General features: G+C 47.5%; 2 protein-coding genes across 3 annotated transcripts; both read right to left on the bottom strand.

Annotated features, from left to right (window-relative positions):
* Positions 1-90,480: 90,480 nt before the first annotated feature.
* Positions 90,481-91,915, bottom strand: CCDC166 (coiled-coil domain containing 166). Its single transcript, XM_069622352.1, has one exon. It carries the CDS (start codon positions 91,869-91,871, stop codon positions 90,759-90,761), a length of 1,113 nt encoding a protein of 370 aa, XP_069478453.1. The 5' UTR covers positions 91,872-91,915; the 3' UTR covers positions 90,481-90,758.
* A 208,765-nt stretch (positions 91,916-300,680) lies between these two features.
* Positions 300,681-1,044,132, bottom strand: LOC138498021 (latent-transforming growth factor beta-binding protein 4-like). Of its 2 annotated transcripts, XM_069621814.1 has the most exons (22): positions 1,044,046-1,044,132; positions 1,003,658-1,003,719; positions 663,289-663,352; positions 614,827-614,985; positions 603,548-603,670; positions 588,312-588,452; positions 559,577-559,702; positions 538,644-538,766; positions 447,925-448,047; positions 433,371-433,493; positions 432,346-432,468; positions 430,692-430,814; positions 425,560-425,685; positions 416,641-416,769; positions 382,674-382,766; positions 368,166-368,261; positions 329,372-329,467; positions 327,767-327,862; positions 324,708-324,809; positions 317,385-317,490; positions 310,121-310,237; positions 300,681-302,658 (listed from the first exon to the last, which is right to left on the bottom strand). In XM_069621814.1, exons 2-22 carry the CDS (start codon positions 1,003,709-1,003,711, stop codon positions 302,577-302,579), a joined length of 2,325 nt encoding a protein of 774 aa, XP_069477915.1. In that variant the 5' UTR covers positions 1,003,712-1,003,719; positions 1,044,046-1,044,132; the 3' UTR covers positions 300,681-302,576. The 2 variants fall into 2 exon arrangements, with proteins under 2 accessions (XP_069477915.1, XP_069477914.1); XM_069621813.1 differs by lacking the exons at positions 1,003,658-1,003,719; positions 1,044,046-1,044,132 and adding an exon at positions 682,185-683,038.
* Positions 1,044,133-1,077,456: the final 33,324 nt, after the last annotated feature.

Raw genomic sequence — 1,077,456 nt, 5'->3', positions numbered from 1 at the left:
AAGTAACCCTCCACCTTATACTTCAGGGAGGAGCTCAAGACCCGGCCCTTCCAAGAACATCTTGCGGGTCATTCCTCTCAAGTCTGTCTCTCCTCTTCTGTAGTCCCCTCCCCCTCTTCTTGTTCCCTTTATGTGTTCCAGCTCTTCTGCTACCCCTGCACCCTACCTGTAACCCCCCCCTGCTGTGTCCCATTTGTACAACGCCCCTTCCCTTCCCAGCTAAGTTCTTGCTTTATAAATCACATGCATGTATACATACACCTGTGAAAGAGATTGCAAATGTCCGCAATATGTCAGACAGCGTTTACATGTATCCCTATGGATTCCTTCTGGTTTTTGCAGGTACATGAAAATTCAGTGTGTGCAGCGATGCATGCAGATTTTATGCCCTCAGAGGCTGGGTGATGTGGATGTGGTTTGCTTCTAGGCATACAATCCACAAGCAGGGCACAGATCGCAATTTTCTGTTGGAGACCATCATGGGCCTCATTCCGAGATGGGCGGTAAGGGGTTAACGGCTCCTGTTAGGGTGCCGGCGCCGTTAACCCCTTACCGTCCTATTACGAGTCTGCTCGCGGGACCCGCAAAGGGCACCTGGTAGCAGACCAGGGAGCCGTTGTTAGCTCCCTCCCCATTCCCATTGAGCCCTGTGGGTTCCGATGGGCTCCCTGGGTTCCCTGAATGGGGAAATAGCGGGACCTTCAAGGTTGGAATGGCCCGGTATTTCCCCATTCAGGAAAAAAACCCGGACCCTGTATGCGGTATGGAGGTAGCCATGGTGCAAATGGCGCCATGGCTCCCTCCATACTCGTAATGACCCATGTGTCCGCCAGTAATTTACAATATGCGCTTCCTCCCTTTGGCATCAAAACAAGACTTTGTATACACATTTAAATATACTACTCGTATGTACTATCCTTTTCAGTCATTTGCATAGAGCATACAAAAAACATTAGGTGGTAGAATAGCTGTGGCACATATGCATTTGAAAAAAGACGCAGGTCAGGTGATGCTATGTTGCTGAGTGACATTGCCTTGTGTGGTGATTTGGAGCAACACCCCATCCTTTTGTTTGAGGGGCAGGTGATTCCCTTGTGTCTCCCTACTCCTTGTGCAGATATTAATCCCACATTTTTCCAAATACCAGTGAAGAAACCAAGGCAGAGTCTTCAACAAGGACTACAGTTCCCAGAAGGCAGTGGGGCGGCAGCCTTCACAATGCTGAGCCAATCTCCAAATAATACGCATTTAGCCGATGTGATCATGTATATAGATGGAGGGAACACCAGAGAATGAGCCGCCGCTTACCTTACCTCGCTCTGAGTTGACAAAGATGCAGCACTTAGCCCACAATCTTTGGAACATGGCAGAACAACAATGCAGTGTTGTGCAAATTCCAAGATGGCGCTTGCACCGCTGATTGCTGATACAGGCTTGTGTATATCTAATGGGTTCACATAAGCCCACAAGTAGCCTAATCTGATGATTAGCCAATCAAAGCCGACTTGTAAATATTGTATTGTAAGTGGAATTGGGGACCCTATCCAACCTGACCAATCAAGACACTTGACACAAGTTCCTTTAAGAAATTGCCAATCATAAGTAAAGTTAAAACAAACCCCAGGGCTCGCTGGCTACAGAAGGTGCTGGGGAAAGTCAGTGGCGCATGTCCCTCTGAACTCCCTGGAGAAGGAAGGAGACCACTGTCTGGAAGAGATTTGGAAGAGGGTGGAGAGGCACTTTGTGTCAATCAGAGTAAAACAAAGGTTTGCCCGAGGTCCAAGGAGTGAGTGGGTTGAAGGTGAACTGGGATAAATCCATTCTGTTCCCCCTACAGGGTATGGAGAGCGATTCCCCTCTGAGCTGTCCATATCTGGCGTCAACGGAAGGCTCCAAACACCTAGGAATCCGGGTGGGATTGGATTTGGCTGATTATACGAGACGCAATTTACACCCCATTACAGATCGATTTATACGGGATGTCACTTCATTGGAAACTCTCCCATTGACAATGCTTGGGAAGATGTTAACTCTTCTGAGATACCGGTGTGTCTTGCAGAGGGCGCTGATGCATTTACCTAAAGCTGAATTTGATAAAGTGGATGGGGCTCTTCGAAATCTACTCTGGGGACGTGGACAAGCCTGCATTGCTCCGGCCACGTTACAGCGGCCCGTGTGGGAGAGGGGTATTGGGCTCCCTAGCTTACAGGGCTATCATCGGGCCGGCCAACTGCTGGTGGTAAATGACTGTCCCCATGGGGACGCGTCCCTGCGGCACATTATGGCCGATAGGAGATGAATGGCTTGCCTCCCGCCCAGATCCTTTATAGCTGTCATCAGAGGCGGCAGTTGCCTCCCATGATGCATCATGTTAGGCAGGTGTGGAAAGCCTCTCACTGGTATGTTGGGTTTGGGGGGTAGATCCACCTTGGTTCAACCGCTATGAAATGACGCTTTATTCCCAGAGGTGGGGAAGATCAGTAGATTAGAGATGTAAGGTATCCACATTGGGGAAGGTAATGGGCGGATGGGTGTTGGTCCCCTTCTCTGAGTTATCTGAGAAATTCGGGCTACTGTAAACTGAGAGATATCATTACCTGCAGGTGGTTCACACCTTGTTGACACACTTCCAGGCTTCTCGGGGGTGCTGCCCTGCCATGCCCTCAGAGCTCATTGCCTCGAAAGCCATCTCTACCCTGTATCAGGTCCTCACGTCATTTGCTACAAAAGATTTGGTAACACCAAGGGAGTGCTGGGGGAGGCATCTCGCTCCAATGGAGTCAGAAGGCTGGGTGGAGGCTCTGATGTTTCCAAGGGAAATCGGAATCTCGGGCCATATAAGGCTTGGGAGGATAGCTCAGGGGCAACGTGCTCGCCTTGGAAGCAAGACGACACAGAGCAACACAGGTTCGATCCCCGGGTCCGCGCGTAGAAACCTCTGGTTATTAAGCGCGTTATAAATAATCATATCAAGGCTGATACAGCTCAAAATGTTGCACAGGATCTACTCTGCATGCTCCACCTTGTTTAGATGGAGGCCTGCAGAGAGTCAAGAATGCCTCAAGTGCCCGAGGGTGCGTCAATTTTGGCAAACGTGCCTGGCCAGTGTCCATGCGGTTTTGGGACTGCAGCTACCTGAAGAGCCACAATCACTGCTCTTGGGGGGTGGCGGGGAGGGAGAGACTGGTTTGACCGAATATGAGAAACTGTTTGCAGTTGGTTTGATGAAACAAACCGTGGCGACAAAATGGGGTGTCAGCCTGCCTGAAACTGTTGACATGGGTTACAGAAATGTATAGTTAGAGGATGCCCTGGCAAATTGGAGAGGATATGGAGAAAGTGTGCCAGGGGCGGATAACGGGAGCAGTATATGCCCGCAGTTGACACTGGGCGATGCCTTGAAATAATCATTCTCTGAACTGGACAGTAATCCTACTGGCATGTGAAATGTGTGATTACAAAGGTGTTTTCCAATCGTGTTTCATAAGATACCCTGTTCTGCTCTTGATGTTGAGCTGTTCATTGACGTTCTTAATGCAAAACAATAAAAAGTGTTTAAAGAAAAAAAAACCTTGCCTGCTTGTAAGCAAGCAAATCTAGATTTGTTCAAGATAATTGGAGCGCCTGAGGTCCATGCTTTTCACCAGCTATCCCTGAGAACAAAGCAGATGAGACTGGCTGAGGGATGATACTGACTTTCCAGAGTGGCCTGGCGAGACCGAAGCGAGGACTTTCCATCAGTAACCCTCAAAGCAGGGAAACTGATAACATTCCTGATGTCACAAGCACTTTTAGGTGAAGGGGCGGTGGAAAATACCCCCTTGTCTACAGAATTGTGGAGACTCAACCCAATCCAACCACAAACTCGAGAACCAGAAGCTGGGGCTTTCCACCAGCAACGCTAAGGCGAAGGGAAAACCAAGCAAGGTCCCTGGCAGGAGGGGCATATTGACTGTGTGGGTGAGTGGGAAGAATACTCCCCTAGCCTCAGCCCCTGTAGTTGAACGTGGAGATAGCCCAATTATAAATGATGCAAAAGGGGTCGGGTGGCAATCTTGTATGTTTTGAAGGCTGTGATCCTCCTAAATGGAGTACCTGGATGTTTGAGGAACCACATTTTGGATTTGTGTTCTAGGTTAGGGCTGGACATTAGAGTCTAGGTTTGGACATTTTGTGTTGCCCATGGATTATAGACTGTGTTGGTTTAAAATAAGGTTAACAAGGATGCTAAACGATGTTCTGAACCCACATTTCCACTTCTGTGTTGGATTAGAATAGGGCATGCCATGAGGGACAGAGACTTGTTAAGGATAGAATAGGACATGCCATGAGGGACAGAGACTTGTTAAGGATAGAATAGGGCGTCCCATGAGGGACAGAGACTTGTTAAGGATAGAATAGGACATGCCATGAGGGACAGAGACGTGTTAAGGATAGAATAGGGCATGCCATGAGGGACAGAGACTTGTTAAGGATAGAATAGGGCATGCCAAGAGGGACAGAGACTTGTTAAGGATAGAATAGGGCGTCCGATGAGGGACAGAGACTTGTTAAGGCTAGAATAGGACATGCCATGAGGGACAGAGACTTGTTAAGGATAGAATAGGGCGTCCGATGAGGGACAGAGACTTGTTAAGGATAGAATAGGGTGTCCCATGAGGGACAGAGACTTGTTAAGGCTAGAATAGGACATGCCATGAGGGACAGAGACTTGTTAAGGATAGAATAGGGCGTCCCATGAGGGACAGAGACTTGTTAAGGCTAGAATAGGACATGCCATGAGGGACAGGGACTTGTTAAGGATAGAATAGGGCGTCCCATGAGGGACAGAGACTTGTTAAGGCTTGAATAGGACATGCCATGAGGGACAGAGACTTGTTAAGGATAGAATAGGGCGTCCGATGAGGGACAGAGACTTGTTAAGGATAGAATAGGGTGTCCCATGAGGGACAGAGACTTGTTAAGGCTAGAATAGGACATGCCATGAGGGACAGAGACTTGTTAAGGATAGAATAGGGCGTCCCATGAGGGACAGAGACTTGTTAAGGATAGAATAGGGCATGCCATGAGGGACAGAGACTTGTTAAGGATAGAATAGGGCGTCCCATGAGGGACAGAGACGTGTTAAGGATAGAATAGGGCGTCCCATGAGGGACAGAGACTTGTTAAGGATAGAATAGGGCATGCAATGAGGGACAGAGACGTGTTAAGGATAGAATAGGGCATGCAATGAGGGACAGAGACGTGTTAAGGATAGAATAGGGCATGCCATGAGGGACAGAGACTTGTTAAGGATAGAATAGGGCATGCAATGAGGGACAGAGACTTGTTAAGGATAGAATAGGGCGTCCCATGAGGGACAGAGACTTGTTAAGGATAGAATAGGGCGTCCCATGAGGGACAGAGACTTGTTAAGGATAGCCTAGGGCTTCCCACGAGGGACAGAGACTTGTTAATGCATAGGTTTTGATTGTGTTTAAACCAAGTGCCTCTGTGTGTGGGCAGCAGCAGCCACCAAACCCCACTTTTAGGTTATACTGCAGCATGCCTTCCACCCCTGCATTACTGGCTACCTACACATGTGGCATGCAAGACATACACTCTCACTGACATTATTCAGCCTAAGAACATAGGTACCCCTTATGAATGAAAAACATAATCCAACTCTAGAGTCACGATAGCAGTGGGGGACAGTGTGTTTGCTTCTTTTCAGCTGCAGAAAAATGGACAGACGGGCAGAGTATCGCTGTCCCAGAAAATGGCAAACCTGCATGCAGAGTAATCAACTTATCTGGTTTTAGACCATGAACCCCTTTTAGAATCTCTTGATACATTTAGTTAGTTACATATTAAACATACATGCACTTTCTGGTGGAGCCTCCTCCCTTTTTGCGCACCTCCACCTATTCCAATCATATGACACTTTCACTTGCTTTAGGTCAGATGCATGTCTCTACATGAAATGCTCTCTTCTCCCTGGTATTATAAGCCATGTTAAATCCCTGCCATGCTCTGCGTGAGCCCACGCCTCATTCTAAACAGGTTCTCATTTCGCAACCGCAAATCCTTCTTCTCTTTATTGCTTGCGTGTCCCAACCAATCACAGGCTTTGTCGGCTCGGTCACTTTATGTTACATTTACCCCTCCATGGGAAACATGAGATGGGACACATGCAGGTGATATCCAGTGGGTTATGTGGTCTCTGGTAGTACAGCTTAGAAATCTAGGTTAACAGCCTCCAAGGTCTGATGTCCATGACATTCCATACACTGCCATACGCCACTCATAGAATCATCTACCCCTTCTAGACTCCCTCTATGCAAAACACTCCAGCATAGATCCCAATAAAGCATCACCCTTGAAGGTCAATGAGGAGGAGCAAAGCCAAGCACAGGTGAGTGAGACACACACACATACCATCCGTCGAACCTCTAGACTCTTTGCTATGCCTTCATGGCTATCCTTCCTTGTTCCAGGTCCTACCATCCTCCATGGCCACTGCATCAGATTGCATAAGCACAACTTTCGGAGGCCCCAGAACCCTCTTGTTTCTTGGGGTTGTAGAGGACGAGTCAAGTATCCCCACTCCACCTGCCCCGCCTACATTACCTGAAGCGTATGAACCAAAATATGTGACGTATACTGAACAGTTAAACCAGCAAAGAGAAGAGCAATAGTCAGAGTATATGCTGATGTTCGTTGTACTCCCTGTTTTAAAGACTTGCATTAAAACAGACAAACCTTTGCCAAACTATGTGTCGTCTTGATTATTGATGTATGAGTCAAATCTGCATATATGTGACGCTTTCCCGAAATGAGCTGATGCATATTTGCAAAAAGAAAAGAAAATAATTATTTCTGTGCATTTTTGTAACATTTGCAGATATACATTCAATGCAACTTGTTCTAAAGCCACTGAATGCAGTCCTTCTTTTTGCATTTAGTGCATTTCTCACAAAAATGTGGAACATTTTTGTACTTTGCTTCATCTGTGAGCTCACTATTACCATGCCATTGCAGCCGTCTAATTTAAATTCAGCAAACACTAAATGCATTTTTGAGACGGCAAGTGGCACAACCTCAAAACTTTACCCGACACAGAGTTCCATGGCACCGGACCGGAAAAAGCCCTTTGACAACAAAAGTAGATTTTTTTTTTTCTTGTGCACATTTTAAACATTTGTAGATATACATTCAAGGCAGCTTGTTCTAATTCCAGCGAATACAGTCTTTTTTTGCATTTCTCAAACATTTGGAACATTTTCACACTTTGCATCACTGCTGACACAGAAATACAAATGTGTTTTTCTTGGTGAAGGAAACAGAGAGCTGAAAATTCATCTGCGAGCTCTCTATTACCATGCCATTACAGCCATCTAATTTAAATTCAGCAAACATGAAATGCATTTTTGAGACTCCAAGGGGGACAAACTCAAAAGTTTACCTGACACAGAGTTCCATGGCATTGGACCGAAAAAGTCCCTTCACACAGAAAGTTGATTTTTTTTTCCTGTGCACTTTAACATTTGTAGATATACATTCAGCTTGTTCTAATTCCCCTGTGAATAAAGTCTTTTAAAAAAAAAAAATTAAGGTGTACTGGCGTCAAAAGATGTCGGTTTCAGAATCCGTCCTCAACAGTGATCCGAGCAATAAGGCCTCCGACTGGAATTTTCAAGTTTTCAACAAAAAAAGTTGTATGCATAGGTTAGATACATACGCGGGACACTTCATCAACACCACTCGTGGGTTCTGAGTTGTACTAATGTCATCAGAAACACAAAAATGTTACCATACCAGAAACCACACCTTGCCCTTCATCCCAAAGAGGCAGGAGAGGCAAGAAAAAAGCAGGGATCACGAGAGCAAAGCACCTCAGGGTGCGGGTGCCGTCAGCACCAGCCGGCCGGGGGCTGACAACACAACCCCCCACACAGGCACAGCAAAGACCCAGGGCCAGCCCCTAGGTCCAATATAAGCAGCTGCTGTTGCAGCAGAAAGGCAGAAACCAGTTTGGGACTCTGCACGGGGACTCAAGCAAAAGAGTACTTTGCGCACGCAGAGTCGCTGCATTCTTTTTCACAGAACCCTCCCACCCTAGAAAAAGAGAGAGAAGAAAGAGAAAGAAGACAGGACACCGTACAGTGGCCGCAGTATTGGGGGACAAGAAAGGCAGCATGGGCCAGAGGGGGCAACCTCAGGACCCAGTGGCCAAAAGTACAGCATATTATGGTTACTGTAATTATGATTGTTTGTTATGACCATAATTTGTGCAATAAAATTCCACAGCCTTTTATTGCCAGCACTCACCCAATGTTCTTGTGTACTACCTGGGGGGGAAGGATATGTGGTTACACCCAGGTTTGTGTTTTTCTTCTGTCTGCATCTGGGTCCACTGGTTACATGGCATCGGAGCGAAAAAGCCATTTGACACAAGTTTTTTTTTTATTTCTGTGCTCATTTTTAACATTTCTAGATATACATTCAATGCAGCTTGTTCTAATTCCCCTGAATAGTCTGTTTGCATTTCTCATAAAAATGTTGCAAATTTTCACACTTAGTGTCACAGCTGACACCGTGATAAAAATCTGTGAATGCTGAAAAAGCATCTGTGAGCTCAATATTACCATGCCATTACAGACATCTAATTTAAACTCAGTAAACATGAAATATATTTTTGAGGCTCCGCACACATAAACAACTAGACAAAACGCCACATAGAAAGTTCTTGAAACAGTGCAGGAGAGAAGCCAGAAAAAGGATTCGGATATCAAAGATCAAGATGATTGAAAAATTCTTGAAAGAAGCATTAGTCCTAGCCAAATGATATATTTTATTTACATAGCGGCCATACACAAGTGATTCAGAGCGTGATGAGGCAGAGGAGGGGGACAAGGGAGGACAAGAACAATGATCTTAATAGGCCCAGTGACATTGAGAACGTCAAAGTGCAGAGGGAAGGGACAGGGAAAGTGCAATGGGGTGGAAAGTGCTGAACTTGTGATCAAAACAGCAAATAGTGCTGCCAGCAGGTGTTAAGTGTGAGAATAAGGTGCAGACAACGGGTGCCAAATAAGTTCAAGAAGGGGAGTGTAGGGTTACAGATACAGATCCAAGTGCAAGGCTGCCAGGAGGCAGTGCAAGTGTGCGGCAGGGCAGGCAGGGATCTGGGCCTGAAATCAGAGGGTAGCCGGGTACCCAATGCCGAAGCAGAGCGAGATCAGCAGGGGAGAGGAAGATCGGAAGACAGAGGCAAAGAGGAAGCTCTTGAGGTGCTTCCGGAACCGAAGAGGGTTCTCCAAGATTCAGAGAGGCGGGGAGGCTGTTCTAGAGGAAAGCCCCAGCCGATGAAAGAGATCTACCTCCAATTCGTTGCTTGGAGAAGTGGTTAACCCTGAGGGAGTTGGAGGTGGAGAGGCAAAGAGCTTGAGTAGGAAAGTATTTCCCAAGGGAGAGTTGAAGGTATTGCGGACCCAGGCCACAGAAGGCCTTGTGGACAATGCAAAGGGTCTTGAAATTAATCCATGTAGCCACTGGGAGCCAATGAAGAGATTACAGGGCTGGAGATATACGATCCCTGGGCTTGAGGCCAAGGACAAGTCTTGCAGTCTTGGTATGGATGAGTTGCAAAGGGCAGAGAGTAGATGCAGGCAGATTTAGATAGAGGCTTTTGCAATAGTCAAGCCTAGAAAGAACCAGAGGTCTAGAGACAGTGACCTTCTGTGGGAAGGAGAGGAAAAGAAGAATACCTCTGAGGAGGTGCAGTTCATTGTTTGACTTCATAGAGACCTCAGAGATGTGTGGAGAAAAGGAAAGGATGGAGTCTAAGACCCCAAGGTTCTTAGCTTCACAGGTGGGAGTAGAGAGAGGGCCAAGAGAGGCCAGCCAGAGAGTGATAGAAAGGAAGGAGTGGGTGTGCCGATGAGGAGGATCTCAGTCTTACTGGCATTTAGGCAGAGGTCTTTGGCAGCACACCACTCTTTGATAGCAGAGAGACAGTCAGAGATGAGAGATGGAGAAGAGTTGGCAGAGGGGAGCCTGAAAACGTGTCATCCACATAGCAATGGAAATTGCCACAGAGAGCAGCAATGCGGGTGGGCAAGAGGGGCCAGGTATTGGTTGAACAGCCATGGAGAGAGATTAGACCTCTGGGGAACACCATAGGTAGAGAATGAGATAGAGGAAAGGAATGCTATTTACTTCATGTCTAAGTGCGGCTACGTCGTGGGCCTCCGTCCGTCGGGTTCACTTGGCCTTTATCAACAGTTTGCAATATTCAAGTGGGTGTATTACTCTTTGCCCCAATTTGCAGGAATCCCTCAGCCGGGTTCACATTTGCCATATACACAGTTCACTTTGCTTTCTCCTAATGTGGGATTCACTTCCCTTTACTCTCTTTCTTGTCACCGTGTCAGAGACCTTCGATTGTACAAGGGGTTTGCACACTCTGCTGCTGGTCCTTCACTGGACTTATTTTCAAGCTTTCACACACAAGTTCTTTTTTCACAAGTTCATACAATGTTGCTGTTTGCTACCTTGGACTCAACACAGTCCTGTTTGCTATCCGCTTTCTCTGACTCACCGGGTGTGCTGAACTCGTTGGCCTATCTTGCTTCTGGCGTCAAGGATGGTACCACAGTAGCAAGCGTGCCTCCCCACCTGGGTTATCAATGCAGAGGCCCCAATGCACCGCTGGCATCTGTTACTCCAAACACCAGCTGTAAATCCCAGTCTTATGTTTCCTCTTGAGGAGGCTTCACAGTTCTGAGTTGAAAAGAGAAAGGGCACTTCCCTCCATGTCGTCCTTTCGGGTCTCTCTGCCTTTCTTCTCCGTTTGAACTGCCGGTCCAGAATAGCTGCTTCCTCGTGCTGTTGGTCTTGCTTGTAGTCTGTTCTCGTGCTCCGCCTTTTATCTCTGTGGGGAAGATAAAGGGCCGTCAAGTGTGTGTGGTTACTGTCAATTGCCTGACTCTGCCTGACCCTTGTGTTGGGACATGGCAGGTAAATGTTTTATGTGTTAGTCCATTGCCTTTCACTGTGTAAGAAAGTGTTTGTGTCAGAAAAGGGAGATAGAGCTTCTAAATACCCTACAGGGTAGGATGGGGAAATGGCGTTACAGAGATGGGGTACCGCGTCTCGCCCGTTGGTGTCCCACTTCCACTCCCCGAAGACCCCCCCCCAATCCCGTTGATCCTCTCCCACAGGTCCACCCCCAGGAACTAGATCCAATAGCGATGGTCGCGTCCTAGCCACCTGGATGACAGATCTCCGGGGATTAGCGGGTGAGACACCTTCAGGTTTCTCACAAAGCATAATAAGGGAGTCAAATGAACATTATGTACACATTTTTATTTAGCATGTTTAACAAAGCGAGGTGCTTCAGACTACCAAGGAGACAGGTTGGCTTTTAAAAACAATCCTTACAAATAAAATTCTGAAATATCTGAATATTCGTTTTACCCTTTTGTTTTTTTAAACACTCTTTCGGTGCCTAGATATGCTTAACCTTATTACTGTGGTGCAGGCCTGGGAAATCAGCTCACTCATTTCATCTCAACCTGCCATTAGCTCTTAAATGTATATATTCATGCCTTGCCTTGACTTGCATCACTATGTCCTTCGCTCTGCAGATTTTCAAATAAAACCCGCAGGCCTTTGTACTGATGGCGGCCCTGGGCCTTATTTGCAGTGGACGGTCTAATGTGGGTGTGCTTCAGAATGCAGCGCAGCTCAGCAAGGTCTTTGCAGCGCTCAAACTCTTTGGAGATTGGCTGCTCTTGAAGCTCATTGGGTAGTTGTTGGTGCTGCCGGCGTGCCTGTGCAAGGTCCCTGGTGTGATGGACCTCCTCAAGAAGTTTCTTGTTCTGTGCCAGCAGCCGGTGCTGCTGTGTCTTCAGGATATTCAGACGGCGTATGAGGTACAACAGTTCGTGGCGGAGCTTCTGGCTCTCCTCCATCCCCTGCCGGGTGAGCTCAATCAGAGAGCACCTGGCATCTTTCATTGCCTTCTTGGACACTATCTGGACTGTCTCCTGAGCGCTTTTCTCGTATGCCTCCTTGTCCTGCAGGAAAGCGTGCTTCACCTTCTGGATGCTGTCTGCATACAGTACCCTCATGCTTAGAACCTGCCGCTCCAGGTTCTTTATACGTGCCAATTGCTCAGCCTGCAACTTCTTCATGGGCTGCATTTCTTCCATCTCTTTGAGCACGAAAGCGAACGCTCTCTCTTTCTGGAGAAGCTCATCCTTCAGCGCCTTCTCCTTTTCTCTGTATTGTGTGAACAGTGGCTTTGCTTCCATATGGACTTCCTCCAGATCTTTCTTGTTCTGGTCGCTCAATGTGATAATCAGGCCTTGTTTCCTCCGAGCGTGCTTCGACAGGTATGAGACGTACTCCTTGTTCTCCTCTTGGAGCCTCTTGGCCTCCTGGTCCAGGAAGTCATTGTCCAGGTATAAGTCCCTCACTCTGCTCACCAACATCTCCAAGTTCTCTGTGAGCTCCTTGTACTCGCTCCTCATGAACATCTCTTTATCAATTCCAAGCTGATCCATGCCAGCATCTGCAGCCGCTTGCTCCTTGCTATGGGTAGAGTTGAGCTTCTGTTTCACATCCCTCGAGGGACTGCTCTTTTTTTCCTCCTCCTTTCTCTTGGATGCCATCTCTTCTTCGGGCGCCATCTCTCCCTCGGATGCCATCTCTTCCTTGGACGCCATATTGGATTTTCACCTTCTCAGAACGTCTGGTGACGCCATGAAGAGCTAAAAGAACAAACGAAAAGCTTGAAAAACTTACTGCAAATGCTTGCGGCAGAACATTAATAACAATGGCCGTAAATAATAAGATTCATACTTGACTTAATTCTTCTAATATTTGATCAGACTTTTAAATAGTGAACCATATGTCCACATTTAATTTAGCTGAGAAATGTGTTTAAATTAATTCCCCCTCACAGCAATTTAAGGCAAAGGAAGTGTGTCTTTCATTCACAAAACCCTATTTTTTATCCTTTATATTTAAATTAGCAGAACTTTCTGGTGCCATCTGTAAATAAAAGGGGTAGGATCCAAGGGGCAAGTCGGGGACAAAGAACCTAAGGGAAAAGGAGTCTGTAAAAACCAGGACAGAAAACAGGTTATAGAGGCGTATTTTAAAGCAGCGACAGTATACCAAAGGGGATAGGACTCAAGACGCTTTGCTGTGGATCCCGGAAACAGCAACAGTGAACAGGCTGGGGCTGGACTCTGGTGGTATGGGAATGATGGATACCAGCAGTGGGCACAACTTGGGGGTTTGGCATAGAGGAAAGTAAAAGCAAAAAACCTTGAAACTGGTACAATGAGCAAGAGTTAGGTCTTGGGTTTCAGACACTTGGGAAGTAGGGTGGTAATACGGCCCCCCCTTTGCAGTGGAGGCTTTTGGGGTGGTCAGGAATGGTCCTCATGATCAAGAGGGGTTCATGTTGCACATGCCATATTTGGGTCTGGGGGTGCGGCGAACTAAGAGTGTGTGTATTCAATGTCATTATGAATGAGATCTGTTACTTTTGTGTTACTTTTTGGTTAAAGTTGATACATGTTAGATTCCACACGCGTAGAAAGGTAAGATGCTGAAACCATCAAATGAAATATAATTATGATTCAGACATAATGTGCTATGGATTACCAAGAAGCAGGCAATGAGGAGTTTTCATAATGTGCAAGTGAGAAAGGGGGGGGGCATGTCCTGAAGAACCCACAGTAAAGGAAAGATCGTATTTATTAAACATGCAAGCACACTGAGAAAACATATAAAGGGGATTTATGAATCTACGTGTAGTGGGCTTTTTTATAAACTGATTAGCAGAGTTTCAGAGGCCAGTGGATGGGTAAATAAGTAAGTACAACCTTAACGATGGTCAGCTCAGCTAAAGGAGCCGGCCATGGTTTTTATGGCCTGATAGTATCGCAGAAAGCAGAACGTAATCTTTAAAATGCATGGGAACTTGACAGCTGTGTACAGGTCTATACCCCGCCCCCTTATGGTAGACAGATAAATATGGTAATTATGGCTAATATTTCACTCTTTTGTTCAACATTGTAGAAATCAGGATTATTGTCTGTTTAGGTAAGTTAAGCAGCCCTTATTCAAGGCAAAAGTACATTGGAAATAGGGAACCCTGCACACACTTATTTAGGGCAGCATAGGATATAAAAAGTTTGCTTACATTTCGTACAAACTTACATAACATAAGACATTAGGCCACACTGTGTTTAAATATGAAGAAGGTTATTCACATTGTCGACCTTCATCATTTTAAAATGGACTCGCAAATAAATACAGGCTTTAATTCTGATGGGATTTTAAGCATTTAGCAACCATAGGGAAAGTGATGTGTGCAGAAATTCAAGGTTGACTGAGATCAGCTGAAAATCAGGTGCAGGCAATACAGTATTTAAACAGCAAGAATATGTGCTTTTCAGTGGTCTGGTTTCATGAAATAGAATTGGCTTATATTCAGAAAAGATAAGATAGAGAGCCAGACAGTCTATGTTCTGAACATCGTGTACTAAAGAAATTTGAAACAAACGTGTTAGTGTAAGAATTGCAACATATTGCCTTGTCAAGTGAAATTTGGGAAACTACTTAAGTTTGCTAATTTGCATAAGGAGTCATGTGTTTCAGAACTCCCATTTTTTAGTTTTTAAAATAGCAAGTCATCCTAAACAGGAAGTGTTTTTTGTCCAATGGAAAGTCAATGATAGTTTGACCTTTAAGTAAGCTGACCAATTAAAATGTGTTAAAATTCAAGGTGCAGATTTGCATAAAACTGTTGTGTAATGTTAAGAAATCTATAAATGCAGGATAAATGCAAAAATGTATTGAGAACATGTGTGCTTTCATTGTTAAAGACACATTTGACTTCCAGCTGGCGGCCTCGTCTCTTTGTCCCGCACAAAGATGTGAGTGTCCATGGATCTGGCTGGATGGCGGTATGGCTGGGAAAAGGACCCCGTCTATTCATTTGGTGCCCTCTGTGAGGCCTGAATTTTTCATAGGTTCCAAGGGCAAGTGCTCACGCACAATCTCTTAAAGCGCTGAAGGGCACATGGGCGTAGCAGAAGGGTGATGGAAGGAAAGGAGAGAAAAACGAAAAACTGCAGTTTACCCCATTCTTCAAGGGCATATTCCAAGTGACCTGCAGCGCGAACAAGATGAACGCCAGCATTCGTGGATTTGTGTGAGGGACAGAGATAAGGAAAAGGGAAGTGCACATTTATTTTGAAGTTTGGAATGTTTGCTGTGTTATATGCTCTATTGTATGTTCATAGAAGTTAATGTATATTATTTGAGGGCTAGACATGATGTGTTATTATTTATGGGGAAAAGAAAACATTTTTTATGACACTTTTTTTGCAAAATAGTTCCGTTTTTTAATTAGAATTTTCTTAAGAAACAGAGCCCTATTTTTCCCCCATGCTAGGCTAACTGGCCTGCGTTTTGGTCTCAGAAAAGACACAATGGTTTGTTATGCAAACCCTTTAGCTAAAGTGTGCACAGTTTTGTGTTAAAGGCTAAACAATAGATAGCACTCCTTAGGCTTGTTCGTGAGCTACATTTGAGGAAATAACTGTGCCACTTGAATACGTATCCCAAATTGAAAGAGAAAGCAGAGCACTCTTTTTTTTTTAGCTCTAAACAAAAGAAAAGTTAATTTGTAGAAACTGTATTTTATCTAGGCTTAAACATGTACAATGTTTATAAAAAATGTTATGTTTAAACAAGAAACGTAAGATTTTCGAAGATGTACATAGCGGCCCCGGTTCGTGGAAATGTGTGCAGAAATCCCTCAGGGGCCGCGCACTGAGAAGGACACTGCACAAGCCTGTGAGCAGATTAAAAAATGCACTCCTGTGTATTCATGGAGTTTACTGCGCAATGTAACCGTGTTCTCAAGTCACGTCTGGAATGCCCCAAATATGCCCCGACACAAAGCAAAAACAGCCAGAACAGCTACCTTTGCATGCTGCCCTTAGCACGAATACACGCACCCTTCAAACAGTGCATGGGGTCCCCTGCAAGCAGACCTGCATCTCAGGGACCCTGCACATGTAACTGTATTCCGCACCCTGACAGCATGTGTATGAAAAATTGCAACTTGGTTGAAATCTCCCAAAATCTGCATGCAAACTCCCGTAAACTGTTCCTGCACCCCGCAACACTGCTTACATGCACCCCTAAATTGGATTGTTACCACGGTTGCAAACACACATCCCAAGATCCGACATGCAAACCTACCTACACGCTGCAATTTCTATGCGCAAGTGTACTTACGCCTGTCTTCGGTTTACGCAAAGTTTGAAGGAATTGCGTGGCCATTTCCCAGCTGTGAGGGCGTGTGTTCGAATTCAAGAATATGTCTTGTGCCGTGCTATTGCGAGCGTGCATTTTTTGGTGTACCGCCCTTTCCATTCTGCACAAGCTATTCCCACACTCTGCGTGGAGTCTTGCGACAGTCCCTTGATGGCTCGCAAAGATGTGCCGAGTATGTGCAAACTCGACGGAAGTCCAGGAATAGTATGGTGCATTCGATTCCATGAATCGACAAACGCGGATTTGTGCACAGTTTGGCACATTAGTACCTTATTTTCCAGGCAAATAATTCCATGAATCAGGCCCACATTGTTTTTGCTAGGGGCAGCATGACATTTCCTGGCATCATTCCAAGACTTCAGATAGGCAGCGCAGCACAGCAGACAGTTACTGTTGTCAGTATTTGATCTGATGATATGTTATTTATAATGCGCTTAATACCCTGAGGTTTCTAAGCGCGGAACTGGGGATCGAAACTGTGTTGCTCTGTGTCGTCTTGCTTCCGAGGTGAGAACGTTGCTGCTGAGCTGTCTTCCTGAGACTTTTAGCTTAAGCCACAATGAAAGCCTTTAAGAAACAAGAGTGCGTTGCCATATATGGATTTAGTTGTAGGATTGATAGCAGCCTGCTAGAAAAACAGGCAGCCATACATACAAAATAAAAAAAATGTGCCACGCAGACTTCAAACAAATCGGCTCTCACAGATAACAGTGAACAAGTCGTCGGCAGAAGGCAAGAAAGAGGGGGGCTCAGAGAAAAGTGCACAGGCTCAAGTTAGCTCAGTTGTATGAGCAATAGTCACTTAGCTGCACATAAGCGATGAAGTAGCATATGCTGAAATACAATGTGCGGAAACATGTGGTTTACTGTATAGTAGCAGTTATGAGTTGATTATATGGACAGAAATTTGAAATGATGGCTGGGAATGACACAGGGCATGTAACAGTTATATAGGTGTATTTAGGTAGGTGATGTTTTGTTTGAATGTATGAAGGAAAGGGGGCTGACAAAAATGGACTAATTTGAAAACAAAGAACAAACAAACCTCTTTTTTTAAATGTGTGCTTTTCTGTGGCACATAAGAATGGGCAAATATAAAATAGATTGGGCGAGCATGATATTGTGAATTGAGATGTAAAGGAATGAAATGGGGAAGGGCATATATATATATATATATATGTTTGTTTTTGGGGATTTAATACATTTTTTAAATAATATTTTGCATGATAAGTAAAGTGAATTTGGATCAACATTATTAATAGAGAGAGATTAGACTGATTTTGTAAGTATGTTTTGAACACTCTTATGGAAAAAGTAGTCTAGAACCAGAACTCACTGAACTGATTTTTATTTTTAAGGGTTCTTTTGAGCCATATCAGAAATAAGGATGCTTCTTTAGTAGAAGAGCTCAGTTTTAGGTCCATCCAACAAACACCAGTTGAAGAAATTCTAAATTGAGTAGATTTTGAGGAGAAAATATTTTTTTATATTTGTTGCATGTTATGTTGAAGTAATTTGCTGGGGGAGCACTTCCTTGGAATGTAAGGGGGTTGTGGGGTGGGTAAGCCCCTGGTTTGTTTTGATTTGGTAGGGATCTCTATATTGTGGGGGAATATGTTTTTTGGGGGGGGGGGAAGCCAGGATATTTTGAGTACATTTTTTTACACTAGAATTTGACCACTTTAAAAAAATTACACAAGCTACTTCCCATCTTAAGGTTTTATTAGTTATTTTAGATTTATGGCAAATACTTTCTTTTTAAGGGCTTTATCATAAGACATTATATTAGCACACACCAGAGCAACCCTTCTTATTTTAATCTCATTTTAAGCAGTATAGGCATTTTTATTAGTAATAGATGGGGCATATTTAAAATGCATATACTATAAGCATGCATAGGGCATAGATGAAATGAGGCAATGGAAAGAAACAATTTTTAAAGTTTAGGCATATTATTGAAAAGTAATTTGGAAAAAGGAAAGGTGTTGTCACACCCCTGGAGTATCACACAACTCCTTCCTGGCCACAGAAGCCAAATGAAGTAGACCCCTCCCACCTTGGTTGGCACAGGGTCCTAATCTTGATAAGTACAAGTACCTTGAGGCAGTCGAAGGGGGGGAAGAGGGTTAGGGAGGGGTTGTTGATAGGTAGGGGGCGTTAGGGTCACCGGATAGAGAGTTAGGAAACTTGGATAGGATGGGGAAGGGGAGTAAGGGAAAAACATACATACACCTAGATTTGCACAACCTGAATCTGAATCCTTCTTAGTTAGGACTCAACCTGCATCCGGTATTCCTAATTACCCCTGCAATAGCCACAAACATAAGCACATGGAACGTTATTGATGGCCATGGATAACGTGTAGCAACAACATAGAAAACATGCAACATGTGCCTAAACATGGCACCATACTTGAGCTCAGTGAGCGAAATGAATAACCAGCATTTTCCTTCTGCTGTGTCATCCAGCAGAAAGTGCTTTTACACTGCATAGAACTGACTTGTTCAACAAACCTTTCCAACAAAGCAAGCAGCCGCAAACAAATGCAGTAAGCCCCCATTTCTCAGTGCCGGAATTCTACCATCGTGTCCTGTTATCGACAGAGGTCGAAGTGGGTGGGAGCGGTCGGGGCCGGTGCTCCCATACTTTTTATTTTTAAGTTTTACCGTTCCTATACTTTTATTTTAAAAAGAAACTGTTCTGGAATGGTTTAGTTTTAAAATAAAAGTGTAGGAAGAAGTTGAAGCTTGCACTTAAGTGCACTGCAATCCACATTCTCATAAATAGCAGGTGTGTTTGTTTGGGGGGTTTGGATTGTGTGTGTGGGAGGGGGCGCAGGGATGGGGTTTGTGGGGAGCAGGGCAGACCAGCAGGGAACATAGCTCCACTACTTTTTTTCGTACACTTCGACCACTGGTTATCGATCGCTCTAAACGACAGGTCGATACCTGCCCCACAAGGTCATTAATAAGGGTGCTGCTCATGTGCGTGCTTCCCTGTGCAGCCTTAATAGTCCCTCGCACAAAGCGTGACTCGGTTTATGCAAAACTTAAGAATAGCAATGGTGCGTCTTCACCCGACAACGACTGAGGTCATGGACATGAAGATAACTTATTTCCACTTAATTGAGGCCTGGGGGGGGGGGGGGGGGGCTTGCCAGCTCCTGTCCAGGCAATGCATACTCCAGTGTTGGGGGCCTCACCGCCGTGTGTGCCTCTGTGCCTCCTGAGGCCATGCGGGAAAGAACGTCTTTCCGTGCTCGGGACTGGCCGCGGTAGAGAAGGCGTGCCGATAACGTTCCCTAATGAGGGATAAGCTGCATGCTGTCACCGCCGGGCCCGCTGTTCAAAACGTCTTCCATCAGGAAAGTCAGGTATGCCTCCTCCGACCTGTGCCTGCATACACAATCACCAACAAGCAGCACGGGTGGGGAAGCGGCTTAAGTGCCCAATAACTGCATACACCCGTACCAACTGGAAAGAGGTTCGTGGGAAGCATAGTTTTTGCATCACTTTCCTGCTTGCAGCTCCTCTTAGCTGCCGATTTACTAGAACTGGAACCTTTTTCTTTACAGGTGTCTTGCTCAATGGTTTTCCAAAATATAGTGAATGAGCACAGGGAGGTGGTTTGCATCCTGGTGTTAAGTAGCATAGAAGTGATTGCAACAATTGGAAGGGCTGTAAGAGGTGTCAGTGCACTGCCAAAAGGAAGCGTAGATGCACACCGTTTATTTCCTTTATAGGATTCGTAACAAGTAGAAGGCAAGGAACTATGTCAGCAGAAGAAAATTGGAAAGTGATTGGAGGAGGAGAAATAATTATGAGAAAGGGACTAGGCATGGGAGAGCAAAAGTAAGACAGAGATTGCAATGAAGGCACCGGAAAGTGCAACAAATAGCCAGAACAGTGAGAATATGAGTAACTAAGGACAGAAAGAGGAGGGATGGGATTTCCACTATAATACAATACAGAGCCATAAGTATATTGTGCCCAGGATCACACGCAATCTCAAGCATATGCACCAAAACCACAGCAAATTGGCAATCTCCAAGAGGGGGGGGACAGCATCTCCCCCACAGCACAGAAACAAAACAACATTTTTTTATCTAATATCACACATTGTGTTAGGCATATATATATAACAAAGAAGGTTAATGTAATAACAGGCAACATTAGATTAGGTATGGCAAATATTTATGGGGGAACAGCAGGAATTATGAAGATTATAAGCACTTTTGCAGTAGCACCATTAAATGTGCATGTGTTGGCCCAAACATTTGTATTAAGAAGGGGGAAGTAAGACTGACGATATAAACATTATTGCGTAGGGGACCATGATCTTTTATAAACATTATCACATTTTTGTAACATATTAATAGATATATTGAGGAGAGATTTCAGTAAGTAGCTTCGGGATAACATACACTATTTTTAGGGATTCATTATACAAATACACAGGAATCACAGTAGTATTTCAAGTCCTGGAAATATAAAGGAGTGTGCCATTGGGCCCAAAAAGTATTTTCTTTTTTTATGGAGCACACCGCCTGATTAGTATGGTTTACAAGAATAAAGAGTAGATTATTAAGATCACTTATAGGGTTTATTTAGATAAAGCATATTCATGGATGGGGGAAAAAGGGCAAATGAGTGCAAACAGGCTAGGAACTGCACTAATGAGGGAATACAAATGAAGAACAGCAATGGTTATTGGTGAAAATCACAGATAGATTAATTTAATACACAAAGGCTTGTTTATGGAAGTTTATTTAGCAGTTATGGATTGCAAATAGAAACAAGGAGGATTTGGCACAGGTTTTGAGCATGTTATGGATCACTAAATATTCATGGTGGTTGGCCTATTAGAGTAAGTGAAGAGAGGTGAGATTTGGACATATGGAAAGAGAAGGCATTATGCAGGAGGTTTGGGAAGACATAGGGATAATTGTGGGCCTACAACACATCAAGCCACACGCAAGGGGTAGCGACAGACAATTGAAAATACGACAAGCAGAAGCACGCATGATATGTAGGCTACGATGTGTCCAGCTTGGTCTAAACCAAGAACACGAATGGAATGTATTTTTATGATTAAACTGTATAATGTATAGCTAAACAAATCATCCATTTATGAGGCTTAGTGACGTTACCACATCACAATAGACAAAGCAGTCCACAAAGGGGATTTGATCTAATCTGACCCAGTAATGTGGCCAGTGACCCAGTGTAACTCACATTACCCAGTCCATTACAGCAAAATTAGCCCTCCCGGTTTGATAGTGACCATTTGCAGTGAATTACTTACTATTGACAACCACATAGACCTCCTTTACTGATATTCTTATCCTTCATCTGAATTTTATTACCGTGAGCAGTTATTACTAGCTTATTAATTTGAGGTTACTTCTAAAATGAGAGCACTTGCCCAGGCCTCTTTGCATATAAATGATGTTGCATATATTAGAGACACTAGAAATAGTATTTGAGATTTCTCTACCCTGGTACGGGTTATAGTATTTGAGATTTCTCTACCCTGGTACGGGTTATAGTATTTGAGATTTCTCTACCCTGGTACGGGTTATAGTATTTGAGATTTCTCTACCCCGGTACGGGTTATAGTATATATAGTATTTGAGATTTCTCTACCCTGGTACGGGTTATAGTATTTGAGATTTCTCTACCCTGGTACGGGTTATAGTATTTGAGATTTCTCTACCCTGGTACGGGTTATAGTATTTGAGATTTCTCTACCCTGGTACGGGTTATAGTGTTTGAGATTTCTCTACCTTGGTACGGGTTATAGTGTTTGAGATTTCTCTACCCTGGTACGGGTTATAGTGTTTGAGATTTCTCTACCCTGGTACGGGTTATAGTGTTTGAGATTTCTCTACCCTGGTACGGGTTATAGTGTTTGAGATTTCTCTACCCTGGTACGGGTTATAGTGTTTGAGATTTCTCTACCCTGGTACGGGTTATAGTATTTGAGATTTCTCTACCCTGGTACGGGTTATAGTATTTGAGATTTCTCTACCCTGGTACGGGTTATAGTATTTGAGATTTCTCTACCCTGGTACGGGTTATAGTATTTGAGATTTCTCTACCCGGTTACGGGTTATTTGTTTTTGGATGATTCCACATTTTGTTAACAACAGCAGCCCGACTGCATAAAGACCACTTCATTGGAACCCACTGCTAACATTAAAGCATGTACCACACACGGACATGGCTTACATTACAGTGTTACGCTACGTCTTTAACAACATGCAGTGACAGGACCCGAGTGCGGGTCAATAGCGGACCATTAATTCCCATTACTGGTTACGCTAATGACATTTTCAGCGGTATCTTAACCATGCTCAGAGGTTAACTAAATCTGAAGCATGCGCTATATCGCACAATTACCTTCATGAAGTTAAACCAATATATCAGGAATAATGTCAAAAATAGCTTGATTGCACACATGTCGCTAGGTAGACTCCCTCAGAGTCTTAGATATCTATAATTATTTGAATTGGGGCAATCAAACCTTATTCTTGATTCAGCAAACAGACAAATACGATTCTGAAAGGGCGTTTAGTGTAAGAATGACACGGGGTTGCTAGGCAACCAGTACTCTAATAGGCCACATGACCAATGTCTATATTACTTGCTGAGCTGCTATAGGGCTGCTCAGACAACACCCACATTCCTACGAAGCTGCGACCGGCAAGCCGGCAGGAATCACTAGTTATGAACGCATTCAAGCAGCTCATGGGTAAGCTTCCTAAGCGCCGTCGTAAATCACAGATCTACATGGAGTCTTTTGCCGGAGGTTTAAGATACATGGGCTGATAAAATCTATTCTTTATTTCGTTTTTTTTTCCTTGTCTTAATTTATGATTAGTACACGAGATGGCAACAAGACAACATGATACACCTAAAGTCTAAAACAGCACCCAAGCTGCATTGCAATGACTTTTCAGTAATCCTGTTACACGCTGCTAAGCTGCAGTTAGCTATTCATCACTATTTTTGCAATGGAAATCGGTACGCCTGATTCCTTATTTCAATAGTGGGCTGTGTCTGCTCTTACAGATACGATTTACCGCATGGAAGTCATCTAGAGATTATATGACCAAACCACTTATCTGCACTAAATACTTGGCAGACTGCACCACGTGCCCTATATATCAGGTATCCCTCTTGCATGGACTGTTTTTCTCTTTGTGATGTGGATATATACACTCACCATTGTTTAACAGCACCATTACGTTACTTATAAAATATTGCTCAGAATGAGTACTTTTTTGTGCTGACCATGTCTTTTGTTTTTGTCTTCTCTTCCCCTTCCCCTACCTTGTTTTTATGTTCATGTCTCTATACCAATTTATTGTAATCATATAATCGCTGCAACCATTATCAATAATTATGTGGATGCTTTATGCGTTTTTACATGTATTAATTGTCATTTTTGTTGGTAGAAATATTTTTTTACGCCCTGAGGGCAGCCCAGTTAGGGTTGAAACACGTGTTGGCGCGGCGTTTTTCTGTTGATTATATTTATGGAACTTTAAGCACAATTTGTCGGAATCTTTTAAAATTGTTCAAGTATATTTCGATTAGCCTCATTTGGAACCACCTTACAATTCAGTGTTACTGTATTTTTATCAATCTGGGAATACTCAAGTTGTAAAAAAGCTTACACTAATATTTACAGGTACCATATCCTTACCTTGGCACACCTTATTTATACAGACAAAGGTTGGAAGCTCAGATAAAGAGGCACTCCACACCTCTTGTCTCTACCATAGGGATAATTAGGTTAGTGTGTTGCCATGATATGGTTATGAAGAGGCGGAACGATATACACATGCATGCACACACTGAACATGCATATACACCCCCCACAATAGTAGATGGTATCATCCCTATATTAAAAATGTAACTTAATAAGATCGGCTATTGAATGGCATCAGGGCCTTCTTTCAGATTGTTTGATGCTACATAAGAATGAGTAGTGGTGACATGTTAGGTGAAACAGTATTCCACCAAGAGAATGTGTTACAGACCAAGAGAGGTCGCCTACAGACAACTGGACACTGACCTTGCAGGAAATTAATAGATCAAGCACTTAGTTCTGTGAACGTGCACACTAACACACCCCAAGCACAGTGCACCATGCTAACACACCAACACACTGATAAACAATCAACATATAACCCTCTCAATCCCTGATCACGTAAAAAGGGTCTATTAACAGCTCACGGAACCCACAAACCTGCACTCAATCTACTAATCATTCACTCAAACCCCTTCGAATACACCAACAGACAATCAACTGTTCACACAATAAATATCACACAAAAACACGCACTCATCCCTGGACAGGCATACATGCAAGATCAACACATTACAACCTCAGCTCAAACACACCTGCATAGTCCCATGAACACACACATACAAATATTTATTATTTATTTTATTTTTTACATTTGTATAGCGCACAGGCAGCCCAGGGGCATTGTAGCGCTGTTACTTGCAGCAGGCTTAGTTACATTTTGCATAAGTTCCAGCATTGGGTACATAGATGTAACACATGTTATGCATAGAAGCGTACACAGTTCAAATATTCATGTAGGGGATTAACGTAAAGAACGGGGTAGAAGATCAGGCAAATATGTATGTGTATCCTCCTCTCGGGAGGATAGCTGAGGGGCACCGTGCTCGCCTTGGAAGCAAGACAACATGGAGAAACATGGGTTTGATCCACAGGTCCGCGCTTAGAAACCTCTGAGTATTGAGCGTGTTATAAATAACCTATCATATCATATCACATACAGGCTGCCCTCTCTTTACGTTAGGTACACTAGTTAGAAACCTTATGTCCAGCTAAAATGCAACGTAAGAGAATATTGTTGTAATATATTTTTTGTTGCAATATATTTGGAGTATTTCCAAGAAAAAGAGAAGGGATTGTGTTGTAAATATATGTATGTATATATATATATATATATATATATATATATATATTTAAGTAACTGGATTTTTTGAGGGTTATATAAAAGGAAGAAAGATAAGGATACCTCAAATTAATTTTCTCAACAGACAGAAAGGGCACAAGCTATAGCTCCATATTGGGGTATTGAAGGATTCCTAAAGGCAGAGCCAATTAGAAGACTGATTGGTTTGAGAACCTTTTTTCTTGGACATCATCCTGGATGGCAGCTATCCTGAAGATGCTGGTTTCTCTGATCGTGTTTGTGTTAGTGATCTTCTGCACCTGCCAGCTGGGGCTTTGATGCTGTGGAAAAGCAGTGCCTAGTAGCACAATGGTGATGGTCTCAATTGGGGTACAGGAGGAAACTCGTGGTACAAAAAACAAAGCAGTTCAAACTAATGACCCAGACAAGCCACGCATGGTTGCAATAGAGCAACGCCTTCATCCCCCAGGCACCACCACAGTTCCCCCACAAGACCCTGAAAATTTCATAGAACACTGCATAGATTTAGCAGTGGATGGAGGGTGTATATATGACATGTACCCCTGGGCAATACACACAAGCAGGGGAAAGTGTACGGTTTGTATGCAGACCATGGGTACCAAAGGAAGAGTCACCGCCATGCTTGGAAGCTGAAAGATTGTTAAGGCAGAGAATGATAAAGGAGGATGAGACGCTTATCAGGGAGTTTGTTAATGTAGCATTAACAAAAGTAGTATTAACGAAAGGGGGGAATGTTGGGAAAGGGAGATGATCATCCCACACTCCCAAGTGCTTTCGGGTGCCGCAGTGGCTTGAGAGTGTGCAGTAGGGGCTCGGGGAGATCTCAGGAGGAAGGGGGGCATGTATAGGGGCTGTAGCACTGAGAGGGTAGGGAATGTTTTGGCTTGAAAGTGCACTACAAATCAAACACCTTTTTAGATAGTAGTAGCCATATTGAAATCGAGGCCTAGGCTTGCTGCCACCAGGCCCATGGCAAAATAAGTCCATGCATGCGGGAATTGGTTGTAGCATGGGCACTGGTGAGAAAGACCAAAGCTGCAGAGATTCATGTCAAACTCCCAGAAGGGGTAGTAAAAAGAGAGGAGGATACATTCACTGGAGAATAGTGAAGGAAGACACACATAAGGAGACACATTGAAAGTACACATATGTACAGGGTTGTAATATGTTAGTATAAACGTTTGTGTCATGCCTAGACTAATAAATACAAAACAGGGAGCTTATTAGAGGTTCCTAACCAACAAATTGATGTTAATTAGAGGGTAAAATCAAAAAGAAAATAAAGAAAGAAAAGAATCTCAAAATATAAATATTAAAGCAATGATATATACAAAGTGATAGAAAGTGTAAATGAAGGAACAAAAATAACATCATTGTGTAAGATTTATGTAAAAGGTGTATATAAAATATTCTGATTTTTGGATAAATAAGCAGCAATTGATGATTCCTGCTCAAATTGATCAGTGTGGTATATTTGATAATATATAGATAAGAATAAAAGGCCAGACAAGTATTGACAGTCGAGATGGACTCGTCATCGTGAGAGAACTTCCACCAGTGCAAAAAAGAACATATGAGAGTAAGTAACAAAAACATTATTTTATGTATATATGTGTTTATGAGAAAATGTTGATTACATGTTATAGGTGAAAAAGGTGTCATTTTTGGAAGCACAGGAGGAATATCTATATGGCCTTATTGGAGTATTTTGGTACAATTGGAAGACCTATTATGAGAAAAGGCCACCAGGTACGATGTGTGCACGGTCCCTAAGACCCCACGCAGCACACAGCTGCATGCTCAGACGTATAAACTATGGATGGCCCAAAACAAACATGACGTCTATTACTATTGACACATCCTCGTTTACCTTTGTCTTTCAATTATCCAAATCGGGATCACCCACATTATGGAATCTTCGTACCGCTATTGTCTTCTGCACGTCTGAAAAAACAGCAATATGCATTCCGCATTCATGACATATCAAAGGTATGCACCATTATGTTAGTCCAGATGAAATATTACAAATACAAGACTGTGCATTCTGCTACGGTGGCAAAGTAGAAAAAATTATAATGACTAATCTTTTGGTCATTTCTACTTTTGAAACTTTCTAGCTAACACAACTAATAATACGAGCCCACCAAATCAGACCTTCTTAATATAAGGTATTTAGTCTCATTTTACCCATATGTTACTTACCAGTGCATTTAAATTTGGTCTACATCTCTGTCTAACAACACTATAGCAACGAGTTTCTAATGGCACAATTTGCTGCCTTTTCTTTCTCTTTTTTGTTTTCTTCTGCTCTTTTCTTGCCATTGTGAATCAATATCTTGCTACTATGGCTCCGTTGCAATTGGGAAACACCAAATAGATGGTATTTATATAATTTCTTTTCAACAAATGTTTGTGGTTCTCCATCCCCTCTATTGTGTTGTGCATTATTTTCTGTCTTTCTTCATGTGCATGACATATTTGAAACTCACACATTTATTTGGATTTCTGGGAAACCAATCAATGTTTACCTGTGTTAACTCATGGGTGTAAAATGTGTTATGGTGTTTGGTTTCCACCCTCATGATACCCCCTTGTTTTGTTTCCCCGTTATCATGTTACTTGTTTTAATTATATCCAATTCATTTCTACACAGTGCAATTAATTTTGATCTATGATGAATGACATGTCTTACTTAATCCATATTAGCCTCAGATGAAGAGCAAGCACTGCTCGAAACACGTGTCAGGCCGTTTCCTGTTTTCATTAAATATACCCTGTAACTAAAGCAGTCTCCACAATTTTTTTCTTGGTGGCGCAGTGAGACTGCAACATATGTTCATCTGTGAAGGGGGATCCTTCTCTTCCTGCTGCTTCAGCAGCACTCACTGGGAGTCATGCTCCTGACAGGCTGGGCCCAGTGGTAACCCAAGTCTTAACTCCTGAGGGAGAAGAGCTAGAAGACCCTGCTGAGGCAGAGGTGCTCAACCCAGAGGATCACCCATGCCTTCAGGGTCTGCTGGCTGAAGGGGGGGGGCCTCTAGGGGAGACTTCTGTAAGGGTCAGAGGGAGTGCCACTTTCTCGAGGGTCTGAGGAAACAGGTCCTGGCTCAGGCACAAGGTGAAGTGCCTAGGTCGTTCAAGATCTATTGGGAGGGTGAGCTCCTTTGTAGTGAGCCCACTAAGCCTGAACCTGGTGCCCTCAAGAGGTTGGTGGTACCCCAGGTTTACAGGCCTTTCCTACTGCAGTTGGCGCATGAGGTGCCCTTAGCTGGTCATCTTGGGTCCAAGAATACGAAGCCGAGGCTCTCTGCACATTTCTACTGGCCCTGGATAGGAGTGGAAGTGGAGTCTCACTGCAGGACCTGCCCCACTTGTCAATTGTCTGGGTTGGCACACCATTTGAGAGGGAGGGCATCAACATTGTTGGTCCCCTTGACCCTCCCACTTCAGGTGGACATTGGTTCATCCTGGCCTTGGTAGATCATGCCACCAGGTACCCTGAGGCTATACCCCTCTTACTGCCAAGGTGGTTGCCAGAGCTCTCCTGGGCATTTACACCAGAGTTGGATTCCCTAAAGAGGTGGTCTCTGACAGAGGATCTAACTTCATGTCGAGTTACATGAAAGTGATGTGGAAAGAGTGCGGAGTAACCTACACATTCTCCACCTCTTACCATCCCCAGACCAATGGTCTGGTTGAGAGATTTAATAAAACTCTAGAGGGCATGCTGGGTGCTTTGGAAGAGCCCCTAAGGAGGAAATGGTATCTCCTCCTGCCATGCCTGCTTTTCGCTTACAGAGAAGTACCTCAAGAGGGTGTTGGTTTCAGCCCCTTTGAGTTGCTCTTTGGACATCCCGTGAGGGGGCCCTTGCCTTAATCAGAGAAGGTTTGGATGCCACCCCTCCAGGTCTTGCCAAGCAAGTGGGGGACTATGTGTTAGGCCTCAGACGTAGGATGACACAGATGATGGGCCTGGTGACGGCGAACGTTAAGGCAAGCTAGGAATTGAACAAATACTGGCATGACCTTTAAGCATTACAAGTAGATTGGACTCCAGGCTAGGAAATCTTTCTGATGGAGCCTACCAAGCCTGGAGCTTTGGAAGGTAAATGGACTGGATCCTTTAGGATAATCTCCAAGATGGGCCAAGTCAATTATCTGGTTGACATGGGAGTCCCTGGGGTAGCCCCTCAGGTATTCCACGTCAACAGGCTCAAGCCTTTCCATAGGCGAGCAGAAGTCTCATGTCCCTTGCTAGCTTCAGAGCAAGAAGAGGATGAGAGTGAGCCCCTTTCTGATTTGTTGCATAGCAGCCCTCCGATTGCTCAGTGGATGGAGTGCATCTCTCTCCAGATAGATCTGACACCAGAGCAGCAGAGGGCCTGCAGAGCTTTGCTCCGGCAGTATGCCCTTCTGTTCTCACTGACACCAGGCCTCACCCCATGGTGCAGGCACAAAATTGACACTGGTGACAATGTACCTGTCAAAAGCAGGTGCTATCAAATGTCAGACATGGTTAAGAACCACATCCAGACTGAGGTTGCCTAGATGTTGGATCTGGTTGTTATGGAACCCTCAATCAGTCCTTGGTCCAGTCCAGTGGTCCTTGTCCCCAAGGCAAGTTCCCAGGCAGGTACCAAGGATTGGCGGTTCTGTGTGGACTACAGAGGGGTCAATGTCATCGCCAAAACTGACGTGCACCCATTGCCCAGGGCTGATGAGCTCGTGGACACCATAGGTGCTTCCAAATTTGTGAGCACCTTTGACCTTACCTCAGACTATTGTCAAATAGCTCTGACGGACCATGCCAAGGAAAAGACTGCGTTCTCAACACCTGAGGGGCTTTACCAGTTTAGAGTCATGCCTTTTGTGTTGAAAAACACATCTGCCACCTTCCAAAGATTAGTCAATCATGCGCTCAGTGGGCCGGAGGCCTTTTGTGTGGCCTACTTAGACGACATTGCTCTCTACAGTTCCACCTGGGAAGAGCATTTGACTCTTTTGGATAAGGTATTGCAGGTCTTGAAAAGGGCTAACCTCACTATCAAGGCCACCAAGGGCCAGATAGCTCAGGGGAAAGTCACTTATCTTGGTCATGAGGTAGGAGGTTGTCAAATCCAACCTCTCCCCAGTAAGGTACAGGATGTACATGACTGGGAGACTCCCTCTACTCAAACCCAGGTGAGAGCCTGTTTGGGCCTCACTGGGTATTATCACAACTTCATGGCAGACTATGCTATCATAGCTGCCCCTCTAACAGCTCTCACTTTGCCCAAACAACCGATGAAGGTTAATTGGACAGAAGACTCTCAGAGCAGAGGGCTTGAAGGAAAGTCTGTGTAGGGCCCCTGTGTTGTGTGCGCCTGATTGCAGCAAACCCTTTATCGTTCAGACTGATGCCTGGAACACCGGAATTGGAGCTGTCTTGTCCCAGTTAGATGACAAAGGGAGGGAACATCCTATCATATTCATCAGTAGACAACTCAAGGGTAGAGAAACTAGGTGGGCTACTGTTGAAAAGGAATGTTTTAGCATAGTTTGGATCCTTAGGCGTTCTAGGCCCTATCTTACAGGGTCTAGCTTCAGGGTCCAAACAGACCATAAGCCCTTAAAATAGCTTATGCAGGTGAAGGGTGAAAACCCTGAAACTGCTCAGGTGGTCCATTAGCCTGCAAGGGCTAGACTTCACCAGTGAGCATAGGCCAGGGAAAAGTCATGATAATACGGATGGCCTTTCCAGAAGGTATGTTGACCATCTGGGTGAGGGTGTCAATCTCGATGGAGATTAGACCACCCTAACCTCAGTCTGGGCGGGGGGTGACTGTGATGCTGGAAATGCCCCAGAGGGACAGGGATTCCATGTCCTTGTCCTGTAGTCCTTTTATCATGTGTGCTCTGTGTTATTCTCTGCACAGGAGTCCATATCGGACTCCTGGCAGTGCAGCTCTTCCTCTTTTTGGTTTGGTGAACAGACCCCTGGGATACCCTTATGGCACCCATGGGTGGGGGTACAACCCTGTACCACCAGTGTATGTTTTTGGGCACCTGTGTGTGGCCCACCGAGCAGGGTATGGGCTTGTGGCAGCTCCATGCAGAATTTAACAGTTGCTCTGAGTATCCTCCATTTTGGGATACCCAGGTCCTACCATTCGAATCAGTTGATTCCTGATAGGAGACAAGATGGCCACTGTGGCCTCTTGCTTTCTTTTGACTGTTACCTTGTTTTCCTAAAGTCCTGGGAAGCCCTAACTCTGTCCCTTCCCCTGACTGGATGTTGGGTGGAAGTTCCATATATGGTATTGTGGGGGAAGTCCAGGCCAGACTGGCTGGAGCCTTCCCAGTGACTGTATGTTGTGGGTACACCCTTGGGGTGGGGCCTGGGTGAATGAAGTGTGTGACCAATATATGTGTCATGTTATGGGTGTCTGGTTTCAAGTGTGTGACACAATGAATGAGACAGCCCTGCCCGAAACTGGTATGAATGCAGTGTGGTGTGCTGAATGGCTGGATGCTTGTCTCAATCCACATTCCTTGTTGTGAGTGTCTGGATGGAGACAAATGGCCTGAATGCACTGTGAGCCTGATAGGCTGCCTGCCTGAATGCCCTTCTGTATGATTGGCTGCCTGAGTGTGACCCAGCAGAGTGAATGTGAGACTGAACAGTATATCTGGGGACCTCTCATCGATGTAAATCGTTCAGAAGCTGAAGTTGAAACTTGATGCTTATTAAAAGCTGTGACGGAAGAAGAAGAATTGTTGCTGCTTTCCTTCAACGCAACCTGAAAGCTGTCGTGCCTTCGAGGCCTGATCCAAGAGAGGAACTGGCTAGTAGACCTGTTCCCGAGCTACGAGGGAACATTGTGCACCAGCTAACTTTCACCAAGGCTCCCTGGAAGTGAGTCATCGAAAGGCTGCCGACCGGAGACAGGGACCGCCGAGGAATCTGAAGCAGAGCACCCGGACATTGAAGTCCATCACCGTCGTCGACCACCATCGTCAACCAGAGCCGTAATGCTCCATTACCTAAGACATTTGAATCAAAGACTCCCTTGCTCATCCTTGTCGACCGCTTTGTCCCGCCGGAGAAAGTCAAGGTCGCCGCCGAACTGAGGAGAATCCGCCAGTGGGTTTACTGCCACCCAAAGTCCTCAAAGACGCTGACGAAGATCCAAAAGCCAGCCATGGTCGAGTCCTGATCGCCGACGCCAAACGCTGACGACCCGACACCCTTGCTGGGCCTACTTTCTTCATTGACTCTTTGCAGCAACAAACTATCGCTGTTGAGGTGCAAAGCATGCCTCATCTTTGCAGGATGTCCACGACTGATCGTTGACGAGCACTGCAATGACCGAAGTTGCAACCTCAACAACATTGTTCACCCCTTTGTTCAAGGAATCTCAATGATCAAAGGGAGTTCACTCAGGAAGGATCCGTCGACAACCCATTGTCAAACTCTGCTAAACCAGGTACATTGGGGTAGTAGAACCTTTTAAGAAGGAACCAAGACTATATTAAACAATATATGGACTGGCCTTCTCCATATACTTTATTTACAGGTTGCCCAGGTGGGGGGATCCTCACACAGAACTGTGTCTGGGTAACGGGACAGAGTATTCTGCCTATTGTTTAACCAACTTGTTTTCCTCCCAAGTCTATGGTTGATACCATTTGCTATTGATTTGTATGCCATTGGAAACTGTCAGCAGTTGGTGCATTTTAATGGAGTCAAAGAGTAATTGTGGAACCACATAGAAATTGTACATGTGTCATTATAGTATTGCCTGAGTACAAAGTGTGTTATTGTGTGTGTATATAACTTGAAACTTATTTATATAAAGAACTGTGTTATCACTAACATAGTGTGTGGACTTTCCTTTGTGGGGGCTTGGGGACTACACTGTACTTAGGAACCAGCCTGCATCACCTCTTGAGAGCTTAAACCTTGATTGCTCGCCCATAGCTACTGAATAGAGAGCCTTGGCTTGGGTGCTCTGTGCTTCTACTCTGCCATAAAGAGGGCAGGAGTACAGATATCCCACCTTCAGTCTTTACAGAGTGATCCAAAGCAACCAAACCTACAAGCAGGCAGAAAATCCCTCATTGTTACAAAAAGGGGGTTTAAGAGGACCCAGCCAGCTGTCCATTTGCTATTTTATTTAAAAGAAAAAAGAAACAATTATCTGTATGAACTCCCCCATCCTTGTGTCCCCCAGAACATCAAATGTCCCTTTGACTGACTATTTTATTCAAATCTGAAGATTGAGGGTTGGAGTCCTCCGTGGTCGCAAAACAGTGCGTCCTAAAGCGTGGCCTATGAACTAAGGGTCCTTGAAATTGCTGCACAGCAGACAAATGAAAAATATAAATAATCAATAAATGGAATGCTAAAGAAAACAAAGAATAGGGTGGAAGATGTGCAGATAAAAGACAACTAAGATTACGGCCAGGGAATAAAATCTGAGAAGTTGACAAATGGGGAATAAGGCAGGGACAAAGGAAGTGTTGTGGGGTGGGAGAAAAGAGAAAATTAAAGCGCATGAAAATGTGTGTACATGATAGCATGAAAAATTAGCTGCTGGGTCCCACTCAAGTAATACAAATGTCGTTTAACGATATCTCACGGTTCTCGTAGTGGCAGAAATCACTCACTGTGCATGTAAATTAATATTTAATTTGGTAAAAGGAGGGAACAAGATGGGAGTAAACAATGTTACTGACTTGGGATACATACATACACACAAATAATAAAAGAGGGCTATTGGTTCTTTAGAAGTGTCTCTCATGATACCTCCCATGTTGAGATAGAGCATTGCATAGAGGGGGGTGACTGAGATAGGGATGTATATGTATACTGCATGTGGGGGATGGTAAACATTCGGCATACGGTTAAGTAGTGTTCGACTATATTGACCAGAGTGGGGAATGTAGAGGAGGTCTATACTCCCCTTTTATGGTAGAGAGATAAATATGGCAAGTATGGCTAATATTTCACTCTTTTGTTCAACATTGTAGAAATCAGGATTGTCTGTTTATGTAAGTTAAGCAGCCCTTATTCAAGGTAAAACTACATTAGAAATAGGGAACACTTCACAAATTTATTTAGGGTAGCATAGGATAAAAAAAGTATGATATGGCATTTATAACACGCCTATACACAAATGTTATAAGGCGCGATGAGGCAAGGGAGGGGGAACAGAGGGAAGACAGAGACAACTATCTTACTAGGCCTGGTGTCGTTGAGATTGCACAAGTGCAGGGGAAGGGGGAAGGGGAAAAGTGCAGACATCAGGTGTCAAATGCTGGTAGGGGACTGTAGGGATACATAAAAAAGTCCTCAAGTGCGGGGGTTGCCAGGGGGGCAGTGCAGGTGTGCAACTGGCGGGGAAGGGGACCCGGGCCTGAGATCAGAGGATGGCCAGGTGACCAGTGCAGTTTCAGTTTCAGCCAGAAGTTCAGCAGGGGAGAGGAGGAGAGAAAGCAGAAGCAAAGAGGAAGGGTTTGAGGTCCTTCCGGAGATGGTTCTCCTCAAGTTTCAGGGAGGCAAGGAGGCTGTTCCAGAGGGAGGCCCCAGATGAAGGAAAAGATCTACCACCAACTTGTTGCTTGGAGAAGCGACTGACTCACAGGTAGTTGGAGGCGGATGAGCAAAGAGCTCGAGAAGGAAGATATTTAGGAAGAGAGAGTTGACGGTATTGAGGTCCCAGGCCCCAGAAGGCCTTATGGACAATGCAGAGGGTTTTGAACTTAATCCTCGCAGCCACTGGGAGCCAGTGCAGAGATTTCAGTCCTGGAGAGATACGATTGCTGGGCTCAAGGCCAAGGACAAGTCTCGTGTCCTGTTCTGGGTGAGTTGCAGAGGGTACAGAGCAGAAGCAGGCAGATTTAGAAAGAGGCTGTTGCAGTAGCCTGGCGTAGAGAGAACGAGAGCTCTGGATACAGTGAGCTTCTGAGGAAAGGAGAGAAAAGGAAGAATACCTCTGAGGAGGTGCAGCTGGTAGTGGGACTTCTTAGAGAAGTCAGAGATGTGAGGAGAGAAGAAGAGTGCAGAGTCGAAGATAACCCTGAGGTTTTTAACCTTGCAGATGGGAGCAGGAAGAGGGCCAAGAGAGGCCGGCCAGAGAGTGACAGGAAAGGAGGGAGTAGGTGTGCCAATGAGGAGAATCTCAGTCTTACTGTCATTAAGGCAGAGATCATTGGCAGCACACCACTCTTGGATAGCAGACAGACAGTCAGAGATGAGAGAAGGAGAAGAGGTGGTTGAAGGTAGCCTGAAAATGTGCTGAGTGTCATCTACATAGCACTGAAACAACTGGAGCTGCCTGAAGGACTGCTCTGGAACAGGTCAGGGAGAAGTTCTGACTACTCCTCCTCAACATCTGAAGCCAGCAGCAGTGCAGCGATTTCAACTCTTGGGATGAAAGCCTTCAGCCTATTTACATGGAACACTTTTGGAGCCTGACCAGCCCTTCCAAAGTCCACTAAATAGTTGACCTCACCCAGTGACTCCACCACTGTGTAAGGGCCTGACCATTTGTCCTGTAAGGCTTGAGGCCTTATAGGATTCATGATCAGGACTTGCTGACCAGGTGTAAAATTGATGAGGGAAGCTTTCTGGTCATACCGATGTTTCACCAGTGCTTGCCCTGCTTTCACTTTCTCACTACCCAGACCCATCAGGAGTACCATCCTTTTTCTGAGCCTTAGCACATAGTCTACTACATTGGTAGTAATGGGGTGAGTGGGCATCTCCCATCCCTCCTTGACTATGGCCAAGGGTCCCCTCACAGGGTGACCAAACAGAAGCACAAAGGGGCTGAAGCCAACACCCTCCTGTGGTACCTCTCTGTAGGCAAACAGTAAGCATGGTAACAGAAGATCCCATGTTCTTCTTTGGGGTTCTTCCAGAGCCCCAATCATGTTTTTTAAGGTTCTGTTAAACTTTTCAACTAGGCCATTGGTTTGTGGGTGATATAAGGATGAAAACTTATAGGTGACACCACATTCCTTCCACATGGGGTGAGTGGGCATCTCCCATCCCTCCTTGACTATGGCCAAGGGTCCCCTCACAGGGTGACCAAACAGAAGCACAAAGGGGCTGAAGCCAACACCCTCCTGTGGTACCTCTCTGTAGGCAAACAGTAAGCATGGTAACAGAAGATCCCATGTTCTTCTTTGGGGTTCTTCCAGAGCCCCAATCATGTTTTTTAAGGTTCTGTTAAACTTTTCAACTAGGCCATTGGTTTGTGGGTGATATAAGGATGAAAACTTATAGGTGACACCACATTCCTTCCACATGGTCTGCATATACTTTGACATAAAGTTGCTGGCCCTATCAGACACAACTTCTTTAGAGAAGCCAACCCTAGTAAATATGCCAAGTAAAGCTTTTGCAACTGACTTGGCAGTCACAGTCTTCAATGGGATGGCCTCAGGATATCTGGTGGCATGGTCGACCAGCACCAGGATAAACCTATTGCCTGATGATGTTTTGGGGTAAAGGGGACCAACAATGTCAATCCATATCCTCTCAAATGGTACCCCCACAACTGGGAGTGGTACCAGTGGAGCGTGAATTGTTGAACCACTCTTACCAGATAACTGGCAGGTGGCACCACTCCTGCATTGACCTTCTACTTGCACCCCCATCTTAGGCCAGTAGAAATGCATGGATACACTTTGCTTGGTTCTCTTGATACCAAGGTGACCAGCAAGGGGCACTTCATGCGCCAGCTGCAGGAGGAAGGGTCTTACAGCAAGGGGAACCACCAACCTCCTATAGTCTCCTTCTGTAGACTCTAGGCTCACTGTAGAGGAGCCCCCCTTTCCAATAAATCCTATGCTTCCCAGCCCAGGAGGTTCACTCTCAAGCTGGGAGCAGGCCTGTCTCTTTAGGCCTTCCAGAGATGGGCACTCACGTTGGCCCTTACTGAATTCATACCTGTCAAGACCACCTTCTACTAACACGTCTTTTAGTTCAGGGTGGTCATTTGGATCAAATACTTCAGGTACCACCTCTACCTCGCCAGGTCTTGGTGTTTGACCAACTACCTCCACCTCAGTGGTAGGTGAGTTGGGGGAATTTTCTCTTTCCTTCTTTTGTCTTTTTTGACTCCTTTAGCCTTGGGTTTCCCCTTTGGCTTGGGCACTGCAGTGGTCTTGGCCTGTGCTGACCTTTTTTGAGACCTTGTACAGGGTCTTTCTGCTGTATCTCCCACAAGCCCCAAGGCTCTAAGATCATTTCCCAGCAAGACCTTTCCTGGGACATCTCTCTGAATGCTTACTGGAATCCTGACTACTGTACCATTTAAAGTAAGATTTACAGATATAACTGGGAACTGGAGGAGTGGGCCATGAGCCAATTTAGTGGGCATCAGAGGAGCTCTGGCAACCTCCTCTGGGTCTACCAAGGTAGAATCCACTACAGTTCAACTGCACCCACTATCCCTAAGAGCAAGAGTATCTACTCCATTGATCAGCACACTGTCTTTAAAGTAGTGCATGGTATTGTCCAGAATCCTAGCATAAGCCTCTGAGACTTTAGGCTCCAAGGAGCCCAGGGAAACTAAAACTACCACATAATCTATCCCACTGGGGAAAGAATCTGAGGAGAAGGATGCCCCTGTAATTTCTTCTTCCTCATAGGAGGAGAAGGCCATATTAGCAGAGTGGACCCCCAAGGTTTTGACCTTACATCTGGGGCCCCCCTTCACATGGTCACTCGCTCCATAGGCCACACAAGAACCACCGGGTCTGTAGACATAGGGAGGCTTTCTGTAACCAGAGTTCTGTTTTGGAGGATAACCTCCATTACCCTGTGTGTTCTCTTGTGACTTACCGTTCCTTTTCTTTTTGTGGCCCTTCTGGGGGAAGTTTTATCAGACCTCCCACCCTCCTTATCTTTGGGCTTTTTCCCCTCCTCCTGCTTACCAGGATGAGTCTTGTCCTTATGGGACACTCTATGTGACACCCACAAATCTGCTGCAATGGCCAGCTTCTTAGGATCTTACGTCTTTGAATCTGCCAAATGCTGCTTAAGCTCAGGAGAACAAGATGCAAAAATATGTTCAAGCATGACAGGACATATCATACCCTCAGAGGTGGAGACCTTATTGCCTTCATCCCAGCCAGTCAAGTTTTCTAAAGAATCAGTCACATATGACATCCAGGTACATCCTTCTTTCTTTTTATACTCTCTGACCCTTTTAAGGTATTGGGCAGGAGTCTGCCCAAACTTCAAAATTAGAGTTTTCTTTAACATTGTAAAATCAACTCTTTCCGCTTTTGACATCTCCATAATAGCATTGCAGCCAGAATGGGGTAGTCTGCTGAGCAACCATGCAGTCCTATCAGCATTTACAACCCCCTGAACTTCACATGCATAAACAAATGCATTCAACCAGTCCATAATGTCATTCTTCTCATCATACACACTGAGGAGATCTTTAGGAAATCTTGAATGAGAGGAGGACCTAGACCCATGTCCAGATCCATTGGATCCATTTGAAGCTTGAAGCTTGGCCAATTCCAACTGGTGATCCCTGTCTTTCTGTCTTTCTGCCCGCTCTACCTCCAGCTTAGCCATGTGAAATTCAAGATTCTCTGCCTAAACAGCAGCTCTTGCTTCTTGAATTCCAGCATGGCCTCAGCATCAGAGCGTGCAGATGAAACATTAGACACTACATTATCCATATCCTCATGGGCACCATGAACAAAGGCAGCGACAGAACTGTCAGTTCTGCCAGTGGAAGCACCCCCACCTCCTTCTCCTTCATCAGAATCTATGGCAACTCTTGCCATTCCATGATTCTTTGGATAATTTCCAATTTTGTACCTTGAGCAGCTAAACCCCTCTCAGTACACATGTTTCTGAATGTCTCTGATCTAGAAGCATTCAAGGTTATAAAGGTACTTGTTTCCATTATATTACATAGGTCTATAGCCTTTACAGTTATCACTACAAAGTCACTAGGTATCCTGGATAGGAATAACCTGAAATGCCTTCACTAGTGTGCAATATTGGCTACCTTCAGTCCTATCCCACCGCTGTGCACCAATTTGTTAAAATGGATTTCTGAACTCTCACCTGGTTCAGAAGGTCAGCCTAGTTTCTTGAAACAGGGTAACCTTCTGGACAAGCCAGACCAATCAAGGTAGCTTGGCAGCAGTCAAGACTAGGTCTCAGGAGGGGTGAGGGTGACTGAAAGACCTTAATGAGCACACAGAGTAAAGGACACTTACAAATCAGTCCCAGTCAGGTGTAGATATATTAAAAATATATATACATTTATTTCAAGGCCTTTGCGTTTCAAACACACAAATCAAATCACAGTAATACTTATTAAACCAACACAATCCTATCTAAATACATATAAACAAGAGCAATGGGGTCTAAAGGGTTAATGCACGAAATGGGTCCACAACCTAAAAGCGGAAGGAAACAGGCAGTGCAAATAGTCTTTGGTCCCTTCTGCATCCACCACACTCCTAACTAGGAGGCAGTCCAATCCCTAAGAAGAGTGGAGCCTAATGCTGAAATGTACATGCAATGCAAGCGCATGCGGTAGTTAAAATGGGCAAAACGGGGTTTCTTCAAGGGTCTGTAGCAACTCAGGAAGGTGGGTGAGGCGATGAAGAATAGGTTCCCACTATTCGAGGAGGGTCTCCACTTGAGGGCAGAGTCGATTCCAAGTGATGGGAATAGTTTGCTAGTTCGCACTAGCAGTGGAAAGGAGAGGGGCCTTCGGGGGCCACTTGTGCATAAAAATGGATGGAGAAGCTAGGGGCCACCAGCTAGGGTTGTGATTACTCACCGACCCCTGGCGCACTCTGGACCAAACTTTGGCAGTCGAGTCGACTTCGGTTGCAGGTTCAAGTGCAGCAATTTGGCAGCCCTGCGGCATTCCGCGACGAAGATACAGCAATGATTCCCAAACGGGACAGTGGCGATTTCTCTGCTCCTGGTGGATGGATCAGGCCAGTTTCGCTGCAGCAGGCTTCAGGGGCAAGAGGGGCACAAATGCAGTGCACCTGCAATTTGTGCCCCTCTTGCCACCACAGCTGGGCGACACGGTAACCGCGTATGCACTGGTTCAGGTGCACTTGTCTCACTTCAGACCTGGGAATACCAAGTACACGAAATTCGGTGTGAGAGTGCCGTGAACACAGAGCTAGCGATATACCAGGTTTCGAGGGCCTCCTCAAAATGGCGGCGGAGACAGAGCAAAGGTCCTGCATAAGCTGGTCAGCCCAGGGACACTTCCGAGAAGGCTTACTTGGAGGGTTTCATGAAGGTGCTGAGAATAGTTGGTTCCACTATTCCAATGGGTCAAAGCGTCTTAGCAGACCTTCTAGGACGAGCAGATGCAGAGGGGTCCCACGGGACGAAAGCGGGCTCACGGTGCCAAACCTTCCAGCGGGTCACCAGCGGTTCCTCGACTTCAGGATACTTGGTTCCTTCGTTCAGTGAGCACTCCAGAGATCGACATGGTATGGGTGTTTAGGGCCTTCTCTTATCCAGAATCTCCTTCACGCCAAAAATGAAGATGACCCAATGGGAGATTTGCTCACATACAGGCATACCATACGTGGACCAATCACGGACCACGGTGGTCCCAGGAATTCACAGCACTCCAGACTCTCTGGCACCCAGGATGTGTATTGGAACCAGATGTTCCAGACCACATCCTGGAGGCACACACACAAGGCATGCAGAAGCCTGTTAAAGCTTGGCGTTTCGCAGGAGAACACATGCCCAAATAAGTACTGACCCGGGTAGGCTCAACCTGGGGAAGGTGAAGGGGCAAGATGGGCAAAGGACAGGACAAAGAACCTCGTGGCATGGCCCTTTTGGAGCCAGGCCACCTATTTGTGCCAAACGTGGTAATCGCGGTTTACCTGGCAGGAAAGGGTTAAACATACATGAAAAGATAAACTGCCACCAACCCTCTCCGTGACACATCTGCACATCTCCGAAAAATCCTTCGAGAGTATCTAGGGCCTTTGGAAATGACTAAGAGACCCAAGTGTGCTGTACTGGAAGGTACATTGTACACTTGTTAAATGTTGCAGAAAAGTTGCAACATTGAAATGGACCAAGGGAAACAAAGTCTCCCAGTACTGACTGTCTTAAGGGCATGTCAGTTTCCCCATAAAAAGTGAGCGAAACCCCAGAGGAGTGCAGCAAAAGGCTGGGCTCCCCAGGTAAAGTCAGACTATGGTCTTAAACAGCAGCAAAAAAGTTCGGGTGTACACAACTGGAGGGAAAATTACACATAAATGGAAATCTTTCCTAACAAGGAGTGGTTGCAGAAGTCGGCCAGAGCAGGAGCCAGGGAGTCAATGTGGTCCTTGATGGTTTTGGAGGAAAAGGGATGTACCTGTTTTGACAAGACTTTCATAGATCGGACTTGTCTAGAAACCTCATCAGGGGAGAACAGGGGAAAGGCAGAGAAGGAGCGAGGAGAGGTGGCCAAAGAAGAGCCAGAGGAGAGCAGGAAGTAGAGGGAGGAGGGGGAGAGGAAGAGAGAAAGGACATGATGTCATGGGTTTTAGAGACTAAATGAGAAGCCAGAGCCATGCAGATTTGTTAGATGCCGCAGAGATGCAGGTTTGGATGTGAGCTCTCTTCTTGGTGCGGACAGAGAGCCGGTATTGCCATTGGAGCAGGCCAGTTTGTCAATGGATGTACCAGAAGCACGCCATTTCCTCTCAGCCACTCTGCACTTGCATATGAGGGTGACAAGGTCTGCTTACATTTCATACAAACATACATAACATAAGACATTAGGCCACACTATGTTTAAATATGAACAAGGTTATTCACATTCAGTAGACATTCATCATTTTAAAATGGACTCTGCAGTCAGGGGCGTAGGAGACACATAAAATCTGGGGGGACAGGAGACATCTTGGGGACTTTGCTTTATTTATTTATTTATTTATTTATTTATTGTGTTTTAGTCAAAGAACTCGACTTTTCACAAAATTAGAATTAAAATAGCAGTACGTATTAAATTACAAATATCACTGTATACAACAAGAGAAAAGAAAACAGAAGAACATTAAAGGATGCAGCAGCAAAGAACATGTCTTTGTATGTTGCATTTCTGGATTTTTCATCTGACTATGAGCTCATGGTAAGAGAGAGGAAATAACAATTACTTACAGTGGGCCACAGCTAGGACGCCAGCTCGTTAAGAGGCAGATCACCTGTAAGTGGACTCCTGCCAAATAAAGGAGTTGCAGCCTTTTCTACCAACTGCAAGTTGCTACCTTTTTTGTGTGGGGCAAGGAGACGTGTGCGTATCTCTTGGAATGGAAGGGTGGGGTTTCAAAGAAAGAGGAAATCTTGTTTGTACCTCTGAGTAAGCCCTGTTATGGGAGTAGAGGGACTAGGTGTGTGATGTTGCTGCTTTGACTATCCTCCGGGTGGGTGGGGGGGTGTGTACAGCAAACAAGGAGGATGAGCGATCACAAGCCCACCTCCTTATAAGCACTCCCCAGGTCCGCGGCCGGATGTGTCGGACCGGGGGGATGCTTAGTAGGTGGGGTGTATGTGGACCCAGGGGGGTGGCCAGAGGGGCAGTCCGCTATGTGGGGACAGCCTCTCGCGATGAGTCTGTCCCTCTTATTCCATCTCATGATAGGTTTAGAGCCTAGCCTTTCATTGCCTTTGTTATTCTGAATGCAGCGCTGGACTCTGTTCCTTTCTCGTTTAACATTTTCTGCAAAGTCTGATCTATTTGATTCTCTCATACGTTACTAGGACGGCAGAGCATGGGTCCTCTGCCCTGTTACATTATTCAAAGAGCCCCTCTGGCCTTTCTTTGCCTCTCCCTTGTCTCACTTCTTGCTTGCTTAATACATACCTCCTTGCTTGAACACTCAACATATTCTCCCTAACACAGCAATGGCAGCTGCAGTCTGTCTTAACTTCTATTTGTTTTGTGTCTTGAATTGGCCTCTTATTTCCGCTTTTCTGCCTGCAGGGGAAAGGCATTTGCCAGTCACTGCCATGATGGTTCTACCTGGCCATAAGAGGGCAACAGCTAGCCAATATTGGAAGAACATGGGCATATTATGCCAGAGGCTGTCAACTGCCTTCCTAATGCCTACACAAGAGACACAACTCTTGCCTTTGTTTCTAACAGTAATTCAGTGGATGAAGAAACGCGAGAACACACATATTGCTTATAAATGAAGGGGATGATGTCACACTTGGTTAAGACATTTTGATCATGCCAGAAGCTAATTTCCAGCTGCAATTAAGTGATTACCTTTTAGACTTCTGGCTTTAAATAACGTTAGTATCATCTGGAAAGCACAGAGGTTGCTCAACAGGGTTCCTGGAGTACGAGGGGTACCCTACTCGTGGGCACGAATGATTGGAGGGCATTCTTGCCCTGGTTTGGAGCCTGGCCCCTACAGCCATGATGGGGGGAGGGGCCTATTACCTTTGGTTGTACGTACCCTTTGAGGGTGGGCAGACATTGCCTCCTGCTTTAGCCCACTAACAGCTCTGCTTTGCAACCTCATTACACATACCTGTCAGGTGGCATGTAACTCAATGCTACTAATGTTATCAGCCTCAGAAGTCTGGAATCCTTTGCTACATAAACTAGAGTACAGGCTTGCCACCTCAGACTTACCCGTGTCTGAGTCCGCATCTGTCGCCCTGTGGGGAAGACACACACAGAAAGAGCAGGGCATAGTGCCCTTGTGGGTTTTTCACACTTCTTCCTCAGGGTGGGCACAATTCACTCCGCAGAGAAAGTGGCACATGCTGGGAAACATTCTCCCACTTTGACAATGTCACCCAAAGAGCGAAATTAGCCATTTGAAATACCTCTGTCGACATATTATTGCGCAATCCACACTGATGGGTTTAAGCACCTGCTTAACGCGTGATCGCAATTAAGGGCATTTGCCAACGCACTCAAGAAGCACAGGACACCCTCTTACCAGCGACATGCCATGCTCACTCATTCTGATCATGAATTCCCATTTATCTGGGGTCATGTTAAATGTATTTATTTATTTATTACATGTGTAGCATCACGCAAAACCCCCAAGAATCAAGGCGCAAAGTAAACTGCATGGAGTGGACCACTGCCATTGGCGCAAGTTTTTACTTTTCCGCCACAAAATGGAAGATTTTAGTGTAAAAGGCAGGTGAAATCACATTGCTTTTCCACTTTGGAAGAGTGTAAATACCTTGCACAATTAGCGATTGCTGACGGAATTGACAATGGCTTCCTCTGGACTCTGCCCGCTTTTACCAGGTTTCATTTCCAAGCAGATCCCAGAGGAATCCCTTTCCTTATTTCCAGCATGAGAATCCATGCTGGCAGTAAGGCCGCATTTGTCTGGTGGAGCGGGAAATATAGGTGGTCCTGGTGTGTCCACTAGGCTCCCGAACTCCACCCAGAAAATGCACGAAAATCTGGCCAATTAGAAAAAGCGACAGTAATAGTGTTTTCCACCACTTTTTCTGAACCAATTGACCTGGAAAATGCTGTTTTGCAGCGGAAGCCGAATGCATTCACTCTTTCAATTATCCCACCGGAAGATTAAACCAGCTGCTGAACACAGGTGTTACATATTCCAATGCACAATCTGCATTTGGAGCATTAACCTACTGAGCTACCTTACAAATGATATCTCCTATGGGGCTTTACCGTCTTAACCCCTTAACTGCCATGGGTATTTCCCCCCAGTGCCAAGGCCTTTTTTGGTGATTTCGGTATGTTGCCATTCAATCCCTTGTAACTTCTTTGTTACATGAGATATCTCGGCCAAAGTTGGCCCCTTTTTTTCCCACATGTAGGCGGTCGTAACGCCACTCAGGAATCCTAGTTTGTTGTAGGGGGTGTGGGGGAGGTGAGAGACAATGACCAAAAAGGAGAGCATTTGTTTTTTTTCTGAAAATGCCAATAAAATGTTGTACAAAGAAGCCTGTGGTGTTTTCCTTGTAAGAGCTAGGAACAAATGGGTTGCTGTGCTGGATTCACCATGTTCAGGCTTTCAAGAACAGATTGAGTGGAAACCAAAATTACATATTTTGATATGCTAATCAGCCGTTTTGTGAGAGGTAGGCGATTTTGGCGTTTTTTGGCCAATAGGACATGCGTGGACGGAATGCAAGAAAAGGGTAGGAAAGCTGAATGGGAAGCCAGAAAGGCATACATTTCTGAAAAGTAGACAATATTCCAAGTTTAGGAAGGGGTGATTTGCACAGGTCAGGCAACAACTATGTAGGCAAAGATTCCATAGTTTGGGGGAAAATTAGGAAAATGACAGAAAAACCCCCACAATTTCCACACATTTCACTCGGGTCACCAACCGAAACACACAGCGAACAACACATGGCCTACCTTCCTGCGTTCCCACATATTTCCCAATGAAAACGGTACCTCACATGTGTGGGTGCACCTACCTGGGTGCAAAGGGAAGAGCCTAAAACACTGGTAACCCCAAGTCTTTTCGCACAGCAGATTTTCAGGAATTTTGTTCATGTGGGCAACTTACAGATTTGAGCCTAGGGGGTCAAAGCCACGAAGGAAAACAGGTAACCCCATGCATTTCCGAAAAGAAAACATGCGTGGGAATCCACAGAGGTCTGACTTGCATGAATCGTCCCATAATGTATGACCCACAATCCCTGACAAAGTCTGAAATTTGGTGGAAAAAACACAATTTTCCCTTTGTCTGGGATTGTGGGTAATAAATTCTGGGGCGATTCGCGCAAGTTAGACCTCTGTTGATTCCCACGGATGTCCTCTTTTTGGAAATGTATGGGGTTCCCTGTTCTCCTTGCTGGCTTTGACACCCTAAACCCAAATCTGTATGTTGTCCACATGAGCAAAATCTGCTCTGCCGAAAGGCTTGGGGTTACCAGTGGGTTAGCCTTTTCCCTTTGCACCCAGGTAGGTGCACCCATGTGAGGTGCCATTTTCATCGGGACACCTGTGGGAACACAGGATGGTAGGACATGTGTTGTTGGCGGCGTGTTTCAGGTGGTGGCCAGAGTGAAATGTATGAACATTTCAGAGACATTTCCTTCTGCACACCCACCGAAACACGCCGCCAACAACAGATGTCCTACCTTCCCGCGTTTCCACAGGTGTCCCGACAAAAACGGTACCTCACATGTGTGGGTGCACCTACCTCGGCGCAAAGGGAAAAGGCCTACCCACTGCTAACCACAAGCCTTTCGGCAGAGCAGATTTTGCTCATGTGGATAAACTACAGATTTGGGCCTAGGGTGTCAAAGCCACCAAGGAAAACAGGGAACCCCATGCATTTCCCAAAAGATGCCTGTGGGAAGCCCCCTTTCCACTAAAAACATCCATGGTGTTTAGTGACCCCCACACCCACCCAAAACAAGTTATAAAAAATGTTATTTTTGTGTTTGTTTTGCCTCTTTCCTAGGGGCAGATTGTGCTAGCAATCTGCCCCAGGGAGGGCTACATGAGATGTCCCCCATCCATTTGGGGTGGGGGGAGAGGGCCACCCCCCTTTCCAATAAAAACATCCATGGTGGTTTAGTGGCCCCCCCACACCCACCCAAAACAAGTTATAATTTGTTTTATGTTTGTTTTGCCCCTTTCCTAGGGGCAGATGGGCACATGTGTGTGGCCATCTGCCCCTGGGGGGGGCTAAACGTACTGCCCCAGGCTTGAGGGGTGGCTCTGCCAATATTTGCAGTGCCCCCCACCCCAAATGGATGGGAGCATCTCATGTAACCCTTCCTAGGGGCAGACATCTGCCCCCCAGGGAAGGCTACACAAGGTGCCCCCATCCACTTAGGGTGGGGGAAGAGGGCCACCCCCCTTTCAAACACAAAAAATCCTGGTGGTCTAGTGGGACCCCACCCCCACCCAAAACAAGTTATAATATACATATATATATTTGTTTTGCCCTTCCCTAGGGGAAGATGGGCACATGTGTGTGACCATCCTCCCCCAGGGGGGTGGCTAAACGTACTGCCCCAGGCTTGGGGGCAGAGTGGCTCTGCCAATATTTGCAGTGGCCTCTCCTCTCACCCCAAATGGATGGGGGCATCTCATGTACCTCTTCCGAGGGGCAGAAATCTGCTGCCGGGAGGGCTACATAAGGTACCCCCATCCACTTAGGGTGGGGGGAGGGCCACCCCCCTTTCAAACACAAACAATCCTGGTGGTCTAGTGGGCCGATCCCACCCTCACCCAAAACAAGTTATAATATATATATATATATTTATTTTGCCCTTGCGTAGGGGCAGATGGGCACATGTTTGTGGCCATCTGCCCCCGGGGGGGGAGCAAAACGTACTGCCCCAGGCTTGGGGGTTGGCTCTGCCAATATTTGCAGTGGCCTCCCCCCCACCCCAAATGGATGGGAGCATCTCATGTAACCCTTCCTAGGGGCAAAAATCTGCCCCCAGGGAAGGCTACATAAGGTGCCCCCATCCACTTAGGGTGGGGGGAGAGGGCCACCCCCTTGCAAAAATCCCTGGTGGCTAGAGGTCCCACCCGCACCCACCCCACCCAAAACTAGGTTTACAAATAAAACTATTTTTTTGTTTGCCCCTACCCTGGGGGCAGATGATCACCCATCTGTCCCCAGGGTATTGCCCCCGTGCTTTTGGTGGCCAGGGGGGAGAGGGCAGTTTACATAGTAAGCAGCGCCTCCCCCCACTTAAAAAACAGATCCCTGCACAACACACCAAACACATATTCTGGGGGGGATAAATGACATTACATCCCCCCCACTTAAAATTGTGGGGGGGATTTGTCCCCCCTGTCCCCTCCATGTCCTACGCCCATGTCTGCAGTTGCCACACAAATAAATATAGGCTTTTTAGTCTGATGGGAGTTTACAAGTATTTAGCAACCACAGGGAAAGTGATGTGTGCAGAAATTCAAGGTTGACTGAGAACAGCTGAAAAACAGGTGCATGCAATTCAGTATTTATACAGCAAGAATATGTGCTTTTCAGTGGTGTGGTTGCATGAAACAGAATTGGCTTATATTCCGAACAGATAAGATAGAGAGCCAGACAGTCTATGTTCTGAACATCGTGTACTAAATAAATCTGGAACAAGCGTGTTAGTGTAAGAATTGCAACATATTGCATGGTCAAGTGAAATTTGGGAAACTACCTAGGTTTGCTAGTTTCCATAATGAGTCATGTGTTGTAGAACTGCCATTTTCTAGTTTTTAAAATAGCAAGTCATCCTAAACAGGAAGTATTTTTTGTCCAATGGAGAGTCAATGATAGTTTGATCTTTTAGTAAGCTGACCAATTAAAATGTATTAAAATGTAAGGTTTAGATTTGCATAAAACTGTTGCGTAATGTTGAGAAATCTATAAATTCCAGATGAATACAAGCATTTATTGAGAAAATGTCTGCTTTGATCATTAAACACACCTTTCACTTCCAGCTGGCTTCCTTGTCTCTTTGTCCCACACAAAGATGTGAATGCCCATGAATCTGTGCACCCAGATGCCTAAGGGCTTGGCGCGCAATACAAATAAAATACAACTACAAAATACAAAATCTGGCTGGACAGGGGTATGGCTGAGAGAAGGACCAAGTCTATTCAGAGGGTTTCTGTTATTTGTTTTTGACCAACAATACACATGGGGTAAAGCAATGCTCAAAGCTAAAGTAATCGAAACCCAGGAGTTTCTATTGTATTTTCAGATGTGCCGTGCTTGCGGAAATGGTAGTCATTTGGATTAGAGTGTTTCAATAGAGACAGTAAACAGGGACGGATGAGATGGCTATCGCTAGTTCAAAGAGAACCTTTTTATTCACCTTTCATCATATCGCTTGAAGTATATATGCAAACCAGGTGCAATTAGGGTTAATGTCTCAGGCCAGTAGTTACTAGTAATGAATTTTGTTTGCACACAAATGTTTAACTGTTTCATGATGTCATAACGTACCATGGACAAATCCTAAAATGGGTGCATTTTACACATGTGTCAGTACTCACCACGGCTTGAGTGGAAGGTAGGTGAAGTAGGTACTGCTGTGTAGCGTAACTCGGACCGAGATGGTCCAAGTCTCCTCACTGAGGGTGATCTTTCCAATGATACATCCCTCTATTCGTTGTGAATACACAAGAACAGAGGAGTAAATCAAATGAAAGTACGATAAAGAACAAACACCACCAGACATGCGCCAGGCTGCAAGAAAAAGGGCAGGTCTTAGAAATGGCTCACAGAATCGAATATGCAGAATTCATAGCAAAAGGGGAACTAACATTGCTAGTCTAGGCACCGGGACTTCATCTATCTTCTGATGATGTGTGTCAATTTCCGAGCTTCGGTTGCCTCTATTAAACACAAGAATTAGGACAATTGGTAAATTACCCACGACACCTAATGGACTTAAGGAAGTCTTTAAGTGAACACTGGGCTCTTACCTATAGAGTCATATGAGGATAGCAATCAGTGAAGATGAGGCTGAGAAGGGAATCCAATAATCCAATGAACAAACGAAAACAAAGAGGGAAAGAGAGAAGGTTAGCAGGGACCTACAAACCCGGGTGGCACAAGAACGCACTAGCGACGGGATGGTGCACAAGGGGAAAACAGCAAGGTGTCCATAGTTCTCTGCACTCTAGAATGTTCCAGTAGAAGGTTTCAAGTTTGAGGGATGAAAGTACCAAGGCAGTAATGACAGAGGAAATCCAAGGGCAATTCCAGAAGGAGGCAATAGGACTATAAGCGGGCAAACAAGCAAGAGGATAAACCAAAGGCAATCCGTTGGACAGGCAGTTCTGATTAAAATCTGTGCGGTCAGCAGGCAGAACAAAATCACAAGGCAGAGGTAGTCCAGAATGATGAAATACAGGATCGGAAATTCGGAACAAAGTAGAATCTTCAAAGGCACTAACTTCAATCAGAAGCGTTTTTGCCGGTGACTGAATGTGCTTTATGGGAGCAGAGTGGGCGGGTCTTGCATGGCGGAGCGGCGCGGCTGGTCATGTGACCATTCCGAACCACAACCCGTGCTATGGTGGAACACACTGTGGCAGAGTGACGTATACGTGCTTTGCGGGCGGCGAATCGCCATAGCAACCTCCAATGCCGAAGGAAGGGGGAGGCCACCGAATAGAACAAATGGGCTGAACATCTCTGCTGGGGAGAAACTGTGGCAGTGGAATGATCACGTCGAGGTGGAACCATGACAACATAAGCTGAAGATGGTAGTTAAGATAACGGCTAGCAATGAGAATGTAGGAATTGGAGAAATATGGGAATCTTTTGAAGAGGTTTTGTTTAATCGCATGTGGGGGGTGGTCTGTAATAAAATATATGGGAGTGTTTGAACTGTTGTACAATTGTATATAATGTGTTACCCTATGTGGTTCATCGAGTCTTGGATCAGTTTGGGTCAATAGAGTCATCTAGCTGCTCCCTGGACGATTGTACAATAAACATACTTTACGTACAAAACGTGCACTCGTTCCTCAGGTAGTGGGTCCTCTTTGGGTTAAGGTGATTAGGGGCCCACTCCTACAAAATTAGCGACCATGAAGGGACTCCAGACTTTCTGAGATATTGGAGGTCTCCTGTACACACAACTCGGCTGCGGCACCTCACTGTGGGGACCAGTCTTCCGAGGACGGTGAAAAAGAGAATTTTGTGGGCAGAGGCAGAAGTTGCCCAGAGTCATGGTACTGTGGCCCAGCTGTGCAGGACGACTAGGCAGAGCACTGCATTGGAGTGCTTTAGGTTCATGTGAGTGCACTTTTGGGAGGTAATGCAGGAGGGGAAATAGGGTAAAAGAGAGTTGCTCCTTTGATTTAAAGGGTTATGGTAAGCGTAAAATCAGAGTGTGTGTGCAGAAGGTTACGAGGGTCGAAACAGTGAATGTTCTGGAGGAGTGAGTGAACCGTTTTGTGTTGTAAGTCCTTTGTAAATATTTGTTCCTAGTTTGTTATTTTATAGGTTTGAGGTGGTATCCTACGCAGCACGTGTGAGGTTTGTCTTGACACCCTGTAGTTTGGTTGGCTGGAGCCCTCACCTATTTTATTTTATTTTATTTTAACATTTGTGTAACGCCCAGACTCAAGGGTATCATGGTGTTGGTACATAATAGAGAAAGCGCTAGAGGTGCGGTGGGCATTTTATGGTAAGTCCAACAGTAGGTACCTTCCTGAAGTATACCCTTACCATTCTTCATTCTGTATTGCTGTGCGGCAGAGCCCTCACCTCGATTTTATTGGTTGGTCGAAGTAGTGAAGGGGAAACTTCCTGTAGTCAGGAAAAGATGGTTTTGTAGTTGAGAAGGCTGTACTAGTAATGAAGAGAGCAAGTGCAGCGATGTTGTCGTGAAACGCATTGCGCTCCTTTTGGCTCAGTGAAAGAGATATCTCAGAGATATTTGCTGGCAAGTACGGTAAGTGATTGTGGGTAACGACTGAGAAACTGGGAAGGGAAAGAAGGGGGTTCTTTGGGTGGAAAATGTGTTGTGCCGCAGATTCGGCTTCAGTGTTATTTTTTGTGAAATTTGTTTGGGTAAATTGGGTTGGAGTACAGAGGTACGTTTAATCATTTGTGTCAGGCACTTTCTCACTATAAGGCAAACCTTCTAAAGTACCATAGGGAATGGATGTGGAAAACTAAGAGTAATATACTCAATTCTTGGCCTATCGAGGGAACCAATGATACTGGGATATTGAAGAACCGGCATACTTTTTTAGCTACGAGACACAAGGGTTAAAAATTAGAGAAGCTGTTGAGCATCTTAGAGCTCTGGAGGATATATGAAAAAGGCAGGAGGGCCCATAGTGTTAAAGTCTCAGTGTAGAGGCTTAAAAAGGAGGGTAGCCGAATTTGTTCTGAATCGCCCCCATTTCGGGTGCTATCCTTTATCGCCCGCAGAGGGGTACACAGACCCTGAGTTCGAACCTTAATTTTTGGCAGCGGCTACTCCAGTGGTTGTGAGACGGACACAGGTGAGGCCTCCATCAGCTGCAATGCCTATGAAGTGGGATAGCGAGGAAAGTGGAAGGGTAACTCCTTTCATTCGTTAGGTCTACAGAAAGACTGAGACTGGAGAGTGGAAAGACAATAGCTTCCCCAACTGTTAAGTTAGCAGGTAGATTAAGGGTTGAAGAAAGAGAAAGGGTGAGGCCGGCAGCTAGAAGAACGGAAGAAAAGATTGAGAACGAGGGAGAAGGAGGAGATTAGGCCTTTTCCTGATAGGAAAGAAGATAAGTTGCAAAGAGTGATAGAGACACCAGAGCGGGAGAATAAGAAAGAAGCTCTGAGGCTAGCAGAGGAAGAAGTAATGCTGCTACAGCAGCAAAGAGATGAGTGGGAAGAAGGGAGAAGACAGGTAAGGATTTTGAAGAAGGAAGGTGGAGGCATGGGCAGGTTCTTGTTTGATTGGATAAATTGGTAATCAAAACAGTCGAAGTGGATATGGAGAACAAGGATATTGCCACAGGTACAGTATTTGAGCAGGGAGATTGGGAGTTGGCACCCTACAGTAGGGCTGTGTATGCTTCCATGCCTGTAGAAGTGTCAGGGTAAGTGATAACAGGAGTAGGGGATGAAGAGGAATGGGAATCGGTTGTCGAGCAGGGAGAGCAAGGTGTAGCAGCCCTGCTTCCCGCTCAGGTAGCAGCGATAGAGAGGACATCATGGGGTCTTAGGACGTGCCGTGGTAATTAGCGGGAAGAGATGGGTTAAGCCCCAGTAAAAGCGGGTGTGACTCGAAACGAGAATGACAAGGACGTTCCAACTCCAACTGGGCCAACTGAAAGAGGAGCTGAAGGTGGCCTTACAGGACATTAGGAAAGAAGTGAATGAACTAGGGGAGAGAGTCGACACGGTGGAAAATGGTCTCTCCTGCGTGGCAGACGACTCTAAGCAGAATAACATCATGTTAGAACACGTAGCCAGAGCGACAACTAACCTGGAAATACAGGCCGAAGATTTAGAAAATAGATCCCTTAGATCAAATATTAGGATCAAGGGCCTAGCAGAGACAGTATTGGACGTAGACCTGCGGTCCACGATGCAACAATGCTTTAGCAGTCTCATTAAAGATACCCTAACAGAAGAGATCTGCTTCGACAGAATACATCCAATTGGCCCCAAAAGAAATGAACTGGGGACTAGACCCAAGGATGTACTAGTCGCCTGCACCTCCTTTGCCCATTAGGAAGGCATTCTGAATGGGGTCATATTGCATAAGGAGCTAACAATCAACGGAAGCGTGTTCAACTCTATCAGGACCTGGCCCTCTCGACTCTACATAAGAGGAGATTGATTAGACCAGTGACAAAAGAACTGATGGCCAAACAGATAAGATACCAATGGGCCTACCCCTTCGGCTTAATATTTGCATGAGACGGCAAGACTCACCAGATCAGCACATGCGAGGAGGGAATGTCAATACTGCACATTGGAGAAGACTCAAGACAGATGAATACTACTCCGCGCCGATTCCCCACGAAAAGCACAAGCAATCAATGGGAGTGGATGACGGAGAGGTCCGGGAAAAAGGATTGAGGGGTGGCCCTGACGGGTCCCCGCATGAAGGCGGACTGAATTGGATAAATGAGCAGATATGAGTGATACTGGACTCATATCTCCCCTAGCCTATCGACGACAAGAGGAAACTAGGCTGCAAAAAGCAAATTTGCAAACAAGGACGGAGACCGAAGGAGAGACATCTTGGATCTGTATTCTGTAGGCAGAGGAGAATGTTTGGAGGGGAAAGGGCCCAAACCCTGTTTGTAAATCAGGGAGCGTCCGGATGGACCCTGGCCATGTAAGGGAGAGGGAGAAAGGGAAAGGGGGGAGGGCAGGGGAGGTGGGGGGGCACGGGGGAGAGCAGGAAGAAGGGGTAACTGTAGATTGGGGAAAAGTACATTAAGGTTCTGAGTTTGAGGTTGGAATATGGGAAGCAGGAAACACATAATAGGGACTAGGGGTAACAGACAGGGACAACAGACCCCACAGGCCATGCGCAATGGATGAGGCTGTATTAGTACCACTGAATGTGCAGGGATTAAATTCTCCAGTGAAACGCTGCGCACAACTGGGGAGGCTAGTGGAGCTCAAGGTGTAGGTGGGGATCCTACAAGAGACACATCTCCTCCGGAGGATGAAAAGCGAATTCCCCACAGAATGTTCCCACAGCAATATTTTACCTCAGGAGGGAAGAAATCGAAGGGGGTGGCAATCCTACTGAACAGAGAGCTGGGGTTCCGGAAAGATCAAATGCTTAGTGACACGGAGGGGAGGTACATAGGCCTCAAGGGCTGGATCAGAGGGCAGAAATATACTATTATTGCACTATATGTCCCAAACGACAACCAAGACACATATATCTGGGGGGTTTTGGATACATTGGGTGGGTGGTGCGAAGGGCAAATTAATGATAGGAGGAGATTTTAATTGCGTCATGGACCCTTCATTAGATAAAACACTACCAGCAACGATGGCAGATGGGAGGAATAGGCCGGCACTAGGCAAACATTTCCCAGACCTGGGGGTGATCGAGACCTAGAGGTTCTTCCACGAAAGAGACAGGGAGTACACACACTTCTCAGCAGTCCGCCGGGGGTATTCTAGGATCGATATGATCCTGGTGTCTGCCACACTGATCCCACAAGTAATGAAGGTGAATATAGGGGTCCAATATATGACGGACCACGCGCCAGTTATAATACACATGGTCATGGGGGAGGCTAAAATGAATGGAACAAAGCGATGGACTCTTAATGAGCTCATTCTGAAGGACATAGTGTTCAGAGCGAGTATAGAAGAGACAATCCTTAACTACTTTAAGGAAAGTGATAAGGAGGAGGTGGATTTTAAAACTGTTTGGGATGGAGGAAAGGCAGGCCTCCGGGCGGAATTCATCTCGCAGGCAGCACTGTACAAGAGGGAGCGGGCATTAGTAACACAAAAACTGGAAAAGGAATTGAAAGAAGCGGAAACCCAGCATAAGCTTAGACAGACACAAAAGTCACTTAGAGCGCTTAAGAAAATTAGAGCGCAATTGGAAGCCCGCACAGCCGATGGGGTAGCACAATCCCTCCTACGTACCAAGCAGTCCTAGTATGTACATGGGGGGAAAAGCGAACAAATTTCTAGTGGCCAAGCTACAGAAACAGAAATCCTGCAACTATATGACACAATTGAGGAATAGTCAGGGGGAATTGTGCTCCAGGGAAAAAGATAAAATGGAAATAATTATAAATTACCAAACAAATCTATTAAAGCACGAGAAATTAAATCCCCTAGCCCAAAAAAGGTATTTGTCGGACCCAACTAACAGAGGAGGAAAATGATGCACTGGGGGGCGAGATAACGGCACAGGAGTTCAGCGATGCAATAACCGGCTTACCGACAAATAAAACCCCTGGACCTGATGGCCTTGGTGGTGGATTCTATAAAACCTTCCGTACACAGCTACTGGTGCCATTAGTAAAACTCTTTAATGTTATCAGAGAAGAGGGCACAGTCACCCCAGATATGGGGAGATCCCTGACCCTACTAATACCGAAACCCGGGCGGGGCCCTTTAGATTGTGCTAATTACCAGCCCAAAGCATTGTTGAACTCAAATGCTAAGCTCTACGCTAAAATTAGGGCAAATAGACTGGGGAAGGTCTCTCGTGAATCATACATGCCGACCAAACTGGGTTTATTACAGGTAGAAATACCCAGGATAATGTGAGATGGGCCTTAAACATCATTGAGCTAGGCAACCGAACGGGTCAGCGCTTCTCATTGGCGGAGTTAGACGCCAGGAGAGCATTTGACAGCCTGGACTGGGGGTACCTGAAGTTGGTGCTAGAGAAGTTTGGATGTGGGCCGCATTTTAGCAATATTGTATTGGCAAACTTCCGGATCCCATTGACAAACATTTTGGTCAACGGGCTAAGCTTGGGTCAGATCAATATACATAGAGGCACTAGACAGGGCGGCCCCCTATCCCCTTTAATATTCGCTATGGCAATGGAGCCATTTGTGGCACAAATCAGACAAGATAGAAATATCGAGGGGGTGAAATGCGGGGGAACCAGACATAAAATTGCACTATATGCAGATGATCTCATGCTTTTCATGTCAAATACCTGGGACACACTGCCCAGGGTAATCCAGAAACTGCGAGAGTTCTCTGGGGTCTCAGGGCTCCACATAAACTATGAAAAATCAAAGGCACCGAATATAACAGAGGAACAAGGGGGAGATCTCTGAGCTCGAATTGTCACTCCCACTATCCTGGGAAAAGGAATCGCTAGAATACCTGGGTGTCCGCCTAACTGGGAAAATTAGTGATTTATACGAGGTAAATATTAAACCTCTATGGAAACAACTGCAGGAAGACCTGCGTAGATGGAATAGCCAGGAGCTGTCTTCGATTGCCCGAATAGCAGCAGTTAAAATGACCCTACTACCCCGGATGCTCTACGTCGTTAGCTCCCTTCCAGTAAGGATCCCGCCCCGGGTCTCTAAAACCTTGCAGTTAGCTATTTCTGCCTTTGTGTGGAAGGGTAAAAGGCCCATAATTCAGAAGAAAATGATGATGCAACCCCCCCTCCTTGGAGGCCTAGGATTACCAGACATAGAGAGATACTTCCGGGCGGCACATATAGCACCTATGCTACACTGGGCGGCACAAGACACCAACCTGGGTTGATTTCAAATAGAACAGGAGGTCACTACGCTCCCTCTAAAAACACTAGGCACCCTTTCACGGCACAAACGTCAGGTAAAGGTAAAACTGCTTAAAGCTACTAGGGTGGCGCTCAATAGTTGGGACGATGAGTTAAGAAAGAGTAACATTCACTGTGGGCTGAACCCACACTCCCCAATAGCGTACAACCCTGCATTTACACCGGGACTTCAGGTAAAATTCTAGGAAGGTTGGGTAGCTGCCGAAACCCTGACCCTGGCTGACATGTTCCAGGATGGGGAACCACTGTCCTTTGTGGAATACAAACAAGAATTTCTTATTGGGAAAAATGAAAGATACAGATATACCGAGTTAAGCCATTGGATTACACACCCGACTGTCAAATGAGCTGCTAATAGACCCCTGATAGATCTTGAACTGACACTACAGGAGGGCTCAACTAGGAGAGGAATCTCAAGGCTCTACAAATTATTGGACAATGCCCTGCCAGAAGATGTCCTACAGTACAAAACGAGCTGGGAAAAGGACCTAGGGGAAACTATAACGGTGGAGTAATCGAGGCAGATATGGGCGAGAGCACATAAAAGCTCTAGATGCACAGCAATTAAAGAATCGGCCTACAAGGTTTGTTACTGATGGTACATGCCCCCCAGCAGACTGCATAAGATAAACTCTAAATATTTCCCACTCTGCTGGAGGGAATGCAGGAAAAGAGGGAACTTTTACCACATGTGGTGGACTTGCCCTAAGGCAGAGATATTCTGGAAAGAGGTCCTTGGACACATAAAAGCAATGACAGGAATCGCTATGCCATATCACCCGAAAGTCGCCTTGCTGAGAGCGGCAGCTGAAAATACATATGCGGCAAAGGGGCACAATGCCACGCTAATCACGCACCTACTCTCGGCTGCAAGATTGACTCTGGCCCAGGGATGGAAAACGGTACAGGGCCCAATAATTGCGTGGTGGTGGATAAAAATATGGGGAATTTTGGCAATGGAGAAGATCTGCACGCTGCAATCTGGTAGATATCTCAAATTTCTGGCAATTTGGGAACCCTTTCGAGAAATGGTAAAAGATAAAGATCCTCACTACTACAGACCCAGGATGCTCAGAAATGCTGACACCCACTAAAATATTAAATAAGCTTGAACTACATGGTCTAAGAAACCCAGAAAACCTCAGCAATAAACAAACTCGGAACTGTACAAGTTGGGGAAAGTGGGGGGAGGGGAGAGGAGGTTGGGTTGGGGGTTTTGAAAAGTTAAAACCCGCGTAGCCGGCAGAGACACTTCATGGGACTCCAAAGGGGTTGTGAGTTAAGGTTGAAATATAACTGTTCATGAATAATTCTAAATGCTTGTTCTCTGTATGAATCTGCAGAATTAATAAACTATGTTAAAAAAAAAGCAGGTGTGACTCAGTTTTTATTACTCCAGAATGGTCTGGGAAAGGCATATTATGTCCTGTGGTCCCACACATGATCCGGAATAACACGATGAAGACACTCCCTTTGCTCACTTTCGGGGGTCAGGAAGTAGATTTATGCATTAGAGAAACATAGTGCCAGTGTCATGTTGGCCATAGAAGACATGAAGGGTTTATTCATGGCCCTAATGGGGGAGCGGTCAGATGAGCTTTGGAGGAGATTGCGGTATCCGGGAATTCAGTTGGGTACAAATGCCCACTATGGAGCAGCTTTTAACGATTGCAGGGCCCTGGTATGGGGAGGAGGGGCTTGCAGATTATATATCCTGATAAGCCTAATATAAATTCAATTCTAGTCAAAACAATGAAATTGGATGACGATCCTGCCACACACATCCAGTTAATTCAGGAGATCTGGAGGGCAGAGACGGGAGAAACGTGGGACAAGATTGTGGCGATGATTTCGTAGAGTTTACTTAGGTTGGTGTAGCTCTTCCTACTTGGGAGTAAGGATCAGAAGTGACTGGTCTGGATGAATGATTGAGGTTAAGAAAAAACAGAACTTGCTACTGCGAAAAATAATCTTGCTTAACTTTGAACCTTTGTTTTGTTAATGCGATATATATACCAAATGTATACTGTTGATATGGAATAACCAAAGTGATGTATGAATTGTTATTTTGTGAACCTACAATTAAACATTTTGAATAACTGTATCAAGATTAAGAGATATCTATCTGTGTTTGGAATATGTTTTGTGATGATTATTTATGAAATGAAAATTGTTTTGAGTTCATTGTTTTATTAGCTATGATTTACTGCATCGGTTGGTTTGTTTGTTTCCTGCTCAATGACTCCTTCCTCCATGAAAAGCTTAGCTTGTATATTTTCTGTCATGCGCTAAGAGTAGTGACCACAAAGCGGTAGTACGGACGGTATAGTAACCTCAACATGTTGCAACATTCAAGTTTAGAAATGTTACTTTCTGTAAAGTACTGTGGGATGAGTGACTTTATGTTAATTCTGTACCTAAAACTGCAAGAATGTAAAAGCCCCCAAAATGCTACAATCATAATTAGGACTCCTAGTTTTCCATTTATATTGTTAAACCTATCTTTCTTTTTTTTAATTTAAACCGTTTGATGAAACAACTCCAACCCAAGGTTAACTTTGCGCTGTACAGTTGAAAACCTGCAAAGAAAGATACAGTTCGATCAAACACCACGAAAAAGCAAACCACTGTAAAAAAGCATATGAAGTTACTCATATTAAAAAACTCTAAAAAAGAAGAAAAAAGAAAAATAAAGCTTAGACTAATAAATCATTTTGGAAGGGAAGAACAGAACTGATGAACGGTATCCAGTGATTCCCTCGAATACAAAGCATCGAATGCAAAAGCCTCGAAATAAAATGCATCGAAAAATGCATTTTTTTGTAGGTAAAGTTTTTTTTTATTAAAATGGGTTTTAAGGGGTAAAAAAACAGGGGTTGGGGGTACCCCCCATTAAAAAAATGGAAAAAATTAATTTTTTCGTTGCATGTTTTTCCGAGGCTTTTGCATTCGACTCTTTGGATATCGAGGCTATCACTAAGTGTAGTTTAGTTACTCATGATAGACAGATGGTATAGGCCTCTGCAATTAAGGGCACTTAAGTAGTGACGCATATTAGGGTTCTAGGCATGGTCTACATTGCTCTTCTTATAGGATAGTTAGGCTTTGAACCTCATATTGGGATCAGTATATACATGACATGCCTTCACAGTTGGGCAAAAGATGCTTGATGGGAGTTTATGGTGTGCTGTTGGTCTAGTGCCACTTTACGCCTTACTTTGGTGGGGCCATCTGCCCCCCCCACTTGGTCTGAAGCTGCACACAAGCTGCTACGATCAATGACAAAATATTGCCCACCGGGGGAAGAGTGTTTCCATCCACATCTAACCTCCACATGTCACCTATGGAGGAATTTGCCATCTGTGGGGTGCTTTCCAGTCAGGGCCCATGATGGACCCTTTGGCTCAAAAAACTGGAAATGTACTTCTCGGCGTGAAGGAGAAGAGTGATACCGCCAAGAGGTTGACTCTGCTGTACTTGGTGGGTAAAGCAATCCTTAAGGTATTCAAGACCTTACATCCCAAAGATGGTTCTTATAAAGCCAGGAGAAAGGAATTGTACTCATACTTCAGCCCATTAGTCATTGATTAATACGAGTGTTTCATTTTCAGGTATAACAAGCAGTCAGACCATGAGTCCCTGGATGTCTTTGAAGCTCGTCTAAGGGAATTGGCATATACCTGCACCCTCCTCAATGAAGAGGTTGAAGAGTCGGAGCACACCTGATTCATGGTCGGGATGCAGTGAAACTGAGAAGACACGTTTTAAGAGTCCGGTATATCACTCCAACATATTCTCTAACTGGAGCCCTCCCATGAACTGTGCTAGCATGAAACCGAGGACAAGGCAACCTAGAGGGGCACCACAATTGAGGCCCCTGATCCAACAATCCGACTTGTGTGGCTTCTGTGGAGAGTCAGTGGCACACACAGGCCTGTGCCCTACAAGAGGATAGACCTGTGGACGCTATGGTAAATTGAATCAAGAGTGTGCAGGTTGCATACACCCCAATCACGCTCCACGGGTTGACAGGAACCACCCCAAGGTCCTTCAAATTGAGATGCACCAAGATCATGCTGCAAGTAAAGATTTTCATATCTACGGTCACAGGTGCCAGAAGAAGCAGATGTTGTAAGCCGAAGTGCTTGGTTAATGTAAAGGAGATCAACATGCCAGCGATGATAGACACAGGAGCATCGATACATGTGATGGTAAACTCCCACATCGAAGCAATACGTCCTCCAGTGAAGTGGTCACTGAGTAATGTGCACATTTTCAAGTTGGGGGCTACAAAGCAATACTGCTTGAAGTGGTCTTTGAAATGGATGTCAGCTATGGACATATAACTCTTAGGTCTTACTTCCTTGTCACCAGGATCAGCAAAGCGATGTTACTGTGGTGCGAAGCATTGTAGGTTGTCAATGTTGCCAACAGGGTCTACCTGGAAGACACGGCCGGCCTCCTCAAGAGGTATAACGCGGCCTTCCAAGGAGTTGGATGTCGAAATATCAAAATGTCTGACCCTTCAGAGTACACATTGGTGACACTATTCAGAAGAGTTACAATAGATCTCTGGCAAAAAGGTAGACACAGACTGGACAGGTTGGAGACCGATAACATCATCCAAAGGTTATCAGGACTCATACCAGGGGTGTCCTCAATAGGCATTGAAACTAACCTGAAACAGCTTGGCTGTGTATATTTCTGATTGACATGCCCCTCGCAAAGCAGGCAACGAAAGGAGAGCGCCATCCAACCCTAGCTATTGATGAGATAGTGGTTGATTTGAAGAGTGGCCGGTTCCTCTCCAACCTAGACCTCAACACATGGCACCATCAGGTAATGCTTTGTTTCGGGTTATCCTCCACAGCAGAGATGTTTCAGCACATGAAAAGGGTTGCGCTCGAAGGGTTATCGGGAGTGAAGGCATTCTTGCGCACATGTCCAGGGAAGCGGAACCTTTTGAACGTCTTGAACGTCTGCTGGCCAGACTGCAAGAACAAGGATTGACCATTTTATCATTGCAAAATGTGAATTTCTGTACACCTGCATAGAGGATAATTAGCAGACCCTGCCAAAATGGAGGATGTTCATGCAGCTCCACCCCCAGTGAACCATTTAGACGCTCATAGCTTTCTGGGGATGGTAAACTCTTGCAGATGTATCAGGCCCGCTGTCAGAACCTCTACACCACTTAACGAGAAAGGACTCTGTTGGTTGAGGACAGTGCTGGAAGAGAAAGCTTTTTGTGATACCAAGGAAGAGCTGACTGCAGAGGCCACCATGGCCTACTTTGATGTCTCCCTCCTTTCGTAGAGCGCTCGGACTGGGTGCAATTCAGTCTCAATGTGATACGTTGGGGGGGCAGGCAGCCTGTCAGTTTCCTATACAAACAGGGCACTCACTGAGAGTGAGCAGTGATCAGCTCAAATAGAGAGGGACACTGGTGGTTTTGTCGGACTGTCACCACTATCTCGTCTATGTCTATGGCCAGTCAGTGTTAATAGTGTTGGACCAGAAGGTTCGGATCTCGATCATGTTTGGCTTGACTATGCATTTGGCTACCGGAATTGAGAAGTGGCTCCTTCAAATTAAAGTATACAACGTCACCCTTATATAGCGACCTGGATCTGATAAGAATGCAGACTACTCATCACGCCACTCCAGGATAAGCAGGGAGTTCAAAACATTGAGGCTCTGACAGCGTACAATCATGTTCACCTTATGACCCAGGCAGCTGTGCCGATGTTCATGTCATCATAGAAATCTTCTTCTGCATCTGCTGCGCATGAATGCTTCCAGTTGGCATTCAAGGCTGTTGTGTCTGGTCATCAGAAAGACCTGGTCCAGCTCCAAGAACACAGAGCGTCTGAAGGCAAGACCACCCTACAAATCAACTATTGTGCTCTGAGGAAGATCTCTTACTTAGAGTCTACCAGATCATAATGCTAGCCAGCTTGCCCAACAAAGTGCTGGATATGGCCCACACTGGATACCAGGGATCGGGGACAAAAAAAGCAAGGTAAGAGAAAAGGTGTGGTTCCCAGGTCTGGAAGCCAACATGAATGCCATAATTGAAAGTTGTAGATTGTGCCAAGCAACTGACAACCTTACCACCCCCTCCATTCAGCGACCTTTGAGAAGAGAACTAACTGCCTTGGTCTACTGTGAGCTTGGAACTCGGCCTGATCATGACCAACAGACACTTTGCTGTGATCATTGGTGAATGGTCACATGTCCGGAGGTGTCATTTATACAGTTGACTCAGTGGCAGACCTTCCTCCTGTGCGGGAAAGAGTTTTTGCAACACAGGCTTTGCCAGAGGTAATCAAAACGCATAATGGTCCTATATTTCATGGGCACAGGTTTCTCGAATTTCTACAAGCAAGGGGCATATCGCATAGGTGGATAACCCTTGTGGGGCTGAGGGTCAATGGAGAAGCAGAACACTTCATGCAAACTCTGAATAAAACACTTCGTAAAGCTGAGGGCCAAAGTAAGTGCGTGGTATCAGTTCCTGGGAGAGACCAGAATAAGGCCCCATGCATCTACAGGAGAAGTGCCAGTGGAAGCCCTGCCGGGGCGGCTCATAACGAGTTTCATCCCCACAAATCATTCACGACCTGCCCCCCGCATTGGTGAAGGCATTGTGAGGAGCAAGCAAGTGGCCATCAGAGCTTGAGCGAGTGTCTGATGAAACACCATGTTCTCCTCCATACAAATGGGGGACTGAGTACTGGCAAGGAATCGCCATCTGATAACCTGAGTTTACCACTTGAACCTGACCCGTTGGTGGTAAAAAACAAACATCAAGCATTCAATGATCACAGATTGAAGCGATCTGGAAGAAGTCACCCAGAATTGCAGTGTGTTGAAAACCTAAACCCTGTCAGTAACTCTAGCGATGGGCCACCGCAGAGTCCGGGACCTGTTGATCCACATACAGAACATGGTGAGGTAGCGACTATGCAACCACCTCTGACAGCAAGGCAGGTACCTGAAAGTGAGGGGATTTTACAACCCCACATCCATTGTAGCACTGTAGAGGGTGGGCTATCTTTGTCACACTGAAAGAGTGAGATAACCTTGCAATATCCAAAGCAAGCTGCCTGACATCAGCCAGACCATTTGAAAGACTACGATTCTCATTATGCGTTCCCCAGTATCCCGTTGGTAATTACAGGGGAACTACTGTACTGTCTCTGTCGCCTGATATCCTGATATTACCGGGATATTATGGGTGGTGGAGACGCCGGTAACTCCCAATTTCATAGAGTTCCATAGGACTCCATGGAATGGGGTTGCCCGAATCACCTGCACGGTTAGTAACAGTGCTGGTGATTCAAGCATTTATCTGCCAGTAGGGGCCTCATCTACCGCAGGCCAGGTCTGTAGGTAGATCAGAGCCTCTACCGGCAGACTTGGAGTTGGCCGGTCCGGAAAGTTGTCGTTAAACATCGTTACTGGCACCTTATTTCTGGACCGGCCAACTCATAATGAGGCTCTATGTCCTGCATCTGTAAAGAGCGAGCATGTGTTAGCGTTTAGCCTACAGTTGCCTTGCAGTGTTTATCGACATTCAGCATTTTTGTATTCCAGTTGTTTGGGAAAGGATGTTACACCCTAGTATTTAGATATTTTGAACACAACGATGTGTAAAACTTCATTTGCACCTGGGGATGGGAGTTTAGCCAATCAGGTGGCTGGAAAAGCAGGCCGACCCACTTTATTGAGAGGGTGGACTCAGTCCCCCCAAGCTAAAAGAGAAGCATTGGATGTTCTCTTCGAATTTATGAATGAACGCCAACAGGGATCAAACCACAGTCGTCAGGTTTGCAGGTCGGACACTTCACCACTGCACTATATAACCCGATGAAAAACAGCAAACAACTAAAGGTGAAATGTCCCATTTCGGTACTGCAAGTCGCAGGGAAAACATGTGTATTGGTTCTTGGAGTTTAAAACATGCACACCCTTTAAGGTTTAGCAGTCTCATTAAAGATACCCTAACAGAAGAGATCTGCTTCGACAGAATACATCAAATTGGCCCCAAAAGAAACGAACTGGGGACTAGACACAAGGATGTACTAGTCGCCTGCACCTCCTTTGCCCATTAGGAAGACATTCTGAAAGGGGTCATATCGCATACGGAGCTAACAATCAACAGAAGCGTGTTCAACTCTATCAGGACCTGGCCCTCTCGACTCTACATAAGAGAAGATTGATGAGACCAGTGACAAAAGAACTGACGGCCAAACAGATAAGATACCAATGGGCCTAACCCTTCGGCTTAATATTTGCATGAGACGGCAAGACTCACCAGATCAGCACATGCGAGGAGGGAATGTCAATACTGCACATTGGAGAAGACTCAAGACAGATGAATACTACTCCGCTCCGATTCCCCACGAAAAGCACAAGCAATCAATGGGAGTGGATGACGGAGAGGTCCGGGAAATAGGATTGACGGGTCCCCGCATGAAGGCGGACTGAATTGGATAAATGAGCAGATATGAGTGATACTGGACTCATATCTCCCCTAGCCTATCGACGCCAAGAGGAAACTAGGCTGCAAAAAGCAAATTTGCAAACAAGGACGGAGACCGAAGGAGAGACATCTTGGATCTGTATTCTGTAGGCAGAGGAGAATATTTGGAGGGGAAAGGGCCCAAAGCCCTGTTTGTGAATCAGGGAGAGTCCGGATGGACCCTGGCCATGTAAGGGAGAGGGAGAAAGGGAAAGGGGGGAGGGCAGGGGAGGTGGGGAGGGCACGGGGGAGAGCAGGAAGAAGGGGTAACTGTAGATTGGGGAAAAGTACATTAAGGTTCTGAGTTTGAGGTTGGAATATGGGAAGCAGGAAACACATAATAGGGACTAGGGGTAACAGACAGGGACAACAGACACCACAGGCCATGCGCAATGGATGAGGCTGTATTAGTACCCCTGAATGTGCAGGTGGGGATCCTACAAGAGACACATCTCCTCCCGGAGGATGAAAAGCGAATGCCCCACAGAATGTTCCCACAGCAATATTTTACCTCAGGAGGGAAGAAATCGAAGGGGGTGGCAATCCTACTGAACAGAGAGCTGGGGTTCCGGAAAGATCAAATGCTTAGTGACACGGAGGGGAGGTACATAGGCCTCAAGGGCTGGATCAGAGGGCAGAAATATACTATTATTGCACTATATGTCCCAAACGACAACCAAGACACATATATCTGGGGGGTTTTGGATAAATTGGGTGGGTGGTGCGAAGGGCAAATTAATGATAGGAGGAGATTTTAATTGCGTCATGGACCCTTCATTAGATAAAACACTACCAGCAACGATGGCAGATGGGAGGAATAGGCCGGCACTAGGCAAACATTTCCCAGACCTGGGGGTGATCGAGACCTAGAGGTTCTTCCACGAAAGAGACAGGGAGTACACACACTTCTCAGCAGTCCGCCGGGGGTATTCTAGGATCGATATGATCCTGGTGTCTGCCACACTGATCCCACAAGTAATGAAGGTGAATATAGGGGTCCAATATATGACGGACCACGCGCCAGTTATAATACACATGGTCATGGGGGAGGCTAAAATGAATGGAACAAAGTGATGAACTCTTAATGAGCTCATTCTGAAGGACATAGCGTTCAGAGCGAGTATAGAAGAGACAATCCTTAACTACTTTAACGAAAGTGATAAGGAGGAGGTGGATTTTAAAACTGTTTGGGATGGAGGAAAGGCAGTCATACGGGCGGAATTCATCTCGCAGGCAGCACTGTACAAGAGGGAGCGGGCATTAGTAACACAAAAACTGGAAAAGGAATTGAAAGAAGCGGAAACCCAGCATAAGCTTAGACAGACACAAAAGTCACTTAGAGCGCTTAAGAAAATTAGAGCGCAATTGGAAGCCCACACAGCCGATGGGGTAGCACAATCCCTCCTACGTACCAAGCAGTCCTAGTATGTACATGGGGGGAAAAGCGAACAAATATCTAGTGGCCAAGCTACAGAAACAGAAATCCTGCAACTATATGACACAATTGAGGAATAGTCAGGGGGAATTGTGCTCCAGGGAAAAAGATAAAATGGAAATAATTATAAATTACCATACAAATCTATTAAAGCAAGAGGAATTAAATCCCCTAGCCCAAAAAAGGTATTTGTTGGACCCAACTAACAGAGGAGGAAAATGATGCACTGGGGGGCGAGATAACGGCACAGGAGGTCAGCGATGCAATAACCGGCCTACCGACAAATAAAACCCCTGGACCTGATGGCCTTGGTGGTGGATTCTATAAAACCTTCCGTACACAGCTACTGGTGCCATTAGTAAAACCCTTTAATGTTATCAGAGAAGAGGGCACAGTCACCCCAGATATGGGGAGATCCCTGACCCTACTAATACCGAAACCGGGGCGGGGCCCTTTAGATTGTGCTAATTACCAGCCCATAGCATTGTTGAACTCAAATGCTAAGCTCTACGCTAAAATTATGGCAAATAGACTGGGGAAGGTCTCCCGTGAATCATACATGCCGACCAAACTGGGTTTATTACAGGTAGAAATACCCAGGATAATGTGAGATGGGCCTTAAACATCATTGAGCTAGGCAACCGAACGGGTCAGCGCTTCTCGTTGGCGGAGTTAGACGCCAGGAGAGCATTTGACAGCCTGGACTGGGGGTACCTGAAGTTGGTGCTAGAGAAGTTTGGATGTGGGCCGCATTTTAGCAATATGGTATTGGCAAACTTCCGGATCCCATTGACAAACATTTTGGTCAACGGGCTAAGCTTGGGTCAGATCAATATACATAGAGGCACTAGACAGGGCGGCCCCCTATCCCTTTTAATATTCGCTATGGCAATGGAGCCATTTGTGGCACAAATCAGACAAGATAGAAATATCGAGGGGGTGAAATGCAAGGGAACCAGACATAAAATTGCACTATATGCAGATGATCTCATGCTTTTCATGTCAAATACCCGGGACACACTGCCCAGGGTAATCCAGAAACTGCGAGAGTTCTCTGGGGTCTCAGGGCTCCACATAAACTATGAAAAATCAAAGGCACTGAATATAACAGAGGAACAAGGGGGAGATCTCTGAGCTCGAATTGTCACTCCCACTATCCTGGGAAAAGGAATCGCTAGAATACCTGGGTGTCCGCCTAACTGGGAAAATTAGTGATTTATACGAGGTAAATATTAAACCTCTATGGAAACAACTGCAGGAAGACCTGCGTAGATGGAATAGCCAGGAGCTGTCTTGGATTGCCCGAATAGCAGCAGTTAAAATGACCCTACTACCCCGTATGCTCTATGTCGTTAGCTCCCTTCCAGTAAGGATCCCGCCCGGGTCTCTAAAACCTTGCAGTTAGCTATTTCTGCCTTTGTGTGGAAGGGTAAAAGGCCCATAATTCAGAAGAAAATGATGATGCAACCCCCCCTCCTTGGAGGCCTAGGATTACCAGACATAGAGAGATACTTCCGGGCGGCACATATAGCACCTATGCTACACTGGGCGGCACAAGACACCAACCTGGGTTGATTTCAAATAGAACAGGAGGTCACTACGCTCCTTCTAAAAACACTAGGCACCCTTTCACCGCACAAACGTCAGGTAAAGGGAAAACTGCTTGAAGCTACTAGGGTGGCGCTCAATAGTTGGGACGATGAGTTAAGAAAGAGGAACATTCACTGTGGGCTGAACCCACACTCCCCAATAGCGTACAACCCTGCATTTACACCGGGACTTCAGGTAAAATTCTGGGAAGGTTGGGTAGCTGCCGAAACCCTGACCCTGGCTGACATGTTCCAGGATGGGGAACCACTGTCCTTTGTGGAATACAAACAAGAATTTCTTATTGGGAAAAATGAAAGATACAGATATACCGAGTTAAGCCATTGGATTACACACCCGACTGTCAAAAGAGCTGCTAATAGACCCCTGATAGATCTTGAACTGACACTACAGGAGGGCTCAACTAGAAGAGGAATCTCAAGGCTCTACAAATGATTGGACAATGCCCTGCCAGAAGATGTCCTACAGTACAAAACGAGCTGGGAAAAGGACCTAGGGGAAACTATAACGGTGGAGGAATCGAGGCGGATATGGGCGAGAGCACATAAAATCTCTAGATGCACAGCAATTAAAGAATCGGCCTACAAGGTTTGTTACTGATGGTACATGCCCCCCAGCAGACTGCATAAGATAAACTCTAAATATTTCCCACTCTGCTGGAGGGAATGCGGGAAAAGAGGGAACTTTTACCACATGTGGTGGACTTGCCCTAAGGCAGAGATATTCTGGAAAGAGGTCCTTGGACACATAAAAGCAATGACAGGAATCGCTATGCCATATCACCCGAAAGTCACCTTGCTGAGAGCGGCAGCTGAAAATACATATGCAGCAAAGGGGCACAATGCCATGCTAATCACGCACCTACTCTCGGCTGCAAGAATGTAAAAGCCCCCAAAATGCTACAATCATAATTAGGACTCCTAGTTTTCCATTTATATTGTTAAACCTATCTTTCTTTTTTTTAATTTAAACCGTTTGATGAAACAACTCCAACCCAAGGTTAACTTTGCGCTGTACAGTTGAAAACCTGCGAAGAAAGATACAGTTAGATCAAACACCACGAAAAAGCAAACCACTGTAAAAAAGCATATGAAGTTACTCATATTAAAAAACTCTAAAAAAGAAGAAAAAAGAAAAATAAAGCTTAGACTAATAAATCATTTTGGAAGGGAAGAACAGAACTGATGAACGGTATCCAGTGATTCCCTCGAATACAAAGCATCGAATGCAAAAGCCTCGAAATAAAAGGCATCGAAAAATGCATTTTTTTGTAGGTAAAGTTTTTTTTTATTAAAATGGGTTTTAAGGGGTAAAAAAACAGGGGTTGGGGGCACCCTCCATTAAAAAAATGGAAAAAATTAATTTTTTCGTTGCATGTTTTTCCGAGGCTTTTGCATTCGACTCTTTGGATATCAAGGCTATCACTAAGTGTAGTTTAGTTACTCATGATAGACAGATGGTATAGGCCTCTGCAATTAAGGGCACTTAAGTAGTGACGCATATTAGGGTTCTAGGCATGGTCTACATTGCTCTTCTTATAGGATAGTTAGGCTTTGAACCTCATATTGGGATCAGTATATACATGACATGCCTTCACAGTTGGGCAAAAGATGCTTGATGGGAGTTTATGGTGTGCTGTTGGTCTAGTGCCACTTTACGCCTTACTTTGGTGGGGCCATCTGCCCCCCCACTTGGTCTGAAGCTGCACATAAGCCGCTACGATCAATGACAAAATATTGCCCACCGGGGGAAGAGTGTTTCCATCCACATCTTACCTCCACATGTCACCTATGGAGGAATTTGCCATCTGTGGGGTGCTTTCCAGTCAGGGCCCATGATGGACCCTTTGGCTCAAAAAACTGGAAATGTACTTCTCGGCGTGAAGGAGAAGAGTGATACCGCCATGAGGTTGACTCTGCTGTACTTGGTGGGTAAAGCAATCCTTAAGGTATTCAAGACCTTATATCCCAAAGATGGTTCTTATAAAGCCAGGAGAAAGGAATTGTACTCATACTTCAGCCCATTAGTCATTGATTAATACGAGTGTTTCATTCTCAGGTATAACAAGCAGTCAGACCATGAGTCCCTGGATGTCTTTGAAGCGCGTCTAAGGGAATTGGCATATACCTGCACCCTCCTCAATGAAGAGGTTGAAGAGTCGGAGCACACCTGATTCATGGTCGGGATGCAGTGAAACTGAGAAGACACGTTTTAAGAGTCCGGTATATCACTCCAACGTATTCTCTAACTGGAGCCCTCCCATGAACTGTGCTAGCATGAAACCGAGGACAAGGCAACCTAGAGGGGCACCACAATTGAGGCCCCTGATCCAACAATCCGACTTGTGTGGCTTCTGTGGAGAGTCAGTGGCACACACAGGCCTGTGCCCTACAAGAGGATAGACCTGTGGACGTTAAGGTAAATTGAATCAAGAGTGTGCAGGTTGCATACACCCCAATCACGCTCCACGGGTTGACAGGAACCACCCCAAGGTCCTTCAAATTGAGATGCACCAAGATCATGCTGCAAGTAAAGATTTTCATATCTACGGTCACAGGTGCCAGAAGAAGCAGATGTTGTAAGCCGAAGTGCTTGGTTAATGTAAAGGAGATCAACATGCCAGCGATGATAGACACAGGAGCATCGATACATGTGATGGTAAACTCCCACATCGAAGCAATACGTCCTCCAGTGAAGTGGTCACTGAGTAATGTGCACATTTTCAAGTTGGGGGCTACAAAGCGATACTGCTCGAAGTGGTCTTTGAAATGGATGTCAGCTATGGACATATAACTCTGAGGTCTTACTTCCTTGTCACCAGGATCAGCAAAGCGATGTTACTGTGGTGCGAAGCATTGTAGGTTGTCAATGTTGCCAACAGGGTCTACCTGGAAGACACGGCCGGCCTCCTCAAGAGGTATAACGCGGTCTTCCAAGGAGTTGGATGTCGAAATATCAAAACGTCTGACCCTTCAGACTACACATTGGTGACACTATTCAGAAGAGTTACAATAGATCTCTGGCAAAAAGGTAGACACAGACTGGACAGGTTGGAGACCGATAACATCATCCACAGGTTATCAGGACTCATACCAGGGGTGTCCTCAATAGGCATTGAAACTAACCTGAAACAGCTTGGCTGTGTATATTTCTGATTGACATGCCCCTCGCAAAGCAGGCAACGAAAGGAGAGCGCCATCCAACCCTAGCTATTGATGAGATAGTGGTTGATTTGAAAAGTGGCCGGTTCCTCTCCAACCTAGACCTCAACACATGGCACCGTCTGGTAATACTTTGTTTCGGGTTATCCTCCACAGCAGAGATGTTTCAGCACATGAAAAGGGTTGCGCTGGAAGGGTTATCGGGAGTGAAGGCATTCTTGCGCACATGTCCAGGGAAGCGGAACCTTTTGAACGTCTTGAACGTCTGCTGACCAGACTGCAAGAACAAGGATTGACCATTTTATCATTGGAAAATGTGAATTTCTGTACACCTGCATAGAGGATAATTAGCAGACCCTGCCAAAATGGAGGATGTTCATGCAGCTCCACCCCCAGTGAACCATTTAGACGCTCATAGCTTTCTGGGGATGGTAAACTCTTGCAGATGTATCAGGCCCGCTGTCAGAACCTCTACACCACTTAACGAGAAAGGACTCTGTTGGTTGAGGACAGTGCTGGAAGAGAAAGCTTTTTGTGATACCAAGGAAGAGCTGACTGCAGAGGCCACCATGGCCTACTTTGATGTCTCCCTCCTTTCGTAGAGTGCTCGGACTGGGTGCAATTCAGTCTCAATGTGATACGTTGGGGGGGCAGGCAGCCTGTCAGTTTCGTATACAAACAGGGCACTCACTGAGAGTGAGCAGTGATCAGCTCAAATAGAGAGGGACACTGGTGGTTTTGTCGGACTGTCACCACTATCTCGTCTATGTCTATGGCCAGTCAGTGTTAATAGTGTTGGACCAGAAGGTTCGGATCTCGATCATGTTTGGCTTGACTATGCATTCGGCTACCGGAATTGAGAAGTGGCTCCTTCAAATTAAAGTATACAACGTCACCCTTGTATAGCGACCTGGATCTGATAAGAATGCAGACTACTCATCACGCCACTCCAGGATAAGCAGGGAGTTCAAAACATTGAGGCTCTGACAGCGTACAATCATGTTCACCTTATGACCCAGGCACCTGTGCCGATGTTCATGTCATCATAGAAATCTTCTTCTGCATCTGCTGCGCATGAATGCTTCCAGTTGGCATTCAAGGCTGTTGTGTCTGGTCATCAGAAAGACCTGGTCCAGCTCCAAGAACACAGAGCGTCTGAAGGCAAGACCACCCTACAAATCAACTATTGTGCTCTGAGGAAGATCTCTTACTTAGAGTCTACCAGATCATAATGCTAGCCAGCTCGCCCAACAAAGTGCTGGATATGGCCCACACTGGATACCAGGGATCGGGGACAAAAAAAGCAAGGTAAGAGAAAAGGTGTGGTTCCCAGGTCTGGAAGCCAACATGGATGCCATAATTGAAAGTTGTAGATTGTGCCAAGCAACTGACAACCTTACCACCCCCTCCATTCAGCGACCTTTGAGAAGAGAACTAACTGCCTTGGTCTACTGTGAGCTTGGAACTCGGCCTGATCATGACCAACAGACACTTTGCTGTGATCATTGGTGAATGGTCACATGTCCGGAGGTCTCATTTATACAGTTCACAGCAGTGGCAGACCTTCCTCCTGTGCGGGAAAGAGTTTTTGCAACACAGGCTTTGCCAGAGGTAATCAAAACGCATAATGGTCCTATATTTCATGGGCACAAGTTTCTCGAATTTCTACAAGCAAGGGGCATATCGCATAGGTGGATAACCCTTGTGGGGCTGAGGGTCAATGGAGAAGCAGAACACTTCATGCAAACTCTGAATAAAACACTTCGTAAAGCTGAGGGCCAAAGTAAGTGCGTGGTATCAGTTCCTGGGAGAGACCAGAATAAGGCCCCATGCATCTACAGGAGAAGTGCCAGTGGAAGCCCTGCCGGGGCGGCTCATAACGAGTTTCATCCCCACAAATCATTCACGACCTGCCCCCCGCATTGGTGAAGGCATTGTGAGGAGCAAGCAAGTGGCCATCAGAGCTTGAGCGAGTGTCTGATGAAACACCATGTTCTCCTCCATACAAATGGGGGACTGAGTACTGGCAAGGAATCGCCATCTGATAACCCGAGTTTACCACTTGAACCTGACCCGTTGGTGGTAAAAAACAAACATCAAGCATTCAATGATCACAGATTGAAGTGATCTGGAAGAAGTCACCCAGAATTGCAGTGTGTTGAAAACCTAAACCCTGTCAGTAACTCTAGCGATGGGCCACCGCAGAGTCCGGGACCTGTTGATCCACATACAGAACATGGTGAGGTAGCGACTATGCAACCACCTCTGACAGCAAGGCAGGTACCTGAAAGTGAGGGGATTTTACAACCCCACATCCATTATAGCACTGTAGAGGGTGGGCTATCTTTGTCACACTGAAAGTGTGAGATAACCTTGCAATATCTAAAGCAAGCTGCCTGACATCAGCCAGACCCTTTGAAAGACTACGATTCTCATTATGCGTTCCCCAGTATCCCGTTGGTAATTACAGGGGAACTACTGTACTGTCTCTGTCGCCTGATATCCTGATATTACCGGGATATTATGGGTGGTGGAGACGCCGGTAACTCCCAATTTCATAGAGTTCCATAGGACTCCATGGAATGGGGTTGCCCGAATCACCTGCACGGTTAGTAACGGTGCTGGTGATTCAAGCATTTATCTGCCAGTAGGGGCCTCATCTACCGGCAGGCCAGGTCTGTAGGTAGATCAGAGCCTCTACCGGCAGACTTGGAGTTGGCCGGTCCGGAAAGTTGTCGGTAAACATCGTTACTGGCACCTTATTTCTGGACCGGCCAACTCATAATGAGGCTCTATGTCCTGCATCTGTAAAGAGCGAGCATGTGTTAGCGTTTAGCCTACAGTTGCCTTGCAGTGTTTATCGACATTCAGCATTTTTGTATTCCAGTTGTTTGGGAAAGGATGTTACACCCTAGTATTTAGATATTTTGAACATAACGATGTGTAAAACTTCATTTGCACCTGGGGATGGGAGTTTAGCCAATCAGGTGGCTGGAAAAGCAGGCCAACCCACTTTATTGAGAGGGTGGACTCAGTCCCCCCCAGCTGAAAGAGAAGCATTGGATGTTCTCTTCGAATTTATGAATGAACGCCAACAGGGATCAAACCACAGTCGTCAGGTTTGCAGGCCGGACACTTCACCACTGCACTATATAACCTGATGAAAAATAACAAACAACTAAAGGTGAAATGTCCCATTTCGGTACTGCAAGTCGCAGGGAAAACATGTGTATTGGTTCTTGGAGTTTAAAACATGCACACCCTTTAAGGTTTTCAAAAACACTATTCGAAGAACATAGCCTCTCTTGGTTTTGTGTGTGCGTTGATTTTCTGAAAGGCAAATGCCAATCTTCCTGTGCAATTTGGGTGGTTATACAAAGTCAATTTTATGTAATGTGTATATTTCACCTTTATATGCTATTTTCTGGCGAAGTCACATCCCATTGTGTTTGTGTTTGTTGATGAGTCCCCCCACTTACATTTTTAGGACGACCCCTGGCGAGAATACACTGTGTGCTGCCCACATTTTTCCAGCCACCCAAGGGCCTTCACCAGGTGGCGCCATCTTGGTCGTGGGGAGGCAACAGGGAGCCGCTCCGTGTTGCAGGGTCGCCAACGTCCCATTTTTTGCGTGACTGCCCCGAAATGACAAGTTGGGTCGCGCGTCCTGTAGCCCCCTCTCCAGGACGGTTAAAGCCCCACTTTTGACTCAGGCAGCATAACCCGTGCATCCGTCCATTTTGGACCCCTTACATAGCAATAGCTCATTCCTCCTTTTCCCCCCCAGAAAAGCGTGACATGAGCCTTGCTTAGTTTTTTGGCATAAAAGGCCGCAGATTTATTTTCCACAAAATCATAAAACATACTGCACACATTAGTGGAAATACTTTGGAAGATGCGGCGACCGCTCCATGTCCAAAACCTGCTTCCCCCTTGCTTTCCAAAAGTCCATCATAGGCCCAACTCTCCCAACCCTTTGCGCCTGAGCCTCGCCTGCCCCTGCAGGTATCCGTGGGCGGGGAGAGTGCCGTTTCCTTGGGGGAAGCTGAGCCCTTGTTGTTCCCCCCAGACACCCCTGCCGTTTTAGGCTCCCAAGGGGCGCTGGTCTGGAAAGGGCGAAGACCCTTCCCGCTTTCTCCTGGCTCATCCGGAGTCTGTCTCTTGTGTTTGGATGCCCAAACACCGCCACATCGCCTGCCGTCCTGCGACGTCGACGGTCAGGCCTCCTGCTTGTCCTTATTTGTAGGGGGGGTGGGTGGAAAAACGAAGTCCTCGGTGGCAGGCGGGCGTCCCACGCCAAGGCTGGATGATGCCTGCAGTGGGAACCCGCCTGCTTTAAAGGGGGGTAACTCCGCCCCTTTCCATTGTCCCCCTTCCGCGGGCTTTTTCTCCCCCTTTGCCGCGCTCTTCTCATTTCCGCGGGCTTTCCCTGCTTTTGCCGCGCTCTGCCTTTCCTCCCCTCCTTTGAGGAGGGGGAGGGAGATTTAGGAGGAGGACACCGCCCGGGTTATCGGGGTGCCTCCTCCATTTACGGATTTCTTCGTCGACACCTGGCATAACCCGTGCATCCGTCCATTTTGGACCCCTTACATAGCAATAGCTCATTCCTCCTTTTCCCCCCCAGAAAAGCGTGACATGAGCCTTGCTTAGTTTTTTGGCATAAAAGGCCGCAGATTTATTTTCCACAAAATCATAAAACATACTGCACACATTAGTGGAAATACTTTGGAAGATGCGGCGACCGCTCCATGTCCAAAACCTGCTTCCCCCTTGCTTTCCAAAAGTCCATCATAGGCCCAACTCTCCCAACCCTTTGCGCCTGAGCCTCGCCTGCCCCTGCAGGTATCCGTGGGCGGGGAGAGTGCCGTTTCCTTGGGGGAAGCTGAGCCCTTCTTGTTCCCCCCAGACGCCCCTGCCGTTTTAGGCTCCCAAGGGGCGCTGGTCTGGAAAGGGCGAAGACCCTTCCCGCTTTCTCCTGGCTCATCCGGAGTCTGTCTCTTGTGTTTGGATGCCCAAACACCGCCACGCCACAGGTGGGTTACCGCCCACCGTGGCTCCCCCCTGCTTCCTTCCTCACATTTCTTGGATTTCTGTGCAAAGTGTCCAGAAGAATATCTCCAACCCCATTGGTGACAAATGTACCCCAACTTCCATAATATACTCAAGGGAATTAAAATTAATCAAGCCGTGACTGCTCTGGCAAAAACCCTCAGAGGCCCCCTTTCCCAGGCTTGTCGGGTCAGCACCACCCAGACATAAGGCCAATATGTTCGTCTTTTGCTGTTTCCCAGGCTATCTGCGCACCTGCTGCTGCAGCTGCGCCCCTATCAACCCCGGCACCCCACCCATCCCAACCTCATTTCCTCCCGGCTGTTGCTGGCGGGGAAAGAAGGTGGCATGTCGATTTTAAGTTCCTTTCGGCCTGATGTACCTTCTCACACCCAGACCTCCTTCCCCCCATGCCACCCGATGAGCACCAACTTTTCGAGCTTATTCAGTGGAGCCTAAGATGCTAAGGCCATGTCTGCTGTACTTCTGCCCCTGCCACCTTTCCCTCTTGCTCCGCCTTACCAGGGCGAGCCTGCTCTGAGACCCTTTTTCCTTCGTTCCAGCTCCATCCTGCTCCGCCTTAACCAGGGTGTGCCTGCTCTGGGACACTTTTTCCATCTGTCCCCTTTCCATCCTGCTCCGCCTTAACCAGGGCGGGCTTGCTCTGGGACACTTTTTCCATCTGTCCCCTTTCCATCCTGCTCCGCCTTAACCAGGGCGGGCTTGCTCTGGGACACTTTTTCCATCTGTCCCCTTTCCGACCTGCTCCGCCTTAACCAGGGCGGGCTTGCTCCGGGACACTTTTAAAGTTAGAATTTCAGGCACCACATTTGCCTTACTTCCCCTTTCCCAGTCCTCTCGCCCCACAAGAATCCGTGGTCTTGTGCCGTCTTTCCTTATTGTTACATTTCCCAGAGTTTTGAGCTGGCTTCTACTATGGGGCTCTGTCCCTACTGCTGACAAATGTCTGCCATCCACTGGGTTATCCTACGGGGAACTTGGGTTGAACCGCCCATGCCTGCCCTGTGCAATACCTTTCCAAGAGCTTTGTGCACCTTGTGCCCCATTGCCATCCACTGGGTTATCCTACGGGGAACTTGGGTTGCACCGCCCATGCCTGCCCTGTGCAATACCTTTCCAGGAGCTTTGTGCACCTTGTGCCCAATTTCCAGTGACATTTCCTCGGCCCCGTGCTGGGCCGGGCACTCACTCTCTTGTATATTCAACCAGGTACTCCATTTTCCACCCTTAGCAATTCATCTACCCCTTTACTGGACTAATGCTCCCCCCCCTTAATCTTGCTCCGCCTGCTGTGAGCTACCAACCGGGTGATTGCCTGTGCTGGACGGGAGGAGCTGCCTTTGTAGTCCCTTGTTAGACCTGTACCTCTGCATTCATTTCCCGCTTGTCTCAGCCCAGGTACCATTTTTTCCTGTCCTGTGTGTACCGCCTCCCATCTTTCACTAGAGGGCTCCCCCCTTCCATTTTTCTTAACATGTAAGGCAACTGCCATAACCAGAAAGACTGCCTCTCCTCAGGCGTACCTAGTGGTGCTATCCCACAACTCACTCTATATCGTTACCTGCCGTGCACACCTTTACCACTGGTACTTGATCATTCTCATTGGTCAGGTGCAAGGCTGCGCTGACCCTGCTACCTGCGCCTTTAAACACGTTCCTGCTTTTCTCGGTGTACCACCTTTCGTTTTTAAATTTCAAGTACTTGAGCCCAAGCCAAACTGTTCCCCCCTCGCATCACTTTGCAGCTTTGTTAAGTGTGTACGCCTGACAACTGGCCCCTTGTCTGAATTCATAATTGGGAATTTGAATTGCATTCATAATTGGGAAATGAAACCCATAATTGGGAATGCTCCCAGCGCCCTTTTCCATACTAGCCTTGTGGCGCTCCCACGCCCAACTGGCAAGAGGCATGCAATAATGCTCTTAGCGACATTTAGAAGTACGCGCCCCGTGGCGCTCCCCTTGCGCTGCCTCCTTCATACAATTTTCATGCGCCATGGCGAGTGCTGTACCTCTGGGTACTGTAAGGGGGTCAGGCCATTATGCTCATAGTGCCGTTAAATCATACCCTCCTCCTGGCACTCCCCTTTATCGTGAACGCGTAATGCAATTGCGCTTATAGCGCCATACCTCTATCCCCAACTACAGCGTGAAGGAACATGCAACCCGCTTATAGCGCACTTTTGTACAACGGGCCTCCTCGCGCTGTCCCATATAATGGACGGGTCCTGCCATACTGCCTGCAGCGCTATTCTGTAAGGATAACCTTGCGGCGCTCCTACCCCACTGGACAGAGTCATGCCATACTAAGTTACCAGGGTGAACCCCCAATTGCCCTTAGGGATCCCCGTTTCTACAACCCATCCCGTCCAGGAGAGGCAACAGAAGCCACAACTCCTTCCCCAGCTGCGCTGCACAACCCAAACATTAGCATCGCTCAATATATTCCCATACCCAATACCCTAAACAACGCCAAGGGCGAAACTATGGAAGCATGTACAAACAATTAAACCAAGAGTGAATGGATGATGCAGAAATACGGTATACCACTAAAGTGACGAGCTGACCTGCCCTCTTTAATGTTCTTGCGCCCGAACAAAGTGGCCCTTTAAATTTCCTAGTAACCCACCTGGTGTGCGTTTTCGCGGGTACCCGTGTTTAACCAATTAATGGACCGACGCTGCGCCCTACCCTGCGTGATCTCTATCGGCAGCCTCACTTCCCTTTCTGCTGCAAGCCTGGTTGGTATGTGTCGCCCAGCCAATTTCATTCTGATCTTTGTAATCCCCAACCGCGGGGATGGCCGAAGCCAGGCTCTTTTATTCTGTAGTTGTTCTATTGTTACAACCCCCAACGGCGGCTTCTACCCGCCATTCAAACTGCATAGCGTATAAACGACGCTCTGCGACGAACTCCCCTGCATCCAATATGACCGGCGACCTGTTACACAGGGAGCCCTGCATGCCCTTATCCTAACTCATCGTCCGTTCATTAATGAACCTTGCCGCCCGGTCCCAGCCCCCATGGACGTCTCCCGGTCAGTAACACTGTGCACCGTAAATTGCCTGGCGATATGTGCCGAGGCCCTGAACACCTACTCCTAATATTCCTGCATCTGCGGGCCAAACCCTTAAAACACCTTGAGCATAAACCTGCACCCTGTATGCCCGCCCTAAACCAGTCAGCTGCCTCGTCCTAAAAGCGCACCCTGTACCTTGTTTATAGGCGTATAACTGCCATCTTTGTTTCTAACGTGCGGCGCGAACCTTCAGAAAACGGCTTACTCACTTGGCGACCGCAAGCATAACCTGGCCCTGGATGCCCCGCACTAATCAGTAAGTTAAGTCGTCCTAACAAAGTGCGCCCAGAAACACTTGTGTATAGGCGTGTTATAAATGCCATAACGGTTTCTTAACGTGCGGGGCGAAAATTAAATAACCATTAAATAACTGCCGTGCATGAAACCAACAAGTTGACCACCAATACAACACAGCACAACCGCTTTGTACGGATACCTGGCCGCATTTCTAGACCCCCCAATATTTGTGTATGACATATGATAGTTTGTTTACAATGCGCTTAATACCCCAGGGTTTCTGAGCGCGGACCGAACCTGGAGTGCTTGGTACCGTCGCCCTTCCAAGGCGAGCACTTTGTCCCCAAAGCTATCCTCCAGCTCTTTATAACGCATGACTGCAGCTTTAAAACCCTCATCGGCCAACCTTCTCACTGCTATGCCAACAACAATCACCTCCCTGTTCCTGGTGTGGACACCCCGATCGCAACTGCAACATTTCCCCCACTGTGTGCCCAGATTGGGTATACGATCAGTACCCCTAGCCCGACAATCAAAGGTGCAATATGCAACTTACACCGCAAGTTCTGCTGCCGCTACTATTAATGTGCGAAATGTGACATTGAGCAACGGCCTACTCACTTGGCGACCTTAAGCATATACCTGCACAATGGTTGCACCGGCCTACACCAGCAAGCTAAATCATCCTAAAAGCGTGCGCCATGAAACACTTGTGTATAGGCGTTTTACAAATGCCCTATGGGTTTCTTAATGTGCGGTGCGAAAATTCGGGAACCACCTAATCCCTTATCGACCTTAATCATAACCAGCACAAAGGCTGCACCGCTCTAAGCCTTTAGGCTAAATCACCATAAAAAAGTGCACCAGGAACACCTGTTTATCGGCGCGTTCTGTTAGTTTGCCTATACAGGGATTGAACCTGTGACCTTGGCGTTATTAACATCACGCTCTAACCAACTGAGCTAACCGTCCAGCTAAATGTTAGTTGTTTTCGCCCCACGTGAGGCTCGATCCCATGACCCTGAGATTAAGAGTCTCATGCCCTACCGACTGAGCTAGCCAGGCTCCCGTTGCATGCGCCTTGCACCCCGTGCATGGGAAACACCCCCCAGCAACTGCATCCTATTTGCAAGCCTCGCGCCCTGATGTATACAAGCATGCTGGCAACTGCACATGGACAACTATCTTCCTATTGCCCTTTTCTCACCCTTGTGGCCCACATCCCCTTTGTGGCTGCCTACCCGCGGGGCAACGCAGCCCCTAGCCAGCACATCCTTAAGTTACTGCGACTAGGCCTGCATCCAGACCGACGCACGTAACCCAACCGGCCATAACCGCATACCTTCGCATCACCCAGCATGCTGAATTCACATTCCTTGACTTTACTTAGACATTCTTCAATGCAAACATTTGAAATAATTAACCGCGAGGCGTGCATCTTAACCTCCCCCAACAGTAACCTTAACTGCATTGCTTCCCCGGACGCTCGCTAAATGCCTCCGCATAACGTCTATGCTTACAGCTAACATATCTACTTTTAAAATCACTCTATGTTACTGCGTGGCTTGCGCCTTTTCTCCGTGCCGCTTCCTAATCTTCCTGGACCCGCATGTGGGGAGAGGAAGCCACAGATTCAAACCTGCTTTCGCCTTTAAAGAACACCGTGTCTCGCTTCCGACATCCTCCCCACCCCAGTTCCCTGGGGAGTTTCGCAGTAACCGATTGCTGATACCGTCCTGCCTGCACGTCTCCTTAATTAACCCAAATCCGCCCTGCGTGGGATTAAGCTGCACGAACCGCAACCATCCAGTGCCCAGCCATTTACCTCTTTCTTTACTCAAGCTGCGCCATCTCCATCTCCCGCTCCCGTGAACTGGGCAACACCTTCTCTGGAACCTCTGGAACTTTCCATACCGGACCTCTTCCTTCACTGGGGTAACACGAACCTCCTCGTCTGGTCACAGCCCCTCGAAAAACGAAGTCCTCGTTGGCAGGCGGGCGTCCCACGCCAAGGCTGGATGATGCCTGCAGTGGGAACCCGCCTGCTTTAAAGGGGGGTAACTCCACCCCTTTCCATTGTCCCCCTTCCGCGGGCTTTTTCTCCCCCTTTGCCGCGCTCTTCTCATTTCCGCGGGCTTTCCCTGCTTTTGCCGCGCTCTGCCTTTCCTCCCCTCCTTTGAGGAGGGGGAGGGAGATTTAGGAGGAGGACACCGCCCGGGTTATCGGGGTGCCTCCTCCATTTACGGATTTCTTCGTCGACACCTGGCATGAAAGGGATTCAGGACTCAACCTGTCCTTTCCAGCACTCAAAGTAGGCGCTCCGCCAGCAGAGCGGCTCTTCTCATTGCTCTGAGTAAACAGAGCATTACAATGGGAGCAATTAGACAGTGATGGGAGGCAGGGGAGCTATAAACAGGGACTTTATGCGAGATTATGCTTAAGTTAATTTGCCTGGTGCCACTGTGACCTTCCATGCAGGATGGCGCAAATAAAACTAAAGCCATACTATTATTGGTGAATATATTTTTATGACAATTTAGATAGTGTACGGTTAGTTTTTTATGTAATGTGGGTTCTTTTCAAGGCATTGCTATAAAGAAAGTATTATTTAGACACATGAAACCCAAAGCAAAACTGTAATAAATATTTATATCAACCAAACGTGGTAATATATGCGTTAAATTGATTACATTTTTCACATCTCGGCTTCTACATTTAATCAAAGTGTGTGATCCTGGGCAAATCATTCCATCTCACTATGTCCTATGTGGAGCCTCTCTGAGTTATGCAGTTCATAGCTTATGTTAACATATCATGCTATTATTAAGAAAAGCCTAGTGACCATAGAGTTGCTTTCATATAATAATTGTGCCATTCCTATTTTTCATACCATAAAGTTATTCACCGTTCGGCTTACTTAGGGCAGCATCTTGTAATGTCACTTCCCATGGTGCCTCTGAGTATCAGAGACTAATGATACTTCTTGCAGTTCCCTTTTCTGAGAAGTCACTTCTGTTGGTGTCAATGCAGATGCAAATTAGGAGTCTTGTATGTATTTTGCCCATTAGGACCTGGCCAAAGCTCTAATAGGTGTCTTTCCTGCATGTATAATGGTCTTACAGTATTGTTATTTTTTGTTCGGAGTATGTGCTAAAAAGCCATCTGCCACTAATGTCACAAAAAGTTGATGGGGTTGCGCAAATTATATCTTATGCAATCACATGCGCTGCAGGCTGCTTCTGATGTGCTACCATGTCCAAATTGTCATGCGAACCATTTTGTAAAGTTGCCCACCCTAACCTGTTGCCGCCCACGTCCCCACCCAAACCCCAAAGACATCCTGAACCCTTTCTATGCCCTCTCCCTCCCCATTTACCTGTTCGACTGGATCTTTGTGCTCTGGTCCTGTTGCGCCACCCGCCCCTGGCGGCTGTGGAAATAGAAAAGGGACTAAGTCCATTTTCCTTTGGCAGAGGCCATCTTTTTTATTTTACGGGAGATTGGGCTTGCACAATATGCGCATAGCCCATCTCCTGTACAAAAGTTAAATTCAACTATTTTCACAATAGTTATCACTCCCTTGTTGGGGGTGCATATATGCCTGGCAACACACCACAGCCCTCGCCAGCCTGCCTACCTAGAATCCAGCTGGTGCGCTGTTACCAACGATATATGCCCCCTGACGTGGGGGTGATTGCTACATTATATCACGGTGTGAATAAATACCGCCTGGACACATGCCAGCATGCTCAGACGTGTCGAGCACAGCTTCGCGTTCAAAGAGAGCGCAGCGCATCTGAAGGTTTATAACGACGGTCCTTCTGACACCTACTATGCAGCCTCTTAACTCTTTCTGTTCATCTTCACGCCCTCCTGCACCTCTCACCTTGCTTCTGCCACAGCCAGTGGTAGACTGCCCTAAAGGAGCTCTGGAGATTTCCCAGTGGGCTTCTACACTATGGGCCCCTTTTGTGTGGGCTCCTCTTTAACCTCTCTCCCATGCACCCTGTTAACAGGATTCATCACTTGTTATGGGAAAAGGACGACAAGACACGTCGGATGCCTCTAACATTTATTTTCTAACTAACTCCCCTCGTCCCTCTTCAGGCTCCTCCTTTAACTCCTACCGTCTCACATTTTCCTTAACCCTTTATGAGGACCCTCATAACATCTCCCCCTCACATATCTCCTTACGTCCACGTTACACTTCTTCAATGAGTCTGCATGGTCTCTTGATGATTCGCCGAGGGCAGCCCTCGGCTGGGTCTCCACCCCCAACTCCCGCTGGGGTGGGGGGATTGTCCTATGTCTGTTCTGCTTCTCCTCCAGACGTCCTCGTCTCTTGTCCGGTGTCTTCTCTGGTTTGAAATGTTTGGAGAATGACACATTCCTTGTGATGGCCCTCTGTGCACTGGCAGCCATTATCACGGTTCCTTTTATTTCTGTCACCCTGAGGGGGTTGCTGTCATAACGGGCCTCTGTGTTTCTCTGTATGCGTTGCTTCACCAACAACTCTTCTCCTTCTTTGAATGTCTTCTCCTTCACTCCCAAGGTATGGACTGTCCTTTCCTTGGCTGCTTCCTTTGCTGCTGCATCCCGTTCTCTCACCTCGTCTTCCAATGCTGCATGGTCTTCGGACACCAGCCTGGCCATGGTGGCCCCTTGGGGTAGGCACGTCTTGGCCTGGTATGTCCTCATTAGGTCCCCGGGTTGTAATCCGGTCACAGAGTGTGGTGTGTTTCGGTAGTGGGGGAGCATGCGGCATAGGGCCTGCTGAATTGGCATCTCCTCAATGGCTGCTTTTTGGATGGCTCTTTTGATTGATGGCATGAACCGCTCCGCCATCCCATTGGCCTGTGGCCACAGCGGTCTTATCCACTGATGATTAAATCCTAGATGTCCCACGAATCTCTGGAATTCGAGACCATTGAACAGTGGTCCATTGTCGGTCTTTACCGTGGTGGGGATGCCCCACTTGCTGAATACTTCATCTAGGCTGCCGACGACTTGGGTGAAGGCTGTGGACAGTGTATGCTTGACAATGGGGAATCTGGGGAATTCATCAATGATTAATATGGGATAACCCCTGGTTTCAAGTGGGGCATAGAAGTCCATTGTGACCCCCTTCGACACCTCTTCAGGGATGCATGTCGGTTGTAGAGGGAGTGGTAGGTCGCTCCTGGCGGTGCATTGCCATAGGAGGCAGCATCTCACCGTCTCTTCCACCGTGTCGTCCATCTGCGGGAACCATGCCGATTGTCTTAGTGGGTTCTTGGTCGCCTCTATCCCCCGGTGTCCTTCGTGCGCCAATTGTACCAGTCCTCTGTGGAGCGATGACGGGATGACTATCCGGCATCCTCTCAGCAGTATTCCTTGTTCCGACACTGCCAGTTCCATACTGACCTATGACATGCGTTCTAGTTCTTGTTTGTTCACACCCTCACACTGGCATGACAGCCTTCTGTAGTCCCTCCATTTGTTCGCAATCGTGAGTTCCCTGGCCCACCTAGTTAACGGATCGGCCTGTGTCGCAGTGGCTATGTCCTTGATTGTGAGTGCGGGTGGTAGGGCCTGCTCCGTGGAATAGCATAGTTATTCTGCATCGCCCCCTGTGGTGACAGGCTGGATCTTGCCGGGTGTCAGTGGACAAAAGTATAATAAAATTCTTGGCGGTGGATGCCCCACCTTTAGATACTGGGAGGCATTCTTGTTCTTGGCTTGCCAAATAACGATCGAAGGGCCTGGTGGTCTGTCACGAGTGTGAACATTTTACCCACTACAACGTGGTGTAAGTACTCGCATTCCCAAATGGCTGCTAGTTTTTTTTTCTGCCCTTGAGTAGGCTCTTTTCGTGGGGGATAAGGATCTGCTTGCGTACGCCACAACGCAGCTCGCTGGGGCGTCTGGCTTCTCGCCTTGCACCAGGATGGCTTCTAGGCCGATTGGGCTGGCATCTACGACTCGCTCTGTGTGCCAGCTTGGGTTGAAGGATGCCAGGTGTGTCGCGCTTGTCAGCTCCCTTTTGATTGCATTGAACGCCCTCGGGCACTTTCCTGACCACATGAATGGCTTGTTCTTTCTCAGAAGTCGTCGTAAAGGCTCAGTGATAATGACGTATCTCTGCAGGTAGCGGGCGCAGTGTCCTGCCATTCCTAGGAAGGATCTCCCACATGGGTATGTTCTTTGAGTTCGTTGACTGCACATACTTTTTCGGGGTCGGGTGGCATTCTTTCTCCAGAGAAAATATGTCCATAGAACCTTAACCTATCTCTGCTGATGTTGCACTTGTCATAGTTCAAAGTAAGCCCTGCTGTCTTCAGGATTTCGCACACCTCTATGAGTGCCTTGTCATGTTCCTCCTGTGTGGTTCTGTATACCAGGATACCGTCCGAGTAGTTGAATGCCCTTCGGACCGGGAGGAGTAGGTGCCTGATGGTGTCCTGAAAAGTTTCCACGGTGGAGGAGATCCCAAAATGTAGCTGCTTATATCGAAAGAGGCCATCGTGCAGCTAGAACTGATGGTACCCCTGGTTGAGGTCAAGTTTTGAGAATTTTGTGGCACAGTGTAGGCTGATGATCATGTCCTCTATTCTGGGCCTTGGCTGTCTCTCCCTCTCTATGGCAGTGTTGGCCACTCTCATGTCGACACAGAGGCGTAGCCTGTTGCCTTCCTTTGGTACCACTACCAGTGGTGAGATCATTGGCGGTGTGCCCTGTCGCCCGTTCAATAATGTCATTGTCCAGGAACTGTTGTAGCTCTTGTGATACGGCATCCTGTAGGTGGAAGCCCACTCTGCGTGGGTGTTGTGGGACGGGATTGATTTGATCGTTGATGTGGAGGCTGATTACTGTCCCTTTTAGTCTACCGAGCCCTCAAAAAAGTTCAGGGAACATGCCTTTGATCGATTCCTTGGTGAGCGGAGACCCCACTAGGTGGCAGATCAATCCAGGGCCGTGTTGGCTGCCAGTGCACAGGCCGTGTTGGCTGCCAGTGCACATCACCATGTCCCCTTAGTTGAAATGGATGTCAATCAAGCCGAGTGCTTCCGCAGTGCGATAGGAGACATTTTCCTTGGAAGGGTCTTTGTAGGACGTGAATGGTGGCGTCGATCCTTTTTCCTTTGTAAGAGAATGATTTCTCAAATTGTCCTATTGACTGTAGTGGTACACTGGCTCCCCACTGAAAAATCTTGCTTTGGATGGCGACAGTTCTTGGGTATTTCCTGTGAGTCTGAATTCTTGTTCCCCCATGATGTTGAGGGTCACCCCAGTATCGATGAGGAATGTGTGCATGACCGTGTCCATCATTACTCATACTTTGGGGTCCTCACTGCCTTCATGCACCCCCTGGATGAGGTTCACAAACTCATCTGGGAACTCTAGGTCTAGCCTGTACGAGATCTCATCCCAGTTGGCGTATTGGTCCACCAGGTAGCCATATGTGTCTCTGTAGTATTTAGGTCAAAATAGTGCTTCATTCATGGGGCTTCACTGTATTTCCCGTCCTGTTCCATTGATCTTATCATCCTCCTCAGTGGTTGTGATTAAGACTGGCCCTGTCTCCACTGTGGGAGCAGTTGAGTTGGCCTATATGGCATAATCCAGCTGGATTGTGTTGCCTGCAGCTGGTACGTCGGCGGGAATGGTCTACCTTCCCAGCACACTGTCTGGAAGTGTCCTTCTCTCCCACATCTGGAGCACCTGTGTGTCATCGCCGGGCATGGTCCAGTGTGGGGGAATGGTTGACCACAGCAGTAGCACAGCCTCTGGGATCGGGGCCCTGGTCTCGGCTGAGCGTATCCATCCCTCTGTGGTCCTCTTGGCGAGGTCTGGTGGCCTGTGGTATTTCTCCCTTCTCTGCCACTGGTGAATGCTGTTACTGTCTCCTCTCTGTTCGTTTTCTTTTTCAGCGTCTCGATGGCAGAGGCCTGTATCTCCACCCTCTCGTGTACTCTCGCCATCTCTATCACGTCATCTTCCGATAGGGGTTTCTTCAGGAGTTGTTCCCGGAGTACAGATGAAGACACCCTTCGATTAATGCAGTGCCGGATTGCCTCATCATCTGGAAAGGCTGAGAATTGGCTGTGGACGGGTTTCTGGCAGAGTCGCGTAATAAATTCTTCCACCGTTTCGTGGGAGGCCTGGTGGCATTCGTTGAAGACATATCGTTCATAGTCCCGGTTTGGTTGTATTACAAGCTTCCTGTCCAAAGTGGTCACAAATGCTTCATAGGTGTTTCTGTCCTCAGGCCGGATGGTTTTGTTGATGCCATTTATCTCTGTCCCAGCCAGATTTGTGAAGATGTCGTTTAACACTGGAGACGTTTCTTCTCCCGCTGCGTTGATGAAGCCGGCGAAATCTTCGACTCAAACCGTCCATCTGGGTCCCCTGTCTGCCTGCGGTTGGAGGCTGAATGGGGCAGGTTTTCTTAGGACGCTAAGATGATTGCAGTGCGAAGGGGTGCAACTTGTCCAGCCGTGTGGTCCACCCTGCTCTCTGAGGTTCAGGCGCGAAGGATGGGTGCCTTCTGACTGTGCTCTCCTGTATGTCGGGTCATGTTTAGATATGCTTGGCCCCTGGTCTGGGCTTTCCGTCAGGGCTTGGGTGTACACACACGCTTTCGTGCCTGTAGGGTCAGTGGCGGCTGGCCTTTATGTTGCCCTTCGTCCTGGTACCCCTTTCTTGCTTGGGGTGTGCGGGGTATGGGTTACTAAGTTCCCCAGCAGTACATTTTTGGGCAGCTGCGCGGTAATGAGGTGTTGTCCCTCACCTCGTGATGCAGAGCTGGTGTTTTGTTGTCTCCAGCCGCTCGTTTTGAAGTCGGCATAATGCTGACGGTGCCGGTGTTCCACCTGCAGTGGTTTCCTGCCTGCGCTCGGGTCTGTGGTGGGCAGGGCTTTCCGTCGCAATGCTAGCAGTGCTGGCATTTCGACTGTGGGGCGCAGGCCGCTGCTTGTCCCTAACCATGTTCGTTGCTGCAAGAGTGCCGGCACAGGCACTGTAAAGGAGGCTGGCTGGGTTGCCACAAGGACGGCCCTGCAGGCCAAAGGACGCCGGATGGCAGTGAAGGACGTGTGGCTTGCACGGAAAGGACGGCGTTGTGCCAAGTGAAAGAAGGCGTAATTGTATCCATGTTATCCCCGTCGCCAGTTAACAGGATTCATCACTCATTATGTGCAAAGGATGACAGGACACATCGGATGCTTCCAACATTTATTTTCAAACTGACTTCCCTCATCCCTCTGCGGGCTCCTCCTCTTCCTCCTCCGGCCTCACATTTTTCTTAACCCTTAATGTCCCTTTCCTCCTCCCTCATAACATTCCCCACCTCCTTCCTACCATCTCTCCTCCTCAACCAAAACCCACATAGTGGAGCTGGGCTTGTTCAATTAGTCCCAGGCAGTGGTCGAAGTGTACGAAAAGAAGTAGCGGAACTATGTTCCCTGCTGGCCTGCACCCACTCCCCACAAACCCCATTATCACATCCCCTCCCACACACCACCAAACACTTGCACCTGCTGTTTTGCACTTGCCTAGCATGCGCAGAGATCCTTGGTCCCCGGCCACAATGGAGGACCGGGGACCTGCAGATGCAGCAATATGGTGGAGTGTTTTGTTGTTTAAGCCAGCAGTTGGAATGTACTCTTCCCTGCTGCCAAGCCACATGGAATCCAGAACCCATTGCTGCTTTCGGGTCTGAAACACCTCCCTGTACACATTCCCTGCAGCCTCCACTACTTCTCCAAACCATTTCCTTCTAGTTGAGTCTCCCAACAGTATAGATGAAGTTCTGCCTGCGTATTGTTTCTATTCCCCGCCCTTCACATCTAGGAGGCAATACTTGAACCTTTTTGGTTCATTGGTAGAGCTTTAGCTGTTGCGCTCTTTCAAGGCAGAATGGGGGACACTCAGCAGAGATGCTGCTTCACTCTTCTCTGTGGTGCCTTAGGCCATGACACTGTGTTGCATACTAGGGGAGAGCCTCTGGCCATTCCCTTCCTGGTCAGTCATGGAGCCCTTTCTATGCCACTGCTTCCTGTCTAGGCAGGAAGTGCTGTTGAGAGTCTTTCTAGAGCCTAATCTACAGAACTGATTTAGCTCATGAATCTCAGAGTGGCTCCACATGGAGATAACAATAATACAGGGGCCTTGAATCAACCCCTTAGCGCGAGACTGTAATAAAAAGGGCATGCTGTCGGCACTTGCATCGAACAGACTTGCTGGTCAGCTCTCAAAGATGGCTGTCTCCACTACCGTATCTCCGGGTAGAGCAGAGGCAGGCTATCACTCCTGCACAGGAATTTCACAAGAAAAGCATAATAAGGGAGTCAAATGAACATTAGGCACACACTTTTATTAAGCGGGTTTAACAAAGCGAGGTGCTTCAGAAGACCAAGGAGACAGGTTGGCTTTTAAAAACAATCCTTACAAATAAAATTCTGAAATTTCAGAATATTCGTTTTCCCTTTTTGTTTTTAAATTGACACCCCTATGCTACACGCTCTGTCGGTGCCTAGATATGCTTACCCTTATTACGGTGGTGCAGGCCTGGGAATCCAGCTCACTCATTTCATCTGAACCTGCCATTAGCTCTGAAATGTCTATATTTTTGCCTAGCCTTGACTTCCATCACTAGGTTCTTCGCTCTGCGGATTTTCAAATAAGTGCTGCAGGCCTTTGTACTGATGGTGATCCTGGGACCTGGACGGTCTAGTGTGGGTGTGTTTCAGAATGTAGCGCAGCTCTGCAAGGCTTTTGCACCGCTCAAACTCTTTGGGGATTGGCTGCTCTTGAAGCTCGTTGGGTAGTCGCTGGTGCTGTCGGCGCGCCTGTGCAAGGTCCCTGGTGTGATGGACCGATTCAAGGATCTTCTTTTTCTGTGCCAACAACCGGTGCCGGACTGCCTTCAGGATATTCAGATGGCGGATGAGGTACAACACCTTGTGGCGGAGCTTCTGGCTGCCCTCCATGGCCTGCCTGGTGAGCTCAATCAGAGAGCACCTGGCGTCTTTCACTGCCTTCTTGGACACTATCTGGACCGCCTGCTGAGCGCGTTTCTCGTATGCCTCCTTGTCTTGCAGGAAAGTGCGCTTCACCTTCTGGACGCTGTCTGCGTACAGAACCCTCATCCTCAACACCTGCCGCTCCAGGTCCTTTATATGCGCCAATTGCTCAGCCTGCAACTTCTTCATGGGCCGCAGTGCTTCCATCTCTTTGAACACAAGAGCGAACGCGCTCTCCTTCTGGAGAAGCTCATCCTGCAGCTCCTTCTCCTTTTCACTGTATTGCGCGAACAGCGGTTTTGTTTCCATATTGACTTCCTCCAGATCTTTCTTGTTCTGGTCGCTCAGCGTGATGATCAGGCCTTGTTTCCTCCGAGCGCGCTTCGCCAGATAAGAGACGTACTCCTTGTTCTCCTCTTGGAGCCTCTTGGCCTCCTGGTCTAGGAAGTCATTGTCCAGGTATAAGTCCCTCACTCTGCTCACCAACATCTCCAAGTCCTCTGTGAGCTCCTTGTACTCGCTCCTCATGAACATCTCTTTATCAGTTCCAAGCTGATCTGTGCCAGCGTCTGCAGCCCCTTGCTCCTTGCTATGGGTAGTGTTGAGCTTCTGTTTCACATCGTTGGGGGCACTGCTCTTTTTTTCCACCTCCTTCCCCTTGGATGTCATCTCTCCTTCAGGCGCCATCTTTCCCTCGGGTGCCATCTCTTCCTCGGACGCCATATTGGATTATCACCTTCTCACTTCAGGCAGAACTTCCGGGGACGTAATGAAGAGCTAAAAGAACAAACGAAAAACTTGAAAAACATACCGCAAGCACCTGCGGCAGAACATTATAAACAAAGGGTGTAAATAATAGGACTAATATTTGACTTAATTATTCTAATATTTGATTATATTTTTAAATAGTGAACCATATATCCACATTTCATTTAGGTGAGAAATGTGTTTAAATGCATTTCCCCCCACAGCAATTTAAGAGAAAGGAAGTGCGTCTTTCATTCACAACACCCTATTTTGATCCTTTATACCTTCAGCTAAATTGGCAAGACTTTCTGGTGCCATCGGTAGAGAAAAGGGGTAGGATCCAAGGGGCAATTTGGGGACAACATACTTGAGAGAAAAGGAGTCTGTAAAAACCAGGACAGAAAACAAGTGATAGAGGCAGACTCTAAAGCAGGGACAGTACACCAAAGGGGATAGGACTCAAGACTCCTGTGGATCCCGGGAACAGTGACAGTAAACAGGCTAGGGCTGGACTCAGGATACTGGTGGTATGGGAATGATGGATACCAGCAGGGGGGCAACACTTGGGGGTTTGGCATAGAGGAAAGGGAAAACAAAAAAACCCTGAAACTGGTACAAAGAGCAAGAGTTAGGGTTTGGGTTTCAGGGGTTAGGGAGGTCAGGTGACAAGACAGCCCCCCTTGCACTGGAGGGAGCAGGTGGCAGTGGAACTGTCCCATCTGTTCCAGCAAAAATGTAGGAAACACCCTGGAGTAAATACATTTTTTAATGGTGTGAACGAAATGGTTAATTGCAGGCCAGTTTTGGGAAAAGACTGAACCACCAAAACTCCTTGCTAACACTTAGTCCAGCCTGAAGCAGAATGAATATGTATATTTATTTATTTCCTTATGCATCAAGCGCCGAAAGACCGTGGGCATCAGGGCGCCACAAAAACACACAGGACAGTGGGAAACGCGGGACATCACAGAGACCTGGGGGAGGAGACTAAGTGAAGAGAGGGGTTTTAAGAGGTTTTTGAAACGTAATCCAAGGAGAATGGGGTCCCAAAGTTGGGGGGCCCTGACCGGGAAAGACCTTCACAATCCCCTGCTTTTTTTCACTCTGGGTACCACTAACAGTTCCTTGGTGCTGGAACGGAGGGGCCTCGATGAGGTGTGTGGCGTCAATTGCTCTTTCAAGTATTACGGGGCATAACCAGATATAAATGTAGGAATCATGGTCAAGGCTTTGATATGTATCCTTGCCGAAGCGGAAAGCCAGTGCAACTCCCTACAGCGTTGGATGAATGTTCTCTTTTTGATGGATCGTACACAAAGTGAATGGTATAATTCTGTACAATCTGCACCTGATCAATGCAATGAGACGAGGCCCCCAACAGCAGTGAGTTGCAATAGTCCAGTCATGGTAGTACAATTCCCCTAGCCATCGTGGCTCGGTTACTTTGGGATAGGCATGACTTGGCACTTTTAGGTGGTATTGTGTGCCGTGAGTGCTACCATCTACATGAGCTGTGGAGTCTACGTTGGCATTCATAAAGACACAGAGAGTTTTCACTTTTATTCGGATGGGGTTAGAGTGTTTATCGATGAGCATGCAATCATAGTCCTCTGAGAGTTTACCTCTGGCGTGCACCGAGCCGAAAACCAGTAGTTCAGTTTTAGATGGATTGAGACACAGAGTTGAGATCCATCCAGTTGTTGATGGTACGAAGGATGTGCTCTACCTGTTCCAAATCCTGGTTGTAGTTGCCACTGAACTCTAGAATGAATAGATTGAACGGTGCTGGTGACAAGCATGCAACTTGGTGGACCCCCTCGTTAATGGGTTCAGGTCCCGAAGAGGCCCTTCCCCAGCACACGTGCAAATTCCTATTACCAAGACATTAGGAGATCCATTTGATGGCTTTCACAGAGCATTGGCCTGGAATGGTCAGCCAGTTCAAGAGACGGGAGTGGTCTAGCAAGTCGAAAGCAGCCGAAAGATCTAAAAGTATCAGCATGCCTGCCTTCCCCTGTTCAATTATGCTCAACATTTTGGTCTCAAGGTCCGCTGACGCTGTCTCTGTCCCATTAACAGGCGGAAAGCCTGATTGATATGGGTGGAGGATGTTCTAGAGTTCCAAGGGACTTTGGAATTGGCTGGCGGCGATGTTATCAATCACTTTGAGCAGGAAGTGCGTGTTAGTTATAGGCCGTAGATTGCTCGGGTTACTTAAATCTAGGCCAAGTTTCTTCGGCAATGGTGAAACGGCCACATGCTTAAGGCTGTCCGGTATGGTGCCATCTCTGAATGAAGAGTTGACTAAGCGAGCAAGAAAAGGGGCCAAGATGTCAGGGTTTTTTGTCACAAATTTAGAGGGCAGGATATGATATGATATGGCATTTATAACACGCCTATACACAAGTGTTTCAAGGCGCGAGGAGGTCGGCGTGTGGTTGTGAAGATTTTGAGAATGTCTATTGTAGTTACGGGCGAGAAAGCGAATTTTCCATTGTGCTGTACCTCCTTATTAAAGGTTGGAGTTGTGAGCGATGTATGGGATTTCATAGATGCAGCATTCTTTCTGCAAGCCTGTGATATTTTGTCAGCAAATGCTTGCTGGACTTTACAGCAGTCTTCATTAGAGGGAATGAATTGATCAGGTTGCACCATGCGTTTTTCTAGGCTGCGGTAGATTTCAAACAGCTTCTTGGGTTGGTTTTTAGCCATCTCAACTGTATATAAAGCGCACACATGAGGGTCAGTAGTTAGGCAAACACCAGCTCACCAAAATAAGTCTCTACAGCTAGTTACCCCTAGAAGGGATGATGCCTTCCAATGAAGCCAATCCAGGCTATCATGAGATTCAATAAACATCCCTAGCTGGACAATTCTTTTAGTGGCATCACATGGGGACAAGGCCTTGAGCATGCCCAAACAGTGTCCCTGGAATCCATATAAGTGGCTGTGAGCCTTCATTACGAGCCGGCATGGCGCTGCACCACTTCATAATGGGCCTCAACTGAGATCCAGGGACAGATAGCTGTGTAAATTGGAACCTCCAATAGGACACCATGGCTGGACATCTCACATGGGGCAGAGACCTTATCATGAAAACTTAACTCGTCACCTAGATGGCTCTGTCCCTGCAGGCCCGACTATGTCCATGGACCGGACAGTCAGACATCATACAATGCACTAAATCCTGTCCATGAAGCTGTAGCAAGACTCAATGGGCTCCACAGAGAGACATGATCTGCTAACCTATGAGCTGAATACGACGACCCGACTATAGCATTCCCCAATAGGAAACCATAACTAGAGTAGACAACAAAGGATGATGTCTACTGTACAATGAGCTAAAACCTTTCCGTGATGATCTGACTAGGCAAGGCTGTAATGGGCTCAACAGTCAGAGATCGATGAGATAAAAAATGTCCCAGAAGTACTGAAGCTAGCAAGACTCCACGTTCCCACAGCTTCACGAATTCTGATGTGCCAAGACCTGTCCATAAATGGGATAAGACCTTTTCATGATGATCCGATTATGCCAAGCTTGAATGGGCTCAACAGTTGGACCTCAACAAGCTAACATCTGTCCATAAAGCATTGATTCTATCAATATTTAGTGGCTCTAGAGTATCAACTTTCTTATGCACCAAGACCTATCCAGAAGTACTGACTATAGCATTGCATGTTTTGGGTTCCACAGCTGGACATCATATGATGAGCTAAGACATATCTGTTCTAGTTTGAAATGGCTTGATTCCAAATTCCAGGCATTGAGATTTATAACCAATCAGACGTTGGAGAAAGGAATGAAGAGTGAGAGGGTGAGAGAAGTCGTGTCTGTATTTACTAGGATCTACTGAAAATAAAGTTGATCTACACTTAGGGCCAGATTCATGGAAATGTGCGCAGAAATCCTGCAAGGACTGTGCGCGAGAAAGACAGCGCGAGCCTGCGCACAGAATAAAAAATGCATGCCCTGCGTATTCATGGAATTGTCAGCGCAAAGTAACCATATTCGCAAGTTGTGGCCGGAACGTTACCGCTACGCCCACACACAAAGCAAAAACGGCCAGATCAGCTACCTTTGAGCGTTTTCCCCGGGTGTGAATATGCACACCCTTCAAACAATTTGTGGGGTCCACCGCTAGCAGACCTGCATCTTGGGGACCCTGCTCAGGGTCCCCCATAACTGTTCCTGACAACCTGCGTATGAAAAATCGTAACTCGGTAAACCATTCCTGCACTCCGCTACACTGCTTACGCGCACCCCTAAGTTACATTGGAACCCTGGTTGAGTACACGCACCACGGAATCTGACATGCAACCCGACCACCGTGCTGCAAATCCTACACCGAAGTGTACTTATGCCTACCTTGGGGTGCTGGATTGTCTGGAGGACTTGCGCGGCCATTACCCAGCCGAGAGGTTGCGCAATCGAATCCATGAGTATGTCTTGTGCTGTGCAATTGAGGGACAGCATGCAGGCCGTCGCTCAGAATGCCCATTCTTCTGCATGTTCGTCCCCATTTTTGGTGTTCTGCCTCCTATCCAGCCGTCTGTGTAAGCCATGGCTAAGCTCTGTGCTCAGTCTGATGCAAGGCCCTCGATGGCTCGCACCACGTGATGAGTCAGAGCAAACTCAATGGCAGTCCAGGAAAAGTAAAGCGCATTCGATTTCATGAATCGATGAAGGCGGATTTTGTTTTCACATTTTAGAGCACAAGTACTCTATTTTACACGCACATATTTCCATGAATTGGACCTTTACCATTCATCTTAATCTTCAATGGAATATAATATAATTTGGTGACAAGCTCGACAGCCACGACTGGAACCGATGTGAAATAGTAGTGTTAAGATCCAGGATCCTTGAGGACCGATGCAAAAGCACAGAGCCAGACACCAGCAAACCGATGTTGGGAGGAAAACCGTCAGAGCAGAGGTGAGCGCAAGCATGGAATCACCCATAGTGCAAAGATTAGGGAAGTGACACCACTGGAAAAGAGTGTGAGGACAAACACGGGCACGAGGAAGGGAGCGCGCTCCAACACATATTAGACGAATGGACTAAGAACATCAATAACATCCTGTCAAGTGACGAGAAAGTGGAAGGAAATGGATTCACGTGAGCCACGGCGGCGCACAACAGCAGGAAGCGCTGCAAAGCTGCCAAAGTAAATACATTATAATATATATCTAATATATTATAATTAAGAAAACAAAGATATATGAGAACATTTAAGAAGCAGATGGGACAGGAGTCTTAAAATATAATAATAATAAATAATTTAAAAGAAATTACAGGGAATTACAGTTCACCCTCCGGAGAATTGTTTACCTACACGTGGACAATCGTCTATCCCTGGGTGGAATGGAAAGAGTATTGGCGTAATTACATAAAGACAGTGGAACCAGATGGATTAACCACAGGAACAAAAAAGGTAATTGTTAAGTGCACGCCTTAGTCCCGGAACCCCAACACAAATATAGGGAAGATCCACAATTGACTGTGAATGAAGCAGGGGTTTTGGATGAGCATGTTATAGCAATAAGACAGCTGGATCTATATTATGCCCTTGAAACGAGCATAGCAATAAACAGATTACATTTCTATTCAAGAGTCCAAAAACAAGGAGAAATAATTGAGGAATATGTTGTAGCACTAAAGATGTTATCTTTGTTGTGCCGGGATCACGGCGGAAAAATGAATAAGAGATCAAATAATTATACATACCAATGATCCAGTGATACAGGAGAGATTATGGACGTGTGGGGATCCAACCTTGGCTGAAACTTCTGTGACTGAAAATAAAATTGAGCATACCCAGGGGTCCTCAATAGACTTTAAGATGAAAAAGAAGGATTCCGTACAGCAGAAAGCAGAACAAGCGAATGGTGTGGAAGAGCCAGGACAGGTAAATATAGTGAAAAAGAAAACGGAACACGCACTGACAAAGGAAAAGGAAGATAACATTTTGAAGAATCGAGACAGTGCGAGGAACCACAAAGAATGTAGAGAATGAGAAGCAACACTAAAGGCGATTTAGACACGGGTCAGTGTTTCAGATGGGGAAGAATTGGGCACTTTGCTATCTCCAGGCATTGTGCGGCTTTAGGGCGGAAGTGCTCGATATGTAATATGAATGGACATTTTGCAGTGGAGTCCAAGAACAAAAGGAGAATAAAGGAGGTACTAGAAGATGAGGCAAGTGTGGCAGACGAGAAAGTGATGAATATACAGAATAAGGGTGAGTTAAAGTGCCAGAGATATGAAGATTTAATTGAAAATTGGAGGATGAAGATGATGGTGGAAAGCTGATCATAACGGAAAGAAAATGGTGAGAACTCCACGGAATGGGATTGCAACTAAACTGCCCTCATCTGACATAAAGAATCCCGGCGGATTCAAAGGAACAAGGATTAAAATGTTAGGGGAGTTCAACTCCATTGTACAAGTGAAGAATAGAATGGCAGTATACAAATCTATGTGGCAAAGAAGGGAGTGGAAGTTTTAGGATGGCGTGACCAAGCAGCACTGAAAATAAGACTTGACCCTTGCATGAAGAACCCAGCATTGAGTATATGATCAGAAGAAAAATCAGAACAGGAGCTGTTTCCGACAATGTTCTCTCTGGGATTCGGACGTTTGAAAGGATATGCCCACATAATCATATTAAAGTCTAAAGAGCAACCAACAGTGCACAAGTTAAGGCCAGTTCTTTTTGTGTTAAGAGAAAAGATAGAACAAGAACTGTATAGGTTAGAGAAAGAAGAGGTTACAGAGAAAATTGATTCAGCAGAATGAATTAGCCCGATTGTGGTGGCCACAAAAAAGAATGGGAAGCTCTGAATATTCATAGATTTAAGAGAGTTGTGGAGGATCAGGTGGACGCCTCTGCTCTGATCCTCGCCCCCTCACCTCCATCCTATTGGAGTAGCAGACGAAGAGCTACAATTGGGAACCTGTGCATGAATCCATGTAACATTCCTATACCACGGAGAGTATGTGAAAGACGATATGCACTGAGGCAGCCATTCATAATACACCCACTTTTGATGCAGAGGAAGGATGCTACCAGTAACGATGTCCACTGCCAAGATGCCAGAATATTACCCATATGGACAAACTCTGACTGATGACAACAGAATTATGTCTTAAAGAAGATGTATGAAACTATGCCGAAACGATATGAAACTACGTAAGACTAACAAAATAAATGAAGCACTAAGAGAAACAAAGTAATCGTGAATATAAAAAGATGAGGTTACGTGCCGACCAATAACTATAAATGCACTGTAATGCGAGGTAGAAAAGGCATATAGAATCTTGCTAAAAATAGTTATATACATAACTTTTAGTATGGCCATAGGAAGAAAATGGATGACGGCCGGTGTTAAGAATCAACCCTGTTACCACAAATGACGAACCTAGGATTGCAAATTGAAGAACTGATGAAGAAGCTGTTTTCGTGGGCAGAATAAGGGAGTACCTTCGTCTGGGGTCAACAAGGCTGTTTTGAGAGATCGATGGAAGGCGCAAAGGGAGTCGAATAAACAGACCATGTGCTAAGACATATTTCTGCTAAGATTAGGAGAGACAAGGACATTTGCAGGTGCCAAGTATTGAACAACCATGAAGACAAAAGCCTATGTGAGGTAGAGTGAGCAAGTCTCTAAAGGCCAGAGAGGGTAATGGAACCCTGTTTAATAAAATCAAATAGTCATAAATAAGAGGCTGAAATGGACAAAATCGTGGTCTCCTAACAAGTGATTCAGAAGTCAAAACAAGGGCTATTCATTAAAAGCCCAGATGGAGATAGTGGTGTGCTCATACTCCCTTGAATGTTCCAGAACAGTGAGCAGACTACGAGGTCAACTACAAACAAGAAGGCGTTGGCTAAGGATCAGGTTGATGACATACGATGGACTAATTGGGTAAACAAGGAATGAATGAACCCATCTTGAGCACTTAGGTTTCGTTTGATCACTCATGTGCTGCTAAACAAGCTGAAAGGCCAATGTTTGATAGGGTTGCCAACCAATTATAGAACCTGCCATGCACTTTTACGTTGTTGCATTTACCAATCCGCTGCCATATTCTCTGCTATAATCAGTATATTACGTATGTAGAAGTAGCTCAGGGCATGTCCTACAGACAAGGGGCAAACAATGAGATATTAACACTTATATGATTCCATAAGTAGACCCAATTCCTCCCATTAGCAGGTTTTGCAAATGCCACATAGGATGACGTCATAAATGATGTATCTAAAGGTATATAAGCTCTGTACAAGCAAGATAAGCTGTGAATATGTATGCATCTATTTTGATAGCTGTCATATCTCCCTGCTTTCTTTCATCGAGATTAAAGCTGTATTTTACCATCTTCCCTGGGTCTGTCCGGTTATTTGGTCTAAGATATTTACTGGTCATTCCATCTAGCGCATAGAAGACGCTTCAAAGTGCCAGAGCACAATGTACATAAAAACATTTTAATATACAGGTATCCTTTAATAATACAGAAAAAATACCAAAAATGTTTATTAAATATATATATATATATATATATATGGTAGTGGGGTAAGGGGTTAAAATGGGTGTCAATGAGGTTGGGGTGGGGTTACAAGGATAGAAAAACAGGGGCTTGGGGGAACCTCCAAATTAAAAAAGAAAAACAATTAAGTATTGTTTCTGTATTTTGACCACACTGAAATGCACCACTCCGATGTTACCTTTGGGAAAATCCCATATAACCGTTATGTGCAGTATTGGGAAGATTGCATACGAGAGAGGATTGAAATTGGAAGCAAGCAAGTGCACATTTAGAGAAAGTAAAGGGGAGAATTTGGGACATGTAATAAGTGAAGTCTATAAACTGAAACAAGATGCCATAGACGCGATAAAAAGAGCACCAGTGCCTAAGAACAAGATGAAGTGAGTTTGGGTTAGCGTAATATTATAATAAGTTCATTAGGAGTTACTCAGCCCCTAAGGATGCTGTTAATAAAAGAAATAAAGTTTGTGTGGAGTGAGGAGTGTGAGAGGGCGATGTGTGAAATCAAAGATGGTATATGTTCAGGTATATGTTCAGCTCCTAATTTGGGGAGGTTTGTGGTAGGAAATCCAGATAAATTGATGGTTGATTCCAGTGGGAAAGGTCTGGGGGCAGTACTCTCACAACAAGTGGAGAGAGAGGAGAGAGTCATATGGCATGCCTTCAGGGTGATAACGGAAACCGAAGATAAATATTCTGGGATTGAGGAGTGAACCATTTCGGAAGTACGTTTTGGGAGCACCATTTGTACTGACCACAAACCTTTAGTGCAATTGATGACAGTGGACGCCATGAAGATGGCATCCCTGCGTTTGGCAAGATTGAGTTTTAGGTTACATGAATATGATTGAAAAATGTAATATGTTCCCGGGATAAGAAACAAGGTGGTGGATTTCCTGTCGAGATTGCCAGTTGTAAATAGTGAACAAGAGGGTTGTGATGAAGACGAAGACGTGGTATCGTTGTTGCAAGGTGCAGTGGATCAAGAAGAATGGGTGGAAGAATTCAGAGATGACGACAACATGTTACAAATTATGCAATTCATAAGAGAAGGGTGGCTATTTAAGACAGAGGTTGGCCAGAAGTTGTTACCATATTGGGAGGTTATATGATGATAGGTTATTTATATCGCCCTTAATACCCAGAGGTGTCTAAGTGCGGACTGGGGGTTTGAACCTGTGGTGCTCCATGTCATCTTGCTTCCAAGGCGAGCACGTTGCGCCTGAGCCATCCTCCCGAGACAAGTTAAGGTTAAGGATGAAATGCCATTGGAAGGAGTTGTGGTGATTGGAGAGCAGAGTTTGATCCTTCCAGACAATTGATGGAATTGGTTATAATCCTGGCTCATGAAGGACATCCTGGCATTTGTGGAACAAAGCAAAAGGTGGAGAGAAATATGTGTGCAGTAGCATCTGGAGCGTTCCAAGTGCCAGATGGGATTACCACAATAACTGATCTCAGGCCCAAATAACTGGACAGACTCAAAGAATATGGCAAAACACGACTTTATTATCAGCTCAATAAACTAGAGAAACCTGGCAAACAAACAAATTGTAGCTCACACACTCTCAACGCATTTCAGTTGCACAAAAGGCTCTATATGATATGATATGATGTGGCATTTATAACGTGCCTGTACACAAGTGTTTCTAGGTGCGACAAGACAAGGAGGGGGAAACAAGGGAGGACAAAATAATGATCTTACTAGGCCTTGTGTCATTCAGAACGTGCAAGTGCGGGGAAGAGGGAAAGTTAGAAGTGCCGGGGGGGGAGTGAAAGGGGGAAGTGCCGTTAACTCAAAAGTGCAGCCACCGGGTACCTCATAAGTGCAGAGAGAAGGGACTGTAGGGTTGCAGATACAGACCCTTATGTGCTGGGGACCCGGGAGGCAGTGCAAGGACAACTGAACATGCATGAGCCTGGGCCCGAGTTCAGAGGGTGACCAGGTGACCAGTGCACGGAGCAGTCAGTTGCATCAGCAGGGGAGAGGAAGAGAGAAAGCGGAAGCTAAAAGGAAGGTCTTGATTTGCTTCCAGAACCAGACGTGGTTCTGCTCAAACTTGAGAGAGGCAGGGAGGCTGTTCCAGTGGGAGGCCCCAGCCGAGGAGATAGATCTTCCCCCAACTCTCTGCTTGGAGAAGCATCTGACCCTCAGAGAGTTGGAGGTGGATGAGCGGAGAGCTCGAGAAGGAAGATGTTTATGAAGATAACGTTGGAGGTAAAGCATTCCCAGGCCACAGAAAGCCTTGTGGACAATGCAGAGGGTCTTGAAGTTGATCCTTGCAGACACGGCGAGCCAGTGAAGAGATTTCAGAGTTGGAGAGATACGATCACTGGACTTGAGGCCAAGGACAAGTCTCGCAGTCCTGCTCTGGATATGTTGTAAAGGTTGAAGAGTAGAGGCAGGAAGATTTAGAAAGAAGCTGTTGCAATAGTCCAGCCTAGAGAGGACCAGGGATCTGGAGACAGTGAGCTTCTGGGGGAAAGTTAGAAAAGGAAGAATACCTCTGAAGAGGTGCAGCTGGTAGTGTGACTTCTTAGAGACGTTGGAGATACGAGGAGAGAAGGAGTGGGTGGAGTCGAAGATGACCTCAATATACATCAGCTATGATGTCATCCTACATGGCAAAGAGTAAAAGTATAGTCGATTTAGGTGTTAGTAACATCATTGGCGGCCCCTTATCTGGTAGCCACGCCTTGAACTACCTCTAACTACGTATAATACAGATAATAGCAGAATATCAGCAGCAGATTGGCTTCTGCAACAATGTAAAGTCCATCATTAAATAGGCCCTCATGATTGGTTGGCACACTCTTCCAACCTTGGATATTCGGTTCATTAGCAGCACATACGCAAAACAAAACTAAGGTGAGGGGAACAAAGTCAGACAACTGCCCACTTGGCCAATTAGCCTACCATCTCTCATCAGTTAGGCCTTAAGACAAGGCTTCTTCTTTGTAGTTGACCTTGCTGACTGTTCTCTTCCTCAGAACTTTAAAGGGAGTGAAAGTACATTGCTATATTCGTCTGGAGCTTTATGAATAGGCCTTGTTTTCTGGTCTTACACCACGTGTGAGGAGACCATGATTTTATCCATCCTGCCCTTCTATCTAGTGCTATTTAATTTAATTATACTGGGTGCTATTACTCTCCTCGGCCTCTGGAGACTTGGTTGCTCCATCTTGCATGTGCGATCCATGTCTTTAGTTGTGCAATACATGGCAGTTGCACATTTTCACTCCTTTGTTTAATCTAAGAGAAATATGTTGTGCGTATGTAGTTTATCTTCTTCGACTTCTTTCAAGCTTTGCAGTTGCCTTTTTCTGCTGCATCCTTGATCCCAAGACAAACAAATATTCTTTGTTCCTGCATGAATCTGTATTCCAGTGCCTGTCAGCTCTGCAGCCTTGGTCTTTCTTTTTCAGGCTTCTCGCTTACTATTAAACAAAGCTGACTTCCATTTTGTCATCATGGCTGATTTACCTGTGTTATATTTTCTTTGTTTAAGCAAGCTTCTGCGTATATACATCTACTGCATCTCTTTTCACTCGTCTTCTCAGTCTATATGATTTCTTCATATTCGCATGTTCACTTTGTCACTTCAGTCACATATTCATTCTTTAAGCATTCGTATATCGTTTCAGTGCGACATCACTTTACACTTGTCAACCTTCACTTATAGCTCTTCTATGTTCAGTGGTGTCTGCAGACATCCTTCTACCATGTATGTTTGAGGGTAAATTTGATACGGGTGTCTGAGTGCATATCATCTCTCATATCTTCTATGCGTATTGGGATGATACCAGGTGTCATGCACAGTGTCTTCTTGCTGTTCCAATATGATGGAGGTGAGGGGCCGGGCTCTATAGACGATGAGCACATCTGCCTCTCTGCATTCCCCCTTAGGTCGAGTCCTCGACCACCTCCTCAATTTTCTTCACCTTGTAGAGGAGCAGACATACACATCCACAGGAGTTCCTACCCCCTTACCTCCCCAGTATTGGAGACATGAGACGGTGCCCTGTCTAACACCAGCTGTTGTGCCAATATCGGCATGAGTATTTGGAAGACGGTATGCATTAAGACAACCATATCGAATGTACCCTCGAGTTGATGACGGCCTGCAGGAGGAGCATGCTGAAGGAATATAAGAAAGAGCTAAGAAAATGGAGTGATGACATCAAAAGAAAATGTGCACAAAGTCCTGAAATACTGAATGAAGACAATGTATGAATCCTAGAGAAGAAATGACAAAGTAATGAATCAAGTGAACATTAAACGTCTAAGGGCAGAACATTACACTGTGAAAAGTGTTGCAGAAATCAGAAGTATAAAGAATTTACTTATGCTGAAATGCAAGATAGATCAAGTCATTGTATATGCTAGCTACAGGTACTGAATAGAATGAAGGCGGAGCCGTCATTGTACAGAAACTAGACATTGGTGTCATGAAATAAGTAAGCCAAAGAATTATGAAGAGAAAATCAAAATCTGTGTCGCAGTAGAATAGCAAGTTGTTGGCGGTGCGTTGGGAGGCTGCCTGGCCTGAAGTCAAGAACTGAGAATTGGAGGTCAGCTATCTACTCTGAAGAGGAACGTGTGTGTGGAGGAAGAATCCTCTCACGTTAATGTGCAAGAAAGAACACAGACAATGCCTTGTCCCGTGAGTCAAGGCTGAAAATAGGGCTTGAACTTGGAGTGCCCTCACTCCCGTTGCATTCCTAGGGCAGAGTACTCTGCAAGGCCAAGTACAAAGAGTATTTCATGGCAGAAGGCATGGGTGATGATAGATGTTGGGCTAATTGGGTGGTAGGGCAGCTTCAAGTCCTATTTGCTTGCACCTGGGTCTTGACCTACATGCTGCTAATTGAACCGAATGTTCCCGACATGGCACAAGCGTGCCAAACCAATTGTATTAGTCCATATAACGAAGGACCTTATAGCTTGAGAAACCAATGAAACCCTGTGTAACTGATTTTTCTTAAATGACACGTATGAAGAGGTAGGCATATGTTATCCACCTGATATCGGAAAGCCAATAACAAGTTAAGCTCCTATATGATTGTATATCTAGATGCGTCCCTTAACCAATCCCAACCCTTGATAGGTTTTTCACTATTGCCATGTAGCATGACGTCATTCTGACGCATAAATGGGAATATGATTGTATTTCATGTGGAAATGGCAGAGAATGAGCGTACGCCCGTTGATGTTCGTTGTGACCTCCCCGTTTTAGATAATTGTTAATAAAACAGCAACTTGCCATCTTCTTCAGTTTGTCCAGTTATTTGGGCTCAGAACTCTTCTGGTGTAATCCCATCCAGTAACAGATGCACGTTTCCAAGGCCATATGCTCATGTGTAGCGGTGCAGATGGTTTCCATCTAAAATAGTTTGACTTCAGAGTTTTGGACGTTTGGGCATCCTCTGCCATTAGCTGGAAGATCGTGGAGTTTCCTGTGGAGAGAGGCCGAAAGAAATAAACTTGCAAGAAAAACTGAGACGGTGGGCAGGTCCCTCTTTGAAGAAATCCCTGCTTGGTTTCCACGGGCGCTCTGCAGATGGAAGGCGAAGTGGTCGGATTGTAGGAGTCGATACAGAAAGCCTTGAGTCGATTACACGGATGTAAGTAGACTAAGGGAAATGGCAATATAAAGGGGCGTGATTGTAATATTTTATGAAAATAAGTAGGGTAACAGGAATTTTGTGTGGATAAAGGAAATGCCTAGGTAATCCTATTTCAAGGTAGATAGAAGAAGATGTCTCAAATTCCATTTGGAATATTAAGGGAGAGGATACACACGGTCGAGACCGTGGAAGGTGACGTCTTAAACTCCGTATGGGGTAATATAATTAGAGGCATAGAGAGAATACCTCTTACTATAAATATTATAGGAAAAAGGGAAGGTGATCACAGGGTTTGTTTTTAATGTGCACTGTGTTATTATTGTGATTATTATTTGATGTATGAAGTTCTAAAAAGTGATACAATTGTGAAATTTGGAATTGAAATTGTTTTGTTTTAAGTGTAGTAAACGATTGGCGCCAGTCAGATGAAAGATAGGTTGTTCAAACAAAAGAGGATTGGGCGGCGATTGATGGTGCTTGCTCATATTTATTGTTTTTGAGATTAAAAGAGTTGAGCAATAAGCTTTGAGATAAGTAGAGATTTATTAAATATAAGACGGTAACAATCTGATGAGTATTGACAGTTAATTGTGACTCGTCATTATGGAGGACACTCCTCTTATGTACCTTTGTAATACATTGCCTCGACATGCGCCCAAGCTCAAACAGTACAGTGCAGAATGGGTAAAGGGCACTGCTGATAAAATGTTCATGCCATGCCCACAAGGGGGATCATTGTCAAAGGCGGTATGCAACACATGACCACATATGTGCACGCTGTGTACACGGGAAAGAAATTAGAGAAAAGACTGGCAGTTTTAGAACTCTGGAAATGTATCAAGAGGAGAAAGGGGACCAACTTCAGGAAGAGTGGATGTTTAATCAGCATACAGGGGAGGGCATCAAGCCCTCAGATCCTCTTACTCTGTCTGAAACTAAGAATGTAGATGCAGAAGAGACAGGGTATTATCCTTTAAAAGAATTAAAAGCAGGAGCGGGATATATTAACCCAGTATATGCACTGAAGAGGGAGTCGGGATCCTGCCACTACCCCCCTCCTACTAAATTCATGACAAGAAAGAAGGCCAGGAAACACTGCAACCATCCATTCTATTTCGGACGAATCCCTAACGGACCAAAGATTGACAAATACGCCGAAAGGTATCCTCTCAGCCAGCCATACATACCAGTTGCGGTACAGATCTATCCCTGTGTGGATGAAGAGCCACAGGCCATGGTCCGAGAGACCTATATGGACAACCTGGACTAGAGCACCAAGAAGCCATGTTGCTGACATCGTTAGGGACACCATGACATAGCAGCACTAGACATAAAGCACACGTGCCACCCACACCAGGGGAAATAAACACACACTCGAATACATGAAGAACACAAGTGTACAGTTCTATAGTTAGAGGACATATACATACTGTCATTGCTTTTATTATTTTTGCCATTAGCCAAGTGCAGCAATGCAGAAACTGCAAGGCACAAGAGATCCTGAGCAAAGCTTGCGGATGCTTACATGCAAATAACCCTATGGAACTGCAAGAGTACCTATGGGACCTGACAGAGCCAAGTGTGACTAACCTATGGAAATGTAGTATAGCATGGACACTGTAGAAACCGCATTGTACGGTTTAGGAAAATTACAGCAGGCCTCAGGCTTCTGAGCAAGAGATGAGCTGCGCTGATTCAGGCTGGACAGAGAGCAAGACGTGTAAGACAGGACTCGCAACAAAGGTCAAGAGATAAAGGTGATATTCCAAATACCCAGACGACAAAGGGACCAGCTGCAGAAAATATGAATAAATCCTCATAATTCAGAGCTACAGAGCTCAAATTTGTGGTCTCTGAACACGTGACACAGTCGAAGCAGACAATGGACAGTGATCAACGGTGGGAAAGAAGAGCTGGTCTCAGGCATTCAGACACAGACTGCAACAGTATGCAGCAAGTGCTGTGCCAGACAGCAGCGCATTCTCATACGGCAAAGGTGGTACACACAAGTTACACCAGAGCTACATAATTGTTCTCATTCACTTGAAGAGGAATACATTGAGCTGAGAATCTTTGCGGATCCTAGGCCTGGGGACGTTAGCTCTAGCCAGTCACAGTTTAGTACCCTAGAGGTGGGTAGCAACAGGCAATAACTAATGGTAAGTCCTCAACACCTGAAGAATGTTATAGTTAATAAACTGGGGATGGAACAGGCCAGGCACCTGGCATTCGAAGGCCAATAGAATAACATCTGTAGTGCCTGTATCGGTCATAGAGGGCTCAGTACTCAATCACCTGACCCGATAGGTTTTCTGGAGAGGGGCCCAGGTTATGACAAAGTGCTGACTCCATGTAAGGGTAAAACCGGCCTGCAAGCCGAGAAAGAGTGAGATGTACATGAATATTCTCTGTTCATGTGCTGATACCTGTTGGTTTTGTCTGTAATAAACCGCAGTTTGAACTTGCCGTTTACTGAGTCCTCCATGTATCCTGGGGGAGTGTGCTGGGTCCTCCAAGTCTGCACACTTCCAGAATCCCTCTGGCATACCTGGGAGTGGTATACATGCATTTCACTGCGGTATTTTTAATCGCGTGTTTTTTCATCGGCGTTTTTATTTTGAAAAAAAACTCATCGTTTTTTTTTTGGGGGGTTAAAAAATTAAATATATGGCTGTGGGTGTAAGGGAATAAAAAATAAAAAGGGGGAGTTTGGGGGGTAACCCCCCCAAAAAACCCAACAAAAAACGATGAGTTTTTCGGAGAAAAAAAACGGCGATGAAAAAACCTGTGATGAAAAATACAACGGCAAAATAACGTAGAACCCTGGGAGTTTCCCCACCAGCACCCCCTGCTTATAGTACTGATGACAGTCTAGAAGAGAGCAAGAAGAAGGATAGGGAATGAGGGAAGCGGTTTAGGGAGGATGAGCAAGGAAGGAAAAGCTGGGAATGACAGGAAAAGATATATAGAGAAGAACAAGAGAAAGACGAAAAGTGGACAAGGGAACAAAGGAAGTATGAAAGTCGGACGAAAGAAATAGAAGAAAGGGATAGGAGAGAAAGAGAGAGGAAGAAGAGGCACAACAAGTGAAGGAAAAAAGATTAGAAAGAAGAAAAGAAGAAGAACGAAGAGAAGTAAGAAGGCAAGTACGAAAGCAAAAAGATGAGAGGGTAAGTAGGGATGTGAGAGAGCAACGGGAAGTAGAAGAAGGAATGAAACAGAATAGAAGGCAGTGAGATCTTGATGGCAGTCTCGTTCTTAAAGAATGAATAAGAATGAGCAACAAAATACAGGAAGGATGAGAAACAATAAACAAAAGTTTCCCAATGAGAGAAGGGGCTCAAGAAATACCTAAAGTTTCCCAAGAAGAGGAAAGATATGAGGCAGAAAGTATTGGAGAGAGGATCAATCAAATATATCAGCAAATAAGACAGAACAGTGAATATGGGACTCAGGGGAGCAGCAGACGTTCCCCGATAACAAAACACGGGATGAGGAGGAAAACATGTTCAGTGATGAACGCAGAGCATTGTCTTTGAATAGATTACATTTAGATAGGGAACAGGAGGATGATAGTCACACCAGTTGGAGTATAGCAATGTCAAATGAAGAAAGGGAGTCAGGTCATGAAATAGAAGGTGAGGGTGCATGCGCCCCCTTGGGAATTCAAAGTCTGCACAAAGAGATAAGATGGTCAGATCTAGAACACCCTAAGGAAAGACCAAAAGATCCTACACCATATCCCAAACTTTCCCAAAGGCGATTAAGTAGTATGAGAGGAGAATCTCCACCCTATGTGCCTATGTGAGTAGGTTACGGTTGTTACCAGCACAAAGACAATCAGGGATGATTACCCCTGCATTGAATAATCGAATAATGGGTTTGAGTTATGGGATGGGGTACACACAATTCCCATTGTTAGAGAAGGGGAGAGCAAGACCGCAATACATCCAAGGCCTCAGATGGATAAGGATAACTTAAAATGCAAGTTACCTAGTTTGACTTCGGGGCTGGGAAATGGATATACGAATTAGAGAAAATGACAGGGGGAAATTCTTTGGGCATATGGGACATAAACGGTCTATTGGCAGCTATTCTTGGAGAGAGAGCTGACAGCATTTGCAAACAAGCGAAATATGCAAGTGTGACAGCACAAAACATCGCGCATGATGCAGCGCCATTTAATAGCAGATGTTTGGAGGGCTCCCATGGTACAGTATCCCAATACGTCAGATAGGGGTGCAATTATGACACGTAAAATGAAAGATGAAGACCCCATTGCTTATATTCAGGATATTCAAGAGAGATGGCAGCTTGAGACGTGTGAGCCTTGGGAAAAAACAGTGGCATTATTCTATCATATTTTGTGTCAAGGATTGCCAGATAAAGTACAGAGACAAATGAAAAAACAAGTAGGAATGGAAGCGAAGACATGGGCTGAGATACAGTTGACTATTGTGCATCATTGCCGATTGTTATAAAAGAAGAATAGAAAGAAAGATGAGAACAGAAAAGTTGAGGAAGCTGAGTTAGTTCAGAAGAAATTGTCAAAATTTGCTATAGAAGGGGCAGTATTGACAAGTGGAGAAGGAGGAGGGATGCAAGAAACAACATGTGCATCACAGGTGAATAATGTACACCCAGTGGATCAAAGTGGGTCTGGCCTTTGGCCACGAGGAAGAGGTGGAGTATTTAGAGGAAGATGAGGTGTATTTCAGAACACCCAAGGTGGATTTCAAAATGCCTAAGGTGGAAGTCAGAATTCGCAGGGAGGATGTAATGGTGGGCTTGCCAGAGGGCCACCCCAGTGTGTTGGAATTGTGGGATAATAGGGCATATTGCGCATGTATGTAGAAGTCGAGGAAACATGCAACAGAATGGACAAAACTCAAGAGGGGGGACTGGTCATTCACCGCCATGCAGCACACAAACACAGGAGGGCTATGGCAAGGATCATACATACTATCAGACACAGGCACCGCAAGCACAGCAGACACAACGGAATGCGAACACACGGCAAACACTAGTACCTAGGATAGGGGGTGTCATTGTGGTAGGAGGGAACCCTTTTATGGGGACTGGGATGAATTTGTCCCCTGGATACGATAGCTCACAGGGTAACCTGATGTGTTCAGTACAATCACTAACACCAGACCCCCAAGAGTAACCAAGGGTTGATGTGATGATAGGAGGCAAATCTTTTTCTTTTCTTGTAGACACTGGGGCAACTCACTCTTGTATAAGTGAGGGAAAATACCCAATGTCAGGTATTGCCATGAATGCTCATGGGCTCTCTGAAGCTACAAATGTAGTTCCTTTTATGATAAATTACCTGTTTCTATAGGGGAATGGGACATATCTGTCCCCTTGTTGTATTCACGACAAACGCCAGTTAACATTTTGGGTAGAGATTTGATGACGAAACTTAACATGATGATTTCATTCACTGATCAAGGTATAGTGAGCTCCACTCCAGGAATACACAATTTAAATGTAGGAGAGTTTATACTGGCATTTACAGGACAAGTGGCTCTACGAGGGGGTCTGGTAGATCCGGAAGTCTTCATGTATGGGGTGAGCATTTTATCAACATGGCTACCTGGATTACAAGGAGAAATTGTGAGGATACCTGATGAATTTCTATGTAGACCAAAAGTACCTATGGATAAGGAAGAAGGGCAGATCATTCCCATAGAGTTGGAAGCAGCTGTAGTACGAGGGGAAATAGCAATGCTTAAAGGAGTAGATGCCGAAGGCAGAGCGTGGAGAGCAGTGATAGCTCTTGAGGAGGGATACAGATTGACTGACATAACAGATGAAAATATGTTCAGAGATTAACATATAGATGATGGGGTAGTGTTTTATATAAGCATTACATATTGGATAAATATTGAGAAAAGGGAAATCCTACAGTGAATGGCACTGATGCAGCAAAGGCCAGCGTTCTTTCAGGAAGACCTAGAAAAGGTGCCAAGTGTCCTTTGGAATACGGGACCATATGACATTGGCCTATTGACGGGAATAGGGGTTGTTAAATAAAACTCAAGCCAGAAGCAATTTTACCCCGAGCAAAACAGTACACCATGTCTCGAGAAGTTGATGAGGGCATATTTGAGACAATTTCAGCATCGGACTGCTCATGCAATACTGCGGTCTATACGATTAAAAAATCAAAAGGGGTGTCATGGAGATTTATCCAGGACTGCACCCTCTTAATCAGATTGTAGAAGCAGAGTTTTGTTAGTTCCGAATCCTGCGACAATATTGTGTAGCATCCCAGTTGAAGCTAGCTATTTCAAGGTGATTGATTTGAAAAATGTGTTTTTCTCAATCCAGTTGCACAAAGACTCACAAGATCTTACTTCTTTTACGCTCAGATGAAAAAGACTAAACATACTAATTTGTCTCAGGGGTACAATGACAACTGTTGATTTTTAATAGGGTCCTACAGATGGATTTAGCCAATATTGAACTCAAAAGTGTGGTAATTCAGTACATAGATGACATATGAATCTGTAGTGAAACAGAGGATGAATGTAGGCAGGACTCTGTTCAGTTAATTACTGTATTGGGTGACAAGGGATACAAAGTAGATAAGGAGGTATTACAGTATTGCCAGGAAGAGGTGTTGAACATAGGCCAGTTAATTTCACATGAAGGAAAGATAGTGACACCTGAGAGAGCTGAGGTTATTATGAAAACATCAACACCAAATATAGTAAGGCAAAGGCAGCAATTTCTGGGCTTATGCAATTATTGCAGAGCCTGGGTGTTCGATTACAGCACATACACAAGGCCACTTTTGCAAGCACCTAAGAAAGCACAAGTTGGTAAGACAAAGATAGATGGACTGAAGAAATGGAGGAAGGATTTGAGGAATTAAAAAGAGCAATGTGTACAGCTCCAGTTTTGGGAATCCCCAATTACAGTGAAGAACGTTATATGTTTTCACACACCAATGGATCAGTAATGACAGTAGTACTCACACAAAGAGCAGCACTAAGGTATAAACGTTTGGCGTCCTACAGTGGGATTTTATATCCAGTTATGAGAGGACATTTTCCATGCAAACAATCTCTGGCTGCTGCCGCATTTGAAATTGAGAAGTCTACAAGTATTACCATGGGCTGCGCAATGACGCTATATGCGGAGCATGCCTTATTTATCATTTTAGAGAAACCCAAAGGTACATTGACGACACAAAGAGCTTCTGTGTATGAAGTAATGATTTCTAATCCAGCAATTAAAACTGTAATACAGCCATGTTTGTAGCAGTGGTCGAAGTGTAAGAAAAGAAGTAGTGGAACTATGTTCCCTGCTGGCTTGCCCCGCTCCTCACAAACCCCATCACCCTGCCAGCTCCCACACACAATACAAACCCCCAAACACATTTGCCTGCAGTTTAAGGGAATTTTCAGTGCAGTGCACTGAAAGTGCAAGTTTCAACCTCTTCCCACACTGTTATTTTAAAACGAAACCGTTTCGGAACGGTTTCTTTTTAAAATAAAAGTATAGGAGCTGTAAAACTTAATTAAAAAAAGTATAGGAGCACCGCTCCCGTCCGCTCCCGCTCACTTCGACCACTGGTTTGTAGCTGATCCTATAGAAGAAGGTGATCATGTACATGATTGCGCTAATTATGTTGAATTTTATGATGATATACCCCGTGTGAAAGAAAATGCTTTAGCGGAAGGGGAGATTCTTTTTATTGATGGTTCATCAAAAAATCAATCAAACTAGTGGGGAGAGGCATTCAGGGACTGCAGTTGTAAGATACAGATTAAATGGTGAATTTGAGGTAGTGGTGAGTGCAAGACTACCATCCCATTTTTCAGCACAGGCAGCAGAATTGGTGGTGCTTATTGTTGGGCTCGAGAAAAACAAAGATCAGGAAGTGACAGTGTACAGTGACTCCGCCTATGTGACTTCAACCATGCACGCAAGGCTGTCACATTGGAAAAGGAGGTTATCTCAGTGCAGACAGCTCTCCAGTGCAACATGCGCCTCTATTGGACAGGTTCATTAAGGCACTACAACTCCCAGCGGCAATAGCAGTCGTAAAATGCGCAGCGCATACTCAACGTACAGACTTTATTTCTCGCAGAAACGAAGCCACAGATTTGGAAGCCAAAATGGTTGTGTATTCTTCAGAAATGTCCAGTCCCTAAAATGAAAATGTCAAAGAAGTATTAACTAGAAGCATGCTAGTACGAGGGAGGTTTAATATACTGTCAATTACACAATTAATAGAAATACATGGAAGAGCCCCACAAGAAGAGCAGGAGCTATGGAGGTGTAGGGAGTGTTCATTATCCCCCACAGAAGCACTATGGAGACAGGAAAGCACTGGAAAGCCAGTTATGCCAGCAGCATTACTAAAAGTCACACTTGAGCATCTGCATTACCCGTGAAAATAGCCAGGGAAAGTCTTGCTGCCACTATTGCAGAGGACTGGTTTGTTCCCAATTTATTAGCACACATCGCACAGTTCATTGTGAATTGCATCATGTGTCAGAGATTTTCAGCTGGGCATACACTAAACACAATCAGAGGAGTAATACCCTGTCCAAATGGTCAGTTTCAGCATTTGCATATTGATTACGTTGTATGCTGCAGACTTGTAATTAATATAGGTCTCTATTGGTCGTGGTGTGTCCCTTTTCTCGATGGATCGAAGTTGGTCCTTGTACACATCCTGATGCCACCTGTGCAGCGAAGTTCTTAGTGCGTGAGGTGTTCCCGAGATGGGGTGTGTGTGAAGTAGTAAGGTGCGATAATGGGCCACACTTTGTCAATGAGCTATTTGAACAAATAGGGCTTTTATTGAACATAAAGCATATGTTTTCTTGTGCACATCACCCACAAGCAAACGGGATATGTGAGAGGCTCAAAGCCCTTCTAAAGGAAAGAATAGCAAAAATTAGATTAACTTTGAAAAAGCGATGGCTACATTGCTTACCCCTGACCTTGTATGCCCTTTGAAATCAGCCAGGTTCAGACCATCACCTTACACCGCATGAATTACTAACAGGGCGTCACATGAGGATGCCCCTCACGCCCCATCTAGAGTTAGAAGTGATGCCCAGAGTGTAGCACAGACTCTAGGTGATGAGATGCACGATTATTTGACATGTATGACTACCAGTGTTTCTTTCATTTCAGATCAAGTCAAGCGTAAGAGGGAGGGGTTGAGGAACATGGAAGAGGACGGCCCAGTAACTGATCCAAGCGAATTATTGCCGCCACCAAAGTTGTATGTTAGAGATCAAGTGCTTATTAAAAATTTCACACGTAGGTGGCATGAGCCAAGATTTAATGGACCGCATCAAATAGAGGAAGTTTCCCCAACTGCAGTTAGGGTGTCTGGAAGAAGAGTTAGGTTACATTTGGGTGACATAAAGATTTACAAAGGTGAGACCCTCCCTCTAGTACCCGCTGACTGGGAAGCAAGACAAGAAGAAGAATTGCTGCGTGTGCACTCGATCGATGACCAAGGAAAAGGACGATAAAGCAAGTGTGTAATTAAAAAACAGGCTTCTGTCTGAGTGTTTCGGCTGAGTGCTGTTCGACTGGGGAACTCTGTTCGCCTTAGATCCTGCTGTGATACATTGCTACTGGAAGAAGACTTGTCTGAGCATTCACTATAACAAAAGTGGTACGTTCACTTCCAAATCCCCTTATTACTATCTGAATAACCTGGAACTGTTTCCTAAACCTTAAACACTGCATTTTGTAATTGCAGAGCATGGCTCCCTCTACTTTCACAGCCACTCCATAAGAACATGGGCACACGTGCTTCTGTCTGAGTGCTTCTGCTGAGTGCTGTTTGCTGTGTTCTTTGTAAATTCCAAAAGTAAAGGTGCTATTATGTGATGACAGCCTACACGCTCAAATCCAACATGCCATTAAATACACACGAGAATCAACCGACAACTCTCGTTTCACCGAATCCTCAAAATAGTAAAAGATCTTTTTTTAAAACCAATCGGAAAATGTCTTGTTCCACTTCTTTGATGACTGACGTCAGACAACTATGGTTCCGGATACATCCAAGGCAATGCAATAATGAGCATTCAGCTAACAAAACTGAAAACCGTCCCTTGACGCAACTCAAAAAAGTTTCTGCAACTATGGAAATGGTGCTGACGCCACTTGACTTAGAATGCAACACACAAGCAGATACCACATTACCCATGGAAAAAACAAACATAAATGTGCAAATGGAAATTACTGCCCCCCTCATGAATATTTGCAAATTTGGTTCAATACACAATGGCAAGTCATTTCAAGTAATTCCACTATAGTCAGATATCATAAAAAGCAACTTACCGGACATGAAGTTGCAAGAGGCTAACATACTAAAAAACGCTTGCGCGGGCTCCTCAACATCTCCTAATTGTGGTCTGGAAAATCGCTTGAACAACACTGATTTAATTAATCTTGGACCGGTGGATAATGGAAATGAGTCTGCTAGCCTTACCCTGTTGCCTGTTCAATTTGATACCTCCATATGTGAAGTTAATTCGACTCAATTTGTCCGGGAGACTCCAACTGGCGCGCCCATTACCCAAAACTCGAATTTGTCACACTCCCCCATTTTATATGCAAATAGAGACGCGTCTTTTGCGAACAGCTCATGTAATTCGGAAACCTCTTTTGCAAAACCTGCACCCAGACCATCGTTTGGATTAAGACAGCCTTTAAATCCGTCACATGAAATAACGTTAACTGCAATGAACACCGCCCTATTCAGTTTATCCAAGCTGTTTGAAAATTTAGATAAGAAAATGCCAGAACAACAAATTATAACTCAAATATTGTGCTCCAAGATAGAACCTAAATACCGTCTTCATTTCAACTGTGCGAAAATAGAAAAAATGCTTAATGAACCTGAATAATGTCTGTAATGAGCTGACAATCCAATGCGATCGATTACTGGAAAATAAGTAGAAGCCCTCCGTCTCAAATTTACCCAAGACATCTGTATTTGTAACAAATCTGAACGACGTGTGTACTGAAATTCCCTCGGTTGCATTTGATAAATCCATAATATGCTGCGACATCTCTGTTGGAGGTGACCTTAACCACAAGAAAAGCGTGAATACCCTTGAATTAGGAGTCCCCATAGAAAACAATGAAAAATTTGCAGAATCACTTTATGAGGTATTTTCCTGCCCCAAAGGGAAAAAAAGGAAGAACTGCGGAAAACCAAACATCATATAGTTTTTAAAAAAATTAAGACCTCGAGCACAAAAAATGTGTAACCAATCTAACGATTTGAGCCAACACTGAACAACCAATTGTAATCAGTAATGGCAATAATGGTAAATGGCAATGGCAAAAACCTGCATAGGCGAAAATCGCCCGAAACAAAGCTGTTCTAACCAAAAAAAGTTGCTTTTAGAGGATGAGCTGATGAATTTATCAACATATTCAATAAATACTATATATGAAACAACTAAAACGGAAAATCACATCTTTGATGATGGCGACGAAAGTGAAGGCACATATCAGATCAAGGAAACTGACCTCAATGGTCCTCTGTTAAAATTTCCACATGTGAAAACAGACAGATTCCTAACCCTGGAACAAAGAAGATCCAGCACACATGCTAATCATCACCATCAAAAACCGAATGCACCCACTGGCACTTTCAAATCATCAAAGGAGAGCAACCATCCTAAAAATTATGACGATGAAACAAACAGAGAATCAGCCCCAAACGAGATACCAGCCGTACAAGCAAACTGAACCTTATAGCAGAATCTGAAGCCAAGACAAACAATCTTGGAAAGCTCAGTAGATCTTAATACCCTGACTATAACTATGGTGGTTAAATCAAAGAATTATCTCTTTCCCAATCGAACAACAAAATTGACTGGCCTCTGGGCAACAGACGAATTGAAAAGAATTGCCTCCAATGATATTGAAACAATTTTCATTAAGAACAATAAAAAGATTGATACAGCAACATTGAGGGGGTAATTCATAGAATTCAGCGCACAAGTGGCGCACGCGGCTGGCGCACAGTGTGCGCGTGCGAATCCCTGCGCCAGCTGCGTGCGCTAAAATCCCTTTCCGCGCACAGCGTATTCATGGATTCCAGCCACCAAAACCAGCCGTTGCGCACAGTGGCGCAGCGACCATGCAGCAGCGCCAGTTACGCCCCCAAGAACGCCTCTCGCGCAGGCAAAAGCCATCAATATACCCAATCCAGCGCAAAGGGCTGCGCTAACCCTGTACCAGCACGGCAAGCGGGCTACGTGTATCACTGGGGTGCGCGGGAAGTACCTCACGCGATTGGCCCCGTGCGAGCAGGGTACGCGTATTTCAGGGGTGCGCAGGAAGTTCCACACGCGATTTCCGTAGGGTAAGCGTATCTCAGGGGTGCGCGGGGATTTCCACACGTGATTGGGCCCATGCGAGCAGGGTACGCGTATCTCAGGGGTGCGCAGGAAGTGCCACACGCGATTTCAGCAGGGTACGTGTATTTCAGGGGTGCGCGGGAATTTCCACACGCGATTGGGGGTATGCGTATCTCAGGGGTGCGTGGGAAGTGCCACACACGATTTCCGCAGGGTACGCGTATCTCAGGGGTGTGCGGGAATTTCCTCACGCGATTGGGCCCATGCGAGCAGGGTACGCGTATCTCAGGGGTGCGCAGGAAGTGCCACACGCGATTTCAGCAGGGTACGTGTATTCCAGGGGTGCGCGGGAAGTTCCACACGCGATTCCATCAGGGCACGTGTATTACAGCTGTGCGCGGGGAGCACTACACGTGAATTGCACGTGTGGGTCCTCCCAGGTGTTCCCTCTACACCCTCCACGGCCCCTGCAGGTGGCTCACACCACGGGGGCCTACCCTGCACATGTCCTGCAGGCACACCATCCACCATGGCCATGACCCCCAGCCAACTCACATGTCAACTTGCACTACTGCCCACCAACGCATGTCCCCCTGCACCCCCAGTCACCAGGGGCAACCTCCACCAGGCCCCACCCATGTCTCCCAGCACCCCCACCCCCCAGCAGTGCAGGGGCACCCACCACCAGGCCCCCACCCATGTCTCCCACCACCCCCAACCCCCAGCCACCAGGGGCACCCAACACCAGGCCCCCACCCATGTCTCCCACCACCCCCACCCCCCAGCAGTGCAGGGGCAGCCTCCACCAGGCCCCCACTCATGTCCAACTCATGTCTCCCACCACCCCCACCCCCCAGCACTGTGGGGCACCTGCCAGCAGGCCCCCACCCATGTCCAACTCATGTTCCCCACCACCCTCACCCCCCAGCACTGTGGGGCACCTGCCAGCAGGCCCCCACCCATGTCCAACGCATGTTCCCCACCACCCCCACCCCCCAGCAGTGCAGGGGCAGCCACCACCAGGCCCCCACCCATGTCTCCCAGCACCCCCACCCCCAGCCACCAGGGGCAGCCTCCACCAGGCCCCCACCCATGTCTCCCACCACCCCCACCCCTCCAGTCACCAGGGGCAGCCTCCACCAGGCCCACGCCAGTTCATGTCTCCCACCACCCCCACACCCCCAGTCACCAGGGGCAGCCTCCACCAGGCCCCCACCCATATCTCCCACCACCCCCACCCCCCCAGCAGTGCAGGGGCAGCCTCCACCAGGCCCCCACCCATGTCTCCCACCACCCCCACCCCCCACCAGGCCCCCACCCATGTCTCACACCACCCCCACCCCCCAGCCACCAGGGGCAGCCTCCACCAGGCCCCCACCCATGTCTCCCACCACCCCTACCCCCCCCAGTCACCAGGGGCAGCCTCCACCAGGCCCCCACCCATGTCTCCCACCACTCCTACCCCCCAGCAGTGCAGGGGCACCCACCACCAGGCCCCCACCCATGTCTCCCACCACCCCCACCCCCCAGCAGTGCAGGGGCAGCCTCCACCAGGCCCCCACCCATGTCTCCCACCACCCCCACCCCCCAGCATTGTGGGGCACCTGCCAGCAGGCCCCCACCCATGTCCAAATCATGTTCCCCACCACCCCCACCTCCCAGCACTGTGGGGCACCTGCCAGCAGGCCCCCACCCATGACTCCCACCACCCCCACCCCCCAGCAGTGCAGGGACACCCATCACCAGGCCCCCACCCATGTCTCCCACCACCCCCACCTCCCAGCACTGTGGGGCACCTGCCAGCAGGCCCCACCCATGTCCAACGCATGTTCCCCACCACCCCCACCCCCCAGCAGTGCAGGGGCACCCACTACCAGGCCCCCACCCATGTCTCCCACCACCCCCACCCCCCAGCAGTGCAGGGGCACCCACCACCAGGCCCCCACCCATGTCTCCCACCACCCCCACCTCCCAGCACTGTGGGGCACCTGCCAGCAGGCCCCACCCATGTCCAACGCATGTTCCCCACCACCCCCACCCCCCAGCAGTGCAGGGGCACCCACCACCAGGCCCCCACCCATGTCTCCCACCACCCCCACCCCCCAGCACTGTGGGGCACCTGCCAGCAGGCCCCACCCATGTCCAACGCATGTTCCCCACCACCCCCACCCCCCAGCAGTGCAGGGGCAGCCACCACCAGGCCCCCACCCATGTCTCCCAGCACCCCCACCACCCCAGTCACCAGGGGCAGCCTCCACCAGGCCCCCACCCATGTCTCCCACCACCCCCACCCCCCAGCACTGTGGGGCACCTGCCAGCAGGCCCCACCCATGTCCAACGCATGTTCCCCACCACCCCCACCCCCCAGCAGTGCAGGGGCACCCACCACCAGGCCCCCACCCATGTCTCCCACCACCCCCACCCCCCAGCACTGTGGGGCACCTGCCAGCAGGCCCCACCCATGTCCAACGCATGTTCCCCACCACCCCCACCCCCCAGCAGTGCAGGGGCAGCCACCACCAGGCCCCCACCCATGTCTCCCAGCACCCCCACCCCCCCAGCCACCAGGGGCAGCCTCCACCAGGCCCCCACCCATGTCTCCCACCACCCCCACCCCCCAGCAGTGCAGGGGCAGCCTCCACCAGGCCCCCACCCATGTCTCCCACCACCCCCACCCCCCAGCAGTGCAGGGGCAGCCTCCACCATGCCCCCACCCATGTCTCACACCACCCCCACCCCCCAGCACTGTGGGGCACCTGCCAGCAGGCCCCCACCCATGTCCAACTCATGTCTCCCACCACCCCCACCCCCCAGCACTGTGGGGCACCTGCCAGCAGGCCCCACCCATGTCCAACACATGTTCCCCACGACCCCCACCCCCCAGCAGTGCAGGGGCAGCCACCACCAGGCCCCACCCATGTCTCCCAGCACCCCCACCCCCCCAGTCACCAGGGGCAGCCTCCACCAGGCCCCCACCCATGTCTCCCACCACCCCCACCCCCCAGCAGTGCAGGGGCAGCCTCCACCAGGCCTCCACCCATGTCTCCCACCACCCCCACCCCCCAGCAGTGCAGGGCCAGCCTCCACCAGGCCCCCACCCATGTCTCACACCACCCCCACCCCCCAGCACTGTGGGGCACCTGCCAGCAGGCCCCCCCCATGTCCAACTCATGTCTCCCACCACCCCCACCCCCAGCACTGTGGGGCACCTGCCAGCAGGCCCCCACCCATGTCTCCCACCACCCCCACCCCCCAGCAGTGCAGGGGCAGCCTCCACCAGGCCTCCACCCATGTATCCCACCACCCCCACCCCCCAGCAGTGCAGGGCCAGCCTCCACCAGGCCCCCACCCATGTCTCACACCACCCCCACCCCCCAGCACTGTGTGGCACCTGCCAGCAGGCCCCCACCCATGTCCAACTCATGTTCCCCACCACCCCCACCCCCAGCACTGTGGGGCACCTGCCAGCAGGCCCCCACCCATGTCTCCCACCACCCCCACCCCCCAGCAGTGCAGGGGCACCCACCACCAGGCCCCCACCCATGTCTCCCACCACCCCTACCCCCCAGCACTGTGGGGCACCATCCAGCAGGCCCCACCCATGTTCAACGCATGTTCCCCACCACCCCCACCCCCCAGCAGTGCAGGGGCAGCCACCACCAGGCCCCCACCCATGTCTCCCAGTACCCCCACCCCCCCAGTCACCAGTGGCAGCCTCCACCAGGCCCCCACCCATGTCTCCCACCACCCCCACCCCCAGCAGTGCAGGGGCAGCCTCCACCAGGCCCCCACCCATGTCTCCCACCACCCCCACCGCCCAGCAGTGCAGGGGCAGCCTCCACCAGGCCCCCACCCATGTCTCACACCACCCCCACCCCCCAGCACTGTGGGGCACCTGCCAGCAGGCCCCCACCCATGTCCAACTCATGTCTCCCACCACCCCCACCCCCCAGCACTGTGGGGCACCTGCCAGCAGGCCCCCACCCATGTCCAACGCATGTTCCCCACCACCCCTACCCCCCAGCAGTGCAGGGGCAGCCACCACCAGGCCCCCACCCATGTCTCCCAGCCACCAGGGGCAGCCTCCACCAGGTCCCCACCCATGTCTCCCAGCACCCCCACCCCCCAGTCACCAGGGGCAGCCTCCACCAGGCCCCCACCCATGTCTCCCACCACCCCCACCCCCCAGCAGTGCAGGGGCAGCCTCCACCAGGCCCCCACCCATGTCTCCCACCACCCCCACCCCCCAGCAGTGCAGGGGCAGCCTCCACCAGGCCCCCACCCATGTCTCACACCACCCCCACCCCCCAGCACTGTGGAGCACCTGCCAGCAGGCGCCCACCCATGTCCAACTCATGTTCCCCACCACCCCCACCCCTTAGCACTGTTGGGCACCTGCCAGCAGGCCCCCACCCATGTCCAACTCATGTTCCCCACCACCCCCACCCCCCAGCACTGTGGGGCACCTGCCAGCAGGCCCCCACCCATGTGCAACTCATGTTCCCCAGCCAACATGTCATCACAATCTAGATCCCTGGTCCCTATGGTCAGCCTCCAAATGCAAAACACCCACCCGAGTATTGCATCCACCCACTCATAATTTGCAATTACATCACAGAACACCAATTGCAAGTTCCGAAACAAACACATTTCCCTCACATACACCCAATGGGTGTCAGTGAATCTCAAAACACATATCATGAAATGCATGAAACCAATGAGATACCACACATTGAAGTTCACCAAAAAAAATATGTATTAAAGGAAACATAAATAGAATAAAAAATGAAGAAACAGAAATGTGAATGTACAAAAATGAAAAGAAGCATGTCCGTTAAAAAAAGCAAAACCAAAAATAAAATTCCAAAGTAATGTTGTCCAAAGTCAATGTCCACTAAACAAAATCCAATGGGAAATAAAAAAGAAAGCCATTGCTCCATGGTTAAAAAGTGAAAAAAAAATACAATCCAACTGTGAACTATGTACATGGGAACAAGCCAGGGTCCATTATCCCAACAAAATAAAGGAAACCTATCTAACTACACTAACTAATAAAATAAACTATATACAAAAATGTGGCCAAAAGGTCAAATAAAATAAAAACAAAAATGAAACCTAACACTACCTACATAACTATGTACAAGGGCAGCGGGCTAGTTTCACGGCTCACTTGTGGATGTCCTGGGCCAGGGCATCATCGAACTCCTCCTCAATGTCCCGGAGGCGGTCCTCCTCCATGGCCCCGAGGGTCCGCAGGGCCATCGACGTCTCCACCTCCAAACCCCTGCGGATTGCCTCGAGGCACTCGGCCCGCCTCAGGGCCCTCCGCATGGAGTTCTCCGCCCTGACCATTGTGAGCCGTGCCTCTTCCGCCCGCTGCCGCTCCGCATCTATGGCGTGGCCCAACCACTGCCACACGGAAGACACTCTCTGTCCTGGGTCCTCCTGCCCTCCGGCCGATGCTTGCCCCTCCGATGTTGAAGGCCCCGAGCCTTCATGGCTCCCACCACGTTGCTGCTGCTGCTGTGCCTCTGCTCGTGCACTGCCTCCTGCTGTCTGCACATCCTCCGCCGGCTAGGGTGCAGTCGTAGATGTGGCCACCCCTGCTGGACGTCCGACTCCTGACTGTGGCAGGGATGCCTCCTCCACCAGCCTGGCCGCACCGTCAGAGGCAGCTCCACAGGGCACCCAGGTGACTGATGGGTGGGAAGATGGCACAGAGGACGACTGGCGCATAGGGGGTCCAGTTGAGGAGGGGGTCGTAGGAAGCCCCATCAGACGGAGGAATCCGGCCTGGGTGACCTGTCCCAGCAGGCTGACGTGGTCAACGAGCCATTCGAGATGACGTGCAGTCTCTTCATGAAAAGACTGCAGGTCCCCTCGCATGGCCCGTTGACGCAACGCCACACCAGCCAGGACAGGCTCAACCCGGACCTGGATAGCCACGTCCGCAGGCAGAGGAAGGCCAGTTGACGTGAGCTCATCCCCTGCCTGAAAACGGGTCTGGACGTAGGCATCCCTGCTGGTGCAAGATGATGCAGGGACAGGATCAGGGACAGGATTGCACACAGGCACCTCCGCGGCGGCCTGTGCTGCCTCCTGTCCCTGGTCCTGCACTGCACCACTAGCACCAGTAGGATCCCCACCTCCAGACCCCGTCTCTGGTGCTTGCACAGCCTCCTCCTCCACCAAACCCCCCACCAACCTGGATGACTCCGTGCCATCTTCCCCTGTTGGGCCCTGTGGGGTCCCAGCTGCCCCTTCTGCTGCCGAGGAGTCCAACTCCAACCTCCGCCTCTTTGACCTCCCCCCGGCAGCTGCGGCCTTGGACGCGGCACCGGACTCCTCACTCCCCGACGAGATGATAACATGGGAGGAGAGCCGGGCCTTGCGTCTCCGGCTGGCGGTGGGATCCCCGTCGCTGTGCTCCACAGCACCTTCTCCGCCCTCTTCATCAGTTGACGCTGCAGACAGGGAGAAACAAAACACAGGCATCAGGACACTGTACAATGGACACATACACACATGACAGTTGTACATGAGTGGCATTGGCAAACCTCAGACATGTCATCACAATCCCCAACACACATGTCATTACAACTCGCACACATGAGCCATATCACAGCCATATCGCAACTGCCACCACCATCCATACACATACAACAGCATGAGCAGCCAAAGGTGAGCCAGACATCACATGCAACACAGGAAGTGCACCACACATGTACACACACCACCACACTTGCATGCATGTGTACACCTCTGCCAAGTGTTGCAGTGTTCAGACGGGCATCCATGTCACATCTGCCAATCAGGCTTCCACATACCGCTGTCACATGCATCCATGTTGCATCACTGTTGCACTCTTGTCAAATACACACACATGCACATGTATGTGCTGATACATGCAGCCAAAAACAACATACATGCGTGACATCACGGACATGTCTACTTACATACACATTCATCCAAACATGTGTGCCCACACAACTGCATTTGGCATGCAAGCCTACACACACAAGCACCATCCATGTCTCACACACATGTCTCACACATTACAGCCCTCGCATGTGTCAGCCCCACGGCCCTGTAACCTGCACACTACTGAATAATCACCACACGCACTGCTCACAATCAGGATGCATGTACACTCACCGCTCGACTCCAGACGAGTCTGCTTCTCAAGGACCTGGACGTGGAGCGCTGGGGATATGCGTTCCAGGACCCTCATCTGTTCTTCCGACAAGTGGCCCCGGCGCCCCTTGGCATCCGCTGCCTTCAAGAGGCGCCGGGCCTTGTTCAGGGTCCTGGAGCTGAAGTCCTCCCAGCGCTTCTTGACATGTTGTAAGTCGCGGACTGCCACCCCCTCCGCGTTGATGGCAGTCACGATGTCAGTCCAGATCCGAGTCCGTCCTTCCTTGTCGGCGCGGGACCTTCCGAAGAGGGCATCATACTGCCCCAGGACTTGCTCCACCAGGACACCAACTTCGGTGGCACTGAAGCTGGTGCCCCTCTGCTTCTCTGGCCGGGGGTTGTCAGTGGTCCCAGATGGTGTTTGCCCTGACATGACAACCCCAGAGGCAGGAGTGGGTGGGCAACTGGGTCCTGGGGCTGGGCTGTGGAGCGATGGAATCCCAGTCGGGAGTCTTCGGTTCCAGCAGGGGTGGTCACAGCAACAGCACCCCTGGCTGATGTGCAGGCAGCAAACGGCAGGGCACGTGGGCAGCAGGCAGTCAGGCAGCAGCAGATGGCAGGTGGGAGCGTGCTCAGGGCTCTGGGGGGCAGTAGTTCGGCCTTCTGGGCAGGAGCGTGGTCTTCCGTGTGCTTACGCGTGGCCAGCTTGATACGGAGTGATTTGGCACGTGAAAAATCTGCACGTCAGCGTGTAATTCGAGGAAAGGCCCTTAGCACGTAAGCGCGTTTGCACGCATACGCATTTTCATTGGACAGAAGGCCCCTCAAGCGCAAGCGTCCCTGTGACGTGACGCGTACAGACGTGCATGGGCATTTCAGCGCACGTGAAAAACTGCACGTCCGCGTGTAATACGAGGAAAGGGCCCATGCGCGTAAGCGCGCGTGGAAAACTGCACGTCCGCGTGTAATACGGGGAAAGGGCCCATGCACGTAAGCGCGCGCGGAAATCTGCACGTCCGCGTGTAATACGAGGAAAGGGCCCATGCGCGTAAGCGCGCGTGAAAAACTGCACGTCCGCATGTAATACGAGGAAAGGGCCCATGCGCGTAAGCGCGCGTGAAAAACTGCACGTCCGCATGTAATACGAGGAAAGGGCCCATGCGCGTAAGTGGTGTGACGCGCGTGTGCGTTTCCCTCAGCACGGGTTAAAGGTGAGCGGGCCCAGCAGTTCGCTGTACGTGCCTTTCGTGGAGACCGACGTGTGTTGCTGCTTCCTGTTGTTTCGCGCGCCATCACAACTTCACAGCTATCAAGGACGTATCTCTTCTTTTGGCGGGGGTATTGGCTACGCATGTTTTTCTGCATCGCGCTAGTCAGACGGTGAGTCGCACACGCTCTTTTTCCCACTGCGGGTGCCCCTGTGTATCGCACCCATTTTCGATGTCATAGTAGCCTGCGTGTCCCACGCGTATGCGTTATTCGTGTTACTGGGTGCCACCGTGTACTGCGGGAGCTTGAATCCACGCACGTAGGCTGCAGGGTTGCGTGCACAGTTTTACTGCAGTTTTGGGGTGCCTGAGCGTTGCGTGACCCGTCACCACATCACCGGGGTCACATACAGCCTTGCAGGTGCAGGGGGGCTGTTAACATCTTGCTTCCCACCCCCTTCACCCCAATTGCCCAGGTCAATTGTGGTGTACACCTCCCATTGGCACCACTCCATCTGTGCCAGCACTACTACATCTGTGCCATGGTTGGGAGGCCACCAAAGGTGAGGGGCGCCTCAGCTGGGCGTACTCCTCGTGGCGGGCGTGGTCGGGGACGTGGCCGTGGTGACCAGGGAGTAGGGGGACTCCAGGGTGTCCAGGGCAGCCACAGAGGGGGAAGAGGCAGGGGTGCGCCACTTGAGCACAATGTTGTGCCATGTGTCGGTGCAGCCATGCCACCACCCCCTGTGGTTCCAGGGGATGCAGCTCCTGCATCTGGCACTGGCACCCATATGACCCAGCAGTCCGTTCCATCGACTGCCACGGGCCCAAGGGTAGTGGTAGCTGCAGGTGCAGCTGTGGACACCGCCACCCAGGCTCAGGGTCTGCCAGTGCAGGCTGCGTTGGCACTTGAAGAGCCCTTGGCAGATCTCCAACAGGCCAGGGGAGAAACCATAGGGGCAGGCCGGGCTGCTCAGACCAAGACACGTGTCCCTGGGGCAGTCATGTCATCTGCTGCCCCGAACAGCCGGGTGTTGGCAAGTGCAGGGGCAGATGCACCCAACAGCACCCCGGTTGTGAGTATGCCAACCAGGACCGTTGCGGTCAATGACCCTGCCACAGCTGATGTTGCTGCGCAGGGTCCATTAGTGGGCACCCAGCTGCCACTGACACAAGTCAGGCCTTTGGTCATCCCTCCACCTGCCACTCCCTTGGCTCAATCCACCGAACCCACTGGCCATACTGGTCAGGGCGGCATTAGCCAGCCAGGGTCTGCGCCACAGTCCAAGAGGATGAAGGTTGCACCTGCAGCACAGGCTGGGACCCCACACACAGCCACGACCTCCTGCACATCGAGGAAGAAGCCTTTCTGTAAGCAGGAACTGGACTTCCTCGTGGACTACGTGCGGGGCCACAGCTGTGACATGCTAGTGGGTGCCAATAGTCAGACTACGGCTGCCCAACGTGACACCCACTGGAAGCATGTTGCGGAACATGTCAGTTCATTCGGCCATGAGGTGCGCACGGCGCAGGAGTGCAAAAAGCGTTGGAATGACATCAAGTGCAGCACTGAGGCCAAGCGTGCCTCAAATTACAACTTGACTCTGGTGACTGGCGGTGGGCCTGCACCAGAGGAGGAAGAACTCACTCCGCATGAGGCTCTCGTTGCGGAGTTCATACCACCTGAATTGGTTGAAGGAGTGGGAGAGATGCTGGACTTTGATGCCCAGTCCAGTGAGTGTTGATGCGTGTTTGTTGAGGACGTGTGTGTTTCACTTGTGGGATGTGTTGTGCATGATTGCTGCTACATGTGACGTGTACATGGTTCTGATGTGTAAGTAATGCAATGCTACCGTCATGCATGTCTCCTCTGCCTGCATGCGGGGCTCCATGTAGGCATGCTCCCTTGCCCCTCCTCCGCCACTCTGCACCCCAGTTCCACCTTTGCACTGGTCTGCTTCAATCTTGCCAATGTGTACTTTCTTGTTCATGTGTCCTGTGTAGATGCTAACGTCCAGCGTAGAATCTGCCAGACATATGCCGTGTGGTACAGCCTTAGTACTCGATGCAGGGTATCTCACTTGTACTGTGTATGGGTCAGATGTCCCGCAGGGACATGAGTGCCCAATCATGCTCCATGTGCATTGCACGCATGCCCCTATGTGTCCTTGACTGGATGATCACTGTAATATAAGTCCTTGGTTACATACATTGCCTGCCATCTCATCAGCCTTCCCATGTCAACTGTGGCTCAGTCCTGCGTTGCACACATGTTTGGGCTCTGACAATCTGTGTGGCTCACAGGCCTCAGCCTGTTCAATGGCCAATTACTCTGTCCAACTCTTGTTGTGTCTTCTTCACACGTGGGCGGCCTCTGGAGTTTCCATCATCTGTCCTGCCCACTGTCCCAGCATCATTTGCAGTGTTGTAATTTGAATCACATTAAGCTGTTGATGCCAGTCAACACTGCCTGTCAATACACAGGTGTATGGTCAGCCTTTTGATACCATGCTAGGCATCCCTGCTTTGGTACTGGGGTGGAGGGGTGCTTGGCTTCTAGACATGGTACACATTGAATGCACAATGCACGTGATGTCTGAATTTGACATTGCACTGCTTTCACATTTCCTGGCACACACCATGTAGTGCTTGTACATGTAGGTAGTGAGTGGCGTACACATTTTCTGCACTGCATAGGCCCACTTCCATGGAAACTGCCACCTTTCAACAGGTCTGATCACAGAAGCTATTCAAAGTAGACCCAGCATGCATGCCAGGTCATATGTTGTGTGTCACATGTCTGCCGGATGCCTTTGCTGTCGGTGTGTGTGTGTGTCGTGTGCTTCTGACATGTGTATTGACCTTTTTCTCTCTATTTTTCAGGTGATGACGCAATGGAGGCGGAGGATGGTGTAGTCATGCCAGACACAGGGTTGGTAACACCACATCAACCCGGCACTAGTGGGGGTCGTGGGGTGGTAGGCCACGAAAACCCCCAAGTGCTGCAGTCCATCTTGTCTCTGGCTGCCTATGAGTCCAGCCTTGATGACGACTCTGACGTCCATGTTGAGTTGGATGAGCATCAAGTCCATGTGTCAGGGGTGAGCGATTCTGATGTGGACACTCCTCTGTCTGTGACACCTGCACTGAGGGATCAGACAGTCTTGGTTCCTCCGCCCGTGGTGGATCGGGACGCAGGGTCACCCTCCACACCAGTCACTGATGTGCCTGGGACATCACGTCGACGGGGGCATGTAGTCGTGCAGCCGCAGGCGGTGCCAACACAGCGAGGACCCCCGGTCCTTGGGTCCCGCAGGGGTCAAGCCCGGCAACGCGGTCGCCGCGCGCAACCGCTGTATACTGAGTGGGTGCAAGACATGACTGCCAATTCCGAATGGCAGGGGACAGCAATGGAGAACATCGCTGAGAGCATGGAGCGTGTGGCCCGATCTGTGCTCCCCACTGCTAGGCATGTGCTTCTCCAGCAGCAGGCGGCACGGTCCACGGCCCGCTCGCTCAGGCTGGGCATGGCGGCCTCAGACAGGGCACGCCAGGCTGAAATGTCGTCTCTGCGTCAAGCAATTGCTGCTCACGCAGAGGCGCACATGGATGCCCTGAGGGAGTAGTATGCTTCCCTCAGATCCACTCTGGGTGTCCTTATGATTTCCCAGAGGCAGCAGGCAGAGGAGAGGTTTGCACAGCTTGAGCGTACCATCTCGGCTGAGCTACAGGCTTGCCGGGAGGTGCAGCGGTTGTCCAGCCAGGCCTTGCAGGAGGAACTCCGTGTTACACATGCTACCTTGCAAGAGGAAGCACGTGTATCACGTGAGGTTCTGCATGCAGACCTACGTCACATCGCCACACAGAACCAGGCCCACCCGTCCGGCAGACTTGCTGCCGACTAGGGGCAAGCTGCGGCTAGGCGTGGCCAGGCTACTGTGCCACGTCCTCCTTTCCAGGATGAGCCAGACTCGGACGACCATCTATCTCCCACATAGGTCGTGCTGTGAAGGCGTTGAGCCCATGGAGGATTGTTTTTTTTGGCTCAGCATCATCGCATGTTGATGTTGAGCAGCACCCTGTACCTCCCCCCTCCTGGGTGCCTCCCCTCCCCCTGGGTCGTATGTGGCCATTTTTGATTTTTCTTTTAGTTTAGTTACTTAAGTTTCTGTTTGATAGTTAGTTTAAATAGGTAATGTAGGTTTTCCATAGTTAGTGTAATTAGTTAATAGTTGAGTTAGTTTAAAATTGCTAGTCTATTGTGCTTTCATATGACGGTGCGGTGCTCTGTGGCTTTTGAAGGCATCCACTGTCTGTTCCAGCTGGGCCCTTCATGGTTGTCTTGTGTATGTGTTTGCTGCTTGGGGTCCTTGACTCACATATGCCACTCCTGCCTCCCTTATCCATGGGCTCACAAGGATGGTTTGGTGTTACAGCATTTTACACAAGGGCTTTGGACTGTCATATCTGTGGCATGTCTGGTGCTGTGTGACTTGTGTTGACACCCCTAGTGGGGATGATTTAGGAGTCATTGTCCACTGTTCAGCTTTTGCTAGATGGGGTGTGTCATGATTAATGTGGACATTGATTGCTATGCATTGTGTAGTATGTTTCATATCTTTCCTGTACATGTGCTTGTTGCAATTCATGCTGTAGATAGTGTTCCACACTTTGGAGGTGAAAGACGGACTGATGGTGTGATTTGTGATGTGACTCTCTGACATGGTCAAGTAATGAGATGCCTGATGAGACACACACAGATGACTTTGAAGCATTAATCATGTGTTTCATGCCCTTTCTGCAGGGGGATGAGCCTCCAGAGCACCTTTGCCAGGAGACATGGCCCATTGGACGGCGGAATTCTGGACCGGTTTGTTGGTGCCCACATGCACATGTGTGCACAAGCAGAGGCACCGTGATTGCAGACCCACATCCTAGAACTGCTGACATGTTCCAAGGAACTCCAGGCAAGGTGAGCATCACAGGGGGGCCACGACACAGCAAAGCTTGCACCAGGCGAGTTGCACATGCAGGCTTAGTCACAGCACTGAGGGTGAGCTTAGACGAATATTGGTGTTGAAGCACACAATGCAGCTCAGATGTGTTTGTGGACTGATGGCTGTTGATAGTAGGGTTGTCTGGGACACATGCAGGGGCAGTGGCACATACCCTCCGGTACACCAAGGTCAATTGAGGCACTTGTATCAACCATGTAGCCTTCCGAGATATGGAAAGGGGCAGCTCACAGGGACATACAGCAAGGGACATACTCGGGTGCAGTGCATGTCTTTTCCACGTACTTCATGATAAATGCACTGCCAACTTTGTTTCGGTCATGGTGGTACGCAACTCGCTCTGTAGTCATGGCTTGCTATATGGGTCTGTCTGCTTACCCAGGGAACATTGCATGTTGTGTGAATTGTGACACATTGGTGTTCCATTTGCCACGCACCCACCAGCGGCTGACTTACTGCAATGACTGTGTATGACCCGTCACAGGGGTGATGTTATATATGGGTACGAAGCATCAACCACAGATTGTCTGTTTGTAGAGTAGTTTGTTGCTATGGGGCATGTTTGGTGTTGTGTTTTTGTGTAATTGGCACGTACAGGTTGTTGACTGTGGCTCTCTTTGCAGCATTGCAGTGCTCCTGTAACCGGACCTGAGAGTGCGCAGGCAGGAGGCCAGCACTCAAAACCAGAGCTAAGTGTCTTGTTGTTTTTCTTACGAACTGCTCTGCATAGGCTTGCTGGGGAGTGTACTAATGCATGGATGTATGTGTGGTTCAATTTGGTATGTTTTTTTCTCCCTAATCACCCGTGATCCTATGCAATTTTGAAACCTGTACCCTCTACCCGGTGTTCCTGCTTCCCGTGCCTATCCAAGCAATGTTCCCTGACCCTCTTTGCCCACTGGGGTTGCGGATGCCTGTGTAAGCCCCGAACTTGCAGGCGCCAAAACCCTAGAGGGGGTGGTTGGTTCGTACCACTCCTGAGCCTGGACTACAGAAGGCCATGCCAATGATGTCCAGGTTTCTTTGGATTGTGTATGTGTTCATGCAGGTTGTACATTTTCGTGCATTCCCTAGTTTCATGTGTCATTCCTCCTCCCCTCTCCTGCCACTCATTCCAGTCATCCAGTGTATCAACACCTGTCCCGACTGCATATCCCTGAACCTCATTCCCCACCAGCGTCTCAGGGGCTTGTGTGAGTTTGACCTTGCAGGCACCCGGGACATGGTGGGGGTGGTTGTTTCGTGACACTCCCGCGCCTGTACAGGGGACCTGTGACAGTACACATCCATTCATGGTGCATCATCCTATGTCATGTACCACACATGTCTCACATCCTGTCGTGACATTGTTTTGCTGTGCTACCTTGGTTGTTGCATCATTGTGGTAGTACTTGGCCTTTGTGAGGTACTGCTACGTCAAGTCATCTACTGGAGGGTGTTCGGGTTCGTTTTTATGCCTTGGATTTTGTGATTTTGGAAATGAGTGTGGATTCTGAGGGTTCAGGCATCTTTTTACACACAAGGTGGGAGATGGTGACGAAGGGTAAAGGTGATCCTGTGGCCAGGTGGAATTGAGGTTTGGAGGCTCCATGACCCAGGTGCAGTTGTTCAGTGGGTCATGGTCATTTGTGAGGGAGGGGGGGGGGTTGTTGTTGATAGTTGCCTTGCCCTGCAGTGTGATGGGAACTCTGACATAGTAATGGTGGTATCCTATGTACATGTTGTGTTCTGCTGATCAATGCCTGTTCATGTGTTGTGTTTTCCTTTCAGGTGCGAGGGGATAGTTGAGGTTTGACATGCTGGGGTGTACACATGGTGGATGTTCACATGTGATGTGTAGGGAACACCGATGGTCACTTGAGTGCACATGCATATGTGGAGTGCATGTCCTTGCAAAACCACACACTTGCACTCTGATGCACTACATGTACTCCCACCCTTGCATATCCACGTGTACACTGTTTGCCTTCTGGTGCCCACTGTGTCCCGGCAGCACATGTTCTGTGACCGATCATGGATCCAGTACATGCCTAATTTGATGTTTGACGTGGTCTGTCACTTAGATGTGATGCTCAGGGTGTGCATCACACACAATGGCTGTTCACTGTGCTGTGCGCTGAGCAGTGTGATGCAGGAGTGGGACACTGCACACATGAGCTGCAGTGTTGATTTTGCAATGCATAATGTGCATGTGGACAGGCATTCATTGTGATGTTACGTCTACGACTGTTGTAATGCATTTGGAAATGACTTATTTTGGGTGGGAGATTTTGTTAGTCTGTCATTTCATCTGATTCCGGGTCAGGCAGCAGTGTCCGATGCCACTGTACATTTAGGACATGGCAATGTGTACCTTATCGTTAGTGCATTGGTGTATGGGTATTGCTTGCCATGTCATGTTGACGTTTGGGAGGGTTTGAGTGACATGACAGTGATGGCCATGGCCTGTTTTGCGGGTGTGTGTGATGCACACCTTGCATGTCCGGGTCATCCGCTTCTCAGAGCAACTAGCTGGGGGTAGATTTCTCTCCGCAGCAGGGCCCTCCCCCTGGAACAGACTTCCGGCCTGACTTGAACTTGAGGGGAACCATCTCCAGTTCTGGAAGCACCTCAAGACCTTCCTCTTTGCTTCTGCTTACTGTCTGCCTCTCCCTTGCAGAATTCTCCACTGGAACTGCACAGGAGCTGCAACTGGGCCACTCTCACCGACCTCGGTCCCTGGCCCAGCCACTCTCCACTTGCACTGCCTCCCTGGCAACCCCTGCACTGCAGTACTGTCTCTCTATCCCTACAGCCCTCCCTTCCCAGCACTTGTCTGCGCTTACCTTTGTAGTTGCCACCAGGCGACCTATGTATTATTTTTTTGGGCTACTTCCCCTGTACTTGACTCCCCCCCACCCTTCCCCTTGCACTTTTCCCATTCCCCCTACCCCTGCACTTGCACGATCTCAATGACACCTGGCCTAGTAGTACCGTTCTCTGTGTTCCCTTGTTCCCCCCTCCCTGCCTCATTGCGCCTTGGAATACTTGTGTATGGCCCATATCATGTCATATGTCATAAGTGTGCCTTTTGGTCACACAGGATAGCTTGTGTTTAAGTAGCTAGGGATGCAGATGATGTGGCTCTTCCATGGCAACTATCTCAGGGTGGTAGGGTTGTGACAGTTGACTGTCTCTTTGTCATCATCGATTGTCACCTGGTATGTGCCAGGCCTTGTGCACTCCGCAGGGGTGGGAGTTTAGATGAAAAATGTGGCCACAAGCTGGGTCCGGGCTTCCTCGCCATGTGCCCTGTCCCCTCCCATGGGCAGCGCCTGTGCCTGTGGTTGGGGATGTGTGGGCACCACCATGTCCACCGGGACGCCCTGCCGTGTTGCAACATTGTGCAGGACACATGCTGCCACAATGATCCTGCACACTACTGGTGGTGCATAGAGTAGTTGCCCACCAGAGCGGTCAAGGGAGCGGAAACGTGACTTGAGCACTCCGAATGTGCGCTCCACTATGCCCCTGGTTGCAATATGGGCGGCGTTGTATCTTACCTGGGGTGGTGTGGTGGGGTTCCGGATTGGCGTCATCATGTGGTTGCTCAGAGGGTAGGCACTGTCCCCTGGGGAGGTGATAATAGTTGAGATTATTAGGGTTTGGATATTTGTCTGTGTGTGACTTGCGTGCATGTGCAAGGGCATTTGTACTGACCTAGGAGCCATGTGTCGCCATGCTGCCCAGCTTCCAGGGCCCGGCACAGGGCGGACATTCTGTATATGAAACTGTCATGGGTGGAGCCAGGGTAGTTTGCATAGACAGAGGTGATGATTCCCTTTGCATCGCATACCACCTGTACATTGATGGAATGCCAGTGCTTGCGGTGCAATCTATGGCACCGAGCACTTTGGGGAAGTGTGCCACCCTGAAAAAATCCAGGACAACGACCTGCCTTTCTGCGGGTGTTCTGGGCATGTATATGTGCCTGCGGACTGAGGGGCGCGCTGTCATGATTGCCAGTACCTGGTGTAGGCAGCGTGACTGCGTGGCCTGTGAGACCCCCCCACTATGGCAGTGGTCCGCTGAAATGACCCAGTGGCCTAAAAATGCAGGACATTGAGCAGCTTCTCAAAGGGGCTCAATGCTTGGGAGCAAAGGGTGGGGGATGTGAGGTCATCTTCCCACTCCCTGACCAGGTCTAGGATGATATGGGGTGGAAACCTATACCTGCCATAAACCTGGTCGTCGGGCATCCCAAAAAGGCTTGTCCGTGGTGCGAAAATGCGTGCCCTGGCTATTCTCCTCCTCCTGCGGTGTCCCACGATCACTGCAGCGACAAATGGGGCATTCATCGTAGCTGTATATACGCGTTTGTTGTTTGCGCGCACTTTTATGCTGTGCGCGGGGACAGCTCCGCCTGCCTTCGTGTGGGCGGACGCGTTGACGCCTGTGCACGTCTTTTGCCGTGCGCGGGTTTCCCGTATTCGGATACAGTCCGAGTGTCATCGCGTGTGATCGGAGGGGAGTGAGCGTACACGCAACTGGCCTGGGTACGTGTGTTCCGGGGTGCCGGGAACTTTCACACGCGATTGGTGGACATCCACGTGTGTTCTGTCATCACGTGCAATGAGGGAAACACCTGCGTGTGTGACGCGCTCACGCGCTAAGGGCCTTTGGTCCAATGAAATTGCATATGCGTGCTGCCGTGCATACGCGCTAAGGGCCTTTCCTTGTATTACACGCTTACGCGCATGGGCACTTTCCTCGTATTACACGCGGACGTGCAGTTTTTCACGCGCGCTGAAATGCCCATGCACGTCTGTACGCGTCACGTCACAGGGGCGCTTGCGCTTGAGGGGCCTTCTGTCCAATGAAAATGCATATGCGTGCAGACGCGCTTACGCGCTAAGGGCCTTTCCTCGAATTACATGCTGACGTGCAGATTTTTCACATGCCAAATCACTCCGTATCAAGCTGGCCACGCGTAAGCACACGGAAGACCACGCTCCTGCCCAGAAAGCCGAACTACTGTTCCCCCAGAGCCCCAAGCACGCTCCCACCTGCCATCTGCTGCTGCCTGACTGCCTGCTGCCCACGTGCCCTGCCATTTGCTGCCTGCACATCAGCCAGGGGTGCTGTTGCTGTGACCACCCCTGCTGGAACCGAAGACTCCCGACTGGGATTCCATCGCTCCACAGCCCAGCCCCAGGACCCAGTTGCCCACCCACTCCTGCCTCTGGGGTTGTCATGTCGGGGCAAACACCATCTGGGACCACTGACAACCCCCGGCCAGAGAGGCAGAGGGGCACCAGCTTCAGTGCCACCGAAGTTGGTGTCCTGGTGGAGCAAGTCCTGGGGCAGTATGATGCCCTCTTCGGAAGTTCCCGCGCCGACAAGGAAGGACGGACTCGGATCTGGACTGACATCGTGACTGCCATCAACGCGGAGGGGGTGGCAGTCCGCGACTTACAACATCTCAAGAAGCGCTGGGAGCACTTCAGGTCCAGCACCCTGAACAAGGCCCGGCGCCTCTTGAAGGCAGCGGGTGCCAAGGGGCGCCGGGGCCACTTGTCGGAAGAACAGATGAGGGTCCTGGAACGCATATCCCCAGCGCTCCACGTCCAGGTCCTTGAGAAGCAGACCCGTCTGGAGTCGAGCAGTGAGTGTACATGCATCCTGATTGTGAGCAGTGCGTGTGGTGATTATTCAGTAGTGTGCAGGTTGCACATCTGTTTGTATGGGGTCGAGTATGGGTGGGGGTGTACAGGGCCGTGGGGCTGACACATGCGAGGGCTGTAATGTGTGAGACATGGATGGTGCTTGTGTGTGTAGGCTTGCATGCCAAATGCAGTTGTGTGGGCACACATGTTTGGATGAATGTGTATGTAAGTAGACATGTCCGTGATGTCACGCATGTATGTTGTTTTTGGCTGCATGTATCAGCACTGTGTACATGTGCATGTGTGTGTATTTGACAAGAGTGCAACAGTGATGCAACATGGATGCATGTGACAGCGGTATGTGGAAGCCTGATTGGCAGATGTGACATCGATGCCCGTCTGAACACTGCAACACTTGGCAGAGGTGTACACATGCATGCAAGTGTGGTGGTGTGTGTACATGTGTGGTGCACTTCCTGTGTTGCATGTGATGTCTGGCTCACCTTTGGCTGCTCATGCTGTTGTATGTGTATGGATGGTGGTGGCAGTTGCGATATGGCTGTGGTATGGCTCATGTGTGCGAGTTGTAATGACATGTGTGTTGGGGATTGTGATGACATGTCTGAGGTTTGCCAATGCCACTCATGTACAACTGTCATGTGTGTATGTGTCCATTGTACAGTGCCCTGATGCCTGTGTTTTGTTTCTCCCTGTCTGCAGCGTCAACTGATGAAGAGGGCGGAGAAGGTGCTGTGGAGCACAGCGGCGGGGATCCTACCGCCAGCCGGAGACGCAAGGCCCGGCTCCCCTCCCATGTTGTCATCTCGTCGGGGAGTGAGGAGTCCGGTGCCGCGTCCCAGGCCGCAGCTGCCGGGGGGAGGTCCAAGAGGCGGAGGTTGGAGTTGGACTCCTCGGCAGCAGAAGGGGCAGCTGGGACCCCACAGGGCCCAACAGGGGAAGATGGCACGGAGTCATCCAGGTTGGTGGGGGGTTTGGTGGAGGAGGAGGCCGTGCAAGCACCAGAGACGGGGTCTGGAGGTGGGGATCCCACTGGTGCTAGTGGTGAGTGCAGGACCAGGGACAGGAGGCAGCACAGGCCGCCGCGGATGTGCCTGTGTGCAATCCTGTCCCTGATCCTGTCCCTGCATCATCTTGCACCAGCAGGGATGCCTACGTCCAGACCCGTTTTCAGGCAGGGGATGAGCTCATGTCAACTGGCCTTCCTCTGCCTGCGGACCTGGCTATCCAGGTCCGGGTTGAGCCTGTCCTGGCTGGTGTGGCGTTGCGTCAACGGGCCATGCGAGGTGACCTGCAGTCTTTTCATGAAGAGACTGCACGTCATCTCAAATGGCTCGTTGACCACGTCAGCCTGCTGGGACAGGTCACCCAGGCCGGATTCCTCCGTCTGATGGAGCTTGCTACGACCCCCTCCTCAACTGGACCCCCTACGCGCCAGTCGTCCTCTGTGCCATCTTCCCACCCATCAGTCACCTGGGTGCCCTGTGGAGCTGCCTCTGACGGTGCGGCCAGGCTGGTGGAGGAGGCATCCCTGCCACAGTCGGGAGTCGGATGTCCAGCAGGGGTGGCCACATCTACGACTGCACCCCAGCCGGCGGAGGATGTGCAGGCAGCAGGAGGCAGTGCACGGGCAGAGGCACAGCAGCAGCAGCAACGTGGTGGGAGCCATGAAGGCTCGGGGCCTTCAACATCGGAGGGGCAGGCATCGGCCGGAGGGCAGGAGGACCCAGGACAGAGAGTGTCTTCCGGGAGGCAGCGGTTGGGCTACGCCATAGATGCGGAGCAGCAGCGGGCGGAAGAGGCACGGCTCACAATGGTCAGGGTGGAGAACTCCATGCAGAGGGCCCTGAGGCGGGCCGAGTGCCTCGAGGCAATCCGCAGGGGTTTGGAGGTGGAGACGTCGACGGCCCTGCGGACCCTCAGGGCCATGGAGGAGGACCGCCTCCGGGACATTGAGGAGGAGTTCGATGATGCCCTGGCCCGGGACATCCACAAGTGAGCCGTGAAACTAGCCCGCTGCCCTTGTACATAGTTATGTAGGTAGTGTTAGGTTTCATTTTTGTTTTTATTTTATTTGGACCTTTCGGACATTGGCCACATTTTTGTATATAGTTTATTTTATTAGTTAGTGTAGTTAGATAGGTTTCCTTTATTTTGTTGGGATAATGGACCCTGGCTTGTTCCCATGTACATAGTTCACAGTTGGATTGTATTTTATTTTCACTTTTTAACCATGGAGCAATGACTTTCTTTTTTATTTCCCATTGGATTTTGTTTTGTGGACATTGACTTTGGACAACATTACTTTGGAATTTTATTTTTGGTTTTGCTTTTTTTAACGGACATGCTTCTTTTCATTTTTGTACATTCACATTTCTGTTTCTTCATTTTTTATTCTATTTATGTTTCCTTTAATACATATTTTTTTTGGTGAACTTCAATGTGTGGTATCTCATTGGTTTCATGCATTTCATGATATGTGTTTTGCGATTCACTGACACCCATTGGGTGTATGTGAGGGAAATGTGTTTGTTTCGGAACTTGCAATTGGTGTTCTGTGATGTAATTGCAAATTATGAGTGGGTGGATGCAATACTCGGGTGGGTGTTTTGCATTTGGAGGCTGACCATAGGGACCAGGGATCTAGATTGTGATGACATGTTGGCTGGGGAACATGAGTTGCACATGGGTGGGGGCCTGCTGGCAGGTGCCCCACAGTGCTGGGGGGTGGGGGTGGTGGGGAACATGAGTTGGACATGGGTGGGGGCCTGCTGGCAGGTGCCCCACAGTGCTGGGGGGTGGGGGTGGTGGGGAACATGAGTTGGACATGGGTGGGGGCCTGCTGGCAGGTGCCCCACAGTGCTGGGGGGTGGGGGTGGTGGGAGACATGGGTGGGGGCCTGGTGGAGGCTGCCCCTGCACTGCTGGGGGGTGGGGGTGGTGGGAGACATGGGTGGGGGCCTGGTGGAGGCTGCCCTTGGTGGCTGGGGGTGGGGGTGCTGTGAGACATAGGTGGGGGCCTGGTGGAGGCTGCCCCTGCACTGCTGGGGGGTGGGGCGGGGGTGGGAGACATGGGTGGGGGCCTGGTGGAGGCTGCCCCTGGGGAGTGGGGGGTGGGGGTGCTGGGAGACATGGGTGGGGGCCTGGTGGAGGCTGCCCCTGGTGACTGGTGGGGTGGGGGTGGTGGGAGACATGGGTGGGGGCCTGTTGGAGTCTGCCCCTGCACTGCTGGGGGGTGGGGGTGGTGGTCGACATGGGTGGGGGCCTGGTGGATGCTGCCCCTGGTGGCTGGGGCGTGGGGGTGCTGGGAGACATGGGTGGGGGCCTGGTGGTGGGTGCCCCTGCACTGCTGGGGGGTGGGGGTGGTGGGGAACATGAGTTGGACATGGGTGGGGGCCTGCTGGCAGGTGCCCCACAGTGCTGGGGGGTGGGGGTGGTGGGGAACATGAGTTGGACATGGGTGGGGGCCTGCTGGCAGGTGCCCCACAGTGCTGGGGGGTGGGGGTGGTGGGAGACATGGGTGGGGGCCTGGTGGAGGCTGCCCCTGCACTGCTGGGGGGTGGGGGTGGTGGGAGACATGGGTGGGGGCCTGGTGGTGGGTGCCCCTGCACTGCTGGGGGATGGGGGTGGTGGGGAACATGAGTTGGACATGGGTGGGGGCCTGCTGGCAGGTGCCCTACAGTGCTGGGGGGTGGGGGTGGTGGGGAACATGAGTTGGACATGGGTGGGGGCCTGCTGCAGGTGCCCCACAGTGCTGGGGGGTGGGGGTGGTGGGGAACATGAGCTGGACATGGATGGGGGCCTGCTGGCAGGTGCCCCACAGTGCTGGGGGGTGGGGTGGTGGGAGACATGGGTGGGGGCCTGGTGGAGGCTGCCCCTGCACTGCTGGGGTGTGTGGGTGGTGGGAGACATGGGTGGGGGCCTGGTGGAGGCTGCCCCTGCACTGCTGGGGGGTGGGGGTGGTGGGAGACATGGGTGGGGGCCTGGTGGAGGCTGCCGCTGGTGGCTGGGGGGTGGGGGTGCTGGGAGACATGTGTGGGGGCCTGGTGGAGGCTGCCCCTGCACTGCTGGGGGGTGGGGGTGGTGGGAGACATGGGTGGGGGCCTGGTGGAGGCTGCCCCTGGTGGCTGGGGGGTGGGGGTGCTGGGAGACATGGGTGGGGGCCTGGTGGTGGGTGCCCCTGCACTGCTGGGGGGTGGGGGTGGTGGGGAACATGAGTTGGACATGGGTGGGGGCCTGGTGGTGGGTGCCCCTGGTGGCTGGGGGTGCAGGGGGACATGCGTTGGTGGGCAGTAGTGCAAGTTGAAATGTGGGTTGGCTGGTGGGCATGGCCATGGTGGATTGGGTGTCTGCAGGACATGTGCTGGGTAGGCCCCTGTGGTGTGAGCCACCTGCAGGAGCCGTGGAGGGTGTAGAGGGAACACCTGGGAGGACCCACACATGCAATTCACGTGTGCTGCTCCCGGCGCACCCCTGTAATACACGTACCCTGATGAGATTGCGTGTGGAACTTCCCGCGCACCCCTGGAACACACGTACCCCGCTCAATCGCGTGTGCAACTTCCAGCGCACCCCCGAAATACACGTACCCCGCTCAATCGCGTGTGTAACTTCCCGTGCGCCCCCGAAGTACACGTACCCCGCTCAATCGCGTGTGTGACTTCCCGCGCACCCCCGAAATACACGTACCCCGCTCAATCGCGTGTGTAACTTCCCGCGCGCCCCCGAAATACACGTACCCCGCTCAAGCGCGTGTGTAACTTCCCGCGCGACCCCGAAATACACGTACCCCGCTCAATCGCATGTGTAACTTCCCGCGCACCCCCGAAATACACGTACCCCGCTCAATTGCGTGTGTAACTTCCTGCGCGCCCCCGAAATACACGTACCCCGCTCGCACAGGCCCAATTGCTGTATGTTGCCACTTTTGTGATGCGCTGGGACTCTACCGCCTGCCTTCTTGTGGCGGACGTGTTTCAGCTTGTCGCTTCTCTTTGGCTGGGCGTGGCTTTGCCCTATTCGATTCCATGAATACGTGTGGTTCGAGTGCGTGTGGGTGTTCCGGCTGCTTCCCTGCAGTACATCCCCAGTTACGCCCTTATTTCCGCGCGTTGTTCCCCATTCCGCGCGTTACGCCCCATGTCCCGCCCACTTTCTGGTGTATGCGCCGAGGTTGTGCGCTTTCACTGTGCGCGTTGCGCACGCCTTTCGGGATGTTGCAGTGACTTGTGCGCCATGCACGGGTTTGGCGCACATCCCGAGGTGTACACGCGCAGGGACTTCCATGAATCGCACGCGTGCGCCTGTTTTTTTCCGCTTGCGCCTGCTTGCGCCTGCTTGCGCGAAGATTTTCGGTGCACGTTTGTTCCATGAATCGGCCCCTGAATATCCTGTCGCACATTGTAAAAGAGAGAATATGGAGATGCAAAGATTCCCTGCTTGCTTTAGGATTTGAAATAAACACCAAAAGATCTTATACAACCATTCGGAATAGAGATGAGAAATTGTCACACCATGAAAAGAAAGATTCTAGTGATAATGCTAGAGGATATCAATTAGAGATCCACTGTGAAGGTCCTAAAGGGAACCCGCAAAGGGGAAGTCTACACTGAACCCAATAGAAATATGACAAGTGTGACCAAGTGGTCTTGGCTTCAACAAGCAATTGATAAGACGAATCATGAAAGCAACCATTAGAGCCAACCAAAATATAACCATTTTAAAATTGTTATATGAATACGAGAGGTTTTACCCACCTTCTGAAAGAAAACCCAGAACAACCACTTGATACCTTTAACCTAATATTGCTGCAAGAAACATGGATCACTTCACAACCTCTAATCCCTAATTATGAAACTTGTTGAAATCTGCAATAAAGCAAACAAAAGGAAGACCGATGGCAGGTCTCTTAGCAGCCTTACGACTAGACTCTGATGGTAAATTAACCTCTTGGCTTGTACCCCACCCTTGGATACAATCACTAAAAATAGAATTTTAGAACAGAAATCATCCACTAAATACACACGTAGCCATAATAAATATATACTGGAATTTAGCACTAATTCCGGATTCTGATTTCTTATATCATATAACTAATTTACTTCAAATTATTGAAAACGAATCTGGACATTACACAACAATAATTGCTGGGGACTTTAATACTGACTGTATAGCTATGAATGATAAAGTACTACCATCAAAAAGCAAGAAATGGTTGATGCTTATGAAAGAGAGGAATTTCTCCATCCTGAATGGAACCATATCTGGAGCGCTGAGCCTAAATCCCACATGGAAAAGAAACAAATCGCAATCCATAATAGACTATGTGTTCAATTCGTCACAGGATCTGAAAGATATACACACCTTTAAAATTATTGATTCCTCCTTTAGCGATCACATCATGTTGGAAATAACTTGGAAAAATCCGTATGCATCTGTACACTCCATTTATCCGGGGAAACTAGTTCTAAACAACGGACGGAATAGGATCAAATGGACACCGGCAACGACAGATTTACTTCTGTCAAACATAAAAAAGGAAAACATGCATACAACTAATGAGCTCAAAAAAATTAAAATACAAGACTATAATCATTTCCTAGTGCCCTTCCACAAACAATATTGAATTAATCATCATCCTGAAGTCATTCATAAGCATACCTTCGAACCGAAAATTAGATTACTAAAAACTAAAATGAACCGCAAACTAAGAAATTTACTAAAACTATCAAAAGATCTGCGAAGGGACGAAACAAAAAAAAACAAAATATAAAAATCATGCTAAACAAATTCTAGCCAAAGTGATACAAGAAAATAATGAGAACACGGTAGAGGCAATATGCACAAAATCAAGCGCTCAAATCATTGTGGGTCATTACAAGTTTGCCAGTCCGGGAACTACGGTACTGTAGTTCCCGAACTGGCAAACTACGAGTTCTGCTCGGGGGGTGCCATTACTGCCACCAGGTCTGTCCTGGCAGCCGTACCGCCACCTATCGGGCTCAATGGGAATGTAGAGTAATGCATTCCGGCACCTGCGGATGGGCAATTACCGGGTCCGGCTGGGCCATAATGACCCGGTAATTGCCCGTTCGCAGGTGCCAGAAAAATCGCAAGTTTGGCGGCAGCCTGCCGGTTTTACCGGCAAGGCTACAGCCAAACTTGTAATGAGTCCCATTGTTACTAAATGCAATAAGTGAGAAAAAGTTGTCAGATCACTACAGCAAACTATTTCCTAATATTGATCCGAAACCTCATCATGTACAAAGATCTACCGATTTGCATAAATTGAAAATTGACCGATTGGATATACTACTGGAAATAAAACAACTGAGCACATCACATGCTCTCGGCCCTGATGGGATTTCCAATGCTACCATAAAAAAACATCCAGAACAATGGGCTGAATTATTAGATAACATCTTCCAATCAGTGAGTCATACAGGGATAATTGTCAATGGCCCTCATTACAACATTTCAAGGTTGGCGGGGTGGTAATTCCCCATTGAACCATGGCCCTTCCCCATAGGGCTCTATGGGAATGGGGAAGGCGCTAAGTACGGTACCGCAAATTGCGGTACCGTACTTAGCACCAAGGTCCCTTTGCGGGTCCCTACTTTAACGGCTGGTGTAGACCAGCCGTTAAGGTCGGGTCCCGCAAAGGGACCTCGTAGTAAGGCGCTAAGTGTTTAACGGCGCCGCAGCCTTTTACGGCGCCGTTAAACACTTAGCGCCAGGGTCGTGATGAGGGCCAATGTCCTCCCCCGAATCACCACTCTCCTCACCTGAGTATTCAGAGTCTGTTTCCTTGATTCCTTGTCGGTGGGCCAGATAGTCTTTCTTCTGTCTTGGAGTCTGGGACCTGTCACAAGAAGTAGCCGTGGTTGATCCCAAACTGGACCACTCCACGACTCCAGCACCGGAAGCAGGTAGTAGGGGGAAAAAGCCCTTAGGCAGAAAAAACCCCCATGGTAATCCCACGTTGCTGGCCAACTGGTGAAGTAGCGGTTAACAGACTGTGATGAAATGACAGCTGAAACTCAACCGGAGCGGAGCTGGGGGCAGCAGCGGATAAGAGGTAAGAGTGTAAGCAAATAAGCAGAATTGGTAAGTATAAACAGGAACTGAACCGATACAGACAGAAATCCAGACTGGAGCGAGCAAGGAGACGGCGCCAGTTAGGTACAGAGGGAGGCAACCAACAATGCAAGTAAACATAAGTGGAAAGTAAGAGCGGAGAATCGCTAGGCAAGCAAAACGCAAAGAAAGAAAGTGAAAGCGCCAGAGAAGTAAGGAGCCAGGATACAGAGAAAGGCAGGCTTCCGTGTGAAGCGAAAGGAGAAATACTAGCGTATGACGGTAAACGAAGCAAAAGCCAAGACGGTTGCAATGGACAGACCGCAGGGATGGCTGGGAAGAAATACTCCTGGCCGCGGCAAGCAAGGTAAGACAACTAGAACATTACATTGAAAACGTGAGTGGCGTGATGGAACAGATCAATGGCGGCGAAGTCGTATCCGCGGCAACCACCGCCATCCGAATGGTTTCATAACAATAATACCATCAACTTAGAAAGAATCTATTCTGATCTGTATATTTAAAAAAGGTGAGAGAAACAACTCAGCAAATTACAGACCATTTGCCCTTTTAGATTCTGCTAGAAAAATCTACGCAAGATTCCTCCTTCGAGATATGAAACAATGGCTAGAAAGAGCGAAATTGAACAACCCTTACCAATCTGGTTTTATAACAGGCATAGGAACTGCAGGAAATCTAATAATAATTTCTGCCAAAAAGGAACAAGCAAAAAAGTCACGGACCCCCTTATATATTGCATTTGTGGATTTTAAACAGGCCTTTGCTTCTGTGTCTCGAACAAAACTATGGGATACATTATACAAGGCTGCTTGCCCGAACTATATAGTAAGCATGATAAAACAGTTTTACACAGATACTAGGATAGTAGTACTGCTGTTAAACCCATGCTAACGTCACAAGGCTTAAAGCAAGGATGTATATTTGCTGCCACTCTTTTCAATTTCTATATAAATTATAAACTAGGCAAGCATACGATATCGTACGTTCTCTATGCTGATGACCTAATACCTATTGAACAAACTCCTATTGGTTTTCAGCGCCAACTATCAACATTACAGAATTAAACAAATCTCAAAAAGGTATAAATAAACACTGGAAAAAACAATATAATGAGATTAGAAAGCAAAAAAGTAACTCCCAAATGTGCTGGCTTCATCTGGTATCTAAGCAAAGTACCCCTCATCACTGTGACAGAATACAAATATCTAGGAGTCAACATCAATAACAACAAATACAACAAGCTGTACAAACTAGAGATGCAAACCAAAATAAAATCGCTATCATCGCACAGTAAGATGATACAGACCAAATATGGAAAATGTTCAATCATCCCATCACTGATATATTATAAGCAAAAAGTAATTCCAACTATAACATATGGAGCCGAATCTAAACTACTACAATATACACCAATGTGGGATTATATAGAAGGTCAATATTGGAAAGCTCTACTACCAGTCCCAAGTAGTTTGCCTATCACGATAATAAGATATGAACTTGGTCTGACGTCATTCAAAGGTAGAGTTTGGTGGAACATTCTCCCTTTGTACAGAAAATGCTTAATGCCAAGCATATATTATACGTCTTTAATTCCCATAATAACGGACCATTTGACGATGGAAAAAGGGAAACACTTAACAATCTGGAAAGAAAGTTGTGAAATTCTGATGGAAATTACAAACATAACTAGAGAAGTACTTGTAGCAAATTTAGAGAGCGCTAAAAGAAAATTATGGGACTATGATTGGTCTGTCACTTTTTCCCAATGTAGAGCATATAACATCTGCAAACTTTCCAACTTTCCGTTAAAAAGAGGTGAAACATTTACAACAATTTCCTGATCCTAGATATCGTAGCCTAATAATGAGATTAAGATTTGATCTATGAGCTACCAAAACAGTGCTTGCTCATCAGCAAAGAAATCTGAACCCTTCGACAAACTGTAGATTGTGTGATGACATGGAGAACACAGAAACTCTGGAACATTTATTGTCGCAGTGCAAAGGCTTGGTCGGAATGCGTAAAGTGCATTATTTTATTTTTTAATAAGTACAAAAACTTTGGTCAATCAGAAATGTGGAATATGATAGTTAACGCTGAGCTGATTTCACTGAATATAACTACAATCAAATTCTTAGACGACCTAAAGCTGTATGAGTAAATTTCTTTTTGAGGAACTGTCAAATTGTTCACAAAATTGTATAAATACCATATTATCAATGTTTAAAAAATACTATAGCTGATATAAGTAACGTTTTTGATATGTAGATGACAGATGAAAATGCTGAATACTGTGTGAAAGGCTTTATTTAAGCCAAAACACTGAAATGTAATAATTTTAAAAACATTTCTTTTGGACTGGAATTAATTGAACACTCCTTAAATTATTAGGAGGAAGTGCATGGACTTGCAGAGAATTACATAGCTTAAAAACATTGAAACTGAGATTCTTTGAAAAAGTAAAATAATATTGGCACGATGCCCAAGCGCCAATTCCTTATCAAAAACTGGAAAAGAAATCAATACCCAGATTCATTCTGAAGAGAAATATTGTAAAAGTAACATATGCCACCAGTCGATAGTGACACACATAGGTTTGTGGTCACTGTTTTTGTGTTTATACTTCAGCCTTACCCTACTCCCGTTAGGACAGATGTTAATATTCTCACCTTTCTCCACGATCTAAAGAACGGCCCAGTTATAAGAAGGCTTTTGATTGCAATAATCGAGCTGATTGTGCAACTATGAATGTGATTTGAGTATGTGTATTAAAAATGATTCAGGAAGAAGAAAATGCAGTTGCAAGAAGCCAAGCAATTCAACAAGAAATGGCGTGGCACACAAAATGTTTTTCTAGACTCTTAAACCTGATATACATATGCATGTGTTTTCTTTTCTTCTTTTTGTATCTTACATTGCGAATTCTTTATCATTCTTATGGTTCAATCGAAAACACGACAGATGTGATTTTTCCCAGTATAAGTACAAATTATGATAATTTCTTTGACCTATTTGGGCACGTCAGACGACATAAGAGGGGTGCAGAAGAACATAACCAGGGGATAAAACCTACATTTATAATTCGGCTCTGGGAATAATATGTGGTACCAACATATGAAAAAGATGGGGAGTAGAGCATCTGAGTACAGTAAGAACATTCATTTCAAAAGAGATGCCGGCACATGGTGCAAAGTGCCTCAGCCATCTAGCAGAGTGTACTACCAGAGGACAGTTCCAAGGGAGCTGGGCAACCCTGCGATGGCGATCAAGACAGACATTTCCATACCGTGATGATTATATCAAGACAAGGCAAATGGAAAAAGAGCCTGGATGGACAGACAAGATGCTTGGGTGTCCTTCCGTGAGACAAGACAAAGTTATAATTGAAGAAATGAAGAGGATTAATTGCTCTGACAAAACTGAAAAGACTGGAATGCCTGGATGCTGGGAACATTCACATCTATTAATCTATGGACTAGTGATTACAACCAAAGGATGGAAAGATGGGATGATGTCTTGTGCAGCTCATCTACTAAGGAAGAAACCAGTAAATGAGGTGCAGAAAGTGAATGATGAGTGCCTAAAGTCATGGGCCAAGAACTCTAAACTGCTGACATGGGTAGATGATAAATCAGGACCAGTGGCTGTTGTCCCATTGATTAATGTAACACTGTGCTTTCAAAGCAAAGGTAAAGTCCGAGTTGGAGAGAATAAAGGGTGCAAGAACATAATTGATATCCCAGGAATGAGGAGAGGGACTGCTGTCTTAATGGATCGGTATTGGGCCTGTGGTTCCAGAGCATATGTGAAATTGCCCAGGAACTGGGGAGGAGTGTGTTCCATTGTACTCATCCATGTTCCAGCCTTGGTGATTCCTCAGAGCGACTTGAATATCGTGGGATTTGCAAAAGTGTATGAGCACTTGAGAAAAGGAAGGTCACTTGCAGGCTCGCAGATTCAAAATAGAGAATTATTTCTCCTCGAATTCAATAAATGTCAAGGAGTTCCCCCCTTCTCACCTGAGTTCGATCTTTGCCGGATTTCTTGATCGATGCCTTCTTGTGGACGGATCGAGTCTTGAGTAAGGCTGCATGAGTCTCTTCCGACTCCAGCGTGCGTTCAAAGTTCGGGGATGCAAGGATCCAGGAATCCGGGAAATTTACAGAGTGCGCTACTAGCACACGAGTCCAGAAATCAAGAAAGGAAGGAAAGGGACTAGGAATGGGGTTGGCTGGAAAGAAGCAAGGAAAGCAATACCGCGAGCTATGGAGCACACGTCTGGTCGCTACTTCGCAATAGCATTGAGATGCGCGGAGACGCGGGAGGCGTGGTCTATTAATAGAACATGCTGCGTCCAAGGTGTAGAGCGAGGAAGGTGTTCACAGTGGACGGCCATGTTGGGAGTACAAGGGAGTATAAGCCCCGTTGAGACAAGGACCAGGAAGTCCAAAAGGAGCGTATTCTGTAGTTCATGACAGCATGCCTCCTCCGAAGACCCGTTCCTCCGGGTTTGCCCGGGTGTATAAGGTGAAATCTTCTGAGCAGTCAAGGGGCCTTGAGATTAGAAAGTGGTTCCCAGGTTCTTTCACTAGGAGGATATCCTTTCCATTCAACCAGGTATTGAAGCTGACCCCGTTTATACCTGGAGTCACATATTGGGGATACTTCATATTCCAATTGGTTGTCAACCAGCAGAGGAGGAGGTCGGCAGGATTTCCGGGAGGATTGGGTGTAGGGTTTTAATAAGGATCTCTGAAATACTGGGTGAATTTTCTTCCAGGAGTCTGGTAGTCTGATCCGGTATGAAACTGGATTGATAATTTCCTTGATTGGAAATGGACCATAGTACCGAGGGGCCAACTTGTTTGGCCGTAGATGTCGGGGTAGTAATTTTGAGGACAACCAGACTTGATCACCAATTGCATAAGAAGGACCTGGTCTTCTTTTGGAATCCGCATACCTCTTAGTCTGTGTTCTGGCCCTCTATAGGTTTTCTTTGGCTTCCTGGTGTACGTTGATGAGGGTTTCTATCCAGGAGTGTTCCAGGAAGATTCCAGCAAGCTCGGACGAGGATGGTAGATTACACAGGGGTGTAAAATGAGCCATATGAGTGAACAAGTCTATGGTAACCATGATGGTCGTGTATCCTCGGGAAGGTGGTAATTCAACAATGAAGTGTGTAGCAATGAATTCCCATGGCCTTGTTGGCAGTGTAGGTTGGAGTAGAAGACCCGCCGGTCTCTTGTTATCATGTTTATTTTGACTGCAGATAGTACAAGCTTTGATGTACTGCTGTACGTTGGTCTTCATTCCAGGCCACCAAAACTGTCTTTGTATGAGACGGAGGGTGTTGGTTATGTCACGATGTCCGGAGTGAAGGGTATCATGACAGAGGTTTATTATTCTTTGTTGTAATTTCTGTGTAGGAATGACCAGTGCATTGTCCTTGAATAAATTTCCTTCCTTAACTCTTAGGTTCCATGGATTCTTCCTTGAAATATCCTTCCAGAGGTCAGAGGACTGGGTTTGCACTTGAATTTCTTCCAGGAGGTTGACTGCTTGAGCTACAAAGATCGTGTGGGGAAACATCTTAGGCCCTGTCTTCAGTAGCTACATAGTCAGGACGTCGAGATAAGGCATCAGCAATCAGGTTTTCTGATCCGGGAACATGAGGGATTTGAACTGGTACTGGGCAAAAGAAGTAGGCCCAACGCGCCTGACGACTGTTCCTGCACTCCAACGACTGTAGAATTTGAAGATTCCGATGGTCTGTGTGGACATGAACTGGATATCTAGCATCCAGAAGTAGATGGCGCCATTCAGTGAAGGCTTGGCGAATGGATAACAGTTCCTTTTCCAGGATGGAGTAATGTGTCTCACTGGGAGTCAGGGTTCGTGAGAGGTAAGCAATGGGGTGTTCCAGTTAATCCTCAAGTTCCTGCTTCAAGACCGCTCCTATGGCATAGTTAGAGGCATCCGTTTCCACTAGGAATGGCCGATTTATGTTGGGTTGGGCCAAGATGGGGGCTTGCGTGAACTCTGTCTTTAAACGTTGGAATGCCTTATCTTGCGGTGTAGACCAGATAAAGGGGGTGTCTTTCTTCAAGAGGGCAACGATCGGCTGAACGATCTCGGAAAAGGTAGAAATGAACTTCCGGTAGAAGTTGGCAAGCCCCAGGAAGGATTGAACTTGTTTCACAGACGTGGAAGTGGGCCATGCCAGTATGGCCTTTACCTTTGAAGGGTCCATACCAATTCCTTCTGGGCTAAGGATGAATCCTAGGTAGTGAACAGAAGTAACGTGAAACAAGCATTTTTTGGGTTTGGCTAAACGTTTGTGTTCACAGAGTCGATGTAATACTGCCTTTACATGTTCTTCATGCTTTAGAGGATCCTTGGAAAAGATCAATATGTCATTCAGATAGACAATGACGAAGAGGAATAACACGTAAGAAAACACCCTATCCATAAAATGTTGAAAAACTGCGGGGGCATTAGCTAGTCCAAAGGGCATGACTAGATATTCATAGTGACCAAAGGGTGTTTTAAAGGCTGTTTTCCATTCGTCTCCTTCCCGGACACGGATCAAATGATAGGCACCCCGGAGATCCAACTTCGTGAATATTACGGCGCCTCTCACAGCAGTGGGAATGAAGATCATGATCGATGTGAAGGATGCAAAGAGGACAACGCACAGACTGAAAGTGCCTTTAGAGACCACATAAAAGCAAGTATTGTGGCACCTGAAGGCATGAAATTCCAGTACCCAAGAGATAACAAGAATTATGTTGGGTCTTCTGTACCCCAAGGGGAGAATGCAATTGCATGACCTGTAGTGTGGACGAACACATCAAAAATGCGGGCACCCTGAGGGGAGTGATGAAGATGTGAATACCGAAGAAACCCTTCTTCAAGAGAAGATTGAAAGAAGCAGGAAAACTTGAGGAGGTGGTTGAGGACTTGACCAGAGGGGGGAATGTAGAGGAGTAGAAGTACACATCCGCAGGAGATCCTACCCCTAACCTCCTATTGGAGACATGAGACTGTGCCCTGTCTAACACCAGCTGTTGTACCAATATCGCTGTGAGTATTTGGAAGATAGTATTGAATGTACCTTCGAGTTAATGACGGCCTGCAGGAGGAGCTTCCTGAAGGAATATAAGAAAGAGCTAAGAAAATTGACTGATTACGCCATAAGAAAATGTGCACAAAGTCCTGAAATACTGAATGGAGACAATGTATGAATCCTAGAGAAGAAATGATTAAGTAAAGAATTAAGTGAATCTTAAACATGTAAGAGAACATTACACAGTGAAAAATGTTGCAGAAATCAGAAGTATAAAGAATGTACATATGCTGAAACACAAAATAGATCAAGTCATAGTATAGGCTAGATACAAGTAGTGAATAGAATGAAGGTGGAGCCGCCATTGTACAGAAACTGGACATTGGTATCATGAAAGAAGTAAGCCAAAGAATCATGAAGAGAAAATGAAAAGCTGTGTCCCAGTAGGATAGCAGGTTGTTGGAGTTGTGTTAGGAGGCTGTCTGGCCTGAAGTCAAGAACTGAGGAGTTGAGATCAGCTATATACGCTGAAGAGGAGCATGTGTGCAGAGGATGAATACTCTCGTGTTACGGTGCAAAAAATAACACAGAAGATGCCAAGACTTAATTCATTAATACATTTAAAAGCTTGCAGAAGGAACAGAATCATTGTCCCTGTGAGTCAAGGCTGAAAATAGGGCTTGAACTTGATGTTCCAGACATGCTAGCGAGTGCCCTCACTCCCGTTGGATTCCTAGTACAAGAATACTCTGCAAGGCCAAGTACAAAGAGAATTTCATGGCAGAAGGCATGGGTGATGAGAGATGTTGGGCTAATTGGTTGGTGGGGCAGCTTTGTGTCCTATCTACTTGCACCTGGGTCTTGCCTTACATGCTGCTAATTTAACTGAGTCTTAGAGCTTGAGAAACCAATGAAACACTGTGTAACTGAATTTTCTTAAATGACACGTAAGAAGAGGTAGGCATAAGTTGTGCACCTGATATCGGACAGCCAATAACAAACCTAGCTCCTATATGGATATATATCTAGCTATGTCCCTCAACCAATCCCAACCCTTGATAGGTTTTCACTATTGCCACGTAGCACAACGTCATTCTGACAAAAAAAGGGGTATAGATTTGTATTTCATGAGGAAATCGCAGAGAATGAGCATACATCCATTGATGTTTGTTGTAACCTCTCTGTTTTAGATAATTGCTAATTAAACAGCAACTTGCCATCTTCTTGAGTTTGTCCAGTTATTTGGACTGAGAATTATTCTGGCGTAATCCCATCCAGTAACAGATGCCCGTTCCAAGGGCCCTAAGCTCAACCTTTTCTTCACACTGTAGTTTCTTCGGATTCCATATCTTCGTCGCCTCCCTCCGGTCACCTGCATTCTTTATATGCCCATCCACACTCAAAGTCATATGGCATCACTCCCCAGTCAGTTGACAGAACACCCAATGTCCCACATAGCTCTTGTGGACCTGTGGATAATAAAACTTCATTCCTGGGCGTGCCAGAGTACATCCTTTCAGGTGCTCATGGGTGGTGCTTTCAGTCTGTGTATGCTCATCAGTCACAGCATTTACATCAATCATTATCTTCATCCCAATAGCTTCCTTTGATGTCTTCTTGCATTGTCCTATGATTATTCTTATAAAACAGAATCCCAGCAACACTAACACTAGAAGTTTGAAGGTATTCGCCAGCCAGGTTGGAACCCACGAGAATAGAGATGAAAATCAATCTTCATCTCCGGTCTCATCGACCTCATCCACCATTTTCATATGCAAGGTCAACAGCATAGTTATTGCTTCTGTCAGGCTTCCACTTTTGCCATCATGGGCAGGTGTGTATGTACAGCAAGAAGGCCTGACTGTGGTGTAAGCACCTCCTTCCATTTCTGTAATTTAGTCCAGGGCATACCTGTTCTGTACGGTCATGAGTCTGATGGTACTCAATTCTTCTTTAACCGCCTTAAATCCTTTTATTGTCTTGTTCATTGTTTTTAGCAGCTCCCACCTGGTGATTTATAACCACTTGGTGTTCACTTCAGTTTGAACTCCTGGCATGAATATGGCTGTAAATATTACTGCCGTCCTACTGAATAATTTGTTATCATCTGGGATGTCATTATAAGCTTCTATTTATTTTGCCGAGAAATTGTTCTATCTCTTCTGTCGGATGAGATTGAGCGCCCTCTTCTTCCTTTGGTGTGCATCCATTTTCAGAAAACTGTCTATGTGGAGATCACTTTGGGAAATCACCAATGCAGGAATATGTATGTTCACTATAGAACATATTCCTCCACAATGTTTAGGTAGGTTCCTATAAGCTTTGGATCGACAGGCACAATGGTGGTCCATTAGCAAGGCAGTTCCTCCATTAATTTCTGTTACATCAATTATTTGCTTGCATCCTTTATTTTCTTCAACTTTGGTCCGACCGACTGTTTCTGAAACACAGTGTTGCATTCTTCATCGGTAATAAGGACAATGGTCCTGCTTCATTTTCAACCCATGTTAATAATTTCGAATACTTGGCCCAATCCTTTACACATTCATCATTCACTACTTGCACTATCTGTACCAGTGGCGGCTGCTATCGTAGGGCGGCCGGGCGCCGCCCCCCCAGAAAAGAAGGAGAAAAGAAAGGAAGCTAAAAGAGATTCAATCTGAGAACTTCTCTGATTGAATCTCTTTTAGCTTGCATTTCCTTTGCCAACAGCGCGGGGGCTCTGTGGCAAGGCAACAATAACAAATGGACGGGCCCGGCTGCTTTCATAGCGGGGCGCGTCCAGTTTTACGTCTTCCTCTTTCAATAGTAGAGTGCATGGAGCTCGTAGCCCCACGCACTCTACATAAGCCCCTTTAATTAGAAGGCTGGCGGGGCGCATCAGGTGTGGCCCCGCCAGTCTAAAATGTGCGTAAACAGTGCACTAGGGTCCGTGTCATCACTGACATTCCCTCCCCTCCCCTGCATGGACACAGTAATGTCATTGGCTGTTTGCCAGCCAATGACAACCCTTACATTGGCTGGCAAACACCCAATGACATACTGTATCTATGCAAATCTCTGGTGCTGGGTGTGTGGGTGCGCCTGCGCCACCTTCACACTCTCTCCGTGGCCTTGATTCTTGGGACGGCGGCAGGAGTCAGGAGTCGATGCGAGCTCAGCTGCCCGGCCCTGAAGACCACCACCAGCCCAGCAGAGACGGCCTGGACCCTGGTCCACGACACGAGTTGCCAGCGGGTAAGTAGTAGGTCCCAGCATGTTGTTTGTGTTTCCCAGGGCCCGGGGACGTGGTCCACAGCCGGCCCAGTCAGCAACACTGAAAGACGTGTAGGCCAGGGCCTACGTCTTTCAGTGTTGCTGACTGCCGTCAACTCATTGGGGCATGGGGCCTTGTGTCTCACTCGAGTGAGTCTCCGGCGGGCCTTGGTGGTAGCGGGCCAGGGGCCACCTGGCCTGGGCCTTTACCCCCGGTCCATCTGTGGGCCAAGGCCCAAGGACCTTGGCCCACCCGGACAGCAGGGCCCAGGCAGGCGTGCTGCTGCCCAGTGCGGACTGCCGCCGCGTAGAATCCCGACTCCATCCAAAATGTGCCATTTTATATTTTCAGGATTTTTCAATAAAAAATGCAGAAAATATAAAACGGCACAGGTAAGTCACCAGGGAGAGCCCTGGCAGCGTGAGGGAGAGGCCTGGCCACCTGGCACAGTGGCACTACCACCACGGCTGGTGCGGTGCCTGGTGGCCAGGCCTAGCACAGATGTTCAAATGATACTCTTGGAAGCGGGGGTGGTAGTGGTGCACATGTTCACTTGGCAGATGAGGGTGGGGGTTGATGTGAACAGATTAATGGCTCTCAGACTCATTCACTTTTTAAGCAGTGGAGTTTCTTTCGGAAATTTAAAAATAAAAATGAATTGATGTCTGGCAAGGCCTACTCATTGGGTTGGAGAGGGGTGCCACTTTCAGACAAATCCCTTATTCGCCAACTCGCTCTTTACGGCCACTTCCCCTGTTCATTCGGCCCTCTCATCTCTCTTTCACCCCCCTCTTTCCTCCACCTCCCTGTCACCCCATGAAGTCTCTCCATTCATCGTCCTCCTGTTTCCATTACCCCTGCCTTCTCTCTCTCCCTCTGCCCTCCCCCTTGCCTCCATCCCTGGGTTCCTGTAACAGCAGAGAGAAGGCCTCAGCAGGCGCTGCAAGGGGTCGCCCAGGTGGATAATATCGGAAAAGACAGCCTTTTTGCTGCTAAGCCCATGTCTCCTCCAGATCCGCGTGCATTAGCCCGGGGAGCTTTTAAGGGATTTGAAAGCACTCTCATTTGAGCGGGATTTTCTCTCGCAGCCTGGCACTGCCACAGGGCTGCCAGCACCGGGGAGTGCAGTGAGGGTGGGAGCAGGAAGGCTGACCCTCCCACCACCCTAGTGCGGGCGGGCGGGCGGGAAGAGAGAAAGGGGGTCGCAGCCCTCCGCAGGAGACAGCCTTTTCCATCAAAAACCTGGGCAGGAGAGAGAGAAGGGAGGAAAGGGAAAGGAAGGAAAGGAGCGGCAGAAAGGAGAGAGGGAGAGCGAGGAGAAGAAAAACGAGCGAGAAGAGAGAAGTAAGGTGAGAGAGAGGAAGGCACGAGAGGGAAAGGGAGTTCTTGATAAAATGGGAGAGTGAGAAAGGAAGAGGCAGAGAAAAGGAAGGAGGGAGAACAAAAGAAAAGAGAAAAAGAGGATTGGAAAAGTAGAGGGGAGAGTGCGTTCACAGACAGAGACAAAAAAAGGAGAGACAGGGATGCAGAACTAGAGAGGGGGTGGCAAGTAAGGAACAAGGGAGAAGGGAAAGGGTGCACAGGAGAGATAGAGGAGAAGACAAAAGGGGAAGTGGAAAGAGCGAGGACCATAAAGAGAGAGACAGTGTAAACAGGAGGTGTCTAAAGAGAAGGGAGCCAGAAAGGCAGGAGGTAGGAGAGGAGACACAGGTAAAAAATACACAATACAGCCGAGGGCTGGAATGAATTGACTAGAAGTACTGGGACTAAGAGTAGCAGAGGGGGGGCATTAGAAATAGAGAATTACACAGGAGAATAAGAGGGAATGCAATGAAGAGAGAAGGGACAGTGTAGAAACGTGAGATAGAAAATGTGAGAGGCGAGTCGAGAGATACCCCGGGGCAAAATCTGAGCGAGGGAGTTCGGCAGTCACAGGGGATTGGGGAATAATATATCATGCATAGAGAGCAATACAGAACCATTGAGAGGGGTCTGATGAGCGGGAAAGAATAACGAGGGGAAGTGGGTAAGGGGTGGGGGGAGATACAGAGGGAAGAAGATACGGATATGGCTTACAGTGGTAAGAGAGACATAGTTTATAATGGATGACACGTGAGTGCGGGTCAACAGAAAAGCGAGCAGTCCGCAGGGTGAAGGGAGCAACAAGCGGGAGAGCGGGAGCGGGGCGAGTGGGGAAGGGAGAGCGCGAGAGGTAGCAGAGAGATAGAGAAAGAGAGAGAAAGAGAGAACACAAGGGGGATATCGTCAGAGCAGAGGAGCACCAGTCAACATAGAGAAGCGAAAGGGGCAGAGGAGAGAGAGCGCGAGCAGGGGAGAGGGGCAGCAGAGGAGAGAGGGGCAGAGGAGAGAGAGCGCGAGCAGGGGAGAGGGGCAGCAGAGGAGTGAGTGGCCAGGCCTAGCACTGCATGATGCGGGACTCGGAGGGTTCGCGGGCCATGGCTGGGACAAGGCCACCTTACTTTACCCCCACAGTTTACCATTTACGTGAAAATGAATTATTTCCATCGTTAGATCCATGGTCAAGAGACTTCTCAAAGGAACAGGAGGGAACCGCTGCCCTCTTTGTACACTTTACTGTACCTCGTTTCGCAGCTGTGTGCCAGTGTTTGACATGGTATTTATTTATTTGTAATGCGCATAGACCGGGCAGAACAAACTGCATCTGGACGCAGGTTTTACGTGGATTGCATTAAAGCTTTATTAAAATATGCATGGTGGTATTAAGAAAATAAATTAGAGAAATGTATCAAGGCAACGCAGACTGATGGGGCCCTGGGGCCAAGACTGAAAAAGTCCTGTCTCCTCGGCGCACAAAAACGTGACGCTGGCCCAGCCAATATATATTAGTGAGCAGAATGGAGGTCCCGCTTAGGTTTATCCACCGGGATTCTCTCCCACAAAGAGCCATTAGCCATACATTCGATTCTTTGCCTGACGGGCAGGCAGTGCAATCATTTCCACAGCAGGGAGATCAAGGCTGATTTTAGAAGATGAAAAATAAGTAACTGCAGCATTTTGTGCTGCCTAGAGATGCGAGACCAGTCGCCGGGGTATTATTGAGGGTTCATTTCGTTTGCCATCCAACTATCGCCATTTTAATCATTCCTACGGATATCTGTGTAATAATTGATTGCATTGCACTGATTCGGCCCCTTGTGCCCCTGGCTTTGTCATCAGCTTGCCAACCAGCAGCAGGGGCAGTGCTTGCATTATTTTCCTTGGACTAGACCTCGGCTGAGGGCAGCTGCTGCAAAGCATAGAAGCCTGAGGACACTTTTCAGCATCATCCTAGAGGATCAAGCCAAAAACAGCTTAACACTTGAAAGATTGGACAAATTGCTTTCCGATGCTCCGAGCCTCAGAAACCCATGACTCGCGAGAGTCGCAACCGAAACAACAGCCGGGGCAACCAGTAACAGCATGACAAACATATGTTTCCATCATTACTGACTATATAATGCATTTCTTTATGCATACACCATAGTACCAGCTATTCTCAATACAAGCTGCTGTAAAATACACCATCACACTTGCACACATAAGAATAGTGTACCACCATTAATGTTTAAAACCAAATGCTTTTTTCATATTTCGGTGGGTTTTTTGGACAGTAAATTGCACATTTTGTAGGCCATTTTTCCAAAAATGTCCCAGGGGGAGAACCTCCCTGCACCCCCTTTGGGGGGTGGGCTTGCGCTGTGCACGCTCGCTACTAAATTCGCCCTGGGAAATTTACGCCCCACCAGCTTTCAAACGCACCAGCCGCCACTGATCTGTACTGGTGCTCTCATCAATAAGTGTGCACTGCATGTTAACATTCCTTCTTCCCATCCTGTATAGGTGGCTACTCATCCATATACCAATAGCTGAGGTCTCTCCCAGCATCCTGGCAATCCTGGTGTTTCCCATGGGTCTGCACAACCCATTCTCCTTTGTTTACCAATCCTTATCTGTTCTCCAATCAGACCACTGGATGAGTATAGGAGAATTCTGCTTTTACAACCTTGGTCATTTTCCATTTTCTGCATTTTTATGTAAGCATCTTCATATGCGAACATTATTTATGACATCCATCGTAAGGTTGCCCATCTTCCTTCAAATTGTCTTCTTGCCATGTATGCTGCTAGATGACTGAGACACTTCGCATCATCTGTAGGTATTTCTTTTGCTATAAATGTTCTGGTTGTGCTCATGGCATAAACGATAGAGAACACACATAGCAGCTCTCATCTGACGGTCCTCTTCCCACTTCCTTCATGTGCTGATACCACATGTTATTGGTATACAGTCTTTATAACAACATTTTTATGTAGACATGCACTTATAACTAAACTTTTATAACAAACCACATAACAAAAATGTATGTGGGGGTAGGGTAAATGGCTAAATCTAGTGGGGAAATGGTTGGGGTGGGTTTTCTAGGGGTGGGAAACGAGGGTTTGTGGGGCGGACACCGACCCAAAAAGAAGAAAATAAATATTTGTTATGTTTTTTCATTGTAAACTTTTCAGTATATGTGCATAAAATGTGTCGTTATAAAGACAAGTAATCCATGTTATTCTTTAAATGGGCTGAATTATCAAGATATGCATTTATATCCTCATTATCTTCTCCAGCATCCCTCTTAAGTTGGATAATTTGCTTGGAAATATCAGGGAAAATATCACTTGTGCTTTTGATAAGGCTAGAGATATATGGCTAATTGCAAAACACTCCATCTGTATTATAGAACATTATTTGATGAAATGCTATGATAATAAGGACATAAAGACTGCAAATTACAGAACGGTATGCTGATTTGTTCGAAGGGATAGGCAAACTGCACCAGGAACCCATCCAGTTACACATTTATGAGTCAGTGAGACCTACTGCATTGAAACACCGCCGGATCCCATTTCACCTACGGGCGTAGGTAGAAAAGGAACTACAACATCTTGTGGATTTGGACATCATAGAGAGAGTAGAAGGCCCCACCCCGTGGGTGTCTCCAATAGTGGTAGCGTCCAAACCCAAGCAACCTGGGCAGTGCGCATATGCGTGGACATGCACCTGCCCAGCATAGCCATCAAACGGGAGCATCACCTGACACCAACTCTTGACGCCGTGATAGGAGAACTCCAGGGAGCCAAGGTATTTTTGAAACTGGACCTTCGGTCGGGGTACCACCAGCTTGAGCTGCACCCCAACTTCAGGTACATAACTTAACTACCTTCAGCACCCACGATGGTCTTTACCAATACAAAAGACTGAGTTTTGGAATATCTTTGGCTGCAGAGATCTTTCAAAACATGATCAGAGGTGCCCTCGTAGGTCTAAAAGGAGTACTAACTTTGAGTGACGACATTCTGGTGTATGCTTCCTCCGAGCAGGAACACATGAAGAGACTCGAGAAGACACTGGAGAGAATCCGAGACTTGGGGTTATCCCTCCATCGAGAGAAATCCGAGTTCTGCAAAGATAAAATTGTATTCTTCGGTTTTGTGTTTCACTCAGGAGGCATATCTCCAGACCCAGAGAAAGTAAAGGACATTCGGGAAGCTGCCTCCCCCGATTTACTATCAGACGTGCAAAGCTTTTTGGGGAAGGTAAATTACTGCAGGTAATTTATCAGAGACCTGGCTTCCCTAGCAGAACGGCTTAGGGCTCTCACGAGGAACAAGGCCACCTGGGAGTGGTCCACCCGGGAACAGAAAGCATTTGACACCATTAAGGCAGCACTAACCGGGGAAGAGACCATGTTGTTTTTTTTACCCCAAAAAGGAGTCAGAACTGGTTGTGGATGCCAGCCCGGTAGGCCTGGGAGCGGTGCTGTTGCAACCGGACACACAGTAAAGCCCTGACCGACACAGAGAGAAGGTATTCACAGATCGAGAGGGAGGCTCTGGAGATCCTGTGGGGCTGCAAATACTTCCGGATATACATCTTGGGAAAACCTGTGTCGGTCATCACAGAGCACAAACCCCTGATTCCCATCATGACGGGGGCCTGCTCCAAGCCCCCCCGCACTGATTGAAAGGTGGATGTTATCCCTGATGGAGTACGGAGTGAAGCTACAGTACTGACCTGGTACGAACAACCCGGTAGACTACCTGTCCCAACACCCTGGGGCCGGATGCTCAAAAGATGAACCAGCCGGGGAAGATTGTGCCGAAGTGGTCAAGCATGTAGTAGAGGCCTCCATGCAAAGAGTGTTAACCATGGCGGAGTTTTCAGACGCTTCCAAACATGTCACGAAAGGCGAAAGGTGCACAACAGGATCTGCAAGTTCTGTGGCGTTCCCTGTCATGAGCTGTCTGTGTCAAATGAAGGGTTTCTGCTAAGAGGACGGCAGATTGTAGTACCGCGACTGTTGGTGGAGAGGGTGCTCAAATTAGCACACAGTGGACACCAGGGCACGGCCAAAACTAAGTCGCGTCTGAGGACCAAAGTCTGGTTCTCAGACCTGGAACGCTGTGTAGAGGAAATATGTGCAACACTGCATATGGTGCCAAGCCGCCAGCCCGGCAGCTTGGGAACCCTGCATTGAGTCCATGGGAAGAAGTGACAGGCCATGGGGCACGTTACATGCCGATTTCGGTTCCACAGGGAGAGGAACATACTTTCCAGCAGTAATCGACCAATGGTCTCGATACCTGGAAATTGAGTTGGTCGAATCTACCACCAGTGACCACACCATTCAAGTGCTGGAGCGAATATTCGCCACACATGGTTTCCCCCTTGAGCTATGCTCAGACAATGGACCCCCATTCCAAGGTCATCAATTCGCTCAGTACATGGAGGAGTGCGGAATAATTCACCGGAAGGTGACACCACTGTGGCCCAGAGCCAACTGAGAAGTGGAGCGGTTAATGCACATCCTAAACAAAATATTCAGAATCACTCAAGGCCAAGCGGGAGAGCTACGAAGGAACCTATATCAATTCCTTCGCGAATACCGGTCCACACCCCATTAGTCAACAGGAGTGGCGCCAGCGGAAGCATTATTCAATCGGTGCCCCCGAGGACTGATACCAAAGGTGGAAGGGCGTGACCCGGGGACCATTGACAATCAGAGGGTGTTAGGAAAGCAGCAGGTGCGCAATGAGCGCAAGAATGTCAGGAGGCACCTCCACCAGCCCAACATCGCAGTGGGGGACACCGTCCTGGTGCGCAACAGGCACCCGGAAGGAAAACTAACTCTGACATACGAGCCCAGCCCCATGGGCATGACTCAGTTCAACGGGTCAATGGTGACTGCAGCAGACCACAGAGAGACTGTCATGAGAAACTCCTGTTATTTCAAGAGAGTGGACACCAGGTCCACCGAGGACGACCCTGTCGCAGGTGAACCCATGACTCAGCCTGCCGACCCGACGCCAGGTAACATCAGGGATCGAAGGACTCTGGCACCAACCGAGTCTCCCCACCAGTCCAGTAAGGAGGGCAGAAGGTATCCGTGTCGGCAAGGTCGAAGGTGTCTGGTCAGGTTCTGTGATTTCATAATGGACTCAGACCCCTGCTGCCCAGGGACAACGGTAATAGCCCACGTTGGGCCGGTAAATTGATTACCTGTTTTGCACTCACGTATGCTTCCCAGTTGGGCAGTTAATTATTGGTTGTTTTATCACTCTGTTTGTTCTTTATGAAAAAGGAGGAAGGTTACAAAACACAGGCATAAGAAAGATTTCAGAAGAATTCATACGTGTTACTGCATTTTGTGTATTAATAGACTTGCTGCTAGCAATATGTCTTTCACAAACTGGAAAATTCCCATTCTCTTTTATCAACGTGTAATTCCTGTTACTCTTTATAACAACCACACTCTTTTATAACAGAAATTGTAAAATTATTTTATTGATGATCCTGCAAATGATAGGACTGGTTTTAGGATTTCCCAAAAAAGTGACGATATCAGCATCACCAGAGCTGGATAAGATCGAAGTATGCATACAAAACCAGCATGCAGAAATGTGTGCAACATTATAGGCAACATAAAGTGTTGTGTGCGATCTTCGTGTTCTATCTTGAAAGCATTGTCTCTTTAGCCTAACTGGAATAGTTTAGTTGACACTTGCAAAGTTTGTTAGTTTCCCTTTAAATTTGGCAATAATCAAGAATTCAAATTGTGTTTACTTTATCTTTTCTTTGTTTTGGCTCTTGGTAGCCGATCTCGTCTGCATTTGCATAACTTCTCTTGCTTCACTTTCAGCGGTTGCAGGAGGTGCACAGGCCTCTCCTTTGTAAAGCTTTACATCATTTGGGTGCAGCCAAGCTCTTCTTCCTTCGATCTTCACTGCGGTGTGAGTGACCCCCTCTATTAGGTATGGTCCTTCAAAACAGGGCTTATTCCAAGTGTGTACAAAATTCTTTACAAGCACCTGGTCACCAGGGTACAAAGTAGGTTGCTACAGCAAGTCTATGGGATCAACTGGTTGGTTGTCTTCTTCAATCTTCTTCAACCCTTCCTTCTGATTTTTTATCTGTTGGCAAATAAAATAAATCCTAGCGATCATATTTGTCAAATAATCATGCATCTCATCCCCTAATGTTTTTTCTACGCTATGGGCATCAGTTTCCATGAGTGGGAGGAGCAAGAGGTACTCTCACATGGCGTCCAAGTCACCAACTCATGAGGAGTCAGGGGTGTTCTGAGCCAGGCTGGTTTCTTAGTGCAAATAAAGCAAGGGGTAGGCAATGTAGCCATTCCTTTTTTCAAGTCATCTCAATCTCAGCTATCCTTTCTTTAAGGAGTCCGTTTAAATGATAACAGATACCATTCACCTGTAGGTGATAAGCAGACGAAAACCTGTGCTTTATGCCTAATAGAAGAACTATCTGTTCAAATAATTAATTTAAATCCAATCAATATATAAATAACTTGTGCTTTATGCCTCATAGAAGAACTATCTGTTCAAATAATTCATAGAAATCAAATAAATAAATAAAATAAAAATGTACAAAATGCTTCTCATTATGAGATCGCAGGACTTCGTACACACCGATCTAGGGAACACCTCACATACGAGTAACTTGGCAGCACAAGTAGCATCAGGGTGCATGCATGGACCTGTCTCAAGCCATCTGGAAAAAGGACATACTACTGCTAACATGTATCTGTAGCCATTGAATGTTTGCAACATATCCACATAATCTATATGTAGAAGCTGAAAACGACCATTAGGTCTGGGGATTACTCCTCTAACTGTTCGCGAGGCGTGCCCTGCTGTGAACGTCTGGCAGACAATGTAGTTCACAATAAACTGTGCAGTATGTTCTAACAAATTTGGTGCAAACCAGTCTTCTGCGATCCTGGCAGCAAGACTCTGTCTAGTTATAATCAGAGGATAGTGTACCTGCTCCAGCACCACTTTCAATAATGTTAGAGGCATGACTGGCTTTCCAGTACTATCTTGTCTGCATATAACCTCTGTAGGAGATAAAGAACACCCTTCCCATAAATTCTGCTCTTCCTGTGGAGCTGACCTTGCTGCTCAATTAACTGTACAATGGATAACATATTAAAACCTTCCTTCGCCATCATACATCGGCCTGAAATTTTTTTAACACTTTCCACTTCAAAATCAGAAATATTTGGAAAATATGCTGCCCTTTTAGCTTCAAAATCTGCAGCTTCGTGAACACAAGAATCACGTCGGCCCTTTTGGTATGGGCTGCGCATTTCACCACAGTGATAGCCAATTAGAGCTTTAGTACCTTAATGAGTTTGTCAAATAGAGACGCATCTTGGACTGGTGTGCCGCCTGCGTGGAGGAAACCCCTCCTTTTCCAATGTGACAGTCCTGTGTGTACGGTTGAGGTCACATAGGCGGAATTCTGCAGTCTGTGTTGAACAATGTGAAGACAATCTTGCACTTGTCACTACTTTCTAATTCACCATTTTTTTTTGACTTTACTACTGCTGATCCTGTATTTCTTTCTCATGTCATTTGATCAATTTTCAAAGAGGAATAGGATTTCCCCCCTCTGAGAGTATTTTCCCTAACATGGGGTATATTTTCATAAAACTCAGTATTCGCTGTGCAGTCATGTACATAGTCCTTCATCCCTATTGTTTCTGCTATGAATGTCGCTGGATTCACTACTCTACATCTAACAATTTTGTTTGCTGGGTTTGAAGTAATCACTTTGTATTCTGACGCTCTTTGTGTAGTCAATGCGCTTTTAAATAGGGAATGTTCAATGAGTAATGTCATTGAGCACCCCATTGTGAATCCCACTATAGTAGCATAATGGTTTATGTCCATGTCCTAATGTTGTCTTCTGCGTGAGAAGTGCTGTCATCACTTCTCCATTTGAATGTGAGAATAAGTAAAACTCCTTGTTATAATCTGGAATCCCTAACACAGGGGCTGTACAAATCACCCTTTTTAATTCTTCGTAGCCTTCAGTCATCTAATCTGTCCATATTATCCCACTTTTTCCTATATGTGCTTCCTTGAGTCCTTTTAAACGTGGTTGAATATATGTACTGTGATCAAAACCCCAGGCTATGCAGTAGTTACATAGGCCTTACAATTGTTGCATTTCCCTCACTGTCTCAGGTTTTGGAGTTTTCATGACTGCTTCTGCTCTCTCTGGTGTTACTTTTCTCCCTTTTTGGGCGATTAGCTGTCCAAATAGAGGACCTTTTGGCCAATACTGTCATTAACTGGACTGAATATTCTCTGTAGTTTTCTTCTGCCTCACTGCACACTAATAACTCATCTACGCACTGAATTATTGTGCTCTTGAGTTGTATGTTATCTAGATCCATCTGAAGAACCCTATAAAGATTGATGGGACTCACAGTATATCCCAGAAGTAATCTTGTATGTTTCCGGTGCTGATTTCTATACCAAAATGAAGTCACATCTTGTGAGTTTTCATGAAGGGGAATTGAAAAGAAGGCATTTTTTAGGTCTATGAGGGTCATTACGACTCTGGCGGTCAGCCGTGCCTGTACTAGAGGCACAGCTGCCGGCAGAGTCGTTTTTTTCCCGCGCCCTGGAATTGGCAATTACCGGGGTATTGCAACCCCGGCGGACCCGGTAATTGCCCATTCCATGGCGATGGAAAAAAGATGCTCCCCATTCCCATTCGGCCCGACAGGGCTGAATTGGGAGGTCGGATTTGCCGGCACCGTTTATAACAATCTTGTCAGCATGTACAACCTCTTGTACTTCGCATGCATACTCAAATGCAATTAACCAGTCCATGATATAATTCCTTTCATCATACATACTGGGCAGATCCTTATGAAACTGTGGATGAGAGGAGGACCCAGACCCATGTCCAGTTCCCTTGGAGGAGCCAGTTGTAGCCTGAATCTTGGCCAGTTCAACTGGTGATCCCTGTCCTTCTGTTTTTCTGCTTGCTCTACTCTCAGCTTTGCCATGTTGAACTCAAGCTCCTTCTGCTTAAACAGCAGTTCTTGCTTCTTGAATTCAAGCATGGCTTCTGCATCAGAGCCAACAGACAAAACGCGGGACTCTACATCATCCCTGTCTTCATGGACCCCATGTATGAGGGCAGCGACAGCTCTTCTAGAGCTGTCAGTGAGAGCAGCCGCACCACCTTCTGAGGTAATGGCATCGAGCTGAGCCTCTTGCCAATCCATGATCCTTTGGATCATTTCACCTTTGGTACCTTGAACAGATAAGCCTCTCTCGGTAAACAACATTCTCTGTGTCTCTGATTTGGAAGCATTCACAGTTATGTTAGTTATTGCTTCAATGTTTTAAGATAGGTTGTTAGCCTTTATAGGTAAGTTTCTACTAAGGTCGCTTTGTGTCCTGGGTAAGTGTAATCTGGGTACCGTTATCAGTTCGCAACACTGGGTACCTTCAATCCTATCCCACTGCTATACACCAATTTGTTAAGATGGATTTCTGAACTCTGACCTGGTGGGCAGAGGTTCAGAAGGCCAGATTAGTTTCTCGGATCAGGGTAACCTTCTGGACAAGCCAGACCAATCAAGGTAGCATTTGTGGGAGTCAAGACTAGGTCTCATGGGGGGTGGGGGTGATCGAAAGCACACAATGAGCACACACAGTAAACAACACCACAAATTACTCTCAGTCAGGTGTATATATCAAAAATACATATACATTAATTAAAGGCCTTTTAACTCAAACACAAAGTAAAGCAATATTAACAAAACAAACACAACACTAACTAGGAAACATATATACAGTAACTATTGGCCTAAAGGAATATTGCACAAGTGGTGATCCACAACCTGCAAAGAAAGGGATCACCCAGTGTGAATATACTTTAGGCAGTCCTTCAACAAATCAAACCCTAACTAATAGGCAGTCCAGTTCCAAGGAAGTGTGGAGCCTTGCGCTCAAAAGTACATTCAGTGCCGGAGCACTCGATCCTGCGGTTAAGTTCAAAATGGGCTTTCCTCAGGGGGCTGTACTGGCTCAGGACAGTGGGTGAGGTGATGAAGAATAAGGTCCCACTATTCAAGGAGGGTCTCCACAAGAGGGCAGACAGAATTCCATGAATCGGGAATAGCTTGGTAGCACAGGCTACCTTGACAAAGGAGAATGGTCCTCAGGGGACACTTGTGGGTAAAAGTCTATGGAGGTTCGAATCCTGCAGTTGTGCATCTGTGCTGCTTTCAGGGGATGCATTCAAGGACCTCAGTCCATGGCGGGACAGTGGCAATTTCTCTGCTTCTGATGAAGGGATCGGGCCAGTTCCACTGCAGCTCATCGTAGGGCACAGGGGGGCACAGCAGCAAGGTACCCACAAAGTTTGTCACCACAGCAGGACGACACGATGACCGTGTACAGGCATAGACACAGGTTCAGGCGGACTTTCCTAATTCCAGACATAGGAATGCTAGGTGTACGAAACGCGGTGAGAGAGTGCCTTCTATCTAGAGTTTACTGGCTTCAAAAGCACAAGTCGAAATTCGAGACAGCGGCGGTTCCAGAGCAAAGGTCCCGTATGAGCTGGTTAGTTCACTGGGCGGTCCAGGAACACTTCCGAACAGGCTCGTTTGCACGTTAAGCAGGAGGTGCCAGGAGTAGTTGTTCCCACTACTCCAACGGGTCGAAGCACCCTTGCAGGCCTTCTGTAATCGATGTGAAACAGGGCCTCAGATGGAAAAACAGTATGTCAGGGTGCCAACCCTTCCAGCGGGTTACCAGCAGTTCCACGGATCTGCTTCAGTGGTTCGGGATACTTGGCTCATTTACTGAGTTCAGTGTGAACTCAGAAGATCGACCTGGAATGGGTGGAAGGGGACTTCTCTTATCCAAAATCCCCTTCGTGCCAAAACCAAGAGAAACCAATAAAAGATCTGCTCATGTTAATCCATCCCAGATGTGGACCAATTACGGACCACGGGGGTCCCAGTTATCCCAGCACACCAGACATCTTGGCCCCCCGGATGTTTATTGGAACTAGACAGCTCCAGCCCACATCCTGTAGAAGCCTGCAAAAGTTTCGGTTTGTGCAGGGGTCTGTAAACCAAATAAGAAATTTCCCGGGTCTGTTCAACCTGGTGAGGGCAAAGGGACAAAATGGCCAAAGGATGGAACAAAGGACCTCATGGCATGGCCATGTTAGGCACTGACCACTGTCCTGGGCCAAACGCTGCGCTTAATGCAGTTTGGACAATAGAAAAGTATCAAAAATGCGTTCGAAATAGCTGCTGCCACCAGCTCTCTCCTCGAAACACTTGTTTATTCACCAAAAATCCTTCAAGGGTGTCTAGGGCCTGAAAAATGAAAAAGAGATCCCAGCACACTGTACTGTAAGGTACATTGTGCACTGTTAAAAAGTTACTAAGAAATAGCGACAAAGTGAAAGACTAAGGGAAACAAAGTCTCCCAGTACTGACAGTCCGAAGGGCATGTCAGTTTCCCCATGGTGCAGCAGAAGGCTGGTCTCTACTTGCAAAAGTCAGGCTAGGATGGTCAGACAACAGCAAAAAGTTGGGGTGTTCACAAATGGAGGGGAAAATGACCCATGAATGGAAATCTTTCCTAACAACTCAATAGACCCACGTCATATGGACTGCTGGTCCATAAAATGCTTTGTACTTTTTCTAAATCTTCCTGGAAAATGGTGGTTTCTTTTTTACCAATGCCCTACTATGTGGTATTTCTCTATTCTCAACTTTAATCCAATAGGTGAGACTGATCAAAAATACTAATTCATCGTCTGCATTCTCATCTCTGAACAGCCCCTCATCTGTCAAGTCTGTTAGTCTGTATCCTCTGTCAAGGGCTATTGCTGTTCTCCATGCACTTCCCTCATCATCTGTCCCATGGATAATCACCCTTTCCTCTCTCACTATCACTTCCTCCAGTCCCTCTTTGTCATCCAAAGGTATTTCTGGCCTAAAATATGTACTCCATACATATTTACTTGTCAGTGGAAGATATGGTCATATTAAATTTTGTCGTTAAGTTACGTCTCAAAATGTTAATTGGTGTCTGTCGAGAATACAATAGTCGCATAGACACGGCATGTTCTCCTACAGAAATTGTTAATTCATCAGTAAAAGGAACCAAACTCATAGACCCAGAGAGGCCCTGCGCATTCATGGTGATCCCAGGCATTGGGTACTTTCCCTCTCGAACACAGGAACAGGTTGTTCCTGCATCTACAAGGAACAAAAATGTCTTGCCTCCCATCGTTATCCTGACCCTCAGTTCCTCTTGTGGGTCTGGTCTCACAGATAGTACTGCACACATCAAGTTGCTCTGTAGGCTTTCATATTGTGGGTATAAATTCATCCCTGTGTCTGTAAAAGGATTCCCTCCCACTAGTGTCACACTCCCTATCCTGGGTGTGGATGCTTGTGGGGCTCTGTAGTCACCGTCCACTGTGACACTGTAGCTTGTTGCATCAGAGTGTACTGTGGTTGTTGTATCTGTAGTTGTGTTTGCATAAGCACGTCCTATGGTTGCCCTTGTGGGCAATTGTGTTTGCAGCGGGAACTGCTGCATTTGCTGTATTTGTGGTGCACGTGCCTGATACTGTGTGTGATCTTGGGCTTAATACTCCTGCGGTTCTGTATTATGCTGTGGAGAATAGCTTGTCCCCCTCTTGGAGATTGCCAGTTCTGCTGCATACCCCCTTGAAACGTTCGGGTCATATGTCCTGTCCTCCCACAATTCCAACATTGTTGCAGTTGTCCTCAATTAAATCCTCCTCCCCTTGAGGGTTTTTTAAATCCGCCTCCTCGGCCTCTAGGTCCATTTCCTCTACCTTGTGGCCAAATATTATACCCACTTTGATCTGTACCCTACATTGCTTGGCTGTCCTGGCTGCAACTCCTGTGTGACCACACCTTCACCACACGTCAATACTGCTCCTTCTATGGCAAATTTCGAAAACTTTTTCTGAACTAACTTTGCTTCCTCCTGCTTTCTATTCTCAGCTTTTTTCTTATTCTTCTCTTGTGATAATCGACAATGATGTACTGTAGTCAACTGCATTTTGGCTCGGGCAGTGCCTGACATAAAATATGAGAAAATAATGTTACTGTTTTATCCCACGGTTCCCTCATCTCAAGATGCCAATGTTCTTGAATCGTTTGAATAAAAGCAACAAGATCTTCGCCCTCTCCCATTGTCCTTGTCATAATCGCACCCATGTCTGATGTATCAGGATATTGTACTCTAAGCACCCACCATGTGTCTGCTCTACAATTGTTAAATGGCGCTCCATCATGTGCTGTGTTTTGTGTTGTCACACTCGCATATCCTGCTCATCTCCAAATGTTGTCAGCTTTCTCCCCTAGAATAGCTGCTAGTAGGACTTTTATGTCACCCACTGCTAGCGTCATTCCCGTTGTCATTCTTTCTAATTCATTAATCCATTTTCCCACACCTGCTGTCAAACTAGGTAATTTACATTTCAAATAATGCTTATCCATTTGGTGCCACAGTATATATTATGGTCGTCCTCCCCCTTCTCTAATAATGTGAATTGTGTAAATCCTGGTCTACAATCATACCCACCCATGCTTCTTGTCTTCCAAGTGGAGCTAGTTCGGACCCGTTCGTCTTCGTCCTGGCAGTGACCTTAACCTGCTCACATAAGCTGGGCATACATCCCTTGTACTATGAGACCGTGCTTGTGGTAATTTAGAATATGGTGTAGGTTTTGGTGATTTTTCTTTTGGGTCTTCTAAATCTGACCACTTCACCCCTCATCCTATATTTGAATCTATTGAAAAACCACATGCTCCTTCTTTTCGCGCTCTCTCATTTTCTCCCCTTTCTTTGTCTGACATCATTATACCCCAACAGGTTTTGCTGTTATCCCTTTCCTCATCATCAATATCTAGTCTGCATAAGGAAAGTGTTCTATGTTTGTCCATCATTATGTCATCCGATATACCTCCTGTTTCATTCGATGGAGATCCTTCATTCGGTGGAGATCCTTTGATGTTCCCTTTGATCTTGTAACCATCTTTCTCCCTCATTTGCCTACATAGATCCTGTTAGGGAGAATTCTTATTCTATGGCTAATTTCCCTCACCTAGTGAGTCCCCCAGCAGCTTTGCTGGATTTCTGGAGTTTACTTTTTCCACTTGGTAAGAGTGTGAGCCTTTTTCCCACTCTTACATGTGTTTTGCCATGTGTATTTCTACTGTTTGTGTGATCGTGGGCTCTGGAGGACACCACTCCATGAACTCCACTTTTAAGTGTGTTACACAGCACCTTCAGTGCAGTGACACATGGTTGTCTTTGAGACTTCCCACTGACTCAATTTTTCTGGGGCTGACTACTATCCCCCAGAAAACAGGTAAAGTTGCCATTTACTTTACATAGTCATTTAAAACTACAGACCCAGTACACCCCATCTTACGTGGAATACTAGAAAGGGTTAACTCCTATCCCTTTTTGTCTGTGCCTCTCTGAGCTTTGTTTTGCTCTTTTAACATTTAGACTTGGCTTGTGGCAGTGGTATCTACCCTAACTTTTGTACAGCGATTATACTATATAAACGTGGTACTGTTCCAGGCTATTATATTAGCCTCGAACACAAACCCGCTTGACCAAAATACTCTTTCTTTTGGCTCCAGTCGGGTTTATTCGTCATTTCTTTTTGTTAACATCCTTCTTGTGTTTTACTTTGTGCGGCAAACCAGGTTTGCCTTCTTTGTTCACCGGCTTTTGGCAGGCTTCTCTCAAGAAGCCCTCCTTTTGGTGCCTGGGTGTCTAGGTGGGCTGAATGTGAGGGAGGAGTGTAGGTACCCTCTGCACAGGGTATCCTTGGAAACCCAAGTCACACTTTGTCATGATTGGCTGAGGTGGTTGTCCGGGCCGGACAACCCCCTGCTGTGTGATTGACAGCCAGGCTATGTGAATGGGGGATTTTCGCATATAAGGCAGGACTCTTGGGCTGGAAGTCAGAGTCGCCACTGGAACTGCAAGGAACTGAAGAAAAACAATGAAGAAGACGGCTGCTGCAACTACCGAGCACCAGTGGCGCCCTGCTGCAGTCCTGAGCTATCTACCCTTCAACAACAAGAGAAGATCCAGTCCGGAGTCTTCTTCCCTTGAGCCTGGTAGGATCAACCAGCTCATCTTCCACAGGCGGAGGATCCTCTTCTTGGTCGAAATCGCTGCACACAGCTGTAGTGGTCCGGATAGCCACCAGAAGAGCCTCTGCTGTTTTAAAGGAGCGCACCTTTTATTCACTGTTGCTTTTGCTGCTGCAGGCTTCATCCCTGGGTAGGGCAGATCGCTCCAGACGTCCGCCTTCTTGTCTCCACGACTGAAGTCACAGGAACCGTGAGTCTGCAAGAACTACCAGGAACAACTGCCGTAGCATCAGCTCTTCTTCACTTTGAATAATGTACTGTGTCCGACTTCGAGGAACTGGGGTGAACCCCTTTCTCCTCACTAAAGGCTTGTCCTTATCTTCCTTCCCTCTTATAACTTTTGCTTCCTCTTTTGACAATATCTAAGTACTCCTGGCAATCTCGAATCGTGAACTGTACTAACCGTGTGATCCTCGACAACAGGAACCCTGTTCCACTTGACACTGGCGCGGGCCTATTGACTTTTATTCACTTGTAGGAAAGTGTCCTCTGATTCTATCTGCCTTGACAAAAGTATTGCCTATGATTTTTATCCCCAACTCTCTTGTGTTGATTCATGTGCTAAGTGTGGTTTAACTCCGGTAACATTTCTTCCCCGCGGGAACGCATATTTTTAGTAAGACCGAACTGTCATTACTGTCAACAAGTGTTTGCATCTGTACCCCCGGTAACGTCTCTGTTTCACAACACTGGTCTGTCGAATCCAAAGGTACTTACCTTGAATTGTGCTGCACAAAGTGAATTGGTTGTGTGTAGTGTATTTTGCGTGTGATTTTAAATTAATAGAAGTGAAGTGTTTTACGAACAGATGGTCTAGAAAAAAAATACACTTTTACTTTTTAAACCAAAAACATTGAGTCAGTGTTTGTTTGAGTCACAGTAATTGTAGTCCTTTGGGTAATCTCTACTACTGCTAATTTGCTCTTGAGATAAGTCTGGCTGCTCCGCTACTGCTACCACTTTAACAGTGTAGTACAGGCGTGTACCAAAGGTGAACTTGTATTGTCACTTGTAGTCTTAATTGTGTGTAGTGGTCCCTAAGGGCACTGCACAGGATTCTGCCTAACACATCCCCACCCTTTGCCTAAGCCTTCTGCCTGCCTCATGTTCATTACCCGTATCTGCATTCTCGGTATCCCGGCAGCTCCCAACGGGTCTGTTGTGACCCTCTCTCTTTTTCCCATCGTTCTCGTGCTTCAATTGGTATTATACATCTATTAACGATGTGATCTATTTCATCATCCCTTTGTCCCCTACTGCTCATTTCTTTTTCCCTGGTTCCCATCTCCATTTTCTCTTCTTCCTCTCGCCTTCTTTGCAACCTATGTTCTTTTAATCTCTGTGTTTCGATTTCTTCACGTTTCTTCTCTTTTGTCTCTTTTTTCTGTTCTTCATACCTTCTTCATTCCTCCTTTCGCATCCTCTCTTTTTCCTTTTCCTCTGTGTATGCCCTTTCTCGTCCCTTTTCCTTCTTTTTCCGTTTCTCTCTTTCTTCTCTTTCTCTATCATCGTCAATACCCTTTCCATCTAATTTGAGTAGTATCTGTCTTCCCATCCACTCGTTCTGTAGTATTGTCACTTTATTGATTCTGTCCTTTTCTCCTTTTTGTCTCTTTGCTTCTTCTTCTATTTCTATCTGTCTGTACCTCCTTTCATCACGCTCTTTATATTCAGCACGTGCGATCATGTATTTACATTCTTTAATCTTGCTTACTTGTATATTGTCCTCACTACTACTGGGGAGCACATATCTCAGATTAACATACCCCACTGCTGCTTTTAACTCCTTTAGAGTTTATCATTGGTTGTGTTATAATTTTTCGAATGAGAAAGAGGAGGCAAGGGCATTACATCCTCCCCTTTATGCTGATTAAGCATCCACTCCTTCTTGGGTGGGTCTTCTCTCTAACTCTGATACATTTTCCATAGCTCTAAAATAGCTAACCTTTTCTGTAACTTCTCCCCTGTGTATGCAGCATGTACATTTGTTGTCATGTGTTGTAACTACAACTGAAAAAGTGATGAGTGGAAGGTTTTGAATAATTCTGAACCACTGGCAATGCTCTGGACAACCTTCCACACCACTGTTTTATTACCCGTCTGCACCATTGCTAAAGGAGTCCAGCCATATGCAAATCCTTCAGGTACTGCCACCAATGGTAGCAATCCAGCCCGAACTGCTAGGCCAGGTCCAAGCAACCCCAGACATGTTTCAGCGTTGTTGGACCTCCTCAGTGAGGTGCAGCTTGGTTCCCTATGGCGCAGCTAGCAAGGGACCCATGTCTGGGCATATCCTCTCTCACAAGCCTGATATGGTTTTTCCCCTTTTGTAACGGCTTGGCAGGCGAAGAACGATGGTCTGGAGGGTTGCCCAAAGCAATGCCAGAAGTTAAGATTTATTCTAAACCTTCCAGCCATCACCCTTTTGTTTTGCTATAGTCACCCCGAGTGGGATGGGTATGCCCACACATGGGTCCCGTGCCTGCTGAGCCTAGAGACCCAAGCTACTCCTCACTGATGAGGCCCTAAGAGGCTGAAACATGTTTGGGGATGCTTGTGGTCTCGTGCAGAAGAGATGATGGTCTAGAGGGTTGCCCAGAGCAATGCCAGAGGTTAAGATGTATACTAAACCTTTCAGCCATCACCCTTTTGTTTTGCTATAGTAACCCCGAGTGGGACGGGTATGCCCAGACATGGGTCCCGTGCCTGCTGAACTTAGAGACCCAAGCTACTCCTCACTGATGAGGCCCAAAGAGGCCGAAACATGTTTGGGGATGCTTGTAGTATCATGCAGAATGGATGTGACAAAGCAATTCAGACTGGATGTGGGACCTTTGGAGGTGAGATTCCACCTTTCGGAGTGGGACCAAGCCTGATTTACATATGGTTTTTCCCCTTTTGTAATGGCTTGGCAGGCAAAGAACTATGATCTGGAGGGTTGCCCAGAGCAATGCTAGAGGTTATTCTAAACCTTCCAGCCATCACCCTTTTGTTTTGCTATAGTCAGGTGCTGTAACACTGTTCTCAATAGCAAACCTTCTTGTTTCCACGGCATGAACATTTTGTCATCCATGCCTTTAGCCCATTCGGCATCCCCCATAATACAAGTCGTTTTTAACTATCAATACTTACTGGTTCTTTAATTCTGTTATTACTTTAATTAATTGAATTAATTAACTATAGTTCTATCAATTCTTACTATCCTGCTTTTATTATTGACAATCTAAGAATCTTATTTTATTTTTATTTTTTTCAAGTGCTACCCTCTTATGATTGGCGCCAATCGCTTGTTTTCACGGTCTGATAACCAGTCAAATTATTTACTATTGTGCTGTAGTTTTAGGCTACAACCTATATTATGACAATCTAATACAAAACACGTCAACTGTTTACACTAATATTTTTCACAACCCCAAACAAATGTGTACAACTATTTCTACAATCGTCTTCTTTACTGTCTCTAGTAAAAGTATTTCATCTGTATTTTACTCCATTCTGGAGTGTGACACGCATCCTTCCTTGGCCTTGCTGCAGCAATACCTTATAAAAATGCTCTGTTCCGGAGTTTGATGCAGTCCCTTCTATCTCTTTGAGAATAGGAAAGGAGATATCTCTCCTTAATCAAATCCGGTTTCGTTCCCCTTTTCTACATGCATGCAATACAATCGCTCCCATTTTATTTTCCACTTTCGATGTTTCTACTTACGTCCGCTGTCCAGTTCGAGCCCTTCGGTACCGACTCTTCCCCAATGGACCACTTTGCCTTCGGTCCGCATGGTGACCTTGGGGACCGGACAGGAATTTCTTCAAAGAGGCACCTGCCGACCATCTCGTCTTACACGTTTTCTCCCTCTCTCCAGAGGAAACTCAGCGGTCTTCCGGCTGATGGTGGAAGATGTCAAGAATCTGAGGGTCTGGATTGAACCATCCGCACTGCTACCAAAATGTGCAGTAGCACCTGGATCATTCTAAGGGCCAGATGGGATTACCACACTAACTGATCTCAGGCACAAATAACTGGACAGACTCAAAGAAGATGGCAAAACACTAATTTATTATCATCTCAATAATGTAGTGAAACCTGGCGAACAAACAAATTGAAGCTCACTCACTCTAAATGCATTTCAATTACACAAAAGGCTTTATATCTCAATATACGTTCGCTATGACAACATCCTACATGGCAAACAGTAAATAAAAACCTATCGGGTGGAGGGATTGGTTAAAGGCATGGTCTAGTAAAAAATTTTATTGTCCCAACGGGTCGGCCATGTTTTTTTAAGCCTAGGTGGCTCGATTTTAGAAAACTTTCCTATGGACCTTACCCGAGTTTTCGTCCATTAAACGCATGCGAAAACAAGCACCAGGGAGCCGCCATTTTCTGATAATCCTATCTTTTCCCCGATCGCCCTGGCGGACCTGCTTTTGCGGCACTAAATCAATTCCCCCGCCCCTGAGCCTGACATTATCAAAACATTCATATTCCCCGCCTCTCCCCGTGACGTTACTGTGCTGCGTAGGCAAACGCGCCCAGTTGTCTTCTGCGCGACTCCACACAGAACCCGGAAACCAACACAGATCAACTCACAACACAGCGCGCCGCAATTTGGAATATGAAACTGTACTTTACAATGAAACAGCAACACGGTACATTTGGTAAAGTACATTTATTTGACATTAAATGTTTAGAGAATATTCAGCAATTGCCATATGAACTCCGGAAGCCATTTATTTTCTTTTATCTGTATCCGCAATAACTGTTCCGTTTCATCTTGAGTCACGCGGTGTTCCTTTATGGTACACAGGGTGTTCATTTTCGTAAAAAGAATCACTTTGGAAGCGCGGTGAACCGCAAGGCTGTTCCATCAACTAGGCACTAGTCCAGCCTAAAGGTTGTTATGTTGCTTCTAGCCACTAGTACAGCGTAAGGGCATGTGGGCCCTTGGTGATCGTCCCATAATATGGTGATCGTGCTCCAGTTGTTGACACGAAGCTGCAGGTGTCTGCTGAAGAATCCATCCGCCGGTGTCTCAAAAAGATGGCAGTGGCAGTAAGGGATCAAATACCTGTTATGAAAACAAAAAAATGATAATTAGTCTCGCTAGCCGAACTTCATTAATATTACTCATTTTATTTATTACGGCCGATCAGAAACTATTTGCTTGCAAGGGTAGTTCAATGGAGTATGTTCGTCTCTAAAATCAATGCGAAAAGTAACGAGATAAATCGAGGCCAACACACAATGATAAACGACAGTCTACATGCGTGAGGAATGATATGATATATGATATGGCATTTTGTAACGCGCCTATACTCAAGTGTTACTAGGCGTGACGAGGCAGGTGGGGAACAAGGGCAGACAGACAACGATCCTACTAGGCCAGGTGTCTTTCTGATCGCGCATGGGGATGGGCTGTACAAGGTTAGTTGAATACAAATTAAATAATAGGGCCAGCTGGTGGCAAGTGCAAGGTAAATGCCGGGAGAAGGGGCTGAAGGATACAGAGAGAGTCCCGTAGTGCAGGGAAAAGTGGCTGGGCCATGGAGCGAGGTCGGTGAGACCAGTGGACCTGCATGCCCATGTGCCCACTACGAACAGTTTTACTTGCTTTTCCTAGCTCGTCATTCATTCATTTATTCATGCATCCTTCATTAAATCATCATTCCGGTATAAAAGCGTGTAAAGATTTACTTACATTATATTTGAAATTTCCATTGTGTCTCTTCGTAATGCAGTCTGTAAAACGGACCGTGCTCTTAACAATGATTTTTCGTATACTGACCTTAAACTGAAACTCGGTCTAGTTTCTGAATTTTCTGCCTTATCGTCTCTTACGTTATTGCGCACTCCCTTCAAATGTAGTTCTTTCGGCATGGTCCCTGTCTCAAGGTCAAAAAACAATAGACCCTTATACTTCCAGTGCGACTTGTGGGCCTCATCTGGGCGCTGTCCTTCGCATTCTTTATTTGCAACATCACGTAGTATAGGCATCTATGAGAACTTGAAGTTTAGAATCCGTCTATGTAGTGCGCCTCAATGTGCAAATGGGAACTGGCTTCTCTCCCAAATGCCACGGCCCGCTTGGCTGGCGCGTTCTAAGTGCCCCAATTTTGTCACCGTTGTCTGCGAGCTTTGCAGCCCAAATTGAGACATTTAATTTTTGGCGGAAGGTCAGGGAAAGTATAAAGTACCACAGGAGTTGAGTTAAAAGTGAGATTTATTGTTTGTTTGTTTGTTTTATTATTTGGAATACGCAAGCCTCCCCTCCGTTAACAGTGCGCAGCATTTACATTTACATGAGATGAGACATGAGAAAAATATGTACATACACATATGTGAGGTGAATAGAGAGAATTCAAAGATGACACCCAGCTTGTTCGCCACCCATGATGGTGAAGTTAGGGGTTAGGTTTACAGGTACACTGTACAATAACATTTATTTACAAAAAGACAATCGTATTGCAATTATTTAAACCGGGATTTGTACTTCACAATCAGCTGTGCATCGGGTGGGCATGGCACAGTCGCAATGTTCGGTGGCAATGGATCACTGCTCTGTACAGAAACGTCCAAAATTCCATATCTGTACTTCTCTAACACAGCAACAATAAGGCCTTTCACAAAGTCGAACTGCATTTCATCATAGACTGGTTTGATCACCCATTGCTTCCTTCGTTTTGAAAACACCTTAGTGTAGCGAGGCATCCTTACTTTACCCCTAGTCCTAGATTGTTCACGTCCGACATTGCTGTTATGGGCCAAGACCGCTTGTAGAGTGCGATGTTTCATGCCCCGAAAGCTAAAATGCAAGTGCTTTGGCCTGTACTTTAGGCACATATTGTGGAACACCTCCAAATCTCCTGTGTGACAGAATTCTGTCAGTCCTCTCAAATCTCTTGATAGAGTTTTGTCGAAAACAATCTTCTCAATGGCTTTGTGTGTCGGTGAAGATGGAATCAACCACTTCTTCTTCCGTGCCTCCTCTGGGGACAAAGGGCCATGTTCACATTGGTGGAAATGTTCATTTGCTGTCCAGCGGTGAACGTTGGTACAGTGGTGCATCAGTGACCGCCATTTTTCAAGTAGTATTTCCACTGACCCCTCACAAGTTTTTGAGCTCCACCAAAGATGGTTGGTGATAGAATGTGACCACTGCAAAATACTTTCAAAACCTTTTTTTTTCCCTGCAGCCGAGATTTTCTTATTGATTGATTTAGCAAGATGCCATACGTCAAATTGATGTTTAATATTTGGGAACTGCTCTCTCATTGTCTTGGCAATTGAAACGTGTCTGTCCGTGGCTATGAGGTCGATGTGCATTCCCCTCGATTGTAGATATTCCACTGATTTTATAAATCCTAGTTTCTCCATGGCCACTGAGGATGTACATTGTGTTACCTGCACGACCACCGAACTCACAATTTTCTTACTATCCATGTCCTGAAAGTGGTAGGTGCAGTACTTGGCAGAAAATCCAGGGCTATCGCACTGTCCATCGCCGGCTAGCCTGAATCGTTTGCCTTCGAATGTACTTGCTAGAGACAATTGTTCAATTTTCCAAGCATCACTAATGGCCGGAAACAGATAATCACGTTGGTATGTGTAGTACAGAGCTTTAGAAATGAAATGGAGTCCCACAAACTGAAAGAAAGCCTCTAACTTTCTAAAACTGGAGCCACTAAAAAGTGATGCAGCTGCACACAGTAGATTGCCTGCTGGCATTTTCCCCAGCATTGTTTGTGCAGACCATGAGAACCTATGATTTAATCTACAGGCGGCATTTATTTTGACGTTACTGCCTTTTATTTGACGAGTCACATTAATCAATGGCTTCCCACATACATTCCCTCTAATGCATGGGTGCACAACATACGGCCCGCGGGCCAGTTGCGGCCCGCCATGCTCTTTTGTCCGGCCCGCGAGGCACAAAGACTTTCCTAATGGAGGACGGCCCGCGGCCGCCCTCCATTAGGAAAGTCTTTGTTGTCTTCCGGGCCGGACAAAACACTGGCCGTCATTGGCTCAGCACACATGCACCACGTTGCTCCTACGAGCCACGTAGTGTGTGTGTGCTGACCCAATGGAGGGCCAGCACTACGGCTGGCGTGGTCCATAAGGCTTGATGCCGGAAGGCATTTCAGCCTTGGACCACGCCAGCCGTAGTACGATTCCAGCGTTCCTGCTTACCTGCTGCTTACCTGCCTGCCTTCCAGCACGTCTCCGGTAAGTGGTCTGTTTGCGTTTGTGTGTCGGGTCTGTTTTACTTTATGTTTGTGTGTGTATGTTGCGATGGAGGGACGGGGGGTGTCGGATGTGTATGAATGTTGGAATTTGAATGTATTTTGTGTGTGTGTTGAGATGCAGGGATGGGTGTCGGATGTGTATGAATGTTGGAATTTGAATGCATTTTATGTGTATGTTGAGATGCGGGGGTGGGGGGTGTCGGATGTGTATGAATGTTTTGATTTGAATGCATTTTATGTGTATGTTGAGATGCGGGGGTGGGGTGTTGTCGGATGTGTATGAATGTTGGAATTTTAATGCATTTTATGTGTATGTTGAGATGCGGGGGTGGGGGGGTGTCGGATGTGTATGAATGTTTTGATTTGAATGTATTTTGTGTGTATGTTGAGATGCGGGGGTGGGGGGGTGTCGGATGTGTATGAATGTTTTGATTTGAATGTATTTTGTGTGTATGTTGAGATGCGGGGGTGGGGGGGTGTCGGATGTGTATGAATGTTTTGATTTGAATGTATTTTGTGTGTATGTTGAGATGCGGGGGTGGGGGGTGTCGGATGTGTATGAATGTTTTGATTTGAATGTATTTTGTGTGTGTGTTGAGATGCGGGGGTGGGTGTCGGATGTGTATGAATGTTGGAATTTGAATGTATTTTGTGTGTATGTTGAGATGCGGGGATGGGTGTCGGATGTGTATGAATGTTTTGATTTGAATGTATTTTGTGTGTGTTGAGATGCGGGGGTGGGGGGGTGTCGGATGTGTATGAATGTTTTGATTTGAATGTATTTTGTGTGTGTGTTGAGATGCAGGGGTGGGTGTCGGATGTGTATGAATGTTGGAATTTGAATGCATTTTATGTGTATGTTGAGATGCGGGGGTGGGGGTGGGTGTCGGATGTGTATGAATGTTTTGATTTGAATGTTTTTTGTGTGCTGAGTTGGGGGGGGTGGGGGTTCGGGTCTGTATGGGTGCATGTTTGTGTGTGTGCTGAGTTGGGGTTGGGGGGGTTCGGGTCTGTGTGTGTGCTGATTTGGGGGGTGGGGGTTCAGGTCTGTATGGGTGCATGTGTGTGTGCTGAGTTGGGGTTGGGGGGGTTCGGGTCTGTGTGTGTGCTGAGTTGGGGGGTGGGGGTTCAGGTCTGTATGGGTGCATGTGTGTGTGCTGAGTTGGGGGGTGGGGGGTTCGGGTCTGTATGGGTGCATGTGTGTGTGCTGAGTTGGGGGGTGGGGGTTCGGGTCTGTAAGGGTGCATGTGTGTGTGCTGAGATGCAGGGATGGGGGGGTGTCGGATGTGTATGAATGTTTTGATTTGAATGTATTTTTTGTGTGTGTTGAGATGCAGGGGTGGGTGTCGGATGTGTATGAATGTTGGAATTTGAATGTATTTTGTGTGTGTGTTGAGATGCGGGGATGGGTGTCGGATGTGTATGAATGTTGGAATTTGAATGCATTTTATGTGTATGTTGAGATGCGGGGGTGGGGGTGGGTGTCGGATGTGTATGAATGTTTTGATTTGAATGTTTTTTGTGTGCTGAGTTGGGGGGGTGGGGGTTCGGGTCTGTATGGGTGCATGTTTGTGTGTGTGCTGAGTTGGGGTTGGGGGGGTTCGGGTCTGTGTGTGTGCTGATTTGGGGGGTGGGGGTTCAGGTCTGTATGGGTGCATGTGTGTGTGCTGAGTTGGGGGGTGGGGGGTTCGGGTCTGTATGGGTGCATGTGTGTGTGCTGAGTTGGGGGGTGGGGGTTCGGGTCTGTAAGGGTGCATGTGTGTGTGCTGAGTTGGGGGGTGGGGGGTTCGGGTCTGTAAGGGTGCATGTGTGTGTGCTGAGTTGGGGGGTGGGGGGTTCGGGTCTGTATGGGTGCATGTGTGTGTGCTGAGTTGGGGGGTGGGGGGTTCGGGTCTGTATGGGTGCATGTGTGTGTGCTGAGTTGGGGGGTGGGGGGTTCGGGTCTGTATGGGTGCATGTGTGTGTGCTGAGTTGGGGGGTGGGGGTTTGGGTCTGTAAGGGTGCATGTGTGTGTGCTGAGTTGGGGGGTGGGGGTTCGGGTCTGTATGGGTGCATGTGTGTGTGCTGAGTTGGGGGGTGGGGGGTTCGGGTCTGTATGGGTGCATGTGTGTGTGCTGAGTTGGGGGGTGGGGGGTTCGGGAATGTATGGGTGCATGTGTGTGTGCTGAGTTGGGGGGTGGGGGGTTCGGGTCTGTATGGGTGCATGTGTGTGTGCTGAGTTGGGGGGTGGGGGTTTGGGTCTGTAAGGGTGCATGTGTGTGTGCTGAGTTGGGGGGTGGGGGGTTCGGGTCTGTAAGGGTGCATGTGTGTGTGCTGAGTTGGGGGGTGGGGGGTTCGGGTCTGTATGGGTGCATGCTTGAGAATGTGTGTGCTGCGTTGGGGGCGGGGGTTCGGGTCTGTATGGGTGCATGCTTGAGAGTGTGTTTGGGGTATAGTGTTTGGTTGGGGGTGAGGGGGCCATGGGGCATAGTGTTTGGTTTGGGTGAGGGGGCAATGGGGCATAGTGTTTGGTTGGGGGTGAGGGATAGGGGGCATAGTGTTTGGTTGGGGGGTGAGGGACAGGGGGCATAGTGTTTGGTTGGGGGTGAGGGACAGGGGGCATAGTGTTTGCTTGGTGGGTGAAGGACAGGGGGCATAGTGTTTGCTTGGTGGGTGAGGGACAGGGGGCATAGTGTTTGGTTGGGGGTGAGGGGGCCATGGGGCATAGTGTTTGGTTGGGGGTGAGGGGGCCATGGGGCATAGTGTTTGGTTGGGGGTGAGGGACAGGGGGCATAGTGTTTGGTTGGGGATTAGGGGTGTGAGGGGGCCATGGGGCATAGTGTTTGGTTGGGGGTGAGGGACAGGGGGCATAGTGTTTGCTTGGGGGGTGAGGGACAGGGGGCATAGTGTTTGCTTGGGGGTGAGGGACAGGGGGCATAGTGTTTGGTTGGGGGTGAGGGGCCCATGGGGCATAGTGTTTGGTTGGGGGTTAGGGGGGTGAGGGGGCCATGGGGCATAGTGTTTGGTTGGGGGTGAGGGACAGGGGGCATAGTGTTTGGTTGGGATGGGGGCCATGGGGCATAGTGTTTGGTTGGGGGTGAGGGGCCCATGGGGCATAGTGTTTGGTTGGGGGTGAGGGACAGGGGGCATAGTGTTTGGTTGGGGTGGGGGCCATGGGGCATAGTGTTTGGTTGGGGGTGAGGGGCCCATGGGGCATAGTGTTTGGTTGGGGGTTAGGGGGGTGAGGGGGCCATGGGGCATAGTGTTTGGTTGAGTGTGAGGGACAGGGGGCATAGTGTTTGCTTGGGGGGTGAGGGACAGGGGGCATAGTGTTTGGTTGGGGTTGGGAGCCATGAGGCATAGTGTTTGGTTGGGGGTTAGGGGGGTGAGGGGGCCATGGGGCATAGTGTTTGGTTGGGGGTGAGGGACAGGGGGCATAGTGTTTGCTTGGGGGGTGAGGGACAGGGGGCATAGTGTTTGGTTGGGGGTGGGGGCCATGGGGCATAGTGTTTGGTTGGGGTGGGGGTCATGGGGCATAGTGTTTGGTTGGGGGTGAGGGGCCCATGGGGCATAGTGTTTGGTTGGGGGTTAGGGGGGTGAGGGGGCCATGGGGCATAGTGTTTGGTTGGGGGTGGGGGCCATGGGGCATAGTGTTTGGTTGGGGGTGAGGGGGCCCATGGGGCATAGTGTTTGGTTGGGGGTGAGGGGCCCATGGGGCATAGTGTTTGGTTGGGGGTTAGGGGGGTGAGGGACAGGGGGCATAGTGTTTCTTGGGGGGTGAGGGACAGGGGGCATAGTGTTTGGTTGGCGGTGGGGGCCATGGGGCATAGTGTTTGGTTGGGGTGGGGGCCATAGGGCATAGTGTTTGGTTGGGGGTGAGGGGCCCATGGGGCATAGTGTTTGGTTGGGGGTGAGGGGGCCCATGGAGCATAGTGTTTGGTTGGGGGTGAGGGGGCCCATGGGGCATAGTGTTTGGTTGGGGGTGAGGGGGCCATGGGGCATAGTGTTTGGTTGGGGATGGGAGCCATGGGGCATAGTGTTTGGTTGGGGGTGAGGGGACCATGGGGCATAGTGTTTGGTTGGGGATGGGAGCCATGGGGCATAGTGTTGCACTCCAAGAGTGAACTCAATAATAAAGCTAAAACAGGCACAGTTAGGAGATGTACATCCTTTGCTTTTTTGAGGAAACCTGACTCAACGAAGGCCATACTCCTCTTGGGTAACCCAAACAGCAAACTATAGCAGTCCAAAATAACGGAATGTCCAATCAAGGGTCAATAAAATATATATAATTTAATTAAACAGACGATATACAATAACTAAATCGAAATAAATGATAGCAATGGAAAATGTGTAGTACAAATTGTAAGTTTGAAATGCAATAAAAATCGTTACCCCTCAAAAACATCTTTTTCCATGTGTTTAATACAAATTGGGGGTTGAAAAAGCCTCCTGACATGTCCCGCCTACCGCCCCGCACACTTTTACTTTTCGGCCCACTATAGCCCTCATGTAAGGTACTTTCGGCCCTCTGTCAAAATCAGTTGTGCACCCCTGCTCTAATGGAACGCACACATTTCAGCATACTTATAATTTCCATCAAACAACTGTCGAATACAATGTATTTGCTCTCTTTCATTAGACTGTCATCCTGCGTCAACGTTGTTTCGGCCTTTGAAGTTGTGGAGATTTCAACAAATTGGAAAGTAATATCGCTGATATCAAGTTGTGATGCATCTATGGATGCTGCGGCTGGTTCATTCACTGTCATTTCAACATCTATTACTTCAACATTGATGGGAGAACACAACAATGTCGACAGGTTTTTTTGGTGGCAAATTTTTGGCGGGTGTAGATTATGTAAATTGATCTGCAACTACTTCAGAGCTATCTTCAATACATTCAATAACATCTTCTTGTGGTGGTCAGGTCGCACTGTAGCTATGGTCCACTGCAACTTTGCTGTAGTCTCCAAACACAGTTAATTCATGTTCTGGCCATTGGACATGAGCATCTCGAGCCTGAACACGCCTCGCCTCAATTAATAGTTCCTCCATAGTGTACACGGTCTGGCAAGCTACATCTCTCATTCGCTTCACTGTCTGTGTGTGTATAGTTCTGACACCCACGGGTAACTGGAGGAGATATTGGAAAAGGGATGTTCAGTTTAAACACAAGATGGAGTGTAGTAGAATTGACTGGAAAAAAACATAAAATAGTCCCCACCGCAAAAAAATGTTTAAAGTTATGAACTGTTTGTAACTAACCTTTTTTTGTTTTTTTTTCTTTGCAACTTTTTTGACTCGACCTTCAACATCTGCACGCTGTAGCTCCGATTAGTTTCCGCATGTCCTCCCTTCCTCTTCGCTGCAAGGACTATATTTTCTGTATCCGCATAGAAAGCACGGAATGAGGCTCCATCGTCTCCCTGAAACATAGTACTTTCATTACTATGTATCAAAATATTGTTAGCATAAAACACATGTGAGGACGAACACACAGGTACATCTCAATAGCCAAATAAGATTTAAACATTTTGTGCAACAATCAAAGGACAAGTATTCGACCAGTGATGATCTATTTCGATGGAACTGTCAGTATCCATACCTCTGGCTCTGCATGGACTGCCATGAATGGTTGTATTGGAGAGGAGGCATCCGCATCTCCCTGAAACACAGTACTTGCATTAGTATGCTTTTCAATATTGGAAACACAACACACACTTGGGGTCGACGGCACAGGTACATTTAAAGAGATAACCGCAAATGATGCATTGTCCAAAAGAATCAAGGAAAATCCAAATATGATAACATTTCATCGACTTATTTCACCGATTCCTTTACATCTGCATCATCTAAATGAGATGTTGTAATTGTGGTGGAAGCTCCGTCGTCTCCCTGAAACACAGCACTTGGATTAGTATGGTTTTCAATATTGGAAACATAACACATACTTGGGGTCGAACGCACAGGTACATATAAAGAGATAACCGCGAAAGATGCATTGTCCAAAAGAATCAAGGAAAATCCAAATATGATCACATTTCATCGACTTATTTCAACGATTCCTTTACATCTGCATCATCTAACCGAGATGTTGTGATTGTGGTGGAAGCTCCGTCGTCTCCCTGAAACACAGCACTTGCGTTAATAGGGAAGAAAGTATAGCAAATGGAATCACGTTATATGATCACGCATGATGGAGCTGTCATTATCCATACCTTGTGCTGCTGAAGAATATCTATGGATGTTGCAAATGTAGTGCGCACTTCCGAAAGCTGTTGTGCCGATTCGTATACTTGAATGTCAGGCTCTGCATCAAGTGCAGGGGTTGACGCTCCATCAACTGCCTGAAACATAGTACTTGCATTAGTGAGGATTACAATTGCGAAAACATAAAATACACCTGGGGTCGACAGCACAGGAACATATCAATGGCTAACCACGAATGAAACATTGTGTAGAACAATCAAACGACAAGAATTCCAGCTCTGATGATGACGCTCGATGGAGCTGTCAGTATCCATACCTCCTGCTGGTGAGGAACATCTAGAAACGTTGTAGATGTGGCGAACGCTTCAGCATCTCCCTGAAAGACAGTACTTGCATTAGTATGGATAACACTAATTATAACTGAAAACAAACACCAGTGGACGATAATTAAGGTGTATATTAATTGGAAAGCAGTAACCAAACATTCTGTAAAATAATTACACGATAGAATAAAACTATTACTTGACATGCATAAAACAAGTCTGTAGCGGATTAGCCTAGTAAGATTACCTGATACGCGCTAGAAGTGGTTGATAACTGCGCCCACGTCAAGGATGTAGAATGTTCTTGCTTCAGATTCAAGGGATAGTCAAGAAGTTGTAAAGGTCAATTAATGATTGATAATGAAATGCCAATATTAAAAATAGCCATGTAAGCCGACAGAATACTTGAAAAATGCTCAATACAGCACAGTTCCCTGTCCCCATATATATATACATTGCGTTTGTGGGTTATGAAATCGAAAAAGAATATATTGATAAATGTCATTATTCAAAAAAGTATACACTCATATCAATATCAAAATTATTACAAGGGATAGAAAACCTACAATATCTATTAATCCATTCGGCTACACACTACCGCAAGGCCTAAAGCTAAATCCGGACACTTGACTCATCGGTGGCGGAATGTGGACGAATAGAGTGGGAATAGCGTTTTCGCGCAATTTCCGTGTCGTTCACCGTTTATTCTTCTTTGTTACCCAAGAAGTTGTGTACATGTCCAAGGAAAAGTGCCGGCTGCAGATGCGGTATCGATCACCCCTCTTGTCCTCTAAGACTTGTTGGACTCTACTTTCCAGCTCATACAGTGGATATCCGCAATGTCTGACCCATTCTCTTATTCGATCAACAGTTTTCGGGAATACATGCATTGTAGTTCCTTCAGATTTCGCATGGGTCTTCGAAGGGCAACCGCTAATCGAACAGGCAGGCATTGTTGATGAATCTGAAAAGTAAATATCGACATTATTATACAATCTTCAAGAGTAAAGATTTGATACAAAAGTAAATGAATCATACAATGATCAATGCAAGGTTTGTTTTGGTCGCAGGAACTATACCACTTCATTATGTGCTGCTTAGTATTTGCATAAGTTGCAGAAATGTATAATTGATGTGACTGAAATCTGAACATGTGACTCGTCCCTTGGATGTTCTGTCTTGCACGAGAAGGAAACATGCTAACATTATTGACTGGACCCCCGAAGGATGCAATTCAATCACAATAGTCACAGATGAAAATAAATAGATCTATTGATAGCATAGCAATGGAAACTCAAGTCAATACCAATGAGACCAATGAACATAGCACTATTTTGTACTCTACTGGAAAATAGATAGAAATTTAAAAATCTGCGAAATATAACCAGGATACATGGCCTTACCTTGACCAACAAACAGTTGGGTTCAGCAAGCAGAGCAGTATGTTGCGGGAGAATAGGTGGATGGCCACAGGTAGCGCACTGATGGGTATGCTCGAAGCGGTCGGTCACAGAGTTCACGGATAGCACGACGACAATCAGATTAGCATAGATCTCAGTGGTTCCCAGGTAACACGTTCAAGAGTTGACTTGCAAAGCACAAAGATGTTCTCATGAGACATATCGAGTGGTTTTTAAAGTATTAGAAACTGGGGTGTGTTTGTGAATGAATGACGTATGTACGTCGTGGTATTAGGGGGGCGGCCTGCCTCAGGGGAGGCCTGCCTGGAGACACGGGTCTGAGGAGGCCATGTGACCGATGGCCCCTTGGCGTGGGACATCTTTTGAAGTGTACATGTAGTTTGGCACCTTGGCCTTTCGCGCCCCGGACAGACCCCCATGCCAGCGCTCATCCCCGGGTGTGAACCGCCTTTGATAGAGGGGGGTGGGATGGATGGCCCTGGGGCGTGCAGATAAGGCACAGGAAGACTGCTGAATGGAGACACACTTATGTGCATTGCAGGGGGGTGGCCTGCCTCAGGGGAGGCCTGCCTGGAGACACGGGGTCTGAGGAGGCCATGTGACCGATGGCCCCTTGGCGTGGGACACCTTTTGAAGTGTACATGTAGTTTGGCACCTTGGCCATTTGCGCCCGTCACAGCCCCCCATGCCAGCGCGCATCCACCGGCGCGAACCGCCTTTATATTAATATACAGTATATCGCCTTTATATCAATGATAGTATATCGTTGCTTATCAATAACAAATGCCACATACCGGAGATTCTTGTGAGCACAGACCCACACTTCAACCAGTGTATTATAGTGGCCAAGACCCTAGGGCCTGTATAATCCAATGATAATTGTTAGTATAGATATATGTGTGACTTTTATAGAGACATAACCTACTGAAAGACTTTGAACAAGTGTTATTTAGTGCATGCATTATCGAGAATATGTTATGTTAGCTTAGATAGATAGTGACCACCCTGCACAGGTGTCTGACGTCCATCCTTGAATGGAGACACACTTGATTCATTTAAAAAATCGAGACAAACGTTGTTAAAATATATGTGGTGTTTTATTTTGTATCTTATTTTCATGACACAAAAATACAAGACTTTAAAGATTATACAGGTCAGGTGCAGCACAGCGAGAGAAAATCCCCTGTACTGACCGCTGTCACTCGGGAACGTTTCTCTAATGGCACGAACGGCACAGGCGGGTATCACTCTTCGAACGCGGTGTCCAAGCCTCCCGTGAAGCCACCATGTAAAGGAAGGATAGGCCACCAGCCTGTACCACCTGTGAAAAGGAATGAAACAAACTGTTTTTAAATGACCCAGATAAGTTTAATAAACGTTTGTTGTCAATGACAATTCTTGTAACTAATGGCATTTTACACGGACAAATGCTATCTATACAATGCACACTATTGAATGACTTACATGCGTTACAATGATATGTAGATGTAATTTTGGATATAGTAGAAGAACATGAAATAGGAGTGGCATGACAAGCAGAGTATACTTACTCGTTACTCGGATTACGAGGACGAACAGTTGCTCGAAGTTCGTGCATAAGCACCATCATTATTCTCAACACGGCCCGTGTGAGGCAGGCTGCCCTGAAGTCTGGCAGCTCGGTGATGCATTGCGGTCGTGGCTCGCCTTCCGAAATGTAGGCCAGGCATCCCGAGTTTTCTCGGCAGCAGCAGTTCTCGTCCTCAGTTGGCATTGGCTCGCACCGATTGCATGTGCACCAGGTGGAGACGCCGTCCATTCGACTAGGCCCAGGCTCTTCATCTGTTGATTCGTCCTGCCAACTGCCGTCCGAATCCCCATCGTTTTCGCGTGCTTCCCTTTCTAGTAGTTCCTCCTCGGTATACTCAGGCTCGTACATGTAGGGCATTATTGTAGCCATTGTGTGTTAAACAAACTAAAATAATTAATAGCGGTGGTACTGATATCTGTTCACACGGGCTACAAGCGGCAAAGGTAGCTGACCAGAGCACTGAAACGAGTCACAGAATACTCAAAGTAACACAGAGAGAGGAATGGAATCGAAAATCTGCTGCTGTGTGTTGTGAAACGGTCTGTTTATACTTATTGAGGAGAGAGGCGTCCTACCATTTCCATGGCGACACGTCATTAGCTGAAGCGCAGCGAATGTTGACACAAGACATGCTTTGGCGTTGGGAAATGGGCGGTACGAGTCTGCTGATGACAGGCTCAGGGGCGGGGGAATTGATTTAGTGCCGCAAAAGCAGGTCCGCCAGGGCGATTGGGGAAAAGATAGGATTATCAGAAAATGGCGGCTCCTTGGTGCTTGTTTTCGCGTGCGTTTAATGGACGAAATCTCGGGTAAGGTCCATAGGAAAGTTTTCTAAAATCGAGCCACCTAGGCTTAAAAAAACATGGCCGACCCGTTGGGACAATAAAAATTTTTTCTAGACCATGCCTTTAAGGGAACATATATACCTATAGTTCATTTAGGTGTTACTAACATCATTGGGTTCCACTTATCTGGTAGGCACGCCTTGAACTACCTCGAACTATGTATAATACAGAAAATAGCAGAATAACAGCAGTGAATTGGATTCTGCAACAATGTATAGTCCATCATTAAATAGGCCCTCATGATTGGTTGGCACTCTCTTCCCACCTTGGACATTCGGCTTGTTGGCAGCACTTAAGCAAAACAAAACCCAGGTGCGGGGAACAACGTCAGACAACTGCTTCATCAGTTAGCCCCTAAACCAAGGCTTCTTCTTTGTAGTTGATCTTGCTGACTGTTCTCTTCATCGTAACTTTAAAGGGAATTAAAGTACACTGCTATCTTCGTCTGGAGCTTTATGAATAGGTCTTGTTTACTGGTCTTGCACCACGTGTGAGGAAACCATGATTTTGTCCATCCTGTGCTTCTATTTAGTGCTATTTGATGCAATTATACTGGGTGCTATTACTCTCCTCGGCCTCTGGAAGCTTGGATGTTCCATCTTGCATCTGTGTTCCACGTCTTTAATTGTGCAATGATTGGCACTTGCAAATGTTCACTCCTTGCTTAATCTAAGAGAAATATGTACTGCACACATGGCTTATTCTCTTCGACTCCTTTCAAGCCTTGCAGTTGCCTCTTTCTGTGGCATCCTTGAACCCAAGCCAAACAAATATTCTTTGTTCTTGCATGAATCTGTATTCCAGTGCCTGTCAGCTCTGCAGCCTTGGTCCTTCTCCTTCAGGCTTCTTGCTTACTATTACATGAAGCTGACGTCCATTTTCTCATCATGGCTGCTTCATCCGTGCTCTATTTTCTTTGTTTAAGCAAGCATCTATATGTTTCATCTGCCTAGAATTTCTGCATATATACATATACTGTATTTCTTCTCACTTATCTTCTCAGTGTATATGATTTCTTCGTATTCGCATACATGTTCACTTTGTCACTTCAATCACATCTTCATTCTTTAAGTATTCGTATATCGTTTCAGTGCATCCTCGTCTCTTCTCTTCATGACATCCCTTTACACTTGTCAGTCTTCACTTATAGCTCTTCTGTTTTCCGTGGTATCTGCAGACCTTCTTCTACCACGTCAGTTTGAGGATGCATTTGATACGGTTGTTTTGAGTGTATAACGTTTCTCATATCTTCAATGCAGTATTGGGATGACACCAGGTGTCATGCACAGTGTCTTCTTGCTGTTGTTCTAATATGATGGAGGTGAGGTGGCGGCTCTATAGATGACGTGTACATCTGTCTCTCTACATATTGGTAGCCTGGAGTTGGTTTAGCAGTTCAAAAATGTCTCTGAAATTGTCGGCCCTGCATTAACTCTGACAACATTTGCAACGTAGTGAACCAAAATATTATACCAGTATATGTTCTGACAGGTGCATGGAAAAGGGTAGCAGTAGATATTATGGGGCCACAGACAAGCAAAGGGTCAGGATCAAGATCTATTTGGGTGATAGTAGACTATAACTAAGTAGGATAGAGTAAAAATGACACATGGCACAAGTACCCAGGAAGTGGTGAAGTTTTTAGATCAGGTGTTTCCGCAAGGAAGGATAGCCAGAAGAGGTGATCAGGAATAGTGGGGTTCAGTTCAAGGGGAAGGCACTGTTGGAGTGTGCTGGTAAAATGAATATCAAGTGGAAGTATTTGGTGATTTATCATCTCGAGACAAATGGATTATTTGAAAGGTTCAATAGGGTGTGGGTGAAGACTAATGAACAGGCAACGAGGAACGCAGCTAATGTGTTCAATGCAGTGGAAGAAAGATTGTGGAGTGTCAGGATGTTTCTGAATAAGTTGACAGGACCGTCGACGTTTAGCCTATTGAGGGGTAGGGATCCCAATACCAAACTCAAACCTGCATGAGTGAATGAGCTAACCCGGAAGGGTGAAATAGATCATGCCAACGTGACTGAACAAAATGAGCATGGCCAGAGCAAATATACATAAAGGGTTGAAGGCAGAAAGGGAACTAAGATTATGTAGTGGGAGATTGGGTGAGTATAATAAAGGGACGACTGGTGTGCAGGGGGAGTTGAAGTTTTCTGACCCAATGCAGGTGGAGGAGGTATTCTCAAATACCATAAGAGTTAAGGATGGTCCTATATGGAATTTCAATAGGCTGGTAAGATGGAACAGGGAGGAACCGAAGGAGGTGTGGGTGAAGAAATTGAGTGGGCGAAAGAGAAGTATGTTGTGGGATGATGAAATGATCAGTGTGGAGAATAAGGCACGCAACGTGCATGTGGACAGAGCCAGTAGTGAAATGCGCAACTGCACGGGTGGCAGTGATGGCTGCAGGAGGGTGTGCAGACCTCCTTTGTGATCCAGAGACTATGTTATACAGCAGTAGTGGTATGTTTAGTGCATCTTATGCTGAAATGTATGTATTATGCCTCTACGTTGCCTATCGTTGCTATGTTTCCACTGGGAGAAGGTGGGGTTAATTAGTGTACAGCTCTTGTTGTACACCCATTGGTCCTATGTGTTTTTGTACTCATTTAAGTTTTTTGTTATTAACAATAATATCAGGTTCCAGTTAGATTTTACACATGTTCCAGTTTGAAATGGCTTGATTCTACATTCCAGGCTTTGGAATTTAGAATCAAGCAGACATTGGAGAACAGGAGAAGGAGTGAGATGGTGAAAGTAGAAGCAGCGGCTGTATGTATTGAAATCTACTTACAATAATAAAATGGATCTACACTTACCTTGCATTTTTAATGCATGATGAATTACGTTCCTGATACCAGTCTGTTGGAAGTGGCCCTCATAGGGTGCGGGACAGTCTGGCTTGATGGTTGGGATGCATGTGGGTCCCTTTCTCTAATCCCACACTTGAGCTGCTGTGCTGTGTGGAGAAGAGACCCATGTTCGGGGGGAATTGTGGAGGTGGCGTTGCCTGGTGTCAGCGTGTGTTAATTGAAGAGGTAGCATGTGGCGGTGCTGTATGGTTGCTGCCATAGGGAGAGCTCCAGGGAGAGGACAAATCTCTGAGGTCAGCATTTGATGGATGTGCGGGGCATGAAGTTGCATTGTGTTGTTGAGCGTCCTGCCATTTCTGCATCTCCTGGTCTCTTTTTGTCTATTTTAGTGCAGGAGGTCTTGGGGACAGTGCTGTGGCGGCTAGTGCTCAGAGGATGTTTTTTCTTTGGTGTTAAAACAGTCGGGACACTCTATATAGGAAATGTCTGGAATTAAGAAGGGTAACGTAGAAGAGACTCCAACACCCAACATGAATGAGCTAACTGAGGTTCTGACCGTTAGTGCTTGCAGAAGAAGGCGACTCCGGGAGATAAGAACATGTTCCTTTATTGATGACAGCGTGGAAGTAATGATAGAGGGTCAAGATAAACAAGGAGGCCATAGTTACACATGGGATGGGGACACTGGCAATCAGACTGAAAGATTTGTACACCTGGCCCCGTTGCTGCCCATGCCCCTACAGTCAGGTGGGGAAAAAGAAGAGGAAACCCTCCTGAAATCCCCTTCACTGTCATCTATGGAATCAGTAGTGAGCAATTTGATGCTATAGAACACATTTTGCACTTACTTAAATATAGAATAATTACAGACTTTCACAAATGCAGAAACCTTTATGATTTTGGTATATGGCCTGATTTACGACATATCTACACAATATGTACTCCCTGTCAAGATAGATAACGCATGTCAAAATGACCTGTATCTGAATGCGGAAATGGTTAATAAGAGCTGCCAAGCCTCTCAGCTGGAGTGTGGTGAACTGGCATGTATATTTAACAACAAATCCCAGACACTGTACCCAATTAAGCATTTTTCAGGTGCTCAGGATAAAACCTGTCAGACCGAGCTGGATCCCTTGAATATGGCTAAACCTCTAAAGGTTGAAAATGCTAAGCAGCAGCACCTCCACGCCATGGCTCCAGCTACGATGGCTGTAGTTGAAGGGCAAGTTCAATCATTTACAGCTGGGCTCCCCATAACAGCCGGGGACCCAAGATTTACATTGTTACTGGATGTAAAATGTGATGATAGTAAAACTAAATCTAGGCCCATTACGAGTGTATGAATTCCGCTACGTCTTTCAGAGAAAATGTTTAAGGCAACAGAAATTGTATTATTTCTAATGTCATGACTCCAGTAGGGTTTGAGCCCAAGGAATCCGTCAAGAACAAGGCTACGGCTTGGCTTCGACAAAGGATTGGACCAGAGGTTATAAGAACTTTGGATTTTAAGATCCTACATAGGATTAAGATTGATTAATGGTGCACAAACACAAATAGGGACTGCATACTGGTTGGCTGTGGTCGTAGTAACCTTCCACTGTTTTTAGCTAACTATAATAACCTCATTAATGTGCCATCTGAACTGAAACTGATTGTAAACGCCATTATATGATGCCCCATATTAAGAAGATCTATCCACAGAGAGTAGCCTCTTGTAGTCCTAACTGTCTTCGTTTCCAGTTTATCCTATGTTGCTTATGGATGACTGCATTTGTATCTGTTTGTTTCTTGGGCAGACACTGATATTTAGTGATGGTATGGTTCACTGGCACTCGATCCAATGTATGTCTATGTATCACTGTCATTTTCTTTCTGAGTTATTGTTATTTGTTGTATTTGTTTGTTATTCTTGTTAACACCCTTATGCCAACTGGCTAATACGGTGCTAAATAAATGAATAAACCTAAACATAAACATGTATCTTCAGTGAAATACAACAATATCCATGAAGACCTGACTTTAAGAAGCCCCGAAAGTAAACAAAATCTAGTGAAAGCAAGATGAGCCCACACCTGTCCATGATGAATTGATCAAAGTAAGTTCCAGTGGGTTCCACTGCTGGACATTGTACCATGAGCTAAGAACCTGTTTGTGTAGTGTTGACTTTAGGAAGCCTCAACGGAGTCCACAGCTGACATAGTATAATGAGCATGAGCTAACACCTTTCCATGATGAGATGACTATGCAAAGCTTCAATGACCTTAACAGCCAGACATCAACAAGCAAAAATATGTCCATGAAGTATTGATGCTAAAAAGACTCAATGGTTCCACACTTTCACATGTTCTGATGAGCCAAGTATTGACTATAGCAATCTTGATTGGGGTGTGCTTCACAGATGGTTATCATACGCTGAGCTAAGACATATCCATGCCGACGAAGACCTGACTTTAGTAAGCCTCGATGAGAAATGACAGCTAGAGAAAGCAAGACCAGCACACACCTGTCCATGATGCATTGGCCATCTTCAATGTCTACACAGCTGGACATCATATGATGTGCTGAAGCCTATTAATGAAGGCCAGACAATAGCAAGACTGAACGAGAAAGCACATCTGAGCATCCCATGATGAGCTGTGGGGTGCAATCAAAGGCCCCAAACTGAAGGTCCTTTTCACATTAAAAGCAGGATTTTTCAGCACTAACACAAAAACGGCTTTGCATGTGTGGCTGTAAGTGAAAACTGAAGGGCCATGTAAAAAAGGACTACCTGTCATTAAACAAGGAAAATCAGAATTTTAATTCACAAAGGAAGGGGAATTCAAAGGTCCCTTTCACATGAAAAATATTTGTAAACAGTGACACAAAAAGGGCTCTGCATGTGTGTTTGCAATTTAAATGTGAAAAATATACCGCTGCCAATATAAAAATATCAGGGAAAAAGACATGTTGCGTGTTGCCAAAAAGTAATGTATATTAATGTATATTATAGTAATTTATAGTAATGCATATCACATGCAAAATACCAGCAGACATTTCAAAAGAAAAGCCACTTTGTTTTCATGAAAACTTTTCTGTAGGCCACAGGAAAACCCTTTTGCTGGATGTGGGGCACATGTCACAATGAAGTCCCCTACTGGAAGGCTGGTTTTTACATCCCCCAGCTATTTTACAACTGCAATAAAATGTGGCCTCTGGAAGGTGTGGAACCAATTGTCTTTTAGACTTGCTGTCTCTACAGGACAATTTTCCTTTGGCTGGAGCATGACCAGAATGTAGACAGGAGGTATGAAGATGGGGGCACTGTGAAGACAATACAATCAAGGGAGGCTGAAACTCCAACTTCAAAGAGCAAACAACCAACTTCAAAAAGACTCATAAAAACTCTGGTCACATGTTGGCCCAGAGAGACAAATGGCTTGATGAACCGGAATTGCCATTTGCTGAACATACAGATTTACAATTAATTTAAAAGGACTATTATAAATTAGACCTTTTTCCCAGTAGCCATAAGTCAGATTTGTTTTATTTACGTGTCATTTTTTATGTAATTTTCATGCGATTGTGGAGAAATAAATTCATCCACGTGCGACTCAGGGAACTGTAATGGCCATCTAAAATGTGTTTCTGGCTGATCTGAAAATGTTCCAAAAGTGAGAGTTGGTGAATGGGTGGTGGGGGGGGGGGGCAAAAATTAGGAATATGTGTAATAAATGAAATTTTCCTAGCTATTATGTGTTGGGTAAAAACGGCAGTAAATTTCCACACGGCCCTGCAACATGGTGCAGACCTGGCGGTCGTCTTATTTAATTCCCCATGATTAACTGAATCAGAATATATATATATATATTATGGCAGTTGCGAGTAAAATTATAAGTTTTGCCACGTAACTAGATTTTTGCCAAAGTTTGACATGAGAACAGATGGCGATTGTAAATGAAGCTGCCATACGTCTGCTCCAAACCCCTTAACCAAACCTTACAGGGAGGCTGGATTTGGGAGGAGAGAGAAGGGTAACTGTCCAATTCTAGTTGGGAGAACTCTTGCAGGGTACTCCCCCAAGATTGTAAACTTGATGGTGTCATTGCTGCTATATAAGGGGGAATGCACTAGAAGGAAGGGATATGCTGTTGAAATTTACCGTCAAAGAGAGTTGATGAATTTTACCATCTGACAGCTGCAAGGAAATACCAGAGGAGATTGCTGGTTGGAGCTGTCTATTTCTAGGAAGGCCTAGAAAAGGTGACTGGATACAATTGTGGAGAGCAAGAGTCCATCCTTGAGAGTGGAGTGACTATACACCTGCTTTATGTTTCCAGAGTGTCCTAGCATGCAGCTGGCTTTCCTGAACTTTAAACAAAGGCTTTCTATGTAAGTACAACTGAGCCCTGGGAAACCGAAAGGTGGGGGAGTCTGCTTGCCTTAGATCCTTTCCCTTTATAGTGGGTGGGGGCAAAACTGTGTAGATCCTTAGCCTACTTAACTAAAAATGTTAATTTAATTAATTCTCCATTTGGTGAAACATTACAGGTGATTTTTGTTAAATTCAAAATTAACAAAGCTCACTTCCCAGTGTGCGTTGAAAAACTATAGCCTATAATTTAATTGGCTAATCCTTTTTTTGACCTGTTGACCCTGAATTCTTTAAGGAAGAGGGGTGTCTTTGTTCTTAAATCATTCCAATGGTTTTGTCCAACTTTCCCCTAACACTGGCCTTTAAGTGGGGCAGGGGGGCTGAAAATCCAACATTCTTAAATCATCCCAATTTTTACTCTCCAGCTTCCCCAACCCAGACCATAGTGTCACGGTACTTGCCCCCAGACAGGGGAAGCAGACCAACCTGCCCCAGGTACTAGCACCTATGGGGACCTTTAAGGCCCCACAGGACTACCCAAGGGCTTCCTGGACTCAGTCCTGGCACTGTTGGTGCCAGGCTCATACTGCTCTCTCAAGCAAAACAGTCTGCAGGAGAAGAGGGACCATGTGCAGCTAGTCTGAGGCATAATGGAGGGACTACTTTACCTGGAACTACTTTGCAAGGGTGTGGTTGGAGGGACTACTTTTTAGGCTATTTAAACTACACCGTTAGAACAAAACACGCTTCGCGTTATTCTGCACTCCTGCAGTGTAACGCTCACGTGTCTGCAAGCTCCAGTCCTGTCTTCAGCCACGCCCGTCCTGGTCATCGCGATCCGTACTTGCAAAGGAAGAGAGACCCTTACCTGATTCTCCATCTCGATTGTCCGGGAGTCTCCGCATCTGCAGAAAAGGAACACCAGGTTAATTCCGCAGAGTAAAGAACCACTTTAAAGACATTGAGCATTGCAGAGCGTGATACTCACCTGAATGCTGTTCGTTCTTGCGATCCAACGTGGCACACGCACGCGATCGCTGCTCCGAAGCTGCCGCACCTGCTAAATAAGAAAAGAAAACATCAGGTGAGCTACGCCTCTCTAAAGACATCCAATCTCACGCAGCATGAATACTCACCTGAAGCTGCATTCGCTTGCGGCTCCACGAGTCACCTTCATACGATCTTCGCTCCGGAGGCACTGCACCTGCAGAATAGAAAAGGGACAGCAGCTTAGTTGCACAGAAGAACAATATTGCATGTTTAGACATTATCGCATCGTGCAAGTATAGAAACTTACCTTGGCATTCTACTCACCATTTACAGAGAGGAGTCACTTTTCATCCAGTGCATCCCAAAGGGGAGTCTGCAAAGAAAAGGCACAGGAGTGAACTTTTGACAACTTGAACTCTAAAGCAATCCATACTATTTAGTATTGGCATAAAGACTTACCTCAGAGTCATCGTTGTCTGGAACTCTGCAATAAATCTACAGGATCAGTGAAGTTAACTGGATCCCTGAATCTCGACGCACCCCTGCATACAGTCACAGGATGGAGAGCCCGCCATTCATAACATTAAGGTGAGACATAGTAGAACGGTGCACAAGGAGGTGACAGGAGGTGGAAGTCGGTCCTCCTCCTTACGGCTAGTTAACATATCATTTCAACATTTTAGGCAAATCTTCCTTCGTGCCAAAAAGACAAAACTGAGTGGGCAGGTGCAGTCATTCATCACATCGCTACGAGTCACGCTGGTGGAGACCGCTGCAGTCCAGCTTCGTTCGCCGCCCCTGTGGAGACCAGGTGAGCCTAACAGAATGCAAAGACTCTACACAAACATCTACCCGGGCGACATGGAAAGCTCAGAGACTGACCAATTACCCAGCTTCTGGGGGAACTCAGAGCTGAGGTGCATTCAGCTCGACAAGAAACCAATGCTCTAAGAAGAGAACTGATTGTGTCAAAAAAGCGTACGGACGACCTCGCCAGACAACTACTCCATTCCCAAACTGGCCACATGCCGTTACCTGGATTGGGAGCACCAGCCCCAACTCAGTCAAGCAACCCAGTGCAGGTGGTTCTACCAGGAGCTATACCTTTGGCTCCACCAGAACGCTTTGCAGGAGACCCTAAACGGTTTGCGGTTTTTATGAACCAGTGTCGCCTACACTTCCTATGTAGGCCTGGAGCCTTTCCGAATGATCAATCAAAAGTGGCCTTTGTACTGTCATACCTCAGTGGCAGTGCTGCAGATTGGTCTATACCACTAGTTAATCAAGATGACCCCCTTCTCCGAGACTTCCAGGGATTTCAGCAGAACATGGAAAAGTTGTTCGCCTGAAATTCCCAAGGCCAAGCTTTAGATAACGAACTTCTGTCCCTACGCCAAGGGAATCAGGATCTGTTAACTTATTTTGCAACCTTCAATAGATTGGTGGTGGAAACTAGCTTGCTCGAAGACAAAAGAACTACATTATTTCATCGTGGGTTGAGAGGCGAGTTAAAAGACTTTTTGGTTCAAGTGGTCAACCCACCTCAAGACTGTGCTGAGTACATTGACCTAGTGGTTCAGCTGGACTACAGACTACAGAACTGGAAGGCTGACCGAGCTAGATTTGTGAATCGGTGTTGGTGCGACCAAGAGACAACACCTCCAAAAGCACAGATACGTCCAAGCCCATGCAAATTGGAGGAGTTCGGGGGCCGTTATCCAAAACAGAAAGAGACAAGAGAAGGCAGCAGCAATTATGCTTATATTGCAGAACAGCTGGCCATTTTTTACGAGACTGTCCTGTGAAACCACCCAAGAATGCAGTCAGGGTCGCAGACAGGATCAGCGCTGAATCAGAGCCGGAAAGCTACCCCGCCCGACAAGCGTAGAGGTCCGCTTGTCAAGCGAGAAGAAGGACTCCCAGACCTCACACCTAGCTTTACCAATGATCCTTATTAGTCACCAGCAACCGTCTCGTATGCATGCGGTCCGATCTTACATCGACAGCGGAGCCATAGGTAACTATATGGATCGGGAATTGGCTACCAGGATGAATCTTTCTCTTTGCGAAAAGACCAAAACTGATTTAGTCACCACCGTCGATGGAACAGAGATCGCTTCTGGTCCTGTAACTCACTCAACAACGGAGATGACACTGTTGGGCCAAGATGGGCATCGAGAAACCATTGTGTTCGACTTAATCAAGGATCCACAATTCCAAATAATTCTGGGAATGCCGTGGTTAGAAACGCACAATCCTTGCATAGACTGGCGTGATAAGAGAGTGACCTTCTCAGAATATGCTCATACTTGTTATCCGGAAGAATCCCTGATCAAGAAAATTGCAACAGTCATGAGTTCGAAAAAATCTACTACCTCAGGAATACCAGGATTTTCAGGATGTTTTCCAGAAAGACCAAGCCAACACTATACCACCTCTTAGACCATATGATTGCCAGATCGATCTTATGCCTGGCGCTCAAATACCATGCAGTAGGATCTATGCCCTTACTGAACCCGAGAATCTTCATCTAAGGCAATACTTAGATCAGTACCTGGCTAACGTCTTAATTCGATCGTCCAAATCCCCAGCGGCCTCACCCTTATTCTTCGTCCCTAAAAAGGAAGGAGATCTAAGAACTTGTATCAACTACCGAGCATTAAACCAAGTAACAGTAAAAAACCGGTACCCCCTGCCTCTAATCCCGGAACTGCTGGACCAAGTAAAGGATGCTTGTATTTACACTAAGTTGGATCTCAGAGGGGCGTACCATCTCGTACAAGTCAAAAAGGGGGACGAATGGAAGACCACCTTCCGTACCAAGTACGGGCTATTTGAATATCAGGTGATGCCCTTTGGGCTTTGTAATGTCCCGGCAGCGTTTCAATATTTTATGAACGATGTCCTTCGTGAGCTAATTGATGTCTGTGTCGTCGTGTACATTGACGATATCCTGGTGTACTCATCTTCTGAACAAGACCATGTGAAGCATGTTCGTGCTGTAATTGAAAAACTTCGGCAACATAAATTGTATGCCAAATTGGAAAACTGTTTCTTTCACACTACCGAGGTTGAGTTTCTTGGGTTTGTCCTGACCCCATGTGGTGTTCGGATGGATTCGCGGAAAGTAGATGCCATCCTCAAGTGGCCCTCCCTAACTTCAATCAAAGGAGTTCAGAGCATGCTTGGATTTGTGAACTTCTACCGCAGATTCATTCCAGAATTTTCACATTTGGTACATCCCATCACATCTTTATTGCGGAAGAACAAATGTTTTCAGTGGTCGGATGAAGCGGAAAGGGCCTTCCAAGACCTAAAACGAAAATACCCCTAAGCCCCAGTTTTAAAACATCCACGTCCAGATCTCCCGTACGTGGTAGAAACTGATGCTTCCAGTTTGCCAATGGGGGCGGTCCTTTCTCAAAAAGACCCTGAGACAGGTCAACTCCACCCAGTGGCCTTTTGGTCACAAAAGTTCTCAGCACCTGAATTAAATTATGCCGTCACCGATAAGGAGCTTCTAGCCATCAAGTCAGCATTCAAGGCTTGGTGACACTATCTCCTCGGAGCCAGACACACCATTACGGTAATTACGGATCATAGGAACTTAAAATACCTAAAGACGGCCAACGCCCAGTAATCTCGTCAACTCAGAGGCCGTTATTTTTTGCGGAATACGATTTCGTAATTACCTACCGACCTGGTTGTTGAAACAGCAAGGCAGATGCTCTATCCCGCATAGGGAGGAAGAAGCATACTCGAATCCGGACCCAGTGCCCATAATCCCAGGAGGGAGAATTCTGGGGATAACTACCTCGCTGACCCTGGACGACATCCACAAGGAAATTTTTCATCTCCTTTATTCCACAGCCTTACAAGATTGGTCGAATAAAAGCAAATATCATTCAATCAATAATCATTTACCTTACTTCCAAGGATGCCTTTACTTACCTAGTAAGGAACTGCAGAAACAGGTTATCTCCAATTACCATGAATCCTTAGTAGAAGGCCATCCTGGAACTGCAAAAACCGAAGCCAAGATCAAGAGACATTTTTGGTAGCCCACATGGCATAAAGACATAAAAAAATGTGTGCTATCTTGTGGCATTTGTGCACAGAATAAAGCCCAGAAAAAGAAACCATCTGGTCTACTACAACCCCTGGACATTCCACCTACACTCTAGCATACATTATCCCTCGATTTTATCACTGATCTTCCCCCCTGTAATGGATTCAACACCATTTTAGTGGTAGTGGATTTATTTTCCAAAATGGCCCACTTCATTCCGGTAAAAGGTTTGCCCTCAGCTTCATTTTTCTGGCGAAAAACTTCCTAGAACAGATTGTCCGAATACAAGTATTCCCCTCTGTCCTAGTTTCACTTCGGGGCAGTCAGTTTATCTCACAGTTTTGGAGAAAATGTTGCCAGTTGGCCCAAATTGACGTAAGACTTTCGACCAGCCACATCCTCAAACCGATGGTCAAACCGAGAGAACCAACCAAACGTTAGAGCAATACCTACGGTGCATGTTACACCAAACGGAAGGCAACTGGAAGAACATTTTATGGATAACCAAGTATGCCTACAACAACTCTTTGCACTCCAGCACTGGGCAAAGTCTATTCTACACAATATACGGAATGCATCCACGGACCTCTGAACTCGACCCACCTCAACACTTGGAGATGCCAGCCGTAAGCAGTTTACACACTACCATTACACAAGCCGACATTACCATTAAAGGCAACAGAACATTTAAAGCAAGCGAAGGAAAGATACAAGAAAACCGCAGGTCAACACAGGAGTGAAGCCCCAAAATACCAGATCGGAGACAAGGTTTGGCTAGCCTCAAGACACATACCACTTAAAGGAACCCACACCTTTAATCCCAGGTATTTGGGACCATACACTATTAAGACCATCATTAATCCATTGGTAGTAAAATTGTTACCTCCGAACATGCGTGTCCATCCCGTATTCCACGTTCCTCTTCTGAAACCAGTACAACCTGGAAGTCGGATAACTAAACCACCAAGACCAATTCTGGAAGATGGTGAACCAGAATTCGAAGTTAAAGAAATCCTGGACTCGAAGTTTGTCAAATCAAAACTATTCTATCTAGTTGATTGGAAAGGCTATGGACCATAAGAAAGGGAACCAAGTGACTACGTTCATGCGCCACGTTTAGTAAACCGGTTCTATTGAACCCACCCGACCAAGCCTGGACCAGGGAATCAAACCTTAGGAGGGGCCTTGGGGGGGGGAGTGCTGTCACGGTACTTGCCCCCAGACAGGGGAAGCAGACCACCCTAACCCAGATACTAGCACCTATGGGGACCTTTAAGGCCCCACAGGAGCACCCGAGGGCTTCCGTTGGCGCCAGGCTCATACTGCCCTCTGAAGCAAAACAGTCTGCAGGAGAAGAGGGACCATGTGCAGCCTAGTCTGAGGCATCCGGGAGGGACTACTTTACCTGGAACTACTTTGCAAGGGTGTGGTTGGAGGGACTACTTTTTAGGCTATTTAAACCACACCCTTGGAACAGAACACACTTTGCGTTATTCTGCACTCCTGCAGCCTAACGCTCACCGTGTCTGCAAGCTCCAGTCCTGTCTTCAGCCACGCCCGTCCTGGTCATCGCGATCTGTGCCTGCAAAGGAAGAGAGAGTAGTAGAACAAGAACCTTTCCTGATTCTACATCTCGATTGTCCGGGAGTCTCCGCATCTGCAGAAAAGGAACACCAGGTTAACCGCGCAGAGTAAAGAACCACTTTAAAGACATTGAGCATTGCACAGCATGATACTCACCGGAATGCTGTTCGTTCTTGCGATCCAACGAGGCAAACACACGTGATCGCTGCTCTGGAGCTGCCGCACCTGCTGAATAAGAAAAGAAAACATCAGGTGAGCTACGCCTCTGTAAAGCCATCCAATCTCACGCAGCATAAATACTCACCAGAAGCTGCATTCGCTTGTGGTTACACAAGTCACCGTCACACGATCTTCGCTCCGGAGGCACCGGACCTGCAGAATAGAAAAGGGACAGTAGCTTAGTTGCACAGAAGAACAATATCGCATGTTTACACATTATCGCATCGTGCAAGTATAGAAACTTACCTTGGCATTCTACTCACCATTTCCGGAGAGGAGTCACTTTTCATCCACTGCATCCCAAAGGGGAATCTGCAAAGAAAAGGCACAGGCGTGAACTTTTGGCAACTTGAACTCTAAAGCAATCCATACTATCGAGTATTGGCATAAAGACTTACCTCAGAGTCATCGTTGTCTGGCTGTTGTTTCATTCCACCAGAAATGGTTATTTCATGCACCGGGCATAAGCCTAATGTCGGTACAGCCATCATACAGCAATAAAGCAGGGTAAGGGATAAGGTGCACAGAAATGTAGCATGTAAGAGCTGGCATGCCCTTTTAGCATGCCCATGCCTGGCCTGGCCCAAACATCCGAGCAGGTCTACAGCTTTTGTTTTTCCTTTCAAATAGGCCATGTCTCTGAATGTTTCTGTAGGGTGGCAGAATGGGCGCAGGTTTTACTCCCTAAGAATGGGCGCAGGTTTTACTCCCTAATAATGGGCCGAGGGTTTACTCCCTAAGAATGGGTGCAGGTTTGACTCCCTAAGAATGGGCGCAGGTCTTACTCAGTAAGAATGGGCGCAGGGTTTACTCCCTAAGAATTAGTGCATGCTTTACTCCCTAAGAATGGGTGCAGGTTTGACTCCCTAAGAATGGGCGCAGGTCTTACTCAGTAAGAATGTGCGCAGGGTTTACTCCCTAAGAATGGGTGCAGGCTTTACTCCCTAAGAATGGGTGCAGGTTTTACTCTCTAAGAATGGGCGCAGGTTTTACTCCCTAAGAATGGGCCCAGGGTTTACTCCTTAAGAATGGGTGCAGGTTTTACTCCCTAAGAATGGGCGCTGGCTTTGCTCCCTAAGAATGGGCACAGGGTTTACTCCCTAAGAATGGGTGCAGGTTTTACTCCCTAAGAATGGGCACAGGGTTTACTCCCTAAGAATGGGCACAGGGTTTACTCCCTAAGAATGGGTTCAGGTTTTACTCCATAAGAATGGACGTGGGTTTTACTCCCTAAGAATCTACAGGTTCAGTGAAGTTAACTGGATCCCTGAATCTCGACGCACCCCTGCATACAGTCGCAGGATGGAGAGCCCGCCATTCATAACATTAAGGTGATACATAGTAGAAGAGTGCACAAGGAGGTCACGGGAGGTGGAAGACGGTCCTCCTCCTTATGGCTAATCGACATATAATTTCAACATTTTAGGCAAATCTTCCTTCATGCCAAAAAGACGAAACTGAGTGGGCAGGTGCAGCCATTCATCACTTCGCTACGAGTCACGCTGGTGGAGATCGCTGCAGTCCAGCTTCGTTCGGCGACCCTGTGGAGGCCAGGTGAGCGTAACACATAGTAGGGATGGGGGTCTGAAAACCAAACCGCTCAATCACTATGTGCTTATTTTAAAGCAAAAATGTGGGTGAAATAATAATTGCCATATGCATTTGCACAAATTTGTAAAAAAAATAAACTGCTAGCCTTTTAAGCATGCAGGAAAATTGAAATTGCACAGCACTACATCTATTAATGTGTTGACTGACCAGCGCTAATTATTTCTTGAAGTGAAATTTGTAGAACGTAAAGAATATTGATTTGTGTGTTTTTCAACTCACTTTTTTATGTATTTATGTTTAGAGACGTTTATTGTGTTGTGCCATGGGTAAAGTGGTGTTTGACATTTCAGTGCATGTGCATTTCTCGCACCTAAAAACTGGAACTCCTTACCTACCTCACTAAGGAACGAAAAATCATACCATACCCTCCGTAAAAACCTCAAAACCCTCCTATTCCGCTAAAGTCTACCACATGCACTCTCATGCTTGCATTGTAACCACAGCATAGCATAACCTTTAAGCTCAATGTTTATTACCAATGTGAAATGTACTCTGTAACTCGGTTTACATCTGTAAACACATTCCTATGCTTGTGTTCATGACTAAGTCTGCTGTAACAGCGCCACGATGCCCCAGGGCAGTTCTGTGCGCTTTATAAATGCAAATAAATAAAATAAATAAAAATAAATGTTTCGTAACGTCTAATCCAAATGAACCTAAATATATTTCCTGTACACCGGCTGGTTCTTGGCTTATTGGTGGCTCAGGGGGAGGGATCCAAGGGGTATTAGATGAATTGGAAATAGTGCTGAATAAAAGAATCCATCAAACAGTTTGACCTTAAGTGAGCGGGGAAGGAACTCCCTGTGTTGAGGGTGGCCTCTCAGTAAACCATTAGAAATTGGGAGCTCGTCCAGGATTGGCTATTTCCGACTCATGACAAGTACATTGGGATAGACTATTCATTTTGATGCAATTGCATTAAGGTGGAGGGAAAGTCATATTTGTTTTGGTAAAGTACTGCAAGGACTTGACCTCTGAGTTCCAGGGAAGAAACATTAAGATTGTGTAAGAATTTGTGGGAGGAAATCAGGCAGCAACAGGATGATTTTTCCCCTGCATAAAGTAAGTTTTACCAAAGTGCAAAACGCCATTGTGAAAATGAGTACTGTACAAATTGGTGAAGCCAGGGAGCATCTCCTAGCTAAATTATTTCCTAAAGGGGAATGGGTGGAGGGTGATGCTGCAAATTGACAAACCAGAATTGTGCGGGAGGTTACCTCAGTAAGCATGGGTATTTGGCTTGAAGGTGGAATGTTACACCAGGTGCTTTGACGCATTTTATATGACCACAACTGCTCATGATAAACAGATACAAATGGCTCAGCTAACTGCTCAGTTATATTTTCAGTTGCTGTTAGTGGAAGAGCGTTGGTAAAATAGTGAGGCTTGTAGGATTAATCAGGCTGGAGACCTGTCGCAGGCCTAGGATCTTGCTCAACAACTCAAAAATGAGCTGAAAACACAGCTGCAAGATAGGGAAGAGCGTGAAGCGCAGCTTGCTGCACTGCAGGATACACACAGAGAAGGGGTAGATACTGAAAGCCGCCTTCAAGGCCAATTAAATAACCGTCATAATAGATGGTTGCCCTGTGACATTGTGGCCCTCAAGCAACAAATCAAGACTGTATAAAGGGAAAATAGTCAGTTTATCATTAAAGAAATTGACTCACAAAAGGAGTTTGAAGAAATGCATCAAGGTATAAGTACTCTGAAACAACAGAGGACGCAGATGATTCAGGAAAAAGACCTCTTGAATCAGGATAACAGCTTCCTATTACAGAGGATAAATCAGTTGGAAATGAAGGTAGAAAAGGAACAGTCAGGTTCTCAGGAACTGATCACAATTAGAGAAGAAAAGAATGACATAGAAAGGCGTGTGAGACAAAGAGAAGCTGGATTATCAGCAGCAACAAATTGTAGGGATGAGCAAGAGAAAGAGATTAGTGTCCTGAAGAAAACGTGCCTTGAATATGCATGCAGCATACAAGGCTTGCAGAATCACTTCAGCGTGAGTGCTTAATGCTAAACAGGCCTTTGTGTCAGAATTAAAAAGCTAGCTCTCTTCCTACCCACAGGAAATAAGGAAAGAGAAATGCAGGTGTTAAAGCCTCACCAAGGAAATTGAAAATTATAAACAGGACCTGAGACACCCTGACCAACCAGGATATGGGACAAGGCCCACTGATCAAGGTGAGGCGCCCCTCCCAGTAGGGGCCTCATGCCAGTCATTTACAACCTACTTGATCCAAATGGGAACTGACCTCATGCATGCCACTGATAGAGAACAGGGTGACATGAGGCAGTTAGACTTAGAAGGGAAAGTGGCCGGACCAGTGTGTCCTGGAAGGAAAGGAATAATACTGCAAGTACTTCAGACCATGAAAACTCTTATGATGAGAAAGTCAGGGAGTTAGATTGGCTGAAGATGAGACTACAGAGAGACCCCCTAGCTTGTTTCACTGGAGAATAACAAACATTTCAGCCTTGGAGGGGTATTCTAAAAACCTCTGCACATTCAGGGGAAGGCAGGGAATTTCCCAGATTGCCTGAATGGAGGGATGCAGAAACGGGGTTCTATCCTGGGCCTAAATGTAACATCAGGGAGAGTCCACTTTTGCCCAGGTGAGAGGAGTCCAGACCATGTGGTTCTGGGAGATATCCCAGTCTCACAGAGATAACGGTACTGATGCTACCATCATGTTCTGCTGGCGGGTGACGGTATGGCCACCAGGTCAGATCTGGCGGTTGCAAAGGCACTCACGACCAGAACTCGTAGTTTGCCGGTATGGTAACAACAGTACTGGTAACCTTACCGGTACCATTGTTACTGTACCGGCAAACTCGTAATGAGGCCCAATGACTCAATTGGTGCGTGACTTCCATGAGTGCAGGACAATGGATTGGGTCATGGAGCAAGCCACAATGATTTATGAGATCCAGAAACCCACTGAGAATAAGAGTAACCCCAAACTACTAAACCATCTACCACACCAGACACTGCGAAGGTGGCAGAGGTGAAAACTACCCCTCCATTGGACATGGAGGTGGGGGGCCCTAAGAATACCCCTCCTGCCAGCAAGCAGAATGAAACGCAGAGGGGACCCTCCACCCCAGTCCAATCAAATGGTAGTCAGGCTGGACTTCAGAATAATGACCCCTCTGACCCTGCCACCTATGTAAGTCCCCCATACAAGGGTACTAGACCAATCCCAGGGTATGTGTACACTCCTACGGCCAAGGGGGAGGGAACAAATCAGGTAATTACTGCCCTGGGAAACTTCCCTCAGGAGAGAAGTATCACTCCACCTCGCAAACTGACCTTTTTCCCCAGATATCCCTGAACCAGAACTTCCAAAATAATCCTCCTCTCTCTCCCCGGTTCCAGGACAATAGATTCCTGAACCAGGGTGAAGGGAGATTCAGGATGGAAAATGATGGAGGAATTTCCAGTACCCGAGCAACTCCGGGAGAAGGGACAGTTACCCTTTTCGAGAGTAGCAGAGGTATGACTCGAGACCTCCCTACCACCCAGGAAAGGTCATGCAGCTGGAGCGACAGGTCCAGCAACTGACTGACGACCTGGGACGCATGCTGAGGGATCAGTCCAACCCTAAACCTAACCTTACTTCCCAGAATTCTCCAACACTCAGGGCTGGTGCCTCAGGGGGGGTTGGGGGGCTGAATGATTGGAGAAAACCTCGGATAAACCACAGGTTTCTGACGCCCAGGTGGAGGGGCAAATCTAAGCCCTAGAGGAAGCTTCAATTCTCACCCAAACAGAACCCTTAAAAACCTCTCAGCCTGAAAGTGTCTCTTCTAGCCCTGAAATGTTAGAACCCAAAGAGCAAAGTAAGTAGGAGAGGACAAAGAAGAACCCACTTTGTAGAGGAGCTCTGGAGAAGCTCTGGATCATCCCTTTTGAAAGAGAGGAATTCCTGGAATATTCGTTAAGGAAACCTTCTCTTTCAAAAATGGGGGGATCCCTCCCAAAGTAAAATGGGTCTCAAAAGACCCTGAGTGGAACAGGGTAAATATGGAGACTGACCGAGAACATAAAACACTTCAACCCTGAAAGTAGCGCCAGACAGAATTGAAACAGAGGGGGTGTCCTTTCTCCAAGCAGGTTTGGAGAACTGTTGCCAGGTAAAGGTGGACAGCCAAGGAGCCGTGGAAAAGGAGGATTCCCTGGCCACTCCCATTGCGAGTTGCAACGTTTATTTTGCAGATTCCCAAACTGTGACACAGAAAAGCACCCAAGATCACACAGTGTCATAGTTCAATATTAAGAAAATGACCATCAGGCTGTCAAATAACTCACACTTTCTTTGCACCTTGGAGGAGAAAGAAGGCCAATTTTATGCACCGGTCAAGTTGCAGGGTCAGTGTGAATTATCAGTTCTAGTGGATACTGGATCCCAAAGCACTCTCCTGTCCAAAAAGGCCTTTGACCAGCTAAACTCAGGACTGGGGAGGGCCACCAAATTCCCCTCACACCACTTCCCAGATAATTTCAAAATTTCAACGGGAAAGATATTTCCGTCAAAGGGACTGCAGATCTGGAAACAAAAATGAGACGGCATCGGCTGAAACATCCAGTGATAGTCGTGACTCCAGATGGCACACCTTGTTTACTGGGGAACGATCTTCTCAGGAGGTTGTCACCTCTTATCGACTGTGTAAACAAGGTCCTGTGGACTCAGACTAACTGCCCCATAAAATTAAAAATGATTACCAATTGTATGAGCAGGTATGGTACCTGTCCTTAAATCGATCAACGTTCTAAGAATGTAGAATTCCATTTCCAGAATATCCAGGTCCCAGACATGACTGTCATCTCTGTAGGAGAACAAACTGGTGATGGGAACCCTTCCCCATTCCTGAAAATCAACCTTCCTCACAGTTTTAAGTGACAATCCGCACTGGAAGGGAACTCCCTAAAATGTTGCACCAGTCCAAAATAAGAAGAAACATTGAGTCACGTGAAACCAGATAAGGAAGAACCCGCTCAACGTCTGATGGACATTCAGAAAAAGGGCCAGCAGTTGTTTTTGCCCATTCAGTTAAATTAAGGGGAGGAGACAATGCTAGCCAGAGTATGGCTGAATAATGGAAAGAGCTTCATCAGCGAAGAATTATTCAGGAAACTCCCAAAAGGTCAAACCTTTCCCACATTTAAATTGAATGACAAATGGGAAGTAGGTCTTTAAACCCCAAATTCCAAACATCTCCTGCCTAACAGGTGTATGCCACAAATTTCCATCGGCGACAAAAGCATAGAGCATAATTGTTGGGTTGTGAGAGTTGTCCCTTCCGCCTCTTATTTGGGCAGGGACATTATTAATTAGTTGCAATCAGTTTTCACCTAATTAATAATACAGCCTGATCCCGACTGGGGGGTAACCCCATGGGCTTTGACAACACTGAAAAAGCATTGCGGTCAGCTCAATTGCTGCCTTATGCTGTTGAAGTTCAAGCGCGAGAAGAGTTTACCATCCCAGAACAGGTGCGACAATTTACTCTTACCCTCAAAATTAAGCGAGCACAGAATCTCAAACTTAAGGGTGCATGTATAAATCTAAATTCCCATCTCCAACAACAAGATTTGTATTTAAATACGCACCTGTAGTAGATCTAGAACATGACACCATTCGAATATTGGTGGATAACAGCGACCCTTGAAGTATCACTTTGGGCGCAGACACTCTTATTGGAATGGTGGTTGATGTCCAACATTATTCTATTGATCTAGGTAAGGAAACCCTGAGCCCAACCCCAAACCCCTGTTTCAACCTCAGCCACGGTATTTCTCCAGAAAAGATTTTTACTAGACATGGGGGAATTTCATGGTGTACTCTTCCTGCCCCTACGGGGTGGAAGATGTGATCTGCGACATTAGGAGGGAGGAGGTAGTGTTCAGAGTCAAGGACCACTATCTCTAATCCCCTGTCCAGGCCAACACTATCAAAAGAGATCTCACCACCTAACTGGAGGGTACCACTGAAATTGCCAAGCCTGAGATCTTTCCAGGTTTCAAGCAGATGGTCGATGAAAGGATCAGTCTTGCTGATGCCTGTAAGACTGAGGGGCAAAGACAAAAGCTAAAAAAGGTCTTCCTGGAATTCCAAGATATCTTTTCAGTGGACTCATACGACTGTGGAAGCACATCCATTCATTCAACCATGATTTCCACGGACCCCATGAAGGCTCCAGTATTTGTGAAACAATACCGGTTACATCTTGCATCCATGGAATCACTCACAGAGATTATTAAGAATTTAGAATCCCATGGGATAATTCGTCCAATCCACAGTACCTTTAATAACCCGGTACTGGGGATACTCAAACCAAACAGACAATGGAGACTATATGCAGACCTGAGGGAGTTGAACAAATGGGTCCACATGTCAAGATGGCCCCTTGCCTACATCGATCAGGCACTGGCCCAGATCCAAGGGTCAAAGGTGTACACCGCTATTGTCCTGACCTACGGTTACTGGACAGTACCCGTGAGTTATGAAGACCAGTACAATCATGCCTTTACCTTCGGGGGGATCAGTACATGTGGTCCCGAACCACCTTTGAATACATAAACTCCAGCAATGAGTTCAACATCTTCCTACATAAGGCCATGCCTGATTTGGGCAAAAGTGGAAACCTGGCCTGTGGATGATGTGTTGATCAAGAGCTGTGGAGGAACATATAGCAGAAATCCACTATGTTCTAACCCAGTTGCAGAAAGCTGGAGAAAATAAAACTGTTCTTTCAGAAGGTACAGTGGTGTAAGACCAGAGTGAACTTCTTAGGGCATGAGATCACCCCTTAAGGTCTTAATCCTCAGGTGAAGAAGGTGGAAGCCTTATTGAAATTAAAAGACCCTACTACTCTGCGAGAATTAAGAAGCCTTCTTGGACTCACTAATTATAGTTGGAAGTTCATTGAAGACTACGCAGAGGTCACTTCACCCTTGGTCCATATATTAAAGGCTGGATTCAAGTGGGAGTGGGGTCTGGATTAAGCAGAGGCAGCTAAAAAATTGAAAAGAAGCTTTCCCAGGCTCCTTGTTTGGCATACCAAAAAAACAGGAGTTCTTCCTAGAGACGGGGTACTCGGATACTTGCCTAACAGCAGTATTGTATCAAAAGCATGACAAGGTCAACAAAGTCATCTTGTACGCGAGCAAGACTTTGTCCTCTGTGGAGGAAGAATGTAATGACTGCGAGAAGTCATTCCTGGCAACGGTATGGGTGTTGAAAGATTACTGTTCATTCATCCAGGGGGAGCAAATAATTGTCAAGACTCCTCACCAACCCTTGCAATATCTCCAAAGTGACTGAATCCGGATGGGGAACGTTAGTAATTCCAGAATTACTTCCTGGATTCCGTCCATGCAAGGCTTTCCTGTGGAGGTCAGATATGGCCAGAACAAGAAGAGTCCCATAGCGCAAGGGTTGGTGGACTTGCATGATTGTGCTCAAGAAAACTGTCTTGAGGACGGAAGTCTAATGACCAACTACAACATGGATGCATACTTAACTTCCCCACACATAGTCTATGAAGAAGAAACGTGTCAGGGGATACCCACAGTCTATGTGGATGGGTGCTCCTACCATGTTGAGACAAAATGGTAGGAGGAAAAATAACTGGGGAAAAATAGCTGGTCTCTGGCATTGGGAATGCCTGGGTGAATGATGCCCCGGAACCCTCTGCTGGTTATAAAATAGAACCCAAAGTAGTCAGGTTGCAGAGTTGCTTGCCGCTCATCAAACCATCCTCACTGCAGTGCACCACTAACTCAATGAACTGGTCATAATCATTGACTCAGGAATGGGCTCATGGAGCACCTGATTAACTGGAAAAAGAAATTGGGCATGCTTTGTGCCAACAACAAACCCCTAAAGCATGCCAAACGGATCCAGTCAATTGACCATCTGGTGACCTCCAATGAGATGACCATCTATTCTAAGAAAATAAGGGGTCATTCCAAAAGACTCGGATTGACCTGTTTGACCAGCTTGGTAAAACTGGAGCTCTGAAGGGGGATTTCATAGAAGGTTAATCCCTGCTGGGTGATATCCAAGTTGCCACTGTCACCAGGTCAGTCACAAACTCGTGCTAACAGTAAACTCTTGACAGCCCAGTGTAGTAAAGATACCCCAGATGCAGATTTGATCACTGCACAGAAAGAGGATCCAATCATTAGGAAATTTTATTGACACATTGAAGACCCCGTGAGCTTTCCTCTAACAGAGTCGGATTATACCAGTAAAGAGGATCTCTGGGAGTTTATGACATTTTCCGAGATGTTACGGATCTAAGACCATGGGCCTCATTACGAGGTTGGAAGTAGCCATGGTGCTATTAGCGCCATCGCTGCCTCCAAAATCCTTCTGACTCTGGTCTGGTGGATGGAGCAATTACCGGTCCATTCCGGGTCAGCGGGACCGGTAATTCCCCATTCACCAGAGCCATTCCCCATTCCCATTTAAGCCCCCATAGGGCTGAATGGGAAGGGGGAAGGCGGTAATAACGGTACCGCAAATTGCGGTACCGTTATTGACCCCGGTATCCCTTTGCGGGTCCCGTCCTTACCGCCTGGAAAAACCAGGCGTTAAGGGAGGACCCGCAAAGGGAACTCGTAGTAGGGCGGTAAGGGATTACCGGCACCGGTGCCCTTACCAGTGCCGGTAATCCCTTACCGCCCACCTCGTAATGAGGCCCCATATGTTGGTAAGGAGAGTCCTATCTCCTATCTGGCTGTGACCAGTGGGCGGGACCTACCTCATTCCGAAGCCTGATGTTGAACCACGCCAGTGACGCAGCTACTGCCGGTCATAGGGGGTTTCACACAACATTAGAAATCTTGGGCAAGGCTGCCTACTGGCCAGGACCTTGGCACTTACCTAAAGTGATGCCTTGTGTGTGCGCAATTTCAACCCAGTTCCCTCACTCACAGAGCTCCCCTACAAAAATGGGGAATGATACTGCCATGGTCATATTTGCAAGTCGATTTCATCTGGCCAGTGATTCGCTCCTCTAGAGGAAACAAGTACATGTTGACTGTGACATGCTTGTTCACGAATTGGGTATAATGTCTTCCAGCCCTGAATTGTAAGGCGGAGACAGCTGCAGCACTAATGATCAACCACATCTTCTCTTGCTTTGGCCTTCCGCAAAGGATTGAGTCAGACCGAGGAAGCCATTTTCCCAGTAAGGTGATGGTGAAGATGTTGGAGATTCTAAATGTAAAAAGAAAACTCCACATTGCCTACTGCCTGGCTTCAAGCGCGGGGGTAGATAGATGCAACAAAACAATTGTGTGTATATTAAAGAAGTTTGTGGCAGACTCTGGACGCAGTTGGGACATCCGATTACCGTTTGTCCTGATGGCTATTAGGTCTACACCATCTTCTGCAAAAAAGATTTCACCATGTGAGCTTATGACCGGACGAAAAATGGTGTTACCTCAGCATCTGCTCTACCAAACTCGAGAGCAGACACTGATAAATGCGTACACTACTCATGAGTACATTGAAATAAGGAAGCACCTTCTACGCTTTTGTGTATGCTTAGCACAATTTAGAAAAGTTGGTTGAAGGAATGAAGACCTATTATGATCTAAAGACCACCAAGAAAGAGTATGAAGTAGGGGACAAGGTTTACTTGTACAATTTTCAAAGGAAGCAGGCCAAGGAGCGGAAATTCCTTCCATCGTGGCATGGGAGTTTTGAAATTGTAGAGAAAATATCATCTGTTGCTGGGATACGCAGAAGACAAATGGGTCCATATCAATCAGTTGAAAATCTGTCATCCCAGACATGCTTTCCGACTGATTGAAGAGCCAAATGAAAGTCGAGCAGAGGCACCATCTGAAGAATGAAAAGGAAGGATGAAAAATCAGATGGGAACTAAGAAGAATATATATATATATATATAACCGGGAGTAAATTACTTGGTGCTCATTGTAAAAAGGAAGAAAATAAATAAAACATATTTTGTGAACATGTCTTTTTGTACTTGGATGCTTTTGTTGTTGTTGTCAATTCTATGTAAATCTTCTAGGGAAATATGAGTGTAAAAAGTATTTAACCTCTTTTTGTTTCTATTATTAGAGAATTCACCTCCTTAACTTCCAGACTGGAAGCGAAAGGGGAGTCAGGTGAGAAACCCAGACATCCCGGCAGAGGCGTTGCTAGGGGGGGAATGAGGGGGCTGTAGTCCCGGGTCTTTTGGTTGTATCCCCGGATAGAAGCTCAGGGGTTACATCCAAAAAGGCTAGCTAGCCCCGAGTCCTGACAGTCCCAATATTAGCATAGCCCTGGAACTTTTCATCCCAGAAAGATGGAAGGAAAGGCAGAGCTGTGCCATACCCTCCAACCCAAAGATGGAAGGCGAGGCTGGAGTTCTCCCCCTAATGAAGGAAGAAAGGGGGTGCTGTGCTACACTCCCCAACCCACAGACTAAAGTGGAGACTGAAGTGCCCTCTCCCTAATGAAGGAAATTGAGCCGGTCGGGCTCCAACAGAAATGGGAATATGAAAAAATGACAAAAAAAGGGTGCCTAATGAAACCCCACTCTGCCCTGCTCTTCCCCACCAAAGTGTCATTGAAGAACAGGGGGGGAGGCATGTGATGTGAAATCAAAGACCCCAAACTGAAGGTCCTTTTCACATGAACAGCAGGATTTTTCAACACTTACACAAAAACGGCTTTGCAGATGTGACTGCAAGTGAAAACATGAATTCACAAAGGAAGGGGAATTCAAAAGTCCCTTTCACATGAAAAACAGGATTTGTAAACAGTGACACAAAAACGGCTTTGCATGTGTGTTTGCAATTTAAATGTGAAAAATGTATACCAGCCAACATAAAAATGTCAGGGAAAAAGACATGGGGCCTCATTACACGGAATGCGGTAAGGGTTTACCGGTACCGGTAATGGCACCGGTACCGGTAAACCCTTACCGCCTTACTACGAGGTCCCTTTGTGGGACCCGACCTCAACGGCTGGTTTTACCAGCCGTTAAGGAACGGGCCCGCAAAGGGACCTTGATGCTAATTACGGTACCGCAATTTGCGGTACCGTAATTAGCTCCTTCCCCATTCCCATTGAGCCCTATGGGGACAAAAATGGGAATGGGGAAGTGCCTTGGTGAATGGGGAATTACCGCCCCCGCTCACCTTGGAGTAGGGTGGTAATTCCACCATCCACCAAGGCGGACACGGTAAAATACCGGAGGCAACCATGGCGCTAATAGCGCCATGGTTACTGCATACCGTGTAATGAGGCCCATGGTGCGTGTTGACAAAAAGTAATGTCTATTATGTTTCGCGTGCAAAATACCAGCAGACATTTGAAAAGAAAAGCCACGTTGTTTTCATGAAAACGTTTCTGTAGGCCAGAGGTAAACCCTTTTGCTGGCTGTGGGACACATGTCACAACGAACTCCCCCACTGGTAGGCTGGTTTTTACATCCCCCAGCTATTTTACAACTGCAGTGAAATGTGGCCTCTGGAAGGTGTGGAAACCAATTGTCTTTTAGACTTGCTGTCTCTGCAGAACAATTTTCCCTAAGCTGGAGCATGACCAGAATGCAGACAGGAGGTGTGAAATGGGGGGAGCTGTGAAGACAATTATGTTGTAATGAGCTTGGGTGGAGTGTGGTGATGTCATAACTCATGTGGAATGTGGTGGCCATGGGGTTCTGAGTGTGATAATTGGAGTAGGAGTGAGAGTGGCTGTTGATGGGTGTGGTGAAGCCCAGTGTTCCTCATCTGGTGTTGTGTCTTTGTTTTCCATACCAACCCATTGTATACCCTGAAGGCATGCAGACCAGGGATATTAAAGGAATATTCAAACTTACCTTGGAGGAGACATTTTTTCCTACACTGGCGACGAGGATGTGATGGTAGGAGGATCCTGGTGATTAGCATCCAGTGCTGCTGGGCGGGGGGGTGCGGCAGGTTCAGGACACTGCCCCCGGCCGACTTTCCCCATACCCAGGTGGGCTCAACGACTCGGTGGGGCCGCGAACAGGATGAGCCCAGTGACTGGTGTGCGGATCTGGGCAAGCACACCACGCCAAGAAGGAGTAGAGGATTCCCCCAGCACCCGTTTCCAGCTGTCCCCTGTGGGGCCGGTGTCCGCAGTGGTGCGCAGCCTGCCAGTGAGGGTGTCCTGGCCTGTGCAGTATGCGGACATGGAGGAGTTCAACAGGTGGGGGAGGGGCATCCCCTCTCTGAGCAGCAGAGTCGCTGAGCATGGTGGTTTCGAGGTATGGCAGTCGCTGCTTATGGGTGCTTCGTTCCCTCCCTGGGTGCTGGGCAGCCTAGAGGGAAGCCGTCGGAAGTCGGGCGGAGCATCCCGCAGAGGGAACAGCTGGCAGGTTGTTGTCAGACTATGGCCTGGCTACGCGGATAGGAGAAGTTCCAGTATAGGTGCTCCCCGAACAAATGGTGATGTCACCGGCGAATAAGGAGTTGTGGACTGGTCACGTGGATGGCCATTGGTGCGCTTACGGGTCATGCCCTGCTCACGGCATCCTAGCGATGATGCCTTATAAGAGGGGTTTGAAAAGAGGTGAAACAGTAGTTTCCTACATGAGGAGTGACTTGGAGGCATGCAACGTGCGAGTGTGTGATCTCTGCAAATTTGCTAGAGAGGGAGACGCGCATCCGGAGACCCTGGCAATGGGAATAGTGTACTGTGGGCACAGCGTTGAGTACCCTGAGAGCGAGGGGCAGCCCCCAGAGGGGCAAGGTATTCTGAATATTTTTGGACGATGTGCTGCGGAACCTCCGGGATCCAGTGGAATGTGATCTTGGTTAGGGTCACGTTAGCGGTAGGTGTGTCAGGGACTGTTTTATTATTATTGGTATGTTTATGTTGTGGCCCATGTTAGGGGTGTAGGTTGCTTTTTGCAGGGAGGTGTAGAGGTATATTGTGCCAAGGCCATTGTTTGTATCCTGTGGTGTGTTTTGTTGTGGCCTTCGTTCCCCTTGTTGTAGGTTTCCCTGGTTAGTATAATACGGGGATTGTAATGTTTAGGCATGGTGGCAACATTAGTTTACCTGTGAGGAGTGTTATTGCGTAAAGGGAAATGCTGTTTCTGTTTCCATTCCATTCGGACTTGTGGGTGGAGGTTTGGACTGCCTATCAAGGGAGTTGTTGCTTTGTACTTGGAGTGAGATTTATTTTTCTTCCATTCTGTCGACATGAGGTTGGAAGGGCCGGTACTGGGACCGGAACGACATGTGTTCATCCATTTCGGACGTGTGGGTGGAGGGCCCGTGTAGGGGCACCGTTGTTTGTGTTCGGAGTTCCTGGGCATTTTGGGTCGGGGTTGGGTGTTAAGGGTTTTGTGGTTACATTTATCGTGGTGCACCTGGTTTTGGAGGTGTGGGGCGCATGTTTCCACCTTACAATAGGGGGGATTGTACGGACTGAGGAGAAATGTTCTGGTGCGGTGTTGGATGCATTTTTGGCACAATGTGCAGCATGTTAGGCATGGCATGCATTGCTGGGTTTTGCATAGTACTGTTACATACAGACTGAGGTGAAGTGTTTTGTTGCAGTGTTGGGTGTGTGATGTGAGTGTTTTGCGAATGACGGGAGCGTGTTGTTGGATGCATTTTTGGCACAATGTGTAGCATGTTAGGGATGGCATGCATTGCAGTGGGTTTTGCATAGTACTGTTACGTGGTTAGGTGTTCTGTTAAGAACATTAAAGTTATCATGTTTAGGTGAGTGATACTCTGTGGTCATAGGGGTAGGTATCATGGCGTGTGAGTAAGGCATTGGTTTACCTTGTTCTGAGTTGCGTGAGCAAGGGATAGGGTTCATTTCTTTCCCGGTTGGGGGAATTCTGCGCTGTGCGTGAAGGGGTTAGGGCATTTAGGTGGTTGAGCAGGGTATTGTGTTGTTTTGTTCTGGGATGAATTGAGCGTGGTATGGTGTGTCATCCGTTCCAGTGTTAGGAGAGTTATACCCCGTAGGGGTAGATGTTGAGGAGCTGAGTAGATACAGTTACCTATGTTGTCCATTGGGAGTGGGTCCTGATTGTGTTAGGATAATTCTTGTTGTGGTGCCCTGGCGAAGTGTTGTCCTCTGGTTATTCTGTGTTTTGTGCCCTGGCGGTTGTTTTCCCATTTGCCTACATTCAAAGGAACATAAGGTGGGTGATGTGGTTGGGAGTGTTGTTTTTATCTGTGGGTGTGGGTGTGGGATGCCAGTGAAAATTAGCTTATGATGTCATGGTGTTTGGATGATGATGTGTTGTTAGGGTATTGTTATTGATCCTTCGATGGTGTGGGTTGTGCTGTGTAGGTTGCTCACAGTTGAGCTGTTTGTGCTCAGATGTGGCAGGTCTGAGACTCTGGGGGGCAGCCCCGGGTGGAAGGAGTTGGTGCATTGTGGGTTTGGCTGATTAGATTGGTGTTGTTATCTGAACACTGGTACGCTTGGGTGTGGCAGGCCTGAGGTTCTGGGAGGCAGCTCGGGACAGGTGGTGGTGTGGTTTTTTTCTTTTTAGTTCTCGATGGTTTCCTGTTGAAGGGTTAGTTCACAAGATGGATTGCCCTTTTTCCACATCGGTGGGTGTTGCCTCTGTTGGTGAGTGTGTTGTGCAGTTGGTGTAGAGTGGAAGCTAGTGCAAGGGTTCCTGGCATTTTGTTGGTCTGGTTGGCCTGGAGAAGCTTCTTCCTTTTGTGTTTTTCCTGTGCCAGGTTCTTTCGTGCATTGTTGGCCGCTTTGTACAGTAGGTCTGGTGCGTGTCTGTGTGTGTGACGGAGTGTCAATTGTGCTGGTCACTTTTTTCACTTCATTGCTGTGGTGTCATTCTAAGGGATGGAGAAGTGTTGTAGCTCATGTGGAATGTGGTGGCCCTGGGCTTGTGACAGTGACCGTTGGGGTTAGAGTGAGAGTGGCTGTTGATGGGTGTAGGAAAGCCCAGTGTTCCTCATCTAATGTTGTGTCTTCGTTCCTCTACCATCCCATCGTATTTTGTACCCTGAAGACGTGTGTGACGGAGTGTCAATTGTGCTGGTCACTTTTCCCACTTTGTTGTTGTTGTGGTGTCATTCCGAGGGAGGGAGAAGTTGTGTAATTAGCTTGGGTCGAGCGTGGTGATGTCATAGCTTGTGTGGAATATGGTGGCCCTGGGGTACTGAGAGTGACCGTTGGGGGTTAGAGTGAGAGTGGCTGTTGATGGGTGTGGGGAAGCCCAGTGTTCCTCATCTGGTGTTGTGTTTTAGTTTCCCCTACCATCCCCTTGTATTGTGTACCCTGAAGGCGTGCAGACCAGGGACATTAAAGGAACATTCAAACTTACCTTGGAGGAGACGTTCTTTCCTACACAATACAAATAAGAGAGGCTGAAACTCCAACTTCAAAGAGCAAACAACCAACTTCAAATAAACTCATAAAAACTCTGATCACAGGTTGGCCCAGAGAGGCAAATGGCTGGATGAAGCAGAATTGCCATTTGCTGAACATACAGATTTACAATTAACAATTAAATTAACTTAAAAGAGCTATTATAACTTAGGCCTTTTTCCCAGCAACTGTAAGTCAGATTTATTTATATTTAGGTGTCATTTTTAGTGTAATTTTCAGGCGATATAAAATTCATCCATCTGGCTGATCTGAACATGTTCCAAATGTGAGAGTTGGTGAATGGGTGGAGGGTAAAATTAGGAATATGGGTAATAAATTACATGTTCCTAACTATTTTTTATTTTTTTTATTTTTCACTAATCATTCCCATACACAAAAAGGTGGACAGGGGGAACCTGAATAACTTTAGACTGATAGCTTTGTTGGACTGTTGCCGTAAGTTCTTGGGATCCCTTCTACTAAGAGAGATTAAGGGACATGTAACATCCAAGGGCTTATATTCCCAGTCCCATATTGGGTTCTGCACTGGCATGGGAACCTCTTTGAATGCTTTTACTATTTCCCATCTTTAAGCAGCAGCCAAAAACAGCAAGATAGGGACACCTATATGGCATTGATAGATCTCTCTAGTGCATTCGACACAGTTTGTAGAGCAAGAGTCTGGAAAAAACTGTTGGATATGAATCTTTCATTAACGTTGGTGCAGCTGTTGGCCCTGCTGCACACTGACATGATGGCCAGAGTGAGGTTGATGGGGTGGGGCCAAGCCTGATTTGCATATGGTCTTTCCCTTTTGTAATGGCTTGGCAGGCGAAGAACGGTGGTCTGGAGGGTTGCCCAGAGCATTGCCAGTGGTTAAGATTAAGTCTAAACCTTCCAGCCATCACCTCTTTGTTTTTGCTATGATGGGGGAGGGAGCCATGATAGACCCCATTGCTACGCATATTGGTTTATGGCAGGGGTTCATGGTGGCCCCCACCCTCTTCAACCTCTATCCTGCTGATTTATACAGTGTCTGGGAGGGAGGGGGGGCACCAATCCTGTGATTCTGGGCTCTGTATCGTTAGAATTAATTATTTTTGCTGATGATGTAGTCTTGTTCGACCTGGCACCAATTGGGCTCCAAAGGAAACTCACACTGTTCTTTGAGTATGCGGTAGAGAACAATCTTAGAGTAAATGGCGAGAAATAGAAGGTAATTCTCTTTACGAACAAGAGATCCCCAAACACCAATGACATGGACTCTGTGGGGAAATCCCCTAGACAAAGTGGAAACCATTAAGTACCTTTGGTATCACGTTACCAACACTTACTCTAAGGAGAGTTGGACTCTCCTGGTCAGAGGTAATACTATGGCATTGTTGGCAAAAATGAAGAGGGTTTATAGGCAATTGTGTCATTTTTCCTTGAACCCTCTATTACAATACTACCTTTCCACTGTGGAGCCTACTTTACTCTACTGTTTGGATCTTTGTCTCTTTGAACTGGGGGATTTCCTCAATACTATACAGGCAATATTGTTTGAGAAAACCCTATACCTGTCTATGGCCATTCCTAATGCTGTTATAAGGCAAGAGTTCGGATTGATCTCATTGGGGACAAGAGCCAAATGGAGAAAAATGCAAAACTATTAAACCCACCTGCTACGTCTCTCTTTATCAGAGCTGGGGGCAGAGCAAACTAGAGCATCTGAGGCAACTATCACAAAATTCAAGAAAGAAATGGTTGAACTTCTCGCCTTGATTGGGCCATCCAATGGAGACCTTAGCTATAACCTGGGCTCACTTAAGAACAAACTGCACAAACATGACTGGGCGAGCTCTTCAGAACAGGTGGGGAACTACAGTGTGTATGCTGAATACAGCAAATGTCTCGCTAAAAGAGAAGTGCGCCCGATTTACGTTTAGATCTTTCCTTGTCCTATATGTAGGACAACCTACCTACACTTTAGGTTAAACCAAATTCCGACTTTGGAAAGGACGTGCAAATGGGGTCTGGGCACGACTAACCAGAGCTGTAGATTTTGTAAGAACTCGACTACTATAGAAGCCATCAAGCATCTGGTGGCCGATTGCCTGGCTCTGCAAACAGAAAGAGATAAACATTTGGGGAGGAAAATAGTTAGTGAATTTGTGTTGTCCAGTCTGATGATAGGCCAGGGTCAGCCTCTGATACTGTCCCTAACTGGTTTTCTTGATCAGATTAAAAAAAAAAGTTATGATGAAATACACCGACCAATCACCCTGTTAATATTTGTTTTGTATGAGAACATCCATTTGACCTTGTTTTTTTCATGTTTTTGTATCAACTGAAAGGTTTATACTTCTGTCTGAACCATAACACTTAATAAAAAATAAAAAAACTATTATGCTTTTGGTAAAAACACCAGAAAATTGCCACACGGCCGTGCAACAGAGTGCAGACCTGGCTGTTGTCTTATTTAACTCTGTGTGATTAGCTGAATCAGAAAATATATATATATTATGGCAGTTGCAAGTAAAATTATGAAGTTTTGCCACATAACTATATTTTTGCCAAAATGTGACGTGAGAACAGATGGCAATTGTACATGAAGCTGCCATATGTTTGCTCCAAACCCCTAAACCAACCCTTACAGGGAGGCTGGATTACAGAAGAGAGAGAAGTATAACGGTCTAATCCTAGTTGCGTGAACTCTTGCAGGGTACTCCCCCAAGATTGTAAACTTGATGGTGTCATTGCTGCTATATAAGGGGGAATGCACTGGGAGGAGGGGATAGAGCCTTCGAAGAGAGTTGATGAAACCTACCATCTGAAAGTTGCAAGGAAACACCAGAGGAGATTGCTGAGAGTGCATCTGGGTGGAGCTGTCTATTTCTAGGAAGGCCTAAAAAAGCTTACTGGATCCCATGGTGGAGAGCGGGAGGCCATCCTTGCGAGTGTAGTGACCAGACGCCTACTCTATCTTTCCATAGTGTCCTGACACGCAGCTGGCTTTCCTGAACTTTAAACAGAGGCTTTCTATGTAAGTAGAACTGAGCTCTGGGAAACCAAAAGGTGGGGGAGTCTGCTTGCCTTAAATAATTTCCCTTTATAGTGAGTGGGGGCAAAACTGTGTAGATCCTTAGCCTACTTGACTAAAAATATTATTTTAATTAATTCCCCATTTGGCGGAACACTACGGGGTGATTTTTATTAAAATTCGAAAATTAACAAAGCTAACTTCCCAGTGTTTGCTTAAAAACTATAGCCTATAATTTAATTGGCCAATCCTTTTTGTCCTGTTTACCCTGACTTCTTTAAGGAATAGGGGTATCTTTGTTCTTAAATCATTCCAATATTTTTGTCCAACTTTTCCCTAACACTGACCATTAAGTGGGGGTAGGGGGCTGGAAAACCTAAATTCTCAAATCATCCCAATTTTTACCGTCCATCTTCCCCAACACAGGCCTTTCAATGGAGGGGGGTCCAAAATGTAAAATTCTCAAATCATTAAATTTTTCTGTCAGTCATCCCAACCCAGACCATAGTGGGGAGGGGGGTGGTCTTAAAAATAAGCCGCTCAATCACCCTGTGTTTATTTTAAAGTGAAAGTGTGTGTGAAATAATAATTGCCATATGCATTTGCACACATTTGGAAAAAGATAAACTGCTAAGCGCATGGGAAAATCGAAATTGCACAGCACCTCATCTATAAATGTGTTCACTGACTAATTAGTTCTTGAAGTGAAATTTGAAGGAAGTAAAGAATTGTGATTTGTGTTCTTTTCAACTCACTTTTGTGATTTATGTTGATAGAAGTTTATTGTGTTGTGCCACGGATAAAGTGGTGTTTGACATTTCAGTGCGTGTTTCGTAATGTCTAAACCAAATGAACCTAAATATATTTCCTGTAAACCGGCCTGCTTCTCGACTCATTGGTAGTTCAGGGGGAGGGATCCAAGGGGTATTAGATGAATTGGAGATAGGGCTGAATAAAATAATCAATCATTTTGTTGCATGACACCTTGAGTAGGAAGGGAAGGAACTCCCTGTGTTGAGTGTGGCCTCTCAATAAACCGTTACACAGCCAACCCATGACCACAACAGGTTGACTATAGAAACTCTATATGGGAAAGCAGAGATAAACATCCCAGGATGGGCTAACATCTTCATAATATACCTGACTGGCACGTCTTAAGGGTTGTTCACAGTTGGATAGCCCAATTGGATAGCCCAATTTGCTGGGTGCGGCTGGCAGAGTTAGTGAAAGTTGGCCATCTTCGTGGCTGCTGCAAAACTAGCACTGCCTTGAGCAGGAGTCCTGGGCTGCTGCTGAAGGTGTATCTTGGAGTGAAAGACTTCCAAAGCCCCATCCACAATAGCTCCTTGTTGATGTCACAGTAGGTAAATAGGAACAGAAGTTCCACTCTTCCATTCCACATTCCGCCTACCAGCCTGTGGGGCACTGCAGGATAGCAGGTGGGATGGAGGAACCACTTGGATTTTGGTAAAGCGATGGGTGGGGTGGTGGGAAGGGCCAGGACCAACCTCTCATCTACCACAGATATATAGAGCATGACTTCCTGCCAGATCACATGAGAACATCATCAGCGTCATGAGGGCGTGTAAATGGCAGAGGTGTGCTTTGCGACTCCCATGAAGCACAGCATAGCAAAGGGTCAGCGCATCGACAAATGGTGTGGTGGTCCTCTTCCATTCATGAGCCGTCTCTGATGGAGTAAAACCTCTTGATCTATGAACCATTTGATAAATGTACATTCTAACCCCTGATGATAGCTACCCCTTCACAGTAACATTATTACCATATATGCTATTGACATATTGCCTTAATATATCAAAAAGGAAGTGCACCATATTTATTTTGTGGTCAGATGATTCATACTTTACATTAAATGCATTACTGACTGGCAGGCAGGGCAGTTTCTAGCCAACTTGGTGCCCAGGGCGAAACACTAGAATGCGCCCCCACCCCGACTGGCACATGTCACTCCCAAACTACACCTCTGTGTCGTCGCCAAAACCCCTCAATTACAATAGATAATTGCTATATAAAGGAAGCCGGTTTCATTAAATTGTGAGAACACAACTGTTGCTGCTCAAGTACATGGTTTTTCTGTCTTTTCTTCTTAGGGAAGGCCTTGCTTGAATCCAGTAACAAACTGTTCGTACTGGCACACTGTAGTGTGACCAGCCTGCCGGGGTGTAAGTTACCACTGACCACTGGCCCTGTGTTGCAGGTGTTCTGTTCATACCACCTCACTGGTATTTCGCAAGGGGCAATACTAGAATAAACATATGAATAATTTTTTGATAGAAGGTTATCATTCCAAGATGGACAGTCTGCTACACTCATATTGCACTCTTTCAAAATACCTCTATGAGAGTGGGAAAGGGGACAAATAGCACCAATGAGGGTTCTTGTATGCTTTGCATTAAATCGCATACCTTTTAGGAATGTAAGAGTGATCAGTGATCTCTATATTTGATAAACAAAACTGTGATAAAAGGAATTGTATGTGTGAATATCTAAATTCATAACAGACACATGGCTTGGTGCTCACGTCACGGTTCACCATACTCACCCTAACATTATAAATACACAACAAAAAAAAACAATTATCCAACTAAAAAACAAACAATTCCTGTAACAGCGCCTCGGTGCTCGCGGGCTGTGTGAGCACTTTAAAAATGTAAATAAATAAATAAAAAATAATAATAAATAAAATAAATAATAAATACAAACTAACATGTTTGTAACCATGAACCATACATATGTATTCGAACAGCTTAAGTTTTTGGATGTGAGTATAACATTGCAGGAACATCAGCCACTCAAATGGGGTACAAAGGCTCTTTTGCTTCTTGGATCTGGAGATTTTTAGATGAAGAAGGGCTGGGTCTCAGTGTGGGCATGCTCAACCCCAATACAGAAACACCTTTAGGGAATTATATTTATAGACAGGAAAGGATACCCTACAAGAGAGACCCAATAAGAAATGCACAGAAAGGCTACACAGAAAGAATTGTACCTCTTACAAACTAGCCTGACCAGTAATAAGCTTATGAAGCGTTTTAAACAGAACCGGCTATTAATGCATGGTAAAGGGTCCACAGTTCCCCAGCCACTACCTCCTCACCATTACACAGGCCTCAGTGGGTTTTTTATGTAAAAAAGAGCAGGCCTATGCTTTATCTAACAGAGCTGGCATTACATCTCTTATTAGTGCTCGCCTGCAGCTAGTGAAAATCATGGTGTGGCAGTGTAGAACGTGCATTTGGACTAGTGAATGTACAATTTGAGGCAGCTTGTTTGATTGCTTTATTATGTGTGGGCACAGTATGGCATACTCGTCAGAGCCACATACACAAAATCTTCCAGGCATATGTGCTTTTACATACTGGAGCGCCACATAGATGCCGTTAACCCACAGGGTGGTGTCTTGTGCAGCGCACACATCACTGGATTGATTTGCCATGGACAACTGTCTGCATGGTGACAAAAAATGAACCCTGCTTTCCTAATCAAGTATCCAAGTCACATTGAGGCGCCATCTGACTTGCGTGCTTAGCTGATGTTGAGCGATGCATTAAGTGCATGTCCCAAAGCATCCACTAGAATACTTCAGCAAGAAAATGACAGTTACCCTTCCCAGGGATGTGCCATATGTAACTAAAAAGTAGTATACAAAAAGAAAAGTGTTGGTGTGTAAAATAAAGAAAATAGTTTAAAACCTTTTGGGTGTGGCACTTTAATTCTCTTTGCAGAATGCATAGGTTTGGTCAGCTAACTTACTTGTTCTGGCATTCTGAATAAAAATGCCCCTTGTTCAGTTCTTAACACTGAAATGTTAAGCACATACTGTGTAAAAACAATGGCTTGTTAAATGAGCATTCACTTATAAATTGTCCCACTTCAAAGGCTGTTAACACAAAGACTGAGATGCACAGAGTGTGTGACTTCAGAGCACCTCACACGCTGCGTTTGACATATGCATTCCTTTGCATTCCTTTGTTCGCATATTTCGAAATGCATTGCAGTCATCTACAAGTCAACAGAGAGCAGCCAGCTGGGTGGCCCCCTTCCAGTGCCCTCCTCCTGAGCCATTTACCTCTGTGCCCCGAGCCATCGCCCGCCCCACCCAGACCAAGAAACTGTGTGGTGTGAGGAGCAGGACCTAATTTCTCCTTGGGAGCAGTCTTTTTCCACTCTCTACCACCAGGAAGAACTCAGCTGCAGGTCCATAAAATTACCACATTAACGTGGAGCGCAGCATGGTGTGAGGAGCAGTGTGTTTTGAGTGGCATTACTGGAAGGACCTAATTTCTCCTTGGGAGCAGTCCTTTTCCACTCTCTACCACCAGGAAGAACTCAGCTGCAGTTCCATAAAATCACCACATTAGCTCAGACTAGTGCAGCGCGGTCTGAGGAGCAGTGTGTTTTGTGTTTGGTGCAGGATGCAAGGGGCCCAGACAAAACACCTTCCTGAACTTACTTCTATGAACCTTTCCTACTGCGTGAAAAATGATGCATTCTATACCAATAATGGTTTACCATGGACATTCATTGCTAGCAATATTGAACTAATTTACTGTATGTCCATATTCACTGCGCCTGAAACTGTGGATAACAGTGCTTTCTGATCCCCTACGACGTGGCTATGAACCCAAAAGAGATTAATATTCATTGTGTAAAGCGGAGTTAACTTATTCAGCTAGCCATATACCATAGGAGGGACGGTGGGTTAAAGAACATTTGATCTCCTGTGACGCGGCTCGTAACTCCTAAAGCTTTACTTCTATTGCTTTATACTGAGTGGATTCAGAGTGTGTTGGACTCACGGTGTAGGAGAGTGAAGTGGGAGAATGGAAGAACAGGCTCCCGCCCTTCCCCTCTCGCGCTTGGCCTAGAGGATCACGGCCCAGACACCCGCCACGAGAGGAGTTTGCCTATCTACCGGACGACCAAATACCCTGGTACAGGAACATACGGATGTGCCCATCTACCTGCCCAGCAGCCCGCCCTCTCCATGCCAACACCTGCGGCACGGACCAACTCGACTAAACCTACACGTCGTTAGAGATGCCATGACGACCTAGCCAACGGTCAGCACACCTGTGCAAATATACACACCGGACACTCCCGCACCAATCTACACGAAGAATATACTCAGTGCTATGACGTAGGCGACAGACATACTCACGGACGTACATCTTTATTATTTTCCACATAGGCTCTCAAAATGCAGAAACGCAAGACGCATCATGAACTTATATAAAAAAGGCTTGCTCACGCTTCTTCTAAGAGCCATGTACTATAATGAAGAATATAACGGGGACACGATACTGAGGATAAAGCAATATGATACCGTAACCTAAAGCGCCCTGCATCAAACGGTTCCACCTATGCACCAGGCCCAAGTAGGCCGCAGGCAAAAGCTTCCATGAACATTGAGTGAGCAAGAACTGGGTTGCTGACCCTGCAGAATGAGCCCGGCGAAAGCACACCGCCAAGGGCACGATGTTGCAATCTCGCACGCTGCAAGCCAACGCCAAGGTCGCACCTGCAAGATAAACCAGGCACACAGTAGGAAAAACAATATTAATTGTGTTGAATTTTGCCTCAAACACGGTCCCACCTCACGTGACAAAGTCAAACCTGACAAGATGCCAAGCCCAGGAGGAAGGAGACGCCTGAATCCCACGTTTCGAGACACAGGCAGATACAATTAAAAGACTCATTTGGACATCTGCAGCAGTGGGAGTATTCGACCTCCCAACATATGAATAAATCCTCACATTGTTTACACCTACCCATATTAAAACATTGTTGCAAATGACAGGTGCACCGCGAGCTGGGAACAGCGATAGTCCCAGACTGGGAGGCTCGCGAGCGGACCAATTAGAACATGGGGTTCTTATCACTGACGCCATTCACATTGACCAATCCTCAGAGGTCTTCATGTAACAATTTTCATGTATCAAATTGAAGGGACAGCCCAGGTATACCACCTGACTAACCCTCAGCCACTAACACTGTTCTCTATATGTACGCTATACTAACCCTACCACTCGAGTAACCAATCCAGAGTGGAGATAGGTTTTTGCTAAACTTTCCAAGTGACGCAAGTAGCGCGTCATACTAAGGTAAAAAGGGCCTGCGAGCCCCACGATTGTGTGTGTGTCAGGACGGACGCGTACGCTCCTTGACCCATCCCTGTCGTTTTGTCTAATAAACAGCAGAGTCACCTTGCTTCTTGTGTGTGTCTCATACTCTATCTCTTTTGGGATATACGGGAGGAGTTGGGGCCTCCCTGCCCGGAGGTCTGCGGACGGTCCAGCCGACCCCGGCAGAATTTCCCCCCGACAAGTTAGAGGCACTGCTGAGATCTGTTTAAGATCTGCTTTTTTATTTTTACTTTTTCCAGGTAATCGCGTTGCGGGGAGGCCCGGCGGCGCGGCCCCCTCTGCCGTTGCCCCCTTCTGAGGACTACAGGACCATCGCGGAGCTGCGAGAAGCCTGGACAGCGCAATCCGGATATTGGCCCTCGGGAGCCGGTTGAGAAGTATCCCGCCCGCGGTTGGCGAGTGTCCAGACGTGGTCCAGACGAGGGGAGGTGGCGAGCCGCTTGGAGGGGTTCACGCCGTCGAGCGGCCCCGCATCAAGAGAAGCATGCCACGCACAACAAGCAATGTGAAATTGTGAGGGAGGGGGAGGAATTAAATACGGGAGGTGGGAGGTGTTGCACAGGTGCGCGGCGAAGGTTTGACAATTTAGTGTTGGCAATGGAATGAATGGTAGCCGAACGAGTGTGAGAGCAGTCGGCTACGTTACGCGAGGGGGGGGCGGAGCACGAAAACATCACGTGCGGCCGCTCGTAGACACTGATTGGCCTAGGTCGCGACTACGTGTAAGGGTGTGTGTGTGTGTGTGGTTTCCTACGATTTGGCATTTATTGATCAATGAGTAGATGAGGATCCCTATTGTTCGAGCAAGAAACTCGATAGGTAGATGACGTTTCCCTGTAGGCGGTAGCTAGTTAGTTGCCCAACTAGATAATTGGCTGGTTAAGCCCTCCTGTCGAGGGGCGTATCACATGCGAGGCGACGCAGCGTGCCCAGTCCGATTATATTATTGATTACCTTGTTCCAGGAGTGACAGGAAGACAGCTGTGAGGTTAACGGGGGTAGATTGCAAGTGTATTTTGAACTTAAAGAATATATGAAGAACTTACCAGTAGCTCGAAGAGATCGGTGACGTCACCAGTAGGGCTTTCATAGGATATCCCGAGCACAAGGCATCTTTCTTTCTGAGAGTGGTGGGGAAGAGAACTGTGGTAAGGGAGTGGAAACGGAGACAAACGGTAATGAGTTGATCGGGGAAAGGTGAAACGGGGGACGTGGCTGCGCACGGAGAGCGCCGGCCACGGCAAGTGTAGAAGAAGGAGGAGGAGCAAGTGAAAATAGGACGACTGTATAAGAACGTCATAAGGGGCACGCAGCCGCAGGGGGCTACGTGCGCCTCGGCCGCAGGGGGCCGTAAGGGTGTCGTGTAAAGGAAGAAAGACAGAAGAAAATATACAAATGTAAATACTATATTTTTATAATTTTCCTAAGCGGACTATCGCAAGTCCCCAAACTTACGGGGCCAGGTAATGATATAAGGCTGTATATTGTAAACTGCTAGTGAGATAACCGCTACCAAATAGGGGAAGGGTAACAAGTGGAGTGCTACTATGTCATACGGGACAGGATCGGGAGGGTGGGGGAACACCCTCACTACCCCACTACAGCACATATGTACAACACTGTCACCCCATAGGGAGAAACTGATTAAGTATAGCATAGAATGGACCCAGGGGACGGACAACAAAATGATAACACCGTGGCCGCCTAATGGTAGCTTCGATCCATATGCCCAACATTCACTACTAAACCATCTGCATAATACATACAAAGGGAAGAAGTTGGCAAACCACGTGGAGGTGTTTAACTTATGGAGGATGTTCCAAGGGTCCCGACCAGAACCAAATGGAATGTTCACTGTGGAGGAAATACCGGAAGAAAAAGAGATTAAGGAGGAAGGAGAGGATGGGAAAAAGGGGAGTGAAGACCCAAAGAACACGGGGAACAGACAAGAGGGAGGAGAAAAGAATAATACATCAAATGAAATAAAAAAGGAACCGAGCAACGATATACCCCTAGCAAAGGGAGTGAAAACGGAGGGAGGGGTGTTGTACCCTTTAAGGGAGTTAGGAGACATAGAAAGAGGTCAATTAAGGGCGGTTGAGGGATACTCGAACCCGGCATACAGCCCTCCACCATATGTGGCTCATAGGAAGATACCAGCAGGAGAGGGGAGGACTGGAGAAGAACAAACTGTGGAAATAGGAAATGATGAGTGGGTAGCTGCACAGATACTATTAAAATTACGAGGTTCATTAACAGGGGAAGAGAAGGAGGTAGTAAGGAAAACAGACGAGGATAATACCAGGGAGAGCGGAATGAGAGGGGAAGAGCTGTTACGGCAAAAGGAAGAGATTTTGGAGGAACGACTAGCAGAATTAAGGGATGAGCAGAATGAATTGATCAAACAGCTCGAGAGGGAGGAAAGAGAGAGAGCGAGGAGAAGGAAAGAAGGTAAGAACGAATTGGAAAAAATAAGGGAACGAACTGAGGAGCAAAGGAGAGAAGCTGAAAGGGTAAAAGCAGCAGCAGAAAGGGTATCAAGTGCAGTGCTGCGAGAAAAGAAAAGGGAAGAAGAAGAGAAAGAAAAAGAAATGGCAATGTGGAAGAGGAGATTACTATCAGAAACGACTAAGAAATACGAAGAAGGGAGGGTGATAGAGAGCATATTAGAAAGGGAAAGGGTGAAATGGGAAAGGAAGAAAGAGGATGAAAGAATACTGGAACAGATGAGTAGTGAAGTAATGGAGGAATTAAAAAGGAAAAGGGAGGAAAATGGTAGGGAGATGGAGGAGAGAAATGAAGGAGAAAGAGAAGATAGGAGAAGGGAGAGTGAAGTATGGGGGGGATGTATATAGAGACACAGAAGTAGCAACAACATCAGCGCAAAGGGGAGCGGTTGATAAAGGAGAAAAAGGAGAACTGGACATAATAGACTTAAAAACAGTAACAATAAAGGGGAAAAAGACCGAGTGGGGGGTGCCGTTTATGACTGACTTTTGTAGTGAGGAAGAAGAAGGAGTGGAGAAGGAAGGAAGAAACAGTGGAAGGGAAAGCCTAGATAAACTAAACATCACCCGGACCAACACAGACTTGCCATGGATCTGTAGGAGAAAGGATGAGCTGGAGAGAAGTGAGGAGGATGAGCAAGGAATAGCGGAAAGACAGACACATGAGGCCGCACCGTCCCCATCACGCCCTCTCCCATCGCACCCTACATGCTCAACCACCTCACGCTCGTTACGCACAATAAAACTTGCGCCCTTCACAGACGAACTGACACCCTATGCATGTCGGCTTAGGGACCTCCCTAGACGCAGGCAGGAAAGGCGAATACACATGCCCACATTAAATACAGGAAATGATGGAAGAAGGGGAAAAGATGGAGAAGAAAGAGTTACGAGCAGGGGAAATACGGATGAAATTGACGATGTAGAAGAAAGGGAAGAAGAGGAAGGGTGTGAGGACTCGATTTTATGGAACACAAAGGGTAAAACGAGACATAACTTAATGCCACTTCTGGAGAGGGGAGGGGTTAGGCCATAGTATGTCCCTTGGAAGCATACAGACAAAGAAAATAGAAAATGCAGGCTCCCATCATTAAGTGGAGGTGCGGGTAAGTGGATATATGAAATGGAAAAACACACCGCAGGACACAAACTGGCAGTAGGAGATGTGAAGGGCCTTCTAATATCGATATTAGGGGATGCAGCGGATGACATTTGGAAGAGAGCGGGATTCCCTGGGGTAACAATAACAAATACATCGCATGATGGGGCACCATTCGCAAACTGCAGACATGCACTATGGCAGACACTGAGGGTACAGTACCCAGACACATCAGACATAGGAGCAATTACCTCCCGCAAGATGCGTGAGAACGAAGATCCTGTTGATTATATCCAGGAAATCCAAGAGAAGTGGCGCATTGAAACTAGAGAACAATGGACAAAACACCCGCAATATTTTATCATATACTAGTACAAGGGCTCCCGGAAGGAGTTCAGAAACAACTGAAGAAAGTAGTGGGAATGGAAGCAAAAGCATGGCCAGAAATACAACTGACTATAGTGCATCATTGCAGGACATGGCAAGGAAAAATGAAACAAAAGGAAGAGGACAGGAAAACGGAAGAGGCTAAACTAGTACAGAAAAAGCTTACTAAATACACAATGGAAGGTGCACTAATAACTACGCCTACAACAATGACCCAAAGCCCCACACAAGTAGTGGCTGCACAAGATCCCTCCCAAATACCACCTTCACAGACTATAACACAACAGGTGCCGCCACTCCAACCATACACGACCAACATGGGAGGAGGATACCCAATGCAAGGAGCTGGGTATTATAATTACAACAGGGGGAGAGGAGGAATTATGAGAGGGAGAGGATACGGATATAATACCCAACAGCAGGTGGGAGGACTTAGAAATTCCTATCCCACAGGGCAACCAGTATACCAGGACAACACAGGGAGCTTTCCATGGCAGAGTAGGGAACCACCGGTGTGTTAGAGTTGTGGATTATTAGGGCACATGTCACGCACGTGCAGAGTAAGACCAGGAACACCATCATGGATTGAACAGGGACAACCAAGGCCCACACAGGAACAGCAGGGCATACAGCAACAGCAGACGTTGCAACAGGGAAATGAACAGCAACAACTAATAACACAACAACAGCCACAGACACATTCACTGCCACAACAACAGGTAGCGATAACACAACAACCCCAAGTACAACAAACACAACTGGGTAGGGTGACGGTCCTGGGACACAACCCTTACACAGGAAATGGTCAATCGTTGTACCCTCAATAGGACAGCCCACAGACGGCCTTGGTGTGTCCCATCCTGTCAGTAACACCTAATAGTGCGGAGGAACCACGCATAGAGGTAACGATAGGTGACAAAAAGTTATCATTCCTTGTTGACACCAGTGCGACCCGGTCTTGCATAAGGGAAGGTAAATTTAAGATGTCAGGCGAAGCCATGAACACCCAAGGATTCTCTGGGGCTAAAGGGTTGGTTCCTTTTACTGATAACATTCCCTTATCTATAGGAGATTATGACCTGTCAGTCCCACTTCTATATTATAGTGCCTCACCAGTAAATATACTGGGGAGAGACATAATGAACAGGTTGAATATGACGATCTCATTTACTGAGGACGGCATAATTTGCTCCACTCCAGGGATTAACATGCTCACAGCACGACAGATTATGCAAGCATACTGCGGACAAACAGCGATTAGGGCGGAGCCAGTAGATGGCGAGCTCTTCCAGTACGGGACAGACATGGCATTTGCATGGATGCCAGGGATAGAGGGAAAAATGTGGAGGAGGCCAGCAGCCTATCTGTTCAGACCAGAAACACCAGTCAATGAGCCAGAAGGAAAAGTGGTTCCAGTGGACATTGAGAGCATTATAGCAACAGTTGATTACATTACTGTACATGCCCAAGACAGAGAAGGAAGGGCATGGAGGGCAGTGATAGCACTAGTGGAAGGATGTAGACTCACCCAGGTGTCAGATGAGGAGCTGTTCTCAGAAGAAAAGGAGGAAGGTGAAATGGTGTTTGTGATGAGTGTGGAAATATGGCTAAGAGTGGCGTACAAACAAGTAGCACAGAAAATTGCAATGGCACTTGAGGCACCCGCATGCACCCCAGTCCCCTTCTTTAAGGAGGATATGACAAAGGTACCCACATCACTGTGGACTACTAGCCCCTATGACGTGGGGTGCATAAAAAGTATAGGGGGAGTAAGGATAAAATTAAAAAAAAAGGTGCAATACTCCCCAGAGTGAAACAGTACCCACTATCAAAAGAGGCAGAAGAGGGCATATATGAAACCATAACGGCCCTTATAAATAATGGCATATTGGTTCCCTCAGAATCACCATGTAACACGGCTGTATACCCAGTGCGCAAGGCTAAAGGGGGTTCTTGGCGCTTCATACAGGATCTCAGGCCCTTGAACAACATAGTAGAAGCAGAATACCCCATAGCAGCAAACCCGGCCACAATACTGTGTGGCATTCCAGCAGAGGCATCACGGTTTACAGTGATCGACCTTAAAAATGCTTTTTTCTCAATACCATTGCACCCAGAATCACAAGATTTTACAAGCTTCACATACAGAAACACAAAGTGGAAACACACCAGATTGCCACAAGGGTATTGTGAATCACCCTCAATTTTCAACAGAGTAATACAGATGGATTTGGGTAACATTGAAGTGGAAAGCACAGTGTTGCAGTATGTCGATGACATAATAATTTGCAGTACAAATGAAAGGACATGCAGAGAGGACTCATTAAAGATGTTGACAATATTGGCTGAGAAAGGTTACAAGGTAGACATGGAAAAGTTACAGTACTGTCAAGAACAGGTACTTTACATTGGTCAGCTCATATCCCAACATGGAAGAAAGATTGCACCACAAAGAGCACAGGCCATTTCAAACACACCAGTGCCACAAACAGTGAGGGAACTGCAGCAGTTCCTTGGTCTATGCAACTACTGTAGAGCATGGGTATTTGATTACAGTTCATACATAGGGCCCCTGCTTGAGGCGTTAAAGGAAGCTAATAAAGGGGAGAAAAAGCTGAGGTGGACAATGGAAATGAAAGAGGCTTTTGATGAGTTGAAAGATGCGATATCAACTGCTCCGGTACTGGCATCCCAAGACTATGAGCGACAATTTTTTATATTTTCACATTGCGACTCAGCAGTAATGAAAGCAGTGTTGGCCCAAAAAACAAGCATGGGCTACAAACCAGTAGAATTTTACAGCGGCCACTTAGATCCTGTGATGCTAGGTCATTTCCCTTGCGAACAAGGTCTCGCCGCAGCTGCTTTTGCGGTAGAGAAAGCATCAGCAATAACCATGGGGTGCCCAACTACACTGTTTGTGGAACATGCACTATTTGCCATATTGAATAAACCTAAGTCCACCCTAACCACGCAAAGGGCATCAGGTTATGAGATCATCTTATCCAGAGCTGAACTATCAATTGTTAGATGTAGCACGGTCAACCCTGCAAGGTTCCTAGCAGAAGTAATTGAGGAGGGAGATTATGCCACGACTGTACGCAAATAACTGACATGTACTCATGTACTAGAAAGGTTGAAGAAAATGCGCTAGAGGGAGGTGAGCTCTTGTTCATTGATGGGTCATCAACTATCGACCAAAGGGATGGTGTAAGGAGGACTGGGGCAGCAGTGGTAAAAATGATGGAGGTACCGGTGTGTGTGGCCATGAAATGTGTACAATTACAACAGCATTACTCCGCTCAAGCAGCGGAATTAGTTGCACTGATCTTGGCGTTGAAGGAAAGCTTTGACAAACGAGTGACAAAATACTCCGACAGCGCGTATGTTACATCCACTGTCCACTCAGGGCTGTCGAAATGGAGAAGAAGAGGGTTTAGGAGAGCTGATGGCACTCCAGTGCAACATGCCCTCCTATTGGCTGAACTAATTGAAGCAATAAATGACCCCCAAGAATTAGCTTTAGTGAAATGCACCGCACACACCAATGGTGAAGATCACATCTCAAAAGGGAATGCAGCAGCAGACGCACATGCGAAGTATGCTGCATACTTTGGTGAGATATGGAACCCCCCAGAGTCACAGAGAGGGAGAGGGAGGGGAATGGCTAAGGAGATGTTGATAAGAGAAGGGTACACCCATCTCCCAGCCACACAGATTATGGAGCTACAAGCGGCTGCACCAATGGCCGAAAAAGAAATATGGGTAAAAAGAGGATGCACAATGTCACCAACCGACGCACTATGGCGCCAGGGTGACACTGGAAAGGTTGTAATACCATTGGCACTTTTGAACACCGCCCTGAGCCAACTACATTACCCAGCCCACACAGGCAAGGAAGTAATTGCAGCACGAATTAGGGAAGACTGGTTCTGCCCCGAGTTAAATTCTCATGTGTCAAATTTTATCAGCAACTGTCTCACATGCCAACAGTTTACGGCCGGCCACACTCTGAAGGCGATAAGAGGTACTATACCCCGGCCAGAGGGACCGTTCCGACATCTCCATATTGACTATGTTGATATGATCAACGTATGTCAAGGAAATGGGTATATGATTGTAGTAGTATGCCCATTTTCGAGGTGGATTGAAGCAGGGCCCTGTTCACACCCAGATGCATTTAGAGCAGCTAAATTCCTAGTGAGGGAGGTCTTCCCTAAGTGGGGAGTGTGTGAGGTATTAAGGTCAGACAATGGCCCACATTTCGCAAATGAAATGTTCCAGCACATTACATCGTTGCTGAACATCAAACATACATTTGCATGTGCATACCACCCACAGGCCAACGGTATATGTGAACGCCTGAACGGCCTATTAAAGGAGGCAATTGCAAAGATACAGCAAACAACAAAGAAGAGTTGGTTATATTGCCTTCCATTAGCCCTATTTGAGCTAAGGAATAGACCAGGGTCCGACCACCACCTCACCCCTCACGAGGTGGTTACCGGACATCAAAAGCGCCTTCCCCTAACGCCAACATCAAGAGCATTTACTGACCACGAGAGTACTGCGAGTGTTCTTGGTGATGAAATGTACCAATATGTGTCTTCTTTGATTACTAGTGTAGTGTTTGTGTCTCAACAGCTCGAGCGCACGTGGGGCGGGTCTAACAGCGACCAACAAGAAGACGTGAATAAAGAATTGGAAAAGGAAAGACTGTGCAAAGTTGCTAAAGGTGACCACGTACTACTTCGCAATTTCAACAGAAAGTGGAACAGTCCACGATTCACTGGCCCCCATCTGGTAGAAGAGGTATCAATGAAAGCAGTAAAGTTACAGGACAAATGTGCTTGGAACCACCTACACGACGTAAAGATCTACAAACTCCAGACCCGCCCCAGCGCCACCGACAGGGCCACAGGAAGAGCAACAACAGCGTCACCAACGGAAGAAGAGACTTCTCCCACAACTAACAGCCTAAGTGTCCCCATACCCTGCCACCCCCCAGATTCCCCAGAGACAACTATTAGAAAAGAAAGGGGTGATCCCCATACCGCCCACCCCATGGTTACACGATCAAAGGGTAAAGAGACTCCCGCCAGCCTGAGCCCCAAACCCTCTGCCCATTGACCCCCTACCCACTGTAGTAATAACTGAACTGAGGGACATTGTTTTGCACATATACACATGTAAACACCTGAATGTTCTCTTTCTTTTCTCTCGCACATGCAGGTAAAGCGTATTATTGTACTGATAAGAAAGTAGATAACTAACTAATTCACTGCCCAGGAGTAGATGGTAACCTCAGACGATAATTACCTGGAAGAATTGTCACACCAATTTGTATATGAAATAAAACGGCCAACGTACCTGAAAGGAAGGAGGGTACGTGTCTACTACACAGCATTCCTCTTGGCCATAGAACATTCAATGCCCCACCTCCAACCATACTTGCCTGCCCTAAGAGATAGATCGCTTAGATTGGCGTGGGAACAGCTCTTCGCCTGGGCACTGAATGACTACTTGATAGGGAGAGCTTAATAACAATAACTAACTTTAATAACGAGCATATTAAGAATTTTCAGGCGGGCAACTGTAACGTCGCAAGAATAAGCTGCCGGACTGCAGCAAGGTAAGAGCAAAATGCCGGTGAAATTAGCATTTGTAATAAAATTGATAGGGATTTTAATGATCACCGGGTTCTTGGCTGCCTCTGTATGGCAGTACAGCTATGCTATTGATATTATTGCTGTACCCAAACCTAATATACCCCCACCCCCAGCCGCAACAGGTGTTATGTCAGGTGGTACTAGTAAAATCCCACACCAGGAAAATAGAGTTAAACGCAGCACATACTCAGATAATAAAGGCATTGACAACTATGTACAAGATTCAGCACACGTCTCTAACAACATGTGGTACCAACCCATGACCAAAATAGGCAAGCAGACAACAGGAGAGAGCTGCTACGTTTGCTCATTGATCCCATACGCCATGAGCGCGTCTCGAACATTTGTTGCTACGGAGATAGATGGAAAAATAGCACGATGTATAATATACCTGGCACTGTTCCAGACGAAAGGAAGATTTCAAGGGACAGTGGTGCAACTGGTGTGGAAAACACGAGATACATATCCATATGAAAATAACTTCCTCAAGACTTATTTGAGTTACCACAAGAGCAGTTTACATGCTGAAGGATTCAGATACATAACAAGTGGTCCTGAAAAAGGAGAAACAAAGAAAGTAACACTGCAGTACCTACCATGTGATTGGTACGCCACTGAAGTCCCTGGTAAAAACGGATTTTGGGAAAGACCACTGATTACAATAACAGGGAAGGTGTACATGAACAACAAATGGGACATAGGGGTGGTTGGCAGCAACATGGTAACAAGAGAAAATATTTCAACTATTGATGGACATAACCATAGATGTTGGATGACTTGGATCAAGTACGTACCCATGCTCACGTGGATGGAGAAGGATGAAGACCCAATAACAATACTGCCTTTAACTGCGCCTAAGGTATGCTACCAACATAAAGGAGAGGTGGATGTAGGATACAATACCAACTGTGAAAGCGTGATGGAGTTACCTGAGGGGGGAGCAGGAACAGCAGTAGTAATGGACCATTACTGGGCCTGTGGAGACAAGGCGTATCACACACTGCCCCCTTTGTGGAATGGTGTATGCACTATAGTACACGTTAATGTACCATCACTAGTGGTACCCCAGAAGCATGTGAATATGGCGAATTTCCCCAAGATGGATGAAGGAAACAAAAGGAAGAAGAGATCTGCACAGCCTCGGAAAGGATCAGAGAACAGACGCAACAGCAACGACACTGTCCTCAACAGAAGGAAAAGACAAGGAGAACCTCTGACAGGAAATTACCTGTGGAGAAGGTCGGAAACAGCACTGACCTCAATACCGCCGGAACACAGACTATTCAGCAGAGCAGCTATGTTCTTCTCCTCAATAATACATCCTGGACTGCAGGCTTACGCAAACGCAAAATGGCTCCAGATAACTAGGTGGGAACTAATGATGACAATCAACTCTACAGTAAATGGATTCAATGCAATAAAATAGGAATTGCGAGCAGTAAGAATGGTTGCACTACAGAACAGATATGTACTGGACCTTCTCACAGCAATGGAAGGAGGAGTTTGCGCAAAGATAGGACAATCATGCTGCACATTCATTCCTGCTAACGATGCTGACAATGGTACACTCACGGAAGCTGTATCACAATTGGCCCAGATGCACTCAAAAATGATGGATGAAAGTAAAGGTGTGAAAAAGGATGAGAGCTGGTTTTCAATATTATGGTCATGGATGCCATCGTGGCTGTCAGATGGACTGAAGATTATAGTTGAATGTACTATTCTGGCTGGAGCTACACTGATCATAATAAGATTTTGGAAAGCCCGAAAGGCACGCACCACAGACGAGATGATCGAAATGGTTGGTATACACCTCTTGATGCCAACAGATGACGGCCAACACAGAGGTACAATAATAAAAGAGAGAGAGAAGTTGCGCAACCAGATCATCACTAACCACCTGGACCCACCATCTGTGAAGCTCGAAAACCCAAGAAACCCAAGGAGCTACATAGGGAAATGGGTATACTGCACTCCTGGAGGAACATGTGAATATATGTATTGGTCATTTGAAGACCATGTTAACCACTATGGACATTTGGGAGGAATAACTAAAATATGGAGAGTAAGAGGAGATAAAGAAAAGGATATGTTTGTGGTCGACAAGTCGACCAGAGGGGGGACTGAAGTGGGAGAATGGAAGAACAGGCTCCCGCCCTTCCCCTCTCGCGCTTGGCCTAGAGGATCACAGCCCAGACACCCGCCACGAGAGGAGTTTGCCTATCTACCGGACGACCAAATACCCTGGTACAGGAACATACGGATGTGCCCATCTACCTGCCCAGCAGCCTGCCCTGTCCATGCCGACACCTGCGGCACGGACCAACTCGACTAAACCTACACGTCGTTAGAGATGCCATGACGACCTAGCCAACGGTCAGCACACCTGTGCAAATATACACACCGGACACTCCCCCACCAATCTACACGAAGAATATACTCAGTGCTATGACGTAGGCGACAGACATACTCACGGACGTACATCTTTATTATTTTCCACATAGGCTCTCAAAATGCAGAAACGCAAGACGCATCATTAACTTATATAAAAAAGGCTTGCTCACGCTTCTTCTAAGAGCCATGTACCATAATGAAGAATATAACGGGGACACAATACTGAGGATAAAGCAATATGATACCGTAACCTAAAGCGCCCTGCATCAAACGGTTCCACCTATGCACCAGGCCCAAGTAGGCCGCAGGCAAAAGCTTCCATGAACATTGAGTGAGCAAGAACTGGGTTGCTGACCCTGCAAAATGAGCCCGGCGAAAGCACACCACCAAGGGCACGATGTTGCAATCTCGCACGCTGCAAGCCAACGCCAAGGTCGCACCTGCAAGATAAACCAGGCACACAGTAGGAAAAACAATATTAATTGTGTAGAATTTTGCCTCAAACACGGTCCCACCTCACGTGACAAAGTCAAACCTGACAAGATGCCAAGCCCAGGAGGAAGGAGACGCCTGAATCCCACGTTTCGAGACACAGGCAGATACAATTAAAAGACTCATTTGGACATCTGCAGCAGTGGGAGTATTCGACCTCCCAACATATGAATAAATCCTCACATTGTTTACACCTACCCATATTAAAACATTGTTGCAAATGACAGGTGCACAGCGAGCTGGGAACAGCGATAGTCCCAGACTGGGAGGCTCGCGAGCGGACTAATTAGAACATGGGGTTCTTATCACTGACGCCATTCACATTGACCAATCCTCAGAGGTCTTCATGTAACAATTTTCATGTATCAAATTGAAGGGACAGCCCAGGTATACCACCTGACTAACCCTCAGCCACTAACACCGTTCTCTATATGTGCGCTATACTAACCCTACCACTCGAGTAACCAATCCAGAGTGGAGATAGGTTTTTGCTAAACTTTCCAAGTGACGCAAGTAGCGCGTCATACTAAGGTAAAAAGGGCCTGCGAGCCCCACGATTGTGTGTGTGTCCTCCTTGACCCATCCCTGCCGTTTTGTCTAATAAACAGCAGAGTCACCTTGCTTCTTGCGTGTGTCTCATACTCTATCTCTTTTGGGATATACGGGAGGAGTTGGGGCCTCCCTGCCCGGAGGTCTGCGGATGGTCCGGCCGACCCTAGCAGAATTTCCCCCGACAAGAGACTGCAGGCAAATGAGCCTTTGATCTCCTGCGACGCGGCTTTTAGTCCTATAAGCCTTCGTTGCATTGCTCAATATTGAGGAAATGGAGAGACTGTGAGCAAAGAAAGCCTAATTGTACTTTCCTGTGAACAAGGCAAGTCATCGAGGCTCAGTAAAGCATAGAAACATAGTGGGAAATTTGCCAGAGCATGTCCGTGGGTTAATTAAAATCTGAAAAAGGTGTTGTGAAGATGGTTTCGATTGGGCTGTTTCTTGCAATTTCTGTCAACAATGCTGCCGCAAATCTTAAACCCCTACACAAGAATATGCACTGGTGCAAAATCTCTTTCCTTATTCATGTCCTTAAGAGGATTAATGTAATCATTCTTATGTTGTATTTTTCAAATATCTAAATACTATTTTTCTTATGTGCTCTATTTTGTTTAAAGAAAAGGTCTTTCAGAATTTTATAAAGTCTTAGAAAAATAAAAATAAACCCCTTACCTCGTGGTGGTTGGCCTGAGAAGTGGTAAGAGCCTAAAGAAAAGAATACGCCTGCAAAAGCAGGTCTTTGTTTGACTGAAGTTCAAATAACACTGGACAACTTGCATATTGAAGGAAACTCTAATGATGCGAGTGTTACAACTAATACTGGGCCAAATAATAGTGAAATCTCACATGCCACCATCAGATTTCAGAAGGCCAAGGTTGCAACTGCTCAGAAAGAATCTGTTGATGTCTCTATGGGGCCTTCAGGCCATAATCAAAATGATAAACAAATATCGAAACAACAAACTGCTAAAACCGAAATATCGACACAATTTGGGGACTCCTCGTGTTCCCTCACACATGTGGATCCGGAGGACCTCCTAAAAGGTGCTGATAATGATTTTATATCAGATGAGTTAATTCTAGCACCAATAGTATCAAGTGAGCTGGGGAAGCGTGTTCGGTTGTCCCTATGCCCATTGACTCCACGTCCGTATCTTCCTTCTATGGTAGATGAAGTGTGTCTGTTCAATCATGCAAATGTATTACCCAACCATTTGGAGGGGATCTACAATTAGTAAATCATTGAATTATTCTCCGAGTTTTGCTCCTCCTGCTGCTCAGCTTTACCAACGATAATTCTCCTACACACGATGAACTGAATGAATCATTGAGATCACCTCTGCTTGACAGAGCGGACCCTGATCCGGATCATGGGGATCTGATATCTACACGTTTAGGGGAAAACATTCAAATACAGGATCCCTCACCAATTGATACCTGTAACTCTCCTGTACTCACTAAAATCCTTAATCTACTGGATGGGGGTCATGACACGGCACAACTTGAGATACGGGAAGTTAGTTACGCACTAATTGAGATGATGGCCAAAATTAATATACTGGAGGAATTTATCTTGGCCTGTGGCTCAAACATTCTTACTAAAAAGGATATGTTTGTTGAAAAAAAAGCTTGCAGAGTATTGATTGCTACGCAAACAAAAAGGATCAATGATAATTTCTCAATAACTCCCACAAATGTTACAATTGTTTTTCAGACATCTGCAATATCAGTGGCAAAAAGCCAATATCTTGATTCAGAGGTAGTGGAGATCCAGCAATGTGTAAATCAATTTGCAAAATTACCTGTTGAACTATCACAGGATAGACCTGGGACATTGTCAACTCTAATGCATCCAAATTGGCAATAATGGAAAGGGGCATCCAAAATCTGATAGGGTCTCGCTGAGTCAAGGTGACTTAGACTATTCTCCACCAAATAGTCCATCGCCCTTGGTGGATCTTATATCTTAGAGACAAATGAATACAGAACAAGAAATGACAAATAATTCCATCATACAGTCAGAATCTTCCAAGTTTCTCCCACTCGCGTTGAATCAGATGTAAAAAAAAACAAAGCTAGGAGAAAGGCAACTAGGAACTCCAATAACTGTAAAGGAAATAAAAAATAAAAAAATATGCAGGCCATTAAAATCCATGGCCATAACTCCACAATAAAAAAATTACGAAATCTACCTTTAAAAAATGAGACGATTGACTTAAAGCCGTCAAGTGGCACTGCGAGAAGAGCACTCGCTTTGACAAACGTGCAGAGCCGGCTGACGCAAGTTCGAATCCCGGCAGGGCCAAACTCAGCCTTTCATCCTTCCGAGGTCGATAAATGAGCACCACACACGTGGGTAAAAATAAGCAGTGCTCAAATGTTAAATTTTTATTATTACCTTGGATAATAAAGCAAAAGAAGGGGATGCTGTCAGAAATTCCTCTAAGGCACCTAACCCATCCATTTATGGCCTGTCTGAGACTGTGAATGAGGACCCTAGCAATACCCAAATAGATCAACCAAAGGAGAATGTAGATGGACGTTCCTTCACATTGGGGAAGACAACATTGCTGACTAATCAGGAGGCCGCGAAAGGTAACTGAATGTCTTTATGTGCACACCTTACTAACGGAGGAGATGGTATAAAACAAAACAAATTGTCCCTGTTCTTTCCCACCTTTGGGAAGAAAGCTAAGAGTGAATCCATAGAACCAGTAGTTTGTAATACCACATTGGGGGAGGCTGCTCCAAATCCAATACTCACTATTGAACAAACACAGGAGATCTACAATGAAGCTTTGGTACCAATATCTGTACCCATTCCGTCTCCTGTAGCTAACACTTGTACTAACCAACAAAGTGGACTGAAAACAGAAATCTATTCCTCAAAGATCATGGGATGGGTGAGTGATTTAGAAATGAATGCCAGTGGTAGAATAAACAGATCGTGCCTGTTACATCTGTTCAAACAAATACCAGCACTAAGATCTCTAGATTCAGACGGCATTGAATGGGTGACACTCCCTCAGACCAATAATAACCGGATGTTCTGTGGGTACCAATCCGTTATCATCTCTAGATTGGTATGGGAAAAGCGTCAGAATCTGGAGGTCTTGGCTTATAAATTGTTCGATATGATACCTTGGATGATGCCAAAGAGTTCATATCCTTTCAAGCTGTCTTACCCGATGCAGAGAACAAAGGAGCTCAAATGAGCGAGACACACATAGTCACAACTGAGTCTGTGGAAACTGTATTATCAGATGTGAGCAAAATAGGTAAGGACTGTTCATGGGTTGAACCAGCGATAAAAACATTTATGGTGCTTCAACGAGGGCTCTCTCAACTTTAGCAGTGTTTTTATTAAAATATCCTCATGGAATGCTTGTGGCTCAAATAATTTGAATTCCTGGTTAATCCTGGTAAGTCCTCTATAACCCGAATCATCAGAATGAAGCCACGGTCCTGATGAATCAAGAAACCATGACGTGTTCACATTTCCTGCTGAATGGATACGAAACATACACATGCGCTGCCACTCGAGCTTTGACTGGTCGACCAAGTAGCAGACTAGCGACAGCAATAAATAGAAACCATAAAAGTAAGAACAAACTGGTTCACTCTCCTGATGGACTCTTGGCTATCAAAGTAGATCCACTGGAGGAAACTAAATTACCATAACTACTAGTTAATGTCTACTGGAATCTGTTGAAATATAAACTAGAAGAATTTCTCTAAAGAATGTCTAATATTTTGGAGCAATGGGTCATATCACATCCTAACTGTGCAATCATAATGGGCAGCGATTTCAACTGTGACTATTATGAGGGCATACAAATTAACAATGACTCCATAATCAAAGCAATGGCCTCGAAAAGTGGACAAAAGGGAAAGAAATGGGACACATATCTTACAAAATGGGAGCTGTCACAGTTATAAATAAACTAGGCAGATCACCTCCCCTATCACACTTAGCATCGAGGTGGCTTCTATTCTAGGATAGACTATTTTTATGTATCTTCAAATATTAAACCTAGCTGCGGGGACATGACTATTAAGGATCCTGGAGTGGGTGATCATATGTTGCTTGAATTTGATTACTTAACTAAAATTCAAATGTTCTATATAAACCCTTCATTAGTGTTTCTTGAATTCGATCGTCCAGACATCTCCCTAAAATGGAACAATAAACTAAGCACAGCATTCTCAAACCTACTGAACATGGAAGCTCTTTCCTATGGGGTTTTAATTAAGAAAAATATGCATCAGATAGACAGGGACAAAATACTATCTAAGATTGTGCTTCACTGTCTGGAGACAACCATTAGTTCAAATAGATCCATGCATGTAAACATTAAAAAGCATGCCTATAATAAAGGGGTTGCTCAGTCTAAAAGCGATAAAAACAGAAAAATCAGAGAACTTCAAAAGATGAACCTTCCTATAAAACAATACAAAGAGGAGAAGCGAAGTATATGCCAAACTCATAAGAATTTAATCTTATCACTAAGGATCGGCATGTATACAAGAGACAATCAGGCCATGATTAAAAATGTGTGTAACCATAATTCTAGAGCATTCTGGTCGACTATGAATCAGACTATTGGTAAATGCTGTGATAATTTGGAATCCCATATTTCAGAAGAAGTGTGGGTAACATTTTTCCGGGATAAATACAAACTACCACAATCGCTTGCTAATTTGAGTAAATGCTGTGAATACTTGAGCATTTATGGCTTATGCCCATGGTAAGAAGAAAACATTCTGTGGGCTATAAACAAACTCAATCCATCAAGAGCGGCTGGCCCAGCCGGTATTCCATCATTTTCTTATTAAAAAAGATCTGAATTTTTGGGCATTGTGTGTGTTGGTCCATATGTCTATGGTACGCGAGACCCTCCTCCGCTGATAACCAAGCCGGGGAAGAAAAACTGGTACCAACCTTGACTGCAAGGATAAAGAAAGGCAAGCAGTTCATAACAGCTGGTGAATCAAGGGGAGAATCAATAAGAAACCGAACTGTGTTGAACGAAAAATACCCAACCGCTAATTTGAACTTTGAGACGCTAAAGAGGGGGAACCAGTGACAGAGGCGACTGGCACTTCCTCGACTTTGATTTGGACCATTGGGCTGCTGAGGTCTCGGAGGCACTCTATCTGGCAAGTGTATATCTGCTTCAGGAATCTTTAGGGTTTCCACAGCCGCATGAAGAGATGTAAACTGATGCTGGGTCCCGTCCATCTGGAACATGATTTGGAATGGGTAACCCCACTTATAATGGATCCCCTTCTCCGAGAGCCAATTGGTCATTGGCCACATTAGTCTATGTCACTGGATCATGTCTTGGGAAAGATCCTGGAACAGCTGCAGGATTGATCCCTGGAACAGTAGGTACCCCGTCTCTCTGGCCTTCTTAAAGATGAGGTCTTTAGTTTTGAAGAAATGAACATGCACCAGGACATCTGGGAGAATGTTTTGCCTCATCTGGAAATTGAGAACACCCTATGCGTGTGGTCTAATGTGAGATCCATCGCCTCGTCCCTAAGTATCTCCCGGAAAAAAAGCTTGAACATACTTCTCTGGGTCTTGGTCCTGAACATCTCTTGGGACCCCTTTGATAGGCACATTGTTCCTGCGAGAGCAATTTTCGACAATCTCCTGTTTTTCTTCTTCTATATGCCAGTAGGATTCAAGTACCGCCACTCTTTGTTCGAGCTGGTCATGCAAGTGTGTTTGTTCACAGAAGACAGATTCCAAGTCATCAAGTTTATACTCATTCCGCTGCACAGTATGAGTTAGTTCTTGAAAGCAGCTCTTCAAATCTTTTGCTATTATCACCATCTCCTTTTGTAGGGGCTGAAATAGGCGCATGATGTCACCTTTAGTGGTGGGCTGGGTTTTCTCCTCTAATGCTGGTGAACTGGGAGGGTCACCCCAGCCCTTTAAGACGAGGTAGCAATACTATGAGATGAATGGGGATGCAGAAGTTACTCAAACATCAATAATCGAAACGACTTTGGCAAAAAGGTTAAATGTTTTAATATCAATTATCTAAAGCAGGGAGTACAAAGGACATCAACAGACGTCTCACCGCATGATCACTCAATTTGCTTCAGAAAAAACATGAGTTATATAGTAAAAACTTGTCATGGATGACGTGAACCTACGTATTTACTAACGTCATCCTTCGTGGCAAACTACTAAAACCTATTGAAGAGAGTGATCTAGGTATACGTTCCATACTAGTCTAAGAAAGTGATAGGCTCCTTGACATCAGGTGGGGCAACTAAGCCCTCCACTCAAACGATTCATTATGAACGTCACTAAATATACAACGTCCCATTGGTTACCAAAACTATAGGGCCCTTCATTATGCATCCCCTTATAATTGGTTGGCTCTCTTACATTCATCAGTACTTTTCCACCTACGTTAGCAGCATCCAGGGTAGACTTCCAGGTGCTGGTGAGCTGGTCATAACCATAGCTTCCCACCAATTAGCATATCATCTATCATCACCTCAGTTTTCTGCTGTCAATTAAGGCTTTGAACTGGTCCTTGGAAATGTTCTTTGCTCTGGAGAATTCAGGGGAGTGAAGGAACGCTCTGCCTTCATGCGTAGATGTGGTCCATCATGTTTGTCCAACTTCATTCTTACACATGGCTAAAGACCACAAATTCGAGCTCTGGTGCATTTAAAATACTATTTTTGTAATAGACCTCTGACGTCTTCCTTGTTTTCGTCCATGCCTTCTGAACAGGAGTTTTGTTCTTTCACAGGATTTGTAGCTATTATCTGTTCATCCTAGTCTGGTAAGACCTTGGATTCTTGGGGCTCATCCAACCTCACCTTTCTGAGCTCTGCTTCTGTAACTCAATTACTTTTTCGACTGTGACACACTGGAAAAGAGGCCTTCCTTCTCTGGTCTAGCTCTGCTATAACACATAGTGGAGTCATCCATTCCTTACATGTTCCTATGTATGTATACATTGGCGCATGCCGCAATCTATTCACTACATAGCTAGCCTCAAGAATACGTTGTCTGCTTGCATTTCTTTGCATATGTAGACGTGTAAAATGACTTAATATCTTCATCTTTTTTGTAGCATAAGTTTCTTCATCTTGAGCCCAAGATGTCACTAATCTTTGATACTTTCTTGATGCCTTATAGAATATCTTCATTCTCTTGTCTCTGCACCTCTTCTATGTACGTTGGTTCAGCTTTGTGTGTGACACCACCAATCCATTCTTCCATTCTTTGGTCCCGCCTTTTCTGGGATTTCATTCAAACAGCCATCATACTATTGTGTATCCAGGTATGGCTTTCTCAATGGAACCTTGCCTCCAAGATTCTCCTCGGTATTGGCATTTTTACTGGTACTGTACGTGTCTCACACTCTGGTTCCCGACATATAGGCAATATGGGTGAGATGGTTGAGGTGGGGGCGCTTGGCTCCTTCTCGACACTCCCCCCTCTGGGCGATTCATCAACCACTCTCCCATCATCCTTCACATACAAACATCCTTGTCTGAAGAAATGCTTTTTCAGGACCCATATTTACTACTCCTTTCAGGCATCCAGCTGATTTCACATGCTCATCCTTATGCCATCTCATGAGCATGCACTGTCCACTGGCACTGCAATAGATCAATTTTCCCATGTACTTCTTGTGTTTCTTCAGATACAGGAACTTCATTCCCTCAGGTGCATGGATACTGGCCTTCCCAAAGGCTCTGATTTCTTCATCTGTCAGGTCTCTGGCCATCCATCCCGATTCAACATCAATCATGATCTTCATCCCTATGGCTGTCTTTGCTGTCTTCTTGCATTGTGAGATTATTATCCTAATCACACAGAATCCAAGCAATGCCATCACAATCAGGGCTCAAAGGAACTTGAATATGTCTGCCATCCATTGTGGAAAACAAGAAAAGATCGCTCCAAACTAGCTATCATCGGCAATGTCTTCCACTTTGTCCACCATTTGGACATGCAACTTCGTCAGCATCTCTATGGCTTCTGTCAAGGTGCCATTTTCGTCGTCGTGAGAAGGTATGAACGTGCAACATGATTCTCCGATTTTTGCACAAACACCTCCATACATAGCTGCAATCATGTGCAGGGCGTATCTATTCTGAAGCGTCATCAGTCGTATGGCTCTCAGCTCTTCTCTGATAGCATTGAATCCCTTTATGGTAGTGTTGATTGTCTGCAGTAACTCCCATCTGATAATCTGCAGCCAGTTAGTATTTGCTCCAACCTCGATACTCGGCATAAAGATCAACATGAATACAGATGAAGTCTGGCTGAACAGTCTGTGCTCATATGGGATAGAGTCAAAAGCTTCTATCGACTTGGCTGAGAAATAGTTCTCTCTCTTCATTCAATTTATCAGCTCCACAGATCTCTTCTTCCTCAGGTGAGCATCTGCTTTAGGAAAGCTGCCAAGGCTTAAGTCACTTTTCAAAATCACCAACGCCGAAACATGAACATAAACTAATGAACATCATCCTTCCCAATCCTTGGGCAGCTTCATATAAACTCTGGATCCAAATTGCCAGTAACGATCCATAATCACTGCTGTTCCAATTTTCATTCCTGGTACATCAAAGATTCGACCACAGTTCAGGTTTTCTCCAACTTTTCTTGTGCCATTATTTCTGAAGCACAGCTTTGCACTTTCCAGAGGCACTATCTGCAAAGGTCCTCCTCTATCTTCAACCCATGTCAGTAGTTTAGTAGGTCTTGGCAATAGAGGCTTGCATTCATTCAGCACTATGTCAATGGCTGGCTGATAACAACCCAGGCTCTGCAGATCACCACTCCTTCTTCCCATCCATCTGGTGATAACACTGATCCCCAAATCTGCATCTGGCCTCTGTTCTTCCATCTCCGAATTTCTTCTGCAGATTTTTCTGGACTCTCAAGTCTTCTGTTTACTTCGCATCTGATTTCAGCTCCTTTTACTGCAGGCTTTTCGTATCTGATCATGTGATTCTTGGTATGCACCCTGTTTCTTGTCTTATTGTCTTGGATATAATAATCTTCATCTGGATTTGTACATTCAGTGGCCCATTTGAGATAGGCATCTCGACCCATGAACTGGCCTCTTGTATGGCAAAGTGCTATGCATGATAGACAATGTGCTGTATGGACGTCTATATTAATAGCTATGAAGATCTTAGACTTCCCCATGCTATAAGGCATTGCTCCTTCGAGCTCCTCCTTCCCACTTCTTTCATATGCTGATACCATATTGTGACAGACCACTCGGACTAGGCAGATAACTTGAACAAAGGTCAATCTTTACTGACTTTTTAAGAAATAAAAAAATATTAAATCAAGTATCAGTTCTCTTTCCAGCCAAGATGCCTCTGATGGGTTTTCTGCAAGTGTAAGGAAGAAATCTTGGTTTAATCTTCGTAAGCCCACTGGTATGGACTTGTGGTCTCCTCGCTTCCAAACCAATTCTGAAAGAAGAAAGAAAACTCCCCATCAGTCCTTCGTCTCTCTTTGCTTTATATAGGGGCTGGCCACTCTTGACCCAATCAGGTCTCTCCTTCTGTCCGAGGATATAAAAACCCTCCCACGCCACGCCCCCTTCCTTCTGTGCTCCCAGTCGCCATAAAGTCTCCCCGCCATGTGCCACGAGGTGAAGATTGGGGTTTATACAGTCAGAAGTCCCCAGCTTTTGTAAGGATAAAGTCCTTCTAATATCCTTCTTTCTGGTCTCGTTTCTCTGTTTTACAAGTGTGAGGTTACATGGTTCTTTCGCTTCTCTTTGCTACATTCCCCGTTTGTGGCGTCTTGGCCCAACAACCTTCCCCCGTTGGTCGTTCGTGCTGCGGTACACGTGGCCCACGCCGGCAGACCCTTGCTCCGTCTGGTCGCCTGTGTCGTGGTTTCCGCGTTCCTCGCCCGTGGGACCAACACCACTTCTCAACCCCGCTACTGGCCATGCGTTAGGGTTTCTACTATCTGCATTCAGGCAACACAATTCGCGGATGGCACCCAGGTCTGCCCCCAACCACAAATGACTGCTTCCTTCAGTGTCCTCCTCCTCCTTTCGGCCCGTACGTTCAGGTTCGAGATCTGCTTCTCCAGTGTCCACCTCATTGCTTCCCGCGGGCCCCTCCATTGTTTCTGGGTATTTGGTGTTCGCATGGCGTCCCATGGCCTCTGATGCAGTCTGGCTGTTACACACAGCACCCCAAGAATCGAGCCGCTCTGGCCGATCCATGCTCCGGGACAGATAGTCAGGAACCACCTGAAATGATGCCGGTTTATGTACTGTTTTGAAGGAGAATGCCTGCAGCATGAGAAACCACCTAAGAACTCTTTGATTGGAATCCTTGTTCGTGGCCAACCATTGTAGGGGAGCATGGTCTGTGAAAACTGTAAAAGTTCTTCCAAACAGGTAATATCGTAAGGTCTCAATGGTCCATTTAATGGCCAGACACTCTTTTTCTAATGTGGAGTATGTTCTCTCATGAGGTAGGAGTTTCCTGCTGATAAAGGAGACTGGTGTTAAGTCCTCTTCCATTCCCTGTGACAACACAGCCCCTAATCCTGTTCCAGCAGCATCAGTATGCACAAAAAACGGTTTTCCGAAGTCTGGACATTTCAAGACTGGCATAGTAGAAAGGATAGTTTTAAGAGACTGAAACACAGCTTTGGCTGCGTCGTCTTGTAACACATTTCCCTTGTAGGTGGATTTAAGGGCATCCGTCAAGGGACCGGCAATGGTTGAGAACATGGGTATGAACCTTCTATAATAGCCTACGAATCCCAGGAACGCTCTTATTTGTTTCCGGTTACTAGGCATAGTCAGCTTTGTAATAGCCTTAACTTTGTCCACTTGGGGTTTAATAACCCCTCCTCCCACCAGGTAACCTAAATACTTTGTTTCTCTGGCACCGAGGATGTTTCTTTTAGGATTGATGTGTAGTCCTGCCCTTCCTAGGGAGCTTATTACATTCACCAAATGTTCGAGGTGGTCCTTCCATGTTTTGCTAAACACGATAATATCATCAAGATATGCTGAACTGTATGCTGTGTGTGGGGCCAAGACTTTATTCATTAAGGCCTGAAAAGTCGCTGGGGCACCGTGTAAACCAAAGGGTAATACGGTGAACTGATATAGCCCGGATGGAGTAGAGAATGTCGCCTTCAACTTGTCTTCTTCTCGTAGGGGAATCTGCCAATATCCTTTGGTTAGGTCAATCATGCTGATATAATTGGCTGTACTCAGTTGCTCAATTAACTCCTCGATTCTGGGAATGGGGTATGCTTGAACGGTGGATATGGTGTTTAGTTTCCTGTAATCCATACAGAACCTGATGGATCCATCGGGTTTGAGAACTAACACGAATGGAGAGGACCAGTGGCTGGTGGATGGTTCTATTACTCCCAGGCGTAATATTTCTTCTACCTCAGCTTGTACTGTTGCTCTTTTTGATTCAGGCAGTCTGTAAGGGCGGATTCTTACTGTTTGGGAGGGGTCAGTGTGAATCTCATGCTCTACAAGGGACGTCTTCCCAGGATAGAAAGAGAACATTTGTTCCAATGATTGTAAATGCCTTTCCAGTTCCTTCTTTTTCTCGTGCTCCAGCTGTGCCCCCCATTTCACCGCCTGGAAAGCCTTTTCCGTATTCATCACCTCTAGTTGGTTTACCCTTAGAGGTTCTCTTCCTGGTTCCCTCCAACTTTTTAGGAGATTGATGTGATAGTTCTGGTGTTTTTCCCTCCTGTCCGATTGTTCAAACAGGTAATTCACAGGGACTAAGACGGCTGTAATCTTATATGGTCCTCTCCACTGGGCCAGCATTTTATATGAGGAGTTTGGTAACAATACCAAGACCTTATCCCCTACTTGAAATGTCCTCCTCCTGGCGTTCCGGTTGTAATAGGTAGCTTGTGACACCTGAGCTCTTCCCAGGTTTTCTTTGGCCAACTCTCTAAGTTAAGTCAGGTGTTCCTTCATTTCTGTGGCATAGGGCCTCATTCCGAGGTATGCGGTAAGTATGGGTTTTTACCGGCATGGCGGAAAGACCGAGTCCGGTCTGGTAGAACGCCGCAATTTACAGGCCATTCCGACTTCGCGGGCACGAGCTTTCCGGCATGCCGGTAAATCCCCTCGTGGCATACCGCTAAAGGGCCCGTAAAACCCCTTAGCGGCATGAAGCGAGACGGTCGTTACAACACCGCCACCGAAGCTCTGCTGTCCGTTATTAGCGGTGACCGTAATTTACGGACACCGTAAATTACGGTCACCGCTAATTAACGGATACGGAAATTACATCATCGCACAGGAACGGGAAGGAGCGCGGCGGCCATCTTTAAAAACACAATCCATTGCCATCCCCTTGATACAGGACCCGGAGGAAGATTCTGAACCTGAGACATTCCAGCATTCACCTACATCATGCCGAAAGCACTCAAAAAAGGAGCCGCACGCCTCCGCAAGGAGCGCTTTACACAGGATGAGCTACAGGTCCTGGTAGACACCCTGCATGCAAATGCAGAAGTGGTGTTCAGCTCTGATATGCGCAAGGCCACCATAGCAAGAAAAAAACAAATATGGGACCTGGTTGCCCAGAGGGCGAGCGCTGTCGGCAACACCCCCCGCACAACAAGGGACTGCCGCAAAAGATGGCACGACCTCCGTCTCAGGGTGCGGGCCATCCTATCGGCCAACAGGACCCAGGCCCTGGAGACAGGAGGAGGCCCAGCATCTCCAATCAAGATGATGCCCTGGGAGCAGACTTGTGCCGACATGATGGGCCCTGAATCCATCGAGGGGGTCGGCGAGATGGAGTGCGGTGCCCTGTCATCCGCAGATGGAGGTGAGTGTCATGAGTGAAGACAGTAAATGCATTCCCAATTTAAGCCACCGCCAAGGGATGGGCAAGCAGTCATGTCACATATGCCCCCCCCCCAATCATGCCGTAACAAGTGAGACCCAGGCTGATGCCACTTGCAAGGCTACAACCCATACTGCCCATAGCACACAAAGAGGCAGTCACTGTGAGTCAGCACAGTACTCTGCCAGCTTGATTGACCCAGACACCTGCATGCATTTACCATCCTAGCCCAGATCTATGTCCCACTCACCACCCAAATGTCACCCAAACGCTGCAACACCATTCTCATACCATAGCCTTGAAGCAATGCTGACCCCCAAATCATAGCTAATGCCATCTCTCTCTTCCACCCCACAGGCAGCGGACATGAAACTGAGGGCCATGAAGCCACCCAGCCCTCCACCTCCAGGGCCACAGGCAGGGGACAGCGGAAGCCTGTAGGAAGGAGGAGGCCACAGGCAACACCATCTGCACCAGCAACCCCCATGGAGGCTGCACAACCCCCACCCACACTCCTACCCATGCCTGCACTGGGAACGGACACATACCCCACAGTCCACTCGGAGGAATCCAGTGTGGCAGGGGAGCACGCTGCCATGTGCCTCATCGACGGGCCGGAGAGCCCTACATCGGTTCACCTATCTGACGTGGGGGAGACATGTGACACAGCGTACAGCCCGGAAACACCATCTCACACACAAGACGCACTCAGCGACTCTGGGGAGAGTGACACCCCAATCCTTACAGGCCAAGGAGCACCACCTGCCTGTCCTGTATCCTCCTCCCCTGCCGAAAGCCCACAGAGCCCTGCACGGTCAACACCACGGCTGGCTACCACATCTGCCACACCATCCACGGATGGAGTGCACGGGCAGCGCATCACAGCCCTGCTGGAGGACTTCCTACGGGACAACCGTCAATCGCAATCACAATGCCACAATGACCTGCAGGCCCTGGGTGAGGTAATCACTTCAAACACCAACCGCCTCTGTGAGGTGCTGGGCCGGATTGCTGATGCCCTGGAGGCAGCACACCCAAGACCACAGCCCCAGTGGGAGTACCCACCATCACAAAGTTCATCCACACAGACCAGCCCTGTCCGCCGGTCAATGCGAACACTCCGCCGCCAGAACATGAATCCCCCTGGCTCCGGAAGTGGCCAATGAACATCCTGGCACACACATTTGGGAGGGGGAGGGGGGTGAGGGTGTGTTATTGGGAGTTGGGGGGAGGGGGAGTGGGGTGAGGGTGTGTTATTGGGAGTTGGGGGGAGGGGGAGGGGGGTGAGGGTGTGTTATTGGGAGTTGGGGGGAGGTGGAGGGGGGTGAGGGTGGTGGTTTTGTTGTACACTTTCAGAAATAAATTTATAATACACTGGTTGTTCATTCACTAAAACAGAGTGGACATTGATCATTTTGCTTGTGTATTTTAATGTCGCACAGTACATGGTGTACATGTATCCCCACACCCCGTGGCCAATGTCCTCTCATCCTGAAACCCTCAGCTGACTTGTGAGTCAGAAATATTGTCCAATCAATGCTTGACGCACAGAACGTCCCTCCTGTGTATCGGGACCCGGCTGCTGTCCTGCCATTCCTACCTCCTCCCCCTCATCGTCATCTGGTGGTGGCACTTCCACGTCAGGGGGCAGTGGCACGTTCCGACGGATGCACATGTTGTGTAGCATTACACATGCCATGGTGATCTTGGACACCTTCTCGTGGCTGTACATGAGTGCCCCACCTGAACGGCTGAGGCTACGAAATCGTGCCTTCAAGAGCCCGAAGGTCTGCTCTATCACCACGCGTGTACGGGTATGGGATCTGTTGTAGTCCTCCTCGTGCCTGTTCTGTGGGTTGCGGACGGGGGTCATGAGCCACGGCTTCAGAGGGTAGCCAGCATCACCTGCATGGAAGTGGAAAAGAGGTAATCGTGTGTGCCCTAATTTTTGAAAATTGTACTGGTCATGCATGGCCGCAGATGATTACTGGGATGAGCATGCATCCCACCCTTCCCAGGCAGGTAGAGTATGAAACCCCCCCCCCTTCCCAGAACTACTCACAGCCCCAAAGCAACGCCATGGCCCATTCAGATGACTCACCAAGCAGCCAGGCACGACGTCCGGCATGTCGCTCCATGTAGCGTGGTAGTGTTGAGTTCCGCAGAACCAAGGAGTCATGAGTTGATCCGGGGTATCGGGCATTGCAATGTGTGATGGATTTACTGGCATTACACACCATCTGGACATTGATGGAGTGGTATTGCTTGCGGTTGCGATACGGCACCTCCATGGCATGCGGGACCACCAATTCAACGTGGGTGCAGTCGAGGGCACCTATGCAATTTGGCATGCCTGCCAGAGCATAGAAGGCAGCTTTGGTGTCGTAGATCTCCTGGGGAGTCTGGGGTAGGGATATGTATTCCCTTGTGTGGGTGAGGAGGGCATCCAACACTTCTTTGAGTATCCGTGAAAATATGGGCTGAGAAATGCCATGCATTTGCCCCACTGTATGCTGGTAGATGCCTGTGGCAAGGAAGTGGAGAACAGACACTACCTTCAGTTGAGGGGGGATGGCAGTGCGTATTTCTATGCGGCTCACGATATCATCATGTATCATGTCCACTATGCTGGTAATGGTGTCCCAGTCAAGCCGGTACAGGGTGTGGATCTGCTCTGGTGTGAGGTTGAAGGGGGTGGCTCTGATGCGGGGGATTGGGGGCTGCCGGCGTGGTAATGGTGGCTGCACCGGTAGGGCATGCTGGCCCTGTCTCACCCTCCTTCTCCTCCTGTGTATCCTCTGTGGTGGTGGCTGTGGTTGTTGTTGTTGCTGTTGTAGTTGTTCTTGCCTTGCAAGCAGGGCCGCCAGCTCCAGAAATGCTGCTACAATCGGTATCATTTTGGTGTGGGAGGGGGTGTGGTGTGTGGGTGTGCTCCTTTTGTGCTGTGCCAGACTCCATTGCCTCCACCTGTGCTGATTGAGTGCACCTGTTCCTCTTGGAAACACTGCTCAGGGTCCTTTACACCTTCTCAGCGATGCCGGTATTTACTCCATGGCGGTAAGGTACTTTGCGGTCTTGTGGAGGCCGTTTTTTCCATGTCCGCTTTACTTGGGATCAGCTCCGGTTTACGCCATGCCGCTAATTACGGCATGGCGTGTCGTGCGCGTGCCACTAAACCGCTATTTACGGCATCGTACTTTACGACGCCGTAAATAACGGTGTGGTGGGTCAGAATGGCCCGTAAAGGGAAACGATGCCGGTATTCCTTTACCGTCATCATTTTTCCCTTACCACCCAACTCGGAATGAGGCCCATAGTCCATAAGAGGTTTTTCTTCCTCTTGTTCTTCCCAATCTTTCTTGGCTATGTCAAGGATTGTTTTTGGCTTATGTCCGAACAATAGCTCGAATGGTGAGAACCCCGTAGATGACTGTGGAGTGTCTCTAAGAATCATCAAGACCCAAGGCAACACTCTGTCCCAATCTTTTCCCGACGGTGCTGTTACTCTTTTGAGCATGGTCTTAATAGTTCTGTTGTACCTCTCAACTAGTCCATCCATTTGAGGGTGATATACGGAAGTATGTAGCTGCTTGAAACCTAGTTGCTTGCACACTTTTTCCATAACTCCTGACACAAAGTTGCGTCCTTGATCAGTTACTATTTCGTTAGGCAGTCCAACTCACGAAAAGAATGGAACCAACTGTTGGCATACTTGTTGAGCACTAATACCCCTCATTGGGAAGGTTTCTGGGTATCTGGCGGCATAGTCCACTATGACTAATATGAACTTGTGTCCATGGCTGTTGGGCTCCAAGGGACCAATCAGGTCCATTCCTATTCTTATAAACGGTTCTTTTATAAGAGGCATTGGCTGTAGAGGGGCTTTGTGTGGTTTATGAGGACTGGTCTTCTGACAAATCGGGCCCTCTTCGCAGTATTTAGTCACTTCTCTGTACACCCCAGGCCAAAAGAACCTTTTTAACGATTTCTTTTAAGTTTTTTCCCTTCCCAGATGTCCACCTACCACGTCATCGTGTCCTAAACTTAGCACAATTGACCTAAAACATTTAGGCACCAGTAATTGTTCCAATTCCCCTCTAGTTGAATTGTTAGTTATGCGATATATCAAGCCTTTCTTTGTTTTGAACCAGGGATATCCTGTCCCAATATCCTGGACAGGTACGGCCTGTTCTCTCGCATTCTTCAGAGTAGGATCCGTTAACAGTTCACTTCGAAATGACTTTACGCTGTCCTCTGGCAACCAGTCTATCATTCCAATGTATTTGTTCCCTTCTTCCCATTGTCGTTTAGCTTCTCTAACCTCTTTCCGGGTTTTCTTTCTATGTTTGGGAAGGCCTGGTTCAATCTTGCTATGTGCATATGGTGCTGACTTTAACCATTCGGCTTCATTTACACACTCTCCAAAGGTCGGTAAGTCAGTACCCAATAACACCTAGGCTGGCAAGTGAGGCATTATGGCGACTCTCATTCTGGAATTTACCCCATTAACTTCTAGGTCTACTTCCTTAGAAGGGTACTCTTTAGTGTCCCCATGTACGCATCTTATTTGAATTGGTTGTCTTCCCGCCCCTTTAACCCCACTTACTTCCGGCCTTATGGCTGTTTGTTCACTTCCGGAATCAAGAAGACCTTGTCTTGGAGTGCCATCCACTCGGACTTCCACTAGATAAGGCTCCCTTCTTCTCTGGAATTCTCTGGACTGGGCACATCCAGTCTCCATCGGCTCGGGCTTAGGTCTTCTCGAGCAGAACCGGGCTATATGTCCCCATTCACTGCAGTCAAAGCACTGAGGTTGCTTGTTAGGGGGGGAGGGTAGGCTTCTGTGCAGGTTTCCGGGCGACTGTTCTTGACTTCCGGGACTGGAGTTCCTCGAGGTGCTGGTTTATGTACATCCAACGGAGCCAACCTGGTGGGGCCGGCCTTTTGGAAAGCCATAGCAATGTCAATGGCTTCTGACAAAGTGGGCCGTGGTGTTGACGTACCCACCATTGCATAGCCGTGGGTAGAGCATCCACAAATTTTTGAACAGTGCTAGCAGTTGGTTTTAACCATTTATCACTTAAGTCATGTATTCTATAATACAATTGCCTGGGGGTCTCTCTGTTGCGTAGACGTGTCTCTCTTAGCCTAGCCCTGTAGGCTTCCTCGTCCACCCTCATCCTTTCCAGTATGGTTTGCTTAATGTCCGCATATGTGGCATCGCCTGTAGGATTAGCAGCCTTGTATGCTCCTTGCATGGATCCAGTCAAGAGGGGAGCAATGAAGTGGCCCCACTTTTCCACTGGCCACTGGGAATTTCTTGCTACTCTTTCAAAATTGGTAAAGAAATACCCTGGGTCTTCTCCTGGCTGGAATTTCTGTAGCACGTTGGTAGGGGCTATGGAAGCTCCTCTGGTAGCTGTCATTGTCTCGGCGATCTGTTTAATGACATCTTGATTAGCCGCTTGTAGTTGTAGTGCTTGCTGTAGAGCCTGTCTGCCTGAGCCTGTTTGGTCTGCACCTGTAACGATTGCTGGAGTTGTTGCTGTCCGTCTATGAAAGCTTTGATGAGGGCCTCCATGGCGTTTACGATCCCACCGCTGCCACCAAATTTTGTGACAGACCACTCGGACTAGGCAGATAACTTGAACAAAGGTCAGTCTTTATTGACTTTTTAAGAAATAAAAAAATATTAAATGAAGTATCAGTTCTCTTTCCAGCCGAGATGACTCTGATGGGTTTTCTGCAAGTGTAAGGCAGAAATCTTGGTTTAATCTTCATAAGCCCACTGGCATGGACTTGTGGTCTCCTCGCTTCCAAACCGATTCTGAAAGAAGAAAGAGAACTCCCCATCAGTCCTTCGTCTCTCTTTGCTTTATATAGGGGCTGGCCACTCTTGACCCAATCAGGTCTCTCCTTCTGTCCAAGGATATAAAAACCCTCCCAAGCCCCGCCCCCTTCCTTCTGTGCTCCCAGTCACCATGATGTCTCCCGCCATGTGCCACGAGGTGAAGATTGGGGTTTATACAGTCAGGGGTGGACTGGCCTATAGGGTACTCTGGAGATTTCCCGGTGGGCCTCTGCACCCTGGGTCTCATTTGTCTGATATTTCCAAATTTTCTCATAGGAAAAGCATTGGGCTTTCTAAAAATGTGTCATATGGGGCCACTTTGAACATTATTTCCAGGGCCTGTGTTGGTGCCCTGTAATTATTTCCAGGGCCTCTTTTAGTTCCCAGTCCACCCCTGTATACAGTCAGAGGTCCCCAGCTTTGGTAAGGATAAAGTCCTTCTAATATCCTTCTTTTTGGTCTCGTTTCTCTGTTTTACGAGTGTGAGGTTATACGGTTCTTTTGCTTCTCTTTGCTCCATTCCCCCGTTTGTGGCGTCTTGGCCCAACCACCTTCCCCCGTTGGTCGTTCGTGCTGTGGTACACGCCGCTCACGCCGGCAGACCCTTGCTCCGTCTGGTCGCCTGTGTCGTGGTTTCTGCGTTCCTCGCCCGTGGGATCGACGCCACTTCTCAACCCCGCTACTGGCCGTGCGTTAGGGTTTCCACTATCCGCATTCAGGCAATACAATTCGCGGATGGCACCCAGGTCTGCCCCCGACCACAAATGACTGCTTCCTTCAGTGTCCTCCTCCTCCTCCTTTCGGCCCATACGTTCAGGTTCGAGATCTGCTTCTCCAGTGTCCACCTCATTGCTTCCCGCGGGCCCCTCCGTTGTTTCCGGGTATTTGGTGTTCGCATGGCATCCCATGGCCTCTGATGCAGTCTGGCTGTTACTCATATGTTATTCCCCAAGTGTGCTGTACTATCCAGGTAATAATTTAGCTCATGATTCTCCTCCTTACCACTTAATTTAGGCCTCATTCTTTTCTTTTGAGCTTCTACAATCATCTGATGAAGTATGTCAGCATAATTCCTTCTTACTGGACTAACCATAGAGACATCTGTCAGTGGACTTGGTGTTTTTACATGTGCTACCTGTGTAGGAGAAAGATCCATCAGCCTCTTCCTATCCTGCTGCCTTCTCTTAGCAGCAGAAAGTGGCAGCCATAGAGCCTGCTATAATCTCCATACGTGACCTTCCCCCAAAGTCCTGCTTCATTTATTTCAGGGCTAGGTGCCTTTGAATGTACTTTTAAAGTAGGGACAATTACATAAGGTCTCGGCTGCCTTGTAGTTGCCACATCTGTACCCTTCTTCTGCATAGGAGGATACACAGGATTTTTTGCTCTATTTGGATCAAAATAGTAAGTAGTGCGCACTGTAAGTGAAAAAAGTATCACTATAAACAAAATGCATGTATAAATGATGTACAGGTAAGCCAATTTCTTCCAACAATAGTTTCTTGCACATTGTGGACGACTCTCGTTTTCTGTCATCACGTTGTTGCTATTGAAGCTGCCCATTCTTTTTTTTAAGGAAGGAAAACAATGTTTTTAATCAGGCAACATCATGCAATACTCCGGTGATATCTTAATCTTTCTCAGTACGTTCTTCAAACAGCTGGCTGATCTCAGGACGATTAAAAAAGTTCCCAATAAAGAAAAGAGTCGTCCTTTCACCAGATGAAATGCGGATGCCTCTCCGGTAAGAAGTAATAGACGACAGCAAGTAGGCTCTGGATCTCCTGCTTCAAAGTGTCATTCAGGATTTCCTCAGTGTTCTCCCAGAATACAGGTAGACTTGTTCAATGATATTTTGTAACAATTCTTTAAGTGCCAGGTTATTCCTCTGGTCTCTCAAGAACGTGCAGACATCTGTTTGTCTTCCAACAAGTTGCAGGCATTCCTCAATCAGGTAATAGAAGACTATGCACACCAGTCTATAAACATTGTCAGCCAAGAGGGACATTTGTGTTTTCACCCCTACACTCAGGAAGCTGAAGAACCTGCTCTATTATAGCTGCGAGAAATCTCCTCATGATTGGACCAGACTTAGGATCTTGCAGGAAACGATGAACATCAAATGTTTTCCCCACCAACGTAGTGCGAGGGCACCTATGCAATTTGGCATGCCTGCCAGAGCATAGAAGGCAGCTTTGGTGTCGTAGATCTCCTGGGGAGTCTGGGGTAGGGATATGTATTCCCTTGTGTGGGTGAGGAGGGCATCCAACACTTCTTTGAGTATCCGTGAAAATATGGGCTGAGAAATGCCATGCATTTGCCCCACTGTATGCTGGTAGGTGCCTGTGGCAAGGAAGTGGAGAACAGACACTACCTTCAGTTGAGGGGGGATGGCAGTGCGTATTTCTATGCGGCTCACGATATCATCATGTATCATGTCCACTATGCTGGTAATGGTGTCCCAGTCAAGCCGGTACAGGGTGTGGATCTGCTCTGGTGTGAGGTTGAAGGGGGTGGCTCTGATGCGGGGGATTGGGGGCTGCCGGCGTGGTAATGGTGGCTGCACCGGTAGGGCATGCTGGCCCTGTCTCACCCTCCTTCTCCTCCTGTGTATCCTCTGTGGTGGTGGCTGTGGTTGTTGTTGTTGCTGTTGTAGTTGTTCTTGCCTTGCAAGCAGGGCCGCCAGCTCCAGAAATGCTGCTACAATCGGTATCATTTTGGTGTGGGAGGGGGTGTGGTGTGTGGGTGTGCTCCTTTTGTGCTGTGCCAGACTCCATTGCCTCCACCTGTGCTGATTGAGTGCACCTGTTCCTCTTGGAAACACTGCTCAGGGTCCTTTACACCTTCTCAGCGATGCCGGTATTTACTCCATGGCGGTAAGGTACTTTGCGGTCTTGTGGAGGCCGTTTTTTCCATGTCCGCTTTACTTGGGATCAGCTCCGGTTTACGCCATGCCGCTAATTACGGCATGGCGTGTCGTGCGCGTGCCACTAAACCGCTATTTACGGCATCGTACTTTACGACGCCGTAAATAACGGTGTGGTGGGTCAGAATGGCCCGTAAAGGGAAACGATGCCGGTATTCCTTTACCGTCATCATTTTTCCCTTACCACCCAACTCGGAATGAGGCCCATAGTCCATAAGAGGTTTTTCTTCCTCTTGTTCTTCCCAATCTTTCTTGGCTATGTCAAGGATTGTTTTTGGCTTATGTCCGAACAATAGCTCGAATGGTGAGAACCCCGTAGATGACTGTGGAGTGTCTCTAAGAATCATCAAGACCCAAGGCAACACTCTGTCCCAATCTTTTCCCGACGGTGCTGTTACTCTTTTGAGCATGGTCTTAATAGTTCTGTTGTACCTCTCAACTAGTCCATCCATTTGAGGGTGATATACGGAAGTATGTAGCTGCTTGAAACCTAGTTGCTTGCACACTTTTTCCATAACTCCTGACACAAAGTTGCGTCCTTGATCAGTTACTATTTCGTTAGGCAGTCCAACTCACGAACAGAATGGAACCAACTGTTGGCATACTTGTTGAGCACTAATACCCCTCATTGGGAAGGTTTCTGGGTATCTGGCGGCATAGTCCACTATGACTAATATGAACTTGTGTCCATGGCTGTTGGGCTCCAAGGGACCAATCAGGTCCATTCCTATTCTTATAAACGGTTCTTTTATAAGAGGCATTGGCTGTAGAGGGGCTTTGTGTGGTTTATGAGGACTGGTCTTCTGACAAATCGGGCCCTCTTCGCAGTATTTAGTCACTTCTCTGTACACCCCAGGCCAAAAGAACCTTTTTAACGATTTCTTTTAAGTTTTTTCCCTTCCCAGATGTCCACCTACCACGTCATTGTGTCCTAAACTTAGCACAATTGACCTAAAACATTTAGGCACCAGTAATTGTTCCAATTCCCCTCTAGTTGAATTGTTAGTTATGCGATATATCAAGCCTTTCTTTGTTTTGAACCAGGGATATCCTGTCCCAATATCCTGGACAGGTACGGCCTGTTCTCTCGCATTCTTCAGAGTAGGATCCGTTAACAGTTCACTTCGAAATGACTTTACGCTGTCCTCTGGCAACCAGTCTATCATTCCAATGTATTTGTTCCCTTCTTCCCATTGTCGTTTAGCTTCTCTAACCTCTTTCCGGGTTTTCTTTCTATGTTTGGGAAGGCCTGGTTCAATCTTGCTATGTGCATATGCTGCTGACTTTAACCATTCGGCTTCATTTACACACTCTCCAAAGGTCGGTAAGTCAGTACCCAATAACACCTAGGCTGGCAAGTGAGGCATTATGGCGACTCTCATTCTGGAATTTACCCCATTAACTTCTAGGTCTACTTCCTTAGAAGGGTACTCTTTAGTGTCCCCATGTACGCATCTTATTTGAATTGGTTGTCTTCCCGCCCCTTTAATCCCACTTACTTCCGGCCTTATGGCTGTTTGTTCACTTCCGAAATCAAGAAGACCTTGTCTTGGAGTGCCATCCACTCGGACTTCCACTAGATAAGGCTCCCTTCTTCTCTGGAATTCTCTGGACTGGGCACATCCAGTCTCCATCGGCTCGGGCTTAGGTCTTCTCGGGCAGAACCGGGCTATATGTCCCCATTCACTGCAGTCAAAGCACTGAGGTTGCTTGTTAGGGGGGGGAGGGTAGGCTTCTGTGCAGGTTTCCGGGCGACTGTTCTTGACTTCCGGGACTGGAGTTCCTCGAGGTGCTGGTTTATGTACATCCAACGGAGCCAACCTGGTGGGGCCGGCCTTTTGGAAAGCCGTAGCAATGTCAATGGCTTCTGACAAAGTGGGCCGTGGTGTTGACGTACCCACCATTGCATAGCCGTGGGTAGAGCATCCACAAATTTTTGAACAGTGCTAGCAGTTGGTTTTAACCATTTATCACTTAAGTCATGTATTCTATAATACAATTGCCTGGGGGTCTCTCTGTTGCGTAGACGTGTCTCTCTTAGCCTAGCCCTGTAGGCTTCCTCGTCCACCCTCATCCTTTCCAGTATGGTTTGCTTAATGTCCGCATATGTGGCATCGCCTGTAGGATTAGCAGCCTTGTATGCTCCTTGCATGGATCCAGTCAAGAGGGGAGCAATGAAGTGGCCCCACTTTTCCACTGGCCACTGGGAATTTCTTGCTACTCTTTCAAAATTGGTAAAGAAATACCCTGGGTCTTCTCCTGGCTGGAATTTCTGTAGCACGTTGGTAGGGGCTATGGAAACTCCTCTGGTAGCTGTCATTGTCTCGGCGATCTGTTTAATGACATCTTGATTAGCCGCTTGTAGTTGTAGTGCTTGCTGTAGAGCCTGTCTGCCTGAGCCTGGTTGGTCTGCACCTGTAACGATTGCTGGAGTTGTTGCTGTCCGTCTATGAAAGCTTTGATGAGGGCCTCCATGGCGTTTACGATCCCACCGCTGCCACCAAATTTTGTGACAGACCACTCGGACTAGGCAGATAACTTGAACAAAGGTCAGTCTTTATTGACTTTTTAAGAAATAAAAAAATATTAAATGAAGTATCAGTTCTCTTTCCAGCCGAGATGACTCTGATGGGTTTTCTGCAAGTGTAAGGCAGAAATCTTGGTTTAATCTTCATAAGCCCACTGGCATGGACTTGTGGTCTCCTCGCTTCCAAACCGATTCTGAAAGAAGAAAGAGAACTCCCCATCAGTCCTTCGTCTCTCTTTGCTTTATATAGGGGCTGGCCACTCTTGACCCAATCAGGTCTCTCCTTCTGTCCAAGGATATAAAAACCCTCCCAAGCCCCGCCCCCTTCCTTCTGTGCTCCCAGTCACCATGATGTCTCCCGCCATGTGCCACGAGGTGAAGATTGGGGTTTATACAGTCAGGGGTGGACTGGCCTATAGGGTACTCTGGAGATTTCCCGGTGGGCCTCTGCACCCTGGGTCTCATTTGTCTGATATTTCCAAATTTTCTCATAGGAAAAGCATTGGGCTTTCTAAAAATGTGTCATATGGGGCCACTTTGAACATTATTTCCAGGGCCTGTGTTGGTGCCCTGTAATTATTTCCAGGGCCTCTTTTAGTTCCCAGTCCACCCCTGTATACAGTCAGAGGTCCCCAGCTTTGGTAAGGATAAAGTCCTTCTAATATCCTTCTTTTTGGTCTCGTTTCTCTGTTTTACGAGTGTGAGGTTATACGGTTCTTTTGCTTCTCTTTGCTCCATTCCCCCGTTTGTGGCGTCTTGGCCCAACCACCTTCCCCCGTTGGTTGTTCGTGCTGTGGTACACGCCGCTCACGCCGGCAGACCCTTGCTCCGTCTGGTCGCCTGTGTCGTGGTTTCTGCGTTCCTCGCCCGTGGGATCGACGCCACTTCTCAACCCCGCTACTGGCCGTGCGTTAGGGTTTCCACTATCCGCATTCAGGCAACACAATTCGCGGATGGCACCCAGGTCTGCCCCCGACCACAAATGACTGCTTCCTTCAGTGTCCTCCTCCTCCTCCTTTTGGCCCATACGTTCAGGTTCGAGATCTGCTTCTCCAGTGTCCACCTCATTGCTTCCCGCGGGCCCCTCCGTTGTTTCCGGGTATTTGGTGTTCGCATGGCATCCCATGGCCTCTGATGCAGTCTGGCTGTTACTCATATGTTATTCCCCAAGTGTGCTGTACTATCCAGGTAATAATTTAGCTCATGATTCTCCTCCTTACCACTTAATTTAGGCCTCATTCTTTTCTTTTGAGCTTCTACAATCATCTGATGAAGTATGTCAGCATAATTCCTTCTTACTGGACCAACCATAGAGACATCTGTCAGTGGACTTGGTGTTTTTACATGTGCTACCTGTGTAGGAGAAAGATCCATCAGCCTCTTCCTATCCTGCTGCCTTCTCTTAGCAGCAGAAAGTGGCAGCCATAGAGCCTGCTATAATCTCCATACGTGACCTTCCCCCAAAGTCCTGCTTCATTTATTTCAGGGCTAGGTGCCTTTGAATGTACTTTTAAAGTAGGGACAATTACATAAGGTCTCGGCTGCCTTGTAGTTGCCACATCTGTACCCTTCTTCTGCATAGGAGGATACACAGGATTTTTTGCTCTATTTGGATCAAAATAGTAAGTAGTGCGCACTGTAAGTGAAAAAAGTATCACTATAAACAAAATGCATGTATAAATGATGTACAGGTAAGCCAATTTCTTCCAACAATAGTTTCTTGCACATTGTGGACGACTCTCGTTTTCTGTCATCACCTTGTTGCTATTGAAGCTGCCCATTCTTTTTTTTAAGGAAGGAAAACAATGTTTTTAATCAGGCAACATCATGCAATACTCCGGTGATATCTTAATCTTTCTCAGTACGTTCTTCAAACAGCTGGCTGATCTCAGGACGATTAAAAAAGTTCCCAATAAAGAAAAGAGTCGTCCTTTCACCAGATGAAATGCGGATGCCTCTCCGGTAAGAAGTAATAGACGACAGCAAGTAGGCTCTGGATCTCCTGCTTCAAAGTCTCATTCAGGATTTCCTCAGTGTTCTCCCAGAATACAGGTAGACTTGTTCAATGATATCTTGTAACAATTCTTTAAGTGCCAGGTTATTCCTCTGGTCTCTCAAGAACGTGCAGACATCTGTTTGTCTTCCAACAAGTTGCAGGCATTCCTCAATCAGGTAATAGAAGACTATGCACACCAGTCTATAAACATTGTCAGCCAAGAGGGACATTTGTGTTTTCACCCCTACACTCAGGAAGCTGAAGAACCTGCTCTATTATAGCTGCGAGAAATCTCCTCATGATTGGACCAGACTTAGGATCTTGCAGGAAACGATGAACATCAAATGTTTTCTCCACCAACGTAGGGCATGAACGAAGAATGTAGCTAAAAACAGCAAGGATGATCCGATAAAGGTTGTCATTGGGCACCACCATAAGCACTGCCAAAATGAAACTCAGTGAGAAAGGAATCAGGAAACTGTTCCCTCTTCCAGTCGTCGAAAAAGAAATACAAATCTGCTTGCTTTCCTTCTCGGCAAGACATAAACATGTCTCAGTCCAATGTCACCAAACTCCTATGGCTCAAGAACGAATAGCTTCCCTTAACTCCTTTTTTAGTAGCTTAAAAAGAGTGTCCCGAAACAAACCACAGTTCAATATACTCTTTATTTGTCTACTTCAGCTTCTGCGTCCTTCTTCCTCGTCATGGACCTAGTCTGCACTTGCTGAGGTTCTACCACAATGCTTGCTTCAGACAGGGGTGCAGGTGAAGGGGGTTCTCCAGCGTAGATCTTCACGTCTCCTAGAAATATCCATGCATGTCTGCCTTGCACTTTCGCTGCGGACGGCGTGTCAATTTCCACAATGAACGGGTCACTAAAGCGTGGCTCATGCCATTTCCTCATGAAATTCCTGATCAGGATTTGATCATCAGGAAAAAGTTTTGGAAGATGTAATTCTTCAACTACGGTTGTTGTAGCATCTCCTTCTGTTCTGTGCCCCACACCCCTTTCATTTGAGCTGATCTGAAATGACAGAGATCCTTGAAGTCATGCATGTTAAGTAATCGCATAACGCCTTTCCTAACAATTCTGCTGTTGACTGAGCATCACTTCTAGTTCTAGATGGAGGTGTGAGGGGTGTCCTCATCCGCCTCCCTGTCACAATTTCATGGGGGGTAAGATGGTGGTCGGAACTTGGCTGATTTCTCAATGCATATAATGCCAGTGGTAGGCAATGCAACCATCCTTTCTTCAAGGTAAGCTTCAACTTGGCTATACTTTCTTCAAGCAGGCTGTTGTTATCTCACAGATCCTGTTCACTTTCAGGTGATAATGATATGATATGATAAGGCATTTGTAACGTGCCTATACACAAGTGTTTCAAGGCGCGACGAGGCAGGGGGGGGAACAAGGGGAGACAGACAACGATCTTACTAGGCCAGGTGTCATTCAGATCGTGCAAGTGCAAGGGTAGAGGGGAAGGGAAAAGTGCATGGGGGAAAGGGAGAGGGGAAAGTGCAGTACAGGGTTATTAGCATACAGCATACAGGATAAATAACAAGGGCCAGCTGGTGGCAAGTGCGAGGTAAGTGCAGATAAGTGCTGGGAAGGGGGGCTGTATGGATACAGACACAGTGCCGTAGTGCAGGGGTTGCCGTGGAGGCAGTGCAGGGGAGAGTGGCTGGGCCGAGAACGGTGAATGGCCCAGTTGCAGATTCAGTGCAGTTTCAGTAGTATTAGCAGGGGAGAGGGGGAGAGAAAGCAGGGGCAAAGAGGAAGGTTTTGAGGTGCTTCCGGAACCGGAGGTGGTTCTCCTCAAGTTTCAGGGAGGTAGGAAGGCTGTTCCAGAGGGAGGCCCCTGCAGTGGAAAGAGATCTGCCCCCAACTCGTTGTTTGGAGAAGCGGCAGACCCTGAGGGAGTTGGAGGCGGATGAGCGAAGAGCTCGAGAAGGAAGATATTTAGGAAGAGAGAGTTGAAGGTGTTTTGGCCCAAGGCCCCAGACGGCCTTGTGGACAATGCAGAGGGTTTTGAACTTGATCCTCACAGTCACTGGGAGCCAGTGTAGTGATTTCAGTCCTGGAGAGATACGGTCCCTGGGCTTGAGGCCAAGGACAAGTCTTGCAGTCCTGTTCTGGATGAGTTGCAAAGGGCGGAGAGTAGAGGCGGGTAGATTAAGATAGAGGCTGTTACAGTAGTCCAGCTTAGAGAGAACCAGGGCTCTAGAGACAGTGAGCTTCTGGGGGAAGGAGAGGAAAGGAAGGATACCTCTGAGGAGGTGTAGCTGGTAGTGTGACTTCTTAGATACGTCGGATATGTGTGAGGAGAGAAGGAGAGTGTGGAGTCGAAGATGACCCCAAGGTTTTTTGCCTTGCAGGTAGGAGCAGGAAGAGGGCCCAGAGAGGCCGGCCAGAGAGCAGCAGGGAAGGAGGGAGTGGGAGTGCCAATGAGTAGAATCTCAGTCTTACTGGCATTAAGGCAGAGGTCGTTGGCGGCACACCATTCCTGGATAGCAGAAAGACAGTGAGAGATGAGGGAAGGAGAAGAGGAGGCCGAGGGTAGCCTGAAAATGAGTTGGGTATCATCCGCATAGCACTGAAAGTAGGGGCAGAGAGCGGCGATGTGGTGGGCAAGAAGTGCCAGATACTGGTTGAAAAACCAGGGAGAGAGGTTAGATCCCTGGGGGACACCACAGGTAGAGAAGAAGATGTCAGAGAGGAAAGACCCCAGTTGGACCTGGGAGGGTCGATAAGCCGATGAAAACTTGTGCTTTAGACTAAGCAACAAGCTTCATTAACAAAATGAGGGCCAATATCTGATCTCAATACTTCACATATTCTCCATCTAGGAAACACTTCTCATACAAGAAATTTCACTGTGCAGGTGGAATCTGGATGTGTACATGGACCAGCCTCAATCCACCTTGAAAACGGACATACCACTACAATCATATATCTATCCATTACAGACTTGCAGCATGTCAACATAGTCGATATGTAAATGCTGAAAAGGACCATTAGGTCTCGCGATAACTCCTCTAACTATACACAGTGTATGCACAGCAGTAAACATTTGACATACAATACAATTTAATACATAAAATGCAACGTGTTCTAATAAATTTGGATAAAAAACATTCCTCAGCAATTGTTGCAGCGAGGCTCTCTGTAGTGGCATGCACAGGGTAGAGCAGCTGTTCTAATGCCACCCTTAATAAGGCTACAGGCATCACCGGTTTACCAGTGCTGTCTTGTCACCACAATGCTTCGGAAGTGCTTAAAGAACATCGCCATTGTGTCCACCGGTCTTTCTCATCCTGAGGCGCTTCTCCTTGAATTTCTACTAGCTGAGTCGTGGACAGATTATTATAACAACCAGGCACACTCATCATCACCACCATACTTTCATTCACATCAGGCGTATCAAATTTCACAATGTTCTCTGAATATGCAACACGTTTCACTTCCTCGTCTGCTGCTTGATTCCTACATGAGATAAAACCTGCCTTTTTAGGATGAGCAACGCATTTAACGACTGCAATGGCTACTGGAAGTTGTAGTGCTTTCATAAGTCTGTCCAATAAGGTGGCATGCTGCACTGCAGTGCCGTCTGCTCGGAGACGGCACTGCAATGCAGCATGCACCCTCCTTTTCCAACGTGTTAGCCCTGCATGTACCGTCGGCGTCACATAGGCAGAGTCACTGTACACCATTGCTTGCTGGTCTGCATGGTTTTCGAGCACGACTATCAGCGCCACTAGCTCTACAGCTTGTGCTGAAAAGTTAGACGGTAGTCGTGCACATATTAACAATTCAAATTACCCATTGGCCCTGTGCTTTACCACAGCGGCACCTCTATATTGTTGTCCAACATTTTGATCGATTCTAGACGAACCGTCAATAAAAATAATCTCCCCAGCTGCCAACACATTTTCCTTTAGCCTCAGCAATTCATCATAGAACACCACATAGTTCGAGCAATCATGTGCATGTTCGCCTTCTGCCAGTGGTTCTGCTACAAACATGACAGGATTCACTATTCTGCATCAAACTATTTTGAGAATTCAACGTGCCTTTAGGTTTTTCCAAAATGGCAAATAAGGCATGTTCAACAAATAATGTCATGGAACACCCCATTACTATACTGGCAGCCTTCTCAATGGCGAACGTGGCGGCTGCTAAAGATTGGTTGCAAGGAAAGTGAACCCTCATTACCGGGTCTAAAAGCTGACTGTAATATGCAAGGGGCTTGTGACCCCAACATGGTCCTCTGTGTGAGTACTGCTGTCATAACAGTGCCATTTGTGTGCGAAAACAAAAAGAATTCCTCAGCATAATTGTGAATCCCTAAAACTGGAGCTGTGCATATTGCGTTTTTCAACTCATCAAACCCTTCTTCCATTTCCTCAGTCCAAACAATTTTTTCCTGCGTTGCCTGTGATTTCTTCAGAGCTTGCAACAAGGGTAGGGCATTATGTATGTACTGTAGTGAAAGACCCATGATCTCACATAATTACACAGTCCCATAAATCTTTGCATATGCTTTATCATGTGTGGCTTTACTTTTTTCAAAATAGCCTCAGCTCTCTCTGGAGTAACCTTTTTCTCTTCATGTGAAATTAACTGACCTATGTATAATACTTCTTCTTGACAATACTGCAATTTCTCCTTTTCTACTTTATACCCTTTCTCTGCAAGAATAATCATCAGTTGAACTGAATCGCGTCTGCACTCTTCTTCCGAGGTGCTACAGACCAATATGTCATATACGTATTGCAACACAACACTTTCCAAATCAATATTGCTTAAGTCCATTTGCAAGAATCTATTGAAAATCGATGGAGACTCACAGCCCCCCTGAGGTAATCTCGTGCTTTTTAACGTAGTCTTACGGAACGTAAATGACGTTAGATCTTGAGAATCCTTATGTAACGGGATTGAGAAAAACGCATTTTTCAAGTCAATCAGTGTGAAATGTCGTGCCTCAACAGGGATACTACATAAGATTGTTGCAGGATTAGGAACTAGAGGGAACTCAGCCTCTACAATCTGGTTAATCGGGCAAAGGTCTTGCACTAGATGCCACAACCCCACTGACGTATTACACAGTGACTCTGACATCACTAAGATACCCTGCTCCATCATGGCAGAAATTGGGCCTCATTACAAGTTTGGAGGCAGCCATGGCACTAATAGCAACATGGCTGCCTACAAACTCGTGTCCGGGTTCCTTGAATGGGGATTTACCGGGTCATTCCAACCTTGGAGGACCCAGTAAGTCCCCATTCAAAATACCCATCCCCATTCGAGCCCCTATAGGGCTCAATGGGAATGGGGAGGGAGCTAATAACGGGCCTGTTATTAGCTCCTGGGTTCCTTACCGGCTCCCGCTAAGGGTGGCTGGTAAAACGACCCGTCCTTAGCGGGCACCCGCTAAGGGACCTCGTAATGCAGCAGTAAGGGGTTAACGGCACCGGCATCCTTACCGGCACCGTTAACCCATTACCGTCGCACTCGTAATGACCCCCATTGTCTTAAAAATACCTTCATCTGCCTCTCGAGACATGGGATACTGTCGTGCTCAAGGTAAAATCGCTCCTGGTTTCAATGTACTCTTTACTTCTCCAGCTCCCTTCAATAGGCCTACGTCCTAGGGGCCTATTGTCCACAATGACAAGCAAAGTAATTTCTCTTGGTAGCATGTCCGCTTGCAATTCTAAAGGAAAGACTCGTCCTTCCTCTTCATCCATAGGTATCTTTGGCCTGAACAAAAATTAATCAGGTATTCTCTTAGTTCTTCCCACTAAGCCTGGTAACCATGTTAACAGAATGCGTATGCCATAGTGAAAAACCTCTGGTACTAATTGTACTCCTCGCATGGTCACTTGTCCTGCAAATGCCATAATAAATTCACTCAGGTTTAAATAATGCATCCCTGGTGTTGAAGACACTATGCCTTCATCAGTGAATGAAATCTTCATGTTCAATTTTGTCATTAAATCTCGACCTAATATATTGAATATAATAATGGCACATACATGTCACATTCTCCTACAGAGACTGGCAAACTTTCAGTAAAAGGAACTCTACTTGTAGCTCCTGTTGAGGTTTCATGGCACTTCCTGGCATTGTAAATTTCCCCTGTCATATACATGAGCGTGTTGCACCTGTGTCTACTAAAAAAGAAAAAAGGATTTGCCGCCTATATTAACGCCAATCCTTGGTTCCTCTTAAGGATTAGGCATTACAGTTAGTATTGAACACATCAAGTCTCCCAGTGAGCTGTCCTATTGTGGATACATTCTCATTCCTGTACCTGTAAAAGTATTTCCTCCTTCGACAGTGACACCATGAGTCATCAATTGTCCCGTGCTTGTGCCCGGCTGTATCTGCATGGGTGAATGCTATGACTGCCCTTGCGCCAGATTCATTGCCATCTGCTGCGTTTGTAAATCTTGCTGTACTCTCGGCTCTTGTGTTTGCTGCACTGTCCGATTTTGAGAAAACCTATTTTCATTCTGTTAAGTGTATGCAAGCGGGTGTGCGGTTCCCCCTCTTGAGAATTGCCCATTTTGCACAAACCCTTGACTTCTACACATACGTGCAATGTGTCCCGACATACCACATGTCCAACATACAGGAGGTCTCCTAATTTGTCCTTCTGCATGCCTTGACTATCGATCTACGTGTTTTGAAACCCACCTTGGTTATTCTAGACATTTCCCTGATTATTCTGAAAGCCTCTACCTCGGAAGTCTCCCCTACCTCGAGGTACAACTCCACTATTTCCTTGATCATACTGTATTTGGTTATTCACCTATGGCATGCCTGCTGCTTGCTATGAACTTGTCCCGTCTCCGCTAGTCAACATCGCCCCTTCAATGGCGTACTTTAACAATTTTTTCACACTAATTTCACCTCTTCACCTTTCCTAGTATCGTCTTTCTTTTGGTTCTTCTCTTGCAACAGTCTGCAATAATGTGCAATGGTCCGCTGAATTTCTGACCATGGCTTTGCATCTATGCCCACCAATTTCTTGAGCTGCTTCTGCACTGGCTCTGGCAGTCCTTGGTATAGTATATGATAAAATACAGGTATAGATTTCCCCCAAGGCTCGCGAGTTTCCAAGCTTCATTGTTTCTGAAAATTCTGAATGTAAACAAGAAGATCCTCCTCTCCATGCATCTTTTTTGTCATTATAGCTCCCATATCTGACGTGTCCGGATACAGTACTCTAAGCGCTTTCCAGACTGCTGCCCTACCATTATTAAACAGTACTCCATCATGAGTGGTGCTCAACGCGGTAACTCTCGAATATCCTGCTCTTGACCAAATGTCATCAGCTCTCTCCCCAAAGATAGCAACTAGGAGACCTTTAATGTCCACTACAGCTAGCATATTTCCTCCTGTCATTTTTTCTAACTCATGTATCCATTTCACAGCACCAAAGGTTAAACTCTGGAGTTTACACCTTAAATAATCCTTATCCATCTGTGGGCAAGGTATATACTGTGGTCTGGCCCCTCCTTTTTCTAACAAGGGAAACTGCGAAATCCAAAATTCACATTTGTCCCCCATTGTCTGTCTGTCCATAGCAGGGACAATGGTTCCACACCGCCTTCTTCCTGGCAGCAACCTTAACCTGCTCACATAAGGTGGTGCGTCCCCCCTCTCACCATGGGATCGTCCTTTAGATTGATCTAGTTGCGTCAAAGATTCTGACGCCCGCAATTTGGGTTGATCTAGATCAGACCATCTTACTTCTCTATCCATTGGAGAACATCCCTCGGGACCACATGTGTTACCTCCCTCCTCCCCACAGAAGGTTTCTCTGTCCCCGTCTGACATATCCTGTCCCAAACTTGTGTGACTTCTCTCCTCTTCTACTCTATTCAGAGTTAGTCTATCTAAAGACAGATCTTTAGGCTCAAAACTACACAAGCCTCCCTCTCTGTCGTACAGCTGCGTACTCTCAAGACGATCGCTCCTGCCCTTTCCTGTCAGTTATTTCTCAGTCCTCATATCATGATAGACTTTATTGATTGCATCCCCAATGCTTCTAGAGTCAACCTCATCCTCTAGATTCGCTCTAGATGGACCTGCTATTGGCTCCTGTGCTGGGAAGAATTTTTCTATGTCATCCCTACTCCTACTGGATTAGGATCCATTAATTATTTTTCTACATGCTCAAGATCACATGCTCTCTGCCTTCTCTTTCGTTCTATTTCATCATCAAACTCTCTCTGTTTCCTTGCTTCTTCTCTCACCCTGTCTTCTTTCTTTCTTTTCATATCTCTTCTTTCATTTACCCTTCGTATCTCCTCATCTCTTTGTCTTTGTATTCTTTTATCCCTTCAATTCTGTTCCTCCTCCTCTCTTTTTCTTTCTAATCTTTCTCGTTCTTGGATTGCTCTATGTCTGTTGTCATTCTTTCTTTGCTCCTCTGCTCTTTCCGTTTTTTTTTCAGTTGTTCGTCTTGATACAACTGTTCCCGTCATTGCCTATCTTTCCTTTTTGTCCCATCTTCTTTCAATCGTTCCTCTCTTTCTCTGTCCTTTTTGTCTCTTTCGTCTCAATCTTTCCTTTGCCTTACGTCCTCGAGGCTTTTACCATGGAGTTTAAGCAAAATCTAACCACCCATCCATTCGTTCTGTATGAGCGCTACCTCATCAGCCTTATCCTTTTCTCCCTTCCATCTCTTTATTTCTTGTCCTATATCTAAGGATGTACTTGGTTTATCACTTCTCTCCTTGTCGCGTCTCTCCTTGTCCCTCTGGACTTTAGAGATCATATCTCTCTCAGGAATTTTCTCTACACCTTCATCGCTGCTTTGCGCAGGCGACTCATATGCCGGATTGATGTACCCTGTTGCTGCCTTAAGCTCTCTTAATGGGTACAAACCATCCTCTTTCTTACTATTGCCGTCTACTTCAGGCGCGGCGGGGGGAGAAGGATCCTCACCCCCTCTTTGCATATGTTAAGTATCCAGTCTTCAGGAGGCGGCTCTTTCCTTTCCGACTGGTACATTTTCCAGAGCTCTAAATTCGCTAATCTTTTGTCCAACTTTTTTCCTGTGTACGTTGCATGCAAATATGTCATCATATGCTGCAAAACTCCCTTTGATAGTGATCCCCCTTATGGCCATGGCATGAACATATTTTCTGCCGTGCCTTTAACCCATTCCACACTATACTTTTTAAGGTTGGGTGCGTGTTTCGGCAACTGTTTGCAGAGATGTGTAAGCAGAGTAATATCCTCCATTTTGACTCGTCACACTTGACTGTCAATACTCACCTTTACACTTTGCACGTTTCAAAATTACGCTTCAAGAAAACAATACAATATGAGCGTGCATTAACCATCGCAGCTCCAAACCCTCTATATCACGTTTTACTCCAAACAACTTTATTCGTTTTGACACCATTAATTCAATTTCAACAAATAAATAATTCATTCTTAAATCTTGCGTTTTCTTTTTCTAGTCTCTTAATTCCTCAATTATTTCTTCACCACATATAAATCTATAAACTCACATAAAACTAACAGACAAACAGACATACTCGACCGGCCACATACATCTCAGTCTACGATCCTCGAGACTTTATCCTCGCCCCAAATAAATACCCTGATTGAGATGTTAACTGTTCTCTTTGGACTGTCTTTAAACATGTCTGTAGCCTACATCACCCACAAATGGGGCTCTAGATACGGTTCCTTCTGTTACGTACTTTATGGCGCAGGACACTGGGCTTACTCTACTGTGAGGCTCCTCATCTCACAGTTTCTCAATTGCTTGGCTCCTCTCCTCAAGTCAATGACTTAATAACTCGATGCTCATTGTCTCGAGTTGCTTTTACCCCAACCTCCCTCCGTTGCTTGTTTTCCCTTATCACTCTCCCCACTTTCTGCCCATTCACAATTTTGCCACCATTCGCTTTTTTGACTTCTGGCTCAGAGGATCGCTGCCTCTTTATCAGTCGCTCCAACCTTCTGTTCGTTCAGCTTCCTGTAGAAGTCGGGAGGGGGTTTTGCTTGAAAACAAGGGACCCGTCTAACCTGTGCTTGCAAGGCTTATTCTTAAAAACTGGTTCCGCTATCTACAGGGATCTTCACGTCCTTTCAGTTAAATGGCAGAGGACGCTCAATATTGACGGGACCCTAAAGCTTACTATCTTGATGGGTCTTTAACCATCCTCTGCTACCATGTGAACTGGCAGAGTTGCACCAGCCCTTTAAGACGAGGTAGTGTCAGGTACATACAAACATGGGGTCAGGTTAGGCACATAAATTGACTGGGAGGGTTTTGGTGAATTATGATTTGTTATTTATTGAGATGCAAAAGTTTGGCCTTAACCCTAATTGCAGCCTTTGGAAAGTTCCTCAAGCCAAGATGGAGGTGTCCAACTTAAGTTCTGATAGGCTGGCGTTTGTTTATTGGAAGGACAGTGAACGTTCTAAACTACCTTTCATCGTTGAAGCCCAGCTGAGAGGATGTTTGTAAAAGCTGCTCCTGCTTAACTTGATCAGGGGCTTCAAGTTTCAAGCGGTCGAGCGGCTTTATCTGAGATTTAAACAGGAATTGAGTTTGGAGTTCATTTGGATTCAGGACAGGAGTAAGAAAATTTAATTGGCATTAAGAAGAACCTTTTCAAGACTCTTTCAGGAGATAAGTGACTTCTTTACTTCTCAATGTTGGAGTAAATATTAATTCAGAACTTTATATATGCTACTTAATTTATTTAAAGAAGTTTTCTGAGAAAATAATGTATTTAAATGGTTCAAGAGCTTGAGTGCGTACACCTTAATGACGTATAAACTGTAGCACGTGCATGTGTTTCTTTGAGCTATCTGATTCAACAAAGCTAGCGTGTGTTGGCGCCGTTAAGTAAAACATAGCGCGTGTGAACGTGAGCGAGAACATTAAGTTATGGGTATCTATGGCGCGAGTGTATTGCTTCGTAAGAATCTCTGCGCGTGTGCGCGTATGTATTGCTACATGGAATAATAGCCTGTGAGCGGGAACTTTGGTTACGAGAAATTCAACAGCGCATGTGCGTGTATTTTGCTACGTTGATCAACAGCGCGTGTGCGTGTATTTTGCTACATGGATAAACAGCTGTGTGCGTGTATTTTGCTACTTGGATCAACAGCGCGTGTGCGAGAACTTTGGCTACGAGAATTCAATCTGGATCCAGCTCGCAAGGTTAAAGATGGTTTGCCTTATCTTGATAACAGACTTTATTTACCATCTTTTGAATTGAGAGAAAACATTTTGAAGGAGTGTCACAAATCAGTTTTGGCAGGACATCCTGGGTATCGGAAGACTTTGGAGTTGGTTAGAAGAAATTTTTTTTTGGTGGGATACAATTTGACAAGACACACTTAATTTTGTTAAGACCTGTGAAGTATGTGCTAGGTCAAAGAGCATCGTCGGAAAACCGCCTGGGTTATTGGAGCCATTACCAGTTCCACTGTGGCCTTGGTACTCAGTGTCCTTCGATTTCATCACAGATCTTCCGCAAGATAAAATTTGTACATCGGTGTTGGTTGTGGTAGATTTGCTCACTAAAGAAGCACATTTCATACCGATGTAGGGAGAGGTTACCGCCGATTGTTTAGCTCGCAGTTTGTGCAAGAAGTTGTTAGGCTACATGGAATTCCCAGTCAGGTCATCTCGGACAGGGGGCCTCAATTTATTTCTAAATTTTGAAGGGCCTTTTGTAAGAGGTTGGGAGTTGAGGTATGTCTATCATCAGGTTACCATCCCGAAACTAATGGTCAGGTGGAGAGGATAAATCAGGAGTTGGAAAAGTATTTGAGGTGGTATCTGCAGGCAGGTGAAGAGTGGGTAGATGTGTTGTGGGTTGCAGAATTTGCATATAACAATTGTAGTAAAGATGCCACGTCTATGTCCCCTTTTTATTTAGGTCGAGGTTTTCATCCTCGTTTTTTAAGTTTTGAGGTAAATAGTGATTCAGGAAGTCCAGAGGTGGAAGAAAGATTAGAAGTTATGAGAAGAAATTTGGAGAAGGCTAAAGGTGTGTTGCTGGAAAGTAAACAAAAATACAAAAGGTTTGCTGATCTTAAAAGAAAGGCAGATCCCAGTATGGTAACAGAGATTTGGTGTGGTTATCAACCAAGTTTTTGAAAATAAAAGGAAGAAATAAGTTTAGTCCTCGTTTCGTAGGACTGTTTATGGTTGATAAAGTGATCAATTCTGTGGCAGTTTGTCTTAAGTTCCCACGACATATGAAAACTCATCCAACCTTTCATGTTAGTTTGTTAAAACCAGTGGTTAAGGGAACTAGATTAACACCTTCTCCTTTGGCAGTGGTGGTAGAGGGAGAGTCTTCAAAAGAATTTTCGGTTAAGAGAATCTTAGATTCTAGAAGAGTGAGAGGGAAGTTGCAATATCTCATTGATTGAGAAGGTTTTGGACCGGAGGAGCGCACTTGGAAAAAAGCCAGAGATGTGCATGCTCCTCGTTTGGTAGAAACATTTCATAGGAAATTTCCTTTTAAAAGTGGCCCAGGGACTGGGCTTTAGAAGGGGGGTACTGTCAGGTACATACAAACATGGGGTCAGGTTAGGCACATACATTGACTGGGAGGTTTTTGGTGAATTATGATTTGTTTTTTATTTAGATGCAAAGGTATGGCCTTAACCCTAATTGCAGCCTTTGGAAAGATCCCCAAGCCAAGATGGAGGTGTCCAACTTAAGTTCTGATAGGCTGGCGTTTGTTTATTGGAAGGACAGTGAACGCTCTAAACTGCCTTTCATCATCGAAGCCCAGATGAGAGGACGTTTGTAAAAGCTGCTCCTGCTTAACTTGATCAGGGGCTTCAAGTTTCAAGTGGTCGAGCGGCTTTATATGAGATTTAAACAGGAATTGAGTTTGTTCATTTGGATTCAGGACAGGAGTAAGAAAATTCAATTGGCAGTAAGAAAAACCTTTTCAAGACTCTTTTAGGAGATAAATGACTTCTTTACTACTCATTGTTGGTGTAAATATTAATTCAGAACTTTATATATTCTACTTAATTTATTTAAAGAAGTTTTCTGAACAAAGAATGTATTTAAATTGAAAAGGTTCAAGAGCTCGGGCGCGTACATCTTAACCACGTATAAACTGTAGCGCGTGCACGTGTTTCTTTGAGCTACGTGATTCAACAAAGCTAGTGCGTGTTGGTGCCATTAAGTAAAGCATAGCCCGTGTGAATGTGAGCGCGAAGGTTAAGCTATGTGTATCTATGGCGCGAGTCTATTGCTTCGTAAGAATCTCTGCGCGTTTGTATTGCTACGTGGAATAAAAGCGCGTGAGCGGGAACTTCGGTTACGAGAAATTCAACAGCGCGTGTATTTTGCTACGTGGATCAACAGCGTGTGTGTGTGTATTTTGCTACATGGATCAACAGCGCGTGTGCGAGAACTTTGGCTACGAGAATTCAATCGCGCGTGTGCGTGTTTTTGTTATGTGAAATTCCAACGCGTGTACAAGTTTTTAGGATATGTGAATTTTAAGCGTGTGTGTGTCTTTCTTTGCTACATGGATTGTTAGCACGTGTTCGCGATCTTCAGTCTACGTGAAGTTTCAGCGCGTGTTTCAATCTTTCCATTTCAATGAGACTATTCATTACATGAAAAGACCTTTCCTATTGAATTTCTTTGGAACTTTCTTGCTTCAAGATAAACTTCAGAAGTTTGTAAAAAGTTTTCATTTGGAACTGAATCTTATTTGAAGATTAAGGAGTCACAGAAAAAGATTGCTAATGCATTCTAGGACCTAAATTTGAAGGCAGAATGATTATTAAAATTCCAAACATCTTGTAAGAAAAACCTATCTACATATACACTTCTCAGGGCAATTTCAAGAGGAGTATCAGGTATGGTCTTTTAAACTATTTAGTTAAGGATATAGTTTTTAAGGTCAGTGACTCAGTGAGTAATCAAGGTGTTGTATATGCTTATGTTTCATCTACAGGTGATGAGCCAGCTAGTCAATAGCTTCCAGCCTGGTGTTTGTTATTTTATCCATTTCCCCCTTTCCCTTTAAGGTTTGGTAAACTGAGCTGTTAAACTATTCAGAGCTCTGAGTGCTACATTTTAGGGGGATTGTCGGGGGTTCAGAGCTCTGAGTGCTACATTTTAGGGGGATTGTCGGGGGTTCAGCAGCTTCCGCAGAAGCAAGACCAGAATCTCAGCCTGACAGGTAGCAATACTATGAGATGAATGGGGATGCAGAAGTTACTCAAACATCAATAATTGAAACGACACAGGTAGTTGGCAAAAAGGTTAACTGTTTTAATATCAATTATCTAAAACCGGGAGTACAACGGACATCAACAGAGGTCTCATCGCATGATCTCTCAATTTGCTTCAGAAGAAACATGAGTTATATTGTAAAAACTCACAATGGATGACGTGAACCTGTGTACTTACTAACGTCATCCTACGTGGCAAACTACTAAAACGTATTGAAAAGAGAGATTGGTTCTAAGGGAACATCTAGGTATACATTCCATATAAGTCTAAGAAAATGATAGGCTCCTTAACATCAGGTGGGGCAACTAAGCCATCCCCTCAAATGATTAATTATGAACGTCACTAAATACACAACATCCCATTGGTTACTCAAACTATAGGGCCCTTAATTATGCATCCCTCTACAATTGGTTGGCATTCTTACATTCATCAGTACTTTTCCACCTACGTTAGCAGCACGCAGGGTAGACTTCCAGGTGCTGGTGAGCTGGACATAACCATAGCTTTCCACCAATTAGCATATCATCTATCTTCACCTCAGTGGTCAGCTGTCAATTATGGCTTTGAACTTGTCCTTGGAAATGTTCTTTGCTCTGGAGAATTCAGGGGAGTGAAGGCACGCTCTGCCGTCATGCGTAGGTGTGGTCTGTCATGTTTGCCCAACTTCATTCTTCCACGTGACTGAACACAACAAATTCGAGCTCTGGTGCATTTAAACACTATTTTTTAATAGACCTCTGACGTCTTCCTTCTTTTCGTCCATGCCTTCGGAACAGGAGTTTTGTTCTTTTACACGATTTGTAATTAATGTCTGTCCATCCCAGTCTGATGAGACCTTGGATTCTTGTGCTCATTCAACCTCTCCTTTCTGAGCTCTACTTCTGTAACTCAATTGCTTTTTCAACTGCGACACACTGGTAAAGAGGCCTCCCACTTTGCTAACGGTCTGTTCATGGAACACGAGAGGCCACCGCCGTCTCTTCGGGCATAATAGACCAGAAATCCTAACAGCCGATGTCATAAGCCTCCAGGAAACATGGCTCCACCAAAAGCCGGTGTGTGATGGATTCAATCTATTTATGAATCCAGCGATTTTAAAGCCAAAAGGACAGCCCTCTGCAGGACGTTTGACGCTAATTAGGATGGACTCTGAGTTGCAAGAAGTTAAACATGAAATTGTTAACCCTTGGATCCAGATTACGATTCTGCTCCAGGAACCTGATTCCCTTCTCTCAGACCCTCCTAAGCACCAATCTAAAGACCATTAATATCTCGGCGTGCTAAATGCATATTGGAATCCCCAAAGTATTACTGATGGACTTTTTATAGACATCTTTTTCTCCACATTGGATGAAGCTACACTCACTTACCCTGGTATTAACTTTATAATTTGTGGGGATCAGAACATACATTTGTTCTCCAAAGCGGGCCAAGAGCTTGACGATTATAATCTAGAAGATCGTGCACAAAGATGGTCAAAAGAGATGCTCCAACGTAATATGATGCGTCTTGATGCGATTGATACAACAACCAACCTACCCACCATTACATGGTCACGAGATCAGAGCAGTGGAATTATTGACTATATATATATCGATCAAGTACCATCCGATCACCTATTCAACGTGCAGAAAATGTTCATGTCGAAGATAGTGACCACTACATCCTAATAAGTGCTTGTCCAATCACAAGCCATAATACAACATATTTAGAACTTCAAGAGCTTGGAATAAATAACACAAATACTCGATTGAAATTAACGAAAATGCAAACTAACCAATTCCCAGAAATCTTTCGCACCACTAAAATGAAAGATAATAAGAAACTAAATTATGTATGGTTACTTCATAATTTACAACAGGAAAATAACAACAAGAAAATGACGCTGACATATGACCACAAGCACGCCAATTATCCAATAATAGCTGCAAGGAAAAAATTGTTAAGGCAATTGATAAAACAACTAAAAAAAAGGCCCTGCTATTATTCAGAATACTCAAATCAAAAAAGCTAAACAAAAGTTTAAAAATTGGTTAAAAAACACCAAGATGATATTAGACCAACATGATGCAGAGACCATGCTGTGAGCCCTGGGACCAGGTAATACCCGTGACTTATGGAAGCTTTTAAATCATCAACAATCAAAAGGCGATAATCAGATTTCTGAAGTTTCCGAAGCAACTGGAAACTACACTCCCAACACCTATACCGACAGCGCCCTACCAGAAACGGAGAAGACCTAGTCCCGTATGATGTTAAATGGATTCTTACCTGGTCTCTTGTTGACATTATTGAAGTGATCAGCAAGCTCAACTTCTCAAGAACCCCAGGGCCGGATGGCCTAACTAATTCTATCATCAAAAATGACCCTGACATATGGGCCACACTATTTCTACAAATTCTTGAATTAATCAATAAAACAAACACTATACTGTGCACATGGCAAAGAGCTGTTCTGATACCAATTTACAAACAAGGTCCGTCTGAAGAGCCTTCAAACTACCGACCTATTGCCCTCTTAGATCCACTGGGCAAACTCTTTGCAAACCTACTGCTACAGCAGCTTAACAAATGGGCAGTGGGAGCGAAAAAGACATGCGACAAGGCAGACAGGCTTCACGAAACACCTGGGTACGACAACTAACCTGTTTATCTTGAATTTAATTAAACAAGAATCATACAGAAACAAAACACAGACGTATGTTGCTTTCATTGACCTCCATTTAGCCTTCGATAAAATCAACAGAAACATGCTTTGGTCTAAACTAACTAAATGGGGCTGTCCATATACCATCATAGAACCAATAAAGCTTCTGTATTCAAATACCGAAATTCGGATCAGGTTATCCAAAGCCGGCCTTGTATCTAAACCCATCAAAGTGTGGCATGGGTTGAAGCAAGGCTGTCCTTTAGCAGCCACGCTCTACAACCTCTTTACCTCAGATTTTGAAGACTCATTAACTTCTCCTTTAATAAATCCTCCGAAATTGAACTCTACACGGATCCCAACGATATTATATGCAGATGACATGGTGCTATTTTCAAAGACTCCGAGAGGATTGCAACTCGCATTAAATAACACTCATAATTATATGACTAACAATGAGCTAGAAATAAACATCAAAAAAACCAAAGTGATGGCTCTCGCTTCGGAACTTGGCTACTCACTCAAAACTACCTCTTTCTTTCTCAATAGCGAAAAAATCGCCCAAGCCAACCTTCAAGTACCTGGGGATGTGGATTAACCAGTGCAAAATTGAGCAACCGTGGGTAGTCCAGCTAATAGCCAAAACAAGAATGTTAACACGTCAGGCTTAATTATCTACAAAAAATTTGGAAAGTATTTATTTAAACCGATCATCCTCTTCTATAAGCAGAAGGCAGCCTCAATCCTTACATATGGTGGCGAGACCATGATCAACCTACAAGATGATATATGGGATAAATTAGAACGTATCTTTTGCTCGAAAGTACTCTCACTACCAAATGCTGTCCCTGCTGCCCGCATTAGATTTGAACTGGGCCTGCAATCCCTGAGTTCCTTAATAAAATGAAAACAACTGGATTTGCTAAGAAAACCTTTGAACGATGATTGCATCCCTGCATGGGATATACTACGATCCAATTCAACGAACATCAATGCTGTAGCTCTGACCAAATGGAAAGATTTTGTTCAAGCACAGATGATCGATAATGACATCATGATGGATACTTTGCTTCACAGGCCGCAAAAAGCGAAATTTCAACTAATAAGACTCTACTGGATCAGAACTCAAATCATTAAAAACCAATACAAACTAACGCTGAATTGCACAAATGACATTGGAGCGACAAATGATCTCCCACCTTGCCTCAACCTATTTCCAGATCGTCCAATTAGAGACTTATTCCTTCGTCTAAGATTGAATAACCTACCTACACAACAAATTAATGGGATCCGTAATCGTTCTACGAACCAAAACCAGTCTTGCAGATTCTGTATGCAAGAGGCCATGATTGAGACAATATACCATCTTTTGTTGGAATGTACTGCACTTTCAGAAAAAAGTACTGCAATTGCGCAACTATATCTAACCTCTCCAAGACCCTTGGATCCAGATGAACGATGGTCACTTATATTAATTCGCTTTTGGACTGATATTATATCCCAATTCTAGTTTAACATTGTTCTTTTGCTTTGGAATCTGTAATTTAACTTATTTATTTTATTTGTTTTGCTCTTGCTTCTCTTTTTATTGATGTACCCAGTTCTTCTTTTTGATAAATCATAAATGTAAGGTTTCATTTTATAAACCAATGAAATTTTGATTCAAAAAAATAAAAAAAAGAGGCCTTCCCTCTGGTCTATCTCTGCTATAACATGTAGTGGAATCATCCATTCCTTACATCTTCCTATATATGTATACATTGGCGTATGCTGCAATCTATTCACTACATAGAGAGCCTCAAGAATATTTTGTCTGCTTGCGTTTCGTTGCATATGTACACGTGTAAAATTACTTAATAGCATCATCGTTTCTGTAGGAGAAGTTTCTTCATCTTGAGCCCAAGATGTCACTTATCTTTGATACTTTGTTGATGCCTTATAGAATATCTTCATTCTCTTGTCTCTGCATCAGTTCAGCTTCATGTATGATGTCACCAATCCGTTCTTCCATTCATTGGTCCTGCTTCTTCTGGTATTTCATTCAAATGGCCATCATACGGTCGTGTATGCAGGTATGGCTTTCTCAATGGGATCCTTACCTCCAAGATTCTCCTCGGTATTGGCATTTTTACTGGTACTGCACGTGTCTCAGACTCTGGTTCCCAACATATAGGCAATATGGGTGAGATGGTTGAGGTGAGGGTACTTGGCTCCTTCTCTACACTGGCGATAGATCGGATGCTGTCTTCGGATGTTTCAGAATGTCTCTGATGGAAGCCCCTGATTTTATCAATTTTCCTGACTTCATCCCCTTATCTTTTCCTGACTTCATCCTGCCCATAGATGAGCTCATCCAGAGAGCACTACCTAGGTGGGATTGGGTGGAAGTGCTTCCCAATTGCTTGAGTTCTGGTTATGCAGGTCCCTAACCACTCCTGCAGCGGGGATTGCACCGGGTAACTCCGAGGGTTGCACACGCTGTGCTCTAGACTCCCACTAGACAACTTACAACGGGGTTTATTCTTGTCAGATGGGCAGTAATGCAACCAACTCTACAGGGGTCCGAACACCAGGTTAAGCTTCTGCTGGTAGCCTCACTTTGTTAGCCGTATCTCGCCATTATAACTGGACCGTCAGGCACACTGCCCCCTGGGATATATTTGGATAGATGGATGGCCAACACTGTCACTGCCACTGTTCAGAGTGGGGTGGCCTCATTCAATCCCCTACAAATGCCAGACCAGTCAGGGACACTCACAGTCAGCAATCCTGCTATTCGGGCCACTGGTGTACTGAGCCTTAGTAGCTGTCGCGCTCACATCATCAAAAGGCTGGTTGTAGGATTTGCCTGCTTATTAGTATTCCATGCTGCCACGTTGTATACTCTGCCTGCCTCCCAGGCTAATGATGTGGCCCGACTTCACGCCGCAGCATCTGGTCAATACCGGCATCCAGGAAGAGGGACGGGAAAAGGAGGCACCTTGTTATAGCCTCGTTCCACTGTGTTTTGTGGGTGCAATAGATCTAGAGTGCCTGCTGTGCTGCTACGGATCACGTCGGCACATCGATCCACGCCTGAACACTCACCTCCATGACCCTCTTGGGGGCTGGAACCTCTTCAGTAGCCAGGCACTCCTTCCTTACTGTGGCGTCCCTTTGGGCTGACAGCTACTCTCTTTACAAAGACGCCTACGGCCATCCGTGCACATCACTGTTCTAAATGGGAGTCACCATTTTGTTTTGCTGCGGCGGTCTCGCTGCAGATTGAGTCGGGATGGAAAGTTATAACAAATTCTGCAGGTCTATTGGGGCCTTATGCGCATGGACGGCATTTTCCGACACAGTATTCTATCTGTTGTGGCTACCGGCTGTGGTTTAGAAAGCTGCAGCAAGCTGTTAATGTGTCGCACGGCTGCGGAGCTACAGGGTTAGACCACCATTTGCTACCAGCCATGCCTTCAAACCTATTTCTAATGCAGATACTTCTCTCTTATTGGCTAAAGCCCATCCTACTGCTTCCCCTACTGACTAAATTCCTTCGGTACTCATTTCTAAAGTGTATACTTCTATGGTGTCTTATCTCACTTCTTTCTTCAATATCTGTCTCTTGACGTCAACTTTCCTTTCATCGTTCAAGCATGCTTCTATTATCCCAATTCTACAGAAACCTACTGCTGACCCTTTGCTTGTTTCTAATTTCCGTCCTGTTTCTTTACTGCCCTATCTTTCTAAACTACTTGAACGGTTGGTCTATTGTCAAGTTTGTACTTCCGTCTCCAATTCTTCAATTGTCATTCCCCTGAAACTGTGCTCCTTTGCGATGCTAAACATTCATCCCTTCTTATTCTCTTGAACCTGTCTGCTGCATTGGACAGTGCTGATAACTCCCTCCTATTGACTTCTCTTTTGGTTTTCAGGTTCTGTTCTTTCTTGGTTTCAATCATGTCTGTCCCAAAGGTCTACATCTGACACTCTTTTGCTTGCTCCTGGGGTTCCACAAGGGTCTGTCTTGGGTCCCTTTGTGTTCTCTCTGTACCCATCCCCTCTTGCTGCAGTTATTTCTTCATTTGATCTCTCACATCATTTCTATGCTGATGACTGCCTTCTTTTTCTTCTGTCTGTTTGGCAGTTATCAAATCCTGGATGTCCACTCATTATCTCACACTCAATGCTGGTAAAACTGAGGTTCTCCTCTTCCCTGCCCCTATTCCTCCATCCTTTGTTTCGTTCTCCCATCTCAGCTTCCAATTTCTTCCACGGCTCGTAACCTGGGGCTTCACCTTGATTCTGCTCTCTCCTTTACCCACCATATCTCGTTGTCCTCGCACACCTGCCGCTACCATTTATATAATATCCGCAAAGCTCGCCCGTATTTGACCTTTCAAGCCTTCAAACTATTGATATCTTCCTTGATTTTCCCCCACCTCTTTTGCCATAAAACAACAGCCTTTCCTGGCTGTGCGATTTTTGAATAAAATACTTCCTGCAACTTTTTATAAAGGCCATGATCATTAATTGAAAACATAACAGGTTCCCTAGATAAGTAGATAAGAAATCTGTGAAAGAAATAAGAAACAGAAACAAGGAATCATGAAGACAAAAGATTATTAATGAATAGCTCATGTGGTGAGCAATGTAAGAGCATCAGACATTACTAGGTGGTCCCGCCTATAGACAAAAAGGAAAAAGCCCCAGTTTGAAGAATACACATTCAAGTGAGACAGCAGCGGTTCATACCACTGCGGTTCCACTTAAACGCAAATGCATGGCCGGGCCAGGAAGGGCATCCCCGTACTCCCTTTCCACACAGGTGCAGGGGAATGCGTTCGTTTTCTGTGCCTTTTGAAATGAACCCTGCTTGTGAATTCGTGTTGCACTTCAAAATGTTCAGAAACGTTCCAATTGAGCAAAGGGAGTGACAATGGCCTTCTGAATGTCCACATTGTACACATTCAGGTGCCCTCTGTGAATTTGGCACAACATTTTCGGTGCAAATGAGGGGGGCGTGCTTCCACGTTTTTTGAGGAAGAATCGGTCCCAATGTCTCTGTTTGCGCCCAGCAGGTTTCCATGTTCTAGATGCAAATTCTACTGTCCCTTGCCCAGAGCTCACTGTGTGTGTAAATACAGACCCAGGTACAGGTGCACCCGCCTAATACCCTTCATCCTGGGTAAGAAAGAAGGCCTGCGTGTAAGTACAGACCCAGGTACAGGTGCACTGGCCTCTCCAGTAACGATACCCTTCATCCTGGGTAAGAAAGAAGGCCTGCGTGTAAGTACAGACCCGGGTACAGGTGCACTGGCCTCTCCAGTAACGATACCCTTCATCCTGGGTAAGAAAGAAGGCCTGCGTGTAAGTACAGACCCGGGTACAGGTGCACTGGCCTCTCCAGTAACGATACCCTTCATCCTGGGTAAGAAAGAGGGCCTGCGTGTAAGTACAGACCCGGGTACAGGTGCACTGGCCTCTCCAGTAACGATATCCTTCATCCTGGGTAAGAAAGAAGGCCTGCGTGAAAGTACAGAGGGTACACGTGCACTGGCCTCTCCAGTAACGATACCCTTCATTCTGGGTAAGAAAGAAGGCCTGCGTGTAAGTACAGACCCGGGTACAGGTGCACTGGCCTCTCCAGTAACGATATCCTTCATCCTGGGTAAGAAAGAAGGCCTGCGTGTAAGTGCAGCCCCAGGTACAGGTGCACTGGCCTCTCCAGTAACGATACCCTTCATCCTGGGTAAGAAAGAAGGCCTGCGTGTAAGTAAAGCCCCAGGCACAGGTGCACTGGCCTCTCCATACCCTTCATCCTGTGTAAAAAGAAGGCATGTGTGTAAGTACAGCCCCAGGTACAGGTGCACTGGCCTCTTCAGTAATGATACCCTTCATCCTGTGTAAGAAAGAAGGCCTGTGTGTAAGTACAGCCCCAGGTACGGGTGCACTGGCCTCTTCAGTAATGATACCCTTCATCCTGTGTAAGAAAGAAGGCCTGTGTGTAAGTACAGACCCAGGTACGGGTGCACTGACCTCTTCAGTAATGATACCCTTCATCCTGGGTAAGAAAGAAGGCCTGTGTGTAAATACAGACCCAGGTACGGGTGCACTGACCTCTCCAGTAATAATACCCTTCATCCTGGGTAAGAAAGAAGGCCTGTGTGTAAATACAGACCATGGTACGGGTGCACTGGCCTCTCCAGTAATGATACCCTTCATCCTGTGTAGGAAAGAAGGCCTGTGTGTAAATACAGACCATGGTACGGGTGCACTGGCCTCTCCAGTAATGATACCCTTCATCCTGGGTAAGAAAGAAGGCCTGTGTGTAAATACAGACCCAGGTACGGGTGCACTGGCCTCTCCAGTAATGATACCCTTCATCCTGTGTAAGAAAGAAGGCCTGTGTGTAAATACAGACCCAGGTACGGGTGCACTGGCGTCTCCAGTAATGATACCTTTCATCCTGTGTAAGAAAGAAGGCCTGTGTGTAAGTACAGCCCCAGGTACAGGTGCACTGGCCTCTCCAGTAATGATACCCTTCATCCTGTGTAAGAAAGAAGGCCTGTGTGTAAATACAGACCCAGGTACAGGTGCACTGGCCTTTCCAGTAATAATACCCTTCATCCTGGGTAAGAAAGAAGGCCTGCGTGTAAGTACAGCCCAAGGTACAGGTGCACTGGCCTAATACCCTTCATCCTGGGTAAGAAAGAAGGCCCGTGTGTAAATACAGACCCGGGTACAGGTGCACTGGCCTCTCCAGTAACGATACCCTTCATCCTGGGTAAGAAAGAAGGCCCTTGTGTAAATACAGACCCGGGTACAGGTGCACTGGCCTCTCCAGTAACGATACCCTTCATCCTGGGTAAGAAAGAAGGCCCGTGTGTAAATACAGACCCGGGTACAGGTGCACTGGCCTCTCCAGTAACGATACCCTTCATCCTGGGTAAGAAAGAAGGCCCGTGTGTAAATACAGCCCTGGGTACAGGTGCACTGGCCTCTCCAGTAACGATACCCTTCATCCTGGGTAAGAAAGAAGGCCCGTGTGTAAGTACAGCCCCAGGGACAGGTGCACTGGCCTCTCCAGTAACGATATCCTTCATCCTGTGTAAGAAAGAAGGCCCGTGTGTAAATACAGACCCAGGTACAGGTGCACTGGCCTTTCCAGTAATAATACCCTTCATCCTGGGTAAGAAAGAAGGCCTGCGTGTAAGTACAGCCCAAGGTACAGGTGCACTGGCCTAATACCCTTCATCCTGGGTAAGAAAGAAGGCCCGTGTGTAAATACAGACCCGGGTACAGGTGCACTGGCCTCTCCAGTAACGATACCCTTCATCCTGGGTAAGAAAGAAGGCCCTTGTGTAAATACAGACCCGGGTACAGGTGCACTGGCCTCTCCAGTAACGATACCCTTCATCCTGGGTAAGAAAGAAGGCCCGTGTGTAAATACAGACCCGGTTACAGGTGCACTGGCCTCTCCAGTAACGATACCCTTCATCCTGTGTAAGAAAGAAGGCCCGTGTGTAAATACAGACCCAGGTACAGGTGCACTGGCCTCTCCAGTAACGATACCCTTCATCCTGGGTAAGAAAGAAGGCCCGTGTGTAAGTACAGCCCCAGGGACAGGTGCACTGGCCTCTCCAGTAACGATATCCTTCATCCTGTGTAAGAAAGAAGGCCCGTGTGTAAATACAGACCCAGGTACAGGTGCACTGGCCTCTCCAGTAACGATAACCTTCATCCTGGGTAAGAAAGAAGGCCCGTGTGTAAGTACAGCCCCAGGTACAGGTGCACTGGCCTCTCCAGTAACGATACCCTTCATCCTGGGTAAGAGAGAAGGCCTGTGTGTAAGTACAGCCCCAGGTACAGGTGCACTGGCCTACCCAGTAACGATACCCTTCATCCTGGGTAAGAAAGAAGGCCTGTGTGTAAGTACAGTGCCAGGTACAGGTGCACTGGCCTCTCCAGTAACGATACCCTTCATCCTGGGTAAGAAAGAAGGCCTGCGTGTAAGTACAGCCCCAGGTACAGGTCCACTGGCCTAATACCCTTCATCCTGGGTAAGAAAGAAGACCTGCATGTAAGTACAGCCCCAGGTACAGGTGCACTGGCCTCTCCAGTAACAATACCCTTCATCCTGGGTAAGAAAGAAGGCCCTTGTGTACAGGTGCACTGGCCTCTCCAGTAACAATACCCTTCATCCTGGGTAAGAAAGAAGGCCCATGTGTAAATACAGACCTGGGTACAGGTGCACTGGCCTCTCCAGTAACGATATCCTTCATCCTGGGTAAGAAGGAAGGCCCGTGTGTAAATACAGACCCGGGTACAGGTTGACTGGCCTCTTCAGTAACAATACCCTTCCTCCTGGGTAAGAAAGAAGCCCCGTGTGTAAATACAGACCCGGGTACAGGTGCACTGACCTCTCCAGTAACGATACCCTTCATCCTGGGTAAGAAAGAAGGCCCGTGTGTAATGACAGACCCGGGCACAGGTGCACTGGCCTCTCAGTAACGATACCCTTCGTCCTGGGTAAGAAAGAAGGCCCGTGTGTAAATACAGACCCGGGTACAGGTGCACTGGCCTCTCCAGTAACGATACCCTTCGTCCTGGGTAAGAAAGAAGGCCCGTGTGTAAATACAGACCCGGGTGCAGGTGCACTGGCCTCTCCAGTAACGATACCCTTCGTCCTGGGTAAGAAAGAAGGCCCGTGTGTAAATACAGACCCTGGTACAGGTGCACCTGCCTCTCCAGTAACAATACCCTTCGTCCTGGGTAAGAAAGAAGGCCCGTGTGCAAATACAGACCCTGGTACAGGTGCACCTGCCTCTCCAGTAACAATACCCTTCTTCCTGGGTAAAAAAGAAGGCCCGTGTGCAAATACAGACCCGGGTACAGGTGCATCGGCCTCTCCAGTAACGATACCCTTCGTCCTGGGTAAGAAAGAAGGCCCGTGTGCAAATACAGACCCGGTACAGGTGCGCCGGCCTCTCCAGTAACGATACCCTTCATCCTGGGTAGGAAAGAAGGCCTGTGTGTAAATACAGACCCGGGAACAGGTGCACCGGCCTCTCCAGTAACAATACCCTTCGTCATGGGTAGGAAAGAAGGCCCGTGTGTAAATACAGACCCGGGTACAGGTGCACCGGCCTCTCCAGTAACGATACCCTTCGTCATGGGTAGGAAAGAAGGCCCGTGTGTAAATACAGACCCGGGTACAGGTGCACTGGCCTCTCCAGTAACGATACCCTTCATCCTGGGAAAGAAAGAAGGCCCGTGTGTAAGTACAGCCCCAGGTACAGGTGCACTGGCCTCTCCAGTAACAATACCCTTCTTCCTGGGTAAGAAAGATGGAATGTGTGTAAATACAGCCCCAGGTACAGGTGCACTGGCCTCTCCAGTAATAATACCCTTCATCCTGGATAAGAAGGAAGGCCTTGGCGCTGGCAAACATTGTGGTCGATTAGATCCCCTTGTAAATACCACATTCTTTGTTAGCAACTTACCTTCCACCTGCAGGGGCCCTTTCACCCATTGGCTATCCATTCACTGCAGAGCCTCTGTTACAGGACCAACACACATTGCTGTTTTGGGCCTGTTACCTGACTTTTGGTGATCTGTAGCCCCATTCTAGCCCAACTCAGAACTTACAGCTGCCTCTCCTCAGCCAACCATCCACTCATTCCCTTTCCACTGACCCGCCTGCCCTCTCTCTCTCTTGAGCTGCTCCCATTCCTCATTCTCGTCACTTGCCTATTTCTTCTACCCTCCATCATGCATCTTTATTTTGTTCCATTCCTCCTCCTTCTCACTCTTCTCCTTCCCTTCTCTCATTGCCCAGAGCATCAACTTGGTGTAACTTCTGCACCCCTCTCTGGCCTCTGCATCTTCCTCCTTCCCTCCTGTGCTCCCAGGATCTCCAACCTCATCTATGCCCCTCGCCCACTGCACAGCACCCGCTCCTGTTCCCCACCTCCTATCACTCTTTCACTTGGCTTCTGGAATGCACAATCCCTCTGCAACCAGTCTTCCTAAGTCACTGATCACTTCGACTTTCATCACCCTCAGCTTTCACTTCTTGCTATCACAGAAACCTGGATCAGCCCTCATGACTCTGCTACAAAGCCAGCTCTCCACACTGACTCTTCTTCCTTCTTCCACTCTCCCTGACCTGTTGTGAGAGGCGGTGGTGTGGGGTCCCTCATCAATAAGGCCCTACATGCCAGCCATCTAGCCACGTCTGACATACACCTCTTTTGAATATGCCGCTATTGAACTCCTCCCCCCTACTCCAGTCACTATTCTTCTGGTTGTCTATAAACCCCCTGGTCCTTTCAACGCCTTCTTTCCTGATCGGGCCTTTCTCCTTGAGTCACTTTACAGACATCCCCATTGTCATGCTGGGTATTTTTTGGCTTTCCCAATCCCTCTGCAGCCACCTGCCTTGAACTTACCTCTCTCATATCTGACCACTCCCTCCACGACCAGCCTGCCCTCTCTGGCTGGAACTCTCTTGACAATGTAATTCACACTCCATTGACTCCTCTCCATCTGCTCACTCCATTGACTCCTCTCCATCTGATCACTCCATTGACTCCTCTCCATCTGCTCACTCCATTGACTCCTCTCCATCTGCTCACTCCACTGACTCCTCTCCATCTGATCACTCTGTTGACTCCTCTCCATCGGCTCACTCCATTGACTCCTCTCCATCTGACCACTCCGTTGACTCCTCTCCATCTGTTCACTCCATTGACTCCTCTCCATCTGATCACTCCGTTGACTCCTCTCCATTGACTCCTCTCCATCTGATCACTCCAATGACTCCTCTCCATCTGATCACTCCATTGACTCCTCTCCATCTTCTCACTCCATTGACTCCTCTCCATCTGATCACTCCGTTGACTCCTCTCCATCTGATCACTCCATTGTTCACTGTAACTTCTCGGCACCTCCACCTTCTATCTCCCATCTCCCCTCTCAATATCTAAGAGGAAATTCAGACAGAACTCTTTTGCTCCTTAACTTGATGATGTGAGAACCTCTCTCCTGTCTCTTCCACCTCTTCATGCCTCTTCCATTGACATCCCCTATGCACTTATGACTCCATTTGACCATCGCTAATCTGCTCGCACATTCACAACTTCTTGTACCCGTCCTCAGCCTTGGATCACCTCTGAAGTTCAGACCTCAAAATAAATATGCGCCATGTTTCCCTTGCTGTCTTAATCTCTGTATTCCACTCTGCCAAATTCTCCTCCTTCACAAACCTAATCTCCCCCCTTTATAATCACCCCATAAACTTTCATCTAACCTCCAATCTTTGCTGACACCTACCAAGCCAATATCGATCTCCTCCTCCATTGCTGCTAATGATTTTTCTCACTCTATTCCTTCCAAAATCTCTAGAATTTCTGATTATCTCACAGCCCTCCTCAACCATCCGTCTGTCCGCCAAATCTCCTCCTATGTCTTCTACACTCAACTTCTTCTCCCATACCATCCCCATTGAATCAGCACCCATCCTTCGCAGTGCCAACCCATCTTGAACTCTTATCAACTATTTCCCCCCCAAACGCTCAAATACTTTATTTTATCTCAATTCAGACAATGAAGCTTTGTCCCACCCCTAAAGGGGCAGACCAGCCCAAACTGCTTGGTCACATCCCTTCTACACGAGACCACAAGCATCCTCAAACATGTTTAAGCCTTGTTGGGCCTCATCAGTGAGGAATAGCTTGGGTCTCTAGGCCCAGCAGGCACGAGACCCATGTCTGGGCATAATTGTGACCATCACAAAACAAAAGAGGTGATGGCTGGAAGGTTTGGAATTAATCCTAACCTCTGGCATTGCTCTGGGCAACCCTCCAGACCATTGTTCTTCGTCTGCCAAGCCATTACAGAAGGGGAAAGACCATATGCAAATCAGGCTTGGTCCCACCCAAGCTACTTCTCACTGATGAGGCCCAATAAGGCTGAAACATGTCTGGGGATGCTTGTGGTCTTGTGCAGAAAGGATGTGACCTAGCAGTTCGGGCTGGACTGCCCCTTTTGGGCTGGGACCAAGCCTGATTTGCATATGGTTTTTCCCCATTTGTAATGGCTTGGCAGGTGCAGAACGATGGTCTGGGGGGTTACCCAGAGAGTTTGATTCTAAACCTTCCAGCTGTCAACTCCTGTGTTTTGCTAGAGTAAAGAAACCAGAAACTATAGGATAGAGTTTTTGGAGCATGCAATTGAGACAATATTGGAGGGCAAGCTTCACACAGTTGGTGTTTGCACATTTATTTTATAAGACACATATTTACAAATTGAACACTGGGAGATAAGGTGATGTGCCCAGAATCCGCCCAAGCAACTGCAAGAGAAGGCCATTGGCTTCCAAATTCACGTATCCACTAAGTAACATCTTCATCCTATCTGCTAAACCTAGGGCACAAAATACACATCGGAAAAGAGGCACAGTGTTTATAAGACCCTCTACCAAGTCTCGTGAACGGAGCAGGCTGTAGTCCCGAGTGACCGACATGGGCGTAATTTTAGGGGGGACAGGGGTGTTTGTCCCCCCCAACTTTCACGACATACCATTTTGTCCCCATTCATTTGACTGGGGCACCTTTTCTTCAGATGTCATGTCCCCCCCAACATTTTCAGCAAAGTTACTCCACTGGTGACCGACGGCAGATGTCCGGACCAAGGGGCGAGGCACCACTGCGTGCAGCAGCGTCAGACCGCTCTCAGCTGAGAAACCAGCGGACAACCACCTACGCAGCCGATTCCGAGGTGAAGACCTGAACGCTGACTGCTTGGCCGACTTGTGGAGCAGTACTCACGCATGAAACCGGGAACCGCGACAGCATGTGGTGGTGAAAGCATGTGAGAAATACACAAAAGGTGCATGGCATGTTTGAAAGCACTGTCTGGGAAAAAACCCGTTAGCAGAACTGCTGACTGTGGGTGGAGGGTGTTTAAGACAACAAACTGACTTAATTCTGCCATTTGCTAGGCGAGAAACAGAAATTGCCAAGGAGGCGCCTTCCCAGAAAGATACATGATTAGAGAGGGTTTTGGAGGGTTCCCTGTGCCTGCAAAGTCACACGCTGGACACATGGTCTAGAGGAACCCAAGAACCTAAGCATTTCAAGCATGAGGAATGGAGTCTCTGCAAGAGAAAAGTCTTGATTGCAGAAATTGTCGTTTTTCTGAAGGCAGATGGGAATGGAATTAAGGAAACTGGTTAAAAATGAGAAGTCCAGCGAAGGTGGGCCAGGACCTTCTCCTAGAGGAAGCGGTGGTACAAGGTCGCTCTGCGGCTGTAACGAAAAGGACTCATCAGACAGGAGCGGGAATAAGCAGACTTAATAAGTCGGTGGAGCGGCAACACTGACTTTTGAGCACAGGCGTCAAAACTCTTTTAAAGGATTAGGACAGAAGTGCAGCTAATGTCCACATGCAGCGCTCATACGTAGGACTGAAAAGGATGGGTTTATGACTGAACTAGCTACCCTCTAATGTTTAAACGCCTTCTGCAATCAGCTTGCAGTTTAACACAGATGCATAAGACTTTCAGAGCATAAATCTTCGCATCCACAGATATATAGGGGGCAGAAGGATAAGTACTGGATGAAAGTGACAAACCTTTAACTATATAGTCTGTAGTAAGTGACATCATAACACAGTGGGACTCAATGTTGCTCAACATTACTGCCCACTGTAGGCCATATGATACAGCTCTTTGGTGCTGTGGGTTTAAAAGTTATTTTTTATAAATGCCAATTAGCTACAACTAAATACATATTCACAGCTGTGCCATACAAGATAATATGTTTGTGGTGTGGTGGCAGTGAGGGCGCAGTTGACCCATTGCCATTTCTGTCAATTTACGATGTGGATCAGTTGAGAAGGCTCCAGGGGTTTGGAGTTGGCCCCTTCTTCCATCGAAGTCATCGGTTCCTTGGTCGATGGTGGCATGAAACTGGTTGCGTGGTAATAAGCTGAGTAACTGCTGAGTCTGGGAGATTCTTTGCGTCTCTCTCTGGGGTGTGGCTCAGCCCCCAACTCACAGTCCTCTTGCGCCGTGCCAAGGTTCTCCGTTCTGTGGTAAGCATGGACGATCAGGCGTCAGGTGCAGCTGAAGGCCCTCAAAGGACGCACGGCAGCAACGGTTACTTTCCTCCGGTCTTCGCGGGGCACTGAATCTTGTAGCCCACCATGTACGCCTGGACGTACACGCGCACCTGGTTAATTCTGTAGGGAAAGAGAAAAGGGGGAGTTGGGTAACATAGCAAAAGGGATGAAGAATTTCGCAGGCACGTTCATGGTGGTTGAAGCCCCTCAGATGTTCATAGGTGTGGAAGGTTGCTATATAACCCAGACCCAAAGCCACCTTTGAATGACTGATTCCAAATATCCTGTCACTTTGGATGGTGTTCAACGGAGCGTCAAGCTCGTCCACATACGGGCATTCATGTGCTGGGGAGGAAGCAGGGAAGCCCAATTCTGTTTGTAGATGCCAGAGTTGGTGTGGCGCAGACTGGCTCACCCCACACTTTTCATATATGTTTATTATATGGCCTATATTGCTCGCCTCTCCCACTATCTGGGCCAACATTGCAGACATGTTGGATGGGTGCACTTGACATTTTGTATTACCACTGACTAAGGGAACAATTGCCCTTATAATAGCAAATTATTTTGTTTTCGTTCTAAGCATTTGTGCACCTGGGCAATCTTGGACCTGAGGGGGGGGGGGGGGGTTATGCTAAGTATTTATCTATTGCCTGAGGCTTGGGTCCAATGCAACAGGATAACTTAATGGCTTGCACATGTGTGCCAGTCAGAAACTCACCTTGGAACCATCAGTGCTGTGATTTCCAAAATGTATTTAAGATCCACAAGCTTGGTTTTTTATTAAGTAACATTTATGCAAGTGGCACAAAAATACATAAGTCCTGAAAAAGTGCTCCCTTTTGCCACAAAGGTATACATACACACACATTACAAATGAGGCTTTATTAAGTAACATTTATTCCAGTGGCATATATAAATGTCATAAAAAAGTGGGCATTTTGCTTATAAGGCATGCACATACATTCTAAATTAGGTACAGGGGTCGCGTAAGACTGGTGCGCGCCACCCTCCCCCAGCCTCCATCACCAGCGCCTCCTGCAAGTCCTACGCAACCTACGCAACCTGCGCAACCGGGTATAATTAACATGTCTTAAGCAGATTTGAGAATGTAACCATCAGGCCCTATGCTTCTGGACCTGGGAACAAACTGTATAGGTCTTTTCAACCCTGGCCTCTGATTAGTCTGTGCATTTCCTCTTTAGTATTGTCACTGTATAGTCTTCTGAAGTTAGGATGTCTCTGGGGAGGTATAGGTTTGTAGTCTAATTAAGGCAATGCAGAGCTCCCCAAAAGTGCCCCTGTGCACTAGATTGTGCAGCCCAACCCCTGGGTGACCTTAGGACGTATATATGTTGATACACAAGAAAATAAGTGGATACCTTAATTAGGCTCACAACATCGTTTATCTGCATGATTTTATGATGTTATGATCGCGTCTTCAGGCCTTGGAAATCATTATAACTTTTAACAGTCGCCTTCTCTCCCCTGCTCGGACTCAGCTTAGTGTGCCATTCAAGCCTCGGAGGCTGAAACACGTGAGGTAAACCTCTGACGTGCCTGCCTCCCTGTGAACCAATCACAAATCAGGAACACAAGGATGAGGCACTCCAGAACGGACTGCTTAAGTTGCAATTCAGAATTGGAAACTGCTGGGATGTGGGAGCCATGTATATCCTGCTTGGCATAGAGGTCCCTGCTAGCTTGACAACAGCAGAGTTTTCATTTTGCAAATCTTCCCCCAATACTGTTGATGGACACTCAGGATTTTCCTTGAACTTTAAAAGTGAGTTTCTCAACCTCCCTCCCTTGCTGTATGCCTTTTTGTTCTGAGACGTTGTCAACGTTGTGTGGAGTTACCAGTACTGAGAGACCTCTGCCAGTACATTAGCTTCCATGTGTATTACATTAATTGCATTCATTTTAGTTCGTTTTTATTTTTATTTAATTTTTTATTTAATGAAATATTGTGTTCTTTGCATTCCCGGCTGAGGGCGCCTGGCCTAATTGAAGAATAGCAGGGCCTTTTTGATGCAACAAAGGAGTTTGGGCTCAAGCAGCATTCTGCAGAACCCACCCATTCTTTGGGTAACATACTCGATCTTATCTTCTCCGAAATATGTCTAACTACGACTTTTGCTCTTTTTCCTAATACTTGGTCTGAGCACTTAGTTGTTCCTTTTTTAATCCACGCCCCATGTGCTTGCCGGGCCCCTATAGCCAACCCTGGTTTCAAACGCTGCTGGCTCTCGGTATCCACGAATGCTATCATTGCCTCCTTGTGTGGCAAGCGCAAGCGCAACCTCAGTGGCCGATCATCTGGCCCCACTGAAATCCTGCAAAGTCTGCACCCGGTCTTCTGAACCCTGGTTTAGTTAGCATCTTCGATCCCTTCAGCTCAAGCAAAGGCAAGCAGCGCGTGAGTGCCGCTCCGCCTACACCGATGAAGGCTAAAGGAACATTCTGCTTGCCTCTACGCAATATCACCTCGCTGTTAAAGAGGCTACATGTCTTCTCTTTGCTAATAAGGTAACCCTGGCCCTAAATCAACCCATGGAATTATTTTCTGTAGTGCAGTCACTATAGACAAAGTCAACTCTGCGGTCAGAATATATGAAGTGTGACTCTGAATTTTTGATTAATAAGATCAATGCAATTAGGAAGAACATCCTGCTTTAGGGTTCAAGCACCTCCATCTTCTGGACAGTCCCCCAATTGCTGCCCCCTCCTGCTTCTGGTTTTCCTTCCCGATATTCAATTCCGATCATATCATCTAAGCCACTGGCCGCCTAAAGTCTGCCTCGCCGCTGAACTCTCTGCCTTTATCGGTCCTCAAGGAATGTATGCCATCCATCTCCCATCTGGTAGCCCAAGCTGTTAACCTTTCCTGCTCTACAGGTGCTATCCCCACAGTGCTTAAGCAAGAACTTGTCATCCCTCTCTTGAAAAAAACTTCTCTTGAGCCTGCTGTCCATGCTAATTTCCATCCTATTTTTCTTCTCCCTTTGCTCTGGAAGCTGCTTGAGTCTCTGATATTTCCTATTCTAAGTTACTTTCTGGAGAGTTCGGAATGTTTTCACCCTTTCAGTTCGGTTCCATCCAAGCCGGGGCATGGAGAGTTTTCTGGTGTTGGTGGTGGATGACCTCAATTGATTAGTTGATCAGGGAGGAGTTGGAGCTCTGATTCTTTTAGCCCTATTTGTTGTTTTTGACATAGTCGACGACTCCCTCCTGCTCAGCTGTCTACCCTCTGCTGGACTCTCCAGCACTGTCCTGGTTCACCTCCTTCCTGGATGATAGGGGTCAGGTCCTCTCGCTCTCTTTCTACTCCTCCTCTCGGACCCTCTCCTGTGGGGTCCCCCTGGGCTCATCCTTGTGCCCCATGTTATTCATTGTGTACATACAGACCCTCATGCTGCTCGTCCATTCCTTCGGCTTCCGCTACTACTCCTATTTTGATGATACGCAAATGATTTTCTGGCTTCATTCATCTTCACCGGACACAGCGTCTCCGCTTAGTGGTGGCTCGGCGGTGGTCGGCGGCTGGATGAGCAGCAACTGTCTTAAATTGAATCGGGATAAGACTGAGGTATTGTTGGTTGGCTCCCTCCTCACTGCTTCTTCTGTCTCCCCTTCCTCCGCCCTTTGGACTTCTTCTTTCTGGCCCCCTAAACTTGGCCCTCTTCCCACTCCTGTGTCATTGGTGACAAACCTTGGATTTTAAATCTCTGCCTCACTGTCCACCACAGCGCAAGTTAGTTCCAGCTACCAGGCGGGTCACTACCAGCTTAAAGTCCTTCGGAAGGTTCTTTGTTTCCTTACTCCCCATCTTCATGCTCCAGTGGTCGCTGCCCTTGTCCTTAGTCGCATCGACTATTGTAACTCTCTGTTTCTTGCCCAACCACTGTACCTTATTCGCCGTCTACAGCTGCTTCAAATCCTGGCAGTGCGTGCCTTACCCCAGGTGCTTCTTATGGTTTGCAAATTTCCCCCACAGTTCGTTCCCTACATTCGCTCACTGTATATCATGTACATCCCTGTGTATAGTGGACCAGGCGTTCTATGGTGGTCGGTCATTTTTTCGAAAAAAAAATAATGTCGAATGACAATTTTTTAAAAATAAATGTCGAAAAAAAAATGTCGAATTCCGTTTTTTTAATTATATATTTATTTTGGGGTTCGGGATAAAAAAAATGGGTAAAACAAAAAAAAAATCAAAAAAGGGGGGTTGGGTGGGAAACCCCCCATTTCGAAAAAAAATGCATTAAAAAAAAATTCGAGATTTTTTTTTTCGAGATTTTTTTTTTTCGAAAAAATGACTCCACATTATTGGTTTCGAAATTATTACTATAAACCGCGTTCTATGGTCTGGGTGCAGAATTTCTGCAGGTTACATTTCCTCCGTATCTTCTGGCGCGATCACTCTGCTCGTGGGGGGATGCTTGATTTCAGTCCCTCGGTTCCGCCTTGCTAGGCGTGGTGGCTGCTCTTTTTCAATAGCAGCAGCCAAACTCTGGAACGCCCGCCCCCTCACCTCCAGCTCAGGGCTATCGAAGACCATTATTAGTTCCATAGTTTGCCCAAGACCTATCTTGCGTAGCTCTCTGATTCTTTTCCCTTCCAGCCTCTCCGTTCAAATCCTTAGGACCAAGATGCCTTCCGTGTATGCACGCTCTACATATTCTCCTAACATAACAAACATAACATGCTTGCCTTATGGTAGCACCCTTAACCTTAAGTGAAGTGCTGCCAGGACCCAACTCAGGGGCTGCTTCTTGTATCGTTTTGGGTACACTTTGTAACCCACGTGCCTACTAGTGCAACCCACGTGCCTACTAGTGCAAGGGAGGCTATCCCTTCTTCATACTGTGTATTTTTTCTGTGCAGCATGACACATCTTCTGCAGAGTACTGTGGGGACACTTTGCGTCCCCCTTTCCTTGTACACAACCATCTTTCCATGCTTTTACTGAACAGGCCGGTGGCAGGTGTTTCATTTTTTTAAATAGTTTTTGTACATGCAACATTGTGTGCAGCCTATTTTAGCCACGATAATGTATTTAGGAGGACCATATACTTAAAATAGCTCCTCTGCATGTCTTAAGTACTGTTCGAGATGGCATGGCCTTTGTTGGGCTACCAAGGGCCTGCTGATTCAGTCCGGGGTTAATGCAAGGTGGGCATTGATTCATTAATCCATGAGAGTATCTTCTACATTGGGGGGGACTGTCCCAGTATGCTCCCACTTCCGTCAGAGGCAACCAAAGGATCCTGAAGACAACTACCACTGAACACCCTGAAATCCATGAACCGCTGACCCTACACGACTACCCTAATGATGATGCAAGTCTTCCCAGTGATTCTTGATTGGCTGGGGATGTTCCTAACTTTGTGGGACTTCCAGAGGCCGATATCAATTATATCTCTTGAACTGCCTCTATCCATATTGGGTTTGCTTGGGGCGCAAATTCCTGCCTAACGTTAGGGCTATCTGTGGCTGGGCCAGGTGTGTGCTGGCCGGGCCAGTATTTCTGGGACCCATGGGTGCAAGAGGACTTGGACCTCTTTATGGGTCTGCTCTCCCAAGCACCTACAACTTGGCTTAAATCTGTTAAGTCACCTTCTGACTACTACTTTGGTAATGTACTTGCTGCTTCCTTGCCCTGAACTCCTATTTTGAGTGCCTTCTCTGAGTGCTACTCACCTTCGATTATAACAGAACTTTCTGGAACTCCAGATAGGGACTGGTCTTCTGAGGACTGGCATTCATGCTGTTCTGATCGACCGTGCTAACAACGTTTTCCTCCTAGTGATTACAATAGGTAGGTCTCGTCATGAGTTGGCCTGTAGCCCTTAAATGCGGCAGTAACGATATTACCGCCGCATTTGAGGGCTGGATCGATCACGAGTTGGCTGCTAAATGGGCTGTATTACCTCCAGCTTTTTAATGGAGGTGAAAATCCCATTCAGCACCTGTGCTTGGCGCAATTAGCTCCGGCGCTAATTGCGCCACCCCAGTCCCATTGGTTCCAAAGGACCCAATGGGGAATGGGGATTTCTCGCCTTACTGCTACTCGTGATCTGGCCCTAATAGTGCCGGACCGAGTAGCAGTAACTGTATTTGCAATGGGTGGTATCCCAGCGGTATTACTGCTGGGATACCGCCTAACTCGTGAACAGGCTAAGTGTGTTTTATCTGTGTGCATCTTTACAGTAGTGAGCAACCCATAGTGGGTGGCCAACAAATGAGTTATAGCTATGTACAGTGTTGCTGTTACCTACCTTTTACTGCTTAAAGAGCGATATTGATCACTAAACTAGAGGAGTTTTGCACTTACCTGTCTGTTGCCTTTTAGTACCACTCCCCTCTTTAGTTCAGCCTGACTGCTTAACCTTGCTTCCTTAACAGAGTGGTTAAGTGTAACTATGGTTGACACAACCTTGTTGCCCCATACTGGCTTCTCAAAGTCCTACCCCAGGTAAAGACTTTGAATAAGCCTCCTAACACATACCTGTGTGGCCTTGGCACTGTATGTTTGGGAATGTGTATGCAAAAGCATTCAAACACATATAGGTGACATTTGAGGAGTAATGCATCTTATATACTAGACAAGACGTCATAGTTGCATCAGCTGTGGAAGTGAGATGGGCCTCACGCTTTTAATAGTTGCAGGTTCCGCAGAGGTAACTCCTGCTTAACAGGTGATATCTTGATAACCAGGAGGTGCCTTTAGCTATTGATCATCAAATCTATATGTCGATCCCTGTAATGATTTTCGAATCCTTGATTCCATCTTTGCCTAAAGAAGTGATCATGAGATCATGAACTCTTGCAAATAAATTACTTTGTTAGCCTACTTAAGGTATCACCTTCTTGTTTACTTTTGAGTAACACTTTGTAAATTGCCCTTGTCTAGCTATCACAGTCCAAGCAAACTAAGCTCATATATATTGGTGGGGACCACTTCATGCTGTGTTTCTCTAGCCTACGATGACCTCTCAGCAAACTTTTAAACATGTAACTGATAGTCTGGTCCAAAGACTCAACGGGGTCAAGTTTATTCTCTATAAGCAGCCGAAAGAAATTCTTTAGAAGTGTTCGAGCATAGGTCAATTTAATGACAACGCCACTGATCGTTCCGCTCCGTTTCTTAAATAACTCATGTTGGACTTTTTTCAAACAAACGTAGGTGACGACTATCGCCCTATTCAACCTTGGCACCTGCAACTTTCTGAGAATTGGGGGCCACACGTGATGATGATAGAAAAGATTGGATACATTGAAATTGCTGTGTTTGGGACTAGGACACCAATGGAGTATAAGCTGTGCAGCTCCCATCAAAAGGCACACTAGACCTGAACATGTGGGCCAGGGCAAAGGTCACACTCTATCAATGTGGGAGGGAGCATAGATAGCTTGACATTCTGCTTGCCCATCAGCATAAGCTCCATATGTCTTTACCAATTCCAACAGAGAGCGCTTCTAAACCAGCCCTCTGATTTCAAGCCTTTTTATCCACCTGCATCCTTCTCTGTGTCCCTAATTTAGCTGTTCCTACTTTGCTCCTGTCTGTGCTTCTCACCTGTACTTGGTGCAGAGCTGGATCCCCAAGGGCCCGCAGCGGTCTACGTAGCTTTCCTTCACGCCCTTACGGGTGGCACGTGCGGTGCTGACCTGGGTGGTCACAATCGGGCAGGTCCTAAAGAAGGAAGGGTGGACATGGTTATGTTATGATCTTCGACTCCCCTGCTGTCATTGTTCACATATGCTTAGAAAAAGGTGCACAGTATTTCTAGGAGCGGATACCCTCGCTGCAAGATTTAAAAGTTTGAAATCCTTGGAGGAATATGTTCAGGGTATTACCACATTGCACAGTCAATACGCATCCTATCACAGGCAAAATGGTTCATAACAAGGCCTGCCCAACCGTGTCTGCTTATAACCCAATCTTCTGTAGACATTATCTAGTGTCCACAATATCCCAAGAACTGGATGAGCATTCCTAAAACTGTTCAGAGTTATCGGTCTATTCCAGATCTAAAAGGCCAGCCCATCAGACAATACGGTGAGAATGGAACAGCCCATGTCCAAGCTAGGAGCTCATTTACAGTCCTTTCTAGAATTATCATCTCGCCTAGAACTCGGACAGAACCACCTAACCAATCATAGACTTCATACAGAATCTTGCAGCCCATCCCAGAATCAGAAGAAAATGCACAACACATTCGAGAAGTACACTAGAATGTTACTGACCATTACAAAAAAAGAGTGCTACTCACCAACCCAGAACCTGGACAACATGGTGTAGCCTATCCTTGAAGCTGGAGAGGATGTTACAGCCCATTACAGGACCTGCGCATAATGTTACAGCGTGTGCTCTAGCACCTTGAAGCGTCTCATGTGCTCGATGGAATTACCAATAATGGCCTCAGACCCAAATAACCGGACAGACCCAAACAATATAGCAAAATGCTACTTTATTATCAGCTCAAATAAAGTAGGGCAATCTGGTAAACAACAAACTGTATTCCATGCACCCACACTTACGTTTCGATTATACGGAGGCTTTATGCCTTGATATGCGTCATCTATGATGTCATCCTACGTGGCAAACTTAAAAACCTATTGAAGGGAGGGATTGGTTAAGGAAACATATGTAACTATACATCATATAAGTATATTTATGTACTGGGGTAGCTGTGCCCCAGGTGCGCTTGGGCAGTTAATATTCAGCTTTAGATTTCAACACACCATGCAAGTACTGTTGGCTGTGTTCTCAGTGACACAGACCCGCACACCCCGACCCTAATCATTATGAACAGTTTTTTATTAAGTCACTGTAAAACTGCGCCTGAAAAATATATTCACAAGAAAAACATTTGTACGCTCATTGCGTTATTACGATCCAATTAGAGTCATTATTGTCTGGTTCTAGAGGCCAATACAGTTCTGACCTTGAACCCCAACATAATATGACATTAAATTCTAACATACAAATCAGACATTAAATGTAATGAGTTGCCATATTTCATCATCATTCAGCAATCGAATGTATTAACAACAAGATAGCCAACACGTGCTTCAACCTTGGGTCATCTTCAAGGCTGATATATATTCACAATAACAATTGATATAGTTCTGACCTTGAACCCCATCATAATATGACATTAAATTCTAACATGCATATCAGACATTAAATGTAAGGAATATATTTCAGACTTGAGGACGAACCATGGTCGAAACATGTGTTGGCTACCTTTTTGTTAATAAATTCGATTTCTGAGGCTATCTTGGCAATAAATGTGATTGCTGAATGATGATGAAATATGGCAACTCATTACATTTAATGTCTGATGTGCATGTTAGAATGTAATGTCATATTATGATGGTGTTCAAGGTCAGAACTATATTGGCCTCTAGAACCAGACAATGTTGATGCTAATTGGATCCTAATAACTTAATTAATGAGCGTACAAATGTTTTTCTTGTGAATATACTGGTCAAGCGCAGTTTTACAGTGACTTAATAAAAATCGATATATCATATAAGTATTAGTAATATCACTGGATGCCCCTTATCTGGTAGGTACACCTTGAACCACCTCTAGATACATATAATACAGATTGTAGCAGAATAACAGCAGCGGGTGGCCTGTGCAACATTGTTTAGCATGTTGCTACATAGACCCTTTGATTGGTTGTCATTCTCTCCCAACCTTTGACTTTCAGCTCGTTAGCAGCACATAAGCAAAACGAAACTCAGGTGCAGAGAAAAACGTCAGACTACTACCCACTTGCCCAATTAGTCCATGGTCTCTCATCGGTCAGGCCCTAAGCCAAGTCTTCCCCTATGTAGTTGTCCTTGCAGCCTGTTCTCTGTTCTGGGACTTTCAATCAAGGGAGTGTAGTACACCATTATCTTTGTCTAGAGCTAAATGAATAGCCCTTGTTTTTTTACTTCTGAATCACATGTCAGGAGACCATGATTTTGTCCATTTCAACCTCTTATTTACTGCTATTTGATTTAATTGTGCTGGGTATTATTACTGCTATTGGCCTTTGGAGACTTGATCACTTCACATAGCATATGCTTTTCGCATCCTTCATTGTCCAGTACTTGGCACTTGCAGATGTTTTCTTCTTTGCTTAATTAAGAGAAATATGTCTTACATACATTGCTCATTCTCTTGACTCCCTTTGTGCCTTGCAATTATTCCTTGATGTGACATCCTTGATCCCAGGCCAAAAGACTGTCTCTGAGGTAGCGTGATTGGTTTCAACACGAGTCCGGCGTCCATCTTTTCATCATGGCCACCCTAGTCACGTTATGTTTTCTTCTGCAGCAAGCCTCAATGCTGGTCAGATAGCACAGCAAGTAGAGCGCATGCTTTGGCATCCGTGCAGAGCCTGCCGCCGTAGGTCTGAATCCCGGCATGGCCAAACTCAGCCTTTCATCCTTCCGAGGTCGATAAATGAGCACCGCACACCGTGGGTAATAAGCAGCGCTCAGATGCCTGAGGGATCGTAGCGCTATATAAATGCAAAATGATTATTATTATATGCCTCATCTACCTTGCGTTTCTACGTATGTACACTCACTTCGTCTCTACTCACTAATTTCTTTGGTGCACATGATTTCCTCATATTTGATTACATGTGTCTCTTATTATTCCAGTTACATCTTCATTCTTTAATTATTTGCATATTGTTTCAGTGCGTCTTTGTGTCTTTGCTTCATGACGTCACTCTGCCCTCGTCCGATTTCACTTATAGCTCTCCGATCTCCAGTGGTGTTTGCAGATATCCGTCCACCCTTTCAGTGCGACAGCACATTCGATATGGTTGTCTAAGTGCATAGCTTCTCTCATACACTCGATGCAATATTGGGACAATACCTCGTGTCACACATAGGGCTCTTCTGTTGCTCCAATATGATGGAGGAGAGGGGGCAGAAGCTAGCGATGACGTGTCCATCTGCTCCTCTAGAATCTGATGCTCAAAGCAGTGCACACGTTTGTTTGTGCATCCTAGCTCTGTGGAACAGACACCACTCTCCAGAGCCGTGAATAAATGTTACAGCTAGAACCCTCAAGAACCAAAACAGTATGTTGCAACCCACCCAGAACCAGGAAGGCACGTTACAGCTCATGCCAGAACCAGCAAAGAATATTACTGCCACCACCTTCCAGAACCAGGATTCAATCTCACAGTCCATCACAAAACCAGGATAGATGGTCAGAGTCCATTCATGCACTAGGGTAGAATGTTGCTGCCCACCCCAGTCTATTTCATTCCAGACCCTGGATATAATGCCACATCCCATCCCAGCACCAGGATAGCACCAGTCCATCCCATCACAAACCTTTGATATAATGGCACTGCCCATCCTGATAATCAGAACATTATTCCACAGCAAAGCCCAGTATCCGGACCAGACAGTCATTCCAATGCCAGCATAACATCTTACAGTGTCACAATCCATCCCAGAAACTGGGCAGAATGCCATAAGCATGCCCAGTGCCTGGACAGAATACCACAGCCCATCCTATAACTTGAACAGAATGCCACATCCCATCCCAGAAACAGGACAGAGTGTCACGACCTAGCCCAGAAACAGGACAGTGTCACAACCTAGCCCAGAAACAGGCCAGAATGTTAAACCTATCCAAGATCAGGACATAGTGTCACAACCTACCCAGGCACGGACAGAATGTGACAACTTGCACAGAACCAGGAGAGGATGTTTCTGCTTGGCCATCCAAAAACCAATTGTTACATCCTAACCCTATGTCCCCTGGGCCCAGGTACCTGCTCACCCTGCCACCCTCCTGCACTGCCTCCTGGTCACCCCTTGCACTGGGGACTGTATCTGTACCCATACAGCCCCACCCCCCTCACTTTCTTCTTTTTCTGCACTTATCGGACTTACCCAGTCTGCTGCCTTAAACACAGCACTTGCCGTTTGCTGGCTGCACTACCACTGTTTATTGCCTCCATTTTCTTTTTATTTTATTTATTATTATGTATCTGCTCTCCTCTGCTGCGCACTTTCCACCTTTTCCCTTTCCCATGCTCTTGCGCATTCTCAATGTCACTGGGCCTAGTAAGATCGTTGTTGTGTTGCGTTGTTCTCCCACGTTCCCCTCCCTTGCCTAGTCACGCTCTGAAACACCTGTGTACGAGCGCGATACAAATAAAATATATCATATCATATCATAACGCGATCTAGGCCGGAGTGCTAAAGTGTGTCCCAGGCACAAGACAGAAAGTTAAAGCCTGTCCCAGGTACGGGACGGAATGTTGAAGCCTGTCCCAGGCACAGGATGGAATGTTAAAGCCTGTCACAGGCACCGGACAGAATGTTACATCCACTGCCCTCCAGATCAGGACAGAATGCTTCAGAGGCGGTGTAGCATACCCTGAGTTTGTAGTTTAAGTAACAAAAACATGTGGTCTTATAAAGGCCCTTAACCATTCTAATTCCATGAAGGCCTTTGGATTCAGGAGGTCTGCACACTCACTTTTGGAACTTGTTTTGTGTTCCTGGCTGTTAAGTTTCCATACTGACATACTCCTACAGACATGTCCCTGATTTCTAGTGTTATGGCCTTTTACTGGCAGTTTCTCCCACAGACATGTCTAGATTCCAGGGTCACATATTCAGACAGGAGCATATCTCTGGATCCAAGTGTAAAGTCCAGGAGTTCACATGCACATCTATGATATGATATGATAAGTCATTTATAACGCACCTGTACACAAGTGTTTCTATGGGCGACAAGACAAGGAAGGGTAGACAGAGGGGGGACAAAACAAACGATTTTACTAGGCCTTGTGTCATTCAGATCGTGCAAGTGCGATGGGGAGGGAAGAGGAGAAGTGCCAAGGGGCAAGGGGAGAGGAGTGCAGTGGCAAAAACACTGTAAGTGCTGCCAGTGTGGTGGCTCCAGTAAGTTCAGGGAGGCACCGGACTATAGGGTTGCAGATGCAGCCCCTAAGTGGGTTGGAGGTCTGGAGGGAGTGCAAGGGGCTACTGATCGTGCAGGAGCCTCTTGCCCGTGAGGTTGAATGGGTGGCCAGGTAACCAGTTAGCGAAGCAGACAGGAGCATCAGCAAGGAGAGAGAAAGCGGAAGCGAAAAGGAAGGTTTTGAGTTGCTTCCGGAAACTTAGGTGGTTCTGCTCAAGTTTGAGAGAGGCAGGGAGGCTGTTCCAGAGGGAGGCCCCAGCCGAAGAGAGTTGGAGGTGGATGAGCGGAGGGCTCGAGCAGAAGGATGCTTAGCAAGAGAGAGTTAGATGTAGCATGGTCCCTGGCCCCAGAAGACTTGTGGACGATGCAGAGGCTCTTGAACTTGATCCTTGCAGCCACCGGGAGCCAGTGGAGAGATTTCAGGGATGGAAAGATACGGTCCCTGGGCTTGAGGCCAAGGACAAGTCTTGCAGTCCTGATCTGGATTAGTTGCAAAGGGCTAAGAGTGGAGGCAGGCAGATTTAGAAAGAGGCTGGTGCAGTAGTCCAACCTAGAAAGAACCAGGGCTCTGGAGACAGTGAGCTTCTGGGAATAGTGAGAAAAGGATGAATACCTCTGGGGAGATGCAGCTGGTAGTGTGATTTCTTAGAGATGAAAGGAGAGAAGGAGCGGGTGGAGTCGAAGATGATACCAAGGTTCATCGCCTCACAGGAAGGTGCGGCTGGAGGGCCCAGGGTGGGCGGCCAGAGTGAAAGAGGGCAAGTGGGAGCAGGGGTCCCAATGAGAAGGATGTCAGTCTTACTGGCATAAGGCAGAGATAACTGGGGGCACACCAATCATGAATCGCAGATAGACAGTCAGGTATGAGCAAGAGAGCATAGGAGGCGGAGGGGAGCCTGAAGGAGAGCTGAGTGTCATCCGCATAACACTGAAAGTTAGAACAGAAAGTAGAGATTAGATGGGCCAGAGTACCAAGTAGACGTTGAGGAGCCAGGGTGAGAGGTCACAGCTGTGGGCATCACCACATGTGGAGAGAGAGGTGGTGGAGAGAAAAAAAACCAGTTGGACATGGGAGAGTTGATTGGAGAGAAAGGAGGTCAACCAGGCTAGGGTCTGACCCATGATGCCCAGGTTGTCACAGAGACGATTGATCAGGGTGGCATGGTTGACCGTATTGAAAGCAGAGGATAGATCAACTAAAAAGAGGATAGAAGGGAGGTTAGAGTCGAGATTAGAGAACAACTCTTCAAGGGTGTTCAGGAGAGCAGTTTCAGTGCTTCTGGCTGCAATAAAGCTAGACTGCTAGTCATAGAGACAACCAACAGTGTCAGTATGTAGATTAAGCTGGGAGATGGCCAGCTTTTCCAGGAGTATTCCCAGGAAAGGAGTGATGGAGATTGGGCAGTAGTTTGCTGGAGAGGAAGGATTGGCAGAGGGCTTCTTGGGGGGGGTGCACAAGGGAGTGCTTTAGGGGGAAGGGACGGTTCCAAAAGAGTGATTTCAGAAATTGGCCAAGGCTGGGCCGAGCATGTCAATGTGGTCCATGATGGTTCTGGAGGAGTAGAGCGAGAGGAAGAGGAGAGAGTGGACAGGATGTCCTGAGTTTTAGCGGTGATATACAAGGTTCTGGTGTTAAGTGCGCGCACTCATTTCTTTTCACATGGAAAACTGTTTGGTCTTATGGCGTTGGGTGCTTGCACTCAGATCTTTTATGATGACGGATTTGCTTTCTGATCAAGTGCATGCACTGGCATGTGTTTTAACAGACATGTCTGTGGATTCTGGATGTTACGCCTCTTTACTCATATATTCTAACATGGGCGCATCGCAGAGCATTGTGTTTACGTGTCTCACATGGACATTCTCAGTGCTAACTCACATCTTTTCACAGCGGTGGCCGGCGGTTCCTTCGGAGCATTCACACTTATTGAACTGTTTGCAGACGGCACCGTGCTGACAGGGCGGGATGCAGGGTTCAATCACAGCTGCAGGGAGAGAAAGATCAGAACCTGTGTCAGCAGAAGATGCCATGCCAAGGAGTGGGGCAGCAGAGCTAGTCCTCTCGGGAAAGTGAGAGGCAATGCAACCTCAGCTGTCAGGATCCTGGGATCCACGGTTGGATGTGCTCTGCAGGAAACTGTTTGGTGACACATACTGGTGCGGTGAAAGGCAGAGCCTACGCTTGTAGCTAAATCCACGGGACCCCCGAGCACACTTAAAACAATCCCTCTGTTGCTCAAGTTCTCCATCATTGAACGACTTAGAGGGTTTACACGCCCTTTCAACCTTCCCACCCTCCCAAAACTAGTGACTTAATTAGCCTCTCACAAAGAGCGCTCCCACGCGGCACACAGCATCTGCCTGGGGGCTAGAGATGCAGGTCCTTGGTATCACTGCTGCTATCTCTGTTATATAAAATGTTGAATGCACTCTTATTGTGAAAGCTACACCGGACTATGGTCAACACGAAGCACTCTGCACTTCCAGACAGCTCAGGGCCCTACGAGTCCCGCGTTTCTGCCGGTTCCATTGCTTCCATTGTCTGGGTAAGAGGGCAGAACACTGCAGGCTTCACAGAGGATCCGTGAATGTAAAGGCCCAGTTTCTAGGGTCCAACAGTGAAGCTGTTGAGCCTATGTTGTCATCCGCAATCTTTTGTTCCTGTGGATGTGGAAAATCTCCAACCACGTGATTCAATCAGTGAATTGCCTGCTCCCATTGAACCAAAGTGCGGAGGGATCCCATTTGTGAAATGTCTGTGTATGGGCTGGGGAGACGGATGCAGGACCCGCTGTGAGCACCGGGTTGTTGGGGGTCTCTGGGCGCCCCCGCTGCGTGCCCGCGAGCCCCAGCATGCACAGATGGGACACCAACACGTCTGCACGCTTCGGGCTCCCCGGTCGCTCTCCCGCGGCCGGGAACGCCCCGTTTATTTAAGGCGCACGCGGCGACGTGCAACGTCACGCCGCCGCGTGCGTATCCCCTCACGGGGCAACGCCACACTCCTCCTTTTTCGGGGAGGAACAATAACAACAAAACACATCAAACATATTACTACCCACACTGGCATGTATAACTCACAAGCCCCCAGGCCCCCATTTATTAACAGCCTCCCGGATCCCCTTCACTCCGGAGCCCAGTCAATCGGCCCCAGCACATAGTCTCCGAGGTAGGCAGGTCTCCCTCGCCCAGCCCTCTGGGGGTACCTCCCACCTACCTCAGTCGCCGGACTCCCGGCCGCCCCGGTGTCTCGTGCTGGTGACCCCACGAATTCCCCCCGGGGGGTGTCTTCATCCGGGAGGACCGTCTCATCCGGGTCAGGCGGGAGTTCAGTCCGAGAGTCCCCCAGTTTCTTGAAGAAGCTCACGTTCCGGGTGACGGCCGACTTCCCATCCGAGGCCGTCACCATCGACCCCTTCACCGCCACTACGTCCAGCGGCTCGGGCTCATATGGAAGCGAGAGTTTCCCATGGGGATGCCGGTTCCTAATCAACACTTCGTCGCCCGGTTCCAGCCGCTGCGGACGAAGGCCCCTCCGTAGATTTTCCTGACTGGTCCTTGCCAGCCGCTCCGCTTCCACCCGTTGGTCGTCTATTACCCCGGGTACCTTCTCCTGCACCTCCGGGAGGAGACCTCGGGGGCACCTGCGGAACAGAGCCTCAGCCGGGGCCACCCCAGTTGAAGCATGTGGGGTAGTGCGGTACACTCTTAGGAACTGGTATAGCGCCCGCTGGAGAGGCTGACCTTGTCCCTGAGCTATCCGGAACGTCTTGTTTAATGTCCTCATCAGCCTCTCTGCGTCCCCGTTCGCGCGGGGCCACAACGGGGACACCTTCCGGTGGGCCACTCCGCAGCTCTCGAGGAATTCCGAGAACCTCGCGCTCTGGAATGGGGACCCATTGTCCGAGCACAGGGTCACAGGGAACCCATGGGTGGCAAAGATCTTTTCCACAGCGCCCACCACGTGCTCGAATGCCACCGACTCAACGAATTCCACCTCCGGGTATCGCGAGTACTCATCGACGATGGCTAGGAAATGAGTACCCACGGCCGTGGATCCGAAGTCCGCATGCACAACTTCCCATGGGCGGGTCCCCCGTGGCATTACCTCGATCTCAGGCTCCCGTTGTACTGGGGAAGCCGCCTGGCACCATACACAGGCCGCTACGAAGTTGTCCACCTTCTTCTCCAGCTCGGGGAACCACACCTTCAGCCTCAACCTCGCCTTCGTTTTGGCGGCCCCTTGGTGTCCCTGGTGCGCCAGGTTGATGACTTCGTGGACCTTGGAGCCCGGCACCACCAGGCGATCACCCCGCAGCAACAGACCCGACTCCGTGAAGGACAGTTCATCCCTCACCTTCCAGAGTTGCTCGAGGGTCACCTTGGCCTCCTGCGTGCGCCCGGCCACCAACTCCAGCACGGTCTTCCAGGACCCCGATTGCATCGAGCTTCGCAGGATGCGGAAGCATTCGTCATTGGCTGCTGCGGTCTCCAGTTCGGGGAGCGGCATCGCATTGGGGGTAGCACTCTCGACCACCATGCTCACGTGATCATCGGCCTCCTCAGCACACGACTCTTGGGCGGGCCCGTCCCTGCCCACCGGATGCCTGGACAGGTAGTCCGCCGCATTGTTGGCCCCTGGCCTGTAGATAAGGTTAACGCCATATTCTAGGAGGGCCAGCATCCATCGCTCGATCCTGGCTGGTGGTTTGGAGGAGGATCCGGCCATGATTGGGATCAGTGGTTTATGGTCTGTTACCACTGTCACAGGTCTCCCCAGCACATATAGCCGAAAATGCCGGCAGCCCCACAGAACCGCCAGGGCCTCTCGCTCAATCTGAGAGTACCTCTGCTCGGTTTCGGAGAGGGCCTTGCTCGCATAGGCCACGGGCTTCATTCCTCCGTCTCTGCCCACCTGGGTGAGGACCGCCCCAAGGCCAAACGGGCTGGCGTCCACAACAATCTCCGACTCCAAGGCAGGGTCAAAGAAAGCCACGGTGTCCTCCGCTGTTAGTGCACCTTTGATATCCTCGAATGCCGCCTGTTCTAGCGGGCCCCACTGCCAGATAGTGTCCTTTTTCGTCAGAGCCCTCAGAGGTTCCGACCTCGAGGCGAGATTCTTGATGAATCGCCCGCAGTACGTCACCATTCCGAGGAAGCTCCGCACCTCTGATGCGGACTCAGGGGGTCGTGCTGCCTTGATGTCTTGAACCTTCTTGGGGTCAGGAGACACCCCGCCCTCCTTGAAGATGAAACCAAAAAACTCAATGGTCGGGCGGAGGAACTCACACTTGTCCTTGTGGAGGGTGAGCCCCAGCGATTGCAGCCTCTCGAGAGTCCTGGCTAGGCGTTTCAGGTGGTCTGATTCAGTCCTCGCAAAAACCAGAATGTCGTCGCTAATGTTCAGGACGCCCTCCAGGTCTGCGAGAGCGCCTCGGATTAAGTTCTGAAACACCTCAGCTGCAGACGACACTCCAAAGCTCAGACGCTTGTACCTGTAGAGTCCCCTGTGGGTGGTGAAAGTCGTTATATAACGGGACTCTGGGTGGAGAACAACCTGGTGATACCCAGCCCGTAAGTCTAACTTCGAGAAGAAACGGGCCCCTTGCACTTCCGCAATGATGTCATCAATCGTCGGGGTCAGGTGTCGTTCTCTCCTGATAGCCTTGTTGGGCAACCGCATGTCCACACAGATTCGGACAGAGTCCGGTTGTTTAGGTTTCCTCGCCACGACAATGGGGGATACCCAGGGTGTGGGGCCCTCCACCTTTTCAATTACGTCCAGGTTCACCAGGTTATCGAGTTCCTTGTCCACCTGGTCCCTTAGATGGAATGGGATCCGCCTGTGCTTCAGGGCTATGGGCTGTACCGACTCGTCGATGTGGAGCCTCACGGGGTCGCCGTTCATCCTCCCGATCCCTTTGAAGATGTCAGCATACTTGTCGAGCAGGTCGTTGATGTCCTCCAAGTATACTGAATAGGCGAAGCTGACTATACCAAGGGCCTCCGCTGCCGCACAGCTGAGCAGGGTGTTGCTGCTCACCGGAGTCACATAGAAGCGGGCCCTGATCTTCGACCCGTCGTGTTCCACCTTGGCAACGAACACCCCATCGAGTGGCAAGGGCTCTCGCCCACCAAATGCGAAGATACGGGCCCTTGGTGTCGCCAGTCTCGGGGCTGGGTCGAGCGCAGCATAATGTCCTCTCGCCATGACATTTACAGAGGCTCCCGTGTCGACTAGCACAGGGACTGGCGAGCAGTTAACCTCCACGACACACCTCGGCTGTCTTCTGCTCCTTCCCTTGAGGACCTCCATGCTGGAGACGAAGAAGATGTTCTCCTCATCCTCCTCCTCCTCCACTTCTTCTTCCGCCGGGGCCTCCTCTGGTTCCACCTGTTCCACCTGAGCTACCCTCGGCGGGCGGTACTGCCGCGGGGCCCATAGACGGGGCTGCCCTCTCGGGATAAGTACAGGCAGAGTCGCCCTGCACACCCTCGAGAAGTGGTCAGGCACCCCACAGCGTCCACAAACTTTTCCTTTGGCCATGCACTCCGATGAGTGGGGAAGATCATATCCGCATTTCTGGCACGATTCTACCGGCTTCCCCGCTCTGTCTCTGGGAGGTATACCGGGTTTTCGCACCCCTCTGCCACCCCGCCAGATGGCGCACACCTCCTCCGGTTTCGCCGGGCGGGAACCGGCCTCCATTTTGTTGGCTCGAGCCTCCGCCACCTCATGGCACCTCCCGAGCTCCAGAATCCTGGCCAGAGTGAGTCCGGGCTCTCTTAGGACTTGTCGCCTCAGCTTGCCTGACGAGCACGCCTGGATCAGCATGGTCCTTATCATGTCCTCCGCATCCCCCCACGCACACCCTTGTGACAGGCGGCGCAGGCGGCCATAGAAAGTGTCAAGCGTCTCCTCTTCCTTCTGTTTGGCCGACAGCATGACGAACCTTTCAAAGTCCACGTTGGCAAGGGGGATGAAATGCGCCAGGAGGGCTGCTTTGGCCTGATCATATGTGTTACCCGCTGGAGTCAGAGATTCAAAGATCTCCTGCACAGTCACCCCTGCGGAGTATAGCATTGTGGCCACCATGCTGTCGTCGTCCGTGACTTGGGCGGCCCGAAAGTACATGTCTAGCCTTGCGATCCATCTCCTCCATCGTGGCCCTAGACTGGATGGAGGGCCCGTAGCATCAAACTCCGGAATTGGCTGCAAGGCCGCTTGCGCCCTGGCTTGGGCCATGGCCAGGGGTGGTGGTTGGACTGGAGGGGGGGCTGCACCCACCGGTTGTACAGGCAGTCCAGACGTCGTCGAGCGTGGGATGTGCTGTGGGGGGTTCTGCTGGAACAGGTCTGTTAGATCTTCATCCTGCGACTCCTCCGAAGCCGTGGCAGTCGCACCCTCCAGGGCACCAGGATCACTCATAGGCGCAAGCGCACAGGCACCCTTGTTCCAATTCTAAGGGCCGCAACTTGCACCACTCCCCACACTGCCACCACCCACGTGATGATGAAAGGGTTGAAGGAGAGTACCTCAAGGCGCCTGGTGTCCACGTGGGCCGCAGAAGCTGGAGCGTCATCCCCCACGTGATGATGATGAAGGGGTTGAAGAGGGTCCTGAAGAGGATCCGTGAACAAAAGTCTCCAAAAATTGAGCTATAAAAGGAATGGGCTGAGAAGGCCCAGCCACCTCAGTCCATCTTCCAGCTACAACACGACGTCACCGCCTGAAAATTCACCAAAATGACGAAATCATGGCATGGGCCTGCAGGTTGTACTGCCTGCAGTCAGTTGATCCAAAAATTAGGTTTGGATGGTCTTCCTGCTCCAAACCGGAGCCGTTAGAAGACTCTCCACCTCGTGGGCAAGATGGCCGCCAGCCGCGTGTGGTCCGCGGCCTCGGCGTGATGCGAAACATCCACGGATGTTTCACTCGAAATGAAAAATTACTCCGGGATTGCGCTCACCGCCGGGCCCGGGCATCCGACACTCGTCGCCACTGTTGGGGGTCTCTGGGCGCCCCCGCTGCGTGCCCGCGAGCCCCAGCATGCACAGATGGGACACCAACACGTCTGCACGCTTCGGGCTCCCCGGTCGCTCTCCCGCGGCCGGGAACGCCCCGTTTATTTAAGGCGCACGCGGCGACGTGCAACGTCACGCCGCCGCGTGCGTATCCCCTCACGGGGCAACGCCACACGGGTGTGCATGTATAGGATAGGAAGGTGCATAGGGGGCGAGAGAGGGAGTTTCAGCACCTATGTTAGTTTTTGCACACACTATTACATTCAGGGCTCGATTCATGGCATTTCATTTTTTGCAGGGTTCAAAGTGACTTTGCACTGCCGACACAAACCCTGTTTCATGGAACTGTGCAAAGTGTATTTTTGCAATGCAAAATCAGTGTAAAGTAATTTTTGCAAATACACTTTGCACAGTTCCATGAATCAGGGTTTGTGTCAGCAGTGCAAAGTCACTTTTCAGCAGTGCAAAGTCACTGTGAATCATGCAAAAAATTCCGTGAAACGGCCCCTAGGCATGCAGACTGAGCACTCTTCTGTTTATCGCAGTGAACAGAAGTCTCATTATTAAGTCTATGCTTAATCTAAAGAGAACAGTGTGCACACCCCTAACTTGCACACGTTTTTCAGTGTTGACGCGTATTTAGTAGGTATATGGGAATCATTTAAGTAGTCTCTGTAAAATAACAACACATCTCAGAACGTGATCTTATTTGATCAACAATGTTTAAATAAACCCACGTACCTCGTAAATAAAGTTTAACATTGAAAAAACGTGTGCAGGTTAGGTTTTTTCCACAGGATTGCATTGGGCATAGTAGAAACACTTCTGTTTGCTACGGTGAATAGAAGTATTTCTACTATGTCTATAGTTCGTTTCATTTGCATATTCGTACTTGGGTAAAGACTGGGGCGTTGGGGCCAGGCAATCAGATGTGTGTCTTTACGTGTGCAAATAGTGGTATTCGGGGCAATGCCTTCACACGTGTATCATCAGGCACACACACTGGCACGTTGGCGTAAAGCAATTATGTGCCACTTATAAGAGCCATTGCTGCTTTGGTTATATAATGTTTAATGAAGCCGCAGTGTTCAGAAAGGTGTTGCCTATGACCCATCTGACATCGAGGCTCGGGGCATTCAGAGAACATCATAGCACATAGAAACGAGCGGTCTCTTACCGGTCTCACACTGGTCTCCCGCAAAGCCTGCCAGACACCTGCACTTGTTGAACCCTTTGCACCAGCCGCCATTCTTGCATTTCTTTTCACAGAGAATTGGCTCTGGCGGAACAACAGCAAAGGTGTTAATTAGACCAGTTAGGACGAATTTGTCTGTGGTAGTCTTTGAGCTAATCATATGGTGTGAGGCGGGATGGGATGCACTGCATGGAACAGGTTGGGCCCTGTGTGGAGTGGGCACCACCGACAGGAAGCGCTGCCTCTGCGAATGGATGGATAGAGCCACCTCTGAGTGGGATTGGTAGAACAGTCTCTGTGTGGAACGGTAGGGTAGGGACACATAGATCGACTCTGTGTGAGATCAGTGCAGCAGCATCTGTGCGGCTTAGCTGGCACCACCTGCATGTGTGTCAGGGAGCACTGCCTGTGTGTGGAATGGGAAGGTCTGCTCTTTGTGGGGCAGGCATGGCCACCTCTGAGCGGGACACATAGAGTGACTCTGTGTGAGATCAGTGCAGCCGCCTTTATGTGGCTTAGCTGGCACCACCTGCATGAGTGTCAGGGAGCACTGCCGCTGCGTGGAATGGGAAGGTCTGCTCTTTGTGGGACAGCCATGGCAACTTCTCAGCGGGACACATAGGGTGACTCTGTGTGAGATCTGTGCAGCATCCTCTGTGTGGCTTAGCTGGCACCACCTGCATGTGTGTCAGGGAGCACTGCCTCTGTGTGGGACAGCCATGGCCACCTCTGAGCGGGACACATAGAACGACTCTGTGAAAGATCAGTGCAGCATCCTCTGTGTGGCTTAGTTGGCACCACCTGCATGTGTGTCAGGGAGCACTGCCTCTGTGTGGAATAGGAAGGTCTGCTCTTTGTGGGACAGGCATGGCAACTTCTCAGCGGGACACATAGGGTGACTCTGTGTGAGATCTGTGCAGCATCCTCTGTGTGGCTTAGCTTGCACCACCTGCATGTGTGTCAGGGAGCACTGCCTCTGTGCGGGACTGGTATGGCCACCTCTCAGCAGGACACATAGAACTACTCTGTGTGAGATCAGTACAGCAGCATCTATGTGGCTTTGCTGGCACCACCTGCATATGTGTCAGGGAGCACTGCCTCTGTGTGGAATAGGAAGGTCTGCTCTTTGTGGGACAGGCATGGCAACTTCTCAGCGGGACACATAGGGTGACTCTGTGTGAGATCTGTGCAGCATCCTCTGTGTGGCTTAGCTGGCACCACCTGCATGTGTGTCAGGGAGCACTGCCTCTGTGCGGGACTGGTATGGCCACCTCTCAGCAGGACACATAGAACTACTCTGTGTGAGATCAGTACAGCAGCATCTATGTGGCTTTGCTGGCACCACCTGCATGTGTGTCAGGGAGCACTGCCTCTGTGTGGAATAGGAAGGTCTGCTCTTTGTGGGACAGCCATGGCCACCTCTGAGCGGGACACATAGAACGACTCTGTGAAAGATCAGTGCAGCATCCTCTGTGTGGCTTAGCGGGCACCACCTGCATGTGTGTCAGGGAGCACTTCCTCTGTGTGGAATAGGAAGGTCTGCTCTTTGTGGGACAGGCATGGCAACTTCTCAGTGGGACACATAGGGTGACTCTGTGTGAGATCTGTGCAGCATCCTCTGTGTGGCTTAGCTGGCACCACCTGCATGTGTGTCAGGGAGCACTGCCTCTGTGTGGGACTGGTATGGCCACCTCTCAGCAGGACACATAGAACGACTCTGTGTGAGATCAGTACAGCAGCATCTGTGCGGCTTAGCTGGCACCACCTGCATGTGTGTCAGGGAGCACTGCCTGTGGGTGGAATGGGAAGGTCTGCTCTTTGTGTGACAGGCATGGCAACTTCTCAGCGGGACACATAGAGTGACTCTGTGTGAGATCAGTACAGCAGCATCTGTGCGGCTTAGCTGGCACCACCTGCATGTGTGTCAGGGAGCACTGCCTCTGTGTGGAATGAGAAGGTCTGCTCTTTGTGTGACAGGCATGGTAACTTATCAGCGGGACACATAGAGTGACTCTGTGTGATTTCCGTGCAGCATCCTCTGTGTGGCTTAGCTGGCACCACCTGCATGTGTGTGAGGGAGCACTGCCTCTGTGTGGAATGGGAAGGTCTGCTCTTTGTGGGATAGGCATGGCCACTTCTCAGCGGGAGCGGGACACATAGACTGATTCTGTGTGAGATTAGTTCAGCCGCTTCTATGTGGCTTAGCTGGCACCACCTGCATGTGTGTCAGGGAGCACTGCCTGTGGGTGGAATAGGAAGGTCTGCTCTTTGTGTAACAGGCATGGTAACTTCTCAGCGGGACACATAGAGTGACTCTGTGTGAGATCCGTGCAGCATCCTCTGTGTGGCTTAGCTGGCACCACCTGCATGTGTGTGAGGGAGCACTGCCTCTGTGCGGGACTGGTATGGCCACCTCTCAGCAGGACACATAGAACTACTCTGTGTGAGATCAGTACAGCATCCTCTGTGTGGCTTAGCTGGCACCACCTGCATGTGTGTGAGGGAGCACTGCCTCTGTGTGGAATGGGAAGGTCTGCTCTTTGTGGGATAGGCATGGCCACTTCTCAGCGGGAGCGGGACACATAGACTGATTCTGTGTGAGATTAGTTCAGCCGCTTCTATGTGGCTTAGCTGGCACCACCTGCATGTGTGTCAGGGAGCACTGCCTGTGTGTGGAATAGGAAGATCTGCTCTTTGTGGGACAGGCATGGCCACCTCTGAGCGGGACACATAGAGTGACTCTGTGTGAGATCAGTGCAGCATCCTCTGTGTGGCTTAGCTGGCACCACCTGCATGTGTGTCAGGGAGCACTGCCGCTGTGTGGGACTGGTTCGGCTACCTCTTTGTAGGGTGGGTGGGGCATCTCTGTAGGGGAGGGAGGGCAGATTCTCGTGATGAGTGGAAAACATATGAGCGGAATGGTGGGTTGGCCTCATAGGTAGGTGAGTGGGGAAGCCGCTGTGTGTTCATTAGTATTCCGTGTGGGTGAAATATGAGAGGCCCCCCTGGGCGTGAGATGCCCCGTGTTGCTTCCCTTTTACCTTTCTGGCAGCGGGCACCCTGCCAGCCCGCTGGGCACACACACTTGTTCACATCGATACACTTCCCTGCGTTCTGGCACGGCGGTGTACAGACAGCTGTAGAAGAAATCGGGGTTCAGAAATGTATAATTTGATGATGCCCCCAAACAATCAACAGAAAAAGGAAGGACACTGCAGTATTGGGTGAGAATACTTCAGGAATGTTGCATTCATGCGGATTCAGCTACTCTAGGCTTTGCTCTACCGGGATCTACGTTATGGAACCGAATCCCAAAAAATCGAATGACAAATTAAGAAGCCACTTGTTTTCATTTTGTAATTCGAGTTTTGTGGATTTCGTTTTTTACCACCCGCTGGCCATGCAATGTATGTAGAGGACACCTCCGGAACCCCAGGAGTCCATAATGCTGAACTGGGGGAGCGGGGACACCCGTGCAACCCCCTCTCCCCTTGTTCAGTATTATGGCCTTTGATTTTTTATACCAGGTGGAATGCACATTACACGGTCATTTGACCCGCTCTACCTCATTCCTAAGTTGTTTGGAAATTCCCCTGTAGCAGGCCTGAGGAAAGCCAGAGTCAGGGATCTAACAGGCTAGGAAAGAGGGAGAACTTGGAGGGGAGAAGGCTGGAAAGAGAACAGTCTGTATAATTCTCCCACTCCTACCTTTCCAGGCTTGTGGGTAACTTGCTCCTGCAGCAGCCGTGTCCAGTCTGCTTCAGTAGCAGTCCCCCTGGGCCGGCCTCTGTATCAGTTCCCACCATCTTGGAAACCTGGGAGAGAATGGCTGGTATAATACAAGATGTTTTGTTTACAAGGCAGTCTTTTCAATATTTGCAACACTGTGGTGCCCTGTGCTCTGGCAGCACCCTTTTAACTTAGCCTTATACCTGCTGAATGTGCTACTTGCACCGGGGGCCAAACCTTTATTTTACAATTCTACTATCGATATCAGTAAGGGTAGCTAAGGCACTCTTTGATACTGTTATCTTTGATATCTTTGATGTGAGTCTAGACTGTATGATCTTATTTGGAATTTTGATTTTTTTTTGTATTCTATCCATGTCTAACTGGTATTATTTAATATTGGTAACTTTGATATTTGTGTTGATCGAACATTAATTTAAAAAAAGAAAGGAAATATGTAACTTGTAAATTTCTTAGCCATGAAAACCATCCAAAATGTGTTAATTTGAACACTCATATGTTACTTGTACATTTTGTACATTTTGTTATCATTGGTCATTTTTTTTAAAGAATCTTAAACTTTTGTAATGTAATATTGAAAAGTTGATTTAATCAGCTAAATCAATAAAAAAATAAATAGAAATATCACATAATTAACTGCCTCGAGCGAGGACAGCAGCACTAAGCGAAAGACTTTGACATCAAGAGTGCACCATAGAATATATGGGTGTTCTTACAAGAACCTAAACTGGAGGAATGCCCTATAAGGGAGGGGGCTTATTTCTTGTCAGGAATCTGATTGGGCTACTGGAAAGGCAGGCGTCCCAAGCATCCTCTCTCCTTCTCACTGCACCATATGTTCTTGATACTCCAATATTACAATGGCAAGATCTCCAGAGAGGGTATGGAAGACTTACGTGTGAGGCACTGGACTCCTTTGTAGTCGGATGAGCACTGGCAGGTCTCGGGCGCGACGCAGCGGCCTCCGTTTGCGCAAGGAAGCTCACACACAGCTAGGGGTACATAGCAAAGAGGTTATTAATCAGCATGCCACCCCCCATATACACTCCTATTTCACAATGCCCCCCACACGGGCAGAGTTCCTACTATGGCAGTGCCATGGGAGGTGGCCATGAGTACACAGAGGATCAGGAGCCACGGGTTTGCCAATGTCCAGATTTATTTGGTGCTTGTTAGCAGTTTTTAGCCAGCCTTTAAACCAGCCTAATTTAACAGAGATGGGAACTGTTGTATAAGGAGAACGACAAGTGCTGAAAGATCCCCAAATCATACAAAAAACACACTGTGGTTACAAACGTGGCCTAGCTTCACCCCAAGATCTTCAAAGCCGACAAGGATTCCAGAGAGAGCCTTCAAACCATCAACAATTGGCAATTAACCAAAGCAACTGCCCACACGCTTCCCCGAGCAACCAATCCAGCACATTCTCTCTAAGCAAAGTGGCCAAATCCATACGTACTGAAGTCAATACCACCTCCAGACTACATGGTCCAATTCCCTAGATATCCGGATGTTAGATAGAATCCTGTGCAGTTCCCCTAGGGAGCACTACAGAAGATTAGGACTACAGGTATGGGCAATAAATCCCCTTTGGTATCAGTCTATACCACAAAGATTCAGTTGGTGGCTGTGGCTAAGCAGTCAGACTTATCTCTAGAGGGAGATGAGCAGTATTCCGGGTTTACAGAATAGGACTACCACCCAATGGTACAAGGAAACACTGACCAAAGCTTTGTATTAAAAATAATATATATATTTTTTTAACACACTTCTAATTCAACACATAAATCTCAGTTATTAAAGCAAGTTAAAATCAGTCAAGAAAAGTATACACAGCTCCCTGGTTAAATTGTAGAGAAGTTTGAGCAAGAGTGGAAACTGAGCAAAATGGCACAGTGAAAACCAAACACAAATGGCACTCTAGCAACACTTCCCCATAAGATTGTGAACAAAGTCAGGCAGTACTTCAGCATGTATAATACTTAGGTGAAAACCGAGCAAAATGGCACTTCACAAGTTTTAAAAGTGGGAAGGAAAAGGTGGTTATAAGAGTTAGGTGCACCAACACAGTTCTAGTTGAGAAGCAATCTAGAGAAGGCATTTGTAACAGATTTAGCCAGAGTCAATAGGCCTGTCAGTGGTACAGGGCAAAGTACCCAGGAGCAAAATGTTCTTGTAGCTGCAGTCAAGACTTTGTTAAACGATTCAAAAAAGTGGATGCAGAATGTGAAAGACAATGTTAGAGGATAGGGGAGGCCAACCCAGCAGGTAGGTAAAGGATTTAAAACACCTTTAGCACTACCAAACGAAAAGGGAGGCCTGGCAGAACAAAGTATCTTACAATGTAGAAGAGGCTCCTGCATTGGCGGTTGTTCCTGGCAGTTCCTACAGTTCGGAAGATCCAGCAGAGGAAGAGAGACTCTCGTCATGGAGGAAGGTTCGAGTTACTGCACTGCCCTGGGATGAAACCAGCCGCGGTGCTGCCAAACGAAAATAAAAGGTACGCTCCTTTAAATCGCGGTTCGAGTGGACGGGTGCCTGGCTATTCGGTCTCCGAGTGCAGGACACTGGCGATTTGACCAAGGCAGGTCCAGGAAGGTGATTGGCAAACTGGTTGGCCCCACCAGCTCAAGGGAAGAAGGCTCTTGCAGATGAAGATCTTCTCTCGTCGTGTGGAGAAAAGTGGTGAGTAGCTGCAGCAGGGCTTCATCGGTGGTTCAGTTGGTGCAGATGTCTTTGGCTTCTCTCCTCTTCGGCTTCTTAGTTCCAGTGGCGACGTTTTGCTCTTCCAGTCCTCAGGACCCTGCTTTTATACAAAAAGAACCCCATTCATACAGCCTAGCTGTCACTCACACAGTGCAGTGGTCATCCTGGCAGGAGACCCTCCAGCCTATCAGGGCAGAGGTATCCCTGTCCAGGGTGCCTACTCCCCCTCCCACACAATGGATCCACCCCAGACTCAGTGGTGCTGAAAGGAGGGCTTCTAGGCAGAAGCCGCCAAAAGGACGAACAAAGGATCCCCAACCTGGGTTAGGATCTTAGAGAAAGACACAAGAAAGAATTTATATAAAAGTTCTGGCAAATAAAACCTACCGGAGTAAAGTTAATATAAAAATAAACCCGCGGTAGGTTAGCCGCTGTCAGTAAATGTGGTAGCCTCGAACAAGGGGAAAATCCCATAGGGAAATATTAGCGGTCGAATATTTTTGGTAGGAACCACTGCCACCAGCCAGAAACGTTTGAGAAAGGGACTGTAAGGTACCCTCTCGAAAATGAACATAAGAGAAAAACTATTAACCCTTGCCAGTACCTCCATAGTAAGATGGGTTGTACTGGTTTAGTTCATAGGATTTGACTAGTAAAGTCAATGGGGACTTTACATGCTCTGGGAGACAGTAGTCAGTCCCAGGGTATGGAGTCTATGTTTGGGGGTCGCTACGACACCCCTGTGTCACACATGTGAATAAAGATGGTTCCTATGGGGTTGAGAGAATCCCATAGACATTAAACACAAAGAATAGCCTAGAAGACACATAGCAAATATGCCTAAGAGTGGGAAAAAGAGTCTCACTCTTAGCAGGAGAAAAAAACAAACCCTTCAAATCCAGCAAAGCTGCTGGGGGACTCTATAAGCAAGGAAAATTAGCCATAGAATGAAAATTCAACACTGGACACGCAAACGAACCGCTCCGCTAGCCAGGACTCGGTATGGATGGTGGAGCACTACTCCATGGCCTCTCAGACCCGCGCAGTTCAACACCCATAGATCCTCCCGTGTCCAATTGTTAGCCACTTTTTTGAAGGTATGTTAGATATGGGTCTTAATCAAATTGTAGAAGAAGCTACTCATTGATTGGGCAACATATTAGACCGACTGTTTGCAGAACTAGACGATCTGAGGATTCTATCCATTGAGCCCGTTCTATGGTTTCAGTTTCAACTCCCTCAGCCACCTCCTAAGATTCCCTTACCTAAGGCTTTACGACAGAAGAGGCGTAATGCAGACCTGGAGACACTGGTTGACCTGGTTAATACTAGCTGTAGCTGCACGCCAGTAGTTGACTTTTCGGTGCTTACCAGCTCCCTGCAAAGAGCAGCCGATATAGTTGCTCCTCTGAAGAGTGTCCAGACTCGCAAGCGTCTATCAGAACCATGGTTCTCTGCTGAGCGTAAGGCTGCTCGCCTTGTCCTGAGGCAAGCAGAGTGAAAATGGCGTGCTGCCTATGGAGAGGCAGAACAGATACCACTAGTGCGTAATAGGGACCAGTTGGAAATGTGTGCCACCTAAATGAATAACCCCCCTAATATTAGCAACAAAATACACAAATATTCCTTTAGGTTATGTATTGTAGACCCACCAAGTAGATGGATGAGTTGCTAGCTTCAGACTTTTACTGCATCTGAAACAGTGTATCTGCTTTATCATTAAACCTTCATACACGTTCTTTAGAATATACATTTTAATGTATCATTGTTCAATACAAAATCATTAAAATCTTATAATAGTCTTTGTCTTACATGTATTGTGGAAAGACAACAATAGTGTTCAACAAATGGTAGCTAAACCTTCTAAGGCTCTGCCATTACGCAGAGGTTAATGAACTAGTCATCAATCACAATAAGACTGAGCTAATCTTATTTACATCTGGCAAGGTGCAACGTCCCTGTATGCATTTTCGGTATAGTGGAAATTAAATACACCCACTCCTATAAATATCTGGGAGTTGAATTTGACAGCAAAGGTAACTACGTCTCATGCATACAGGCACGTAAAGTAAAAGCGGCACAATTAACTGCCATGATATATAAGTTTACGCGTGACCAGAGTGGTTATTCTATCTGGGGTGCGCGGCAACTCTATATCCAATGTTTTGTGCCTATCGTTACCTACGGCCTGGAATCCCTGATTAACATGAACCTAGGATGGTTACAGATTCTAGAGGGAAAATTCTGGAGGTGAATTATGGGACTCCCTCAATGTATACCTGTTGCCGTCTTGAGGCTAGAATTAGGGATTATTTTGCTTAAAACTATTGTGCTGCGTAAAAGAGTGGAATTATATATCAAAATCCAGAATAATCCCTTGAATACCCTGTTGAGATGTGTAAAGGAAGACATGAGAGCCGGCAAGCAGTCTAAACTTGAGAGAGACACGGAAATCCTAACAATCGGTTGGACTCCATGGTGGGGACAAGACAATGAACCTATACTTTACCATCTTCATAGGAGCCTTACTCTGTGGGATTGGCAGAACAACTATGTACATTTAGCGAGTTTAAAAAACTATAAATTCGTGACATATGTCCTTTACACATTTAAAAAACCATTTGTATTTAAATCTGTGCCCCGCCTCAGCCTTGAGGCGATTTATTCTGCTAATGCGTATTAACCACTTGCCTACACTGAAGATTACGGGGTTAGAACGAGCAATCCCGGGATTGACAAGCCATTGTAGAATATGTGGGGATCCAACTGAGCCAGAAACGGCAAGACATATACTAACCTTATGCCCGAAGATGAGTACAAGCTATACCAAATATCTCGGGGAATTTGTGCACCACCTCGAATATGTGGAGGCAAGTGAGTTCTGGTACCAGTGTATTACTTCACTTAATCCTAGGCTGCACTTAGCACTCTTTAGAATATGGTCTGATGCAGAAAAACGAATGACCACTAAGGGTTAGCGAGTGTATCCTCCCTTCACTGGGGGAGTGAGTTAAAGGCATGGTCTAGTAAATTTTTTTATTGTCCCTACGGGTCGGCCATGTTTTTTTAAGCCTAAGTGGCTCGATTTTAGAAAACTTTCCTATGGACCTTACCCGAGTTTTCGTCCATTAAACGCACGCGAAAACAAGCACCAGGGAGCCGCCATTTTCTGATAATCCTATCTTTTCCCTGATCGCCCTGGCTGACCTGCTTTTGCGGCACTAAATCAATTCCCCCGCCCCTGAGCCTGTCATCAGCAGACTCCTACCGCCCATTTCCCAACGCCAAAGCACATCTCGTGTCAACATTCGCTGCGCTTCAGCTAATGACGTGTCGCCATGGAAATGGCAGGACGCCTCTCTCCTCAATAAGTATAAACAGACCGTTTCACAACACACAGCAGCCGATTTTCAATTCCATTCCTCTCTCTGTGTTACTTTGAGTATTCTGTGACTCGTTTCAGTGCTCTGGTCAGCTACCTTCGCCGCTTGTAGCCCGTGCGAACAGATACCAGTACCACCGCTATAAATTATTTTAGTTTGTTTAACACACAATGGCTACAATTATGCCCTACATGTACGAGCCCGAGTATACTGAGGAGGAACTACTGGAAAGGGAAGCACGCGAAAACAATGGGGATTCGGACGGCAGTTGGCAGGACGAATCAACAGATGAAGAGCCTGGGCCTAGGCGAATGGACGGCGTCTCCACCTGGTGCACATGCAATCGGTGCGAGCTAATGCCAACTGAGGACGAGAACTGCTGCTGCCGAGAAAACTCGGGATGCCTGGCCTACATTTCGGAAGGCGAGCCACGACCGCAATGCATCACCGAGCTGCCAGACTTCAGGGCAGCCTGCCTCACACGGGCCGTGTTGAGAATAATGATGGTGCTTATGCACGAACTTCGAGCAACTGTTCGTCCTCGTAATCCGAGTAACGAGTAAGTATACTCTGCTTGTCATGCCACTCCTATTTCATGTTCTTCTACTATATCCAAAATTACATCTACATATCATTGTAACGCATGTAAGTCGTTCAATAGTGTGCATTGTCTAGATAGCATTTGTCCGTGTAAAATGCCATTAGTTACAAGAATTGTCATTGACAACAAACGTTTATTAAACTTATCTTGGTCACTTAAAAACAGTTTGTTTCATTCCTTTTCACAGGTGGTACAGGCTGGTGGCCTATCGTTCCTTTACATGGTGGCTTCACGGGAGGCTTGGACACCGTGTTCGAAGAGTGATACCCGCCTGTGCCGTTCGTGCCATTAGAGAAACGTTCCCGAGTGACAGCGGTCAGTACAGGGGATTTTCTCTTGCTGTGCTACAACCTGACCTGAATAATCTTTAAAGTCTTGTATTTTTGTGTCATGAAAATAAGATACAAAATAAAACACCACATATATTTTAACAACGGTTGTCTCGATTTTGTAAATGAATCAAGTGTGTCTCCATTCAAGGATGGACGTCAGACATCTGTGCTCCGAATGGGTGAAGGTCTGGTTTCTGTGAAGCAGGGTGGCCACTATCTATCTAAGCTAACATAACATATTCTCGATAATGCATGCACTAAAACACACTTGTTCAAAGTCTTTCAGTAGGTTATGTCTCTATAAAAGTCACACATATATCTATACTAACATTTACCATTGGATTATACAGTCTTGACCACTATAATACACCGGTTGAAGTGTGGGTCTGTGCTCACAAGAATCTCTGGTATGTGGCATTTGTTATTGATAAGCAACGATATACTATCATTGATATAAAGGCGATATACTGTATTTTGATATAAAGGCGGTTCGCGCCGGTGGAGGCGCGCTGGCATGGGGGGCTGTGACGGGCGCAAACGGCCAAGGTGCCAAACTACATGTACACTTCAAAAGGTGTCCCACGCCAAGGGGCCATTGTTCACATGGTCTCCTCAGAACCCGTGTCTCCAGGCAGGCCTCCCCTGAGGCAGGCCGCCCCCCTGCAATCCACATAAGTGTGTCTCCATTCAGCGGTCTTCCTGTGCCTTATCTGCACGCCACAGGGCCATCCATCCCACCCCCCTGTATCAAAGGCGGTTCGCGCCGGTGGATGCGCGCTGACATGGGGGGCTGTCAGGGGCGCGAAAGGCCAAGGTGCCAAACTACATGTACACTTCAAAAGGTGTCCCACGCCAAGGGGCCATTGGTCACATGGCCTCCTCAGACCCCGTGTCTCCATGCAGGCCTCCCCTTCAAGCAGGCCGCCCCCCTAATACCACGACATACATACGTCATTCATTCACAAACACACCCCAGTTTCTAATACTTTAAAAACCACTCGATATGTCTCATGAGAACATCTTTGTGCTTTGCAAGTCAACTCCTGAACGTGCTACCTGGGAACCACTGAGATCTATGCTAATCTGCTCGTCGTCGTGCTATCCGTGAACTTCTGTGACCGCTTCGAGCATACCCATCAGTGCGCTATCTATGGCCATCCACCTATTCTCCCGCAACATACTGCTCTGCTTGCTGAATCCAACTGTTTGTTGGTCAAGGTAAGGCCATGTATCCTGGTCATATTTCGCAGATTTTTAAATTTCTATTTATTTGCGAGTAGAGTACCCAATAGTGCTATGTTCATTGGTCTCATTGCTATTGACTTGAATTTCCATTGCTATGCTATCAATAGTTCAAGTTCTCACAGATGCCTATACTACATGATGTTGCAAATAAAGAATGCGAAGGACAGCGCCCAGATGAGGCCCACAAGTCGCACTGGAAGTATAAGGGTCTATTGTTTTTTGACCTTGAGACAGGGACCATGCCGAAAGAACTACATTTGAAGGGAGTGCGCAATAACGTAAGAGACGATAAGGCAGAAAATTCAGAAACTAGACCGAGTTTCAGTTTTAGGTCAGTATACGAAAAATCGTTGTCAAGAGCACGGTCCGTTTTACAGTCTGCATTACGAAGAGACACAATGGAAATTTCAAATATAATGTAAGTAAATCTTTACACGCTTTTATACCGGAATGAAGATTTAATGAATGGATGCATGAATAAATGAATGAATGAAGAGCTAGGGAAAGCAAGTAAAACTGTTCGTAGTGGGCACATGGGCATGCAGGTGCACTGGTCTCACCGATCTCGGTCCTTGGCCCAGCCACTTTTCCTTGCACTGCCTACCTGCACTACGGGACTGTCTCTGTATCCTTCAGCTCCTTCTCCCGGCATTTACCTTGCACTTGCCACCAGCTGGCCCTATTATTTAATTTGTATTCAACTAACCATGTACAGCCCTTCCCCATGCGCAATCAGAAAGACACCTGGCCTAGTAGGATCGTTGTCTGTCTGCCCTTGTTCCCCACCTGCCTCGTCACGCCTAGAAACACTTGAGTATAGGGGCGTTACAAATGCCATATCATATATCATATCATTCCTCACGCATGTAGACTGTCGTTTATCATTGTGGGTTGGCCTCGATTTATCTTGTTACATTTCGCATTGATTTTAGAGACGAACATACTCCATTGAACTATCCTTGCAAGCAAATAGTTTCTGATCGGCCGTAATAAATAAAATGAGTAATATTAATGAAGTTCGGCTAGCGAGACTAATTATCCTTTTTTTGTTTTCATAACAGGTATTAGATCCCTTTCTGCCACTGCCATCTGTTTGAGACACCGGCGGATGGATTCTTCAGCAGACACCTGCAGCTTCGTGTCAACAACTGGAGCACGATCACCATATTATGGGACGATCGCCAAGGGCCCACATGCCCTTACGCTGTACTAGTGGCTAGAAGCAACATATCAACCTTTAGGCTGGACTAGTGCCTAGTTGATGGAACAGCCTTGCGGTTCACCGTGCTTCCAAAGTGATTCTTTTTACGAAAATGAACACCCTGTGTACCATAAAGGAACAGCGCGTGACTCAAGATGAAACGGAACAGTTATTGCGGATACAGATAAAAGAAAATAAATGGCTTCTGGAGTTCATATGTCAATTGCTGAATATTCTCTAAACATTTAATGTCAAATAAATGTACTTTACCAAATGTACCGTGTTGCTGTTTCATTTTAAAGTACAGTTTCATATTCCGAATTGTGGTGCGCTGTGTTGTGAGTTGATCTGTGTTGGTTTCCGGGTTCTGTGTGGAGTCGCGCAGAAGACGACTGGGCGCGTTTGCCTACGCAGCACAGGAACGTCACGGAGAGAGGCGGGGAATATGAATGTTTTGATAAAGTCAGGCTCAGGGGCGGGGGAATTGATTTAGTGCCGCAAAAGCAGGTCAGCCAGGGCGATCGGGGAAAAGATAGGATTATCAGAAAATGGCGGCTCCCTGGTGCTTGTTTTTGCGTGCGTTTAATGGACGAAAACTCGGGTAAGGTCCATAGGAAAGTTTTCTAAAATCGAGCCACTTAGGCTTAAAAAAACATGGCCGACCCGTAGGGACAATACAATGTTTTACTAGACCATGCCTTTAACTCTGGAGCAATGCAATGAAATATAAACAATGACATCAGGAATCTGTATTTAAGCTGTAATATACAGTGGAATTGACTCTGATTTAGATCGTAAATGATTTGTTCTGTAGGGCGAGGCTGATCCCTTCTCTGCTATACCATACTATAGAATCTGGTAGTCTGGCTAGTTTGGTTGTGAATTCACTAATTTGCTAATTTTGTAATATATGTTTATGTGTGCATGAATTAATAGTATGCTTCTCTATTTATTGTATGATCTGATTTATTATATCTGTATCGTGTATTATTTGAGTACTGTAATCATGATTTGATTTGTTTGATTGAATGTGTAAAGTTTTATTTGTATAAAACTGTTTCACATTATATAAATAAATAAATAAACGTTCTACTACCATTGCTTTTATTCATTTATAAAAATTGTTAACTCACATACTAATTGAAATGTCCACAGTCACTCCGTTTCTACAATGAAAGTAGAAACGGAGTGACTGTGAACATTTGAAGTTGTATGTATATGTAAAACAAGGACTATTTTTAAAATTGTAATTATTTTGTATTGAACAATAATGAATTCAAAATGTGTATATTCTAAAGAAAGTGTACAAAGGTTTAATGATAAAGCAGATACACTGTTTCAGATGCAGTAAATGTCTGAACCTAGCGGTATCATACAAAAATGTCACCCTCATTTGTGCGCCCCCACAGTCACTGCAACTTTGGAGGCGCACAAAATGAGGGTGATATTTACTGCACCAAGCAGAGCGGGGGTTGTGGGGGTTTCCCCCGCTCTTCCTGGGCGCAGTGATGGGGGTTGCAGTGGTGTCCCCCGCTTATCATTTCGGAAAGCGGGGGACACGTAAAAAAAAAGAAAAAAAAAATGCACCCTGCGGGGTCAGCTCCAACCCACGTTAGTGGGAAGAGCTGACACCGCAGGGATCACAGAGTGCGGGCGGCACACGCAGAAGTGTGCCGCCCTAAAGGTAAGTGGGGTGGGGGGTTGGGAGGGGGAATGCAGGCCAGGGGAAGTGGGCAACGTGATCATATGATGACTGCACCACGCGTAACTGCCATCGGCATTTTCGGCGTCGCAGTGATTGCATAGATCCAAGCTAGCAACTCATCCATCTACTTGGTGGGGCTACAATACACAATCTAAAGGAATATTTGTGTATTTTGAGGCAGAAAAAATAGCCTTTAAACAGTGTACTGGGGACTATCATGCATTAATTAGGGAAACCAAAAAAGCTTTTCTGACTCACAAGATTGGCAAGACACTTAGCCAACCCAGAGAGCTTTTCGCAGTGGTAAAATCACTCTCTTGGGTATCAGACTCGGCCAACCCAGTGATTCCAAATCAGGAATTCTGCGATGTTCTGTCTAAATTCTTTACCAGCAAAATTGAAAATATTCAGTCTAATATTCAGGCTAGTCCTGTAGACAGGGATCTCCTGACCAAACCCCAGGAGATAAGTCTAGAGCCACGTTCTGTTTGGATGCAGTTTCCCTTTTTCTCTGAAGAGGTTATCAGCAAGGCCATTGAGCGCCTGAAGTCAGCATCCTCCTTTGATCCTGTTCCCCTAATCATCCTGAAAGATATTTCCTCTGCCATTTTACCTTGGATCTGCAAAGCAGTTAATTTCTCCTGTTATACGGGCTATATTCCTACCGGGCTAAAACAAGCGACGGTTATCTCATTGCTTAAAAAGCCGTCCCTTGACCCTTCACTCCCTCTAGCTTCCGGCCTATCCCTCTTCTACATTTCTTCATGAAGTTATTGGATGAACTGGGGCCTCCCCTTCTGTCCTCTTTTCTTGAGTCTTCTGGATTCTTTGACCTCTTTCAGTCAGGTTTCTTGCATGGCCCGGGGCACGGAGAGTTTCCTGGTCTCAGTGATGGACGACGTGATCAGACTGGTTGATAAAGGCGGTGTCGGGGCCCTGATATTATTAGATCTGTCGATGACCTTCAACACTGTCGATCACCCTACCCTGCAGTTACGGCTATCTTCTGCTGACCTGGATCGTATTTTCCGGGCCTGGTTTATGCCCTTCCTGGCTGAAAGGGGCCGCACAATCTCTTTGCCTCCATTCCTCCCCTCACCCTCTTCACTTTCCTGTGGTGTGCCGCAGGGTTCCACCTTGTCCCCAATACGTTTTAACGTCTATATTCTGCCTCTGCTAGGTCTCATCAACTCCTACGTCCTCCGGCGCTATTCATATGCCAACGACACACAGATCCTGGTCCGTTTAGATCTTGACCATGCAGAGATGTCGTGCCTGTGTCAGTGCTTGGGGCCTTGGGGTCTGGATGAACCAGGACTGGCTGAAGCTCAATGGGGACAAGACGAAAGTGTTGGTTGTGGGTGCACAGGTGGGGTTGTCACTCTGGGTTTCTGCTTTTTGGCCATCAGCACTGGCCAACCTCCCTACTCCAGCTTCTGTAGTGAAAAATCTGGAGGTGACATTTTCTGCCACCCTGTCTATGCCTCAGCAGGGGGCAGCAGTTTGTAAATCTGGGCATTTCCAATTTAGGATTTTGCGTAAGGTACTCCCTTTTGTTCCTCCCCATCTTCGTCCACCAGTGGTAGCTGCCCTTTTCCTTAGTCAATTAGACTATTGTAACTCGCTCTATCTAGCCCATCCAAAAGGTGTGATACAGCGACTACAGCGGTTGCAAAACCTGGCAGCACTGGTGCCACTGGCTCCTTCTTGGAGCCCATGTCACCCCCACCCTTCGACCCTTGCATTGGCTTCCAGTGTCCAAGCGCATTGACTTTCAATCACTGTGTCTAGTTCACCAGGCCCTGCTGGGTCTTGGGGCCGGCTATTTGCAGGAAAAATGTGTTCGCTACTGCTCGACGCGCGATCTGCACTTAGGGACAGCTGGCCTTCTGGTCATCCCTGCCTATAGGCGTGCTAGGATGGGAGGCTGAGCATTCTCAGTGGCAGCAGCCATATTGTGGAATGCCCTGCCGCATGCATTAAAACAGATTGCGGATCATCTGGAATTTAGACGGTCCCTGAACACTTTTCTATTCTAGAGCAGAAGGAGGTGGACCATACTGTGGTTTCCTAACACACCAAGATGCCTTGTGGCGGTAGTGTGCTCTATAAATCCTTATATTATAATCGTCAAGTGGCTTCCTGTAGCATCCAAATGCGACCTCATTGATGACTGATATTTCACCGAAATCTCTCTATATATAAAGCAGATCATTTGTTCCTTATACAGTTCCACACCGTTCCACAAATTTGCACCAAATTGTACATAGTTACCTGTTAGGACCCTCTGGACATTACTGGCTACATGACATTTGGATACCCCACCCCTTTCCCTGGATTTCAGCCCCTTTACTCATTAGACCATTGCTTGAAATTGGTAAAACATCAATGTGGTCATAGAAGGACCAGACAAATGTCATTTTAAGCGTTTCGCCACAAGGAACACAATTCAAAACGTTAGGGACCTTGAAAATCATGTTACAAGGCCCTAGGTAGCAGCGTTTCTGACATATTTGCACTGCAACACACTGCAATGCACCAGGGTGACAGGTGGGAAGAGTGCACAGAAGGTCCCAGTATGCTGCAGCATGCAACATCTTGCCTGCCCTCCATGTCTGCTCTGGGGTATGTTAGCCAGCCACATTCGCCCATTCTCAGTGCAGTTTACTCCAGAGTGCAAAGCACATCAAGCAATAAGCGACTCGGAACAGCCACCTACAGGATCATTGATTTTCAACAATTGATGAGAGTGTTATCATGTCTGTCTACAGAACCCATGCAGAGTACAGGTACTTTTTGCTAGTAACCTATAAAAAATATATGCCCACCACAACCCTTCCCTTGGTCTATACGTTCCTAAAAAAAAACAGATAACCAGGGATGGGTCATTCTTTGGGCCGAAGGCGCCATTATATGCCTTGTAGGTTTAGTCCCCTTTCTGTTTGCTCTCTGATGCCTGTGGGCTTTCGGCGCCTTACAAATAAATAAATAAATAAAAATAGACACTGGAGAAAATGCAATTTCACTAAAAACACTCTCACCTCAACGCTTCACACTATCTGAAGTGATCAGAAAGCACCATTTATTTATCAAAACACTCCATCAATACAGCACATATAAATGCACACATTTAAAAATCTATTGCCAGAGATTAGCATGTACGACAGCAAAACTACCATTCCATGTTATCAGATATTGTAGAAAGACACACAGGGCCCGATTAATGGAATATTTTGCATGGTTCAATGTGACTTTGCACTGCTGAAAAGTGACTTTGCACTGCTGACACAAACCCTGATTCATGGAACTGTGCAATGTGTATGTTTGCAGTGCGAAATCAGTGCAAAGTTCATTCCATGAATAGGGCTCTATATGAGTAGCTTATCCGCACCCTTCGGACATGAGCCAAAGGACATGTTTTTGAGAACAGCACATGATATTGTGGATATGCTACTTGCATTAATCGGATTGAAAATGGTGAGCTACTCCTGATGAAGAGCATGTTTGAGAACCGGAGGAAACAGAAATGGCCAAAACACAGAGGGCCTCATCATAAGTTTGGCGGTATCCTGCCGGTAAATCCAGCTGCATACCACCAAAAGGTAATACCGTTCCCGCCAATTGGTCTGCTGGAATTACCGGCAGATTACAAGTGGCGGAAAGGCTAGTTAATCCCCATTCTAGGGAGTCCTATAGGACTCAATGGGACTCAATGTGGGGATTGCCGGTATTACGACTATGTTCTGCCAGTGGGATGCCTGACTACCTCCAGCCCTTGGCCGGCAAACATTATTACTGGCATGTTATTTCTGCAGAGGCAAACCTGTGATGTTGGCGTCTGGTCTTTTTTACAGAACACAAGTTCAATCAGGTTTGCCCTAACAAGCGTATTAGCAGACAAGCCTAAAGAGACCAGAGATAAACTAGTGTTTAAACTAAACTGGAAAATGGTGTCACTAACAATACCTGCATGTAATACTGTGTAAAAGGCCCATTGTGTTGTTTCACTTTAATATATAATAACTTCACACAATGGATTTTTAGGTGCATGCCTTTATAGGTGCTGTGTTGTGTCACAAAGCCAAACATTAGCAATCTGAGGTGGGCAAGTTCAGGGTCAAAAAGGTAGTTATTGGGATTGTTACACAAAATTGAAGAGAAGAACAACAACAGGGCCTTGTCTTCTTGGAACCCAAACCAACAAAGTGTCTGTGGTCAGCAATGTCCCTGCCATCAATAAAAGGCTCTCAGTTTCATAATGTTTAATTCAGGGATCTACTCTCAGCCACTCACAGTTTTTGGGGGTTTGAGTGTGCCCACAGTTCGTACTTGGTCCTCGGGTCCATAGATGCAGGTCGTCTACTTCTCATTCTGGGGGACTCCTTTCAATTTGATCTTTGGGCTCTGCATGTGCCCGCTCAATGAGTTGCAAAGGTCTCATGCCTAAGTGGACCTCTCTTCTCCTGCCCTCTACCTTTGACTGTACTCCTCCTTCACCTCGTCATGTACTTCCTTGATGCTCCGCTACGTACTTGCACCTTAACTCCTCCCTCCTCTCAAGCTTGTATCATGCCTACTCCTCCTAGTTCTTCTCTGCTATTCCTCTCCTGTCCTCTCCTCATAGTACTCCTACTTTCCACTTTGATGTTGCCTACATCCCCCTACATATTTCACCTGCAACCCCTTCTTTTATTTCTTCAATCACCCCCACCCCATAGTAGTCTACATAACAACCTCTCTGTTCTTAGTCCTAGACCCCGCTATCTCCTTCTGGCCAACCTCTCTCTCCAACCTCCTCTCTCTACTTCCACCACCAACTCTTGCCCAAAAATCTGTCTCCTTCCAAAACTGCTGACACTATTCCCACAACACTCCCGGCTTATATAGTGGCGTGGCTCCCCCTCCTTGGACTGCCCATTACTAACCTTTCTGAGGTGTGTATCTTAATAATGTCTTAAATCTGATTGGAGAAACTGGGTGAAACAATGGCCTCTATGCGGCTCAGCTAGCCTAGCCTCTGAATCCAATATTAACCTAGGCTGGTACTATCTTGGTTTCCCATTTATCACCTTACGAAAGTGGACTGATTGGCTTAAAGCTCCCTGGTTTGGGGCTGTGCTCAGCGGTGCTCTGCGGTAACTGAGGCCACGAGAATGAGGATTTCCTAGTGTGGTAATGTCCCCATAGTCGTGATTACTGCTGGAGGTATTTGCTGGCACGTACAAGGAGCTTGCTAGCTTCCAGCATTCTCCTAACAGTAGCCGGCCTACCGCGCATATTGAGCAGTGGCACCCAGCCCCATAGTCACCCCACACATTATGCCATCTTATATATATGCATATATATATATATATATATATATATATATATATATTACAGGGGGGCCTGCAGTATATGGCCCCATCTGATCTATCCTGCAAAGATTGGTGAGGTTTCGTCAAGGGGCGACAAAGTTATAGGGGGGGTCCCAAAATATGTGGGTTTTCCCATTGACGCAATGGAAAAATTAGTTTGCTCATGTCTACAGCCCAAACTGCTGGACGGATTATCACCAAATTTGTGGCAGGAGCAGCGGCTTGGTTCCGAAAGTGTGCTTTGGTAATTTTGGTATAAATCCATCCAGTCTTTTATTTGAAACATCCAAAAAGTTGCCCCAAAAAAAGTGTGATATCTGGATCCGGTCTGTGAACTCACTTCCCTCTTCGGTCCGCGGACGGCTCTCCGATTGGCTTGGAGGGCGACGTGAGATCTGCTGACATCAGATGCGCCCGATGATTGGTCAATATAAAACGTGAGGTGCGTTCGATTTTTGGAAACACCCGCCATGTTGGATCCGCGGACAGCGCGGTGGGACAAAAGTCTGGAAAACACATATTGGGTTATTTGGTGGTGGAAAGAGTGACTGGGAAGGGTGGGGGAGTGGAAAAAAGATATGGGTCTTTTTTTGTAGGTTGAAAAAGGCTGGGTAGGTGCCATAGTTTCCCGCAGGCAGAATTCTATATGGACAGCTTGGGAAAGACATTTGGGGTTATTTGATGGCTGAAAGAGGGAGTAGAAATGGTAGGGAAGTGGAATGCAGGTAATGTAGAGCTGTTTTTATAGGTGAAAAAGGGTTTGGAAATGACGCCGGGTCCGCAGTCAATTTCGATTGCAGGGGGGGTGGAGGTGAGTTTTATTAGTTGACCGTGTATGATACATACTTGTTATACAGTTAATTGTGTTGTTGTCAGTGGCTAGATTCTAGAATATGTGCACTGGCCACAATGACTACAGTAGTAATATGCGTATTGTAATTATAGATAATGTTGCTGCAGTATCGCCACAATCACCATAGTAGCAATATGTGTAAAGTAATTGTACGTAATGTAGTGGGAGTATAAAGTGTTTGTAAAATGGAAGTATTATGTAATTGAATTGTATACGGAACTTCTGATTGCAGTACAATTGAGGATAGTGCTCACAGATTATGTAGTTGATTAAGATTGCTGTACAGTTTTGAATATAAATTTTCTTTTTCAGACCCTCATAAACAGTATATTTTAAGTACTATGTTTCGTAGAGGATTAATGTCTGACACACTGCTGCTGTTTAGCCATTATAATGACTGGGTGATTGGGAAAAAAAACCTGAGTACAGTTACGTGAGTATAAAGGTGATAGTATGTTTGTTTGCAGTATGTTGTAATTAAAGGAATGCTTGAAATACTTAGATACCTGTTGGCGTATTCTAACTACATTGGAGGTTAGAAGATGCTGCTGCACTAACTGGTTATCACCAGTAGCTCCATGCACTGTCTCTGGACCTACCACGCACTATGGGCTGTATCTGCAAGCGCATGGTGCCATGGCTATTTGCACTTACTTACAACTGGCCACCCTGGCGTCACTTACTGGAGGTTCCTTATTACACTCTCCCCTCCCATCCCCCAGGCACTTCTCCTCCTGTTTCCTGTTGCACTAGCGTGATATGAATGACACAAGGCCTACTAAGAGTGTAGAGGAGGTACAAAGCACGATTTGCACTCCTACCTCCCATTTTGAAGTACCAGGAACATTCACGCCAAAATATGTGACGTATGATGAGCAAATAAACCAGCAGAGAGCCGAAGGAGGCTCTGTCCACTACCTATCAGAAGAACAGCACCTGTTGAAGTACCGACACCTAAGAAAACCTGGACAGTAAGGTACCCATTGAGAAAACCATATCGACAAATGAGACAGAATGAAGATACTAAAAGCAGACAAATGGTGGCGTCACAAGAACCCGGACTGACTCACATATGGAAGATATGACGACCTGTGAATGATGAAAAGAGACAAAACACCATGGATAAGTGACATCATGAACCTAAAGTGAAATAATCGATGTCAAAGATATCAGAAATTATGCCACATGCGCAATGAAGATATTCAGTTAGTTTAAACGTGTACATATGAAAGGAAACGCAAGAAGCAAAAAATCGTGAGGCTTGCTTATGCTTAGTAGTAAAATAGATGGCGGCAAGCGTCACCTATACATATCTACCTCATAAGGAGCACTTTATATAAGAATACTTCCACTATGCACAAGAGCAGAATCGACTAAAGGTTACTAAAGGTCTCAAGAGGAGAGCTTTGCAGCAAACAAATCGAGAATTAAAGACGGAGAGAAACTCAGACGGAGGTAAATCGTGCCAAGAAGCCAAGGTTGTATTGGCTGAAATAGACCAACAGTGGATACAATTAATGAGAAAAAGAACAGAGTACCCTGTTCAGAAAGGTCAAGATAAGCCACAGATGGCAGACGATGGGCAGAATTAAATCAAATACACGAAATTGCATAAAGAAAAAGACAATTTCACGGTGTTGGAATCACGTGACCGAGTAAGCCGAAGGGATGAGACTTTCACACCTACGCATGGACTCTTGCCATCCCCAGATATCTTAAAATTTTCCAGAACAAGAAGCAGACTCGAGGCCAACCACAAAGAAACAATTGACACATGACCATTGAGGTGATGATTGATTGTAGCAATAATCGGAGGGAAGCTGGGGATAGCAGACAAACTCCCTGCACCTGGCCGGCTATTCTGCACGCTGCTAAGCAAGTGGAAAAGTATGAGTGGGGTTGATGCCAACCCAATCATAGTGGACCAAGTAATCTAGGGTCCTATAGTTAGTAGAACCAATGAGACGTTGTACTTTTAATGACGTCTACAGTAGCCATTTTGAAGGAAGGGCTTAGATGCCCCACCAGACAGTGTTTATCCAATCCACACTCCCCGTTACCATATACAGATATAGTGCCTATATTAAAGTTACCTTCCTAGAACCAATAGAATTGCATGAAGATCGAGCGATTGCTGATATTCATGAACTCCACGTTTTTTGTACTTGTCATTAAACGGACTCCCTTTGCCAAACTATCGAGTTGTCATTATTGATTTGATGCGAGAGTATTAATCTGCATCTCCATCCATCTCAGGGGTGCTGCTGCTCATCTTAAAGTGCTGTTTGGGAAACCCCCAGTCCTATGGGCCGGCTGGGGTCCCTACTGCACAAGATCATTTATTCTGTTTCCTTTTGTTCCATTTTCTTTCAAGTTACGCCTAGAAACAAATGTGTACAGGTGCGTTACAAATGATTTATTATATTAAATCATTGTTGTTTTGTACCCTGGCCCCACCTCTTGTAGGCTAAGCAACCATAACTTGTGCCACCACCATGCACTGCTAACACTAACAATCAGGACATCAAAGATGACATCACAAATGTCATTGATAACATTACATATGAAATTAATTTTTATGAAAAGTCCCTACAAGGGGTTATGTTTATAATGTTGGTAGCAAGATGTCAGGGGTGATCGGGATACCTATCATGAACTACTTAATCTATTAAACAATACACTCATCTATAGAAAACATTATATTGGAGTGTTGTTGTTAATACAGGAACCTTATCATACATAAACATAGGCAATGATATGATATGATAAGGCATTTGTAACGCGCCTATACACAAGTGTTTGTATAGCAGCATGTACCATAGAAGTACAATGTTTATAATCTTGCAATTTTGGATAGTAAAATAATGAATGCTACCGTATCAGAGTTTTGAGTAATGTTAAACATGTAATAGCTAGCTAACAATTCAAGACTTACTACACACTTTTGCTAGTACAAACAATATATATGAAGACAATGCACAAATGCATACAAATCAGAGGCACATACAAGGAAACTAAAGTAAGGAAGAAAGAAACAGTATCACCAGAAAATGTTAATAACATTAAAGTTTATCTTCATGTATACAAATGAATTGTGTGTTTGAGGCCTGCTTATTGCCCCATGTATGTGCACCATGAGCTGACACCAAACCCTATGGAAAGTACTTTAAAAACAATAATGTCTAGATATATAGCACATTCTGAATTTTAATATTCTGACTGTCATTGAACAAAAACCACCTGGCCTAGATATGTCAGTGAACAAAAACATGTGGGCCAGATATGTGATGTCATCAGTGATGTCATCAGCGACATTTGTGATGTCATCTTTGATGTCCTGGGTGTTAGTCTTAGCAGTGCACAGTGGTATGATATGATATGATAGTTTATTTATATAGCGCCTATACACAATGTGTTTCAAAGTGCTTCAAGGCAAGGGAGGGAACAAGGGAAAATACAATGACATTCTTACAGGCCATGAACAGTAAGGATGTGAAATTAACTATCGTACTCGGCCTGTCGACATTTCAGATAGTGCAAGAGCTAAGACAGATAGGAAGGAAATGGGAAACAGACAGGCGACTACCGTACTAGGCCTGATGACATTTCTGGTAGAGCCGGAGAACAACAAAAGGTGAGGGAGAGGGGTGCAGTAAGGGAGGGGAGGAACAAAACAAGCGACTATCATACTAGGCCTGACAACATTTCAGATAGTGCTGGGGGGGGGAGGAAAAATGGCACGAGTTATGGTTGCTTAGCTTACCATAACTGGCGATTTGAGAGGTTTTTCGGTTTTACTTGTAACCATAACGTCCCTTTAACAAAGTGTTTTCAGTGAATATATATATATAATTATATATATAATTATATAGATATATACACACACACACACTATTTTGGTGCGGTTCCACCGTTTTTTGAGCAGCATTCCCGTAACTGAACCAGTGATATAAAGCTAAATTCAAAAAAGTTTCACAATATTTTAGACTTTATTAAAAAAAAACACAATTTGTTTTAAAATGTGTTATCCCATTTTGTCTGTGGAGCAGAAGATGGCAGTTGACGCGTTTCGCCACAAACCCGTGGCTTGATCACAATATCCACCCCCATGTGAACGTCATACATATAGATTAGTGGGATAATAGAAAGAGAGAAAAGGTTAATATGATACGCAAACTTGTCAGCCATTTTGCCTTGGCTTGTTAAAAGAAAGCAAAAAAGGAAAGAAATGCAATTAAAACGTTAGCCAGCAATCTAGCTCAATTAATACTTTTTCTGCAGCCATTGTTTGGTACACACACTGTCAACATGTGTTTTGTAAAGTGCCAAGTGCCTTTGACAATTAAATTATTAATATTTGCCTCGTTGTCCAGAGAGCTTATACCCCTCAATCGATCATACATATTGTTCTACAATTATAAATTGAAATATAAACAATTGTATCTATTCTGATTTTATCAGTATACCATGGAGTAGAGCTGTAAATACCTTCTACAGTGTTGCCTGTTAGATCGGCATTTAAGCATCATTGCAAGGCAAAGTTTACACACCTTGGCAAAAAATATAAAGTGTCCAGTGCTTAATATGCAAAATTGACTAATGATTTACAAAGTCAAGCAATACAATTTAAAAATAGTGATAGTATCCAATCAGGCTGCAGCAAGTATACAGTGGGGATAAAGTGCCTAGTGCAATCTTTTGGGAGTAACTGGAGTAACTGTTGCCTGGTCTGGTTTTATGAATTAGTATTATATCTGTCGTTAAGATGATCAGGTTTATTAATGGCGACCAATGACAGCAGTAGGTAGAAATCTACTTGTTATCCACTTGAGAACCAAGTCTGGCAATAGGGTAAATGTTGGTAACTAGGGTATCTGTTACTAATCTAAGGCTCTTTAATACATGTGCTTTATAATAAACATGTATTTTACAGATGCACTAAGACCTCGCTATGATAGCCAGAGCCCTGTTTTATATTATTTACAGTCCAATATTTGTAGTCCAAGGTAGGTTGTCTATTTATACCCAACATTGGAGAAAGTTTCTGGTACAAGTCATTTATCTCAAAAAGTCAAGTATTCAACTCTCCACTGATTTTGACGTTTAAGGCACATGATATCTAATAGGCTGGCAAGTGATTCTGACAATACAACGTATAACATAACATTAACCACCCAAGTTAAGTGGGGTGTAGGAACAGGAGAACTAACTAAGATGAAAACATATAATTGATATCCATCCCAAGTGGGGAAACATCTATCTCATGGTTAGATCATTCCAATATGCACAACATTGTACATTTAAAAAATGTAAAAAACAGACAAAGCTAAAAACAGAAAAATGTAAGAAAAGTAACCGGTCCCTGGAACATCAAAGGGAACTTTTTGCTATTAAAAGGGTGGTATTATTATTATACCTAGTATTGGACTATCCAAACTGCAATGTTATCTGTAACTAATGTACAATTTGGTGTTATTATGTACCGTGTAAGGTATAAAGTTCCTCTTCAAAATTATGTCCTCCATGGATTTTGCTCTCAAAATCTATGATGACCGTGTTTCTTCCTGTCGGTGTGAACGCTATTTGTCCCCTCCTCTTAGTCCTGTACCGATCATGTGTATCCCGAAAAAGATGAGTTCTGCCGGATTTCCTCCATGTAATTCAAAAAAGTTTTTAGCCATGCGGTAGGCAGCATCATTGTTCTTAATCGCTCTTACATGTTGCAAATGCAGATCTTGAGTTTACATTTTGTGCTTCCCACATACCATTTTTTACAAGGGCATTGAAGAACATAGACAACAAATTCGTATTTGCATGTAATCTTTCCTTTGATGTTAATCGGATGTCCCAATACAGGATGATTGTAACAGTCACAGTTCAATGCATATTTGCCGATTTTGTAGTGTGCACCCTTGAAAAAGCCTTCTCCACAAGTGTTTAACCAATTCCTGGCTTTATTAGTGTCATCTGTTTTTGTAAAACTGCCAACCAAAGTGTCTTTAAGGGAGCTACTTTTGTGGAAAGTGAATTCTGGACCTACTTTTAATATCCCGAATAGATCTTTGTCTGCTCTCAATATGTTCCAGTATTTTTTGAGGATATACCAGATGGGTTGCGCATGGGTGGCAAACGTTAGGATGAGTTGTGTCACATCTTTGTTTGTATTGTTAACAACATTGGATGATTTTCCTGTTAGCAAGGCCTGCCTATTTGGTGATCATGCTTTTATATAGGCCTGTTCGACTATCTTCTTGGGATGCTCTTGTTTTAAAAAGGCCCATGCAGTTGTTTTGCAGGCTGTGTCAAAGTCTTGAATATTGGTGCAGTTACTTCGTAGTCTGATGAACCACACCATAGGGTATACGCCATATAAGATTTTTTGGATGGCCACTGGTTGCGTGGAGTGGGGCATTAGAGCCCGCTGGCTTTCTGTATAGTTCACAGACGGCTTGTTGATACACTATTTTTACTCTAACATCAATAAACACTATGGAGCTTGAACTGTGAGTTTCTGTGAATTTGAAATTAAAATCATTACTGTTCAATTCTTTTACAAAGTTGACCCATCCTCTTTCGCTCCCATTCCAAATGATAAATAGGTCATCAATGTAGCGCAACCATAACACAATATTCTCTGTGTAGGCCACGTTTATTTCCGACCAAACTACACATTTCCAGTATCTTATTGTTAGGTTAGCATAGGCAGGGGCAAATGTCATGCCCATAGCTGTGCCTTGTACTTGCTTGAAGAATTCATTATTGACAAGAAATGTGTTGTTGTTGAGACAGAGATCGATCATGCCAATAATCATATTGGTATGCTTTAAATAGTAAATTGACCTGGTATTGAGAAAATGCTCACATGCTTTCATTCCATACTTGTGGTGTATAGAAGTGTAAAGGGATACCACGTCCATAGTTGCCAAGATGTAATTTGGTTCCCATGGAAGTTCATCTATTCTAGACAGAAATTCAGTTGTGTCTCCTAAGTATGATGGTAAGGAGGATAGAAATGGAAAGAGAAATTCAACCACAAACCTGGATGTGTTTTGTAATATGGACCCAATGAGTGTTACAATGGGCTGACCCCGTGGTCTGATGAGAGTTTTATTCTGTTTGCACTCACACACTTTTAAATTGGCTCACCACTTGTTCTCATCTTTGTGCTATTGTACTTCTGGGGAATTCCTCTGCCATTTGTACACATGTTCTTGTATGACTTTTCTGATCGAAATTGGCCTCCCTGTTCTTCAAATAAATACAAAAAAATATAAACTCCTAGATAGGGGACATCATCACAGTTGAAAGGTATTTTGGTTAAATAAAAGGGTGGCAAAGAACACATCAACTAGTGTGCAATAGCGGGATTATATGGTGTCATTATGAGTTTGACAGAGTGATGAATATTTGTCAGTAATTCCAGTAAAACTACTTTTGTGGCAGTTACAGAATAACTGCCAGGTTTAACGCACTGTGAATTCCGGCTTTGACCGCGAAGTAAGAATTTACCTCCAACACGTTGCTGGCAGTAAACCCTCCACTTCAATGCCAATAGAATAGGTACATTTACCACGGGCATAATGACCTTCTACAGTAAATCTGTCAAGTCCCTATTGGAGTTCTATGGGCACCACATATGTGGATTTAGACCTCCCCTACTACCGCTTGTAATCTTCCAGTAATTCTGCAGACCGAGTGGTGGCAATGGTAACTGATTTTAGTGGCATTTCTACAGAAACATTGCAGGGATACCGCAAAACAACCTGCAATGAGGTCCATAGTGTGTAGAATTGTACCAAGAGGGTGTTGAGAATTGCACAAGGAAAAGGGTGACCTAACCAGCAAGGAATATAATGCAGTTCTCAGTCTGAGAATTAACCAACCCTGTTTTTCTGTTTGCTTATGGACAGACTATCCATTGCATAGGGTTCTGTAAGGTGTGGCCTTGTAGATCTTTGGGTTTTCAAACCTCCATCGCGATTCGGCTGCATGCGCAACAACGAGCTGCCAGTCTCCTGGGCCTCAATGAAACTGGTTTCTAACTCTTCCACAGCAACACAACAGTCCCACTGGCCCTATCCATAGAAGCAGCTGAGACTGGAGCATCTCCAATAGCCCCGGCCCACAAAGTATCCTGAAATCCATAATGACTTCAAACATGATTCCAGTGATGGCTTTCATCCTTCTTCCACAGATCCCTCTCACACAGTGGGATCCGCACTGCTGTCTGTAAGCCCCTATGTTCCCCCTTTGGCACCTTTCACTGGTTCGTTCCATCACCCATTTCCTGCAAGCTGTATACAAAACTCTTGCAGAACTCATCACCAAGCGTGGCATCAGCATGCACAGACACGCTGAGGCGGTGTTAGGGAGAATTCTCATGTGTGGCTAATTCCCCTCACCTAGTGAGTCCCCCAGCAGCTTTGCTGGACTTCTGGAGTTTATTTTTTTCCACTTGGTAAGAGTGTGAGCTTTTCCCCCACTCTTACCTATGTTTTGCCATGTGTATTTCCCTGTTTTTTGTGATTGTGGACTCTGAGGTACACCACTTCAGTAGCCCCCTTCTTTTTGTGTATCACACAGCACCTTCAGTGCCGTGGCACAGGGTTGTGTTTGAGACTTCCCCCGACTCCATTTCTGAGGCTGACTACAGTCCCCCAGAAAAGGGTACAGTTACCATTAACTTTACTTAGTCAATCTACCACAGATGCAGTACACCCCATCTTCCATGGAGTACTGGAAAGGGTTAAATCGTATCCCTTTTTATCTGTACCTCCTAGAGCATTGTTTCGCTCTTTTAACATTTAGACTTGGCTGGTGGCAGTGGTATCTACCCTAACTTTTCTACCGCGATTATATTAGATAAACGTGGTATTGTTCTTGGCTATTATATTAGCCTCGAACATAAACCCGCTTGACCAAATCGTCTTTCTTTTGGCTCCGGTTGGGTTTATTCGCCATTTCTTTTTGTTAAAGTCCTTCTTGTGTTTTACTTTGCACGGCAAACTAGTTTCGCCTTCTTTGTTCACCGTCTTTTGGCAGGCTTCTGCTCAGAAGCCCTCCACCAGGCGTCTGGGTGTCTAGGTGGGCTGAATGTGAGGGAGGGGTGTAGTCACCCTCTGCACAGGGTATCCTAGGAAACCCAAGTCGCACTTCGCCATTATTGGCTGAGATGGTTGTCCGGCTGGACAACCCCCCTGCTGGGTGATTGACAGCCAAGCTGTGTGAATGTGGGTTTTGCGCATAAAAGGCAGGTCTCTTGGGCTAGAAGTCAGAGAGTCGCCAATGGAACTACAAGGAACCGAAGAGAAGTGGAGAGAATGACGGCTGCTGCAACTATCCCATCCCGGTGAAGCCCTGCTGCAGTCCTGAGCTATCTACCCTTCAACGACTAAGAGAAGATCCAGTCCGGAGTCTTCTTCCCTTGAGCCTGATGGGGATAGCCAGCTCATCTTTCACAGCCAGAGGATCCTCTTCCTTGGTCAAAATTGCTGCACACAGCTGTAGTGGTCCGGATAGCCATTTGAAGAGCCTCTCCTGTTTTCAAGGAGCGCACCTTTTATTCGTTGTCGCTGCTGCCGGCTTCATCCCTGTGTGGTGCAGACCCCCTTCAGACGTCCTCCTTCACAACGAAGCTCCAGGAATCATGGGTCTGCGGGAAACCAACAGGAACAACTGCCAGGGCACCAGCTGCACCATTGGAATAACGTACTGTGTTCTGCTTGAGGAAACTGGGTGAATCCCTTTTCTTCATTTCCAAGGCTTGCCCTTGTCTTCTTATAACTTTTGCTTCCGAACATTGACAATATTCAAGTACTTTTGGCTACGTTGAATTGTGAACTGTCTGACTGTGTGATCTTCGGCAAAAGGCCCGTGGTGTCACTTGACCCAGGCTCCGGCCCTTTGACTTTTGAACTCTTGTCTCTGAGTGCTTCTCGATTCTGTCTGCCCAACCAAAATATTGCCTGTGATTTTTGCCTCCAACTCCCTCTGGGTATCTCAGGTGCTAAGTGTGTTTTTGCCCCAGTAGCATTTCATGTCACGGATATGCGTTTATTTAGTAGACCGAACTGTCAAAAAGTGATCGCAATCGTGCTCGTTTTGTGCCTAACACCAGTTCATTCAAACACAGGGTACTTACCCTGAGACTTACTGTACAAAGTGAATTGGTTAGTTGTAGTATATTTAACGTGTGGTTTTGTTTAAAGTTTAATAGAGGTGTTGTGTTTATAAATGATGGTTTAAAAATAAATGTACTTATATTTTTTACCTGAAACCTTGAGTCAGTGTTTGCTTGAGTCAAAGTAATTGTGGTCCCTTTGTTTAATCTCTGCTACTGCTCATATACTCTTGAGATAAGCCTGGCTGCTCCGCCACTGCTACCACTATGACATAGTAGTACAGGCTTGTACCAAAGGTAAACTTGTATTGCCACCTGTAGTCTTAATTGTGTGTAGTGCTCCCTAAGGGCACTGCACAGGATTCTGCCTAACAGGCGGCAACACCACATTGCTGTCATGTCAACACATGCCACGGTTCGATTTAAAGCCTATCTCAAAGGAAAGGACCCCTTTGATCATAGACAGTTGAACCCGGCCACCAATTGGCCTCAATGTAGGACATCCTGTCTACACCAAGCAGAGAAGACACATTCCTGGCATGGGCACTAGCCTGCTGCATGCATCCAAGCTAACAACTACATCCACCATTTCCACTTACCACTACAGAGTGAAATAGCGATTGCCCAACACATGCACTACGTAAATTGCACAACTGAAAACACCCTATTATCAGCTCTTTAAAATCATCCAGGCACTAGTAAAAGTGCAAGGAAGTGGGCCATTGTAAGGGAGCTATACCGGCTTCCGACGGGTACCAGAGCGGACTGCAGACTTTCTCATATATTGCACCCAAATACCTTCACCCTGATGCCTTGCCTATCTCTCTCACACACACACACACACACACACACAAGCTCAGCGATTGGAGACCTTCATGCCTACATGCAACAGCTACTCACTCCTGATCCAAGCACCGGATCCCCGGAAAGCGACAGTCCGCAAGCTTCTTCTTGCACACAGGAAAGCTCAGTCTAGGAAATGTCTGCTTCCAGGGGTCCGAGGATTGAATCCCGACTCAGCACTTCAACCTTCCGACGCCGATACGGAGTACCGTACCATTGACATGGGTAATAATAACAGCATGTAGAAGACAACCCTCTACGGAGAATGATATACAAATCTGATACTAATATCATAATTCATCATAATCAGTAGTCACCTGTGAATGGGAGACTGTATCCAACATTGACACCATGCCAACCGGTGTTCCATTCTGAACAATATTTCGTTATGATCCTCTGAAAGTGGATCCGGCCTCTTGAACTCTAACTTCACAGTTTTACTTTGCCTTGCTCTCTTGTTATGTTCTTGTAAAAGTGTTGGGATCTGTTTCAACTTGTTCTCTGCTTTTCTCTCCCTTTGTAAAACGAACTATTAGAGTGCCATCTACGTTAAGCGCTCACCGCTGTCTGAAAATAAGTGGGGCTTTACTTAAGACTTGTCTAATATTCTTTTAAGGGAGTGTATATCTTTTAGTGACTGTGTCTTTGAATTGCTTACTATTAGTGCCTGTGTGTTTTTCTAGATGTGGTTTTTAAATAAATAATTATATCTCTTTTATACCAAGCCCTGGTCAGTGTTTACTTGTTCTATTGTGCCTAAACCCCCTCCCACACCCCCTGTGGTACCCAGATAGAGTGGCACCACTTTTGGGGGCTTCTGTTGAGAAGCCTGCCAAAAAGTGGAACAAAGGGCTCGACTTGGGTTGGAGTCACAGAAGAGAACACAGACGCCATTTTAGAATCGAGTCATGGCAAAAAATACCAACCGGCGAATTAATATTAAATAAATAAACCGGCGGTATGTTGGAGGCTATGAGAATTAAATAATTAAAGTTGGTATCCTCGAACAATGGGAAAATCCCATAGGAAAATATTTGCGGGCGAATATAAAAGTAGTTTCCACTGCCACCAGCCAAAACTCGATCAGGGGGGACGGAGACGTGCCCCCTCGACTAACAGACCCCAGGGCAATCAAATTTCCCCGACCAGTACGTCCACAATATGATGGTTTGTACTGGTTTCTGTTAATAATTTGGGACTAGTAAAGCCAATGGTGACTTTACATGCCCTGGGAGACAGTAGTCAGTCCCAGTCCCTATGGTGGGGGGTCACTATGACACCCCTGTGTTACTGCACGGAGGGTGCTGTGTAACACACTTAATAAAAACACATGAGATCCTATGGCGTAAAGGACCCAATAGCCCATAAAACACATTAATATTCAAAGGAACACCATAAATCATGTCCAAGAGTGGGAGAAAAAGAGTCTCACTCTTGGCAGGAGAAAAAAAAAACTCCAGAAATCCAGCAAAGCTGCTGGGGGACTCACTAGGTTAGGAAATTCAGCCTAAAGAGAGAATTCTCCCTAACACTTGCCCCACCCAGACTAAGGGACAGGAGGATTTAATCCACTCCTGGATGAATCTCATACCTCTAGTCGATGACATACATCCTAGAGAGACCATCAGCATTTTGGTGGTGACACCCTGACCTGTGCTCAATGGTGAAATCAAACCCTTGCAGGCAGATTGACCATCTCAATAATTTTGGGTTTTCCCCTTTCATTTGCATTAACCATCTCAAGGGTTGGTGGTCAGTCTGAAGGACAAAAGTAGAACCATACAAGTATGGCCTAAACTTCTTCAGAGCCCACACAATAGCAAAACACTCTCGTTCAATGGTTGCCCACCTTGTTTCAGGATACTTCAGTTTTCTACTGATAAAGCAAATGGGGTGCTCCCTACCTTTCCCATCCAGTTGACTGAGGACTGCACCTATTCCTACATCTGAAGCATCTGTTTGCACAATGAAAGTTTGGTGATAGTCAGGAGCTCTGAGTACTGGGGCTTGGCAAAGAGCCTTTTTCTGGGTTTCAAAGGCCTGATTGCATTCCTCATTCCACCTAACCTTTTTAGGGAATTTAGGAGAGGAGATGACATTCAGTGGAGAAGCTATGGACCCATAGTTCTCAATGAAATTCCTGTAATACCCAGTGCAACCTAAGAAGGCTCTCACCTGGGTCTGAGTAGTAGGTGGTGTCCAATTTTGCACAGCTTCAATCTTACTGGGCAAAGGCCTTATTTCTCCACCTCCTACCTCATGTCCAAGGTAGACCACTTTACTCTGTCCAATCTCGCATTTACTTGCCTTTATGGTCAGATTGGCCTTTCCAAGAGCCTGCAAAACATATCTCAGGTGGTCCACATATTCCTCCCAGGAATTGCTGAACACTGCTATGTCATCCAAGTATGCCATGCAGAAGTCCTCCATCCCATTCAGAACCTGGTTTACCATCCTTTGAAACGTAGCAGGTGCATTTTTCAATCCAAAAGGCATACCCTTAAACTGGTATAAGCCAACTGTGGTAGAAAATGCAGTTTTCTCCTTGGCATGGTCTGTCAGGGCTATTTGCCAATATCCTGACATCAAGTCAAATGTGCTGAGGAACTTGGCTGCACCAAGTCTATCCACCAATTCATCTGTCCTTGGCAAAGGGTGGGCATCAGTCTTAGTGACTGCATTAAGAGCTCTGTAATCCACACAGAATCTGAGTTCTTTAGATCCTGCCTTTGGTACTAACACAACTGGGCTAGACCATGGACTAGTAGAGGGCTCTATTACCCCGAGATCAAGCATCTTGTTGACCTCACCTTTGATGTGGGTTCTTACATTCTCTGACATTCGATATCCTCTGCTTTTGACTGGCAGACAGTCACCAGTGAGTATGTCATGCTGTCCCCAAGGGGTCAAGCCTGGTGAAAGTGAGAACAGAGAGGCAAACTGATTTAACATAGATTTGCACTCTTCCTGTTGCTCAGGTGTCAGATTTGAAGAGAGATGTACTCCTTCAATCTTCTCGTCTAAAGGTAAGCCTCTGAGGAGATCAGGAAGAGCTTCACTCTCTTCTTCTTCCTCTGATGATGCTAGAAGCAAAGCTCCTACATCAGGTCTGGAGACATACGCTTTTAGTCTGTTGGTGTGGAAGACTGTTGGAGCCTCCTTGGGGTTGCCCAAGTCCACCAGATAGTTGACCTCTCCAAGTTTACCCACAACTTTGAAGGGTCCCATCCATTTGTCTTGCAAGGCCCTCTGCCTTGTTGGAATCATAACGAGAACTAGCTGGTCCTGAGTAAACTCGACCATGTTAGCCTTTTGGTCATGCCAGTGCTTGACCAATGCTTGTCCAGCTTTCAAGTTATCACTTGCTTCTGCCATCATTTGTGACATTCTCCTTCGGAGACCTATCACGTAGTCAGTCACTCTGACTGGCTTGGGGGAAGGAGCACTCTCCAACCCCTCCTTGATCAGGGCCAATGGACCTCTGACTGGATGACCATAGAGAAGTTCAAAGGGAGAATAACCTACCCCCTCCTGAGGGACTTCTCTATAAGCAAAGAAAAGGCATGGCAGTAGAAGGTCCCACTTTCTTTTAACCACCTATCATGCTCTTCATGGTTCTTTTGAACCTTTCAACCATCCCATTTGTCTGAGGGTGGTATGCGGTTGTGAACTTGTAAGTAACTCCGCAGGTTTTCCACATGGCTTTCATGTAGTGGGACATAAAATGTGACCCCCTGTCAGAGATTACTTCCTTAGGAAACCCAACCCTGGTAAAAATACCAAGGTGGGCCTTAGCCACAGCCGGACCTGTAACAGTCCTCATAGGAATTGCCTCAGGGTATCTAGTAGCATGGTCTACTACAACAAGTATAAACATGTTGCCTGAGGAAGTTGGAGGATCAAGGGGACCAACAATGTCAATCCCTACTCTCTCAAATGGGACTCCCACTACAGGGAGAGGCACAAAGGTGCCACATTCTTGGAGCCAACCTTACCAGAGGTCTGGCAGGTGTGGCAGCTCCTGCAGTATTTATCTACCTCAGCCCCCATTTTTGGCCAATAAAAGTAGAGTGAGAGCCTTTCCTTAGTCTTCTTGAAACTCAAGTGACCAGTCAAAGGAATCTCATGGGCTAACTGCAAGAACTGTGGTCTGTTCTCTTGGGGTACTACAAGTCGTTTGTTGTCCCCCAGGTGCAGACTCGGTCGGTTCACTGTAGAAGAGGCCATCTTCCCAGTGTAACCTATATTTCCCAGGCTCTTGACCTTCAGCCTGAGTATCTGCCTGGTGGCGAAGACCTTCCAGAGTTGGACATTCTCTCTGTCCCTTACTGAAGTCTGCCCTGTTGGGTCCACCTTCTGCCAGTAAAGACTGCAGCTCAGGATGGTCAACAAGATCCAGATCTCCAATGAGTTCCTGGCCTTCCACTAGCTCTTCTTCAGAGTCTAGTTCAACCACACATGGTTGTACCTCCCTCTCAGCCTTAGCTGGAGGGGGAGTTACTGGTGTAACTTTGGACAACCTAGGGGAAATCCTTGTTGGCTGCACTGGAGTGCTGGCTGTGAGGTTCTTTTTAGATGTTTTAGGTTTCCCTTTTTCTTCTAGTTTTTTAGAGACAGCAGCTGACATCTCCAGTGGAGCAGGAGTGATCTCTTTCTTCATCATCTCCTTGGGAGTACCTCTCATGGTTCTCTCCCTTGCAGGTCTGGTGAGCTCCTGTAACCTTTTACTAGGAGGTCTGGGGGTGTGTGACACTACTCCAAGAGTTTTCAAGTCATTACCCAGCAGAACCCTTCCTGGCACCTCACTTTGTATGCTGACAGGTATCTTCACAGTCATGTCATTACACTGGATGAGAACTGGTAATTGGGGAAGCATCTGCACAGGCCCTCCAGCTAACTTGGTGAGGCGTTTGGGTGCCTTAGCAACATACTCAGCCTGAAAAAACGATTTGTCCACCACAGTTATGCTGCCCCAGTGTCCCTAATGGCAGGAGTCTCCTGACCATTCACCTGGACACTGTCCTTATAATACTCTTTAGTATTATCTGGGATAGAATTATAGACATCTAAGTTCTGTTGTTCCCACAGACCCAGAGACACTAAAGAAACACTAGCTGAGACTCCAATGGGTTCATCAGCAAGTAATAGAAAGTTTCCACTTGCAATTTGGACTTCCTCCTCTGGAGCGAAGGCTAAGGAGACAAGCTGGACCCCTGAAGGTTTACCCTTACATCTGGGATCTCCTTTCACATGGTCAGTAGAGCCACAAACAAAGCATTTACCAAATGCTTTCTGGAATGGGGGCTTGTTCTGACCTCCTTCTGGTTTGGCACCAGGAGGTACACTAGCCTGATTTGGTTTCCCTGGTGGCTTACCCGTTTGGTTCTGTTTGGGGCCCTCTTTGGAATTGGAATTATTAGAATTCTCTTTGGAGTCCTTTTTCGGCTGTTTTCCCTCATCCTTTTTCTGAGTAGCCCCAGAATCCTTGTGAGTGGCCCTGTTGGCAACCCACAAGTCAGCAGCCTTAGCTAACTTCCTGGAATCTAATTCCTTTGAATCAGCCAAGTGCTGTCTGAGCTCAGGAGATCAGGCATCATAAATTGACTCCAACATCACAAGATTCTTCATTCCTTCATAAGTGTTAACTCTGTAACCCTTAATCCATCCCTCTAAGTTTTTCAAACTTTCACTCACCCAGGTAGCCCAAGGGGTACCATCATGCTTTTTGAGGGTCCTAAACCTCTTAAGATACTGGGAAGGGGTCTTCCCAAACCTAGCTATTAAAGCTAGCTTCACACACTCATAATCCTTCTTATCCACCTCCCCCAACTCCATTACCACATCAGTTGCAACAGGGGGAAGCCTAGAGAACAACCTGGGAAGTAGCTCATTCCCTGTGATGTCCTGGAGCCCATGATTATACTCAAACATTTTCAACCGATCCAACACATCCAATCTAGGTTCATACATACCCACTAATTCCTTAGGCATCCGGGGTCTTTTGGGACTGGAACTCGCTTCATTTTCTCAAGTTCAAAATAAGCAGGGTTACATGTGGGACCTGGTATAGGCCCAGTTGGTACAGTAGGTAAGGCAGACAGAGGCTCAGAGTGGCTAACTTCATTAGGTTCACTTTCCTCTTCTGACTCATTATCAAGACTTTGATTTAGATCAATACCATCACTGTTTTCTACATTTGCTGGGGGGAAGAAGGGGGGGTAGATTCCTCTGTACCACCCAGACTTTGGTTTTCTAACAATCTTTCTATAAGTTCCATTTCCTTGCCCGTCTCAGAGAGATTCTTATGTCTACACAATACTTTTAAGCAATCAGCAGTTTTTGCAGACAATGATTCTAGGGTATAACTCTCCATAGCAGACATAGTTAGAAAATCAGCTTTTTAGTGCTAAGCTCTGTGGTTAGTTGTCCTAAAGTGTTCAACAAGCACTCTAAAGTGTATACTCAATACAAATCCCACCGCTGTACACCAGTGTTAGGCAGAAACCTGTGCAGTTCCCTCTGGGACCACTGCAAATGATTTAAGACTACAGGTGTTTGGCAGTAAACCCACTTGGTAGCAGTCTGTACCACACAGATTCACTTGGTAGCTGTGGCTGAGCAGTCAGACTTCCCTCAAGAAGAGTTAGGCAGTATACAGAGTATTCACAATAGGTCAAGAGAACACAATAGAACAAGTAAACACTGACCAGGGCTTGGTATAAAAGAGATATTTAAAAACCACATCTAGAAAAACACACAGGCACTAATAGTAAGCAATTCAAAAACACGGTCACTAAAAGATATACACTCCCTTAAAAGAATATTAGACAAGTCTTAAGTAAAGCCCCACTTATTTTCAGACAGCGGTGAGCGCTTAACGTAGATGGCACTTTAATAGTTTGTTTTACAAAGGGAGAGAAAAGCAGAGAACAAGTTGAAACAGATCCCAACACTTTTACAAGAACATAACAAGAGAGGAAGGCAAAGTAAAACCGTGAAGTTAGAGTTCAAGAGGCCGGATCCACTTTCAGAGGATCAAAATTAAATGTGTCCAAGGTCACACGGTTGCAGTGCACAAAAGTCTTGTAAAGGTTCAAAAAGGAGTTGGACCTAAGAAAGGGACTGTTAGAGGGTCAAGGCGGCCAGCCCAGTCCAGAAGGTTAAGGGATTATTATTACCTTGTAGCAATCTTTAGAAAGGGAGGCCTGGCGGACACAGTACCTTAAAGTGGTGAGAAGACTCCAGCGGGGGCAGTTGTTCCTGGCAGCAGATGCAAGTCGGTGCTTTGTCCGGGGGAAGAGAGGATCTCGTTGTGGAGGAAGACAGGAGTCCGTTGCACTGCCAGGGAAGAAACCAGCTGCAGAGTTTCTCAGGTACAAGGAGCGGTCCGTTGATTCGCGGTTCAGTGGTGAGTGGCTATCCGGCCGCCGGGGTGCTTGGCACGGGTAGTTCAACCACAAACCGGTCTAAGGTGCGAAGAAAGAAGGTAAAACTGGTTGTGCCCACCAGTCAGGGGAAGAAGCCTCTCCAGCGGGGAGATCTTCTCTGTCGTCGGGAAGTGGTGAGTCGGTTCCGCAGGGCTCCACCCTTGGTGTTGTCGTGGTAGGTCGGCTCAGCTTCTCCCTCCTCAGATTCTCAGGTCCTGTGGTGACTTCTGAAGTTACAGCCCACAAAGCCCTGCTTTTATGCAGCATACCCACATTCACTCAGCCAAATGGTCAATCAAACATGCTAAGTGGTGAGCCGGCCTGCTCACCACTTGGGCCAATCACACAAGAGTGCGACTTGAGTTACCAAGGTAACTCAGTCCAGGGTACCTAAACCCCCTCCCACACCCCCTGTGGACCCAGACAGAGTGGCACCACTTTTGGGGGCTTCTGTGGAGAAGCCTGCCAAAAAGTGAAACCAAGGGCTCGACTTGGGTTGGAGTCACAGAAGAGAACACAGACGCCATTTTAGAATCGAGTCCTGGCAAAAAATACCAACCGGCGAATTAATATTAAATAAATAAACCGGCGGTATGTTCGAGGCTATGAGAATTAAATAATTAAAGTTGGTAGCCTCGAACAATGGGAAAATCCCATAGGAAAATATTCGCGGTCGAATATAAAAAGTAGTTTCCACTGCCACCAGCCAAAACTCGATCAGGGGGGACGGAGACGTGCCCCCTCGACTAACAGACCCCGGGGCAATCGAATTGCCCCGACAGTACGTCCACAATATGATGGTTTGTACTGGTTTCTGTTAATAATTTGGGACTAGTAAAGCCAATGGTGACTTTACATGCCCTGGGAGACAGTGGTCAGTCCCAGGGTATGGAGTCTATGGTGGGGGGTCACTATGACACCCCTGTGTTACTGCACGGAGGGTGCTGTGTAACACACATAGGAAAAACACATGAGACCCTATGGAGTAAAGGACCCCATAGCCCATACAACACATTAACATTCAACGGAACACCATAAATCATGTCCAAGAGTGGGAGAAAAAGAGTCTCACTCTTGGCAGGAGAAAAAAAACAAACTCCAGAAATCCAGCAAAGCTGCTGGGGGACTCACTAGGTTAGGAAATTCAGCCTAAAGAGAGAATTCTCCCTAACAAGCCCCACTACTGAGAACAAACATGGGTCAAATACCCTGTTCTGTGAAATTTCTTCCACTCTGGAGGGTCTACAACCACGTTTTAGCTCAATGCACCCTTCACAGAGGTGAAATATCCATTTGCATATCAGTCTTTGTCCCGCCCATTTGAGCAGTCCAGCATTTAAATGCCAGGCAAATCTCCTCTGAACAAGAGTGCCAACAGCAACCCCAGACAGGTGCTCCAGCCTAGTCGGGCCTCATCAGGGAGGTGAAGCTGAGCCTAAGACACAGTGAGCAAAGGGTCCACGTCTGGATTACCCTGGGTTACTTAGGGTGAAACCCCAAGTTTTACAAAGTTACAAAGGCGTGTGGGATTCCCTCAATTACAGATGGCACTTGAATATTTGGGAACTGAAGATGTTTTGTGATTTTATAAAGGAAATAAAACACTTGCCTTTCGTATAACAGCTGGCTGTTAGGACCTTATAATGCATAGAAGCGTGCAAGGTCTCTGTAAAAGTATGTACATAATTATCTTATTACGGTATATTAGTGACAGTTGAGGACTGTTCTGCCGGAATAGAGCCTCCTCGACTTTTCCTTAGAGCGAGCCCGCAAGCCATGATTCTTACTGTTGCCCCGGAGCATCCAGCAGAACTCTCTACATGCCCTCTCCTCCGAGATCGCATCAGCTCTGGATCCCAGAAGGTGGGAATTAGACTAAAGCTTGATTGTAGGTCCAAGAGGAGGGCAGGGAAATGGGGGTGGGGGGAGGCAAATAGATGTAGAGGAAGAGGCAGAAAGAGAGATGTTCTGTAGAGCACGCCAGAGCGCGTGTGGTGCGAGGGAGGACCGCCTAAGCCAGTGGTGCTTTCGAGCTCAGGGATCTTGATCACATCCAGGGTGACAGCGAGGGACCCGCTGATCAGAAATATCCCTATATATCAATTTCACAATAGCCACGTAAAGTGCACGCTACTGGCTCACAGGTTGCCCTCACCGGACCAGAGCGTCCCATGGCTACACACACCGTGAACAAAGGACAGAGGAAATTAACACAACGGGGTAACTTACTAACAAATGCAAATCCCGTGCAGTGGACCAAGAGCATCAGCACTTAGGTACTGCTGGGTCCCTGAATGCAAAGTGCAATGCAAAATCGGAAAGTGAAATGTCCTGGCAGGATAGCTCAGCTGCAACTTGTTCGCCTTGGAATGGAAGACCGCATGAAGCAACACTGGTTCGATCCCCGGGTCCACACTTAGAAACCTCTGGGTATTTAAGCGTGTTATAAATACGCAACTATGACAAAATACGATTACGCAACTAAAAAACAAACAATTCCTGTAACAGCACCTCGATGGCCGTGGGCTGTGTGAGCGCTTTCAAAATGCAAAATAAATAAATAAAATACGGTACAATCGTATTTACTCTTCAGTTTTCCACTTGGTTTTGAAAGAAGGAAATGCCTCCCACAAATTACTATTTGCCGACGGCGCTTACCAATCGGATTCCATAGGAATACATTCATTTTTCACCTGCATGGAAATCGGATTCCATAGGAGTGCATGAAAGTCTGTCGTAAGTGGAAAGCACGGCAGAGAGGTTAACTCCACACCATGCGCAGTCTCCGCCTTGTGCCAGCGCACAGCTGGGCTGGAGGCAAAAGCAAAGGCGTAAAAAGCAAGAGAGCCTGCTTGTGTAGCCCCCTTACCCTCCACCGCCCAGCTGAGAAGGACCTCAACCAGCAGGACAACTAAAGACACTGAACACCCACCCAAGGCCAGGCTCTAGTATTGTCATGTTTCGCGCACAGGTGCATGATACAAAACAAAATGGACATTGACTAACATATGACAACATACCGTGGAGAAAAAATGGTCACACATGCATTCTTTTTTTAACACAAATCATACTCAATCTAGAAAGATAAATCCATCTTATAAAAAAGCTTAGAATGTTAAACTATTTTATAAAGTGATTTCATCAATTCCGCTCGGTCTTCTAAATTTGCTTGGATTGTTCAGTCCATTTCGTAAAAGGGAGCCAGTGATTCATACCATGTTTATAAAGTTGCTTGGAATGTTCAGCACATTTTATGAAATGGTGTGATGTAGTCAGCACATTTGAGAAAATACGTTAGAAGGGTCAGACTTTTTCATAAAAATCTATTGATCTGTTCATCCCATTTCATAAAATTGCTTTCAATGTCCTGTCCATTTTACAAAATGCTGTTTTTATAAAAATGTCTTTTTTTGACCTATTTTATAAAGCGATTTGAGGCGTTCTGCCAATTTTAAACTATTCCTGAAACGTTCAGCCCATTTTATTTAATTCCTGTGCAGTTTAAACACAGAGGAAAACTGGCCCTGGTTGCCACACCTGTACCAATACCACCTCTAATACAAGTATAACCATGTTTATAACTAAGATGCAAGTGCTTAGCATGGTACTGATAAAACAATGGCACCGCTGTGCCAGGAGATCTTCTCAAGGTGACCAAACCAAGTGCAAGCTCAAGTCAGAGTCCAGTAGTAAGGACTATATTGTTTTATGTGCCAATCATAATAGCATCTAGGGTCTTTGGAGCCGTCTGTAATCATGTTTTTGAACCTGCCCCTTCAATTCGCAGCCCCCACCCCGCTGTGCCAACTATTCCCAGGTGGCCACTATGGAATTGGTGGGCTCAACCAGTCCCTAATGCCCAAAGCTTCTGGGCACCTGCCCTCCTCTCTTATCAGCCAATACAAATGAAAGTGCCTTACCTGTCTGGCATCCAGGACCGGTCCAGCCAATGGGGCAGAGGCAGGTGTTCGAGCGCATGCAGGTTCCGCCATGGGCACATGGGGGCGAACACATGGCTAGTGAAAAAATGAGAGAGAAGAGAGTTTGTAGAATGCCACCGTAGCCTGGATTTCTGCTTGTGCCCCGGCATCTCTTACCATGTCCCCAACATTGGGCACAATTCACAGGTCCCCAACATTGGGCACAGTTCGCAGGTCCCCAATAGTAATATTTAACTGTGTCACATACAGACCCTTCTCATAAACACTTAAATACCATTTGAATGATATTAATAATGAGGTTTATTTGTAGAGCACCTTAATCCAAAGCACTTTACAGAGCTCATATTTACATACAATATTACTCAACCGAAATTGGTAATCATTTATCAACCTCGGAAAGATGAAAGGCTGAGTTGGCGTTGCGGGGATTCGAACCTGCGACCTGCAGATCATGCTCACATCACAGTAGCGAGTGCTCAACTGGCTGAGCTATCTTACCAGCTTAATGGTGATTGCAACTCGCAGGAGTGGAGAGTGAACATTTTGTAGGATTCAAACCCAACTTTTTTCAGCCCGGCCTCAGCAATGCAAAAGTCTGGCTTTTGTTTCAAATAAGCTACTCAGATAAAAGGCAGACTTAATTGGGTCGCAGCAGTCTTTCTTTTATGTTTACTATGGATACATTAGTGGGGGATTGGCTCGTTCAAAATGTTCTGGAACCATGAGGATCTGGCATTCTGAGTGACGAGATGGAAGAGAGAAGAGCATGGCTTCACTTCCAAGTGGTGCAGGAGCAGATACCAAGATAGGGGGTGGGAGGGACGTCTGCTGAACCAATGGGGCTTCTCCTTTCACAGAGAGATCCGTTGTCCCTCTAGCGTTATTCATAGCCAAGTAAATCATCTCTCCCTGAAACGCCATGTCCCCCAATAGCCCCGCCAGTAGAAATGCTCTGGAGGGCTGAAATAAAGCCCTCATTGGACCTCAAGTCACCCGAAGCGATCGACCAGCAGACGTGAAAGGCAGGAGGGATTTTGGGTGGATTTTGGGATTCCACCCCACATAAAGTTGGCAGATAAAAGCCCAGAATTAGGGGTCATTCGCATCATCATGCAAGAGGAAAGTAAATGACTTGGGCATTCATTGGTGCTTCTCTGATCAGGTGATGCGCAGAACTCCAAAACCCGGCGCCTGGTAGCACTTATGTTCAAACGCTATGACTGGGCTTGGTCTTGTCTTCCACCACGTATGCACTACGCTCTCTGATCAGGTGATTCTCACCTTTATTTGTCTGGAAATTAACACCCAGAACTCCAGTAGCCGGGTCCCAATATCCCTTATGTTCTGAAGCTATGACTGGGCCTGCTCTTTGTTTTCTATCGGGTACGCTCTCCGATCGGGGGAGTTCTCTAGCATAGTCATATCTTGCAAGGGTCAATGATGCGGTTTAATTCACAACTCAAAATATAAACTAGGACGGGAATGCCCAACCACTCGCTGTAAACAAATACCCGGGACCCAGAGAAAGGGGCACATTAGCATATAGGCTCTAGCATTAAAAATGGACTGGTTTGGTTTCACCATCAAGGTACTACGCTCTTACATCAGGTGAGGAATATGGCAAGGTAAGTTCCTGCAAGTGACAATGATGTGCTGTTGCCTGTTATCAATTCTCAAACCATATGCTAGACCAGGAACACTCAAACCTCTGCTGCACGTAATAATGTCAGACAGGCACAGCATGTGAGGAATTCGACCATCCGCACGGTGGGTGTGTGCCCACCTGGGCCTTTTTGAAATTTGATATGAAAATGAATGATGGTAGATCAACTTCTGGAAAATGTGTGGGGCTAATATGCACACATTTTTCCTATGCTCACCGCACGACATACACATAGACTTGTGTACTCTGGGCAGACACAGGCGCAGTCTTCCCTGTCATATTTAGTTGGGATCTGACAGGTGGAGTACACGATACATTGCCGAAGGGGGAGGGCCAAAACCTTCCTCCTGCCTTGGCCAGCCTAACTAAATATCAAAGGCTCCATGGATCCGCCCTGTCCGTTGGTTTACCATCTGCAGATGGTGGAAGCAATTAACATAATTTACATACTAATAGAGTATTCTCCAAACAGGCCCACATGTGGCCTGGCTGCAGAGGCTAAAACAAAGGAGACAGGAAAACCACAACCACCTTTGATATGCACCACTGTGTCAACCTGAAGCCAGCTCCCGCCTCTCAGTATCAAGGACAGTGACCTGTCATGTCTGTGACTATGTATTTACAATAGTCATCTCCGCAGGGGGACCTCATTCAGAAGGTACGAGTATGTAGTTTGGGGGATACCAAAAGTCTGGTCTCGCCACAGCTTCAAGGGAGACTTGCTGCTTTAATAAGGAACCACAGAGAGCTCAATTAACCAGAGAGACCCTTTGGTCCACAATACACAGGAAGCTGGGTGGGACTTAGCATTACATGTTTTCACCCCTTTACCTTTTCTGTTGCAAAGCACTATAGTGATGATCTCATGCATACAGGAGATTGTTGGTGGGGACCCAGGATTGGTTCATTAAGGTAGGCTTAGCCTACACCAATCACTGTGGCCCATTTGGCTTTAAAGGAGTGTTGAGCCCCTCTTTTTGGCAAATCATCTGAAGACTTTGCAAGGAGTAACAAGAGGAACTCATTTAGACTCTGGCTGAAGTTACAGTCTGCCTTACAGCTTCCGCCAGTAAAGGAAGGCTAGGATTTCCAAAGAGGTAAGCAAGATCCCTTCCCTAAACATCTCCCAGGGAACAGAGGGAGATACTGCATCTGGAGGACCCTCCTGCAGCTCCAGAACTGGTACCCAGCCAGCACACAGCGTGCCCTGCTAGGTTCTGCCAGCAAGCTTCCTAGGTGGGAAGTGCCAGAGAGAGTCTCTGAACCAAACCAAGGACAAGGCTGGTGCCTGCAACACTCCCCTCAGCTTTGGGCTGTCCGCCTTAAAGTACGACACAAGCCCAGGGGAGATGCTAGGAGGCGTGCATCGACAAGCATTATCCAGCGTCCGCCTTAAAGGACATTTCTAAGCCAGTTGATCCCCTCGAGCTGCAACTGACTTCACTGCTGACTGTTGTCACGCTGCAGTCGCTAACGTTGTCCGAAACACGTCGACCAGTGCTTCAGACCCGCCAACCAGACAACGATTCCTGACTCTGAGCCGCTGTGTAGGCCAGCCTGCAGCTGTCTGTACAGCCTCCCTTGCCGAACTGCCTGCCACCTAACACCTGCAGCTGTCTCCCGTCTTGAACTCTGTCGCAAGAGCTGCAACGCGCCCTGAAACTGACTCGACCCTGTCGAGCACAAAGAACCTCTACAATCACAAGGTACATTGTGGTTATGGCCTCCTGGTCCTTCTGTGAAAGCCCCTTGTGACATTTTACAACCCATTACCCCTTTGTGCTGAAACTAAATATCCTTGGACTATTGCGATTAATTACTTTCCCCGACTACCCGCCTGTTAGTATCCAGAGTGCATCCCTTTTCCTTCTTGAAACTGCCTGTCCTCTGCATTCATTTAGCGGGTGGGCTGTATTTTGTAGTGTGCTCGAAATGTCTGTTGAATAATAATAGAGTAGATAAGTGTATATATTTTTTTATAACATACCTAATTCCATACCTGAGTTTGGTTTCTAAATGCAGATCCGGGATTTGAACCTCTGCTGCTCTGCGTGGTCTTGCATCCAAGACCAGCGCTTTGCTCCTGTGCTATCCTCCATTCATCCCATTCACAACCATGACTGGACAGTCCCTTTTATCATTGGGTAATAATTGTATTTTCACTGTATTGCAACTAATTCATGATCTACAACCTTACAGAGATAAGCCTGCCGTTCCGTCCACGTTACCAAAATTGGACAAGGAGGTTTATAATTTGCTTGTGCTTCCAATCTTTTCGGATACCCTTCTGGTGTACTAGAGGTGTGGGGCTGATAGATGGTTTAGAAACATATCCACAGCCTGGTTTTATGCTGGACCTTCAGGATCACTGAGTGCCAGTCCTCGTATGTAGGATGTACTTGTAATTCCGATAGAACAGAAATGGATGTAACTGCCCACCGAGACGGTGTTAACTGATAAGCAATTGCAGACTCGATTAGACACAAGGATGACAATACACCTGCAATCACTTGGCCCAGTAAAGGTTTGGAACCGGCCAACTCAACACTGATGATACTGTTAAGCTGGGAAATATACGGCCAAGCTTGGTAAACAGAAGTAACTCCACACTGGACCGGGAATGTTTCCAGGAGAACTAAAGCGCTGAATCTCTAAAATATGGAGAAATAGTCACCTCAGCAGGCACTGGAAAGTAATCAGGAACAGGGGACCGCCTTCAATTGCACCGATACTCACACACGTACCAATGTGCTGACTCTCTCCTCTGCACCAGCAAACAATCGAATGCAGCAATACCCTTCGATTAATTTGGACTAGCTGCACGCATAATTATACACCTCCATGAACACCTCAACAATCTTTCCAACGCAGCTATCCCCCACGAGAAATCGGCCTAGCTACACACATAATCTCATATAGAAGCACAATCTTCGCCAGAATGCAGCTACCCCCAAGTCAAATCGGCCATGCAGTACATATTCTACTGATCTCACACAACGGCCACAGCATGCCTAGCATTAGAATGCAGCTACCCACCACGATAATTCGGCATGGCTGCACACTTTCAGTGCACCCAAGCACTATTTACTACCCTACTCTCTTCACTGACCTGGACTGTGGGTGTTCAACCCACAGCGCTTTGAGATCAAACCAAGGGTAAAAAAGGCGCTATACAAATGCCCAATAACAATATAACATAACAAGTCGGAAACTGAGGCCAGGCTGTCTGCACAAAACACGTCCTGCTCCGTGAAAATGGCACAGTGCCTACAACATTTTAAAAGGGATTCAAAATTACGGTTTTTATTGGCCCAATCTCTCCCAGCCCCAACAACCTGGAAAGTGGCCTGCGCTGTATGCTTTTAAACTATATATGGCAATTCTTAGATGTTATGGAAGTCTGGGCCATCACTTAAAGAAATGACACCTAAGCAGACCATCAGTGTGGTGTTGCCCCTTTAAGGGTTTCAGCACGCGCCGGAGTGAAGTTGTACTCCGCCGCGTGCCTTTAAATAAGGGGCGTTTCCCGGCCGCGCAGAGCGATCTGGGAGCCCGAACTATGCAGACGTGTCCGGAGTGAGTCTGTGGAGGGAGGGTGCTCACGGAACATCGCAGGGCCGCACAGCAGGCTGAAACTGAAATTAGCTCATATCCCAACCTTGTCCTGCTTCTCCCGCTCTTGCTCCCTCCCTCTGCCTGCAATACCCCCCACCCCCGCTCCTTGCCGTTCCAGGAGACATATGCTCCTGGTCAGCCTTCCTGTGCATGGGAGACTCTGGCTATGCTCTGCTACGCCTGCCTTGGAAATGGAGGAGGGACTTTGCCCAGTAGCCCATGTTCCATCTCCTTGGCAGCCAAGGAGTGTACCTGGGCCACGCCGCAACTTCAGCCCATTTCATTTGTATATTTGAATTGCTCTTATCACCGTGATAGTTAACCCCGTGTTCACTAATATAAAGAAGCCCTCATTCCACAAATTGGATGAGGTAGTGACGGCCCAGGGACCCTCGCCATAGACCTCACAACATATTCCTTGAAGCACTGAGATGTTGACTTACTGGGGCTTTGAATGTGACCCCGAATGTCTCAGTTCCATACAGACATTTGTTTGGAATACAACTCGATGATGGGCGTAGACAATATAAGGAGGCGTGGCCTAGGGGGCGCAACACATTAGAGGTGTGCCATTTATACCTACTTATACAGTCAGTGTCAGGCCAGTGTTGAAGGTAACAGGTGCTAGAAAGCCACATGCCCGGAGGACTAGAGAACTAGAGGTAGCTTGAGGGTTTAGCCAGGCGGAGGTCTGGTTATGATTTCACCCGAGTCAGGGGACATATTAAAAAAACGGCCTGACTGATAATAACACAATTGCTATTTAGAGACATTGCGGCATCGGGTCAGGGCTGGAAGTACCTGGGAGACAAGAGATGCCGACTCACAAAGGCACTTGCACACCAGGTGCAGGGCCTCCAAAACCAGGGGCATGAAACAGACATCGCATGTAACTTCCAGGTGCAGGAACCAGAACCAGAGGCATGAAACAGACATCACATGTAACCTCCAGGTGCAGGGCCTCCAAAACTGGAGGCATGAGAGACATCACATGTAATCTCCAGGTGCTGGGCCGCCTAAACCAGGGGCACAAAGCAGACATCACGTGTTACCTCCAGGTGCAGGGCCTACAAAACCGGAAGCATGAAACAGACATCACATGTAACCACCAGGTGCAGGGCCTCCAGAACCAGAGGCATGAAGCAGACATCACATGTAACCTCCAGGTGCAGCGCCTCCAAAACCAGGGGCACGAAGCAGACATCACATGTAATCTCCAGGTGCAGGTCCTCCAAAACCAAGGACATCTCTATTATCAAAAGCTACAGGGCATGCGACGCAGGTGTGCCCATCTCTACTATTGAAAGCTTCAGGGCATGGGGTGCAGGTGTGCCCATCTCTACTATTGAAAGCTTCAGGGCATGGGGTGCGGGTGTGCCCATCTCTACTATTGAAAGCTTCAGGGCATGGGGTGCGGGTGTGCCCATCTCTACTATCGAAAGCTTCAGGGCATGGGGTGCGGGTGTGCCCATCTCTACTATCGAAAGCTTCAGGGCATGGGGCGCAGGTGTGCTCATCTCTACTATCGAAAGCTTCAGGGCATGGGGCGCAGGTGTGCTCATCTCTACTATCGAAAGCTTCAGGGCATGGGGCGCAGGTGTGCTCATCTCTACTATCGAAAGCTTCAGGGCATGGGGCGCAGGTGTGCTCTACTATCGAAAGCTTCAGGGCACGGGGCGCAGGTGTGCTCATCTCTACTATCGAAAGCTTCACGGCACTGGGCGCCGGTGTGCCCATCTCTACTATCGAAAGCTTCAGGGCACGGGGCGCAGGTGTGCCCATCTCTACTATCGAAAGCTTCAGGACACGGGGCGCAGGTGTGCTCATCTCTACTATCGAAAGCTTCAGGGTATGGGGCGCAGGTGTGCTCATCTCTACTATCGAAAGCTTCACGGCACGGGGCGCCGGTGTGCTCATCTCTACTATTGAAAGCTTCAGGGAATGGGGTGCAGGTGTGCTCATCTCTACTATCGAGAGCTTCACGGCACGGGGCACCGGTGTGCCCATCTCTACTATCGAAAGCTTCAGGGCACGGGGCGCAGGTGTGCCCATCTCTACTATCGAAAGCTTCAGGACACGGGGCGCAGGTGTGCTCATCTCTACTATCGAAAGCTTCAGGGTATGGGGCGCAGGTGTGCTCATCTCTACTATCGAAAGCTTCACGGCACGGGGCGCCGGTGTGCTCATCTCTACTATTGAAAGCTTCAGGGAATGGGGTGCAGGTGTGCTCATCTCTACTATCGAAAGCTTCACGGCACGGGGCACCGGTGTGCTCATCTCTACTATTGAAAGCTTCAGGGCATGCAGCACTGGTGTGCCCATCTCTAATATCAAAAGCTTCAGGTTATGTGGCACTGGTGTGCCCATCTCTACTATCGAAAGCTTCAGGGCATGTGGCGCAGGTGTGCCCATCTCTACTATTCTCTACTATCGAAAGTTTCAGGGCATGTGGCGCAGGTGTGCCCATCTCTACTATTCTCTACTATCGAAAGCTTCAGGGCATGGGGCGCAGGTGTGCTCATCTCTACTATCGAAAGCTTCAGGGCATGGGGCGCAGGTGTGCTCTACTATCGAAAGCTTCAGGGCACGGGGCGCAGGTGTGCTCATCTCTACTATCGAAAGCTTCACGGCACTGGGCGCCGGTGTGCCCATCTCTACTATCGAAAGCTTCAGGGCACGGGAGGCAGGTGTGCCCATCTCTACTATCGAAAGCTTCAGGACACGGGGCGCAGGTGTGCTCATCTCTACTATCGAAAGCTTCAGGGTATGGGGTGCAGGTGTGCTCATCTCTACTATCGAAAGCTTCACGGCACGGGGCGCCGGTGTGCTCATCTCTACTATTGAAAGCTTCAGGGAATGTGGTGCAGGTGTGCTCATCTCTACTATCGAAAGCTTCACGGCACGGGGCACCGGTGTGCTCATCTCTACTATTGAAAGCTTCAGGGCATGGGGCGCAGGTGTGCTCATCTCTACTATCGAAAACTTCACGGCACGGGGCGCCGGTGTGCTCATCTCTACTATCAAAAGCTTCACGGCACGGGGCACCGGTGTGCTCATCTCTACTATTGAAAGCTTCAGGGCACGGGGCGCCGGTGTGCTCATCTCTACTATCGAAAACTTCACGGCACGGGGCGCCGGTGTGCTCATCTCTACTATCAAAAGCTTCAGGGCATGGGGCGCAGGGGCACCCATCTCTACTATTGAAAGCTTCAGAGAATGGGGTGCGGGTGTGCCCATCTGTACTATTGAAAGCTTCAGGGCATGGGGCACAGGTGTGCTCATCTCTACTATCGAAAGCTTCACGGCACGGGGCGCCAGTGTGCTCATCTCTACTATCGAAAGCTTCAGGGCATGGGGAGCAGGGGCACCCATCTCTACTATTGAAAGCTTCAGGGAATGGGGTGCAGGTGTGCCCATCTCTACTATCGAAAGCTTCAGGGCATGGGGCGCAGGTGTGCTCATCTCTAGTATCGAAAGCTTCAGGGCATGGGGCGCAGGGGCGCCCATCTCTACTATTGAAAGCTTCAGGGCATGGGATGCAGGTGGGCCCACCTCTACTATCAAAAGCTTTATGGCATGTGGCACAGTTCTGCCCATCTCTACTATCGAAAGTTCAGGGCATGCAGCACTGGTGTGCCCATCTCTAATATCAAAAGCTTCAGGTTATGTGGCACTGGTGTGCCCATCTCTACTATCGAAAGCTTCAGGGCATGTGGCGCAGGTGTGCCCATCTCTACTATTCTCTACTATCGAAAGTTTCAGGGCATGTGGCGCAGGTGTGCCCATCTCTACTATTCTCTACTATCGAAAGCTTCAGGGCATGTGGCAGAGGTGTGCCCATCTCTACTATCGAACGCTTCAGGGCATGCAGCACAGGTAGACTCTTTGGACTTCACTAAAGTGTCATGGCTGGGATTCATCATTTTCCAGCAAAAAAATCACGTTTGGTCCAAAACACTTCTGTGAACTATTAGATGTTCAGTGTTGGAGCAACAAGGGCAAATTAGACAGTAGCTCTCACTCGCCAAAAACGAAAGCCCTTGCAGGACAAGGCTGCGCAGGAGACGCTGTCTGACCATTTGTAGCATGCAATGCTACGTTCACGCTTCCGAGCCTTTAAGAACCGAGTATCGCACACTCTGCGGCAAAGCCCTCACAGGACAATCCCGCGGTGTTAAGCGATGCAGGTGCGCAGGAGACACTGCCGATGATACGTAGCACACAACGCTATGTCCACACTTCCAAGTCTTTAAGAAGTGAGGATCGAACACTGCGGCAAATCGCTCACAGGACAAGGCTGCGGTGTTGAGCGACACAGGTGTTTGGTAATGAAGGGGTCGGAACTGGACTCGGATGCGAATAGGGCGAATATGCAGCACAGTCATTAACCAGCAGCAACCGAAAGGGTAGTAAAGGTGCGGGCGGAGGGCATAGCCCTTATTGCATCCTACTAAACTACCCTACCTTGCGCGTACGTTCCTTTCCAATGCATTTTCTTACCTTGCATTGTTTCACACGCATACACTAGGCTGCCCTCTTCATTACCACTACTGTTTTTCTTGCACTTCTCTCGCAACGCCTGCTTTTTCCTTATAGGTGAACGCTTGTGGACCCCTGCAACTACTTTCCCACACAGATTGTATTGGACCACGATTCTGTTCTCATGATATGCATTTTCCAATAGGCCTTTCTCCTCTTCTTTAAGCTCCCCCACTCTGGCTTCCAGCACTCCCCCCCCTCGGGTGCTCTGAGCCGACTCCCACTGTTTCTACCCATTGCCTGTGGCTGTTCTGTGTTCTTTGTACTCTGTTGTAGACGTTGTAACCCTACTGTAACCTTCTGTTCTTACCCTGTTCCTTGTACTTGTGTATCCCCAAGTTCTCTCTATCTCCCTCCCCCTCCCATCATACCCCTCCCTTGCACCTGAGTTGCTCAGCTTTGCATAGTGCCTCCTCTCCGCCCTCCCACACCCACGATGGTGCTCTCTATTTTCCCCATCTTCTCTAATTGTTTCTCTATCTCTTATCCTTCTCCTCTCACTAAGTCTGGTAGGAGGAAGCAAGAAGGACACACTGGTCTCCAACCCAGGCCTTCCCATCGCTGACATCTTGTCCTTCCCTCACCCGACCTATGGACCCTTCATATGGTCGCTCTTCTCTCTCCTTACTCTTCCTCGCCCATTAATGGTGGCACACATTGGGAGGTCCCCTTAGCCTCGTTCCTTTCCTCCAGAGTCATCATTAATGTCTATCTCAAGCATCTTGGTACAAGGTCATCATCCCAACCTTCTACTCTTCGATAGGTGCCTCCCTCGTATTATCAACTTTCTTCCTTCCACCCCCCTGCTACTGCTGCGCAGGCCCCTCGGTCGCCTTCTCACCACCCTGGATCCATTGCCATCCTCATCCATGGCTCCCTTGCCACTCCCTCCCACCGCTACTCTGCCTTCCTTGCAACCTACCTCCATGGCACCCTTGCCTCCCCCTACCTCTGCTACTCTGGCTCCCTTGCCACCTACCTCCATGGCTCCCGTGCCTCCCCCTACCTCTACTATTCTGGCTCCCTTGCCACCTATCTCCATGGCTCCCTTGCCACCCCCTCCCTCCGCTCTGGCTCACTTACCAGCTTTGACTCTTCTGGCTCCCCTGCCTCCCTCGTCCTCTAACTCTCTTCTTCCATTGCCAGATGCCTCCCTCCTTGTTACCTCGTCTCCCTTGGCCGCCACCTCTCTGGCACCTCTGCCATCCACGTTTTCCTTGGCTCCTCTGCCTCCTTCTCTCTCTACCTCCCAGGCTCCTCTGCCACTTCAGGTGGGGACCCCTGTCCCCTGTACCTGTACCCGGTAGTCTTTCAAAAGTGGCAACCTGCTCCACAGTCTTACCCTAAACTGTTGCTTTGCTGTCAAACACTCCTCTGACATCTGCCACCTCCTTGAACTGGTGGATCTAGATGTTCTCGCTCTTACCGAGACATGGTTTAAGGCCAGCTCTGTCACACGTTTTGACACACTTCTCCCTGTTGGCTACAAGATCCTCTCCGAGCCCAGGCCCAACAGGCCCAGAGGCAGAGTGACCCTGATCTTTCCTGAGTGGATTCCTGTCTCCATCATTCCCACTCAAGCCTGCTCCTCCTTTGAATGCCTGGTCTGCAGGCTCTCTGTTTCTGCTGGTTCATCTCTGACCCTGGTCACCTTCTACAGGCCACCTGGTCAGGCCACCCTCTTCCTCTCGGAATGGGCTGGCCTCACTTCTCCCTCTTTCCTCTCCTCTCCCTCCCAGCTTCTCCTCCTTGGGGGTCTCAACATCCACCTGGACTCTCCTAACTCCTCAGGGCTTTTCAACATCCTTTGCAACTCTCTCTCTCTTTCCATTCTACCCTCTGGTCCGACTCACTCCTCCAGACACACCTTGGATGCTCTCATCTCCTCTGACATCCCTCTCTCTAACACTCTCACTACTCCTCTCTTCTGGACTGATCAGTTTCTTCTCTCTTCTCACTTGAAGCTTCCTGTTCCTCTGGCAATGGCCCGCCCCGCACTGCCACCATCCTTCACGGTCATCCGACCCATGAAGAGAGTGTCAGTGGCCGTTTTGCCTCCACTTACTCTCCTCCACCTGCTCACATCCTGACATAGCCCTTTCCAACTTTCACCTTTCCATCTCTAACACTCTTGACATCCTTGCCCCTGTCCTGAGGATCTGCCTGAAGCCTGCCAAAAAGTGCAATTCTTGGTACGACTTTGACTTGGCCGCCATGAAACACAAGTGAAGAGTAGCTGAATGGAAATGGGGAGCTTCAGGTTCACCCTCTGACAAACTGGCCTGCTGCCTACTCCAAAGGCAATATAGACTCTCCATCCTCTCTAAAATAAGAGTCTACATTCAAGCCTGCATCTCTGCAACATCTAACAATATGACCAAACTTTTTAAAATCTGCAAGGAGCTGGCCAATCCTACTGCAGTATTTTCCTTTTCCACACCCACCCAGGCCCTCCGCTCGGTCCTGGCCTCTCATTTCACCACTAAAACTCAGGACATCCTGTCCTCACTCTCATCTGCCCCACTTCCTCCCTCTACCTCTATCAGGCCATCCTTGGCTGCCATGTCTGCGCTCCTCCTCTCCTCCCTCTCTCCTGTCACACCTAATGAGGTGTCCAGACAAGTCTGGTCTATGAAAGTCTCATCCAAACAGTTGTCTCTGTGCCCCTCCAGAACCATTAAGGACAACATCGACTCTCTCGCTCCAGCCTTGACGGATCTCTGCAACCACTCCTTTGCCACTGGAGTTTTCCCCTATCCTCTCAAGAACTCCCTTGCGCACCCCCTGCTCAAAAAAGTCTTCTGTTGACCCCTCCATCATACAAAACTATTGTCTGATTTCTATCACCCCTTTCCTGGGCAAACTTCTGGAGAAATTGGCCATCTCCCAGTTAATCCTGGAACTGGTGGTTATCTCCATGACCATCAGTCTGGCTTCAGAGCAGCCAGAGGCACTGAACCTGCACTCCTAAACACCCGTGAAGATTTGTCCTCTAACCTTGACTCTAACTCTCCCTCTGTCCTCCTCCTCTACCTTTCTTCTGCCTTTGACACAGTAAACCACAACATCCTGATCACCCGTCTCCGAGATACCCTGGGCATCACAGATCAGGCTCTGGCATGGCTTTCCTCTTTCCTCTTGGACCGACCTTCCCAGGTTGAACTTGGGTCCTTCCTCTCCTCCATCACACTCTCAACATGTGGTGTTCCCCAGGGATCTATCATCATGCCCTGTTTTTTCAATGTCTATCTGGCCCCCTTGGCAGACCTGGTCGCTACCTTTTCCTCTAATTTTCAGTGTTATGTGGATGACACGCAGCCCTCTTTCAGGCTACCCTTGGCCTCCACCTCCTCGCTCATCCCTAACTGTCTCTCCGCTATTCAGGCACGGTGCACTTCTAATGATCTCTGCCCAAATGCCATTAAGAAGGAGATCTTTCTCATTGGGACTCCAGCTTCCGCTTTTCTCCTTTCACTCTAGCCGGCCTCCCTTGGCCCTGTGCCCTCACCCTCTTGTGAGGCAAAAAACCTCTGGGTCATCTTTGACTCCACTCTCCCCTTCTCTCCACACATCACTGACATCTCCAAAAAGTCCCATTTCCAACTGCACCTCCTCATAGGTATTCTGCCTTTTCTCACCTTCCCCCAGAAGCTCAGTCTCCAGAGCCGTGGTTCTCTCTAGGCTTGACTATTGCAACCGCCTCTTTCTCAATCTACCTAACTCTACCCTACGCCCTCTGCAACTCATCCAAAACAGAACCGCAAGACTTATCCTTGGCCTCAAGCCCAGGGGCCGCATCTCTCTGGCTCTGAAACCCCCCCAATGGCCCCCAGTGGCTGCAAGGATAAAGTTCAAGACCCTCTGCATCGTCCACAAGGCTTTCTGGGCCCTGGCCCCATACTATCTCCAACGCACTCTTCCTAAGTATCTGCCTTACAGAGCCCTCCACTCGTCTACTTCCAACTCTCTGTGGGTGAGTCGCTTCTCCAAGCAGATACTGGGTGGTAGATCTCTTTCCTCTGCAGGTGCCTCCCTCTGGAATGGCCTCCCTGCAGCTCTCCGCCTTGTGCCAGACTTCCTTAAGTTCTGGAAGCTCCTCAAGTCCTTACTTTTCTCCTATTCCTTCTCTCTGACTCTCCCCATGTAACCTTTCCCCTCCTCCTTTTCTCTCTGCTTTCCTTCTGCTATCCTTCCCTTCCTCCTGCTCAGTTACGTTGACTGGCCGCCTGGTGCTCCTCTGAGTCATATAGGACACCTGCCCCCCCCGTCCAGTCCCTAGAACTTGCCTTCGGGCCTTCCTGCACTGGCCTTCCTTGCACTTCTGAAGCTAGTTCCCCTTGAAGGCCCTGCCTTCCTTGCACTTAACCCAGGGCACTGTTGCACTTGGTGCACTTATCCCCCTTCCCCTCCACTTCTTGTCTGCACACTTGCACGATCTAAATGATACTAGGCCTAGTAAGATCCTTTGTCTTGTTCTTCCCTGTTTCCCCACCCTCTGCCTGGTTGCGCCTTGAAACACTTGTGTATAGGCGCATTATAAATAACCTATCAATGAATCAATCAAAACAGGTTCCAAGGGCTGTCGCACCATCCCTCATTCTTTAATCCTTTTCCCATGCACCTGGCGCTTCATTGAACAACACAGCAAATGCCTCCATTATCTGTCTCACCTGAGCAGCCTGGTCCGGGATAGCCAGCGGGGCAGTCACATGTATCCGGCGCCACACAGACCCCATAGTTCTGGCAGGAAGGGTTGCACACCGCTAGAAGAAAGATAGAAGCTGCATTGAGAGTAGGCACATGTGGAAGTTCATGGGTGCTGTAATAGCCAAATTGAGGCTGGCGGGACAGTTGGAGGTGACATGTTACAGCACAGCAAGGACTCTCAGATTAAGTTCTTAGCAGATCAGCTGATAAGGAGTGAGCTTGGCTTCATAGTAACATACCCAGTGAAGACACAATAACACACTGAGACGACAGCTGGAGTATTTAGAATGAGCATCTCAGCTGATAGAGAACATGGGTTTGCCCTTACAGTAAAATATGAGGGTGATTGGGACAGTGTACATCAAATGAGCAGATCAGATGTTGCTGGTAGGGAGGTGCGCCTGTGTGTGCCATCATAATAGTATACCAGGAACACTTAGACATTGTACAAAGAATGAGTAGCTCCCGCGACTATGGAATGGAGGCATGCCTGAGCATCATCTCGTAGTATGAATGCATATGATTTATAAACAGCAGACATTGCTGGGAAACAAATCAAAGCTTTGCACAGGGGAAGCACCCAGACCATTACAAGGATGGGTTCAGTGGTAGCAGAGGACCTGGAATGGGTAGGGGGAACAGGGGAAGACAGTGGATGTAGTAAGTATCTACAGTCAATTGAGACTTGTCATTATGGAGGACACTCCTCTCATGCACCTATGCAAGACACTGCCGAAACACGTGCCCAAGCTCTAACAGTACAGTGCAGATTGGCTAAAGGGCACATCAGATAAAATGTTCATGCCATGGCCACAAGGGGGATCATTGTCAAGAGCGGTATTACAACACATGACCGCATACTTGCACGTTGCATACAGAGGGAAGAAATTACGAGGAGTGGATGCTTAATCGGCACAAGGAGGAAGGCGTTGAGCCCTAAGCTACCCCTACCCTGTCTGAAGCAAAGAGGGTTGCTATGGAAGAGGCAGGAGTGTATCCTTTAAAGGAATTAAGAGCAGCTATGGGGTATAGTAATCCGATATCTGAACCCCCTGCTTACAGTAGTGACGATAGTCCTGAAGAGAATTTTAAAAAAGAGGGTATTCCTAAGTTTATACAAGACAAGAAAGAAAGAAGTGAACAGTAACATTTTTCGACAGGCATATACAGAGAAGTCAAGAGATGGAAAGGAGAAAAGGACAAAGTGGACGAGGTAGCACTCATACAAAACAAATGGATGGGAGGACAGATATTACTCAAGATAGACGGGAAAAGGATTGAGGAAGTTAGGCAAAGAGAAGACAAAGAGGAACAAGAGAGGAGGGATAAAGAATGAGAGAAAAGATTAAAGGAGAATGAGCAAGGAAAGAAGTAGGGAGTCAAGAGAATAGATCTATAGGGAGGAGCAAGAGAAAGACAAAATAACAGGCAGAAGAACAAAGGTACTACGACAATAGACAGAGCTATAGAAGAGAAGGACAAAAAAGGAAAGAAAGAGAGATGAAGAAGAAGCACAAAGGTCAAGGGATAAAAGATTACAGAGACGAAAAGGGAAGGAGCAAGGAGGTAAGAATGAAGACAGGAGGAAGAAAGGGTTAGAAGAGAGGCGAGAAAGTGAAGGGAAGTAGATGAAGCAGAAGACAGCGAGATTTGGATGCTAGTCTCATTCGAAAAAGAATAAATGAGGCCGAGCCCAGAAACACAATAGGAGAGAGAGATATTCTCCCAATAAAGTAGAAGACGCTTAAAACACCTATAGCAATGCTAGATGAAGAAAGGTATGATAGGGAAGATATTGGGCATCGAAAAGGCCTAGCCACAATTAAAATGAGACGAACTTGGAGCTCGAGGGAACTATGATTGATCCCTGGTACCTCAATCACCAAGTGAGGAGGGAAACCTGTTTAGTGATGAACGTCGAGCATTGTCTTTGAGCAGACCGAACCTAGGTAACGGTGAATGGGATGATAGTCATAGTAGTTTGGGCCTAGACATGTCAGACAAAGAAAGAGAGTTTGGTCTGGGGGCAGAAGGAGGGAGTGCGTGTGCCCCTGTAGGAAGCCAGCAAATGGATAAGGAAGTAAGGTGGTCAGATCAGAGATGTTCCAAAGATAGAACGCCAGATCCCGTAGCATGTCCTGAGCGTTCGCAAAGATGATTGTATAGTGAGAAGGGAGAGTCTCCACCATATGTAAGCAGGTTAAGGTCGTTGAGACGATTATCCCTGCCATGGATAGACTAATAGTGGGATCCGACTATGGGATGGGGTACATGCAGTTACCCTTGTTAGAGAAGGGGGGGAGCAAGACCGCAATACATTCCATGGCCACAGATGGATAAGGATAATTGAAAGGGTAAGCTCCCTAGTTTGACTTCGGGGGCTGGGAAAATGGCTATACGAATTAGAGAAAATGGCAGGAGGAAATACGCTGTCCATAGAGGACATACAGGGTCGCCTGGTGGCCATTCTCGGAGAGAGGGCTGATGACATATGGAGGAGAGCAGGATATTCAAGTGTGACTGCGCAAACCACAGCGGATGATGGAGTGCCATTTAATAATTGTAGGACATATGTTTGGAGGGCTCTCAGGGTACAATATCCTGTCACATTGGATATGGGTGCAATTATGACATGTAGAATGAAGGAAGATGAAGACCCTACTACTTATATTCAAGATATTCAGGAGAAATGGCGAGGTAAAAGACAGTGGCATTATTTTACCACATTTTATGTCAGGGGTTGCCAGCGCCAGTACAGAGACAGATGAAGAAATAAGTGGGAATGGAAGCGAAGCCATGTGCTGAGATACAGTTGACAATAGTACACCATTGTCGGTTATTGCAAGAGAAGAACAAAAAGAAGGATGAGAATAGAAAGACAGAGGAAGCCAAGTTAGTTCATAAAAAGTTGTCGAAGTTCACCATAGATGGGGCGGTATTGACAAGAGGAGAAGGAATGGGAATGCAGGAAGCACTTAGTACATCACAGGCAGATAATCCACGCCAGATGGACCAAAGTGGGTATGGGTTTACACCACGAGGCAGAGGTATGGGTTACAGGGGAAGAGGAGGTGTATTTCAGAACATCCGGGGTGGGTTTCACAACACAGAGAATGAGAACCAGAGTGCTCAAGGAGGATATAACCAAGGAGGGTTTACCAAAAGGGCACCCCCAGTATGTTGGAATTGTGGGATGACAGGGCATATTGCACTCATATGCGGAAGCCGAGGGACTGTACAGAACTGACAGTTTAGTTTTCAAGAGAGGGGACAGTTTATCCCCCACCAGACAGCACACAGACCAGAGAGGGCTTTGTCCAGGATCACATATCTTATCAGGCCGAAGCAGCACAAGTACACCAGGTGCCACAGAAGAGACACACGCAAATGCATCTACCGCAGGGGAAGTCGCAACAAGCCCCCATGCAGTTGCTGCAGTATGAGAATACAGGATAAATACTAACATCTAGAATCGGAGGTGTGGTAGGAGAAAATCCTTTCACTGGGAGGGAGATGAGCTTGTACCCGCAATAGGACAGCTCAAAGGGTGACTTGATGTGATCAGTACTATCAGTAACACCAGACCCCCAAGAGGAACCAAGGGTCGATGTGATGATAGGAGGCAAATCTTTTTCTTTTCTTGTAGACACAGGGGCAACTTGTTCATGTAAACGGGAGGGAAAATACCATTAATCAGGTATTGCCATGAATGCTCAAGGGTTCTCTGGAGCTACAAGCTGAATTTCTTTTACTGACAAATTACCAGTCTCCTTAGGAGAATGTGACATATCCGTCCCTTTGTTATATTCACTAGAGACTCCGGTTAACATTTTAGGGAGAGATTTAATGAAGACACTTAATATGACGATTTCATTTACTGATCAAGAAATAGTGTGCTCCACTCCAGGAATACACTATTTAAACATGGGAGAGTTCATACTGGGGTTCACAGGGCAAGTGGCTCTGTGAGGCATTCCAGTACATTTAGACATTTTTCTATATGGAGTAAGCATTTTGCTGACATATCTGCCTGGTCTGGGTAGGAAAGATTGTAAGGAAACCTAATTAGTTTTTATTTAGCCCACAAATACCTATGGATGAGGAAGGTGGACAGACAATTCCTATAGAGTTGGAAGCAGCCATAGTATGACGAGAGATGGCAATGCTCGAAGGGATAGACGATGAGAGTAGACCATGGAGAACAGTGATAGCTCTTAAGGAGGGGTACGGATTGACTGACATAACCAATGACGACATGTTCAGAGAGGACCGAACAGATGATGAAGTGGTGTTCTTCATGAGCATTACATACTGGATAAGGATAGAAAAAAGGGATGTCTCAAAGGGAATGGCGATAATGCGGCAACTGCCAGCATTTTTCAGGAGGATCTTGAAAAGTTGCCAAGTGCACTATGGACCACAGGCCCCCATGATGTAGGGTCATTGAAAGGGATAGGGGAGGTCAAAATAAAGCTTAGGCCAGGAGCAATTTTACCCAGAGCAAAACAGAACCCCATGTTTCGAGAAGCTGATGAAAGTATATTTCAGACTATTTCAGCACTGATGAATCAGGGGATTCTGGTGCCATCAGAATCATAATGCAATACCGCAGTGTATCTAATTAAAAAATCTAAAAGGGGGTGGTGGAGATTTATTCAGGATATGAGAATTCTTAAACAGATTGTAGATGCTGAGTTTCCTTTGGTTCCTAATCCAGCAACAATATTGTGCAGTATTCCAGTAGAAGCACTATTATTTGTACGGTGATAGACTCATAAAAAATGCATTTTTCTCGATCCCGTTGCACAAGGACTCACAAGAAATGACTTAATTTACATTTCGCCAAAAGAGACTAAAAAGTACTTGGCTCCCGCAGGGGTACTGTGAGTCCTCATCACTCTTTAACAGAGTCCTACAGATGGACCTAGGCAATATCGATCTTAAAAGCGCAGTGATACAGTACGTAGATGACATATTGATTTGCAGCACCATAGAGGATGAGTGTAGACAGGACTCTGTCCAACTGATGACATTTTAGCAGACAAGTGATATAAGGTGGACAAGGAGAAATTACAGTATTGTCAAGAGGAGGTGTTGTACATAGGTCAGTTAATTTCTCATGAAGGGAAGAAGGTGATACCTGAGACAGCTGAGGCAATTATGAAAACACCAAAACAGAACACAGTGAAGCAGATGCAGCAGTTTCTGGGTTTATGCAATTATTGCAGAGTCTGTGTGTTTGACTATAGCACATATACCAAGCCACTTTTACAGGCACTAATGAAAGCACAAGCTGGTAACACAAAAATAGAATGGACCGAAGGAATGGAGGAGGGATTTGAGGAGTTGAAACAAGCAATTTGTACAGCTCCAGTTTTAGGGATTCCCAATTAGGGCGAGGAATTTTATTCGTTTTCACAGACGAATGGTACAGTCATGACAGCAGTACTTACACAAAGAACCACATTGAGGTATAAACCTCTGGCATATTACAGTGGGATTCTAGACCCAATTATGAGAGGACACTTTCCTTGAGAACAATCTTTGCCAGCTGCCATGTTCTCAATAGAGAATGCCACAAGTATTGTCATGGGCTGCTCTACGACTCTTTATGTGGAGAATGCTTTGTTTGCCATTTTAGAGAAACCCAAGGGCACATTGACGTCCCAAAGAGCTTCCGCTTATGAGGTAATGATTTCTAACCCATCGATTAAAATTGTAAAATGTGAAATAGTGAACCTTAGCTTGTTCGTAGCTGAACCCGTAGAAGAGGGTGATCATGTACATGACTGTGCCTATTATGTTGAATTTTATGATATTATACCTTGTGTGAAAGAGAATGCATTGGCGGGAGGGGAAATTCTTTTTATTGACGGTTCTTAGAAAATTGATCAGACTAGTGGGGAAAGGCATTGAGGCGCTGCAGTAGTAAGATACAGATTAAATGGAGAATTTGAGGTAGAGGCGAGTGCAAGGTTAGCGTCTCATTTTTCAGCGCAAGCATCAGATTTAGTAGCGCTTATTGTCACGCTCGAGAAACATGAAGGGCAGGAAGTGACAGTGTACAATAACTCTGCCTATGTGACGTCAACCGTACACGCAGGGTTGTCACGTTGGAAAAGGAGTGGCTATCTCACGCAGATGGCTCTCCAGTGCAGCATGCATCCTTATTGAATAGAGCCACTACAAGGCAATACAACTCCCAGTGGCCATAGCAGTCGTAAAATGTGCAGCGCATACTAAACGAACATCCTTTATCTCTTGCGGAAAACAAGCCACAGATGTAGAGTTTTGATACTGAGGATATTAAAGAAAAATTGAACGGAACAATGTTAATGCAGGGGGAGTTCAACAAACTGTCGATAACCCATTTAATAGAGATTCAGGGAGGAGCACGACAGGAAGAGCAAGAACTTTGGAAGCAGAGGAGGTGTTCTTTATCCCCCACAGAAGATTTATGGCAACAAGACAGTACTGAAGCCAGTGATGACAGTAACCTTGTTAAAAGTTGCGCTTGAACAGCTGCATTACCCCACGCATGTGACTACAGAAAGTCTTGCTGCCACTATTGCAGAGGACTGGTTTATTACTAATTTATTAGAACAAGTTGCACTGTTTATAGTGAATTGCATCGTGTGTCAAAAGTTTACTGCCGGGCATACACTGAGAACGATTAGAGGAGTAATACCGAGACCAAATGGCCCATTTTCAGCATTTACATATCGACTATGTCGATATGCTGCAGACATGTAGTGGTAGTGTGCCCCTTCTCTAGGTGGATCAAAGCTGGTCTGTGTGCACACCCAGATGCCACTTGCACACTGAAGTTTTTGTAGTATGCAACATTTTCCTGAGGTTTGGTGTATGTGAGGTACTAAGATACGATAATGGACCGCATTATGTCAATGAGCTATTTGAACAGATATGGCTGCTATTAAGCATAAAACAAAAGTTTTCTTCTGCTTATCACCCACAAGTGAATGAAGTATGTGAGAGACTCAACGGCCTCCTCAAGGAAAGGATTGCCAAGATTAAATTGACTTTGAAAAAGGGGCGGGTGTATTGCCTTCCCCTGGCCTTATGTGCCCTTTGGAATCAGCCAGGGTCGGACCACCACCTCACCCTGCATGAGGTAGTGACAGGGCATAGAATGAGAACACCCCTTACACCTCCATCTAGGATTAGGAGTGATGCCCAGGGTGTAGCTAAAGCTTTAGGTGATGGGATGCACGATTATTTAACATGTATGACTACCAGTATTTCTATCATCTCAGAAAAAGTCAAGCATCGGAGGGGAAGGTTTAAGGACACAGAAGAAGTTAATTTGGCAAACAATCCAAGTGAACTATTACCACCACCTAAGTTATATGTTGGGGACCGTATTCTCATTAAAATGTTTACCCAGAGGTGGCACAAACCTCGTTTTAATGGCCCATTCTGTATTGAGGAAGTGTTTCCTTCTGCTGTTAAAATATCAGGAAGACGAGCTTGGTAACATCTGAACGACGTAAAGATTTATAAATTCGAGACCCTCCCACCATTGCCAATCCAGAAGCAAGACAAGAAGAAGAATGTCCGCGTGTGCAGACCCAATCAATGACTAAGAAGGACGATAAAGCTAAAGCAACAAGTTACTAACACGTACTTTATTTGGACTGGAATTCAATAGACACTCCTTACATATATTTTTAGCAGAGAGTGCAAGGACTTGCTGAGGAATTCCAGAATTTGAAATGAACTTTTAGAAATATATTGAAGCAGTGACTAATGCATCAGAATTATGCCTAAACGTCAGTTCTTGATCAGAGACCAATATCCAGATTAATTGCATGGCATGGAGAACATCTGTTTTAAGTAATAGAAACACATGATACTTGTCAATAGTGACGTTCATCGGCTTGTGGTTGCTATCTTTGTCTTCATACTTTAATCTTACCCTGCTCTTGTTAGAGAGATGTTAATATTCACACCTTTTTACAAGATACTAAAAATAGTGCAGTGATAAGAAGACTCCTCATTGCTATAATTGAGCACATTGTACAATTACAAACATGAAAAAGGAACTTGATGATTGTATTAAAAAAGATCAGTGAAGAAGATGGTTTGAATATAGAAAGAGAACAAGTTCAGCAGGTAGCGGGATGGCACAAAAAATGGTTGTCCAGATTTCTATGCATAGTATATATTTGCATGGTTGTTCTCTGTATCTTTTTGTTCCTTATTTTTCACAGTCTATTATCTGAATGGTTCTACCAAAGAAAGAGCTCCCATAACTCTCCCCACTATGAGTACGAATTGTGACAATTTCCTATAGGTATGTTAGGAGATATACAAGAGACGCAGAAGAAGATGAGGGCATAAATACCTATCTAGATAATTCAGCTCACCTGGGGAATAAATACCATGGGCCTCATTACGACCCTGGCGGTAAGGGGTTTACGCCAGCGTTAGCTGCGCCGACCCCTTACCGCCAATTACGAGGTCCCTTAGCGCCATGGAGGTTTTAACACCCGTTTTTAGCGGGTGTTAAAATCCATGGCGCTAAGGGACCATGGAGTTAATTACGCCACCGTAATTTACGGTGGCGTAATTAACGCCTTCCCCACTCCCATTATGCCCTATGGGGCAAAAATGGGAATGGGGAAGGGTAAATGGGGATTGGGGACTTACCGCCCCGCCAAGGTCGGAATGGGGCGGTAAGTCCGCCAACCACCATGGCGTAAACGTAGTTTACGCCATGGTGGTAAAGTCACGGCCCAGGCGGTAACTTACCGCCTGGGTCGTAATGAGGCCCCATGTTTTACCAACACATGAAAAAGATGGGGGAAAGGGCATCTGATGAGAGTTGCTATGTCTGTTCTCTCATCCCCCATGCCATGAATACAGTAAGGACTTTCATTTCAAAGGAGGTTTCAGCATACACTGCGATATACCTCAGTCATCTTGTAGCGTGTACTACTCATGGACAGTTCCAATGAAGCTGGGCAACCTTACGATGGAGGTCAAAATGGTAGTTTCCATACCAGGATGACTATATCAAGACAAAACGAATAGAGAAGGAGCCTGGATGGAAAGACCAAATGCTTGTGTACCCTGTTGCAGGACAGGATGAAGTGATCATTGAGGAAGTGAAGAGAATGAACTGTCCGGATATAAGGGAAGAAACAGGATCACCTGGATGTTGGGAACTATCCCAACTGTTGATCTATGGACGAGTGCATACCAAGAAGGGATGGGAAGATGGAATGATGTCCTGTACAGCTCATCTGTTGAAAACGGAATACGTACAAGAAGTGCAGACTAAAGGATGAGTGCTTAAAGTCATGGGCCAAGCACTCCAAGTTACTGACATGGGTAGAAGACGAATCAGGCCCAGTAGTTGTAATCCCATTGGTAAATGTAACAATATGCTTCTGAAGACATTGGAAGAACCATTTGGAAAACAACAAAGAATGCAAAACCACAATTGACGTTCCCAGGATGGGAGAAGGAACAGTCGTCCTTATGGATCGATATTGGGCTTGTGGATCAAGAGCCTATATTAAGCTGCCCAAGCATTGGGGCGGAATGTGTTCTCTGGTGTTCATCCATGTTCCAGCATTAGTAATTCCTCAGAGCGATCTAAACATTGGTGAATTTCCAAAAGTGGATGACCATCTGTGAAAAGGATCACTTGAACTCCTGCGGAAGAAAAGAGCGAATTACTTCTCAGCCAAATCAATAACAGAGTATGAAACTATTCCGGAGGAGTACAAGCTCTTCAGCAAGACTGCTATGATAATGACAACTAGATTTATGCCTGAAATTCAAACATTGGCGAATGCCAAATGGTTGCAGATCACCAGATGGGAGCTCCTGCAGACAATCAATGCTCCATAAAGGGATTCAATGCCATTAAAGAAGAGCTGAGGACCATACGATTGATGAACCCCCAGAATGGGGATGTCCTTGATATGATCACAGCAATGGAAGAAGGCGTTTGCGCCAAAATCGGGCCATCATTTTGCACATTCATACCTTCTCACGATGGCCGCAATGGGACCTTGGCAGAGGCCATATCGATGTTGACAGACCTGCATACCAAGATGGAAGAAGAGACAGATGACATTGAAGATGACGGTTGGTTTACTTCCTTGTTTTCATGGATTCCTCATTGGTTGGCAAATCTATTCAAGATTCTTGGAGTAATAATGGTGCTAGTAATGTTTGGATTCTGTGTAGTCAGAATAATGATTGTCCAATCCAAGAAAATGGCAAAGGAAGCGGCAGGAATGAAGATCATGATTGATGTCGAAGATGAACCATACACCAAGGAGCTGACAACAGTGTCAGAGAATACAGGGAATGAAGTGCCTGTATCTAAAGAATCATAAGAAGTACGTAGAACGATGGGTATATTGTACCCCGAATGGACAATGTAATTACATGAACTGGAGTGTAGAGGAAGGAACAAGTTACTTACCTGTAACTGTTTTTCTCCAGCATGGGTCTGGCATGGATTGACATGCTCATGAATATTCCCCATCGTCAGGCTGGGAATCCTTGATAAAGAAAAAAATCAGTATCAGTTTTGTTTCTGATCTGTCTTTCTTAGCAGTAACCAATCACTGATCTTTGGGTCATACTGCCCCCAGCCAATGACGGCCCTCTCCCTAAGCCCCGCCTCTGGCAGCCATCCTCAGATTTGGTAGCACGCCAAGTGGCAGTATGACCAAGTGAAGAGCCACAGAAGGGTAGGTGGGAGGGTTCGCATGTGAATCCATGCCAGACCCATGCTGGAGAACAACAGTTACAGGTAAGTAACTTGTTCCTTCTCCAGCATGGGGTCTGGCATGGATTCACATGCTCATGAATAAAAGAATACATAGCAGTATACACATGCACAACCATGGGAGGTGGCAACATGCTCAACATTAAGCAATACAACAACTCAACATTAAGCATCTCTTACCTCCTCACCAGGCTCACCTTAAGCGAACAGGTTGCGCAGCACTGCTTGGCCGACCCTGTACTCCTCCCTGGAGTCCCGATCGACGCAGTAGAATCTTGTGAAGGTGTGCGTCGACCTCCTTGTAGCAGCCCTGCAGATGTCCAGCAGGGGCACACCAGACAGGAACACCGTGGTAGCAGCGATCGCTCTGGTCGAATGGGCTCTCGGACGGCCGGGCAGCGGTCGGTTTGCCAACCGGTGACAGTGCATGGTGCAGCCGGAGAGCCATCTGGAAATGTAAGTCTTCGAGAGAGCCTTCCCTTGATTCACAGACCCAAAGTTCACAAACAGTTGTGACGTCTTCCGAAAACTCTTTGTGCGGTCCACGTAGAACTTCAGCGCTCTAGCTATATCCAGCGAGTGCAAAGTCCTCTCGGCCGGCGTCAAAGGCGACGGGAAGAAAACTGGTAACACCAAGGGCTCGTTGAGGTGGAAGTCTGACGGCACCTTGGGCATGAAGGAGGGGTGCGTCCTCAGCACCACTCTCGTGTCATGAAAAGTCAAGTATGTAGGCTTGCAAGATAGGGCCTGGATCTCTTCCACTCGTCATGCAGAGGTGATGGCCATGAGGAACGCTGTCTTCCATGACAGGAACTTCAAAGGCGCCGAATGCATTGGCTCGAATGGGACCCCCATGAGCCTGGCCAGCACCACATTAAGCTCCCACGCTGGGGCAGGAGCCTTCACCGGCAGGAATGATCGGAATAGTCCCTTCATAAATTCCTTCACCAGGCGATAAGACCACAAGGACGCCCGTCCCGTAGTCCTGGTATATCGGGAGATGGCAGCCAGATGTATTTTTATGGAGGTGTGAGCAAATCCAGCTTTGGCCAGCGACAGTAGGTACGGCAGTGCTTGAGGGGCCGTAATCCGCAGAGGGTTAATCTTCTGTGCACGGCACCAGACAGAGAACCTCTTCCATTTATGACCGTAACACTTGAGAGTTGAGGACGCCCTGGCCTTTGCAAGAACCTCTCTGCAATCAGCCGGTATATCGTACCCTCCAAACTCTAGTGCTGCAGGAGCCAGGCCTGCAAGTTCAGCGACTGTGGGTCGTGATGGAGAATGGCGCCTCCTTCTCTGGAGAGAAGATCCGCGTCCGCCGGCAGCTTGACTTGTGGGGACGTTGACAACTCCAGAAGGTCCAGGAACCAGATCTGCTTCGTCCACGCCGGTGCGACGAGGATCATCCTGCACCTGGACTTCTTGAGCTGGTTGATGAGGCGGAGCAGAAACGGCAACGGAGGGAACGCGTATAGAAACAGGCCGTCCCAGGGGAACGAGAAAGCATCGCCCATGCTCCTCGGCTGTGGGAACCTGCTGGTGAACCTCTGGCACTTGGAGTTCGTCGCCGTCGCAAACAGGTCGATCTGGGGTTTGCCCCATCGTTGGAAGAGTCGATCCACTTGATCCTGGCGCAGTTCCCACTCGTGGCACGAGCGCAGCTCCCTGCTGAGTGAGTCGGCAATGGTGTTTTTTATTCCTGCCAAGTGGAAGGGAACCAGAAACATCCCATGTTTCCCATGTGCCACAGATCCTGGGCCTCCTTGGATAGGGCTGGGGATCTGGTGCCCCCTTGCTTCCGTATGTAGAACAACGTGGTGGTGTTGTCGGTGAAGATCCTCACCACCTTGTCCTTGAGGGACGGAAGGAACGACTTGAGAGCCCAGAGCAACGCTCGGAGCTCCAGAATGTTGATGTGGAGAGACCTCTCCTCCGGGAGCCAAAGGCCTCTTGGGTGGAGATCTCCGGTGTGGGCCCCCCAACCCTCCAGAGAGGCATCTGTCGTCACCGTCTCCAGAAACGCTGGGGTTTGAAAGTCTGTGCCTGTAGTGAGGTGAGCACGGGTGCCCCACCATAGGATCGCCTGACGGAACTCCTCATCGAGAAGGATCCTGTCCTCGAAACAGCCCGTCGCCTGAAACCAGCGGGCGTCGAGGAACTCCTGTAGCGGACGCATCCGAAGTCTGCAAAGGGGTACAAGATAGATGCATGAGGACATCATCCCAAGCAGCCTGGCTGCCTGGCAGCCGAAAAGCCTGACCTTTCGGCGCTCCCGGTGCCTGTGGACTCGCAGTGCTTGGCCTTCTGTTGGGCCCCCGTCGCCGGGGCGCCCTCCCAGGACTTAGAAGCCCGCTCAGACTTTTTCTTCGCCTTCTCACCTGCTGTGCCCTTCTCCAGCCAGGCGGCAAGGCGGGAATGACGATCTTGTTTGGTCCGTTCCGAAAGATTCTTGCAGAACGCACAGTCCTTCTCCACTTGCGTCTTGTCCTCATGAAGGCAGTAGAGACATCGCGAGTGCTCGTCCTCCTTGAAAATGTTTTGCAATCCGCATCCAGGGCAGCACCTGAACAGCTTGGATCCGGGCGTCGAGCTTCCCTTGTCCTGGGCCATGTCCGTTGAGGTAGGCCGCAGATCTTCCGGAATCCTCCAAGAAGTGTGAACTCGACGAAAACTTCACCCTTGAGGAGCGTAGAAGAATTCCGAAACAGATCCCCGTTGTCGGAAGTAGAAACGGTGGAGTTTGAGGCTCGACTAAACTGAAAAAATTAGAAAATCTCCTCAAAAAACGCAGCAAAAAACTTGAGAGCTAAAGCACGAGCACTCCCAACACTTGAGCGTGCGGTAAAAAATCTGAGGATGGCTGCCAGAGGCGGGGCTTAGTGAGAGGGCAGTCATTGGCTGGGGGCAGTATGACCCAGAGATCAGTGATTGGTTACTACTAAGAAAGACTGATCAGAAACGAAACTGATACTGATTTTTTCTTTACCGAGGATTCCCAGCCTGATGACGAGGAATATTCATGAGCATGTGAATCCATGCCAGACCCCATGCTGGAGAACATATGAAATCAGCTGGCACCCTGAGGGGGGAGATGAAACTATGGACCCCTAAGAAGCACTTCTTCAAGAGAAAATGCCAGGATGAGGAAACGCTTCAGGGGGTGGGGAATGTAGTGGAGCAGCTGTACACCTCTGCAGGGGTCCCTTCCTCCCATATGTTGGAAGCATGAGACTGTGCCTTGTTTGCCACCAGCTGTTGTGCCAATATCACAGTGTGTGTTCAAAAGAAGATACCAATTGAGACAACCCTATTGAATGTATCCCCGAAGTGATGACAACCTAAGGGAGGAACTCCCTGAAGGAATATGAGAAAGAGCAAAGAAAAGAAGCTAGTGACATCACTAAGAAAGTGCACAACGTCCCGTGATACTGGCTGAAGAGGATGTATGGATCCTAAGGAACCTAATGACGAAGTAAAGAATCAAGTAAAACTTTTAAATGCAAAAGAAGAAGATTACACGTGCACGAAGTGCCGCAGAAAATCAACTGTTCAATGAATGTACAGATGCTGAAATGCTAGGTAGACCAAGTCATCATAGAAGCTGGTTATATGTAGTGAATAGAACGCAGGTGAAGCCGCCATTATATAGAAACTGGACATCGGTATAATGAGTAAACCAGGACCCATGAAGCAGGAAGGGAAAAGTGTGTCAGAGCAAGAGTAAGCCAGATCATGAAGCTGCATGGCGAGGCTGTCTGGAGAACGTGCGGAGGTTGAGCCTTCCCTTGTTAAGGTGCAAAGGAAGAACACCAAGAGTGCCAAGTTTAATTCATTTAGAGAATTTCAAACCTGCAAAATGGACCAAATCGTGGTCTCCTGTCACGTGTGCTAAGGATGAAAATAGAGTTCGAACTTGGAGTCTCAGACACGATAGCGAGTGCTCTCACTCCCGTGCATTGTCGAAGGCAAGGATACTTGTGCAGTACAAAGACAATCTTCAAGGCAGATGGCATGGGTATGTGGGATGTATTTACCCATGCATCCGAGCCCTACCTCAAAACTGTGCAGTACTGACATGAAAACATCATGATGGCCAGAGCTTCCCAGAAAATGCCCAGGGAAGTGCATGAAGAATAGGCGGCCACCCATTTTTGCCGATGTTATGGGCACAGAAGGACACTGCCTAAAACCACCATTGGACTACCCACACAGTAGTCTGAAACCATTGGGAATGGTAATGCTGATTGCCAAAAGCAAACCCATAACTGTTGGGAATTCATTTTCTTAAATCCCAAAAAGGGGTGCAGTACCAGTACTCACCACTATCAGAAAGCCGGCGTTTTAAAACCACCAGATTTTACTTTTTTGTAGAAAACTGAATAAATTAACCCAAAACAGGCCAAGGAAAGACTTACTGAGAGGTGGATCCAATGTAAAGTTACATTCTGAAGTGACTTGAAGGTGTATAACAAGACTGGCTGAGCTGTGGATTTCAGCAGTTTAAGTAAATTTGGACTGAAAGACATTAAAAATCTCAATGTTTAAGAGAAATGAGTGACCTACTTTTGAGTGTCACATAGGTTGCAATTGTTTAAATGTCATAGTTTTAAACTTAGAATCAGCATTCTAGCTGCATATGTGAAATTGTTAGTTTATTTGAATGCAGAAACTGGGGAACAGAAATGACATGTAGCTAAAAACTGGCTTAAAGAGATTCCAATTTGCCTGGCAACTACCCCCATCAGGAGTGAAACTTGAGTCACAGCTGTGTTCCCAGGCCTAGCTGCCCTTTTGCTGCTCACACCAAAAGGGATATGACACTTCCCTGATTGAATTACCTGGGCTCTGCAGGAAATTGAACAAAGCCCTGTCTTGACTCAGGCAAATGTTTTATGGCGGGAGTCGTAAATGGAGATTTCTCCTCGAAGCACAGGGGAGGGGCACTGCCTGTGAGAGCAAGCTGGCTTGGCAGAACTGGAAAAAACAGAAATTCAACCTTGTGCTGGAGGAAAACCACACCCCTTTGGGGCCAGAACATAACTCTAAAAAGATGAATAACTCATAGAGCGGACATGTGAAAATTGTATAAATGATACCATAATTCTTGTGATTTTTCTGCCCACATTTTAAGAGGTTTTTAGAACCGGTGGTATGTTCAGGGGAGTTTTAGCGGAAAAGAGGATATTACTCAAAATGTGTGCATGTGAAAAATCTGACACTTCATCAACTAATGTCCATACTCCTTGCGCACATGTGTGTAAATTTGGGGTAATGTCCGGTATTGCAAACCAGTTAAAAAGTGCAAAATATTGCCATTTCTGAATGCAAGCCCCCAGGAAGAGCAGAGTTTGAACAGGGTATACCTCCTGTAATGCATGATGGGTGCATATGATTTTAAAACAATATGTACCTCTGCAAATATGTATTTGGTTCAAATCTAGATTTGTGTGCAAGTTGACAGGAGGAGTGGACTTTCTGCAGGCTGTAAAATGACATCACTCTGACACAATTTAGCTCCCCCAATCAGGGGAGAAATGAAAGCTTGGCCAATGACAAGTGGAGAGGGGCTGGCTAGTGATGCTGCTCACACACACCCATTTTGAAAACACATAAAAGCAGACAGACAGGACAGATAGGGACCTTCAAATCCATTTGCAGCTGGAAGCTCTGCCGGGAAAATCCATACCTTGCCTCCATCAAACCTCCAGAGAGCCAAACTAGAGACTTCAATCTATCCAGAACCAGAGACCCAGACCAGACCAGCAGAGTAGAGCTGACCTGTTAGCAGAACCAGAGAGAGCTGACCCAGATCACTGTGAAGTGCAGAGACCAGAGGCGAGTCCAAAACCTGACCAGATCCGTGGCGAGGCCCATTTAACTCAAGAATATAGTGTGAGTACCTAGAAAACTGTGCAGAACCAATCTCCTAGTTAAAATAATATAATTCAATCTATTTTAATCTAAGTAGAACTGTCTCCTAACTGTCAACTGTCATTTGTAAAGCTGTCACTTGTCATTTTCTAGTTGCAAGCTGCACTTGTCTTTTTGAACTTTAAAATTTCAAATCTGAAAAACGACCTTTATTTAATCGCTCATATCTCCGTGACCGTTTGTGCTAGAGACTTGCAGTAACTTTCATCTGGAAGCTGAGATCCTAGGCTTTCCTAGGACCCCAAAACGATAGTGATAGTCCTTGTAGTTCCTCTGTAACCGCGCTTGGCGCATTTGCAAATTTAGCCGCGATTTGACATTTTACCGCTATTTGCAAATTTCTCCACGTGTAAAAATCTGCTGCTGCTTGCCTTTCAGTCGCCAAAAATTCGTTTAACCTGCTAATCATCCCTGAATCATTGCTAGTGTGAGCCCGGACTAATATTAACTAGATACCACTCACCCTGAACCGCTAGAGGGAATTAAAAGCATTTTAGCATATATTTTTCTTCATTTCCAGCACATTTAAAAGCATTTGGGCCTGTGTTTTCAACTTCTGTAGTCTAAGTTGCTGGGGTGAACTGAATCACATTTAATTGCATTTCTGAGAACTGTGTGCCTTCCTTCCATTTCCTTGCATTGCATAAAAGGGGGGGGTGAATTGTCCAAGAAAGTGATTACATTGTCTTTTGCTGAAATCCTATCAAGTTATTTTCTTTACTGCATTTCATTCCACATTGCATCCATTGGAAACCATAAAAGTATTGTTGCTACCTTATCCATTTCATGTCAACTCCTTAGTGATTATCAAGAAGTGTGCTAGTGCCAGATTCTCCGTTGTTAATCTTTATCATACCAGATTAAGTGTGATATCCAATTATTAATTTATTATAAAGCGTGATATAATATATATTGTTTAAGTTATCAAATAAACCTTTAAACTTGCAAAACAGAACTACTTCTTGGCTCAGTGGGGTCAGGGGGATTCCAAGGGAGGGGTGTTATATAGGGGTAGTCATCCAGAACGCATGAACTGGACATAAAGATATATCAATAAGGGTTTTCATTCAGTATTCTAGACTAGGCGTTGACTTGGCTGTAGTGCTGAATTGAATCCTCTTACAAATTGGGGGCTCGTGCCGGACGTTTGGGTTAGATCTACCATTTGTGCAGATTAATACAGCGTGCCAGCTGACCAGATACACATATCCGGTCGGATCACCACGCTGCGTTACGCTGTAAAGCACTCCTCAAAGGAACGCTCTTAGGAAAAGGTCTGTTTTGCAAAAATAAAATACTAACTTCTGTAAGTCAGGACAGAGACCAATCTCTAGAATGACGACCTTGGTAGATATGAAAATAGCCAGAGAGCACTTCTTACATAAACTATTTGTGAGAGGTGAATGGGCTGAGCAGGGCCAGGATGCCTGGTTGCAGGCCATCACGCGACAGGCCACTGAAACAGGGTCAGACTTATGGAGAGATCAGGGTCCATTACATGTGGCCCTGAGTGAACTATATATGGCTCCTAAGGCCAAAGATGAACACGACAAGATTGTTAGGATAGCGGCATATTTATATTTATATATGGGAGCCATACAGAATAAATGTGCTGAAGGCCATGATCTGGCAAAAAGGCAACAGATGGCGTTAGAAAAGGCCCAATCTGATCTGGACTCTTCTGAGCAAAGGCTGCACAGAAGCCAGGAGTCAGAAAATGAGACCAGACAGTACATCATTAAAATAAAGGAGGATATGGATGTGCTGCAAAAAGACTCAGTTTGAGGAGGAGGTACAGGTCTTCCAATTTGAGGGAGAGGGATCCTCAGAGGATCGTGGGAAAAGGATCTTCTCCTTCAGAGAGGGGGGAACTCCTCCCAAAGAAAAATGGGTCCCTAGGGATGCAAATCCAGACTGGGGAGATGTGGAGACTGAGCTACCGCCGCCCACCATCTCATCCCAGAACCAACAGCAAGAAAATCCCCTGGTTCAAACCCATCCTGGTGACTGCCTCCAAAAAGGGGGGGGTGGCCCGGAACCGGAGCCAGGGGAACCCACAATGGCTCTGATCTCCAGTTGCCAACTTTTTCTTTCAGATTCCCAAGGCTCTCCACAGAATTCTGCCCAAATCTCTTCGCTTCCAAAACCAGAAAGTTAGCCCACCAGTTGTCCAAAAATGTGCATTATCTGTGCCCCCTTGAGGAGAAGGAGGGAAGATACTATGCCCCGGTACAAGTACAGGGGCAGGGTACAATTTCAGCGCTGGTGGACACGGGATCTCAAGCTACCCTTCTGTCCAGAAGGGCCTTTGATGAACTGAATGCAGGAAGGGGAGAGAATTACCAAATTCCTCTCACCTCTCTTCCTGGACAACTGCAGAACTTTGACGGGAAGGAAATTCCCGTCGAGGGGACGGCAGACTTGGACATTAAAATTGGGCGACACAAGTTGAAACACCCCGTCATAGTTGTGACTCCAGAGGGCACCCCTTGTTTACTGGGGAATGACCTCCTGAGAAGGTTGTCACCCCTAATAGATTGTGTAAACAAGGTCCTCTGGACCCAGACTAGCCGACCAATAAAATTAAAACAGAGTGTCAACCATGTTAGTTTAAACGGCACCTGCCACATGGTTGAACAAAAACCTGACCAAGTAGAATTTCACTTCCAGAATAGCCAAATTCCAGACGTGACAGTAATAGCGGTAGGACAACAGACTGGTGATAGGGGGTCCTCTCTATTTCTGAAAATCAACCTTCCTTCCAGTCTAAAGTGGTACTCCACGCTGGAAGGAAACACTCTGAGATTCTTTACTAATCCACAATCTGAAACTCCCACTCCTATAGTCCAGAAAGATGTGAAATCAGCTCAGAGCCTGGCTGATATTCAGCAAATTGGAGAGCAGTTGTTCATCCCTGTTCAGTTAAATGATGGGAAGGACTCTGTTCTCGCTCGAGTGTGCGTGAACAATGGTAAGAGCTTCATCAGCGAAGCCATGTTTCGCCAACTCCCAAAAGATCCAGCCATTCCCACATTCAAACTGATAGACAAATGGGAAATGGACCTGGAAGCACCTAATTCCAAACAGCTCCTGCCAAGCAGGTGTATGCGCAAAATCTCCATTGGCAACAAGAGCATAGTCCATAATTGTTGGGTCGTGCGAGACGTCACTGCCGCCTTTTACTTAGGCAGTGACATTCTCAATCGCTTTGCCATTAGTTTGGACCTAATAAACTTCAAAGCTTGGTCCCGATTAGCGGATAATCCCATGGGCTTTGATGATCCAGAAAAAGCATTTAGGTCAGCTCAATTGCTACCTTATGCAGTTGAAATTCAGATTAAAGAGGAAGTCACCATCCCAGAAAGGACCCGACAATTCTCCCTGGAAGTGAAAGCTAAAAGAGGACAATATTTGCAAAACCCTGATGCTTACATACATCTAAACGCTTCTCTCCAACAGCAAGGGTTGGGGGTAAACCCAACTCCATTAGTCAACATAGAACATGACACCATTCTAATAGAGGTGGATAACAGCGACTTAAAGAGTATTACTCTAGCCACAGGCACCATTATTGGAATGGCGGTTGATGACCGACATTTTTCCATCGACTTAGTAAATGAACTGTTAGGACCAATCCCCAAGGACTGTTTTGACAGTGACAGTGAGGACAAAACAACACCAGACAGGATTTTTACCCGGCATGGGGGGAACTTCCTGGTGTACACTTCCTGCCCCTATGGTAAGGAAGATGTGACTTGTGACTTCAGGAGGGATGAGGTGATTTTCCAGGTCCATGAGGGCTGGCTTTCCCACCTGAAGCCTCCAGTCCAAATCAGCACTCTGACCAGGGACTTCTCCACCCAGCTGGAGGAGGCCGCTGAGATAGCCAAACCAGAAGTCTTTCCAGGCTTCAGGCAGATGGTGGAAGAGAGAGTCAACCTAGCTGATGCCTGTGTGACTCTGGAACAAAAGCAAAAGTTGAAACAAGTTTTCTTGGATTTCCAAGATCTCTTTGCGGTAGGCTCATATGACTGTGGTCGCACTGACATCCACACAACAACAATCCCCACGGACCCTGGCATGACTCCAGTGTTTGTGAAGCAATATCGCTTGCCTCTCGCATCAATGGAGTCCCTTACTGAAATAATTAAGAACCTTGAGTCCCGGGGAATAATCCGTCCAGTCCACAGCACCTTCAATAATCCGGTGCTGGGAATATTGAAGCCAAACGGCCAGTGGAGACTCTGTGCTGACCTCAGGGAGCTCAACAAACGGGTCCATACTTCCCGATGGCCTCTGCCCTACATTGACCAAGGGCTGGCCCAGATCCAGGGGTCACAGGTATTCACTGCAATAGATTTGACCAATGGATACTGGACTGTGCCTGTCAGTAGGGAGGACCAATACAAGCTGGCTTTTACCTTTGGGGGCCAGCAATACACATGGACCCGGACTCCCTTCGGATACCTCAACTCCGGCAATGAATTCAACATTTTCCTACATAAGGCCATGCCCGACCTGGGTGCGAGGGGTAACCTGGCTTATGTAGATGATGTCCTCATCAAAAGTTCATCTGTGGAGGAACACATAGCGGAGATCCGTTATGTTCTGACCCAGTTGAGGGCCGCCGGAGCAAAACTTTCCTTTCAGAAAGCACAGTGGTGTAGAACCCGTGTTAATTTCTTGGGGCATGAGATTACTCCTCAGGGTCTCTGTCCCCAGGAAAAGAAAGTGGAAGCACTTCAGAAACTGAAAGACCCCACAACTCTGCGGGAACTAAGGAGCCTCCTTGGACTGACTAATTCCAGCAGAAAGTTCATTGAGGGCTACGCAGAGATCACCAGACCCCTGATTCATCTCCTGAAGGGGGGGGTCAAGTGGGAATGGGGTCCAGAACAAGCCGAGGCAGTAAAACAACTCAAAAGAAGCCTCTCACAAGCGCCTTGCCTAGCTTACCCTGTCAGAAACAAGGAGTTCTTCCTGGAGACGGGGTTCTCTAATACGTGCTTGACGGCAGTATTATACCAAAAGCATGACAAGGTCAATAAAGTAATCTCCTATGCGAGCAAAACTTTATCCTCTGTGGAGGAAAAATTCAACGATTGTGAGAAGGCACTCCTGGCAACGGTGTGGGCATTGAAGAATTACCGCCCGTTTATCCAGGGGGAACACATCATAGTGGAGACTCCACACCAGCCTCTGCAATATCTCCAAAGTGATAGAATCCGGACCGGAAATGTGAGTAATTCCCGAATTACTTCCTGGATTCTGTCAATGCAAGGCTTTCCTGTGGAGGTCCGATATGGCCAAAACAAGAAGAGTCCCCTCGCGCAAGGTCTGGCTGACTTGCATGATTGTGCCAGAGAAAACTGTCTCGAGGACGAAAGTCTAAAAATCAAGGACAACACGGAGGCATACCTTAATTCCCCACACAAAGTCTTTGAAGAGGACAAGTGTGAGGGAATGCCCACTGTCTATGTGGATGGATGCTCTTACCATGTTGACAACGACGGGGAGAAAGAACTGGTGGCTGGTGTAGGGAATGCATGGGTGAATGAGACCCCAGAACCCTCCGCTGGATACAAAATTGGTCCCCGAAGTAGTCAGGTGGCAGAATTGATGGCTGTGCATCAGGCCATCCTCACTGCTGTCCAGCATCAACTCCACAAACTGGTCATAATCACAGATTCGGATTATGTACGGAACGGGTTCGTGGAGCACCTGGTTAATTGGAAAACCAGAGGCATGTTATGTGCTAACAACAAACCCTTGAAACATGGGAAGTTGATCCAAAACATTGATGATCTGGTCACCTCGAAAGGAATGACCATCTATTGGAAGAAGATCAAGGGTCATTCCAAAGTAGAGGGACCAGACAAAACTGGAAATGACTTAGCTGATCAGCTGGCCAAAACCGGGGCCATCCAAGGGGATCTAATTGAGATTGAGTCCCTGTTGGGGGAAATCCAGGTCACTGCTATCACTAGGTCCCAGACAAATGCTCACAACGACCTATCAATTGCACAATGGAGTAAGGAGACCCCTGATGCTGATTTGATTATCGCTCAGAAGGGGGATCCAATAATTGGTAAATTTTACCAACACCTTGAGGACCCTGAGAACTTTCCCCTGACGGATACCGATTACATTGGGAAAGAGGACCTAAGAGTGTTGATGAAGTGTCCAAAAATGTTCCGGATCCAAGACGGTTTGTTGGTAAGGAAATCCAAAGCTGGCCACGATCAGTGGGTGGTTCCTACCTCATTCCGAAGCCTGATGTTAAGTCACGCCCATGATGCGGCTACTGCCGGTCATAGGGGGTTTCACACAACATTGGAAATCTTAAGAGAGGTTGCATACTGGCCAAACATGGGGCAGGACCTCGACCAATACTTGAAGGGGTGTCTTGTGTGTGCACAATTTCAGCCATCATCCCTCACGCATCGTGCACCTCTCCAAAAGAGGGGGATGACACTGCCATGGTCAGATTTACAAATCGACTTTGTAGGCCCCGTGATTCGCTCCGCGAGGGGGAATAAGTACATGTTGACCGTCACATGCTTGTTTACCAAGTGGGTGGAATGTCTCCCAGCCCCAAATTGCAAGGCAGAAACCGCAGCTGCCCTGATGATTAACCACATCTTTTCCCGTTTCGGCCTACCTCAAAGGATTGAGTCAGACAGAGGTAGCCACTTCACCAGTGAAGTAATGACAAAGATGTGGGAGATACTGGGGGTCAAAAGGAAGTTACATATTGCTTACAAGCCAGCTTCTTCTGGAGCAGTGGAACGCTACAACCGGACAATTGTGAGCATCTTAAAAAAGTTTGTGGCAGATTCTGGGCCAAGTTGGGATATCCGATTACCTCTGGTCCTAATGGCCATCAGATCTACCCCTTCATCTGCAACCAAAATGTCACCATTTGAGTTGATGACTGGACGCAAGATGGTGCTTCCGCAGCATTTGCTCTATAGGACCCAAGAGCAGACACTGATAAATGCCTCCACAACTCATGAGTATGTGGAGAATTTAAGGAAACACCTTCAACATGCTTTTGCTTATGCTCAGCGGAATCTAGAAAGATCGGCTGATAGCATGAAGACCCACTATGACCTGAAAACTTCCAGGAAGGAATATCAGGTGGGGGACCGGGTCTATCTATACAACTTCCAAAGAAACCAGGCAAAACAGCGGAAATTCTTGCCTACATGGAAGGGACCCTTTGAGATCATCGACAAGATCTCCCCTGTGGCCTACAAAATCCACATCCCCAAAGGTCCTTTGGCAGCGGGGGAAGACAAGTGGGTCCACATAAACCAGCTGAAATGTTGCCATCCCAGGCATACTCTGCAACAACTGGAGGAATCCTCTGGAATCCTAGCGGGTACTGTCTCAGACTAATTCAGTTCCAACCATAAAACATACCACATCTAGTCTCTAAAATACTGTGATTTGCATGAAACTGTCTCTTAGTTATACTGTTTTTTTTTTTCAAAATAAGAATGTAATGTTTTGTTATGATGAAATGCATATGCTGCCCCACTATCTCAACAGTGGTGGAAACACGTCTATGAGTAGGTATTGCCGCTCTTCCTTTGTCGTCCTAGGAGAAAGAAAACCTGGAGACGGGCCAAGGAGGATGATCCGGAGACGGGAACGAAGATCCAATGGGCCCGGGGTACCGTCCAATATTCCCATCAGGACCGGCGAGGAGAACTGATCGACCAGTACCGGATGGAGAAAAAGATGCTGAACTGTGCCATCTATTGGAAGAAGATGAGGAAACATCCCAGATCTTGCGAGTCCCATCAGTGAAACCGAATGGCCATCGCAAGAGGGGGGCTTGTGGGATGTATTTACCCATGCATCCGAGCCCTACCTCAAAACTGTGCAGTACTGACATGAAAACATCATGATGGCCAGAGCTTCCCAGAAAATGCCCAGGGAAGTGCATGAAGAATAGGCGGCCACCCATTTTTGCCGATGTTATGGGCACAGAAGGACACTGCCTAAAACCACCATTGGACTACCCACACAGTAGTCTGAAACCATTGGGAATGGTAATGCTGATTGCCAAAAGCAAACCCATAACTGTTGGGAATTCATTTTCTTAAATCCCAAAAAGGGGTGCAGTACCAGTACTCACCACTATCAGAAAGCCGGCGTTTTAAAACCACCAGATTTTACTTTTTTGTAGAAAACTGAATAAATGAACCCAAAACAGGCCAAGGAAAGACTTACTGAGAGGTGGATCCAATGTAAAGTTACATTCTGAAGTGACTTGAAGGTGTATAACAAGACTGGCTGAGCTGTGGATTTCAGCAGTTTAAGTAAATTTGGACTGAAAGACATTAAAAATCTCAATGTTTAAGAGAAATGAGTGACCTACTTTTGAGTGTCACATAGGTTGCAATTGTTTAAATGTCATAGTTTTAAACTTAGAATCAGCATTCTAGCTGCATATGTGAAATTGTTAGTTTATTTGAATGCAGAAACTGGGGAACAGAAATTACATGTAGCTAAAAACTGGCTTAAAGAGATTCCAATTTGCCTGGCAACTACCCCCATCAGGAGTGAAACTTGAGTCACAGCTGTGTTCCCAGGCCTAGCTGCCCTTTTGCTGCTCACACCAAAAGGGATATGACACTTCCCTGATTGAATTACCTGGGCTCTGCAGGAAATTGAACAAAGCCCTGTCTTGACTCAGGCAAATGTTTTATGGCGGGAGTCGTAAATGGAGATTTCTCCTGGAAGCACAGGGGAGGGGCACTGCCTGTGAGAGCAAGCTGGCTTGGCAGAACTGGAAAAACCAGAAATTCAACCTTGTGCTGGAGGAAAACCACACCCCTTTGGGGCCAGAACATAACTCTAAAAAGATTAATAACTCATAGAGCGGACATGTGAAAATTGTATAAATGATACCATAATTCTTGTGATTTTTCTGCCCACATTTTAAGAGGTTTTTAGAACCGGTGGTATGTTCAGGGGAGTTTTAGCGGAAAAGAGGATATTACTCAAAATGTGTGCATGTGAAAAATCTGACACTTCATCAACTAATGTCCATACTCCTTGCGCACATGTGTGTAAATTTGGGGTAATGTCCGGTATTGCAAACCAGTTAAAAAGTGCAAAATATTGCCATTTCTGAATACAAGCCCCCAGGAAGAGCAGAGTTTGAACAGGGTATACCTCCTGTAATGCATGATGGGTGCATATGATTTTAAAACAATATGTACCTCTGCAAATATGTATTTGGTTCAAATCTAGATTTGTGTGCAAGTTGACAGGAGGAGTGGACTTTCTGCAGGCTGTAAAATGACATCACTCTGACACAACTTAGCTCCCCCAATCAGGGGAGAAATGAAAGCTTGGCCAATGACAAGTGGAGAGGGGCTGGCTAGTGATGCTGCTCACACACACCCATTTTGAAAACACATAAAAGCAGACAGACAGGACAGATAGGGACCTTCAAATCCATTTGCAGCTGGAAGCTCTGCCGGGAAAATCCATACCTTGCCTCCATCAAACCTCCAGAGAGCCAAACTAGAGACTTCAATCTATCCAGAACCAGAGACCCAGACCAGACCAGCAGAGTAGAGCTGACCTGTTAGCAGAACCAGAGAGAGCTGACCCAGATCACTGTGAAGTGCAGAGACCAGAGGCGAGTCCAAAACCTGACCAGATCCGTGGCGAGGCCCATTTAACTCAGGAATATAGTGTGAGTACCTAGAAAACTGTGCAGAACCAATCTCCTAGTTAAAATAATATAATTCAATCTATTTTAATCTAAGTAGAACTGTCTCCTAACTGTCAACTGTCATTTGTAAAGCTGTCACTTGTCATTTTCTAGTTGCAAGCTGCACTTGTCTTTTTGAACTTTAAAATTTAAAATCTGAAAAATGACCTTTATTTAATCGCTCATATCTCCGTGACCGTTTGTGCTAGAGACTTGCAGTAACTTTCATCTGGAAGCTGAGATCCTAGGCTTTCCTCGGACCCCAAAACGATAGTGATAGTCCTTGTCGTTCCTCTGTAATCGCGCTCGGCGCATTCGCAAATTTAGCCGCGATTTGACATTTTACCGCGATTTGCAAATTTCTCCACGTGTAAAAATCTGCTGCTGCTTGCCTTTCAGTCGCCAAAAATTCGTTTAACCTGCTAATCATCCCTGAATCATTGCTAGTGTGAGCCCGGACTAATATTAACTAGATACCACTCGCCCTGAACCGCTAGAGGGAATTAAAAGCATTTTAGCATATATTTTTCTTCATTTCCAGCACATTTAAAAGCATTTGGGCCTGTGTTTTCAACTTCTGTAGTCTAAGTTGCTGGGGTGAACTGAATCACATTTAATTGCATTTCTGAGAACTGTGTGCCTTCCTTCCATTTCCTTGCATTGCATAAAAGGGGGGGTGAATTGTCCAAGAAAGTGATTACATTGTCTTTTGCTGAAATCCTATCAAGTTATTTTCTTTACTGCATTTCATTCCACATTGCATCCATTGGAAACCATAAAAGTATTGTTGCTATCTTATCCATTTCATGTCAACTCCTTAGTGATTATCAAGAAGTGTGCTAGTGCCAGATTCTCCGTTGTTAATCTTTATCATACCAGATTAAGTGTGATATCCAATTATTAATTTATTATAAAGCGTGATATAATATATATTGTTTAAGTTATCAAATAAACCTTTAAACTTGCAAAACAGAACTACTTCTTGGCTCAGTGGGGTCAGGGGGATTCCAAGGGAGGGGTGTTATATAGGGGTAGTCATCCAGAACGCATGAACTGGACATAAAGATATATCAATAAGGGTTTTCATTCAGTATTCTAGACTAGGCGTTGACTTGGCTGTAGTGCTGAATTGAATCCTCTTACAGGTAATGAGAAATGCTGGGCTAATTGGGTGGTGGGATAGTGTCATGTCCCCTCTCCTTGCACCTGGGCCTGGGCTTACGTGCTGCTAAGTAAACCGAATTCTCCAAACATGGCACAAGCATGCCAACCAATGATATTAGTCCATATAATGAAGGACCTTATAGTTTGAAGACCAATGAGAAACTGTGTATCTAATGTTTCTGAAGATGTCATATTTTAGAGGTAGGCATATGTTGTCCACCTTATAGTGATTAGCCAATCACAATTCTATCTCCTATAGAAGGTATACTTAGATGTTTCCCCTTAGCCAATCCCGACCCTTGATAGGTTTTTGACTATTGCCACATAGTGTGACGTCACCTCAGACATATTTTTGATATAAAAGCTATGATTTATGTAAAGATCGATGAGAGTACCTGAGCGTCCGTCCGTTGATGTTTGTTGTAAACGCCCTGTTTTAGATAATTGTTAATAAAACAGTACTTTGCCATCTTCCTGAGTTGGTTCGGTTATTTGGACTCAGAGTTATTCTGTGTGATCCCATCCATTACATGCACGTTCCAAAAGGGTCCTAAGCCGAAACTCCCCGTACAATCGAAAGACTTTGATCTACAAACTGTGTGAAAGAAAGGGAAATTAATCCCACAGTGAAAAAAGGGAAGCAAATCCCACCAACATTAAACTGTGTAAAAGAGACGGGAAGAGTGAACCCGACTGAGGGATGCCAGTGAGAAGGGCCAGAGTCTAAAGTCTCAGGAAACAGTGTGTTGACAGACTTGAACCCGGCCGAGGGATGTCCACTATGAACTGTTTGAAAAGACATTGAGAAACGAAGGGAAGTGAAATCCCGCTAAGAAGAGAAAGCCATAGTGAACCTGGAGGAGGGAGGCTGCGAATAAGAGAGGGAGATCCGGGGGTGAAGCCATCACCCAAGTACTGGCAGTCAAGAGCGGTCCAAGCCTGACCGAGGGAGTTCTGGGAGTGAAGCTATCATCCAAAGCTCCTTGAGAAAAGAACTGATATGTAAATTGAGGAATAGGATAAGTGAGGTGTCAGCGCCCAAAAGAGGGGGACCAAGGGATGAAGGAATCACTCTACATGAACTGTGGTTAACAATTAAGAAGTTTGAGCGCCCAGAAGAGGGGGACCGTGGCGTGAACCATTATCACCTTAAAGAACATTCATTTGATTGAAGGAACTTTTGTTTTATTAATTTGCAGTCATCAGCTCTTCGAAGGCAAGAGACTTTCAAGTTAAACGAGACTTGGACATCGACAGCCCTGATAGCTGAAAACAGAACTGTCATCTCGTGCTGGGAAAGCTCGAGTGTGTGCTGTGCTCCAAAATCCCACCTTACCCCGTGCTCAAAACGTGGGGAAGGGAGACCTAAGCTACCGCATCCTGAAATATTATTTGAGAATGCTTCTTTCTTTTCTTGAGAACTATCCGACACCCCTTTTTGTATTAGTTGTAAGGTTTGGCAATAGGTCCCTTTTATTTGACACAATGCCACTAGGACGGCCTTATTTTTCATTTGATGGTTGACGCTTGCTCCCATCTAAGATTTAGGTTTAGATTAGGCGTTTTTTCCAATCTGCAAACAGTACAGGATTAATTGTTCAATAAACACCCTTGAACTGTGATCACTTGTGTCTGTCTTACTTGTTGCCACTATGAGTACCTCACAGCGTGCTGGCTTTGCAGGATCACTGCGCACTTGTCCATGAATCATGCCCATAATCAGGCCCTTGTGTGAGCAATTATCTGCCAGGTTTTTTTGTGTGAATTGTTCATGGTCTGAGTGCAGTGCCTAATAGTGGGAATTTAGGGTTATAGACAGCATTTTAGGTGATTGAGGCTTTTGTCTTGTTGTAGGGACTAAGGCAGCACCTTCTGTTCCCAGGGGATATGCAGGTTCCTGAGTGATTGTTATATAAGGCCCTGTTGTCAGCAGCTTCCTTGGGCTTTTGGGAGAGTGTCACATGGTAATGCCTCATGGTTATGAGGATGGCCGTGTAGATGTCTGTAGTTTGATTGGAGAATGCGTGAGTCTGCCTCCGAGGTAACTCAGCATGTGATTGGAGGAGGTGATTGTGTTAGGTGAGAGTCAGGATGCTGATGTTCACCTGCAGGAGATGTGTGGTTCCACTACAAAAACACGACCGAGGAACACAGAATTTTGGAAACAAGGATTAGGCATTCCGGGACAAATCCCAACAAAGACCAAAAATATGACTGTTATGTAATCAGCACAACACTTGAATATTTTTAGCGATACTTGTGCCCCAAAATACATCATATTTGTCAGAATTCCAAAAATGTATACGGAAAAGGAGAGCGGTCTCATATAAAGAAGAAAAAAGAGAAAAGCTCAACTAACAATACAGGTTATTAATCCAACATATTAACAAAACAATAAATGAAGAGATTCATACAAAACCTGAAAAAATGTAACATTAACGTACACTAAGAATGAAAAGCATAGTGGTAACAAAACACAAATGAAAAATAGAAATAATAAAGGCATATACAAATTAGCATATATTATTCACAGTCTGTGCTTGTGAAAACTGTTCTCATAACATTACATGTTTCGGTCCACTCGACAGTGCAGGGCCTTCTTCAGGCATAACACAAGAGGGTCAATGTGAGAGACCTTAATGTTTGCTAATAAAACCATAGCAATCAGCCAGTAGCAAATGACCCTTATGGCTTTCGAAGGTAGGGAATAATTTCTTAAACATGTAAAACCATCTTTCTGCTTTAGCGTAGACAATAATACATTGCATAAATTGTAACACGTGGGCCCATTGTCTGAAATGCGGCAGACGAGTAAGGAGGAAGTGTTCTGGGCTTACTCCACATAGCCTTACAACCGAAGGGCCAAAAACATAAAATCTCACGGGTTCTCATAACGAACCACAAGCATTTCCATGAGAACATTGAAAGTTTCATTAACTGCTCAAGGGAGCAAGGTTACTCAGAGTCTTCCAACGAAACTTTGTGTTCCATGGACTTCTTAGTGGGGAGTTGAACCTGTTTAGTGAAATACTCTGTTCCTGAGAGATCTCTTGGGAGCACTTGAGCCTGCGTCACGGGGGGACCCAACATGCCACCAGCCCTAATACGGCCGAACATAAGGCCCTAAAAGATTTCCCATGGAGATACTGTCACCCTCTCTACGAGATGCTGGTGGGTTGGGACGTTGCCCTGCCAATGGGTACAAGGCAGGAGCCACGATAGGGTGGATATCTGCGATATATAGCATACAACCTTCTTGGTTGAGGGCAACTGCGTTTAAGCCTGGGACATTTGGGGGTACACCTCTTCTTGGAAGCAAGGTGGGCCTAACTTCTCATGTCCTTTTTCTAGGCAATAAGCCATCAGGCTAATTAGAGTCCCAATCAAAAGGGTGTCCCAGCCCTTTACAGAATCTACAAGCAAAACCCCAATTCATGCGCTCTTGGACTTTAAGTCACATATGAGTTGACACTGGTTACATGTAAGTGTTTATGTGTTATAATCCAAATGAATTCTCAGAATCAATTTAAGAGCAAACATAAAGTAAAGTCAGACGACTCAATGCGCTTTGTGTGTTAGTATAGTGACAAGGAAAATGTAATCATCGCATAATTGTATGTTAGCATGATTGTCAACCTCGAAGAGTCAATAGTAATGACAAGGACATATAGAAAAAATGCCATTGGTCATTGACCCTGTATCAACAAAGTAAACTGACTATTGTGCCAAACAAGCACTTAAGAAACGCTGACTGTGTGGCCATCAGTTTCGCCCTATGCAGGCTTTGTCAAGGCTAAAATCCAGTCCTTGTAATTTGAGGATTTTAAACTCCTCCGCGGAAACGATATCGAGTTATGCCTAACGAATCAAAATTCACAACTATATCATAATGCGTGTCCAAAAATGTAAGGTTCAACATGCCAAACCAATCTACGCATATTGTTGACTAATCTGCTGTTATTCTCAATTCTGTATGGGGTGAATCCCTTCACCCCCCGCTAGGGCCTATAGTGACTGTGTGGCCATTAGTTTCGCCCTATGCAGGCTTTGTCAAGGCTAAAATCCAGTCCTTGTAATTTGAGGATTTTAAACTCCTCCACGGAAACGCTATCGAGTTATGCCTAACGAATCAAAATTCACAACTATATCACAATGCGTGTCCGGAAATGTACGGTTCAACTTGCCAAACCAATCTACGCATATTGCTGACTAATCTGCTATTATTCTCAATTCTGAATGGGGTAAATCCTTCACCACCCGTTAGGGCGTATAGTGTCGTTCCGCATGTTTATATCCCATTCTCACTGGGGTGCTGTTCAGATGCCCCTGACCCTGGGTAAAGGTGCAGGGACGAGGAACAGTAAGTAGATATCGCTGGTCGCCATGGTATGGCAGACGCAATGCCTTGTGTAGCGGGAAGCTTGAGACTGTTTTGAAAAATATTCCAAAGTGTGATTGGGATGGACAAGGGTAATTTCTTTGTTTAATACAATATTTCATTGCGAGAAATTATGTACTATACATTTCCAATCAAATTTACTTACAAAAGTGACCCTATAAAGAAGCAAGACATGTTTAAGCATCAGTGGTGGTCAGGGCATACTCCCCTTGTTTGGCTAAAATAGTCATTGACAGGCACAGGGGTTCGCCACCTTTGGCTCTCCAGAGGTTTTGGACTACATCTACCATCAGCCCTAGCCAGCATAGTCATGGCGAGGCATTGTGGGAGTCACAGTGCAAAACATATGGAGAGCCACAGGTTGCAGACATGTGGACAGGCATGAAATGCAATCTGCCCCAATGATCAGTGAGCAGTACCTCATAAGTAGGCTTTCCTGTTTCCAGTAGAATCTGATAAACACCAGAAAAACACCACAGAGAAAAAAGTTGTCTTCTAGGTTTAAACTGAAAAACACTGTTGCGCCCCCCCTATCAGTGGTGCCTTATTGTGAGCAAAGATGGGAGGAAGTTTCAGGGATGAAGAGGTGGCTGCAGAGGGGGCTTGGCATAAAATAGGAAAAGGGCCCTCCCCACCAGGTATGCCTGTATGTTTCTCCCATTGCTTCCTCTCCTGACCTTATTCAAAAACGCTGCACGTTTTCTTTGGTAAAATAAAATATTTGTATTTGTCGGTGGTCAGGGGCTATCTCGAGGAATTGTAGACACAGTTGAGCCATTTTTGTGACTGCTGATTCATGTCTCAAAATTGGCCAGAATTCCTCAAAATAGCCCTCGACAACTGACACATATTTGTATTTACAGAAAATAGTTTAACATGGAATTTCCAGGGCCTCTGTGCCCACAGACCCTCTTTTTCCCCTCCCTTGAGTATATGGTTTGAACAAGACCTGCACAGACATGAAAAAATGTCTATTACATCTTTTTTGTTGTCAGTGGACAGGTTTATCTTTGAGCATTTGTAGCCAATTTTAAGCCTTTTTATTTGACCATGAATTCACACCTTCCCAACAATAAATACATCTCAAAATGTGCCCAAATTCCTAAAAACAGCCTTGACTACTGACAAATACTTTTTTTTAACTAAAGAATGTAACATAGATTTTCAAGAACACTTATTTGTGCCACAAGGCTGTCTTTGTGGGTATTCAAATATATGCAGTGTTAGAATGAGACATCTGCCTGTAACATTTTTCAGTGATTTCACACTGATGTCAGTACAAATGCAAATTAGGGCCCCTGCACGGCCTTTATCAAACAAGCTCTTACATAAAATAGAGCCTGCCCTGGATGTTGATAAAGGGCATCATTCTGTACACAACATTGCCTACATCCTTTCCAGGGGCAGTGTCTCACTGACATCTGTTTCCGGCTTTCTCAGCAGCAGAGTGTTGGCTGCCCCTTTTGAGAGACTGTTCCCTCAATAGCCTGTCCATTGAGAACATTGTATATCCCATGATATTCCCACTTTGAAAAGTATGTATGTTAATAAACTGATGTTTTCATATACACAGGAAAACACTGTTGCACCCCATTATTCACAGCACAAAAAGGTCTCAACACAGATATACACAGATTTTTCAATTTTGTGAAAACACTGGAAAAACATCACTGAAATTGGAAAAAAATAAACACTGAAACCCAGAAACCCTACTCATAAGGGACTGGTCGTGGTGCAGGGGTGCATTTGACGAAACTGATCATGCGTGTGGAACCTAAAACGTATGTGCACCCACCCACGAACGCAAAGCATAAGCTGCAGAATATGCAGAATCCCAGGAGCAATGGAGAGGTCCACGTCCACCCTATAGTGCCCATCTGCAGTACATGCACGTGCCAGCACCCACAATAGATACTCCCCCCTTACGTTCGCACTTGGTTGCATCGTCAGTGCGCACGACGTAGCCCTGGGAGCAGCTGCAGTTGAAGGCGCCGGGGTGGTTTTCGCAGACCTGCTGGCAGCCACCGCGAGTGAAGTCTCCACATTCATCGACATCTGCGCAGAAGAACAGTGGGGAGAGAGGGTGAGATTGTCTGCCACCTTGCACAGCACCAGAATCCTCTGCATGCCAGACCTACCCAGACTGTCTCACATTTTGGGAAGCGATCTGCAAGATAAGGGTGAAGAAAATCTGCCCTTGCACCCGCTGCATGGCATAATCTATTTTAACCGTGTGTTCCTGAGTTTTAGAATTGTGTGCGACCCACATAAAAAACAACATAGGTTATTATGTTATTGCAATTATTGCAATTATTATTATATTTATTGAACGTGGACCTAGCTTCAATAAGCAACAGAGCGCTTTACAGAGGTAACAGCACAACAGATATACAGCGGGAGGTGGGATACAGAGGGACCCAAGGGAGGGGTACGTCCAGCTGTAAGTAGTTCCAACCACATTTTCCCACTCTTTTCTTACCTTGCACAATGCTTGCAAAATTCTGAGAGCAATACTTAGATGGTTTTCTGTTGTGGAGTAATTGCAACAATTGTAATCTTGGATGCTCAAATGGAGAAGCAAACATTGAGCCATTTTACACACTATAGGAAGACATTTATAAACCGAACCCACTGCAAGCATTGCAATATATCATTCCCTGTTTAATGTATATAAGGGGTTTTGTGCTTTCTGGGATCTTTACACATTGGGCCTCAATACACGGATGGCGGTGGACCAAGGTGCTATCAGCACCTTGGTCCATGGCGGTAAAATACCGGCACCGCCTTGGTGGAAAGGGGAATTACCGCCCTATTCCAAGGTTGGCGGGGCGGTAATTCCCCTTTACCCCATTGCCCTTCCCCATTCCCATTTTTGCCCCATAGGGCATAATGGGAATGGGGAAGGTGCTAATTACGGTGCCGCAAATTGCGGTGCCGTAATTAGCTCCCTGGTCCCTTTGCGGGTTGGTTTTTAACGCCTGCAAAAAGCAGGCGTTAAATTCACCAACCCGCAAAGGTACCTCGTAGTAAGGCGGTAAGGGTTTACCAGTACCGGTAAAATACCGGTACCGGTAAACCCTTACCGCCTACCGTGTAATGATGCCCATTATCTTTGTAAATACGCTGAATTACGGCAGCTGCATTGTGAATAATTGGAATCAGTAAAACGTGCTTCTTTGTTTAAGTGAAATCAAAGCGGTGACATTGGGCAAACTAGTCTTCCATTGTGGGTAGCTTAGGGGCAACACGTTTATCTTGGAAGCAAGACCATGCACAGCAACACAGGTTTGAATCCCGGTCCCGCATTTAAGCGCATTATAAAAGAACAATAATAATAATAATAAATGCACTGGGTGTGATGTAGTCACGTGACTGTGCGACGGCAGCGTGAAGCTGGTTCATGCAAGATGAATAAAAGGGGCGTGCCCGCGCAACAAGTGAGTGTGCACCTAGCGCCCGACGGCATTAGTCCTGTGTCCAAGTGGTTCTTGTGCCCGGGACAGAAAAGGCCTAAATACCAGGGCTCCTCATGTGGCTTAACAACCTTAACACTGGCGGCGAGGACGGCTGCTGGGCAGGGGAAAGGATTTCAAGTGCGAGCCATGTCAGTGGACAGCGGCAGTGATTCCTCTCAACGCCTGTCAGTTGCAACTCATGGTTAGAGGACAATCGCCATTTTTCTTACAATCCCAGTGGCAGCGGCTCCCACAGGAGTGCTTGTGCGCCCATGGGGTTATTTTTTGACCCACAACACCATGCCCTAGAGGCAATATATCTCTAGCTCACCCACAGGGGGCTCTAGAAAAAAAGAAATATACTAAAAAACTGTTTTTGCAAAGAAGAGAAAGCATAAAAGCAACGTTTTGACATACTGTGGGTGGAAGCTTGCATCCTACATCACACTACAACTGAAAGTGGGTGGAGCTGCAGCCTGGACACACACACACAGAGGTACTTGTGTGCTCTGGTACGTGTGAGTTGTGGACTCCTCGATCGGAGGAGGTGCCTGCACACTCAGACACGTGAAGGGTTAGAAAGACACAAACCATGAGTGAGGAAGAAGATGATGAAGAAGGGATTTTCTTCATCTCCAGCATTGACGCACTGCAAACCAAGAAAAGGAGACAGCCCACGTGCATGGTGACCATAGAGGGGACAAGGACACCAGTCCTAGTGGACACAGGGGTGTTGGTGTGTGTAATGGCGACCCAGCCCTCTGAAGCTCTACCGGAGCCACCACCCCTATCCAAGGCAAAAGCAAGAATTTTCACGTTTGGAGGCACACAGCCCATTCCTCTCAAGGGTGTGTTCGCTACCAGGGTGGCCCATGAAGGACGAGAGATCACAGCAAACATTTTCAGAACACACATTAGCACACACTTTGGGGATTGTACACTTCGCATACGGAGTGTTTGTCGAGGACATCAATGGAGTCCTGTAGAGGTTCAAAGAAGTATTCGTTGGAGTTGGGAAACTGCAGGGTGAGCCAATCAAACTTCATATTGACGAGTCCGTCCGCCTGACCGCCCTTAATTATCGCCGGATACCCTTCCACCTCAGAGGACGGGTGGAACAAGATCTTGACAACCTAGTAAAGTTGGATATTATTGAGAGGGTGGAGGGACGAACTCCATGGGTCTCCCCCATAGTCGTAGCGCAGAAGCAGAATCAACCGGGATCGGTGCGCAGATGTGTAGATATGGGGCTCCCCAACCAAGCCATCAAGAGGGAGAGTCATTTAACCCTGATGCTGGATGATGTGGTGGGAGAGCTGCAAGGAGCCTGTGTTTTCTCAAACTTGTATCTGAGGTCCGGTTACCACCAGCTGGAGCTCCTCCGGATTCCTGCTACATTACAACATTTACGACCCACCAGTGCCTCTATCAGTACAAGCGCCTCAGCTTCGGAATATCCTCAGCGGCTGAAGTGTTTCAAAACGTGATTCGAGGGCCTCTGGCGGGGCTGGATGGTGTCATCATTCTAAGTGACGACATACTTGTATTTGCGGCATCGGAAGCAGAACACATGAATAGACTAGAAAAGACTATGGAAAGGAGTCAACAACTGGGCCTCACCCTACAAAGGGAGAAATGTGAGTTTTTAAAATGGTGCATACCATTTTCTGGGTTTGTCTTTCATGAGGGGGCATATCGCCCAATCCTCACAAGGTTCAGGACATTCAAGATGCGAGTCCACCAGGAAGCATGTCAGATATCAGAAGCTTTCTGGGAATGGTTACGTACTGTGGGTGTTTCTTCCCGAATCTGGCGACCATATCTGAACCCCTCCGGCTGCTCACGAGGAAAGACAAGGCGTGGGAATGGGCCGAGAGAGAGCAAGAGGCTTTTGAAACTATTAAGCAGGCACTCACAGTAAACAAAGCCATGGCCTTTTTCGACCCACAGAATGAATCCGAAATGGTGGTAGACGCTAGTCCAGTGGGATTGGGGGAGGTCCTGTCACAGCTAGACACGCAAGGGCAAGTGAGACCAGTAGCATATGCAAGTGAGGCGCTGTCCTAGAACAGAACAGCGGTATTCCCAAATTGAAAGAAAAGTGCTGGCAGTCTCGCTGGCGGTCTTGTGGGGGTGCTGTCACTTCTGTATCTACATCTTGGTCAAACCAGTGACAGAAGTAACAGACCACAAGCCACTATTGTCAATCATGGCAGGCTCGTCACCGAAGTCACCCCCAATACTTGAACTGTGGCTGCTTACACTGATGGATTACAGTTGTTGTACAGGCCTGGGCCTCACAATCCCGAAGATTACCTCACACGACACCCCAGGGAGAGTGAGGCTGGGGAAAGCACAGAACAACTTGTAGCAGAAGACCACATCCAGGTAGTGGTTGAGGCGGCAAACCAGTTGCGCTGTCGATCCAAGATGTGACAGAGGCGTCATATTGTGATGAGTGTTTTGACCTGGTCAAGGCTGCCATGGCCAATGGTGACTGGAAAACTGTATTAACAAACCTACACTGGAAGGTCCAGGAAGCCCCGCGGGAACTGGAACAGCTATGGAAAGTATGACATGAACTATTGTCAACCGAGGAAGGACTCCTGTTATGAGGAAGCAAGCTTTTAATCCCGCTGGCTTTAGTAGAAAGGGTGATCGGATTGGCGCATAATGGGCATCATGGGGCGGCAAAGGTAAAGTCAAGGCTACGCCTGAAGGTGGGGTTTCCCGACCTGGAAGCAAGTGTCGACAAGTTAATTAGCAAGTGTGTGTGGTTCCAGGCAGCAGCACCTGCCAACAGGGAACTGCAAATTGAGTCTATGCCTCGCAGTGCTCAACCATGGGATGTGGTACATGTGGACTTTGGCTCCACTGGTCGTGGAACACGCTTCCTTGTAATTATTGATCAGTGGTCCAGGTATCCAGAAGTGGAACTGGTGGAGTCCACAGCGTTTGAACAGGTGGCACAGGTAATGAAAATGGGATCACACATCGGTAGATAACACCAGTCTGGCTGTGTGCCAATTGGAGGCTGAATGCTTCATCCGCACCCTAAATAAAGTGTACCCGCATTGCCCACGGTCAAGGAAACACTCTCAAGAGGACATTGTACCAGTTCCTGCAAGAATACCGATCCACGCTGCACAGTACCACCGGTGTAGCACCAGCTGAAGCTCTATTTCAACGATGCCATTGAGGTCTTATCTGGAGGTGGAAGGACGGACCACTGGCATCGTCAACGATGAAAGAGTAGTCGAAGACCAAAGAAGACACAACGAAAGACAGGACATACAGAAACATCTGAGATCACCCGACCTAGCGGCAGGAGACACAGTATTGGTCAAAAATAGACATGCCGAGGGGAAACCTTCCCTCACATATGAACCCTGCCCCATGGATTTCATCCAAGTCAAGGGATTCATGGTGACGGCAGCTGTTGCAAAAGGGTTGGTGACAGGCAATTCCCATTTCTTCAAAAGGGTGGGAGAAAATGAGGAAAACCAGAAGGGGTAGTAAGGGAGAGGCCACTGACCCCGAGTCCTGAAAGAAATGAGGAACCCGAGGACACCTGGGCGTGTGAGAGCACAGCCTAGGTAAGTGACAGGGTAAGGGAGAGGACAGAGGAGGCCGATATCCCCGCCGGGAAAATTAGAGGCGCCTGACGCGTTTCGAATACTATTTAATGTATGAGTAGGGGGCTCAGATCACCCGGACACTAAGCCGGACACTCAAGGGAACATTGTATTCACAGCTGATTACAGAGCCTTCCATAAAAAGACTTCTGATGGAGCTCTTTGCAAATGTGTTCTGGATGTGGGATGCCCTGAGCTGAAGTGGAAGATACACTATGTGTTTGCTGTTAGGCAGAACACCGTGCAGCGCCCTTAGGGACCACTACACACGATTAAGACCACAGGTGGCAATACAAGTTTCACCTTTGGTACAAGCCTGTACTACTAAGTTATAGTGGTAGCAGTAGCAGAGCAGCCAGGCTTATCTCAAGAGTATATGAGCAGTAGCAGAGATTACACAAAGGGACCACAATTACTGTGACTCAAGCAAACACTGACTCAAGGTTTCAGGTAGAAAAATATAAGTACATTTATTTTTAAACCATTCGTTATAAACACAACACCTCTATTAAACTTCAATAAAAACCACACGTTAAATATCCTACAACTAACCAGTTCACTTTGTACAGTAAGTCTCAAGGTAAGTACCCTTTGTTGAATGCACCAGTGTTACGAACAAAACACGTTACCGCAAATACAATTGCGATCACTTTTTGACAGGTCGGTCTACTAACTAAACGCGTATCCGTGACATGAAATGCTACCGGGGTAAAAACACACTTAGCAATTGAGATACCCAGAGGGAGTTGGAGGCAAAAATCACAGGCAATATTTTGGTTAGGCAGACAGTATCGAGAAACACTTGGAAACAGGAGTTCAAAAGTCAAAGGGCCGGAGCCAGGGTTGAGAGACACCGGGGCCTGTTGCCGAGGATCACACAGTCAGATAGTTCGAGATTCAACGTAGCCAAAAGTACTTCGATATTGTCAATGTTCGGAAGCAAAAGTTATAAGAAGGAGAGAAGACAAGGGCCAGCCTTGGAAATGAAGAAAAGGGATTCACCCAGTTTCCTCAACAGAACACAGTACCTTGTTCCAATGGTGCAGCTGGTGCCCTGGCAATTGTTCCTGTTGGTTTCCCGCAGACCCACGATTCCTGGAGCTTCGTCGAGAAGGAGGACGTCTGAAGGGGGTCTGCACCACACAGGGATGAGGCCGGCAGCAGCGACACGGAATAAAAGGTGCACTCCTTAAAAACAGGAGAGGCTCTTCAGATGGCTATCCGGACCACTACAGCTGTGTGCAGCGATTTCGACCAGGGAAGAGGATCCTCTCGCTGTGGAAGATGAGCTGGTTGTTCCCACCAAGCTCAAGGGAAGAAGACTCCGGGCTGGATCTTCTCTGAGTCGTTTGAAGGGAAGATAGCTCAGGACTGCAGCAGGGCTTCACCGGGAAGGTAGTTGCAGCAGCCGTCGTTCTCTCCACTTCTCGTGGGTTCCTTGCAGTTCCAGTAGCGACTCTCTCCGACTTCTAGCCCAAGAGACCTGCGTTTTATGCGCAAAACCCCTATTCACACAGCCTGGCTGTCAATCACGCAGCAGGGGGGTTTCCAGCCCGGACAACCACCTTGACCAATCGTAACAAAGTGCGACTTGGGTTTCCTAGGATACCCTGTGAAGCGGGTGACTACACCCCTCCCTCGGATCCAGCCCCCCTAGACACCCAAGTGCCTTGAGGAGGGCTTTTAGGTAGAAGCCTGCCAAGAGACAGTGAACAAAGAAGGCAAACCTGGTTTGCCGCGCAAAGTAAAACACAAGAAGGAGTTTAACTAAAAGAAATGGCAAATAATCCGCACCGGAGCCAAAAGAAAAAGGATTTGGTCAAGCGGGTTTAAATTCTAGGCTAACACAATAGCCTACAATATTACCACGGTTATATAAGATAACTGCGGTAGAAAGTTAGGGTAGCTATCACTGTCACCAGCCATGTCTAAATGTTAAAAAAGCGAAACAATGCTCTAGGAGGTACAGATAAAAAGGGATAAGAGTTAACCCTTCCAGTACTCCATGTAAAATGGGGTGTACCGGATCTGTGGTAGATTGACTAAGTAAAGTTAATGGTAACTTTACCCTTTTCTGGGGGACAGTAGTCGCCTCAGAAATGGAGTCGGTGGGAGTCTGAACGACAACCCAGTGCCACTGCACAAAAGGTGCTGTGTGACACACACAAAGAAGGGGGTTACTGAAGTGGTGTACTCCAGAGCCCACATCACAAAAACAGGTGGAAACACATAGCAAAACACAGGTAAGAGTGGGGGAAAAGCTCTCACTCTTAGCCAGTGGAAAAAAATACACTCCAGAAGTCCAGCAAAGCTGCTGGGGGACTCACTAGGTGAGGGGAATCAGCCATAGATGAGAATTCTCCCTAACACTCGCTCAGATGAATGAGGATTACACCGCACCCAGAGCCGGGATTTCAGCTTATCTGAAAACAGCCAAACTGTAAGGAGTTGAAGTTAAACCTCGCCAGTAAAACAAAGAGCATGCATTTTATTTGTGGTGCCTGCATTTATCATTTTTTCTATTACAGATTGACTACAAGCATGTACCCTTATCACACACTCTTTTGTTGTGTCTCATTAGAAAAACACTGATGTATTTTGGGGCATGGTCACTTTGCTTTCTGAGTCAATGGAAGGGGGTTGATTTGTGTCTTTTGGCCATTTAATGAAAGTATCTACCAGCCTATCTATAATAGTTCCTAGATTGTCCTGATGCACATGCGCAGCTGAAGGAAAGGCCTCATGGAAACACATACATGATCTGCAGTTGCAGGGACCTCTGCTCTAGGCCCGCATGCAGACTGTGCAGGCTCGCCTGTCCCACGCCACGGAGCCCTGCCACCCTCCGGCTCTCTGGGGCTTCCAGGGTAGAACCCAGGAGCGTGTCTGCTTACAAACCACGACATTTCAGAAACCAAGGACAGCGTCACTGCTCTTTGCAGGGTTATGGCGTTAGGGTCTATTGACTGTAGAAATTAGGCTGAACTTTGAAAGCAATTTTAAAACTGTGTACAATGTTTTCGTAGGAGTGGCCTGTGTTAACACCTTAAGAACTGCTGGGATGGTCAGATGACTTTGGGATAGTATTTTTTCAATTTCTGGACTTTTGTTTAGCAAAACTAATGTATCCTGGGAGCTGTAGTCTTGCTTTGCTTCACTCGAATATACCGGAGCCAAGCAACTGGCTCGGATGATTTGCAAAGGGAAAGCCCAGTGTCCAGGCGTGGATTCTGGGCACTCTATGAACTTCTCACGGGTTCTGCTTATTTTCTGGCATTTTTTATTTGGAAGTTATAGGCGGTTAGTTTATATTGTATCTGTACGTGATATTTTTATCTGATGTGATGCATGTCAAGGCCCTGTCTGCGCTATGTAAGCATAATTAAATAAATGCATCATTAAATGGGCAAAGAAGTTTCTTGAGGAAATGTTAACGTGTTCGTTTTCCAGTGTAGATATGTGCCTGATGCTGCAATACCCCCACCGGCCTATAGAGGCGCCAGAGAGCTACCCATACACGCGGACTAGTTGGCTCCTGGCACCAGCGGCGTTGTGAGGGGGGAAGGGGCTGAGGGGGCTATAGCGCCGGGTCTTTTGGTTGTACCCCCGGATAGAAGCTCAGGCGTTACAACCAAAAAGGCTAGCTAGCCCCCAGACCCGACAGTCCCAAACTTAGCGTAGCCCCAGATCTTTTCCAGACCTAGCAACACACCTGCCTGGCACGCATGCGCAGCTCATTCTGCAGGCCCCCTTACCATCACAGGTCTTCCGGTTGGCGTTGAGGGTCCAGCCTTTGCGGCAGCTGCACTCGTACCCGCCCTCCATCTTCTCGGTGCACACCTGCTCACACCGGCCATTCTGCAGCTCACAGGAGGTGATGTCTGAGGAGAAGCAAAAGGCATCATTTCGTTATTGCCTGCATCCTTGCAGTGCATGCAACGCTGCGTCCCGTGGGGAGATGGCAGCTGAACCTGAGATAGCCCAATGCAGTGCAATTTCCACACAGAAGGTTGTACTATCCCGCTTGGCTGAGCTATGCTTGTGGGCAGGGCAGTTTTTAGTCCATTTGGTGCCCAGGGCGAGACACTAGGAATGCACCCCACCCCACATCCCATCTCGTGCACCACACCCACCGCACCCCGCGTGCCACTCCCACCGCACCTCGCGTGCCACTCCCACCGCACCCCGCGCGCCACTCCCAAACTACACCGTTAAGGGACTCCTACCCAAAGTCAAACAGTCCGTCACACAAGGAATGAATTGCCATTTGCAATGTTGGGCCACTTTTTCATTGGTGCCCAAGACAATTGTATGCCCCAGTCCCACTTAGGCTGCAGATAATAAGGACTGGGCACACCAAGAGACCATGAATATTGCACAGGATGCAATATATACAATCAATTAAGAACACAAGATGCTTAAGGGGTTTTGGAGGCAACCTAAGACAAAAGGACAATGACAAGGAGACACCTGAACCCAATAAACAGTCACTTTAAAATTCTTTGAATGGGAATCAAGTGTATGCTTTGATACAGTAAAGTCTGACTGTTGACTTGTTATAAGGATACATGGACCCAGATTATTTATTTATTCATGCAATGTTTGTCGGGTTACCTGTATATTTAGTTATTTATGCAGGTATCCGACAAACATTGCATAAATAAATAAGTGATCCGTGTCCATGTAGTCCATAATACACGTAGGCCCTCATTACAGTCGTGGTGGGTTTTGTTGGAGGAATACCGCCAGCGGTAATCACCAGTAGCACTGGTGATACACCTAAAAATCTGGCCAATTACAGCTTTACCACTGCACCAGTTAAACCGGCAGTGGTATTGCTGAATACCACCAGAGATATTCCAGGAATATCACTTTCTGTCTAGTCTTCCTTCCTGGCCATTCCCACCCTCATTTTAAAGGTGGAATCACTAGCGAACAGTACTGGTTCAGACCATTACTCATATTTTGTAACGCACAGAAGCCTAAATTCTCACCCTCTTATGATATGATAGTTTATTTATATAGCGCCTATACACAATGTGTTTCAAAGCGCTTCAAGGCAAGGGAGGGAACAAGGGAAAATACAATGACATTCTTACACGCCATGAACAGTAAGGATGTCAAATGAACTATCGTACTCGGCCTGACGACATTTCAGATAGTGCAAGAGCTAAGATATAGATAAGGAAGGGAGGGGGAGAGTGGGAAGGAAATGGAAACAGACAGGCGACTACCGTACTAGGCCTGACGACATTTCTGGTAGAGCCGGAGAACAACAAAAGGTGAGGGAGAGGGGTGCAGTAAGGGAGGGGAGGAACAAAACAAGCGACTATCATACTAGGCCTGACAACATTTCAGATAGTGCTGGGGGGGAGGAAAAAAACAGTAATGGGAGGGTGGAGGAAACAGACGAGATTGCTATCATATTAGGTCCAGGGACAATTATGATAGGTTAAGTGCATAGAAAAAAGTAAGGGGAGGAGATAGGAAAAGGGAGAAGAGAAAGGAGGAGAGAACAGAGAGTAAGCAGTCAAAAAGAGTGGAGAAGCAAGAGTGGAGAGCGAATACAATTGCAGAGGTCAGTAGTACCACATAATGTTGCAAGCCAGGATACAAGATGAAGATGGGAACAGCATGATTCAGGGCCACCATGAGTACAAGATGCAAAGGAAGTCCAGCATGAGAGTTGAGAAAGAGTGATGCACCGTGAATGAATGAAGTCCATAAATGTCACATCCAGCATTGGCCACAAGACGGTGATGGTGACTCCAGAATGTATCAGGACAGACTCCTGCAGAAGTAGGCTAGAGGGGGGTGTAGGGGGAACAGGGTAGAAGAATCAAGCAAAACAGGCTACACCTGTGTGCGAGAAGGGGGGGCACAAGGGAACATCATGGGGGGACACAGGGGGTGGCGATTGCATGTGGGGACACAGGGAGTAAACACATGTTGGTGCGTGCTTACTTGCTGTCTGAGCAGAGGGTCGGGCCTGGCTACTCCTGGTCCGAACAGGTCCAAACAGGAATTGCCCTTTTCTTCTTCTGTCCTTCGCTTCAGACGCCCGGGCGAGAGACACCCTTGATCTAAGAGTTAAGAGCAGGAAGGAAGAAGCCGGGCTAAGAAGGTGGGTGGTGCTTAGGCCAGGTGACCTAGATCCACTTGCACCTGCTGCCCATCTGCAAAGGAAAAGAGGCTGGAGGGCTCCTTAAGTAGGGAAACAGAGCAGCAAGTAGGAAGGCACCAGGTGGGCGGGGCTGGCTAAGTGGTGAAAAAGAGTGGCAAGCAGGAAGGCACTGACAGGTGGCAAGAGGGTGAGAGTTGCCCCCTTTTCACCCCTTCACCATTCCCCATTAAAACTTGTTTCCCTTGTATTGAAAGGAAGTGCTTATGTTTCACAGAAAAAAAAACACTTATAGCTTTCAAAAACGTACACTGTTTGCCGCCACCTCTCTAGGATTTTTAGGGTGGAAACCCCAACTTGTAATAGATGGTATTTCCTGCTGGCAGTATTCCCTTAGAACACCAACAGAGGTATATAGCGCCTAATCTGTAATGTGCAGAAGGTAAAAGAGACACATTTTGCAAATACCACCCATTTTACCGCTATATCCAAGCTTTCAGTGAGGCCTCCATGATTTTATTCACGCGCTATATTTCACTTGTATAAGCAAATCTCAAACAGTTCAAATTTGCAAGCAGGCGGGTTTGCATGCATACTTACAGTGAAACACAAACCTTCCCATAAGAGGGCAACTAACACTTTGTAACAGTAAATAGTACAAATAGTTTTCTAAATAATAACTTTAATTACATTTCGTGCCTTAACATAAATTAAGCACATTTTATTGGTTCTACAGTCGAGAGCGGGTCCCCGTCCATGGGAAAAGCGCTTAGACATTGGTCAACTGGTCAAGTCCCTGAGAAACCACAACCTGCACTTCATTTGTAACATGCCACAATCATAGAACCAAGATAGAGATCATGTTTTGTCGTAAGATTTGGCGGTATAGAAAGTCTTTCTTTCATTTCCATGAATGGATAAACAACCCTTTGCTACAAATATCATCACTCCTGGTCATTTAAACCAAATTAGACAACCAAGGTCTGCCATCATACAGGACAGCCACTGGCGAGAATACCTTGCCAGGCATAGAGAAAACAATTTACCATAGAACAACTCCTAAGGAACCAGATCAAATGTGCCACTCTGGAAGACTAGACACTGATGACACTAAACGCCTCAACACCAGAGGCTATCCACCAATGGGGGTCCTCAGTGTAACGTAAACAGCCTGCTATGCACAGAGAAATCGGTGCTCGATCTAAGCAGCCAAAACTGAAGACAATGGTTTAATGTATGTGAGCTCCTAAGGGCCTCAAAACGCTCAGATCTCTTAAAACACAACCTCGTCCTAGCTCAAAAAACCTCTCTGAGTGGAACGAAAATAAATACTGGAAACCTTCGATGATTTCATAAGTCAACCTATTATCCACTGGACCACCCAAAAGTAATAGAGCTCTTTGGGTGTGGGAGCTTTGCACCCACCAATTTACTGACACTTTTAAAGAATCCAACTATAGCTAAATGAATTGGCGTGAGAAGACACACTCACTGTCAAACTGCAGAGGTATTGTACACCAGAAGGTGCCCTACAGCTTACTACACGTAGGTAAGGCTCAGAGGCATGAACATGTCTAACAGAACACCTGATATCCAAAACGTGGCCTATCAACACAAATCACAATGCTTGTTCTTCAAAAAATCCAGCATAATGGAAGTATTCATAATAGAAACAGAAGACAGACTTACAAGAGTAGCGTGAAAACAACATACAAGACGGATCCAGCCGGGAGCTGAGATTTATTTGAAAATAAAAACAGACTAGTTTCTAGAAAGATGCTGCAGGGTCGCATCTCATGGAAATTCATTTAATACATTGGTAAACGCTTGTCAGAGAGATGGGCCAATCCATCCATTGGCTCCCCATTGGTGGAGTAATAACCCTGGCCACTTTGGCAGCCCTTGTGCTGTGACCCCCTGCAGGAATGCCTCTAAATCCTGTTGTTGCTGTTTATTGCTAATGCTCTGCTTTAAAATGCTTCATTTGGCAGTATTTGCCTAAGCACGTGATGGGGGAGGACATGACAGACACCCTCTAGGAAAGTCTTGGATTGCTCGGGGTGTATTTGCACTTGCTGACTTTTGGGGTGAAAGAAAAGTGGCGTTTGCGATTTTACAACGAGCTCTTGATGACCTAAAAGTAATACACATGTCATAGAGGTCATCCTTCTAACACATGGATGGCAACATACATCAAAAATAACATACATAAAGAATTAGCTGAATAGAGTAAAAGCAGCCCCAAAGCAGCCCCCCCCCAAATGAAAAAAAAAAGAAATTGGTTATTTGTCAGTATTTTGGTCGCAATTCTGAATTTTCCATCTTTAAGATCACATATAACCAAAGACTCGCCATGCCAATCTGGAACATACGACAATTGCGCTACATTCCCCACAGTATCGTTGCGCTTGACCCCATTGTAGGGAAAGGGGGCATCACCCCCAGCTATTGCCCCCCACACCCACGCTCCTTGATGCAGGTCTGAATGTTTGTTTCAGGCCTAACCTTCCCTGCTCCACACCTGCTGCCCATCCCAAGGCTTGATGATACTTTAATAATTGCCCTTGGCCAGGGGGCACCTTTCCCCGCCTCTCTTTTGCCCTCATTCCCACACATTGATAGAGGTCCAGTTATCTTGGTTCAGGGTCTGGAGGTACTCTTTCTCGCCCCATCTCTTGATGCCCCTCCCAATGCTTGATGATGCTGTTACATTTGCCCTTGACTAGACCCAGGAGCCACGCTTGCCCACTCCCCTGCCATACTCACTGATGCAGGTCTGATTGTCCTTGTCCAGTGCCAGGTGGATTGGGCACAGGCAGGTGTGCCCTCCCAAGGTGTTGTTGCATGTATGAGAACAGCCCCCATTCTGGATCTTGCATTCGTCGATATCTAGACAAAAGAGACATAAGACAAACGCTGTGACTAGTGCAACACAAGAGAACCCGGGAGCCCACACTCCACATCTGATCGACCCCCACAAGTTACCCACAGCCCGAGTAACCTCTGCTTTATTTGGATCTTCTCACTGGAAAATGTAGGCGACACACCCATCAATTGGGAAATGGTTACCCAATAAACGCCTAGATGAGGAGGAAGGAAGCTGATTTATAAGAGATCAGAGCAGCTACTTAGTCAATTAACTCAGAGATGATGAGGAAGGAAGCTGATTTATAAGAGATCAGAGCAGCTACTTAGCCAATTAACTCAGAGAGGATGAGGAAGGAAGCTGATTTATAAGAGATCAGACCAGCTACTTAGCCAATTAACTCAGAGACGATGAGAAAGCAAGCTGATTTATAAGAGATCAGAGCAGCTACTTAGCCAATTAACTCAGAGATGATGAGGAAGGAAGCTGATTTATAAGAGATCAGAGCAGCTAGTTAGCCAATTGACTTAGAGATGATGAGGAATGAAGCTGATTTCTAAGAGATGGACCAGCTACTTAGCCAATTAACTCAGAGATGAGGAGGAAGGAAGTTGATTGATCAGAGCAGCTAGTTAGCCAATAAACTCCTAGATGAGGAGGAAGGAAGCCGATTTATAAGAGATCAGAGCAGCTAGTTAGCAAATTAACTCGGAGATGATGAGGAAGGCAGTTGTTGCCCAAGAGATCAGAGCTGCTAGTTAGCCAATTAAATCAAGACACTAGGAAGAAAACAGATAGCCGGTCAAGTGGCACAGCGAGTAGAGCGCTCGCTTTGACATCAGTGCAGAGCCTGCGTTCGAATCCCGGCAGCGCCAAACTCAGCGTTTCATCCTTCCGAGGTCGATAAATGAGCACCACACACCGTGGGTAATAATAAGCAGCGCTCAGATACTTGAGAGTTCGTAGCGCTATATAAATGCCAAATTATTATTATTAGATGTGCAAGACATTACAGATGATCGTTAGCCAATGCACGCACAGGTGAAGAGATGCTACTAGCAGAGCCAGGATAGTTAGAAGCAATGGGCAGGGCTAGCCAAGGCACACCAAGTCCAAAGGCAGTCAGCATTCATTATTATGCACACAACAATGGGGGAGTTCAATGGTGCATGCAAACATTGCGGGGAGTTGGCAATCTAATGGACACAACAATGGCGGGGATTGCATAGCTGGTAACGTTAGTATGGCCGATACAACGAGCAGTGATTAGTGAACCAATGTCCTTTGAGACGGAGTAGAGCTACTTGGCCAATATGCATAGATATGGAGAATGTTGACTAATGCACGGATTAAGCTGGGCAATGTATACAGAGGTGTCAGAGTTAGCCAATGCATGGGGCATAGTGTGTGGCTGTCAGTATAGTGTGCATAGTAAGGAATGACTCAATCACTGCACAGAGGGCTGCAAGGGATGAATCGCTGTGCCAATCACAGAGAGTGCAACGACACCCGGGAGGATTGGCAGCCTGGGCCGCACTGGTGCTGGTGTCTTACCCGTGCACTGCTTCTGGTCCACATGAAGCTGGAAGCCCTTCCGGCAGGAACACTCGTACGAACCATCCGTGTTCCGGCAAACCTGTCCGCAACCACCGTGGTCTACATGGCATTCATCAGCATCTGCAAGAGAAGGGACCAAGATGGAGGGAACTAGAATTGCTGGCTTACTGCTGGAGCCGACTGGCTGCAAGGAGACGGGCGTGGACTACCCGGGTCTGGGAACCTGGGATTTACACAGGGTTGCCCCACCAATCCCCTAAGAGCTGCCATAACTGAGACCACCTGCTGCACAGATGCATACTCCATCTTGGGACAGGCACATAGTTGCATTTCAATGGTAGCATATAAGAGACCCAGGCCGCTTCACGGGAGGGCAGTTGGAGCGTTGAATGGGACCCCATGTTCAACAGGCCTCTCATTGCAATCTGAACCACAGACAGCCCTCTGGGGCTGTGGTCTTCAAGCCTTTTCATACCCAGCCCCACTACCCTCTTAAGTAAAAATATTGTTTATGGGCCCTCCACCCAGGGGTTGATCCACCCCAGGGGGCCAAAAGGATGGCCAGCGGGGGGCCAGCCTCTTTAAAATATAAGCATATTTTCTACTGCTTATGTTTTCTATTAAAATCAGGCAGGGGCACAATACAAGCATTGCCACTGTTAGACCACTACAGTAGTGATTGGGAAACCATCAATAATCCTGTTGGCATAACATGTGATGTGGGTACCCGGGCATATCAATGCAATATATGGTAAGTGATGGCAACACTTGCCGGTAAATTGGCAACATATGGCAAATGGTGCAAGTGCTTGTGCACATGATGGCAGTGACTGGCCGATACCTATCCAATGTTCATACAAAAGCCAAACCAGTTGCCTTTGGCAATGCATGGCTTTCTGGTGGTAACATGCTTACGGTGCCAATCTACCCACCGGTGTGCACCTGCCCCTCCTGTGCTACCATCCTCCTCGCCCGCATTCTTGTGTCTACTGCAAATATGTATCTATTGGCTGCGCACTTACCTGTGCAGTTTCTTCCATCCCCCTGCAGGAGGTAGCCCTGGTTACACTGGCACCGGAAGCTGCCCAGTTCGTTCAGGCACTGGTGCTGGCATTCACCATTGCCAAACGCGCACTCGTCAATATCTGAAAGAGAAAGTTAGGACATGTCACCCAAACAGCAGCAAGCGGTCTGGAGAGCAGGGCCACTGTGCAGGGTGTGCGCCTAGACCACCTGGGCTGACTGGAAGCTCATAGGCTCGGAGCAGACGCACAGCCAAGAAGAACTGGCTCCAGAGAATATTACATCATATAACAGAGAACAGCCCCCAGAAAGCCAACTCAATCCACACAGGTATGATTCAGCCACGAGAGAGTCTACTCGTCCCTTACTCAAAGCCACTCGTCCCTCACCCAGACAGCTGCCAAGGGCCTTTATTCAACAGCACAACATGCCAAGGGGAGGAGTGGAACAGGCGTACACCTGGCGGGTAACTCAAATGACAGACTGCAGGACTGCAGTCCACAGGCTATCCCTTATTCCCTTAGTGGCGAACAGATCCGTAGGTCACAGACTTTGGGGTGTCAGTGTCCAAAGGCTTCTTTCTGGGCTCTTGTGGGTGATCTTTTGCCTTTTGTCGCACTTGTCACGATGTCGCTCTCCTCTGGCTCTGAAACCACGCGAGTCACCTGCATGTGGCCAAGAGCCAGACTCCTCTGGATCTTTTCCAAGCAGTGATAGGCCCTGGATTCTGGTGCTGGTCGCAGATGTTACTACAGTCTGTCCGGGAATGTAGGTCTCGATCACTCTGATTGGCTCCTGTCATTTCACGTGGGCACTTCCTGTTCCTTCTATCCTCCCTTGCCTCCTTTCCCCCCTCCCCTTCTTCAGGCGGATCTCCTTCCTCTCCTCCTGGATGACTCACTATGCACTGTCCCCCCCCTCCCAGACCCCTCAGCTGGTCTTTACCTTAACCCCCTTGCCAGGCCAACTGGTGTTCCTCCTCTGCTTCCTTTTTGGGTTCTGGTCACTACCCTTCTGCTGCTTTTGCTTCTGCACTGCACCGGTCTAGTTGTTGTCTCCAGGTCCTCTCTTAATGACCATCCTCCAACTCCTTCGCCTTGGTTGGCCATTGGTTCATGCAGCTTCTCCTTCTCTCCGCCCCACTATACTCCTCCTTTATTCCAACACTTTCTTGTCCTCCTCCTTTGCAGTCCTGACTGCATCCTTCCCCTTCTCTCCCACCTCCTCTGCACCCCTTATGCAGCCCCGCAGACCATCGGGTGGGCAGGAGCCCAGCCTGCAGCTTCCATGCTGCCAGTGACATCTGGAACACACGTCAGCAGCCAAGCGCTCATTCGGGGTAAGTGTGCTCTTTACTGTAGCGCATTGGCCACTGGACCCCCAGCGCCCTGCACGCATTTCCAGGGTCCTTTTGCCCTAAAAGACACGAGGACCAGGAAGAGCTGTCCGAAACTGGCGGCCACAACATTTGTTTCCCCCATCGCCTAGCAACAGCATCCTTGCTGTGCATTGGCCCATCCGCTGTATTTCGTGTGGTAGGCTGCACCGGAAGGCGTTCAGCCGGCCTGCCCACAAAGGCACCCCACTACATCTGGACTATAAGTCAACGAACTAGTGATTCCCTAACCTACTGCCAAAGTTGCTCATTGTCGATTTCACGATATTTATAATTATATTAGCCAAAGTGAGCTATCTTCCAACACATGGGCCCTCATTACGACCCTGGCGGAAAGTGACTGACCGGAGCGCCACAGCGTAAATAGCGTTTCCGCCATTGCACGAAAAAGCAAAGTGCGGCCCATTCCGACCCATCGGGCACGAGCACCACGCCACGGCGGAAGTGCAAAGTCCGCGATGGCGGAAATGACCCCCAAACGGCCCACACCGCCGCCGTACGGCGCCCTAGGTGCAATACCGCCACCCCTCTTAGCGGTCACCGCAGTGTGCGCCTACCGGAAAGTACGGTGACCGGAAATATACGGAAACGGAAGTAAAAACATGGGCCCGGAACGGGAAACATCCCGGCGTACACCTATAAAACCACTAAAACCACACAACCACTAAAATCACTACCCTGAAACACACCCCAACCCGTCACCCACCCTAGCGAAACCAAGACAAATGGGAAAAGTAGCGAAGAAAGCGTGCGACCGCAAGCGGCAGGTCCACTTCTCCCGTGAGGAACTCACGGTGCTAACAGAGACCCTCCAGGAGAATGCTGCCGTCGTCTTCTCCACGCAAATGACCAGAACGGCACTTGCAAACAAGAAGACCATATGGGCTCTGGTGGCACAGCGGGTAAGTGCGGTGGGGACCGCACCCCGCACCCCACAGCAATGCCGCAAGCGATGGGACGACCTGCGGATACGCGTCCGCAGCATACTCTCTGCCAACCGCAACATTGCCACAGCCACCGGGGGAGGTCCTGAATCACCCATCAAGTTGACCCCCTGGGAAGAAATCTGTGCCTCCACCATCGGAATGGAGAGCATAGAGGGAGTCGGAGGGATGGAGAAAGGAGTGCAGACATCCGAAGATTCAGGTAGGTGGGCCAGATAAAACAATGCCAAATCCACACAGTCCATCCATGTGAAGTACCATGCGTCCACATAGTGCAACAGAAACACATGTCCAGGAGAACGTCCACACACATCGTCCTGATAGCGCACGTTAAAACCCACAATAAATACATAAATAATTAAAAACCCCTAATACACGCACTACACGTGCAGCAGGCACACCCAAACTGCAGGCTGCCAAACAACTGCACCCTCACTCCACACACAAATCAAAGCACCTCCAAGGACCCGACCCAAATCACCCTCAGGTACCACCCCAATGCATGTGATACAATGCCATTCCAATTCCCACAGACCCATCAATAACCCTCGCCCTCCTTTACTCCACCACAGGGTCCGATCCAAACGACGAGCTACAGGACACCCCTACCAGCACACCTGCAAAGAGGGCCAAGACCAACGGCCAGAGACCCTCCACCTCAGCTGCACGCATCAAGACACGGCAGCAGCACAAATCAGGTGGCAGCACAGAGGAGGGAACATCAACAGGCACCCCAGCAGCCAGCATGCCCACAACACCACCACCACAGGTCCCCCCAATGGATGCCACAGAAGGCACTGCCTCTGGTGGCAGCAGCACCATAGGTGACACCCCATTGATGGCAGCATGCTCGGACACAGAAAACGGGGATGCCGAAGTCAGATCCATCCATGACCTGTCCCAATCCCCCTGTCTGTCCCATCCCGTACAACATGAGGATACCACGCAGGGGCACCCACAAGACGACGACTGGCCATCCCCCACAAGCCCTGTGGCAAGGCAACATGAGGACAACAGCCCCTCTGTGACACCCCCGCAAATGGCCATGGCCCAGCAGAGGCAACAGTCCCTCGACCAGTTAATCGTACAACAGCAGCAACTGGCCACACTCCTCAAGGACCATGCCGATGAATGTGGGGGCACTAAGGCAGACATAGAAACATCAACTGAGACACTTAGGGCAGAAATGGAGAGAGGTACAGAGACGCTAAGGGCACAAATGGAGAGTAGCACCGAGAGCCTGAGAGTCCAAATGGAGAGTAGCACCGAGAGCCTGAGAGTCCAAATGGAGAGAAGCACCGAGAGCCTGAGGGGGGAACTGCATGCGACGTCCAAAGACGTATGTGCCGAACTTGCCGCAGTGCGCCGTGTGCTCACTGAGCTCTCGCAAACCCTTAGGGACATGCATGGACGTGAGCAGGCAGACACATCATCCGTTGCAAGTTCCGTCCAGGGCAGCCCCCAACGTAGATCTGGAAGGAACCTGCGCTCCACAGGCAGGGGTGCCCCTGATACCCGCAGAGGGGGCTTGCAATAGCGACAGCCCACTGACAATGAGCATCTTTGGACACTGGTGTTCGGGGGGGAGGTAGGAGGGTGGAGGGGGTGTGTTGGGCTCACTTGGGTGGCGGGTCGATAGGGTGTTCAACATGACATCACATATGCCATAAAAAGTGCACGATCAACCAATGAGATGTGTGGACATTGATCTTAGTGTACTAGGCCATCATAGGCGTACAGTCCATATTGTGCATGTCCCAGACACACACAGTGCCACGAGTCCCGTGTCCATGTATCAGCCACCAGGCGTGAGTGCTAGAAGCATACATCAATGAGATGCTGACGAATGTCACGGGCCTCTGGTGCCTCGCAGACTCCATGAGGTGCTGCCACATCCCCACCCTCATCATGACCATCATCAGGTGCTTGCAGTTCTGCGTCAGGGGGCATGGGCACATTTCTACGTACGCACATGTTGTGGAGCATGACACATGCCATGACCATCTTTGCAACCTTCTCATGGCGGTACAGGAGTGCCCCGCCAGACCTGCTGAGGCAGCGGAAACGAGTCTTCAGTAGGCCGAATGCCTGTTCAATGACTACACGGGTATGTGAGTGGGCATGGTTGTAGTCCTCCTCATGCTGGTCCCGTGGGTTCCGGACTGGTGTGAGGAGCCATCTCTTCAGTGGATATCCAGCATCACCTGTATGTGGACGAGAAACGTATGATGTGGAATGCCATTGCTACGTACGCACACCCCCGCCCCTTCCTGCCAGGTCATTGCCAAATCACATACCCCACATAATCATGCATGTAATGAGACTCACCGAGTAGCCAGGATCTGTTCCCTGCGTGTCGCTCCATGTAGCGTGGTATTGTAGAGTTCCTCAAGACCATAGAATCATGGGTTGATCCAGGGAATCGGGCACAACAATGTGTAATGATCCTGTTGGAGTCACACACCATTTGTACATTCAGGGAATGAAATTGTTTTCGGTTGCGGTACTGGGCCTCCATGGCATGTGGGACGACCAATTCCACATGGGTGCAGTCGATGGCACCAATGCAACCCGGTATGCCGGCAAGTGCATGGAATCCCACTTTTGTGTTGGTAATTTCCTGCTCCGAGCGTGGTAGAGAGATGTAGTCGTCTGCGTGCTGCAGGAGGGCATCGAGCACTTGAAATAGTGTCCGTGAGAACAGTGGCTGAGAAATGCCATGCAACTGTCCGACTGTGTGCTGGTAGGTGCCTGTGGCCAGGAAGTGGAGTACAGACACCACCTTCAGTAGGGGTGGGATGGCGGTTGGGCTATCTATCATGCTGACAAGGTCAGCCTGTGTCATGTCCACAATGGCGGCTATGGTGTCCCGGTCCAAACGGTAGAGGGTGTGGATCTGCTCAGCAGTGAGGTCGAACGGATGTGCTCGGAGGCGTGGGATTGCGGGCTGCCTGCGTGGTGGTAGTGGCTGTGCTGGCGGCCCTTGCTGGCCCTGCCTTGGCCTCCTCCTCCTCCTGCGTCTCCTTCGTGCGGCCTGTTGCAGTTGGTGTTCGTCTTCTTCTTGGAGTTGGAGTAGTTGCAGTGCTATCAGGTCCCCCAGGGCCAACATCGCGAGTCCTGCCGGTAGCATTTCGGTGTGGTTGTGGGAGGAGACTGGCTGTGCAATTTATGTGTTTTCAGGCTGTATGGCCTCCACCTGTGGTGATTAATTCCACCTGTGCAAACTGCTCTCCCCTTTGGCCGAGCACGTCCCGCGCACAACGCTGCAAATCGGGGAATGGCATCTTGCTATTGCAATCATGTATTTGTACCCGATGGCCGTGTAACATTGGTTGACATGTTCATTCTGCTGTGGTCCCATTGTTGCACATACTATCTGTGCAGTCGCGAACAGACTTGTGAAGGGTCAGTGGAACGTAGTACTCGAGTAACGGTGGGCCCTCATGCATCACTGTACCGAGTTGCAACGACGGGCGGGGCGTCCCATTTGTGGGTGAAGGCAGTTGCCATTTTCACACACAGCCGCACTCGATGGAATAATTAGTGATTTCAAACGGCCACAGATGCCTTTTCGGCGTGATGTTGCAAATGAGGAATTCGAAGGGCGGCGCTTTCGGTTTCCAGCTAGCGGCGAGGAGATGCCCACAGGTCTGACTGCAAATATAACGTTCTATTGTTCAATGTCCTTGAGACAGGGCCCATGGCGAGGAAGCAATGATTGATATGAATAGTTTGGGATGCGCAATTGCTACGTGGGCGATGAGGCCGGACGTTCCCAAATACATGTTACTTCACTACACTGGAATTACGGGCTGGGGCACTGTGGATTTTGCAGGCTGCATAACGCACAGACTCAATGGATGTTTCTAATGTTATGTGAGTAATTATTCAGGCGTTTTGATTCCGGGATGAGGGAATGATGAATGGATGCATGGGCAGGTGATTTGATACAGAGTTTGCCATGTACAGGGCTTCTTGGGATCTATCCGCCTCCCCTACGCTATGTGATGCAGGGCTGCCATAGTGGGACCATTGTCTATCTGGCCTTGTTGAGCCCTCCCTGTCTCGACGCGCCCTCAGACACTTGTGTCCATGCACGTTAACATTCCCATCTGATGGATTCTGTTTTGACAGACGCATGCACAGGTACACTCGTTTGTGATGGTGTTTGCACCTCGATATAGATGGTTATGAGTCGCAAGTGGTTTTGGGGTGGTGATGATCCTTTGGAGTGGGCTAGCATGCATATGGCTGTGGATTTCGTGTGATCATTGAAGTGAGTTGTTGGAATGTGGTTCTGATGGCCATTCTGTTCTTTTTCTTTTCTTTTGGTTGACAGGTATCTCCTCCCCTTTTGCCACTGCCATCTGTATGCCACTCCTGCAGATGGGTTTTACTCCCGACACCTGCTGCTTCGTGTTAATCAGTGGAGCAGCATTACGATCTTATGGGACGATCGCCAATGGCCCACATGCCCATACGCAGTACTGGTGGCTCGGAGCAACATTTCGGCCTTTCAGCTGGACTAGTGCCTCCCCATTGGGACGGCCCTGCGGTTCTGTGCGCTTCCATGTTGCCTTTTCGTACGTGAATGTGGCTCTGTATACCATGAGGGAACAGGGCGACACACAAGTAGTGGCTGGTCATTTCTTGCGGATGCAGCCCACAATGGTGATTAGTGTTTTGGAGTTCATGGCCTGATGGCTGTATGGGCTTGGTGACTTTGATGTGCATTAAATTTCTATTCTGATTTGGCCCGTGTAGCGTTTTTCATTGCATGTGATGTGGCATATGCCTATTTGGGGGGCGATGTATTGTGAGGAGATCTGCATTGGGTTCCAGCTTCGGAGTTTAGTTGCGTGGTACTGTACTGGGCGCGTTTGCCTACTAAGCCCGTGAGGTCAGGGATGGGGGCTGCCAATATGACAGTTTGAATGTTGTCATGCTCAGGGGCGGGGGATTGGGTTTTGTGTAACAGATGCCGGTCAGCCAGGTGGACTGGTGGAATGATGTGATTCTCGGAATATTGCTGGTCACAGGTGCCTGTGTTTGCGTGCGTTTCTTGGTGGGGGACTGTGGTCATGTCCATTGGGATGGCTTCTGTATTCGTGCCATCTGTGCCCTGCAGCTCCCATTGGCCCCTCTTGTGTTTCTTTTGTTCGTTGCCATGCATGGGTGACTTGTACATTTCAATGGTTGCATTGTGACTTCATTGCACCTACGGGGAGTTGTACTTTGTGGGCAGGGAGCGGTGTACAGGCACTCAGTGGGGCCGTTTACGGTTGATTCGCGATGCCGTACTTCTCACCATGGCGGAATGGTACATTACGCCATGCCTGATGGCGTTAGGTACATGTCCGCTAGGGTCGGAATTGGCGTACCCTTGCGCCATGGTGGTGTTTGCGGTTTCGCATGGCGCGCGCGCGCGTGCTTGGTGCAGTTAGCGTTGGCGTTCACTACGGTGTCGCTAATGGCTTCGTACTTTGCGGTGACGGGTCATAGTCGCACCGAGCGCTATTCGATGGCGGTATTGCATTTCCGCCATCGTTTTCCGATTTCCGCAAGGGTCGTAATGAGGGCCCATGGTGTTACTCCAAAACAACTAAATGCGTAGGCACATCCCTCATCTGTACTCATGCTCCATTCACGTGCTCTGTTTAGCTGTGGCGTGCTCACACGCTTGCCTTAAGCAACTTGTATTTGATTACAGGGCCAGACACCGTTCTGACCTACTAAAAGGGCACTCTGCTTGTGTTCTAAACTATCCACTGTACTTGCCAGTGTGCGCTAAACTGCCCATCCATTGAACTTATCTGAACTTGCCAGTGTGCACTAAACTGGCCATCCATTGAACTTGTCTGAACTTGCCAGTGTGCACTAAACTGGCCATCCATTGAACTTGTCTGAACTTGCCAGTGTGCGCTAGACTGGCCATCCGTTGAACTTGTCTGAACTTGCCAGTGTGCTTTAAACTGGACATCCATTGAACCTGTCTGTACCTGCTAGTGTGCTTTAAAGTCGCTATCGTCCTTACTTGTTATGGTACGGTGTTAGTGCGTAAAAACATCCCAACTACCATACTTGTTTGATACCCACCACATCTGACCTCATTTACGCCTGTGTGCAACTATAATCACCACTGTCTCAGCTCTGGATAGCATCAGCCCAAGTAACCATTACAGGTCTCATACAAAACTATAATTCTAGACTCTTCAGCAAAAACTAGATCAAACATCACTGCACCAGGGTACTGCACCAGACACCCGCAACATGTCGCCTATACCGCCCTGCTGTCAGCTGATCCCACCAACACCCTTCCTCCCTGCTCTCATTATAGGCGCACCGACCCCAACCACCATGAGGGCCACTTTAGCCCCGATCTCTGCACCAATCCCAACCACCTCCTCACCCAAGCCAACACCAGGAGCACAGGCCCCCACCCTCCCCTACCCCTACATTTGAGAAACCAACGACCAGGACCCCGTTCTGTCCACATCTCATCCACTCTCACCAAGCACTTAGGAAGGCAACCCCATTATTCGCCTTCACCTGCTACCACCTCTAGGCCTAGAACCACACACCCAATGACCAAGCATTTCAGTGTCCCAACCAAAACAAAATAAGTAACAACACTACCAGTCAAATCCAATGTGCACTCATCAATGCACGGTCCATGCAAGCCCACGCCACAGAGATTCATGACCTTATCACGGACCTGGATCTTGGCGCCTTAGCCATCACAGAAACCTGGTTACACAAAGCTTCTGGACTAGCCATGTGTCAGTCCTTACCACCAGGCTACACAATCTTCCATCAGGATAGACCTTCCAACAAGGGAGGTGGGGTCGCCGTCATTGTCAAAGAAGCCCTCAAGTCCAGACAAATAAAGTCAGCTATTGCAGATAACTTTGACGCCCTCTCAGTAAAATTGTCCTTCTCTCCTAACGACACCATAACACTACATGTAGTCTACCGCCCTCCAGGCCCCCTCCTTGACTTCCAGGCTAATCTCTTACACCTCCTAGGTGATAACCTGAAAACCAATACCAGAGCCATTCTCTTAGGAGATTTTAATCTGGGATTCAAAGACCCTAAAGATAAGAAAGACAAAGTCTTTCACAAGGCTCTCTTAGACCTGGACTTTATTCAAAAAGTGGACAACCCGACCCACATCAAACGTCGCATTCTGGATTGGATAGCTGATCACAGTTGTGCTGCGGACATCAGCTCCAACACCCCACGCCCTTGGACCGATCACCATCTTCTGCACTTCCATATACCCTCTAGAATCGCAGCTTCCTGTGCCTGCCGCTATAGCTAGATCAAAACAACTGCTCACTAAAGACAGAATTCTGCCCCCCCCCTAGAAGCTTCAGCTCTAGCACAGCCACTCACTAACAACCCCACAGAACTGGTTGAGCTCTACAACACCATTCTTAAAGAAGCTTTAGACGCCACTGCCCCACTAGAGAAAAAAAGAGCTACGCGTATCAAACATGCCAAATCTTTGTACACCCAGGAATTACTCGACTTACGAGCCCTTAAACGGCAAACACTGACCAAATGGCAATCTTGTCCCTCTGTCTCCACATGAGACACATACCTCTCAGTTTCTAAGCAATATAAAAAGGTTATCTCCACAGCCAAAGCTTCTACATACAACCTCAGAATTGACAAAGCAAAATCCCAATCCAAGGAGTTGTTTGCCATCTTTAACGAACTGGTTGTCCCTCACACTTCTACACAACAGACCATGAAAGATGAGAATTGGTGTAATAACATTCAACACGCTATGCTAGACAAAATAAACGTACTCCAGGAGAAAATTAAGTCTCACTTTAACAACCTGCCTAAAATCGCAACCCCCACTCAACACTCACTGGTACTGGCCCTGTTCCGGGTGACTCACCTGAGCACCAAAACCCTTTGCCTTCAAGGAGGTAACCATAGCAGAAGTCCGACTGATTATGAAGCATATGAAACCTTTTCTGTGTAAGGGTGACATTTGCACAGCAAGCTTAATCCAAGACTGTGCGGTATCACTAGCCCCTTTCATCACAGGCTTTATTAATGCCTCTTTCTCCTCAGGGATCGTCCCATCCTCCCTTAAGGAAGCCTGAGTAAGGCCCCTACTAAAAAAAAACCACACTTGACTCAGACTCTCCCAACAACTACAGACCTGTTACCACCGTGCCATTCTTGTTGAAAATTCTAGACAAGGCTACATATCTGCAGATCCAGGCCTATTTGGAACTGCACAACATCTTGGGGAAGAGGCAGTCAGGCCTTCGTCCTCTGCACGGCACAGAGTCAGCTTTGCTTGACCTGAAAAATCAGCTACTACAAAACATGGACAAGGGAAAGTCTGCGCTTCTTCTTCTCTTCGATCTGTCGGCCGCCTTCGACTTGGTTGACCCCAAGTTCTTATGCAAACACCATACAGACGCTGCTCACTTTTCCCACGAAGCCACCACCAGGATAACATCTTTCCTGGAGGGCCGAGCCATGAGGGTCTTTTCAGACCAGGCATCAGCCACTCCATCCCCCATCGGCTGTGGAGTTCCACAAGGGTCATGCACATCCCCTACCCTCTATAATCTCTTCACCTTACCCTTATTTAATGACTTAGAAGAATTCGGCATAGCATTCACCAACTATGCCGATGATACACAAATTCTTCTCCCGCTATCTGGTACTATGAACAGGAGCTCAAAACTCTACAGAAGTGCCAGCCACTATCAGCCTAAATGGCAGACTGGTAGGATTTGTATGGCTCTTCAGGAGAACATAAAAAACGGGAGTTATAGGGTGTTTGTTGATCGAGTATTCACCAGTTCTTGGTGTGATCCATTCCATCTCTATCACTTTGGAAATGGTATCCGTGATTATGGTCGTACCAAGTGTTACGCTTTAAGGCAGGTTTCTGGTGGATCCTCATGACTGGGGCAAGAATGTCAAGAGTGTTGGTGATGGAAAGATGGAGGTTGCTGAGGGCAGAGTCAGAGGTAGAGTCAGAGGGGGGGTGAGGTGGTTGAAGGTGGAGGTGAAGGCAGCTGCAGTCACTCGTTTCATGGGGCGGGTGTTAGTGAACGAGGTTGGAGCGGCTTTTGGGGGGGTAGCCAGGGGGACAATGAGACCTAGAAGGGATGAGAGGAGAGAGTGGTCTGTACAGGAGAGACGGGGTGACCGATGGAGGGGAGAGAGAAAGGTCAGAGTGAATGAGGGCATCCAGTGTGTGTCCAGCTGAGTGGGTTGGCCTAGAAGGGAGAATGGAGAGGGAAAGTGAGGAGCTGAGGTCAGTGAATAAAGTGGATGCAGAGCCAGGGGAGTCCAGTTGAATGTTGATGTCACCCAGGAGGAGAAGGTTAAAGGTGGCAGAGAGTAAAGAAGAGCAGAAGTCAGCCCATTCAGAGAGGAGTGGGGAGGAGGTGCCTGGAGGCCGGTACATGGTAGCGATGGTCAGGGTGGAGGTGGGAGAGGTGACAAATTTGCAAAACCAGGCTTTCAAAAGAGGAATAGGTCTGGGTAGGTAAGATGGAAGCAGGAACCCACTCAGGAAGATTACGGCAACCCCCACTCCAGAGCGGTGAGATTGAGTCTTGGAGATGATCTTGGAGATGATTTTTCGCGCTTTGAAACATTTGTGTATAGGCGCGTTATAAATGCCATATCATATCATATCTTGAAGCCAACAGGGAGGAGGGAGTCAAAGGCAGTGACTTAGCTGGCATGGAACCAAGTCTCGGTAAGAGCGAGAATGTCGAGGTCAGTGTCTTCAAGAAGGAGACAGATGTCAGAGGAGTGTTTGTTGGCTGAGCAGGCATTGAGAGTCGCCAGGTGGAGGTGGTCTGTGCTTTCGAAGGATTTCTGAGGTGGGGTACATGGGCGTGGTACACCATTCAGAGGACAGAGGGAGAAGGTAGAAGGGGGAGATGCAGGCGAAGGAAGGAAGTTAATTAGAGAAGGCAGGATGCGGTCAAAGAGAAGGAGGTTGGGTTGAGGGACCTGAACCAGAATGGTGCCAGAGTGATATACATTAATAAAGCAATGATTGAATGTGAAGCCAGCCAAGAGGACTTCCCACTTGGTGCCACTGTTAATGGAAGAGTGTGATGAAGGAGAGAGAGTGGCGATGAGATGGGGAGGTCCATAGTTCAGGAAAGGGGACAGAGAAAAGGATATCAGTGAAGACCTCTCCAGAGGAAACACTGACATAGGTGTCTCCAATTGGAAGTCAAGGGTTTGCACTCAGGATATCTTTTTTGTGCTTTTTCCTGACAGACTTTGAGAGAGGGGGATAGGTAATTGTGTAGCAGTTAAAGAATATGGGAGAGATGGAGAGAGCCATAGGAGAACAGAAATTTGGTCAGGGAGTGAGGGAGGAGTGGCAGCACTGCACTGCGTAGTTCTGGTGAAACTTACAGGGAGACCTAGTAGGTTGAGTCGGATAGAATAAGTGAAAACTCAGAAGGAATTGAATTGCAGTGGATAGGTGATACAGAGATGTATAAACTATACACACATAAAATGGCAGCAAAACATTAAGGTGCACAGGTAATGCTAAAGCACCAAAAAGTCGATTTTAAAGCACACCCAGATTCGATTTTAAAAATGGAGGCCGCAAACAACACAAAGCAGGTGGTGCACACGTGATGCTAAACCACAATAAAGTAACAATGCAGTGAAAGGGGGGAAGATTGCTAGGCGAGGATGCAGGAGGAGAGAGATATTGAAGACACCTCAGAAAAGTTTGTTGTGGAGGATAGTCAAATTCACATGCATGCCTGCAGAGTTCGAAGATGTTTTAGAAACCGACATTCATCCCTGAACCACTGGTGTCCTGGAAGTTGAGTCATCACACCACCAAAGAGAACTTAGACCTACCATAAAAGACAACTCACTCGTCCACACCACAGCAAACATAGACCTCATTACCACAGCCAATGCAAGCACCAGCACCACAGCAAACCTAGACCTCATCACCATAGCCAATGCAAGCCTCAGTATCACAGCAAAACTAGACCTCATCACCACAGCTAATGCAATCCCCAGCACCACAGCAAACCTAGAACTCATCACCACAGCCAAAGCAATCCCCAGCACCACAGCAAACCTAGACCTCATCACCACAGCCAATGCAAGCCCAAGTACCACAGCAAACCTAAACCTCATCACCACAGCCAATGCAAGCCTCAGTATCACAGCAAAACTAGACCTCATCACCACAGCTAATGCAATCCCCAGCACCACAGCAAACCTAGACCTCATCACCACAGCCAAAGCAATCCCCAGCACCACAGAAAACCTAGACCTCATCACCACAGCCAATGCAAGCCCACATACCACAGCAAACCTAGACCTCATCACCACAGCCAATGCAAGCCCCAGCACCACAGCAAACCTAGACCTCATCACCACAGCCAATGCAAGCCCCAGCACCACAGCAAACCTAGACCTCATCACCACAGCCAATGCAAGCCCCAGCACCACAGCAAACATAGACCTCATCACCACAGCCAATGCAAGCCCCAGCACCACAGCAAACCTAGACCTCATCACCACAGCCAATGCAAGCCCCAGCACCACAGCAAACCTAAACCTCATCACCATAGCCAATGCAAGCCCCAGCACCACAGCAAACCTAAACCTCATCACCACAGCCAATGCAATCCCCAGCACCACAGCAAACCTAGACCTCATCACCACAGCCAATGCAAGCCTCAGCATCACAGCAAACCTAGACCTCATCACCACAGCCAATGCAAGCCCCAGCACCACAGCAAACATAGACCTCATCACCACAGCCAATGCAAGCCCCAGCACCACAGCAAACCTAGACCTCATCACCACAGCCAATGCAAACCCCAGCACCACAGCAAACATAGACCTCATCACCACAGCCAATGCAAGCCCCAGCACCACAGCAAACCTAAACCTCATCGCCACAGCCAATGCAATCCCCAGCACCTCAGACAACTCAGGCCTCACCACTGCAGATAATTCAAGCCATGCCATCACAGCCAAATCAGGCCTTCCCCTGCAGACATACCAAGCATTATCACACAAGCCAACTCAGGGAACACCACAACAGCCAACACAGGGTTACTAACCGAGTCACATTGGCAGTTGCCGAGGTAGACACTACCTTATTCCGTCTGTAATCTCATGCCAACTCTTCACTCGGCCAAAGTGTGAGTTCAGGAAGCTACTCACCAAAGCAGGTGAAGCCGTCCCCGTTGAAGCCCTGGTAACACTGGCAGAAGTAGGAGCCGATGATGTTGCCACAGCGGGCATTGGTGTCGCAGCCATGCTTTCCCAGGGCACACTCGTTCTCATCTGTGGAAACACAAGTGCCTTGTAACTGGCACATATTCAGTCTGAGGTTCACGCTGCACGGCTATGCAAGAGCCGGGGTGGTCCAATGCTGCCACACAATGCTGCCGAGCCATAGGTGGGTGCATAGCACCCCAGCCCCACCCACTCTGCCTTCTGCCACACAGTTACAAGTAATGAGAGCTGGGATTGCCGGCCAACAAACTGTACAGTGCATTTAAGTATGCAGGCCAGCCCGCCACAATGGCTATGCATAGGAACACATTTACGCATAAAATGGCGGTGTGAACGCTGGAGGGGCCCGGGAAGAAACTTTATATTTGAACACAGATTGACATGATTTATCTATAATGCATTTCAAACGAGATTACTCGTCAAAAGGGCAGGTCATGGATCCAACACTAGGGAGAGGAACAGCGGAGCTGTGCTGTGTCCTGAGGTCCGCAGCTCGCCCGGGAATCTCTTAGGCCTTGATTTATGGACTTGGGTATTTATTTATTTATGTGTGTGGGTTTAGACCACGGGTCAGCAATCTGGGGCTTTGCCCATGTTTCAGACTACAACTCCCATGATCACTCAGCATTGATAATGCAGGTTAGGATGGATGGGTGCTGCAGTCCAAATCATCTGGAGAGCCAAAGGTTGCAGACCCCTGGTTTAGACAAACCTTCACAAAAGAATTCAATGGAACATCAACTTACAAAACAGATATAAAAATTAAGACAATTCATCATAATCAAATAAGAAAGTTAAAAACTAGCAATTACTCAACATTCACATAAGATCCTTTCGCTGAAACATCCTAAAACAATCTAGTAAAAAAAAGTTTACATACATTAGTTAAAAATGTAAGAACTTGTAACTTAAATTTTTTTTTAAAAAACGATTATCCACGCCACACGGTCCATACAAGTTCCAAGTGGCTCCATTCTGGACAATTTACAAATGTACTGAAATGTTCCATGCGCTGAGGCCTCAGAGCGAGCGACACAAGGCAATAGTCAATGAGGCAATTTTCTTTTTCTGAAATACAGTGTCAAAAACGACAAAAGCACTTGCACTCCGCTTGCCTTCCCTAATGCACACAATTTCATTTGTGAGAAGCACATTCATTTTAAAACGCATAAATGATTAACTATTTTTTTAATTAGGGAAAGAGCAAAGGTATGAGTCACCATTCCTCAATTCTTTCTGGGATGAGATCATCTGCCAGCATAGGCCAGAGTTCACCAAGGCATCAATAGTGTTGGCCCAATCATTGCGTTCAATAACTTTCTTTGCTCTATTTTGATTCTACCGAGATACCCCAAATATCCAATTTAGACGTACAATCCCGAAGGAGCTCCTAGATGTATCCTTTTTTCCTGTTACCTTCACAAACCTCTGTACTCATTAAGGAACACAGATTTCCATCCGGGTTTGTATAACATTTCCTTAAGAGGGACAACCTACGCCATCCAACTAGGCTCTGAAGAGATTGCAGTCCCAATTCATATCTAGGTGCACTCATAGGAACACATTTCGTAAGGAAATAGAAAACCGAACGCCATAATAAAGCTTCCAGAGTACATCATCCATACAAAATCCATTCAGGGAAAAGTTCCAAACCATAGCTTAGACGTACCTTTTAACATAGGTTAAAATGACTGACTTCGCGGGATTTATACAAAGCTTATCCATCTGCATAAATTGCTCAAAGGCCACTAATAAGCTCTTCAGACCTATAGGAGTCTGGTCAATTAGAAGAAAATCACCAGCATAAGCTGCCCGTACTATTTTAATGGTATCTGATCATTGCATCGAATGCAATAGCATCGAATGCCATACCAGAGAAAAAAAAGCATTGAAAAGAAAGCATTGAATGCTTTTTTTTAAAAGGTAAAGGGTTTAGTTTAATTAAAATGGTTTTAAAGGTTAAGAAAAGGGATTGGGGGACCCCCCCATAAAAAAAGAATGAAAAAAAATACAGTCAATGCTTTTTTTCCGATGCTTTCTTTTCTCTGGTATGGCATTTGATGCTATTGCATTCGATGCAATGACTATAAACCCATTTTAACCCCTCCCACCCTGGGTGGAACAAAAGAAGCTACGGAGAAAGGTACCCCCATATCGGCTTCATAGATGTTAAAAAGGCAGGTAGCCAGTATACATCCCGGTCTGGGTCCATTTGCCCTGGGGATATGATATGATATGGCATTTATAACGCGCCTGTACACAAGCGGAACGGGGAAAAACAAGCCTTCACTGTTAATCCTTACTTGGCTACACGACCCCTCATGTATGTGAGAGACCATCAGGTGAACCAAATTGAGCAAGTTTCTTCCATAATGTCGGACGATCGGCTTTATCGTAATCCATGGTAAGATCCATGACAGCGATGTAAATCGTGGGGAGGAGTCCCATTCCCGGCTAAATGTTGAAGGCGTCTAAGCAGAACCCCACCACAGACAGTTCCCATAGATTTTCTGAAACCAATCTAGTATGGACTCAAAATATTGTTGGTTCTGCACCACTCCTCTATATGCTGCAAGACCAAAGCGGCAACATTTTCTGAATCTGCATCCATTATAGCAGTGGGGCGATAATTACTAGCGATGCGTTTGTCACCCTTCTTGTAAATTGGATTTACGTAAGAAGTCCTCCATGAAGAGGGTGTTGTTCTACTATCAATAATGCGGTCGATTCATGGAAATGTGCACATAAATCCCGCAAGGTCTGCGTGGAGAGAAGGATACTGCACGAGAATGCGCGCAGAATAAAAAATCCATGCTCTGCGTATTCATGGATCCAAACACACATTTCTAGCAGGCACGTGAAGGGAATCGAGCTGCGCGAGGAACACCCCCAATACACCACACGCAAATCAAAAACAAGCCATATCCCAACCTAAGCGCAAACCTCAGCGTCCAGCCCTGATCCACCATCCTTTACCCCTGCCAAAACGAGAGTGCTCACTTGTAAGTTTTGGCTGCACCCCTGCGAAAGCGCACAGCCTGCCTCGCAAGTCAATGCAGAACCCCTGCGAAAATGCAAGAGCTCCCTCATAAATCAAGGCTATCCCCTGCGAAAGCGCACGTCCTCCCTCGTGAATCGTGGCTGCACCCCTATGGAAACTCGTGCCCTTCCACGTAAGAGGAGGCAGCACCCCTGCGAATACACGCGGCCTTCCACGTAGGTCAATGCAGAACCCCCTGTGAAAATGCAAGAGCTTCCCCCTGCGAGACTATGAGTCCATCCCCCGACACCCTAGGCACCCAATCTGCTGGCATACACCCGACTGCACATCATCAATCCCCTCAAGCCCAGACAACACCCATCAGCCCCCCTCACCTTTGACTCTACCCCAGTCCGCCCCCTGACACTCGACTCCCCTCCCCACACTGCCCTCACCTCTGACCCCCCCACCCCAGGCTGTCCACTCAAGTCCAGACACCACCTACCAGCCCCCCACACCTCCGACACTCCCCCAGCCAGCCGCCTCAAGCCCAGACACCACCCGCCAGTACTACTCACCTCCGACACTACCCCAGGCAGACACCTCAAGTCCAGACACCACTCACCAGTCCCCCTCACCTACAACACTACCCCAGCCAGCCCCCTGATGTAAACCCCCCTCCCCAAACTGCCCTCACGTCTGACACACCCCAGGCAGTCCCCTCAAGTCCAGACACCACCTACCAGCCCCCCTCACCTCCAACACTCCCCCAGCCAGCCCCCTCAAGTCCAGACACCACCTAACAGCCCCCTCACCTCTGACACTACCCTCACCTCCGACACTCCCCCAGCCAGTCCACTCAAGTCCAGACATCACCTACAAGCCCCCCTCACCTCTGACACTCCCCCAGACAGCCCCCTCAAATCCAGACACCACCTACCAGCCCCCCTCACCTCTGACACTATCCCAGCCAGCCCTATGACAGTACACTCCCCTCCCCAAACTGCCATCACCTCTGACACCCCCTCAGGCAGCCCCTTCAAGTCCAGACACCACCCACAAGGCAGCCCCCTCAAGTCCAGCGACCACCCCCAGCCCCCCTCACCTCCGACACTAACCCAACCAGCCCCCTGATATTACACTCCCCTCCCCACACTGCCCTCACCTCTGATAACCCCCAGGTAGCCCCCTGAAGTCCAGACACTACCTACCAGCCCTCCTGACCCCGACAGGACCCCAGCCACCCCCCTCAAATCCAGACACCACCCACTAGCCCCACTCACCTCCAGCACTGCCCCAGCCAGCTCCCTGACAGTACTCTCCCCTCCCCACAATGCCCTCAACTCTGACCCTTTCCCCCAACCTCCAGGCAGTCCACTCAAGTCCAGGCACCACCTACCAACCCCCCAGACATCCGACACTTCCCCAGCCAGCCCCCACAAGCCCAGACAACACCCACCAGTCCGACTTACATCCGACACTACCCCAGGCAGCCCCCTCAAGTCCAGACACCACCCACCAGTCCCCAGCACCTACAACACTCCCCCAGCCAGCCCTATGACAGTACACTCCCCTCCCCAAACTGCCCTCACCTCTGACACCCCCTCAGGCAACCCCTTCAAGTCCAGACACCACCCACCAGGCAGACCCAACAAGTCCAGCCACCACCCCTAGCCCCCCTCGCCTCTGACACTAACCCAACCAGCCCCCTGACAGTACACTCCCCTCACCTCTGATACCCCCGAGGTAGCCTCCTCAAGTCAAGACACCACCTACCAGCCTCCTTCACCCCGACAGGACCCCAGCCAGCTCCTTCAAATCCAGACACCACCAGCCAGCCCCACTCACCTCTGAAACTACCCCAGGAAGCTCCCTGACAGTACTCTCCCCTCCCCAAACTGCCCTCTACTCTGAACCGCCCCCAGGCAGTCCCCTCAAGTCCAAACACCACCCACCAGCACCCCTCACCTCCAGCATAGTCCCAGCCAGCCCCTTCAAGCCCTGACACCACCCGCCAGTCCCACTCACCTCCGACACTACCCCAGGCAGCCCCCTCAAGTCCAGACACCACCCACCAGCTCCCCTCACCTCTGACACTACCCCAGGCAAACTCCTGACAACAAACTCCCCTCCCCACCCTGGCCTCACCTCTGACACCCCCCCCGGCATCCCCCTCAAGCCCAGACACCATCCGCCAGTCTGACTCACCTCTGACACTACCCCAGGCAGTCCGCTCAAGTCCAGACACCACCCACCAGTCCCTCCCACCTACAACACTACCCCAGCCACCCCCCTCAAGTCCAGACACCACCTACCCACCCCCTCACCCTGCCACGAGCCCAGCCAGCCCCCTCAAATCCAGACACCACACACCAGCCCCCCTCACCTCTGACACTACCCCAACCAGCCCTATGACAGTACACACCCCTCGCCAAACTGCCCTCACCTCTGACACCCCCTTAAGCAGCCCCTTTAAGTCCAGACATCACCCACCAGGCAGCCCCCTCAAGTCCAGCCACCACTCCTGACCCCATTACCTCCGACATTAACCCAACCAGCCCCCTGAAAGTACACTCCCCTCCCCACACTGCCCTCACCTCTGATAACCCCTGAGGTAGCCCCCTCTGATGGAATAGTAGCAGATCCCTTGGTGATCCATTCCAAATCAACAGGACGTTGTCTATATACCGCTTCCATGTAGCGATCTGTAGTTGGAATGGGTTCTCTTCCGAGAATATGTTGTCAGTTTCATATTGGGCATAAAGAGGTTCACCACATCAGGGGCGAAAGTAGACCCCATGCTGACCCCTTTCATCTGTTTGCACATCTGAGTTCTGAACAGTAAGACATTTTCGGCCATGGCTAGCCTTGTGCATTCTAAGATGAATTCTGTGGGTGTGGAGTGGGTGTCCCTTCTCCAGTCCAGGACTCATCTGATCGCTTCAAAACATACTTTTTGGGGGATGGAGGTATAAAGTGCCTCTACATCCAGGGTGGCAAGTAAACTGTCCTCTTTCATCTCTATTTCGCTGAGTATCAGGATAGTGCTGGTTGTGTCTTTTAAATAGGATGGCATTTGGTTCACGAACGGTTTCAGAAAGAAATCTGTGTAGACCGACAGGGGTTCTAAAAGTGAATCACACGCTGAGACAATTGGTCTCCCTGGTGGCTTAGTCGTGTTTTAATGCATTTTAGGTAGGATATAAAATGCCGGGGTACGAGGATGTGGTTTGTTTAAGAATATATGTTCTTCTTCGCAGATCCTTCCTTCATTCATAGCATGTTGTGTGATGCTTTTGATCTCTTCTTGTAGATCCTTGGTGGAGTTGTGATTTAAGGTCTTGTAGGCCCCCTGGTCGCTGTGCAAATGCAGGTACTCTTCGTTGTAATCAGTAGTGTTCATTATGACGATGCCCCCTCCCTTGTCTGCCGGTTTTATTGTAATTCATTGGTTGTCTGGTAATGATTTGGTTGTATACGAATTGACCGAGTTACAATTGTCCGAATGACAATTGACCTTTTGCACAATTGACCGGATTTTAAAGGTCAATTAGTACATATATGTGGGAGAAACCCCCCGCAACCCCCTCCCAATCCAAAACCCCTGCAACCCCCCACCCAAACCCCTTGTATTATTTATAATACGAAACCAACCCACTATATATATAAAAAAATAAAAGGTCAATTGTGCAAAAAGTCAATTAGGACCATTACAATTCGACCAATTAGGTCATTCGGTCAATTGTATTCGGTCAATTTGGGTAATACCAATGATTTTAGGGCATTTCTTTCTTCGGTATCCAAGTTGTCTTGGTAATCATTTTCTCTCGTGAAACCAGCCATTACAGTTCTGGTGACCACCTTTTCAAATGTTTCTTTCTCGCATGGTATGGTGCATGGCGGAGGTTAGAAGGAAGATCTGTTTCTGACTCCCAAACACTAAAATTGGATTCACCCTTTTACAGATTGGCTCTGTGATTTGTCCAGCCAGTGAAGCAAGGACACCATTTTGAATCAAATGGCCTTGTTCCAGCTCCTAGCAGACACAGTAAGCGCCATCAGAGTTATGTAGACAGTAGACAGGCGCTCATAATCAGCACATACAATATGCCCTCCTTAAAATACCTCAGACACTATGCCACCTACCTTAAAGCACCATCCGTGACTGTGCTTCATTTCTTCCAACAGCACACCCAGAACACTCAGACGTTACAGTCTCCCTGTCCTGATGAAGGCCCCCCAAGAAAGGCTAATACATCTCCTGAAGGGCCGAAACACTGTGGTGTAGACCTCGACTTGTTGAGTCATAGTGATAAACACTCACTATTTTTGTTTATAATTGTACTCACATGTATTTGTTTGTTCACATTTGCTCACCTGTTATGACTCCTGTCTTGACGACTCTTCACAGAAGGATGTGTATGCTGTAAACTCCATGTATTCCACTCCAAGTTATGGTTCTTGGAGATACAGTTATTGTCATTTATTTTGCTGTATCAAATATAATACTGTTGTTCTGTGTGGTGACTCGCAGTAGATATATTGATAGAATTGTTTTCATAAATACAATGACATTTTTTTGGAAACAATGAAGGGGTCTGATCATTTCATTTGACCAGGTAAAATGTGTCTGTCCCATGTGCCTAAAAGTGTCAGGTGGTCTAGTGTTCTCCTTCACCGACCCATTCAACTGTGTCTTATGACAATTTAGCCCTCCTGGGCAGAATGGGGTCCGACCATGATAAACAAGGTATCCATTGAGAAAACCCTATATGATGTACCCGCAGAGAAATAACACTCTCTTAAAGAGGTATCCGGAAGAAGTGTGAAGATGAATGAAAGGGAAGACTGGTGACGTCACATGATGCACAAATGACGCACTCAGAAGAGATGCCAACAAAGAAAGTATATAAAATGTATAGATCCTGATGACAAAGTAAAGAGTCGAGTAGCATTTTGTGAGCAAAATGAAGATTGCACGTGCGGAGAACACTGAAGAAAATGCAAGCCGTTTTAGAATTGTACAGATGCTGAAACGCAAATAGACTAAGTAATCATGAGGCTGGCTATACGTAGTGAATGGACTGCAGGCGGTGGCACCAACATATATATATGTGTGTATAGAATCTAGATGTTCCACAACACATTTTAGCAAACTAGGACTCCATGAATAGAAGGGCTGAAAGTATGGCACAATTGAAGAAAACTTCTGGCATTGAAGGAAGATTAGAGACGGCTTGTCTGGCCCAGTGTCAAGAGTTGGGGAAACCAAGAACCTAGTTATCTATTCGAGAAGATACAATGAACATGAGAAGTGAGACAAGCTCCTGTTGGGGTGTAATGGAAAAACACTAGAAGTGACAGGTTTTATTCATTTAATAGTGTTAAATGCGAAGAAGGAGCTCAAAACACGGTCTCCTGTCACATGGTTAGATGAAAATAGAATTTGGGCGACCTGCACCGAGACCAGAAGATAAGGCAATGCTCATACTCCCTTTTATTCTCAGACACAGTGATCCTTTGCATGGCCGAGTTCAAAAGACTAATTGAATGGCAGACAGCAGGAGCGATGATGGATGTTGGGCTAATTGGGTGGGGAGGCATGGTCAAGTCCAACCCTTCAGCACCTGGGGTACCAGCTTGCGTGCTGCTAGCGAGTGGAATATTCCAGTAGGGCACAAGCGTTCAAACCAATTATAGAGGGCCACGAACCTAAGAGCCCTATAGTTTGAAAGCCAATGAAACGTTGTGTATTTTATGACACGGAAGATGACTTTCACTAGGGGTGGGCAAAGCTGTCCACCTGACCTTAGAGATCCAATCACAGTCCAGTCCCTACAGAAAGTATACTTAGATGTTCCCTTTAAGCCTATCATAAACCCCTGTAGGTTTTCACTTATTTTGCCACTTAGTATGACATCATGTATGACGAGTTTTGGTTATAAAAGAAATGTTTTTTACGAAATGTATTGAAATACTTATGCGGTGGGTGGTCCATTGACATCCATTGTACTCCCTGTTTTAGACAATTGCAATTAAAAACAGTTATGTTTTGCCAACTTCCTGAGTCGGTCTGATTATTGGCGCGAGAATAAGATCTGCATCCCCATCGATCCCAGATAGCGCTACCTCACTTAAAGGGCCAACTGGTTCAGTATTGCTGCCTGCCATTAACAGTGCTGGTTCCTGACTCCATCTAGTAGTGACCTGTGGTACTGCAACTGATACTTTCAGAGCTGGTGCCTGACTTCATCTCACTGACTGGCATGTTTTGCATAGTATTGCTTTGTGTTCTGCTGCACTCTTCCTTCTTCTAGGTTTACATGTGTCGATTACTTTGTCCTTTTGCATAATGTTCTGTGTTCTGCTGTGCTCCACCCTCCTCCAGGTTCTCTTTTAGATACTGCTCTGTTCTTGATGCCCTGGTAATCCAATTTCCTTACCGGACTGCCTTGTTTTCTGCCTGCTCTTCCAGTGAGCTCTTGTCTACTTAGTTGAATTGTCTACTATTGTATGGTACCTTTCTGTCTCGTCTGCTTGAACCTCCACCCCTAGTGCCTCCCCCCTTCCTTTCCCCTGCACCCCTCTTAATTTCTCCTCTTCCGCCACCTACTCTATGGTGCTCTCTGTTTCGCCTATCTTTTCAAGCTGCTTCTCTTTTGACTATCCTGCTCTCCTCACTAAGTCTGGTAAGAAGAAGTTCAAAAAAGATATCCTGGTCTCCAACCCAGGCCTCCCTATCGCTGACACCTATACCAGTGCCTCCTCCAGACAAATCCTCAATGACATACTCTTTGTCGTTCCCTCGCCAGACCTATGGCTTCTTCGTGTGGTCTCTGTGCTCTCTCCTTTCTCTTCTTCTCCCATTAATGGTGGCACCCGGTGGGAGGCCCTCCTGGCCCCCGTCCACTCCTATAAGGTCATCATTAATGTTTACTTGAATGGCACCGTCTTGGTCCAAAGCCAACCTTCTCCTCTTTGATATACCCTTCCAGTGCCTCATTAACTTCCTTTCTTCTCCTGCTGTCCCATCTCTCCCTTCCTCGGCTTCCTTGCCTCCCCCCTCTGCCTCCTCCTTGGATACCTTGCCCTCTCCTTCTTCTTCATCTGCCCCGGGGCGTAACTCTAATTTGTACCCCTCCCAGAAGTCTTTCAAGGGTTGGCAACATTCTCCATATTGCCACTCTCAACTCTCGCTCAGCTGTCAAACACTCCTCTGACATCTGCCGCCTCCTGGAAGATCCTGACCTGGATGTCCTCGGTCTCACCGAGACATGGTTCACAGCCAGCTCATGACACTCTCCTCCCTGATGGCTACAAGATCCTCTCCGTGCCCAGATCCAACCGTTCCAGAGGGGGTGTAGCCTTGATCTTCCCGGAGTGGATTCCTGCAACTGTCATTTCTATGCAGGCATATTCCTCTTTCGAATGCCTTGTCTGCAGGCTTTCTCTCTCTCTTGGCCACTCTCTTACCGTGGCTAGTATCTATCGGCCACCTGGTCAGATCACCTCCTTCCTCTCTGAGTGGGTGGATCTCTCCTATTCCCTTCTGGCCTGGACCACTCAACTCCTCCTTCTTGGATACTTCAACATCCACCAGGATGCTTCCTGTCCCTTCTCTGGACTCTTTCAGGACATCTGCGACTCTCTCTATCTTTCTATTCTCCCCTCTGGCCCGACTCACTCTGCAGGGCTCACTCTGGATGTTCTGATCTCCTCAGACGTCCCCCTCTCTATCCCTCTGACCACTGTTTAAAGATGTGAAGGCAGGCGCTCTGTTACCAGTCTTTAGCTTCTCCTCCTAACGCACGTTTTCATGACTTCATAAATCTTCAGGGAGGCTGAGGTTCTTTGTTTTTTCAGGCGGGTCTGCATTTCTGTTTCAGGTGTGACAAGTTAATTAGCTCTGAGGATTCTGGTACTTGTATTTTTCGCACTTGCTGGCAGGTGACTGGAAACAACTCCCTCCATAGCACAAATCTTCCCCTTGATGGGGGGAAGGGGAAAGCCATGGTTGTGGCTCTCCAATGTAAGGCATGATGGCCCTGCTGCACTACCTTGTGAGCCCGGGACTCCTGGAACAATGTTTAAAGATGTTAACGGCAAGCGCTCTGTTACCATTCTTTAGCTTCTCCTCCTAACGCACATTTTCATGACTTCATAAATCTTCAGGGAGGCTGAGTTTCTTTGTTTTTTCAGGCGGGTCTGCATTTCTGTTTCAGGTGTGACAAGTTAATTAGCTCTGAGGATTCTGGTACTTGTATTTTTCACACTTGATTTTGCTGGCAGGTGACTGGAAACAACTCCCTCCATTGCACAAATCTTCCCCTTGATGGGGGGATGGGGAAAGCCATGGTTGTGGCTCTCCAATGTAAGGCATGATGGCCCTGCTGCACTGCCTTGTGAGCCCGGGACTCCTGGAACAATGTTTAAAGATGTGAAGGCAGGCACTCTATTACCAGTCTTTAGCTTCTCCTCCTAACGCACGTTTTCATGACTTCATAAATCTTCAGGGAGGCTGAGTTTCTTTGTTTTTTCAGGCGGGTCTACATTTCTGTTTCAGGTGTGACAAGTTAATTAGCTCTGAGGATTCTGGTACTTGTATTTTTCACACTTGATTTTGCTGGCAGGTGACTGGAAACAACTCCCTCCATAGCACAAATCTTCCCCTTGATGGGGAGAGGGGGAAAGCCATGGTTGTGGCTCTGCAATGTAAGGCATGATGGCCCTGCTGCACTGCCTTGTGAGCCCGGGACTCCTGGAACAATGTTTAAAGATGTGAAGGCAGGCACTCTATTACCAGTCTTTAGCTTCTCCTCCTAACGCACGTTTTCATGACTTCATAAATCTTCAGGGAGGCTGAGTTTCTTTGTTTTTTCAGGCGGGTCTGCATTTCTGTTTCAGGTGTGACAAGTTAATTAGCTCTGAGGATTCTGGTACTTGTATTTTTCGCACTTGATTTTGCTGGCAGGTGACTGGAAACAACTCCCTCCATAGCACAAATCTTCCCCTTGATGGGGGGAGGGGGAAAGCCATGGTTGTGGCTCTGCAATGTAAGGCATGATATCCCTCTGACCACTCCTCTTTCCTGGAGAGATCACTTTCTCCTTTCCTCCCATCTCTCACTCTCTACCCCTCAGGCCAAGCCAACTCCAGCACTGCCACCTACCTTCACGGTCATGCGACCCATGAAGCGTGTTTCAGTTGAGGCTTTCATTGCCACTTTCTCTCCCCTTCCTCCTCTGGCTGACTCACATCCTGACACAGTCCTTTTCATGCTCCACTCTTCTATCTCTGATACTCTCGATGTTCTTACCCCTGTCATGAGGATCAGCTTGAAGCCCAAAGTCAAGTGCAACTCCTGGTATGACCCTGATAGGTGTGCTTCTGGAACATCGTCTGACAAACTGGCCTGTCGCCTGCTCCAAAGGCAATAGCGGCTCTCTCTCCACACTAAGAAGAAAGCCCACATCCAAGCCCTCGTCTCTGCAGCATCTAACAACTCTGTTAGGCATAATCATATGCAGTACCCTTTGGGAACACTACAAACAAATAAGACTACAAGTGTAAGTATAATTTCACCTTTAGTAAAAGCCTGTACTACACAGTAATGTGGTAGCAGTGGCTGAGCAGCCAGACTTATCTCAAGAGTAAAGTGAGCAGTACAATAGGTTACACAAAGGACTAGCAATCACAGTGATTCAAACAAACACTTACTCAAGGTTTCTTGGTCAAAGAATATACATTTATTTACACAGTCATTTGGAAAACATTCCACTAGCAAGAGCATCTCAATATCATATACTAATACACTACAAATACACAACCAATACGTTATTGAACAAGTTCAGCTCCCCTGAAGTGGGAGCAAAATGGCACTTCAATCACTTTAAAAAGGGGCAAAAAGACACGGTTAAGAGAATTCAAGGCAGAAATACTTTCATAGGCAGGGCAAAGGGTTTCAGTTCACTACAACCAGCAATTCAGTTCAATAGGCCTGGGCCAAAGTCAATGGTTCAGAGTCTTGTATAGGATAGCACAGTTCTGGTAGTAAACGGTTAAGTCTTTGCCACGGTTCTTAGAAGAATTTGGTCAGACGAAAAGCTAGATGTTGGTTTAGGGAAGGACAAGCCTTCCAAGTCGGGAAAGTTTCACAAACTTTCACCGTGGCCGAACGGAGTTCTCCACTGCACTTGCACAGTACCTTGTAAGTGAAGAAAAGCTGTAGCTGAGGTAGTTGTTCCTGGCAGTTCCTGCAGATCTCGCTGTTCCTGAGCTTCAGTCGTGGGGACAAGAAGGAGGATGTCAGGAGGTTCCTGCACTGCCCAGGGAAGAGGCCACAAGCTTGGTAAAACATCGGTTTAAGGTGTGAGTGCCTTAAAGACCACGAACTGGTATCCTTCCCAGTGGCTACCTGGTTTTCCACAGCACTCTGCAGAAAATTCGACCAATATGGGGACGGTGTCCAGGCGGTTTACGAGTTGGTTGTTCCCACCAAACTCAAGGGAAGAAGTTAACCTTTAATTGCTTCTCTGTCAATGGATTTTCAGCAGGGCTTCACCAGTGGACCAGGAGTTGCAGCAGTCTTCTTCCTTCAGCTCGTCTTCGGTTCTTTCGTTCCAGTGTTCGACTCTGCTTTCCAAGTCCCAGAGACCTGCTTTTAAACAGTTTTCTCCCATTCATTCCAGCCTGGCTGTCACTCACACAGCAGGGTGGCTGTCCTTACTGGACGGCCAGCCAGCCAATCACGCCAGAGTGCATTCAGGTCTCCTAGGAGTCTAGAGTTTCGGGCACCTCCCTCACATCCTGTCCACCCCAGACACGCAGGCGCCAGAGGAGGGCTTCAGCACTGAAGCCCGCCAAAGGCCAACGAACAAAGGGACCAAACCTGGTTAGGCACGCAGAGACAAACACAAGAAGGACCTTTCCAAAAACAAATGGCGGAAAAAGTTGACCGGAGTCTGTTTTTACAGATAGGTCTTGGGCGCCATATTGGAAAACATGGCTGACCTGATTTTTAGCTACCAGTGTTCGTGGTCGGGAAAAATCATGGTAGTTTGTTTAAAACCACTGCCACCAGCCATTTCAAGTGGGAAAAGGTAACATTTGACTGTTACATGAGTATTTAGACTCAGGGGAAGCTAGGCAACCCCTCCAGCACTCTATTGGAAGATAGTGTGTGCTGGGTCTATAAAATTAAAAAGACTAGTAAAGTCAATTTAACTTTACATGCTCTGGGAGACAGTAGTCAGTCCCAGAGAAGGTATTTAAACCTTGGGGAGTCTGAAAGACACCCCTTTGCCACTGCACTGAAGGTGCTGTGTGACACACAGAAAAAGATGATGCATATGGAGCTGTTTTAAAACTCCATATCCAAAGGACACAAAAGTAAAACACACATCAAAATACATGAAAGAGTGGGGAAAAAGGCTCACACTCTTTCCAGGTAGAAATTAAAATCCTAGAAATCCAGCAAAGTTGCTGGGGGTCTCAAAAGGTAAGGGAAATTAGCACATTCTTGAGAATTCCCCCTAACAAACTCGGCCGAACTCTTCAAAATCTCCAAGGATCTGGCCAATCCTGCTGCCATTTCTACCTCTCCTGTCCCCTCCCAGACCCTCTGCACGGCCCTGGCTTCTCATTTCATCTCTAAAACCCAGGACATCCTGTCCACCCTCTCTTCCTCTCCTCCTCCTCCCTCTATTCTCTCCTCTACCTCTGGCCCCCTGCGGCTACCTCTCCTCCCTCTTTCTCTGTCTTTCCTCTGTTCTCCCCTGACAGATTCTAGACAAGTCTGATCTATGAAAGTCTAGTTAAAACAGGTTCTTCCCTGATCCTCCAAAACCATGAATGACCACATTGACACACTCAATCCTGTCCTGGCCAACTTCTGCAACCACTCCTTTGCCACTGGAGCATTCCCTTCCCCCCTGAAGCACTCACTTGTGCACTCTCTTCTCAAGAAACCCTCAGTTGACCCCTCCTGCCCAGGTGACTATCGCCCAATCTCCATCACTCCTTTCCTGGGAAAACTCCTGAAAAAGCTGGCCATCGCTCAGCTTAATCTTCACACTGAATCTGTTGGTTTTCTCCATGACCATCTGTCTGGCATCAGAGCAGCCAGAAGCACGGAAACTGCTCTCCTGAACATCTGTGAAGACCTGCTCTCTAACCTTGATTCTAATCTCCCCTCTGTATTCATCTTACTCAACCTCTCTTCTCCCTTTGACATGGTCAAACATGCCATCCTACTAAATCGTCTCTGTGATTACATGGGTATCACCGATCAGGCCCTGGCCTGGATGACTTCTTTCCTCTCTGATCGACCCTCTCAGGTCCTTCCTTTCCTCTATCTCACTCTCTACCTGTGGTGTTCCCCAGGGGTCTAACCTCTCTCCCAAGCTGTTCAACCAATACCTGGCACCTCTCGCTCCCGGCATTGCCGCTCTCTGCTCCAACTTTCAGTGCTATGTGGATGACACTCAGCTCGTTTTCAGGCTCCCCTCTGCCACCTCTTCTTCTCTCATCTCTGACTGTCTGCTATCCAGTAGTGGTGTGCCGCCAACGATCTCTGCCGTAATGCCAGTAAGACAGAGATTCTCCTCATCGACACACCTGCACACTCCTTTCCTGTCACTCTCTGGCCAGCCTCCCTTGGCCCTCTTCCTGCTCCCACCTGTGAGGCTAACACCCTCAGGGTTATCTTCGACTACACACTCTCCTTTTCTCCTCACATCTCTGATGTCTCTAAGAAGTCAAACTACCAAGTGCACTTCCTCAGAGGTATTCTTCCTTTTCTCTCCGTCCCCCAGAAGCTCACTGTCTCCAGAGCTCTGGTTCTCTCTAGGCTGGACGACTGCAACAGCCTCTTTATAAATCTGCCTCCTTCTACTCTCCACCCTCTGCAACTCATCCAGAACAGGACTGCCAGACTTGTCCTTGGCCTCAATCCTAGGGATCATATCTCTCCATCACTGAAATCTCTGCATTGGCTGCCAGTTGCTGCGAGGATTAAGTTCAAGACCCTCTGCATTGTCCACAAGGTCTTCTGCGGCCTGGGTCCTCAATACCTCCAACTCTCTCTTTATAAATACCTTCCTACTCAAGCTCTTCGCTCCTCCACCTCCAACTCCCTCAGGGTCAGTCGCTTCTCCAAGCAACAAGATGGTGGTAGATCTCTTTCTTCGGCTTGGGTCTCCCTCTGGAACAGCCTCCCTGCCTCTCTGAAACTTAAGGAGAACATCACTGGTTCCAGAAGCACCTCAAGACCTTCTTCTTTGCTTCTCACTTATCTCTTCCTCGTCCCTGCTGATTTCTTGTCTGATAATGCACTGGTCACCTGACTACCCTCTGATTTCAGGCCCAGGTCCCTGCCCGCCCAGTTGGTTGCACACCTTTACTGCCTTCTGGCAACCCTTTCACTTGGGTCTTTTTCTGTAACCCTACAGTCCCCCTACCTGCACTTTGGACATCTGCTGTCTGCATTTACCCTTTCACCTGCCGGCCGCACTTTTTGTTATTGTTTTGATCCCATGTACAGCACTGACCCCTCCACTTTCCACTGGCACTTTTCCCCTTCCCCCTCCCCTGCACTTGCGTGATCTCAATGTCACTTGGCCTAGTAAGATAGTTGTCTCTGTCCTCCCTCTGCTCCCCCTCCATTGCCTCGTTGTGTCTAAAACACTTGTGTATAGGCACATTATAAATATCATATCATCTCATCTAGTAGCGACCTGTGGTACTGCAACTGATACTTTCAGAGCTGGTCCTGACTCCATCTATTAGCGCCCTCCGTACTGCACCATGATACTAACAGAGCTGGTGAATTGGATGGACCCCAGCCGGCCCATAAGACTGGGGGGTCTCCAAACAGCCCTTTAAGATGAGCAGCAGCACCCTGGAGATAGATGGGGATGCAGATTTGTACTCTCGCATCAAATAATAATGACAACTCAATAGTTTGGCAAAGGGAGTCCGTTTACTGACAAGTACAAAAAACGGGGTGTTCAATGAACATCAGCAGCCGCTCGATCTTCCTTCTCGCTTAAACTCCGATTAATTTCAGAAAACTCACAACCTTTATACCAAAAAGTCGTCATCATTGACGTGTAATCTTAAAAACCTAACATGCAACTTAATTGGTTATAGGAGGGTAACTTTAACATAGGTACTATATCTGTATATGGTAACAGGGAGAGGGGATTGGGTAATAATGTCATGTGGAGCAACTAAGCCCTTCCTTTGAACTGGCCAGTGTAAACGTCACTAAAGGTACGACGTCCCATTGGCTCTACTCTCTATAGGACCCTAGATTATATGGTCCACTATGATTGGGTTGGCATGGATCCCACACATTCTTTTCCACCTGCGCTTAGCACATGCAGAATAATTGGCCAGGTGCAGGGAGTAAGCCTGCACCCCAGCTTTCCTTCAATTTATGGTACAACCATACATCACCTCAGTGGCCGCGTGCCAATTACTGCTTTGTAGTTTGGCCTTGAGTCTGCCTCTTGGTCTGAGAAAGTTTAAAGAGGATGGGTATGACGAGGCTCCATGCGTAGGTGTGAACGTCTCATCCCTTCTGCTGCCTTGCCACGTTACTAGGACACTGTGAAATCGGCCTCGTCTTCATGCAGTTCTGTGTATTTGATTTAATTCTGTCAGTCGTATTCCATCTGCGCTTATCTCGACCTTGCTGATCAGGAGACTCTTGCTATTCTTACCTCTAGTTGTAGGCATCGCCAGCCTATTCCAGCCTGATACGACCTGGGCCTCTTTGCAGAGTTACCTTCAGCAGGGTTTCTCTCTGTCTTTACTTCTTGATTTGTTGCTGCAGCCATTCCCTCTTAAAACTTTTTGTAACCTTTGTTCACTTCTGCTCATGTGCGTAGTGGATTTTTCTCTCATATATGAAGTGCTTTTGCAGTAGATATATGTATAGTTGGCGCCTGCCGCAATCTACTTTCTACTAATCATAGCAAGCTCCATGATCTCTTTGCTTCTTGCGGTTTCTTGCGTATGTACACGGTTAAACTGGCTTAATGTCTTCATCGTGCATCTGGCATAAGTTTGATTGGAAATCAACTGTTTCACCTTAGGCCCACAATGTAACTTATCCATGGCATTTCGTCCTTTTGTCAACATTCTTAGGTCCTTATATGCTCTATATGTGCATCTGTCCGATTTCTCATGACATCATCAGTCGTCTTCTTTTAGTATCTTCTTTGTTTCCTCGGGTATTCCATTCTGACAACCACACCTTTGTCGTGTCTGCGGAAATGGATTTCTCAGTGGGTACCTTACTGTCCAGGTTTGCTTAAGTGTCGGTACTTCAAAAGGTGCCGTTCTTCTGAGAGGCACTGGGCAGTGCCCCACTCCACTACGGCTCTCTGCTGGTTTACCTGTTCTTCATACGTCACATATTTTGGTGTGAACGTTCCCGGCACTTCGAAGGGGGTGGCTGGAGTGTGGACGATGTCTGGCACTTCTTCTTCACTGGTGCCTGACTGCATCTAGTAGAGACCCCTGGTACTGCACACTGATCCAAATAGTGCTTTGCCTCACTCCATCTAGAAGAGACATGTGGTACTTCACCTGATACAAACAGAGCTGGGGCATGACTCACTGCCTCTAGTAGTTACCAGTGGCACTGCAACTGATTCAAATATATGGTTCCTGACTACATTTAGTGCCTGATTCATAAAAAAGTATGCAGAGATCCAGCAAAGGTGGCGTGCCGGGAACACCTTTGCGCAAGGCTGTGCGCAGATGTTTTTCTGTGCGCTGCGCATATTCATGGAATTGTTTGCGCAAAGTGAATGTATATGCAATTTGCAGCTGGAACGCCCCCAACACGCCCCCTAGCAAAGCAAAATGAGAAAGATACAGCTAGCTTTGCATGCTCCTCAGGTACGAACACATGTATCTTCCAAACAGTGCATGGAGTCCCGTGCAACCAGGTCTGCAACTCGTTGACACTGCACAGGGTCCCCCATAACTATTACCGGCACCACGACAACATGCATACAAATTTCCGTAACTCAGGTAAAACTCCCAAAAATCTGCATGCAAACCCCCTTGAAACGTTCATGCACCCTGCTATACTGTGTATGCACACCCCTAAGTCAGTTCCTAACCCCATCTGCGTGCACGCACCCCTTAATCCAACATACAAACTCCCCGCGCAGATGTGGTTTCTATGTGCAAGTGTCTGTACACCTGCCTTTGGGTGGCGGATAGACTGAGAGCTTCGCGTGGACCTTTCCCTGACGAGAGCTTGCAGGGTCTGATCCATGAATACGCTTCTTTCTGCATATTTGTGGGCGTGCGGTAGATTGCTTGCAGCCCATCCCTCGTACCGCCCACATTTTCCCTGTTCCACCCACTACTCTGGCCTCTGCGCAGGCCACGCCCATGCTCTGCAAGGTGTCTCGCGCAGAGCAATCAACTGCACGCAGCGATGTGTCGAGCCCATGTAAAGTCCCGGAAAAAGTCCCACACAGTTGATTCCATGAATCGACGAACAGGATTTTGCACACGGTTTGGCGAGCAAAGTCCCTATTTATCGTGCAGAGCATTCCAAGAATCAGGCCGTTAGTAGCAACCTCTGGTATTGCAACCTAACACTAACAGAGCTGGTGCCTGCTTTCGTCTAGTAGCAACCTGTGGCACTGTACACTGATCCAAACAATGCTCTTGATTGTTTCCATCTAGGAGCGACCTATAGTATTGCACCAGGACACTAACAGAACAGAGCTGGTAACTGACTGCATCTAGTGGCCACTGATGGTACTGAACATGGTTACAACCAGGGCTGGTGCCTGACTTCATCTCGTAGCGACTGGTGGTACTGCACACTAATCCAAATAGTGTTGGTGTCTGACTCCTTCTAGAAGAGCCCTATCACAAACGAAGGAGTTGGCGTGCCCTTTGGGGAGTTTAAGACAGCAGCTGGGCACTTCAAATACTAACTAACATAAAAAACATTGCTGCAAAAAGAAAAATGCACTCAACACCTCGCCTAATGTGCTAAGTAGGTGGAGTGCTCAACATTAACTGGGGTTTACTTGTACCCAATCTAACCCCTCGTTGGGACCATATTCATGCATGGTTCATATGTAAAATAACCACATCTACCACAACAATTTCAGTGTGTGAATTAAAACATTTGTATATATATTCCTTTTTAGTGCTCTGAATAATAAAACAACAATCAACAAAAATGACAAGATTGTAACTCAAAAATTTGATTACATCATGAACATATATGGAGAAAGATACAACATTTTCTTTTGCTTTCATCATTTTTCAATCACATATTTTCACATAAATAGTGTGAAGAGGACAGAAGAAAACAAGAGAAATGTAAAAGGAGAAAACGTGGAAAACCATAACCCAGTGCTTAAAAAGGGGGGAAGAGCAGTAGAGGATAACCTCTAATAGGAAGAGAAAAAATAGAAATAAAATATAACCATAATATGGTCACAGTTCCATATATTCAAATTATGGAGAAAATCAGCAGTCCTAGAAGCAGGTAGCAAGAGCTAGGGCTTTTTTATGGGAAACCCCCACTGGGTTTGCCTACGCATGTAGGGGGAGCATGAGACATGGACATTTTCGTGATACCTTCCAGGTTAGTTAATATATACCAAACGAGTGGACAAAGTTCAAATGTTTTTTTGAAAAGATAGAGACTGGAAGCTGGGCCCCCTTATCCGTTTGCGTTTCGGTGGTTATATGTTCCCACCTTCTTCAGGGCAGTTTCATGGTACCCTATAGGGGTTGGGTCGAAACAATCACCAGAAGTTAACGACTGGAAACTGTAGTGCTGATCTGTGCCGACTCAGTGGCCCCGTAGCTTAGCTGCCGGGACACATCAACATCAGGCGAGTCTGGATCCACTAGGTATGGGTATCCAGATGCTGTGGTATAATGTTGAAACTGGAAGTCTGGAATGTTTTTAGACGAAGAAGTAGCTTAATCTGTAAAGGATGGATTCAGACATCTGGCGTGGGTGATTGAATCCAAAATGAGTCCCACCGTGACGTGGGTCCAGTGTTACCACGAAAAAGAAGCCTTTGTGTGAATCATCGAAGAGTATACTGCAAAGCAAGCGGTTCGGGTAGGCGAGGAGGAGCGCCTATGTCCTTCTAGAAGAGACCTGTGGTACTGAACCTGGTAAACAGAGCATGGGTGTAAAGGAGGAGCCAAGTACCCCCACTGCAACCATCTCGCCCACATTGCCTATATGTTGCATACCAGAATGTGAGACACGTGCAGTTCCAGTGAAGATACCAATACCGAGGAGAATCTTGGAGGCAAGGTTCCCACTGAGGAAACCATACCTTCATACAAGTCAGTATGATGGCCATTTGAATGAAATCACAGAAGAAGCAGAGAAAATGAGTGAAAGAGCAGACTGGTAATGACACAAATGAAACTGAACCAACAAATATGGAAAAGATTCAGGGGCCGATTCATGGAACAAACGTGCGCCGAAAATCCCAGCGCAAGCAGGCGTAAGGAGGCGCAAGCGTGAGAAAGCAAGTGCACACGCACGCGTGCGATTCAAGGAAGGCGCTGTGCTACTTTCCCACTGGTTGTGCGCCAAATCCATGCATGGCGCACGCAGGCGCACACGTCTCCAAACAGCGTGCGCTAAGCGCACAGCGAAAGCGCACATAGCGCAGCACACACAACAAAAGTAGGCGGAACAGGGGGCGTAACACGCGGAATGGCGAAAAAAAAGGCATAACGGGGGAAGTACTGCTGGGAAGTACACGGAATGCCCACACGCAAACCCACGCACGGGCAAAGAGACGCACAGGCCTAATCACGTCCGCCACACGAAGGCAGGCGGTAGCGTCCCTGCCCATTACAAAAGTGTGCAAAAATAAAAAGCACGCAAATACTGAGTGGGGTACGTGTATTTCAGGGGTGTGCGGGAAGTTTTACATGCGATTGGCCTGGGTATGTGTATTTCAGGGGTGTGCGGGAAGTTTTACATGCGATTGGCCTGGGTATGTGTATTTCAGGGGTGCGCGTGAAGTTTCACACGCGATTGGCTTGGGTACGTGTATTTCAGGGGTGTGCGGGAAGTTTCACACGTGATTGGCCTGGGTTCGTGTATTTCAGGGGTGTGCGTGAAGTTTCACACGCGATTGGCCTGGGTACGTGTATTTCAGGTGTGCGCGTGAAGTTTCACACGCGATTGGCCTGGGTACGTGTATTTCAGGGGGGCGCGTGAAGTTTCACACGCAATTGGCCTGGGTACGTGTATTTCAGGGGTGCGCATGACGTTTCACATGCGATTTCAGCAGGGTACGTGTATTTCAGGGGTGCGTGGGAAGTTTCACACGCGATTGGCCTGGGTACGTGTATTTCAGGGGTGCGCGTGAAGTTTCACACGCGATTTCAGCAGGGTACGTGTATTTCAGGGGTGCACGGGAAGTTTCACACGCGATTGGCCTGGGTACGTGTATTCCTGGGGTTCGCGGGAAGTTTTACACGCGAAAGGGCAACGCCCGTGCGCGATACGTCACAGACGCGCTTACGCGCTAAGGGCCTTTGGTCCAATGAAATCGCGTACGTGTACTGACGCGCTTACATGCTAAGGGCCTTTCCTCGAATTACACGCTGACGTGCAATATTTTCACGTGCCAAATCACTCCGTATCAAGCTGGCCACGCGAAAACACACGGAAGACCACGCTCCTACCCTGAAGGCCAAATTACTGCCCCCAGAGCCCCAAGCACGCTCCCACCTGCCATCTGCTGCTGCCTGATTGCCATGCCCACGTGCCCTGCCATTTGCTGGCTGCACGTCAGCCAGGGGTGCTGTTGCTGTGACCACCCCTGCTGGAACCGAAGACTCCCGACTGGGATTCCATCGCTCCACAGCCCAGCCCCAGCACCCAGTTGCCCACCCACTCCTGCCTCTGTGGTTGCCAGGTCCAGCACTACACCATCTGGCGGCACTGGCAACCCCCTGCCAGAGAGGCAGAGGGCCACCAGCTTCACTGCCACCGAAGTTGGTGTCCTGGTGGAGCAAGTCCTGGGGCAGTATGATGCCCTCTTCGGAAGGTCGCGCGCCAACAAGGAAGGACAGACCAGGATCTGGACGGACATCGTGACTGCCATCAACGCGGAGGGGGTGGCAGTCCGCGAATTCCATCATGTCAAGAAGCACTGGGAGGACTTCAGGTCCAGGACCCTCAAGAAGGCCCGGCGCCTCTTGAAGGCAGCGGATGCTAAAGGGCGCCGGGGCCACCTGTCGGAAGACCAAATGAGGGTCCTGGAACGCCTATGCCCAGCGCTCCACGTCCAGGTCCTTGAGAGGCACACCCGTCTGGAGTCGAGCGGTAAGTGTACATGCATACTGATTGGAAGCTGTGCGTGTGGTGGTGTGCCAGTAGTGTGCAGGTTGCACATGTGGTTTTGTAGGGCCATGTATGGATGTGTATGTACAGGGCCGTGAGGCTGACACATGCGGGTCCTTTCATGTGTGAGACACATGGATGGTGTATTTGTGGGTAAGCATGCAGGCCAAATGCAGATGTGTGAGCACACATGTTTGAATGACTGTGTATGTCAGTTGTCAAGGTTGTGGTGTCACACATGGATGTTGGTTCCAGCTGTATGTATCTGCACTGTGTACATGTGCATGTATGTGTATCTGACAAGTGTGCAAATGTCATGCAACATGGATGCATGTGAGACTGATATGTAGAAGACTGATTGCCAGATGTGACATGGATGCCGATCTCATCACTGCGACACTTGGTGGAGGTGTACACATGCATGTAAGTGTGGTGGCGTGTGTGCATGTCTATTGCACTCCCTGTGTCTCATGTGATGTCTGGCTCACCTTTGCCTGCTCATGCTGTTGTATGTGTATGGATGGTGCTGGCTGTTGCGATATGGCTGTGGAATAGCTCATGTGTGTGATTTGAAATGACATGTGTGTTGGGGATTGTGATGCCATGTCTGAAGTTTGACAATGACACTCGTGTGCAACTGTCATGTGTGTATGAGTCCATTGTACAGTGCCCTGATGCCTATGTCCTTTCTCTCCCTGTCTGCAGCGTCGACTGATGAAGAGGGCGGAGAGGGTGCTGTGGATCACAGCGTCAGGGATCGCACCGCCAGCTGGAGACGCAAGGCCCGGCTCCCCTCCCAGGTTGTCATCTCGTCAGGGAGGGAGGAGTCCGGTGCCGCATCCCAGGTTGCAGCTGCCGAGGGGAGGTCCAAGAGGCGGAGGTCGGAGTTGGACTCCTCGGCAGCAGAAGGGGCAGCTGAGACCCCACAGGGCCCGACGGAGGAAGATGGCACGGAGTCATCCAGGTTGGTGGGGGGTTTGGTGGAGGAGGAGGCCGTGCAAGGGACAGAGACGGGGTCTGGAGGTGGGGATTCCACTGGTGCTAGTGGTGCAGGGCAGGGGCAGGGACAGGAGGCAGCACAGGCCACCGCGGAGGTGCCTGTGTGTAATCCTGTCCCCGATCCTGTGACTGCATCATCTTGCACCAGCAGGGATACCTACGTCCAGACCCTTTTTCAGGCAGGGGATGAGCTTACGACAACTGGCCTTCCTCTGCCTGCGGACGTGGCTATCTGGGACCGGGTTGAGCCTGTCCTGGGTGGTGTGGTGTTGCGTCAACGGGCCATGCGAGGCGAAATGCAGTCTTTTCATGGGGAGACTGCATGTCGTCTCGAATGGCTCGTTGACCACGTCGACCTACTGGGACAGGTCACCAGGGCCGGATTCCTCCGTTTGCTGGGCCTTGTTCCGACCCCCTCCTCAACTGAACCCCCTATGCGCCAGTCGTACTCTGTGCCATCTTCCCACCCATGTGTCACCTGGGTGCCCTGTGAAGCTGCCTCTGACCCTGCGGCCAGGCTGGTGGAGGACACATCCCTGCCACAGTCGGGAGTCGGACGTCCAGCTGGGGTGGCCACCTCAACAACTGCACCCCAGCCGGAGGAGGATGTGCAGGTAGCAAGAGCCAGGGCCTGGGCAGAGGCACAGCAGCAGCAGCAATAAGGTGGGAGCCATGATGGCTCGGGGCCTTCGTCATCGGAGGGGCAGGCATCGGCCAGAGGGCAGGAGGACCCAGGACGGGAAGTGTCTTCTGTGTGGCAGCGGTTAGGCCATGCCATAGATGCGGAGCGGCTGCGGGCAGAAGAGGCATGGCTCACGATGGTCAGGGCGGAGAACTCCATGCGGTGGGCCCTGAGGCGCGCCGAGTGCCTCGAGGCAATTCGCAAGGAGTTGGAGGAGAACATGTCGTCGTCCCTGCGAACCATCGGGGCCATGGAAGAGGACCGCCTCCGGGACATTGAGCAGGAGTTCGATGATGCCGTGGCCCGGGACATCCAAAAGTGAGCTGTCGGACTAGCCCGCTGCCCTTGTAAATATTTAGATAGTGTTAGGTTTCCTTTGGTTTTTTCTTCATTTTGGTTGCGCTTGGACAATGCACCACATTTCTGTATATAGTTTTTCATTAGGTAGTATTTTTGATAGGTTTAATTTCTTCAGTTGGGATCATGGACCCTGGATTGTTCATCTGTATATAGTTCACTATTGGATTCATCTCTTTTTTTGGATTTCCCCATGGAGCAATAGTTTTGTTTTTCCCTTGTATTTGCTTTGTTGGACTGTGACTTTGGACACCTTTCCTTTGGATTATGATTTCTTGTTTTTCATTATCTTACGGACATGCAGCTTTTTTTTTTTTATTCCCATTGTTGTTTGTTTGATTTTAATGCCATTCATGTTGCTTTTAATACATTTTCTTCTTCAGACTTCCATGTGTGGTATTATCTCATTGGTTTCATGCATGTCATGATATGGGTTTTCACATTCACTTGCAACCATTGTGTGTGTGTGACGGACATGTGTTCATTTACATACTTGCCATTGGGGTTGTATCATGTAATTGCCTTTTCTATGTGGACGGATGCAATACTTGGTAGGGTCTTTGGGCTGGGGAGGCTGGCCATAAGGGCCATGATTGGGGATCGTATTGACCTGGGGGCAGGGGGACATGAGTGGGGGCCTGCTGGCAGGTGCCCCACACTGCTGGGGGTTGGGGGTGCAAGGGGACGTGAGTGGGGGCCTGCTGGCAGGTGCCCCACACTGCTGGGGGGTGGGGGTGCAAGGGGACATGAGTGGGACATGAGTGGGGGCCTGCTGGCAAGTGCCCCACACTGCTGGGGGGTGGGGGTGCAAGGGGACATGAGTGGGGGCCTGCTGGCAGGTGCCCTGCACTGCTGGGGGGAGGGGGTGCAGGGGGACATGAGTGGGACATGAGTGGGGGCCTGCTGGTAGGTACCCCACACTGCTGGGGGGTGGGGGTGCAAGGGGACATGAGTGGGGGCCTGATGGCAGGTGCCCCACACTGCTGGGGGGTGGGGGTGCAAGGGGACATGAGTGGGGGCCTGCTGGCAGGTGCCCTGCACTGCTGGGGGGTGGGGGTACAGGGGGACATGAGTGGGACATGAGTGGGTGCCTGCTGGCTGGTGCCCTGCACTGCTGGGGGGTGGGGGTGCAAGGGGACATGAGTGGGGACCTGGTAGCAGGTGCCCTGCACTGCTGGGGGGTGGGGGTGCAAGGGGACATGAGTTGGTGGTCAGTAGTGCAAGGAGACATGTGGCTTTGCTGGGGGGCATGCCCATGTTGGGTGGGCTGCCTGCGGGACATGACATGGGGTGCAGGGTAGTCCCCTGTGGTGTGGGCTGCCTGCAGGGGCCATGGAGGGTGTACAGGGAACACCTGGGAGGACCCACACTGCCAAATCACGTGTAGGACTCCCCGGCACCCCCGAAATACACGTACCCTGCTGAAATCGCGTGTGAAACTTCCCGCGAACACCGTAATACACGTACCATGCTCCAATCGCGTGTGAAACTTCCCGCGAACCCCAGTTATACACGTACCCCACTCGCACAGGGCCTATCGCGTGTGAAACTTCCCGCACGTACCCTGCTGAAATCGCATGTAACACTTCCCACGCACCCCTGAAATACACGTACCCTGCTGAAATCGCATGTGAAACTTCCCGCGCACCCCTGAAATACACGTACCCTGCTGAAATCGCGTGTGAAACTTCCCGTGCACCCCTGAAATACAAGTACCCTGCTGAAATCGTCTGTGAAACTTCCCGCGCACCCCTGAAATACACGTACCCTGCTGAAATCGCGTGTGAAACTTCCCGCGCACCCCTGTAATACACATACCCTGCTGAAATCGCGTGTGAAACTTCCTGCGCACTCCTGAAATACACGTACGCCGCTCGCACAGGGCCAATCGCGTGTGAAACTTCCCGCGAACCCCAGTAATACACGTACCCCGCTTGCCGTGCTGGTACATGGTTAGCGCAGCCCTTTGCGCTGGATTGGGGATTTTGATGGCTTTTCCGTGCGCGAGGGGCGTTCTTGGGGGCATAACTGGCGCTGCTGCAGGGTCGCTGTGCCACTGTGCGCCACGGCTGGTTTTGGTAGCTGAAATCCATGAGTACGCTGTGCGCGGAAATGGATTTTAGCGCACGCGGCTGGCGCAGAGATTCGCACGCACACACTGTGCGCCAGCCTCGTGCGCCACTTGTGCGCTAAATTCTATGAATTACCCCCTCAAAGACAAGAGAATGAAAACATTCTATAAGTGTTAGGGAGAATTCTCATTATATGGCTAATTTCCCTTACCCATAGAGTCCCCCAGCAGCTTTGCTGGATTTGAAGGGTTTGTTTCTTTTTACCCGCTAAGAGTGAGACTCTTTTTCCCACTCTTAGGCATTTTTGCTATGTGTGTTCTAGGCTATTTTTGTGTTTAATGCCTATGGATCTTCTCAATCCCATAGGAACCATCTTTATTCACATGTGTTACACAGCGCCCTCAGTACAGTCACACAGGGGTGCCGTAGCAACCCCAAATATAGACTTCATACCCTGGGACTGACTACTGTCTACCAGGTCATGTAAAGTCCCCATTGACGTTACTAGTCCAATTTTATGAACTAAACCAGTACAAACCATCTTACTATGGAGGTACTGGAAAGGGTTCATAGTTTTTCCCTTATGTTCATTTTCGAGAGCGTACTGTACAGTCCCTCTCTCAAAAGTTTCTGGCTGGTGGCAGTGGTTACTACCGTAAATATTCGACTGCAAATATTTCCCTATGGTATTTTCCCATTGTTCGAGGCTACCCCTTTTTCTGACAGCCTCTGGGTCACTTGGTCTACAATTTAACTTGGGAGTGTGTATATTTTTTCCTTTGACTTAATTTAACTTGCTTGATGACTGTGATATATGTGTTTTATTAGAAGTGTGTAAAATAAATATATAACTACTTTTTAAATACAAAGCTTTGGTCAGTGTTTCCTTGTTGATGACTGTGATATATGTGTTTTATTAGAAGTGTGTAAAATAAATATATAACTACTTTTTAAATACAAAGCTTTGGTCAGTGTTTGCTTGTTCCATAGTCTAGTGGGCCTATTGTGTAAACCCTGAATATTGCTCATCTCCCTCTTGAGATAAGTCTGACTGCTCAGCCACAGCTACCAACTAATTCTTTGTGGTACAGACTGATACCAAAGCGGATTTATTGCTCACACCTGTAGTCCTAATCTTGTGTAGTGCTCCCTAAGGGAACTGCACAGGATGCTGCCTAACTATAAGGCATCAAGAAAGTATCAAAGATAAGTGACATCTTGGGCTCAAGATGCAGAAACTTATGCTACAGAAACAATGACGATATGAAGTCATTTTAAATGTCTAAATACACAAATGAATTATAAGCAGATGAAGTATTCTTAAGGCTGGCTATTTAGTGTATAGATTGTGGCAAGCGCCAACGTATACATATAGGAATCAAGTGAAGTATGGATGTTTTCCACAACGTGTTATAGCAGAGCTAGACTTAAAAGAGCAAAGGCCTCTTTTTCGAGTGTGTCGCAGCTGAAAAAGCAATTGAATTTCAGAAGCAGATCTGGATGAAGACCAAGAAGCCGAGGTCTTATCAGGCGTGGGTGAGCAGAAAGTAGTTACAAATTGTGTGAAAAAACGAAACTCCTGTTCAGAGGGCACTGACAAAACACGGAAGACATCAGAGGTCTATCAAAAAAAAGTATTTTAAATACACTCGAGCTCGATTTTGTGGTCTTCAGTTACGTGAATGGATGAAGCTGGACGAACATGATGGACCACATCTACGCATAAGGTCAGAGCGTGCCTCCACTCCCCTGTATTCCCCAGAGCAAAGAACATTTCCAAGGCCAAGTTCAAAGTCTTAATTGACAGTAGACCACTGAGGTGATGATGGATGATATTCTAATTTGGTGGGAAGCTATGGTTATAACCAGCTCACCAGCACCTGGAAGTCTGGCCTGCATGCTTCTAAACGTGGGTGGAAAAGTACTGATGAATGCAAGTGTGCCTACCAATGGTAGGGGGCCGTATGATTGAGAGCCCTATAGTTGTAGATCCAATGGGACGTTGTGTATTCAGTGACGTTCACAGTGACTAGTTTTCGGGTGAGGCTTAGTTGCCCACCTGACCTTAGAAACCAATCCCATCTCTGTAGCCCATAGAAATTATATGTAGATGTTCCCTTTTAGCCTATCACACCTGCCATTAGGTTTAAGAAGTTTGCCACGTAGGATGACGTTAGTAAATACGTAGGCTCACGTCATTCGTGACAAGGTTTTGCTATATAATGTATGTTTTTTCTGAAGTAAATTGAGAGATTGCTGTCCGACAGCCGATGATGTCCTCTGTAACTCCCTGTTTTAGATAACTGATATTAAAGCAGTTAACTTTTTGCCAACTACCTGAGTCATTTCGATCATTGATGTTTGAGTAGATTCTGCATCCCCATTCATCTCACTGTAAGATACCTTGTCTTAAAGGGCTGAAGCGAATCCTTCAGTTCATGGGCCTGACTCCATCAAGTAGCAACCTGCGGTACTGAACCTAATAAAGAGAGCCAGGGCCTGACTCCATCTAGTAGCCACCTGTGGTATTTCACCCTCACACTAACAGAGCTGGTGATGATGATGATGATTGGTCATTTATAACGCGCCCCCATAACTGCGTGGCTGGTATACAAAAAGGACTAGCATACCAGTCCTTGGCACTTAATACCCAGAGGTTTCTAAGCGCGGACCCGGGGATCGCACCTGTGTTGCTCTGTGTCGTCTTGCTTCCAAGGCGAGCACCTTGCCTCTGAGCTATCCTCCCGAGACTTGGCTTCATCTTGTAGCAAACAGTGGTACTGCACCTGATTCAAACATCTGGTGCCTGACAACATTTAATTGCAACCTGTGGTACTGCACCCTAACCCTTACAGAGCCGGGGCCTGACTCCATCTAGTAGCCACCTGTGGTACTGCACACTGGCACTAACAGAGCTGGTGCCTGACTGGATCTACTAGACACAGGTGGTACTGCACACAGATAGAACCAGGGCTGCCGCCTGACTGCATCTCATTGTGAACTGTAGTACTGCACACTGACCCAAATAGTGCTGGTGCGGGACTCCATCTAGAAGACACCTGTGGTTCTTCACCTGATACAAACAAAGGTGGTGCCTGACTCCACCTAGGACGACCTGTGATACTGCACCCTGACACAAATAGAATTGACTGACTGCATCTTGTAGCGACCTTTCTTACTGTACAGTGCTTTGGCTCCATCTAGTAAAGACCTGTGGTACTGCACCCTGGAACTAAAAGAGGTGGGGCCTCATTCCGAGTATGGCGGTAAGGGATAGCGGCCACCGGTAACGAGACCGGTGGCGGTAATCCCTTACCGCCATACTCCGAGTTCCCTCTGCGCCCTCGCCTTTAACGCCTGCTTTGAGCAGGTGTTAAAGTCGAGGGCGCAAAGGGGCCTCCAAGCCAATAACGGTGACCGTAATGAACGGTCACCGTTATTTGCATCTTCCCCATTCCCATTGAGCCCTATGGGGGCTCATTTGGGAATGGGGAAGAGCCTTGGTGAATGGGGAATTACCGCCCCGCCAACCTTGGAATGGGGCGGTGATTCCGCCATCCACCAAGGCGCTGCCGGTCCGGGTACGGCGTCAACCAAGGCGTTAATAGCGCCATTGGTTAGCGCCGTACTCGGAATGAGGCCCGTGATGTCTGACTCCATGTAGTAACGACCTGTGGTACTGCAGTGTGGCATTAGCAGAGCTTTTGCCCGACTACGGGCCTCATTACAAGTACGGCGGTAGGGGGTTAATGGCACAGGTAAGGAGGCTGGTGCCGTTAACCCCTACCGCCGCTTTCCAAGGTCCCTTAGCGTGTCTCACTAAGGCCGGCTGGTTCTACCAGCCGCCCTTAGCGGGAGCCGCTAAGGGACCAGGGAGCTAATAACAGGCCCGCTATCTGTGGGCCCGTTATTAGCTCCTTCCCCATTCCCATGAGCCCTATGGGGGCTTGAATGGGAATGGGGAATGGTTTTCAGAATGGGGACTTACCGGGTCCTCCAAGGATGGAATAATCCAGTGAGTCCCCATTCCGACTACCCGGACACGGGTTTGGAGGCAGCCTTGGCGCTAATAGCACCATGGCTACCTCCAAACTCGTAATGAGGACCCAGATCTACTAGAGAACTGTGGTACTGCACTATGGGCCTCATTACGACCCAGGCGGTAAGTTACCGCCTGGGTCGTACCTTTACCGCCATGGCGTAAACTACGTTTACGCCATGGTGGTTGGCGGATTTACCGCCCCATTCCAAGGTGAGTGGGGCGGTAAATCCCCATTTCCCATTTACCCTTCCCCATTCCCATTTTTGCCCCATAGGGCATAATGGGAGTGGGGAAGGAGATAATTACGCCACCGTAAATTACGGTTCCGTAATTATCTCCAAGGTCCCTTAGCGCCATGGATTTTAACACCTGCAAAAAGCAGGCGTTAAAATCACCATGGCGCTAAGGGACCTTGCAATCAGGCGTTAAGGGTCGGCGCCGTTTACGGCGCTGTTAACCCCTTAACGCCTGACTTGTAATGAGGCCCTATGACACTGAGAGGGTGCCAGACTATGTTAGGGAGAATTCTCATTCAATGGCTAATTTCCCTTATATAGTGAGTCCCCATCAGCTTTGCTGGATTTCTGGAGTTTATTTTTTCCACTTGGTAAGAGTGTGAGCTTTTCCCCCACTCTTACCCATGTTTTGCCATGTTTATTTCATCTGTTTTTATTATTGTGGACTCTGGATTCCATTTCTGGGGCTGGCTACTGTCCCCCAGAAAAGGGTAAAGAGTCCATTAACTTTACATAGTCATTTAACCACAGATCCAGTACACCCCATCTTACATGGAGTATTGGAAATGGTTACTTCTTAGCCCTTTTTATCTGTACCTCCTAGAGCATTGTTTTGCTCTTTTAACATTTAGGGCCTCATTACACGGTAGGCGGTAAGGGTTTACCAGTACCGGTATTTTACCGGTACCTGTAAACCCTTACCACCCGACTACGAGGTCCCTTTGTGGGTTGGGGAATTTAACGCCTGCTTTTTGCAGGCGTTAAAAACCAACCCGCAAAGGGACCAGGGAGCTAATTACGGTACCGCAATTTGCGGTGCCGTAATTAGCGCTTTCCCCATTCCCATAGAGCCCTATTGGGCAAAAATGGGAATGGGGAAGGGCAATGGGGGAAGGGGGAATTACCGCCCCACCAACCTTGGAATAGGGCGGTAATTCCCCTTTCTACCAAGGCTGTGCCGGTATTTTACCGGCATGGACCAAGGTGCTAATAGCACCTTGGTCCACCGCCATCCGCGTAATGAGGCCCTTAGACTTGGCTGGTGGCAGTGGTATCTACACTATCTTTTCTACCGCATTTATACTATATAAACGTGGTACTGTTTTAGGCTATTATATTAGCCTCGAACATAAACCCGTTTGACGAAATACTCTTTCTTTTGGCTCCAGTCGGGTTTATTCGCCATTTCTTTTTGTTAAAGTCCTTCTTGTGTTTTACTTTGCGTGGAAAACCAGGTTTGCCTTCTTTGTTCGCTGTCTTTTGGCGGGCTTCTGCCAAGAAGCCCTCCTCTAGGCGCCTGGGTGTCTAGGTGGGCTGAATGTGAGGGAGGGGTGTAGTCACTCACTTCACAGGGTATCCTAGGAAACCCAAGTTGCACTTTTCCATGATTGGCTGAGGTGGTTGTCCGGGCTGTACGACCCCCCTGCTGCGTGATTGACAGCAAAGCTGTGTGAATGGGGGATTTTCGCATAAAAGGCCAGACTCTTGGGCTGGAAGTCAGTGTCGCCACAGGAACAACAAGGAACCGAAGAGAAGCGGAGAAGAAGACGGCTGCTGTAACTATCCCGTCCCGGTGTAGACTTGCTGCAGTCCTGAGCTATCTACCCTTCGACGACCAGAGAAGATCCAGTCCCGAGTCTTCTTCCCTTGAGCCTGGTGGGGTCAACCAGCTCATCTTCCACAGCCAGAGGATCCTCTTTGTGGTTGAAATCGCTGCACACTGCTGTAGTGGTCCGGATAGCCATCTGAAGAGCCTCTCCTGTTTTTAAGGAGCATACCTTTTATACACTGTCGCTGCTGCTGTCTTCATCCCTGCGTAGTGCAGACCCTTCCAGACATCCTCCTTCTCGTCACTATGACTGAAGCACCAGGAACCGTGGGTCTGCAGGAAACTACCAGGAACAACTGCTGTGGCACCAGCTTCTTCCTTGAATAAGGTACCGTGTTCTGCTTCGAGGAGCTAGGGTGAATCCCTTTGCTCTTCATCCAAGGCTTGCCCTGGTCTTCCCTCCTTCTTATAACTTTTGCTTCCTCTGTTGACAATATCTAAGTACTCCTGGCAACGTTGAATCTTGAACTGTCCGACTGTGTGATCCTCGACAACAGGAACCCGGTTCCACCTGACATTGGCTCCGGCCTATTGACTCTTGTATTTCCGTCAATGAGTGTTCTCTGATTCTGTCTGCCTTGACAAAAGTATTGGCTATGATTTTTGCCCCCAACTCTCTCTGGTTAACTCAGGTGCTAAGTGTGTTTTTGCCCCAGTAACATTTCTGGCCGCGGATACGCATATCTTTAGTAACAGCGAACTGTCATTACTGTCAAAAAGTGACCGCATATGTATTCCCGGTAACGTCTTTTGTTTCACAACACCGGTCCGTTAAAACATAGGGTACTTACCTTGAGTTATACTGCACCAAGTGAATTGGTTGTGTGTAGTGTATTTTACGTGTGGTTTTGAACTTATAGAAGTGTTGTGTTTTATAACAGATGGTTTAAAAATAAATGCACTTATATTTTTTACCTGAAACCTTGAGTCAGTGTTTGCTTGAGTCACAGTAATTGTGGTCCTTTGTGTAATCTCTGCTACTGCTCATATACTGTTGAGATAAGCCTGGCTGCTCCGCTACTGCTACCACTTTTCCATAGTAGTACAGGCTTTTACTAAAGGTGAACTTGTATTACCACTTGTAGTCTTAATTGTGTGGAGTGGTCCCTAAGGGCACTGCACAGGATTCTGCCTAACAGACTCCATCTGGTAGCGACCTGAGGTACTCCCCATGATTCAAATATCTGGTGCCTGACTACATTCAGGGGCCGATTCATGGAAAACGGTGCATTGTTCCTGCAATTGCGACGGGCCGAGAACAACACTTCAGGACCTACGCGCAGAATGCGCAGGCTGCGTGAGGAATGCCCACGACACAACCACACGCATAGCCATATCAGCCATGGAAACAGACCTTTGCACATTCCTCGCATGCGATTGAATACACCCCTGAAAGCCAGCCTGCAAACCTCTACAAGCAGGCCAGCACCCTGCCGGGGTGCGTGGGGTCCCCTAGATCTATTCCCAGCACCCCCTCAACATGCATACCACATATCGTAAAAGTCAACATTAGCCGGTAAATATGCACACAAACTCTCTCAAACCGCTCCTACACCACGACACGATGCACATGAGCACCCCTATGTCCAATCGGAACCCTGACTGCGTGCACTCACCCCATAATCTGAATCGCAATCTTACCGTCACGCAGCGATTCCATGCACAAGTGCCTGTACGCCTGCCTTTGGGTTGCGGGATGTATGAAGAACTTTCACAGCCAATTCCCTGCCGAGATATTGCGCGCTCGAATCCATGAATGTCTGGCACCGTGCAATTGTGGATGTGCTGTGGACAACCTGCGTGCCGTCCCTCGTAACGCGACTTTTTCACATGTTCTTCCCGATTTTCTGTGCTCTGCCCCTGACTCCGCCCTCTGCGCAGGTTTCTCCCACGCTCTGTGTGGTGTCTCGCCTAAGGCACTGGACGGCTCGCAGAGATGTACCGAGCCTGCGCAAACTCCACGCAAGTCCTGGAAAAGTACTGAGCATTCGATTCCATGAATCGACGAATGCGGATTTACACGCAGTTTGGCGTGCAAGTACACTATTTCCCCCGCAAATAATTCCATGAATCAAGCCCACAATAGCAACCTGTGGTTGCAACCTAATTCTAACAGAGCTGCTGCCTGAGTCCATCTAGTAGCGACCTGTGGTACTGCACACTGATCAAAAATAACCTGTTGATTGTTTCCATCTAGGGGCCTCATTACGACTCAGGCGGTAAGGGGTTTACGGCGGCATAAACAGCGCCGACCCTTACCGCCTGAGTACGAGGTCCCTTAGCGCCATGGAGGTTTTAACACCTGCTTTTAGCAGGTGTTAAAATCCATGGCGCTAAGGGACCATGGAGTTAATTATGCCACCGTAATTTACGGTGGCGTAATTAACGCCTTCCCCACTCCCATTATGCCCTATGGGGCAAAATGGGAATGGGGAAGGGTAAATGGGAAAATGGGGATTTACCGCCCCGCCAAGGTTGGAATGGGGCGGTAAATCCGCCAACCACCATGGCGTAAACGCAGTTTACGCCATGGTGGTAAAGTCACGGCCCAGGCGGTAACTTACCGCCTGGGTCGTAATGAGGCCCTAGGAGCGATCGATGGTACTGCACCCTGACACTAACAGAGCGGGTGCCTGACTGCATCTAGAAGACACCGGTGGTAGTGCACATGGATACAACCAGGGCTGGCGCCGGACTGCATCTGGAAACAAGCTGTAGTACTGCTCACTGATCCAAACAGAGCTGGTGCCTGACGCCATCAAGGAGCGACCCATGGTCCAGCACACTGACACTTAATAGAGATGGTGCCTGTCTCCACCTAGAAGCGACCTCTTGCACTGTTCACCGATACATACAAAGCTGGTCCCTGACTCTATCTAGAACGACCTGTGGTACTGCACCTAATAACAAACAGTGCTGATAATTGAGTCCATACAGCAGCAACCAATGATTTTGCACACTGACCCTAAAATAGCTGCTGTCTGTCTCCCTCTAGTAGCTTCCTGTGGTACTGCACCTTACACAAACAGGACTGGTGCCTGACTGCATGTAGTAGCAGCGTGTGGTACTGCACCTTGACACTATCTGAGCTGGTTCCTGACTCCATCTAGTAGCAGTCTTTGGTACTACTGCACACTGATCTAAACGGCATGCAGGAATGAAGTCCACAGAGCCTGCCATGAGGGGGAAAGAGGTTTATTGGTGCAACCTCGCAGCCGGCCAGCCACCATCCGACTACCAACCGAATGCCCCGATGTCACCACATCAATGTTCTAGATGGAGCCCTGATGATCTCAGAAACGAGTGTGTAGGTTCCATCTGACAACAAATACAACACAGCGCTGGTGACTGACTACGTCTAGGAGCAGCCAATAGCACTGCACATGGTTACAAACAGAGCTTGTGCCTTACTCCATCTAGTAGTGTCCTGCGGTACTGCAACCTGTACACACAGTACTGGGACCTTACTCCATCTAGTAGTGTCCTGCGGCACTGCAACCTGTTCACACAGTAATGTGACCTTACTCCATCTAGTAGTGTCCTGCTGTACTGCAACCTGTGCACACAGTACTGGGACCTTACTCCATCTAGTAGTGTCCTGCTGTACTGCAACCTGTGCACACAGTACTGGGACCTTACTCCATCTAGTAGTGTCCTGCTGTACTGCAACCTGTGCACACAGTACTGGGACCTTACTCCATCTAGTAGTGTCCTGCTGTACTGCAACCTGTGCACACAGTACTGGGACCTTACTCCATCTAGTAGTGTCCTGCTGTACTGCAACCTGTGCACACAATACTGGGACCTTACTCCATCTAGTAGTGTCCTGCGGCACTGCAACCTGTGCAAACAGTACTGGGACCTTACTTCATCTAGTATTGACCTGCTGTACTGCAACCTGTGCAAACAGTACTGGGACCTTACTCTATCTAGTAGTGACCTGCTGTACTGCAATCTGTGCACACAGTACTGGGACCTTACTCCATCTAGTAGTGTCCTGCGGCACTGCAACCTGTGCACACATTAATGTAACCTTACCCCATCTAGTAGTGTCCTGCTGTACTGCAACCTGTGCACAAAGTACTGGGACCTTACTCCATCTAGTAGTGTCCTGCTGTACTGCAACCTGTGCACACAGTACTGGGACCTTACTCCATCTTGTAGTGGCCTGTGGTACTGCACCCTGCCACTTACAGAGCCGGGGCCTGACGCCATATAGAAGAGACTTGGGCCCTGATTCATGGAATTATTTGCGTGTAAAACAGGGATTTTCGGGCAGAATGGCACGCAAATCCGTGTTTTACACCCAAATAATTCCATGAATCAGCGCCTCGCGGTACTTCACCTGATACAAACAGAACTGGTGCTTGAGCGACCTCTGGTACTGCACCCTGACACTAACAGAGCTGGTGTCTGACTCCATCTAGTAGCGACCTGTGGTACTGCACCCTGACACTAACAGAGCTGGTGTCTGACTCCATCTAGTAGCGACCTGTGGTACTGCACCTGATACGCACATTTGGGGGCCTGACTGCATTGAGGGCCCTATTCATGGAATGTTTTGCACGGTTCAAGTGACTTTGCACTGAGTGCCGACACAAACTCTGATACATGGGACTGTGCAAAGTCTATTTTTGCAGTGCAGAGTCAGTTCGAAGTAATGTTTGCAGTAGAAAATGACTTTGCTCTGCAAAAATACACTTTGCACAGTTCCCTGTATCATAGTTTGTGTTGGTAGTGCAAAGTCACTTTTCAGCAGTGCAAAGTCACTTTGAACCCTGCAAATAATTCCATGAATCGGGCCCTTAATAGCAACCTGTGGTTTAGCAACCTAACACGAACAGAGCTGGCGCCTGACTCCATCCAGGAGCGACCCGTGGTCCTGCACTTGATGCAAACGAAGGTGGTCCTTGACTGTATGTAGAGGGACCTGTGGCACTGTAAACTGACACAACGATACCGGCGCTAAACCATGGCGCTATTAGCACCATGGTTGGTACCGGTATCGTAACGTGTCCGCCATGGTGAAATGGGGAAATACCGCCCCATTCCAAGGTTGGCGGGCGGTATTTCCCCATTTCCCAATGGCCCGTCCCCATTCCCATTTTTGCCCCATAGGGCAAAATGGGAATGGCGAAAGCGCTAAGTACGGTACCGCAAATTGCGGTACCATACTTACCGCGAAGGTTCCTTTGTGGGTCCCTACTTTAACGGCTGGTCTAGACCAGCTGTTAAGGTCGGGTCCCGCAAAGGGACCTCGTAATTAGGCGCTAATGGGTTAACGCGCCGCAGCCTTTTACGGCGCCGTTAACGCATTAGCGCCAGGGTCGTAATGAGGCCCAATTGACTGACTTCATTTAGGCGCGACCTTTGGTACTGGACCTGATACAAACAGAGCTGGTGTCTGACTCCATCTAGTAGCGACCTGTGGTACTGCACCTTGACACTAACTGAGCTGGTTCCTGACTCCATCTAGTAGCGACCTGTGGTACTGTACCTTGACACTAACTGAGCTGGTGCCTGACTCCATCTAGTAGCCACCTGTGGTACTGCACCCTGACACTAACTGAGCTGGTGCCTGACTCCATCTAGTAGCGACCTGTGGTACTGCACCTTGACACTAACTGAGCTGGTGCCTGACTCCATCTAGTAGCGACCTGTGGTACTGCACCTTGACACTACCTGAGCTGGTGCCTGACTCCATCTAGCAGCGACCTGTGGTATTACACCCTGACATTAGCCGAGGCGGTGCCTGACTCCATCTAGTAGCCACCTGTGGTACTGCACCTTGACACTAACTGAGCTGGTGCCTGACTCCATCTAGTAGCCACCTGCGGTACTGCACCTTGACACTACCTGAGCTGGTGCCTGACTCCATCTAGTAGCGACATGTGGTACTGCACGTTGACACTAACTGAGCTGGTGCCTGACTCCATCTAGTAGCGACCTGTGGTATTACACCCTGATATTAACAGAGGCGGTGCCTGACTCCATCTAGTAGTCACCTGTGGTACTGCACCTTGACACTACCTGAGCTGGTGCCTGACTCCATCTAGTAGCAACCTGTGGTACTGCACCCTGACATTACCAGCGCTGGTTCCTGACTCCATCTAGTAGCCACCTGTGGTACTACTGCACACTGATCCAAACAGCATGCGGGAATGAAGTCCACGGAGTCTCGCATGGGGGGAAAGAGGTTTGAAGGTGACGAACGGGGAACGCAGTGAATGGAGGAGGCACCCCGATAACCGGGGCAGGGGCCTCTCTCCTTCCGCCCTCTCGCCCCTCCCCCCCTCCTCACAGGGGCTGGGGAGAGGGTGGCAAGGGAAACAAAGGAAAGGGCGCCAAGAGCCCTGGAAAGCCCGCGAAGGGCAACAAAAGAAGGAGGAGGGGCTTGGGGGATATAAACGGCAGCCGGGCGCCCGCCTAAATTGGAGGATTTCGTTTGCAGAGGACTTCGTTTCCCGTGGACTTCGAGGCCGTGGGGACATTGCAGGAACTTTGCCTGGAGACCTAGCAGCAAGGAGTATTTCGTTGTGGTCGTGTTACTGGTTCGTGAGGCAGTTCGGGTTCCGGTTTCAGCAGAAGAGGGTTTCAGTGCTGGAATGACTGTTTCATCAAAGGCGGAATGTCGTGCAGCAGCAAGGCGGCGTCGGGTAAGGGACGAACGGGAACGAAGGCGTGCGTCTGAGCGTGGTAGGTGCATATAACACTGTGTAGCTAGTTCTACTGCAAGAAGGGGGCCATTGAGACGAACTGATTTAATGAGGTTCATTAAGGGCGCCGGAGAGCAAATGATAGCTGGCCCAGTTTAATGTTTAATGAGGTGGGCAAGGGGGTGTTTGGAAAGAGCTAGGCTCTGATGGAGCAGGTGGCGTGCCGCTCACGGCGTGAAGCCGTTCAGTAATGGGCTGTACTTGCTGCGCATCGGGTCCCCGAGGGCGCATGGTGGAAGCGGTCGGGTGTGCACTTGCAGTGATACAACCTTTATTGCCAATATACGGTTTCCTGATGCCGGGCTCATGCAAACCCTTGGCCGTCCGAATGCCTGACCAAAAGAATTCAGGCAGACACAAAGCTACTTGCAGCACTTCTTCTTTTGGTCGATACCTCGGCTCGGTGGCCTGACGAGGGGATTGGCGCGTTAGCCACGTTAAAGTAATACCACGGTCGGATTACATGACCGTTGCGGTTAAGAGTTAGCGAATGCAGATGGGGCGCACTATCAATTTGGTATCTGCCGGTCAAGTGGCACAGCGAGTAGAGCGCTCGCTTTGATATCCGTGCAGAGGCTGCTAACGCAGGTTCGAATCCCGGCGGGGCCAAACTCAGTCTTTCATCCTTCCGAGGTCGATAAATGAACACCACACACTGTGGGTAATAATAAGCAGCGCTCAGATACCTGAGGGTTCGTAGCGCTATATAAATGCCAAAAATTATTATGCATGAGGGTTAACAAGAGGCGAGATTATCGGGTATGCACGCAAAACGTGATTAAAAGGAGCGGCTGCAGCCTTAAAGCCATTGGAGACTGGCTGACAGTTAGCTTCGAGGGCACATCGGTGTGTAGCCGTGCTCTTCCCTGGCACATAGTACATAAGCAGGCTGTCCTCATTATTTTGTTGGTACCAGGAATAGTTATCTCCCTTCGCGTGGTTGAAGCAGCATGTTGGGGTTTCAGCTGGGAGTTCATGCCGAAATCACATTCATGTGAAGCTGCATTAGTGCAACCGTGGGGGAGGCAAGTAGGAGCATTCTTACTAAGGAAAAATTGTGGGAAAAGGTTGTCCAATTTCGCACAGAACTTGCGGTGTTACATATTGCACCTTGTTGGCCGGGCTTGGGGTACTGATCGTATGCACAACCAGGCACGCATGGTGGGAATGTTGCAGTAGGGAGCGGGATGTCCGCAGCATGCGAACAGACAGGTGTTCTCGGTTAGCTTAGCACTGCGAGAGTTGTCAGACACAGGTTTTAAAACTGCATTCAAACTTTATGAACAGGGGGAGGATAGCTCAAGGGATAACGTGCTTCCTTTAGAAGCACGATGATTCAAAGCACCCCTAGTTCGGTCCGCGCTCAGAAACCATGGGGTATTGAGCGCATTATAAATAACATCATATGTCAGACACAAATACTAAGGTGTTCATTAGAGGCGGGCGTGTACGCTTCCATTGCGGTCGCGCTGGCGGCAGTAGTAGTGGTAAACCTGGTCATTGCATGCACGGTTATGGCTGTCAAGAATGGGTCACTGCAATTGAGCACCTATGGGGTGTTACTTCACTGTGCATCTAGTAGTTTGGACCAGTTTTACTGTGCAGTAGTCTTTAAATTGCACAATTTACAACACATGTACCGTCAAACTCCACCCGGGGAATTATTTGAGTAGTTGGTACGAAAGGGAGATAATTGATTTGCAACGACGGGACAAGTTTTGAAGTGATTGACCAAATGTAATGCGCCAGGCTGACCCAGCTTCGGGCAACCGCCGCGTCTTCTGCAGGCGGGAGCAGCACGGGAGCATCCGCTCTCTAGTCTGCAGCGCCCGTCCCATAATGGGTTCCACCATTCCCACTATGGTATTTCCCACCCAATATGCTTGACTTGAGCTGCCCCCCCCTTTTTCAATTGAAAAACACGCGGGGCGATATGGGACAAAATAACCTTGCTTGCACGCTGCCGCGCGCGCCTAAGGCCGCTCTCCATTTTGTGTCAGTATATTGTTTGCGGCATGTGCATTATGCGAGGGTTAGGACAATGGGCTGGGGGCCTTTCTACTATAGGCACCTGATGCAGCGCGTGTGGGTGCTGATCTATTTACACAAAACACTAGGACAGTGATGGCATCATTCACGGCATAGTGGAAGCTGCGGGGGGTCTTTGTACTCCAGGTCGTCTTATTGGTGATTGGGGAAAGAGCTAGTAGATGGGTTGGAAAATAGGGCCACCCGGGATTGGCACAGGGGAAGGCTCCCTGGACCAGTAAGTAATGCACGCAGTGGGGTGCAAATTCAACCGAGAGGCCATGGAAAGGAATGGGTAGCGAGGGAGGCCAGAAGGGGACAAGCAGTTAGCGGGGCTGGCATATCGTCCACCAAATTTTAGTCATTGCCCCCCGGCCCCAACCACTGGAGGTTTATTACAGGGTGGTTTGGAAACGAGAGGGATGGAATTGAAGGGCTCCACCCGTGTTAAGATGGCCAGGGCACCTGAGTTAAGAGCTGCACCTAGGGCGCGGAGAACGGGTTATGGTACGTCTTCCCGGTTGTACGGGGAATTACTGGCCGTCACGGGGATTGGGAAGTGGAGATAACCATAGTGGTAGGTGCATGCGGCTGGGTTGCGTAGCAGGGGTGAGAAGGATGATGCGGGTGAATCAAGGCATTCAGTATGGGATGACACGCACATAACAGGGGCATCTTGAATATGAAAGGGAAGGTTTCGAAGGTCGGAGAAGTAATTTGGCAGCGGGCCAGTGCCCTTGAAGAACGATTGTACGCTGGATATTTGTATGGCACGGTAGTGTTCAGCTGTTACAGGGGTGCGCGTAGGTTTTGCGGAGGGGGTTTCCTGAAGTTATGGTGCAAGTGGCTCGGGGTTTGCTGGTAAATGAGGGCAGGGCTTGCGATGCCAAGAAGGGCAGGGCGTTGGGGCTACTCAGAGAGCTCACAAGGTGCTTGCTGCAGCTGAACGCAGAAGTCAGGGTACGACATATACTCGGGGTTCAGAATGTGGCCGCTGACTCTCTCTTTCTCGTTTACAGTGGGGAAAGTTTTGGGAAAATCATCCAGAGGCAAGCACAAGGATGACACCCTTCCAGACACAATGGTGGGTATTGGTTGGGGAGATCTGAACTCGCTGGGCGACACGGCACGCGCACTAGGCACAATGCAGAGATATAGAGGGCGCGGGGAGCAATTCATGGCCTTTCAAAGCAACATCTTGCCCGAGAGTGAGAAGGAAAGGCCAGTGCGGGCCTTTGCGGGATGGTGTTGGCACCAAGGAAGGTCCAGGTCTTGGGTGGCTTACCACCTAGCAGCAGTGGCGCATTTCCATAAATTGGGGGGCAGGCCCGATCCCATCAAAGAACATTAAATTGTTATGGCAATGAGGGGCTGGGCCAAACAGGCGACAGTTAAACCCGACGAGAGGCGGCCCATAGATGTGGGGAAGTGGCACGAATTGATCAGGAGTTTGGTGGTGGTGTGAAGGGATGATTATGAAATAGCATTGTGCGCAGCAGCCTTCTCACTGGCATTTTTGGGGCCTTAAGGGTGAGCGAGCTGGTGCCTGCCAACAAGAAGGGTAAAAGTGTAAGTTTCCTTAGGAGCTGTGATATGGGGGTACAAGGAGAGCGGTATACATAATTTTGAGGAGATCCAAGACCGATCAGAGGGGGAAAGGTTGAAGCATTGTGTTTGGGGGTACCCGGGACAGTACGGTTTGTCCAGTAGGATGCGTAAGCAAGTATTTGAGTTTGGAAGATTGACACGGGGGAGGAGCCCCCTTCTCTAGTACATAACGAGGGGTCAGCGCTAAGTCTGTTTCAGTTTAAAAAGGTGTTGGACATGGCGCTGGTGGAGGCAGGGTTCTCGAAAGGAGTTTATGGGACACATTCCTTCAGGATAGGGGCAGCCACATTGGCGGCAGGGATGGGCCTTGGAGCAGAGGCAATCAAGCAGATTGGGGGCTGGAGGTCCGGTTGTTGTAAGCGGTATGTCAGGCCTGGAAGAGAAAAATAGCACCAAAGAAGGGAAGGCGACGGTCCACCTGGGTGGTGGGCCATTCCTTTGTGTCAAGGGCCAGGGCAAGCTGGACAGCCTAGCAGGTGTTAACCCCCTGGGAATACAGGGTGCAGTGGCACGGAGTGCCGGGTATGAAATGAGCACAGCTACAGGGGCACGTGCACAGACTCCCGAGGGAACATCGGGGCCCCGAGGTGTTGGTGGTGCACCTCAGGGGCAATGGCTTGGCTGGTCTAGGAAGGGGATCTTGCGCAAGGAAATGAGGTCTTCCGTACAGGAGCTATCGGTGGTAATGGGAGAAACTGAAATTGTGTGGTCGGAAATCATCCCGAGGCACGAATGGAGGGGTGCGGAAAGTCAGGCGGCCGTGGAGAAGTCAAGGATGAAACTGAATTGGGCTATGGCTAAGTTTTGCAGAGGGAGAGGCTTTCAGCATAGCAGACTTGTTTTTCTGGAATCGCTGCACAAAATTTCTGGAGTTATAAGCAAGGAAAGGGGGGAGCCACGGTGGGCGGTAACCCACCTTTGGCGTGGCGGGTTGTGGCAACCTATGATAAGACAAAGACTCCGAATGAGCCATTGCTAAACCGGAAGGGGCTTCGCCCATTCTAGACAGCGCCTCCTGGGAGCCTAAACGGCGGGGGTGTCTGGCGGTAGCAATTGGGGCTCAACTTCCCCCCAACAAACGGCACTCCCCCAGTCCGCAAAGACCTGGAGGGGCAGGCGGTTCTCAGACTCGAAGGCCTTGGGGGAGTTGTGCCTGCAATCGACATGGAGGTAAAGGGGGAAGCAGGACGAGGAGCAGTCGCCACACTTTTGGAACACTTTTGGAACTATTTTATTACCTGTTTGCAGTGGTTATGTATATGTAAAAATAAATCTGCGGCCTTGTTATGCCAAACCAAAGGAAATTTCTCATGCAGCACCTTACTGGAGGGTAAGGAAAGGGGCTTACAGGATGAGAAATGTTGGATGAAAATGGCATAGCTAAATGGACGAATGCCCAGGTTATAGTGTTGCAACCTCGCAGCTGGCCAACCACCAACCGACCACCAACCAAATGCCCAGGTGTCACCACATCAATGTTCTAGATGGAGCCCTGATGATCTCAGAAACGAGTGAGTAGGTTCCATCTGACAACAAATACAACACAGCGCTGGTGACTGACTACGTCTAGGAGCAGCCAGTGGCACTGCACATGGTTACAAACAGAGCTTGTGCCGTACTCCATCTAGTAGTGTCCTGCGGTACTGCAACCTGTGCACACAGTACTGGGACCTTACTTCATCTAGTGATGTCCTGCGGCACAGCAACCTATGCAAACAGTACTGGGACCTTACTCTATCTAGTAGTGACCTGCTGTACTGCAACCTGTGCACACAGTACTGGGACCCTACTCCATCTAGTGGTGTCCTGCGGCACAGCAACCTATGCAAACAGTACTGGGACCTTACTCCATCTAGTGGTGTCCTGCGGCACAGCAACCTATGCAAACAGTACTGGGACCTTACTCCATTTAGTAGTGTCCTGCGGCACTGCAACCTGTGCACACATTACTGGGACCTTACTCCATTTAGTAGTGTCCTGCTGTACTGCAACCTGTGCACGCAATACTGGGACCTTACTCCATCTAGTAGTGTCCTGCGGCACTGCAACCTGTGCACACATTACTGGGACCTTACTCCATCTAGTAGTGTCCTGTTGTACTGCAACCTGTGCACACAGTACTGGGACCTTACTCCATCTAGTAGTGTCCTGCGGCACTGCAACTTGTGCACACATTACTGGGACCCTACTCCATTTAGTAGTGTCCTGCTGTACTGCAACCTGTGCACGCAATACTGGGACCTTACTCCATCTAGTAGTGTCCTGCGGCACTGCAACCTGTGCACACATTACTGGGACCTTACTCCATCTAGTAGTGTCCTGTTGTACTGCAACCTGTGCACACAGTACTGGGACCTTACTCCATCTAGTAGTGTCCTGCTGTACTGCAACCTGTGCACACAGTACTGGGACCTTACTCCATCTAGTAGTGGCCTGTGGTACTGCACCCTGCCACTTACAGAGCCGGGGCCTGACGCCATATAGAAGATACTTGGGCCCTGATTCATGGAATTATTTGCGTGTAAAACAGGGATTTGCGGGCAGAATGGCACGCAAATCCATGTTTTACACGCAAATAATTTCATGAATCAGCGCCTCGCGGTACTTCACCTGATACAAACAGAACTGGTGCTTGAGCGACCTCTGGTACTGCACCCTGACACTAACAGAGCTGGTGTCTGACTCCATCTAGTAGCGACCTGTGGTACTGCACCCTGACACTAACAGAGCTGGTGTCTGACTCCATCTAGTAGCCACCTTTGGTACTGCACCCTGACACTAACAGAGCTGGTGTCTGACTCCATCTAGTAGCCACCTGTGGTACTGCACCCTGACACTAACAGAGCTGGTGCCTGACTCCATCTAGTAGCGACCTCTGGTACTGCACCCTGACACTAACAGAGCTGGTGTCTGACTCCATCTAGTAGCGACCTGTGGTACTGCACCCTGACACTAACAGAGCTGGTGTCTGACTCCATCTAGTAGCGACCTGTGGTACTGCACCTGATACGCACATTTGGGGGCCTGACTGCATTGAGGGCCCTATTCATGGAATGTTTTGCACGGTTCAAGTGACTTTGCACTGAGTGCCGACACAAACTCTGATACATGGAACTGTGCAACGTGTATTTTTGCAGTGCAGAGTCAGCTCGAAGTAATGTTTGCAGTACAAAATGACTTTGCTCTGCAAAAATACACTTTGCAGGTATTTCCCCATTTCCCAATGGCCCTTCCCCATTCCCATTTTTGCCCCATAGGGCAAAATGGGAATGGCGAAAGCGCTAAGTACGGTACCGCAAATTGCGGTACCATACTTACCGCGAAGGTTCCTTTGTGGGTCCCTACTTTAACGGCTGGTCTAGACCAGCCGTTAAGGTCGGGTCCCGCAAAGGGACCTCTTAATTATGCGCTAATGGGTTAACGGCACCACAGCCTTTTACGGCGCCGTTAACGCATTAGCGCCAGGGTCGTAATGAGGCCCAATTGACTGACTTCATTTAGGCGCGACCTTTGGTACTGGACCTGATACAAACAGAGCTGGTGTCTGACTCCATCTAGTAGCGACCTGTGGTACTGCACCTGGACACTAACTGAGCTGGTGCCTGACTCCATCTAGTAGCGACCTGTGGTACTGCACCTTGACACTAACTGAGCTGGTGCCTGACTCCATCTAGTAGCGACCTGTGGTACTGCACCTGGAAACTAACTGAGCTGGTGCCTGACTCCATCTAGTAGCGACCTGTGGTACTGCACCTTGACACTAACTGAGCTGGTGCCTGACTCCATCTAGTAGCGACCTGTGGTACTGCACCTTGACACTAACTGAGCTGGTGTCTGACTCCATCTAGTAGCGACCTGTGGTACTGCACCTTGACACTAACTGAGCTGGTGCCTGACTCCATCTAGTAGCGACCTGTGGTACTGCACCTTGACACTAACTGAGCTGGTGCCTGACTCCATCTAGCAGCGACCTGTGGTATTACACCCTGACATTAACAGAGGCGATGCCTGACTCCATCTAGTAGCGACCTGTGGTACTGCACCCTGACACTAACTGAGCTGGTGCCTGACTCCATCTAGTAGCCACCTGTGGTACTGCACCTTGACACTACCTGAGCTGGTGCCTGATTCCATCTAGTAGCGACCTGTGGTACTGCACCTTGACACTAACTTAGCTGGTGCCTGACTCCATCTAGTAGCGACCTGTGGTACTGCACCTTGACACTAACTGAGCTGGTGCCTGACTCCATCTAGCAGCGACCTGTGGTATTACACCCTGACATTAACAGAGGCGATGCCTGACTCCATCTAGTAGCGACCTGTGGTACTGCACCTTGACACTAACTGAGCTGGTGCCTGACTCCATCTAGTAGCGACCTGTGGTATTACACCCTGACATTAACAGAGGCGATGCCTGACTCCATCTAGTAGCCACCTGTGGTACTGCACCTTGACACTACCTGAGCTGGTGCCTGACTCCATCTAGTAGCAACCTGTGGTACTACTGCACACTGATCCAAACAGCATGCGGGAATGAAGTCCACGGAGTCTCGCATGAGGGGAAAGAGGTTTAGTGTTGCAACCTCGCAGCTGGCCAACCACCAACCGACCACCAACCGAATGCCCAGGTGTCACCACATCAATGTTCTAGATGGAGCCCTGATGATCTCAGAAACGAGTGAGTAGGTTTCATCTGACAACAAATACAACACAGCGCTGGTGACTGACTACGTCTAGGAGCAGCCAGTGGCACAGCACATGGTTACAAACAGAGCTTGTGCCTTACTCCATCTAGTAGTGTCCTGCGGTACTGCAACCTGTGCACACAGTACTGGGACCTTACTCCATCTAGTGGTGTCCTGCGGCACAGCAACCCATGCAAACAGTACTGGGACCTTACTCCATCTAGTAGTGTCCTGCAGCACTGCAACCTGTGCAAACAGTACTGGGGCCTTACTCCATCTAGTAGCAGCCTGTGGTACTGCACCTGATACAAACTCTGCTGGGGCCTTACTCCATCCAGTAACAGCCTGTGGTACTGCACCCTGACACTAACAGAGCTAGTGCCTGACTCCATCTAGTAGCATCCTGTGGTACTGCACCCTGACACTAACAGAGCTAGTGCCTGCCTCCATCTAGCAGTGACTGGTGGTACTGCACTGGTGCCTGACTACATTTTATAGCGACATGTGGTACTTCACAGAGATTCAAATAGTGCTGGTGCCTGACTCCATGTAGAAGAGACTTGTTGTACTTCACCTGATACAAACAGAACTGGTGCTGGACTCCTAGGAGCGATCTGTGGTACTGCTGCCTGCCATCAACAGAGCGGGTGTCTGCCTCCATCTAGTAGTGACCTCTGGTACTGCACTCTGACACTAACAGAGCTGGCGCCTGACTGTATCTAGTAGCGACCCCTGGTACTGCACATGGATACAACCAGGGCTGGCGCCTTACAGCATCTTGCCACGACCTCTGGTACTGCACGCTGATCCAAATAGTGCTTTGCCTCACTCCATCTAGTAGCGACCCTTGGTACTGCACCTTATACAAACATCTGGTTCCTGGCTACATTTAGGCCCAGATTCATGTAAAAGTGCGCAGAGATCCCGCAAAGGCGGTGTGCCGAGAACACCTCTGTGCATGGCGTATTCAAGGAACAGTTTGCGCAAAGTTAACATATAACAAATTCGCGGACGGAACGTCACCAACACGCAGTCCTAGCAAAGCAAAAAGAGCCAGATACAGCTAGCTTTCCGTGCTCCTCAGGAATAAACACATGCACCCTTGAACCAGTGCGTAGTGTCCCGCGCAACCAGGTCTGCACCTCAGTGACACTGCGCAGGGTCCCCCATAACTATTACCGGCACCCCAACAACATGCATACAAATTTCAATAACTGAGATAAAACGGCGTAAAATCTGCATGCGAACCCCCTTAAACCATTCATGCCGCTACACTGTGTATGCGCACCCCTAAGTTAGATCCTAACCCCATCTGCGTGCACGCACCCTTAAATCCAACATGCAATCTCCCTGGGCAGAAGTGGTTCCTATGTGCAAGTGTCTGTACACCTGTCTGTGGGTGGCGGATAGATTGAGGGCTTTGCGCGGACCTTTCCGTGATGAAAGCTTGAAGGGTCCGATCCATGAATACGCTTCTTTCTGTGTATTTTTGGGCGTGCTGTGGATTGCCTGCGGCCTATCCCTCGTATCGCCCACATTTTCCCATGTTCTTCCCCATTTTGCATGTTCTGGCCCCTACTCTGGGCTCTGTGCAAGCCACCCCCATGCTCTGTGAGGTGTCTCGCGCACAGTGATCAACTGCACGCAGAGATGTGTCGAGTCCATGCGAAGTCCCCCAAAAAAGTCCCTCACAGTGAATCGACAAACATGATTTTGTATGTGGTTTTGCGAGCAAAGTCCCTATTATCGTGCAGAAAATTCCAACAATTAGGCCGTTAGTAGCAACCTCTGGTACTGCAACCAAACACTAACAGAGCTGGTGCCTGATTCCATCTAGTGGCCACTGTTCGCACTGCACATGGCTACAACCAGGGCTGGTGCATGACTGCATCTCGAAGAGACCGGTGGTATTTCACCCTCACTCTCAATCCCATCTCTGTAGCCCATAGAAAATATATGTAAATGTTCCCTTTTAGCCTATCACACCTGCCATTAGGTTTTAGAAGTTTGCCATGTAGGATGACGTTAGTAAATACGTAGGCTCACGTCATTCGTGGCGAGGTTTTGCTAAATAATGTATGTTTTTTCTGAAGTAAATTGAGAGAGTGCTGTGCATGGTCAGATGATGTCCTGTGTAACTCCCTGTTTTAGATAATTAATATTAAAGCAGTTAACTTTTTGCCAACTACCTAAGTCATTTCGATCATTGATGTTTGAGTAGATTCTGCATCCCCATTCATCTCACTGTAAGCTACCTTGGCCCTCATTACAACCCAGGCGTTAAGGGGTTAACAGGCGCCGTAAAAGGTGGCGGCGCCGTTAAACCCTTAACGCCTGATTATGAGGTCCCTTTGCGGTTTGGAGAAATTAACGCCTGCTTTTTGCAGGCGATAAAAACCAACCCCCAAAGGGACCTTGGTGCTAAGTACGGTGCCGCAATTTGCCGTGTAAAGTACTTAAAGTACTGTTTACTGGCTTGCCGTGCTGGTCTGCTGCCGTGCTGCCCCTGCTTCCGTTTCCATTTAAAAACGAAACTTTTTTTTTTTTTTTTTTTTTTTTCCTTGGAGCTGCTGGAAGGAGCGTGGCTGCACAAGTAACGCCTGGAGGACGTCTTAATCTGTAACCCCAAGGTTGCCTGGCTTCCTGCTAAATCAAGGTGACTGTAATGCTCTAATGAGCTGGACTGCCTACTGTGTCTAGCGTCTGGCGTCTAGCGTTGAGTGTGTAGCGTCTAGTGGGATTACTGAAAGTCGCCTCTTGCTTTTCTTTTTCTCTCTTTATCTCACTTAGGTCTCCTCCCTGGGTCCCTCCCTCGAGTGTGACTCACGCCCGCCTCACTTCCTACTTAAAGCCTTGTGCCCGCGCACTTGCGCGCGCACCGTGTAAAGTACTTAAAGTACTGTTTACTGTTCACTGCTCGCGGGTGGCGGGCGGGCAGGATTGGTTTACCATTATTAGACGCAGTGACAATGGTGAATGGGCTGCGTAGTGGGAGGAAGATACGTGGTGAGAAGAGCAAGGATCTAAACCAATCATTGGGTAACCACTCGAATATGTCTGGGACCCCCATTGTAGATGATGAGGAATTATACTGCTCAAATGAGGTAGGAACATCTAAATGTGAAGAAGTGTTGGGATATGCGGGTGAGCATGTACCCCAGGATGTCGGGGAAAAAACAATGCTTTCAATGAAGGAGGGGGTCATTTTGCCTTTAATTCCCTCGCCGAATGCCCCCCTTCTATCAGATACTTATAAGCTAACTGAAATGAATCATGATGATGAGAATGAGGGCTGAGTGAGGGCCTGGGGCTTCCGCCCAAAAAGATCTTGTTAGCCACAATGGGGATAAAACCAACTAAACCAAGATTCACTGACGTGTCTATCATTGCCCCGGCTATTGAGGCACTTTTGGATAAGCGAATGCGCTTCTCAAGAGGCCCATCAACCCCGGTCAAAGCCCACAATTACTGCATGGAAGATGTACATGTTCACGCGGATCCAGGCTATGTACCTGGGACGCAAGCCTTGGTACATGCCTGCTTCGACAATTTCTCAGCAAATTTAGAAAATGATAAGGAGGTCCTTAATCAAGACAGTAGTTCTCCTGGTAGACATTCAATCACCAATGTATTAGTTGGAGACATAGCAGGGTCGTTACTTCATGACGACCCTAAAACGAGCTTATCTCAACTAGAAGTGGAAGCGGAACGCAACCTAATGGAGATATCAGATATTGGGGTTGAGTTCCCAGTTCTATCCAGAATACTCAATTTGCTTGATAAAGGACATGAATATACTCATGCGCAATTGATGCATACGCATGATGTTATTATTGACTTATCGGCCAAAATCAATAGTATTGAGGGGCTCTTGTTTACCTGTGAGGCGGTGGCGGCCCTGACTAAGGGCAAACAATGGGATGTCCCTAAAATGAGTTCAAAAGCGTCACAAACCATAGGCGAGTTAAATAGTGCACTAAAAGTGGGTAATGCGCTGACGGTATGTACTAAAGCCTCACAAACGTCGCCTGATATAAGAATAGGGCTCCAACCATTTCCCACTTTTGCTGAAGCTATGGCCTCTGATGTAAGAAAGAGTAATGAGGCTGTTAATCCTGCCATGAATCAGCTGTTAGAGCTGGGAACGGCTAATGCCGGGGCCATCAAACAGATTCTGACTACGATCCAAAAGATAAATTCTACTCAGCAACCAGTAAATGGTCAACATGGTCCGACGGTAATGATGGATGACTCCATAGGACCGCGGTCTAACTCCATAAGAGTAGAGTCTTTGGATAGTCCGTCAGCTTTCACCAACTTAATTGATCTCGAAGACGATGAACAGAATGCCCATCATGTCTTAGATGGAGAGAAGGCTGAAGACTTATGCCATGAACCGGTACTGTCAAGAAAGCAGAAGAGATTGCTATTGAGAGCTTCAAAACGTAAAATTAAACAAGCAAAAAACCTAAAGAAGTCTACCAATCACCTTGCGACAAACTCTATTCTTGACTCGTTTAAGATTAAGATAAAAGAAACATCTATGGACGAGGAAAAGATAGATCGATTGCAACTTGATTCTGAGTCTAGGGCGCTATTGAATATTGAAAACAACCAGAGTATGGTTGAGAAGTGTAATGGGAAGGAGAAACGAATAATGCCTAATGACCTAGATCCCCCCGATCGGATAGAGGAGGTGTCTTTATCTAACCATAAGCAAACTGAGCTCCTTAGCTTCTTCCCTGCGCTTTACATGAAAAAGGCATCGAAGAAAATTAAGGAAGCAGTCTCTAAGAAACCCCTGAAAAAATCAGGGGAGATGATTAAAATACCAACTAAACCCACTGAGTTACTGCTAAGTGGAGAAAAAAAGCAGAAGGGTAAATTATCTAAAAATGATCAACATCAGGAGTTGCTAGCAAACGCACAGGTAAAAGAAGCTGTGCTGAAAGCAATTACTGGAAATGATGAGAATGGCAGTTGTGATTCTTCATCAGGTAACAGCAATAAATGTAGGGCTAGAGACAGACTGCCCTCAGAAAGAGAGTTGATAGAGAATACAACCTTACCCGATGTATATGAACAGGCACTGTCTGATAAGATACTCTCCCTAACCGTAGATATGCCACCCATTATGGGTTGGGAAACTAAGCAACCACCCTCTGCCAGAATAAGTTTGAATAGATCAGCTATGCTGAAGGCTTTTCAAGCGATCCCAGCTCTACGCACTACCAGAAGCAACGATATTGAATGGGTTCGATTGTCCCATAATAACCCCACGAGGATGATTTGTGGTTATCACTCTCACATCATTGCACGATTAATTTGGGCACAAAGGGAGGACCTAGAATTACTTAGGCTATTTCCATGTCTATTTAATTCTGAGGAATCTGCAGAAATTTACATTGCAACTATCCCTGAGCAACCAAAGACCATGAGTGTGGAAGGATCGATACCGCAGATCAGTGAAGAGGTATTGAAGCAATTTATGAATCTTGCCACCTCAATATCGGGGATGATGGGGAAGGGGTCATCAACTTCTCCTAAACCGTCAATAGCGATGGGTAAAAAATAGAAGGATGAGCGTGGTTTGTCCCTGTTGTCATGGAACTCGTGTGGGAGCTCTAATCTAAGGGTGTGGAATGGTGCACTTGATTGTGATTCTCGTCCAGGGATCTGCTTGGTCCAAGAAACTATGATTATGGGTGAGGTAGTTCTGGAAGGGTTTGACTCCTATTATCAGCCGGCATCAAGGGGGCAACTAGGACGTCCAGCTGGGGGTCTGGCGATCCTGATTGATAAAAAGCTGAAAGTGATCTCCCACCTGCTGTGGGCTGATGAGGCTTTACTGGTTGTGGAAATGTCAAGCACGGAATCCCGATTTCAAGATTTTATTGTTATTAATTTGTATTGGAATCAGGTGGTGACTTCCTTTGAAACCCTAACAGATCGCATAAATTCCCTTTTTGAAGAGATCATTAGGACCAAAGCAAATTTGAACGTGATTATAGGGGGTGACTTTAATGCCACTTGTATAGATGATTTTGTGGCAGATACTCATTGTAAATCTGACTCTAGAAAGAAATCATATGCGAATGGTGTAAGGTGGGTGGAGTTTCTTATGCTTTGGGACATTCAGTTGATTCCGTTCAAGGCAGGACCTTATCATCATACATGGGCACGAGGTCTCTATACTTCAACGATTGACTATTTCTTTGTCTCCACAGGATGGTTACATCTAGTTGATCCAATTTTGATTGTTAATCTTTTTAAAGGGGATCATTTAGCACTGAAAACTAAATTGAAGTTGGAAACATTATGTCTTGATGTGGAGCCCAATTTAAGGGCCATTGCCCATGATCGGGCTGGGTTATCAATCAAGTGGACCTCTAGAAGATGTCAATCATTTAGTGCTGCAATTCTAGAGGACCCGTTGATTAAAGTGAGTGTTGAGAGTAAAGGTGTTATGTGTGTGTGGCAAGAGGTCCAGAATTCCATTAGAATAGCGGTGCATATGTCAAACTTGAAGGCAGCGTCTGAGTGCAGGCATCCACCTAAACACCAACACCAATATAGTCAAAAAATTGTCGATCTAAAGAAAGAAAAACGGTATCGAATCAGAAAATTAGGTTTCTGCAAACAGATTGACAGTGATTACGCGGAGACTAAGGCGGAGATTAATAAATGCTATAAATCCCAAATAAAACGGCTGAAATATGAGCTGTTCAATATTAAGAATCAGAATCTCATGGCTGTTTTAATTTCTAAAAACGCTAGGAATTTATGGGTGACTATGCGCACCCTATTTGGCACAGCCGAGCAGATTGAGGAATCAGCTATCTCCGCTGTTTCCTGGGTAAATCATATCAGAGTAAAATTTGCTATGCCTAGTCAATTTATATTAGAGGAGAGATCGTCATTTCGTCCCATTTTCCAGGGTTGTCCTTGGTCTAATGAGGAAATAAACCTGGCCATCACAAAATCTAAGGGGTCGCAAGCACCAGGACCAGATGGCATTCCGCCATGTTTTATCAAGCTTAATCCGGAAATGTGGGCGGCATTATTTAAAATCAAATTTGACGCTATTTATTATCTTGGGCACATCCCCGCCTCCTGGTGCTCTGCGATAATTATCCCAATTTATAAAAAGGGGCCAATGACTGACCCTGGGAACTTCAGGCCGATTGCTCTTATGGATGCCTCGGCTAAGATCTTTACAAATCTCCTACTACAAGCCATTAACCAATATATTAATCAGTCTAACCTACTATCCAAATTCCAAACTGGCTTTCGACGATTCATGGGCTGCCAGCTCAACGCAACTATTATTGCCCATTTGTACCAGCAAACCAAAATAGACAAGGCGGGTTGTGTTTACATGGCGGCCTTGGACCTTACTGCTGCGTTTGATTCAGTAATCAGAGAGCTACTTTGGAATAAATTGATTAAATTTGGTTTCTCATTCCAGTTAGTTTCAATCATAGCGGCTCTGCACCACCATACAACATATTGCATCCGACTTACCAAGGCTGGTGTACTCACCGAACCCATTCGGACTGAGATCGGACTGAAACAGGGCTGCAATCTTGCTGCAGTCCTGTTCAACCTCTACTTATTGGATTTAGACGATCAATGGCAAGAGGCAGTGATTTTTCCTGCAAAATTGGGTATTATTGCATTGAACTGGCTAAGTTTTGCAGATGATTTACTGTTTTTCGATAGGACCCCCTATGGATTACAGATTAAATTGAACCTTTTCCATACCTTTACATGTAAACATAATTTAACGATTAATACGGAGAAATCCTTTATTATTACATTCAATGAAGGACGTCAATAAATTAAAAATTTTACATGGTCGATTGATTCCTGTGCGATTCCGAGGGCCCCATCCATGCGTTATTTGGGTTATCATCTGGCATGCAGTAATTCCTGTGAGAACTGGAAGTTAGTTTTAACCAAAAAAGCCCAATCGTTGACTGCACAGCTTAAATTGGTGTACAATCGCCTTGGAAAATTTTCAATGATACCAATGCTTACTTTTTACCTACAAAAGATCAAACCAATCTTGTTATATGCATTGGATCTTTGTTTATACAAGATGGATGATATTGTGGATACTATCCAGGGGAAAATGTTAAAAAAGGTTCTGGGTCTTGCAATGTCCATAACAAATGCTATTGTTTGCCATGAGTTGGGAATCCTACCACTATCAGTTAAATGGCATTGGCGAATGCTAACCAACTATGGGAAAATGCTGGCTCCTCCTAAGAATTCATTGTATGAAGAGCTTGCAATAATGACTGAGAAGGGGCATCCTCGGTCGATTTTGATAATTAAGAATAGGATGGAACAATTCCTTTCAGATGCTATGATTTCACATGAGGAGTTGGTATTGGGGTTACCATCATGTAAGACTAAATACTGCAGATACCACTGGTGTCTGTTGACTGAAAAGATTCAGGGGTATCATACTTACACTGAATACGCAAAATTTATAGGACAATGGGGATTTCACCCAAGGTATCAGATCGTGTTTCCATGCAATATTGTAAGAAGGATCTACCTAAGATTTCGTCTGAATCAGATGCTTACTAATGAAAAGATTATGTCTTGGCAAAAGTATAAAAATAATGCATTGAGAGGATTATGTAGATTCTGCCAATTACCGGATATAGTTGAATCCTTGAAGCACCTTACTGTATATTGCAGGTATTTCGAAGTGGAGCGAAAACGATGCTTTACCACCCACCTCTATACTGAGGCGAGTATGAGTAGGGAATCGCTTTGGCAACGATGTATGTGGGGAAGAAGTATAACACTTATCATCTGTTTAACAAACTTCCTTGTTATCATTGAACAGGAATTAGCCGGGAAAAACGATCAGTTGGTGTAATGTATGTATTGGGCCTCATTACGACCCAGGCGGTAAGTTACCGCCTGGGCCGTGACTTTACCACCATGGCGTAAACTACGTTTACGCCATGGTGGTTGGCGGACTTACCGCCCCATTCCGAGGTCGGCGGGGCGGTAAGTCCCCAATCCCCATTTACCCTTCCCCATTCCCATTTTTGCCCCATAGGGCATAATGGGAGTGGGGAAGGCGTTAATTACGCCACCGTAAATTACGGTGGCGTAATTAACTCCATGGTCCCTTAGCGCCATGGATTTTAACACCTGCTAAAAGCAGGTGTTAAAAGCGCCATGGCGCTAAGGGACCTCGTAGTTGGCGGTAAGGGGTCGGCGCAGCTAACGCTGGCGTTAACCCCTTACCGCCAGGGTCGTAATGAGGCCCATTGTCTGGTACTGTCACTACTTTGGATTTATGATACTGTGGTAATATGCGGGTGCTCAATATTCCTGCTGAAATGTTAAATGTATGAAATTTTCGATTTTAGGTTAATGATTTAACGGGATTGCAAAGGATTTGTAGATATTTTAAATTGCAACTCATATTAGAATGTGATTTTTGTAAAGGTTAAATAAACCATAAACAAATTAAAAAAAAAAAAAAAAACCTGCACGGTGATACAACCGGGCTGGTGCCGGACTGCATCTAGTAGCGAGTTGTGGTACAGCGCCCTGTCTCTAACTGAGCTGGTGTCTGACTCCATCTCGTAGCGACCTGTGGTATTTCACCCTTACACTAACAGAGCTGGTGATGATGATGATTGGTCATTTATAACGCGCCCCCATAACTGCCAGGCTGGTATGCAAGTCTATGCAAAAAGACTTGGCAATTAATACCCAGAGGTTTCTAAGCAACGATCCGGGGATCTGTGTTGCTCCGTGTCGTCTTGCTTCCAAGACGAGCGCATTGCCCCTGAGCTAACCTCCTGAGACCTGGCTTCATCTAGTAGTGAACTGTGGTACTGCACCTGATTCAAGCACATGGTGTCTGACAACATTTAATAGCAGCCTGTGGTATTGCAACCTGACACCAACCGAGTGGCTGCCTGAATCCATCTAGTTGCGACCCGGGTGCTGCACCCTGACATTACCAGAGCTGGTGCCTGGCTCCATCTAGTAGCGACCTGTGGTACTGCACCCTGACAAAACCAGAGCCAGCGCCTGACTCCATCTAGTAGCCATCTGTGGTACTGCACCCTGACACTAACAGAGCTGGTGCCTGACTCCATCTAGTGGCCACCTGTGGTACTGCACCCTGACACTAACAGAGCCAGCGCCTGACATCATCTAGTAGCCACCTGTGGTACTGCACCCTGACACTAACAGAGCAGGTTCCTGACTCCATCTAGTAGCCACCTGTGGTACTGCACCCTGACACTAACAGAGCTGGTGCCTGGCTCCATGTAGTAGCCACCTGTGGTACTGCACACTGGCACTAACAGAGCTTGGCGCCTGACTGGATCTACTAGAGACAGGTGGTACTGCACACAGGTAGAACCAGAGCTGCCGCCTGACTGCATCTCATTGTGAACTGTAGTACTGCACACTGACCCAAATAGTGCTGGTGCGGGACTCCATCTAGAAGACACCTGTGGTTCTTCACCTGATACAAACAGTGTTGGTGCCTGACTCCACCTAGTAGTAGGCGATGGTGGTACTACACATGGATGCAACCAGGGCTGGCGCCTGACTACCATAGTAGCCACCTGACACTAACAGAGCTGGTGCCTGACTAGTAGCGACCTGTCGTACTGCGCCCTGACACTAAGGATCTACTAGACGCCGGTGGTTATGCACGCGGATACAACCAGGGCTGCCGCCTGACTGCATCTCATTGCGAGCTGTAGTACTGCACACTGACCCAAATAGTGCTAATGCCTGACTGCATCTCGAAGACACCTGTGGTTCTTCACCTGATACAAACAAAGGTGGTGCCTGACTCCACCTAGGACGACCTGCAGTACTGCAAACTGACACAAATAGAGCTATTGGCTGACTTCATCTAGACGTAATCCAATGCAAACCGGGCTGGTGCCTGACTGCATCTAGTAGCAACCTTTCTTACTGCACAATGATCCAAACAGTGCTTTGACCCCATCTAGTAAAGACCTGTGGTACTGCACCCTGGCACTAAAAGAGCTGGTGTCTGAATCCATCTAGTAACGACCTGTGGTACTGCACCCTGGCACTAGCCGAGCATTTGCCCGAGTACATATAGAAGAGAACTGTGGTACTGCATGCACTCTGACACTAACTGGGAGGTTGCCCGACTCCATCCGGTAGCGACCTGAGGTACTCCCCATGATTCAACTATCTGGTCCCTGACTATATTCTGGGCCCGATTCATGGGAAACTGTGCATTGTTGCCGCAATTGCCATGGGCCGAGAACGACACTGCAGGGCATACACGCAGAATAAAAAATGCACGCCCATACATTCTTGGAATTACCCTGCTCAGAACCACCACATGCGCAGGCTGCGTGAGGAATGCCCATGACACGCCCACACGCAAGCCAAATCAGCCATGGAAACAGACCTTTGCACATTACTCACACGCGATTCACCAGCCTGAAAACCCCCACAAGCAGGCCAGCATCCTGCCGCGGTGCGTGGGGTCCCACGGAATTATTCCCAGCACTGCCTCAACAAGCATACCATGCATCGTAAAAGTGAACATTAGCTGGTAAATATGCATACAAACTCTTGCAAACCGCTCTTGCACCCCGACACGATGCATTTGAACACCCCTAAGTCCAATTGGAACCCTGACTGCATGCACGCACCACATAATTTGACTTGCCATTTTACGATCACGCACCGATTCCATGCACGCCTGCCTTCGGGTCACTGGTAGTATGAAGGACTTTCATGGCCAATTCCCTGCTGAGACATTGCGCGCTCGAATCCATGAATACGTCTTGCTCCGTCCAATTGTGGGCGTGCAGTGGACTGCCTGGGTGCCATCCCTCGTAACACTGACTTTTTCGCATGTTCTTCCACATTTTCTGTGTTCTGCCCCCTACTCCGTCCTCTGCACAGGTCTCGCTCACGCTCTGCGTGGTGTCTCACGCAAGGCGCTGGACTGCTCGCAGAGATGCACCGAGCCTGCATGAACTCCACGCAAGTCCTGGAAAAGTACTGCGCATTCGATAACATGAATCGATGAATGCGGATTTGACCGCAGTTTGGCACGTACCCAATTTCCCCAGCAAATCATTCCATGAATCAGGCCCACAATAGCAACCTGTGGGTGCAACCTAATTCTAACAGAGCTGGTGCCTGACTGCATCTAGTAGACACCGGTGGTACTGCACATGGATACAACCAGGGCTGCTGCTGGACTGAATCTAGTAGCGATGTGTGGTACTGCACCCTGACACTAGCAGAGCTGGGGCCTGACGCCATAAAGAAGAAACTTGGGCGATGATTCATGGAATTATTTGCGTGCAAAACAGGGATTTGCGGGGAGGATGGCACGCAAATCTTTGTTTTACACGCAAATAATTTCATGAATCAGCGCCTCGCGGAACTTCACCTGATACAAACAGAACTGGTGCCTGAGCTATCTGTGGTACCGCACCCTGACACTAACAGAGCTGGTTCCTGACTCCATCTAGTAGCCACCTGTGGTACTGCACCCTGACACTAACAGAGCTGGTTCCTGACTCCATCTAGTAGCCACCTGTGGTACTGCACCCTGAAACTAACAGAGCTGGTTCCTGACTCCATCTAGTAGCCACCTGTGGTACTGCACCCTGACACTAAGAGAGCTGGTTCCTGACTCCATCTAGTAGCCACCTGTGGTACTGCACCCTGACACTAACAGAGCTGGTTCCTGACTCCATCTAGTAGCGACCTGTGGTACTGCACCCTCACATCAACAGAGCTGGTTCCTGACTCCATCTAGTAGCCACCTGTGGTACTGCACCCTGACACTAACAGAGCGGGTTCCTGACTCCATCTAGTAGCGACCTGTGGTACTGCACCCTCACATCAACAGAGCTGGTTCCTGACTCCATCTAGTAGCCACCTGTGTTACTGCACCCTGACACTAACAGAGCGGGTTCCTGACTCCATCTAGTAGCGACCTGTGGTACTGCACCCTGACACTAACAGAGCTGGTTCCTGACTCCATCTAGTAGCCACCTGTGGTACGCGGGTGCCTGACTCCATCTAGTAGCGACCTGTGGTACTGCACCCTGAAACTAACAGAACGGGTTCCTGACTCCATCTAGTAGCGACCTGCGATACTGCACCCTGACACTAACAGAGCGGGTTCCTGACTCCATCTAGTAGCCACCTGTGGTACTGCACCCTGACACTAACAGAGCTGGTTCCTGACTCCATCTAGTAGCGATCTGTGGTACTGCACCCTCACATTAACAGAGCGGGTTCCTGTCTCCATCTAGTAACCACCTGCGGTACTGCTCCCTGACACTAACAGAGCGGGTTCCTGACTCCATCTAGTAGCGACCTGTGGTACTGCACCCTCACATTAACATAGCGGGTTCCTGACTCCATCAAGTAGTGACCTGTGGTACTGCACCCTGACACTAACAGAGCGGGTTCCTGACTCCATCTAGTAGCGACCTGCGGTACTTCTCCCTGACACTAACAGAGCGGGTTCCTGACTCCATCTAGTAGCGACCTGCGGTACTGCACCCTCACATTAACAGAGCGGGTTCCTGACTCCATCTAGTAGCGACCTGTGCTACTGCACCCTGACACTAACAGAGCGGGTTCCTGACTCCATCTAGTAGCCACCTGTGGTACTGCACCCTGACACTAACAGAGCTGGTTCCTGGCTTTATCTAGTAGCGACCTGTGGTACTGCACCCTCACATTAACAGAGCGGGTTCCTGTCTCCATATAGTAGCCACCTGTGGTACTGCACCCTGACACTAACAGAACTGGTGCCTGGCTCCATCTAGTAGCGACCGGTGGTACTGCACATGGATACAACCAGGGCTGCTGCTGGACTGCATCTAGTAGCGATGTGTGGTACTGCACCCTGACACTAGCAGAGCTGGGGCCTGACGCCATAAAGAAGAGACTTGGGCGATGATTCATGGAATTATTTGCGTGCAAAACAGGGATTTGCGGGGAGGATGGCACGCAAATCTTTGTTTTACACGCAAATAATTTCATGAATCAGCGCCTCGCGGTACTTCACCTGATACAAACAGAACTGGTGCCTGAGCTATCTGTGGTACCGCACCCTGACACTAACAGAGCGGGTTCCTGACTCCATCTAGTAGCGACCTGTGGTACTGCACCCTCACATCAACAGAGCTGGTTCCTGACTCCATCTAGTAGCCACCTGTGGTACTGCACCCTGACACTAACAGAGCGGGTTCCTGACTCCATCTAGTACCCACCTGTGGTACCGCACCCTGACACTAACAGAGCGGGTTCCTGACTCCATCTAGTAGCGACCTGTGGTACTGCACCCTGACACTAACAGAGCGGGTTCCTGACTCCATCTAGTAGCGACCTGTGGTACTGCACCCTGACACTAACAGAGCTGGTTCCTGACTCCATCTAGTAGCGACCTGTGGTACTGCACCCTCACATCAACAGAGCGGGTGCCTGACTCCATCTAGTAGCCACCTGCGGTACTGCACCCTGACACTAACAGAGCGGGTTCCTGACTCCATCTAGTAGCCACCTGTGGTACTGCACCCTGACACTAACAGAACTGGTGCCTGGCTCCATCTAGTAGCGACCTGTGGTACTGCACCCTGACATTACCAGAGCGGGTTCCTGACTCCATCTAGTAGCCACCTGCGGTACTGCACCCTCACATTAACAGAGCGGGTTCCTGACTCCATCCAGTAGCCACCTGCGGTACTGCACCCTCACATTAACAGAGCGGGTTCCTGACTCCATCTAGTAGCGACCTGCGCTACTGCACCCTGACACTAACAGAGCGGGTTCCTGACTCCATCTAGTATCCACCTGTGGTACTGCACCCTGACACTAACAGAGCTGGTTCCTGGCTCTATCTAGTAGCCACCTGCGGTACTGCACCCTGACACTAACAGAACTGGTGCCTGGCTCCATCTAGTAGCGACCTGCGGTACTGCACCCTGACATTACCAGAGCGGGTTCCTGACTCCATCTAGTAGCGACCTGCGGTACTGCAGCCTCACATTAACAGAGCGGGTTCCTGACTCCATCTAGTAGCGACCTGCGGTACTGCACCCTCACATTAACAGAGCGGGTTCCTGACTCCATCTAGTAGCCACCTGTGCTACTGCACCCTGACACTAACAGAGCGGGTTCCTGACTCCATACAGTAGCCACCTGTGGTACTGCACCCTGACACTAACAGAGCTGGTTCCTGACTCCATCTAGTAGCCACCTGTGGTACTGCACCCTGACACTAACAGAGCTGGTTCCTGACTCCATCTAGTAGCGACCTGTGGTACTGCACCTGATACAGACATTTGGTGCCTGAGTGCATTTAGGGCCTGATTCATGGAATTTTCTGCACAGCTCAAAGTGACTTTGCACTGCTGAAAAGTGACTTTGCTCTGCTGACACAAACCCTGATACATGGAACTGTGCAAAGTCTATTTTTGCAGTGCAAAGTCAGTTCAAAGTCATTTTTGCAGTACAAAATGACTTTGCTCTGCAAAAATACACTTCGCACAGTTCCCCGAATCATGGTTTGTGTTGGTAGTGCAAAGTCACTTTTCAGCAGTGTAAAGTCACTTTGAACCTTGCAAATAATTCCATGAATCGTGCCCTTAATAGCAACCTGTGGTTTAGCAACCTAACACGAACAGAGCTGGCGCCTGACTCCATCCAGGAGCGACCCGTGGTCCTGTACTTGATGCAAACGAAGGTGGTCCCTGACTGTATGTAGACCGACCTGTGGCACTGTAAACTGACACAAATAGAGCTATTGACTGACTTCATTTAGGTGCGACCTTTATTACTTGACCTGATACAAACAGAGCTGGTGTCTGACTCCATCTAGTAACGACCTGTGGTACTGCACCTTGACACTAACTGAGCTGGTGCCTGACTCCATCTAGTAATGACCTGTGGTACTGCACCTTGACACTAACTGAGCTGGTGCTTGACTCCATCTAGTAGCGACCTGTGGTACTGCACCTTGACATTAACTGAGCTGGTGCCTGACTCCATCTAGTAGCGACCTGTGGTACTGCACCTTGACACTAACTGAGCTGGTGCCTGACTCCATCTAGTAATAACCTGTGGTACTGCACCTTGACACTAACTGAGCTGGTGCCTGACTCCATCTAGTAACGACCTGTGGTACTGCACCTTGACACTAACTGAGCTGGTGCTTGACTCCATCTAGTAATGACCTGTGGTACTGCACCCTGGCACTAAAAGAACATTAGGGCCTCATTACGAGTTTGGAGGTAGCCATGGTGCTATTAGCTCCATGGCTGCCTCCAAACCGGGCTCCAATACCGGGTTCCTGCAATGAGGAATAACCGGGTCATTCCGACATAGGAGGACCCGGTAAGTCCTCCTTGCAGGAACCATTCCCCATTCCCATTTGAGCCCGCATAGGGCTCAATGGGAATGGGGAGGGAAGTAACAACGGGCACATTACAAGTGTCCCGTTGTTACTTTCCTCTTCCCCTCGCGGGACCCGGAAAAGATGTCTGGTTTTACCAGAAGTCTGATCCGGGTCCCGCAAAGGGAAACTCGTAATTGGCGCTCCCGGAATGAAGGGGGCCGGTCCCGTACAAGCCCCCTTTCTTCTGGGAGAGCCAGGGTCGTAATGAGGCATAAGTGTTGCAACCTCACAGCTGGCCAGCCACCAACCGACTACCAACCGAATGCCCAGGTGTCACCACATCAATGTTCTTGATGGAGCCCTGATGACCTCAGAAACAAGTAAGTAGGTTCCATCTGACACCAAAATCAACACAGCGCTGGTGACTGACTACGTCTAGGAGCAGCCAGTGGCACTGCACATGGTTACAAACAGAGCTTGTGCCTTACTCCATCTAGTAGTGTCCTGCGGTACTGCAACCTGTGCAAACAGTACATTGATCTTCCTCCATCTAGTAGCGACCGGTGGTACTGCAACCTGTGCAAACAGTACTGGGACCTTACTCCAACTAGTAGTGACCTGCGGCACTGCAACCTGTGCAAACAGTACTGGGACCTTACTCCAACTAGTAGCAACCTGTGCTGTTGCACACTGATACAACCAGGGTTGGTGCCTGACTCCATCTAGTAGCCAGAGGTGGTACTGAACACTGACACTAACAGAGCTAGTGCCGGACCCCATCTAGTAGTGACTGGTGATATTGCACCTGATACACACCGCGCTGGTGACTGTCTGCATCTAGTAGCTACCAGTGGCACTGCACATGGATACAAGCAGCACTAGTGATTGACTGCATTTACAGGGTAATTCATGGAATCAAGCGCAGAAGTGGCGCAAGCGGCTGGGGCACGGGGGTAGCGTGCGCCAGCTTGCGCCAGCCGTGTGTGCCAAAACCCATTTCCACGCACCGCGCATTCATGGATTTCCCCATCCATATCCAGCTGTGGCACAGCGTGGTGCAGAGACCATCCAGCAGCGCCAGTTATGCACCCAACCGTGCCCCTTGCGCCAAAAACAGCTGCACAAATCCCCTACATGTCGCAAAGGCCAGTGGAGCAGCATACAGCCCCAACAACGAAATCGCACCAAAAACTGCACTCACCCCTCACGCGACAACCCAATCGTGTGCAAAACTCCTTGAGCACCCCTCGGAATACACATACACCGCTCGTGCCAGCCCAATCGCGTGTAAAACTCCTTGCGCACCCCTCGGAATATGCAAACCCTGCTCGCGCCAGCCCAATCGCGTGTAAAACTCCTCACACACCCCTCGGAATACGCATACCCCACTCGTGCCAGCCCAATCGCATGTAAAACTCCTCCTGCACACTCCCGGAATACGCATACCCTGGAATACGTGTACCCGCTTGTGGCAGCCCAATCGTGTGAAAAAGGACGCGCGTGCTTGGAACACCTGCAAACTCATCTCACAAGCAGCCCACACCACAACCGACTTCCCCATCATCCGTGCACATGCCAGCAGGCAGCCCATGCCACAACGGAGCCCCCCAACAACAGCAACCTGCCAGCAGGCCCCCGACTCATGTCCCCCACCCCACATGGACTCCAAATCATAACCAAAACCAAAATGAAACCTAACCCTAAATAACTATATACAAAGGTGGCAGGCTAGTCCGACGACTCACTTCTCGATGTCCTAGAGGCAGGCCTGTTCCGTGGCCTAGAGGGCTCGCAGGGATGTTGCCATGGACTCCTCCAACTCCCTGCGAGTTGCCACAGGGCTCTCAGCCCGCCTCAATGCCCGGTGCATGGAGTTCTCTGTTCTGACCATCGTGAGCTGTGCCCTCTCCGCCTGCCGCCGCTCTGCTTCGATTTGCTGGCCCAACCACTGCCACACGGAAGACACTCCCAGTCCTGGGCCCTCCTGCCCGTTAGCTGATGCCTGCCCCTGAGATGTTGTTGGCCCCGAGTGATGACGCCTCCCACGCCGATCCTGCTGCTGCCTCAATGCCAAAATCCTCTGCCACCACGACGGCTTCCGGGATGATGGTATCCCCCGGCGCCGTTGTGCACGTGCCCTGCTCGATGATGGCAGCAGATCCTCCATTTGCTGGGATCCAGTTGGTGGTGTGACCACCCCTGCTGGACCCGACTTCCGACTGTGGCAGGGATGTGTTTTCCACCAGCCTGGCTGTGGTGGATGGGGCAGGTCCACAGGGTGCCCAGGTGAGACACGGGCGGGAAGACGGCATGGAGGACGACTGGCGCATAGGGTGTGCAGATGAGGAGGGGGTCGTAAGAGTGTCCAGCACACGGAGGAAGAGGAACCCAGTGGCAACGACCTCTCCTAGCAAGTCGACGCGGCCACACAGATGTTCGAAATGATGTGCGTATGTCCTGCCTGGAACCATGCACATCATCCCAAATCACCCATGTGCGCAACGCAACACCGACTAGGACAGGCTCAACCCTGTCAAGGATTTCCTCATCCGCAGGTAGAGGAAGGTCAGTTGACGTAGACACATCCCCTACCTACGAACAGGCCTGGACAGAGGCATACCTGCTGGTGCAGGATGATGCAGTCACAGGATCAGGGACAGGATTACACACAGGCACCTCCACGGCGACCTGTGCTGCCTCCTGCTCCGGCCCCTGGACTGCACCACTTGCACCAGTGGAACCACCCTCTCCAGGCCCCATCCATGTGTCTGATGCGGCCCCCTCCTCATCCACACACCCCACCAACCTGAATGACTCTGTGCCGTCTTCTGTAGTACGCACATGTGGGCGTTCACCTGCCCCTTCATCTGCCGAGGAGTCCACATCCAACCTTGGCCTCTTGGACCTCCCCTCGGCAGCTGCGGCCTTTGACGCGGCACCAGTCCCCTCACTCCCGGAAGATATTATTACCTGGGAGGGGGGCAGGGCCTTGTGTCTCCCGCTGGCGGTGGCATCCCTGTTGCTGGACGCCATCAGTCGACGCTGCAGACAGGGACAGACAGAACACAGGCATCAGGACACCGTACAATGGTCTGCTAGACATATGACTGTAGCACATGAGTGGCAGTGTCAAACATCACAGACGGCATCACACCACCCATCACTCAGGTCAATGGAACCCACACACATGCACAAACAAGCAGGGAACGTGCAACAGGAATCTGCATCCATTCACATGGAACTGTATGAACATCCTAAGGGTGGCATGACGCCACAAGCATCATGGAGCATGCCATTCACATGCACACACGCCACCAGACAGACATACATCTGGTCATCTCTACCTCCTGTCACAGTGCAATCATCGTCCACTATGTCACATCTGCCAATCAGGTACCTACATGTCTGTGTCACATGCATCAATGGCGTCTCACAGTCACCCCCCCACAACAGACACACACACATGTGCACCGTGCACGTACATGAAGGCGTGATGAGCATCCATGTGTCACACCCCAAGCATGGCCGAGTACATACACAGGCATGCAAACTTGTGTGCATCTTCACATGCAGTTGTGCATCATGCTTTGGAACACATACACCATTGATGTGCATCACACATGACTGGACTCACATGCAGCATGGCCATGTTCCTGCACATACACATCATACATGGGCCATGTTAGACATATGTCCAAGCTGCACACTCCTGGCACACCTCAACATGCACAGCGTCCAATGAGTACGCATGGACACTTACCGCTCGACTCCAGACGGGTCTGCCTCTCGAGGACCTGGAGGTGAAGCGCTGGGCAAATGCGTTCCAGGACCCTCATCTGGTCGGTGGTAAGCAGGACCCGAAGTCCTCCCAGCGCTTATGGATGTGTTTCATGTCGCGGGTTGCCACCCCCTCCACGTTGATGGCACCCACGATGTCCAACCAGATCCTCTCCCGTCCATCCTTGTCGGCACTTGCTCGTCCGAAGAGGGCATCATAATGCACCAGGACTTGCTCCACCAGGATGCCAACTTCTCCTGCAGTGAAGCTGGCAGCCCATTGCATCTCTGCTGGGGGTTGCCACTGGTCCCAGATGGAGTTTGGCCCGACATGGCAACATCCGAGGCAGGTGTGGGTGGGCAACTGGGTCCTGGGGCTGGGATGTGGAGAGATGGAACACCAGTCAGGAGTCTTCTGTTCCAGCAGGGGTGGTCACAACAACTGGACCCCTGGCGATGGCTAATGTGCAGGCAACAAATAGCAGGGCACGTTGGCAGCAGATGGCTCATAAGAGGCTGCCTGAGGGTCTGTGGGGCCGGTAAATGGCCTTCTGGGCAGGAGCGTGGTCTTCCGTGTTTTGTCGCGTGGCCAGCATGATACAAAGTGAAACCGCACATGCAAAAATGGCACGTCCGCATGAGATTGCTTGTAATTCGAGGAAAGGGCCTAAGCGTGTAAATGATGTGACGCGTGTGGGAGTTTCCCTCGGCACGGGTTAAAGGTGAGCGTGGGCCAGCAGTTCGCTGTACATGCTTTTCGTGGAGACCGATGCGTGTGTTTTGCTGCTTCTTGTTGTTTCACATGCCAATCACTTCACAGCCATCGAGGACGTACCTCTTCTTTTGGCCAGGGTGTTGCCTACACGTGTTTTTCTTTCCCACGCTAGTCAGACGGTGAGTCGCGCACGCTATTATTCCCACTGTGGGTCCCCCTGTGAATCGCGTACCCGTTTTCGAGGTCATAGTAGCCTGTGTGTCCGACGTGTACGCATTTTTTGAGTCCATGCGTGCCACTGGATACTGCGGGAGGTTAATTCCACACACGTGGGCTACCGGGGGTTGCGTGCACGGTTCTATTGTATATTTGGGGTGCCTGAGCATTGCATGACCTGTCATTTTCCACCAGGGGTCACATACAACCTTGCAGAAGCACAGGGGTGCTGTTTACAGCAGGTACCCCAACCCCTTCACCCGAATTGCCCAGGACAATTGTTGTGTGCACCTCCCATTGGCACTAGTACATCCGTGCCATGGTTGGGAGGCCACAAAAGGTGAGGGGCGCCTCAGTTGGCCATCCTCCACGTGTTGGGCATGGTCAGGGACGTGGCTGGGGTGACCAGGGAGTAGGGGGAGCCCAGGGTGGCTGCACAGGGGGAAGAGGCAGGGGTGCAGCACTTGGGAAGGATGTTCTGCCACATGTTGGTGCAGTCATGCCACCACACCCCTGCAGCTCCAGGAGATGCAGCTGTTGCATCCGACACTGGCACCCATGAGACCCGGCAGTCAGTTTCATCTACTGTCATGAGCCCAACGGTAGTGGCAGCTGTAGGTGCAGCTGTGGCAACCACCACCCAGGCTCTGGGTCAGCCAGCACATGATGCCTTGGCACCTGAGGACTCCCAGGCTGAGTTCCAGTTGGTCAGGAGGCACAAGCAATGTGCGCGCAGGGATGCTCTGACTGAGGCACATGTCCCTGTAGCAGTGTTGTCATCTGCTGCCCCAAGCAGCCGGGTGTTGGCAACTGCATGGGCAGATGTGGCCAACACCACCCCGGCTGTGAGTCTGCCAGCCAGGACTGTGTCGGTCACAGACCTTGGCACTGCAGGAGTTGCTGCGCAGGGTCCTGGCAAGAGCACCCAGCAGCTACTGACGCAAGTCAGGGCTTCTGTCCTGGTTCCACTTGCTACTCCCTTGATCCAGTCCACCAGTGCCACTGCCCCTACTGATCAGGGCGGCATTTGCCAGTCAGGGTCCATAACACTACCCAAGAGGAGGAAGGTTGCTCCTGCGCAAGAGTCTGGGACCCCAGACACGGCTCCGGCCTCCGGAACATCGAGGAAGAAGCCTTTCAACAAGCAGGAACTGGACTTCCTTGTGTGCTACGTGTCGGAACACGACCGTGATATGCTAGTGGGCCCAAATTGCCATACTACCTCTGCCCAGTGTTGGACCCACTGGTAGCATATTGCGGATGGTGTTAATGCATTAGGATATCAAGTGTGCACAGCTCAGGACTGCAAAAAGTGTTGGGATGACCTCTGATGCTGTGCAAAGCAAAAGCGTGCCTCCAATTATGCCATGTCTGTGGTGACTGGCAGTGGGGCACCACCTGAGGAGGAAGAACTCAATCCGCACAAGGAGATTGCTGCGGAGTTCATCCAGGCAGGATTGATCCAAGTAGTGGGAGAGATGCTGGATTATGATGCAAAATCCGGTGAGTGTTGTTGCGTGTTCCTCCAACCCATGTGTTGTTTGCTTGTGTGATGTGTTGGACTTGACTGCCACTACATGGTATGTGTGCACGGTTGTCATGTGTGAGTCATGCAGTGCTTCACTGAGGTGTGCCTGTTGTGATGCATGCTGGACATGTGAAGCAGACGGGGACTGTCCTCATCACCACGCATGCACCCTACTCACATGCTAGTCACCCGGCGGCCCCTCCGGTCCATGTTCCAGCTCACTGACCTGTCTGCATGTAGCCTGTGGTGTCTTTCCACTCATCACTCAGACTATGTCATCGCATGACTGATGTGCATGTGTGTTCAGCCTGCATGCGGGTACTCCATGCGGGCATGCCTCCTTGCCCTCCAACCCATGCGCCTCAATTTCACCATGGCACTTGTGGGTAACATGTTGGACTACTGCAATAGCCTGTTCCATGCTCCTGTGTACATGCACGTTTCCCACTGCAAACCCGCCATTCACATACTGTGGGGTAAATCCTTTGTCCTTGATGCAGCGTGTCTCACTCGGACTGTGCAGATGGCAGTTGCTCCCCGGGGACATGAGTGCCCATTCATGCTCCATGTGCATTCCATGCACGCCCCTATGTGTCCTTGGCAGGATGATCATTGTAGTACATGTCTGGGATTACATACGTATCATGGCATTTGGTCATCCATTCCATGCTCACTCTGGCTCAGTCCTGCATCATTTAGGGTGTCCACAGGCCTCCCCCTGTTGCAGGCCCCCTGACTCTGTTCAACTGGTGTAGTGGCTTCTGCATGAATGGGTGTACTACTGAGGGTTCATCATGTGTCCTGCTTACTGTCCCATTCTCATCTGCTGTGGTGTCAGTTGACTGAGATGATGCAATTGACGCTAGCCAACACTGTCTGCCAATACACATTTCTCTGGTCAACCTTTCATTGCCATGCAATGCCTCCCTGCATTTTCACTAAGGGGGTTGGGGGTTAACTGTAGCCATGCAACCCAGTGCATGCACATTGCACATGATGGCTGTACTTGCCCTTACACTGCCGTCATGTTAAGTGATTGACATCAAAATGGACTCTTGTTGATGTAGATTGTTGGTAACTTACACGTCTACTGCACTGCACCCACCCACTTCTGAGCAATGTTACACCATTCTACATGTCTACTCACTGCTGCAATGTCAAAGTGACCTGGCATGTATGTTCAGATGTTCATCCCTTCACTGTTATGAAACGCACTAGCACAGGTGCATCCTGTGACACATGTACTCTGTACTTTTTTCTCCTCATTAGGTTTTCAATGAACATATCATTCTCATTTTTCTTTACATAACTAGCCTTGAGTTATTAGCTTTTATATGCTTTAATCAGAATATTTACATCAAATCAGATCATGTGTATATCTTAGTAGCACCACCAGACTCTGTCTTAAGATGGCACCCATGTTCCTTAGTCATTCTGTATTTCCCCGTATGTCCATTTAACATAATGAGCAGTCCTTTCTCTATGTTTTTGTAGTGAGAGTAATCAGTGCTTTAGTTACCTAGACGCCGCTCGAGCGTCTTGAAAGATTCCCTAGGAAACAGTGTATCCCACCGCTACCTTCGTGAGGGACGCTTTGCCTGCATCTGGACGCTCGCGGCCGCAGCCTCCCGCTGTTGATATTCTTGTAACTCGGAACGTTGGCACATGCCGTGTCTGCTGCTTACGTTCTTTTCTAAATTAAGAATCACGGATTGTTGATCCCGTGCGTTACCCATACATCAGGACTAGGTAAGATGTATATCTTAGTAGTTCACACCATTTTTCTATCTGAGAGTGTTCGTTCATGGCTTAACGAGGATACACAATATGACTGTGAACCTTATTACTGTTTTAGGTTCCAGCCTTTAAAGCACTGCAAGCAATGTCTGCACCTTTTTGATATATCTACTGGTGAACATTATCTACAGCTCGCACGACATTGAAAAGCACACTGTGATTTTGGACCGCGTTGCACACCCAGTGAGAGGTACACTTGGTGAATTGACTTTTATAATTACACTTGCTTCCAAGTTTACATATAGATGCTTTTTGAAGATTTATACTTAACCATCATTACATGGTATACTAATAGTGTGCAGGGGACGGGAGGGCTCCTACCTTTAGAGCCTCTTTTCTCTCGCTACGGATAGGTATTTGTGGTCCTGTGCCAGGGTCACGTTTCCTCCCCCGCACCTTAAGAAAATACTTTCTTTACCCTCAGATGTTTTCAACACCTTAACAGACAAGGGCCCTCATTAGGACCCTGGCGGAGTGGGTTTCCGCCAGCGCTAATCGCGGCGGATCCGTCCGCCGTACTACGAGTTCCCTTAGCGCCATGGAGGTTTTCTCCGCCTGGTTTTACCGGGCGGAGAAAACCATGGCGCTAAGGGACCTCGTTGTTAATTACGCCGCCGTACTTTACGGCGGCGTAATTAACTCCTTCCCCACTCCCATTATACCCTATGGGGCAAGAATGGGAATGGGGAAGGGTAAAATGGGGATTGGGGATTTACCGCTCCGCCAAGGTCGGCATGGGGTGGTAAATCCGCCAACCCCCATGGCGCTATCGGCGGCTTTCCGCCATGCTCCGCGGTGCATTTAGCACCGCGGATTCCGCCAGGGTCGTAATGAGGGCCAAGGTGTGTGCATCTACATCTCCCTCTACAGCATGCCATGTATGCCAGTTCACAGCAACAGGGGTCAGCTATTGAGATGATTACTCAAGGCATGGAAAATGTGGCCCAATCCATGCTACCCCCTGATAGGCAGGTGGAGCTCCAGCAGCAGGCAACACAGTCCATGTGCCGCTCACTCAGGCTGGGCATGGTGGCCTCAAACAGGGCACGCCGCGTTGAAATGGTGTCTCTGTGTGAAGCACTTGCTGCTCAGGCAGAGGCACACAGGGAGGCCCTGAGGGAAGAACACCAATCCCTCAGATCTACTCTGGGTGTGCTCAACATGTCCCTGAGGCAGCGGTCAGAAGTGAGGATGGAGCAGCTTGAAAACACCATCTCGGCTGAGCTACGTACAAGCCGGGAGGTGCTCCGAATGTCATGTGAAGCCATGCAGGCAGAACTCCGTTTTACATGTGCTACCTTGCAAGAGGAAACACGCGTATCACGTGAGGGACTGCATGCTGACCTACATGCCATTGCCACACAGGACCGGGCTTACCAGACCCGCATACTTGCTGCTGTGCAGGGGCAAGCTGCGGATAGACGTGGTCAGGCAACTGTGCCACGTCCACCTTCTGATTTACATCCATAGGGTGAGTAGGATGATGACTTATCTTCCACACAGGTCGGGCCGTGCAAGCTTTGAGCCCATGAAGGTATTTTTTTGTTGATCTTAACATCATCGCATGTGGGTGTTGAGGTGCACCCTATACCTCCTCCCCTCCTGGGTGAAGCCCCCGCACCCCCGGGGTCGTATGTGAGCATTTCTATTTTTTTTAATACTATTGTTTGTCTATTGTGCATTCATGTGACTGTGTGGTGCTTTGTGGCATTTGAAAGCATCATCTGTGTTCCAGCTGGGCCCATACAAGCTTGTCTCGTGTATGTGTTTGTGGCTTGGGGTTCTGACACATATGCCACTCCTGCTTCCCCTTTCCATGGGCTTGCAAGGATGGATTGGTGTGCCAGCAAATTACACAGGGGCATTGGACTTTCGTCTTATCTGTGGCCAGTCTGCAGTCCCACTTGTGTATACACCCCTAGTGGGGATTAAGGATGTTTTTTCCACGGCATGTCTGCAATCAATTATGGTGAGTATATTTTTGAACTGTGCTTTTTTTACGTTGATTGTGATGATTTTTCATTACTTGCAGGTATACGTGATTGATGCTTTTCATGCTGTAGATGGTAGCCTGCACCCTTTAGCTGTCAAAGCCACACTGATCATGGGAGGGGGCCGTGTAGTGACAATGTCAAGTTTGTACAGTTGGGCTACAGTGATTGGTCACTGTCTGACATTGTCAAAGTTGGGTACTATGTACATGATGTGTTTTGCTGGTCAAGGGATTTTCCTGTGTTGGGTTTACTTTTCAGGTGTCAGGGGATTGGTGTGGTCTATCACATTGAGGGGTCCACAAGGACAATGTTCACATGCGATGTGTACAGGACACTAAGGTTCACTTCATTTCACATGCATGTATTGAACACACCACCACACATAAAACCACCCATCCATGCCCACAAGTGCACAGAGATTGCCTTCTCTGCCATGCTGAGTCCCTGCAGTGCATGATCACTTACAATTTTCGGATCGTGTACATGCCTCACAGGGTAATTTGTGTTGCTTGTCCTTTTTTATATGATGCTCACGGTGTATCCCCAAAGCATTGGCCACTCACGGTGCTGAGGGGTGTGTTGTAGGGGACCCACCCACACCACACGGTTTTGGTATTTGCGGATTTGGATTGCCCAATGTGCATGCCAACAGGCATTCGGTCTTTTGTTGATGGTACCGCTGGTGGCATGCATTTATGTATGACTTTCTATGTGTGGGAGGCTGTTGGTCAGTCATTTCATCTGATTCCATGTCAGGCGTAATTGTCTCCGGCCTGTTTCCATTTGTCACGTGGCACTTCATGATGATTTTGTCATGTGTTGTGCATTTGGTTTGCTCTTTTGCTGTTGCATGTCATGTCATGGTGTGGCCGACGAGGGTCGTGGGGGTTGGGAGGGTTTGGGTGACATACCAGTGATTTTGATGGCCTGTTTTGCAGGGGGTGTGGGATATGCACCTTGCATGCGTTCCTTTTGGTCACACGGGATTGGTTATGTTTAAGTAGCTGGGGATGCACACAATGTAGCACTTCCGTGGAAACATTTTCAGGGTGGCAAGGTTGTGACAGTTGACTGTCCCTTTGTCATCATCGATTGTCACCTGGTATGTGCCAGGCCTGCGTGCACTTTGCAGGGGTGGGAGTTTAGGTGAAAAATTTGGCCACAAGATGGGTCCGGGCTGCCTCGCCACGTGCCATTTCCCCTCCCATGTGCAGCGCCTGTGCGTGTGGTTGGGGATGTGGGGGCACCAGCATTTCCACCGGTACGCCCCGTCGTGTTGCAGCACTGTGCAGGACCCATGCTGCCACAATGATCCTGCACACTACTGGGGGTGCATACAGTAGCGGCCTGCCAGAGCGGTCAAGGGGGCAGAAGCATGACTTGAACACTCCGAATGTACGCTCCACTATGGCCCTGGTTGCAATATGGGCTGCGTTGTATCTTACCTGGGGTGGTATGGTGGGGTTCCGTATTGGCGTCATCATGTGGGTGCTCAGAGGGTAGGCACTGTCCCCTGGGGAGGTGATGATGGTTGTCATCAGTTGGGTTTGTGTATTTGTCTGTGTGTGACATGCATGCATGCGCACAGACATTTCTACTCACCAATGAGCCATGTGTTGCCATGCTTCCCAACTTCCAGGGCCTGGTTCAGGGTGGACATTCTGTATATGAAACTGTCATGGGTAGACCCAAGATAGTTTGCATAGACAGAGGTGATGATTCCCTGGGCATCGCATGCAACCTGTACGTTGATGGAATGCAAGTGCTTGCGGTTGCAGTAGATGTTCTCAGGGGCGCTAGGCGGACATAGGGCCACATGTGTGCAATCTATGGCACCGAGCACATTGGGGAAGTGTGCCACCCTGTATAAGTCCTGGACCACGGCCTGCCTTTCTGCGGGTGTTCTGGGCATGTATATGTGCCTGCAGACTGAGGGGCGTGCAGTCATGATTGCCAACACCTGGTGTAGGCAGTGTGACTGCGTGGCCTGTGTGAGGCCCCCAACTATGGCAGTTGTCCACTGAAATGACCCAGTGGCCAAAAAATGCAGGACATTAAGCACCTTTCCCAAGGGGCTCAGTGCTTGGGAGCACAAGGTGGGTGATGTGAGGTCATCCTCCCACTCAGTGACCAGGTCTAGGATGAGATGAGGTGGAAACCTGTACCTGCCATAGACCTGGTCATCAGGCATCCCAAAAAGACTGGTCCTGGGCATAAAAATGCAGGGGCTGGCTATTCTCTCCTCCTGCGGTGTCCCACGGTCACTGCTGTGAGAAATAGGACATTCATTGTAGCTGTAGATGCGTGTTTGTTGTTTGTGCACACTTTTATACTGCTGTGTTTATGCCTGCATGTCTCTTTTGGTGTACGCGTGCTTTCCCTATTCGATTCCATGAATACGTGTTGTTTTCAAGCATGTGGGCGTTTCGTGTATTTCCCAGCAGTAGTTCCCCAGTTATGCCCTCATTTTCACATGTTGTTCCCCATTTCGCGGATTCCGCTCCTTTTTTGGTGTGTGCGCTACACGTTGTGCGCTTTCACTGTGCGCATCACGCACAGCGTTTGGGATGTCACAGTGACGTGTAAGGTAGACGCGGATTAGGCGCAGCTCCCAGGAACAACAAGCGCACAGACTTCCATGAATCGCTTGCTTGCGATTCGCCTGCGTGCGCTGGATTGTTCACGCTTACGCCACTGATTTCGGCGCACAATTATTCCATGAATCGGCCCCTTAATAGCGACCTGTGGTACTGCACTGTTCCAAATAGGGCTCGTGCCTGACTCCATATAGAAGAGACTTCTTGTACTTCACCTGATACAAACAGAACTGGTGCCAGATTCCTTCTAGGATCAATCTGTGGTACCGCTGACTGCCATTAACAGAGCTGGTCCCTGACTCCATCTTGTAGCCACCAGTGGCACTGCAACTGATACTTTCAGAGCTGATGTCTGACTCCGTCTAGTACTGACCTCTGGTACTGCACCCTGACACTAACAGAGCTGGTGCCTGACTGCATCTAGTAGCGACCCCTAGGTGCTGCACATGGATATAACCAGGGCGCCTGAAGACATCTAGTAGTGACCTGTGGTACTGCACAGTGATCCAAATAGTGCTTTGCCTCATTCCAACTAGAAGGGACCTGTGTTACTGCAACTGATACAAACATCTGGTGCCTGACTACATTTAGGGCCAGATACATGGAAAAGTACGCAGAGATCCCGCAAAGGTGGCGTGCAGAAAACACCTCTGTGCGAGGTTGCATGCAGAAGTTTTTCTGCGTGCTTCACGTATTCATGGAGTTGTTTGCGCAAAGCAAAGTGAACGTATATGCAATTTGCGGCCCGAACGCCCCCAACACGCCCCCTAGCAAAGCAAAAAGAGCCAGATACAGCTATCTTTCCATGCTCCTCGGGCACGAACAAATGCATCCTCTAAACAGTGCGTGGGGTAGTGCACAACCAGGTCTGCACCTCAGTGAAATTGTGCAGAGTCCCCCATACCCATTGCAAGCACCCCAACAACATGCGTCTAAATTTCTATAACTCTGGCGAAAAATCTGCATGCGAAACCCCATAAACCGTTCATGCACCCTGTTACACTACGTACGTGGACCCCTAAGTTAGTTCCTAACCCCGTCTGTGTGCACTCACCCTTAAATCCAACATGCGATCTCATTGCACAGAGGTGATTCCTATGTGCAAGTGTCAGTAGGCCTGCCTTTGGGTGCCGGATAGATTGAGGGCTTTGCATGGACCTTTCCCCGGCGAGAGCTTTAGCGATCCGATCAATGAATATGCTTTGTTCCGTGCATTTGTGGACAGCCCGTCCCTCTTAACGCCATTTTGTTCCCCATTTTGCATGTTCTGCCCCCTACTCTGGCTTCTGCGCAGACCATGCCCGCGCTCTCCGATTCACTGCACGCAGAGACTTGTAGAGCCTGCGCGAAGTCCCCGCAAAGTAAGAACAAGTTCCATGCAATTGATTCCATTAATCGACAAACAGGATTTTGCACGCCGTTTGGCACGCAATGTCCCTATTTACTGTGCAGACAATTCCATGAATCAGGCCCGTTGTAGCAACCTCTGGTATTGCAACCTAATACTAAAAGAGCTGGTGCCTGATTCCATCTAGAAGCGACCTGTGGTACTGAACACTGATCCAAATAATGCTGTTAATTGTTTCTATCTAGGAGCGACCTATGGTATTGCCCCCGGACACTAACAGATCTGGTGCCTGACCCCATCTAGTAGCAACCTTTGGTACTGCACCCTGACATTAAGAGAGCTGGTTCCTGACTGCATCTAGTGGCCACTGGTGGGACTGCACATGGCTACACCAGGGCTGGTGCCTGACTCCATCTACTAGAGGCCTGTGGTACTGTGCACTGATACAACTAGCCACACACAAGAAAAAACCCTCTTAGCGTTTTACATAGATTTCATTGGAAATAACTTTATCAACAATGATCTAGTTGCAAAATGATTTTATGTATTGTTTATTTATAAAATCACTTGTGAATTTTAATTCATCTCCTCAACAGACAATTCCCAAATATTTTTGAAATAACAACCCAATGCTAAAAGTCAAATTAAAACAAATGTATCAAGAGTATTGAAAGGAAAGAGAGCCCCGGGCGGGCGCCATGCCCCTCATCTCCAGAGTTGGGATAGAAGTGTCAAGTGTGAAGAGTACATCACTAGTGATCTTCTGCATCTTAGTTGTGTCAAAGAGGCTGAAAGAGAATACTATCTGGGAAGTACTCTCCCTCAACACTCTATCATCAAAAGAGATATTGGGTCTCATTACAAGTTTGCCGGTCTGGGAACTACGGTACCGGTAAGCTTGCCGGTACCGTAGTTCCCGGACCGGCAAACTACAAGCTGTGCTCGCGGGTGCTTTTCTGCCTGCCAGGTCGGACCTGGCTGGCAGAGTGGCACCTGTGAGTACAGCATGTCGGATGCACCGGCAACATTCTGAATGCTACCGCTGAACTTGTAATGAGGCCCATTCAGTCTAGAGTGTGCCACAAGAATAATCTCCTTTATAAGAGTATTAGAAGAGAGCAAGGACACTATGGGACCAGTTCCCCTTGTTTTCACTGACAAGAGGAGGGGAAAGAAAGTAGAGGAATATCTGTGTGTTGGATACAAAGGAGTGTTTGACTTTCAAACCAGCCCCATAAGAAGCCTGGAAAGAAGTGCAAAGATTGACAGAAACTGTTGTAGGAAATGATGCAAAGTTAACTAGCGGTTGAACCAACTGGACCAGGAGAAGGAGTCATTCTCCAAGTTACTTTATCTGAATTGTTGATCCAGAAACTAAGGCAAAGGGTTATTAAAGAGCAGCTTGGAGGCTGACGAAGTCGATCAGGAGAAGATACCAGTTGTTTAACTGTGGAACCAGGAGAAGGTAGTTATTCCCCCAGGTATTCTCTACAAGTGCAGAACTTGAACTATTATTGGAGACTAATAGAAATATGCCATAGGACTGATCTCATTGCATCAGGAGAAGGGAGTTATTCTCCTGGAGCCATTTATGTTACTGCCTTTTGTTACTGGTAGGGCTACAGTAGGTTAGTTTGCACAGAGGACGAACATTTTGAGATGGACAACCACCCGGATGACGAGCACCCACGTTCCTCTTTACTTAGGTAAGTAAAACACTTTAAAGATGGAGGAAGATAGGACCTTTTTCATTCCCCTCTGCACTTGCACGTGCTGAGCACTCACAAGGCATAGTAGGTCCGTCTCCACTTCCCTTTTCCCAATTTTTTTGGCACTTTAATTTAATTATTTATCCTTGCTGTAATTCATTGTCTACCTCCCCTGTCCCCAACCTGTTTGCCCCAAGGGCGCTTTGAAAGAGTTTTGCTAATTGTATAAGCGCCCAACAAGTGTCCAATAAATAAATAAATAAATATTGTGTAAACATGCCACCCCTTTGTCTGACTCCTTACTCCAGCACACCACACTAGGTCCTTAACTGCAGCCCATAATTATCAGGTGAAACGGTGAGTGCTGTGACAAAATGTCAAGTTAGACAGGGGAGTCAAAAGAGTTATATTATGTGAACCGTTGGGCCAAATTTTGCATAGGAATCAGCTTTATTCTATTGGAGGTGGGGATGTGTGTTTTGGGTCGTAGTGGTCAAGCAGTGTTTGTTGCAGATGTGTATGGGAGGCCAAGTGCAGGCATGGCACTGCAAAACAGTAGCAATATTCAAAAGGGAAACCCACACCTTGGACCCCGTGAGAAGAAAATGCAGGAAATCCATGCGCTGGACACTATTGGAAAAACAATCGAAGTGTGACAGTGGCAAACAGTAGCAAAGTTCAAGTAGGAACCTCACACCCCGAACCCTATGGGAAGAGAATGCAAGTGCGGCAGTGCAGAACAGTAGCGACATTCAAGTCGGAAGCCTACACAATGGACCCTATGGGAAGAGAATGCAAGTGCGGCAGTGCAGAACAGTAGCGACATTCAAGTCGGAAGCCTACACAATGGACCCTATGGGAAGAGAATGCAAGTGCGGCAGTGCAGAACAGTAGCGACATTCAAGTCGGAAGCCTACACAATGGACCCTATGGGAAGAGAATGCAAGTGCGGCAGTGCAGAACAGTAGCGACATTCAAGTCGGAAGCCTACACAATGGACCCTATGGGAAGAGAATGCAAGTGCGGCAGTGCAGAACAGTAGCGACATTCAAGTCGGAAGCCTACACAATGGACCCTATGGGAAGAGAATGCAAGTGCGGCAGTGCAGAACAGTAGCGACATTCAAGTCGGAAGCCTACACAATGGACCCTATGGGAAGAGAATGCAAGTGCAGCAGTGCAGAACAGTAGCGACATTCAAGTCGGAAGCCTACACAATGGACCCTATGGGAAGAGAATGCAAGTGGGACAGTGCAGAACAGTAGCGACATTCAAGTCGGAAGCCTACACAATGGACCCTATGGGAAGAGAATGCAAGTGGGACACAGGAAATCAGTAGAAAAATTCAAGTGGGAAACCCACAGCCTGGACCCCATGTAAAGAAAAATGCAACACTGGCCAGAACAGAAGAATAGGTGGATGATAGTAACAGACTTACAATCCTGCATTCAGGGGGAGGTGCATGGGTGCCCAAATATAAACAGCTTGAGTTCATGAAACCTACACCTGGAACACTCTGAGAAGCATAACACTAGTGTGGCAACAACCCCAGTCACAAGAATCGGTGAAGACATCCCTTACCTGGTGTTAGGCAGAATCCTGTGCAGTGCCCTTAGGGAGCACTGCACACAATTAAGACTACAAGTGGTGATACAAGTTTTACCTTTGGTACAAGCCTGTACTACTAAGTTATAGTGGTAACAGTAGCAGAGCAGCCAGACTTATCTCAAGAGTATATGAGCAGTAGCAGAGATTACACAAAGGGACCACAATTACTGTGACTCAAGCAAACACTGACTCAAGGTTTCAGGTAGCAAAATATAAGTACATTTATTTTTAAACCATTTGTTATCGACACTTCTATTAATTCAAAAACCATACATAAAATATACTACAACTAACCAATTCACTTTGTACAGTAAGTCTCAAGGTAAGTACCCTGTGTTGGAATGAACCAGTGTTAGGCACATAAACACGTTACCGCGGATATGAATGCGATCAATTTTTGACAGTTCGGTCTACTAAACAAGCGCGTTTCCGTGACATGAAATGCTACCGGGGCAAAAACACACTTAGCACCTGAGATACCCACAGGGAATTGGAGGCAAAAATCACAGGCAATATTTTGGTTAGGCAGGCAGAATCAAGAAACACTCAGAGACAGGAGTTCAAAAGTCAAAGGACCGGAACCAGGGTCGAAAGACACCGGGGCCAGTTGCCGAAGATCACACGGTCTAAGAGTTCACAATTCAACAGAGCCAAAAGTACTACGATATTGTCAATGTTCGGAAGCAAAAGTTACAAGAAGGAGGGAAGACAAGGTCAAGCCTTGGAAATGAAGAAAAAGGGATTCACCCAGTTTCCTCAACAGAACATAGTACCTTGTTCCAATGGTGCAGCTGGTGCCCTGGCAGTTGTTCCTGTTGGATTCCCACAGACCCACGATTCCTGGAGCTTCATCAAGAAGGGAGGACGTCTGAAGGGGGTCTGCACCACACACGGATGAGGCCGGCAGCAGCGACACAGAATAAAAGGTGCGCTCCTTAAAAACAGAAGAGGCTCTTCAGGTGGCTATCCGGACCACTACAGCAGTGTGCATCGATTTCGACCACGGAAGAGGATCCTCTGGCTGTAGAAGATAAGCTGGTTATCCCCACCAAGCTCAAGGGAAGAAGACTCCAGACTGGATCTTCTCTGAGTCGTTGAAGGGCAGATAGCTCAGGACTGCAGCAGGGCTTCATCGGGACGGGGTAGTTGCAGCAGCCGTCGTTCTCTCCACTTCCCTTCGGTTCCTTGTAGTTCCAGTGGTGACTCTCTGACTTCTAGCCCAAGGGACCTGCCTTTTAATGCGAAAAAACCCCATTCACGCAGACTGGCTGTCAATCACCCAGCGGGTGGTTGTCCAGCCCGGACAACTGCCCTGGCCAATCATGACAAAGGGCGACTTGGGTTTCCTAGGATACCCTGTGCAGGGGTGACTACATCCCTCCCTCACATTCAGCCCACCTAGACACCTAGGCGCCTGTTGGAGGGCTTCTGAGCAGAAGCCCACCAAAAGACAGTGAACAAAGAAGACAAACCTAGTTTGCCGCGCAAAGTAAAACACAAGAAGGACTTTAACAAAAAGAAATGGCGAATAAACCCAACTGCAGCCAAAAGAAAGACGATTTGGTCAAGTGGGTTTATGTTCGGGGCTAATATAATAGCCAAGAATAGTACCACGTTTATCTAGTATAATAGCGGTAGACAAATTAAGGTAGATACCACTGCCACCAGCCAAGTCTAAATGTTAAAAGAGCGAAACAATGCTCTAGGAGGTACAGATAAATAGGGATACGAGTTAACCCTTTCCAGTACTCCATGGAAGATGGGGTGTACTGGATCTGTGGTAGATTGACTAAGTAAAGTTAATGGTAACATTAGCCTTTTCTGGGGGACAGTAGTCGCCTCAGAAATGGAGTCGAGGGAAGTCTCAAAGACAACCCTGTGCACCGGCACTGAAGGTGCTGTGTGACACACACAAAGAAGGTGGCTACTGAAGTGGTGTACTTCAGAGTCCACAATCACAAAAACAGATGGAGACACATAGCAAAACACAGGTAAGAGTGGGGGAAAAGCTCTCACTCTTACCAGGTGGAAAAAAATAAACTCCAGAAGTCCAGCAAAGCTGCTGGGGGACTAACTAGGTGAGGGAAATTAGCCATAAATGAGAATTCTCCCTAACACTCGCCCCCCCCAGACTAAGGGACAGGAGGATTTAATCCACTCCTGGATGGACCTCATACCTCTAGTCGGTTACAAACATCCTAGAGAGACCATCAGCATTTTGGTGGTGACTTCCTGCTCTGTGCTCAATGGAAAAATCAAATCCTTGTAGGCAGATTGACCATCTGAGTAACTTTGGGTTTTCCCCTTTCATTTACATCAGCCATCTCAAGGGTTGGTGGTCAGTCTGAAAAGTGAGGGTAGATCCATACAAGTATGGTCTAAACCTCTTCAGTGCCCACACAATAGCAAAACATTCTCTTTCTATTGTTGCCCACCTTGTCTCAGGATCCTTTAACTTCCTGCTGATGAAACAAATGGGGTGTTCCCTACCTTTCTCATCCAGTTGACTAAGGACTGCACCTATACCCACATTAGAAGCATCAGTTTGTACAATTAAGGTTTGGTGATAGTCAGGAGCACTTAGGACTGGAGCTTGACAAAGGGCTTTCTTTAGGCCTTCAAAGGCTTTATTGCACTCCTCATTCCACCTGACATTTTTAGGAAATTTGGGAGAGGAGAGGACATTCAAGGGAGAAGCTATGGTCCCATAGTTATCTATGAAGTTCCTATAATACACAGTGGGACCTAGGAAGGCTCTCACTTGGGTTTGAGTAGTAGGAGTGGCCCAGTTTTGTACAGATTGTACTTTGCTAGGCAGTGGCCCTATTTCACCGCCTCCTACCTCATGTCCAAGGTAGACCAGTGAACTCTGACCAATTTGACATTTGCTTGCCTTTATGGTCAGATGGGCATGTTCAAGAGCCTGCAATACATAACCTAGGTGTTCAACATGTTCTTTCCATGTAGGGCTGAACACTGCAATGCCATCCAAGTATGCCATGCAGAAGTCCTCCGTCCCATTCAGAACTTGATTGACCATCCTCTGAAATGTAGCAGGTGCATTCTTTAATCCAAAAGGCATTACCTTGAATTGGTAGAGGCCAGTTGGGTGGAGAATGCAGTTTTCTCCTTGGCATGGTCTGTGAGGGTTATTTGCCAATAGCCTGACATTAGGTGAAATGTGCTGAGGTACTTGGCTGCACCAAGTTTGTCCACCAGCTCATCTGTCCTAAGCAAAGGATGGGCATCAGTCGTGGTGACTGCATTTAGAGCTCTATAGTCCACGCAGAATCTCAACTCCTTGGATCCTGCCTTTGGTACAAGCACAACTGGGCTAGACCATGGGCTAGTAGAGGGTTCTATTACCCCGAGTTCAAGCATCTTGTTGAACTCATTCTTTATGTGGGATCTGACATTGTCTGACATTCTGTACCCCCTGCTTCTGACAGGTATACAGTCACCAGTGTGTATGTCATGCTGTCCCCAAGGGGCAAGCCTGGTGAAAGTGAGAACATAGAGGCAAACTGATTTAACAGTAACTTGCATCATCCTGCTGGTCAGATGTGAGACTCGAAGAGAGATTAAATCCTTCCACTTGCTCATCTAAAGGTAAGCCTCTGAGGAGGTCAGGTAGAGGTTCACTCTCCTCCTCCTCCTGAGCTGAAGCTAGAAGCAAAAATCCTATGTCAGGTCTCGAGACATAAGCCTTTAAACCTTTTGGTGTGAAAGACTCTGGGAGCCTCCTTAGGATTGCCTAAGTCCACCAGATAGTTCACCTCTCCAAGTTTATCCACAACCTTGAAGGGTCCTATCCATTTGTACTGCAAGGCCCTCTGCCTTGTGGGGACCATAACAAGAACAAGCTGGTCTTGAGTAAACTCAACCATGTTAGCTTTCTGGTCCAGCCAATGTTTCACCAGAGCTTGACCAGCCTTCAAGTTATCACTTGCCTCTGCCATCATGTGTGACATTCTCCTCCGGAGACCTATTACATAGTCAGTCACTCTGACTGGCTTGGGGGAAGGAGCACTCATCAACCCCTCCTTAATCAGGGCCAATGGACCTCTGACTGGGTGGCCATAAAGAAGTTCGATGGGACTAAATCCTACTCCCTCCTGAGGGGCTTCTCCATATGCAAAGAGAAGGCATGGCAGTAGAAGGTCCCACTTTCTTCTAAGGGGTTCTTCTAAAGCACCTATCACGCTCTTCATAGTTCTGTTAAACCACTCTACCATCCCATTGGTTTGGGGTGGTAGGCAGTTGAGAACTTGTAGGTAACTCCACAGGTTTTCCAAATGGTTTGCATGTAGTGGGACATAAAAGTTGATCCCCTGTCAGCTATCACCTCCTTAGGGAAACCTACTTTGGTAAAAATACCAAGTAGGGCCTTAGCTACAGCCGGAGCCGTAACAGTCCTCATAGGCATAGCTTCAGGAAACCTAGCGGCATGGTCCACTACAACCAGGATAAACCTGTTGCCTGAAGTTGTGGGAGGGTTAAGAGGACCAACAATGTCAATCCCAACCCTCTCAAAAGGAATCCCCACCACTGGGAGAGGCACTAAGGGTGCCACATTCTTGGATCCACTCTTGCCAGAGGTATGACAAGTGTGCAGCTTCTGCAGAACTTGTCTACTTCTGTACTCATCTTAGGCCAGTAGAAGTGCAGAGATAGCCTTTCTTTGGTCTTCTTAAAACTTAAGTGACCAGCCAAAGGTACCTCATGGGCTAACTGCAGAAACTGGAGTCGGTTCACTAGAGGTACTACAAGTCTTCTGTAGTCTCCAGAGGTCGACTCAGTTGCTTCACTGTAGAAGAGGCCATCTTCCCAGTGCAACCTATACTTCCCAGGCTCAGTCCCATTGAGCTGAGAAGCTGCCTGTTGGCGAAGACCTTCCAAGGTGGGACACTCTCTTTGTCCCTTACTGAAATCTTTTCTGTTGGGTCCACCTTCTGCCAGTAAAGACTGCAGCTCAGGATGGTCAACAGGGTCAAGATCTCCTACCAAGGTAAAATCCTCTTCTAGATCTGATTCCTCAGTATCTAGTTTGACCATACAGGGTTGAACCTCACACTCAGCCTCAGCTGGTGTGGGAGTCACAGGTGTGACTTTGGACAGTCTCGGAGATGTCCTTCTGGGTACAGGAGTGCTTGCTGATTTCTTGCTGGCAGGCTTAGGTTTCCCCTTCGTCTTTTCTTGTCCTGCAATGGCAGTAAGTAAGTCCTGTGGAGTTGGGGTGATAGCTTCCTCTATCATGTCCCCAGGAGAGCCTCTTGAGGTTCTCTCCCTTGCAGACCTTGTGAGCTCCTGCTTCCTTCTGCTGGGGGTGCTAGACACAACTCCAAGAGTTTTAAGGTCATTACCCAACAGGACCCTCCCAGGTACGTTATTTTGCACACTTACAGGTATTCTGACAGTCATGTCATTACACTGGATGAGAGCTGGTAACTTGGAAACCATTTGCAGAGGGCCTCCAGCTAACTTGGTTAAGTGTTTGGGTGCCTTAGCAATATCCACCACTTTGAAAAACCATTCATCAACCACAGTTATGCTGGCTCCATTGTCTCCGATGGCAGGGGACTCCTGACCATTAACAAGAACACTATCTTTATAATACTCTTTAGTATTATCTGGGATTGAGTTATAGACATCTAAGTTCTGTTGTTCCCAAAGACCCAAGGACAATAAAGAAACACTAGCTGAGACTCCAATGGGCTTATCAGCTAGTAGCTGAAAGTTTACACTTGTGATAGGTACTTCGTCCAGCTGGGAGAAGGCTAAGGAGACAGTGTTGATCCCTGAAGGTTTACCCTTACACTTGGGATCTCCTTTCACATGGCCAGGCAACCCACAAACAAAGCATTTTCAAAATGCTCTCTGCAATGGGGGTTTGCCCTGGCCTCCAACTGGTGTGGAACCAGGTGGTACACTAGCCTGATTCGGTTTACCTTGTGGCTTACCCTGGTTATGTTTGGGGCCCTCTTTTGGATTGGAATTATTGGAATTCTCTGTGTTGTCTTTCCTTGGCTGCTTCCCCTCATCCTTCTTCTGAGTAGCCCCAGAATCCATGTGAGTAGCCCTGTTGGCAACCCACAAGTCAGCAGCCTTAGTTTCTTAGCATCTATCTCCTTTGAATCACCCAAGTGCTGTCTAAGCTCAGGAGAGCAGACATCAAAAATAGACTCCAACATTACAAGATTCCTCAAACCTTCATAAGTGTTCACTTTGTAACCCTTAACCCAACCATCTAAGTTTTTCAAACATTCACACACCCAGGTAGCCCAAGGGGTACCATCATGCTTTTTGATGGTTCTAAACCTCTTAAGATACTGGGAAGGGGTCTTCCCAAACCTAGCTATTAATGCTAGTTTCACAAACTCATAATCCTGCTTATCCCCCTCCCCCAACTCCATTACAGCATCACTTGCAACGGGGGAAGCCTAGAGAAAAGCCAAGGAATCAACTGATTCCCTGAGATACCTTGAATCCCATGATTGTACTCAAACATTGCTAACCAATCCACATGATCAAGTTTAGTCTCATACATACCAATCATTTCCTTTGGCATACAGGGTCTCTTACGGCTTGAAGACCTAGAGGACTCTGGGAGAGAAGCATTTTCTAGAGACAGTTTCTTCATTTCTAGTTCATGGTTCAGCTCCATTTCTCTGAGCCCTACCTCTTGATGTTTCATGGCAGTTTGTGCATCAATACGTTTCACTTCTAATTCAAGTCTCATTTTCTCAAGTGCAATAAACTCAGGAGTAAGTGTAGGACCTGTGGGGGTCCCTGTGGACACAGCTTGTGCATTCTGGTCAGGCAAGGGAGTTGCAGGGTTTCCTAGCAAGGACCCATCTACTTCTTCACAATGAACACTCTCAGAATCAGAAATATCAAAATCCACATTTGCTGGAATGGTAGGCCCTTCTGACCCACTCTCCAGACTTTTTCCCATTAACTTTGCAACCAGTTCAGATTTCTTTCCTTTACCAGAGATATTCTTATCCCTACACATGGTTCTCAGAACCTCAGCAGTATAGAGTAACAGACTCTCTTCGGTGTAGTTTTCCATATTTGAAGGACTTTAACAAAAAGAAATGGTGAATAAACCCAACCGGAGCCAAAAGAAAGATGATTTGGTCAAGCGGGTTTACGTTTGAGGCTAATATAATAGCCAACAACAGTACCACGTTTATCTAATCTAATCGCGGTAGAAAAGGTAGGGTAGATACCACTGCCACCAGCCAAGTCTAAATGTTAAAAGAGCGAAAGAATGCTCTTGGAGGTACAGATAAAAAGGGATACGAGTTAACCCTTTCCAGTGCTCCATGGAAGATGGGGTGTACTGGATATGTGGTAGATTGACTAAGTAAAGTTAATGGTAACTTTACCCTTTTCTGGGGGACAGTACTCGCCTCAGAAATGGAGTCGAGGGAAGTCTCAAAGACAACACTTGCCACGGCACTGAAGGTGCTGCGTGACACACACAAAGAAGGGGGCTACTGAAGTGGTGTACTTCAGAGTCCACAATCACAAAAACAGATGGAGACACATAGCAAAACACAGGTAAGAGTGGGGGAAAAGCTCTCACTCTTACAAGGTGGAAAAAAATAAACTCAAGAAGTCCAGCAAGGCTGCTGGGGGACTCACTAGGTGAGGGAAATTAGCCATAAATGAGAATTCTCCCTAACACCTGGAAGTTGCTGCAGAAGGCATGTCATCTGATGCGGCTGGATGCAAAGAGTGAACAGGCAAACAGGGATGGTAAGCACAAAAAAGAAGGCACCCTTTGCCTGATCCCTTAGCGGGCTGCCCGGGCAAGGCTGTCCCGGGGAGGGCTTCAACTATGGCCGAGGAGCAGTTACCGTCGCTGAGTCCTTTTGGTGTTCCGGGACTCGTGACGTGAGGACGGGCAGTGGGAGGGGGAGGCGGAGATGTGTATTGTGGCTGGGGAATGCTAGGAGGTGCTAATGCAGTTTAAAAATGCCCTCCCCCCAAAATGTAAGTACCAGGCAAGGCCTGCTCACGCCCTGGATGTCTTGTTCTCCGTGCTGGTGAGCAAGAAAAGGGTGAGATACAGTTACCATCACTGAGTCCTTTTGGTGTTCCGTGTTTCGTGACCTGCAAGACCAGTCGATGAGGCAAGGGTGGGCAGAGGGAGGGGTAAGAGGAAGCTGGGTCTAGTGGCTAGAGAGGACTGGCAAGAGCAGAGGCTTAGATGTCAGTACGTCACATTCTTTCTTTGACAGAATATGGTGCTTTTAGGAAAAAGTCTTGTTCCTCCACAGTACAATACTTTTCTAAATGTACACGGACTGTTGAGTCAGACCCAGAGTCTAGTATTCATAGGTACGAAATGGCTTGCTCTGTGGGTACACTGTGCTTAAGAATTCCCAGCACTCCCTCGTCTCACACATTTTCCTTTCTGAAGATGAAGGTTCATGTGGGTATTCCACTGTGAATTATAGTTATGTTAAATAATGCAAACACTATATGTGCCAATGACCCACATGGATGATAAAAAAAATAAATGTGTTACTGGTATCATACAGACCTTCACAGTGGGTCCCGTTGCCCCTAAATCCAGCCGGACAGCCGCACTTGTAGCTGCCCAGGACATTCTCACATACGCTCTGGCCAGGGCAGATGCCAGGTTGCTCAGCGCACTCATTCACATCTGGGAGAGAGAGAGAGAAGACATGCAGAGTGAGCCATGGAGCCTGACCCTTCACACAGAAAGTAGAGGTACACTGCAGTGTGGTGTCTGTCATTAGACTAATTGCTCTCCTTTGACAGTGAACAAAGGAGCCAGCTTTGTGTGGACTGGAGGTTTCTGACTCCCACTGGACAGTCCTTTGGGCTGGGCCCCTATCTGGTTTCCTCAGGGCATTCACAAGGATAACAGTGGTGGAACTCCCAGCATCCTATGGTATTAGACACATGATTGATCAGGAAATATTTGTATCACACAACCTACAGGCTGCTGGAAAGTTGCTCTTGCTGTTCCAACTTCCAAATCATCAGACAATATAATAAAAAGCCAGATGCATGTTTGGCTGATGCAGTAGTGCGCAGTAAACACTGCCCGCTTTGCCTGTTGACACCACTAGAGGGAGCTGTTGCCTCAGGAATAACATGAACACACTGAAAATGACTCCCCTCACGCACTTTGGCCCGTCAACATAGGCTTTCACACTAGTAAATAAATAAATAACAAAATAAAACCTTCCTGAACTTTACAGCTAACACATTTTTGGAAATGGTAGTAGCACACTTGTACAAAGCACCTCACAAATATCTACCACTGCCACCAAATATCCAACTGCTGGGCGACCAAGTACCATTAGATCCATAGGATTTGAGGGTAATCCTGACTTTTTGGTGTACACCAGGAGAAAGCCCAGGCCCATTGCCCTGTTGCAATAGCTAGAACCAGGCAATATGTTGGCAGGATTTGTCCATATGGCGATTTGATTAAGAGGCCTTTGGAGGAAATGCAAGCAACGAGGACACACAATAATGGGGCGTGAACCTGCAACCCACAGTATGCACATAAAGCCACATGGCGCCGTAAACAACATAGAACTATGGAAGATAACCAAATCACATCTTCTGGTTTAGAAAATGAACATTTCCAACATATGTACACCCGCTTCTGATACAGGAGTGGGCAGAAATAGATCCACTGTCTATTGATTTGGAACAATGTCCCCCACTGCACCCTACAGGACACCGAGCTGGGAACATGCGGCCAGGCCCAAGAGGTCAAATGCAGGTGCTGACTGCCCTGCAAGGGGTATTCACTACTCAGTAGCCAATGAGCTCCACACAGAGGCGCGGCCGCGAACTGCCGGAGGCAATCCATCAAGTGGATCGAAAAGTGCTGCAAACGGTGTGACCCTGAGTAGGTTCCGAAGTTGTTGGTGTGGTGTCTGTCGCCCCCTGCCGCCCCCTGCCGGGACAGGCTCGACAGGAGCAAGGTTTGAGATGGTTGATATGGGGCTCCTCGCTCTCTTCAATGCACCGGATGGATTTGGCGTAGCTCTGCCCAGCGCACTCAGCTTCTCTTCTCTCCACGGCTCAAACAGCGGGCAATTATTATTATTATTTGTTAGGGTATTTATTGAGCGCAGACCAAGCTTCGGGAAGCAATAGAGCACTTTACATGTCATAGGGGACAGGGTAGAGTTAGGGAAGCAGAGATACATGGGAGTAGGGTTCTTTTCTTGCTTTCAAATATACACTAATGTCCTTGAATGGCAATACGAAACAAATGTCAAAAACTGCCCCTCCCTCGCAAGTCCCCAATAATAAGAAAGCTCAAAAATATTGAAGCCTCCAAGCCTAAAATTAGCCTCTTTTTAGCAAGCGTAAATTAGTGGAGGACTCTGGAGAATTTACGCTGCAAACGCCAATCTTGGATTTAACTGACTCTGCAATGGTGAGGGGCCTTAGAGAGGAGGAGGCAGTGCCAGATAAAAATCAAATCAAATCAATTCAAATTCTAAATTGTCAGGTTACATTCTGATTCAGTCAAGGCTGAATTAATTTGCGTTTGAAGAAACACTGCATTCTATGAGTGAGGTGTTTAATGCATGCCTCAAGACCTCAGCGGCTACAAATCAGGCTCTGTATGCCGTGCACGTCTTAAACACTGTAATACCCTGAAACCACTACTACACCACTAGTAAAACTGTGAATGATCAATGTGACGCTCTTTCTGCCTCACCAAAGCTCTACCCCAGCTCTTCCTCTAACTCAGAAGAATCATTCTCAGATTATTCAGACCAACCATCATGATCATTTCAAAGACCTTCTCGAATAAAAGTTAAGAAGTCAAAACATCAAAACCCCTCCCTAATCAACATAATTGTGGATCAGGAAAGTTCTTGAGATCTTTGATTACCCCTGCTCGGATATGTCAGAAACCTCGCAATAAATTGAATCTAAGAAATTCCAAAAGAGTGACCGAGGTTTTGGAAGAAATGCCAACTTGATGTCTCTAATCTAGAGGATATAGAGATCCTGGGGACTTTGTTGGAGCTTACTCAGTACTCAGTCTTGGAAGATACTGAAGCCCAGTCAGGTGTGGAAACTGAACCTGAGATAGAGTCGAAAGTCTGCGATCAAATTGTGAATGGGAAGGATCGAAGGAATGGCGTTGTAGTTACCATGGGATATCCATTAATCCATTCTGACCCAGTTTTTCAGACATTGGAACAAAAAAGATTGGGTCTACATATTCCTCCACAAACTATAACGAAGTATAAACAGGTTAGTGTCAAGACCCCACGACAAGTAATCTCGGAAGGAAAGACTGTAGTATTGGAAAGATTACCATCTACGAGAGGTCGGCCTATATTGAAACATAAAAAAGTTATTTTGTATCTATACTTCCCTTAAGAAATAGTTGTTCAACAGATATTGATCAGGTGGAGTTCTGTCAGGATGGAAAACTGGATGCAGTTTTAATTACAAAATAAACACTTTTGGCAAACACACGGCACAACTTAAGAAAATTGTCAATAAATATTGGCATATCGCACGCCTGAACCTACCAGACGAGCACCCCCCCAGGTTCACTTACAAACGTGCCAAAAACATAAAAGAACACCTGGTACACTCCCTTTATCAACCAGATACAATGTACAGTAGTTCTCGCACACTCCGCCCATTACAAGGTCACCATCCATGCGGCAGTTGTGTCTCCTGTAAATTCACCAGGAAGATGAAAGTCAAAACGTCATTTACTGTATCTAGTGCCCCTGTTGCCTCAGGTACATAGGCCAAACCACGCGGACAGTTAGCACACGCATCTCGGAACACTGCTCAAAAATTAGATGCAAAACCCTGACAGCCCCCTTAGTGGAGCATTACCTGACCATGAACGACACCCCAACGACATCTTGTGGTGGGTGGTGGAGAGAATCAAAGGTGGGCCTGATATTCATTACAGACTTTTGAAAAAAGAATCTAGGTGGATTCACCGCCTAGACACATAGCACCATGGTCTAAATGAGATCTTTCAGCCTCTTCTTTAGATTATTCACTTCATGAGGTGACAGCAGCCCGGACCATTTTAAATGCCTCCGTGGCCATGTGTATTGTGGGACATACGTTCCACACACAAGTGCAGCGGCACATTGCACCCTGTCATCAATGGCCCCCCCGCCCTAGCCTGCCTTGCCCCACCTACCCCGCCTAAACCCTCCCAACCCCCCGCTGGTTTTTTCACACAGAACTCCATGTGTATATTGAACTCCAGATACACACTACCATATGTAGGGGTCCTTTCTTCGTAATCACAACTAACCTGCCATGACGGACGAACATTTGGTTTCCCCTGATGCAGCGTTCTACAAGCCACAGACCTGTGCCCCGCACGGGTCGCCATGGTGATCCACAAGACAACAAGCCTCCGTGATCGCGCGGCCGCACCCGCACCGGACTACACTTCCTGGTCCCTCATGATTGGCCCGCGTCAAGGAACCTCTCGCTCCACGCACGCGCGGTCACTAGGGACGCTGCCATTTAGACACCAGCTCCCAGCGCTCGCGCACGCTCTGAGAACCTTCAGCAGCTGTCCACGCAAGCCGTCCAGCGCGCTTTTCCCTGTTCTGATGTTGCATCTGGGCAGAGCCTCCAGTACAGGTACCGTACCCCTTTCCCGTGTCTAATCTCCTGCGGGATCCTAACACGAGTCGGGTGTCGTCCTTGAAGATATTAGATACATTTTCCTCCAATGGATAAAATGCCCAGACCCGCAAGGCTAGTGTCTAGGGTTTGGCGCACTATTCTTGCTTTATGGCACACCACTATTGCTACTAACGCTAGATGCACAAGTCCGCATTAACACTTCACAGCGCTCTCCACGCGGGATTCTACATTTTCACCTCGCGTGGAGATTTCTCCATGAAGACACAGTCTGCAATTATTTATAATTTTTGCTTTTGAATTTCTGTATTTTTTTTAACACAGTGAGCGTTTTGTACATTTTCTTGACTCCTCGTTTGGATCTGCCACTTAGCAGACCAACCTTCTCTACCAAACTTGTGGACCAGCCTAAATACCTGAACCGGTCCAATTAAACAATTGCCTTTGAGCATTGTTCTATTGCAAGGGTACATCTATTTGTTTTCATGCTATACTTCCCGGCTCAGTACCCTTGCTGCATTGAGCCCAACCCTACTACCCCACGGGGTTTTTCTTGTTACTAACTTAGGCAACCTGGTTGCTTTAGGGTCCCCTTTAAATCACATTAGGACTTAGGTCTGTATGACCACTAACTGTAGTCCTTTGCCCTTTTTTCTTCTTTGATACTGATTTTTCTCTCCCAAGCCTAACCCCCCTTTCTCGGTTCTCGACCACTTTTGAGGCTTCTGAGTACCTGGACCACTCCGCAGAGCGTGACATCATTTACTTATTTACTCTTTTCCTTATCTTGGCATGGTAGAAAGTCAGTCCCTGAGTTTCACAGACCAACATATCCATGGTACTATCTCTGGTCCTTCTTTCTTTGACCCTACTGCCACAAACCCCCCAGTAAGAACATCCAACACAGCGGAGAGCATTTTACGCCTCAAAAAGAAATGCTTCCGTACAGAACTTCATGCACATTTTCTGAGGGAGTATTTGAAAGCCAATATCATCCCAAGTGGATTGATTGTTAGAAATACCCCATGCCTTTTCCTGGACGATAAGGAATATGTGACAAACTTTAGGTACGTCGCAACTAAGTGCAGTCGGGACCTGATGGTTTTAACCATTACCACAGCCCAACGCATTAGTAGCAGAATTCAGAAAGATCTAGATCTGGAGGAAACTACCTTTATTACTAACGCTGCTGTTACCAAGGCTAAAAATCAACGTGCAGATCTTAATAAACAGTTTGAAGATTCTAAATCTACAACATTAACTAGAAAGACAAAGAAGTTACAGAAGGATATCAAAGAATTCCAACTGGAAGTAATTTACCCATACATTACTGATAATTATATTTCTGATCTTAATCAAGGGACAGCACCAAGCAACCCGAACGCTAGACCACAGAGAAACCGCCATAGAGGCGTTACTTTCTCAGGCTCAAGCAGCAGGTCGTCCTCTGACGATCAGTCTAGGCGACAACAAGGACGCCAGCAGGCAAGTTTTGCATATTCCCCGCAACCTCCACCTCCTTTATTTCGTTTTTTAGGTGGAGGTTTTGGCAACCCCCAATGGGTGCAACCACAATGGGGATTCCTCGCACGCGGAGGCAGGGCAAACCTACGCCGGCGCCGACAGAGGTATTGAACCCCTCAGCCAATGCTCAAACTACTCCTGTCTTTAATCTAGCTCAAAGTGACCTCTCTGAATCCGAATTATCTATACTATCTAAAGGCTTATCTTTCGTACCAAGATCCTCTACAGACTGGTACGATTCGGAAATGGAGATACGTACTTTTCTCTGTAAAGTGAGATTGAGAACCTTTTTTCAAGAACATGACTTGGGTGCAGAAGATGACAGAGATGACACTGGCCTTCATTTGCCCTCAACTTTCACCCCATCAGACAGTCAAGTCCCCCATGACCTTCTCACCTTCGAAAGATGCATCCTAACGGACCTTGATCGCTTAAAAACCAGAACCATGCGAACTAGACACAATCTCACCGCAGCAGAGAGAAGAGCATTGACATCACTACAGAACAATAAAAAAATTGTCATTAAGCCCTCAGACAAGGGAGGGGGTGTAGTGATAATGAGCAGTAAACAATATAAGGACATGGTACTTCTGCTACTTAATGACAGGGACAGCTACAGCATTCTTCGCAAAGACCCAACAAAGGATCTTTGCCAGGAAATTAGTGACGCCGTTGTCTATGCAGAAGAAAGAGACTGGATTTCAGAAAAGGAGGCAGCCTTCCTGAGCAGACAATCAGGGAGAACCCCTTGTTTTTATGCCCTAACAAAAATACATAAAGACCCATTGAATCCGCCTGGCCGCCCGATTGTATCCGGCTCCGGATCCATTCTGGAGCCTCTTTGCAAGTTTGTAGATCATTTTCTACAACCCATCAGCATACAAACACGCACATACCTAAAGGACACAACACACACCATCTCAATCTTTGAAGGCCTTACTTTTGACCCCACAGATCAGCTTTTGGTAACGATGGACATAAAGTCTTTATACACACACAAATATTCCCCAAGCTGAAGCTATTGAGTGTGCTCGGGAGTGGATGTCTGCTGACCCGAATCCCCACAAGACTCTGATTAATTTTGTACTCGAACTTATGGAGATTGCATTATGCAAAAACTTCTTCACCTTCGATAATGTAATATACTTGCAGACCAAAGGAACTGCTATGGGTGCGGCATTTGCCCCCAGCCTAGCAATACTGTATATGGCCAAATTCATGAACGACTACATCTTCTCAGACCTTAACCGATGGCAGGCGCAGATTAACAATTGGTACCGATATATTGACGATGTAATCATCATATGGACGGGCACTGACATTGAGCTCAAGACATTCTGGACATGGCTCAATACTTGCAATCGGGATATTCAATTCACCATTGACCATAGCGATGCCGAGATTAACTTCTTGGATTTAATAATCAGACACAAAGAGGGTTCCCTACAATGTGACATCTACCGGAAACCTACAGACAGGAATACTCTCCTTCATTACACCAGCAATCACCCAGCCCACACAAAGGATAATTTGCCTTACGGACAATTCCTCCGTATTCGGGGGAACTGTACCTCGGTCGTGGACTACAAAGATCACGCAGAAGCCCTGTCTACTCGCTTACAAGCCAGAGGCTATCCGAAAAGACAACTCGCACAGGCCAGGAAACGGGCACGCAAATCCAATCGTCCAATCGGGATAACCTCATCCATCTGGAGCCGGAAGATTCCCCTCCCACTGAGAATCGCATTACATGTGTGGTCACTTTTGGCAAACAAACGGCACAATTTAAGAAAATTGTCAACAAATATTGGCATATCGCACGCCTGAACCTACCAGACGAGCAGCTCCCCAGGTTCGCTTACAAACGTGCCAAAAACACAAAAGAACACCTAGTACACTCCCTTTATCAACCAGATACAGTGTACAGTAGTTATCGCACACTCCGCCCATTACAAGGTCACCATCCATGCGGCAGTTGTGTCTCCTGTAAATTCACAAGGAAGATGAAAACTTTTTCTATCGGTGAACGACAATGGACCCTTAGAGATCTCTCTAACTGTAAAAGTCAAAACGTCATTTACTGTATCTAGTGCCCCTGTGGCCTCAGGTACATAGGCCAAACCACGCGGACAGTTAGCACACGCATCTCGGAACACCGCTCAAAAATTAGATGCAAAATCCTGACAGCCCCCTTAGTGGAGCATTACCTGACCATGAACCACACCCCCAACGACATCTTGTGGTGGGTGGTAGAGAAAATAAAAGGTGGGCCTGATATTCATTACAGTCTTTTGAAAAAAGAATCTAGGTGTGTTCACCGCCTAGACACATACCACTATGGTCTAAATGAGATCTTTCAGCCTCTTCTTTAGATTATTCACTTCATGAGGTAACAGCAGCCCGGACCGTTTTAAATGCCTCCGTGGCCTTGTGTATTGTGAGACATGCGTTCCACACACAAGTGCAGCGGCATATTGCACCCTATCATCAATGCCCCCCCGACCCTAGCCTGCCTTGCCCCACCTACCCTGCCACCACCCACCCAACCCCCCGCTGGTTTTTTCACACAGAACTACGTGTGCATCTTGAACTCCAGATACACAATACCATATACAGGGGTCCTTTCTTCGTAATCACAACTAACCTGCCATGATGGATGAACATTTGGTTTCCCCTGATGCAGCGTTCTACATACCACAGACCTGTGCCCCGCACGGGTCGCCATGGTGATCCACAAGACAACAAGCCGCCGTGATCGCGCGGCCGCACCCGCACCGGACCACACTTCCTGGTCCCTCATGATTGACCCGCGTCAAGGAACCTCTCGCTCCACGCACGCGTGGTCGCTAGGGATGCTGCCATTTAGACACCGGCTCCCAGCGCTCACGCACGCTCTGAGAACCTTCAGCAGCTGTCCACGCAAGCCGTCCAGCGCGCTTTTCCTTGTTCTGGTGTTGCATCTGGGCAGAGCCTCCAGTACAGGTACCGTACCCCTTTCCCGTGTCTAATCTCCTGCAGGATCCTAACACGAGTCGGGTGTCGTCCTCGAAGATATTAGATTCATTTTCCTCCAATGGATAAAATGCCCACACCCGCAAGGCTAGTGTCTAGCGTTTGGTGCACTATTCTTGCTTTATGGCACCCCACTATTGCTACTAACGCTAGATGCACAAGTCCGCATTAACACTTCACAGCGCTCTCCACGCGGGATTCTACATTTTCACCTCGCGTGGAGATTTCTCCATGAAGACACAGTCTGCAATTATTTATAACAATGTCCTTCAGTTTGTATTCTGAAGGCTATCACTGATTGCTCAGTTTCACCTGTGCCTTCTTCTCTCCTCTTTCCCACTCCTTTGCCTTTTTCTCATTCCCCAGTTATCCTGACTTACCCAGGAACCAATTTAAGCTCCTAGTTGGTTGATCGGAAGAATTATCACCGCACGCTTCACCAACTATTTCATGCTACGAATCATTCATTGCCCGATCAACAGGTACTCTTTTGAACTTTCTTCAAAACCTCGGTTATCCACCACTGTGCAATCTTCTTATGACGGAGCATTGTTGCAACATGGTCCTGTTTCTGTTTTCCTCATACACTATTGCGTTTCTTTTTACCCGCTACACAGCACCATGATGTAGAGTTCACCCTCCTTAGTAAGGGTCTGCAGCTCCCAGCAGGACCAAGCCAGAGGAGGTCCCCTGCTCAGCCCCTGGCCTCCTAGTGAATCAGAACCGAGAACTTGGGATTTAAAGCACCTGCAGGTAAGCTGCCAGCACGGTGTTTCGAGTACTTGTGTAGTTTTTCCTTATGCTCCATAATTATACTCACTGGAGTTCTTTATAAACATTACAGGGTCGCCCCCACGGAGCCCGGATGAAGGCGGACACAATTTTATGCATTTCTGCCGAAACGTGATACGAGCTGGGAAGACCTGTGTTGTAAGGTTCCCAGTTGTACCAGATTCTGTACCTTCAGTCTCTGCCACGTTGGCCTAAAAGATATCTTGTTTTCCCTATGACCCTGGAACATCTATTTGTCACAATTAGAAGGAATACAAAATATAAACAGGAAATCTCCTATGAATGAGGACATTCTTTTGAAATTTGTGTAGCTCTTTAGCCCCTCCTGTTTCTATTTAATTTTTCAATTTGGATTTATTCACAAAAAACACCTACTGATCTACATTAACATGTATACTGTCATATAAGAATGAAACTATTGAAATCCATCTGTATACTAATCATACAGGATTTTATGCTCATCTTGTTGTATATATTACACTTTTCTTTTGTTATTTGATGTCGTTATGAATTATTATTGTTTTTGCACATGTATGGTGTATCTCACAGCATTTATAATCCATGCACTATATGTTAGCCTGTAAGAGCAAATACATTTTTGCTTTTGAATTTCTGTATTTTTTTTAACACAGTGAGCGTTTTGTACATTTTCTTGACTCCTCATTTGGATCTGCCACTTAGCAGACCAACCTTCTCTACCAAACTTGTGGACCAGCCTAAATACCTGAACTGTTCCAATTAAACAATTGCCTTTGAGCATTGTTCTATACAAGGGTACATCTATTTGTTTTCATTTATTACAAATTAAATCAGAAATGGTTAATCATGTTCTTCTCCATCAAGCTGTTGCAATCTCTGGCACATGAATGGAGAGAGGTTTCTAGATCACAACCTCTAGAAATTGCATTACAATTTCAAAAAGCCCCAAAAGCTTATACAAGAATGGAGTAACCATTATTGGAACCTTTTGTCCCCCTGCAGATTACAAGATCCTGTCATGCAAAGTGGGAGAGAATGGTGACCAAGAAAGGAGTTAACTCCTTGGGTGAAGATGACCAAGAGGACTGGTCATGACTTCCATGTCTGCTGGCAAGCAACTGCCCAAAAATAAAAATAACAAACAGATTCCAAGATAGCAGATTATTGGGTTCCATGTGTTAATACCCCGGCAAAAATATCACCATACAAAAATATTGCCATATTTATATGGCAATATTAAGGCATGGAACCTGCAGGGGTCACCCCTGCAACCTCCGTATTATTTTAAAAGGAGTGGGGGCCACGCCCTCTCCCAAAAAACCCTAATACCATCCCCACTAAAAATATTGCCTATGGCCGTTCCCGATGACCATATATAAGGCAATATTTTTGGTGGGGATAATATTACCTGACACCCATTATTGTCTCATGGAAAAGACTCTAATTTTGTACTAGGGGTTTTACTCATTTGTTCCAAGTTGGAAGCAAAGTGCTTAAATTAGCTGATGTGGCAATGTTTCAAGAGACCTAGCTAATATCTAATCTAATATCTATAGATGGCTTTACAACCCTGTTATCTCCAGCGTATAAGGGGCTGACGGGAACTCAATCAATTAATACACTGAAGTTGTAATTTACAAATTGGTTGAGAGGGTGTAGACATGCAACTCTGCAGAGCGATGCAGAGAACGTGCTAGCAGCCCTCTCTATGAAAAGAATACATGAGATCTGTAGTCTGCTAAAACACGGAGAGTCCACCCAAATGGCTTTTCAATCTAACCCAATATCTAATGATATTTGGGTGCGCCATTTTATAAACATCTTTACGGATGAGAGTTATATGGGTTACTGTAAAAAGCATCCAGTTGTATCTGATTGGGATCTGAATTTTGATAGAGACAATATACTCTACCTGATAAACAAGAGTAGCTCATCAAGAGCCCCGGGTCCCGATAGGAATTCAAACGCTATGTTGAAACTATTTCCTGAGTGGTGGGCTGATATTTTGACATTAATATTTAGACACATTCTGGCCTTCAAGCAAAGTTCCCAGTCTTGGAAGACTGTGTTTATTATTCCAATTTTTATAAAAGGTGACTGTACAGCTCCTGGCAATTATCGCCCTATTGCTTTACTGTAAACTCCTAGTAAAATACTGCTTGTTTATTACTTCCGAAACATCTAGACTGGGCAACTCAGGCAGGCATTTTAGATCTAAATCAGTCAAAGTTTGTTAAGGTGGTTCGAACATCACTGAATGGTTTTATTCTCTCTTTTTTTAAAGCTTGAGTATCTTTTTCATATTTGTCTTTTATAAATGTTCAGTTTGCGTTCAACAGCATCAATAGGGGACTGCTATGGACACAATTAATGAAATGGGGTTGTCACACTTACTGTGTTGAGATTCTAATGAGATGGTGCAGCAAGACATCTATTAGAGTTCGCTTAAATGTGGATGGAGAATTGTCTTCATCAATTCCAACCCAGAGAGGCCTACAACAAGGATGCCCTTTGGCACCATTATTATTTAACTTGTTTTTTTCGGACCTTCATATATATTTAGAAAAAGCAGCTGCATTTCCACCTAGAATTGGGTCTTTCCCAGTCCAGTGGTTATTATATGTCGACAATCTTGTTTTATTAGACCAAACTAAGATTGGTCTGCAAAGACAATTAACAGCTTTAGAGTTATATTCAAAAGAAAATGGCTTAAAATGAATATTCTGAAGTCTTATGTAATGAGGCGTCTGCCTAATCTGGGAACGAACAAAGTGAACTTTAGATGGTGCCTCTCTAACCAACCTCTTATATTTGTTAAACTATAATCGTTATTTAGGATCCCTATTTAATAATAAGAAACAAAATCTCCCCATCATTTTGAATTTAACACTGAGAGTAAAAGCCTTGGCAACTCAAGGCCTAGCAGTTCATAAAAATGTTGGCCATTTTTCAGTATGCCCTGCAATCATATTCTATAAGCAACATTTTTGTGCAATATTGTCTTATGGAGCAAATGCCTTATTTTCTCAATCAGAAATTGATTGGCAATACATAGGGGGTGCCGCTTGGAAGAAAATCTTGGTCCTCCCAAAATGTTTTCTATGTCGATCATTCAGTTTGAGTTAGGTTTGATCTCATTACTAGCTATAACTCAATGGAAAAAAGATATCATTATATAGAAAAATATTGTTAGCTGTTCCAAATCCACCATTTTCTAAATGGAAACATGCATTAGATTTAAATCAAAATTGTATATGGGAATTATGGCGAGCTGATTGTAAGCTAATTATGGAACAGGCTGTTATTGGTTTGGATCTTTTTAAACTAATCCCATGAAAGCAAAAGAGAAATTGTGGAATTATGATTGGATTCGAACACAGAATTTATGTAAGAAATATAACGGTTTTGCTAATTTTGTGGGATTATCCAACTCTTATAACATTCTACCAAAAGATCTGGGTAAATTCCCAAATATTGTTTATAGATCAACCTTTATGTGTATACGCTTTAATCTTCTCCCAACTAGGGAAGTGATGGGATCTAGAGATAAAACTCTTACCTATAACTTTTGTCAATTTTGTGGGGCATAAATGGAAACTATTCCGCATCTATTGATTGCCTGTTTTAATCTAGCAGAACTGAGAGCTACTTACTTCGATAAGTTTATAGGAGAATTTAGTATTTTTACGTTGGAAAGTGGTGGTTAAATCTCTTTAGTGGGGCTTATACCGCTTAGACGATAGCTACAGTAGCTTAAGTAACTCGTTTAATGTATAGGCTGAGGAGAGGTTTATTTTAGTAATGACTGATTGTTAGTTGCTAAACTTTTCTGGGCCTTTTAACTTGAAGCTTTTTAGGGTTTTTGTCATTTTTTAATTCTGGAATTTTACAACTTGCAATTTTGTAACTTTGCAATTTTGTTGAAAATTGTATTTGAATTGTAAGAAGATTTAAACTGTCTAAGATATAAATCCATAGTCTTCAAAACAGGTCCATCACTTATGTTAGCCATCCCAGATGGCTACACGATATCTAAGCAAGACAGAGATGGAACTCGAGGCGGAGGTATCACCATAATATCCAGAGTAAGCCTCTCACTGAGACTAGCCCCCCTCATAAACCTTGCAATCTTGTGAAATCCTCACGGCCAAACTCCCCCTACCCAACTCACAGTCACTTACTATCCATTTAATCTATAGACCACCCAGTCCTCTTGGGACTTTCGAAGAGGATATGTACAGCATACTAGCCAACAACCTTAAAACAACCTCACAATTATTACTATTAGGTGATTTTAACCTAGGCTTTAATGACCCAGCAGACAAGCATGCCCTTGAAATAGCCAACATTATTACGGCATTAGGTCTGTCACAAAAAATGAACAAGCCTACCCATATCAAAGGGAGAACCCTAGATTGGGTAGCCAACTATAATTGCACCGCCACCATCACTTCCATTTCGCCATTAGTGTTGACAGATCACTCCCTTGTGTCCTTCATATTATCAACAACCAGATCACCTCCCATGGCCGCCCAAACTGTCCCACCTTGCCCAACCAGAAATAAAAAGAATATCACTGTGGACGAAGTGATCCCTGCCATTCTCCCCACACTAAACCCACTGCCTGACGACCTAGACCCTGGCACCATGGTCCATGAATGTAATAAAATTATGCTCACCACATTGAATAAGATCGCACCACTCAAACTGAGACCAAGTAAACCCAAAGCCCACTTAAACAAGTGGTTTAAACCACAATTAAAGGACCTACGCCTCCTAAAAAGAAAATGTGATTCTTCCTGGAGATTATGCCCCCCCAATGAGAACAAAGTCAGTTTAGCTACAATCTCCATGCAAGGAGGTAAAAACCTTAGGCTTTTACCTCGACTCGACTATGTCCTTTGACAAACAAGTGAAATCTCTGGCCTCCACTACTGCTTACACTTGTAAGCTTATCAGGGCAGGTAAACCATTCCTGTCAAATAACAGCTGCATGATCTTGGCAAGAGCACTAGTACTATCCAGGTTAGACTATTGTAACGCCCTATACAGTGATGCTAACAAAGCTATCATCCAGAGGTTACAAACCCTTCAAAATAATGCCTTAAGATCGGCACTAGGTATAAACAAAAGAGAACATATCTCTGCTATTAGTAGGCAATACGAATGGCTCACCACCCACAATACAATCTTGCTAAAAACTGTCTCCTTGACCCACAAAGCGCTAAATAATGCTGCCCCAAGCTACCTCTCAGACAGATTAAAGAGAAGAATGACCATCAGGCCGACAAGAACTGGTAATGCCAATTGCCTTGTGGTGGCGATATACAGACTTACCAAGATTGGCGGTAATAGCTTCCCTGTGAAGGCTACTAAATTCTGGACTTCCGTGCCTCACGAGCCTATAGTAGACCTACCTTACTTACACTTCAGAAAAACTATATCAACCTGCTCATCTCCACTGACCAATAGCTCGCTCTCCTCTCACTCTACTTAGTTCCAGCTCTCCTATATTTATACTGTTTTTTCTAAGACCTGTTTGTATATACTTACACCTGTCATTTTTTCACTTGTATTCATACCTGTAACTATATTGTATACCTTGTTTGATTGTAATAACTTGACCTACTTGTAACCTTGTAAGCTTACTGCTGCGCCCTGTCACCTTCGGGTTTGGCGCGCATTAGAAATAAATAAACAAACAAACAAACAAACAAACAAACAAACAACTATACCCTAACACATTACTGAAGCCAAAAGTATTTTATTTCTCAATGACATCTGGATGTACCTGACCACAGGCAGATCAGAATGGCAACTATAGATGAGGAGGTGATGCAGTGAAGGATTGTGCTGGTTGCATACACCGGAGAGCCAATAAGACTTCACAGCTGCAATGTTAAGTCTCTGTCTGAGCTGTGGGTACACCAAGTGATGTGTTTGACATCAACAATGAAGGTGGGGTGTTTTCTTCCAGAGAAGCAGACCAGTGATCATGTGGGTTGCAGACACCAGATCACCTTTTGTTACGTGTAATGTTAAGATCTGCTAGAGGTGCAGGAAAGAGTCATGTGCATAAGCAGAGGGGAATTTTACAGATCTCACAAGGTACTGTAAAACTGTGCTCCCCAAGGATGAAGGAGGTTCTGTTAGGAAGGTCTTAATAATGACTTAATGTATCTTACTGACTCTCCTGTATGAACCTCATTGTGTAAAACCCTAAAAAGACCCAGAGGTTTGGGAGCCCGGGACCCTAATTCTGGGCTATTGATACTCTGCCAGTTTTCCTATTTCTGCATAGCTGAATGGAAGTAAAGCCTGACTCTGCCTTTGTTGCCTAGGTTGCTTATTGGATTAATGGTTGACCGGGTTGCCACAACTGTTTAACAGGCCTATCACACCTTCTTCATGTGTGACCCGAGGGGGTCTATCATATTGCAAATACATTTCAGGGAAGTAGAGTTTCTGATTTGTTCTCATGATCAGTACCTTCCTCAGATGTTTCAATGTCCTGTTAAATCTTTCCAATAGTCTGTTGTATGGAGGATTAACATGCACAGGGTCTTGATTAGCCACAGTCTTTTCTTTTCCTCCATGGGTTTTTAAATAAATGGGAATTCGTGTACCATTATCCTTTCCCTTGGGAATCCAGGCTGTGGGTGCTCTTAAGGGGAATGACCCTGGATTTTGAGTAGGAAATCCTTAAGCAAAATCCTTCTAACTCAAAAACATGAGGGTGGGCAATTTTCGTCTTTGAAAAAGGAGCCTCTGCAGGAACCTAATCCCGAGTGATACAAGAATAAAATATAATAAAGTGCCTGTGGGGAACCACTTGGTGCTTCCCATTACCCTACTCCACTACCTATCCCATCTGAAACACAATCCATATGTGCCTATTCAGTGCTATGTTGGAACAACCTACCTCTAATATAAAATGCTACAGGGGCCAGGGGACTGAGATAGCGGCATAGGAAGATGAGATTAGGTGTGTAGCCCTGTAAAACAGCTTTATGTTCCACAAGGAGTTTTTGCTGTTGGGATGAAGATGGCAGCAGAGTGGAGATGTGGCAATCTGTTGTAGTGATAATAACTCCAAATTCATCAGCTATCTTCTCCTAACACCCGCTCAACATGCATAAAAGCAGCTGCCAGTCAGAGTGGGGCACCCTGACAGCGGACGGAGTAGTGGGACTAGCACCCAGGGAATGATGAATGATGATTGAGCCCACTCCCCAGAACTGCTCCTGAGGACTCAGGTTATACTGCAGACCATGATAATCAAAGCAGATGATCTAGTCAGGTGGTCTGCAACCAGCGGCTGTTCAGATGTTTTGGAATACAACTCCCATGATTCCTCACCATTGACTGGGCAGGCTAGGACTGGTGGGATTTGTAGTCCAAAACATCTGGCGAGCCAAGCATAGATCCCTGACCTATCCCCTTACCTTGTGCCTGCCCATCAGTGTACCAATGCCAATTCAAGCTTGCAGAAACATTGCCTGATAAATCTGAGAGACCTGGCTCCCCTACCTGCTTGTCTAAGGAGCACCTGCCTCAACGGGCTTGTCGGTGGTTCCTCCGGGATCTCCCTCCACATGGCATCCAGTCGTCTGCTCACTGTGCAATATGTTAGGAAGTGACCCTTCGGCACCCTATAGCGGGTACTCCATTCTTCAAACGACATCAGCCTCCCACCCTCAAACAGGTCCCTCCATTGTCTTGCACCCCTATTTCTCAAGCCAGATATCCCTATTCTCCTTAGCGCCAAGCGAAGATCCTGGTTTACAGCCCATGGCAGGTCCTCAATATAAAGACTGGACAATTGTAGTTTCCTCAAGAGCTTACTCCAGAGCATTCTCACCACCTGAAATATATTGGTGGCCCCTTTTCCTCCCACCGTACCCCACAGCAGCTCTACCACCTGCCGGTGAGCTGGAAGAGCTCCCAGCAACCCTGCCCGCAGTTCCCCTCTTGCGTCTGTCCACGCCAATATCGCTTGCAGTTGTGCTGCCATGAAATAGAGCTCATAATCTGGCGAGTTGAGACCCCCCTCCACCGCGGATGTCTCAAAGTCGCCAGTGAGACCCTCCTCATCCCTGTATCCCATAGCAGCGCCCCAACCTTTTGGACCAGCATTAAAGAAAATATGTTCTTAAAGCTATAGGGTATATAAGTGAAATAGTAGAGAAGTCTTGGGAGTATAACCATTTTGCAGAGTGCCACCTTTCCCATCAATGATATTGGCAACTTCTTCCCGAATCCCCTATCCCTGACAGTGCTCTGCCGCCGTTATTATATACGAATGTCTCTTCCATATCGTGAAAATATTTTATTCCCAAGTATCTAAATGCTTCCCCCTCTCATATTATCCCCCAATTCGGGAGGGTGGTCAAATCGGGCACTCGCATTGTCCCCAACGGGAAGAGTTAAGATTTATCTTTATTGATACGAAATCCCGACAACACGTGAAAGTTGTCCAAAATCTCTAGCAGCATTGGCATTTATTTATTTATTTGTAATGCATCGGTAGCCCGCAGGCATCAGAGCGCAGAGGGACATGGAAGCACCGGCATTGTTGTTAACGGTGCCGGTGCTTCTGTGAAGACAATGCCGGTAGCGGCTAGAATTCCAAGCAGGTCAGACCTTGTCATAGTCCAGAAAGGGTGCCGTTACGCTGCTACCGGCGCCCTTACTTCTGGACCACCAGGCTTGCAATGAGGCCCAATATGCCTTACCCCCCCTGCCAGTATTCCCACCTCTCCCATCTCCTTTCTGATTAACCGTGCCAGAGGTTTCAGTGCCATTGAGAACAAGATTGGTGAGACGGGCCAGCCCTGCCTCGTCCCTCTGCCCAGATCCTATCTGCGATGAGCTGGTGAGTTTTGTGTGTGCAGAAAACCAGGTTGGCATCTGCGGTATAAATGAGTGTAAAAAGAATTCCCTAATTTTCAACATTGTGCTGAAAGGAAAGGGGACCATCTAGCAAGTCTCCAGCATTAGAAGGCTGGGTCTCTTAACTGACATGGCGTCTGAAGACATCTGACTTTCAATGGAGGACGTAATGAATAGCTAGAATTCAGAGGGCCCAATAACACACGGCAACTGAGGTGAAATGTGCTTTTGCACTCTACAAGATCTACAGGCGGCTCTGCAAATAATGAAGAGGGACGGCCATCTTTGTCCTGCTCAACCCTAAGGGCCCGATTCATAGAAATAGAGCATAGATCTGCAAAGCCTGTATGCCGAGAAGGGACTCTGCGTGGCCCGTCACGCATATAAAAATCTGCACGCTACGTGTATTCATGGATTTGCTCACGCAAAGTAATTCTATGCGTCAAGTCGCAGCTGGAACGCCGACGAAACCCACACACGCAGAGCCATTCCAGCCATGGAAACAGACCTTTGTGCACTCCACGTGCGCGATGCAATGCACCCTGGAAAAACTGCCTGCAAACCCCCATGAGCATGCATGATGTCCCCCGTAACTATTCACAGCAACCCCTCAACATGCATACCACGTATCGTAGAAGTCATCATTTCCTCCATTTCTGGGCGCGCGATGGACTGCTAGCGGCCTGTCCATCGTAACGCCCACATTTCCCCTTGTTCTTCCACATTTTGCGTGTTCCGTCCTCTACTCTGGTCTATGCAAAGGCCACGCCCATACTCTGAGAGGTGTCTCGAGCAAGGCACTCAGTCGCTCGCAGAGACGCAAAGTCCAGCGCAGTTGTTTCCATGAATCGATAAACTTAGTTTTGCACGCAGTTTGGCACGCCATGTCCCTATTTACCACACAAATAATTCCATGAATCCAGGGCCTTAATGGAGAGTTGGTAGTTATGGCACCACAGAAACGAAAGAGAGAGGAGATATCCCTGGAGAGTACTGTGATTCTGAAGTTTCCTGACCTCAGCTTTGAAAAGCAAAGAACCACAAGACATCCACAAAGAGCTGATCTGGCAAGCAATCCAAGGAAGGCTATAATGCATGGAGTGGCCTATGAGGGGAAACTATTCAGGTTTTGCTAAGGGGATACTGCCCATGATTTCTGGAGATAGTATAGAAAGGGGACTCTGAAAGTAGGATGGCTGCGTGGTTTTGTAAGGGCGGGGTTGTGTGTATGCCAAGAGTAATGCGATGTGCACTGTAAGCAGAGCTTTAAGTGGGCCGGGGACAGCCGGGGCCAAGCCCCGGAAGTCTCCATAAAAGGCTCCTGATCCAGGTCCCAACCTGACTAGTCCTAGCCATGCCGACATCTCGGGCAGCCGTGTAACAGTTACACGGACTGCCTGCAGGTGTCAGCACTTCGGAAGCACTGATTTCTGCAGGCTGCCAGTGTCACCGTGGCTTAGCTACACGGCTGCCAGATGACTCAGAACTCCAAAACAGGAGAAGGGCTCGCATAGCTCTCAACCATTTGTAGTTCAAAGGAGGGTGAAATCACCCGATTTTGTTTTTGGCGGGTGAGACGCCCATTGGAATGAATGGGCGGGCAGGAGGCTTGGCGGGTGAGTCAGCCCTTCACAAGGCGGGTGACACCCACCAAAAGCGTGTGAGTTGAGAGCTATGGGCTCGAGGACCCAGTCTCTCCATTTTTTTCCGAGTAAAGCGTCATCATGCAGCACAAAGCCTTTTAAACGAGGCTTCATGATGACGCTTTACTCAGAAACAAAAGAGGGACTGGGCCCTCCAGCCTCCTCCTGTTTCGGAGTACAACGTCATCATGTAGCAGGTAGCCATTCTGTTTAAGGAGCCTGTAATTTTTAACCACACAGCACCTTAAATAAAAGGGTTACCTGCTGGCTGAGTGAGCTGGGGCACCTTGCCAGTGCGTCCACGCTCCCCTGCTTTCACTAGCCCTCCTTCCCCCACTGGCTAGGGCTCTCACTGGGGTGCCTGGCCTAAGTATGCAAACACTTAGGCCACGCCCCCTACTGAGGGCCCCCACCCCTCGATTTAGCATTCCACTAATCCACTGACTAGCTTTTAATGGAGGAATATTAAAGGGACAGCGGTTTTCAATCCAGCCATTTCTATAAAGTTGCAGCTGCTTTATGAGAGATGAGGGAAAGGGTCTTGAGTTGTCTCTGAAGGACACACCAATAAACATATCTGAAAATAAAATGCACACGAGGATTGTGCCCAGCAGTTAATGCACTCCTTAGCAGTGGTCGAAGTGTGCGAAAGGAAGTAGTGGAACTATGTTCCCAGCTGGCCTGCACCCACTCCCCACAAACCCCATCCCTGTGCCCCCTCCCTCACACAATCCAAACCCCCAAACAAACGCACCTGCTGTTTATGGGAATGTGCAGTGCACTGAAGAGCGAGCTTCAACTTCTTCCTACACTTTTATTTTAAAACTAATCCATTCCAGAACGGTTTCTTTTAAAAATGAAAGTACAGGAACAGTCCAACTTAATTTAAAAAACGTAGAGGAGCCCCTCTCCCAACCGCTCCCGCCCACTTCGACCGCTGCCCTTAGGACCGGACCCTGCTGCCCTCACATGCAGTTCCAGCGCCACTTACCCGCGCAGGAGAGGTCCACGGCCTTGAAGCCAGGCTGGCAGCTGCATTCGTAGCTGCCCAGAGTGTTCAGGCAGGCGTTCCCCAGCTCCCGGCGGCACCTCTCCTCGTAGGAGCACTCGTCCACATCTAAGAGGGATCAGTGGAGAAAGGAGCTATTACAGGGGTGCAATCTGCGTGGTCACGTTTGTTCAATGTACCCCCAATATTACACATACTTCTCAAAGGAATAGGGTGGTTTCATCGCAGGCGATTTGGTCGAATCCAAACCCATCGAATTGCTTTGTCCGCATTTGGCCGTAAATATATCTGTGGGGTGGGTAAGGGTAATAATTAAGGTGGGGGGGATAGGGGACTGCGGGGGAGGTCTCCACCGCATATATTTGCAGCCAAATTGCTAAAAAGAAACATTATTTGATGGATTTGGATTCGACCAAATCTCGTCGATGAAATGGCATCGAGCCCCTCTCAAGCACACACTGGCACAGCAGCATTTGGAAGGCTATGTGGTAGTGCAGCCAGAATGAGGAAACAGGACTGTCGAGCTGTGCACAGGGACCGTCTCACAGTCAGTATGGGATGGCACACACCTAGCTGGTCCTAGGGGGAAGGAACAGCTTACCACACTAAGCGATCATTCACTGCCAGTGTACACACCACATGGCACGCCACCGCCCCAGTCTGGCCATGATAGAGCCAAAGACTCACAGCAAAGTTTACCAAAGTAACACGAATATGCAATGAAACCACAATATTGTCATGGACAATCTGGGGCTGGCCCCTGCACAGGCATGCCAGCACTTTGCACCTGCATGCAATAACACACAGCCATGGACACAGATTCTTAGGTTCACAAAGAGAGAAGCACTTGCGCAAAAGAGATACCAGACAGATACACAGACCAACTCCTAGGAATGGCAGCATACTTCGTTGTACACACACACAGACATACACACAGGCTTGATTTATTTTATTATTTTTATTTTATTTATTATAATACATTCTACTAGGCTTTTTATCAAATATATTTTTCTTAAATTCTTTTTATTATTTTCATAATTGTGGGTCATACAAACAGCATACCCCAACTTCTCCAAAACCCATTACCCCCAACTCCAACATACATGGCAATACAATACAGTATTGTTAAAGAGAAAGCTTGCCAGCACCCAGGGGGGTTCCCAGGTCTGGAAAAGATCTGGGGCTATGCTGATGTCGGAACTGTTGGGACTGGGGGCTAGCTAGCCTTTTGGCTGTAGCTCCTGAGATTCTATCCGGGGCTACAACCAAAAGACCCAGGGCTACGCTAATGTCGGAACTGTTGAGACTGGGGGCTAGCTAGACCTTTGGCTGTAGCTCCTGAGATTCTATCCGGGGCTACAACCAAAAGACCCAGGGCTACGCTAATGTCGGAACTGTTGGGACTGGGGGCTAGCTAGACTTTTGGCTGGAGCTCCTGAGATTCTATCCGGGGCTACAACCAAAAGACCCGGGGCTATGCTGATGTCGGAACTGTTGGGACTGGGGGCTAGCTAGACGTTTGGCTGGAGCTCCTGAGATTCTATCCGGGGCTACAACCAAAAGATCAGGGGCTATAGCCGCCTTGCCCCCCCCCCTAGCAACGCCCCTGCAGCACCACATCAACTTATCCGACATGATCAGTATTCCAACTTCCCTGTGGCAGACATCTTGTGACAGACCAATCTGTGTATTAATAACAGTAGACCTATAACCTTGAGAGGGAGGCCAGTAGTCCAATGGTCTGCTACGTGCTAGTAACGTGGTGGCGTATTGTGTTTCCGAGTGTTCACACATATTCATATAGGCCAACCATTCTCGCAATGTTGGAGCTTTGGATTTCCCCCAAGATTTGGCTACTAAAGTCCTGGAGGCGACCTATGCCATACCAGCAAGTCTTTGTTTGGTTCTAGAACCTGCGTCCATCGCGGCCAGCATCCAGGACTACGGAGAATACTACCGGGAATCGCATAGAATGGCAGACATAGCCACTTTAACCGCTGTCCAGAATGGTTGCAGCAAGGGACAGGACCATGGAACTTGTAAGAAGTCAGCTATGTCAGGAGCGCATCTGGTACATTTAGACAACCTATTCGGATAACATTTGTGTAACCTCGCGGGGGAGTAGTGCACCTGGTGCAGGAATTTGTAATGGGTTAAAGGTAAACGAGAATTCAAGGACAGGGATTTCGTTTGTTGGCAAACCTGCTTCCACTGGGTGTCTGTCAGTGCCCTACCTAGTGCAGACTCCCATGTGAGAGGGGGTGTGTTGGTCTGAGGAAGCCCCTGTGCTCGAATACCCCTATATATAGCAGAAACCGATGATTTTGCAGATGTAGGTGTGGTAATATAGTGCAGCACTGGATAAGTCATTGGAGCTCGTGGGTATTCTGGCCAAACCGCCCTGATTACTTCCTGCAACGGGAATCTAAAAACATTGTTACCATGCCCCATTCACCTCTAGTTTTCAGCACTTCCCAGGTGATCTGGTGCCCATCCACTACGAGATCCCCCAAAGAATCGATCCCCAGCTGAAAAATCTTTTCATGGGTGAGTGGTATACCCCTGACCTTGTATATTGAAAATGGAGAGGTTTAGGGGGTGTCCACCCCGATAATGCTCGCCACTTGAAGTCGTTGGATTTCTGCCTGGCCACTTGTGCGAGGCGGCCGCCACAGCAGACCCCTTACATTGCCCAGGGACACAATCACCCTTTCCAGGGAGACATGTGGATGGTCAGGGGAGGGGACCACCACCAAATAGAGTACTGCAGTCGGGATACACCAACCCCCCCAGTTCATAGGGCAAGTTCAGGACGTCATATGATACCCTAGCCTGTTTACCTGCCCAAATTAAACGTGTCATTAACTTACGTATCCTGGACCAGAAGCTAGAGGGAGGTCAGATTGGGGAATTGTTGAATATGTATAAACATTTCAGCAGAATAACCACCTTAGCTAAGGACATCCTGGCCGCCTGCGAAATGAAATGGGTAGCAGGCTCCATGTTTCAACTCTATGTTCCAGGAGTGCTAAGTCTTTCAGGTAATTATTCTTAAACAAATCCGTCGGAGAGCTGGTAATGTGTATACCCAGATATCGCATGCCCCAAGGGCACCATCTAAAATCTTTACCAATATCATCCTGACGGACTGCAGCAGACAGGGGTAACACCTCGGATTTAGACCAATTGAGCTACAGTCCGGAGATGTCACTGTACTGTTGGGTAGCTTGTATAACAGGTTGTAAGTTTTCCCTAGGCTGTTTTAAATACAGCAACATATCGTCTGCATAGAGTGATACAATAGATGTCTGAGAATTAACCTTAACACTTAGATATACATGGTACTCCCTAAGGTAGCATGCAAGGGGTTTGATGGCGAGGGCAAAAAGGATAGGCTTGTTTGTGTATACCGCAGCTCTGGGGCCATATATAACAGATGGGCCCAGTGGAGATAAGCAAGACCCAAGCCAGAGCGTCTCAGGACTTCAAATAGAAAGGGCCACTCCACTGAGTCAAGGGCCTTTTCTGCATCAAGAGCAGCACCTACAATGGCAATTTCAGGGTTAACGTTGTGCATGAGTGTAAATAGTCCCTGTAAGTGGTTCTGCGTGGACCTGCCAGGGATGAGGGCCACCTGGTCTGAAAGGTGCAGGGCAGGCATATGCGGGAGGAGACGACCCGCTAACATTTTTGCTAAGATTTTATTATCTGTATTAATTAGGGATATCGGTCTGTACGACGAGCACCTTAAGGGGTCCTTATTTGGTTTCAGCAATATCGTCACAATAGCCGTTTTGGTGGATTCAAATAGAATAGCTGAGGTGAAGGCTTCTCCATACATGCAGCTTATATGTGGGACAATTAGGTCGATATATTCCTTATAGAGCTCCACAGCGAGCCTGTCTATACCCAGTGCTTTACCATTAGGGAGGGAGAGAATGGTAGTGCAAATTTCTTCCTCCACCGGAGGTTCCTTCAATTGTTCCTCCAGTGCCGGGTCGAGCCATCCCAGGACCATATGGTCCCGATATTGTGATATGGAATCATGCCCAACAAGTAGCTGTGACGTGTACAATTGTTCATAATATTTTTTGATGGAGGCCCCATCCGGACATTCGATCTCAACAATATCCGTGGGTTGATGCTCTTGTTTAATCGCCCGCACCAGTGTGTGGCTAGGACGATTCCCCCTCCCCATATGCCGCTGCCCTGACCCCCAGAAATCTCTCCTCCTGTTTCAAGAGGAGATGGAATTCCTCCTGCTTTGCCCTAAAGGACTCCCGAATCGAGGGGGCGTTGTGTATGCCTTGTTGTACTTCCAGATCTTTAATTTTCCGATCACTACCAGAGATCGACCTACGGATAGTCTTCAACACTCTACCCTCTATAGACATGCAACATCCCCTGATATACACTTTGAAGGATTCCCACAATAGTCTATTATCGGGGACAGAACCTACATTATTTAAAAAAAAGGTTTGTATGTCCTGCCTGATGTTCTCGCAGAAAAGGACCTCTTCTAATGCACAAGCCCTAAACCGCCACCTCAGGCACTTGGAGGCTGTGGGGGACAAGAGAAGAGGACCTTCACTGGGGAATGGTTTGAAAGTGAGCATGAAAGGATCTTTGCATCTGCGATAGCATGGAGCCAGTTTGAGGTGACCATGCCGTAGTCTATCCTGGAAGAGATACCATGGGCCCCAGAGTAAAAGGAGTATTCCCCAGTGGTGGGATGCTGTAACCTCCGAGCGTCATATAGTCAGTGATATTCTGTGATGTTCAGCCATTTAACCACAGCCCTGGGCAAAATGGTCTGTTGTGTAATGGATCTATCACGGGTCTTCGACAAGGCCACATTAAAGTCTCCTGCCCATATGATGTCGTAGCCTGAGAACCTATGAAAAAACTCAGTTGAATCGATATTCGGCCATAAATGTTTATAATGAGAACTCAGAGACGCCAAACCTCCCCGGCTAGGAGAAGGAAACGGCATTCCACATCACAGATCTGTTCATGGAGTTTAAATGCTAGCGATCTGTGTATATACATAGTGACTCCCCGCGAATGTGTGGTAAATGAGGAGCTGTATCTATGCACACCCAGGCATATTAGGAAGTCTACTATCTGGAGCTAAATGCGTCTCCTGTAAGCACAAGACACCATGATTCTTGGCATAGTTCACGATTAGTCAGGTTTTTTGTGGTTTGTGAAACCCTGTATGTTCCAAGATAGCAGTGAAATACTATCCCCCAACTGCACCTCTTGTGTACACATTATTGCATAGCAACCAAACTACATGTCCATACATTCATACATTGTTCTGCCAGGGAGCCGCGCACTCCTTGAGGGCTCAGCATAATCACACAGTTTCAGAAGTGTGGTAAAGCGGATCTGTGTACTGATATTGCCAACCCAACCCAAACCCCTTCAACATCCCATAACACCAGAAACCAAAACATACTTGCATCACCCCCCATAACAACTCAACTAAAAAAACAACTGAAACACACAACACCCGCCGTGCCTGCGGGAATGGAGAGCTCCGAGCAGCCAACAGGCTCCAGAGGCAATGGGCTCTCCCTGTTAGGCAGATTCCTGTGCAGTTCCCTTAGGGAGCACTACACAAGATTAGGACTACAGGTGAGAGCAATACATCCCTTTTGGTATCAGTCTATACCACAAAGAATTAGTTGGTAGCTGTGGCTGAGCAGTCAGACTTATCTCAAGAGGGAGATGAGCAGTATTCAGGGTTTACACAATAGGGCTTCAGTACTATGGCACAAGGAAACACTGACCAAAGCTTTGTATTAAAACGTAGTTATATATTTATTTTATGCACTTCTAATAAAACACATGTATCACAGTCATCAAGCAAGTTAAATTAAGTCAATGAAAAATATACACACTCCCAAGTTAAATTGTAGACCAAGTGAACCAGAGTGAAAACTGAGCAAAACGGCACAGTGACAACTACACACAAGGGATCCTCTATCAATTCCTCACAAGGGAGGGAAAGCACAAGTTATATAGAAATAGGTTCTTACACACCCTAGCAACACTTCCCATAAGTTTGTGGACCAGTTTAAGCAAGACAGTGTATCAGTATAGCAATACTTAAATGAAAACTGAGCAAAATGGCATATCACAAGGTTTAAACATGGGAAGGAAAGGGTAGTTAAAAGAAATAAGTGCACCACACAGTTCTAGATGAGAATCAATCTAAAGAAGGCAGATCTAACAAATGTAGCCAGAGTCAGTAGGCCTGTGCCAGAGTCAGTGGTACAGGGCAAGGGCCCAGGAGCAAAATGTTCTTGTAGCTGCAGTCAAGTCTTTGGTTAACGAAGTTGAAAAGGTGGATGCAGAAGTTGAAAAGACAATGTTAAGAGAGAGGGGTGGCCAACCCAACAGGTAGGTAAAGGATTTAAAACACCTTTAGTGCTACCGCGAAGAAAGGGCAGCCTGGCAGGACAATGTACCTTTAAATGAAGAAGTGGCTCCTGCGGTGGCGGTTGTTCCTGGTAGATCCTGCAGTTCGGGTGATCCAGCAGAGGAAGAGAGACTCTCGTCGTGGAGGAAGGTTCGAGTTACTGCACTACCCAGGGATGAAACCAGCCGCAGTGCTGCCCGACGAATAAAAGGTATGCTCCTTTAAATCGCGGTCCGGGTGGACTGGTAGCTGGCTATCCGGCCTCCGAGCACAGGGTATGGGAGATTCGACCAAGGCAGGTCTGGGAAGGCGATTGGCAAACTGTTTGGCCCCACCAGCTCAAGGGAAGAAGGCTCTTGCAGGTGAAGATCTTCTCTCGTCGTGTGGAAAAAAGTGGTGAGACGCTGCAGCAGGGCTTCACCGGTGGTTCAGTTGTTGCAGATGTCTTTGGCTTCTCTCCTCTTCGGCTTCTTAGTTCCAGTGGTGATGTCTTGCTCTTCCAGTCCTCAGGACCCTGCTTTTATGCAAAAAGATCCCCATTCATACAGCCTAGCTGTCACTCACACAGTGGAGTGGTCATCTTGGCGGGAGACCCTCCAGCCTATCAGGATACAGTGCGACATGGGTTGCTGAGGCAATCCTGTCCAGGGGTCCTACTCCCCCTCCCACACAATGGACCCACCCCAGACACAGTGGCGCTGAAAGGAGGGCTTCTCGGCAGAAGCCCGCCAAAAGGACGAACAAAGGATCCCCGACCTGGGTTAGGAGTTTAGGAAAGACACGAGAAAGAAGTTATATTAAAGTTCTGGCAAATAAAACCTACTGGAGTAAAGTTAATATAAAAATAAACCGGCGGTATGTTAGAGGCTGTCAGAAAAAGTGGAAGCCTCGAACAATGGGAAAATCCCATAGGGGAATATTCGCGGTCGAATATTTTTGGTAGTAACCACTGCCACCAGCCAGAAACTTTTGAGAGAGGGACTGTACGGTACCCTCTCAAAAATGAACATAGGGGAAAAACTATTAACCCCTTCCAGTACCTCCATAGTAAGATGGGTTGTACTGGTTTAGTTCATAGGATTTGACTAGTAAAGTTAATGGGGACTTCACATGCCCTGGGAGACAGTAGTCAGTCCCAGGGTAGGGAGTCTATGTTTGGGGGTCGCTACGACACCCCTGTGTCACTGCACCGAGGGTGCTGTGTAACAAATGTGAATAAATATGGTTCCTATGGGGTTGAGAAAGATCCCATAGGCATTAAACACAAAAATAGTCTAGAACACACATAGCAAAAAATGCCTAAGAGTGGGGAAAATGAGTCTCACTCTTAGCAGGTAAAAAGAAACAAACCCATCAAATCCAGCAAAGCTGCTGGGGGACTCTATAGGTAAGGGAAATTAGCCATAGAATGAGAATTCTCCCTAACACTCCCCACAGCATATTCAGCTTCCCAGAGGGTATACACGAGCCGGGATGGGGTGTGTGAAGCCCAGCCCGGGGACAAAGGACTGCAGGAGTAGTTACACAAGCCACCAAATGAATCTAGCGAGTGGCCAATTCGATATTAGGGTGACTGAACCAGGGAGCTGCGAGAGGCAGGCAGTTCCAGTGCAAAGCGTTCTGCTGCTTCAGGTGTGGTGAGGAAAATTGCTTTCCCTTTATGTGTGACTGAACAACATTGCATAACAAATGCCCGTCCATCACAGAGTGTTTTTGCAGATTGAAAGGTCTTTCTTTGTTCTTGCACTTGAGGACTAAAGTCCGGAACAGATGGATTATTGCCATGCCCCAGCGAAGTTCGACCTTCTCCCTGGCCACCCTAAGGAGCACATCTCTGGCACGATAATTGAAAATGACGTGCAATTATGGGTCGCTCTGGTGCCCCAGGAAGGGATTTAGCTGGCAGGGAGTGATGTGCATGATCCACAACATTGTAGTGTTTGCTCATCTCCCCACCATCCCCAGAGGAATGTCCTCAGGTGACTGCTATGGACTGAAACATGTTGTGGCAAATGTGGTCTCAGATGAATCATTGGATCACATTAGTATGCATGGAACCCACCTTTTTTTATCATTGGATGCTTAAGGTCCATTTATCTTTTTCCATTAGATACTAGTGTTGTAAATGAGAGAAGTGTGAATCAATACGTGCTGTAACAGATTGTGTTGGTGGTGGTGATTCATGGGATAGATAAAATCATTATACATAACCTATCAGGAAAACATAAGGTAACAATTGAACATTGTGCAACACATGTTAAACATACACATTGTAAATATCGCCCAATCAAAGGTTCCCTGCTTGGGGTCCTCAGTAGTAATTGTAATTGGTTATTTATAGCACCCAGAGGTTTCCAAGCAGGACCCGGGGATCGAACCTGTGAATAGACGAGCATGTTGCCCCTGAGCTATCCTCCCGGGACTAGCAACAGTGAATGACGCACAGACAGCACATGTGTTAGTTGCATTGTGTGCTGTACACCAGGAGATCTCCTGCAGCCTACCCTGGGGCTCTGGCCCTTGTTTCCTGTCTCCTCTCAGTGTGTGGTGCATCCTTGTTGTCCCATGTCAGATCCAGGCTACTGATTACACTTTTCTTTCTCTGCCCTGTATTGCATGTTGCCATGGTTACCCATCACACTTAAAGCATCGGTTCTGACAGTGCCCAAGATTGACATTAGCAAATGTCTATTTTGGGGGTCGCTCAAATATTTACTTATCCTTTTCCACGTGTTCAACGCGCAGCTCCATGACTCCCACCAAGACTGCATGTTGCTGGAGTCTACCTGTCTCAAAAAGGATATGTTTAAAAACGTCCCACTTGTTTGCCAAGCCCTTCAATCTGCATCGACACCTTATTTTGATTGACACATTCGCCGACTATGCTTCTGGCCACCAACAGTGCTTCCCCAAAGGAAAGCTGGCTTATGACCCGCACTGCCAGAGGAAATGGAGAAGTGAGAGGGCATTATGATTGCAAGGTACCACGTGGTGGAATACTCACACCTCGGCGCACACAGCCTGACGGGTACAGGCAGTGAGGATGTCCCTGTGTTGGTTCTGCTGGCCCTTTAACAACTGAAGTGACTCTGGAGTTAGAATCTCCCCACCCAGCCAGGCCACATACTGGCCTTGTGATCTTGGCCTTCCTTACTAAGAGGATTGTTCCTGGAGCAGCGCTGCCACCACGGGAACCCCACAGAGCTCCTGCACTCCCCCACATGCACCCCCACTGAAAGAAATCCAATGACATGAACTGGCTTTTTGGAGCTCTGGTTCAGAGCAGGTCATGCGAAGCCCACGATTCTCTATCCAAGACACCGGAAGTACGACGCCTGCCAATTCTGACCTGGGCGAACAAACCACACACAGCTGCAAACCCACCCAAGCACGCCGAGGCCAAGTGGGGGGGAGAAGAAGGCCCTATATCAGTGAACCCCAACAGCACAGGGCGGGGGAGTTTTGAGAAGAAGATGATGTGAGTTTGGAGAAGGTTTGAGAGAGAAGAGACTGGGGGCACAAAGGGGTTTGGGGATGGAATGAAGGAAACGAAGCAGATGTTGGTGAAAGGAGGCATTGAGGAGCTGGTGTGGGTCAGCACGGCAGGTAGAGTGGAGGGCGAGGCAAGACTCAAAGGGAAGCGGGTGGCTGTCAACGAGGGTAAAAGGGATCAGACATCACATCAAGACCAAATCTCTCAGTAGTGAACATTAAGTGGGTTAAATAAAGGATGGGGTATAATGACAACATGGGTACAAAACATATATAATGAATCTGAGACTTTAGACTTCCCCCTTGCTCTAACTGTCCCATCATTCACGTTCAAGGATTAATTATTGGGCCTTAGGGTTTCCTGCACCCTTCTTCTTTCTCTGAGTCTTTTGGGATTGATGGCCTTTGTGCACCCTCTCTCCCCACTGCCAGCCTCAGGCTTATGGCGTTTCCAGCACCCTCTCGCCTCTCTGCCATCCTCAGGCTTAAGAGGATTCCCCACAGTCACTCTTCTCTCTGTCAGTCTCTTTACTCAATTCCCGGCTCTCGTAATTCAGTTACCCTCCCTCGTAGGCGATGGGAACCTGCCTACAAACTCAGTGAAATCATTTCATTTCGTAAACAATGCCAGTGTTAGGCAGTTTTTGCACTGGCCTCTTTTGAGGATGCTACAACCACTAACCATAGGGGAAGGCTAACACCTGACAAGAAAGGGAAACCAAACCTCTCTTTAGATTGGTAGCGCGGGCTGAAAGTCAAGGCTTATCTCTCAGGTAGGGCAATTAGTCCACATACTTATCTTTAGAAAATACACCACGCTGATATACTGAACAAATAGACAAACATAATATATGGTATTAAAAATAAATACATAGTTTACTATAAAACCGCAGTTGTTGAAAGGCACTATGCTCACTCCGCTGCCTGTATGTAGGCCCACTATTTCAGACAGGCAAACAACATATTTAGCAGAGTCGGGGGGATAAGAAGGGACCCACACAACCTAGCGAGCAGGCAACGCCCCTCATGGGTCTGCATAATTTAGTAGAGTGTCGTAAATATCCTGTTACATATCGTGGTCCCTAGACCAGCCGTCCAACCTAGCTCATATAGGCAAGAGATGGGAGTAAAATGGAACCAGACAAGTTACCCAGCAGGAAAAAAGGCCTAACATCGCTCGTGCTAACTGTGGCATGCCACATAAATGTAGGCCCTCTAGGGAAGAATGTACATGCGAACATTGTAATTAAACACAGTGATGGGGGGGGAAATATTTCAAAACCACAGCCAAAGGCCACCAAGAATTGTAGAGCAGTTACATTTGCAATGAATTTCACAGAAAAACATTTACACAGTCATTAAAATGAGCTAGAGTGCAATAATGCAGTCGCCATGAGAGAAGAAGAAATGACCTCCTGCTAATGCGCTTCCTGATGAATGTTTCTCTCACGGATTCATCTTCTATGATATTCTGCTCCAGTGCAGCCGTCTTCCGAAATGTTTTAGCCACAAGGGGGCTCAGCATGGCTCTTCGTTGGCTCCGCTCAGATTCTCTGCATGCCTTGTGCCAAACATGACCTCGGGGCCAGTATATGCAGGGCCGCCGTGCCCCCTGAGCTCAGTTCTGTTTGTTTCCCCCGCACTCATTCACTGAGGGACCTCAGAACAGAACAATTGTTCTAGATATCCGCTAACGAGGCCGATTGGGAACGCAATGAGGAACCCATGCCAAGAACATCCATCAGAAAGAACATTACAGAGAGGTAAATAATTAGTTCTTCTAAAGGACTCCTTCCTCCCATGGATTCCCCATCTATGATAGACTCCCAAAGCAGTCCATGGATCTGGCTTAGGAAGGGAGAGCGATAGGACACCAGCTAGAAAAGAAAACTCTGGATGACTACTTGGTCAAAGCGAGCATCCTGCCATGACTCGGAATCCAAGCAGTACTATTTTGCAGACGTATGCAGAAAGGCCTGTGTAGTTGCTTGGCAAATATCCAAGGCAGGGACCCCACTTCTGCATAGCACAGGTGGCAGCCAGTCCTTCGATTGAAGGAGCCCTGGGACCCTCAGGAACAACCTTCCCAGCCAGAACATTGCATTTCGAGATGTAAAGGAAGATCCACCTTCGATAAGGTCTGTTTGGTCACAGTGCTGCCATCCCGGACACCAGCATAGCACACAAAGGGTGTCCAGTCATAATTTCGAAAACATAATTTCGAAAGTCAAAAAAGTCGAATCAAAAATGTCGAAAAAAAAAATGTCGAATTGTTTTTTTTTTTGATATTTTTTTTTGGGCTCTAGTTTCTGTGAAAAAATAGGTAAAAATAAAAAAAAGGGGGGTTGGGGGGGAACCCCCCCATTTCGAAAAAAAAACGTCATTAAAAAAAAATTCGACATTTTTTTTTCGACGTTTTTTTTTTCGACTTTTTGACTTTTTAATATTTTGTATTCGAAATTATGTCTATGAACCCACACAAAGAGCTGTCACTTATGGAGAGTTTCAGGAGAGGTAGAAAGTTCCAAAGGAAGAAAAATGGATGGGCCATCCACTTTAAACTTTAATGGAGATAAGTCTGTTATAAACAACAGGTGCGGATTCCATGGGAAATAACCCCAGGGGAAAGCAGAGGAGACCCCAATGAAAAGATCCAGAGATTGGGGGATGAATAAGAAGCCCGGTAGGAAGATGCAGCAACACCAGAGAGCCTGTGATGTAAGTCCATGTGAAATGAAGTAGAAACTCACCTCCAAAAAATCTTACCTCGGACCAGAGTACTCCTAATGGTGATTATCTTGAATAATCACCCACGCCATGACCAAGAGGTAAGTACTCACGTCGGTAGTTCAGTTAAAAATTGCTCAAGCACGCCGAAACAACCCGGGTAAGTATGGTGCCCGGGGGCTGAGCCAATGATGACCCACATGACCCAGAAAAGGAACAAAGGACCTTCACACAGCATCGACCTTCCAGCACGAAGAGAAGATTTCAGCAACGCAGACTCAGGGAGGGCAAGGAAGCCTGTGAAGATGGCTCCCGGCAGCTCGGGGGACAAAGAAGGCGAGCCACTCAGCAGAAGGCGAGCCGAGGACAATGATTATAGCTGGAGACCCCTTTGGATGTCCCATGCGTCCCAACGCCCGTCTTGGCAACAACCATGACCCACAGCCAAGGAGAAGATCCTGGCAGAACCGACAGGATGCAGCGGTAAATAGTGCGAAAGTATCCACCCAGCAGATGTGGCGAGGCAGCAGGAGCATTCAGGAAGCCCGGACTGGACATCCAGAGGCCGAAAGATGCAAAACTGGAATCTGCCCAAAACAATGTGCACAGCCAGTATGGCCAGGCAAGGATTGAACAGGGCGGAAAAAAGGCAGGAATCGCCAGGGAAAACTCTTAATGTAGGCCGAAAGAGCTGTTTATTCCAAGTAGAAAAACCAACCAGCAAGAGAGAGAAGTAGGGGCAAGGCATGGCATGAGTTCAGCTCCAAAAAAGTCAAAGGCCAGCCTACCAATCACTAGAGGTGGCTGGGAGCAAAGAGTCAGGTGACCAACCATAATGGTTGGTCAGTAGGACTGCACTCAGCTCACACCACTCCCACAGGAATTGAGAGGGGGAGCTCAAAGACCTACACTGATCAAACCCAATTTGGATGCTGCCATGAATGCTCGCAAGGAACCCAAGGGGTCGGAATGGCCACATTAAGTCCACTTTGTGGTTACCCTGAAAAAGAGATGCCCTACAATTCAAAATAGCTGAGAGCAGGATTTAAAAATACACTGGTGCCCCAAGGGCTGCCAAAAAGGTGCATTGAGCTACTAATAAGGGAAAAATGGATTGCACAAATGCTCAAGCCAATTCTAAAGTGTAGCTGCCACCAGTCTACTCCCTAAAGCGGATGTGTTGTTCTAGAGGGTGTCTGGGCACCTTAATGGAGGAACCCAATACCATACACCTCATGTAAGGTAAAACAGGTTGCAAGGGCAGGGGAAATTCAGCAGAACCCCCCCGCCCCCGGTCACCAAAATAAGTCGATGATCCCAAAAAATAAATGGAAAAAAGCAAAACGTTGTGAGCCCCTAAAAAGTGGACCAGATATTCCCCAAAATAGGAATTCTGTCTTAACACACTCCACAGTGGAGACACTGATATCCACAGATGTGACTCTTGCCTGCTGCCAGATTCTTTGGGACTATGCCCCATACCAATAAGGGAGGTTAGACATCGGTGCTTCATCATACAGTCCCAATGTTCCATGTTCTGTCCAGTATGTTCCATCATGAGTAGCTGCTTATAGGGATCTGCAACCAGCTGTTCTCCCGATGTGCTGAACTATGACACCCATGAGCCCTCACCATTGATTATGTTGGCAAGTCCTCACTTCTTCTCATTTGCGCAGTGAATCTGCCTGTGGTTTCGCACGGCTAGACTACTACAATGCAACAAACGTAGGAGTGTAAAAGGTCAATTTTTGGCTTGGAATGCATCAGCAAGTCTGCTTTTTACTAATTCACTGTCTCCCAGGAGAATGTTCTCTTCCGGGGATACAATATCACACTTTCTGTGCAGGTTAACACTCTCTGTACATTCAGTGTGTTTGGAAATATTTCCTCCTGCTTACAGTTAACATGCTAAAGGAATAGAAGAGGAGGGACATTCGCAGGCAACACCAAAGTGAGGCTCGGAGAATGAACTGTAATCCAAGATGGCGGGCAGGCCAGATGTGTCAGGGTTGAGGGCCTGCCTCGGATCACCGGGCAGGCCTTTGCGTGTGTCAGAAGCACCCGACACAGACCCTCAGTGCGGTGCTCACGCCGCAGACAAAGAAGTGGGGGTCACCCCTCCCGCTCCGGATCACCAGAGCGACCCACGTGGCTGGGAGCACCCAGCACACTGCGGCCCCGGCTCTGGGGGCACCCAGGCCGGGGTTGCACCAGCAGCCATGTTCACGTGGCCACAGTATCCCCAAGGGACGGTGTTGCACAGCAGGGGCACCGTCCTCGTGCTGGGCCCCATCCTTGGGCCCACAGAACGCGGTGTTGGACCAGCATGGTGCCTGACAAAGACAACACCTTTCACCCAGGGGCTGCTGACAGGGAGACACAGGTGACAGGGTGTCTAGGCCAGTCGCGATACCTGACTTGGTTCAGAGTCAGGGTTGGTTCGACTGACGAGCCGGAAGCAGCTCGTTCATTCATTTTATTAACTTGGTCACATGGTTACTACCATGTGACCATTCACAGATCCTTGGGACGTACCATGTGCCCCAGGAGGGGTGACATGCAACACTCCTCCTTTTTCATAACAACAAAACAAAATGCAACCTCACAGCACACAATAATACTGGGATCATAACTCCCACTAGTTGTCCCGCTCTTGGGGGCCCAGGTTTTCCATGGGGTGGCGGTCTGGGCTAGTGAGTTACTGGTGACCTGTTCACATTCCACATCTGGACACACCCTTTATTAACCTGGGTAAGGGGATATTGCACCCCTGACACAACACCATTACTCATAGCTGGCACCCCGCACCCCAAACGTAATAGTACAACATCACACAATATTTTGGCTGGGCCAGTCAAGGTCCGTGGGCCACCCATCCGACTTCCATCGAGAACTCTTCAGGACCGTTCGGGGTTCATGGACAGGTAAGGCCGCACCTGGGGGTTCCAGGGATCACCTTGGCCCAGTCTCTAGACATCAGAACATATTCGTGGCCGGATGCCGATGACCGGATGAGAGTACAGGGCCGGCAAAACCACACCTGGGGCCACATCGGCCTGGTCCGTAGCTGGTGGGCAAACCTGGTGGCAGGATGCTGGGTGTAGCCAGATGACTGCAATGTTCAGGGGCCGGCAAAGCCGCGCCTGGGAACCCCAGGGGCCACATCAGCCTTGTTCATGAATGGTGTGGGCTTACCGTTGCAGGGTACTGGTGTCAGGATGACACACCACTTCTTTCACTTCCCCTTTCACCCAGGGGCTGCTGACAGGGAGACAAAGGTGACAGGGTGTCTAGGCCAGTCGCGATACCTGACTTGGTTCAGAGTTAAGTAACACCGAGGGCGCACGAGCACTGCTTACGGAGCCGCTACCCTTCCTGGCTCCTCCATGGTGAAAACTGGGCCCCTCTGCGAGGAATGGATTGATGGACCCGTGGGTCATCCTCTTGTGTCCCGGAACTGATGCGCCTTGTAGGCTGGTGGGCAGTGTTCTTAACAAGGCCCCCTCCCTTGTTGTTTTGGGGGCCACAGAGCACTATGGCTTCCCTCACCCAGCTGACACCGCGGGTGTCCTGCAGGCCATGGCTCTCCTGAATGGCCACTGCTTTGCTTCGCGGCCAGCCTGGCCATCCTTATGCCTCCCCCCATTTGATGATGATGTCGCCCCCTCATGGTGGCAGATGGAGGAGCGTCCCCAATGGCAGCGCCCCCTCATTGTGGCAGATGGAGGATGCCCTGCAGGGATCAATGTTCATGTCGCCCCCACTTTGTTGATGGGATGGATGCCTGCAGTTCTTCCAGGAAGCTGGGGAACCATGACTCCCATCTGGGACAGCGTGACGCTGCTAGCCCTCTTTTCCATCATGTCCCCTTTTTGTCTTTGTTTTTTTTTTTGCACCGCCGTGGGCCGACGATCATCTGCTCCGCCCCCATCCTTTGTTGTATAGGGGGGGCCGCATACCACTGTTGTCCTTTGCTTTTTTTTTCTTTTTCAGCGCTGTGGGCCCGGATTCCTTAGGCCACGGCTACCTCCTTTGTTGTTTTCAGGCCACAGGGGCTTCCTGTTGCATTTTTTTTTGTTTTCCCGCTCCGGTTTCCGCAGCACATTTCTGCCCTTGCGGACCCAGGTCTTGTGGGGCCCGCCTCGTGGTGGGGGCGGGGCTCCGTCTCCCCACATCTGCGGCCAACGCCGCCTTTGCAGTTCTCCTCCAAACGGGGGGAGAGAGGCAGCAGCTACTGCAGCCGGCGCCGCTCCCTTTACCGTTGTGGCCGACGCCGCAGGGCAATCTCGCTCCCCGCAGGTGAGAGGGGGCAGCTGCTCCTCCTCCCGCAGCAGCTGCCGCGGCATCTCTTCCTCCCCACAGGATATTCTTGCGGCAGACAGCCGCGGGGCACTGTTCCTCCTCACAGGGTGGGGTGGGCCATAGCTCTCAACCATTTGTGTTGCAAAGGCGGGTGAAATCACCCGATTTTGTTTTTGGCGGGTGAGATGCCCATTGGAGTGAATGTGCGTGCAGGAGGCTTGGCGGGTGAGTCAGCTCTTTACAAGGCGGGTGACACCTGCCAAAAGCATGTGAGTTGAGAGCTATGGGTGGGCTCAGTACCGCCCCCCCTCGGGGTTGCGGCCAAAGCCGCCTCCATGGTGGGGGAGGAGGGGCAGCCGCTCCTCCTCACGCGGCGAATGCCGCTTCCATTTTCGTACGGCCGACACTGCACTTTACACACTGGGAGCACCAGGCGGCCCGTGTTAATGTACACAGAGCCCTGGGCCACCCCCACTGCTTCCACACATACCGCGGCCGATGCCGCCATGGGCTCCAGCCCTCGTCCCTGCCTCGGATCACTGGGCAGTCCCCTGCGTGTGTTGGGAGCACCCAACACAGACCCTCAGTGCAGCGCTCACGCCGCAGACAAAGAAGTGGGGGGTCACACCACTCGCTCCAGATCACCGGAGCGACCCACATGGCTGGGAGCACCCAGCACACTGCGGCCCCAGCTCTGGGGGCACCCAGGCCAGGGTTGCACTGGCAGCCATGTTCATGTGGCCACAGTATCCCCAAGGGACGGTGTTGCCCAGCAGGGGCACCGTCCTTGTGCTGGGCCCCGTCCTTGGGCCCACAGCACGCGGTGTTGCACCAGCATGGTGCCTGACAAAGACGACACCGGAGTCAGGGTTGGATCGACTGACGAGCCGGAAGCGGGTCGTTCATTTTATTAACTTGGTCACATGGTTACTGCCATGTGACCATACACAGATCAGTGGGACGTACCATGTGCTCCAGGAGGGGTGACATGCAACAGTCAGTATTCGACGGCTTGTTCGGCGGCGTTGGATAGGGAAGCACTGCAATTCCCATGATGTATTCCGACCGCTACGGGTGTGGTCAATGCTGCTGTACCGGTATGTGGCATAATGCAGAGGACGGTGCTGTGAAGAGAGCTGCAAGGAGGGCATAAAACAGCATTGGACGCGCAAATCGGCACTAGAAAAGTTTGAGTACCAGTGGTCTGTGCTCATTGCGTTCATATTAGTTTTTGGGGAATTTTCCTGCCTACCTGCCTGCTGTCATTTGAGCTCCTAAGGGTTGCCCAGACTTGTGCCGCTGGTTATGATTTATTCAAAACCTTCCAGCCAGCAACATGTGTTTCTGAATTGCTGGACATTTTCATCACACTTGCACCAATTGTATGTGCTTTTTCTTCTGCACGCCGAGCACACAGTGCCATTGAAGGATTGAGCACACTGGGGCTTCCGTCCATTCTTCACAAGATAAACACTTGTACGGGGCTCCCAGGCCCAAAGTGGGGCCAGGCAATCCTCACCCTGTGCCACTTACAAAACAAATATTCAACCACCACTTAAAAACTCACCCAGCACAGGCAGAGCAGTACACAAGCCCAGGACGGGCTATAGGAGCAGGGGGCTGGATTGTGGCGGTGGGAGAAGATTGGAATGAGTGAAGGCTAGGAAGATGGAGGAGGGATATGGGGTGCGGGCCGGGTAGACCAGGAGGAGATGGGAGTAAGACCAGGGATACAAGAGGAGGTGGCAACATCAGGTGGAGAAGAAGGAGTTGCAGAGGAGGGGTAGCATTAGAGGGCAACAGTGGCCCAGGGAGGTAGAGGTGGGGGCAACAGTGGCATGGTGGAGGCGGTGGTAACCTGGACTGAAGAGGAAGTTTATACAGGAAAGCAGAAGACATGAGTAGGCAAAACTGGCACCATCAGGTGGCAATAGTGTGAAAGAGAAATGTTGCAAGTGGCGAAGTTGATACAGAGTATGTGGAGGTGGCAACATCAAGCGTCAAAAGTGCTATAGGGTGCTATAGGGTCCTGAACGTACATGAGCCATGGACACACTGAACCAGAGACATATTCAGAGATGACACTGCGAAACTCACCTATGACACAGAAAGAGGTTTGATTGGTTGCCACTTGTGCAAGGGCCATAAGGCAGTGCACGTGTTACATCGGACCCGGTCATGGGAGCAGGTACGCCCAGTTACTGGATCAGCAGCACCAATGAAAGGGTGTCTACTGCTTGAGAACCGGAATAAATAATCACGTTGGCATTACATGTGGGGGGAAGGGTCACGTGGGTTGGATGCACAGAATCTCACAGGTCCTGAATGGTGCTGTAAAACCATACCCTCCAAGGGAGCAGGACGCCCCTTTAGGAAGTTCATTGTTAATGCAATCAACTAATTGATTAGAACCTTCCTACCACAAATTCCGATAGTCTGTCAAATCCTGTCCCGGCACTAATGAAGACTAACTTCCCTGTGCCCTCTGCTGGTTAGGTACTTCCTTTTATGTCTTTTTCCTGTAAATTCATATCTATGCAACCGCTGTTATCATGTAAATGTATATATGCAACTGTAAATACTTTTTGTAAATTACCTAACTATGTGAAAATGTTCCTGTGTAACCTGTAATATGCAAATGTAAGAAATGTGCCCATATGCCTCAGGGTTAGGAGCACTATATAAATAAAATACAATACAATACAATAAATAGATGATGTTAAGATTCTGTATGGGGCTCATTGTGTATAACCCTATAAAAACCCATACATTTCTCTGCTAAGGACATATATTTGGGAGGGGCGTACCATGCTGGTTTCTTGTCCCATATCTGCACGGGTGTATGGACATGAGCTTGCTTGTCAGGGTTCCGTTCAGTTCTTCCTCATCATGTCTTGAACCAGGAACACACAAGAGGAAACACTTCCCTGCCTCCCCTGCCTCTAGCAAATCTGCATGTATTCCTAAGAATTTGGGACTCAAACTAAGCCCTCAGAAAACTAGTTCATCCAGAAGCATGCGTTCCTTCAGAGAACGCTATGGGCTACCATGGAAACGTTGGCTTCCATTGCATATACGTATGCCCTCAAGATTACGGAGGCGTGTTGTGCGTGCAGTTAGCTGATCGTAATATAAACCCCGCCCACTCTGCACGGCACTGCTTCTGAATTTGTTCTGAAAGCTCTACATCTTGCTATTACCTTGTTTTCCTGGTTTTCGATCCTCTGCTCCATATTTCGACTTCCTTGCTTCGTCCCCTGATTTTGCTTTGACTTGTTTGCCTGTTGCCAACTCAGAACGCTTAATGGACTGCACCCGCTTAAGCCCGCTACACCTAGCCTGCCTGTTGCCGACTCAGAATGCTACCGGACTGCACCCGCTTAAGCCCGCTACACGTAGCCTGCCTGTTGCCGACTCAGAACGCTACCGGACTGCATCTGCTTAAGCCCGCCACACCAAGACTACCTGTTGCCAACTCGGAAAGTTTACTAGACTGCATTCGCTTAAGCCCGCTATGCTTATCCTGCCTGTTTTCAACTCGGAACGCTTACCGGACTGCAGACGCTTAAAGCCCTCTACAACACGCCTACCGGCTGCCAACTCGGAACGCTTATTGGACTGCATACGTTTACTGGATCATCACTATTCTGCAACATTCAACGGTTCTTCACATCTTTGCTTCTTCTCCTGTCTGAAGACTTTAAAGAACTCAGGGGACATTAGCGCAATGGCGCAAGGATCAAAATACTGTGTTTAGGCGTCCTTGTGCCGGCGGGAATAGTCAACAAGACATTTGTGCTCCCGGGATTACACCTCTATTGCTGCAATCCTCTCTTCAGAAACACTCCAAGACACCTAAAATCCTTCTCTTGGTAAACTAACTACTGTCTGAGTCTTTTTGTTCTTCCCTACCTTGTTTACCCCCAGTAATTGCTACCTCTATTTTTCCCAGGGTACTCATCCCCCTAGCTCGGAAAACCTCAGTCATATCTCTCATTCTTCCTTTGTGAGTAACGGCTATTAATCTCGCCTAGATCCGCCACTGCCTTGAACTGTGCATTAATCCTTGTTTTTTTTCTTTTGCAGCCAGCTGTGTGGGTACCAGGGTGTACCAAATATTTTCGGGCAATACTCACCTCAATCTTTCCTTTTGTACTCTTGAGGGGTATATTGTCAGAAAGACTCAATTGCTTCACGACGTGTCAAGCCAACACTTCTGAGTTTAACCCTTGGGCCTAACATATTCAGAAGCCTTATAAAATGGAAGAAGCCGCTGATCATTTGGCAGCTTAATCCCAAGTGGTGGCTGACCTCAGGGCCGACATGACAGCAGCACGTGATGCTACTCAACGTCGCATTAATGAGTTACATGCTGGCTTGCAGTCAGGGGCTGGGACATCAAACCCAGGTCCGGATACTGCTGCAGGAAGGACTCAATCTAGAAGTGAGTCAAGACCTGTCTACATGGCAGCACAATTTCCGCTGGCCCCTTCAGAAAGGTTCTTAGGGGATCCTAAGACCTTTCAAATTTTCATCAATGAGTGCCACTTACATTTCTTGTGTAGGCCCACATCTTTGCCATAAAGGCAGCTTTTGTTTTGTCCAACCTAGGTGGCACTGCTGCAGTATGGGCCAATCCTCTACTTGAACAAAGCAGTCCACTCCTTTATGACAGTGAAGCACTGATTACGGCCTTGACACGTGTCTTTGATACAAGATATAAATCACAGGCTACGGATCTGGAACTGCTTTCCTTGCAACAAAGTGAGTCTTCACTCCTGGATTATCTGGCAAGGTTCAATCAGCTAGTCGCAGAAACTGACTGGCCGGATTAAAAGAAAGCGGCCTTGTTCTATAAAGGCCTTTCGGAAAACATGAAAGACGTCCTAGCAACGGTACCGGTTGTGCCTACTGGCTTCCCAGAACTGGTTGACCTCGTATTGCAAATAGACACTCGTAAGGCAGAACGAAAAGGTGAAAAGAGAACATCCCTAGCGGTTCCTCCTGTGTTAACCCCTGTCTCGACATCTGAACCAATGCAAATCGGTGCTATTAGAGGCCCGCTTACCCCCACAGAAAGAGAGCTTCGAAGGACCAATCATTTATGCTTCTACTGTGGGTCATCAGAACACTTTCTGAAACATTGTCCCAAGTAACCTAAGAAGGCGGGAAATGCCAAAGCTCAACAATAGACGGGGTACCTTTGTCGAGTCAGGTCATCATGGACCCCAGATCCTTGGTTCCTTTTTCTGTTTTGGCTACCCTGTCCTATCCATCAGAGGAACCCTGGACTGTTGAACTCATTCTTGATTCAGGTGCCACAGGTAACTATGTGGATGCCCAATCCGTTCTTGATCATTCCATTCCACGGCTTTCAAAGAAAACGCCAGAATTAGTTAACGCAGTGAACGGTACTTCTCAGATCTCTGGCCTGGCGACTGAACAAACCAATGATCTTGTATTATCATTTGGTGCCACGTATTCTGAGGCCATCAGTTTTGATGTTATTTATGCTCCACAATTTAAGCTCATACTGGGTCTTTCTTGGTTAATGAAACACAACCCGATTATTGATTGGGTATCACGGTCAGTGGAATTTACCTCAGTTTATTGTCATGAGTCTTGTCATACATCTAAGGCTGCACAAAGGAATCCCAGTTCCATGATCCTATATGCAGCCTCGACTATTGGGGCGATCACTACAATGAGCCTTCCTAAGTAATATGATACTTCTAGGGATATTTTTGATGAAACAAGTGGCAGAAAAACTACCCCCGCATCGTCCCTACGATTTCCGAATTGAGTTACTGGCAGGGGCCAATATTCCTTCTTGCAGGATCTATTCGCTTACACAAAAGGAGTATATAATTCTCAAAGAGTATCTGGATCAGGCACTAAGTACGGGATTCATTCGTCCCTTCAGGTCTCCAGCAGTGTCACCTCTTTTCTTTGTTCCCAAAAAAGAGGGAGACCTATGTCCCTGTATTGATTACAGAGAACTGAATGCTATCACAGTCCGGAATCAGTATCCCATACCTTTGATTTCAGTCCTGCTGGATCAACTGGGTTCTTCAAAGTTTTTCACCAAGCTGGACTTAAGGGGTGCCTATAATTTGGTGAGAATCAGAGAAGGTGACGAATGGAAGACAGCCTTCAAGACTAAATACAGTCTTTTTGAATATTTGGTCATGCCATTTGGCTTAGGTAACGCCCCAGATGTTCATTAATGATGTTTTCAAGGACTTACTGGACCAGTTCATGGTTGTTTATCTTTACGATATTCTCATTTATTCCCCTACCTACAAAGAACATGTTCAGCACGTCTCCACTGTTTTGCAGAGATTGCATGAAAACAATCTCTATGCTAAATTGGAAAAGTGTGTGTTTCACGCTGATCAAGTGGAGTTCTTGGGTTGTGACATCACCAGTGAGGGTGTCAAAATGAGCAATACTATGGTGAGAGCGATTTTGGACTGGCCTGTCCCAACATCTGTGAAATCCCTTCCATCCTTTTTAGGGTTCGCAAACTTCTACAGGCGGTATTCCTTTTCTGCTATTGCAGCTCCTTTGACCACTCTGACTAGCTCCAAAAATTGTTTTATATGGACTGATCAAGCTAAAGAAGCATTTGACATGCTTAAATCCACTTTTACATCAGCCCCGGTACTCCAGCACCCTGACCAAACATGTCCATTTGTTGTAGAAGCCGATGCTTCAGATCAAGCTATCGGGCTATTCTTTCCCAGTTTTGTGAAGACACGGGGCTTCTTCATCCGGTGGCCTATCATTCAAGAAAGCTCACCAAGTATGAGATGAACTATACTATCACTGAACGTGAGCTGCTAGCAGTACGTGATGCTTTCTTGGTGTGGAGGCATCATCTGTTGGGTACTGCTGTTCCGGTACAGGTTTATACTGACCACCGTAATCTCCTTGCTCTCAAATCTGTACGCTGTACTACTGCCCGCTGTGCAAATTGGCATGAATTCTTCTCAATGTACAACTTCCAAATTACCTACCGTCCCGGAAGTTTGCATTCCAAGGTGGATGCTTTGTCTAGATTGAAGGGAGAAGGCCAGACTCCTACCTGGGAAGGGAAGGTATTACAACCATCTCATGTCATTTGTTCTTGTGCTCTTGATTCATCCTTGAAAGGCCTAATTCAAATTTGGGTGGCTACAAATCCTCCTGAACTCCATGACTATGATATGGAAGTCCTCCATTCTTCACCATATGTACAAGGGTGACTCTTTACCTCCTTACACCTGAGAGCCGCCTATTGGCCCTCCAGTGGAGTCATGATGCCTTAATGGCAGCACATCCTGGCAGGCGCAAGACTCTCGAAGAACTAAAACGAAGGCCATTTTGGCCTACAATGACTAAGGATGTGTCGGATTACATCAAGAACTGTGCGATTTGTGCCCAGTGCAAAGGAACTACGTCCAAGCCTACGGGATTGATGTAACCCATGCCTATACCAAAGAAGCCTGGTAACTTTGTGGTTGAATTGCCTCTTGTCAGAGGCTGTGATACCATTTGGGTTGTCATAGACTACTTTTCTAAAATGACTTTGTTTATACCTTGTCAAGGTCTACACTCTGTTCCTGTCCTAGTGGACTTGTTCTTGCATCACGCGTTTCGTCGTTTTGGCCTACCAGAAATTATCATCTCTGATCGAGGTTCACAGTTCACCTCCCGTTTCTGGCGCCACCTCGTCATTTCCTTGGCTATTGATGGATGTTATTCCATGGCTTTTCACCCTGAAACTGATGGGCAGACAGAGAGGGTGAATGCCACTATGGAACAATACTTACGCTGTCTAATTGCCCAACATCAGGAATCTTGGTTGGAAGTCTTGGGAGCAGCAGAATTTGCATATAACAATTCTGTCCATTCTTCCACTAACACCACTCCTTCCTTTGCCCTTTATGGCCTACACCCTAGGTCTCTTCTATTGGATGTAATACCTACAGTAGACAACCCTGCAGTTCAGGAATGCATCCGTGAATTCATTACCTTAAGGGAGAAAGTCTCTAACCATCTTGAGGCTGCTCAACGGCAGGCCAAAATCTATGCTGACAAACACCGGGCTCCTGCCCCTGAATATCGACCCGGCATGTTGCTGTGGTTGGCTTCCAAGAATCTCCATATACCTGGTCGTAGGTGTTTGTTGCCTCATTTTGTGGGCCCATTTCCTATTAAAGAAGTGCTCAACCCTTTGGTGGTCCGTTTAGAGTTACCTTCCCAGTGAAAAATACATCCTGTCTTTCATATTTCTCTTCTGAAACCATGCCCTGCGGGGACCCGCTTTTTTACTCATCCGGCACCGGTTATGGTCCAGAGTGTTGAGGAGTATGAGGTTAAGGCTATTCTGGACACTAATATGGTATGTGGGGTTCGTTATTTCCTCATTGACTGGAAGGGTTACAGCCCTGAGGAGCGTACTTGGGAACCTGAGTCCAATGTGCATGCTCCTGTTCTCATATCCAAGTTTCTTGCTTCCCACTCCGGGGATCTCTCTTTGGGGGAGGAAACTGTCAGGGTTCCGTTCAGTTCTTCCTCATCATGTCTTGCACCAGGTATACATAAGAGGAAACACTTCCCTGCCTCCCCTGCCTCCAGCAAATCTGCCTGTATTCCTAAGAATTTGGGACTCAAACTAACCCCTCAGAAAACTAGGTCACCCAGAAGCATGCGTTCCTTCAGAGAACGCTATGGGCTACCATGGATACGTTGGCTTCTATTGCATAAGCGTATGCCTTCAAGATTACGGCAGCGCGTTGTGCGTGCAGTCAGCTGATCATAATATAAACCCCGCCCACTCTGCAAGGCACTGCTTCTGAATTTGTTCTGAACGCTATACGTCTTGCTATTACCTTGTTTTCCTGGTTTTCGATCCTCTGGTCCGTATTTCGACTTCCTTGCTTCGTCTCCTGATTTTGCTTTGACTTGTTTTCCTGTTGCCAACTCGGAACGCTTACCGGACTGCACGCGCTTAAGCCCACTACATGTAGCCTGCATGTTGCCGACTCGGAACGTTACTGGACTACATCTGCTTAAGCCCGCTACACTTAGCCTGTCTGTTGCCGACTCGGAACGCTTACTGGACTGCCCTCGCTTAAGCCCGCCACACTTAGCCTACCTGTTGCAGACTCGGAAAGTTTACTGGACTGCATTCACTTAAGCCTGCTACGCTTATCCTGCCTGTTGTCAACTAGGAACGCTTACCAGACTGCAGACGCTTAAAGCCCTCTACAACTCACCTACCGGCTGCCAACTCGGAACTCTTATTGGACTGCATACGTTTACTGGATCCTCACTATTCTGGAACATTGAACAGTTCTTCACATCTTTGCTTCTTCTCCTGTCTGAAGACTTTAAAGAACTCAGGGGACATTAGCGCAACGGCGCAAGGATCAATATACTGGCCCTCATTACGACCCTGGCGGATTTTTTCCGCCATCGACGGACTTTCCGGCCATGGCGCAAAGTCCCTTTACGCCATGGCGGATGGCGGACTTACCGCCCCATTCCGAGGTCGGCGGGGCGGTAAGTCCCCATTGACCCATTTACCCTTCCCCATTCCCATTTCGGCCCCATAGGGCTCAATGGGAGTGGGGAAGGAGTTAATTACGCCACCGTAAAATACGGTGGCGTAATTAACACCAAGGTCCCAGAGCGCCATGGATTTTTCCGCCCGCAAAAAGCGGGCGGAAAAATGACCATGGCGCTCCAGGAACTCGTAGTTGGCGGTAAGGGGTCCGCGCAGCTAACGCTGGCGCAGACCCCTTAGCGCCAGGGTCGTAATGAGGCCCACTGTGTTTAGGTGTCCTTGTGCCGGCGTGATAAGTCAACAAGACTTTTGTGCACCCGGGATTACACCTGTTTCTGCAATCCTCTCTTCAGAAACATTCAAGACACCTAGCATCCTTCTATCGGTAAGCTAACTACTATCTGAGTCTTTTTGCTCTTCCCTACCTTGTTTACCCCCAGTATGATATGATATGATATGATAGGTTATTTATAATGCGCTCAATACCCAGAGGTTTCTAAGCACAGACCCGGGGATCGAACGCGTGTTGCTCTGTGTCGTCTTGCTTCAAGGAGAAGCACGTTGCCACTGAGCTATCCTCCCGAGACCAGTAATGATTACCTCTATTTTTCCCAGGGTACTCATCCCCCTAGCTTGGAAAACCTTAGTCATATCTCTCATTCTTCTCTTGTGAGTAACGGCTATTAATCTCGCCTAGTTCCACCACTGCCTTGAACTGTGCATTAATCCTTGGTTTTTTTCTTTTGCAGCCAGCTGTGTGGGTACCAGGGTGTACCAAATATTTTCGGGCAATACTCACCTCAATCTTTCCTTTTGTACTCTTGAGGGGTATATTGTCAGAAAGACTCAATTGCTTCACGACGTGTCAAGCCACCACTTCTGAGTTTAGCCCTTGGGCCTAACATTGCCTCTGTCTTTGCTTCCTGGCTTCCTGTTTGGATTATTTGGTGACCAGTTGTAGGATTCAACACAAGGCAGTGCAGAAGCGGGAGTAACATCAAATAAGAGGATGGTCGAGATATCGTCAGGAGATGTAGAGGTTGCAGGTGAGGAGGAGGTACTAACATCAAATAAGAGGATGGTTGAGATATCCTCAGGAGAGGTAGAGGTTGCAGGAGAGGAGGAGGTAGGAACATCAAATAAGAGGATGGTTGAGATATCCTCAGGAGAGGTAGAGGTTGCAGGAGAGGAGGAGGTAGGAACATCAAATAAGAGTACGGTCGAGATATCCTCAGGAGGTTTAGAGGTTGTAGGAGACGAGGAGGTAGAAACAGCAAATAAGAGGATGGTTGAGATATCCTCAGGAGGTGTAGAGGTTGCAGGAGAGGAAGAGGTAGGAACATCAGGATCTGAAGGTGGAACTGAGAAGCAAGAAGAGAGGAGTCCTATAGTCACACGGGAGAGGAAGGATCTGGGGGGCCAGGTCAGCCTTAGACAGGTTCAAAAGATGGGAGGAGCAACAGGAGTGAGACATGGAGACTACAGGAAGTTCAGAGAGGTGGGAAGGGAAGTCAAGCATGGCACAGCTCAAAGCAGCTCTCCTTTGGATGTTCTTCTGCCGCCCTGCCTGATGGCAAGACCAAGAAACCAAACTGGTCCTGGAGCTTGGGACCACCTAAAGACCACGACTAATCCCAATGAAGATGGGCTCAGGGAAATGTAAAGGTCAGAATGACAAGGAACTGCGGGGGGTTTCAGATCCCTGCCTACTTTTGAACTGTGAGGATAAGGAGGGAGATTTGCGAGACAGGAGAGACCAGAAAGCAGGAATGGACTTTGTGGACCTACCTGGAAAAGGGAAGTCCATTCACACTATGTAGGAGCCACCCTGGCACACTTTGTGTTTGGGAAAATCCTATTTGGCCCCTTTTCTTTGGTAACTATTTCCCAAACCAAGGCGTGTAACTTGATATATGGTCTTGGAGTATTTCTTGGCCCCAGACGTCGAGTGAAAGTATATACCAGCATTCTATAAAAGAAAAGCTACAACACACCATAACCAAGTATGTGCGAAAGATACACCAATGTTTAACAATGGAAATGTGGGAATTGAGTGGGGAAGTGTAGGGCGCATGCCTTGAGAAGCCACAGTGGCAGGTGTGTTTAGGCCCCTGACATGAGAACAGACTGTTGGGTTAAGGTAGTTGCACGTGCAATGCTTTGTAAGAACCCTTTGATTAAAAGGGCAATGGAGTTGCCATGCTACTGTCACTCACCCACGCAGGTCTTTCCATCCAGTGCCAACACAAATCCGCCGTCGCAGGAGCAGGTGAAGGACCCCGGTGTGTTCTTGCAGGTGGCATGCTCCAGGCAAGCCTGCAGCCCTGTGATCTGTGACAGCTGACATTCATCCACATCTGAGCACAAGGCAGAAAAGCACACAGTCATTCCTGACTCTGGTTGCAGCACCAAGTCACAGCCTGGCTATTACCAGAACAGCCTACACAGTCTGCAAACACTGATGCACCCACTGGCTTATAATTCAAGCTTCCTCGACAGAAAATCAATTAGCTAGAGACAGCACAGCTTTCGAAACATTCTGAAAAGTATTTATTGTTAAGCGCAAACACGCTTTTATAGACAAGCAGCCAAAGGCATAGTACAGCATATGAGTAAAATGACATGGCATATAGCCTGGCTGCTTGAACCATTCTGATTTCTCACATGCAAAGGGCTGTGTAATAGCCGGAACCCGGTCACTCATGAAATCTATAAGGTTACTTGAAACTAAGCGTAATGTCTTAGCCTGTATCCAACTGTTGCCTCTCCACTGGAAGACCACTTGATCACTGTCCTGATTGCCACTAGCCCCAGTGGCTAAATGGCCAAATCGAGACATGAAACTGGGGGTTAGGCTACTTCCAGGTGACTTCAGAAGTGACTTTCTCTTGGGATTTTGCACTTCCTGAGCCCTTAAACATGACACCATTTCGCTACAGGACCTAAGTACTACTGTGATCATTGCACCCCCAAAGCTATGCTACATTTCCCGAGCTTACTTTCAAGCAAGTGGCTGCAACCTGTGGCTCTCAAGATGTTTTGGACTACACCTCCCATGATCCCTTACCACTGACTGCTCTGGCTAGAGCCAATGGGATTTGTATTCTAAAACATACAGAGAGCCAAAGTTTGCAGACCCCTGCTTTAACATGTCTACCACCTTCTCTAAGTGTGCGGTAAACATTTACAAGTTACCAGAACATTACCTCGAGGCCATATGTTCGCTGCAACACTGTTGATTCAACTTCTTCCCAGCTCTGTCTTTGCTGTCACATGGCTATGACTCCCATGTGACCTTTCCAGTGATAATATTGCGCAGCAGTCACAGAACTCTTTGCATCGGTGCATCTGGCCTAAAGGGCGTCATCACTACCACTTCGGTGGGCCAGGTTCCCTCTGCCAGATCCCCAGGTTCACTGGCTGCAGCGGCGACAGGAGCAGGGATGCGGGTTCCCGTGCCTGGCATCGGTCCATGAGATGATCTCTGAGGTGCGTTCATCTGTGCATGGCGGGGATCACTGCAATGGATGCGCGTGACCTGAGCCTGCTTTGGAAAGTGTCCATGAGAATCTGGCAGAGAAGAGTATTCTGATCCATGCAGAAAGCTTCAGATTCCCTGCAGAGAGCGGACACTCGGCATGGCCAATGCTCCCAAAGAGTACGACTATGGAGTAATAGGAGCCCCTTTCTGTCACTTTAAGCGACTCGTGTAAGAGCAGCAGCCCATTCCCAAACATGGCAGTTTTCTATGTTATTGCTTGATGTAAATCTGCCCCAGCGACGAACATTAAGGTATGCATTTACAGGAATTACAAGTCACATGACAACAAAAAAGACATCGCTTTAAAATATTTGGCGTCTTTTTTTATTAAGTGCATTCGTTTATGACAAACCTACACTGATATTAGATATAGAAGAAGCACCATGTCAAGTTGAACATACATTTTACAAAACGGAGTCAATAAAACAAATCCATTATTACAAATAAGTCAATCAAGTGCATTAAAAAAACAACTATGTTACATATCAAAATATTGTTATCATACATATCATTAAGATATAATTTAAGTTTCCCCCGTTAAAGCAGAAAAGTGTCATTAATTTCCTTTCTGTAAAAATATGCAAATCAGCTTCCAAAATCCATAAACCACTTTTAAGAGGATCATAGAGTTATCGAATGAATGAATAGTCGACTAGAACTGGTAAGTAGCTATCCTTTGGGATAAATTTACGTATTTCCCATAAAAAAGATTACACCTTTCACTTAAAAAAACACATTGGGAGGAGATCCAAGATGGCCACCGTGGTGGAGACACAGTAATTCAGTGTACTCTGAGCCCCCGCCAATTCTAGGAGGTGAATTCCAGCTAAAATTCCCCGCCCCAGGCAAGGTTTAGTGTGGAAAGAGAATAGGCACATGAGCAGAGCGGTGAACGGGGCTATCACACGGGAAAGGGGCGATCCCCGCCACAGCGGCTGGCGGAGTTCAGGAGGGCTGACAAGCAGCAGAGAGGGCCCGGCGTCGGAGCCCCCGAAGATCCGGAAGAAAGGCATAGCTCTCAACTCACCCGCTTTTGTCGGGTGTCACCCACCTTGCAAAGGGCTGACTCACCCGCCAAGCCTCCTGCACGCCCATTCACTCCAATGGGCGTCTCACCCGCCAAAAACAAAATCGGGTGATTTCACCCGCCTTTGTGAGACAAATGGTTGAGAGGTATGGAAAGGACTCCCGCGAAGGCAGGCTGCAGCAGGGAGCAGAAGGAAGGCGGCAAGGATCGAGAGCCCAGTCGGTGAGGGGGAGACGGATCTGGCACCTGGGGTGAAGGGAGAGCAGAGTAACCATCGCCACGCAGGAGAGGAGAGTGGAGGGGAGTAAAGGAGGAACGAACCGGACTGGAATGTTGAAGCGGGGACGGAGCAGCGAGAAGCCAGAGGCAGTCGTGGAGATTCCAGCCTTATCAATCACAAGCTAGGAGAAGTTTCCACTTCCCGCAACGGCCTTAGAGCTAGCACTGCATCTGCATACCCTCTTTAAACGAGCAGCGGGGCAAAGCCAGGGGGGGGCAGTACCCCGTGAAAATAACGCAGACCCCCAAAAGAGGTTAAAAGTGCGGGGGTTCGAGCAGAGCAGCACTAAGGAGCACCTCAGAGGTGGCCAGCAAAGGGACACAAGATCCCCATATCACGTAGGGGCAAGACTGGGGCATTACCGGCATCCCACTTGATCACACCCCAATTACTTGGGCACAGGGGCAGTAGAAAAGCCCCAGTCGGGAGCGAGCATTCCCGCAAAGGGTTAAGCACCGGACTCAGAGCAATTGGGGGCGAGTGGAGTCATAACTGCCCCAAGACTTACGGATACGGTGAATAACAAGGGAGACCAGTGAAAGCAGCTGGCAAGAGGGCAAAGATGAAAAGGGCCAGTGACCCGAGAAACAAACACTGAGCCCCAAAAGAAGATAAAAAGCAGCATGCGGGGGGTGTGAAGCACTATGAAGCACACCAGAGGTAGCCAATAAAGGGACATAAGAAACCCAAAAAGACTGGGGCAATACCAGAATTCGACCAGATCAGGTGCCAGGCAATAGGGCGCAGGGGCAGAAGAAAAGCCCCAGGAAGTGGTGAGTGCTCTCGCAAAGAGTAACACACCAGATCTACATCAATAGGGGGCCTGAGGAGACACAACCAGCCCCAGGAATTACTGGTTAGGAGGATAGGAAAGGAGGTCAGGGATAGCAATTGGCAAGTGGACATAGCTGGCAAAGAAGAAGAGAGCTTGAAGGGGAAGATATCCCCAGGCCCGGACAGCTAGCCACACCGCATTAGGGGAACCCCGCAGCAGGCAAGGGGCACCCCAAAGACACCCCCAAGCAACCCCAGGTCGCCAAAGGTGGCAGCAAGCAGAGAAGTAGCATGAGGGAGGTGGACTGGATCACCTTTGAGTGAGGTGGTAAAGATCGAGAGCCCAGAGGCGGGGCGGCACCAGAGACTGACCTGGATGTCAAAAAGCAGGGGGGAAAGACCCCAGGTTCCTAGTGAAAGGAAACAGAATGGGCTGCGAGGGAGCGATCCAGAAAATGTGGAGGAAAGAGGGAGGAACCATGCAGGACAGTGACATTGAGGACAACAGGAGGGAGGAAGAAACCTCCCAAGAGGGGATCCAGAATGTAAAAGGGGTAACCCAAGAATTTATGGAACAATGCTTCCAGAACTTTGGAGACAGACTGGCAAACATGATGCAAGCACAACTGACAAAATGAAAGAAGACCCGATAGGAACAATAAAAAAGGTCAGAAGTGAACTACATGGTCTGGGAGCAAGAGTAGATACTAACAAAAAAGCCCTGCAGGAGTTGGCAGAGGAAACCCACAAAAAAGACGATATGATGGAGAACCTAGCAAGGATAACGCTTAATCTTGAAATACAGACAGGGGACCTCGAAAACAGGTCAAGGAGGGCTAACATCAGGGTAAAAACGGTACCTGAGGCGGGGGGAGAAACAGAATTACAACAGAAAATTAAACTAATATTTGCAACCTTGATCGACCTACCAGACCCAGAAGGAATCGGTCGACAGAGTCCATAGGGTGGGCCCAAAGAGAAATGAGCCAGGTGCCAGGCCTAGGGACGTCCTGGTGGCAATGCATGAATATAGCAGAAAGAGCCCATACTAGCTTCAGCCAGAAAGTCTGACGAGATTAAATACAATGGTACACCGGTACAACTCTACCATGACTTGTCCCAAATTACACTGAATAAAAGGAGACAGATGCGCCCAATAATACAAGAGCTGGTCAAAAGAAATATAAGATACAAATGGACATTCCCATTAGGAATCCTCTTTGAAGCAGATAAAAGACAGAGAAGAATCACAACGCTCGAAGAAGGAGCAGGCATACTGGGCATTGAGGTGGACTCGGCATATGGGGAGAGTCAGGCCCCTGAGAAGGAGTACCCGAAAAGGAAGGCGTGGGAGTGGACAACCCAAGAATCGAAGAGTAAGGCTAAGAAAAAGCGGGGACTGCTAGGCCCGAAGATCCCGGAGAGAGAAGCACCACAAACAACGAGCCCATCAGAAAGGGGTCCCCAACAGAACCGATAACCGCAACATCAAGGGGGAAAAGTAAGAACTCCTTGGGAGGGGAAACGTAAACAACATAGAAGCGGGCGGGGGGGGAGAAGAGGGGGGAAGTCTTGGAAATCACATGGGTTCGGGAAGACCTGCAAGGGGATCCACTGGGGGTGGAAATGGGCTCAACACCGAATAGGAGAGTCGGGAGGGGCTAGAGGCCAGTTGAGTCACCCAGGTGGGCAGGGGGAGGGGAGGGGAAGAGGAGGGTGAGGAAGGGGCTCTAGGGGGAGGCTGGACCGGTATTAGGTTTGAGGGGGAGGGGAAATTCAGACAGGGAGGGGAAAGCGCAGCACATAAATACACAGTAAAAGAATGGCTAAAGGTAAAGAGATGAAAATCATGTCGCTGAATGTAAAGGGGCTCAACTCACCAGTAAAGAGGAAAAAATTGTAACACTAATTAGCGAGGGAGAGCCCAGACCTTATTGCACTGCAGGAAACTCATATACAAGAAAAGGATGCACATAATATTATTATTATATGATAGAATACAACAGTCAAACAACCACAAAAAGACAGGGGGCACTCTAATAGCACTGAAAAATAGTGTAGAACTCAAAATAATGGGGTTAGTAAAGATACAAATGGCAGGTACGTAGCAATGGTGCTTCAGGGGGAAACCTGGTTTGTTGGCAATGTAGAAGTCTTTTGCATGGTGCAAAATATTTTCCCACAGACATCTAGCAGGGCTAGCAAATGATAGCTGGTTGGTAGATCTTGGATTTCCTCCAACAGGACGGAATTGTGTCTTTTTATATACCACCATATACACTATATATTTAATATATTAAATATATTAAAATAAATGTGTACATGTGCAAAAATACTTTTCTACTCCCTACGATGGTCCTGGGAGACTTTTAATTTCTGGATGGGTAACAGCAGTGATTATATGGCTAATATGTTAGAAGATTCTTTGGGCAATTTGGGCTTTGAGCAACTTGTGAAGACACCAACACATGTGAAGGGGAATACCCTAGACTGAGTTGCCACACATAACACCAAAACAACGGAACTGCTGGTTCTGCCCAGTACATGGTCAAATCATTCTTTTATACATTTCGCAGCAGTTATCAAAAAACCTATAAAGCCCAAGGCTGTGAAAATAATAAGTATAGCCGCTAGGAATTTTAAAAAACGTACTCGGGATGTCTTGCGACCGTGGCTGGTTCCCAGGGTAAAAGAGGTCAGAGAACTTGAGGCGGCTGATGATATTGTTAGTGCATATCTGCAGTCCATTCAGGAAGCTACGAACACTCTGGCTCCCATTAGAACCAAGCTTGTTACTGAGAAGACAGGCAACGATTGGTTCTCCCCTGACCTACAAAAACTCAAAGCTAACAAAATCAAATGCTTTTAGGCATGGAGATCTTCGCAAGGTACCCATGAGAAGGAGGTATATATGGCGGCAGTTAAGGAGTTTAAATTAGCATTTAGAGCTAAGAAAAGTAAGTTTGAAGACAGGATTGCTAGGGCACAATCTGAGTCTAAGGAACCTTTTAAAATTTGGAGGGAGCTGGAAGATCCATGCAAGAATAAACCTGATACTCCTGTGAAAGATGCCGCCTGGTGTACATCAATCCAAGAAGCCATGTTAGGTGAGCTGGACACGATAAAAAAGAATATCGAGGTTAACAAGAAGACCAATCACTGTGCATTGTCCACTGTGCCTTCTATAAACAAGGTGCTGAATACCTCCAGGAAAAGTTCTCCCAATATGTACCATCACGTGCCCTCCGATCTCAGTCTGCTCTTTTGCTATCGGTGCCCCGTATCAGGCTGGCTAGGATGGGGGGACGTGCTTTCTCTGTGATGGTTGCCAGGTCCTGGAACGGACTCCCGTTTACACTACGTGCCACTACTGACCATCTCTCCTTTCGACGATCACTTAAAACATTGCTCTTTTAGTCCTTTATGTGCCTCCTCCTCTCTCAGCGCCATGGTGCCCTCGGGTGTACGTGTGCTTTATAAATCTATATAACATAACATAACATAACATAACCCTGGGTGTGGTATTAAACACTCTAGTGGCAGGGAAGCATGTGCAAAAAACTCTAGCTCATCAGTTTAATTTAAATCTCCATCGGAAGCTGAATTGGCCATTGCTATTGCTAATCTTAAACCGACGAGCTGTAAGGGTGATCCTTGCCCTGCTATGATAATTAAGGCCTGTACTCCCATTTCGTGGGGTGCGCTTTGTACATTTGTCAATGCTTTGTTCTCTGAAAATCATGTTCCAGCCGGATTTAAGAATGCCTGGATTACACCACTATTAAAAAAGACAGGTCTATGTCTGATATCCCTGCATATTATCGGCCCATCGCTAATACGTCGTTTTGTTTAAAAATCTTGTATCGTGACGCATCTATGCAAATTTCAGCACATGGGAATGAACACAGGATTTTAAATAAGTGGCAGTCAGGTTTCATGCAAGGGAATGGCACGGAGACCGCGCAGTTCGACCTGAAGTAAACATTATTCCAGATTATGGGTAAGGGGCAAACTGCCTTGCTTATGTTGTTGGACTTGTCTGCTGCTTTTCACCTGGTTGACGACACATTGTTGGTCACCAGGTTAAAAGAAGTAGCCTCTTTCTCAGACAATGCCGCCCTCTGGATCACCTCTTTTTTGAGTAATTGATGGTGTTGTAGAGTGTGTAGAAAAGAAGCAGGAGATCAACCAGCGCGCCTGGTTTATGGCATGCCACAAGAGGCATGTTTATCTCCATCTTAATATAAAATTTTCACGGTTCCCTTTTCTAATCTTCTGGAAGAGAATGATGTAGGCTTCACTAACTACACAGACGACACACAATGTTTCATCCCGCTATCTGAGAGTCATGTAGCTGAGGAAAGAACCATCAACAAAGTGTATGAACTTATTCAGACATGGAAGGTGGGGAATGCCGCTTAATAAAGAAAAAGCAGAGTTGATGGTGCTAGGCACTGAGAATAAAATAAGAAGTTTGGGTACAGATAATAACCATTTTCTGGTGGCAGGGTGTGATATTGAGACCAAAAAGAAAGTGATGACCCTTGGGATCTTCTTGGATCAAAATCTGAACATGAGGGCTCAAGTAAGTAGTTTGGTGTTCTCTACTGCCTATGATATTACTCTGTTAGCGCAACTCTGTCCTCATATTTCTCAAGCAAACTGCGAGACAGTGACCAGGGCTATAGTGGGGTCGAAAATCGAATACTGCAGCAGCCTATTGTTGGGTATAGCCGAAACTGACTACAGTCGGTTGCAAACCATACAAAGTAGTGCGGTTGGGGTCATTTTTGATCTAAAAAAGAGAGATCACGTCTCAGATGCTAGACGTAACCTACATTGGCTTCCCATCAAAGCAAGGATTCATTTTCGTCGTCCGCTGATTACTCATAAGTGTTTGATGGGCTCTAGCCCTCGATAGCTGAGTGAGGCTTGGATTAACAAAACTAGGATGAGAATACTTAGAGATCCAATAACACTATTGAGCAAAAACTACCTGCTTGTAATTTTGACCTGGGTTATGAAATGTGCATTTATTATGGCTGTGCATAAGGCCTGGAATGCCGTTCCTCCGGGCCTAAGAGAATTAAAATTGACTGCAATATTCAGAAAGAAGCTGAAGACTCTGTTGTTCAGATAAAGATCTTTGTGCTTTTTGCTTGCTATCTGATGGTTTATCTGCTCTTACTCCCCTTATGTGTTTTTTATCTGGGATTTGTCTGTTTATTCTTTGTGACTTGTTTCATGTTGCGCCCTTATGCCTCCGGGTCATCTGGTGCGCACCAGAAATATATTAAAGTAAAGTAAACTACAAAATCCTTTTATTTCCAAATTTCCAAAATAAGGAGTCAAAGACCAAGACCAAAGACCAAGACCAAATTCATTTTTTTTGCGGAATTTCTTACCACAAAATATGGGAGGAGACCCCCTGCACCACCCTCGTCTACCCCCTTTCTATATAGCGAACCCAAACCCACCATCTAACTATTTTTGTTTAAAAAAAAGAATTTGGTAAATAATTCTGTAAAAAAAAGTGACAAATTGTCTTTCAATCAAAGTGGCGAGTACTGTTTCAAATTCTCTTCCTTCAAACTCTTATCTGTATCTCTGCCCACGGGGACCTCTGGTTCCAGGTTTCATTGATGGCTTCGCGCTTCATGCAAGGAATTTTTGCAGAATGGAGCAAATGCAGCGAAGGTCACAGAAGCAGCGGGTTCTGTGTTTTTCTGCCATGTCCGCCCTGATGGGATTTATGGGCTAAGCAGAATGCAGAAAAATACTGATCTGCCGGTACATACCATTGTTTTTGGGTCTCCCTGAAGCTGGTCAGTGTCAAACATTGATAGGCAGTTTCCTGGAAGTCTCAGGGACATTCGACAGTCCAGAAAACTGGCAAAATCACTTTTCTGGGTACAAACCACACATCTAGCAAGCTTGTCCTCTGCTCCCAAAGACAATTGGGCCTCATTTCGAGTTTGAAGGGGGACTTACCGGGTCATTCCAACCTTGGAGGACCCGGTAAGTCCCCATTCTGAAAACCATTCCCCATTCCCGTTCGAGCCCCCATAGGGCTCAATGGGAATGGGGAAGGAGCTAATAACGGTCCCGCAAATAGTGGGCCCGTTATTAGCTCCCTGGTCCCTTAGCGGCTCCCGCTAAGGACGGCTGGTAAAACCAGCCGGCCTTAGCGGGATCCGCTAAGGGACTTCGTAATGCGGCGGTAGGGGGTTAACAGCACCGTCATCCTTACCGGTGCCTTTAACCCCCTACCGCCGTACTCGTAATGAGGCCCAATGTGCTAGCATTTGATGCAGCTTTCGTATTCGACAGTTATAGTTGTTCACTGTATACCTCCCTATTATATTTGAGGTCACCCATATGGGCTGTGAAATGTTCAGCTGCATAGCACCCTAGCTTGAGTGCTGTTAAAGCAAAACAGTCATCGTGATTGGATTAAGCAATATCTGTAGTCAAGGGAAGACTTTTTGATCTATTTGAATGCAGTGCCCTTGTGGTGCGAGAGGTGGACTGTAGCACATAGAAGACCTGGCTCATACGTGCTGGTGGAGGTTACACTTTTGTTAAATGTTCGGTTGCTGGCCTGCCATGTGTGGCCAATGCAATGAACCAAGAATGATGGCAGGATGTCTCAGTAATTTCTGATCAACTGCCGGTCTGTGAGCTGGTTGAACAGGTGTCCAGTGTTGTGTTGGCGTTTGGACATCTATTTCCTAGATAAACAGATAACGTGTGTGTGGGGAACAATCTAGCCGTCAATAACTCGTTTCAGGTGGGATCAACTCAGGAAATTGGTATCAAGAGAGAAAGGAAAGGTGTGCTGAGCGTATCAGACATGACGACTCTCGGTGTCAGAGTATTGACTCGAAGGAAGTTGCCTGTTGAAATACAACCGCAAGGAAGAATTCAGAGGCCCCATTGAGGAGTGTGTGAGTCTGGGGAGCAGAACCTTTCAGTGGACCCTGAAACATGGGAATGGGCTACAGTAGCTTTAGTTCAATGAGTCTGAGAGGTCATTGAAGGAAGATCCTGGTCTACTGGTAGATCACTCGATTGAAGCCACAATGGAGAATCGGCAAGATCACACCCATTATTCACAAATAAGGAAAGCACCAGTAACAGTGCCCTCCTACTTGGCAATAATTATGACTCAAAACACGAGTTGAGTTTGAGCAAGTACTTTATTGGCAATTTGAAATACATTCCAAAAACTGGGATGCAGTCTATCTAGGATACACACAACACATGTTTCTTGCCTATGCAGGGCTTCCTCAGGACTCTACGGCTGTTTATAACATAGAATGTAACAAACGCATGTACCCTGTTTCGCCAGCGAGGTGGGTACCCTGTTTCGCCAGCGAGGTGGGGTTGTGAAGGAGCCTGTTCTTCTGTGTCTCTTGGCCTGCCAATGAAATAATAATTTAAACAGCAATCCTGTTTTGAACCATCATTATTGGTCTCAGAGGATCAGTAATGCAACCTTTCCCATCTTCATCCTTCCTTGCCCATGTAGACCTGGCATCTGTCTCCCGCCCTGAGTCTCAAACAAACCAATAATGCTGAGAGGTTGGTCAGAAGCACGTTATATACTCTACTAACTGGTGATAGAATGGTAGCCTGGGCCATTCACTCAGCATATGTGCAAATGAATGAGTAGATCCATGATTCTATGTGGCTCAATCGGTGAGCAGGCCTAGGGTAAAATATTGACAGTATCAGGGAATGCTGAGCCCAGGGTATGGTTCTGGCCGTTGGTAGGTTGTAGAGATTAGATTTCCTGTTCCATGAGTGCAGCTGAGTTGGACATACAGCAATATTATGATGAACCTAAGAGCCACCAGGGAACAACTGCTCTGCCCAATTTGGACAGTTGCAAACCCTTGAAAAGTAGACTCAAGTTGCGAGAAGTTGGAAAACATGATTTGTTCCAAGGAACCGGACCTTGAATTGGGTTCTCTACTCTATGCATCATCCAGGATAGACCCCTCAAAGTGCAGCTTGGATCCTGGCCTGACAGCACTTCATCACCTTGAAGACATTGTGTCTCTCTACTTGAACCCCGCAAAAGGGTTTTACACAATCACGGCTGCAGAAGGACTCTCTCTCTACCAACACTGTTTGTCACACATGCATATCTGTCTTTCTCGCAATCTGATGAGCTCAACCTGCAGAGGGAGTTCAGGGTATATTTTCCCGCTATAGATTGGTACTTCCCAATATACTTTGATAGCCGCCGTCCAATTAAAGCTATATAAGTATCTCACCATGGACACAAATAAAGTCAAGTCCAGCACTTACTGATATGGAACAATCTCTCAATAATAACCTTTTTGACATCAACGTGACATTACCTTTAATGTTTACTGTATTAGTTTGACCACTCTATTCCTTTTCATGTTTACTGTATTAGTTTGACCACTCCATTCCCTTTCATGTCTACTGTATTAGTTTGACCACTCCATTCCCTTTCATGTTTACTGTATTAGTTTGACCACTCCATTCCCTTTCATGTTTACTGTATTAGTTTGACCACTCCATTCCCTTTCATGTTTACTGTATTAGTTTGACCAGTCTATTACGTTTCATGTTTACTGTATTAGTTTGACCACTCCATTCCTTTTCATGTTTACTGTATTAGTTTGACCACTCCATTCCCTTTCATGTTTACTGTATTAGTTTGACCACTCCATTCCCTTTCATGTTTACTGTATTAGTTTGTCCACTCCATTCCTTTTCATGTTTACTGTATTAGTTTGTCCACTCCATTCCTTTTCATGTTTACTGTATTAGTTTGACCACTCCATTCCTTTTCATGTTTACTGTATTAGTTTGACCACTCCATTCCTTTTCATGTTTACTGTATTAGTTTGACCACTCCATTCCCTTTCATGTTTACTGTATTAGTTTGACCACTCCATTCCCTTTCATGTTTACTGTATTAGTTAGTCCACTCCATTCCTTTTCATGTTTACTGTATTAGTTTGTCCACTCCATTCCTTTTCATGTTTACTGTATTAGTTTGACCACTCCATTCCTTTTCATGTTTACTGTATTAGTTTGACCACTCCATTCCGTTTCATGTTTACTGTTTTAGTATGACCACTCCATTCCTTTTCATGTTTACTGTATTAGTTTGACCACTCCATTCCCTTTCATGTTTACTGTATTAGTTTGACCACTCCATTCCTTTTCATGTTTACTGTATTAGTTTGACCACTCCATTCCCTTTCATGTTTACTGTATTAGTTTGACCACTCCATTCCCTTTCATGTTTACTGTATTAGTTTGACCACTCCATTCCCTTTCATGTTTACTGTATTAGTTTGTCCACTCCATTCCTTTTCATGTTTACTGTATTAGTTTGTCCACTCCATTCCTTTTCATGTTTACTGTATTAGTTTGACCACTCCATTCCTTTTCATGTTTACTGTATTAGTTTGACCACTCTATTCCGTTTCATGTTTACTGTTTTAGTATGACCACTCCATTCCTTTTCATGTTTACTGTATTAGTTTGTCCACTCCATTCCTTTTCATGTTTACTGTATTAGTTTGACCACTCTATTCCGTTTCATGTTTACTGTTTTAGTATGACCACTCCATTCCTTTTCATGTTTACTGTATTAGTTTGTCCACTCCATTCCTTTTCATGTTTACTGTATTAGTTTGACCACTCCATTCCTTTTCATGTTTACTGTATTAGTTTGTCCACTCCATTCCTTTTCATGTTTACTGTATTAGTTTGACCACTCCATTCCTTTTCATGTTTACTGTATTAGTTTGACCACTCCATTCCTTTTCATGTTTACTGTATTAGTTTGACCACTCCATTCCCTTTCATGTTTACTGTATTAGTTTGACCACTCCATTCCCTTTCATGTTTACTGTATTAGTTTGTCCACTCCATTCCTTTTCATGTTTACTGTATTAGTTTGTCCACTCCATTCCTTTTCATGTTTACTGTATTAGTTTGACCACTCCATTCCTTTTCATGTTTACTGTATTAGTTTGACCACTCTATTCCGTTTCATGTTTACTGTTTTAGTATGACCACTCCATTCCTTTTCATGTTTACTGTATTAGTTTGACCACTCCATTCCCTTTCATGTCTACTGTATTAGTTTGACCACTCTATTCTGTTTCATGTTTACTGTATTAGTTTGACCACTCCATTCCTTTCATGTTTACTGTATTAGTTTGACCACTCCATTCCTTTCATGTTTACTGTATTAGTTTGACCACTCTATTCTGTTTCATGTTTACTGTATTAGTTTGACCACTCCATTCCTTTCATGTTTACTGTATTAGTTTGACCACTCTATTCTGTTTCATGTTTACTGTATTAGTTTGACCACTCCATTCCTTTCATGTTTACTGTATTAGTTTGACCACTCCATTCCTTTCATGTTTACTGTATTAGTTTGACCACTCCATTCCCTTTCATGTCTACTGTATTAGTTTGACCACTCTATTCTGTTTCATGTTTACTGTATTAGTTTGACCACTCCATTCCTTTCATGTTTACTGTATTAGTTTGACCACTCCATTCCTTTCATGTTTACTGTATTAGTTTGACCACTCTATTCTGTTTCATGTTTACTGTATTAGTTTGACCACTCCATTCCTTTCATGTTTACTGTATTAGTTTGACCACTCCATTCCCTTTCATGTCTACTGTATTGGTTTGGCCACTCTAGTCCCTTACTTTCTGTTACCAATGAGGTGCTCGTTTATACAGTCTATTCTTGACGAGGCAACACCTGGCACATGCTTGGCAGTCCTAGAACATTCTGGAGTTTGACCTGGGATACCACACACAGAGATGCCCGGGCAAATATGTCACCAAACCTCTAGGATTTCCTGTTCACGTTCCGAAGCCCCTCTGCGTTGTAGACACAATACAATTATCACAACACTTAAGGACGCCTCCACCTCCGTTATGCAGAAGTATGGTCTACCTAACAGGATGGACATGTACCGCTGCTCTCACTAAACAGTTCCCCCGCTGCATCCCTTCCTCCCTCCCTTTGTAGCATCTATTTTCCCCTTCCTCATCCTCTTATCTTCTCCTGGCAAATGTTCTTTCTCCCAGCAGACTAAGCTCTGGATGCCCCAGACAGGTGCACTGCACAGCACTCCATGGAAAAGCCTAAGCACTCTGAAACTACCACGGTGATGAGCTGTTGCAGTATAAATGCCTATTAACATAACATAACATAACGTAACAATGAAGTGTGGTTCCTGTGTGCTGTGAGAGTGCTGCTACATGCAATACCCGCTGCCTGTTTTGATGGGTAGCCAAGCCACAGTTTAACTAAATAGGAAAGGAAAAGGTTGAAGTTGGGGTGCAGGTTGGCCACTCACTCTGGCTACTGAGCAGTGCAGCCAACAGACTGAGTTAACACCAACAGGGAGTTGGTCTTCTGATTGAATACAAGTGCTATCTCTGCTGGAGGGATAGACTTGTGTTCCTGGTATTGGACACTGCCAGTCCCATAGGTGTGTTTGGAAGTTAGGGCTGGCATTGCACTGAGATAGGTGACCTCAGTAGTAGATGTGGGGTACAGCAAAGCCATGTCGATTAAGTTTATACTGCATCGTGGATTTGCAGCGGGCTCAGTGCAATCATAGATGGGCAGCTACACAATTAAAGTACTTTAGCCGAAATGTAAAGAGAATATTGTCTATTTATGCACACAATCCTTTTTTTGAAAATATCTATGTGAAATAATATGACGGCATTTAAGATTGATTTTGAGCAGAATATCATTTAGACAGCAGAGAGTTGACTCCTTGAAGAGTGATGCTCTTACCCTCACAGCCGTTCTGCCTCCGAAGGAAGCCGCGCGGGCACTGGCAAAGGTAGGAGCCCTGGGTGTTGGTGCAGTTAGAGTGCGGCCCACAGGTCCCTAGGGCCTCACTGCATTCATCAACATCTAAAATAAATGAACATCAGTAGTAAGTTAAAGGCAATAACATAGTGAGCCGTGAAGAGATGAGGAGTAGTGACACAATGAGTCACCAAAGATAAAGAGACTAAGAGCAGTCACACACTGATTCTACAAGAGACCAGGAGCCGTCACACACTGAGTCAATAACTAAGAGAAAAGGATAAGAGCAGTCACACACTGATTCTACAAGAGACCAGGAGCAGTCACACACTGAGTCAACAACTAAGAGAAAGAGGATACCAGTCACTTACTGAGCCTCCAAGAGACCAGGAGCAGGCACACACTGAGTCAACAACTAAGAGAAAGAAAATAAGAGCAGCCCCACACTGAGCCAGCAACTAAGAGAAAGAAGATAAGAGCAGTCACACACTGATTCTCCAAGAGACCAGGAGCAGTCACACACTGAGTCAACAACTAAGAGAAAGAGGATACCAGTCACTTACTGAGCCTCCAAGAGACCAGGAGCAGGCACACACTGAGTCAACAACTAAGAGAAAGATGATACCAGTCACTTACTGAGCCTCCAAGAGACCAGGAGCAGGCACACACTGAGCCAACAACTAAGAGAAAGAAGATAAGAGCAGTCACACACTGATTCTCCAAGAGACCAGGAGCAGTCACACACTGAGTCAACAACTAAGAGAAAGAGGATACCAGTCATTTACTGAGCCTCCAAGAGACCAGGAGCAGGCACACACTGAGTCAACAACTAAGAGAAAGAGGATTCCAGTCACTTATTGAGCCTCCAAGAGACCAGGAGCAGTCACACACTGAGTCAACAACTAAGAGAAAGAGGATACCAGTCACTTACTGAGCCTCCAAGAGACCAGGAGCAAGCACACACTGAGTCAACAACTAAGAGAAAGAGGATACCAGTCACTTATTGAGCCTCCAAGAGACCAGGAGCAGGCACACACTGAGTCAACAACTAAGAAAGAAGATAAGAGCAGTCACACACTGATTCTCCAAGAGACCAGGAGCAGTCACACACTGAGTCAACAACTAAGAGAAAGAGGATAAGAGCAGCCACACACCGAGTCTACATGAGACCAGGAGCAGTCACACACTGAGTCAACAACTAAGAGAAAGAGGATACCAGTCACTTACTGAGCCTCCAAGAGACCAGGAGCAGGCACACACTGAGTCAACAACGAACAGAAAGAGGATAAGAGCAGTCACTTACTGAGCCTCCATGAGACCAAGAGCAGGCACACACTGAGTCAACAATGAAGAGAAAGAGGATAAGAGCAGTCACTTACTGAGCCTCCATGAGACCAGGAGCAGGCACACACTGAGTCAACAACGAAGAGAAAGAGGATAAGAGCAGTCACTTACTGAGCCTCCAAGAGACCAGGAGCAGGCACACACTGAGTCAACAACAAAGAGAAAGAGAATAAGATCAGTCACTTACTGAGCCTCCATGAGACCAGGAGCAGGCACACACTGAGTCAACAACGAAGAGAAAGAGGACACCAGTCACTTACTGAGCCTCCAAGAGACCAGGAGCAGGCACACACTGAGTCAACAACTAAGAGAAAGAGGATAAGAGCAGTCAGTTACTGAGCCTCCATGAGACCAGGAGCAGGCACACACTGAGTCAACAACTAAGAGAAAGAGGATAAGAGCAGTCACTTACTGAGCCTCCATGAGACCAGGAGCAGGCACACACTGAGTCAACAACGAAGAGAAAGAGGATAAGAGAAGTCACACACTGATTCTCCAAAAGACCAGCAGCAGGCACATACTGAGTCAACAACTAAGAGAAACAAACTGGGAGCAGTCAAAGACTTAATCAACAAAGGGAAAGAGAAGTCTCAGTGACAAACACATCAAGAGCTGGAGACCAGGAGTAATCACACTCATAGTAATCACACACATAGCCAAGAAACAAGGGGAAAGAGCTCAAGAACAGTCATAAAAAACAGTACTGGATGAACAGTCAGCAAACAAAGGGCAATAAACAAACAGCATTCATTTAATGATCTTTTAAGAGGTGGAAAGCAGACACATAATGCCACACAGTGTTTAAAAGCAGGCATCCAACCAACCTTCAGAAGGAAAGAGGCCACAAAAGTTATGCACTGACCAGCAAGCCACAGGAAAGAGACTGCCAGCAATCACACAGTACGCCAGTGCACACAGGAAGGAGACAAGCAATAGACACACACTAAACTAACAAATAAAAGGCAAGAACCCAGTAGAAGCCACACACTGAACCAACAAACCACCAGAAAAAGATCCGGAAGAGTCCAATACTGATCCAAAAACAAAGGAAAGAGACAAGCATCATTCACACCCTGAGATTAAATAAACGGAACGAGACCCAGACGAGTCACACACTGAACCAAAAATAAAAATACAGGAAAGAGATCAGCAGAAATACTGAGACACAAAACAAAGAGCATAGAAATAGTCACACACTGACCCAATAATCAAAGGACATTAGACCAGAAGTAGCCAACAAACCACAGGAGAGAGGTAAGGAGCTGAGCTAGCAAAAAAGCCATCGAGACCAAGAATAGTCATACACTCAACCAACAAACTGCATGGGACCAAGACCAGTCACATAATGAGCTAGGAAACCACAGGGAAGAGGCCAGGAGTACTTTAATCACACACTGACCCAGCAAAGAAAAAATATGAACACCAGAACGGTCAGACTGTCATGATTTTCAACATGTTCTCCATGCTAGAGCCTAACCTCCATCCCAAAAACTGTCTAAATACCCACCTTGGGCAGTGACAGGTTTTGTGTCAGAGTATAGCTGTGTACTTGAGACAAGGCTCTAGAGAGAATTGGTTCTCTCTCTGTGTTTAGTGTAAGATAACTCACTACCCTTGAACACTTTATAGGCTTACTATTGGATAGGAATATTGTCATGGGTCCACCCCTTGGAGCATCTAGGAACCCTTTTATATTACCCTTGTGTGCATGATAAACAAATTGTTATCAATATCTTCCCTACACAGCTTTATCACTAAAACAACAAGTATTCCCACATGGGTTATATTGTCTTTTTACTCATAAATAGAAACACATCAAGAGTGTTCTTACTCTTTTTGTTCCTCATTTATGTAATTTTATACACTTGGAGACATAATATATGGCCATTAAAGATAGCATAGTCAAGCAATATGCAGTTCCCAATAGTATCAGTAATGCAGTTGAAGATGGCCCTTCTTCTGTTGACCTTGAGAATGTTAAAACAACCTACAGCCAATTAACATTGTGTGTAGCCATCTAAAAATGTGGCACAGTAAAACCTTACATTATACTCACAGTAGTACTGTCGGGGAGGTTGAGCCAGTAGAAGTCTTAGTTACTTACCTGTAACTGTATTTCTCCAGCATTGGTATCTTTCATAGATTCAGATGCTTGAATATTCCCCGTCGTCAGACTGGGAATCCTCGGTGATAAATTAAATAATAATAATAATATATATATTTTTTTTAAATATATATATATATATATATATATAAATATACACACTGCCACCTAGCAGTGCATGTACATAGCCCATTATAGCCTATGAGCCACTTCATTGTGTAGTCCCTCCACCTCACTTTGGTCCTTTATGACCCCAGCCAATGAGGTGGCAGGGCTTAAGCTCCGCCCCCGGCAGCCATCTTCAGATTTTGAACCGTAGAGATTACAGTATGATGGATGCCGAGCATAGGAGCAGCCTCTCAGGGGAGGCGGGCGGGCGCATGTGAATCTATGAAAGATACCAATGCTGGAGAAATACAGTTACAGGTAAGTAACTAAGACTTCTCCAGCATTGGATCTTTCATAGATTCAGATGCTTGAATAGAATACCAAGCAGTTAAAACATGCCACCATAATAAACAGATATGCATAATTACAGAAAAAACATATTTCTGATCAAACCTTTACCATGCAGCAACACAACGGTTACATACTTCGGGAAAGGTGGGAAAGGAGGCTGGTTACACAAAGAGATGGCGGAGCACTGCCTGTCCAACTGCAGTTTCTTTGTTGGTATCTTCAGTCAGGCAGTAGTGTTTCGCGAAAGTATGGAGAGTGCTCCACGTGGCAGCTCTGCATATGTCTTTCAAGGCCACCCCTGCGTGGAATGCTGTTGACGCCGCCCTTCCTCTGGTGGAGTGAGCAGACGGCGGTCTAGTTAAAGGGTCGCCTTTCAACTGATGGCAGCGGGTGATGCAGGACGATACCCAGCGTGCCAGACTTTGTTTGGATATATGTTGGCCCTTGGAACGGCCAGAGAAGGAAATGAATAGCCGGTTTGAGGAGCAGAACTCCTTGGTTCTTTGCAAGTAAAACTTCAACACCCTAGAAACGTCTAGAGTGTGTAACGTCCTTTCCGCTTCCGAAGCGTGATTCTGGAAGAAGGTTGGTAACACAATGCGCTCAGTGAAGGACATCTCCGAAAGTACCTTGGGGAGGAACTTCGGGTGAGGCCTTAAGATGACGCGGTCCTTCTGGAACAAGGTAAATGGAGGTTCCGAAGACAAAGCTTGCAACTCACTGATCCTTCTGGCCGATGTGATGGCTACCAGGAAGGATGCCTTCCAGGACAAGAATTTCATATCGCATCTATGTATGGGCTCGAAGGGAGGTTGCATGAGGGCCGTTAAGACGGTGTTGAGGCTCCAGTCCGGAACTGGTGTAGGTGTAGGCGGATAAGTACGCATCAGTCCTTTCAGGAAGACCTTGACCGCTGGTAAGGAAAGTAAGGCTTGCGTCTCCGCGGTTACTGTGTAGGCCGCTATGGCTGACAGATGGACCTTGATAGAGGACAGTGAGAGCCCTGATTTAGCCAGGTGTAACAAGTAAGGCAGAATTTGATCAACCGAGGCCGTGAGGGGATCGATCGCAGAGGTCTCGCACCATTTGGAAAACCTGGTCCATTTTCTGGTGTAGGTGAGTTGCGTGGACGGGGCTCTAGCGGCCCTGATGATATCCCAGCATTCTGATGGTAACTTTAGGTGCATTAGTTACGCTGCTCAGGAACCATGCCTTGAGGGACAGGCTCCTCGGGTCGTGGTGGAGGACCTTGCGGTTCTGTTGTGTCAGTAGATATTGATGAGATCTGAGACGAATCAGGGTTTTGCAGGATAGATGTCTCAGCGTCGGGTACCAGACTTGCCGTGCCCAATCAGGTGCAATAAGGATCAAGGAACAATCCTGTTCCTTCACCCTGCGAAGTACCCTCGACATGAGGGGAATGGGTGGAAAGGCGTAGAGGAGCTTCCCCGACCAATCCACTGAGAACGCGTCTCCCAGCGATTGGTGCTCGGGGTATCTTGACGCAAATCTCTTGCATTTTTTGTTGTTCCTGGTGGCGAAATGGTCGATCTGCGGATGGCCCCATAATGCAAAGATCCGTTGGGTTTCTTTTTCGTCCAGCTCCCACTCGTGTGACGCTGTGTATTCTCTGCTTAATCTGTCCGCTAGGACATTGTCCACTCCTGGAAGGTGCTCTGCCCTGATCTGTATCCCGTAGCGCAAGGCCCATGCACATAGCTGTTGGGCCTCCTGCGACAGAATCTGAGACCTCGTGCCTCCCTGCTTGTTTGTATAGTGCATGGAGGTCGTGTTGTCCGTCTGGACTGTAAGAACTTGACCAGCTATAACCGGTAGGAAGGCTTTCAGCGCCAACCTTACGGCCCTGAGTTCCAACACGTTGATGTGGAGTTGGGACTCTTGTGCCGACCAAGATCCCTTGGTTTGGAGGTCCGCAAGATGAGCGCCCCAGCCTGATAAGGAAGCGTCCGTCCGCAGCAGGAGGGTCGATGTCGGTGCTTGAAACGGCATTCCCTGTAGAAGATTCCTCGGAGTGTTCCACCATCGAAGGGCCTTGTGCAACGTCGATGGAATCTGGACAATGTCTTCCCAGCATCCGAAAGCTTGTTTCCATTGGTGGTCCAGAGCTTCCTGAACCGGCCTCATGCGAAGCCTGCAGTTCGGTATGAGGAATATGCATGATGACATCATGCCCAATAGGGATTTGTAAGAGCGCACAGATGTTGACTCTTTCTGTAGGAAGTTCGAAGTTGAGCGTAGAATCGCTGCTATTCTCTCTGTGGATGGTCTCACTCTGGGAATGCTGGAGTCGAGCTCGGCTCCCAGGAAGAGAGCTACCTTGCTGGGGACGAGGCAGGACTTCGTCTGGTTGATGGAGAAACCTAACTCTTTTAGGAGGTTGACCGTCCTTGACACTGCCGAACGAGCCTTTGCAGCTGAACTTGCCTTTATCAGCCAATCGTCCAGGTATGGAGAAACGTCCGTTCCTGCTCTCCTGAGACTTGCCGCTACCGGTGCCAGGCATTTCGTGAAAACTCTTGGCGCCGATTTTAGGCCGAACGGAAGCACTTGAAACTGAAAGTGGAGCCCTTCCACTGTGAACCTGAGGAACTGCCTGTGTGCTGGATGGATCGGGATGTGGAAATAAGCATCCTCCAAGTCTAAAGTGGCCAAGAAGTCGTGCTTGTTTAACCAAGGTAGCACCCCTTGTAGAGCCACCATCTTGAAAGTTATGCGCTTGATGAACTTGTTGAGCGCCCTCAGGTCCAAGATGGGTCTCCATTGACCGTTTTTCTTTCTGACGAGGAAGAATCGGGAGTAAAAACCTTTTCCCCTCTGAGAATAAGGAACTGGTTCTACTGCTGCCTTCTGGAGCAGTTTTTGCACTTCGGACATGACCTGTTTTAGCATATGCACTCTGCGAGATGTTGGAGGCAGGGAAGGAGGTTGGTCCAGAAATTCTAAGGTGTGACCCTTTCGGATCACCTGTAACACCCATTTGTCCGATGTAATTGACCGCCAGCGCTGGAAAAACTGGCTCACCCTTCCCCCCACCGGGGCGTGGCGAAGGGGGGGGGAGATTGGTCGTCAGTTCTGTTTGCCTTGCGACTTCCCTTGGGCGGAGCCACGTCTGCCTCAATGGGCGTATCTGTTGGATGACTGGTATTTATTGCCTTGGTACGTGCCGCCTTGTGCTTTCTGACCATAGGAGGAGGAACGACTGTATCCCCTGAATTTGGAAGATGAACCTCTAAAGGGACGAAAACACCGATGGTCCTTACTTTTGTCCTTTAAAGAACTGATGGCTCTGGCTGTGTCAGTGTCTGTCTTGATTGCTTTCAAATGGTCGTCTATCTTTTTGCCAAAAAGATCTTGACCATCAAATGGCATGTCCAGAATCTGCGCCTGAACTTCAGGTCTAAAGTTAGTAGCCTTCATCCAGGCCTGCCTTCTGAGCACTGTACCGTGCGCCATCTGCCTGAAGCCTGATTCGGCCACATCAACTGCCGCGTCGATCATGTGATCCGATGTTGCTTCACCATCCGCGATTATGGATTTTGCCTCCTCCTGGAGCTCCGGTGGTAATTGTTTCGCCAAGTTAGACATGCGGAGCCAAAGCTCGCGATCGAATCTTGCGGTCATGGCCAGTGCATTACCCGCTCTGATTGTAAGTGATGCAGAAGATGATACTTTCCTGCCCATGGCTTCCAATTTACGTCTGTCCTTATCCGGTGGGGCCGACAACGGTGAGGAGGGGTTGGCAAGTTTCTTTCTGCCCGCCACTGTAATAACTGAGTCCGGTTTCGTATGACCCCTTAAACAAAGCGGTGCCGAATCCGGAGCCTTATATTTCTTTTCTGGCCTGGACACCAACGCCGGAGTCGATAAGGGCGTAGATAGGATCTTGGATCCGGAATCCCAGATGGTATCGAGGAGGGGAATTGTGGTCACTGTCCTCCTTCGTTTGTCCCTGTGCTCGTAGAGCACTGATTGCCTTTCCTCTGAGGAAACCTGAATTTTAAACAGTTCTGTGGCTTTACCTATTATGGTGTGGAAAGAGACGAGATCGTCCGGTGGCGAGGCCTTGCCAGGCGAGTCTCTCCTCCTGGGCTTCTCGACGACGTAGTCATCCCAATCGTCTGGCTCCTGAGTAATTTCTCCTTCTTCTGGTTCCGAAAATTCACCAAAAGGATCCTCCTGCCAGTCTGATACCGAGATGGTGGACGGTACCATGGTGGGATCTACGTCCGGAGATCGCTGTCTGTGCGATGACTGTGGTGACGGGACTCTTGTAGGTGAAGCACTGTGGGTGCTGCTCCTCGGTCTTCGAGCAGGTGATCTCATTCGTTTTTGCGGTCTACTCCTGTAAGGAGAGCAACCCGATGTGCCTGGAATCGGAGATGACTCTCTAGGAATGGGATTAATCGGAATTTGCTTCTCCCTTTGCCGTTTGTAAAATTCTTCTACAATCCTCTGCACGGATAACATAAGCACCGGGTCATGAGGATATTCGGATTCTCCCGTGGACGGGTGCCAAGGAGGGCTGTATTGCTTCGGTAAGGGACCGATGGACTCTTCCACCACTTCCGCATCGGAGAATTCTTCCTGAAGAATTATATCCGGAAGTTCTGCCATGTGCCCCAAAGGTGAAAATTGCTGTACCAGAGGTTCAGTTACAGTATTTTTCTCAATGATATTGCTTGTAATGATAGGAGCTTCAAGAGTGAGAGGCAGTAATTCCTCTGTAACTGCCGAAATTTGCGGTGCCTCTGAAGGCGTTATGGATGGTGTTATTCTCGTCGACGACTGAGATTTTCCCGTCGACGAGGGTTTCGCCGACGACTGAGATTTTCCCGTCGACGACTGAGATTTTCCCGTCGACGAGGGCTTCGCTGTCGACTGAGATTTTCCCGTCGACGACTGAGATTTTCCAGTCGACGAGGGATTCGTCGTCGACGACTGACATTTTCCAGTCGACGAGGGATACGTTGACGAATGTGGAATGTGCTCCGTGGACGACTGCGTCATGGATGAATGCTTCGTGGATGAGTGGTGTTTCTTGCTCGTCGACGATTGCTTCGTGGTCGACAAGTCCGATGACGATGATCTAACTGTCGACGATGTCTTAAGCGTCGTCGTCGTCGAAGCTGGTTTCGTCGACGGTATGGCCGATGATGGGCCTTTACCTTTCCCTTCATTCGTGGGCGGTTTACCCGCCGACGACTGCCCCCCCCCGTTTTTTGCAAACTCCTCCTTACCTCTGGAGGCAGATTTTGCTGACTTTTTCTGGCTTGAAAGGTCAACTGGAGGCAGAAAGGGTATCAATTCCAGCTTCCTCTTTTTGGATTTGGGAGAGGAACTCCTTTCCACTGAAGAGGCCCTTCTCTTTGAAGTTTGCCTCTCAGATGGAATGCTGGATTGGACAGGAGCTGTTCTGACAGACTCTTCGTCCGAAGATTGATCCCTGGATTCCAGGTATGAAAGGAGTCTTCTATGCCTGTCATGAAGGGTCTTGGTGGAAAAAGTTTTACAAATCTCGCATTTTTTAATGTCATGTGGGTACAGACAATAAATGCAATGCTCGTGGGGGTCCTTGTAGTAAACCAATTTCTTCTTGCACCTCGTGCAGTCCCTGAACAGGGAAGGCTTCCTGACAGCCTGAGGTGTCTCCATTTCTGAAGAGAAGTTCAGTCGACGATTTTGAGAGGAAAACAGCAAGTTTTGCCGCCAAGGTTGATTGGAAAGAAAGCCCCTAGGAAGGGGAACAAGATGGAATATATTTTACAAATATATTCCACACAAAAGTAGAAATAATTTGGAAAAGCTCAGAGAGCTTGAGGATTCCCTGTGTCTTGATAGACTGCGGTGAAAAATCTGAAGATGGCTGCCGGGGGCGGAGCTTAAGCCCTGCCACCTCATTGGCTGGGGCCATAAAAGACCAAAGTGAGGTGGAGGGACTACACAATGAAGTGGCTCATAGGCTATAATGGGCTATGTACATGCACTGCTAGGTGGCAGTGTGTATATTTATATATATATATATATATATATATATATTTAAAAAAAAAATATTATTATTATTATTATTTAATTTATCACCGAGGATTCCCAGTCTGACGACGGGGAATATTCAAGCATCTGAATCTATGAAAGATCCAATGCTGGAGAAAGTGTGGTTATGTCAACCACTAACCTGCTAATGGAAAGGGCTCACAAAACTTTCAAAAGTCCATAGCTTCTACAGGCAGTTACTTAAAAACAACCTAAAAGCAACCTAAAGCTATGGAGTAAAACATTTTTTAAATACAGGTAACATTTTTCAACCCCCTTACTATCCTGTGTGCATTCATTGTTTGACTTATCCTGGCCAAATAAATATGAGGGGCAGCATAGGCCTCTATGCGCTTTACCAAAACTCTGTATCACCAGAAGATAAGTGTTTCACCAGCCCAGGGATAAGGCTACCTGCCAAAGATACATCAATGTGTCTCTTAATGGTGTAACCATGAAAATGAAAATACATTGCAAAAATGTGAAAGAATGGATTAAATTTGGAAAAAGTGTCAAAGTGCTAATTTTTAGGCTTATAGAAAGATGTACTCTGTCATGGTGAGGGTATTTGAAATTGATTGCATCTTCTCATTAGAACGGTTCTGTCTTGTGTTTCAGGCTGGCCCCCAAACATTGTAGCAAGCAAAAAAATGTAAATTCATCAAAATTATCAGGGCAATGTAAGGAGCCAGATTTAGGCCTATAGGTAGGTCTGCTATGCTATGGTAAAGCATTACATTTTCTGCTTGATTCCTCTTACCCATGCATTACAGTTTTGTGATTCAGCTTGGCCTCCCAGCTCTGCACCTTCAGGCTTCTTGTCAGGAGAGTAGCCTCTGCCTACCTGTGTGTTCTTCTGTGGTCTGTGTCTGCCGCTCTTCTGTGCAGTCAAGTGTACAGTGTAAGAATGGCCATCATACCCATCAGAACCACCTCTATTTTCTTGCTAGCCATTTCTGACTTGTGGGCATTTTTGTTTTAGCCTTGCCAGTCGATGTCGGTGTTCTATTCTTAATCTCCAATTTTGATCAGGAGACGTCAGCACAGTTGACAGTCGCAAAGAGTGCCGTTAGAAACCGGAAGTCAGCCACAGTGCCTCCAAGACATCTGGAGCAGTCACACAGTGTGACGTCAGAAACCCGGAAGGCTGGAGCAAGCGCATGCATAAGAGCAGTCACTCACTGAGCCTCGACGGCCAAACCACAGAAAAGCCAACAACATAATCGGCTTGTGATGAGCTCAGCTTTGAGAGGATAAAGTGAAGACCGTTGCCTGCAAAGTAATGCACACCCAGACTGCTCACCTGTGCACTGGTTGGCTCCTGGAAGAAGCTGAAAGCCGGTTGGACAATGGCACCCTTTACCGTCGAGCACAAGACCGTCGGGACAACCACAGCTATGTCCACTTCCTTGTGGGATCTGGTTCCCAGGGCAGAATGTGGGACTCGGTTCCGGCAACTTCTCTGCATGGGGTGGGGGGTAAAAAGAGAAGATTTAGTGATTGCAAGCTGCCCAAAACATACCTAAAGCTAGGCAGATCCTGCATTAATCTCTTTATTAATCCATTAATTCACTGCCTAACACAAAAGAACACAATTACACAGCTGTCTCCCTTGACATGTATTCAGGGTATGATTAGAGTCATCTTGGCTCCCTTTGCACTGAGTTCTAAAGACTCTTTTTTATAATTCTGCCTTTTCATTTCATGGTGTTCATCTATGGGTTACTTTGGTTGTTGTACAGTTTTTTGTTTACCTTTTGTACATTGTTTGCCCTTTCCATTCGCCTTGCACTTCTGAACATCTGGACTGCTATGTGGCATTGCTACTGTGCCAATGGAATGGATTTAAATCGGTGCATGCTGTCTGGGAGTTCAGGCCTACATGGTTCTGGGGTTCCGGTAGACCATGGCCCGAAACCATATGTGCATTTAATCTATCAGAGATTGAGGTGTGTTTGGCTGCAATCACATGGAGACAGCAATGGGAGACAAAAGTGATGTCCTGTTGGTAGCTTCAGTTCGGTTTTCACTGTACGCTGAGCTTGGGTGTGAATATCGGATCGATGTGAGTCCTTGCGGGCTGTTGGTGTGAGTTATGTGTTGTTTGTTTGCTGCAGTGTGTTGAAGTGCGTGCGGTTTGTCATGCGAGAGGGTGGTTGTGGGGATTTTTGTGGGAGTTAGGTATGCAGAAATTTGAGCTTTTGGGTTAGTGGGTTATATGACTCTTAGTTCTTATAATTCTTGTTCTATGTATCCGGTTGTCCTATGGAGTAGGCATTTTCTTTTCTTTTTCTTTTTCTTTCCTGTCTGTCTAATTGTTAGGAGTGATGGTGTGGCAAGTTCCTAGCTGTGTTATTTACGACCTTTGTGTACCAGGTTGAGGTGTGTATTGTAGTGAGGGACAACTTGACCAAGCCTATGCGTGTTTCATTTATTTAGCATTGATATGGTATTGCATTAAAGGTGTATTTATTTTTCAATCAGCATAGAAGGGTATCCCTTATAATTACAGCACTTAGGTAAATGACAGGTGTTTCGGACACCGCCTTTCACCCTTCTGAACGTGATAAAATGATTCTCCTTGATAAAAGGATTGCTAGAGTAAGGAGATTGCAGAACAGCTCAGTACCCCAGAAAGAAAAGATGGGCTGTGGAGTGCCAGTCTTAACAAGTCCTCATTCTGAGGGCCATAGAACAAATATCACTGAGGGGCATAAGATAAAATGTGTAGACATTATAAAGGCAGGTATGATATAATATGGCATTCATAATGCGCCTATACACAAGTGTATCAAGGCGCGACGAGGCAAGGGAGGGGAAACAGAGGGAAGACAGAGACAACGATCCTACTAGGCCAGGTGATATCGAGATCGTACAAGTGCTGGGGAAGGGGGGAAGGGAAAAGTGCAGGGGGTAAGGGGAGGGGGCAGTGCAGTACATAGGATAACAGTAAAATAAGTAACGACAATAAATAAAAGTGCGGTCAGCTGGTGGCAAGTGCTAGTAGGGGCTGTAGGGATACAGAAACAGTCCCAGAGTGCAAGGGTTGCCAGGGGGGCAGTGCAGGTATGCAACTGGTGGGGAGGGGACCGAGATCAGAGGGCAGCCGGGTAACCAGTGTAGTTTCAGAATCAGCCAGGAGATCGGGAGGGGAGGGGAGGAGAGAAAGCAGAAGCAAAGAGGAAGGTCTTGAGGTGCTTCCGGAGCCGAAGATGGTTCTCCACAAGTTTCAGAGAGGCAGGGAGGGTGTTCCAGAGGGAGGCCCCAGCAGAGTAGAGGAAAGAGATCTACCGCCAACTCGCTGCTTGGAGAAGCGACTGACCCTGAGGGAGTTGGAGGTGGATGAGCGAAGAGCTCGAGAAGGAAGATATTTAGGAAGAGAGAGTTGAAGGTATTGAGGTCCCAGGCCCCAGAAGGCCTTGTGGACAATGCAGAGGGTTTTGAACTTAATCCTCGCCGCCACTGGGGCTTCCTCCACTGAATCCCATGGGAAGGTCTCACTTAACCTTTCATCATTTTAAGAGTGATAAACTAATTCATAATACATGGGCAATATATTAAAGAGTTGAACCCTCCTGCAATGTCTTCAGAAAGCATATCAAAACATTGCTATTCAATTAACCTGCCATCCCCACGCCCCTGCTTTACTACTTCTGCACTATTACTCTTTCTCTGTAACTAGCGCCTAGATGCCCATGGGCTTTGGGCGCTGATATAAATGCACAAATAAATAAATAAAGTGCCTTTGAAAGGCTAGCATGGCTAGGACAGTAAATCATATGTCATGGGCGCCATCTAAGCATGATACGATTAACACATTGGCAGGGCCAACTAAATGCAGTTTTGGGGTGCATTGCACAGATACCTTTGGGACCCCCGCCACTGAACCAAAGAAATTAGCGATCTATACCATTTGGTCACGGCCCGCTCGTTGCGATCATTGTCCCTAGCTTGTTATGCTGCCTCACACCAATCAAAATAGGCACAGTTACACCCTTATAGTACCCTTCCCCTCTTCATTCTTGCTGTAATCAGAATGATAAACAAGTAGCATTTCAAGGCCAACATTAGCAGTCAACGATGAGGGTACTTGTGTTCTAGCATAGGTACAGGCCACCTTTCATCAGTGGCAGCCACGAGGAAGGTATACATGCCATAGTATAAATGCAGGGCACAGATCATGCGAAAAAAGGTGCACATAACACACAATGGACATAGGACTCAGATCAGCTGCCACACAGAAAACAAAAGCGCTCAAGCATGGATACAGGCAACCACTTGGAATCAATGAGAAAGTTATACATACCGTAGCAAAGATAGAGGGTGAAGATTATAAACTACCAGGCGGGTGACCCTATTCAGATAGACTGAGATTAGAGGAGGGACATGGTTTTCAAGTAGTGTTGCCATTAGAGAGCAAAGAAACAAGGGGTTGTGGTGTGCAATATAGCAATGCTCACTATTATTATATAGGAAGCAACACCGCAGTGAAACCGTGAGTGAGGCTTTTTTGAAGATTATACCCTGAGCACGAAATCACTATGAAGGGTGACAATTTTGAAAGGTTTAGGGACTGGACATTTTGACAGGTTAGACAATACGAAACTAAATTAGATGCCAAGGATCACATATTTGTAAAGAGGTGAAGCTGGGATTTGCCCACTCTGCAATTTCTGCGCTTTAACACTTGCTTTTCCAGTTATGACCATGAACTGAAATAATACCATTTTGTAGAGCTGATTTGAAAAATACAAAAATCACATAATCAAACATGATCATTTTTAAAAACAAAATGTTACAGAAGTGTGTTATGTATCATGGAAATGATTCTAGCTTCTTTGACTCCATCATTAAGGGAAGTATAAGTACTAGCATACTAATTGAAGTAATTTAAAAGATTAGATGTGGGTTTCTCTTTTGTATGTTAAAGCTTTAAATACATCCAAAACACAAGCTTGTGAAATGTGAAAAAGTAAACAGTTATTTTAGTCAAATGAGCAGACTTTGAAATATGCTTGCCAGGGGTCTGCGATATCTGGTATGCATTCGTCTGTCTAGAACCCCTTCCCCTCAAATGGCCAACATAAAAATAAAGTTCAGGTAAACTTCAGGTAATGGGCTAAACAATGCCACCAGCTTGTGAGAAGGCAAACCTTTTCTCAGAAGACAGCAGAGTAATGTAAGTTGTATGATTTGTCCAGGATCACTGTGTCATCTGCTGGTAAAGCGAGGATACGAGCATGAAGGTTTTGGGCTTTGGTTTCGCAGTCTTGACTTATGGTACCGAATCATCTCTCTGGACTAACACTTTATGCTCATCATTAGGGTGGCTGCCTAGGTTTTAGAATGCCCCATCTGAAGGAAGCAATTTCTAGACCTTTACATTTTTTGTAGTAAACTCTAACTGGTGCAGGTATATTGCTGATAATAGCACCCGTTGAGCTACAAAGCAAAGTGCATATACATGTAGGTTTATCAACTTTAGACGTACGAAAGGCTGAGTCAGGCTTGCGGGAATTTGCTTTTGTAATCGTGCATATGAACACCGATCTCTGCAATGAGTGCTTAACACACTGTGCAAACTTCTGAACTATCGTGACACTTAAAATGTATCAATATGCATTTCGACCGTGGCTATTTCACATGATCAATATAACTCCCACAAAAAGATGAGAACGTTACAGTCATTGTGCCGTAGTGAACAAACAAACTATGTACACCACAGTGAACACAGGAAGCATACAAGTTGAATTGATCAACAACAGACAGGCAATGGGTTTAGATATGATAGGTTATTTACAACGTAATATCCAGAGGTTTCCAAGCGCGACCCGAGGATCGAAACTGTGTTGCTCCGTGTCGTCTTGCTTTCAAGGCGAGCAAGTTGCCCCTGAGCTATCCTCTAGGCCATAAAATATCCTGACCTGTGCTGTTTCAGTTTGCCGAACAATGGGAAGTGAATTCTTTAGATCAGGCACCCTTGTGGGGTCCCCCTCCAAGGTGGGGGCCCGGGGCATGTGCCCCTTTTGCCCTCCCATGAAGACATCTCTGCACAGTGGGGAGGCTGGTATTAAACGGGGAGATTTCATGAGAGCCTGGCACACCTGAAAGGATGGAAGAGCCTGAGAATAGTTAATTCTGCGCCCCATGGTGGTCCTTTGGGTATTTATTTAAAGGAATAAAACTCTCAAACATCTGTCTTGTGCACGTCTGTGGAAGAATCTCCAAATTAAACATGTATGTAAAAAAAAACAGGTATCTCAGTGGATGAAGCATGGCATGGCTTGCATGAGTCGACTGCTGATTGTTTCTGAAATCCTCAGTCCGAGACAACTACAAAACTGGCTTGCCCTACCAACCTGGAAGCAGGCGCACTATTAAAGGTGTTGAAGTCCAGCTCTCAAGATCCCCAACCACACCAGTTCTTCAGTCTATACACTGAAGACGCACAGGCATCAACTGCACCACAACTTGACGCCATACCCGTGCAAACATTGTTGCCAGGGGAAATGGTCTATGTCAGAAGCATTGTGCGAAAATGGAACAATCCCAGGTTCCATGGGCCCTACGAGGTTGTGTATTCCACTCGCTTGTGGTAAAGGTGAAGGGGCTAAGGTACTGGATGCACCTCTCAGACATTCGCATGGCACCAACTGACAAGACACCAAACGGCTACCTCAATAGCATAGCTCCATATTAGTGCACCGAAGATGGAGATGACACCACTAAGATAATCCTCGAATAGTGATAGAAATAGGGATTTTTCAAATAGAAATAGCATCAGTACTACTAGGATGTACAGCTATAATTGTGGTCTTCATTTTACGGCCATTTTGTTTACTGTAATGATGTTTGCCTTGGGAATTTATTGGGGAACGTCTTTTATCTGGGCTGGCCATCTAAAAGAAGGGAGGGCGTTACGGGAATATGGAATATGAGTACACCCCACAATGTCCCTGAATCACTTTCAAATGGTACTGAAGTATATTTTAACATCACTATGGTTCCTTCCAATGTAACTGAAGTACCTTCCACCACTGCCACGCTCGCCCCTATAAGCTCCTTGATAGTTAAATCCATCCCAACCTCCACGTGCTCCCCTGCCACAGTGCTAAAGTTCAGCACAAGCATTAACAAGAATGAAAGCGTATCATTAAGTATTTCAAAACCAACCACTGTAATGAAAAACGGATCAATGCATAATGTGAGCATCGCAAACAGTAGCAGCTCAGGAACCACTATATGTAATAGTAAAATGTTCCAAATACTAATGCCAAATGTAAAAAACTCCTTGCTTAATGGAAGCAGTAATGTAAATATGACCAGTAGCAGAGGTACAATAGTGAAAAGGCACGCGATACGTAGTAGCAGAAAGACAAGGCAAGCGCGCCAACGCAAATCATGGTTTAGGCCTAGACGCAGTGGAAGACATTCATCATCCTCAAATCGCTAACCGTTGGTACTCTGCCATGAGTGCAATGGGAAGGAGAATGACTAATGGGAGTTTTGCTACATCTGTTCCTTAATACCACACGCATCTGGGGCACCCAAGGTCTTAGTTCCGCAAGGAGTACCCATGCTAGAGACCCAATGCCTAATTCATCTTGCGCTATGTAGGATCAAAGGCACTTTCATTTAGAACTCATCGATCCTGACCCTCGAAAATGCAAAACGAGTTCCAATAACCCCAACTGCCTGAAGGAACCACATCTAGTAATCGAAGAGGCGAGATATGTCAACGAGTGGCAAGAAACAACACATGCAGGCAGGGCCAAGGACTTTTAGGATTATCTGAGAAAATTGCTACACTCGTGAGCAAACATGCGCACAAACCTGGGCACAACACATCACCAAACTAACATGGATTGCGGCCCTTGAGAGACCAGTAAAAGTGCACCAACAGAAATCATATGAACTGTTTTTTCAGTGAAGGGACAGTTTCTGTTGGGTCAAAAGAACAATGTAACCAAACTGTCATAGTCCCTGACCTCAAGAAAGGTACTGCCGCACTGATGGAGTCTTACTGGATCTGCGGCCAGCAAGCATACCTGCACCTCACGCCTTCTTGGAGGGGCTACTGTTCGCTAGCAATGCAGCACTCTGCGCTGTTAGTAGTACCAGAAGAACACCTAAAGTGGGGACTCCTACTTAAAGAGCCCACAGTGCCCCCGACAATCGAAGCACAAAACACAACGCCACCACCAAACTTTCGCATCCTTCCTGAGAAAGTGCCCTATGACCAGCTGCGAAGAAGAAAGAGAGCCTCAAAATACATATCACAAGACTCGCCTGCACTGCTTGCGCAAATACCTGATGAATATAAACTCTACAATTCTGCAGACACAATTTTTGCATTCCTAGTACCCAGCATCCAGACAGGGGCCAATGCAAAATGGCTCTAAATAGTGTGTTAGGAGCTGATCCAGTTGGATAACAATATGGAACAAGGGTTCAATGTCATAAAGGTGGAACTGAAAGCCCTAAGACTAACGACTATGCAGAACCGCTATAAACTGGATGTCCTGACAGCCATGGAAGGAGGTTTGTGCAAAAAGATCGGGAGTTCATGTTGCACGTTCGTACCTTCTGAAGATACTGAAAATGGGACATTGGCCCACGTCATTGTAGCAATACATGAACTTGGAGCAAAAATGAAAAAAGAAGCTTGGGTCGAAGAAGAAGACTGGTTTAACAGGGCCTAATTGGGTCCCGTCATGGGTTGGAACATTGGTGAACATTTTAGTGCCCATCATCGTGGATGTCCTGGTGATCTTCTGAACGTGCCAATTGGGTCTCCGGTGTTGTACCAAAGCTGTGCCTGATAGCGCAATGATGATAATTGGAAATACTAAGGTATCTCATGATCCAAAAGAAGTAGAGATACAGACTGATCATAATGACTGCCCCGTTCCCCACATGGTCCCAATTCTTATTGGAGTTATAGTTGATAACTTATAACACACAACCATTGTTCCTCTCCCTGACCCAGAAAACTATAACGAAGTATGGGTGGATCTGGCAGGCGGTGGAGTGTGTATCTATATGACCTGTATACCTGAACAGTATGCACAACAAGGGGAACGTTTATGACATGTGTGGAGAGCCTGGATGCCAATTAAGGGAACACCAGCATGGGACGAAGCAGAAAGGCATCCAAAGGAGCGTAAATATGGGGGAGGAGAATTAATTACTGTAGAAGTAATGAAAGGGGGGAATGTTGGGATGGAAATGAGTATGTCACACCTCCCTAGGCGCTTTCAGGTTAGGCGAACCCCATATGAGCTGATGTAGTGTACAAGGGGGAAGAAAACCACACCATAAAACACAATATAGAAGAAATGTAGCACCAATAGTAGGTGTGCGGCACTAGAAAACACATAGAACGAAACTCCATTTCGTAGTAGACCAAAGAGCACAGGCTTGTATAATCGCTCTGTGGATCGAACCTCGGAAAGAAGGGAAATTAATGCAAATGGTACACGTCTGGTAAACATCTCGAACTAACAGAAAGTATTAAATATTTGGGAATTATTTGGAACAAGTACAAGAATGGCAGTGGACAGAAGACCTGAACTCAAAAAAGACAAATTTAAAGCTGCAAAACGCAAAATTGCACAGAGAATTCGGCAAATTCACACTTACCACCAAAAGGTTGTAACAGCAATAACCTTTGGCAGTGAGTATGGCTTCAACATCAACAATGATACATGGGACAGACTAGAAGGGCAATTTTGGTGCAAGGCGCTTCGTCTACCAAAAAACATATTGATCGCTGCAATTCGATACAAACTTGGTATGCAGTCCCTAGTTTCTCCAGTTCTCTGGAAATCCATCTCAATGATGGGAAAATGACACTAAAAGAAGCAGCAAATCCATATCAAATATTAAATGAGTCTGTGGAAACACTTTACCGAGGGCTGTTGAAGGAGTGGTCAAGACGGATTTCCATACAGTTGGCCCATGTTGGTGCAAATCGTGAGTTACTTCATGACAATCCATGAGGTTAAAAAGAAGGTGCTAAACTGCGATTGTATAAACACCTTAAAGAAGAGATCGAAACTGATGTCTAGTCTGGCTATAGATGGAGAAGCTGGTAGAATAAATCAATTTCCGATGTGTTCGCTAAAATTTCCATCAAGATACCATTGTGACCAGTTTATGAGACTTTCGGTTGAATTTGCTTCCGACCAAAGAGATATTAGATCTAAAACATAATTGGAATACGTTAAACAATCTCTGTCGATTTTGTAACCTGGCACTAAAACATTTGGTCATTGAGGGGGTAATTCATAGAATTCAGCGCACAAGTGGCGCACGTGGCTGGCGCACAGTGTGCGCGTGCGACAGTCTGCACAGCGTATTCATGGATTTTAACATCCATTACCAGCCGTGGCGCAAAGTGGCGCAGCGACCGTGCAGCAGCGCCAGTTACGCCCCCAACCCTTCCCTGTGCATCATATACAGCGCACAAATCCCGTCCTTCCTTGTTGGCGCGTGATGTTCCGAAGAGGGTATCATAATGCCCCAGGACATGCTCCACCAGGACACCAACTTCCTTCTCACTGAAGCTGGTGGCCCTCTGCCTCTCTGACTGGGGGTCACCAGTGGTCTCAGATGGTGTTTGCCCCGACATGGTGACCCCCAAGGCAGGCGTGGGTGGGCAACTGGGTCCTGGGGCTGGGCTGTGGAGCGATGGTATCCCAGTCGGGAGTCTTCTGTTCCAGCAGGGGTGGACACAGCAACTGGACCCCTGCAGATGGCTGACGTGCAGGCACCAAATAGCAGGGCATGTGGGCAGCAGGCAGGCAGCAGCAGATGGCTGGTGGGAGCGTGCTCGGGGTTCTTGGGGGCAGGAAAGTGGCCTTTTGGGCAGGAGCGTGTGAATGCGTGTAATCCGAGGAAAGGGCCTACTCGCGTAAGTGACGAGACGCGCGCGGGTGTTTCCCTCAGCACGGGTTAAAGGTGAGCGGGGCCAGCAGTTCGTTGTACGTGCCTTTCGTGGAGACCGACATGTGTTGCTACTTCGTGTTGTTTCACGCGCCATCACAACTTCACAGCGGTTCAAGGATGTATCTCTTCTTTTGGTGGGGGTATTGGCTATGCATGCTTTTCATTATCACGCTAGCCTGACGGTGAGTCGCGCACGCTATTTTTCCCACTGCGGGTGCCCCTGTGTATCGCACCCATTTTCGAGGTCATAGCAGCCTGCGTGTCCCACGCGTATGCGTTTTTCGTGTTACTGGGTGCCACTGCGTACTACGGGAGGTTGATTCCACGCACGTAGGCTGCAGGTTTGCGTGCACGGTTTTACTGCAGTTTTGGGGTGCCTGAGCGCTGCGTGACCCATCACTACATCACCGGGGTCACATACAGCCTTGCAGGTGGAGGGGGGCCGTTAACATCTTGCATCCCACCCCCTTCATCCCAATTGCCCAGGACAATTGTGGTGTACACCTCCCATTGGCACTCCTCAATCTGTGCTGGCACTACTCCATTTGTGCCATGGTTGGAAGGCCACCAAAGGTAAGGGGCGCCTCAGCTGGGCATCCTCCTCGTGGCGGGCATGGTCTGGGACGTGGCCGGGGTGACCAGGGAGTAGGGGGACTCCAGGGTGCCAGGGTGGCTGCAAAGGGGGAAGAGGCAGGGGTGCGCCACTTGAGCACGATGTTGTGCCATGTGTCGGTGCAGTCATGCCACCACCCCCTGTGGTTCCGGTAGATGCAGCTTCTGCACCTGGCACTGGCGCCTGTGTGACCTGGCAGTCTGTTTCATCGACTGCCACGGGCTCAGGGGTAGTGGTAGCTGCAGGTGTAGCTGTGGACACCACCACCCAGGCTCAGGTTTTGCCAGCGCAGGCTGCGTTGGCACTTGAAGAGCCCTTGGAAGATTTCCAACCGGCCAGGAGGGAAACCGTAGGTGCACGCAGGGCTGCCCTGACCAAGACACGTGTCCCTGGGGCAGTAATGTCATCTGCTGCCCCGAACAGCTAGGTGTTGGCAAGTGCAGGGGCAGATGCAGCCAATAACATCCCGGTTGTGAGTCTGCCAACCAGGACAGTCGCAGTCAATGACCCTGCCACAGCGGATGTTGCTGCGCAGGGTCCATTAGAGGGCACCCAGCTGCCACTGACGCAAGTCAGACCTTTGGTCGTCCCTCCACCTGCCACTCCCTTGGCTCAATCCACCGGTGCTACTGGCCATAGTGATCAGGGCGGCATTTGCCAGCCAGGGTCTGCGCCAAAATCCAAGAGGAGGAAGGTTGCACCTGCAGCATAGGCTGGGACCCCACACACAGCCACGACCTCCAGCACGTCGAGGAAGAAGCCTTTCTGCAACCAGGAACTGGACTACCTCGTGGACTATGTGCTGGTCCGTGACATGCTAGTGGGTCCTAATTGTCAGACTATGGCTGCCCACCGTGATACCCACTGGAAGCAAGTTGCGGAACATGTGAGTGCATTCGGCCATGAGGTGCGCACGGCGCAAGAGTGCAAAAAGCATTGGAATGACCTCAAACGCAGCGCTAAGGCTAAGCGTGCCTCAAATTACAACTTGACTCTGGTGACTGGCGGTGGGCCTGCACCTGAGGAGGAAGACCTCACTCTGCATGAGTCACTCGTTGCAGAGTTCATACCATCTGAATCCGTCGAAGGAGTGGGAGAGATGCTGGACTTTGATGCCCAGTCCAGTGAGTGTTGCTGCGTGTTTGTTGTGGACATGTGTGTTTTACTTGTGTGATATATTGTGCATGACTGCCACTACATGTCACGTGTACATGGTTCTGATGTGCAAGTAATGCAATGCTTCCCTGATGCATGGCTGCTCTGCTGGATGGTGGACATGTGGAGCGGACGGGGACTGTCCGCATCACCACTATTGCACCCTACTCACATGCTGGTCACCAGGATGCCCCTCAAGTCCATGTTCCAGCTCACTGGCCCTTCTGCATGTAGCGTGGGGTGACATTCCTCTCAGCCCAGGGACTATGTCATTGCATGACTGACGTGCATGTGTCCTCTGCCTGCATGCGTCTACTCCATGTAGACATGCTCCCTTGCCCCTCCACCCCCCCTCTGCACCCCTATTCCACCTTAGCACTGGTATGCTTCAATTTTGCCGTTGAGTATTTCCCTGTTCATGTGTCCTGTGTACATGCTAACTTCCAGCAGCCAATCTGCCAGACATATGCTGTGTGGTACATCCTTTGTACTTGATGAAGGGTGTCTCACTTGGACTGTGCAGAGGTCAGATGCCCTGCAGGGACATGAGTGCCCATTCATGCTCCATGTGTATTCCACTCATGCCCCGATGTGTCCTTGACTGGATGATCATTGTAGTAGGAGTCCAGGGGGACCTACATTGCATGGCATTTCATCAGCCTTCCCATGTCCACTGTGGCTCAGTCCTGCGTTGCACACATGTTTAGGGTGTGACAGTCTGTGTGGGTCACAGGCCTCAGCCTGTTTAATGGCCAATGACTCTGTCCAACTCTGCCTTCTTCACATGTGGGTTTACTCCGGAGGTTTCATCATGTGTCCTGCTTACTGTCCAATCATCATTTGCTGTGTTGTCACTTGACTCACATGATGCAGTTGATGCTAGTCTACACTGTCTGTCAATACACAGGTCTATGGTCAGCCTTTTGATACCATGCTAGGCATCCCTGCATTTGCACCTGGGGAAGGGGGGGTTTGCTTGTAGCCATGCTAGCCATTGAATGCACATTGCACGTCATGGCTGAAGTTGACCTTGCACTGCCTTCACATATTCAGATACACATCATGAAGTACTTGTACATGTAGACAGTGAGTAATGTACAAAATTGCTGCACTGCATCGACCCACTTGTGTGCAAAATGACACCATTCTACATGCCTAATCACATAAGCAGTGTCAAGTTGACCCAGCATGCATGGCAGGTTCTCTTTTGTGTGTGACATGTCTGCTTGATGTGTTTGGTGTCTGTGTGATGTCTGTGTGTGTGTGTGTGTGTGTGTTGTGTGCTTCTAACATGTGTAGTGACCTTTTTTCTCTCTACTTTTCAATGGAGCCAGAGGATGGTGTTGTCATGCCAGGCACAGGGTTGTTATCACTAGAGCAACCCAGCACAAGTGGGGGTGGTGGGGTGTAAGGCCACGAAAACCCACATGTGCTACAGTCCATCTTGTCTCTGGCTGGCAATGAGTCCAGCCCTGATGACCACTCTGACGTCCATGTCGAGTTGGATGAGCATCAGGTCCATATGTCAGGGGTGAGTGATTCTGATGTGGGCACTCCTCTGTCCGCGACACCTGCACTGAGGGGTCAGACAGTCTTGGAACCTCTGCCTGTGGTGGATCGAGATGCAGGGTCACCCTCCACACCAGTCACTGATGTGCCTGGGCCATCACGTCGACGGGGGCATGTAGTCGTGCAAGCCGCAGGCGGTGCTAACCCAACGAGGACACCCAGCCCTTGGGTCCCACAGGGGTCAAGCCCAGCAACGGGGTTGCCGCGCGTAACCGCTGTATACTGAGTGGGAGCAAGACATGACTGCCAATTCTGAACGGCAGGGGGCAGCAATGGAGAACATCGCTGAGAGCATGTAGCGTGTGGCCCAATCCGTGCTCCCCCCTGCTAGGCAGGTGCTTCTCCAGCAGCAGGTGGCACGGTGCAGACAGGACACGCCAGGCTGGGATGGTGTCTTTGCGTCGAGCAATTGCTGCTCACGCAGAGGCACACATGGAGGCCCTGAGGGAGGACCATGCTTCCCTCAGATCCACTCTGGGTGTCCTTATGATGTCCCAGAGGGAGCGGGCAGAGGAGAGGTTTGTGCAGCTTGAGCGTAGCATCTCGAGTGAACTACATGCTTGCCGGGAGGGGCAACAGCTGTCCAGCCAGGCCTTGCAGGAGGAACTCTGTGTTACACGTGTTACCTTGCAAGAGGAAGCACGCATATCACGTGAGGTCCTGCATGCAGACCTACGTGTGATCGCCACACAGAACAAGGCTCCTCCATCCGGCAGACTTGCAGCGGCTAGGTGTGGTCAGGCTCCTGTGCCACGTCTTCCTTTCCAGGAAGAGCCAGACTCGGACGACAATCTATCTCCCACATAGGTCGGGTTGTGCAGGCATTGAGCCCATGGAGGTTTTTTCTTTCCTCAACATCATTGCATGTGGGTGTTGAGCAGCACCCTGTACCTCCCCCTCCTGGGTGCCCCTCCCCCCCAGGTCGTATGTGGCCATTTTTGATTTTTCTTTTAGTTTAGTTAGTTAAGTTTCTATTTGATAGTTAGTTTAATTAGGTAATGTAGGTTTTTCATAGTTAGTGTAATTAGTTAATATAGTTTAAAATTGCTTGTCTATTGTGCTTTCATGTGACGGTGTGGTGCTTTGTGGCTTTTGAAAGCATCCACTGTCTGTTTCAGCTGGGCCCTTCAAGCTTGTCTTGTGTATGTGTTTGCAGCTTGGAGTCCTTGACTCACATATGCCACTCCTGCTTCCCTTATCCATGGGCTCACAAGAATGGTTCGGTGTAACAGCCTATTACACAAGGGCTTTGGACTGTCATATCTGTGGCATGTCTGCTGCTGTCGAACTTGTGTTAACACCCCTATTGGGGATGATAGGGGTGTTATTGACCACTGTTTTTCTTTTGCTAGATGGGGGTTTCATGATTGATGTGTACATTAATTGCTATGCATTGGGTAGTATGTTTCTTATCTTTACTGTACATGTGCTTGTTGCAATTCATGCCGTAGATAGTGTGTTCCACACTTTGCCTGTGAAAGACGAACTGATGGTGTGATTTCTGATGTATGTCTCTGACATGGTCCAGTTATAAAATGCCTAAAGAGACACACACAGATGAATTTAAAGCATTAATCATGTGTTTCATGCCCTTTCTTCAGGGGGATGAGCCTCCAGACCACCTTCGCCAGCATACATGGGGCATTGGACGTCTGCAAACTGGACACGTTTGGTGGTGCTGACATGCGCATGTGTGCGCAAGCAGAGGCACAGGGATTGCTCTCATACATCCGAAAACAGCTGACGTGTTTCAAGGGACTCCAGGCAAGGTGAGCAGCACAGTGGGGCCACAACACAGCAAGCCTTCTACCAGGCCAGTTGCACATGCATGCTTAGTAGCAGCACTGAGGGTGAGCTTGGACAAATATTGGTGTTGAAGCGCACAATACAGCTGAGATGTGTGGGTGGGCTAATGGCTAGTTGATGGGAAAGTTGTCTGGGGCACCTGCAGGGGAAGTGGCACATACCTTACGGTCCACCATGGTCCATCATTGAGGCACTTGTATTAGCCATGTAGCGTTGCGAGACATGGAAAGAAGCAGCTCACAGGGACAGACTCGTGTGTAGTGCATTTCATTTCCATGTAGAATTTGACACATGTACTACCTACTTTATTTCGGTCATGGTGGAACACGACTTGTTCTGAAGTCATACCTTGCTATATGCGTCTGGCTGCTTACCCAGGGAACATTGCATGTTGTGTAAATCGTGACACATTGGTCTTCCATTTGCCACACACCCACCTGCGCCTGACTTACTGCATTGACTTTGTATGACCCATCACAGGGGTAATGTTACGTATGGGTACGAAGCATCCATACCAGAATGTTTGTTTGTAGAGTTGTTTATTAGTTTGGGGCATATATGGTGGTGTGTTTGTGTGTTATGGGCACGCACAGATTAGTAACTATGGCTCTCTTTGCAGCATTGAACTGCTCCTGTTACCGGACCTGAGAGTGCGCAGGCAGGAGGCCATCACTCACCCCAGAGATAAGTTTCTCTTTGTCTTCCATTTGAGTAATTTGTTACTATGTGCATGATGATCAAGTTTGGCGTACTTGTGTATGTGTTAATGTGAGTAGTACAGTTTTGTGCATTTCCTACTTTCCCGTGTCAATCCTACTCCCCTCTCCTGCCCCGCATTCTGGTTATCCAGTATAGCAATGCCTGTCCCGACTGCATATCCCTGACCCTCCTTCCCCACCAGGGTCTCAGAGGCCTGTGTGAGTTTGACCTTGCAGGCACCCAGACCATGGTGGGGATGGTTGGTTCATGCCACTCCTGCGCCTGTACACGGGAGCTGTGACAGTACACATCAGTTCGTGGTGCATCATTCTGTGTTATGTACCACACATGGTACACATCCTGTTGTGACATTGTTTTACTGTGCTACCTTGGTTGTTACATCATTGTGGTAGTACTTGGGCTTTGTGACGTACTGCTACTTCAAGTCATCTACTGGAGGCTCTTCTGGTTTGTTTTGCTGCCTGCAGGCTTTTTGCTTGGCTTCTTTGTTGGCCTGCTTTCATTTCTCTTTGATGTGGTGTTTTCACAAGTCAAGGTGGCCTATGAGGATGCTGGACGGTTTTTGCACACAAGGTGGGAGATGGTGACAAAGAGGAAGGGTGAAAATCAAGGATGAAGGCTACATAATCCAGGTGCAGTTGTTCAGTGGGTCATGGTGATTTGTGAGGGAGGGGGGTGTTTTGTTGTTGACAGTTGCCTTGCCCTACAGTGTGATGCGCACCATGCCATTGTAATTGTGGTATCCTATGTACATGATGTATTCTGCTGATCAATGCCTGTTCATGTGTTGTGTTTACCTTTCAGGTGTGAGGGAATAGTTGTGGCTTGACATGCTGGGGTGTACACATGGTGAATGTTCACATCTGATGTGTAGAGGAAACTGATGGTCACTTGATTGCACATGCATATATTGAGTGCATGTCCTTACTGACCCACACACTCGCACTATGATCCACTACATGTACAACCCCCCTTACATGTCCACATGTACACTTTGTTTGTCTTCTGGTGCCCACTGTGTCCCTGCAGCACATGATCTATGAACAATTGTGGATCCTGTACTTGCGTAATTTGCTTTTTGATGTAGTTTGTCACTTAGATGTGATGCTCAGGGTGTGCGTCACACACAATGGCTGTTCACTATGCTGTGCGCTGAGCTGTGTGTTGCAGGAGGTGGGCACGGCACACAGAAGCTCCAGTGTTGATTTTGCAATGCACAATGTGCATGTAGACAGACATTCATTGTTATGTTACAACTACAACTGTTGGAATGCATTTGGGAATGTCTTCTTTGGGTGGGAGGTTGTTGGTCAGTCATTTCATCTGATTCCATGTCAGGCATCATTGTCTGATGCCACTTTACATTTTTCACATGTTGGTACTGTGTTAGTGTATAGCTATTGCTTGCCATGTCATGTTGTGGTTTGGGAGGGTTTGGGTGACATACCAGTGATAGTCATGGCCTGTTTTGCAGGTCTGTGTGATTCACACCTTGCATGTGTGCCTTTGGGTCACACACGATTGCTTATGTTTAAGTAGCTAGGGATGCACACAATGTGGCACTTCCATGGCAACATTCTCAGGGTGGTAAGGTTGTGACAGTTGACTGTCTCTTTGTTATCATCGATTGTCACCTGGTATGTGCCAGGCCTGTGTGCACTCCGCAGGGGTGGGAGTTTGGGTGAAAAATGTGGCCAAAAGCTGGGTCTGGGCTTCCTCGCCACGTACCCTGTCCCCTCCCATGGGCAGCACCTGTGCCTGTGGTTGGGGATGTGGGGGCACCACCATGTCCACCGGTACGCCCTGCCGTGTTGCAACATTGTGCAGGACACATGCTGCCACAATGATCCTGCAGACTGCTGGGGGTGCATAGAGTAGCTGCCCGCCAGAGCGGTCAAGGGAGCGGAAGCGTGACTTGAGCACTCCGAATGTGCACTCCACTATGGCCCTGGTTTCAATATGGGCAGCGTTGTATCTCACCTGGGGTGGTGTGGTGGGGTTCCGGATTGGCGTCATCATGTGGTTGCTCAGAGGGTAGGCACTGTCCCCTGGAGAGGTGATGATGGTTGTGATTATTGGGGTTTGTGTATTTGTGTGTGTGTGTGACATGCATGCAAGTGCACAGGCATTTGTACTCACCTAGGAGCCATGTGTCGCCATGCTGCCCACCTTCCAGGGCCCGGCTCAGGGCGGACATTCTGTATATGAAACTGTCATGGGTGGAGCCTGGGTAGTTTGCATAGACAGCGGTGATGATTCCCTTTGCATCGCATACCACCTGCACGTTGATGGAATGCCAGTGCTTGCGGTTTCGGTAGATATGCTCAGTGGCCCTAGGTGGACGTAGGGCCACATGTGTGCAATCTATGGCACCAAGCACTTTGGGGAAGTGTGCCACCCTGTAAAAGTCCTGGACAACGGCCTGCCTTTCTGCGGGTGTTCTGGGCATGCATATGTGCCTGCGGACTGAGGGGTGCGCTGCCATGATTGCCAAGACCTGGTGTAGGCAGCGTGACTGCGTGGCCTGTGAGACCCCCCCCACTATGGCAGTTGTCCGCTGAAGTGACCCAGTGGCCAAAAAATGCAGGACATTGAGCACCTTCTCCAAGGGGCTCAATGCTTGGGAGCAGAGGGTGGGGGATGTAAGGTCATCTTCCCACTCCCTGACCAGGTCTAGGATGATATGAGGTGGAAACCTATACCGGCCGTAGACCTGGTCGTCAGGCATCCCAAAAAGGCTTGTCCGGGGTGAAAAAATGCGTGCCCTGGCTATTCTCCTCCTCCTGCTGTGTCCCACGATCAGTGCTGCGACAAATGGGGCATTCATCGTAGCTGTATATACGTGTTTGTTGTTTGCGCGCACTTTTATACTGTGCGCGGGGACGCTTCCGCCTGCCTTCCTGTGGCAGACGCGTTGACGCCTATGCGCGTCTTTTGCCGTGCGCAGGTTTCCCATATTCGAATCCATGAATACGGGTTGTTTGCATGCGTGTGGGCGTTCCGTTTAGTTCCCTGCAGTACTTCCCCAGTTACGCCTTCTTTTTCACGCATTATTCCCCATTCCGCGTGTTCCGCCCACTGCTCTGCCCCCTTTTGTTGTGTGCGCCGTGCTATGTGCGCTTTAGCTGTGCGTGTAGCGCACGTCGTTTGATGACGTGTGCGCCCATGTGAGCCACGCACGGATTTGGCGCACAACCAGTGGTATACACGCGTATCGCTTTCCTTGGATCGCACGCGTGTGCCTGCACTTGCTTTCTCACGCTTGCGTCACCTTGCGCCTGCTTGTGCTGGGATTTTCGGCACATGTTTGTTCCATGAATCGGCCCCTGAATGTTTAGACACAAAGATCGAAAGAACTAATACACTAGGAAAATGTGTCCCATTAAATGGGAACTTGGAAGACTGGTGGTCACATCTTCTATCTGGAAAAAATTGCATGCTGACTTGCTCAGTCATTGACTATCTCGATAAACCATTGAAAAACTAATGAGGAGATAAGACTATAGAAGGGGGATAAGAAAGCTGATGCTTCCTCTCTTTCTCTTCTTCTCTTCTTTTTCTTTTTCTTTAACAAAGACGAAAAGACAAAGACACAGACAATAATAATGTAAAGTGATTGAGGATTAAGTGGCAAATTGGAGGTTTTGTAAAAATGTTTTGTATTAAACTGATAGATCATGGGGAAAAAGGCGGTGTCGCTGTGCCGGTGGTTTAAAACAGAGATGGGGGTCGTTTGGTTCCTGAAACTCCACTGGTTAACCCAATGTTAAAGCAATACATGCTACAGTATATTGTTTTTAAATCGAATCCTCTTGACAGGACATGTTAGATACCAAAAGAAGGCAAGTATCACAAAAAATGTGTTTTTGATATATGTAAAACAATCAACAAGAGATGAACCAGCAAAGAATAAAACAAAGAAAAACAACAAAAACATATAAGTCTCAAATCACATAAAACAAATTGGTGTAGTGTGGCACACACCTGAACTTGACCTGTTATTTCATCACAGAAAAAGATGCATTTAAGTCAAAGCGGTGGTGTCCAGAAAATGACAGAGATGCAGAAAAGAAAAAGGTAAAGGGTGATAGGCTGAAAATATATAACCGGGAAAAGTGCAGTCAGCGTTAGCAGCAAGACTGTAGGATCTGGGTGCATCTGCCTGTCCTACCACAATTTCAGGAATAAATCAAAGACGATCAACATTTTGTTGTGCTGCTATAGTCGGGAAGTGTGTCCTCAATGTTCCCAGTATAAAAGTCTGGAGAGGTGAATGCAAACAGAAGGAATCCTGATGTTGCTGCTGAGGTATTTTGTCTGTTTCCAAAGTTTGCCAAGTTTGCCAACGCAGTGGGGGAACCTGTTACAGTGGATTTATAAGGATGCGTGGGTAGGTGAAATGACCCCCACATTCCCCTCACGTTCTAGCGTTTCGGCGGAGGCCGGTCCCTTGTGATCTAAGGACCAGTTTTAATATTCCGCCTTCATCAGGGCTGGTTAGTTCTGCAAAGAAATTAAGAGAAAAGGAATTTATGTGAGAAAAAGAGACTGTATAAATGTGGGGTGTGCAGTCCCTACGATTAGTATCCTACTAGATGAGTCAGGGTTAGAATAGAGTATTGTGGAGAAAGGATGTGCTTGAGGCAGAAAGATAACAGGGGGACTTCTCCACTGTGGAAAACAAATATTATTGAAATAGGTGAGCCATGCAAAACTTACTTCTGTGTCTGCCTAGTGAGCAGGGAAGTGGTGGAAAAGAGGTGAACTAGTTCTGATCCAACATGCTCCCCAAGAGTGGTGCCCGGCAGTCCAAGTGCTCCCCGCATCCTACCGAGATGAGACGGTCTAGAATAGGTACCTGGGTGTCTGCTGTAAGAGCAGATCCATGAACAGGGAGGTAACGGAGACCTCTCACTGTGGAAGGATTCCAACGACGACCCAGCTCTGTTGAGTTGTAGGATTCGTTGGAGTCTAGATAGCGTGCCGCAGCAAATGGATGGTAAGTGTCCAAACAAACCCTGTGTGGTGGGGTTGCAATCATGCAAGACTATGTTGCACGGTTCCTTTAACCGGCTGCAGTACGGGTGACTGTCAGCTTGGGTGGGCCTAGAGAAAAGAAGAAGGGGTCTGTAAAGGAACAAAAAGTTGGAGGAGGAGACGGGGGGCCGGGTATGGATAGTGGGGGCCCGGAATGGTGAGAGAGAAGGCTCACCTGAGTTATCCTCGCTTGGGTGCCGTGGGCAGAGTAATCCGTTGACTCTGTGCCATGCAGGACGAAGCCTGTCTGTGGAGGTAGATGCCGGACTGGGACTGTAAGCACTGTGGTGGGCGGGAGTGGAGAACGTGTCAGTCAACCATTGGCTCCTGGTGCCACACCCACGCCGTCAGCAGAATCCGGCAAGCGAGTGATCGCAGTGCCTCGTCATGCTACCAAGGAGCGTGGCTCGGTTGCCGGGATACCCCTTGTATGTGTTTGCACGGCTGTGGGGTGTGGCCTAAAGCTACTGCGAGAATCACAGTGAATTGACTTGCAGAGCGGTGTGCGAGTGAAGTCAGGGTGTGCCCAGTTCCCAAGAACTGCGGTGAGTGTGGGCAGTGGGTTCCAACCAACATTGTGTGTTTCTGTTGGATGAGAAGTGTGGGGTCGTGGCTCTGGGGGGGCAGACCAGCCAGGAGGTTAGTACCCTGGTGTGTGTATGCTCGGAAAAGAAGTGTGGCTTCGAGCTGCTGTGAAAATCACAGCAGATAAAATCGCAGTACGGTGTGCGAGTGAAGTGGGGATGTGCCCAGTTCCAAAATTGCCGAGGTAGTGGGCAGTGAGCCCCACATGTCTCAGTGGATGAGACATGTGGGGTTGCGGCTCAGAGCTGGAGTTTGACATACAGGGAGTCAAGGTGACTCCAACCTATGCTCCCCATCACAGTGGGTGTGAAAGGGGATACGGGGGACGTCATCAGAGTATCGTGTGTAACTAGAACTGGGGGTTGTGTAGTTCATTCAGACCATGTTCAAGGATGTCCAATCTGTGGATCCATCTGTCTTCTAGGGTCAGAAGCCTGGTTTGGATATTTGGGCCTGATTCAACTTTTTCTAACACCCACCATAAGAGGTCATCTGGTGTGTGTCGGTTCTCTAGGTAGTGTGTTACCATAGGTGATATTATAAGTTTACAGCGGTAATTAAACTGAAACAAATAAAAATAAAAATATATTTTTTTTAAAACGCACTGTACCCATCAAACTCCATGAACCCAGCTCATTCATAATCCACGCAGCCATTTCTCAAGGAAGTTCACTTCCGCCTTGTTCCTTCATTGTTGCAAACATTTAGTAACTTTCAGAGGAATGCACCCTGCAAGAGCGTGAGACAACCCCAGGTGCTGCAGCATGTCCATCCATCACCACTAAACTACCAATAGGCCTCTAACCACCACCCAGCAAGCCCAAAGTTATGCCCACACCACTGACTCGTCCCCCACAACTCTGCATTCCCTGATGAGTTAGCGACCCTTCTGTCTTAACACAAATCAAACATCCATAAAAGATCCAAGCATGCGCAACTATATTTCTTACAACACAAAATACAGTCTTTGTAACACGAGGTACAGGGAAGGATAAATGAAAAATCAAACCCAGGGTGGAGCTCGTGAGTGTGGGATGTGCGGTATCAATAAAGTCCTGAATGTGTGGGTCAGCCAGACTGTATTTTATCCTGTCTTCTCCCTGGCACCATATTCCATGCCCCCAGGCACATGCCACAGTGATGAAATGGGGAGTTTAGCGTGTTAGTTTAGATGTAACTTTGTATTATACGAGTAGCCTGACCTTCACCCAAGACTGAGATGAGCCCAGCTGACCCACATGGAGACTGATCGACAGCAACAGAACTAACCAAGGTCCCGCGGGCAGCCCATCCACCCTGGGCATGCCCCCCAGCCAGCCCACATGTCACCATGCACTAGTGAGCACTGACACATGTCCCCCTGCACCCCCACCCACCCAGCTTTGACGGGCACCTGGTAGCAGGCCCCGACTCATGTTCCCCTGCAGTCCCACCCACCCAGCATTGACGGGCAGGCCCCGACTCATGTCCCCCTGCACCCCCACCCATCCAGCATTGACGGGCAACTGCCAGCAGGCCCCGACTCATGTCCCCCTGCACACCCACCCACCCAGCATTGACGGGCACCTGCCAGCAGGCCCGACTCATGTCCCCCTGCACCCCTACCCACCCAGCATTGACGGGCACCTGACAGCAGGCCCTGACTCATGTCCCCCTGCACCCCCACCCACCCAGCATTGACGGGCAGCCCCCGACTCATATCCCCCTGCACCCCCACCCACCCAGCATTGACGGGCAGGCCCCGACTCATGTCCCCCTGCACCCCCACCCACCCAGCATTGATGGGCACCTGCCAGCAGGCCCCAACTCATGTCCCCCTGCACACCCACCCACCCAGCTTTGACGGGCACCTGGTAGCAGGCCCCGACTCATGTTCCCCTGCAGCCCCACCCACCCAGCATTGACGGGCAGGCCCCGACTCATGTCCCCCTGCACCCGCACCCATCCAGCATTGACGGGCAACTGCCAGCAGGCCCCGACTCATGTCCCCCTGCACACCCACCCACCCAGCATTGACGGGCACCTGCCAGCAGGCCCGACTCATGTCCCCCTGCACCCCTACCCACCCAGCATTGACGGGCACCTGACAGCAGGCCCTGACTCATGTCCCCCTGCGCCCCCACCCACCCAGCATTGACGGGCAGCCCCCGACTCATATCCCCCTGCACCCCCACCCACCCAGCATTGACGGGCAGGCCCCGACTCATGTCCCCCTGGACCCCCACCCACCCAGCATTGATGGGCACCTGCCAGCAGGCCCCGACTCATGTCCCCCTGCACACCCACCCACCCAGCATTGACAGGCACCTGCCAGCAGGCCCCGACTCATGTCTCCCTGCACCCCCACCCACCCATCATTGACGGGCAGGCCCGACTCATGTTCCCCTGCACCCCCACCCACCCAGCATTGACGGGCACCTGCCAGCAGGCCCCGACTCATGTCCCCCTGCACACCCACCCACCCAGCATAGACGGGCACCTGCCAGCAGGCCCCGACTCATGCCCCCCTGCACACCCACCCACCCAGCTTTGACAGGCACCTGGTAGCAGGCCCCGACTCATGTCCCCCTGCAGCCCCACCCACCCAGCATTGACAGGCAGCCCCTACTCATGTCCCCCTGCACCCCCACCCACCCAGCATTGACGGGCAACTGCCAGCAGGCCCGACTCATGTCCCCCTGCACACCCACCCACCCAGCATTGACGGGCACCTGCCAGCAGGCCCGACTCATGTCCCCCTGCACCCCTACCCACCCAGCATTGACGGGCACCAGACAGCAGGCCCTGACTCATGTCCCCCTGCACCCCCACCCAACCAGCATTGCCGGGAAGGCCCCGACTCATATCCCCTGCACCCCCACCCACCCAGCATTGACGGGCAGGCCCCGACTCATGTCCCCCTGCACCCCCACCCACCCAGCATTGATGGGCACCTGCCAGCAGGCACCGACTCATGTCCCCCTGAACACCCACCCAGCATTGGCGGGCACCTGCCAGCAGGCCCCGGCTCATGTCCCTCTGCACACCCACCCACCCAGCATTGACGGGCACCTGCCAGCAGGCCCCGACTCATGTCCCCCTGCATCCCCACCCACCCAGCATTGACGGGCAGGCCCGACTCATTTCCCCCTGCACCCCCACCCACCCAGCATTGACGGGCACCTGCCAGCAGGCCCCGACTCATGTCTCCCCCAACACGTCATCAAGATCCACAATCATGGGCCTCATGTCCACCAAAATTCCACTGCACGCCACCCCACTCTAAAGACCCAATCAAGTATTCCATCCACCCCACATAGAAATGCCAATTACATGACACAACCCAAATGTCAAGTATGTACATCAACACATGTCCGTCACACACACACACACAATGGGTGCCAGTGATAGCCAAAACCCACATTGTGACATGCATGAAACCAATGAGAGAATACCACACATCGAAGTAAAAAAGCAAAATATATTATACATAAAATGAAGGTAATGAAATGAAAACATAAAACATTTCAAACAATAAATTAAATGCAGCATGTCCCAAACAGAAAAAAATGAGCCAAGTCTCAATCCAAAATAATCCAAATGAAATTTTGTCCAAAGTCTCCAGCCATCAAAGCAAATCCAAAGGAAACGAAAATAGTAAAATCCATTGCTCCATGGTGAGAAAAAAATAAACATTAAGATAAATCCACTGTCCAACTATGTACAACGAAGAAATCCAGGGCCCACGAGTCCAACGAATGAAATGAAACCTATAAAAAAATAATAATACCTAATAAATAATTATATACAAAAAGGTGGGGCATAGTCCAAGCACCCCAAATCAATGCAAAACAAAAATGAAACGTAAAACTACAAACTATATACAATGGCGTCGGGCAAGTCCTCCGGCTCACTTTTCGATTTCCCGGGCCAGGGCATCATCGAACTCCTGGTCTATGTCCTGGAGGCGGGCCTGTTCCATGGCCCCGAGGTTTCGCAGGGACGATGCCATGTTCACTTCAAACTCCCTGCGAATTGCCTCGAGGCACTTGGCCCGCCTCAGTGCTCTGCGCATGGGGTTCTCCGCCCTGACCATTGTGAGCCGTGCCTCTTTCGCCCGCCGCCGCTGCACATCTATCTGCTGGCCCAACCGCTGCCACACGGAAGACACCCCCAATCCAGGGTCCTCCTGCCCTCCGGCCGATGCCTGCCCCTCTGATGTTGTTGGCCCCGAGCCATCATCGCTCCCACCTTGAGCCTGCTGCTGCCGTGCATGTGCCCTGCCTGTTGTTGCCTGCACGTCATCCTCCAGCTGGGGTCCAGTTGTTGGGGTGGCCACCCCTGCTGGACCTCCGACTCCTGACTGTGGCAGGGATGTGTCCTCCACCAGCCTGGCCGCTGGGTCAGGGGCAGCTCCACAGGGCGCTCAGGTGACACTTGGGCAGGAAGATGGCACAGAGGATGACTGGCGCATAGGGGGTTCAGTTGGGGAGGGGGTCGGTAGAAGCTTCAGCACACAGAGAAACCCACTGGTGACTCCGCCTAGTAGGTTGACACGGTCTTTGAGACATTCAAAATGACGTGCACTGTCCTCACGAGAGCCCTGCACGTCATCCCGAATGTCACGAACACGCAACGCCACTCCACCCAGGACAGGCTCAAGCCGGTCCAGGATTGCCACGTCCGCAGGGAGAGGAAGGCCAGTTATTGTGGGGCTATCCCCTCCCTGAAAATGGGTCTGGACGAAGGCATCCCTGCTGGTGTGGGATGATGCTGTCACAAGATCGGGGACAGGATTACACACAGGCACCTCCGCGGTGGCCTGTGCTGCCTCCTGTCCCTGGCCCTGGACTGCACCACTGGCACCAGTGGAATCCCCCTCTCCAGGCCCCGTGTGTGTGACTTCCACGGCCTCCTCCTCAACCAAACCCCCCACCAACCTGGATGACTCTGTGCCATCTTTCTCCATAGGCCCCTCTGGGGTCTCAGCTGCCCCTTCTGCTGCCGAGGAGTCCACCTCCGACCTCCGCCTCTTGGACCTACCCCCGGCAGCTGCGGCCACGGAGGCGGCACCAGACTCCTCACTCCCCGACGACATGACATCCTGGAAGGGGAGCTGGGCCTTGCCTCTCCGGCTGGCGGTGGGATCCCTGCCGCTGTGTTCCACAGCACCGTCTCCGCCCTCTTCATCAGTTGACGCTGCAGACAGGGAGAGACAGAACACAGGCATCAGGGCTCTGTACAATGGTATGATACACACATGACAGTTACACGTGAGTGGCAGTTCCAAAATGCACACATGCCATCAGACTCCCCAACCCACATATCATTTGAACACACACACAGGCACAATTTAACAGGAATCGTGCAGCAGGCAGCAGCATCCATACACATACAGCAGCATGTACATCTGCAGGTCAGCCTCACGTCACATGCAACATGGGGACTGCCAAACACATGCACACACGTCACCAGACATAAATGCATCTGTACAACTGCACCACCTGTCACAGTGAAATCATCGCCATTCATGTCACATCTGCAAATTACTCCCCTACATGTGGGTGTCACATGCATCCATGGTGTATCACAGTTGCACATTGCACAAATACACACACATGCGCATGTGCATGGTGCAGATACATGCAGGTGGAACCAGCATCCTTGTGTGACACCACAACGATGGCACAGTACATATACCGAAAATCAAACATGTGTACACCCACCCATGCATTTGGCCAGCATGCATTTCAACACATACACCATTGATGTGTCTCACACATGACATGACTGACATGCGGCAGGCTCATTTCCCTGTACATACACATTCACACATGGCCCTACAAACACATTTGTCCAACATGCACACTCCTGGCACACCTCGACATGCACAGTGTCCAATCAGTACGCATGTACACTTACCGCTCGACTCCGGGTTGGGACTGCCTCTCATGGACCTGGATGTGGAGCGCTGGGCGTATACGTTCGAGGACCCTCATCTGGATGTCAGTTAGGCGGACCCAGCACCCCTCAGCATCCGCTGCCTTCAAGAGGCGCCGGGCTTTTCTTTGGCGTGTGAACTTCCAAAGAGGGCATCATACTGCCCCAGGACTTGCTCCACCAGGATACCAACCTCTTTTTTAAATTTTTTTATTTATTTTAATTTTCAATAAAACCAAACAAAATAACACACATTACAACTGTTTAGGACGTACATAATCAGCATCAAACCATCACATTATACAGTATAATTCTCCATCCTCCCCCCACCCACCCCACAAACTAGAGCCGGCACACTCACGTCATCTATGGGAGCATTATCAGGTATCGCAGTGCTTGTGCACTCATCAGAGTCCTCTGATTCGTTATTGTCTTGGTGAGGGTTTGCCACAGAGGTCACCAATTGCCGCCAGGCCAACAAGGGCCCTACTTCCTCCTCTCCCCCCCTAGTAACCGCTTCAACCCAAACTACGGATTCCGCCTCAGCCCATCTGAGGAGGTCCGTCCACCATAGCTCCACCTTGGGTCTGTGGGCCGCCTTCCAACCCATTGCGATCCTGCGCTTGGCCAGGATGTAGGCTAAGTCTTTCATTTTGCTTATGTGCTGTAAATCCCGTGGCCTGGGAAAAATCCTGAGCATGCATGGCCAAGCTGATCCCACGTCCAGCTCCACTCCCCCACCAGCCAATTTAGTTTTAATCTCATCCCAAAATCTGTGCACCTCCGGGCAAGTCCAAAACATGTGTAGCAGCCCCGTTTCCACCTCCCCACACCTGGGATATTTCTGCGTAGCCGAGCCTCCAAACCTTGCAATTTTCCCGGGAGTCAAATAAGCCCTGTGAGTGACATACAATTGGAGTTGTTGGAGTCTCGCATTCCGGGATACCTTTTTATGGTACCTTTGGGCTCTCTCCCATTGCCCATCTGTCATGGGTCCTCCTACTTCCCCCTCCCAGTCCTGCCTCAATTGAAGCAGCTCCTTCCCTACCTTTGCTCTTAGAAGCTCGTATATTCTAGATATCTCGTGCCCGCCCTCCGAAACATCATACATCGTTTCCAGGGAGGCATCAGGGTCATCCACTAGCACTGTCTGCGGCCATCTCTCCCTTACCCGTTTCATGAGCCTAGCGTAGGTTATATACTGGCCTCTATGCACCCCTGTCCTCTTGCAACCTCTGAAATTCCAATGCCTCCCCTTCCTGCCATATGTCCCCAAGGGTGGCCAGGCCTACCGGTTCCCAATATCTACGGACCGCTTCGAACAGTTGTGAGTCGTTCCCGCATAGTGCCACTTGCGGGGCCTGCTGAGAGAACGGCTCTATGTCACCCATCATTCTCCACATTCTGCGGCAAACCTCCCAGCCCAGCCTCAACAGCCGCCCTCTTCCCACCAGTTTGTTCTTTTGTAACCACACCACTTCATTCAAAAAGTATGGGGCCGAGTCTTGCCGCAGAAGCCTGGCTTCCGCCGAGTCTTCAGTCGATAGCCACCTGGCCACATACAGCAGCTGCCCCGCCAGATAATAAAGCTCAAAATTTGGCAGGCCTATGCCCCCCTTGTCACATGGGTTCTGGAGTTTCCACAGGGCCACTCTGTTCCTGGAGTTACCCCATATGAAGCCCCTGCACACGCTATGAAGTCTCACAAATAGGCTCCTGGGAATCAAAAACGGGACATTCACAAAGAAGTGCAGGAGTCTGGGCAGGACCACCATCTTAAGCAAGGCCACTCTCCCCATCATGGTCAGGGGCAATCTGGACCAAAACACCATGCTGTTCTTGACCCCCTCTATTGCTTTCTCTGTATTATGTTGGTGCTCCGCCTCGATCCTGTGGTAAATATTTACTCCCAAATACCTAAATGTCTCAGTCTGCCATGGTATCGGCAGGGTAGGCAGCCTCTGTAACGGGACATTCTTGTATCTACCCAAGGGGAACAGACTAGACTTCCTAGGGTTCACCGATATGCCCGAGAGGGTGGCATATCGGTCCATCACCTCTAGCACATACTGCAAGTTCTCCTCCAGATAGCGCAGATAAAGGAGCATGTCATCTGCGTACAGCGATACCAGGTGTCTACCACTTACTGTACTAATCCCCACCTCCCCGTATTGTTGCCTCAGGCATATTGCCAGCGGCTCTAAAGCCAGAATGTATAGCATGGGCGACCAGGGGCATCCCTGTCTGGTCCCCCTGTTGAGTTGCCAGGTATCTGAGATTATGGATCCTGTTTTAACTCTCGCCACCGGGGTGCTGTATAACAACTGGACCCACCTGATATACCCAGGTCCCATTCCGTATCCCCTCAGGGCTACTTTCAACCAAGGCCATCGCACCGAGTCAAAGGCTTTGACCGCGTCTAGCGACACAATTGCCAGCTCACCCGTATCTTCCTCTGTGTGGTCAATGATGTGGTGTAGCCTCCTATGGTTATCTGTGATGTTCCTGCCGGGGACATATCCCGTCTGGTCTGGGTGTATCAGCTTACCGATCACCCTCTTCAGCCTATTGGCCAGCACTGCCGTAAGTATTTTGCTGTCCTGATTCAGCATGGACAAGGGTCTGTAAGACCCACACTCCGCGGCCGGCTTGCCTGGTTTTAGGAGTGGGATGATCATCGCCTCGTGAAGGGACAATGGCAGTTCCCCCTGCTCATAGGCCTCATTGAACATAGCAAGCAGTGGCTGAAGCAGCTCCTGTTTGTATGTCTTGTAAAACTCGCTAGGCAACCCGTCCGTCCCGGGTGCCTTACACGTGGGCAAATGTTGGATCACCACCTCCAGCTCTTCCGAGGTGATAGGGGCGTCCAGTTCTGTGCGTTCTAGGTCACCCAGGGTGGGCAGCTCTATGTCCTCTAACGTGTCCAGTATGTCTTGGCTCCTATCCTCCCCTGCGTCCTCATATAAGTGTCTGTAAAACTTGAGGAACTCCTCGTTCACCCCCTCGTGGGTATTACAGATGCGACCTTCCTCATCCCTTATCCCACTGATCACTGTGTGGGGGGTCTCACTCTTATACAGCCAGGCCAGCAATCTGCCCGGCTTATCGCCCCCTGCGTGTAGCCTCGCCGTATATTTCTTGTAATTTAGTCTACATAACCTATCCCAGAGTCCACTGCAGGTTAACTGTAGGTCTTTTATCTTATCGCTATTCTTCCGGGCGGTATCCTCATGTCTCGTGAGGCCCTCCAGCTCCCTTTCCGTTTCCTGAAGTTCCCTTTCAATGCCCCCCTGGAGCCCTTTAGATTTGGAAATGGCTACTCCACGCACCACCACCTTGAACGCCTCCCATACTGTTCCAACCGAGCGCACACTGCCCATGTTTATATCAAAATATTCCTCGATGGCCTCCCTCAAGTCCTCCCGGAACCCCTCGTCTTGTAATGCCTCAGTCCTAAGTCTCCATGTCGGGATCCGCGCTCTGGGGGGTTGGTGTCGCCACTCTACCACCAAAGGCGAGTGGTCAGATAGTACCCGGGCCTTGTATTCTGCTCCCACCATTTCTCCCGCTTTCTCAGTCGCTACGAACACATAATCTAGCCTCGTGTGCAGGTCATGTGGTGCTGCATAGTGCGAGTATTGCCTATCCATTGGATGCAACCTTCTCCACACGTCTTCTAGGTCTAGATCTTTTAACAATGTCCCCAGTGCTTTGGCTGCCGGCGCCGGCTTCACCGCTTTGTCGACTGACCTATCCATTTTGGGATTCAGGGTGCAATTAAAGTCCCCTCCCCACACCACCGCACCCCAAACCAGGGGGCTAATTTTACTGTAAAGGGACCTAAAATAAGCCGCTGTATCATGGTTGGGGGCGTACAGATTTATGATATGCACTTCCCTGTTCTCCAGGAGTCCTGTCACCGCCACCATTCTGCCCTCTGGGTCTACCGTTGAGCTAAGCACCTGGAGTGGCACGTGCGGCGCCACCCAAGTGATAACCCCTCTAGCGTACGCAGAATACGTAGCCCCCACAACATGTCCCCTCCATTTTCGCCTGACAACCTCCAACTTCTCCCTTGTGAGGTGAGTCTCCTGCAACAGTGCCACATCAATGTGCATCCTTTTTAGATACAGCATCACTTTGTTACGTTTCAGATAACTGTTAAGGTCCCGTACATTCCAGGTCACAATTCTGAGGTTACCCGATGCCATCTACTCGGTTTGTTCCCAACCCACCTCTCCCTTCAATGCTTCCCTTGATGGTTTGTTTTCCGGCTCTCCCCCCTACCCCCCTCAACAGTCCCCCCCTCCCTGTTCCCCAACTCCCACCCACTGCACACAACCCAGCCCCTCCCCCCACCCTGCCCTACCCCAACAAATGCCCAGCTCCATCCCTGGATCTCAGGCCCACCCGCGTCTGGTCCTGTCCCGTCGCCGAGGACTAGGACCCCGCGGGGCGTCACCAATCTAACAGTGACCTAACTAAGTATATTACTATTGGGCACAAGGGATGCCTCCCAGGAGCTCCCAGTCATCTATTTTAGGATTGGTGCGTCCACCGGGTCCAGCCAGTTGATACTACAACACACTCCCCACCAGCTTAATACAACTCTATAATGAAGTGCCAATGTCTTGGCCATGTCACCCTAGGTGCCACAGCCGTCTGCTAATTATCTCCTGCAGCTCCCATCTGGACATCCGGTTCTTGAGGTCGGCCCTTTATGTCCAGCCAGTCCATTGCCTTGGTCGGCGTCTCGAAAAAAAGGGATCTGTTCTTATAAAACACTTTCAGCTTGGCTGGGTAGAGCAACATGTAGCGATGGCCTGCTTCCTTCAGCCTCCTTTTCACCGATCCAAAGTTCATCCTACTACGTTGTACAAGCAGCATATAGTCCGGGTAGGCTGTGATTATTGAGGAACCCTTTTCGATCGTTCCTCCCCTCTGGAAAAATTTGAGGATCTTCTCCCGATCCCGATAGTTCAGGATCTTTGCGATCAGCGGCCGCGGGTGGGCTCCAGGGGGCGGTCTCCTTGTCAAGGCCCTGCGCGCCCTTTCAACCGCGAACCCCTGGGTCATCACCCCGCCTGTTATCTCCTGTAAAAGCATGGATACCACGTATTCTGTGGGGTTTGACCCTTCCGTACCTTCCAGTAGGCCCACTATACGGATGTTATTGTGTCTGGCGCGCCCTTCTGCTTGCTCAGCTCTGTCCTCCAGATTGCCCACCCGTTGCACAAGGGCATGGAGCTCCTTTCCATGTGCGGCGCACGCCTCCGTGTTCGGGGCCATCTCCTTCTCCAAGGCCCCAGTGCGCTCTGCAATCGTTTGCACGTCCTGTCTCAGCAGGTTCACCTCCTCCTGGACCGCTCCGATCTTGAGGTCCAGGCCCTCTTGCAGCTCTTTCATTGCCTGGCCCAACTTAGTCTCCCAGGCCACCTTTAAGTCTGCGATCGCTGCCAGCACCTCCTGGATCGTGCCCGGTGTTTCCGCCGTTGCCGTGGGGGTCTCCTTGCTCTTGCCCCCCTCCGCTTCTGGGGGCGACCTGGCGTAGGTCTCCATCGTGGACTGTCGGATCCTGGGTCTAACCACTTTAGAGGACATCCTGCTATGTTAACTGGGCGAGGGCCTGCCGTGCCCCCCTCCGCACAAAGGTCCGCGTGGTCACGGACCACTCTCAGCAGGCCAAGCATGTACTTATATGTACTTGTCTCTTCTCTCGCACCCAGAGTGGGGCGTCTCCTCCCATGTGCTCATACCCTCTTGGTGTCGTGGCCCGGTCTCTGTCGTGTTCCTTCTGTGGCCAGTGCTCAAGTGCGCTCACCTATTCACCGCACTCCCTTTGTTCCCCCTCTTCCGCGATCACAAGGCCATCCGGCCCACAATGCCCAGGCCCGGAGGGGCCGCTTTAAGTGCCGGGGATCAGCAATTGTCTCCTGTCGGCCTCAACCACTGGCCTGTGCCGATGTTTCGCTGTGGAAAACTGCAGCCACCACCGCCCGCTCGTTCGCGTCGGCCCCAGGATCCGTGGCCACCTAATTGGTACGCTGCCACAATGAATCCTCCTGGGTTCCGCCGGCGTTCGATCCGATTACGCCGCGGGCCCAGCGTCGGTCACCAATGTGAAGCAACAGCGCATTTCGGTCAAGTGCCGCGATCTGCTTCTAATCGCTGGTCTTGGAGTTCGATGCAGGGGCTTTACAGGACCTACACCTCGTGACACCTGTTGTCCTCTTTGTCTCTGCCGCCATCTTGTTCCACTCGCCGATCCGGGGCCCGCGGCTCGCAGACAAGTATAACTCAGTGTCCTCACCCTCCACTCGCATCAAAGTTTCAGCGAGTGTAGCCATCATCTTCACACACATGGGCATTATTTTTCAGTGCTGGCCGGTTCCCGTGCATGCACTTCTCCTCCAGGATCATTGTAGGATCAGCGGAGCTCCACGAGAGCACGGCCCTTTACATGGCCGTCCACGCCACGCCCCCCAGGATACCAACCTCTTAGGCCCTGAAGCTGGTAGCCCTCTGCCTCTCTGGCTGGGGGTTGCCAGTGGTGTCCGATGGTGTTTGCCCCGACATGGAAACCCCCGAGGCAGGTGTGGGTGGGCAACTGGGTCCTGGGGCTGGGCTGTGGAGTGATGGTACTCCAGTCGGGAGTCTTCAGTTCCAGCAGGGTGGTCACAGCAACTGGACCCCTGCAGATGGCTAAGGTGAAGGCACCAAATAGTAGGGCACGTGGTCAGCAGGCAGTCAGGCAGCAGCAGATGGCAGGTGGGAGCGTGCTCAGGGCTCTTGGGGGGCAGGAAAATGGCATTGTGGGCAGGAGCGTGGTCTTCCATGTGTTGTCGCGTGGCCAGCTTGATACAGAGTTATTTGGCACTCTAAAAAAAACAGGACTGCCATTGGATAATCCTTTAAATCCTTTAAAGTGGCTTACAGTCAACTTGCAGAACACTTAGACCTGCATTACATCCTCCATCCCAATCAGTCAGGTTTTAGGAAGAAATATGGGACGGAAACTTCACTATTGGAATTGAAATCAAAATTAATGAGGGAAATGGATAAAAGCGGACTATCTCTGATAATCTCATTAGATCAGTCTGTGGCCTTTGATTTGGTTGAGCACTCTATCTTAATTCCAAGGCTACAGGAGGAGGCTAATCTCTCAGAGTCAGCAGCCCTGTGGATCGCCTCTTTTTTGGAGAACAGAACAAGCAGAGTCTGCTCGGCTACTGCTGAAGCTGACCCACTTTCTGTTCTTTATGGGGTCCCACAAGGGGCAAGCTTGTCCCCTTGCCTGTACAATTTGTTCATGGCCCCTTTCTTCTTTATGTTACGGGAGGAGGGGGTCGTGTTCACTAATTATGCAGACGATACTCAATGTGTTATTAAGTTGTCGGGACACCACAAAAAGGATGAGGCGGAGGTGAATAGAGTTTTTGCACTTATTGAAAAATGGATGCTGAATAATTTTCTAGCTCTTAATCGCAGTAAGACCAAGCTGCTGATAGTCGGCAGTTCCAAGGCGATTGGCAAGTTAAGTCAAGATTACAGCTCCTTCAAATTGGGGGAGGACATTATTACTCCTTTATCTAAGACAAACATTTTAGGAGTGATCTTGGACTCGACATTAAGCATGAAAGCCCATGTTTCATCAGTGGTGGCAGGGGTAGTCTATTATATCAGACTTTTGGCTCATCTGAGGCCCATGATTTCGCAGGAAAGTGCGGAGACCATAGCCAGGGCAATTATAGTTGCCAAATTGGACTATTGTTGCAGCCTCCTGCTGGGCATTAATCAAAGAGAGCTGCATAGACTGCAGGTAGCACAGAATTGGGCGGTTAGAGTGGTTCTTAGACTTCCAAGGCATAGTCAGGTAATGGTGGCCAGACGCTCTCTACACTGGCTACCTATTGAAGCCAGGATTCATTTTAGAGTACTGGGTATTGTTTTCAAATGCCGGCTTCAAGTAATGCCTGAGTATTTACAGTAGTATATAATTTCTAAGAGTAATGTAAGTTCTCTGAGATCTAATTTCTCTAATCAAATTATACAGCCAAGATGTAAAACAATGAAGGCGGAAAAGGGAGCATTTGAGGTGAGGGCCCCCTCGCTCTGGAACAACCTTCCTTCAAGTTTGAGGAGTCACTCCTCTCTTGTATCGTTCAAGAAGGAACTGAAGACATATTTATTTGTCTGATCTTGGGAACATAAGGATGTTTCCAAATAGGGGATAGTGGAATAACCTGCTGAGGAGTCTTATGATCTTTCATCTCTAAGCCTGTCCTCTTTTGTGCTATATGTCTTTTTGTTTGTCAGCGCCTTTATGCCTAAGGGTCAATAGTGCGCTTAACAAATGTAATGTAATGTAATGTAATGTCAGCGTGTAATTCAAGGAAAGGCCCTTAGCGCGTAAGCGCATCAGTGACGTTACGCGTGCAAGCGTTTCCCTCTTGACGGGTGCATATTGATTCAGCAGGTGAAAAACAGCACGTCTGCGTTTTAATGCGTGTAATCCGAGGAAAGGGCCTAAGCACGTAAGTGACATGACGCGTGTGGGCGTTTCCCTCAGCATGGGTTAAAGGTGAGCGGGGCCAGCAGTTCGCTGTATGTGCCTTTCGTGGAGACCGACGTGTGTGTTGCTACTTCGTGTTGTTTAGCACACCATCACAACTTCACAGCGGATCAAGGACGTATCTCTTCTTTTGGCGGGGGTATTGGCTACGCGTGTTTTTCATTATCACGCTAGTCTGACGGTGAGTCGCGCATGCTATTTTTACCACTGCGGGTGCCCCTGTGTATCACGTACCCGTTTTTGAGGTCATAGTAGCCTGCGTGTCCCACGCATATGTGTTTTTCGGGTCCCTGGGTGCCACCACGTACTGCAGGAGGTTAATTCCACACAGGTGGGTTACCGGGGTTGTGTGCACCGTTTTACTGCAGTTTTGGGGTGCCTGAGCGTTGCGTGACCCGTCACTTCATCACCGGGGTCACATACAGCCTTGCAGGTGCAGGGGTGCTTTTAACATCTTGTATCCCACCCCCTTCACCCCAATTGCCCAGAACAATTGTGGTGTACACCTCCCATTGGCACTTCTCCATCTGTGCCGGCACTACTCCATCTGTGCCATGGTTGGGAGGCCACCAAAGATGAGGGGCGCCTCAGCTGGGCGTACTCCTCGTGGCAGGCGTGGTCAGGGACGTGACCGGGGTGACCATGGAGTAGGGGGACTCCAGGGTGTCCAGGGTGGCCGCAGAGGGGAAAGAGGCAGGGGTGCGCCACTTTGGCACAATGTTGTGCCATGTGTTGGTGCAGTCATGCCACCACGCCCTGTGGTTCCGGGAGATGCAGCTTCTGCATCTGGCACTGGCGCCCATGTGACCCGGCAGTCTGTTTCATCGACTGCCACGGGCCCAAGAGTAGTGGTAGCTGCAGGTGCAGCTGTGGACACCACCACCCAGGCTCAGGGTCTGCCAGCGCAGGCTGCGTTGGCACTTGAAGAGGCCATGGAAGATTTCCAACAGGTCAGGAGGAACACCGCAGGTGCACGCAGGGCTGCCCTGACTGAGACACGTGTCCCTGGGGCAGTAATGTCATCTGCTGTCCCGACCAGCCGGGTGTTGGCAAGTGCAGGGGCAGATGCAGCCAACAACACCCCGGTTGTGAGTCTACCAACAAGGACAGTGCCGGTCAATGACCCTGCCACAGCGGATGTTGCTGCGCAGGGTCCATTCCAGGGCACCCAGCAGCCACTGACGCAAGTCAGGCCTTCGGTCGTCCTTCCACCTGCCACTCCCTTGGCTCAATCCACCGTTGCCACTGGCCATACTGATCAGGGCGGCATTTGCCAGCCAGTGTCCGCGCCACTATCCAAGAGGAGGAAGGTTGCACCTGCAGCACAGGCTGGGACCCCACACACAGCCACGACCTCCTGCACGTCGAGGAAGAAGCCTTTCTGTGCGCAGGAACTGGACTTCCTCGTGGACTACGTGCGGGACCACAACCGTGACATGCTAGTGGGGCCTAATTGTCAAACTACGGCTGCCCATCGTGATACCACTGGAAGCAAGTTGCGGAACATGTGAGTGGATTCGGCCATGAGGTGCGCATGGCGCAAGAGTGCAAAAAGCATTGGAATGACCTCAAACACAGCGCTGAGGAAAAGCGTGCCTCAAATTACAACTTGACTCTGGTGACTGGCAGTGGGCCGGCACCTGAGGAGGAAGACCTCACTCTGCATGAGTCACTCGTTGCGGAGTTCATACCACCTGAATTGGTCGAAGGAGTGGGAGAGATGCAGGACTTTGATGCCCAGTCCAGTGAGTGTTGCTGCGTGTTTGTCGAGGCCATGTGTGTTTTCCTTGTGTGATGTGCTGTGCATGACTGCCACTACATGTCATGTGTACATGGTTCAGATGTGCAAGTAATGCAATGCTTCACTGATGCATGGCTGCTCTGCAGGATGGTGGACATGTGGAGCAGACGGGAACTGTCCATCACCACACTTGCACCCTACTCACATGCTGGTCACCTCGATGCCCCTCCGGTCCATGTACCAGCTCACTGGTCCTTCTGCATGTAGCCTGGGGTGTCCTTCCTCTCTGCACTGGGACTATATCATGGAATGACTGAGGTGCATGTGTCCTCTGCCTGCATGCGGGTACTCCACGTAGGCATGCTCCCTTGACCCTCCAGCCCCCGCACCCAAATTTGACCTTTGCACTGGTGTGCATAATTTTGCCGTAATGCAATGGCCTGTTCATGCCTCCTGTGTACATGCTAACTTTCACCAGCCAACCTGCCAGACACATGCAGTGGGGTACATCCTTTGTCCTTGATGCAGGGTGTCTCACTTGGACTGTGCAGATGGCATATGCTCCACAGGGACATAAGTGCCCATTCATGCTCCATGTGCATTCCATGCATGCCCCTATGTGTCCTTGAGTGGATGATCATTGTACTACGTGTCCAGGGTGACCTACATTTCATGCCATGTCATCAGTCTTCCCATGCCCACTGTGGCTCAGATCTGCGTCCCACACATGTTTAGGGTGTGGCAGTCTGTGTGGCTCACAGGCCTCACCCTGTTTATGGCCCACTGACTCTGTCCAACTGGTGTAGTGTCTTCTGCACACATGGGTGTACTACTGAGGGTTCATCATGTGCCCTGCTTACTGTCCCATCATCATCTGCTGTGTTGTCAGTTGACTCAGATGATGCAATTGACGCTAGTCAACACTGTCTGCCAATACACAGGTCTCTGGCCATCCTTTTGATACCATGCAAGGCATCCCTGCATTTCCAGTTAGGGGGAGGGGTGGTTTGCTTGTAGCCATGCAACCCATTGCATGCACATTGCACATGATGCCTGAACTTGACCTTGCACTGCCTTCACGTTTTCTGATACACATCATAAAGTACTTGTACATGTAGATAGTGAGTAATGTACACATGTTCTGCACTGCATCAACCCACTTCTGAGCTGTATTACACCCTTCTACATGCTAATCACTGAAGCAATGTCAAGTTGACCCGGCATGCATGGCAGGTTCTCTTTTGTGTGTGACATGTCTGCTTCTTGTGTTGGCTGTCTCTGTGATGTCTATGTGTGTGTGTGTTGTGTGCTTCTAACATGTGTAGTGATCTTTTTTTCTCTCTGCTTTTCAGATGATGATGCAATGGAGCCAGAGGATGGTGTTGTCATGCCAGGCACAGGGTTGTTATCACTACAGCAACCCGGCACAAGTGGGGGTCGTGGGGTGGTAGACCACGAGAACACACATGTGCTACAGACCATCTTGTCTTTGGCTGGTAATGAGTCCAGCCCAGATGACCACTCTGACGTCCATGTCGAGTTGGATGTGCATCAGGTCCATACGTCAGGGGTGAGTGATTCTGATGTGGACACTCCTCTGTCCGCGACACCTGCACTGAGGGGTCAGACAGTGGTGGGACCACCGCCTGTGGTGGATCGGGACACAGGGTCACCCTCCACAGCAGTCGCTGAGGGGCCTGGGCCATCAAGTCAACGGGGGCATGTAGTCGTGCAGCTGCGGGTGGTGCCAACCCAACGAGGAGGGCCGGTCCTTGGGTCCCACAGGTGTCAAGCCCAGCAACGCGGTGGCCGCGCGCCAGCGAGGCATACTGAGTGGGAGCAAGACATGACTGCCAATTCAGAACGCCACGGGGCAGCAATGGAAAACATTGCTGTGAGCATGGACCATGTGGCCCAATCTGTGTTCGACCCCTGCTAGGCAGGTTCTTCTCCAGCAGCGGGCGGCACAGTCCACGGCCCGCTCACTCAGGCTGGGCATGGCGGCCTCAGACAGGGCACGCCAGGCTGAAATGTTGCCTTTGGGTTAAGCAATTGCTGCTCACGCAGAGGCACACATTGAGGCCCTGAGGGCTGAGTATGAGTCCCTCAGATCCACTCTGGGTGTCCTCTAGATTTCCCAGAGGGCACGGTCAGAGGAGAGGTTTGAGCAGCTTGAGAGTACCATCTCGGCTGAGCTACGTGCTTGCCGGGAAGTGCATCAGTTGTCCAGCCAGGCCTTTCAGGAAGAACTCTGTGTTACACGTGTTACTTTGCAAGAGGAAGCACGCGTATCACAGGAGGTTCTGCATGCAGACCTACGTGTCATCGCTGCACAGAACCAGGCTCACCCGTCCGGCAGACTTGCTGCCGACGAGGGGCAAGCTGCGGCTAGGCGTGGTCAGGCTCCTGTGCCACGTCCTCCTTTTCAGGATGAGCCAGACTCGGACGACGGGGTATCTCCCACACAGATCGGGCTGTGCAGGCGTTAAGCCCATGGAGGTTTTTTTTTCCTCAACATCATCGCATGTGGGTGTTGAGCTGCACCCAGTAACTTCCCCCTCCCCCAGGGTCGTATGTAGCCTTTTTAGTTTAGTTAGTTAACATTCGATTTGATAGTTAGTTTAATTAGGTAATGTAGTTTTTTTTATAGTTAGTGTAATTAGTCAATTTGTGCTTTCATGTGACGGTGTGGTGCTTTGTGGCTTTTGAAAGCATCCACTGTCTGTTCCAGCTGGGCCCTTCAAGCTTGTCTCGTGTATGTGTTTGCAGCTTGGGGTCCTGACTCACATAGGCCACTCCTGCTTCCCTTATCCATGGGCTCGCAAGGATGGTTCGGTGTTACAGTCTATTTCACAAGGGCTTTGGAATGTCATATCTGTGGCCTGTCTGCTGCTGTACTACTTGTGTTAACACCCCTAGTGGGGATTGAGGGGGTCTTATCGACACCATTTCAGCATTAGAAATGGGTGGTTTCATGAATCAGGTGTCCATTAATTGCTATACATTGTGTTGTATGTTTATTTTCTTTACTGTACATGTGCTTGATGCACTTCATGCTGTAGAGAGTGTCCGCCACTCTTTGCCTGTCAAAGTCACACTGATGGTGGGATGGAATCTGATGTACGTCCCTGACATGGTCCAGTCGCAACCAGCATGAAGGCACACACACAGGGGACTTTCCTGCATTAATTCTGTGTTTTCTGCCCTTGCTGCAGGAGAATGAGCCTCCAGACCACCTTTGCCGGCAGACATGGGCCAGTGTACGTCTGGCAGCTGGCCACGTTTGGTGGTGCAGACATGCGCATGTGTGCGCTAGCAGTGCCACAGGGCTTGTGCTCATACATACAACAGAAGCAGACGTGTTTCCAGGAACTCCAAGCAAGGTGAGCAGCACAAGGGACAAACACCACAGCCAACCTTCCACCAGGCCTGTTGCACATGCATGCTAAGTAGCGCCACTGATGGTGAGCTTGGACAGTTATTGGTGTTGAAGCGCACAGTACAGCTAAAATGAGTTGGTGGACACATGGCAAGTTGCTTTCCAAGTGGTCAGGGGCACATGCAGGGGCTGTCGCACATATCCTCCAGTCTACCATGCTCCATTGAAGCAAATGTATAAGCCCAGTAGCGTTCAAAGCCTGAAAAAAATAGAGATGCGCACAGGGACACCCAGCGAGGGACAGACTTGTGTGCAGTGCATATCATTTGCATGTTAAAATTGGCGCATGCAATACCTCTTTTATTTGGGTGATGCCAGAACACTACTTGTACTGAAGTCATGCCTCGCTATATGCGTGTAGCTGCTTACCCAGGGACCATTGCACGATGTGTGAATCTTGACACATTGGTCTTCCTTTGCCACGCGCCCACGTGCGCCGGACTTACTGCATTGACAGTGTATGAACCATCACGGGGGGAATCTTACGTATGGGTACCAAGCAGCAGACAAGAGTGTTTGTTTGTGGAGGAGTTACTTGCTTTGGGGCATGTATGGTGTTGTGCCTGCGTGTTATAGACACACACAGATTAGTAACTCTTACTATCTTTGCAGCATTGAACTGCTCCTGTTACCGGACCTGAGAGTGCGCAGGCAGGAGGCCAGCACTCACCCTAGAGATAAGTCTCTCTTTGACTTCCATTTGAGTCATTTGGTACAATGTGCATGATGTACATAGTTTATCTGATTGAGTATGTGTTATTGTGAATAGTGGATTTTTGTCTTTTCCCTACTTTCCCTTGACAATCCAACTCCCCTCTCCTGCCCCTCTTTCCGGTAATCAAAAATACCAATGCCTGTCCAGACAACATATCCCTGACCCTCCTTCCCCACCGTGGTCTCAGAGGCCTGTGTGAGTTTGATGTTGCAGGCGCCCAGACCACAGATGGGGTGGTTGGTTCGTGCCACTCCTGCGCCTGGACACCGGAGCAGTGACACTACCCATCAGTTGGTGCTGCATCATTGTATATTATGTACCAAACCTGGTACACATCATGTTGTAGCATTGTTTAAGTGTGCTAACTTGGTTGTTCCATCATTGTGCTTGTACATGTGCTTTGAAATGTACTGCTACTTCAAGTCATCTACTGGAGACGCTTCAAGTGTTTTTTGCTGCCTACAGGCTTTTTGCCTGGCTTGTCTGTTTGGCTCCTTGGAGTTCTCTTTGATTTGCTATTTATGCCAGTCAAGGTGGCCTCTGAGGGTGCTGGACACTATTTACACGCAAGGTGGAAGATGGAGACAAAGGGGTAGGGTGATCCTGTGGCCAGGTATACTTCAAGGAAGAAGGCTACAGACCCCAGACACAGTTGTTCAGTAAGTCATGGTGATATGTGAATGAGGGAGAGTGTTTGGTTGTTGGACAGTTGTCTTGGTCTGCAGTGTGATGGGCACCCTGGTATTGTAATTGTGGGGTTATATGTACATGATGTGTTCTGCTGGTTAATGCCTGCTCCTGTGTTGTGTTTACCTTTCAGATGTGAGGGGATTGGTGTGGTTTGACATGCTGGGGTGTGCACATGGGCAATGTTCACATGTGATGTGTAGAGGACACTGATGGTCACTTGATTGCACATGCATGTATTGAGTGCATGTCCCTACTACACACACAGTCGCACTATGATCCACCACATGTACACCCACCCTTCAATGTCCAAATGTGCACACAGTTTGTCTTCTGGGGACCACTGTGTCCCTGCAGCACATGATCTATGACCATTTGTGGATCCTGTACATGCGTCAATTGTTTATTTATTTGTTTATTTTGTCCTTTTCATGTGATGCTCAAGGTGTGTCTCTGACACAATGGCTGGTCACTATGCTGTGCGCCGAGCAGTGTGTTGCAGGAGACGCACACAGCACACGTATTCAGGAGTAGGGATTTTGCCTTGCCCAATGTGCATGTGAACAGGCATTGATTGTTATGTTCATGCTACAACTGTTGGAATGCATTTGGGTATGACTTGTTTTGTGTGGGAGGTTGTTGGTCAGCCATTTCATCAGATTCCATGACAGGCGTCATTGTGTGAAGCCACTTTCCATTTATCACATGTCACTTCATATATTACTGGTAATGTGTTGGGCTTTTGCTATTGCTTGCCATGTCAGTGGCCTGTGAGACCCCCCCCACTTGTCCCGGGAGGATAGCTCAGCAGCAGCGTGCGCATCTTGGAAGCAAAACGACACGAAGCAACACAGGTTCGATCCCCGGGTCCGCGCTTAGAAACCTCTGGGTGTTTAAGCGCGTTATAAATACGTAACTAAGACAAAAATAAAACATAATTAGCAACTAAGAAAAACAAACAATTCTTGTAACAGCGCCTCGATGCCTGCGGGCTGTGTGAGCGCTTTATAAATGTAAAAAAAAAAAAAAAAAATGGTGTGGCAGACAAGGGTGATGTGGTTTGGCAGGGTTTGGGTGACATACCAGGGATCATGATGGCCTGTTTTGCAGGGGTGTGTGATACACACCTTGCATGGGTTCATTTTGGTCACACGTGATTGTTTATGTTTTAGTAGCGAGGGATGCACACAATGTAGCACTTCCATGGCAACATTCTCAGGGTGGTAAGGTTGTGACAATTGACTGTCTCTTTGTCATCATCGATTGTCACCTGGAATGTGCCAGGCCTGTGTGCACTCCACAGGGGTGGGAGTTTAGGTGAAAAATGTAGCCACAAGCTGGGTCCGGGCTGACTCGCTACGTGGCCTATCCCTTCCCATGGGCAGCGCCTGTGCCTGTGGTTGGGGATGTGGGGGCACCACCATGTCCACCAGTACACCCTGCCGTGTAGCAACATTGTGCAGGACACATGCTGCCACAATTATCCTGCACACTACTGGGGGTGCATAGAGTAGCTGCCCACCAGAGCTGTCAAGGGAGCGGAAGCGTGACTTTAGCACTCCAAATGTGCGCTCCACTATGCCACTGGTTGCAATATGGGCAGCATCTTACCTGTGGTGGTGTGGTTGGGTTCCGGATTGGCGTCATCATGTGGTTGCTCTAGGAACTGTCCCCTGGAGAGGTGATAATGGTTGTGATTATTGTGGTTTGTGTATTTGTCTGTGTGTGACATGCATGTATGTGCACAGGCATTTTTACTCACCTAGGAGCCATGTGTCGCCATGCTGCCCAGCTTCCAGGGCCCGGCTCAGGGCAGACATTCTGTATATGGGTGCAATCTATGGCACCGAGCACTTTTGGGAAGTGTGCCACCTTGTAGAAGTCCTGGACAACAGCCTGCCTTTCTGCGGGTGTTCTGGGCATGTATATGTGCCTGCGGACTGAGGGGCACGCAGTCATGATTGCCAACACCTGGTGTAGGCAGCATGACTGCGTGGCCTGTGAGACCCCCCCACTATGGCAGTAGTCCGCTAAAATGACCCAGTGGCCAAAAAATGCAGGACATTGAGCACCTTCTCCAAGGTGCTCAATGCTTGGGAGCAGAGGGTGGGGGATGTAAGGTCATCTTCCCACTCCCTGACCAGGTCTAGGATGATACGAGGTGGAAACCTATACCTGCCGAGGACCTGGTCGTCAGGCATCCCAAAAAGCCTAGTCCTGTGGGAAAAAATGCGGGCCCTGGCTATTCTCCTCCTACTGCGGTATCCCATGATCAGTGCTGCGACAAATGGGGCATTCATTGTAGCTGGATATACGTGTTTGTTGTTTGCGTGCACTTTTATACTGTGCGCGGGATCGCTTACGCCTGCCTTCCTGCGGCAGACGTGTTGACGCCTGTGCACGTCTTTTTGCGTGCGCGTGTTTCCCGTATTCGATTCCATGAATACGAGTTGTTTGTGTGCGTGTGGGCGTTCCGTGTATTTCCCTGCAGTACTTCGCCAGTTACGCCTTCTTTTTCACGCGTTGTTCCCCATTCCGCGTGTTACACCCCGTGTCCCGCCCCCTTTTTGGTGTGTACGCCGACGTTGTGCACTTTCCCTTTGCGCGTCGCACACGCCGTTCGGGTTGTTGCAATGACGCATGTGCCCGTGTGCACCACGCACGGATTTGGCGCACAACCAGTGGAAATAAGGCGCAGGCTCTTCCTTGACTCACACGCTTGCTTTTTCACGCTTGCGCCAGCTTGCGCTAAGATTTTCGGCGCACATTTGTTCCATGAATCGGCCTGTTTAATTGATGGAATTAGCAAGGCAATTTTAATCTTAAATCCAACAAAGTTGGTCATATATAATACTACTGCACATGCAGAAGTACTAATGCTAATATTAATTCCGATGCCATATCGCACAATGTAGTAACTTTTCTCTTTCTTTTCTTAACCGTTTGCCTTGTATTGCAAAATGTATACTCAACAGACTTCGAATACGCGTGCTACAGATAGTATTAGTTCTTAGCGCAAAATGCATATAGGTCATTTATAGGAATTGCTCACAATTGTATTTTAAGTTAATTGATGGTGACGTGCCATCATTGTATTCTAAGTGAATTCATTTTTATGGAGAAAAAAATACAAGAATATCGTTTTTTAAACACAAATCACAAAAGAAAAATGGAATGTTATTTTCTTCAAACAGATTAAGATTGTCAGAAAAAGATTGAGGAATGTTGACGGATTAACACGACAGAATCTTATAACTATTGTTAAATGTTTGCAACAAGATTAGCTTAGCTCTATCTTTCTTCCCATGATGTGCACCTTTTTTATTGTATATTTGTATACTAGTCGCGACAGCAATAGTGAGGTAAGAAACTGATTCGTCTAGCAAGGCCACGGTAGGCACTAGGTCTTTATGGAGATATTAAATGTCATCTAGAAAGAGCTAAATCTCCCATGTTGACTGACCTAGAGAGAAGAGTCAGAGTGTTGTTAGAGAAGGTGGACTTAGAAGTTGACATTCTTTTAACAAACCCACTCAAAGTCCAGCAAAAGCTTGAAATCTGTGACTGGATAGAAGCAGTTGCAAAGGTAAGGGAGTCCTCTAGTATAAACCCGTTTCTTTTGGCAGAAAAAACCAGTGGTTGTCTTTCTCGTTACGTATTGAAGTTTCCCGATAGGGTAGTAAGGAATAACTTCTTAAGGATTAGGTTAAATCTGGTACATACTGGAGAAGTGTTGGTAAGGCATCAACAGGGAGACATAGCTATAGAATTGTGCAATGTTTGTGACACTCCATCAAACCAAACATTAAGGCACTTATTGATGGAGTGTGAGGGAACATGGGCAGCTTGAACGATGCTGTTTAGGAGAATTGTGCTTCGTGAGGAAGGGCCTATTGCTGATTATTTTTGGGACAATTTGGTTTCTGGATATAATGTTGCTTTAACAGCTTCAGAGGTTCGTGTTTTAAAACTTCACAAAATAATGGAATAATGTTTTTATATTGGCCTACGTTTTAGTGTTCTTTTTCTTTTAGATCAATGTTTGGTTGTAATGTGCCAATTGTGTTCTTTTTTCTTTTCTGAAATGTAATTTTTTGCTTGGCGCAAGTTGGATGTATTTCTTTGGTATTGTTATATTGTTATAATTTCTTTCTCAATTTTTTGTAATGGTTCTTGGCTGAACCGTATACAAATAAAAAATAACAAAAAAATAAAAAAATAAAAGGTAGGCACTAGGTCTGGGTGCTAATGTGGTAGTGTCAGCAGCCAGTCAGGATGGCGTCCCTGGAGGTACATATTACACCCGAGAAAGATGGTGTTGTGAAGATTTTTTATCGTGGGAGCTGGTCTGGTGACGGCAGAACTAGAAGAAGGAGCTCAGAGCTGGGACATGGTAGGAGATTGTCTAGAATGGCTTAATATTGTGGCTCTGGTCTATGCTCACTTGTGATTACTCTTTCATTTCACTCTTGATCCTGTAAATTCGATTCTGTAGGATTTGATTTCCGCATCCCTGATCTATAATCACTATAAGTGCCATTCAAACTAGGATACTGATAACACCTGTCATTATCACATTTAGAAGCTGGAGGAGTCTAGCATAAAGTGCTAAACCAGAATACAATCTTTATGCTCTGCCTACGAGCCTTTACAATCCAACAACTTTTTTCTCATTCCTTTGTCTAATTCTAATATAGTTTATTCAAGTGAAAGTCACTGTTCTGGTATTGCGTAAAAACAAAGTGAATACAAAAACAACAAGGCCGAAAATAGCTACTTTTAAAAATCACATTTTTGCAGGAGTTTTGCACTTTTCCCCCCGAAAAAATAGATGGAAGGTTGGGTTCAATATAAATGAAAGTGGGGGGATATGAGGAGGGCTGTGAGGGAGGGTCTGCCACATTAAAAAAAGAGGTAAGTGCAAAAAAAGGAAAAACTTTTCGAAATGTGATTAAAATAAATTAGTTTTGGGCCTCGTTTTATTCTGGTATTTTAATGTAGATCCCACTGTTCTATATTCCTGATCTTAAATCATAATTGCTCAGTCTTCTGAACTATTACCTCGGCTCGTCCTCATAGCGAGACCCTCATACATGGTCAATAGCCTTGTTCTGCATTAGTGAGTTCTCTATGTCAGTGGAACTCTTCTCTGACTCCTCAGACAGGAGCCTATCTCCTGTGTCCCACCAAGCCGTTGATTTTTTAAATCTTTTTAGTCTTTCTTCTGATCGGGTGTAGGGTACAGACCTCCAGTCTTGACTCCTTTGCTAAATAGTTGTTCCTGATAATAGAACAGTATATAACAGAACTCTGCAACCTGCGACTCTCCAGAGGTTTTGGACTGTGACTCCATGATCCCCCACCATTGACTATGCTGTATGAGGATGATGGGAGTTGTAGTCCAAAACATTTTGAGAGTCAACAATTGCAGGCCCCCAGTAACCACAATGCGGGGGTCTGAAATCATTGACAGTATGGCAGAGTCTTTCCTCACTGTTTATCATACACAGAGTCCATGGAAGCAACCAGTGATGGGGGCGTGGCTAACCGAGATGACACAACAGGTGTGAATACAGTGGCAGATCTTTCGGGTTATAGCCATACAGGGATGCAGGTCTGTTTAAATGCTCAAGCAGATAAACAAATACAATGTCTGTCTTTGTTTGAAGAAGGAAGTAGATTTCCTAAGTGGAACACGAAGACATATTAAAAGGCCCACCAATCAGCAAGCTCGGCAGTACTTACATTTGCCATGAAAAGGCCAAGGGCAGTACAATTCATTTAATACCCTCCTCTCCACCTTTGGAGATGGATTTCTTGCCCACAGATCCCTAACCCAACCGGTAATGAGACAGAGTGTCGTTAAGATGGACTTCTAGAAGTTGAGCAACTTGCCAATGTTTGGTCCTATTACAGCCCATTACTGGCGGGGTTTATCGTTTCTCGCTTTAGTAGTATTTGCTAGGAAAACATTTGGTCAAATTCACTTTAAACTTTGTAGGATTTTCATTATTGCCCCAATCGGATTAGCTAGACATTTCATTTTCACAAGTCAATCTAAAGCAAACTTTTGACTAATAGATGACCGATAAGATGCCACTGTACAATTCACTATATAACTTTGGCTAGAAGAGTTTGCCCATTTGTGCAAGGCAAGTGGCACGGGTGGTACCATGTCAAGCTTTGTCTGGTGGTTTGGCATTTCACTGGTCTTCAGTGATCTTTAAGAATCCTCTGTGATGGGTTTGCGTGCTCACCTGCTGTCTTCGTGGGTGATTCGGTGATGGTCGTGCTATCATTTCCCAGAAGGTCGCCGGGCGTCTGCAATGGTAGAAGGAATGAGTGACATTAGTAGGGTACAAAAGCCTGCATCCTCTGAAAAGAAGGATCTAATGCATACATTTTACAACACACAAAGAGAAACTCTTCTCTGCTATATAGTGCGAAGAACTGGGATTCTTCTTAAATGCCCCAAAACGGATGCCGGACGGAAGCCAAAGGCAGTCAAGCTGCGCTTCACTGATGAACCCCAACAAGGCTGAAACATGTCTGGGGTTGTCTGGGGTTGCTTGTGTGTGCAGAGGGCAGTTGCTCTGGCAGTTCGCCCTGGATGGCGCCCACTGGTCGCAATACCAGACTGATTTGCATATGGCTTGTCTTTCTGCAATGGTGCTGTCGACGTGAAATAAATAGCGGCGGGGAAGGTTATCCAGAGCATTGCCAGTGGATAAGATTAATTCAAAATCTTTCACCCGTCACATTTTTTAGATACTCGTAATACATCCCACTTATTTGCTGTCTTGGTGTGAGAAGATATCCCCCCCGGAGTTTGGGTTGGATGAACTGTGTACCAAAGGCCAATACAGCATTTCACCAGCTTGTCTTTCTTCAGCCCAACATCAGTGAATATTATTTTGTGTGAGAAGGACTGAACACCACCGAATGATGGATCTCTGCTTGTTCCGTGGAATTCCCGGGCCACTCCAGCCCCCCACAGCACTCAGGCACCCTGCAGAACTTCGTACACACGGGACCGCTTAGATGCATGGTTACTCATGTCCACAGTGCAGAGTCACTTTCCAGCAGTGCAAAATCACTTTGAACCGTGCAAAAATTCCATGAGTCAGGCCCTATGTGTCCTTCTAGATGACCAGCCCTACAGATAAGAGGTGTCTCGGACACTTTTACTCCCTACAAATAGGCAAATATTCCTAAAACATAGAAATAGGGAGTTAAAATACTACCAACAAAAATAGGGAACAGACACCAAGGAGCCCTCCCCCCTGCCTTCATGCACACAGCTGCACGGATGTGTATGGGCCAGAGGAACGTGTAATGCCACAGGAAAAACTCTATTATTGTTACCCCTGGGTCTCAAGATATACAAATTCACATTGTAATCTGCACGAATAACTTGTTGCAAAGAAATATGTATTACAAAGAAATTCTATTTTACAGTTAAAACATATTTTTTGTTGCTTACTTGAATATTGGGAATGGGACTTATTTTGTTTATTCCCTCACAAATCATTTTACACCTATCTTTAAAAAATGGGGTCTAAAATACTCCCATTTTGAAAGGTATCTGGAGCAATGACTGCAAATACCATGATTCCTCACCGCTGACTATGCTGGCTAAGGATCATGGGAGTTGAAGTTTTGCACATCGGGAAGGCCACATAATGAGTAACCATGAAAGCAATAAAAACCGCCATCCAAGCCGCGGAAGGGCCCGGTGGTCCAGTACAAAAGCTACAAGAATCTCCCAAGACCACTGTGCCATGATATGCGGCATATTTCTTTTTTCTTTTTTAAACGTTGATTTATTAATCAGTTTCACAGGCATTCAAATTTCGGTTTGGCTACATGTATCCAACCAACATATAGAATAAAACAATTAAAGCGTCAGGAGCTATTTCTCTCCCACTTCACAAGTTTGACATCAGTATAAGTACAAATCATGTAACCTACATCTCCAAAGTAACAGGATACAATCAAGAGCCAGGGTATTACTACCCAAACAGGGGGGTTTCATTAAGGAGATACCTCTTATATAGGTATGTTCTGCCTTACATCTTCTGCCAGTTTAAGAAGGCCAGGAGTTCCAAGAGGGAATCAGGATCCCTCCCTTAAATGTCTCCCAGTCGATCTCCTTGAGCTGCAACCGACTGCACCAATGACTGTTGTTACGCCGCAGTCGCTAAAGCCATCCGAGACGCACGGACCAGTGTTTCAGAACTGCCGACAACAATTCCTGACCCTGAGCCACCGTGTAGGCCAGCCTGCAGCCATCTGTCCAGCTTCCCTCGCCGAACTGCCTGTCACCTGATACCCGCAGCTGGCTCCAAGAATTGAACTTTGTTGCAGAAGCTGACCCTGTCGAGCACCAATAACTCTGATAGTACAAGGTACATTGTGGTTCTGTCCCCCTGGTCCTTCTCCAAAGGCCCCTAGTGACATTTTACGGCCCATTGCTGCCTTTGTGTTGAAACCAAGTATCCTTGAACTATTGCGATTAATTGCTAAACTGACTACCCTCCTGTCAGTATCCAGAGTGCATCCCTTTTCCTTCTTTGAAACTGTCTGTCTTCTGTATTCCTTTACAGGGTGGGTTGTATTTTGTAGTGTGCTAGAACTGTCTCTTGTGATAATAATAAAGTAGACATGTTTATACAACCATGACTGGACAGTCCCTTTTATCATTGGGTAATAACTGTATTTTCACCTTTGTTACAACTAACCAACGATCCACGATCTTTCGGAGATAAGCCTGCCGTTCCGTCCACGTTACCAAAAGTGCACAAGGAGGTTTATAATTTGCTTGTGTTTCCTATCTGTTCCGATCCCTTCTGGTGTACTAGAGGTGTGGGGCTGATTGATGGGACAGAAACCGACATTCATCCCATGCAATGGTCTTTGACATGCACTTCCAACCACAATTCATTTGCAGTGTTAGGTGAAATGGTAATCGTGGCTCTGTACGCGATACCTTAGCCATTAAGAGAGAAAGGCTTTCCCTTAAAGGGGGAGACTTCCTGTACCTCCTGGGTCCACTCTAGTAGAGTGCAACACCTTATATCCTTACCTAATATGAAAGCAAGCAGAAATTCCTAGATCTTACTAGTCCACGTTCACAGCTTGCTGCTTGCAAATTAGAGAGGTGCGCATTGATTCAAACTTTTATTTTTTATTATATCACTTATAACTATAATTTGAAAAGTGTCAATGTTGTTTCATCTAATCTGCTTTATCTTCCTACACATTTCTTCAACTCTGCGTCCCACATTTTTCCCCCTTATCCACCCCTCCTTCACCCTTCCCTTGTCCCTTCATTTATTTTTGTGTCCTTATCAAATTCAAAATTGGGGTATACGTTGTTCATCGAAGTATCAGATACGATGTGAAACCAATGCTTTAATCAATAAACAAGACACATATCTCCCTTTCAAGGAGATCCTCCAGTAATTAACAAATGCTCCCATTAACAAACAAGGTAAATATATGATGCCAAATTCTTCCGTAAACAAACCAGCTGAATATCTCGTGCCCATATGTGCGCATGTTTCGCCCTTCTGCACTTCTTCAGTGGATATAGGTATAAGCATGCTAAGTTCACATTCATGCAATAAAATGAGTTTACAACCTTGACCCTAAAGCAGCTTTAGAAATGTCTTGAAATCCAAAGGAGATCTAACTAAATAACCTCGGGAAACAGTTAAATCAAGCCAAAGGTTTCAGTAAATTGTTTTTAATTTTTGGTTTTCACACTTATAAAGATGCTTCCGGTGCAAGGTTGTAAAACATATTTGATTGCATAAAAAATAGTCATAGTCGCCACTCTGCGAGAACAAACACAGATAAATTACCTGTTCTTTGGGAAGGTATCCACTCGAGAGTCTGCGCCCACACTTTAGCTCACTGTACCTTTCACAGAGGAGAAATATCCATTTGCATATCAGTCTTTGGCCCGCAATATGTGCAGTCCAGACGTGGACCCCTTGCTAACTGTGCTCAGAGAAGCACAGCTCCACTTCACTGATGAGGCCCGACTAGGCCGAAACACGTGTCTGGGGTTGTTGTTGGTATTTTTGTTCAAAGGAGGATTCACATAGCATTTCAGTGCTGGACTGCACAAGTGGATGGACAAACACTGATTTGCAAATGGATATTCCTCCTTTGTGAAAGGTACAGTGAGCTAAAACATGTCACTGTGGACTCTGAGCGGGCTCATTCCCACAGAACAGGTTATCATGGCACATTGCAGAGGGGCGCCCTGACCTCTTTTTACATTTTATTGTATGCATGTCTGATAAACATATTCCCTGAAGAGGTGCAGTAGAGTAAAAGGTTGTTTGTTGAAAGAGAATCAGTTCTTTCTTGCAGAGGGGTGCCCTATCCTCTTTGTGTATGTAAAAGGAACATGGGGTTCCTAAATTTCCTAGGGTTATCCAGACGTGGACCACTTGCTCACTGTTTTCAGAGAGGCACAGCTCCACCTCACGGATAAGGCCCGACTGGGCCAAAACATGTGTCTATGGTTGCTGTTGATACTCTTGTTCAAATGAGGATTGCCATAACATTTCAGTGCTGGACTGCTCAAGTGGGCGGGACAAAGACTGATATGCAAATGGATATTCCTCCTTTGTGAAAGGTATAGTGAGATAAAACATGTGGCTGTGGACTCTGAGTGGGCTCATTCCCACAGAACAGGTTATCATGGCACGTTCTTTATTGCAGAGGGGCGCCCTGACCTCTTTATATATTTTATTGTATGGATGTCTGATAAACATATTCCCTGAAGACGTGCAGCAGAGTAAAGAGTTCTTTGTTGAAAGAGAACAATAGGTTTCAAAAGTAATACCGTGAACTAAAATCACAGGTTTGACTTACAGGCCTTTCATTTGAAAGCAGAAAGCTGTGAGTACGGGTCGGTACAATCTAAGAATTTCTGTTTGATTTCATACATGTTGCAGAGATTTGTGTTCATGTGCCAGATCACAGTAGCAAGTCCAGGCAAGCCCATCTCAGCATTTCCCCTCTCAGCATGTGACAACATGTGCTTGTTATTAACAGATATCTTGTTGTTTGTGCATTTAAGTCTGTAAAATAAAGTGGTAAAACCCAGATGGGATTTTTAGACTCACATCAGTTAGTATTCTGGCGCTTCTAGGCTTCCATTTATGATGGAGAAAATAAAGGTACAATAATGCCCCTTTGGCATAACTTGTTTCTACAAGGATTTTAAAAATATATTGGCTTGCTCCTTTATCATGTGATTTGAGTCAAGTCTATGAAACAGGGTATTATTTCAGTTCAAGGAGGTCAAACATTCACACATAATTGCACATTGTTTTACAAGAACTGGTAAACAATGTAGTCAGCTGCCTGAATTGCAGCCTGGGCTCAAATCCTAGCTTCACCATGGTGTGTGCTCCTGGCCAACTCATTTAATATCTCAGCGCCTAATCTGCAGAAAAATGCCCAGTTCTAATCCTTTTCAAAATTTCCAATACTTAAGAGTGATTTAGTTTCCACTTCACAAATTCACAAAATCCAAAACCTTACAACCACCACCACAAATCGTGATTCAATAATTCACTCTTCTTCATCAAACAGGAAGCTAGATGCCATGAAAGAGATTGTCAAAATAACCCATGTCCCTCCACTAGAATGCCCCTCAAACACGCTGCTCAAAATACAAGGTGATTATACTTGCGTTGTGGGATTTGATTCGAGAAGTTTGGTTGAGCGCCAGAAACTGAATGTGGTCAACAGAAAATGTGTTCTTATTGTTGCCCACTGTCACACTGGGTGTGGTCACAGAGTGCTCCCAGAGCCTTTTTATACAAAATGTAAACTATACCACAACACAATTTACGCCAGTGTGGGACTGAAGATCTTTATTGGGTTGTGAAGCTTAACCCTCAAAATGCATGGTGTCTGTAAATGCCGACATGTATTTCGGAGGCCGTTGGCCTTCTTTATGGCCGGACAAAAATAACAATTGTTGGTATAGCACCGCTTGTCACCATATCTTTATCCTGAATATGCCTGATGGGTATAATCCCCGAGCCTTGTCCATGGAGTTATGATCTCCTGGGACTGGAGTGAACAGGAGATCGTAACTCTGTGGACAAGGCTCTGGGATTATACCCATCAGGCACATTCCGGGCATTTTTAGGGGTAGGAAAAAATATATGTGGCCAGTCGAGTATGTCAATTTTTCTATTTGTTTTATGTGACTGAATATGGTGAAAAATAATAGAGGAATTGATAGATGTGAAAAGAAAACACGAGATTTAAGAATGAATTACTTATTAAGTGGAAATTGATTTGTTGGTGTTTAGAAAAAAAAGTAGATTAAAGAAAAAACATGATATAGAAGGTTTGGAGCCTGCGACGATTTGGTGCATGCTCATATTGTATTGTTTTTCTGAAACATATTTTAGAAATCTGCAAAGAGTAAGGGTGAGTATTGACAGTCAATTGTGATGAGTCAGAATGGAGGATATTACTCCACTTATACACCTCTGCAAACAGTTGTCGAAACACGCACCCAAACTTAAGCAGTACAGTGCGCAATGGATTAAAGGAACGGCAGATAAAATGTTCATGCCATGGCCACAAGGGGGATCACTATCGAAGGCAGCTTTTCAGCATATGATGACATATTTGCATGCAACATATACGGGAAAAAAGTTAGATAAACGATTAGCGAGCTTAGAGCTCTGGAAAATGTACCAGGGGAAACAGAAGAGCTACCTCCTGAAGACTGGATATTGAATATATGCAAAGAGGGGGCTGAGGAGCCTTCTGCTCCCCCGCCGCGCCTGAAGCAGGCGGCGATAGTACGAAAGATGATGGGTTATACCCATTAAGAGAGCTTAAAGCAGTGACAGGGTACAGCAACCTGGCATAGGAGTTGCCTGCGCAAAGCAGCGACGAGGCCCAGAGAACATTTCTGAGAAAGTTGTAATCTCTAGGGTCCTGAGGGACAAGGAGAGACGCAATAAGGAGAGAAGTGATCGACCAAGTACCTCCTTAGATATAGGACAGGTAATAAAGAGATGGAAAGGAGAAAGAGATAAGACTGATGAGTTAGCACTTATACAGAACGAATGGATGGGTGGTCAGATTTTGCTCAAAGTCGATGGTAAAAGCATCCAGGAAGTAAGGCAAAGGGAAGATCGAGACGAACAGGACAAAAAGGACAGAGAGCGAGACGAACGATTGAAAGGAGATGGGTTGAAAAGGAAGGATAGACAAAGACGGGAACAGTTGTATCAAGAGGAGCAACTGAAAAAGCAGGAAAGAGCATACGAGCAAAGAAAGTATGACAACAGAGGGCAATCGAAGAACAAGAAAGAAGAGAAAGAATGAGAGAGGAAGAGGAGGAACAAAAATCAAGGGCTAAAAGGATACAAAGACGAAGAGATACGAAGGGCAAATGAGAGGAGAGATATGAAAAGAAAAGAGGAAACGAGAGTAAGAGAAGAAGCAAGGAAATTAATTAGTTTGTTGATGAACTAGAAGGAAAGTGGCGAGCGAGAGAGAGCAGGCGATATTTAACGTGTGGAAGAGGTATTAATAGATCCTAATACAGTAGTGGCATGGGAAGACATAGAAGAGTTCTTCCCAGCACATGAGACAATAATAGGTCCGTCTAGAGCAAATCTAGAGTATGAGTTTGACTCTAGAAGCATTGCGGATGTTATCGATAAAGTCTATCATGATATGAGGACTAAGAAAGTGCCTCAGGGAAAAGGTAAAAAGGATTGACTCAAGAGTATGCAGTTGTATGACATGGGGCCTCATCACGAGTTGGGCGGTAGCCCCGGTGCTATTACCACTGGGGCTATTAGCGCTACCGCCAAACCCCGGTGCTGTTAGTGCCGGATCACGGGTTTGGCGGAACTGTTGGTTCCCATTCCCCCTTGGGCCCATTCAGGAATTCCTCATTCCCCATTGAGCTCAATGGGGAATTTTTGCGCTATTCCTTCAGCGGATTTCCCGCCAGCGGTAATAGCGCTGAAAATCTGCAAATTTGCCATAGATTTGCCCCAGCTCAGAGCTGGGGGCAAGTCCACCAAACCCATGATCTGGCAAACCCTTAAATGGGGTGGTAATAGGGCTACACTGCATTTAAGTGTTACCGCCAGACTCATGATGAGGCCCAAAGAAGGAGCCTCTTGCAGTTTTGAGCCAAAGGAGCTGCCTCTAGATAGACTGACTCTGAATAGAGATGAAGAGGAGAGGAGTCACACGAGTTGGGGACACGATATGTCAGACGAGGACAGGAAAACCTTCCATGGGGAGGAGGAAGGCAATGCATTTGGCCCTGAGGGGTGTTTTTCAATGGATAAGGAAGTAAGATGGTCGGATCTAGACCTACCCAAATCTCGGGTGTCAGAATCATTGACGCGGCTAGACCCACCTAGAGGGCGGTCACATGGTGAGGGGGGACTCGCCACCTTATGTGAGCAGGTTAAGGTCGCTGCCAGGTAGTAGGCAGAGTGGAACCATTGTTCCTGCAATGGACAGACAGATGATGGGAGATGAGTGTGAGTTTGGGGTTTCACAGTTTCCTTTGTTAGAAAAGGGAGGAGTTAGGCCACAGTACATACCTTGGCCACAGATGGATAATGATAATTTAAGGTGTAAACTCCTGAGTTTAACTTCTGGCACTGGGAAATGGATACATGAGTTAGAGAAAATGACAGGAGGAAACACGTTGGCTATAGGGGACATTAAAGGTCTCCTGATCGCCATCCTTGGGGAAAGGGTTGATGACTTTTGGTCAAGAGAAGGGTATTCTAGTGTAACCACAGTAAACACTGCTCATGATGGAGCACCGTTCAATAATTGTAGGGTGGCGGTCTGGAAAGTGCTTAGAGTACTGTATCCGGAAACCTTTGACAAGGGAGCTATAATGGCAAAGCAGATGCAGGAAGGGGAGGATCCTCTTGTTTATATTCAGAACTTCCAAGAGCAGTGGGCTTTGGAGACAAGCGAGGTTTGGGGGAAATCCATACCTGTATTTTATCATATATTGTGCCATGGGCTACGAGAAGTAGTACAAAAGCAGCTCAAGAAATTAGTGGGCATGGAAGCACAAAACCATGGTCAGAGATTCAGCTGACCATCGCGCATTATTGCAGGCTGTTGCAAGAGAAGAATCAAAAGAAAGACGATGCTAGGAAAGGTGAAGAGGCAATGTTAGTGCAGAAAAAACTATCAAAGTATGACATTGAAGGGGCAATGTTGACTAGCGGAGACGGGACAAGTTCACAGCAAGCAGCAGGCATGCCACAGGTGAATAACCAGAGGCAGTTCGATCAAGGTAATAATGGATTTGCACCACAGGGAAGGGGAGGCTTTCGAGGTAGAGGCTTCCAGAATAATCAGGGAAACTTCTAGAACAATCAAAGTGGGTTTCAAAACACGCAGAAGGGTGGTCAAGGCATGTAGGAGGGTCAATAGAATAGGGGCTGTTACTGTTTTTTGTATTTGCATCTGGACACATTTCTTACGGTTTCCTTTTTATTTTAATTTTTTTATTGCATCTGGTTTTATCAAACCTTTACAATATTAGTCAAAAATAAATAAGTCTATTACATCCATAAAACCAGATTAAAAAGGAATTCTTACAATTCAGAGAAAAGAAGAAAAGATTTTGGCAGTAAAAATTTCAGACAATAAACATTAATCATTATATATACAGCCAAGAAAAATAAAAAAAACAGAACATTATTCCTTATAGTCAACCAAGGAGGCAATAAAGAAAAGAGGAAAGGAGAATAAAAGATTAATAAAATGAACCCTATACATCGAACCAAGAGATCATCAGCTTGTTAAAATTCCTTACAATTCATTTATAGTGCAAATTCCTCACTCATCAATTCTTTACAGTTAGAGTAAGTTAAGCTTCAAATAATGTTTTAGACATTGGGAAATAAACCAGTTAGGTCACCAATATATTCAATAGTTATTTTCATAGCCTACCCCAGCTTAATATTCTTCAGAAAACCTGAGAGGGCCAACCCTTCCCGTACATTTTGTATAGAGAGGCAGCGTTTCCATATTGTATCAGTGGGGTAGAAGCATAACAATTCTTTAAAGAACCTAGGAAAGCAGTCCTTAGATCTTCTAATGCATCGCATTCAAGAATGAGATGCTTCACAGTTTCATTTTTTACATCACAAAACCTGCAATTGTTTTCTTCCAATGATATTTGCTTCCTTCTCGCCAATATCTGCTTTGTTGATAGAATATTCCATCTCAGCCTCAATAGAATCCCACGGTAGTACCGATTTGGGAATAAAAGTCGAATTTTAGAGAGGGATCCTCTTTTCTTATGTTCATCAGCCAAGTGGCTCATTGATCTATATGCATGGAATTGCCCTGTCGTCTGAATCCAATCATGCTCCAATAATCGTTTCTTGGTTAAGTTCGGATTATCAACTAATGTAACCAAATTCGAGTCGATATTTTGGAGGATGGTTTCACAATTGTTTTTAAGTGATTGGAGGAATGTATTACACTATGTTATTACCTATGAGATCATATACAGAATTTGGCAGAGGAGCGGCAATCTTTGCATAGAGGGTTGGCATCCTCCATTGCACTCGTGCCCAAAGTGAAGCATGGCCCAGTTCAAATCTAATGGCTGCTAATGGAACAGCCTTAGGAACGCCAAGGATCCCTCTCCAAATCCTACCCTCTCTTTTATTCAGTGAATTTCCTATTGTACTAGGACACAATTCTAAACCATATATTAATTTAGGTATGATTTTTCCCTCATAGAACATCAATGCTGGTTTAGTGAAAACCTACTGAATTTTCAGTCTATTTTTTGGATCTGAGATTCCAGGGCCTTTGCTTTGTATAATAGGTTAGCCAGGAGAGTTTTAATTCCCCTATTAGCACCAACATGAAACCCCAGGTATGTAAGACTGGCGGAGGTACTCACAGGAGCTCTTTCAATATATCACCGGGGGTGTCGACTCTTGCGTGCTTCTTTAGTAAATGAGACAATTTTCATTTTATTTGGGTTAATAATCAACGCATTTTCTTTGGCGTATTTAGCAAAGATGTCTAGATGTCGCTCCAGGCCTACTCTCGATTACATATTTACAAAGTTACATAGACAATATTTATGCACATTTTGAACATTTGCATGATAGAATTTACCGTTTCATAGGTATGTATTTACAGGAAAAAACAAGTATAGGTATATATACAACACGGAGAAACTAAGACAGTAGGGGAAGTTAAGCTTCATTCGTGATGTGCCAGGCTTTGACAAACTTTCGGAATTCCTAGTACCGGGAAGCTTCTGCCACCTGTCTTTTGGAGCTTGAACCTAGGTATGAGGAGGCAGTTAGAGTGTGATGATCTAGTCAGTCGGTCCATTGTGTAATGTTTGAATTTGTCGCATAGGTACATATGTGCTTGATTATGCAAACATTTGCATGTAAGTGAGAGGGTGTTAAGTTTAATTCTTTGGTTGATTGAGAGCCATCGAGCACTGTGTCTCAGCTCTGAGATGTGGAGTTTTCTCGGGAAGTTGGTTGCTGCTCTAAACGCGTTATTTTGATATATTTGCAGTTTTCTTAGGTTATGTTTTTTGATATCCAAGTATAAGGCATTGTAGTAGTCTAGTTTTGTTAGTACAAGGGTCCTGGCTAAGGTAATACAGTTTTCAGAAGTCAGAAACGGTCTGCAGGCATTGATGAACTTGCAGGTGTATGCAGTGGTGGACGCAGTAGCGTTAATTTGTCTTTCTAAAGAGAGGGTCGAGTCGGTGTACATGCCTAAGGATTTGACGTCATTCGAGACCTTAATGTTGTTGCCGTCAATGTTAAAGGTGTTAAACTGATTGTCGAGTCTGTTAAGTCTGGCTTGAGTTCCTACAAGGAGTAACTCAGTATTCTCATCATTTGGACAGAGTCCGTGTTGCACCATCCAAGCTTGGATGAAGAGGTACACGTTGAAAAGTTGTTTGGAGTCTATTATGTCGTTGCCTGTGATGGAGATAAGAATTTGGGTGTCGTCGGCGTAGTTTACGTAAGAGATACCCATATTGTTTAAGTTGTTGAATAGAGGCTTTGTAAATATATTATAAAGTGTAGGGGAGACACAAGAGCCCTGTGGGACCCCACAGGTGACATCAGCGGGTAAGGCAGATGCCGTCAGGGCAAATAATCTAGTGGTTCTGTTGTTGAGAAATGACTGGATCCAGCTGGTGGCGTCATTGGAGAAGTGGGCTGCCGAGGAGAGATGGCTACAGAGAGTTTTGTGGTCCACAAGGTCAAAGGCAGCTGATAGATCTAGTAAGAGAAGGAGGGCAAGGTTGCCTTCATCTTTTACCATTTCTATTTGGGTTACTAGATCTATCAGAGCTGTTTCAGTGCCATGCCTGGGACGGAAACCCGATTGACGTAACCCCAGTACGTTTTTACTTTCCAAGTGATGCTGGATCTGCAGGTAGGCTGCTCTGTCGATAATCTTAAAAAGGAAGGGCACTGTGGTGATCGGTCTGTAGTTGGTCGGGGTATTTGGGTCGAGGGACGGTTTCTAAAGGAGCGGCACGACCCAGGCGTCCTTAAGGTTAGATGGTACAGTATTCGTAGTAAATGAGGCATTTATTAAGGAGGTAATGAAGGGTGCCAGCTCCTTCACTATTTCTTTTATGATAGATGCTGGGCAGATAGCACCCATGCATCTGGAGGGCTTTAGGCTTAAGATTATCTTCTCAACATCCTTGATGCTAAGGGAGAAGAATTTGAGCAGGTCAGTTTGATCTGGTAGTGGAGTTTGGGTTGTAGGTTGGGGAAGGTTGTTGACTAGGCTAGTCTTTTTAGTCTCAATTTTCTTTTATAGGAGCTCAATCTTATCAGAGAGCGCTTTTTGAATGTTATGACACCAGGAGGTATCCTTAGAACATGAGGTAGGTAGGGCCGTGGGTGATTCTAGCTCTCTGGGTATGTTAAATAATTATTTAGTGTTAGATTTAGCCTTTTAGATCCATTCATTGTAAGAGTCACATTTTGCTAGGAAGAAGTTCTCTTTGTTGGACGTTGAGGGGACGTTTTTCCATATGGTTTCAGTGGATCTTTTGATTTTCTGCAGGGTTCTGAGGTGCGGGGTGAACCATGTGTTCATGTGTTCACAGGCTTTACCTTTGCGCAGTTTTTGAGGTGCGATCTTGTTGATGGCGCCAAGTATAGTTGAATTACAGAGGTCAACAAGATGAATTGGCGGTGGAGGGGTTCATGAGGGGCTGAAGAAGTGGGAGTAACCTATGAGCTGTTATATTCCTCATATTTCTAGCTAGTCAAGGAGGAGCCAATAATTTGTCAGGGTTAAGGTTGGGGTTCTTTTCTAGAGTGTAGAAGGCAGCATGATGATCTGCCCAGGCGCAGGGCTGGTTAGATCGGATGTTAATATTGCAGTTAGAATCTGCAATCCAGTCTAGATGTCTGCCTTTGTTGAGAGTAGGTTGTGAGAACCGTTAGGTAAAGCCTAGTTCGGCAATACCTTTGATGATAGCTAGTGCATTGACATCTTTGGTGTCATGTAGTCCTAAGTTAAAGTCTCCTAGGAGCAGGATTTGTGAGCAGTAACAATATGTCTTCCTCAAAGGAGGATAGAGGGCCAGGAGGTCTGTAAACCAGGTGAACTACTATAGTTTGTGTTGGTGACAAGGGTAATTTGATTGAGAGGAGTTCTCCGGAAGGGAACATTTGGATAGGGACCTGCCTAAGGCCTAAGGACGTTTTCACGAGGATGGCAATGCCACAGCCTTGGCTGAGGTTCTATCTTGCCTGATAATAGTATACTGGTCGGGATGGCTAGTGAGAGCAGTGGGCCAGATGTGGGTTGGAGCCACGTCTCCGTAATAGCTAGGAAGTCGAGGTTGTTGGTCAGTATGAGGTCATTAATATCAAGCGCATGGGCTGTTAACCTAGCATTGATGAGACCTCCTTTGGTGGTACTGGTATTGTTCTCCGAAGGTAGTTTGGTATCTTTGCTGTTTTTGCCAAGAGAGCTCGTTTTCAGGGGTGATTTGTTGGTGGTGTTGGGCTTTTTCTTGACAATTCCAGGTTTAGGCGTAGTTCGGTGATGGCTGAAGGTGGCTAGGTGGCCTACTTTAGGGAGTCTGTGACCAAGTCTCAGATTTCTAATTGTCGTTGGGCAAGGTAGGTTAGGTATAGGTTTGAGGGCATATAGTTTTATCCATTGGTCAGGCGTTGGTACTTGGTCTTTAATCGGTCTATGTGCAGTCAAAGTCATGGATTTAGTCATGGATTTAGTGACGTCTTAGGAAGGTAGTGGGATTGATGCTTTCACAGTCACAGGGATGAGAATGTATCCACAGTAGGACAGCTCACTGGGAGACTTGATGTGTTCGATACTACCAGTGACGCCCCATCCTCAAGAGGAACCGAGGGTTGACGTCAATATAGAAGGCAAATCTTTTTCTTTTTTAGTAGACACAGGAGGAACACGCTCATGTATACGAGAGGGAAAATATTCGATGTCTGGAAATGCCATGACTCAAGGTTTCACAGGAGCTACAAGTAGAGCTTCTTTTACTGAAGAATTGCCAGTCTCTATGGGAGAGTGTGACATGCCTGTACCATTGTTATATTCAAGGCAGACACCTGTCAATATATTAGGCTGAGATTTAATGACCAAATTGAACATGACGATTTCACTGATAAAAGCATAGCATCTTCAACACCAGGAACACATTATTTGAACGTGAGTGAACTTATTATGGCATTTGAAGGACAACTGGCCATGCGAGGAGTACCATTAGAACCAAACGTTTTTCACTATAGGGTATGTATTCTTTTAACATGGCTGCCAGGTTTGGTTTGGCAGAACTATGAGAATATCTGATGATTTTTTTATTTAGGCCAAAGATACCTATGGGTGAAGAGGAAGGGTGAGTCTTCCCTTTAGAGTTACAAGCAGCCATAGTGTGAGGAGTATTGGCTTTGCTTGATGGAAATGATTATGAAGGAAGACGATGGTGCACAGTGATTGCCATTGGGGAAGGTCACAGATTGACTGACATCACGGACGATGATATGTTTGGAGATCATCCATCAGATCACACGCAGGTAAGTCATTTACCTCCCTTTATTTATGTATATGTCTTCTAATGACTCCATGGACACCACTCTGTCTTCTCCCTTCAACAGTGCAACTGCTTCTCTCTCTCCAACCATCTCTGTGGGAGCTCTGACCCCTCCATCATTCCACATTCTATAATTCTAATTCTGTTATAACAACACGACAATATGGTGTTTTTAACCCGTTCCAGGGGCCATAACGGGGGTAACGGCCCGGCAATCTGATTTAACGGCACAAGTGAACAGGTTAAGAACGCCATTAGCACCCTGGGTTACCAAAGCGGTAAACTGGGGTGTTAAAAAAAGTGTTTTCATTCATTGAACTGGAGGTTGTGCGTGTCCCTTTCAATTAATGAAAACGCTTTGCCAAGATGGCCACCATGGTAGTATAAGGTGGGGCTCTGTACGGAGACCCTCATCTATTACCATGGAGGCTGGAAAAAAAGAAGAGGCAGGGGAGCCAAAATCACATAAGTGGGGTTGGAAGGGGGGTTGGGATCCTTAAATATAACAATAAACAAGGGAACGGAGGGTGGGAGGAGGATGGTGGCTGCGGAGCAAGCCATCAGGCGGCTTGGAACGTGGGCTGGATCAGGAGTATGAGCCCTCGTTTCCAGCCACCTGATTGGCCGGCTACCAGCCACAGGGTAATAAGAACCATGCTGGATCCAGCCTAGGTACATTCTCTTTCATCCCCATGAGGTGAGTGGACACCTTACCCCTAGGAAAAGGAACCCTCTTCAGGAGGTCCTCTGGGAACTGGTGCTTCAAAGACAGTTCTGTCATGACAATGGCCGTCACACAAGGGAGCAGATTATTGGAGTCATTTTGAAGTAGACAGAGAAAGAGGGAGAGCTAGAGTAGCGCAGAGGCGAGGTTCAGTCCACAGATAGAGCTCTCCATCTTGGCTTTGCAAATGCTCCGAAACATCCTGCTTCCCTCCCCTCACCCCCACCCCCTGCGCCCTCACTTCTTGCCCACAAGGCATTCTGTGTATAACATCAGCAGTCAAAGGGCTCTTGTTAAAGCAGCCTGGACTGGACCCTTGGCAAAAGGCTTACCCTGGGCCAATGTGCTATATGGGAGCCAGGGGGGGCTCCCTTCAGTTGACTCATCTTTGTACACTCAGAAGAAGGATTTGCATGACCTCTTTGGGGGTACCATTCACTCCAAAGTGCCCTGCCAGAGAGTTGGAGCCCAGGGACTCCAAGAAGGGGGCAAGTTCCTTTCTTCAACCACCTCCGAGGACCAACTAAGGAGAAGCCTGTGTGGACAGGTCTCTGGAACCAGGCCGGCTCCCTAGAGGGGACAGATCCATGCTTGTGCTCTCTGGGCACTGTCCTGGACTGGAAGGGCAGAACATGGGACGCCTCCTGTGACTCGAGACCCTGGGCAGTGCCAGCCAGCCACCTAAAAGTAAGGGAATAGTCCTGGGCTATGGTTCCCACCTTGACCCGCTAGCTACCAACAACGACCTATAAACATCGCTTGGCTGCCCCAAGCTTCATGCCCTGTGCCGCTGCTTCTTGGACCGCACCATGTGTGGCCCCCAGTTCACCAGCTCCCCAACCCAGCGCCAAATCACTGCCTGAGGAAGCTCTTAGAAGCCTGGCTCAATGCTGTTGAGCCCCTTTAACCGAACTAAAGGTATTTCAATTGGTACTGTAGCCCTTTGCTACCTTAATGGGGCTACAGTGGCACATGAGTGCCCTCTCCTCAGTGCTGGCTATTGGGTCTGGATTTCCCCAGATCCAGGATCTAGCAAAACATCTCTCCCCAGATCTCTGATATCGATTTGCACCCTTCATTTAGTTCTTGCACCTTCGCCCCGCTAAGGAGCCAGAATTGGGACAAGAGGCAAGACGCTTATCCCTGTGAGCACTTCAGCAGCTGATCAGGAGCACTGGGAACTCTCTTGTTAAAAGAAAATATGGAACTAATTCAGTACAGTTTTTTGCTTTAAAAGGTGGACACCTTTCATACTTTGCTTGCAACTTTATTGGAAAATCTCCTACTTTCTGAGACAACTGTGTATGTGGGGTAGGAGATTGGGGTGAGAAACTTTCACCCGCCCCCTTTCCCCATCCTCCATGTCACTGGTGGGATCCCACAGTAAAAAAGTGTCCAATCCAGCACCGCCCGTCCTTACCGTTTGTAAAGAAAATCTCACTGAACTTTGCAACTTAAATTCTTGCCTATGTGCGACCTGTCTCCAAACCCAGAGTACTCCTTTGATCCAAAGTCTGCAGTGTCTGTATTTTTCTATTCTGGTGAAGGTTGCATTTTTTTATCAGTTGTGTGCATTTGATCGCTTAATTCAGGTTTTGTATTTTTGTAGGACCTTGAATGGACAGTGCTTTTATTTTGGTACCACAGTCCTATTACTGATGTGGATCGTTCTGTGCCAGCTCACATCCCTACTGGAGAGTACAGCCTGCTCTCGGCCTGCGCTACCAAAAGAAACCAAGGAGGGGTGCATGTCTGATTGGGATCACTGCTGGTTTAATAGTAGTGTGGAGCTGAGTAGACGTGTCAGGGCCCGGTTTATGGAAAAGTGCACAGACATCCCGCAAAGGCCACGCGCCGAAAACCACTCTGCATGCAGAAGTTTTTCTGCATGCTCTGGGTATTCATGGAATTGTTTGCGCAAAGTAACTACATATGCAAGTCGCGGCCACAAGGCCCCCAACACGCTCAAACTCAAAGCAAAAACAGCCAGAACAGCTACCTTTGCATGCTCCCCCGGTGCCAATACATGCACCCTTCAAACAGTGCGTGGATTCCCCCGTAAGCAGTCCTGCATCTTGGGGACACGGCGCGGGGTCGCCGTGACTGTTACCAGCACCCCAAAAAAATGCTTACGATTTATCATAACTCGAGTTAAACTAAGAAAATGTGCATGCAAGTCCCCATAAACTGTTCCTGCACCCCGCTACACTGCGTATGCGCACCCATACGTTAGATCGGAACCTCGGCTGCGTACATGCACCCCTAAATCCGACACCCAATCTTATCTCTGCACAGTGACTCCTATGCGCAAGTGTCTGTACGCCTGCCTTCGGGTGGCGGATACTATGAGGGCTTTGCGTTGCCATTTGCCTGCAGACAGGTTGCTCCCTCGGATCCATGAATACTTATCATTCCACGCAATAGTGGGCGTGCAATGTGCCTGCGGGTCGTCCCTCCTAACGCCCACATTTTCCCTTATTCTTCCTAATTTTCTGATTTCCACCCCCCTACCCTGCCCTCTGCACAAGCCACGCCCACGCTCTGCGTGGTGTCTCGCACAAGGCACTCAGCCTCTCGGAGTGACATGCCGAGCCTGCGCAGAGTCCACGCAAAAGTATGAAAAAGTGCAGCGCAGTCGATTCCATGAATCGACAAACAGGATTTTGCGCGCAAAGTCCCTATATCGCGCGCAGATACTTCCACAAATCAGGCCCTCAGTCACTACTCATCCCTGTACTACTGCAGATCTGGAGACATTTCGTCGCAGGTCCAGCGAAACCTACATTCACAGATAGCACCCTAGAAATCAACAATAAAATGGGCATCTTATAATAACAGTCCCAGCGCCTCCCAACCCCACCCACATACACGTCTGTTCTTCAACCACCCTTTATATGGAGACGATCTGTTCTTCCCAGGCTCTTGGAGCAGAAGATCTGGGTCTCGGCTTCCCCACTTGCTCGGATTGTGTAATCCTGGGCATTTTAATGTATTTTCCCTGTGCCTCGCCTTATCTGCCCAACATATGAGCGCTTAGAAACAAGATATCCGTGTGATTGGACATACACAATCAAACAAATACACTTATGGGGTGCCCAGTAGCACGACAACCAAACCACCCGAGGAAGCCACCACGACAATGCGTGTGTCGCTGTGAACCTTCCAACACACATCACTTTTAAGACTGAAATGCTCCTACATTCAAAGTGCACTCATCCACCAACGCATGACGCGTAAAGGTGCTTAGTGAGCTGTCAGATTAGTCAGTACACGGCACTCACCGGACGCCCGACGTCTCCCCCGGGGCTCACAGCTGGGGTGGGCTCGGGGCACTTCACCCCCCAAGCCAGGAACAGCAGCAGGGGCAGCGTGGGGCTCCAGGTGGGCGGCATCTCCTGGCAGCTTCACAGACTGGGCAGCCCCCGGGGATAGGTACAGGGGGTACCACGAGAGTCTCTGCCGCTCCCTGAGTGGTTAAGCGCCCAGCAGGGGCACCGGGGAGAGGGTGGGGGTGGGACTAGGAGAGGGGGCGATGGTGCAGGAAGAGTGCGAGAGAGTGCCAGTACAGAAGCTGTGGGAAAGGTACTGGCTCGGCAGTGTGCACGAGCCCGGGCTACTGGAGCTGTACAGAAGGGCAAAGATGCTGTAGAGGGGTATAGAAACCTTACAAGGGCATAGGCGATGTGGTGGCTACTGGATCAGAGGAGGGCAGGGCTGGAGAAGCACTGGTTATGGCCAGAGGGGCCGTATAGAGAGGTAAGGTACGGAGCCCGTGCAGAGGTGCAGGGCCCTGGAAGCGCGCACGGCCTGCGCAGGAGATTGCAGAGTGCTGCGGTGGGGGGAGGCCCAGGGAAGTTCGGGAGTTGCAGAAGAGCCGTGGAGGGGTTTGGGACAGCCTTTGGGGTGCAGCAGAGCCGTGGGGGGTTCAGGGGCGGTCTTTGGGGTGCAGCAGAGCCGTGGAGGGGTTCAGGAGCGATATTTGGGGTGCAGCAGGCCCGTGACGCTCACCCTCACAGCTGCTCCACAGGAAGTGAAGCCTCACCCCCCTTCTCCTCGTTTTGGCTTCGGTGCCAGGGCTCATTAAACTCCAAAGACCCTCCAGGCGGAGCAGCGGGTAGCAATTAAAGGGGGGAGGGGGGTGGAGAGGGGGGGCGCCGATCTGATCGGCCGGAGTTGCACGAAGCCTGAGAAAGGATGAAGCGTCCAGAGGAAGGGCGGGGGCTGAAAGGGGGAGCGGGGTAAAGGCAGGGATGTGCGAGTGGCAGGCGACAGCCGTAGCGGGGACAGCACACAGCTTCGCCCCCCATAGTTGTAGGCATCCAGCACCTAGCTCGTCATACTCTTCAGCCACTCATCAACCCCAAAACACCTGCTCCACCACCCAAGGAGGAGAATAGACACCCAACCCCACATTACTTACTCCATCAGAATTAGAACACCCACAGAGCACTTTAGAATAGAACGATGGGAGTAATTTTAGGGGGGTGTTAGGGAGAATTCTCATTCTATGGCTAATTGCCCTCACCTAGTGAGTCCCTCAGCAGCTTTGCTGGATTTCTGGGGTTTATTTTTTCCACTGGGTAAGAGTGTGAGCTTTTCCCCCACTCTTACCCATGTTTTGCCATGTGTATTTCATCTGTTTTTGCGATTGTGGACTCTGGAATACACCACTTCAGTAGCCCCCTTCTTTTGTGTGTTACACAGCACCTTCAGTGCAGTGACACAGGGTTGTCTTTTAGCCTTCACACCGACTCCATTTCTGGGGCTGACTACCGTCCCCCAGAAAAGGGTAAAGTTGCCATTAACTTTACTTAGTCATTTAACCACAGATCCAGTACACCCCATCTTACATGGAGTACTGGAAAGGGTTAATCCTTAGCCCTTTTATCTGTACCTCCTAGAGCATTGTTTCGCTCCCTTAACATTAAGACTTGGCTGGTGGCAGTGGTATCTACCCTAACTTTTCTACCGCATTTATACTATATAAAGGTGGTACTGTTTTAGGCTATTATATTAGCCTCGAACATGAACTCGCTTGACCAAATACTCTTTCTTTTGGATCCGGTCGGGTTTACTCGCCATTTCTTTTTGTTAAAGTCCTTTTTGTGTTTTACTTTGCGCAGCAAACCAGGTTTGCCTTCTTTGTTCACTGTCTTTTGGTGGGCTTCTGCCAAGAAGCCCTCCTCGAGGCACCTGGGTGTCTAGGTGGGCTGAATGTGAGGGAGGGGTGTAGTCACCCCCTGCACAGGGTATCCTAGGAAACCCAAGTTGCACTTTGCCATGATTGGCTGAGGTGGTTGTCCGGGCAGGACAACCCCCCTGTTGCGTGATTGACAGCCAGGCTGTGTGAATGGGGGATTTTCGCATAAAAGACAGGACTCTTGGGCTAGAAGTCAAAGTCACCACTGGAACTACAAGGAACCGAAGAGAAGCAGAGAAGAAGACGGCTGCTGCAACTACCCCGTCCCGGTGAAGCCCTGTTGCAGTCCTGAGCTATCTACCCTTCGACGACCAGAGAAGACCAGTCCGGAGTCTTCTTCCCTTGAGCCTGGTGGGGTCAACCAGCTCATCTTCCACAGCCAGAGGATCCTCTTCTTAGTCAAAATCGCTGCACCATGTTATAGTGGTCCGGAAAGCCACCTGAAGAGCCTCTCCTGTTTTTAAGGAGCGCACCTTTTATTCACCGTCGCTGCTGCTGGCTTCCTCCCTGTGTGGTGCAGACCCCTCCCGATGTCCTACTTCTTGCCGAAGCTCCAGGAACGTGGGTCTGCAGGAAACTACCAGGAACAACTGCTGTGGCACTAGCTTCTTCCTTAAATAAGGTACTGTGTTCTGCTTTGAGGAGATAGGGTGAATCCCTTTTCTCCTGCTCCAAGGCTTGCCCTTGTCTTGCCTCCTTCTTATAACTTTTGCTTCCTCTGTTGACAATATCTAAGTACTCCTGGCAACGTTGAATCTTGAACTGTCCGACTGTGTGATCCTCCACAATAAGAACCCGGTTCAACTTGACACTGGCTCTGGCCTATTGACTCTTGTATTTCTGTCAATGAGTGTTCTCTGGTTCTGTCTGCCCTGACAAAAGTATTGCCTATGATTTTTGCCCCCAACTCTCTCGGGTTAACTCAGGTGCTAAGTGTGTTTTTGCCCCAGTAACATTTCTGGCCGCGGATACGCATATCTTTAGTAACAGCGAACTGTCATTACTGTCAAAAAGTGACCGCATATGTATTCCCGGTAACGTCTTTTGTTTCACAACACCGGTCCGTTGAAACATAGGGTACTTACCTCGAGTTATACTGGACCAAGTGAATTGGTTGGTTGTAGTGTATTTTACGTGTGGTTTTGAATTAATAGAAGTGTTGTGTTTTATAACAGATGGTTTAAAAATAAATGTACTTATATTTTTTACCTGAAACCACGAGTCAGTGTTTGCTTGAGTCACAGTAATTGTGGTCCCTTCGTGTAATCTCTGCTACTGCTCATATACTCTAGAGATAAGCCTGGCTGCTCCGCCACTGCTACCACTTTAACATAGTAGTACAGGCTTGTACCAAAGGTAAAACTTGTATTGCCACCTGTAGTCTTAATCGTGTGTAGTGGTCCCTAAGGGCACTGCACAGGATTCTGTCTAACAGGGGGGACAGGGGTGTTTGTCCCCCCCAACTTTCATTGCACACCATTTTGTCCCCATTCATTTGGCTGGGGCACCTTTTCTTCAGGTGTCATGTCCCCCCCAACATTTTCAGCAAAGTTACTCCACTGAATAGAACAGCTAGTGTGTCGCACGATCCTAAACCCCAACCCCACAATACTTACGGTATCAGAATTAGAACACTTACAGAGCAGGGGGCGTGTTGCACCAAAACCTAAACCCCTACCAGGCGTAGCCCTTTCACTCATCTTGATGGGATTGTGAAGGGTAGCCAGCGCCACACTTGGACAGAATTTGAATGTTAGCATGTTAAACATCATATAACCCACTAACCATAAAATAAACTCAGCATTTCAGCAGACTTATCTCACTCAAAAATCCCACACAACCATCTCTCGCACAGCAACCCGCACGCACTTCACAACACTGCAACAAGACATAAGTCATACCAACAGCACACGAGGACTGACATCGATCCGATTGTTAGGGAGAATTCTCATTCTATGGCTTATTTCCCTTACCTATAGAGTCCCCCAGCAGCTTTGCTGGATTTGAAGGGTTTGTTTCTTTCTCCTGATAAGAGTGAGACTCATTTTCCCACTCTTAGGCCTTTTTGCTATGTGTGTTCTAGGCTATTTTTTGTGTTTGATGTCTATGGGATTCTCTCAACCCCATAGGAACCATCTTTATTCACATGTGTGACACAGGGGTGTCGTAGCGACCCCCAAACATAGACTCCATACCCTGGGACTGACTACTGTCTCCCAGAGCATGTAAAGTCCCCATTGACTTTACTAGTCAAATCCTATTAACTAAACCAGTACAACCCATCTTACTATGGAGGTACTGGAAAGGGTTAATAATTTTTCCCTTATGTTCATTTTCGAGAGGGTACCGTACAGTCCCTCTCTCAAAAGTTTCTGGCTGGTGGCAGTGGTTACTACCATAAATATTCGACCGCAAATATTTTCCTATGGGATTTTCCCATTTTTCGAGGCTACCACTTTTTCTGACAGCCTCTAACATACCGCAGGTGAATTTTAATATTAACTTTACTCCGGTACGTTTTATTTGCCAGAACTTTAACATAACTTCTTTCTCGTGTCTTTCTCTAAACTCCTAACCCAGGTCGGGGATCCTTTGTTCGTCCTTTTGGCGGGCTTCTGCCAAGAAGCCCTCCTTTCGGCGCCACTGAGTCTGTGGTGGGTCCATTGTGTGGGAGGGGGAGTGGGACCCCTGGACAGGGTTGCCTCAGAAACCCATGTCGCACTCTATCCTGATAGGCTGGAGGGTCTCCCGCCAAGATGACCATTCCACTGTGTGAGTGACAGCTAAGCTGTATGAATGGGGATCTTTTTGCATAAAAGCAGGGTCCTGAGGACTGGAAGAGCAAGACGTCGCCACTGGAACTAAGAAGCCGAAGAGGAGAGAAACCAAAGACATCTGCAATGACTGAACCACCGGTGAATCCCTGCTGCAGCGTCTCAACACTTTTCTCCACACGACAAGAGAAGATCTTCATCGGGAAGAGCCTTCTTCCCTTGAGCTGGTGGGGCCAACCAGTTTGCCAATCGCCTTCCCAGACCTGCCTTGGTCGAATCTCCCGTACCCTGTACTCGGAGGCCAGATAGCCAGGCACCAGTCCACCCGGACCGCGATTTAAAGGAGCGTACCTTTTATTCGTCGGGCAGCACCGCAGCTAGTTTCATCCCTGGGAAGTGCAGTAACTCGAACCTTCCTCCACGATGAGAGCCTCTCTTCCTCTGCTGGATCACCCGAACTGCAGGAACTACCAGGAACAACGGCCACCACAGGAGCCACTTCTTCATTTAAAGGTACATTGCTCCGCCAGGCCGCCCTTTCTTCGCGGTAGCACTAAAGGTGTTTTAAATCCTATACCTACCTGTTGGGTTGGCCGCCCCTCTCTCTTAACCTTGTCTTTTCAACTTCTGCATCCACCTTTTCAAAATCGTTAACCAAAGACTTGACTGCAGCTACAAGAACATTTTGCTCATGGGCCCTTGCCCTGTACCACTAACTCTGGCACAGGCCTATTGACTCTGGCTACATTTGTTAGATCTGCCTTCTTTAGATTGATTCTCAACTAGAACTGTGTTGGTGCACCTACCTCCTATAACTACCCTTTACTACTCCTTTCTAAACCTTGTGAAATGCCATTTTGCTCAGTTTTCATTTAAGTATTGCCTATACTGATGCACTGTCTTGCTTAAACTGGTTGACAAACTTATGGGACGTGTTGCTAGGGTGTGTAAGAAACTATTTCTATATAACTTGTGCTTTCCCTCCCTTGTTAGAAATTCATAGAGGATCCCTTGTGGGTGGTTTTCACTGTGCCATTTTGCTCAGTTTTCACTCTGGTTCACTTGGTCTACAATTTAACTTGGGAGTGTGTATATTTTTCCTTTGACTTCATTTAACTTGCTTGATGACTGTGATATATGTGTTTTATTGGAAGTGTATAAAATAAATATATATCTACTTTTTAATAAAAAGATTTGGTCAGTGTTTCGTTGTGCCATAGTACTGTAGGCCAATTGTTTAAACCCTGAATACTGCTCATCTCCCTCTTGAGATAAGTCTGACTGTTTAGCCACAGCTACCAACTAAATCTGTGTGGTACAGACTGATACCAAAGGGGATTTATTGCTCTCACCTGTAGTCTTAATCTTCGGTAGTGCTCCCCAAGGGAACTGCACAGGATTCTGCCTAACACCGATAGCGGCACCAAAGCTCATCACCCTGTGTAAACCGAGTTGAAGCTGCCAACAGAACACCACTCCTCTCGCTATCCTACTCCCTCTTCACCTTACTAACCCATCCCACCTTCTTGTTCGCAGTTCCGCCAGAGCGCCTGCGGACCAACTCTGTTGGTGACGGTGCGCGGTACAAATACCTTTAACATTTAACATCATACTCATCACGCCTTTTATTTTCAAGAGCTGTTTGTCGGCCAGGGCAGTGATGGAGTTGTGCGCAGGTTATAGTGCAGTGCTTGAGGGAGCAGTGTGTGGGTCAGGGAATGCAGTGCTAGCGAGAGCTCTGTGAAGATCAGTGTAGTGCTTGAGAGAGACGTTTTTGGATCAGTGCAGTGCAGGCAAACGTTGTGCTTGACCTATATGCAATGCTGGTGCTGTTTGGACGGGCTGCGTGAGTGTCAGTGCAGTGCCGGTGCTGTTTGGACAGGCTGCGTTGGGGGTTCAGTGCTGGTGCTTTTTGGGCAGGCTGCGCACGTGACGTGTCAGTGCAGTGCCGGTGCTGTTTGGACAGGCTGCGTGCATGTCAGTGCAGTGCCAGTGCTGTTTGGATGGGCTGCGTTGGTGGGTCAGTGCTGGTGCTGTTTGGGCGGGCTGCGCACGTGTACATGTCAGTGCAGTGCCGGTGCTGTTTGGATAGACTGTGTGCGTGTCAGTGCAGTGCCGGTGCTGTTTGGACGGGCTGCGTGCATGTCAGTGCAGTGCCAGGGCTGTTTGGATGGGCTGCGCGTGTGTAAGTGCAGTGCTGGTGCTGTTTGGACGTGCTGCGTGTGTGTCAGTGCAGTGCTGGTGCTGTTTGGACAGGCGGCGCACGTGTCAGTGCAGTGCCAGTGCTGTTTGGACAGGCGTGCGTATGAGTGAGTGCCAGTGATGTTTGGACAGCCTGCGTGCGTGTCATTGAGTGTCGGTGCTGTTTGGACCGGCTGCGTGCTTGTCGGTGCAGTGCCGGTGCTGTTTGGACCGGCTGCGTGCTTGTCGGTGCAGTGCCGGTGCTGTTTGGACGGGCTGAGTGCGTTTCATTGAGTGCCGGTGCTGTTTGGATGGGCTGCGTGCGTGTCAGTGCAGTGCCAGTGCTGTTTGGACGGGCTGCGTGCATGTCAGTGCACTGCCAATGCTGTTTGAATGGGCTGCGCTCAAGTCAGTGCAGTGCCAGTGCTGTTTGGACGGGCTGCGTTGGGGGGGTCAGTGCTGGTGCTTTTTGGGCGGGCTGCGCACGTGTACGTGTCAGTGCAGTGCCGGTGCTGTTTGGACGGGCTGTGTGCGTGTCAGTTCAGTGCTGGTGCTGTTTGGATGGGCTGCGCATGTGTAAGTGAAGTGCTGGTGCTGTTTGGACAGGCGGCGCACGTGTCAGTGCAGTGCCAGTGCTGTTTGGACAGGCGTGCGTGTCAGTGAGTGCCGGTGATGTTTGGACGGGCTGCGTGCGTGTCATTGAGTGTCGGTGCTGTTTGGACCGGCTGCATGCTTGTCGGTGCAGTGCCGGTGCTGTTTGGACGGGCTGCGTGCGTTTCATTGAGTGCCGGTGCTGTTTGGACGGGCTGCGTGCGTGTCAGTGCAGTGCCAGTGCTGTTTGGACGGGCTGCGTGCATGTCAGTGCACTGCCAATGCTGTTTGAATGGGCTGCGCGCAAGTCAGTGCAGTGCCAGTGCTGTTTGGACAGGCGTGGGTGTCAGTGAGTGCCGATGATGCTTGGACGAGCTGCGTGCGTGCCAGTGCAGTGCCGGTGCTGTTTGGACGGGCTGTGTGCGAGTCAGTGCAGTGCCGGTGCTGTTTGGACGGGCTGCGTGCATGTCAGTGCAGTGACAGGGCTGTTTGGATGGGCTGCGTGTGTGTAAGTGCAGTGCTGGTGCTGTTTGGACGTGCTGCGTGTGTGTCAGTGCAGTGCTGGTGCTGTTTGGACAGGCGGCACACGTGTCAGTGCAGTGCCAGTGCTGTTTGGACAGGCGTGCGTGTCAGTGAGTGCCGATGATGTTTGGACGGGCTGCGTGCGTGTCATTGAGTGTCGGTGCTGTTTGGATGGTCTGCGTGCCTGTCAGTGCCAGTGCTGTTTGGACGGGCTGAGTGCATGTCAGTGCACTGCCAATGCTGTTTGAACGGGCTGCGCGCACATCAGTGCAGGGCCAGTGCTGTTTGGACAGGCGTGGATGTCAGTGAATGCTGGTGATGTTTGGACGGGCTGCGTGCATGTAAGTGCTGTTTGGACAGGCTGCGTGCGTGTCAGTGCAGTGCCGGTGCTGTTTGGACGGGCTGCGTGCGTGTCAGTGCACTGCCAGTCCTGTTTGAACGGGCTGCGCGCGAGTCAGTGCAGTGCCAGTGCTGTTGGGACAGGCGTGGGTGTCAGTGAGTGCCAGTGATGTTTGGACGGGCTGCGTGCGTGTCAGTGCAGTGCCGGTGCTGTTTGGATGGGCTGCGTTGGTGGGTCAGTGCCGGTGCTGTTTGGGCGGGCTGCGCACCTGTACATGTCAGTGCAGTGCCGATGCTGTTTGGACGGGCTGTGTGCGTGTCAGTGCAGTGCCGGTGCTGTTTGGACGGGCTGCGTGCATGTCAGTGCAGTGCCAGGGCTGTTTGGATGGGCTGCGTTGGTGGGTCAGTGTCGGTGCTGTTTGGGCGGGCTGCGCACGTGTACATGTCAGTGCAGTGCCGGTGCTGTTTGGACGGGCTGTGTGCGTGTCAGTGCAGTGCCAGGGCTGTTTGGATGGGCTGCGCATGTGTAAGTGCAGTGCTGGTGCTGTTTGGACGTGCTGCGTGTGTGTCAGTGCAGTGCCTGTGCTGTTTGGACCGGCGTGCGTGTCAGTGAGTGCCGGTGATGTTTGGACGGGCTGCGTGTGTGTCATTGAGTGTCGGTGCTGTTTGGACCGGCTGCGTGCTTGTCAGTGCAGTGCCGGTGCTGTTTGGACGGGCTGCGTGCGTTTCATTGAGTGCCGGTGCGGTTTGGGCAGGCTGCGTGCGTGTCAGTGCAGTGCCAGTGCTGTTTGGACGGGCTGCGTGCATGTCAGTGCACTGCCAATGCTGTTTGAACGGGCTGCGTGCGAGTCAGTGCAGTGCCAGTGCTGTTTGGACAGGCGTGGGTGTCAGTGAGTGCTGGTGATGTTTGGACGGGCTGTGTGCATGTCAGTGCTGTTTGGACAGGCTGCGTGCGTGTCAGTGCAGTGCTGGTGCTGTTTGGACGGGCTGCGTGCGTGTCAGTGCACTGCCACTGCTGTTTGAACGGGCTGCACGCGAGTCAGTGCAATGCCAGTGCTGTTGGGACAGGCGTGGGTGTCAGTGAGTGCAGGTGATGTTTGGACGCGCTGCGTGCGTGTCAGTGCAGTGCCGGTGCTGTTTGAACGGGCTGCGCGTGAGTCAGTGCAGTGCCAGTGCTGTTGGGACAGGCGTGGGTGTCAGTGAGTGCCTGTGATGTTTGGACGGGCTCCGTGCGTGTCAGTGCAGTGCCGGTGCTGTTTGGATGGGCTGCGTTGGTGGGTCAGTGCCGGTGCTGTTTGGGCGGGCTGTGTGCGTGTCAGTGCAGTGCCGGTTCTGTTTGGACGGGCGTGGGTGTCAGTGAGTGCAGGTGATGTTTGGACGCGCTGCGTGCGTGTCAGTGCAGTGCCGGTTCTGTTTGGACGGGCTGAGTGCGTGTCAGTGCAGTGCTGGTGCTGTTTGGACCTGCTGCGTGCGTGTCATTGAGTGCCGGTGCTGTTTGGACGGGCTGCGTGCATGTCAGTGCTGTTTGGACAGGCTGCGTGCGTGTCAGTGCAGTGTCGGTGCTGTTTGGACGGGCTGCGTGCGTGTCAGTGCAGTGCCGGTGCTGTTTGGACGGGCTGCGTGAGTGCCGGTGCTGTTTGGACGGGCTGCGTACAGTGAGCGGCAGTGCTGTTTGGCCGGGCTGCGTGCGTGTCAGTGAAGTGCTGATGCTGTTTGGACCTGCTGCGTGCGTGTCATTGAGTGCCGGTGCTGTTTGGACGGGCTGCGTGCATGTCAGTGCTGTTTGGACAGGCTGCGTGCGTGTCAGTGAAGTGCTGATGCTGTTTGGACGGGCTGCGCGCGTCAGTGCAGTGCCTGTGCTGTTTGGCCGGGCTACGCGCGTGTCAGTGCAGTGCCTGTGCTGTTTGGCCGGGCTACGCGCGTGTCAGTGCAGTGCCTGTGCTGTTTGGACGGGCTGCGTGCGTGTCAGTGCAGTGCTGGGCACACGGCTTAGCCCTTGATCATCTTCTTGTCAATGTCTGACACACACGGATAACAGCAGTGCGTGACCTGCCTGAAACCCACATCCTGGCCCTGTCCACTATCCCAGGCCCCCACCGCTCCCCCGGTCTCCCTCATAAACTGCCAGCTGGGAGATCCTGCAAACACCGCCCTCCGGGAACAAAAAGGCTTTTCCCACAACAGAAAGGAATGTCTTCCGTGCTTCCCCCCAGGGCGAGATATCCAGAGATGGAGAGAGAATCAAGGAGTTGCAGACCGGATTTCAATGCACATTGTTTGTCTTCCTTGTGTTCATTCTGCCTGTGCCCCTTGCATATCCGCTGACTCAGCATCTGCCGAGCTGTGCATTCAGTAATTCATCCTTCTATCCACGTCCTCGCGCCCTGTTACTGTTTGTCGCAGGGCGGGGGAGGTTGTGGTATTTTTTGAAATGACGCAGATCAATAAACATACACATAGCTGCAACAGCCCAAACGAGGCCCCTCGATCCTGAAGGACAGTCTTGACGAAATAGCCTTTGGAAAACGTCTTAGGGGTATTAATAACGAGTATAGAAACTGGGTATGTTCTCACAGACACTTAGGGGGTATTCATGGAAAAAATGTGCACCGAATTTTGCGGCGCAAGCTGGCACAAGCGTGAAAAAGCTAGCGCACGCGTGCGATTCATGGAAGGCCCTGCACGTGTTTTTCCCGGGATGTGCGCCAATTCCACGCTTACCTTACACGTCACTGCGACTTTCAATACGCGTGCACGACAGAAACAGGGAAAGCACACAACTACTCGGACACACGTAAAAAGGGGGCGGAACACGGGGAATGGGGAACAACGTGTGAAAATGTAGGCGTAACGTGGGAAGTACCACTGGGAAACACACGCAACGCCCACACGCAAGTGAACAACTCTATTCATGGAATCGAATAGGGAAAACCCGCGCACGTCAAAACACACGCACACGCACAAATACGTCTGCCACACGAAAGCAGGCGGAAGCGCCCCCGCGCAGCATATAAGTGCACGCAAACTACAAACAAGCATATACAGCTACGATGAATGTTCCATTCATCGCAGAAGTGATAGCGGGACACCGCAGGAGGAGGAGAATAGCCAGGCCCTGCATTTATTTGCCCAGGACCAGCCTTTTTGGGATGCCTGATGACGAGGTCTATGGCAGGTATAGGTTTCCACCTCATATCATTCTAGAGCTTGTCCCTGAGTGGAAGGATGAACTCACAACACCCACCCTGTGCTCCCAAGCATTGAGCCCCTTGGAGAAGGTGCTCAATGTACTGCATTTATTGGCCACTGGGTCATTTCAGTGGACAACTGCCATAGTGGGGGGTGTCTCACAGCCCACGCAGTCACGTTGACTACACCAGGTGTTGGCAATCATCACTGCGCGCCCCTTAATCCGCAGGCACATATACATGCCCAGAACACCCGCAGAAAGGCAGGCCGTGCGTGGTCCAGCACTTCTACAGGGTGTCACACTTCCCCAAAGTGCTCGGTGCCATAGATTGCACCCATGTGGCCCAACGTCCACCTAGGGCCACTGAAAACATCTACCGCAACCACAAGCACTGGCATTCCATCAACATGCAGGTTGTATGCAATGCCAAGGGAATCATCACCTCTGTCTATGCAAACTGTCCAGGGTCCACTCATGACAGTTTCATATACAGAATGTCCGCTCTGAGCCGGGCCCTGGAAGCTGGGAAGCATGGCGACATATGGATCATTGGTGAGCAGAAATGTCTGTGCACATGCATGCATGTCACCCACAGACAAATACACAAGCCCAACTAATGACAACCATCATCACCTCCCCAGGGGACAGTGCCTACCCTCTGAGCACCCACATGATGATGCCAATACAGAACCCCACCACGCCACCCCAGGTAAAATACAACACAGCCCATATTGCAACCAGGGCCATAGTGGAGCGCACATTCGGAGTGCTCAAGTCACGCTTCCTCTCCCTTGACCACTCTGGCGGGCAGCTACTATATGCACCCCCAGTAGTGTGCAGGATCATTGTGGCAGCATGTGTCCTGCACAATGTTGCAACACGGCAGGGCATACTGATGGACATGGTGGTGCCCCCACATGCCCAACCACATGCACAGGCACTGCGCATGGGAGGAGAAAGGGCATGTGGCGAGGCAGCCCGGACCCAGCTTGTGGCCACATTTTTTAGCTAAACTCCCACCCCTGCGGAGTGCACACAGGCCTGGCACATACCAGGTGACAATCGATGATGACAAAGAGACAGTCAACTGTCACAACCTTACCACCCTGAGAATGTTTCCACGGAAGTGCTACATTGTGTGCATCCACAGCTACTTAAACATAACTAATGCGGTGTGACCAAAAGGAACACATGCAAGGTGCATATCCCACCACCCCCTGCAAAACAGGGCATGAAAATCACTGGTATGTCACCCAAATCCTCCCAACTCCCATGACTCTCATCGGCCACACCATCACATGGCATGCAACAACAAAAGTGCAAACCAAATGCACAACAAATGACAAAATCGTCACAAAGTGCCACGTGATACATGGAAACAGGCCTGAGACAATTACACCTGACATGGAATCAGATGAAATGAGTGACCAACAACCTCCCAGACAAAAGTCATACACAAATGCATGCCACCAGCGGTACCATCAACAAAAGACAGAATGCCTGTTGGCATGCACATTGGCCAATCCAAATCCGCAAATACCAAAACCGTGTGGTGTGTGTGGGTCCCCTACAACACACTGCTCAGCACACAGTACAGTGCGCGTCCAATGAGTTGGGAATACACCTTGAGCATCATATAAAAAAGGACAAGCAACAACAATTACCCTGTGAGGCATGTACACGATCCGAAAATTGTAAGTTATCATGTGCTGCAGGGACACAGCATGGCAGAGAAGGCAATCTGTGTACACGTGTGGGCATGGATGTGTGGTTGTATGTGTGGTGGTGCGTTGTGTAAGTGTGTGTGTCAGTAGGGACATGCACTCAATACATGCATGTGAAATGAAGTGACCCTCAGTGTCCTGTACACATCAAATGTGAACATTGCCCTTGTGGACCGCCCAGTGTGATAGACCACACCAATCCCCTGACACCTGAAAAGTAAACCCAACACAGGAAAATCCATTGACCAGCAAAACACATCATATACATAGTACCCAACATTGACTAGGTCAGACAGTGACCAATCACCGTAGCCCAAGTGTACCAACTTGACATTGTCACCACATGGCCCCCTCCCATGATCAGTGTGGCTTTGACAGCTAAAGGGTGCAGGCTACCGTCTACAGCATGAAGTGCATCAAGCACATATACAGGCAAGTAATGAAAAATCATCACAATCAACTTTAAAAAAAGTACAGTTCAAAAATATACTCACCAAAATTGATTGCAGATATGCCGTGGAGAAAACATCCTTAATCCCCACTAGGGGTGTATACACAAGTAGGACTGCAGACTGGCCACAGATATGACGAAAGTCTAATGCCCCTGTGTAATTTGCTGTCACACCCAACCATCCTTGCAAGCCCATGGAAAAGGGAAGCAGGAGTGGCATATGTGTCAGGACCCCAAGCCACAAACACATACACGAGCCAAGCTTGTATGGGCCCAGCTGGAACACACAGTGGATGCTTTCAAAAGCCACAAAGCACCACACCGTCACATGAATGCACAATAGACAAACAATATAATAAAAAAAAATGGCCACATACGACCCAGGGTTTGGGGAGGCACCCAGGAGGGGGGAGGTACAGGGTGCACCTCAACACCAACATGCGATGATGTTGAGATTAAAAAAAAAGCAACTCCATGGGCTCAAAGCCTGCACGGCCCGACCTGTGTAGAGGATAAGTCGTCGTCCTACTCACCCTCTGGTTGTAAATCAGAAGGTGGACGTGGCACAGTTGCCTGGCCACGCCTATCCGCAGCTTGCCCCTCCACAGCAGCAAGCATGCAGGTCTGGTAAGCCTGGACCTGTGTGGCAATGGCACGTAGGTCAGCATGCAGCACCTCACGTGATACGCGTGCTTCCTCCTGCAGGGTAGCATGTGTAACATGAAGATCTGCCTGCATGGCTTCACATGACATCTGGAGTACCTCCCGGCCTGCACGTAGCTCAGCCGAGATGGTGTTCTCAAGCTGCTCCATCCTAACCTCTGACCGCTGCCTCTGGGACATGTTGAGCACACCCAGAGTAAATCTGAGGGATTGGTGTTCTTCCCTCAGGGCCTCCCTGTGTGCCTCTGCCTGAGCAGCAAATGCTTCACACAGAGACACCATTTCAGCCCGGCATGCCCTGCTTGAGGCTGCCATGCCCAGCCTGAGTGAACGGCACGTGGACTGCGTTGCCTGCAGCTGGAGCTCCACCTGCCTATCAGGGGGGAACATGGATTGGGCTGCACTTTCCATGCCTTGAGCAATCTTCTCAATAGCTGCCCCCTGTTCCGCTGAACTGGCATATATGGCATGCTCCCACTCAGTATTCCCCGGTGTTAGGGAGAATTCTCTCTTTAGGCTGAATTTCCTAACCTAGTGAGTCCCCCAGCAGCTTTGCTGGATTTCTGGAGTTTGTTTTTTTCTCCTGCCAAGAGTGAGACTCTTTTTCTCCCAACTGATAATGTGTTTTATGGGCTATGGGGTCCTTTACTCCATAGGGTCTCATGTGTTTTTTACTGTGTGTGTTACACAGCACCCTCCGTGCAGTAACGCAGGGGTGTCATAGTGACACCCCACCATAGACTCCATACCCTAGGACTGACTACTGTCTCCCAGGGCATGTAAAGTCACCATTGGCTTTACTAGTCCCAAATTATTAACAGAAACCAGTACAAACCATCATATTGTGGACGTACTGGTCGGGGCAATTCGATTGCCCCGGGGTCTGTTAGTCGAGGGGGCACGTCTCCGTCCCCCCTGATCAAGTTTTGGCTGGTGGCAGTGGAAACTACTTTTTATATTCGACCGCAAATATTTTCCTATGGGATTTTCCCATTGTTTGAGGCTACCAACTTTAATTATTTAATTCTCATAGCCTCGAACATACCGCCGGTTTATTTAATTAATATTAATTCTCCGGTTGGTATTTTTTGCCAAGACTCGATTCAAAAATGGCATTTGTGTTCTCTTCTGTGACTCCAACCCAAGTCGAGCCCTTTGTCCCACATTTTGGCGGGCTTCTCCACAGAAGCCTCCAAAAGTGTTGCCACGCTGTCTGGGTACCACAGGGGGCGTGGGAGGGGGTTTAGGCACCCTGGACTGAGTTACCTTGGTAACTCAAGTCGCACTCTTGTGTGATTGGCCCAAGTGGTGAGCCGGCCGGCTCACCACTTAGAATGTTTGATTGACAGCTAGGCTGAGTGAATGGGGGTATGCTGCATAAAAGCAGGGCTTTGGGGACTGGAACTTCAGAAGTCGCCACAGGACCTAAGAAGCCGACGAGGGAGAAGCTGAGCCGACCTGCTACGACGACACCACCGGTGGAGCCCTGCTGAACCGTCTCACCACTTTTCCCAACGACAGAGGAGATCTCCAACCCGGAGTCATCTTCCTTCGACTGGTGGGGATAACCAGTCTGCTTCCTTTTTTCGCTTCCTGGAGCATCTCATGGCCGCCTTGCCTGTGCCAAGCACCCCGGCAACCGGGATACCACGTTTTACCACTACTGCGAATCAAAGAATAGTACCTTTAACCGGAAAACTCTGCGGCTGGTTTCTTCCCTGGCAGTGCAACGACCTTCATCTTTCCTCCACGTCGAGACCTTCTCTTCTCCTGGACGACGCTGCAACTTGCACCTGCTGCCAGGAACAACTGCCCCCGCTGGTGGATCCTTCCCACATAAGGTACCATGTCCCGCCTGGCTTCCCTTGCAACCTTGCGAACTGTACGGGGTAGATTTAGCCCCCGGCTTTCGAACGTGGGTTAGCCTGGGACACCCTGGCTAAACTTTTCTGAGCCTAACTAAAACCTTTCTGAGCTCCCTGCAAGACTTTTTAAGCCTGTTGTCATTGTGTGATCTTGGGTGCATTTGTGCCCTGCTCTCTCCAAGAGTGGGCCCGGCCTATGGACTTTGGCTCACAAGTAACTTTTGACTTTCCTGCCTTGCTTAAGAGTTCCGAAGTATTAGTGTGGTGTATTTTCCTACATTCTGCCTTTTCCCTCCCTTTTTCGTTAACTTATTGGAGTGCCATCTATAGTTAAGCGCTCACCTCTGTCTGGAAATATGTGGTGTTAACTAAGACTTGTCTGATAAGGAATAAGGGATGTATATATAATAATAGTAATTGTGTTTAGAGTGAGTTACAATAATAGCGCTGGAGTGTTTCAATCAGTGTGTTTTTAAATAAATAATTATATACCTTGATACCCAAGCTCTGGTCAGTGTTTGCTTGTGCTATTGTATCTGAGTGCCTATTGTGTATACTTTGCATACTGCCTAACTCTTCTTGAGGGAAGTCTGACTGCTCAGCCACAGCTACCAGGTAAATCTGGGTGGTGCAGACTGCTAGCAAGTGGGTTTACTGCTAACACCTGTAGTCCTAAATCTTTTGCAGTGTTCCCAAAGGGAACTGCACAGGTTTCTGCCTAACACCCGGTGGCGCACGGCCACCGCGTTGCCGGACATTACACCTGCGGGACCCAAGGAGCCGTGGTCCTTGCTAGATTGGCACCGCCCGCAGTTGCAGGACTGCATCCCTCCATCAACATGATGCCCCAGGCACATCAGCAACTGGTGTGGAGTGTGACCGTGCGTCCAGAACCACCACAGGCGGACGTTCCAACACTGCCTGGCCCCTCATTGCAGGTGTCGCGGACAGAAGATCATCCACATCAGGATCACTCACCGGCGACGAATCGTCATGATGCACATCCAACTCAACATTGTGCTCATAGTGTTCATCAGAGCTTGACTGATTGCTTACCCTGGACACGACGATCTGGAGCACAAATGGGTTTTCGTGGTCTACCACCCCACGACACCCACTTGTGCTGGGTTGTTGATGTAAAAGCAACCCCGTGTCTGGAATGGTATCACCAACCTCTGGCTCCATCGCGTCATCACCTGTAACGTGAACAAAACAAACATGAATACACATGTCAGCAGCACATAACGCACACACACATAGGGGGTCATTCCGAGGTTGGCGGTAAGTATTGGTTTTTACCGGCATGGCGGAAAGAGCGAATCCGATCTGGTACCACGCTGCTATTTACAGGCTATTCCGACCTCGCGGGCACGAGCTTTCCGCCTTGCCGGTAAATCCCCTAGCGGCATACCGCTAAAGGGCCCGTTAAACCCCTTAGCGGCATGAAGCGAGACGTTCTTTACAACACCGCCATCGAAGCTTTGTCGTCCGTAATTAGCGGTGACCGTAATTAACGGATACGGAAATTACGTTATCGCACAGGAACGGGAAGAAGCGCGGCGGCCATCTTTAAAAACACAATCCATTGCCATCCTCTCCAGGCAGCACCCTTGGGACGAACCTGAACCTTGGAAAGGCCTACACAACTGCCAGCTATGCCCAAAGCCCCGAAAAAGTCAGCGGACTGCCTCCGCAAGCAGCGCTTCAGCCCCGAGGAGCTGCAGGCTATGGTGGGCCACCTGGAGGAGCACGCAGACGTAGTGTTCAGCAGCGACATGCGCAGAGAGGCAGTGGTCCGGAAGAAAAACATATGGGCAGAACTTGCTGAAAGGGTGAGCGCAGTAGGCACCACCCCCTGCTCCCCTAGGGACTGCCGCAAGCGGTGGGATGACTTGCGGTTGAGGGTGCGGAGCATCCTCGCAGCCAACCGCAGCCAGGCACTGCTGACTGGAGGTGGACCAAGTTCATCAATGAAACTAGCGCCATGGGAGAAGACCTGCGCTGCATTGATTGGCACAGAATCAATCGAGGGCGTCGGTGAAATGGAGTGTGGGGCTCCGTCGTCTGCTGATGGAGGTGAGTGTCCAAAATCAACACCGCCAATGACAAATACATGTTGAATACACTTCCAAGCCCCGTCCAATGTACCTTGTCATACTGCCCTCCACCCATTCTGATAATGGCAAGACAACTGCCACCAAGGGACAAGTGCTACCATATAATGCCCACCAACCACAGTGCAGTAACTAGCACATCCCAATAAGCACACTGTGCAGCAGGCTTGGCAGTGTGCGAGTCAGACTGCACATGACCAGGCCAGGATTAGTGACTCCCACACCTGCGTACATATCCGACACATCCGTAGAAACCAGTGATGTAGTAACGGCCAAAATGCCACCAATCCAAAATGACTGAAATGTGAATGCTGCCATTAATGACATTAGCGTCTCACACAACCACTCATGTTGTACCTTTGTTTTACACCCACAGGCAGTGAGCATGAGGGCGATGAGCCTGAGAGAAGCCGTCCCACCACATCCAGTGCCAAAGGCAGGGACCACCGCGTACCGGCCAGGAAGGACAAAACCACCACAGCTCCTCCAAGGCCTATTGAGGTTGCACCACCCCCATCCCTCACTGCATCAGCGCCTGCAACAATCACCACACCAAGGTCAGAGGAGTCCAGCATCTCTGGGGAGGTGGCAGCCACGGCCCCTCTGCAAATCCTGGACAGCCCCTCGTCCATCTGTGGGGCGTCAGAGGAGGACTCCTACCCCACTCTATACACCCCCGAGCCATGCAATGTCCCCCAGGTGTCGTGCATGGACTCTGGGGAGGGTGACACACCAGTCCGAAGTGCACGTGGTGATGCACCGGGAGACGCAGATCCCGTGCCCAGTACCCCATTCGAGGCCCTGTCAGGGCATGTCGACCCAATCCCCAGCCGGGATGATACACCATCCCAGGAAGCACTACGTGCAGGACAACTCACTGCCCTCATCACTGACTTCAATGAGGAAAACCGCCAGGGCAGGTTGGAGTTACTTGAGGAGCTCAGACAAATGCGTCAGGTGTTCAGGGAAAGCACCAACCGGGTGTGTGAGGCACTTGGACGCATTGCAGACGCCCTTGTGGTAGCACGTCCCATTCCTGCGACTCAGCAGGAGGACACCCCCACAACCAGTCCCCCCACCCCGGCAAGCCCAGCGCGCCGCTTGCTGCGTTCTCAGCGGCGCAGGAACATGCCCCCCCGTGCACCGGGAGCATGGATCAATAGACAATGCTGCCACATGTGGCCTCAATGTGCCACACGGGACTACTGTTGCGGAGTTGGGGGGAAGGGGGGTGAGGGTGTATATGGGAGTTGGGGGGAGGGGGGTGAGGGTGTGTATGGGAGTTGGGGGGAGGGGGGTGAGGGTGTGTATGGGAGTTGGGGGGAGGGGGGCGAGGATGTGTATGGGAGTTGGGGGGAGTGGGGTGAGGGTGGAGGTTTTGTTGTACACGTGTAACCTACTAATCCAATACACCGGTTGTGCATAAATAATATCAGAGTGGACATTGATCAATGTGCATGTGTCTTTTAATGACTGACAGTGCATGGTGTACATGTATCCCCACAACCAGTGCCCGATGCCCTGTCATCCTGACACCCTCAGCTGACTTGAGTGTCAGAAATATTGTCCAACCAATGATTGCCACACGGCACATCCCTCCTGTGCATCTGCACTGTGATGCTGTCCTGCCAATTCTTCATCCACCCCCTCATCATCATCTGGTGGTAGCAGTCCCAGGTCAGGGGGCAGTGGCACGTTCCGACGGATGCACATATTGTGCAACCTTACACATGCCATGGTGATCCTGGCCACCTTCTCGTGGCTGTTGATGAGTGCTCCACCCGAGCGGCTGTGGCAACAAAATGGTGCCTTCAACAGGCCAAATGTCTGCTCTATGGCCACCCGTGTATGGGTATGGGCTCGATTGTAGTCCTCCTCATGCCTGTTCTGTGGGTTGCGGATAGGGGCCATGAGCCACGGCTTCAAAGGGTAGCCACCATCACCTGCATGGAAGGGGAATGAAGGTAAGTGTTTGTACATTGATGGTGGCGAACTGTAGCAGTCTTGCATGGCACCTGGTGATTCCTGGCCATACACACATGTCCCTGGTTGCATCAACCCCATTACTGGCCCAGCTATGTGTCCTGTGCCATGGAACGATGGAGGGGTAGCTTCTTCAAGATGGCTTATGGTGTGCACTCCCATCTTGTTGCACGTGCACCGTATATGCGTGCAGCAGTGTTGGCCTGAATTCATTTATGTGTTGGGTTCTGTGAGATTTGGTGGCAGGGGGTGTTGACTGTAGTCAGTAGCATACTTGTTTTACTGCACTGATCAGTACCATGTTGACTTGCACCACTACTATGGGTGTGCGGAACCAGTGACACGCTTATCCCTGTTGGGCTCACTTCTATGCACTCCCAGGGACGTCTGTCTTGTGTGGTGGGATGCAGGAGGCTGTGAGATAGTGCATATGCAGTGCGTGGTGCAGGATGCCCTTACGGTGTGTGAGGTCCGCTGATGAGTGGTGCTTGTGTTGTGGTATTGGGCCAGGTTAACTGTCGGACGAGTAGTATTGTATTTTCTACATTCTAGCATCGCTGTGAGGTTAGGCAGTCATGTGCCATATCGATTGCCTTGGGGCACTGTGTTCTGTGGGGTGCACATCGTGCACCGGCGTCAACATTCCCACACAGGTGTAGTATGCACCCCCCCTTTCCCACCAAGTTGGGGTATGCATCCACCCTACTCATGGCCCCAATGCGCTACCATGGCCCAATCAGGTGACTCACCAAGCAGCCAGGCACGTTGTCCAGCATTTTGCTCCATATAGGGTGGTAGCATGGAGTTCCGCAGGACTAGGGGGTCATGTGTTGATCTGGGGTATCGGGCACAGCAATGTGTGATGGCTTTACTGGCATTTCATACCATCTGGACGTCAATGGAGTGGTATTGCTTGCGGTTGCGATACGCCACCTCCATTGCATGTGGAAAGACCAATTCCACGTGGGTGCAGTCAAGGGCACCTATGCAATTTGGCATGCCTGCCAGTGCATGGTAGGCAACATATGTATCCAATATCTCCTGGGGTGTCCGGGGTAGGGATATGTAGTCCCTTGTGTGTTTGATGAGGGCATCCAGCACTTGTTTAAGTATATGTGAAAATATCGCCTGTGGTATGCCATGCATGTGCCCCACTGTATGCTGCTACGTGCCTGTGGCAAGGAAGTGGAGAACAGACAATACCCTGAGTAGAGGGGGGATTGCAGTGTGGATTTCTATGAGGCTCACTATGTCGTCATGTGTCAGGTCCACTATGGTGGTGATGGTGTCCCGGTCAAGGCGGTACAGGGTGTGGATCTGCTCTGGTGTGAGGTTGAAGGGGGAGGCTCTGATGCGAGGGATTGGGGGCTGCCGGCGTGGTAATGGTGGCTGCACCGGTAGGGCATGCTGGACCTGTCTCACCCTCCTTCTCCTCCTGTGTATCCTCTGTGGTGGGGGCTGTGGTTGTTGTTGTTGATGTTGTTGTCGTTGCTGCCTTGCAAGCAGGGCCTCCAGCTCCAGTAATCCTGCTACAATTGGTATCATCTTGGTGTGGGGGGGGGGGTGTGGTGAGTGGGTGTGATCCTTTTGTGCTGTGCCAGACTCCATTGCCTCCACCTGTGCTGGTTGAGTGCACCTGTGCCTCTTGGAAACACTGCTCAGGGTTCTTAACACCTTCTCGGCGATGCCGGTATTTACTCCATGCCGGTAAGGTACTTAGCTGCCTTGTAGAGGCCGTTTTTTGCATGTCCGCATGACTTGGGATCAGCTCCGGTTTACGCCATGCCGCTAATTTCGGCATGGGGTGTCGTGCGCGCGCCACGAGACCGCTATTTACGGCCTCGTACTTTACGGCGCCGTAAATAACGGTCTAGAGGGTCAGAATGGCCCGTAAAGGTAAACGATGCCGGTAATCCTTTACCGGCATCGTTTTTCCCTTACCGCCCAACTCGGAATGACCCCCATAGACATCACTACATCAACAGCCAACACATGAAGCAGACATGTCACACACAACTCAAACTACGGCATGCATCTAGTGGCATTGATATGCAAGGGCATCCCAAAAGATGCCCTTGCATATCACTGCAGAAATGGATGCGTGTAAATTGCAAAGCCTACACATGTACAGAATGTAGCATATTTGTACAGCCAAATGGCCACAGCTGCAAGTGAATCAAAACACACCATGACACACGTAATATGCATGTAGACATGCATCATCAAAACTTCATCACCAATATAGCTCCATCGATGTGCCGCTCGGCCAGTACTGGGCGTCATGGGCCCTGAAGACATAGTTAATGTCCCGAGCTAAGCAAGGGCCTTCAACGAGGTATGAGGGACCATAATGCCCAGTACGGTCCGAGCTGCCGGTCCATGAAGCTTCTAGAACACCCTTCAGGGCCTGAATCAGCACTTTGTGCAGTGAATATGCCAAAAAACATGATTCAGTGTGTCAAATCACCACGCCCAGGCTCCACCAGTATTGCTGAGTGGGCCTGGCTGTACTCGTAGTGCATGACAGTGCACCTGCAGGATTGTGCCGGTTTAACATAATGGGCGCAATGCTGAAATCTCAGCAGTATTTCCGTAAAATAACGACATATTTGTCATTCTACAAAAATGCTGCTGAGAACACATGTCTAAATAAACACTTTCACACACACCAAAGTAAGTAGCTGCAATGTTGCACCACACAACGTTGAAGCTACTTGCATATGTGTATGTGAAAGTGTACATATACACCTGTGTACATATACACCCGTATGGCGTATATCATCACCTTCCTATACAGCAAAGCAAGCAGCTTCAACGCTACTTGCTTTGATGTATGTGAAAGTGTACACATACACATGTGCAGGCAGCTCCACAGTAATTACAGTCCAATTTGCGGCCTGTAACCAATCTGCGGGTTATACCAGTTAGTATAGTCTGCAGATTGACCAATCAACTTTGCTAAACCCCTGCTAGTGTGTTCTAATATAGAGTACATGTGTCACAGGATGCACCTGTGCTAGTGCGTTTCATAACAGTGAAGGGATGAACATCTGAAGATACATGCCAGGTCACTTTGACATTGCAGCAGTGAGTAGGCATGTAGAATGGTGTAACATGGCTCAGAAGTGGGTGGGTGCAGTGCAGGCCATGTGTACATTACCAACAATCTACATCAACAAGTACGTTTTGATGTCAATCACTTAACTTGACGGCAGTGTAAGGGCAAGTTCAGCCATCATGTGCAATGTGCATGCACTGGGTTGCATGGCTACAGTTAACCCCCAACCCCCTTAGTGAAAATGCAGGGAGGCATTGCATGGCAATGAAAGGTTGAACAGAGAACTGTGTATTGGCAGACAGTGTTGGCTAGCGTCAATTGCATCATCTCAGTCAACTGACACCACAGCTGATGAGAATGGGACAGTAAGCAGGACACATGATGAACCCTCAGCAGTACACCCATTCATGCAGAAGGCACTACACCAGTTGAACAGAGTCAGGGGGCCTGCAACAGGGAGAGGCCTGTGCCCCACACAGACAATGACCCCCTAAACATGTGCGTGATGCAGGACTGAGCCAGAGTGAGCATGGAATGGATGACCAAATGCCATGATACGTATGTAATCGCGGACACGTACTACAATGATCATCCTGCCAAGGACACATAGGGGCGTGTATGGAATGCACATAGAGCATGAAGGTGCACTCATGTCCCCGGGGAGCATCTGCCATCTTCACAGTCCGGGTGAGACACCCTGCATCAAGGTCAAAGGATGTACCCCACAGTATGTGTTTCGCAGGTTCGCAGGGGGAAGTGTGCATGTACACAGGAGCGTGGAACAGGCCATTGCAGTAGTCCAACATGTTACCCACCAGTGCCAGGGTGAAATTGAGGTGCAGGGAGTAGAGTGGCAAGGAAGCATGCCCGCGTGGAGTACCCGCATGCAGGCTGACCAGACATGCACATCAGTCATGCGATGACATAGTCCGAGTGCTGAGTGAAACGACACCACAGGCTACATGCAGACAGGACAGTGAGCTGGGACATGGACCAGAGGGGCAGCCGAGTGACTACCATGTGCGTAGGGTGCATGTGTGATGATCAGGACAGTCCCCACCTGCTTCACATGCCCAGCATCAGTGAAGCATTGCATGACTCGCACATGAGAACCATGTACACATAGCATGCAGTGGCAGTCAAGCACACCATATCACATAAGCAAACAACACATGGCCTGGAGAAACACATAACAACACTCACCGGATGAAGCATCATAATCCTGCATCTCTCCCACTCCTTGGATCAATTGTGCCGGTATGAACTCCGCAGCGATCTCCTCATGCGGAGTGAGTTCTTCCTCCTCAGGTGGTGGCCCACTGCCGGTCACCTGAGTCATGGCATAATTGGAGGCACGCTTTTCCTTTGCACAGCGTCCGAGGTCATCCCAATGCTTTTTGCAGTCCTGAGCTGTGTGCACCTGATATCCAAATGCATTAACACCATCCGCTACATGCTACCAGTGTGCCCAACGCTGGGCAGGCGTAGTATGGCAATTTGGGCCCACTAGTATAATGCATTCGTGTTCCGACACGTAGCCCACAAAGAAGTCCAGTTCATGCTTGTTGAAAGGCTTCTTCCTCAATGTGCCGGTGGCCGGAGCCGTGTCTGGGGTCCCACCCTTTTGCGCAGGAGCAACCTTCCTCCTCTTGGACAGTGGTACGGACCCTGAGTGGCAAATGCCGCCCTAATCAGAAGGGGCAGTGGCGCTGGTGGACCGGACCAAGGGAGTGGCTGGTGAAACCAGGACGGAAGTCCTGACTTGCGTCAGTGGCTGCTGGGTGCTGTTGCCAGGACCCAGCACATCAACTGCTGCAGTGGCAAGGTCAGTGACCGAGACTGTCCTGGCTGGCAGACTCAAAGCCGGGGTGGTGTTGGCTGCATCTGCCCATGCAGTTGCCACCACCCGGCTGCTTGGGGCAGCAGATGACAACACTGCCCCAGGGACATGTGCCTCGATCTGAGCATTCCTGCGCGCAAATTGCTTGTGCCTCCTGACCACCTTGAATTCAGCCTGGGAGTCCTGAAGTGCCAATGCATCATGCGCTCTCCGACTCAGAGCCTCGGTGGTGGTCGCCACAGCTGCACCTGCAGCTACCACTACTGTTGGCGCTGTGACAGCAGATTTAACTGACTGCCGGGTCACATGGGTGCCAGTGTTGGATGCAACAGCTGCATCTCCCGGAGCCGCAGGGGGTGGTGGCATGACTGCACCAACACGTGGCAGGTCATCCTGGCCAAGTGGTGCACCCCTGCCACTCCCCCCTATGCAGCCACCCTGGCCACCCTGGGCTCCCCCTACTCCTGGTCACCCTGGCCACATCCCTGACCATGCCCAACACATGGAGGACGCCCAACTTAGGCGCCCCTCACATTTCGTGGCCTCCCAACCATGGCACGGATGTACTAGTGCCAATGGGAGGTGTACACGACAATTGTCCTGGGCAATTGCGGTGAAGGGGGCGGGATACGTGATGTAAACAGCACCCCTGTGCTCCTGCAAGGCTGTATCTGACCCCTGGGAGAAAATGACAGGTCACGCAACGCTCAGGCACCCCAAATATACAATAAAACCATGCACGCAACCCCCAGTAGCCCACGTGTGTGGAATTAACCTCCCGCAGTACGCGGTGGCACCCAGGGATACAAAAAATAGCATACGCGTGGGACACACAGGCTACTATGACCTCGAAAATGGGTACGCGATACACAGGGGGACCCGCAATGGGAAAAATAGCAAGTGCGTCTCACCGTCTGACTAGCGTGGGCAAGAAAAACACACGTAGGCAAAACCCCTGCCAAAAGAGGTATGTCCTCGACCCGCTCTAAAGTGATGGCGTGTGAAACAACAAGAAGCAGCAAAACACACGCATCGTCTCCACGGTCTCCACATACACGTACAGCGAACTGCTGGCCCGCGCTCACCTTTAACCCGTGCCAAGGGAAATGCCTACGCGCATCACGTCACTTACACGCTTACGCGCTAAGGCCCTTTCCTCGAATTACATGCTGACGTGCTGTTTTTTCACATGCTAAATCACTCTGCATTGAGCTGGCCATGCGACAACACACGGAAGACCATTTATCTGCCCCCCAGAGCCCTGAGCATCCTCACTTGAGCCATCTGCTGCTGCCTGCCTGCTGCCATCGTGCCCTGCTATTTGGTGCCTACACATCAGCCATTGCCAGGGGTCCAGTTGCTGTGACCACCCCTGCTGGAACAGAAGACTCCAGAATGGTGTTCCATCGCTCCACAGCCCAGCCCCAGGACCCAGTTGCCCACCCTCACCTGCCTCGGGGGTTGCCATGTCGGGGCAAACACCATCTGAGACCACTGGCTAGAGAGGCAGAGGGCTGTCAGCTTCTCAGCCACAGAAGTTGGCATCCTGGTGGAGCAAGTCCTGGGGCATTATGATGCCCTCTTCAGACGACCGTGCGCGGACCAGGAAATAAGGAAGAGGACCTGGTCGGACACCGTGGTTGCCATCAATGCGGAGTGGGTGGGAACCCGCGACTTGAAACACATCCAGAAGCACTGGGAGGACTACAGGTCCAGGACCCTCATGAAGGCCCGGTGCATCTTGCGTGCAGCAGATGCAGGGGGGCGCCATGTCCAATTTACCATAGACCAGATGAGGGTCCTGGAATGCATCAACCCAGTGCTTCACCACCAGGTCCTAGAGAGGCAGGCCCGCCTGGAATCGAAAGGTGAGTGTCTGGCCTGTCCCATTTCACACAGTGCATGTTGAGGTGTGGCAGGAGTGTGCAGCTTGGACATATGTCTGACATGGCCCATGTATGGATGTGTGTGTGCAGGGACATGCCCGTGCTGCATGTGAGTCCAGTCACGTGTGATGCACATCAATGGTGTATGTGTTCCAATGCATGATGCCCAACTGCATGTGCAGATGTACACATGTTTGCATTTCTGTGTATGTACTAAGTCATTGTTGGGGTATGACACATGGATGCTGGTCCCACCTTCATGTACGTGCACGGTGTACATGTGCATGTGTCTGTTTGGCATGTGTGTGTCAGTGAGACACCATGGATGCATGTGACCCAGACATCTGGGTACCTGATTGGCAGATGTGACATAGTTGCCGATGATTGCACAGTGACAGGTGGTGGAGATGTACAGATGCATGTCTGTCTGGTGGTGTGTGTGCATGTGATCAGCACTCTCCATGTTGCTTGTGACGTCATGCCAACCTTTGGATGTTCATGCAGTTACGTGTGTATGGATGCTGTTGCCTGCTGCATGATCCCAGTTTATTTGTGCATGTGTGTGGGTTCAAATGATATGAGTGTTGGGGAGTGTGATGCCATCTCTGATGTCTGACACTCATGTGCAACTGTCATGTGTGTAGCAGACCATTGTATGGTGACCTGCTGCCTGTATTCTGTCTCTCCCTGTCTGCAGCGTCGACTGATGAAGAGGGCGGAGACGGTGCTGTGGAGCCCAGCGGCAGGGATGCCGCAGTCAGCCGCAGAGGCAATGCCCAGCTCCCCTCCCAGGTTCTAATATCTTCCGGGAGTAAGGAGTCTGGTGCCGCGTCTATGGTTGCAGCTGCCGAGGGGAGGTCCAAGAGGCCAAGGTTGGAGGTGGACTCCTTGGCAGCAGAAGGGGCAGCTGAGCCCCCACAGGGGCGTACTGAGGAAGACGGCACCGAGTCATCCAGGTTGGTGGGGGGTGTGGTTGAGGGGGAGGCCGTATCAGCTCCATGCATGGTGCCTGGAGGGGTGGTTCCCCGGTGCGAGTGGTGTAGTCCAGGGGCAGGAGGCAGCACAGGTTGCCGCGGAGGTGCCTGTGTGTGAGCCTGTCCCTGAACCTGTGACTGCATCATCCCGGACCAGCAGAGATGCTTCTGTCCAGGCCGTACGCAGGTAGGGGATGCGTCTACAACAACTGGCCGTCCTCTCCCTGCGGATGTGGCAATCCATGACCATGTGCAGCCTGTCTTAGTCGGTATGGCGTTGCGCACGTGTGGTATTCGGGATGACGTGCATGGTTCTAAGCAGGACAGTGCACGTCATTTCGAATACCTGCTTGGCCGCCTCGACTTGCTAGGACAGGTCACTGGCACAGGGTTCCTCTGTGTGCTGAACGCTCTTGCGACCCCCTCCTCAACTGCACCCCCTATGCGCCAGTCATCCTCCGGGCCGTCTTCCTGCCCATGTATTACCTGGGCCCCCTGTGGAGCTGCCCCTGAGCCCATAGCCAGGCTGGTGGAGAGCACATCCCTAAAAACAGTCAGGAGTCGGGGGTCCAGCAGGGGTGGTCATGCCACCAAATGGACCCCAGCAAATGGAGGATGTGCAGGCATCATCAAGTAGGGCACATGCACGACAGTGTCTGGGGATTCCATCAGCCCGGAGGCCGTCGTGGTGGCAGAGGAATTTGGCATTGAGGCAGCAGAAGGCTCAGCGTGGGAGGCGTCACCACTCGGGGCCAACAACATCCCAGGGGCAGGCATTGGCCGACGGGCAGGAGAACCCAGGACTGGAAGTGTCTTCCATGTGCCAGCGGTTGGGCCAGCAAATCGATGTAGAGCGGCGGTGGGCGCAGAGGGCACGGCTCACAATGGTCAGGGCGGAGAACTCCATGACCGGGCGTTGAGGCGGGCTGAGAGCCTTGTGGCAACTCGCAGCGACTTGGAGGAGTCCATGGCAACATACCTGCGAGCCCTGGAGGCCAGGGAACAGGCCCGCCTCCGGGACATCGACGTGGAGTTCGATGATGCCCTGGCCTGGAACATCAAGAAGTGAGGCGTCGGACTAGCCCCCCGCCTTTGTACATAGTTATTTAGGCATAGGTTTCCTTTTGTTTAATTTATGATTTGGAGTTCACAGACTTTGCTCCTCCTTTTTGTATATAGTTCTGTTTTTGATTAGATTTTTGATAGGTTTCCTTTATTTTTGGGATCATGGACTCTTGTGACTTACATTGTGAATAGTTCCGGATATGTACATACATTCTTTTTTTTTCATCCCATGGAGTAATGGTTTTTTGTGGTTTTCAACTTTTGTTTTTATTTCTGTGGACTTTGGCAATGGACCACTTTTCAGTTTTCATGTCTTGGATTTTTATTTTTCCTTGGATTTACTTTCCTTTTTGGTATTGCTTTGATAATTTGTTCATTTGCATGTGTGGGTTTGAATTTGTCATTTTGTTTTCTTTTTAATACATTTCACAAATCTTAATTATTGGTGTGGTCTACTCTCCTTAGTATGTGTCACTGTCCACTGTCCATTGCCTCTGTCATGTGTCACCACTGTGTGGCTCTGTTGGACATGTCTTTGTGTGCATGCTTTTTTGAATGTCAAGGCGTGGTGCTTTTAGTGGGGAGTGGGTACAATAAATGGTTGTGTGTTTGGACTTGGGTGCTGCGGTGTGGGGTTTGGGTTGGCATTTCTGACATGGGCCTCTATTCTGACAGCACGTTGGGTGGGGGGACATGTGTCGGGCCCTGCTGGCAGGTGCCCGTCACTGGTGGAGAAGACATGAGTCGGGGCCTGCTGGCAGGTGCCCGTCACTGGTGGGGGGGACATGTGTCGGGCCTGCTGGCAGGTGCCCGTCACTGGTGAGGGGGACATGTGTTGGGGCTCACAAGTGCATGGTGCCATGTGGGCTGCCTGTGGGGCATGGTCAGAGGTTGTAGGGGTGTCCCCTATGTTGTGGGCTGCCTGCGGGGCATGGTCAGGGTGGATGGGCTGCCTGCGGGCCATGGCCAGGGATTGTAGGGGTGTCCCCTGTGGTGTGGGCTGCCTGCGGGGCATGGGGAGGGCACACCCGGGATGGCCCATACTGCCAAATCGCGTGTAATGCTCACTCGCATACCCCGGAATACACGTACCCCACTCGCGCAAACAAAATCACGTGTAATGCTCACTCGCATACCCGGGAATACACGTAACCTGCTCGCGCTAGCAAAATCGTGTGTAATGCTCACTTGCATACCCCAGAATACACGTACCCCGCTTGCGCCAGCGAAATCGTGTGTAATGCTCACTCGAGTATCCCGGAATACACGTACCCCGCTCGGGCCAGAAAATCACGTGTAATGCTCACTTGCATACCCCAGAATACACATACCCAACTCGCGCAAGCGGAATTGCGTGTAAAGCTCACTCGCGTAACCCCAGATTCACGCACCAGTGTGGTGAGGAGCCACATGCACCCCCTGCAGGCAGCCCACACCACAGGAGACACCCCTACAACCACTGGCCTTGCCCCACAGGCAGCCCATCCACCCTGACCATGCCCCGCAGGCAGCCCATCCACCCTCCCCATGCCCCGCAGGCAGCCCAAATCACAGGGGACACCCCTATGACCCCTGGCCATGCCGAGCAGGCAGCCCATCCACCCTGACCATGCCCCGCAGGCAGCCCATCCACCCTGACCATGCCCCGCAGGCAGCCCACACCACAGGCAACACCCCTACAACTCCTGGCCATGCCCTGCAGCCAGCCCACACCACAGGGGGGACTTTTTCCATGAAACTTGCCTGGCGCGAGCGGGGTACAAGTATTCCGATGAGTGCATGAGGAGTTTTACATACAATTGGGCTGGCACGAGCAGAGTACGGATATTCTGAGGGGTGCGTGGGGAGTATTACATGCAGCGGGCTGATGTGCGGGGAGTTTTACATGCAATTGGGCTGGCACAAGCAGGGTACATGTATTCGTAGGGGTGCGCAAGGAGTTTTACACGCGATTGGGCTGGCAAAGCGGGGTACGCATTTTCGTAGGGGTGCACAAGGAGTTTTACATGCGATTGGGCTGGCGCGAGCGGGCTACGCATATTCGTAGGGGTACATGAGGAGTTTTACATGTGATTGGGTTGTCATGTTAGGGGCCAGTGGCATTTTTAGAGCAATTTAGTTGTTGGGGGGCTGTATGCTGGTCCACTCTCCTTTGCGCCATGTAGGGGATTTGTGAGGATGTTTTTGGCGCAAGGGTCAGGGTTGAGGGCGTAACTGGTGCTGCTGCAGGGTTGCTGTGTCACTCTGCACCACGGCTGGTTATGGATGTTTAAATCCTTGAATACGCAGTGCGTCAAAATGGGTTTTGGCGCACACGGCTAGCGCAAGCTGGCGCACACTCCCTCTGTGCGCCAGCCGTGTGCGCCACTTCTGCACTTGATTCCATGAATTACCCCCTTAGTGTTAAATCATGTTTGTGGGTACCGGTTCACTTTCGCGCCCCTGATGATCTCATCCCAGTTTTGGTCACCCCCCACTAAGTCACATTGCTCCCCCTCAGAATAATATCAAGCGGACAAATTGTGGGTGGTACAGGCCGCAGCTGCTTTATTAGGCAGGAGGTAACTTACAGGTGTTCCGCTTTCGGCAGCGCAGCATCAGGGTTCTGCTCTGAGCTGGCGCCCTTACACATTTATAACCTTCCCAGATGATCTCCTCCTGCGACCAGCAGGTTGCTAAAACTCTTACACATTTACACATTGCCCAAGTGCTTTGAGCTCTTACTCCTATCCCCAGGTGCCTGATCTCTTACTCATTTCACAGGTCTCTTGACCTCTTACACCATTACCCGTTGCACAAGTGCTTTGACCTCTTACAACTCTTATTCCTATCCCCAGGTACCTTGACCTTTCACTAATTTCCCCGGTCTCTTGACCTCTTGCACCATTACCCGTTGCCCAAGTGCTTTGACCTCTTACACCTCTTATTCCTATCCCCAGGTGCCTTGACCGTTTACTCATTTCCCAGGTCTCCTGACCTCTTGCACAATTCCCTGGTGCCTTGGTGTCTTGAGCTCTTACGTATTACTCCTATCCCCAGGTGTTTTTCCTACACAGTCATTTCCCCGGTCTGTGGACCTCTTACACCATTACCTGTTGCCCAGGTATCTTGCACTCTTACACCACTTGCTCTTTTCCCCAGATGCCTTGACCTCATAATCATTTCCCAGGTCGCCTGACCTCTTGCACAATTCCCTGTTGCACAGGTGTCTTGAGCTCTTACTTATTACTCCTATTCGCAGGTACTTTTACCTAGGCTATGTACAGGACAGGTCCATATAAGATAATGATTTAAATCCTGTAATGAGGATATTGATTAGGGGCAAAGATGATGAGTGCTGAGTGTGATCACTGCGGATTAATGTAAAGAGTAGACTATTTATCTAGGGGAATTGTTGGTACCAACTCAGAGGTAGATTGGGTTCATTGAGATATAGAGGTTTTGATCGGCGATTGTTGGAGCGCACTCTTATTTGTTTTTTTTTAAAGGTATTTTATAAAGTCTGGTAAGTATTGGCAGTCAATTGAGACTCTTCACAATGGGAGATATTACTCCTCTGATGCATTTATGTAAGACATTACCAAAGCACATGCCCAAGCTCAAACAATATAGTGCGGAATGGGTGAAAGGCACGGCAGATAAGATGTTCAAGCCATGGCCACAAGGGGGATTGCTGTCAAAAGCGGTACTGCAACACATGACCACATACTTGCACGCTGCGTACACGGGAAGACATTGAAGAAAAGGTTAGCTATTTTAGAGCTCTGGAAGATGTACTAGATAGAGAGAGAGGATCCGCCACCTGAGGAGTGGATGCTTAATCAGTGTAAGGAGGAAGGTGTTGAGCCTTCCGCTCCCCTTACCTCGTCTGAAGTGAAAGGCGTTAGCACAGAAGATGAAGGGTTGTATTCCTTAAGGGAACTGAAAGCGGTGCCGGGGTATAGTAATCCGATATACGAACTGCCTGCTTATAGCAGAGACGATAGTCCAGAGGAGAGTAGGAAGAGAGAAGAGATATTTAAGATCACACAAGACAAAGAAAAGAAGAGTGGCGATCGAATGTATCGACAGAAATAGAATGAGAAATCAAGAGATGGAAGGGAGAGAAGGATAAAGCTGATGAGGGAACGCTCATACAGAACCAATGGATGGGAGGACAGGTATTACTCAAGCTAAATGGGAAAAGCATTGAGGAAGTAATGCAAAAATAAGACAAGGACGAACAAGATATAAAGGACAGGAAACGAAATAAAAGATTGAAGGAAGATGAATGCAAAAGAAAGAGCAGACAGTGGCGAGGGCAGATGTATCAGGAAGAGCAACAAAAGAAAGAAGAAAGGGCGGATGAGCAAAGAAGCTATGATAACAGACAGAGAGCGATTGGAGAATGGGATAGGCAAGAAAGGAAAAGAGAAGAGGAAGAAACACAGAAATTAAGGGACAAAAGAATACAGAGATGAAAAGAAGAGGAAGAAAGGAGAGCAGGGGTAAGAAGAGAAAAGGGTTAGATGGGAGGCAAGGAAGCAAGGGGAATTAGATGAAGAATTACAGCGCCAAAGGAGACTGCAGGAACAGTAGATTGATCTCATTCAAAAGGTGCTAATGGAACTGAGTCCAGCAATACAATGGGGCAGTATACAGGGAGCAACATCAGGATCATCTAGAGTAACCTTAGAAGAGAACTTTGATATAGGAAGCATTAGAGGTAGGATTGATAAGGCCTATCTAGAGTTAAAGGAACAAAGCAAATCAGAAACCTGAGGGAAAGGAGATCAATCCCTGGTTTTTCAATCATGAATTTAAGAGGCAAACCCATTCAGTCTCGAAAATAGAGCCTTATCCTTAAGCAGATTAACCTTAGACAGCGGTGAAGGGGACGAGAGTCACACTAGTTGAGGACTAGGTATGTCAGACGAAGAGAGAGAATCCCTCCCTGGGGGAGAGGGAGAAGGTGCATGCGCCTTAGAGGGAAGCCTGCAAGCGGACAAGGAAGTAAGATTGTCCGATCTAGAACAACCTAAAGATAGGACCCAGACCCTATAGCATATCCAGAGTGTCCCAAAGGACGAACGTAGAGCGACAAGGGAGAATCACCGTCATATGTGAGCAGGTTAAGATCATTACCAGGGAGAAGACGATCAGGGACTATTGTCCCCACTATGGATAGGCAGATGATGGGAGTCGATTGCAGGTCAGGATTTACGCAGTTTCCCTTATTGGAAAAAGGAGGAGCGAGACCACAGTATATTCCATGGCCGCAAATGGATAAGGATAATTTAAGTGCAAACTCCCCAGTTTAATGACAGGTGCAGGAAAATGGATTTATGAATTATAAAAAATGACAGGAGGAAATACCTTGGCAATAGGGGACATTAAGTATCTCCTAGCAGCCATTCTTGGGGAAAGAGCTGATGACATTTGGAAGAGAGCAGGCTATTCGAGTGCCACGGCACAGAACACAGCGCATGATGGAGCACTGTTTAATAATTGTAGAGCAGATGTCTTGAGGGCTCTCAGGGTACAGCATCCCGGCACGTCAGATATGGGTGCAATTATGACACGTAAAATGAAAGAAGACGAAGATCCTCTTGCTTACATTCAGGACATTCAAGAGCGCTGGACGCTTGAAACCCCGTGGAGCAGTGGGGAAAAACAGTGGCAGTATTTTACCACATTTTATGTCAAGGATGGCCCGAGCAGGTACAAAGGCAAATCAAGAAGTTAGTGGGAATCGACATGAAGCCATGGGCAGAAATACAGTTGACAATAGTACATCACTGTTGGCTGTTGCAGGAGAAAAATAAGAAGGAATAGGATGCTAGAAAACTTGAGGAAGCCAAGTTAGTTCAGAAGAAAGTGTCAAAATATGCCATAGAAGGGGCAATATTGACAAGCGGAGAAGGATGGAGGATACAGCAAACAGTGGGCGCATCGCAGACCTATAACCAGTGCCCGATGGACCAAGGAGGTTATGGGTTTGTGCCACGAGATAGAAGTATAGGTTACAGAGGAAGGGATGGATTTCAAAACAATCAAGGTGAGTTTCAGAATACAGAGAATGAGAATCAGAATGCACAAGGAGGGTTCAACCAAAGGGGACTAGTCAGACGGGCTCCCCCTATATGTTGGACTTGTGGAATGCCAAGGCACTTTGCCCACACATGCGGGAGCCAAGGGTATGTACAGAATGACCAATTCTCAAGAGGGAGCACAGATTTTCCTCCAGTATAATCAAGGTTTCTCTGAAGCTATGAGTAGAGTTCCTTTTACGGATGAATTACCAGTCTCTATAGGAGAATGTGACATGTCTGTTTCATTGTTGTATTCACGGCAGACACCAGTTAACATTTTGGGAAGAGACTTAATGACAAAGCTTAACATGATGATTTCTTTCACTGACAAAGGCATAGTGTGTTCCACTCCTGGGATGTATTACATGAATGTGGATGAATTTATATTGGCATTCATGGGACAAGTGGCTCTGCGAGGTGTACCGATGGAGCGAGAAGTTTTCCTTGATGGGGTCAGCATTCTGTTAACATGGCTACCTGGCTTAGTGGGAAGAACTATGAGGATAACTGACAAATTCTTGTTTAGACCACAGATACCTATGGACGAAGAGGGGGGAGAGATAATCCCTCTAGAATTAGATACAAGGGGACATTTATTTATTTATTAACATTTAACATTTATATAAATAAATGGCAATGCTTGAAGGAGCAGACAACGAGGCTAGACCATGGAGAACAGTGATTGCCACTGGAGAAGGGTGTAGATTGACTGACGTCATTGACAATGACATGTTTACAATGAACAACATTCAAATGGCGAGTGAGGGTCTAGGCTATACGCTTGTGCCCACACAAGATTATTGAACACGGACCCAGTTGCAATGCACAATTCACAAAATTGGTGTACCCGCTGCCACCAGATAATTAGAACAACTGTTTGTGATTGTGATGTGCAATGCGCTCTCCCCTGTAACTTGTCTCTTAACAAAAAAGATAAATAATCAAATTGTGATTCTTTATTGTGTTGCAACGTCAGCCGACGCGTGTTTCGACTATGGCGTCATTCTCAAGGCTATCTTCTTATTTTATTCGAGTATCTGATGCTCGAGCCCCTAGAATAGATCCACTCAAATAGCAAGCCTAACGGCATAACGGCTACATTTTAAGTCGCCGCATTGCAGATAGAGTCTCAACATCTAAAAACATTTCTTTGGCCATCTGACATTAGCAGTGTCATACTTCAAGTAGAATTAGATACTCAAATAAAATAAGAAGATAGCCTTGAGAATGACGCCATAGTCGAAACATGTGTTGGCTGACGTTGCAACACAATAAAGAATCACAATTTGATTATTTATCTTTTTTGTTAAGAGACAAGTTACAGAGGAGAGCGCATTGCACATCACAACTACAAACAGATGTTTACAGATGATCTAACCAATGATGAAGTGATGTTCTTCATGAGCATTACATATTGGATCAGAATAGAGAAAAGGGAGATCCCACAGTGAATGGCGATAATTCAACAGCATCCAGTATTTTCTGATGAAGACTTGGAGAAAGTGCGAAGCGCTTTATGGACTACAGGCCCTTATGATGTAGGCCTATTGAAGGGAATAGGGGAAGCCAAGATAAAGTTGAAATCAGGAGCAATTTTGCCTTGACCAAAACAGTGCCCAATGTCTTGAGAGGCGGGTGAGAGTATTTTTAAGTCTATTTCATCATTGATGGAACAAGGTATTCTGGTAACGTCAGAATCATTGTGTAATACTGCGGTGTACCCTGTGAATAAATCGAAGGGAGGGTTGTGGGGATTTATACAAGACATGAGACTGATTAACCAGATTGTAGATGCAGAGTCTCATTTAGTTCCTAATCCAGCAACGATAATATTCAGTATCCCAGTAGAGGCGTGATATTTCACAGTGATTGATTTAAAAAAGGCGTTTTTCTCAATCCCGTTGCACAAAGACTCACAAGACTTGACTTCATTTACGTTTTGCCAGATTCACCTGAAACATATGTGGCTGCCCCAAGGGTACTGTGAGTCCCCATCGATCTTTAACAGAGTCATATAGATTGACTTAGGCAATATTGATTTAAAAAGAACTGTGATACAGTACGTAGATGACATTTTGATTTGTAGCACGACAGAAGACTCGATTCAGTTAACGACTATCCTAGCAGACAAGGGATAAAAGGTAGACAAAGAGAAGTTACAGTATTGTCAGGAAGAAGTGTTATATATAGGTGTGATGCCGGATATGCATTCCAGGGACATGGCGCCCATGTCCTTGTCCAGTAGTCCTTTTATCATGTGTGTTCTGTGTTATTTTCTGCACAGGAGTCCATGTGGGACATCTGGCAGTGCAGCTCTTCCTGTTTTTGGTTTGGTGAACAGACATAACATTATGGCACCCATGGGTGGGGGTACAACCCTGTACCCCTAGTGTATGTTTTTGGGCACCTGTATGTGGCCCACAGAGCAGGGTATGGGCTGGTGGCAGCTCCATTTTGAATTTGACAGGTGCTCTGAGTATCCTCCATTTTGGGATACACAGGCCCTGCCATTGGAATCAGTTGATTCCTGAAGGGAGACAAGATGGCCCCGGTGGCCTCTTGCTTTCCATTGCCTGTTACCTTGTTTTCCCAAAGTCCTGGAAAGCCCTGGCTCTATCCCTTCCCCTGACTAGCTGTTGGGTGGAAGTTCCATATATGGTATTGTGGGGAAGTCCCGGCCAGACTAGCTGGAGCCTTTCCAGTGACTGTATGTTGTGGGTACACCCTTGGGGTGGGACCTAGGTGAATGGAATGTGTGACCAACATACATTTCATGTTATGGGTGTCTGGTTTCTGGTGTGTGACACAATGAATGAGACAGCCTTGCCCAAAATGGGTATGAATGCATTGCGGAGTGCTGAATGGCTAGGTGCTTGTCCCAGTCCACATTCCTTGTTGTGAGTGTCTGGATGTGAGTGTCTGGATGGAGAAGAATGGCCTTAATGCACTGTAAGCCTGATTGGCTGCCTGCCTGCTGTATGGCCTTCTGAATGATTGGCTGCCTGGGCCTGGCTCAGCAGTGTGAATGAGAGACAGAACAGTATATCTGGGGACCTCTCACTTACTGGAATTGTTCAGAAGCTGAAGTCGAAACTTAATGCTTAACCTCAAAGCCGAGCCGGAAGAAGAAGAATTGCTGCTGCTTTCCTCAGACGCTATCTGAAAGCTGCCGTGCCTTCAAAGACTGATCCTAGAGAGGACCTGGCTAGGAGACCTCTTCCTGAGCTATGAGGGAACATCGTGCACCTGCTAATCTTCACCAAGGCTCCCTGGAAGCCAGTCCTGAAACGACTGTCGACCGGAGACGAGGACCGCTGAGGAATCAGAAGTGAAGCGCCAGGACGTTGTAGAGGAGGTCCTAGACATGGCCTGCACTCCTTCCCCTCATTTCGAGGTATCAGGAGCATACTTGCCAAGGTATGTGACTGTTAGGCAGAATCCTGTGCAGTGCCCTTAGGGACCACTACACACAATTAAGACTACAGGTGGTGATACAAGTTTTACCTTTGGTACAAGCCTGTAGTGGTAGCAGTGGCAGAGCAGCCAGGCTTATCTCAAGAGTATATGAGCAGTAGCAGAGATTACACAAAGGGACCACAATTACTGTGACTCAAGCAAACACTGACTCAAGGTTTCAGGTAGAAAAATATAAGTACATTTATTTTTAAACCATTTGTTATAAACACAACACTCCTATTAAACTTCAAATAAACCACACATTAAATATACTACAACTAACCAATTCACTTTGTACAGTAAGTCTCAAGGTAAGTACCCTGTGTTGGAATTAACCGGTATTAAGCACAAAAATACGTTAACGCGAATACGAATGCAATCACTTTTTGACAGTTCGGTCTACTAAACAAACGCATATCCGTGACATGAAAAGCTACCGGGGCAAAAACACACTTAGCACCTGAGATACCCAGAGTGAGTTGGAGGCAAAAATCACAGGCAATATTTTGGTTAGGCAGGCAGAATCAAGAAACGCTCAGAGACAGGAGTTCAAAAGTGAAAGGGCCGGAGCCAAGGTCGAAGACACCGGGGCCAGTTGCTGAAGATCACACGGTCTAAGATTTCATGATTCAACGGAGCCAAAAGTACTTCGATATTGTCAATTTTCGGAAGCAAAAGTTATAAAAAGGAGGGAAGACAAGGTCAAGCCTTGGAAATGAAGAAAAAGGGATTCACCCAGTTTCCTCAACAGAACACAGTACCTTGTTCCAATGGTGCAGCTGGTGCCCTGGCAGTTGTTCCTGTTGGTTTCCCGCAGACCCACGATTCCTGGAGCTTTGTCGAGAAGGAGGACACCTGAAGGGGGTCTGCACCACACAGGGATGAGGCCGGCAGCAGCTGCACGGAACAAAAGGTGCGTTCCTTAAAAACTGGAAAGGCTCTTCAGGTGGCTATCCGGACCACTACAGCAGTGTGCAGCGATTTCGACCACGGAAGAGGATCCTCTGGCTGTAGAAGATGAGCTGGTTATCCCCACCAAGCTCAAGGGAAGAAGACTCTGGACTGGATCTTCTCTGAGTCGTTGAAGGGCAAATGGCTCAGGACTGCAGCAGGGCTTCACCGGGACGGGGTTGTTGCAGCAGCCGTCGTTCTCTCCGCTTCTCTTCGGTTCTTTGTAGTTCCAGTGGTGACTCTCTGACTTCTAGCCCAAGAGACCTGCCTTTTATGTGAAAAAACCCCATTCACACAGCCTGGCTGTCAATCACCCAGCAGGGGCGGCTGTCCAGCCAGGACAAATACCCTGGCCAATCATGACAAAGTGCGACTTGGGTTTCCTAGGATACCCTGTGCAGGGGGTGACTACACCCCTCCCTCACATTCAGCCCACGTAGACACCCAGGTGCCTTGAGGAGGGCTTCTGGGCAGAAGCCTCCCAAAAGACAGTGAACAAAGAAGGCGAACCTAGTTTTCCGCGCAAAGTAAAACACAAGAAGGACTTTAACAAAAAGAAATGGCGAATAAACCCAACTGGAGCCAAAAGAAAGACGATTTGGTCAAGCGTGTTTATGTTCGAGGCTAATATAATAGCCAAGAACAGTACCACGTTTATCTAATATAATCGCGGTAGAAAAGTTAGGTTAGATACCACTGCCACCAGCCAAGTCTAAATGTTAAAAGAGCGAATCAATGCTCTAGGAGGTACAAATAAAAAAAGGGATACGAGTTAACCCTTTCCAGTACTCCATGGAAGATGGGGTGTACTGGATCTGTGGTAGATTGACTAAGTAAAGTTAATGGTAACTTTAACCTTTTCTGGGGGACAGTAGTCGCCTCAGAAATGGAGTCAAGGGAAGTCTCAAAGTCAATCCTGTGCCACGGCACTGAAGGTGCTGTGTGACACACACAAAGAAGGGGGCTACTGAAGTGGTGTACTTCAGAGTCCACAATCACAAAAACAGATGGAAACACATAGCAAAACACAGGTATGAGTGGGGGAAAAGCTCTCACTCTTACCAGGTGGAAAAAAACAAAAACTCCAGAAGTCCAGCAAAGCTACTGGGGGACTCACTATGTGAGAGAAATTAGCCATAAATGAGAATTCTCCCTAACAGTGACGTATGAAGAGCAAATGAACCTACAAAGAGCTGGAATGGGACTCTGCCCAGTATACATCAGAAGATCCATACCTGTTGAAGCACCCATAACCAGACAACCCTGGGCAGCAAGGTACCCTATCAGACGGCCATACCAGCCGCTGATACGAAATGAGGAGTACCTACATACGGTCCACGAAGAGACCCCAAAAGCCTTAATGGAAGGCCAGTGGAAATGACACAAGGGCCTGAACAGACTCGTGAATGAACAAAAGCGGCTATCGAAGACAAGCATGCCAGTGCGAGTAACTACGAAAATAAATGTAATGGACACAGAGAAGAGACAATGTTAAAACATAAGGAAACTGTGCTACGAGACAAGATGGAAGCAACCGACCTGTTAAAGGTGTGTAAATAGGCTTGAAACGCAAGATGCTAAGAAATCGATACTGCTTGCAATGCTTAGTAGAAGATAGAGCGGCAAGCGCCAACCATATATCTACCTCAATAAGGCACATTATACAAGTGTGACTCCATTTTGTAAAAGCAGAAATGTACCCAGGGGAACAGAGACCTGACAGGCCAAGTTTCGTAACCCAGCCAAAGGCAAGAGAAGGAGCGGAATCGAAACTCAACAAAGAGCGGCTCATGCCTAGGAAATCGAGGTCAACCAGAGAAAGGGAGGAGAGCGTCAGCTAACAAGACTCAAACTTCAGAGCATACTAGCCTGCCTCATGAAGGTCAAGATAAGGTGGTCCCATGCAGGTGGCGAGGCTGAAACAGAATTAAATGCACTAAAAGCTGGAAACTGAAGCAGATTCATGGTGAACTAACACGTGACCAGCCAGGCACGAAGAAGCACCACTGCCATATCCAGGACCCGAGGATGTCATAACTTTTCCCGATAAGAGACTACAGTTTTGAGGCCATCCTTAGCCAACTAATTGACACATCGCCCTAAAACACTGATTGATGAAAGGGAGGCAGGGTGAAACTTGGGACACCAGGCACATGGGTGTCCATTCTGCATGCTGCTAATTTAAACAGGGATTTATGTCTAGGGGTGTAACCTGCCCAATCACAATGGACCAAGTTATCTGGAGTCCTATAGATAGTAGAACCAATAAGGCATCGTAGTTGTAGTGATGTCTATAACGCATGATGTAGAGGGATGGGCGTAGACGCCCACCCGATAAGAGTTATCCAATCCGCATGCCCTATTATCATATACAGATATAACCTATAACACCTATAACACCTATACTTAAGTTACCATTCCTAACCAATTATATTGCATGATGATTTTTTATAGAATTAGACGAGTTTTGCCTATAACAATGACTGTTCGACTGAAGTTCGAGGAAGTCGGAGCGAGACAGGTGATCACAATGCTGCTGATTTCCATTTGTTTCTCTGTCATTAAACGGACTTCCCTTTGTCCTCATTATTGAGTCGTGTTGGAGTAAGTGAATCCTGCACCCCCTGTCCTCACATGGTGCAGCTATATTGTCTTACAAGTTCTAGAGGGTGAGCGCTGACCTGTGGGCCCGTCAGTGAATTCCTCTCCCTTGGTAGCGTGAGGATGGCTTCGGCCATTAATTATTGATTATATAATACTAAGACACCATAGACTGACGGCACGAAGTAACTCTGGGCCTTCAGCAAGATCATGAGTCCTTTCGTCATTCCAGCTGAGTAGACTGAGAAGCTCCCCGTGGACAATGAGAGAGTAAAATTTCAAAAATCTGCAGTGGGTCTGAAAGAACACGCCTTTCCAAGCATAACCCTTCTCATTCCCACGGGCAGCCAATCGGACGAAAACCTTAAAAGCTGGAAGAGGAAGGGGCAGTGATCCCGAAGTTCCAGAGAGGAAAAGATGCGATCGGTGAGTGAAACAGTAAACTCGTTACTTTGGCAAATGTCTTGTAGGCATTAGAGTAAGTAAGGGAAAGGTAACGGAGGGTGGCGGAGAAAAAATAAAGTAGTTAGAAGTAGAGAAGACTGTATATATAGGGGGTTAATGACTTGAGCATAAGAAATAAAGAGTGGATTACCAGGGGGGCACCTGAGATAAAAACGTAAGGATTATCAGGGGGCCACCTGAGATAAAAACGTAAGGATTACCAGGGGGGCACCTGAGATAAAAACGTAAGGGTTACCAGGGGGGGCACCTGAGATAAAAACGTAAGGATTATCAGGGGGGCACCTGAGATAAAAACGTAAGGATTACTAGGGGGGCACCTGAGATAAAAATTTAAGGATTTGCCTTATTCCTGCGCTTTAAAACAGCGGTCAGAAGAAACGTGAACTCAGGGCCCACAGTGGAGGGACGATTAGCTACAGTGACGATTAAAGACGGCATCAAAGGGGTTCATTTACACCCCATGTCAGGGTATTGATTAGAAGGCAGGTATACGTATGTCCAGCTGGTGTTCTTCTAGTCTGTCAAGTGTCTGTAATACGTGTCTTGTTGTATGTCAAATGTAAAATAATTGTATTAATGATTGTTTGAAATGCATTTTGGCTTTACGCAATTCTGTAACTAAGAGGGAATCGCCATTGAATTGATGGGTTTTGAGTAAATTGTTGGTATACATTTTGGCGGGAAAATATTGGATTGGAGCTTGCGTATGTGGTGCTCGCTCATACTATTGGAAGGTTAAAGAACTGTATAAATACTGTTAGTGATGAAATTAAAAAAGGAGGAAGTTACCCCGCTTGCGCATTTGTGCAAGCAGCTACCCAAGCATACACCAAAACTAAAGAAATACAGCACGGAGTGGGTTAAGGGTACCGCCAATAAGATGTTTATGCCGTGGCTCCAGAACGGGTCACTTTCTAAGGCTGTTTTACAGCATATGATGACCTTCCTACATGCCACATATACAGGCAAGAAGCTAGAGAAACGTCTTGCTGTTCTAGAACTGTGGAAGATGTTTGAAGAAACGAAGGTGGAAGAACCACCCACAGACTGGATACTAAGTGTATGTACGGAGGGGGGGTGAGACGCCTACCGCGCCACCAGCCAGTCATTGAAGGGAGTAAAACAGAGGGGCTTTACCCACTAAGAGAACTTAAGGCAGCCACGGGGCATAGCCACCCCGCATATGAGTCGCCTACGTACAGTAGTAACGATAATAAGGGAAAAGAACAGGAAAACAATTTCGCCTCCGCGGTCTCAAGAGACAAAGAGAGTGTCATGATGCTTACCCCCAGGGAACCAGACCAGGTCCAGCAACCCCGGAAGCAGGCATAAAGTTATTTTGAGCAAGCCCAAAAACCCCTGCTAGGAGCTGTTTGGGTGCGGTCCTGGCGCCTATGGCGCCAGGCTCATATGGAGAGTCAGTCCTGGCGCCTATGGCGCCAGGCTCATAGAGTAGAACGTCCCTGATGCAGACCATGCTGCAAGCTTACCTGATGCAGACCATGCTGCAGAGCTCCAAGCCAAATGAGGCTTGGAAGGGACTATTTTACCTAGGGACTAGGGGAGGAATACTTATCTGGGACTACTTTGGAGGTTATTTAAACCACGCCCGAAGAGCAGCACAAGATTTGCGTTATTCTGCATCCAGCAGCGTAACGCTCACCGTGTCTGCAAGCCTGCATCCAGTCTTCTGCCACGCCCGCCTCGAGTCTGCAGCTCCTAGAAAAAGGGAGGAACAGAAGGAGAAGACGTTAGAATAAGAGCAAAACCTTCGATCCTTACCTGAATTATGGATCCACCGCGCCTTTGAGCTGGAAGAAATAAGCATTTACGCGTGCCGCCTTGCCTGCTGCAGCGCCGCGCTGAACTCACCGGCCTTCGCAGCATCCTCATGATCCACCGCATCCTTCTGCACGTTCCCGCCGCACTCTGGCACCTAAGGGGAACACAAGAACAGCAAAGATGAGCCAAGGGAATAAACAGAGGCAATAGTAACTACCCCCATAGACTTACCTGATTACCACCGGGGGTACTATTCCTCTTCACTGGTCGGCGCAGTCTCCATTGCATCCTCGCCGTACCCCGGCCCCTTAGGGGAACAAAAGGACAACAATGTGAGACGAAGGGAAAAACAAGGGGAACTCTTCTCACCACAATAGACTTACCTAATTTTACCGCCGGAGGCATTATTCCTCGAACTTCATATTTTCTCTCCACACCTGAATAAGGGAGCAAGCCACAGGTTACACTCTGGCCTTATTTTATTGAACTGTGTAGGATAAGCCAAATCCTTACCTGAACTTCATCTGCTACCACAAGGAACTCTTCGCTGGGGTCAAGCTGCAAACTGCAAGGAATTGCACAAGAGTGAAAGTCAGACATGTGAACTCTTACGAACTACATACTTTTCGGAGTCAATATTGTTCTGGAACTCACCAATTCCTTCAAGCCAGTGAAGCAACTGGTTATCAACACGCCCCTGCGCTCAATGCAGGATGGAGAGCTCATCTTTTCAAACCATCAGGTGAGACTATAAGAGGGGCCATCAAAGACTATTTGCCTGGCACTCCCAAGGACAGGCCCTGGATAACAAACTTTCGTCCCGACGACAGGGTAACCAGGGCCTTCTATCCTACATCACAACCTTTAATAGGTTAATAGTGGTAACTGGATGGCCTGAGGTCAAACGAATCACGTTATTTCATCGAGGACTTCGAGGAGAACTCAAGGATGTCTTGGCTCAGGTCGTGAACCCACCTCAAGACTGCGCTGAATACATAGACTTAGTGGCCCGGTTAGATCACAGACTTCAGAACAGAAAGGCTGATCGAGCCAGGTTAGAGAATCGGGTGTTGGTCAAAACCCACGCTGACCCCAAAGGAGCAGATGCTTCAGAACCCATGCAAATCGGAGTGGTTAAAGGACCCTTAACCCAGAAGGAAAGAGAAAGGAGACGGCAAATGCAATTGTGTCTATATTGTGGAACATCTGGAGATTTTCTACAGGATTGCCCTGTAAAACCACCCAAGAAGGTGGTAGGAGCTGCTGATAAAAGCCATATGGAGTCAGACTCGGGAAACGACCACGCCCGACAAGCGTAGAAGTCCACTTGCCGAGCTTAAAGAAGGATACTCAGACCTCGCATTTCATCATAGCAATGGTCCTCATAGTTCCAGGGCAGCCATCGCGTATGCACGCAGTAACGGCATACATTGATAGTGGGGCCATAGGAATCTATGTGGACTATGAATTGGCTTCTGGGATGAATCTACCTCTCTGCCGAAAAACCACCTCAGATGTCATCACCACAGTCGATGGAACTGAAATTGCCTCTGGGCCTGTAACTCATTCCACCGCAGAGATGACACTATTGGGTCAGGATGGGCATCGAGAGACTATTGTGTTTGATCTAATCAAAGCCCCACAGTTCCAAATAATACTGGGGATACCTTGGTTGGAAACACATAATCCTTGTATTGATTGGCGTGAGAAGAGAATAACCTTCCCGGATTGTGCACAAACCTGTTACCCAAAGAAAAATCAGAACGCAGGCCTGGCCACAGTAACCACAGCAGTCATGAAACTACCTCCAGAATACCAAGAACTCCAGGATGTCTTCCAAAAGGAACAGGCAAACACCTTACCTCCTCACAGATCGTACGATTGTCAAATCAATCTCATACCCGGTGCACAACCCCCTTGTAGCAGGATCTATGCCCTTACGGAACCTGAGAACCTTCACCTATGACATTACTTAGACCAGTACCTTGTCAATGGCTTTATTCGCCCATCCAAGTCCCCTGAATCTTCAGCTTTGTTCTTCGTGCCCAAAACGGAAGGTGACCTCAGAACGTGCATAGACTACCGTGCATTGAACCAGGTAACTGTTAAGAACCGATACCCGTTGCCTCTGATCCCTGAACTACTAGACCAAGTGAAGGACGCTTGTATATACACTAAATTAGATCTCCGGGGGGCATACCATCTGGTACGTGTAAAAGAGGGCAACGAATGGAAGACTGCTTTCCGCACTAAGTACGGGTTATTCGAATACCAGGTGATGCCTTTTCGGGTTGTGCAATGCACCAGCAGCCTTCCAATACTTCATGAACGATGTCCTTCGTGAACTCATTGACGTTTGTGTTGTCGTGTATATCGATGATATTCTAGTATACTCCTCTTCAGAATCTGACCATGTGAAGCACGTCCGAGTAGTCCTTGAGAAATTCCGCCAGCACAAACTATATGCAAAACTAGAAAAATGCGTTTTTCATGCCACAGAAGTTGAATTCCTTGGGTTTATCCTGACCCCACAGGGAGTCCGAATGGACTCACGAAAGGTGGACGCAATCCTTAAGTGGCCATCACCAAGTTCAGATAAAGAAGTACAAAGCATGCTCGGATTTGCCAATTTCTACCGCAGATTCATCCCAGATTTTTCACATGTCGTACATCCCATCACAGCACTCTTGCGAAAAAATAAACGCTTTATGTGGACTGAAGAAGCTGAAAATGCCTTCCAAGAGCTGAAAGCGAAATTCACGTCTGCACCTGTGTTAAAGCACCCACGCCCTGAACTTCCATACATAGTGGAAACTGATGCTTCCAGTCTAGCCATGGGAGCTGTCCTGTCTCAAAAGGACCCTGAAACTGGCCAGCTTCACCCAGTAGCATTTTGGTCCAGAAAGTTCTCAGCACCCGAGTTAAACTATGCGGTTACCGACAAGGAGTTATTAGCCATCAAATCCAACTTCAAGGGTTTGCGGCACTATCTTCTCGGTGCCAGGCATACCATTACTGTGATCACCGATCACCGGAACTTACAGTTTTTAAAAACAGCCAAGGCCCAATCGTCACTTCAACTCCGATGGGCATTGTTCTTTGCCGAGTTCGATTTCGTGATAACCTATCGACCAGGTTGTAAGAATGGTAAAGCAGATGCCTTATCCCGAATAGCGATGGGAGATGCAGAAGTGAACCCAGACCAGTACCTATAATTTCCGAACAAAGGATTCTTGGCATGACTACTCTACAGACACTAGAGGACATTCAGGTAAAGATCCAGAAACTCTTTGATCCTACAGCCGTGCAGGACTGGATAAAGAAAAGCCCGGACTACTCTGTCACCAATGATCTGCCTTATTACCAAGGGCGGCTATTTCTGCAACACAAGGAACTACAAGAGCTAGTCATTTCCCGTTATCATGATACCCTAATGGAGGGGCACCCAGGTATTGCAAAAACTGAAGCTAAAATTAAAAGACAATTCTTGTGGCCCAACTGGCGAAAGGATATTAAATCATTTGTGATGTCTTGTGGCATTTGCGCCCAAAACAAAAGTCAAAAGAAAAAACCAGCTGGACTCTTACAACCTTTAGACATTCCGCCTACACCATGGCACACCTTATCGTTATACTTTATTACCGATCTACCTCCTTGTAATGGGTTTAACACCATTCTAGTTATTGTGGATCTTTTTTCCAAGATGACCCACTTTATTCCTTTAAAAGGACTACCTTCAGCCTCAATCCTGGCCAAAGAATTCCCCAAAAACATTGTTCGCATACATGGATTTCCCTCCGTGTTGGTCTCGGACCGGGGCAGTCAATTCATTTCACATTTCTGGAAGAAATGTTGTCAATTGGCGCAAATCGACGTGAGATTATCGACCAGTCACCACCCCCAGACTGATGGTCAAATGGAGAGGGCCAACCAGACCTTTGAACAATACCTGCGTTGTATGTTACATCAGACTGAGAGTAATTGGAAGGACATTCTTTGGATCGCCGAATATGCATACAATAATTCAGTACATTCTGGAACTGGACAAAGCCCCTTTTATACCCTATATGGGCACCTCCCTCGAACCTCAGACCTTGACTCACCCCAACTCTTAGAAATGCCCGCAGTGGACCATCTACACGCTACGATTACACAAGCCTTTAAGGAGGCAACTGCACATTTAAAACAGGTGAAGGAGAAATATAAGAAAGATGCTGATCGGCATAGAAGTGACACTCCACAGTACCAGATAGGGGACCAAGTATGGTTGGCCACAAAACACATACCTCTCAAAGGAACGTGGACCTTTAACCCTAGATATTTGGGACCTTACTCTATTAAGGCCATTATCAACCCGGTGGCCGTCAAGTTGGACTTACCTGCTAATATACAAATTCTCCCCGTCTTTCATGTGTCACTTTTGAAGCCAGTGCAACCAGAGACAAGACTAACCAAGCCACCAGACCCCATCCTTATAGACGGGGAACCCGAATTTGAAGTTAAGAACATCCTGGACTCCATGATGGTGAAGTCAAAACTTTTTTATTTAATCGACTGGAAGGGTTACGGACCACAGGAAAGGTCTTGGGAACCTAGTGACCACGTGCATGCACCCCGATTGGTGAAAATATTCCACCGAAATATCCCAGACAAACCAAAACCACGGGGAAGAAAGACTTTAGGAGGGGCCTTGGGGGGAGTGCTGTCATGATGCCTACCCCCGGGGAACCAGACCAGGTCCAGCAACCCCGGAAGCAGGCATCAAGTTATTTTGAGCAAGCCCAAAAACCCCTGCTAGGGGCTGTTTGGGTGCGGTCCTGGCGCCTATGGCTCACATGGAGAGTCAGTCCTGGTGCCATAGGCGCCAGGCTCATAGAGTAGAACTTACCTGATGCAGACCATGCTGCAAGCTTACCTGATGCAGACCATGCTGCAGAGTTCCAAGCCAAATGAGGCTTGGAAGGGACTATTTACCTAGGGACTATTTTTTACTCGGGTGGGGCTGGGGAGGAATACTTACCTGGGACTACTTTGGAGGCTATTTAAACCACACCGAAGAGCAGCACACGCTTCGCTTTATTCTGCATCCAGCAGCGTAGCGCTCACCGTGTCTGCAAGCCTGCATCCAGTCTTCTGCCACGCCCGCCTCGAGTCTGCAGCTGTTAGAAAAAGGGAGGAACATAAGAAGAAGAGGTTAGAATAAGAGCAAAACCTTCGATCCTTACCTGAATTCTGGATCCACCGCGCCTTCGAGCTTAAAGAAAGAAGCATTTACGCGCGCCGCCTCGCCTGCTGCAGCGCCGTGCTGAACTCACCGGCCTTCGCAGCATCCTCACTATCCACCGCATCCTTCTGCACGTTCCCGTCGCACTCTGGCACCTAAGGGGAATACAAGAACAGCAAAGGTGAGCAAAGGGAATAAACAGAGGCAATAGTAACTACCCCCATAGACTTACCTGATTACCGCCGGGGGTATTATTCCTCTTCACGGGTCGGCGCCGTCTCCATTGCATCCTCGCCATACCCCGGCCCCTAACGGGAACAAAAGGACAACAAGGTGAGACAAAGGGACAAACAAGGGGAACTATTCTCACCAATAGACTTACCTAATTTTACCGCCGGAGGCATTATTCCCCGAAATTCATATTTTCTCTCCACACCTGAATAAGGGAGCAAGCCACAGGTAACATTCTGGCCTTATTTTATTGAACTGTGTAGGATAAGCCAAATCCTTACCTGAACTTCGTCAGCTACCACGAGGAACTCTTCTCTGGGGTCAAGCTGCAAACTGCAAGGAATCGGACAAGAGTGAAAGTCAGACATGTGAACTCTTACGAACTACATACTTTTCGGAGTCAATATTGTTCTGGAACTCACCAATTCCTTCGAGCCAGTGAAGCAACTGGTTATCAACGCGCCCCTGCGCTCAATGCAGAATGGAGAGCTCATCTTTTCAAACCATCAGGTGAGACTATAAGAGGGGCCATCAAAGGTGATCTGTGGGGAGCACAGCAGGGGTAAGGGGATATACGCTCAACCCCATGGGTGGGTAATTCCCTTTCTCCATTTACAGAAGAATATTCCTACGGGCCAAGCAAACGAAGCTAGGTGGGCCAGTCCAGTCCGTCATCTCGGCCCTACGCGTCACATTGGTGGAGACCGCAGCTGTCCAGTTCAGATCAATGCCTCTGTGGGAGCCAGGTGAGCGTAACAGAGAGATGCGAAGATGAAGGGAAAGATTGGGCACGGAGTTGTGCACCACCAGATAAGGAGAAAGAGAGAAATAAACGTAAAGGAAATGAAGGTAGAGGTGATGAGATAGCATTCGCGAAAGACGAATGGATGGGAGGTCAGATATTACTGAAGTTGGATGGAAAAGGAAGTGATGATTTGAGGCCAAGGGAGAGGTCTGATGAGACGCAAAGGAGAGAGAGAGAAAAAGGGATGGAAGTAAGGGATGAAAGGACAAGAAAGAAAGATAGGCTAAGGCGAGAACAACTATATCGCAAAGAGCAAGGAATACCGCTCAGTCGCACACAATACGCAGCCTATGAAAAGTACAGGCAGAACATGCTACAGTTAGAGGAAGAAAGGAGAGTGCAAGAAAGGAAAGTAAACAAGCAGGAAGATGTGGAAAGTAGAAGGGCAAAGAAACGTAGAATTGAACGGATGAGGGAAGTAGATAAGGCTAGAGAAGAAGCAAAGAAGCGAAAAGAAATAGCTGAGGAAATGGAACGTAAGTGCAGACAGAGGGTACGAGATCTTGAATATTTGGGGCGGGAAGTGATTAAACCCAATCCTACAGTAGAATGGGAAGACGTAGAAGAATTCTTTCCTGCAAGCGATGGAGTACCAGGTAGAAGCGGGACAAATATTGAAGATGACTTCGACACCAGAAGCATCGGGGAAACGATAGATAAAATCTATGACGAGATGGGGCTGGAACTAATTTCCCAAGGGGGAAGGGAAGATGAGCGCTTAGAGAGCACTCAGCTATATGACACTGAGGATGTCACCTGAAGTAGTGGGAGCAGGGGACTGTCCCTAGACAGGCTGGAGATTGGGCAGAACGAAGAAGATGCAAGGAGTTGTGTAAACTGAAAGTATTCAGGATCTGACTCCGGTGGAGAAACAGAGGATGTGGCACATGAAAAAGGGAGACGGTGTGAAAAACGGCTCCCATGGGACTGAGGGGTACGATGGTCAGACGCTAGTGGGTCCATAACGAGGACCCCAAAAGTCTTCTGGACAGTCCAGCCGACATGAAGAAACACCCCACGGTCAGAGGGGGCATCAGCACCAGTCTATACAGACAGAGTAAGGGCATTGCCAGGTAGACGGCAAGGTGGGAATGCTACCCCGGCGATAGAAAGGAGAGCTAAGGGGGAAGAGAAGAAGGACTGTGCATTCCAATTCTCGTTGCTAGAGAAAGGGGGGAGCAAAACCACAATATATTCCATGGCCACACATGGACCGAGAGAACCTTAAAAATAAGCTTCCAATGCTGACATCGGGAGCCGGAAAGTGGATACATGAGTTAGAGAAAATGACAGAGGGTGTCACCTTAGCCATAGGGGACATTAAGGGCCTCCTAATTGCCATACTTGGTGAAAGAGCAGATGATGTATGGAAACGGGCAGGCTATCCTAGGGTAACCCTAACTAACACCTCCCAATGACGGAGCGCCATTTAATAACTGTAGAGCAGCAGTGTGGAAAGCGCTGCGAACGCTATATCCAGACACTTCTGATATGGGGGCTATAATGACTCGGAAAATGAAAGAGCTCGAAACGCATGAGTCTTGGACGAAATCTATCCCTGTATTCTACCACATATTATGCCAGGGGTTGCCTGAACCGGTGCAGAAGCAGCTCAAAAAATTGGTAGGAGTAGAAGTAAAACCATGGGCTGAAATACAGTTGACATTTGCACATTACTGTAGATTGTTGCAAGAAAAGAACCTGAAAAAGGAGGCAACTCGTAAGGGCGAGGAGGCGAAGCTGGTGCAAAAGAAGCTCTCGAAGTATGCTCTCGAGGGACCCATGCTCACCAGCCCAGCCGAACCAAGTGCACAACAAGCGACCAACCCATCGCAGAATAATCAGGATAATGCAGGATTTTACCCAAGAGGAAGGGGTTTTGGAGGAAGAGGATGGCAGAGTAATCAAGGAGGGTTTTGAGGTTTTCAGAATAATCAAAATGGCTTTCAAAACGCGCAGATTGGCAGTCCAGCTATGCCAGATGGACTGATGGCCCGACCACCGCCAGTGTGTTGGCTGTGTGGAATGACAGGACACGTGGCGCGCATTTGCAAAGCCAAGGCATGTGGCAAAATAGCCAAGGGATGGGGGCAGGCATGGCGAATCAGCATGCCGTCCTGCAACAGGGCAGTGCACACAATTACACTGTACAGCAGCAGGTGTCAGGCGTGCAGCAAGGTGCACTGGTTCAATCTCCGAACATGGGGAACTTGCCACAGGGACAATCCCAGCAGGCACCACCACAAACGGCTCAGAGCACTAATTCCAGAGGGTTAATTAGCCCTGGAAATGGGGGAAAACAACACGTATACAGTGGACCAAACCTGTATATGAAATAGGACAGCTCACAGGGGACTCTGATGTGCTCTATACTATCAGTGACACCAGACCCTAACAGGGACCCTAGGGTGAATGTCGTCATAGGGGGTAAGGAATATTCCTTCTTAGTTGACACAGGTGAAATGCGCTCGTGCATACGAGAGGGCACATTTTCCTTGTCCGGCGAGGCTATAGATACTCAGAGCTTCACTGGAGCTCATAGTCGAGTTCCCTTTACAGACGCACTCCCAGTCTCAGTGGGAGAGCGTGAAATGAATGTACCCCTATTATATTCACGTCAGACCCCAGTAAATATTCTGGGCCGAGACATGATGACTAAATTAAACATGACCATCTCGTTTACCGAGAATGGTATAGTGTGCTCCACTCCAGGAATGCATTATTCAAACGTGTGCAAAATGATCAGAGCATACTCAGGACATATATCCATGAGAGCTGTACCGTTAGAGCCAGAAGTCTTTGCATATGGCGTGCGGGTGCTTATGACGGGACTGCCAGGCCTCGCAGACAAAACTATGAGAACCGCTGATGAGTTTCTGTTCAGACTAAGAATACCCATGCACGAAGAGGAGGGACAAATATTTCCCTTAATGATACAATCTGCCGCAGTGCAAGGGAAAGTGGTAGGGTCGAAGGATATGATGACGAAGCCAGACAATGGTGTGCGATTATCGCCATCGAAGAAGGGTATCGAGTGACTGACGTCACTGATGACGATCTGTTCGAAGAGCACCCTGACCTAGAGGAGACAAGAGTGGAAGTAAGTCTCACATTTTGGGTCAAAATGATCAAACGGGAGGTGTCACAGAGAATGATGTTGGCGCTGGTACGTCCAGAGTACTTTGATGACGACATGGCCCAAGTGCCTGCCGCAGTATGGTCTACAGGGCCCTATGACGTAGGCCTCCTGAAAGGGGCAGGTGAAGTAAAAATTAAACTGAAACCAGGAGCAATTTTACCACGAGCGTGACGATATCCCATGTCCAGAGAAGCGGATGAAGGGATCGCGAAGACAATCTCCACCATGATGGAGCAGGGCATCTTAGTAACGTCAGAATCACCTTGCAACACGGTTATTTACCCTGTCAAGAAATCAAAGGGAGGGTCTTGGCGTTTAATCCAAGATTTATGAGCATTAAACGATATAGTTGACGCCGAGTTCCCTCTAGTCCCTAATCCATCCACAATACTATGTAACATACCAAATATTTCACGGTGATCGATTTGAAAAACGTGTTTTTCTCAATTCCACTGCACCGTGACTCCCAGGACCTGACGTCATTCACTTTCAGACAGATGCGCCTGAAAAGTACGAGGTTGCCACAGGGGTATTGCGAGTCCCCGTCTATTTTCAACAGAGTCCTGCAAATGGACCTAAGCAATATTGCGGTGGACAGTGATGTTTTGCAGTGCGTAGATGATATTCTGATCTGCAGCACCACTGAAGAGCAATGCAGGTGCGACTCTGTCCAGCTATTGACTATACTGGCTGAGAAGGGATACAAAGTTGATAAGGAAAAGTTGCAGTACTGTCAACAGGAGGTGTTGTACATAGGGCAACTGATCTCTCATGAGGGGAAAAAGGTAACCCCAGAAAGGGCTGAAGCTATCATGAACACGGCCAAGCCGCGCAGGATAAAACAAATGCAGAGCTTCTTAGGCCTGTGCAATTATGTCAGAGCATGGGTCTTTGACTACAGCTCGTATACCAAGCCCTTGCTTCAGGCTTCGAAGAAAGCCCAGGCAACAAACGGAGAAATTGAATAGACTGAGGCAATGGAGAAAGGGTTTGCAGAACTCAAGGGGGCAATTTGTTAGGCCCCAGTTCTCGGGATTCCTAATTATGCAGAGGAATTCTACCTGTTCTTACACTCTGATGGTAATTTTATGACAGCAGTGCTTGCACAGCGAACCTCGCTGGAGTACAAGCCCCTAGCATATTACAGTGGGAGTCTGGACCCGGTCATGAAGGGCCACTTCCCATGTGAACAAAATCTAGCTGCTGTCGCATTCGCTATCGAAAAGCGTCATCCATCGTGATGGGGTGCTCTATGACATTGTATGTTGAACATTCGCTGTTCGCCATACTAGAGAAGCCAAAGGGCACACTGACATCTCAGAGAGCATCCGCCTATGAGGTGATTATCTCTAACCCATCGATCAAAATAGTTCAATGTAAAACTGTGAACCCTGCTACATCCATAGCTGAGCCAGTCGCAGAAGGAGAACCTATACATGACTGTGCGAATTATGAGGAATTCTATGATGAAATCGCCAGGGTAAAGGAAAATGCCCTGTCAGGTGGTGAAAACGTGTTCATTGACGGTTCTTTGAGAATCGACCACGAAGACGGACAAAGGTATACAGGCGTGGCTGTGGTAAAACACCTAGCGAATGGAGAGTTTCGAGTACTCATCAGTGCGCGAATACCCTCTCACTATTCTGCGCAAGCTGCAGAACTGCTGGCACTGATACTCGGCATTGAGAATCATGCAGACCAGGAAGTAACTGTGTACAGTGACTTAGTCTATGTGACGTCCACAGTATATGCAGGTCTAGCGCGCTGGAAAAGCAGAGGCTACCTCCGAGCAGACGGCACGCCAGTGCAACATGCAGCCTTATTGGACAGGCTGATAAAAGCACTACAGCTCCCAGTGGGCATAGCGGTCGTGAAATGCGCCGCCCACACCAAGGGGACAGATTTCGTGTCACGTGGAAATCATGAAGCAGGCACGGAAGCCAAGCGCATGGCATCAAAGAATGAAACAATCATGGACGTGGAGGTGGCACGTATCCATGAGCGGATGATGGTAGCGCGAGCCACACCAGAAGCCGATAGCAGTATGGGGCAGACTCAGCTAATGGAGCTCCAGGGGGAGGCACCTCAGGAGGAGACAAATTTGTGGAAGCGTCAAGGGTGTTCTTTAAACCCCTCTGACGGGTTGTGGAGGCAAGACAGCACTGGTAAACCATAATGCCTGTTGCCCTTCTAAAAGTAGCGTTAGAGCAACTGCACTACCCTAATCACATGTCAAAAGAAAACCTGGCTGCAACGCTCGCAGAAGACTGGTTCACACCGAATTTAGCAGAGCATGTTGCATGTTTCATGGTGAACTGCATAATCTGCCAGCAATTCACCGCTGGGCACACATTAAAAGTAGTGAGAGGGATCATCCCCAGACCGAATGGGCCATTCCAGCACTTGCATATTGACTACGTCGACATGATTCAAGTGTGCAATGGGTACAGGTTGTGGTGGTGTGTCCATTCTCTAGATGGATAGAAGCAGGTCCCTGTACACACCCCGACGCTACCTGTGCTACCAAGTTCCTAGTGAGGGAAGTGTTCCCTAGATGGGGGGTGTGCGAGGTAATGAGATCAGATAATGGGGCTCACTTTGTTAATTCAGTTTTCAAACAGATTAGCTTGTTGCTTGGTATAAAGCACAAGTTCTCTTCGGCGTATCATCCTGAGGGGAATGGGATATGTGAACGGATCAATGGCTTGCTTAAGGAGAGGATAGCCAAGTTGAAGCTCACATTAAAAGAAGGGATGGCTGCACTGTCTACCATTGGCATTGTATGCACTTCGGAACCAACTCCGACCATCATCTCACGCCGCACGAGATAGTTACAGGCAGAAGGATGAGGACCCCGCTTACCCCCCAAGATAGAGCTAGATGTGATTCCCAGCCAACTAGAGAGGTTCTGGAAAAAGAGATGCAGAAGTACCTTAACTGTATGACATCCAGCGCCTCTGTCATTACAGGCCAGCTGCAGCAACGGCAAAAAGGGGACGGCGCAGCACGAAACACAGCAGGAAGTGCTGAAGCAGACACCGAGCAAGGTGTACATGCGCCCCTCGTCTTCCCTGGTGACAGCGTGCTTGTGAAGAACTTTACCAGGAAGATGTGGGACGAGCCAAGATTTAATGGCCCTTTCATCGTAGAGGACTGCACCCCCTCCGCCATCAAGCTCCAGGGTAGAAGGGCATGGATCTTCATAAATGACATTAAACCATATATAGGGGAGAGCCCTCCTGCTGCATCCAACTGCGAAGAAACCACAGACAACAGGGAAGAACCTCAGTACGTGCAGACAAGATCCATGGCGAAGAAGAAGGACGCATGGGCAGAAAACCAAGACAAAGAACCTGGATGCAAGTTGTGGCATAAAACTGGACAGGTTCCCCAAGCAAAGGGGGATAAGGACATAACGAACACTCTGTACATCCCAGTTACAGGTTAAAGAGAAGCACATCCAAAGCCACACCTACATTGATAAAACGAACTTGTGAAAGCATGTCATGCCCAAGTAGTACAAAGAATGAAGACTCTGATATACTGCAAATAAGACATTGCCTGAGAGTGTAACACAGTATCCTGAAGCAATCTGTATCGAGACTTCGTTCACAGAATTTATGGTACATTCCAGCAGAAGTCTCAAGTGGGATGTGCTAACCTATTTCCAACTTGTGGTGTTATCATACCCATCACTCATAGGGAGAGGAGCCAGTGTCAGAGACTTTATTCAATATCCAGCCAACAAAAAGGTATTCAGGCGACTGCTAACCGACATCACAGAGGTCTTCGCTGAGTTACCCGAGAATAGTGAGAAGGACACAAATGCTTCCACCTCAAGTGATCATCGATGAACTGACATACACTTTGTTTTTCCGCATCATAGAGGAGTGCCCAGGACTCGCCGGGAGAACCACAGATACCCTATCCTTTATCAGAGATCCAAGAAACAACAAATTCCTAAACTGAGTGTGGTACAAACTAAACTACGTGGTTGCAATCCACGCAGCAGGAAAGTGCAGAGACTGTTCACGTAAAAGGAAAAACCTGTAGCCTCAAATCCAGCAAGAACAGGTCAAATGTCATTATCACCAGAAGACAGCCACTATGCATACCATGTTTTCTTTCACATCATTGAGAACTTTCCTAGGTTAGTGGGGAGACCCAACAATGTTGACGTACTCGCATTCCTCAGAGACCCAGTAAAGAAAGCACAATTAAACAAGCTCCTGAGAGCCACCCTAGCGCAACTGAGAAGTAATTATGTTCATCAACTGCTGAGGAGAGCCTTGTGAAGAGGAGAAACGAGGATTACAACATTTTGTCCCTAGTTTATTTTTATTTTTTCTTCTATTTTTCTTATTATCCTTTTCGTCATCCTTCTGCCGTGGAGCAGATCGAGGAGCGAGACACTGTTCTTCAACTTGTCCCCGAGAGACCGAGCAAAAGGAGCGGACACAAGAACTTCACCATCTTATTTTCCTTTTTCTTCATTTTTCTAATTTTTTTCCTATTTTTTCACATGTTCACTTTTATTTTTATTTTTGTTTTTATTTTTACAACATTTTATTTTTGTGTGATTTTTAGCAGTTCCATCTCTTCATTCCTTTACATTGAGCAAGTTCCAGCATGTCCTCAGGACCAAAGCAAATTCGAGGAGAGCACTGGGACCTCACCTAGCATAGATATGCATAATGAATGTGATGTACCAAAGTTGCTAGCCTAACCCTTTTCCATAATCTAGCACAGAAACTGTACTGAGTACCCAGAGACTACCGTCGTCACTCACATGAGGGAGGACATTTGGAGAAGTACTCGTCACTTTAATAGTAAAGAACTCTCGAACTATGATACCAGAGCAAGAGAAGGAATAAATAACTGACTATAAACTCATTCGAAATGGGGGCCCAGAAAATTAACTTGGTTTTACCCCGAACAGAAGGGCGCCCCCAATTCCCTGGAAGAAAATGCTGCAAATTGTTGTTCCGAACGATTATGTGTATATGTATAGTTATTATTATTGTTTTTCTGTTATTAACAATCAATCAGAATATCTTTCTTTATTCGTGCACGAAGTGTCCCAATCTCAGTGCACCCACCAGATAATGAACATCTGGGGCCTACGAAAGCACCCAGACCCTATATAGTCATTCCAGTCCCAAGAAAACCTGATGATAAAAGTGACAAACTAAATTTAAATGTAATGAGCAATGATTTAGACACATTTGAGGTAACAAATGAAGAGAAAAGCTGGAGACAGGGTCAGCACGGAATGAATGAAAACGCTGCACTGACCACTGCACGCACACACACAGAGGATGCACACAGACAAGGGCAAGTGTCAATGGCTACAGGGCCTCCAACGAAGGCAGCAGAGAAGGGGGGACTGCCTGCCGAACAATCAGTTCCAGAAAACAGTGGAAGTACCCAAGAGGAGCCAAGTGAAACACTAGAGAGAGAGGGCATAACAAAATCCCTCAAAAAAACAGAAGTGGCCACGAAGGAATTCACAGAGAAAACACAAATGCTGATTTGTTCCCTTTCATAGTCAGAGCAAAGAAACTGCACAAAGAGCTGTAAGGCAGGACTATAGAGACTATAACAGCAAGCACACCTGCTCCAACGCAAGGAACAAGCCTCAGGCCTACAACACGACCACGCGTTGGGAGGCTGGGGAGCCAATGGCGGTTAGAGGAAGTCTATGACAAAATACAAAAGGGAAGGAAAGGAAGCACAAAACCTTCTCCTACCACAGCGATGCAGTCGAGGCAGCCTGCTCCACTGAGACACCCAGAGAGGAAAAGCAGCACAGATGCATTTAGAGGCATAGTCATAGCAAACTACAGAAGAACGCTGAGAATCAAGAGAAGCCCACACGAAGATAACAATGAACTCAATGATTATCTGGACAGCACAGTCCATCTCGGAAACAACATATGGTACCAGCACATGAAGGAAGTAGGACGAAGTAGTCGGAAGGAGAATGCTTTGTCTGTGCTCTACTACCATACAGCATGGGAAAATCCAAGATCTTCGTGGACGTAGAAATGGATGTCCCTACAGCACACTGTAGCAATGTGTAACACCAGAGGACAATTTATGGGAAAAGACGCCTCGTTGATATGGACCAACGAAAAGGATTACCCGGATGAAGATGGCTACGTCCAGGACATTAAAACAAGAAACCGAGCGCACACCAGAAATCATGTGATCAGGTATGAGAACCCTGGCATCAAAGGATCAGGGCTAAGTTTGGGAAGTTAACCCGAGACTGAACGTTCAAGGAAAGACTGTAGAAGAGGTTCAAATCTGGAAGAACAGAGGCCAAATGCAGATCTGGGGGTCAGTGGTCTCCCAAGATGGATGGGAGGACAGAGTAGTAATCTGCCGAGCGTGGATGGTCCGTGGAGCCTGCAAAGAAGCAATAGAGAATTCGCAGAGGTTATGCAAACCTCTGTGGCCAAGGTTGGTAAAACTGCTAACATGGGTCGAAGATAGAGGAGGACCCGTGCAAATAGTACCACTGGAAAGCCTGAAACTATGCTTCAGAAGTAACGGCACAAGGAAGATGGGAGAGAAAGTAAACTGCAGAAGAATCTTTGAAGCCCCAGGAATGACACAAGGTACCACAGTTATCATGGACCATTACTGGGCGTGTGGATCCAAGGCATACATAAGTCTACCGAAAAACTGGGGAGGCATATGCACACTAGTGAACGTTCACGTTCCCGCGCTAGTGATCCCTAAGAACGACCTGAAGTTGGACAGTTTCCCGAAAGCAGATGCTCATCTAAGAAGAAGGAGATCTGTGGAACTGGTATCCAGGATGAAGAGGGAAAATTACTTTTCTCCCAAATCAGAAGAGGCATTCCATGCAATCCCGTACGAACAGAGGCTGTTCAGCCTCACCTCAACAGTATTCACAACACTACTCCTGCCCCACATCCAAGTTGGAGTGAATGCTAAATGGTTGCAGATAACCAGGTGGGAGTTATTGCAGACCATCAATACCACTATAAAAGGATTCAACGCGATCAAAGAAGAGCTGAGAGCAATCAGACTGATGACCCTCCAAAACAGATATGTGCTTAACATGATCACTGCAATGGATGGAGGAGTTTGTGCAAAAATCAGAGAATCATGTTGCACATTTGTAACATCACACGATGAAGAAAACGGAATCCTAACAAAGGCCATAAGCATGTTGACAAACCTGAAAAACCAGATGATCGATGAAAGTGATGAAGTGGACGATGACAGCTGGTTTGGAGACCTATTCTCGTGGGTCCACAATGGATGGCAGATATATTCAAGTTTCTGGGAGCTCTACTAGCAATGGTATTGCTAGGATTCTTTGTTATCAAGATAATCATTACACAGTGCCAGAAAACTGCGAAAAAAGCCATAGGGATGACAATAATGGTTGATGTCGAACCAGGGTGGAAGCCCAGAGACCTGACTGATGAAGAAATAAGAGACTTTGTGAAAGCCAGCAAATTTGCGCCAGAAGGAACAAGGTTCACATACCCTAAGAAACGAAGAAGGTATGAAGGAAAATGGATCTACTGCAGCCCAAATGGACAATATCAGCTAATGATATGGAACAAAGACGACCATGTGAAAACAGCAGGGAGTTTGAAGGGAGTGATAAAAATATGAACTCCAAAGGCTCACACATTCACACCATCATGTACGAACCCTAAAGATGATGAACATGACAACGAAGAATCAAAAGAAATAAATGCAAAGGAAGTTCCAGAAGTGGTCGATGAACCGACCAGAGGGGGGAGTGTAGAGGAGGTCCCAGACATGGCCTGTACTCCTTCCCCTCAGTTTGAGGTATCAGGGGCGTACTCGCCAAGGTATGTGACGTATGAAGAGCAAATTAACCTACAAAGAGCTGCACTGGGACTCTGCCCAGCATACATCAGAAGAGCCATACCTGTTGAAGCACCCATAACCAGACAACACTGGGCAGCACGGTACCCTATCAGACAGCCATACCAGCCGCTGATACGAAATGAGGAGTACCTACATACGGTCCACGAAGAGACCCCAAAAGCCTTAATGGAAGGCCAGTGGAAATGACACAAGGGCCTGAACAGACTCGTGAATGAACAAAAGCGGCTATCGAAGACAAGCACGCCAGTGCGAGTAACTACGAAAATAAATGTAATGGACACAGAGAAGAGACAATGTTAAAACGTAAGGAAACGGTGCTACAAAACAAGATGGAAGCAACCGACCTGTTAAACATGTGTAAATAGGCTTGAAACGCAAGATGCTAAGAAATCAATTCTGCTTGCAATGCTTAGTAGAAGATAGAGCGGCAAGCGCCAACCATATATCTACCTCAATAAGGCACATTATACAAGTGCGACTCCATTTTGTAAAAGCAGAAATGTACCCAGGCGGCCAGAGGCCTGACAAGCCAAGTTTCGTAACCCAGCCAAAGGCAAGAGAAGGAGCGGAATCAAAACTCAACAAAGAGCGACTCATCCCTAGGAAATCGAGGTCAACCAGAGAAAGGGAAGAGAGCGTCAGCTAACAAGACTCAAATTTCAGAGCATACCAGCCTGCCTCATGAAGGTCAAGATAAGGGGGGCCCATGCAGGTTGCGAGGCTGAAACTAAATTAAATGCACTAAAAGCTGGAAACTGAAGCAGATTCATGGTGAACTAACACGTGACCAGCTAGGCGTGAAGAAGCACCACCGCCTGATGTCATCCAGGACCCGAGGATGCCATAACGTTTCCCAATAAGAGACTACAGTTTCGAGGCCATCCTTATCCAACTAATTGACACATCGCCCTAAAACACTGATTGATGGAAGGGAGGCAGGGTGAAACTTGGGACACCAGGCACATGGGTGTCCATTCTGCATGCTGCTAATTAAAACGGGGATTTATGTCTAGGGGTGTAACCTGCCCAATCACAATGGACCAAGTTATCTGGATTCCTATAGATAGTAGAACCAATAAGACGTCGTAGTTGTAGTGACGTCTATCACGCGTGATGTAGAGGGATGGGCGTAGACGCCCACCCGATAAGAGTTATCCAATCCGCATGCCCTATTATCATATACAGATATAAAACCTATACTTAAGTTACCTTTCCTAACCAATTATATTGCATGATGATTTTTTATAGAATTAGACGTCAGTGACGACGAGTTTTGCCTATAACAATGACTGTTCGACTGAAGTTTGAGGAAGTCGGAGCGAGACAGGTGCTCGCAATGCTGCTGATTTCCATGTGTTTCTCTGTTTGATGTACTTGTCATTAAACGGACTTCCCTTTGCCAACATTATTGAGTCGTGTTGGAGTAAGTGAATCCTGCACCCCCTGTCCTCACATGGTGCAGCTATCTTGTCTTACATTCTAGAGCGTGAGCGCTGACCTATGGGCCCCCAGTGAATTCCTCTCCTCCAGAACAATGTTGAGGCCATCGACGGCCATCACAGTCAGCCTAGGTTTGGTGGACCGCTGTAACCTCGTTGACCGTAGCCGCAACGCTCCATTGCCTAAGACACTTTGAAATCAAGGACTCCCTTGCACATCATCGTCGACTGCTTTGTTCCACCGGAGAAAGTCAAGGTTGCTGACTGTAAACACTGGTAGGGGGTGTCTGTACTTCCGCTCTCTATATGGTAGAGGAGAGGCACAGAGGACCCCAGCCAAGATTCTCTATTATTGGTACGTGGTCGAGCAATGAAGGCCTAGCTTCTCAGGAGGTGATGCAGGCTGGTTCTTAAATGGAGTGTAGTCCCCGAACCCCCACAAAGGAATGTCCACACACTGTATTACTGAAAACACAGTCTTTATATAATTAATATTCAAAGGTATGAACACCATCACAATAACGCACTTTGTACTCGGAAGTCAATAAGGATAAATATATACAATTCTAAAGTGGTACCACCAATGTTATCGAATCTCATTAAAGTGCATCAACTGTACGGTTAAAATGTCACACAGATCAATTACGAGGAAACCAGCAATAGAGATAGGAAGGAATGCAAGATGGTTGAAACAGTAGGCAGAATGCTGACCCCTACCACGAGGCACAGTTCTGTGTGGAGATCCCCTCACCTGGGCAACCTGTAAATAAAGATATATAGCACAAGCCCAGTCCATATGTTCAATAGTCTCACTTCTTCCTATTAAGGTTTTACCCCCACAATGTACCTGGTGGAGTAGAGTTCTCCGACAATGCGTCGACCGATCCTTCTTGAGTGACTCCCTTTAAGGCAGGAGCCACGGATCGTCGAGAGGTGTCGAGGAACTGGGCGTTCGGTGTCGGGGAATCGACGGCCCTTCTTGAGTGCCCTCCCTTTAAAGCAGGAGTGACGGGTCGTCGAACGTCCGACGGTGAACAGGTTGAACTACGGCAGGGAAGCAACAGCTTCGTCCCTAGCGGTGCTCGTCGACGACAGAGCGTTGGCGTCCTGCAAGGAAGAGGTGTGCGGGGCACCTCGGTGACGATAGTTCTGGACCGCAAAGAGATGATGAAGAACTGTGGCCCAGCAAGGGAGTCGAGTCGTCGGCGTCTCTGTGGTCTTTAGGTGGTGGGAAACCCACTGGTGGATGCTCCTCGGCACGTCGACGGTCGGCCCTTCTCCAGCGGGAGACAAGCGGGTGACGATGCAGACGAGAGCGTCCGATGATCACTTGAAGTTCTTAGGCAAACGGGAGCATGGCGGCTCCGGTCGGCGACGGCGGTCGTCGACAGTGGCGGACAACAGTCCGGGTGCTTCTCTTTGGAGTTCCGCAGCAGTCCCCGTATCGGGTCGACAGCCTGTCGAAGGTCTGTCTACCAGGGAGCATTGGCAAAGATCAGCTGTGCACGATGGTCCCTCGTAGCTCGGGAAGAGGGCGCCTTACCAGGTCCTCTCTGGGTCAGTCCTTGGAGGCACAGCAGCTTTCAGATTGCGGAGGAGAGCAACAGCAATTCTTCTCGTCCAGCAGGGCTTCAAGGTCAAGCTTCAGTTACTCCAGTTACTCGTCGTAGTGGACTTCAGCTTCTCAACACGATTCCTAGCAGTGAGAGGTCCCCAGATATACTGTTGATCTCCCATTCATTCCGCTGGGTCACACTGAAGCATCCAATCACGACTAAGGGCATTCATGCAGTCAGGCAGCCAATCAGGCACATGAGGTATTCAGGCCATTCACTTCTCTCCAGACACTCACAACAAGTTATGTGTATTGGGACAAGTACCGAGCCATTCAACACCCCAAGCTGCATTCATACCGGTTTCGGGCAGGGCTGTCTCAGTTATTGTGTCAACCACCAGATACTAGACATCCACAACACAGAATGCATATTCGTCACACACTCTATTCACCCGGGTCCCACCCACAGGAGGTACCCACAACATACATCACCGGGAAGGCTCCAGCTAGTCTGGCCGGGCCTTCACAACAACACCATATATAGCACTTCCATCCAACAGCCAATCAGGGGGAAGTGACAAAGTCAGGGCTTCCCAGGACTTTGGGAAAACAAGGTAATGGGTAATAGAAAGCAAGAGGCCACAGGGGCCATCTTGTTTTCCATCAGGAATCAACTGATCCCAATGGCAGGGCCGGGGTATCCCAAAATGGAGGATACTCCGCGCACCTGTCAATTTCAGCATGGAGCTGCCACTAGCCCATACCCTGCTCTGGAGGTCACCCACAGGTGCCCAAAAACATGCACTAGGCGCACAGGGTTGTACCCCCACCCATGGGTGCCAAAAGGGTATTCCACGGGTCCGTTCACCAAACCAAAAGAGAGAGTGCTGCACCGCCAGGAGTCCCACATGAACTCCTGCATGGAAAACACGACAGAACACACGATAAAAAGCAGTAAAGACAAGGATACGGAGGCCCTGTCCCTCCGATGCATTTCCAGCATCACAGTCGCCCCCCCAGACTGAGGTAGAGGGTGCCTAATCTGCCATGGGATAGACACCCTCATCCAGACGGTCAACATACCTTCTTGAAAGGCCATCTGCATTATCGTGACTCTTCCCTGGTCTGTGCTCTTATGGTGAAGTCTAGCCCTTGCAGGCTAATGGACCACCTGAGCAGTTTCGGGTTCTCAACCTTCATATGCATAAACCACTTAAGGGGCTTATGATCTGTTTGGACCTTGAAGGCAGACCCCGTAAGGTAGGGCCTAAAACGCCTAAGGCTCCAAACTATATTAAAAAATTCCTTTTCAACAGTAGTCCACCTAAGTTCTCTACCCTTGAGTTGTCTACTGATGAATATGATAGGATGTTCTCTCCCTTTGTCATCTAACTGGGACAAGACAGCTCCAATTCCGGTGTCGCAGGCATCAGTCTGGACAATAAAGGGTCGGCTGTAGTCAGGCGCACACAACACAGGTGCCCTAAACAGACTTTCTTTCAAGCCATCAAAGGCCCTCTGACAGTCTTCAGTCCAATTAACCTTCCTAGGCTGTTTGGGTGAAGTCAGAGCTGTCAGTGGTGCAGCTATGGCTCCATCGTCCGCCATGAAATTGCGATAATACCCAGTGAGGCCCAAAAAGGCTCTCACCTGGGTTTCAGTAGTGTGAGTCTCCCAGTCCTGTACATCCTGTACCTTACTGGGGAGAGGTTGGATTTGACCCCCTCCTACCTCATGACCAAGATACGTGACTTTCCCCTGAGCTATCTGGCACTTGGTGGCCTTGATAGTGAGGTTAGCCCTTTTCAAGGCCTGCAACACTCTACCCAGATGTGTCAAGTGCTCTTCATAAGTGGAACTGTAGATGGCAATGTCGTCTAAATAAGCCACCCAAAAGGCTTCCAGCCCACTGAGAGCATGATTGAACAATCTCTGGAAGGTGGCAGGGGCATTCTTCAACCCAAAAGGCATGACCCTAAACTGGTAGAATCCCTCTGGTGTTGAGAACGCCGTCTTTTCCTTGGCATGGTCCGTCAGAGCTATTTGCCAATAGCCTGAGGTGAGGTCAAAGGTGCTCACAAATTTGGCAGCACCTATGGTGCCCACAAGCTCATCAGCCCAGGGCAATGGGTGCGCGTCAGTTTTGGTGACGGCATTGACTCCTCGGTAGTCCACACAGAACCTCCAATCCTTGGTACCGGCCTGGGAACTTGCCTTGGGGACAAGGACCACGGGACTGGACCAGGGACTGGTTGAGGGTTCAATAACACCCAGATCCAACATCTTGGTGACCTCAGCCTGGATGTGGTTCTTAACCGTATCTGACATTCGGTAGCTCCTGCTCTTGACAGGCACGCTGTCACCAGTGTCAATCTCGTGCTTACACCACGGTGTAAGGCCTGGCGTCAGTGAAAACAGAGAGGCATACTGCTGGAGCAAAGTCCTGCAGGCCCTCTGCTGCTCGGTTGTCAAACCTGGAGAGAGATGCACTCCCTCCACTGAGCCATCCTGAGGGTTGCTATGCAGCAAATCAAGAAGGGGCTCACTCTCATCCTCTTCTTGCTCTGAAGCCAGCAAGAGACATGAGACTTCGGCTCGCCTGTGAAAAGGCTTGAGCCTATTAACATGGAATACCTGAGGGGCTACCCCTGGGATTCCCATGTCAACCAGATAATTGACCTCGCCGATCTTGGAGATTATCCTGAAGGGTCCAGTCCACTTATCTGCCAATGCCCGAGGCTTGGTAGGCTCCATCACGAGGACCTCCTGTCCCGGAGTCCAATCCACTTGCGATGCTTTAAGGTTATGCCAGTATTTGTTCAATTCCTGGCTGGCCTGGAGATTCGCTGTTGCTTGACCCATCATCTGTGTCATCCTCCGTCTGAGGCCTAACACATAGTCCCCCAATTGCTTGGCGGGACCGGGAGGGGTGGCTTCCAAACCTTCTCTGATCAAGGCAAGGGGCCCCCTCACGGGATGTCCAAAGAGTAACTCAAAGGGACTGAAACCAACATCCTCTTGAGGTACCTCTCTGTAAGCAGACAGCAGGCATGGCAGGAGGAGATCCCATTTCCTCTTTAAGGGCTCTTCCAAAGCACCTAGCATGCCCTTGAGAGTTTTATTAAATCTCTCAAACAGACCATTGGTCTGGGGGTGGTAAGAGGTGGAGAACTTTTAGGTTACCCCGCATTCTTTCCACATGGTTTTCATGTAACTAGACATGAAGTTGGATCCTCGGTCAGAGACAACCTCCTTGGGGAATCCAACACAGGTGAAAATGCCCAGGAGCGCCCGGGCACCCACCTTGGCAGTAACAGTCCGAAGGGGTATAGCCTCAGGGTACCTGGTGGCATGACCTACCAAAACCAGGATGAACTGATGTCCACCTGACGTGGGAGGGTCAAGGGAACCGACAATGTCGATGCCCACCCTCTCAAATGGTGTGCCAACAACTGGCAACGGCTGCAGTGGGGCAATGACACTGCCTCCAGTCTTGCCAGACAACTGACAAGTTGGGCAGGTCCTGCAGTGGGACTCCACTTCTACTCCCATCCGAGGCCAGTAGAAATGGGCAGAGAGCCTCTGCTTCGTCATCTTGGTACCAAGATGACCAGCCAAGGGCACCTCATGCGCCAACTGCAGTAGGAAGGGCCGGTAAACCTGGGGTACCACCAACCTCTTGAGGGCACCAGGTTCAGGCTTAGTGAGCTCACTAACAAGGAGCTCACCCTCCCAATAAATCCGGAATGTCCTAGGCACTTCTCCTTGTGCCTGGGACAGGGCCTGTTTCCTCAGACCCTCGAGAGAGGGACACTCTCTCTGTCCTTTACAGAAGTGTGCCCGGGAGGATCCCCTTCAGCTAACAAGCATTGAAGATCGGGATAATCCTCCGGGTTGAGAACCTCTCCCACAGGAGAGTCTTCTGGCTCTTCTCCCACAGGAGTTGAGACGGGGTGTACCACTGGACCCAGCCCATCCGGAGCATGGATCCCAATGGGTGCTGTAGGAACAGCAGGAAGAGAAGGAGCTCCCTCCCCAGAGGTGGCCTTCTTGCTCTTCCTTCGTCTTGCCTTAGGCCGCGCCTTGGGATCGGGTACCTGACTCACAGCCAGATCCGGTGTCACCTGTGATCTAGTGACCGCAGCAGCAGTCATGGGAAGACCATCCATGATCAACCCCAACTCTACTAGATCGTTACCTAACAGAATGTTAGCAGGGACATTGTCCTGAACCAGGACAGGAAGCTTTGCTGTCTTGTCTCCAATTACGAGTGTGACTCGGGCTACAGGCGATAATTTGGGAGGCCCACCAGCTAACCTGGTGGTTCTCAGAGGAGCATCTACATAGTCTTCTGGCTTGAGCTGGGTCCTGTCCACCACTGTCATGCTTGCCCCAGTGTCTCTCAAACCAGTAGAAGGCTGGCCATTCAGGAGGACACTTCTCAAAAACCTACGGGTGTTCTGTATGATAGTCGCCAGTAGTTCCACATACTGGTCCCAGGCCCCAGGGGACACTAAGGAAATCTCTACGGGAGCACCAAATGTGATCCCTGTAGAGGAGGGGAGGACAGTGGCCTCCACCTCAGACATGGGGTAAGGGTAGGTCAGGCTGACAGCCTGTACTCCGAGTGCCTTACCTTTACACTTGGAGTCACCCCTTTTGTGATCCAGAGCCCCACAGTCCCAACAGGTGCCGGGAGTGCGGAGTACGGTACTGGAACCACCGGGAGCCTGCTTTGCAGCAGGTGGACCACTACTCTTATTCCCACCCACAGATGACTTATCCCCACTAGAGTTTTTGGTCTTAGGAGAGGAGGGTTTAGGTTTATTCGACTGTGACTGCTTTTGGGACTCCTTAGCTTTCTGAGAGGCTCCCTTTTCTTTGTCCTTGTCCTTCCCACTGGAGTCCTTAGGGGACACCCGGTGGGAGACCCACTTGTCAGCCAACCTAGCCAGCTTAAAGGGATCCAAAATGTTCTGGTCAGCAACATACTGACGCAGCTCCGGTGAACAGGATTCAGAAAAATGCTCAAAAATCAACAGGTGGGACAATTCAACAAAAGTTTTCACCTTGTAACCATCAATCCACCCCATCATATTCATGTGCGCAGCACTCACCCAGTCAACCCAAGACACATTCTCTCTTTTATTAAAATCCCTGAACCTTTTAAGGTATTGGGTAGGTGTCTTGCCAAACTTGGCAATCAAAGCAGATTTCATACACTCATACTGACCCCTTTCTTCCACACTCATCTTCAGAATACAGTCATATCCAGTTTGAGGCACTCTGCTTAGCAAACACTTAGCCCAATCTCTTTTGTCAACATCATGAATTGCACAAGCCATTTCAAACGCTTCAATCCATTGGAAGATATCAGAACCCTCCAAAAATACACCAACCAAATCCTTCATAAATGTAGTTGATGGGGACCTGACACTCTCACTGGGTTTCGCTGAAGTCTCCACTCGAGGTTTCTCTAGCTGGTTTCTCTGCCATTCAGTGTCCTTGTCTTTGAGTTCAAGATCCCTATTCTTGAGTTCAAGATCCCTATTCTTGAGCTCCACTTGTTGAGCCAACTCCTCCTTCTTAAGCTCAGCATCTATTTCCAACTTGCGATATTCAAAGGCCAATTTCATCCTTAATAACTCAAGCTCCAAGGTATTGCTGGGGTCCGGAACAGAGGCAGCAGGAATGGCGGCATTCCCAGAAACAGATTCAGTAGAAACCCCAGGGGCAGAGTCCTCATTGGTTGCATTCCCCCCCTCATCAAGAGTTTCACCATCGGTCTGGTAGTCCACGAGGGCAGCTATCAGCTCAGCACTAGACTTATCCAAAAAGTCTAACTCCCTGGCTTCACAAGCACTCTGGAGAGCCTCTAAGCTCATCCGAGTCAATTTACCATTCGCAATAGACTCCATTGCTTGTAATGCAGTTATTTTGTACACACCCAAACCTTAATCTAATAAAGTGCAGATATTTTGTAAGTGGCACGGTTATACACTGATTCTTAAAACCATAAGCATCCCACCGCTGCCACCAGTATAAAGACTGGTAGGGGGTGTCTGTACTTCCAATCTCTATATGGTAGAGGAGAGGCACAGAGGACCCCAGCCAAGATTCTCCATTATTGGTACGTGGTCGAGCAATCAAGGCCTAGCTTCTCAGGAGGTGATGCAGGCTGGTTCTTAAGTACAGTGTAGTCCCCGAACCCCCACAAAGGAATGTCCACACACTGTATTACTGAAAACACAGTCTTTATATAATTAATATTCAAAGGTATGTACATGATCACAATAACGCACTTTGTACTCGGAAGTCAATAATGATAAATATATACAATTCTAAAGTGGTACCACCAATGTTATCGAATCTCATTAAAGTGCATCAACTGTACAGTTAAAATGTCACACAGATCAATAACGAGGAAACCAGCAATAGAGATAGGAAGGAACGCAAGATGGTTGAAACAGTAGGCAGAATGCTGACCCCTACCACGAGGCACAGTTCTGTGTGGAGATCCCCCCACCTGGGCAACCTGTAAATAAAGATATATAGCACAAGCCCAGTCCATATGTTCAATAGTCTCACTTCTTCCTATTAAGGTTTTACCCCCCCAATGTACCTGGTGGAGCAGAGTTCTCTGACGATGCGTCGACCTATCCTTCTTGAGTGACTCCCTTTAAGGCAGGAGCCACGGATCATCGAGAGGTGTTGAGGAACTCGGCGTTCGGTGTTGGTGAATCGATGGCCCTTCTTGAGTGCCCTCCCTTTAAAGCAGGAGTCACGGGTCGTCGAACGTCCGACGGTGAACAGGTTGAACTACGGCAGGGAAGCGACAGCTACGTCCCTAGTGGTGCTCGTCGACGACAGAGCGTTGGCCTCCTGCAAGGAAGAGGCATGCGGGGCACCTCGGTGATGATAGTTATGGACCGCAAAGAGATGATGAAGAACTGTGGCCCTGCAAGGGCGTCGAGTTGTCGGCGTCTCTGTGGTCTTTAGGTGGTGGGAAACCCACCGGTGGATGCTCCTCGGTGCGTCGACGGTCGGGCCTTCTCCAACGGGAGACAAGCGGGTGACGATGCAAATGAGAGCGTCCGATGATCACTTGAAGTTCTTAGGCAAACGGGAGCACAGCGGCTCCGATCGGCGACGGCGGTTGGTGACAGTGGCGGACAACAGTCCGGGTACTTCTCTTTGGAGTTCCGCAGCAGTCCCCGTATCGGGTCTACAGCCTGTCGAAGGTCTGTCTACCAGGGAGCGTTGGCAAAGATCAGCTGTGCACAATGGTCCCTCGTAGCTCGGGAAGAGAGCGCCTTACCAGGTCCTCTCTGGTTCATTCCTTGGAGGCACAGCAGCTTTCAGATTGCGAAGGAGAGCAACAGCAATTCTTCCCGTCCAGCAGGGCTTCAAGGTCAAGCTTCAGTTACTCCAGTTACTCGTCGTAGTGGACTTCAGCTTCTGAACACGATTCCTAGCATTGAGAGGTCCCCAGATATACTGTTGATCTCCCATTCATTCCGCTGGGTCACACTCAAGCATCCAATCATGACTAAGGGCATTCATGCAGTCAGGCAGCCAATCAGGAACACGAGGTATTCAGGCCATTCACTTCTCTCCAGACACCCACAACAAGTTATGTGTATTGGGACAAGTACCGAGCCATTCAACACTCCAAGCTGCATTCATACCGGATTTGGGCAGGGCTGTCTCAGTCATTGTGTCAACCACCAGATACTAGACATCCACAACACAGAATGCATATTCGTCACACACTCTATTCACCCGGGTCCCACCCACAGGAGGTACCCACAACATACATCACCGGGAAGGCTCCAGCTAGTCTGGCCGGGCCTTCACAACAACACCATATATGGCACTTCCATCCAACAGCCAGTCAGGGGGAAGGGACAAAGTCAGGGCTTCCCAGGACTTTGGGAAAACAAGGTAATGGGTAATAGAAAGCAAGAGGCCACAGGGGCCATCTTGTTTTCCATCAGGAATCAACTGATCCCAATGGCAGGGCCGGGGTATCCAAAAATTGAGGATACTCCGCGCACCTGTCAATTTCAGCATGGAGCTGCCACCAGCCCATACCCTGCTCTGCAGGCCACCCACAGGTGCCCAAAAATATACACTAGGGGCACAGGGTTGTACCCCCACCCATGGGTGCCATAAGGGTATCCCACGGGTCCGTTCACCAAACCAAAAGAGAGAGAGCTGCACCGCCAGGAGTCCCACATGAACTCCTGCGCGGAAAACACGACAGAACACACGATAAAAAGCAGTAAAGGACAAGGATACGGAGGCCCTGTCCCTGCGATGCATTTCCAGCATCACACTGACAAACCGAGGAGAATCCGCCGGTGAGTTTACCGCCACCCATAGTCCACAAAGACGCTGACGAAGATCTGAAAGCCGGCCATGGTTGAGTTCCGATCACTGACGCCAAACGCAGACGACCCAACACGATTTCTAGGCTACGTTCTTCATTAAGTAATCTTTGCGGCAAGAAACTCTCATCATCGAAGTGCACCGCACTCTTCATCTTTGCAGGATGTCCACGACCAATCGTTGACGACCACCTCAAGGACCGAAGCTGCTGCCTCAATGACATTGTTCACCTTTTCCTCAAGGAATCTCGACGATCCGTGGCTCCTGCCTTAAAGGGAGTTCACTCAAGAAGGATCTGTCGACAGCCCGACGTCGAACTCTGCTAAACCAGGTACATGGGTGTAGTAGAACCTTTTTAGTAGGAACCAAGACCATAGTAAGCAATATATGGACTGGGCTTGTTGATACAATTTATTTACAGGTTGCCCAGGTGGGGGGGGCTCACACATAACTGTGTATAGTGGTAGGGACCTAGTATTCTGCCAGTTGTTTAACCCGACTTGTCTTCCCTCTTATGTCTATTGTTGATTCACTTTATTATTTGATTTGTATGCCATTGAGACTGTCAGCAGTTGATGCATTTTAATGGAATCACGGGTTAACTGTGGTACCACATAGATATTGTACATATTTATCATTATAGTATTGCCTGAGCACAAAGTGTGTTATTGTATATGTATATATTCTGAACCGTATTTATAGAAAGAACTGTGTTACCACTGATATAGTGTGGGGACATTCCTTTGTGGGGGCTTGGGAACTACACTGTACTTAAGAACCAGCCTGAATCACCACCCGAGAGTTTAAGCCTTGATTGCTCGTCCGACGTTACCATATAGAGAATCTTGGCTGGGGTACTCTGTGCTTCTACTCTGCCATATAGAGGGCAGGAGTACAGATAACCCCCTCCAGTTTTACACTAGTGGCAGCAGTTGGATGCTAATGGTATTAAAAATCAGTGTGTAACCTTGCCGCTACAAACTATCCACACTTTGTTAATTTGAGGTTTAAATGTGTACTAGATAACTACATTACAAGCAATGGAATCTATTGAAAATGGTAAATTGACTAGGATGAGCTGCCCTGGTGGACTACCAGACTGATTGTGAAGCTCTTAATGAAGGGGGTGGGGGTGCAACCATAGAGGACCCTGCCTCTGGGGTTGATTTTGAATCTGTTTCTGGGAGGGACACCACTCCTGCTGCATTTATTCCGAATCCCACCAATGTTTCATCAGGGGATTCCTTGGAACTTGAATTATTGAGGATGTAAGTGCCCTTTGAATATAAAAAGTTGGAAACTAAAGCTGAGCTTAAGAAGGAGGATTTGACACAGCAAGTGATACTCAAAAATAGGGATACTGAATGTCAAAGAATCCAGTTGGAGAAAGCTACTGTGTAGACTTCCGCCAAACCAGTTGGGAGTGCTAGGTCCACTGCCACCAAGTTTATGAAAGGTTTGGTTGGTGTGTATGTGGAGAGTTCTGATATCCTCCAATGGATTGAAGCATTTGAAATGATTTGTGTGATCCATAATGTTGATAAAAGAGATTGGGAAAAGTGTTTGTTAAGAAGAGTGCCTCAGACTGGTTATGACTGTATTCTGAAACTGAGTGTGGAAGAAATGGGTCAGTATGAATGCATGAAGTCTGTTTCGATTGCTAAGTTTGGAAAGACACCAACCCAATACCTTAAAAGTTTCAGGGAATGTAAGAAAAGAGAGAATGTGTCTTGGATTGACTGGTTGAGTGCTGCACATATGAACATGATGGGATGGATTGATGGATACAAGGTGAAAACCTTTGGTGAATTGTCCCACCTTTTGTTTTTGAGCATTTTTCGGAAGCGTGCTCACCTGCGCTGCGTCAGTATGTTGCTGACCAGAACATTGTAGATCCTTTTAAGTTGGCCAGGCTGGCTGACAAGTGGGTCTCCCACCAGGTGTCCCATAAGGAACCCAGTCGGAAGGACAAGGACAAAGAAAAGGGGGCCCCTCAGAAATCTGAGGAGTCCAAAAAGCAGTCACAGTTGGGTAAATCTAAACCTTCCTCTCCTAAGGCCCCAAAATCTAGTGGGGATAAATCCTATGTGGGTGGGACTAAGAGTAGTTGTCTTCCTGCTGCAAAGCAGGCTCCTCTTGGCTCCAGTACTGTACCCTGCATTCCTGGAACTTGTTGGGACTGTTGGGCTCTGGACCACAAGAAGGGTGACCCCAAGTGTAAAGGTAAGACACTTGGAGTCCAGGCTGTCAACCTGACCTACCCTTGCTTCATGCCTGAGGTGGAGGCCACTGTCCTCACCTCCTCTACAGGAATCACCTTTGGTGCTCCTGTAGAGATTTACCTACTGTCCCTTGGGGTCTGGGATCAGTATGCATAAGTACTGTCTACAATCCCACAGAATACCCGCCGATTTTTGAAAAGTGTCCTCCTGAATGGCCAGCCTTCTACTGGTTTGAGAGACACTGGGGCAAGCATGAAGCGGTGGTCAGGACCCTGCTCATGCCAGATGACTATGTAGGTGCTCCTCTGAGAACTACCAGGTTAGCTGGTGGGCCTCCCAAATTATCTCCTGTAGCCCTAGTCAGCATCACGATTGCGCACAAGACAACAAAGCTTCCTGTCCTGGTTCAGGACAATGTACCTGCTAACATTTTGTTAGGAAATGATCTAGTGGAGTTGGGGGTGATCTCTGATGGTCTACCCCTGACTGCTGCTGCAGTCACTAGGTCACAGGTAACACCGCCTCTGACTGCGAGTCAGGTACCCAAGCCGAAGGGGAGACCAAAGGCAAGATGGAAGAGCAAGAAGGCCACCTCTGTGAAGGGGGCTCCTTCTCTTCCTGCTGCTTCAGCGGCACCCACTGGGATTCATACTCCGGACATGCTGGGTCCAGTGGTAACCTGAGACTGAACTCCTGAGGGAGAAGAGCCAGAAGGCCTTCCTGCGGGAGAGTTGCTCAACCCAGAGGATCACCCGGACCTTCAATGCCTGCTGGCTGAAGGGGGGCCCTCTTGGGCCAACTTCTGTATGGGTCAGAGAGAGTGCCACTCTCTCGAGGGTCTGAGAAAACAGGCCCTGGTCCAGGCACAAGGTGAAGTGTCTAGGTCATTCAAAATGTATTGGGAGGGTGAGCTCCTTTGTAGTGAGCCCACTAAGCCTGAACCTGCAAGGACCGAAGCTGCTGCCTCAATGACATTGTTCAGGAATCTCAAAGATCTGTGGCTCCTGCCTTAAAGGGAGTTCACTCAAGAAGGATCCATTGAGGACCCAACATTGAATTCTGCTAAACCAGGTACACTGGGGTAGTAGAACCTTTTTAGTGGGAACCAAGACTATATTTAGCAATATATATGAACTGGGCTTGTTGATATTTACAGGTTGCCCAGGTGGGGGGATTCTCACTTAGAACTGTTTCTATTGGTAGGGACCTAGTATTTTGCCAGTTTTTTAACCCAACTTGTCTTCCCTCTTATGTCTATTGTTGATTCACTTTACTATTTGATTTGTATCCCATTGAGACTGTCAGCCGTTGGTGCATTTTAATAGAATCAAGAGTTAACTGTGGTACCACATAGATATTGTACATATTTATCATTATAGTATTGCCTGTGCACAAAGTGTGTTATTGTATATTGTGGGATGTTTCAACCCACTGGTCCAGGCCCTGCAACATTACTGTGCATTGCTTGCTGCAGAAACATCGAATGGCCGCCGGAAAGCAGGCTGCTCGCTAAAAATCACCAGAAAGCGCGCAGTAAAAATCTGAAAAATAGGCCGCCATCCACTTTTGCCCATGCCAGGGCTAACACAGGAGACCACTGCCAAAACCCACCATTGGGCTACCCACACAGTAGCCTGAAACCACTTGAAAAAAAAGCAATGCTGATTGCCAAAAGAAATACAGAGCTGTTTGGAAATCTGTTTTCTTGGTTATCAAGTTAGAAAAAAAATCATGGCTCACAAACCACCTAAAAGATCCAACTTCCTTGTTGGGTGTTCCACATTATTCTACTGCAAGAATCCACATAAATACAATGTCAGCAGCATTCATATGTTATCAGAACAAAATCCACTTTTAAAGATACTTGATGGAAAGAAATCTGTCAAAATGGGTGCAGTACCGTTACTTGCCTCCGACAGACGCTGGCGATCTCTAAATCTGAGAGGAGAAACTTGTGTTTTCAAAGCTAAACATGTCAAAGAAGGGATTTCCATCAAATGCATATAGAGTGCCACACATTGATTTTCATGTTGAAAAAGACTGGAATTAAAGATATGTTTGTTTATTTTAAATTTATAAATGTATTTTTTCACAAGGAACTATGTTACAATTGACCATAAAGCAACCTAATTCAGCTAAAACTTCCAAGAGGCTTTCTTCCCCTGAGAACCTCCCACCTTGCTCATTCCCAACAAAAGGAGAGGATTTCGCATTGGCATGTTAATCAGAAGGGGAGGAGATTTCCTCTGCTGCCCTAAGCAAGAAACAATGGGTTCCTTGAACTGAATAGGAATGCTAATTCGGGTGTGACTGACAACAACTACTCTGGCAGGAAGACAAGCCATGTGACCCTCTGACTCAGCCCAGCTTTGGAGGCGGGCCAGACTGGAAATGTGGATTGAAGTGAAGTAAATGTATTTTTTAGAAAAATGCTTATAACAAATTGTACTGAACTGACAAAAATATAAAACTTATAGGTTGTTAAAATGAAAAATGTGTTCGCAGTTTAAAACTAATCTGGACTCTGTGCGATGTTCTAAGACAGAACCCCGGGAATTCTTCATATTGTAGCCATTGTGTTTATGTTAGGAACATGAAAAATTACAGGAATATGCCCAGATGGGATGTGTATGCATGTATAAAAATTGGTGCAGAACTACCATTGAGAAACCCACCAAACGTGTGAAAAAGTCATAATTTATTAACTAAAGCTCGCAGGAAAATGAGAGTTGAACAGAAATGTACCTTAAGCAATCTGCCATGTAATTGTGTATTATTAACAAGTTGTGCATCTTGGAAATATGTTTTTTTGGGGAAAATAGATTTCCTAAGTAAAAGCAAAGGGGAGGGATTTCCTTTGGACCATAAACACAGTGTCACTCTGACACATATGACACACTGCTCCTTTCTCAAATCAGGAGAGGGGAAATTCTCTGACCTATCAGATCCTTAGAGGGTTGGGCATAGATAATCAGCCTCCCCACCCACTTTGGAAATGGATAAATAGAGACTGTTGAGGACCCAGAAGGACACACACTTTCCACTCATCAACTGATTCCTTGGCAAAGCACCCTGCAGGAAGATCCAGACTCCAGAACCAGACTCTAGAACCAGACTCTAGAACTTTGAAGCAGAGAGGCCTAATCCAAAAAGCTGAACTCTTCTCAGCCGGCCTTCAGAATCTTAAGCAACCTGATTTTAACCCCTAAACTTCCAAGGGGTACCACAAAAGCCAACAGCCTGGCTGAGCTGTTTTGCTGTTCTAGCTAAGAACCTCATGCTAAAACCAAGATCCAGGCCCATAGAGCAGAGCTGTACCCAGAACCAACCTGTCAGATCCAGTCCAAGAGGCTGCACAGACCAGAGGGCCTTGCTGAGAGCAGAACCCAGTGCCTGAGACCTGTCCGGTGGTGAGAGAATCCAAGCCAAACCCTTGACAAGATCTTTGACGGGCCCATTCCATTCCAAAGCCATAGGAGTGAGTATTAAGTACAGAACTGTCCATAGTCATCTCTTAGTTTAAAGTAATCCTATTCAATCCATTTCAACCTATCCAGAACTGTATTATATAATCTTGTGTCCATCCTGATTTCTTCTCATTATATAGTCTGTGATAATTGTAGCGATAATCATCTGTGCACTGATATTTTTGAAGAAAGTCAAGTGTCCTGGCGCACAACAATCAGAGTGGAAGGCGCCCTTTTCTAGTGGTTGTCCCGTTGGGTATCTTGTACTTTCATAGCTCCTTAGTATAAGCCCATCTTGATTCCTAATCTTTAACACGCATCTTTAATTTTTGAATCTTGACTCTGTTTCTGGAAAAATCTACCTTCACAAAAACCTCTGTAACTTTTGAACCATAGGAACAAAATTTAAATGTCATTTTGAAGCTAACATCCTCAGCTTTCAAAGGAACCCAAAACGACATTCCAATTCCTTATAGTTTTTCCGCAATTGCGTTTCCCGCATGCGGAAAAGTTGCCGCGATTTCGCATTTGGCTCAATTTCATTCTATATAAAATAGCTATTTCTTGATTTCAACTCCTGAATTTCATTTTCAATCTGATAATCATTCTACAATCATTGCTAGTGTGGACCTGAACCAATCCAAAGCAACTCTCACTAGTTCTGAATCCATTTAGTGAATTAAAGTCATTTTTAGCATTTTTCCATAAATTACTAAATCACATTCAAAAGCATTTTGACCTGTTTTTAAAGCATTCCTGTTCTCTCTAAGCTTGCTGGGGGAGGGGAGGAATTGGGATTGAACTGCATTGTTGATCTTTATTCATGATACCTGTGTGCCCTCATTCCATATCTTCATATTGCATGTTGGGGGGGAGTGAGTAACAACAGGGGAAAGCGTGATCACATTGTCTTTGATTGAAGTCATATCAAGTTTTATTTCTGTGTTGCATTCTTTTCATCTCATTGCATTTGCTTGAACCCATACAAAGTATTCTCTGCTAGATTATTCTTCCTATTCCTACTCCTAATTGATTAAAGAGATTGTTGATATTGTAATATTACCCATTGCTGATCATTGTTCATATTCATAAGTGTGATATTCAGATATTATTCATATTCATAAAAGTATAATCTATATATTGTTCAATTCTTCAAATAAATCTTTTAATTTGCAAAACAAACCTATTTATTGGTTCAGTGAGACTGGGGGAATTGAAAGAGAGGGGTGTTATATAAGGGTACATCATCCAGAATTAAAACAAACTTTTGACATCAAAATATATAAATAAGGGTTTCTTCCATTAGGCATCCCATACTAGGCATTGACTTAGTTGGAGTGCTGGATTGAAATCACTTACAATATGTATACATTCTGAACTTCATTCAAGAACTGTCTTATCACTAGCATAGTGGGCCTCATTACGAGGTGGGAGGTAAAGGATTACCGGCACCGGTAAGGTCACTGGTGCTGGTAATCCCTTACCTCCCTACTACGAGTTCCCTTTGCGGGACCTTCCTTAACGCCTGGTTTTTGCAGGCATTAAGGACGGGACCCGCAAAGGGACTCTAGAGCTAATAACGGTACCGCAAGTTGCGGTACCGTTATTAGCGCCTTCCCCATTCCCATTGAGCCCTATGGGGGCTCATATGGGAATGGGGAATGGGGAATGGCCCTGGTGAATGGGGAATTACCGGTCCCTCCGACCTCGGAATGGACCGGTAATTGCTCCATTTACCAGGGCGGAGTCGGAAGGGTTTTGGAGACAGCCATGGAGCTAACAGCTCCATGGCGCCCTCCAACCTTGTAATGAGGCCCAGTGTGTGGACATTCCTATGTGGGGGATTCGGGACTACACTGTACTTAAGAACCAGCCTGCATCACCTCCTGAGAGCTTAAGCCTTCATTGCTCGTCCAACATTACTATATAGAGAATCTTGGTTGGGTTGCTCTGTGCTTCTACTCTGCCATATAGAGGGCAGGAGTACAAATAACCCCCCATCCAGTCTTTACAATAGGCCAGTTGATCTCACATGAATGAAAGAAAGTAATACCTGAAAGAGCTGAGGCGATCATGTAAACTGCAAATCCACACGCGGTAAAGCAGATGCAACAGTTTTTGGGACTATGTAATTATGTAAGAGCATGGGTGTTTGACTATAGTTCGTACACAAGACCCCTTTTGCAGGTTTTAAAGAAAGCACAGGTGACTGAGGAAATGGAGGCATGGTTTAAAGAGTTGAAGAAAGCAATTTGTACAACTTCTGGTTTAGGAATTCCAAATTATGCTGTATTTTTCTTGTTTTCGCGCACAAATGGGACAGTCATGACTGCAATGCTTACACAGAGGACCACATTGGGGTATAAGCCTGTAGCATATTACAGTGGGATATCTAAGACCCAGTTATGAAAGGATCCGCTCTATGCGAACAGTCATCGTCAGCTGCCATGTTCGCATTTGAGAAGAATGCAAGTATTGCAATAGGCTGTTCTATGACTTTTTTTGTAGAACATGCTTTATTTGCCATTATATAGAAACCTAAAGACACATTGACATCTCAGAGAGCTTCTGTATATGAAGTAATGATCTCAAACCCAGCGATTAAAATTGTGAGATGTAATTGTGAATCCTGCCACATTTGTAGCTGAACCAATAGCTGAAGGCGAGCATGTGCATGACTACGCTAATTACGTAGAGTTTTATGATGATATACCACGCGTAAAGGAAAATCTGTTAACAGGAGGGGAAATGTTAACAGGTGGGTCGGTCTCAGAACACAGATGAAAACCATTCAGCAACCGGATTTTCAGAACTTTTATCGGCTCCAAGACTGTTTCCTGGCAACACTGTGCTGATCAAAAACTTCACTAGGAAGTGGCACGAGCCGAGGTTTGTTGAAGCTTATTTAGTTGAGAGCTTTATTCCTTCAGCAGTAAAGGTCCATGGCAGACGAGCTTGGATCCATCTGAACGATGTGAAGCTAAACATCTGCGAGGCCGCAGCAGCCCCCCCAACGATCGATTCAGAAGCAAGACAAGAAGAAGAATTTCAGCGTGTGCAGACTCAATCAATTACAAAGAAGAAGGACAACAAAGTTACTGATAAATAAATGCAGATTGCATTTGGACTGTGGCTTGGACACTCTTTATAGATATTATAGCAGGAGTTAAAGTCTTTGCTTGAGCCACAGGAACCTTTGAAAATTAATTTTAGAAAGTTGTTGTAGTATCACGAATATGCCTGAACTGGATTTTGAATTTGGATTCGATAATTGGAAACGTGAGCAGTACCCTGATTAGTTTCTTACAGCATATCTGTTTGGCTAACCTTATGGTCGCCCCAGAAGGTGATGTGCATCGACTCGTACTTGTTGTCTTTGTGTTTATTATTTGATCCTATCCTGCCCTTGTTAGATGGACATTCACACTTTCTTAGATGGTCCTAAGAATGGCCCTGTGATTAGAAGGCTGCTTGTAGCGATAATAGAGGAGTTGTTGCAGCTACCAAATAAATTACAGTTGTCAGAATAAAGTGTGTTTCCTTCCTTAAATGAACACAGCAAAAATGAGGAATGCTGAAAATGGTACAGTTTTAGAGAATAAACCAGCTCATGAGATTCCAGAATGTCACAAATGGTTTGGGTTAAAATTCGAGTGTATAATATACGCATGCTCAGTTTCTATCTTTGTCTTCCTGTTTCTCCTGGTTTACACTCTCTATTTTATTGGTCCAAACAAAGCAGATGTCCCTTTAATCCTCCCCACTCCAGTAACTGCTCTTGATTTACCCCTTACCAAGGAGTCAAGACCCTTTGTGTTGTCCCCCCATCCCAGAGCTGCTTTAGGATTGTTTCCCTGGGCTGCTGACAAATTAAGGGGGAGATATAGGAGGAGTGCAGAGGAAGATAATGATGGGATAAACACATACTTAGATAGTATAGTATATTTGAGTAATAACTTTTGGTATCACCACATAAAATAAATTGGGAGAAAAGACATCCAAGCAGAGCTGCTTTGTTTGTGCTCTCATACCTTATGCCAGGGGAACTTCCAAATGATTCATAGCTACAAAAGAACCAATGCAAAAAGCTCATTGCCTGACGCCTCTCACACTCTGCATGACAACTCCAAGGTCAAACAGCATCCTTAGTATGGGTGACTAAAACAACAAATCAAAGAGAAGATAATTATGTACAAGATATGAAGACAAGAAGAAAGCCAGAAACAGGGAACCTAGTAATAAGATATATATATAGCCTGGAATGAGTGGAGCAGGAATTAAAATAGAGGAGAACAAGATGCTAAACTGTCAAGGCAAGAAAAAAGAAGAGATACGGAGATGTTGGGAAAGAGATCAATTTCAAATCAAAGGAACAGTGCTGCCCCATAAGGATGGGCTGATGCCTTGATTGTGTGCAAAGCAGTGGCAATAACTTGAGACTTTGAGCCAGTTATAGATACTGCAGAGAAGGAATGCAAGAACCAGTGGTCAAAGATTACAAAGCTGTTGACATGGGTCGATAACAAAGGAGGACCATTGAAGATAGTACCCCTGGGAGGTGCATCTTTGTGTTTCAGAAATAATGGTACAAGGAAAGTTGGAGAGAATCACCAGTGTGGCCGAATTATCGATGTACCAGGCATGAAGGATGGAACAGTTGTCTTAATGGATCACTATTGGGCTTGTGGGTCTAGCGCCTACATGAAGCTGCCCAAAGATTGGGGAGGGATTTGCTCCATAATGATCATACATGTTCCAGTGTTAGTAATTCCTAAGAGTAACCTGAACATTGAAGAGTTTCCAAAAGCAGACACCCATTTGGGGAAGAGACAATCACTCGAATTCCTCAACTGAACAAGGAGGGAGAATTACTTTCAGCTAAATCAATAGAAGCCTTTGATGGAATTCCATTTGAGCACAGGCTGTTTGCCAAAACTGCATCAATCTGCATGACTATCCTTATACCAGGGATCCAGATGATGGCCAATGCAACATGGTTGCAAATCACTCGCTGGGAGCTCCTACAGACAATCAAATCTACCATAAAGGGATTCAACACTATCAAGGAACAATTGAGGACCATACAGTTGATGAGCCTCCAGAACAGATATGTCATTGAGCTGATTACAGCAATGGATGGAGGAGTTTGTGCCAAAATCAGAGAATCATGTTTCACGCTCATACCTTCTCACGATGATGAGAATGGGACATTAACAGAGGCCATAACGTTGCTGACGAACTTGCACAATTAAATGGAAGATGAGACAGAAGACATTTCAGACAACAGTTGGTTCGCATCTATCTTCGCAATTTTCCCACAATGGAGGGCAAACATCTGTACAACATGGAAGCAAGCCAAAAGGCTGGGAGTCATGCACTTAGCCTCAACTGCGTAGATCGTATAGAATTGTCAAACACCATACCCTTGAGGCAAACTGCCAATTGAGCAGATATGGTACAGATGAGCCTCTAAGCCTCAGAGGAAGAGCATGGCTTGAAACACTTGTTAGGCTGATGTTTGGTTCAATAAAGGATATGCAATTACGCATTGACCATACAGACAATGTGCGCAGTGTGATTGTACATATCTAGCAGCATAATAATTACACCGTGAAAAAGACAGCAAAGAAGGCAGTAGGAATGAAGATCATGATCGATGTCGAGTTAGGGTTTGGACCCAAGGAGTTGATAGATGAAGAAATCAGAGAATGCATAAAGGCCAGCGTTGTAGCACCTGAAGGAACACAGTTCCTGTATCCAAGGAATCGCAAGAAGTACATAGGCCAATGGGTCTACTGTAATCTGAATGGACAATGCAGATATATGATTTGGAGTGTTGATGAGCACATGAAATCAGCAGCATCACTGAAGGGAGTAGTAAAGATCTGGACCCCAAAAGAAGCCCTTCTCCAAAAGAGGATGTCTTGATGTGAAGATCGATGAAGCTGTGGTTGATGGATTAACCAGAGGGGAAGTGTAGAGGAGGAGGCAAATACCTCTACAGGAAGTCAAGTCCCTTGCTACCTATATGTTGGGAACCAGAAGTTGTGGCATGCACAACACCAGTAACTGTAACCATTCCAACGAGAGTCTTCGAGACAAGATATCCATTAAGAAAACCCTATCTGATGTACCCCCGAAGAACTGACAGTCTCCTGGTGGAAGTCCGCGAAGGAATATGAAAATGAGAGGAAGAGAAGCTGACGACGTCACAAGAAGTGAGCGTGACGCACTGAGAATAATGGTTGAATAAGAAGATGCATGGACCTTATAGAATCTGTTGATGGAGTAAAGAATTGGGTGAACTTTCATATGCGGATTGAAGATTGCATGTGTGAAGAAGAGCACTGCAGAAAATGCAAGCCGTTTTATAACTGTACAGATGCTGTAATGCAAGTATAAGTATTCACAAGGCTGGCTATACGTAGACGGCAGGCGGTGCCACCATTAAATAGAATCTAGATGTTCGATGTGACAATTTTTGTAAGCTTATACCCATGGAGAAAGAAGGATGGATAGCTATGCATGTGCCGCAGCAAGGAAATTAGCTGGAGCTCGAAGCAAGTCCAAGAAGGCTGTCTGGCCTGGTGTCAAAGACTGAAGCAGCCAGAACTGGTTATCGGTCCTTGAAGAACAATGAATGTGAGGCATGGAAGCATCCCTTGTTAAGTTGCAAAGAGAGAACACCATGAGTGCCATGTTTCTTCATTTAAAACAATTAAATTCTCGTATGGGTCGATTCACAGCCTCCTGCCACTTGAGTCCAGGATGGAACTAGAAGTGCACATGCAGACCTGAAACTTTGATAAGAACGTGCTCACACTCCCTTATATTCCCAGGAGCAAGAAGTAACTACAAGGCCGAGTTCAAAGACAATCTCAATGACAGAAGGCATGAGCGATGAGAGATATGGGGCTAATTGGGTGGGGAGACACAGTCAAGTCCACCCACTCATTGGTAGTATGAATACAGGTCCTGTTTCATTTTCAATCCATGTTAATAATTTTGAATACTTGGCCCATTGCTTTAAGCATTCATCATTCACTATTTGCACTATGTTTACTGGTGGTATCATCAATAAGTGTGCACTGCAAGCTAACATTCCGCCTGCCCATCCTTTACTGGTGGCAACTCGTCCATATACCAGTAGCTGAGGTCTCTGCCAGAATCCTGGCAATCCTGGTGTTTCCAATGTGTCTACACTACCTAGTCTTTTTTGTTCAACAGTCCTTGTCTGTTCTCCAGTCATAGCACTGAATGAGTATAGGAGCATTCTGCTTCTCCAACCTGGGTCTTTTTCCATTTTCTGCGTTTTTATGTAAGCATCTTCATATGAGAAAGTTTTTTTACATCCTTTGTAGGGATTCCCATCTTCCTTCAAATTGTCCTCTTCTGGGGCATGCTCTTAGATGGCTCAGACACATCATGGATAGGTATTTCTCTTGCAATGAATGTTCTGGCTGTGCTCATGGCATAAAGGATGAGAGAACACACATAGCAACTTCAATCTGACATTCTCCTCCCTGCTTCCTTCATGTGCTGATACCACATGTCATTCTTTAAATGGCCTGAATTATCAAGATATGTATTTAAATCTTCATGATCTTCTCCAGCATCCCTTTTATGGGCCTCATTACGACCCTGGCGCTAATCGGTTAACGGCGCAGTAAAAGGCTGCGGCGCTGTTAACCCATTAGCGCCTTACTACGAGGTCCCTTTGCGGGACCCGACCTGAACGGCTGGTCTAGACCAGCCGTTAAAGAGGGGACCCGCAAAGGGACCTTGGCGCTAAGTACGGTACCGCAATTTGCGGTACCGTACTTAGCGCCTTCCCCAGTCCCATTGAGCCCTATGGGTCAAAAATGGGAATGGGGAAGGGCCAATGTTCAATGGGGAATTACCGCCCCGCCAACCTTGGAATGGGGTGGTAATTCCCCATTCAACATTGGCGGACTCGTTACGATACCGGCACCAACCATGGTGCTAATAGCGCCATGGTTTAGCGCCAGTATCGTAATGAAGGCCTATGTGAAATAATTTGCTTGGAAATATCAGGGAACATATCACTTGTGCTTTTGTTAGGGATAGAAATAGATGTATCATTGCTAAACACTCAATCTGTATTATAGAACATCATTTGGCAAAATGCTATAATAATAAGGAAATAAAAACTGCACATTGTACAAAATTTAGCCACAAGAAAGATTGCAAAAGAGTTCATATATTTTGCTGCATTTTGTGTATCAATCGGTCTTCTTGCTAGCAATGTGTCTATTATGAACTGGAAAATTCCCATTGTCATTAATTCAGCCGTTCAGCTTCTGACACTTTTATACACCACACCTTTTATAACAAGAATTGTAATATTATTGCAATGGTAATCCTGCAAATGAAAGTGCTGTTTTTAGGATTTCAAAAAAATGTGACAGTGACAATATCCTTAAACAATACACAATGTTCACTCGGTCCCTTGCTTCCCCAAGTCCATATTTGGTTGAACCTTACTGTATGAGGTTAATAGCCATTAGATTCTCATACTACACCACATTGTATCAAAAAATAGTATTTTATTTTTCATATTTCAACAGTAAAAAACTTTTTTTCTTTTATCTTTTCTTCTTCACAGTTCCAATTTTTTAATCTTTTTTAAAAAGGAGTATTTCTGATAGTATGCAAATCACAATATCTGCACCATTACCATGCAATATCGTTGTATACATTTAATCTCATGTAACAGTTGACCATTTAATAATTAGCAAAAATTCATCTCTTAACCTGGATATACAAGTTGCTCACCCCTATCGTCGAGACAAGCAACCCAGTCCGTAAAAACCTTTCACTTATTCTTCCTAAAAATCATGCTTACTTTCATACCACATCCATACCATACCCTATTGAAATATGAAAAATAAAATACTATTTTTTGATACAATGTGGTGTAGTATGAGAATCAAATGGCTATTAACCTCATACAGTAAAGTTCAACCAAATATGGACTTGGGGAAGCAAGGGACCGAGTGAACATTGTGTATTGTTTAAGAGTTCTGTTTATAGGGGGCTGTTCACTATCGGTCATAGGAAATATTACCTCTAGTCTCTCTTAAGTTTATTGACAGTGACAATATCAACATGTCGTCTCACTAGAGCTGGATAAAATCAAAAGTATGTATACGAAAACGTGTAACATTTCAGCCAACATAAAGTGTCATGGGCGATCTTCGTTTTCATTTTCCTAGCATTGTTTCTTTTAGCCTGACTGTAATAGCTCTGTAAATAGTGCAGATTTAATTTGTTTCCCTTTAAACTTGGCAGTAATCAACAGTTCAGACTGTTTTTACCTCATCTCTTCTTTGTTTTGGCTTTTGGTAGCCGATCGCGTCTGCATTTGCAAATTTCTTCTCTTGCTTCACTGTCAGCAGGTGCAGGAGGCGTAAGGATCTCTCCTTTGTAAAGCTTTACCAAATTCAAGTGCAGCCACGCTCATTTTCCTTCAAGTTTCACAGTGGGGGGAATGAGCCCTCGACTAGGTACAGTCCTTCAAAACAGGGCTTATTTCAAGTGTGTACGAAATTCTTTACAAGCATTTGGTTCCAGGGTACAAACTAAGTTGCTTCAGTAGGTCCATTGGATCAATTGTTTGGCTGTCTTTTTCAATCTTCTCAACACTTACCTCCGATTTGTTATCTGTTGAGAAGTAAAAGAAAAACTAGCTGTCATATTTGTCAAGTATTCATGCATCTCATCCCCTAATGGTTTTGCTACATTATGGCCATCAGTTTCTATTTGAGTGGGAGGAGCAAGAGTCACCAACTCACGAGGACTCAAGTAGTGATCTGAGCCAGGCTGATTTCTGAGTGAAAATAATGCAAGTGGTAGGCATTGTAACCATCCTTTCTTCAAAGTAATCTTGATCTTAGCTATCCATTCTTTGAGGAGTCTGTTTAGCCCTCACAGATACCATTCACCTGGGGGTGATAGACAGATGAAAACTTGTGCTTTATGCCTAATACAAAAGTAATTAGTTCAAACATCTTCTTTACAAAATGTGGCCCATTATCAGACCGCAGGACTTCGCACACATCCCATCTAGGAAACACCTCACATACAAGAAACATGGCAGTACATTTGGCATCAGGGTGCATGCATGGACCTGCCTCAATCCATCTGGAAAAGGGACATACTACCACTAACATGAATCTGTAACCATTGCATGTTTGCAACATATCCACATGATCTATATGCAGATGCTGAAAAGGACCATTGGGTCTGGGGATTGCTCCTCTTAGTGTTTACAGGGTGTACCCTGCTGTGAACTTCTGCCAGACAATGCAGTTCACAATAAACTGTGCAACGTGTTCTAACAAATTTGGTGTAAACGCGTCTTCTGCGATCATGGCAGCAAGACTCTCTCTAGTTGTGTGCTCGGGGTAGTGAAGCTGCTCTAGCACAACTTTCAATAATGCTAGAGGCATAACTGGCTTTCCAGTGCTATCTTGCCTTCATATAACTTCTATGGCGGATAAGCAACACCCCTTTCTCTTCCATAATCCTGTTCCTAGTTTAGAGGAGGAGCCAAGAACCTCTACCGGAAGTCCTACTCCCATACTGCCTATATGTTGGCAACCGGAAATTGCGACATGCGTACCACCAGTAATGGTACCCTATATCGCGAAGAGTCCTCAAAACAAGGAATCCATTAAGAAAACCCTAGATGTATCCGCAAAGAAAGGACAGTTTTCTGAAGGAGGTTCCAGAAGAAGTATGTAAATGAGTGAAAGAGAAGACTGGTGGCGTCACATGAAGTAGAAAATGATGCACCCAGAAGAGATGTCGATGAAGAAGGTAAATAGACTGTATAGAATCTGATGACGAAGTGAAGAGTCCAGTAACATTTCATGTGCAAAATGAGGATTGCATTTGCGCAGAGCACTGAATAAAATGCAAAGCTGTCTTATAATTGTACAGATGCAGTAACGTAAGTAGACTAAGTAATCATGAGGCTGGCTCTACGTAGTGAATAGACTGCAGGTGGTACCACCAATATATGTATGTGTATAGAATCTGGATGTTCCAGGGTGCATTTTAGCAAACCTGGACCCCATGAATACAAGGGCTGAAAGTGTGGCGCAGTTGAATAAAGCAGCTGATGGTGAAGGAAGCTTCGAGAAGGCTTGTCTGGCCTAGTGTCAAGAGTCAGGGTCGCCAAGAGCCTGGTTATCTACTCGAGGAGATACAATGAACGTGAGAAGCCAGACGTGCTCCTGTTTTAGGTGTAATGGAAAAACACTAGAATTGACAGGTGTTATTCATCTAATGATATTAAATGCAACAAAGGAGCTCAAAAATGGTCTCCTGTCACATGGACAGATGAAAATAGACTTTGGGCTGAGCTACACCAAGACCAGAAGATAAGGCGATGCTTACACTCCCTTTTATTCCCAGAGACGAGAGGCTATTGCAAGGCTAAGTTCAAAGACTAATTGACTGGCAGACAGTAGGTGTGATGATGGATGTTGTGCTAATTGGGTGGGGAGGCATAACCAGGCCAACACTCCAGCACCTGGGGTATCAACTTGCATGCTGCTAGCAAGTGGAATATTCCAGAAGGGTGCAAGGGTGGCAACCAATTCTAGAGGGCCATGTAACAAGGAGCCCTATAGTTTGAAAGCCAATGAAACGTTGTGTATTAGTGTGACACAGAAGATGACTTGCACTAGGGGTGGACATAACTGTCCACCTGACAATCGAGACCCAATCACAACCCCATACCCCATAGAAGGTATACTGAGATGTTCCTTTAAGCCTATCACAAACCCCCATAGGTTTTTCTACCAGGTAGTATGACATCAGTGATGATGAATTTTTAGTATAAAGTTGTGTTTTTTATGAAATGTCTTTGAGAGAGAACTCATTGGGCGAGCTGTGCAGCGTCCGTTGATGTCCATTGTACTCCCTGTTTTAAAGTATTGTTATTAAAGCAGTTGATTTTTGCCAACTTCCTGAGTCGGTCTGATTATTGATGTATGAATAAGATCTGCATCCCCATCCATCTCAGATACTGTTACCTCTTCTTAAAGGACCCTCCGGGTATACTTGGTAGCAGAAAGAGGATGGTTACAGACCCATCGAATCAGTAGGCTTGTAGGTTTTTCAGAAAATCGACACCATCCGTCATTTAGCCAGAGGATCACAAGGTTTCCTGTGAAGAGCGGCCGATATAGAACTCTTGCAAGAAAAACTATACAGGTGGGACGGGTCTCTCTTTCACAAAGTCCCTCCTGGTTTCCACAGGCCCTGAGCGGACCGAAGGCAACAGTGGCAGATTGGAGGAGGAGGCGATCCTGAGGAGCTAGAGTTGAAAGGCGAATGGTGAGTTGATTGAGGGGACTGGCAAAATGAGGGTATGAGAATTGTAGTTGAAAGAACTAACGGGGTGTTGAATGTTTAATATATGACGAGGAGCGTCAGAGATATATGACGAAGAGCATCTAGACGAGGAGCGTCTGTAGAGTCCAGTTTCCTAACTCAAGGAGTTTTTAGAAGGAGTCATTTCAAAACCCAAGTGGGTACTTAGGCGACACATAGGCCCTCATTACGACCCTGGCGTTGGACCATGGTGCTAATAGCACCATGGTCCATGCCGGTAACTTACCGATTCCGCCATGGCGGAATGGGGAATTACCGCCCCATTCCGAGGTTGGCAGGGCAGTAATTCCCCATAGGGCTCAATGGGAATGGGGAAGGCACTAAGTACGGTGCCACAAATTGCGGCACCGTACTTAGCACCAAGGTCCCTTTGCGGGTTGGTTTTTAACGCCTGCAAAAAGCAGGCGTTAAAATCTCCAACCCGCAAAGGGACCTCGTAATCAGGTGTTAAGGGGTTAACGGCGCCGCCACCTTTTACGGCGCCATTAACCCCTTAACGCCAGGGTTGTAATGAGGGCCATAAACAAGGTTTATGAAAGGGAATGATTCAAACTCCTATAGGAGTATATTAGGGGCAAGAGATAAAAGCGAAGGGCGCTGAGGAGATATATGTAAAGTGGACTAGTTTGTCTGTTTGTGTATTTTGTATTGAAAAAGAGAAGTGTCGAAGAGCGACAAAGATAGGATGTGTTGAGTAGAGATACAAAGTTATAATTTGTCTTGTTTAGTCATTGTTGGCACCGACTGAATAAATAGATTGAAATTATTGTGAAGTAGAGGCTTTGATCAGCAACTGTTGGAGCGCGCTCATATTTGTTGTTTTTCTGAAACGTATTTGGTTTAAATCAACTGTAAGTATTGACAGTCGATTGAGACTTGGTACAATGGGGGATGTTACTCCACTGATGCACATGTGCAAGACACTGCCGAAATATGCACCCAAGCTCAAACAGTATAGTGCGGAATGGGTCAAGGGTACAGCAGACAAGATGTTCATGCCGTGGCCACAAGGGGGATCGTTGGCAAAAGCAGTTTTGCAACACATGACCACATACTTGCACGCTGCGTAAACTGGGAAGAAATTGGAAAAGAGGCTAGCTAGTTTAGAGCTCTGGAAGATGTAGCAGGAGGAAGAGGAAGACCCTCCACCTGAGGATTAGATGCTTAATCAGTGCAGGGAGGAAGGTGCTGAGCCTTCTACTCCCCTTATCTCGCCTGAAGTAAATGGCGATAGTACAAAAGATGAAGGATTGTATCCATTAAGGGAACTAAAAGCGGCCACAGGATATATTAACCCAATACATGAACCGCCTGCCTATAGCAGTGACAAGAGCCCAGAAAGAACTAAAGGAAAAGAGGAGACCTTTAAGGTCTTACAAAACAAAGAAACGTGAACGGCCAAATGTGACCTTAGAAGTAGAACGAGAGATTAAGAGATGGAAAGGAGAAAAGGATAAAGCTGACGAGGTAATGCTTGTGCAGAACAAATGGATGCAGTGGACAGATATTGCTCAAGCTTGATGGGAAAAGCATTGAGGAAGTCAGGCAAAGGGAAGATCAAGACGAACAGGATAGAAAAGACAGGGAACGAGAGAAACAATTGAAAGAGGATGAATACAAAGAAAGAGCATGCACAAAGAAGAACAGACATATCAGGAAGAACAGCAGAAAAAGGAAGAAATGGCAGAGGAGAAATGGAGGTATGAAAACAGGCAGAGAGCAATCGAAGAACGAGACAGGCTAGAAAAGAAGAGAGAAGAGGAAGAAGAACAGAAATTACGGGATAAAAGAATGCAAAGACAAAGGGAAGAAGAAGTGAATAGAGAAAATAAAAGAAGGGAAGAAAAAAGACAGGAAGAGGAGATGGTTAGACGAGCAGCAAGAAACCAAAGGAATTAGACAAAGAAATGGAGCAAAAAAGCAGACACAGGGAAAGCGACATTGGTCGAATTCCAAAAGAGGTAATGGAACCGAGTTCAGTAATATCATGGGGCGATATAGAAGAGTTTCACCCGCCACAGGGAGCAATGCCAGGACTATCTAGGGTAAAACTAGATAGGAATTTGTGAGGTAGGAAGCATCAGAGATAGGATCAATAAAGCTTATCAGGAGATGAGGACAAGAGGTGAATCCGGAAGCAGAGGAAAAGAAGATCGATCTATAGTTGCCCAAGGCAAGGAAGGAAGTCTGTTTAGTCTTGAACACAGAGCCTTGTCCTTAAACAGGCTGACTTTAAATAGGGATGAAATGGATGAACGCCATACTATTTGGGGACTAGATATGTCAGACGAAGAGAGAGAAACTTTCCTAGGGGAGGAGGGTGAAAGTGCATGCGGTCCTGATGGATGACTGCAGACAGACAAGGAAGTGAGATGGTTGGATTTAGAGCAGCCTAAAGATAGGACGCCAGATCCTGTGGTGTACCCAGAACGACCTAAAGGAAAACCTCATAGTGAGCCCGGGGAATCTCCACCATATGTGAACAGATTGAGGTCATTGCCAGGCAGAAGGCAATCATGAACCATTGTCCCTACTATGGATAGGCGGACGATGAGAGCTGACTGCATATTTGGGGTTACGCAATTCCCTTTACTGGAGAAAGGAGGGGCCAGACTACAGTATATCCCCTGGCCCCAAATGGACAAAGATCATTTAAGATGTAAACTTCCTAGTTTAACGGCGGGTGCTGGAAAATGGATGTATGAACTAGAAAAGATGACAATCGGAAATACCTTAGCTATAGGGGACATTAAGGGTCTCCTAGCAGCTACTTTTGGGGAAAGTGCTGATGACATTTGGACAAGAGCAGGGTATTCAAGTGTCACGGCGCAGAACACAGCTCATGGCGGAGCGCCATTTAATAATTGTAGAGCAGACGTCTGGAGAGCACTCAGGGTACAGTATCCTTATACATAAGATATGGGTGCAATTATGGCACGTAAGATGAAAGAACGCAGCAATCAGTGGGTACAAGGCAGGTGAATAATCAATCTCAGATGGACCAAGGAGGAAATGGGTTCACTCCGAGAGGTAGAGGAATGGGTTTCAGAGGAGAGGCGGTTTTTCAGAATAATCAGGGTGGCTCTCAGAACAACCAAGGTAGGTTTCAGACTATGCAGAATGATAATCAGAATGTGTAAGGAGGTTTCAACCAAGGGGGGCAAGTCAGAAGAATCCCTTCTGTATGTTGGACATGTGGAATGACAGGCACATTGCCCGAACATGTGGAAGCCAAGGGTATGTAGAGAATGGACAATTCTCAACAGGGGGGACAGCTTATCCTCCAGCATATAGCTCACAAAAAAGGGGCGGTTTGCCCAAGATCAGACAGTGTATCAAGCACAACCGCCACAAATGGAACAGGCATTGCAACCACAGCAAGCACCATTGAATCCACTGCAGGGGCAGTAACAGCACGCACCCAAGCAGATACAGCAGAGTGCAAACACGGGACAGTTATTGACTCCTAGAGTAGGGTGTGTCACTGTGGTGGAAGGAAGTCCTTTCACAGGTACGGGCATAAGTATGTATCCACAATAGGACAGCTCACAGGGTGACTTGATGTGTTCAGTACTATCGGTGACAGCAAACACTCAAGAGGAACCAAGGGTTAATGTTACCATAGGAGGCAAATCTTTTTCTTTTTTAGTAGACACTGGAGCAACTCGCTCATGGATACGAGTGGGAAAATATCTGTTATCGGGGAATGCTATAAATGCGCAAGTTTTCTCTGGAGCCACAAGCAGAGTTCCTTCTACTAATGAATTACCAGTCTCCACAGGAGACTGTGATCTGTCTGTTCTATTATTGTATTAGAGGCAGACATCGGTTAATATTATGGGCCAAGATTTAATGACAAAGTTAAATATGACAATTTCTTTTACTGATGAAGGTATAGTGTGTTCCACTCCGGGGATACATTATCTAAATGTGAGCAAATTTATAATGGCGTTTACATGGTAAATGGCTCTGTGAGGAATGCCATTAGAACTAGAAGTCTTTCTTTATGGGGTGCGCATTTTGTTGACATGCCTACCCGGTTTAGTGGGAAAAATTATGAGGATACCTAACGAGTTCTTGTTCAGACAACAGGTACCTATGGATGAAGAGGGGGGACAGACTATTCCCCTAGAGTTACATGCAGCTATAGTGTTAGGGGAATTGGCCATGCTCGAAGGCACGGATGATGAGGGCAGGTCATGGAGAACAGTGATTGCCATTGGGGAAGGGTACAGATTGACTGACGTCACAGACAAAGACATGTTCAGAAATGTTGCATCAGATGATGAAGTAGTATTCGAGATGAGTATTAAATATTGGATCAGAATAGAGAGGAGGGAAATCCCATAGCAAATGATGATAGCGTGGCAGCGCCCAGCATATTTTGATGAAGACATGGAAAAAGTGCCAATCGCTTTATGGACTACAGGCCCCTATGACGTAGGTCTATTGAGGGGGGTAAGGGAGGTTAAGATTAAATGGAAGCCAGGAGCAATTTTACCTCCAGCTAGACAGTACCAATGTCTTGAGAGGCAGATGAGGGTATTTTTAAGACGTGTGTATAGGTGCGTTATAAATGCCATATCATATCTATATCAGCCATGATGTAACAAGGCATCTTGGTGACATCAGAGTCACCGTGTAATACTTCTTTGTATCCTGTGAAGAAATTGAAAGGGGGGCATGGAGACTAATTAAGGATATGAGTCCAATTAACCAGATTGTAGAGGCAGAGTTTCCTTTAGTTCCGAATCCTGCCATGATACTATGTAGTATCCCAGTAGAAGCACAATATTTCATGGTGATTGACTTGAACAATGAGTTTTTCTCAATCCCATTGCATAAGGACTCCCAAGACCTTACGTCATTCATGTGTCGCCAGACTAAGCTAACGAGCACCCGTTTGCCTGAAGGGTACAGTGAATCTCCATCGTTCTTCAATATGGTCCTGCAGATGGACCTGAGCAATATTGATTTGAAAAGTGTTGTGCTGCAGTATGTAGATGATTAGTTTGTAGCACGACAGAACATGAGTGCAGGCAAGCCTCGATCCAGTTGATGACTATTTTGGCAGACAAGCGATATAAAGTGGCAAGGAGAAATTGCAATATTGTCAGAAAGAGGTGTTGCACGTAGGCCAGTTGATCTCACATGAAGGGAAGAAGGTCCACCTGAAAGAGCTGAGGCAATTATGAAAACAGCAAAACCGTACACGATAAATCAAATGCAGCAGATTTTGGGATTGTGCAATGTTAGAGCATGGGTATTTGATTATAGTTCGCAAACAAGACCCCTTTTGCAGGCTCTGAAGAAAGCACAAGTGAACAAGGAGAAAATAGAGTGGACGGAGGAAATAGAGGGAGGGTTTGATGAATTGAAAAAAGCAATTTGTACAGCTCCAGTTCTAGGAATTCCCAATTATTCACACACAAATGGGAGAGTTATGACAGAAGTGCTCACACAGAGAACTACATTAGGGCACAAACCCCTGGCATATGATGAGATCCCAAGAGCAGAGGAGAATGCTCTAGCGGAGGGGGTTCTCTTTATTGGTGGGTCATCAAAAATTGATCAAACTGATAGGAAAAGGCATTCAGGTTTGGCTGTGGTAAGTCACAGAGCTAATGGGGAATTCGAAGTGGTAGCAAGTGCAAGACTATGGACCTCATTATGACCCAGGCGCTAAGTGTTTAACGGCGCCGTAAAAGGCTGAGGCACTGTTAATCACTTAGCGGCTAATTACGAGGTCCCTTTGCGGGACCCGACCTTAACGGCTGGTTTTACCAGCCGTTAAAGTAGGAACCCGCAAAGGGACCTTGGTGCTAATTATGGTATCGCAATTTGCGGTACCGTAATTAGCGCCTTCCCCATTCCCATTGAGCCCTATGGGGCAAAAATGGGAATGGGGAAGGGCCATGGCGGCATGGGGAATTACCGCCCCACCAACCTCGGTACCGGTAAACCCTTACCGCCTACCGTGTAATGAGGCCCATTGCCTTTTATGTAGTGAATTGCATCATAAGTCAAAGGTTTACTGCTGGGCATACACTGTGAACGATCAGATGAGTGATTCCTCAACCAAACATTCCTTTTCAGCATTTACATATTGACTATGTTGATATTCTGCAAGTATGTAGAGGATATAGGTCTATGATAGTGGTGGTGTGACCCTTTTCGAGATGGATTGAAGCAGGTCCATGTACATACAAATTGTTCTGTCGGGATCTATGTTGGTACAACCTCTTCTGTTGGCGACCTAGGTTCAATTGTTTTAGGCTTTTCAGCCGTGTCGCATCTTGTATGGCATTTGTTGGAGGAAAATTGCGCCAGACTTAAGTTGTTTCAGAAACACAAAAAGCCCTTTATTCCTTGTTTACACGTGTTTCGGCTACTCAAGAGCATTACTGTGCGAGGCCGACGCGAGGAGAATGGATTGAAACAAGCTCGAGGGATTTACCCGGGACTTATGGAAAAAAGACGGAATATGATTGGTCTTTTGTTAATGCCCTATTTGTTTTGAAAAAGGCTCTTGAGCAGCCGAAACACGTGTAAGCAAGGAATAAAGGGCTTTTTGTGTTTTTGAAACAACTTAAGTGTGGCGCAATTTTTGAGTGGCTGACCATCTCTTTTTTGGTCCATGTACATACCCTGATGCCACTTGCACTGCAAAGTTTTCAGTCTGAGAAGTCTTTCCTAGATGGGGAATATGTGAGGTGCTGAGATCCGACAGTAGGCCCCATTTTGTTAATGAATTGTTTGAACAGATCAGCCTACTGCTTAGCATAAAACACAAGTTTTCTTCTCCTTTTCACCCAAAAGCAAACGGAATATGTGAGAGACTCAATGGCCTTCTCAAAGAGAGAATTGCCAAGTGAAAATTGACACTGAAGAAGGGATGGCTGTATTGCCTGCCCCTTGTATTATATACATTAAGGAATCATGTTGGGTCGGACCACCACCTCACACCCCATGAGTTAGTAACAGGAAGGCGAATGAGAACACCCCTGTGTCCTCCATCAAGGAGTAGAAGTGATGCCCAGACGACTGCAGAATTGCTAGGAAAAGAGCTACATGCGTATTTGACATGTATAACTGGTAGTATCTCTGTCATTTCAGATCAACCTAAGCACAAGGGGTGTCGGTCGCAGGACACAGATGAAGACCATTCAGCAACCGGATACAAAGAATGACTATCTGTACCAAGACTTTTCATTTGAGATCAATTCCTAACATGCAACTTCACAAGGAAGTGGCACAAGCCCCGTTTAAATGGACTGTTTGTAGTTGAAAATTTCAGCAATAAAGGTCGAAGAAAGGCATGCCTGGACACACCTGGGTGACATGAAGCCGTATGCTGGTGAGACCGATGCGCCCACACCCGTTGATTCAGAAGCAAGACAAGAAGAAGCAGTTCAGCATGTGCAGACTCGATCAATGACGAGGAAGATGGACACTAAGATTACTGATTAAATTAATGCAAATGTGCATTTCGACACTCTTTATAGATATTTTAGCAGGAATGTAAAAGCAACTGTTCTTGAGCTGCAGGAATCTTCAATTTCGACTTTAGAAAGTGTTAATGTGCTAAAACATGCCAGTTCTCGATTTCGAGTACGACGACTGGAAATGAGAACAGTTCCCTGATTCGTTCCTCACTGAGTTTCTCTTTGGTTAGATTCATGGTTCTATCTGATGCTGATGTCCATAGGCTTCTTTTCGCTGTCTTCATTTTTATACTCAGAGCTTATCCTGCTTTTGTTGGGCGTAGCACTGACGTACATACTTTTGTGCAGGATCCTAATAATGGCCCTGCGATTAGGAGATTGCTTGCAGCGATAATCGAACAGATATTGCAGCTACCTCAGCATCTAACAAGGCTGCTTGATTAAAAAGGTTTTTTCCTTCCTTAAAGTAGTGCACAGGCACAATGTGGACTCTTGAGAATAATGCAGTTTCAGAAAATGAGCATAATCAGCGACATGTGGAAGTGGTGGGGTCTCATGTATTGGTGCATAATATATGCATGCTCAGCATTTATTACTGTTTTTCTGTTCTTGCTAATCCACACAGTCTATGCCATAGGTCCCAAAAAGATAGGAGTTCCTCACATCCTTCCCACTGACTTATGCAGAATTAGCTGTTGTAAGGAGACCGAGGCCATATGTGATTGTCCCTATACCAGTGATACATTTGAAGTCACCCATTTCTCTGACAAATTTTCCTATGATTCCCCCTGTAGGAATAATGTTTACTGATGTGCTATTTGAGCATTATGCACGAATCCTCTTTGCAAAGAAAAGACCCAAGACAAGCACAAAGGTAGATGATTATGAGTTAAATAATTATCTAGACAGTACAGCACATTTGAGGAATAACATGTGGTATCAGCACATGAAAGAGGTGGAAAAGAGAACCTCTGAGGAGAGATGCTATGTTTGTGCTCTCCGACCTTATGCTATGGGGAAGTCCAAGATATTCATAGCTATAGAAATAGACGTCCAGACAGCTCATTGCCTGACTCACCTTGTCCTCTGTCATACAAGAGGTCAGTTCCAGGGTCGAACAGCATCATTCAGCAAATAGCACCAGGGCTACCTCCAACCTCATAATGAGGCCCAGGGACTCTAAAGAAGCACTTCTTAAGATGAGGATGTCTGGATGTGAAGACTGATGGGAGAGTGGTCGATAAATCAACCAGAGGGGGGAGTGTGGAGGAGGAACCAAGTACCTCTACCGGAAGACCCGCCCCCCTACTACCTATATGTCGGCAACCGGAAATTGCGACATGCGCAAAACCAGTAATGGTACCTACACCGCGAAGCGTCCTCAAAACAAGGTATCCATTAAGAAAACCCTATATGTATCCATATAAGTCATGACAGTTTTCTGAAGGAAGTTCCAGAAGAAGTGTGAAGATGAGTGAAAGAGAAGACTGGTGACATCACATGAAGTATAAACTGACGCACCCAGAGGGATGTCGATGAAGAAGATAATTAGACTGTATAGAATCTGATGACGAAGTGAAGAGTCGAGTAACATTTCATGTGCGGAATGAAGATTGCACGTGTGCAGAGCACTGAAGAAAATGCAAAGCTGTTTTATAATTGTACGGATGCAGTAACGCAAGTAGACTATGTAATCATGAGGCTGGCTATACGTAGCAAATAGAATGCAGGCCGTGCCGCCAATATACATATGTGTATAGAATCTGGATGTTCCACAATGCATTTTAGCAAACTTGGACCCCGTGAATAGAAGAGCTGAAAGTGTGGTGCAGTTGAATAAAGCAGCTGACGGCGAAGGAAGATTCAAGAATTCTTGTCTGGCCTAGTGTCAAGAGACAGGGTCGCCAAGAGCCTGGTTATCTACTCGAGGAGATACAATGAACGTGAAAGCAAGACGTGCTCCTGTTTGAGGTGTAATGTGTCATGCTTACCTGAACTCTGCGGGATTGATAGGTACCTCTTCTCAATAGATGGTTAGGTAAGGGCTGGGTCAGAATGGATACTGGGACTGCAAAAACAAAATTAGAGTTTAGTATTGTTGTTTCCCTTGATGCCCTTGATCTTCCCCTCCCTAGATTACCCCGTGTGTATGTCTCTCCCAAATGTGATGTGCAGGCTCACCTTTATAGCATGAACAGTGGGCTCTCCATCCTGCAAGCCGCAGGGAAGCTAAGTCTTCGAGATGTATATTTGCCAGTTAATACACTGGGTCCGTAATTTTGTCCCACGGAGGTGTCAGGTAAATTCACTTCTCAGTAGCTTTACTGACTCGCTAGTTCTGCCCTGCGATGATTGAAGATTTTGGTGATTTGTCTTTTCCCCTATTTTGTAGTTCAACTGGGGTTAGTGATCATATTGCCTGCTGTGCGCGCTAGCGCAGAGGATTAATCTTGTCATTTCTTTTTTCCCCTTTGCGTCTTCTGAAGATGCAGTTATACTGCTGATTGCCCTCTTGAAATGCGTGCCGTGTGTTGAAATGTGAAGTAGATGAGGATCGGAGCGCGAAGCGCAAAGCGTGTCTTGCCATGATCTTATTGGCAGTTTAATGCAGCCTTGTAACGTGGAGAAATACGTGTCTGCTAAGGTAAGTTCTTTCAGTCCCTAGGCCGCTGGTGGAGGATTCAAGTGCTTTAACAGCACTGTTAAGTGAGATAGCTGCTGTTCTGTGTGCAGCGTAACTTCCCTTAACTTTTCTTACTTGTCTTTCTTTCCTTCTCCACAGGTGTGGCTAACGTGGAGCGGAAGATCCTGAAGTCTGGATATGCTGAATGAAATTCAGAGTGCTGCTGAACTGCGGATCTGCTGAGCGGAGACTGGTAAGTAGCATCTAGAGTATTTAAACTGGGTCTTGGATTGTTGTACTCATCCGGATTGTCTTGTTCTTTGCAGGTCGAGAAAGAGCTGCGGTAAGCGTGTAGTTGCTATATCAGAAACTACGCGAAGCATGAACTGGTTTCTGGGCGTGGCTTAAATAGGCAGCCACAATCAGAAACTAGAATGTTTTCACAGTTACACAAAGGCTCTTTGACGGACCATCTTGAGAGACCAGGAAGTGTTCATTCCCCAATGGGATATAGTGTGACTGACCATCTTGAGCGACCAGGGAGTATTAATTCCCCAATGGGATATAGTGTCTGTGACTGCTGGAGGTGCCTAGCATGCCAGGCTAGCACCCATTTAGCCCCCACATGCATGTTTTGAAGCCCCCTGAAACCCAAAGGAGATGCATGCCCTGCCAGCAGTGCAGTGCTGATGACATAATGGAAATCACTAGAAGTGCCAGGTTGTATTCATCTAATGGTATTAAATGCAACAAAGGAGCTCAAAACATGGTCTCCTGTCACATGGTTAGATGAAAATAGACTTTGGGTCGAGCTACACTGAGATCAGAACATAAGGCCATGCTCAAACTCCCTTTTATTCCCAGAGACGAGAAGCTATTGAAAGGTCGAGTTCAAAGTCTAATTCACTGGCAGACAGTAGGAGTGATGATGGATGTTGGGCTAATTGGGTGGGGAGGCATGACCAGGTCAACCCTCCAGCACCTGGGGTACCAGCTTATTTGCTGCTAGCAAGTGGAATATTCCAGAAGGGTACAAGGGTGCCAACCAATTCTAGAGGGCCACGTAGCAAGGAACCTTATAGTTTGGAAGCCAATGAAACATTGTGTATTAGTATGACACAGAAGATAACTTGCACTAGTGGTGGGCATAACTGTCCACCTGACAATAGAGACCCAATCACAAACCCATACCCCATAGAAAGTATACTTAGCTGTTCCCTTTAAGCCTATCACAAACCCCGTAGGTTGTTCTGATTTTGCCACGTAGTATAATGTCAGTGATGATGAATTTTTAGTATAAAGTTGTGTTTTTTTATTAAATGTCTTTAAGTGAGAACTCGTTGAGCGAGCTGTGCGTCATTCGTTGATGTCCGTTGTACTCCCGTTTTAAAGAATTGTTACTAAAACAGTTGATTTTTGCCAACTTACTGAGACGTTCTGATTATTGATGTATGAGTAAGATCTGCATCCCCATCCATCTCAGATACTGTTACCGCATCTTAAAGAGCCCTCCGGGTTCATTGCTGTGGTTCTCGACCTTGCAGCTCAATTAACTGTACAATGGACAACATATTAAAACCTTCCTTCACCATCATACATTGCTTTGACATTTGCTGAACACTTTCTACTTCACAATCAGAAATATTTGGAAAATATGGGGCTCTTTTGGCTTCAACATCTGCGGCATTGTTACTGCGAGAAATCATGTCTGCCCTCTTAGTATGGTCTGTGCATTTCTCCACGGTTATAGCCAATGGACGTTTTAGCACCTTAATAAGCTTGTCCAATAGAGATGCATGTTGCACTGGTGTGCTGTCTGCGTGGAGGAAACCCCTCCTTTTCCAACGTGACAATCCTGCATATATGATTGACGTCACATAGGCAGAGTCCACTGTCACTTCCTCATCCTCATATCTCTGGAGTGCAGCGATAAGTGTCACTAATTCTGCACCCTGTGCTGAACAATGTGAAGGCAGTCTGGCACTTGTCACTACTATAAATTCACCATTATTTTTTTACTTCACTACTGCTGATCCAGTATGCCTTTCTCCTGTCATTTGGTCAATTTTCAAAGAACCATCAATGAATAGACTTTCCCCCTCTCTGAGAGCATTTTCTCTAACATGGAGAATATCGTCATAAAACTCAGTATACGTTCTGCAGTCATGTACATAGTCCTCCTTGCTTACTGGTTCTTCTATGAATGTCGCTGGATTTACTACTCTACACCTGACAATTTTGATTGCTGGGTTTGAAATTATTATTTTGTACCCAGATGCTCTTTGTGTAGTCGATGTCAGATATAGCCGGTCAGATAGCACAGTGAGTAGAGTGCCCACATTTGACATCTGTGCAGAGCCTGTTGACACAGGTCTGAATCCTGGCAGGGTCAAACTCAGCCTTTTATACTTCCAAGGTTGATAAATGAGCACCACACACCATGGGTAATAATAAGCAGCGCTCAGATGCCTGAGGGTTCATAGCGCTATATAAATGCAAATTATTATTATTAATGTGCTTTTGGGTTAGTCCAAAATGGCAAATAGGGAATGCTCGACGAATAACGTCATTGAATACCCCGTTGTAATACTTGCAGTTTTTTCAATCGCAAAATTAGCAGCAGCTAATGCTTGTTCACAAGGGTAGTGTTCTTTCATTACTGGTTCTATAGTAGGCTAATGGTGCCTGTCCATGTCCTAATGTCGTCTTCTGTGTGAGTACTGCTGTCATCACTTCTCCATTTGAATGTGAGAATTTAATTTATTTATTTTATTGAGCATTTGTAAGGTGCTTTATACAACAGAATTGTGTTTCAAAGCGCCACAAGGCTAAATGTGAAGGGAACAGGGGAGGTAATAACAGTGGCAACAAAAGCAAAACTGTAATATATATTTATATTACAGTTTTGTTTTTGTTGCCACTGTTATTACTTCCCCTGTTCCCTTCACATTTAGCCTTATATATATACAGTTGTGGTCCTACTAGGCCTTGTGGCATTCAGCCGTGTAGGTGCGCTCAAGAGAAGTGCAGGGAAAGGGGATGGAAGAAGGAGCAAAGGTGTGGACAAGTGCTGGAGGAGGGCCCAGGAGGAAAGTGCTAGGGGGAGCCAGGGGGAGAGCCTCAGGTATGTGGAGCCACCAGGTAGTGGGCCACAGAGCAGTGTAGTGGGATGGGAGGGGTGCAGGTATTGACTGGGAAGAAGAGCTTGAGATCCTGTGAGGTTCAAGAGGATGAGGCCATCGGTCACAGCGGCAGTGGGGTGATTAGCAGGGAAGGAAAAGAGGGAAAGAGGAAGAGAAGAGCAGAGTTTTGAGTAGTTTCCGGAACTTAAGGAGGTCTTTCTCAAGTTTGAGAGGGGCAGGGAGGCTGTTCCAAAGGGAGGCACCAGCCGAGGAGAGAGACCAACCTCCCACTCTTTGCTTAGAGAAGCGTTTGACAGTCAGAGAGTTGGAATTAGAGGAGTGTAGGGCTCTAGCAGGGGAGTATTTAGGGAGATAAAGTTGGAGAGAATGTGGTCTCAGGCCCCAGAAGACCTTGTGGATGATGCAGAGCGTCTTGAATTTGATCCTTGCAGCCACGGGCAGCCAGTAGAGAGATTTTAGGGCTGGGGAAATACGGTCTCTGGGCTTGAGGCCAAGGATAATTCTTGCATTCTGGATTAGCTAGATGGAGCGATGGGAGGAGAGAGGGAGATTGAGAAAGAGGCTGTTGCAGTAGTCCAGGCTGGAGAGGAACAGAGCTCTGGAGACATTGAGCTTCTGGGGGGAGGTGAGAAAAGGAAGAATGCCTCTAAGGGGGTGGAGCTGTAACTGGGAGTTTTTGGTAAGTATGTACAGGGTGAAGGAGAGAGTGGAGTCAAAGATGACCCTGAGGTTTTTAGCCTCACAATATGGTGGGGGTAGAGGGCGCAAAGAGGGTGGCTAGAGGGTAGGAGGAAAAGAGGGCACAGGTGTCCCAATGAGGAGCATCTCTGTCTTACTGGCATTGAGACAGAGATAATTCGCTGCACACCATGCCTGAATGGCGGACAGACAATCGGGCATGAGAGAGGAGGAAGAAGGGGGGAGGTAGAGGGTAGTTTGGAGAAAAGGTTTAAAGAATAAGTAAAACTCCTCATTATAGTCCTGAATCCCTAACACAGGGGTTGTACAAATCACCCTTTTTAATTCCTCGAATCCTTCAGTCATCTCATCTGTCCATGTTATCTCACATTTACCTATCTGTGCTTCGTTGAGTACTTTTAAAAGTGGTCGATTATATGTACTGTAATCAAAGACCCAGGCCCCACAATAATTACATAGGCTTCAAAAGTGTTGCTTTTCCCTTACTGTCTCAGGTTTTGGAGTTTTCATGAATTCTTCTGCTCTCCCAGTGTCGCCTCTCCCTATTCTAGAGAGATTAACTGTGCTATGTATAGGACCTCTTCCTGGCAGTATTGTATTTTCTCTTTGTCTGCCTTGTATCCTTTTTTTGCTAGTATTGACATTAGTCGAACTGAATCTTCTCTGCACCTTTCTTCAGCATCATTGCACACTAATATATCGCCTACCTACTGAATTATTGTGCTCTCGAGTTCTATGTTACCTAGGTCCATCTGTAGAACCCTAGTAAAGATTGATGGGGACTCACAGTACCCAGAGGTACTCTTTTATGTTTCCAGTGCTGATTTCTACATGAAAATAAAGTCAACTAGTGTGAGTCTTCATGGCGGGGAATCGAAAAGAAGGCATTTTTCAAATCTATAACTGTGAAATACTTGGATTTAGCTGGGATGTTGCCTAATATTGTAGCTGGATTTCAAACCAGCGGAAACTCTGCTTCGCAATATTGTTACGGGAACGTTGATCCTGAATAAATCTCCATGACCCCCTGTTGCTTTCTTCACTGGGAACACATCTGTGCTACATGGAAATTCTGATGGCACCAATATTCCCTGCTGTATTAAAGCAGAAATGGTTTCAAATATGCCTTCATCTGCTTCTCTTGACATGGGGTACTGCTTTGACTGTGGCAAAATTGCTCCTGGCTTAAGCTTAATTGTTACTGCTTCTGATCCATTCAATAAACCCACGGCATATGGACTGCTGGTCCATAAAATGCTTGGCACCTTTTCTAAATCTTCCTGGAAAAATGGTGGCTTCTTTTTTACCAATGTCATTCTCTTTGGTATTTCTCTATTCTGAACTTTAATCAAATAAGTGAAACTTATGAAAAATACTAATTCATCGTCTGAATACCCATCGTTGAACAACTCCTCGTGTGTCAAGTCTGTTAGTCTGTAACCTTCGTCGATAGCTATTAATGTTCTCCATGCTCTTTCCTCATCATCTGTCCAATAAACCACCACCCTTTCCTCCTTTACCACTGCTGAATTTGTCAGGTATTCTCAACAATTTACCTATGAATCCACAAGCCATGTCAACAAATATTTAATCCATACAAAAATGCCTCTGGGTCTAAAGGGACCCCTTGTAATTCCTTTTGGCCTGTAAATGCCAGTATGAATTCTGTTACATTTATGTAGTGTATCCCTGGTGTGGAGCACACTATACCTTTGTCAGTGAAAGATATCATCATGTTTAGTATTGTCATCAACTCGCGTCCTAAAATGTTAATTAGTGTCTGCTTAGAATACAATAGTAGCATATACACATTATGTTCTCCTATATAAAGTGGTGATTCATCAGTAAAAGGAACCAAACTCTTAGCCTCAGAGAATCCCTGTGCATTCCTGGCAACCCCAGACATTGGGTAGTTTCCCTCTCAAACACAGCTACGAGTTGCTCCTGTGTCTACAAGGAACAAAAAGTCTTCCCTCCTATCATTACCCTGATGCCTGGTTCCTCTTGTGGGTCTGGTGTCACTGATAGTACTGTACACATCAATTCACTCTGTGGGCTCTTCTATTGTGGGTATCAATTCATCCCTGTACCTGTTAAAGGATTCCCTCGCACTACCCTAAAACTCCCTATACTGGGTGTGGATGCTTGTGGGGCTCCTGTATTCACTTTCCATTGTGGCACCATTGCTTGTTGCATCGGATTGTACTATGGTTGGTGTGTCTGTACTTGCTGTGTTTGCATAGGCATTTGCTGTGGTTGTCCTTGTGGCAATTGTGTTTGCAGCGGGATCTGCTGTGTTTGCTGTATTTGTGGGGCGTGTGTCTGATACTGCATGTGATCTTGGGCATAATACTCCTTTAGTTCTGTATTATACTGTGGAGAATAGCCCATCCCCCCTCTTGGAGCTTGCTAGTTCGGCTGCATTCCTCCTCTACTTCTACACGTTTGTGCCATATGTCCTGTCCTCCCACAATTTCAAAACTGTTGTGGCTGTCCTCCATTAAATCGTTCGCCCCCTTGAGGGTTTTGGAATCCACCTCATCCTCTAGGTCCATTCTCAAGTTGTACCCACTTTGATCTATAGGGTACCCTACATTGCTTGGCTGTGCAGGCTGTAACTTTTGTGTGGCCATGCCTTCACCCTCATCAATACTTCTCATTCTATGGCACACTTCAACAATGCTTTCTGAACTAACATTGCTTCGTCCTGCTTTCTATTCTCAGCTTTTTTCTTATTTTTCTTTTGTAGTAATCGGCAATGATGTACAATAGTCAATTGTATTTCTGGCCATGGCTTCGCTTCCATCCCTACCAGTTTTTTCTTCTGCCTTTGCACTGGCTCGGGCAGTCCCTAACATAACATATGATAGAATAATGATGCTGCCTTGTCCACGGTTCCCTCATCTCAAGACACTGTTGTTCTTGAATATCCTGAATAAAAGCAACAGGATCTTCGTCCTCACCCATTTTCCTTATCATAATTACCCCCATGTCTACTGTGTCAGGATATTGTACTCTAAGCGCCCTCCATATGTCTGCTCCACAATTATTAAATGGCGCTCCATCATGTGTCGTGTTTTGTGCTGTCACACTTGCATATCCTGCTCGTCGCCAAATGTAGTCAGTTCTCTCCCCTAGTACAGCTGCTAGCAGGCCTTTTACATTACCCACTGCTAACGTCAGTCCCACTGTTATTCTTTCTAACTCAGGAATCAATTTTCCTGCACCTGCTGCCAAACTAGGTAATTTACATTTCGAATGTTCCTTATCCATTTGTTGCCACGGTATACATTGTGGTTGTCCTCCTCCATTCTCTAATAATGGGAATTGTATAAATCCTGGCACACAATTGTATCCACCCACACTCCTTGTCCTGGTATTGTACAATCAGACTGAAAAAAAGGTCCGACCGTACAATACAACCAAAAAATGCTGCCACCAAAGGTTCGAACACCAAAAGTTCCAACCTTTGGTGGTAGCATTGCAGGTAAGTAAAAAATACTGTGTGGTATGGTGAGCAGGGTGTTGTGGGGGACACCCCTGCAGAACACCCGCAAAAAAACCAAATAAACGGGGGCTGCAGGGGTATCCCCTGCAGCCCCTGTAGTATGTAAGTGTGTTTGCATGAGAAAGGTGCAAACCTTTGGTAGTTCACACCTTTCTCATGCAAACTTTCCGTCCGCGGCAAAATCAGCTGCACTCGGATCACTTAGAATCTCTTGTCTTACAAGTGGGGCTAGTTTTGCCCGTTCTTCTTCGTCCTGGTAATGGTCTTAATCTACTTACATAAGGCAGGGGGATATCCTCTGCACTACACAACTGTGCTTGTGGTCATTCGGAATATGGTGTAGGTTCTGGTGTTTTTCTTTTGGGCTTCTACATCTGACCACTTCACCCCTTTTCCTATGTCTGGATCTGTTGAAAAGCCACAAGCGCCCTCTCCTCACGCTCTTGTTTTCTTCCCTCTCTGGGTCTAACATCATTATACCCGAACTGGCATGGCTGTTATCTTTCCTCGCCATTAAGATCTAGTCTGCTTAGGGATATGCTTGTCCATCATTACGTCATCCAATCTACCTCCTGTTTCTTTCGGTGGAGATCCTTCAATGCTCCCCTTCGTGTTGTAACAATCTTTTGCTATCATTTTACTATATAAATCCCCATTCCTTTCCCCTATGCCTTCTGATGTGATGATGTGATGTGATCTATTTCATCATCCCTTTGCCCCTACTCCTTCTCATTTCTTCTTCCCATCTAATCATCTCCGTCTTCTCTTCTTCCTCTCACTTTCTTTGAAACCTACGTTCTTTCAATATTTCTGCTTCTATTTCTTCATGTTTCTTCTTCTCTATTCTCTTTCTTTTTTTTTGTACTTCATACCTTCTTCATTTTTCCTTTCGATTCCTTTCTCTTTTTCTTTCTCCTCATTGTATGCCTTCTCATTCATTTTCATTCTTTTCCTGTTCCTCTCTTTCTTCTCTTTCCTTAACATCATCAATACCCTTTCCGTCTAATTTGAGTGGTGTTAGGCAGAATCCTGTGCAGTGCTCGTAGGGAGCACTACACACAATTAAGACCACAGGTGGCAATACAAGTTATACCTTTGGTACAAGCCTGTACTACTATGTTAAAGTGGTAGCAAAAGCAGAGCAGCCAGGCTTATCTCAAGAGTATATGAGCAGTAGCAGAGATTACACAAAGGGACCACAATTACTGTGACTCAAGCAAACACTGACTCAAGGTTTCAGGTAAAAAATATATAAGTACATTTATTTTTAAACCATCAGTTAGAAAACAACACTTCTATTAAACTTTAAACAAAACCACACGTTAAATATACTACAACTAACCAATTCACTTTGTACAGTATGTCTCAAGGTAAGTACCCTGTGTTTGAATGAACCGGTGTTATGAACAAAACACGATATCGCGGATACGGTTGCAATCACTTTTTGACACTTTGGTCTACTCAATAAAGGCGTATCCGTGACATGAAATCCTACCGGGGCAAAAACACACTTAGCACCTGAGATACCCAGAGGGAGTTGGAGGCAACAATCACAGGCAATATTTAGGTTAGGCAGACAGCATCGAGAAACACTCAGAAACAGGAGTTCAAATGTCAAAGGGTCGGAGCCAGGGTTAAGTGACACTGGAGACCTGTTGCCGAAGATCACACCGTTAGACAATTCATGATACAGCATAGCCCAAAAGTACTTTGATATTGTCAATGTTTGGACGCAAAAGTTATAAGAAGGAGGGAAGACAAGGGCAAGCCTTGAAGATGAAGAAAAGAGGTTCACCCTGTTTCCTCAAGCAGAACACAGTACCTTATTCCAATGGTGCAGCTGGTGCCCTGGCAGATGTTTCTGATGGTTTCCCGCAGAGCCACGATTCCTGGAGCTTCGTTGTGAAGGAGGACGTCTGAAGGGGGTCTGCACCACACAGGGATGAGGCCGGCAGCAGCGGCAATGACTAAAAGGTGCGCTCCTTAAACAAAAACAGGAGAGGCTCGGCAGGTGGCTATCCGGACCTGGCTGAAGAAGATGAGCTGGTTATCCCCACCAGGCTCAAGGGAAGAAGACTCTGGACTGGATCTCCTCTTAGTCGTCGAAGGGTAGATAGCTCAGGACTGCAGCTGGGCTTCACTGGGACGGGGTAGTTGCAGCAGCCGTCATTCTCTCTGCTTCTCTTCGGTTCCTTGTAGTTCCAGAGGCGACTCTGACTTCTAGCCCAAGAGACCTGCCTTTTATGCGCAAAACCCCCATTCACACAGCCTGGCTGTCAATCACACAGCAGGGGGGTTGTCCAGCCAGGACAACCACCTCAGCCAATCATGGCAAAGTGTGACTTGGGTTTCCTAGGATACCCTGTGCAGGGGGTGACTACACCCCTTCCCCACATTCAGTCCACCTAGACACCCAGGTGCCAAGAGGAGGGCCTCTCTGCAGAAGCCCGCCAAAAGACGGTGAACAAAGAAGGCGAACCTAGTTTGCCGCGCAAAGTAAAACACAAAAGGACTTTAACAAAAAGAAATGGCGAATAAACCCAACCGGAGCCAAAAGAAAGACGATTTGGTTAAGCGGGTTTATGCTTAAGGCTGCAAAAATAGCCAAAAGTATTTCCACGTTTATCTAGTATAATCGCGGTAGAAAAGTTAGGGTAGATACCACTGCCACCAGCCAAGTCTAAATGTTAAAAGAGCGAAACAATGCTCAGGGAGGTACAGACAGAAAAGGGGTACAGATTAGCCCTTTCCAGTACTCCATGTAAGATGGGGTGTACTAGGTCTGTGGTACAAATGACTGTGTAAAGTAAATGGCAACTTTACCTTTCTCTGGGGGACAGTAGTCAGCCCCAGCGAAATGGAGTCAGTGGGAAGTCTTGAAGACAACCCTGGGTTACTGCACTAAAGGTGTTGTGTAACCCATACAAGAACAGGGGCACCTGGAGTGGTGTGCTCCAGTGCCCAAGATCACACAATGAGTAAAACACATAGGCCAAAACACATGTAAGAGTGGAAAAAGGATGTACACTCTTACCAGGTGGAAAACATAAACTCCAGAAATCCAGCAAAGCTGCTGGGGGACTCACTAGGTGAGGGAAATTAGCCCTAGAAGGAGAATTCTCCCTAACAAGTAGTATCTGTCCTCCCATCCACTCGTTCTGTACTATTGTCACTGCACTAGTTCTATCTTTCTCTCCTTTTTTGTCTTTTAGCTTCTTCTTTGATCTCTATCTGTCTGTCCCTTTTTTCATCAAGTATTTATCTTCATCGCGTGCAGACATATTTTACGCTCTTTATTCTTGCTTTATTCTATATTGCCCTCACTACTAAAGCGGGAGTGTGTATGTCAGGTGAACATACCCCGCCACTGCTTTTAGCTCTTTTAGAGGATAAAGTCCCTGTTTGTCTTCAGTTGTATTATCGTTCTTAGGAGGAGAAAGAGGAGCCGAGGCCGTTACGTCGTCCTCTTTATGCTGATTAAGCATACACTCCTTCTTGGGCGGGTCTTCTTTCTCGCTCTGATACATTTTCCATAGCTCTACAATGGCTAACCTTTTCTGTACCTTCTTCCATGTGTATGCAGCATGTGAGTATGTTGTCATATGTTGCAATACTGTTCTCTATAACAAACCTTCTTGAGTCCAAAGCATGAACATTTTGTCAGCAGCACCCTTTACCCATTCGGCATGGGATTTCCTAATCTTTGGTGTGTCTCTCTGTAATGTTTTGCACAAGTGTTGTAAGGGAGAGTCCCCATAATGACAAGTCGTTTTTAACTGTAATACTTACTGTTTCTTTTATTCTGTTATTACTTTAATTAATTATACCACAACAATCAATTCGGCAAACATCATCAATCGCAGCCCATTTCCCAAGTTATCCTCCAAACAATGTTCAAATATATACAATAATATCTGCTTTGTTTTTTTGTTATCGTTCTATCAATTCTTACTATCTTTCTTTTATTATTGACAATCTGCTAATGTTATTTTATTCTATTTTTTCTCAACTGCTACACTCCTATGATTGGCGCCAATCGCTTGTTTCTGATAATCATTCAAATGTATTAGTATCATTCTATAGTTTCAGCCTACAACCTATATTATCACAATTAAAACAAAAACACGTCAATCTTTACACAAAAAGTTTTTTTTTAAACCCCAAACAAATGTGCACAACAATTTCAACAATCTTCTTTCCCTTCCCGTCCAGTAAAAAGTCTCTCATCTCTATTTCACTCCATTCTGGAGTGTGTCGCGCATCCTTCTTTGGCCTACCTGCAGGAATCCCTTAATTATACTCTGCTCCCGTGTTTGATGCATTCCCTTCTATCTCCTTGAGGCTAGGAAACAAGGTATCTCTCCTTAATCAAATCCTGTTTCGTTCCCCCACTATATATATATATGCAATACGATCCCTCCCCTTTCATTTGTCACTTTCGATGTTTCTACGTATGTCCGTTGTTCAGTTCAAGACGTTTGGTATCGACTCTTCCTCAATCAACCACTTTGCCTTCAGTCCACGTGGCACCTGTGGGGACCTGACAGGAATTCTTTTTTCCAAGGGGCACTTGCCGACTGTCTTGTCATACACATGTTATTTCACCGCTCTCCACAGGAAACCCTGCAGTCTTCTGCCTGATGCTGGAAGACTTCAAGAATCTGAGGGTCTGGATTGAACCATCTGCACCGCTATCAAAATGTGCAGTAGCACCTGGAGCGTACCAAGTGCTAGATGAGATTACCACAGTAACTGATCTGAGGCCCAAATAACCAGACAGACTCAAGGAATATGGCGAATTACTACTTTATTATCATTCAATAAAGTAGGGAAACCTGGTAACTCGATTTACGTCAACTATGACGTCACCCTATGTGGCAAACAGTAAAAACCTATCGGGTGGAGGGATTGGTTAGGGGAACATATATACCTATAGTTCATTTAGCTGTTAGTAACATCATTGGCTGCCCTTTATCTGGTCGGCACGCCTGGAACAACCTCTATGTATAATACAGATAATAGCAGAATAACAGCAGTGAATTGTCTTCTGCAACAATGTATAGTCCACTATTGCATGGCCCTCATGATTGGTTGGCACTCTCTTCCAACCTTGGACATTCTGCTTGTTAGAAGCACGTATGCAAAACGAAACCCAGGTATGGAGAACAACATCTAACAACTGGCCACTTGGCTAATTATCCTACCATCTCTCATCAGTTAGGCCCTAAGCTAAGGCTTCTTTTTAGTTGACCTTGCTGGCTGCTCTCTTCCTCAGAACTTTAAAGGGAGTGAAGGTACATTGCTATCTTCGTTTGGAACTTTATGAATAGGCCTTGTTTTGTGGTCTTGCACCACGTGCGAGGAGACCATAATTTTGTCCATTTTGTCCTTCTATTTAGTACTGTTTAATTCAATTATCCTGAGTGCTAGTACTCTCCTCTGCCTCTAGAGACTTGGTTGCTCCATCTTGCAGATTCTTTCTGCATCTTTAATCATACAATTCTTGGCACTCACAAATGTTCACTCCTTTACTTAATCTAAGAGAAATATTCCCTATGTACATGGTTTATCCCCTTCAGCTCCTTTCGTGTCTTGCAGTTGCCTCTTGCTGTGGCATCCTTCATCCTTATCCAAACAAATATTCTTTGTTCTTGCACAAATTTGTATTCCAGTGCCTGTACGCTCTGCAGCCTTGGTCTCTCTCCTTCAGACTTCTTGCTTACTTTTATACAATACTGACGTCCGTTTTCTCATCATGGCTGCTTTACCCATGCTCTATTTTTTCATTTAGCAAGCTTCTATATATTGTATCTACCTTGCATTTCTGTGTATTTACATCTACTGCATCTCCTTTTACTTGTCTTTCTCAGAGTATATTATTTTTTCGTATTCGCATATATACTCACACATTGTTACTTCAGTCACATCTTCATTCTTTAAGTATTCGTATATCATTTAATTGTGTCCTTGTGTCTTCTGTTCATGACGTCACTTTACACCGGTCAGATATCACTTATGTTCTTCTATGTTCAGTGGTGTCTGCAGACTTCCTTCTACCACTTCAGTTTGAGGGTACATTCGATAAGGTTGTCTGAGCGCATAACGTCTCTAACATCTTCGATGCTGTATTGGGATGATACTTGTGTCATGCGCAGTGTCTTCTTGCTGTTCTTCCAATATGATGTAGGTGAGGGGGCGGGCTCTAAAGAGGACATGTCCCTCTGCCTCTATACACCAGCCTCGACCATGATGCACCACTGAGACCGCCTGGACAAGGATGAGCCATGCCTCCTCGTCCTACTTGAACTCTCTGCCGCATTTGACACTGTTGACCACAAAGCACTAATCATTATCCTGCTCTCCCGGCATGTGATTGGATGTCATAATCCTTTGATGTTTTGACTGCTACCTCACTAACAGATACCAGCTCATTAGAAGGGGAACCTGCAGATCTCAACAATGCTCAGTGACATTTGGAGTACAACAGGTCTCCATCCTCTCCCTCTACATGGAGTCACTGGGGACTCGCTCTCCTGCTCAAATACAACATTCAAATCCACCAATATGCTGCAGACACAGCTGTACCTGAAGGTCAACCACGTCTATGACATTCACCAATTGAAAATTACCTCTCCAGCATTGAAGTCTGGGTGCCAAGTGCCTACCTGAAACGCAAACCTACCAAAACGGAGTTCATCCTCCTCATGGGTGCTGCCAAACACACCCAACTTTGAAACTGGCTGACACAGATAGATCTCAATGGCTTTTCTCCCAACTAGCCCCTAGGCTTCACCATCAATTGTAACCTCTCCTTCAAATGCACACTTCCAAGAAGCCACAAACAGCATAGAACCAGCTCTAACTCCGGTACTGAATCACTTCCTTCACCCCTGCCTCAGACTTCTGATCTGTTGTTCAAGTCCTGGTTCTCTGCCACCGGGATGGTGGCAACGTCCTACTGGCAAGTGTCCCAACCACTACTCTAGCCCTCTGCACACTTCATTCAGGAACGTCATTTCACCAAAATGCCAGGGATAGCGGAAGTGACATCACATGACCCTTTACAGCTGATGGCATCAAGGAAGTGATGTCATTTGATACTGCCTGCAACTGACAGCCTGATAAGTGATGGCACACGACCTTCAGATGCGTTAAACACCAGTGTTTCCAGGCGCTTTCAATTCAGCCAGATATAAGAACCGAAGCACAGAGGGAGGCGTGATTTGTCCACAATCACACATTTGGGGAATGTCATTTTCCAGATTCGACGTGAGGCCTATATGTAAAACATACATAATGCAGTACTTGTAACAGGGTAACCGAAATCTGTAACGTAGGCTTCAGCTAGTGTATGAAACATATATAGATCAATAGGCACCGAAGTACTCGTTATCTGTGGCATTGATGTGTTAAACAAGCCAGAATAGCACTGACCTGGGGAGGCGTGCGCTGTCTGTTTACCCAGGAGCCAAATGTTGCACCAGCAAGGCCTGAAAATTAAATAATTGACCACGATTTAGTATCAACAAAATTCGCTGGTTATAAATGTACCTATGAGTCAGCTACCACTATGATGGAAGGAACCTATTGTGCTGGTGTAAGCTGAGGCCATCTGTCTCTGTGTGCATTTATCTTTAAGTCATGTGACACGCAACCCCATGTTGTCCCTGAGAGCCAAACATAACACCTTAATATCCTAGACTTTGATACATTACTCTTCTTCAATCTTTTTTAATGGGGTGAGGGGTGGTGGGAAGAGGTTGCACTTCCCTCAATAGTGGGGCTCAATGCATCTCCGATTTTCAGAGCTCTATGTGTGAGGTACGTCATTCAATTACACCCCCAGGACCGGCCAGTGAATGATGCTTCTACAAGGCCCTTTCCTAAAAGGAGTTTGAGTGGGGAGGGGTGGGTCACTCCATGGCTCTCTCACTTCTGAGACTCCATGTTCAGCACTTATTTTCTGAAACAGTGTTGCACCAGAGCAGGGTCTTGGTCGAGTTTTAAGGCCCCTCTGAACCATACACATCACACTTGAATGCGTTCAAGGTGAGCAGAGCTCAATCAGTGGCATAGCCCAATCTTTTGGGGTCCCCTTGCGAACCATGCTCAGTCCCCCCCTCCACTCCCCAAAGCTCCTTACCAAACACAGGACACTCCACAGCCCAGCCGGCCCGGACCACCCCATGTGCGCAATGCCCAAGAAGATTATGCTGCTGCAGGGGCATGCACTACTCCAAGTGAAAGAAGTAAATATGTTTTTTAGTCAAAGCTTAAATGTTTCACCTAGCGTAGAAAGAAGTGGCCAGTGCCTGGTCCCCAATCCCCAAATATACCAACCACCAGTGGTGGCTGGTGAGTTGTTTTATTGGAGGGTGTAAATATTTGCCACAAGTATGCGACTGCGAACGAGCATAGCGAGGGGGCGAACTAACAAAAACAGGTTTGGGGGAATTTGGGGGAATTCTCCCCCTCCCATGAAAAAATGTTTTGAATAATGGGTTAAAATGGTGCATTACACAGCACACTTTCTGTGAAAATGTGGGTAAAAGGCCAGACAGTTTGCAATTCATTTTGTAGGATGTAGGGTAACTCATGAAAAAAGTACAATGGACGAAAGTCACCAAAAGTGCACAGGCACATTTCCCAATGCATTGTTATGCCAGTCCCTTCAATATATGCCAGTATACCAAAAACATTTTCATGCTGGCTGTGCCCATACATTTGCTAGCATTCCCATATAAGAATATACTCATGTTCTCTTTGAGATGTTTTTTATAGTATCATTATTGGCACTGCCAATTTATGGCAGTACTCCTATATAAGAAAATACTCCCATTTGTTTGACCATTAAAAGTGATATGCCACAATAAGAAATCATGTCCAAACTGGTTCCAATGTAAGCCACTCTAGACCCATAAAACCACTTATCATCCTTGCTTCATCATAGATGCTCAGTTGATAAAAAGGCATGCTACAGTAAGAAATATACAGGTCGCTACACCAAAACGACAGTCTAGCGAGGTAATAATATGTATCATGCTTGCTTTATTAAATATAATGACTAATAAATGTCATGCCACAGTAAGCAATGGCTAGACTGGCTGTTCCAAAATGCCTGTAACGACACACATGAAGTCAATAAGCATGTGTCAAAAATGCTCTAGTGATCCTAAGTCTCCCAAGGCCTTACACATACGCACACGCTGGCATCCCCTTTCAGCCACCCATACATCTCCTCTTACATTCATTCACACTGCATTCACCACACAGACATGCACCCACTCAACCAGAACATTCACACACGCAATTACATTCATACCCATTCACCCATCAGTCACTCACCCATATACCTTCTCTCACATACACTCACACTGGCACCCAACCACCCAGAACATTTACACACACTCTCACATTCCTACTCACTCACCCACCATTCACTCACCCATAAACCATCTCTCATCCACTTGCACAGCATTCTCCACACAGGAACCCAAGAACATTCAAACACACATTATAACATTCCTACTCACTCACTCACCACGCACTGACCCACACTCACGCTGCATTATCTACACAGACATACACCCACTCAGAACATCCAAAAACACACGCTTACATTCCTACTCATTCACCCTTACACCTTCTCTTACATCCACTCTCCCTGTATTCTGCACACAGACACACACCCACCCAACACACAAACTATCGCATTTCTTCTCATTCACCCACCACTCACTGACCCATAGCACATACATACATCTGACACACACTTAACACATGCAATATATACATCACATTTAAAAAATAAAAAGCCTTCTGGCATGTTTTTCCAGCTCTGGTCTCACTCCAGGTCACCCTCGCCTCCTCCGTACTGCTCAGAGATAGGAAGCAGGAAGCTAGGAGTGATTCCTGGCTCCTGTATATGAGCTGTAAGGAAGCCGGAGAAGGGGTTGGAGCTGAACATGGCATGTGGCACGTGCCACATGTCACAGTCAGCTCCAACACCTACTTAGTGTATCCTTCTTGCGCTGCAAGCCCTGGCCCAGCCTTTACCCTAATGGATGAGGACTGGACTGGGGTCCCCCACCAGACCTGGTATGGCAGGGACACCCGCACCGGAGGGGCCATGGGTGCCCCAGCTACTCCAGTGCCCAGGAGCTTCCGTTTTTTTTAAAGCAATGGAGAGCACAGATGTCACGTCTGCAACACCTGGCGACCCCCAAATGACATACCTGACTTCATCGCAGGACTTAAGAAATTCGACAACATTGCCCCCCAATCTCAAGGTACTTCACTGGTTCACCCTCCAAGCTTGCACCACCTTCAAGACTTGGGCCTGGAGGATAGCTTAGGGGCAACACGTTTGTCTTGGAAGCAACACAGGTTTGAATCCTGGTCCTGCGGTTAGAGACTGGTCCCCACTATTGTGCACGTTATAAAAGATTCATTAATTCATTAAGACTCCCTATATCACCTACACAGCTCTAATGTCCTACACGCCATCATACTTAGCTGAAAAGATCACCATCCCAGGGTGTCAAGGCAACACTAACAGCCAAGATATCACAAGAGCAGAATCCAGGAATTGCAAAAAGGAGAAGAGCAGAAAACAAGCCTTCTCCTGCTGCGTAACCTTCCCGGTACCTTCAGGCTGGCTTCCTCCCGGCTGAGATTCAGGAAAGATCTGAAGAACCTGCTCTTCAAAGTGCACCTCAGTGACCTCACTGACAAATGTGCGCAATGTACTAACGCAGCGATCCTCCCCTGCCTTCTGTTTCCTACTCACTTTATTGTACAGCGTTCCTTTTCTTTCGTTTGTTCTGTGTAAAACACCTACATACATACATAGATACTTGCAGTCGACACCAGAGGGCACCATTGTGTTGAAGTTGAGGCAGGGTCTCTAACCAAGGCTACGGTAACCTAGCACACTGTGGTGTCACGTGACCCGTTAGTCCGGGGCACGTGACGAGAAGGAAATAAAGGAATCACCGGAACTTGCGTCAGCGCGCCAGTCCGGGTTTATGCACCTCAGCGAGTGGTCGTGTCTTCCTTGCCGCGCTGCGCCCCGCCGCGCTGCGCACTGGGGTAGGCCTCTGTCAGGGCCCGCTCCATGATCCCGCCGCCGCCTGCATCACCGGCGGCAGCCAACATCACACTGGCGACGAGGCCGTGGAAGAATCCACGTGAGACCGCGCCTCCCTCCCTCCTGTACACGGAGCCGCGCGGTCATCGAGGTGCCGTGCCTCGCATGCAGAAACAGTGCCGATCCTTCTGCGAGGCCACGGACAGCCACAACCAACACTGACACTCCATCAAATAACGTCCTGCCCACGTGTCGGCCAATACAACGTCGGCAGCTCCCGAACATTCCAGGACGCCGCGTATTAACACACGCACCAGCAGTGAGGGAACCCCGCCTCACACACACAAACAACGTGCAGGACTCCTGACTCCTGTGCCTGGTGGCCGCACAAACAACAGGAACCTACGTTCACCACCCAGCCATCACGACCCAGACACCGGTGAGTGAAACAACCACCCAAAGCCATCAGAAGAGGTAGCAGCTGTATCTACACATCAAAACACTCGCATGAAGCACGGCCAAAGAACACAGATGCCGCAAGAACGGAATAAATCCTGCAAATGGTGCGGTGGCCCGTGGCACAAAGGAGAATCCTGCCCGGCATGGGGATCCACGTGCAGGAAATGCAACCGCCTCAATCACTATGCAGCGGTCTGCATGAACACGCCAAACCGTAGCGACAGAGAAACGGCGTCACGACCTCAACCTGAGCGACGGAAAAAGTTCGCCCCGAGGGAATACTCACACCAACAAGACCGGAAAGGAAAAGCCAGAGCTGTCGACCACTCTCAAAGGTCCCCAGACACGAGCGACAGCGACGACAGCTACGACAGTGTATCCCCCGAGAGAAAAGAGAGACGGAAGAAAGGAGGCAAATGGATACACCGAGTACACCTTATATAGGCCGTCGAACCACACCGATCACGACGAAGAAAGAGACCATCGTGTACCGTCATCGCCAACGGCGAACCACTGAAAGTAGTCATCGACACTGGCGCAACAGTGAACGTGATGCCAGCAACTGCGTTCAGCAAGCTTTGCCCGAAACCCACGCTCCACAAGAGGAAAGTCAGACTATACGCGTATGGATGTAAGAGACCATTACCCGTACAAGGGTCTTTCAAGTCTGATTTCGCCCACAATAACACTAGCTGCAGGGCACGCATCTATGTAGTGGATGCTGGCTGTGAAACACTGCTCAACTGCAAGACTGCAGAGAAACTAAAGCTAATTCATTTTGCATTTAGCCTCCAACACAACGAACTTGATGATCTACTACAGCGACACAAGAAACTGTTCCAAGGAATCGGGTGTCTAAAAGGCCGCACTATCAAACTCCACATAGACCCCACGATTGAGCCGAAAGCAGTACGACACCGGCGGATACCATTCCATCTGCGTGAGGCCGTAGAGGAAGAACTAACCAAACTTGAAGAAGCAGGGATAATCGAAAAAACATCAGGTCCTACCCCGTGGGTGTCTCCAATGGTGGTGGCCCAAAAACCGAAACAGCCCAATGCCGTGAGAATTTGTATAGATATGAGGCTCCCCAACGCGGCGATCGGAAGAGAACGCCACATCACCCCAACGATAGATGAGCTCATTGTAGATCTCACGGGAGCGACCATCTTCAGCAAACTAGACCTAAGATCGGGCTATCACCAGCTCAAACTAGCCAGAGACTCAAGGTACATCACCACATTCTCCTCTCACCTTGGGCTAATGAGGTACAAGCGACTTAATTTTGGAATATCGTCGGCAGCCGAGGTTTTCCAACACGAAATCCGCAAGGTCATCACAGGCCTAGATGGCACCACGAATATCAGCGACGACATTTTCGTGTACGCCTCAGACGAGAAAGAGCACCACAAACGCCTGGCAGCAGTCCTAAGCAGGCTAGAAACAGCAGGCCTAACGCTGAATGCAGAGAAATGCGAATTCGCAAAAGAAGAACTATGTTTCTTTGGATATATTTTTAGTGCCATAGGCGTATCCCCTGACCCATCAAAGGTAAATGACATTAAAAACACCAAAGCACCTCAATCAGCCACGGAGGTGAGAAGCTTTATGGGGATGGCGACATACTGTGCGCGTTTCATTCCAGACCTTGCTAACATAGCAAGCCCACTACGTGAACTGACCAAAAAAGACCAGAAGTGGAAGTGGACATCGATCCACCAACAAGCTTTCCAGCACATCAAGGACACATTGTCAGCATCAACAACCATGGCCTTCTTCAACGTAGACAGGCACACCGAACTACTGGTAGATGCCAGCCCAGTAGGCCTAGGGGCTGTCCTAACCCAAAAGGACAATGAGGGTAATGTGTTCCCAATTGCGTTTGCCAGTCGGGCGCTCACCAAACCAGAGCAAAACTATGCTCACATTGAGAAGGAAGCACTTGCCATCCTGTGGGGATGTCGTCATTTCAAGGTATACCTGCTCGGAAAACAAGCAAAAGTGTACTCCGATCAGAAGCCACTGATCCCGATATTCCGAGGCTCTGCTCCCCACCCCCCGGCACGCATTGAGAAATGGATGCTGCAGCTACAGCCCTATAACATAGAGGTCGACTACCGCCCAGGGACAGACAACCCAGCAGACTACTTGTCCCGCCACCCGAGACCTGCCACCAGAGGAGAACAACATCACTCGAAAGAAACGGACGAACACGTATGCCACGTGGTCGCCTGCGCCCGACCACGCGCCGTCACCATAAAGGAAATAGCCGATGAAACAGAAGCAGACACCATCCTGCAACACACTACAACCGCCATCCAATCAGGCAACTGGAAGACATACCTCACATCCATAGCCCAGCGCACCACATCAGCCCAAACCAAACTCCGGGCACTGTTCGGGATACGACACGAACTGTCCGTTGCTCCTGAAGGAGTGATCCTCAAAGGTCACCGCATCGTATTACCCGAGTCCTTAGAGGAGCGAGCCCTACGGCTAGCCCACAGCGGCCACCAAGGCATCGTCAAGACGACTGCATACCTCAAATCTAGAATGTGGATGCCCAACATGCAACAAAGGGTAATGGAGCTGGTGGAATCATGTGCCGCGTGCCAAGCATCCAGGAGACCGGAGAACCCGGAACCCATCAGCAGCGCTCCAAGAAGCAGCAAGCGGTGGGATGCAGTCAGCATGGATCACTGCACAATCGCAGGCGAGGGATACCTACTCGTAGTTATCGACGAGTTCAGCAGATACCCGGAGGTGGAGCACGTCGCATCCACAAACGCAGAGACCACGATCCTCATGCTGGAGAAGATATTCGCGACACACGGAATTCCGAGAAAGGTGAAGAGTGACAACGGCCCATCTTTCACCAGCCAAGAACTGCGCGAATTCTTCAAAGAAGTGAACGTCAAACACCAGCGCATCACCCCCAGATGGCCCCAGGCGAATGGCGACGCAGAAAGATTTATGGGGTCGCTGAACAAAGTCATTCGCATCGCCAAAAGAAAAGGACACCCATGGCTGAAAGCTGTCTATCGATTCCTAAGAACACACAGGCAAACCCCTCATTCATCCACCGGGGTCAGCCCTGCCGCCCTCATGCTCGGGGTACCGATACAGGCAGAGCTCCCCATACACCCTCGATGGGTAGCCCCCGAACCGGACATCCCAGCTATAGAAGAAACGCGACTGAGGCGGAACGAACAAGAAAGCACTGCCCGGCGAGCCCGCCACAGAGAACTAAGACCAGGTGATACAGTGATTGTCAGAAACTGAGAAACACCCAAGAAGATGTCCCTTAACTTCGAGCCGCAACCATGGACAGTTAGCGCGACAAACCACAGCATGGTCACCGCCACACGAGGAAACGAGACCGTGACAAGAAATGTGTCGCATTTCAGGAGAGTATCAGCCGAATTGTGGGAAGAACAACTAGTATCTCCAAGGAGCGAGGCGACAGCACCACTCACGCCCCAGAACCACACACTGTCAAGAGCCCGCGCCACAACACCCCCATCCGAGACACCGCTCCAGCAAGAGGACCCAGCCACGCTGGCAGCCCCGAGAACAGACACACCGGACAGAAGCAGCACTCGGTACCTTCTAAGAGAAAGACCCAGACCATCATCCCGTCTTCAGGGATACGTGGTGGACGGAATATACAGGAAACCCCGCCAAGACAGACTCTAAGACAGCGGAGCTAATAACATTTTGCCAAATTCATGTATGTTAAACAGTTGGTTGAACACCTCCAAGTTGGGGAGGAATGTGGTGTCACGTGACCCGTTAGTCCGGGGCACGTGATGAGAAGGAAATAAAGGAATCACCGGAACTGGCGTCAGCGCGCCAGTCCGGGTTTATGCGCCTCAGCGAGTGGTTGTGTCTTCCTTGCCGCGCTGCGCCCCGCCGCGCTGCGCACTGGGGTAGGCCTCTGTCAGGGCCCGCTCCATGATCCCGCCGCCGCCTGCATCACCGGCGGCAGCCAACATCACACACACAACCTGATGATATGGCTCTAATCCTATTAGAGGTTGTGCAGGGAGAAGAGGGAAGACCCACATGCGCCTGCCTGTGTCTTGAGTTTCTCCTTGCCCAGTGGCAAGTGGGTGCACATCACAAAGGGACATTCGGCATGTGGCCTTTTACAGGCAGCTACAGCCTCCAGTCCAAACTCGCCCAACTCGGCGGAGGAAGGGGAGGCAGGTTTTCCCATCTCAGGTAAGTGGGCATGGTACTGTCATGAAGCTACTAGTCTTGGTTCTCCACTGATGACGAAGGTGCTGGTATCATTCAGTGAAGGGCAGCCTGCTGCACTCTGGTGACCTATATAGACCATGGCAAAAACACAAGGGGTGATGGCCGGAAGGTTTGGAATGAGTCCTAACCTCTCTGGCATTGCTCTGCGTAACCCTCCAGACCATCGTTCCTCGCCTGCAAAGCCATTACAAAAGGGGAAAGACATATGCAAATCAGGCTTGGTCCCAGCCCAAAAGGGGCAGTCCAGCACACACTGCTAGATCACAACCCTTCTGCACAAGACCACAAGCCCCCCCAAACATGTTTCGGCCTTGTGGGGCATGCAATTGGCAGGGCTCTGGAAAATGACCTACCATGTCTACAACCTGACATTTGTAAAAGAGTGAGCAACATAACTCACAGGTGGGCAACCGGGCAAAGAGAAATGAGAGAAAAGAAAGGGGGCCGTTAAAAAGGTGTCCACACTGAGCCAGTGTAGCTTCAGAAAAGTGAGAAACCAAAGGATTGGCCACACTGTTATTGGGGACCAGGGGTGTTGGTAGGTTGAGAAAATATCTGGGGCTAGGCTAATGCCGGGACTGTGGGGAATCGGGGTGAGCTAGCCTTTCGGTTGTAGACCCTGAGCTTCTATCCGGGCTACAACCAAAAAGACAGGGGCTATAACCCCCTCATACCCACCAGCAACGCCTCTGATGGGGTCTAATTGGTAGAATCTTCACGGATACAAGTGGTTGTCCACCTTTTATAGTAACACTAAATTGGTTGACAAGGAATAGTTAAAGGTTCAACTTTAGGACGCCAGAGGTACAGGTGTCTGCTGGTGCAATGTTTAGAACTATTTGTGCAGTTGACGGCCTTCTTTTAGCATCTGGTCCAGTTGATGCACAGACTGAATGACTTGGTGTCCTTTTGGGAAATCATTGAGAGTCTGCTCACTAGTTGAGAGTCATCTTATTGGATGCCGGTCCTGAGTTGAGAGTCCTATCGATGAGTATTTTTTAACGAAAAAAACGAATCGAAATTTTTATTTTTTATTTTGTGGGAGGTCCCCCGCAAGCCCTCCATCTCCTATTATTTTCCACTTATTCCTGACCACCCCCACCCCATACATATACTTTTCTAACCCCCCCTAAACATGTTGATGAGTTTTTTCGGTAAAATGTACTTGGATGAAAATAACCCATCAAAATGTCAACTATTGGTGAAAGAACGCTATACCGAATCATTGTAGGCTCCGCCCACTTCCACAGTCAAGTGTGTTGTGCCCTACTGGGGACTAACACCGTCATACCTCCACGTATAATCGGGCACTAATACCACAGGACTAAGTGGCGGTAATAGTAATTATGTTTGGAGGTATTCTGGCGGATTTACCACCAGAATACCGCCAACTCTGTAATGAGGCCCTTTGTGCTTTATTTGCCGTGAACTACTATCACTGTCCAGAACTGTTCTTTTACGTATATGTTACCCTCTGGGAAGGGCCAGTAAGGAGGACGCGCACACGCAGTGGAAACAAACAACTCTTTATTCATTCGATGTCTAACAGGAACTGGCGCTCTCGCCCCTTACCCAGAATTCCCCTCTTTCTTCCCGCTCCCTGATACAATAACCCCGCCTTCCCAACGGCGGGGGCCATACTCGTTAACCCTCGAGTGCCTGGCAACACCACCCCCGAACAATATGTCCAAACATCAGAGTCAACACTCTTCAACTAATCTCACCGGCTTCTTGACGACTCTACGAGGTCTCTCGTTAAGGGTGCCTGGCCCGGGTGATTCCGGCGTTCCTTCTTCCTGACTCATTCTTCCCGGGTCTCTTCCCGGGGGAATCCACGGGCCATCCTGCGACTCTCGCGGTTCTGGAGAGACTGACCGCTGAGGCAGTTCTAGTCCCTCTCGTCTGCTGTAGTGTCTGAATTGTTGCTAGTTCCTGGTGACAGCTCTATTCTGGTCCTCCGCTGTCACCATAGTGCCTTTTACTGTGGTTACCCTCATGGGGCTCGGGGCAAACCGCGGATCTGTCTTCCTGGGTGTTGGTTGCTGCACGAGCACTTCATCCCCTATGTGAAAGTCTGGTATCATCGCATGGCGGCGGGAGTCGGTGTCCCATCTCGCTTTCTCTTTTGCCTCTGCATCCCTTTGGAGTACTTCCATGTCAGGCGGCTCCTCATGTGATTAATTGTGAGGTATGCGGGTTCTCACATTGTAACGGAGCATTAACTCTGCGGGCGTTTTGTTTGTGGCTTCATGGGGGGTGTTTCTGTAATCCCGTAGGAGTCGGCACAACGCCTGGTGAGGGTCGACTGCCTCCACTCTGGCTCTTTGTCTTGTCTTCTTGATTGACGCCATGAAGCGTTCGGCCATGCCATTTGCTTGCGGGTGGCGAGGAGTCACCTTCATGTGTTCAAACCCCAAATGTTCCGCTAGTGTCCTGAATTCGTGCCCGCAGAACGGTGGCCCATTGTCGGATTTGACTGTTTTCGGGATCCCCCACTCGCTAAACACTTCCTCTATCGCTGCCGCTACTTGTGGGAATGCGGTGGTGGTGACTGTCTTGACTATCGGAAACCTTGAGTGCTCGTCTATGAAGAGCAGGAGGTAGTCACCAACTTCCGTCGGCCCATAGAAGTCCATTGCCACGCGCTCCCATGGACGTTCTGGAATCTGTGTGTGTTGTAGTGGGGGGGGTGTTCTGGAGGGGCTGTGCACTGGCATGCATGACAGTTCCTCACCCATTCCTCTACTGCCGCATCCAGAAATGGGAACCAGACGTGGCACCTCAGCTGCTTCTTGGTGTTGTCAGCGCCTCTGTGTCCCTCATGGGCTATGTGGACGACCTTGTTCCTTAGCGTGGCAGGGATGACGATTTTGCACCCTCTGAGGAGGATGTCGTTGTCTTTGACGGCCAGCTCCCTGTGTATCCTGGCTAGCCGCTCAATTTCCTGTTTGCACACCCCCGGGTGCACCAACATTGCTCTGCGGTGATCGTTCCACTTGTTGGCGGACGTGAGGCTGATGGCGAGGGCCATGGTAGGGTCAGCTGCCGAGGCGGCGGCAAAACTCTCAAGGGACAGCGCGGGTGGTAGCGAGTTGGCCGATATGTACTGTACATAGGCGACGTCACCCTTCCGGGTCAGTGGTGCCCCGACGGGATGTCGTGATAGATAGTCAGCGGGGTTGAGGTCACCCCCGGGGCGGTGTACAATATCATAGTTGTATTCCTGCAGGCGGATGCCCCACCTCTCGATCCTGGAGGGCATTTTGGTGTGGGGGTTTCCAAATAGGGACAACAGGGCCTGATGGTCTGTGATTAACGTGAACTTTTTTCCGATGATGACATTATGGAAATGTTCACAGGCCCAGACAGCGGCCAAGCTCTCCTTCTCCGCCTGGGAGTAGGCGAGTTCCGGGGTGGACAGCGCCCTGCTCGCGTAGGCGATCACGTGTCTTGGGTGGACATCCTCCCCACTGGTCAGGGCCAGGATGGCGCCAAGGCCCACTGGGCTCGCATCCACGACAATTTCAGTGTGCCACGACGGGTTGAAGTACGCGAGGCGGTGTGCCTCCGTGAAGGCACGCTTGATGTCTGAGAACGCCGCACGGCATGCAGGGGTCCACTCGAAGGTTGCCTCCTTTTGTAGAAGTTTCCTCAGCGGGTCGGTGAGGGACGCATAGTGGGGTATGTATCTCGCACAGTACCCTGCCATGCCGAGGAATGAGCGGACCTCAGCCACCTGTTGCGGCTCGCCTAGGTTGGTAATCGTGTCAACCTTGTCAGGGTCCGGGAGCATCCCTTCGCGGGAGAAAATGTGTCCGAAGAATTTCAGCTTTGACTTGCTAAACCGACACTTGGAGATGTTGAGTGTGAGGCCCGCTTCCTGCAGTGCCGCGCACGTGGCAAGCAGGGCCTTGTCATGGGACTCTTTTGTTGATCCGAAGACAAGGATATCGTCGCTATAGTTTAGCGTGCCTTTGATGGGTCTGATTACCTGCCGTATGGCCTCATGAGTGGCGAATGTTGTGATGGGCCTGGACTCCGGGTGTAACTCCAACTGATGGTATCCTTGAATGAGGTCGAGCTTGGAGAACATCTGTGCGTTGTTTAGTTGGACGATCATGTCTTCGATGCACGGTCCCGGATGTCTCTCACGCTGAATGGCGGTGTTTGCCACTCTCATGTCCACGCACAGGCGTATCTTGCCCCCTTCCTTGGGCACGACCACAAGGGGGGATACCCACGGCGTCGGTCCTGTAGCGGGTTCGATGATGCCATCGGACAGTAATTGTTGGAGTGCCTCTGACACTGCCGTTTGTAGGTGAAATCCAACTCTCCGAGGGTGTTGCGGGACTGGCGTCACCGAGGGGTCAATGTGTAGCCGGATGGGGGTGGCTTTGAGCTTGCCCAGGCCTTTGCATAGATTCGGGAAGTCTCTTGCAATGTCGGCTTGTGTGATCACGTTTTGTGATTGATAGCACGTTACGGTGCCGACTGAGTCCCTCAGATTTGGGCCATTCGAGGTTGCAGCGATGATGTCCCCCGATTTCACATGTATTTCAATTAGCCCCAAACGAGACGCCGTGTGGTAACTGAGTAGGCATCGGCTTCTGGCGAGTGACCGGATGACGTGGACCGTCGTGTCAATCTGCCGGCCGTTCAGGAGGAGACGTTGCGTGAAGCATCCCACTGTCTGTAGAGGGGTTGCGGCACCCCAATGGAAGATCCTTGAGCGAGAGAGTTCGAGTGCTGACGGGTTCGGTATCTTGGCGTAGTCCTGCTCGCCCATGATGTTAACGGTTGCGCCTGAATCGATCATGAATTGGAACTGGTAATTAACCATTTTGACAGGGATTTTGGGGGCCTCTCTGGCCTCTTCAGTGTCATGTATAAGGTTGACAAACTCGTCCTGGTCGTATGTGTCATAAGGCAGATCGTATGCCGCTTCCTGTTCGTCGTGGTATGCGGTCTTGTATCTAAAGTCCATCGGTGGATGGTCATATTCGACGGTGAGAAACTTGGGTTGATCCGCCTGGTCAGGTTGCATCGGGTATCCCTGGGGTTGGTACTCATCTATGGCTCTTATGTACCGCCTTTGTCCCAGTCCTTGTTGGTTGTATCTGGGTTGGTTGTATTGTGGAGGTGGCGGGCGGAAAGGCGTCCTGGTCTGTGTTGGAGGCTTCATCGGCGGGAATGGTATGCCCTCTCTGCATACGGAGTGAAAGTGACCCTCTCTTCCACAGTTCGTGCATCGTTGGGATAGCGCTGGGCACGACCCAGCATGGGGAAACGACATCCCGCACCGATAGCATTGCCGCTGTTGGCGGGGGACTTGCGTGGGCTGCATTCTGTATGGATGTGGGCCTCTGTCCCCTGGGCGAGATGGCTGCAAGGCCGCGATGAGCTCGGCAGTCTCTTGTTTGGGGTTGCCCGGATTGCCCATGGATGTGGCTTGGGCGTCGACCCTTTCATGTATGCGGGCGAGTTCGCTCACCTCTTGGATGGTGAGAGGTTTCTTCAAGAGCTGTTTCTTGAGGGCAGGGGACAGACACCCTTCGATGACTCTCAGTCTTATGGCTTCCTCTAGTGAAAATGCGTCAAATTGGCAGTTCGCGCCTTTTACCCGTAGGCGGGTTATGAACTCGTCTACTGTCTCTTGTGGCATTTGGGTGCACTTGTTGAACAGGTAGCGTTCATAGTCACGATTGACTTCGATTATGAGGAGTTTGTCCAGCGCCGTGATCAAATTTTTGAATGTGTTCTGTTCCGCTGCAGGAATCGTTTTCACTACGGTTTTTATCTCCCCCCCTACCAGGTTGAGGAAAATATCCCTGATGTTGGGAGAGTCACCATCGCCAGACCCCCTCACGTAATGTTGAAAATCCTCCATCCAGTCAGTCCATCTCGGACCCTTCGTGGATTGCGGGGTCATGGCGAAGGGCGGGGGTAGCCGTAGTTGAATTGGTTGTGTCGCGCGGATTTGTTGAGGCGAGTTGGGCCCGGACCCCGAAGTGGAGCCCCTTCTGCTCATGATGGCTGGTGATGGTAGCTTGTGGAGACGTGGGCGAGATCACCAGCACGCGGCAGCGGGATAAGGCCAGGCGGGCTGTCAGGGCCCAACTGCGCACTGTCTCGTGCTTCGGTTTTCGCTGGGCCGATGTCTTCTCTCGGTGGAGCGGAAGGAGGATGGTGGTGGCGCGTGGTTGCGCGAGGACAGGAGGAGGCCCGGTTGTGGGTGGACGTGCTTGCGGCGGAGAACCGGTAGGCCTGCCGAGCACGAGCGTGGAGGAATGCCGAGGAAGGAGTTCGGAGGCACGGAGGTGGCGGATTGCCAAGGAGGAGGAGGACTCCGTTGTGCGCACGGGAAGGCCTCGTCGCCAGTGTTACCCTCTGGGAAGGGCCAGTAAGGAGGACGCGCACACGGAGTGGAAACAAACAACTCTTTATTCATTCGATGTCTAACAGGAACTGGTGCTCCGCCCCTTACCCAGAACTCCCCTCTTTCTTCCCGCTCCCTGATACAATAACCCCGCCTTCCCAACGGCGGGGGCCATACTCGTTAACCCTCGAGTGCCTGGCAACAGTATAGGCCCTGATTCATGGATTATTTGCGCCGGAAAAAACAGGATTTGTGCGCCATTCTGCCCGCAAATTCCTGTTGAATAAATGTGGATTTGCGGGCAGAATGGCGCACAAATCCCGTTTTTTGGGGCGCAAATAATCCATGAATCAGGGCCTAAATCTTATCACTTTGAGGGATTGATCAGTGGAAAGTTCACTGCACATAAGGTGAATTTTTCTGTCTCCACGTCCTCTGGGGCAAGTGCGACAAGACTCCCTTCTCCAGTCCTAGGATTACTGCGAAAATGTGAGTAAACACAGGGGCTGGTTGAATTTGAAGTGCGAAGGTGGCGTGAGTGGGGACCCACCCGTCAGGCACACACTGTTAATCCTCAGGTAAGTCCTGGGCGGTCCCTTTGCTAGAACCAAGTGAGCGTGAAGTTCTATTTTTAGAAAACACTTAAGTGCTGAGTAGCTGGTCCACCAATACAATGGACTAGTGAAAGAGATCAACCAGGTGGACGTGACGTGGACATGAACTTCCGCCAATATCTTAACGTTATCCTCATGTCCCTCTTTCTCGTCACAGTACTTACTCGTGAAGGTGGGCAGCCTTTCCCAATTTATTTTTGTTGCTTTTTTTCTTTATAGCCCTTCTGCCAGACAGCTGGGATGTAAAGCACTTGCCTCTCCAACACTCCGACAGTTTTGCTTTCTGTCCTATAACCCCTTAAGTGCCAAGGATGAGTACGCTTGTCCTTTTTGCATAGACTTGCATAATAGCCTGGCAGGGAACGATGAATAGGCTGGTCTCTTTTATCCTCTGAGTTTTCGACCCTGCTGATGGGGCTTGTGGGCCTCAGAATGCTGTCTCTTATTCCCCGTTCACTCCGCACTGGCCTTGAACTTCTGAAGGGGAGGACGGACCCAGGACTGGTGAGTAGTGGGCATCCGGGGAGTTCCTGCTGGGCTGAGCTTCAGGGGGGCCCAGGGTTGTGGGTGCTGCGGATGGCTCTCCCTGGGTCTGCAAAGGGACCAACCAATGGGAGGAGTCAACAACAACAGTGGTCACTGGTGAACACGCTTTGACCATGGCTTAAGGAGGCAACGCTGAATGGGGATGCCACCACCCCCACCCCCAAGGAGCCGTGATGTCCCAGTGGGCAGAGGAGAATATGACTGCTGTCACTGTGTTACTTTCTCTCTAATGTACATTGTTACTACTATGATGCTCATAGACTTGAACATGGGGGGCAGGGGAGTCTCTCCGGATCCTGTTCTCAGGTTTGGAACCAACAAGGTCTCTTGCATTTATTGCTGGGCTGCCCTGTCTGGTTACAAGACTGGGCAGTGCACATTTTTGCATAAATGGCAGCTTCCGGATTGAACATGATGTGCAGGGGGAGCGACATTTTGGGGTTTGGGGGGGTCGTCCCGCATCACAATAGACCTGCTGCTTGGGGGCCTTCCCACTGTTGCCTCGGCGCGATTCAGGGCTTCTTCAGTTATGAATGGGGCCACAGTGCGCCATCCCTTTCTGTCATGTGAGGAACACAAGGATAACTTCACTACAAGGCTACAGTCCCCCTGGAGGTGGGAAGGGGCATTACAGCTGGTTGTCTCCCCTTGGGGAGGCAGGCGCGGTGCAGGTAACAGGTCTCACTGAGCAATTTGAGTGGTGGCAACATGCAGGTTTAGCAGGACAGCCCCCTCTTGTTGGTTACTGTATATTACTCCTCTGGGGTCACAGGGCTTGCAAACTGGTTCAGTGTTCGGCCATATGTCTAGGAGTGTGGTTCTAGATTCACTAGTCCCCACACCCTGCCCCCCCCCACCATGGTAGTATTTGCTTGTTAAATCGGCTTCCTGCAGGGTCAGGGTGGAGAACTTTGCTTTGGGTGAGCCTGTGTATTCACAGGCTTGGTGTGGGGGATTTGAGGCACACTGCGGGATACGTGCACAGGCTGGTGGAGGCAGTCATTTGATTTCAGCTGCTGCCAGGGTTTGACGTCTGCTCTTTTTTCTCAGGTACCTTGTTCCACTTCTGGGCTGGCGCGCTAATATCCACTAGTAGCCCCAGAAAGTGGGGCCCTCTGGTATCACTGTGAGTGGAAGCGAGGTAATCAGGATATTATATGATATGATATGATATTTTATTTATATCGCGCCCATGCACAAGTGTTTCAGGGTGTGACGAGGCAAGCAAGGGGTACAAGGGAGGACAGAAACAGCGATCTTACTGGGGCCAGGGACACTGAGAACGCACAAGTGCACGGGAGAGGGAAGTGGTAAAGTGCAAGGGGCGGGGGAGGGTTAGAGAGTGCTGAACACGTGATCAAAAACAACAGGTAGTCCGGCAGCAGGTGGCAAATGCATGCATTAAGCGCAGATAAAGGGTATAAATAAGTGCAGGTAAGGGCTTGAATGGTCTCTGAGTTACGCCTCCTGCCGTGAGCCAGATGCTGGCCACACACCTAGGTGATAGGGGGGTGCACTGCTCTCCCTCTCTGGTTTGGGGGATGACAAGAGTGATAGGAACTGGTGTTGTGATATAGTTTATGTTCCGGTGTGGAATTCTACTGCTGTAGAATTCCACACCCTGTTGTTCCATGGTCGTTTACTCACGTGTGGGGATTCCGGGGGATAGCAGTTGGAGAGGAGAGTAAGGAAGGTGGAGTACGCTGGGCTCAGGTTGATCCAATAAAGGAACTTGCACCAAATTCTTCATTTATGCCTCGTTACAACACTGGCGACGAGGTGATCAACCTACTCAACCCACGCGCCTGAACTAAAAGGCCCAGCGGCTTCCATCCCGTGTCCTTCCCAGTGTCGCGTGTCCCCGTCCTATGGGAGATCACTGACACTCGCCAGGCGGCGTCTCCGTGTGAAACTGGAAGTGCTTCCCGGAACGGATCCTCGTTGCAGTCTCCAGGCCCCGCAGCTGCGCGTCTCCTCCTGGCTGTTTGTTTGACTGTGTGAACTCGAGGGGCCGTGTGCCCTTCACGTGAGGCCTGCGCTCCCCTGCCCGGGGTCGAGCGCGGCGCAGGCACTCTGAACGCCGTTTACCATCCATCAGGTGAGGTGGTTCCCCCAAGTCAGTGCGCTTTTTGTGAAAGGGGCCAAAATGGCCTCCCGTGGAACAGTGTGGTTTCGGAAGCTCTTAAAACGTGCAGGTTGATTCCTTCGGCATTCACAGGGTTATACCCATTTGAGCTGATGCGGGGAAGGAAGGCTGGCTCTAAATTGAGAGTCCCAGCACTGGGCGGGGGTTCTCTATCACACATTGCTATGCAAGGGGTGTTGAAGCGGGTGTGGCGGAAGCAATCATACTTCTTGCACGGGCTGTTGAAGCGCCGCAAACCCCTATCTGTGGAGGTTGGGGATCGTGTTGTGATCAAAAACCCTAGGTTTGTGGCTAAAGGGGCTAGTAAGTTTATGCAGCCCCGAACTGTGGTCAAAACGTGCCATGGTTATGTGAAACTGGATGACGGATCCAGGAGGAGCCTTAGACAGGTGGCTGTGATGGATAGGGGTTCTGTGTTCCGGGGGGAATGCAAGTCCACAGGGACAGGAGTAGGCGGTGATTGTCCACAGTTTGCTTGAGGTGGGAGTTTTTTCGATGGGGGGCCTACTATAACATCTAGTCCTTTGGTTTCGTGTGACGTGGGTGTTGGGGTGCCTTTGAGTTGTCACGAGCCGGACGCGGTTCTGATGCCTGTCCTGAATGCGAGTGGCGAGGTGGAGCATGATAGTTGTGCTGAATTAGCCTCTAGCAGTGGTGCTTCCGTTCCTGCCAAACTTAAGGCTTATCCGGTTAGAGAAAGGAAACTTCCTGCCAAATATAAGGACTATGTGGTGGGCACCGTTGTACATTAGTTACCGCTCAGTTTTGCTTTTCTTTCTGTCACTTCCGTTCTTTCTGTTCTCTTTATTCCTTACTCTCCCTTTCTTTCCCAGTATTGTAGGGTATGTAGTGTTCTTTGTAATGGTTGTGTGTGAGTGGTGTAATTGAGTAAAGGGGAAGAAGTGTTGTGATATAGGTCATGTTCTGGTGTGGAATTCTACTGCTGTAGAATTCCACACCCTGGTGTTCCATGGTTGTTTACTTACGTGTGGGGATTCCGGCGGATAGCAGTTGGAGAGGAGAGTAAGGAAGGTGGAGTCCGCGGGGCTCAGGTTGATCCAATAAAGGAACTTGCACCAAATCCTTCGTGTATGCCTCGTTACAACAACTGGCACTTTTAGGTCCAGCTAGTGTGTCTCGCTGTTGTGCATGAAGTGACTCCAGTGGGGCATGAATTTGGTGACCTGCTGGGCCCGGTCCTACCAGCATGGTGGCTGGTCCTGCCTGACAGTGGTAATTGGTCAGGGTCGCCATCTTCCTAGCGGGCTCCTGGCAGCCTTACATTCACATGCATCCTTTGGGTTGCCCTACGCAACTTCCAGGGTTCCATGGACTACCTGCGAGCTAGGACATTTACACCAGTGCCACAGCAGCATCAGACCTATGTGGGTCACAGCTGGAACTACTCCTGGGCAATGAAGGGCCTTTTCTAAGGGGGCTTGATGTATGTTTTCACAAAGGCTTTTCTAGGGTGGGACCTATGTGACATACGCAGACGTGGCCTCGGTGGTTCGGCCAGGTCCTTGCTTCACCTCAGATGGTACAGGTCAGCTGTTTGTAGGAGGCCTATTAACGTTGCAGGTATTTGGAATGGGCAACCAGTTGTGCCCACTGTAAGGTATAACTATGTTGCGATCTACCACTGTAATAGGTGAGGAGGGTGCTTGGAGTGCTCCCAACACTCATCCCCCTCCCTGGTGGAAAAAGGAAGCTGTTAACCCTCATTGGGTTCCTATCCTATGCCTGCTGTATGATATTTGATATGATGTCGCATTTATATCGCACCTGTACACAAGTGTTCTCTAGGCACCACAAGAACAAAGGGGGGGGGAAGACAGAGGGAAGACAAGACAAATGATCCTTCTAGGCCTTGTGTCATTCGAGTTGTGCAAGTGCAACAACAAGAAGTGCAAGGGGAAGGGAGAGGGGGAAGTGCAAGGAAGAGGTCAAGGGAAAGTGCGGACAGGGCGGCTGGCTCTGTGTAAATGCAGCCAGGGCTAAATGGGTAAGTGCTGGCTCTGCGTAAGTGCTAGGAGGCAGGGGGGGCTGTAGGGGATAACAGCTTACAACCCCTAAGGGCGCGGTCTGCCAAGAGGCAGTGCAGGGAGACTGGTGAAGGAGGAGCCTTGTACCCAGTGAGACTCTGAGGGTACCAGGCAACCATTCGTTGCAGCAGACAGGTACGTTAGCAGGGTAGCAAGAGAGAGAAGGAAGAGGCAAAAAGGACGGTCTTGAGCTGCTTCCGGAACTTCAGGTAATCCGGCTCAAGTCTGATAGAGGCAGGGAGGCCATTCCAGAGGGAGGCACCTGCAGAGGAGAGAGATCTACCCCCACTCTCTGTCTAGAGAAGCGTCTAACCCTCAGAGAGCTGGAGGTAGCAGAGCGAAGGGCTCTAGAAGGAAGGTATTCCACAGCCCCAGAAAGTCGTGTGGACAATGCAGAGAGTCTTTAACTTGATCCTTGCAGCCACCATGAGCCAGTGGAGAGATACAGTTCCTGAGTTGAGTTCAAGGATAAGTCTTGCAGTCCTGTTCTGGATTAGTTGCAGAGGGCAGAGAGTAGAGGCAGGTAGATTAAGAAAGAGGCAGTTGCAGTAGTCCAGTCTGGAGAGAACCAGGGCTTTGGAGTTACTGAACTTCTGGGGGAAAGTGAGAAAAGGTAGAATACCTCTGAGGAGGTGCAGTTGGAAGTGGACCTTTTTGGCAAGGTCTATAATGTGAGGAAAGAAGGAGAGAGTGGAGTTGAAGATGACACCAAGGTTTTTTGCCTGACAGGAAGGCAAGTGTAGAGGGCCCAAGGAGGGTGGACAGAATGAGAGAGGGAAAGCGGGAGCGGGCGCCTCAAAGAGAGGGATCTCCATTTTACTGGCATTAAGACAGAGATGGTTGGAGGCGCACCAATCCTGGATTGCGGATAGACAGCCAGGAATGAGCTGAGGGAAGCCTGAAAGAGAGCTCAGTGTCATCCGCATAACACTGAAAGTTAGAAGAGAAGATGGAGATCAAGTGGGCCAAAGGGGCCAGATGGACATTGAAAAGCCAGATTGCGAGGATAGAGCCCTGGAGGATCCCACATGTGGAGAGAGAGGTGGTGGAGAGAAAAGACCCAAGTTGCACCTGAAAGGGTCGTTCCAGGAGGAAGGAGGTCAGCCATGCCAGAGACTGATCCATGATGCCCAGGTTCTCATGGAGTCGATTGATCAGGGTGGCGTGATTTACCGTGTCAAAAGCAAAGGAAAGGTCAAGAAGGATGAGGACAGAGGGAGAACAAGAATCAGGATTAGAGAGATCTTCACAGGTGTTCAGGAGAGCAGTTTCCGTGCCTCTGGCTGCTCTGAAGTCAGACAGATGGCCATGGAGACAACCAACAGATTCGGTGTGGAGAGTAAACTGGGAGATGGCCAGCTTTTCCAAGATTGTGCCCAGGAAAGGAGTGATAGAAATCGGGCTATAGTTTGCCGGACAGGTAGAATTGGAAGAAGGCTTTTTAAGGAGCTGGTTCACAAGGGAGTGCTTGAGGAGAGAGGGGAAAGTTCCAGTGGCAATAGAGTGATTGCAGAAATCGGCCAAGGCTGGAGCAAGAGCGGAAATGTGGTCATTGATAGATATGGAAGAACAGGGAAGCATCTGTTTGGATGACACTTTTATAGATCAGACTTGTCTAGAAACATTGTCAGGTGTTGTCAGAGAGAAGGAGGAAAAAGGAAGAGGAGAGGGAGAGGCACCAAAGGGGGCCTGAGAGAGGTATAGGAAGATGAAAGTGATAATATGATGTCTTCAGTTTTAGCAGTGAAATAAGAAGCCAGAGCCATACAGAGTCCCTGAGAGGGAACAGCAGAGGTGGAGACTGCAGTAGGATTGGCCAGCTCCTTGCCGATATGGACCCTCTTCTTTCAGACGACAGATAGTCTGGATTGCCTTTGGAGCAGGCGGCAGGCCAGTTTTTCAGACGATGCACCTGAAGTCTGCCACTTACTCTCTGCCAGCATGCACTTGCGTTTCAGGATGGCGAGGTCGTAGTCATACCAAGAGTTGCACTTGGAGGTAGGCTTCAGCCGCAGGAGTAGGAGGGGCAGAGAAAATAGAGGCAAAGGCTTCCACCGGCACTCGTTCATGGGCCGAATGACCATGAAGGAAGGTGGCATTGCTGGGGTAGGCCATGTCTGGGGGACAAGAAGTTTCAGGTGGGAGGAGAGCAGAAAGTGGTCAGTCCAACAGAAAAGAGTGGTGAGATGGTTAGAGAGAGGGATGTCTGAGGACATGAGAACATACAAGGTGTATCCGGCAGAATGTGTCGGACCAAAGGGTAGGATGTGAAGAGGGGAAATGGGACGATCCCTTCCCCCGATCCCCATACAAACTATGGCCAATGACGTCACGACCTAAGCACCCACCACGGGATGAGTTCGACCCCCTGACTGCTGCCCCGGATGTCAAGATCCACCGTAGCCACGCCCCACCTCCACAAGCCAGCCGCACCCCATCCAAAGCACGTGGTGGGAAATCAGGTGGAGCTGAGGCCGACCATATGGACCAAGTCGACTAAACGTCACAGCCAATACTGACATCCTTAGAGATGACATGACGACATAGCCACGACAGACAAGAACACACGTGCTGCCAAGCACCTGGATCAGACACACACCAACCCACACGAAGAACATGCTCAGTGCTATGACTTAGAGGACCGCGCACATTCACAGACATGCATTGTTGTTATTTTTCACATAGGCCAACTACCGCATCGCAGAAACGCAGGACGCAAGAAGAGCTTGTGTACATGCTTGCAGACGCTTCATGCTACTAAAACCCATGAAGATAACACCCTGTAGATGGACTCATGCATAAGGATCCAATTCCCACCCCACGACCCTCGCCTTATGGACTGTATACCGCCACCCATAACTAGGACAAGGTAGGCCGCAAACCAGAGTCCCCAGACCCAGAGCAGCTCAGACGGAGCTACGAGGTGCTGATCATGCATAACAACCGTAACGGGAGCCCCACACCCAAGGATGTGAAGTTGCAATCAACATGCCCCGCTCTCGACACCAAGGTTACACCTGCCACTGCTAAAGACTCCTCGGAGCAGAAATACAAATCAAATACTAAGATCGTCTCGTTCGGAGGAGCAGGAGCTCCCCCCACCTACTGCAGGAGCAGTAGGCAACCTCTTGCGCTACTCGAGCGCACCCGCATCCTGAGGCAACTTCACAGCGACTTTGCTTCTCACCCTAGCGCCATCCCTCACAATTGCCCAGCTGCCCCTCCTGCATCCTGAGCACCCAGATCTGCACCGGAGTGCATTATTTTGCCATTGGAAGCCACGAGGCTTACCTCACTTCAAGATGGCCGCCCGCCATCATTACAGCCTCCTATCCGGCCTCTAAGCACTGCACGCGCTGTGATTGGCTCCCCACCACCACTTACTGCCAATCACAAGCCGGCAGGCTGAGAGCCGGCCCAGGCCTCGAAGGCACTCGCCCTAAGGCACAGTGCCTGTCCCTCGCCACTAAGATCGTCTCGTTCGGAGGAGCAGGAGCTCCCCCCACCTACTGCAGGAGCAGTAGGCAACTGGTGTACCCTGCCTGGAGAAAGGTAGGCACCTCTTGCGCTACTCGAGCGCACCCGCATCCTGAGGCAACTTCACGGCGACTTTGCTTCTCACCCTAGCGCCATCCCTCACAATTGCCCAGCTGCCCCTCCTGCATCCTGAGCACCCAGATCTGCACCGGAGTGCATTATTTTGCCATTGGAAGCCACGAGGCTTACCTCACTTTAAGATGGCCGCCCGCCATCATTACAGCCTCCTATCCGGCCTCTCAGCACTGCGCGCGCTGTGATTGGCTCCCCACCACCACTTACTGCCAATCACAAGCCGGCAGGCTGAGAGCCAGCCCACGCCTCGAAGGCACTCGCCCTAAGGCACAGTGCCTGTCCCTCGCCTGTCCTAAGCCGTCTACGCCGCTAGCCAGGAACCCTGGTCGACTACCACCAGACTCTGCATAACCTCTTAAGGTAATTGATTGACACTATCCCCGTGATCGGTACTTCCATTTCACTGAACAGCGTTATCTCCGTGATCCGAACGGTCACGTGATCGAATATGCATCATGCCTTGCCCTGAATTGATTTGCCAGTGATTGAACTGCATTTTAGCCTGTTTTGAGTGGCCACATTACTGATCTGCACTTTGCCCGGCTATGAAAGGCCATGTTATTGAATTGCCATATCACTGAATCGCATTATCCCCTGGTCTAAACTGCCATTTCACTGTACTACAGTATCCCTGTGCCCTAACCGCCATTCCATTGAATTATCCCCTGCTTTACCACTGTACTGTAGTACCCCGTGATCGGATCTGCCATGCCACGGCGCATAGAACCTAGCCATTACTGCACCTCTGAACTCCACTGACTTGCATCTGGACATCTAGACTGTCACCCTACCCTATAAGACCTGCCTATCTCCCAGATAGCATCTACACAGCTATTCCCGCCTTGCTCACACAACGCCAGCGCTGATTTGCAGAAAATGCTAACTGTATTACTCACCCTCTGTGCGATGGCCACGCTCACATCCCCTGATACTCCCATTCAGGATACCGACTCAGGAGCCCCCCCCTCTCAGTTAGCCACCAGTCCTCCTAATGATTCCTACATAGCCAGCCATTATTTTGACCCTTCTGGCCCAAGGTATCATCGCAGGTAAGGACCAACAACCCTTGTCTCCCGGCCTTGCCCTACTACGAAAGAAACAACAAACTTCGCGCTAGACTCTCTAAACTACATGAGCCGCCCCGAAGACTCCTCTCTGATTCCAAAGACAAAACTAAAGGCTACCATACCAGAAAATCCATCGCCTTAAACCACCCGTCTGCCCCACCTACCACCAAAAGTCCCACCATCCCCAGAACTAAGTCCAAAATAAATCTCTCATACAAACATCCCGGAAAAAACAGAGGAACACTCCTATAAAGGAGCTCTCCTTAATACAAGATCACTGGTCGCACATGCCCTTGATATAGCAGACCTAATCATTAAAGATAAACTAGATTTTATCGCTCTAACCGAAACTTGGCTACACAATGCAGCAGGCCCGTCTCTAATGCTGGCCATCCCAGATGGCTATACCATATCCAGGCAGGACAGGGTGGGCAACCGTGGCGGCGGCATTGCCATCATATCTAAAGAAAGTTTAGCTCTCAGACTAGCCCCGACTCAAACCCTGCAATCGTGCGAATCCCTCACTGCCAAACTCCCCATAAATAACACCCAATCCCTCACCATCCACCTGGTCTATAGACCACCTGGTCCGCTCGGGACATTCGAGGAAGATTTGCATAGCCTACTAACCAACAATGCGAAACCCACCTCACAATTACTGTTACTAGGTGACTTCAACCTAGGGTTTAACGATCCAGCAGACATGCATGCCTCCATCATAGCCAATACTATCTCATCACAAGGACTCTCACAAAAAGTCAACCTACCCACTCACCTGAAGGGAAGAACCCTAGACTGGGTTGCTGATGCTAACTGCTCAGCGGTCATCTCCTCTACCACACCACTACCTTGGACCGACCACTCCTTGGTCTCATTTAACTTACTGACCTCCAGACCACCTACTACAACTGGGCCACTGGCACCACCCTGCCTAACAAGGAATAGGAAAAATATAACAGTAGAAAGAATCATCCCAGCCATCCTTCCAACGCTAAACGCATTGCCTGACAATCTAGATCCCAACACACTAGTTCACGAATATAACAAAATTATGCTAAACACCATGGACAAAATTGCCCCACTTAAACTTTGCACTACCAAGCCTAAACCTCATTTAAACAAATGGTACACACCTGAACTCAAAGCCATCCGCCTAAAAAAGAGAAAATGTGAATCTGCTTGGAAACTATGCCCTTCCAGCGAAAAGAAAGCCACTCTAGATACGATTTCGCGTCAATACAAAGCTGAAATCTGTCTAGCTAAACGGAACTCCTACAACAACCGCATTGCCAATTCCAACTCAAGCATGAAGGAGCTCTTCTCCATCTTGAAGGAACTTGAGTCACCCATTGCCACACCCGACACCTGCACCAAGGACCAGACTTGGTGCGCAGACATCCAATATGCTCTAGCAGATAAAATAAACACCCTACAAAATAAAATTCAACTAAAAAAAGACTCCTTAAACCTCACCAACCCTCCCACACCTCCTCCTAATGCGTTACCAAGCACACACACTAATTCATTCTCCTTCTCTAAAACTACCATCCTGGAGGTCGAGAAAATAATACTTTCTCTCAAACCCTCAAACTGCAAAGGCGACATTTGCCCTGCACACATAATCAAGGACGCAGCCAGAGACCTATCACCCTTCATTTCCAAACTCATAAACGCATCTTTTTCCTCAGGTAGCATCCCCTCCAACTTAAAACAATCCTTGGTGCTCCCCCTCCTTAAAAAGCAGACGCTTGATCCCCTCATCCCCACTAACGACCGTCCCATCACCACGGTACCCTTTCTACTGAAAATCTTGGACAAAGTGGCCTATGTCCAGATCCAAAAATTCCTAGAACTACACAAATTACTAGGCTCCAGACAATCAGGCTTCCGACCACTACACGGTACGGAAACAGCCCTCATTGACTTGAAGACCCAAATTGATGATCTGAGGGATAAGGGAAAAACAGCACTCCTCCTCCTACTTGACCTCTCCGCGGCATTCGACCTTGTCGACCACAAGGTCCTCTGTAGACACCTGGACTCAGCTACTCATTTCTCCGCAGAAGCCATCAGATGGATTGAATCCTTTTTGAGCGAGAGAACAATGAGAGTCTTCTCCCCATCAGCAGCAGCAGACCCCTCTCCTATTACTTGCGGAGTCCCGCAGGGTTCATGCGTCTCCCCCACACTATACAACATCTTCACCAAGCCTCTGTTCGACGATCTGGATCATCTGGGTGTCACCTACACCAACTACGCAGATGACACTCAGATTCTCCTCCCACTTTCAGGGGATCACAGTAAGGACAGAGAGTTGGTGAACAGGGTGTATCTCATCATTCAGGCATGGATGGCATCTCATGGCCTATGCCTGAATGATGACAAGACAGAGCTCATCATCCTGGGTACCCCCACCAATATCAACAAATTAGGCCTCGAATATGCCGAATTCAACATAGACGGCAACATTATAAAAGTATCCAGGGAGGTAAAAACTCTCGGCTTTTACCTGGATGCCACTATGTCATTCACTAAACAGGTCAATTCACTAGCATCTACCACTGCGTACACCTGCAAATTAATAAGAGCAGGCAGACCATTCCTGTCTAATGATAGCTGCATGATCCTGGCAAGAGCACTCATACTCTCCAGGCTCGATTATTGTAATGCCCTATATAGCGGCGCTAACAAAGCCATTACCCATAGGTTACAAATCCTGCAAAATAATGCCTTGAGAGCTGCCCTCGGCATTAATAAAAGAGAACACATCTCCACTACCAGACGCCAACACAATTGGCTCTCCACCGATAATAAAATCAAACTAAAGTTGGCCTCCCTAACCCATAAAGCCCTCAACAATACTGCCCCCAGCTATTTGATGGACAAAGTTAAGAGAAAGCAATCCAATAGACAAACAAGAACTATCAATTCCAACTGTCTGATAATTCCCAGATTCAAACTCTCCACCATTGGAGGTAACAGTTTCCCTGTGAAAGCCGCCACATTCTGGAATTCTTTGCCACACAACCTGAGAGCCGATCAACCCTACCAGCACTTTAGAAGGAATCTCATCAGTCATTTGAACTCCAACAACCCCCGTACTTAATTGTACATTTTACACCTCTGTATAGATACTCGAGGCCTTTGTTCTCGCCAAAGAGCCTTATACTTATCTGTATATTTCACTCCTTTGTAAAGATATTATATTTTTATGTGTAAAGTTTTGTATATTTCTCATTCCTGTAATCCGTAATTGCATATGTCTATAATTTTATCTTGTATATTTCTGTATATTTCTGTAACATTGTAAGCCTTGCATATCCTTTCTGCCTGAGCCCTGCTGCCCCTGGGTATGGTGCGCCATATAAATAAGTAAACAAACAAACAAACAAACAAACAAATCCCCGTAATTCTGCCTCAGCCACGGTCTGTCAACACGTGACCAGGCCGACCTGATACGATGCCAAGCTCCAACAACTAGAGAAGCTCTGGGGTCTCATGTCTGGGACCCAGGCTGCAACAACGAAGTAACAAGTTGGACACCGGCGGCGATGGGAAAGGAGCGCACTAACAGCCAGTAGCAAGACCTGTCCATTGTCCGCCACTGACACATAGTCACACATTGTTGCCATCACCAGGTACATCACAAGCTGGGAGCAACGATGGTCCCAGGCTTGGGGGCTCGTGGATGGACCAATCAGAACATGAGGGGCTAACCACTGACGACACCATGACACAACCAGTCAGTAACTCTCTTCATGTAACTATTTTCATGTAACACTTCTTAGGGATGACCCAAGCGTACCACCTGACCCCTTCTCTACCAATAATATTTCCTTCTATACTGGTCTATACTGATCCTACCACTCAGGGAACCAACACGGGATAGCGTTAGGTTTGGGGTAAGTTTTCCCAGATGATGCACATTGCGGCATCACCCAGCTAGAAAAAGGGCCTGCAAGCCCATTTCCAATGAAACGTTCCTGGGTACCTACGCTCCAAGAACCTGTCCCTGTCTGTTTCTATGCAAATAAACAGCAGTAACTCTTTGCTCTTGTGTGCCTCATACTCCTATGGGACACAGGAGGAGTTGGGGCCTCCCCACCCCTGGGGGTCCGCGGACATCCCTGCCGACCTCTGGGAAATCACCCCGAGAAGTTGGAGGCACTGCTGAGATACTGAGATCGATCACAGCGAGACCATTTGCGTCAAGGTGGCCCGGAAATGCAGCCCCCTCTGCCGTTGACCCCTTCGGAGGAATGCAGGACCATCGCAGAACTGTGAGACGATTGGACAGCGCAATTCGGAGATTGACCGCCAGGAGCCGACTTCAGAAATTTCCCGCCGGCGGTTTGCGAGTGTCCAGGTGTGGTCCAGGCGAGGGGAGGTGGCAAGCTGATTGGGAGGGGTGCCCGCAGCAGAGCGGCACCCGCAGGCGAGAGCCGGATGTGAGTATGGCACACGCAACCAGCAGTATAATGTTGTGCGGGTGGCGGGAGGAATTGTGAACAGGGTGGCGGGTGGTTTTACACTGTTGCAAAAATCTGGTCAACTAGCGGTGATCGATAAGTGAAGTAGGGAACGGAACGAAGGCCGTCCCTACTGGTGTCATTGAGCGTACTGGGTGGGGGGTAAAGCTCCCACGTGTTGGCTGGCGGGTCACGCTGATTGGTCTAGATCGCGGACACATGTATGTGGGGTGTGGCATTCCTATGAGTCAGAGCTGTAGTTCGATGAATAGATGAGTATTCCTATTAATTGAGTGTTTTAGCTTGGTGAATATACAATATATTCCTGCAGGAGGTAGCTAGATTGTTTCTCAGTGCGGAAGATAGTTGGCTGGTTAAGCGCCTCTGGCTAGGGGGCGTATCACGCAAGAGGCGACGCTGCCGGTGCAGCACAACAAAAGTGATTAATGAATACTCCACTCCGGGTGCGTCGGGAAGACAGCTGTGTGGATTGTGGGGAATGATATTGTTGGAATTGGCGCGCATTATATGTTGCAACTGTGTGTATCGATAGTATGTTGTACTAGATGGTGACATCACCCATAGCGCTTCCATAGGACAACGCAGTTTTCTTCAGCGAAATTGGAGACGCAGCACGCACCTAAGGCGGGGTGAAGGGGGACAGGCAGCCGCCACGGAGAATGCCGCCACGTCCTTGATCAAAGGGGTTGTGCAGAGCAGCAGTGCGATCCGCGGTGTGGGAAGATACGGACATACACTGCGCAGGCAGTGGGGAGAGCAGAGAGGAGGAGGGGTTAGAAGAATAACGCAGGCATGCCGAGTAATGGCAGCAGTGAAAAGGAGAGGCGGCCCTAAAGCACGCCGCGCTAGGCGTGAGGATGCAGGGGACCTCACGCGCCATGGGTCGAAGGAGACCCTAGCTCCGAAGGGAACAGTGTCAAAGAGGCGATAGCACTGTGAAGGATAGGAGAGCGGTAGTGAACAGCCCGAGAGTATTATAACATTAAAACGACTTTTCTTTACAGTGGAAAGTCGGAAGTCCCCAATTAAGGGGCCAGGTAGCGGTGGTATACAAATCTGCATATTTCAAAATGTCATCGTATTATGGGATAGGGGCCGGCTACATGGTCCGCACATTAACAACACCTCTCCAGCACATCTGTGCAACATTATTACCGCACAGAGACAAAATAGTAAAGTACAGTATTGAATGGACTAGAGGGACAGATGAAAGGTTCAGGATACCGTGGCCGCCCAACGGTAGTTTTGACATGACAACCCAAAATTCACTGCTAGCATATCTACACAACGCATACAAAGGGAAGAAGTTAGCAGCCCACCTAGAAGTTTTCGACCTCTGGAAAATGTTTCAGGTATATAGCCCCGGGATGATGAGCTTGCAAGAGGTAAAGAAATAGGTGTGCGAAGGGGAGAGGTGTAGCGTGCCCCAGGCTCCTCCGTCTCCCAGCGCTGAGGAAAGCGAGGAAGAGGCAGAAGGATCATACCCTATTAAAGAAATAACAAAGGAGAGCGAGGGAGAGGCACCCCAATTAAAGAAGTAAAGAAAAAGACTGAAGGTCTGTATCCAATGAGAGAATTGAGAGAAGCCTCACAACCCCAGTTTATAGCCGCTGAGGGATACTCAAACCTTGCATACAGCCCACCCCGTACACACAAGAAGACCACTATCAGAAGGGGTTGGGTGCAGGGAGTATAGTAGACACCAAGGAGACACAGGTGAGATCCGATGGCTTAACGAAGATACAGCTAAATCTGGCGAGTATAGGACCAGACGAATGAATAGCAGCACAGGTGTTATTGAAATTTCGGGGGACGGTGACAGGAAAGGAAGAAGAAGTGATGCAGAAAATAGACAAGGAGAAGGTAGGACACAATCAGAGAGAGAGTGAGGTGAGTACCAGGGAAGCGGGAAATATGACGAAGGAAGAAGTGGCCGTACTAGCGGCAAAACTAGCCGAATTCTCTTTTTTTTTTTATTTGTCCATGAATCAATACAAAAGTAAAACATTTACAAAAAGTGTCTATTTACAATAAATTCCATTAAAACAAAACTAGCCGAATTGAGGGAGGCGCGAAATGCACTGATTAAACAACTTGAGCAAAAGGAACTGGAAAGGAAAGTGAAGATGCGAGAAGAAAGGGAAGCACAAACAGGATTAAAACAGCAGGAGGTAGAGAAAAGGAAAAGGGAGGAGGGCCGCATACGGGGGATTGCAGAAAGAGTAGCACGTATGGAGCAACAGGAGGTTAGGAGGAAAGAAGAGGAATGGGAAGAGAACGACAAGGAAATGACGCTCTGGAAGAAAAAGATTCAGTCAGAAAGTCCACGTAAGTACGAGGAAGGGAGAATAATAGAGAGTATATTGGCAAAGGAGGGCAGGACAAGGAGTGACAAGGATAGAAATGCAAGAGTGTTAGGACTGGTAAGCGACGCAATAATGAAAGAACTTCGCAGAGCAAGAGCAGAGTTAGGGAGTGAGGATGAACAACCAAGCAACAAAGGGCTAAGAGGAAGCAACAAAGCAACCAGAAGTAAGACAAACGCATGCAGTGGCAAAGCAGCAGCAACGCCACAAGTGGGGGCAAGCATAAAGTATACCGGTAAGTACACAGACATAGATTTAGAAACAGTAACAGTGGGATACACACACCCACGCACAAAATTGACATTCTCAGAAGGTTTTTGTAGTGATGAGTAGGTGGAAGGATCTTGTGGAGGACAGAGTGATGGGAGCGGAGAAGGGCTGATGTGGGAGTGTCATGCATGCTGGACGTGGTCCTACCTCCTACGCTCGTAGAACAGCTAGACCGTTCTATTCCAAATGGCGGTTGTTCGATACGTTGCCGGGAAAACGACGTTTGCACTTTTCACGTCGCTAACCTCACGTGTATTCTGCTTCGTCACGTGAACTACGGCATTACGTATTTAAGCAGCGTGGAAAGTTCACTCGCTGCTTCTGATCGAATCATTTGGCGTTGTGTAGCTGAACCTCCGGTCTGCATCCTTGCAGGTTACTACAGCTACTTTTTGGGCCTTCTATAGCGTGTTTTCCGCCACACGCTGATTCCTGGAGCTGTTTGGTTGCGTGTAAATCCACATGCGCACGTCGTCTTCAAGCGCTGCTGGCCTGGGCTGCGTGAATCCTGTTCGCGTGTAAATCCACACGCGCACGCTATCTTCAAGCGCTGCTGGCCTGGGCTGCGTGAATCCTGTTCGCGTGTAAATCCACACGCGCACGCTATCTTCAAGCGCTGCTGGTCTGGACTGCGTGAATCCTGCTCGCGTGTAAATCCACACGCGCACGCTATCTTCAAGCGCTGCTGGACTGGACTGCGTGAATCCTGTTCGCGTGTAAATCCACACGCGCACGCTATCTTCAAGCGCTGCTGGTCTAGACTGTGTGAATCTGCTCGCGTGTAAATCCACACGCGCACGCTATCTTCAAGCGCTGCTGGACTGGACTGCGTGATTCCTGTTCGCGTGTAATTCCACACGCGCACGCTATCTTCAAGCGCTGCTGGTCTGGACTGCGTGAATCCTGCTCGCGTGTAAATCCACACGCGCACGCTATCTTCAAGCGCTGCTGGACCGGACTGCGTGAATCCTGCTCGCGTGTAAATCCACACGCGCACGCTATCTTCAAGCGCTGCTGGCCTGGACTGCGTGAATCCTAATCGCGTGTAAATCCACACGCACACGCTCTTTTCTTCGCGGCTGTACAGAACCGCGTGAACTCTGTTTATACCTTAAAAGGAGCGCTATTTCCAACTCCTGCACCTGTGATATTAACAGGGGGATTGATCCATTTCTATACTTTACTCTACGTGGGAAGGAAGCTTTTCAAGGATTATTGGAAGGTGACAGTGAACAGTACTTTGGACGCTATCCTGTGGTGCATCAACCCGGTATCTAGCGTGAGCCTCGTTCCGTTCGGGATAAGTCTCCCTTACTAATCTTCCCTTCCTTGTCGTTTGTTCTACCTTGGATTCCTCAAGAGACTCTGCTGGATTCATCTGCCCTAGACTCAAGGTCAGTGTGTGCATTCATGACATTTTCTATTCCATCATACCCAGGTTGGGGCAGTTATTCATGATACTTTATTTTGTTCTAGGCTGACTTCCTATACCCACGCCCTTTCCAGTGATCCATCGCTCTGCCTGTTTTACCAGTCAGAGAGTTGTATCATTTGGAAGGTCTTAACTTGACTTCACAACTATCAAAACGCGTGAACAGGGATCCGGAAGACCCTACCACCTGTATCCTTTTGAGTACCGTATCCTTTTCAGTTAATACTTTGGTGCTCTCTGACAGAATCAGAAGCCATGGAGGGTACGGATCCTTTAGCTGTTTTGACTCAGTTGATCAGCGATTTGAGAAATGAAATGGTTACGGCACAGGACATGTTACGGCACCGTATGGACGTTATGCAAGACGCCATGCACGGTAGTCCTCAGGGAGCACAGGTTCCAATGGCCACTGCATCTGGATCGGGGACTATGACACCCCCACAGGAAACTATTAATGTGGTTATGCCCACTCAGTTTCCCTTGGCCCCTCCGGAACGGTTCACTGGGGATCCCAAAACCTATAGAACCTTCGTTAATCAGTGCCGACTCCATTTTCTTTGCCGTCCTACATCTTTTCCTGACCTAACCACAAAAGCAGCATTCGTGCTTTCCCATTTAGGGGGCACAGCTGCTGCTTGGGCTAACCCTTTGTTGGAAACAAATAGCCCTTTGTTGTACGACTGTGACGATCTCTTGGCTGCTATGAGTAAAGTCTTTGACATGCGTTATGCTATTCAAGCCATGGATCTGGAGTTACTTAATCTACAACAAGGCAATCAGCCTCTTTTGCCTTACATTGCCCGGTTCAATCAACTAACAGCCAAAACTCAATGGCCTGACGGCAAGAAAACGGCTGTTTTCTACAAGGGTCTTTCAGAAGAACTGAAAGATGCCTTATCCACAGTTCCGGTGGTTCCTACGGGATTCACAGAGTTGCTCGATTTGGTTTTACAAATCGATGCCCGAAGGAATGCTCGGAAAGGAGAGAAAAAGCCTTTCATGCAAGCCTCGGGGCGTTCAGAGACACCGGCAGTCCTCTCTAACGACCCCGAACCCATGCAGATTGGCGTCGTGAGAGGCCGGTTGTCCAATGCAGAACGAGAGAACCGAAGAAAGAACCATTTATGTATGTATTGCGGTTCATCTGAGCATTTATTGGCGACATGTCCTAAAAAACCCATCAAGCGTTCGGGAAATGCCAAAACTCGACAATAGCAGGAGTCCCTATGTCGAGTGTTTCATCGGACTCCAGTACCATTCCTAAACACGCACCCGTAATTGTTGAGGTGATGTTACGTTGTGGTGAACGTGAATTGGTTTCCAAGGCCATGGTTGACTCCGGAGCCACCAACAATTACATAGACATCACATATGCCAAGAACCGTTCCATACCCCTGGTAAACAAAAGCAAACCTGAAACGGTTAATACCGTGGACGGATCTGTTTTGACTTCTGGTATGGTAACCCAGGAGACGGTATCTGTTCAGATGACATTATCGAATAATCATTCGGAAGAAATCATCTTCGATGTCATAGCTGCTCCGCAGTACGAGATCATACTTGGTCTTGCATGGTTAACCCTTCATAATCCCGCCGTTGACTGGGTTTCGGGATTGCTCCAGTATCCTTCGATTCATTGCAATGAACATTGCTTTACCAGTCAGGAGGTGTCAAACAAGCAACACATATTAGCCTCTATGGTGGGAGCTTCAACTATCAGCGTGGTACATCAAAGCAACACTACCATACCATGCGAATACGCTGAGTATGCTGATGTCTTTGACAAGGGCCAGGCAGAACAATTGCCTCCCCATCGACAGTACGACTGTCCTATTGAATTGATTCCTGGTGCCAAAATCCCTACAGGTCGTTTATATTCACTGACCCCAAAAGAAGACGTTGTGTTGAAAGAATACATTGACAAAGCGTTAGCGATGGGTTTCATAAGGCCATCACAATCACCTGCTGCGTCTCCTCTATTCTTTGTTCCGAAGAAAGAGGGAGATCTAAGGCCTTGTATTGATTACAGGGCACTTAACGACATCACCATAAAAAACCAGTATCCTTTACCACTGATAAACGTTCTATTGGATCAATTAGGTACTTCCAGTTACTTCACCAAATTGGACTTGCGAGGAGCATACAATTTAGTTCGCATTCGTGAAGGCGACAAATGGAAGACCGCTTTCAAGACACGGTATGGTCTTTACGAGTATTTGGTGATGCCTTTTGGTCTGTGCAACGCTCCCGCCACTTTTCAATTCTTCATGAATGATATATTCAGGGACATAATGGACCAGTTTGTGGTGATTTATCTGGATGACATTCTGATCTATTCGTCATCTTTTTCGGAACACGTCAAACACGTTTCTACAGTCCTACAAAGACTCAGGGAGAACCTTCTTTATGTGAAAGCCGAGAAATGCGTCTTTCATTCACAGGAAGTGGAATTCCTGGGCTATGACATTACCAATCTAGGTGCTCGAATGAGCCGTTCCAAGGTGAAGGCCATATTGAATTGGCCGGTTCCGCACAATGTCAAGTCATTACAGTCTTTCTTAGGCTTTGCGAATTTTTATCGCAGATTTATTCATTCCTTCTCCAAAACAGTAGCTCCTTTGACGGCCTTAACTAGTTCTAAAGTTCCTTTCTGTTGGAACCCAAATGCCCAAGCATCATTCGAAAAGTTGAAAGAAGCATTTACCACTGCACCCGTGCTTCAACATCCAGATCCAGATCGCCAGTTTATCGTTGAAGCGGATGCATCCAGTGTCGCTACTGGAGCGGTACTCTCACAAGTTTGCACAGAAACCAAGGAGGAGCACCCAGTGGCTTTCTTCTCTCGCAAACTTACCCCATATGAACGAAACTACACCGTCACTGAGCGGGAACTGCTGGCTATCAAGGATGCCTTCCGAGAATGGCGTCATCATCTTCTTGGGGCCAAACATCAGGTGTTAGTGTACTCTGACCATAGAAATCTTCAAGCATTCAAATCCATGAAATGCCTTACGGCCCGACAGGCCAGATGGCATGTCTTTTTTGCCCAATACGATTTCCAGGTCACATATCGTCCTGCCCGAGAACACGTTAAGTCGGACGCGTTGTCCCGTATGAGTGAAGAGGCGAAGGAAGAAGCACAAGTACAGAATCAGTTGTTGGCAGATCATGTAATATGTAGTTGTTCTGTTCAACCATCCTTAAAAACCGAAGTACAAGAGTGGGTAAAAAATCATCCACAAGTTATCCAGGATATGAATCTGGACGTACATAACGGTTTACCATTCACACAAGGAGTGCTCTACCTACCGACGTCTTCAACGCGGAATAAAGCCCTCAAGTGGAATCATGATTCCTTGATCGCAGCCCATCCTGGACGGAAGAAAACACTAGAACTACTCAAAAGATGGTGCTGGTGGCCGTCCATGTCAAAAGATGTCATAGATCACGTATCAACTTGTTCTGTATGCATCCAATGTAAAAACACTCCTGGTAAACCAGTGGGTTTACTCCAGTCCCTACCTGTCCCTAACAAACCATGGGACATGATATCTATGGACTTTGTGGTAGAACTCCCACCAAACCAGGAGTATGATACCATATGGGTTGTAGTGGATTATTTCACTAAATTGGCTCTTTATATTCCCTGTATTGGTTTACCAACCGCTGCTGTTCTGGCTGACCTATTCATCCGACATGTATTTCGTTTCTTTGGTCTACCATCAGTAATCATTACGGACAGGGGCTCACAGTTTGCGTCACGATTTTGGAGAGCACTAACCTCTGCATTACTGATTGATGATAGAATGTCCAGTGCTTATCACCCTCAAACTGATGGACAGACCGAAAGAGTCAACTGCACTATGGAACAATATCTGCGGTGTCTGTGTCTGCAGTACCAATCGGATTGGCTCACGGTCCTGCCGGCAGCTGAATTCGCCTATAACAACTCCTATCATAGTGCCATAGGCACTTCACCGTTCTATGCGCTTTATGAACAGCACCCCCGATCAATACCTTTGGATTCCAGCTTGTCTTTGGATACTCCTGCCGCAGGCCGTACCTTTCGTGATCTGAAGATATTACAGAGGAAAGTGAAGCAGCAATTAGAGCAGGCTAAAAGACGCGACAAGTTCTATGCCGATGCTCATAGAATACCCGCACCCGTCTACAAGGCTGGTATGAAAGTATGGCTGTCCACTAAGAACTTGAGAATTCCAGGCAAAAAGAAATTATTGCCTAAATACATTGGTCCGTATGTGGTGCTCCAAGTAATTATTGCGGCTGCTGTCCGTCTGGCTTTGCCACAACGATGGCGAGTGCATCCCGTATTCCACGTGTCACTCATTAAGCCATGTTCTGAAGCTACTAGATTGCCTGTCTGGCCTGTTGCTATTTCTGTGCGGGGTTCAGATGAATACGAAGTACAGGACATACTGGATATGAGACTACGTTCTGGTAGGCCGTTTTATCTGGTGGACTGGAAGGGCTATGGTCCCGAAGATAGGTCCTGGGAACCTCTTTCTAATATTCATGCTCCTGCTTTATTGAAGCGTTTTCACACGAGAAGGGGAGAGGTTGCCCCTTTGGGGGATGGCACTGTCATGCATGCTGGAAGTGGTCCTACCTCCTACGCTCGTAGAACAGCTAGACCGTTCTATTCCAAATGGCGGTTGTTCGATACGTTGCCGGGAAAACGACGTTTGCACTTTTCACGTCGCTAACTTCACGTGTATTCTGCTTCGTCACGTGAACTACGGCATTACGTATTTAAGCAGCGTGGAAAGTTCACTCGCTGCTTCTGATCGAATCATTTGGCGTTGTGTAGCTGAACCTCCGGTCTGCATCCTTGCAGGTTACTACAGCTACTTTTTGGGCCTTCTATAGCGTGTTTTCTGCCACACGCTGATTCCTGGAGCTGTTTGGTTGCGTGTAAATCCACACGCGCACGTCGTCTTCAAGCGCTGCTGGTCTGGGCTGCGTGAATCCTGTCCGCGTGTAAATCCGCACGCGCACGCTATCTTCAAGCGCTGCTGGCCTGGGCTGCGTGAATCCTGTTCGCGTGTAAATCCACACGCGCACGCTATCTTCAAGCGCTGCTGGTCTGGACTGCGTGAATCCTGCTCGCGTGTAAATCCACACGCGCACGCTATCTTCAAGCGCTGCTGGACTGGACTGCGTGAATCCTGTTCGTGTGTAAATCCACACGCGCACGCTATCTTCAAGCGCTGCTGGTCTGGACTGCGTGAATCCTGCTCGCGTGTAAATCCACACGCGCACGCTATCTTCAAGCGCTGCTGGACTGGACTGCGTGAATCCTGTTCGCGTGTAATTCCACACGCGCACGCTATCTTCAAGCGCTGCTGGTCTGGACTGCGTGAATCCTAATCGCGTGTAAATCCACACGCACACGCTCTTTTCTTCGCGGCTGTACAGAACCGCGTGAACTCTGTTTATACCTTAAAAGGAGCGCTATTTCCAACTCCTGCACCTGTGATATTAACAGGGGGATTGATCCATTTCTATACTTTACTCTACGTGGGAAGGAAGCTTTTCAAGGATTATTGGAAGGTGACAGTGAACAGTACTTTGGACGCTATCCTGTGGTGCATCAACCCGGTATCTAGCGTGAGCCTCGTTCCATTCGGGATAAGTCTCCCTTACTAATCTTCCCTTCCTTGTCGTTTGTTCTACCTTGGATTCCTCAAGAGACTCTGCTGGATTCATCTGCCCTAGACTCAAGGTCAGTGTGTGCATTCATGACATTTTCTATTCCATCATACCCAGGTTGGGGCAGTTATTCATGATACTTTATTTTGTTCTAGGCTGACTTCCTATACCCACGCCCTTTCCAGTGATCCATCGCTCTGCCTGTTTTACCAGTCAGAGAGTTGTATCATTTGGAAGGTCTTAACTTGACTTCACAACTATCAAAATGCGTGAACAGGGATCCGGAAGACCCTACCACCTGTATCCTTTTGAGTACCGTATCCTTTTCAGTTAATACTTTGGTGCTCTCTGACAGGGAGATACTTGGGGTAAAAAGGAAACTTCACATTGCATATCGCCAGTCCTCTAGTGGTGGAGTTGAGAGGTACAATAAAACCATTGTGAGCATTCTAAAAAAGTTTGTGGCAGATTCTGGGCCAAGTTGGGACATCCGATTACCGCTTGTCCTGATGGCCATCAGATCTACGCCTTCTTCTGCAAACAAGATGTCTCCATTTGAGCTGATGACTGGACGAAGAATGGTGCTACCTCAGCATCTGCTCTATAGAACACAAGAGCAGACACTGATCAACGCCTCCACAACTCCTGAGTATGTTGAGAATCTAAGAAAACACCTTCAACATGCTTTTTGCATATGCTCAGCGGAACCTAGAAAGATCTGCAGAGGGCATGAAGACTCAGTATGATCTGAAAACAACCAAAAAGGAATACCAAGTAGGAGACAGGGTCTACTTGTACAATTTCCAAAGGAACCAGAGCAAAGAGCGCCCATTTCTGCCACGTTGGCGCGGTCCTTTTGAAATTGTAGACAAAAGTTCACCTGTCGCCTACAGAATCCGCATCCCCAAAGGCGAATTGACAAAAAAGAAATGGGTCCATACTAATCAGCTAAAGAGTTGTCATCCTAGGCACACTTTGCTACAAATTGAGGAGCCCAGAGAGAATCAAATAGAGGAGACATCTGAAACAGGAGAATAAGAAAAAAAAGAATCAGAAGGGAACAGATAGAGTTTTTGGTATAATTATGTAACAGGGAGTATTTTTCTTCATTATCAACTGTCATCATTGAATGCCTGCATATCCCACTGCTGTCAACCCGATTGGAGGGCAGTTAGTGGGAAATGGTAGTAACCGGTTTGTGTTTTCTTTCATAGATTTGTACTGGTTGCACCTTCACTACCAAGGAGGACCTCCTCGGGGACCTGGAAAGGGGAAATCAAAGAAAATCTGGGAGTGTCACTCAACACCATAAGGGAAGAGCCAAGAGAAAGTTGGGGATGTCGTTCCACACTACCACGAGAGACAGAGGGAGGGTCGGGACGTTCCGCTCTCTGATGGAAGAAGGATTTATACCTGACTGATCCTGCTTTGCTCCATTGAGAAATCCCACTTGCCGATTCTCCCTCGACTTGGAATCGCAGAAGAAGTTGGGGTGGGGGTATATGTGGGATATATTGACCCACTCAACAGTATTTCTTCGCATCACCAAGCTTCATTTGTGCAGAAATAGCAAAATGGCTGCGCTGGCTCCTGTGAGCGCTATGGCCTCAAAACTGCATTTGTGCAGCAACAGAAAGATGGCTGCACCTTCTTGCCAAGCATACTTTGGGCAGGATGGAACAAGGGGACACATTGAAAGAGTGTGCCAGTGTGTTCTGACATATACAAAAGGAAGAAAGTGAAAAGGCAGCACTGCTTTGTTGAAAACCCCAAAATACCCATTGATAAAGGAAACTTTTCCCTGACGCTATTTCCATCTGTTCTTCCTTAAATCACTGTGATTAATAAGGCCCTGCCATGCCCAGTATCTCATTGTGCATCAGCAAAACCAGGCATGATTTCTGAATGACAGGCACTGTCAAACCAACTCTGAGAGAAATCAACAAGGAACTTAACTTGTACTTTCACGGGAAAACGCGTTCATTTCTTTACAAATGTATCAAATCTCAATAGTTCAAAAGAGACTCCAGCTATCTGATCCATGTCAGTTTCAATACATCTGTGCTTCAAATAAACTACTCCCCAGAAGAAAATAACGATGGCTGCAAGGCAATATTGGGAAGTCAGATGGCAAAATCTAATTTGAAAGGAAATGCTAGCAGTTTTCAACACATGTGTAAAAATGGGCTTTTGCAAAACTAAAGGAGAAAAATGTCTGTGTAAAAAGTAAACTGTTAAAGGAAAGCCTGCCATTACCTAGCAATGTGTAGGGGTTTGTGGCTGGTGAAAATACATACATGGGCTATTTTATTCCACAGGTTTGTTTTAATTCAGGACCAAATATCAGAAAATAAAGGTTTTAAAACGCCTTAGCTGGATTTGCAAGCTGTCAAAAACAGGTTATTCTTGTTGGTAGAGTTAAAGCTTCCCCCTAGGAACGGAGCCACACCATAAACTTCCAGGACACGAAAGTGATAATTGCTAGCTTGAAAAACTTTGAATGGACCAGGACAAAGAAAGTTCACACGATCGTCAGATATTCGTCTGTGCTCCAGGCTGGGACAATAGAAGTCCTGGGACACTAACCTGTGAAGTAAAGGGGGCCATAAAACCTTCAATAAAACTCGGAACCCCCACCCCACACAGGGTTGAAGTTACAGTTGGTGGCAGCTGAAAAAGAAAAAATTGTCCAGTGCAAGACAAAGGACTGCCATTTGCTTCCAAAGACTATTTTATAAATAAACGTTAAAGACTTTTTATCTCTGCTGCAAGAATTTGTAGATATGTGAAAATGTTATAGTTTAAATATGATTTTATGGGATTTCATTGAAAACATGGTAGAATTCACTGACACTTTGGGGACAGAAATGGCAAAGTATTGCGAATTACAAGAAAAGCATCCATGTTGCAAAGGCAAAGTTTTGTACATACATCCCTTATGCTCATCCACATCCATGTATAAAGTTATGGAATTTTAGGCAGAATATTTCACACTGAAAATGACCAAAAAATTATAAAAGGACAAAACAATGTCTCACGGATTGCAGGATTGGACGGCTGTGCTCTACACAAAATATGTAACCTGATTATGTCATTTATTAAGGTGCCACAACTGTACAAATGTGTAAATTCGTGTATGACAGATTTTTGCCAAAAAGGTCTGGGGGAAGTCTTTTTACATCATAAAATGCAACCTCCTGAACTGAGTCACATTCCAGGGGAGGCAACCAACATTGATTGACCAATCCAGTTTTATAGAGGAGGGCTTAGCTAAGCCAGCCCAGCCATAAAGTCTATGATGTCACCATGCTCTATATAAAGAGTCCCTGACACACACACTCTTCCTGACGTTCCTGCGCTGCGTTCCTATTCCATCCATCCAGATTCCAGATCCAAACTACAAGGCCAAAGCATTGCTGACGTTCCTGCGCTGCGTTCTTGTTCCATCCATCCAGATGCCAGATCCAAACTACAAGGCCAAAGCATTGCTGACCATACTTCATTGCCCACTGCAAAACCCAATCAGTGCTGATCCTATTCCCAGCAAGGCCTCAAATCTGAAAATCCACTAATCTCCCATTAAAAAGGGGAAAGCTGTGGTATTCTTTTGGGAAGCATCCTGAACAAGCCTGGCTTTCTGTCCCTAGCTGCATGGATCCTGCAATCCTGCAATCCAGCTGACCTTTAGTATCCAGTGACCAGAATTGCCAGCCCAGAAATGCCATCCGGTGACCAGAACTGCCCAGCTGTTTGCTAGGCATGCTGCCGTGTAGTGACCAGAACCGTTGACAGTCCACAAATTCCAAAACTAAAAAGTGGACTGTGTGTATAAACGCCAACCCATAGAAACCCATAGCATATCTTGTCTTTGTCCTTATCCCACTCTCTAAGCCATCCTATCCTGATACTGGTAACTGGTAAAACTGTCAGAATTATCTGTGCAACCCTGCCCTTGATTTCTAGTGCTGGCGCCATTTCTTTAGTAATTTTATCTTGTGTAATCCTAAACCATTAGTCCTATTTCGAGTGAACAGACTGGTTTCCGCCAGGGTTGGGCGCTGGGGTGGCAGGGTTGAAGTCGCAAATCAACACTGGCTCTTACTGTGTCCATCTTTGGTGGCCTAGCCTGAATACTCTACTGTAAAGTAAAACTGTTCTTGTCACAACTGATTTCCTTTCCTATTTCACAGTTCCATTTTACTCAAAGCGCACCTTTTTATATCTTGCATAACTCATCCAATTTACCAGCTAGAGACTTAATTTCACTTCCATATTGTTCCTGTGATGTACCTCTATCCGCCAACCAAAACACTGCACTACAAATCAGTGTATTTCCCCCATTTTTATTAAAGACTGTTTGGGTAATTTAAGGCAGGAATTGAAAAATTGCAAAGTTTCCAACGTGTCATTTTGCTGCAATCTGTTTTAAACTTTCCACTCATTTTCGAACTGTATGCTCTTGGTAATCCATTTTTTGTCATTATTACTGTCTTTGCATTGTTGCTTTAGTGAGGAATTATATTTGCTTCAAGGTTTTTAACACACATTCATTATTTGTTTGTCCATTTCCGAGTGTCATTTCATAACATTGCAAGGGGTTTAAAATCCAAGACCACGGTGTGTGTCGCATGATTGAAATCCTTAACAGTCATCAAGTCACGTCTTAAAATGTTAACTGGTGTCTGCAGAGAATTCAATATTGGCATATACACGTTATGTTCTCCTATAGAAAGTGGTGATTTATCAGTAAAAGGAACCAAACTCGTAGCCCCAGAGAATCCCTGTGTATTGGTTACTTTCCCTCTTGAACACAGGTACGAGTTGCTCCTGTGTCTACAAGGAACGAAAATGTCTTACCTCCTATCATTACCCTGACGCCTGGTTCCTCTTGTGGGTCTGGTGTCACTGATAGTACTGAACCCATCAATTCACTCTGTGGGCTCTCCTATTGTTGGCATCAAGTCATCCCTGTACCTGTAAAAGGATTCCCTCTCACTACTTTAAAACTCCCTATCATAAGAGTGGATGCTTGTGGGGCTCCTGTATTCACTTTCCATTGTTGCACCATTACTTTTTGCATCAGATTGTGCTGTGGTTGTTGTGTCTGTACTTGCTGCATTTGCATAGGCACTTGCTGTGGTTGCCCTTGTAGCAATTGTGTTTGCAGCGGGATCTGCTGCTTTTGCAGTATTTGTGGCGCGTGTGTCTGATATTGCATATGATCTTGGGCATAACACTCCTTTGGTTCTGTATTATACTATGGGGAATAGCCCATCCCCCCTCTTGGAGCTTGCCAGTTCTGCTTCATTTCTCCTCTACTTCTACACGTTTGTGCCATATGTCCTGTCCTCCCACAATTCCAGCACGGTCGCGGATGTCCTCCATTAAATCCTCCTTCCCCTTGAGGGTTTTGAAATCCACCTCATCCTCTAGGTCCATTCCCTCTACCTCGTGGCCAAAAGTTTTACCCACTTTGATCTATAGGGTACCCTACATTGCTTGGCTGTGCAGGCTGTAATGTTTGTGTGGCCACGCCTTCACCACTCATCAATACTTCTCATTCTATGGCACACTTCAACAATGTTTTCTGAACTAACTTTGCTTCCTCCTGCTTTCTAGTCTCAGCTTTTTTCTTATTTTTCTCTTGTAGTATTCAACAATGATGTATAATAGTCAATTGTATTTCTGGCCATGGCTTCGCTTCCATCCATACCTGTTTTTTCTTCTGCCTTTGCACTGGCTCGGGCAGTCCCTGACATACATATGATAGAATAATGCTGTTGTCTTACCCACAGTTCCCTCGTCTCAAGATACCAATGTTTTTGAATCGCCTGAATGAAAGCAACAGGATCTTCGTCCTCATCCATTTTCCTTATCACAATCACCCCCATGTCTGATGTATCAGGATATTGTACTCTAAGCACCCTCATATGTCTGCTCTACAATTATTAAATGGCGCTCAGTCATGTGTTGTGTTTTGTGCTGTCACAATCGCATATCCTGCTCGTCTCCAAATGTAGTGAGCTCTCTCCCCTAGTATAGCTGCTAGGAGGCCTTTTACATTACCCACTGCTAACGTAATTCCTGCTGTTATTCTTTCTAACTCATAAATCCAATTTCCTGCACCTGCAGCCAAACTAGGTAATTTACATTTCAAATGTTCCTTTTCCATTCGTGGCCACGGTATATATTGTGGTTGTCCTCCCCCTTCTCTAATAATGGGAATTGTGTAAATCCTGGTCCACAATCATATCCACCTACACTCTTTGTCTTACAGGTGGGGCTAGTTTCACCCGTTCGTCTTCGTCCTGGTAATGATCTTAATCTACTTACATAAGGCAGGGATATATCCTCTGCACTACACCACTGTGCTTCTGGTCATTTGGAATATGGTGTAGGTGCTGGTGTTTTTTCTTTTGGGTCTTCTACATCTGACCACTTCACCCCTCTTCCTATATCTGGACTATTGAAAAGCCACATGCGCCCTCTCCTCACGCTCTCGTTTTCTTCCCTCTCTGGGTCTGACATCATTATACCCCAACCGGCATGGCTGTTATCCCTGTCCTCGCCATCAAGATCTAGTCTGCTTAGGTACATGCTTGTCCATCATTACGTCACCCAATCCACCTCCTGTTTCTTTCGGTGGAGATCCTTCAATGCTCTGCTTGGTGCTGTAACCATCTTTCATCTCATTTACCTATATAAATCTCCATTACTTTCCCCTATGCCTTCTGCCTCATGCTCATCAGGCCATGTCAGTATTCTAGGTCTCTCATGCAGCTACCTGAGGGGCTGCTGTGATCCTCTCTCTTCTTCCCATTGTTCGCGTGCTTCCATTAGCATTATACATATATTAATGATGTGATCTATTTCATTATCCCTTTGCCCCTAATCCTTCTCATTTCTTCTTCCCGTCTACTCATCTCCCTCTTCTCTTCTTCCTCTCACCTTCTTTGAAACCTACGTTCTTTCAGTCTTTCTGCTTCGATTTCTTCATGTTTCTTCTCCTCTATTCTCTCTTTATCTTTTTTCTGTTCTTCTTACCGTCTTCATTTTTCCTTTTGATTACTTTTTCTTTTTCCTTCTCCTCATTGGGCCTCATTACGAGTTTGGAGGTAACCATGGCGCTATTAGCACCATGGCTGCCTCCAAATCCTTACCAACTCTGCCCTGGTGAATGGAGCTATTACCGCCCCATTCCAAGGTTGGCGAGGGCGGTAATTCCCCATTCACCAGGGCCCTTCCCCATTCCCATTGAGCCCCCATAGGGCTCAATGGGAATGGGGAACGTGCTAATAACGGTACTGCAAATTGCGGTACCGTTATTAGCTCCAAAGTCCCTTTGCGGGTCCCGTCTTTAACGCCTGGTAAAACCAGGCGTTAAGGGAGGACCCGCAAAGGGAACTCGTAGTAGGGTGGTAAGGGATTACTGGTACCGGTGCCCTTACCGGTGCCGGTAATCCCTTACTGGCCACCTCATAATGATTGTATGCCTTCTCATTCCTTTTCCTTCTTTTCCCGTTCCTCTCTTTCTTCTCTTTCCTTAACATCGTCAATACCCTTTCAGTCTAATTGGAGCAGTATCTGTCCTCCCATCCACTCGTTCTGTACTATTGTCACTGCGCTAGTTCTGTCTTTCTCTCCTTTTTGTCTTTTATCTTCTTCTTCAATCTCTATCTGTCTGTCCCTTCTTTCATCACGTTCTTTATCTGCATCGCATGAAGACATATTTACACCCTTTAATCTTGCTTTATTCCATATTGTCCTCACTACTATAAGCGGGAGTGTGTATGTCAGGTTAACATACCATGCCACTGTTTTTAGCTCTTTTAGAGGATAAAGTCCCTGTTTGTCCTCAGTTGTATTATCATTCCTAGGAGGAGAAAGAGGAGCCGAGGGAGTTACGTCGTCCTCTTTATGCTGATTAAGCATCCCCTCCTTCTTGGGCGGGTCTTCTTTCTCGCTCTGATACATTTTCCATAGCTCTACAATGGCTAACCTTTACTGTGACTTCTTCCATGTGTATGCAGCATGTGAGTATGTTGTCATATGTTGCAAACGTTCTTGAGGCCAAAGCATAAACATTTTGTCAGCAGCACCTTTTACCCATTCGGCATGGTATTTCCTAATCTTAGGTGTGTACCTCGTTAATGTTTTGCACAAGTGTTGTAAGGGAGTGTCCGCATAATGACAAGTCGTTTTTAACTATCAATACTTACCATTTCTTTTATTTTGTTATTGCTTTAATAAATAATACCACAACAATCAATTCGGCGAGCACCATCAATCGCAGCCCATTTCCCAAACTATCCTCCAAACAATTTTCAATCATATACAATAATATCCGCTTTATTTCTTCGTTTATGGTTCTATCGATTCTTACTATCTTGCTTTTATTATTGACAATCTGAGAATCTTATTATATTCTATTTTTTCTCTACTGCTACCTACCTATGATTGGCATATATCGCTTGTTTTTTAGGGTTTGATAATCAGTCGAATGTATTACTATTGTTCTATAGTTTCAGCCTACAACCTATATTATCACAATTAAAACAAAACCACAGCAACTTTTTACACACATTTTTTAAACCCCAAACAAATGTGCACAACAATTTCTACAATCGTCTTTCCCTTCTTGTCCAGTAAAAAGTCTTTCATCTCTATTTGACTCCATTCTGGAGTGTGTCGCGCATCCTTCTTTGACCTACCTGCAGGAATCCCTTAAATATACTCTGTTCCCATGTTTGATGTAGTCCCTTCTATCTCCTTGAGGCTAGGAAACAAGGTATCTCTCCTTAATCAAATCCTGTTTCATTCCCACACTATATATACATGCAATGCGATCCCTCCCCTTTTATTTGTCACTTCTGATGTTTCTACGTATGTCTGTTGTTCAGTTCAAGACATTCGTTATTGACTCTTCCTCAATCAACTACTTTGCCTTCAGTCCGTGGGGCGCCCGTGGGGACCTGACAGGAATTTCTTCCAAGGGGCACTTGCCGAATGTCTTGTCTTACACGTGTTATTTCTCACGCTCTCTGCAGGAAACCCTGCAGTCTTCTGCCTGATGCTGGAAGACGTGAAGAACCCGAGGGTCTGGATTGAACCATCTGCACCGCTACCAAAATGTGCAGTAGCACCTGGAGCGTACCAAGTGCTAGATGGGATTACCACAATAACTGAGCTGAGGCCCAAATAACCGGACAGACTCAAAGAATATGGCTAAATACTACTTTATTATCAGTTCAATAAAGTAGGGAAACCTGGTGAAAAAATAGATTGTAGCTCACACACTCTTAAATGCATTTTGTTTACACAAATGCTTTATAACTCGATTTACATCAATTATGACATCATCCTACGTGGCAAACAGTAAAACCCTATCAAGTGGAGGGATTGGTTAAGGGAACATATATACCTATAGTTCATTTAGGTGTTAGTAACATCATTGGCTGCCCTTTATCTGGTCGGCACGCCTGGAACCACCTCTATGTATAATACAGATAATAGCAGAATAACAGCAGTGGATTGTCTTCTGCAACAATGTATAGTCTGCCATTGCATAGGCCCTCATGATTGGTTGGCACTCTCTTCCAGCCCTGGACATTCGGCTTGTTAGAAGCACGTACACAAAACGAAACCCAGGTATGGAGAACAACATCAGACAACTGGCCACTTGGCTAATTAGCCTACCATCTCTCCTCAATTAGCCCCTAAGCCAAGGCTTCTTCTTTGTAGTTGACCTTGCTGGTTGTTCCCTTCAGCAGAACTTTAAAGGGAGTGAAGGTACATTGCTATCTTCGTTTGGAACTTTATGAATAGGCCTTGTTTTCTGGTCTTGCACCACGTGCGAGGAGACCATGATTTTGTCCATTTTGTCCTTCTATTTAGTGCTATTTAATTCAATTATACTGAGTGCTAAAACTCTCCTCGGCCTCTACAGACTTGGTTGCTCCGTCTTGCAGATTCTTTCGGCGTCTTCAATCATACAATTCTTGGCACTCACAAATGTTCGCTACTTTACTTAATCTAAGAGAAATATTTCCTACGTACATGGCTTATCCCCTTCAACTCCTTTCGTACCTTGCAGTTGCCTCTTGCTGTGGCATCCTTCATCCTTAGCCAAACAAATATTCTTTGTTCTTGCACAAATATGTATTCCAGTGCTTGTCCACTCTGCAGCCTTTGTCTCTCTCCTTCAGACTTCTCGCTTACTTTTACACAAGACTGACATCCGTTTTCTCATCATGGCTATTTTTACTCATGCTCTATTTTCTTCGTTTAGCAAGCTTCTAAATATCGTATCTAACATGCATTTCTGCGTATATACAACTACTGCATCTCTTTTTACTTGTCTTCTCAGTGTACATGATTTCTTCGTACTCGCATATATATTCGCACTTTGTTACTTCAGTCACATCTTCATTCTTTAAGTATTTGTATATCATTTCAGTGCATCCTAGTGTCTTCTGTTCATGATGTCACTTTATACCGGTAAGATTTCACTTATAGCTCTTCTATGTTCAGTGGAGTCTGCAGACATCCTTCTACCACTTCAGTTTGAGAGTACATTCGATAAGGTTGTCTGAGCGCATAACGTCTCTCTCATCTTCGATGCTGTATTGGGATGATACCTGGTGTCATCCACAATGTCTTCTTGTTGTTCTTCCAATATGACGGAGGTGAGGGGGCGGGCTCTACAGATGACATGTACATCTGCCTCTGTACACCGGCCTCGACCACGATGCACCATTGAGAGCAACACCATCCAGGTCATCAACAAGGCACTCCATATCCTGGACAAGGATGAGCCATGCCTCCTCGTCCTACTTGAACTCTCTACCACATTTGACACTGTTGACCACAAAGCACAACTCATTATCCTGCTCTCCCGGCATGCAATTGGATGCCACAGTCCTTTGATGGTTTGACTGCTACCTCACTAACAGATACCAGCTCATTAGAAGGGGAACCTGCAGATCTCAACAATGCCAAGTGACCTTTGGAGTACAACAGGTCTCCTTCCTATGCCTCTACATGGAGTCACTGGGGACTCGCTCTCCTGCTCAAATACAACATTCAAATCCACCAATATGCTGAATACACAGCTGTACCTGAAGGTCAACCACCTCTATGACATTCACCAAATGAAAATTGCCTCTCCAGCATTCAAGTCTGGTTGTCAGGTGCCTACCTGAAACGCAACCGTACCAAAACAGAGTTCATCCTCCTCATGGGTTCCACCAAACACACCCAACTTTGAAACTGGCTGACACAGATAGATCTCAACGGCTTTTCTCCCAACTAGCCCCTAGGCTTCACCATCAATTGCGACCTCTCCTTCAAAATGCACACTTCCAAGAAGCCACAAACAGCATAGAACCAGCTCTAACTCCGGTACTGAATCACTCCCTTCACCCCTGCCTCAGACTTCTGATCTGTTGTTCAAGTCCTGGTTCTCTGCCACCAGGATGGTGGCAACGTCCTACTGGCAAGTGTCCCTACCACTACTCTAGCCCTCTGCAAACTTCATCCAGGAACGTCATTTCACCAAAATGCCAGGGATAGCGAAAAGGACATCACATGACCCTTGATGGCTGATGACATCAAGGAAGGGATGTCATTTGATCCCGCCTGCAAGTGACATCCTCATAAGTGATGGCACACGACCTTCAGATGCGTCTAACACCAGAGTTTCCAGGCGCTCTCATTTCAACCAGATATAAGAACCAAAGCACAGAGGGAGGCTTGATTTGTCAACAATCACACATTTGGGGAATGTCATTTTCCAGATTCGACGTGAGGCCTATATGTAAAACATACATAATGCAGTACTTGTAACAGGGTAAGCGAAATCTGTAATGCAGGCTTCAGCTAGTGTATGAAACATCTATAGATCAATAGGCACCGAAGTACTCGTTATCTGTGGCATTGATGTGTTAGACAAGCGAGAATAGCACTGGCATGGGGAGGCATGCGCTGCCTGCTTATCCAGTGCAAAATGCTGCACGAGCTAGGCTGGAAAATTAAATCATTGACCACAATTTAGTATCAACAAAATGTGCTGGTTATAAATGTATCCATGAGTCAGCTACCACTACGACAGAAGAAGCCTACTGTGCGGGTGTAAACTGAGGCCATCAGTCTCTGTTTGCATTTATCTGTAAGTCATGTGACAAGCAACCACATGTTGTCCCCCACAACCCAGAGCCGAACATAACACTTTAATCCCCTAGACTTTGATACATGACTGTTCTTCAATCTTTTTTAATGGGGTGAGGTTTGGGGAGAGGGGGCTGCACTTCCCTCAAGAGTGGGGTTCAATGCATCTGCTATTTTCAGAGCTCTATGTGTGAGGGGTATTTTTTAATGACCCCACCAGGACCGGCCAGTGAATGAAGCTTCCACAAAACCCTTTCCAAGAAGGAATTTGCGTGGGGAGGGGTGGGTCACTCCATTGGCTCTATCACTTCTGAGACTCCATGTTCAGCGCTTATTTTCTTAAAGAGTGTTGCACCAGAGCTTTAGGGCCCCTCTTAACTATTCACATCACACTTGAAGGCGTTCAAGGTGAGCAGAGCTCAATCAGTGGCGTTGCCCAAACGTTTGGGGCCCCCTTGCGAACTATGCTTAGGGCTTAGGGTTTAGGGCTATCCCTCCCAAGCTCCTTAACAAAAACAGGACACGCCACACCCCGGGCCAGCCCGGACCACCCCATGTGCGCAATGCCCATGAAGATTATGCTGCTGCAGGGGCATGCACTACTCCAAGTGAAAGAAGTAAATATGTTTTTTAGTCAAAGCTTAAATGTTTCACCTAGCGTAGAAAGAAGGGGCCGGTGCCTGGTCCATGGTCCCCAAATATATCAACCACCAGTGGTGGCTGGTGAGTTGTTTTATTGGAGGGTGTAAATATTTGCCACAAGTATGCGACTGCGAATGAGCATAGCGAGGGGGCGAACTAAAAAAAACAGGTTTGGGGGAATTTGGGGAGGATTCACCCACTCCCATTGCATTTTTTTAAATAATGGGTTAAAGTCTAGACCCATAAAACCACTTATCATCCTTGCTTCATCATAGATGCTCAGTTGATAAAAAGTCATGCTACAGTAAGAAATATACAGGTCGCTACACCAAAACGACAGTCTAGCGAGGTAATAATACTTATCATGCTTGCTTTATTAAAGATGGCGAGTAATAAATGTCATGCCACAGTAAGTAGGCTAGACTGGCTGTTCCAAAATGCCTGTAATGACACACATGAACTTGGCTTTGCCTGAAGTAAAACGTGTGTCAAAAATGCTCTATTGATCCCAAGTCTCCCAGGGCTTAACATATACACACACATTGGCATCCCCTTTCACCCACCCATACATCTACTCTCACATTCATTCACACTGCATACACCACACAGGCATGCACCCACTCACCCAGAACTTTCACACACGCAATCACATTCATACCCATTCACCCTCTCTCACATACACTCACAATTGCACCCAACCACACAGAACATTTACACACACTCTCACATTCCAACTCACTCACCCACTTGCAGAGCATTCTCGACACAGGAACCCAAGAATATTCAAACACACATTATAACATTCCTACTCACTCACTCACCACGCACTGACCCACACTCACGCTGCATTATCTACACAGACATACACCCACTCAGAACATCCAAAAACACACGCTTACATTCCTACTCATTCACCCATACACCTTCTCTTACATCCACTCTCCCTGTATTCTGCACACAGACACACACCCACCCAACACACAAACTATTGCATTTCTTCTCATTCACCCACCACTCACTGACCCATAGCACATACATACATCTGACACACACTTAACACATGCAATATATACATCACATTTAAAAAATAAAAATCCTTCTGGCATGTTTTTCCAGCTCCGGTCTCACTCCAGGTCACCCTCGCCTCCTCCGTGCTGCTCACAAATAGGCACCAGGAAGCTAGGAGTGATTCCTGGCTCCTGTACATGAGCCGCAAGGAAGCCGGAGAAGGGGTTGGAGCTGAACATGGCATGTGGCACGTGCCACATGTCACAGTCAGCTCCAACCCCTACTTAGTGTATCCTTCTTGCGCTGCAAGCCCTGGCCCAGCCTTCACCCTAATGGATGAGGACTGGACTGGGGTCCCCCTCCAGACCTGGTGTGGCAGGGACACCCGCACCGGAGGGACCATGGGTGCTCCAGCTACTCCAGTGCCCAGGAGCTTCCGTTTTTTTTTTTTTAAGCAATGGGGCGCACAGATGTCACGTCTGCAACACCTGGCGACCCCCAAATGACATCCCAGACTTCATCGCAGGACTTAAGAAATTCGACAACATTGCCCCCCAATCTCAAGGTACTTCACTGGTTCACCCTCCAAGCTTGCACCACCTTCAAGACTTGGACCGGGAGGATAGCTCAGGGGCAACACGTTTGTCTTGGAAGCAACACAGGTTTGAATCCTGGTCCTGCGCTTAGAGACTGGTCCCCATTATTGTGCGCGTTATAAAAGATTCATTCATTCATTAAGACTCCCTATATCACCTACACAGCTCCAATGTCCTACACGCCATCATATTTAGCTGAAAAGATCACCATCCCAGGGTGTCAAGGCAACACTAGCAGCCAAGATATCACAAGAGCGGAATCCAGGAATTGCAAAAAGGAGAAGAGCAGAAAACAAGCCTTCTCCTGCTGCGTAACCTTCCCGCTACCTTCAGGCTGGCTTCCTCCCGGCTGAGATTCAGGAAAGATCTGAAGAACCTGCTCTTCAAAGTGCACCTCAGTGACCTCACTGACAAATGTGCGCAATGTACTAACGCGGCGATCCTCCCCTGCCCTCTGTTTCCTACTCACTTTATTGTACAGCGTTCCTTTTCTTTCTAGGTAGGTTTGTTCTGTGTAAAGCACCTACATACATACATAGATACTTGCAGTCGACACCAGAGGGCAATATTGTGTTGAAGTTGAGGCAGGGTCTCCAACCAAGGCTACGGTAACCTAGCACACAACCTGATGATAATGGCTCTAATCCTATTAGAGGTTGTGCAGGGAGAAGAGGGAAGACCCACATGCGCCTGCCTGTGTCTTGAGTTTCTCCTTGCCCAGTGGCAAGTGGGTGCACATCACAAAGGGACATTCGGCATGCAGCCTTTTACAGGCAGCTACAGCCTCCAGTCCAAGCTCGCCCAACTCGGCGGAGGAAGGGGAGGTAGGTTTCACCATCTCAGGTAAGTGGGCATGGTACTGTCATGAAGCTACTAGTCTTGGTTCTCCACTGATGACGAAGGTGCTGGTGTCATTCAGTGAAGGGCAGCCTGCTGCACTCTGGTGACTCAGGTACCTATATAGACCATGGCAAAAACACAAGGGGTGATGGCCGGAAGGTTTGGAATGAGTCCTAACCTCTCTGGCGTAACCCTCCAGACCATCGCTCCTCGCATGCCAAGCCATTACAAAAGGGGAAAGACCAAATGCAAATCAGGCTTGGTCCCGGCCCAAAAGGGGCAGTCCAGCACACACTGCTAGATCACAACCCTTCTGCCCAAGACCACAAGCACCCCCAAACATGTTTCGGCCTTGTTGGGCATGCATTTGGCACGGCTCTGGAAAATGACCTACCATGTTTACAATCTGATATTTGTAAAAGAGTGAGCAACATAACTCACAGGTGGGCAACCGGGCAAAGAGAAATGAGAGAAAAGAAAGGGGGCCGTTAAAAAGGTGTCCACACTGAGCCAGTGTAGCTTCAGAAAAGTGAGAAACCAAAGGAAAGGCCACACTGTTATTGGGGACCAGGGGTGTTGGTAGGTCTGGAAAAGATCTGTGGCTACGCTAATGCCAGGACTGTGGGGACTCGGGGCTAGCTAGCCTTTTGGGTGTAGACCCTGAGCTTCTATCCGGGCTACAACCAAAAAGACCCGGGGCTATAACCCCCTCAGGCCCCCCAGCAACACCTCTGATGGGGTCTAATTGGTAAAATCTTCAGGGATACAAGTGGTTGCCCACCTTTTATAGTAACACTAAATTGGTTGCCAAGGAATAGTTAAAGGTTCCACTTTAGGACGCCAGAGGTACAGGTGTCTGCTGGTGCAATGTATATTTTCTCCTTTTAAAAAAAGAAAGCTTTACACTGGCGTAACAGGGGCCCCCGCAGCCCTCGCGGTGCGGGGGGCCCCGCCAGCACATGTCCTGGGAGGGGGCGCCTCTGGGGAAAAAAATGAAAAATATTTTTTTTTCCAAAATTCCTTTTTTTTTCTTTTTCAATTTACTCTGCATTCATAAAGAAATGATTTAGGCAGTGTAGGCAGTGACTACAAAAAGAAACGTTATTTTTGAAGTCCGAGGGCTCCGCCTCCCCCATGGGATGGAAGACCCTAGGCTGGAGGCCTCCATGTCATGGGATGGGGGGGAGCCCTATGACTTAAAAAAGAAATAGTTTATTTTTGAAGTCACTCTGCCTTCCCAAAGAAATTATTGCTGTTATGGTTCAGTCCTTAACGGAATAATTTCTTTATGAAGTCAGAATGACTTCAAAAAGAAACAATGTGCCTCATTACGGGTTTGGTGGTAACCGTGCCAGTGCTACCGGCAGGTTGCCGCCGGACCCGTAATGATTTATCGGTGCCCAACTTCCCTGGAACACGGGGGGATTACAAGCCCGGCGGTCCGGGAAGTCAGGCGCCGGAAAATGGTAAGTCCCCATTTCCATTGGACTCTATGGGAATGGGGTCCACGGAACCCCCGCCACCGTTAATAACGGTGCCGGTGCTTCCGTGAAAACTCTGTGGGTGGGTGCCGTTCCGCCTGGCAGGCCTGGTCTGACCTACCGGGCAGGATAGCAACCGCCCGCAGAGCTGTAATATGCCGGTCTGGAAACAACGGTGCGGTAAGCTTACAGGCACAGTTGTTTCCAGACTGGCATAGTTGTAATGAGGCACAATTTCTTGGGAAGTATTAGGGCTCCCCTCAACCCCATGACGATTGTGTGTGTGTGTGTGAGTGTATGGTGAAAGGGTGCACACTTTAATGTACGGGTGGCTGCCTGGGTATGCCTGTATGGTAAAAGGGTGCACACTTAAATGTATAGGTGGCTGCCTGTGTGAGCATATGGTGAAATGGTGCACACTAAATGTATGGGTGGGTGCCTGGTAGTGTGTGCCTCTATGGTGAAAGGGTGCACACTTAAATGTACGGGTGGCTGCCAGGGTGTGCCTGTATGGTGAACGGGTGCACACTTAAATGTATGGATGGCTGCTTGGATGTCCCTGTATGGTGAAAGAATGCACACTTAAATGTATGGATGGCTGGGTGTGCCTGTATGGTGAAAGGGTTCACACTTAAATGTATGGATGGCTGGGTGTGCGTGTGTGTATATGGTGAATGGTGTGTGTGCTTGCGTTGAGGGGAGCAACAAATCTACATTTCGGGGGGCTAAACCTTCAAATGTTGGGAGAGGCGCTAACCTCATGGGCGATGAGGGAGGGGCAAACTTATTTGTTTGGGGGATCTCATTTCTTTACGCATTTTAATGAGACTATTCTAGTGCAGCCTTCCAATCACTCCCCTGGCATGCAAGTATTAAACCCACATCACGATTTCAATTGCCTAAAAAATGTGGCATTTGAATGCAGGTACTAACAGTGAAATGCTTTATGTTAGTAATTGCTGGGCTCTTGTTAACAGCAAAACCCAGGTGCCATTAACCATCTGTGTCCTGTTCTGTCTGGCAACTGCTGTGAAGGTCGACCAGGTTGAGTCAACACAGCCCAAAATGGTAGGGAGTGCTGAATCCCAGTCAACTCAATGATGTTGCACAAATACTTGCGTTTAATGCCTTGAATACTCATTACTCCTAGCCCTATTCTTCCTCGTCCCAGTGTGTATGAGACAGTACTTGTGTATGAGGCAGAGTGCCTTATACACAAGTACTGGGATGAGGTAGAGGTACATGGAGGTAATGCCTGATTTAGCTACCTGTAATCATCATTACTCCTAGTCCCACTTTTCCTCATCCCAGTACTTACCTATGAGGCAAAGATCCTCATACGTAAGCTCTGGGACCAGGAAGAGGGACGTGGAGGTAATTCTGGGCCCAGGAGCTGAGTTTGGAGGTTGAGGTAGGGTTGGGAGGGAGAGGGGATGTGTGGGGGGGCAGGATTGTGCAACAAATCATAAAGGCTGTCCATGTCCAGGCTAAGCAGGCATGATAGGTGGTATTAGTGGCTAGAGGGGCATTTTGGTGTATCCAGTCTAGTCATTCCTCAGTTTGGTATGACATTTTTTTAACTGTGCATTTCTGATATAGCAGTCCTGCTAAGTGAATAACCTGGCTAGACTGCCATTTGGGTGCTGCCAGTCTAGCCGCTTCTTACTGCGGCTTTGTATATTTTTCTGGACATCTGTGATCAAATGATATGATATAAGTCATTTATAATTCGCCTGTACACAAGTGTTTCTAGGCGCAACAAGACAAGGGCGGGAAAATAGAGGGAGGACAAGACAAACAATCTTCCTAGGCCTTTTGTCATTCAGATCGTGCAAGTGCAAGAACGAGAAGTGCAAGGGGAAAAAAAGGGGGGAAGTGCAAGGGAGAGGAGAGGGAAAAACAGGGCAGCAATGCTCTGAGTAAGTGCAGCCAGGGCAGCGTGGTTCTGGATAGTGCAAGGAGAACAAGGGACTGTAGGGTTACAGTTACAGCCCCTAAGTGCGTGGTAGGCCCAGAGGCAGTGCAAGGGTGACTGATCAAGAAAGAATCTGGACTCAGTGAGACTCTTGAGGGTAGCCAAGCAACCAGTCGGTACAGCAGACAGGCAGGTCAGGTAGGCCAGCAGGGGAGGGAGAGAGAGAAAGCAGAAGAGAAGAGGAAAGGTTTGAGCTGCTTCCGGAACTTCAGGTGGTCCGGCTCAAGTTTGAGAGGGGCAGGGAGGCTATTCCAGAGGGAAGTGCCTGCAGAGGAGAGAGATCTACCATCCACTCTCTGCCTGGAAAAGTGTTTAACCTTTAGAGAGTTGTAGGTAGCAGAGGAAAGGGCTTGAGAAGGAAGATATTTTGGAAGAGAGCGTTGGATGTAGTGTGGGCCCCAGGCCCAGAAAGCCTTGTGGACAATGCAAAGGGTCTTGAACTTGATCCTTGCAGCAACTGGGAGCCAGAGGAGAGATTTCAGGGCTGGAGAGATACGATCCCTGGGCTTGAGGCCAAGGATACGTCTCACAGTCCTGTTCTGGATTAGAGGGTGGAGAGTAGAGGAAGGCAGATTGAGAAAGAGGCTGTTGCAGTAGTCCAGCATAGAGACAACCAAGGCTCTGGAGACAGTGAGCTTCTGGGGGAAAGTGTGAAAGGGAAGAGTACCTTTGAGGAGGAGCAGCTGGTAGTGGGACTTCCTGGCGACGTCCGAGATGTGAGGAGAGAAAGAGAGAGTGGAGTCAAAGCTGACACCAAGGTTGTTTGCCTCACAGAATGTCGAAGGAAGAGGGCCCAAGACGGGTGGCCAGGGTGAGAGAGAGGGAAAGCAGGGTCAAGAGTCCAAATGAGAAGGATCTCCATCTTACTGACATTAAGGCAGAGATCTTTGGAGGCACACAAATCCTGAATCATGGATAGACAGTCAGGAATGAGCGAGAGAGGAGAGGATTCTGAAGGGAGCCTGAAGGAAAGCGGAGTGTCCTCCGCATAACACTGAAAGTTAGAGGCGAAGGTAGAGATGAAGTGGGCCAAAGGGGCCAAGTAGAGGTTGAAAATTCAGGGTGAGAGGATGGAGCAGAGAGAAAGGGACCAAGTTGGACCTGGGAGGGGCTGTCCAAGAGGAAGGAGGTCAGCCACTCAAGGGCCTGATCTGTGATGCCCAGGTTCTCATGGAGTCGATTGATCAGGATTGATCAGGATGGTGTGGTTGACCGTGTCGAAAGCAGAGGAAAGATCAAGGAGGATGAGGACAGAAGGAATGCTGGAATCAAGGTTAGAGAGCAGATCTTCACAGGTGTTCAGGAGAGCAGATTCCGTGACTCTGGCAGCTCTGAAGCCAGACTGAAGGTCATGGAGCACAACCAACAGATTCCGTGTGGAGAGTAAGCTGGAAGATGGCCAGCTTTTCCAACAGTTTGCCCAGGAAAGGGGTGATGGAGATTGGGCGATAGTTTGCGGGCAGGCAGGATCAGCAGACAGCTTCTTGGGGAGTGGATGCATAAGGGAGTACTTAAGGGAGAGGGGAACGTGCCATTGGTGAAAGTGTGATTACAGAAATCTGCCAAGGCTGGAGCGAGGGTGTGTGCATTAAAACACATATTTATATCGGTCTGCTAGTGCAGTGTGCGGCATATACCTTCAGCAGCACGTTCGTGGGTACTGCGCAAGCGTGATAATCTATTGCGGCCCAGAGTGTGGCGCGACCAGTGATTTGTTGCTGAGTTGGGGGGGCCCCCTCTGCATGGCTCGCAGGGGCCCCCACATTTTGTTTTACGCGACTGAAGCTTTACACATACATTTTCAAAATGAAAGCTTCATGGCTAATTTAAATTGTTTGCTTTTCTTTATTTTTACTGATTAATTTACTTTTTTATGTAAAATTCGTTTTTCCCTTTTCCCACGTTTTTATTATGGGTTATTTGTCGTGACATATTTTAAAACTGAACTGTTTATGCAGTTGACGGCCTTCTCTTAGCATCTGGTCCAGTTGATGCACAGACTGAACGACTTGGTGTCCTTTTAGCAAATCATTGAGAGTCATCTCCTTATTGGATGCCGCTCTCTAGTAACCGGTTGAATTTTCTCTGGCTGCAGCTGATAATTTAAACATAACCTGATGCACCAGTTTGGTTATGGTCGGTTATGATTTTTGTGAGGAGAAGTCTCCTCGGGTGAGCTGGACATTGACATTGAAACCTGCAGGAGTTTATGGTTCAGGACCGCTCTGATGCTAAAGTAGTGATTAACCTCTTAAGTACTTTTGTGTTGATGAGTTTTTTCTTGTAAAATGAACTCGTAAAAAAAAACATCAAAATTTCAACCATTGGTGAAAGAACGCTATACCGAATCATTGTCGGCTCCGCCCACTTCCACAGTCAAGTGTGTTGTGCCCTACTGGGCACTAACACCGCCACAGCTCCACGTATAATCCGGCACTAATACCACAGGACTAACATTTGTTAACAGTAATTATGTTTGGAGGTATTCTGGCGGATTTACCACCAGAATACCGCCAACTCTGTATTGAGACCCATTGTGCTTTGTTTGCCGTGAACTACTATCACTGTCCAGAACTGTTCTCTTACGGATTAAATCTTATCACTTAAAGGGATTGATCAGTGGAAAGTTCACTGCACATAGGGTGAATGTCTCTGTCCCCACGTCCGCTGGGGCAAGTGCGACAAGACTCCCGTCTCCATTCCTGGATTACTGCGAAAATGTGAGTAAACACAGGGGCTGGTTGAATTTGAACAGTGAGGGTGGCGTGAGTGGGGAACCACCCGTCAGGCACACACTGTTAATCCTCAGGTAAGTCCTGGGCGTTCCCTTCGCTAGAACCAAGTGAGCGTGAAGTTCTGTTTTTAGAAAACACGCAAGTGATGAGTAGCTGCTCCACCAAGACAATGGACTAGTGAAAGAGATGGATCAGGCGGACGTGGCCATGAACTTCCGCCAATATCTTAACGTTATCTCCATGTCCCTCTTCCTCGTCACAGTACTTACTCGTTAAGGTGGGCAGCCTTTCCCAGAAATGCCTGCTATTTGTGTTCCTTTGTCTTTATCGCCCTTCTGCCGGACAGCTGGGATTTAAAGCATTTGCCTCTCCAACGCTCCGACAGTTTTGCTTTCTGTCCTTTAATCATAGCAAATAATGATATCTCCATTAGGTGGTGAATCTAAAGAGCAGATAGGCACACCAGACAGGTCTGGTGAATTTAAAGGACCAGAGAGGCTTAGATTGGAAGTCCCGGCGCACTAAGAACTTGTGTTGGAACGATCTGGACAACACAGGTAATTAGATCTCGATGCCATCTTGGTAAAGGAATAGTCAATAGATGTGGGCTCCTCTCATTGGACACGCAGAGAAATACTTCCTTTGTCTCCTGCATCTATGGGCCATTGCAATAATGGGAGCAGGACCCAGACATATAAGTGATGGAACACTGTGACTACAGTCTAGGACTTAGACTGACAGGTCTCAGTGTACTTCAAGGATACCGAGAGGTCATCATTTACCTATGATCTGACCCCATCGATATTATTAAAAGGTGAAGCAGAATAGTCCATTCCCTCATGGGTATAACTACCCGAAATCGCACAGCGTGAATCTTAAGTATTATTCAGAAACTGAGGGTGCGCGGTAAGGATGGTGTCCTGGGGTTATTCCCTCTTACCTGGTGTTTCACTTTATGGGGTGCACTAATACTGTCAGCATGTGTGGTCATACCCCAATGGCCAATTATATGTAGACGATATATGCCAACCATTCACTTCTTGCTCAAGGGATGTTTTCTTTTTTTTCATGTTGCTCTCCGACCGGTGGATTGTGAATTCAGCTAGAGAATTGTTTACAGATGTGTAAATAGCGTCATATTAGATTAGGAATCATGTGTCTAGCCTAGATGAAGGAACGTTTGGCGAAACATTTACACATGCACCAATGGGTTCATGTTGGCACAAGCACACTGGCACGCAAAGGATCAATGAGAAGTCACTATAAACCTTTGATACAATAAACACCTATGATATGATAGGTTATTTATAACACGCTTAATACCCAGAGGTTTCTAAGTGTGGACCCGGAGATCGAACCTGTGTTGCTCCGTGTTGTCTAGCTTCCAAGGCGAGCACGTTGCCCCTGAGCTATCCTCCCGAGACACAATATAGAATGACTATGGTTTAAGAGTCCATTGATGAATGGACTAGAACTGGGTTGGTGTATTGGGGCTGGTGTCATGGTCCAACATTGTGCAAACTTTGTAGCTGAGAGCAAAGAGTTTTTACTGTGAGAAACCAAACCCCATCATGTTGTCGACTATTTATGCCGCTCGTTTGAGCTCTGCATTCTTCCCTCCTTGGCTTCTTCCTCCAGCTTCTTCCCACCTTAGCTTCTTCCCTCCTTGGCTTCTTCCTCCAGCTTCTTCCCTTCTTAGCTTCTTCCCTCCTTGGCTTCTTCCTCCAGCTTCTTCCCTCCTTAGCTTCTTCCCTCCTTGGCTTCTTCCTCCAGCTTCTTCCCTCCTTAGCTTCTTCCCTCCTTGGCTTCTTCCTCCAGCTTCTTCCCTCTTTAGCTTCTTCCTCCAGCTACTTCCCTCCATGGCTTCTTCCTCCAGCCTCTTCCCTCCTTGGCTTCTTCTTCCAGCTTCTTCCCCCCTTGGCTTCTTCCTCCAGCTTCTTCCCTCCTTAGCTTCTTCCTCCAGCTTTTTCATGTTGTTTTAGTTTTAAATAAGAGTATCCCGATATCGCCCTTATTTCCCTCCTCGCCGACCCCTTAAGACCCTTTCTCCCACCTCCTCATTTAAACCCTTTTCTAGAAATGGGGGCGAAGCCTCCGTTCTTCCCCTTTTTCCTGTTCCTTCACCCCTCTGCAGCCACGCACATGACCTTGGCTGCATCCTCCCTTTTATTAAAACATGTCTTTCCTGATGCTCTGGCCTTCCCTTAACTTTTTTCCTGCCAGCTTCGGACATTCTTGTGTTGGGAATTTTTCACTAATATTGATTTGTACAAGTAAAGGGTCCCCAGGTTTGAATTAAACAGCAGATTTTCACCGGGCTATATTTCGGAGGATTTTTGAAGATAATAGAAGTAAATCACTCCTCCAGAAAGATAACTTAGGGTCAGTATAAAGAATCCCAATATTCCGCCAACAGAGATCTAAATAACCTAGAGACAAATGTGATCAACATAGTAGATCCCACTTGATCAATACAGTATCATGCCAGTAACTTGGCTTCCCAGGCTTATTGTATTGATTGATTGCTGGATTGATTGAGGCATTTACAATGCGCAGAACTGAGCAGAATTAACCGCATCTAGATCAAAAAGAAAAGCTTAAAATGATCAGACAGAAACACATGTTCCAAACACCACCAGTCGAACAATTATGTTATTTAAAAAGGAATGTGTTCAGGGACTTAAGGAATTGAATGGCTGTTTCCATCTTCCTATGCGCCGCAAGGAGACTGTTCCACAGCCTAGGGCCTTATACTGGGAACCGCAACAAGAGGGCGGGACAACCAACAAAAGCTTATCAACAGATCACAGCGTTTGGGACAGGGGATATCGCATCAATGTTTCGGCCAGATATGACAGGGCCAAGCTATTCAGGCATTTATAGATTATATAGCGGATCTATTATATAGATAGATTTATAGCGGATCTTCAAATCATTCCCATCACCCACCCGTAGCCAACTAAGGGAGCGCCGCCGGGCATAAACTGGGGATGACTTAGGCACTTCACATATCAGCTTGATCGCTGCATTTGGGCCTTCTGGAGCTGGTTCAGATGTTTACATGGAATACCAACTAACAGACTGTTACCATAGTGCAACTGGGGGGTGACCAGTGCCCCCACATCCATGGGCTCCAATGTTCTCATCACGACACCCAGCTTATCTCTCAGCATCTATCCGTGTCCACCTGCGGCTCTCCAAATGGGTATGGACTGCGACTCCCATGGCCTCTTACCATTGACTATGCTGGCTAAAGCTGAAGTGAATTGATGGTTGGCTCAAACTCAGACCTTACATCCACACAGTAGTCTACTTGAAGCAGCTGAGCTGTTTTGGCACACAATACTCGATTTCCTTAATTCGGAATAAAATGTTCACCATTGAAATACATAGGCATCATTTGAAGTGAAAGATACATGGCAGAAATAGTAAAACCATGTTAACGCCAAACAATTTTTCTCTGGCTAAACTTAGGAGGGATGGAAGTTCAGAAGCTTAAGATAAAAATAAACACTGACTAAAAACTAATTCCTAGAGCAAATTTAAAAGGATAACAAATGTTGGCAAATAGTTGTTCTTTCGAGTAATGTAAGTTAAAGGCGCAGGCTATTTGCCCCTCTTATCTCCGGATTTACAATGTGTACATGGCGGGTGGTAGCAGCACCTCACCTCTCACACGTCAGACGCACAAAGGCCCTGTGTTTACTCGCAGCTTAGTAGTGAGTCCAGGAGTAGAACACGAACTCTTGCCATACGTCCCCCGCACGCAGGGGCACCCAGATGCCGGAATGCAGGAAGCCAACCAACCTGCCCAAATCCAGTTCTGGTTTTATCGTTGCATTCTGGCACTTCGAGACATGGGTTTATGATGGGGTAATCCGGGACTACATGTCACAGAACGCAGAGTTAAAACCAACCCATGACTACATGTGCCAGAATTCAAAGAGAGAACCAGGACTGGACTACCATCTACGAAATGGAATGGGGCATTTTGGCATTTATGCTTTCGATGATTCGCTAAGATAATGAGCAATCGGATTTAAATCAGAACTGCAGTGGCAGAGCCAGCTGCCATTACTAGTGTGGGGGCTGGGAGTGTAGTCCTAGAAGACCACTTAAAAGGGTGCTTTGCATGATCACCCATTGCCTTTACAGGCCTGTCCACAAAAATCAGCTTAATATTGGCATCAGATACTGTCATGCCCTACAATGCCCGTGCACCACAATGGATGCCAGGGGCCCCTTTTAAATGTGGCCAATCAACATCTTCACATGCTGAGGTTCCGCATTGTGTTCAATAGTACACCAATAGTACAATCATGTGCAAGGCACACCTTCACATGCCAATGTTAGATTGGACATGCCTATGCCAAAAGGCACTTCCATCGGCTCGGGTTGAAGCCTGCGCGCCCATGCTTGTCAACACAAGTTTAGATTTAGGGCCCGATTCATGGAAATGTGCACAGGAATCCTGCATAGGCAGCGCGCCGAGAAGGACACTGCACGAGCCTTTGCAAAGAATACAAAATGTGCATTGTGCGTATTCATGGAATTCACTGTGCAAAGGGACCGTATTCACAGTCGCGCCCGGAACACCCCAGACCCGCCCCCACGCAAAGCATAAACAGCTAGAATAGCTACCTTTGCATGCTCGCCGGGTGGGCGAATACACGCACCCTTCAAACAGTGCATGGGGTCCCCCGCAAGCAGGCCTGCATCTCGGAGACCCTGCGCAGGGTCCCTCGTAACTGTTGCCGGCACCCTGACAACATCTGTATGACGAATCGTAACTCTGTAAATCTTGGAAAATGTGCATGCAAACCCCCGTAAACCATTTGTGCACCCCACTGCACTGCTTACACGCACCCCTAAGTTAGATCGGAACCCCAGTTGTGTACACGCACACCTATATCCGACATGTAAACCCACCTCTATGCTATGATTCCTACGTGCAAGTGTACTTATGCCTGCTTTTGGTGACGTAGAGATCGAGGGATTTTCGTGACCATTACTATGGCAAGATGGTGCGCAGGTGGTTCCATGAATACATGTTCTTTGACACAATTGTGGTCGTACAAGGGATTGCCTGCAGTCCGTCCCTCAGAATGCCCACTTTTTAGCATGTTCTTCTCCATTTTCTGGGTTCCGCCCCTTTCCAGCCCTCTGCGCAAGCCACGCCCTCACTCTGCGTGCTGTCTCGCACAAGGCGCTCGATGGCTCGCAGAGACAGGCCGACCCTGCGCAACTCCACACAAGTCCAGGAAAAGTCCCACGCAGTCGATTCCATGAATCGATGAATAGGGATTTGCGTGCAGAATGGTGTGCAAATCCCTGATTTTACACGCAAATAATTCCATGAATTAGGCCCTTAACCTTCAAACAGCATGCCACGGTTTTTCCTCATATGCCAGTATTCCTGCATCAGATAGGCCCTATCAGCCTCACACTCTCAGTGTCACATGTCTGCACAGTTTCATATATCAGTAACAGCTTCACGTGCTGCAAGATGACATGCACTAGCAAATATTAACTTATAAAGGCCACTATGCCACAAATAGTTTCATATGCCCAGGTCCAGCTTCACATGCTCAGGTACTACACTGTCCAGATAAGCACACTTTGATATGCCAGTGTCTACACTGTCCAGATAAGCACACTTTGATATGCCAGTGTCTACACTATCCAGATAAACACACTTTGATATGCCAGTGTCTACACTATCCAGATAAGCACATTTTGATATGCCAGTGTCTACACTATCCAGATAAGCACACTTTGATATGCCAGTGTCTACACTATCCAGATAAGCACATTTTGATATGCCAGTGTCTACACTGTCCAGATAAACACACTTTGATATGCCAGTGTCTACACTATCCAGATAAACACACTTTGATATGCCAGTGTCTACACTATCCAGATAAGCACATTTTGATATGCCAGTGTCTACACTATCCAGATAAGCACATTTTGATATGCCAGTGTCTACATTGGCCACAGATATTTGCCATGACGCTTTCCACATGGCTTTGTTAGGTGTAAGCAAAGCTAGCAAAATGACATGCTTCACTCATACTCATCAGACACGTCACATGCTTGCCGCAGCAGGACTTCCAAGTATTCCCTCATGCGAAAGATTAGCAGCAGTGCAAGCTTTCCTCGTGGAAATGCTCCAGTGCAAGCAGCAGCAGCACTAGAGCCACAGAGTAGGTGCATCGCGGGTAGCAGCAGTGCAAGCCCTCCTCCACATTACGCCTCCAGCACAGACGGTGCAATTAACACTTCCCTTACACAAAGGCGCAGCGCAGGCATTTGCAGTGCAAGGCTACCCCTTCCGACCGATGCGCCCACAGCATAGGCACAACACAGGTGGCATCAGCAGAAGTGTTCCTTACACAAGAGGTACAGTACAGGCATCAGTAATGCAAGATTCCCCTCCACAGAATGCAGCCTATCCTTACACAGAGTCGGTACAGCAAAGTCTCAGCTCTATTCCCTCCTTGAGAAGGTGCCTTAAGATGCTTCTCGTCTAGTAAGCAGTTCAGCACCTCGAGACCCCCTTGGGGTGTGAGCGTGCAATTCAGTTTAACCCAATCAACAAGTAAGGGAGGAACAGAGCCACCCTAAGACTGTGGGGTGTGAGTGGATGTGGGGTGGACATAAGAGCTTGTGCTGACGTGTCTGGGGGAGGTGGGACTGATAGAAAGGAGAGATGACAGGAGGTACAGCAAGATGGATGTGACTCATCAAGGAGGTAGAGACAGTGTAGGGGCCAGAAGCATGGTCTCAACTGTAGGATGTTTTAAGCGGACGAGTTTGTAGCCATTTTCCACCCACCCCAAATCATTCAATTTGTATTTATTGAATAACATTCTTTTTATGTGCCTGGAACCCCTGATATAATAATATTGATTACCTAAAGCCTCTGTCCTCATTCAGGGCACTAACCACTCTACGGTGCACAATGGGTCTATTTATAAACCGAATAGAAATAATTGAATCAATTGAAATATAAACAAATTATAGATCTATGAAATTCCAATGTCAATGGTGACTCACCATGAAGAGTGATCAATACACGAGTCAACTCGATTTCCAATGCTGCATTTACAGGAATAGGGACCTTTCTAACACACACATCCCCACACATAGATTTGATTTATCCTGAGCGTACATCCACCATGTGTTGAAATGCTTATAGGCTCTCGGGATATGTCATTTTATAGACAACCAAATTAAACGAGATCATTCCTGCCTATTTAAGTCTCTCTGTTCTTTGGAATAAACATAATGGTCTCTTCTCTACCCAATGAATATGTTAGCATTTTATACAGCTTTCAAGAAACTCACTTAAAAAGACAGGCTCCCTTAACAGTCCTGCATGTAATTTGCTTGAAAAGGGAACATTTATGTTTAAAGTGTATGTTTGCTAAATTCCCTTCAGGCAGCTATTAATAACCATTTCCCCTGATTCTTGAATGATTAAGCGCCAGTATCAGAACTCTGCTTGGTGACGTAACCAGGGAATAACTTCAAATACATTATTGTTCTAGGCATGGGCAGTGAGATCGCCTTTTATTTCCCAAAACAATTCTTCTGTGATTGTGCTTTGAGAAGGAGTCAAGTGATCTCTGCTGGATCTGTGTCATCAAATCTATAGTTCCAAAGGCACATACACTTCTGAAATATGTATTTATTTCCCAGGGTACATTATCAATGTATATATCCCTCACTAAGAAAATGTAGGCAGCGAGAGACGTAGTGAGACAACATCGCTGGAACTGACAAGTTAAATGTTGATTGCAAATGGAAACAAAATCGTGGATTTCCTGTCTAGCATACCACAGTAGCAAATTGTAGTTTCAAAAAGAAAATTGCTTCCACAATGCGCAATGGTCACAAAAAATTCACTGCAAAAGCTGCATGAATTTGTTATGTTTAATTTGTTACAAAACAGCCTAAGACGTGTTTCGAGCTTCAAGCTCTTCCTCTGAGGCTGAAAATAACATAAACGCTGATTTGTATACGTTGAACACAATAATATAAACTGTGGAGCACATCAGATAAAAGGTTAAAAGTTGGTGGTGGTTAGCCATTGGTCATATCAAACCATTGTCATAGGAAAACCACTTCAATTAATCAATGTTGCTTCATTTATGTAATATCACATACAATTAACCATCCACCCATGCCATAATTGCAAGTAGCAAAAGGAAAAGGATATCAATCATCAATTGAAGGCCTTAGGTTATACGTAGACTGACGGTAGAGGATGGCATTGTCAAAAACAATAACAGTGCTCCACAAGTGGCATCACGCTAAACCACCCCCTTTGTACCCATTGTGCATATTCATGAAGAGGGCAGTGGAATGGGAGTGAGTTCTAAACCCAATTTCACTCCCATTTGATGTGATTGTCATCTTGGTGATGTCTACATTTAACAATTGTATTTTTCAGAAACATTATGTTCCTCACATGGGCTCACGTTACTAATCAGTTCATCAGATTGCTCTTACTCTGACAAATCAAATGATGCAAGTCTGATCTCGGCATGTCATGTGTTACAAATTTTGGATGTTTACACACCGATCATTTTACACACAAACCATTTTCCCATGTCAGAATAACAGCCTCGCCGGCACAGACTTTAGGATATATTAAGGGCTGGGTGTATTTCTTTGTCTCTGTTATAATGTATGCACCCCAAGGACTCCTCAGACTGTTTTCGGCTCTAAGGAGGAGTCACCAACCGTAATGCTGAAATGGGCCTCCGCACATCTTCAGCCAGACAAGACATGATCATATGTGAGACTGCCCATTACAGGAAAGCGGGATATGTCATGCACAAACATCACTCAGAGACAAAAGGTGACTCCCAACAAGCCTGACCTTCGACTCAAGCCCAGAAACAAAGTTGTGTGTTTTCTATGTTTTAAGACGCCCTTGTCCAGTGGGGATCTTGTGATCTTGTGACCTAGGAACCTGCTCTTTAGCTGGGAGGATAGCTCAGGGGCAACACCTTTGTCTTGGAAGCAAGACAACGCATAGCAACACAAGCTCGAATCCCGGGCTCGTGCTTAGAAACTGGTCCCGTTATTAAGCGTGTTCTAAAAGAACAATAGTTATGCCATGGTTAGAGCAGGTGCTGCGGGTCAGACTATGGAAGCCGCAGGGCATAAGCACACCGTGTGTTGGGAATGCAGTTGGCAGAAAGGGGGAATCTGGTTAGGAGATTATCCATATAGAGATGAAATGACCCACATCATTGTATTTTTTAATAAAAATCAAAAAAGCCAGGGCTCTGCACCCTTGCCAGACGGCAATTTCTCACAAGCACCAAGCCCATTGTGCAATATATACTTAGAAATTGACGTATCCAACCTTAAGACAAGTGAAACGTTACTATTATGGCTAAAAGTTATACTGGAAAGGATCATCAGAAATTAACATTGTAAAACATTAAAAGACCCAGTTTACCATGTCAGTACAACAACACCCTCCCCCCCCCCGCGCCCGCCCCCACCCTTAAGATATTTCATCTTGTGCTGTGGGTCGCGCAGCAGTCTTCAACAGCTATGGTGGCTATACTCAACACGCGCCTGAAAATACCCTTCTCACCCACTTAGTAAGAGATAGAGGCATAGAGAGAGACAGAGAAAGTGAGTGCAGCGAGTGGGTGAGAGAGGGCGAGAGAGACAGCACTAGGTCGGTATATAACACTCCATGTGCAACTAGCAGATTTGTAGTTATTAAAGCCGGATCATTCGCGAACTATAGTAAGGATGGGCGTGTATCTAAGTTCATGGCAAGCACACAGTAGGGCGACATTGCGCTGGTGGACAGTGTGACGAAAGAGAGCGCTAACCTGGTGACCAGCACCTGTCTGCGGAGACCGTTATGTAAACACAGGGTTGTTGTGAGCTCGAGTTATATCCGGTCCATTTCTTTACTAACTTGTTGTAATGCTTGTTTTGTCAGTGTCTAGCCTTTGTCAAATGTTAAGATTAGGTTATGAAGAATTTGGAGGGTGTGTGCATTGATGTGATTAAAGTTAACAAGCTGTTAATGTAGCTTCTTTTTAGGTTTGGGCATTAGGTGGCTACCTCACTCACTTACCTTAATCCTAATACCAGTGCCTCAACCCATTCCCTCAACTATATATGTATATATTCATATAAAACACTGTCTACATTATCATTTGGTGTGACTGCTGCAGGGCCCCTCCTGCCCTCCTGCCCTTTTTCTTTAAATTTGCTTGGAACTGTGGTAGCTCCCATGCTGAGCACCTGCGTGATAATGGTGATAAGGGGGTGTGCTCTGCTAAGGCGGCACCCAGAAGGGCCCAAGTCCTCCTAATCGTTAAACGTAGGGCCCCGCAATCACTGCCACGCAGTATAGGGTTCCTTTAGTCCTTGTGGCAGGCAGTGCCAGCGTGGTGCACCTCAGAGTCACTGCCACAGGCCCAGGAGGTCATTGTGGTGTGCCGCAGAGGCGTTGCTAGTGGTGCGGGGGGGGGAGGGGGCTATAGCCCCTGGTCTTTTGGTTGTAGCGCCGGATAGAAGCTCAGGGTATACAACCAAAAGGCTATAGCTAGCTCCGAGTTCTGACAGTCCCGACATTAGCCTAGCCCTGGAAGTTTTACAGAGCTAGCAACACCGCTGGCGTGCCGCACACTGTGCCCAGGTGGGGCACCACCATTGGCGTCCCCGGCCATGCAGGCCTGCCTCTGTCAGTGGGGGGCCTGCGCCGTCCACTCATTGCGCTTGTGTGTGTGTGAGCCCCACCTATTCACCATGGCGTACTGTAGCGTTCAGGGCTGGCTCCCGCCTCCAGTTTACCCGGGCTGTGGCAAAGACGTTGCCCGGACTTCTTTCCTCACTGGTTCCCCCCACTCCCCAGACTAAGGGCAGGCCTAGAGCACTACCAACACTCTTCTTGCGCATGTGCCACCAGTCCGATGGATGCAGGCCGGAAGCGCAGGTCTTCTTGGCCCCCCTGAGGCATCAGCCTCCAAGACTCCTCTGCATGGTCCCAAGGCTGCCCCAATTCAGTGGCTCTCTCTGGAGGCCCTGTTGTCACCCAGTCCGCTGCCCCCATGTGGCCTGGGGCTTCATCCTATTCCAGCCCCTCCGGAATGGTGACCCTCCCAAGAGTGTTGCCCCTTTAAGGGAATGTGTCCTTCCCCTGTGCATTGCCCTTTTAACACAGGCCATGACTGTGTCATGGCCCAAGCTAATGAAAGGAGGATCTGCAGACACGTGAGCAGAACAGCAAGACCCTGTGAAAGCAGCCCTACTGTGACAAGACCACACAGACCAAGAAGAAATCCAACCCAGGACTACATACTCACCCCGAGAGGACGGAGTAATGAGGCTAAAGCCCAGGTATCCAATAATCACAGCTGATGGATAAAATCTATCAGCGAGAAGAAGAAGCGCGCGCGCGTGAGCAGAAGTCTGCAGACTCCAGAAGAGGTGCGTCCGTGTCGCATTGCATGTAGGCTGCAGGCCTACACGTGGAGACACAGGCCTGCAGAGGTCCGCATGGTCAGGGGCATGGCAGGGCAGGGAGCTCGGGACTTGCACTTCACGTGTAAAGTCCTCGGAGCTACGTAGGAGCGTGTGGGGCTGCTATGCCCATGGGGCAGGGCGATTGCCAAGAATGGTGTGCCTTAGAAATGAGCGAGACTAGATGAACACTTCTCTGTAGAAGAAGTCCAGGCAGGGGTTGTGTGCAATTTGCTTATGTTTGCAAGTCTTGTTGGCTCTAGGGGAACAGCGAGGGGCTGCGTGTCAGACCACACTGGGTTCTCAGGTGAGTGCCAGCTGGCACTGCTGTCCAGGTCCACACAGACCCTGGAAGACACAGGCAACCCAACATCTGAAACACAGCAACTCTCAGGAGAGTAGCCGTGCTGTGACTGGCCCAGCCTAGGGACAGTCAAAGAGCAGTGTCCTGCACAGCACAAACACAAAACTCCCACCTCGCTCAGGGGGCTTCTGAGCTGTGAGCTGGAGCAGCTCCTGTTAAGTCTGGTGGGCCTGGCTCAGCCTAGAGGTAGTGAGAGCGAGATGTCCCGCACAGCGCAATCTCACTCCTTCCCGCAAACTCAGGGCCCAGGGGCTTCTAAGCTGTGAGCTGGAGCAGCTGTGGTTAAACTTGGGTCAGGGTTTATCGCACTGGAATGCTGCTCTGCTGGTTGTTGAAGGTGCTTTCAGTGGGTGTAACCGCATTCCATCATGAGGGGTCATCTCCACCACACCTGCTTCCAGCCGCCCGCGGCCGTGAGAAATTCCAGCTAGAAACCCTGGTTATTTGCTTTATGATTGAGGCGCTGCACTAGATATTTCAGAAGCCCTGATGCTGGTGCCCCCGCATTTCGCTGTGGAAAAGGGATCCGCCAAACCTCTCAAAGGTCTCCGCCTTCGGCTTCTGCTTCTTTCCAAGTGGCCAGAAGCAACGTGGTTTGGCAGAAGCGCTTCTCTGCTTGATGGAAGCGGTCTCTGCTTGATGGAAGGACGGTGTCCAGTGCATGGGGGCAAATCTAGTGAACGTGTCCACTTGCAAGAGTAGGCTGCTCCTGAAAGCACCAGGGGGCTAGCTGAGAACTAGGGCCAGGACCTGCAGTCTCCAATCGGGGCCAGGGGGTATTAGGATTCGACATGGTACATTGATTGAAGTTCCTGACATTTTACAACAGTTTCCGGAGTTATATGTTATGTAGCTATGGGGCGTACAAAGCACACGCTAAGCTGGGACGCATCGGATCATGGTACACAGGGGACGCATCCAATGGGGTACAAGTAACAGAACAGGGGTAGCAGAGGAACTGGGAGGGGCAGGGGGAGACTGTAGGGCGGTAGAGAACTCTTTGGCACTTGGTGCCATGATAGTAAAACCTGCACCCTTTCTTAGTGTGTAAACCCTGCGCCCATTCTTAGGGAGTAAAACCTGCACCCATTCTTAGGGAGTAAAACCCGCGTCCATTCTTATGGAGGAAAACCTGAACCCATTCTTAGGGAATAAACCCTGTGCCCATTCTTAGGGAGTAAAACCTGCACCCATTCTTAGGGAGTAAACCCTGTGCCCATTCTTAGGGAGTAAAATCTGCACCCATTCTTAGGGAGTAAACCATGCGCCCATTCTTACTGAGTAAAACATGTGCCCATTCTTAGGGAGTAAAACCTGCACCCATTCTTAGGGAGTAAAGCATGCAACCATTCTTAGGGAGTAAACCCTGCGCCCATTCTTAGGGAGTAAACCCTGCACCCATTCTTAGTGAGAAAACCCTGTGCCCATTCTTAGAGAGTAAAGCCAGCGCCCATTCTTAGGGAGTAAACCCTGCGCCCATTCTTAGGGAGTAAAACCTGTGCCCATTCGTAGGGAGTACAATCTGCACCCATTCTTAGGGAGTAAAGCCTGCACCCATTCTTAGGGAGTAAAACCTGCACCCATTCTTAGGGAGTAAACCCTGCGCCCATTCTTAGGGAGTAAAACCTGTGCCCATTCGTAGGGAGTAAAATCTGCACCCATTCTTAGGGAGTAGACCCTGCACCCATTCTTAGGGAGTAAAGCCTGCACCCATTCTTAGGGAGTAAACCATGCGCCCATTCTTACTGAGTAAAACCTGCGCCCATTCTTAGGGAGTAAAACCTGCACCCATTCTTAAGGAGTAAACCCTGGGCCCATTCTTAGGGAGTAAAACCTGCACCCATTCTTAGAGAGTAAAACCTGCACCAATTCTTAGGGAGTAAAGCTTGCACCCATTCTTAGGGAGTAAACCCTGTGCCCATTCTTACTGAGTAAGACCTGCACCCATTCTTAGGGAGTCAAACCTGCACCCATTCTTAGGGAGTAAACCCTGGGCCCATTCTTAGGGAGTAAAACCTGCACCCATTCTGCCACCCTACAGAAACATTCAGAGACATGGCCTATTTGAAAGCCAAACAAAAGCTGTAGACCTGCTCGGATGTTTGGGCCAGGCCAGGCATGGGCATGCTAAAAGGGCATGCCAGCTCTTACATGCTACATTTCTGTGCACCTTATCCCTTACCCTGCTTTATTGCTGTATGATGGCTTTACAGACATTAGGCTTATGCCCGGTGCATGAAATAACCATTTCTGGTGGAATGAAACAACAGCCTGTGCTTCCCCAACAACTCCGAGTTGAAAAAGACACCCCTCCCAGTAGAGTGATCCAAACAAACAGAAGACCACACTCCCTTTATAATGATAATGATGTGTTATTTATATAGCGCCTTAATCCAAAGGGCTTTACAGAGCACATATTTACATACAATATCACCCAACTGCAATTGGTACTCATTTATCGACCTCGGAAGGATATAAAGCTGAGATGGCCTTGCCGGATTCGAACCTGTGACCTTCAGATCACAGCAGCGAGCGCTCAACCCGCTGAGCTATTTTACCGGCCTTATGCTATCGTTATTCGTTATAAAGACCTCCGATGTTTTGGACTCACACTTCCATGTTCCTTAACCCTGAACTATGGTGGCAAGGAATCATGGGAGCTGAAGTCCAACACATCTGTTGTGCCACATTATCAGTAACCATACTCTACACACAGACCTGCAGGACACATGTCCCACTGCCAGCAGGGCACGCGTGACATTTTGCCCATGTGAGGGTCATCACAGAAGGAGCAATGATCTTGGTATTGTCTATTAATCAAACTTTCATAGACATTTAACTTTTTCATATAAAGCTCCTTTCAATGTTTTGATTTTTAGTGGAGGAGGAGTGATGGAGAAAATGTTAGAAGGCATTGAATGATGAAATACCGAAATCACCAAAGAAGGCCTTAGCACTGGGGGGGAAAACCCATGGCAGTTACGTGATCCCACTGCATTCGCCAATAAATATATACATATATTGATTTGCACCAATGAAAAGTGCTATCACGAACACTACTAGTGGTTTCCGACTTACCCTGTCCTAGGCTCTGATGCCAGCCATATGTCCTGGGGGTAAGAATACCACAAAGCATGTGTGCACACACTTCTCTTAGCCTTTGAGGGGCAGTGATCTTGAGGTTAATTTCTGGAATTTGGAATCGAAACCAACCCGAGTTTCATTCCTGGCATCCTCACTTGACCCTAAATGGTGTGATCCTGGGAAAATCAAGGAACATCTCCCTGTGACGGGATCCTTCGTCTTCCAAAATTGGGAGTACTTGAAAACGGGCAGGAACCATGATTTCGTGCTGTATAAAAATAGCGTATTTACATTTGACAACGAAGTCCTGGCTTAATGGGGGTGGGGTGCTGGAGGGGTCATTCTAGGTCAAGCTCTCCCCCTGCATAGGGTCAGGCTGATTTATGGAAGTTTTCCGGAAATCCTCTGCTGAACTGTCTACCCCTCGGACACCATAAGGGTGAACCCAGAGACCACACCATGAAGAAACTGATTCATAAGTTCTGTGCTTGATATGGCGCCTACGTTTTGGCCTTTGGGCGTTCCAGAAGTCTTCAAGACACTAAAGAGAAATAAATACACACAAAATAGTGAAATTAAGAGAAAAAGAGCAGATAGTCGCAGCAAAAAGGTCGAGCATGACACATAGAGGCTGGGGACAGGGTGGTGGGATGTGGCGGCAGAAGAACCCGGCAGGATGAGGCCAGTCAAATGTCAGGCACTGCCTCCAGCAACATAATAGGTGGGGAGGTGGGGGAGGGAGGGGGAGTGCAGAAAATAATGTATTGAAGATCATATATGAAGAAGCGCAGTCACTGATGACATGAAATTGCAAAAGAACAAGACCCCCTCCCCCACACGCATGTCGACCCTAGGATTGGCGGGGCCCTGGGCGGCAAAGGATGTGTGCGGACCCTTTATTTGCCTTGCAGAAAATGATGTCACAAAATTAGTCATTAATATCCGTAGGGATCAAATAAACTGGACATTCAATATCTGAATTTTAACTGTTAATATTGCGGTTGTAGCAATATCTGGAGTGAGGCTTATTCTGGAGTCGCCGACCGAGTGAGCAGAATCATTTGTAGAGATGGGGACCACAAAAGAGTACTGTGACGAGGAAGAGCAGGACAAAGAGTAATGAAGATCACCTGTGAGTAATCCAACATACCTAATGTGACTGCACGTTCCAAGGATGTAAGGACAGGGACTGGCCCTGGGCCAGACAGGGCAAAGTGCTTCTTCTGCCGGATGGTGCAATCGTAACTTAGCCTATTTACTGGACGTTACTGAGGCAGTCAGTGTCAGCAATTCCACAAGTCTTAAAATATCATCAATAGGGCTCAAGCCCCAAAAAAGTGTGGAGGATCATTAACATATGCACAGGGACTGAACATAACCTAAAGTGAAGAACGCACATTTAATTCAATGGCCTTTCCTAATAGAAGAAAATAAATTCCAAATAGAAATGAGTATTGTCCTTCACAAAACGAATCATCAAGAACCGGAGAACAAAAGAACATCTAGAGGAGATTTCCCTAGAACACTGCTGGAAAGTATAAAAGGTGTGCACCCTTTTAACCCAAAAATCTATACTGAAATAGTCAATAGAAAGCAAAATACCAACACAAGATGTGTGCTTTGAAGACACTTTCATGTGGTTTTGTGGGTTCAAAACCTGGTGGGAGAAAACTTGAACAAACCAGTTTTTATTTGCATGCTGGCCTCAAAAACACCCAAGGGGGATGAGTCAGCACTGTGAAAAAGCGGGCGGACGCTGTGTTAGGCAGAATCCTGTGCAGTGCCCTTAGGGACCACTACACACAATTAAGACCACAGGTGGCAATACAAGTTTTACCTTTGTTACAGACGTCTCAGACGCCCGATCCCACACCGACTTCTCCACAGCTGAGGTCACCAAAGCAACCTGACACTCCTGCGAATCATCCTCTTGTACTATTCCTGCCTCACTATCACCCTGTCCCACTGGCAAGCGGGACAAACAGTCTGCAACAACATTCAACCTTCCTGGAAAATACTGCAAGGAAAAATTGTAATCCTGCAACTGTACTGACCACTTTGCAATCCTCGGGGACACTGCCATGACCCCCTTGGTAGAAAATACCTGCACCAACGGTTTATGGTCCGTTCTGACAATATAAGGTATGCCCCACAAAAATGTCCTGAAGTGTTTTGAAGCCCATAAAACTGCCAAAGTCTCTCTCTCAATTACGGAGTACCTTGTTTCCACCTCTCTCAAGGTCCTTGAAGCAAAAGCCACTGGTACCCATTCACCATTTATCCATTGCTCTAGCACTGCCCCCAGACCCAACTCACTTGCATCCACAGTCAAAGCAGTTTTATTTTTTTGGTCAAATGACTTCAATGAAGGAGCATTCTCTACTTCCTTCTTGACCAACTCAAATTCTGCCGCACACTCCGCAGACCTTACAAACCTTACGCATTTCCTCATGAGAGCTCTCATGGCCACTGTTTTTTCAGCATAATTTGAAACAAATTTAACATAGTACTCTGCAAGGCCCAGAAAAGCCCTTAGCTGATCCTTATTGCCCGGAGCTGGCGTATCCCTCAACACTTGTACTAACTCCTTTTTTGGGCTCACACCTCGTGAACTCAATGTATGTCCCAAATATGTGACCTCCTGCACACCCACCTGACACTTGGTCAACTTTACCGTCAATCCTCTCTCTTTAAGAATCTGCATGACCTTCCTTACCCTGACATCATGTTGCTCCTTGCTGCTGCCCCAAACCAAAATGTCATCTTGAAAATAGCTGACACCCTTCACACCACCAAACAACTGCTGCATCAACCGCTGAAACACAGCCGAAGCCGAAGCCAGGCCAAAAGGCATGCGACAAAACCTGAAAGCCCCAAACGGAGTCACAAATGACGTAAGGGGTCTAGAATCCACATGCAGGTCAATTTGATGATACACGGTTGACAAATCAAAAGTTGAAAAGTATTTAGCTTCCCCCAGCGTCAACAACAACTCATTAATATTTGGCAAAGGATGCCGATCCACCTGAAGAGGGAAAATCGAGACCAAACCCATGCCCCCTCACCCCAAGCGCATATATAGAAGAACAGCAGGAAGAACAAGGAGCGCACTTATCATTTGAACCAGGCCCCAGCGCACCCATGGGTGACAAATATGCTGAAACACGCCCACTTCACCAACAGTGCAACTTCCATGCTACATTAGAATCAATGCTGCAATATCAGAATCTACAAACACAAAAATCCCTGTTTAAAGGCTTGCAAATGCCTATATGAATTAACATGGTCTAAATGCACAGTGTAAAGCCATGTTTCAGGAAAATTACAGCCAAGTTCATTTCACTCACTGAACACTGGCTGCGGGAGCCTCATCAATGTTCCTCGCAAAACATCCGACCTGCCAAGGCCGCAAATTCAAGATAAAATTGCTTTCTGCAGACAAACATTCCTCGCAAAACCGCCGAACTGCCAAGGCCACACATTCAAGATAAGACTGCCACAAATGCGAATAAATCACGGCAACCCAGTGTGTTTTTTTTTTCTTTCCGGGAAAGAAAGACATTTTCTCAAGGACTCGCACAACATGTGAAACATAAATTGTAACAAGAATGGCGCAGCCCAGCCAATCTGCGCCCAGAGCCCAGGTGCAAACTGCTTGTTCAGCTAAAAAGTTATGGGAACAAAGTCATAATGTAACAGGATAGAATTAGGTAATGGGGGCTGGCACAGCTAAATCAACCCACTGACGCAGAAAGGCTAACACCCAATTGTCAGGCTCACTATAAGGGCTACATAGGTAACCTACCACTTAGCAGCCAATAGCAGGAGGAGATAGGTTTCTGGGAGCTGATCCAATTCTGTGAGGTCAGCCTGCAGTGTGATTACAAAGCTGGCTTGCAAGCCAGCCCCCGGGAGACGGCGCTTGAACTTGCGATGTGCACGATGCTCTGTGTGTTTTTTTTTCTTTTCTTTGCCCAGAAATAAATGCAGTTTGAAACATGCTGCTGCCTGCTTGGGACTCTGTTGCATTTCTGGTGGCCATATGGGAGGTGTTGGGGCCTCCCATAGCTGTTGAGGGTATGGCTGCTGGCCCCCCACTGCCCTGGGGGGGGGGTCCAGCTTCTCCCCAACAAGTTGGTGCCCTCTGTGAGGCTCATTGCTCATTGTAACATGGGTAAATGAGCACTGCCCGCGCAAGCCCTGCGCTGACCTGAGCTCCCTGCCGCCGACTCAAGGAAGCTGTGGGACCCTCGCCTGCACCTGAAGACCACCGGAAAACGCGTAACCGGCTAAAGGCTTCGGGGGCCACTTGGAAATACCCCGCTTGAGGGCAGGTGAGAGCCCTGCAGGAGAAGGGGTCCGGTGAAGCGCATTGAGGGGGTGTCCAGCAGCGGAGCAACTGCCAGTGCAGCATAGGAAAATGTAAGTCAACTAGCAACATGGGCTTTGAGGGGGGGAACTGTTTAAAGTATTATGATGCATTGTTGATCAGTATGTTGCAGAAATGTTAAGTTCTTTTGTTTGGGTAGAAACTGAGGGAGGGAGTGTAAATTGGGTGGTGGGTGATTGTACATTGTCGCAAAATTCAGCGCACTGGTGGTGATCGGCACGTGAATTGTAGTTGGGACTGGGGCGGTGGCAGTGTTCCATTCTTGTGTTTTTGAACCTATTGGGTGGGGTAGTGACTCCCTACATATAGAACAGGAGTGCCGCGCTGATTGGTCTGGATGGTGATTTCATGTACGGGGTCTGGATTTCCTATGAATTGACGTTATAGATCAATGAGTAGATGAGGTTCCCTGCTAATTGAGTGTTTAGTTCAGTGAGTGGATGATAGTTGGCTGGTTAAGGTCCCCTGGTGAGGAGCGTATCACACGCTAGGCGACGCAGCGTGTGCAGTCCAATTATAAGAGTTTTATTGTGGTTTACCTTGTTCCAGTTGAGACAGGAAGACAGCTGTGGGGATTGTGGGGTTTTATTTTGGGATTTTTGTGGGGTTGGGAGAAATGGGTTATTGTTCTGTGTATGCACATTTGTCTGTTCATTTGCACTGTGTTTTTAGTTTGGTGACGTCACCTTCAGATTGATGCATAGGACACAAAGTTTTGATGGTGAGGAGATAGTGGTGTGGTTTTGGATTTGGAGAATAGGTGACCCAGAGGCGGTGTGTGGAAGACACATGCGCAAGATTGTGGGGGTGTGCCGGAGAAGGCAATGGTTTGGTGAAGATGGGCTGCACGTGGAGTGCACTGGCTAAGGTGCGGAGCCAAGAAGGCTCACAGAAGTTGAAAAATATTCAATTATCTTCTAACTTTTGCTCCCTGAACAGCGGACTATCGAAATTTTCGAATTGAATAGAGGTAAAATGTATCACACAATACAGAAACGATTCCCCTTCACCTGTTGTGTAGCAAACAGCTTCCATGCCGAAGTAAGTCAGTAAAACATAGTGTGCAAAGATTAAAAAGTACTGAAGGTAAATTAAAAAAGACCATGGCTGCTCATAGGCGGCTTCTCCAGAAGCGTGCAGCAATCGCTAAGGACACACATACACAGCACTTACACGGGAATAGCTTTAAAAGCACATGGCTACAGTTGAACTGTGTGCACGAAGGAAAGGGAAGATGCGAGGGGTCAGCTGATGCTGAACCAGCGCGAGCAGAGGGAAGAGGGGACTCACCCTTCTGAACCTCCGGGAGTGTAATATTTCATGACACAGGGGCAGATGAGGATAAGTAGGCACAAAATAAATTATTAAAGTATGCAATGGGAGGGGCAGTTAAAAACAGCCTCAACACACACGCACAAGAATAACAATAGTAGTGTCAACAATCACCACAATATGCACCGCCCATGTGGGGAGGATACATGGGGCAGGATGGGATCATTTCAGCAGACACCACAAGCACCAACGCAGGTACTGTTACCACTACATGTACAGACACAACAAATGATAGCACCACTACCCCAGGACTGACTAGAATCACAACACAGGGGCACTGCACAGCAGCCAGCACCCATACAGAACACTGACACAATAGCAATGGTACCGGTTACATGGCTGGGTGGGGTCTTCCTGATGGGGAACAAATCTTTCAAAGGACATAGATTGACATTATGCCGCTAATAGGACACCCCAAGACAAATTTGATTTGACTCACTCTGCCACACACACTCATGCTCCACCTCCCCGACAGAGCGGGCGAGACGCGTGCCGACTCACGCACACTCAATAATGCAGAGGACAATTGCATAGGGGTGGTGATAGGTATCAAAACATTTTCTTTTCTGGGTGGCAGTGGGGCGACGAGGCCATGCATTAGGGAAGAGAGATTTGTGACATCATGAGCAATGTGGATATGACCACGATATTAACAGAGAAATCCATAACTTGTTAAACACCAGACATACACATGTTGAAAGTAAGGAAGATTGTTTAAGCATAATGGGGGTGCACGGTACAGAGGGGGGTGCATAATGATAGCGCATCACAAGAGAGTACATTTAGCTACATTTTGAGCACACATCTTTCAGCGAGGAGACTGGGCACATGAATACACGATTAACACAGAACAATTAAATGAGACACACAAGGTGGAAGAAGGTGCACTTGAGGGGGGAGGCCTACATTTCATTGACAGTTCACCACAGGAGGAGAGAAATAGGGGTAAAGGGTGGAGGATCCATGTTCCCAACAGAATTAATTTGGCGACAAAATGACAGTGCAAGTGGTAATGCCACTAGCGCTTTTGTAAATAGCACTGGCACAAATGCATTAGCCAACACACATAGGGAAAGAGGTCATTGCTGCATGAACTGGAGAATGATGGTTGTATTAAAATTTGAGAGCAGATATTGGGGGGAGAAATATATTGTTTAAATGTAACAGTAATTACAGTAGTGGAGTAATAAAATACTAGACCAAATGAGTAATTAACAGAGTAGGTAGGGTTTAAAAAGTGGACATGGGGTGGGATAGAGAGAATGGGAGTAAATTGTGAGGGTTGGGTTTGAAAGAAAAGAGGAAATAAATAAATAAATACAAAGAGGGGGGGGAGAGACAGGTAGCGAATAATTGGTAGCGGATTTCATTAGTACCAGCTTAAAGTGCCTGCAGTTCACTGCGAGGCACACCCTGAGAAGTGAGAGAGGAGCCATAGAAAAAAAAAAGGATTTAAAAACCCTGCGATTATCTTAACTAAGTAACATGGTGCACTTAATTTAGAAACACAGCCACCCTATATGACAAATTTACCACCCTGATGTTTCCCTATTTAGCTTGTCAGTGCCTGATGCCCCACGGGACAAAGGCACGCACTATAAATAGCTTACAACAAAAGCACAGTAAATATAAAGATCCAAAGGCCCATTTGTACACTAGCACCCAAATTGCATATATATGATCCAAGTGTGTAATGAGTATCTTCACATAAATTAAGTGCCTACCCATTTTCTGGGTACATTCCGAATTGTGTAATAATTTACAGTCAGACCGCCATTGAACGCCACCAGGTGGTGACAGGATGGTGCATAGGTGTACCATTGGCTCCTCCCACTAGGACACTGAATAGTGTGAGAGTAGTGCAGAGAGGTTAGGTCAAGAAATTGAAGAATATGTAAATTCTCAGGTCTCAAGCGCTTCCATTTCATTTCTCGCCAGATACAAAGGACCCAGGGCAGGCCTGAAGACAACGGACAACCAACACCCAATGGCTATGGACTACAGTGGGACATTTTTCCCCTCCTGACAGACTTTGTTAGAAGTGTAAGGCGTCAAGCCCTACCAAGCGGTGGCCACCCTGGCAACGAGGGAGCAACGATCAACTGGGCCAACGCAAGAGATTTTCATGAACTGCAAAATAGCACGAACACTCCCGAGTTAGGGAAACATGGCCATCCTATGGTCCAACGCACACTAGCAACTAGAATAGGGACTGACACACGCATTTCCAAAGTTTAATTGAGTTTCATATTACATTTTGTGCACCTACAGCTGTAACACTGTTTTGTTTCTTCTCTTTTCCCCGCACATGCAGGTTGTTGCGTATGTATGCTGTTAGAAATGTGTAGGAAATTTCCTTAATGTTATCTTCCATTAGAAACTGTGAGGCCTACTGATTAAAACATTGTGTAGCATTCCCCACTCAATTGCCCACCCTATCAAGAACCTCAGACCCCTTAGAGCATGTTTCCCTGAAGTATATTTCCTTGCTTCCATTGAATAAACAGCCCAAGATTTTCCCTACCCATATTGAGAAATTTTGAAAAGGCGAAATGTGCAGGGGGAGGTTTGATTTTTGCCCTTAGTGATTGTTTCGTTCGCGGAGCTTGAGGTTACTAACAAGTACTAACGTATTAACGCCTTTCTTGCGATTTTCAGGCGGGCAACTTTATCATCTCATCAGCTGCAAGGACCCAGCAGCGTAAGTGGTTATGGGCACGCAAATAAGGACTTTTACCTTCACGATGGGACTATTAATGATGAACGAAATAATGGGGGTGGTACTTTGAAAATTATATGTAATAGTGAGCATTACCGCTGTATCCCCTGCTAACATTCCCTAACCTAAGCAGGAAGAGCTACGGCGTCAGTGGGTGAGGAAAAGCTGCTGCTAAAGTAAGGAGAGTTAAAGGAAGACACAAAGGGAGTAAAACATACACATAACACACATATCAGAAGTGACCAACAACATGCACACATGTACAAAATTGGTAGGGACACCACTGGAGAGAGCTGTCCTGACTGTTCTTTAACATATGCCGGAAGAGAATTGATTACAACAGAAATTACTACAGCAGAGCACGTCGCCCATGTATGACAAGGTGCAAAGAAGATTGCAAGGGAAGAGGAGCAACATTGAGATTGAAAATAAATAAATAAATAAATAAATAAATAAATAAATAAAAGAAGAAAGAAAAACAAAAAGAGAGAAGAAAAAATAAAATAAAAGAGACAAAAATATGATAAGTGCCTAACGGAGTGAGAGAAAGGAGCAAAGATGGTCACTGAAGAAGGACGTATAATGTTAAGGTACCAACGTTATGTTACCAGCACAACAGTGACAAGAAGTGGACAATCATTCTGGATGCGACAAGGTTGAGAGAAGTTGCGAGATGAGAGCAGGAACATCACTGCTTATGGACTACTATTGAGCACAAGCATCCAAAGATCAAGAGAAACTACCACTGAATTGGGGAGGAGAGTGTTCATTGGTGCGCATCAGCATGCCCTTGTTGGTGATGACCAAAGAAGATGTGAAGAGTGACACATTAACAAAGATGGAAAACAACGGAAGAAGAGAAACAGACAGAGGAGTAAAAAGAGGGGGGAATTACTTCTCGAGCGAGACAGAAGAATGATTGGGTGAAGTACCAGCATACCAAAGAATGATCAGCAAAAAATGCATCTGAAAAGAGAAAGTAAAGATCTAGCTAGTGCTTGCATGGTAATGGAGGACATCATGACTGCCTGGTTGATTGAAGGTGATAACCGAAGGACGAGTACCGAGCACAGCACCATTGTGCAAGATAGAGATACATTGCAAGAGAACAACAGAAGAAGTTATCGGAATGCAAATAAGAGACATGGTGAAAGGAAGAGCCGGACTAAGGGAGAAGATAGCGGTGTGCAACATGGTTCCAGCAGTAATAAAGGTGGCCACTCCCTGTGATCAGAGGAAGTACGAAGGGAAGTGAGTGTGGTGGAACACAGAAGGAGAACACTCCTATATGTACTGTTCATCAACAACAATGCAAAAATTATGGACACTTCAAGAAATTGACAAAGATATGCAGAACGGAAGGAGGTGAATGTTGCTTGGTGGTGTGGTCGACAAAATCGACCAGAGGGGGGACTGAAGAGGGAAAATCGAGACCAAACCCATGCTCCCTCACCCCAAGCGCATATATAGAAGAACAGCAGGAAGAACAAGGAGCGCACTTATCATTTGAACCAGGCCCCAGCGCACCCATGGGTGACAAATATGCTGAAACACACCCACTTCACCAACAGTGCAACTTCCATGCTACATTAGAATCAATGCTGCAATATCAGAATCTACAAACACAAAAATCCCTGTTTAAAAGCTTGCAAATGCCTATATGAATTAACATGGTCTAAATGCACAGTGTAAAGCCATGTTTCAGGAAAATTACAGCCAAGTTCATTTCACTCACTGAACACTGGCTGCGGGAGCCTCATCAATGTTCCTCGCAAAACATCCGACCTGCCAAGGCCGCAAATTCAAGATAAAATTGCTTTCTGCAGACAAACATTCCTCGCAAAATCCCCGAACTGCCAAGACAACACATTCAAGATAAGACTGCCACAAATGCGAATAAATCACGGCAACCCAGTGTGTTTTTTTTTTCTTTCCGGGAAAGAAAGACATTTTCTCAAGGACTCGCACAACATGTGAAACATAAATTGTAACAAGAATGGCGCAGCCCAGCCAATCTGCGCCCAGAGCCCAGGTGCAAACTGCTTGTTCAGCTAAAAAGTTATGGGAACAAAGTCATAATGTAACAGGATAGAATTAGGTAATGGGGGCTGGCACAGCTAAATCAACCAACTGACGCAGAAAGGCTAACACCCAATTGTCAGGCTCACTATAAGGGCTACATAGGTAACCTACCACTTAGCAGCCAATAGCAGGAGGAGATAGGTTTCTGGGAGCTGATCCAATTCTGTGAGGTCAGCCTGCAGTGTGATTACAAAGCTGGCTTGCAAGCCAGCCCCCGGGAGACGGCGCCTGAACTTGCGATGTGCACGATGCTCTGTGTGTTTTTTTTTCTTTTCTTTGCCCAGAAATAAATGCAGTTTGAAACATGCTGCTGCCTGCTTGGGACTCTGTTGCATTTCTGGGGGCCATATGGGAGGTGTTGGGGCCTCCCATAGCTGGTGAGGGTATGGCTGCTGGCCCCCCACTGCCCTGGGGGGGGGGGGGTCCTGCTTCTCCCCAACACACCCATATGCTGGAATTTAGTTCCCGGAGGTCTACACACATTCTGATGCTGCCATCACTCTTCTTAACTAAAACCACCGAAAACAACCACTCTGAACACTCAATAGGCTCAATTATTCCTGCTGACTGCAACTTAGTCAATTCCGCTTTGAATGCCTCCCTGGCTGCAACTGGCACTCCCCTCACTTTATGCACTCTCGGAATCGCACCCTTCTTCAACACAATGCGATGTGTAAAACCCTTAAGCTTGCCAAGGGTGTCTGAAAATACCTCAGGAAACTCACTCATGAGCACTGTGGGAGTATGTTATGTCATTCTCTTCCCCTCCCTCCATGACAATTAAAACTGGTTCCTTTTCACCTGGATGGATTTGTATTTTTAGTGCAGCCTGCTCATCCCAACCCAGTACACTTGTGCCCCATGAAGCCACATACAATTTACCCACAGTTTGCCTCCTCTTGAAAGAGAAATTCGACCAATTATAACCAAGCAGGTCAATGGAATGCTGCCCATAAGCATATGGTCTGATGTCCGGGGGCAACAAAGTAGACATCTCTTTACCCAGCACTTCATGATAGACTTCCGGAGACACCAGAGTATAAGGTGACCCCGAATCCACCAGCATATCCACAGGATGCTGGTCCACCAATACCGACACCCATGGACCCTTCCGCCCACATCCCTCAACATGTAAAATGACACTCTGATTAGAGCCACCGCCCGATGCCCCTTCTAACCCCATGGTAGCGTTCTCTGTAGTTACACTAGCAACCACCTGCCCCTTACACATGCGTGCAAAATGGCCCACACGTTTACATTTCCTGCATTCAACATTGTTAGCAGGACAGGATTTCGAATCAGCATTGTGACTCGACCAGCCACAATTTTTGCATCCTTCCTTGCCCTTAGATGCTCTATTGCCTTGTGCCACAACTTTATCCCCAGCTTTTTTGCTCTTTGGCACCACAGCATGTACCATCTCCCTATTCCCGTCCCTTTCAGTAACCACTTGTACACTCGCCTTTGAGGCTTCAATTGCTCTGGCAATCTCCAAAACCTTATCAAGAGAAGGATTGTTCTCAATCCACAATCTCTCTCTAATTTTTTGATTGGACGTCTTCATCATGATCTGATCCCTTATATGTTCCTCTCCATTCCCCGGGAACCCGCACGTAGCCATGAGTGCACGTAAGGCTGTAACATATGAATCTATGCTTTCCATGGAACCTTGTGCCCTAGAGAAAAACTTATATCGCTCTAAAACCACATTAACTCTTTTACCAAAACGTATTTGCAATTTTTTAAAGCAGTCTCATAGGCACTTACCACCATTTCCCCTTCACCTCCCCCCTGAACCATCACATTCTCTCCAGGCAAATGACGAAAAACCCTCAACCCCTCAGTACCAATGCAATTCAGTAAAGCAGCCTCCTTTTCATCATCATTGAACTTTGCCCCACCTGCAGCCCTCAAATATACCTTAAAAGCATCTACCCACTGCTCCCAAGGAGCAACCGGCTCTCCAGGATTCGGCAGAAAAGCAGATGGAGGCCTAGCAGCTGTATGCAACATAGTTGAATGTACTCGCCTGTTCCTTATGTCCCCAATAATAACTTGCCCACCTTTGTGCAATGCTAAAAGCTCTTAATTCCCTAGCGGCAGACAATTACCTCACTGTTACTTAGTGCACCTGCCCCCAAAATACATACAGTACCCCAAAGTATTTGTCACTGGTGGATCACAACACACCAACCAATGCAAAAGCAGACAGATATCTCCCACTGTTGCCTTGGGCACGTGCACCCACACGTAAATGCAGTACAGCCAGATTCTGGCACTGGGTGAGTCTCAACTGCTGCCTTGAGCACGTGCACCCACACGTAATTGCAGTACAGCCAAGTTCTGGCACTGGGTGAGTCTCAACTGCTGATATCAAAAACTCCTTGGCAGCCAACCCAGCCCAAGCAAATCCACTAACCTCCTGTTGGCGGCACTCCAAGCAGTTTGTATGCCCACCTTACCGCCAACCGCCTTTAGGAGTAATTAGCGGCCCTTTCCACTTGCCTAGATTGAGTTATGCTCCTGCCTTCTCACCAAATTGGCAGCTGTCAACGCCACCGCAGCCCCTCCTCCTTCCCTAAGGCGACCCAGTCCACGGAGACAGCCTGGATAAGGATGCTGTCGGGGGTGAGGCCAACGGTGGGCCAGGTTATTGCCAAGCGCCACCTCAGCCCCCCTCCTTCCCAGAGACACTACAGTCCACGGAGAACAGCGTTAGATAAAGACGCTGCCGGGGGGCGGGGCCAGCTGCCGGCACTCTGCAATTTGCGCAGATGCTGTCGTGTGCCGGCCTCTGTGCAGCCCAACAGCCACTCTTCCTGCCAGTCCCAACTGGATCCGAGCAGCCGAAGCCTCCTTGGAGAATGGAGCCCTCCAGCCCCTGTCGCTGCCACCGGTGACCGGAAAGCGAGCTGCCGACCCGCGAACTCCCTGGGTCTTCAGCTGCCCACCGCAAGCCGGCAACAAACTGGCCTGCGCAGTACCCCGACTGGGCACCCGGACAGCTCCTCCCTGCTCACGGCGAGCCGACGCGGACTGGCCCGCGGCAGTACCCCGACTGGGCACCCGGACTGCTCCTCCGCTGCCCCAACTGGGCACCCGGACAACTCCTCCCTACTCACGGCGAGCCGGCACGGACTGGCCCACAGCAATACCCCGACTGGGCACCCGGACTGCTCCTCCGCTTCACCTCCCAATCGCCAACAACACCGGAGGTGAGCTCGAAGCCCAGACAGCTGCTCCGCGCACACGTGGGACGGGGTCTCACACCATCCTCGTCGCCAATGTTATAAACTACTACCGACACTAAGGTATGTAGAATCACGTATCTTTATTGTGAGACCCCACAGCCTCCTCCTCGGCTCCCTCAGCACCAACCGCCACTGTGGAATGTTGATTGCCGAACACGCATCAACATTCCACCAGTGTGCCTATGCACGAGGCCGTGCATATTAAAACACGAAGCCTCACTAAAAGAGGCACAAAGAAAAGCCCTGTGGCTGGAAGCCTCCCAGCCCTCTTATTTCTAATACTCACAGCAGGTAGTTGCAGGGCCGCCAAGAGTGCAGCGCAACGGCACAGACTGCCTGTGCCTCGGCCGGGCTCTGCCCCCCGACAAACTAAAGGCGAACCCCCAGATTGCTTGGGTGACATTATCTCGGTGTCCATCTACTGACAACCCAAGTCTCCCTTAACCCGAAGGAGTCTCCCAGTTTGTCCATCAATATTTCTAAAATCTATTTTGATTAGGCGTCTCCGACACCTGGTCAAAATGACAGCACATCTCACTGAAAAGTGGCGTATTCCCGCAACCCCCACATCCTACTGACATGCTTACTTGCGCTCAAAGCATGGTGCAAAAATGTTTAAAGTGGGAAATGTGCAGTGGCGGCTCCTTTGGTGATGTGGGGCACGCCCCCTTGCTTCCGGTGAGAGATATAACATTCTAATGTATGTTTAGAATGTTAATTTAACCGTACATTATCTCTCCCCGAAAGCACGGTGCCCGGCAGCATGGTCAACCCTTGTGCTTCCTTCACACTTGAGACTATCCTGTCTGCCTTTGAGCATGAAGGCATCCCTCGCTAAGTATTTTTGTTCCATTGCAATGCACATCCATTTGGGCTCCGCGCAAAATTCTTAGCGCCCGATTCCTGGAAAAGTGTGCATTTCCCCTGCAATTGCCGTGTGCCGATAATGAGACAGCGCAAGCCTTCGCGCAGAATAAAAAATTAGCGCCCCATGTATTCATGGAATTTACTGCACAAAGTAACCGTATTCGCACCCGGAATGCCCCCATGCAAAGCATAAACAGCCAGAACAGCTACATTTGTGTGCTCACCCGGGCGCAATTACACGCAGCCTTCAAACAGTGCGTGGGGTCAGCTGCAAGCGGGCCTGCATCTCGGGCACCATGAGCAGGGTCCCCGCAACCGTTGCTGGCACCCTTACAACATGAGTATTATACTTTGTAACTCGTGTATAACTCAGACAATCTGCATGCGAACACCCGCAAACTTTTTCTGCATCCCGCTACACTGCGTACACTCACCCCTAAGTCAGATCGGACGCTGTCTGCATGCACGCACCCCTAAATCTCTGCGCAATGATTCCTACGCACAAGTGTCTGCACGCCTGCCTTCTGGTGGCGTAGGGCTCGAGGGATTTGCATGGCCATTTCTCTACCAAGAGGCTGTGCGGGTGGTTCCGTGAATATGTGTCATTTGGTGCAATTGTGGGCGTGCGAGGGACTGCCTGCAGGCCGTCCCATGTAACTCTCATTTTTTCGCATGTTCTTCCCCATTTTCTATGTTCCGCCCCCTTCCCAGCCCTCTGCTTAAGCCACGTCCACGCTCTGCATGGTCTCTCATGCAAGGCACTCGATGGCTCACAGAGACGTGCTGAGCCTGCGTGTAGTCCATGGAAGCCCTGGAAAAGTACAGCGCATTCCATTCCATGAATCAATGTACGGGATTACGCACGCAGTTTGGCGCACAAGTCCCCTATTTCCCATGCAAATAATTCCATAAATCGGGCCCTTACAGCACAATAATGAGAGACCGGTAGGGCAAACAAAGTATGTGCCCCACCGCCTCTCATTATAGCACCAATAGTATACGTGGGTCAGCACTATGTTGACTGGCAGGAGAGTAGTCATCTACTGTCAGCAGCGTGCCGGTCTCAGAGGAGAAGAGGGGCGGGCCCAGAGCATACGGTCATGTGTAGAGTGGTGTTGCAGTGAGATTTCAGGGGTTGACTGGGAAAGAAGATAAAGGGGCAAATGACGTCATGTGGCTGGTCTTCTGCTTCCTGTGCCAGATCTGCAATATGCACAAGGAAATGTGAAAAAGTGAATATCCTCCAGTATTCAGCCTGCCTCAAAGGAGACAAGTGATGCAAGGCCTGCTTAGCTTATGTGTAAATGTGGTGGGCTACTCAGCTTGATTTCAGCAATGTAGCAGATGTGCCTGGGAGGCTCCCACACCTGGGCATCCAGGGAGAAGAACATAGGCGGTAGGCGCTTGTTCATACCGCCCAACAGCAATTTAAATGCCACATTCTGTGACTCTGGATGGTAATTTTGGCACCAGTGGGGCCCAAACACCATCGGTCTGTTACAATCTTCAGCAGCTTATCACGGCTCCTACTTGCCAAGGAAGTGAGGGTCCATATCTTCTAGAGTGTGTCCACTGTTCTATTCTGCAAGAATGCCTCACCTATGTGCCGGTGAATTTCTAGATCACTGGTGAGTTCACTAGAAAAGAGTGTAACAGCACCCTGAAGAGCACCCATGGGTGATACTATATGGTGGTTATAGAAATGGCTCTTGGATTGTTTGTGGCGCTCACTTTTGGGCACAGTTGAAAAACATGCACAGAAAGATGTAACAATCAGACATTAATTAGTAATAGATAACAAGTTAAGTGAGTCATTCACAGTTTGGCAGATTATGTGGCATAAAATACCATAGAAGAGAGTTACCACCTACTTCGGTGGTATATTTGGAAATCTTCCAAATAATGAGCTTCTCACCGTAAGAGGTGGTAGTTCAGCAATACCTCTAGAGGTATTCCAAAAATACCACCTTTGCCAGTGATAATGTAAAAAATGTGTTTGTTTACATCTGTTTCAGGCATTTCTGCCATCAATATGAAGGAGGAAATGGATTAGTAGCACATACCACAATTGTACATATTTCTATAGTACAAAAGGGTCAAATCCCACCCTTTTGTACTATACATTAGGTGGTGAGGGGGGCATCAGGTGACCACCTTTTCACCAGCTTACCATCCCCCTTTGTAAAAGTTTATTCCACTGTATTGAAGGAAAGCGCCTGAAGGAAAGCAAAAAAAAGCTAATTCTGCCTAAAACACTTCCACCGAGTTTCCCAGGGAATACTGGCAATGGTATTTGATAAAACCCTGAATTGAGTGCATAGTAAACTCAGCAGTATATGCCAAATACTGCCCATTTTCCTGTTCCCACCCAAATCTCAATGACCGTCTAAGTCTGTAATCTTGTTCATGTTCTTGTCCAGAACGCTCTTATGTGACCAACAAAAGACACACAAACATATCAACAACATAGTCTCGGGAGGATAGCTCAGGGGCAACGTGCTCGCCTAGGAAGCAAGACGACATGGAGTAACAAAGGTTCGATCCCCGGTCCGCATTAAGTGCGTTATAAATAACCAATCATATCATAAATCCTATATATAGCTGCAGACTCATATACAGATACAGCTATACAAATATACTGCATACAGTCACAAATGCACTCAAACACATAACCATAGTCACACAAACTGAAAAATCAAACAGACTCCCTCTCTCTCCCTCTCACACCAATAAATATTATAGGTGTCTCTTACTCCCTCTCTATCACCAGATCTCAGGTGGACTGGACTGACTGGACTCTCTCGCCATTCCCTCTGCTTCTATGAACTGAAATATCTGGAGCACAACAAAAGCCATGTCCCCTTGGAGTCATTACCTCTGAGCTCTCCAAGTGCAGACCTCTTTGCCACAATCACCAGCAAGACCCCAAACACAGCTTCTTCTCATGCCTGGCAGAGGAGGCAGGCAGAGGAGGCTGACTGCCAAATAAAGGTGGTCTGTTGCCCATATGTGAGCCAGGGCAATGGAAGGGGGAGAGTGGCAAGGAATCCGTGTCTGAGCTGGATGGGGACGGGGGGGCGTGTAAGATAAGGGAAGGTGATTAACTTAAGGGTTAAGGGATAGAGCAAAAGGGGAACAGGTGTCTGAAAGCTAATTGTAAGGAAGGGGGTGAAGGGGCACCGCAGATAAGGCTCAAGGGAAGGGCAACGATAGGTGATGGGTTGGGGAAAAAGGTAAATGAGACATGGACACAGATCTAGACAGGTAGGTCAGCTGATTGCCTGTTGCTGAGATCTGTGCCTGACCTGCATGGCACTGCACCCGATGGTGGGCCAGACTGTACCGCTTTCTTTTATCTAATAAAGTGATGTTTACTTTAGTGTGAAGATATGTTATAAACTGTGGAACCCGGAAGCCATGAAGGAAATGCCCAACTGTGGAACCCGGAAGCCATGAAGGAAATACCCAACTGTGGACACCCGGAAGCCATGAAGGAAATGCCCAACTGTGGAACCCGGAAGGAAATACCCAACTGTGGAGCCCGGAAGCCATGCAGGTAATCCCCAACTGTGGGATCCGGAAGCCAAGAAGGAAATGCCCAACTGTGGAACACGGAAGCCATGAAGGAAATCCCCAACTGTGGAACCCGGAAGGAAATGCCCAACTGTGGAACCCGGAAACCATGAAGGAAATCCCCAACTGTGGAACCCGGAAGCCATGAAGGAAATCCCCAACTGTGGAACCAGGAAGCCATGCAGGAAATGCCCAACTGTGGAACCCGGAAGCCATGAAGGAAATGCCCAATTGTGGAACCCGGAAGCCATGAAGGAAATGCCCAACTGTGGAACCTGGAAGCCATGAAGGAAATCCCCAACTGTGGAACCCAGAAGGGAATGCCCAACTGTGGAACCCGGAAGCCATATAGGAAATCCCCAACTGTGGAACCAGGAAGCCATGAAGGAAAACCCCAACTGTGGAACCCGGAAGCCATGAAGGAAATACCCAACTGTGGAACCGGAAGCCATGAACGAAATCCCCAACTGTGGAACCCGGAAGTCATGAAGGAAATGCCCAACTGTGGAACCCGGAAGCCATGAAGGAAATCCCCAACTGTGGAACCCGGAAGCCATGAAGGAAATCCCCAACTGTGGAACCCGGAAGCCATGAAGGAAATGCCCAACTGTGGAACCCGGAAGGAAATACCCAACTGTGGAACCCAGAAGCCATGCAGGTAATCCCGAACTGTGGAACCAAGAAGCAATGAAGGAAATTCCCAACTGTGGGATCCGGAAGCCATGAAGGAAATGTCCAACTGTGGAACACGGAAGCCATGAAGGAAATCCCCAACTGTGGAACCCGGAAGGAAATGCCCAACTGTGGAACCCGGAAGCCATGAAGGAAATCCCCAACTGTGGAACCAGGAAGCCATGCAGGAAATGCCCAACTGTGGAACCCGGAAGCCATGAAGGAAATGCCCAACTGTGGAACCCGGAAGCCATGAAGGGAATGCCCAATTGTGGAACCCGGAAGCCATGAAGGAAATGCCCAACTGTGGAACCTGGAAGCCATGAAGGAAATCCCAAACTGTGGAACCCGGAAGGGAATGCCCAACTGTGGAACCCGGAAGCCATGAAGGAAATCACCAACTGTGGAACCAGGAAGCCATGAAGGAAATCCCCAACTGTGAAACCCGGAAGCCATGAAGGAAATGCCCAACTGTGGAACCCGGAAGCCATGAAGGAAATGCCCAACTGTGGAACCCGGAAGCCATGAAGGGAATGCCCAATTGTGGAACCCGGAAGCCATGAAGGAAATGCCCAATTGTGGAACCTGGAAGCCATGAAGGAAATCACCAACTGTGGAACCAGGAAGCCATGAAGGAAATCCCCAACTGTGAAACCCGGAAGCCATGAAGGAAATGCCCAACTGTGGAACCCGGAAGCCATGAAGGAAATCCCCAACTGTGGAACCCGGAAGCCATGAAGGAAATGCCCAAGTGTGGAACCCGGAAGCCATGAAGGAAATCCCCAACTGTGGAACCCGGAAGCCATGAAGGAAATGCCCAACTGTGGAACCCGGAAGCCATGAAGGAAATGCCCAACTGTGGAACCCGGAAGCCATGAAGGAAATGCCCAACTGTGGAACCCAGAAGCCATGAAGGAAATCCCCAACTGTGGAACCCGGAAGCCATGAAGGAAATGCACAACTGTGGAACCCAGAAGCCATGAAGGAAATCCCCAACTATGTAACCCGGAAGGAAATGCCCAACTGTGGAACCCGGAAGCCATGAAGGAAATCCCCAACTGTAGAACCAGGAAGCCATGAAGGAAATCCCCAACTGTGGAACCCGGAAGCCATGAAGGAAATGCCCAACTGTGGAACCCGGAAGCCATGAAGGAAATGCCCAACTGTGGAACCCGGAAGCCATGAAGGAAATGCCCAACTGTGGAACCCGGAAGCCATGAAGGGAATGCCCAATTGTGGAACCCGGTAGCCATGAAGGAAATGCCCAACTGTGGAACCTGGAAGCCATGAAGGAAATCCCCAACTGTGGAACCCGGAAGGGAATGCCCAACTGTGGAACCCGGAAGCTATGAAGGAAATGCCCAACTGTGGAACCCGGAAGCCATGAAGGAAATCCCCAACTGTGGAACCCGGAAGCCATGAAGGAAATGCCCAACTGTGGAACCCGGAAGCCATGAAGGAAATCCCCAACTGTGGAACCCGTAAGCCATGAAGGAAATGCCCAACTGTGGAACCCGGAAGCCATGAAGGAAATGCCCAACTGTGGAACCCGGAAGCCATGAAGGAAATGCCCAACTGTGGAACCCAGAAGCCATGAAGGAAATGCCCAACTGTGGAACCCGGAAGCCATGAAGGAAATCCCCAACTATGTAACCCGGAAGGAAATGCCCAACTGTGGAACCCGGAAGCCATGAAGGAAATCCCCAACTATGTAACCCGGAAGGAAATGCCCAACTGTGGAACCCGGAAGCCATGAAGGAAATCCCCAACTGTGGAACCAGGAAGCCATGAAGGAAATCCCCAACTGTGGAACCCGGAAGCCATGAACAAAATGCCCAACTGTGGAACCCGGAAGCCATGAAGGAAATGCCCAATTGTGGAACCCGGAAGCCATGAAGGAAATCCCCAACTATGTAACCCGGAAGGAAATGCCCAACTGTGGAACCCGGAAGCCATGAAGGAAATCCCCAACTGTGGAACCAGGAAGCCATGAAGGAAATCCCCAACTGTGAAATCCGGAAGCCATGAAGGAAATGCCCAACTGTGGAACCCGGAAGCCATGAAGGAAATGCCCAACTGTGGAACCCGAAAGCCATGAAGGAAATCCCCAACTGCGGAACCCGGAAGCCATGAAGGAAATGCCCAACTGTGGAACCCGGAAGCCATGAAGGAAATGCCCAACTGTGATCCCCAACTGTGGAACCATGAAGGAAATCCCCAACTTGCAAACTTCACACATAATATGATCCTAAGCAAATCCCTCTAACAATGTGTCTCATTTCCCTTACGTGGCTTGTTTTTGTGGCCTGAACAAAGGGAGCATGCTGGCTGGCGTGCCTTAGGCTTGTCGATAGCTATTCAGAATAGTGGCTGTGCATGCATCAAAGTACCTTGAAGGTAAGCGGCTACTTAACCGGGAACCAATGCAGACGACAGAATATATTGAAGTCACATGAGTTTACTTATATATACATATATATATCACAATATTATTTTGATAACCTACAAATAACAAACCGCTTTGACTGGGGTCGTAAGAATATGGGAGTGCAACAATCCCCCTAGACAGGAAAAGGTACTGTGGGGGGATTCCCTAAAAGGCTTACCCAAGTATGGTGTATATGGTTTTTGGGCTTGCTGTCAAGGAGCAGGGGATATCTCAACAGCCGGCTCGTAGCTGGACTGTATTATCTGCCTCCATCACTGGCATCGTTGAGTGGCGTTGAGCTTGCCTTCGTCTGTGTAGATATCTTAGCCAGTGTCCAACCTCTCTTTGCTTTTAAGTGAGGAGAGGAGGGAATGCTGCAGTGCTCCACATTAGCGAAAAGGGGAGAACCATTCTCCTGTTGGATACAGCTTCAATCGCAGTCAGTGGGAAGTCGTGGAGACCATCCACAGTGGCGGAATGGGGGGTGCGATTGTGGTCTCTACTAAGGACTGAGAAGGTAGTCCACTTCACGCAGGACAGTGTGCGGGGGAGGTGGGGAGCGGGGTGAGGACCTACGCCAGATCCCACAGCAGGGACTTGGCCGGTCCTTTGAGGGTGATGGGCCTTCTTGACTGCTCCTAGTCGCCGGCCCTGAGCCACCCCATGGTAATGGCCTTGCCGTTGATAGCGGAGTCAGGTTTGAACGCTGCTCTCACAGGAATGACAATGCTCCTGAGTTTGTGGTTTGTTAATTTTACATGTTTACTTTGTGCTTTTTCTTTGGAATCAAATTCCACAATGTGGATTTGCTGAGAATGAAGCAGTGGATTGCATTAAGCTTGGTTTTGCTACAAAATGCCAATAAAAGATTTAAATACAATAACAAAAAAAGTAGAAGTCGGGAGCTGTGCCTGGGGGATCACACAGCATAGTGGCACCTCAATGCTGAGGTGAAAGGTTAAGCCAGTGTAACTAAAACATGAGTGGGGTAATGAACAGCCTTACATCAATCTGAAAAAGTAGGTCTAATCACATTTAGCCAGAGTTGGCACTGGCTACCCCTATGTCGGTCCTGCTAACCCTGCCTAACAGCCAATCAGACTTCAGAAGGTGGGCATGGGCACTGTGGCGGTGGTCCATGTGGTCTATGGAATACAGGACCTAGGGTAGCAGGAATACTCACTGGCTCTTGCCCTCCACGAGTCACAGCTCCTCCGATTCCCACCTCCTCTGCAGGAGTGCCCTCTGCTCCCCAGACCACAGCTCCCTGTTTCTAGACCTGCCAGGTCGATTCCCTCCTCCTCTGCAGGAGTGCCCTCTGCTCCCCAGACCACAACTCCCTGTTTCTAGACCTGCCAGGTTGATTCCCTCCTCCTCTGCAGGAGTGCCCTCTGCTCCCCAGACCACAACTCCCTGTTTCTAGACCTGCCAGGTCGATTCCCTCCTCCTCTGCAGGAGTGCCCTCTGCTCCCCAGACCTCAGCTCCCTGTTTCTAGACCTGCCAGGAAGGGCCGTCACAAGCCAGCATGAGCCCAGGGTAAGCAGGCCCTTGAGACCCCTTCCTTCCCTGCCCAAACCCCTTAAAGCAGGCACGAATTCCAGCAGGCACCAGTCCCTTTGATTCGTAAAGTAAGGTAGCAGCGTCATGGTGGACGATAGGTGGCAGTGCCATGGTGGACAGTGTGTGACAGTGTCATGGTGGACGGTAGGTAGCAGTGCCATGGTGGATGGTGGGTAGCAGTGCCATGGTGGACGGTAGGTAGCAGTGCCATGGTGGGTGGTGGGTAGCAGTACCATGGCAGAAGGTAGGTAGCAATGCAATGGTATGGGATGGGTGGCTGGACCATTGCGGACGGCAGGTAGCAGTGCCATGCTGGACAGTGTGTGGCAGTGCCATGGTGGACGGCAGGTAGCAGTGCCATGGTGGACATTGGGTGGCAGCTCGCGTGGCAGCAGGGACCTTGATGTTCTGAGCGATGCTTGCACATAGGCACCTCTCTGTTCTCATGCCACAGAGAGTGCAGGCAAGTAGAAATGCTTGCTTTATCACTTTACTAATGGCACTGTGACCCATGTGGTGATGCTTTAGGTCTGGGAAGAATGATGGCAGAAGAGGGATTCGTTATTTGCCTCCAGTGTTATATCAGACATGCACTGGCATCTTGGTGGCCTAGTTAGAATTACACTTTGTTACCTTACGTGTTGCCAATTGCACTGGCGGCTGGGGAATGTGTTCATTGGTGGGGCATTCATATTTTGCACAAATGTCTTTGAGGGACCAGGTTTAGGGAGGGCACCCCCAAACAATAAAATAGGGGCTGAGGAATATGATTGGTAAAAGCCCATACAATTTCCCATCTGTTTAATAGGTTAACACATGGCAAAACACATGACAAAATATCTGTCAGTCGCATGCCAGTATTGCCATGTAAGAACATACCCACGCCAGCTTTGCACATCATACGCTAATGACATTGTAAGAAAACATGTCCGTTTTGGAAGTGCACATATATGCCAGTATTTCTCATGTAAGAGCACACTAATGCAAGCTTTGTCCATGCTTTAATAGTATTTGCAATGTAAAAACACACGCATTTGAACTTTGACCAACATGCACTAATGGCACTGTGAGCAATCATGCCATTTCTGGCTGTGCTCAGTTCATGCCACTATGTCCCTGTATGAACACACCCATGTCAGCTTTGCACAAAATGTACTAATATCATTGTAAGAAATCCAATCCATACTGGCTCCACCAATATACGCCAGTATTTGCATGTAAGAACACTTTCATTTTGTATGTTAATGTTATTTATACTGTGCTTTCGCCAAAGGGCCATGCAATCGTACCGAAATATCACCCTCACAATTACGATGGCCAAAAAGGCAGACTTTTTTTTTTACCCCCCCTTACACCACATATATATATATATATGGGGGGGGCTATAGAATATAATATTAATATGGGGCGGCTGCAGGGTGTCTCTATGTGGGGTAAAGGGGTTTAAAGAAAAAGTCAGCATTTTCGGCCGTCACAATAATCACATAGATCAAAGGGTCATTATTCTTAAAAAACAACTACTGCACAATAATCAAGTGGAGGTTTAACAATAAGGCAGATCACAGAGATGAGAAATTAGTCTTTCACCGAGTAGGAAACAAACAGTAAAATAATAATTATTATTATTATTATTATTAATAAAAGAAGAACGGATTGAAAGAGGAAGAGGATTCCAGTGGAATGGAGCGAGAAGAGAAAAGGAATGAACACAAGAAGAAGCGCAGGGGGGTTTGGGAAGAGCCAAGCGAAAAGTGGCCCTGGAGCGCAAAGCTCGAGGAGGTGAGTAGAAGGAAACCAGAGAGACAGGGTAATGAGGGGCCAGGCCGTGAGTAAGAGACGGGACTCAAGCGGCAGAAAAGCAGCCGTAGAAATTGCAGCCAAAATAGAAGAAGGGGGGATAAGCCAAAGAGTAGGCGAATGGCAGAATTATAGATAGAATGGAGGGGGGCAAGATGAATCGCAGGTAGACCAACCAAAAGAGAGGAACAAGAATCAATACGAGAAATAATGAGTGCAAAGATAAGAAGTTTGGTAGCATGGAAAGAAAGAGACGGGCCTGGCGAAGATTAAAGAAAAGAAAGCAACAATTATGAGCAATTAGAGATATGGGAAGAGTAGGAAAGAAAAGAGTCAAAGAGGACCCCTAAATTCTGGGCAGAGAAGGAAAAAGAGAGCCTTAGAGGGAGCGGGAGGGGGGGGAGATAAGACGGAGGAGGGAGAGGAGAAGAAGAGGAAGAAGGAAAGAAAAGGACTTCCGTTTTGGATGGATTGAGATGAAGGAAATGAGACGCCATCGAAGACTGAACGGAAGAGAGACAAGCAGGGATTTGCTCTAATTCTGCTGTAATAAATCTAAGACCACTCGATACCCATTTTGGCACCAAAGTTTCCCTTTAGGTGCCGGCACCTCATTCTTCTCTGACCACCACCTACCCGCTGCACTCACCGGCTCAGCCGACACACACATTACACATTCGCACAGCACACACACACACACACACACACACACACAAACCTGCACGCACATACACACTCCACTCATTCACATGCATGCTCACAGACACTCACAGGCGCACACAACCCCTTCAATGCATGCATGCACAAATACACACATAGATACATACAGAAATAATGAAGGCTTAACTGCTTGTCTCCAGTCCAGCTCCGCACTTAGTCCTGCCACAGCACGCTGATTCAGAACTAGTTCACTGCCCATTGGCAAGTCTGAGGTTGAACAGCAGGGCCATTGTTGTTGCACTGTTAGCCCACCAGTTCAGAGAGGCAGGGGTCAGACCACAGACGCTACACCAGCCTCTAAAAATGTAAGCAACCTGTGCAGAGTTCATTTGTCATGATTACTTCTAGTATATATTATAGTCGTAATAAGAATGTTACTCTTGTGTTAGTGTGAAGAGTCAGTTTGCAAAAATTAAAGAATGCCTTTTTAATAGCTTCTTTTGCCAAGAATGCACACAATGCTATCTGACAAAAGTTTTTTCCTTATTGGAAATGGTCACTTACTAAAACAAATGATATGTTACTTCTATAGTTACTTCACAAGGCCTCATGGCCATGCTCCCATTTATGTCAGCACCATTTGCTCTTTTGAAAACCTTTCCAGCCACTTCCCTCTCTCCCCAACGGGCACAGTCACTCTTCGCCTCATCTGCAGACCACTCAATCCCAAACACCTCCTTCATCAAAGACTTCACGGATTTGGTCACCACCATGTCTCTCATCCATACCACAACATCTTCCTCTGCGACTTTAACATCCCTGGCATTCTAGCAACCAAGTCAATGAAGGAAGCTCTCCACTGCCTACTCGACACTCGAAAGACCCAACTGACAGGAAAGGCAGTATCCTCGACCTCATCACTGCCCTGTCACACTGCATCTTAGCTTCTCAATCCGCTCAACTGGTTAGACCATATGGCAATCCCCTTTGAAATTGGTTACACTGCACCAGTCAAGCAACCCCATCAGAAACACCACACCAGTCAAGCAAACCTATCAGAAACCGAGCAAGCAAGCCTTCAGATCATTGCTATGGTATAGTATAGAGACTTATAAAGCGCAACATACACCTTGCCACGGTATCACGTGACTGAAGAAGGCTCCAAACGGGGCAGAGCTGTACCAACATTCGCCCCCAAAAGAGAGAGTTACTGGGGGTAACCAGAAGGTGTTCACACCTCGTCTAAACTTCAGGTGATCAATAATGAGGTGGATGGACACAGGGAATCCATTCCACAGTTTAGTTGCCTGGACAGAGAACAATCGTCCACCCCATCTTTCAAATATGAAAAATATTGCAAAGAGTCCGGCAGAGGATGACCGCAACATTCTAGAAGGATTATACCAGAGGAGTTTGGCCCTGAGGAAAGGAGGGGCAGTATTATAGAAAACCTTGTGCATTAGGTAAAGTGCCTTAAACCTAACCTGTTGAGCAACAGGAAGCCAGTGCAATGTTCGAAGCGAAGACGAGATATGATCTCTACGTCTCAGATGAAAAAGATGCCTTGCAGATGCATTCTGAATAATCTTCAGTATTTGGAGAGTCCGTCTGAGGAAGCCTAAGTAAATGGCGTTGCAATAATCAAGTCTGCAAGAAATGAATGCATTGAGCGCTTATATGTTATGAGTGAGCATAGATGACAGAAGCAGGAACTAGTGTAGAGGAGGAGCCAAGTACCCCCACCCAAAACTCTGCCTCCATGTTGCCTATATGTTGGGAACCGGAAATTGAGACACGTGCTGTGCCAGTAAAAATGCCTGTACCACAACGAATCCTGGAAGTAAGGTATTGACTTAGGAAGCCCTATATGCATAAACGAAAATATGATGGGCACTTGAACGAAATCCCAGAGGAAGTGTGAAGACGAGTAAAAGAGAGGACTGGTGATGTCATGCAAAGCCGGACTGACACCCCCAGAAAAAATGCAGAGGTGAAAGAATATAAACATTCTATAAAATATGAAGAGAAGGTGTTAAAGATGAACATTTCGGGCTCGAGATGAAGATGCTCATGCTACATAAATGATGAATGAAATGCAAAGTCATTTTATAATTGTACAGATGCAGCAACGCAAGCAGACAAAGTAATCATAAGGCTGTGTAGAGGAGGTCGCAAATAAAGTTTGCACTCCCATCGCCCATTTTGAAGTACCAGGAACGTTCACACCAAAACAAACCAGCAGAGAGCCGCAGTAGGGCTCTGCCCAGTGCCTATTAGAAGAACAACACCTGTTTAAGTACCGATACCCAGAAAACCATGGACAGTAATGTACCCATTGAGAAAACCCTACCAGCAAATGAGACGAAATGAAGATTGCCTAAGTACCGTCCCGGAAGAAACCAAAAAGGTCCTAATGGAAGACGAATGGTGATGTCATAAGGACCCAGACGGACTCGCAGATAGAAGACATGATGACCCAAGGATGACACAAGAGACGAAACACCATGGATAAAGATATCGTGAACTTAGATTAACAGAACAATGTTGAAACACAGAGAAGTTTAAACTGTAAGCAGGATGAAGATATTCAACCAGCTAACACCTGTACATATGCTTGAAACCACAAGAAAGCTAAGAAAACAGCACAGCTTGCTATGCTAGGTACAAGAATAGAGCGGCATGTGCCATTATACATAATCTACCTCAAAACGAAGTACAGTATTATAAGTGTAACTCCACTTTGCAAAATATAGCAGAATCGACCAAGGTTACTAAAGACCGAACGATCAGAGCTTCATATTCTAGTGAAACGAGAAAAGACGGCTGAATCGAAACTCAGCAGATGCAACTCATGCCAGAAGAGCGAAGGTCAAGCTAATAAGAAGAGGAACAGTAGCTACATATAATTGAAACTTAGGAACAGAATATCCTGTCTTTGAAAGGTCGAGATAAGGAGGCGTAGGGAGGCGGCAAGCCGAATAAGAATTAAATGCACAAATTGAGAAAAACTTAACAAATTCACGGTGCGAAAATCACGTGACCAGCCGAGCGAGCAGGAGCACGGGTTCACACCTACGCTTGCCATCCGCCCAGACACAGATACCAGAACTTTTCCAGACAGAAGATGCAGTTTCGAGGCCAACCTCAGTGACTAATTGACACATAGCCACTGGGGTGTTGATTGATTGAAGAAAGGCCGGGTGAACTGAGGGGCACCCTGCACCTGGTTGACCATTCAGCATGCTGCTAGGCAAAGTGGAAGAATATGCATGGGTTGATGCCAACCCAATCACAATGGACCAAATAATCTAGGGTCCTATAGTTAGTAGAACCAATGGGACGTCGTACTTTTAGTGACGTCTACAGTACTCATGGTTGAAGGAAGGGCTTAGACGCCCACCTGACAGTGTTTATCCAATCCCCTCACTCCGTTACCATATAGAGATATAGTACCTATAGTAAAGTTACCTTTTCCTAAGCAATAGAAATGTTTATTAACTTTTGAGGGTTACACGTCAATGATGACGAGTTTTGAGTATAAATGTCACTGTTTTTATGAAGTTCGTCGGAGTTGAAGCGAGACGGACTATCGCATCACTGCAGATTTCCATGACTCCCCGTTTTTTGTACTTGTCATTAAACGGACTCCCTTTGCCAAACCATTGAGTTGTCCTTATTGATTGGTATTGGAGTAATAAATCTGCACCCCCATCCATCTCAAGGTGCAGCTATCTCGTCTTGAAGTACTCTGGAGCAAACCTCGGCTCTATGGGCTGGCCAGGGGTCTCCCCAGTACACTTGGTAGCAGAGATTTGATGGTTACCGACTATCGATTATTGATTAAAGTAAGACACCTATTGACCGTCGACATAAAGTAACTCTAGGTCTTCGGCAATGTCACGAGTCCTTTTGCCATTCGACTGAGTAGAACGTGAAGCTCCCCGTAGACAGTGGTAGTTATAGAAGAACCTGCAGGAAGGGCCTGAAGGGACCCGTGTTCCCCACACCGCTGTTCCCACTCCTACGGGCAGCTGAGCGAGCGAAAAGCTGAAGAAGGCGGTAACAAAGGCGGTGATCCCGAGGGTCCAGAGAGGAACCATGCGAATGGTGAGTGAAACAAAAAATTGAATGTTTTGGCAAATAGTGCATGCCTTAGAACAAGTAAAGGGAAAAGGTAACGGTGGGAGGAGAGAATACAAAAATATAGTTAGAAGTAGAGATATATATAAGGGGATAATGACTCAAAAGTGATAAGAGAAGAGAAAGGTTACCGGGGCAGACACCCGAGAAGTGAGAGGATTCGCCTTATTTCTACGCTTTAATATAGCGGTAAGAAGAAACGTGTTCCCAGAGTCCCACATAATGGGGAACGAATAGACTACCACAAAGTTTAAAGACGTTGTGAAAGGGGTACGTTTACACTCCATGAAGGGTTAATGATTAGAGGCAGAGATATTTGTGTCCAGCTGGTGTCCGTCTAGTCTGTCAAGCGTCTGTGGTACATGTTTTCTGTTGTGACATCATTTGTATTGAAATTTCTTTGAGGAAATTGATTTAAATTTGTGCGATTGGATAGCCGAGACAAAATCGCAAATGAATTGATGTTTTTGAATAAATCAGAAAGTATAACATTTTATGCGAAAATTTGGATTGGAGCTTGCGATATTTGGTGCTCGCAAATATTGTTGGAAGTGTTTAGACACACGAAAAGTGTTGACAAGTGTTATGTAAGAGGAAAGAGAACAGATTTAAGCATGGAAGACTTGACTCCATTGGCACACTTATGCAAGCAATTGCCAAAACATGCACCGTAGCAAAGCAGAGTAGCAGTCTTTGGAAAGTGACTGCAAGCTACTCTCCGTTTCCAGTTCCAGACCACAGTCTGTCTTCAGTGTTTTGCCCAGTGAGGAGGAGACAGTTAAAAGCTCCATTCTACCACGGAGCGGCCGCGGAGTAGCGGCAGAGTAGCAGTCTTTTGCAAGTGACTGCAAGCTACTCTCTGTTTCCAGTTCCAGACCACAGTCTGCATTCAGTGTTTTGCCCAGTGAGGAGGAGACAGTTAAAAGCTCCATTCTACCGCGGAGCAGCCGCGGAGTAGTGACAGAGTAGCAGTCTTTGGCAAGTGACTGCAAGCTACTCTCTGTTTCCAGTTCCAGACCACAGTCTGTCTTCAGTGTTTTGCCCAGTGAGGAGGAGACAGTTAAATGCTCCATTCTACCGCAGAGCGGCCGCGGAGTAGCGGCAGAGTAGCAGTCTTTGGCAGTCTATGGCCGCTATGGCAGCCATGGACGCCACGGACGCTGCTATGCTTAGCCCCGTGGCCCAAGATGAGGAGTTCGTGCTCACGCTCACGAGCCGAAGGCAAGAAGAAACAATTCCTCGGCACTCAAAAAATGGACCTTCCTCACATTGTGTCGGACAGTGCCTCCGACAGCGACTCAATGGGTGCTGGGGAGCCGCCGGCTCTTGATCCTGCAGCAGCAGCCCCTGCGAACATTGGGGGTGCTCGCTCGAAGACCAACAATCCTCAGGGACCAGTATTCGCCAAGGCTCGTACCGGCCCTGCAACAACTTTGGCAACCCCTCTTATGCTGCCCAGTTTCAATCCAGAGGACGAGTGGGCCGAAGACAGAACTTCAAAATCACTTGCTTGCCCAAACATGGCCCCAACGACTCCTGAATTACCTGTTGCAGGGCGTGTCCCCTCCGACTCTCCTGATGCGTCTTGCAGTGGTTCCCCGATGACTTGCTCCTCCCTGACAGCTGCGGTCTCCTCGCCGCCTGCCGGAGGACGGACGGCGTCGATTCACGCGGAGAGGGGAGGGCCTGGCTCGAAGGAGCCGGTGGCTGACGGGGAGCGTGCGCTGGCCGATGCTGTGGTGGCCCCCCCCAGGGGGGTGTCGTGGCCTGGAAGTCGGGCCTGACGTGGCAGGTGCTCCTGTGTTCTGTGCCCAGGAGGGCATTCCGGCAGATGTCCAGGCCAACATACAGTCTGGCAACAGTCCAGCTGATAGACCCTTTTGCGCTTCGCATACAGGAAGCCTGCCCGTAAGTCAATCTTTAATGGTGGATTTTGAAATCCACCCACTGCCTCATCACGAAGGTCCGCCAACTCCCCCACAAAATGACAAAAAGAACATGAAGCAATTCACAATCACTGAGTCGGATCAAATAGAAGATGGGGCGGACTCTGAAGACCAGAGCTACCTTTCAGACCCCTCTCCAATGAGAGCTTCTATTGTAAATAAAGATGAAGGCCCATGCCCCAATAAATCAAAAAAAGCTTCAAAAAATAAAAAAACATGTCCAGCTCAGCCTGCCGGTCACTCCGCCCACTCAAGCGGGACAACAAGAAAACAAAGGGAATGAACCGTGGGGCCCTAACAACACGAAAAAACAGTTAGCCAAATGAACAACAAGGCGAATAATAAAATCAAAGGAAAACAAAAGACTAATGGAAAACAACGCTCCCTTATCAAAAACTTTCTTTGGGAAGCATTGCAAAAGGAAATACGAAAATATTTTCGAAATTAGCGCCAGCGAAATGTTGGAAGTAGTGTTCAGTTTAGAGGTTTCCTTGGTGGCAAAAAACAACGAAACAAGTGGCATAACCATCTCCACCCCACAGTGTCAAAAGGTTTTACCATGAAACGACTCTGTTATTCCATCTGAACTGATGGACGGATCGCATCCAACTCCAAGGAATGGTAAGTTACAAACCACAGGCGAAACTTACATAACACCGCCAGCTGATTTGAACAGGTCTTCCAGTTCAGAACCTTTATATCCAGATATGGTCAAAAATCAAAGGGAGCAACATGTGGAAGCTGACACCTCCAAGGACCCGAAAGAAAAAGAAAAGGTTGCCACCTTTCCCACTACTCCAGCTTGTCTAAGACCAGCAAAAAAAGACTTACGCCTACCAACGGTATCTACTCCTCTAAAAGACAGAAGACTTAGCGAACTGCCAGAATCCACTCCTGCAGAATCACCTAATAAAAAACTTGACATTCTGACAATCATGTCAGCAGTAACTGTTGCCCTTGCGCCTTTTACAAAATTGTATGAGGCTATAAACGATACATTAAAAGATCACAGTACTATTTCGGCAATGATGCACTCCAAATTGCTCTACTTGGAGGGCTATATTGTGGCTTTAGAAAAAGAAAAAACAAGAGAACACCTCATGTCACATCGGCCGGCGACGACGGACGAACCACCACCTGTACTCCCAGCTGCCCTTAAGGAGGCAGGGTGTCAACCTCTGTGCAGTCCGAATTTCACCAACCACCCTCTGAAATGACTGGTGGATCGGAGAAGCTCTCAAACAAGCCAAACTCATCCTCACAACATGTTGCTAAAGTGTCGAAGACCATCAGTACGCCCTCGAGAAACACCAAAGCGAGGGGCAGCAGCTAGCATGGAGGGAAGAATTGCCATAACTGTGCATGCGAAGATAATGAATCAATACTCCCGATTGACCTTGAAAAGCCCCCTGGGAAGGGTAAGGAGCTAGCACCAAACAAAGACTTTTCTATCTTTGCAGACCGCAAACCAACTAATGCTCTAACATCCAGCAGCGAGAAACAACTGGTCTTTTGTTTACCAGTGCCGGAAAAGGGTCTGGCCCCCAGAGAGGGCAGGAAGACGGATCTTAAGGGGGGGTCTAACGGCAACCTCAAATCCAAGCAGTTCAACCTTAAATCACACTGAGGAAGGCTCGATACCCGTCTGCATTAACTTGATGGAGACATCTAGCTCTTCAAACAGCTCTAAAACCACCAAGGACCTCCTGATGGAGAAAGCTCTAGAAAACTTGAGCCAACACTGTGAGGGAATCTCCGCGAACACCGCTGATGACACCCGGCCGGGAGACAGTCAGAATGAGCAAAATGTGGAATTTCAACCAGATACAGATGCAATTGATAGAGGAGACCATCCCCTTTTCTTGTCATTGGCGGATCGTTGTAAGAAGGTAGCCCGAATTGCAAAATGGGGCTCTGACCAGACACTTCAGAAGGGACCCAACAAATAAAGTGAAGGTCCGCAAAGGCATTACCTCTCCAAAGCAACAAACTCTCTAAATTGCAGCCCAGGGAGGAAATCAAGCAAACCAAAAGAAAAAACGGAGAAAGCCCGGGAATGGCAGATGAAAGTCACTTGGCGAGAAGATGGTAGAGAGAACAGAAGATCGACCAGGTACGAAAAGGAAACTCGAGGAAGTGGCGCTTCATTCAGAACCCACTTAATGAAAATAGGAAACCCCGCCTTCAAACTAGAACAAATATGTAACAGCTGAGAATACTTCATCTTTAACAGAAGAACTGTGATGGAATTGCTACACAGCATTCCCAAACTTAGATCAGTGGAATCCAGCGACCTTCAAATAGTTGAACCAATTCATGAAGGTCAACAGGCTACCACCTGGCTGTACATTACCTCCCGGTCTGTAAAACAGAAGCTGCGTGACTCCTTGAAACACTTGTTAAAACTGGGATATGACCTCAGAGAATTTGACGAAGCCAGACACCAGCAACACGAGGAATCCCCGAAGACCAGCAGAAAACATTTGAGTTCAGGGAAAATGAAAGAAAATAATAAGTATACCAGATCTCCACAGGACAACACCCAGAACAACCTCTCTGACCTGCGTAAAAATGGGAAGCCAACAGTAGCATTGGTGGAGACGCCAAGTAGCCCGTATGCGGTGAGAAGATATCCAGCTGCGGCAAGAAAACCTGAAAGACAACCCTCTACTTGTAACAACCACTTAGAACGACAAGAGGAGGTGGAAAAGAAAAATGAAAGATCCCCCTCTGGTCCGCTAACATAAATCAAAAGAACCGGCACGCAGAACGTGACAAAAGACCTAAAACGGCCCACTGATAGGGAAACACTCAATGCCCTACAAAATCTATGGGCTTGGCTCCCAAAATCCTTGGCTCTTCAAAGAAAATAGCAACTCAAGACCATCCAGAAACCCTCCGAGATAACGACACGTCCCATTACCAACTCAACTGTTAAGCTAGGCTCTTGGAATACACGAGGATTTGCACACCTTACGGTGTCAGTAGATGTAAACCTGGCTTCCTTTGACATCCTGTGCCTTGAGGAGACGTGGCTTACAACTAAGCCTGTCCTGGATGGGTTTGAAACAGCTTTTGCCCCGGCAAAGAGACCATCATCGGGCCTGCTAACTGCGATCAGAATTGGCAAAATCCTGACAGCGTCCCTCTTTATGCTAACAGTCCAAGTGAAATGGAACTACTGGAACGCAGTTTTGGGCAAAATAGTGCCAACATCAGCTATAATTATAAACGTCTATCAGAACCCAGACTCCATCTCAAATCAAGATTTCCTGGACATGATGGAGAAAGAAATCAATTTGTCCTACATTGACCACTCTGAACCTCACCTGTACATCTGTGGAGACTTGAACGCAGTCTGCGCAAAAAAGTACTCACAGCCGTCTAGAACTGAGGCCAAATTACGTGGCAAAGACTGGATCTCGCTGATGACTTCGAAAGACCTTGTCAAGCTTAACACTATATTTGCCAGTACAAACCGCATCCCAACATGGGAAGGACATAATTCATCGGCCACTATAGATTATATCTATGTTTCAACTGCCCTGCTGGCGATCATTGCTTCTTTTTACATCGTTAAAACCACGGCAAGTGACCATAATTTATTGTGTACGGGGGCGTGGCCAAGCAGCCATGGAGTAGGCTGCGATTCCTTGGAGCTCCATGATCCGACTTAGTGATTCGAAGCAAATTGCATGTGTTGACGGCTGATTCCAGAGGAAAAAAGATACTGTATCTGGGTGAATACTTCAGGCAGCAGAGGAGCGTATCGGCGAGAGAAAGTGGACACAGCAGATTGAATTAGGCCACTTTGTGTCCTGATCCGGGAGCAGCGCAATTGATACTAAGATGGCGGCTTGCCAACACAAAGGAACCCCCGGCGGCACTTGAAATCGGGTGCCAGGCGGGCAGTGAATGGACTGCAGGCGTGCAGCGGCGGATGGAACAGTGAGTGGCCGACTACCAGAGAGAAGCCCACGAATAGCCCGAGAGGATGTACACAGCGTTGGGCCACTGGGCCATGAGATAGGCGGCACGTCCTTTGTGCTCCCACTAGACCAGGGCGATTTATACACGAAACGGACAAGAAGAATGACAGCGTTCACACAATAGGTTGGAAGCGGCGAGCACGCAGGGATTACATCCCGAAGCCGCACCGAGGAGTGGATGAGCAAATACGGACACAATAAGTGGCGCCGAGACCTGTACGCCCGAAACAAAATGGCGACCGATCCTGAACAAAGGATTACACTGGTGGAACGTGAAGCGGCCTCGTAAGGGTTGGGACGCAGCAAATGAGTATATGCATCTTGTATGTACCATCGGCTTTTGATAGGTGCAAAGACCATGAAGAAGCCCCGGAGATGCTGAAGACAGCCCCCTGCTGATAACGGGCACGGACACTGAGAGGTAATTGTGACGCGGAAAGTTACAATCCACCTGAATAACAACTCCATGTGTAACAATTGGTGTAGGTTGATATACAGAGACTCCAACGACTCGAACAACAACTAAGCGGCACCGGGCCGGAGCCAGACACGTGGGCAAGGTTGCATCATGTCAGTGAAAAGTCTGAGAACCAAGACCAAACAACCCACAATGGAGGTCTTCGCGAAAGCGCAGAGGACTCCCACAACATCGGAGTGGAGCGTGTCCACGACTACTGCTGAAGAAGCCCCAGAAGGAGATAAGCGCCATATCCTGGAGGCTATATCGGAGCTGAGCACCAAGTGGGGCGCGGCAATGGCGGACTTACGGTCAGCCCTGGTGGCAAAATAGATGCGGTTGGGACTGAACTTACCCTGTTACGGCAAGATGTCAGGGGGCTGGCGGAGAGAACAAGTGGGCTGGAGAGTGTCGTAAAGACCAATACTGATGTCAGCACAAATAATGCAAAGGAAGTTCATGTGCTCAAACAGCAGGTTGCTAACCTCGAAAATCAGGTGGAAGAAGCGGAGGGAAGAGCGAGGAGAAATAACATACAGGTGGTCGGCCTGCCGGAGGGGGAGGAGGGTCAAGACCCTACAAACTATGTGGAAAACATGATCCTACAAGAAATAGGAGCAGATAAGCTTTCGCAGGGATTCACGGTGGAGCGGGCGCAGCGAGCCTTGATGAGGAAACCACGGCCTGGGGCTCCGCCGTGACCTATTATCGCGAGGATCTTGAACTATAGAGATAGGGAGAAGATCCTGGAATATTTTCGTAAAGGTGGGACAATACAGAGAGCATCCGCCAACATTACAGCATACCCGGATTATACGATGCTGGTGCAGAGACTGAGATACAGCTACGTGGCCGTCAAGAGAAGGCTGCGAGCAGCAGGCATCAAGTACATGCTCCTGTACCCAGCAAAGCTGAAGGTGCTACATAAGAGCAGAGCGCTCTTTTTTGACACTCCCGAGGAGGTGGTAACATGGCTGGATCTGCAAGGCTGCCCGGAACAAGAAGTGGACCGTGACCGGCAGGAGCAGGACGGCTGAAAAACTGGTGCCACGGACATTGGGGGTACCGGATTATACCGGGAAGCGAGACTGGTTGAACACTGGATAGCATTCGGGCCTTGTGCCCGTCATGGACTGGAATATAGTAGGTAAATTGTAATTGGAAGCTGCATAGGGTTGATACAATGCGTAATACATTTGGTAGTAGGAGCAATAGGATGGAGGCAACCCACCCCCGAAATACTAATAGTTAAGTGGCCATTAGGGCGACTTTACCCTACTGAGCCCTGAGCATAAGTTTGTGCTGGACGGGGCTAGATGTGGGGGTGCCTGAGATCCAGGGATGGAGCTAGGCAACAGTTGGAGGGGGGGGCTGTTGGGGAAGGGTTAGGTGGGGGGAGGGAAGGGAGGTGGGAAGTTTGGGGTGTACATAGTTTGGGGGAGTTTAAGTTTAAACATGAGCCTACATGGAAGAGCTGATGGGTTGTATCTGCATAGCATGACCGGGAGGGTTCGGTTGGAAATGAGGGAGGAAGATATCAGAGTGCTATGGGAGATCTCAGGATAGTGACGTGGAATGTCAGGGGACTTAACAGTTATATGAAGAGGAATAAGGTCATGCTGTATTTGAAAAGGCAAAAGATAGATGTTGCATTGATACAGGAGACGCATTTGACGTGGGAGAAGCTGGAGCTAGTTGGGAAAAAATGGAAGGGGATTGTGGTGGATTCGTCGTACTCTGCTTACGCTAGGGGAGTGCTTGTCTGGGTGGAACCTCATGTCCCGTTTCAGCCACTGCAGGAAATGGCGGAAACAGACGGGAGGATGGTTATATTGAGAGGGCTGTTGGAGAATAAAGAGGTATGCATCGTGAATACGTATGCCCCTAACCATAACATGGCGGCATACTTCAGGACTCTGTGCACCAACCTTAGTATGTGTGTGGGAAGCGTGGTTATTTGGGGCAGGGATTTCAATTGTGTAATGAACCCCAAGGTGGATAGATCTGACAGCAGGATTGACAGGCCCACCCCAGCGGCCAAAGCATTGCAGGTGTTACTAGATGATTTCGGCTTGGTAGGTATGGAGAAAAAACATCCCAATGTTAGGCAATATTCGCATTATTCTTCCCCGCAGCAGCTACACACGAGATTGGACTATGTCTTTGCCACGCCGGATGTAATGGCAGAGAGCACTCAAATAGAATACAAGGCGAGGGTCCTCTCGGATCACTCGCCCCTGATCCTTGGGTGGCAATTCTGTCCCCCGAGGGCACAGATTCCGACGTGGCGCCTCCGAGCGGAGGCACTCAAAGATCCGGTCTTTCGTGAGGACATAAGACATGAGATCATTAACTATTTTGAAACGAATACTGGTAGTGTTGACTCGGCGGGTACACTATGGGAAGCTTTTAAGGTGGTGATGCGGGGGGCAGCCATAGCTAAGTCAAAGGGCCTGCAAGGTGGGGTTCTGGCTGACCTACAAAGAGTTGAAGATGAACTAGAAAGAACATTAGAAAGTGACAGTGTGAACACTGAGTTAGTACTCAAACTACAACAGCAATGTGCGGAACACTGGGAAAGGCTCTATAACCTCAATTATAAAAAGTATGTAGAAAGACAGCACGCGGGAGGAGATAAAACGGGTAGGCTTTTAGCGTGGCTGTACAAGAGTGAGACCCCTAGATGCCCGATTAGGACAATAACTAGAGAAGATGGCGATGTAGTAGACACTCAAGAAGGAGTTAACAAGGGATTTGCGGATTATTATAGGGTGCTATACGGGGACAAGGAGGGGAGTAGTCAAGAGGGGATAACCGAAACATTAGAAGATATAGGATTACCTGAGATAAGTGATGAGGAGAGAGAAGAGCTTGAAGCACCAATTACCCTGGAGGAGTTGAAGGAGGTTGTGAAGCAGTTGCCCACCAGTAAGACCCCAGGAGCAGACGGGTTCCCTAGCAAATTTTACAAAGTATATAGAGAAGAAGTGCTACCCCCAATGCTAGACATGCTTAACGAAGCGTTTGAGATGGGAAGGTTGCCGGAGTCACTCAGAGAAGCGACCATAATACCGCTTCCTAAACCCAACAAACTGGGGTATAGCTGTAGCTCCTACAGGCCTTTGTCGATGCTGAACCAGGACAGCAAGATACTGACAGCTGTCCTGGCAAACAAATTGCGGAGCGTAATTAGTAAATTAATCCACCCGGATCAAACGGGCTATGTCCCGAACAGGAATATAACCCATAATCATAGGAGACTCCACCGTGTGATCGAATGGGCGGATAGAAATGAAGGCGAAATGGCGATTGTATCCCTAGACGCAGTTAAAGCTTTTGACTCCGTTAAGTGGCCATGGCTGCTGGCGGCCCTGGGAGGTTACGGAGTAGGGCCGGGTTATATCAGGTAGGCAAAATGCTATACAGTGAGCCGTTAGCCAGAGTTCGAATGGGATCAGTGATATCCGAGAGATGGCAGCTTAGTAGAGGTACCAGGCAGGGGTGCCCCTGGACCCCGATGCTTTACATCCTAGCCCTGGAGCCCCTAGCGATATACCTCAGGCAACAATACGATATGATAGGTATTGAGGTTGGGGAGGTTGGGGAGGTTGGGGAGGAGCGGCATCTAATATCCTTATATGAGGATGATTTATTACTATACTTGAAATACCCAGAAGAGAATCTTCAATATATCCTTGAAGTGATGGAGAAATACGCGGGGTTGTCCGGCATAGCAGTAAATCCTCAAAAATCTAGTATATTCCCCCTAGGTAGCTATAAGGGGACCCCGGAGGAAAGGTTGCTGGTGTTACAGATACCATGGGTGATTGGTTCTTTCCGTTACCTTGGCATAGATGTGTATCACACCGCAGAAGAGGAACATAAGCACAACACTGAGGTAGCTGTTGAGAAAATCCGGAAATGCATGAAGTTTTTGGAGAAGTTGCCCCTAGCTATGATGGGACGGGGGGCAATGCTTAAGATGGTGGTCCTACCTAGGCTTTTACATTATTTTAATAATATCCCACATATGATACCCAAGAAGTTCTTCGCTAAATTGAATAGTGTGTAGCGCTATGGAAGTTGCAGAACTTCTACGAAAAGTGAGGTATCAGGCTGCCCAATTTTGAGGTCTACTATATAGCAAGTCAATTACAATATGTGGCCAATTGGCTCTCCAACGAAGTGACCCCTGAACATAGGTTGTTTGGGCGGGTTTGTACCCCATTTTACTTACGGGAAATGATATGGTTGCCTGAGACAGATATGAAGGAGCGCCCTAAAATGATGATGTTGGGGTGGAAAATGTGGTGTCGAGTGTGTCGGATGATGGAGGACCCATTCCCGTGCTCCCCGCAAGTACCGCTGGTCGCTTTAGTAGGAGAGGACAAGCAGCTGAGGGTGATTATCAGAACCTACTGGAATCGGTGGGGCTGGTAACGTTAGGGGACATCTCGCAAGAGGGGACCATTAGAGATTTCGAAGAATTTGGGGAGGAGGTGGGATTACACACTGGCCAATATGTTACATACCATAGGATGGTTCAGAAAATTCGGAAAACGTGGCCTGAAACAGTGTTGGCAGAGGAACCAGATGCTACTGTGGGGGTAATATATGACATATCGGAAGTGGGGCATGAGATTTCTAGATTGTATGAGATGGTGATGACCAAGGTGTGGAAGGAATTGACACATTTGAGACTTGATTGGGAGGATGAGGTGGGGGCCCCAATGGGAGATGGGATGTGGGAACGCGCCCTGGGATATCACAAAAAAGTGTCAAGAAACGCCAGACTTAAACAAATACAGCTGTACATAATGCATAGAGCATACATGACCCATCTGAGGATATCCAAGTTCCGGAACGCTGGGCGACAGGCGTGCCCTAAGTGAGACATGGAAAACGCTGACACGGACACACATGTTTTGGTCATGCCCAGTAATCGAAGGTTTCTGGGGTGAGGTGGCACAAAAATTAGTGACAAAAGGGGTCACGCTTGTCATAGATATGGCCTGGGTCTGCTTGCTGGGAGGGTTCCCCAGACCACGGAAACTTAAACATGTTGAGAAACTGAGAAACTTGGCATATGTGTTAGCAAAATGGAGGATCGCCATGGGATGGAAGAAGTGCCACAAGCCACGGGTGGAGTTATGGTGGAAGGAGTTACAGAAATGGGTGGAGGCTGAAACGGCAGCACGGCAGGAGGCGAGCAGCATGAGTGGGGAGGAAGAAGTGGGTACCTTGATGGCATGGAAATTATTAATAGCGGAACTGTTCGGATCTATATCTGACCCGACGGAATCCGAGGATAGTGAGACCCGGCCACATGTAGCAGATGTTGAACGCGAAGTACAAATAGGCCCATAATGGAGGGTGGGACTTGGGGAGCAGTGGCAAAATGGAAATACAAATGGTGTTTAATGGAATTGTTGTAAATTACACTGCGTGTTAGGTTTGTTTGCATTGTTGTTTGGTTTGAAAAAAATTAATAAAATATTTTTTTTAAAAAATAATAATTATTGTGTACAACATGGCCAGCCACCTCATCGGAAAAACCAACATCGAACTCGAATGTGGAAGTAAATCCGAAAGGTAATCGCCTATCACTGAGCTTAAAGAATGTCATCACTTTGACCAACAAATATGCTCAGTTAGGGTCACTGGGAGACGCCTGCATCCAACCTGACTATGGCGCACTGCTTAACATCTTTAAAAAACCAAGACTGAATTGTGTAACATCCAATCAAAAACCAGCTCACAACTACGATCAAACCTTGGTTGCCAGAAGACACCCACTTAGAAAATTAAAGAGAGCATTCGTGAGAGACAGTGCCGATGCTAACAAACAAGCTCTGATCCTCGAGACGAAGAAATACAAGTCTTGGCTAAAAGACCATCGCCACTCCTTATACCAAAGAGACTCAGAGGAAATGTTGAGGCTTGTGTGTGGTAAAAACTCCCGCGAATTCAAGTCCTTGATCAACTCGACAGAACGTACCACTACTGATTCACTAATTAATGGCATCGGTGAAAACACCTGGACAACGCACTTCAAAAACCTCTTTTATTATCCTTCTGTACCATCTACCATCATACAGGACCAAAGAGCGTTGCCCTGGGTTGAGCTTCATGACCGTGAAGACATTGTGGAAATCCTGAAAAAACTGAAAAACTCTAGGGCCCCTGGCCCAGACGTCCTGACAAATATGCACCTGAAACAGAACCCTGAGGCATGGTCCAGGTTTATTAGTGAAGTGTTTCAAAGATCTACAACAGCAAAGGAACTACCCAAATCCTGGACCACTGCGGTAGTGGTGCCTATTTACAAGAGAGGAAAGAGAGACGATCCAACAAACTTTCGTCCCATTGCTCTCCTAAATGTAATTGGCAAAGTATATGGATCACTGCTCCTTCGCCACTTCCAAAGATGGGCAAGTGGAGAACCTTGCGACGATCCGTTCCAATCCGGCTTCAAAAAGAACATGGGGACCAATACTAACATCCTAACATTGAGCATCCTAAAAAGCAAGTCCCTAGCTGGGGGCTCTCAAACCTACATGGATTTCATCGATTTAAGTCAAGCATTTGACCAAGTTCACAGAACAAGACTATGGGAGAAGCTAAGGAAGTGGAACTGTCCAGCGGCCATCCTACATCCACACATAGCTCTCCACGCGGATACCAGAATACAAGCTCGGCTTGACCATCTAGGGTCCCTATCTGAAGAGATCATGACAAACCATGGGGTCAAGCAAGGCTGTCCATTGGCCCCTGCCCTTTTTCTGAGCTTTATAGGCGATTACAAGGAAACAGAGCACAAGGTCAGAGCTTTCCCACCACAACTTGGAAATGCAAAAATATCCAGAATCCTATATGCGGATGATATTATCCTTGTTGACCAAACTGCTATAGGGCTACAGAGACAGCTAACCAACTTTGCCGAATGTATCTCAGAAAACTGCCTAGAAATTAACAAGTCAAAAACCAAAATTCTATTCCTTGGAAAGGGGAGAGAAAAAAGTGAGACCTTTGCCTGGTACATGGAGGGCGAACGTATTGAGAAGGTCGCCGAGTTCAAATACCTAGGTATAATGATAGACAATTTGCAACATGAAAATGCTATGCAAAAACATCTGCTGGTTAAAATAAAGAGCCTAACTTCACAGGCAAAAGCGATGGACAGGAAATTTGGCCGCTTCTCTCTAACACACATTGCGGACTATTACAAAGCTGAGGTTGTTTCCTCACTTGTCTATGGTGCTGAAGCCATGCCAGGGATACCCAAAAAAATCTGGCTCACACTAGAAAGCAACTACTGGAGGAAAGTCCTGAACCTACCTAATTCCACGCCTATGGTCTTAATAAGACGTGAACTGAGCCAGTTCTCACTATTATCGATAGTGGAAAAAAACACCATGATGCTGTCCTCGAAACTTCTGTTGGAAAATCGCCCAGAGTTACTGGAAGCTGTCAATAACGAGGCAGAGGGTGGCCGATGAACGGTCCTAAACCAATGGTATGAAGAACAAGAAGCCAAAATTGGAACTGATCCAATGCTCCAAAAAAGAGTTAATTGATAACCCTTTGAAGATCCACAAAAAACTAAACAAACTTGATTGGGCTAACACCTGTGATCAGGCAGCATCATACAAATTGGTTTCGCATCTGCCGTACGTGAACCATAAATTCCATGTTCTCCAACCATTTGTGAAAAAATATCCAAACCGGAAGCTGAGGAGCACTTTTTTAAGAGCACGTCTCAACTTGCTACACACAAATGAAATTTTGGCGATACGAGGCATGGCACTCTCGAACAAATGCAGATTCTGTAAAGACCCGACTGTAATTGAAACAACGAGGCACCTCCTCCTATCATGTCCAGGAGTCGAAACCATCAGAAGACCTTATCTGAAGCCTGTTCTAGCTACAGCCCACATTTTCAACAAAGAGGTCTGATGGTCGAGACTTATTGGGGGTGGAAGAATAACCTCGGTTACGGCGACAACGAAAATTCTGGACTCAATTTTATCAACGATAGATAAAGAAAAATAGAAAAAGGATCTGATAATCAAAACAACACAAAGGGCCTCATTATGACCCAGGCGGTCCGGAAATAACGGTGGCGGTAAACCTGCCGCCACCGTTGTTTCCTGACCGCCTGAGTCCGACCCCTGCAGGCGGGAGGTGATGTTCCCGCCAGGTCTAACCTGGCGGGTTTAACACCGCCCGCCTGCAGGCGGACGAGGAAACACCGGCAGCATTACGAGATGCTGCCGGTGTTTCCATGATCCCCATTCCCATCGAGTCCCGTAGGACTCAATGGGAATGGGGATTAACACCATTCCGCCTCCGTGATTCCCGGAAAACCGGGGTTGTAATGCCCCGGTAATTCCGGGAATCACGGAGGCGGAATGGTAATACGAGTCTGGCGGTAACCAGGCGGTTTTACCGTCGCGGTTACCGCCGGACTCGTAATGAGGCCCAAAATCTTTTAAAAACCCTTGGGTTAAATAAAGTATAAAGAAAAAAAAAAGAAAAAACATGCACCTAAACTAAAGAAATATAGTACTGAGTGGGTTAAGGGTACCGCCCACAAGATGTTTATGCCGTGGCCACAAAATGGGTCTTTATCTAAAGCAGTCTTACAACACATGACAACATATTTGCATGCCACTTATACAGGCAAGAAGTTAGAAAAACGCCTTGCTGTTCTCAAGTTGTGGAAAATGTATGAATAGAGAAAGGAGGAAGAGCCGCCAACAGATTGGATACTTAATATGTGCACAGAGGGGGGTGAGACGCCTACCGCGCCACTTGCCCCACCCGAAACGAAAGTTGAAGAAAGTAAGGACGAGGGATTATACCCGTTGAGGGAACTTAAAGCAGCCACGGGGTACAGCAACCCCGCATATGAGTCACCTACACATAGCAGTGACGAGAATCAAGGGAAAGCTAAGGACAAGAATATTACCTCCGCAGTCCCAAGGGACAAAGGGAGACGCGATGACGAAAGAAGAGATCAGGCACAGACAAGCGCATCTCTCGACAAGGAGCGAGAAGGGAAGAGATGGAAGGGAAGCGAAGACAGAACTGATGAGATAGCATTCGCAAAAGACGAATGGATGGGAGGACACATTTTACCGAAACTTGATGGCAAAGGCATCGATGATGTAAAACAAAAGGAGAGGTCAGATTGAGACACAGAGAAAGGAGAGAGAAAAGGAGTTAAGGGACGAAAAGATAAGGAAGAAAGACAGACAAAGGCGAGAACAGCTATATCGCAAAGAGCAAGAAAAAAAGCTTGACCGCAACCCAAGAGCAGCCAATGATCAAGACAGACAGAAACAGCAAAGGCTAGAAGAAGAGCAAAGGATACGTGAGAAAAGAATAAGGTGACACAGAGATGAGGAAATTCGAAGGGCAGATGAAGGTAGAAATGAAAAGAGAAAGGAAGAAGATAGGGTCAGAGAAGAGGCCAGGAAGTGCAGAGAATTCGATGACGATGTAGAACGTAAGCAAAGACAAAGAGCACACGATCTTGAATATCTGGGGAGAGAGGTTAAAAAAACCTGCTCCAGTTGTAGACTGGGAAGACATCAAAGAATTCTCCCCTGCGTACGATTCATTTCCAGGTACATCTAGGGAAAATATTGACAATGACTTAGACACCAGAAGCATCGGAGAAACGATTGATAGAATATATGATGAAATGGGGCTAGAACAAATACCCCAACGGGAGAGGGAAGACGAGCGCCTAGAGAGCACCCAGCTCTACGACACTGAGGATATCACCCGAAGTAGTGGGAATAAGGAACTATCCCTGGACAGATTAGAAATCAGTAGGAACAATGAAGACGCAAGAAGTTGTGTAAATTTTAGACATACAATGTCCGACTCCGAGAGGGAAGAGTGCAAAGAAAATGAAGAAGGGAGGTGAAGTCAAAGACGACCCCAAAGGGAAAAGGAAATCAGATGGTCAGACGCTAGTGAATCTGCACCAAGAGCATCAGAATCAGCCACACAGTCAGACCGGCATGGAGAAGTATCTCACGGTCAGAGGGGGTGTCCTCACCGCTCTATGTGGACAGACTAAGGGCGTTGCCAGGCAGACGGCGATGCAGGAATATTACACCTGCTTTAGACAGAAGAACTATGAGGGAAGAAAGAGAGGGCTACACATTCCAATTTCCGTTGCTTGAGAAAGGGGGAATAAGACCACAATACATTCCATAGCCACACATGGATCGAGAAAATCTGAAAAACAAGCTTCTAAGGCTGACATCGGGAGCCGGGAAATGGATACATGAGTTAGAAAAAATGACAGGAGGAAACACGCTAGCTATAGGGGACATCAAAGTTCTCCTAATTGCCATACTTGGTGAGAGAGCAGACGATGTGTGGGCACGAGCAGGCTACCCTGGTGTAACCACCATTAACACCTCGCATGACGGAGCTCCTTTTAACAATTGTAGAGCAGCAGTATGGAAAGCACTACGAGTGCTAGACCCGGATACTTCTGATATGGGAACTGTAATGACGTGAAAGATGAAGGAGTCTGAAGATTTGTTAATTTATATACAGAATTTTCAAGACACATGGGTGCTCCAGACTCATGAATCTTGGACGAAATCTATACCTGTGTTTTGCCATATATTGTGCCAAGGGCTGCCAGAACCGGTGCAGAAACAACTTAAGAAATTGGTGGGAATTGAAACCAAACCTTGGGCTGAAATACAGTTGACCATCTCACATTACTGTAGACTTCTGCAAGAAAAGAATCGCAAAAAGGAAGCCACTCGTAACGGTGAGGAAGCGAAATTGGTGCAAAAGAAATTGTCAAAATATGCTCTCGAGGGAGCCATGATAACTAGCACGGCTGAATCAAGCATTAAGCAAGTGGCTAGTCCACAGCAAATTAATCAGGGCAATACAGGATTTTATCCCAGGGGAAGAGGATTTAGAGGAAGAGGATGGCAGCGCAATCAAGGAGGCTTTCAAAATAATCAACGAGGGTTCCAAAATATGCAAAATGGTACCGAGGATATGTCAAATGGGCAAATGATCCGACCACCGCCAGTTTGTTCACTATGTGGAATGACAAGGGATTTGGCGTGCACATGCATAAACCAAGGCATGATGCAGAATGGCCAAGGAACGGGAGCAGGTATGGCAAATCCACCTGCAATTTTGCAGCAGGGTGGTGCACAGAATCACAGGGTCCAACAACAAGCACAAGGAGCACAGCAAGGGGTACAACCGCAAAGCATAGGGAACTTTCCATAAAGACAATCCCAACAGGCACCGCTGCAGCTGTCACAGACCATGAACCCTGGAATGGGAAGCAACAATGGGAATGGGGGAAATCCACCAGCACACAGCGTGCCAAATTTGTATATAAACTAGGACAGCTCACTGGGAAGCCTGATGTGCTCTATCCTTTCAGTGACACCAGACCCTCACAGGGAACCCAGGGTGGATGTCGTTATAGGTCATAAAGAATATTCTTCCTAGTTGACATGGGTGCAACACGCTCGTGCATACGCGAAGGCAGGTTTTCCTTGTCCGGCAAAGCCATAGATACTCAGAGTTTTACAGGAGCTACCTGTTGTGTTCCCTTCACAAAAGCATTACCAGTCTCCATAGACGAATGCGAAATGAATATGCCTTTATTGTATTCGCGACAGACCCCAGTAAATATTTTGAGTCAAGATTTGATGACAAAGTTGAACATGACAATCTCGTTCACAGAGGAGGGTATAGTATGTTCCACTCCAGGAATGCACTATTGAAATGCATGCGAAATGATTAGGGCATACTCAGGACACACAGCCATGAGGGCCATACCATTAGAGCCAGATATTTTTGCATATGGTATACGTGTGCTTATGGCAGGATTACCATGCCTTGCGGACAAAACCATTAGAACCCCTGATGAGTTCTTATTCAGGCCTAGAATACCTATGCATGAGGAGAAGGGACAAGTATTTCCCTTGATGATACATACAGCTGCAGTACGAGGGAAAGTAGCCTTGGTTGACGGTTACGATGATGAGGGCAGACAATGGCGCGCGATAATTGCCATTGAAAAGGGATATCGAGTGACTGACGTCACCGATGTCGATCTGTTTGAAGAGCAAACAGATATGGGAGAGACAATGGTGGAAGTGAGTCTCACCTTTTGGGTAAGGATGATTAAATGAGAAGTACCTCAGAGAATGATGTTGGCACTAAATCATCCTGAATATTTTGATGACGACATGGCCAAGGTGCCTGTCTCAGTGTGGACTACAGCACCCAATGACGTAGGCCTCTTGAAGGGGGTTGGAGAAGTGAAGATTAAACTGAAACCAGGAGCGATTCTACCAAGAGCAATATGCCATGTCTAGGGAGGCAGATGAAGGGATTTTTAAGACAATTTCTGCCATGATGGACCAAGGCATTTTAGTGACGTCAGAGTCACCATGTAATAGGTCAGTGTACCCTGTGAAAAAAGTAAAGGGGGTCCTGAGGCCAATAAACAAAATTGTTGAGGCCGAGTTCCCTTTAGTCCCTAACCCATCTACAATCCTATGTAATATACCCATTGAGGCAAAATATTTCACTGTGATCGACTTAAAAAATGCATTTTTCTAAATCCCGTTGCACCATGACTCACAAGACCTGACGTCATTTACATTCAGACAAATGCGTCTGAAAAGCATGAGACTGCCACAGGGGTACTGTGAGTCTCCTTCCATTTTCAACAGAGTCCTGCAGATGGACTTGAACAATATTGCAGTAGAAAGTGTTGTCCTGCAATACGTGGATTACATCCTAATCTGCAGCACCACAGAGGAGCAATGCAGACACGATTCTGTCCAGCTATTGACTATACTGGCTGAGAAAGGATATAAAGTTGACAAGGAAAAGTTACAATATTGTCAACCAGAAGTGCTGTACATAGGCCAGTTGATCTCACATGAAGGAAAGAAAGTAACCCCAGAAAGGGCTGAAGCCATACTGAACACGGCTAAGGCACGCACGATAAAACAGATGCACAACTTTCTAGGCCTGTGCAACTATGTCAGGGCATGGGTCTTCGACTATAGCTCTTATACTAAGCCTTTACTTCAGGCCCTAAAGAAGGCCAAAGTAACGAAAGAAAAGATTGAATGGTCTGAGACCATGGAAAAAGGGTTTGCTGAACTCAAAAGAGCTATTTGCACAGCACCAGTTCTCGGGATTCCCAACTATGCAGAGCAATTCTACCTGTTTTCACACACAAATGGCAGCGTTATGACAGCAGTGCTCACACAGAGAACCACGCTGGGGTACAAGCCCCTGGCATACTACAGTGGGAATTTGGACCCAGCGATGAGAGGTCAGTTCCCTTCGAACAAAGTTTAGCTGCTGCAGCGTTCGCCATAGAGAAGGCTACAAATATTTTAATGGGACGCTCAATAACGTTGTACGTCGAGCACTCACTCTTTGCCATTTTAGAGACCCGAAAGGGCACATTGACATCTCAGAGAGCTTCTGCTTATGAAGTGATCATATCAAACCCATCGATTCAAATAGTCCGATGTAAAATAGTGAACCCAGCTACGTTGATAGCAGAGCCAGTCACTGAAGGAGAGCCAATACATGACTGTGCTGATTATGAAGAATTCTATGATGAAATCCCCAGGGTGAAAGAAAATGCCTTGTCAGAAGGAGAGATCGTCTTTATTGACGGTTCTTCGAGAATCAATCAAAATGATGGACAAAGATATACAGGCGTTACTGTGATGAAACACACAGCAAATGGAGAATTTCGAGTGCTTCTTAGTGCACGAATACCATCTCATTATTCAGCACAGGCTTCAGAATTATTGGCGTTGATACTCGCCATTGAGAATCACGCAGACCAGGAAGTAACAGTGTACAGTAACTCCGCCTATGTGACATCGACAGTGCATGCAGGCTTAGAGCGCTGGAAAAGGAGGGGCTACCTCCGAGCAGACGGCACACCAGTGCAACACGCAGCCTTATTGGACAGGCTGATCAAGGCACTACAGCTCCCAGTGGGCATAGCGGTCGTGAAATGCGCCGCCCAGACAAAAGGGAGAGATTTCGTCTCATCACGCGGAAACCACGCAGCAGACACGGAAGCCAAGCGTAGGGTTTCCAAAAGTGAAATAATCATGGAAGTGGAAGTTATCCATACTAACGAAAGAATGATGGTCACATGAACCGCACCGGAGTGTTACAGCAATTTGGGGCAAACACAGCTAATGGAACTCCAAGGAGAGGCACCACAGGAAGAAAAGAACTTGTGGAAACATCAAGGGTGTTCTTTAAACCCCTCTGAAAGCATGTGGCGACAAGACAGCACTGGAAAACCAGTAATGACTGTAGCCCTATTAAAAATAGCGCTGGAGCAAGTACATTACCCAGCCCACATGACTAAAGAGAACCTACCAGCAACGCTCGCGGAAGACTGGTTCACACCGAATTTAGCGGAGCATGTCGCATTCTTAATGGTGAACTGTATAATTTGCCAGCAATTAACAGCTGGGCACACACTAAAAGTAATGATAGGAGTCATCCCAAGGCCAAATGGGCCTTTTCAGCACTTGTATGTAACGGGTAGAGATACTTAATTGTTGTGGTGTGTCCATTCTCTAGATGGATAGAGGCAGGTCCATGTACACACCCAGACTCTACCTGTGTGGCCACATTTTTAGTGTGAGAAGTTTTCCCATGGTGGGGGGGTGTGAAGTCATGAGATCAGATAATGGCCCTCATATTGTTAATTCAATATTTGAGCAGATTAGCTTGCTGCTTGGTATAAAGCACAAGTTTTCGTTGGCTTATCATCCACAAGGTAATGGGATCTGTGAGAAGCTCAACGGCTTGTTAAAGGAAAGAATAGTCAAGTTGAAGCTTACTCTAAGGAAGGGATGGTTGCACTGCCTTTCACTGGCAATGTATGCACTGCGGAACCAACCAGGCTCTGACCATCATCTTACACCACACGAGATAGCCACAGAATGCACACTGCCCTGACACCCTGAGATAGAGCTAGGTGTGATGCCCAGTCAACAGGAGAGGTTTTAGGGTCTGAAATGCAAAATTATCTGAACTGCATGACATCTTGCCTTACTGTCATTTCAGACCAGCTGCAGCAACAGAACACAGAAGGAGACACTACAACAGACCAAGTTCAAGGTCTACATGTTCCACCCGTCTTCCCTGGAGACGCCGTCCTGGTGAAAAATCATACAAGGAAAAAGTGGCACGAGCCGAGATTCAACAGTCCTTTTATAGTGGAGGACTGCACTCCATCCGCAGTGAAGCTACAAGGCAGGAGAGCTTGGATTTTTCTCGGTAATATTAAACCCTACATCGGAGAAGGCCCTCTGCCTGCACCCCAACAAGAGAAATTGACGAGTGACGGGGAAGAACCACAGCACGCGCGACCGAGATCCAAGACGAGGAAGAAGGACGTATGACCAGCAAAACAAAGATAAAGAACATTTTTACAAATTGTGGCTTAAATTGGACACTTCCTCTAAGCAAAAAGAGGATAAGGACATAAAAAACAGACACTCTGTGCATCCTAGTTTCAGGGTGAAGAGGAACATTGCAAGTATAAGCCACAACATTATCTGTTGATTCGAACTTTGGACTGAGGCATACTTAAGCCTTAATAAGAAAAGAATATGCCGATTTTCGACAGAGGACCCCTACATTGGAAGCAAGTACAGTATCCCGAATCGTTCCACACTGAGACCCTATTTGGAATCACTTATGGTGTCCCACAGTAGCTACATTGCCAAGGATGTGGTCGCCTATTTCGACTTAGTACTAAGGTCATACCCGAGGCTCACCAGTATCACAGACTTTTTACAAGATCCTGAAAACGAAAAGACAATAAGACAACTCCTCACTGTCATTGCCGAACAATTTATCATACTCCCTGAGTACAGTGAGAAAGAATTAAATGTTCCCAACACAGGCGGATATAGATGAACTTATCAACACACTGTTCTTTCGTATAATTGAAGACTGTCCAACACTTATCGGTAGAACAACAGATACACTCACATTTCTTTGAGACCCAGCAAATACAGAGCATCTAAGCCATCTTTTAAATAAAATAGTAATTTTAGTCGCACTCCACGCAACCGGACCGTGCAGACATTGTTTACATCAAGGAGGAAACGTATAATCCTGAACCTCAGCAAGGCAGGACGGATGTCCCTGTCACCAGAAGACAGCAGGTTGGCACACAATGTACTCTTTCGCCTAGTCACTGACTTTCCAGAGCTAGTGGGGAGACCTATCAAAGTTGACGTCCTCACATTCATCAGAGATCCAGCTAACATTGTACAAATGGGAATGCTCTTGCACAGAATTGTGCTCCAAGTGGAACTCTCTAACCATCAGCGGAGCTACCTGAGGAGATTTTGAAGAAACCCTTTCGCCGAGGGACAGATCGAGGAAACAGTGTCAAGAATTTCACTTATTTGTTGTTATATTTTCCCTAGTCCTTCATACTGATCAATGTACAATATGTCCGCAGGACTGAAGCAAATTCGAGGAGTGGACTGGGAGCTTACGTACTTTGAACACGCACAGTAAAAGTGACTCACTGAAGTATTATTTTTATTGATTTTTCGCATAGTCTAGCAAAAGAACTGTATCCTGAAATAAGAGACAATTTGTCACTCGCAAGAGGGGGGACAATCGTGGAGTATCGGACACTGTTAAACACAGAAACAATAAACACTGACATTTGTCGAATGATCGAGATGGGGGTCCAGAGCAGCAACCTGGTCTTCCCACAAGAAGAGAGGCACCCCTGCTTCTCTGGAAGAAAATGTTGCCGCCTAACCTATAGGAGCATAATGTACCTATGCATCATATTCATTATTGTTTTACTGTCATTAACAATCAGAACTGCATTCTATATTGGTGCACAAAGCGTTCCAATTTCAGTGCACCAACCTAATGATGTACGTATGAAACCCACAAAAGCACCCAGGCCTTATATAGTCATTCCAGTCCCTAGAAAATCTGATGGTGGAGTGAATGAACTTGCAATGGGTGTGATTAGTAATGATACACACACACTTGTGGTCACAAACAAACAGAAAAGCCGGAGACAGGGCCGGCATGGAATGAACAAAGTAACATCACTGACTACTGCACGCACGCAAACACTGAATGAACACAAAACAGGCCTAGCACCAATGATTACAGAACCACAAACCAAAGCAGTAGAGAAGAAGAGACTGCCTGCCATAAGAAACTTCACAGAAGACGTTGTGAGGAAACAAAAGGAGTTAAGAGAAAAACCAACAGAAGCAGTCATACCAGAAACTCTTAAGAAAGCAAGAGCCAACATTGAGGAACTGTCCGCACGATCACAACTGATAATAGACTCCTTGTTCCCATTCCTAGCCAGAACGAGGAAACTGCAAGAGGAACTGAAAAACCAAATTGCAGAGACGGTACTGCCAAGTACATATGTTCCAACACAAGGGACAAGTACCAGTTCCACTGTGCAGCCATATACCGGACTAGCAACAGGCTGGTTGGCATGGGCAGCTGTACCCAGTGGGAAAAGGATGTATGAAGAAGGTAAGAGCTGCCAAACTCTTGTCCGCTCGAATGGCGCAGATGAGGAGACCTGCACCATGCACCAGGATACCTGAAAATCCTATAGCCAGAAGAAGCAGTACAGATGCATTTAGGGATATAGTTATAGCAAACTATAGGAGAACGTTAAGAATCAAGAGAAGCATGCATGGAGATGACAATGAACTGAATGACTACCTGGAGAGCACGGCATACCTGGGAAACAACATTTGGTACCAGGACATGAAAGAAGTTGGAAAACGAAATTCAGAAGGGGAATGCTTTGTTTGTGTGCTCTTACCGTACAGCATGGGGAATTCCAAGATCTTCGTAGCTGTAGAAATTGATGTCCAGACAGCACATTGTCTTTCACACGTATCGATGTGCAAAACTAGAGCCCAGTTCATGGGAAATGATGCCTCATTGATATGGGCAACTGAAACAGCTTATCCCGATGAAGATGATTATGTTGAGGACATTAAAAAAAGAAACAGAGCTCATACGAGGAACCATGTGATCAGATACGAAAAGCCTGGAGTTAAAGGAGCAGGAATAAGATGGGAAGGTAACCCGAGACTAAATGTCCAAGGAGAAACTCCAGAAGAGGCTCAAATTTGGAAAAACAGAGGCCAAATGCAGATTTGGGGAACAGTGCTTTCACCAGACGGATGGGAGAAAGGAGTAGTGATATGCCGTGCATGGATGGTCCTCGGAGCCTGCAAGGAAGCAATTGAAAACTCACAAAAACTGTGCAAGCCATTATGGCCAAAACGTGCAAAGCTACTGACATGGGTCGAGGACAGAGGAGGACCCTTGCAGATAGTGCCACTAGAAAGCCCAGGATTGTGCTTCAGGAACAATGGCACAAGGAAGATGGGGGAGAATCAGAACTGTGGATGAATTTTTGATGCTCCAGGAATGGATCATGGAACTGCAGTAATTATGTATCATTATTGGGCATGCGGATCCAAAGCATACATCAGACTGCCGATGAACTGGGGAGGCATATGCACAATAGTGAATGTCCACGTTCCAGTACTAGTAATCCCAAAAAGTGACCTGAACATTGACAGTTTCCCAAAAGCAGATGCTCACCTGAGGAAGAAGAGATCTGTGCAACTGCTAACTTGGATGAAGAGAGAATATTACTTCTCCGCTAAATCAGAAGAAGCATTTAATGCGATCCCATATGAACACAGGCTGTTCAGCCTTTCCTCATCAGTGTTCACAACGCTTTTTGTGCCAAAGATCCAAGTTGGAGTAAATACCAAGTGGTTGCAGATAACCAGATGGGAGTTATTGCAGACCATCAACACGACCATAAAAGGATTCAATGCGATTAAGGATGAGTTAAGAGCCATCCGACTGATGACTCTCCAGAACAGATTTGTCCTTGACATGATCACAGCTATGGATGGAGGAGTTTGTGCAAAAATTGGAGAGTCATGTTGCACATTTATACCATCTCACGATGAGGAAAATGGAACTTTACCATGGCCATAGGTATGCTGGCAAAGCTACAGAACCAGATGATCGACGAAACTGACGAAGTTGATGACGACAGCTGGTTTGGATCACTGTTTCATGGGTTCTACAATGGATGGCAGACATATTCAAGTTCCTGGGAACCCTGCTAGTGATGATATTATAAGGATTTTGCGTTATCAAGATAATAATCTCGCAATGCCAGAAAACTGCGAAAAAGCCGTAGGGATGAGATCATGATTTACGTCAAGCCAGGATGGAAGCCCAAAGACCTGACAGATGAAGAAATAAGAGACCTTGTGAAAGCCAGCATTCACGCACCAGAAGGAACAAAATTTCTCTATCCCAGGAAACGCAGGAATTATGTGGGAAGATGGATTTACTGCAGTCGGAATGGACAATATCAACTAATAATATGGAATAAAGACGAACATATAAGGACAGCAGAAAGCCTAAAAGGAGTAACAAAAATATGGACTCCAAAGAGACACTTCTTCAAACCATCATGTAGAGACCCAGAAGATGGAGAAGGAATGAACCCAGACGATGAAGTAAAGATGAATACAGAGGAACCAAGTAAGATGAATCCAAAGGAGGAAGTGGAAGTGGTCGATTAATCGACCAGAGGTCGGAGTGTAGAGGGGGTCCCAAATAAAGCCTGCACTCCCATCGCCCATTTTGAAGTACCAGGAACATTCACACCAACATATGTGACGTATGATGAGCAAATAAACCAGCAGAGAGACACAAGAGGGCTCTGCCCAGTGCCTATTAGAAGAACAACACCTGTTGAAGTACCGATACCCAGGAAACCATGAACAGTAAGGTATCCATTGAGAAATGAGGAAATGAGTAAATGAGACGAAATGAAGATTGCCTAAGTACCGTCCTGGAAGAAACCAAAAAGGTCCTAATGGAAGACGACAGACTCGCAGATAGAAGATATGACGACCCAAGGATGACACAAGAGACGAAACCCCATGGATGAAGATATTGTGAACTTAGATGAAGAGAACAATGTTGAAACACAGAGAAGTTTAAACTGTAAGCAGGATGAAGATATTCAACCAGCTAACACCTGTACATATGCTTGAAACCGCAAGAAAGCTAAGAAAACAGCACGGCTTGCTATGCTAGGTAGAAGAATAGAGCGGCATGTGCCATTATACATAATCTACCTCAAAACGAAGTACAGTATTATAAGTGTAACTCCACTTTGCAAAATATAGCAGAATCGACCAAGGTTACTAAAGGCCGAACGATCAGAGCTTCATATTCTAGTGAAACGAGAAAAGACGGCTGAATCGAAACTCAGCAGATGCAACTCATGCCAGAAGAGCGAAGGTCAAGCTAATAAGAAGAGGAACAGTAGCTACATATAATTGAAACTTAAGAACAGAATATCCTTTCTTTGAAAGGTCGAGATAAGGAGGCGTAGGCAGATGGCAAGCCGAATAAGGATTAAATGCACAAATTGAGAGAAACTTAACAAATTCACGGTGCGAGAATCACGTGACCAGCCAAGCGAGAAGGAGCACGGGTTCACACCTACGCTTGGCATCCGCCCAGACAGAGATACCAGAACCTTTCCAGACAGAAGATGCAGTTTCGAGGCCAACCGCAGTGAACTAATTGACACATAGCGACTGGGGTAATGATTGATTGAAGAAAGGCTGTGTGAACCGAGGGGCACCCTGCACCTGGTTGACCATTCTGCGTGCTGCTAGGCAAAGTGGAAGAATATGCATGGGTTGATGCTAACCCAATCACAATGGACCAAATAATCTAGGGTCCTATAGTTAATAGAACCAATGGGACGTCGTACTTTTAGTGACGTCTACAGTAGTCATGGTTTGAGGAAGGGCTTAGACGCCCACCTGACAGTGTTTATCCAATCCCTTCACTCCGTTACCATATACAGATATAGTACCTATAGTAAAGTTACCTTTTCCTAACCAATAGAATGTTTATTAACTTTTGAGTGTTATACGTCAATGATGATGTGTTTTGCGTATAAATGTCACTGTTTGTATGAAGTTCGTCAGAGTTGAAGCGAGACGGACTATCACATCACTGCTGATTTCCATGACTCCCCGTTTTTTGTTCTTGTCATTAAACGGACTCCCTTTGCCAAATCATTGAGTTGTCCTTATTGATTGGTGTTTGAGTAATAAATCTGCACTCCCATCCATCTCAACGTGCAGCTATCTTGTCTTAAAGTACTCTGGAGCAAACCTCGGCTCTATGGGCCGGCAGGGGGTCTCCCCAGTACAGCTGGCTATCTAGTGAATAGATTGCTGCAATGCACCAACATATGCATATATATATATATAGGAATGTATGAAATATGCATGTTCCACAATGCACTTTAGCAGAGCTTGAGCCCCGTGAATAGAAAGAAGGAGGAAGAATTGAAGAAAGGCTTGGTTGGCCTAGCACCAAGAAGTTGAGGCTACCGTGAGCCTGGGTGTTCATTCAGTAGTTGCAAAGGTGAGAAAAGAACAAAACCCCTGTCTAAGGTGGGATGGAAGAGCATTGAAGACGTCATAGGTTCATCATTTAATAGAATTAAATACAGCAAAAAGCTCAGAAACATGGTCTCCAGTCACATGGACAGATGAAAATAGACATTGGGTCGAGCTACACCGAAACTGGGAGACAAACTATGACTCTACTCCCTTTTATTCTCAGGCTCAGAGTACAAGACCAAGGCTGAGTTCAAAGCTTAATTGACTGGCAGACTGCAAGAGTGATGATGAATGCCAGGTTAATTGGGTGGGAAGCTATGGTTAAGACCAGCCCACGAGCACCTGGGATACCAGCTTGCGTGCTGCTGGCGTGTGTGGAGATTATTGATGTTTGAGTAAATTCTGCATCCCCATCTATCTCAAAGTATTGCTATTTCATCTTAAAGGGCCTATGTCTGGGACACAGGTTCACATGGTAGCAGATATGATGGTTCGAGACCCATCGACCTAGTAAGCTTTTAAGAGTTTCGGAATATCGATTGTCCTCTGCCGTTTAGCTGGAGGACCGTAAGGCTTCCTGTGGATAGCGGCCGAACAAAATCTTGCAAGAACAAACGAAGCAGATGGGATGGGTCCCTCTTTCATGGAATCCCCTCCTGGTTTCTACAGACAGCTGAGCGGACTGAAGGCTGACGAGGCTGGTTGAGGAGGAGGCGATCCCCAGGGTCAGAAGCTGAAAAGGCGAATGGTGAGTAGAATGAGAGAGGTGGCAAACAATGTTGATTTATTAAGGGGAAAGTGATAACGGGGAAAGAGTAACAGAGGGTTGGAGGGTGTTAAGTAGTCAGCTGGAGACACACGAGGTTTGAACAGTTGTTTATTTTTCACAACTCACACTTGCCACCTTATCATTAATGCAAACTGATGATGACTCGGGGTACCTTTCCCCTCAATTGAACTTAACGCACCGTTCCTTGATTTGCTCGCACGTTATTAACTCCAGCGGGTATGATTTTGCAAATATTCAAAATAGTCCAGTACAAACCCCCGGCGGCTGCGGGCTTTCACTCCTTCAAGTATGACTGCCGGCTGTGGAAACAAAAACAAAACATACCAGGTGTCAATTCTTCACGCCTCTGAATGCTGTCTCTCCGGCCGCTGCTTTGGGGCTCAGACGAGGTAGGGCGTCTTTCTGTGTTTTTTCCGCTCCTTCCTAGTACGTCCAACTGTACTCTATGCTGGTCTCACTCCATTTGGGTGCTGCGCTGACCGCCAAGCTCTGCTCCTGAAAAATAAGACCCCTTCTGAATCTTTCTGTGTTGCATTTAACCCCTGCTCCGCTCCTCCCCCGTAATTAACCCCTCGTGATCCCAGCAACGGTTTTCTCACACCTGACAATGATTCCACTCCTCCTCTGTGTTAAACCTTGACTTCGGTTCTGTCTGTGTGGGTCTGGTACCATATGGAAACACGGTTTTCCGTCTTCCTGTTTTCCTTTCTTTTTCCATCTGGGTGCTCCCTCCCTGGTGCTGTATTCCGTGCGGCATAGTGGGATATGTAGTCCTCATCCTGGTTTCCTTTTTACTAAAGGCTAGCATCTGCACCTGGCTGGCCTGTCCCGTAACCCCCTCCTCCCCACGGGACCCGGGCAGCTGCCACTGCTTCTATATCACAGAGGGGTATTTTGATTTTACGACGAGGAGCGTCATAGTTTAAGGCATATGAACGATGAGCAATCCATATGATAAGTCCATAATCCTATGTGAAGTCAAGGATGTCTAGCAGGAATTGTCTTAAAACCCGCAGGGGTAAACTAGACTGTGCATAAATAGATTTGTGAGCGAAGACAATTCACACTCTGATCAGAGTAATTTTTAGGGGCAAGGAAAGCCACAAGGAGCGTTGGCAGAGATTTTTGTTGGGGTCAGCCAGTTTGTCTGTCTGTTTATATATTGTATGTGTTGTATGTGGTATAGAAAAGGATGAAATATTGAAGAAATGACAAGTGATAGATTGTGGCAAAAGGCTGAGATTTGATTATTTATTTATTTAAGTGACTGATGATGTTCATTGAGAAGGTAGATGGAAGTAAAGTGAGACACAGAGGTTGGCGCTGAGACGATTGGTGCAAGCTCATATTGTATTATTTTTCTGAAAAGTATTTATCTGTGAAAAAAGAACGGTAAGTATCAACAGTCAATTGTGACTAGTCATGGTGGAGGATGTTACCCCACTCATACACCTGTGCAAACAGCTGCCAAAACACGCACCTATTCTCAAGCAGTAAAGTGCAGATTGGGTTACGGGCACGGCAGATAAAATGTTCATGCCATGTCCACAAGGAGGATCACTATCAAAAGCAGTTTTGCAACACATGACGACATACTTGCACGCAGCGTACATGGGAAAAAAGTTAGAGAAAAGCCCAGCTAGCTTAGAGCTTTGGAAGATGCACCAGGAGGAAAAGGAAGACCTGTCTCCTGAAGACTGGATGCTTAACCAGTGCAAAAAGGAGGGTGTGGAGCCTTCTGCTCCCCCCACCGCGCCTGAAGTAAATGGCGAGAGTATGAAAGAGGACGGAGTGTACCCATTAAGAGAGCTTAATGCAGTAGCAGGATACAGCAATCCGACATATGAGCCGCCTGCATATAGCAGTGACGAGAGTCCAGAGAGGACTCTAGAAAAAGATGTGATCTCTAAGCTCCCACTGGTACAAGGAGAAAAGTGACCGACCAAGTATGGTCTTAGATATAGGCAGGGAAATGAAGAGATGGAAGGGAGAGAAAGATAAAACGAATGAGGTAGCGCTCATACAGAACGAAAGGATGGATGATCAGATATTGCTCAAACTTGATGGAAAGAGCATTGAGGAAGTACGGCAAAGAGAAGATCAAGACGAGCAAGATAAAAAAGACAGGGAACGAGAGAAACAATTGAAGGAAGACAAGGCTAAAAGAAAGAGTCCACAAGGGCGGGAACAACTGTATCAAGATGAACAGTTAAGAAAGGAAGAGAGGGTGGAAGAGCAAGGAAAACAGACAATAGGCAAAGAGCAATTAAAGAGCGAGACAGGCTAGAAAAGAAAAGGCAAGAAGAGGAAGAACAGAAATGAAGAGATAAAAGAATGCAAAGACGCAGAGACGAAGAAGTGCATAGGGCAAACGAGAGAAGAGAAGTGAAAAGACAGGAAGAGGAAAGGGTTAGGCAGGAAGCAAGGAAACAAAGAGAATTTGATGTGGAAATAGAACAAAAGAGAAGGCAAAGGGAACGCGACATTGATCGCGTCGAGAAAGAACTAATGGAACCTGCTCCAGTGGTGGCATGGGAGGACATAGAGGAGTTCTTCCCGACACAAGAACCAATGCCAGGACCTTCTAGAGTAGATTTAGAGGATCATTTTGATATAGGGGAAATAGGAGACAGAATCGATAAGGCCTATCAGGAGATGAGGACAAAAAGTGAATCAAGGAATAAAGGGAAAGATGATCGATCTGAAGGTGTTCAGTCGCAAGGTAAAGAGGGAGGTCGGTTCAGCCTCGAGTATAGAGCCTTGTCTTTAGACAGGCTAACATTAAACTTGTTGGGAGGAGGGCGCTGATGCATGTGGTCCCGAGGAGTGTTCTCAGACAGACAAGGAAGTAAGATGATCAGATCTGGACCTACCTAAACCAAGGACGCCAGAGCTTAAGGCGCGGCTGTTAGGCAGAATCCTGTGCAGTGCCCTTAGGGACCACTACACACAATTAATACTACAGGTGGCAATACAAGTTTTACCTTTGGTACAAGCCTGTACTACTATGTCAGAGTGGTAGCAGTGGCGGAGCAGCCAGGCTTATCTCAAGAGTATATGAGCAGTAGCAGAGATTACACAAAGGGACCACAATTACTGTGACTCAAGCTAACACTGACTCAAGGTTTCAGATAGAAAAATATAAGTACATTTATTTTTAAACCATTTGTTGTAAACACAACACTTCTATTAGATTTAAAGCTACACGAAAAATATACTACAACTAACCAATTCACTTTGTACAGTAAGTCTCAAGGTAAGTACTCTGTGTTTGAATGGACCGGTGTTACGAACAAAACATGTTACTGCGAATACGACTGCGATCACTTTTTGACAGTTCGGTCTAATAACTAAACGCGTATCCGTGACATTAAATGCTACCGGGGCAAAAACACACTTAGCACCTGAGATACCCAGAGGGAGTTGGAGGCAAAAATCACAGGCAATCTTTTGGTTAGGCAGAGAGAATCGAGAAACACTCAGAGGCCCTCATTACGACCTTGGCGGAGGACCATGGTGCTATTAGCACCATGGTCCATGCCGCTAAGGTTGCAATTCCGCCATGGTGGTAGGCGGACTTACCGCCCCATTCCGAGGTCGGCGGGGCGGTAAGTCCCCAATCCCCATTTTACCCTTCCCCATTCCCATTTTTGCCCCATAGGGCATAATGGGAGTGGGGAAGGTGTTAATTACGCCACCGTAAATTACGGTGGCGTAATTAACTCCATGGTCCCTTAGCGCCATGGATTTTAACACCTGCTGAAAGCAGGTGTTAAAAGCTCCATGGCGCTAAGGGACCTCGTACTCAGGCGGTAAGGGTCGGCGCTGTTTACGCTGCCGTAAACCCCTTACCGTCTGGGTCGTAATGAGGGCCAGAGACAGGAGTTCAAGAGTCAAAGGGTTAAGTGACACCGGTACCTGTTGCCGAAGATCACACAGTCAGACAGTTCACGATTCAACGTAGCCAAGAGTACTTTGATATTGTCAATGTTCGGAAGCAAAAGTTATAAGAAGGAGGGAAGACAAGGGCAAGCCTTGAAGATGAAGAAAAGGGGTTCACCCTGTTTCCTCAAGCAGAACACAGTACCTTATTCCAATGGTGCAGCTGGTGCCCTGGCAGTTGTTCCTATTGGTGTCCCGCAGACCCACGGTTCCTGGAGCTTCGAGGTGAAGGAGTACGTCTGAAGGGGGTCTGCATCACACAGGGGTGAAGCCGGCAGCAGCGACAATGAATAAAAGGTGCGCTCCTTAAAAACAGGAGAAACTCTTCAGGTGGCTATCCGGACCACTACAGCAGTGTGGAGCAATTTCAACCACGAAGGCGACCTCTGGCTGAAGAAGATGAGCTGGTTATCCCCACCAGCCTCAAGGGAAGAAGACTCCGGACTGGATCTTCTCTAGTCGTCGAAGGGTAGATAGTTCAGGACTGCAGCAGGGCTTCACAGGGACGGGGTAGTTTCAGCAGTCGTCATTCTCTCCGCTTCTCTTCAGATCCTTGTAGTTCCAGTGGCGACTCTGACCTCTAGCCCAAGAGACCTGCCTTTTATGCGCAAAAACCCCCATTCACACAGCCTGGCTGTCAATCACCCAGCCGGGGGGTTGCACAGCCTGGGCAACCACCTCAGCCAATCATGGCAAAGTACGACTTGGGTTTCCTAGGATACCCTGTGCAGGGGGTGACTATACCCCTCCCTCACATTCAGCGCACCTAGACACCCAGGCACCTGGTGGAAGGCTTCTGGGTAGAAGCCCGCCAAAAGACGGTGAACAAAGAAGGCGAACCTAGTTTGCCGCGCAAAGTAAAACACAAGAAGGACTTTAACAAAAGGAAATGGCGAATAAAACCAACCGGAGCCAAAAGAAAGACAATTTGGTCAAGCGGGTTCATGTTTGAGGCTAATATAATAGCCTAAAACAATACCACGTTTATCTAATATAATCGCGGTAGAAACGTTTGGGTAGATACCATTGCCACCAGCCAAGTCTAAATTTTAAAAGAGCTAAACAATGCTCTAGGAGGTACAGATAAAAAGGCATACGAAGTAACCCTTTCCAGTACTCCATGGAAGATGGGGTGTACTCAATCTGTGGTAGATTGACTAGGAAAAGTTAATGGTTACTTTACCCTTTTCTGGGGGACTGTAATCAGCCTCAGAAATGGAGTCGGGCGGAAGTCTCAATGACAACCCTGTGCCACGGCACTGAAGGTGCTGTGTGACACACAAAAGAAGGGGGCTACTGAAGTGGTGTACTCCAGAGTCCACAATCACAAAAACAGAGAAATAAACCTGGCAAAACAAAGGTAAGAGTGGGGGGAAAGCTCACACTCTTACCAAGTGGGAAAAAAATCAACTCCAGAAGTCCAGCAAAGCTGATGGGGGACTCACTAGGTGAGGGAAATTAGCCATCAATGAAAATTCTCCCTAACACTCGCCTCCCCCAGACTAAGCAACAGGAGGATTTAATCCACTCCTGGATGGACCTCATACGTCTAGACGGTTACAAACATCCTAGAGCGACCATCAGCATTTTGGTGGTGACTTCCTGCTCTGTGCTCAATGGAAAAATCTAATCCTTGCAGGCAGATTGACCATCTGAGTAACTTTGGATTTTCCCCTTTCATTTGCATCAGCCATCTCAAGGGTTGGTGGTCAGTCTGAATAATGAAGGTAGATCCAAACAAGTATGGTCTAAACCTCTTCAGTGACCACACAATAGCAAAGCATTCTCTTTCTATTGTTGCCCACCTTGTCTCAGGATCCTTTAACCTCCTGCTGATGAAGCAAAGGGGGTGCTCCCTACCTTTCTCATCCAGTTGACTAAGGACTGCACCTATACCTACATTAGAAGCATCAGTCTGTACAATGAAGGGTTGGTGATAGTCAGGAGTTCTTAGGACTGGAGCTTGACAAAGGGCTTTCTTTAGACCTTCAAAGGCTTGATTGCACTCCTCATTCCACCTGAACTTTTTAGGGAATTTGGGAGAGGAGATGACATTCAAGGGAGAAGCTATGGTCCCATAGTTCTCTATGAAGTTCCTATAATACCCAGTGAGACCTAGGAAGGCTCTCACTTGTGTTTGAGTAGTGGGGGCGTCCCAGTTTTGTACAGCCTGTACTTTGCTAGGCAATGGCCTTATTTCACCTCCTCCTACCTCATGTCCAAGGTAGACCACTGAACTCTGACCAATTTGACATTTGCTTGCCTTTATGGTCAGATGGGCCTGTTCAAGAGCCTGCAATACATTACCTAGGTGTTCAACATGTTCTTTCCATGTAGGGATGAACACTGCAATGTCATCCAAGTATGCCATGCAGAAGTCCTCCATCCCATTCAGAACTTGATTGACCATCCTCTGAAATGTAGCAGGTGCATTCTTTAGTCCAAAAGGCATTACCTTGAATTGTTAGAGGCCAGCTGGGGTGGAGAATGCAGTTTTCTCCTTGGTATGGTCTGTCAGGGCTATTTGCCAATAGCCTGACGTTAGGTCAAATGTGCTGAGGTACTTGGCTGCACCAAGTTTGTCCACCAGCTCATCTGTCCTAGGCAAAGGATGGGCATCAGTCTTTGTGACTGCATTTAGAGCTCTATAGTCCACGCAGAATCTCAACTCTTTGGATCCTGCCTTTGGTACAAGCACAACTGGGCTAGACCATGGGCTAGTAGAGGGCTCTATAACCCCGAGATCAAGCATCTTGTTGACCTAATTCCTTATGTGGGATCTGATATTGTCTGACATTCTGTACCCCCTGCTTTTGACAGGCAAACAGTCACCAGTGTGTATGTCATGCTGGCCCAAAGGGGTCAAGCCTGGTGAAAGTGAGAACAGGGAGGCAAACTGATTTAACAGTAACTTGCACTCATCCTGCTGGTCAGATGTAAGACTGGAAGAGAGATTAACTCCTTCCACTTGCTCATCTAAAGGTAAGCCTCTGAGGAGGTCAGGCAGAGGTTCACTCTCCTCCTCCTCCTGAGCTGAAGCTAGAAGCAGAGCTCCTATGTCAGGTCTGGAGACATACGCCTTTAGACGGTTGGTGTGAAAGACCCTGGGAGCCTCCTTAGGATTGCCTAAGTCCAGCAGATAGTTCACCTCTCCAAGTTTACTCACAACTTTGAAGGGTCCTATCCATTTGTCCTGCAAGGCCCTCTGCCTTGTGGGGACTATAACGAGAACAAGCTGGTCTTGAGTAAACTCAACCATGTTAGCCTTCTGGTCATGCCAATGTTTGACCAGAGCTTGACCAGCCCTCAAGTTATCACTTGCCTCTGCCATCATGTGTGACATTCTCCTCCGGAGACCTATCACATAGTCAGTCAGTCTGACTGGCTTGGGGGAAGGAGCACTCTCCAACCCCTCCTTAATCAGGGCCAATGGACCTCTTACAGGATGGCCGTAGAGAAGTTCAAAGGGACTGAATCCTACTCCCTCCTGAGGGACTTCTCTATATGCAAAGAGAAGGCATGGCAGTAGAAGGTCCCACTTTCTTCTAAGGGGTTCTTCTAAAGCACCTATCATGTTCTTCATAGTTCTGTTAAACCTCTCTACCAACCCATTGGTTTGGGGATGATAGGCAGTTGAGAACTTGTAGGTGACTCCACAGGTTTTCCACATGGTTTGCATGTAGTGGGACATAACATTTGATCCCCTGTTAGATATCACCTCCTTAGGAAAACCTACCCTGGTAAAAATACCAAGTAGGGCCTTAGCCACAGCCAGAGCCGTAACAGTCCTCATAGGTATGGCTTCAGGAAATCTAGTGGCATGGTCCACTACAACCAGGATGAACCTGTTGCCTGAAGACGTGGGAGGGTCGAGAGGATCAACAATGTCAATCCCAACCCTCTCAAAAGGAAATCCCACCACTGGCAGAGGCACTAAGGGTGCCACATTCTTGGCTCCACTCTTACCAGAGGTTTGGCAAGTGTGGCAGCTTCTGCAGAATTTGTCCACTTCTGTACCCATCGTAGGCCAGTAGAAGTGAAGAGAGAGCCTGTCTTTGGTCTTCTTAAAACTTAAGTGACCAGCCAAAGGTACCTCATGGGCTAACTGTAGAAACTGGAGTCGGTTCACTAGAGGTACTACAAGTCTTTTGTAGTCTCCAGGGGTTGACTCAGTTGGTTCACTGTAGAAGAGGCCATCCTCCCAGTGTAACCTATACTTCCCAGGTTCAGTCCCATTGAGCTGAGAAGCTGCCTGTAGGCGAAGACCTTCCAGGGTAGAACATTCCCTTTGTCCTTTGCTGAAGTCTTCCCTGTTGGATTCACCTTCTGCCAGTAAAGACTGCAGTGCAGCTCAAGATGGTCAACAGGGTCAAGATCTCCCACCAGGGTAAGATCTTCTTCTAGATCTGATTCCTCAGTATCTAGTTGAACCATACAGGGTTGAACCTCACACTCAGCCTCAGCTGGTGGAGGAGTCACAGATGTGACTTTGGACAGTCATGGAGATGTCCTTCAGGGCACAGGAGTGCTTGCTGGTTTCTTGCTGGCAGACTTGGGTTTCCCCTTTGTCTCTTTCTGACCTGCAATAGCAGTAAGTAAGTCCTGTGGACTTGGGGTGATAGTTCCCTCTATCATGTCCCCAGGAGAACATCTCAAGGTTCTCTCCCCTGCAGACCTAGTGAGCTCCTGTTTCCTTCTGCTGGGGGGTCTGGGGGTACTAGACACAACTCCAAGAGTTTTAAGGTCATTACCCAACAGGACCCTTCCAGGTACGTTATTTTGCACACTTACAAGTATTCTGACAGTCATGTCATTACACTGGATGAGAGCTGGTAACTGGGGAACCATTTGCACAGGGCCCCCAGCTAACTTGGTTAGGTGTTTGGGTGCCTTAGCAACATCCTCTACCTTGAAAAAACATTCATCAACCACAGTTATGCTGGCTCCAGTGTCTCTGATGGCAGGGGTTTCCTGACCATTCACAAGAACACTATCTTTGTAATACTCTTTAGTATTATCTGGGATTGAGTTATAGACATCTAAGTTCTGTTCTTCTCAAAGACCCAAGGACACTAAAGAAACACTAGCTGAGACTCTCATGGGCTCATCAGCTAGTAGCTGAAAGCTTCCACTGGCTATAGGTACTTCATCCACCTGGGAGAAGGCTAAGGAGACAGTGTTGATCCCTGAAGGTTTACCCTTACACTTGGGATCTCCTTTCACATGGCCATGTAACCCACAAACAAAGTATTTCCCAAATGCTCTCTGGAATGGGGGTTTGCTCTGACCTCCATCTGGTGTGGAACCAGATGGTACACTAGCCTGATTCGGTTTACCTTGCGGCTTACCCTGGTTATGTTTGTGGCCCTCTTTTGGATTGGAATTATTGGAATTCTCTTTTTTGTCTTTATTGGGCTGCTTCCCCTCATCCTTCTTCTGATTAGCCCCAGAATCCTTGTGAGTCGCCCTGTTGGCAACCCATAAGTCAGCAGCCTTAGCTAGTTTCTTAGGATCTATCTCCTTTGAATTAGCCAAGTGCTGTCTAAGCTCAGGAGAGCAGACATCAAAAATAGACTTCAACATTACAAGATTCCTCAAACCTTCATAAGTGTTCACAATTTGTAACCCTTAACCCAACCATCTAAGTTTTTAAAAAAATTCACACACCCAGGTAGCCTAAGGGGTACCACCATGCTTTTGGGGGGTTCTAAACCTCTTAAACTACTGGGAAGGGGTCTTCCCAAATCTAGCTATTAATGCTAGTTTCAAATCCTCCTCCCCCAACTCCAGTACAGCATCACTTGCAATAGGGGGGAGCCTAGAGAAAAGCCAAGGAATCAACTGATTCCCTGAGATACCTGGAAACCTATGATTGTACTCAAACATTGCTAACCAATCCAAAACATCAAGTTTAGTCTCATACATACCAATCATTTCCTTTGGCATACGGGGTCTCTTAGGGCTGGAAGACCTAGAAGACTCTGGGAGAGAAGCATTTTCTAGAGACAGTTTCTTCATATCTAGTTCATGGTTCAGCTCCATTTCTCTGAGCCTTAACTCTTGATGTTTCATGGCAGTTTGTGCATCAATTTGTTTCACTTCCAATTCAAGTCTAATTTTCCCCAGTGCAATAAACTCAGGAGTAAGTGTAGGACCTGTGGGGGTACCTGTGGACAGACTTTGGGCATTCTGAGCAGGCAAAGGAGTTATAAGGTTTCCTAACAAGGACTCATCTACTTCTTCTAAAGTAACACTCTCAGAATCAGAAACATCAAAATCCACATTTGCTGGAGTGGTTGGCCCTTCTGACCCACTCTCCAGACTTTTTCCCATTAACTTTGCAATCAGTTCAGATTTCTTTCCTTTACCAGAGAGATTCTTATCCCTACACGTGGTTCTCAGAACCTCAGCAGTATAGAGTAAAAGACTCTCTTCAGTGTAGCTTTCCATATTTGACATGATTTATCAGTTAAATAGAATTAGTGAGGCCACCAGGGGGCGCACAGGCAATGGCTGCCTGATTCCCGAGCTCCCGCCGAAGCCAAGTCGCAACGGGGATTGGGCCCCCTGAGAATCCCCCCAAGGAGAACGAAAGAGCCTGAGCGAGCAGTGAATCCCCGGGGGCCCCCCTGAGAGAAATAGCAACATTCGAGGACCCCCGAAAGGTGGAGAACCGGAACCGCGGCCTCAGGAGGGAAGATACTACGGGAGACCTGAGCAGCCGCAGGGCCGGAGGAGGAGCCGAGGCCCGCCGAACCTGGGGGACTGCGCAGGAGAGACCTCCCCGTCGCGACGGGCTTCCAGCCCCCAAGTGAGTGGACCACATAACGGGGACACCGAACCCCCCGCGGACCGGGCCCACAACCCCCGATCAAGGCGGCGGCCTCCCTACACTTCTTCCGCGTGGGCAGAGACCCGTGCCTGGATAGGAGGAAGGCATATTCCCCCAGACCAGGCCCCTCCGCCACCGCGCCTGCCAGCCCCGAGAGGCGACCAGCATTTCTGCACTGGGCGAGGGGACCCTCGAGTCCGCACAGCTACACGCCCACAGGAGGGGTGCCCCCTCCCCTCTTCCTTCGCCAGGGCCCGGCTCCCGACCCCACCACAAGAGGAAGAACAGACAGGAGAGTGGGCTCGGACAGGCCCCTGCCAATATCATAAACAGGACAGGACCCCCCGCAGCGAACGAAGTAACCTCTCCTCCCCGGAGTGCACAGAAGACGCCGAAGGCCCTGGGGCATATGCACTGGGTGCGAGGCCCCCGCCAGAAGTCAGCGGGCGTGTGCCCGCCCAGCAGCGATCCCCCAAGAGCCGTGAAGGGCCACTGAAGCGAGAGGGGGGTGGTCCCTCTTTGCCCCCCATCCCCCCGAGGGTGCCTCTACCAACACAGCACCGGCCGGCCTATGTGGTGATCCCGTGGCCCCCACAGAACCGAGGCATACCCTACGGCGAGCCCGGGGGGTAGCCAGATGAACTGGCAAAAGAATCTACAAAAATATCATTACCAAGAGGCAGGATCCCACGATAACGGCCCGTCCCACGACAGAGAATGGGCTCACTTGGAAGCCATTGCACCTTCAACGGCGGCAATGGAGAGGGGCTTCGCCTCAATTCTACAGGAGATAAGGGACATGCGCTCCGACATTGCCCAAAAATTCGAAAAAATGGATCAACGGGTTGACAAAGTCGAGGACAGGTTCCTTCAGATTGAAACCAACCAATGGTCATCAGCAACCCTAGAGGTAGAGACAAATATGAGGCTATATGCCCTTGAGAAGAGGGAGGAGGAGAGGTCGAGACAAATGGACGATTTTGAAAACAGGGAACGGAGGAACAACATTAGATTTCTCAGGGTCCCCGAGGCGGAGGGGGAGACGGAGAGAGAGGTCACTCGAGTGGTGCGAGACATTATTGCCCTCCTCTTTGAGGAAGAGATGACTACTGAACTCACTTTTGATCGGGTGCACAGAGCAGGAGGACGAGCAGGGGGACCCCGGTCGATTCTGGTCCGGTTCCATTACTACTCAGAAAAGACACGGGTGCTGGAGGCCGCCAGGAAAGCTCAGGTGATTACCTACAACAATTCCCAGGTCTCCATTTTTCAGGACCTATCCGCATATACACTGGCCAAACGTAGGATGTGCCGCCCCCTCACTCATCTGCTGAAAGAGAAGGGGGTACAATACAGATGGGGCTACCCCTTCTCCCTAGCCTTCGAATACTTGGGCCAGCGGACGATGTTGATCACTGAGGAGGACATCAAGGGAGCCATCCAGGACTAGGTGACGGAACCGACCCCCCGAAGGGGACCAACAGGGCCGGTTCAGGGCAGAGCAAACAACCCGGGCCCGTCGGGTAGAAGAAGAAAAAAGACCAGCGCAAGGAAATTTAGAAAAATGAACACGCCTTCTCCGGCGAAGGAAGGAGAGCGGAACGACTCTGAGGGATGAGCACCTAGGGCACCCATCCAGCAAAGGTCCGAGAATGAGGAACATGGAGACGATCGGAGCGACTTGACCACTTGCAGGTCGGAACCTGAAGAATTGGAGGTTAAGCCGAAACTAGAGTCCCCTTGAAAAGCAAGTAAAGCGGGGGCGACCGAGGGGACGAAGCTGCGTGGGGGGGGCTCACAAAAACGAGATTAGCAATGAACGCCTGGCCGGGGAGGGCAGGCTGGTGGTCCGGCCAAAATGCCAGGAATGACGGAACTAACTGGCTGGACGCCGGGGAGGGGGGTGGTGGCACAAATTAGTTGGGGTTTGTTTGTTTGGGAGGAGGTTTGGGGGGCAGTTGGGGCAACGTTTTAAAAGTGTCCAAACGGTGAGACAATGGGAGCAAGAAGGGAGCAACGATGCGATGCTGTTGACCAATAGAGAGGGAAACATAGATTATGGCTGATGGCCGGCCGGCCTGGGTGTGGGTACCCTGAATGTGCGGGGGCTGAACACCCCCACGGAGTGGTCCCTGATTTGTAGGGAATTCAGGAGGGCGAAACTAGACCTGCTTTTCTTGCAAGAGACACACTGGGCGAGGGGGAAAGAACCTAAAATGCGAGGGGGGAATCGAAGAGGTCTTCCACGCTTCCCATAAGGTAAAGAAAAGAGTGGTGGCCATACTGGTAGCAAGGAACGTAGGCTTCGAGAAAGAGGCCATCCTGAAAGACCCCGAGGGCCGATACCTGTTTGTACGGGGCTCCCTACAGGGCTCCCCCCTAACCCTGGCAGTAGTGTATGGCCCGAACGAAGGACAAGCCCAATTCTGGGAAGAAGTAAGGGACAGGCTCAAACTGTTGGTACAAGGCCCGTTGGTGGTGGGGGGGATTACAATATGGTTCTAGACCCAATCAAAGATAGAAAGCAAGTAGGCCCCCAAAACCTCAGACCCGCAGATGAAGCCATGGCGCAAAACTTTCAGAGGGTCAATGAGGATCTGGGCCTGGTGGATACAATCCCGACCCCCAGAACAGATGTCCCCTCCTTTACTTACTACTCGACCATCCACAACTCGTTCTCTAGGATAGATTACGTCTTTGTGGACGAGATCCTCGTCTATATGTCACAGGCTATAGGATAGACCCTGTCCCTTGGTCAGACCACGACATGGTCCGAATTACCTTAGCGGTGGGTTGGTGTGGAGAACGCAGAGGACGCTGGAAATGTAATGATGCTCTATTAAGAGACGAGGTTCATGCCCAGGATGTCCTGGAAGCCATAACAGAGTTCTTTGAGCTTAATGATAACGGGGAGGTGGTCACGCACACGCTTTGGGGCGCCTTCAAGGCAACCTTACGAGGAGTCCTCATAAAAATAGTAGCACGGACGAAAAGGGAGAGACAAGCCCAGGAGAAAGCCCTGCGAGAAAAAATAGCCCGTCTCCAGCCGGGGGGCTCCCCGGATCAGGTCCTGGAGCGCGACCGGGTGGCCGCACTGGAGGAATACAGGCTCCAGCTAAAAGACCTGCTCCTACACAAAATGGAGAGGAGTCTCCAAATGGTCAAACAAAAATATTATGATAAAGGGGACAAAGCGGATAGGATCCTAGCCTGGAAGTTGAGGGAGGTCCAGAGAAGTAGAAGGGTGAAGGAGGTGAGGGATGCCCAAGGGTCCCTTGGCTGCGACTCTCCCCATATTGGAGAGGCCTTTCGCCAATACTACAAGACACTCTATTCATCAGAATATGACGGAGATGATACCCATATAGAAGACTTCCTGAACTCCATACAGATCCCATACTTAACAAGGGAGATGGCAGAGGGGTTGGAGGGCCCGGTGACCAAGGATGAAGTGGACAAGGTGATTAGTGGGATGAAGGTGGGAACTTTCCCCGGGGAAGACGGCTTTACTGTTTATTCTTACAAGAGATTTCGCTCCTCCCTGGCCCCGTACCTAGTGAGAGTTTTCAACGCCGTGCTGGAGGGGGGCATCCTCCCTGAGTCCATGATGGTGGCCGTAATAGCAGTTTTGCCCAAGGAAGGGAAGGATCCCGCAGAATGTTCCTCCTACCGCCCCTTATCGTTGTTAAACATTGACGTTAAGATACTGCCCAAGGTGGTGGGGAGACGGATGGAGGGGATAATGCCGAAACTAGTCCATGGGGACAAGGTGGGCTTCATTAGGGGAAGGCAAGGGTCAGATAATATTCGCAAAACAATAGACCTGTTTCACTTCGCCCAAACATCGGAGCTCGATGCATGTGTCCTCTCCCTAGACTCGGAGAAAGCCTTTGGTAGGGTCGAGTGGAGATATATGGAACTCCTCCTTCAAAGAATGGGCTTTGGGACCCACATTATGAGTTGGGTTACTGCCCTCTACAGAGCCCCCACGGCAAGGGTTCAGGTGAATGGGAAGCTGTCTGAATCATTCCCCCTCTCCCGAGGGACAAGGCAGGGCTGCCCACTCTCCCCCTGATATATGTCCTTACTATGGAGGCATTAGCCATAGCGATCAGATCTCACCCGGACATCAAGGGAATTAGAAGGGGTGAGGTTGAATTCAAGCTGTCCCTGTTTGCGGATTATATTTTAGCCTATCTGGTAGACCTTGGCTCCTCGCTCCCCCCCTTCCTGACCCTGGTGGCTGCGTTTGGGCGCTTCTCGGGCCTGAAAATCAGCACCGCAAAATCTGTCTTGCTCCCACTGAGAACAATGGACCCAGAGCTAGACCCCCTGGACAGGTTTCATGGGATTACAGTGGGGAAGGTCGCTATATGGTACCTGGGGGTCCTTCTGACCAGAGACATATCGAAATTGGACACCACTAACTATGACCCCATAATGGCAGAGATCACATCTGATCTGAGTCGATGGGGTAAGATGATCCTCTCATGGTATAGCCGGATGACTGCAGTAAAGATGAACATATTGCCTCGGCTCCTGTACCTTTTCACAGTTCTCTCAACCACCGTCCCAGCACAGACCTTTAGAGAACTACAAAATGCGGTACGAGACTTTGTATGGCAGGGGAAAACCCCAAGGACCGGGAGGGCTACCCTGACACTACCGAGGGAGGAGGGGGGATTTGGGTTGCCGGATTTTCACCTTTATTTCTGCAGCGCCTATCTGCGCGTCCTCCTGGAGCACATGAAAGAGGGACTGGGAACGTACTGGTCATACCTAGAAGGTATGGACGCCCACCCTCTAAGGGTGCGTGACCTCTTATGGGGCCTGCGCAAGAATATCCTGAAACACCTAAAAACCCACCCGACTCTGGGAGTTCTCTGGGACATCTGGAAAGAGGGCCCCCGGACTGCATACCTTACCACATGGCCATCCCTGATGACTTCTCTCTGGGGCCACACCCTCAACTTGGGTAGTAAAGGGTTCTGGCATTCCCAAACCTGGTCAGACATGGGAATGAAATGGGCTGGGCAGATGTTCAGAGAGGGCGAACTCCTATCCTACGAGGACCTGAGGGACGCTTTCCATCTTCGAATACCTCCGCCTTAAGGGCACCCTCTGCGACCAGTCATGGGGTCCAAACCTGAGGAGACAGCTAACCCCCATTCGAGAAGCTCCTCGACTCGGCTACCTCGACAAAGGGTGCGGTATCTAGTATGTATAATATTTTAAATACTTATAACCTTCAGGGTAGGAGGAGCTTCCGCACGTTCTGGAATTATCTGGCGGGTGAAGAGATCTCGGAGGACGCCTGGGCTAGAATATTCAAAATAGCATTTCATGGGAACTTATTCACCTCAGACATGGAGCATAATTTTAAGATCTAACAGGGTTGGCACAGGGACCCGGCAAAACTGTCAAAGATGTTCCCGGGCGTGTCACCAAGGTGCCCGAGGGGATGCGGCCAGACAGGCTCCAGAGGCCACATGTGGTGGCACTGCCCGAAAGTACAGGCCTACTGGGGGTCGGTGAGGGGCTGGACAGCGGAAGTAACAGAGGAACTTTTACAACTTAATCCCCCAACGATGTTATTGGGTCTCCCCCCGGAGGAAACGGAACTATACCGATATCCAAGGATGTGGGAAACCATGCCGAGGGCGGGCAGAGTGGCTCTCGCTCAGAAATGGAAGAGTCCGGAAACCCCCTCAAAGGAAGACTGACTGAAAAAGGTGAAAAACATGTTTTTGATGGACAAACTGACTGCTATGGTGAACAATGATACTGGTTCATTCCTCACAAACTGGTATGGAGTGCAACAATCCTGGGGTTGGGACGTTCACTGAATCCGAGGTATAAATCCCGGCCCGAGCGGGCCGGGACTAGTCCCGAGATGCATGATAATCAACCTGGGGACCCACAACCCGGGGAATGGCGGCACTAAGTCAGTCAGCGACATGGTCACTAATCGCATCATCTCTGAGGTACAGGATACGGAGAGAACATTAGAAGTCTCCCTTGATGAATGCACGGATCTGCACACGGGGTAGTGGGTGGGCTGGGTTTGGGGTGGGGGGATGTAGGGTGGGCGGGGTAAGGGGTCACTTTTTATTGTTTGTTTTATTAAAAAATGCTAATAAAAACCAAAGTAAAAGAAAAAAAATAGAATTAGTGGTGTTAGCCTTGTGGTTAGTTGAACCCAAGCAATAGCAGCACTCTAAGTGTAATCACTCTACTTCCAAATCCTCACCGCTTTACACCAGTGTTAGGCAGAATCCTGTGCAGTGCCCTTAGGGACCACTACACACAATTAAGACTACAGGTGGCTATACAAGTTTTACCTTTGGTACAAGCCTGTACTACTATGTCAGAATGGTAGCAGTGGCGGAGCAGCCAGGCTTATCTCAAGAGTATATGAGCAGTAGCAGAGATTACACAAAGGGACCACAATTACTGTGACTCAAGCAAACACTGACTCAAGGTTTCAGGTAGTATAAGTACATTTATTTTTAAACCATTTGTTGTAAACATGACACTTCTATTAGATTTAAAACCACACGAAAAATATACTACAACTAACCAATTCACTTTGTACAGTAAGTCTCATGGTAAGTACCCTGTGTTTGAATGGACCAGTGTTACGAACAAAACATGTTACTGCGAATACGATTGCGATCACTTTTTGACATATCGGTCTAATTACTAAACGCGTATCCATAACATGAAATGCTACCGGGGCAAAAACACACTTAGCACCTGAGATACCCAGAGGGAGTGGGAGGCAAAAATCACAGGAAATGTTTTGGTTAGGCAGACAGAATCGAGAAACACTCAGAGACAGGAGTTCAAGAGTCAAAGGGCCGGAGCCAGGGTTAAGTGACACCGGGGAGCTGTTGCCGAAGATCACACAGTCTGACAATTCACGATTCAACGTAGCCAAGAGTACTTTGATATTGTCAATGTTCGGAAGCAAAAGTTATAAGAAGGAGGAAAGACAAGGGCAAGCCTTGAAGATGAAGAAAAGGGGTTCACCCTGTTTCCTCAAGCAGAACACAGTACCTTATTCCAATGGTGCAGCTGGTCCTCTGGCAGTTGTTCCTGTTGGTGTCCCGCAGACCCACGGTTCCTGGTGCTTCGAGGTGAAGGAGGACGTCTGAAGGGGGTCTGCACCACACAGGGATGAAGCCTGCAGCAGCGACAATGAATAAAAGGTGCGCTCCTTAAAAACAGGAGAGGCTCTTCAGGTGGCTATCCGGACCACTACAGCAGTGTGGAGCGATTTCGACCACGAAGGCGACCTCTGGCTGAAGAAGATGAGCTGGTTATCCCCACCAGGCTCAAGGGAAGAAGACTCCGGACTGGATCTTCTCTAGTTGTCGAAGGGTAGATAGCTCAGGACTGCAGCAGGGCTTCACCGGGACGGGGTAGTTGCAGCAGTCGTCGTTCTCTCCGCTTCTCTTCGGTTCCTTGTAGTTCCAGGGGTGACTCTGACTTCTAGCCCAAGAGACCTGCCTTTTATGCGCCAAAACCCCCATTCACACAGCCTGGCTGTCAATCACCCAGCAGGGGGGGTGTCCAGCCTGGACAACCACCTCAGCTAATCATGGCAAAGTGCGACTTGGGTTTCCCAGGATACCCTGTGCAGGGGGTGACTATACCCCTCCCTCACATTCAGCCCACCTAGACACACAGGCGCCTAGTGGAGGGCGTCTGGGCAGAAGCCCGCCAAAAGATGGTGAACAAAGAAGGCAAACCTAGTTTTCCATGCAAAGTAAAACACAAGAAGGACTTCAACAAAAAGAAATGGCGAATAAAACCAACCGGAGCCAAAAGAAAGACAATTTGGTCAAGCAGGTTTATGTTTGAGGCTAATATAATAGCCTAAAACAATACCATGTTTATCTAATATAATCGCAGTAGAAAAGTTACACTGCCACCAGCCAAGTCTAAATGTTAAAAGAGTGAAACAATGCTCTAGGAGGTACAGATAAAAAGGTATACGAAGTAACCCTTTCCAGTACTCCATGGAAGATGGGGTGTACTGGATCTGTGGTAGATTGACTAGGTAAAGTTAATGGTAACTTTACCCTTTTCTGGGGGACTGTAGTCAGCCTCAGAAATGGAGTCGGGGGGGAGTCTCAACGACAACCCTGTGCCACGGCACTGAAGGTGCGGTGTGACACACAAAAGAAGGGGGCTACTGAAGTGGTGTACTCCAGAGTCCACAATCACAAAAACAGAGAAATATACCTGTCAAAACACAGGTAAGAGTGGGGGGAAAAGCTCACACTCTTACCAAGCGGATAAAAAAAAAAAAACTCCAGAAGTCCAGCAAAGCTGCTGGGGGACTCTCTAGGTGAGGGAAATTAGCCATCAATGAGAATTCTCCCTCACTGCGGCCATCTCAACCTAAAAGGCGATCTGTTAGTGAGAGGGGGGACTCGCCACTCTATGTGAACAGGTTAACAGGGAGAAGGCTATGCAGAACTATTGTACCTGCTATGGACAGCCAGACAATGGGAGATGATTGCGATTTTGGGATCTTTCAGGCTCCCTTGTTAGAAAAAGGAGGGGCCAGACCGCAGTATATCCCATGGCCCCAGATGTATAAGGATAATTTAAGGTGTAAACTCCCGAGCCTGATGTTTGACGCCGGGAAATGGATCTATAAATTAGATCAAATGACAGGAGGAATCACGCTTGCTATAGGGGACATTAATGGTCTTCTAGCATCCATCCTTGGGGAAAGAGCTGATGACATTTGGATGACAGCAGGATACGCGAGAGTGACTGCACAGAACATAGCGCATGACGGAGCACCGTTTAATAATTGTAGTGCGGCAGTCTGGAAAACACTTAGAGTACAATATCCTATCACATCAGATATGGGTGCTATAATGGCACGTAAAATGCAGGAAGGGGAGGATCCTTTTGCTTACATTCAGAATTTCCAAGACAAATGGTCTTTGGAAACTCGAGAGCCGTGGGAAAAATCCATACCTGTATTCTATCATATATTATGTCAGGGTCTGCCAGACCAGGTACAGAGGCAGCGCAAGAAACTAGTAGGTATGGAGGCAAAACTGTGGCCAGAAATACAGCTGACCATTGTGCATCATTGCCGGCTGTTGCAGGAGAAAAATCAAAAGAGAGACGATGCTAGGAAGATTGAGGAAGCAAAATGAATGCAGCAGAAATGGTCAAAGTATGCCATAGAAGCGGTGATGCTAACTAGTGGAGAAGGGCCAGGATCACAACAAACAGATATGCCAGAGGCGATTAACCAACGGCAGATGGATCAAACAGGTAACGGATGTATACCAAGAGATAGGGGAGGCTTCCGTGGAAGGGGCTTCCAGAAAAATCAGGGACATTTCCAGAATAACCAAAATAGTTTTCAGAATATGCAGAATGAGAATCAGGGCATGCAGGGAGGGCAAGTCAGAAGACGCCCTCCTGTGTGTTGGACTTGTGGAATGACAGGGCACATTGCGCGAACATGTGGGGGTCAAGGGTATGTACAGAATGGGCAATTCTCAAGAGGGGGGGCAGCATGTCCTCCAGCATATAGCCCACAAGGTAGGGACGGGTTTTCCCAAGATCAGACAGTGTATCAAGCACAAACGCCGAGAATGCAACATGCTTTGCAACCACAGCAAGCACCATTGGCAGTCACAACACCCACCCATGCAGATACAGCAGAATGCAAACACAGGACAGTTATTGACTAGGAGAGGGGGTGTCACTGTCTGTCGAACGGGAAAACATATTATACCCTCGAGATCGTATGAATATATATTGGCCTAGGCCAAGTCGCTCTGCGAGGAAATCCGCGTTGCAAGGTCCTGACCTTAGACCTGTGTAAGCTGCCATTTTAGGTTCATCCGCCATTTTAGATTCTCTCTCTAAAGTCACCCTGTGTTCTAACATGGTGGACAGTGTCGTTTTGAATGTAACATGGCCGTCTTGACCTCTGTGTGCAAGTTAATGTCTAAACTGCCTGCAGGCCAAATGTTAGGGTCATGTACTGAAACCATGTCCCTCGTTGACCTGTGCATAAAGGATTACCTGTACCAACGAGACTAATCCATGAACGTGGTTTATAGTCATAATGTAGAAAGTCAAAATGTAGAAAGTCAAAATGTAGAAAAATAAATGTAGAAAAAAAAAATGTCGAATTTTATTTTATGATGTTTTTTATTCGAAATGGGGGGTTCCCCTCCAACCCCCCTTTTTTTTACCCATTTTTTTTTTATTCCTGGAGCCCAAAATAAATATATAATTAAAAAAGAGGGAATTCAACATTTTTTTTTCTACATTTATTTTTCGACATCATTGTCATTCTATATTTTATTTTTGACATTTTGACTGGACACCCATAAACGTATATTGTGCACAATACTGTTTGAGCATTTTATGTGAACACTTGTTTTACTATATTGTATAAAGTTATGTGCAGAGGCTCAACACGAAATCCAAAGACACACTATTGCTTTTGTAACATGTTTGCGAATATGTTAAGGATAACCCCTAAATGTATAGCTGCATAAATTAGGAAACAAACTCGGCACAAACCCTAGATCCTAGATTCATTAACCTGTAAGTGGGTTGGACATCATGTTTGGAGTCTATAAAAGGTGCGACTATTCTGATGTACAGCCCCACTCACTTCCCACACCAAACGGGCTGGTATTCGCTGTGGTGATCTGAGGGCCTGATAGCTATCCGATACTCTGTTTCTTTGAAAACTGTTTAGTTACTTTGACTAAAGATCTGTGTATCTTTATAACCTGTGTTTGGTGTATTTCCTTTTGAAGGTACTCAGCGTCGATATCTTCTTTTGCTTTCACAAATGGCGCCCGAATAGGGACCTTCAAGATTGATGCCAGCTCGTTGAAGGTTGACGTGGCTATTGGACCGGGATCGGACGGTGACAAAAGGGGCCCCTTTCTGAATGAGAAGCGACACCTCAGCAGTGCTGCACGGCCCGATCCCTGGACGGTGAGCACGCGGTCTGAGTCGGCATCTTGACGAGGGTCCACATATCGTGGCGGGCAGATTTGTCGAAATCACCAAACAGGAGGTAAAATTTGTTAGAAAAACATTGAAATCCGATCGGACCTCCTTAGGCTTGATCAGGTGAGTCGTGACCTGATTCTTAAGTATCCTGATAATTTGTTTTGGAGAATTGACCTCGCGAGTACAATTATTGACCAGGTAACACCAGTATTCTGACATGCCTGGGAAATTGTCTGCCTGCTTTAGGGCATTATTCCGCAGTGACAGACAATCTTTGGAATTTAGCCGTCCGGCGCCACAGGAGGGGTCGCCGGCTTGTACTATGTACTGTAAGCATGGCATTGGTAGTATAGTGTTTAATGATATTTGGCACAGACAAACAAGACATGCTTCTGAACTTCAGTGGCCAATCAATGGTAGTTTTGAAATTCCTCGTATTGAATATTTAGAATCTATATTATTAAAGAAAAAGGCTAGACCTGCAGCATTTGACGTATTACAGAATTGGAAGAAAGAAGCTTTGCAGCAGCTTAAGAGTAGAGAAAAACATGCGTGTCGTCATAAAATGAACACCGAAAAAGCGTTGTTGTATGACCAAGATAAACAGTCTGAGTCGGCTAGGAATATGGATAGGGCTTTCTCACTTGGTATCCAGAAAATCTATCCTTCTAAAGACTTTCATGTTTCCGACGAACTTATCGATAAATTGTTAAATGAACGAAGGCCTGGTGCCACTGCGCCACCTCCGTATGTTCCTCTTCCTGCTGTTGTTCCTCCTCCTGGTGCTATCGTTCCTCCTGTTGTTCCTCCTCCTCCAGTTGTTGGTCCTCCTTTTGTCGCTGCTCCTCCACCTGCTCATCCACCTTTACCTGTTGCACCAGTGGTAACTCCTCCGTTGAACATGTCTACTCTCCCTCTTCCAAGTGGTCCTGCACCGCTTGTAGTAGATCAGCGAGAGGGATCGAGGGTTGTCACTCACAATACTGTTCCTCCAGAGAAGAAACGTGAATTGATTGCATGGGCTAAGTATTGTATGGAGAAGGATGATCAGGCTAATGTTTTTGCCACACTTTCTAATATGGAAAATTTTCCTGAGAAACATGTTTTTATTGAGGGATTAGGGATCCATTTGTGTGTAATGTGGAACAGATTAAACAATACAGATCTCCCACAAGGGTTGAGAGATCTGAACACCTTAGCGTTCTCTAGAGACACTGTGGAGAAGGTACAAGAGCATGTTGAGAGGGTATTTGAGTATAGAAAGGAGTTGGAAAGGTTACAGAATGAGGATGAAGATGGAGATAGTATGTATGTGCAGAAATGGTTCCTTCCTTTTCGCAAATTGACATCTGAGGAAATGCGAATTTGCATGAAGGACGCAATTAGATGGATCTCAAACTCATCGATAACTCCAGTTGAAGTATATGACACGTATAGTCAGTATACGCCAGAAATACAGAGGAAAGTGATACAGGTAATGGTAGAATACCTACAGGATGAGTGTGTGAAAAGAAAGATTAGTTTTCCCACAGAGTTATTAAGTATTTACAAGAGAGCTTTTTCATTACCTTAATTGCATATGACATAATGCAGTCCTTGCTGGTGTAAAACCAATAAAAATATGTTTCAAGAGAGCTTTTTCATTTGACGCTTCTTCGGCTGCTTTAGCGCTCGATTTGGCTCTGTTGCTTAGTAAGCGTTTGGAGTTGCCTACTTCTCAGTTGCCTATGAGAGAGGTTCCTCCGAAACTTGTCCCAAAAGTTGAGATCCCGCAGATGCTGAAGCGGGTACAGCTGCTGAGGAAATACCTGCACATTATGTGTCTCAGTTCGTTCACGTCCCGTTCTCAATATAGGAAGTGAACACCATTACACAATCTATTCCCGACATTAGGAAAAATCCGACAGGGTTCTATAAAGTAATAGAGTCTGTTTTGTAATCCTCAATATTCACTTTAAGTGATATTGATTTGTTATTTCCCGTACTCCTGCCCGTAGATTTGTGGAAACAGGTTAGGACTATAGATGACGTACCAGGGTTAGGAGATACATGGGCTAACATAATTAGACTCGATGGAGAAAGGCCAGCTGGCGAAAGACCGCCTCAGGTGATACTAACCTTGCCTGACAGAATAGTTGCGAAATTGAAAACTATAATTCCTGAGAAGAGAATTATTTGGGACAAGCTTACCGCCTGTGTCCAAGGGAAGTCTGAGGGTGCTACCGAGTTCTTTAATCGGTTCGAACAGGTATTCTCGGATTTCAGTGGACAAGATTTAGGGCCTCATTACGACCCAGGCGGTAAGTTACCGCCTGGGTCGTACCTTTACCACCATGGCGTAAACTACGTTTACGCCATGGTGGTTGGCGGACTTACCGCCCCATTCCGACCTTGGCGGGGCGGTAAGTCCCCAATCCCCATTTACCCTTCCCCATTCCCATTTTTGCCCCATAGGGCATAATGGGAGTGGGGAAGGCGTTAATTACGCCACCGTAAATTACGGTGGCGTAATTAACTCCATGGTCCCTTAGCGCCATGGATTTTAACACCTGCTAAAAGCAGGTGTTAAATTCGCCATGGCGCTAAGGGACCTCGTACTCAGGCGGTAAGGGTCGGCGCTGTTTACGGCGCCGTAAACCCCTTACCGCCTGGGTCGTAATGAGGCCCTTAGTCTCAGAGTCTGGGAAACGATTATTTGTAGACAAATTTGTGAGTGAATAGCTGCCTGACATCCAGTCGCAAATTATGTCTTCTGAGAGCGCTTGGCAAGCGAAGTCTCAATCAGAAGTACTGCACACGGCTCATTACTATGGGAATCGTGTTAATAATGAAAAAAAAAGAGTCAAAAAGAGAAAAGGCGATTTGAAAACAAAAGTATTATTACAGCAAATTGTTAGAGGCCCTAGAGGGGGTAATGCACAAACTAGAGGTCAGTATGTTCCACAAGGAAATGTGCCCTTGGGTCCTGTAAACTTTAACCAGTGTGCCTATTGTAGGCAAGAGGGTCATTGGCGTGCACAATGCCCGATCCTCCGACAGAGGTCAAATAACATCTTTGGGAATATGGGTACACGACCCAGAGGTCGCCCGGGCGTAGGCGGCCCTAGTAGAGGTCAGTTTTCACAAGATTCACAGCAACCTTTTCACAGGATAATCAGGTACCAAGTGTGGATACTAGAAACATATTTGACCATCCTTCTGCCGCTTACCTCTCTGAAGAACTTCCTTTCGACGATATTCTGTTTTGTTACGATTGCCCGAAGCAGGGATTGGAACCTACGCCTATTCCCGTTAATCAGAAAGGTCCCTATGTTGAAATGTTAGTGGAAAATCGGAAACATCTATTCTTGATAGATACAGGGGCACAAAAGTGTTCCATCGATCATTCTCGGGTTCCAAACATTCCACTGTCAGGGCAAACCAATATTTCTGACGGATTTTCTGGCACACCAGTTGTCTGTCCGGTTTCTTCACCGGTACCTATTTCTTTGGGTCCGTTTACTGACTATTGTCCATTTCTTTTGACTTCAAATTGTGGAGAGAATTTGCTGGGGTTGAATCTGTTGAAAGAATTAAATGCGGTAATTCATTGTTCCTCTGATGGAGTGCGTTTGACGATTTCACCACAGCAACTTTCTGTCTCTCAATTCTTGATTAGACCTTTGCTGCCGGAATTTAGTGATGTTCCGGAGTATTTATGGGCAGTAGACGACAATGATGTCGGTGGTTTGCAAATTGAGCCTGTTAAGATTGTTTTGAAACATGGAGTGAAGCTACCGCGCATTCCGCAGTATAAGATTTCAGTCGATGGTGAGCAAGCTTTGAAATGCATCGTCTCCGATTTTGTAAATCGAGGGGTGATTGAGGAAATTGCAGGTAGTTTGTGCAATAGTCCAATTTTGCCCGTGTACAAAAAAGGCGATAATGCGATTCCTTTTCGTTTCATAATTGATTTACGTGCCATCAATAAGATCGTCGCTCTACAATTTCCAATTGTGCCTGATGTGACGACGATACTGACTATGATTCCGGCTTCAGCTACTCATTTTAGTGTTGTGGATCTAATGAATGCTTTCTTTAGTATTCCTATACACAAGGACAGTAGATATTTGTTCGTGTTCACCTTAGGGGGACGCTCCTTCACATTTACCCGTGCACCACAGGGTTACACAGAAAGTCCTAGCATCTACAGTAGGGCTCTGAAAGAACAACTTGATACCCTTGAGTTGCCCTCTACTTGTACACTGCTTCAATATGTTGATGACTTGCTTTTAGCTGTGTTGTTGCTTACTCACCTGGCTAAATATGGACATAAAGCTTCACTTAAGAAATGTCAGTATTGTTGCCAGGAGGTCGCCTATTTAGGCTATCTCCTGTCAAAGGAGGGAAGAAGATTGACGCCTGAACGGATAAAACTCATTTCTAGCATGTCTGTCCCAAATACGCAGAAAGAAGTTAGAGCTTTGATAGGAATGGCTTCTTACTGTAGGCAGTGGATCCCCAATTTCTCGTTAATGATTAAGCCGATGTTGGCTCTGACGAAGAAGGGCATTTCTTCGCCATTGCCGTGGAACATGGAGCACGAGCGTGCATTTGATTTGCTCAAGACTGCATTGTGCTCGCCACCGGTTTTGGGCACACCAAATTATGAAAATGCATTTGTGTTGTTTGTGCATGAATGTGATGGATGTGCTTTGGCTTTGTTAACCCAGGAACATGGAGGGAAGAATAGGCCGTGCGGTTACTTTTCTTCCTCCCTTGATCCTGTAGCATGTGCTTTGCCAAGATGTGTGCGAGCGGTCGCTGCTGCTGCTGCGTCTGTAAAACAGAGTGAGGGAATGGTCCTAGGCCATGCTTTAACCCTGATGGTACCTCACTCTGTAGATGTTCTACTGAACAGAACTCAAACGCAACACCTCACTTCCGCACGGTTGACAAGATATGAATTGATCTTGTTTGCACCACACATCCAAATTAAGAGGTGTTGTGTTCTTAATCCGGCTGAACTGTTACCTTTCCCGCAAGGTACTGCTTGCAGTGAGGAGGAGTCAAACGATATTCTTTACACTACCGAACAAGAGACAAAGGGTAGAATTGATCTAAAAGATACTCCTTTGAACAATCCGCAATGGGAGCTGTTTTGCGATGGCTCCTGCTTCAAACTTCCGGATGGTACATCCACAGCTGCTTATGCAATCACTACGTTGAGCACGGTCGTGGAAACCAAGAGAATCACGTATAACTCAGCACAGGCCGCAGAGATTATAGCATTGACTCGAGCTTGCGAACTTTCCGAAGGGTTTACCGTGAACATATACACTGACAGTCAGTATGCCTTTGGGGTGGTTCACAACTTTGTGAGGCTTTGGTCAGAAAGAGGATTCTTAACTTCACATGGTACAAAGATCCAGCATGGCTCCCTGATAGTACGGCTACTCTCAGTGCTTGCACTCCCTACTCAGTTAGCTATTGTAAAATGTGCAGCGCATCAAAAGATTGTAGATGATATAGGAAAAGGGAATGCTTTTGCTGACCAGATGGCTAAACAGACTGCCACTGATCTCTCTTCGGACATGTATACTTCAAGGGAAGCCACAAATGCCTGTACTATGGATGAGAGTATCGATTCTGTGAGGGATATCCAAGCCGATGCCACATTGGAAGAGTTTAAAAAGTGGGCTGAAGGCTTGGAGAAACTTGATAATGATGGGTGTTGGGTTGACAGAGTCGAAGGGAAATGGCTACTTCCTCATGCATACATTATGATGATGGTTGTTATGGCTCATGGTCCCACACATATATGTGCCCGCAAGATTACAAAAATGTTGGAAAATGTATGGGTGAATGACAAAATCTCTAAGGTAGCTGAACGTTTTGTCCAAAACTCCATGATCTGTTTACAGCATAATGTGGGAAAGGGAACGCCAACTCCTAGGGGAGGTTTTGGTCCACCTTCTGTCCCCTTTGAGGTTATACACTTTGATTTTATTGAAATGGAACAATGTAATAACTTGAAATACGTGTTAGTTGTCATTTGTGCTTTTAGCAAATGGATTGAGGCTTTTCCTGTTAAAGACGCTACAGCCATGACTACTGCAAAAACTATGTTAAAAGATTATTTCCCTTGGTTCGGGCTACCAAGAGTCATCTGGTCGGACAATGGTCCACATTTTATCACTGCTGTAATTCTGCAGATATGCGCGGGATTACAGATTGATAAACGATTCCATTCGGCCAGACACCCTCAGAGTGCCGGACTAGTAGAAAGACACAATGGCATCATCAAAAACAAGATCGCTAAGACGTGTGCCGGCACCAAACTAAAATGGCCGGACACCTTACCAATCATGTTGTTATCCATGCATACGACCCCTCAAACTAAGATTGGGCTCTCTCCCTTTGAGGTGGTTATGGGGAGGCCTGCTAAAATCTGGAACCTTCTGAAAAGTTGTTCACTGCGAAATGTAGAAAATGTACTTCTTTCAGATTACTGTAGCCAGTTGTCTAAAAACTTGTATTTGATTTATGACCAAGTGCAAGAGGCTTTACCTGTACGATACGAGGGCCTCGGTCACAGCATACGGCCCGGTGACTGGGTCCTCATAAAAGCATTCAAGCGATCCTCTTGCCTTGCACCTCGGTGGCGGGGCCCCTTCCAAGTCCTGCTGGTCACGCAGACAGCGGTGCGGGTGGCTGGCCGGAAAAATTGGATCCATGTAACGCACACAAAGAGGATTCCACACCCAGTGCCACACGATACAGAAGAAACAGAACCCCTCACCAGTGCTACAATCAATGATCCCGAAGCAGTAAACAGCATAGAGACTGCGTCGGAGACTATCCCTGAGCCCGTGGGGCCTGGAGAAACAGCCATTTTGCCTCCACACTCTCCAACAGTTTTGTTTCCAGAAGCTGTTGTTCCGGATCTTGCATCCTCTCTTGTTCTTGATACGTCGCTTCCAACGGGAAGTGACGACACATTGTTCTCAGATCACTCAGTACCAGGAAGCACGAGGTACGATCTGCGACCTAGGAAATAGACCTGCTGCACGGTTTGGCTTTGCGATCGAGGAAAATCAGCAAGGGCTTGCCTTTTTGGCCCGACCTATTGTCTATACGGGGATTCTGTTGGCTAGGGTTTGTGGAAGGACTAAGAAGACGCTCGGCCTGGAGGTCGCCAGCTAAAAACATTGGCGTGTTTGTTTGAAGATTACAATGCCTGCCACCACTACCGCTCGTACAGGACTCATGAGTGAACGTGTGACCAGCTGCAAAAAAGGACAGTCCGTAACTGTCATGATCTCTGCTTCCAAAAGGTCAGGGTTTTCCCAACTCCCTTGGAAGCAGATCCATAACCCAGGTTCCGAGTGCCAACCAGTCCCAATGGGGACCTTTTGGACCCAGTCCTGGCGCCAGTGGCACCAGGCTCATAAATATGCCCAGTCCCAGCGCTGGAAGCGCCGGGCTCATAATGCTTGGGTGGACTTACCTGCAGCAGACCATGCTGCTTACTTGCCTGCCAGTTGAGCCTCTGATCCTCTTCTGTTTGGAACTACTTTTCCTGTTGGGTGGGGCTGGAGCCACTCCCTAGATGCAGAACACTGGAACTCTTCTGGAAGGCAGGAACTCTTTTCTTACCAGGAACTCTTTTCTTACTTAGGCGTGGCTGTGGAAGGAGACACCTAAGCACTACTGGAGGCTATTTAAACCACACCCGGTGGATGAATCTTGCTTTGCGTTATTCTGCATCCTCTGCAGCAGAACGCTCATCGTGTCTTCTGCATCTGATCCTGGGCCTAAGGAAAAAGGCTTACCATCCTGAATCCAGTCTTCAGCAACACCTATAAAGACAAGAAAGAACAGGTTAGCATTCCGGCATCTGAAAGGCAAAGGCTTACCTACTCTTCGTGCGCTCCGGAGGTCTTCACACTGTATTCCGGCATCTGAAAGACAAAAGCTTACCAACTCTTTGCACGCTCCGGAGGCCGTCGGCGCTGCATCCCGCATCTGAAAGACAAAACAAGGTGCGTTTAAAGACATTGGGGAACTTTAATACTCACGTGCCATTACTCCTTTCCACATCTAACCCAGTGGGTATCCCGGCACCCTGCAGCCGCTCCGAACTTGTACCTGCAAAATAAAAAGACAGTTAGAGCGCATTGTGAAGCTGGCAACAAGCGCTTACTTACGTGCTTCCAGGCGCTTCTATTCATCACACGGGCTCCATCTTCAAGGCACTTCAGCCCGTAATCCGCCATCGCCGGAACCCTGCAAAACAAGAGACATCATTATTAAAGACTTTAAAGACATTTGAGTTACTCGAAACTTACCGTTCGTGCAGTAAACGACGGACAGCAGTCCTCTGAAGTCAAGAGGCCTGCGCTACCTATCCGGTGAAGAAACTGGTTACAGCACCCTGCCCCAAGGCAGATGGAGAGCTCGGCATTCACTTACCTAAGGTGAGAGCGTTAACCTGTGGGGGTCTACAGGAGAGGAGAAGAGGAAAGAGATAGGGACACCCCAATAACCCCAGTTCATTAGCCCCGTATTTTCTATCTGCAGACATCTTACTCTGCACGTCAGGCATATAGGACACAGAGGTCCAGCCCAAAGAGCCAACCGGGTGCTGCACATCACCTTTGAAGATACGGTAGTCGCCCAGTCAAGACCGGCGCCTCTGCGAGAATCAGGTGAGCGTTACAGAACGCAAAGCCTACCGCAAAACTCTCGCCCAGGCGCTATGGAATCCTCGGATACTGACCACCTAGCCCGGTTACTTGGGGAACTAAGGGCAGAAGTGCATGCAGCTCGTCAGGAAACGAACGCTCTAAGAAGGGAAATAATTATTTCCAAGGAGAGAACAGATGATCTTGCTAGACAATTGCTACAGTCACAAGCCGGACAGACCCCGCTACCCGCATCAGGGGCAAATCTTCCTTCAACATCCTCTATGAATCCAGTGCAGATCAACCTACCTGGGAATGTACCTCTGGCTCCGCCCGAACGATTTTCTGGTGACCCAAAGAGGTTTGCGGTATTTATCAATCAGTGCCGGTTGCACTTCTTATGCCGGCCAGCAGCCTTTCCAACTGATCAAGCTAAAGTAGCTTTTGTACTTTCGTACCTTAGTGGCAATGCGGCAGACTGGTCGATCCCTCTAGTTAATCAAGATGATCCGGTTCTCCATGATTTTCAAGCCTTTCAGCTTAGTATGGAAAAACTGTTCGCAAGACATGCACAGGGGCAGGCCTTGGACAATGAGATTCTTTCGTTGCGACAGGGTAATCAAGACCTTTTGGCTTATATTGCATCTTTCAATAGACTAATAGTGGAAACTCAATGGCCTGAGGACAAAAGGATTACGCTGTTTTATAGAGGTCTACGTGGAGAGCTCAAAGACGTTTTAGCCCAAGTAGTGAATCCCCCACAAGACTGTTCGGATTATATAGACTTGGTCATTCAAATAGATCACAGACTGCAGAACAGGAAGGCCGATCATTCCAAGTTTGATGCCCGAGTATTTTCCAAACCGCCAACTCCTTCCAAAGGAGTAGACTCCGGGGAACCCATGCAAATAGGGGGTCTGAAAGGTCCTCTAACACAAAGGGAGCGGGAAAGGAGAAAACAGTTGCAATTATGCCTATATTGCGGAAACTCAGGGCACTTTCTTCGAGACTGTCCGGTGAAACCTGCCAAGAAGGCAGTAGGAGCAGCAGTTACCACAGTTACAAACTCTGAGCAGGGAAACGACCTCGCCCGACAAGAATAGAGGTCCTCTTGCCGAGCGTGAAAACCAGTTCCGTGACCTCGCATTTCGTGATACCTATGGTCCTCATTAGCCCTGATAATCCGGATCGATTACATGCAATTGAAGCTTACGTCGACAGCGGTGCCATCGGCAATTATGTGGATCATGAAATGGTTTTGAGGATGAATCTAACTCTTTGTCCCAAGGCTGTAAAGGACGTCATTACTACGGTGGATGGTACGGAGATAGCCTCCGGGCCAGTAACGCATACCACTCAAGAGGTGACGCTAGTAAGTCAAGATGGACACCATGAGAAGATCGTGTTCGATGTGATCAAGGCCCCTCAGTTTCAGATTATTCTAGGAATACCTTGGTTAGAGAAACACAATCCTCTGATCGATTGGCGAGCAAGAACGGTCCAGTTTCCAGAATGTGTCTCTACTTGTCACCCTCCACCTGGTGTTGCACTGGCAGCAATTTCTTCAGAGACTCCCCAGTTACCTCCCGAATACCTAGAATACCAAGATGTTTTCCGGAAGGAGCAGGCTAACTCTCTACCTCCTCATAGGTCTTATGACTGCCAGATAGACCTGATACCTGGATCTACTCCTCCTTGTAGTAGAATTTATGCCCTCACCGAGCCTGAGAACCTTCACCTTCGACAATACCTGGATCAATACCTGGCAAATGGGTTTATTCGTCCTTCCAAGTCCCCTGCCTCTTCAGCTTTGTTCTTCGTTCCAAAAAAGGAAGGAGACCTTAGAACTTGTATCGATTATCGCTCCCTGAACCAGATCACCGTTAAGAATAGATATCCGTTACCTTTGATCCCTGAACTCCTGGACCAAGTCAGAAAAGCATGCATATATACAAAGCTGGATCTTAGAGGAGCTTACCACTTGGTACGAGTAAAAGAGGGCGATGAATGGAAGACGGCCTTCCGCACCAAGTATGGGCTATTTGAATATCAGGTCATGCCCTTCGGACTTTGCAATGCCCCGGCCGCCTTTCAATATTTTATGAACGATGTCCTCAGAGAGCTCATAGATGTGTGTGTTGTTGTTTACATCGACGACATTCTCGTTTATTCTTCATCGGAATCTGAACATCGGAAACACGTGAAAATGGTCCTCGAAAGATTGCGGCAACACAAACTTTTCGCTAAGTTGGAAAAATGTGTTTTCAACGTGACTGAAGTTGAATTCTTGGGATTCATATTATCGCCTGGCGGAGTGCGTATGGATTCAAAGAAGGTCGATGCAGTTCTCAAATGGCCATCACCATCTTCCGTAAAAGGTGTGCAAAGCATGTTGGGCTTCGCTAACTTTTACCGCAGGTTTATCCCCGAGTTCTCTCGAATAGTCCAGCCCATCACTGCCTTGTTAAAGAAAAACAAACGTTTTGAATGGTCTACCGAGGCGGAACAAGCTTTCCAGGATTTGAAGACTAAATTTATCTCTGCACCTATCTTAAAACACCCTCGCCCCGAACTCCCCTACATCGTGGAAAGTGATGCTTCAAGCCTTGCCATGGGGGCAGTTCTATCACAAAAGGACCCGGTAACCAATCAGTTGCATCCCGTGGCATTTTGGTCCCGCAAATTCTCGCCTCCTGAAGTCAATTACACGATTACTGACAAGGAACTTCTGGCTATCAAGTCTGCCTTTAAGGCTTGGCGGCATTATCTGCTGGGGGCCCGACACACCGTTACTGTGATTACGGATCACCGAAACCTGCAATATTTGAAAACCGCAAAAGCCCAATCCTCTAGACAACTCCGTTGGGCATTATTCTTTGCCGAGTTTGACTTCATAATTACCTATCGACCTGGTACAAAAAACGGTAAAGCCGATGCCCTTTCTCGGATGGGAGTGGAAGAACACTTGATCAACCCTAAACCTGTACCAATCATTCCCGAACAAAGAATTCTGGGTGTAATCGCCACAGAATCCATAGAGGAAGTTAAGGATAAAGCCAGGCAACTTGTAACTCCAGCAGACATACAGAATTGGCATCTGCAGGGAAAGGACTTTGCAGTAAAGGACAACTTATTGTATTTCCAAGAACGATTATACCTACCCAGCACAGATTTACAGAAAAAAGTAATCTCTTGTTATCACGACTCTTTAATGGAAGGTCATCCCGGTATAGCTAAGACCTCAGAAAAGATCAAGCGCTACTTCTGGTGGCCGTCTTGGAAAAAAGATATCAGAGACTTTATAATGTCCTGTGGAGTATGCGCCCAAAACAAGAGTCAAAAGGAAAGACCAGCAGGCCTCTTACGCCCTATTGACATCCCACCTCGCCCTTGGCATACGCTTTCTATGGACTTCATCACCGATCTACCTCCATGCTCCGGATACAATACGATTCTAGTAATCGTGGACTTATTCTCCAAGATGGCGCATTTCATTCCGCTCAAAGGCTTGCCAACAGCAGCAACTCTGGCCCGAGAATTTCTCGAAAACATCGTCCGACTGCACGGTTTTCCTTCGGTTCTAATTTCGGATCGAGGTAGTCAATTTATTTCTCATTTTTGGGGAAGTTGCTGTCGGTCGGCTCAAATTGATGTGAGACTATCGACCAGTCACCACCCTCAGACCGACGGACAAACCGAGAGGACCAATCAAACTCTGGAACAGTATTTACGCTGCATGCTGCAACAAACTGAAAAAACTTGGAAAGATATCCTTTGGATAGCCGAGTATGCCTACAATAACTCTGTCCATTCGGGAACTGGGAAAACCCCGTTTTTTCTTTTGTACGGCAGTCACCCTCGAACCTCGGAGTTGGATCCCCTCCACGATCTTGAAACACCAGCAGTAGACTACCTGCATTCTACAATCACCCAAGCCTTTAAGGAAGCTGTTTCTCACCTTCAAAGGGCTAAAGAACAATACAAGAAAGGAGCAGATCAACATCGGAAGGAAGCCCCTCACTATCAAGTAGGGGATCAAGTCTGGTTATCCACCAAATATCTATCTCTAAAAGGGCCACGCACATTCAACCCAAGATACCTTGGTCCCTATTCCATCACTACCATAGTAAACCCAGTAGCGGTCAAGTTGGACTTGCCCCCGCACATGAAGATACATCCGGTCTTCCACGTCTCTCTATTAAAACCCGTGCAACCTCAAACCCGACTAACCAAATCTCCAAAACCTATCCTAGTTGATGGAGAACTCGAGTTTGAAGTCAAAAGCATTCTGGACTCCAAGATCTCCAAATCTAAACTATTCTACCTAATTGACTGGAAAGGCTACGGCCCCCAAGAGAGATCCTGGGAACCTGCTGAATATGTCCACGCTCCTCGCCTAATCAAAAGATTTCACCGAACATTTCCTGACAAGCCAAAACCCCCAGAGAAGCCCGGTTTGGGAGGGGCCTTGAGGGGGGGTACTGTCATGATCTCTGCTTCCAAAAGGTCAGGGTTTTCCCAACTCCCTTGGAAGCAGATCCATAACCCAGGTTCCGAGTGCCAACCAGTCCCAATGGGGACCTTTTGGACCCAGTCCTGGCGCCAGTGGCACCAGGCTCATAAATATGCCCAGTCCCAGCGCTGGAAGCGCCGGGCTCATAATGCTTGGGTGGACTTACCTGCAGCAGACCATGCTGCTTACTTGCCTGCCAGTTGAGCCTCTGATCCTCTTCTGTTTGGAACTACTTTTCCTGTTGGGTGGGGCTGGAGCCACTCCCTAGATGCAGAACACTGGAACTCTTCTGGAAGGCAGGAACTCTTTTCTTACCAGGAACTCTTTTCTTACTTAGGCGTGGCTGTGGAAGGAGACACCTAAGCACTACTGGAGGCTATTTAAACCACACCCGGTGGATGAATCTTGCTTTGCGTTATTCTGCATCCTCTGCAGCAGAACGCTCATCGTGTCTTCTGCATCTGATCCTGGGCCTAAGGAAAAAGGCTTACCATCCTGAATCCAGTCTTCAGCAACACCTATAAAGACAAGAAAGAACAGGTTAGCATTCCGGCATCTGAAAGGCAAAGGCTTACCTACTCTTCGTGCGCTCCGGAGGTCTTCACACTGTATTCCGGCATCTGAAAGACAAAAGCTTACCAACTCTTTGCACGTCCGGAGGCCGTCGGCGCTGCATCCCGCATCTGAAAGACAAAACAAGGTGCGTTTAAAGACATTGGGGAACTTTAATACTCACGTGCCATTACTCCTTTCCACATCTAACCCAGTGGGTATCCTGGCACCCTGCAGCCGCTCCGAACTTGTACCTGCAAAATAAAAAGACAGTTAGAGCGCATTGTGAAGCTGGCAACAAGCGCTTACTTACGTGCTTCCAGGCGCTTCTATTCATCACACGGGCTCCATCTTCAAGGCACTTCAGCCCGTCATCCGCCATCGCCGGAACCCTGCAAAACAAGAGACATCATTATTAAAGACTTTAAAGACATTTGAGTTACTCGAAACTTACCGTTCGTGCAGTAAACGACGGACAGCAGTCCGCTGAAGTCAAGAGGCCTGCGCTACCTATCCGGTGAAGAAACAGGTTACAGCACCCTGCCCCAAGGCAGATGGAGAGCTCGGCATTCACTTACCTAAGGTGAGAGCGTTAACCTGTGGGGGTCTACAGGAGAGGAGAAGAGGAAGGAGATAGGGACACCCCAATAACCCCAGTTCATTAACCCCGTATTTTCTATCTGCAGACATCTTACTCTGCACGTCAGGCATACAGGGCACAGAGGTCCAGCCCAAAGAGCCAACCGGGTGCTGCACATCACCTTTGAAGATACGGTAGTCGCCCAGTCAAGACCGGCGCCTCTGCGAGAATCAGGTGAGCGTTACAGTAACATGGGCCGCGAAAACGTACTGCTGTTTTTTGATAATGTTAATTGGTTTTATAATAGTCATTGTTTTAGGCTTCTGGTATCTAGAAGAAGTCCATCCGCTCGAGAATTTGTTACCGACTGAAAATGTACCTACTGTTTCTACTCCTTTTGTGCATCTGTACACTCTATCTCCTAGAGATTTTCAGCATAGACAGAGATATCACAACAATACCCTATTACTCATCATGAATGCTACACATGGCATCTTTAATAGGTCCAACTGTTGGGTTTGCTCGCATTTACCGCAACATGGGGATAAGGGGCTAGGAATGATAGCATCTCAGGGAACTTTGATGGGACTAATTTGAATCGGTTTGAGAAATGTGTTTTGACTCCCTTGGGATGCTCGCTGCAAATAGGAGTAAGCTCAACGTTGCTTCTATTAGGCCTTCTGATAGACTGTCTCGTCCTTTCCAATCTTTGATTTCCTTTAAAATGGCTCCTATAGGCAATAAGGATGCCACGCCTCCTTCTTAGACTGTTAACCATAGCCCCTATTCAGTTTCTTTCTGCATACAGAGGAATGGTACTCAGTCAATGGGTGATTTTGATGGTTGCGCCAACGTTGCAAATTTGACTGAGGAAGACAGACCTTTGTATATAGGCGAACCTGTCTACTTTGTTTGAGGTAATGTAGCATTTCCATGGTTACCCAGGGATTGGCAGGGAACTTGTTATTTAGGGATCCTGTTACCCGGGGTATTCATAGCCAGTACTGTAGAGGTTTCAAAGGCTCGTCCACGGCCGGATGAGAATGGTGACACTCTAGCACAAGTTCTGGGAGACATAGCGAAATCATTTGTGCCATTTTGGGGACAAATAATGAACTCAGAGGATATCAGGAGACTAGCGAGAGTACTGGAGAGAACCATCAACCGGACCACTGACATACTCTATAATATGACTCTAGAACAGAAAGCAATAAGGTTAGTAGCACTTCGGGGGGGCGTGGCTAACCGCCATGTAGGAAGGTCGCCTCTTCAGTGTGCTCCGTAGATGTGACCACAATATTGCTGTTAAATTAACTTTTTGAGCTGCCCAGACGACTGCAAACCTACGCATCTGCTGGGAAGCAAGTGCAGCAGCATCGCTCAAAGTTTCAGGCGGATACGACCCACCTCTGCAGTAGGGAACCAGCCGTGGAGAGACGGAGCAGGGAATGAAAATGGCGCCTGCCAACTAACCAACAACAGGCTGGGCGCCGAGTGAGAAGCCCCGACACTTCGGGCTACGCCCGAGAGCACCCCAAGGGCCCAGAGAGCACCTGAGGGACCCGGCGGGCAGCCTGGGGGCTGAGTGAGGTGACCGCACACAAGACCTGGCGGCCGCGGGGACTGTGCCTGGAAGTGCGGGCGCCCTTTGAGCGCGCGCCCCCTTGTCCCTTCTGCAGGCAGAGCCTTGGACTCCAGCTGAGACAGCTGCATTCGCGCCGCGGCCGGATCCTCCTCTGCCCCGCCTGCGGCGACTCGGCTGGACCACGAACAGCGCCTCGGGCTGGAATGGCCCCGGCGCAAACTGTCGCTGCACGTAGAGGAGTCAACACAGGGTGAGACCCGCGGGGGGAGCCCGGCACACGGACCGCCCGGACCCCAGAGCCTCAACAGAAGCACCAGGTGAGGAGCGGGCAGGTGGGGGGCCCGCTCGGGCTGCCCATGTCTGTGCCATCGGCGGGGCGCGTGTCACCCCCCCTGAGCCTGTGCCCGCAGAATAGACACAGAGGCCGAGGCCTCGCTCAGGGCATGAACCATTCCTACGCACCCTGGGCGCAGATCGCATGCAGGGTAAACTTGGCTCATCCAGATCATTGATACGGACTCCACCAGGGCATTCCTGCTCGTGTAGCAGCCACACTGTGTTTGTAACACACTCCTCCAGGCATGCAACCCTACTAAAGAGCTTGTACAAAACAAACGTTTTGCTGGCTGCAACAACCCTCTTTGTTGCTCCACTGGACCCACCTGGACTAAACCACAATTGGCTGGGGCGGAGCACCCCGGTGCCAGCGCACCACTGGGACCTACTCGATACTGTGGTTCGCCAGACACGGCAATCGGTGCCCTCACACATGCAGGAAGGCAAGTAATGAAGCTTGGAAACACCGAGCCAGGCTCTGTTGCTCACCCTACCCACATTCAAGAGAGGGCGTGAGTGCTGCACGGCCCAGACACCACCAAGCTTGAACACAGTGGCCCGCGTGCTGAGTGCGAACGTGGCCTGGACCCCCCTTGCGGCGCACCACCTCCACTAATGATGCAGCTCTCGAGTAATGGATACAAAAGGCACGAGAGCCAAGCAGAAGCAAACCACCATGGAAACTTACAAAGCCAATGGAGCAGCGAAGCCAGACGCCAGAGCCACTAGCACCACAATGGCGAGATCCGAACCCCCCGGTGGAAGCACTGAACTCACAGCTTCTGGAAGCCATCAAAGCGCTCCAGACCACAATGGAAAACAAAATAGATGCTGTGGCAGTTGACCTGAACCTTTTACGACAAGATGTCCGCTCCATAGCGGGCAGAACGGAAGCGCTCGAAACCCAGGTTCGTGAGACCACCAAAACTAAAGCTCAGCTCCTAAAGGATGTGGATGAACTGTCACAAAAGGTGAAAAACCTAGAGGATAGAGCAGAGGAGGCAGAAGGGCGGGCGTGACCGAATAACATCAGAATTTTAGGTCTGCCGGAGGGCATTGAAGGAAACGACCCCACGAACTTCATAGAAAACCTCCTAATACAAGAATTCGGAGCGGGGAAATTAACGCAAGGCTTTACCATCGAGAGGGCGCATCGATCTCTCACCAAGCGGCCGCCCCCGGGGACCCCGTTAGACCTATTATCGCAAAGGTGCTCAATTACAGAGTCAGAGAGACAATCCTGGCCTTCTCGAGGTCAGGAGGCTGCATACAAAGAGACTGTGCGAAGATGCCATATATCCAGACTACACTTTCCAGGTCTAAATGAGAAGAGCCCAATTCATTTACACAAAAGCTAGACTGTAAAAAGCTGGTCTGCGCTATATGCTTCTGTACCCTGCAAGACTGAAAATACTGCATAACAACAATGCACACCTGTTCGATACGCCAGCTGAAGCAGGTGAATGGGTAGATAGAGAGCAGTTCCCCAACATTGAAACCAGAGAGCGCAAACCGCATCGGAAGTAAGGTACCAGCACACCCAGGACAAGCAAAGAGTATAATTTAACTCACATTAAGGAACAGCAAGTTAGATTCTACCAGAACTACACTGAACCATGACGGCAACTACACCTCGACGGTCAACGCGATGCCTTCTGCCCCCAGGAAGAGGAATTAGGGTATAGTAAACCCACCCGTAGGGCACCAAGAGACCACTTCGAGGTCAAATGGAGCAGAAACGGGGTAGTCAGAATGGGGGAAACCCCGCTGGACTTGTTATGTTACAGGGAAGTTTAATGTTAAAGGGGGGGAACCTGGGAATATGCACCCACAGTTGGGTTTGTTGTTCAATTATACCAAGACCACCGAGAAGATTGAAGGCTGCCAGAACCACGAGAAAACGCACCAAGAGCACCACCCACGCAAATTGGACTAAACCAGACTCATGGCAGACACAATTAGAATTTTGACTTGGAATGTCCGAGGAATGAATAGCTATGTCAAGCAGCGCCAAATCTATGCATTCTTAAAGCACAATAAGGTCAGAATTGCCCTTCTGCAGGAAACGCACCTGGATGCACAAAAGTTAGCCGCATTATCCAAAATCTTGAGAGGGACACTGATAGAATCCACATACTCCACGTACGCAAGAGGAGTCCTGATCTGGATATCCCCTACCATCCCCGTGAGGCTGCTGAACACAAAAACAGACAATGAAGGCAGAATGGCCCTAGTGCATGGCAACATTGAGGGCAAGGAACTCTGCCTGGTCAGCACCTACGCACCCAACCACGACACCACTGTCTTCTTCTGCTCCCTATTTAAGCGCCTTAGCCCATTCAGAGATTGCACCTTCATATGGGGCGGAGACCACAACTGTACCCTGAATCCCCTTGTAGACAGATCAGATAACAAGCACGCCCGCCCAGCCCCACCCGCCAAACTTTTTAACACACTGACACAACAATTTGCGCTCAGAGACCTGTGGAGAGAATGCCACCCAGAGAAACGAGAGTACTCCTACTACTCGGCCCCACATGTGTCCACACCAGAATTGATTACATCCACGTAAGCGAAGAACGCCTAGCCATGTTTGGGGACACACAATACCTGGCTAGAGTGCTGTCAGACCACTCCCCATTGATGACCACGTGGTCAGTGTTTTCACCAAGACCCCCTGTGCCCACATGGAGGCTCAGGTCCGAAGCCTTACTAGACGAGGCTTTTACCGAACAGATTAGAGTACGCACTCTAGACTACTGGCAATTAAATATGAACAGTGTGCGGCATATCAGCACGACCTGGGAGGCGTACAAAGTGGCCGTAAGGGGAGAGATGATCGCCGCAATAGGAGGCGCCCAGAAGTCCATTCTTACCTCACACACATGCAAAGAAAGCATGCTCAAGGCATTGGAAGCCAAAGCCTCAGCCGATCCCACCCATGTTCAGACAATAATAGAGTTTAAGCAGGCCTGCCTGGAGCTCTGGGAAAAACTAGGGAAACTTAGATACCCTAAGCATATTGAACGTAGTCACGCCCTCAGTGATAAGCCAGGTAAACTACTAGCATGGCTCTACAAGAGGGAGGCTCCCAGGGCGCCCATTTGCCAAGTCCACAACCCGGACGGCACATTGGTACATACGCAGGCTGAAATAAATTCAGCTTTCACCGGGTTTTACCAGGCCCTGTACACCGAACCCCAGTCAGCTACAAACATCGAAATCAAAGATGTCTTAGACATTATAAGGCTGCCCAAACTTGACGATCAATTAGCTGAGGCCCTAGAAGAACCCATCGCCCCTGAGGAGGTCTTGGCTACCATCAGATCCCTTCCCTCCGACAAGGCCCCTCGAACCAACGGGTTCCCTGGGGAGTTTTATAAAATGTTCCAGGAAACGATGGCCCCGCTCCTGGCCCAGGTGTTTCCACGAGGCATACGAAACAGGCACCCTCCCAGAATACCATGAAGGAAGCCGTGATTATTCCCCTGCTGAAACCGGGCAAAGACAGTGGAGAGTGCGGCTCGTATAGGCCCCTATCCATGCTCAATGTAGATGACAAGATCTTGACGGCCCTATTAGCGAGGAGACTGCGCAGAGCGATCCCACTGTTGATACACCAGGACCAGACGGGTTATGTACCCGGCCGAACCATTACTGAAAACATACGCAAATTACGTCATACACAGCACCAATGGCAAGCCCGAGAAATGTGCAGTGGCGGCCCTGGACGCCACCAAAGCATTTGACTCAGTCCGATGGAATGGCTGCACGCCACCATGGCTAAGATGGGAATATGGACGGCATTCCTAAAATGGGCTAAACTCCTCTACACTAACCCCACGGCTAGGGGGCGCACAAACAACACATATTCGGAAAAGTGGAGACTCTACAGGGGCACCCGTCAGGGGTGCCCTCTCTCCCCCATGCTGTACATTATTGTAATAGAACCAGTGGTGGCATACCTGAGGCAGGAATATGGGGATGTGGGCATTGCGATAGACGGAGTGACCCACTTGGTCTCCATGTATGCGGATGACACACTCCTCTACTTGAACAATCCTGAACACTTATTGCCCTACATATTGGAGACATTCGACAGGTTTAGCAGATACACTGAAATACTAATTAATCACAATAAATCTTGTCTTTTCCTCCTTGCATCATTAAGCGAAACCAGTGTAGAGAGGCTCCCAGCCATGGCCTTTAGATGGGAGACTACCTCCTTCAAGTACCTAGGGATAAACATACATCGAGACCCCAAAACTGAGCACACCCTCAACACAGCGAGAGCCAGAGATAACCTGGAAAAGTCTATGAACTTCTGGGGCAAACTCCCGCTTTCCGTCGCAGGCAGGGCAGGGCTCCTAAAGATGGTGGCGTTGCCCCGCCTCCTTCATTTCTTCACCAACGTCCCCTACAACATCCCCCAGTGGTTCTTTAAGGGCCTGAATAAACTTTGCAGGAGATTCTTGTGGCAAGATGGCCGACACAGAGTGGCACTGGAGGTGATGCAAAGACCCTACAACAGAGGTGGTCTAAATATTCCCAACTTTGAACTATACTACTTAGCTGGCCAACTGAAGCATGTGATTCAATGGATGGCAGACGAGGCCACCACCGATACCCGCCTTCTACAACCAGCCATTCCCCACATGCTACTCAGGGACCTATTTTGGACCCCAAAAGGAGTGAACCAGCATGCACCTCACTTGATGAAGCTGGGAATCCAGATCTGGAAAAGGGCCTGCAAGATCATGGGGATTAATGACCCATACTCACCCCAAATACCGATCGCAGAGGGGATTGAGCCCCCCCCGAAACCCCCGGAGGCCCAACTGGGTGTATCAGCTGAGCGACCCCCCTGGGCGCCCCCGGATTGAAAGAACGGAGTCCGGCGACCCCTGGGGACCCCGAGATCGAGACCCGCGTGGGAAGCGGGAAGTGGAGAGATGCGGCCTGGGCGGCCACAGAGCCAGGAAAGAGACGAGGCCTTCCCACACTCTCGCGGGCGCACTACCTGGGCCGCCGACCCCCCCGAGTTCGGCCCCCGTCTCCGGCAGGGAGGAGCGGCTCGGCTGTTGACCGGGCCCGAAGGGACTAGGAGGCCCGTTGCGGAGCGGGGGACGGGCTCCTTTCGTCCTTCTCCCCCGCCACCCGGACCGAGGAGCAGCACGCCGGGATCCCCCACGAGGCAGGAACAGAGGCTACGCCCACCAGCTGCACGTGTGGAGCAGGCCCGGGCTGGGGGGCCCCCGCCCCCACCAGGAATCAGCAGAGCGGGCCACCACGGAGAGGAACAGAGATGAGGAGGTTTTTCCACGCACTGGCCTTGGGCGGTGGAGGGCCCCTGCAGCAAATCGGTCCCCCCCGGACACAAACAGCGCCACCGGATTTGGGGGCTACCCGGGTGTGAGGCCCCCACTGGTGGATGGTGGGGCGAGTGCCCGCCCGGAAGGGTTCCCCCCACCCCCTCTTGGGGATCAGGACGTGGAGGGGTTCCTAGAGGACGGGGGCAAGAACCACGGCGCCCCTCCCCCCCTCTGCATCGTGAGGGATCCACAGACTTGGCCCCACGAAGACAGCCGTTCCCACGGCCCCCCCATGGGGGGAAGCCAGGAAGGGACCCAGCCCGCCGCGAGGACTTTGGAATAGGGTGTGTGGCCCCTGCCAGGCGACGGTGGGGCGTGTGCCTGCCCTCCGCAAGATACATCTACCCCCCCCCCCCCCCGAGGCAATAGGGGCATATGATCCCACTAGGAGGAACCTTCGATTCAGCTCCCCCTCCCCGCACCCCGGGGGGTTAACTACAGACCGAGCCGAGGGGGTCTCCCCTCCCCCCGACCGTCCGTCCACAGGAGAACACCAGATGAGCGGGCGGGAGTCCCTGCAGGGATACCGCTTCCAAGAGGTTGAAAGGGGCAACAACGGTTTGAGCCTCAAAAGAACCATGGCTCAGTCGGAAGACGCAGCCCCCTCCTCATCGGGCATGGAAAGGGGCTTCGCCTCGATCCTACAGGAAATCAGGGACATGCGCTCTGACATAGCTCAGAAATTTGAAAAAATGGACCAGAGGGTGGACAAGGTCGAGGACAGACTGCTTCAGGTCGAGACTAACCAATCTACATCAGTGTCCCAAGACATACAATTAAGCATGAGGCTGGAGGCCCTGGAGAAGAGAGACGAGGAGAGGGCTCGGCAGATGGACGATTTTGAAAACAGGGAGAGGAGGAACAACCTCAGAATCTTTGGGGTTCCTGAAATGGAAGGAGAAACGGAAAGGGACGTAATCAGAGCAGTGCGAGACATCATTACTCTCCTGTTCGCTGAAGAAATGACAACAGAACTCACGTTCGACAGGGTACATAGGGCGGGGGGCAGAGCGGAGGGCCCCCGGTTGATCTTGGTCCGGTTCCATTACTACTCGGAAAAGACCAAGGTGCTGGAGGAGGCCAGAAAGGCCCGAGAAATCTCTTACAACAATGCCCAGGTCTCAATATACTAGGACCTCTCCGCCTACACGCTGGCCAAGCGGAGAATGTGCCGCCCGCTCACGCAGTTGCTTAAGGAAAAAGGCATGTGCTACAGATGGGGCTACCCCTTCTCTCTGACTTTCGAATATATGGGCCAAAGAACAACCCTGGTCACGGAAGAGGACATACGGGGAGCCTTGCAAGAATATGTAACGGATACGAACGCCCGGAGGGGCCCATTGGGGCCGGAGAAGGGCAGATCCAGTGGCCCCAGCCCGTCGGGAGAAAGAAGGTGGCGAACCAGCGCACAAAAATTCAGGAAAATGAGCACACCATCACCAGCAAAGGACGGATAACGGAACGACTCTGAGGACTGAGAACGGGGGCGCATCGTAAAGACTTGGTCAGCTTAGTTCAGTATCAGAGGTTTCACCACTACCAACGTCCCAACAAACAGCAAGTACATGGGATTCATAGATGGGGCAGGGCCCTGGGGGGCTCCGGGGGCTCAGGATGAATAGCTTCTAATATGCTCGGCCTGGGCACGGGGGGCGGGCTGGTGGTTCGGCCAAAAGCCAGTGATGGCAGAACAATTTGGCTGGAAGCCGGGGAGGGGGGAGGGGTGCGTGTGAAAGTTGGGGTTGTTCAGTTTGGGACAGGGACTGGGGGGCAGTTGGGAAACAGTTTCAGGCCCACCCAGGGGGGCGGGGAGGGGGGGAGCACTAGTTACAACCACGGGAGCACGTAGACAAGGGAGTGAAGATATGTCGACAAGGAGAATAGTGTTGTTAGAAAATGGCTGACAGCCCGCCGGCCATGGGCGTGGGCACTCTTAATGTAGGGGGCCTAAACAACCCCACAAAGAGGTCCCTGGTCTGTAGAGAATTCAGGAGGGCTAGCCTTCATCTTCTTTTCCTACAAGAGACTCACTGGGCACGAGGGAAGGAACCCAAGATGCGGGGGGGAGGAATAGGGGAGGTTTTCTGCGCGTCCCACAGGGCCAAAAAGAGGGGGGTGGCCATCCTCTTGGGGAGGAACGTTGGCTGTGAAAAAGAGGAAACAGTGAAAGACCCTGAAGGCCGATACCTGCTGGTACGAGGGACCCTGCAGGGCGCCCCACTCACCCTGGCGGTGATATACGGTCCAAATGAGGGCCAGGCCAGTTCTGGGAGGGGGTGGCTGAGAAACTCAAGCTCTTTGTCCAGGGAGGGCTGGTGGTGGGAGGGGATTTTAACATGGTCATGGATCCAACCCTGGACAGGAAACGTGTTGGCCCTCAGTTACTCAGGTCAACGGATGAGACTATCACCCGGACCTTCCAGAGGGTTAACGTAGAGCTGGGCCTGGTGGACACGATCCCGACCCCTAGGTCGGGATCCCCCTCCTTCACATATTACTCATCCACCCACTCTTCTTTCTCCAGAATTGATTACATCCTGGACGAGACCCTGCACCCATTTGTCACTGGCCACAAGGTCGACCCCGTCCCCTGGTCGGACCACGGCCTGGTCCGAACCACCATTGCAAGGGGCTGGCTAAGCGACCGTAGAGGTAGATGGAGATGTAATGACTCCCTGTTGAAGGATGAGGTCCTTGCCCAAGAGGTGCTAGAGGCCATTACGGAATTCTTCGAGTTCAATGACAATGGGGAGGTGGGTCCGCACACCCTGTGGGACGCCTTCAAGGCTACTCTAAGGGGCCTCCTCATTAAAATGAGTGCTCAGTCTAAAAGAGTGAGGGATGCCCAGGAGAAATCCCTGAGGCAGAAAATAGTACGACTCCAGCCGGGGGGGCCCCCGGTAGATCCCTTGGATCATGGTCAGCTCGCGACTATGGCAGACTGTCGGCTCCAGTTAAGAGATCTTCTCTTGCACAAAACGGAACGAAGTCTCCAACTGGTCAAGCAGAGATATTATGAAAAGGGGGATAAAGCGGACAGGATCCTGGCCTGGAAACTAAGGGAGGTACAGAGAGGGAGAATGGTAAAGGCAGTGAGGAGTGAGGAGGGGACCATGGGCAATGACACTCCCCATATAGGAGAGGCCTTCCGCAGATATTATGAAAAACTTTATTCGTCAAAATACAATGGCCGGGACGAGGAGATAGAGGGGTTCCTGAACTCGATACGAATACCGGCCCTGACTGGGGAGATGGCTGAGGGGTTGGAGGGCCCTGTGACCGAGGACGAGGTGGAACATACAATTAGCGGAATGAAGGTGGGCACTTCCCCGGGAGAGGATGGCTTCACAGTCTACTTCTATAAAAGATTTCGCTCCACCCTAGCCTCACACCAAGTGAAGGTCTTTAATGCGGTACTAGAGGGGGGGGGGGGACCCTCCCGGACTCCATGATGGAGGCCATAATTGTTGTGTTGCCCAAAGATGGTAAGGACCCCACTGAGAGTTCCTCCTACCGCCCGATATCCCTGCTAAACATTGATGTTAAGGTCCTTGCCAAGGTAATTGGGAGACGGATGGAGAAGATTTTACCGAAACTGATCCACGTGGACCCGGTAGGGATTGTAACGGGAAGGCAGGGTTCGGATAACATCTGCAAAACCATAAACTTGATCCACCACACCCAGGAATCGGACCTCAACGCGAGTGTCCTCTCCCTGGTCTCGGAGAAAGCGTTCGATAGGGTGGAATGGAGATATATGGAACTCCTCCTCCAGAAAATGGGCTTTGGCACACATATCAGGGGTTGGGTGGCTGCATTATATAGAGCCCCGAAAGCCAGGGTATAAGTGAATGGCAAGTTGTCGGACCCCTTCCCCCTCTCACGGGACACGAGACAGGGATGCCCTCTGTCCCCCCTGATATATGTCCTTACAATGGAACCCTTGGCCATAGCAGTTAGGTCTCACCCGGATATCAGAGGGATTAAGAGGGGCGAGGTGGAATTTAAGCTCTCCCTGTTCGCCGATGACATCCTGGCGTACCTGGTGGACCCCGGCTCATCCCTCCGCCCCTTTCTGTCCCTGGTGGGCACATTTGGGCACTTCTCGGGGCTGAAGATTAACGCTTCCAAATCTGTTCTACTCCCCATGCGAGTAAGGGACCCAGGTCTGGACCCCTTGGGTACACTTCATGGGATAGCAGTGGGAAAGGTTTCCATCCGCTATCTGGGCGTCCTCCTCACCAGGGATCTATCCAAACTGGCCCCAGCCAATTATGACCCTGTCCTAGCTGGTATAACCGCGGACCTCAGGAGGTGGGGCTCAATGATTTTATCTTGGTATGGCCGCATGACGGCAGTGAAGATGAACGTGCTGCCGCGTCTGCTGTATCTCTTCACCTCTCTCCCAACCAACATTTCCGATCACTTTTTTAGGACTCTACAGAATGAGGTTCGTGAGTTTATCTGGCAGGGCACGACCCCGAGGACTGCGAAGGCGGTCTTGACCCTGCCGAGAGATGAGGGGGGGTTCGGCCTGCTCGACTTCCAACTTTATTTCCGCGCTAAGGACACCCCCTTAGATTAGGCAACAGAGGGTTTAGTAAGGCACAGACCTGGTCCGACTCGGGTTTGGAATGGGCGGGGCAGCTGTTCCGGGAGGGGGAATTCCTACCATATGAGGATCTGAGGGATGCCATTGGGCAGGGGTCTCTCTCCATATTCGAATATCTCCGCTTAAAGGGCATCCTCTGTGACCAGTCATGGGGGGAGAACCTGAAGAGGCAGCTGACTCCCTTTGAGAAATTCCTCGACACAGCGACCTCTAGGAAGGGAGCTGTCTCTGGGATGTACAGAATCCTTAACACCGCAAACTTAGTGGAACGGCGGGGTTTCCGTACATTTTGGAATGACCTGGCAGGAGAGGTGATCTCGGAGGACGCCTGGTCAAGGATATTCAGAATAGCTTTTCACGGGAACTTATTTACAGCAGATATGGAACACAACTTTAAGATTTTGCAGGGATGGCACAGAGACCCTGTGAAACTGTCTAAAATGTTTGCAGGATTGTCCCCTGAATGTCTGAGGGGTTGCGGCCACAGGGGTTCAAGAGGTCACATCTGGTGGCATTGCCCAAAGGTGCAGGTGTACTGGGAGAAGGTAAGGGGTTGGATGGCCGAGGTCACCGAGGAACTGCTCCCCCAAGACCCTTTGACGGTGTTGTTGGGCCTCCCGCCAGAGGCCTCGGAAGTCTACAGGTACCCCAGAATGTGGGAAACAATGCTGAGGGCAGGAAGGGTGGCATTGGCACAGAAATGGAAGAGCCCGGAGACCCCCTCAAAGGAGGACTGGCTAAAGAAGTTAAAAAACATGTTCTTAATGGACAAATTAACGGCTATGGTGAAGTATGACTCTGGTTCATTCCTTGAAAACTGGTATGGGGTACAGCAGACCTGGGGATGGGACGTGCACTGATGCCAGGTGAAGGCCCAAGCGGGGCTCAGGGGGACAATACAGAAAAGTTCCAAGGACTTAACGGGCGCCCACGGCCCGGGTGTAGGTGGTCAACTCATAGCCATTAAAGATGGTCGAAGTTCACACTTATTACCAAGCACTGGACTCAAAAGAAAAGTCCAAGTCTCCCTATATCACAGATCAAGTTTGACTAATGCGGGGAGGGGGTGGGGGTGCTCCGGGGGTGGGGGCAGGAAGGGAGGGAGGGGTAGGGTCTGTTGGGCCAGTTTTATGTACAGCCTGGGAACACTCATGTAGCCCGTTTGTTATATTTCCAAAAAATGCCAATAAAAACAAAGTTTAAAAAAAAAAAATACCGATCGCAGCAATCATGGCAAGTAGACCAGGAGGCCTGAAGGAGATAAGAAACACTTGGGAACCATGGGGGTCGCTACCCTCCGAGAACGACCAGATCATTTTGACGTTCTCAGAGCTACACGAAACCACCGGATTTCCGGTAGGGCAGTTCCTACTCCACGGAGCAGTGACAAAGAAGCTAGCTAACAGATGGCCTGACGTGGAGGACCCTGAAACAGGACTCGATACCATCGAAAACATGTTAAGCACGGCAGAGAGCGTACAGGAAATCTCGAGACTCTACGAAACGCTTCTAGAGAGCGTAACCAGGCAGGATCTCAAGTGCAAGATGAAATGGGAAAGGGAGCTCGGCCTGCAATTCGAAGATAAAGAATGGGAATCAATAGCTCACTACCATAAGAAAGTGTCCAGGAACGCCTGGCTGCAACTCATACAGTTCTATATCACCAACAGAGGGTACCTCACACCTGAAGTTATTGTCAAATTCAAAGGTGCTAGGCCAACGGGGTGCCCTAAATGCAATGAGCCCCATGCGGGAATGACCCATATGTTCTGGGAGTGCCAAGTCATACGATCCTTCTGGACACAGATAGCAGAGAAGGTTGCTAACTCCGACATTATTTTGGACGTATTGTCACCCGGATCGTGCATCCTAGGCAGATACAAAAGAAACAAGAAGAAGAACAGGCCCCTGTGTAGGCTCAAAGACTTGATATATATCTTAGCAAAAAGACGCATCGCTATAGGATGGAAGTCTCCCAAAATCCCCAGCGTAGCATTATGGTGGGACGATCTCTGCGAGTGGACAGCAGCCGAAACGGGAGCATGGGAGAATGCGCAGAAAGAACAGTGACTCTACATCAGCGAGGACCTTCAACAATGGGTGGCGCTCACGGTGTCACTGTTTCACCCACCAGCACCTGCTGCTGCCTCCGATGACAGCAGAAGCCCTTAGGGCAACCTGAACATGAAGTATCGCTATGGAACACTTGTGGTCTTGGAAAGTTGGGAAGGGAGGGGGGAGGGAAGGGGGGTTATACGAGATGTTCAATGATGCAACAGTGATTTTTACTGTTTATTTGTTAAAAAACCAATAAAAACATGTTAAAATAAAAAGGTTAGTAGCACTTCAGAAACGGATGGCATTAGATGTCATCCTGGCTGAACGTGGAGGGGTATGTAAATTAGTGGGGTCCGCTTGCTGAGTTTTCGCGCCAGAGTCCTCCCCAAATATCTTCAAAGCAATACAGAATCTGCATGTCCTAAGTTCAGAAGTGCATGCTCCCCAGGGAAACTGGGATCTTAGCGCTTGGTTCTGGGACTTCTTGCGATCTTGGGGTTGGAAGGTACTTTCGGTCTTGCTGATCATTTAGGGAATTATGTTGTTCCTTTGTTGCTGTATACAGTGTCTTCCTGGTATATGTTTGATGCTAGGGGGATATTGCGCACAGGTGATGGGTACGTTAGGATGCAAGGTATACGCCCCAGACAAAAACTCCAATGAACATGTTCTGAAAGAAATTCTGGTAACCAATCTAATGGCAATTGATATCTCCGATGGTGATTCAGGGTGTGTGGACATTAAGACGTGGAATTATTCGTAAAGTGATTAAAAGCAGTTTAGCGCTTGGCATAGGCCAAAAGGAGGGTATGTCAAACGGGAAAACATATTATACCCTCTAGATCATATGAATATATATTGACCTAGGCCAAGTCGCTCTGCGAGGAAATCCGCGTTGCAAGGTCCTGACCTTAGACGTGTGTAAGCCGCCATTTTAGGTTCATCCGCCATTTTAGATTCTCTCTCTAAAGTCACCCTGTGTTCTAAGACGGTGGACAGTGTCGTTTGGAATGTAAAATGGCCGTCTTGACGTCTGTGTGCAAGTTAATGTCGAAACTGCCTGCAGGCCAAATGTTAGGGTCATGTACTGAGACCTTGTCCCTCGTTGACCTGTGTATAAAGGATTACCTGTACCAACAAGACTAATCCATGAACGTATATCGTGCAGAATGCTGTTTGAGCATCTTATGTGAACACTTGGTTTACTATATTGTATAAAGTATGTGCAGAGGCTCAACGCGAAATCCAAAGACACACTGTTGCTATTGTAACATGTTTGCGAATATGTTAAGGATAACCCCTAAATGTATAGCTGCATAAATTAGGGAACAAACTCGCACAAACCCTAGATCCTAGATTCATTAACCTGCAAGTGGGTTGGACATCATGTTTTGGAGTGTATGAAAGGTGTGACTATTCTGATCTACAGCCCTACTCACTTCCCACACCGAACGGGCTGGTATTCGCTGTGGTGAACTGAGGGCCTGATAGCTATCCGATACTCTGTTACTTTGAAAACTGTTCAGTTACTTTGAATAAAGATCTGTGTATCTTTATAACCTGCGTTTGGTGTATTTCCTTTTGAAGGTACTCAGCCTCAATATCTTCTTTTACTTTCACATGTCGAGGGTGAGGATCCTTTTACAGGCACGGGAATAAGTATGTACCCACAATAGGACAGCTCACTGGGTGACTTGATGTGTTCAGTACTATCAGTGGCGCCTAATCCTCAAGAGGAACCGAGGATTGACGTTACCATAGGAAGCAAACCTTTTTTCCTTTTTAGTAGACACGGGTAAAACTCGCTCATGTATACAGGAGGGAACATTTATATTATCGGGAAATGCCATGAATGCTCAAGGGTTCTCAGGAGCTACAAGTAGAATTCCTTTTACGGAAGAATTGCCTGTCTCTATAGCTGAATGTGATTTGTCTATTCCATTATTGTACTCAAGGCAAACACCTGTTAATATACTGGGCCGAGATTTAATGACGAAGCTAAACATGACGATTTCTTTCACTGATGAAGGTATAGTGTGTTCAACGTCAGGAATACATTATTTGAACGTGGACGAATTTATCATGGCATTTACAGGGTACATAGCCATACGAGGAGCACCGTTAGAACCAGAAGTCTTTCACTATGGGGTGCACATTCTGTTAACATGGCTACCTGGTTTAGTGGGCAAGATTGTGAGCATACCTGATGAATGTTTGTTCAGGCCACAGATACCTATTATCGAAGAGGCGGGACAAGTTTTTCCCTTGGAATTACAAGCAGCTGTAGTGCGAGGGAAATTGGCTATGCTCATGGCAGTTGATGATGAGGGCAGATCGTGGAGTACAGTGATTGCTATTGGGGAGGATTACAGGTTGACTGACGTCACTAACGAGGATATGTTTAGAGACGACACGTCAGATGACGAAGTAGTGTTCGAGATGAGCATTACATATTGGATCAGAACAGAAAGACACAAGGTCCCATAGAAAATGATGATAGTGCGGCAGTGTCCTGCAGTTTTTGATGAAGATATGGTAAAAGTGCCAGGTTCTCTATGGACCGGACCACGGGCCCCTATGACGTAGGCCTATTAAAGGGTGTTGGAGAAGTCAAGATTATTGAAACCAGGAGCAATTTTACCTCGAGCGAGGCAGTATCCCATGTCTCGAGAGATAGACAAGGGTATTTTTAAGACAATATGCGCCATGATGGATCAGGGCAATTTACTGAAATCAGAGTCACCATGCAATACCCCAGTGTACCCTATCAAGAAATCTAAAGGGCTGGTCGTGGTGTTTAATCCAAGACATGAGGCTAATTAAGCAGATTGTAGAGGCAGAGTTTCCTCTAGTTCCTAATCCGGCGACAATCCTATGTAGTATCCCTGTTGAGGCGCGATATTTCACTGTGATTGACTTGAAAAATGCATTTTTCTCAATCCCATTGCATAAAGACTCTCAAGATCTGAGGTAATTTACGTTCCGTCAGACTAAGTTGAAAAGCACAAGATTGCCCCAAGGGTATTGTGTGTCACCATCTATTTTCAATAGGGTCCCGCAGATGGTCCTAAGTAATATTGAGTTGCCAAGTGTTGTGCTGCAATACGTAGATGATATTTTGGTTTGCAGCACATCAGAAGAAGAGTGCAGACGTGAATCAGTTCAGCTAATGATTATTCCAGCAGAGAAGGGATATAAGGTAGATAAAGAAAAATTGCAGTATTGCCAGTAAGAAGTGTTATACATAGGACAGTTAATCTCGCATGAAGGAAAGAAAGTTACACCTGAAAGAGCTGAGGCAATTTTGAAAACATCAAAACCGCTCACGATAAAGCAAATCCAACAATTTTTATGATTGTGCAATTATGCCAGAGCATGGGCATTTGATTATAGTTCATACTCAAGGCCCTTGTTGCAGGCCCTGAAAAAGGCCCAAGTAAGTCAGGAAAAAAATGTATAGCCTGAGGAAATGGAGGAGGGGTTTGATGAGTTAAAAAAGGCAATTTGCAAAGCTTCAGTTTTAGGGATTCCTAATTATATTTTCGCACACAAAAGGAACAATCATGGCAGCAGTACTCACGCATAGAACTACGTTGGGGTACAAGACCGTAGCATATTACAATGGGATTTTGGACCCAATAATGAGGGGTCACTTCCCTTGCGAACAATCATTGGCAGCAGCTGTGTTCACTATAGAGAAGTCTGCCAGCATAGTAATGGGGTGTTCCATGACGTTATTTGTTGAACATGCTTAATTTGCTGTATTGGAGAAACCGAAAGGCACGCTGACATCTCAAAGAGCTTATGAGCTAGTTATATCGAATCCACTGATTAAAATAGTCAGATGTAAGACGGTGAACCCTGCCACGTTTGTAGCTGAACCACTGGCAGAGGATGAGCAAGTACATGATTGCTCAAACTATGAGGAATTCTATGACAAGATCCCAAAGGTGAGAGAAAATGCTTTAGCAGCTGGGGAGATTTTTTTTATCGATGGTTCTTCGAAAATCGATCAAACTGATGGTGAAAGATATTCAGGCTCAGCTGTGGTAACGCACAGAGCCAATGGGGAATTTGAAGTAGTAGCAAGTGCCAGGCTACCGTCTCATTTTTCAGTGCAAGCTGCAGAATTGGTGGCGCTGATTGTCACGCTCGAGAATCACTCAGGGCAGGAAGTGACAGTGTACAGTGACTCCGCCTACGTGACGTCAACCGTGCATGCTAGCATGTTGGAAAAGGAGGGGCTACCTCTGAGCGGACGGCACTCCAGTGCAACACCCAGCATTATTGGACAGACTCATTAAAGCACTACAACTCCCAGTAACCATTGCGAGCGTTAAGTGCGCAGCGCACACTAAGAGAACTGACTTTATTTCATGTAGAAAGCAAGCCGCAGACGAAGAGGCCGAAAGAGTTGCATGTTCTTTCCGATATTTATAGTTTTGATGCACCTAATGTGAAAGAGAAGATGGTAGTGATGAGGAGAAAGATTTATGGACACAGAGGGGGTGTTCTTTATCCACTTCCAAAGCACTGTGGTGGCAAGACAGCACTGGTAAACCAGTAATGCCTGTAGCCTTATTGAAGGTAGCGTTAGAAGAGCTACACTACCCTGCACGTGTCACTAGGGAAAGCCTTGCAGCAACAATTGCGGAGGACTGGTTCGTACCGAACCTGTTAGATCACATTGCATTTTATGTAGTAAATTGCATCATATTTCAAAGGTTTACTGCTGGGCACACGCTGCGAACAGTTAGAGGAGTTATTCCTCAACCAAATGGTCCTTTTCAGCATTTACATATCGACTATGTTGATATGCTGCAGGTCTGTAATGGATATAGGTATATGATGGTGGTGTGCCCCTTCTCTAGGTGGCTTGAGGCAGGTCCATGCACACACCCTGATGCCACTTGCACTGCGAAGTTTCTAGTCTGAGAAGTATTTCCTAGATGGGGAATATGTGAGGTGTTGAGGTCAGATAATGGGCCACATTTTGTGAAGTAGGTGTTTGAGCAAATTAGCTTATTGCTCAGTATAAAACACAAGTCTTCCTCTGCTTATCACCCGCAAGCGAACGGGAAATGTGAGAGACTCAAAGGTCTGCTCAAGGAAAGGATAGCCAAACTGAAATTAACACTGAAAAGGGGATGTCTACATTGCCTGCCTCTTGCATTGTATGCATTGAGAAATCAGCCTGGCTCTGACCGCCACCTCACCCCCCACAAACTAGTCACTGGGAGGCGAATGAGAATGCCTCTAACTCCTCCATCGAGAACTAGGAGTGATGCCCAGACAGCTGCATAACTGTTAGGAGATGAGTTATGTGCATACTTGACATGTATGACCGCGAGTATCTCTGCAATTTCAGATCAAATCAACCAGACGGGTGTCGGTTTCAGAAAACAAATAAAGACCATACAGCAACCAGACCTGAAGAATTACATGTACCAAGACTATTTAACGGAGATAAACATTTGATCAAAAACTTTACCCGCAAATAGCACAAGCCCAGATTTAATGGACCGTTCATAGTGGAGGACATAACTTCATCAGCACTCAAGGTCCAAGGGAGACGCACGTGGATTCATCTCGGCAACGTGAAAGTCTATGCTGGAAAAGGCCACTGCACCCCCGTACATTCGGAAGTAAGTCAAGGAGAAGAAGTTCAGCACATGCAGACTAGATCAATGACGAGGAAGAAGGATGCAGAGACTGTCCAGTAGACAGACAAAAGTGTACACATGGACGGTGGCTCCCCTGAGACATTCTTTGTAGCTGCTAAGCAAGGAGTGTAAAAGCTATTGTTCATGGGCCACAGGAGTTTGCTAACATTGGACTGTGAAGCATTGAGATCCTGGAGAAGAAAAATGCCAGATCTTGAATTCCTTTTCAACGACTGGAAAAGGGAGCAGTTCCCAGATTCCTTTCTTACCGAGTTTCTCTTTGGAGGCGCCCATTGTGGTGTCTGATGGCAACACTTATCGGCTCGTTCTTGCTGTTTTTCTCTTCATTTTACGAGCATATCCAGCACTATTTGGGAGAAATCGTGACATTCATCTGTTTCTGCAAGTTCCTAAAAATTGTCCCATCATGAGGAGATTGCTCTCAGCCATCATTGAGCAGATTCTCCAGTTACCTGAGTACTGTGCTGGAAATACAGATGGTCCCATCTAACAAAGACACCTGCAAACTGCTTTGTATGATCTTTTATTATCTGCTTCAAGTGCACCCTTATCTTGTCGGACGACAGACCAGCATTTGTGTATTTCTGAGAGATCCCAGGAATCGACCAGCAATAAATTGGCTAATATAGGAGATTATCGAACAGATTTGTCTATTACCTAAGCATCTGATAAACCTGCCTGATTAAATAAAGTCACTTTTTCCTTCCTTAAAAGTAATTACAGGCAAGATGAGGAATATTGATAGAAATAACAATGTGGCATGACAACGAGAGAGCTCAGCAACGTGCAATAAATCACCGCTGTTGGAGTGTGATGTATTGGTTAATGTTAAAGGATATTTGTACCACGCACTATTACCACCGGAGTGGTCCCCTGGCGCTCTGGCGGCTCTGAGAAAAATATAATGTATACATGTATTATAGTCATTGTTATTCTTTTGTTTCTCACGGTACACACAGTTTATTATATTGGTCCAAAGAGAGCAGTGGTTCCCTTGTATCCCCCTATGCAGAAGGAAGGTACAGGTATAGCAGTTTTATGTAAGCCAAGGCCCTTTGTGATTGTTCCTACTCCAGTAGCACAGGTGAAGTCACCTAGCTCCGTGACAAATGGTTCTATAGGTCCCTTTGGGGGGAGGTCCATGTTTCATATACTTTATGGTCATCTCAGACAAAATTGTGTGGAAAGGGAAAGAGCTAGGAGAAGCACAAGGGAGGATGATTATGAATTGAATGATTACTTAGACAGTACTACACATTTGAGGAACAACATGTGGTATCAACACATGAAAGAAGTGGGAAAGAGAACATCAGAGGAGGAATGTTATGTATGTGCACACCTGCCTTATACTATGGGCAATTCTAAGAAATGTATAGCCATTGGAATAGACATGCTGACAACACACTGCCTGACTCATCTTGCACTCTGCCATACAAGAGGTCAATTCCAGGGGCAAGCAGCATCTTTGGTATGGGCAACAGAATGGTCAGCACCAGATGAAGATGATTATGTTCAATACATAAAGACAAGAGCGAGAGCACACATGAGAAATCATGTGATAAGATATGAACAGCCTGGTGTAAAGGGAGCTGGAATGAAATGGGAGATAAACAGAAAACCAAATTGTCAAGGGAAGACTGATGAAGAAGTTCGAAGCTGCAAGGAAAGAGGCCAGATGCAGATCTGGGGAACAGTGCTATCTCCAGACGGATGGGAAGCAGGCGTGGTCATATGCAGAGCTGTGGCAGTAACTAGACGTCGCAGACCAGTTATTGAAAATGTTGAAAATGGATGCAAGCCTTTATGGCCAAGACTTGCAAAACTTCTGAAGTGGGTGGAAGGCAAAGGAGGCCCGTTACAGATAGTGCCTTTGGCTAGTGCACAACTATGTTTCAGAAATAATAGCATGAGAACAGTTGGAGAGAATCAACAGTGTGGACAAATCTTTGATGTTCCAGGAATGAAGGACAGGACAGCAGTGATAATGGATCACTATTGTGCTTGTGGATCAAGAGCTTATATGAAGCTGCCCAGAGATTGGGGAGGACTATGTTCTATAGTGATTGTCCATGTTCCAACGTTGGTGATTCCTAGAAGTGACTTGAACATTGGTGAATTTCCAAAAGCAGATGCTCACCTGAGAAAGAAGAGATCTGCTGAGCTCTTGAATCGAATGAAGAGGGAGAACTATTTCTCAGCAAAATCAATAGAAGCTTTCGATGCCATTCCATATGAACATAGATTGTTCAGTCAGACTTCATCGATATTCACGATGATTTTCATGCCCAGGATTCAGACAGCAGCAAATAACAAATGGTTGCAAATAACCAGATGGGAGTTGCTGCAGACGATTAACACTACCATAAAGGGATTCAATGCTATCAAGGAGGAGCTGAGAGCCATACGACTTATGACTCTACAGAATGGACACGTCCTGGACATGATCACTGCTTTGGATGGAGATGTTTCTGCCAAAATCGGAGAATCATGTTGCACATTCATACCTTCTCATGACGACGAGAATGGCACCTTGACAGAGGCCATAATGTTGCTAACAAACCTGCACACCAAGATGGAAGAAGAAGTAAAAGATTTTGCTGATGATAGTCGGTTTGGATCAATCTTTTCATGGGTTCCACTCTGGATGGCGAACATTTTCAAATTTTGGGAGCCCTGTTGGTAATGATCATGTTTGGATTTTGTGTGATTAGGATAACAATCATACAATACAAGAGGACTGCAAAGAAAGCAGTAGGAATGTAGATTGTGATTGATGTCGAATCAGGATTCAAACCTAAAGAGCTGACAGATGAAGAAATCAGAGACTATGTGAAGGCCAGTGGCCATGCACCAGAGGGAATGAAGCTCCTGTACCCAAAGAACCACAAGAAACATGTGGGGAAATGGATCTACTGCAGTCCAAATGGACAATGCACACTTATGTCCTGGAATAAGGATGAGCATGTGAAATCAGCAGGATGTCTGAAAGGAGTCATAAAGATATGGATCCCAAAGAAGCCTTACTTCAGACGAGGATGTCTAGATGTGGAGAATGATGGGAGAGTGGTTGATGAATCGCCCAGAGGGGGGGGGTGTAGAGGAGGAGCCAAGTCCCCCTATCAAAAGCTCCGCCCCATGTTGCCTATATGTTGGGAATCACAAATTGAGACACTTGCTTTGCCAGTGAAAATGGCTGTACCACGACGAATCCTTGAAGTAAGGTATCTACTAAGAAAGCCCTATATGTATACATGAAAATATGATAGCCACTTGAATGAAATCCCAGAGGAAGTGTGAAGACGAGTAAAAGAGAGGACTGGTGACGTCATCCAAAGCTGGTCTGATGCCCCCAGAAAAAATGCAGAGGCAAAAGAATATAAACATTATATAAAATATGAAGAGAAGGTGTTAAAGATGCACATTTCGGGCCAGAGATGAAGATGCTCATGCTACAGAAATAATGAATAAAATGCAAAGTAATTTTATAATTGTACAGATGCAGTAACGCAAGCAGATGAAATAATCATAAGGCTGGCTATGTAGCGAATAGATTGGGGTGATGCGCCAACGTATATATATATAGGAATGTATGAAATATGGATGTTCCACAACGCACTTTAGCAGAACTTGGGCCCTGTGTATAGAAAGTATTTTCAGTGGGGCGGTGGAAAACAGCTAATGACGGAGGAAGATTCAAAAAAGGCTTGGCTGGCCCAGCACCAATATGTCGAGGCCACCGTAAGCCTGGGTGTACATTCAGTAGTTGCAAATTTGAGAAAAGAACAAAACCCCTGTCTAACGTGAGATGGAAGAACATTGAAGATGTCAGAGGTTCATCATTTAATAGAATTAAATACAGCAGAAAGCTCAGAAACATGGTCTCCGGCCACATGGTCAGATGAAAATAGACATTGGGTTGAGCTACACCGAAACTGGGAGACAAACTATGCCTCTACTCACTTTTATTCTCAGGCTCAGAGTACAAGACCAAGGCAGAGTTCAAAGCTTAAATGACTGGCAGACTGCAAGAGTGATGATGGATGTCAGGCTAATTGGGTGGGAAGCTATGGTTAAGACCAACCCATGGGCACCTGGGGTACCAGCCTGCATGTTGCTGGCATGTGTAGAATAGTACAGAGGGGTACAAGGGTGCCAACCAATTATAGAGGGCCACGTAACAGAGAGCCCTATAGCTTGAGAGCCAATTGATCGTGGTGTAATTTATGACGACGTAGATGACATGTACTAGAGGAGGGCTTAGTTGCCCACCTGATGTTAGATACCCAATCACTATCCCTGTCAAGTATGGAACGTATACTTAGATGTTCCCTTTGAGCCTATCACTTTCCCAAGTAGGTTTTTGTAGTTTGCCAAGTAGGATGACATCAGCGATGATGAGTTTTTACTATATAAACTGTTTTTTATGATACGTGTTGAGTGAAATCGAGCGTCCGTCCGTTGATGTCCGTTGTAACTCCCTGTTTTAGACAATTGCAATTAAAAAAGACTAATTTTTGCCAACTTTTAGCACTGTTCCCCCCTTCCTTGCACTTCTCCCCCTTTTCCCTCTCCCATACACTTGCATGTTCTCACTGTCACTGGGCCTAGTTAGATTGTTTGTTTTGTTTCTCCCCTGTACCCCTCCCTTGCCTTGTCGCGCTCTGAACACTTGTGTACGAGCGTGATATGAATAAAAAATCAATTCAATTCAACTTCCTGAGTCAGTTTGATTATTGATGTTTGAGTAAATTCTGCATCCCCATCTATCTCAAAGTATTGCTACCTCCTGTGTCGGGGACAAGGGTTGACTGGCAACCATGGTAACCTGGCTCTCAAAAGAGAGGGAAGTATTAAGCCGCACACCAAGGTTCCTGACATTTGTGATAGGGACTGGGCACTCTCCCAGCCCCTTCAGCCATAGCTTATCTAAAAAAGTCTCTGAAACCTGAGAAAGCTCCCTTCTGCTTAGCAGACGACTGAGCTGGCGCAGGAGAATAGCATAACAACATTTCTGTTTTTGAGCATTGAATTATTATCGATTAGCAGTCATCCACCCACCAATCTGTTCCAAGCATGCCTTCATTCGGTCCGCAGATTCACCCATCTGCTCTCCGACATGGAATATCAGTTGGGTATTATCGGCATAGATGTAGAACTTGGCTCTGAACGACCTGCTTAAGTTTTCATATAGAAATTAAATAGAAGGGGGCTAAGGGCTGACCCCTCGGGGACGCCAGAGGAGGTAGGTTTAGCCACCAATTCAAAAGGGGGAAGAACTACCGACTGAACCCTATTGCTGAGAAAAGAGGTCAGCCAAGCCAATGTTTTTTTCTAATACCAGCTGCAGAAAGCTGAGATAGCAAGATTGAATGACTGACTGTATCAAAGGTAGCAGAGAGGCCCAGTAATATCAGAACCACCCACCCCCATTATCCGCCAAACTACGAAGATCATCAATCGTTGCCACCACTGCCAGTTCAGTACTGCAGCCTGTGTCTGGTCTAATAGGCCCTGAAGATGTGTTGCTGCAATCACCTCCATCTTCTTGCTTGGGTACGGAAGTAGCGAAATCGGGTGATAATTAGACAGTTGACATGGGTCCATTGAAAGTTTTTGAGAAGAAGAGTCACTGCTGCTTTCTTTAAATGTTCCAGCACCACTCCGGTTTTAAAGCAGCTGTTTATCATAAGGCAAAGATCACAAACTATCAATGTTCTCTCATTCTTTAGTATCCTTGCCGGGTAGGGGTCAAACGTGAACTCCGACAGATGACGGGCACTCATTAATTCCAGCAGAAAGGCTTGGCGATAGAATCGAAAGAAGAAAATAGGGTTTCCACAGCTGTTACCTGTGGAAAGCATTCAAGCACCCATGGAAGAGCACCCCTAGGTATTGAGACTGCCCACTCCAATTGGATCTTAGATATTTTATCCACAAAGTATTGAGCCAGTTCGTCGCACAAAATCTTAACAGGTGTGAAGTTTCTATTTACTGAAAGAGGGGTACCAAGTTCAGACAGCAATTGAATGATTGGGCAATATTAGAGCTAGAGCGAATACGATTGGAGTAATAGCACCGCTTAGCTTCAATCAGTATTTTGTTCTTATAGGAACGTAAATGTCGTTTGTAAGCCTGCTTTGCCTGAGGGTCATAATTCTTCCTCCAGGCTGTCTCTGACTACCTTAACTTCCTCTTTTCCCCTCAAAGGACATCAGAAAGCAATACATTGTGCCACCAGGTCTTTTGTATTTGGTTCCTATTAATAACTGGGTCTAAGGAATTGAATGCAGAGGAGATCTTTGAATAAAACGTATCTACAATCTGTGTTTGATAAGAGTAGGATTTTTTAGCCTCCCCCATGATCAGGAACAGGGCCAGGCTATATAAGCTATTGTAATATATATCTTATATATCATATATATATATTTCTGAGGCTTGCGGAATCTGCTTAGATCACATGCTGTGCATAGGTCGACATCTAGTGGAAGCTGCAGAGTATTACAGTTTGTTTTTCGAAACTCGAAAATGGGCGTCGACATAGGGCGTGCAGTAATACTATCCCTAGTGTGACGTCCACTGTACCCAAGATCCCTCACGCGTCTAGGATCCTCAGATTGTTTTTTTCCACCATACTGGTCGGAAGCATCTTGCGGAGTCCCCTGGCCTTAGCCATACTTTTGCTAAAATTTAAAATTATTAATCTATTGACATCCTTCCCCACCCCAACGTCGAACTTCGACACTCGACGCCGGCTGGAGAAGAAATCGACCGTCGGCTGCTGCACGACGGATTTGGGCCTCGGAAGGCCGCTGGCCTCGGCCCGGGCCTGGTAGGCCGCTGGCCGCGGCCCTGCAAGTAGGGAGAGTGGGGGGTGGTACATACTCTACACTCTTGGTATATAGGTACACCGTATACATTTCCTACACTTAACAGCCCGCTGCCTCAAGGTGCGTATGGAGGGTACCCCTTTTCAATTCTGCCCCAAGTGCAACCGCAAATACCCTTGGGTCGACAGGCACGCCACGTGCAATCTCTGCTTGCCGAGGGACCACCCCGAAACGAACTGCAGAGCGTGTAGTAGGTTTAAACCTAAGACACTTAAGGACCGTTCGACGAAGCGTTGGGCCCACCACGCCAGGCAGGCGGCCATGGCAGCGGAGGGCGCCTTCAGCGATGGCAGCGACGCCGTACTTTCGGACGGCGAGGGCATTACGGCGTCGAAAGACAGCCGAGCGCAGGTCCCCGACCTCGGAAGGTCGTCCGGCAGGGCGGCTATGGGGAAGACCCCCGGCGACGCAAGCGCTTCACATACTACACACACTAAATACACTAAGTCCAACCGAGACTCGACAACGTCGAGTTCTCGGAAAGAGGCACAGACAGAACGGTCCGATTCGGTGTCCTCTGGGCGCTCTCGATCAAGATCGCCGCATGACTCCAGGCAATCATCCACTCTTGCCAAGAGTGCCTTGCTCCCTAGGCTAACAGAAGTTCGATCGTCGGAAGACGAAGACGACTTCCACCCCCAGGCCGCGCTCCAGGAGACGGAGCCCGCAACTAAAGCCAGCGAGGCCCCACGCTCGAAGGACAGGGACACCTCTCCCGATCCTCGACGCCAGGGGTCGAAAAACTCCGGAGCCACTAAGGTACAGGGAAAACATTTTTCTACGCACGGGGAGGGGGGAAAACAGCAGAAGAAACTACCTGTACTTTCTTCCACACCTGTAAAAACACTCCACCCCCCCTAAACAGACAGACAAGCCCAGGTCTGCTGATAGGTCCACAACCAGCAAAGCTACTCAAGACAAATCCCATAGACTTGCTGAGAGAGTCATTCCCAGTTCCAAAAAATGGTCCAGTGAAGACATAGATAGGGTCATGTCAAGAATGTCTTCTTTGGCTGATTTTTATGATAAAAATCCAGAACATTTCCTCTCGTATGATCCACAAGGGGCCACACCCTCAGGCTCTACTGATCCTATCCCCCCGAGTAAGAAGGCCCGGTTTGAAACCCTGATGAGGTCTGAACCCTTTGAGGTACAACCTTACGCAACACCGTACTCACGGTATCAAGAAGAGGCTTCCTTTTGTGGAGACCAAGAATTTGGTATGATAGAAGAGCAAACCGGGACGGGCTACTATGGGGATGATGAGGAACAGGAAGAAGAAGAGGATAACCCGGAAACATACAGAGTAGATTCCCTGGTAGAGAACGAAGTCCCGGTTACCGACTCCCCGGTCGATAATCAGCCCCTCCTAAATGAGGTTCTCGCTCGCGCAGCAGAACATTTCCACATTGACACCCACGGTGTACAGGAGGAAAGGGACTTCGCAGAAGAGTTAGTGGGAGAAAGGAGGCCGGTTGCCCAGACCATCCCTATCCTTAAATCCATTCAGCGGAGAATAGATCCGTCCCTGGTGAACCCAAACCTCACCAGAGCAGTCAATCCCAGGGTTGAAAAACTTTTCAGGGCAGCTCAGTCTGACCCTCTCTATATAAGAGGGCATCTAAAGCCAGACTCCCTAGTTGTTACCAACACTCGTAAGAGGGCTGGAACATCCTTGTCTTCGTCAGAAGCTCCTCCCGACAAGGAGAGCAAAAAACTATACAGTTTTGGCAGGAAAGTAGCCTCAACGTCCGCCTATCAAGCAAGGATTGCTAACTCCACCACCCTGTTGGCCAGCTACAACTGCCATCAGTGGGAAGAAGTCGCGGCTCTCATAGCCTCTGCTCCTGAACCGTTAAAGGGCCAATTAGCTCGGACTTCCGCAGAGGGTAGAACCGTGTCTGGTTGCATTTTGAAAGCAACCTTCGACGCCGCGGATAACGCAGGCAGATTGATAGCAGAGGGTACTGTTATCAAGAGACATGCGTGGTTACGGCAGTCTGGGTTTAAGGCAGAAACTCAGGCATCATTGTTAGACAAACCGGTGGAAGCCGATCTGTTGTTTGGTAAGGCGGTCGAGGACGCACTGAAAAATGCCAAGGACGAATACGAGACACTCAAATCCCTTGGCCAGTTAACCAATAAACCCCCTAACCAGAGAGGGAATAGTAATTTTCATCGCCCACGCGGCCAAAATTCACAGAGAGGATCTAACTATTCCCAGGGGCAGGGTACACAGTGGAACAACAACCAACAGTCTACCCAGGGTTACGGCAGAGGTAATAGGAGAGGTCGTGGTAAAGGCAGAGGCAGCCCCAGCAAGGGAGGCGGCACGCCTCCACCAAAGCAGTGACGCTCAGTTCAGGGTCCCTTCTCACGCAACCCCAGTAGGGGGACGCATTTCAAACTTCACCCAGGCTTGGGAAGGGATCACATCAGACAGATGGATGCTGTCAACAGTATCCACAGGATATTGTATAGAGCTACTGCAGCGTCCCCGGAACCATCCTCCACGGCAAAGAGTACACTCCTTAGAACATCAGAAGATTCTCCTCGAGGAGATCGCCATTCTTCTACAAAAGGACGCGATAAAACTCGTCCCGGGACACCAGGTAAACAAGGGTATTTATTCAACTTACTTCCTTGTGCCAAAGAAAGACGTGACAATGCGCCCAGTATTGGACTTACGGCCTGCCAACAAGTATGTCAAGCCCCAAAAATTTCGTATGACCACGCTACAAGAGGTAATCCCCCTTCTAAAAAAGGGGGATTACATGGCAACCTTGGATATGAAAGATGCTTATTTTTCATATTTCCATGTTCCCAGCGCACAGAAAGTACTTGCGCTTCAAGGTAGACAGTCGCCACTACCAATTCAGGGTACTGCCCTTCGGGAGAGGGTATTCCTTCAGCACCAAGGGTATTCACCAAGGTACTGGCGGTGGTGGCTGCACACCTACGCAGGGAGGCAATCCCAGTGTACCCTTATCTGGACGACTGGCTCATAACCGGGGAAACCCCAGGAATTTGCAGGACAAACAGTCAAAGGACTATCGACCTCCTCCACAAATTAGGCTTCTCAATCAACGAGAAGAAGTCAAGCCTGGTGCCAAGCACCTCAAAACAATTCCTAGGAGCAATCCTGGATACCCAGGAGGGGTTGACCTTTCCTTCAGAGGAAAGAATTCGGAATATACTTCTGCAAATTCCGCATTATCAGTCCGGTCAACAAATAACGGTACGCAAAGCAATGCGTTTACTGGGCATGATGGCGTCATGCATTTACCTGGTCCCCCACGCGCGCCTGCGCATGCGTCCCATGCAGGAATGGTTGGCGAAACAGTGGTCTCAGGCAAGTGGTTAGTGGGACGATCTAGTGGTCGTTTCGCCAACACTGGTACAAAGCCTTCACTGGTGGACAAGAGAGAATCTCGCAAAGGGGAAACCCTTTTACGATCCCGAAGTACAGGCAGTAGTCACTACAGATGCATGTCTGACGGGGTGGGGAGCTCACCATCTCCACCACACAGCTCAGGGTCTCTGGTCTCACTCAGTGGCCAAGAACCACATCAACCTGCTAGAGCTTCTGGCAGTATTCAGAGCGCTTCAGGCGTTCGAGCCCCATCTACTAAACATGTCAGTGCAAATCCGGACGGACAGCACTACAGCCATGTTCTACCTGAACAAGCAAGGAGGGACTCGCTCGCCAAATCTGTCCAAGCTTGCCCAGAAAATCTGGATATGGGCACTCAGACGGAACATCTTCCTGTCATCACAACATGTTCCAGGGGAGCTCAATTCCCTAGCGGATGCTCTGAGCAGAGAATCCCTCCCAGAGGAACACGAATGGGTTCTTCACAGAGAGGTCGTAGAAGATCTCTTCTCTCAGTGGGGTTTCCCCACTATAGACTTATTCGCCACAAGCGAAAACAAACAATGCCCAGGATTTGCATCCAGGTTCCCCCAACCAGACTCCCAGGGGAACGCCCTGTGGATGAACTGGTCAGGGATGTTTGCGTCCGCTTTTCCACCAACTCCTCTCATCAGGAAAGTGGTGAACAAGATGAACAGGGAATCGATGACGCTCGTCCTAGTTGCTCCCATGTGGGCAAGACAACCGTGGTTCCCACACCTACGCAGGATGGCGGTGTGCGAGCCCATCAAACTTCCAGCCTGGTACAACCTACTGTCCCAGCACCAAGGTCAAACAGTGCACCAGCAACCCAACTCAATGAACCTGGCAGCATGGCTCCTGAGGTCATAGAGTTTGGACACCTCAAATTACCACAGAGGTGTATGGACATCCTAAAGGAATCTAGGAAGCCAAACACAAGGCACTGTTACTTTGACAAGTGGAAGAGGTTCGTTATCTGGTGCCAGAGTAGACAAATCAACCCAGTTGATTGCACTCCTTCCACTATTGTTACATACATGCTCCACCTGTTAGATGCAGGATTGGTTTTTAACTCACTGAAAGTACACCTGGCAGCTCTCTCGGCTTACACCACTTCCCATAGCAAGTTGTCGTGGTGGAAAGTACCACTAGTTAAAGCCTTCATGGAAGGAGTAAAGAGACTTCACCCTCCTATTTCAAACCCACCGCCAGGGTGGGACCTTAATGTGGTGCTAGCCAAGCTCATGGGCCCCCCTTTCGAACCCATGCATAAAAGCAGTCTCAAACACCTGACTTATAAAACGGCCTTCTTAGTAGCTATTACCTCTATAAGAAGGGTCAGTGAAATTCAGGCTCTGTCAGTGCAGGATCCTTTCTTTACTATCCATAAAGACAAACTGGTTTTACGCACACACCCTAGGTTCTCACCTAAATTTATATCTAAATTCCATGTAAACCAGTCCATCGAGCTTCCGGCTTTCTTCCAGAACCCGCAAAGCTCGGCTGAGGTGAAACTACACACCCTAGATGTGCGTAGGGTGGTCCTCTACTATGTAAATAAAACAAGACCGCTAAGGAAAACAGATCAAGCGTCTCTAAAGGTGCCATCTCGAAGTGGATTATTAACTGTATCCAGCTGTGTTACTCACTCTCTGAAAAGACTCTGCCTTGTACGCCAAGGGCCCACTCTACTAGAGGCATTGGGGCCACTCTGGCTTTCATTGCAAATGTTCCCCTCGACACCATTTGCAAAGCAGCTACTTGGAGCTCTATTCACACTTTTACTCAGCATTACTGCATTGACACCCATTCCAAGACAGATACACAAGTGGGACAAGCGGTTCTAAGACATTTAATTGCTCATGACCCTTCTCACATCCCACCTCCTTCTTCTGGTACTGCTCGCTAATCTATGCACAGCATGTGATCTAAGCAGATTCCACAAGCCTCAGAAGGGATACATTACTCACCGTAATCGTATTTCTGATGCTTGTATCTTCTTAGATTCACATGCGACCCACCCTTCCTCCCCTCCGAGAGAAGGCGCATGATTACTTGTAGTCTTACCTTTCTTTCTATCTGCTTGGATTATCTGTACTCACGCTACTCCTCATGCTACCTCATGTCAGAAAAAATACAATCTGAGGATCCTAGACGCGTGAGGGATCTTGGGTACAGTGGACGTCACACTAGGGATAGTATTACTGGCACGCCCTGTGTCGACGCCCATTTTCGAGTTTCGAAAAACAAACTGTAATACTCCGCAGCTTCCACTAGATGTCGGCCTATGCACAGCATGTGAATCTAAGCAGATACAAGCATCAGAAATATGATTACGGTGAGTAATGTATCCCATATATATATATTGATATTATCCCACTTATAGAAAACCAGTCTCAGGTTATCAGAGGAAAAATCAAGAACTTTCCAGTGTAGGCTCTCATGGAAGATCTCTCCAAACTCCAGCTCACATGGGCTGATCTACTTCTGATGGATTGTGATCCCCTTCTACAAGAACACAATACCACCCTCATAACCAACATCAAGCGCCATGCACCAGTTTAAACAACCCCCCCTCAAGCCTAAACCTTCAGCATCCTGGTACACTCAAGAACTCAACTTCAACAAACAAACCATCAGAAAACAAGAAAAGACTTGGCAAAAGTCCTGCAGCACATCCGACCTTGCCCTGCTCATGGAACTCTGTTCAACGTAGACCCAAGACCAACTACTACTAAAACACCATAGCCAAGGCCAACAATGAAAGCATAACCCTCTTCAAAACCATCAAACACTGCATCATCCCTCTGCCCAACCCACCCTGACTGCACTCCATCGAAAAATCCACTGCCATCATCTCGATTTCTGCATCAACAAGATCAGCATGATCCGCCAAAACACATAGACATCAACACCACAAATGGCAACACATTACACATTCTAATTCGCAAAACCACAGCTACCTATACAACTTTCAAGACACTCAGTATGGAAGACCTAACTGCCGCCCTAACATCTCTGAAGGCCACATCATACGCAGATGACATCCTCCATGCCTCCATACTCAAGACCCTTCCAGCTGAACAATACTGCCATACCTGACAATCATTAACAGCTCTCTAACTCAAAGCAACTTCCCCTCGTCCCTCAAGACCGGACAAATCCTCAAGAAACCAACACTGGTCCCTGATTACCTCAGCAACATCTACCCCCATCACCGATCTTCTCTGCTTAGATACGATCCTTGAGAAAGCAGTATCCAAGCGACTCCTCCAACAAATCGAACACAACAATCACCTTCAGCCCTACCAGTCTGGCTTTACACCCAGATGCAGAACAGAAAAGGATACCATCAAGGTGATCAATAATGCCCTTAAAAACCATGATGATGGTCATTCTTGCCTCTGCTTCTCCTTGACCTCTCAGCAGTATTCGGCACAGTAGCCCACCAGATACTCACCGACAATCAACATCACCGCATGGGGATCAGCAAGATCGTTCTCAGGTGGTTCAAATCATACCTTGCTAATCGTAGAAATTAATTCCTGCAGATCACCAACTCTACCCATCACCTCTGGATTCCTGCTAGGATCCATCCTCTCCCCCGTGATCCTCAGTCTTTACATGGAATGGTTCTGAACCCTCCTCACTCGACACAACATCCACATCTACCAATAAGAATGGTTCTATGTATTTTCATTGAAAGATGTTTCAGTGAAAGATGTTTCATCGAAAGATGTTTAATTGAAACATTTTTCATCTAATCTAGATTAATCACATTTTCCATCGAAAATGTGTACATCGAATTTACAGAAATGTTTTATTTCTTTTTATTGGTGGGTCCCCCCAAACCCCTGTTTTCCAAATATAACCCTTTATCCCACCCAAACATACATACATATATTTTAAATAAGAACATGTTTCAATGAAAAGAAATTTCAATGAAAAAGGTTTTCAATTAAACATTTTCGGTGAAACATCTTTCACTGAAACATTTTTTTCAATGAAAAGACTGTATACCTATGCAGATGACACGCAGCTCTACCTCAAGATATCCTCCGTCTAAGACATCCACTGACTCAAGGCCTGCCTCACATTGATCAGCCATGGATGTACAGTGCTTACTTGAAGGTCAACCCCTACAAGACCGAATTCCTACTGCTGATCAACAACACTGACCACGCTGGTATCCAGACCTGGCTCTCTGCTGTGAACCTGGAGGGCTTCACAACCCAGCTGGCCACCTGCACAAAGTCCCTTGGGTTCGACATCGACAGGCACCTCTCCTTCAAAAGGTATACAGCAAGAAAGTGTCAAAAACACACAATAATGGAGGAGAGAAATTGACACTCTCCTCCGAACCACAGAAGCCGAATGTATTCGACCCTCCCACCCTGGTTGGCACAGGTGCCTGACTTAGTTACACAGGACACCACGTGGCAGACAATGGGGGGAAGAGGAGTTAGGGAGAGGTTGTGGATGGGGTGGGGAATGTTAGGTACAACGGAAAGAGGGTAAGGCAATCTCCTATGTTGGATAGGGAGAGGGGAAGCACCAGGGAAGACCCTCCCTATCTGATCCCTGCCTACTGTCTCCTACTTGAGCAGAAGTAGACTGTACATCAACACACCTTAATACGTGTGCACATGAACCATAAGCAGCAAAATGTAGCATAACAAACACATGTCATAGCAAGCGTAATGAACACAGGACAATGGGGAATCTCCCATATATGAAACACAACACACATGGCCCCTTGGGCAAGCTTGTAAGCAACATAAAACACATAGACTTCCCTTTTTCTGTAATCTCATTCATGAGAAAAGGAGACGCCAGCTGATTCACATAGAAACCAAACCAGGTAGTCCTAGTAACACGAGTTAGCAGCACTCGTTATAGTAATACTGCCGGCCATAAGTTAGCAGCACTCGTTATAGCAATACTGCCGGCCACGAGTTAGCAGCACTTGTTATAGCATTACTGCCGACATAACAGGTCTGTAGTTTCCTAATATCTCGTAAGACCCAGACTTTTGCCGTAGTATTATTATTACAGACATCCTACTCCCTCCAGGATACATATGGAATGACCGTAGGCCCTCCCCGCAATGTAGAGATCACTTATCTGAACTCTGAGAGCCCCGCGGGACTTCTCGGAGGGAAAGTAGCACGCCGATATCAGCAGCCGGCTGCTCGCCACTCCGGGGGATCGCGAGCGTCTGCAAGTTCCCAGTCGGCTTGTCCTTACTTCCGAAAGCGTTTCACTGTCCATTAGTTCCTGCCGCGCACTGCCGTACGACTCCCAGCACGAACCGCACCCATAAACAAAAGGCATACCTGATCCTAGTCCATGGCTCTTTTATGCTGCCAAATTCCTTGCAGCTGACAGAGCGCAGGTGATCTACAAACTCCCACAGGCTGCTGGGAACTGTAGTCTTCTCTCAGTACGCACCATCCACATTTTTGGAGACACAACTTGTTACTTTCCTGCGCCTCAAGCCATTATTCCTCACATTACCTCCTCTCCCAGGCCTCTTCCCAGGACCAGGTTTTTGCAGATGTCTTAGATGAAAAGTTTCACTAACCGGGGGGCATGCACTGCTTCCGCCGGCTCCCATGAGCAATCCTCTGGTCCATAGCCTACCCACTGAATCAAATACCATAGCTGTTGTTTTTTCTTCTTAGCATCCAAAATGCATTTTACCTCATACTCCATGTGTCCTTCTTTCATCATAGGCGGAGGTTGTTTAGTCTTCATTCCAGGATCTGCAGGTTTAAGCAGAGATACATGAAATACCGGATGTACCGGCAAAGTCTTTGGCAACCTCAACTTCACTGTAATATCCGATACACACTTAATAACATCATAGGGACCAATAAATCTGTGCATACAATTACGGGATCCCACCAATGATAAGTTTCTGGTGGATAACCAAACCCAATCCCCCATTTTGTAACGTGGGCTCTCTTGCCTGTGCTTATCTGCTTGTTTCTTATATGCTTTCCTGGCTTTTTCCAAATTTGTGCGTGCCCTCTGCCTGACTTCAAGAAGCAACTGTTTACGGTCTTGTAGTACTGGCATTCTTTCAATCACCGGTAGTTGCTCAGGTATCATGTTTTGTTCATATCCGTACAAACATTCATTAGGTGTCATCCCCAATGAACTGTGAAAGGTATTATTGTAAGTCAATTCCGCCAACCACAGTGCCTGCACCCAGGAGTCCCTGCCATCTCCCAAGTAACCTCTCAAATATTGTTCCAAAGTCTGATTCACCCTTTCAGTCTGTCCATCGGTCTGGGGGTGATAACTAGTGGACAACGCACAGTTGATGCCCAGCATCCGACAGAAAGCACGCCAAAATCTGGATGTAAATTGTGAGCCTCTATCTGAAACAATACACTTTGGGAAACCATGCAGTCTAACAACATGTTGTAAAAACAACTCTGCTAACTTGCTTGCCCCAGGAATACCAACGCATGGTCCAAAATGAGCCTGTTTGGACAAAAAATCCACTACCACCCAAATGGTGTCAAACTGGTTGTCAGGAGGCAGATCAGTAATAAAATCCATTGAAATATGAGTCCATACTCTTTCTGGTGTCGGCAATGGCTGTAAGTAACCTCTCTTTTTAACATGATCTGCCTTATTACTGTCATGATGCCTACCCCCGGAGCACCAGGCCAGGCCCAGCACCCCCGGAAGCAGGCATCATGCCCTCGGGTAAAAGCCCAGCGGCCCCTTATAGGGGCTCTTTGGACTCAGTCCTGGCGCCTTTGGCGCCAGGCTCATGTTGGACATCAGTCCTGGCGCCATAGGCGCCAGGCTCATAAAGGGAGGTGTTTTGTGCACTTACCTGATGCAGACCATGCTGCACGCTTCAGGCCTCCCTGAGACCTGAAAGGGACTATTTTTTCATAGGGACTATTTTTTCACTCGGGCATGGCCAGGGAAGGATACATACCTAGTTGGGGAAGGATACATACCTGGGACTTCTTTGGAGGCTATTTAAGCCACACCCAGACAGCAGCTCATGCTTCGTGTTGTTCTGCTTCCTGCAGCTTAACGCTCACCGTGTCTGCTCCTGCTCCTGGACTCCAGCCACGCCCGCCTCGAACCTGGAAGACCTGCAAGGAAGGAAGAGAAGAGAAAGGTGAAAACCAAGGACTATTTCAAACTTCTTACCTGCATCCGGAATCTTCTCGCCAGCATCCCTGAAGAAAGACTTTCATTTAAAAGCATCGCGTTGCTCGCTGCAGCGCCACGCTTCACTCACCTGTCCTCGAGACATCTCCCGGCTCCATCGCAGCTGTCAGCATCGGACGCCACATCTCTGCACCTAGGGGAGAGAGGAAGAAACAAAAGATGAGCAGAAGGAACACAGAAGGAAAGCCTGATTAACAGCCATAATACTTACCGGCTTTTCTTCCACATTTCGGGTCGGCGCCGCCCCGTTGGCAGGTACCGTACCCTGGCCCCTATAGGGAAAGGACAAGAGACATTTCTGGGGAATGATAAGGACATTTAGAGGGATCGCCCCCATCACTACTCACCTCGGCAGTTTAACCCCTCGACGCATCGCCTTCATTCTGCACCTGAAATAAAGGACAGATCACAGGTTAGAAAGACAACATAAAGGGGGCCTCACTTGAACTTTGAACTTTCATACTTACGGCGCATCGCTCAGGAAAGTCAAGTGGATTTTGCCAGCGCCATTCTGAAAACCAGTGAAGTAACTGGACGAACACGCGCCCCCTGCACCAGAAGCAGGATGGAGAGTTCATCCTTCCAAACCATAAGGTGAGCTTAAACCGGGGTTTGGAGGAAGTTAGAGAGGAACGAAAGGGGAAGGGAGAAAGGGGGGAACTAGCACACTATTCTGCAGACTGTTAATCCCCTTTCTCATCTGCAGAAGTATATTCCTACGGGCCAGGCAAGCACGATTTGGAGGTCCTGTCCAATCGGTGTTCCGGGTCCTGCGCATCACGCTAGAAGAGGCCACAGCAATCCAGACTAGACCAGCGCCCCCGTGGAAACCAGGTGAGCGTTACAGAACGCGAAGCCTTCCTACAAATTCCCACCCAGGCGCTATGGAAACTTCCGAAACTGACCAGTTGGCCTAATTACTGGGGGAATTACGGGCCGAAGTACACGCCGCTCATCAAGAGACTAGTGCCCTCAGGAGGGAAGTGATTGTAATAAAGGATAGAGCTGATGACCTGGCTAGACAGCTTTTGCAAGGTCAAGCTGGACAAACTCCTTTACCCGGTTCCGGGGGGAACCCCGCTCCTGTGGTTTCCAGTAACCCTGTGCAGATTAATCTACCTGGAAACATACCGCCGGCCCCACCTGAACGCTTTGCTGTGGACCCCAAACGATTCGCCGTATTCATGAATCAGTGTCGTTTGCACTTCCTATGCAGACCTGGGGCCTTCCCTAATGATCAGACCAAGGTAGCCTTTGTGTTGTCATATCTCAGCGGCTGTGCTGCCGATTGGTCAGTCCCACTGGTAACTCAAGATGACCCGATTCTTCGTGATTTTCAAGGATTTCAAACAAGCATGGAAAGGTTATTTGCTCAACACACCCAGGGACAGGCTCTGTATGACGAACTTCTATCTCTGCGACAGGGCAATCAAGACCTTCTATCCTACATTGCAACCTTCAATAGACTAATTGTGGAAACTGGTTGGCCAGAGGATAAAAGAATCACGTTATTCTATTGAGGTCTACGCGGAGAACTTAAAGATGTCCTGGCACAAGTTGTAAATCCGCCCCAAGAATGCACTGAATATATAGACTTAGTGGTCCAATTGGATCACAGGCTGCAAAACAGAAAAGCAGATTGGTCCAAGTTTGAAACCCGGGTGTTGGCCAAGACCCACGCTAACCCCAAGGAGGCTGATGCCTCGGAGCCTATGCAAATCGGAGGTGTTAAAGGACCCCTAACTCAAAAAGAACGGGAAAGAAGATGACAGATGCAATTATGCCTTTATTGTGGGTCCTCTGGACACTTTCTACGAGATTGCCCGCTTAAGCTGCCCAAGAAGGTGGTAGGAGCCACTGATAAAATCCATGGAAACTCTGTATCGGGAAACGACCACGCCCGGCAAGCGTAGGGGTCCGCTTGCCGAGCTTGAAAACGAACTCTCAGACCTCGCATTTCATTGTGCCAATGGTCCTCGTAGATCCGGAACAGCCTAAACGGTTGCTTGCTATAAAGGCATACATCGATAGCGGGTCTATAGGAAACTATGTGGATCGAGAATTGGTCTCTAGGATAAACCTCCCTCTGCGTCCTAAAACCAACAAAGATGTCATCACCACAGTAGATGGAACCGAAATTGCCTCTGGACCGGTATTACATTCCACAGCTGAGGTGACACTTGTAGGTCCGGATGGCCATCGGGAGGCAGTTGTGTTTGATGTAATCAAGGCTCCACAGTTTCAGCTTATTCTCGGAATCCCTTGGTTAGAGACACATAATCCTCGAATTGATTGGCGAGCGAAGAGAATAACCTTCCCGTATTGTGCACAAACCTGCTACCCAGAAAATCCAAAGATTAATCTAGCATCAGTAACCTCTGTCCCCGTGCAACTACCTCCAGAGTACCAAGACTTCCAGGACGTCTTCCAAAAGGAACAGGCCAACACGTTACCTCCCCACAGATCGTACGATTGCCAAATCGATCTGGTGCCCGGTGCACAACCCCCTTGTAGCAGGATTTATGCCCTTACTGAACCAGAGAATCTGCATTTGAGACAATATTTAGATCAATACCTCGCCAATGGTTTCATTCGCCCGTCAAAGTCCCCGGCATCCTCAGCTTTGTTCTTCGTGCCTAAAAAAGAAGGCGACCTTAGAACTTGTATCGATTACCGCGCATTGAACCAGATAACTGTTAAAAATCGTTACCCTCTGCCTCTGATCCCTGAACTCCTTGACCAGGTGAAGGACGCTTGCGTATACACCAAGTTAGATCCCCGGGGCGCTTATCATCTGGTACGAGTAAAAGAAGGTGACAAATGGAAAACGGCCTTCCGTACAAAATATGGACTATTCGAATACCAGGTGATGCCTTTCGGGTTGTGCAACGCGCCTGCAGCCTTCCAATTCTTCATGAACGATGTCCTTCGGGAACTCATCGATGTCTGTGTTGTCGTGTATAGCGATGACATTCTTGTGTACTCCTCTTCGGAATCTGATCACAGAAAGCATGTCAGGGCCGTCCTAGAGAAACTGCGCCAGCACAAACTGTTTGCCAAGCTGGAAAAATGTGTTTTCCATACCACCGAGGTTGAGTTTCTCGGATTCATCCTGACACGTAAAGGGGTCCGAATGGATTCACGGAAAGTGGATGCCATCCTCAAATGGCCATCACCTAGTTCGGTGAAAGGTGTCCAAAGCATGCTTGGTTTTGCCAACTTTTATCGCAGGTTTATCCCGGAGTTTTCACGTGTGGTGCAACCCATCACTGCACTCTTGCGAAAAAATAAATGTTTTGAATGGACCGAGGAAGCTGAACAGGCCTTTCAGGAGTTGAAAGCTAAGTTCACGTCCGCACCTATTTTGAAGCACCCACGTCCCGATCTCCCATATATAGTCGAAACCGATGCGTCCAGCTTAGCCATGGGAGCTGTCCTGTCTCAGAGAGACCCTGAAACCAACCAACTGCACCCCGTAGCATTTTGGTCCAGAAAGTTCTCGCCGCCGGAGATAAATTATGCGATCACCGATAAGGAACTATTAGCCATTAAGTCCGCCTTCAAGGCTTGGCGGCATTATCTCCTCGGCGCCCGGCATACCATCACCGTGATCACTGATCACCGAAATTTGCAATATTTAAAAACTGCCAAGGCTCAATCGTCTCGACAGCTCCGATGGGCTTTGTTCTTTGCTGAATTCGATTTTGTAATCACCTACCGCCCCGGCTATAAGAATGGTAAGGCGGACGCTCTATCCCGAATTGGAATGGACGAAATAGACTCAAACTCAGAACCTGTGCCGATAATTCCCGAACAAAGAATTTTGGGGATAACCACTTTACAAACCCTTGAAGACATTCAAGCACGAGTGAAACAATTCCTGGACTCTTCAGCCTTGCAGGATTGGATCAAAAGGGGATCTAACTTTTCAGTCAAGGATGGCTTACCTTACTTCCAAGGACGCTTATTTTTGCCAGAAAAGGAATTGCAAGAACTGGTTATTTCCCGTCATCATGATACCCTGATGGAAGGACATCCTGGCATTGCCAAAACAGAGGAAAAGGTTAAACGACAATTCTGGTGGCCTTCCTGGCAAAATGATATTAAATCTTTCGTGATGTCCTGTGGAGTTTGTGCCCAAAACAAAGGTCAAAAGACAAGACCCGCCGGTCTTCTTCAGCCCTTAGACATTCCACCACCACCTTGGCACACCCTGTCACTAGATTTTATCACGGACCTGCCCTCTTGTAATGGTTACAATACTATTCTGGTCGTGGTGGATTTATTTCCCAAAATGGCCCACTTTATTCCGTTGAAAGGATTACCTTCAGCCTTTGTTCTTGCCAAAGAATTCCTCGAAAATATCATCCGTTTGCATGGATTCCCGTCCATACTAGTCTCCGATCGGGGAAGCCAGTTTATTTCTCATTTTTGGAAAAAGTGTTGTCAACTGGCACAAATCGACGTAAGACTCTCGACCAGCCACCACCCACAGACCGATGGTCAGACGGAGAGAACGAACCAGACCCTTGAACAATATCTACGATGTATGCTGCACCAATCGGAGGGTAATTGGAAGGACATTTTATGGGTGGCAGAATATGCATACAATAACACGATACACTCTGGAACTGGTCAGAGCCCCTTTTATACCCTATATGGACATCACCCTCGTACTTCAGACTTGGACTCACCTCTGAGCCTTGAAATGCCCGCAGTGGACCATTTGCATTCTACCATTACTCAAGCCTTCAAGGATGCAACTGCACATTTGCAACATGCGAAAGGGAAATAAAAAAAGAATGCAGATCTGCATCGAAGAGAGGCGCCTCCATACCAAATAGGGGATCAAGTATGGTTGGCTACCAAACACCTACCACTCAAGGGGCCTCAAACTTTTAATCCAAGGTATTTAAGCCCTTACTCGATCAAAGCTATAATCAACCCAGTGGCAGTCAAGCTCGATCTACCAGCTAACATGCGGATTCACCCCGTTTTTCATGTGTCACTTTTGAAACCAGTGCACCCAGGAACCAGATTAACAAAGCCACCAGAACCGATTCAAATAGATGGGGAGCCTGAATTCGAGGTGAAGAACATTTTGGATTCTAAGATCTCAAAATCAAAACTTTTCTATCTAATTGATTGGAAAGGGTACGGGCCTCAGGAAAGGTCTTGGGAACCCAGTGATCACGTACATGCACCTCGGCTGGTAAAAAGGTTCCATCGGAATTTCCCAAACAAACCGAAACCTCCAGAAGGAACGACCTTGGGAGGGGCCTTGGGGGGGAGTGCTGTCATGATGCCTACCCCCGGAGCACCAGGCCAGGCCCAGCACCCCCGGAAGCAGGCATCATGCCCTCGGGTAAAAGCCCAGCGGCCCCTTATAGGGGCTCTTTGGACTCAGTCCTGGCGCCTTTGGCGCCAGGCTCATGTTGGGCATCATTCCTGGCGCCATAGGTGCCAGGCTCATAAAGGGAGGTGTTTTGTGCACTTACCTGATGCAGACCATGCTGCACGCTTCAGGCCTCCCTGAGACCTGAAAGGGACTATTTTTTCATAGGGACTATTTTTTCACTCGGGCGTGGCCAGGGAAGGATACATACCTAGTTGGGGAAGGATACATACCTGGGACTTCTTTGGAGGCTATTTAAGCCACACCCAGACAGCAGCTCATGCTTCGCGTTGTTCTGCTTCCTGCAGCTTAACGCTCACCGTGTCTGCTCCTGCTCCTGGACTCCAGCCACGCCCGCCTCGAACCTGGAAGACCTGCAAGGAAGGAAGAAAAGAGAAAGGTGAAAACCAAGGACTATTTCAAACTTCTTACCTGCATCCGGAATCTTCTCGCCAGCATCCCTGAAGAAAGACTTCCATTTAAAAGCATTGCGTTGCTCGCTGCAGCGCCACGCTTCACTCACCTGTCCTCGAGACATCTCCCGGCTCCATCGCGGCTGTCAGCATCGGATGCCACATCTCTGCACCTAGGGGAGAGAGGAAGAAACAAAAGGTGAGCAGAAGGAACACAGAAGGAAAGCCTGATTAACAGCCATAATACTTACCAGCTTTTCTTCCACATTTCGGGTCGGCGCCGCCCCGTTGGCAGGTACCGTACCCCGGCCCCTATGGGGAAAGGACAAGAGACATTTCTGGGGAATGATAAGGACATTTAGAGGGATCGCCCCCATTACTACTCAACTCGGCAGTTTAACCCCTCGACGCATCGCCTTCATTCTGCACTTGAAATAAAGGACAGATCACAGGTTAGAAAGACAACATAAAGGGGGCCTCACTTGAACTTTGAACTTTCATACTTACGGCGCATCGCTCAGGAAAGTCAAGTGGATTTTGCCAGCGCCATTCTGAAAACCAGTGAAGTAACTGGACGAACACGCGCCCCCTGCACCAGAAGCAGGATGGAGAGTTCATCCTTCCAAACCATAAGGTGAGCTTAATGGTGTTTGGAGGAAGTTAGAGAGGAACGAAGGGGGAAGGGGGAAAGGGGGGAGCTAGCACACTATTCTGCAGACTGTTAATCCCCTTTCTCATCTGCAGAAGGATATTCCTACGGGCCAGGAAAGCACGATTTGGAGGTCCTGTCCAATCGGTGTTCCGGGTCCTGCGCATCACGCTAGAAGAGGCCACAGCAATCCAGACTAGACCAGCGCCCCCGTGGGAAGCAGGTGAGCGTTACAATTACGTACACAATTTTCACATTGTAACACATACTTCTCCACATCTTGTCTCAATGTAAGCCACCAAAAATATTTCTCCAACATACTTTGCATCTTTCTCTGACCTGCATGTCCTGCCAGTGGAGAATTATGGCACCAAAATAAAGCCTTCTCCTACAACCTGCGTGTGGGCAGGTACAAATAACCTTGGTGGTAAGGCAACCCTTCCCGCACAGTCCGTGCCGGATGACTGTCTCTCCATTGTTGCAATTGCCGGGAGGGAAATACTTTCTTTATTTGGTCAGTTAATTGTTTAGTAACTGCCCCAACAACTTTTTCCGGGGGAATTTTGGTCTTTACTTCTCCTACTGTATTGTCTATATTTTGTTGCCGGGATAATGCATCTGCTTTTCCGTTCCTACTCCCGAGTCTGAATGTCACGACAAAATCAAATTCATTAAAATACTGGGACCATCGCAGCTGTCTTTGACTCAAGATCTGAGCGGTCTTGAAGTATTGTAAGTTTTTATGATTCGTTACCACCACCACCTGACGCCTAACCCCCAGTAGATAATGTTTCCATTCTAAGAATGCTGACCGAATGGCCAACAATTCCTTGTCAGTTACTGAATAATTCTGCTCACACCCTGTTAATTTCCTTGAGAAAAAAGCCACTGGATGTCATACCCCTTCCTCATCCTTCTGTGATAATATGGCTCCTATGGCAACATTACTGGCATCAGTTTCCACCTGAAAAGGTTTTTCTGTGTTTGGATGTTTTAACATGGGGACCATAGTAAAGGCCACTTTCAATTCTTTAAACGCCCTCTCTGCCTCCGAACTCCACACAAAATTCACAGTCTTCTTAAGCAATTGTGTGATGGGCGTGACTATTTTAGAAAAATTACTGATAAAGCACTGATAGAAATTGGCGAATCCTAAAAAGGATTGGATGTCTTTGATGCACTGTGGAGATGGTCAGTCTGTTACTGCCTGCACCTTCTTGGGATCCATTACCACACCTGTGGGAGTCAGGATAAACCCTAAAAACCCCACTTGTTTTACATGGAATGCACACTTTTCCAATTTTACACATAATTGGTATTCTTGTAAATGGTGCAACACTGCCCGTACATGTTTTACATGCTGTTCTGGAGAATCTGAATATATCAAAATATCATCAATATAGACGATAACGAAAATGTCAATAAAATCTCGCAACACTTCTTGCATAAAGAACTGAAAAGCTGTGGGGGCATTACATAAACCAAACGGCATCACCAGGTACTCAAACAATCCAAACTTAGTCCGGAAAGCTGTTTTCCACTCATCCCCCTCTTTCACTCTGATCAAATGATAGGCCCCTCTTAAATCAAACTTGGTGTAAATCTGAGCAGACCGCACCTGATCCAACAGGACCGAAATCAATGGCAAGGGAAACCTATTTTTTTACAGTAACCCTATTTAATGCGTGATAATCAATGCACGTTCATAAAGTGCCTTCTTTCTTAGGGACAAAGAATAACGGCGGGGAGACTGGGGACGTAGAGTGTCGAATGAACCCTTTGGCCAGCATCTCGTCTGAGATATTTATTTTCTGTTTCTGTGAGAGCATAGATCCTACTGCAAGGCAATTTTTCTCCCTCCTCCAGTTCAATGACACAATCATAGGGACGATGAGGAGGCAACCTTTCTGCTCCTCCTTTATCAAACACCTTTGCAAACTCCCTATATTGGTCAGGGATGCCTGATCCAACTGCTCCGACCACTTCATCAGTGAGTTTTCTTTGAACCAACCAGGATGTGGGTCCTACTGCTGATAACATGTGCTCCTGACAATTCTGTTCCTCAAACCACACCATTTGCTTCTCCCAGTCAATCCGTGGATTATGCTTTACTAACCAGGGCATTCCCAAGATTAAACCAAACTGAGGCGATGTGAGTAAATCAAACGTAATCTCTTCTCTATGACCTGACGTACACACCATCTCCAATTTCTCTGTTTGCTGCCGAATGAGTCCTGACACCAACGGCGATCTATCCACTGACTGCACTCCTTCCACCCTTTCCTTCTCCTGTAATGGCAACCCTAACTGTGCAGCCAAGGAAATGTCTACAAAATTGCCCGTCGCTCCGGAATCAACCATTGCCAATAGCTCCTGCTTCGACAAAGCAAAACACAACGTTATCAATATATACAAGTGAGAGGTTTTATTTCCAACCGTGTTTGCTACCCATCTGGGGAACCTTAACTCACTCGGGCCTGTCACCGGTGTTCCCCCTACGGCCGGCCCATCTCTTTTCCCGTTTCCTTCTTGCTCTTTTCACTTCCCACCCCTCTCTGATGAGTATTCGGATATGTACGTATGAAATGACCTGCCTGCCCACAGTACAAACACAAATTGTTAGATTTACACTGCTCCTTCTCTGCCGCTGACAGAGGTCTCCTAATGCTACCAATCTGCATGGGTTCCACCTCACTCCCTCTTCCTTCTCTACTCCTATCCAATCTCACAAAGGGTACCGTTTCCAGTCTTTTCTTGTCCCCCTTCCGTTCATTCATTCTGTGATCCAATCTTAATGCTAAGTCTATCATGGCCATACATGTCCCAGGTTGCGGTTCTACTTGAGCAATGGCATCCTTAAGTTTTTCTCTCAAACCTTGATAAAATAATACCCTTTGCTTAGCTACTGGCCATTCTGTCTCAATCACCAACCTATTAAATTGAGTTACATAAGTCACTAGATCCCTGCTACCTTGTTTCAACCCCAACAATTTCTTATCTTGTGCCAAAGACACCCCGACGAACAAACAACCTACCAAATTCTGCCAAAAACCCATCCGAATTATATAACAGAGGGTCATCCTTTTGAAACAGTGGCATTGCCCAAGCCGCTGCATCCCCTGTTAAATATGATATCACAAACGCAGTTCTGGCCTGTATGGTTTCAAAGGCTGTTGGTTTACATAGAAAATGCAGTCTACATTGGGTAAGGAACATCATATACTTGTGAGGGTCCCCTGAAAAATGCTCAGGGGCTGCCAAAGGTACACTGCTGGGAGGTTGCACAATTACGGTCGCATTTTGACTTGTAGACGCTTCTCTTGCCCTTGGAGTTGACCCACTGGGCCCCTCCAGGGGTGTTTGCTGAGCCACCAAACTCTGTACTTGTGCTTTCAATTGATCCGACTCTTGGCGGGCATGTGCTAACACTACCTGAATATCTTGTAGGGCCTTTAGCACATCGGCCAAAGGCGGAGGAGTCGACTCCATTTGGCTTGGGTGGTTGTAAGTATCCCAATATGGGGGTGGCTTATTATGTCAAAAATACACAATAATGGAGGAGAGAAATCGACACTCTCCCCCGAACTACAGAAGCCGAATGTATTCGATCCTCCCACCGTGGTTGGCACAGGTGCCTGACTTAGTTACACAGGACACCACGTGGCAGCCAATGAGGGGAAGAGGAGTTAGGGAGAGGTTGTGGATGGGGTGGGGGAAGTTAGGTACAACGGAAAGAGGGTAAGGGATTCTCCTTTGTTGGATAGGGAGAGGGGAAGCACCAGGGAAAAAACCCTCCCTATCTGATCCCTGCCTACTGTCTCCTACTTGAGTAGAAGTAGACTGTACATCAACACACCTTAATACGTGTGCACATGAAACATAAGCAGCACGATGTAGCATAACAAACACATGTCATAGCAAGTGGAATGAACACAGGACAATGGGGAATCTCCCATATATGAAACACAATACACATGGCCCCTTGGGCAAGCTTGTAAGCAACATAAAACACATCAGCTTCCCTTTTTCTGTAGTCTCATTCATGAAAAAAGGAGACACCAGCTGATTCACAAAGAAACCAAACCAGGTAGTCCTAGTAACATGAGTTAGCAGCACTCGTTATAGTAATACTGCCGACCACGAGTTAGCAGCACTCGTTATAGCATTACTGCCGACATAACAGGTCTGTAGTTTAGTAATATCTCGTAAGACCCAGACTTTTGCCGTAGTATTATTATTACAGACATCCTACTCCCTCCAGGATACATATGGAATGACCGTAGGCTGTCCCCGCAATGTAGAGATCACTTATCTGAACTCCGAGAGCCCAGCGGGACTTCTCTGAGTGAAAGTAGCACGCCGATATCAGCAGCCGGGCCGCTCGCCACTCTGGGGAACGCGAGCGTCTGCAAGTTCCCAGTCAGCTTGTCCTTACATCCGACAGCGCTTCGCTGTCCATTAGTTCCTGCTGTGCACTGCCGTACAACTCCCAGCACCAACCAAACCCATAAACAATAAGCCACACCTGATCCCAGTACGTGGCTCTTTTATGCTGCCCGAATTCCTTGCAGCTGACAGAGCGCACGTGACCACTCACCCCTATCTGGACTACAAACTCCCACAGGCTGCTAGGAACTGTAGTCTTCTCTCAGTACGCACCATCCACATTTCGGGAGACACAACTTGTTACTTTCCTGCGCATCCAGCCTTTATTCCTCACAGAAAGACACAAACAGTATCAACTGTCTCTCCTGCAGTAAATCAAGCCCTTCATCCAGGAAAACAACTTGAGATCTGCCGTTCAATATTTGGTCCTCTCCCACGTGGATGGTGTCAATGCCCTTTTGGAAGGCCTTCCGGTGCACCATGAGATGTGTCCTGCATGCTGTAGCACGTCTCATCCAAGGACTCTGCAAATTCAACCACATCACCCCGACCCTCATCAAAATGCACTGGCTCCCGATGCAAGCCTGTATCATCTTCAAATCCTGCTGCATCATCTACAAGACTATCATTCTGAAGTCCTCGAGCTACTTCACTGAGAAACACAGCATCTCTGGGGGCCTACGAGGAGACAAGTACTTATGGTTTTGGGTGAACCACTGTATTAACAAATATGTGGCGAATTCCTATTCTAAAATGATGGCTAGAAGCCTAACATAACTGTAAGGTGTGGATGAGCAAGCCTCCCAATGGAAGAGGGTGGGCACTAGTGGTGTGGGCCAGATGATGAGGCCAATATGAAGATTTCAGGATAACCCAGTGAAGAACCTTTGGAGTTCCCCAGTGGGACAGGAAAGGGAACACAACCTCAGATATCAGGTCCCCAACATCATCAGAACAGACCTCAACAACTGTGATTTTATGCAGCAAAAACAGCCAAAGACAATTGAAAACACAGTTGGGATTGTCATTCCAGACAGGCCGCACAACCTGAGGACAGACACCTTAGGTTAAGACAGCACAAAACATTTGAAGACACAGGCACATATGCTCGCTCTGTTCTACTTGCACAATAAAGTTCCAAACATCACAAAAAGTCACAGACCTACCTGGACACTACCAGCATCATAAAACTGTGCACACATTGCATAAAGATGCCAGCACTGCATGACATATTAAAATACAGCATAGGATGCGATATATAGCGAAGCAGCACCTTCAGACATTCTTTGTGCCAATGTGCTATCACTCTAAATGTACTGTCTCTTTACCACCAACCAATGTGAATTAAGCGCCAGCCCTGATATTTAAAGAAAAACCTGGGAGAGGAACTCCGAAACATGCAGTGTGCCACTCACAGTTTTCTTTTAAATATCACGGCTGGCGCTCAGTCTGACTGAGCACAGGCCTGATATTTTAAAAAAAGAAATGCGTGTGTCGCGTCAACATGTGCGGTGCAGCATGAAACTCATAGGCTTGGTAGGCAACCATGCAGCAATGCCACATGGTTGGCAATGGTCACTGTAAGTCCATTGCAGAGACTGCTGCGATGGATAGGTTGTGTGTCAGCAGCTTCATGCATGTGATTTACAGTGACCATTTCTGGTATGGTATGGTATTGTTTATTTATATAGCACCTACATACAGGCAAGTGTTTCAAAGCACTCAACGAGGAAGGAAACATGGGGAAAAACAACAGTCGCTCAGTGCCCTTGAAATTCTGAGACGATAATAGCCTGCAAAGGCAGAGTAAGTGTGTATAACACATTTAATAAGTTGGGACACAGCAAATAGGCCTGACGGCGATTCTGCAGTTTTACCAGTGCAATTAGGGGTGAAGACAAGGAAGAACAGACAGACAATTTTCAGGCACGGTGCATTCAGATAGTGCAAGTGCACAGACAGTGACAGGGAGGGGGAGGTCCAAGTGCACCCGGTCGGTGGAGACTGGGGTAAGTTCAGAGAGAGCCACTCTCTTGGGTAAATTCTCAAGTGCAGTGAAGGTGGGTGGGGTGTAGGGACCTGAGGCAAGTGCGAGAGGGGACTGGCGGGGGTGCCTGGGACTGGTGAGACTCTGAGGTACACCAGGCGGTCAGTCAGCAGAGCAGTTAGGGGGAAGAGGGAGAGAGGGAAAGAGTAGGTAGAAGATTAGCAGGGCAGAAGGAGAGAGAAGGACGAGAAGAATAGATAGGTTCTGGCATGGATAGGTTTTGGCAGCAGCTTCATGCATTGGATTTACACTGACCATTACTTGCATAGATTGGTGGGGCTGCAGCCTCAACAAAATCGTATAAAGTGCTCCTATGAATAGGGTGACCAGACGTCCTGGTTTTGCCAGGACAGACCGGGGGAATCACCCTTCGTCCCGGGGTCCCGGGAGTTTTTTCATTTTAGAAACCCTGCCCCATGGATGGGTGGCTATGTTCCCCGTTTTTGCCGGGACCTGATTTCAAAATCCCGAAATTGGGTCTTGGCGTGACTTTTCCTGTGTGAATGGGGCGTGAAATGCTTTTCACGCCCCCATTTCCTCCCACTTCCCCTCCCTGGTGCTCTCCTCCAATGAGAGGAGTGTGCCTGTGAGCACACCCCCTCCCTGCCCCCCACAACAGGCCAGCAACATAGAAGTAGGACTACAGTTTTATTTGTATACACGTTTGTCCTACTTCTATGTCTAGGGCCCATCCTGGTTTAAAAGAAAATCTGGTCACCCTACCTATGTAATGTACTGTTGGTGAGATGACATTTACTGTATTATATTGTGTGTTACCCTAGAGTATACGTGCAAATTGTATGTTTTTTTACCTCATTTTTGCCACACAATTGAGGTACACAATGCACAATGCATAAATGTCCCCACCTAATTTTTCTCGGTCACTTCTGATAATTTGAGGAAATATGTAGGCCCTGCCACTCAGAGTAATCACCAGGCATGACTGCCCATGAATTATTAAATGTACTGAATATTTTTCCTGTTTTCATAGAGATACAATTGGGAATTGTATAACTTTTTATCGCATTTCTCTCAAAAATCGTGCTGCAAAATGAATCATTTCAGTGCATTATTTTACAAATGTTCTCCACTTAATTATTTTGGGCTCTCTTTCTATGTCAGTCGCTTGAGGAAATATTTAGGTCCCTTCACTCAAAATATTCACCAGGCATGACTGCCCATGAATCATGAAATACACTGGATATTTTTCATCTTTCCCTAGAGAAACAATTATAAATTGTGTGGATTTTCATTCAATTTTCTTCAAAATTGTGCTGTAAAATTCATTATTTGAGCACAATATTTTAAAAAACGTTCTGGGGTGAGAACACGCTTAAAACTCCCGCGCTCACCTTAATTCTTTTGGAATACCTTGCTAAGTTCACGCATGAATAGTTTAGAATCTTGGTGCCCCTTTAGGAGCTATTCGCCCCCACCCACTCCCCAGCAGCAAAAGCTGCCTCTGCCACTGGTTCACCCCCTGCTCTATGTACCCCATTCCACTGCTCCTTGAGGCTAGATCAGCGCTTTATACAATCACTTTTTTTTTATTAAATAAATCGAAACTCCAGTAGAATTGTCACTTTCACTAATCACAGTGTATGCTAAGGGTCTGTATCCCTGTAAAAGCCATTCATTTCTCATGATTCTAACAGCTGCCAAAAGAAAATGGTTGAAAAAAGTTCAAAGTCCAGCAAAGGCTCAGTTGGAGGGGTCAAACGTCAGCTCGGATTTGTTAGCCTTAGGAGAGAACTCCCAGGAATCAATATTTGCACATTTGTGACAGAGAACGCCCTTTTCATTGAGAAATTGTAGAAGGAATTCTGACCTTACACCCTACCACACCTCAAAAACGCACAAGTGGACGGGCGTGGAGGAGATTGGCTGCAGAATACTTGCATAGCAGGGGGGAATGGGAGAGTGAAGGGATTGGTGCGGATGCCATAAATACAGGTGAGAAAGCCCACTGCTTACGGAGACCACTTACAAGGCCCAGGTAAGTCAGGAACTGTTTGGTACTCTTGGGATGGTAGCGTGAGTCTTAAGGGCACCGTTGGGTGGATCGGGGTACCTACTGCATGTTTCTGAGGTTTGAGGCAGGACTGCGGGAAGAGGGCACAGAGCTCATGTTTCTTTCCAGGAGTTCATGCTGTGGCTAGTGCACATCAGTCATTTCCAAAGGTTCCATTGGTAAGGCAGGTAGAGAGACGCTCATCTCCAGTCATCAGAGAGGGCCCTGCTATGCTGAAGGTGAAGCACTCTGTCTTTCATTGCATGAGTTTCCAGTTATGCTCAAGATCTAGAGTCCCTTCTCTCATTCCCGAGGCACTGGTGGTGCAGAAAGTAGAGTGACCCATCTCTCATTGTCACTGAATCCCACTATGCTGGAAGTAGAGTGTCCCCTCTCCCATTCCACGAAGCTCTGGTTGTCCTGAAGGTACAGAGTCCCTTCTTCCATCCTCTGTGAGTCTGGCTGTGCTGAAGGCAGAGAGCCCCTCTCCCATTCGATAAGGCTCTGGTCATCCTGAAGGTACAGAGTCTCTTCTCTCATTCTCTGGGAGTCTAGCTGTGCTGAAGGTAGAAAGTCCCCTCTCCAATTCCCTGAGGCTCCGTGCATCCTGAACGTACAGAATCTCTATTCTCATTCTCTTGGAGTCTGGCTACTCTGAAGGTAGAGAGTGCCCTCTCCTGTTCCCTGAGGCGCTGGTCATTCTGAAGGTACAGAGTCCTTGCTCTCATCCTCTGGGAGTCTAGCTGTGCTGGAGGTAGCGTCCCCTCTCCCATTCCCTGAGGCTATGGTCATCCTGAAGGTACGGAGTCCCTTCTCTCATCCTAAGGGAGTCTTGCTATCCTGAAGGTAGAGAATCCCCTCTCCCATTCCTTGAGGCTCTGGGGATTGTGAATGTACAGAGTCTCTTCTCTCAATGTCTTTGAGTCTGGCCATCCTGACGGTAGAGTCCCCTCTTGCATTCCCTGAGGGTTTGATCATCCTGAAGGTACACAGACTCTTCTCTCAATCTCTGAGAGTCTGGCTACCCTGAAAGTAGAGAGTCCCCTGGCATATTCCTTGAGGCTCCGGTCATCCGGAAGGTACAGAGTCCCTTCTCTCATTCTCTAGAAGTATGGCTATCCTGGAGGTAGAGAGTACCCTCTCCTATTCCCTTAGGCACTGGTCATTCTAAATGTATAGAGTCCTTGCTCTCATCCTCTGGGAGTCTAGCTATGGAGAAGGTAGAGAGTCCCCTCACACATTCCATGAGGCTCTGGACATCCCGAAGGTACAGAGATTCTTCTCTCAATCTCTAAGAGTCTGGCTGTGCTGGAGTTAGAGAGTCTCCTCTCCAATTCCCTGAAGCTCTGGTCATCCTGAAGGTACGCAGTCCCTTCTCTCATTCTCTGGGAGTCTGGCTATCCTGAAGGCAGAGAGCTTCATCTCTCATTCCCAGAGGCTCTGGTCATCCTGACGGTGTGCAGTCCGTTCTCTCATTCTCTGGGAGTCTGGCCATCCTGAAGGTAGGGAGTGTCCTCCTCTCACATCCCCTGAGGGTCTGGTCATCCTGAAAGTAGGGAGTCCATTCTCTCATCCTCTGGGAGTCTGGCTGTGCTGAAGGTAAAGAGTTCACTCTCCCATTCCCTCAGGCTCTTGTTTTGCAGTAATCATGTTTATTTTATTGTCTCATCTGTTCCATTTCCAAGCTCTGCTTCCGTATCACCCATTTTGTATTTTGTCTTCTTCATTTTTACTTTCTAAATTCTTTTTTGTAACCAAGACCACCAAATTTCCCACTCCTCCAATATAAACAAGCAGGGCTCAGTTATCACAGTCAAGTTCCTTTATTTTATAGTACCGGGTTCTCTCACTGTACACCTCCATGTGTGCTGGCCTCTTCACTGTTGCAAAGTTTAGATATGTCGGGTGGGGTAGCCCTTCCTTTTCGGTTCCGGCTGCTTTGCGCTGCAATGCCTTGCCAACATGTCTTCGCCTTATCACTAACCATCTGGAGTTTTAGGCAGAGTACAGAGACCTTTTAGTTCCCTCATTAACTCCCGCGTTTTCTCTGTTTCAGGTTTAAGTAGCGCTGAGAATATATCAGCCTTTTTAAGGCGCTGGGCTGCTGCGCTATGTACGCTCTTTTACCATACCATCCCACAGGAGAGGGCTGTTGAAGAGCTCGTGATGTTGCCCTTCTGTAATACATTTTTACAGCTGTTTCGTACTTTGGAAATCCGATTAGGCGAGATTGACATCACATTTTACTTGTAATTGAAATTTAACTAAAAAAAAATAGTCTCCACTACATTTTGACACGGACTGCGGATGGGACAGAGTAGTCCTGTCTACCGTACGATATAAAAATATTGAACTCACTAAGCAGTTAGGTGACCAAAAAGAGGAACGAGGCTGGACGCCAGTACTCAAATCCAGCAGTGCACTGATCACACTTCCTATATTAACACTTTATGTGCGTTTTGCATTTAAGATCACGTATGCGCATGCGCACACACATTCCCATACGCACAGACGTCCAAATGCAGAGGCCAAATATAACACTTACCTGTGTTGCATCCCCCCATCACTTACATCCAGCAAGGCAGGCCCCTCGCTCAGCCCACCCTTCCCCCCATCACTTACATCCAGCAAGGCAGGCCCCTGCTCAGTCCACCCTTCCCTCCATCACTTACATCCAGCAAGGCAGGCCCCTCGCTCAGCCCACCCTTCCCCCCATCACTTACATCCAGCAAGGCAGGCCCCTCGCTCAGCCCACCCTTCCCCCCATCACTTACATCCAGCAAGGCAGGCCCCTGCTCAGTCCACCCTTCCCCCCATCACTTACATCCAGCAAGGCAGGCCCCTCGCTCAGCCCACCCTTCCCTCCATCGCTTACATCCAGCAAGGCAGGCCCCTGCTCAGTCCACTCTTCCCTCCATCGCTTACATCCAGCAAGGCAGGCCCCTCGCTCAGCCCACCCTTCCCCCCATCGCTTACATCCAGCAAGGCAGGTCCCTCGCTCAGCCCACCCTTCCCCCCATCACTTACATCCAGCAAGGCAGGCCCCTCGCTCAGCCCACCCTTCCCCCCATCACTTACATCCAGCAAGGCAGGCCCCTGCTCAGTCCACCCTTCCCTCCATCACTTACATCCAGCAAGGCAGGCCCCTCGCTCAGCCCACCCTTCCCCCCATCACTTACATCCAGCAAGGCAGGCCCCTCGCTCAGCCCACCCTTCCCCCCATCACTTACATCCAGCAAGGCAGGCCCCTGCTCAGTCCACCCTTCCCCCCATCGCTTACATCCAGCAAGGCAGGCCCCTCGCTCAGCCCACCCTTCCCTCCATCGCTTACATCCAGCAAGGCAGGCCCCTGCTCAGTCCACTCTTCCCTCCATCGCTTACATCCAGCAAGGCAGGCCCCTCGCTCAGCCCACCCTTCCCCCCATCGCTTACATCCAGCAAGGCAGGTCCCTCGCTCAGCCCACCCTTCCCCCCATCACTTACATCCAGCAAGGCAGGCCCCTGCTCAGTCCACCCTTCCCCCCATCACTTACATCCAGCAAGGCAAGCCCCTGCTCAGCCCACCCTTCCCTCCATCACTTACATCCAGCAAGGCAGGCCCCTGCTCAGCCCACCCTTCCCCCATCACTTACATCCAGCAAGGCAGGCCCCTGCTCAGCCCACCCTTCCCTCCATCACTTACATCCAGCAAGGCAGGCCCCTGCTCAGTCCACTCTTCCCTCCATCACTTACATCCAGCAAGGCAGGCCCCTGCTCAGCCCACCCTTCCCCCATCACTTACATCCAGCAAGGCAGGCCCCTGCTCAGCCCACCCTTCCCCCATCACTTACATCCAGCAAGGCAGGCCCCTGCTCAGTCCACCCTTCCCCCCATCACTTACATCCAGCAAGGCAGGCCCCTGCTCAGCCCACCCTTCCCCCATCACTTACATCCAGCAAGGCAGGCCCCTGCTCAGCCCACCCTTCCCTCCATCACTTACATCCAGCAAGGCAGGCCCCTCGCTCAGCCCACCCTTCCCTCCATCACTTACATCCAGCAAGGCAGGCCCCTCGCTCAGCCCACCCTTCCCCCATCACTTACATCCAGCAAGGCAGGCCCCTCGCTCAGCCCATCCTTCCCCCCATCACTTACATCCAGCAAGGCAGGCCCCTCGCTCAGTCCACCCTTCCCCCCATCACTTACATCCAGCAAGGTAGGCCCCTCGCTCAGCCCACCCTTCCCCCCATCACTTACATCCAGCAAGGCAGGCCCCTGCTCAGTCCACCCTTCCCTCCATCACTTACATCCAGCAAGGCAGGCCCCTCGCTCAGCCCACCCTTCCCTCCATCATTTACATCCAGCAAGGCAGGCCCCTGCTCAGTCCACCCTTCCCTCCATCACTTACATCCAGCAAGGCAGGCCCCTCGCTCAGCCCACCCTTCCCCCCATCACTTACATCCAGCAAGGCAGGCCCCTGCTCAGTCCACCCTTCCCCCCATCACTTACATCCAGCCTCCATCACTTACATCCAGCAAGGCAGGCCCCTCGCTCAGCCCACCCTTCCCCCCCATCACTTACACCCAGCAAGGCAGGTCCCTCGCTCACCCCACCCTTCCCCCCATCACTTACATCCAGCAAGGCAGGCCCCTGCTCAGCCCACCCTTCCCTCCATCACTTACATCCAGCAAGGCAGGCCCCTCGCTCAGCCCACCCTTCCCCCCATCACTTACATCCAGCAAGGCAGGCCCCTGCTCAGCCCACCCTTCCCTCCATCACTTATATCTAGCAAGGCAGGCCCATGCTCAGTCCACCCTTCCCCCCATCACTTACATCCAGCAAGGCAGGCCCATGCTCAGTCCACCCTTCCCTCCATCACTTACATCCAGCAAGGCAGGCCCCTCGCTCAGCCCACCCTTCCCCCCCATCACTTACATCCAGCAAGGCAAGCCCCTCGCTCAGCCCACCCTCCCCCCCATCACTTACATCCAGCAAGGCAGGCCCCTGCTCAGCCCACCCTTCCCTCCATCACTTACATCCAGCAAGGCAGGCCCCTGCTCAGTCCACCCTTCCCTCCATCACTTACATCCAGCAAGGCAGGGCCCTCGCTCAGCCCACCCTTCCCCCCATCACTTACATCCAGCAAGGCAGGTCCCTCGCTCAGCCCACCCTTCCCCCCATCACTTACATCCAGCAAGGCAGGCCCATGCTCAGTCCACCCTTCCCTCCATCACTTACATCCAGCAAGGCAGGGCCCTCGCTCAGCCCACCCTTCCCCCCATCACTTACATCCAGCAAGGCAGGTCCCTCGCTCAGCCCACCCTTCCCCCCATCACTTACATCCAGCAAGGCAGGGCCCTCGCTCAGCCCACCCTTCCCTCCATCACTTACATCCAGCAAGGCAGGCCCCTGCTCAGTCCACCCTTCCCTCCATCACTTACATCCAGCAAGGCAGGGCCCTCGCTCAGCCCACCCTTCCCTCCATCACTTACATCCAGCAAGGCAGGCCCCTGCTCAGTCCACCCTTCCCTCCATCACTTACATCCAGCAAGGCAGGGCCCTCGCTCAGCCCACCCTTCCCCCCATCAATTACATCCAGCAAGGCAGGTCCCTCGCTCAGCCCACCCTTCCCCCCATCACTTACATCCAGCAAGGCAGGCCCCTGCTCAGTCCACCCGTCCCCCATCACTTACATCCAGCAAGGCAGGCCCCTCGCTCAGCCCACCCTTCCCCCCATCACTTACATCCAGCAAGGCAGGCCCCTGCTCAGCCCACCCTTCCCCCATCACTTACATCCCCCCATCACTTACATCCAGCAAGGCAGGCCCCTGCTCAGTCCACCCTTCCCCCATCACTTACATCCAGCAAGGCAGGCCCCTCGCTCAGCCCACCCTTCCCCCATCACTTACATCCAGCAAGGCAGGCCCATTGCTCAGCCCACCCTTCCCCCCATCACTTACATCCAGCAAGGCAGGCCCCTCGCTCAGTCCACCCTTCCCCCCCATCACTTACATCCAGCAAGGCAGGCCCCTGCTCAGCCCACCCTTCCCCCCATCACTTAAATCCAGTAAGGCAGGCCCCTCGCTCAGCCCACCCTTCCCCCATCACTTACATCCAGCAAGGCAGGCCCATCGCTCAGCCCACCCTTCCCCCCATCACTTACATCCAGCAAGGCAGGCCCCTGCTCAGCCCACCCTTCCCCCATCACTTACATCCAGCAAGGCAGGCCCCTGCTCAGTCCACCCTTCCCCCCATCACTTACATCCAGCAAGGAAGGCCCCTGCTCAGCCCACCCTTCCCCCCATCACTTACATCCAGCAAGGAAGGCCCCTGCTCAGTCCACCCTTCCCCCATCACTTACATCCAGCAAGGCAGGCCCCTCGCTCAGCCCACCATTCCCCCATCACTTACATCCAGCAAGGCAGGCCCATCGCTCAGCCCATCCTTCCCCCCATCACTTACATCCAGCAAGGCCGGCCCCTGCTCAGCCCACCCTTCCCTCCATCACTTACATCCAGCAAGGCAGGCCCCTGCTCAGTCCACCCTTCCCTCCATTACTTACATCCAGCAAGGCAGGCCCCTGCTCAGTCCACCCTTCCCCCCATCACTTACATCCAGCAAGGAAGGCCCCTGCTTAGTCCACCCTTCCCCTCATCACTTACATCCAGCAAGGTTCCCCTCACTGCTGCAGCCCAGGCCCCTGCTCAGCCCACCCTTCCCCCATCACTTACATCCAGCAAGGAAGGCCCCTGCTCAGTCCACCCTTCCCCTCATCACTTACATCCAGCAAGGAAGGCCCCTGCTCAGTCCACCCTTCCCCTCATCACTTACATCCAGCAAGGTTCCCCTCACTGCTGCAGCCCAGGCCCCTGCTCAGTCCACCCTTCCCCCATCACTTACATCCAGCAAGGAAGGCCCCTGTTCAGTCCACCCTTCCCTCCATTACTTACATCCAGCAAGGAAGGCCCCTGCTCAGTCCACCCTTCCCCCATCATTTACATCCAGCAAGGTAGGCCCCTGCTCAGTCCACCCTTCCCCCCATCACTTACATCCAGCAAGGCAGGCCCCTGCTCAGTCCACCCTTCCCTCCATCACTTACATCCAGCAAGGCAGGCCCCTCGCTCAGCCCACCCTTCCCCCCCATCACTTACATCCAGCAAGGCAGGCCCCTCGCTCAGCCCACCCTTCCCCCATCATTTACATCCAGCAAGGCAGGCCCCTGCTCAGTCCACCCTTCCCTCCATCACTTACATCCAGCAAGGCAGGCCCATGCTCAGTCCACCCTTCCCTCACATCTCAGGATGCTTTCAGGTCCTGTTTTCCTGGACAGGAGGGGGGTTTGGGGGGTAGAGGGGGCACAGCGAAGATGCACTAGCAGAGGGGGGGGAGAGGAAGGGACAGAGGCTGGCGGTGGCACGCTCACTCTAAAGCTGTACCCAAGCTCGTCTCCATTTTTTTTAAATCACCCCCTCTGTAAAAATATTACAACACCCTGATGCGTGAAACTTCCTAACCTGCACAAGACATCCAGGCATCTGTGTATTGCTCACCTTGTCTTCACGTCACAGAATTGTTTCACACAAGCATCTTCTGAATAAAACGTGCAAGTGTGCATGCATTATTACCTCACTGTCTTCATGTCAACTGAGACACACCGCAGACCAGCTAGAAAGAAATCAGGTTTATGTGGTGCGGCATTTAATGTGGCCTATACACAGAATGAGGGGCTTTAGATTGCTAATGGCTCCTCCTTCCCAGGGACTTGTCAGGGAATGGGGCAGTGGCTTGTCTAGGGAGGAGCCTGGGGGGGCACGTACGCCCCCTGGAATCTGATTGGGCACCCCATTATCCTAAACTCTGATCATTATGAGTATATGTGCTCATACTTCATGCCACTCCTGAATAAGTCAGTGCCCCTCTGGGGTAGCCCCAGTCAAAAGAATCTGGACACGCCACAGGAAAGGGGCCATTATTAGCATTCTCCTTTTCACACTGGTGTCTGCCACAGCCCAGTAATAAAAGATAAGACTTAAAAGAAATATGCAAAACAAAAACAACCCTTTATCAGGATTCCACAGAGGCAACCCTCAGTGATTTACACTTCAGACAACCCTTTATCAGGATTCCACGGAGGCAACCCTCAGTGTTTTACACTTTAGACAACCCTTTATCAGGATTCCACGGAGGCAACCGTCAGTGTTTTACACTTCAGACAACCCTTTATCAGGATTCCACGTAGGCAACCCTCAGTGTTTTACACTTCAGACAACCCATTATCAGGATTCCACGTAGGCAACCCTCAGTGCTTTACACTTCAGACAACCCATTATCAGGATTCCACAGAGGCAACCCTCAGTGTTTTACACTTCAGAGGCAACCCTCAGTGTTTTACACTTCAGACAACCCTTTATCAGGATTCCACGTAGGCAACCCTCAGTGTTTTACACTTCAGACAACCCTTTATCAGGATTCCACAGAGGCAACCCTCAGGATTCCACAGAGGCAACCCTCACTGTTTTACACTTTAGACAACCCTTTATCAGGATTCCACGGAGGCAACCCTCAGTGTTTTACACTTTAGACAACCCTTTATCAGGATTCCACGGAGGCAACCCTCAGTGTTTTACACTTCAAACAAACCTTTTCCTCGATTTCAGGAAAGGGGATGCGGACCACACAGTGCCACCACCAGGACAAAGAGACAGTGAACTAGAGCAACAGAGAGTGAGACTGTGAGACAGCACTAGGATAGGGACACAAGGAGCTAGAGTGAGAGAGACAGAGAGAGTGTCTGAGAGCTAGAGAGAGGGACACAAAGAGAAAGAGTGAGACAGAGAGAGTGTATGAGAGAGCTAGAGAGAGGGACACAAAGGGAAAGAGAGCGAGACAGAGAGTGTCTGACAGAGCTAGAGAGAAGGACACAAAGGGAAAGAGAGCGAGACAGAGAGAGTGTCTGAGAGAGCTAGAGAGAGGGACACAAAGGGAAAGAGAGCGAGACAGAGAGTGTGTCTGACAGAGCTAGAGAGAGGGACACAAAGGGAAAGAGAGCGAGACAGAGAGTGTCTGGCAGAGCTAGAAAGAGGGACACAAAGGGAATGAGAGCGAAACAGAGAGAGTGTCTGAGAGAGCTAGAGAGAGGGACACAAAGGGAAAGAGAGCGAGACAGAGAGAGTGTCTGACAGAGCTAGAGAGAGGGACACAAACGGAATATGAGCGAGACAGAGAGAGTGTCTGAGAGAGCTAGAGAGAGGGACACAAAGGGAAAGAGAGCGAGACAGAGAGAGTGTCTGAGAGAGCTAGAGAGAGGTACACAAAGGGAAAGAGAGCATGACAGAGAGAGTGTCTGACAGAGCTAGAGAAAGGGACACAAAGGGAAAGAGAGCGAGACAGAGAGAGTGTCTGAGAGAGCTAGAGAGAGGGACACAAAGGGAAAGAGAGCGAGACAGAGAGAGTGTGAGAGAGCTAGAGAGAGGGACACAAAGGGAAAAAAAGCGAGGCAGAGAGAATGTCTGACAGAGCTAGAAAGAGGGACACAAAGGGAAAGAGAGAGAGACAGAGAGAGTGTCTGACAGAGCTAGAGAGAGGGCACAAAGAGAAAGAGAGCGAGTCAGAGAGAGTGTCTGAGAGAGCTAGAGAGAGGGACACAAAGGGAAAGAGAGTGAGGCAGACAGATTGTGAAAGAGTTAGAGCAGTGATCCCCAACGTGTAGCTCGCGAGCAACATGTTGCTCTCCTGACCCTAAAATGTTGCTCGCCAGTTGCTCTGGGTCATTGCGTGGAGGCTAAGAAGGAGGCCATTCAGGGATGAGACAACAATGGCAGTGTACCCTGAGCCATAACTGTGCAGGAAGGCTAGCCAATCAGCCTAGTCTATTTGACAGGCATGACATACTGTTAGTTATTGAAGCTTTAGCTGTGGAGGCATCAGTAGAGTGGTCTGAATGGTGGGCCAGGGCAGGTGGTTTCAGGGAGCAAGGGGGGTGGCTACAGAAATTAATCTCTTGGGGCTTCAGATGAGACAGTCCCCAGTGATTGAAGAGAGCCTGAAGCACAGAAACTAGGCAGGCCTGGCCATCCATGTGAATACCCATTGCACTGCTCTGTAATCAGAAGTAAAAGTGACTCCCCACTGAACCCACCCTTATTGAGAAAATCCTTGTTTTAGCACTCTAAAATGTCTATGCCACTTGGAGCTCTGGTCCACTATGAGGTGCATTGCTGCTGGACCAAGAATGCAATCTACGAAGATAATGTTGCTGCCAACGGAGCCTTCCCCCGCTGCACTCAGGTAGACAGAAAAGGGGGTTAGTTGCTGAATAGTACGAAAATACGTAATAAAATAAGTGACTTGAATGCCCGACTGTCAAGGAAGTTCCAATTAGCTTTGTTTGTACATGTATGATTTGCATTTGTTGCCAAAATGCAATTTTTTGGTCCAAAATGTTCCACAATAATTGCATAATCTTTGTGAAGACATTTTCATCTTCTGATTCTTCTTTCCAGTATGGAAGTGCATTAATGGGAAAAATAATCTAACCAAATGCCTGTGTTTGTCTTCTGGTGACAGTTGCCAACTTCCGTGCCTTTATACAGCTGGTGCCCACATATTGGGCAAATAAGTGGCATGCATGCTCAAACTTTCCTTCTTAAACAATTTGCTTATGCCAGTTTCTTTATGCATCATAATTGGCACAAATGTTACATGCTACTTGTATTGCAGTACCTGGTGGGAAAATTCACATTGTATGATGCTTTGCTTAACTGGCATTCGACCAATGGGTTGCTAAGGGGAATGAGCTCCAAACTGTGCACACTTAATTAGTGTAGCTACCAATTGCAATTCACATACGTTACTGAAAATAATTTCTTAGTGACATAGAAATTATTTTTACTTTAGTATAGTGTTTCTTGCTAGATTCTTCCTGCTTCTAAATTCTTTAAGAACGGATATTACCCAATGTAATGTAATGTACTGAATTCATCAACCTCGAGCGATGAATGGCTAAGTCGCCGCTGCCACAGGTATGAACATGCGAAGTGCAGGCTGACCCCATGTCAAGGGAGTGCACTTAACAAGCGAGGCATACAACCATAAACATATAATGTGTACAATATGAAGGAAATAACCCACCCCTCTGTAAAGTGGTCTTCAAAAGTTCCAGTTTGTGAACAATGTTACTGGCCCACTAGCATGCTTAAGAATGCAGCACTTACAACTGTATTTCCCAGCGGATTGCTTGGGGAAAGAGTGCCCAAATCCATCAGACATAGTTTTTTTTAATGCTAATCACTTGTCTTCAGTGTAAGAGACCTTGAGTGCTTTAAAAAGCACTATTTTGTGCTAGATTTCATAGGCGGATAACCCTCCCCTCACACAAAGCCTGGTTAAAATGATCTTTAGATTCTACCATATTATTTCCATTGTTACTCATCCTGTTCTCCTAAAAATGCACCATTTGCCCCTCAAGATCCAGACAATTCCTTTGGAGGGATAGATGGGGCAGCACCAAAATAAGCCTTTATATTTTGGAGTAAATGCTACTGTTAAAACGTGCTTAAAAAACATTTGCTATTAAATCGCTTGAACATTTCCTGGGAGAGAACTCCAAGCACTCAAATATTTTCATACATCCTGCAATGTTTTTGAATAAGTTTGCTTGCCTAGTGCCTAAAAATGCACTGCTTGCCACTTAATTTACTAAAGATTGTATTTCTATACCAATTTAATGTCAAATGATGTTTAAGGCCATTATGAATTGCGTGGACAAGGCTTACACCTGGATGAGATCACTGTTAATTACTAATAATTAACAGTTCTATTAGCAGTATTGAGCTTAGTTTAGTATAGTTATGATTTGTTCCAATCATTTTACCACTGACTGAATGCCGATAAATTATATCAAAGTACTGAAGTTGCTCACCATTACATCTGACGCTCAAATGTTGCTCATTGCTAACAAAAGGTTGGGGACCCCTGAGTTAGAGAGAGGGACAAAAAGGGCTAGAGGGAGAGAGGCAGAGAGTGTGTGTGAGAGAGAGCTAGAGGGAGGGACACAGAGAAATAGAACAATCACAAATGTACTGTAGTGATGTCATGTCCTTATGATATGTCTAGACTGGAATAAGAAATGGATGTCCAGGCGTTCTGCACAGACATTGCTGACCTCCATATCCGATCACTGCTCCGGATAATGGCAAGACGCTTGCGGGTTTATTCCCGTCTCGGTTTCAAGTTTCTGGCCTTAACCCATTCTTGTCTGCTGTAAAAAATAACTGCACAAGTTCATTCTAGTAACCTCGATTTGATAGTGGCCACCAGCTCAGCGATGGCCATCAGGATGAGCGCCCCGGACGCGCTAAACAAACTGAAGCAAAAGACACAAGGCTGGGACAGGGCATGTTCCATCTGTAACCTTAGTGGGGAAAAAAGATGCGTCGAATATAGGAAGAAAGGATGTTCTGTTACTAAGCCCTCTACCTAGGTGATTCGAGTCTGCAGCCGAGATCTAAGGAGCTGTATCAGTTATTTGCCGTGTAACATCTTCCCCACGCATGAACACACTGGGGCTTGGACTAAGGTGCCACGTGACAAGAGGGCATGTAGAGTGTGTAGCACATAGAAACACGTGACGTGCGTACAGGCGCCTTATAAATGCCATATCATATCATATCAGCAACCGAGAGCGCTCGGCATGTATTAACGCAGTGTGCCGTACCAAAAAGAATACCTTTGCCTCACAAATATGGCGTGTACGGAGGACCCGTTCTGGGGTACACTGGTAGGGGCTACTGCACTGGTGATTGCTATGGAGGTATTGGGGGCCCAGTCTCTAAATCATGGCTTATCCCCGCAGGCTAGAGCCACCGCAGCCATGGCTAAGAGCAGGGGTGGGTGGGGGAGGGGAGAGTCAGTTCTGGGGTACACTGGTAGGGGCTACTGCACTGGTGATTGCTATGGAGGTATTGGGGGCCCAGTCTCTAAATCATGGCTTATCCCCGCAGACTAGAGCCACCGCAGCCATTGCTAAGAGCAGGGGCGGGGGGAGTCAGTTCTGGGGTACACTGGTAGGGGCTACTGCACTGGTGATTGCTATGGAGGTATTGGGGGCCCAGTCTCTAAATCATGGCTTATCCCCGGAGACTAGAGCCACCGCAGCCATGGCTAAGCAGAGAAAAACACAGGCGTCCTAAAGGAGAGGGAAGAGGGAGTGCAGTGGTTAAGAGTAGAATGAGAGCAGCAGTGACAGAGGCATCCCCCGAGGTGGAGACAATGTGTGTGTCCTGCAGCACACTGTGGCCTCATTGACCCCATGGGGGAAGCAGATCGGCTCTGAGGCGGGGGCTGGGTTATTCATTACCAGTGGTTCCTGGCTGCTTTGCAGAATATTAAAGCGTATGTTGGGACCATGTGACTGAGCACAGATCTCTATAGTTGGCATATAGATGAGATGTGTCAGCCCAAAGTGTACACTGGGTTAGGAAGACTCACTCCCCTTTGCACTGAAGTGTGTGCGGCCATGAGCCCTACACACACACATCCCGGCAGCTGCGGGATTGACCATGAGGAGAACATTGCCGCACCATATGCCACTGCATTGGGGTCTGAGGGCCCATCAATGTAAGAAGGGAGGGCAGTCACCAGTAGAGGCATGTAGATGTGCTTGGGGTTGCATGCCAGGTGCACACACAAGACATCTCATCATTGACTACTAATGCGCAAACCAGAGCTGTTTAAAAATAGTGCATATACATATAAGGCAACATTAACTAATTACACACACATACAGTTCAGATACTCTAAGAGTGCTGCAAAGGGGAATGAACCTTGAAACATGGGGTACCACATTAAGACATCCACAGTCAGACTTAAAATTCGCTCAGTCTCATCACAGTGATGCCATGTGATTTAGCCAGCATTATGCACTGTCTCCAAACTAGGAATCAGGCGCATGGGTCACCTGATCAATATTTTGGAGGCTGCTTTAGCATGCACCCCTCTTACAGTACAGAAGTGTATGCGGGTGTGGAGGCCCGCACGGCCGACAGGCTTCCCTCATAACAGTCAGTTTATCAATGTAGCCCGGATTGCAACCCTTGCCCCATAAAGCCCCATGCTGTGAACACAGTACCCAGAGAGCATGGTCACTGGCCACCCCTTCTTAGTGCTCTAGTACTGGGCACTCCATAGGTGGTATGGGGCTGGGGCGCCATACACACATAGCATGGAACGTGGGCTATTCTCTACGTCTGGGAATAGCCAGGGCCTGAGGGCATCATGAGGACAGGAAGAAGGCCATGGCCTGTGAGCAGTTCCGAGAGGGACCTATTGCCAAGGGCACGGCACTGAGTGCACAGCCCTATGCCTGGCCCAGTAAACACCATGCAGAGCTCACAGACACTGTGTGTATGGTAGACAGAGGTGTGGGGCAAAGGGCAGGGTGTATCTTTCATGGCGTCACTGGAGAAATCAAAAAATCATACCATCAGTGAGGTCATTGATGATGCCATTTCAATGTCATCTGTGATGGAATGGAGTGCATGGTGGTGGCGGCGTTAAGACTGTCGTTGCGGATTAAGGTGTTGCTGAAGGTCGTGGTAAAGGAACTAGTTGAAAAGATCTAAAGAGATCCTTCTTAAACAACAGCAAACGGTCATGAATCTGCCGGGATAAACTTTGGGCCCGATTCATGGAATAGTGTGCAGATGCGTTACAAGAACGACTCAGCGTGCTCCACATAGCCATGGAATCGTAGGTTCAAAGTAACCATATACACAAGTCGCGGCCGGAAGATCCATGACATGTCTCCACGCAAAGCAAAAACAGCCAGAAACAGCTACCTTTGCATGCTCCCCGGGCATGAATACATGCACCCTCAAAACAGTGCATGGGGTCCCCCACAAGCAGGCCAGCATCTCGCGGTCCATGCGCGGGATCCCCCGTAACTGTTACTGTCACCCCGACAACATGTGTATGATTAATTGCAACTCGGGTAAAACTCAGAAAATCTGTGTGGGAACCCCTGTAAACCATTCCTGCAGCTCACTACACTGCGTACGTGCACCCCTAAGCCAGACCAGAACCCCAGCTGCGTACATGCACCCCTAAATATGACACCCAATCTTACCTGTGAGCAGTAAATCCCATGCGCACGTGTCTGTATGCCTGCCTTCAGGTGGCAGAAGGAATGAGGGCTTTGCATGGACATTTCCCTGCTGAGAGGTTGCACGATCGGTTCCATGAATACATGTCGTACTGCGCAAAAGTGGGTATGCAATGTATTGCGTGCGTGCTGTCCTTCGTAACGCCCACATTTTCCCTTGTTCTTCCTCATTTTACGAGTAACACCCCCTTCCCTACCCTCTGCGCAAGTAAAGGAAGTAAAGGCCATGCTCGGCGTGGTGTCTCACGCAAGGCACTCGGCTGCTCGCAGAGACGTGCCGAGCCTGCGCGAAGTCCCCGCAAAAGTGCGCCACAGTCGATTCCATGACTCGACAAACAGGATTTCTCATGCAGTTTGGCGCGCAAAGTCCCTATTTCACGCGCAAATAATTCAATGAATCTGGCCCTATTTGTTTAACACTGTCATTTTGGATATTGTGTTTGAACGGATGAATAATATGTAAAGGCATCAACTAATGTACTTGGTGGGCGAGGAGAACATGAGGGGTCATTTTTGACATGGGTACTTATTTGGATAATTATGGAAGAGAAGACATTTTTAAGGTCTTAAAGTTATTACTGAGGGTTGGGAGCTGCAATGGCAGAAAACCAAGGGTTCTGCTAAGCCAGGGCTAGGGTTATGTCGCAAAAACAAGATAAAAAACAGTGGGTAGGAATGCTTGTGTTATATCCTGTCTCCCTTCCCTGTATGTGTGGAGTGATGTCATGATGGAATGTTTGGGTTTGTGTGTGAGAGTTCCACCTCAGGCAGTTGGAGATTTGCAGCCTGGGTGGTGGCAGCCAGTGGGCTCTCCTGAAGATCCTGTTCCTGGTCTCCAGTACCTGGTGTCCTGAATTTAACCTGATATCCATGTAACTGAATAAAGAGCTTAAGGACTCACCTGCATCCTCCCAAGATTATTTTATTTCAGCTACCCAGAGACATTCCTGCTGCATAAGAGGCTTTGGCTGAAGGATATTTCCTCATTCACTTGGTGGCAGCTGGACGGCTTCCACGGAGCGTGAGAAGGTGGAGGTGGTGGAGGATGGGTAGTTGTCCATATGTCATCAATTTGTTAGTGTCAGATTAAACCTCAGGCTTTGACAAGTGAGACAAGGGCGTGTTTGTATAAGTCTATGCAGGAAGGCTGCCAAAGATGTCTCTTGAGGGAGTCTGCACGAGATTGATCGAGGGTTGATTATTGAAAGGGAGGAAACAATCTGTTGGGATCTATCTGGAGGAGACCCAAACCAGAGACACCAACGTCAGCATAATGGAGGAGAGATTGGAGGGCGATTAGATCCACTGTGGCGATAACAGCAGAGAGATCTAAGGAGATCTAGGCAACCACTTGGTTGTTCTCTGAGAGCATGTGCAGGTCGCTGGGGGCAGAGATGAAGTGCCATGAGCTTGGCAGACATCAACCTGCTGGTTAAGCAGTGGTAGTAGAGGGATAGTTTTCCAGAAAGGGAATGAAAAGGGGAGGATGGAAAGGATGTGGCATTCAACACTGCCAAGCAATGGAACTCCCTCCCACTCCCCTCAGATCCGAACCCTCACACCTTGCATTTCGCAAAAGCCATCAAAACCAGACTATTTGCTAAACCCCTCACGCAACCCTCATTAGCTCCCAAGCCGAGCCAACTGTGCACTTAGACTATAAACAACTGTATGTAATATGCCATGTAAAGATATGTGTCACACCCTGTAACCCTGTGCAGCATGTCGCCCTCATGTAACACATCCTGCATAACTATGTACATCTATGTGCAATTGTAACTAAGCTGATACCATGGAACAGCACCATGATGCCTCTGGGCAGCTTTGTGCGCTTTATAAATGCAAATAAATAAATAACAAGCAGATTTCACAAATGCCCTTTCTAAAAGTTACAGGAGTGGTTGCTATCTGGCTCCATGTCACTGATATAGCATGGTGCCGGACAGCGCAGGGAATGGGCCGGTACAAGATGGAACATCTTCCTGTAGCGCCTCCCTACCCCACAACCCAGGCAGTCTTCTGGTCATTGAAGTGCAGGTTGCTCAGCCGTGCTCACACTTATTGCATTGCTGCATTGCACAGTAACCCGAGAGCTTTCAGAAGACTCAGCACTGAAGACTGCAAAGCCTCACATACCGTGTTGCAGATGTCCACACTCTGGAGGTTAGCTCAGGGGCATCGTGCTTGCCTTGGAAGCAACACGATGACACAGAACAACACAGATTTGATCCCAAAGTCCGTGCTTAGAAACCTCTGGGTATTCTGCACACGTTATAAATGATTAATTACAATTGATACATTTCATGACTATTGAGACCAATCAGAAGAGTCTATGTGGTGCCACACAATGCAGGGAACCTGAACAATACACAAAATCTAGTCGTAGATCCTCTCTACCCCCAGACCCAGGGGGTATTCTGGTCATTTAAGTACCGGTTGTTGATGCTCAGCCGTGCTCACACTCATTGCACTGCACAAGTAACCCAATTTTCCAAGAACTTTCATAAGACTGCATGCAGAAACTCCTAAAGCCTCACATAGGGGGTCACAGCTGTCCAAACTGGTATATATGTCCCGCATTTTACAGACACTTCTTTATTAGGATGAATATTGTGACCAATCAAAACAGAAGGGGCCATTATTCGTTTAAAGGGATTTCTTACTGAATCATTATAAGACACGTTGAACATTTAAAATTGTGGCCATCATGATGCTCCCACTATGCTCTTTGCTTTTATGCAAATTGCCAGGATTGGGTTCCATAAAGAGATACTGTGTTGCGCAACCTGTCCGGGGCCACACTGCTTGGACCCCGCCTTCCCACAGCCCCACCCCTCCAAAGAGGTGACAGTTCCCCCAGTAAATATTTTCCATTTTCAGCACTGGTGACGCACAATGTAATGATTCCTTGGTTCTATTTGCAAGACTTAAGTAGGATGTGTACTCTGGGACCTCAACACACTTTATGTCTCATTATGAATTTTTCAATATTTTCGTTAGAATTACCGCCAAACTCATTTACTATTGCCAACACTCAGTCCCACAGATTTACTTGTCCCGGGAGGATAGCTCAGCGGCAACGTGCTCGCCATGGAAGCAAAACGACATGAAGCAGCACAGGTTCGATCCCCGGGTCCATGCTTCGCAACCTCTGGGTATTAAGCACGTTATAAATAACCTATTATGTCATCTGGGATTACGAGTGGGGTAACTAATCCCCATTTTTCAGAGTCTGTAGGAATCCATGGAGATTTTGGAAGATTTAACGCAGGCAGGAATTCTGCTGCAGTGAATCAGATGATTTTAGGAGGTACTACTTATTTGAGGCAGGTCCTTCAGTTCACCTGAAAGTCAGAATTCAATGATGTGTTAAAACTGGTGGTAATTCCACTCCAGTAACAGAATTACCACGAGAAATCCACCAATCTGCCGCACTTGTAATGAGGCCCTTTCAAGCTTATCAATCTTGTGTTAGATTTGATCATGTGTAAAATGTTTTAAACTTCTTTTTTTTTAAATGTTATTATTTTTTAAAATATTATTTTAGATTACAGTATTTACAAAGAAACATAACAATGGAAGTACAGTTACATATTATACACAATTTCATCTCCAAACTCATTTTCAATTTCCTGCCACCCACCCACCCCAGGGTTCACATCAATGGTCATTTGATCAGTACAATGTGAGAAATTTACCCCAAATCTTCTCAAATAGAGCAAGTTTTTTATCCCTCCGATTAAGCACTCTTTCCATCTCTGCCAAATTATGCATTTCTTCAATCCACATCTCAATAGTAACCGAATCAACTGTTTTTTATCCTCTTAGTATTCTTTTTTTACACACCATTGCGCCTCTAAAGATCCATTTTTTCTGACATGTAGTCAGATCTTCCAACAAATCGTCACTTCCCAACACTTGGGTCTTAAAATCAAGAGCAATCCTTTCATTTAGAACTTTTCACAGATTTGATCATACTTGAACTAGAATCTCCTCACTCTTGTACAGTCCCATAACATATGCTCTTGTGTGCCGGTGTCATGCACGCAAGCCCAGGAATCAGAACTGTCACTCAATCCTCTTTTTTCTAACCTCTCTGGAGTCCAAAAAGCCCTATTCATGATCTTAATTTGGCGTGATCTCTCGGTTAACCCTAGAGAACAAAGTCTGACATTTGCACACATACGTGACCAATGATCCTCAGTAATGTCACTTCTAATCCTCCGACTCCATTCCTCTCTCAACGAGTCATTGCTTTTATATTCCAGCACAATCAATCCATATACACGGCTTACCAAAACACACTCTCCACTTTTGGTTTCTGTCTAAGCATGTCCACATTTAACCTCACCTCCATGTTAATCTCACCAATCGCCTTCTTAATTTTCCGATAATCTGACATAGAAAAATTCAAAATACTAAAGGTTGATTGTATTTACTTCGCAGTCATCCATCTCCAATTTTTCAAAAGGTCCACTATCCATTGCACACCACCAAGAAACCACTCAGGCCAAAACAAAGCCTTACCCTCTAATTTAATGCTCGAGTTCGACCAGACTGAGGCACCAGGATCTCTCAATGCATCGACTCCCATTTAGCCATTCAGATTCTTCCATGAACTTCACAGACTCTTTGTCAAGGGATCATTTACACCACATGTTCTAGACATAGTCGTTAATAGAGCTCTAGGTGATAGTGGGCCATTGTGACTGGTTTCAGCAAGCACCCACTCATCTGAATCTGGTTTTAGAAAATCAACTAAGGTTTGTGACATAAAGCCAAATGATATGCTCTAACATTTGGCACCCCCCTTTGCTAAGGGCAATTGTAGTTTACTTATTTTTAATCTTGGTGGTTTCTGGTCCCATAGGAAGTTTTGTATGAGTCTGTCCAGCTCTCGCAAATATTTCTTTTCGATATCTAGTGTAATCATACTTAGTACATAGTTTATTCTCGGTGTTGAGACAATATTTAATGCATTTACCTTCCCCCAGAGGGATAGATGTAGCAGACTCCATCTCTCTAAATCCATTTTGAATGCTGTACAGACCATGTTCATATTTTCCTTAATGAAGTCGCAAAATCCACACTCCCAAATACAGTATTTTTTCTGCACACCATTTAAAACCCAACTGTGTGATAAAGTTTTTGTCACAGAAAGGTACCAATTGCAAGACCTCTGATTTAGCCCAGTTTATTTTATAACTGGAGCATTGGTTAAAGGCTGACAAAATGTCCATAAGTATGGGCAGTGATTGATTTAGATGCTTGAGAACTAATAGCAAGTCATCGGCATATAGCCATATAGCCATATTCTTTGTTGTAGACCCCAACAACTGATGCCCTGTAAACCCTTTTCTGCTCTCAGTGCTATAGCTAGAGGTTCAATTTCAATGATGAATAATAAAGGGAACAATGGGCACCCTTGTCTAGTACCACGATCTAATTCGAATTATTCTGATCTTTGCCCATTGTTGTTGACGTCAGCCGTCGGTTTGCAATAGAGCAATTTAACCCAAGATCTACACTGGACGCCAAAACCCATTTTCTCGAGGACATAAATTCCCAATTTACTCGGTCGAAGGCGTTTTCGGCGTCTAGTGACAGGACTGCTGCATCTTCTAGTGAATCTGTTGCAACTGATATGGTGCGTGATATGGTGCGTAGTAGTTTTCTAATTTTGCTGGAAGTTCATCTTTCCTTTAAAAATCCTGATTGATCTTGGTTTATTAATTTTGGTAATAGATTCTCCAGCCTCAGCGCTAGTAACTTAACCAATATTTTATCATCAATATTAATCAGGCTAATCAGTCTGTAACTTGAAGGTAGGGTTTCATCTTTACCTTACATTAAGAACACCGAAATCATAGCGTGTCTTGTGGTTGGGGGCAGCAATCCCCTAGACAGAGAAGTTGTAAACATGTTCATTAAGAGAGTCAGAGCTGAGTTGGGTAGCCATTTATAGAACTCCACCGGTAGCCCATCTGGCCCCAGTGATCTACCGGTATTCAATTTTCCAATTGCTTTCTTAACTTCATCTAGCGTTATATTTCCTTCTAGAATTTCTGATTCTGCTTCGTTAATCTTTGGAAATTGTAGTGCCTCGAGGAATTCTCCACCCGTCGCAGTAATATGTGGTTCATTTCGATATAGCTCCGTATAGAATGACCTGAACATCTCATTCATTTCTTTTGGCTTGAATGTGATCTGCCCATCCATGCCTTTGATTGAAGTAATTGTTTGTTCTGACTCTCTTTTTCTCAGTCTAAAAGCCAACCATCAATCACACTTCTCTCCCCTTTCAAAATAAGTACATTTCTGTTGAAAGTACTTCTTATCCACTCGATCAGAAATTAGTGTTTTCAATTCCTTATTCAATTTCATCAGATCCGGAACCAAAACCACACTTGAAGGATTAACCATCAGTCTCCTTGAAATGTCCTTAATTTATGACTCCAATTCAAGATACCTCTTGTCAATTGTTTTTTTCATAGCAATCGCCAAACTGATGATCATGCCTCGTACTGTACACTTAAATGCCTCCCACACAATATCTGGCCTTACCTCCCCAGTGCACTTTTCTTCCATGAAATATTCAATTTCGGATAAGAGTTTGTCCATCTCTTCCCTATTGTCTAGCACGAGGTATTCAATCTCCAAGTATATTGTTTGTTTATTGCAAAGTCTAATTTCAGTTCCATGACGACGTGGGCTTGATCAGTCAACACAATATTTCCAATTTTGCTTGTCATATAATTTTCTGATATCCTCCCTGCCGTCAGCAACATGTCTAACCTGGAGTATGTAGCATGCGCTCCGGAGTAAAAACTGTATTCCCTGACCGAGGGATTTTCCATCCTTCAAATTGTGTTCTTCCAAAAGATCTTTTAGTGCTCTAGATTGCATGTCGATCTTTCTACTTTGTCTCAAACTACTCCTGTCCAAGCCCTGATCTAGCACCGTATTGAAATTCCCACCTAATATTATATTCCTTGACCCTAGATTTTAAATGGTTTGAGCTACTTTCCTGAAAAAGGAACCGTCATCTACAGATGGCGCATATATATTACAAAAAATAACATCCGTGCCCTGAATGTTGACCAATACTGCAACGATTCTACCCTCTCCACAGTATACTTCTTTCAGTACTTTGATTGGGGCATTTCTTCTAATCAAAATTGCTACACCTCTAGATTTTGAATTAAATGTAGATTCATACACTCTCCCAATCCATCCTTTCTTCAGACCATCCATTTCCTCTTTAGGAGGTGTGTCTCTTGAAAGAAACACACATCACTTTTTAGATCATTTAAATATGTCCTGACTTTCTTTCTTTTTTGGACATTGTTCAAACCATTTACATTTCATGTAACCACTCGTAATTCATCACCCATCTTCAAATTCATTTTGGCATCCATTTCCACTCTCAAACTGTACTTAACAAATGGTCCCTGATCACATGTAGAATACGCAAATGTGAACCCAAACCCACCCACTCTGAAGTAGATGCAAGACACAAAGAACAACATAAAAGATGAACTTGTATAACACATTCCAAAGTGTCCAGCGCCCTGGACACCTCTCCTAAATTATTAGAACTCATACTAAATTTTAAACTCATTTAAAAAGTATTAACAAACCCAGTACTCCCATTACCCCTCCTGAAATCCAATGCCACCCCCATCTAGCCTTGCTATTAGTGGATCACTTTATTAATTCCCTTGAAACTTACTTGCAGTGTCAACCCCAAAAAATTGAAAACGCCACGTTCATATTCTATTAGTAATTTAATCTATGCCTTGATCTTCCGATGAGTATCTCCATATCCACTTGAATTATATATTAACGTAGCCACATTGAGATCAACTAGATTTTCCTAACTTGCTTAAAATACACTTAGGGACATTGCTCAATTCCATTTTAATTTGAATAGCTTCCTTCGACATTTCGGTTCCAAGCCCATTGAGTTAAAGGATTTTTACCTAAATCCTGCACCTAGTATTCCCTAACAGATTATCCACATACCCAATTTACCCCCCTATCAGCCCCATTGCAATACCTCTATATTTTGTCACAAATCAGCACATTATCACCAATCCATCGAGTCCCTTCCCATTACCCATTTGGTAACTTTCTTCTAAATTATGTGTGCATTAAAAAAAAATTAATTTCCTATAAACCTGAATGTAGGTCACAAACACCTTGTTTTGTGTATTTTCGCTATAAATGACCTATCCTAACCATTTAACAGCATTCATAACTCATTACCCATCCACCCTCCATTTATTTTCTAACCACTTGTCTTTATTCACACATCATGATGCCATATGGCAAATAGCTTCAATTCATTTCCCACATATTGCTTACAGCTGTTTAGTACATTAACATTTAAGATCATTCTACTCCATTAGAATTGAAATTCATATACACTTAACCTTTAACTCTATTCAGTAATCAAAAGGGATCTCATGTTGTTGAAGTGTGAACTCAATCCAGGCATTACATTAAATTGTACATTGTTTTGAAACCTCTACCTATTCGAGACATTGCTTTTTAATTGTATTGAGATAATAGAGGCCATAGTAAATAATCTGTTGTGTGGGACATAGAGATGATTGACAGTACGCAGACTAGTAGAGCTAATCTGTTTTTTCCCAGTGAAAATAAGTGTAAGACAATACGAATCGGGGAAACAAACGTGACTTTAAAAGTTTGCGAGAGCTCTGAAAAACCGCCCTTCAGATCGTATCAACCACACAGCCCAACCCATTGTAAGAACCGGATGCTGGTTTACAAGTCAAGAGGTTGTTATATTCCATCGAATTGCGTGCAATTGCGATCCGCGTCTTACCTTATGTCGCCAAACCTTTCAGCACAACCAATGGGGCCAAACATATTCGTCCATTTTATCTGTCAGATATCCACGTAACTTCGCCGTTCCATTGTCATATTCGTGTTGTGTTCCGCGTTGATAATCAGCGGACCGCACGCACACAGAGTGACGTTCAAGGTCCTTTTCTCTATCCTTGTCGTATTGCTGATGCATGAAGGAAGATGGTGAGCTTTTTTAAAAATAAATAGACGTTAAACTGAAATTCAATGCAGCGCCATTTTCCTGCCGTAACATCATTTAAGTAAATTTGTATAGTTACAACAAGGTTTAATATCATACCCAAAGAAGATGGCATTTGTTCAGGACTCCATTAATCCATTGCAGTAGAGTTGTTTTTCAAAGCATTCAGCCACTTCATAGCCTCATTAGGGTCAGAAGTACTTTTCTCACCTTCAGGAAACACCAATGTTAGCAAGTTGACCCTGTTTAGGAAGGCCTTCTCACCAAGAGATCTTGCCAAGTCCTTTGGTCATTTGAAGGACTTTCAGATTAACAAAACCTCTTTTGGGTAATCTGGGTAAACATAAATCCGATTGCTTCTGAAGTAGGCAGTTTCTTTACTCCTTGCAGACGAGTAGTGCAAATGACAGCACATTTGCGCTCTGCACCTGTGATTCTGATATATGAGGTGGAAAGCAATGGAATCCAATATATGCCTCATTTCATGTGTCTTTCTCCACAACGTGTAGCCGGGATCTGTGATTGCCGCCGCCATGACCAACATGGGGGCCGCCATTTTTCTGTTCATTTTCTGCTGGTGCAGGAAATACCCTCAATCCATGGCAATGAATCCATTGTGCCAGGATCATAGTGGTGCAGAAAATGGCGTGGAACTTCTCGTCTGGGGTTCCCATGCAGCCATGACATGTCCTTACACCTTGCAGGGTGTGGGAATATGTGTACACATGGAAGGGGCACAAAATGAGAATTTCAGTGCCTTTGAAGCTGACCTTTAATAAAACGTTTTTTGTCGCCCTAGGATGGAATTTGTTGCAGTTCTATTTGGACTCTGCGTTTTTGGAGGGGTTTGGGCAGATCCAGCCTGCGTTCCGACACCAGCAGGTAAGGAACTGTGTGATACTATCACATAAGCTTCAGTGTGTTGATATGCTAAGAAGAAAACGCCCATTTGAATTAAGGTTTGTGGCAGAAAAACGCTAAAGCCACCAAACACATGCGACAAGCCTGTAATTTGTTTGCTTGGCCTGCCTCGGATTCACATGTCAATAGTCAGTATATCCCTATGCTGCAAAGTCTGACCAATGGCTTCTGGTTTATATTCCGGCTTCTTGTGCCCGCCCCATCCATATATTGTACTGTGATAATTATTACTAATGTTTACATGATGACTTTTAAATTCTCGCTCTTTGACGTGTACAGGCCCAAGGATAACATGGCATCTATGTGGAGTACTCATTCGCGCCTTGAAACACTTGCGTATAACACTGCAACTCTGTGGTGTTTTCAACATGGGCCTAGCCACACTGGAGTGAATGATATCACAGCATGTCTGTGGTGTATTGAGCATGGGTCTAGCCACACTTGTGTGATGGGAACTGGGGGTGGAAGAACAGCTGGGTGCATCCACACATCAGGCTATATACCTTACTGCATGTAGAGCTGGGGTCAAGGACAACACAGCATCTCTGTGGTGTACTGAACATGGGTATACCCACACAGGTTTCAGGAATAACACAGCATCTCTGTGGTGTATTAAACATGGGTCTATCCACGGTATGACGTCCTTCATTTGAAAGCCTGCAATTTAAATGTGCACAAAAGTTCATCAAATTTGTTTGGGGCGGGGAAAAGGGCATATAAGTGGTTGGGGGGTCGGGTATAGTTAGAAATAGGTGCAGGAAGGAGGTTTTCAGGGGGGGTGCCCAAACAAAAAATTCGATGAACTTTCATACACGTTTAAATTGCAGGCTTTGAAATGCCTGACGATTAAAGGACATAGAACTCTATCCACACTTGAGTTATGGAAACTGGGGGTGGGAGAACAGCTGGGTGCATCCACACACCAGGCTGTAACTGTTACTGTGTGTAGAGCTGGGGTCAAGGATAACACAGCATCTCTGTGGTGTATTGAACATGGGTCTAGCCACACTTGAGTGATGGGACCTGGGGGTGGGAGAACAGCTGGGTGCATCCACACACCAGCCCGTATCCCTTACTGTGTGGAGAGCTGGCTTCAAGGATAACACGGCATCTCTATGGTTTATTGCACATGGGTGTCTTCACACTTGAATGATCGGAGCTGGCATTGGGGGCATTGCTCAATAGACCTAAGAGACCTGGGTTTAGTTGGGCACCAAACTGGCCTGTTTTCATTGAATGGCTCCACCAGGAAATGATAGGGTTGTTAGAGGACCATAGACGACGAGTCAGGTTGGAAACTGTCCTTGTGCAGGTACACAAGCAATAACCTGAAGAATACTGAAAATGAAGTAGTAAAAGTGCATTTTAATGATAATAATTAGAGTACAAAAAAACGAAGCATAAATATCCCAACTTTAATATTTAATAAACATCGTAAAATAGATCGAAACACCAGGCTGGCTTCAGTATGGTTTAGCAGGTGGCTATAGCAGAAGGGGGTGGAATGTTGCTTGGAGTGCATAGCCATGACCCTCCATTTTAAAAGTATTCCTTCAAGGCTGGTATTAGATGCTGGTAATAGGTTTAGTTTGGGGCAGCCTGGTACTGCTAAATCAATAAAAAATCAAACATATATTCTTATAATAAATACATACATCTGCACAGAATTCTTTTTGGCGGGGTAAAATTGTACATTTATTTGTTTTCACATTCTACATTTAAAATATCGTATTTATCTATTTACATTACAATGTAAAAGTAGCTATTTTACCTCTTCATTTTCAGCGCTTCCTTTCCAGGCTGTGCTATTAGACTCATGTATTACAACAGGCTACCGCCTGGAGTGGACTTAGGTGGATGATGTGTCAGTAGAACCTGGAAAAGGTGACTTTGCTTGCATGAGAGCAGTTACCACACAGCCAAAAGTTTGAGGGCATTTTAATCCTAAGGCTTGGCTATTTTAACAAAGTTACTCACCGTAGTGACTACCTTACTCCTAGTTCATAGTCCCCTTTCCTCCATACTTTTGGGACATTCCGTCCTGTGGGAGGAGACCGGAGTACTTTTTGTAAAAAAGCATCAAATTGAAAAATGTGTCCTTCTTCTCTTTTTACGCGGGGTACCGCACGCGGGAGTAACCCTGCCCTCCTTAGCTCCACCCCGTGCATCGCTCTTCAGTCCTTTTCTATCGCCAGGTCTGAGACCATTTAAGCAATAATAGAGGATACTTATTAGAGGGGAGGGCGGGCGGGCGTATGGAGGTAAGGGGACTATGGACTATGAGTAAGGTAGTCACTACGGTGAGTAACTTTGTTATACTCCAACATCCAGACCCCTTTCCTCCATACTTTTGGGAGATTACCAAGCACTCTTTACAGGATAATGGGTGGATGGAACTCCTTTACTGAAAGAGGTTTCTGAGAACAGCTTGCCAGAACTGAGCATCAGCCCTGGAGCTCAGGTCTAAGCAGTAATATTTCACAAAAGCTGATGGGGAAGCCCACGTAGCTGCTTTGGCAACGATTTACCAGGGAACATATTTTTGGAAGGCAATGGCAGCTGCCTTGCCCCGCACAAGATGGGCATGGATTACCTTTGGAGGCTGAAGGCCCTGAATGGTATACGCCTCAGAGATACAGGAAGCAATCCATCGGGAGATAGTTGCTTTCGAGGCCAGTTTTCCTTTCGGGTCAGGAGAAAGATTAGATGTTCTGTCCAAATAAAACTTAAGAGCTCACCTTACATCCAAATTATGCAGAACCCTCTCTGCATCTGAGACCGGTTCTGGGAAGAAAACTGGTAAGGAAATAGACTGGTTCAGATGAAAATCGAATACCACCTTTGGAAGGAAAGAAGGATTGGTCCGAAGGACAACCTTATCCTTGTGAAAGATGAGGAATGGATGTTCTACCGACAAGGCTTGAAGCTCGCTTACACGCCTTGCCGAAGTCACCGCCATCAGAAAAGCCATTTTCCATGAAAGGAATTTCAAATCCACCATAGCCATGGGCTCAAAGGTTTTATGGCATAAAGCAGTAAGAACCACATTCAGATCCCACTTAGTATGCGGGTTGCGCCAGGTGGATATAGATGCAATAGACCTGCAAAGTACCTTTTAATGACTGGTTTTGTCAAAGAAATAGAGCAAGAGTCCGAAGACAGGTAAGCAGCAATAGCCGACAAATAAGTCCTGCAAGACAAGACATGCATGCCCGAAGCTGCCAGATGAGAAATGAAGGACAGCACCATGTCGATGGCAGCTTCTCTGGGGTCTAGCTTTTTTGCTAAACACCAGTGACAGAAACTGAGCCATTTGCTCCTATGCTGAGACTTGGCAGAGGGTTTGCTAGCCGCCTGGATGATACGAATATTATCTGCAGACAAATTGAATCTTTCTAAAGATTTGAACTCAGGCACCAGGCCGCCAGGCTGAATGATTGTGGGGAGAGGTGCCACATCTGCTGATCTCTCTGGTGAAGCAGGTTGGCAATCAGTGGAAGTCTGATCGGCGAGCAGACTGACAGATGCTGAAGCTCTGAAAACCAGAATCTGGCTGGCCATCATGGGGCTATGAACAGCAGAGTGCAATTCGACGTGTTCCTGAGCTTGCCTAGCGCCCGGTGAATCAGAGGAAGAGGCGGGAAGGCGTAGGCCTTCATATGGTGCCGAAGAATCTCGAGAGCATCCCCCAGGGAAGAGGCTCCAAGCCTGTTCCTGGAAGCATAAAGAGGAAGTTTCCTGTTTGCTGAGGTCGCAAAGAGGCCCACTACTGGAGTGCCCCAATGGCGAAAGAGGTCGGAGAGGATCTTCGTGTTGAGCTCCCATTCGTAGCTAACCACCACTCGCCGACTGAGAGAATCTGCCGTTACATTCAGCTGGCCCGGAATGTGTACTGCCAACAGCCACACACCGTGCTGAATGGCCCATCCCCAAATCTGAATGGCTAGGTCTACAAGGGGAGGTGACCAGGTAACCCCCTGCTTGTTGACGTAAAACATGGATGCCGCATTGTCTGTGCGGATGCGAACCACTTTGTTCACAATCCCTGGCTTGAAAGCTTTGAGCGCCAGGAAAATCACCAGAAGCTCCAGATAATTTATGTGAAATTGTCTGTCCTGCGGCGACCATAGGTCGAAAACCTGAAGATGATCCATCGTCGCACCCCACCCGATAAGGGAGGAGTCTTTCGTAATGGTCACCTGATGGAAGGGCTCCTGAAAAAGCGCACCCACTGACAGATTGCTGGAAGATGACCACCATAGGATATCTGTCATCATGCTGGGTGGAACCGGAACCATTTTGGTGTCCGGGTCCGCTGCCTGAATCCAGGAGCTCCGAAGAGCCAACTGCGTAAGCCACATCTTGAGATGCGCAAGGGGAAGAGCAAGAACGCACAAGGCCATGAGGCCCAGAAGCCTATGGAACCACCAGGCGGACATGCTTTCCGGCTAAATGAAGACTTGACACATGGTTAACAGATCCGTCATCCTGTCCACCGTCAAGTACACTCTGCAGTTGATCGTGTTCCAACGGAAACCCAGGAATATCAGGTCCTGAGAGATCGTCATGGAGGATTTCCGCCAGTTTACCGACAGCCCAAGACTGAACAGGAGCTGAAGGAGAGACTGAAGATTGCTCGAGGCTTTCACCGGACAAGGACTGCGCAGAAGCCAGTCGTCCAAATACGGATACACATGAATACCCTGTAGCCTTAAAAAGGCCGTGATGACTGACATCATCTTTGTGAAGACACACAGTGCCGAGCTGAGACCAATCGAAACTGGTAGTGCTCCTCTCCCAAGGAGAACCACAGATATTTCAGATGCAGGCTCCAAATTAGGTTATGATTTGATTGGTATGATGTGATTGGTTATTTATGGTTATTTATAATGCGCTTAATACCCAGAGGTTTCTAAGCGTGGACCCGGGGATCGAACCTGCCTTGCTCCGTGTCCTCTTGCTTCCAAGGCAAGCATGTTGCCACTGAGCTATCCTCCCGAGACGAAAGCATATAAGCATCCTAAAGGTCCACAACGCTCAGCCAGTCGCCCTTCTGAAGAGAGGACTTTATTTGGGAGGGCGTAATCATCTTGAAATTTTCTTGGGGAAGAGAAAGGTTAAACTGGGAAAGGTCTAGAATGGTGCGCAGGCCAGTGTGGTTGGGATTTGGCACTGTAAACAGACGAGAGTAGAAGCCCTCCCCTCGTTCCCCTAGGGGAACGGGTTCCACCGCCCTGAGATCTAGAAGCTTTGGACCTCAGCTCTGAGGGAGGGCGTCCCCGACTGCTGAAAGGGAGGATTGAAGGGTGGGGTAGGAGGTAGGGCCAAGTGGAAGCCTGCCCGAGTGATGGACAATCACAGTCAGTGATGGTTTGCCACACCTCCAGATGAGACGAGATTCGTCCTCCCAACAGAGTCTCGTGCGAGCACCAAAAAATATAATTTTGCAGACTTTCAGGGGAGAGACTACCTGTCCCTGAAGAGGAGGCTGATGACCGAGAGAAAAACCGGCCATGTTGCTGCCTCCGACAGGAGTTATCGGCGGAGGATCAGTCCTGCGTGACCTGCGGTCTTGGAACCCTCTGAAGCCTGAAGAGGATCGAGATAGGGACCCAAATCTCTGAGCTTTGACTGGGGCCTTCACGAGCAGCGACAGAGATTTGGCAGTTTACGTGCTAGCCTTAGTCTTGGTGAGCTCATCATCCGTTGAAGAATGAAACAACTATTTGCCCTCAAAAGGTAAGTCCAGAACATTATCTTGGATCTCCTTCGAAAACGTTGTTGCATGAAGCCAAGCCTGACGAGAGGTGTCCACCCCCAGCATGAGGCCACAAGCCGAGGTGTCAACATGTTGCGCAGCACTCTCCAGCATATCCTGCGCCAACACCCTTGCGTATTTTGACCTACCTCTGACCTGCTGACCACTAGCCCTACCTTAACAATTGTTCCTCCTTCCATATCTGTATTGTACTATTGTAACTCTTACTCTGCCGCAGTTTTTCTTTGTATTCCAATTAGCGCGTAGGATATGATTACCATTTGCACACACATACATCCATGCATACTTACATACCTTTAATAGAGCGACACTGTGAAAATGCAAGATCTGCATGTAACATTTACATCTATATCAAGTGATTCAGGCCTTCACTGAACGCATAATTTGCTACTTATACTTCAGTGCTGAACTCGGCAGCACAAGACAAAATGGATGACTTTGACGTTCCCTACTGCTCGCGGCCCAAGTTGTCTGTGTTAAACATTGTTATTATTATTTTTATATAGCATCAACCTAGCTTAAAAGCAGTCGAGTTCTGTGCCGCAGGATTAGTTTAACATTAACAGGCAAGAGTGTTGAGGAGGATACAGTGAGAGAGAGTGTGTATGTGTGTGTGTGTGTGTGTGTGTGTGCGTTTGTGCCTCAGAGTCTAGGAAATGTCAAGGTGTGACTGAAATAGCCAGGGTTCTCAGATCTTTCTATAATAGGACGAGGGAGGGAGTTGTCCGGATTGCTATTGTGTGTTGGAATTCCATAGGACCTGCGTGTCTCCAGTCCAGCTATAGTCCTACTGTGCATTTGTCGCTGTCTATCAATGTACCTGACTATCAGTGTGCATGTGGGCTTGGTCAGAATAGTTTGACCTGTCCCCAAAATGTTGCACAAGGAATTTCTTCACAGCAAACACAGAAAAGGTTCAGCCATTGCTCTTACTGTCCCCAATAAACCCTAGGGATCCATGTCAACACTGCTAGACTGCATATTTCTGGTGGTCGCATGAGTGGATCGGGAATGCACATTTAAGTCAGCCATCTTGTCTATAGCACAGCATTTTTTCCTTGTTTGGAATTCTGATTACCTAGAGGAAGAGGAATATTGTGTTCAAGCAGGGATATAAAAATAGGTTTTAGGATTATTTGTTATGCTGGTGTGGTATATAAGAGAGATGCATGATGGAGTGGGATCTGCTAACAAGGGAGTGTTTTTAGAATAATATATAAAGCGTTTGCTCCTGGTGTGACACACTCACAGACCAAGGAGCAGGTATACGTCACTGAGTATCTCCCTTGCGGCAAGTCTGCGTAGGACTGTTATTATGTCTTTTCTTATTTTGTACTTTTTTGGATTTTTTTCTTTTTCAGGTGAAGATTTGGCACTGAAAGGAATAGCCACTCAAAGCAGCCAGTATCCGTACCTGGGACTACCCTCGTATCCCCTCAATACCAAGCGCAATGGTAACTACTTTGAAAGGTACTGCTCTGCCACCAACGGGGACATGAACCCCTGGTGGAAGGTGGACTTGGGGAAAAGTCAGCCAATAGGATCCGTCGTGGTGGTGAACAGGGCCGACTGCTGCCCAGAGCGTCTCAGAGGGGCCGAGGTACGGGTCGGAGATAATGAGAACAACAACAACCCAGCGTAAGTTCTGCTACATTGTCCACTTAGATGTATTTTGTCTTGCAGTGTCCTTGTACAGAGATATGTGACCTAGAAACCTGGTAGGATTCAATGGTGGCTGAGGTTACCCCATATGATATGATATGATAGTTTATTTATATAGCGCCTATACACAATGTATTTCAAAGCGCTTCACATCAAGGGAGGCACAAAGGGAAAATACAAAACATTCTTACAGGCCGTGAACAACAAGAATGCAGAATAAGCTATCATACTCGGCCTGGCGGCGATTCATACAGTGCAAGTGCTAAAACACAGGTAGGAAGGAAATGGGAAACAGCCAGGTGACTACTGTATTAGGCCTGATGACATTTCTAATGGAGCCAGAGAATTACACAAGGTGAGGGAGAGCGAAGGAGAAAGGAGGGAGAGGAACAAAACAAGCGACCATTGTACTAGGTCTCACAACATTTCATATAGAGCTGGAGGGGGAGGGGAGAAACAAGTAAGGAGGGGGGAGACAAACAATGTTACTATCATACTAGGTCCAGGGACATATCAGATAGAGTAAGTGCATAGAGGAAAGTAAGGGGGGAGGAAAGAAAGAGAGAGAAAGGCAGGGGAGAGGAGAAGGGAACAGAGAATAAAACAGTGAAGGTACTGAGAAGCGGGGGGGTGCGGAAAACAGTTGCAGAGGTTAGTGAAACAGAAAGTTGTAAGAGAAACAGAAGAGGAGGCTAGGATTCACGGTGACGATGGGCACAGCAAGATTCAGCTAGGTCCAACATGAGAGTTGAGAGGGAGAAGCCCCAAGAGTCACTGGGCCTCATTACACGGAAGGCAGTGAACCATGGAGCTATTAGCGCCATGGTTCATGCCGGTAAAATGCCCCATAGGGCTCTATGGGAATGGGGAAGGCGCTAATTATGGTGCCGCAAATTGCGGTACCGTAATTAGCTCCACTGGTCCCTTTGCGGGTTGGTTTTTAACGCCTGCAAAAAGCAGGCGTTAAATTCCCCAACCCGCAAAGGGACCTCGTAGTAAGGCGGTAAGGATTTACCGGTACCGGTAAAATACCGCTACCGGTAAACCCTTACTGCCTACCGTGTAATGAGGCCCACTGTGTCTTGAAGTCAAATCCAAGTGTTGGCAAAAGTCATTAACAGTGAACCCTTCATGAATCAAGGCAACTCCTGCAATGAAGGTGGGGGGGATTGGAAGAAGGAAAGGGGAGGGGGAGGAGGGAGAAGAGATCAGGGAAAAGGCAGGGGGAGGATCTCTGGGGAATTTTGGGGGGCACAGAGGGAACATCACAGGGGACGAGAGGGGGTGGGGGCACAGAGGGAACATCACAGGGGACCAGCGGGGGTGTTGGGCACAGAGGGAACATTACATTAGACCAGTGGGTGATGGGGCACAGAGGGAACATCACGGGGGACCAGCGGGGGACGGGGAGCACAGAGGGAACATCACGGGGAACAAGCGTGGGTGGGGGGCACAGAGGGAACATCACAGGGGATGGGGGCACAGAGGGAACATCACGGGGGACCAGTGGGGATGGGGCACAGAGGGAACATCACGGGGGACAAGCAGGGGTGGGGGCACAGAGGGAACATCACAGGGGCCAGCTGGGCTGGGGGCATACCTGAAGCAGACAGGGAGCAGACAGGGCCATCGTTGTGGGCCTTAGTCATCAGGGCCGGCTCCCGGTAGCTGCTATTGGCCTATCTAGGCCAAGGCAGCCAATGGGAGGGGGAGTCGGTCCAGACAAAGGAGGAAACAAGCCTGATTCATTGCGGTCCGGCCATCTTGAAAGGCCAAAACCGCATGGTAAAACAAATGCGCAGGTGCAGTATGAGTTCAGAAACCCAGGAAAATGGGATTAATCCACCAAGTAAACAATAGTCAATGGAACAGCACATTTTCAAAATGCAATTTATGTTTTTCCATGAAATGTGCGCTCCGGCGTGGTACGCAGCAGAAGGACCCAGTTTACCCAACAAACTGAACATATGGGTGCCTGGTAGAGGTCTTAGATATGATAAGCATATTATAACATGATCTTGACCAACCACGGTAAAGCCCAATGTGGGTCCATAATTTCACCATGGCTTGAGGCAACAGGAACTCCACACCTTTCCTGTGATTCCGGGAGGTGACCCCCTGGTTTAGTAATCTGATATTTGAACCGAATTCCTCGTATCCACCTTCATGCTTTTACAACAGTCCACATGCTTGAGGTGACTTCTCAGTGATGCAACGGCAATGATGTCCATTAACTTCTATCAATACGGGCGAAAGAAGGTTGTTTCTGTTGCAGATTAGCACTCCAATGCTTGTGATTGGAGGGAAGGTGGCCCTTGAACACTCGGAGGGAGTGTTGATGGGGCTCCATTAACGACTTCAATGATGTGTGAAGACAGGGTAACCGTATGCATTTGACTATTTCCACAAAGGTGTGTGAGCATGTTGCGTGTATCCATACATCCGAAGAGGGGATCACTGTGTTTCTGGTCCCAAATATAAGGAGGCTACTCCGTGTTCCAAAAGGCAGCATGAAAACAGAATTGTTGGCCATTCTCATACGCCATACCAATTGGGCAGCAAGTCACAGAGATGGCCAGTGCTCCTCCTACCTCTCAGTACCACACCAATTTCTTTACATCATCTATGCCCAAATGTCAGAGCATTCCAACTCCATACACAAGACCAAGCACATATCCCCATTCACAAGGAAAAATAAAGGATTAAAAAATGTAGCACAGTAATTGATAACTGTACTTGACCCAAAAACATGTAGATTGCAAATTTACTACAACAGTAGATCTCTACAAGTTGATTTAAAGAAAGCGGAAGTACCAATCGAATGTATCAATGACTAACTCCGCACAAATGGCTTGATATGTTTGGAAGCCACCTGCCTTTGTTACAGGTGTGATCAACTACTTGCAAATCAGATGATTCCACTTGCTTGTCGCACTCTTGTTTTGGTGTTCGAGCTGTCGCTCACCCGTGTTTCATCTTCAACCTCTTCGATTTCAGTCCTTGCCGACTCAACGTTCTGATGGCCCTTCCACACTCATCTTTTATCCGCCTCTCCTCCACCAGCAGTGGCACAGAAGGATAGTCTGTAGGGATAGCATGAAGGAGTCATGTACTTTAGAGTGGAGGAGTATGGTGCAGTTATATTGAGAGGTGAGTGGTGGAATGTGTTCAGGTAGCGTGTGATGGGATGGTGTGATTGGATATGTAGTACTTGTGTGGAATTTTAACGATTTAAGAATTTAGGATTAGGATTAGAACCCTGGCAAAATGGATGCACATTCTATAACCAAGCCACAAAACCTATAAGTACAGTCAATGGGTCACATCTGTTCCTTCAGAAAAGAACAACATTAAACGAATGAGCAGCGTAAAAGATCTTTGAAAAACACAACATAACTGGGAGATAGTGGGGCCACACACCCAAACCTTCTCCCAGAGGGTGCACCAGTACACTTCATTCATGCCATGGCAGCACAGGCACTAGACCACATCTACATATTGGCACTAGTTTAACTTTAAAAAAGATTTCCTTTCTGAAGCTCTTAAAAAACACAATAGGACTAGAAGGCAGGGATGCACCAGTGGGACACACAGGGCCTCATCACGACTTGGGCGGTAACCCTTAAAATCGGCGGTAACGCTCTTAGCGCCGATTTTAAGGGTCCGTCGGATCACGACTCCAAATACCGCCGGCGCAATAACAGCCGGCGCAAGGACAGCCGGCTGTACAAGCGCCGGCCATAAGAGCGCCAGGAACCATTCGCGCTAAAACATCATCAATCACGAGTCCGGCGTAAGCGCTATTAGCGCCAGAAAAGCGGCAGATAATCCGCTGAAAATACCTCCAGCAGAAAGCTGGAGGTAACAGAACACAGGCCACAGCAATAAGGGCCCAGGTGGAAGCAATGCAAATCAGAGGCTTACAAAGGACCCACCCATGCACAACACACCCTCCCCAACTCCATTACACCAGCAGGAGCAGGGAGGAGACAGCAATGAGGGCCCAGGTGGAAGCAATGCAAATCAGAGGCCTACAAAGGACCCACCCATGCACAACACACCCTCCCCAACCCCATTACACCAGCAGGAGCAGGGAGGAGACAGCAATGAGGGCCCTGGTGGAAGCAATGCAAATCAGAGGCCTTCAAAGGACCCACCCATGCACAACACACCCTCCCCAACCCCATTACACCAGCAGGAGCAGGGAGGAGACAGCAATGAGGGCCCAGGTGGAAGAAATGCAAATCAGAGGCCTACAAAGGACCCACCCATGCACCACAAACCCTCCCCAACACCATGCTGCCGTTTGGAGCCGGGAGCCTTGATGTCGACTTCTACCAGCTGCGTCTGGAGCTACAGAGGCCAGTCAACCAGGCCAGGTCCCTGGGAGTGCAGGGGGCAGTGGGGATGAGGAGAAGGAGGAGGAGAGCAACACCAGCAAGGCGGCCAGCCATCCCCAGGGTCAGGCCAACACCCTGGGCCCTAACTGATGGTCAGTTGGTGACAGAATATGGGCTGGACAGGGCAACCATCACCCAGTTGCTGGACACAATCCAGGGTGACATATGCAGCCGCATAGCCACCAGCACGGCAGTACCGCCCCTAGTGAAGCTCGTGTCTGTGCTTCAATTATTTGGGACTGGCAGCTACCAACATACCATTGCCATGATGCATGGAATGGCCCAGTACACATTCAATGCCATGCTGGGACAGGTGCCTGATGCACTGTTGAATCATGTGAACGAACACATTGCATTGCCAGCCACACAGGCACAGGTGCACCAGTTTAAGGGTCAATTCTATGCCATTGCCCAAGTCCCGAATGTAATAGCAGCCCTGGACTGCACACATGTGGCACTTGTACCACCCCAGGCACATGAGGCTGCCTACAGAAACCGTAAACAGTACCATTCCCTCAACGTGCAGATGACATGTGGCCCTGACCTCACCTTCAGCCACTGCTGTGCCCGCTACCCAGGATCCACGCACGACTCCATGGTCCTACGCAACAGTACCCTGCCAGCGTACATGGAAAGGCACCGAGGCCAAAACACATGGCCACTAGGTGAGTACAAATGTATCCCGCAAAGCATGTCAATCCACAACTGATGGTGCCTGTCACAGAATCCATTATTCCCAATACTCAGCACCATCACAGCAGCATACACATTCAAGCACCTTGCACGATGAACCTTGGACATGTCCTACACAGCAGAACACACCCATGCAGGATGTAAGACATGTGGCGGCACAGTGACATATGGAAGCCCCACCACAACAAAGCCTCCTGTGTGAGTAGCACCATGGCTCCCAACACTGACACAGTACAGAAATCCCACCCTGCCCATCCGACAGTAATGAAATTCCAAACCATGAGCTGGCACATCCACGAATGCTCCACACATAAGTAGGCCGAGTAATGACAATGCACATCCCACAAACACTGTCCCCAAAATGGCCATGGAAATGCATGGAGAACAGTACAGAATAGTGAAGAGCAGCAAATGCAACTGCAGCCAAATGGATTTGCAATGACACATGAGGCAGCCACTTCTGTCAAGCAGAAGTAGATGGAAGGGCCCCCTCATCCTGCGACAAGTGAATGAGTACTGTTACATACAGAAACATAGGCGTACCAAGTGGAGAGTACCCCATTGATTCAATCGTGCCCGTAGGACAGCACACTCCACAATGTTATAGGCCACATGCCAAATATGGCAAAATCACACTGATGACAGGGCTCTGTACACCCACTGGACTTACCTTGTCCCCAAACCGGCTTCCTCTCCCCAGCAGATGATTCTGGATATCCCTAGTACACGTGGCTCATGACCCCTGTGCGTCACCCACACACAGCGGCGGAGTGGGCATACAACCTTGGCCATGCCCGTACACGGATCTGCGTGGAGAGGGCATTTGGACTGCTGAAGGCACGCTTCCGGTGCCTCGACCGCACGGGAGGGGCAATGATGTATGCACCAGAAAAAGCTGGAAAAATTGTACTGACATGTGCCATGCTGCACAACATCTGTTGTCGCAGAAATGTGCCACTGCCCCCTGATGCACATGTGCAGCCACCTGATGATGGTAGTGAGGGCGATGAAGTGCCAGAAGGTGTTGCACATGCACAAAGGGTTGGGCAGAGGGAAGGGAGGTCGGCCAGACAGGGATTGATTGATGGATTCCATTAGAAATGGGTAATAGGTAAATTGTGAACATGTCACTTCAACATCAAATTGCATTTGTTACAATCACTACTGTCCATGCATTGTGTTTTTTGTAACGTGATTTATTTTCCCTCCAACAATCCCCCCTCCCCCCAGTGAACACCCAACAATCCCCTCTCCCCCCAGTGAACACCCAACAATCCCCCCTCCCCCCAGTGAACACCCAACAATCCCCCCTCCCCCAAGTGTACAACCCCCAACTGTGCAGTTGCCTCATCAGGCCAACAACAATGTTGCCATGCACCACTAGGATGGGCGCGGGCGCTTCCCTCTCCCAGGACCCTCCGGTGTGCATGCCCTCAGGTGGCGCATGGACCGGCGCCTCGGAGATGGGTCTAGTGAACCCTCTGTGGGTGTTGTGGAAGTGGAGGGTATGGAAGCGCTGGCCATCATGTGCTGGCGCATGAGGTTATTGGCCTCGCGTTGCTGTTCTGCCAGTGCTGACACTGCCTCCGTGAATTCGCGGACTCGTTGCCCAAAGCCTGTCAGGGCAGCGGTGCATTGTTGCACAACTTGCCGTGTGCGCGCATTGTCCCGCACAATGTACCTGCACCCATGCCGGATGGATTTACTCACGGCCTTTATGTGCCGGCTCTGGACCCCTGCCATTCCTTCCACCCCGGCCTGTTTTGCCTCAATGATATCCAGTCGGCCCATGACTGCTGCCCCAGTGACAAAGGGCTCTCCTGGTGCGTCAGGTGGTCGACCGCGAATTGGGCGCTGTGGGGGGGGCTGCATGTTGACATGCCACCAGACTGGACTGGGCTGCCTGGCTCAGATCGCTGGCCCTCTGGACACCTACAGGACGGAGTGTCCACATCGGGCTGCAGTGTGCTGCACCAACGCACAGGCACATGGCGACTCCCTGCCTGGTGTCTGACTGGGCTTGGGCTTCCATGGGGTGTTGACACCCCTTCTCCATCACTACTGCTTTGCGAGTGTTGTGCGGCGGCATGATGCCCACGTGGAGGTGTTGCTCCCACGTCGGGCTCCACTACAGGCCTCTCTCCCTCGGCATCGGGCCTGTGGATGGTGGCTTCTGGTAATGCGCATGGAGGTACACTACATGGGAACGCGTGGTTGGGGTGGACTGCGCTCAGGCTTTTGTGGTTGTGTTGATGCACAGTACCACTCTACGTAGCTGTCCTATGGGTATGGGAGTCTATCCCCTGCCCCTGTCATTCATGCACTGCACGTACAGGGTCGTCTAGGCAGCACTACCGTTCTAGGGATGTGGCCCTCACTTACAGGTGTATGCAGTGCCTCAGACACATGTCTTCACTCTCATTCAGATGCATGTATTTGGGGATGGGACTCATCTGCCGTTGGATTTATGCCAGTCCCTGCCTCCGCTCCACCAATGCCCTCAATGGTTCCGACGTCGATGAGGCCCGTCAATTTCTCCTCCCATGGTGTGAGGTCGGGTGGGGGGGTGGCCCTCCTCCTGTGCCCCTGCTTGCACTCCTGTGCTGGGACAGGATGCCTCGCACTCGCACGGGCAGGTCATTCAGCCGCTTGCGGCAGTCCTCCCCATACCGGGGCACGCGTCCCACTGCACTGACCCTTTGTGCGACGGATCTCCATATTTAGCCTCTGCGCTGGGCGCTGGTTTTATGCTGCTGCAGCTCATTGTGGTACGTCAGTGCCTCCTCCACAAGTACCTCAAGCTCCTGGTCACTGAACTTGGGTTTTCTGACCCTGTCCAGTGCAGACTCATTTTCAGGGTTCAGATCATGTGGATGGCTTCCAGTGGCTGTGATATCCGACGGATTGTGATTTCCAAGATGGCCGCCACTTTATTTCCCGTTCCAGCGGTGACGCGTTTCCTGCGTGCAATAAGCGCGAGGTGGCGGTAGCGCACGGTGTGCCGGATTTAAGGGTTCGCACTAATCGCGCTAACGCCTTGGACCGGGGCGCGTGCACGATGACTCGTGATCTGGCGGATTATCAGCCGGGTGCCTTGGCGTTGGCGCTATTTAGGTCCGGCGGATAATCCGCCACATTTACCGCCCAAGTCATGATGAGGCCCACAGTCAGTACTCCACTGACAGCAACTGGTAATGAGTTAAAGATACATCCATCACCTGGGTGCCTTATACACGTCCACTCTCACTCCTGTCTTCTGCACCTTACTGCACTTTAATTAACTGAGCGTGTGCATATGTAGCGACTCGGCTAAATCTTGCTCTATGAAGGTGTTAATGTGAGTAATGAGGTGAGTCACCCAAGACTACTGGTCACATTACTTATCAGTAATCTTCATTACTCGGCTTCTACCTTTCTCGTCCTAGTACTTACTTGAATGAGGTATGGTGTCCACCTCTGTTAGGCAGAATTATATGCAGTACCCTTTGGGAACACCACACAAAATTAAGACTACAAGTGACAGTACAAATTCACCTTTGGTACAAGTCTGTACTACGCTGTTACAGTGGTAGCAGTAGCGAAGCAGCCAGACTTATCTCAAGAGTAATTGAGCAGTATCAGATAGTTACACAAAGGACAGCAATTACTATGATTCAGGCAAACACTGACTCAAGGTTTTCAAGTAAAAGAATATACATTTATTTCACTCTTCAATTGTATAACATTACACTATTCTAAGCAAGTCAAAAATCACAATCTTAATACACCACACCACCTCCCTTAAATTACAGACAAGTTAAGCTCACAAAATGAAGTAGGAGCAAAATGGCCATCCAGCAATTTAAAAGGGAGGGAAAGACAAAAGCTATTAGAAATTAAATCATTCCAACAGGTAAGTACTCAGGGGAAGTGAACAATGGGAACTACAATGATAAAATCAGATAGAAAAGGCTTAGGGCCAAAGTCAATGGTTCAAAAGTCTTTTGCTCAAGAAAATACAGTTCAGGGTAGTTCACGGTAAAGTTCGTAGCATGGTTTCCGGACGAGGTTGGTTGAAACAAAAGTTGAAACAAAGAGAAGAGAAGGACAAGCCCTCGGATTGGAGAAAGATTTTAAACATTTTCAATGTGGTTGAACGAAACGGACAACCGGATTTGCACAGTACCTTAAAAAAGAGAGGGAGCTGTAGCTGAGGAGGACGTTCCTGGTAGTTCCTGCAGGTTCACAGTTCCTGAAGTGACTGTCGGGCTGACTCGAAGTAAGAAGACTGGAGGGTCCTGCACTACCCAGGGAAGAAACCAGCAGCAGAGCAAAGCAACGAATAAAAGGTGCGCTCCTTAAAACCCAAGCAGGATCCGACATTCCTGGCTATCCGGCCCACTGTAGCTCTGTACAGCGAATTCAACCAGAGGAGGGGTCCTGGCTTGCAGTTTGGGCAAACTGGTTGGTCCCACCAGCACAAGGGAAGAAGTTTATTGGAGGATCTTCTCTGTCGGTGGATTCTGGAGATTCGGACCTACAGCAGGGCATCACCGGGCGGTTCAGTCGTTGTAGAGGTCCTCTTCAGCCAGTTCCTCATTGGTTCTTTCATTCCAGTGGCAACTCTGCCTTTCCAGTCCCAGAGACCTGCTTTTTATGCAGTTTTCCCCCATTCATACAGCCTGGCTGTCAATCACACAGCAGGGTGGCTATCCTGGCAAGGACATTCCCCTTATCCAATCAAACAGGAGTGTGACTTAGGCTACCAAGGGAACCCATGGCAGGGGTCTGAAGACCCCTCCCTCACATCCTGCCTACCTAGACTTTCAGGTGCCTTAAGGAGGGCTTCTGTGCAGAAGCCCGCGAAAAGACAGTGAACAAAGGAATCATCCCCGGTTTGGCACGCAGAGAAAAACACGAGAACGACTTTTACAAAAAGAAATGGCAAATAAACCCAGCCGGAGCCAAAATAAAATGTATTTGGTCAAGCGGGTTTATGTTCGAGGCTAATACAATAGCCTAAAACATACCACGTTTATTTTTTTTATTTTATTTTTTAATTTTATTGGTTTAAATTCAAACCTTTAAAATATTACACAAACACAAAATTAAAACAGAAATTAAAACAAGGCACAGTGTCCTTTATCATTTCTCCCCAATTAACCTCCTCCCTTCATCACTCCCCAAAAGAAATTCACATCGCCAGATCTTGCTCTTACTCGATCATCCTTGAGAATACATAAGCCCATATTCTAGCAGTCTCACAATTATCCAGTTTTTTCTTTTAAGTTTTCATCTATGACGTCCAGGGAGGAGGTCAGGGGCATGATTAATTTCATGTCCAATCCATTCCACATTCTCCGCCACCACTCATCTGCGCACGCAGACTGATTTTTGTTGTGCCACCGGCCCAGATGAATTGATCTTACATCTTTCAATGCTGGACAAAAGAGGACTAAATGTCTAAGGGACTCCAGCTCCTTATTACAAAAGCGACATATGGAATTTAGACCCGCGTTACAAGCCCAGTGACCGGTTCGCTCTTTAGTTTTCATTGCATTCAGCCGGAATAGCATATATAATCTTCTGGCTTTCGAATTCGGGAAGCGAGTCAGATATTTTTGAAGGATGTTGTAACCTCTTCATTCAGCAGGAGAATCTTTCATCGCATTGGCGGCCAGACGCTCGTTACATGTGTTTATCCAGTCAGCACGCCATAATGTCACTTTGGCAGCCATTGGATTTGTATGAAGAGTTTTCATGCTGATGTTATTAATTGCTAAAAGGTCTTCACATCGTTTTACCCATTGAGAGAGAGTGTCTGGACCTCCAGATGGAGCATTATGAAGTATCTGAAATTGGAGTATTCCTTCCTCTACTCTGATTTTTCGAAACAGTGCTAGTTGGTTCCAGCATATCCTGGCATGCAGTGAAATTAAGGCTAATTCGTTATGCAGGCTGATGCAATTCCAGGTGGTAAGCTTAGGGTCTTAGTCCAGAACATATGTTCTAGTAAGGCCCAGTGTGTCGACGGGCAACCAAAAGCGTTTTCCGCGCCGTAAGCCAGAATCAGCACAACTTTTTGTTCATAGATTGACCATCTTAGAAGTTTTGGGTTCTCCCCTTTCATTTGCATTAACTATCTCAAGGGTTGGTGGTCTGTGTGAATCACAGACCACCAACCCTTGAGATAGTTAATGCAAATGAAAGGGGAGAACCCAAAACTTCTAAGATGTGTGAATCTGCCTGCAAGGGTTTGATTTTACCATTGAGCACAGAGCAGGATGTCACCACCAAAATGCTAATGGTCTCTCTAGGATGTTTATAACCGATTAGAGGTAGAGATTCATTGTGTGAATCACAAAGGTAGATCCATACAAGTATGCTCTAAACCTCTTCGGAGACCACACAATGGCAAAACATTCACGCTCTCTGGTTGCCCACCTTGTTTCTGGTTCCTTCAGTTTCCTACTGATGAAGCAAATGGGGTGCTCCCTACCTTTCTCATCCAGTTGACTAATGACTGCACCTATACCTATATTGGAGGCATCTGTCTGCACAATGAAGGGTTGGTGATAGTCAGGAGCTCTTAGGACTGGAGCTTGACAAAGGGCTTTCTTCAGGTTTTCAAAGGCTTGATTGCACTCCTCATTCCATCTAACCTTTTTAGGGAATTTTAGAGAGGAGATCACATTCAAGGGAGACGCTATGGACCTATAGTTCTCTATGAAATTCCTGTAGTACCCAGTGAGACCTAGGAAAGCTCTCACTTGGGTTTGAGTAGTAGGAGTGACCCAGTTTTGTACTTTGCTGGGCAATGGCCTTATCTCACCTCCTCCTACCTCATGACCTCATGACCAAGGTAGACCACTTTACTCTGACCAATTTGACATTTGCTTGCCTTTTTGGTCAGATGGGCCTGCTCAAGAGACTGCAAAACATATCCCAGGTTGTCAATATGTTCTTTCCATGTAGGGCTGAACACTGCGATGTCATCCAAGTATGCCATGCAGAAGTCCTCCATCCCATTCAGAACTTGATTAACCATCCTTTGAAATGTAGCAGGTGCATTCTTTAGTCCAAAAGGCATAACCTTAAACTGGTAGAGGCATGGTCTGTCAGTGCTATTTGCCAATAGCCTGAGGTTAGATCAAATGTACTGAGGTACTTGGGTGAACCAAGTCTTTCCACCAGTTCATCTGTCGAGTCTTGAACTGAAGCTAAAAGCAAAGCTCCCACTTCTGGTCTTGAAACATAAGCCTTTAAACGGTTGGTGTGAAAGACTCTTGGAGCCTCCTTAGGTCTGCCTAAGTCTACCAAATAGTTCACCTCTCCAAGTTTGCCTACAACCTTGAAGGGTCCTATCCATTTGTCCTGCAAGGCCCTCTGTCTTGTTGGCACCATAACTAGTACAAGCTGGTCTTGAGTAAAAACCATGTTGGCCTTCTGGTCATGCCAATGTTTGACCAGAGCCTGACCTGCTTTCAAGTTATCACTTGCTTCTGCCATCATGTGTGACATTCTCCTCCGGAGACCTATCACATAGTCAGTCACTCTGACTGACTTGGGGGAAGGAGCACTCTCCAACCCCTCCTTGATCAGGGCCAATGGAACTCTGACTGGATGGCCATAGAGAAGTTCAAAGGGACTGTAACCAACTCCCTCCTGAGGGACTTCTCTATAAGCAAAGAGAAGGCATGGCAGTAGAAGGTCCCACTTTTTCTTAAGGGGTTCCTCTAAAGCACCTATCATGCTCTTCATAGTACGATTAAACCTCTCTACCAGTCAATTTTTCTGTGGATGGTAGGCTGTAGAGAACTTGTAAGTGACACCACAGTTTTTCCACATGGCTTGCATGTAGTGGTAAATCAAGTAAATATTAGGGCGCCTGGCGGGGTCCTGATATACCCAGGTGGGTACACATATACATATTTAAAAAATCAGGATGAGAGATCCTATATGTGGTTGTGTGGTTCTGAACATATACATTTATTTCAAACACACAAAATTTTGGAAGAATTCTTAATTATTTTACAGAACTTTCGATAAGCACGAAAGTGAGTGACAACGGACAGGTGTGATTATATACAGTGGAAATATAGGGTAAATATCAACCTCTCTAATGTAGAGGTAAAAATTCACATAGGGGCACAGTCACATATGATAGTAGGATGAACCTACAGTTGAACAAAGTGCACCTGGGATGGAAAGTAGTCAAGGGTATAATTAACACAGGGTGTACACAACATAATCTACAGAGCATACACAAAAGGGGGGTTTTGCAGTTGTGTCACAGGAGATCGACACAGGTGTGTTTCGGCCATGTGGGGCTGGATTGGAGCCTGTCTGAGTGTTGGCCTTCATCAGGATTGACACCGGATTTGGTGTTGTCCGTAAAATCTGTGGGTGAGATAAAGGCTGTAAGGATCCACACACATGTAGGATCTCTCATCCAGATTTTTTTGATATTTATATGTGAAACCAGCTGGGTATTATCAGGACCCCGCCAGGCGCCCTAATATTTACTTGATTTAGCACATGCCGTGGTTGTAGGGCTATTTAATTAAATTTTCGGGAGTATACATTAGATCCTAATACCCCAACATTAACATGGACAAAGTTAACATTGTGTCCTATACGGACGAGTACTTTCAGAAGCTAATGAGCACGACATCTGCCATAGGATCAGAAGGCGGAACAATCGCACAAGGAGCCAACAAAGATGAACTAGACACCATTCATCAAAAGAGAAAAAAACTCATACGCACAGAGATGCATGGAACCTTCATGCTCGAATACCTGAAGGCCGGGATCATACCGTGATGTTTGAACCAGTAGTGTCCGTTACACTTGAGTGCGCGTAAAATTGACATAGTAGAAATTGCACATTCCGGACTATGACCCAGAATGAAGGTTGCTTTTATCTCCCAGTGTCTCTCTGGTGTGGATACCTTGGGTGGATGGATTCTACTCCCAGAAGTGTTTCCACTATTAGCGCCATGGCTGCCTCCAAACTCGTTCCCACTCCACCCTGGTGAATGGAGCAATTACCGGTCCATTCCAAGGTTGGCGGGACCAGTAATTCCCCATTCAGCAGGGCCCTTCCCCATTCCCATTGAGCCCTCACAGGGCTCAATGGGAATGGGGAAGGCGCTAATAACGGTGCCGCAAATTGCGGTACCGTTATTAGCTCCAGGCTCCCTTTGCGGGTCCCGTCCTTAACGCCTGGGAAAACCAGGCGTTAAGGGAGGACCCGCAAATGGAACTCGTAGTAGGGAGGTAAGGGATTACCGGCACCAGTGCCCTTACCGGTGCCGGTAATCCCTTACCGCCCGCCTCATAATGAGGCCCCTTTTGTCTTAACAATTATCCAGTTTTGGAACAACATTATGGAACCACACAGAGAAGACCACATTCAAAATCCCTCGTAGAAAAACACCTATATGGGAAATAAGGACAATGTTTGATGGATCACTTTGGGAAAAAAGTATTCTCAATTTTCTTTTATTTTATAACTTAAAAAAGAAGAAATTAAACGTTTTCTTTGTAAAACTAAATTATTTAAATAAAAAATAAAAAAAATTGGTCACACACTCCATTCACCCAGGTCCCACCCCAAGGGTGTACCCACAACATACAGTCACTGGGAAGGCTCCAGCCTGTCCGGCCTGGTCTTAGTGGGCTCACTACAAAGGAGCTCACCCTCCCAATAGATTTAGAAAGACCTAGGCACTTCACTCTGTGCCTATGCCTGTTTTCTTAGACCCTCGAGAGAGAGAGTGGCACTCTCCCTGACCCTTACAGAAGTCTCCCCTAGAGGGCCCCCCTTCAGCCAGCAGGCATTGAAAGTCAGGGTGATCCTCTGGGTTAAGCACCTCTCCCACAGGAGGGTCTTCTGGCTCTTCTCCCTCAGGAGCTGAGTCTCTGGTTACCACTGGACCCAGCCTGTCTGGAGCCTGAATTCCAGTGGGAGCTGTTGAAACAGCGGGACGAGAATGAGTCCCCTTCACAGAGGTGGCCTTCTTGCTCTTCCGTCTTGCCTTGGGTCTCCTCTTTGGCTTGGGTACCTGACTAGCAGTCAGACTCAGGGTGACCTTTGACCTAGTGACTGCAGCAGCAGTCAGGGGTAGTCCATCCGAGATGAACCCCAACTCCACTAGATCATTCCCCGACAAAATGTTGGCAGGTACATTGTCCTGAACCAGGACGGGAAGCTTTGCTGTCTTGTCTGCAATCGTGATGGTGACTAGGGCAACACGGGGTAATTTGGGAAGCCCACCAGCTAACCTGGTAGTTCTCAGAAGAGCACCTACATAGTCCTCTGGCATGAGAAGGTTCCTGTCCACCACTGTCATACTTGCCCCAGTGTCTCTCAAAACAGTAGAAGGCTTGCCCTTCAGGAGGGAACTTCTCAAAAATCTGCGGGTGTTTTGTGGGATAGCAGCCAGTACTTTTGCGTACTGGTCCAAGGCCCCAAGGGGCACTAGGGAAATCTCTGCAGGAGCACCAAATCTGATTCCTGTAGAGGAGGGGAGGACAGTGGCCGCCACCTCAGGCATGAAGCAAGAGTAGGTCAGGCTGACAGCCAGGACTCCAAGTGCTTTACCTTTAAACTTGGGTTCACCCTTCTTGTGGTCCAGAGCCCCACAGACCCAACAAGTGCCAGGAATGCGAGGTACGGTACTGGATCCACTGGGAGCCTGCTTTGCAGCAGGAGGACCACTACTCTTACTCCCACCCACATAAGACTTATCCCCACTAGCCTTTTGGGTCTCAGGAGAGGAAGGTTTAGATTTACTTGACTGTGAATGCTTTTGGGACTCCTCAGACTTCTGAGAGGACCCCTTTTCTTTGTCCTTGTCCTTCCCACTGGGTTCCTTTGGGGAGTTCTACCTGTCAGCTAGCCTGGCCAGCTTAAAGGGATCCAAAATGCTCTGGTCAGCAACATACTGACGCAGCTCTGGTGAAAAGGATTCAGTAAAATGCTCATAAAAACAAAAGGTGGGACAATTCACCAAAGGTTTTCACCTTGTATCCATCAATCCACACCATCATGTTCATATGTGCAGCACTCACCCAGTCAACCCACGACACATTCTCTCTCTTTTTATAATTACTGGACCTTTTAAGGTATTGGGTGGGTGTCTTGCCAAACCTGGCAATCAAAGCAGATTTTATTCACTCATACTGACCCCCTTCTTCCACACTCAGCTTCAGAATACAGTCACAACTAGTCTGAGGCCCTCTACTTAATAAACACTTAGCCCAATCCCTTTTATCTACATCATGGATTCCACAAGCCATTACAAACGCTTCAATCCATTGGAAGATATCAGAACCCTCCACATACACACCAACCAAATCTTTCATAAACTTGGTGGCAGGGGACCTGACACTCTAAACTGGTTTGGCTGAAGTCTCCACTCTAGCTTTCTCCAACTGGATTCTTTGACATTCAGTATCCCCATCTTTGAGTATCACTTGCTGTGCCAACTCTTCTTTCTTAAGTTCAGCTTCCGTTTCCAACTTTTTATATTGAAAGACAAAGTTCATCCATAATAATTAAAGTTCCAAGGAATTCCCTGAAGAAACAATGCTGGGTTTCAGAATAGAGGCAGCAGGAGAGGTGGCACTCCCAGAAGCAGATTCAATAACAACCCCAGGAGCAGGGTCCTCAGTAGTTTCACAACTCCCTTCATCAAGACCATCGCAATCAGTCTGGTAGTTCACCAGGGCAGCTATCAGATCAGCCCTAGACTTATCTTCAAAGTGTACCTCCCTGGGTTCACAAGCACTCTGGAGAGCATCTAAGCTCATCCTAGTAAATTTACCAGGCCCAATAGATTCCATGGCTTTTGTAGGTGGCAAGGCTACACACTGATTCTTTAAACCATTAGCATCCCACCGCTGCCACCAGTGTAAAGACTGGAGGAGGGTTATCTGCACTCCTGCCCTCTATATGGCAGATTAGAAGCACAGAACACCCCGGCTAAGGTCCTCTATGTGGTAGCAATGGCTGAGCAACCAAGGCTTAAGCTCTCAGGAGGTGATGTAGGTGGGTTCGTAACTACAGTGTAGTCCCCAAGCCCCCACCAAGGAATGTCCACACACTATGTTATGTAATAACACAGTTCTTTATATGTAAGGTTCAATATACATATATACACGTAATAACACACTTTGTGCTTTGGCAATTCTAATATGGTAAATATGTACAATATCTATGTGGTACCACAGTTAACACTTGACTCCTTTAAAATGCACCAACTGCTGACAGTTTCAATGGCATACAAGTCAAATAGCAATGTGAATTAACATCAGACATAAGAAGGAAGACAAGTTAGGTTAAACAATGGCAGAACAGTACTTTAGCTACTAAGACGCAGTTCTGTGTGAGGATCCCCCCACCTGGACAACCTGTAAATAAAGTGTATCAACAAGCCTAGTCCATATATTTTTTAAATTGTCTTGTTTCCTGCTAAAATGTTACACTAACCCAATGTACCTAAGTTTAGCAGAGTTTCTTTAACGGTTTGTCGACGGATCCCTCGTAGGTGAACTCCCTTTAAAATAGGAGCTACGGGCGTTGATAGTTCTCGAAGAAATGTGAACACTGTCGTTGAGATAGCAGCGTCAACCTTCACGGGGCTTGTCGACGATCGGTCGGGGATGTCCTGTGAAGGCAAAACATGCAGTGTGCCTCGAGGATAAGGGTTTGTTGCCGATGAAGAACGTAGGCCTGGCAGCGGGCGTCGGGTGTCGGCGTTGAGGTCGACGATAGGGACTCAACCACGGCTGGCTTTCGGATCTTGTTTGGTCTTTGTGGACTTCGAGTGGCGGGAAACCCACCGGTGGATTCTCCTCGGCTCATCGACAACCTCAAATTTCTCCGGCGGGACAAAGCAGTTGATGGTGATGACAAGGGAGTCCTTTGGTTCCAATGTTTCAGGCAAAGGTGGAGCTTTCTGCCTCTGGTCGTCCGCAGCACGGCATCAAGCTGCTGTCCCTGCTTCAGGGCAACATGACTCGACGGGCTCCCAGCAGTCACAGCGGTCCTCCAGACCCTGGTCGCCAATGATGGACTTCGATGTCAAGGTGCTTCACTTCAGGATTCCTCGGCAGACCCTGTCTCCGGTCGGCAGCTTTTCGGGACTGACTTCTTGGGTGCCTTTGTGATGATTAGCTTTGGCACGATGTTCCCTAGTAGCTCGGGAAGAGGTCTCCTAGCCAGGTCCTCTCTTGGATCAGTCCTTGACAGGCACGACATCTTTCGGATTTCAACGACGGCAAGCAGCAGCAAAACCTTCTTCTTCCAGCTGGGCTTCAAGGTTAAGCATCAAGTTTTGACTTCAGCTACTGAACAATTCTGGGAAGTGAGAGGTCCCCAGATATACAGTTTTCTCTCTCATTCACACTGCTGAGCCAAGCTCAGGCAGCCAATCATTCAGAAGGGCATTTGTGTAGGCAGGCAGCAAATCAATCAGGCTCACAGTACATTCAGGCCATTCACTTCCACCCAGACACCCAGCCTTTCAGCACACTACACTGCATTCATGTCAGTTTCGGGCAGGGCTGTCTCGTTCTTTGTGTCACACACACAGATACCAGACACCCTTAACATGGAACGTACATTGGTCACACTCTTCATTCACCCAGGTCCCACCCCAAGGGTGTACCTACAACATACAGTCACAGGGAAGTCTCCAGCCAGTACTGCCTGGACTGCCCCACAATACCATATATGGTTCTTCCACCCAATGGCCAGTCAGGGGAAGGGATAGAGTCAGGGCTTCCCAGGACTTTGGGAAAACAAGGTAACAGGTAATAGAAACCAAGAGGCCACAGGGGCCATCTTTTCTCCTATCAGGAATCCCCTGATTCCTATGGCAGGGCCTGGGTATCCCAAAATGGAGGATACTTAAAGGATCTGTCAAATTCAGCATGGAGCTGCCACCAGCCCATACCCTGCTCTGTGGGCCATATACGGTTGCCCTAAAATATACACTAAGGGTACAGGGCTGTACCCCCACCCATAGGTACCATAAGGGTATCCCAAGGGTCTGTTCACCACATACAAAAAAAGGAAGAGCTGCACTGCCAGGAGTCCCACGTGGACTCCTGTGCAGAAAACAACACAGACCAGAACACACATGATAAGGGAGTACAGGATAAGGATATGGAGGCTCTGACCCTCCAATGCAATTCCAGCATCACACACACACCCTTTAGAATGATTGTGTCTCCTGGCTGCCATTGAAGCAAATGATGCCTCTGCAGAAGACCTCTACACCTCAAAGGAGGAGTAGGAGAGAACGTGAGGGTATTTATTTAGCTTCTGAGAATGAGCATGTTGCCCAGGAGTGGTTTGAAGGCAGGGCACCAGCTTTGGTTGAGGACATACGGCTGTAACATGCAAGCCCACACTGAATGTATTGTCTGATGCCAGTTAGTCAGAGAGAGCACATAGGGTGTCCAGTCAACTCGTCGAAAAAAAACTGGTCGACTGCAATTTGGTCGACGCAATTTGGTCGAAAACCAAATGGTCGAATTTTTTTATTTATTTATATATTTATTTTTCGGGTTTTCGTTTAGTTAAAAAAGGGGTTTTTAGAGAAAAAAAGGGGGTTGGGGGGGACCCCCCAAAAAAAAAAAAAAGGGTTAAAATAAAAAAAAAAAGAATTTCGACCATTTGGTTTTCGACCAAATTGGTTCGACCATTTGTCTAGTCGACCAATTTTTTTCGACGAAATGTCTGGCAACCGAGTAGCACTCATTAATGGAGGATCCTGGGGAAGGGCACATGCTCGGGCAGCATGCTCCCCTCTTGTAGGTGGCTGGGCAAGAGAGAAGGAAAACACCATCTAAATTGAGGCAGTGGTTCTACTCTGTGGGAGATGGAACAATGTTGGTGGTGGCTCCACTCTGTGGCACAGCCTGGGAAAGAATTGTGGGAGAGGCTCAAGTGTGTGAGAGAACTGCAAGCAGTGAGTCGCTGGAACTGTTCTGTGGAAGAGATTAAATACATTGAATTAGTGTGTACATTTTATGAAATTACTACCAACGCTGAGGAGATACTCCAATATTTGGATGCTTTGAAAAGGACATTTCAAGGACATCCCCTGAGTTTCCTTAGGCTTAAACATTTATTGTACTCTGCCACTTCTGCATTTCGCTTGAACAGACCAACAAGTTAACGTCCTCTCTTTCTGTCATGTGTCCTCTATCGTGTTGCAGGTGTTGGACCAGATGTAGCCAGATGTAGCCAGGGTATTATTATGACTATTAGTTTGCTCACAGGTAGCTTAGAGCTGCAACTCCAGTTGTCTGACACAGTAGCCCTGGCAGCGCTATATACTCGTTTCCATTGCACACTAGCCAGTGGGCAGAATTGAAATAACCAACTGGACAAGTCCTGATGGTCATACTGGGCACTTACATAAGCAAACTTGCAGGCAAATGGATCCTTTCCCAGGTGGCATGAGTGAAGTGTACATGCATCTAACATCAGTGCTACAGTAGACCTGCTACATATGTTGGGAAACCCATATATACACATCTAGCCTGACTTGGGGAGGGCTCTGTCACGCAGCCTCTCCTATTCTTCAACAGTACGAGTGCTAGAGGTGTCACCATAACCAGCATGTGATGCGAAGGGGTGTGCACTGTCTGATGATCTTGTCAGCTGAATCTCACCTCTGCTTGTGGGATGGTATTGCAAGACCTTTCCCATTCTCCTCTTGTTGGATGGAGGCTTCCAAAAGTCTCACTGATGCATTCTTGCATGTGGTGTCTCCCTTAGAGTTATGCCCCTATGAGGCCTACTTCTTCCTCACAAGTTACTGAAAAGTGCCACTTTTATTTTAAAGCCAAGGGTCAATGAATAAGGTCAAGAGATACATCAATGGAGCACATTGTGGTCCCCATGCAAGGATGAGGCAGTTTTTTCTTGTTCTTTTTGAGGTGGTGCTTATCTTTTCTGTCTGGTAGACTACACCCTGAATAAACCGGTTCCCCCATGTCCATGTGCCTGCCCAGTGCAGAGACCCTCAGTGGGCAATCCCACCCCACATTCTCTTCTATCTGAAGATGGGACTGTTAGGGGATCTAGTGGTGGGTTGTGGTCCCTCCATCCATCCAAAGTATCTTTGTGTGTTATCCGAGGGGCGCCCATCGCCTGCAGAGTTGTCTCACTGCCATTGAGGCATGCAAGGCAGTAGCTGACCTCAATGTTAACTCTGCTGACACCACATTCCTGTTAGTTGGTCCTGATATTTCCGCCCAGCAGGTTATGAACTGGGGGTCCATTCTAGCACAGAATTGTACCCAGGTTGCAAAAAGAGCTGAAGCGGTTGTGCAGTAGCAACAATACCTGCTGATATGGAGACCAACAGTAGCCATCCAGCAGCAGCTCAGCCACCGCTTTCCAGTGGATCGGGGAATAATAGGCCATCCTATCAGGAGGAGTGTCGTTAGTCGCACTTTACCCACTGAGAGTTGGTTTCCATTCCACCGACCACATTGTACTCGGAGCACTTAAATATGCCCACATGTTTTCATTTCATTTTCTCCTTCGGAATTCACGTAGTGAATCCCACGCAAGGTGCTCTGTCACACTACTTTGGATTCGAGCTTCTAGCTTCTAGTTGTTTTTAAGGCTTTCATTTTTTTCTTTCTAATTCTAAATTTTAGAGTGCAAAAGAGGTTACTGTGAATCTATTTTATTTGGATGAAATACTTTTCTGGGAATTTCATTGGGTTGGGTAGTCTTGAACTCCCAACCGGTCAAGAGCCCTTTCAGGGAATTGCTGTTTTACAAAAAAGAAAGTATGGCTAAAAGTTTTTTCGAACCAATAATTCTGATGAAATGGATGATTAGTGATGATTAGTGATGTTAATGCAGATTAACGTGGTGGTGATATTGGATCGACAATCGCTCTCTATGTACTGTGAGTGACCTTTACTGCTATGTGGGCAATTTCACCAGTCATAGACGAACCCCATTAGTAGATGGTCATAACATTAATTAGTGATTGCACATACAATGTTCCATGAACAAGAAGAGGTATAGTTGAACTCTTACCCAGCTAATGCTGAAGATCTGCTTTGCTCCCAGCTAATGCTGAACCTCTGCTTTGCTCCCAGCTAATGCTGAACCTCTGCTTTGCTCCCAGGCAATGCTGAACCTCTGCTTCTGTACTAGCTGATGCTGAACCTCTGCTTTGCTCCCAGTTAATGCTGACCCTCTGCATTTGTCCCAGTTAATGCTGAACCTCTGCTTTTGTCCCAGCGCATGTTGAACCTCTGCTTTGTTCCGAGCGAATGCTGAACTCTGCTTTTGTCCCAGCCAATGCTGAACCTCTGCTTTGCTCCCAGGCAATGCGGAACCTCTGCTTCTGTACTATCTGATGCTGAACCTCTGCTTTGCTCCCAGTTAATGCTGAACCTCTGCATTTGTCCCAGTTAATGCTGAACCTCTGCTTTTCTCCCAGCGAATGCTGTACCTCTGCTTTTGTCTCAGCCAATGCTGAACCTCTGCTTTGCTCCCAGCTAATGCTGAACCTCTGCTTTTGTCCCAGCCAATGCTGAACATTTGCTTTGTACCCAGCTAATGCTGAACCTCTGCTTTTGTCCCAGCCAATTCTGAACCTCTTTTCTCCCAGCTAATGCTGAACTCTGCTTTTGTCCCAGCCAATGCTGAACCTCTGCATTGCTCCCAGCTAATGCTGAACCTCTGCTTTTGTCCCAGCCAATTCTGAACCTCTTCTTTTCTCCCAGCTAATGCTGAACATCAGCTTTGCACCCAGCTAATGCTAAACCTCTGCTTTTATCCCAGCTACTGCTGAACCTCTGATTTGGCCCAGCCAATGCTGAACCTCTGCTTTTGTCCCAGCCAATGCTGAACCTGCTTTGCTCCCAGCTAATGCTGAACCTTTGCTTTTGTCCCAGCCAATGTTGAACCTCTGCTTTTGTCCCAGTCAAACCTGAACATCTGCTTTGTTCCCAGCTAATGCAGAGCCTATGATTTTGCCCCAGCCAATGCTAAACCTCTGCTTTTGTCCCAGCTAATGCTGAACCTCTGCTTTTTTCCCAGCCAATGCTGAACCTTTGTTCTTGTCTCTTACTACACAGGTGCGGCACCATCACTGACTTGAGTGCTGGATCAGTCACCACACTCTGTTGCAAGGGGATGGTGGGTCGTTATGTCAGCGTTGTCATCCAAGGGCGGAGTGAATACCTCACCCTGTGCGGGGTGGAGGTTTACGGCGTCGTGCCGCAGAAGCCAGTGGAGCCACCAAAAGAACCAAAGGTCTGCTGGTAGTGGAGCGCTCTTTCCACTGCTTTCATGGTCTGTCCAATGCAGATACTGCTTTTACCCCCGCCTTCAGTGTCCATGCAATTTTGCTGTCACCTGGCCTGCGCCACAACAGACTCTTACCTGTTTGGGTCCTTCAGGTACAAGTTCTCGACTCCAGAACTCAATTCATTGACACTAAAAAGGTGCATCATGGATAGAAGATCCATTCTTTACAAAACAAATTACGATGGTTGCAGATCTCATGATGAGCATAGACATATCTTTCTTTACCATTGTGTGTAACATCCCAGTTCAGGGGGAACCCTTGAATGTGCCCTCTCCCTTATGAGGTCAGACCACTCATTCCCCACCAAAATGACTCCGGAAGAATGTTGTTACTCCCAAAGAGTTGTCATGACAATAATCAATATCTCCCTGATTTAAAAATGGATTTAGAAATCCCATGTTGAAAGTTCCCCAAAATGTAAATAGGGAGGATTTGAAAGGGTTAATTAGAAGAGGTGGGAAGTATGGGGGACATTAATGTAAGGGGGAGAGGGGTGAAAAAATGCACATTTGTTAATAGAAAATCATAAGAGCCTGACTTCAGAGTCTCCACAAAGATCTGCAACTGTAGAAACATATTAATCCCACGAGCCTTAGTGTTCTAGGCATCCCTTTTCACAAAGACTTTGTTTCTAGGATCCAAAAGTCAGAATCCATTATGATCTGGATACAGAACCAATGATGTGAAGGTAGAAGTAGAGCCTCGCTTTCACATTAGTGGAATGGTGTCCAAAGGGACTCAAATTAAACAAGGGGTTGCATCCCACCATGTGTCAATAAGAACATTGTGTGTTCTGAGTGTAAACATCTGATGTGCTACTTAACAAGAGGTTTTGGCATTTCTCCTTTTTAATAACTGTCTAAGTACCAAGTTCTTCAACTCCTGTCTCTATGTTGTCACGTCTAATATTATCTTCCACTGCTTGGTAGACTATCAAGAGCATGATGAAATTACTGGTAGTAAGCCAAACGGCCACCTGGTTACTACATCTAAAGCTGGCACAGCACAGGGTGGATGCAAGGGGTCCATGCTGATATGTGCCATCATGCCATGCTATGATCTGATGTACCTTGCTCATGCCATGCTGTGTTACTGGTTCAATACTTTTTAAGGTTGGCTTATTTCCAATGGATGTGCCTGTACAGTGCTATGGAACGCTGGGGTTTGGGGAAAGACTTGGCACAGTGGTAATTATCAGGTATTGGTTGAGATCTCTGGGAAAGAATTCAAACAAGAAGGTACTTGAGTAGATATTAGCTATTGTCAGACCAGATGAATAAACCCTTTCACTGCATTGAGGTTGTCCTTGTTTTTTATTTTTTTATTTTATTGGTTTAAATTCAAACCTTTAAAATGTTACACAAACAAAACAAAACAACAATTAAAACATTCA

This window comes from Ambystoma mexicanum, chromosome 5q (assembly GCF_040938575.1).
Source record: "Ambystoma mexicanum isolate Mex_15411 chromosome 5q, UKY_AmexF1_1, whole genome shotgun sequence".
Taxonomy (NCBI): Eukaryota; Metazoa; Chordata; class Amphibia; order Caudata; family Ambystomatidae; genus Ambystoma; species Ambystoma mexicanum.
The sequence above is the reverse complement of the archived record's forward strand: the minus strand, read 5'-3'. Positions and strand labels throughout refer to the sequence as shown.

Bases quoted from the DNA above. Each gene is read 5' to 3' on its own strand.
- CCDC166 (XM_069622352.1), bottom strand. From the start codon at position 91,871: ATGGCGTCCGAGGAAGAGATGGCACCCGAGGGAAAGATGGCGCCTGAA.
- LOC138498021 (XM_069621813.1), bottom strand. From the start codon at position 682,295: ATGCCGCCCACCTGGAGCCCCACGCTGCCCCTGCTGCTGTTCCTGGCT. The intron at 432,469-433,370 runs GTAAGTGCGCAG...CTTCTCTTGCAG, and splicing joins GGATGGAAGAAACTGCACAG to ATGCTGATGAATGCCATGTA. The intron at 425,686-430,691 runs GTGAGTATGGCA...GCTTCTCCTCAG, and splicing joins GGACAATCAGACCTGCATCA to ACATCACCTCCTGTGAGCTG.